The sequence below is a fragment of the Cervus elaphus genome, chromosome 30 (genome assembly GCF_910594005.1).
Source record: "Cervus elaphus chromosome 30, mCerEla1.1, whole genome shotgun sequence".
In the NCBI taxonomy this organism is placed as follows: Eukaryota; Metazoa; Chordata; class Mammalia; order Artiodactyla; family Cervidae; genus Cervus; species Cervus elaphus.
In genome coordinates this window covers 13915611-15053267 of record NC_057844.1, presented here as the reverse complement: position 1 = coordinate 15053267, position 1137657 = coordinate 13915611, and the positions used below count along the sequence as shown (strand labels likewise).

General features: G+C 42.5%; 6 protein-coding genes, 3 long non-coding RNA genes and 1 other non-coding gene across 10 annotated transcripts; 5 read left to right on the top strand and 5 right to left on the bottom strand.

The window, feature by feature from the left end:
• Positions 1 to 19435: 19435 nt before the first annotated feature.
• On the bottom strand, positions 19436 to 33278 carry LACC1 (laccase domain containing 1). Its single transcript, XM_043892207.1, has 7 exons — positions 32727 to 33278; positions 31041 to 31645; positions 30215 to 30393; positions 28287 to 28452; positions 24271 to 24496; positions 23683 to 23843; positions 19436 to 22738 (listed from the first exon to the last, which is right to left on the bottom strand). The coding sequence occupies exons 2-6, from the start codon at positions 31588 to 31590 to the stop codon at positions 23684 to 23686; spliced, it is 1281 nt and encodes a 426-aa protein (XP_043748142.1). The 5' UTR covers positions 31591 to 31645; positions 32727 to 33278; the 3' UTR covers positions 19436 to 22738; position 23683.
• A 12495-nt stretch (positions 33279 to 45773) lies between these two features.
• Positions 45774 to 74427, top strand: CCDC122 (coiled-coil domain containing 122). The gene is made up of 7 exons (XM_043892300.1): positions 45774 to 45808; positions 46349 to 46474; positions 48649 to 48799; positions 49316 to 49431; positions 58361 to 58759; positions 59508 to 59624; positions 73758 to 74427. The coding sequence occupies exons 3-7, from the start codon at positions 48757 to 48759 to the stop codon at positions 73905 to 73907; spliced, it is 825 nt and encodes a 274-aa protein (XP_043748235.1). The 5' UTR covers positions 45774 to 45808; positions 46349 to 46474; positions 48649 to 48756; the 3' UTR covers positions 73908 to 74427.
• Positions 74428 to 109227: 34800 nt separating this feature from the next.
• On the top strand, positions 109228 to 127267 carry LOC122686449 (translation initiation factor IF-2-like). Its single transcript, XM_043891521.1, has 3 exons — positions 109228 to 109232; positions 112208 to 113276; positions 125822 to 127267. Exons 1-3 carry the CDS (start codon positions 109228 to 109230, stop codon positions 125888 to 125890), a joined length of 1143 nt encoding a protein of 380 aa, XP_043747456.1. The 3' UTR covers positions 125891 to 127267.
• A 164457-nt stretch (positions 127268 to 291724) lies between these two features.
• Positions 291725 to 769235, top strand: ENOX1 (ecto-NOX disulfide-thiol exchanger 1). Its single transcript, XM_043891694.1, has 16 exons — positions 291725 to 292591; positions 443704 to 443847; positions 526242 to 526385; positions 527397 to 527534; positions 588174 to 588347; positions 589585 to 589791; positions 593705 to 593938; positions 607430 to 607642; positions 630665 to 630771; positions 634756 to 634873; positions 661224 to 661408; positions 694185 to 694292; positions 697903 to 697959; positions 734191 to 734293; positions 749772 to 749857; positions 768272 to 769235. Exons 3-16 carry the CDS (start codon positions 526373 to 526375, stop codon positions 768401 to 768403), a joined length of 1875 nt encoding a protein of 624 aa, XP_043747629.1. The 5' UTR covers positions 291725 to 292591; positions 443704 to 443847; positions 526242 to 526372; the 3' UTR covers positions 768404 to 769235.
• Positions 749866 to 816043, bottom strand: LOC122686563. Its single transcript, XR_006338831.1, has 5 exons — positions 815601 to 816043; positions 814752 to 814860; positions 767724 to 767811; positions 752541 to 752732; positions 749866 to 750030 (listed from the first exon to the last, which is right to left on the bottom strand). It is a non-coding gene; the product is annotated as an uncharacterized LOC122686563 (long non-coding RNA).
• A 69495-nt stretch (positions 816044 to 885538) lies between these two features.
• On the bottom strand, positions 885539 to 957730 carry DNAJC15 (DnaJ heat shock protein family (Hsp40) member C15). The gene is made up of 6 exons (XM_043891695.1): positions 957546 to 957730; positions 928104 to 928155; positions 922862 to 922935; positions 914411 to 914487; positions 910036 to 910106; positions 885539 to 885766 (listed from the first exon to the last, which is right to left on the bottom strand). The coding sequence occupies exons 1-6, from the start codon at positions 957648 to 957650 to the stop codon at positions 885696 to 885698; spliced, it is 450 nt and encodes a 149-aa protein (XP_043747630.1). The 5' UTR covers positions 957651 to 957730; the 3' UTR covers positions 885539 to 885695.
• Positions 957731 to 983208: 25478 nt separating this feature from the next.
• On the top strand, positions 983209 to 1079958 carry EPSTI1 (epithelial stromal interaction 1). Its single transcript, XM_043892329.1, has 11 exons — positions 983209 to 983569; positions 1002927 to 1002985; positions 1004760 to 1004843; positions 1008857 to 1008930; positions 1009751 to 1009834; positions 1022277 to 1022350; positions 1039298 to 1039391; positions 1050475 to 1050558; positions 1067990 to 1068063; positions 1074256 to 1074355; positions 1079425 to 1079958. The coding sequence occupies exons 1-11, from the start codon at positions 983391 to 983393 to the stop codon at positions 1079431 to 1079433; spliced, it is 915 nt and encodes a 304-aa protein (XP_043748264.1). The 5' UTR covers positions 983209 to 983390; the 3' UTR covers positions 1079434 to 1079958.
• On the bottom strand, positions 997283 to 1086346 carry LOC122686956. The gene is made up of 3 exons (XR_006338961.1): positions 1086198 to 1086346; positions 1051360 to 1051453; positions 997283 to 997574 (listed from the first exon to the last, which is right to left on the bottom strand). It is a non-coding gene; the product is annotated as an uncharacterized LOC122686956 (long non-coding RNA).
• Positions 1020571 to 1020642, bottom strand: TRNAC-GCA. Its single transcript has one exon. It is a non-coding gene; the product is annotated as a tRNA-Cys (tRNA).
• A 142-nt stretch (positions 1086347 to 1086488) lies between the features above and the next one.
• LOC122686805 lies at positions 1086489 to 1116580 on the top strand. Its single transcript, XR_006338902.1, has 3 exons — positions 1086489 to 1086621; positions 1114185 to 1114275; positions 1116370 to 1116580. It is a non-coding gene; the product is annotated as an uncharacterized LOC122686805 (long non-coding RNA).
• Positions 1116581 to 1137657: the final 21077 nt, after the last annotated feature.

The following is a 1137657-nucleotide window of genomic DNA, read 5'->3' as shown; positions in this document are numbered from 1 at the left end:
TTCCTTGACCATTGTACTGTGAAACACTGGCCATGAGGAATGGGGTACTACTGATGAGGAAAAGAGTGAAACACAGGAATCAGGAAACACTCGTGCAATAAATCCTTCGCCTATACTGGTAGTTTCTGAGTGGTACTAGGTAACTCAGTCTGTTTTCAGGGTATAAGTGTGACAAGGCTGTTATTTACTTTTTTTCAATACATTACCTTTTAGAGCAGCATTAGGTTTACAACAAACTTTGAAAGGAAGGTACAGAGATTTCCCCTATATTCCTTACCTCAACAAAGAGCCCTCACACTGCAATGGAAAGTTCCTACATGCTATAACTAAGACCCCACACAACCAAAAATAAATGAATGAATAAATATTTTTTTAAACATTTGGAAGAAACCTCATAGGCCATCTGACCTAGCCCTCCAGGAAAGGCTGAATTCCTTCAACAGAAAACTTAATCAAAAGACACAGCAGCAACATTTCTCTAAACAGATCCATAGTGATTTATTCACTTCCTCATGACCCAGTAGTCTTCTTTATTCAGACAACACTGCTCATTTTTCTTATATCAAGAGAAAGTCTGCTCCCTTGCAATATCCCCCAGATGGCTTTATAAACCCTCCATTAGGAAAGCTCTCAGATGTGGAAACAGGTATCATGATCCATCACCTCTCTATTGCCCACCTCACCCCTCCACACCATTCTCTTCTGCAGCCCAATACTATCAATTCCCTCAATAGGTATCCCTTCAATTATTTTATTTTGTTAGAATGTAAAAATAATCAGTGACTGTAGTAGAAAATGGGTTTCCCTGGTGGCTCAGATGTTAAAGAATCTGCCTGCAATGGGGAAGACTTGGATTTGATGCCTGGGTCGGGAAGATCCCTGGAGAAGGGAATGGCTACGCACTCCAGTATTCTTTCCTGGAGAATCCCATGGACAGAAAAGCCTCGTGGGCTACAGTCCATGGAGTTGCAAAGAGTCAGACATGACTGAGTGACTAACACTTTCACTTAATTCACTTTCCATAGTAGAAAATATACTAAAAAAGCATAGAGTAACAACTCTAAAAGCGTGTGGTCTGGTTAAAAAGATATGTGATATGGACACTATAAGAGCATAAAAGAGGGACATCAGAATGAAATTGGGTGACAATGATACTGAGCTGACTGATGATGAATGAGTCGAAGGATAAGAGGCAGATCCAGAGAAGATAATCTGAAAAAGATCTTACAATGTTCAAAGCTTGCACCACAGACCAGGGGTAGGAAAGTTCACAATATTTAGATGATGGTAGGAGTTCTATTTGATAAATGCTTTGTATGAAGGGCCGGTAAAAGACGAAAACTAAAGAGATGTGTGAAAATCAGATCGTGAAGGGCCTTACATGCTAAGCAAAAAAAGAAAATGTTATTTTTGTCCTAAAAGTTAAAGGAATACATAACACGTGTTTAAGAAAGGGAGCATTTTTATTACTGAAATGTCACTCCACTGAGAGGTGGAAAAATCAAAAAGAGCAACATAGGATCAGGAGGAAATCAGTTAGGCTGTTGCAGAGAGAGAAGTGATGAAAACCAAAGTGGCAGCAGGGTTGGAATGAAAGAGAAAAAGGAAAAATGTATAAGAGATTAAATCACTATTACTGGTGTTTGATTGAAATATAGTGGTGAAGCTTCTGTTCAACATAGTGTGGAAAGTCTTAAAGCAGTTAGGCAAGGAAAAATAAAAGGCATCCAAATCAGAAAGGAAAAAGTAAAAGGATCTCTGTTTACAGATAATTTGCTCCTATACACAGCAAATTCTAAAGGTTTCACAAAAAAAAAAAAAATTAGAACTAATTATGAATTCAGTAAAACTGCAGGATAGAAAATCAACAGACAAAAACAAATTCCATATGGCAAAAACCACCACAATATTGTAAAGTAATTAGCCTCCAATTAAAATAAATAAATTTAAAAAAACAAGTTCCATTTCTATATATTAACTATGAAATATCCAAAAGAAAATCAAGAAAGCAATCCCATCTGCAGTAACATCAAAAGCACAAAATACTTAGAAATAAACTTAACCAAATAGTTGGAAAAACTCATACACTGAAAACTGAACTACATTGAAGAAAGAAAGAAGAAAATAAAAATACAAATAAATGGAAAACACCTCATGTTCAGACTCAATCTTGTTGAGATATCCATACTATCCAAAGCAATCTACAGGTTAAATACTATTTCTATCAAAATCCCAATGGTATCTTTTTGTAGAAAAAAAATCCTAAAGTTCATATGAAGTCACAAAAGATCTTGAATAACCAAAGCTATTTTGACCCCGAGATCTTGAGAAAGCAAAATAAAGTGGAGGTATCCTAATTTCAAAATATATTACAAAGCTACAGTGATTAAAATAGTATGATACTAGAAGAGCAAAACTGTCTGAATAGTAAGTAGAAAAAAGTACAGAAAGGAAAAGCCACAGAATAGATGTTGGTTCAAAGGAAAGAAAAGTCTAACCATCATAAAATAATCAAATTATTGGGTTTGCCAAAAAGTTCATCAGGTTTTTCCATAAGACTATGGAAAATTAGCCTTTTGGCCAACCTAATATATCTAAAGATGTCCAAGTAAATTAGGAACCTTCACCATAAGAACAAGTTTCCCTCATAGGAAATTAATTTTAATCAGACAATTGGCTAAGCAGTTTGGTTTTACCAAAAGAAAGAAAAAAAAAATAGAAATGATCTTGGAAACCTTGGCCATTTCAACATTTTTTATAATGAGCCAAACAAATTACCTTCTAGCTAGAAGCAACTATACGAAATTCAGATGGAGAAAAATCAAGTTAGTGTCATGGAAATGCTTGAATTGATCAATTCCAGCCCTTAAAAACAGGCTGAGGAAAATTTCAAACATAGTCATGAGGTAATAACCATTATTGGCAAAGAAATAGACTGAGTGTTCCCATCTCAAATTGTTCTAACTTTTTAATTTACTCTTTCCCAAATAATTTGCTCCATGATGAGAGAATGTTTACCTTCTGATCCAATGGAAGAGGGCCATATGTTTTTCCATCTACTTCTTTTTTAAAAAAATAAGACAAAAGGAAAAAACAAAAAACAATAAAAAGAAAATAATAGAACAGACCCTAATTGCTAGATAGTAATAATAAATAGATCCTAATAGATCTAGTTCCTTATACCAGGGGCTTGCTCACACAGGTTCATAGACAAACCATTCTAACCTTGTCTTTTGTGTAAATAAATACCCTCTCCAGGGAGAGAAACATCTGAGATCCTGTTTCTATATCAAACACACACATGGGAAGAGCTCCTAAAACTGTAAGGATATTTGCCCACTGTAAATAAAATATTCTGAGTATCTAGACCTGCACTGGGTGATTTTTTTTTTCCTTCTCATAATTTTCCAGATTCCACCAGAGGTCTATGGAAAGTGTGTTCCAGCAGATTCAAGAGTTAAGGCTATCTGAATAACAGGCTCAACTTTGTTCCAATGCTCCATCATCAAGGTGGGGAAGGGACACCTGCAGATTTTCCAGGGCCTTTGTTAGTAAAGGGACCTCGAAGGTGGTTCTAGTGGTGAAGAACCTGACTGCCACTGCAGGAAATACAAGAGACGTGGGTTTGATCCCTGGGTCAGGAAAATCCCCTGGAGGAGGGCATGGCAACACACTCCTGAGACAGACTTGCAATACTGAGTTTCCATAGAAGGGCTTAGGAATTGGGAAAGGAGGGGAGAATTGAAGTAACAGGATATTGGCATTCAGCATTACGCTAACTAGAACTGAAGTAAAACAAAATACAGACCTCAAATAGACAATACGAAGCTCACTATAAGAAATGAACAAAATGCAAACATCTCCAGTGTAAAACGATGGCATAGAAACGTTGTCCTGATCCTTCAAGCTTTCTAATCCTTTCTAGTTTTCATAATTATCCCAGTTCTTGCCAGAGCATTAAACGTGCTCATTAAATTTCTCTTCCGATAGGCCACACAAAATTAAGTCTTAGTGGTCAGGTTTATTTTTGTGCCCTTTATATTCCCCAAAAGTTTTGTTTTAAAAACTAAAGCTCTATTAATTCAGGTCAGTAGTCACTAGAATTCTGTCCTACCTTGGACTTTTCCAGTGATTTATTACAGTACCCAAGTGAAGTGCGTATTTTTATTTTGTGCTCTAGTTGAATTTATCTGTCTTAACACAGGAACAATAGTATGGTACCTATAATTTACCTTAACAGAGTTATGGTAAATGTTCTGCAAACACTTAGCTCATGGATATTTTTCTGAATGAATATGAAGAGCCATTTCATATTAAACTGTTAGGCACACTTAATAAATACTGATATAGAACATTATAGTAATAGCTCCATAGTGGCTAACGGAGCTGAAAGTTGTAATTGTACATACACTCTACCTCTCAGGATACCATATGACTGTCCACAATACTTCTTACTTCTCAGGAATGGAAGACCTAATGATCCTTTCAGTTTTCCCTTTATCATCAAAATACATTCATCATTATATTAACAAAAATCCAATTCACTAAAAGGCTATGACCTATGACTCAGATATTTTGAAAACTGACCAATGTACCCTCCAGGGGACATCTCGTATTTCTACTAGCCCAGGATAGGTATGCAAATCTAGCTTACTACTTAATATTACAAATGCTAGTTTGATGGACAGCCTAAGTCAATGGGTAAAAAGAATAGACTTATAAACCAAGACAAAGCATATGTAATCCTCCATTTTACATTCATCATCTATGACCAAATTCACCAAGATGTTGGCTTTCTGCTGAAGGATGCAAGGATTCCAGTATCCAGCAAGGCATTGGATCCCCTCTGCTCTCACTTTCTGAAGGTTGTATGGAATGACAGGAAGGGTTTAGGTTTTAACTCCCTATCTCCATGCTGGATTTCAGTTTTGTCTGTTGTATAACACTGAACAAATCATTTAATCCTGAGTCTTGGTTTCTCATGTATAAAGTGGGAACAAGAGCAGCAAGCTTGGAGAGTTGTAAATACTTTTGTTGCATTCCCTGACATTTTGATTTGTTCACAGTTCTGCCCTGGAGCTTCTTGAAGTCAAGGCCTGTGTTTTATCCATCTCTAAATTTTGAATGCCCAACAAATACCCAACAAATGGAAGACACTCAATAAATGACCTGTGATCTCTCAGTAACATTTGTCACAATAATAATAGTGACTTCCTGTTCAGGGGCAATGCCTCTTTCTTTTTTTCATTTTTAACTTGAGAAACATGCACACTGTTTTACAAAGTGCCTGCACCAATTTACAGTTTCATCTGTAGTACACAAGAGTTCCCTCTTTCCACATTGCCACCAATACCTGTTATATCTTGTCTTTTTGATAATAGCCATTCTGACAATGTGGGTTATAACTCATCGAGGTTTTGATTTGTATTTCCCTGATGATTAGAGATGTTGGTTAGTGATGTCATTTTCCATTCCCTTCTCCTGCTTCTTGTTTTTTCACAGCACTTAACTCTTAAGCAGCGACTTTATATTATATATCTGTTAATTTATTTGTTTATAGTGCCCTTCCTGCTAGAATGTAAACTCCATGAGGGCAGAAATTTGATCTTGTTTTCTGCTGTGTCTCCAGCACCTAGAAAAGGATCTGGTTTCGTATATATTAGGTGGTTGTTGTTGCTAAGTTGTGTCCAACTCTTTGTGACCTCATGGATGGTTGCATGCCAGGCTCCTCTGTCCTCCACTGTCTCCCGGAGTTTGCTCAAATTCATGTCCACTGAGTTGGTGATGCTATCTAACCACCTCATCCTCTGCTACCCGCTTCTCCTTTTGCCTTCAATCTTTCCCTGCATCAGGGTCTTTTCCAATAAGTCAGCTGTTCGCCCCAGGTAGCCAGAGTATTAGAGCTTTAGCAACAGTCCTTCCAATGAATATTTAGGGTTGATTTCCTTTAGGATTGACTGGTTTCATCTCCTGACATTCCAAGGGACTCTCAAGAATCTTTTCCAACACCACAATTTGAAAACATCAGTTCTTCAGTGCTCAGCCTTCTTTATGGTCCCCCACTCACATCCATACATGGCTACTGGAAAAACCATAAGTTTTGACTGTATGGACCTTTGTCAGCAAAATGATGTCTCTGCTATTTAATACACTGTATAGTATATTAGGTACTCAATAAATACTGGTTGAGTGAATAATATCCACATTCACTCTTTCAAATTATTCAACACCCATTTATTTTATGTAACAGTGCCAAGCAAGCAATAGCTTTAGATCTCAGAGTGGGATTACATAGGCTGCTGTTATTTACCACTCAGGTTGCCTGAATGGAGGAGATTGAGCTGAGGGGCACCATGAAAAGAGGGCTGGTGAGTGGCAACAATTCTAAATTGTATCCAAATCAGAGAAGGCAAACCCAGTGCAGTCCCCTGGAATTGTTGGTGTTAGGGTGGGGAAACAATGGGATGGGATAGCCCTAAGCGTAAGGGCAGGGCTTCCCACTATCAGGAGAAGAGCAAAGACCACAGCACTCCACACAGCACACAAGGTTCACTGGGCAAACTGTCAGATGGACTGGAGCAGACTTGCAAGCTCCCAAGAAATCTATCACCTATTTCCTTGATTTCAGTGCAGGATCATGGCTGCCTATTGGCTTGACTGATGCTCGGTCCAGTACCAGACATGGGGATGGACTGGGCAAAGATAAATGGAGATTGTGAAAAGGTAAAATCTCTCTATCTTCAAAGTGGCTGGAGACTTACAGGAAGATAAGACACAGCTAATAGGACTAAGAGTATTACATAACATGTATGTGCTCAGTGGAGCCATGGAGTCATAGCAAATTACATCTGTAAAGGAGGCTATTTCTGGATTGTGTTTAAATATAGAGCTAGTCTCTTGGGTACAAGAACAATTTACCAGTCACAAATCTCTTCATCTGCAAAATTGTAGGCTTTAAGTAGAATTCATTTTTCTGTGTCCCTTCAGTTCTAAATTGCTATCCTTATTGATTCACATACATGTAACCCTATATACATACACATGTTTATGTGGATAATAAAACCTCATTAATTGGACTTTGCCAATTTTGGATTTATGATCAACCATCAGAGTGCGGCTAGCTGAATTTTAATTTTGCTCTATCAGATATATTAGTAGCTTGCCTAACACACAGTGTCAGCAAATTATAAAAGGAATGTTCATCAGCCTTAAAGAATGGACTGTTTTCAGGGTGTTCAGAACTCCCGTTAGAACACCATGGCTGAAGTGGAGCCAGCCACTTAGACTAATGTTTTGATACACTTCTTACAGACCCCTGAGCTAGGGACCCTGGGGAGGAGGGGGTTGACACACAAGGCCCCTGACCCACACCTGCTCTCACAGCCTCCGGAGTCGGAGCTCGACTTAAGGAGAAGCCGGAGGAATTGTCTCAGAAGAGGCATGACCTCACCATGTATCTCTGGAGCCTCTACTGTATTTGTTGCTCTGATGGTAAAAAAGTGCTCTTGAAAAGAAAATAACATGGGACTTCCCTGGTTCTCCCATGGTTAAGAATCCACCTTCCAATGCAGAGGATGTGGGTTCGATCCCTGGTTGGGGAACTAAGATCTCACATGCCATGGGGCAATTATGCTGTGTTTGGCAACTACAGAGACCCTGTGTGCTGCAATGAAATAGGTAAATTTTTTAAAAAGTGTAGAACAGAAAAGATGTATCGTTTTTTAAATAGGTTATTACATAAAATTCACTCATTTACAAAAACTTATCAGATGCCTCTGTGCAGGAGTCACTATTATGTATCTTCCTTACATTATGGGTTTTTCAGTACCACACATGTATCTATCCAAAGCTCTTGAAAATATGATAGAAGACTCTCTCACTGTTACACAGTTAACTCTAATGGGAATTCCAATAACACTGCCTCAAAAGACTGTGTATACCTCACAGGAAAACAGGAATCTTACCCAAAATAGAGACTAAGGTGACTAGGGAATCCTACAATTTAGCAAAAGCTTTTAGGACTCAGGTCAGAAAAGCTTAAATTCAGAACAAGATGCAAATGAGAAAAAGCCAGAAAGGGGATGAAAAAAAGAAACCCTGGAATCCACACAGCTAGAAATTTTCATTCTATCATAGAAAAATGATCACATAGTGAATCCTGCTGAGGAGATGGATATAGGAAGGCAGAAATAGGAGTCACAGCACCCAGCAGCCTCTCCCTGTGGCTGAGTCAAAAGACAAATCAAGAAAGGTCGTGGTCCTCCATCTCCCTCAGACACGCGAGGTCGTTTGCAATTTGGTTCCTCTCCTAAGGCGACTCTCCTCACTCAGCATCAGACTTTCGATTACTGTTCATCCTTCAGAGCTTTGCTGCAGTTCTAGCTTCTCCTCAGTGCAGCCCTCTCTGCCCAAAATGACAGCTGCTTTCTGTACACCACAGTTTATCACTAAATGGTTTCCCACTGGGTGTCGAATTCTTCCCCTGGATTAGGCTGCAGACTCCTAACTAACGGGACTCAGATCTTAAACCTCTTAATAATTTATGAACTTACTTATGAGAACAGTCTTTACAAGAGATAAAAAGTTAAATCATATTAATTACACATTTAATGACCTGTGTTTATTAAAAAGGATAAAACTGTAGGAAATAAAACTGTCTTGGAAAGTTTGGGATGTATGGTCTACAATACCCATTCCACTTAACCCCTAAAATATTTTTGACTGCATATTGATTGATTGATGAATGGCAGCAGGAGATTTTTCTCTGTGGAATCTTTCATTCTAACCTGTGTATTAATAATGTATGAAGCTGATTAGTGCAAATAATTGGATAATATGTTCTAAAGTAGACTCAAGACATTCATCACCACCACCTGCTAGAAACTGCTCAGCCTCCTGTATCCTCTACCCTGATTAATGACATCCCCACTCACCCAGTGACCTAAATCAGGAAACTGTGGTCACGCAGCACTCTCTTTACTCTCAAGTTTGATTCCTCATCAAATTCTGTTGAATCTCTCAGATTCATCCCTGATCTCCTTCAGACAGCTTCTGGCTTCCACCCTGGTTCAGGCCTTCACTTCCCCACCAAGGCTCTGTGCCCTTTTCCTAGCTGGTTGCCTTGTATCTGATCTCACCTCTCTCCAATTTATGCCACACACAGTTGCAGATGACCTTTCTAAAATGCAAGTCTGTGTCATCCCCCTTTCTAAATATTTCAGTGACCCCAAGTGTCTAAAGCATAACATTCTCCCAACATAGGAGTGCCCCAATATGTAAGTCATAACACTGCTTTGCATGTCATTCACAGGCCCTCAGAATCTCATCCCTGTCTTTCTTCTTCACACCAACTTTGACCATTTGCCTATATACCTCCTACCTTCTATCCATTGTCAGACTTTGAAATACTATGCCCTTTCATCTGTGTAAAACCATATTTAACTCTGTATCCATTTACACTGTTTAACTTCAGTCCTAACCCAAGGACCAGGTTCTTTCTTGACCATCTCTACAAGGCCAGTAATTTGGCCACCATAGTTTCTGGCAAATGCTCTCGATATATTTGTTCATAAAACCATTTTATCAACAAGATATTCTCTACCCTTAGAAGGGTAGGGAGGAACATAGCAGTGTGAGGAGAGAGGATATAGTTTAGGACTTTTTTTATATTAGCATCACCATAATGACGACTTAAATGTTTGCTCAACACTGGTGAGTCAGTAATGAAAGAGTTTAAAGGAGAAATTTCAGGGAAAGAGAAGAGCAGAAGCAAGGCCCAGAAATGGCAGTGAACTTGCAGTAGGCTGAGACCAGCCCAGGTGTTTTTCGCCTGACACTGCCAAATTGGAGGCTTTCATGAACTACCTATAGGTGAGGGAAGGAGCTAGTTTGAACAAGCAGTGACTCAATAAGTAAAATGTGAAGTGAAACAGACAAGTAACTCAAAGATTTTGCTGGAAGGCTGGAAGATGGGTAGCACCTTCACAGAAAATGATAAATCTGGATAACACATTCAGACCAATTCTCACTGTCTGATAAAAAAAAAATGTCTAAAAGGAAAAGCTGAATGGCTACCTATAAAATACTTACATTCTTGCCAGTCTGAGGGTTTATGCCACCTGGTGGCAGTTTATCCACTTTTAGATTCAATTATTTTAAAGTGGTATAAACTCTCCAAAAATGTAAGTACCTGCAAATCCTAGCAGAGTGACAAGTATGGAGCCATTACTCAGGCATTTTGTTGTTGTTGTTGTTGAACAAATGAATGAGTTGAATGCATAAGTCAGTTATTAAATGAGGCAAAGCTCTGTGGTGAAAAGAGCTCTGATCTGAAAGTCAAGAGAGTAGGCATCCAGTTCCAAACTGCTGACTGGGGGGTGACCTAAGGAAGTCGCCGGATCTCTGGGCCTCAGTGTTGGCATGTGTAGAATCGCTAATAGGGTCAGAAGAGCAGCTACATATCAGTCCTGAAAATACAAAAAGATTCATTGGGATGACTGAATTTTGTTTTTAATCGAAGTATAATTGATTTATAATATAATATTTGTTTCAAGTGTACAACATAGTAATTCAAAATTTTTCTAGTTTTTACTCCCATTTAAAGTTATTATAGTAATTAGCCTCCAACGAATAAAAATAAATGGAAAAATAAAAAAATAAAGTTATTATAAAATATTGGCTATATTCCCTGTGTTGTACGATATATCCTGTAGCCTATTTGCTTTACACATAGTAGTTTATTTCTTAGTCCCCTATATATTTCTTGCCCCTCCTCCCCTCCCTCTCCTCACCGGTAACCACTAGTTTGTTCTGTTTATCTGTGTTTATCTGTTGTTATACTCATTCATTCATTTTAATTTTTAAGTTTCACATGTGAGTAATATCATATATTTGTCTTTATCTGCTTGACTTACTTCACTTAGTATAATAATCTCTGAGTCCATTCATGTTGCTGCAAATGGCAATTATTTCATTCTTGTTTATGACTGAGTAGTATTCCATTGTATATATGTACCACATCTTCTTTATCCATTCATCTGTCAATGGACATTTAGGTTGCTTCCATATTTTGGCCTTGTAAATAGTGCTACTGTGAACATTGGGGTGCGTGTTTCTTCTCAAATTAGTGTTTCTGTTTTCTTTTAATATAAATAATTGAAGAGATAATAAAAGGAGAAGAGTAGACAAATCTCCTCTGCATAAAAACTTGAAATAATTTATGTAGATTCTCTGCCTTCACAGAGGTGGAACATAACTGCCTACTCAGTAAGCATAACTGTGCTCAAACCACCAAAGAGTAAAGCACGGACTGGAAAGAGTGACTTTACAGTGGAGAAATCTAACAAACACTACCTCAGTCAGGTGACCAACGGTGCTAAGTCATGAGGATAGCACTTACCCATGAAATGACTTCACCTCTGTGGTCTTCTTCCCCCAAATCCATAATCTAAGTCTAATTAATAGAAAAACAGCAGAGAAATACCAGTTGCGGGGCATTCTACAAAATACCTGACCAGTATTCCTCAAAGCTGCTAAGGTCATGAAAAATAAGGAAAGCCTGAGAAATTTTTGTAGCCAAGAGGAGCCTAAGGAGATATGACAACTAAATGTAATGTGGTGTCTCAGATGGGATCCTGGAACAGAAAAAGGACATGAAAACAAAGGACATCTGAATAAGGTTTGAACTTTAGTTAAAAATAATGTATCAGTATTGGTTCAGTAATTGCAATAAGTGTACAAAACTAATGTAAGATGTTAGTAATAGGGAAAAGTAGTTGTGTTTTGCTTTATTTTTACAATTCTCTGTAAGTCTAAAAGCTATTCTACAATAAATCTTTAACAGAAAAAAAAAAAAACCCATGAGCCAATCCTCCCAAAACACTCAGCACCATGTGGTTGTGCAAGGAAATGTCAAAATATTATTAAGTACCTTTTGGAAAATTAGATGGCAGAAGGATATATGAAAGAAAAAGGTTTTCAATCCAGGGAAGAGAAATAAATATGTTTTAGACACAGTTACATATGATTTTTTCTTTTGAAAAAAGTATCAGCTTAGTTGCTCAGTAGCGTCTGACTGTTTGTGACCCCATGGACTGTAGCCCGCCAGGCTTCTCTTTCCACGGGGATTCTCCAGGCAAGAATACTGGAGTGGGTTGCCATTTCCTCCTCCAGGAAAAAAGTATAGCTCATTAAAATAAATAGAAAATATTAAAAAGATACAGAAAAGTGGAAAGGAGAAATGAAAGTTTCCATAATTTCACCATCTAATGCAACTATTACTATTATTTTATTTTCAATTATATATATACATATATATAAATTTTTGTGGGTTTTCTCATATTGTAATCAGACTTGACATAGAATTTAATTCCTTGGAAGTTTTTCCCTTTCTTAAATTGAAAATAAATCTTACATGTTGTTGTTTAGTCACTAAGTCATGTCTGACTCTTTTGCAGCCCCGTGAACTATATAGCCCACCAGGTTCCTCTGTCCATGGGATTCTCCAGGCAAGAGTACTGGAGAGGGTTGCCTTTTCCTTCTCCAGGGGATCTTTCTGACCCAGGGATTGAACTCAGGTCTCCTCCTTTGCAGGCGGATTCTTTTACCTCTGAGCACTAGTATCTAAATCCATGAGGCAAATATTAACAGACATAAAGGGCAAAATTGACAGTAACTTAACAGAAATTGACTTTAACACCCCACTTACATCAGTGGACAGGTAATCCAGACAGAAAGACAATAAACACAGGCCTTAAATGACACATTAAAATAAAATGGCTTAATATTAATAGAACACTCTATCCAAAAGCAACAGAATACACAATCTTTTCAAATATACATGGAACATTCTCCAGGATAGATCACATACTAGGCCAAGTGCCCATCAATAGATGAATGCATAAAGAAGATGATATGTACATGTATAATGGAATGTTGTTGTTTAGTCACTAAGTTGTGTCCTACTCTTTTTGTGACCCCCATGGACTGTAGGCTGCCAGGCTTCTCTTTCCATGGTATTTCCCAGGCAAGAATACTGGAGTTGGTTGCCATTTCCTTGTCCAGGGGATCTTCCTGACTCAGGAACTGAACCTGCGTCTCCTGCCTTGGCAGGCAAATTCTTTACTGCTGAGTCACCAGGCAAGCCTGGAATCTTACATTAGCCTCATTCTGCATTTTGGACAGTTAAGTGCAACTACATGACTTCCCAAGACTGAATATCCTGAATCTGCTCTCCTTATCTAGGATGTAGTAAAGAACCAGAGTGGATATCTATCAAGTTATATAGGAGCTTAATGATGTGTCTCTTGATTTCGCTATGAAGGAGATGTGATATTTAAGAAACAAATTGAAAAAGAGGAAAATCCATTGTCAGGCACGAGCCACAGAAATGAGAAGTAGGGAACTAAGAGTGTTGGGATTGGAAAACAGTTTAGGGGAATACAGAAAGGGCATATGTGTGTTTAAGTGAGGTATGAATAAATTATAGAATGGCATGGACTGAGAAGAGCATGAGGGATCATCTATTTTGCAAATGTGTGGTCTGAACATACTGGGAGGAGAATGTGGTTGAGAACAAATGGTCAGTTCAGTTCAGTCGCTGGTAGGAAGTATTAAGATTATTAAAATCCCTGTAGGTAGAAGCTTGAATTCAGGTAATATTGTTTCATAAGGTTTGATAAAATGCCAGTTTTCCAAATAAAAACGTCTGATGTCAAATTCAGTTAGAGTGAGGAAACTAGAAATATTCCTGAGTACACATCGCCACCCAGTGGATGAATGTGTGACTCACAAATCATATGCAAAGAAAGAGACAAAGAATGAGAGCATATCACAGGAAGTTTGTGTTAAAACTTTGTGTTCAGTGATATCATATGTGATGCAAACCTGAATCACACCACTCATGCAAAAGCCAGACTAGATTTTAATATATATTTTTCAAAGTATTCTGATAAATATTATGAGAAGCTTTTAGCAGTGAAAGAAAAATATTATGAGTGTGCTTACCACATTACATACTAGAGTTTCACTAAGGCTAATAAAACTTAAGTTCATGAATTTCCAGTAAGACAAATAAGAGATATTTAACTTCTTACATGGCAGAAAGAGAGCTGCCAAGGCAGAGATTCAAGATTCAAGTCTTGACTCCCCAGGGTGCTAAAAGCTTTGATGAGAAGTCAGGGATGAATTAAATTTTTGGCACGATACTTTTTGAGTTTTCCTTCATCTGCTAGCAAATAAAGATTTATGAGATTAGGGATATGTAGGGACAGTGGGTGGAAGCTGGGTGAAAGATGCATTGAATCATGTTTATATAGGGATTTCCTAATGGTTCGTCTTGGAGGAATACAGCAATATTCTCTTGGGATAACTCAATAAAAGTCTTCTGGTATTCTACAGACAAGTCTAAACCTATATACTGTGTTCCCTAAAAAGAAAATTTACTCAATTTGAATGACATTAAAAGTCTAAGGAAAATTAGTGTGGGGCTTTAGTTTTTGCTATGTCTATGCAGTATTCTAACATAAAGGTTTGTGCATCCATTTTTTAATACCTCTCAACAGGGAACCCACTAACTAATGTGTTTTTCCTTTGTTGGGTCTGGGATTTGTTTATCTAATCCTACTTATGAACTAATAAATTAGTCTATCACTGTTTCACCAGTGTTGGCAGAAGATATGAGATGTCTGAGTCAGAGACAAAAGATGCCATTATTCATAGTTAACAAGTAGGATAAACATCACATTTGAGTTAGTTTCCCTTATGTTCCAAGGTCAATGAGGGCACCAAGGAGGGGCCCAGGGATATTCTATGCACACAGTAGGGTTTTGTCCTAGGTTAAGAACACTGAACTTGGGAAATTCACTGCTTTTATAATAAGTAGTAAGCAAGTCTGTCTTTTCTCCAAATTGGGATCTCTAACTTATCCCTCAAGGTTGCTTGCTTCAAACTACCCTGATAAATGGCCTGGCGGGGGGAGGGTGGCGGGGAGGAAACAGCAGATGGGGCCTTGCTGAAGTACTTAAGGATTATGGCAGATTGCCTTTCTATAATTTCCACTAATTTGTTTTTTTTTCTTTCTATCCCTTCAGGATTTTGTACATTAGATATCTGTAATGTGTTTAAATTCCATTTAGACTTCTTTTCTCCAAACTAATCATTTCTAGTCCCTTTGACCACGCCTCCCATAATCTGGCTTTGAGTCCCCTCACCAGTCAGTTCAGTTGCTCGGTCGTGTCCGACTCTTTGTGACCCCATGGACTGCATGCAGCACACCAGGCTTCCCTGTCTGTCTCCAACTCCTGGAGCTTGCTCAAACTCATGTCCATTGAGTCGGTGATGCCATCCAACCATCTCATCCTCTGTCGTCCCTTCTCCTCCCGCCTTCAGTCTTTTCCAACATCAGGGTCTTTTCTAATGAGTCAGTTCTTCATGTCAGGTAGCCACAAGTATTGGAGCTTCAGCTTCAACATCAGTCCTCCCAATGAACATTCAGGACTGATTTCTTTTATCATTGACTGGTTTGATCTCCTTGCAGTCCAAGGGACTCTCAAGAGTCTTCTCCAACACCACAGTTCAAAAGCATCAATTCTTTGGCACTCAGTTTTCTTTATGGTCCAACTACACATCCATACATGACCACTGGAGAAACCATAGCTTTGACTAGACAGAACTTTGTCAGCAAAGTAACGTCTCTGCTTTTTAATATGCTGTCTAGGTTGGTCATAACTTTTCTTCCAAGGAGCAAGTGTCTTTTAATTTCATGGCTGTAGTCACCATCTGCAGTGATTTTGGAGCCAAGAAAACAGTCTGTCACTGTTTACATTGTTTCCCCATCTATTTTCTATGAAGTGATGGAACTGGATGCCATGATCTTCATTTTTTGAATGTTGAGTTTTAAGCCACCTTTTTCACTCTCCTCTTTCACCCTCATCAATAGGCTCTTTAGTTCCTCTTCGCTCTTTGCCATAAGGGTGGTGTCATCTGCATATCTTGAGGTTATTGATATTTCTCCTGGCAATCATGATTCCAGCCTGTCCTTCATCTTGCTTGACATTTCTCATGATGTATTCTGCACATAGGTTAAATAAGCAGGAGGACAATATACAGCCTTGACGTACTCCTTCCCCAATTTGGAACCAGTCCATTATTCCATGTCTGGTTCTAACTGTTGCTTCTTGACCTGCATACAGATTTCTCAGAAGGCAGGTAAGGTGTTATGGTATTCCCATCTCTTGAAGAATTTTCCAGTTTGTTGTAATCCACACAAGGCTTTGGCGTAGTCAATAAAGCAGTAGATGTTTCTCTGGAACTTTCTTGCTTTTTACCCTCACCATTAGTATTGCTTTTCTTTGACCTTATAGAAGGATTATTTCCCAAAATATAATGCTCCAAATATTGTCTAATCAATTTATTAGAAGAAAGAGACACTGCTTTGCTTATTCTAGAAGTATGCTTCTATATTGCAACCTGGGATCCCATGAGTTTTTTTGGCAGTCCCATTAATTCTTATTGGAAAACACTGACTTATATCATAAACTGCTATTAAGCCATACATTTTTATTCTGTTCTAGGCTATTCTTATGCCAGAGGATGGACTCTTCATGTAGTTTTTCATTAATCATTGTATCAACCAGATTCCATTTCATATAATAGAAAAGGTGAAAGTAAGCTTATTATTTTAAGATAGTTGTTATTTAGCAGAAAAGGCAGTTCCCTGTTGTCTGATATTTTGTGAATTATTCCTCCTCTATATAAGAGAACAGTGTTAATATAAATGATATACAACCCTCAAACTCTTCTTTTAAACAAGAGTTCAAAAAATAAATAAATAAACAAGAGTTCAACAGATTTTTGCTATCTTCTCTCCACTGTCCACACCATGTATGTACAAGAATGAGTTGACATTACTCATCTTCTGCTTTAAAAAAAAGAAAGCTGAAACATGTACATATTTTTTCAAGACAGAAATGTTACTTTAAATATTACTAGCAAGGCAAGAAATTATGGCTCAATTTAAAACATTCAGGAAAGTAGAGAAAATAGTACAATGCACCCCCAGATAACCATCACTCAGGTTCAACAATTATCAAGATACTGCCACATTTGCATCATATCCATTTTATTATTATTAAAATATTTCATCGTTACTGGCATATAACATATCAGTTTACTCCTACATAGTTCAATAAGGATCAACATAGACATTTTTAACAAAACTACAATATCATTAACCCCTAGAAAAATTAATGATAATTCCTGGCATCATTTAATACCTCGACCATATTTAAATTTTTCCCAATTGTCTCAAAAATACGTTTTATAGTTTATTTCTTTTCATTTCTTCTGAATCAAACTAGGACCACTCATTACATGGGATTGTTAGGTCTAATAAACATACTTTTATCTAGAAAAGTCTGCCTCCTTTTTTTCATAAAATGGTATAGCCAATTTAGTTTTTTAAAAGTTTTATTGAAGTGTAGTTGGCATCTTGGTTTCAGCTATTCACCTATCCTTTTTAAAGTTCTTGACCAGTTGGAAACTGTGGATTACTTTTTTACCTCCTCGAATTTGTGATATCCACTTAATCCTCTCTTCTGCATATTTCTTATACATCAATAATTAGCTTGAGAGCACTAATAGACGAGAATGAAACACATGCTTAAGGAAAGTGAAGGCATAGGGAAGCACTGGTAAGATGTAAATGTAGTAATGAGTGATGCAAAAATAAGAAAATAACGGATGAAAATTCAAAACTCAATTGTCACTATAAATAAATCTAATTTACACTCAAATGTTTCTCATGAAATGAGTACCCTTTTTATTGTTGCTATTGTTAGAAAGGACTGTAATAGTTTGAGCTACTGAATCGGCTATAAGTTTTAATTGCTTAACAAGATACAGTAACTGGACGCCCCAGCCTTCTGAGAATTGAATTAAAAAGCTTGCTCCAGATACAGAAAGGATATAGTTCACCTCAGGCCCCTGACACACACACAGTGGGGTGTGACATATCTTTTTCTACAAAGAAAATGCACCTGTGGGGAGAGTATGAGCAGTCTGTCTCCACGTAACTGACATGTGATCATTGTGAGTCCAAACTAAATGTTATTAAATCCAGAAAAAACAGTACTGGCCGATTTCCTCTTCCTTAGTTACATGATGACCTAGCACGGAACAGTGCATTACTTACAGTAGCTGCCTCATCTCTGCCATCACAAGTAAAGTTTAAAACGTTGCCTGCAGTAGAAACAGGCATGCTCTAGGCCAGAGTTCCCATAAACACTACAACGAGCATAGGGACCACGCTTCCATTCTTTACCACACAATTCACAAAATTTTTATACAGAGAAATCTATGATTCCCCTGCATGCAATGTATTTTGTATGAATTTACACTAGCTAGGGCAAAGAGGCTATGTATCTTACATGGCACGTAGATATTTCTCATTTACTATTTAGCACACAGACAGATCCATGTCTACACACACAAATACACAGATAACTGAGTGGACTTCTACAGATTGATGGCATTCTCTAAAAGTTCACATAAAGAAGTAGGATGGATACATTGGAAGGATAACTTTAGGAAAAACAGGTGAAAACAAATATAAAATCCTACTTTGAGATATAAAATGATGTAATTCACATGTCATTGTCCTCTTATTTCCAGCTTCTGAATCCATGGGTATTATTTATGTGTTTGCCACGTGACACAGAGTAAGCTTCTCTGAATTTCCTCCCCCCAAATCTACTTACAGAAAAGCAGTTACTGGAGATTCTGTGGAAGTGAGACCCAGGCAGATGAGGATTCCTAAATGTTTTTATCTATTTGAAAGTGTAAAGAAATTGTATCTAAAGTAAGAGCTTTATATGTATTTTGTACACATAGGTTAAGATTGGCTCAACTTTATACCAAGAAACAGAGCAGAGCTACTTGTGGAAAGTAGCAGAGCCAACGCCTCGTCACGGAAAGACCGTTTTTTTTTTTTTTTTGCATTGCTTTGTAAAGCAATGGAGTATAGCATATTTAGTCACTATGCTACTCCTCAATTTCAAATTACAATTAGATAAATTTTAGTTTGGTAACTAGTACCTCTAAAAAATGATGTCCTGAACTCTGATTTTAAAACTTATTATCTCACTAAAATGACAGCTTGTATTTTCCATGTACAGTTAGCAGCAGTACTGAGATTGAAAACAGAACAAAACTTACTCAAAGTCATCATTGTAGTTACACCCTGAAAGTCCCAGAAACCTATGTACAAATGCTTAAACATGAGAATCTTGTAGAGGCAATAATATATGACTATTTAACAGTAACAGTCTGTTTCTGAGTTATTGAATCAATACTTCTCACTCAGTAAAACTGCAAGGAGACAACTTCTCTTTATATGCTTTGACACAGATAATCCAAAGTCTTAAATAATCAAACATAATTTTTTTTCAAAAATAATTTTTTATTTGGCTTTGGAGTATAATATTTTGGTACATAAAGTAAAACATGATTGCCTAATACTCTGCATTCAACGGATTAATATAGAGTGACAAAAATTGGAAAATTACTCATCTTTCTCAGTGGAATTATTCTTTAATCTTATTGTTATCATGAAACAAAAGAGTATTTTGCATGAGTTTGAAATTGCTGTCTTATAATTTGTATTTAATGCCTTCCCTGAATTGGAAGACATGAGGTATTTTTTAAAATGTATTTATTTTTTAATTGAAGTATAATTGCTTTACAAAATGTTTTCTGCCAAGTATTATCATGAATTAACCATAGGTATACATATGTCCCCTCCCTCTTGAACCTTCTTCCCATCTCCCTCCCTATCCCACCCCTCTAGGTTGTTACAGAGCCCCTGTTTGAGTTTCCTGAGATACACAGAAAATTCCCATTGGCTATTTTACATATGGTAATGTAAGTTTCAATGTTACTCTCTCCACACATCTCACCCTCTCCTCCCCCGACCTGTGTCTATTAAGTCTGTTCTCTATGTCTGTTTCTCCACTATTGCCCCGCAAATAAATTCATCAGTACCATCTCTCTAGATTCCATATATATGCGTTAGTACCTGATATTTATCTTGTCTTTCTTACTTTGAAATGAGGTATTTTATATAAATTTCTCATGAGTTTCATAAAAGAATTAAAGTATCAGGTGGTCACAACGATACAACACATATCACAGTATTGAAATTGTTGTTGTATTGATTGTCACCTTTCACTGGATATTAAAAAAACGTGGGCTACAAATGTATTTTTTAATCTACCTGAGCACTTCAACAAAATTTTGACTGTCTATAAGAATACTGATATTAACAAAATAAAATTTTAATTTAGATAGCTTTAATTAACTGTAAAATCTGAAATGAGATTTGGGGTCATAAGACATAGGTTCAAATCTTACTTTATCACAATTTATGTGATTTCAGTCTTTAACTCATCGAGGGTCATCTGAATAAAAGGAATAGCACCTGACCTATGTACTTCAGAGTACCTGGAAAGGTAAAATGAGGTAATGGGTGAGAAGTACCAAACAAATGTAACTTTCTGCATATTCAGCTAAGAAATATATGAAATAAGAAATCCTTTTAAGGTTCATTGTGACAAAATTCATGTTAAAAACAGGTATCATACCATTTTTCCCAAGTAAAAACACCTTTTCTCTTCAGCCTACACATACACATATACACACACACACACACACACACACACCCCTTGTATCAAAATACAGCCCCTGGTGTTTTATGTTCTCTGGACTTCCCTGGTGGCTCAGACAGTAAAGCGTCTGCCTACAATGCGGGAGACCCAGATTCAATCCCTGGGTCGGGAAAATCTTCTGGAGAAGGAAATGGCAAGTCACTCCAATATTCTTACCCAGAAAATCTCATGGACGGAGGAGCCTGGTGGGCTACAGTCCATGGGGTCACAAAGAATCGGACACAACTGAGCGACTTCACTTACTTCAATAAATACTAGCAAAGTAGAGTTGACACTGGTGCATCCTCTTCCTCAAAGCACTGAAATCCATCACCATAATGACCCACAGAACAGCCTCAACACAGTTATTAATCTACTGGTTTCTTCTCATTTGTGTTTTGGCAGCAACCAGTGGCATGCAGGATGATCCCTCCCACCCCCGGCCAGGGATCAAATCCAGGCCTCCACAATGGAAACACCAAATCCTAACCACTACGCCACCAGGGAACTCCCTGTAGATTTCTCTTTGAGTACCTCTCATATTTATGGCTTCCCTGGTGGCTCAGAGGTTAAAGCGTCTGCCTGCAATGCAAGAGACCTGGGTTTGATCCCTGGGTCGGGAAGATCCCCTGGAGAAGGAAACGGCAACCCACTCCAGTATTCTTGCCTGGAGAATCCCATGGACAGAGGAGCCTGGTGGGCTACAGTCCATGGGGTCGCAAAATGACTGTGTATTTTTTTTTTCTAGATTAATCTTTTCTACTGGTTCAGTTTCTGGCTCTTCAAATGCAGGAGTGTAAGGTTTCATCCTTGGACCTCATTTTTTCTCACTCTGTTTCTGTGAAGATGACCCAGCCTATTCCAGTAGACCCAGGCACTATCTCTGTGCAGCCAACTCCCAAATCTCTGTTTCTTCATGGCTCCTTCCCAGGTTCCAGGTCTCTATATCTAATTATTGACCACATATTTCCATCTGGAAGCACTTCGGTCTATGTGTCTAATTCATTATTCTTCCCGTGTCCCAAACCTCCTCCCCACCTCTGCTGCCACTCCAGATAGTCATCGAGCAGAGACTGTGGAGTAAACAGGGATTTTCTCCACTGGTCCTCACCTTTCACCTCCACGCTCTAAGAACAGGATCTGCAGATTCCGTCTCTGAAATGTCATACTATTTCACTTACTTTTATCTCAATTTAAATTCCCACTGTATTCGGGCTTCATTATTTCTTTTTTAAAGTATTCTGATTGCCTTTTAACTAATCTCTCTGCTTTAGTCTCTCACAAATCCATCCTGTTAAATATAATGCCAAGGACATAAAAATACTCCCCTACTTTCTATGCGTACTCTTTGCCTGGAAAATAAACTCCAAACTCTTTGACATAGCATTCAAGACCCTAATTTGTTTCTAACCTGTTTTCCCAGTAACTCCTACCCACACCCTCTTCTTTCTAGAACACTTTCAGTTTCACGCCCTAGTTTATGGTATTCCCTTAACCTGTTACGGTTGTTCTTTATTTGTCAAAAGTCTATACGTCTTTCAGATCCATGTGACAAGTCATTTTCTCTGCAATACCTTCTCCAGTCTGTGTTCCAGATAGAATTAATCCTTCTTCTCCTGTACTCTTCTGCTATTAAAATTAAACTTAAGTGTAAGAAATGTTTATCTCTTCCACTGCATTAGACTCAAAGGGAAAAAGTATTACTCATCTTGATTTCATCTATGATTCACAGAATGCTTGACAAATAGAGGCTACCCAATAAATACTAAACTGAATACTTATTCCTGATGTATGTAACAAATACAGAGGACAAACTTTAAGAATAATTCTTATCTGTATAACATACAAACTATATCATATTGATTTTGTCAGTTATTGTTAAAATCAATAAATCATTTGGATAATAATGAAAGTATATCTGAAAGATGAATTACTCATTGTAATCCTTTTGATTTTAAGTATATCAACAACTACATTTCTCTTTCACAGTCGGTTTGGAAGATAGCAGGAAACAGTGATGCAAAAATCCAGTCAAGTATCTGTAAAAATACATAGAAATCAAAAGAGGCCATTAGTAGTGCTATTAAAAGAATCACTAAAAAAAAAAAAAGAATCACTAAATTTATTAAAGTCTTTTGTATATTAAAGAGTAAAAGACATTGTAAAGACTAAAAACAATATTCAGTTAAAATAACCTTAAGGAAAATCAGATATATGCTAAAGAGTCAGTGCCACATCACTGTCACAAAATTTTGTGTAACAAAAAAATCCATCTCTAAGAAATACTAATTTAATGAAATTACACTCAATCCTGCTCTATGATTGTAGCTCAAGTGTCAGCAAACTATACCCTGTGGACCAAATCTGGCCCCTCACATGTTTTGTTGGTCAACAGAATTTTACTGAAATACAGACATATTCATTCATTTCTGCTTCTGTCTGCTTTTGCTCTACAAAAGCAGAGTTGTATAGCTGAGACAGAGACGATGTGTCCCACAACACCTAAAATGTGTACTATCTAGACCTTTAAAAAAATTGACCAACTCCTGCTACAGATAATCAGTTGGAAGTTTGGTTGTAAAACTAGGCTGGGCTGTGTATGTATCATTACTCTAGAATTTACTTTTTTTATGCAAGGATTTCTTCTTAAAACTCAAAAGAATTTAAAAAATTATAAAGATGTTATGATAGAAATAGATGTCAAGTATAGGAGAGTTAAATGGCATACAAAAAGGATTTTTTAATGAAAACTTGTGTTACTTTTATACTCTTATATGTACTTATACTGCCCTTTTATATTAGAGTACGTCACTGAAAATGAACTGGTCTACCATTATTATTTCACTAAAAAGTAGAAAATTAATTCTTCCTGCAGGAATAAAGGAGTGAAGTTAAATATAATTATTTTTCAAAATGAGGGGAGGGAAAGGTGGAAGCAGGGAGGAGAAGGGAGGGGGGGGCAGGGAGAGAGAAGCTACTGTACCTCATTCTCTAACTGAGATGAAGCCAATCTGTGTACCAAAGTTAGGGCCATCTCGGACATGGGAAAAAAACTTGTCAGGATGACAAGACGTACAGAGGTTGAGATCCTGGTTCTGGTCCTGAATATTCTGTGGCAGAATTCCTCCCCGTTCAAGAAGAATCCTTAAGATAAAGATTTTTCCAAAGACAGAAAGTTTACTTTACCAACAGACAAAGCAATATGGAAAAAGCATCGATATTAGTGTAAAAGAACTCTGGGAAAGATCTGCTTGGAACAATGCAAGTTGTCATTCAGTTACAGAACAGGACCACAACAGGAAATGGTAGATTTCACCATTACAGTTCTGGACTGAAATCAATTGTCATTGTTGTTTAATCGCTGAGTCCTGTCTGACTCTTTTATGAGTCCATGGACCATAGCCTGCAGGCTCCTTTGTCCATGAGATTTCCCAGGCAAAAAAAATTGGAGTGGATTGCCGTTTCCTTCTCCAGGGAATCTTCCCAACCCAGAGATCAAACCCACATCTCCTGCATTGGCAGGCGAGTTCTTTACCACTAAACCACCAGGGAAGCCTCAGATCAAACATACCTAGTGGCTTTACGGATGTCAACACAGGGATTTGGTGAGTCAAACAGCCGTACACATCCGGGATCAAGATTATGAAATGCCTTTGCTGATTCCCTTGGAAGAGTAAAACAGCACGGTCCAACTGAAGGCCCCAGTACAACAATAATGTCTTCCAAACTGCAGCCATATTCTTCTCTCATAGCGTTCACTGTAGCCATAGCAACACCTAACAAGGTACCTTTCCAACCTAGTAAATAGGAAGAGAGAGAGATAAGCAAAGTTAAAACATAACAAAATGTCATCTTAATTTACATCTAAGTTAAAAGTGAGCAGAGTCAGTTTATGTATTTTTCCTAAGGGTGCTTTCACCTCTTAGTTATTGTGAATAATTTCTGTTTTGAGCATGGGTATGTAAATATCCTATTGACATTCTGCTTTTAACTCTTTGGATATATGTTCAGAAGTGGAACTGTTGGCTAATATGATAATTCTATTTAAAACCTTTCGAGGAAACATCATACTGTTTTTCATGGCAGCTGCATCATTTTATTCTCCCACCAATAGCGCATCATGGTTTCCATTTCTCTTCACCAAAACTTATTTTCATTTTTTAAAAATATCAGCCATTCTGATGGATGTGAGGTGATATCCTGTGGTTTTGATTTGCTTTTCCATATTAGTGATGTTGGGAATCTTTTCACATGTTTATTGACCATTTACATATCATCTTTGGAGAAAGGCCTACTAAAGTCCTTTACCCATTTTTCAATCAAATCTTTTAGTTTTTGTTGTTGTTGTTGAATTGTAGGTATTCTTTTTGTATTCTGAATATTAACTTATTAGATGTATGAACTGCGAATATTTATTCTTTATCTGTTGGGCTGACTTTTCACTTTGTTGACTGTGTTCTTTGAGGCACAGAAATTTTTGTTTTTGATAAAATCCAACTTATCTATTTTTACTTCTGTTGCTGTGCTTTTGGTATCGTATCTAAGAAACCACTGCCTAATCCAAGATCACAAGGATATACATTTATACTTTCTTCTATAATTTTTAGAGTTTTAGCTCTTACATTTAGATCTTTGATCCACTTTGAGTCAGTTTTTATACATGACATAAGGGTCCAACATTGTTCTTTTGCATATGCCTATCCAGTTTCTCCAGTACCATTTGTTAAAGAAATTGTCCTTTCCCCATTGTATAGTCTAGGTACCTTTTCAAAAATAATTTGACCCTAATGCAAGGGTTTGTTTCTGGAATGTCTATTCTATTCCACTGCTCTATTGTCTTTATGCCAGTACCATACATACTGTTTTGATTACTGTAGCTTTATAATAAGTTTTGAAATCAAGAAGTATGAGACATCTAACTTTTTTCCTTTTCAAGACTGTTTCATGTATCTTTGATAATTTTATATTTAATGTTTCAAAACCCAGGAAGTAACAAATAATATTCACATTTTATATCCCGGAACTAAGACTCAAACTTTAAATAACTTTGACAATGTTGAATAGTAAACCTGACTTCTAGTCAGCAGAAGATAATCCAAAAGATCACTCCTCATTTTACACAGACTCATTACCTCTGGATAATCTAATAATAGTATTTTTTAAAAACCTTCAGCAAACAAAATTCCAAAACCTTGACAAACATAGCACCTAAAAATTCTTTGTTCTTATTTTCAGAGAATAGTTAAAGCTAATCAACTATAACATATTAAACGAAATGCAATTTTCCAAACATATTTTGTTTTTTCTTATCTTTACACTTGCTGCTGCATTTTCAAAAATACCTTCTGCGACAAGTCTAATCTTCCTATTCCCTACTACCCAGACTTCAAGGGTAGACTTCTCAAACTAGAGACAATACAATTCAGTACAATTCCCTGGGAGTGTTTTGAAAAGCACAGAGGTTTTTCTTTTTGGTTATTACATAAGTACAACTGGCATTAAGAATTTTGAAAGCCAAGCACACTTAGTCTGCAATGTGACTATCTTGCGCCAAATGTTAATAACATTCCTGCTGAGAAACACTGGTACCTAGCCAAATCCTACAAACCTCCCAGGAATCAGCCTCAATCAGTTCAGTTCAGTTCAGTCGCTCCAGTCGTGTCCGACTCTTTGCGACCCCATGAATCATAGCACGCCAGGCCTCCCTGTCCATCACCAACTCCCAGAGTTTACTCAAACTCATGCCCATCGAGTTGGTGATGCCATCCAGCCATCTTATCCTGTCGTCCCCTTCTCCTCCTGCCCCCAATCCCTCCCAGTCCAATGAGTCAACTCTTCGCATGAGGTGGCCAAAGTATTGGAGTTTCAGCTTTAGCATCAGTCCTTCCAGTGAACACCCTGGACTGATCTCCTTTAGGATGGACTGGTTGGATCTCCTTGCAGTTCAAGGGACTCTCAAGAGTCTTCTCCAGCACCACAGTTCAAAAGTATCAATTCTTTGGCATTCAACTTTCTTCACAGTCCAACTCTCACATCCATACATGACCACTGGAAAAACCATAGTCTTGACTAGACGGACCTTTGTTGGCAAAGTAATGTCTCTGCTTTTTAATATGCTATCTAGGTTGGTCATAACTTTCCTTCCAAGGAGTAAGCATCTTTTAATTTCATGGCCGCAATCACCACCTGCAGTGATTTTGGAGCCCCCCAAAATAAAGTCAGCCACTGTTTCCAGTTTCCCCATCTATTTGCCATGAAGTGATGGGACCACATGCCATGATCTTAGTTTTCTGAATGTTGAGCTTTAAGCCAGCTTTTTCACTCTCCTCTTTCACTTTCATCAAGAGGCTTTTTAGTTCCTCTTCGCTTTCTGCCATAAGGGTGGTGTCATCTGCATATCTGAAGTTATTGATATTTCTCCCAGAAATCTTGATTCCAGCTTGTGCTTCTTCCAGCCCAGCGTTTCTCATGATATACTCTTTACATAAGTTAAATAAGCAGGGTGACAATATACAGCCTTGACGTACTCCTTTTCCTATTTGGAACCAGTCTGTTTCCGTGTCCAGCTCTGTTTCTTCCTGACCTGCATACAGGTTTCTCAAGAGGCAGGTCAGGTGGTCTGGTATTCCCATCTCTTTCAGAATTTTCCACAGTTTATTGTGATCCACACAGTCAAAGGTTTTGGCATAGTCAATAAAGCAAAAATAACTGTTTTTCTGGAACTCTCTTGCTTTTTTGATGATCCAGCGGATGCTGGCAATTTGATCTCTGGTTCCTCTGCCTTTTCTAAAACCAGCTTGAACATCTGGAAGTTCACAGTTCATGTATTGCTAAAGCCTGGCTTGGAGAATTTTGAGCATTACTTTACTAGCATGTGAGACGAGTGCAATTGTGCAGTAGTTTGAGCAATCTTTGGAATTGCCTTTCTTTGGGACTGGAATGACAGCTGACCTTTTCCAGTCCTGTGGCCACTGCTGAGTTTTCCAACTTTGCTGGCATATTGAGTGCGGCACTTTCATAGCATCATCTTTCAGGATTTGAAATAGCTCAACTGGAATTCCATCACCTCCACTAGCTTTGTTCGTAGTGATACTTTCTAAGGCCCACACTTGACTTCACATTCCAGGATGTCTGGCTCTAGGTGAGTGATCACACCATCTAGGTAACTGCTTTCTTTAGGGATTATACTCTGAGTCATATAATTTGACATAAGTATTCCTTGTATCTCCTCCTCACCTAAGAGTCTACTAGCTCTCTTCTATCTTTACACTTATCACCATGGGTAGTAATTAACTATTAATGCTGGGAAAGACTGAGGGCAGGAGGAGAAGGGGATGACAGAGGATGAGATGGTTGGATGGCATCATTGACTTAATGGCCATGAGTTTGAGCAAGCTCTGGGAGATGGTGAAGGACAGGGAAGCCTGGAATACTGCAGCCCGTGAGGTCACAAACAGTCAGACCATTACTTAGAGAATGAACAAAAACAATGTCTATCAGAAAGAAATTATAACTTTTATAATTTTGGGGAAAATTATAACTTTCCCCCTAAATTGGTAAAAATCCTAGGTGATTAAGTACACTTACCAGAGTGAGCAACCCCACATGCTTTCTTGACAGGATCTGCAAAAACTATGGGAATACAGTCAGCACCAAGAGCTGCTATCGTGACTCCTCTTTGATTTGTGGTGATTCCATCATAAGATTCAGGCTCCTTCCTTCCCATAATCCAGACATCATTGGCATGATCAGTCTAATACCAAAGATGTGAAATAAAAATGTTTTGAAAATAGAATTTCTCATACCATAAGCTTTTCTGAAAGTATTTTGTACAAAATAATATAACCAGTTTAAGGTTACTGCTGCTGCTGCTGCTAAGTCACTTCAGTCGTGTCCGACTCTGTGCGACCCTATAGACGGCAGCCCACCAGGCTCCTCCGTCCCTGGGATTCTCCAGGCAAGAACACTGGAGTGGGTTGCCATTTCCTTCTCTAATGCATGAAAGAGAAAAGTGAAAATGAAGTCGCTCAGTCGTGTCCGACTCTTAGCGACCCCAGGGACTGCAGCCTACCAGGCTCCTCCGTCCATGGGATTTCTAGGCAAGAGTACTGGAGTGGGGTGCCATAGCATTCCTTAAATACATCAGGTCCATATGTGTATAATATAGTAACAAATTTACTTGACTCTATGATATGATAATCTTTATGTATTTTCCTCAAAGGAAAGCAGACTTCAAGATTTAAAAAAAAATCAAAATAGTACCGATGAACCTATTTTCAGGGCAGGAATAGAGATGCAGACAGAGTGAACAGACTTGTGGACACAGCAGGAGGGCGGGGAAGAGAAGGTGGGATCAATTGAGAGAGTAGTATTGACATATATACATTTCCATGTGTAAAACAGATAGCCAATGGGACGTTCAAAAGGGAGGAGATTAAAAAAAAAGGGAGGAGATATATATATACTTATGGCTGATTCACATTGTTGTATGGCAGAAACCAACACAACATTGTAAAGCAATTATCCCCCAATTAAAAATAAATTTTAAAAAATATAAAATAGTCCATCCATCATGAAAACCCCTCACTAGAGATGGGTAAATCTCTAATTGCAGTAGTTGTTCAGTTGCTCAGTTGTGTCGGACTCTCTTCGATTTCATGGACGGCAGCACACCAGGCTTCTCTGTCCGTCATTATCTCCCGGAATTTGCCCAAACTCATTGAATTGATGATGCCATCCAACCATCTCATCCTCTGTCACCCTCTTCTCCTCCTGCCCTCAATCTTTCTCAGCATTGGGGTCTAAACCTAATAGCAGTAACTTCCACAAAGTACTAATTGACTGAAAGAAATTAAATTTCCAAATCAATAATATTTTTACTTTTCCTGGAGTCAAAGAAATCTAGAATTCTGTAAGAACCAATTATCTTATCAGTTGTACCCTAGTTCCTCCTAGTGTTAATATAGAAAACAATGGCTTTTCTCTCTCACCATTCAGGAAACTTACTTCTAAGTCAAAAAGGCAGTGGTACTATACTCTGGGGCTTTCCTCATGGTTCAGTGGTAAAAAAAGAAACAGACAAAAAAAAAAAAAAAACTCACCTACCAATGCAGGAGACTCAGGTTTGATCCCTGGGTCAGGAAGATCCCCTGGAGAAGGAAATGGCAACCCACTCCAGTATTCTTGCCTGGGAAATCCTATAGACAGAGGAGCCTGGTAGGCTACAGTCCATGGGCTCACAAGAATCGGACACAACTTAGTGACTAAAAAACAACTGTATTTTTAGATGTGAGGAGTTCCAGATGTTTGTGTGTGTGTATGTGTGTGTGTATATATCATAGAATTGATCTTTAGACTATGATATGTATCTCTAAGAAAAATAACCACAAACATTATCCTAAGTTTTAGATAAAACATTAGATGTAAACATTAAATAGCTTATTTAAAGTCCATATAGTCATTGGCAGAGTCAAGAATATACTTTAAATCTTCCAAAATATGAAACAAAATTGTACCTTTATTTGGTAAAATTTATTCGCATTAAATCCTGCAGCCTTCCCCAACCTACGCAGATTTTCTTGAACAACAGCCTTGGGATCTCTCCGTTTGGAACTACTGAAGAGATTGAATGAACTAAGAGTTGGTATGTAAGATATCCCACCTGTTCTTGTAGTAAATCCATGTATGAAAGTATCTGTTGAGGATAAACAGTGAAGATTAAAACTAGGCTGTACAAAAGACTGTAAAGCCTTACAAACCCAGTCTCTCATTAGGACTTTCCCTAATAACCTCACCTTGCATTAGTTTATCCAGCTTCTAATTTCTACAGTTCTTTATAGCTTCATCTGTTCTTATGACACAATGTTTTGAGTTTGTTTTACCTTCTCTGTGGGATTACTGCTCTTCAAAGGGTATCTTTTTCCCATTAGTTTTTGTTATGCCAATAGCATATAGCTCACAGTAAACATCCTTTTACTAACAAGTGAGATTTGACTGTTTTAAATTTCACTCTTCTGTGAAGGCACCACGGAGTTAAGGTTTCAGAATTTCCAAGTAGGAAATGCTTAGGGTCATAAATCTCATTTAAAACCAAGGCTGGGGGATTTGTCTTAAAGCTGAATTTGCATAAAGCGAATTTATTTAGAGTGGCTTTGAAGGGACTATTCCTTCACACATGTGACTCTATAAGGCCGTGCATTACACTCCCATGTTGTAACTGATGCTAAGGAACACATAATCTCACACCAGTCTACAAAAGAAACAAGAAAAAGAGGTGAACAACCTGTAAAGAAAGACTGGCTTTTCATATTCAAGTAAAACAACTGATAGTGTTTAACATACCTGGGATCAAAGGAGATGTGATAATGGTTAATTCTCCCTTCAGTGCTGGCAAACTTCTCAAATATGTTTCTATTTCATTCTGGATTGCTTCTAGTTCTTGAGCTGTGATTATGTTTACTTCAGTAGACTGTTTCAGAAGACCTCCCTTCAAAGTCATCTGTAAATCTTCAAACTCAAAATTGTAAACATCAGTAAAGAGTTGGTCAATGAAAGCCTTCATTAATGTCTTCCGGTGCACAGGCACAATTACCTTAATGCTACTCAAATTTTTTTCATCAACTTTTTGTTTAATTATATACAAAGAGGCAGCCATGCTGGGATTGCTAACAGTCTCAAATTCTCTCAAGAGAGCTGATAATCCATTGCCTGTTTCTAATTCACAATTATCATGGTCACAGCTGATGTTACTACAACACATTATGCAAAAAAACTTGGCCTTGGCACCATGGTGGTATCTGACCGCATTCAATGTCTTTAATAATGTCTGATGACAGTTTTTCTGAGAGTTCAGTTTCAAACCAAAGAGATCAATCAACACTGCTTCTGCCATCCTTCAATTCTGTACAAAGTTCTTCAATGAAGTTTTTGTGTCCCCCAAAATTTACCTGTAAAGAAAAATTAGCATAAGTAAGAATGCAAAATTATATCAACATAGTCCCAGTTACAACAGAAACTTGTGGATGGGTAAACAGAAGAATTGCATTGATTTAAAAATGTAACCAGAATAGTGAATCTGGACTCCTCCCAGAAAAGCTAATCCACTATTTATCAGAAGAGAACCATGACAATGAAAGCAAAGCCAGCTCTTAATTCATTTTGTGAATGTACTTTACATCTTTCTAGTAGAACAACAGGTTTGGTTTTGTTTTCAGATAGTAAATTTTAAGCAGGGAATCACTTACTGACTTAGAGGAAGTACTGTTTTTTAATTACAGGGTGTCAACCTATCATTGATACATCATTAATCCTGACATGACAGGCTTGTTAGGTCACATCCCTTCCTACGAAATACCTGGGCCTTAAGTTCAATAAGATTAATTGGAGTTGCATTTAAAATAAAAAAAATAATAATTAAAAAAATTTAATTTCTTTTTTTTTTTCCAAGAAAAATTGTATTTTTTTTCCCCCCAGAAACAGACTCACAGATATGAGCTGTTACCAGCAGGTTGAGGGAAGGCGGGGAGGGGCAAGATAGGGGTAAGGGGATTAAGATACAAACTATTATGTATAAAATAAATAAGCTACACGGATATATTGTACACCACAGAGAATACAGCCAGTATTTGAGAATAACCTAAAATGGCATAATTTATAAAAATATTGACTCACCATGTTGAACCCAACATTAATATTGTAAACTAACTGTACTTCAATTAAAAAAAAAAAAAAAAAGTCCGTTTTGAAGGTTAAGAGCAGAGATGACCGACAGGTTTGCCTCCAGGAGTCACAGGTATGGCAGCACCTCGTTACATTAGCACTCGGCACTCGATCCCTTCCTAAGTCCAACGATCACGCAAGCGACTGCCATTTGGATCACGTGCGCACCCCCGCCCCGCTCTCCTCACCCCCCACTACACTCACACGCTTTCTCACCCCGGCCCCTGCCCGCCCGTCCGGGCTGCCGCTCTCTCTCTGGTGACCCCTCCGGTGTCAGCCTCTGCCCCTCCTAACCCCCGCCCTCCGCACCGAGTAACGCCGCACGACGAACGCCTCGGCCACCGCCCGGTCGACGCTCGGCCCCGCGGGTCGGCCGCTGCCCACACGCCGGGCCCTCGCCCCGACTCCTGCCGCCCCTGCAGGCCTTTCTGACGGTCGGGCGCACACCCGAGGCCGTCCTCCGTCACTTTCGGTTGCACGCTCGGCGGCGAGCTCGAGCTCTGAGGCGTCTGCCGGCCCCGGTCCTGAGCCTGAACGAGACCCAGAGGCCGTGAGCGTGCGCCCCCGCACTCCTCAGCCGAGTCCCCGCCGCTGTGAGGGCGGCGCCCGTCCCGCCTCAGCCGCTGCACCCGCTTGACTGCGGACGGAGCACCCGCCCCGCATCCACCCGACGGCTGCGGAGGCCGGGTCGGGGGGCCGGGGGGCGGGGAGCCGGAGCGACCCGGGGGGCGGACGCGCCCGAGCGCGGGGAACCGTCAGCAGTTCCGGGTCCGGTGGCCGCCAGCCTGCACCCGCCGCGCGGCCCCTGGAAGAGGAACGGGAACCGAGCAGCGGCCGGGCCGAGCGGAGCTATAGGCAGGTCCGCGGGCGGGAGGCCGGGCAGGAGGCGGGGCAGATGAGGGGCGGGCGGGCCTTGAGGGAGCGGGCCGGCCTCCAGACGGGGCGCGCGGCGGAGCGGCCGGGGTCGGCGGGCGACGACGCCCTCTCCGACGCCCTCTCCTGCTTCCGCGCTCGGCGCGGTCGGGACCCCCAGTTTCATCCTCAGAGCCCTGGCCCGAGACCCTCCTTACGTTAGTACTTGGCACTGTGTTGCGTCCAAGTTCACACACTGCGCCTCCTCAGGCAGATTTTTTTTTTTCTTTCTTCTTTACTGTTTGGCTTTGTTTCCAGAAACAAATTGACTGAACCCTCCTCCTTTGCCTTTTTTGCTGATCCCGCCTAACTTGCTGACTAGACTTCATAGCTCCTTCACGTGTGTGGATAAACCGATGTCCTTATAAAAACATGGGCCAAGCATAGAAAATTAGAAGGCACTGACCTTAAGAGTTGTGATAAAAATGTAAATTAGCATCCCCTTTCTCCCCTCAAAGAGCGTAACATTTATTTATTTTAAAATACTGAACAGCTCCTACCTATGTAGATGGTAGGTTCTATGGCCAAAGGGAAAATATCTCCAACCTTCAAAGCGTAGGAGACAAGGTGCTTCCTATGGCACTGTTTATGATGAAAGGAGGGGTCCCTTTTTTCTGACAGTTGCTCACATGATAAGTTCTGAAGAATGTTTCCCTGAAAGAAAGAATCTCAGCAATCTGGGAGTTTAGAAGAGCACTGGGAACTGAGACTACTGCTATTCTGTTTGAGTAGAGAATGAGGTCACCAATCCACCCATCAGTGAACCCACTCTTCAGTATCTGGCAGACTTTTTTCCCCCCAAAACTGTATTTTCATTATTTTTGTGAACATTTATTAAGAGCACTGAGTGGTAGGTGTTACACCTGATCTACTCTGCCCCAAGCTTGTTTTATGTTGAATATCACTGTAAACAAAATGGAGGTCTTTAGTTACAACACTGGGTTAAAACATTTATGTCTGTTTTTATAGATGATGAGCATTTATTTCCTGTCATGCAACAGTAAACAAGTTAAAAAAGAAATATTTTAAAATAGAGAAGCCATCAGGGAAGAGAAAGTTTGTCATTATATTGTATTTACAAACCATTTCCTTTCACTGTCTGGTCCTGGACTTTGGCCTGATCTGACACTCATCTCAACCCCATTCCCCGACTCCAGTGGCTCTCAATGCTGGCTGCACATCAGAACTACAAGTAGAACTTTAAAAAGCAGAAATGCAGGGACCACCCCTCTCTACCACCTCCAGATACACATTTGAATCAGAAACTCAGGGAGTCAAGTCTCAGCCTGTTTTGCTTTGCTTTTTGTTTTGCTTTAATCTCTACAGATGATTCAGATGCATAATTAGATTTGAAAAAATGACTTCCCTATTACCAAACTACTGAAACTAAAGGCTGTTCCTTCATATGATTTCGTCCTTTACATAAACTGTTTCTTCTACTTAGAACACTGTTCTCTATATATACTTTTTTTTAAAAACAGCTACTTGTTCAAGACCCTCCAAGCTCAAATATAACCTTCCTTGAAGCCCCATCCCCTCACCAAGCACAATCAACTACTTCTTTTAGCATTTTGTTTTTACAGGAGAAGCTCATACATAGATGCAATCTGGATCCATAACCAAGCAATACGTTGAAAAAGTCTATTAAACATTAAATTATATACTTCATAAATACGAACATGGTAGTATGTAAATTATATCTAAATAAAACTGTTTCAAAGGAAAGTTAAACCAGTCATGAAAAAGTATAAAATGTATACCATAATACCTTAAAGTTTCTTTTATTAACCTGAAACAACTACGTGCTTGTTTGCTAGTCTGTTGAGTGGCACACCCTTTTGCCACAGCCTTTCCTTTGTACATGGCCTCCAGATTAGAGTTCTGCGTCATAGTACTATGATAAAGTACACTTCCTAACTATCACCTAAGCTTTCTCAAAATGTCATTCTTTTAAGGGGAAAATGAGGCTTCCCAGGTGGTGCTAGCGGTAGAAAACCTACCTGCCAATGCAGGAGAGATATAGGTTCTATGAATCCTTGGGCCAGGAAGATCCCCTGGAAAAAGGAATGGCAGCCCACTCCAGTATTCTTGCCTGCAGAATCCCATGAACAAAGGAGTCTGGCGGGCTACAGTCCATAGGATCACAAGGAGTTGGACACAACTGATGCGACTTACCATGCATGCAAGAGACACTTGTGAAGCTATCTGAGTGCAAATTACTTCTTCATAATCTTTTTATAGTTATCGCGCATTCAAACAACTTACCTTAATAGGGTCTTGAAAAATATAAATGTATCTTTTAAAGAACAAACTTTCCCAGAAAGATAAACACCAATACAGTATACTAACGCATATATATGGAATTTACAAAGATGGTAACAATAACCCTATATGCAAGACAGAAAAAGAGACACAGATGTATAGAACAGACTTTTGGACTCTATGGGTGAAGGCGAGGGTGGGATGATCTGAGAGAACAGCATCGAAACATGTATATTATCAAGTGTGAAACAGATCACCAGTCCAGGTTGGATGCATGAGACAAGTGCTCAGGGCTGGTGCACTGGGATGACCCAGAGGGATGGGATGGGGAGGGAGGTGGGAGGGGGATTCCGGATGGGGAACACATGTAAATCCATGGCTGATTCATGTCAATGTATGGCAAAAACCACTACAATATTGTAAAGTAATTAGCCTCCAACTAATAAAAATAATTGGGAAGAAAAAAAAAAATACCAAACTTTTTTTCCCACACTATTACATTGGTTTTTTTTTTTTTCTTTTTTTTTTCTTTATTATTATTTTTTTTTTCCAGTGGGTTTTGTCATACATTGATATGAATCAGCCATGGATTTACATGTATTCCCAATCCCGATCCCCCCTCCCACCTCCCTCTCCATCCGATTCCTCTGGGTCTTCCCAGTGCACCAGGCCGGAGCACTTGTCTCATGCATCCCACCTGGGCTGGTGATCTGTTTCACCATAGATAGTATACATGCTGTTCTTTTGAAATATCCCACCCTCACATTCTCCCACAAAGTTCAAAAGTCTGTTCTGTATTTCTGTGTCTCTTTTTCTGTTTTGCATATAGGGTTATCATTATCACCTTTCTAAATTCCATATATATGTGTTAGTATGCTGTAATGTTCTTTATCTTTCTGGCTTACTTCACTCTGTATAATGGGCTCTAGCTTCATCCATCTCATTAGGACTGGTTCAAATGAATTCTTTTTAATGGCTGAGTAATATTCCATGGTGTATATGTACCACATCTTCCTTATCCATTCATCTGCTGATGGGCATCTAGGTTGCTTCCATGTCCTGGCTATTATAAACAGTGCTGCGATGAACATTGGGGTGCACGTGTCTCTTTCAGATCTGGTTTCCTCAGTGTGTATGCCCAGGAGTGGTATTGCTGGGTCATATGGCAGTTCTATTTCCAGTTTTTTAAGAAATCTCCACACTGTTTTCCATAGCGGCTGTACTAGTTTGCATTCCCACCAACAGTGTAAGAGGGTTCCCTTTTCTCCACACCCTCTCCAGCATTTATTGCTTGTAGACTTTTGGATAGCAGCCATCCTGACTGGCGTGTCATGGTACCTCATTGTGGTTTTGATTTGCATTTCTCTAATAATGAGTGATGTTGAGCATCTTTTCATGTGTTTGTTAGCCATCTGTATGGCTTCTTTGGAGAAATGTCTGTTTAGTTCTTTGGCCCATTTTTTGATTGGGTCATTTATTTTTCTGGAGTTGAGCTACAGGAGTTGCTTGTATATTTTTGAGATTAATCCTTTGTCCGTTTCTTCATTTGCTATTATTTTCTCCCAATCTGAGGGCTGTCTTTTCACCTTACTTAGAGTTTCCTTTGTAGTGCAAAAGCTTTTAAGTTTCATTAGGTCCCATTTGTTTAGTTTTGCTTTTATTTCCAATATTCTGGGAGGTGGGTCATAGAGGATCTTGCTGTGATTTATGTCGGAGAGTGTTTTGCCTATGTTCTCCTCTAGGAGTTTTATAGTTTCTGGTCTTACATTTAGATCTTTAATCCATTTTGAGTTTATTTTTGTGTATGGTGTTAGAAAGTGTTCTAGTTTCATTCTTTTACAAGTGGTTGACCAGTTTTCCCAGCACCACTTCTTAAAGAGGTTGTCTTTTTTCCATTGTATATCCTTGCCTCCTTTGTCAAAGATAAGGTGTCCATAGGTTCGTGGATTTATCTCTGGGCTTTCTATTCTGTTCCATTGATCTATATTTCTGTCTTTGTGCCAGTACCATACTGTCTTGATGACTGTGGCTTTGTAGTAGAGTCTGAAGTCAGGCAGGTTGATTCCTCCAGTTCCATTCTTCTTTCTCAAGATTATTTTGGCTATTCGAGGTTTTTTGTATTTCCATACAAATTGTGAAATTCTTTGGTCTAGTTCTGTGAAAAATACCGTTGGTAGCTTGATAGGGATTGCATTGAATCTATAGACTGCTTTGGGTAGAATAGCCATTTTGACAATATTGATTCTTCCAATCCATGAACACGGTATGTTCCTCCATCTGTTTGTGTCCTCTTTGATTTCTTTCATCAGTGTTTTATAGTTTTCTATGTATAGGTCCTTTGTTTCTTTAGGTAGATATACTCCTAAGTATTTTATTCTTTTTGTTGCAATGGTGAATGGTATTGTTTCCTTAATTTCTCTTTCTGTTTTTTCATTGTTAGTATATAGGAATGCAAGGGATTTCTGTGTGTTAATTTTATATCCTGCAACTTTACTATATTCGTTGATTAGCTCTAGTAATTTTCTGGTAGAGTCTTTAGGGTTTTCTATGTAGAGGATCATGTCATCTGCAAACAGTGAGAGTTTTACTTCTTCTTTTCCTATCTGGATTCCTTTTACTTCTTTTTCTGCTCTGATTGCTGTGGCCAGAACTTCCAACACTATGTTGAATAGTAGTGGTGAGAGTGGGCACCCTTGTCTTGTTCCTGATTTCAGGGGAAATGCCTTCAATTTTTCACCATTGAGGGTGATGCTTGCTGTGGGTTTGTCATATATAGCTTTTATTATGTTGAGGTATGTTCCTTCTATTCCTGCTTTTTGGAGAGTTTTAATCATAAATGAGTGTTGAATTTTGTCAAAGGCTTTCTCTGCATCTATTGAGATAATCATATGGTTTTTATCTTTCAATTTGTTAATGTGGTGTATTACATTGATTGATTTGTGGATATTAAAGAATCCTTGCATTCCTGGGATAAAGCCCACTTGGTCATGGTGTATGATTTTTTTTAATATGTTGTTGGATTCTGTTTGCTAGAATTTTGTTAAGGATTTTTGCATCTATGTTCATCAGTGATATTGGCCTGTAGTTTTCTTTTTTTGTGGCATCTTTGTCTGGTTTTGGAATTAGGGTGATGGTGGCCTCATAGAATGAGTTTGGAAGCTTACCTTCATCTGCAATTTTCTGGAAGAGTTTGAGTAAGATAGGTGTTAGCTCTTCTCTAAATTTTTGGTAGAATTCGGCTGTGAAGCCATCTGGTCCTGGGCTTTTGTTTGCTGGAAGATTTTTGATGACAGTTTCGATTTCCTTGCTTGTGATGGGTCTGTTAAGATCTTCTATTTCTTCCTGGTTCAGTTTTGGAAAGTTATACTTTTCTAAGAATTTGTCCATTTCATCCAAGTTGTCCATTTTATTGGCATAGAGCTGCTGGTAGTAGTCTCTTATGATCCTTTGTATTTCAGTGTTGTCTGTTGTGATCTCTCCATTTTCATTTCTAATTTTGTTAATTTGGTTTTTCTCTCTTTGTTTCTTAATGAGTCTTGCTAATGGTTTGTCAATTTTGTTTATTTTTTCAAAAAACCAGCTTTTAGCTTTGTTGATTTTTGCTATGGTCTCTTTAGTTTCTTTTGCATTTATTTCTGCCCTGATTTTTAAGATTTCTTTCCTTCTGCTAACTCTGGGGTTCTTCATTTCTTCCTTCTCTAATTGCTTTAGGTGTAGAGTTAGGTTATTTATTTGGTTTTTTTCTTGTTTCTTGATGTAAGCCTGTAATGCTATGAACCTTCCCCTTAGCACTGCTTTTACAGTGTCCCATAGGTTTTGGGTTCTTGTGTTTTCATTTTCATTCATTTCTATACATATTTTGATTTGTTTTTTGATTTCTTCTATGATTTGTTGGTTATTCAGAAGCGTGTTATTTAGCCTCCATATGTTTGAAGTTTTAACAATTTTTTTCCTGTAATTGAGATCTAATCTTACTGCACTGTGGTCAGAAAAGATGACTGGAATGATTTCAATTTTTTTGAATTTTCCAAGACCAGATTTATGGCCCAGGATGTGACCTATTCTGGAGAAGGTTCCGTGTGCACTTGAGAAAAAGGTGAAGTTGATTGTTTTGGGGTGAAATGTCCTATAGATATCAATTAGGTCTAGCTGGTCCATTGTGTCATTTAAGGTTTGTGTTTCCTTGTTAATTTTCTGTTTAGTTGATCTATCCATAGTTGTGAGTGGGGTATTAAAGTCTCCCACTATTATTGTGTTACTATTAATTTCCTCTTTCATACTCGTTAGCGTTTGCCGTACATATTGCGGTGCTCCTATGTTGGGTGCATATATATTTATAATTGTTATATCTTCTTCTTTGATTGATCCTTTGATCATTATGTAGTGTCCTTCTTTGTCTCTTTTCACATCCTTTATTTGAAAGTCTATTTTATCTGATATGAGTATTGCGACTCCTGCTTTCTTTTGGTCTTCGTTTGCATGAAATATTTTTTTCCAGCCCTTCACTTTTAGTCTGTATGTGTCTCTTGTTTTGAGGTGGGTCTCTTGTAGACAGCATATATAGGGGTCTTGTTTTTGTATCCATTCAGCCAATCTTTGTCTTTTGGTTGGGGCATTCAACCCATTTACATTTAGGGTAATTATTGATAGGTGTGGTCCCGTTGCCATTTACTTTGTTGTTTTGGGTTCACGTTTATACAACCTTTCTGTATTTCCTGTCTAGAGAAGATCCTTTAGCATTTGTTGAAGAGCTGGTTTGGTGGTGCTGAATTCTCTCAGCTTTTGCTTATCTGTAAAGCTTTTGAATTCTCCTTCATATCTGAATGAGATCCTTGCTGGATACAGTAATCTAGGTTGTAGGTTATTCTCTTTCATTACTTTCAGTACGTCCTGCCATTCCCTTCTGGCCTGGAGGGTTTCTATTGATAGATCAGCTGTTATCCTTATGGGAATCCCTTTGTGTGTTATTTGTTGTTTTTCCCTTGCTGCTTTTAATATTTGTTCTTTGTGTTTGATCTTTGTTAATTTGATTAATATGTGTCTTGGGGTGTTTCGCCTTGGGTTTATCCTGTTTGGGACTCTCTGGGTTTCTTGGATTTGGGTGGCTATTTCCTTCCCCATTTTAGGGAAGTTTTCAGCTATTATCTCCTCGAGTATTTTCTCATGGCCTTTCTTTTTGTCTTCTTCTTCTGGAACTCCTATGATTCGAATGTTGGGGCGTTTCACAGTGTCCCAGAGGTCCCTGAGGTTGTCCTCATTTCTTTTGATCCTTTTTTCTTTTTTCCTCTCTGCTTCATTTCTTTCCACCATTTTATCTTCTACCTCACTTATCCTATCTTCTGCCTCCGTTATTCTACTCTTGGTTCCCTCCAAAGTGTTTTTGATCTCATTCATTGCATTATTCATTTTTAATTGACTCTTTTTTATTTCTTCTAGGTCTTTATTAAACAGTTCTTGAATCTTTTCAATCTTTGTCTCCAGGCTATTTATCTGTAACTCCATTTTGTTTTCAAGATTTTGGATCATTTTTATTATCATTATTCTAAATTCTTTTTCAGGTAGATTCCCTATCTCCTCCTCTTTTGTTTGACTTGGTGGGCATTTTTCATGTTCCTTTACCTGTTGGGTATTTCTTTGCCTTTTCATCTTGTTTAGATTGCTGTATCTGGAGTGGGCTTTCTGTATTCTGGAGGTCTGTGGTTCCTTTTTATTGTGGAGGATTAACCCAGTGGGTGGGGTTAGACGATTGGCTTGTCAAGATTTCCTGGTTAGGGGAGCTTGCGTCAGTGTTCTGGTGCGTGGAACTTGATTTCTTTTCTTTGGAGAGCAATGGAGTGCCCAGTAATGAGTTTTGAGATGGGTCTATGTGTTAGGTGTGTCCTTGGGCAGCCTGTATGTTGATGTTCAGGGCTATGTTCCTGCGTTGCTGGAGAATTTGCATGGTATGTCTTGCTCTAAAACTTATTGGCTCTTGGGTGGTGGTTGGTTTCAGTGTAGGTATGGAGGCTTTTGGACGGTCACTTATTACTTAAAGTTCCATGTAGTCAGGAGTTTTCTGGTGTTCTCAGGTTTTGGGCTTAAGTCTCCTGCCTCTGGATTTCAGTTTTCTTCTTCCTGTAGTCTCAGGACTTCTCCAACTATACAGCCCTGATAAGAAAACTTCTAGGTTAATGGCTAAAAGATTCTCCCCCGTTAGGGACACCCAGAGAGGTTCACAGAGTTACATGAAGAAGAGGAGAGGGAGGAGGGAGATAGAGATGAACAGGAGGAGAAAAAGGGGGACTCAAGAGGAGAGAGATAGATCTACGCAGCTGTCTGTTCCCAGAGTGTTCTCCGTAGCCCAGTCACCTACAAGGATTCACAGAATTGGATTGGGAAGAGAAGGGGAAAGGAGGAAACAGAGGTGTTCTGAGGTAGAAAACAGAGAGTCAAGATTGGGAGAGAATAATCTTCGGTTTAAAAATAGGGCTTCTAAAAAAAAAAAAAAAAAAATAGGGCTTCTCTTTTTTTTTTTGTAAGGTTATAGTGTATTGAAAATGAAAATTAAGGAGTAGTAGAGGAGTACTAGAGGACTTTAAAAGAAATAAGAGAAAAAGAAAAATAGAAAATAGAAGAGAAAAAGGAAAGAAAAAAAAGAAAAGAAAAAGAAAAAAAAGAAAGAAAAAAGAAAAAAAAAATTTTTTTTTCCCCCTAATTAAAAAAATCGTAAAAGTCTGTGGAAATGAAAGTTAAGGAGTAATGGGGGAGTAATAGGGGATTTTAAAGGAAAATAAAAGAGAAGAAAGAAAAAAAGAAAAAAAAAAGAGAAAAAAGTAAAATTATATCTAGGAGTTTCTCTGGAGCTGTTGCGGTCAGTGTGGGTTCGGCTCAGTTTCAGATAGCTCCTCGTTCCAGCTTACGCTTCTCGATATCTACAGGCCCCTCCGGTGTAGTCAGTGTTTCCTAGAGGGATTTTAATCTGTTGCACCAGTCCCTTCTGAAGCGGTTCCCTTTGTTTATTTGGCTTCTGTTTGCCGGTCTCTTCAGAGCCTCATTTCCGCCCTGACACAGGCCGGCGGAGGTGGACTCTTACTCAGGTAGCTAGTTCCGTCGCTCTGCGGAGCAGGGAGGGGCTTGCGCTGCCGGGAGTGGCTGGCGCTAAGGGGACGGGCTTGAGCCGTGGGGATGGGCTGGGGCTGCCGGGAGGGGCTGACGCTGCTTTCTCCGTGTGTGCTGCTCAGGCTCCCGGCTGTTCTATATGGAGCGCGCCCCGCGCTGCGCGAGGTTCCAGCCCTCGGGTGTTCCACAAAAGCGCAGAAGGAAAAGCTGCGCCTGCTCTCTGTGCCTTCCCCGTCAGAGCGGTCCAGGCAGCCAGGGGCTTGGTGGGCGCACTCTCCCCAGGTGCGGCCCGCCCACTCCCTTCCGCGGACCCAGTCTCAGTTTCCGCTGGCGCCAGTCGGGCGCGCGCGCCTTCCGCCCTCCGCGTCCCCAGCCCCAGTCCCCGCCCGCGCCGGTGGGCTGCCTGCGCCCTGTGTCTCGCCGCGACCTTCCCCTCCCCCCTGCCTCCTGCCTCCGGCGGGGCTGGGCCGGTCCGCAGCCTGCGAGCTCCTCTCTGGACCCTCTCGGTCTCTTTGTTCTGCGAACGGCCGGCAGTGTGTTCGGGCCGGTTAATTTACTCTGTCTCTTTTGGTCTCCCACAGTTCAAGTTGGCAACTCACAGAAGTTCCCTCCGATTGTCCTCAGGGCACTCGGGCCCGGACCCTACCCCAAGCAATGCCGCCTAAGAGCTCCCGGGATGGATCTCCGTCCTTAGCTCTTTTGTCTCACTTTTTATCTTTTATATTTTGTCCTACCTCCTTTCGAAGACAATGGGCTGCTTTTCTGGGCGCCTGATCACCTCAGCTAGCGATCCGAAGTTGTTTTGCGAAGTTTGCTCTGCGTTCAGTTATTCTTTTGATGAATTTGTAGGAGAGAAAGTGGTCTCCCCGTCCTACTCCTCCGCCATCTTGGCCTATTTTATTACATTGGTTTACTTAATATTTAATTCAATTGTGAAAGCACAGTGACAGGTTCAACTGGCATAAACAGGTTTGAGAACAAACACAAGTGACATTGTCACATGTACAATTTTCACTGGTAGGAGCAGAAGTGGGCAGACTCATTGGAGAGTGGCTTTCTAACCCTTCAGCATTCAGCATGCACGTTCAGCGTGATGTGGGGATTTGCAGCTTATGATTTAAAAGGAAATAGAATAAGTTAATTGGTGAGAGGTTAAGTGTAGGTAGACTAAGAAAACACACACTGTATCTCTACATTTTCATTATTTGACTTTGCATCTACTTCACCCATAGAGACTTAGTCTTTAGGGGACAGAGAGAGTGCCTGGCTGTTAAGGGGAACCGTTGGGAAAATCACCAGGAATTGTTACATCACCATGTAACTCCTTATCTTGATGATTTTAAAACTGGTAACAGTTGTCTTTAAGCCATTTACACTAGAGTTTATGAGTCCTTCCAGAAATGGACATAAAACATGCAAATTTCCTTGTGAAAAACGTTAGTTTCCATAACAAATGACCAAAACTGGATGGCTTAAAACAACAAAATGTGTTCTCTTGTAATTATGGAGGCAGAAGTCTTTTTTAAAAAATATTTATTTCTGTATTTTAATTGGAGGATAATTACTTTACAGTATTGTGGTTTTTGCCATATATCAGTATGAATCCATAGGACTTCTCCATGCTGAAGCCCCCTCCCACCTCCCTCTCCACCCTGTTCCTCCAGGTTATCACAGAGCACTGGCTTTCGGTGCCCTGCTTCATACATCAAACTCACATTCACAGAAATCCCACCTTTGACTTAAAGCTATAAACAATGAATAATATATAAATATTCTCTACATTCTCTCTGAAAGGAAGTTAAGGAACAGTACCAATCCTCTGGTTACTTTCTATTTTCAGCAACCTGAAATTTTAATCTCATTGCCTAGCCAGAGAAGAGAATAATCCCTAGTTTCAGCAGATTCTAAGACTCTGCCATATGATAGGTATGATATTATAATAATTTTTTAATTTTAATGATTCAATTAATTTATTCTTTTGGGATGACTCTGATGTTATAGCTTCTCTTGAAAACACGCAGTAGAAATAGTCTTTTTTACCTGGATTGTGTATTATTGACTCTTACTAATATGTGCAGTATGTTATATTTTTCCCATGATGCCTTTTTAGTTTTTTGTTGGAATTGAGCCATCCAGAACTGATTCCATCATGTTTTTTTAAGTCTCAGTTTCAGGAAAACTTTATCTTTCCCCAGGTTAGTTTTTTAGCTTCCCCAGTCGAAGACAACTTGAGATGTTAAACTTCCCCTCCCACTTGGAAAACAAAAACAAACAAAAACAAAGGGAATTTCATACCCGTTTGAAAATTGTCTACACAATTTTTCTCTCCTTGTTTTCTCATGAAATATTTGTTCTAAAAGAGGTGGGAGGAAATTGTAAACTTAATTAAAACTACCTGGCAGGTCCACATAGCAGTTTTTTCCATTATGGATGAAAAATGATGTTTATGTGACATAGGTGCACATGGATGGTTGCCTCTTAATTCTTTTAAGCCGGAAGCTCTCAAAATCCTGGGGCTGGGAGGGTGGGGGGAAGGATTTGACAGCCTTGCTTTATTTTGCTCATTAACTTAGAGGGAGGTACGGATGATGAATTTCCAAAAGCTGGAAACATGGCCTTTTAAAAATCTCCTCCCAAGGGCCAATTATAGGCACTTGCCTCTTGAATTCAAATAAGATAGTGCACAAATGTTGTTTATTACAATGTCTAAGTACATAATAAATACCTAATAAATGTTAATTTGGATCCTAATTGCTTCAGATTTCATCCTTCCTACTTGGATGTATGACCTTTAGCAAATTTCCTAATTTCTCCAAATTTTAGTTTCCTCATTTTCAAAATATACGTAAAAATAATATCTAGACTGTAGGACTGCTCTGAAGGATAAAACCAGATAATCTATGTGAAAGTTGTTGCTTAGTCACTCAGTCATGTCTGACTCTTTGCAACCCCATGGACTGGAGCCTGCCAGGCTCCTCCATCCATGGAATTTCCCAGGCAAGAATGGAGCAGGTTGCCGTTTCTTCCTCCAGGGGATCTTCCCAACCCAGGAATCAAACCCATGGATTCTTTACCACTGGGTCACCAGGAATGACCCCACTATGTGAAAATACTTACAGGTAATTAATAAATGTTGGCTATAGTTAATATTTGAAGGCAAAAGGAGAAGAGGGAGGAAGAGGATGAGATGGTAAGGTGGCATCACCGACTCAATGGATGTGAATTTGAGCAAACTCTGGGAGATAGTGAAGGACAGGGAAGCCTGGCATGCTGCAGTGCATGGGGTTTCAAAGAGTCAGATATGACTTAATGACTAAACAACAGTCAATATAGGACATGTGGTTTATTATAGTATTTCCACTGCATTGTTTTCTGTAAAGCTAGTTATTTAGTTGAAAGTGTTTTTCCTAAATGATTTTTTACATGTAATATTTGTTATCAAATACGTACATATTATAAGATTTTTATTTTTTAAATCAGAGTCACTTAATTCATATTTATATTTCCCACAATGTTTTGTATATATATGTAGCTTGAATGAAAGAATAACTGATATTGTCTAATCTCTAAACTCTTGTTTTCATTGATTTATGCAATTATAAGGAATTATCAGTAGATGGCAGTGGTTTATTTTCATTTTTATTTTTTGTCCATTTTAGGAAGATCCGACAAAAAGGATTACTTTCTCAATTTTAAACCAGATATCCTTTCATGAATAGCTTGTTTAAAGAAATATCACCGAATAGTTCTTCAGTGTATGCTGCTTTAAGAGTAGAAATCAAAAGGTACCAATTACTTTATTTTTACTGTAAAAATCTAATTTTTTTTTTTTTTGGTTTCTTCATCAAATACTTTGTAGAGAATATGAAAATGAATAAGACACTGTATTTGCCTTCCTGGAGCTTATAGTCTAATAAGGAAATACAGTATAAAATAATGTAAATTCAGTAATAGGAATAGAAATAGTTGAGAGGCAGAAATTTGCTAAATACAATCATTATTTCACTTCATCCTCACAGTAATCTAATGAGGCTGCTACTATTATCGATAGGGAATCTGAGTCTCAGGTTGGAAAGAATTTACCTAATAAACTAGCAGTTGCTCAACCTTGGTTCAAGATTAGCCCTGTCTTATCCCAAGACCTAGTAGTATCTACCTCATAGGGCTGAATGAGTTAATATTTATAAATTGAATATTTATAGAGTTCCCACACATGGCACAGAATCAGCACTATATAATGTTCTTTTTTTTTTTTTTTTTAATCTAAAACATTTAGAACAGTGTCTGGGACAAAAACCCTAAGGCACTATTTAGTTGTTTATAATCAATTGAAAGAACTAACTGTAAATGGTGTATGCATTTTCAACATAGGTAACACTAAGAATAACATCTGTAACCATGAAAGCTACAAAAGATCTAGAGAGTTTGGATTCATTGGCATTGATCTGGGGGTAGAAAAGACATAGAGTAATGGCATGAACAGAGTGAATGGACTCAGTATCAGGGAAGACTTCCTGGAGAGGCAGATCAGAGGTGAGGTTTGAAGAAAGGAAGTCATGTGAATAACAGGAAAGAATCATAGATTCTCAGAGGTAATTAGGACACAGTTGAGTATTCCTCTCAGGACTTCTTTAGCTTGATAAGATATTTCTGGATAGATTTGAGTTTCCTGACTTAGGAAGCAATTTAACTTTGTTGTTGTTTTTATCAGATTGCAATCTTTAAGAATGTTGTTTTTTAAAAACACTTGTAACTAGTATACAAGTACTCTGTATCAATATTTAACCAATCTTTAGGAAAGATATTTAGTGATTTTGCAGATTTCCTTGTGGAAGCTTCCTTATATACTTGCCTTACTGTTATGATAATATTTTACTTCTTTTGGCTGGCAAAGTTTATCATGACTTTAGTATGATTTGGAAAGATTCACAAGTTCTATAAAAAATCAACTAAGATTTTTTTAAAAAGATGTCATCTAAAAAGAAAAATCCATATGTTCAAATGTTAAGCAGAAACATTACATTCCTTTTATTAATCATGCAGAATTGTGTGATTTCTTCTGTACAGGAATGGACAAGCAAAATCAGATACGCTTTTTCCAAAAACTGGTAATGTCTTTAATTCTGCCAACTCATCATTCATTCATTGCATTCATGCACTGGTAGAGGAAAGAACTCTTTTCACCTTTCAAGATAGAAGAATATCTCCCCTTCATTTCATCAGTTTCTCCTAAGCATAGAGGAGGGTGGCGATTTTAAACCTGTGTAAGACTTGCCCTGGCTGGCACTGGACAGGAGTGCCGTATTCCCTGCATCCTGTGCCCATGGCAGAAGTTGCTAATCCATCTTGTTACTGTTTTTCACAGAGTCTGGTTGTAGTTCTAGAATACACTTCACAATGGTACCGGAGGTACCAGCTACTAATCCATAATAATTATTTACTTAAAATATATGTCAGATATTGTGCTGAGTATGTTACATACATTCATTATTGTGTGATCAGTCATGTCCAATTCATTGTGGCCCCATGGACAGTAGGCCACCAGGCTCTTCTGACCAGGAAATTTTCCAAACAAGAATACTGGAGTGGGTTGCCATTTACTACTCCAAGGGATCTTCCCAACCCCTGTCTGAGAACCCATGTTCCTGAGTCTCTAGGAACCTCCGTCTCTTGTGGTTCCTGCATTGGCAGGTGAATTCTTTACCACTAGCGCCACCTGGGGAAGACCACATTCATTATTACACTAGCCCTATGAAGTTTTACAGATGAGGACATTGATGATCACATAAATTAAGAAACTTCTCAGGGTCATAACAGTTAAAAAGCAGGACAAGCAAGATCCACAGAGAGTTCTGCTTTCTTCCCCAATCTCTCACTCAATCATTGTATTTTAATTCTTGGAACTGATGATGAATGTCATTGCCATCCCTGTGACATTTGACAGTTAATTTACTTTCAGGATCGCTAATACATAGCAGATGAAAAAAGAAAGAAAAGTGACATATTATCAGCACTGATTATTTTGTATGAGAAAAGGTGAACTGAAAAGGTGGAAAGAGACACAAGAATGTCAGAAAACGAAAGGAAGAGTCAAGGAGTTCCCAAAGAAGGTAATGAAGCACTTTTCATAAATACAGAGCTGAAAGATGAGGAGTAACAGAAAAAGTAGTGTGATAGGAAAATTGGGTTAAAATTAGTAGCAAATTAGAATAGAGGAAAGCTGCCAGGAGGAGGCTTCTAGAGTGTTTAAAAAAGGCATAACAACCTGAAAATGCAGGCCTATAATGAAAATTCATCAACTGTAATTGAGAAATAGTTGTTATGGTAGCACTATAATTATAGTATATGTGCAGATGGTCTGGATAAAAAATTTTAGGACAATCAAAATATTTATAATGTTTCATAAAGGAACAGGTGTAGTGTTGCAGTAGGTGACTTTTAATTGTCTATTATTATGGCCTTTGATTTTAGTTTTGTTTATAGTCAGAAAGGGAAGAATATCAACCCTAAATTTAGTTTATTAATGAGAAAGCATCACAATTTTCATGATTTTGTGTGATGAAACATAAGTTTCTTAGAATTTTTGCGTTTAGATTTTAATTATGTACTTTATTCTTTTTATCTAGCTCTGGCTAAACAAGACACATCTTCATTAACCGATGCTGTAGAACAAGTTGCAAAGCAACAGCAATCACAAACATCAGAAATAGAAAGAAACAGAAAAGTTCTGTTCCGTTTGCAGGTAACCTATTTCACAAAGTCTTGCAAATGAGTTTTTATGTTCTTCAAAACTATATTAGTAAGAGGGAAGTTATTAAGCAAACTTAATAACTTCTGAGGAAGCAATATAACATTTCTAATGTTCATATTTATACCTTCTAAATTATTCTGGTGTCCTTAAGTAAGGGCTTCACTGGTGTCTTAGATGGTAAATAATCCACCTGCAGTGCAGGAGACCTGGGTTCGATCCCTGAGTTGGGAAGGTCCCCTGAAGGAGGACATGGCAGCCCACTCCAGTATTCTTCACTGGAGAATTCCCATGGACAGAGGAGCCTGGTGGGCTATAGTCCATGGGGTCACAAAGAGTCGGACATGACTGAATGACTAAGCACACATAACATCCTTAAGTAAAATCTACATGAATATTACAGTTTTGGGGAACATTTTACATACTCATTGTGCAGAGATTCAACAGTGTCATCGTACTGTAGATAAGCATGTAAAACACAGTGATCACATAGAATTATTTTAAATTTATTTGATAGTTTTTCCTAAAATGCTGAATTGAAGGAAGGTTAAGTTTTGGTTTTTTTTTAGTTGTATTTATTGTTTATTTTATTTATTTATTTTTCCATTTATTTTTATTAGTTGGAGGCTAATTACTTTACAATATTGTAGTGGTTTTTGTCATACATTGACATGAATCAGCCATGGATTTACATGTATTCCCCATCCCGATCCCCCCTCCCACCTCCCTCTCTACCCAATTCCTCTGGGTCTTCCCAGTGCACCAGGCCCAAGCACTTGTCTCATGCATCCAGCCTGGGCTGGTGATCTGTTTCACCCTAGATAATATACATGTTTCGATGTTGTTCTCTTGAAACATCCCACCCTCGCCCTCTCCCACAGAGTCCAAAATTCTGTTCTGTACATCTGTGTCTCTTTTTCTGTTTTGCATATAGGGTTATCATTACCATCTTTCTAAGTTCCATATATATGCGTTAGTATACTGTATTGGTCTTTATATTTCTGGCTTACTTCACTCTGTATAATGGGCTCCAGTTTCATCCATCCCATTAGAACTGATTCAAATGAATTCTTTTTAATGGCTGAGTAATATTCCATGGTGTATATGTACCACAGCTTTCTTATCCATTTGTCTGCTGATGGGCATCTAGGTTGCTTCCATGTCCTGGCTATTATAAACAGTGCTGCGATGAACATTGGGGTGCATGTGTCTCTTTCAGATCTGGTTTCCTCGGTGTGTATGCCCAGAAGTGGGATTGCTGGGTCATATGGCAGTTCTAATTCCAGTTTTTTAAGAAATCTCCACACTGTTCTCCATAGCGGCTATACTAGTTTGAAGTTTTTAAGTCAGTGTTTTTAAAGATGTGGCTTAGAAATTACTAGTTGCCAGTGAACATTTCAGGTAGATAAGGAACATTTCAGGTAGATAAGGAACATTTCAGGTAGGAAATGTAAGGAACATTTCTGTGTTCCTTAAATTTTCCCTGGAGAAGGAAATGGTAACCCACTTCAGTATTCTTGCCTGGAGAATCCCATGGACAGAGGAGCCTGGCGGGCTATAGTCCACGGGGTCACAAACAGTCAGACACGACTGAGTGACTAACACTTAGATTTCAAAATATGTTCATAAATCCATCACAGGAATCTGAAAGCCATACTTGTTTTTGTATTCAGCATAGACACAATTATTCTGTTAATAAAGCTGAAGAAGGAAAAATGAAAACAGTATTTTTACTTTTAAAAGATTTTTTATTAACTGTATCATTGATATGAGAAGAATATGAAAAGAATATACTCTAGATCTGAATTGCCAGGAGATGATTTGCTACTTCCAACTCCTTGATTTAATCTTTCCATGCTTCTGTTTTCTCATTTGTAAAATGGAGATAATAATAGGACCTATCTGTAAGGTTTTCATGATAATTAAATGAAAGGATACTTGTAAACATTACTTAAGGTATCCTTGCCGGGGCCCTGGTCGGCAGTGTAGGACCAGATTTTGAATATGGTTTTAGGCATTAATGCATCAGCAGATATGATAATACTTACACTATGTGGTAGTATAGATTTCTTGTAAATATTTGCATTGTGTGAAATTAAAAGATGCTTGCTCCTTGGAAGAAAAGCAATGACCAATCTCGACAGCATATTAAAAAGCAGAGTCATTGCTTTGCTGACAAAGTTCTGTCTAGTGAAAGCTATGGTTTTTCCAGTAGTCATGTATGGATGTGAGACTTGGACTATAAAGAAAGCTGAGTGCAGAAGAATTGATGCTTTTGAACTGTGGTGTTGGAGGAGACTGTTGAGAGTCCCTTGGACTGCAAGGAGATCCAACCAGTCCATCCTAAAGGATATCAGTCCTGAATATTCACTGGAAGGACAGAAAAGGACTAAAGCTGAAACTCCAGTCCTTTGGCAACCTGATGCAAAGAACTGACTCATTGGAAAAGACCTTGATGCTGGAAAGATTGAAGGCAGGAGGAGAAGGGGATGATAGAGGATGAGATGTTTGGATGGCATCACTGACTCAATGGACATGAGTTTGAGCAAGCTCCAGGAGTTGGAGATGAACAGGGAGGCCTGGCATGCTGCGGTCCGTGGGGTCGCAAAGATTCAGACACGACTGAGCAACTGAACTGAACTGAACTGAGTCACTTTAGAAAAGAATACGTGTTGACAGTAGGATATAATATAAAAATAATAATGTCTTAGATTTCTATAAAGAGTCATTCCGTAATACTTGTCAATCTTCAAAGAGTTTTAGAGATGTTATTTCATTTATATTGAGGACCTAATTTCTGTTAAGCATTTTGCTGAACATTGTCCTCACTCTTAAGCTACTCACCATCTGTTGAAAATGAAACTGAAAGTGTTAGTCAGTCATATTGAACTCTTTGTGACCCCATGAACTTTAGCCCACGAGGCTCCTCTGTCATGGAATTCTCCAGGCCAGAATACTGGAGTCGGCTGCCATTCGCTTCTCCAGGGGATCTTCCTGACCCAGAGATGGAACCTGGGTCTCCTGCATTGCGAATGTTTTCTTTTGCCATCTGAGCCACCAGAGAAGTCCTCACCGTGTGTTGAAGAGGGAGACAAATAACTAAACAAATAGCTACATGCAGGGAAGTATGTCAGCAACAGAGACATAAACACAGATTTAGCATTGAAAAAGGAGTGGTAAGTTGAGTTTTAAAGAATAGCTGGAGTTCCCTATAATGATTGGGTGTATGGGATTGGTTTGAGGGTTAAAGGGAAACAAGGATGTGATATTCTAGGCCAAAAAAAAAAAAAAACAAAAAAACTGAGAAACTTAAGAGGCCTGAAATAGCATTGGTACATTCATAGAGCTGTAAGTAGTTTGGTAGTGGAATAACATAGAGTGTATTCTGAGAAGCAATAAGAGATGTGTAGCATGAAAAGAAGCTTAAACTTTATTTTAGAGTTGATGAGAGGGTTTTGATAGACTTCAAAAGAGTGAATGAATAAACTTATTTTTAGAAAGAGAATTCTAGATGCATGAAAGATACTTCTTATAATCCAACATCAATTTAAGATAAAAACTACCAGCAAATTAGGAACAGAAGAAAGTTCTAGCCAACTAAAAGGAGCATCTACATAAATCCTACAAGCAACATACGAAATAGTGGAAGACTGAATATTTTTCTCCTAAGATCAGGGATAAGGCAAGCATATGTCTTCTTATCACTTCTTCTCATTCTGTGGTGCCAATAATTCAAACCATTCCTTCACAGATAAAGAAATAAAAGGTATCCCGATTGGAAAGGAGGGAGTAAAACTGTTTTTATTCACATATAGCAAAATTTTTGGGGGGTAAATCCTAAGGAATCTATTATTTTAAAGTCTATTAGGACTAATAAGAATCCACCTGAAATGCGGGAGACCTGGGTTCAATCCCTGGGTTGGGAAGATCCCGTGGAGAATGGAAAGGCTACCCACTCCAGTATTCTGGCCTGGAGAATTCCACAGATTGTATAGTCCATGGGGTCACAAAGAGTCAGACATGACTGAGCGACTTTCACTTTCACTTTTTCAGGACTAATAAGGGAGTTTAGAAAGGTTGCAAGATAAGATTAATTATAAAAACCAGTTATATTTCTACATTTTAAAAGAAACAATTAGAAACTGAAATTTAAAAAGCATTATCATTTACAGTGGCATCAAAATTATGAAATAGGGGTAAATTTAACAAAAATATTGTATTATAGACTGAATGTTTGTATCACACCCAAAATTCATATGCTGAAGCCTTAAAAACCCATGTGGTTGTGGTTGGAGATGAAGTTTTTGTCAGGTAATTAGGTTTAGATGATGTCATGAGGGTGGGATCCTGGTGGTAGGGTTAGTGCCCTTAGAAGAAAAGATACCAAAGAGCATGCTCTTTGTCATGTGACGACACAGTGAGAAGTTGACCCTCTGTAAGCCAGGAAGAGTTCTCACCGGAACCTGACTATGCTAACACTCTGTCCAGCCTACAGAACTGTGAGGGATAAATTTGTGTTATTTTAGCCACTAAGTCTATGATATTTTGTTATGGCTGTGCTGTAGCAAACTAAGACAAGATGTAAGACCTGTGTACTGAAAACTGCAACACGCTGTTGAGAGAAATTAAAGACCAAAATAGAGAGATATACCATTTTCATGAATCATAAGATTCAGTATTGTTAACACGTCAGGTCTTTCTCTTTTATCTATTGTTTAAAAGCAGTTCTACTCAAAATTCCTGCAGGCTTTTTAGAGAACTTGACAGACTGATTCTAAAAGATCTATGGAAATGCAAAGAACCTATATAACCAGAACAACTTTGAAGAACAGTGTTGGAAGTTCTAGTTGAGGGAGAGGAGGAAGCATGGAAACAGGGAGACCAGTTAAGAGCTGGGCCATGCTACAACGACTGGTCACAAGTGAGTTGGGATTTTATTTTTGAGGCCCAGTCATCAAGATTTGCTGTTAAATAGGTTGTAGGGATAAAATAAAGGGATGAATCAAGAATGGCTTCTAGGTTTTTTGTATCCAAGGTGGAAAGTTTATTGAAATCAAAAAGGCTGAAAGAGGAGCATATTGGACTTGCAAATTAAAAGCTCTTTTCTGAACATGTATATTGAGATGGCTGTTAGATATCCAAATAGAATGTCAAAGGGGCATTTTAAATATCAAAACTGGAGATAAAGATTGAAGTTCATCAGCATGTTGTATCTTCAGTGTCCTTCTCTCTCCTGTCTCTGTCAAGAAAAGGATAGGCTGGGTCTGCCTTCTTAGTGAGTGCTTCCCTCCCATAAGTATACATTTATTTAAAGAAGAAAAAGAATAAAGGCCTATAGTTATACTGGTGGGGAAATCTACAGAATTTGATGAATAGTTAAATATAAAGAGGGCTTCTGTGATGACTCAGACAGTGAAGAATCTGCCTGCAATGCAGGAGACTCAAGTTTGATCCCTGGGTCAGGAAGATCCCCTGGAGAAGGGAACAGCTACCCATTCCAGTATTCTGGCCTGGAGAATTCCATGGACAGAGGAGCCTAGTGGGCTATAGTTCAGTTCAGTTTAGTTCAGTTCAATCGGTCGTGTCCAACTCTTTGCGACCCCATGAACCGCAGCACACCAGGCCTCCCTGTCCATCACCAACTCCCGGAGTCCACCCAAACCCAAGTTCATTGAGTCGGTGATGCCATCCAACCATCTCATCCTCTGTCGTCCCCTTCTCCTCCTGCCCACAATCTTTCCCAGCATCAGGGTCTTTTCAAATGAGTCAGCTCTTTGCATCAGGTGGCCAAACTATTGGAGTTTCAGCTTCAACATCAGTCCTTTCAATGAACACCCAGGACTCATCTCCTTTAGGATGGACTGGTTGGATCTCCTTGCAGTCCAAGGGACTCTCAAAAGTCTTCTCCAACACCACAGCTCAAAAGCATCAATTCTTAAAAAAAAAAAAAAAAAAAAAGCATCAATTCTTCGGCGCTCAGCTTTCTTCACAGTCCAACTCTCACATCGATACATGACCACTGGAAAAACCATAGCCTTGACTAGACGGACTTTTGTTGACAAAGTAATGTCTCTGCTTTTCAATATGCTGTCTAGGTAGGTCATAACTTTCCTTCCAAGGAGTAAGCATCTTTTAATTTTATGGCTGCAATCACCATCTGCAGTGATTTTGGAGCCCAGAAAAATAAAGTCAGACACTGTTTCCACTGTTTCCCCATCTATTTCCCATGAGGTGATGGGACCAGATGCCGTGATCTTAGTTTTCTGAATGTTGAGCTTTAAGCCAACTTTTTCACTCTCCTCTTTCACTTTCATCAGGAGGTTCTTTAGTTCTTCTTCACTTTCTGCCATAAGCGTGGTGTCATCTGCATATCTGAGGTTATTGATATTTCTCCCAGCAATCTTGATTCCAGCTTGTGCTTCCTCCAGCCCAGCATTTCTCATGATGTACTCTGCATGTAAGTTAAATAAGCAGGGTGACAATATACAGCCTTGATGTGCTCCTTTTCCTATTTGGAACCAGTCTGTTGTTCCATGTCCAGTTCTAACTGTTGCTTCCTGATCTGCATATAGGTTTCTCAAGAGGCAGGTCAGGTGGTCTGGTATTCCCATCTCTTTCAGAATTTTCCACAGTTTATTGTGATCCACACAGTCAAAGGCTTTGGCATAGTCAGTAAAGCAGAAGTAGATGTTTTTCTGGAACTCTCTTGCTTTTTCAATGATCCAGTGGATGTTGGCAATTTGATCTCTGGTTCCTCTGCCTTTTCTAAAACCAGCTTGAACATCTGAAAGTTCACGGTTCATGTATTGCTGAAGCCTGGCTTGGAGAATTTTAAGCATCACTTTACTAGTGTGTGAGATGAGTACAATTGTGCGGTAGTTTGAGCATTCTTTGGGATTGCCTTTCTTTGGGACTGGGATGAAAACTGACCTTATCCAGTCCTGTGGTCACTGCTGAGTTTTCCAAATTTGCTGACATATTGAGTGCAGCACTTTCACAGCATCATCTTTCAGGATTTGAAATAGCTCAACTGGAATTCTATTACCTCCACTAGCTTTGTTCGTAGTGATGCTTCCTTAGGCCCACTTGATTTCACATTCCAGGATGTCTGACTCTAGGTGAGTGATCACACCATTGTGATTATCTGGGTCGTAAAGATCTTTTTTGTACAGTTCTTCTGTGTATTCTTGCCACCTCTTAACATCTTCTGCTTCTGTTAGGCCCTTTCCATTTCTGTCCTTTATTGAGCCCATCTTTGCATGAAATGTTCCCTTGGTATCTCTTTTCTTGAAGAGATCTCTAGTCTTTCCCATTCTATTGTTTTCCTCTATTTCTTTGCATTGATTCCTGAGGAAGGCTTTCTTATCTCTCCTTACTATTCTTTGGAACTCTGCATTCAAATGGGAATATCTTTCCTTTTCTCCTTTGCCTTTTGCTTCTCTTCTTTTCACAGGTATTTGTAAGACCTCCTCAGACAGTCATTTTGCTTTTTTGCATTTCTTTTTCTCAGGGATGGTCTTGATTCCTGTCTCCTGTACAATGTCATGAACCTCCATCCATAGTTCATCAGGCACTCTGCAATAAACACTAGTGTGTTACAGAGTTTTTGTGGTCCTGACAATTGGCAGCTGATACAAGGCAGAACAGGATGGGCCACAGGAGGGGAGGCCTTGTCTGATTTTTGGACGATGAATTTGAGATGCCCAGTGGTAGCTGAGCATAGGACTTAATAGCCACCTACATTCTGTGAATCATCAGTTTCTATGTTTCTCAAGATCTAAGTATGTGTAAGATTATCCAAGGAGTATAGATAGAATGAGAGAAGAAAATTATGATGACTGTACCCTGAGGAAAACCTATATTTGAAGGAACCAATGAGACAGAGAAGGAATGCTCAGAGGTATCTGAGGAGAAGCAGAGAAGTGTTGGGTAGGTTTTAAAAAGCAGGTGCTGGTTAGAATTGCCAAATGCCCCAGAGAGGTAAGAGTTATCTGTGCTCTGTCATGTCCGACTCTTTGCAACGCTGTGGACAGTAGCCCACCAGGCAGGCTACTCTATTCATGGGATTTTCCAGACAAGATCCTGGAAGTGGGTTGCCATTTCCCTCTCCAGGAGATCTTCCTGACCCAGTAATCGAACCCGCGTTTCCTGAACAGCCTACATTGGCAGACAGATTCTTTACCACCGCACCACATGGGAGGCAAAGATAAATATACCTTCATACTTATCTTACAAGTGAAGAAAGTGAGACTTGAATAGCATAATTAAGTTTGCTATTTGATCATGGGCTTCCCTGGTGGCTCAGAAGGTAAAGAACCTGCCTGAAATGCAGGAGACCTGGGTTTGATCCCTGGGTCAGGAAGATCCCCTGGAGGAGGGCATGGCAACCCACTCTAGTATTCTTGCCTGGAGAATCCCATGGATAGAGGAGCCTGGTGGGCTACAGTCCATGGGGCCACAAAGAGTCAGACATGACTGAGCGACTAAACACAGCATGTATAATCACCCCAACTAGTAAACAGCATTAAGGGCACTAGAACTTAGATCTTTTGTTCTTTTAACTCGGAGTTTTATCATTTTTATCATAACTTTTTCTTTAGTTTGTATTTATGATGCCCATAAATATATTGTTAAAATTATTGTAAAGTATTTTTTATATATAAAATGTCAAGAGAAATGATAAAATTTTAATACTGAGAACAATAAAAAATAAGAAATATGTAACCCTGGGCTCCCTCTGATTATAAAATAATTTCATTACTTTATTACATTTCTTCTTCTATTATGCATCAATTTTTGTATATTTGATAAAAAATATTTTTTATGTTAAGTGATTTTTCTACACACACTGTGGATCAAAACAATGGCTTTTTTTATGTTGAATATCATGAATTAATAATAATAATGTTGAAATATCTTACAGAATGAACTTCATGAGCTTCAAACACAAATAGCATCTGTCTCTGCAGAAACTAAAGAAACAGAAAGGCAAATTTATCAGCAAGATGCTGCCATACAGAAAACCAGACTTCACTGTGGAGACCTGGAAAATCAAATCAAATCCTTACACGCAGAAAATGTGAAGCTTAAATCTGACATAGAAACAGCCCAAGAAAATTTTGAGGAACAAATGATAAAATATAATGAATACTATGCCAAGATAAAAGCACATAAAGATAGTTTGAGAGAGGTAGAGAACAAATGGTCATTCATGACTGAACTCAATGAGAAACGAGACCTTGTTAAAAAACTAAAGACAATGAAAGAGGAACTTAAGCTGGATCTCCAAAATCCAGAAGGAAACCTGATGAGACAAGCACAGGTTTGAAATATCACTTAATAAAACATTTCCTAGTATTCCTTTTTTTGTGAGTATTCTTACTCAGTGATAAATTATCGTTAACTTAGTAAAATATCCATGAGTGCTCTAACTGGATTCATAGCTTTTAAAAACTTGTGTAAGTACATGAGTTATATAACAACTATTCCAGAAGTACAAATGCATAAAGGAAACATCCCCAAATCCCTTGTGGGTTAATAAAAATATATAGTCCCACAAAATCAGATGAACAGTTAATTCATTTGTTACAGAAAGTGTGATTCACAAAAATGTTAACTAGCTTCCAGTCTAGTGGATCTAGACCAATTAAAATCTATTTAGTGTGCTTAATGCCGTTACACAAACAATGTGAATTAATAATTGCACCCTAAGCATCTTTCTCTTAATATTCTTTGAAGATTTTGGGAGATGAAAACTTAAAATATCTATTATTTCTTGCTAATAAGTAAGCAAATATCCTATACAACATTGCCAAATAATTGCCGCTATGACTTCTGCTTTCCTTTGTGTCTTATTTTCATTTGGTTTTACTTCTGTATCTTCAAATCTAAGGTTTGCTTGTTTGAATAATGCTTTCTTGTTCCTTATATCTATAGAAGTAACATTCTAATCGTATTAATCAAAATTAAATGTGATGGTTAATCTTAAATTATAGAAACGCTGGAAATCTTGGATTTATATTGGTGATTCATTGTTTGACATGTATATTTTAAATGTTATAAACATACAGGAAGATATTACAAAACTGAAGGATGAAATTACAAGTGTAGAAGAATCCATCAATGAACAAACTTGTTTTCTTGAGGAAGAAATAAAGACACATGAAAAATTAAGAAAAGAAATAGAGGTAAGTCTTAAATATCTGGATTTCAATGTTTTATGGGATCATTTTTTAAACTTTTATTAATACTGTAGTCATAATTTGTGTAGTTTACTGTCAGTTCCCAAAACAGTTAGAGAACCGAAAAGAACTATGAAAAACAGTTGATACATCCAAACTATTTACAGATAAGTGTAGATAACTCCCAAAATATTCAAATATTTGAATGTATTCAAGAAAAGCAAGTACTGAGTCTTATTTCAGTCTGGCCTAGAGTTCTTCCAGGTCTCATTCCATCAGGTGGTAGTGGTGGGTGTCGCTAAGTCACATTCAACTCTTGTAACCCCGTGGACTGTAGTCCACCAGGCTCCTCTGTCCATGGCATTCCTCAGACAAGAATACTGGAATGGGTTGCCGTTTCCTTCTCCACATTCCATCACCTTTGTAACCAACTAATATGGATAGACAGCAGAGGCTATCCAGTCAAAAAGGACCACTCATAGACAGAAATTAAAGACTCTTCAAAGTAAAGACAATGGAAGTGTTGGTATTCTAAAATTCTGACTTCCTATCTGTAATTTTCAATAGTCCAATTAGAAAACAAACTGAATGATAAATTAAAAGTGAGACTAAATTTGAGATGCCACTGGTATACCTTATAGTCATTGTTTAGATGAGTGGAGAACAAAAAGGGAAAAATGTATGTTGTTAAGGACAAATAATTTTCACCCTCTAAAATTACTTTGGAAAATGAAAAGATGCATGTTTTCAACTTGCTTGTGACTAATTTGGCACAATGAAAAAGCACCAGGAAGACGAAAGCCCTCACCTTTACAAAACATTCTCTTTAAGAAACACCATAATTTTATCTTCTATTTTACTAGCAATGTAAATAAATGGGTATTTTTACCCTTCTAGATATCAAGATTTATTATAAATCTATATATGTGGCATAGAAATAGAAAAAATGATAATGAAGCAGAAAAAAGGAATCCAGAAATAATCCATCATAAATGGAATAAACAAACTGTTAGTCATGTGAAAAAATTACAATTTTGCAGTAAAATTAGATTCCTACCTCTGAACACATACATACATAGACTTCCACAAGGATTAAAGATAATATAGGAGACAAAATTACTTTGTATTTGCATTACAGAAGTATTTATTTTAAAAGACACAGACATATATCCAAACTGCATGATTAAATACTACTTTGGCTATATCATAAATTTCTAGATTATTGAGATGCAGCATAACAATAAAGAAGACTAGACTCGTTTTGAGAGGGTGTATTTGTAACATACATAAGTGACTAAGCAATAAGAAAATTTTGAACAAGCCATAGAACCTTGGGAATATGGTTTGAAAAGTCTTACCTTTTAAAACATAAATATATATTAAAAAAGATAAAATCCAATGGAAATGATGACCAACCTCATTAACAGTAAGGGACTGATAAATCAGACCACAATAAGGCCCAAAATTTGGCCTGTCAATTATCAATATTACAATTTGTGAGATGTAGACCACCTGAATTCTAAAATACTATTGGTATGAGTATAAACTGGTAAAAGCATTTTGGAAAGAAATTTGAGATTCTTAATAATTTTTATTAAAGTATAGCTGTCATAAGAGTAGGTACATTATTTGTAAGGCTTTAGCTTGTTTAATTTTGACAATTTATATATATACCTGTGTTACCATGACCTTGAACAAGATATAAAACTTTTGCATCATGTCTAGAAAGTTCTCTTGTCCCTTTTTCTCAGGCTACCATGATTCTGATTTTTAAAACAGCTTTATTGAGATATAATTCACATAACATACAATTCATTCATTTAAATGGTTTTTAATATGAATACAGGTATTGAACCCACGTCTCATGCGTCTCCTGCTTGCAGGCGGACTCTTTACCACCACCTGCATTGCAGGCGGACTCAGAGCTACCAAGGAAGCCCTTGTAACCATTACCATAGTCAATTTTTAAAATTTTCATCACCTCAAAAGAAACCTGATACCCTTTAGCTAAGCCCTTTCCATCTGTCTATTGTGCTGTGTGTGCTAAGTCACTTCAGTCGTGTCCGACTCTGTGCAACCTCATAGACAGCAGCCTACCAGGCTCCTCTGTCCCTGGGATTCTCCAGGCAAGAATACTGGAGTGGGTTGCCATTGCCTTCTCCACTGTCTATTGTATTTATCTGTATTTTTGCTCCACCATATTCTTTCTTCCTCCCTGATGTTCTAAGATTTCCTCTTTTATTGTTTTATTTCTCTTTTAAGCCTCTAAATTCATTCTTTTAGGAGAGGTCAGCTGGTGGCAGTCTTTGGGGTTTTTTTTTTTCCATCTGAAAATGTCTTCATTTCCCTTTCATCTCTGAAAGATGTTTTTACTGGATATTGATTTCTGGGTTAACTGTTCTTTTCAGTTGAAAAATGCTGTGCCACTTCTTCCTGGTCTCCATAATTTCTAATGGGAAATTCACTGCCATTGAATTGAATTGTTTTCCTCTCAGACATTTGTTTCTTGCTGCTTTCAAGCTTTGCTGTCTTTGAGTGAAGTTGCTCAGTCGTGTCTGACTCTTTGCGACCCCATGAACTGTAACTACCAGGCTTCTCCGTCCATGGGATTTTCCAGGCAAGAGTACTGGAGTGGGTTTTTTCTGGAATTAATTTCTTAACTTCTCAGTTCTGTAGGCTTATGTCTTTTGCTAAATTTTGGAAATTTTCCATTCTAATTTATTGAAACTTTTGCAGGTCTGCCCTCTTTCTCCTATTCTTCCAGAATTCTCATGGAAGAAATTATAGGTCTTTTTTTGAGAGTCCCACGGGTCCCTGAGGCTCTCTTCATTTCTTTTTTTCAGTCTTTTGTCTCTCAGTTGGTCATACTGCATACTCCTTAGTGTTCTATCTTACATTCACTGATTCTGTCCTTTAGCCCCTCCATTCTGCTATTGAACCATCCCACTAAATTTTTTATTTCAGTTATTGTGTCTTTTCCATTTGGTTTTTTGTATCTTTTATTCCTTTTCTGAGACTTTTAATATTTTTATTTGTTTCAGGCACATCCCTTAATTACTCATCAAAACATTTTTATGATGATGGCTTTAAAATGCCCGCCACATAATTCTAACCTCTGCATTTTCTTGGTGTTGGCACATGTTGATTGTTATTTCTTATTTAGTTTGAGAGCTTCCTGGTTCTTGCTTTGGTGAGTGATTTTCTGTTGAAATATGGACATGTTGGGTTTTATGTTGTAAGACTCTGCATCATTGTTACTTCCACGTAGTAGTGAAAGTTCAGAGACTCCATAGTCACTTGTGGAGGGAATAAGGGCTTCCTGTTACTGCTGGTCAGAAGTGGGAGTGCTGGCTGACCGCTAGGCTTCTGCTGATAAGCCCCTGGCTGGGCGGGGCAGGAGCACTTCATTACTGCTCCCACATAGATGCGGCCTTGCTACTACTGAGTGATGGTAAAAAACCTCCACTCTCCACTAGGCCTCCTCTGACGCTCTCCCAGTGGGAAAGGGGAGAGTGCCTTGTTAGCCACTAGATGGAGAAGTCTAGCCTCCCCAGAGGGGCTCCCCTCACACCAGAGGATGTAGTGTGTTACTTTCCATAGGGAATGAAGAGTCCTGTCTCCCCACTCAGCCTTCTCTGACACCAGCCCAGCTGGAGGACCTGGGTCCTGCTATAGCCCAGCAATGGTGAAAGTTTAGGCTTTCCACTCAGTGTTTGCTGGTGTGGGTGGTGGTAGAGCCATTGTTGTTTTTCTGTGGTGTTTGACTTCAGTAGAGTAGCTACTACCTCAACATTTTCAGTCTTAAGGCTGCCCTTTTCCTGGTCCTCTGATTAGAGAGCAGGCTTTTCATGGAGTTTTTTTGTTTTGTTTTGTTGTTGTCTGCATTTGTTGGCATTTCGAGCTTTCTTTCTTCCTTCCTCGTATCTGTGATATATGAGGCCAAGTGAAAACCCAGGGAGCTATTACCAAGTCGTTCCTTGAATCCTAAGGCCTCCAGTCAGTTTGCTTTCTGCTCTCTACCTTTCAGAACTTCTTATGTTAATATTATATCCATTGTCCAGGGTTTTTAGTTGTACTTAGCATGAGGAGTAGTTATATGAAATACATATACTTTATTTTGACAGAAGCAGAAGTGTACATGGGTATATTTAGTGGTAAAGGGTGATGTAAGTGACTACTAATGTTAGATTTAGAGGGAATGTCACTGAGCTTGATATTCAGTTTTTAATGTTTTCATCATTATACTTCTTATCCTGAAATTCAATAAACTCTTTTTAAGCATTCATAATAGGGTTACTAAAGTTTCTTTTAGACTTTTTAATCTTAGTTTTATTAACTCTAATGTATCAAAAATAGTCCTCAATTCTATTACTATTTTATGGGTAAAAAATGAAATGAAAAAATGAAAATCTAAGAAATTAGAGATTATCTATAATAAAGCATAACATTGAAGGACAAAGGCCACAGCATTGCCTTGAGAACACTGCATTTTTTTTCCCCAACAATTTCTCTTATTGCTTGATGAGAATTTATCATTGATACAAGTAACTTCTTTCTCAAAACAACCAGTCTTTTGAGAGGATAAATTTAAACAGATTTTTATTACTTATTTCTTTTTCAAGTATTTTTTTTTTTCCTTCCCCTTCTGGATGTATTCAGCTGTGGCCTTGGTGCAGTTCTTGATCATCTTTTACCTAGGTTATAGCATTCTTTTATTCTAATGTTTAACTCTTTCAAACATTTTGTGCTTTGCATGTTTAATCTTCATATTAATGCTACTGTTTACATTTTGGATTAAGAAAAAATGAAAATGGTTTTTGGATTTTACATTTTTTTTTTAATAAAATAAATGTGTTTGGTTGTTTTAGGCCATGTCTGAGTGAAAGAAGTATTTGAAATACTTACCCCGAAATGCCTTTTTTCCCCTGTCTACTCTCTGTCTTTATATATACATTGTAGAAGAAAGGAGCTAAAGATAAGAGAGAGGAAAACAAAGATAAGTTATGAGTCACTGACAAAAAAATTGGGACGCAAAATACAAAGCATACAAACACAAAGCTTCAAATACAAAACATTAAGCAACGATCAGTAATTTTTAGTTCAAGGTTTAAAACTTGTTATTTGCCAAATCTAAGCATTTTCAGGAAGGGGAAACTAGAGCATTTAAGAAGTTTTTAGCAAATGATGAGTGCTGCAAGTAACATTTGTGATAATAGGTTTTGGAGGAAGCACAAGCTGGAATCAAGATTGCCAGGAGAAATATCAATAACCTCAGATATGCAGATAACACCACCCTTATGGCAGAAAGTGGAGAGGAGCTAAAAACCCTCTTGATGAAAGTGAAAGAGGAGAGTGAAAAAGTTGGTTTAAAGCTCAACATTCAGAAAACTAAGATCACGGCATCTGGTCCCATCACTTCATGGGAAATAGATGGGGAAACAGCAGAAACAGTGTCAGACTTTATTTTTCTGGGCTCCAAAATCACTGCAGATGGTGATTGCAGCCATGAAATTAAAAGACGCTTACTCCTTGGAAGGAAAGTTATGACCAACCTAGACAGCATATTAAAAAGCAGAGACATTACTTTGCCAACAAAGGTCTGTCTGGTCAAGGCTATGGTTTTCCATGTATGGATGTGAGAGTTGGACTGTGAAGAAAGCTGAGCAGCAAAGAATTGATGCTTTTGAGCTGTGGTGTTGGAGAAGACTCTTGAGAGTCCCTTGGACTGCAAGGAGATCCAACCAGTCCATCCTAAAGGAGATCAGTCCTGGGTGTTCACTGGAAGGACTGATGCTAAAGCTGAAACTCCAATACTTTGGCCACCTGATGAGAAGAGCTGACTCACTGGAAAAGACCCTGATGCTGGGAAAGATTGTGGGCAGGAGGAGAAGGGGACGACAGAGGATGAGATGGTTGGATGGCATCACCGACTCAATGGACATGGGTTTGGGTGGACTCCGGGAGTTGGTGATGGACAGGGAGGCCTGGTGTGCTGCGGTTCATGGGGTCGCAAAGAGTCGGACACAGCTGAGTGACTGAACTGAACTGAAAGCATCTTAAGATTCATTGCTGGTTACTCTTGCCTAAATTTTGTTCAATTTTGGCTCCAAATTTAAAGGACAGGAAAAATTTAAGAGTGCTTTTGGAGCTACTAGGGAGCAGGAACAAAACACATTTAACTTGTTACAGTACAGCTTACAGCTTACACAATTAAATAATCCATTGAATTATTGAGGTCAGCCACAGAAATGACCACACAACTAGAAAGCCTGTCCTAGGTGAAAAACCCAAAGAAACAAAGGTAGAAAGGTAAATCAAAGGCAAGGTAAGAATGATTCAGATAGCTAGATAACATGGTAACAAAAATACGAGGAGAAATGTTCAGTATTATTAAATCTGTTGTTATTTATTGATTGCCTGGTATTTTTCAAGCACTTTTTATAAGCTATCCCATTTAAATTCTCATAGTGACATATTTTATAGAATTTCAGAAAATTTAAATAACTTGTGTAATTTTATATAGCTAGTGAAAGAGACAGGATAGAATATGAGTCTATGTCTTTTGGACTTTTCTCCCAATATTTTCACCTTCTGAGCAACCAGGAAAGCCATGAAAGTCAGTTGTGTCCAACTCTTTGTGACCCCATGGACTGTAGCCCGCCAGGTTTCTCTGTACATGAGATTTCCCAGGCAAGAATATTGGAGTGGGCTGCCAGTCCCTTCTCGAGGGAATCTTCCCAACCCAGGGTTTGAACCTGGGTCTCCTGCATTGCAGGCAGATTCTTCACATCTGAGCCACCAGGAAAGTCCAACCTTTTCTAAAAATGTCTACTGTCTAAATTTTCTAAAAATTTCTAAAAATTATCTAAAATTTTTCTACTGTCTCCATGGTTTTACCTTTTCCAGACTGTCATATAGTTTGAATCATATACTTTGTGGCCTTTTCAGATTGGCTTTAATTGCACTTAAGTTTCCTTGTGTCATTTCATGGCTTGATAGCTCATTTTTTTCTTTTATTTATTTATCTTTTTTTTTTTAATTTATCTTTTTATTGCTAAATAATACTCCATTGTCTGGATATCAGTTCAGTTCAATTCAGTCGCTCAGTCGTGTCCCACTCTTTGCGACCCCATGGACTGCAGCATGCTTCCCTGTCCATCACCAACTCCCAGAGCTTGCTCAAACTCATGTCCATTGAGTCGGTGATGCCATCCAACCATCTCAGCCTCTGTCATCCCCTTCTCCTCCTGCCTTCAGTCTTTCCCAGCATTAGGGTCTTTTCCAATTTGTTAGTTCTTCCCATCAAGTGGCCAAAGTATTGGAGTTTCAGCTTCAGCATCAGTCCTTCCAATGAATATTCAGGACTGATTTCCTTTAGGATGGACTGGTTTGATCTCCTTGCAGTCCAAGGGACTCTCAGGAGTCTTATCCAGTACCACAGTTTAAAAGCATCAATTCTTCAGTGCTCAGCTTTCTTTAGGGTCCAACTCTTACATCCATACATGACTACTGGAAAAACCATAGCTTTGACTAGATGGACCTTAGTTGGCAAAGCAATGTCTCTGCTTTTTAATATGCTATCTAGGTTGTTCATAGCTTTTCTTCCAAGGAGCAAGCGTCTTTTGATTTCATGGCTGCAGTCACCATCTGCAGTGATTTTGGAGCCCAAATAAAGTTTGTCACTGTTTCTATTGTTTCCCCATCTATTTGCCATGAAGTGATGGGGCCAGATGCCAAGATCTTAGTTTTCTGAATGTTGAGTTTTAAGCCAACTTTTTCACTCTCCTCTTTCACTTTCATCAAGAGGCTCTATAGTTACCCTTTACTTTCTGCCATAAGGGTGGTGTCATCTGTGTATGTGAGGTTATTGATATTTCTCCTGGCAGTCTTGATTCCAGGTTGTGCTTCATCCAGTCTGGCATTTATCATGATGTACTCTGCATATAAGTTAAATAAGCAGGGTGACAATATACAGCCTTGACGTACTCCTTTCCCAATTTGGAACCAGCCTGTCTGGATATACAATAGTTTATTTTTCACCTACTGAAGGGCATCTTGGTTGCTTCCAAGCTTGAGAAATTATGAATAAAGCTGCTATAAACATCTGTTTTTGTGTAAACATCAGTTTTCAACTCGCTTGAATTGAATTGGTTTAATCAATCACTCATATCCGGCTCTTTGTGACCCTATGGATTGTACTGCTAGGCTCATCTGTCCATGGGATTTTCCAGGCAAGAATACTGTAATGGGTTGCCATTTCCTTCTCCAGAGGAACTTCCTGACCCAGGGATCAAACTGGTCTCCTGTATTGCAGGCAGTCTCCTACATTGCAGGCAGATTCTTTACCACTGAGCCACCAGGGAAGCACTTTGGGTAAATGCCAAAGATTATGATTGCTGGATCATGTGGTAGAGTATGGTTAGTTTTGTAAGAAATTGCCAAATTGTCTTCCAAAGTGGCTGGACCATTTTGCATTCCTGCTATCAATGAATGAGAGAGTTCCCATTGCTCCACATCCTCACTAGCATTTGGTATTGTCGGTGTTCCAGATTTTGGCCTTTCTAATAGATGTGTAGTGATATCTTGTTGTTTTGATTTTCATTTCCCTGGTGACATTTCATGTTGGGCATATTTTCATATACTTATTTACCATGTGTTTGTCTTCTTTGATATGGTGTTTGTTCAGGTTTCTGGCCTATTTTTTAATCTGGTTATTTTTTTCTTGTTGTGTTTTAAGAATTTGTTGTGTATTTTGAATAGCAGTTATCAGATGCGTCTTTTGGAAATATTTCCTCCCAGTCTGTGTCTTGTTTTATTCTCTTGACAGTATCTTTTATAGAGCAGAGGCTTAATGAGGTCCAGCTTATCAATTACTTCTTTCATGAATTGTGCCTTCAGTGTTGTGTATAAAAAGACATCACCAAACCCAAGGTCATTTAGGTTTCTCCTGTGCTATCTCCTAGGAGTTCTATGGTTTTGCATTCTATATTTAGGCCTGTGATCCACTCTGAAGACAGAAAATAAGTAAGAAATACAAAAGGCAAAAGAGACTAATAGAACACAGATATTGAAATGGTAGACTTAAACCCAAGCATACCATTAGTTATACCAAATGTAAATGGACTAAACAATCCAATTAAAAGGGAAAAATTTTCAGATTGGATTGAAAAAACAGTTTGGGAACATAACTTTTTCACAAGAGATACATTTTGAATATAGACACATGATTTGAAAGATGGAAAAAGATAAACTGTGAAGACATCAATCTTAAGAAAGCTGGTCATGACTATATTAATATCAAGTAGATTCTAAGGTATGTACTACCCCCAAAGTTGAAGAGAGCCAGTCAATTTGTCAGAAATGAATAATAATAATGAATGTAAATTTACCTAATCACAGTGCTTCAAAATACAGAAGTAGAAACGGACAAAAATTAAAAAGAAAAAGACACAAATCTACAGTCATACTAGAGAGCTTAACTTTTTTGAGTAATTGATAGAACAATATAGAAAATCAATAAGCAAGCATATAGAAAATTTGAACAACTAATCTACCAACTAAACTTAATTACCACTTATAAAATACTCTACCTAGCAACTATTGAGTATACTTTGTTTTCAAATGTACATGAAATTTTCAACCAAGATAGACAGTATACTGGATGATAAATTTCAAAGAATTTTGTATTCTTTAATCACAGCAGAATTCAGTTAGAAGTCAGTAACAATAGCAAAGCTAGAAAATATGTCAACATTTTGAAATTAAGCATCACCATTATAAATAATCCGTGAGTCAAAGAAGAAATCACAAGAATTATTAGAAAATATTTGAAATTGAATGATAATGAAAACAGCATGTAAATATTGTGAGGTACAATTAAAGCAGTATTTAGAGGAAAACCTACAGTTTTAAATGTGTATATTAGAGAGGAAAAAGGTTTAGAAACAATTATCTAAGTTTCTATCTTGGGGACTAGAAAAATAAGCCAATAGCAAATAGGGAGAAATGACATAATAAATAGTAGAATTGAAAGAAATAGAAAATGGAAAAACAGAAAAATTGACAAAACCAAAAGTTGAAAAGACTGATAAAATTGATAAAGTGTAACAATACTGATCAGAAAAAGGAGGATAGTGGGGATACTACTTTAGGTCCTATAGACTTAAAAGGGTGATAAAAGCCTCTTTTAAACAACTTCATGTCAATAAATTTGACAACTTAGATAAGATGGGCAAATTCCTTGAAAAATACACATATCATCATTAACACAGGAAGAAATTACTTTTATGTTTAGCTCTATGATCCATTTCAAATTAGGCTATATAAATGGTATGAATTAGAAATCAATGAAATTGAACTGATAATTAAAACCCTTCCCATAAGGAAAGCTTCAGATTGACATAACCTCACTGGTAAATTCTATCACATATTTAAGGAAGAAATAATACCTAGATTGTACAAATTCTTTCAGAAAATTGAGGTGGGAACTCTTCCAAGCTTATTTTGGGAGGCCAGCCTAACCCTGACACACAAGATGAACAGGAACATTATCAGAAAAGTAATTCCAGACCAGTGTTCCTCAAGAAATAGATGCAAAATATTTTCAATTGACTATAGCTGGTATATATAAAAAAGTTAATACCTCATGACCAAGCAAAGTTTATCTCAGGAATCAAAGTCCGTTCAACTTTCAAAACAAAGTGTTGTTTTGTTTTGAAGTGAAGTGAAGGAGCTAATCATGAAAGTCTGAGGAATAGTTTTTCAGGCAAAGGAAAAAACAGGTGCAGAGGTCTTAAGATGAGAACATACCTGGACTCAGATTCTAGAAGTGAAGTATGTCTAGAGCGAAGGGAATGAAGAGGCGGTTCTTGTTACCTCTATATTCTGTGGGCACCACCCCTGCTTCATTATTCTCATTTCTGCCGCAGGGTGAAAGTGAAGTGAAAGTGAAGTCTCTCAGTCATGTCCGACTCTTTGCGACCCCATGGACTGTAGCCTACCAGGTTTCTCTGTCCATCGGATTTTCCTGGCAAGAGCACTGAAGTGGGTTGCCATTTCCTTCTCCAGGAGATTTTCCTGACCCAGGGGTTGAACCCGTGTCTCCTGCATTGTAGGCAGACACTTTACTGTCTGAGACACCAGGGAAGTCACTATTATTCTCATTTCCACCACAGGGGTAACAATAACTAGATAAGAATAGAAATGTATCCATTTCCTAGAGGCAAAAGAAAGCTATATTTTCTACAGAACCACTACATCCTTAGGTGTATAATGGTATTCAGGTTTAAGTATTGACACTTACCAAAGTCAGAATTATACCAATAGAGGCTGGCCTCCAAGAAGGCTCCCAATGTGCCCTTCACCTTTACGAAGTCACTTCTTGGCCACAACTGCCTTTTAGCCTCTGAGCTTAGAAACTTGACCTTGTAAGTATCCCAGGATTGGGTAGATACAGAGAAGTGTTAGTAGAGTTCACAAATCGCAACTATATAAAACTCAAATGCCAGTTTATTAATTTACAAGAATGCACAAAACTCTCAAGGAAATCAGAAAATTTGTATCGGTCATTAGTGCTTATTCTCCTTGTAAGGAAACGACACTGGAAGCCAGATTATCACAAAGCTGGTTACTGAGCATGGAAATCAAGTCCATCACTTGAGTTTGAGTGTTCTTGACCTCTGGCTCTGGACACTCAAGGAGCCAATCTCCATAACAGTGTCATTCTTATCAGAGAGTCACTGAGTGGGAACTGTCTTCACTTGCCTATAAATATTTTTATGCTGTGTTCTTCACATAATCCCTTCTGATGGATTATTCTTCCTTTAGTTTATATTAATACCTTCTGTGATATCTAGCCAAGGCTGGTAATCTACAGTCCTACTAAGGGGACTGTGCACATCTCTACTCTGATCCATGGTGGTTTTATCCAAGGAGTTTCACAGCTTCACTCCTGAAGAATAATTTTAGAAGCTGGCTAGTATGATTTATGGATTAACCAAAATTTTGTTATAGTTATTTGATTCTATTAATATATTTTATGAACATGAATATAAGCATATTTTGTGACTATTCTTCTTATTAATGTAGTCTATTGGATATATCAATGGATGCATTTATTACATATTAATATATATTATAAACAGTGATACACATTATATACATAGATATAACTTGATGCCATGTGCTTAGTTGCTCAGTCACGTCTGACTCTTTGTGGACCCATGAACTGTAACCCACCATGCTCCTCTGCCCATAGAATTTTCCAGGCAAGAATATTGGAGTGAGGTGCCATTTCCTACTCCAGGAGATCTTCCCAACCCAGGGAATCAAACTCTCATCCCTTAAGTCTCCTGCATTGGCAGGCAGATTCTTTACTGCTAGCACCACCTGGGAAGCCCAACTTGATATATATCCCTTTGAATATATTTGATATATTAAAATCTTCTTTTGAATATAGTTTCATTGCCTAATATGATAATGTTTCTGTTTACTAATTTATTTATAATTCTTTTAAAGTCAGTTTCTGTTTTGCCAACATATCAGGAGGCCTAGTTCACCAGTTTGAATGAACTATCTGAATTTGCAGAATTAAAAAAACTGAAAACTTAAAAAGATATATAAAGCTTTTAGTTATTTATGTGAAGTCTTAATGAGTTGATGAGTTTTTATATCAGTATTTTGGAATGCCTAGAGTGTCTCTGTCCCAGTTCCCCTGATGCTCTGCAGAACTGTGTTTCCATATAATTGATTTCTTTTGTAATCCCATGTATTGTATTTTATACATTTAAAAACATTCTAAGGAGTCCGTGGTCCTTGCTATCCTATCAAAATGAGCCATGGCATAATAAAGGTAAAGAAGCTCTGAACTCACTAAGGGAGGAGCTCTGAGAGAGAGAGGGGCACTCCCCTGAGGGTCCCGGGAAGAAGGGTCCCAGTAGAAAGGAAAGCTGAGTTACAGAGAGAAGGGAAAACAGCTTGGGGCAGAGTCTTAAGGCCCCAGAAACCCAGAGTCTTGTCCTCCTATGGCCATCTTAAGCTATAAGCTTATTTTGGCAAATTGGTTACTCTGATAAATGTGGCGTGGTGTTTTGACAACTTGATTCTTTTTTGTATTGACCTAGAATCACCTTCCTAATTGACTAGAGCTCTCTCTTAAACAGATATGAGAATGAAGAGGTAACTTTCACAGTCCCATTATTCTATTAATATTATTCTATCAGTTCATTTAAAAAGGACATTTTACCACAACACCACTGTCACACTCAAAGGAAGTACCATGTCATACCCACTAAGAGGGCTCTGATTATGACCAGAAAGGCAGATAGTATAAAGTACTTTCAGTATGTGCAGAATTGGAACCCTCCTCCATGCTGGGGAGAACGTAAACTAGTACAACCAGAGTAGAAAACAGCATGGCAATTCCTCCAAATAGAATTATTAAATGATCCAACAGTTCTACTCCAGGGCATATGCCCCCCAAAATTGAAAACCGTCTCTCAGAGGTATATTCATACATCCACATTCATCGTAGCATTAGTCACAATAGCCAGAAAGAGGAACAACCCAAATGTCCTTAGATGGATGAACAGATAAACAAAATGTGGTTAATTGTGTTGTACTGTATCATGCATAAATACTGACCTACTGGCAGGAAAATGGCCTACATTATTTCCCAAATCTTTTAGATCAGTTGGGTCTATGTTTCAGTGAACCACTTGATAAAGAAAAAAAAAAAAAATTTCTCTTAACTGGAAACTACTTTGATAAGTAGAAGGCCTTCCATCACAAATGCTTGCCTTGGGTTCAAATCCCAAACACCATCATTTCCCAGCTGTGAAACCTTGAATGTGTGACTTAAACTCTTTGATCTTCAGTTTATACAACAATGGGAATAATAATCTTTACATCATAAGGAGTTACGAGGATTTAATTATATGTAAAAAGCTCTCATCACAGTATCTAACATGTAGTAAGCATTGAGTAAATAGTTATAATTACTGTTTATTTTTATAGTCATTATTATTTGTTAAGTAATTTTTAATTGAGTGCTTTCTTATTTAGAGTGGTCAAAATATCCTTTATGGCTCTTTACTGCTTTTCTTTCTCAAGCCCTGTTGATATGTGCTCTTCTTCTAATAGGTACAACATAAAAGATACAGTGCAATTCTCAAGCGTTTGCACTGTCAGGTAAACAAGCTTCACTCAAACAGAAGACAGTGGCAATGGAGCATCCAACAGCTGGAGAAAACCGCCGCTGAACTGAGACGACGTGTTGGAATGAGAGACTAGCGTGGCTATAGCGTGTCGTAGAGCACACACTATGCCAGAAAAATTATGGGATAGAAGGGTGAGAAAACCCTTTGTGTCTTAACAGCAGCATCCACCATCAAGGGGTTGTCTTAATGACAGATATATTTTCTCCTTTTTTGAGTCAGTCATCTTTTTGTTAAAGTTCCTTCCAACTCTATAATTGATAGCAATAGAGAGACAGTAGGAAGGCTCACAGAATAGTGAAAGACTCTGTATAATTATTTTGATTGTATAAGATATCCTGAACTCATCAATGCCTATTTATAAACATGTTGCCTTCACTATTATATGAAGCTAACATTTAGAAGAAAAGAAGCACTTGAATTTTCAATGGTTTGAATTTGTAAGATATTTTAAATGGTTGTCTGTTTCAGACAACCTGCTTTTTGACCTTGGCTTCAAAGAAGTCCATAAATATTGACATTTATTATAATGTTGTTATGTATTCAAGGCTTTCGATATTTACTTAGTTTTCTCTTTTATCCAGAAGGTAACAATCATTTTTTCTTTGCTGTTGGATAAATGTATTTTAGAGCTTTGCAATGTATACAATCTTGTGTTCACTTTTCTGTCTATACATTCTTACTATTTTATAACTAAAGTTAGAGCATCATATAAGACAAACATACCAGCTCTTGAAAAATGAATGTTAGCCAGTGTAGACTAGCATGTATTTTTTCTCATTGAAAGTAATATACTACGTCCACAGCAACAAATCAATACTTAATTTGTCACTTTTAGAGTAAAAGTGTTCCTTCTTGTGGCTCCATTGAATCAAATTTTTAGAAGCAGAAATAAATTATTAATTATTTAAGACACAGTTTTAAAATATTCACTTTTAGGATTTAATGAGTTCAAAGCAATAACATCAAAAAAGTATCTCAGGTCCATTTTGTCCTCATCTATGTATGTGCAAAGACTCAGCTGGATTATAGCTGATTTAAAACCTGATATTAATGATCTTATTATGCCTAATAATTGTAGTCCTATTAGGAATTTGCATGGCTAATCACTAACACTTCAAGTGGCTTATGCTGTAACACAGCCAGCTTTGGTCCATGACTCTAGAGCTAAGCTTTGTTTGTTTTTTTTTCTTGCTACTTTTTTTAGGACTGGGGTTAAGGTTAGTAGATCACAGACATAACTTCAAAATGCAAGATTATTAAACTGATAGAAGATACATAGGAAAAAACCTAGATGACCATCAGCATAGGGATGTCCTTCTTAGATACAACACCAAAGACACAACTCATGAAAGAAATAATTGAAGAGCTAGACGTCATTAAAATTAAAAATGTCTGCTCTGTGATAGACACTGTCAAGAGAGTGATAAGACAAGCCATAGACTGAAAGAAAATATTTACAAAAGACAAACCTGGTAAAGAAGCATTATTTAAAATATAAAGTAAATTCTTAAAACTCAACAATAAGAAAACTAATAACCAGATTGAAAAATGGGCCAGAGACCTTAACAGATGCCTCACCAAAGAAGATATACAGATGGAAAATAAGCACATGAAAAGATGCTCCACATGAAATGTCATCAGGAAAATGAGAAATAAATCAACGAGGTACTACCATATACCTATCAGAATGATCAAAATCTAGAACACCAACACCACCAAATGTTGATGAGAATGTGGAGCAACAGAGACCTTCTCATTTATTGCTGCTGGGAAGGCAAGTCATTTTAGAAGACTGTTTGGCGGTTTCTTACAAAACTAAACATACTCTTAAGATATGGTCCTGCAGTCACACTCTTTGGTATTTATCCAAAGGAGTATAGAAAACCAATATCCACACCAAAACACAGGTGATTATGGCAGCTTTTTTCATAATTGCCAAACTTGGAAGCAGTCAAGATGATCTTCAGTAGGTGAATGAGTAAATAAGCTGTGGTACAGCCAAATAATGGAATATTATTCAGTGCTAAAGAAAGAAATACTATCAAGCCATGAAAAGATATGAGAAAACTTCAATGTATATTACTAAGTGAAAGAAGCCAATCTGAAAAGGTTACCTAAGTTCAACTATATGACATTTCGGAAAAGGCAAAACTATGGAGACAGTAAAAAGATCAGGGGTTGCCAGGGTCACTAGGTGGGGAGGGGATAGAGGAGAGATGATTAGGCAGAACACAAAGGATTTTTTGGGGGGGGCATTGAAAACATTTTGTATGATACCATAATGATGGATATATGTCATTATACACTTGTTCAAATGCACAGAATGTACAATACCAAGGGTGAATCCTAAGGTAAACTGTGCCATCTGGGTGATTTTGAGGTAGGTTTATCCTCGGTTTAAAAAAATGTGCCATTCTGGTGAGTAATGTTAATAAATGGGGACGCTACACATGTGTGGGAACAGGAAGTATATGGGAAACCTCTAACTTTCTCTTAATTTTGTTGTAAACCTACAACTGTTATAAAAATGTCTTTTTTTTTTTAAAGCGCTCAGATCCATTGATAACAGTGCATGCAAGTCAGTATTATAAAGCATTTTGCAAGGAAAGTGAAATTCTAATTATAAAGGTTGTTTTGGAACCTTGTAAAGTTCACATGAAAGTGTTAGTTGCTCAGTCGTGTTGCCCACCAGGCTTCTCTGTCCCTGGAACTCTCGACAGGCAAGAGTACTGGAGTGGGTAGCCATTTCCTTCTCCAGGGTATCTTCCCAACCTCGGGATCGAACCCAAGTCTCCTGAATTGCAAAGACATTGTTTACTGTGTGAGCCATGTAGGGTATTGCAGTTAACATGCAAAGTTCCTATATCATCGTCATTGATTGAACTTGGAATCCTTTGTTCATCCATAAAAATAATTAAGGCCTCCATCAATACTGTGGAAATTTAGGACTATTTTTTGGTGGGGAGAGTCAGTAGATTAAGAAAAACTTATGGTTGTTTTTTTTTTAATTAATTAATTTATTTTTTCAGTGGGTTTTGTCATACATTGACATGAATCAGCAATAGATTTACACGTATTCCCCATCCCAATCCCTCCTCCCACCTCCCTCTCCACCCGATTCCCCTGGGTCTTCCCAGTGCACCAGGCCCGAGCACTTGTCTCATGCATCCCACCTGGGCTGGTGACCTGTTTCACCGTAGATAATATACATGCTGTTCTTTCGCAACATCCCACCCTCACCTTCTCCCACAGAGTTCAAAAGTCTGTTCTGTACTTCTGTGTCTCTTTTTCTGTTTTGCATATAGGGTTGTCGTTACCATCTTTCTAAATTCCATATATATGTGTTAGTATGCTGTAATGTTCTTTATCTTTCTGGCTTACTTCACTCTGTATAATGGGCTCCAGTTTCATCCATCTCATTAGAACTGGTTCAAATGAATTCTTTTTAATGGCTGAGTAATATTCCATGGTGTATATGTACCACAGCTTCTTTATCCATTCATCTGCTGATGGGCATCTAGGTTGCTTCCATGTCCTGGCTATTATAAACAGTGCTGCGATGAACATTGGGGTGCACGTGTCTCTTTCAGATCTGGTTTCCTCAGTGTGTATGCCCAGGAGTGGGATTGCTGGGTCATATGGCAGTTCTATTTCCAGTTTTTTAAGAAATCTCTAAGAAAAACTTATGGTTTTTCAACTGAACACTCTCTGATTTATTAGTTGCTCATGTTTTCAGTATGATAAATATTTTATTTTTCATAAATTAAGCTAATGATTAGTAAAGCTAATGATCAAAAGCTAAAAGTTATATGCCTGTCATAAGTAACCTATCCTGTATTTGCTTACTTAAATTTATAATGTATTTCTAAGGGAAGGATTTTTTCTTTTACTTTTCTGATAAATTTGGCAGGTAAGTAATGGGTCTTCTATATCACATTAGCTTACCATATAGCACTTTCTCCTGAATGTTACTATGACCGAAATAAGGAAAAATAAACAGAAATAGATACTAATAGCAGAATAGATTTATTCAATACATAGCTAAGAATAGGATGCTTCAAATTGCTTCTTCTCCCCTGTAATGTTCTATTTAAATGATGACTGTGAGGTCTAGATCTTGAGTAACATAAAAATAGCATATGATTTACTAATGACAGAGTTGCTGCTGACATAACCCAGTAAAGACAGACATGAAATAATGAAACTTCAATCTCTTAATTAATTAGATGATGTATTCCAAAAGCAAAACCAGAGTTAACGTGATAAATAGTTTTAAAAAGCTCTCTGGCATAACAATCATGTAAGAATCAGAATAAAACACTTAAATTGCAGATATTTGCCAGTATTGCTCAGTCACATAGCACAGGGTAATGTAGAGGCAATGATAATGCACTGCCCATCTAAGGTACATTTTCAAATTTCTCTTGTTCAAAACATTTACGTCAAGACATACCATCCACCTCATCTACTTATTACGCTCTGTGACATTGTTTTATGTAAAATAGAAATTTGTAATCCCTGTGCTCATATCGGAGAAGCTTCCTCAAGGTGCTCTCAAGACTTCTTTTTCCTTGATTCCATAGTGCCTCATTGTGTATGTGATATGGGAGAAATGTAACAATCCTGCAGAACTGAGTTGTTTTGTCTTCAGGGACTAGTGTTAACTGATTCACGCCCAGTCAGCCAGCCAGATGTGTCTGTTGGACTGAAAACATTACATGGTTTTCTCCTCAGCCGTCTTTCCCACGCGGACTGTGTACAGCCATTATCAGGTGTCTGCTGTTCCTTGGAGGGATACTGCTTTGAGGGTGCCTCCATCCGTTGGATGTAATGTTGACTTGACTGGGAAGTTAGAAAATGTTGCTATTTTATTTGTGGTTCATACAAGTTTATATAAAGCACTCAATTCTCAAAAGAGTCCATTCTTTTTCTAATCTTTCACCAATTTAGATTATTCATCCTCTGTGTCTTTCAATTTCAGTTAATCTGTCAATGTAATTACTCATGCACAGTTTCCTAATAATTAGTCTAATTCTCTCACTTTTCTTTTTCTTTCCATCAAAAAATACCACTTCCACCTTCAGAGCTTTCCTTTTCTCACTCCCTGCACAGCTCCAGTTGTATCATCTTTAAGCTCCAATTCCCATTTTTGTTGTAACTCAAAGTTTAATTCACTGGCCAAAATACAGATCCTGAACATTGAAGATAATCTTTAATTTGCGACTGTCTTATGCAGGAGGCTCTGTCTTTACTTCAAAATGCGTCACAAAGATAAATTTTCTGCGAAACACTTTGTAGTAGACACAGTCAGTGCTCTGCCCAGATCCTCTCAGATCTTTTTTAAAATCCTTGAGGATCACCCCTCTCCCAAGTGAGCTGTGATTTTACCTCCACTAGCTCTCACCTAATACTGTCAGTGGGATGTTTGCTACCCTCAAAAGGACTGCCCAATAAAACAGCCTCACTTGGCTTCTTTCTTCCATCTTGCATCCCTTACCAGTTTCTCCTCGGAAAACTTCACTAATAAATTAGTTGCTCAGAGTCTGCTTCTGGGGATCCCAAACTAAGTCACCTTGCAAAAATAGTTACGCACTGAAATCTCTGTTTTCAAGAGATGAGTGTTACTTTACTCCTGTTCCTCATTTCAGGTCAGTTCTGCTTCCAGCCGCAGCGGCAACAGAAATTAATGATAATTTTTAAAAAAGCAAGAAACTTAGCACCTTTGAAATCTAATCACTGTTCCATTTAGTATAATTTTGATATTTGTATTTAAAAAGGCAAGCCAAAAGGCACAAACTTTACTCCAGATATTTAGTACAACAGTGAAAATACTATGAGCCTCCAAGTATACTCGGTTACTGTTTTATACGGCCATCCTGTTTCTTTCAATGATCCTTCCTAATCTTACCCATTTTTGAAAATTAGCTGTCCTCCCTTTTAATCATTCATTATTTCACCTACAGCTCAAAACACTATAGTAACAGCCTGCTGCAGATCAAGAGTAATTAACTCAGAATATTACAAAGAAACGTGGGTCTAGAAGACAGAACATTGTAGAGTCAGAGTCATAGCACCTGTCATCATGACTTCAGAAAATTTACAGTCATTGTAAAAGTATTTATTGCTAAGGGCATTTTATAATACCTTTGTGATTTTTTTTTTTTTACTTTAGCAACACTGAAAAATGTAAAATTAGTTAACAATTACAAAAAACAATTATTACTGTTGTGAAAATGGTTTTAACCTTAAGCTAAAGTAAATTTTAGACTTTTTGCTCTGGGCCTCCAAACACTTACAAACATTAATGTTGCTAGTCCTCAAAACTTTAAGCGGATGTAAGTAATTTAAAACTCTGCAAAATGTCAGATATTTATGGAAGTAGGGCCCAGTGGTATGAACAAAATTTGAATAAATGGCTTTCATTTTGTAACATAATATTAGAAAGAAGCAGACTGGTATGAGTTAGAACCAGCTGATGATGACAAAGAAACAAATTTCATGTTCTACCTTCTCTGTTCAGCAAATATGACATGGTTCTTTCTATCTAGATCAATTTAGTTGGCAAGAGAGACATGTATATATATATATAAAGCTCAAATACAACATAAAACATCCATGATGGAAGCATAAACCAAGCCCTGTGGAAACACAAAATAAGGTGCAATTATTTCCAGACGAGGGTGGGAGAGTTTAAAAGAAGAGGTGGCGTTTGAGATGGACTCTGAAGCAGCTATTAAGTTCTCATGGTTGTTTTCACTCATCACACTCTGAAAGTTGCTATTTTATTCCATTTCTGCATTTCCATTAATGAGCAAATATCTGGCCTGCATAGTAGATGCTCAGCTTTACACTGAATGAATTAGTGAATAAAATGATCGACCATTTCTCTTGTGATCAGTGTCTCCCAATACCCCTACTTTCAGTCGCTCCCACCTCTAATCTTGTTGTTAATATTAGTGCTTGAGTTACTGTCTTAGAGTAAAAACTGAGCATGGAATGCTTCTTCTGAAAAGAAGGAGAAAAACTTTCCAAAACACAAAATCCATTTTAGGACTAAACAGTAAGCACTGTCTTACTGTCTTACTGTCCCAACCTGTCTATTAATCCACTTGTCAATTTTTGTTTTCTGCTCTGTTTAACAATGAACCCATATTCCAGCGAAAGCAAAATTCTAACTCTTCTGTAGGCACATATTTTCACATTCCCTTTGCCTCAAGTTCTGTCACCTACGAGTCAGTTCTAACATACCCTCAGAACCAGGTTCAGCTACTATAAAGCTTGAACTACATTTAAAACACATATACACCCATGGCTGATTCATGTGAATGTATGGCAAAAACCTCCACAATATTGTAAAGTAATTAGCCTCCAATTACAATAAATTAAAAAAGAAAAATAAAATGCCTCAGTTTCTTTGCAATGAACCTAGGAGTATTTCTCTACAATAGCTTAGAAGTACTAAGAAATCTACATCATGATTTCTGACTCAAAATAGATATTGGTTTACAATTTAGAGAACTTATATAGAGTTTCTTGTTTAAAATAGGTTAAAATAACTTTAAGCTTTTAAATGTTGGGCTTAATTATGGAGAGTCCAGCATGGAATCATTTGATTGACATCGAACAATTCCAAATAACAGATAATTCATTTATAATTTATAAAAGAACATGAAGATTACGTCCAAAATTTACTTTTATGGTTTTAAGCCAAAATATGTGAATATTTATAAAGACCAAAACTTTTCTTTAAACAGTTTTCTAGAAAATGGAATGAAACTTTTAGGTAACCCTAATGAAAATAAACATGTTTAACAAGCCACAAGAAATATACTTTTGTGTTCTTCAGTTATAAACAGTTTGAACTATGCTTTTAAAAAGAGTTTTATGTATTGAAAAGTTGTATAAAATACTCTATATTTTAAAGAAGAAATCTGTAAAAGTTTCGTGAAAATATAAACAAGGGACCTGTATGGAAACAGAAAGAAAATCTTTCTTAAAAATGGAAACCATAACATTTCTCTGAATGGAATATCATACATTACTCCTAAATATAATGCCTATTCAGGATGATTTGGGGCAATTTCACTTCGCTTTATTGTTTCTGTATGGGTTATGCATAATTACGGAGTTTAACCGTATTTCTAATGTATTTTTTCAATGACACACTTTATAGCTTTCCTAATGATATCTGCAGCACAGTCATTTTCAGAAAACCAGCTTTCCATGTCTGTTATGTTATTCTTTATGTCAAAGTGGCCTCTCTTTTAATCATTTTCAAATACTCTTTGCATTTTGCCCCTTGAATGGCAATCTTCCGCAAGCTGATGGCATGGAAATTTTGAGTGTTTTCAGTTTTGGCATCAGAAGTGCCCTTAACCATGCTGATTAGGCCTTCAAGAGGGCTAATCTTCCTGTAGAAAGGGGGTTTTGAGCTTCCATTAGGATGTTTCCCAGATACTTTCATTTCAGCTATAGCTTAGTATAATTATGGCTGCTTTAACCAGGGCTGTTTGAGAACAGCACTGAGTAGCTGATAAATAAATGACCATGGTAACATAGTTTAACATCCCATACACCAAAGGACAGTGTATATTCTGTGATATTAACTATTGTAATTGCTAATACATCACAATGTAGGTGAATTAAGTTCAAAGAAAACCAAAGTCCTTGAAGCATTCTTTGAATCTGAATAAAAATTGCAGCACTATTTAATATGATGGACCCTGGAATGGAGTGAATAAAAAAAATGAAAAGCCAAATATACCTTACTTAAAATAATGATAAAAAGACCTTATTAATATGAATATTACTGAGTATAAATTTGCTGAATGAATTAAGAGGAAAAGTAGATTGTAAAAATTAGGAGATATATATTCTAATTATGTAGTTTTTAAAGTGGCTATGAACTTGGTTTCAAAGAGCTGGGAACATGTAGCTCATGTCTAGCCCAAGAACTGTTTTCTCTGAGCTAAATATTCCCAGTTCTTTTGTAGCAACCCATGTGACTTTACTACATGCTCCTCCACCATCTTAGTCATATCCCTCTGGATGTACTCTGACCTGACATTATCCCATGAAAGATGCAGAACAGAAAATGACACTTAAGGTGTAGTCTGATCAGTCCTTGTAGAAGAGACCTATTTCATCACATTCTTGGGGCTCAGTTTTCTGTTAATGCACTTTAAGTTTACAGAGGCTTCTGTGGTAGCCATATATTATACTGATCATGTATGTTGAACTCATTCCCAAACCTGAGAGACTATGTTGGCATACCAGCAATGCATACTCATTCTAATTTCTCAACATCTTACCAACTCACATTCTGTTTTCATAATAGATATAAAGTGATGTTAATATAAAATGATAGATATAAGTTGATATCTCACTTTGGTTTTGAGATGTGCTTCCCTAATAATTAGTGCTGTAGAGTTTGATTATTGGCCATTTGTCTATCTTCTTTGAAGAAATGTGTACTCAAACCCTTTCTCCATTTTTAAGTGGGTTTTTATTTTTGTCATTTATATATTCTAGATACTAATTGTTTATCAAATAGGTATTTACAAATATTTTCTCACTCCATGAATTTCCTTTCTGCTCTGTTGAGTGCATCCTTTGATGTGCAGAAAATTTTGATGAAAGCGTTTTATTTAGTTTTTCTTTTTGATTGTGCTTTTGTATCATACCCCTAAAATTCTTGCCAAATCCAGTGTCATGAAGCTTTTCCTTTTTGTTTTTTTCTAAGAGTTTTATTGCTTGGATTCTTACATTTAGGCCTTTCATCTGTTTTGAGTTAATTTTGTGTATAACAGAAGGTAGGGGTCCAACATCATTCTTCTGTGTGTGAATATCTGGAGTTCCAGCTCTATTTGCTGAAAAGACTGTCCTCTCCCCATTGGATGGTCTTGGCACCCTTGTCAAAAATCGTTTGACCACACACAGGAGGGTTTATTTCTGGGCTCTGTATTCTATTTCATTGGTCAACACATCTACCTCGATGACAGAAGAATCTTTTATTTGTGATACAAGTAGCAAATATTTATTCCAGTTTGTTGCTTGTCCTTTTTTTAAAATTAATTTATTTATTTTAATTGGAGGCTAATTACTTTACAATACTGTAGTGGTTTTTGCCAGACATCGACATGAATCAGCCACGGGTGCACATGTGTTCCCCATCCAGAAACCCCTCCCACCTCCCTCCCCATCCCATCCATCAGGGTCATCCCAGGGCACCAGCCCTGAGCTTGTCTTTTTACTTTGCTTATAGTACTTTTTTCCATGCAAATATCATTTTATTTTTATGTAGTTAAATTTATCAGTTTTTTAATTCTATATTTTGTGTCACAGGACAGTTTTCACTGTACCTAACTTATAAAGGAACATACCTATGTTTTCTTCTAGTACATGAATAACACTATAACATTTTCAGAGAAAAAGATTGACTCCTTTCCTCAAATGATAAAAAACCAAGTTGAGAAAAGACTATACACAAGACTGTTGTCCAAGTTAGAATGTAATCCTTTGTTCAATAGTAATGATGACAACACCATCATGATGATGCCAGCTGACTATCTAATGGCTTCATGTTCTGTACAGGGCCCTGTAGGAGATCTTTACATACAGTTAAGTATAGGGAAAGTGGAAAAATAAAGTTGTTAAGAGCTTTAACTTTGCAGTTATATAAACTTGAGTTCTGATACCTGTTTTACCAGATTTTACTAGTTCAGGCTATTACCCATTTGTGGTGTGATTAGGGACAAGTTTCTTACATTCATTAAGTCTCAGTTTTTAAAATCTGTAGAATGGGAATAATAATACTATTTGCTTCATGAAGTTGTTGTAGATTATATAAGATAATGCATATAAAGTCCTTAGTGATTAGAATGAAAAATTCAGTATATACTAACTACTGTTAATATAATTAGTATTACTATTACTTAATAAAATTCTCAATTTATGAATGAAATTACTGAAGCAGTGGAAAGTTAGATGAAGTCATTTAACTAGTATGTGTCAGATTTTGGACTCAAATGTAACCTGTGATCTGACTTTACTCCAGAGCTCCCATTCCTCACTACATCAGTAGGAATGTTAATTTTAGAGGATCTTAGTTATTAAGAGAAATCTCTTCTGATTGGAAACAGTAGTGATCATATAAGAAACAGTATACAATACCGCACTGCATGACCCCATGACTTTTTCCACAGTCAGATGGGAAGTGATCAGAATTTTAGAGCTGAGAATTTGAGACTGGGAAGGTGTCACTGGATTGAGTAGTTGCAATCTTAGGTTGATCTTTGAGCCAGAAAAGAGCATATAGAGTTAAGGAGTGAGTGTATTCCAGCAGCCGCAGGGTTCCCATGGTGGCTAAGATTAGAGGCTTTCTGGCACAGAGGAGCAGTTAGGAGAAGCCTTAGCAAGGAGGCAGAGGATGGATAGTGTAGAACATTTATTCCCCATGACTCATATTTCCATAAAGGGAAGAGAATGTCCAATCTACTCTCCAGGAATGGAAAATTATGGTAGGAATGTTTTCAGCTAATCTCTGATCTTCCACTTGTCCCAGTAGATGAGTGACTTACCTTTTGTTGATTTGGAATCATGCTTAGCCCCTGATCCTTTTTCTTGTAAGCCAGACTGCAAAGCAAGTGCAGAGAGGGTGCATTCTAGGCTGCTATTACAGGAGAAAATCCAATTTAATAGAACTATTAGCCTAACTATCTAAAGACACATTTACCAATCAGCTTTATCAATAGTAAAGTCAACGTTCTGAGGCCTGTCCAAATGTGAAGGGGGAAGAAAGGAGTGCATTGGGGGTTAGCAGTAGGCAGAAATTGAAGCCAGTAGGTGGCTAGCTTCCGTAAGTTCTAAAGTAGCAGTGACACAGGCAGCATCTAGGCTTCCCAGGAGGCTCGGTGGTAAAGAATCCTCCTGCAAAGCAGGAACCACAGGAGATGTGGACTCGATTCCTGGATCGATCAGGACAATCCTCTGGAGGAGGGCATGGCAGCCCACTCCAGTATTCTTGCCTGGAGCACCCCTTGCACAGAGGAGCCTGGCGGGCTGCAGTCCATAGGGTTGCAGAGAGTCAGACATGACTGAGTGAGGCGACAGCATGCACGCACGCAGGCAGCCTCGAGTTCTGGTAGGAGCACCTGACCTAGAGATTCAAAACTAAATCTGAGTGGTGGTAGTTGCTCCCTTGTCACTAGTTTTGTCACAGAATCTAAGCACAAGCTTACTACCCCTCAGGACTGGGGTTTGTGGCCCTAGGTATGCGGACCAGAGGGATGCCGTACATCCAACTCAAGAAGTGGATAAATTGAGATGGCATATGTTGATTGTTCTATAGAAATGCAAGATGACTTACAGGGTAACTAAAAGGGTGACCAGGCTTGCCGGGCTCTTGAAAAGGGCAGCGTTTGAAGATATAAGAGAGTGAAAGCTGATTCATGGATGCTAAGCCTGGAAGCCAGGAGGGGACAGGTTCCAGGGCAGAAAGGAAGGGAGTAGCCTTGAGAAGAAAGAGCACTCCTGAATCAGGATGGGAAAAAAAAAAAAAGACTGAATAAATGAATAGGACAATTGAAAGAAAATGGGAAATCAAAGGAGTTCTCGATTATTAGGCAGAGGGTAAGGAAAACAGCTGAGGGTGACAGTGTAGTGTTAGCACATTAGAGGAAAAGGGAAATTATGTGAGCTGCCATAAAGCTAGGAAAAAAGGGATGGGCTTTAATGATCTAAATGGGGCTGATTAGAGTAAATCCATGGTTAGTGAAATCTGTGGTGAACCTACTAATTTCAACTTTGCAGTGTTTATTCAGCGAAGTTCTCTTGTCCAGGGTCAGCAGGCATAGAGAAAGATGGGATGGAAATTGGATTAAATAAATTCAGTGTGTCAAACACTTTTTAATTTTCTTAAAAAATTATGGACTTTTACCAGAGGGAAGTCATCTTAAATGTCTGTTCTCTCCATTTGCTAGTATAGTGGTAAATATAAAAGTTGTAAAAAAGAAGGTTGAACTCATACCTGGAAAGTAGTTTGTGTGACTTGTTGGTTTATTTTAAAATTAAATTTGACATCTCAGATTACAAGTGGAGTGCTAATATTTATGGGATACCTAAGAAATGCTCAATATTTGCTAGGTTACACAAATAGGTAACTTGATTTAATTAAGCATTCCAAGGTTCTGGATCATTTATTCAAGACTTGTACATCTACTAACTGCATCTCTCTGCAATGTAATATAAAATTCAATACATAATCCTTTTTCTCCTTTATCTTATACCCAAGTGTGCCTTCCAGTAAGATATGAAACAGATGAATCAGTTCAGCAACACTGGAAGAGTAATTATAATGAACTACCAACATATTTTACAAATTTTCAGAGGAATGAACAGTATGAACTATCTTTGGGATGATGGATAGGATTTGGATGAAAAGGAAAGGAAAAAAAATTGGATATTTCAAACTACAGCCATTGTGTGCTGGGATACCCACAGCACACAGGTCTAGTTATTATGGGGGAGAGAGTGAAAGAGCATATTTGAATCAGATATACTGACCTTGAGGCTGGGTAGGGTTGGGAGGGCTGCTTCATGGAGAGAGAAGAGAACCACATCTCTGAGCATCTGTTTACATCACTGGCTTCTCTGCTGGATCTAAGTCTCTAGGTTGTTTTGACTGTGGAGTCATTACTATGGTATGTTATCCACATAGTGTTCTATGAATATTATAACTTATCATAAACCCTGCATAATGATTTTCAAAACATGAAGTTTATATATGTTAGTGTTCTCTGTCATCATTAAGTCCCTCTCCTGCAAGCAGTCCTCAGCCAACCAACTCAGTAGTCTTAAGTTAAATTGGAAACTAACAATTGTGGAGCAAGCCACAAGGTCTTTAAGCAACCTATACTTTTTTTCTTTTTAAAGTCTCAAAATATACCAAATAAGTACGAAGAGGTAGCAATTTAAATTTTCTGATTTCTCCTTTAAAGTAAAAAACTAAGCCCAGATGTTTTTCTTCGTTATAACTCTAAAATCAGCTAGTAGGTTGATGCCATTTTATCCTATCTCTGGAAAGTAAATTGTTTATATGATATCACTTATATATGGAATCTAAAAATAATACAAATAAACTTATTTACAAAACAGAAACAGACTCACAGATGTTTCAAACAAACTTACGGTTAGCAAAGGGGTAAAAGACAGAGGAGGGATGAACTTGAAGTGTAGGATTAACAGAGAAACAACACTATATATAGCCTAGGTAAACAACAAGGATTTCTTGTATAGCACAGGAAACTACTGGACATGGACCAACAAACTGGTTCCAAATAGGAAAAGGTGTATGTCAAGGCTGTATATTGTCACCCTGCTTATTTAACTTATATGCAGAGTACATCATGAGAAACACTGGGCTGGATGAAGCACAAGCTGGAATCAAGATTGCTGGGAGAAATATCAATAACCTCAGATATGCAGATGACACCACCCTTATGGCAGAAAGCAAAGAGGAACTAAAAAGCCTCTTATGAAAGTGAAAGAGGAGAGTGAAAAAGTTGGATTAAAGCTCAACATTTAGAAAACTAAGATCATGGCATCCAGTCCTGTCACTTCATGGCAGATAGATAGGGAAACAGTGGCTGACTATTTTTCTAGGCTACAAAATCACTGCAGATGGTGATTGTAGCCATGAAATGAAAAGACACTCCTTGGAAGGAAAGTTATGACCAACCTAGACAGCATATTAAAAAGCAGAGACATTACTTTGCCAACAAAGGTCCATCTAGTCAAGTCTATAGTTTTTCCAGTGGTCATGTATGGATGTGAGAGTTGGACTATAAAGAAAGCTGAGCACCGATGCTTTTGACCTGTGGTGTTGGAGAAGACTCTTGAGAGTCCCTTGGACTGCAAGGAGATCCAGCCAGTCCATCCTAAAGGAGATCAGTCCTGGGTGTTCGTTGGAAGGACTGATGTTAAAGTTGAAACTCCAATACTTTGGCCACCTCATGCAAAGAGTTGACTCATTGGAAAAGACCCTGGTGCTGGGAAAGATTGAGGGCAGGAGGAGAAGGGGATGACAGAGGAAGAGATGGTTGGATGGCATCATCGACTCAATGGACATGGGTTTGGGTGGACTCTGGGAGTTGGTGATGGACAGGGAGGCCTGGCGTGCTGCAGTTCCTGGGGTCGCAAAGAGTCAGACACAACTAAGCGATTGAACTAAACTGAACTGAACAGGGAACTACATTCAAAATATTGTAAAAATCTATAATGGAAAGAATCGGAAAAAAATATGCATAACTGAATTACTTTGCTATACACCTGAAACTAACACAACATTATAAATCAACTATACTTCCATTTTTAAAAGAAAGTAAATTTTTATTTTAACAAATGCTTGAACAAAACTTGCTGTAATATATCCTATAACCCCCAATCATATAGCAGATCATATAGAACACCAGGCTGACTCTGAATCAGAAAGCCCCAGAGAGTTGCATGAATTGTAAGGTATCTCAGGAGTCAACTTACTTACAGAACTCATAACTGAGCAGGGAAGTTCCGTTCAGCTTCTCAGTCGTGTCCAACTCTGCGACCCCATGAACTGCAGCGCACCAGACCTCTCTGTCCATCACCAATTCCCAGAGTTTACTCAAACTCATGTCCATTGAGTCGGTGATGCCATCCAACTATCTCTTCCTCTGTCGTCCCCTTCTCCTCCTGCCCTCAATCTCTCCCAGCATCAGGTCTTTTCCAATGAGTCAGTTCTATGCATCAGGTGACCAAAGTATTGGAGTTTCAGCTTCAGCATCAGTCCTTCCAAGGAATATTCAGGACTGATTTCCTTTAGGATGGACTGGTTTGATCTCCTTGCAGTCCAAGGGACTCTCAAGAGTCTTCTCCAACACCACAGTTCAAAAGCATCAAATCTTTGGCGCTCAGCTTTCTTTTAGTCCAACTCTCACATCCATACATGACTACTGGAAAAACCATAGCCTTGACTAGATGGACCTTTGTTGGCAAAGTAATGTCTCTGCTTTTTAATATGCCGTCTAGGTTGGTCATAACTTTCCTTCCAAGGAGACAAGACTATCTTTTGAAATTAAAATTAAAAGACAGTCTTGTCTTCAGGCAGGCATAAATGTAACTCTAATTCCCTGCTTACAATAAGACTTCTTTTCTCTCAGCTGAGGTCTGACTCCTGCTTTTGTTTGGGTGCCAGGATTAAGAAGTGCAGGCTGCTTCTACTGCCGTCTTCTTCCAAACTCCAACTAGCAACACCATGACCTCCACTCCACACCCCAAGGTCAAGGAGAAGGACTTAGAGGAAAGAGCAAAAGCCTAAGTACTTAGCTTTGCTGTTTGTCTTCTGTCAGATGTAGACTCTCTGTCTAGGTGTGTGTGCTGACGAGTTAAATCCCTCCCAGTCAGGGAACTCTAATCTGCACCGTTCTCTAGTAGAATACCTCCTATATGGCCTCCTACCATCCCCTGCAGCTCCCAGCCTCTGTCATGCACCCACAGCCTCCTTATGCTGGGGTCCTTTCACTTCAATGGGCAGCCTCCTGAGCTGGCTCAAACCTGGCACCTCTCTGGTGTCCACTGGTTGTGATGTGCAAAGTCAGGGAATGATGAGACGTTTGGGGGGCTGAGGAGGCTTCCAAGAGAAGCAGGAAATTAAGATTTCCTCCAGGCAGGAGTGATGGGAAGTCTGGAGTCAGAAATTAAGGTGCATTTTAGAAAGTAAATGGATATTTTTCGCACAGTTGTATTTGTGGTTTGAGAGTCATACCTGCTAAATGAGTAAATGTCTTTAGAATGTTGTCCCTGGATTTATGTGTCTCTTGGCCCTGTGCTGTGATTAGTTGCTCAGCTGTGTCTGACTCTTTGCGACCCCATGGACTGCAGCCCGCCAGGCTCCTCTGTCCATGGGATTATCCAGGCAAGAATACTGGAGTGGGTTGCCATGCCCTCCTCCAGGGGATCTTCCCAACCCAGGGATCGAATCCAGATCTCCTGCATTGCAGGCGGATTCTTTACCAGCTGAGCCAGCAGGGAAGCCCAAGAACACTGGAGTGGAAGCCTATCCCTTCTCCAGGGGATCTTCCTGACTCAGGAATCTAGCTGGGGTCTCTGGCACTGCAGGCGGATTCTTTACCAGCTGAGCTATCAGGGAAGCAATGATCTACTAATGTAGGCCAGATTTTTGCTCATTGAAACAAATTTTCTTGGAATGGTTGAAGAGGAGGTGAAGTCAACTGCCATTATCTTATGGGAGGCTGAAGGAATGATTTCCTCTGTAATCAGTGGGGAACCATGTAAATCATGGTATCCATTGAGGAGTGCCTTCTGGTTTCTCATTCAAAATTTTACAAACAATGATAGTTTTCTTTAGTAGAACAATGTGAAGAAAGAGATGCCTTTCCCTCCCCTCTTCCCCTTCACCCTCCCTCTTTCTTCTTTTGTCAGTTGATCAATAGTAGCCAAAAGCCACAAGTCACAGCTAATTGCTAATTGTCACAAAGTTGGCTTCTTTTCACTCTCTCCTTTCTAGATTTTAGCTTGTCCTTGTTGTGGCAGCAGGCGACCATCATTTTCTGACAATTTGCTATTCTATTGATCTTCTCTGTTAATTTCTAAGATAGCAAAAATACTCATTACCTGGGCATTTATCCAATGTTAATAACCATTCTAAAAGGGCATATTTCATACTTAAAAATATGTGATGCTACTGTGTCACTAGATTCCACTTTATTTCTACAAAGCTTTTAGATGCTGCTGGGTCAACTTTGACATGCTTAGTTAACGAGTAAAACAGAACAAAGAAAATAAACCTACATGATGGGTCTGCAGTTAAAAAAAAGGAGGCAGCCTGGCTGGGGGCCTGTCAAGAATTGCACACCTATGTGTTCTGCTGCTTCTCAGTCTGGCTTTCTGGCTTGTCAAGTCTTTTGATTTTTCAATTACACATCTCTGTATCTTTAGAAAGGTAACAAAATCCAAACCTAGAAAAATCTGTTAAAGTTCTTTAAAAAGAAACAGAAATGGCTGTTTTCAGCTCACAGAATGTTTTTGGAAGGATGGCATGGTTTCATAACAATCTCAGTACCCTTCTAAGGCTCATCCCTCAATTTGTTGTGAATTCTTTCATAATTGTCCTTGGAGTTCCCATATACCCATAAATACCTATTCAGCAAAATTGGCAGATTAAAAATACTCTCATTCTTTAAATGTGTTCAAAAACACACTTTATAAACTAATTATGTATTTCAGATCAGCTAATATTTGCTGATAAAATAGATGGTTAGACATGCAGATTTTATACCATCGTCATCTCAATTGGTTACTGACAGAAAGAGTAGGGATCCAATAATGTGGAATGCAGTTAAATAAAACAATTTCAAATGGATGGAGGAGGGCATTTTGTCCTCATGTGAATCATTCTATTTTAGTGAAACCTATTACACACATATATTTATTAGCCATTTACATATCCCCTAGACACTGATGTGCCATGCAAAACATAGAGATGGGTTGAGAAGTATCCCATGCTATTGTCCTCAAAGGTAATTAACAAATAAATCCTGGAAACAGTGCACTGAGTGGGCAGTAAACCGGGTTAGATACGATGGCTGGCAACATCATCTACTGGGCAGCGCATCTGAGTGGGAGTCGTGTTTCTAAATTCCATTCAAGGCAGTTCTTAAAGCAAACACACCTCTCAACCCTTTAATTTCTCCAGCACTAGAGAGAAATGCTTGGGAGGAGAGAACACTGGTGAAGATTTCCAAGGTCTTGTTTTACCAGAGCTTTCCATTTCACACCCATTTATAATTAATATATTAACTTGGTGGTTCTTAAACACATGTGGGAGAATCCCTAGCCTTAAATCCTTTAAAATAGCTGAGGATTTGAGTTAGCTACATAAGCTGATGGAAATAAGGTAGAGTGTAACACTTCAAACACATTGTGTTTATATAATCATATTCAGATTTATACAGTCTATACCACTGTCTGCCTACTTTCTGTAAATGTCAATATTTTCATATATTAATTTTTAATAGTTACATCTTAAGTCAGGAATTTTGACTTAAATTTGGTGAGAAAGACAAAATAGGAGCTTCTTAGCTGAGCATAAGAAAAGTAGTGTTCTCAATTCTCATATTAAAATCACCTGAAAGTGAAATGTTAGTCGGTCAGTAGTGTCTGACTCTGCAACTCATGGACTATAGCCCGCCAGGCTCCTCTATCATGGAATTCTCCAGGCAAGAATACTGGAATGGGTTGCCATTCCCTTCTCCAGGGGATCTTCCCGACCCAGGGGTTGAACCCAGGTCTCCTACATTGCAGACAGATTCTTTACCGTCAGAGTAACCAGGAAAGTTTCCTAAAAATCACCCGAGAGATTTTTTAAAATACTGACCCCTTGAGTCCACTCCAAACCAATGAAATCAGACTTGCTTAAGAGACCTGGGCATCAGCATTCTACAAAGTTTTTCAAATGTTTTTGATATGTTGCCGAAGTTAAGATCCTCTGGAAAAGGATAACCAACAACCAGTAAGAAGAGGAAGTGTTTTATGGCTATGGAAGTGTCTGGGGAAACAGGGCAAAAGCTGTGCTTAGAGCATAATGGAATTGCCCTGGGAGTTCTGCATGAAGAGACAAGCTGTAGAGCCCGTTAGAGCTGGATGAAATGAAATAAGTAGACTTCTAAGGTCACCACGTGAAGAAGGACTTGGTATGGAAGAGACTGAATCAAAATTTCATGACAGTGATGTTCAGAGGGTCTCAACCTCAGACATAATCCTACTCTGTTGACTGTAACCTCCAATCTGCAGAATAGTCAGCAAGTCCTTCATTAAAGGAGATTTTGAACATTTCAAAAATTGCTATTTGCATCTTAGCCCCTAGGACAGGTAGGAAAGAAAAAGTTGCATTAAATGAGCCACTATTTAATGAGATAGGAGATACTATGAGCGTGATATTGGAGATAATAAATATACGGTCCCTGCCTCTCAGCAGAATATTTCCAAGAATTATAACACCAACACTCATGCTCGACATTATTGCAAATGTTCACTTTCAAATCATCTTTCGTCAAGGCCTTCTTCAACACAACTGAAGTATTTTGAAGCAGTGACTAGTTGTCATGGAGAGTGTCCAACTGTAAGTGCTGTGGCTTTAGACAAGAAGAAATCACTGCAGGCAGGGCTGACCTAGGAGAAGATTTCACAGGGGGCTCGAACCCACGCTGGGTCTGATGGCTGAATTGGCTGTAGTTAACTGACAGGAGGGTGTTGTCAGTCCTGGGGTTGCATTTCCTTGGTGTCACTGTTGTCCTTAGGGAGAGTGAGAGAAGGTCTGATTTACTGACAGTCAGGTGGCCTCACTGCACCAGCCTGTCCAGGAGAGGTGACACCACACAGGAGCCGACTTCCACAAAAGGCCGGGTAACTGAACCCCTGTCCACACTGCCACGCCCTCCACACGCTCTGTGACCCACACACGCATCGCCATCACATCTGAGAGCCTTTACCAGGCCAAAGTATTTGACACCAGATCTGAAGGAGCACCAATATGACGACATAGTTGGGAAAAGAATAAATGATTTATTGGTATTCTGTTACAGTGTATGACAAAATAATATTTTATGTTTATAGGCCACCTGGTGAGCACTGAAGTTCATTAAAAGTTAATGTTCTGGGAGAGGTAAATTACCATTGATGAGACTGATCAAGAATGGGATAAATGAAAGGAATCTGAGTGTCGGGGGTAAGAGAGGAGCAGCCCACAGGGAGAGACAGGTGCCAAGAGGAAGGAGGGGACATTCAAAAAGCAGCAGGAGATGGCCAGCAGATGCTTCCCGTCTGCTCCATAGTTTTCCTGAAGACTCCTTTGTTGGGGTAGGCCTGGAGTCTCCCCAGAGCTGCACCTTACCAAGACTGGCTGTACATTGGTGTGACCTGGGGAGACACCCAGTTAATCGAGATCACTGAGCTAGGACCCAGGAATGGAAAATTTTTTTAATGTATTTCAAGTAAATCTATGTTGTGGAAGACTTTTTTTTTGTATGCCTTCAGCAGTTTTTTTTTTATTGAAATATACTTGATTTACAAGATTTCAGGTATACAGCAAAGTGTTTCAGCTATGTATATATATGTATATCCTTTTTCATTGTAAGTTATTACAAGATATTGAATATAGTTCCCTGTGCTATACAGTAGGTCTTTGTTGTTTATCCATTATTTTTAAGGAGAGTATCTGTTAATCCCAAATTCCCAATTCATCCTCTCCCCTGCTTCCTTTCGTAACCATAAGAGTGTTTTTTATGTCTGTGAGTCTTTCTGTTTTGTGGATAAGTTCATTTGTAAAATTTTTTGAATTCCACATATAAGTGATGTATGATATTTGTCTTGCTCCTGCTTACTTCACTTAGTCTCATAAACCCTAGGTCCATCCATGTTGCTGCAGATGGCATAATTTCATTCTTTTTTATGGGTGAGTGATGCACAGCTTTTAAAATGCCACAGATGGTGCTAATGTGCAGACACAGAGTGTCCCAGAACAGCCCTGCCGGGAAAGGCCTAGATGGACGGTCGGAGGCCTGCCCACCTGCAGTGTGGTCTCAGGCACCACAGGGGCTGCAGAGTCAAGAATCCCAGGGTGCTGGACTGTGGTCAGCAAACCTCCACATGCATAAGAACCTCTTGTTAAATGAAGATGTTTGGGTGCCAGAACCAGAGGTTTATGATTAAGCACATCTTAGGTTCAGACTGGGAACCTCAGTCTTTTGCAGGCTCCCCAGGTGATTCCTATGTGGGTGGTTTGAGGACCTCAGTTTGAGAAACCCTGTGCAGGATGTTGCCGGGAGGTGGATCACGAACAGCCTTGCATACTCACTGGTGTGGAAGCCAGGTGACCCAGTGCCCTGAGTCCTCCTGGGAAGAGTTAGGACCAACACTTCCAGCCATTTTCCCCCACCATATGGGCAGCATAGAACCAGCATCGTACACACCACATAGGCCCTGGTGTCCTTCCGAGGATAAGTTATTATATTCCTCCTCTTCTCTGTAGAGAAGGTAATATGTTAGCCTCTGAGATGGATCAGACTGAGGTTGGAGAGTTGTCAGCTGAGCAGAGGAGATGGGTTATCTCATAACCTATGGAGGTTTCACTCAACTTTTACCTGGCGATGCTTCCATGTAGAGTACTCTAACTTTCTTTCTAGAAAGATCTTTTTAAATATCACAGTGGTGTGTGCTCAGTCGCTCAGTCGTGTCTGACTCTTCACGACCCCACGGACTGTAGCCCACCAGGCTGCCTGTCCGTGGGGTTTCCCAGGCAAGAATACTGGAGCAGGTTACCACTTCCTCCTCCAGGGGATCTTCCCAACCCAGGGATCAAACCCGCATCTCTTGCATTTCCTACATTGGCAGGTGGATTCTTTACCACTGTACCACCTGGGAATCCCTATTATCAAAATAGATTTCTGTTTTTACTGAATATTTCTGTTAATACCATTAGAAAGTGACCTAGAAGGTATTCATAAAGAAACAAACAGCCACTTTAAAATAGCTTGAAATCTTCATGACAGGTAACACATTTTTTCTTATTTTATTGTTTTATTTATCTTGTGTATGTATATTGAATATATATGTACACAGCTATTAGAAAAACCTCTAACAAAGAGAAAATTAAAGCCCAGTAGATGGCACTGTGTGCTACCTTTTGCAAGTTAATTCAGCAAGGAAACATTCCCCTGGCCCCCAAATCTATTTGTTTTTACAATAATATAAATCCAACCTCCGTTTTAAAAAAGCGTTCCTTACAAGAAGCCCAATCATTATGTCCTCCTCTGGACCTACGCTGAGTAACTCTGTCACAATTTATTAAATAGAAAAGTACTTAAGGATTATTAATCTTGTTTGAGTGAAGAATGCATTTAGCTTGTCCCTTTTCCTTCAGTGCTGCTGATTCAGCTGTATTTCTCCTCTGCCACCCACCCCCATCCACTCTACAGATGCTCCCTCTTCAAAAGAGATGTAGGCTCAAAATCAATTTCAGGCCAGAACTGCACTTGTGCTAAAATGAAATTATGTTTGTATTGGGATTATACCTAGCTGTTCTCGAACATCATGTTTTTTTAAATGCTATAATACATTTATGAACAAACCTCTCACTGTGCCTCTTGATGAGAGAAACAAGGTGTAATCCTTGTGGGTAGGTCACTGAGATCAGATGGAGCTCTGCTATGAGCCCCAGCTCTAATCATAGGACCCTGGGTCCAGTATTTAACTTGTCTGAGCATCATTTTTACCGTCTGTATAATTGTGATAGCAATGCCTGTTCCATAAGGATATGATGAAAATGAAACCAGATAGTATAAGCGTCCAGTACAGTGCATCATCCACAACAGATAATCAAGTAATAGTATCTGTTGTTTATGTTGTTATATCAAACTTAATCTCCCAGAATCAGCCAAGCTTGATACAAAACTTTCTAAAAACTTCGGAAAATTAAATTCCATAATTTCTATCAGTAGTATATTTAGTTGTAACTTTCCCCAGCCTACAGGATGCTAATTCACTGTGTTTCCTCATCATTAGCATCGAGCCTATGTTTTTAGGCTTCTTGGGTTTAGAGGCAGGCACACAGAGGCAATTCAGCAAGCATCATTTACTGTTGAAGGTTAAAGCATCTGTACCCTGTAATCTCCTACTCAGCTGCCAATACTAATTTAGTACAGAGAGGTGAACACATGGCTGAAACGTTTAGTACAGTATCTATTTTTTCCCATCCTGGTTTAAGATTATGAAAATTATACATTGTCTACAAAAGCTAGTATTTCTAGTTAGTGATAGTTTCCCAACATCAGAGCACTAAGTACATCAAAGTGCCAAGGTATTCTCCTGCGAATTAAAAGTTGATGTCTGTCGGCATTCAACTTGATTAAAATTCAGAAGCCAAGCAGAAAAATATTAACAAATTGAGACTGGAATGTTCAGAGGGAAGAAAAATACCAACTAGTAAAGAGATAAGAGGGGGATCACCTTAGAAACATTTCGAATTTTCTTTGTTTATCCGTGTGTATTTGCTCTACTTGGTTGTCAATTTTAATTGGTTGGCAACATGCTGGGGGTTCCAATGTATTCAGAATTTCAGTTGTTATTTCAGCCATCTATTATAGTATCCCCAAATGCAGTCTATTCTTGGTGAATAATAAGAGTCTCTCTCTTTATAGAAATAAATAGCTTACTAAATCTGCTGTTAGTCTTTATGCCTGGTGAAACAACTGTTTAGAAGTGCAGAAAATGGCAAAGTATCTCCTTCACAAACCATATTTACTAAGAGCAAGGTTGATTCCTCAAGGTTGGCCCAATGTTAATTGAGACTTTGGACATGGGGAGAGGGGAGGAGAGGTGAGATGTATGGAGGGAGTAACATGGAAACTTACATCACCATATGTAACACAGATAGCCATCGGGAATCTGCTGTATGGCTCGGGGACCTCAAACAGGGGCTCTATCAACCTAGAGGGGTGGGGTGGGGAGGGAGATGGGAGGGAGGTTCAAAAGGGAGGGGATACATGTACTACACCTATGGCTGATTCATGTTGCAGTTTGACAGAAAACAAAAAGATTCCGTAAAGCAATTATCCTTCAGTTAAAAAATAAATAAATAAAACAAAAAGAAGGTTTTGTCCAGGTTAAAGCCAAGGCAGGTATATACCAAGATGTCAGAAGTTCACTACTGGTACTCATGTCTTTTCAGTGCAGTTGTTTTTTGGATGCCAAGATTATTTTTAAAAAAGAGAGAATCCTACTCTGCTTGTGTGTATTTTTGTGTGTTATATCTATATAAACCTTGGTGGTTCTGAAATTTGAGAAACCATATGATGTACTGAAAAGAGCACAGGCCTTGGAGAAAGACAGATCTGGATTCATAGATAGACACTAGCATTTGTTTGTTTTCTTACCTTGAGAACTTATTTAACCTTTCTGAAGCAGAACTTTGTCATCTATAAAAAAAGAGGATAATAATACATGCCCCATAAGAAGTGATTGCAGTATTTTTATCACTGTGCCTGAAATATAGGAGTGGCTCAATATTTGCTTAAAAATTAACTCAGAGCAAGGTGGACCCTTAAACAACTGGATATATGAAAACCTGGATTTGCAACTACAAAAAATTACTTTGTTAATAATTATTTTTAAACATAATTTTAAAAGAAATAATAATAGAATTACCTATTAGTTTATTTATTACCTATTAGTTTACTACCTATTAGTTTATTTATTACCTATTAGTTTATTTAAAATTTAACAAAAATGACACTGTAAAAAATGTTATTAAGTACAGTGAAATTGTGGAATAATAGGACACCAAAAGGAAGACATTGTTGTTTCTAAGTCATTCATTTGTTGACTCCTATTAATGAAAATTAGCTTCCCTACTTGAGGAGTAGGGAAACACCTAACAAGTATTTGTCTATAGTCTACTTTAAATAGGACTGGTTGATATTTAGATGTTTAGGTTTGTTAACTTAGATATTTTCTGTGTGTGTGTGTGTGTGTGTGTATTGTTTTGTGATATTCAGAGAGATTAGTTAATATGTGCCTAGTCAGGATGTGAAAAGGTTAATCAAAATGAACATAAAGAAGACTTAAGGATCAAGAGATAGAGTTTGGATCCACTCTCCTCTGTCCCTTTCTCTATGTGTCTCTCAGATCTATCATTTGATATTAAAAGTTGAAAAAGTACTTAAAATCTCAGATGGTTTTATTGAAGGGATATTAAAATTGAACTACCATATGTTGATATTGGCACTCATGAATCCAGGGTTGTATATTCTACAATTTCTCAAAATGTTATTAGAACATTTTATCATAAGGTCTTCTTTTTAAATAAGATTTTCTTCCAAGAGAAATAGTTTGATGGATGTTTTGTCAGTTTACTAGAAATTGAAAAACTGAACTGAGGATGCAGAGTTAGTTGAATTCGCCAATATGTCTGTCTAACAGAGGCTGTGTGGGTGAGAAAGTGTTGGTAGTCTCTTGGATTGTAATCAGAATTGATTAAGAGAAATAAGACTAAGTTCAACCACTGACTTCCTTGAACCATTTTGAAAAGATGCTACTAAAACACTAAAATGCATCTGCAAAATGAAAGCATACATAGAAAGTGGGTGGAGGATGTCGACTTTGTCCCTACACTAGTGCACATTCAAACACTTGCCTTGTCATTTGATTCTGGTACCATCAAGGGTTGAAGATCACTCTAGCGACTCATATGTGAGCAGGCAGCTCCTTCAGCTCAATCTCATCTAGGTGAGAAGATTCCTCACTGTTTCTGGCACGTCTAAGAAAAGCATTGCTGAGAAATGGACAGCCATTCGCATAGCCTTCCCTTCCTTACTCTGTACAGTCCCCAGCTCCCTTATTGCACAACCCAGCTTGCATGCCCAACACTTTCCAAAGCTCCGTCTAAGCACACCAATGTCTCAGAACTCCTGTATGCCATTAGCACAGAGACCTTCATAGCAGACACTCAGTCACATGTGTCCTGGTATCAGTGTCTGACTTCTGGACAACACAGAAGATTCTGGCAGTAACAAGCCACACATTTTCTTAATGAGATGAGAAGTTAAACTTTTAAGGGCTCTTCTAATGTGTTTTATAGGTTATAGTTGAGTCTATCAGAATGATGGCTGTATGATTGGGCTACTGAACAGGGGTATCAGCTTGTTGAGAGAATGGTGTGATTGGAAAGTGGTATTGAAAACTGGCCTCACAAGTTTCCCTAAATGAAACGGAAAATTAGAAATATATCATGATTTTCCGTGGGCTGAGCAACAGCCTAGATGGCAGAGATACAGGCTTCACTACGGATTCAATAATTATTTCTTGAATCTTGCCAACAGGACATCCATAGTATTAATTAATTAATCAAATAACTGTTTACTGAGCCCTTGCTGTGGGCCCCGGTTAGAGTTCAGTGCTGAGTTTCAAAGGAAAGAGGATAGATATGCTTCCTGATGTGTTCACAGGCAGCCCCAGTGATGGCTGTGAAGTTCCTGGGGTATCAGTTAAGAGGAGATGGGCAGAGGTTCTGCTCTGGCTGTGCTGCTGAGTTGCCAAGGAGCCTGAGAGAGGGCACTTAACCTTTTAGTCTCACTCTCTGCTTTCATACATGGAGGCTAACAGTCAAACTGCCCCATCCAGCTTCCTTGCAGTGTTGGTATGATGGACAAACCAGATAATCGATAGGAGAATGCTTTAAAAATTGTAAGTGTCCATTTTATTTTCACCTTGCAATAGACAGAAATAATAATTTCCACCTATTCACCTCACATGCATGCTGTTGCTTTGTGGCATTTATTGAACAATGCTCGCTCCCTGATTTACAGACAGAATTAGAGTTCCTGCCTTGTGATTTTAAACTAGGCAGACATGCGTGACAAAATGATGACAAACCATTTAAGGTAGACAGTATTGTGTGATGATCATTAACGTATTTTACAAGACCTGTGAATTTCTTAGATGGCAAGTGCTATGGGCATTTTTTCATAGCCCTTAGGATATTTGTTTCTTGTGAAAAAATAATCCACATAATGCAAAATAAAAAGAAAGCTATAGGAGGACTGAAAAGAAATGAAATTGAGTAAAAAGAAGGGAATAAGTCAGACAAAGACAAACCATATGATATCACATATATATGTGGAGTCTAAAACTATGAAACAAATGAACTTATTTATAGAACAAAAATAGGCTCATAGAGAAAAAAAAATTCCAACTTATTACCAAAGTGAAAAGAGTAGGAGGAAGGATAAATTAGGAACTTGGGATTAACAGATACACACTACTATATATAAAATAGATAAACAACAAGGACCTACTGTACAGCACAAGTAGTTCTTTTCAATATCTTGTAATGACCTAAAATGGAAAAGAATGTGAAAAAGATACATATATTCATATATAAGTGAATCACCTTGCTGTACACCTGAAATTTTGTAAATCAACTATATGTCAATTAAAAAAAGGTTATATGTCAATTTAAAAAAAAAAAGAAAGGAATAAATAACATGGGGAAGTTGAGTCCAACAAGATGCTGTATGCTTTATACTACATTGAGCCCTCAGTGGGGGAAACACTGATGTTGGTATGAGATGAACATCAAGCAGATTCTTTATTTTGCTCTAGAAACTCTACTAAGTAGTTCAACTCATAGTTGACTGTGATCCTACAGTTAGCTTTGAAAATATTAATATTTTTAAGTAGTAACAACTGTAATACTACTCCCCCAGGTATTTTAGTATCTATATGATGCCTTAGGTTTTACAAATATTTTACATGAACAATTAAATTTAATCTTCATAATAACTTCATGAGATGGGCATCACCATTATCTCTAATTTACAGATGAAAAAGCTGGGCAGGAGTTGTTAAAATAATTTACTGGAAGTAAGACAGTAAGTGAGAGACTCGTGGCTTGAACCCAGATTTTCTGACTCTTAGATGTGTTTTCCATCTTCATGTCACATAAAAATAAGTCAACATTCTAAAATAAATTGCTGTTAAAATGTACTGGAAAAAGAAAGAAACCTGGTAAATAAATTTAAAAGGAAACTCAAAGCATGGCTTGAACTTGGAAGCCTTGTGCCTTTTACACTCATCTTATTCCATCTGTAGGATTTACAAGTCCATTCCATTGGTTTCCAGAGTAATGCAGTTACTAGTAGAATTTCATGAAATGGTTGTTTGGGGCAAACTCTGCCTTCTTAAGGAATGTCACTGTGAAGATTTAATTGTGGATTGTGGTTCTGCATAGTTTGATGACATTTTCTTTTATAACATGGTTAGAATTCTCCAAAAAAAAAAGAAAAAGAACCCTGATGTGAGATTCACTAAAAAAGTTTAAAGCATAAAGGATTTAGTTTATTTTCATTAGTTACAGGTAGTCATATGTAACATGAAGTCTAAAAAGAGAGTGAAAATAGCTTTAGAGAAACATAACCCAAATACAAAGTCATAATTGACATCTCTTTTCTAAAGAATGAAATAAGATTCTAGTTAAATGTCTAATTAATGAGAAGGCTGTATGAGTAAAACACATACACAACCACATAATTATGCATGGTTGTAGCAAAACTTTAATGCTTTCCTGGAAATTCTAATCATCTTCTAGTCCAAGAACAGATTATAGCATCGCCCCTTTGCCAAAGTTGGGGTAAAAGACAACAACCACTACAATAACTCTGGAGGTAGTGCTATAGTTAAGTTTCATATAACAGAATACCACAGACTTGGTGACTTAAACAAAAACATGTATTTTCACAGTTCTGAAGGCTAGGAGGTCCAAGATCAAGGTGTTGGTAGATCCAGGGTCTTGTGAAGACCCTGGCTTCTTCTTGTGAAGACCCTTCATGGCTTGCAGATGGCTATCTTCTTGTCTTAGCCTCACATGGCAAAGAACAAGTTCTTTTGTCTCTTCTTGTAAGGGCGCTAATCCCATTCATGAGGGCTCCATCCTCATGACCTAATTACCTCTCAAAGACCCCATCTCCTAATACCAATACTATCACTTTGGGGGTTAGTCTTCCACATATGAACTTTGGGGGGGACACAAACATTCAGTCCGAAGCAGGTAGCTTAGATCTCTCTCTCAAAAAAACACATACAATAAAAACAAAATCTTTAACTAAAGATCTTTTATCACAATAAAAACAAAATCTTGTTTCTTCTCCCCCAGACTGTTGTCTCCATTTCAGAAATCTGAAATAAAGACTGTCTTACTAAAACACATGCTGAAGGCCAATTTCCCTTTCTTTTCATTTTTCCTTCTATAATTGTCATGTAATAAAACTATCAAAACATATCATCCTACTCTGAATTTTCTATTCTACAGTATCAGAGAATCATGACTAGAAGAGTACTTGGTTGATTGTCAGTGTCTGCCTTTAGGAAGTACTGTGTATAAATACTTTCATTTAGACCTATTTATGAAGAGTTTCAGAGAGGACAATCCCATCATCTTTCTTAACTGAATTAGAATGCAATCACTTTCTTTGTCTCAAAACTCTCCTTTATACTGAAAAAATCCCTTACCACAGATTAAGAAATATAGACTGAATATTTGCATTTGAAAATTAGACTCTTGGACTGTCCTAAATATAGAAAAGAACTTAATTTACTTCCAAAAACTTGTGATTTTTATGATATGAAAATCACTGAATGTTTCAGGCTGTATCACACATGTTGTGACCCTTAATGAAATTTTCACAGTCTGGCCCTTGGTCCACGGTTTTACAGTTTCAATAAATTGAGGAGTGGTCTGCTGCTGCTGCTGCTAAGTCGCCTCAGTCGTGTCCAACTCTGTGCGACCCCATAGATGGCAGCCCACCAGGCTCCACCGTCCCTGGGATTCTCCAGGCAAGAACACTGGAGTGGCTTGCCGTTTTCTTCTCCAATGCATGAAAGTGAAAAGTGAAAGTGAAGTTGCTGAGTCGTGTCCGACTCTTTGCGACCCCATGGACTGCAGCCTACCAGGCTCCTCCATCCATGGGATTTTCCAGGCAAGAGTACTGGAGTGGTTTGCCATTGCCTTCTCCGGAGGAGTGGTCTGGGCCTAAGCAAATGATTCATGCTAGCTGAAATCACAAGAAACTTGTTTACAAGGGTGAATATGTGGTATGACATGAGGGGTACGGAGCTGAACATGGAGGAGGCAGGACAGATGTATGCCTTTTCTGTTGGACTTTTTTTGTTGTATTTTAAGATATCAATACGTTATGTATTCTGAATATAGCTTGGACATGGGAAATAAATAAAGAGACTATTTGTAGTGAAAAATTGATGTCCTCAAGTCTGTGTAATGGAGTTCTGTTTTGAGCAGAGAAGAATCTACTGTCAGTCACACTGAAGAAGTGTTTAAGAAGAAATGGCTGACACCTTGAAAGAATAGAGAGAAAGCAGACATGTGAACTCAAAGGTCTGTTTGGTGTAGAAGAGGATGTATTAGCCAGAGTTCTCCAGAGAGCTGTGTATGTGTGCTTAGTCACTCAGTCATGTCCGACTCTTTGCGACTCTATGGACTGTAGCCTGCCAGGCTCCTCTGTCCATGTGGATCTCCAGGCAAAATGCTGGAGTGGGCTGCCATGCCCTCCTCCAGGGGATCTTCGTGACCCAGGGACTGAACATTTATATATATAGATATTCACACACACATATATATATATATATATACACACACATATGCATATGTGTATGTGTATATATATATATATCTGAATCACTTTGCTGTACACTTGAAACTCACACATTGTAAATCAGTTGATTATACTCCAATTCTTTAAAAAGTTCATTTTATTGATCTTGATAAAAAAACCTGAAAAACTCACCCATATTCACTCAGAGAGTAACAGAACTATGATTTAAATCTAGCCCAATCTGATCTTAAATCCTATAATATTTTTACTGTTCTATGCTCTTTATCATACTATTAAATATTATATTTATACTACTGATTTTAATTTGTGAAGATTAGAGCGTATACAACATACTATATTTTAGCATAATTCCATAAAGTATTTAATAATTAAATTTAAAAATATTTTGGTGCTTAACTTTTCTTAATTATTCTGGTCAAATATGGCCTTATTATATTAGTTGAAATAAAGGCTGACTTTTGAGAACTGGGGTCAAAAGAAATAAAACTGGAGCACATTCACCCCTTCGCCCTTTAACCAAGCCAAGTCCCACGTACGAGACGCATTCCATGGCTGCTCAACTCTCACAGACTTGGTTCATAGCAGTGGCCTAGTCCTGTCTCCACGTGGCAGACTTGCTGTCTCTTTTCTCACCGCAGCTTTCAGACTCAGTGTTGTACATATGGTACCTTTTCCTGCCTCAGACAGCTTCTCAGCCCAAGGTGGACCTACAGACATAAACTTGCAGCATCTAGGACAGGAAAAAGCCAGGGTAAATGATCCTGCACAACACAAGCACACCTTTATAGTTGCTGAAATTCTCTGATTTTCCAAACATGGTGGCTCTCTCCTTTGATGAATGCTAGAGACATGTTATCAATTCTCTAAAACTTTTTAATGCATTTTTGCTATGCCATGTATGCAATTTCCAAGATTATAGCTTGTCTCATATGTTGCATTTTATTATCTCATTATTTTCTTATATGAGTTGCACATAGAGGGTGGTAACTTATTTACTTAAAGCTTTCATAATTCACAGTATAGAGTGTATATTCTTTAGAAAGCTCCTATAGATAATGAATCTCACCTTGTTTTCTTTCCTTCCTTCTTATTGTCAGTTCTTTAGATTTCATTTTAGGAGTGATGCCAGATGTCCTGGTTTCTTGGATTGACAGAGTGGGCTAGGCTGAGTTGGAGTTGTTTTACTTTGGGAACATGTGCTCTGTACAATTAACGAATCAGCAAAATTAGAAGCATTGTCACGTGTTTCATTAACAATGATAGCTTCCTAGGTAAAATAATGAGTATGCTCAGTTGCAAAAGCAGGAGATTCTTTTGGAATTACAGGCAGCATTTGTGTCTTGAAGGACTGTTTATGGACTCTGAAAACAAAACATACTTCCCAAATTTTGCCTGCAGCAGTTGAGGCAAAACATGAACTCAAATAATTTACCTCCTGGCCAACCTTCTGTATAACCAATAGATGGTCACTCCAGTGAACATTCTGGTTACTTATTGAAATCAAGAATCTTTCCTGCTCCATCAGGGAATTCAGTACCAGATCCAAGGTCAGTGCTGGACCACATCTTGAGGTGGAGGTTAAGTAATGCAAAGCGTCCACAGAATGGCTAGAGGCCAAGGAGCAGGGCTTGTGACTCCAGAATACGTCAACTCAAGGTGAGATGAAGTTTTTAAAGGGTCATTAAAAAGTGCTCATTGTTAGATGTGTTGAAAGTGGTGAAATACAAGGAAAGGTTTCAAGGATGACTTGGTAAAATCCCATTTAAAGGACTTGCTGAGTAAAGAATCCATCCTGATAAGAAAGAGTATGAAAGGGGAAAAAAAAAATGAAAACACTTTTGAATCTTTTTGTGAAAGAGTCTAATTGTTTTTGCTAAAATGCTGGTAGCATATATTTAAGTGGCTGATATGTTGACTTGAATGACATTTTAAAAGAGTAAAATGATGCAAAGAAAATGTCTGGAAGGGTCCACACCAAAGTAGCAATGTTGGTTGTTCCCTAAGAAGGCACATTAAACAACAATTTTTTTCTTCTTTATACATTTCTGTATTGGCTCTTTTCCCCCAGTGAGTACACACACTGCTTTCACAATTAAGGAGGGATAAACAGTGAATAATTTTTGTTTAAAAACAAAAGAAATTTTATGGTTGGTCTTAATCTGTAAAATAAATGTTCCTATAGCTAAGTTAGCAACTCAGAGCACCACTGGGGAAGCAGCATCTGTGTGGCAGGAAAAACAGAGACTAATTAAAAACAAATGAACACAAAAGCTTGGGTTTTGCAACAGCAGCAGAATTTATAGAATTACAGCACCTCTAGAATTATGGAACCCACAATTTCCTGCAATGTGTCTGTTTCTGCCAACTTCTGGTTGTCTGTGGTTTTCTTAAAATATCCTTGGAAGGGACTACAAGAAATCATCAAATCAGTTCAACGTTCTCTAAGTTATAGTCTAACAAAGGCTCCAGCATTTCTACGGGAGCTGCCCATTCATGTACATGTTCCAATTTTCTGCCACACACTTGATTTAGATCCAAGGCTGTGTAAGAGTTCCTAAGCTCCTACATGAGAAACCCTTTCTCACGTTGTAATGTTCTTAAACAATGAGGTAGTTATTATTGTCCGGATTACACAGCAAGGTCAACTGAAGTTCAGAAAGTGAGTTGCCAAGGTCTCCCAGCACCTTTAAAAAGGTTAAAACCAGGCTGGGATTGACCTTGGATCATACAACTTGGTGCTCAGTGCCATTTTTATATGACATCAAGACTGCTGCTGGAGAAGTAAAAAGATGTGACTGGTAGTCCTGGTACTTGGCGAGGCAGGTTATGTAAATAGTCAACACATGGACGGGTGAGCTTTCCACAGCTCTAATCACATCCAGAACTGTGGTATTAGAGAAGACTCTTGAGAGTACCTTGGACTGCAAGGAGATCAAACCAGTCAATCCTAAAGGAAATCAGTCCTGAATAGTTATTGGAAGGACTGATGTTGAAGCTGAAACTCCAATACTTTGGCCACCTGATGCTAAGAACTGACTCCTTGGAAAAGACCCTGATGCTGGGAAAGATTGAAGGCAGGAAGAGAAGGGGACAACAGAGGATGAGATAGTTAGATGGCATCACCTACTCGATGGACATGAGTTTGAGTAAGCTCCGGGAGTTGGTGATGGACAGGGAAGCCTGGTGTGCTGCAGTCCATGGGGTCACAAAGACTTGGACACGACTAAGTGACTGACCTGAACTGAATCACGTGTCTGACTTTATGTTTGTGCCACCCTGTAAGTGGCAGGGGACTTCCCCTTAACACTGCCTTCACCTGAAAGCTTCTTGTATCCTTGGATTACTGCTTTTCCTGTTTATAAGTTTTTCATGAATTGAGTGAAGGAGTTATAGTTTCAAAAGCTCTATTAGCCAAAACTAAGTCATGTTGGAGGGGACCTAGGTATACTTATGACTGATTCATGTTGATGTATGGCAGAAACCAACACAATATTATAAAGCAGTTATCCTCCAATTAAAATTAAATACATTTAAAAAAATCATGTTAATAAGTGAAAAGAATAGAGGGCAAAACAAAGAAATTTTAAGGAGAGGAATAATAAAGTATTATACTAACATTATCCAAGAATAGACTAAAGGGTCTTTGCAGATAGAGAAACTTCAAAATACATGGGTAGCCCTGCTAACTCATGAATCAGTTGAAATATAAAGTCTATAAAATTTATTAGCATATTCTAATCAATTCCATTCTGCCCAAGGATCCCCAATGATAGGCAATTCACAGCTGCTGTTGCCAATATGGTTGATTTTTTCTTGTCCATAATTTTCTTCTTGTCCCCAATTTAAAATTCAGAATTCAGCATCAGATGAGCTTTTCATCTCATACATCATGTGGTAATCTAAGTGATTACTACCAGGAAATATGAATATGAAATATGCATATATACCTTGGCCACTAATCAATTTTCAGTTGGTTTATTCACTTAACCGGTGGCTCACTAAGTCACATTGGTAATTCACGTTTAAGTTTGTTGTACCTTGTCAAGTGATAAAAGTATGCTTATGTTCACTTTTTTGTTTCCAAGAATAAGGATAGCTGTATTGTAGGCTCCTTAGAGGCAGAGATAGATTGCATTTTATACTTTATTGGTAACAATCATGGCGTGAGGAATAGTACTGATTATGAAGTAGGTTAAGACCCTGATGCTGGGAAAGACTGAAAATAGGAGGAGAAGAGGACCACAGAGGATGAGATGGTTGGATGGCATCACTGACTCAATAGGCATGAGTTTGGGCAAGCTCAGGAGATGGTGATGGACAGGGAAACCTGGCGTGCTGCCATCCATGGGGTTGCAAAGAGTCGGACACGACTGAGCGACTGAACTGAACTGAACTGATGAAGCAGGTACTCAGTAGTTACTTGTGGGGTTTACTGATTTGCTTCTGCACCTTCTTGGCTTTGGCAGTTAAATAACTTATTAGATTAAAAACAGATGTAAGGATAGTAGTGTATTTACCAATTCATTTCCCGTTAGCCATAAATGTCAATGTGCAAAGGATCTATGTTATATGGGGGTTCTTACCCTGACCTTCAGAGGGTGTTCCCTTAACTCTTTGAAATTTTATTCAGTTTTTTGTGTGTCTTCATATGTTCACTTTGCTGGGGAGAGGATCTAGAATGTTCTTCACTTCCAGAAAATCCATCACTCCATAAACTATTAAGAACAAGTGGTATTTAATATTTTCCCCTGCATCTCAAATATCAGCACTGATAACTCTGGAAGCCCATCTACATTTGCTTGGAATACACTATAACCTTTTTTCTGATCTTTTACTTTCCTAAACATGCCTGATCTCCGGTTAGACTTAAGTTGCCCTAAGCATTTAATAATATCTGGAATAAACCAGTGTATAAAGCATGAAGGCAAACAGGATAATTGAAACTTCTTGTTCCCAGGCTGCACTCTTTACTGAGCTGGCATTTGGGTCCATGTGTAGGTCAAGGTATTTTTTATCATTTAAAACTCTAATGCACGAAGTGATCTGCGACCTAATTATGGGGGAAATTACCTGTATCCTTATGCGTGCTCACACCACTAAACTCAACAGCGACATTTCAGGTAACGGTCCCTGTCTTCTCACTTGAAAGAATTTGGGGCAATCGGCTCCCAGCATGAGGAGTTGATTTTCGAATTCATGGTACATCTCACAGCCTAAATTTACCAGTCTTCAGAGTTAGAAAGCTTTTGTTGTTTCTGTAGATGGACAGAATAGATTAGTTAGTTGTGGTCAAATCAGTTTAAAGTGTTTCCCTACACATCCTACCCTTTCCCAGTCCTGTATTTCTAAGGAAGTTAACGTTTAACTCGGTTTATTGCACTGCTGCGAATTTTAAAAAAAGGCAGTTATGTTAAGGAGCATTCCCTTTTAAGGAAGAAAAATCAAACCTTTATAATTATGCTATTAATTCTCAGTTTAACTGATAACAACATATGAAAATGAATCTCTCAGTAGAACATTTTATTATTTAGTGTTTAGCTAGCATGAAGAGCCATGGTTTATAGCATTTTAATCCTAGCTCCTCCTCCAGACTTTAAGTGGGTCAGAAGCACTTTTAACTCTTATGTTGTGATTTTTTTCTTTCTATTGTTTATCTTTTAAATTAACATTTATTAGGACTGCTGCAAGTCTACATTCTTGTTTTTAAATTTTGGCTTCTTGTAAATGTTTTTGTTTTTACAAGGCCAAGTCTGCTCCCTCTGGTGCTCATCAGAGAAGTTATGGCTTTGTTCCATTCTTCCATCCTACCAAGTGAGCAAGCTCTTGGGAAGCTGTTGAATGAAACCCTAAAGGCATCTTTCTAAGCAAAACAAAGCTTTACAATTATATTGGAAGACTTTGACTCATACCCATTTTAAAGGTTGGCTGTCAAGAGTCCATTTGGAGTGTCAGAGATTTATTTTCTGCTCCTGCAAGTTCTAGAGCTTCAAGTAAAAAATTTAAATATCCACGCTTTTAACAACAAAAAAGCACATGAATTCCATAGCACAACAAATGGCTTCTACAATGATTGTAAATTGAGTGACAGAAGAGAAGTCATTTAAAGGGACTCCCACTACAGAACACAAGGCAGCGCCCAAATAAATCCATTTTAATTTTCACTTCATTTCCGTTCTGCTTCAAAGCTGTGATATCATGAGTGGAGAGAGAAGCAGCTCATAGAACAGCCCGAGTTCAAACGCACTGAAATTTAGTATGCAATGTAAAATCCAGGACTTCTGCTTCTCAGAGGATGATTGTGGAAATACCAGCGTGGAATCGTGTGGGCTCAGTGCACAGGAGAATTAGTAATCTGAGATGACCCTGCATAGATTGGCAAGTAGCCATGAAGTAATGCTTTTTACAAGAGAAAAGCCTGTACCTGACAAGCTATTAGAAGCATGCATTTCTCTTAAAACTCTCTTCCTGTCCTGCACACACAAAAAAAGACATTATAAACTGCTAATGAAATGTGACTTTCGTGTTCAGAGACTGGATTCCCCCAGGACTGAAATGAAGCACTCTTTAGCCTTCTCACACCCGTGTCCTCTGGGGCTCCCTGCAGAGTGCTCTCTGCCTGCACCTTGGCGACACAGCACTATGGGTCAGTATTCTCTGCTGTCTTTCTTTACACCGGGGCTCTGGCCGCCAGAGGGGAAAATAGTCACACACACACAGGGTAATGGCCTAAGTTAAAATCAAGCAAGCCTGGCGGGGTGGTAATGACTTTCCCAGCATCCAAACCTTTGCCTTCAGGATATGTGAAGCTAGAAAAAACAATGTCATTCACTTAACATTTATAGAGAACACACAGAGTCCACGGTGCTGGGCTCAGGACTGGAGGGCATGCAAAAGTATGCAGAACACAACCCCTGCCCGCGGACTGGGACGGGTTATTTCAAGTATCAAACAGACCTTAATGACCTTTTAAGAATTCTTGAGTGAATAAAAGTGCATTCCGAATTTAAAATAAGCAGGGAAAAGAATACCGCTAGGACGACAAATCTTTTAGGAGAAACGGCATGTAAATGTGCTTGAACATTTTATTTCTGTGATAAAAAGTGTAGCCGGGATGAGTGAGAGAGCAGCGGTTTAAAAGGTTTAAGAGGCGCCAGGCTGGCTGGTTCTTGGAGAAGACGGACTTCAAAGCAGCACAGTGTTCAGATGCCTTGCACAGTGAGCTGGCTCCGAACAAAGAGGAAGCCAACACTTTTACCTGGGTAGTGGATAACTTTGAGGAAAAGTGCCCTCCGAAGGGGAAAACAGGCAACGTTCCGCCCGGAGCGGAAGCCCCCCACAACCCTCGACTCTGCCTGCCGACCGCACCCTGGACCGACCTCAGCCCCGCTCCCCCGCCCGGCTTCCTCCACCCAGCGGAGGCGGCGGGCCGCGCCGCCCCGGGTCCACCGCCCACCGCACGCCTGCAGCCTTCGCGCACGCCGGCTGCAGCCGGTAATCGGCCACGTGCGCCCGGGTTCCCCGGCTCGGCCCCGGGCGCCTTCACGGTCGAGGTGGCAGCGGTGAGGGTCTCGATCCGTGTCCTCCGCGCCCAGTCGAGAAGTCCGGACGGCGGCGGCGGCGGGAGCGAGCGGCCCGGCCCCTCCCCAGAGCGGGCAGCGCGACCGTGGGCTGCGGACACCGCCTCCGCTGCGTCTGTGGCTGCGCGTCCCGCTCGGTTCGGCCCCGCTCGGATCCGGAACCCGCGCGCCCCGCGCGGCCGCCCCCTCCTCCTCGGCGTGGCCCGGCGGGCAGCTCCTCCCCGCGGCGAGACGCGCGTTCGAGCCTCCTTCCCCGGCTTACGGATTCCCGAGGCAGGAGAATTTTGCCTCGGTCCCTACGAGCATCTCTCGGCCTCTTCCTCCCCCTCCCCGTGGGCGCGCGCGCGCACACTCACACACACACACTCACACTCGCCGGCGCGCGTGCGCACGGCCGCGCGCCCGGAGCCGCGGAATCTCCGGCGCCGCTACTCACACGGGCTTCCAGCCGCCACTGGGCGTCCTCTGTCTGCGGCAGCGGCGGCCGAGGCGGCGGCGAGGAAGGCGGCTGCAGCCCGGCCGGGTCTCAGAGCTCGGCGCACAGGACAGAGTCCGGGGGAGAAGCGGGTAAGGAGGGCGCGGAGGCGAGAAGGAGCCGCGCCGCGCCCGCTCCTGGTGCCGCGGCCACAGGTAAGCAGCTCCGGGGGGCCCGCAGCATCCCTGGGGCGTCCGGGCTCGGAGCGGGGGTTCCGCGGTCCCGCCCCCGCCGCGGTACCGGGATCGAGGCCCTGAGGGGAGTGGGCTTGGGGCGGGGGAAGGGGAAAAAGGAAAGGAGCTCGAGGTGCGGCCGGGAGGGAGGGGTGCAGGGGAGCGTGAGGGGCTTCGGCGCAGCCTCCCGCGCCCTTCCCCTTCCTGTCTCAGCTCCACTAGGCTCACTTTTACAAGCCTGGGTGGTGGGGGGGTGGTGGTGCCTGGCTCCCCCGGACAGCCGTTCCAAGCTCGCTCCCCCGCCGCCGCCGCCGCCGCCGCCGCCGGCCAGTGTTGGCTCCGGGCTCCGCGCCCGCCGCGCGCCCACCACCTCCCGTGCACCTTGGACAGCGCACCCCGCCGCTAGCGTCCCCCAGCACCGCGCCCCGGTCCGCGCCCGGCTCGCGCAGCCCTCCCGCCGCCCTCTGCTTTCCAGGTCGTCACCCTCCCGCCCAGCCTCCGTCCGCCTCCTGCTCCTCCTCCCAGCCCTGGAGGACTCCCTCGGGTGCGGGCCTGAAACTTTCCTCCCGGTCTTGTCTGAGCCGGGTACTACTGTTGTTATCTGTGACTGTCCCCTTACTCGGGGGGGAAGTCAGACGTCGTGGACCGGTCTTTTTTTTTTTTTCGGCGGGAGCATGTCCTGCCCGAATCGGGCCGAGGCAAAAGAGGCACTGGGCAGCGGGACTCGGGGGCTGCCGGGGTGCAGAGCCCACGCCTCGGGACCCGGACGCCCGCCGCCTCCGCGGACCCGACACGTGCGCGCCTCCCACGGACGCGGCCCCTCCCCGACCACCCCGCGTCCTCCCCCTGCACGGCCAGGGCCACCCCATAGGTTGGACACCCGGGGCTTGCGGGTTCTGATTGGCCGAAGGCGTAACCCCGCCCCCTTTCCGGAGGGGGTGGTCCGGGAGTGTTGTGGTTGTCAGCGGCGGTGCGCACATGGGGGAAGTGGGGTTGACAAGTCGGGGAAGCGAGGCCCCTTGGGTCCCCGCGACCCACTGTGCGGAGCTACACTTCCACCCGCCTTCCTCCGAGTACACGCCTGCATGTCTCCTTTTCTGTCTTTTTTCCCCCAACGTTTTGCTGCTATGACATTAAAAAATCAACTGGCTTGTAGCCTTTCTTTTATTAATATTGTATTTGTTCGGTCTTGGAGATTTTTAAAGCAGATCTTGAAGAATCGGGAAGACAAGTGTTTATGGGGAGGTTCGTGGCAAACTGCAGGTTTGAGTCCGATGGTTTGCAGAAAGTAATGAGTGTCTAAGGAATACGACAAGGGTGGAGAAAGTGGGGAGAGCATGTTTCTTAGTGAGGTCGGGATATGGGTGGACAAGCTTGAGAAGCTGTGGGAGAAGGAAGTGGGTCGTGTGTGGGGTGAGACCTGAAGGAGAAACCTGGACTGGGCGCTTCTTCCCAGGAGCGGTCTGCTGAGGATGGCTGTGTCCGGAAAAGTGATCATTTGACTAGTATTCAGTTAATTATTTAACATACTCTGTTTCTGTTTTGCTAAAGTTGCCCTTTTGATAGCAGATTTTATAGTAATAACGTCAATCCACGTAATGAGTTTTTCTTATTACCAGTTTCTTACAACGTGTAGATTTACAAGTGGTGGTGAATTTCAAAAGGTGAATTTCAAAGGCTTGTTTAGAGGAATGAACTAAATAGTTAAAGTGCTTTGGAAATATTGTGAGGGAAGATGGATGAACGTTGCATAAAATGCAAAGACTGTTCTGGCATTATTTAGGGTCTTTGCTGAAATATATGTGTGCATAAGTGATACTGATTTCTCTTCATTTCAAAGCATGATTGCCTCTAGCAGTTTCCAGCTTTAATTCCTTCAGGCTGTTTTGATGTTGTGTCTGTACATCTAAGAATATTGTAATTCTTATCTTTAGAAGCCTTGTCAATGGAAAACAAACAGCAGCTGATGCAAGCGAATGTTGACAACTTTATATTGAGTACACTGCGTTATTTTATTTGTAAGCTAGTGAAATATGCAAGAGTAACATAGCATGACTGCTATTCCTGAGGGACCAATATCAGAACAAAGTGGGGAATCACATGAGGCTATTCCATAGAGAACAATTCAATTATTTTCAAAGTGAATATATGTTAATATTCTTGGGTGTAAAGAAAAACAGAATTTTCCCATTTGAATTATTATCTCTGTACACAGGGGTAGCAGATGATGACATGAAGTAAAACAACAAATGATCAGTGATTCCAAAGTAGATAGTAAAGGCATTCCATTTATTATTTTTATATCAGTAGAATTGCTTTCCTGACTGGAGAACTTTGTATTCAAGGGACAGAATTTGATACATCTGGCAAGTTGGAAATTATTGCTGTTGTTGAGAAAATAATCCTGACTTGTTTTCGTATCTCCAGGTCATGCTTTAATTTGCCCTCTGGGATTTAGATCTAGTTTTTGGCCTATTCAATTTAGATGAGTTTGGAGGTAGGTAGGAGGAGAATGGGTAATAAATAGTCACCCACACACATATATACACATGCAGAATGTCTATATGTGTATCAGCACACAGCTGGATATTTATAAACATAATTTAGGGATACGTCCAGTGTGTTTGTTTATATATATGTTTATTGTTCTTAGAATTTTTTCGCATTTCTCCTTGTCCAAAAGGTGGCCCTATTTTAAACTGTGGAAAGCATTATCACCGGTAGAATTGGCCAACAGATCATGGAAACAGACAATAGTATTTTGTTGCTTGGCAACCACCTACTGTGACTGAACAACAAAGCGGTGACAGCTGCTTCCACATCCTGATACTCACACTGTAGCTCCGGCATTGCAACCTCCGGAGGCAGATCTACCCTGATACTCACACCGTAGCTCGGGCATTACAACCTCCGGAGGCAGATCTACCAGGCTACATCTGAGGAAGGTGAAGCTGTTTCCTTTGGAGGGGGATGTTTTTAAAGAGAACATTCCAACATTTTATTATAATCAGAATTACATTGTTATTGTGGGATGAAATGAAGCATCTAATTTCAATTGCCCTCTTAAGCCCGGTAGAAACTGGAAAATATAAGGCTGGGAGGATTGTTTAGACCCTCCTCATTCTCCCCTTTGTAGTCGTTTAACACCATAAGCACGTTTTCTGCCGCTCTCAGATGCTCTTAGGGTTTTACAAAAACTTGAGTTCTCTCTGATACCTAAATAGGTGACTGGGTTTTACTGCCAGTTAGAAACGGATGCTCTGGCCTAAGCCTTTAGTTTTAAGAGGCACTGTGGCCCGGGGAGGTGTTGTGACTCAGACCTGCTGACCAAGGGCTCTCCAGGAGGTCTTGCCTTGGGTCACACTTGAAAATCACCCCCACCCCATTTCCTCCCCCAAATCATTCTTTCTTTGTTCTTTATTTACACATAATTTGTAATCACGATTTTTACCCTGATGAAGATCATTAGAAAAACACAGTAGTATTTGGGAGTCAAGATTCAGTGTTGACACCAGGCTCCGTTTTGGTTTTAGATACCTTGTGTACTGTGTTCAGCCTTCAGTCTCAGAAAGTCCTGGGCCTCCCACCTCTTTCCTCAAACGGGGGATGCCCTGTTCCTTGCTTTGGTAATTGTTTACATCTTTGGACAGTCTTGAATGTTCCCCTTTTCTCTATAAGAATTTAAAATGGGGATGAGATTGAGGATTGTGTTGGTCCGCGGGTCACCTGTGAGAGTTTAACCATTACTGCTGATTAATCACTTGTTGTGGGCTTCTGTCTGCAAGGGATAGACATGTTGTTGGTCTAATGATAGGGGCTCAAAAACAAACAAACAAACAAAAATTGAACTTACTTAGAAAACAGACAGACTCACAGACTTAGAGAACTGAATTTATGGTTCCCCGGGGGATGAGTTGGTGAGAGGCAAGATTGGGGATTGGGACTGACATGTATGCATGCTGTATTTAAAACAGCTAGCCAACAAGGACCTACTGTGTAGCACAGGGAACGCTGCTCGATATTCTCTAATAACCTAAATGGGAAGATGATTTGGAAAAGAATAGATGCAGGTGTAAGTATAACTGAGTCCCTTTGCTGGACACCTGACTCTAATGCAACATTGTTAATCAGCTCTGCTCCAGTATGGAATAAAAATTAAAAACAAAAGTACACAGGACAGCCTATGTTGCTGCATAATCCTACTTTTGGTCCTTTTCAAAACTGTTTTGCCAAAGGTGTCACCTGAAGCCTGCTTGTGGAGGACAGTCATCTATCTGTGAGAGATGACAATGGCATAGATTGTTTCTGAACCCTGAGACGCTAATGAATGGAGTATTGGATGGCGAATTTGAATCACATGTGCTTTATTAAGCCTTCTTTTTAAGCTTAGGAAATGTATTGCATGGTGATACATTTAGAGTTTCGTTCTGCCGTAAATACTTTGAAGAATCTGTGTTCTGTCATTTACTATTTATTACAAAGGTAGGCATTTAACTGGAAGAAAAACTTGGATTGGACTGGCTGGAGAAACAATGTAGTGACAGTATTAAGTATCATTGAAGAACCATTTTTACCAGAAAAGCATGCACTTTAGCAGATTTGTCGGGGGGGATAAATTGATTTACAGCATGTTTCACCTAGTGTTAGAAGCCTGCTATTAACTTGTTCTAGCTAGAAGGATTTCCAAGCAGAATAATAATTTGGCAGATTTCAAGTGAACTTCACTGATTTTTAAAATTATTTTTCACAATCTGTGGTTCAGGACAAGCACTTGCTTTGGGTCTTCTAGGAATAATCTAAATTTTAAAGTTATTATTATTTAGAAAAATCAGAACTGTCTCTCTTTTTGTGGCATGATGTTAAATATTCTGTAGTTCATACACTAAATTTATTCCACTGGAATCTTGAAATTTAATTAACTTCCTTCTTCTATCTTCATGTTCAAGATAATGTGTGTGTATGCATACATATGTGTTGGCATTTGTTTTCCTTTTTGTTGTTTTTATGCTAACAATAGAATGCCAAAGGGCCTTATTTGTATTTTTTTTCATACAGTAAAAAGAATCTTTAAGCAAGAGATATTTATGTTTTCCACTTCCCTATGTCAGCTTCTGCTATTATAAGCTGTAAACTCTCGCCCACACAAATAGGATGATTGCTGAAAACAAGCAAACAAATAAATGTTTACCTAAGCAGCATCCCATTTGCTGCCCTACAGCCTGGACAAGAAAGCATATTTTCTCATTCTTCGACACATACACACTTCTACACACACCCACATACACACTGAGTTTAAGGTCTTACGTATTCTTCTTTTGGTGGTTTTAATTTTAAGGGTGGACAGAAATAGTATTTGATGGGGCCACCTGTGTATGATAGATTTTAAGCAAAGCCGATGGATTCAAATTTTCAGAAATGCAGCAGAAGAGGAAGAATTAAATTGAATTATTCCCCTTGGAAAAATGTCAAATTTGTGCTGACCGCATAACCTATGACCCTTTGGTCATCACCCGGTACCTGCAGCAGCGCTTGGCTTGCAGTAGACTCTCAGCATGTTTTGTGAAGTATGCACCTGCCACCTCCTTTTTGTGATGTTGCAAATATTTTGGTCTGTGTCTTCATGAATAGCAAAAGCTGGGGAAATGGAGAAGAAATGACTATACTTTTCTAATTGTTTCCAGCCCTGTATAAAAGCATATCAAAAGGACTAGCGTAGTCAGTGATATTTTGGAAGGTACTTCTTGTCGGTGTAGAAGTGTTGGGGTGTTGATTTTTCACAAATACAGCCATCCTAAGTACAGAAGAGCTCTTTAATAAGCCCACAGCCACATAACAAAGTTTAGGGCATCTGGTCTGAAGAAATACTTTATTTAGCTGGAGTGGGAGGGGGAAGTCTGCTAGCCCCAGCCTGATTATCCAGACTGGAGCGTGGCCAGCGTGCTGTGGTTTAACATCCCAGATGGGGGGAGAAAAGCCACCGATGAGGTCTGTAGTGACTCCCAGTGCCCAGGCCTCTGCTTTGGTCTCATTTGCAAGAGAGCTCCTTGAAAACCGCAGAAACTGTTGTGCCTCTGAGGGTGGAGCCCAGAGTTCCCATCGAGGCCCCAGGTACCAAATTTCTGGTCATTGGAAGAAGCCTTCATCCTGAGACATCAATACGACTTTCCTCTTCATCCCACTCCATCTCTGTAAAGTAGGTGGAGGGCGACCGGGTTTGTGGGGACAGTCCGGGCAGAATCACCAGGTAGGGTCAAGCCCAGAAGGCTTCCAGTTCCTCGGAAAGAAAGCATGCTTCACCTTCCCACCACCTCCGTCCTTTGTCTCCCTGGTAGGGATTAATTCACCGTTTTGTGTTATAGCAGCAAGTCTCTGTTAAGGTGCACGCAGATCAGCAGTTATGGAGCATCTCAGGAGGAACTCCTGAGTGTCTTGCATAGATAGGTGCTCAATAGGTATTTTTTGTTTGTTTGTTTGTTTTACTATTATTTTGAGAGATTTGGCAGATAGTTTTGTCTAGGGAACCGATGTATCTAGTACCATACTGTTTCTTTTCAGGGTGATTTCTTTAACACACATTTATTGAGCATTTATGCTCAATATGAGCATATTGACTGGTATGACTGGTATTTGGCTCTGGGGATCATGGACATTTTTAAGGCGCGTTTCCTGCTTGTAGAAGAGTATGCTCCTAAAGGGAAGACTTGGGGAAAGGGCACTGTAAACCACTGAAGTGTGGTTTACAGGTGACTGCTGGGAGCTGCCACTGAAGGTTTTGCACTTGCTGATATGGGTCAGTGTTTCACAGTCTGCCTGTGCAAGAGTCCCACTAAGTGCTTGGCCACAGTGCTGATTCCTAAGTCCCACAAAATCAGAATCTTCAGGGACACGGCCGGCTCAGGTAGACGCACTCATATGCCCAGATGCTCACCACTCCTGTACACTTCTGCAAAATCCTTCTGCAAGCATCTATTTTCTCCACCTGAGGGCTTTCTCTCTGACTTGTGGGGCAGCGAAGCTAAGTGACCCCAGGAGTGGACCTCAGCTGATGACCGAAGAGAGCAGGGAGGCAGTGCCCTGGCCTCCTGACCCATCCCGTGCAGAGACTGACCTGTGTCCTGCGCGATGTCGAAGGATCCCCTAGTGAGACTGACGGTGCTGCCCGTGGTGGCCGTCTCCTGCAGGATCTGGGCTTATTTGGCTGCCTTCCTCCCCAATAACTAGTCCTTCCCAGGGTCCTCTCTCAGATGAATAACTTGCATTTAAGAGACCTCTGTCTCAAGGGCTGTTTAAGGAGTACCCCAACGTAAGACACTGAAGAATCTGCTTGATTTATTTATTTTAAAAATAATGCCCCCATTGGCTCAGCAGTGAAGAAGCCGCCTGCAGTGCAGGAGACTTGGGTTTGATTCCTGATCTGGGAGGGAAGATCCCTTGGAGAAGGAAATGGCAATACACTCCAGTATTCTTGCCTGGGAAATCCCATGGACAGAGGAGCCTGGCGGGCTACAGTCCGTGGGGTCACAAGAGTCAGACATGATTTAGTGACTGAATCACTACCACACTGGTTTCACCAATTAGGAAGATTTGGGAGCTCTGGCTTCAGGTGATAGAGAGCTGCTTAAGAATTATGATGATGGCATTGTTCCTCTTGATAACTGCTGTTGGGAGAGGGATTGATAGAGGAAGAGTTGGGGGCATGGACACCAGCTCCGAGGTGGCGCTGCCCAGACAGATAGTGAAGATAGTGGCTGGGGGACTGGAGATGGGGAGGGGATGCAAGATGGATTTGGATGGAAAGCTGGCTGGAAAAGTCAGCCTGATGCAGCATCCCTAGACGGAGACCTCGGCCTCTCCCCACAGCTCCGCCTGCTCTGTCTCTCCAGCTCAGTGACCCCCTAAAGGGCTGGGTTGCCTCTGCCTTGCCTGCAGGCCTGGTCAGGCTGTCTTAGAGTTAAGTAGTACAATTCTGGGCATAAATAAAAGAAGACAGAAAGATAAATTGAAGCATATAAATAATTCACCACCAGATCATTAAAGGAAGAAAGTTATATTTCACAGGCAGGATTTGTGGAGTGGTAGAGAAGGAGAGTTGGAGAGATGTCCGAGGTGCCTGTCCATTTTGTGATGAATAGTGATTTTTCCCCCCACCCTCATACTCTTGGCTAAGAAGGGATTTTCATCCAGCATCAGTTTCCGGAAGACCTAGCATGCACTTCTATCTATTGTTTTCCCTGCTTCTCCTGGAGCCTGTATTTTAGCTAAGTGGATGAGTAGTGGCTGGGTGGGCTGGCTCTTGCCTCTTGATCTGTCAAAGTGCCAGGCTCTCCCCATGCAGCTTCTCCCACTGGTTCTTAGGCCACCAGCTCTCATAGGAGACCAGAGGGATGTGGGAAGGAAAGCATGCATTCCAGAAAGAGAGCGGTTTTGAAATGAATCCTTCATCATGAAATGAGCAGGTTAAGGCTTGTTAGCTGATCTGTACTAAGGTCAGGCGGCTTCCTAATTGTCCTGTGTGTGAATACTAATGTCCCGGCTCCGTCTGCAGTCAGAAAGGCCAAGGCTGAAGAATCAAACACGAGTAAGCGACACCATCCTATTTCTGCAAAAGTAGCCCTGAGCCAATGATGCAGAGTAGACAGATTTTGGAGGAGCTGCAGATGGGGCCAGTGCAGAGCTTCCTAGGCCTCGCTGCATAGGGAGGTCAGAGTCCCGAGAGCAGCGATGCGGTGCCTGTGAGTATACACACACTTACGGAGGAAACACCCTGGCAAGGAAGAGGGCTTAATAATTGAGAAGAGTCTGCACATAAGTCTCGGCTTCCCAGGTGGCGCTAGTGGTAACGTACCTGCCTGCAATGCAGGAGACATAAGAGATGAGGTTCAATCCCTGGGTCGGGGAAGATCCCCTGGAGAGAGGAACGCACCCACTCCAGTATTCTTGCCTGGAGAATTCCATGGACAGAGGAGGCTGGCGGGCCACAGTCCATGGGATCTCAAAAGAGTCAGACATGACCAAAATGAATTAGCATGCATGCACACATTTATGATATTCTTTAATTAAAATTTTAATTTGGAGATCATTATAGATTCTTGTGCAGTTGTAAGAATGCAGAACCTGTGTACTTTTTTTTAATGTGTAAATATGTTTGAAACTTTTTGAAAGTTTGACAACTTTTCAATTAAGTTGTACACTTAAATTTTTTTGGCTGCGAGGCATGCAGGATCTTAGTTCCTGACCAGAGATCGAACCCAAACTCTATTGGAAGTATAGACTTCCAAAGACTGCCAGGGAAGTGGCAGAGCCTGTGTCTGGTAACATTTTCCACCCCACCCCAACCCCCTGCCCCTGGTAACATCTTACAGACCTGTAGGGCAGCATGGTGACCAACCTGGTCGGCTGCAGGCCAGTCTTCGTCAGATTTCCCCAGTTTCACTTGGACTTATTTGGGCGTGTGTGCGCTCAGCCATGCTCGGGTATATTTTCTCCTATTCGATACCTATATTTTTTCAAAGAGCCTTTTTTCCCCTAGGATTTTGGGGGGAAAATGCGCTTGTTAAGACTAGTCCTGGATTAATTGTAGCTGAAGAAAGGGTATTATATAAATTATAAATTACAAAGTTAGAATAAATTCCCTACCCCTTGCTACTCAGGGGCAGTGCAGACCAGGTCGGGGCCCACTGTACGTGGCAGGAAGGTCAGTAGGCCATTCTGCAGGCGTAACTCCCACTTAATTTATTCCTGTGTGACCATTCTGTGGCAGGAAGCAAAGCTTTTTTTTAAAATTAGTTTATTTTTTATTTATTTCTGGCTCGCGCTCGGTCTTTGTCGCTGCGCCGGCCTTTCTCTAGTCGCGGCGAGCGGGGTCTGCTCTCTCGTTGCGGGGCTCCTCTGGTTGCGGACCACGGGCTCTAGGGCGCGGGTTTCAGTGGTTGCAGAGCTTGAACCCATGTCTCCAGTGGTTGCAGAGTTTGAACCGGTGTCTCCTGTGCTGGCAGGCGGATTCTCTACCACTGCGCCACCGGGGAGGCCCCAGTAAGGGGCTCTTTTAAATGTGCGCCTGTTGGGAGGGAAGCTTGTCTGATACAGCGCGCTGCCCACCCTCCTGGTCCGCGTCCCGCGCCCCTGGTCTCCCCTTACCCTCCGGGTCCTGGGGGCTCACCCCTGCAGGCTCCTCTCCCAGGTTTCTGAGTCTGCAGGCTTTAGCTGTCCTCAGCCCTGGGGAGGCACGTAGGAGGCAGCAGGGAGAAGGGCCCAGCCAGGGAGGGTATTTTTTTTTTTTTCTTTCCTCCAGCTTCCTGGGGCATCCCTGGCAGTGGGAGTCCCTCCCTGGTAGCACCACTCATGCCTGACGGACCTTCTGTGGTTCCAGCTGCTCACAAGTGACCTTGGACGCCTGCAGCCCTATCTCCTCCCACTGTCTGTTGTCTCCTGTCAGCCCAGGGGAGGCGGCAGCTTCCTGCTTTGAGCTAATCTCTGGATTATCTAACTATCCTGGTGTAGGCTCTCTGCTCCTCCCATCACCTGAGTAACCGATTCACGCTCATAAATTTCCTCTGTGAAATATACTTGTAGAGATTCCTGTTTTCTTAGACAGTCCCCAGGTCCTCAAAGCGTGGGAATGATAAACATCTGATGAGATTTTCCTCTTTCTGACATGCTGGCTTCTTCCACCGCAAGAATCTGGCCAGCTCCAGTCCTGGCAGAAAGTACCTGCATTTTTAATGTCACCGCCTCCCACCAGGCGTTTCCTTCCTTTTAGTGACTATTCATCTTCTAGGCTCTGGTTTCCGAAGCGCTAATTTCTCTTTGTCAAATATATTCTGCATTTTGGCCACCTCCCCTGGTGTCCTTGTAATCTGTCCTTGAGCTCCTCTTTGTCTGACCATCCCTGCCTTATTTTCTGCAAGTGGTTCTTCTTGCTGGCTTCATCTCTTGTGTGTTACATCCTTATAGCCTGTATTAGTGTGTTGGTCTCGTGACTCACCCCTGAATGTACTTTGGTTTACAGTTGTACCTCTACTGGACTTCCCTGGCGGCTCAGTGGTAAACAATCTGCCTGCCAATGCAGGAGACTCAGGTTCTATCCCTGGGTCAGGAAGATCCCCTGGAGAAGGAAATGGCAGCCCACTCCAGTATTCTTGCCCGGGAAATCCCATGGACAGAGGAGCCTGGCGGGCTACAGTCCATGGGGTCACAAAAGAGTCGGACATGCCTTAGAGACTAAACAACAACAATCCTGGGTTTGCAGGCACTTAGCTTTCCCGTACTGAGATGCTCTCAAAATGTCTGACCCCTCATCTGTGGAAGCGTATGTGGTTTGTAACAAACCATTGCTAAGAACGTTAATAAGGATGCTTTGGGAAGAAGGAGGTAGGACTGAAGTGGCATCTTCCAGTATAAAGCTAATTTAGAAGCCGCATCAGAGGAAGCCACGCTGGCGGCCAGCTGGCACGGTCGCCTTGTGCTCTGCCATAAGGACTGTGCCCAGGCCCCTCCCCCACTGGAGGGCACGTCTCGGTGGTTGCTTCCCTGGGGCCCGTACTTGACCACAGGGGCAGCTCTGTCCCTTCTCCAGGGGGTCCCCAGTTGAGCACAGAGAGCTGGGAATTGGAGCAAGGAGAAAGCCTTCGAGTCGTCTTCGACCACGATGTCCAAGAGCTTGCACACACCGCCCAGTTGTAGGTGCCCCATCCTCAGATGCCAGGAGCAGAACCTTCTGGCGTTGCAGCACACAAGTGCTCAGCTTTGTGCCCAGGTGTCTGACTCCTGGCGACCCCATGGACTGTAGCCCTCCAGGCTCCTCTGTCCACGGGATTCTCCAGGCAAGATCTGACTGCAGTGAGTTGCCATTCCCTTCTCCAGGGGATCTTCCCGACGTGAGGCTCAGACTGCCTTTCCTGCGTCTCTTGTATTAGCAGGTGGATTCTTTACTACTGAGCCCCCTGGGAAGCCCTCAGCATACAGGGAGATACCCTAAATTCCCAGGCATGCAAATCACCACCAGGTCTAAGGACTGGGGCTTGGGGAAGTCAAGAGCTCTGGCTTAAGGAGAACTTGAGTGTTGAGAAATAGCTGATGACATGGGTAGTGATGTGCCCAATCCCGATGTTCTCCTGCCCTTGGTGGGGGACAGGGCACATGCAGAGTTTTGCACAGATGGGTCTCCTTGGAGCTGGGTCACTTGCCAGTCTCTGCTCTCCACGGTGAACCCAAGTGGCGAGAGCTGGGCCCAAGTACTGTGGATTAGAGGATCTGAGTGAGCCGGCAATGGAAAAGAAATAAGCTTATTTTCAATGGGCAGAAGCTTTGAAGGAAGTTAATTAAGACACACTTACAAATTAGGGTTCTAGTTAATACAAATGCAAGATTGAAAAGAATAAGTCACTTGCACACATATAATCACCAAAGAACAATTTGTTTAGTAACAAAACACCAATTATGCCTGCTCTTATGTGAGTTTCTCCTCTATTTCCCTTGCAAAGAAATATCCCTCAGAACAGACTGAGTTCAGCATCCTCTCTTCCCAGGTCAGGCTCTCCGCACTTTCCTTTAAGAAATTGGTACCCACGAGAGAGCCAGCCTGCTTTTTCTCCTGACATCCTTCCGAAGCTTGGTCTTTCACCTGGTTCAGGTATATCTCTCTGCAGAGATGTAGTCTCTGTTTCTTTCCATGTTACTCAGCAATGGGCAGTGGCACGAGGAGAGAGGCTGGATGTGGAGTTTCCTTGAGCATCAGGGACTCGATTCTGCCCAGAAGCACAAAGCGGGCGCTGCAGAAGGCAGAGAGCTTGCTTTCTGTGCCAGGCGGGTGTTCGCTGTACTGTGCTGAGTTGGCCCTAAGTAGTGTGTGACGTTTCCCATCTGGTTATTAATAATGTTGACGTCTATTTTAAATCTCCCGTCGTATCATGACCCAGCTCTCTACTCCCTTTGTAGCAGAGAGTTAATGGTTTTGGAGGAAGGCATGCTACACAATCTTTTTGCCAAATGATTTTATGGTTGCCAGGTTCCCACTGGGTGCTGGGAACGCAGGAGTGGACAAAAAGTCCCAGTCCTGTTCTCCGGGGAGTCCACAGTTTACTGGAAAGAATATCGAGTAAAACAAAAATCATGGTGTAACTGAAGCTTACGAGAAGTTCTTGGAAAAGACCAGGTTTCTCTGAAAAGATCCCGTGAAGGTGGTTAGGGAAGGCCTGTATGAGAGAGTCATTCAAGACCTGGAGATGGTTGGGGTTGTCCTGGGGTGTGGTGGTGGGGAGGGACCCATGTGTGAGCGGGGGTCCCTGGAAGAGGCAGTGTGGCTTCGGGGCAGAGTGAGGGTGGCGTGGCTGGCTGAGGCTGCTGAGGGTAGGTTGGTAGGTTGGGTCTGCTGACGCAGGACCTGCCAGGCCAAGCTGAGGACTTTGGATTTTAGCCCAAGCACCCTGGGGCATCACTGAAAAGGTTTTGCTTTGTTTTTCTTTTTTTTTTTTTAATTAGGGTGAAATTTGTACAACATAAGCTGAACTGCGGTTTGAGAACCACTTACTGTCTTCTCATTCTGATGCCCTTTCAGGTTGAAGGTCGCCAGCAGTCCATCCAAGAGGGATGAATCAGAACGAGACACAGGATAGACAAACAGATTGCCTAGCGCATGCTTGTGACTTTGAGTGGGAGAGATGCTTTTCCGAGATGTGTCTTTGACTTGGTCCCGAAGGCAGATCGGGATGTGTAATGTAGACAATTCTATGGGTGGTGTTTGTTTTTGATTCTTTTCTCTTGAGGAGTATTGTGCCTCTCCCAGAATTAATGGTTACTGACTTGTGAACAATGGCGTTATCATGCAATACAGTGTAGGTACTGTGTAGTCATTTATTGTGTTGTTGTTTAGTCACTAAGTTGTTTAGTCTGACTCTTTTGTGACCCCATGGGCTGTAGCCCGCCAGGCTCCTGTGTCTATGGGATTCTCCTGGCAAGAATACTGAAGTGAGTTGCCATTTCCTTCTCCAGATGATCTTCCCAACCCAGGGATCGAACCAGCATCTCCTCCTTGGCAGGCAGATTCTTTACCACTGAGCCACCTGGGAAGCCCAATTTATTGTAAAAAAAAAGCCAATAACTACAGGAAATTAACTTGTAAAGAAAACTATCCTGGTATTTTTGGAGTTACCTTCTAGCTACAAGATTCTTAAAACTTTAAAGAGATATTTCCTCCAATTAACTGACTTTAGATCTAGAGTTTTTGAGATTTCATAGTCAGAAAATCCTACAAAGCTGTAGTAAAAACCACCAACAAAGAGATGGAGATTTTTGTCTTTGACTTCAGTTTTCCACTTGCCTTTGCTACATTTTTCTAACCCAGTGCTTCCTCTTACAGACAGAGTTTCCCGCCACGTCTAAGCCAAGTCACTTCCCACGAAGTCTAAGCCACTCAGATGATTCTGTCCTAATGGTGTTTGGATCTTTCAAATAATCCTCCCAACAATTTAGATAATATGTTTGGTTGAGTTATACCTTTAGAACCAAAATAGCTCATGGAGAGCATCTAGTTTTCTAGTCTGCTTGAAGCGATTACCTTTGGAGAGCTTGAAGGGACTGTCATGGTCCTCACTGCTGGGGAGTGGGGTTAGGTTTGCTGGGGGGGACTGTCCCCATGAGAAAAGGGTGTGGATGTCCATCAGCAGCCAAGGGGTGAAGCTCTCTGCACCCCAGCACGGCAGCATCCCACGGCAGCCAGCCTTGTGCCCTTTGCCTGCTCATTGGCACCTGCTCTTTCTGGAAGCAGCTGTGTGTTACCCTCTCTCTGCCCCTCCCGCCCTCCCCCCATCCTGCTTTCCCTTTTGGGGAAATGAGGTGCTCAGCTTCTTTAAGAAGATGTTTCATTTTGATTAATATTATTTCCACTCTCCTAGAAAGACGCTTAGGCACCTCAGGCTGTGTTTCTTTTTCAGCATGTACTATCTCAGATCTTAAAGTGGTTTCACTGCTTCATCATGGAATTTTATAAAGAAATAATATTTTGAGTGTCTGGCTAGCATCTTCATTTTTAAAAAAAATCTTGAAACACTTCAGTTTTGTGAGGGATAGGAGGCATAACTGTCCACTTATTTTACACTCAAGATACACAGAATCAGTAAATAAATTTTCTTAAAGCTTGATTTTTCTGCACCCCCCCCAAATACATTTTGTTATGTAACAGCAAACGCTATAGAAGAATACAAAGAGGAAAGTGAAATTCTTCAGAAATATTGGCGCTAACCATTGTTGACATTTTAGTAAAGTTCTTCCAGGCATATCTCTCTGTCTGTCTGTCTGTCTCTCTCTGTATGTATATATCTGCATATATACCTATGTGTGTACACATGATATACAGATGAAATTCTAAATAAAAGGGATTTTGCTATGCATGCTATTCTATAATCTACTATGTTGTTCTACTGACGTGTGCTGGGCATCCTTCCATGTCAACAAATATATCTTATCTTTTTAATGACTGAACAGTTGTATTGGATGCTTTTCATTGGGAGTAATGCAAATCCCAGGGCGAACTAGTTTAAATAATAGAACATACTGAAAAATCCTGTGGGCTGGGGCTTCAGGCATGATTTAATCAGGATTTAGGGTTTCTTTCTTTAGAACTTGCTTTTTTCCTTGCTCCTCATGGTGGCAAAACAGCTGAAGTTCTAGGGAGCCATTCACTGTCCAGTGAAAGACAGCTGCTCTTAATCATCAAATAAATCATCATCATCAAAAAAAAAAAGAAATCCTGGCTTCCTTCTGCTTGAACCAACCATCATAGGTAAAGCTACCAGGGAAGTGGCATGCACTGATTGCTTCGGATTTGGGTAGAAGTTCGTGCTACTCCAACCCAATGTCAGTGCAGAGATACCTCTAGAGTTCTGCTGGAAAATAACGGAAGCAGCTTGCTGAGGAGGCAGCTAATGCTGTCTCTTGGGCTTTACTCCAGAGTTCGTTGCTGTTTAGTCACTCAGTCATGTCTGACTCTTTTGTGACCCTTTGTAGCCCGCCAGGCTCCTCTGTCCATGGGATTCTCCAGGCAACAATACTGGAGTGGGTTGCCATTTCCTCCTCCAGGGGACCTTCCAGACCCAGGGATTGAACCCACATCACCTGCTTGGCAGGTGGATTTTTACTGCTAAGCCACCTGGGAATCCCCTACTCCAGGCTTACTGATAGACATTTAAGTTGTTTCTGATTTTTCAATTGAAAAATCATTGCCACTCTAAGCATGCTTGTATGTATACCATTTTACACGTGTGCAGTGAACTCACTGGGGTAAATTCTTATGAGAAGAGTTGCTGGATCAAAAAGTATGTCCACTTTCCATCTAATAGCTGTAAGCCACCCACCATCCAAGCTCTAAAACCACCCTTTTGCCAGTGACATGTTGAAATCCCTCAACTGCCTGTTGGGAGCCTTTTTTTTTTTTTTTTTTAAGCTTTTGAATCATTAAGCGGAGACTTCAGATTTACAGCAGAATTTCAGATGTCACAATTTCTCCGAGCAAGACAAATTTGATGCGACAGAATTTAAGATTAATCAAAGCTTCTGTGGTGTAAAAATGTTTCACCAGGCAGGCAAAAAGGACGGATTCTACCAGCTGCAAGTCTCGAGCTTGGTGGGCGGTGGCTCAGGGATGGCTCTTTGGGTGCCCTGAGTGGCCACCTGCCAATTGCCACCGGCACGTGCTCTGCATTCCCTCTGTTACTGTCTACTCCCATCTCAGGGTGATACGAAGGCAGGCCAGATGGGATTGGAAATGCCAGGACTGGATGGCCATTCATGCACGTACCCTGCAATTTCAACTGTAGTACGTCTGAACGTCTTGCAGTTGAATTTTGTAGAAAAAAGCTTGGAAACCAGTGATCTTTGGGATGATAGGATCTCATGTGCCTTCGTCATCCTTTGGAGGAAGCGAGTGATAAGGCTCCTGCGAAGACACACTTTCAGGGACCCAAGGGCACAGAGATGCTGTTTGCCGGGATAGCCTTTGTTAATGTGAATGACAGTGGCGTTAGTGTGAGTGGGAACCCACCAGGAGAATTAGTTAGCATCTTTTGTGTATTTTCAGGCACAGTTGCACATGCCATCCTCTTTAATCCTCATGGCAACCTTTTCTTACGTCAGTAATCAGAGGAAGCCGAAGCTCCAGAAGATTGAGTAACTGGTCCTCTGTCAGCCGGGAGGAGGAAGAGGTAGGAAGTTTGAACCCCGTCTTCCACCACACTGTGTTTTGAGGCTCCTTTTCTGCCCAGTGGAAATGATTAATAGCACTGTGCTTTGTTTTCTCTGATGATGCCAAGGAATGAACGTAATGTCTAGTATTAAAATTAAGATACGGCAGCGAAGAGAGTCACCGGAGAATTGTAAGTGATAAAGGGGGCTGAAAGCGCCACTGGCACAAATGAGGTGTGTGAGCCAGGAAGCGGCAGTGACATCCGCAGCGTTGTTGCATCAGCACCGACAAAGAGGACAGACGTCCCTGGGGGACGTGACTGCACGGTGGCAGGTTCATGAGCAGGAGCCTCGTGGAAAGGGGCCAGATGGGGAAAAGTAGCTAAGATGAGGCATCGGCTTCCCCGGTGGCTCAGATGGTAAAGAATCTGCCCACAGGGCAGGAGACCCGGGTTCAATCCCTGGGGCAGGGGGGAAGGCTCTGGTAACCCATTCCAGTACCGTTGCCTGGAGAATCCCATGTATGGAGGAGCCTGCTGGGCTACAGTCTGTGGGGATACAGAGTCAGGACACCATTGAGCGACTAACACTTTCACACTTTTCTCTTTCATAATATATGTGAGCATGTTTCAAAGCTATGCATGTGCTACAGAGATATAAATTATTATTGTTAAATTAGAAATGTTTATCGTGGAAGCTTATTTCCATGACAGCTACTTTATCACCAATAGAGAAGTAGCAGAGTTCTGGAGACGTGTGAACCTCAATGCTCCGTTGTTGATATAAGTTCAGCACGCTCAAGGGCTACAGCGCGGTGAAGTCAAACAACATCCTCATCAAGAGAAAGAAGCAAAAGGGCAACTTCCAAATAAAGCACAACTGTGTTGGAGTGAAAAATACCTTTATAGGGGAAAAGAGAATGTCAGGGTGTGGCGTGCCTCGTGGAGAAAAAGAATGGCTTAAACTCTCAGGAATGGGATTACGTAACACAGGGCCAGTTCTTCTGACCTTGAGAGTAAGGGAGAGCCCTTCTGATCGTGAGTCAGAAAGAAGGCCCCAGCTCTCAGGGTCTCTCTGCCCACTCCCCCCCCCCCCCCCCACTGCCAAAGGCCACGTGGAGCCAGAGGGTGGGGGAAGCACCATCAGGTTGAGTGACCCCAGCAAGTCCGCTCTTGCATCCGGGAACCTGTGCATTGCTGTCTCCTGACAGCAAAGGCGCGGCCCTTGTCTGCGGCGTCTGCTGGCAGGCAGCTGATTCCGGCCCCGGGGGCGCGTTGCAGGACTTTAGTCGGTGCCCAGCTGCACACAGCAGCCCCCGCGCGCGTCGTGAGTGCTTTACTGGGAGCTGAGCGCCTCCTGACCCACGGACGCTGTCATGCCGCCGTCGTGGAGTATCTGCTAGGCTGGCTCCTCTGTCTCCTTGCCTGGGAATCCACTGCATCGCCCAGCTGCACCCATCATTAACAGCTTCTTGAAGCGTGCAGCCCCAGCTCGCCTCCCCTCGGCTCCAGGCAGTCGCGGCTTGCCCGATTTGGCAGTCGCCTGAGTAACTGTGAGCACTAGTGATGTTATTGGCCGAGGAGTTGAACAGAAGCTGAATAAAGTTTGGCTCTGTGCATCCTTCAGGGCACAGCTCCTGGTCCCGGGGCGGAAAAACAACAGAAATGGGCCCCTGAACGTGTCCTCAAGCAGCCGACGCTGTGACTGGGCTTCGACCATCCGCGCCTCCGCGGAGAAGATGCTACTACCCCCAGACCGCGGAGCTCCAGACTTGTGCTCCCGTCTCTTTGGTCTCCAAATCTTAGTGTGAAATATTGAGTACCCTAGGAAAGCTAAATTAATGGTGAGTCAAAGTAATTAAGGCAAAGTAAATAATCTCCGAGGTTCTCATTCCCCGTGAAACTAATTTCATATCTTATCCTTCATGTGTTAAAAATAGTTCTCTAATTCAAGATGCCCCTGCCCTGTGTCGGTGAAGTGCACTTCAGCTCTATTGAAAGGATGCAGATTAGAGAGTTATTTTCAAATGGGCGATTTTTTTTTTTTTTTGACGGGAGACATTTATTTTGGCACCAGGAGCGTGAATTTCTGGGTGAGCTGAGCGGTGGATACAGCTGTAGCGGGCAGCTGATGATCAAGTCGCTTATGATCACTTGCAGCTGGGACAGGCTTTTCATCCCTCTAGTGAGGACTCTAACGTTCCCAGCCTCCCAGCCAAAGAGGAGATTTGTTTAGCTCTTTTGCAGGATTTTGAATAGCCGTAGCTTGACCTTGAATATATATGCATGTTTAGAAGCTATGTCTGTTTCATTTTTCTTCTTCTTTTGCTGTGGCCCATTTTTAAAAATTGTGTATTTATTACTGATTTATTTTTGGCTGCACTGGGCCCTGTTTGCTACACGTGGGCTATCTCTAGTTGTGGCAACTGGGGGCTACTCTCTAGTTGTGGCCTGTGGGCTTCTCATCGCAGCGGCTTCCCTTGCTGCCGAGGACAGGCTCGGACTTCAGTAGTTGTGACACAGGGGCTTAGCTTCCCCTGGGCATGAGGGAGCTTCCCAGACCAGGGATCGAGCCGGTGTTCCCTGCATTGCAAGGCGGATTCTTAACCACTGGCCCACAAGGGATGCTCTGATGTGGACCATTTTTAAAGTCTTGACTGAATTTGGTGCAGTATGGCCCCTGTTGTTTCTCTTCTGGCTGTTTGGCCAGGAGGCATGCAGGACCCCGGTTCCCCTGCCCAGGGATCAGTCAGCCCCACAGCCTCTGCGTTGGAAGGTGACGGCTCAACCTCTGGGCCCCCAGGGGAGTCCCTGTTCAGTTCTTCTGTAGGAAGGGAGCGGTGGACTGTGAACATCATTTTAGAGTTTTTTTTGGTCACCTTAAAATAATGATGACAGATCCATAATGGGACAGTTGGGAGCATATGGGCTTTGAGGAGTCAGTGTATCAAGCCGGTCCTTCTACCACTGAGACATTGCAATGACAATGCCCTGTTGTCCCAGGCCCGAGAGGGCGTGGTTGTGGCCTGGATGAGGCTAGGACCTGTGCTTCCTCAAGCTCAGGGAACTGCGTTAGGATTTCCTGCTATGCGGGGGTTCTTGATCAACTGAGAGAATTCTTTCTGTTCTGTGACGAGGGAGCGTTTTTGTTAGGAAGAGCAGAGGTGTTGGAAGAGAAGGCTTGAGCACACAGCCCTCAGTTCCCACCAGCTGAAGAGTGACATCACCTCTGGGTTCGCTTTGCCTCTTCAGAGAGCTGCCCCAGTCCTCCAGGATGTTGGGGAGCTGTGCTTCTAGAGAGGTGCCGTTTTGCTTTTGAGGTGACAGCCTGGCGGCGGAATCTGAAGGATTTGGTGGAATCTGTCGTCACACGTCTGCACAGAAAATTGTGGCTAATTAAAGGGAAGAGTTGTTGCTATTCAGCCACAGTCGTGTCCGACTCTTTGCAATTCTGTGGGCTGCAGCCCACTGGGCTCCTCTGTCCATGGGGTTCTCCAGGCAGGAATACTGGAGTGGGCTGCCATGCCCTCCTCCAGGGAACCTTCCTGACTCAAGGATCAAACCTGAGTCTTCTGCATTGGCAGGTGGATTCTTTACCATCTGAGCCACCAGGGAAGCCCTTTAATGGGAGGAGAAGTACATGTAAAGTGACTTTAATGATTCTCTAACTTTTAAATATTTAGTTTCAGTGTCAGAAGAACATTTTTTTTAAAGACAGTGACGTGTCCTCTTCTGCTAAATTTTTTATTTCTCTTTCTGATTAGGCTTCCCTCGAAGCTCAGTTGGTAAAGAATCCACCTGCAAGGCAGGAGACCCCAGTTCGATTCCTGGGTTGGTAAGATATGCTGGAGAAGGGAAAGGCTACCCACTCCAGTATTCTTGGGCTTTCCTTGTGGCTCAGCTTGTAAAGTATCCGCCTGCAATGCGGGAGACCTGGGTTCGATCCCTGGGTTGGGAAGATCTCCTGGAGAAGGGAAAGGCTACCCACTGCAGTATTCTGGCTTGGAGAATTCCATGGGCTGTATATATATACACACACACACACACACACACACACATATATATAGTCCATGGGGTCGCAAAGAGTTGGACACGACTGAGCGATTTTTCACTTCTGAGAAAAGGATATGGAAATCGAGCATAGGCATGTGGTGCTTATGGGGAATAATAACGTTTTTGCTGCATGTGGAGATACCATACTGTATTTATACCCTGAGATATTAATCATTACTCACATTTATACAGCATCTAACCATGTGCAAAGTACCATCTCCTCTTTTGATCATCGTGACTTCTGAATGAACTGGGTAATGATAATTGTCCCAGTTTTCAAGGTGAGGAAACAAATTCAGTGAGGGTGTCAGTCACTCAGTCGTGTCCGACTCTCTGCCACGGTGGCTATGGACTGTAGCCACCAGGCTCCTCTGTCCGTGGGATGCTCCAGGCAGGAATACTGGAGTGGGTTGCCATTTCCTTCTCCGGGGGATCTTCCCAGCCCAGGGCTTGAACCCGTGTCTCCTGCACTGCAGGCGGGCTCTCTGCCTCTGAGCCACCAGGGAAGCTCTTACACTAGATTCTTTGTAGCATTAGCACCCTCTACACAAGCCACCTTAAAGCAAATGACAAATGGGGATTTCACTTGACAAGGTTATCTCACGTAGCTAGCAATGTAGCTTGCATTTTGGGCAACGTATGAATCTGCGTGTGTTCCTGTATATGAGCTGGGGTGACTGGGGGCCAAGGCCCAGACGTTCTGGGTTAAATGTTCCAACAGGTGAAGCAGATGCCATTCCATCAACGATGCAGACACCGTTTCTTTACCTGCCTGACCTCGGCCCTAGTTTAGAGGTCTCCCAGGCTATGTATATTTGGCACTTGGAAATCTAAAAGCTTTTAGTAATTATTCTGAAGGGGAGTTTTTTTTAAAGCTGTTTCTCCTGCTGAAATGACTTTTTGTTCACAGAGCTGAGTGAGTGCTAGCAATAATTGAAAATGACTTGGAGAAGGGGAGGGTAAGGTGGAAGCAAGGCATATTAGCTGCTGGCTGATATTATTGCCTGAAAGCAGGTGGTTTTGTGAGATTCAGTACACTGTATGTGGTGTAAAGAACAAACCTTTCCATTTTTTTTTCCTGAGAACCATGATGCTATCTCAGTAATTGAAAATAATCTTCTAAAGTTGCTCCTTAACTAGATTTACACAATCCCCTTTCAAATCAGCTGTTATCTGCCCTTACATTTCACAGTTAATGTTGCTGTCTGCACAGCCCCTGCTAACAAGAAGATCAAGTGTAACTCTTTTCATGATTTGAAATAAAGTGTTTCTATTGTAATTATCCCGGCACCGGGTTGTGTGGTTACAAGTGGGCTCATTTCTCAGTTGGGTTTATGAGGATGTTTCCTTGTGGAATATAAGACCTTCTGTTCCAGCAGTGTTCTCGTTCACAGACCTCTCAAGGATTTCTCTAACTCTCTCGTGTTCACTTTTTTGTACATTTAAAGATGTTTTCATAGATGTTTTGGGGCGTGGGCTGGGATTGGGGAGAGGTAGGTTGAGGCACCTGCCCTCTGCAGTACTGACACGTGAGAGGCACCATATCCCCTTTTCATGTTGTCAGCCACCTCATTTTGGCAAATTTAGAAAAAAACACTGCGCCTGTTAAACGGCCTGTTTTGTGCCTGCTTGATTCTCATTCTTTGATGATCTGCTTTTTCTTTCTGCTTTTTTTCTTTCAGGAAGAGTTATCAATAGAGGCTTTTTTACAATCACTGGTGGGCTGTTCCAATCTGAAATGTTTAGTCTTTCAGCTATCCAAAATTCTCCTATATTAATCCCTTCCATTTTTTCTCCCTTCCATTTTTGCTACTTACTCTCCATAATTCCTATTAATTGTTTAGTTGCTAAGTCCTGTCCAACTCTTTTGTGACCCCATGGACTGTAGCCCACCAGGCTCCTCTGTTCATGGGATTTCCCAGTCAACAAGACTAGAGTGGGTTGCCGATTCCTTCTCCAGGGGATCTTCCCAACCCAGGGATCAAACCTGAGTCTCCTGCATTGCAGGCGGATTCTTTACCATCTGAGCCGCCAGGGAAGCCCCATTAGATTGCAGTAAGCAGGTTTTAGGGACTTCTCAGGTGGCAATAGTGGTAAAGAACCTGCCTGCCAGCGCAGGAGACATGAGACCTGGGTTTGATCCCTGGGTCAGGAAGATCCTCTGGAGGAAGGCTTGACAGCCCACTCCAGTATTCTTTCCTGGAGAATCCCATGGACAGAGGAGCCTGGTGGGCTACAGCCCATGGGGTCACAGAGTCAGACATGGCTAAAGCGACTTAGCCACTCACGGATGCAGGCAGCTTTGAAACTGGTGTTTCATGCCTGATGGTGGTGAGAGAGGGAAACAGGAACATGTGCTGCCAGGGAAGGCTGTGGGAAGTCTGCAGTCTCCTTCCGAATTCTTCTGGGACAGGATACGTCCTCACGCGCTGAGGGTACAGATGCTCTGTGAGTCTTCAGTCTCCATGCGGATGCATGTAACTCTCTATTTCCAGCCTGCGCTCACATTTTATTTTTAAGTAAGTTGCTATGTTACCCCTCTTGCATAATTGATCTGCAGAAGCCTTTTGCTGCTTCCAGGCTAGCAAAAATTTCAATGATTCATTTTTAAAATCAAAATTGCTAATTGCTTATTTCCTCGAGGAACCTGTCAATCCATAGCCATGGCATGATGGAAGGACATTAAGTCCTATGTATGCTGGAGTAGCGAATCCATCTGAAACTTGTACTGAGGAGGTTCTCAGTAGGTGGTATTTGTTACTAGTATTTTGGGAAGTCTACTAAGGATGGGGCTGGAGGTAGAAGACACTAACTGAAGCAACTAGTTGTTTTTAAGACTTCTTTTAAAATATAGGCCACAGGGCTCTACTTCACGATGTCAATTGCCATGGTTACACTGAGGCCCCCTCCCATTCCATTTACAGTGGTGGTTCCTTCAACATTTTAAGCCAAATATCCCTTGTGTGCAAAAGAAGGTTGAACAGAATGACCCTCTAAGAGTCCCAAGCACTTTGAATTGATGAATTCTATTAAATCTGAAGAATATTCAACACACCCATATACCAATAATAAAGAGAGGGGATTTATGAGCTATCATTAAACCACGTGGGCTGCCATCTCAGGCTCTCCAGCTGTATTGATCCACTCCATTAGTAGGAATAATTGAGAATTGACGGAATCATTTAGACATCCTCTTAATTACATTAATGAAAATGTAAATAGTCCATAAATATTTCCAGTTTCATATAACATGACCGTTTTTTTTTTTTAATTTTTTTAATTTTTTTGTTTTTTTTTCGTTTTTTTTTCCTTAAAATACTTTCTGATTTTAGGTAGAATAAGTATCGTTTTGCATGATGAATAGTAAGAGAAAATATCCTGCCTAACTTTCACAGTTGGCCATCCAAAGTGCCTTTCCTTGGGACTGTAGGATCCAAGTGAATGAGTGTCCCAGCTTCTTGATGTCCTCCTGGTGGACATGGGTACCACTAGGTGACTCTTCTTGGAAGCAAGAGATCCAGCTTCTTCTTTGCTTTCTGTATTTTGTTTTGTCTGGTTCAGTACTTAACTGGTAGCACTACCACTTAGAGCAGCGGTCCCCAACTTTTCGGCATCACGGGACCGGTTTTGCGGAAGATGATTTTTCTACAGACCTGGAAGGAGGGGATGGTTACATTTACTGTGCACTTTGTTTCTATTATTATTACATCAACTCCACGTCAGGTCATTGGGCCCTAGATCCTGGAGATTGGGGACCTGACTTAAAAGACATACAGCGGCAGTGGTAGGGAGTTAAATTCAAATTTTATCCCCTGGTTGAATAAACAGCTGAGAAGGCTGAGAAGGAAGAAACTCCAATCAGAGCGTTAAAAGGAGGGTAACTTCTCAGCCCCAATATCATAGAGAACTGAGACCTGGCTTTCCCCATAGAGTAATTAATGACGTCCTACCTGCACACCTTTTCTTCTCTCTTCTCAACGTCAGGCTGGGGAGTAAGGGGAAAATTGGAAGGTGGTCTGCACAGAAGGAATGGAAGTGGTTACACCCTGAGCTCACCTTTATCTGGGAGCTGCAAACAGAAAGGGCAGTGTGGAAGGAGAGACCAAACTGGTAACAGTTTAAATTGCCCCCGAGAGGCTTTAATTTTTGAGCTTCTCACTTGATGGACACGTTGCCAGAGGATTTCTGCTTACTTCCGCCAGCACTGAGCTGTCCCTCAAAACGCATCTTGGCGGTCCTGGCCATCTCACACTCACCTGGGGCTCTTTAAACATTATTCCTCTACCCGCACTAGTTGTTGTTTAATCGCTAACTCGTGCCCGACTCTTAGTGTAGTGTGCCAGGCTCCTCTGCCCACGGGATTTCCCAGGGAAGGGCACTGGAGTGGGACGTCCAGCTTTATTTGACATCTGGTGCAGAAAAAGTGAGGGAGGAGGATGTGCGGTGATTAGATTTGCAGGAGGAGGCAGCAGTGACCTCAAGAAGGACGCAGACGCATGCTTTTATTTTACTGTTTTTGTTTCTCTTCCTGATGTGCTGCTGACTGCCTGGAATGCTGTTTCCAACTCCTCTCTGTAGAGGTTGGTTGTATTTTACTCATTGAGGCTGGGAAGTGACGCAAATTTGGCTTAAAGCAACGAGACCATTGTGAACACTTATATCATATAACAAGCATCCTGGGAGATTCTGCAGACACTAATGAGGAGAAAGAAAAGGCGCCTGAGTCCCTTTAGTTGAATAGCCAGTAGAGGTGGGTCCCCACAGTGAAATTCATCTGAAAACAATCCGGTCTAGTGCCGTAGCCTGAGAGGACAGCCAAAGAGAGTGGATGGGTAGTTAATATTTGTAACTCTCTAATGCAGTCTTCTCTTGTGAAAGTGTAGTTTTACATGCTCTCATGGCATGCTGTTGCTTTTTTTCTTTCCCCACTGTATGACAAGTACTTTGAGAGTTTTTGCATTTATCTCAGTAGTTTCAAAGTGACAAGTCCATCTGATGGTGTAGAAAAATGAGTACTTTCCTATAAGTTTTAGGTACTATCCATAAATCTCCGTGTGAAATAACGGCGGTTTTCTTCAGACTGAAAACATCTATTAGAAAAATTTACTGATCAGATGTTTTGAGGAACTTGCTTTTTTCTTAACTTCAGTGTCTCTATATCTGAGCGGAAAATCAGGTGTCTTGTGGGCAGCTCGTCTCTGGAAGGCTTAGGAAGCGTTGTTTCTTGGGATGAAAATGAGGACCACAAGGTAGGAAGACACTCACGTCTCTTCCTGTGACTTTGGACGACTCATAATCTTGATCATCACAACCTCCCTCTCAGAGTATTAATAGCTGCCCTTGCTTATTTTCTGTATCTCATGCATTTGGGGAAAATAAGCAAAATAATAGTACAAAGCTCCTCCAAGGGAAAAATGCTGTAATAATATGAATTGACATAGTTCTCACTGCCGGGCGGGTGGTGTTTCTTTCTTTGTTTTCTTCCACTTTTCTGCTCTGGGATAGCTGTGATTCTGAAGTGAAGGCAGGAAAATATAGCATCCCTCAGCACCGCTCCCCCCCCAACCCCACCCTCCGCCCTGCATACCCAGAAAAGACTTCACAAATCCCATGCGTTGGAATTCTGTTGTAGGCAAAGGGTCTTTTTACTTTAAATTTGAATACAGTGCCTGCTGTTTGGGTTCCTTGGAAATTTTCATTTTTGATCTAGCTTAGAAAATACAAGGAGAATAAAAGCCGAAGAAGGCAGGTAAGAAGTGAGGCGTGGTGGTGGAGGCTGGTAGCAGGGGCTCATGCCCCTGGAGTGAGTGGGCCATATGGGAGACAGACCACGACGCTGCCCTGGGCTGTGTGATGCGGGCCAACACGCTGATGTCCTCCCAGGTCACCGGAGAGGCGGTGGGTGGGCCTGGGCAGACAGCAGGCCAGAGACCTGGGCCTCTTCTGACTTGGGCAGAGTTCAAAGTGAGTAGGTGGTGCTGACATTCCCAGTGTCACCGTTGAAAGGAGAGTAAATTCCAATTGCCTGTGCAGTTTATTGATACAAAAGTGTGAATAACTTGTTGCATTTTAGAAGGATTGTAGTTTTTAAGCTTCCCTGGTGGCTCAGACGGTAAAACATCCACCTGCAGTGTAGGAGACCTGGATTCGATATCTGGGATGGGAAAATCCCCTGGAGAAGGAAATGGCAACCCACTCCAGTACTCTTGCCTGGAAAATTCCATGGATGGAGTAGCCTGGTAGGCTACAGTCCATGGGATCGCAAAAGAGTTGGACATGACTGAGCAGACTTCACTGGTTCACTGGTAGTTTTTTTGAAATTTTAAATAAAATGTTAGCACAGGGTGATACTTTCCAGCTTTCTAAAAAATACACTCAGCTAGACCAGAATACTCTTTGATAATGGAAGGCAAATGAAGTATTTATATTCATTACTTAAGTGGCAAAAAAAAAAAAAAAATTGAGCTATTTTTACATTGTGTGGAAGAGATCAACTTACTGTTGATGATAACTTTTCAGGTGAGTAGATTCTTCTGCATCCAGTGAAGTCTTAAGCCCTTCTATAATCCCTATTATTGTACATTTTGTTATCAGCAAGTAATTAAGCTCCTCTCCTACTTACAGACTTAGAGAACAAACTTATGATTGCCCCTCGGGAAGAGATAGTTAAGGAGTTTGGGATGGGCATGTACACACTGCTATCCATTATCCAAAATGGATAACCAACAAGGACCTGCTGTATATATAGCAGGTGGAACTCTGTATTACATGGCAGCCTGGGTGGGAGGGGGTGTTGGGGAAGAGTGGGTACATGCAGATGTATGGCTGAGCCCTTTCACTGTTTGCCTGAAACTGTCACAACATAGTTAATTGGCTATACTCCAACACAAAATAAAATGTTTAAAAGGAAAGAAAAAAAAAATTAAGTCCCTCTCCTTGTGGAATAGAAGTCTCATGAAGGCAGAGATCATGTCATCCTTGCTCACAGTTGTAGCTGCAGCATCTGATATAGTACCTAACACAAACGAGATGCCCAGTGATTACCTGTTGAATGAATGGATGGATGAATGGATGCCCTTAAACGCAGTGCAGCTTGATGAACCTGAACCTCGGCTGGATTCAGATGCCATCAAAGAAGTAAGTGTCTTAAAATGTTGCCTTTATCTACACCCAGAAGTGACATCACTCTCTATCATTCCAAGGTGATAGAAGATGGAGGCCATTAATTCTCATTTTCAAAATGCTTATCCCGATGACTCTGATGTGCAGCTTGGGATGTCTACGCCAAGCTCTGATTTAGAGTGTTACAGTTAACGTTCAACTCTGAAAGATAGTGGCCTGTTCATCATCTCCATCATGTTTTTTTAAAAGGGAGATACTTTCTCATTAGGCATTGTGGAGCATAGCATGAGGGGTTGAAAGTTTAAATGGAAATAAGTTTAACTGCAAGATCTTGTGACTCTCGGGGTATGTGTTTAATTACATCTCTTTAGGTGTATTATAGAGACTTATCCATTTCCAGCCTAGGTTTTCATTTACTCAGCTGTTTGACACAAATTTTCTTTGTTCCATTCTAGAGCTTTTTCTAAATAGAGTTAGCTAAGTTTCCTGGTCCTTGAGCAGATAAGGTCTCCTTTCCCTTGCTGTAGGGTCTGTTCACTAGTGAGCAGCTTGACCACATGAATTGATGTGTGCCAAGAGTTTGTTACATTTTATAGTTGGAGAGGAGATGGCAACCCACTCCAATATTCTTGCCTGGGAAAATCCCATGGACAGAGCAGCCTGGCAGGCTACAGCTACAGTCCATGGGGTCGCACAAAGTTGGACCCAACTGAAGTGACTTAGCACACTCATTGTTGAGGAGTAGTCCAGTTTTTTAACCGTCTTCTCTGTTGAAGAACTTCTGGGTTGTTTCTGGCTTTCAACTACTAAGAATAAAATTGCTGTGGACGTTTGTGTAGGTTTTTTGTTTTGAACATATTACTTCTCTAGGATAAATGCCCAAGAGTAAGAGTGGTGGGCAGTTTCATTTTTTTTTTTAAGGATTTTTTTCAAATTGTATTTATTTTATTTTTGGCCATACCCTGCAGCATGTGGGATCTTAATTTCCTCACCAGGGATCAAACCTTCACCCCCTTAAACAGAAGGCAGTGTCTCAAATACCAGACCACTAGGGAATTCCCTCATGTTTCTTTTTATAGGGGAAAATGAAAGTATTAGTCACTCAGTCGTGTCTGACTCTTTGTGACCCCATGGACTGTAGCCCACCAGGCTCCTCTGTCCATAGGATTCTCCAGGCAAGAATACTGGAGTGGGTTGCCATTTCCTTCTCCAGGGAATCTTCCTGACCCAAGAATTGAACCCTGGTCTCCCACATTTCAGGCAAATGATTTACCATCTGAGCCCTTGGTTTATAAGAAACTGCCAAACTGTTTTCCACAATGGCTATCCCGTTTTACACCCTCACCCACGACGTTTGTGTGACCCGGCTTCTCTGCCTCCTTACCTACACGTGGTGTGATCCTTACCTTTTATTTAGCCACCTTGGTGGGTTTTTAGTGTTACCTCAGGGTGGGTTTCATCTGCCTCCGTGTGCACATTGCTGCACGGCCCAGGACTGGCCGGCCCCGAGTCTGGTGGTCGGCTGTCTGTCAGCAGGAGTGATGCGGATAGTGGGGCCGCATCCCTCTTGTCTGCCTTCATCCAACAGGCCAGTCTGGTGACCGGGCAGGGTTCTGAGAGAGTGGAGGTCCTCCAGGTCTTTTGAGTCCTAAGCCGAAGCTCCAATACTTCACCACCGGATGGGAACAGCCGACTCATTGGGAAAGACCCTGATGCTGGGAAAGACTGAAGGCAGAAGGAGAAGAGGGTGACAGAGGATGAGGTGGTTGGATGGCATCATCGACTCAATGGACATGAATGTGAGCAAGCTCTGGGAGTTGGCGATGGACAGGGAAGCCTGACGTGCTGCAGTTCATGGGGTCACAGAGTCAGACGTGTCTTAGCTACTGAACAACAAGACAATAACTTGGACCTGGCACACCTTCACTTCCCTTGTATTCTGTTAATCACAGCAAGTCACAAGGCCAGCCATGACTCAAGAAGCAAGAAAATAGATCAGCTACCTCTTGAAGGGAGAAATTGTAAAGTCAGATATCCAACAGTATGGATACAGAGAGTAACAGAGAATTGAGGGCTGTTTTGCAATTAACATACCACATCAGGTCTGTTGTATAATTACCTACCACCCATTTTTCTTTTCGGTTCAGTTCAGTTCAGTTGCTCATTTGTGTCTGACTCTTTGCGACCCCATGGACTGCAGCACGCCAGGCTTCCCTGTCCATCAACAACGCCAGGAGCTTGCTCAAATCGAGTCGGTGATGCCATCCAACCACCTCATCCTCTGTTGTCCCCTTCTCCTCCTGCCTTCAGTCTTTCCCAGCATCAGGGTCTTTTCCAAGGTTCAGTTCTTTACATCAGGTGGCCAAAGTATTGGAGCTTAAACTTCAGCCTCAGTCCTTCCAATGATTATTCAGGACTGATTTCTTTTAGGATGGACTGGTTTGATCTCCTTGCTGTCCAAGGGACTCTTAAGAGTCTTCTCCAGCACCACAGTTTGAAAGCATCAGTTCTTCAGTTCTCAGCCTTCTTTACAGTCCAACTCTCATTTTTCTTTTTATAATACACAAGTAGTGTACTTGTGAAAGTATATTTGACTAGTCATCATGCTAAGTCGCTCAGTTGTGTCTGACTCCTTGTGACCCCATGGTCTGTTGCCTGCCAGGCTCTTCTGTCCATGGGATTTTCCATGCAAGAATACTGGAGTGGGTTGCCATTTCCTTCTCCAGGGGACCTTCCCAACCCAGGAATCAAATGCGAGTCTCCTGCATTGGCAGGTGGATTCTTTACCACTGAGCCACCTGGAAAGCCCTATATATTTGACTAGGTGTTGGAAAATCTGTGTGTGTGTGTGTGTGTGTGTGTGTGTGTGTGTGTTAGGAAATTGGATTAAAGATGCCTAGGGCCTTAATTTTATCCAGCTTATTTATAAACATTTACCTTTAACACATGCAGGGTTGACTTCTGCCAAAATCAGAATGGGACAGTTATAATTAAAGAAGATTATATCTTCATCTTTTTTTGTAGTGTGTTTTGTAGGCTAATTTCTTCCTGTCTAATTTTAACTCAGCTGCTTCTAAGGCAGTCCTAAATTCATCTAGCAAATCTTAACTAAGGGCCATGCATGAGGGATACAAAAAAGACGATTAATATACCTGCTAAGGGGACTTTCCCAGAATTCCAGTGGTTAAGACTCTCTGCTTCCACTGCCAGGGACTTGGATTCCATCCTTGGTTAGGGAACTAAGCTCCTGCATGCCAAGAGGTGTAGCCAAATATATATATACACTTATATATATGTGTGTGTGTATATATATATATACACACCTGCTGGGGACTTCCAGCCCAGTGAGAGAGATGGGTGTACAGAACAATGCCAAATGGCAGCTTGTATCTCCCACTTCATATACACCTTTTTCTTTTTTTGGGGTCTCTTGCATTTATTAAATTTTTTTCCTTCTCACCAGCAGTGACATGGCCCTTCTCTTTTCCCCACTTCCCACCCCGGAGTGTGTGGCCCTCCATACCCAAGGGCTGTTCAGAGCTCTGTCTGTGGACGGGGTGTCCCCTGCCACCTGGCTGAGTGACAGTGTTCCGAGCATGGTGTTCTAATTAGTGAGGAATTTTTCCATTTGCTGGTTAATTCTGCTCATTTTAGTAATAAACCACAGGCGGCCGGAGGGAGTACAGGTGTCACACCATAATCATTTTATGGCTTTTGTTGAAGGTTCTAACACTCTCTGTGACGTTTTACTTCTCTTGGTAAAATAGCAGCAAAAAATAATCGACATGTGTTCCTGCCATGCTTACCTCCTCGACAACTTAGAAGATTACTGTGGATAGCTTTCTGATTTCATTTGTTTTGAAAATGTTGTAATAGGGAAGAAAAGTCTGAGAGAATATATACCAGATGTTAGGAGTGGCGATTTCTTGCTGGCTAGTTTAATGATGATTTGTTTTCTTATTTTGGCTTCATTGTGTTTTGTAATTTATACTGTAAAGTATATGATGGTTGTAAAAAGTTTTTTTCTTTTTTTTAATATGAGAGAAATTCATGGCCCACAGGTAATGCTTTGTAACCAGAGAGAGAGAGAGTGGGAGGGACGGGCATTAGAGCTTCCCAGGTGTGTGAGACCCTGATTAAGACAGCAGCAGAGGCCTCCTGAATAACTGTTACATTAACGCAGAGAGATAGTAAGTAGGTTTAGGGAGTTTTGACCAGATTTCATTCTTTGATGTTAATTCTGTATGTTTCTCCCCTGGTGTCTCCATTGGGCTCTGCTGTTCATAGCTTGTGTCATTCATACTCAGAGGAGCTCCTTCTGACAGTGATCATCATCTGGAGACTTGGCTATAGCTGGAAATGCTCACATTCTACCTCAGATCCTTTCAATTTAGGAGCATGCTTTGAAGTTTCCAGTGCAGTGTGGGATGGAGAAGTGGTTTTGTGTTCTGGGGTTTGTAACAATGGTGTCCTTTCTTTTATGCCCCAAGCAGATAGAATTCTGGGGATGTGAAGGATGGTGGAACACGTGATCTCAGAATTTTCTCTTGTGGAGAATCAGTGCAGCAAAGAGGATATGCTCCACTGTGAAGCAAACATCCTATTTATGGATGCAGGGTCAACAAGAACCTAAGTGGATTCAGTTATACAGGCTGTCAACGTGAATTCATGTGTAGAATTCAGAGTCAGGAACTCAAGACTAATCATTCAAAATGCAAGTAGATTCATAGAGGAAACTCTTCAATTGATGGCCCAGTTCTGAAATGGAAGGGCTAGATTCCCACTGAGAAAGCCTGGTCATAAAAGGATGAGGAAAAGAGCAGAAACCATCCTGAAGGAAGCAAGGCCAAAAGGTTGGTGAAGCTCTACTATTACGGGCTCCCTGGAGTTCCTCTTCTGTGCTGAGGGATTATACTGTTTCTCATTTCAGAAACAGTTTAGGAAGGACCATGTGCATTTAATCTTAGAACTTTTTCCAAAGCACTTGGCTCATGAGCTCAAGGACTCATTCGAACCATCTAGGTCAAAAATATAGAAACAGGAGTGTTGAGGAGATATTTGACTTCCTTTATTTTCCCCTAGGAAATGTATCTCCACGGCATACAGTTTCCTGAATGTGGTTGTGATCAACTTTCTTTCTCCCCTGAGGCATTGAGATGACAACTTAATTCTTAATTCCAGTGATGAAGATTCCAGGATACAATATCAATATGTAAAAATAGTTGCTTTATACTAACAATGAACAATCAGAAATTGAAATAAATGCCATTTACAATAGCATCCAAGACAGAAATACTTAGAATAAACAAAACCTAGATGCTAAAAAAGCACATGTTACTGAGAAAAACTAAAGAAGGCCTAAATAAATGGAGAGGTATATTTTGTACATGGTCAGAAGTCTCAATATTGTTACAATGTCCGTTTTCCCCAAACTGATCTGTAGATTCAACCACAATCAAAATGCTGGTAGTTTTTGAAATTGCAAAGATGAACTTAAAAAGTCACGTAGAAATGCAGAGATACTAGACTGGCTAGCCAAAACAACTCTGGAAGAGATGAGCAAAACTGAAAGGCAAGAACTACCTGATTTAATGACTTACAAAGCTTAGTGACCAAGAGTGTGGTGCTGTTACCTTAGTAAACGTATAGAATACTAGACCAGCAGAAGGAGATACACATGTATATAGACAAATGAATCCTCAATTCATTCACTGACTCTAGGATTGTTTCTTCAACAAACGACTCTGAAACCATGCAACATCCAAAAGTGAAAAAATGAACATTGAAGCATGCCTTGTAGTATGTATTAAAATGAACACAGAATAGATTATAGACATATACTGCCAAGTCACTTCAGTCGTGTCCGACTCTTAGCGACCCCATGGACTGCAGCCTACCAGGCTCCTCCGTCCATGGGATTTTCCAGGCAAGAGTAATGGAGTGGGGTGCTGTTGCCTTCTCCAATAGACATATAAGGAGAACATAAAACTATAAATCTTATAGAAGAAAGCATAGGGAAAAATCTTTGTGACATTGGGTTGGACAAAGATTTCTTAGATTTTATGGATGTTAGTTAAACCTATTGTGGTCATCATGTCATAATACATGTAAATCAAACCATTGTGCTATACACATTAAACTTAATACAGTGATGAAAAAAACAAAAAGATTTCTTAGATCTTAGATCAGAAACCACAGTCCATAAAAGAACAAATTGATAAATTAGACTTCACCTAAAATTAAAAATTCTGCTCTTCAAAAGATACTGTTAAGAAAATGCAAAGATAGACCACAGATTGGGAGAAAATATTTCCAAGTACATATGATAGTGGACTTGCATCCAGAATATATGAATTATTCTCAAAGCTTAATAATAAAATAAGCAACTGACTGAAATAATGGACATGTGACATGAACAGATATTTCACCAAGGAAGAAATGTAAATAAATACATGGAAAGATGCTCAACATCATGAATCATGAGGAAAATGCAAATTAAAACTCCGGTGAAATAACACAAAGACATATTAGAATGGCTATAATTAAAACAGCTAACCATATCAAATGTCCATGAGGCTGTGGAGGAAATGAACTTTCATCCTTTGTTCCTGGGAATATAAAATGGCACAGCCACTAGGGAAAATAGTTTGGCGGTTCCTTAAAATAGTTCCTTAAAAAAATTAAACATCTTGCGCATGATTCATTCATTCCCACTTCTAAATGTTTACCCAAGAGGAAAAAAATAACAACATGTGTCTGCTCAGAGACTTACGTATGAATGGTTCATAGCAGTGGACTTTGTAGTAGCCAAAATGTTGCAACAGCTCAAATGGCCATCAGTAGGTGAGCGAGCAAGCTCACTGTAGCACAACCCTTTGTTGCTGCTGCTGTTTGGTCGGTAAGTTGTGGCTGACTCTTTTGTGACCCCAGGGACTCTAGCCCTCCAGGCTCCTCGGTCATGGGATTTCCCAGGCAAGAAGACTGGAGTAGTGGGTTACCGTTTCCTTCTCCAGGGAATCTTCCTGTCCCAGGGATCGAACCTGGGTCTCCCTATCTGTGCTGACATGACACAGGGATAAAAGGTAATGAACCATTTATTCGTGCAACAGCATGGATGAATCTCAGTGCAGTCATGCTGAATGAAAGGAACAGGCCCTCTATCCTCAAGAAGGAATACATACCGTATAGTTCCGTATATTTAAAACTGTTAAAAATGAGAGTGAATTTATAATGTCTGAAAGCAAATCCGTTTTTCCTGAGGATGAGAAAAGGCCAGGAGGGGGTGACCGGGAGAGACCGCAGCAGGGCGTGAAAAGCTTTTGAAGCTAGTGGGCTGTGTTCATGATCTTGATTGTGGCCGTATTTTCACAGGTACAGCCTATGCTAAACCTTACGAAACTGTACATTTAAAACGTGCAGTGAATTTGAGTCACTCCTCCGTAAAACTAGTAAGAACCAGTGCAGTGAAGGGCTGTGGCGGGCAGGAGGTTACAGGGCTTGACGTGGGCACGAAGAAAAGGGGTGGTCAGTCTTTCCTGGGAGGTGATCTTCGCTGAGCTGGGAACGGTGGATACGCATTTGTCAGAAATGCTGCAAAGACAGAACAGAGTACAGAGGCTCAGTGAGGGCTGAGAGGTGTGAAGGAGGGCGGCAGAAGTTCTGAGGACCCACGGAGAGGTTTAGCATCCTGGCAGCCTGGAGGTAAAGGCAGCGCAGAGAAGTAGATAGCGACCAGACCATAGAGGTCTTGCTCATCATTCTGAAGTATGTTTAGCTCATAGGTACAGGAAAGCCACCGAAGGGGTTTAACTTGGGCAGTAATAGGCCATATTTTTTTTTTAAATAAATTTTTATTGAAGTGTGGTTGCTTTACAATGTTACGTTAGTTTTCTTGCTATAGCAATGTGAATCAGTTATATGAATACATATATCCCCTCGTTTTTAGATTTCCTTCCCATTTAGGACGGGAGGGAGGAGGAGGCTGTGTTTAAGGAAGGTTATTTTCACCCTAGAATGAATGCTTAACTCTGATAATTAAGGATATGCAGGATTTTAGCTAAATGAGAAAAATTTCCATTGATAAAGGTCCCATATGATCACTTCCTGGGATAGGTATTGTATTTTTAATGGCTCCCACCCCAAAACAGGGTCCTGTGGAAAATTTGGCACTTAATGCCAACTCTGTAGACATATATCCATGGACGTCCATTCCTGGATTTCTCTCCTGTCTTCCCCTCACCCCATCTGTTGACAGCGCACACGTGCCAATCTTGGTCCAAGGCTGCTTTGTCAGAAGATTCCAGATCCGAGATGTTGCCTTAATGCAAACTGTGAACCTGCTCTGCCGCAGAATCGCATCAGCCTGGAGCTGAGAACCAAACTCGGCAGCCTGGAGATTTGGAAGGCATCTCCGTGTGGTTGAGCTCCGGTGGTCCTAAGCGCTGGAGCCCGGGCGCCCCTGCAGTGCGGAATCCAGCGTGGGAAGGGCAGTGTTTCCCTCAGTGGGATTGTTTTACTGTGGCTGCTGTTAAGGGATGCTGGAAATAATAACGCTGGCATGACCGGAGCCCGAGAGGAGAGCCCTCTCATTACCAACTGACCCCAGTTCCACTAAATATTTCTACTTCCCGATAACCTTTGGCCACTGAGCCCAGGGCATGCCAAATTTTGCTCTCCTGGTATGAAAAGCTTCTTGTTTTCCTTCCTCCTCGGCATGGACCTTTAGCTATATGTGTTGGAAAACTCAGTATCCAGGGAATACCACTACCTGCGGCTGGGGAAAACCTAAAGATTTAGTGCTTCTGACTTTCAAACTGGTGACTTAGTAATCTTTCAATTGTTATTTTGTAATAAAAAGCAGATCTGTGTAGAAGAAAATGGCAACCCACTCCAGTATTCTTGCCTGGAGAATCCTATGGATGAAGGAGCCTGGTGGGCTACAGTCCGCGGGGTCACAAAGAGTCAGATACGACTGAGCAACTTCACTTTCACTTTCACTTTCAGCCCTCAGCTGAGAAGACTTTCAGCTCTTGTGTTTGCTGTTGTTTTCTTGAGTTCTCAAAGACCTGTGACCATATTTTTTTTTAAGTTGCCTGTTTTCTAATTGCATCACTTTACACACTGTTGTCTAATAATATGTGGTATTTAGAATGCCTTCTTAATTATTTTGAGCAGCCATTGCCTGTATTTTCTTAGCACCTCCTTGGTTTTCTTACGTGAACTCATCTGACAGGGAAATGCAGCTTTTTTCTTTGCCCTCTCTGCAGACTGGACCGTCTGAGTCAGTGTTCTAACTAATCCCTGATGGTCTCTGAGCTACTGTTCTACCAGACTCGGTAGTTATGTGCTTCAGGAATTTTCCGGTACAATTGGTCCTATTAGGAGACTCTTGGTGTCACCTTTGTTATCTCAAAAGCTGGTCCCTTTACTGAGGCTCTTAATTTTTTGAAAACTTGATGCTATTTCAGCTGAAAAAAATTGGCAAGGCTATTTAAAAAATTGAGCGAAGCCATTTAAGAAATTGAAAAGTAATCGCAAATAACATTGGGTAGTTGTGACTTTCAGTTCTGTATCAGGTGAACTTTTGTGCTCTTTTCCCTGTGTACGTGGTGGTTCTATTTTTCTCCAGTAAAGCTTTTTATTAAAAAAAAAAAAAAAAAAAGCAGGTCTGACCCTTGCATTTTTGTGGCATACTGGGGAGAGTGATAAGCATTCATTTTATCATCTGTTAGAATTATGGGGCTTATGTATCATCATTTGATTTTAATATTTACTCCCGTATATGCTGGGAGTGTCGATAGTACAGTCAGCAGAGAACCCTGAATTCCTAAAGCTTATGAATAAAAGTTTTTTATTTTTTGCTGTGATGGTGAATTGCTGGGTTACTCATTACTCAGCCCCCTTAAAAGATGGGGAGAAGTGAATGTGTTATCATCATGATCATTGTCTTTACTGTGGCCCTCAGTTCAGAAAATAGCATCAGTCACATTCTCGGAGATCAGCGGTAGGTGTAGGTTTTAAATATGCCAAGCCCCGCTAACTGCGGGGCGAGGAGCATGGCCGGTGCCCTGCTGAGCCCAGGGGCGCCTCTGCCCCGTGCTGCTGCCGTGGCCCTCGCCGTCGTCCCGGGCCCCGCATCTCCACGGCTCCTTTCTCCAGGGTGAGCTCCCGCCTGGGCCGCAGAGGCCCCCTCGGCGCCTGTCTAAAGGAACAGAAGCAGAGTTGTGCTTGTCTCTCTCTGACACAGATCTGTGGTCATGGAAGAAGCATCACCTTTCAAAATTTTAAGTGTCTTTCTTTGTGAGCTTTGCCTTGGTTACAAAGCCCTGAGAAGTGGGGCCTTCCTAATCCCTCCTAGGAAATAACTGTAGCTGAATTCCCTCCCTGCCTTGTTCTTGTTAGCTTCCAAATATATTCATGTAAATGTGTTTGTCTCAGTCACACCCAACTCTTTGCGACCCCTGGACTGCAGCCCACCAGGTTCACAGTTGAATCCCTCTGTCCATGCAATTCTCCAGGCAAGAATACTAGAGTGGGCTGCTGTTCCCTTCTCCGGTAAATAGTTTTGTTGAAATGGGACTACTCCACTTCATTTGTGATCAGTCATCACTGAGATTAAGATGAGAGGAAGAAGAAAGAGTTCTGTGTAGCCTGTTGTGAAACTATTATATAGTGACTATTGATGATTAGCAATAGCTGATGATTACCCAGTATTTACTGTTTGGCTGGCACTGTGGAGTGGGCTTCACCTGTGGCTAAAACTTGGCCTTTGTAACAATCCTACGAAGCAGATATGACCATTTTTCCTATTTTACAGATCTGGAAACTCAATCTCAAAAAAATTGAGGCACTTATTCAGAGTTACACAGCTTGTATGTGGTGGAGGAAAATTCAAACCCGAGCAGCCTATCTTTAGAGTCTGTGTTCTGAGGCCATGTATTATATTGCCTCTTGATTGTATAATCTTGTAAAGAAATCATCTAAAGCCTCAATATAAGTTATGATTCAAATGCCATTAATGACTAAAAGCAGTAATATTGCTCTGATTTATTGAGTACTTACTATGTGAGGTACTGTGCTCAGTACTTTGCATGTATTATTTAGTGTTTTGCATGTATTATTTAATCCTCTTAATAATGCTTTGAGACAGGTATTATCATTCACATTTTATAGATGAGAAAAAATGAGGCTTAGAGAGGTTTACTGGCTTGCCCAAGGCCAGACAGTAAATTTGAGATAGGATTCAAAGCCAAGTGCTTGACTCAGATGCTTGTTTTCTTTTTTTAACCCAAAGGGAAAAAGGTTATAAAAAGAACTCAAATCGGACTGTCTCGTGCATGGACTGCTTTATTATGTAAGTCTTGTTAATTTTGAACTTTCTTGTCAACATAAGCAACTCACGCATCTCAGAATAATTACAGCTCTCAGACATTTCCACCTTAGCATTTGCATCGTTTCAAGCCTTCACAGCATTTTCAGTTGTTGGGCAGTGCAGTCCAGGGCTTCTTTTACTTTTTCAGTGTCCTGGACATCTTTGGTAGTCTGGCAGAGTTTATTTTTGCTTCTCAGAGCAAAGTATGTAAATACGTAAGATGAAATACATGGAATAGTAAGGAACCAATTATATTAATTATAGTTATCAAGTATTAAGTCAAATCTGTTTTGTAGTAGTATCACATGTGCTCTTTGCTTATATTATATTAGATCTGGCCGAGGGAATAGTAACTGCTGTAATTTCAAGCTGATTATAAACGTACATGATGTTTTCAGATATCAGTGTCAGTTACAACGAGATCTGAAAACATCGATAGCTTCTGTTGGTGACAAACGTACAAGTCCCATTAATGCTACCGTGATTTGTTACCTAGATTCATAATTGAAGCAAATGCTAAATTTCAATTGGATATTGGTAAGAAAAAATAAAAAATGCTTCCCAGGTGGCTCAGTGGTAAAGAATCCGCCTGCCGATGCAGGAGACGTGTATTCAGTCCCTGGGTCGGGAAGATCCCCTGGAGAAGGAAATGGCAACCCACTCCAGTATTCTTGCCTGGAGAATCCCATGGACAGAGGAGCCTGGCGGACTATATAGTCCATGGAGTCGCTAAAGAGTCAGATGCAGCTTAGTGACTAAACAACAATTGTTTGTTGTTTATTTTGGTAAAAATAAAGATCTGACTTTTCTCCCCAGTTGAGTATAAACACCTCTGTGAATTCCGTCCGTGAGTCCCTTTGGAATCCAAGGACCAAAGACACTGATGTTTGGAGGGATTGGGGGCAGGAGGAGAAGGGGACGACAGAGGATGAGATGGCTGGATGGCATCACCGACTCGATGGGCATGAGTTTGAGTAAACTCCGGGAGTTTGTGATGGACAGGGAGGCCTGGTGTGCTACGATTCATGGGGTCGCAAAGAGTCAGACACAACTGAGCAACTGAACTGAACTGAACTGAACCTAGAGGGTATTGCTTAATCTTAATGCCCTTCAAGTGAAAGGTATCCCGTTTGATGTGCTCTGAAGACTGCCTTACCTCAGCGTTGCCAAAGGATCTGGGGTTCCCTTCACTGCCACCACATAAACCTTGGCACTGTAAGGTTCTCCCTGGGCCTGAGGAAGGCTTGGAAATGCTTTCTTCTCTACATGGCTTTATAATGTTCATTGGTTATTTGCTTGCTCATGAATCCTGAAGTCACATCCCTCGCCATTTTAGATCTTACAGTTCTAAAGAGAAAAGGCAAAAAGCACAGAAATAAAACTTTCCAATGTTGAGGATGTGTTATAAATGCTCAGGAAGGGCAATAACAGTAGTAGAAACAGTAGATGGGAGACTTGGATGTTAAAAGGAAGTGGCTTACCCTTACTTCAGTAAGATAGAATTCACTAGAGTGTTACCCTTTCCCACACCTTTGTTTATGCACAATAATAGTACCTGTAACACTAAGCTACCTTGGTTCATTTGTTCATTCAGTAACATTTGAGTGTTGTGCTATGTCGAGGACACTGAGTTATCATTTTTCCATCATTTGAATCTCACAATTCTGTGTACCCATTTTTCAGACTGGGAGCCTGAGGCACTTAGTGGTTTAGATGTGCCTGTGAGTGGTAGAGCCAAACCCGTCATTTTACTTTTTATACTGAGGGATATCGCTTCCTCTTGTCAGCTCTCCTCGCCTACTGGATGGGAGGGCTTGGTAACTGAACAAATTAGCTGTTCCGATTCTTAGGAACATCTGGGACATGGTGACACAGACTAACAGGATCTATAAGGAACAGTGATTTTCAGCTGAAATTTGCTGAACTTGTTAAGGGCAGACAAACTGCATTTTGAAGTTCCGATTGCTCTTTGAAAGCAGGAAAGTAGGTTTCAGGTTCATGGGTTTGCAGCCAGCTTACTGGGTGCCTGACCAGCTTTTGGTAAATCAGCCATATGTTATGAGTCCCCACATAAATTCTGTTTCCTCGCCTCTTGATATTCTTTTGTGCTGTTTTAGTCACTGTTACCCAGTCATTCTCAGCCTTGCTTTTCTCCCGTTTTTCCCACCTCCTCTCTTCTGCGTTTCAGAAGTCCCCTGTCATTTTTTTTCCCCTCGGGACTCTGTGGATGGACAGTGTTTCTTCGTACCCTGTGGAGTACCTTCTCCTTTGGTTCTGGTGGTTTTCTTGTTCCTCCTACCCTTCAGCTCAGGACGACTCAGGACCGCTGGTTAGCTCCCTGCCCAGGTTAGAGCTCAGAGTGACCACTCATTTCATTCCCTTAGTTACACTGCCTGTCTGTACCCTGACCCACCGCAGCCCTACCCACCCTAAGCTGCACTTAGATTTTACTGCTTATTACCCTGGGATACACTTCTTTTTTTTTTTTTTTCCTTTTTTTGAGAAATCTATATCTTTGTGATTCATTTATTTATTTGGCTGCATTGGGGTTTGGTTGCAGCACGTGGGATCTTTGCTGCGTAACATGAGATCTCAGCACGTGGATTCTCCAGTTGTAGTGAGAAGTATTAGTCGATCGGTTGTGTCCGACTCTTCATGACACCACAGACTGTAGCCCACCAGGCTCCTGTGTCCATGGGGATTCTCCAGGCAAGAATACTGGGGTGGGTTGCCATTTCCTTCTCCAGGGGATCTTCCCAACCCAGGGATCAAACCTGCATCTCCTGTGTCTCCTGAATTGCAGGCGGATTCTTTAACGCTAAACCACCAGGGGAAGCCCACATATGCTAGTCGCTTTCAAAATTTTTGGTTCAGTTTTCACTCTTTGAAATGGTGACCCATTTAAGTTTATATTGTACAAAATTCAAGCATCAGAGACATACATTAATGTAGGAAATGAAAACATGCAGTCCCATAATTTTTCCTACATTTGTGTCTGTTACTCCAAACTCTTTCTTTCCTGTATGTATACCAGCATATACTAATGCAGTTATTTATTTTCATAAAAATATTATTATATCATGCATGTTTTTCTGCATCTTGCCTTTTAAAAATTTTACTTGGCTGTATCTCATAGACTTAGCTGCACATCAGTACAGACAGATATACCTCAGTGTTTAAAGTGGCATAGGAAGTAATTTTCTATATATGCCAGAATTTATTTGATCTGTCCCTGATAGACAGATATTTGAATCGCTTCCCATTTTTTAAACCATTACAGGGCTGCAGTGAATGTTTACATACACTCTAATTGCCTATAAAAATATGGTGAGTGTATACACACGTGTCTTTACCATAAGATTAAAAGTCATTTTAAAAGAAAACTGATCTGTCTGTAATTCTACCACCATCATTTGGTGGCTTTGAATTTTCTATTTATAGATTCCCTTCCACATTTCAACCTTTTGTATACGTGGTTGCAACCATGGTGCGTTCACTGTTTTATATCTCGCTTTTTTCTTGTACCATTATTTTAGAAACATCCGTGTAGATGCGTGTTCTTGGTGGTTCTAATGGAAATGCCATTTTCCAGGAGATTGACATTCTGGTTGATGTTTTTGTCTTCTTTCACCCTTGCTTCCTGTTGCCCGTCTCCCGATGCTTTGCCAGTTTGAGCTTTTTGTTGCAGTTACCTCTGCTCTTGCGACTTCTTCTCCCTCCACCGTTGTGAAGCCTTCTGACCAGAGGCTGCTGCAGTCTGGCCACCTCCTCGGTGGGGCTCCAACCCCAGCACACTTCTGTGTATATTTGGGTTTCCCTGGTGGCTCAGATGGTAAAGAATCTGCCTGCAATCCAGGAGACCCTGGTTCGATCCCTGGGTTGGGAAGATCCCCTGGAGACGGGAACAGCGACCCACTCCAGTATTCTTGCCTGGAGAAGTCCATGGACAGAGGAGCCTGGTGGGCTACAGTCCCTGGGGTCGCAAAGAGTAGGACATGACTGAATGTGTTGGACATGACTGAGTACTCTTCAGTTCAGTTCAGTTCTGTTGCTCAGTTGTGTCCGATTCTTTGCAACCCCATGGACTGCAGCACGCCAGACTTCCCTGTCCATCACCAACTCCCAGAGCTTGCTCAAACTCATGACCATCCAGTCGGTGATGTCATCCAACCATCTCATCCTCTGTCATCCCCTTCTCCTCCTGCCTTCAATCTTTCCCAGCATCAGGGTCTTTTCCAATGAGTCAGTTCTTTGCATCAGGTGACCAAAGTATTGGAGCTTCAGCTTCAGCGTCAGTCCTTCCAATGTATATTCACGACTGATTTCCTTTAGGATGGACTGGTTTGATCTCTTTGCAGTCCAAGGGACTCTCAAGAGTCTTAGTGTTCAGTACATACATGATCATCTGCCAGGGAGCATCTTCCCAGTTATCTCCCCAAGGATTTTGTCTACATCCAAGTGCCTCTGCAAACACTGCCTTCTGGAAAACCCTGTTGGTAAGATGCCTTGTAGTTGTAATTTATATTCGTCGGCGTGTATGCACTGCATTATTTAGGCAGTTCAGCACCAAGGAGAGGGACTGTTTGCTTTCGCTTGGGTTCAAGGTCAGTGGGGGATTTACTGTGCTCAGGCCTCTGTAGTGCTGTGGGCACGATGTAATTTTTCCATAATAGATGAAAAGCCAAACCCTGTATAAACACACTTTAATAATAGTGAAGGCACTGGCAGAGCGGCACACGGAGGCAATAGGAAAGTTCACACTCCCGTAGCTTAGACTTAATTGAAGCAAACAGTCTTCATATTTACATTTGGGTTGTTTGTTTTAACACCCCTCTTGGAAGGGTCCGTCAAAAGCCTCCCATGCATCTATAACGAACTGCCTAACAACCTCCTCTCAGATTCCATTTGGCCTTTGTCTTGTCTCCAGGCCCGGGGACAGATTTACATTTTCCTTTGTGTGCCTTGGAAATCCTCGAGGTGCTCGCCTGGCCTCCTTCCCTCTGAGTGCATCTGGTGCTGAGGGCACTGCTTTCTCATTAGCTGCTGCTTCTCCGACAAGGAATCACTTGAGGGACTTATTAGGGTCCTCAGCAGAGGCTCTTTGTCTGGCTATAGAGCAGGTTCTCAGATCTAGTTCAAGGTTGTCCAGAGCCGGTTTTCAGAGATGCCTCCCAGCCTTCCCTTGAAAGGAGCACTAGCTCTTCCCCATGCCCTCTGGACTCCATAGAAATGGAAACTCCACTGAAATGGAAATCTTGGCTAGGCTAGAGGGGAGAGGAGGGCTGCTATATCCAGAAGAAAATCACCTTTTTTAATGAAGAACATGCATGCGTGCTAAGTCACCTTAGTCATGTCCGACTCTGTGACCCCATGGACTGTAGCCTGACAGGCTCCTCTGTCCATGGGATTGTCCAGGCAAGAATGCTGGCATGGGTTCCCGTTCCCTTCTTCAGGGAATCTTCCCGACCAGGGGTTGAGCCTGGGTCTTCTGCATCTTCCGCATCGCAGGTGGATCCTTTACTGCCGAGACCCTGGAGAAGCCCCTTATGAGGAAAGAGGTGGTTTAAATGCCCCTATTCCCTTCCTGCATGTCGCAGTCCTTGTCCTGCTTGACCTGCCGCTCCAGAGGCCAGGGGAGGGAGATAAGTCTTCTTAAGGAACGCTAGAGATGTGCTGCTTTTTTTTTAACCAGTGCGGAGACGTGAGCTGTGTGAGTTGTGCCTGGACTATCTTCTCAAGGGGCTCTCATAGAACTTGAAGATTAATGCCTGAGAACCTGCTGGGCTGGGCCTGTCAGCAAGTCTGCTACAAGAACTGCTTGAGTTAATAGGAAATGAAGCTCTCCTGTCTTCCAGTGAATACCTTCTGCAGGAGTGTGTGACTTGAAGGATGCCTAAAAATCCCCTCTAGCCTGTACTGTCTTCTGCTTTGTCCTACGCTGAGAGTTGTAGTTCTCATAACTAATTATTTGTCAGAGGTCAGTCATCGTGTCTCTAGGAAGGACTAAGGACAATTCAGATAAATCCTCAAAGAGGGATTATCACGGTAGTCTTCTGAATTGTCCGTCTGCTCTCATCCAGAACAGTGGCTTTTAAGCCACCTCTTTCCTCATAAAGGGGCTTCTCTGGGGACTCAGCAGCAAAGAATCCACCTGTGATGCGGAAGAGGCAGGACACCCGGGTTTGATCCTTGGTCTGGAAGATCCCCTGGAGAAGGGAATGGCAACCCACTCCAGCATTTTGCCTGGAGAATTCCATGGACAGAGGAGCCCAGATGATCATGTGACTTTTCCAAACCAGAATTACGGTCTGTGTGACATCAAGGCAAAAATATTGGAGCTAACTTTTAAGTCCTCTCTTCCTTTTGCACCCACATCCAATCTCGCCTCATCAGCTCAATTTTCAAAGAATATCCAGAATTTGACCACTTCTCAGCATTTCCATGTCACCCTCCTTGTTGAGCCACCATCATCTCTTACCTGGCCAGTTTAAGGGCAACAGACAAATCCTGTTAAAGTGTAATTTAGTTTGACATGGGAGCCAATAATTCAGTGGAGAACCAACAGTCTTTTCAAAAGATGCTGAAACAAATTTGGTTTCTACATACAAAAGAATAAAGCTAGACACCCTTCTCTCACACAGTATATAAAAATTAATTAAAGATGTAAAAATAAGAGCTAAAATGATAAATCTCTGAGAAAGAGACAAAAGTATAAATATTCACAGTCTTGGATTGAGCAATGGGGTCATCTGAGATATGACCCCCAAAGCACAAGAAAATAAAAAATAGATAATTTGAATTTCATCAAAATTAAAAACTTTAATGTTTTATGGAAAATCATTAAAAAATGAAATGACAGCTTACAAAAATTATAGGAAATATTTTCAAACCGTATATTTGATGAGGGACTTGTATTCTAGAATATGTAGTGAACTCTCACAACTCAGTAATAAAAAGACATTCCCTATTAAAAAAAAAAAAAGGAGGATTTGAATATGCATTTTCCAAAGAGGATGTACAAATGACCTATAAGAACAAAAAGATGCTCAATATTATTAGCCATCTGTGAAATGCAAATCACAGCCACAATGAGATGCTACTTTATACCAGCTTAGGTGGCTGTGATCAAAAAGACAGGTAAAATTACAAGTGTTGAGGATGTGGAGAAGTTGGAACCCTCACACCCTACTGGTAGGAAGTAAAAATATTTCAACCACTTTGGAAAACAGCTTTTCAGTTCCTCAAAAGGGTAAGCATATGACCCAGCAAGTATACTTTTAGGCATTATATTTACCCAAGATAGCTGACAATACATGTCTGTATAAAACTGGCAGAGGGCATAGCAACCCACTCCAGTATTCTTGCCTGGAGATACCATGGACAGAGGAGCCTGTGACTTAGCACACATGCACATCTGTGTAAAAACTACAATACAAATGTTCTTAAAAGCATTATTTGTAACAGTTACCCAATGGAAGCAACCCAAATGTCCATCAACTGATGACTGGATAAACCAAGTGTGGTATATCCATTTAATGAAATGCTATTTAGCAGTGAAAGGGAATGAAGTACTGGTATATGCTATAACAAGAGTGAACCTTAAAAACATTATGCTAAGTGAAAGAAGCCAGTGACAAGACCACGTATTGCATGATGCCATTTATATGATATACGGAATAGGCAAGTCTATGGAGGAGTTGCCTAGGCTAGGAGCTTGAAGCTTGGGGGAGTGCTGCTGAGGGGTATGGGGTTTCTTTTTGGAGTGATGCAAGTGTTCTAGGGTTGATTGTGGTGATGGTTTCATAATTCTATGAATATACTGAAGACCAGTGAATTGTACACTTTATAAAGGGAAGAACGTATGGTACGTCAATTGTATCTCAATACAGTAAGTTCCCCGCATACAAACGAGTTCTGTTCCCAGAGCATGTTTGTTAAGTCCAGATTGTTTATAAGTCCAGCAATGTTAGCCTGGGTTCCCAGCTAATGCACTCAGCCGTATCATTCTGTTCTATAATAGGTTTATAATACTTCTCATATAGATAATGTGCTCAGTCACTTCAGCTGTGTCCGACTCTCTGTGACCCCATGGACCATGGCCCGCCAGGCTCCTCTGTCCTTGGGATTCTCCAGGCAAGAAAACTGGAGTGGGTTGCCATTTCCTTCTCCAGTGATAAAGTGTGAAGTGAGTGAAGTGAAGTTGCTCAGTCGTGTCCGACTCTTTGCTACCCCGTGGACTGTAGCCCACTAGGCTCCTCCGTCCATGGGATTTTCCAGGCAAGAGTACTGGAGTGGGTTGCCATTTCCTTCTCCATCTCATACAAATAATACATAAAAACAAACATAGAAATAAAGAAAATATGTTTAATCTGACAGCATGGTGCCTTGAAAAGTACAGTAGTGCAAGAAAACAGCCAGCATCCAGGGGCTGGCCCTCAGTGAATAGGCAAGAAGGGCTTCTGAGTGGAGGCGAGCGAAGTGGTGGGGGACGATACAGCTGAAGGGTCATCAGTGATAGACACAGGGCAAGTGGCAGTCTCTCCCCGCCGGACGTTGATGGAACACAGGTTCGCGTCTTTGAAAGTTTGTAACTTGAAGGTTCATATGTAGGGGACTTCCTGTATAGATGTTTTGAAAATAATAAGTGATGGTATTCCTTTGTTGAGAACCCTCCAGTAGCTTCCCTTCTCATTCAGAGTAAAAGCAGAGTCTTTACAGTGGTCCTTGGTACCCACCCTGACTACACTTCGCCTCATTTACCCCAGTCTAGACGCATTGGCCTCTTTTCTGTTGCCCAGAAAATATTAGACTTGATACTTAGGAATCTGCTGTCCTCTGCCTGGAAAGCTTCCCCCATGTCCCTCCACAGGACTTTCTCCCCCTCTTTAGGCCTTTATGTAGCTAACTGTCTGTGTAACCATCTTATTTAAAATGCAGTCCCACAACCACAGCTCTTCTTTTATGTTCTTTTCCTTTATTTCTCTGAGAAACATCTAACGGAATATATATACATACATCCATATACCTTTATTATCAGTTAATTCGCTTTGTATTGTGTTAGCCTTTCATCAAGGTGAACGTACTGATCTGATCCCACCCATCAGTATACCCCTAGCACCCAGAAGAACGCTGACACATAGTTGGTGCTCAGTGGATACTTGTTGAATGAATGGATCAGTATAAGATTCTTAGTGAACAATTGGTATCAGTCTGAATAGATGGTTGGAATCCAGGAAATAGTGGTGGACAGAAGAAAGGAGAGAAAGGATAGATTTTTAAAAACTGTGCCTTTGTAGATTGGTCAAAGTTGGGCATACTGTCCATAAAGAGGCTACTGTGTGAAGTCATGAATAGTTGAAGGTGAGGGTCTCGGGTGCCAGTTGAGAAGATTCAGTGAGTAAATGGTATGGGATGACCTCCAAAGCAGAAAAGGACTGGGTTAAAGACAGTGCCTCTTCTACAGCTTTAGTTAGGGTGGTGTTGGGCCTTCTGAAGAATGAGTTGCTGATTAGCAAAGGCTTCCCCAGTAGCACAGCAGTGAAGAATCCGCCTGTGATGTAGGAGACACAGGGGATGTAGGTTTGACTCCTGGGTCAGGAAGATCCCTTGGAGAAGGAAATGGCAACCCACTCCTCTGTTCTTGCCTGAAAAATCCCCATAGAGGAGCATGGCGGGCTACAGTCTGTGGGGTTGCAAAGAGTCAAACACGACTGAGCGACTGAACAACAAAGAGCTAGTATGAATAAATGAGATGGTTTCAGAGTTTTTTAGGTAAAAATCATTAATCTATGCTTAGGATGCTTGTTAGGGTCAGGTATCAGGAAAAGGAACTGAGTAAGTATAACCCAAGAGGAGTCAGTTGCCATCTTGGTATGCCTATTAGACATTAACTGTCTTTATTATTTTTTAAACATCTCTAATAATATGCCATTAAAGGATTATTATTTGGAAGACACTTCTTTTTGAAAAGCAGCAAATGAAAGCACTGTTTCTATTTAAATGTGGATGAGAGATGGACCATTTAAATAGAATGGGTTAATATTATCTTTACCAATTAATCTTTTAAATTGATAACTTAAGAACTAATTCCACTGTAATCCTATACATTGCACTAGAGAAAGGCAGTTAACCATAAAATGAATGTTTTTGGTATAAGATCTTTTTATTTTTTCACTTAATGTCACAGAGCTTTTCCTTAAATTACTAGAGTGTTTGACTGTATAACTACATTTTGTTATGTTGAAAAACTGATTAGAGATTCTTATATTTAAAAAACTATGGTCTAGTTTATAAAATTCTTTTCCTCTAGTTTGTATCATATACTGTGTGCTCTTTGAGCCCGGATTAAAAAGGCTTTTGAAAGTTTTCGTATTATAAAATAAAGAATATGGCATTTCCAATGCTTTATAATATTTGGGAAATACCATATTATGAATAATAATATTTTCCTACACATTTTAATTCAAAATCCTGAAGGTTTTCAAGGAAACTAATTACAGTTATGGATGAGGTTTAATTTAAAGTAAGAATTCTGCAGAAAATAAAAGAGGAAAATGGCTTAAAATCACAATTCTTCTATCAGAATTGATTCAAGTGAGGCTGATCCCCCGTGTGGGATGTGGGGCAGCATAAGAATTAGATCCCACATTATTAGTTCTGTTTGCCATGTAAGGGCCCATTGTGTGTTCAGTGTGATTGGCAAATTAGCTATACATGAATTTTAAATAATAAAAGTCAAGGTATAGTCATGATGTTCACAAATTACGCCTTGCTCAATAACACTTGTATTTGTGAATACCAGGCCCTAAATCAGGTGGTCCTCTCTGGAAGGTCAGGCCTCATCTTCCTTGTTTGACTATGTTATTCTGCTGTGCACTCATGATATATAAGTGCATTAACTAGGCATTCTGGGCAATGTGTATAACTTGCACGGGTTTGGGTGGTATCCTTGGTCAGTGAGATCAGTGCTGGGGAAGAGCTCCCATCTATCCAGAAGAGCTCAGTGAAGATCTGAACCATGGGGAAGAAGCATGCCTTGCTCGGGAACAGCGGGGCGTGGAAGACAGTGGAGCTTGTCAGCCTCATATTCAGCTCACTGCCGCTGCTGAGACAGGCAGAGGTTTCCCAGAGGTCGTTTGCTGCAGGAAATCTGCATCAGTCACCAGACCCATGCCCAGGCTGTCTGCTAGTTACTGTAAGAACTTCGGGATACATGTCCTTGTAGTTCAGTAGTTCTGTCCGACTCTTTTGCAACCCCACGAACTGTAGCCCTCCAGGCTCCTCTGTCTGTGGGACTTCCCAGGCAAGAATACTGGAATGGGTTGCCATTTCCTCCTCCAGAGGATCTTCTTGAGCCAGGGATCAAACTCACATCCCCTGCATTAGCAGGAGGATTCTTTACCACTGAGCCAGCCTGGAAACCTCAAGATATGTAGACCCTCTGTTAATATTAATGACCAGTCAGGCCAGAAAGTGGCAGATCCACCTAGCTGTTATCTAGGCATGGGAAAACCTAAAGGTCAGTGAATGGTATATAGCAATACAGATTTAAACTATTTTTTTCAAATCTGATCCATGATTCTGGGGAGGGCTTTTAGAGGTTATATGTGGTTCTTTTCCTTTTATTTCTATCTTTTTATACACTTGATTTTATTACACACATTATTGCCTTGATATTGGAAAGTACAAAATGCAATGGGAAAAATATTTGCTTGCCAATATTACTAAATTAAAAAAAAAATCAAAGTTTAAATCTGTCTTCCACTAGAAATCTTCTATGGTGGAGTGAAATTAGACCTGACTTGCATTAGGACTTCCATAGTGCGGGAGACCTGGGTTTGATCCCTGGGTTGGGAAGATCCCCTGGAGAAGGGAAAGGCTACTCACTCTGGTATTCTGGTCTGGAGAATTCCGTGGACTGTATAGTCCATGGGGTCGCAAAGAGTTGGACACGGCTGAGCGACTTTCACTCACTGCATTAGGACTGGAACTTCCGGTTCATGTGATTCATCCAAGTTTAAGTTAACTATATGTAAGCTTACAGAGTCAAAGCTATGGTTTTTCCAGTAGTTGTGTACAAATGTGAGCATTGGACCATGAAGAAGACGAGCACTGAAGAATTGATGCTTTTAAACTGTGGTGCTGGAGAAGATTCTTGAGAGTCCTTTGGACTGCAAGGAGATCACACTGGTCAGTCCTAAAGGAAATTGAACCTGAATATTCATTGGAGGAACTGATACTGAAGCTGAAGCACCAATACTTTGTAACCACCTGATGCAATGAGCCTTCTCATTGGAAAAGACCCTGATGCTAGGAAAGATTGAAGGCAAAAGGAGAAGAGAGCATCAGAGGATGAGGTGGTTGGATGACATCACTGACTCAATGGACTTGAGTTTAAGCAAACTCCAGGAGATAGTGAAGGACAGGGAAGCCTGGCGTGCTGCATTCCATGGGGTTGAAAAGAATCGGACATGACTGAGTGACTGAACAATAACCGTGCTACATGATGCTGGGATTGCGGGAGAGAGACGAGCGAGGATTGAGGGGCATGGATGACAAGTCAAGGTTTCATCTCTTTTCCACCTTGAACCTGGCATCCCTGCTGCCTCCCATGCCTTCAGTAAGGGCTGGGTTCCATTCCTTCCACTTCTGCCAAAGATCCTGTAACCCACTTTTCATTACAGCCTTGTGGCTGCTTCTGTAGAGTTTGCCACCCAAACGGTTCCCTTAACTCTCATTTTTCAGCCCCTGTATGTGAACGAGTTTCATTCTGAGAATGAGTTCCTATGTCCAGTTTGTTTGTAAGTCCAGCAAAGTTAGCCTTGGAGCCCAGTCTTTACAGGTAACTCCAGACATGTGAACTCATTTACATGATTGGGCTTGCAAAAGCATGTTTGCACCTTTGAAAGCTCATAACCTGAAGGTTTGTATGTAGGGAACTTAAACGGTACAAAGTATCTGGGTGAGAATGTGTCTTTCCCTGGGACTAGAGGGCCATGCTGTAGACGAGAGACAGAGTATTCAGAACTAACTCGGTGTGACAGAGTCATTCACCAGGGCGCCTTCACAGTGTGCCCACAACTATTGTTAACATAAGCGCTTAACCTTGGGGCAACTTGGCCAGAAAGCTTGCTCACCCTGTGAGCACTGTGTAATCTGAAAACGGCTACCCTGAAAGGGAACACTGGCTTGTCATGCCCAGGGCCAATAAATAAAGGGCCCATTAGGAATATTTCTAGAAACTGGAAAAAAAAAAAAAGACATTTCCATCCAAATGAGTTGTTCAGTCTTGCGTAATTTTGACTTTAGAAAAAAAAAAGATTCTTACTGACAGCATCTCTAAAACATAACCCAAGGTAAGCAAAGCGCAGTACTTCATTTGCTGAACATTTTTGATGATTTTCTTGCCCTCACTTGAGAAAATAAAAAATATTTGCAATAAGACTCTTCAGGTTGTCTGGCCTCCATTACCAATTAAAAGATCAATAAAGGCACTGTAGCAGAAGTTTCTACACACGTATAAATGTGTACGATCGAATCAATAAGGTGCATTAAATGGTGTTCCCTGCAACCAAGCTGCCTGGGAGAGTGCAAAGTGGGCTTAAAAAAAAATCAATAAAAGGAGGAAAATGGAAGGAGTTAGTTCTGAAGATGGGTTTTGGTCATCACTGTGTTTTGCTCACTTTACCTTCTGTAACGCTGCCCTTTTATGGGAAGTCTGAGGAAGCGTCGAGACTTCCCATCATTGTGCTGTGGTCAGTGCTGAATGGGAGACCTGGGTTATTTTAAGCCTTCACCTTGACCAGCCTCCTGGTCTGATGCGATCTGTGTGTGTTAACCGTCCTTAGCTTTTGACTTATTTTTCTTGGTGGCCTTTCATCTTTCACATTTGATTTTTTTTGCTCCACATTTGCCTTTTTCATTCAGCTTCCTAATTCTCCAGGTACTTTGTGTGATTGGAAAAGAGTGGTCATAAATATCGCTTGTTTCAGTTTGGTAAATACTGTAATGTGTTTTATTGATTACATTATTATTTTTTTTAACATGTGGCAGAGAGGTTTTTTTTTTTAATGTCTGTTCAGAAAAGCCAAGTTGTAATTGTGATCTTTAAAGCCCCAACTACTAGATTATTACCTTAAATGTCATGCTTTCTGATATGTTTAAACACTGAGAATTTTGATTAACATTTTATAGTACAGGAATATCTTTCCCATTTTCTCAAATCCACTTTCCACTTAAAATATTAGAGTTTTTGCCTTTTTTTTTTTGGTGGGCACAGAATTGGGTTTAACTGGGGCATCTAAAATGGTACTGATGAACCTATTTGCAGGGCAGGAATAGAGACACAGACGTCGAGGACGGACTTGTGGACACAGGAGGGGAAGGAGAGGTGGGGCAAACTGAGAGAGTAGCTTTGACATATATACACTGCCCTGTATAGAAGAGGTAGCCAGTGGGAAGCTGTTATGTAACAGAGGGCCACCAGCCTGGGGCTCTGTGATGACCTGGTGGGAGGGGGAGTCAGAGAGGGGATAGACGCACACACACACGCACACACACACACGCACACACACACGCACACACACATGTGCACACACAACACACACATGCACACACACATGCACACATGTGCACACATGCACGCACACACATGCACACATGCACACACATGCACACACACGTACATATATAAATATATGTGTGTGTGTATATATATATATACTTATGGCTGATTTGCATTGTTGTCTAGCAGAAACAGCATATCATTGTAAAGCAGTTATCTTCCAATTTAAAAAGGAAAGAAATCAGAGCATATTCCTATTGTCATATATTCGAGGCTTTGAAAAATTCTAAAGGAGGGGAAAAAAAGCACATTATGAAAAGATATCATCACTGCACCTCCCACCCCCCACAAAGACATCATCAGCCCAGTCTTGGGAGATTGAGAAGCAGACAGACAGGAGTCTGGCAGGCCCGCCTAGGTCAGGGTTGGCGGTGGAGTCCTCAAGATGTGTCTTGAGCGTGGTTTTTCTCATCTGTAAAATTATGGGATGCAGCCTCTAAAAGCATAACTGGCTCTTGTAGTGAGTTCTCTGCTTCTGTGTCTCCAGAGCTGTCCTCTGTCCTAATGAATACATCCCGCATGCCATTGTTCCGAACAGAGCAAACTAGCATCCCCTTCATATCACACCGTATTACCGTCTCTTCAACAGGAGGGTTCAGTCTTCCTGTTTGCTAGTGTGACATGCTGTGATCTCATTAAATAATCCAGGGCTGTCATCCTCTATGCGCCCATACCTGTGGATGTTAAAACATCAGGTTGCTAGGGGCTCTTTAGAACTGGGTGTTCTGAAGAAGCAAATGACAGGTGAGAAGTTGATTGCTGGATCTGCTTCATCGCCTCCTCCAGGATGAATCTCCTGGGGGTAGGAAGGCAGGGTGACCGCAGCAGTTTCCAAAGATCTTTTCAGGCTTGAAGGTGGCAGTTTGCAGCAAGTTTCTCTCTTAGTTACAGATATGAATTTCTGGGGTCACGGGATCTTATCCACTGGTATAGGTTATGGAGCTTCCCTGATGGCTCAGGTGCTAAAGAATCTGTCTGCAATGTGGGAGACCTGGGTTCGATCCCTGGGTTGGGAAGATCTCCTGGAGAAGAGATTGGCTACCCACTCCAGGATCCTTGTCTGGAGAATTCCATGGAGAGTGGATCCTGGCGAGTCGCAAAGAGTTGGTCAGACACGACTGAGCGACTAACGCTTCCATAGGTTATGGAGGGAGGTTCTGTGGGCTCAACTTAGACCCCTATCAGGGTGAATTTTCACGAAATCCTGCTTGGGAGGTAAAAGAAAGATGCACCTTGTATCAGCTTCCAAGGATTGCCATAAGAAAGTGCTACAAACAGTATAGCTTAAAGCAACACAGATTTGTTGGCTCATAGTTCTACGTCCGGAAGTCTGAAATTAAATTGTTGGCAGGGCCGTGGTTCCCCGACATCTCAGGGGCCGGGGCTGGGGGGGTGTGGTCCTTCCTAGTCTCTTCTTAGTTTCCGGCAGTTTGCCGACAGCTGTGGAAGGCAGACCTTGGCCCCCCTTAGCCTGTGTTGTGGCACTTCAGTCTCTGCCTTGGTCCTGACACTTGTGTGTCTATATCTGTTCCCTTCTTCCTATAAAGGTACCAGTCAGATTGGATTAGGACTCACCGTAATGGTCTTATCTTCACTTGATTACATCTTCAAAGAATCTATTTCCAAATAAGGTTGGATCCACAAATACTGGATTTGAGGCCTCAGTGTCCCATTTTGGGGGGCACAGTTCACCCTAACATAACCCTAAAGCTCTTTTTTTCCTTCCATGTCTAAGATGCAGGGAGCCTCTTGAGGGGTTGAACCTGCAGGTCAGCAATCTGAGCGATGTGTTTATTTTTATTTTTATTTTTTTTAGGAATATGCTTTTATTAGTTTTTTTTAAATAATGTCCATGTGTGAGGTTTTTTTTTATTTCATAAGATTTAAACCATAATGCCATAAATATAGCTATAATCTACTTCTTTCAAATAATATTATGAGCAGTTTCCTATAACATTAAAATGTTCAGAGAATACTTTTGTGGCAAAACAAATTATACTTAGTGGGTCATTCATAATTTTTTTTTTTTAATTTTTTTATTAGTTGGAGGCTAATTACTTCACAACATTTCAGTGGGTTTTGTCATACATTGATATGAATCAGCCATAGATTTACACTTATTCCCCATCCCGATCCCCCCTCCCATCTCCCTCTCCACCCAACTCCTCTGGGTCTTCCCAGTGCGCCAGGCCGGAGCACCTGTCTCATGCATCCCACCTGGGCTGGTGATCTGTTTCACCATAGATAGTATACATGCTGTTCTTTTGAAACATCCCACCCTCACCTTCTCCCACAGAGTTCAAAAGTCTGTTCTGTATTTCTGTGTCTCTTTTTCTGTTTTGCATATAGGGCTATCGTTACCATCTTTCTAAATTCCATATATATGTGTTAGTATGCTGTAATGTTCTTTACTTTCTGGCTTACTTCACTCTGTATAAGGGGCTCCAGTTTCATCCATCTCATTAGGACTGGTTCAAATGAATTCTTTTTGACGGCTGAGTAAAATTCCATGGTGTATATGTACCACAGCTTCCTTATCCATTCATCTGCTGATGGGCATCTAGGTTGCTTCCATGTCCTGGCTATTATAAACAGTGCTGCGATGAACATTGGGGTGCATGTGTCTCTTTCAGATCTGGTTTCCTCAGTGTGTATGCCCAGAAGTGGTATTGCTGGGTCATAAGGCAGTTCTATTTCCAGTTTTTTAAGGAATCTCCACACTGTTTTCCATAGTGGCTGTACTAGTTTGCATTCCCACCAACAGTGTAAGAGGGTTCCCTTTTCTCCACACCCTCTCCAGCATTTATTGCTTGTAGACTTTTGGATAGCAGCCATCCTGACTGGTGTGTAATGGTACCTCATTGTGGTTTTGATTTGCATTTCTCTAATAATGAGTGATGTTGAGCACCTTTTCATGTGTTTGTTAGCCATCTGTATGTCTTCTTTGGAGAAATGTCTGTTTAGTTCTCTGGCCCATTTTTTGATTGGGTCATTTATTTTTCTGGAATTGAGCTGCAGGAGTTGCTTGTATATTTTTGAGATTAATCCTTTGTCTGTTTCTTCATTTGCTATTATTTTCTCCCAATCTGACAGCTGTCTTTTCACCTTACTTATAGTTTCTTTTGTAGTGCAAAAGCTTTTAAGTTTCATTAGATCCCATTTGTTTAGTTTTGCTTTTATTTCCAATATTCTGGGAAGTGGGTCATAGAGGATCTTGCTGTGATTTATGTCAGAGAGTGTTTTGCCTATGTTCTCCTCTAGGAGTTTTATAGTTTCTGGTCTTACATTTAGATCTTTAATCCATTTTGAGTTTATTTTTGTGTATGGTGTCAGAAAGTGTTCTAGTTTCATTCTTTTGCAAGTGGTTGACCAGTTTTCCCAGCACCACTTGTTAAAGAGGTTGTCTTTTTTCCATTGTATATCCTTGCCTCCTTTGTCAAAGATAAGGTGTCCATAGGTTCGTGGATTTATCTCTGGGCTTTCTATTCTGTTCCATTGGTCTATATTTCTGTCTTTGTGCCAGTACCACACTGTCTTGATGACTGTGGCTTTGTAGTAGAGTCTGAAGTCAGGCAGGTTGATTCCTCCAGTTCCATTCTTCTTTTTCAAGATTACTTTGGCTATTCGAGGTTTTTTGTATTTCCATACAAATTGTGAAATTCTTTGGTCTAGTTCTGTGAAAAATACCGTTGGTAGCTTGATAGGGATTGCATTGAATCTATAGATTGCTTTGGGTAGAATAGCCATTTTGACAATATTGATTCTTCCAATCCATGAACACGGTATGTTTCTCCATCTGTTTGTGTCCTCTTTGATTTCTTTCATCAGTGTTTTATAGTTTTCTATGTATAGGTCTTTTGTTTCTTTAGGTAGATATACTCCTAAGTATTTTATTCTTTTTGTTGCAATGGTGAATGGTATTGTTTCCTTAATTTCTCTTTCTGTTTTTTCATTGTTAGTATATAGGAATGCAAGGGATTTCTGTGTGTTAATTTTATATCCTGCAACTTTACTATATTCATTGATTAGTTCTAGTAATTTTCTGGTAGAGTCTTTAGGGTTTTCTATATAGAGGATCATGTCATCTGCAAACAGTGAGAGTTTCACTTCTTCTTTTCCTATCTGGATTCCTTTTACTTCTTTTTCTGCTCTGATTGCTGTGGCCAAAACTTCCAACACTATGTTGAACAGTAGTGGTGAGAGTGGGCACCCTTGTCTTGTTCCTGATTTCAGGGGAAATGCCTTCAATTTTTCACCATTGAGGGTGATGCTTGCTGTGGGTTTGTCATATATAGCTTTTATTATGTTGAGGTATGTTCCTTCTATTCCTGCTTTTTGGAGAGTTTTAATCATAAATGAGTGTTGAATTTTGTCAAAGGCTTTCTCTGCATCTATTGAGATAATCATATGGTTTTTATCTTTCAATTTGTTAATGTGGTGTATTACATTGATTGATTTGCGGATATTGAAGAATCCTTGCATTCCTGGGATAAAGCCCACTTGGTCGTGGTGTATGATTTTTTTAATATGTTGTTGGATTCTGTTTGCTAGAATTTTGTTAAGGATTTTTGCATCTATGTTCATCAGTGATATTGGCCTGTAGTTTTCTTTTTTTGTGGCATCTTTGTCAGGTTTTGGAATTAGGGTGATGGTGGCCTCATAGAATGAGTTTGGAAGTTTACCTTCATCTGCAATTTTCTGGAAGAGTTTGAGTAAGGTAGGTGTTAGCTCTTCTCTAAATTTTTGGTAGAATTCAGCTGTGAAGCCATCTGGTCCTGGGCTTTTGTTTGCTGGAAGATTTTTGATTACACTTTCGATTTCCTTGCCTGTGATGGGTCTGTTAAGATCTTCTATTTCTTCCTGGTTCAGTTTTGGAAAGTTATACTTTTCTAAGAATTTGTCCATTTCATCCAAGTTGTCCATTTTATTGGCATAGAGCTGCTGGTAGTAGTCTCTTATGATCCTTTGTATTTCAGTGTTGTCTGTTGTGATCTCTCCATTTTCATTTCTAATTTTGTTAATTTGGTTCTTCTCTCTTTGTTTCTTAATGAGTCTTGCTAATGGTTTGTCAATTTTGTTTATTTTTTCAAAAAACCAGCTTTTAGCTTTGTTGATTTTTGCTATGGTCCCTTTAGTTTCTATTGCATTTATTTCTGCCTTAATTTTTAAGATTTCTTTCCTTCTGCTAACCCTGGGGTTCTTCATTTCTTCCTTCTCTAATTGCTTTAGGTGTAAAGTTAGGTTATTTATTTGGCTTTTTTCTTGTTTCTTGATGTAAGCCTGTAATGCTATGAACCTTCCCCTTAGCACTGCTTTTACAGTGTCCCATAGGTTTTGGGTTGTTGTGTTTTCATTTTCATTCATTTCTATACATATTTTGATTTCTTTTTTGATTTCTTCTATGATTTGTTGGTTATTCAGAAGCGTGTTATTTAGCCTCCAGGTGTTTGAATTTTTAACAATTTTTTTCCTGTAGTTGAGATCTAATCTTACTGCACTGTGGTCAGAAAAGATGACTGGAATGATTTCAATTTTTTTGAATTTTCCAAGACTAGATTTATGGCCCAGGATGTGATCTATTCTGGAGAAGGTTCCGTGTGCACTTGAGAAAAAGGTGAAGTTGCTTGTTTTGGGGTGAAATGTCCTATAGATATCAATTAGGTCTAGCTGGTCCATTGTGTCATTTAAAGTTTGTGTTTCCTTGTTAATTTTCTGTTTGGTTGATCTATCCATAGTTGTGAGTGGGGTATTAAAGTCTCCCACTATTATTGTGTTACTATTAATTTCCTCTTTCATACTCGTTAGCGTTTGCCGTACATATTGCGGTGCTCCTATGTTGGGTGCATATATATTTATAATTGTTATATCTTCTTCTTGGATTGATCCTTTGATCATTATGTAGTGTCCTTCTTTGTCTCTTTTCACAGCTTTTATTTGAAAGTCTATTTTATCTGATATGAGTATTGCGACTCCTGCTTTCTTTTGGTCTCCATTTGCATGAAATATTTTTTTCCAGCCCTTCACTTTTAGTCTGTATGTGTCTCTTGTTTTGAGGTGGGTCTCTTGTAGACAGCATATATGGGGGTCTTGTTTTTGTATCCATTCAGCCAATCTTTGTCTTTTGGTTGGGGCATTCAACCCATTTACATTTAAGGTAATTATTGATAGGTGTGGTCCCGTTGCCATTTACTTTGTTGTTTTGGGTTCACGTTTATACAACCTTTCTGCATTTCCTGTCTAGAGAAGATCCTTTAGCATTTGTTGAAGAGCTGGTTTGGTGGTGCTGAATTCTCTCAGCTTTTGCTTATCTGTAAAGCTTTTGAGTTCTCCTTCATATCTGAATGAGATCCTTGCTGGATACAGTAATCTAAGTTGTAGGTTATTCTCTTTCATTACTTTCAGGACGTCCTGCCATTCCCTTCTGGCCTGGAGGGTTTCTATTGATAGGTCAGCTGTTATCCTTATGGGAATCCCTTTGTGTGTTATTTGTTGTTTTTCCCTTGCTGCTTTTAATATTTGTTCTTTGTGTTTGATCTTTGTTAGTTTGATTAATATGTGTCTTGGGGTGTTTCGCCTTGGGTTTATCCTGTTTGGGACTCTCTGGGTTTCTTGGACTTGAGTGGCTATTTCCTTCCCCATTTTAGGGAAGTTTTCAGCTATTATCTCCTCGAGTATTTTCTCATGGCCTTTCTTTTTGTCTTCTTCTTTTGGAACTCCTATGATTCGAATGTTGGGGCGTTTCACAGTGTCCCAGAGGTCCCTGAGGTTGTCCTCATTTCTTTTGATCCTTTTTTCTTTTTTCCTCTCTGCTTCATTTATTTCCACCATTTTATCTTCTACCTCACTTATCCTATCTTCTGCCTCCGTTATTCTACTCTTGGTTCCCTCCAAAGTGTTTTTGATCTCATTCATTGCATTGTTCATTTTTAATTGACTTTTTTATTTCTTCTAGGTCTTTATTAAACAATTCTTGTATCTTTTCAATCTTTGTCTCCAGGCTATTTATCTGTAACTCCATTTTGTTTTCAAGATTTTGGATCATTTTTATTATCATTATTCTAAATTCTTTTTCAGGTAGATTCCCTATCTCCTCCTCTTTTGTTTGACTTGGTGGGCATTTTTCATGTTCCTTTACCTGTTGGGTATTTCTTTGCCTTTTCATCTTGTTTAGATTGCTGTGTCTGGAGTGGACTTTCTGTATTCTGGAGGTCTGTGGTTCCTTTTTATTGTGGAGGATTTACCCAGTGGGTGGGGTTAGACGATTGGCTTGTCAAGGTTTCCCGGTTAGGGAAGCTTGCGTCAGTGTACTGGTGCGTGGAACTTGATTTCTTCTTTTTGGAGAGCAATGGAGTGCCCAGTAATGAGTTTTGAGATGGGTCTATGTGTTAGGTGTCACCTTGGGCAGCCTGTATGTTGACATTGGGGGCTATGTTCCTGTGTTGCTGGAGAATTTGCGTGGTATGTCTTGCTCTAAAACTTACTGGCTCTTGGGTGGTGGTTGGTTTCAGTGTAGGTATGGAGGCTTTTGGACGGTCACTTATTGCTTAAAGTTCCATGTAGTCAGGAGTTTTCTGGTGTTCTCAGGTTTTGGGCTTAAGTTTCCTGCCTCTGGATTTCAGTTTTATTCTTCCTGTAGTCTCAGGACTTCTCCAACTATACAGGACTGATAATAAAACTTCTAGGTTAATGGCGAAAAGATTCTCCCCTGTTAGGGACACCCAGAGAGGTTCACAGAGTTACATGAACAGGAGAAAAGGGAGGAGGGAGATAGAGATGAGCAGGAGGAGAAAAAGGGGGACTCAAGAGGAGAGAGACAGATCTACGCAGCTGTCTGTTCCCAGAGTGTTCTCCGTATCTCAGACACCTACAAGGATTCACAGAATTGGATTGGGAAGAGAAGGGGAAAGGAGGAAATAGAGGTGTTCTGAGGTAGAAAACAGAGAGTCAAGATTGGGAGAGAATAATCTTCGGTTTAAAGATAGGGCTTCTCTTTTTTTTTTTTTGGTAAGGTTATAGTGTAGTGAAAATGAAAATGAAGAGTAGTAGAGGAGTACTAGAGGACTTTAAAAGAAATAAGAGAAAAAGAAAAATAGAAAATAAAAGAGAAAACAGAAAGGAAAAAAAAGAAGAAAAAAGAAAAAGAAAAAAAAGAAAAAAAAACAAAAAAAAAGAAAGAAAAAAAAAATTTTTTTCCCCCCCCTAATTAAAAAAATCGTAAAAATCTATGTAAATGAAAGTTAAGGAGTAATGGGGGAGTAATAGGGAATTTTAAAGGAAAATAAAAGAGAAAAAATAAGAAAAAATATAAAAAGAAAAAAAAAAATTTTTTTTTTTCCTTACTTAGAAAAAAAAAAGTAAAAATATATCTAGGAGTTTCTCTGGAGCTGCTGCGGTCAGTGTGGGTTCGGCTCAGTTTCAGATAGCTCCTCGTTCCAGCTTACACTTCTCGATATCTACAGGGCCCTTCCGGTGAAGTCGGTGTTTTCTACAGGGATTTTAATCTGTTGCACCAGTCCCTTCTGAAGCGGTTCCCTTTGTTTATTTGGCTTCTGTTTGCCGGTCTCTTCAGAGCCTCATTTCCGCCCTGACACAGGCGGGCGGAGGTGGACTCTTACTCAGTTAGCTAGTTCCGTTGCGCTGCTGGGAGGGGCTGACGCTGCTGGGAGGGGCTGGCGCTGCGGGGCGGGGCTGACGCTGCGGGGAGGGGCTGGCCCTGCGGGGGCGGGGCTGACGCTGCTGGGAGGGGCTGGCGCTGCGGGGCGGGGCTGACGCTGCGGGGAGGGGCTGGCCCTGCGGGGGCGGGCTGGCGCTGCCGGGAGGGGCTGACGCTGCTTTCTCCGTCTGCGCTGCTCAGGCTCCCGGCTGTTCTATATGGAGCGCGCCCCGCGCTGCGCTAGGTTCCAGCCCTCGGGTGTTACACAAAAGCGCGGAAGGAAAAGCTGCGCCTGCTCTCTGTGCCTTCCCCGTCAGAGCGGTCCAGGCAGCGACGGGCTTGATGGGCGCACTATCCCCAGGTGTGGCGCACTCACTCCCTTCCGCGGACCCAGTCTAAGTTTCCGCTGGCGCCAGTCGGGTGCGCGCGCCTTCCGCCCTCTGCGTCCCCAGCCCCAGTCCCCGCCCGCGCCGGTCGGGTGCCTGCGCCCTGTGTCTCGCCGCGACCTTCCCCTCCCCCCTGCCTCCTGCCTCCGGCGGGGCTGGGCCGGTCCGCAGCCTGCGACCTCTTCTTGGGACTTTCTCCGTCCCTTTGTTCTGCGAACGGCCGGCAGTGTGTTCCCGCCGGTTAATTTTCTCTCTCTCTTTTGGTCTCCCACAGTTCAAGTTGGCACCTCACAGAAGCTCCCTCCGATTGTCCTCAGGGCACTCAGGCCCGGACCCTAGCCCAAGCAAGGCCGCCTAAGACTCCCTTCCCGGGACGGGTCTCCGTCCTTAGCTCTTTTGTCTCACTTTTTATCTTTTATATTTTGTCCTACCTCCTTTCGAAGACAGTGGTCTGCTTTTCTGGGCGCCTGATGACCTCAGCTAGCGATCAGAAGTTGTTTTGTGAGGTTTGCTCTGCATTCAGTTATTCTTTTTTGATGAATTTGTAGGAGAGAAAGTGGTCTCCCCGTCCTACTTCTCCGCCATCTTGGCTCCTCCTGAGCGATGTGTTTAGAAAACAAGTCTCTGGTACAAAGAGAGATGAAAAAGCTTTTTAAAGGACAGTGTTTTTGGTATATTGAAAAACTGGGTCTCTGTTTTACTTGGGAGCATTGAGACAAAGTCTAAGGATAAATTGCCACGTTGGATGTGGCTTACCTTAATGCCTTTTGATGCTTCTGACATGTTTGTAAAGCCCCGGATTCGTTTGTGTGTAGAGGTTATTATCTTTCAGTTCTTTGTGTGGGAAATAACTGAGCCGATGCTGTTCTTTACAAATGGTTATGGGACCTTTCATATAGCAATTACTACTTTGTCTTTTCCCTTGCTGTAGAAGGTATTTTATGTACCATTTATATAAAATACAGTGTTGTAATACACACACGTGTGTGTGTGTGTATTTGTTACTGTTCCCCAATAAGAATGGTATAAGATTACTTGTTGCTTAATCGCTAAGTCGAGTCCGATTCTTTGCAACCCCAGGGACTGCAGTACACCGATTTCTCTGTCCTTCACTGTCTCCTTGAGTCTGCTCAAACTCACGTTCATTTAATCGATAATGCCATCCAACCATCTCATCCTCTGTCGCCCCCTTCTTTTGCTCTCAGTCTTTCCCAGCATCAGGGTCTTTTCCAGTGAGTCGGCTTTTCACATCAGGTGGTCAAAGTACTGGAGCTTCAGCTTTGCCATCAGTCCTCCCCATGAATATTCAGCGTTGATTTCCTTTAGGGTTGACTTAGGCTGCATCAAATCCTTATATTTTTATTCCCCATTCCCCGTAATACATACACTTTTTGTGAGAAATGGGGTCTGAACATACAGGTATGAAGGCATATCCTGGATGGAGTTTTACCCTCCACACCAGGGATGGAGGGAAGGTTCCAGGAAAAGGGGCTGGTTAATGCTGAGCAGCTTCTTAGGACTGGCCTGGTCTCTCAGATGCGGGCTGTCTTTTATGTTGTGCATGTGCCCTGGTGCAATTAGTTGTAATTTGTGTCAGTGGTGTGAGCTGTCACCGTGTACAGCCTGGCCTCTGTTACACCCGGAGCAGTCTGATGGGCAGGTGGAGAGCTTGCTTTGTCTTGCTTCCCTGGGGTGGACCAAAAGGCCAGAGAGAACCCGGTGAGTGAACCCAAAACGTTAATAGGTAGTGATGCCTGAATCGTGCTCTGCTGTCTGAACTTTTAGAATCTGCCAACTTAATACTTGTGGTGATTCTCATTTAGGAAAATCTTGGAGCAAGGTTTAAGAGACATATCTTATTACTTTCAGTTACTATCACTTTCTCTTTTTTTCAAGTGTACTGGTTTTGGTATCGGTTCTTCAGTATGGAGTAGATAATTCACTTAAAAACATTTTTTTAAATAGTAGGAGGCTGACAGGGCCTTATTCTTGATTTGGCATGTGTACTTCAGTGACTTGGTAGAAGATATAGCTAATTTTTATGAGACCAAAAGTGTATTCTAGAAGCCTAAATTGTTTATGTGTGCTTGCTAAGTTTCTTCAGGCATGTCTGACTCTCTGCGACCCCACGGACTGTAGCCCTCCAGGCTCTTCTGTCCATGGGATCCTCCAGGCAAGAAGACTGGAGTGGGTTGCCATGCCCTCCTCCAGGGGATCTTCCTGACCCAGAGATCGAACCCAAGTCTCTTATATCTCCTGCAGGTGGGTTCTTTACCACTAGCACCACCTGGGAAGCCCCGAATTGTTTATACATCAATTTCAAATGGTCTTTGGTTAAAAGGAATTGAGGGTGCATACATAAAAATAACTATGGTGTATCTCTTAATCCCTGCTTCTCTCTACCTGTTAGTAACCACTAGTCTGTTTTCTATGTCTGTGAGTCTGTGTGTTCTATGTTGTTACATACATTCGTTTTTAGATTCCATATGTAAGTGATAATATGGAGTGTTTGTTTTTCTCTGAATTACTTCCCTGGATGTAATATCCTCTAGGTCCATCCATATTGCTGCAAATGACAAAATTTGATTTTTTATGTTAAGTAATATCCCCTGTGCATATATGCCACATCTTCTTTATCCATTCATCTGTTGGTAGACTCAGGTTACATCCATCTCTTGTCTGTTGTAATCAGTGCTACTGTGAACATTGAGATGCATGTGTGGAATAGATGAGCAGCAAGGATCTATTGCATAGAACAAGGAAATATAGACTTTACTTTTAACAACTTTAAATGGGGTATAATTAATCTATAAAAATATTGAATCATATGTCATATATCTATAGCTAATATACTATAAATCAACTATACTTCAGTTTTTTAAAAAGAGGATAAATGTGGTGTGTGATAAATCTAGGTTCAGTGTATTTTCTGTCATCAGATACTTTGTCATAAGGAGTGCATGTGTACTTAGTCATTCAGTTGTATCTGAGTCTTTGTGACTCTATGGACGGTAGCCTGCCAGGCTCCTCTATCCATGGAATTTTCCAGGTAAAAATACTGGAGTGGGTTTCCATTTCCTCCTCCAGGAGATCTTCCAGATTCAGGGATCAAACCTTTGATCTCCTGAATTGGCAGGTGGATTCTTTACCACTGCCCCACCTGGGAAGCCTAGTCATAAAGGGAAGACAAAAGAAAGAAGAGTCAGTCATAAAACAGGAATGAGTCCCTGGAATTCATCTGATCCGGCTGGTGTCTCTTGGCAGGTCTGCCATTGGCTTCGTGAGGCTGTGTAAGAATCAACCACACATATGCTGTTTTTAAGGGTTGGCTGAGTTAGGGCAGGAGGAAGGGGTATCAGATTGGGCTTGGTGATGTCTTTTCAGTTATACTCACATTACAGATGCTTCCTATAAGGTTTGAAGTGAATTTTTATTCTCTTAATATTGATTTTATTTTTCTTTCCCTTTTCCTTCTCTGCTTGGGATAAAATGTTAATTAACTCTGACCTGTGACACTTGTGTGGCTCATATTGTGTGTTTAATTTACATTACAAGCCCATGGGGCAAGTTCCTTTCTTTGCTCTTTAGAGCCAAGGACCCCAATGGCAGAAATGTTTATTTTTATTATGTATTATAATAATCATGATGTTCTGCTAAAATACTATGTTGATTGCCTTCACTCAGAAGTGATAGCTTTAGTCCTTTTTAACTGAAAAATATTTTATTTTGCTTTAAGCTGGTTAGACAGTGATTTCATCAGGAAGAGTAAGCTAGATACTAAATTGAAATGTAGTTTGAATGCATTTTTGAATTATGTTGGTTATTCTGAGCCAAAAGCAGTTACACCTTCAATGTGAAGTATGTTTTAATCATTTTAAATCTCCTCTCACTCCAGAATGGCTAAATGGATTTTTTTCCCTCAAATTATTCCCAAAGAAAGAAAAAAAAAAAAAATAGGACTGGGACCAAGCTTAAATAAGTTTGGCTGAGGAAGGGAGTTATGATTGAGTGAAAACAGGTGGCTCTAATATTCTGCCTAGAAATATCCTCAACGGGAACTTTGAAAAAATTGTACACTCTGTCATTTCTTGTGGAAGGCTACATCCATGGAAAGTGACAGAGAACTGTGGCACACATCAGAATAATTTAGTCCAAAAAACTCTTTGTGAAGGATCTCAACAGATAAAACCTCATTAATTAAGACTAGCTTGGAGAGGCTGGCCAAATTAGTGAAGTTTATATTGGAGTAATCTCTTGTATATGGAAAATTGATATGATTTCCCCATGGCCATTACCTAGAACTTGGCCATGGTTCTTAGAAGTGGGCAGGAGCTCAGAGACAAGGTCAGGTTAGTGGGTCTGTGCTTGTCATAGCTGGTTACGGTGTACACATTTCATTGGTCGCCTCTTATGTAATTGGCACGGTGCTTGGAACTTGGTTGTTGCTGTTGTTCATTTGCTAAGTCTCGTCCAGCTCTCTGCGACCTCATGGACTGCAGCACAGCTGGCTCCCCTTCCTTCACTGTCTGCCGGAGTTTGCTCAGATTCATACCCATTGAGTCAGTGGTGTTCTCCACACATCTCATCTTCAGCTGCCCCATTTTGCTTTCGCCTTCAGTCTTTCCTAGCATCAGGGTTTTTTTTCGCAGTGAGTCGGCTCTTCATATCAAGTGGCCAAAGTATTGGAGCTTCAGCTTCAGGATCAGTCCTTGCAATGAATATTAGGGTTGTTTTCCTTTAGGATTGACTGGTTTGATCTCCTTACCATCCAAGGGACTCTCAAGAGTCTTCTCTAACACCACAGTTCAAAAGCATAAATTATTTGTCACTCAGCCTTCTTTATGGTCCAATTCTCACATCTGTACATGACTACTGGAAAAACCATAGCTTTGACTATACAGACCTTTATCACCAAAGTAATGTCTCTGCTTTTTAATATGCTGTCTAGGTTGGTCATAGTGTTCCTTTCAAGAAGCAAGTTTCTTTTAATTTCATGGCTGCAGTCATCATTCCCGGTGATGTTGGAGCCCAGGAAAATAAAATCTGTCATTGTGTCCACTTTTTCCCCTTCTATTTGCCATAAAGTGATGGGACCAGATGCCATGATCTTAGTTTTTTGAATGTTGAGTTTTAAGCCAGCTTTTTCACTCTCCTCCTTCACCCTCATTAAGAGGCTCTTTAGTTCCTCTTCACTTTCTGCCATTAAAGTGGCATCATCCACATGCCTGAGGTTGTTGATATTTCTCCCTGCAGTCTTGATTCCAGCTTGAAATTTATTTAGCTCAGCATTTCGCATGATGTACTCTGCATAAGTTAAATAAGCAGGGTGACAATATACAGAGGTAATACATTGCTTCTGCCCTCAAGGATGAGACACACCCTCAAGGAAGAGTAAGGGAACTTTGCTGGTGGTCCTGTGGTTAAGACTTCACCTTCCAATGCTTGGGGTGCAGGTTTGATTCCTGGTCAGTGAGCTAAGGTCCTATGTAACTCTTAGCCAACAAACCAAAACACAAAATAGGAGCAGTATAGTAACTAGGGCTTCCCTGGTGGCTCAGTGGTAAAGAATCTGTCTGCCAATGCAGGAGACCCAGTTTTGATCTCTGGGTCAGGAAGATCCCCTGGAGGAGGAAATGGCAACCCACTCTAGTATTTTTTATTTTTTTTTTCCTATTTTACATATGGTAATATACATATTTCAATGCTGTTCTCTCAAATCATCCCACACTCGCCTTTTCCCACAGAGTCCAAAATTCTGTTCTTTACATAAGTGTCTCTTTTGCTATTTTGCGTATAGGGTCGTCATTACCATCTTTCTAAATTCCATATATATGCATTAATATACTGTAATATATATACTGTTAATATACTGGTGGTTCTCTTTATGACTTACTTCACTCTGTATAATAGGCTCCAGTTTCATCCACCTCATTAGAACTGATTCAAATGTATTCTTTTTAATGGCTGAATAATATTCCATTGTGTATATGTACCACAACTTTCATATCCATTTGTCTGCCGATGGACATCTAGGTTGCTTCCATGTCCTAGCTATTGTAAACAGTGCTGCAATGAACATTGGGGTATATATGTCTCTTTCAATTTTGGTTTCCTCAGTATGTATGCCCAGCAGTGGGATTGCTGGGTCCTAAGGCAGTTCTATTTCCAGTTTTTTAAGGAATCTCCACACTGTTCTCCATAGTGGCTGTACTAGTTTGCATTCCCACCAACAGTGTAAGAGGGTTCCCTTTTCTCCACACCCTCTCCAGCATTTATTATTTGTAGACGTTTTGATAGCAGCCATTCTGACTGGTGTGAGATGGTACCTCATTGTGGTTTTGATTTACATTTCGCTGGTAATGAGTGATATTGAGCATCTTTTCATGTGTTTGTTAGTCATCTGTATGTCTTCTTTGGAGAAAAGTCTGTTTACTTCTTTGGCTCATTTTTTGATTGGGTCATTTATTTTTCTAATATTGAGCTGCATGATCTGCTTGTGTATTTTTGAGATTAATTCTTTGTCAGTTGCTTTGTTTGCTATTATTTTCTCCCATTCTGAAAGCTGTCTTTTCACCTGGCTTATAGTTTCCTTCATTGTACAAAAGCTTTTAAGTTTAATTAGATCCCATTTGTTTATTTTTGCTTTTATTTCCATTACTCTGGGAGGTGGGTCATAGAGGATCCTGCTGTGATTTATGTTGAAAAGTGTTTTGCCTATGTTCTCCTCTAGGAGTTTTATAGTTTCTGGTCTTACATTTAGATCTTTAATCCATTTTGAGATTATTTTTGTGTTTGGTGTTAGAAAGTGTTCTAGTTTCATTCTTTTACAGGTGGTTGACCAGTTTTCCCAGCACCACTTGTTAAAGAGATTGTCTTTTCTACACTGTATATTTTTGCCTCCCTTGTCAAAGGTTAGGTGTCCATAGGTGTGTGGATTTATCTTTGGGCTTTCTATTCTGTTCCACTGATCTATATTCCTGTCTTTGTGCCAGTACTATACTGTCTTGATGACTGTGGCTTTGTAGTATAGTCTGAAGTCAGGCAGCTTGATTCCTCCAGTTCCATTCTTTCTCAAGATTGCTTTGGCTATCCTAGGATTTTTTGTATTTCCATACAAATTGTAAAATTGTTTGTTCTAGTTCTGTGAAAAATACCGTTGGTAGCTTGATAGGAATTCCATTGAATCTGTAGATTGCTTTGGGTAGTATACTCATTTTCCCACTCTAGTATTCTTGCCTGGCAAATCCAATGGACAGAGGAGCCTGGCAGGCTACAGTCCATGGGGTCACAAAGAGTCAGTCAGATATGACTGAGAAACTAACATTTTTACTTTCACTTCTAAAAAAATTATTTATTTTAATTTTGAGATAATTACTTTTTCCACAGTAACCAATTCAGTGAAGACTTTAGAAATCGTCCAGATTTAAAAACACTTAAAAAGAAATATATCAACTGTACTTCAGTTTAAAATAAATATGTAAGTAAGAGTGAGGCAGCCTTATGAGGGTAGCAGGTTACAGAGTATCACAGAAGTACTGGGAATGGATCACTAGACTAGCCGGGGCCAGGGAAGGCCTCCTGGAGGAGAAGGTGGCTGAGCTAAATACTTCAGGATGAAGCTGAGGATGAGGGAACAGCATGGACAGAAGAACCAAGGTCAGAAATAATTCAGGCACAGCAGGAAGTCAGGAGCAGTTTCTAGACCACTTGAAGTACAGGCCCCTGATGGTGAGGCTGGGCGTTGGGCAGAGGCTACATGGGAGCCTGAGTTAGGGAGTTGGGGCTTTGGCCTCTAGATGATACAGTGCTGATGAAGGGTTTTGATTACAGATGTGATGGAGACAGGGCTTCCCAGGGGGTGCTAGTGGTAAAGAACCCGCCTGCCAATGCAGGAGACGTAAGAGACTCAGGTTCAATTCCTGGATCGGGACGATCCCCTGGAGAAGGAACTGGCAAGCCACTCCAGAATTCTCGCCTGGAGAACCCCGTGGACAGAGGAGCCTGGCAGGCTTCAGTCACGGGGTCACGAGGAGCCGACATGACTGAAGAAGCTGAGCACACATCCTTGATGGAGCCGGTTTTGTGTTTCACCAGCTTCTCTGCGGATGGGTTTGAGGGTGGAACGCAGCCAGAGGCATGCACACTATTTAAAGGGAGACCTTCTTGAGTTATCCAGGCTAAAAGGGAGAATTGGGATCTTGTTGGTAAAAGCAGCCAATGTTGGAGTTTAACTGGATGGAAGTTCTGAGGGCAATGGTGGAAAATAGAATGAATCTGAGATTTCTTCTTTGGGCAGCTAGAGGAGTGTTGGCGCCTACAGGGGAGACGGGGCAGAAGTGGAGGGTCAGGTTTATGGAGAAGGGGGAGGCCAGGCCCGATCTGATGCTCCATGGGATAGGAACAGTTTCTCTGCTGCACGGCCAGCCCTAGAGAGTCCACTCGTCTCCCCTTTACTCTCCTTGTTTCTTTCCTCTCTTTTCTTCTCTTTGCTTCAGAAGTGTTTAAGGTGGCTCACTATAGTTATTAATTTGGGATCCATGAGCATATGGCTCTTCCCTGATGGATCAGCAGGTAAAGAATCCACCTGCAATGCAGGAGACACAAGAGACACGGGTTCAATCCCTGGGTCAGGAAGATCCCCTGTAAAAGGAAAATGGCAACCCTCTCCAGTATTCTTGCTTGGAAAAACCCTATGGACAGAGGAACCTGGTGGGCTACAGTCCAAAGGGTTGCAAAGAATTGGGCATGACTGAGTGACTAAGCCTGCAGCATTCGGACGGTAGGTAAAATTGTGAGAGTTATTTCCTACTCCCGTGGGTGGAGGGGATCGCAAATTCAGGGTAGGGGAGGGACTTCCCTGGTGGTCTAGTGGCTGAGATCCTGCACTCCCAATGCAGGGGGCCCAGGTTCAGTCCCTTTTTGGGGAACTGGATCCCACTTCCTACAACTAAAGAGAAAAATAAAAAAGGATCCTCCATGCCACAACTAAGAATGAATAAAGCTGAGAGAGGGACTCAGGTTTGCCTTGGAAGGTAACTGGGTGCCCAGGAGCTCGATAGCAGCTTACCTGACCAAAGAAAGGGCCGAAACTTGCTCTACACCCTCCTCTCCCAGACACTCAGTTTCTCAGTATCCACACACCTCCAGCTGCTATTTAAGAAGAACTTAGGCAAACCATTTTATAAATATGCATGATTGGGTTGCAAATATGTAGCCCATTTTTCACCTCCTACTTATGTTTTATAGAACATTGATTAGTGACATGTAACCCCAGGTGGCACTAGTCATAAAGAACCCACTTGCCCTTGCAGGAGTTGTAAAAGACAAGGGTTCGACACCTGGGTTGGGAAGATCCCCTGGAGGAGAGCATGACAACCCACTCCAGTATTCCTGCCTGGAGAATCCCATGGACAGAGGAGCCTGGCAAGCTATGGTTCATAAGGTTGCAAAGAGTCGGACAAGACTAAGCGACTTAGCATGCATGCAACCCCGAGGAGTTTTAGTGGTCAGATAAGTCTTGGGAAGTATGGCTCACCGTATCTCTCATTTAGAAATTCCTACTGCATCTCACGTTCTGCAACAAGTTCTGCTGTGAACAAATGTGTTGAAGTTTTTTTTTCTTAACCCAGCACTCATGTTCTCAAATGAATGTATTAAATTCTTATTTTACTCAGCCTCTGTTACCATCCCAGAGAGCCCTTGACCTCAGTGCACTTTATGGGAAAAAAATGATGCATTTGCCCAAGCTCTCCAGATGTCCACTGAAGGGACAGAGCATTAAATGCCAGAGATGAGCACTCTGCTAGACCCAGATGGATGTCGCCACCTCATGAAGCCTTGCGATCTAAGATGGCCTGGCAAATAGCTACAGGAAGAAATAAGCAAAATGCTTTTGACCCCCTCAAATCCTTTAACTTGACAAGTGATGCTGTTTTATTCAGACTGTATTTTGTCATTGTTGCTTCAGTCGCTAAGTCGTGTCCGACTCTTTGCAACCCCATGAACTGCAGCACACCAGGCCTCCGTGTCCTTCACTAGCTCCTGGAGTTTGCCCAAGTTCATGTCCGTTGTGCCAGTGATGCCATCCAGCCATCCCATCCTCTGTCGCCCCCTTCTCCTCTTGCCCTCAGTCTTGCCCAGCATCAGGGTCTTTCCCAGTGAGTCACCATTCGTTTGCATCAGATGGCCAAGGTATTGGAGCTTCCATCTTCAGTATTAGTCTTTCCAATGAGTGTTCGGGGTTAATTTCCCTTAGGATTGTATTTAACTCCACATTGAGCAATAGCATTGAACTAAAACTTATGAATTTGAGGTTTCACTTTTTTCTTTTATTCTGAGGACTATCTGAGGAAAAGAATGTGCCCTTGATACGTGAAATCAAGTCTCGTTTGATTCATAGGTCTCTTGCCCCATCCCCACCTCATTTTTGTCTCTTCATACCTCTTCAAGGAAGAAGAAAAAAAAAAGATCAAAAGAAAAAAGTAAAGGAAAATAAAAGGAGGGGAAATTGGTTTTATAAAGCCCAAGGGGCACTAAATTCCCACAGCTGGTTGCACGGCCTTGAGTATTTTAGACTATTGTACATTTCCTGTGATAGAAAGGAGGCTAAGCGGGGGCTTTTGTTTTAAATCTGGAATGATTTCTTGCTGTGGATTGGTGATATTAGTGTCTATACCATATGTGTGAAAATGCCTATTTTGTACCTACAGCTTACCTGAAAATTTGATTTCTTTAAAGTGAAAGAATCAGTAATCAAATGATGCCTAATAGTCAGGGTAATGATTTTAGCATTAAACAAACCTTCAGAGTTGATACTCTTTTTCAGATGGCTCCGTACCCTTGATTAAAGGTGGGGAGGGTGGGGTGGGGAGGAGGTGGAGGGAGGCTGTTGAATCCTGCCGTTCCCTTGGCTGTGCCGAACAGGGTTTAATTCAGATCAGCGCTTCTGCACACTCCTGCCTGGTCTCTTCTCCCGCCCCTCTTCCTCCACAGCAGCCGCACGTGGACTCCACCACCAACTTTCACTGTCCCTGTTGTCCTGTGGTGAGCCCCCTGACCTCAGGGATCCCCATGCCTAACACAGACTTTCTGGAACCACTGTTTAATGACAGTGTACTGAGGTTGTCTGCCAGCCAAGGATAGAAAAGGACGTGGATTGAACTCATTTCAATCTACGTCTGCATTGTCTACCAAGAGTGAGGGAAGCACAATTCTGGGGTTTCCCTGGTGGCTCAGATGGTACAGAATCCACCTGCAATGCACGAGACCTGGGTTCAATCCCTGGGTCGGGAAGATCCCCTCAAGAAGGAAATAGCAGCCCGCTCCAGGATTCTTGCCTGGAGATTTCCTTGGACAGAGGAGACTGCTGGGCCACAGTCCCAGGGGTCACAAAGAGTCGGACACGACTGAACGGCGAACACACTTGCAAAGCAGGCCCTCAGCTGGTTGTGTGTGTGGAGGGGATGATTGCTGGATCTGAAGGTGGGTGTTGCTGTTTTACTTCCATCCAGTTGAACACGTGTAGTGGGAAATTAGCCACAGAATGATCATATAAAGGGAAGTAACTTGAGTTTGTTGAAGTAGCTGCTGAGAATGTACTGTGGAGCATAGGGGGCCCAGGGTGATGCTCTGTGATGACTGGAGGGAGGGGATACGTGTGTAACTGTGGCTGATTCGCTTTGTTGTATGGCAGAAACCAACACAACATTGTAAAGATTAATGACAGCAACAACAGCAAGTGCTCTGGGGGACGTCAGCCTGTACTCTGGAGTCTGAGATGGCAAGAAGGACCCCAGGAAAGAGAGAGGGTGTCAGTATCAGTAGTCATGTATGGTTGTGGGAATTGGACCATAAAAAGCTGAGAGCCAAAGAATTGATGCTTTAGAACTGTGGTACTGGAGGAGACTCTGGAGGGTCCCTTGGATAGCGAGGAGATCAAACCGGTCAATCCTAAAGGAAGTCAAGTGTGAATATTCATTGGAAGGACTGATGCTGAAGCTGAAGCACCAGTCCTTTGCCCATCTGATGTCAAGAGCCAGCTCACTGGAAAAGACCCTGATGCTGGGAAAGATTGAGGGCAATAGGAGAAAGGGGTGACAGAGGATGAGATAATTGGATGGCATTGCCAGCTCAATGGACATGAGTTTGAGCAAACTCTGGGAGACAGTGAAGGACAGGGAAGCCTGGTGTGCTGCAGTTCATGGGGCTGCAAAGAGTCAGCCATGACTTAGTGACTGAACATTTGCAATTCATTGCAACATCAACAATGAACATTTGCGCAGAGGAAAGAAAGGACTGAGACAATATTCAGGATGTTCTTGGTGTAAGAATTTGCCCTTGAGGCCAAAGTTCCAATGCTTTTGCCTAAAAGAAGCAATATGTTTTCTTTAGTCTTTTTGGGGCTGAATTCTGACCAAAGGAGAATTTCCACTTCCTCCATTAAGCCTGGTCTTCTCCTTGTCCTTGATTGTTTAAAGCATATGTATGTTTTGGGGGTGATTCAGGTGTCCCCTAGTAGTTCATTTTTTAATCTCATGCAGATGATGGGATGGTCACTGGATGAGTCAAGTTGAAGCCTAAGTTGCATAACAAAAGTTAGAGTCTAAAGCTTGAGATCTTCTTTGTCCCTTCATGTCTGCCTTTCTGTGGTTTTACATTTTTTTTCAGTTGTGTGACCATTTTTTCCCATTCCCTTGTTGTGTAAATACATGGCTTGCTTTGAAAACTAATATGTCATCATGCCCTCTTTGGATCATGTCTGGTTACCAAAAAAGTTAGGAGCATCAAAACTATCTTTAAGTGGCTCATAGGTGGCCAGGAGCAGAAGGTGGCTGTAAAAAAAAATGCAACAACAGTGACCAGCAGCTACTGCTCCTGCAGACATTTCTTACTGGTGGAAAGTAAACCTGACCTTGGAGACAAAGAGTATGCTCTTATCTGTAAAACTGTTGTGTCCAATTCCTGTCCTGGTCCCAGGGAGAGAAGTGTGACTTTGCCGATGTGTTAGCTCTTCTGCCTGGGACACTTCATGGCAAGAGAATAGCATCTCTAGTTGGTGAGCCTCCACATTCTTCACTTATTATTGCTCTCATCATTTATATGTTTTAGATATACAGCATCATGAGGCTTTCCTGGTGGCTCAGTGGCAAAGGATTCACCTGTGGTGCAGGAGATAAGAGAGACCCAGGTTTGAGCCCTGGGTCAGGAAGGTCCCCTGGAGGAGGAAACGGGAACCCTCTCCAATACTCTTGCCTGGAAAACCACATGGACAGAGGAGCCTGGTGGGCTACAGTCCACGGGGTCACAAAGCGTCGGGCACAGCTTAGTGACAGCACAGCACGGCACATACAGGATTTTAGTTTGACACCTGTATGTAGTGCCAGGTGATCACCATCGCGGGTCTAGTTACCATTCCTCACCATACAGTTTTCCTCCTATACCAATTTTTACCCACACCCAACCCCTTCCCCTCTGGTAACCAGTAACCTGATCTCTGTACCTGTGAGTTTTTCTCCTTTTCTTTTGTTTGTTAATGTGTTTTTTTTGTTGTTGTTGTTGTTAGATTTCACATGTGAATGAGATCACATGGTATTTATCTTTCTCTGTTTGATTAATTTCATGTAGCATACCTTTGTACATGTTATCACAAATGGCGGGGTTGCGTTCTTTTTATGGCTAAGTAATATTCCAGTGATTGCAGCCTTGAAATTAAAAGATGCTTACTCCTTGGAACGAAAGTTTTGACCAACGTAGATAGCATATTAAAAAGCAGAGACATTACTTTGCCAACCAAGGTCCGTCTAGTCAAGGCTATGGTTTTTCCAGTGGTCATGTATGGATGGGAGAGTTGGACCATAAAGAAAGCTGAGTGCTGAAAAATTGATGCTTTTGAACTGTGGTGTTGGAGAAGACTCTTGAGAGTCCCTTGGACTGCAAGGAGATCCAATCAGTCCATCCTAAAGGAGAGCAGTCCTGGGTGTTCATTGGAAGGACTGATGCTAAAGCTGAAACTCCAATACTTTGGCCACCTCATGCGAAGAGTTGACTCATTGGAAAAGACCCTGATGCTGGGAGGGATTGGGGGCAAGGAGGAGAAGGGGACAACAGAGGATGAGATGGCTGGATGGCATCACCGACTCGATGAACATGAGTTTGAGTAAACTCCAGGAGTTGGTGATGGACAGGGAAGCCTGGTGTGCTGTGGTTCACGGGGTCTCAAAGAGTCGGACACAACTGAACTGAATATTCCATTGTGTCCATGTCTGTCTCACATTTTCTTTATCCATTTATCTGTTGATGGGCACTTAGGTTATTTCCATATCTTGGTTACTGTAAATAATGCTGCATTGAACATAGGGGTGCAGATATCTTTTTGAGTTAATGTTTACATATTCTTTGGGTATTGGTCATGTGGTAGTTCTAGTCTTAATTTTTCTGATGACCTTCCATACTGTTTTCCCTGGTGGCTATATCAATATACAGTCACTCCAGTGGTGTATGATGAATTCCTTTTCTCCCCATTGCCTTTAATATTTGTTATTGTCTTCTTGATAATAACCATTTTAGCAGGTGTGATCTCATTGTAGTTTTGATTTGCATTTTCCTTATAATTAGTGATGTTGAATACCTGTGCCTGTTGTTCATCTGTAGGTCTTCTTTGGGAATATGTTTATTCAAACCCCCTACCCATTTTTAATGGGGTTTTAATTTTTTTACTCATTGAGTTATATGAGTTCTTCACATCTTTTGGATATTAACCCCATGTTGGATGTATAATTTAAGAATTTCCCCTTACATTCCATAGTTTCCTTTTAATTTTGATATTTTCCTTCACTATGCAGAAGCTTTTTCGTTTGATACAGTACTATTTGTTTGTTTTTGTTTCCCTGATCTTCAGAGTTAGATCCCCAAAAGCATCACTAACATTGATGTCCATGAGGTTACTACCTATGTTTTCTTCTGAAACCTATGGTTTCAGGTCTTACATTGAAGTCTGTTCCATTTTGAGTTAATTTTTGTGCATGGTGTATGATAGTGATCTAGGTTCAGTTTTTGCATGTGGCTGTCCACTTTTCCCAGCACTATATTTTGAAGAAGTGATCCATTCATGGTATCTGGTCCCATCACTTCATGGGAAATAGACGGGAAAACAGTGGAAGCAGTGTTATTTTTTTGGGCTCCAATTCACTGCAGATGGTGATTGCAGCCGTGAAATTAAAAGACGCTTACTCCTTGGAAGGAAAGTTTTGACCAACGTAGATAGCATATTAAAAAGCAGAGACATTACTTTGCCAACAAAGGTTCGTCTAGTCAAGGCTATGGTTTTTCCAGTGGTCATGTGTGGATGTGAGAGTTGGACTGTGAAGAAAGCTGAGCACTGAAAAATTGATGCTTTTGAACTGTGGTGTTGGAGAAGACTCTTGAGAGTCCCTTGGACTTCAAGGAGATCCAACCAGTCCATCCTAAAGGAGAGCAGTCCTGTGTGTTCATTGGAAGGACTGATGCTGAAGCTGAAACTCCAATGCTTTGGCCACCTCATGCGAAGAGTTGACTCATTGGAAAAGACCCTGATGCTGGGAGGGATTGGGGGCAGGAGGAGAAGGGGACGACAGAGGATGAGATGGCTGGATGGCATCACCGACTCGATGAACATGAGTTTGAGTAAACTCCAGGAGTTGGTGATGGACAGGGAGGCCTGGCTTGCTGCAATTCATGGGGTTGCAAAGAGTCAGACACGACTAAGCGACTGAACTGAACTCATCCATTCTTCATTATATACTCTTCGCTCTTTTATCATAAATTATTTGTCCATGTATGTGTGAGTTTTTTTCTGGCCTCTAAATTCTGTTCCACTGATCTGTATGTCTGTTTTTGTGCTAGTACTATACTATTTTCATTATCATACTTTGAAATCAGGGAATGTGATACCTGAAGATTTGTTCTTTCTTAAATAGTTTTGACTCTTTGGGGTCATTGGCATTTCCACACAAATTTTAGAATTATATGTTTTAGTTTTGTGGAATATGCCATTAGACTTTTGATACAGATTGTGTTGGATCTGGAGATTGCTTTGTTTTGGGTAGTAAGGACATTTTTAGTAATATTCTTTCAGTCCACGTGCATAGAATATCTTTCCATTTATTTGTATCTTCTTCAGTTTCTATCATCAATGTCTTACAGTTTTCAAAGTATATGTCCTTCACCTCCTTGGTTAAATTTATTCTCAGATATTTTATTCTTTTTGATGTAATTGAAAATGAGATTGTTTTCTTAATTTCTCTTTTTGCTAGTTTGTTACTGGTGTATAGAAACATCACAGATTGCTCTGTATTAATTTTGTATCCTGTGTAGAAGCATCACAGTTTACTCTATATTAATTTTTTATCCTGTTACTTTACTGAATTCATTTATTATTTCTAACAGTTTTTGATGAAGTCTTCAGGGTTTTATATATATAGTATCAGGTCATCTGCAATTAGTGACAGTTTTACTTCTTCCTTTCCAGTTTGAATGCCTACTATTTTTTTCTTGTCTAATTGTTGTGGTTAGGAATTCCAGTACAATATTGAATAAAACCTGTGAGAATGGGCATCCTTGTCTTCTTCCTGGTCTTAGAGGAAAAGCTTTCAGCTTTTCACTGTTGAGTATGATGTTAACCGTGGGCTTATCATATATGGCCTTTATTATATTGAGGCACATTCCCCTCTATACCTGCATTGTTGAGAATTTTTATCATAAATGGATGTTGAATTTTGTTTAAAGCCTTTTATGCACCTCTTGAGATAATCTTACGATTTTTATCTTTCCTTTTGTTAATGTGATAATATCATATTGATTGATTTGTATATATTGAACCATCCTCATTTCCCTCTAATAAATACCACATGATCATGATATATGATCCTTTTAAAGTATTGTTGGATTTAGTTTACTAGTATTTTGTTGGAAATTTTTGTGTCTATTTTCATCAGGAATATTGCCTGTAATTTTCTTTTCTTATATCGTCCTTGTCTGGTTTTGGTATCAGGATAATACTGGTTCATGAAATGTTTGGAAGGCTTCCTTCCTCATCAGTTTTTTCAAGAGTTTGAAAATGATCTATAAATGATCTTGAATGATCTGTATAATTCAAAAATGAATCCATCTAGTCCTGACGTTTGTTTGTTGGGAGATTTTTGGTTGTTGTCTTAAACTCCTTGTTCGTATTCAGTCTATTCAGATTTTTTATTTCTTCCTGATCATTCTTGGAAGATTGTACATTTGTAGAACTTTAACCGTTTCTCATAAGTTGTCTGTTTGTTGGTGTATAATAGTTTGTAGTAGTCTCTTATGATCCTTTGTATTTTTGGTTATTGGTTATAAATTTTTCCCTTTGATTTCTGATTTTGAGTCCTCTTTCATTCTTTTTCTGGGTTTCTCTAGCCAAAGTTTTGTTGCTTTAGTTTCTTTTCAAAGAACCAGCTCTTAGTTTCCTCAGTCTTTCCTGTTGCCTCTCATTTATTTCCCCTCTCATATTTATTATTTACTTTCTCTTTATTAGTTTTACACTGCTTTTGTTCTTCTAGTTCTTGTTTTTTTAGGTATGAAGTTAGATTGTTTATTTGGGACTTTTTGTTTAATTTTTTGAGGTAGGCCTGTGTTGCTGTTTCTCTCTTAAAAAAGACTTTGCTACATCCTATAATTTTTTGTATATTGTATTTCTGTTTTCATTTCTCATTAGGTATTTAAAAAATTTCTCTTTCTTATATGGCTCACTGGTTGTTCAGGAGCGTGTTGTTTAATCCCCATACTTTTGTGCTTTTTCCTTGTGGATGATATTTAGTTTTCATACGTTTGTTGTTGGAGAGGATGATATTGTTTCAGTTTTCTTGAATTTACTGAGACTTGTTTTGTGTCCCAGCTTGCAATCTATCTAGGAGACTATTTCATGTGCACTTGAGAAGAATGTCTTTTCTCTTGATTTTGCATGGAATGTTCTGCATATATCTATTAAATCTATCCAACCTAATGTGTCATTTAGGGCCAGCGTTTCCTTATTGATTTATTTCTGGATGATCTATCCATTTATGTAAGTGGGATGTTGAAATCCCTTACCATTAAGGTATTGCTTTTTTTTGTTTGTTTGTTTTGGCACTTTCCATAAAGAGGTTTATTTATTTATTTATTTTATTTTTTTATTTTTTATTAGTTGGAGGCTAATTACTTCACAACATTTCAGTGGGTTTTGTCATACATTGATATGAATCAGCCTCTCCCTTTCAATTCATTAATAATTGCTTTATATGTCTTGGCACTCCTATGTTGGGTGCATGTACATTTATAAATGTTCTATCTTCTTGCTGGATTCATCTTGTGATTATTTATGTAATGCCTTTCTTTGTCTTCTACACAGTCCTTGCTTTAAAATCTTTTTTCTCTGATATGAATATCTATACTCCAGCTTTCTTTTCATTTCCATTTGAATGGAGTATCTTTAAGCACTTCACTTCCAGTCTGTTCATGTCTGTTATCCTGAAGTAAGTTTCTTACGGGCTTCCCTGGGGGCTCAGGCAGCAAAGAATCTGCCTGCCATCAAACCTGGGCTTGATCCCTGCGTTGGGAAGATCCCCTGGAGGAGGGCATGGAGACCCACTCCAGTATTCTTGCCTGGAGAATCCCCATGGCCAGAGGAGCCTGGTCAGCTACAGTCCATGGGGTTGCGAAGAGTTGGACATAGATACGCCAGCTTTCTTTTCATGTCCATTTGAATGGAGTGTCTGTTTTAATCCCTTCACTTTCAGTCTGTGTTGGTTCTTTCTCCTGAAATAAGCTTCCTATAGGCAGATATATATGGATCTTGTTTTTGCATCCACTGAGCCACTCTGTGTCTTATGATTGGTGAATATGGTTCATTTATATTAATTATTGATAGGTATATACTTATTGCTAGTATGTTAATTATTTTCTAGGCATTTTTATAGTTTCTTTTTTTCTTTTCTTTCTCTCCTCCCTTGTTTTCTAATGATTTTATTTAGTGTCATCTTTAGGTTGCTTTCTCATTTTCTTTTGTGATTTACTATAAGTTTTTCTCTTGTGGTTAGTGTGAGGTTCAAATATAGTATCCTATGTAAATAGCAGGGTGTTTTAAGTTGGTAGCAACTTAAATTTGAATACATTCCAAAACTTTATCTTACTACCTTTTGCCATTGCTCTCAGCAAAACTTTGTGGGCCAGAAGGCATTGGCATTAAATATTCAAAGTGCTAAAAGAAAAAAAAAGTCTTCCAACTAAGAATTCTCTACCCAGCAAAGATAACCACTCAAAATACAGGAGAGATCAAGATTTGCTCAAATAAGCAAAAGGAAGAGGGGTTCATCATCACTAAACCATCCCTACAAGAAATGTTAATTGGACTTACCTAAATTGTCACCCTGCTTATTTAACTTATATGCAGAGTACATCATGTGAAATGCTGGGCTGGATGAAGCATAAGCTGGAATCAAGATTGCTGGGGAAAATATCAATAACCTCAGATATGCAAATGACACCACCCTTATGTCAAAAAGAGAAGAAGAACTAAAAAGGCTCTTGATGAAAGTGAAAGAGGAGAATGAAAAAGTTGGCTTAGAACTCAATGTTCAATGGCATCTTGTTGCATCACTTCCTGGTAAATAGATGGAAAAACAATGGAAACAGTGAAAGATTATTTGTTGGGCTCCAAAATCACTGCAGATGATGGCTGCAGCCATGAAGTTAAAAGACACTTGCTCCTTGGAAGAAAATCTATGACCAAGCTAGACAGCATGGTAAAAACCAAAGACATTACTTTGCCAGCAAAGGTCCGTCTAGTCAAAGCTGTCGTTTTTCCAGTGGTTGTGTATGGATGTGAGAGTTGGACCATAAAGAAAGCTGAGCGCTGAAGAATTGATGCTTTTGAACTGTGGTGTTGGAGAAGACTCTTGAGAGTCCCTTGGACTGCAAGGAGATCCAATCAGTCCATCCTAAAAGAAATCAGTTCTGAATATTCATTGGAAGGACTGATGCTGAAGCTGATACTCCAATATTTTGGCTACCTGATGCTAAGAACTGACTCACTAGAAAAGATCCTGATGCTGAAAAAGATTGAAGGCGAGAAGAGAAGGGGACGACAGAGGATGAGATGGTTGGATGGCATCCCTGACTCGATGGACATGAGTTTGAGTAAGCTCTGGGAGTTGGTGATGGACAGGAAAGCCTGGCGTGCTGCAGTCCATGAGGTCGCAAGGAGCTGGACATGAGTGAGTGACTGAACTGAAACTGAAAAATTGCCACTAACTAATAATAAGAAAACATAAAAAATTAAAAATTTCTCTGGAAAAGGAAAATATGTAATAAATGTAGTGGATCAGTCACTTATAAAGCAAGTATGAAGTTTAAAAGATAAACATACCATAATTAACTAAAATTACAACAATTTGTTAAGGTATGTGCAAAACTTAAAAATGTAAAACATATCATCAAAAGTATAAAACATGGGGGAAAGGAGTAAAAAAGTGCCTTTGTGATCCCTCCCAGTTGTGAATCATCAGGGCTAGTATGTGTTTTTCCCTCTGATAAGACTATATCTCTTCCTCTGCTCCCCATCTCAATGTCCTTCTACTCTTCATTTGGAGGTTGTTTTTATTGGAAGTAAATGCTGTTGCTCAGGTGGTAAAGAATCTGCCTGTAAAGCAGAGGACCCGGGTTTGATCCTCTGGAGTGGGGGGAAGATCCCCTGGAGCAGGAAATGGCAACCCACTCCAGTATTCTTGCCTGGAGAATTCCATGGACAGAGAAGCCTGGTGAGCTACAGTCCATATATTGTCAAACAGGTGGACAAAACTGAGTGACTAACACTTTTCACTTTCTTTTCATCCAGTCTTCAGGTCCATATCAATGGGGATTATTCTATATGTAGTTGTAGATTTATTGTGTCCATTGGAGGAGGTAAGTTCAGGATCTTCCTACATCACCATTTTCTCCTTACTCTTTAGACTGGTGGTAATTACATAGGCCCAATTAATCATATCCTCATCTCTTAACATTCAAGCATTTTAGGGAAGCAATGGCATTACAGTCAACTTTTCAGGCTCAGAGTGATTGGCTGATGATTGCTTAATCAGTGGGAGAGGAGCTCCTGTTTGGTTTCCTCAGAAAAACAAAATTAAAAAGAAAATGCATTCATCACTTCTTCTAAATAGCAGTCAGGAAAATCTTCGCTTATCCTCTGCTGCCAAGGTCAGATACTTTAGAACTGCAACCTAATAATCAAGGAAGTTGGAACGTACATGCCATGTAATAATGCTTGAATTCCTGATGTGCAAGAAATGTTACCTTCGCTTTGTCTTGCTAAATAGCAGAGCGTTCAGTGCTGCCAGTCCTCCTCTGGTCTTCCCCTTCTCTCAATGGCCCTGTGCTCTCACGATGAGAATAATAGAGTCAGATAATTTTTCTTTTGTCATTATCTCATCTATGCTGCTTTCACAGCAAGGTGAAGCAGGGTAACTGAATAATATAAATGTATATTTCTTGCATACGTTTAAATAGAAGCTGGGTGTGTGAAACAGAGAGATGGGGAAGGGGAAGGAAAGAAAAGGAGGGGGTGGAGAGGAAGAGAAAATGTGTTATTTTGAGGAAGGATGAATTAGTCAAATATGAATTGGAAACCATCCAGAATCTTGAAGTTTATTTTACTTTTTAGTTGAATTTCCTCCAAAACGTGTTACCAGGGTTATAATCCAAAGGCAGACTCGACTGGTCTTTGTTTAATCTTTACGTATACATTTGGTGTTGACTGAGTTTGCACTCTTGTGCTAGTCAGGGAAGGTACACAAGTGAATAAAATCGTCCTTGTGCCCAGGTTCAGACAGTAGATTGTCTCCTCCACGGGGTACATCTGTGCCGCCGAGGAGAGAGGGAGGCGTGGATGCTGTGGGGATTCCCTCTCCTGTCCTTTCCTTCCGTGCATTGGACGTCTGGGTAAATCAGAGGTGTCAGAGGGAGCAGAGAAGGAGAAACAGGAATCAGACATATCAGGAGGGGGTTATGGAGAAGGTAGACCAGGTGTGTTTGAACTCAGCATTCTGGGTCTTGAGGAGGATGGATGTGGCGTTCCTATTTGTACGTCAACATTTGGTACCTTTCACACATGAAAAGTTCTTTGTACACATTTGATTTCTTGAATTTTAAAGGATCTGGTAGAGAAGCAAAGTAAGCACCTCCATTTGGGCAGTAGCAAAAAGAACATGAAAAATGAACCCCTAGCCTCTTTTTCCTGGTGTTCACAGCATTATTTAAAAGACCTAATGTGATGTCATGTGTGATTTATGCTGTGTAGGTACTTCTCTACTGTGGTCTGAAGCAGATAGGTATTACAGTGTAATATATTGCGTAATTTCAGATATAAAAAACAACCTAGTGATGTGAAGAGATAAGGTGTTGTACTGCTGATCAGATAGCAGAGTAGCTTTTCAGTGGCAGAGCACGTGTGTGGGCGTTTTTATCCTAATGAAACATTCGGGTGTCTAGTTTCCCTTTTTCCTACTTGTAGCTTGAGGGTATGGTCCAATGCTTCTTTCTTTCCTATACATTTGTCTTTCTTTTTTTGCCTTCTTATCTTTTCTTTCAGGCATTTGTATATGTTTTTAACATGCTACCACCGATTTGATGGAGAGCAACACCTGGATAGAAGGAATCTTGGATCCCATTTCAGCTATGTTGTCAACTCACTTCTAAACCTGAGTGTTTTCAGTGACTCTCTCGTCGTGGGCTTTCCCTTTCTGCAGAAGTGTGCCAAAAACGCACTTGTACTCATAGTGAAGTGAAGTAAAAGTTGCTCAGTCATGACCAACTCTTTGTGACCCCATGGACTATACAGTCCTTGCAATCCTCTAGGCCAGAATACTGGAGTGGGTAGCCTTTCCCTTCTCCAGGGGATCTTCCCAACCCAGGGATGGAACCCAGGTCTCCCGCATTGCAGGTGGATTCTTTGCCAGCTGAGCCCCCCGGGAAGCCCATGGAGTGCTTTGTTAACTACCAAAAATGAATATAAGAAGATTAAGAGTTCAAAGTCCTTTTAGGAATAGCAGATAGAGTCGGCTGTTTTCCACTTCTGAATTTTCGGCTGAAATTTGGGGTGATGTCATTTCAAAACAATCCTAACAGGTAGAACCCAGAACACTTTCATGGCTCCTGAGTAACTTTTTGGAAAGGGAAGCATTTAAATGAACATCCCCGCTTTGCTTTCGACAGATGTTGGTTTCAATCACGTCCTGGGCTTACGTGGTAGCAAACAAGGCAGAGAAAGTGAATTATGTCCCACAAAGTGGTAATTTCACACCTGCTAGACTACCATGTACCCAAACACCCAAATATGGCTTTCCGAGGGTGATTTTCAAGATGTGTGAATGTAAAAAGCTGCAGCACGTATCTTAAAATGGGACAAAGCTGCTTTCTGGCAGACCTGCGCTCTCTCTTGCTCCGCAGATGGAGGCTGAGGACAACGTTGGGAGTCGTATGTGTAGTGATAGAGCTCCAGAAACTCAGCTGTTTTGGTAGATGGAGCAACAGTTTGGGGCAGGCTGGAAACTCAGCAACTATGTGGATGTTCCAGGGAAGAAAACGCCTTCTGGGCTCCTTGATGTTTTTGAAGCTTCGCTTGTTAATGATGTAATTCTCCTTGACGGTTTCTTGCATCTTTTAGGTTCCCTCATAATGATTCAGATGGGTGCTGTCATATTGGTGTGACATTGAGTACCATCTGGGGAGTCTTTCACATTCAGACACAGGATTTGTAATCGTTCTTATTTCATTTAGCATGTGGGTGAATGTTGTCCAGTGTTTTGGAGTCTCGGAATTAGAATTCAGTGGTAAGTGGCTATCTTCATAATATACTAGCTTGGTGAACTTGAAGAAATTAATTAAATTTTATTATTTATCCTCAAAGTAAGAATAACAGTAATAAGAGGAATATTGCCTACCCCATGGATTACTTGTTACGATTCACTAAGGTAATGTATGTAAAGCACCTCTTGTAGCATCTGGCACTTGGAATATGCTGGAAAACCACATCTACTGTAATCATTGTTACTATTTTCTGTCCTAGTCTTTATCTGATAACGCATGCTTCTTAAAACTTTGTCAAGTACTTCTCTTCTCTCTCAAAGGACAAGAAACTTACTGTATCCCCAGGCAGGCTCATGTTTGCCTTCGGAAATTCTTCATATTGGTTTTATGCCTTCTTAGAAGCTTCTTTCCATTGGTTTCTGCTGGGCTCTTACATGTCACTCTTAAACCTTCTGTTTTCTCAGTAGCAGATGTTCAGTGGTTAGGAGTCAGCAGTTGTGTCCCCCTCTATCTTTTTAATAACACCTTATTATCCTTATTTTGCAAAAGGGAAAACTGATGCTGTCAAAGGCTAATTAATTTTCCTTTGGTTAATACAGGTAATATTTACGAAAGTTAGTTGCTCAGTGGTGTCTGACTCTTAGTGACCCTGTGAACTGTAGCCTGCCAGGCTCCTCTGTCCATGGAATTCTCCAGGCCAGAATGCTGGAGTGAGTTGCTGTTTGCTTCTCCAGGGGATCTTCCCAACCCAGGGACCAAACCCTGGTCTCCTGCATCACAGGCAGATTCCTTCACATGTGACCCCTGGAACTGAGCTTAATATCCCAGGTGTGTTCTGTCCTGCTCAGAGCAGAGAGCCAGATTATTGTTATCCTAGTTTGGGACCCTGTGGTCTTTTTTTCTTTATTGTACCCACCATATTCCAGATTGAACAGATACTTTCTGAACTCAAAAGTAGGGGCCGAGGTGCTGCAATCATATAGCCATGGATAAAGCAACGTCATTGCCCTCTGGGAACTTAAGTTTTAGAGGCAGGGCTTGTTGCGGGGTCCAGAACAACTGAAAATGAGGGGCCCCTTGTTCAAAAACAGGGGAAAAAGAAGCCATTAAAGGTATAAAATATAAATTTTTTTGCTCTGTTTTGTGGTTTCTTTCTTTTTTTTTACTTGCTATTTAATGTCATTCTACATAAGGAACAATTGAAATGTAAATTATTAGCATGAACTTTACCATTCATTTCTTTGTGATGCAATGCAGGTTTTAAATATAAATGTCAGGGCACTAAACTTGTGTGTGGAATCCCTGAAATTACATAATTCCTGTGTGTCTCCTTCTTACCAGAACAGTGGCAACACTGCTCAGAACTACCTCAGTTGTTTATCTCACTTATCCTGTGCATATTCTACCTAACACTCTTTCTATCTTTTCTTACTGATAAATAAGGAAGTCCTGAAAGGAAACAGACTAAGGATTACCCCATCCTTCTTCTTCCCTCTATGGCATTATTTTCAGCATAAATGGTTGACTAATGTTTAGACCCATTGCCTTCTTTCTGCAGTCAAATCAGGTTCTGGTTCCAATGAAAAGCATGGCCTTTGGGGACGTTCAGTGCCTCTGCCTACTTGCTACTCAATGGTAAATGTAATATACTTATCTTGGACTATAGCCCCTGGAACTCTGTTCTCCTGGCCATCAGGAAAGCCGTGTGCAGTGAGCTGGAGAAGCACTGTGCCCTGTGTGGTGCGTACTCCGCTGCTCACGCTCCATGCAGTTACAGAGCACGTGTTCAACGATAAAACTATGAAGACTTTCAAGATGGCGACAGAAGGGCATGGAGCCAAGTTAGGTGTGAGAGTAGGGTTCTGTGTGATTTCACAGGTCACATACCCTTGAGGCCAGCCCTGCCCAGCAAAGAAACAGGTAAGTTGATTGCAAGGCTGAGCGGTAGTTAGGACAGCCCTATGGGCTTGGGCACCTGGCAGGAAAGTTTCAAGGGGAAGATAAAGTTGAGTAGCCGTTGGTGGAAGCGGGTGATAAAGATAAGCAGTGACTGTAATTTATGATGCTATATTGCATCTTTGAAAGTTGCTAAGACAGTGAAAGTGAAAGCGTTAGTCACTCAGTCGTGTCTGACTCTTTAAGACCCCATGAACTGTAGCCCACCAGGCTCCTCTGTCCATGGAATTCTCCTGGCAAGAACACTGGAGTGGGTTGCCAGTTCCTTCTCCAGGGGATCTTCCTAATCTAGGGGTTGAAGCCCAGTCTCCTGCATTGGCAGATGGGTTCATTACCATCTGAGCCACCAAGGGAAGTAGACAGTAGTAGATCTAAGAAGTTCTCATCACAAGAAAAAACCGTAATACTGAACCACTATGTTGTACCCCTGAATATAATGCAATGTGACATGTCAGTTATAGCTCAATTTAAAAAAAGAGAGTCATTGAAAGGATTTCTACATGGGGGAAAACTTGTGCCAAGGCATGGAGGATGGGAGTAAGGGGCCCGTTAGGTGTAGGAACAGCTATGGTCCAGGGTGGCCTGGGCAAGGACAGCGTGGTAGGTTTATTACTCTGTGTGGCATGAGAAAAATTGAATAAGATCTTGGCGTCCTTATTCTCATTTATATTGCATAGGATCTATAAATCTGCAAATATCATCCTGAGAGAAACATCAGATTTATATATGTGATTTTTTAATAATAATGTAAGTAATTTATATTAGCTTTAGACAATTTCCCCTCAAAATGCAACACTATTAATTCTCTGTCTTGCTTTTAAAATGACTACAGTTAGAGATATAAATCTTGAATTTTTTTTTTTCAAATATGTCTACTTGAAGAAAGGATTAGGTGAACAGGCTGTAAGTTTTTTTCCTTATATGTGAAAATCCCAGTGAAGTTAAAGACATTGCTCTGATCGTGTCTCAGAGATAGCATGTGAGTTCTGATATCTTCTCTGGTAACCTGAGAAAAGAGGCCAGAATTGGGCAAGATACCCACTCATCTGGACAGGCTAGGGGTTGGGAGGTGATGTGGTCCGTTTGGTCCATGGTCAGAGGGTTTGCTGCTGCTCCTGAGTCACTTCAGTTGTGTCCGACTCTTTGTGACCCCTTGGACTGTGGCCCACCAGGCTCCTCTCTGTCCATTGGATTCTCCAGGCAAGAATACTGAAGTGGGTTGCCATGCCCTCCTCCAGGGAATCTTCCTGACCCAGGAATCAAACCCACATCTCTTATATCTCCTGCATCAGCAGGCAGATTCTTTACCCCTAGCGCCACCTGGGAAGCCTGGTTATAGGGTGTGGCAAACCCTTTTAGGTTTCTGGCTGGTCTCTTGGAGTTCCGGCTGCTCCACAGCGTGTTCCAAGGTTGTCCCTACTTGGTGAGCTGCATTTGGGTTCTCTGGTGTTTGCTGCTTTTGATTCCTTATGTTGAGATGAAGTTTTAAATCGGGTGTCTTGCCTATGAATGCCTTACGCCTTGGTGCATTTCTAGTTTCCATTCCTTTCACCTGTCATCTCCTTATCTCACAGTTTCCCAGCCACTGGTTGTTTCCATTGGTTTTGGGGGGATTCAGGGGGAGGCAGGATGCTCAGTCACTGCATGAACAATTCAGCTCCAGACAGAGAGGCAGCCTAGAGCAGACAAAGCCATGGAAACCAGTGCTCACACCTAACTCTGAACATGTGAACATGTATGCACATGTGTGCATGTGTATGTGAGTGAGTGTGTGCACCTGTGTGTACCAGCGTAGAGGGCTGCAACTCAATGGGAAGTATAAAAACACAGTTCTCAATTGCTGAAAGACATCTGACTCTTATTATAGGCAGTATAAGAGGCTTTTGAACTGTGGTAGTGGAGAAGTCGCTCAGTTGTGTCTGACTCTTTGCAACCCCATGGACTTCAGCATGCCAGGCTTCCCTGTCCATCACCAACTCCTGGAGCTTGCTCAAACTCATGTCCATCCAGTCGGTGATGCCATCCAACCATCTTATCCTCTGTCATCCCCTTCTCCTCCCAGCTTCAATCTTTCCCAGCATCAGGGTCTTTTCTAATGAGTCAATTCTTTGTATCAGGTGTCCAAAGTATTGGAGTTTCAGCTAATGTTTACTTTAGGGTATTTGCATCTATGTTGATTAATGGATTTTCCTGCATTGTCCTTATCAAGTTTTATAATTAAGATACCACTGGTCTCATCCAGTATATTAAACAGCCGTTCCTCTTTTCCTGTGTACTTTAACAAGTTAGAGTATGAGATAGAGATTTTCTATTCCTTGAAAGTACAGCTCGATGGCAACATGATCTGAGACTGATCTTTTTTGTTGTGGAAGAGATTTTTGTAAATTACCGGGGACTTCCTCCGCCCTCCAGTGGTTAAGATTCTAAGCTTCCAGGGCAAGGGGTGTGGGTTCAGTGCCTGGTTGGGGAACAAAGATCCCACAGGCTGTGCACCCAAAATAAAATAATCATTATTACAGTTTCTATTTTCTATACATTATACAAGTTCTAATTTTTTGTGTTTAATGAAGGTTTCTACATCTTAATTTTGGTATTTAAAGTTTTTAGGAATGTTTAATGGTTATTCTTTTCTCATTTAACATTTTCTGTTTGTAGTTGTATCTGTTTTTTTTAAACTAATATTTATTTATTGATGTGTAATTGACATATAACATTATGTTAGTTTCAGATGTACAATGTAATGTCTTGAATCTCTATATATTATGAAATGATCACCCATTAGTTTAGTTGACACTTGCCACCATACATAATTACAAAATATTTTTCTTGTAATGAGAACTTTTAAGTTTTAGTGTCATAGCAAATTTCAACATAATAAATACTATATGATATTGCTATAGATAATAGTATTATTATTTATGGTAATCATGTTGTACATTACCTCCCCATGAGTTATTTATTTCATAACTTTTCAGTTATAAATTTGTAATTTTGAATCCCTTTACACACATGGCCCACATCCACCCCTAGTCTTTTTTTCTTGTGCTATGGTATGATGTTTTCGAACTGTGATGTTCGAGAAGATTCTTGAGAGTCCTTTGGACTACAAGGAGATCAAACAGTCCATCCTAAAGGAAACCAACTCTGAATATTGATTGGAGGGTCTGATGCTATAGCTGAAGCTCCAAAACTTTGGCCACCTGATGGGAAGAACTGACTCATTGGAAAAGACCCTGATGCTGGGAAAGATTGAAGGCAGGAGAAGGGGATGACAGAGGATGAGATGGTTGGGTGGCATCACTGACTCAATGGACATGAGTTTGAGTAGGCCCTGGGAGATGGTGAAGGACAGGGAAGCCTGGTGTGCTGCAGCCATGGGATTGCAAAGAGTTGGGCATGACTGAATAACTGAACAACGTATTTTCCAGACATAGGTTCTTTTTGTTTTTTATTAGCCTCCCTGTCATTATCAGTTTCTGAGTTTATTACGTATTATGGTCATAGAACATTTTTTTTCATTGGACATTTTATATATCACTTTTTTTTGGACCCCATTGCAGACCGTGGGATCTTAGTTCTCCGACCAGATTGATCCCATGCCCCCTGCAGTGGAAGTTTGGAGTCCTAACCACTGGACCACTAGGAAGTCCCTCTATATGATGTTCATCCTTTGGAATTTATTGTTTCTTGTGGCCTATTACATCATCATTTGTTAGGACTGTTCTAAGCACATTTCTCTCCTTCATGCAAAGGCTTATCTAAAGCTACTAGTTTCAATTTATTCTCTGTGTTATCATATTCTATTGTTTTGCTACTTTATTGTCTGTGTGATCCATCAGTTTCCAAGAGTGTAAGTTAATATCATAATTACAATTTTAGTTATATCCACTTGTCTCCATATTCTGAGACAAGATTGTTAGTTGCATTTATGTACATGATAGATTTATATTCTCAAATTCCTCTTCTATTTGTTAACATGTAATTTCTTTGTCCCTTATGATTTTTCCTTAAATTCTATTTTTTGTCACTTGTTAAGAATGCAGTGCTAGGTCTCCTCTGGTTCATTCATATTTGATATATAAATATTCTTATCCTCTTGTTTCTATAATTTTATATCCCTTTTAAAATGTGATTTTTGTTAACAAGATATTGCTTGCATTTTAGAATCATTTAGGGAATATGTATCTTTTGGGTGGGGACAGTATAACTGACACATATAAATTGCACTGATTTTAAGTGTATGGTTTGATGAAGTTACCAAATGTTTATACCTGGTATGTAACTACCACTCCAATCAAAGGATGGGAATTTTGATCACACAGATTGAGCCCTCTTACCTTTTTCTAGTCACTTTCCATATCCTGCTCTGAAACACAAATACAGTTGCTTTTCTGATGTTTGTCAATGTATCTTGGTTTGGCCTGTTGTAGGAATTTATGTAAATTAAATTATACATTATATACTCATGTCTGGTGTCTTCAGTATAGCATGATATTTTAAAATTTCCTTCAGATTGCTGTCAATATCAGCAGTTTCTTTCTTTTATTGCCATGCCTAATTTTGTTGTGTGGATACCCCGCACTTTGTTTATCCATCAAGCAACTGATGGAATTTTTAGTTGTTTTGATTAATTGACTAGTATAGATACAGCTGCTATAAACATTTGTGTCCAGTACTTTTCTTGGTGGAAGAGGGAACGGAAAGTGGAAATACCTGGGAATGGAATTATTGCATCACTGGATAGATACATGAAAACCTGCCAATGCTTTTCTAAAGCAGTCATCATTTTATGTTCCCGTCAGTGATGTCTGAGAGCTCTTGATGCTCCACGTTCTCATCTTTCTAGTTACCGTTCTGATAGGTAGGTGTCATTCTGGTTTTAATTTCTGTTTCCTAGATAACTAGTGATGTCTAACTGAACATCTTTGCATGTGCTAATTGACCATTTATATCTTCTTGTGTGAAGGTTCTATTTAACCCAATTTATTTTTTATTTTATTTTCTATTTCTTTATTATTAGATTATAGAATAAAAGTATTTTGAGTATAAGCCCTTTGTCAGGTAGTATCTTTTGAATATTTTCTTCCTATTTATGTCTTGTCTTTTCATTTTCTAAACGATGTCTTTGAAGAGCAGAAGTTTTAATTTTGGCAAATGATACCAGGTTTTTTTTTTGTTTTTTTTTTTTTTGACCTAGCCCTTAGTGGGTTTGTGTGCAGAAAGATCTTTGCCATCTTTAGGACAGAAAGGTATTTTCCTATGTTTTCATCTAGCTGCCTTACAGTTTCAGTTTTTATGTTCAGGCCTGTGAACCATCTTGGATTACTTTTTCTGTATACTTTGAGGCACACATTTTATCATTACAGATTTACAGTTGTTTCAGCATCATTTGTTTAAAAGATTATACTCTCTCTACTGGATTATTTTTGTGCCTTTTTTGGAAATCAGTTTGTCATATACGTCCATACATATTTCCCAATTCTTTTTTCTAGTCCCTTGATTTATTCATCTGTTATATCAGTACTTCATTTTCTTGAATCCTGCATTTTTGTAAAATTTAAAACCAACTTTTGTAAGCCTTTCCATTTTGTTCTTCTTTTTAAAGATTATTTGGTGATATCTCAGTGTGGTTTTGATTTACATTTCCCTGATGATTCATGATGCTGAAAACCTTTTAATGTACCATATAAACTTTGACTCTTAAAAAGAAATTCTGTGAAAAGTGCCACTGGAATTTTGATAGGTGTTGCCCTGAATCTATAGAATGCTTTGGGTATATGGATATTTTAACAATATTATTTCTTCCATTCCATGAGCTTGGAATATCTTACCATGTATTTGTATCCTCTTCAGTTTCTTTAATCAATATCTTGTGCTTTTCAGTGTAGGTATCTTTCATCTCCTTGGTAAAGTTTATTTCTAAGTATTTTATTTGTTTTATAAATGAGTTTGTTTTCTTAATTTCTCTTTCTGGTATTTTGTTGTTAGTGTATAGAAAGGCCACTGATTTTATGTATTGATTTTGTATCCTGCAAATTTGCTGAATTTGCTTTTTAACTGTAACAGTTTTGTGGTAGAATCCTTAGTTTTTTTAATATATAATATTATACCACCTGCAGGTAGAGGCATTTTTACTTCTTCCTTTCCAATTTGAATGCCTTTTATTTTCCTTCTTCCCTAATTGTTCTCTAGGACTTCCAGTAAAATCTTGAATAGAAGTGACACGAGTAAGCATCCTTGTCTTGTACCTGATCTTGTAGGAAAAGCTTGAAGCTCTTCATTGTTGACTATAATGTTAGCTTTGGGCTCATTGTATATGGCTTTTATTATATTGAGATATGAGATGCAGGTTCGATCCCTGGGTCAGGAACATCTCCTATTCTTGCCCAGAGAATCCCATGGACAGAGGAGCCTGGTGGGCCACAGTCCATGGGGTCACAAAGAGTCAGACACAACTGAAGCTATTTAGCATGCACACACATATTGAGATACACTCAGTTTGTTTAAAGTTTGTTTTTTTTAATCATGAAAGGATATTAAATTTTGTCAACAGGTTTTTCTGCATCTACTGGGATGATCATATGCTTTTTATCCTTCATTTTGTCAATGTACGTGATGTATGACATTGTTTTGCAGCTATTGAACCACCATTTCAACCTGAAATGAATCCCTCTTGATCATTTTGTATAGAACCTTTCTAATGCAGTGTTGAATTTAGTTTGCTAATATAGGGGGAGGAGCTAAGATTGCAGAGGAATAGGACAGGGAGACCACTTTCTCCCCTACAAATTCATCAAAAGAACATTTGAATGCTGAGCAAACCAGTTTGCTAATATATCATTGAAGATCTTTGCCTCTGTGTGCATCAGGGTTAGTAGTATTAGTTGCTCAGTTGTGTCTGACTCTTTGTGACCCTATACTGTAGCCCTCCAGGCCCCTCTGTCCATGGAATTCTGCAGGCAAGAATACTGGAGTGGGTTGCCATGTCCTTCTCCAGGGGATCTTCTGGACCCAGGGATTGAACCAGGTTCTCCTGCTTTGCAGGTAGATTCTTTCCCATCTGAGCCACCAGGGAAGCCCGTGCATCAGGCATACTGGCCTTCAGTTTTTCCTGTAGTGTCCTTGTCTGGTTTGGTATCAGGGTGATGCTTGCCTTGTGAAGTCAGTTTGGCAGTGTTTCTTCCTCTTCTATTTTTTTGGAAAGGTTTGGAGAATTGATATTAATTTTTCTTTATATATTTGGTAGAATTCACAGTGAAATTGTTTGGTCTTGAACATTAGTTTTGGGGCAAGCTTTGTTTACTGATTCAATCGTCTTCCTAGTAATTGGTCTATTTAGATTTTCTGTATCTTTATTCAGTCTTGGTAGGTTGTATGTTTCTAGGAATTTATCCATTTCTTCTAGGTTTTTCAATTTATCACATATAATTTTACATAGTAGTCTCTTAGAATCCTTTGTATTTGTGTGGTATTGGTTATAATATCTCCTCCTTCATGTATTTGAGTCCTTTGTCTCTCTTTTTGATGAGTCTAGCTAAAGCTTTGTCTATTTTGTTTAATTTTTTTCAAAAACCAGCTTTTAGTTTCATTGATCTTTTCTATTGATTTTTTAGTCTCTATTTCATTTATTTCCTCTCTGATCTTTGTTATGACCTTTCTTTTATTAACTTTGAGCTTCATTTGTTCTTTTTTTCTAGTTCCTTGAGGTGTAAAATTATGTTGTTTATTTGAGGTTTTTATAAACTTCCTTCATAAACCTAGTTCTGTTATGTTCCATAAATTTTTGTCTATTGTTTTGATTTTTGTTTGAGGATTTTTTTGATTTCCCTTTTGATTTCTTCTTTAACTCATTGATTGTTCAGTCGCGTTTTGTGTAATCTTCACAGATTTGTGAATGTTCCATTCTTATAACTGATTTCTAGTTTTATACTATAGTGGTTGGAAAAGGTGTTTGATATATATCAACCTTCTTAAATTTATTAGAACTTTCTTCTTAATGTTTAATGACATTTAATTAATTCAATTAAAAAATTGAAGTATAGCTGATTTACAGTGTTATGTTAGTTTCAGGTGTATGGTGAGTCAGTTAAGCATATGTAACCATAGGTGTGTAAGTGTGGGTGTGTTTTCTTTTTCTCTCCTCTGAGGATTCCAATTATAAGTATGTTAGACTACCTTGTAACAGCCTTCGGTTTATTGAGACTCTATAATGATAGTAAATTTGACCATTTCTCTGATTTTTTTGCTTTAGTTTGAATGCTTTCTGTTGACCTCACTTTAAGTTTACTGATTCTTTTTTGTAGCCAATATGCTGATCATTCCAGTCATTAAAATTTTCAATTTCAAATAATGTATTTTTCAGTTTAGGATTTACATGTGTCCAATTTTACAGTTTCTATACCTTTCCTAAAACCCCCTAGCTAATCATTCTTTAGACCAAATTGCTCATGCAGATTTTATAACGTCTTTACCATAATTATTTTAGGTTTTGTTTGCTAATGCCAACATCAGAGTTGTTTCTATTGCCTGAATTTTCTCTTGTTTATGTGTCCCGTTTTCCTATTTTTGTATCTAGTGAACTTTTATTACATATTGATATTGTGGATAATATGTTGTAGATGCTTTAGATTATCTTATTTTGCTCTGAATATATTTGTGTTGTGTTGTAGCAGCTAGTTGTGCTATGTAGTAATCACATGAAACTTGTGGAGGCTTGGTGTAGGACTTCATTAATGTAGGGCTGTTTTGGTTTTGACTTTAGTCCTAGGATGAATAGTCTCTTAACAGTCTTTTCACTATTAAGAAGAGTACAGGAGTACATCTCTCTTTGGTGTCATTCCTTATCCATGACATTTGGATGTGTTAGAATTTTAGTTCTTTCTTATCAAGGATATTTTCTTCAAATAACATATATATACATGTTTTGAATATATATATTCATATATATATATATCCTGAATTGTTTTGCTGTACCCCAGAAACTAACACAACATTGTAAATCAACTATACTTGATTTTTTTAAAAGGTATATTTTCTCCAGATTTTTGCCCGAGCGAGAGATACAACAACTTGTTCTAGTTTACCGTTTTGCCATCCATTGCATGTAATTTTTAAAATTAAAATATATTCCATTAGATACAAGGTTGTTTCTTTAAAATGTTAAACTTGAGACACTAATAAGGAAACAGCTTCTTAAGGAAGACTGCTACAGAATTGGTAAATATAGTGTATTTTTTATAGTTAGCCATTTCTTGTGAACAAACATTAGGGGAAAAGAAAACAGATACAGTTTTCACTCAGAATTTACGTTAAATTCTCTGAACTCCTAGCGTATTGCCTTTTGGTTACACGTTTTGCCTTGACTGTTTCGGCTCCCGAGTGCAAACCCACTGTGGGGAAAGAGTGTTGAGATCGTCTGCATTGCTGTAGCCCCCAGCCTTTTTGGCACCAGGAACTGATTTCATGGAGGACAGTGTTCCCACAGACCAGGGATTAGGGGGTGGTTTTGTGATGATTCAGATGCATTACATTAGTATGCACTTTACTACTATTATTATTATATCAGCGCCACCTCAGATTATCAGGCATTAGAGTGCAGAGGCTGGGGACCCCGGTATAGAACTAATTTAGGAATAGGCTCATCACTGGGCCTTTGGATCACAGGAGGAGGACGGATGTGTGACATTCCCAGAGGTCCTAAAAGAGGTAGCCGAGAATGCCGCCTGAAGCTGCCTAGATTTATAGTCTTGAAAACTGGTTCCTGCTTAGGGAGATGGTCACATTTCTGGTTACCCATAAATGAAGGGGATGAGCAAAAAAGATGGTGAATGGGACAAGAGAAGAAAGCTAAATTGTTGGGTGGAATAATTATTCCATAATCTTTGTGTTTCTGTGGGGGAGAGAAAATGTGAACGCTACACCCGAGGAAGGAAGCATATGGAAGGAACACTTCCTATTTCACTGTGTCTCCTCAGCCTCTGGAGTGTCTGAACTTTCTTGAGCGATGAGTTGGGGTGTAGGAAGTGAGCTTGCCCCCAACTTTCTCATCCGTCTGCCAGTGGTTTTCCAGCTTATTCCAGTGAAGAAGTTTAATCCTGCAGTAGAATGTTGGCCAGTGCTTTTGGCTGCAGATATAAAGCCACATTCTCCAATCAGATTGAACAGTAAAGCCTGATATCTCTGGCCCTGAATGACTGCTTCATTTGCTTTCTTATTTTGTTGGGAACGTGAGAGGAGTATTATTTATTGATCCAGTAAAATCCACCATTATACTTTTGAGCCCAGTCAATTTGTATGATGATGAAAATGCTAGCAATATTTCAGAGCACCAAAAAGGGTGCAAGCAAGCTGTTAATACATGCAACATCTTGGATAGATCTTTTTTTTTTTTTTTTTTCCAGTGGGTTTTGTCATACATTGATATGAATCAGCCATGGATTTACATGTATTCCCAATCTAAAGAGCATTATGTGGAGTTGGAAAAAAGGCAGTCTCTAGAGGTTTCATAATATGTGATTCCATAATGTATAACATTCTTGAAATGACAGAGTTCTAGAGATGAAGTACACATTAGTGGTAACCACGGACAGGGATGGGATGGAGGGAGAAGCATGAAAGAATTCCTTGGTAAGAGAGGATAGAATTCTGTTTCTCGTTTGAAATGGTTGTTACTTGAATCTATATAGGGGATAAAATTACATAGACGTGCATACACATGTGTGGACACACACACACGCACACACACTTGAATGCATGTAAAAGTGGTAAAATCTGAATAAAGCCTGTAATTTTTATGAGTATTGTACCCATATAGTTTCCTGGATTGATGTATATTTTTTAAAATTTTATTTATTTGCTTGTCGTTTCTTTTTTGTCTGTGCTGGATCTTAGTTGCTGCAAGGGGGTTTTCTCTAGTTGCAATGAATAGGGGCTACTTTCTATTTGTGGTGCGTGGGCTTCTCATTGTGGTGGCTTTTCTTGTTGCAGAGCACAAGCTCTGGGGCATTTGGACTTCAGTAGTTATGGCACATGGGCTCAGTAAGTATGGTCCACGGGCTTTTTAGTTGCCCCTGGGCATGTGGAATCTTCCTGGACCAGGAATTGAACCCTGGTCCTGCATTGGCAGGCGGAATCTCAACCACTGGCCCACCAGGGAGGCTGATTTGATGTTGTATTATAATGTAGCATGTTACCATTTGGGGGAACCTGGGCTAAAAGTACACAGAACTCTGTAATATTTTTTTAAATTTTCTGTGAGTCCATAACTATTTCAAAGTAAACAGTTAAAAAAAAAGTTATGTAAACATTTTCATTTAATCTTAGCAACTTCTCTCCTGAAAGATAACAAGCAGCTGCGTAGAGCTTATAAAGCTGGCAATGCTATGAGAACTTTTGCAGTAATACATTTTATGCCAGCTAAAGTCATGGTACTGATAATCTTGAAAATCCCCTCCAAATATCCTAGTAAATAATGAAATTTTAAAGGCCATTTATCTCTTCCTGAAAATTGTTTTTTTTAAGTCAAAAGCAGATTTTTTCCTGCCCTTATTACTGAATGAGCGTGTTGACTGCCTTGCTGCTTGATTTAAAATCCAAGACTTGTGAAGCTCAAACTCATTTGTGGATGTGCAAATACATTTCATTTACTAATGTACTGTTGGCTCTAATAAAAATCAAGAGGCTTTTAAAAAACAAATGATTATTTGGGGGGAAAGAAACTTGGGAGCAATGAATGGTTTGGGTAATTATTATTCACTGCACAGGTATTAACCAGTGTTCACTCTTTAGCAGTAATATATATTTCAAGCCCCTAAATATTCAAAACATGAACTAATTTTTCTTCATTATTGAAATCTCTGTATGCAAACCTGGTAGTATTTGAAAGCTAATCTCCCTATGTGCTGGAGTAATTACAGCAAAGTAAATAATCTCCAGTGTTCTTATTCCCTATAGAAATGGTTTAATGTCTTATCTTCCAAAACTGGTTTTTCAGCTCACTCAAAAAGCATGGGAAAAGTTCTTTAGTATTCAGAAAAGGAGTCACTTTAAGAAAGCTCTGGAAACTGTCACCCCCTCAAGCAGTTGCTATTGGACCAGAGCACTTTTTCCATCCAAGAATGAGAACGAATCTCTTTGTTGCTTTTCCCTAACAGGGGAGTGGATATGTTCCTCTGTAGGGCCTGGGATCAGAACCCTGAATGGGCAGCCATGGCATGTAAACAAGAAGTGGTCTGTATGGCTTGTTGATCATTCCATAGGTGGCATGCCTCCATCAAGTCATTCTACACTGCAGGTGCAGTGTGATATTAGGGGTCCCCAAGCTTTTCCCTCATAGCTCAGTTGGTAAAGAATCAACCTGCAATGCAGGAGACCCTGGTTCGATTCCTAGGTCGGGAAGATCCACTGGAGAAGGGATAGGCTACCCACTCCAGCATTCTTGGGCTTCCCTTGTGGCTCAGCTGCTAAAGAATCTGCCTGCAATGCGGGAGACCTGGGTTCAGTCCCTGGGTTGGGAAGATCCCCTGGAGAAGGGAAAGGCTACCCACTCCAGTATTCTGGCCTGGAGAATTTCATGGACTATACAGTCCATGGGGTTGCAAAGAGTTGGACACGACTGAGTGACTTTCACTTCACAAGCTTTTCCTGGAGCTGCTTCATGGAGAGCCTGAGTCGCCATGCTGGTTTATTATCCACTGAGCTTTTTTCTTTTTTTTTTTTAATCCTTTACAAGCTTTGTGGTGTTGGTCCCAGTGTCCATACAGGTTTCAGAATGAGTCATTGTATAATTGTTTCTCAAGTTGTAAGGCAGTCATGAACTGGAATGAGTTCTTCGCTTCTGTATCTGCAATGTTGGGTATCAGGCCTCAAACTGCCAAAGCAGTTCTTGCTTCTTAAAACTGTGAAATTGTTCTTCACAGGCCTCTTCAGTTTCCAGTGGATGGGCTGGAAGCTCTGCATTTTTTTTCTCCCCCAAAAGGTTAAAACTGTGACGAGAGTTTCTCAGCATATATGACTCATGTTTCTTCTACAGCGGGATCACTGGGAGACATTTTGTTTTGAATAAGTATATCTTTAGCGAAGTGTACAAAAGATCTGATATGTTCTGCTGGCAGTTTTCAGCCTGTTGTAATTTTGTGAAAAGTGTAGCAGTGTTGATTGAAATTCTCTATTTTTGATCTTGGTGTTAAGATGATTTTTGTTTTACTTTTTGCCTCCATAAAAGAGGAGGGGAAGAAACAACTATTCAGATTTTGTGAGATTTTGTTTGTATTAAAACTACCATCTTTTAAATTTCCCAAAGATCCTTTTTAGAATATAATTTAATTGTTTACATTTTAGTTCACCATCTATTTTCTAACCACTGAATTTTACATTATGTCATTTCTGCCATGACTTGGCATTCTGCAGCATTTCTTATATTTTTCTGGTCCTCTAGGGTTGAGAGCTTTTGGAGGCCCATAGTTGCAATTTATATTATTGATCTTTCCTTCTGCTTTTAGGACAGTTTCTAGATCAAGATTGGATATGTTCACTAAAAGGTATTTATACAGGAGTTGCTACTCTTACATATCAGTTGCCAAAAACCAAAAATAAAGCTTTACTAAAATGGCCCGACACAGCATTATTTGTGGTAGCGCATCACTAATGATACCGTGCAATGAACATTTTGGTGAAAACCGGGGGATCCAGAGGGTTCCCTGGTGAGCCACTCATTTCCGCTGAGTCTTCTCCTCTGCCTCTGACTTTGCTGACTTCTCTCCTGCGTCACTCTCACTGAGGTGCAGAGCATCCTTTGACTGTCTTCTCTGCCTCATCATTTTTCTCCCTCTTCCTTGCCCCGACAAATGCAGATGTTCTGTATGGCCCTGTCCCTTTCTTCCTCAGCCCTGGTTCTGGAGTAGCTGTAAGCGTCCAAAGGTCTGGCTTCACTGGGTTTCTGGACGTTTCTTGAGCAGGCCAGAAAGTACCATGGAAGATGCATCGACAGTAGCATGTGGGGTCCCAGTCGGTCGGGCCTCCCGCTCCCCTCCACCAGGCCGGGTGTTGAGAGTGAGGAGACAGGCTGAGGCTGGGTACCCGCCTCTGCGGCATCTGTCCATCCTGTGTGAAGCAGAGACCTCGTGGAGCCCATCCTTTCAGATGGAACCTGGACATTCTGCTCAGCTCTTGCTTGTCCTGGGAGGCCAGACACTGCCCTTCACCTCTTCAGTCAGCCCAGGAGATAGCTCAGAAATCTCTTACTTCTCTGGTGGGGAATTCCTGCTGCTGGGCCTGACTTAGCGGATTAAACCCCCCAGATGTCAGCCCTGGTCTGGTTAACCCTGAGTCTGCCGTGGCCTGTAGACCCTCGTGCTTGAAGAGCTGGCCGCCTGCCTTGAGGCTCCATCCTAAAGTTGGGTCTGTTTCCCAAATCCCGACCCAGCCTAGCCCTTACTTCTTTGGCTTTCCCAGAGGACTGATTTCCTGTTTGGGTAGATGTTGAGACAGGCCGCTTTTTCTTCTCTTATTACATCCTCTGAGGGCTTCAGCAATGACTTCAATGAGGAAAATATTTCCTAAGCCCCATTTCTGTGTTTTCTGTTGCCTGGTAGACCCCACCTACATGTGTTCTCCTGGACTTTTTCTTTTTTCCTAAAGTTTTTTTTTTTTTTTTTGATGTGAACCATTTTTTAAAGTCTTTATTGAATTTGTTACAATTTTGTTTCTGTTTTATGTTTTGGTTTTATGGTCAAGAGGTCTGTGGGATCTCAGCTTCCTGACCAAAGATCAGACCTGCACCCCCTGCATTGGAAGGCTAAATCTTAACCACTGGACCACCAGGGAAGTTCCCTCCTCTGGACTTTAAATTCTATAGGTTTCTGGAAAGGAAATGAGGAAATTGCTTCCCTCTCATGCAAGGTCTTCTTCTAGCCTTTGCCATTATTTTTGTTACTGGCATCTACTGTCTCAGCCCCAAATCTGGGAGGCATCTTCATCCCACTTTGTGCCTCACTTGGCATATTCAGTCAGGTGCCAGAATGTCAGTTCTTCTTGTTTCTTTTCTGTTTTCCTAATCCTCCCTCTCATTCCTTCACTAGGTACCTTTACTTATAGAATTCCTTCTGTCTGAGATGTTGTTCCTCCTCATAAAATTTAAGCCTTTAAGAGCCAGTAAAGATGGTCTCTGCTGCAGAATAATCTTCCCGGATGTGCACAGCAGGAATTATTCTCTCACATGTTAGGTTTCTTTAAAACTGTATTTTGTCATTATGTATGTTCCTGTTGTATTGTTCCAGTTATATCGTAAGTCCTTGAAGTAAAGATACGGGTGTCCTTGTATCTGTGCGGTGTATTGTTCTAAATCTAGGGCCTAGAAATTGAAGCCATACTGAAACCTGCTCAGAACTTCCTACATTGGTCCCTGAACTCCAGGTGCCGCTGCTGTCCTCCCATAGATGAGCTGTCTGTGGCCCCACACTGCACCACTTGATGGGGCCCAGCACGCGTCAGCCGCCCTGTGTGTTTTCTCCACCCACGTGTTCATGCACAGTCGCTCAGTCGTGTTTGACTCTGTGTGACCCTATGGACTATAGCCCACTAGGCTCCTCTGTCCATAGAGTTTTCCAGTCAAGGATGCTGGAGTGAGTTGCCATTTCCTCCTCCAGGGGATCTTCCTGACCCAGGGGTCGAACCTGCATCTCTGGTGTCTCCTGCATTGGCAGGTGGATTCTTTACCACTGAGCCACCTGGGAAGCCCTTTCTCTACCTATAGTGGCTAAAAGTTACTCTTTCTGTAGAAAATACCTTTACAGAAACCCTAGTTACTTCCCAGCTGAGGTGGAACAACCAGAAAGCCGACACAGAAGGAACCCAAAGAGGTCCAAAGCAAAGAGGATGGTTTGACCACTTTGGAAAACAGTTTGGCGTTTCCTCCAAAGGTTAGACATAGAGGGACCTTATGACCCAGGAATTCTCGTGGATGTGTACCCAGGAGAACTGACAGTGTGTTACATCCATAGTGTTACCTGTATACAAATGTTCATGACAGCATTATTCATGTTAGCTAAACATGTCCCTCAACTGATGAATGGATAAAGGAAGTATCTTATATCCCGACAATGAAATGTGCTTCAGCTGTAAAAAAGGAATGAACTGCTGATGCATGCTGCAATATGGATGAGTCTAGAAGGCATATAGGCAAATCCATAAAAACAGAAAGTAGATTAGTGGTTGTGATGGGGAGATGGAAGTGACTCCTAATGGATGTGGGGTTTCCTTTTCAGGATAACGAACACGTTATGGGATTACATGGTGGTAGTAGATGCACAGCTCTGAATACAATAAACACCACTGAACTGTCCACTTTAAAGGGCTTCTCTGGTAACTCGGGTGGTAGAGAATCCACCTGCAAGGCGGGATACCTGGGTTGGGAAGGTCCTCTGGAGAAGGGAATGGCAACCCACTCCAGTATTCTGGCCTGGAGAGTCCCCATCGACGAGGAGCCTGGTGGTTTACAGACCATGGGGTTGCAGAGAGTTGGCCGCATCTGAGCAGCTAAGCACATCACAGCACATCAGCTTTAAAAGGGTGCATTTGTATGGCATGTGAATTACATCTCCATAGAACTGTTAATTTAAAAAAGCAAAGAAATGATTAGAGAACTCAAAGGTAACAGGGGAAAGGCTTTGAATGTTTCATTGAACCAAGGTGGGCCCTCTGACTCTGGGAGGCTGGTTGAAGCACTTTTACAGAGGAGAAACTCAAGGCTCAGAGAGGTTAAGTAGCCCTCGTGGAACCCTGCAGTGCGTAGTGGGGGTGGAGCAAGGCACCGTTCCTGGAAACACACACTTATTCCACCAATTATGTTTCCTTCTCAGGGGGCCTTGGCGCTCGTGTCATGTGTGTCTGGTGAACATGTTGCTCTGTGATGCCCGACAGCTGAGTGAGTGTGAAGTCAGGACCCCGCCCCCCAGGATAAAGCCCCCCCGCCACGTGCCTGGTGCCTGGACTGATGGGGGCTGTGGACTGGGTTCTCTGTGCCCAGCCTCCTGTTACGCAGTTTCTTGGGTTCCCAGCCTCACTAGAAGCAAAGCGGTTGTTGGTCATCCTCCTGCGAGGAGAATGGTTGGGGCTTATGCTGAGTGGTGGCTTTTCATTTCTTACATGCACCCTGTGGGAAACGAAATGCACCGATCAGTTAAGGAGGGGCTTTTATTCCCCTTGTTAAAAGGGAGAGAATGTTCATTAATGAGGACCAGTCTCAAAGAAGAGGCAGAAAAATTGGGCTTCATAAACAAGCAAGTCATTGACTTAGGTGGAAGTGGGTCTTATCTCGAAATCAGAGAAGCGAGGTGGTCTTTGCAGGTGGCCGCGGCGTCAGTCACTTGTTCTGGAACACCAACAGTAGTTGAAATAATGGACGCTCCCACTGGGATTATAAAGATGGAAACAAGCTTGAAGTGTCTGTCAAGAGAATGTATCGTCCCATTTTTACACAGTTGCGATGAGACCTGCTTACCTACGGGGGGTCTGTTTTAAAGAAAACTAAAGAGGCTTAAGGCGAGTCAAAGCAAGGGAAGGACTGACTTGTGCGAACCAAGTTCAGTAGGAAAATAAGTGTCCTGGCCAAGTGCCCTCCCAGCCACAGCCACTGCTGGCTGGGGAGAGCGTGCGCTCGGCAGGAGAGGAGCTCAGCGTAAGAAAGTGAGGGAATGCTTTTCCATAAAGCTGATGGAGTTATTTTTGAACATAAGCATTAAAAAAAAAAAATCCCAGGTTTGCGTTTTTTTAAATTGGAATATAATTGCTTTACAATGTTGTGTTAGTTTCTGCTGTAGGATGAAGTGAATCAGTGTATGCTTACATATATCCCGTCCCTTCTGGGGCTCCCTCCCGCCGCTCTAGGTCATTGCAGAGCACAGAGCGGGGCTTCCTGTGCTTTATAGCATCTTCTTCCCACTAGCTGTTTTACCCATGGTAGTGTATAGATGTCCGTCCCCATCTCCCATTTCATCCCACCCTCCAACCCCCCAGCCCCACCCCGCCATGTCCACATGTCTGCTCTTTACATCTGCCTGCCTTGGGAATAGGTTCATCTGGACCACTTCTCTAGATTGCACATGTGAGTGTTAAATTACCATGAGGTATCACCTCACCCAGGTCAGAATGGCCGTCATCAAAATTATCTACAAACAATAAATGCTGTAGAGTTTGTGGAGAAAAGGGGACCCTCTTGCACTGTCCGTGGGAATGTAAATTGATACAGCCACCATGGATAACAGTATGGAGGCTCCTGAAAAAGCTAAACATAGAATTACCCTATGACCCAGCAATCCCACTACTGGGCATATACCCTGAGTATATCATGATTCAAAAGGACACATGCACTCCAGTGTTCATTGCAGCACTATTTACAATAGCCAGGGCATAGAAGCAACTGCAATGTCCAACAACACATCAAGGAATGAAGAAGATTTGAAATTGTTAAGACTGGTTTTGTTCCAACCCAGACTAGCTCAGTAACAAATTAGCCTTTCTTAGTGTTTGTTTTTTTTTTTTTCCTGTAAATCTAATTTCCATGATTTTACCATGTGGAAACTGTGACTTTTTTTAAAGAACTTGCTCCACTAAGCAAGCTCAGTGTATTTTTCAAATGTTTCCTGACATGAACAGCTCTATTTCTCAATTAGCAAAGGGAATAAAGTTGATTATGCATATCCATGAAATGACAATTTACATCTGATTAGCCAGCTCAAAGGTAAATATTCAAAGGTCATTATAAATAGCTTTTACTTCTTTTGTCTTCAGAAAGACCAATCACTGAGTCCTAGCTTTCCCCTACTCCCCATGGTTGAAATGCCCCATTTTAAAACAAGGGACTTAAAATTGTATTGGGTAATAAAATACATAGAATTTAAAGTTTAGTTAGTTGATATCTGGTTTGTTGTTTTTCTAACCATATTCTGATACCCATCTGCTTTTGTGATAAGTATTAGCTAATCATAGGGATTAAAAAAAAATATGTCCTGATAACCTATTCATGGATTTATACGTAGAACTGAAAAGTCTTCCAACTTTGTTTTTTTTTTCTGTCTAAAACTAGCCAAACTGTCACAATGAGGGAAGGAGGATATTAGCTCTATTTACTCTGTTATGGAAAAGAACAGTTAATCATTGTTTTGTGCTCAGTGAGATCAGAGTATCCGTTGATGGTCTTATGTAGGAGAGAGATTCTGAAAAGTAGATTTATGGTGTAAATTGTTCAGGTAGTAGTTCAGGCGGTCCTGTTGCAGGAAGGGGGACCCCTTCCAGGGCCGGAGAGTGGGCTCTTGTCTAACACTCGGAAATGAATTGTCTGAGGAGACACAGGTGCTGACGAAGCAGGAGATTTCACTGGGAAGGGGCGCCGGGCAGAGAGCAGGAGGGTCAGGGAACCCAGGAGGACTGCTCTGCCACATGGCTCGACATCTCGGGTTTATGGTGATGGATCAGTTTCCAGGTTGTCTTTAGCCAGTCATTCTGACTGAGTCTTTCCTGGTGGGGCGTGCCTTGTTCAGCCAAGATGGATGCTAGCGAGAAGGATTCTGGGAGGTGGTTGGACACGTGGTGTCACCTTTTGACCTTTCCTGAACTCCCCCTGTTGGTGGTGGCCTATTAGTTCCGTGTTCCTCACCAGGACTTCCTGTCAAAACAACTCATGCAAATGGTTACTATGGTGCCTGGCCAGGGCAGGCGGTTTCAATCAATGCGCTTCCCCTAACAGTCCTGTTGTATTGTGTCGGTTGGGTTTGGCACCCCTGTAGAAGATGAACTTCATGACTATCCCCTGTTTGTGGTTGGTATAATTTAGTTGAAACGACAGCTCTTTTAGACACATAACTCTGGGCTCTCTCAATCTATTTGTATGAAGACTGTTTTTGTCTTCTTTCTCCATTTTATTCATCCTTTTAAAATAGTGTAAATAAATAGTTTTTTTGTTGGTAATTATTTGAATGATAAAGTATACATGCCCTTGGTTAAAAAAAATTAAATAATATGAAAAGGTATGAAGAAGAAGGAAAGAAGATATAAAGAAGAAATTCATATTCCCATCTTTCAGAGATAATGATTATTTACATTTTGGTAAATGTCCTTCCAAATTTTTATTTCCTGTGCAAATAAACAGACATATCTTAAAATAGGATGTTTGTTGTTGTTGTACCTGTTTATGTCATTTGTTTTGCTTTTTCTAATAGAAGGTTTATCTTTTTGTATTGGTTCTCAAGAATTCTTTACATACTATGGAGATTAACTTTCTTCCATTTGAATCAATTTATTCAAACTACGCAATATACCCGCTAGGCATTTTTCTCAATTTGTTGATTGTCTTTTCTCTTGGACTACAGTACTTTTCTCCAATTAAAAAGCTAGTTATTTATGTGTTTAGTTAAATATATCAATCTTTATAGTTTCTGGTTTTTAACATCATGCTTGGAGAAGTCTTTCCCTTGTGTTACAGATATTGTCTCATGAATTTTCTTCTAATTCTTCTGTGATTTTTTTTTTTGACACTTGAATACTTAATCTATCTGGAATTAATTTGGGGGTAAGATAGCTGGCTGAGTATCCAAAATGGTCATTTCTACATTTTTAACCCATTATCCGGGCACCATTATTTGAGAGTCCATAGCTTTTGCACTTTCATCACACACAAAATTCCCATGGGTTTGGCTATAATTCTGTTATTCTGCTCCATAAATGACTGTGCTGTTATCTCAGAGATACAAAAATGTATCATTGAATGGCAATATTAGCTTTCACTCACAGAGTTGGATAGAGAGTACTTGGAGGGTGCTGAAAAGGCATCCTGAGTCGGCCAAGAGCAGAGGTGGTCCCTGAGGACCATACTGGGAGGAGCCAGGTGAGGGTCAGGAACTAGGAATTCATTCTGGGAAGTGACTTTAGTGTGAGTGGTTCATGAGGTGGGGACTAGAAGGGAGGATATGTGTGTGTGTGTGTGTGTGTGTGTGTGTGTGTGTGTGTGTGTGTGTGTGTGTGTGTGTGTGTGTGTGTGAAAGAGAAATAGGAGGCAGGCCACGTGTGTGTGTGTGTGTGTGTGAGAAAGAGAAATAGGAGTCAGGCCACATGAGAAATGAGGTTATAGCTGTGGTCTGGTGCCTGATGTTTGGGGCTCTTCTTGCCTTGTAAGAAATTTAGATTTATTTTCAGAGGGTGTTTTCATGAAAGTGTTGTAAGCAGAGACCATTTATGTTTTGAATTCTGTTTTAGGTAGGTTTTGTTTGCTTTCCATGGGTTGAATCCATTGTACAAAAATGGGCCTGGCAAGGAGATCACCAGTCATTTCTGCACTGGTCCACATAAAGGGTGGCGGAGACCTAAACTAAGGTGGTGGAGGGAGAGACGGGGGTGGTGGGCAGCTCTCTGGTGACAGCTCATGCAGGATAATTGATGCACAGGGTGGCCCAGGCTTCCCAGCGTGGCTGAATGGCCTTCACTTTCTAGACTGGGAGGAGATGAGACCATCTAGTGAAGAGGAAGAGGCGGCTGAGTTGGCTTGGTGGTTTTAGGAGAATGACAGAGATGAGAGGAGAATCTGACTAAAGAAAATCAATGGGCTTTCCAGCCCAGCAGCCATTTGAAGCATCAGATAATAGAGGTTCAAATTGTGAATTTTGCATTTGCATAATCATTTTGAACAACTGCCTGTGACATTTGTATACATCATGTTGGTGAACTCCTACCCGCCCGTCTCTTACAACTCCCCCCAAAACAGCTGAAAGAGTCTAGAATTTTTTTTTTTTTTTGAAACTTGCATATTTAATCTGGCCGGTGGGAAGCAAGCTGCAGTTTCTCAGTTTCATACATTATCTGCATCAGCAGCCAAATTTCTTGATGTGTGCTCTGCAGATGATGTTTGAAGCGAGCTGACTTTGAATAATGATGCCCCTATAAAAGTAGCAATAAGAAAGCCTTGTTGGAACTGGCAGAACATCTCATCACAGAAGTCAGGGCAGAAATGCTTCTTGCAAAGTATTTCCTTGCTTGTAAACACAGGCTGGCCTCTCAGATCAAAGGAAGAATTAATTTTGCTAATTGGGGGGCTTTTTCCAGTAGTCAGACCTGATATGAGTTACAAGATGAAGAACAGTGAGGGAAAATAAAATGCATATGATTTGTGCCACTGAACTGCCACCTGCGTGTCATTAAGTAAGGAAATATGGGTAACATTGTCACCATCTGCAATTTATATTTATTGAACTCCACGGTGTTCGAGGTCAGGCTTATAAATAGTCACTTGGTCGGATTGAGTACATAATAATTTATGCTGGGCAAGTAGAAGAGGTTACTAATTTTACTTTCTTTACCATCTGTGTACCTCCTGGGCGGATCATTTTTTAAAAAGCTACTTGTCTTTTTTAAACGTATTTATAAGCAAGGCTGGCTGATATTCTGCTGAAGAGTGTTCCAGATTCAAAACCCTTGGAAGCCCCTTCTGTGCCCTAAAGATTTCACATTCTAAAAGTGGGAAGGTTGGTAGACACAACTCTGCTAGATCTCAGATTTTTTTCTTGTCTCAGCTGAGGTCTCCTGGGCTCAGAATAGCTGCAGACAGGAGCTTAGGTGTTTTGGCCTTGATTTTCTTGTTTCAGCAACAGGCTCTGTTGTATTTTGTCATAATGAAGCAGTGCTTCAAGTGTTATCAGGGTGGAATACAGCTTCTTTTTCTTGGTCTTCTCATTGGGAGCAAGGACTAAACATGGGTTGGGTGGGAGGTGGAAGGGCCTTGAACAAAGCAGAGTATGGAAAATTGCCAAAAACCAGAAGTGGAAAAGAAATGCATTCTAGTAATGAACTCGGGGAGTGCTGAGTCAATGTGTGTATACAGACAGGCATATATTCATATTTATATTAGTATATTCACAATGTGTATAAGAGCACATAACATTTTTGATGCAGAAAACACATTTTACCTGTATACAATGATTTATGGACACAAAAGCGAATGGAAACAGAATGATTGCCCTACATAGCCCTAAAGCAGTCCATCTAAATGGTAAGGAAAACCTAGAGCTGATTTGCCTTTTTCTCTTAAAGGCAATTTGGCTCCTTTCCCATCTAAATAGAGGCTTCCCAGGTGGTGCTAGTGGTGAAGAACCCGCCTGTCACTGCAGGAGACACAAGAGATGTGGGTTCGATCTCTGGGTCGGGAAGATCCCTTGGAGAAGGGAATGGTAACCCATTCCAGTATTCTTGCCTGGAAAATCCCATGGGCAGAGGAGCCTGGCGGGCTACAGTCCAAGGGACTGCAAAGAGCTGGACACGGCTGGGAGACTGAGCAGACACTCATCTAAATACCAGAGATACCAAATGTGTGTCAGCTTGTCAAAGATGGGCTTGATGCTTAGAGACTAAATTTGTGCTCATGCCTGCATATGTTCATTAAATCTCTCACACACTCTCCCGCTTTTATTTTCCCCCTGTCATTCCTCTTCTTGGCTGGATCATCTGGGGATGAATCTTCTCCAGTCATCTCTTCACATCAGTGTCCTTCTGGGCCATGGACTTGGTCTCACTCGTCACGGTTACCTGAATCTCTCTTATTCACCCTTAAGCCTTTAGCCTGTAGGTAGTTTTGACTCTGGTGGTCCATCCTGGTGACTTCCCCCCCAAATCCACTCTACCCTTGATCCTAGACATTCTGGAAAGCAGCTCCACTGCGTCCCCAGCCTTTCTTGCAGTTAGGTGGCCGTGCGGGTGACGTCTCTCCAGTGGGTGGTGGGCAGATACGATGCCGTCTTCCGACCTGACCCCCAGAGGGCTCCTGCCAGTGCTCTGCCCCGAACTGTCCTCCTTGTGGGCGGTAACGAGGCGCTGCTACCGGACAGGCTCCTGGAGTGATTGTCCCCGCTTCCCCCTCGGAGTGTCTGCCATCACCATCTGAGAACCTTATTATTACCGAAGTTGCAGAATTGTGGTTATCTGCTTATAACAGTTAGTCTGCCCTCCCCAAGACAGCTCCCAAATCCCCCTGTGTCCTATATCTAGGATCTGAGTGATGACTGTCAGGTCTGTTGAACTCCGCTTGTCTAAAAACTGACCACACCTCCCTCTCTCTGACCCTGCTCCATCTCCAGCATCCCTTTGTCTGTGAATAGCAAGCCAGGTTGGTGGGCAGGTGGGGGGGGGAGGGTGCTTTCCTGGTGGTCCAGTGGTTAAGAATCCATATGCCAGTGCAGAGGACACAGGTTCCAGGGAGATTCCACATGACACGAGGCAGCTAAGCCTGTGCGCCACGAATACCGAGGCCCGAGTGCCTAGAGTCCGCGAGCCGCAGCGCGGGAAGCCGCTGCAGTGAGCCGTCTGTGTGTCCCAACAAGGAGTAGCCCCTGCTCACTGCAACTAGAGAAAGCCCATGTGCAACAGTGAAGATCCAGCATGGCCAATAAATAAAGAATTTTGAAAATAGTAAGCTGGCCACTCAGGGGCTCATGCCCCATGCTTGGGACCATTTTTTAAAATTCTTCCTGCTTTATCCCTCACTTAGTCCAGGGGTCTGCAGGCATCAGCCCTGGGCTAAATTTGGCCTGTTGACATGTGTTTTTTTTGTAAAGGAAATTTTACTGGAACACAGGTACAGTGTGGATGTTGGATATTGTTTATGTCTACTCTTTCAACCAAAACAGCAGAGTTGAGTCATCATGACTGAAATTATATGGTTGGCAAAGCCTGATTTCTTCCTCTCCGGCCCATTAAGGAAACCTGTGCCCTCCCCTGACCTAAGATTGTCACAGTCTGTTAATTCTGTCTTCTTAATCTTCTCTTGAACCCATCCACTTCTCTCCATCTTCATCATGGCCATTACCACCCTCATCTGGACGACTGAAACAGCATCCTAAGTGGTTTCTGTGTATCTAGTCTCGCAGTTTTATAATCCATTCTCCATATGGCAGCCAAGTGATCGTGCTAAAAGGAAAATGTTGAAGATCTATTTATTGCTACACTTAGCCTACTCTAATGGTACAACTGCAAATCTAGACGTCTTTCTCTACAACCCCAGTCTCTCTGCTGAAACTCAAACCCAAATGTCACCATCTTGGTTAAAATCCTTCAGTGTTCTTGCTTGCCCTGAGAGTAGAATAGCTGGGGCTCGAGCCGTTTCCTGACTTAAGCCCCAGCCTTTCTTTCAGCAGGCTTCCCAGGTGGCTCAGAGGTAAGAATCCGCCTGCCAATGCAGGAGACGCAGGTCTCATCCCTGGCTCGGGAAGATCCCCTGGAGAAAGAAATGGCAACCCACTCCAGTATTCTTGCCTGGGACAGAGGAGCCTGGCGGGCTACAGTCCATGGGGTCACAGAGCCTGCCATGACTGAGCAAATAAACAAAACAACATTCTGTGAGTTCTTTCATCCGCTATGTTCTCCCTTGTCTGGGTCTCCCCCTCCTCTTTCCCACAGTCCTGTTGCACTTGGATAAGCCTTACTTATTTCTCAGGTCAAAACTTAAAAGAACTTTGTCTAGGGGGCCCTTCCTGATTTCCAGATTAGCTTTGGTCTCTTTCCTCTGTGCTCTTAAAACACCCTGTGTTTCCATTGTCATTGTTACTATGCTTTACTCACCTTAGTATCTCTTTCTACCACTGGTTGTAAATTCTGCACAAGGAGTAGGCACATCTGTATTGAGTCTTGCTTAAACTCTAGCATCCATCGTACTTGGAGCTCAGCTGGCATGTTGCGGGCAGCTCTGTGAGGTGGTTCCAAGTCACATCTCCTACCCTTTCCTCCCTCTGGGATCTTATAGAAGGAGAATACCTTTTTAGATTAAGGATTCTACTTGAATTAAATCCAAAGAAATATGTGATTAAGGGATCAAATTATGAGATAGGCAGGCTTGGTGGATACAAGGTGGAAGTGATGAATTCTACAGAGATGGGAGCAGAGCAAAATGCAGCATATTTGGTTGGCCAAAAAGTTTATTCTAGTTTTTCTGTAGCATCTTTCAAAAAACCCAAGTGGACTTTTTGGCCAACCAAAAAGTTGCATGGTTATACATGCATGTATAACCACACATGAAACTCATTCATTAAGCGCCCAAACATCCTAGACATCTAACACTACAAATGGGCGTGATCTGCCCCTCCCAGCCCCCTCTAAGTGTGACAGTGTCAGCCATCTTCAGTCATAAACAATAAAGGAAGGCGCATTTCTTGTTGCTCCAGTTAGCCCAAGCCTGGGAGCAAGTTGCAAACAAACCTTGTGTGCACCAGGACCCAGGGACCCCACAGAGACAGAGAGGACTGTGATCGAGGGTCTCCTGTGGAGGTACGGGTCAGCAGTGGTCTGCCGCAGGGACAGGGGCTCTGGGTGTGGGTATGGCACATGTCCTCTTGGAGGAGGTCACCATTAACCCCACTATAGAGCTGCCAGAACTTACATGGGACTGGGAAATAGACTTTTGGAGGGCATAGATCATGGCATCCGGTCCCATCACTTCATGGCAAATAGATGGAGAAATAGTGACAGACTTTATTTTTTGGGTTCCAAAGTCATTGCAGATGGTAACTGCAGCCGTGAAATAAAAAGACGCTTTCTCCTTGTAAGAAAAGTTTTGACCAACATAGACAGCATATTAAAAAGCAGAGACATTACTTTGCCAACAAAGGTACATCTAGTCAAGGCTGTGGTTTTTCCAGTGGTCATGTATGGATGTGAGAGTTGGACTATAAAGAAAGCTGAGTGCCGAAGAATTGATGCTTTTGAACTGTGGTGTTGGAGAAGACTCTTGAGGGTCCCTTGGACTGCAAGGAGCTCCAACCAGTCCATCCTAAAGGAGATCAGTCCTGGGTGTTCATTGGAAGGACTGAAGTTGAAGCTGAAACTCCAATACTTTGGGAATACATGTAAATCCATGGCTGATTCATATCAATGTATGACAAAACCCACTGGGAAAAAAAAATAATAATAATAAAAAAAAATTAAAAAAAAAAATAAAAAAAAAAAGAATACTTTGGCCACCTGATGCAAAGAGCTGACTCATTTGAAAAGACCTTGATGCTGGGAAGGATTGAGGGCAGGAGGAGAAAGGGATGACAGAGTATGAGATGGCTGGATGGCAACACCAACTCAGTGGACATGAGTTTGAGTAAACTCCACGAGTTGTTGATGGACAGGGAGGCCTGGTGTGATGCAGTCCATGGGGTCGCAAAGAGTCAGACACGACTGAGTGGCTGAGCTGAGCTGAGCTGGGAGCAATTTGTCCTTCACTCATCATTACATTCAATCTTACATTGGTTTGTTAACAGTATTTGTTACACATGATATCAGGTGAATGGGACTCAAATATTCAGGGGATAAGAGGAGCTGTTACCTGAGTGGAAAGTTGTTGCTTAGTCGATCAGTCGTGTCCAAGTCTTTGTGACCCATGGAGCCCAGCAAGCTTCTCTGGCCATGGGATTTCCCAGGCAAGAATACTGGAGTGGGTTGCCATTTCCTCCTCTTGGGGATCTTCCCCACTCAGGGATCAGACCCACATCTCCTGCATAGGCCAGTGGATTCTTTCCCACTGAGCCACTTGGGAAGCCAGACATGTGAAATAGATGGCAGGACAGTCTGGTAAGGTCCATAAGTTGGTCTAAGGTAGTATGAGAGCACAGAGGAGGAAGGAAGGAAGCCAATTGTCTTCTCCTGTTTGTGGCAAGAGGAACATGAAGATCTGTGTACACGTTTTTATGGGAGGAGTGAAGGAAGTGGGTCAAGGTCCCCTCTCTCTGGTGGTTTGGGTTTGCCTGAGTAAGTTCTTATGGCTGCCTTGCCCACTTTTTCGTGGGACTGAGATAGAGATAGCCTGCTGTCTTCCATGTGACTTTGCTAGGCAGACCAAATAATTCATGCATTGCTCTGGGACCAGCAGGAGTAGCATTTCTTTGACATATTTGGTTGAGTCATAGCAGAGAAGACAGACACTGTTCCCATGATGTCTCCACCCCTCCCCAGCCTCTCCAAGGAGGAGACTCAGAAAACTCAGCTCCTGGGCGTTGACCTCTTGAAATAGCCACAGATCACTGGTGGGGACAGATCGCTGGTGAATAAGAGCAACCCCATGTGAGTGAGGTCTGAGTCTACACCGGAAACGGGGTTTAACAGACAACTCGCTTGGCTATGAACAAGCCCCAGTCTTTTGTGGGCAAATGTTCACGTCGTCCGACTTTAGAATTTCCTCTTGCCTCATGAGGCCAGATAACAGAAATGAACTAACAGTGTGGCAGAGACATTCTGTTTTCTTCAGGTTCTTTCTTCTTATTCTTTATTCAGCCTTTTTTTTTTTTTTTCAAGAATTCTTGTTTTTCTTGCTCACCCCTTTCCTTCATCCTCCAAAATTTCTTGGAAACAGGCTAATTCTGATTTTAAAAATCTCCTTGGCCACTGACAGTGTAAGTAACTGATATCATGTGGGGGCTTCCTTGGTGGCTCAGATGGTAAAGAATCTGCCTGCCATTCAGGAGACCCAGGCTTGATCCCTGGGTCGGGAACATCCCCTGGAGGAGGGCATGGCAACCAGGATTCTTGCCTAGAGAATCCTATGGACAGAGAGCCTGGCAGGAGACAGTTCGTGGGGTCACAAAGAGTCGGACCTGACCAAGTGACTAACACTTTCACTTTCATTTAAATCCCATCAGACTGGGGAAATATGGGTGATTTACTTAATTTAAGCTCATTAAGCCTAAGTTTCTTCATCTTAAAAATGGGGATTTAATACTATAAATAATACTGTTGGATTGGCCATAAGGTTTATTTGGGTTTTCCCATGAGAGATTAAAATCCAAATTAACTTTTTGGCTAGCTCCGTATACCTCCATCTGCCTCAAAAATTGTTATGAGGATTCAGTGAGATAACATAAATAAAATCCTGGCATATCCTAAGAGCTCATTAAGGTTATCTTTTGTTATAAGTCCCAAACTCTAAGCCTTGCCTATTGCCTCTTCTCTGTTTAGAAGGTCAAGAGACTTTCCTTTGCCGTCTTAACCATGACCATGGCAAGAGCTTGCCGAAAGATTATCTATCCTAAGGTCTCATCCATGACTTTTGACTCCTTGGTTGGTTTATGTTAGCCAAGACTTTATATTATGAGACATCTCATTGTTTTAAACTGTGTAGTTGTGTATCCATTCTATACATTACCAGTTTGCACCCGTGAATCCAAAACTCCCAGTTCAACCCTCTCCTGTCTCTTCCACCCTTGACAACTGCCAGTCTGTTCTCTAAGTCTCTGTCACGTTTTTGATTCCACGTACACGTGATGGCCTGTGGGATTTGTCTTTCTTACTTCACTTAGTATGATTGTCTCGAGTTGCATCCGTGTTGCTGCAAGTGGCATTATTTCATTCATGGTCCTACTGTAATCACACAGGGAACTGTATTCAATAACCTGTATAAACTATAATGGAAAAGACTAGAAAAAGATTATATATATATGTATATGTATATATATGTATAACTGGGTCACTTTGCTAAATAGCAGTCAGTAACACAACATTGTAATCCAACTAGACTTCAATTAAAGAAATCCCATGGTGAGTTTTGCCCTGGGTCTTCTAAAAGGCCGTGAGGCATCTTCAGTTCCTGAGGAGGTTGAATCTGCTCCATAACAGGTCTGGGCTCAGCAGGCCAAGGTACTCTCATTCCCCAGGATGCCCGGGGTGACCCAAACTGAGCTCAGCCTGGAGCTAGCAGTCATCCAAAAGTCCAGAAAGATGGAAACGGCAGAAGAATACAAATGTCTATCACTTATTAGGCTTTCTTCCCCACTACCAGCACCTTAAAGAAAAAAAAAAAAATGTCACCATTTGATACTTGTCTTTCAGAATTCCCTTTTGAATTGAGGCCTCCCATAGCTCAGGTCTGAATTGCCAAATACAGTGACTCATTTCTCCATTATGTAAGCCATTAACAGGTTACCGCTCCGAAGTGGGAGTACGTGCTCTAGGCTACCAGCGAGGCACGGTGATGACTCTCATCTGAGCCTTTACACTTGTGCTCACCTGCGCTCCCCAGAGAACTACCAGCCCAGCTCCTGGCCATTAGCTGTGAGTCCTGCAGAGAAGCTTCATTAGATCAAAAAGCTCCTCCGCCCTGCTGCCTTCCGGGCAGCTGCCTACCCAGGGAAATAGATGGAAAATGTGCAAGAGGCAGGTTGCAGCTCCTGGGAAGTGAAACTTTTTTGCTGAAAATGACTAGACCTGGATGGAGGTAAATAGAAAGACCCAGTGGGTGAAAGTGTCATCCGAGTGAACTTCGAAGCTGGGGTGGGATCTTTGGCACCAAGTCGTCTTTAAAGCAGACAGCCATAGAGAATGACCCTGGGTATCTTGGAAAAGTGAGGAAAAGCAGAATGATTTGTATAATGAGGCCAGAAAGAAAGCAAATGCCGAAGGAACACTTATTTCTAAAACGTATTAGCTCTAAAGAGAGATTCTAAGTTTCTTTGAAAGTCATTGCAAGGCTCAAATATTTATATTGATGCTATTTAGCTACTCATTTGAAAACACCCTGATGCTGGGAAAGATTGAAGGCATGTGGAGAAGGGGATGACAGAGGATGAGATGGTTGGATGGCATCACTGACTCAATGGACATGAGTTTGTGTAAACTCTGGGAGTTGGTGATGGACAGGGAGGCCTGGCGTGCTGCAGTCCATGGGGTCGCAAAGAGTCGGACATAACTGAGCGAATGAACTGAACTGAACTGAAACAGTGTATGTAGTCTCATATTGTAATTATCCAGAGAAAATATCACTCCAAAAAGTCCATGAAGAGACATAACTTGTCATGGATCGTGATTGGCAGGCATGCTGGGCATAAGGGAGCATTGGCTTAATTAAGCTCTTAATCCTTTCTTGTTACCATAGAGGTCATATTTTTCAACGTGGTTAATGCAAGCCTGGGAATTCAATTGTTTCTGAAAATGCTCTGCAGGCGGATGGTCCTCAGAGGCATTCCAGGGCCTCAAAAACAAAGATGTTATTATCCTCTAGTGATTCCTGTCACTGGTATGGATTAAGGGCACCATCATGCAAATGATGTTCCCGTCTTAAAAGGACCTTTCAGTGTCCTTCTTGGCCTTCTCCAGAGGATCTTCCCCACTCAGGGGTCGAACCCACCTCTTTTGCATTGCCTGTGGTCTCCTGCATTACAGGCAGATTCTTTACCAACCAACCCACCTGGAAAACCTTTTGACATACTATTAGAAGCTACTAGACTTTAAATGGTCTTCCCTGGTGGCCCAGACGGTAAAGAATCCGCCTGCCATGTGGGAGACCTGGGTTCAATCCCTGGGTCAGGAAGATCCCCAGGAGGAGGGCATGGCAACCCAGTCCAGTGTTCTTGCCTGGAGAATCCTGTGGGCAGAGGAGCCTGGCGGGGCTACAGTCCATGGGGTCACAAAGAGTCGGACACAACTGAGCGCCTAAGCAGAGCTGAGCACACCGGCTTTAAAGGAATGTGTTAGGTGGCATCCTGGGACCTCAGACTTTTGCTTATCTGCTTCCTTAATTTAAATCTGCTCCTTTCTTCCTTTGACAGTTTAACTCTGATGTCGTATTAAGTATAACTCGGTAAAGTCCTCCCTGATCATTTGGGTAAAGTCTTCCCTGACCACTTGGGTCCCTCAATCACTGTCTCTACTACATAGTCAAGAATCTGATGTTCATTATATTCCATTCTTTCCACTCAGTAAAATATCCTTGTTCAAAGAACTTAAGGGGCAATAAGACAATTACATACATGGCTAAAATACAAAATAGAAAAGGACTTGGCAGTTCAAGTGAGGAAGATGTTATTTCCAGTTAGGACATTAGAACAACCTCATGGAATAGGTTATATTTAAGGTAGAACTTGAGAAAGATGAGGTGATGACTCGTGAGTTGCTTCTTGCATAGACACTGGCATCTTCATCTTTGGATGTTCACGTTCAGTCACGTGGGCTTCCCGGTAACTCAGTGGTAAGGAATCCGTCTATAATGCAGGAGACACAGGGGATGCGAGTTCTATCCCTGAGTCGGGAAGATTCCTTGGAGGAGGAAATGGCAACCGGCTCCAGTATTCTTGCCTGGAAAATTCCATGGACAGAGGGCCCTGGTGGGCTACATTCCATGGAGTTGCACAGAGTTGGACACGACTGAGCATACACATACACACACACACACATCTATTCAACCACATGATAGGACAAAATTATGTCCTTGCCCAGGAGCCCTACAATATTTTTCTTGAGGGTATGTTACCTTTTTACCTCTTCGTTCACGTCTTGGACCCAGTTACATTGATGCCATACTAAAGACAGGGTGATGGAGTGAATGAGGGTCTGATGGAGTCTGGTTGCTTTTTACAAAATCATCTTTGGAGATGGATCTGTGGCCACTTCATCCTGGAGTGAAGAGAAACCATCTCAGAAACCCAACTGAAGTTGGTTATGTATAAGCTTTACTGGCTTTTCGCCTGATTCTGTTGTCTTTGACACATCTGCTGTACCTCTAATGAGGAAATACAACTAGCTATCGAATTAGTATAGTGAGCTCTGCAGAGATGCAGGAGGCACAGGCCACCAGGTCCCCGGGTCCCACCAGCAGCTGAAACCCAGACCTGCTTCTGCACCTGGGGAGACCCTCACTGGCCTTCATGAAGCTGCTTTTCTTCTCCCGTCTCACCTTCTGCCGTCGTTTGTCAGAGGACAGCTGAGGAACTTGTATTGGGGGTGCGAGATCTAAAAGTCCTCTTGCCTGATAGCACTGTCCCATTTTGCCTTTGTTGGACAGTTGCAGGAAGCTCAGAGCATTACCCAGGCAGCTCTTGGTGGAGAACTTTTCTGCAATTATCTGCCACTGACCTTGGCCTAATTGGTCATGTTTTGGCTGATATTCCAAAGACAAAGGATGAGGTACCTATTAGGTTTGTTGCGCCACCTTCTTCTAGCTCTGAAGCGGTTTGTTTTCCTCACCAGTGATTCTGTTCTGTTACATGAAAAACTCGAGGTTTATTTTATAAACGTGACAACTAGTCATTATCTGAATATTATTCCACAGGCCCTAAGCAGAATATGTAAAATGTCATTTCAAGTGCCAGGTTGGGTTTTTTGTGTGTTTTTTCTGATTTCTTTTTCTTTCTTTTTTTTTTTTTTAACAGAATTTAGAAAATGGCTTAAATCTAATTGGCTCCCTAAGGATCTCAGCTCCTGTTACATGTGAGGTGTTTTTTTTTTTTTCTGAGAGGCATCTGGAGAGAGTGAACTGCCTCTGCTAGTTGGCAGGCAGGGTAGGGGGATGCAGCAGCTTTTTTTTTTCTTTTTCCATAGAAACTTTCAGATTTTGGCTCAGCTCTTCCTGAGTTTCAGTGTTTGATTTTTGCAGTTGTTTTGGCAATGCCGCGTTCTTCTGCTTCTCCTGTAATTGAATTTCATATGAATGAGAACAGCAGCCACGGCTGCCACCAGCCTATCTCAGCTGTGCAAAAAAAAGAAAGAGAATAAGAAAAACAAAATACATCGTTGTCATAGAGTGTAATCCATGTAAATAACACTTAGCCGAGCGCAGTTCTAATAAACAGGCTCTATGTGGCTCTGGTCTACTGAAAGTAAACACCTATTTAGGCAACAGAGCTGAGTTATTTTTAGTGGCCCAGATTCACATGTTCCTCTAGTCTAAGCAATGTGAGAAGAGAGCCCAAATTTTAATCACAGGGAGAGCACATCCACAGGGCTTCCTAGGTGGCTCAGTGGTAAAGAATTTGCCTGCCAATGTAGGAGACACAGGAGACGGGGGTTCAACCCCTGGGTGGAGAAGATCCCCTGGAGGAGGAAATGGCAACCCACTCCAGTATTCTTGCCTGGAAAATTCCATGGACAGAGTCCATGGGGTCTCAAAGCATCGAACAGGACTGGGCAACTGAGTATACACACAACTACCCTGAGAGCAGAGAAGGGAAAGGGGGAGGGTATCAGCAAATGAGTGGCTTTTTCTCACTTTAAAATGTTTGTTTTAGCCAGATACCTACCCGTAAGGATCTGAGCTGAAATCACAATGGAAAAACATACTTACAGTGTTTATTATTATAGGATTTTTTTAAAGTCATTGCTGAATTTGTTACCATATTATTTCTGTTTAGTTTTGGGTTATTTGGCCATGAGGCTTGTGGGATCTGAGCTCCCCAAATGGGGATCAAACCCATACCCTCTGCACTGGAAGCTGCAGTCTGAACCACTGGACCACCAGGGAATTCCTTGTTTCTAAATATATTGTTAAAACGTATCAAAAACTCTGTTTTCAGAGCCTCCCTCTTTCACTGCAGAATTGAAAGCTAGGAAGAAGGAAAGTTAAAAGTCTTCAGGAGACTACTGACCTGGTTTTGCCCAACATACCAAGGACTCACAGAGAAGACAGAGTAAAAAGCTTGTGGAGTCCATTGGGGAGGCTGCATTTTGTTGTTGGGTTAGAAATAGGAAGCAATAGCAAGAAATGTTCCTACTTTGGAGAATGAGTAACTTGGAGAGAGCCTCATTCAGAGAGCCTTATCTTATTATATTTGATACCTACTTCTTAAATACAGGCCAGAAGAATGACAGCAAGAATGGGCTTAAATTGTGTTTTGATTAAGTGCCTCTTTGAGGTGTGGGGGTGTGTGTGTGTGTATAGCCCAAGTGTGAGTATCTGTTTAATTGAAATCTGATTGTTGTGTTATTGGTTAGGCAGGACCTATCCAAGCATAGGAAAACCTAATTTCAGGCTTAGCAGGCAATGAAGTTAATAATAAAACATGTTTATTGAATTAAAAACAGTAAGCTTCTTGTTAGTTCATTTAAAAATATTTCTCAAGATTTTCTTCCCAAGATAAAAACTTACATACCTGACTGTATAAAGGCCAGTACAGACTCCATTTGGGTAAATGGCTTCCCTCATAGCTCAGTTGGTAAAGAATCTGCCTGCACTACAGGAGACCCCAGTTCAATTCCTGGGTCAGGAAGATCTGCTGGAGAAGGGATAGGCTACCCACTCCAGTGTTCTTGGGCTTCCCTTGTGGCTTAGCTGGTGAAGCATCCACCTGCAATGCAGGAGATCAGGGTTCTATCCCTGGGTTGGGAGGATCCCATTGTGACGGGAAAGGGTACCCACGCCAGTATTCTGGCCTGGAGAATTCCATATACTATATAGTCCATGGGATCGCAGAGTCGGACACTGAGTGACTTTCAATTTCACCCATTTTATTGTCATAAAGGAGACAGCACAGATCCGGGGCACTGGAAGTCCAGCGTGCATGTTGTCTGTGCCACTGTGGAGCTGTCCAGCCCCAGGTAAATGATTTGGTTTTGTGGGCCCTCAGTTTTTGGACTCATTGGCCCTCAGTGTTCGGTCTCATGGACCCTCAGTGTTGGGTCTTGTGGGCCCTCAGTGTTCGGTCATGTGGGCCCTCAATGTTGGGTCTTGTGGGCCCTCAGTGTTGGTTTATGTGGGCCCTCAGTGTTCCGTCATGTGGGCCCTCAGTGTTCAGTCATGTGGGCCCTCGGTGTTCCGTCATGTGGGCCCTCGGTGTTCGGTCTCGTGGGCCCTTGGTGTCTGGTCTCGTGGGCCCTCGGTGTCCGGTCATGTGGGCCCTCAGTGTCGGGTCTCGTGGGCCCTCAGTGTCCGGTCATGTGGGCCCTCAGTGTCCGGTCATGTGGGCCCTCAGTGTTCGGTCTCGTGGGCCCTCAGTTTTTGGTCATGTTGGCCTTCAGTTTTCCATCTCGTTGGCTCTCAGTTTTCAGTATCATCGGCCTTCAAATTTTTCCCATGTGTGAAATAGGGAGCTGGATTGGGTGACCTCTAAGACACTTTATTGGCTTCCCTGGTGGCTCAGTGGTAAAGAATCCACCTGCCAATGCAGGAGACCTGGGTTTGATACTTGGGTTGGAAAGATCCCCTGGAGAAGGGAATGGCTACCCACTCCAGTATTCTTGCCTGGAGAATCCCATGGACAAAGGAGCTTGGCCGTCTGCAGTCCATGGGGCCACAAAGAGTCAGACACGACTGAATGACTAAGCAGCAACAATAAGGCTCTTTCTGCATCTCATATTCTGTAAAACAGAGGTGTGAATAGTGGAAAGAAAAACACAGAGTTTTAACGAGAAGTGTGGTAGCCTAGTGCTTGAGGAAGGATTTTCTGGGCAGAGAAGCAAACAAACCAGGGCAGGGCTGCCCCAAGGGTTCTCTCCAGCGTAGGTCACCTCCTGTCTACCTGCTGGTTCAGGTAACTCGGAAATGCTCCTCCTGCCTGCTCTCCCTCCTTTTCCCCTCCTTGTCTCTCTGTCCCGTAATTCTTTACATTTTTCTCTACACTCCTACCCACCACCATCTTTACAGCACTCTGAGGATAGATGTTGTTAAGATTCACCAGGAAGACAGAAGAATAATCAAACTTGTTGGGAAAGTATTAGGTTGGCCAAAAAGTTTGTTCCAGTTATTCCTATCTTATGGAAAAATCCAAACAATTTTTTTGGCCAACCAGTAGTTTTCCAATCAGTCCATCCTAAAGGAAATCAATCCTGAATATTCACTGAAAGGACTGATGTTGAAGCTGAAGCTCCCAATACTTTAGCCACCTGATGCAAAAAGTTGACTCATTTGAAAAGACCCTGATGCTGGGAAAGATTGAAGGTGGGAGGAGAAGGGGACAACAGAGGATGAGATGGTTGGATGGCATCACTGACTTGATGGACATGAGCTTGGGTAAACTCTGGGAGTTGGTGATGGACAGGAAGGCCTGGTGTCCATGGGGTCACAAAGAGTTGGATACAACTGAGCGGCTGAACTGAATGGAATAGTTTTCTAGGTTGTCTGGTTTTTTTATTCCTTTTATTTCCTAGAATCTGTTATAACTTTAATTTTTCTAAATAGGACAATGAAAAATTTAAAATCATGGGTTATGTGTTCGTATAGATGATGATCACGATGCAGGTACTAACACTGAGTGCTATATGTCAGGAACCAGCTCTTAATGCCATCGGAGAAGTTACTTAGCTAATCCCCATAGCAGCACTAACTAGGTCCACTAGTGGTGTCATTAGCACCACTATGCTGATGAAGATGCTGGATCAGAAAGGTTAAGTAACTTGCCCAAGGTCTCTGGCTGATTATGGCTAAGCCAGCTTGCGTCCTCAGGCAGTTGTTTTCCAGTGTCGCTGCTTTTATCCTCTTGGCCTTGCTGTGTCTCCTCTGAGGCAGAGATGATGTTTTATTCATTTTCCACATCCCCTTGAGTGTTTGGTACAGTACTTGAGGAAGGTATACATCGAATTTGTGCAGGATGGAATTAAAGGGGCCCCATCCTACCTAGAGACAGCTATGAGAGGCATCCACTGTCTCCAGGGGAGAAACTGTGCCCACAAGTGGTCTTCCACCTGTGCAGAGAATTGGGGTGACAGACCTCTGACCTGGTGTTTGAAAGTGTCTACTTCCAATCTGTATAAATGTCTACTTCCTATCGGTATAAACCCTTTTAATTTAGAAGTTTCCACTTTAAGAAAGACTGGTTTCAAGGAGTTGAATTATACTTCTGTACAAACAGTGTAACTGCAGTTATCATTTAAACAAACGTAGCTGAGAAGTTAATATATGAACCGAGAAATAGCTGGGCACATAGGGTCAGTGAAAGCACTAGATTTAGCTGTTAGAAAAAAAAAATTTCCTTTAAAGTTTTATTGGCCTGAATGCAGTTGACTCCTTTGGAGACAGACTAGTTTTTCACTTATGAGCACTTGGCACAGGGTAAAAAATGGATCAATGTGTTTACATCCCAAGGTCAGTCTTTCTACTATTATGTATGATGTTCAGGATGAGAGAAAGAAATAAGAGAGCTCATTCTTTCTGTATTTGTTGCCATGATACAAGGATAATATCTCCTTGTGAGGACATCTGGATTAGAGGATGAAGCATGCATTGTTTATTCATTATGTCTCTAAGATCTCAGTTACCTGGTGATCGGTTTTCCAACAGCTCTATAATCTGAAACATAACAGGTGCACGGGAGTATAGGATCATGGAAGATGAATATTGAAAGTGATCTTAGAGATCCCTTAACCCAACTGCCTAGTTTTGCAGATGAGAAAGTACAGCCTCAAACAAGTAAGGGGCCTAGTCGTGAATTAGAATAAAGTCTTCAAATAGAAAATGGTGATGATAAAGGTTGCATACTATTTACTCTGTTAATTCACTTTATAGGTGTTTGTTGAGTGCCTTCTCTGTGAAAGGCATTAGGGATAGAGCAGTACTCCTTGGTCTAGGAAAGCTATGGGCCCTCCTTCAAGTTCTCAGCAAACATAAGTGTCATGAAGCAGAAACAGATGAGAAATCTCTGAGAATGAGGTCTGCTAAACTCTTTGAAGATGACGAGGACTTTTTCTTAATTCCCCAGTGTCTCATGCCTTCCAGGGGATGAAGCCCCTGACCACAGGAAGAAATGAAAACCATGGTCACAAGGTCAAAATCTGGGAACATTTAGTGTCAGCAAGCTCCTCAGGTGGCTCAGATGGTAAGGAATCTGCCTGCCATGTGGGAGACCCATGTTTGATCCCTGGATTGGGAAGATCCCCTGGAGAAGGAAATGGCTGCCCACTCCGGTATTCTTGCCTGGAGAATTGCATGGACATTATAGTCCATGGAGTCACAAAGAGTTGGACACAACTGAGCAACTAACACTTTCAGTTTCAGTGTGAGCAAATCAACCAATGTAAAAAGACTACAAGGAATTAAAAATTCCCATTCCAGTGCTAAAACTTACATTCATGTTGACAACCCCAAGTCAAGAAAAAGTGAAAGTTCCTTCAACCTGTCCTTTTAGCCAAGTGGTTAAGTATACAGTACATTTTAGAAAGCTTTCAAATATAAAGAGTGTTGATGAGCTTCACTTCTCTGAGACATTTACTCATGTAGTCTGCAAAATATTTAGTCATCAAAATCTGTTGAACACATGTTATGCACAACAACTTGTCTCTAGACCATGAATAGATGAGTCTGATATTAGTGGAGGGGACATGGACCATCACTGTAAATAAATTTGTTGTTTAGCCATCAACTTTACTGCACGGTTTGTGTACTGAAGCACCATGATAAAGGTTGGTATGAAAGGGGATTGGGCGTCCCAGATGGCGCTGATGGTAAAGAATCTGCCTGCCAGTGCTGGAGACAGGAGAGATGTTGGTTCGATCTCTGGGTCAGGATGACGAAAAAAGGACACACTAAATGTGGGAGACAGAGGGGGAAATAAATAAGCCACGGCAACTTCTGCAACCCAGGCGGCGTGTCAAGTCTGTGACTTCATTTGATCCTCAGCTAGTTCTGTGTGGTACTCAGTAGTCTCTGTTTTGCTGGTGAGGAAACTCAGAATCAAGGAGTGAATTAATTTGCCCAATGACACAGTTGGCAAACAGAATTTGAATCTGTATCTATGTGACTTGGCCCTTTGTCCTTGAAGCTAGCGGCATTTCCCTCTTCAGTTAGTATGGAGAGTCGCCTGGTGGACACACGCATTCATTTATTTATGTATCCATCCATCCATTCAACAAATAATTGGAGATCAGCTTTAAAATGCTAAACTCTTTAAGGAGATGCAGATATGAATTGATAGAAATTTGAACTACAGGATAATGTAATAAATAGTAAAATTACTTGACAAAACCATATGACTGTGATGGTTTTGATTTTAGCTTTTAGATTCAGTGGGGGCTTCCCAGGTAGTTCAGTGATAAAGAATCTGTCTGCTAATGCAGGAGACTAGGGTTTGATCCCTGATTTGGGAAGATACCCTGGAGGTGGAAATGGCAACCCACTCCAGTATTCTTGTCTGGGAAATATCATGGACAGAGGAGCCTGGTGGTCTACAATCCATGGGGTTTCGAAGCATTGAACACGGTTGAGCAACTGAGCATGCACACACCATCATAGACCCAGTATTGTTACTTTCAGATCATATTTCTTATGTTTGGGGGGATTTTTTTAAATTAAAAATATTGCTTAGCCACAAAACAATTAAATCATTTGTAGTTAGCAAATTAATTTTTTAATTGCATAGTGGTATGAAATTGGTTCTCTAAGGCCTCATGACTAAGCAAATGCAAACTTTCTTTTTTTCCTCCTTTAGACTGGTAGCTTCCCCATTTGGCACCCTATATGATATTGGGTGCGTGTTTGTCATAGCATCGCCTAGATTCCAAGTAAGTGGGGTATCATTGATGATGGTTGTTGCCTCAGAAATTCTGAAGTAGTGAAGCCTGTGTTTAGTCACTCAGTCATGTCCGACTCTTTGCGACCCCGTGGACTGTAGCCTGCCAGGCCCCTCTGTCCATGGGGATTCTCCAGGCAAGAATGCTGGAGTGGGTTGCCATTCCCTTCTCCAGAGATCTTCCTGACCCACGTCTCGAACCTGCATCTCCCGTGCGTCCTGCATTGCAGGCACCTTCTTTGCCCATGAGTCATCGGGAAAGCCCGGCAAAGCCTAGATGAGTAAAATTTACAGCACATAGATGTAAAGAACAAGAAATATACTAACAGCATCTTCTAGAAAGCATAGGATCTCAAGTCACAAGACCTGGGTTTGAGTGAAGGCTCTTTCACTTGGGGTGGAAATGGGCACAATTTTAAATCTCTTTGAACCTGGATTTTTGGTTTAATGGTGCTCATGTCACATGGCGCTTCTCAGGTGGCACAGTGGTAAAGAATCCACCTGCCAATGCAATGGACACAGGAGACGGGGGTTTGAGCCCCGGGTCGGGATGATCCCCTGGGTAGGGAAGATCCCCTGGATTAGCGCATGACAGCCCACTTCAATATTCTTGCCTGGAAAATCCCGTGGACAGAGGAGCCTGACTGGCCACAGTCCATGGGGTCGCAAAGAGTTGGACATGACTGAGCACGCAAACATGCATGTCACATAGTGCAGTGAGAATTAAATGACATAATAGATGTGAGAAGTGATTGGCAGAAAAGCTGTAGTGTCTAATTGTGTAGAGATAGGATCATCACTCTGATAATTGGCAGGCCGGGTCTCAGGTGTCTTACGAGGATAAAAGAGCATTTGACATCAGGCTCAAGCTGTGACGGAAAGACAAGAAATAGAGCTGTTGAGAGAGGTTGTTTTGACTCTTAGGAAGAAGGGTGTGAGCATTTGCCTTATTACCTGCTGTGTTCCTAGCTGTCTCCTGTGTCAGGGACCCCTGGCATCCTGTAGCCATCTGCTTCTAGCCTCCAAACTTGCCTCTAAGGCGTCCCACAGTGGTGTTGAAACCCCACTGCCTCGAATGCCACCCCTGGTATCTCACCCACTTGTTTTCAGTCTTCCTAATTGTGTCCCTGTCTGCTCCCCAGGCCTCCCTCCATCAGCCCATCTTGATCACTAACTTGGGCTTTTCCTAGGAGCAGACCCTCTGAATAGAGTCCTCTATGAATTATCCCCAGTTTGCCTTCACTCTTGCCATCTGTCTTTTCTGAAGTTTTTTTTTGCAAATCTCAATCACCACAGCATCAAAAAAAAAAAAAAAAAAAAAAGCAAGAAAACATCACTGATATGAGAAGGTGGAGTTAAGAAAATGACATGTCCAGGCATTCCCTGGTGGCTCAGATGGCAGAGAATCTGCCTGCAATGTTGGAGACTCGGGTTCAACCCCTGGGTCGGGACAATCCTGTGGAGAAGGGAATGGCTACCCACTCCAGTATTCTTGCCTGGAGAATCCCATGGACAGAGGAGCCTGGCGGGCTGCAGTCCACGGGGTCACAAAGAGTCAGACACGACTGAGCGACTAACGCTTTCACTTTCAGGCAGGACAAAGGGTTCCACGGGGCAGAGTGGGGTTCACAGGGCGATGTGACCCGGTGGAGGAACTTGATGGGAATGCCGCCATGGTGGGAACCAGCGGGGAGTTTCAGACAGGGAGCTGCCTGAGCATCTAACAACAGAGCAAGTGTCTACCCTCCTTTGGTGTATGTGGAGAGCCTGTCAGTCCTATGTGCCTTTGTGAAAGCTGTGGAAAGAAAAGTGGTATTGAAGGGGGAGGGAGTCCAATCGTGCCATGTGGTTTTAACCCTGACAGATGACTTTCTAAATCTCCACCTTGGAGGACAGGATGCCGCTGACCAAGCATCTCAAACTGCTTTCTCCCAAACCTCCTTCTCTGCATGTTCTCAGTCCTGTTAGGGTGGGCCCATTCACAGAGGTCCTGTTGTCTGTTAGCGGGGCTCTGCCTACCATGCAGGGGTCCTTCGGAAACACATTATTAGATGGAAGCAGTGGAGAGGAAGTCTGCAAATCAACAAGACACAAACGAGCCACATTCAGTAAGAGCAGGGAGTGTGTGACTCACAGCAAGAAACACAGAGGCAGATGCCCCCTCACTGGTTCCCTTTCGGACTTCAAAACGGCGAGATGGGAGACCTCACAGCCTCAAGGGAGAGCCTTGTGGATGATGAAGGAGAGCCCGGAAGATGGAAAAAGGAGAGACATTTTTATTTTGGCTGCACCCCATGTGGCACCTTAGTTCTCCAACCAAGGATTGGACCTGTACCCTCTGCAGTGGAAGCACAGTCTTTTTTTTGTTGCTGTTGTTAATGTGAACCAATTTTAAAGTCTTTATTTGAATATGTTGGGCTTTCCTGGTGGCTCAGTGGTAAAGAATCCACCTGCAATGCAGGAGACACAGGAGACGCAGGTTCGATCCGTGGGTCAGGATGATCCCCTGGAGGAGGGCATGGCAACCCACTATAGTATTCTTGCCTAGGAAATCTCAGGGACAGAGGAGCCTGGCGGGCTGTGGTCCATGGGGTTGCAAAGAGTCAGACAGGACTGAAGTGACAGTAAGCGTTGAATTTGCTACAGTATTGCTTCTGTCTTATGTTTTAGTTTTCTGGCACCAGGCAGGTGGGGGTCTCAGCTCCCCAACCAGGGATCGAACTTTCACACTGCATTGGAAGGCGAAGTCTCGTCCGCCAGACCACCAGGGAAGTGGCCAAGCAGAGACTGTTTTGAAGTCCTGTGAGGTGGTATGCAGACGAGAGAGCGTGCCCAGCCCTCCCGGGCCTGCCCCCCATCTTCTTCAGATATGATGAGAATGATTTTAGGGGTGATTACATCTAGTTGAATTTTCCTCCTTTAAATGATATTGCAGAAAACCCGACCTGCCAACGCTTCGCTTTTCCCTCTTCCTCAAATGTGTTCAGTGCTTCTGGTGTTCTTGGGGAAACCCAAGGCACAGGGGGAGGAAATCCTGGAGAGGTGGTGTCAGGCCAGCTTCTTCTGTTTCTGAGGACGCTCCGCGTGTGGCACCCTGAGGAGGTTTCTGCCGGGCTCGTTCATAATTAAAACGTCTGTTGAGAAATCGGCGCCACGTTGCACTTGAATATTTGATTTGCTCTCTGTGAGGTTGCCTTGCATGGTATTGATTTTCTGTACTTTGTCAGCCACGCTGTAGCGATGGTTTCAATCGTGTCCAGGCAGGATGAGCTAAAGGAAAGGAGACCACGACACCCCCCCCGCCCCACCCACTTCCTTCACCCCGGGCATGCGTTCCCGGGCGCCCTGTACATTCCAGATGATTTACAGAGAGTGTGACAGGTGGTGTGAATTCCTTCAAGGAGACCTGGTTCCTAGTGTCAGCTCTGCTGATCCCTGGCTGTGTGACCGCCACCAAGACGCGTCACCTCATTTGTCCTCAGCTCCCTTGCATGCTAATGGAAAAAATGACAGCAATAACACAACTCCTACACCTTATCTCTTGATTGTTGAAATGAGTTCAGATTTGCTTTGAATTGCAAAGCCTGTCTCTTAAACATGATGCATCTTTGCATATATCCAGATCTGTGAGTGCAGGTATCACATACACACACACATCTGCCCTTCACATTAAGGCAGAGGTCAAGCAAGTTGACCTTGAGTTCCCTCGGGGAACCTGAAGCCCCAGTACTTCCTCTGGGCTCACATGCGCCTTGTGTGGTCTTCATAGGTGGTTTCCCAAGGGTCTTCCCCATCTCTGTGAATGGTCTCTCCTCCAATTCAGAAATCATCTTTGGTTTCTCTTTCTCCCTCACCTCCCATTTCCAATCTATAATCTATCCATCACCAATTCTGTCAGCTCTTCTTTCAAAGCATATTGCAGATCCACCCCCTGCTTCCTCTGTGGCCCTTGACCACTCTCATCGGCCTCTGTGGATTCCTCGCTGTCACCCATCCATCTTCCACACGGGAGCCAGAGTGACTCTTCAGAAATAGAAAGCACGTGATGACAAGCCTGGCTTCAGACTAGCCAGTGGCTCCTGGGCTTCTAGAATGAAATTCACACTTCTCACCATGACCTCCTTGGCTTCCTTGGCGGCCTTCTCCTTTCTGCCCGGTTTACATTGCTCTAGCGAACCTTCACCCCTTTTCATTCTTCAACACCCCACACTTCCTTATTGTAATGATTTTAAAATTTATATTTATTTTAATATTTTTAAATTTTTATTTATTTATTTGTCTACTCCTGGTCTTAGTTGTGGCACCCAGGATCTAGTTCCCTGACTAGCGATCAAACCCAGGCCCCCAGAATTGGGAGCACAGAGTCTTAGCCACTGGACCACCAGGAAGATCCCAAAGGATTTTTTAAAACATAGGTTTTATCTTTTTAGAGCAATCTTAGGTTTACAGCAAAATTGAGGAAAAAGTACAGAGCGTTCTCATATACCTCCTGCCCACATATATGGTCTTTCCCACTGTGGACACCCGCTACCAGAGTGATACATTTATTACAACTGATGAACCTACACTGACATGGCACCATCACCCAAGGTCCATAGTTAACCTTCAGGTTCACTCTTGGTGTCACACATTCTATGGATTTTGAAAAATGGATGATGACATGTGTCTACCATTATATACTTCGTTGGCCAAAAACTTCATTGGGGTTTTTCCACTACATCTTATGGAAAAACCCAAATGAACTTACTGGCCAATGCAATAGTATCATACAGAAGTTTCACCGCCCTAATAATCCTGTGTGCCTCCTGTTTATCTCACCCTCTTCGCCCTCCGAGCAACCACTGATCTTCTTATTGTCTCCATTCTAGTTTTGCCTTTTCTAGAATGTCATATAGTTGGAGTCATACAGTGGGTAGCCTTTTCAGATTAGCTTCTTTCACTTACTGATATGCCTTTAAGATTCCTCCCCGTCTTTCTATGACCTTATGTTTCTTGCTATAGCTTTTCACTCTGCTTGCCTTTTCCTGTCCACCCTACTTAACTAGCCTCTCGTATCACATCACCCTCTGTATGTTCTTCCTAGCACTTGTTACCCTCTGACATTTTCTTTTATTGTTTACTGCCTGTCTCTCCCACAGGATCTCAAGCTTTGTGGGAGTGGAGGTCTCGTCTGCCTTACTTCCGGCTGCAGCTGAGTATCTAGGACAGGCTAGTGCTCAGAAGGTGCTCAGTAAATGTTGGAAGAATTGAACGCATCAGTGACCCAAATATATGAACCCCCGTTAGTTTCACTCTTCTCCCATAGTTGGTCTTTGAGGTGACAAACTCTTTCATTCACATGGCTCCAGGTTTTGTTTGGAGGAAGAGGCAGACATTCGTGTTAAGTCACTGAGTCTGAGTTATTTCTCGTTCACCTCTTGCACCTGAAGCTCTCTTGGTTGTCTGCCGGATTTAATGGGCCTCCAGGCAAGCGGCAGTTGGGAGCCTTAGTGGGAATCAGTCACATCGCAAAGGAGCACAGAGGCGGCAGAAAAATGATTAAGGGAAAATAGCAGAAAAGTATGACTGAACATTTATTGAGTCGCACATTGTACTCCAAGCTGTGTATAACATAAAAAGCGAATTAGGGGACAAGTCAGATATAAAATGAGTGAGCACGCACAAGTGCACAAATACTGCAGAGGAGAAGGTATTTCTCCAGATGCCTTCTCTCATTTGCCAAACTGTAGCCTTATCAGAGTATATGGGTTCTTTCAGGAGAGTCATTGTGCAGCCAGTGTTTGTGGCCCAGGCTTGCCTCGGGGCGGGGGGAGGTGGAACAGAGAACCTGCAATTTCATTACGGCTTCTTAAAGAAACTTTCTCCAAGGCTAACAGACTTTCTAGGGAGGCCAAACCAAGTGCAGCTGAGTTTAATGTTCTCATTAAAATGTTAAAGAGGCTTTATTCATGAATGACTGAAGCTGTAATTGCTTTATCCTCGTAAACTATGGAAATATGTGGTCATCTCTTACAGTGGTGTTCACCCAGACCCCTCCCTCAGGAAGGTCTGTTTAATGGAGGGCTTGGCAGGATCTAGAGACTCAGTTCAGTTCAGCTCAGCCGCTCAGTCGTGTCTGACTCTTTGTGACCCCATGGACTGCAGCACACCAGGCCTCCCTGTCCATCACCAACTCCTGGAGCTTGCTCAAACTCATGTCTATAGAGTCGGTGATGCCATCCAACCATCTCATCCTCTGTAGTCCCCTTCTCCTCCTGCCTTCAGTCTTTCCCAGCATCAGGGTCTTTTTTGTGAGTCAGTTCTTCACATCAGGTGGCCAAAGTATTGGAGTTTCAGCTTCAGCATCAGTCCTTCCAATGAATATTCAGGACTGCTTTCCTTTAGGATGGACTGGTTGGATCTCCTTGCTCTTCAAAAGATCTCGGGACTGGGAGGGGGTTATCTGAATTATATCTTTCAGAGATGTAGTAGAAGTGATGGGAAGGGTTCCCCCTTCCTTGATCTGTCTTCATGCTGTAGTTCTTGTTGCATATGCACTATTTTGTCTACTTGATCTAGAGTTCTAACTTGGAAATCATATGAGAGATGAACACTCAAATACACACAGGCCCACAAATGTGGAAGGAAATGGGTTTTTATCCTCCCACAAGCAGTAGCTTATTGAGGTGAGATTAGAAGAAATCCACACATGTTGAGATGCTGGTCAACTGAACAGGGAGTTGATCTGGAAAAGAAATCCTGTGACTCAGAGGGGGAGACTGCACTGAGAATTGGTTGTGGGCGATCACAGACTCATACCCCCTCCCTTTGCCATCCTTAAGGGCCCAGTGCAAAAACACAGCAGCAAACCTTTAGGGGGAAGCTTCCCAAGTGGCACTAGTGGTAAAGAACATGTCTGCCAATGCAGAAGACATAAAAGACCTGGGTTTGATCCCTGGGTTGGAAAGATCCCCTGGAGGAGGGCATGGCAACCCATTCCAGTATCCTTGCCTGGAGAGTCCCCATGGACAGAGGAGCCTGGAGACCTACAGTCCATGACGTTGCAAAGAGCTGGACACGACTGAAACGGCTTAGGATACACGCATTTCCAGACCTTTAGGGAGTGGATGCAGATGGAAAATACAACTATTATTTTCTCCTTCAAAATATTTATAGTAATGTATAGTTAACACTGAAATTGTAGAGCTATGGGCTTTATATAGGTAGGAAGCTATATTGCTTGAAACCTCAAAATGAAATTCAGGAGGAGAAAGTGTTAAATCATGCTATTTTTTCCTCAATTCTTTACTATTAAAAAGTACTCTTTGTTGAATGGTAACAAATCTAGGTCTCATGATATTCAGATATAGTGATAAATGACATATCTAGGGATTATTTTAAGATATTTTCTTCTTTTTCCATTGACGGGTCATTGAGGTACTTTACTCTGGGTCAGATGTTAAATGACAATACATTCATTCTAGCTAGAGTTGTCAAATTTTCTTCCTTACGAGGTCACATCCTTCTTTTCAGACTGCAGGGCGTTTGTTAAAACAGTTTCAGGTCACAGGGGCAATGGAGTTGAAAGTTACCATTGGAGGCTCTTTCTACAGGATGATCAGATGGGCTTCTGGAGGAGCGACCATCTCAGCTCAATCACTTTAATGGTGTTAATGCTGCTAATGGTTGCTGTGACCAACCCAGACAGCATATTAAAAAGCAGAGACATTACTTTGCCAACAAAGGTCTGTCTAGTCAAACCTATGGTTTTTCCAGTAGTCATGTATAGATATGAGAGTTGGCCCATAAAGAAAGCTGAGCACTGAAGAATTGATGCTTTTGAACTGTGATGTTGGAGAAGACTCTTGAGAGTCCCTTGGACTGCAAGGAGATCCAACCAGTCCACCCTAAAGGAAATTAGTCCTGAATATTCATTGGAAGAACTGATGCTAAAGCTGATACTTTGGCCACCTGATGTGAAGAACTGACTCCTTGGAAAAGACCCTGATGCTGGGGAAGATTGAAGGCAGGAGGAGAAGGGGATGACAGAGGATGAGATGGTTGGATGGCATCACCAACTCGATGGACATAAGTTTGAGCAAGCTACGGGAGTTGGTGACTGACAGGGAAGCCTGGCGTGCTGCAGTCCATGGGGTCGCAAAGAGTCGGACACGACTGAGCGACTGAACTGAACTGAACGCTGCTAATGTTCAGAAGAAGCACTTGTGATTTTTGAACATGAAGAAAGCGCATGCTGACTTTGGGGAAAGTGTGGCTTATTTGTAATGAAGTATATTAAGAGAGGCAGAGCCAGATATAACGACGACACTGCTGCTGAGGCCGGCTCTTGTCTAACTCTTGTTGGTTGATATGGAGTGACTTCCTACTTGGGGGACCTGCTGACCTGGCCCCTGAATTCTCATGTGAATCTAGAGAGGCAGGACATTTTGGACTAGTTTAGACTTAGTTCTATCTGTCATGTCTCTCTTCTCCTTTTCTAAGATAGGATTGTAACCCTTTCCTGGTCTGCAGAGCGAATCCATTCTGGAACCTTCTTGGCTTGCCTAGGAAATCTTGGTGAGCAATGATCAGGTCCTCACTTCTAGTCTGACTCAGATACTGTTGAAGGACTGTAAAAGTGTGATAAGAGCATCACTGATGATAGGCTATGGGCACAGTATCATGCAGGGATAGATGGAGGGTTTGACTGACTTATCCTGGGCTACGTTATTATTATTACTATTATTATTTTTGGAGAACTTTTGTCAGTTCTGTAGAGTTTTTCTATTTGCCTATTTGCTATTAGAATGGCAGTTGTCACATCTGACCACTCAGTATCCCTCCGCAGTCAGTCCCTCTGCCCCTTTGATTTCTTGGAGGTGAGTTACATCCGCTGCACTAGGCTGACTTCATGATTAGGGCCAATGGAAGAAGCCTAGAGTAGATTTTCAATGTGCATCCGTGTGCCATAGTGTTTCTCTCCAGCCGCTTAATTCCATCATGTCTTAGGCTGATGTTGATTGATCAATTGATTATTCAGTTAATTACCTCATTCCTCAGATATTTGGGCAGCATATACTCTATGCCAGGGGCACATACTGTGTCTACTCACTGAAATAAAAGGGTGAGCCAAGCAGAGTTGTCTGGAGCTTTGCTGAGGGTTCACAGGGGTGAAAATAAGAGTGAAATGCATAAAGGAGACCAAATGGCTTTTCTGTAATTCAGAGAGTATGTGTGAGATTGTCATATCACAGCCCACTCTGTGGAGTACTCCCTAAGTGCATTTCATGCAGGAAGTGGTAGAACCAGACATTTTCTATATTACAGTAATCTTCATATATTTATTAAGCTGTAACTGGTAAGGCTTCCTGATGGGGTGCTGCAGTGTCTTTGTCAGGAAGCACTCTGGGAACTCCGGCCTGTGATGAGGCAGCTTTCAGTCATTCCTGGAGGGTTTGGGGGTCGGCACAGAGGGGGTCAGATGACACTAAGGAAAGGGTTGGAGTCGTGGTGGGTTGAAGGGAGTGTCCTTAGGAAAAACCAGTGGTAGAATGAAACCTTCGTACCGGCTGTATTTTACATCTTTGTACTCTTGGAGCACAGCAGCTGAATTGTTCAGCATTGTTCGACATTTTAAAGACTGCTAAGAAAATGCTAGCTTACTGCATTTTTAAAGTGTGGGGTTTTTTTTCCTTTCTCAACTGTTGACCTGGCAGCAGGTTTGGAGAACGTGCGAACTTCAAGTGTGACGACGCGACGGCAGAGGAGTCCAGCCCTTGTGCTGTCCCTTCCAAACTCGGTGCCTGGGAGGCCTGGGCACACTCGTGACGGGTTCAACGCTAGGAAAAGAGAGAACACGGCGGGGGGGAAGGACAAAAAAATCTGTAGAGATGTGGATGAACCTCGAGCCCGTCATACCGCCTGAAACAAGTCAGAAAGAGGAAGGCAAACGTCACGTATGAACGCATATATGTGGAATCTAGAAAGACGGCACTGATGGACCTGTTTACAGGGCAGCAGTGGAGATGCAGACATAGTGGATGGAGCTTGGACACAGTGGGGGGGAGGCGGGACACACTGGGAGAGGTCCATTGACGTGTACCCAACCATGTGTACAACAGCTATCTGGCGTAAAAGAGCTAGCCAGCCATAGCTGCTCCGCAGCGTGGGGAGCTCAGCTTGATGCTCTGTGATGACTGAGATGGGGAGGATGGGGAGGTGGGGAGTGAAGTCCCAGAGCGGGGAGATACATGCATACATATAGCAGATTCACGTTGTTGTACAACAGAAAGCAATGCAATATTGTAAAGCAAGTAGACTCCAATTAAAACAAACGAAGAAAGAAGAGGGAAAAGAAGTGTGGGAATGTTAGCAGAGAAAAGGGAAGCGAGGTCAAGGGGGGCAAAGGAGAAAGATGCTCCGTCATCCTGGCTTCTCTTCCTTGTCTCCATCTCATAGCAGGAGGCGGTGAGAAAGCAGGCAGATTGGAAAGGGGAAAAAGAGCGTGAGATGAGAGGTGGGAGGGCACTTGGAGGTGGTAAGGGAGAAGGAGAATGAGTCAGAGGAAGCGGAAGCGAGGGGGAGGGAGACAGGATGAGAACTATTTACTTGCAGAGAGAGGAGCCAGGCACAGAGAAAGGTGTGTACATGGTGGTCTCCCCAAGAGCCTTCAATTGCTCCCAGCAATGTACCCACCAAATAGCCAGGGTCCCTCCCAGCAGACAGTTCCCTGACTTCTGTGTTAACTTCAATGCCATTCTGTTTATGGCCCGCGTGTCGCTGGTTGCCGTTGCATTGACACTCTGTGTGATCAGAGAGCCTACACGGAGACCCAGTTCTGTCTTCCCTGCTGACTCGCAGTGCTGGGCGGACTTCTGAGTCAGGGCTGTTTGCATTTGATGTCTGCTGTCCTTCCTTGTGTACAGGTAGGAGAGTTGAAAGGGAAAAACTCTTCCTGAGGGTTGCTGCATTTAGAGCTCACGCATACAAATATTCAAAGCGGTTGGGAAAAACAACTCTCTACAGTCCCAAACCAGTATTTTTCTCTAAGTAAGGTAGTTGACTTGTTCATTGCTGTGTTGGGGACTTGCCTTAATCCAGCGCCACACTCTCTGTGCCTGAAGGTGGGCCGGAAGCCTTCACAATGTTCCAGGTCTGCTCGGGTACTTTCTACAGTGAGCACCCGTGTCCTCCTCTGCACCCTGGCTTCTGGTACTGACCTTTCCTGATTAGAGCTCCCATTCCTATTGTAATTCCCATCCTTCTGCACATTCTGGACTCTTTGCCCATGTTAGCTATTGTTGTTGTTGTTGTTTAGTCATGAAGTCACTTTCGACTCTTTGCAACCCCGTGGACTGTAGCCCATCAGGCTGCTCTGTCCATGGAATTCTCAGACAAGAATACTGGAGTGGGTTGTTGCCACTTCCTTCTCCAGGGGATCTTCCCAACCCAGGGATGGAACCCGCTTCTCCTGCATTGGCAGGCAGATTCTTTACCGCTAAGCCACCAGGGAAGCCTGTATTAGTGATTATGGAGCATCTGAATAGATGTTCACTAACTGCTCATGGAATAAATGAATGGCTATGGTGGTCTTATGAATGTAAAGCAGTGTATATGTCTTATGAGTATAAAAGCAAATTCTTCTAGAATGAGCTATGCTTTTACGTATCTATAACATTAGCCTATCTGTTCTGAAAAGGAAAAGTTGATTTAGCTAGCAGTAAGGGGGTTCTGGGGAGTTTATTCAACTATAATTAATGGATTATGATTCCATTCACTCCTGGACACCAGAGGATGGTCTTGAAGTTTCAGGCAGCCTGTTTCTTGTGAGTCTCATAATTGCAGGCCATATGCATGAGGCACTTCAGAGCCATGCTTCTCAGACATGAGTATGCGTAGGATTTACATGAGGATCTTGTGAATATGCTGATTCTGTTTCAGGAGTTTGAGCATTTCATATTCCTTGGGGATGCTGAGGTTGCTGGCCGGTAGACCCGACTTGAGTAACTGGATTTTAAAAATGGTTCTAGTAAATAAAGTTGGGATTTATTCTATGAAAATACCTAGATGAATTTTTATAGTTTGCAGAATAGCAGACTTCCTAGGAGGGAAACTTATAAGTATCTAGCTCTTATTTCAGCTTGCAAATTTGTGAGAAATCTTTCCCACACTTCAACAGAGAAACCCTATACTGATCAGCCCCCAAAACTGCTTTCAAATGATCCTCTAGGTTGTACTCCTCTTAATATACAGCTTTATTTATTTAGGTTTTTTCAGATTTGGGAGGCCCTGGCCCTGGTGTAGCTACTTTAGCAACAGGGATGACTTCTAAAGCAGAAATATTCTTTGGAAGATCAGCAGTTCAAGGGCTGTGTTTATGAGACCTTCACATTTATTGATTGTGATCAAGCAGAGAAGTTCTCCAAGGACAGTCAATTAGAATGGCAGCAAGTAGCAAAGGGCAGTGTTCAGCTGGAATTTTGCAAGCAAAAGCTTGCCTCTGCTTACATATGTTCCAGCAGATCTCTGAGCTCGAAGTTGGAATCCTTCTCTAACAAGGCGGCCTTTATTTTCCAGGTCGTCTGCAGCCAGTATGATGCCATCTTTATAATCCCTGGAAGAGAACGTGCTCACCATGTTCCGGTAAAGCAGTGGTGAGTACCACAAGCCATGGGCGTGACCCACGGCAGGTTGCCTGTCACTGTTTGAGACAACATGCAGTTTCATTATACAGTTGACATCATTCTCTTATGTGTGTTCTACTCACTGATAACCAGAGTGCAGAGGGCCAGTCATGGTGGTCTCAGTGAGTTAATGCGCATTTTGGAAGCATCTCAGAGTCCCTACAACAGAGTACCTTTGCAGACAACCAGGGAGAAAACAGGGCTGGTCATCAGAAATCTCTCTCCATCTTCTACAGAGTTAACATAGACTTCTTGTGATTGTTCATCTTTACTACCTTATCAGAAGCCTTTTATCTTTTCAACATTGATGTAAATGGGTGAACACCAAAGATTCTTCTAATTAAAGTCTTATCTGTGTTCTTTTATCTGAAGTTACCCTTCTATAGAGAGTCTTTGCGTTTTCCTTTTAAATAAATGTATGTCCCACAACTTTGATTTGCCCAAATAGGTCACCAGGATTAATTTTCCATTAACCTTTATTGCTGCTTTCTTTCTAATCATCTTTTTAGAGGATTAAACAGTTCCCATTGGGTCAGTCTCTGTGTAGGATTATCAGTTCAGTTCAGTTCAGTTGCTCAGTCATGTCCGACTCTTTGCGACCCCATGAATCGCAGCATGCCAGGCCTCCCTGTCCATCAGCAGCTCCCAGAGTTCACCCAAACTCATGCCCATTGAGTCGGTGATGCCATCCAGCCATCTCATCCTCTGTCGTCCCCTCCTCCTCCTGCCCCCCCCAATCCCTCCCAGCATCAGGGTCTTTTCCAATGAGTCAAATCTTCTCATGAGGTGGCCAAAGTATTGAAGTTTCAGCTTCAGCATTGGTCCTTCTAATGAACACCCAGGACTGATCTCCTTTAGGATGGACTGGTTGGATCTACTTGCAGTCCAAGGGACTCTCAAGAGTCTTCTCCTATACCACAGTTCAAAAGCATCAATTTTTCGGTGCTCAGCTTTCTTCACAGTCCAACTCTCACATCCATACATGACCACTGGAAAAACCATAGCCTTGACTAGACAGACCTTTGTTGGCAAAGTAATGTCTCTGCTTTTTAATATGCTATCTAGGTTGGTCATAACTTTCCTTCCAAGGAGTAAGTGACTTTTAATTTCATGGCTGCAATCACCATCTGCAGTGATTTTGGAGCCCCCAAAAATAAAGTCTGACACTGTTTCCACTGTCTCCCCATCTATTTCCAACAAAGTGATGGTACCAGATGCCATGATCTTAGTTTTCTGAATGTTGAGCTTTAAGCCAACTTTTTTACTCTCCTCTTTCACTTTCATCAAGAGGCTCTTTAGTTCTTCTTCACTTTCTGCCATAAGGGTGGTGTCATCTGCACATCTGAGGTTATTGATATTTCTCCGGGCAATCTTGATTCCAGCTTGTGCTTCTTCCAGCCCAGCATTTCTCATGATGTACTCTGCATATAAGTTAAATAAGCAGGGTGACAATATACGGCCTTGACGTACTCCTTTTCCTATTTGGAACCAGTCTGTTGTTCCATGTCCAGTTCTAACTGTTGCTTCCTGACCTGCATACAGGTTTCTCAAGAGGCAGGTCAGGTGGTCTGGTATTCTCATCTCTTTCAGAATTTTCCACAGTTGATTGTGATCCACACAGTCAAAGGCTTTGGCTTAGTTAATGAAGCAGAAATAGTTGTTTTTCTGGAACTCTCTTGCTTTTTCGATGATCCAGCGGACCATCTTTATTCTTTGGTGGCCTTTATGGAACTGATGTTGATGGTGGTAATCTCTGGTCCAGTACTGAACTTGGCCCCATTAACTGTCTGTGGATAGATCCCCACAGGAGTTCTGTTGACCATGGCGATTTTGTCATTGGCGTCACTCTTTCATAACTCAATCTGTATTCATTTTCTCTGGCAGCTGTAACAAAGTAACAAGGGCTGAATGGCTCAAACAACAGACACTTGTTATCTGGAAGCCAGAAATCTGAAATCAAAGTGTCAGCAGGTTCCGTTCCTTCTGAAAGTTGTAAGGGAGAATGTGGTCCTTGCTTTTCCCAGCTTCTGGTATCCTTAGGAGTCCCTGGGCTATGAATGGCCATCTTCTATCCTGTGTCTTTGAATTGTCTATCTCCACATTCAAATTTCCCCCCTTCTAAAGACACCTATCATATTGAATTAGAGACTCCTTTAATGACTCCATAATTTAACCACCTGCATAGATTCTATGTCTAAATGAGGCCACATTTAATTAAGACTTTCACATCTTTTGGGGGTACATAAATTCAACCCATAACACTACCTAAGGAAAGGCAAATTCATTCCTTTTGGTCTGCTCTGTAGAAACTAGAACCAAGCTTGTTGCTTAATATTGGTTGAATGAGATACTGTAGTGACCATGGTCCAATTCAGTTGGCAAAAGTAAAGCACAAAAAAAAAAAAGTAAAGCACAGTGACCAGGAGTGGACAGGCCTTCTACTCCGTTGTCCTCAGCAAGCTCTTACTGTCGGGAGAGTCCAAGTTCAACAACATCCTAAATGGGATAAGAGTTGTCCTTTTAAAAGTAAGAGCAAGTAGACAATTTCTAAAAGGTAGCGCTCCGTGTGAGCCCAGCCCACTTTCTCTATCGCATCTCAGGCTGAGTTGCCAATTTACACACTACCTCTATCAGAACATCAAGGTATCTTTCCAGCTAATTCAAGACCATTTAAATCATACTTAGCCGGGCTGTTCTTTCTTTCTAGCTGTATTACTTTGCACTTATTAAATTTAACATTCTGTTCCAGAGCTCTCGTCTCTAAATGCACTCCTGAAACAGACCTGCCCCCGCTGTCTCTTCTCTCTGCTTCCTCGAGACTATTCGCTGTGGTCTTTTGTGTGTTTAGATTTGATAACATTATGAGGATGCTGGTCTCCAGATAGCAGTTAAAGGATCCATTTCTCAGAGATGTTTATTTAGAGAACCCTTCTTTCCTGCAAGGGTGGAGCTTTCTGGATGTGTCTACTGTGACTTCCAGGAAAGGAAGTCTTACAGAAAGGCTTACTTTTCTGTCCCCAGAGGAAGCCTCCTGCTGAGCAAAGTCCAAGGCCATGGGAACCTGATCCCAGGAATGAAGCAGGCATCTTTAGGGATCCTATGAATTGATGTCAGCCCCTGGGCTAGTGCTGCAGACCATGGGGTTCCAGCTTGACTTCCCCAAGACTGCACAGCAGGCAGGCTGGGGTCATTGACTTCCAGGCTTCTCAAACCCCACAGAAGCTTTCTTGTCTCAGGGGGTGAGGCCATCCTGTGGCCAAATAATAGTGTTGGCCCAGACAGCACTGGATTTATAAGATGATGACAGGTAGTAGAAAGTGAAAATGAAAATAAGAAGTCATTTTAGCATTTCTATGTTGACACTAGGCCTAAGGAAATTGGTAAATTACATAACATATTTAAAGGGTATGTGATGCTTGCAGGTCGAGTTCCACCAAATGCCACGGTATATGGTTGTATGACTTCATCTTCATGCCTCCACTATTTACCTTTTCCATTTTATCAAAGTGCATACTACCCTCTGTTACAAGCCTTCTGTAACTTACTATGTGAATCTCCTCATTTGGTATGTGAGAATGTCTACAGGCATAAGTTAAAACAATTGATTTTGGTCACACAATGATCATATCAGAGTAATGGTGGCAGAGCTCTTTGATAATGATGTGTCAGCTTCAATGGGCAATTGCGTCTTGGTCATTAAACTGTCCTTAAATGGCTTTTGTTGTTTAGTTGTTTAGTGTCCAACTCTTTTGAGACCTCATGGACTGTAGCCCGCTAGGGTCCTCTGTCCATGGGATTTCCCAAGCAAGAGTACTGGAGTGAGTTGCCATTTCCTTCTCCAGGGGATGTTTTTGACCCAAGGATCAATCCTGTGTCTCCTGCATTGAAGGCAGATTCTTTACCACTAAGCTGCCTAAAGTATGCATTGTTATAATTTCTGTGTTATAATAAATCTTATTTTAATAACTAGGTTATTTTGTGTGTACCTAACACTTCTCTACCATTAAAGAGAAATAAACCAGAAATAAAACCTTAAGTGCCTTGAAAACTAGAAACTAATTTACTCTTGCTAAGTGTTTTCCTCTGTTTCCATCTTACACTCTAATTTCAGTAATCTGAGATTTCTGAAAATTCAGATACACGTGTTTCTTGGAACTGATAATAATACACATATTCATTATAAAACTCTGATCTTTAAACAAAGGGGAAATTATTTTGTTTTTTTAGTTAGTAATTGACAGTAGTTTTTTTAAAGACCTCTGAAATTTTAGTGTATTTATGATACATGCAAAGTCTTTTAATTAAAGAACTTGTGCTTTGAGTCAAGATTCTATCAGACTTTCTCAGAAGATGTTTGCACATGGGTAAGTTAAGATACAAATCTTAGTGTTTGTTCTCCTTGAGTTCTTTTTCTGCCTCTGTCTCCTGACGGTTCCTTTTTTGTTTCTTTTAAATCCATAAGTTAATACTCAGTGCTTTTAAGCTGATAATAAAAAAGTCATGAAGCAGAGTGGAGAGCTTCTATCAGAGAGCTCAGAAGCTTGGCATGCCCCTCCATCACTTGCTCCCCTGACATTTAGCTCTCAGGAAGCTTTATCAAATTTTCTGTAATTCTTTCATGTTTTTGCTTTCGTTTTCCCTTTGTGTCCATGACCACCTTTTCCCAGGCTTTTGGTTCCCTCTCCTATTGTTTGTTCATAGGACCCTTCCGTTTCTTCATTTGTTCATTCATTCAAACATTGTCCTTCTTACATGTGCCAAAAGTGTCCCTGGGGATCACAGGAAGAGGGTTACAGTCTAGGTGGGAGGCGATCACGTGGAAATGGTGGCTCTGCTGGCGCTCTGGGCTGCGGGCTCCTCACACACAGGAAAAAGAGCAATGGAGCTGGCTCGGGGACCTCGGGAAGTGCTTTACAGGGTCTTATCTGAGTGGACGTTGGAAGGAACAGAACAGTGCCAGAGGGACCAGTGTTGTGGAGAGAATGTTGGAAAGGAGGCAGGGTGGGCGGCTCAGCAGGGCTGCGTGGGGGAGCAGGGCGTGGCGTTGGGGAGCAGGGCGGGGCGTGGGGCAGGAGGGCGGGGCGTGGGGCAGGAGGGCGGGGCGTGGGGGAGCAGGGTGTGGGGTGCGGTCCTCGCAGTGCAGCTGATGCTGCTGGAGCGCGGACTGGGAGGGAAGGCTGGCTGAGGCTCCGCGGGAGGGTGGAGTGGCCCGTCTTCCCAGGCTGTGGACATGAGATGATGGTTTCAAGATGACTAGCACAGGGCCTGGTATATCATTAAGCATGAAGTCGTCATTGCTCTCAGTGTTGAATGGACACAGAGCGAAGAGGACCTCGGCCCCCAGGAGCTGTGTTGCTCGCTGTGAGCCCTGCTCTCATCTCAGGTCTGCAGCCTGTACGTGCCTCTGAGCCATCCCGTACTTGCCTCTGGGCCATCCTGCCCACCGCAACGAGGCCTCCCGTGTCAGTGGGCTCATCCCCAGCCAAACTCTGCCCGCCTCGCTGCTGCTTTAGGGGAAGTCAGGCCTTCCTAACCCGGTGCTTGATGAGCTCAGTGCCCTCTTTGACTAGGCTGGCCAGAACGTTCATTTGGATTTTTTGTACCATCTCGTGAAATACTCACATGAGCCTTTTGGCCACCTCAGTGTTCACTCTGTAAGTTGTCAGTTCTGACTACATCCACCTACTTTGATTCTCACCCGCAGTTTATTCTTTCCCATTCAAGCGTCATCTTCAGAACGTCCCCCCTCTCCACCATCCTTCAGGACCTCACTTGAATTCATCCCCCTTTATGAAGACTTTTCTCCATTCATAATTTACCCCTTCTTCACTCCAGGGGCACTTTCAACAGACTGTTCACATCACGGGCTGACACCTGCCTCCCTGATAACCACGACTCAGTTCATTTACACCCTCAGAAGGGCTGGCAGATGCTCAGGGGAAGGGCCGCGTACTTACTACACGTCCTGTTTGTGCTCAAAGCACAGCTTCTTGCAAACAGTGGACGCTGCATTGATGTGTGTTAAGAGTGGAGGGAAGACAGAGTTCCTGTAATTTGTAAGGCTGCTACAGAGGTGGAACTGAGGGATTGATTACTTGCCATCCGGGAGAAGCAGTGGTTAACGTAGGATCTGGATGACCTCTCTCAGGGCAGAATGACTGTCAGCAGAGGGAGGTGGGTTACATTAAACAGAAAGCTAGTTTATCCACCCTCAGGCTGGGATGTGGGAAGAAGAGACTTAGAAAGCCATGAAGCTGTATGGGCCCCGTCTTGACAGTGAATGACAAATGACATAACAGGTAAGAGCACCTCTATTGCATTAAGAAGCTCTGCATCTCTCCAGGAGATGGCCCTGGAAGACTTGATTCAATTTAAGACTTCTCCGCCGCAGATCTGGAGATAATCACAAATGCAGAAATATATTTATGAAAGTCTGTTGCCACTGAGCTCAAAAGACCATAATCCTATTACTTGTGAGTTTGAAAAGGGTAAACATGAATAACCGAAAGGGAATATCGATTACAGGAGTAATATGAACAGGAATAATGGAATTAAAGTAATTGAGGCAATATTGGACCTAATGGACCTTGTTTCTCTTAATGCCTCTCTTCTGCTCTTCACATTGACTTGGCCCTAAAGTCGATTGGACTCTGTGCACCGAGAGAGAAGAACATAATGGAAGAATTAGTATTGCTGTCTATAAAAAAAAATCAATCTGTTGTTCTTACAGAAGAACATCAATCAGTCTGTGAAATCAATTAGCTGGAATCTTTTACATTCAGCTTATAAGGTTACGAGACAAAGTGATGAGCAAAGCCGGTCTGCCTTGCACATAGTAGATACTCAGGAAAGGTTTCTTGAGTTAAAAGCCAGAGGAGGCCATGGATTTTCGTTGAAACACAACTTCAGTGTAAGTCCTTTCGTGGGTACTGATTCAGTCCCATCCCTTCTCCTTGCTGGACTGTGTCTGTGATGCTGTAAGTGGAGTCGACTCCATTTCACTCATCTTTGCAGTGAGTTCTCTCGCACTTCACTGTCTGGCCCTCCAGGCCAGTCTTGCATGACCTCAGGTCACGCCTTATTTAAGGTCTGACCTGTTTCCTGTGACTAGGTTTTCTGCCCTGTAGAGCACTAGCAAATTACATTTCGGGGGAAATATCCCTCTGATGACATCACTGCCTCTCCAGAAAGCTTGTGTCTCCCCTTTGTCTCCCAAGTTATAGGCTCGTTGTACTTTACAGCCCCTTCCCCAGCCCATGGCTCTGAAGAGCTTCTGCATTTAGACTTCTCCCACTGCATGTCCACACTCAGCTCCCACCGGCTCTGCCTGGGCCGGGTGGGGAAGGCACATGGGGCTCTGCAGGGCGTCATCCCGTTTTCAAACAGGCAGGATGCTCTCCTTGGAAGTCTTCTTCTCATGTCTGTATCCCTCCAATTAGAGTCTGTCTGACCAAGGCAAATGTGATCTTCCTTAAAACTGTGTGTTATCAAGAACTGTGTTGTGAAGACATTTATTTCAGTGAGATAAACGGTATGAGGAACTAAAGAGTTGCAGGCACCCAATAACAAAATTGTTTTACCAGAAATTGGGCTTCCCAGGTGGCTCAGTGGTAAAGAAGCCGCCTGCCGACACAGGAGACGTGGTCTCAGTCCTTGGGTCGGGAAGATCCCTTGGAGGAGGAAATGGCAACCCACTCCAGTATTCTTGCCTGGGAAATCACAGGCAAAAACAGGAACCTGGTGGGCTAGAGTCCATGGGGTCACAAAGAGTCAGGCAGGACTTAGTGACTGAACATATTTCAGTGATAATGGGGTTTTCAATCTCTATAGGAGTGTGACTTTAAAATCTGAAGATCCCTGAAAAGTACAACATTGCACTGTCTCTCTTTTCACAGGTGTGTAGTGAACTAACCTGGAATTTTAAAAAACAATTTCAACATCTTAAGGACCCACTATGGTGAAAAGCTGAAAATAAAGACTTAAAGCAGCTGTATTTTAAGTAGAAGAACTTTTCCCCATTCTCCCAGCAGTCTTGGTCTGCATTAAATAAATCTTATTTCCCAATCAGTTGATCACTTTGTATCTAATATGCATTTTGTAGACTCTACAGTAGAAGTGTTTCTAATGTTTGTTCTTCAGAACTGAGTTTAAGTCCTTTTTCCTCTATTGAGTTTGCCTCTTATCATCCTACTCTTCTGTGTGGTGGTTTTTCCCCCTCCAGATACCTTTCTTTAGGCTCATGATCCATTTAAAGACCTTTTAAAATATTTAGCCTTTTTGAGAATTTTTAGATGGTGTTCTGAAATAGGGATATATTTTAATTTCCCACAATGCCCAACCCATCGTTAGGGCAGTGTGACATGTTGATTTATAAAAATACGCAATTATTAGATTCAGTTTCACCTAAATTCCCAAGTTGCTCCTTTTCCTGCTTTCTATTTCACCTAAGGGCTTTGCTGGTAGCTTAGTGGTAAAGAATCCACCTGCCAAAGCAGGAAACTTGGGTTCTATCCTTGGGTTGGGAAGATCCCCTGGAGGGGGAAATGGCAACCCACTCCAGTATTCTTGCCTGAGAAATCCCATGGACCAAGGAGCCTGGTGGGCTATAGTCCAAGGGGTCACAGAGTTGGACACCACTTAGTGACTAAACAATAAATTCCATGTGGACACTGGAGTTTGTCTGAATGGTTTAAAATTTTTTTTAAAAGTTGAATAATCCCCATTTCAATGTCAATGTAGAAAGATGAAGAGTGAGATAGGTTTCGGATTATAGATGATACATGTTTTAGTTCCTGGTACTTTTCAAGACACCATTAAAATGACATTTAAGTGATCTTTTTGAAAAAACAATCGCCCACCTAAAAGAACAAAGAAATGGGGCAATTGCCATAGCATTTTGGAATCTGTGAATCAGTAGTAGCTTATTGAGCAGAGGAGAAATGAAGAAGTAGCCTAATTTACGCTGATGGATTCTACAGAAGCTCAGGAATTTTCAGCAACAAGAACCCCTTGTAAATGGGAGTGAAGATAGGACTAAAATCAGGAGTACTGAGAAGTGTTCATATCTGCTCCCCAACTTTAGATAAGAAGGTAGCTGCCCCCCTTCCACTCTAAAGTAGGAATGGAGATTTGTTTGTTTGTTTGTTTTTTCCTGTAGAGATGATAAAATAGAGGCTTCTGTATTGGAAGGGGTCAGGAAAAGTAAAAAGTGGTATTATCTATACATGTCTTGAAATCAGGGAGATTGCATTGATCTACCAATTACAGCTACCTTCTTCTCCCTGTCCCCTAACCTGAGGGCACAGGGTGATAACCTGCCTACATGAGACCCCAGGAGACTTCCCTGGGATTCTGACCTAAAAATAAAACACAAGGATGCTGAATCAGGGGTTCCCCTAAAAATAGGCCTAACTAGAACAATCCTAAAATGAATCCCAAGACAACCCTCCTTCCACCCCACCCCTCTCCCTGTGTACAACCCTTTCTATTGGCTTTCTTTAATTATCAGCAGACAGCCAAGGATCATGAGATCCTTGAGAAAGGCTTCTCTTATGAGAGACAGACACTAAAACATGCAAACAGGGGGAAAAAAGCAACTTAGAGGAAACAGAACCTTTGCAAGAAAGAAGAAATCTTAAAAAAAAGAAATCACTTGTATCTTCAGAGATATAAGGTGTGATATTACAACTGGGACACAGAAGAGAATTTATAAGAGTTGGGAGATTAAAGTTAAGGAAATTTCCCAGAATGTGAAGTAAAAAGAGAAAGAATACAAAGTAATATAAAAAAAGAAATTTATAAGATTGGCCCATGAGGTCCAATGTCCAAAAATAGTAGCACCCAGCTTGAGAGAATATAGAAAACAGAGGACAGAAAACCATCAAAAGAATAATTCAACAGAATTCCCCCAACCAAAGACAGGAGTTTTCCAGTTAAAAGATAATACCAGCACATCATCATGAAATGTGACAACATTCTAGCAAATGACAGGGTCAGTCAGTTCAGTCCACCAGTCGTGTCTGACTCTCTGTGACCCATGAACTGTAGCATGCCAGGCTTCCCTGTCCAGCATCAACTCCCCCTGCTTGCTCAAACTCATGTCCATCGAGTCAGTGATGCCATCCAGCCATCTCATCCTCTGTCGTCCCCTTCTCCTCTGCCCTCAATCTTTCCCAGCATCAGGGTCTTTTCCAGTGAGTCAGTTCTTCACATCAGATGGCCAAAGTTTTGGAGCTTCAGCTTCAGCATCAATCCCTCCAATGAATATTCAGGACTGATTTCCTTTAGGATTGACTGACTTGATCTCCTTGCAGTCCAAGGGACTCCAAAGAGTCTTCTCCAAATACCACACACAGTTCAAAAGCATCAACTCATTGGCACTCAGCTTTCTTTATGGCCCAACTGTCACATCCATACATGACTACTGGAAAAACCATATTTAACTAGACAGACCTTTGTCAGCAAAGTAACGTCTCTGCTTTTAAATACTCTGTCTAGGTTGATCATAGCTTTTCTTCCAAGGAGCAAGCGTCTTTTAATTTCATGGCTACAGTCACTATCTGCAGTGATTTTGGAGCCCCCCAAAATAAGTAAAATCTATGACTGTTTCCACTTTTTTTTGTTTGTTTGTTTACACTTTTTCACCATATATTTGCCATGAAGTGATGGGATCAGATGCTATGAACTTCATTTTTTGAATGTTGAGTTTTAAGCCAGCCTTTTCACTCTCCTCTTTCATTTTCATCAAGAGGTTCTTTAGTTTCTCTTCTCTCTCTGCCATAAGGGTAGTGTCATCTGTACATCTGAGGTTATTGATATTTCTCCCAGCAATCTTGATTCCAGCTTGTGCTTTATCCAGCTGGGCATTTTGCATGATGTACTCTGCATATAAGTAAAATAAGCAGGGTGACAATATAAAGCCTTGATGTACCCCTTTCCGAGTTTGGAACCAGTCCATTTTTCCATGTCCAGTTCTAACTGTTCCTTCTTAACCTGCATACGGATTTCTCAGGAGGCAGGTCAGGTGGTATGTTATTCCCATCTCTCGAAGAATTTTCCAGTTTGTTTTGGTCCACACAGTCGAGGTTTTGGCATAGTCAATAAAGCAGACATAGATGTTCTCCTGGAATTCTCTTGCTTCTTCTATGATCCAGGGGATGTTGGTAATTTGATCTCTGCTTCCTCTGCCTTTTCAAAGTCCAGTTTGAACATCTGGAAGTTCTCGGTTCACATACTGTTGAAACATAGATTGAAGAATTTTGAGCAGTACTTTCCTAGCGTGTGAGATGAGTGCAATTGTACAGTAGTTTGAACATTCTTTGGCATTACCTTTCTTTGGGATTGGAATGAACACTGACCTTTTCGAGTCCTGTGTCCACTGCTGAGTTTTCCAAATTTGCTAGCATATTGAGTGCAGCACTTTCACAGCATCATCTTTTAGGATCTGAAATAGCTCAGCTGGAATTCCATCACCTCCACTAGCTTTGTCTGTAGTGATGCTTCCTAAGGCCCACTTGACTTCGCATTCCAGGATATCTGGCTCTAGGTGAGTGATCACACCATAGTGGTTATCTGGGTCATGAAGATCTTTCTTGATAGTTCTTCTGTGTATTCTTGCCACCTCTTCCTAATATTTTCTGCTTCTGTTATGTCCATTCCATTTCTGTCCTTTATTGTGCCCATCTTTGCATGAAATGTTCCCTTGGTGTCTCCAATTTTCTTGAAGAGACCTCTAGTCTTTCCCATTCTATTGTTTTCCTCTATTTCTTTGCATTGATCATTGAGGAAGGCTTTCTTATCCCTCCTTGCTATTCTTTGGAACTCTGAATTCAAATGGGTATATCTTTCCTTTTCTCCTTTGCCTTTCACTTCTCTTCTTTTCTCAGCTATTTGTAAGACCTCTGCAGACAACCATTTTGCCTTTTCACATTTTTTTTTTCCCTTGGGGATGGTTTTGATCACCACCTCCTGTACAGTGTCATGAACCTCTGTCCATAGTTCTTCAGTTACTCTGTATATTCGATCCAATCCCTTGAATCTATCTGTCACTTCTACTGTATAATCATAAGGGATTTGATTTAGGTCATACCTGAATGGTCTAGTAGTTTTCCCTACTTTCTTCAATTTAAGTCTGAATTTGGCAACAAGGAGTTCATGATCGGAGCTACAGGCAGCTCCCGGTCTTGTTTTTGCTGACCATATAGAGCTTCTCCATCTTCAGTTGCAAAGAATATAATCAATTTGATTTCGGTACTGATGATCTGGTGATGTCCATGTGTAGAGTCTTCTCTTGTATTGTTGGAAGAGGGTGTTTGCTATGACCAGTGCATTCTTTTCACAAAACTCTGTTAGCCTTTGTCCTGCTTCATTCTGTACTCCAAGGCCAAACTTGCCTGTTATTCCAGGTATCTCTTGACTTCCTACTTTTTCATTCCAGTCCCCATCAAGAGAAAATTGGATTAAATATTTACCGAGCATGGCCCCGCCCATCAGAACAAGATCCAGATTCCCCCACAGCCAATTCCTTCCATCAGGAAGCTTCTACAAGTGTCTTATCCTGCTCCATCAGAAGGCAGATAGAATGAAAACCTCAATCACAGAAATCTAATCACACTGATCACATGGATCACAGCCTTGTCTAACTCAGTGAAACTATGAGCCATGCCATGTAGGGCCACCCAAGCCAGAGGGGTCATGGTGGAGACTTCTGATAAAATGTGGTCCACTGGAGAAGGGAATGGCAAACCACTTCAGTATTCTTGCCTTGAGAACCCCATGAACAATATGAAAAAGCAAATAGATATGACACTGAATGACCCCAGGTCAGTAGGTGCCCAATATGCTACTGGAGATGAGTGAAGAAATAGCTCCAGAAGAGGCTGAGACAATTGGAAACAATTCCCAGTTGTGGATGTGACTGGTGGTGAACGTAAAGTCCTATGCTGTAAAGAACAATACTGCGTAGGAACCTGGAATGTTAGGTCCATGAATCAAGGTCAACTGGAAGTGGTCAAACAGGAGATGGCAAGAGTGAACATTGACATTTTAGAAATCGGTGAACTAAAATGGCCCGGAATGGGCAAATTTAATTCAGATGATCATTATATCTACTACTGTGGGCAAGAATCCCTTGGAAGAAATGGAGTAGCCCTCATAGTCAACAAGAGTCCGAAATGCAGTACTTGGGTACAATCTCAAAAATGACAGAATGATCTCTGTTTGTTTCCTGGGCAAACCATTCAATATCACAGTAATCCAAGTCTATGCCTGGACCAGTAATGCCAAAGAAGCTGAAGCTGAACGGCTCTACGAAGACTTACAAGACCTTTTAGAACTAACACCCAAAAAAGATGTACTTTTCATTATAGGGGACTGGAATGCAAAATGATAGCATAAACCAACGGAAAAAAAAGAAAGGCCCCAGATCCCAGAGACAGGACAACATAAGAGCCAGACATGGACAGGGACCAGTGACCCACTGATCTCAACAGGGGTAAGCTGAGGGCTACAGGAAGGACCTCTTGAAGATGATGACACTGATAAAATATTTATACTGTAAAGAAGTTTACAAAACTGGGGGAGGCTTTGGGGATACCCTCATGGTAAATATATAAGGAAAGTAACCCGAATGAAACAGAGATTAACTCCAGGAAGGAGAAAGATAATGCCGAAAAGGAAATGTAGTCATTGAATAGTATTAATAATACATGTGTGCGTGGTGTGCTCATTCGTGTCTGACTCTACAACCCCATGGCCTGCAGCCCGCCAGGCTCATCTGTCCATGGGATTTCCCAGGCAAGAACACCGGAGTGGGTTGTCATGTGCTCCTCCAGGAGATCTTCCCAACCCAGGGAATGAACCCACATCTCCTTTGGCTCCTGTGTTTGCCGGTGGATTCCTTACCCCTGAGCCACCTGGGAAGCCCTTGAAAAGTACCTGAGACATGAATAGTGTCTCTAGTTACAGTGATATAAAAATGGATATTTAACATAACCAAACTCGTGCTAGACATCTGAGAGGACAGGAACATGGGACAAGTATATGTGGATGAAACAAACAAACCCTCATCTTCCTCTTTGAGAGGTCAGTAGATAATACCTAAAATTGAAAATCCCAGAGGTGGTAACACAGGCACATTCTTTAAATCAGCCCTCAATTTCTCCTCATTATGGTGCACATAGTTGAGGACATTCATTTGGGACTATTGCATAGATAAGAAACTTCCAAATAAAATGTTCTCAAATTCTAATAAGAAACTTGAATTTGTTTTCATGAATGTAACTTTGTTTCATATTGCTTATTTGCCTGAAATAGTCTCATAGAATTCTTGATCAAGATATCAGTGATTCTCCTCCTGGTATTTATGTTCGTCTCTGTCAGATACTATACAGGCAGCACTTAAGAAATATTTGAGATGTTTCTGCACTATTCCAAATTTTACAACAATATTTTGGAAAGTTTATATTTAAAAAATTCAATTGCTTTAATACTTCTCTTTGCTCTATACATGTGATACTCTGATTCTGCCCATTGAACTTTTTTTGTCTATGAAGTAATTAAAAATAATAGCAGGGCCCTAATTTGTAAAATGCATGTTCATTGTCAGAGCAGTTACCCCATAGGTTGCTTGGATGCCAAGGAAAGGGTGCATTAGTCCCCAGCAGAAAGAAGTTTCTGAAATGCATAAAGAGAGAATTTGGGGAGCTGATACCTGTAACTTTGCCCAGGAGTTCTCTCTCCCCAACTTCCTAGAGCCACACCTCCCTCCAGATGTTCCCTGCACATCTGAAATGCAAACACCCCCCTCCAGCTGCATCGCCCACTTCTCCAGAAGGGCGGTGGTGCCTTGTGCAGCAGCGTGTCGATGTGGGTGTCAGGACCTCACAGCAGATCTGGAACCAGTTCACAGCACAGCAGTGTGCTGAGACCTACCACTTGGGATGCACTGACTTCAGGATGTGGAAGCAGAGGCCCGTGTAAGGACTGCAAAAGTTACAAGCAGTTAACCCGTGAGCCTGTCCCTACTTAACTGGCGAGACTGCGTCATGAACAAATCAGTATAAATACAAACTGATTCTTAAGGAATATCTCTCATGTGGTCACATTAGGTCTTCCAGACCTTTTACCTCATCCAGGGTTTGGAAGGACCTGCTTTGACTCCATTTCCATGAGATGAGACAATCAAATGTAGGTAATTGTGGAATACGGCTCACTTCTTAAATTCAGAGGGTCTTTAGTTTCTGCATTATCCACATGCTGTATTTTCCATTTTGTCTCAAGTATTGGGGCTTCCCTGATGACTCAAATGGTAAAGAATCTGCTGGCGATGAAGGAGACCTGGGTTCCATCCCTGCATTGGGAAGATCCCCTGGAGGAGGGCACAGCAACCCACTCCAGTATTCTTGCCTGGAGAATCCCCATGGACAGAGGAGCCTTGCGGGCTACAGTCCATGGGGTCGTGACGAGTTGGACTCTTCAGTTTGTGGATTATCCACATGCTGTATTTTCCACTTTGTCTCTAATATTACAATAAAGAAGAGAACATCTGAAGATAATAAACAGCACCTTTGACTCAAAGGAAGAAAAGTTGAAATGGATGGGGAATAGAGCTTGTGTTGTTTTAGATCTCCAGTTGTTAATTTTCTCGCTATCCCTTTAATGTGGTCCTAGGGAAGTTAGTAATAATGTTTCAGAAGAGGTGGGAAATGGATAGCACTCTTTAACTAAATTAGCTGGAAAAGAAGAAAGGCACTTCGGTGTACAGAGTAGTGACTGCTCACTCTCCTTCTACATAAGGGAAGGAGAATGTGGTCCACTTGGCGCCCTCCATACTCAAGGCTGAAATTGGAAACAATGACGCTTTAATTCACCGCTGAGTTAATGGGCCTGCTGATTTGTCTTCATCTTTCAGGACTCTAAAATGTCCTTAAAACCCTCTCAAGGGTTTTATACTTTTAACCCGAGGTCTCTGTGCTTCATTTTTCCTTTTGTTCTTCAAACACTCTCATTGCCTCTGTTTCATCTTCCGAGAGGTTTGGAATAACGCATGGTATGTGCTGAATGATGTGGATGGAGTCTGTGACATGTCTTGCTGATGTTAAGCCACTCAAAATCCTAGGGAGTAGTTCCAGCTTGCATTAGCAGTAGATTAATGCAGGTGAACTTCAGAGTCTTAATTTTAAAGAATTTACATTTTTACCAGTGATGATTGAAAACCATTGGCATTCTTTCTGCCCAAATTACTGATTACAATTGCAAATTCTTGCAAAAAGTGTTAGAATGACTTCTCACTGTTCCATAAGGCGCAGAGTATTATTTTACCCGTTTAATGGCTATTAAATATTTAAAAAACAATTTTCCAAAAATACATCCATAACTGTAGGTAACATGCATAAATCACAATGGGAAATGCATTCTGGTATGCATGCCTAATAACACTTGCGTAGACCAGTTTCCCTGGCTAAGAGAATTTGCTGAGAGGAAAGGTTAAATTTGGGGAAGGTTTTTCATTTGTGATTTTGTTAGGAGATTGAAACAAATAGGTGTGCTTTCTGATGAGATCAAGAGCGTTATTACTCAGGTGGTTACTGACTTTTTGCTCCAGGATTTCCTGGATGTGAGCTGTGAGTCCCAACTTCAGGATCTGAATCAGGAATGGTGGATAACCATGTTGAGTTAGTTATTTGGGATATGGGATCCAGGAAGCCCATCAGCTCTTGAATGTTCCCTGTGAAAAATGAGCAGGAGTTATTTTTATAAAGTTAAGGGACTTCTGTTCCAAGCAAAGATTCAAAAAAAGATTCTAAAAAGAAGGCAAGTAAAGAACCTGCCTGCCAGTGCACGAGACATGAAAGATATGGGTTCGATCTCTGGGTTGGGAAGATCCCCTGGAGAAGAGAATGGCTACCCACTCTAGTATTCTTGCCTGGAGAGTTCCATGAATATTCCATCAGGTCACAAAGGGTTGGACACTCCTGAAGGGACTGAGCATGCACGCATGCAGAAGAGAGAAGGGTTAGCATCACCATCTGGAGAGCAGAGAAGGGACACGGGGCAGGGCTGGGACCAGAGAGTGGGGACGGGGTCAGGGTGAGGGGGCGGGGCTGGAAAAGAGGAGTAGGAGGAAAGCAGGGAGTCATCTGGTGGACTTGAAATCTGGGACGGAAATTTAATTTTCTGAAGAAACATTTGGAACTCTTGGCAACAAGTGACATGATCAAAATGACATTTAGGGGAGGTGATGCTTGCTGTGTGGGCTATACAGAAGCTTGAAAGAAGAGGAAAGAGGCAGCCACTTGATGAGAAGGGCTGCAGTGAAGAAGGGAGAGAGAGAAGAGATTTCACTCGGCTGCCTTGGAGAACTCCTCCCATCCCTACAGGTCCAAAAATAAGAGGGGGGGGTATACAAAAATTATGCAGCAAATGTCCAGATGCCTTCCCGAATAGGTCAGTTCTCTTCCTAGCTTACAAGTCATGGAACCGTGGCAAAGGAACAGTTTGCAAAAGATAGAAATTTGTCAAATTGATTGATTGTCCTTTGGACATGGTGGGACCCTTCCCCTCATTCTTCCTGCCCCCAGGAGATCTTGCAGTTGGCAATAAATAAAAGGATGTGAGAAGAGTTATCGGTCCAGGAAAGGAAACACAGGCCTGGGTTGGGCTGTACACACACAGTAATTGGATCCGGGTGTGGGGATAAGCATTCCATGTTGCAAAGAGGAGACAGTAAGAGCCGAGGCTGGAGTGCACACATGGCAAGCTGCTTTGGTGAGGCCAAGGGAGAAAGGAGACAGAGAAGGAGTGATCAGAGGGGCATTAAACCCGTGATATTGTTTGATCTGAACTTGACATGGATATTTGCTTTATTAGAGCTGATGGTATGATTTTTGCTTTTAGGTCATAAATGTTGGGGGCGACAGTCTCATTCCCCAAGACTTAGCCTCTTAAATACAAACAAGGTGAACTCCAAACCGGTATTGCTAACCAGATGTTCAGCCACACAAGAGATTTTCATGAGCCCACTTTACAAATAGAGTTCCCCATTATTCTTCTTAAGAGTCAGCTTACTAGAGTGAAAAATCTTTAAATGAGTATCAGGAAGGCAATTTTCAAGACAGGTTTGCACTCTGAATTGGTGGAGCTTTTTGAACAAAAGGAGCAAAAGTGGTCAAAAGGTACAGACTTCTGGTTATAAACTAAGTAGGTCATTGGCATGTACTGTAGAGCATGGTGACTATAATACTGTGTTATACATTCAGACCTTGCTGGGAGACTTGATCTTAAAAGTTCTCATCCCAAGAAAAAAGTTTGTAGTTATGGGTGGTGATGGACGATAACCTGACTTCTTACGGTAATTGTTTTGCAATATATACATATATTGAATCATTATACATACATTGAATCATTGAAACATAATGTGAAATTGATGTAATGTTCTATGTCTCAAAAAATTAATAAAAGAATACATTAATTTTTACATTGTAATCAAAATCAAGCAGCATTCACCCAGCCTCCAGGATGGATTATAATACTGGACACTTTGTTGTAAATGGGAAATCCTTTTGAATCCCGTATCAGTCAGGGTTTTCCAGACAAATAGAATCAATACATACTGTGCATATATGTGTGTGTGTGTGTGTGTGTGTGTGTGTATTTATATATATATCATTTGTTTATCTTAAGTAATTGTTTCACACAGTTGCATGAAGCAGGCAAGTCTGACACTCACTGGGCTGGCCAGCAGGCAGGAGTTGATGTTGTAGCCTTGAATCTGGAGTCTTTAGGGCAAGTCAACAGGTTAAAAACTATAGATTTCTATAGTTGTTAGGCAGAGTTCCCTTTTCTCCTGGAAACTCAGTTTTTGCTCTTAAGACCTTCAGCTTATCGTTTGAGGCCCACTCAGACTGTTCAGGGTGATCTCTTTCACTTAAAGTTAACTGATGGATAATGTCAATCACATCTACAGAAATACCTTTACAGCCACATCTAGGCTATTGTTGGACCAAATAACTGGGCACCACAGCTGACCAAGTTCATACAAAATTTTACTGTCACAAATCTCTGATTTTTCCTTTAGTGGAAGAGCAGAGTTAGCTGTTTTCTGCCCCATTTCCTCAGTGTTTAAATCTTCACAATGAAGAAAGATTCTCTTAGTGATTCAAAGGTGGCAGTTTTAGTGGAACCTTTTTTTTTCCTGTCAAATTATTAAGAAAAAAAAAAAAAAGACTTTGAAAAGCTGAGCAGTATCAATACCCGCCACTGTCTCACATGATGCCAAATGGTCTAGTGTGCTCTGCCTGGTGAGTGGGATGGTATGATTTTGACTGATAAAAGCTATATTCTTCCTGAACTCTGCACTGAGGCTGCTCCACTGACTGCAGTAATCACATGGGATGTGGGGAGTTAATTTTTTTTCTGGGAAGAATTTCAGTGTTAGAATTTACTGTCTTTTGCACATATAAATTTGAAGCTTTAATGTTACACTCTTCTGGTTATTTGCATTTAATATGCATGCAAATTCACAATGTATACTATGTACCGAGCACGTAATTTATAAATCGGTACTTTCCTTGGTTGTTAGCAATTTTGGCCGCTTTAAAAATTAATACTTTGAAGAAATATATGATTTCAAATTTATATGTAGTATCTTTAGTTTCCAGAGGAAAATATGAAGTACAGTCTCTGCTGGGAAATGTAGATCTCTGCTGTAACATTCTCGGTGTTTAAAGAAGTTATGTGTAATGCTAAAGGTTGGAATGCTTTTCTTTTTCTTTCCTATGATTGGCTTTGTCGGGTTAGTTGTTGCAGACGTTTGTTTCCACTAACGATGCTGAAAAATATGTGTTTCTGAATCGTGATTGATTGTAACCTGCAGAATCTTGGTACAGTTGGGGGCGAGTTGTTTCAAGTGCCAAGAATGGCACATTGCACGTGTAAGTGGAAGAAGATCAGGTCTGCAAGGCATAACCCAGAGCAGATGGACCCCAGAGAGAGAGTCTGGGGCCTCTCGGGCTGTCATTTAGGCTCGTTGTCTTGGCAACCAAAACGGCCATCAGTCTGCCCTGGGCCGGGCGCTCCCACCAGCCCTGACTACCTGACCTTTCCTCCCGCTTCCCGTCTGTCACTGGTGCTCTCCCTGGCCACTTACAGGCAGTTTCAGGTTTTCCATTTTCCTCCTGGTACACCTCCACGCACCACCTGTGTCTCTTCCGTCTCCTCTGGGCAGCTGAAACCTCATCACTGACCCCCCGGCTTCTTAGCTGTGTTCCTCTTCTATCAGCCCAATCAAGGCCTCCCAAACCTTCCCACTCCTGAGGAAAGTGGTCTTTCAGTGTAGACCTCCCAGTATTCGGCATCTTCCGTGGGGAACAGGCCTCCATCCTCAGCTCTAGCAGTCAACTCTGGTGTCTTAGTTAGGCTCTTCTTTTTTTTTTTAACCCTTCTTCTTTCTGATCATCTTCATGGCTGTTCATCACCCTCCTCCTACAACTTACCAGCACTTGGGATGCCTTCACCCTCTCCGTCTCTAAGTTGTCTCCAGCCCTCTCAAAGTCAGCCCTCCTTAAGTGACAGTGAGCAAAGGCTTTCTGGCTGACCAGTTGGTAATGGCACCACCATCACCATCATCAACGCCACGAATATTATCACCGGCTTCCGTGTCAGCTTAGTGCCAGTTGCTTAGGCTGAATTCATCGGGTCTGTGGACATAGACTCACAGCCCAAGTCACGACCTGTGTGTGGTGTTCTGCAGCTTGCTGAGGACAAGAGTCAGGATGAGAATCCACCGGCATGGGTGTCCTTGGGCACAGCTGGATCTGCCAGGGTAAGCGGGGACTGCCATCCCCCATTCATGCCCCAAGAGAGCATCTTCAGGTGCCCGATCTGTGCTGAGACACAGATCTGAAGGGGCCCCAGTTTCTATCTCCTTTGTGGGCTGAGGGGACATCACTTACTGATTTGTAGCTGAGCACCCTCTACACATGGGAAGGCCTTGACTTATGGCATATGTGTGAAAATCAAGAAGAATCAAAGTGAAGTTACCTATGAAGAAGGGGAGACGGTCAAAGGAAGACCAGATCTACTCTCTCCTTTCAGTCAGTTCAGTTCAGTTCAGTTGCTCAGTCATGTCCAACTCTTTGCGACCCCATGGACCGCAGCACACCAGGCCTCCCTGTCCAACACCAACTCCCGGAGCTTGCTCAAATTCATTTGAGTCAGTGATGCCATCTAACCATCTCATCTTCTGTTGTCCACTTCTCCTGCCTGCTATCTTTCCCAGCATCAGGGTGTTTTCAAATGAGTCAGTTCTTCTCATCAGGTGGCCAAAGTATTGCAGGTTTAGCTTCAGCATCAGTCCTTCCAGTGAATATTCAGGGCTGATTTCCCTTAGGATGAACTGGTTGGATCTCCTTGCAGTCCAGGAGACTCTGAAGAGTCTTCTCCAACACCACAGTTCAAAAGCACCAATTCTTCGGCATTCACCTTTCTTTATAGTCCAACTCTCACATCCATACATGACTACTGGAAAAACCATAGCCTTGACTAGACGGACCTTTATTGACAAAGTAATGTCTCTGCTTTTCAATATGCTGTCTCAGTTGGTCATAGCTTTTCTTCCAAGGAGCAAGCATCTTTTAATTTCATGGCTTGCAGTCACCATCTGCATTGATTTTGGAGCCCAAAAAAATAAAAGTCTGTCACTGTTTCCATTATTTCCCCATTTATTTGCCATGAAGTGATGGGACCAGATGCCATGATCTTAGTTTTCTGAATGTTGAGATTTAAGCCAACTTTTTTACTCTCCTCTTTCACCTTCATCAAGAGGCTCTTTAGTTCTTCTTCACTTTCTGCCATAATCCTGGTGTTATCTGCATATCTGGGGTTATTGATATTTCTCCAGGCAATCTTGATTCCAGCTTGTGCTTCATCTAGCCAGGCATTTTGCATGATGTACTCTGCATATAAGTTCGATAAGCAGGGTGACAATATACAGCCTTGATGTACTCCTTTCCTGATTTGGAACTAGTCCATTGTTCCATGTCCAGTTGCTTCTTGACCTGCATACAGATTTCTCAGGAGGCAGGTAAGGTGGTCTGGTATTCCCATATCTTTCAGAATTTTCCACAGTTTATTGTGATCCACACAGTCAAAGGCTTTGGCACAGTCAGTAAAGCAGAAATAGATGTTTTTCTGGAACTCTTGTCCTTTTTCAATGATCCAGCAGATATTGGCAATTTGATCTCTGGTTCCTCTGCCTTTTCTAAAACCATCTTGAACATCTGGAAGTTCACAGTTCATGTACTGTTGAAGCCTGGCTTGGAGAATTTTGAGCATTAGTTTGCTAGCATGTGAGATGAGTGCAGTGGTAGGGTAGTTTGAATATTCTTTGGCATTGCCGTTAATGATGGGGAGTCTCACTTTTGCTTTTGGATCATGTGACAGTGTTGGATAAACTTGCTGTAAGTATCAGGTGATAATGTCTCTGGGGTTATATTTCATCCAAATGAAATATTCTGCAGTGGTTTCTGTTCCTCTTCCTTTCCTTTCCCTCCTCATCTCCCTTTTTCCTTCTTCTCCTCCCCTCCCCCTCCTCTTCCTTTTTGATAATAAGCATAGTATCTTACGGAGAAGGAACTGGCAACCCACTCCAGTATTCTTGCCTGGAAAATCCCATGAACAGAGAAGCCTGGAAGGCTGTAGTCCTTGGGGTCGCAAATAATCAGACATGACTTAGTGACTCCTGTCCTGTCCATAGCAGCTTATAAATGTCTAAGGTACTCCAGGTGGCCCAGTGACGCCTTTTTGCCAGGCTGGATGGTATGATAGGTAACTGCAGCCCCCAGGGTCCATCCACGTGCTGTGGGCAGAGTGGCCTTCTAACTGCCGTAGAATGTCCAGGGGGCATGGAAGCCACATGCTCTCTTTACAGGAGCCCTGAGTGTCAGAACTTGAGCCGGGCTCACTTCTGGAGCTCAGACACGGACTGCTTTCTCCCATGGCTCAGGACTCCTCAAAAGAGGCCAGATTGAGAGAGCCACATGGGGAGAAGTCTGCGATGGGGCTAGGCTGAGCAACAGCCTGGGGAGCCAAGGGAACAGAGACTCAAGGTACCTCTCCTGACTTAACTAGCATCCCCTCAACTCCCCTTACTAAAGCAGACACCTCCTCACACACACACAGAAACAAGTGTGTTCCCGGAGGAAGGAGACTGTGGCATAAGGCACAGGTGGGCAAACTCTGGCGCTGGGACAAATCCAGACCTGTTTTTGTAAGGACAAAGGCTCAGGATTGTTTTTAACGCGTGAGAAAGCAAAGCAAAAAAGAATGTGTTAGATACATTACTAAAGCCTTTGAGGTTTAAAATATTATCTGGCCCTTAATATATAATGTTTGTCAGTCACTGTAAAGAACTGGTCATAATGCCTAATGACTCCTTCCTGGTGGTCAGTTTTTGGAAGAGCAAGGCCCGAGAGTGGAAATGGTTTCCCTGATGGCCGGGCCTGGAGGTTGTTGTTCTACAGGAAGTTATGTGTCCATAGAGTGTCGTTAGTGGTGTCAGTTGTAACCTGCGGATGGCAGAGCAACGAAGGCCAGTGCAACGGGGAAAAGCACAGGCAAAGAGGAGAGGAAGGCTCTCAGATTAGGAACGGCCTCACCCACCAGCACCTGGGCACTGCAGAGAGAGGGATTGAGAAGAGGAATCCCCAGCAGCGTGTGGAGAATTAGGACCCAGGCTTTTGCCTTAAACCCAACATATTTGTAGCACCATGAGCGAGAAGGCCAGGGGACTTGGGTTTACACTTGTATTTAGTTCACAAAATACATCTCTGTCTTGCTGTATCTCACTGTGCGCACTGCGTGCTGAACCCGCTTTAGGCAAGGCGCAAGGTTCGAGGCTGGAAGAAAATGCGAGAAGCTGTAGGAACTGCAGACGCGTTTATTCTTTCCTGGCTGGTGTAGCAGCAGACATAACATAACGTAACACAACACAGCCCAACAGGCCTTCGAGAGCGTTCCAGGTGGAGCTTATATATGCTTACAGAACAAAAGTAGCCCATGGACAAGCAAGTAGCTCGTGAGGTGTATGCACAGGGCTATAAGTGATCTCAGCTGTTACAAAATCATTATTTAGAAAACATGGGGGGACAGCAAGCGGGCATGGGGCAAGAGAGCCTGACCACTACCACTTTGGCTAATTTGCTCTTTCCCAACAACCTCATTTTGTAGTTGTGAGAACTGTCTGAACAGGTGAAAGGGCATTTCTTTCAACCTCAATCAATAGAGAAGAATTGATGCTTGATCAGAGGTGTGTCCTGTTTAAGGTCATATAGTTGTTATTTGGTGGAGTTGGAAATCAGACTCAGATATTCTGGCTCTAAAATCTGATCACCATCCTCAGGGTCAGTGAGGTATACAGTGTTAACCTTGCACCCCAATTCCCCAACACAGAAGCCTTCCCACTCAATAGTAAGTCTATATGTTGTTATGGTTCAGTCACTAAGTTGCATCCGACTCTTTGTGACCCCATGAACTGCAGCACACCAGGGTTCCCCGTCCTTCACTATCTCCTGGAATCAGTGATGCCATCCAATCATGGCATCCTCTGTCATCACCTTCTTCTGCCTTCAGTCTTTCCCAGAATCAGGGTCTTTTCCAGTCAGTCAGTTCTTTGCATCAAGTGGCCAAATTATTGAAGCTTCATCTTTAGCATCACTCTTTCCGATGAATATTAAGGGTTGATTTCCTTTAGGATTGACTGGTTTGGTCTCCTTGCAGTCCAAGGGACTCTCAAGAATCTTCTCCAGCATCACAGTTCAAAAGCATAAATTCTTCAGTTATCAGCCCTGTTTATGGTCCAACTCTCACATCCATCCATGACCACTGGAAAAACCATAACTCTGACTATATGGACCTTTGTTAGCAAAGTGATGTCTGTTTTTTAATATGCCATCTAGGTTTGTCATAGCTTTTCTTCCAAGGAGCAAGCATCTTTTAATTGCATGTCTGAAATGAAACTTTAATTTCTATATGTTCATTATATTAACATATAAGACATGGGTAGAATACCTCTAGAAATGGACTCGTTTTGTGCCTCTCAGCTTTGTCCCCTTCTCACATGGGAAGGCATATGTGGAAGAAGCCCTTGGCAGGTGTACAAGGTGGTGTACACTGTCCTGAATTGTTTGTATATGTCTGGAAATGCCGGCTCATGGCAGATTCCTTGCATATTCTAGTTTGACCTTCATAAAGGACCTAAGAAAGAAGCACTTGTGAAAGATATTAATGACACTATGGCAGTCTTACTAAAAATTGGAGCTATTTTCACTATCTTACCATAGTTGTCAGAGCAAGTTGCCCTTTAATAGATACATCAAGTGGTTTATCCTGTGTATGTATGTTTTGATTGACAGCAGCCATCATTCCTACCTGACACGACAGGAGAGAGAATCTTACACGTTTCCTCACCATCTACAGACTTTGATATATATATATTTTTTTCCTCCTGATTAAGCGTACAGGAGAACCGGCCGGGTCTGCATCAGCTCTGGTTCTCCATCTGAGTCTGAACCCTGAGCGAGGAATTTGGTCCTGGAGCCAGTGTCACTGGTAGAGGCATCAGCCAGCCACCGGGGAGTCCATGACAAATAAGAGCAATCTAGGCGTCCCAGGAACCTAACCACATCCATATTCAGATAAGGAGAGCACCAAGTAATCTCATGAAGAATGCTTATCAGGGACTCTAGGGATAGTGGTGCCTTTACCCTGCTCCTTAAGTATGTTAAAAAACAGAAGCTTGAAAGTCATGGTTGTGAAGAGTGAGGACAGGAAAATGAGCGAAGCGGTCCACACGCCACACTTTTCTCCAGAGCAGCGATTCACACGGTGCATTTTTCTTCGGAGCAAGAAGTCGTGTCAGTTTCTCAGAGTGGCTATTTCATCTCTTACAGTCTTAGAAAGAATGTCTTGGTCAGCCGCGGGTTAGCAGCTCGGGAGCTGACTTAGATCTCTGCCTTGCCAACTCCTTGTACCTTTTTGATTTCAGCTCAAATGTCATTTCTTAGAGAGCCTTCCTCCCACCCAATCTGGGATTTCCTTCCCCCCAGCTCTGCTCCCTGTGTTCTCTGTCACATCATTCTGTTTCATTTTCTTCACAGCACCTATCACTGTTGGAAATGGTTTTATTTCTTTATTGGCCTGTTTAGTGTGTGTCTCTCTGTTACCTCTGGGACATAAACTCCATGGAACAGAAGCCAACCGTGCCTCCCTGGTTTACTGTTGGTTTTCTTAACACATGCCTGGCTTATGGCAAGCGCTTCATAATTCAAATTCACTGAGTGACTCAATGAAAGAATGAATTAGTGAGGAAGTATGTGCTTTTCTGTTGCTCAATCCCACAGTAATACAGTACCCATATCCTGGCTTGTGGTCTTTCCCTATGAGGGGAATCCAGAGGGACTCCATTAGCTTTCTATTGTTGCAGTAACAAGTTGCCACAAACTTAGAAACTTGATAGGGATTTGTTATCTTAAAGTTCTAGAGATCAGAAGCCCACACAGGTCTCACTGGGTTAACACCAAGGTGTCAGCCGGGCTGTGTTCCTCTCTGGAGGCTCCAGGAAGAATCCATTTTCTTGCCTTTTTCAGCTTCTTGAGGCCACACACATTCCTTGGTTTGCACCCCCTTTCAAGGTCTTTAAAGCCAGCCGTGATGAGTTGAATCTTTCTCAGGTTGCCATCTCTCTGATTCTCTGCAGCTGGGGAGCTTTCTCTGCTTTAAGGATTCATGTGATTAGATTGGGTTCACTTAGATAAACTAGGAAAGCCTGCCATCTCACTGTTCTTGTTACTCAAGTCTGCAAAGTCCTTTGTTCAGGTAAGATAACATACTCATAGGTTCCAGGAAAAGTTCATGGATATCTTGTGGGGGGCTGGGAGAATATATATTGTGCAGGACAGAGTTTCTCAGTGCATTTATTCATTCAATAATAAAGATTTCTGGAGTTTGTCATGTTGTCTTTGACAATTACGTTTCTGATGGCAGAGTGGGCTAGGCTAGCTATGGATGTGGCGACCCTGGAAAAGTTCACCTGAATTCAGGTCCAGGCCTGACAATGAGAAATTGAGGTGCTAACGGCAAATGGGATCAGTGTGTCCAGTGGGGATTCGGAGTGGTTGTCCTAGTGGTGACAGATACATTTGCTGAGTATAGGCCTACTTGGAGTAATTAATTCATGCCACATTTACAGCGTCCTGTAACAGAGGTAGTTATTATCCCCATTATACGGCTGATGAAACTAAGGCACAGAGAAGTTAAATAAGTCACCTGAGATCAGACAACTAATCCGTGATTGAGCGGGAGTTCTAAACCCCGTGTCTTCTGGCTCCCGGTCCGGCTCTGTAACGGCTGTCCTCCCTTGCCGCTCATGGGGCCATTTTGAGAGTAGCTGAAACGCGCTAAAGGGGCTTCCCAGGTGGCGCTAGTGCTAAAGAACCCTCCTGCCAACTCAGGGGTTCGATTCCTGGGCGGGGAAGATCTCCTGGCGAAGGACTTGGCAACCCACTCCAGTATTCTTGCCTGGGAGAATCATTTGGGCAGAGGAGCCTGGTGGGCTGCGGTCCATAGGGCTGCAAAGAAGTCAGCTTGACTGCCGTGATTTAGCACGGAGGAGCTAATGAGAGAGCTACAGTGGGGGTGAGGCGGGGCAGAGCCTCGGTGTCTTGCAGGTGTGTGTGGGTGCGGGTGGGTGATGGGACCTGGGGTCTCCGGGAAGCGGAGGCAGGAGGCGCAGCCCCGCGGGCGGGCGCGGGAGATGCTGCGGAGAGGCTGGACCATGCCGCCCGCGGGCGCGCCCTGTCCGGGTCGGCGGGGCAGACGCGGGCTGAGCCCTTCACAGAACTGGAGACTGAAACCGTTACAGGGGAGAGGCTCGGAAACCCAGACCTGACACATCTGCCGCCATCAGTTACCAGACGTGGGTTCGGGGGCAGCCACTTGGATTCGCCGAGCCTCTTGTGAAGAGAGCCGACAAATCCTCGGCATCTCCAGGTGGGACAAGGATCAAATGGGTGTTGAGAAGGGCCCTGTAAATCTTCGTTATTACTGTCTACGTGCCAGACTGGCAAGGTGGGAGAACGGAACCAAGTAGGGGCACCTCCGCGCCTCAAAAACCTGAGCAAAAAACGGGAGTTAAGACACGAGCTTTTCTTCCCGTGAGACTGATTGATGGTGGGGATTTACAGGTCAGCCCGGGAAAGCATGTAATCCATCAGGGCATTAGAAGGATGTCTAGTTTTGGGCGAGCAGATCCATGGTCACTAAGGTGCTAATAAGCGGACAGTGGACAAGCCGCCTCCGCTTGTCCTGCAAGCCCCTCATTTTAGTAGCTGTCAGGTGGCCAGGTCTGTAGGAAGGTGGTTTTCTTCAGTGGCTTTGCCGTAATTGTGTGAGCGCACGTGGTGGCTGTGAGTTTCTGGCTTCAGAAGGGAGGTGCAGAAACTTCCCTTGGAATTAAGAACCTCTGCAAATACTTAATCAGTCATACATAACTGTCAAGAGCAGTAAAGGCTGAGATTTTACCTTGCCTGTGAACTCTGAGCCTGATCCAGTTCGATACCGGTTGGAAATAGACAGGAAAATCCTGGGTCAGAGACAAAGGATTTTATTTCCTCATGGCCCAGCCGGCAGCGGAAGCTTCCAGTTTGCCTCAGTTTCTCTTGTCCTTCAGCTCCCAGAGGGGCAGGGCCTAGCGACCCCAGTGGGTGCTTCACCCAGGAGGGTTTGGGTCACAGCTGAGGCGGGCAGAGCTTAAGAAGCCATCATGCGTATAAAGCAGGGGTCACCAGCCTCCAGGCTTCGGACCAATACCTTCTTGTGAGATCAGTGGCGGCATCAGATTAGGAATAAAGTGCACAATAAATGTAGTGCACTTGAATCATCCTGAAACAATTCCCTCACCCCCACCAGCCCTCTGGTGCGTCGAAAAATTGTCTTCCATGGAAACCGGTTCCTGGTGCCAAAACAGTTGGGGACCGCTGTTATAAAGGGCTGCTGGCAAACATATCCAGCCTTTAATATCCTGGTCAGGTAACCAGTCTGTCATTTGTCCTGGAGGGAGACACTGTCTTCATCCTTCTAGGCTGTTCACTTTACAGACCTCCTTGTAAAGATAGCCTGGGACAAATGCTGTCACAAGACGTGTAATGAAGTTTCCCAGTAGAACCTAATGCATAATTAGCTGAAATTCCTAATAATGACCTATCGGAGGTGTTTGTGTTTAAGTAACCGGAATTGTACCAGTGAGTTGGTATAATCTGAATTCAGTTTGGGGGCAAAAAAAATCCATTTCTAATCCTGTTCACTTAGTGAGTTCTCAGTACTTTTGGATGGTGGTTCTACCAAACTTGTTGCTTAAATACTTAACTACTATGGAGTTCCGAACTTCTAATGAGTTGGTAATTGAAGGACACATAGATTAAAAGTGGTTTGCCTGGAGCATGCAGGCGGTGTGTGGTTGACACAGCTTTGTTACAGGTGTGACAAAGGTTAAGACTTTCGTATTTTGTCGGTGGATGATACTGATGGAAACTTAAAGATTTTTGCTTAGAACAGTACACACTTTGATTTCCACGATAAACTTATGGCAAATTCTATTAAGAAAATTATTATTTGAGGTACAAGTGTCTTTATATTTGATTTTTCAGGTAATTCCACAGATATATTACATCTTTACATAAGATCATGGTTGAAAATTGTAGCCCTGTCATTTCCTGCTCAGTATGTAATCAGTGATAAATTGAAGCCCAAAGTCTTGGTTATGAAAGAATGAAATAAACGAACTTTGAATATTTTTTAGGTTTAAACTTGATGCATGGGTCCACATGCTTATGTGCTCAGTTGCTTCATTGATGTCCGTCTCTTTGTGAACCTATGAACCGTAGCCTGTGCCAGCCTCCTCTGTCCATGGGATTCTTCAGGCAAGAATACTGGAGTGGGTTTTTATGCCCTCTTTCAGGGGATCTTCCTTGACTCAGGGATCCAGCATATGTCTCTTAAGTCTCCTGCATTAGAGGGCAGGTTCTTTATCACTCCCACCACCTGGGAAGTCCTGCAAGGATCCACAGGGTGCATGCAGTAAATGTCAGGAAGTTCAAGAACTCACTTTCTGCCTGGGGGGTGGTGAGCGCTGTGAAGGTGGCTGACCTAGATTGAATGCAGCTGGATCTGGACTGAATTTAAGATCTGCTAATTCCTAATTCTGTAACTTGCCTAAAATATCTGAGCCTTAATCTCCTCATACAACTGTTGTAGATAATGACTACTGCGTCATAGAATAGTTGTGCAGCCTAAATGGAGTAAGTTATTCAAAGCTGGTACATTCCTTTTATAATGTCAAGGGAATACTGAAGTCCGATCAGGACCGTTATAAAGTTTCTTTGATTACTTTCAGCTTGGGTGAAGCTTTAAATTCTTAGTTAAATTCCTTCTCTGAAGCGCTCATTTATTGTCTATTATTTTCCTAGTTATCTGGGTACATTGGGGAATTAAAATCATCCTCTAAAAATCATCCCATGGATATCAAAAGCTCATAAATTGTGAGATGCTAATAGGAAAGTCAAGATCTGCTCCAGCTTATTATTACTGGAGTGCACAGAGCTATCTTGGGAGAAGCAAGGGTTGGCTTGAATTCCCAGCATAAGATGCTTTGCAGATTTCAAAATATGTCACTCACTGTAAAAACCAATTCAGTTATTTACCAGCCACACACATGCTAATCAGGGTTGAAACCATAAAGACCACGGGGAAGAAATGGACCGTTACATTTCTGTTACCAGCGCTGGTGTTAAAAAACTGCAGCTTGCATGAGCCTGTGTCCTCAGTTTTATAGGGAATCAGGAACTGAATATTTAGAAACTAATTACAATTCATTAAGATGACTAAAAGAGCTGTGGCAGTTTGGGGTTCTATTTTTATCCGTTTAATCAATCTCTCCAATGAAAAGTAGGAAACAGGTTTTCAGTTTTGACAACGTGAAAGCTTTGCAGTGGGGACAGAATGAAACGTGTTGGGAGCAGCTGTGAGGTTCTAGATTTTTTAAAATAAGCAGCTACTGTGTTCTGAATTTAGGGCTTCCCAGGTGGTGCTAGTGATAAAGAACCCACCTGCCAGTGCTAGAGACACAAGAGATGCAGGCTCGATCCCTGGGTCAGGAAGACCCCCTGGAGGAGGGCATGGCAACCCACTCCAGTGTTCTGGCTTAGAGAATCCCATGGACAGAGGAGCCTGGTGGGCCACAGTCCATGGGGTCTCAGAGTCAAACATGGCTGAAGTGACTTAGCACGCGTGCATCCTGAATATGAGGGCACTCATGACTGAGGAGGTGGAGGAGGAGAGGAAAGTTGATGTATTTTGACAGATGGGCTGACGAAAGATAAATGGTAAGGTGTCTGCCTCCTGATGTGTAAATCTCTATTCACTGTTACCAAATAGAAAAACAGCTCTCTTATGATGAAAGCAGCTTTTATTCCAAATGTGTGTTTGTGTATATATGTGTATTTTTGTATATGTCTTCAGATTGTATGTAAGATGTTAATGGCTTTACTTAGTAGAGAATGGGTTAAATATTTACTTCCAGCTAAGTATAACCATATGCCTACACTTTAAAAATAGTAACAATTCTAAAGAGAGTAAAGCAAATGAACAATTTAGAAAATATCAAAGCTCGCCTAGATTGGTTGTTAGTGGAGGTAACTGGATAACACTGACATTATTTCAGTTTAGTCCAACTCATGTTAAAGAAGCCCCTCCCCTGGGCGGGGTTCTGTCTGGGTATTTAGTAACAAAACTGGCCACGTCATCAGCAAATCATCTCAGCTCCGTTACAACCAGACAGTACCCAGTGGGGAGCACAGCCACCGTGGCCCCGGCCTGGGCATCGTCCCATATAAAGGGAGGTTTCTTGAATTTACCCATGCCCTTTAGCACCTTATAATATAGAAGAGAAGCTTACACATTGGTGAGACAGGACACAGATGCACATATAGATCAGTTTGCTCACATCAACAATTTTCCTTTGTAAGTAAAAAAACGATTGAAGTTAATTTTTTACAGGAATTTTTTCCTACCTAACTGTAGTTGTTTTACTTTGCAAGACAGTGAAAGAAATGTCTCTTCCTTTTCATTTTCAACTTGTATTTTTCTTTGCCTTGCACTGTACGTGATCACAGAGACAAGTATTGCACACCTAGGACAAACGCAGCCGTAGCATAAATAAAGCAGTAGAAAGTCAGCTCAAGTGAAGAAAGTTCAGACTCTGGGCTCTATTAGACAGGAAAATGGATATTTCAATAAATAGCGTTGTTGAGGCTACAGCAGGCATCTGCACAAAGCTGCAGGGTCAGCATTTTTTTCAGATAGTATCATGGATGAGTAGTTAAGTAAAGATATTCACTCTCAGCAGGATCTTGGGGAAATGAGGTCTATGTTTTCTGCTCCTTGAACATGGGAGCAAATCAGTGTCGATTCTGCTGTGGCCTTCTCTTGAGTGCCTCTTCCCTAAGTTCTGCTTCTGTTACTTTGAAAATCATTTTGTTGAAATAACCTTTGTATCAGTGATACCCTTAGAATAAATTTAAATGCTGTTCTTTTTTTTTAAAGATTTTTTTTTTTATGTAGACCATTTTTGAAGTCTTTATTGAACTTGTTACAAGATTGCTTCTGTTTTATGTTTGTGAGATCTTAGCTCCCCAACCAGGGATTGAACCCATATCACTTGTGTTGGAAGGCAAAGTCTTAACTACTGGACTACCAGGGAAATCCCTAAATGCTTTTCTAAAAATATAATTTTCCCCAATAATCCCTTCAGTTCACAAAGTATGAGGTGTTGGAAACTTTCTTGGTAAATACTTCCTGTTTTTCACCTTATTGATTTATTTCTTTCACCACAAATGGTAGTAGTTCTCCCAGCTTCCAGCTCCTAACTTGCTTTCCTGATATTGATTAAATTTGGGGATAGTTAAAGCAAACAGACCCGTAGAGACAGATAAAACTCTGTATGTATGATGTACATGTGTGGAGTGGAACTGTTATCCTTTTTTAAAGAACTGATAGAATAAGGGCAGAATCTTGAAATTGGAGGCTGCATTGTGTAGTGGTTATTAGCATATGTAAATTTGGACAGGTTATTAAGTCTGTAAGCTTTTTTAACTCATTCTTAAAAATTAGAATAATAATAGTATCTAATACCCTTGTTGTGTATTAGAAATTGGAAAGCATTTAAAATAACACCTAGTACACTGTGCTCAGTAATAAATGGTTATCATTGTGGCCATGATCAGTCTGATCATTTTTATCTTGATTAGTATATATTTTTAGGATTTTGTCAGATGGAAAGCTTCATTTGAATTTGAGCTATTTTAAGAGGCAAATGAGACTCTTTAAAATTTTTCCATGATAATGTCTCTGATTTCAATTGAATTGATTTAAATCACACAAAAGTCACAGGGACTCAAGGGCCTTGAGGGCAGGGGCATGTTTTATTCTAGGGTATGTCACTTTTGGGGTAGAGCTTTATTCAGAGCAGGTGCTCAGCAAATCTGGACAGAGCTCTGGGGTCTGAATTTACTCTCACTTGTGTGACATAGCTAGGTTCACTTTGGGGCTCAGGATTTCTTTCTTTAAAAAAAAAAAAAAATTTTTTTTTTTTTCTGTGCTGGATCCTCATTGCTGCATGTGGTCTTCCTCTGGTTGCAGCGAGCGGGGACGACTCTTCATCGTGGTGCTCGGGCTTCTCCTCGCGGTGGCTTTTCTCGTTGTGGCGCGTGGGTTTAGTTGCTCTGCAACAAGTGGCATATTCCCAGACCAGGGGTCTAAGCGGTGTCTCCTGCCTTGGCAGGTGGCTTCCTTACTGCTGAACTACCAGGGAAGCCCTGATTACAGAATTTTAGCAGGCAATGACTGCTGATTACAAGATAGATGAGTGGTTCTAGGCAGGCTTTCTTTGGGTGGGTGGGTGAGTGGGTAGGCAGTGGGACAGGCTTCTTCCTACCTGAGAGTACTGTTTTTATATTGTGCTAGTTTATATGAAGGATCGCATGATGAAATTTGATTTGACTGGTGCATATTACCCGGTAACATTTTAGCTCTCTACAGAAATTGGCTCCTAAGGAATTGGCCGATTGCCCTGAGGCATTTGCCTCTGGCTTAGCCAGTTAGGAAAGGCATGGTTTGGGTTGAGTTATTTTAACCTCTCTGAGCCTTGGTACCATTATCCTTAAAGAGTAAGGCGGGACGGACGGGAAGAACAGGCGTCGCGCCAGCAACGTCTCTCTTCTCAGAACCACTGCTCCTCTGCTTTCTTCCCATGGGCCAGAAGTGAATCACGTGGCCCCTGCTTGCCACACAGGGTACTGGAGAAGTACCAGGTCACTTTCTGTTCTTTCTGGTGGCCCTCGGTGCCACCCTTTTCCTTCCTTTCAAGCAGAACAGCGATTGATTGTGGGCATTAGGCTGCCTCTAGGGACTTCTGTGTGTGAGAAGTACTGTTTTGTTAAGCATATAGCGGAACCTACATGCTTAGTCAGCAGGAGGCATGTGAAAAATCATGTCTTTTCTCATGTCTGTTTCACTGTGGATTGCTGGATGCATTAAAAGTGTTTTAGGAGAAAAAGAATAAACCCATATTTAATGTGGATTTTATCTTAGGACATATCTCATTTTCAAAAATGTTAAAGTGTAAAAAAAAAAAAATTGCATGTCATGGAATTAAGGAGCTATGAAAGTAGATAGGATAAGCCTGAAAATTTAATTACTTTTTTTCTTTTAAAGCAGGGCATACACATATTACTTGGCTTCAATTACTCAGATAAAAGAGATGCTCATTCTGTGAGGGATATGTATACTCTGCTTTCAATGCAATAATTTGGGGGAAGCATTTTAAAATTAATTTTGTAAGGCTGCCAAAATACATATTTTTATATAATGATAGCAACAATAACAATAAAAACTTTATTTAATAAAAAGAATATTGAAAATTTTCTAAATAAATCACTCACAAATGAAAAGGGCATTTTTCAAGACCTTTAAAAAAAAAAAAAACAACAGAAAAATCATGCTGAGTCAGACTCCTGATCTATGATAGGATGTATTATGGGAGGATACTGTTGTCAGCTCCGAGTGTCCTGATCAATGCTGTTATTTTTATTTCAATTCAGTTAATGAGTCAAATAGGGTATTGGTGATCTAAGACTAAGGTCAAGGTATTGTCAGTATAAATCTCCTTAAGAAAATATCAGGTTCTTATTTTTATGCAATAATAGCCAGTTTTTTCCTTGTTAACTAATTTTACTTAATTTCTCAAAGTTCTTCTCTTAACGCAGTAGTTTGTATGCATCACATTTCTTGTAGTGTTTGTGTTAATGTCATGCCAGCCCCATGCTGTTTATAGTTCCTAAAGAGGTGTTAATACTTCTAAAACAACAGAAAACTAAAACCAAAACATCCAGATTTGTGGAGAGTTATATTCTGAGCTGGAAGCCTCAGTGAATTAATTGCATAATTTAATTTTAATAAAATAATGCCATCAACAGTGGTTTTAAAATATAATATTCAGATATATTATATGTGCAATATGTATTATCCTTTATCAGTGGTTTTCTCAGTCTAAATTTGTGCCAATTTGTTCATATTCACACCCACACATACACACACATGCACATACACATATAAACACATGTACAGACATGTAAACACATACAGAAACCGTTTTCACATATATAAAATATATAAAATACATATTTTATAGAAAAGTATATTTTAGCAGATTATGAAACAGCCTTAGAGAAGAAAATATGTATCCATAAATAAATAAAGACATAGTTAAGCAATCCTGCTGGGAAATGTACGATTCCAAAAAAATAGCCATTTGGTTCTATTATTACTGTGTGTTTCACAGATATAAACTCTTTGGTTTAGTTGGCAAAGAAGTTTATTAGGTTAGAAATCAGTTCCTTAAATTACAGTCTTTGCTAAAGTGCAGTGCATTTAAAGAAACTTTCTCAGAATTAGAGGGTCAAATATTGCAGTTTTCTGAAAAAGACTCAGGACAGTTATGACGGTAGGGTGAGTTAATTCTGTTTCCGTGGGTGAAGTCTCACTGTGAGGACACAATGCACCACTTTGGCTGAGAGGCAATTTCCAATAAATTATGAAAATTATTGCTTCCAGTGCTGGGCTCTGGTATGAAATCTCATGGGAAATAACTTGAAACTATGTGATAGATTTGAAATTAATCCTATCCCCCTGCCCGCTGCCCCCACCACACTTCCCTGAAGTAACCTGCCTCTGTTTACAAGATGTACCATTATTTCTTGGCCATCAGGAAACGCAAGCCAATGTAGTCCTGTTTGGCAGAATGAGACTGTTGTGATAAAAATCTTGTCCATATGTGGTTATTAGGGCTGAACTGAATACAGCAGGCTCTGATTTTGGGAGTTGGACAGAGTGGCCTGTGCTTTCGGGAGCTAGAGTTGTTCTTTGACTCTTTCTCCTGGTCCTTGGTCTTTCTTTGGCTTCCTCTAGTGACACTCAGCAAAGAATGTGATGATTGGGATTTTCCCCTTTGCCAGATGAGGCGAGTTTTGTAATGAAGAGTTTCAGACTAAACTCCTGTTCTCAACCTTGTGAAATCCTGGGTAGGACAAAGGTGAAACATGCCTGCCATTCGCAGACTTAACTGGTTGAGGAAATGGTGAGTAACTGATTATGCTTCTAAACCAAACTTGGGGTCCACTCGCCTATCTGCTGCCTCCGGCTTGTGGTGAAAGGAAAGTGCAATGTTTATTGTCAGGCAGCAGACAAGGAGTCCAGGAAGCTAATGCTCAAAATACTCCTGAACTCCGTGGATGGGTTTCAGCAAAGACTTTTTAAAGACAAGAGTGAGGAAACGGAGTCACGTGGCAGGGTTATGTGATCAGCTCAAGCACAGTTCTCTGATTGGTCAATGGTGAAATAACAGAGTGGTATCAGGCCATCTGGGGGCTGTATGCTCACAACCATCACTTTAGTTTTCTCTTTGATGGAGATTTTAGCATCGGTAAAACAACTCAGGAAATGTGCATCAGATAAGCTTGTCTGGGAACTTCAGAGAGGGAAGGAGGTTTTGTCCCCGAAGACCCCATAGCGTCCCGCCCCTTTACAGTTATATTGGACGTGTTGGGAAAGGCTGTTCTTACAAGTGGAGAGAGACAGGAGGTGAGTGTTCTGGAAATTTCTGTGGATAAAGCAGAGACGCTCAGTGTTTATGAATGCCGTGCTTTTTGTTCGTTTCTTTAATCATTTTTATTTTGTTATCTGTCTGTTTCTGGCTGTGCTGGGGTTTTGTTTCTGCTTGTTGCTCTCTAGTTTCGGCGAGCGGTGGGTACTCATCGTGGTCAAGAGTATTGGCTCTCGGGTGCTTGGGCTTTAGTAGTTGTGGTCCGCTGGCTCAGCCGCTCTGAGGCATATGGGATCCTCCTGGACTAGGAATCAAACAGATGTCCCCGGCACTGGCAGGGGGACCCTCGACCACTGGACCACCAGGTAAGTCCCTATGAGTGCCATTCTTAACGGATTTGAATTTGAATGTGGCAGCTACCCTCTGAGATCAGACGAGCCTAACCTGTGCATGCTCTGAATTCATCTGCTTCGTGAGTGTCTGTCTGTGAATAGGGAGGGGTATGGGTAGGCCTGGCCTCTGCTGGCCCTCCATAGGCTGTGAGGCTTCAGTGGGGTAAGGGCCTGTCTTCTTCTTGTTATTCAGTCCCTAAGTCATGTCTGACTCTCTGTACTTCATGGACTGCAGCGTGCCGGGCTCCTCTGTCCTCCAGTATCTACTGGAGTTTGCTCAAATTCATGTCCATTGAGTCAGTGATGCTATCTAACCATCTCATCATCTGCCACCCCCTTCTCCTTTTGCCTTCAATCTTTCCCAGCATCAGGGTATTTTCCTGTGTGTCACCTCATCATAGCAGGTGACCAAAGGATTGAAGCTTCAGTATCAATCCTTCCAATGAATATTCAGGGTAGATTTCCTTTAGGATTGACTGGTTTGATCTCCTTGCTGTCCAAGGGTATCTTCAAGAGTCTTCTCTATCACCACAGTTTGAAAGCATCAATTCTTTGGTGCTCAGCCTTCTTTATGGCCCAACTCTCACATCTATACTGGATGTGACTACTGGAAAAACCATCAGTTCAGTCACTCAGCTGTGTCCGACTCTTTGCAACGCCATAGACTGCAGCAGGCCAGGACTCCCTGTCCATCACCAACTCCCGGAGATTACTCAAACTCATGTCCATCGAGTCGGTGATGCCATCCAGCCATCTCATCCTCTGTCATCCCCTTCTCCTCCTGCCCCCAATCCCTCCCAGCATCAGGGTCTTTTCCAATGAGTCAACTCTTCACATCAGGTGGCCAAAGTATTGGAGTTTCAGCTTCAGTGTCAGCCCTTTCAATGAACACCCAGGACTGGTCTCCTTTAGGATGGACTGGTTGGATCACCTTGCAGTCCAAGGGACTCTCAAAAGTCTTCTCTAACACCACAGTTCTAAAGCATCAATTTTTTGGTGCTCAGCTTTCTTCAGAGTTCCAACTCTCACATCCATATATGACCACTGGAAAAACCATAGCCTTGACTAGATGAACCTTTGTTGGCAAAGTAATGTCTCTGCTTTTTAATATGCTATCTAGGTTGGTCATAACTTTCCTTCCAAGGAGTAAGTGACTTTTAATTTCATGGCTGCAGTCACCATCTGCAGTGATTTTGGAGCCCAAAAAAATAAAATCTGACACTGTTTCCACTGTCTCCCCATCTATTTCCCACGAAGTGATGGGACCAGATGCCATGATCTTAGTTTTCTGAATGTTGAGCTTTAAGCCAACTTTTTTACTCTCCTCTTTCACTTTCATCAAGAGGCTTTTTAGTTCCTCTTCACTTTCTGCCATAAGGGTGGTGTCATCTCCATATCTGAGGTTATTGATATTCCTCCCAGCAATCTTGATTCCAGCTTGTGCTTCTTCCAGCCCAGCATTTCTCATGATGTACTCTGCATATAACTTAAATAAGCAGGGTGACAATATACGGCCTTGATGTACTCCTTTTCCTATTTGGAACCAGTCTGTTGTTCCATGTCCAGTTCTAACTGTTGTTTCCTGACCTGCATATAGGTTTCTCAAGAGGCAGGTCAGGTGGTCTGGTATTCCCATCTCTTTCAGAATTTTCCACAGTTTATTGTGATCTACACAGTCAAAGGCTTTTGCATAGTCAATAAAGCAGAAATAGATATTTTTCTGGAACTCTCTTGCTTTATTTGATGATCAAGCAGATGTTGGCAATTTGATCTCTGGTTCCTCTGCCTTTTCTAAAACCAGCTTGAACATCTGGAAGTTCACGGTTCACATATTGCTGAAGCCTGGCTTGGGGAATTTTGAGCATTACTTTACTAGCATGTGAGATGAGTGCAATTTTGTGGTAGTTTGAGCATTCTTTGGCATTGCCTTTCTTTGGGATTGGAATGAAAACTGACCTTTTCCAGTCCTGTGGCTACTGCTGAGTTTTCCAAATTTTCTGGCATATTGAGTGCAGCGCTTTTCACAGCATCATCTTTCAGGATTTGAAATAGCTCAACTGCATTTCCATCACCTCCATTAGCTTTGTTCATAGTGATGCTTTCTAAGGCCCACTTGACTTCACATTCCAGGATTTCTGGCTCTAGGTGAGTGACCACACCATCGTGATTACCTGGGTCATGAAGATCTTTTTTGTACAGTTCTTCTGTGTATTCTTGCCACCTCTTCTTAATATCTTCTGCTTTAGTTAGGTCCATACCATTTCTGTCCTTTATCGAACTCATCTTTGCATGAAATGTTCCCTTGGTATCTCTAATTTTCTTGACGAGATCTCTAGTCTTTCCTATTCTGTTGTTTTCCTCTATTTCTTTGCATTGATCACTGAGGAAGGCTTTCTTATCTCTGCTGGCTGTTCTTTAGAACTCTGCATTCAAATGGGAATATCTTTCCCTTTCTCCTTTGCTTTTCGCTTCTCTTCTTTTCACAGCTATTTGTAAGGCCTCCTCAAACAACCATTTTGCCTTTTTGCATTTCTTTTCCATGGGGTTGGTCTTGATCCCTGTTTCCTGTACAAAGTCACAAACTTCCATCCATAGTTCATCAGGCACTTTATCTATCAGATCTAGTTCCTTAAATCTATTTCTCACTTCCACTGTATAGTCATAAGGGATTTGACTTAGGTCATACCTGAATGGTCTAGTGGTTTTCCCCACTTTCTTCAATTTAAGTCTGAATTTGGCAATAAGGAGTTCATGATCTGAGCCACAGTCAGCTCCCAGTCTTGTTTTTGCTGACTGTATAGAGCTTCTCCATCTGGAGAAGCATCTGGCTGCAAAGAATATAATCAATCTGATTTCGGTGTTGACCATCTGGTGATGTCTATGTGTAGAGTCTTCTCTTGTTTTGTTGGAAGAGGGTGTTTGCTATGACCAGTGCATTCTCTTGGCAAAACTCTGTTAGCCTTTGACCTGCTTCATTCCGTACTCCAAGGCCAAATTTGCCTGTTACTCCTGGTGTTTCTTGACTTCCTACTTTTGCATTCCAGTCCCCTATAATGAGAAGGACATCTTTTTTGGGTGTTAGTTCTAAAAGGTCTGTAGGTCTTCATAGAACCATTCAACAACTGCTTCTTCAGCATTACTGGTTGGGGCATAGGCTTGGATTACCATGATATTGAATGGTTTGCCTTGGAAACGAACAGAGATCATTCTGTCATTTTTGAGATTGCATCCAAGCACTGCATTTTGGACTCTCTTGTTGACCATGATGGCTACTCCGTTTCTTCTAAGGGATTCCTGCCCACAGTAGTAGATATAATGGTCATCTGAGTTTAATTCATCCATTCCAGTCCATTTTAGTTCGCTGATTCCTAGAATGTCAACATTCACTCTTGCCATCTCCTGTTTGACCACTTCTAATTTGCCTTGATTCATGAACCTGACATTCCAGGTTCCTATGCAATATTGCTTTTTACAGCATTAGACCTTGCTTCTATCACCAGTCACATCCACAACTGGGTATTGTTTTTGCTTTGGCTCCATCCCTTCATTCTTTCTGGAGTTATTTCTCCACTGATCTCCCGTAGCATATTTGGCACCTACCGACCTGGGGAGTTCCTCTTTCAGTGTCCTATCATTTTGCCTTGTCATACTGTTCATGGGGTTCTCAGGGCAAGAATACTGAGGTGGTTTGCCATTCCCTTCTCCAGTGGACCACATTCTGTCAGACCTCTCCACCATGACCCGTCCGTCTTGGGTGGCTCCACACGGCATGGCTTAGTTTCATTGAGTTAGACAAGGTTATGGTCCATGTGATCAGATTGGCTAGTTTTCTGTGATTATGGTTTCAGTCTGTCTGCTCTTTGATGCCCTCTCGCAACATCTACTGTCTTTCTTGGACGTGGGGTATCTCTTCACGGCTGCTCCAGCAAACGCAGCCGCTGCTCCTTACCTTGGAGGGAGGGGTATTTTCTCACGGCCGTCTCTCCTGACCTTGAACGTGGAGTAGCTCCTCTAGGCCTCCTGCACCTGAGCAGCAGCCGCTCCTTGGAGGTGGGGAAGCTCCTCTCGGCCGCCACCCCTGGCCTCGGATGAGGGGAAGCTCCTCACGGCCGTGCTTCTGCGCGGTCTGTCACAGCCTGCGCGCTTCTGCGCTGCTTTGCCTATATAGACTTGTGCTGGTGATCTTTTTTCTCCTTTTGGGACCGATTTTTCCCAGCATCCTCCTTAACTTTCTGTATTACCTGTGGTAGATTGTTCCCTTTCAGTTGTGCTTCCGTGGTTGAAAAACATGTAAGTGTTTAACCCCGCTTTGTTCATTTCTAACCAAATAACAAGAAATTTTGTAAAGATTTAGCAGATTAATAAAAACAAATGCGTGTGTGCAATCTGTGGAGCTCTTGGAAAGTTGGTTCTGAATACTTTTAATCCTCACATGGGGATGGTGCCCAGACTGGAGTTCTATGACAGAGGAGGCTCTGTGAGCTGAGTCCCCTGGGATTTCCATGCAGCGCCCTGCCCCCCCCCCCCCAGAAAGCTTACGCTATTCTCCATGAAGTTAGAGTCATAGAAAAGTGTTTTTCTTTCCTCTCTCCTCCAGCGCTTTTGTTTTCAGTCTTCCTCCTCTGGTGCCAAGACCACAGTGAAGTGCTGGCTGAGTGAGACCTGGGAGGCCCCCATGTCCTAATAGCTGTCAGGCCACTGTGGGCCTGGGAGGGGCTCTGGATGCCAGGTCCGCACTTACGCGTGGAATAGGACGCATCTGACAGTGGTCTTCTGTGGGCAACTGGGGGGGTTACTGAAATCAGTCACTCACCACTCAGAAATTGGTACTCGAGAGAGGGGCAGATGCTGGCAGAAAGGAAACTTGCCTTAATCAGAATGCCAGCAGTCTCGGCAGATGGTGGCCTCACTGTCCCGCAAAAACCGGTTCCAGAGATTCTGCTTAGCTATGAAAGTTTTTAAAGGGAAAAGGGAAATCATTTCATTTAATCATTGAGATGGGGGGGGGGGGGGTGTCCGTGTCATTTCTACCGCTTACTGCATGCAGGCTTGCTGACTTGTGATCTTTTCCAAGATGCTAACCTTGTTCACAATTTGTTCATGAGATTACTGAAGGGGAAGCTAGGGAAGAGATCAAGTCATCTGTTAACTACTTAGTCTTCAGTTCTGCTTGTATAGAAAGAACCAACAGGTTAGGCAGAGTATTGTGCGATCAGCAGTTTGAAAGGTGTGCTTGAGCTAGAGATGAGTAGAGCAAGGGTGCGTGGGTTCATGCCAAGACATGGGGTGCCTCCTGCCACAGGCTGCTTCCAAGGGCACCCTATACTAGGAGCCCGGGGTCTTGCTGGGGGCATCTTCCTGATTGGATTGGGCTGGGGACACGTGTGGCCCTAATACCCAGCCCCCACCCCACTTCCTATGTGTGGCCATGAGCAGCTCTTCTCCTTCCTGCCTCCTAATGAAACCTGACATCACTCAGCTCCCCTGTCCACAGAGAGCAGCCAGGACCCGCAGACCCCCAGCTTCTGAAGGACAAAGGCAGTCCCAACACACCAGCCCTTGTCCTTGGAAAGACAGCGCTGGGCACAGAGGGGTGAGGGAGACTGTGCTCACCCTCGATGAAGTGATTTATTTCATTATCAGTCTTACACAGTGTTGGTGGGCTTGTTAGCATGTCTGCTTTTCCAAGGATTTGAGTGAAGGAAGCTAGACTGTTCAGATTGTCCCATTTTGGAGTGTGATATTCCCTTTGTTTATTTTTTTTATAATGGGTTTAAAAGAATATCTATTTGACTGTCGGGTCTTAGTTGCACACAGGCTCTTCCTTGCATCATGCGGGACCCTTCGTTCTGGTGCACACACTCTAGTTGTGACACGGGCACTCTAGTTGTGGCGCGTGGGCTTAGTTGCCCCCCGGCATGTGGGATCCTAGTTCCCCGATCAGGGATTGAGCACACGTTGTCAGCATTGCAAGGCAGATTCTTCACCACTGCACCATCAAGAAAGTCCTGGTTATCCTCTTTAGGTGTGTTGAATTAGTAGGAAAAGGCCACAATATAGGACCATTTTTGCTAAGATTCTACTTGGTAGTAAGAGCCTCATCACAACAGTTCATGAGCTTTCAAGAGTCTCCAGAGGTGTTCATAGAGACTGCTGGGATGAGAAAACCAGGCCCCCCGAATCTTAGGTGATGATTCTCAAGGCCGAGCAGCAGGTTACACTGGAGCTTGGGCAGCCTGAGCCGACGGTCCACCTGCTCTTCCAGAGTCAGCATCCCATGATTCCGTGAAAGCCGTTAACCGCAGACTTCAAATGCAAAGGAAGATTCCATCATTTGAAATGGGATGTGATGTGATGCTACTCTTACTATAAATAGGAGATCCTTTTGTAGTGTTGGCAGTGTCACCGTCACTTGCGTGGCCCTGGGCGTGGTTCCGAGTCCCCCTGACGCATCGTCAGTCCATCTGATGTTAACCCTTGGTGAAGCCTGGTGTCCATGGGGCTGCAAAGAGTCGGATAAGGCTGAGCAGCTGAACCACAGTAGCTTCTTGATGCCTCTTGGTAAACAGCAAACCTTCTGTGCCCCGATTTCTCGAACTCAGTTGACGTGAATGTGGTCCAGGTCAGAACTCTCTTCTTATTCCGTCATTTGTAGGATTGGGGCCCAACTCACTCCACTGTCTGCATCAGTGGCTGTGCTGGGAAGTCCAGCCAGGGACACAGGGCCTTGCTGCTTCCCCGTTGACAGTCTGCTGACCATGCAGGACGGTCTTCAAGGACTGCATGCGGCCCTGGATCCTGGGACTCCCTAGTTTTCTTTTACCCTGAATGGAGGTCACAGCATTATGCTTTGTCCACTCTACACACACACAACTAGCTCCAACTGCAAGTCTAGTGTAGGTCCTGGCCCCTCCTTTGCTGCCTAATTGCCCTAGAGTAGCTGATGAGGTCCAACAGAATACTGATATACATCATGTTTTACTGATGCTGGATAACTTTAAATATATTCTCCCCTCTTACATGTGGAAATTACAGGAGGTAATAGGTTGAACATATGTTTCCACATTTAAGCTAAAGAATGGCAGATACCCTTCTTAACATGTTTATCTCTGTCGAAAGAACAAAAATTATTGAATAGTCTCTCTTTTTTATATTTTTGGAATTTTTCTTTTTATTATTACAGGGAACATCACTGGAAGCCAAGCTGTTAATTCGATTGCAACTTGGTTTTTAAGAGTGGGCATTTGTTCAAACAAAGAAATGCATATCAGTGGATATGATCACTGTGATAAATTGCCTTTCGTTTCCTGCTTACCCACTGTTTCCTGGTGGCACAAAATCCCAGTTTTAAGTCTGAAAAAAATTAGACTGAAGGTCTTTTCCAGCAGAGTTTCCATTTCCCACTGACAATTTGCAGGGTTTTTCTCTGGTGCCCCGTCTGGGACTCTGTCCTCTCTCATCACTTCACAGGTATTAATCCCCGTTTTATACCTCACCGTCTATCTGTATTTCCACTCAGATTTCAGTCTCTCTGTATTGTTACGCTGCTGTTCATTCCTTTCCCTCCCTTTGGTCCTGATCTTTCAGAGCAGCTGTCATAGAAACGTTTTCTGTTCTCTGCACATATACACCAACAATGGGTACTCGGCCCCCGGGAGAGTTAGTGCCCTGGAGAGCGCCATGATTGATTAGTAAGTAGTGGGTACACCACCGCGATACAGAAAAGGTCTTAACGGTTGTCTTTGTGCACGTACACCTTTTGTGTCTATGGCCCCTTTTGTCCATTGATGGTGTGGTGTTGTGTTTGGGGCTTGACTTTTATTGGCAGAAGACCACGTTTCCAGTATCATCTGGCTGATGAGCCCTGGCGCAGCCTCTCCCAGCTTTCCACTTAAGTACCCCTGGTGACCCAGCAAAGGATAAAGACATAGTGTACCAGTGGAAAATACGACCGGCAGCCTCTTTGCAGGACTCCTGGAGGAATTTCTACTGATGGCTAGGCTGGCAGAGCTGAATTGAGACTGGAAGTTGTTGGCCGGCGCTGGATTTCTGTACCAGAAGAAAGCCCGAGCAGCGCTCTCCTCTGGGCCATGTGCTTATTTTGACATGTTCAAATACTGTAGCAGATGGGGGTTCTCTGGTGGTCCAGAGGTTAGAACTTGATGCTTTCACCTCTGGGGCCCGAGTTCAACCCCTGGTTGGAGAACTGAGATTCTGCAAGCTGTGCAGCACTGCCAAAAAAAAAAAAAAAAATACTGTAGCAGAGTTTCTCCTTTGTACCAAGTTTTTATATGTCCTTGTAGACTACAGTTCCCAGAAGTTTGCTCTCCTTGTTTAGTGGATGATGCAGGAATAAAATCCACTCGGTGGTAAGGCCCCCTCCCCGACATAACACACTGTCAGACTGCTTTATGTGAAGGCAGACGGAGCTCATTGGTCGCATGGATTGTAGCTTTTCTCTGTTTGCTGGGACTTGGGGTGGCGGGGTGGGGAGGGTAAAGACATATGCAATGAGAAAAAAAGAAATCTCACCCCAGTCATTTAGGGTAGTCCAAAATGGATGCTGACTAAACCCCAGAAGTTTCCAGGCTAACTTGGACCACAGGATAGAACCCAGAAGGAGGTTCAGAAACTAGTACCCAAGCAGCATGGCCAGCAGGGATTCGCTCGTTATTTGTTGGCCAACTCCAAGTATGAATAACTTTCTCCCAGTTAGAGAGTAAACACGTAGAAACCCAAAATGGTGGTCCAGGACAAGATAATATACGTAGTGACTAGGTGTTGCTTTTAAATTTTTAAATTTAAAACATGGAAGTTGTATATGAACACAACATTATAGCAGATAAGTAATGTACAAAATACTTAGATTAACTGTTAGTCTTCCTTTTTACTCCCTTAATTTCACTTACTCCCCAGAAGTAATTAAAATTACCCTTTTAGTGTCTGCCCTTCTATTTTTACACCTGCTACCCCTCAGGGGCTTCCTAGGTGGCCCTGGTGGTAAAGAACTCACTGACCAATGCAGAAGACATGAGACTTGGGTTCAGTCCCTGGGTGGGGAAGATTCCCCTGGAGGAGGACATGGCAACCCACTCCAGTATGCTTGCCTGGGGAATCCTGTGGACAGAGGAGCCTGGTGGGCTATGGTCCATAGTGTCACAAAGACTCAGACACAACTGAAATGGCTTAGCACAGCCCAGCACAACTACCTCTCAACACGTGAAGACAGATGTTTTAAGTGTAAGTAACATTGTGTTGGTCATAGTGTTCTGAAACTTATTTTTTATTCAATAATATATGGTAGTCCCCCTTATCTATGGGGGAGATATCCCAAGGCCCCCACTAGATGCCTGAAACCTTGGATAGTACTGAACTCTATATATGTATATACTGTTTTTTTCCTATACATAACATGTCTATCATAAAGTTTACTTAATGGATTAGGCCCAGTAAGAGATTAAATATAATAACAACAAAATAGAACAATTATGACAATATACTGTAATAAAAGTTGTATGAATATATGTGTCTGTCTCTCAAACCATCTTTTCTTAAATATTTTTTTCCAATGTGGTTTATTATAGGATGTTGACTATAGTTCTCTGTGCTATACAGTAGGACCACCAGTCTGTTTTCTGTGTCTGTGAATCCTGTTTCACAGGTATGTTCATGGAATCATAGCTTTAGATGCCATATATAAGTGATATCATATGTTGTTTCTTCTTCCTGACGTACTTAATATGATAACCTCTAGTTGCATGCATGTTGCTGCAGATGGCATTATTCTTTTTATGGCTGAGTAGTGTTCCATGGTATATATGTACCACATGTTCTTTATCCATTCATCTGCCAATGGACATGTTTTGGCTACTGTGAATAGTGCTGCAGTGAATGCTGGGGGGCATATATCCTTTTGATGATAGTTTTGTCTGCCCAAATGCACAGGAGTGGAATTACTGGGTCATGCACTCATTCTGTTTTTTGTTTTCTGAGGAATCTCCATACTGTTTTCCCCCGTGGCTGCACCCACTGGCATTCCCACCAACAGTGTAGGAGGGTTCCCTTCTATCCACACCATCTCCAGCATTTGCTATTTGTAGACTTTCTAATGATGGCCATTCTGTCCAGTGTGAGGTGGTACTTCATTGTAGTTTTTGTTTCTCAAAATATCTTATTGTACATGTTTAATGCATTTTCCATTGTAGATAAACACTTGATCATGCCTTATGACTGTAACTTTTGCTGCTGAGGTGTAGCCACAAAGCTAGCATGGATTTCTTCTTCCATCTTCACAGTTTCACGATAGAAGATTTGTTCTTACTGTGGATCTTAGCAACCTCAGTGTATGACTTTTTTTTCCCCTCATTAAGAACTTTCACCTTTTCAGTTAAAGGAAGCACTTTCCTCCTTGGCTTTGACACATCCAAATTGCCAGAATCACTACTCTTGTGCTTCAGAGTCATTATTAACTTTAAAAAAAAAAAAGGTGACTTGGATACAAGCACTGAGATATTGAGACAGTTGATCTGATAACTGAGACAGCCGCTGAGTGACTGACAGGTGGGATATGCTGGTCAAAAGGATGGTTCTCATCCCATGTGGGACAGGTGAGGATGGCATAAGATTTCATCTCACTACTTAGAATGATGTGCAGCTTAAATCTTAGGATTCATTTATTTCTGAAATTTTCCATTTAGTATTTTTAGACTGTATCAACCATAGGTAACTGAAATCTCAGAAAGCAAAACTGCAATTAAGGGCTTCAGCAATACGTGAACTGTGAACTTCCAGATGTTCAAGCTGGTTTTAGAAAAGGCAGAGGAACCAGAGATCAAATTGCCAACATCCGCTGGATCATTGAAAAAGCAAGACAGTTCCAGAAAAACATCTATTTCTCCTTCATTGACTACGCCAAAGCCTTCGACTGTGTGGATCACAATAAACTGTGGAAAATTCTGAAAGAGATGGGAATACCAGACCACCTGACCTGCCTCTTGAGAAACCTGTATGCAGGTCAGGAAGCAACAGTTAGAACTGGACAGGGAACAACAGACTGGTTCCAAATAGGAAAAGGAGTACATGAAGGCTGTATATTGTCACCCTGCTTATTTAACTTCTATGCAGAGTACATCATGAGAAACGCTGGGCTGGAAGAAGCACAAGCTGGAATCAAGATTGCTGGGAGGAATATCAATAACCTCAGATATGGAGATGACACCACCCTTATGGCAGAAAGTGAAGAGGAACTAAAAAGCCTCTTGATGAAGGTGAAAGAGAAGAGTGAAAAAGTTGGCTTAAAGCTCAACATTCAGAAAACTAAGATCATGGCATCTGGTTCCATCACTTTGTGGGAAATAGATGGGGAGACAGTGGAAACAGTGTCAGACTTTATTTTTGGGGGCTCCAAAATCACTGCAGATGGTGATTGCAGCCATGAAATTAAAAGTCACTTACTCCTTGGAAGGAAAGTTATGACCAACCTAGATAGCATATTAAAAAGCAGAGACATTACTTTGCCAACAAAGGTTCATCTAGTCAAGGCTATGGTTTTTCCAGTGGTCATGTATGGATGTGAGAGTTGGACTGTGAAGAAAGAAAGCTGAGCACCGAAAAATTGATGGTTTTGAGCTATGGTGTTGGAGAAGACTCTTGAGAGTCCCTTGGACTGCAAGGAGATCCGAGTCCATCCTGAAGGAGATCAGTCCTGGGTGTTCATTGGAAGGACTGATGCTGAAGCTGAAACTCCAATACTTTGGCCACCTCATGCGAAGAGTTGACTCATTGGAAAAGGCCCTGATGCTGGGAGGGATTGGGGGCAGGAGGAGAAGGGGATGACAGAGGATGAGATGACTGGATGGCATCACCGACTTGATGGGCGTGAGTTTGAGTAAACTCTGTGAGTTGGTGATGGACAGGGAGTCCTGGCGTGCTGCGATTCATGGGGTCGCAAAGAGTCAGACACGACTGAGCGTCTGAACTGAACCAAACTGTATGTATGTTAGAGGTTTTGTTCCATATAGATTACTGCATATAGATCTGTTTCATTCTGTTTAATAGCTGTAAAATATCCTACTGTATGGATTCTATATTTTAGCATTTCCCTAAGGTGGTTTTTTATGTGGAATCTAATATGGGCTAATTGCAAACGATGGTGCTGTGCGTGAGTGACCTGCCTTGTCTCTTTATGCACATGTGTAAAAATGTTTGTGGGACAGAGTCCTAGAAGGAGGATTGTTGGATAAAATGGTTACACACATTTTATATTTTCACAGATATGAAAAACTTCCTCTAAAATAACTACCAATTTCCTCTGTCATCAGTGGTCTTTGAAAGTGCTAATTTCCCTAATACTTATACTACCCCAAACATTATCAAGCTTTAAAATTTCTACCTACCTTTAGATGGCAAATAACATGTGCTATGATTAGTAGTGAGATTAAACGCCTTTTTGCATCTTTACCGGTGTAAGCATCTTTAATAATCATAAATTTAAATCTTACGTTTAAAATCTAAGAGAATTTTTATATTGAAACTAACTATTGACTATGAAATTCATTTGGATTAATGAATGGGTGAGCTAGTTAAATTTTTGAGGAAAAGGAAAATGTAGTGGAGGAAAGAATATTTGCTTTCCAAAAAATTCAATATACCCCCCAGTAAACAGTATGGGAATCATCAGATAACACAGTGGTACAATTGCAAGGGCTTTAAAAGATTCAGTAGGTGAAATAATTTATTATATGATAAAATGATATCAAAATTAATGAAGAATCAAATGATTTCTCAAAAATGATATTAAAATCAAAATAAAACTAGAAGAAAACATAGCTTAGTATGTATGTGATTTGTAAGTACTTAGTAAGTACTTACTTAGTAAGTAAATGTGATTTGGGACTTGGGAAAATGTCCTAACTATGCAAAAGGAAAAAATGCTGAAGTAAAAGACATATTTTAATGTCCTAAAGTTAAACATGTCTGAATGATTAAAATGTATCATGTTCAGAATCAAATGGCTCTGAAAACTGGGGGAAAATTTTGCAATGAATATGGCAGACCTAGAGTTAACATCATCAATACTTAAAGGAATTTCCTAAATTCATAAGAAAAAGAAACCCTAACACCTCAATAGAAAAAAGAGCAAAGAACATGAATAAATAAAATGTAAATTATCACCTGCTAAGGCTGCTCCTAGGAAGAGCAAACAGCTGATGAAAATTGGGTGTTTTAAAGTAAGTTGACAGATGAGTTCTTTTGTGTAAAGATACTCCTGTTTGTCATGACAGCAATGGAAAATATTCTTGTTTTAAAGGGTATAAGGGGGTATTGTACAGATTTACAATTAAATAACTTATATATTCTATTAACAGAAAATAGCTTGAAAGTGCTTTATTAAGAGCATTGTATAATCAGAGATAAAATGCAATCACCTAGTGTAAATGAAACTAGTGGCCTAAATTTTGGCAATAGATAAATAGAAAGATACATATAGATATTGTATTCCTGGCTTTATTTTTCTGTTTTTTGTTTTGTTTTGTTTTATAATTTTATTTGTTTATTTTTGACTGCACTGGATTTGTTGCTGTGTGTGAGCTTTCTCTAGTCGTGACAGGGGCTACTCTCTAGTAGGTGTGGCTTCTCTTGTTGCAGAACACAGTCTCTAAAGCAGACCTAGGTAGTTGGGGCACATGGGGTCAGTGGGCTCAGTTGCCCTCTCCCCCCCCGCCACCCGACCCCCAGGTGACATGTGACATCTTCCTGAGTTGGGGATTAAACCTGTGTTCCCTGCTTTGGCAGGCAAATTCTTAACCACTGGACCACCAGGAAAGTCACCGATTGTGTTTTAAATGGACTGATACTGTAACTCTTTTATTTGTCCTGAAATAAATTAACAAGTAAGGCTTCCTGCAAAAAGCACCATTCTGCTGACTCATGCCCTCCCATTGGCCCTCACAGTTGCAGAGGTGAAAAGAGGTAGGATGCCAACTAGAGGAAGCTCACGCGTGACTCAGTTTCCCTGGTTCCCAGCGGCTCCTTTAAGGAGCACGGGAAGCCGGTAGATCTTGGCGCAAGTGGGAGGAGCCTCAGGCTTGCCTGGCCACATGGTGTACCCTGAAAGGGTACTCTGAAGAGAACCCCAGCCTTGTGTTGCTGGAAGGTGCAGAATCTGCAAACTCCTTTCAGGGCCATGGCCAAGAGGGACCCAAGTCCTGACCCACTGCAGTACTTCCTGCTCTAGAAGGGAGCCTGGTGTTACTACTAACTGCAATCTGGTAATCCAAATTCTAGCAGTCTGCCCTAAGAAAAAAATAGATCAAAGATTTATGGTAAAGGGCATGCATTGCAATATCATTAAAAACAGCAAAAGTGTAGAAACATAGCCTCAAATAGGAGAACGTTAAAATAAATTATGGCACCTTCATAAGGTAGAATATTACTATAGCCATTAAAGACTCATGTCTTTAAAGGCCATTTAACCAAATGGGAAAACACATTATTTAATGTTAAGTGAATAAAGCAGGGTTCCAAATGATGTTTATAGTATCAGCCCATTTTATAAAAAGAAGGAAAAAAAATGCATGGAAGAAACTAGAGTGGACCATTCTGAAGAAAATGTATGAAGAGTTTATAGCTAGATGGTACTATGTTGAGTTATATTTGTATATGTTTCTTTTTCCCCAAAGTATTCCAGTGAGCAAATACTATCAGAAGTGTGTATACACACACACTCTTTTATGTAATACGCTGAGGTCCACAAGGAGTTAATCCTTTTCTGTGTATGTGTTTCTCTGTAAAGAAAAGAAGGAACTTCAGCTTTTGAATTAAAATAAACAAAGCCTGTTTTGGGGACCATGTGTTAATGGCAGTAAGGTTTAACTGAGGGAGGATGTTTTAATTGTATTCCTGTTTTAAAGGATATTTTATTGCTGCTTGGAATACTCTGTTCCCACCACTGTTGAAGTAGCACTTAAGGACTATGAGTCAAAAATGTCTGGAAAACAAAGGTGTGAGATAATAAAGTACAGGGGCTCAACAAGTGAAAATGGATACTCCTGTAACAAAATTCTGCACTTCTGTGTCAGTGGAGGCCCATTAGGGAACCTGGACTTTTACTTTCACTTGGCGATAATGAGGTAGTGTCATCCCTGTCAGGGAAAGCCTCGTTAAGATAGGCTTAAGTAAGATCCAGTGTCTCGCGCGTAATACAAAAATGATCAGAGTTTAATTGAAAATCACACTTCATACCAAGAACCGGGAATATCTCAGGATACCTTTTTTAACAAACAGTGCTGGAGCAATATGACATTTATAAGTGAAAAATGAACCTTATTTTAACAAAAATTAACTCAAAATAGATCATGGACTTATGTACAAAACTGTTAGGAAAAAATAGGATGAAATCTTTGGTGTGTGGGCATAGACAAAGAGTTTTTAACTTGATGCCAAAAGCATGATCCACAAAAGAAAACATAATCAGAATTTGTTAATATGAAGTTGTGTTGCTCTGCCAAAGACTCTCTTGGGAGGATAAAAATGTACACTACAGACTGGGAGAAAATATTTGCAAACCATTAATCTGTGAAATAACTAGTACCCTAGAATGCATAAAGAACTCTCAAAAGTTAACACTGAAAAGCAATCTAATTAGAAAATAGGGAAAAGACAGGAAGAATTTCATCGAAGGGTATATATAGTGGCTAGTAAGCATGTGAAAACATGTTGGTATCCTTAGCCATCATGGAAATGTGTATTAAAATCACAGTGCCAAATCATTATACATCTATCACAATAGCTAAATTAAAACTGGCAACAGGATCAAATGCTGGCAAGGAAGCAGAGAAACTAGATCACTGATCGATTGTTGATAGGAATGTGTAATTATATAGCCAACTTGGAAAATGGTTTGGCAATTTCTTAAAAAACTAAGAAGGCAACTAGGGTAAACTTTTATTATCACTCAGAAATGTTTCTTAAGTGCAGTTTTAATCACCCAAAGATATTTATTGTGAAGTGTAAGGCTTAATATTTCTTTGCAAAGAGAGTGATAGATGATGGGAAATGAAATTTATTGTATTGCATTTATGGAACAAAGTCCTGGGCTATAGTGGAAGGCACAGATCATAATGCTACTGATTTATTTGGAGAGTCATAAAAGTCTTGGTGAGAAAAATACTAAGGAGAATTTATGATAATTAACTGGTTATTAGATTAATTGTTAATACAAGTTCCCTTGGGGAAAAAAGCATTAATTTTCAAGTCACCTTACAGGAATTCTTGGGTCAAAGCTTTCCAAAAGTCAGAAAGTCTGCTCTCTTTTTACTCTTTGGGAAAGAACCTATAATTCTATTCCTTTGTCTTTAGCAAAAAAAAAAAAAAATTCTGCCCTTGGTAATTGATGACAGCTGGGATGGCAGTAAAGATGTTGCTTCTATCCATTTAGAACTGTTTGTCGGTGATAATCCAGTTCCCTTCCAGATCTTTCTCAACCTTCAGATACGCTGCTCTTGACGAGTGACTCACAAGACTATGAATGTCACCCATACAGGATGTGGCTGTGTTTTCTCATGTCCACCATGTTCTGCTGCCATTGAATGGGCTGGTCACTGGGAAACATATTCTGTCTGTCCTTCCTTGATGTAATACCCTCCTCTTACTAAAAATGAGCCTGCCTAGGGCATTAATCTCTTCTCTCAGACTGCTTCACAGAGGTCAGCTTTTCATAGTTGACATGATTTTCTTTTGGCGTGCTTGCTTACGATCGTGTGTGTGTGTGCTCAGTCGTGTCTGACTCTGCAATCTCATGGACCGTAGCTGGCCGGGCTCCTCTGTCCGTGGGATTTCCCAGGCAAGAATATGGAGTGGGTTGCCATTTCCTTCTCTAGGGGATCTTCCCCACCCAGGGATCGAACCTGGATCTCCTGCTTTGGCAGGCAGATTCTTTACCACTGAGCCCCCAGGATGACCCCCGTTCATCTCTCTCCACCAAACAAATTACCAAGGATTATTTAATAATACAGTATTAATATTCATATATGAAGATGTCTGTTGATAGTGATTGACTGGGAAAAAATGTAGAGTTTGCTGAAAGGGAAAGAAAGTGTCTACCCTGAAGGTAATATCAGTGTCTTGGAGAGTGCTTAGGGGGTCTGTGTTTGTGAGGCCTGTTCATTAGGAGGCTGCGAAGCAGTGTGGCATTGCTGAAACTGATGAAGAAAAGCAAGGTGCCATCTCAGGGGCAAGCCCAGGCTCCTGGGCAAAGCTCCCAACTGCCGGGAGGTTGACTTGTTTTGCAGACCCTACATGTAATTTGTTGTTACATCACATTGGATGATTGCTGTAACTGTTGTGCAGAGTGGCTTTACTAAAGAAGCATTGCTAGAATGCATTAGAAACGGTGATTTAAGATTGAACTGGCTCTGTTGAAATAACTAAATTACATGCTGCAACACTGTTTTTCCCAAGTGGCTCAAATCCCTGACTTAAGATATTTAAAATGTCAGAAACGTATATTCTTAATAAGACTGGAGAGTCAGCCATACTTCAGGGGGCGTCATAGATCTTCATCATCCCCTAAGTAGACCTCTGAGACTGCATGGGTCGTGCCTTGATTTCTCTCATTGTAAGTTAATCTGAAATGACTGATGCATTCCGACATCTGGACAGGGCCTCACCAGATGTGTGACTGAGTCAGGTTTGCAAGTTCCTCGCTTCAGATCCTGGGATGTAATTTAGCATATAACATTTAAACGTTTAGACTGAGAATTAGTCTTCCAAGTATCAGCGTCATTCTTGATGTCTGATAGATGGATCCAGGGATATGAGTATGTGTCTGGGTAAACAGATTTGAATTAAGGAAAGGCAGTGTCTTCAGGCACCAGTGCTAATAGAGGAACATTAGTTAATGGGAAAAGCGTCACATATTAACCCAGGTTTAAACATGTAACTCTTAGGCAATTGACAAGACAAAATTTATTCCAGCCTCCTTACAGGAGTGTGGGGGCAAGATAACAGTAAGAATGGTTGGTGTTGCTGAACTGTCTCTATTGAATATTTTCATAACTATAATAATTGTTGGCATTGCTGAACTCTATTGAATATTTTGTGCTGTGTTACAGCAGGCCTCAACACTATTGTAATCACCTGAATTTGTAGGTTCAGTCACTTGAAATTCTTACACCGAGTAGTATTTTATATAGGCCTGTTTATTGGAAATAAGTGATTTATTTATTTTTTAAATATATGTTCTTTTATTGAGATAAAATTGACATTTAACATTATATCAGTTTTAGGTGCACAACATAATGATTTGATATATGTATATATTGCAAAATGATCAATCACAGTGAGTCTAGTTAACATCCATCATCACACACAGTTACAATTTTTCTTTCTTGTGGTGAAAACTTTTCAGATTTATTTTCTTAGCAGCTTTCAAATATATATTACAGTATTAACTATTGTCACCATGCTGTACATTTATTTTGTTGTCTGTGTGCTTTCCAAGAGTTTGCTTGGTTTTGACATATCAGAAAGGAAGATTGAGCTGAAAAAAAAGGACCAGGGAAAAGTGGAAAATATTTTGACAACATGAACATAAACCAAAGATCTTTGCAACCCATGTTGTAACTCAATATATGTAGGTTACTGCTGCCCTCATGAGTGTGAAGAGCTAATTTTAGCCAGTAATGAGACAAAAAAAATTGTGAAGAAAAGAGATTGACGCAAGAGAAAGTGATACATTCATCCAGTGCATCAGCTCGGCCTGCTAACTAACCGTGAAGAGATGCACACTTTTCTTAATAAAGGAAGTTTTCCCCAATTCCAGCTAATAAATGTTGAGTAAATACTTTAGAAATATCAGCTGGAACGGATACCACACTAGAATTCATTTACCACCTGAAAAATACCACAAGAACATTACGTAAATGCCAAGAGCCCTTGGATGTTTGGACACTGTCTTGATGACCAGGGTGGATGGTTGTTGCATGGGAGGGATGGCCCTTTGTAACTCCCAGCTTGGAACCCTGCCATGTAAATTTCAAGTAGGTTGATGTGAAACACTCGGAATTTTCATATATTCATGAGAGGTGCAAATTTTCAAAACTGGGGAAATCATAAGCAAGTTATTCTCTGAGAAAACAACCCTATTAGTAAAGATAAGTTTAGATCCAAGACTGTCATTTATCTGGCTCTCATCTGGATGAATAAGGAGGAGATAGGAATAATTCTTACCTAAATGAAACCCCTAAGAGGATAGTGGAGGCATGTTCTTATATTCATAATAGTTATTTTAATATTTGCCCTGATGCACCTTAATGTAAATTCTTATGCCACAATAATGTAATGGTTATCACTTTTCAATGCAATTATAATATGTGCTAGCTTTAATGAGAGCCTGCAAGGAGATTAAAATAAAATTAGGATTCCATGACATTGTTTTTATGTTACAAAAAAAGACAAGACCATTTTTTTTTGAATTGCAGGTGTAGGGTTACATGGAGAGAAATAATCAGATGCTGCATGTGCCATGCTTCATAGTTGCTTTGCCTTTTAGCTGCGAGCCTTAGACTTTCATCTCATCTATAGGTTTGTCATCATTAGGTGAGAGGGAGCAGCCTCGGTGACGCTTCTAGAAAACGTGAATTGCGCATCCACGATAACATGACTCAGACTCAGAATTATGTTATAACTGAAATTCAAACTGTTTGTAAAAGTATAAATAAAGCCAAAGTGACTATTTTATTAAAGAGAACCACCAAGTAGAGAAAATTTATGGAAATACTAAGGAGCTTTTAAGCTATCAGACTGTACCGTTACGATTGAGTTGTAGCAAGCATAGTGAGTGTCCTGTGCAGGGGTGAAGGAGAAAAGAAAACTTTGTTCATGTGCGTGCTGAGTCGCTTCAGGGGTGTCTGACTCTGTGCGACCCTGTGGGCTGTAGCCCACCAGGCTCCTCTGTCCACGGGATTCTCCAGGCAAGAATACTGAGGTGGGTTGCCATGCCCTCCTCCAGGGGACCTTCCCCACCCAGGGATTGAACCCGAGTCTCTTCTGTCTCCTGCATTGGCAGGCGGGTTCTTTACCATGAGGGCTGCTGGGGAAGCCCAAACTTTGTTCCCAGATGAACACAAATAAAAAGTGACGTGTTGTGATGTGTGGGTTGCTGACCACAGAGAGGAGCAGTGTCTATGAGTCCACCCGATGGTGTGACAGATGCGGAGACCGGCGCGAGGGTCGCATCATAGACAGGCCTTTCTCCAGCGCCTGCTCTCCGATTACTCTCTGCTAGGCATCTCATCAGGCACAGTGTCACTGGAGGACAACAGAGCAAAGCGTCGCAGGGTACTTGGCAGAGATTTGAAGGGGGGGTGCCAGCGTTGTGGACATTCAAGTGACTGCAGGGAGGCGGGTGGCTGACACTGACATCAGAGAAGGTCTCAGCGATAAGAAAGTGACCTTCAGGGCAACTCTGGGGACTCAACAGGGTGCTCGGCAGAAGACTTTAGCCCTGGAGAGCCTCAGTGAAGACCTAAGACAGTTGTGTCCATGTTCAAAGCACATTTGTCATGCAGCATGTCTTTGGCTCATATGCGGCATGAGAAGAATGGGAAAGACCAGAGAGCAGAAGGATACTTGTATCTGTCTTGCCAGCCAGCCAGTTCCAGAAGGCAGACGATAAGCTCTTCGTTAACCCCCATGATCAGTAGCCCTTAGCGCCAGAGTATGCTCATTTCTAACTACAGCTGTGCCTACTCTTGTTGCCAGGACAACAGTGGATATTTATAATGATGCCCTAAGTCACCAAGGAAAGGATGTACAATATTATTCTTAAGAAGGTAGGCACATGTAAATACTATTCTAGAAAGATTCCCATCTTTTCATTAGATCAATGATTCCTCGAGGGAAGAAATCATCTCTTATTCATCTTCGTATCTTTTGACACCCAGCACAATGTTCTTTGCATAGGAGATAAAAATATTTGTGACACTGAACAGAATAGAAATAATTTAAGTTTGGGGGAAAAGATATGTTGTGTAAAAGTCAGTCTTTTTATTATCGAGAGTTTCAACCCGAAATAATACCTCACCCTTCTCATACTCCTACTCGTTCTTAGCCCTCAAAATAAGAGGATGTTTTCATGTATTAAAGATGCAGTTACTGAAATGTCTTTAGTAATGCGGAGGATGTGTTTCTCAAACTTTCTCCCCGAGAACATTTAACAGAGGAAGATATTGTACAGTTGGTGTCACACAAAGGAGTTATCCCCTGCCATTCTGCACCCTAGGCACCAGGGAGAGATCCCCTCCAGCTCAGGGACTTGGGTGTCACGAGCTGTAAGCCTTTGGCTTCCCTGGTGGCTCAGTAGTAAAGGACCTGCCTGCCAATGCAGGAGACGTGGGTTCGATCCCTGGGTCCAGAAGATCCCCTGGAGGAGGAAACGGCAACCCACTCCAGTATTCTTGCCTGGGAAATGCCATGGACAGTGGATCCCTGGCGGGCTGCAGCCCATAGGGGTCACAAAAGCATCAGACCCAACTTAGCAAATAAATAACAGCCATAAGCTTAGTGCAGTACCCTTAACTGCACAAGATGGGATTTAGGCAGATAAGAACCAGGGATCTAGGACTTCCAGTGGTTAAGAATCCGGGGAAATCCCACATGCCATGGGTCAACTAAGCCCGTGCGCTTTAGAGCCCATGCTCTGCAAAAAGCCACAATGAGAAACGCACAAGCACTGCAACTGGAAAATACCCCCCATTCACTGCAAGTGGAGAAAGCCCACGTACGGCGACAAAGACCCAGTATAGCCAAAAATTTTAAAAAAAAAGCAAAACTCTGGGATCAGGACTATAGAGCATCCATAAGATGTCTCTACCTGAGGCTTGGCTCGGGTGTCCTCACAGATACCCAGGCCCAGCACATCCCCGAAGAGGCTAAATTTCCTTCCAGTAGAATCTGCATCATGTGGTAGAAAGAGCAGTAGGTTCTTGGGTCTGTGGTCTGGGATTTGAGTGTCCGTATTTGCCCTAACTGGTAAGCTGTAACCTCCTTGGGCGTTGGTTTTCATAATTATAGCATGAGGATTGTCGTATCCACCCTACAGAATTATTGGTAAGTCATGTGAAATAGGGCTTCCCAGGTGGCGCTAGTGGTAAAGAACCTGCCTGCCAATGCTGGGGATGTAAGAGACGCAGGTTTGATCCTTAGGCCAGGGAAGATCCCCTGGAGAAGGTCATGGCAACCCGCTCCAGAATTCTTGCCTGGAGAATCCCACGGGCAGAGCCTGGTGGACTACAGTTCATAGGTTGCAAAGAGTTGAAAATGACTGAAGTGACTTAGCACTCATGCGTGCATAAGAATCTGTAAGATTATACCTGATATAAAACCTGGGATTCAGAATTTTGTTATGCCTATTAGTAGTAGTTCTATTAGGAGTTTTTATGGCTTATCACAGCTAACACTTCAAGTGGTTTATGCTGTAACAGTCAGCTTTGGTCCATGACTCAGAACTAGGTTTTTTTTCTTGCTGATTTTTTTTCTTTTTTTTTTTTTTTTTTAGGATTGTGCTCAGTCACTTCAGTCGTGTCCAACTAAGGCAACCTAGCAAGCACGCATGTGAAATGACGTGTCATTGCACTGGGGGGATTGAGAGCTCTAGACGCATACCAGCCCAGGGTTCCTCTGTGGCCAGACCAGCCTTTTGGTAACATTGCTGCCAAGGAATTAACTTACTGCCCACTGATAATGGTTGAAAATAAGGAAAATTAGAAGGAACTTTTTACTGATAAGTTATACAGTTATAAATGAGTTATTTTGGGATATATTGGCAACTCCTACATAAGGAAAATTAGAAAGCGTGATTTATGAAAAATGAGCCTCTCTGCACACTACGTTACAAGCTAAGTACTCTTGGCCCAATTCACCCAGTGCTGTGAGTCTGTGAGCTCTGTCAGAGCCCCTCCCAGCGTCCCCACAGCACTCTGACCGCCTCCACGCATTTCAGCAGGCTCACTAACACTCAGCTGTTTTCACTTAAATCTAGTTAGGATGCCATTAACACTTTGCAGGGGGTCACCAGTGCTCGCTCTCTGGTGGAAACACGCCACTTCCCACAGGACTGTCTTTAGAGTGAGTGGAGGAATGCTAACTCTGCAGGCCCCTGTCGGCTGGGTGCTGCATTCAGAGCTTCTGTTAAACTACTTCTTGAGTTTTTAGAAAAAAAAAAGAGGTTTCACATTCTGGGACTTATCTGGCGGACCAGTGGTTAAGAATATGCCTGAACACGGGTTCAGGTCCTGGTCGGGGAACTAAGATCCCATGTGCGTCAGAGCAACTGAGCTCACATAACCACAACTAGACCTGCAGTGACCGAACACATGAGAAAGTGCTGAACGTCAGCAAACATCAGGGGATGCAAATCAAAACCACAACGAGGTATCGCCTCACACCTGTCAAAATCCCGCGTAGCACAGCTCAGACCCAACACAGCCAAATAGTAAATAAATAATATGTGTTTTAAAGAGAAGCAGGAATAAAGCTTTCAGAAGAAAGTGGTTTCACATTCTAAATAATGTATTTTAAAGGAGCCCAGACCTTTTCCTCCAGTTTTATACATAGCACCCCATATTGCCTATAGTTTAATTTTTTTGTTTTTAACAAGTTACAGTAAAAGTGAAAAACAGCCATGTCATGCTTCTTTTTTGGCAAATTTACTGTTTGCCCTTTTTCGGTTGGAGATATTTCCAGAGACTGAGGTTCGTGGCAGGCCTTGAACCTGCTGGTCACAAACTATGCCGGCGGAGGAGAGACACCTTTGTGAGCAGATGAAGTAGGCCAGGGAAAGGGCCAGGCTATCTGAACCATAGGGTGTACTTATACGAGTTCTGAAATGGAGAGTTGGAGTTTTGGCTCTCTTTCAATGTGCTTTGAGTATAGGAGATACAACAGAATATTAATTCATTCAATAAATATTTGCCAAGCCCTATAGGCCCTAGGTGGCGCTGGTGGTACAGAACCCCTCTGCCAATGCAGGAGATGTGAGACTTGGGGTTCCATCCCTGGGTCAGGAAAATCCCTTGGAGAAGGAAATGGCAACCCACTCTAATATTCTTGCCTGGGAAATCCCACGGACAGAGGAGCCTGGTGGGCTACAGTCCATGGGGTCGCAAAGAGTCGGACATGACCGAAGCAGACTTAGCATGTGCCACCCATGTAGGCACTATAGGTCTTGTGGAAAACACACTGATTAAAACAGACAAAAACTCTGCTTTCGTGAAGCATATTTTCTTGTGGGGGAGGGTGATATATATTTTTAGGAGGAAAGTGCTATGCTAGTTATTTGACTCTCAGGGAGTAAAGAGGCCTAATTTTTAGCATTTTCCAAGCCTGGCTGATATTAGGACACCAGTGTGACTGGGAGATGTGTATAACCAGCAGTCTGGGGTTTTGAAGGGTTCGCTTTTCTCCATGTCTTCTCCGAAAGACTTGTTAACTGGCGTTGTTTCATAATACCCATTTTGACAGGTGTGAGGGGATACCTCGTTGTGGTTTTGATTTGCATCCCCTGATGTTTGTTGATGTTGAGCATTTTCTCACATACTTGGTTCATCTGTAGGTCTTTGGAGAGCATGCCTACCCACGTGCTCTGTGTGTTTTGCTCATTTATTACTTATTTGACTGCATTGGGCCTTAGTTGCAGCACATAGGATCTCCGTTGTGTCTCCCAGACTCTCCAGTTGCAGTGCATGGACTTAGTCGCTCCGCTGCATGTGGGATCTTAGTTCCCCCATCAGGAATCAAACCCACATGCCTTACATGGCAAAGGTGGATTCTTAACCACTAAACCGCCAGCACGCGTGCATGCTAAATGGCTTCAGTCCTGTCTGCCTCTTTTTGACCCCATGGACTGTAGCCCACCAGGTTCCTCTGTCCATGGATTCTCCAGGCAAGAATACTGGAGTGATTTGCCATGCCCCTCTCCAGGGGACTTCCCGACCCGTGGATCGAGCCCACATCTCTTATGTCTTCTGCATTGGCAGACAGGTACTTTATCGCTAACTCCATCTGGAAAGCCCATCTAAACCAGCAGGGAAGCCCCCAGACTACTTTCTGTGCGTGACTGCGACTGGAAAGAATTTGTCCATAATAATAAACTAGAACAGAAATAAGACATAGGCTCTAGGAACTGACTTCCTACATGTATTAGTTAGCATGATGATCGCTGTTTTAAAATGGTGCCTACTGTGGGCTTTGTGAATAAAAATGAATGACCTGCAGTGGTGTTAAAAGTAGATGAGCAGACTACACTCAGTTGTCATGGTAGCCAAAAGCTCCCAAACAGATCCTTTCCCCTGCCCAGATGTTTCATGTCTATAATCGCCTAGATGGTGTCAGAGCCAGATGTGAATGTATACTGCCATTTCTTTTTTAATCCTTGACAGTTTAGAAAATCTTTTTAAACCTCAGTGATGAATTTAGCTGGAAGTAAGCAAGTGAGAACTTGGTGGAACATCTGTGTTTCTGAAGTTTGTAGTTTTTAAGCTGTGTATTAATTCTTAGCTGCCTTTTTAGGTGCATGCATTAATTCCACACATTTTGAAGAGAAATTCATAAAACCAACTAATAAGAGCGTATCTGGGAATTGAGGCTATGGAATTTAAAGCTGTTGATATGAATCTTTTATTTTCTCATGTTATGGCTTAGGTACCAATTCAGGCTAATGACTAGTAAATAACAGGACAGATATTAGTTTGCAGGTAGCTCCTAAGGTAGACTGTTTTAAGAGAAGACCTTTGTATTGACTATAGCTTTTCAGTAAGTGAGACTGTGTATACATATTTTATAAGTGTATTTGATTTTGCAAGAGTTTTTTTTTTAATTTTATACAAGAAAGCTAATGTTAGCCAACATTTTCCTGTGATAATACCCCTGATAAAGTTAAAAAGGGTAACCTCGTCTCATCACTGACTCTATGACCCAATGAAAGAAGGTTAATGGAGGGTCACAATGCATGTTTAAAGGACAGTTAGCTCTTCTTTTTTGTTTATTGGAGTGTAATCACTTTACAATGTTGTGTTGGTTTCAGCTGTACAAGGTGAATCAGCCGTATGTATACATATGTCCCCGCCATCCCACCCCTCTGGGTCATCACAGAGCTCCCTCTGCTATACCGGCGCTTCCCGCCCGCTGTTTTACATGTGGTGGTGTATATATATGTCAATTTCAATCCCCCAATTAACTCTTTTTGAGAAAAAAAATTGTAATGTTTAGTTAAACTGCATGAAGACTAATGAGCGTAAAAGCCGAATACATAAAAGAAATAAAATATTTATTGCAGGTCTGTGTTTCTCCCTGGTGACTGGAGGGTGGAGGAAAATGAGGGCTGATTAAGACTTTTCGAGAGGAGTTTGGAGTCAGACGATCAAGGAGAAAGAAGAGCATAAGGGAAACTGGTGAAGAAATAAATGTCACCATCGCCTACCTGGTCTTACCCCTAGACCTTTGCTGCCTTTGGGCCCTGGTTTCCCATCTCTCTCAGGAGCCACATAAAACCCTGCCCACTCCAGCCCACTCTGACCTGGGTTTGCCACTCTCCCCTCTCTGAGACGCCCTTTCCTCTTCGCAGCTCTGCAGCCAGCCCCAGAGAGGCCGAGTGGCTCTGAGTCACGTGCCTGTCCCCTTCCTGCGGGCCACCCACCTCGCTTCGCTGGGTCTCCCGAGATGACTGTCTGAAAGGGAGGTGCCTCTCGGGTCAGTCTTTCTCACTGCTGCTTCTCGATCTGCGCAGATTTCAGTCTGATGATCTCTTCAGGCAGAAGTTGTCTTTCCTGTTGTTTAGTCGCTCAGTCGTGTCTGATTCTTTTCTTTGCAACCCCATGGACTGTAGCCCACCAGCCTCGTCTCTTTCTAAGGGATTTCCCAGACAAGAATACTGGAGTGGGCTGCCGTCTGCTTCTCCAGCGGATCTTCCTGACCGGCGTCTCCTACACTGGCAGGTGGATTCTTTACCACTGAGTCACCTGAGAAGCCTGTCTTTTGAGGGCAATTTCTGCAGTAGCAGAAATGTCCTGTATCTCTACCATCCAGTATGGTAGCCAGTAACCACTTGGAGCTACTTAGATTTCAATTAATTAAAATGAAGTTAAGTGTTTATCTCCTTAGTCACACTGCCCACGTTTGAGGTGCTCAGTTATCACATGCTCCTAGTGCCTACCGAATTGGATGGCACAGCTTTAGAGGAACCCCAGGTCTGGCTTGAATGGGCCAGTTCTGCTGCCTCATCGTGCTCGGACACGGGCAGAGAAAAGTCTTCTGGAATTGTGTTCTCGAAGGAAAGCCACCGCGGATGGAAAGGTCCAGCACCTATCTGTTGGCCAGGCTCCCTGCATCAGGCTCGCGTGCTCTCTCTCTTTGTAAAAAATTTATTTGTTTATTTGGCTGTTCTGGGTCCTAGGTGCGGCATGCAGGATCTTCAGTCTTGGTTGCGGCATGTGGGATCTAGTTCCCTGACTAGGTCCTGGGGCCGCCTGCTTTGGGAGCCTCCAGACCACTGGGAGAGTCCCTTCCGCAGGCTCTCTTGAAGGGTCACAGGACCAGGTCACCTCCACACACCCCAGCTCCCGGGAAACGGAGGTGTAGCCTCAAGGGCGGAGTTTGGAGTCAGGTCTGGGTCTGTTGGGATGTTGGCTCCACCGACAGTTAGCTCTGGGGCCGCAGAAAGTTCTGTACGTTCACTTGAGCTCTGTTTCTTCACTTTTGTAAGGTCAGGGTAATAATCCCTGCTTGCCACGGTTGCGGGGAGAGTTCAGTGAGATGATGCATGAAATGCCCCGCAATGCCTGGCACATCCTCACCGCCTTCTCTCTCCTCCAGCAATTAGATTCTGCGGGTCCCCTGTCAGCCTCAGCCCCCTCTCCCTCCAGCTGAAACAAAATACTAATTAGCCTTTTGAACTGAAGTCCTAAACAAGAGAATAATGTGGGAATTGTTGTTACATTGCCCGTAATTTTCAAACATATTGTTTTGTACAAATATAGCTCTCCTCATATGGAGATGCTGTTTTGAGGAATTGTGTGTGTGTGTGTGTACAGACTAATGTTTATTCACACCATTACACCAGACAGATGCTAGTGACAGTGCACACGGAAAGATGTCCTTGACCTCTGTTTGTAGACCCAAGTCAGTTGCTGTTTTCATCCCAGCCGTTCATACTTGCTCAAGATCAAAATCGTCTCTTGCAAGGATTGTACTCCATCCCCAGGGACCACATCCCAGGTTGCCAAGGGAGGAGAAATATTTTAAGGGGAAGATGATCTGCACACCTTGGGAATTCCTTCTGCCTTCTTTCCTTGCAATTCCACATACTTTCACCCATCCTAGAGCAAATGGGATTGTGTTGCTGGGGCTCTGTAAGAGAAAACTTTGTAGAGAGCACCCTAGAACTTGGAGGTAGGAGGATGGGACCCTAGTCCAAAAACGTGGTTGGATGCCATTGCCTGAACTTCCAGTTTCAGCGTGCCTCCGAACTCCCATCGCTCAGCTTCTGTGCAAACCCGACCATATATTTTGACACTCAGAAAAGAGAAGTAGTTCAAATAACTCATGTTTACTGAGCATCCTCACTGTGAACTGAGTTTCAAATAGTCCAGATCTTCCCCTGGAGGAAGGCTGATGAATTGTTTGGAAAGGGTTGGGTAGGGGTAAGGGGGCCAGCAATAGAACTATTCATCAAATCCATGTGGATCCTCAAGGGTGAGGCTCCACCCCCGCCAAATGCCCCCTACCCCGCCAGACTCCTGCTAAGCAGGAAGCTCTCTCTGTAGCTCTGCTCAGCTGACTTCACCTTCCAGATAAGCTTTAAAGGTTTTGAAGGACTGCTTTTTTAATTTTAGGGACTCTGACCCCTCTCCTGAAACCTGGCTGTCTTGTGATTGCCTCAACTAAAAGAGTACATCTGCTGAGAGGAAAGAGATGTTTCTGGTTTATTTATTTATTTTCAGGGTTTCACTGCAGGCAGAGTAACTAAGGAAAGGCAGTTGGGGAAGTTGCAGCTACTTCAGAGCCCCGGATGGGACCCTCCTGTAGGGGTCTCCCAGACTCTCTTCATTCACCCCGTCCCTAAACAGTTCTATTTCTGATCCATCAGCTGGTAAGGCTGTGGGCTTGTTTCTTTATTTTGGTTCTTTTCCCTGAAGTATGTGGACCTGTAGATGCATTCTGGGCAAAACAGTGGAGTCCCTTTGTTGTCTACCAAACAGGCGATCCACCCAACCCTGCAGGAAGTTAAGTAGATGGCAAAGGCCCTCCAGGCCGCAGTCTGGACTAGACCCTAGGCTGCAGCTCTCCTCTAAAACCATTGTTGGCAAAAATTTTAAACAAAGTATACTAGCAGTGATGAGAATTCATTGGCATTTATTTTGTTAATGTTGGAAACATAGCCAAATATTGTTACTGAATAATTATTATGAGAGGTACTAATATTTTTGAGAATGTCAGTGATGTTGGAATATCAAGTGGAATTTTAAGAATTTAAGAAATTGTATCATTTTGCAGCCAAGGAATACTTATTAGCGTCGTGCTAAACGTTGATTTTTCACAGTGCTCGAGTATTTAGCACTGACTGTATTAGATCCAAATTTGACTTTAGGAGACTTTATGATGGCTTAGTGTTAAAGAATCTGCCTGCAGTACAGAAGACCTGGGGTTTGTTCCCTGGGTTGGGAAGATCCCTGGAGAAGGGAATGGTTACCCACTCCGTATTCTTGCCTGGAGAATTCCATGGACAGAGGAGCCTGGCAAGTACAGTCCCTGGGGTTGCAAAGAGTGGGACACGACTAACACTTTCACTTTACATGATAAACATTAGCTGTTTGGGGAACTTTTATCTGCAGAGAAGGATATTAATCAGGCAAACATCAGCATACCTTAAAGTGGGTTAGTTAAATCATGTAGGCTGTCTTTAGCAATTTTGATTCCTTTCTTCTTTCCTTCTTTTCTCCCTCCCTTTCTTTCTTTCTTCTATAATATATTTCACTAAGATTTAGTTTCCAGCATAAAAAAATATGCACCAATAGCATTTGCATACTGTTGTAAAAATTTAAAAATTCAACCAAACTAATTTTGAGGTTCAGTTCAGTTGCTCAGTCGTGTCTGACTCTTTGGACCCCATGAACCCCAGCACGCCCGGCCTCCCTGTCCATCACCAACTCCCGGAGTCCACCCAAACCCATGTCCATTGTGTAGGTGATGACATCCAACCATCTTATCCTCTGTCATCCCCTTCTCCTCCTGCCCTCAGTCCCTCCCAGCATCAGGGTCTTTTCGAATGAGTCAGCTCTTCGCATCAGGTGGCCAAAGTTTCAGCTTCAACATCAGTCCTACCAATGAACACCCAGGACTGATCTTTAGGAGGGACTGGTTGGATCTCTTTGCAGTCCAAGGGACTCTCAAGAGTCTTCTCCAACACCACAGTTCAAAGGCATCAGTTCTTCGGCACTCAGCTTTCTTTATAGTCCGACTCTCACATCCATACATGACCACTGGAAAAACCACAGCCTTGACTAGACGGACCTTTGTTGACAATGTCTTTGCTTTTTAATACGCTGTCTAGGTTGGTCATAACTTTCCTTCCAAGGAGTAAGTGTCTTTTAATTTCATGGCTGCGATCACCATCTGCAGTGATTTTGGAGCCCAGAAAAATAAAGTCAGCCACTGTTTTCACTGTTCCCCCATCTATTTGCCATGAAGTGATGGGACCGGATGCCATGATCTTAGTTTTCTGAATGTTGAGCTTTAAGCCAACTTTTTCACTGTCCTCTTTCACTTTCATCAAGAGGCTCTTTAGTAATTCTTCACTTTCTGCCATAAGGGTGGTGTCATCTGCATATCTGAAGTTATTGATATTCCTCCTGGCAATCTTGATTCCAGCTTGTGCTTCTTCCAGCCCAGTGTTTCTCATGATGTACTCTGCATATAAGTTAAATAAACAGGGTGACGATATACAGCCTTACCATACTCCTTTTCCTATTTGGAACCAGTCTGTTGTTCCATGTCCAGTTCTAACTGTTGCTTCCTGACCTGCATACAGGTTTCTCAAGAGGCAGGCAGGCAGGTCCTGACCTGCATACAGGTTTCTCAAGAACATTTCAGAATGTTCCACAGTTTATTGTGATCCACACAGTCAAAGGCTTTGGCAAAGTCAATAAAGCAGAAACAGATGTTTTTCTGGAACTCTCTTGCTTTTTCAATGATCCAGCAGATATTGGCAATTTGATCTCTGGTTCCTCTGCCTTTTCTAAAACCAGCTTGAACATCTGGAAGTTCACAGTTCATGTATTGCTGAAGCCTGGCTTGAAGAATTTTAAGCATTACTTTACTAGCATGTGAGATGAGTGCAATTTTGAGGAATTAACTTAAATCACATACTAATAGATATATTAATGTTCTGTCACTTACAAGAGTAAATCAAATAGCCTTGCACTTACTGTTTCTTCCTAGAATTTTGTTTTTCATTCTGTATGTCTGTGTGTTTATTAAAACAGCAATAGTATTTTTAATCACCTATGAATAAAACCACATGAATATTCACATAAGTTACTTAGTCACCCATCTTTCCCTGTCTCAGACCATCAAGATTTTAAATTACAACAGTTGTACTAAATTATCTTTATGAGGACTGAACGTTTTAGGAAACACTGGTCAGCTGACATACAGCCACAAAAGTCTGAAATGTGGAAGTCACGTGCGTTTAAATAGATATCTAATTACAAGATGTTGTACTGGTACATTTTCTTGGATTCCTTTCACCTTCATCTCTAGTCCGAAAGATGTTCAAATGATTTTTTCTCCCTGTAAGATGAATGATTAAAAACTTGCCAGCCATATACTGTGAAAATACATACAGAGCATTGTGATAATTAGGAGTAATTAGTCTAGAAGAGACTCCAGGAAGCTTTTTGAAGTGGTCTACAAGTTGCCCTGGTCACCTCCATTGAGGAGCTACGGAGCAGTGGAGGGGAGTTTGCTACCGGGAGAAGGTGACACCTGCAGATGTGGGGGTTACCGGGAGGACTTCAAAGCCAAAGCTGGTCTTTTGACTTGAAAGTTTCCTTGGAAAGTATTAGCTCAAACTTTTATTAGCCGAAATCTTGATTATCCTATGGCAGGATTTGTGGGTGGAACCTATTAGGCGTGCCTTTAAGTCTGAGAAACGACGCAGGTGGGAGAGAATCAAAGACGTACCTGGCTGAGCCCTCAGCCTTGCTCGGGTTTATTGTTTACTCCTTTCCTCGGTGCTCTTTTTAGAATTTTATTGAAATATTTTATGCATACAGTGAAAACACGTAACATGTTAATACATTATAAGGCATAGTAAAACAGCAGCTGTGTGTGTCTCACAGCTTAAGAAATAGACCTTAGGAACGAAGCAGATGGTTCCTGTCTCCTCTCCGGTTTTACCCTCTCTCCTCTGTCTCCCAGCAAACCACTTTGCTTCAGTGATCATGCTCTGTCTTAGGATTTTACTACACACATATGTACCTGTAGGGGCTTCTCTGGTCAGTGGCAAAGAATCCGCCTGCCAGTGCAGGAGACATGGGTTTAATCCTTGATCCTAGAAGATCCCGTGAAGAAGGAAATGGCAACCCACTCCAGTATCTTGCCTGGGAAATCCCATAAACAGAGAAGTCTGGCGGGCCACAGTCCATGGGGTCGCAAAGAGTCCGGCGTGACTTAGCAACTGAATAACAGCAGCTGTGTATTGTATACAATGTCTGCTTTATATGATTTTGAAGTTTATGTAGAGTGAGACTGTTTTGCTTTTTTTTTAAACTCAGCATGGTTTTCTGAGATTTATTGTGTTGATTAGTGTAGTTATACCTCATTAATTTTCACTGCTGTGAAATATTCTGTTATACTCTTCCAAAAGTTTTTAATGATCTGTTGACGGACACGATTCGAATTGCTTATAGTCAGATTTTTTCGCACTATTACAAACCATACTGTCAAGACCTTTGACCTTCCTCAGGTGCCTGTTTCATGGGTGTGCGTGTGTCTTTGGGGAATATATTTAATCACTGAAGTGATTAGTTAACGGATGTGCATCTCCAGATAAGATGCTAAATTACTTTCTGAAGTGGTTGGACAGATTTAATATTCTACCGGTTCTCAGTGTTCTGAGTTCTTGTTAACATTTGGAACTACAAGTTGTTTTTTTTTTTTTTAATTTTTCCAAATCTTGGGTGTTAAATAGTAAATTTCTCTGGATATTTGAGTTTCCACTCATAACTGTATTCATAACTGGGCATTCATGCTTTCATCTTCTCCTATATTCTGTATAACATCCTTTGTTGGTATCACTTTCACCACATTTGTGGATTAGCTCTTCACTTTCTTTATGGTGTCTTTTGATAAAGACAACTTCAATTATAATACAGTTCTTGTCATTTCTATTGTCTGTGTCTCATAGCCATTCTTCCATATTTTCCATTTTCTTTGTCACTTTATGTGATAATCTGGTTTGTATGTCTTGGTTTGTCTTCTAGTTCACTGAGGTTCCCCACCCCCGCCAAGGTTTTTTTTTTTTTTTTTTTTTTTTAATTATTTATTAACTTTTGGCTGTGCTGGGTCTTCGTTGCTATGTGGGCTTTTTCTCTAGTTGCACCGAGCCGGGGCTACTCTCCAGTTGCAGTGGGCGGGCTTCTCACTGCAGTGGCTTCTCTGGTTGCGGAGCACACACTCTGGGCACACAGGCTTCAACAGTTTCAGCTCCCGGCTCTCAAGCCCCGGCTCAATAGTTAGGCGCTCAGGCTTAGTCGCTCCAAGGCATGTGGGATCGTCCCAGCCCAGAGACTGAACCCGTATCTCCTGCACTGGCAGGCGGCTTCTTTACCACTGAGCCACCCGGGAAGACCCTCAGGTGTGTTCTAATATGTGGTGTAACATTCAGTTTCAGAAATTTTCTTTTTCTTTTCCAGACATCTATTTTATTGTCTAAGTCTGTTTTTTGATAGTCTTATATTTTTTTGTGTTAAAATTGTTGTCTTTTTTATTTCTTTAGCTGTTTGGAACATAACTGTTTTATATTCTGCTTTGTGTAATGCTAATATTTGAGGGCATCAAGGTTTTGAATCTGACTTTTTCCAGTCCTGTGGCCTTAAGACAAGGCATAAGCATTAGTTTGATTACTGATTATTTTTACTGAAAAAAATAAATAGAGATCTAGAGGCAAAATGTGACTTTTTTGATTTGATGGTGCATGAATGAACTAAGACTGTGATCCAGACCTTCCCTCTCCAAATCCATTCACTTATACATCTTGTTTCAATGATATAATATTAAATCTATGTTTATTGTATGTCAAACATTTTTTTCTAATATTTATGCTTCAATTTTATCAGGTCAGTGTGATAAAGTGTAATGAACTTTAAGTTCAGTTCAGTCGCTCAGTCGTGTCTGACTCTTTGCGACCCCATGAACTGCAGCACGCCAGGCCTCCCTGTCCATCACCAACTCCCGGAGTCCACCGAAACCTATGTCCATTGTGTCAGTGATGCCATCCAACCATCTCATCCTCTGTCATCCCCTTCTCCTCCTGCCCTCAATCTTTCCCAGCATCAGGGTCTTTTCAAATGAGTCATTTCTTTGCATCAGGTGGCCAAAGTATTGGAGTTTCAGCTTCAACATCAGTCCTAGCAATGAACACCCAGGACTGATCTCCTTTAGGATGGACTGGTTGGATCTCCTTGCAGTCCAAGGGACTCTCAAGAGTCTTCTCCAACACCACAGTTCCAAAGCATCACTTCTTCAGCACTCAGCTTTCTTTATAGTCCAACTCTCACATCGATACATGACCACTGGAAAAACCATAGCCTTGACTAGACGGACCTTTGTTGACAATGTCTCTGCTTTTTCATATGCTATCTAGGTTGGTCATAACTTCCCTTCCAAGGAGCAAGCGTCTTTTAATTTCATGGCTGCAATCACCATCTGCAGTGATTTTGGAGCCCCCAAAAATAAAGTCTGACACTGTTTCCCCATCTCTTTGCCATGAAGTGATGGGACTGGATGCCATGATCTTAATTTTCTGAATGTTGAGTTTTAAGCCAACTTTTTCACTCTCCTCTTTCACTTTCATCAAGAGGCTCTTTAGTAATTCTTCACTTTCTGCCATAAGCGTGGTGTCATCTGCATATCTGAGGTTATTGATATTTCTCCCGGCAATCTTGGTTTCAGCTTGTGCTTCTTCCAACCCAGCATTTCTCATGATGTACTCTGCATATAAGTTAAATAAACAGGGTGACAATATACAGCCTTGATGTACTCCTTTTCCTATTTGGAACCAGTCCGTTGTTCCATGTCCAGTTCTAACTATTGTGCTCTGACCTGCATACAGATTTCTCAAGAGGCAGGTCAGGTGGCCTGGTATTCCCATCCCTTTCAGAATTTTCCACAGTTGATTGTGATCCACACAGTCAAAGGCTTTGGCATAGTCAATAAAGCAGAAATAGTTGTTTTTCTGAAACTCTTTTGCTTTATTTGATGATCAAGCAGATGTTGGCAATTTGATCTCTGGTTCCTCTGCCTTTTCTAAAAACTTACTTAAATTAACAGAAATTTACTTAATCTAGATTGAGATTGTTCCCCCCCAGGATTGAATTGGGAGTAACATTTTTTGTTTATGTTTCATTTCACTTCAGAAACATAATTTGGGTCTTTGTTCCCATTGCTTTATCAGAAAAGAAAATTTAAAAAAAGTTCTCTGCTCTCAACACTGTCTTTCTCATTGTAGATTTAAACAACAATAGAAAATACACAGAGATGAATGAAATCAGAGGATAACTCCTAGGACTGTCTTCACACGGTCTGTCTAAATCATTTTTCTGGTGTTTAGGGCTTCTGAAATGAAGTTGTATCAACTGATAGTTAAAAAATAAGTGCGTTTATTTTTTACTTGGAATTGAATTGTTACCCATACAAATATATAACGTATTTAAAAGTGAAGAGAACTGCTAGGGAACTTTGTGAGGCTCCGATTTGAACCTAACCGTTGTAGTCATCGAGAGGAACATCACATCAAGGTGAAGTATACTGTCAGTGCATCAGACAGTTCTTAGCAAATATGTGAGGTTGGTTTTTTTGTTTTGTTTTGTTTTAATTATAGAAAAGGAAAATACTGGTAAATTATCCTAGCCATCATATAGAGTGCTGCTGCTGCTAAGTTGCTTCAGTCGTGTCCGACCCTGTGCGACCCCATAGACGGCAGCCCACCAGACTCCCCTGTCCCTGGGATTCTCAAGGCTAGGACACTGGAGTGGATTGCCATTTCCTTCTCTAATGTGTGAAAGTGAAAGTGAAGTCGCTTAGTCATGTCCGGCTCGTAGCGACCCAGTGGACTGCAGCCCACCAGGCTCCTCTATCCAGGGGATTTTCCAGGCAAGAGTACTGGAGTGGGGTGCCATTGCCTTCTCCAGTCATATAGAGTGGGACTGACACGTAAGTATTCTGCAGATAGAAAGTCGTTCTCACCCTGTCACTCAGGGATATGAGTCAGCAATATAGGACTGTTAGCAAAAAGGCAGACATACATGATATGGGTTGAGTTAACCAGAACATAATCCACAAGAATCATGAAATACTTTACTCACTGTGTTAAGCATTGATAACGCCTGTATTAGAGTTTCATTTTCATTTCTGTATTTTACACACAATATTAGGAAATTGGATATGGGCCAGAGAAAAGGAATGGAAGTTATTCGAAGGTACAAAAAAATTTATCTCCGCTGCAAACAGAAAGAAAGTGGAATTCTTTATGAGCAAGAAGGAAAAGAGAGGAGGTGGTGTAAGAAGAGCTCTGAGTGAGTCTTGTCTGCAGCAGAACTCAGACTGACAGGGGTCTCTTGTCCTAGATCTGTCTTTTAAGGTGGAGTTTTCAACACTAGAAGAAGTGGCCCTGATGGCAGGGTGGGTTGTTGTTGGATCACTTCTCAAATCTAGTACCTGCTCTTTGAGAATACAGGGGTTTGAGGGCATGGTGTCTTATGGAGTTAGTTCTCAAAGTAATTCCAAAGCCAAATATGAGCCAAACTAAGAGACGGTAGGACAGGCATAGGCCAGAGGTCACGAGAAGGCAAGGCTTGTCCCGCCTCCTTGTTCAGCGTGAGGGCTGGGTTAGCACTGAGAAGGAGGTGGATCGAGGTTCCAGCCTTCAGGGAGGTCACAGTCAAGAGCTTGCCAACACACAGCCCATTCGGAATTGAACTCTGTGTAGAAACTGGCCACAGACAAGCAGTGAAGGAACAGAGTAGAGCGGAAGTACCGAATGGATGGGAATGCTGTATGGAGTACCGAGTTTATAGACAGGGCGGAGATGGAAATGGGATAGTTAGGCGGGTGTCAGTCTATGAATTCACTGTTTCAGGTTGAAGAAACATATTGTCAGTCTGTTGTCAGTAGTGAGGCATTTGGTTTGCGACTTGATCAGGTTTGTGCCTTGTGGAGATCCCCTGGGGAAAGTTTGAAGACTGACCTTGCCCAGGTTGGGGTTGGGGGAGGGAGTGGCCTAAGGAGGTTCAGGGAGACCAGTAAGGACTCTGGGGTACAGATGTGTCTCTGGGAGTGGCCCTGGAGGTAAGAGCAGATGTTGGAAGGGAACATGACCAATTGCTGAGGCAGAGTCAGTAGTTCCTGGCAAGGCATGTGGGAGAGAGGTAATCTAGAGCAATTAATGAATCTGAGGTGGTGCCATAGACTCAGAACTTCAATGGCTGCTGTGATAAATTACACAAAATTAGTGGTTTGCAGCAGGGTGAACTTGTTATAATTCTGGAGGTCAGAAGTCTGAATGGGTTTCACTGGGCTAAGATCAAGATGTCAGCATGGCTGTACTCCCTTCAGACACTCTAGGGAAGCACCCTTCCCTGCTTCTTCCAGCTGTTTCTATTCTTAGTTTCATGGCTGCCTTTTTACTTTTTGCATTTTTGGCTTTTGTTGTGCCATGTGGGGTCTTAGTTCCCTGACCAGGGATCAAACCCATAGCCCTTGCATTGGAGGCGCAGGATCTTATCCACTGGGACCACTTGGGCAGTCAGGTCATCCCCACATCCAATTACTCTAACGCTGATTCTGCTGCCTCATTCTCTGTGGCACTTTTGTGACTATATTGAACCCAACCAGATAATTGCAATGTGTGTAACCAAATCACATCTACAGAATCCTTTTTGCCATGTGAAGTAACAAATTCAGAGATTCTGGGGATAAGGACATGGACGTCTTTGGGGGACCGTCATTTAGACTCTCTTGGTTGTGATGGAGAAAGTGAGTTCAGTTTATGCGTGTGCAGTCGGTAACATATTGGGGACAGTTGGGTACATGACTCTTATCTGAGAAAGAGATTTTAAAAAAATTTTTATTGGAGGATGTGAAGTAAGTCAGAAAAAGAAAGACAAATACTATATATTAATGCGTGCATATGGCATCTAGATTCAGGGGCACAATGGAGACGCAGGCAAAGAGAAGAGGCTTGTGAGCACGGTGGGGGAAGGAGAAGAGGTGGGATGAACTGAGAGACTGGCATAGAAATATATACATTGCCATATGTAAAATAGATAGCCAGTGGGGATTTGCCATGTGAGACAGAGATTTTGTTCATTTTGCTGCTGCTAAGTCGCTTTAGTCGTTTCCGACCCTGTGCTACCCAGTAGACGGCAGCCCACCAGGCTCCTTTGCCCACGCGATTCTCCAGGCAAGAACACTGGAGTGGGTTGCCATTTCCTTCTCCAGTGCATGTTAAGTCACTTCTGTCGTGACTGACTCTGTGTGACCCCATGAACAGCAGCCCACCAGGCTCCTCTGCCCACGGGATTCTCCAGGCAAGAATCCTGGAGTAGGTTGCCATTTCCTTCTCCGATTTAATCGCTAACTCACGTCTAACTCTTTGGAACCCCATGGACCGTAGCCCACCAGGCCCCTCTGTCCATGGGATTTCCCAGGCAAGAATACTGGAGTGGGTTGCCATTTCCTTCTCTGATTTAATTGCTAACTCACGTCTAACTCTTTGGAACCCCATGGACCATAGCCCACCAGGCCCCTCTGTCCATGGGATTTCCCAGGCAAGAATACTGGAGTGGGTTGCCATTTCCTCCTCCTTGTTCATGACATAAGACTTCAGTTCGTAGTTTGGGGTTGAAACCGTGAATAGTAGTGAGCTCAGAAATGGCAGAATGTGTGGTGTGACAGGAGATGAGGACTGAATACAGAGGCTGGGGACCCCTGAAATATAAGGGCAGGTGAGAAAAGATGAGGGAGCATGAGTGAAGTGGGAGGAATACCAAGAGTGGGCATCTCAAATATCTCAGAAGGGCGCATTCTATGGAAGGGATGGATCAACTTGAGGGGCAGGCCAAAGAACGAAGTCATCACTACAGTTCCCTGCTAGGAAAGTGCTGTGTATGTCAACTTCTGCATTTGATATGGTCTTAAGCTGTAACTCCTATATTCGCAATGAACCAGAACGTTTTCATTTCTTTTGAAATGGCACCCAGAAACAACATAATAGGTTTGGGTTGAAAGTCCAGTTCTCAAAAAGAGTGTCAGCAGTTGCTGGAATATGGCCTTTCGGTCCTTTCCTGACCTAGCGTCGGCGTCCCACATTATACCACGTAATCGCCACTGTTTAATATTCCGCTCTCGGCAAACCTTCCAGTGTCATTCTGGCAGGACTGCTGACCCCACCATGCGTAACAAATTAAACACACATTTTGAAACTCGACATGATGACTGTCTCACAAGCTTACACATTTCCAGTGAAATTTGAGAGCACAGGTTAATATCAGGAGCCGCGTGAAAATGTGAAGAGGATGACTATGCCTAGCAGGTGTGCTAAGGTGGGCGTGTGAAGTGCCTGCTTCCACATTGACACACTAATGAAACCAACAGTTCCATCCTGACTTCTCACTCATTCCCCCACTCCCCGTCCCGTGCCTTGAGGTGATGCTTCTAGCCGCTTTGCTTTTCGGCTTCTGCAGTAGTCGTTGCTGTCAGCCTCCTGGCTGCTGGAAGGTATTGTAATTAGGGTTGCCTGGTCAGAAGCTTGAGCCCGTTTCCTGCTGCCCTGATTGCGGGTGTGGGGTGAGAGTGGGACTTGCCTGGCTTCTGCAAGATGCTAACTTTGCCTTCATGCACATGCAGTAACATTTTAAGGAAAGCATTGCTCACAAGTCTTCAGCTCGCTTTTGGCTTTTAAGTTCTTGATTGATGTGTGTCTGTGCCCCAAAGCACGCAAGTATGGAAAGATTGGTACTTGGGAAGATTGGCAGACAGAGGCATCTAAGACATGGTGTGTCCTGTAGACATGTGCTCAGTCGTGTCTGACTCTTCGTGACCCCATGGACTATTGCCCACCAGGATCCTCTGCCCATGGAATTTTCCAGGCAACAATATTGGAGCCAGTTGCCATTTCCTCTTCCAGGAGATCTTCCCCACGCAGGGATCGAACCTACGTCTCTTGTGTGTCCTGCATTGGTAGGTGGATTCTTCACCACTGCACCACCTGGAAAGCTCAAGACAGGGCCCTTACCCTCAAAAAGTTTCCAGTCTGTTAGGAGAAGTAGCGTCTTCAGTCAGTTCAGTCACTCAGTAGTGTCCGACTCTTTGCGACCCCATGAACCGCAGCTCACCATGCCTCCCTGTCCATCACCAACTCCCAGAGTTTATCCAAACTCATGTCCATCGAGTCGGTGATGCCATCCAGCCTCTGTCATCCCCTTCTCCTGCCCCCAATCCCTCCCAGCATCAGGGTCTTTTCCAATGAGTCAACTCTTCTCATCAGGTGGCCAAAGTATTGGAGTTTCCGCTTCAGCATCAGTCCTTCCAATGAACACCCAGGACTGATCTCCTCTAGGATGGACTGGTTGGATCTCCTTGCAGTCCACGTAGTGTCTTACAGGTACTAATGCCTATTATACAGGGTTAAATACATGTGCCATGAGAGAGGGAGGGAAGAAGGAAGGGACAGAAATAGAAACAGAGCTTTTCAGTGGTTAGCATAACGAGAGAGGTTTCTGATTGTGGGGAGAATCAAGGAAGCTTTTCTAATGGGTTAACATTTAGATGCAGGTTTTTTGAAATTTGTTTATTTGGCTGCACCGGCCCCCTGCATTGGGAGTGCAGAATCTTAGCCAGTGGACCACCAGGGAAGTCCCTTAAGTTGCAGTTTTGATGCACGAATAGAATATTTAGAAATGAGAATAAGTTGGGACCCAAGACATTCCAAACAGAGATAAAAAATTAGGAGAGGTCAAGAGATAGGAAATAGCATTAAGTACATGGAAGGCTGAATGATATAGCATGCCTGTCACTGGAGTGATGGAATGAACATGGAGAGGGACATTATTCATGAAAGACCATGAGTGCCCGCAGTTCAGTGGCTCAGTCATGTCCTACTCTGCAACCCCATGGACTGCAGGACAGGAAGTCAGGCCTCCCTGTCCATCACCAGCTCCCGGAGCTAGCTCAAACTCATGTCCATTGAGTCGGTGATGCCATCCAGCCATCTCGTCCTCTTTCTTCTCCTCCTCCTCCTGCCTCAGGCTTTCCCAGCATCAGGGTCTTTCCCAAGCAGTGAGTTCTTCGCATTGGGGCCAAAGTGTTGGAGTTTCAGCTTCAGCATCAACCCTTCCAATGAATATTCAGGACTAATTTCCTTTAGGATTGACTGGTTGGATCTCCTTGCAGTCCAAGGGACTCTCAAGAGTCTTCTCTTGACTTCTCAAGAGTCAAGAATCTCTCAAGAGATTTCCAAAGCATCACTTCTTCAGCACTCAGCTTTCTTTATAGTCCAACTCTCACATCCATACATGACCACTGGAAAAACCATAGCTTTGACTAGACAGACCTTTGTCGGCAAAGTAATGTCTCTGCTTTTTAATATGCTGTCTAGGTTGGTCATAGCTTTTCTTCCAAGGAGCAAGCATGTTTTAATTTCATGGCTGCAATCACCATCTGCAGTGATTTTGGAGCCCAAGAAAATAAAGTCAGTCACTGTCTCCATTGTTTCTCCATCTCTTTGCCATGAAATGATGGGACTGGATGCCATGATCTTAGTTTTCTGAATGTTGAGTTTTAAGCCAACTTTTTCACTCTCCTCTTTCACTTTCATCGAGAGGCTCTTAGTCCTTCTTCGCTTTTTGCCATAAGGGTGGTGTCATCTGTGTATCCGAGTTTTTTGATGTTTCTCCCGGCAATTTTAATTCCAGTTTGTGCTTCATCCAGCCTGGGATTTTGCCTGATGTACTCTGCATATAAGTTAAATAAGCAGGGTGACAATATACAGCCTTGACATACTCCTTTCCCAATTTGGACCCAGTCCATTGTTCCATATCCGGGTCTAACTGTTGCTTCCTGACCTGCATACAGGTTTCTCAAGAGGCAGGTCAGGTGGTCTGGAATTCCCATCCCTTCAAGAATTTTCCACAGTTTGTTGTGATCCACACAGTCAAAGACTTTGAGGAATTTGATGTTGATAGATTTATTCCTAAGATTTTTTTATTCTTTACATTCCTGAAATAAATTCCATCTGGCCATGCATATTGTGTTATTCGCTACTGGGTTCTATTTGTCAATATTTGGTTTCAGATTTCCACATAGCTATCCCTAAGTGAGTTTGCACTATAATGTTCTCTTTGGTGTAGGCTGCCAGATTTTGGTATCAGTGTTACTATTGCTTGGTAAAAAGACCTTGGAAATCACCTTTGTCTTTTTTCCCTTTGCTCTGAAAGAGTTTAGGTTATATTTGAATTATGTATTATTTTAAAGTTCTGGCAAATTGTACTGTGCAATCATCTAGGCCTTGTGTGTGTGTGTGTGTGTACAGTTTTGGGAGTAACCATTTATTTCCTTTATTTGCATGATAATTGGTCAAAATCTTTTTTCCTGGAGGCAGTTTGGCATACCATATGTTCTATAAAATTACCTCTTTCATCCAAGTTTTGAAATTTATTTGTATAGAGTTCAGCAAAGAAATCTGTTTTTTTTTTTTAATCTTCTATATCAATGCAGTACACCTCTTACTGTTTCTTATTTTAATTGTGTCAGCCTCCTCATCTTATCCCCCTTGACTTGGTAATCCCCCTTGACTTAGTTAGCTAACAGTTTAAGTACTATAGTTTAAGTACTAGCCTTTTGATTTATTTATCAATCCTCTACTCTTTTTTTCTTCTAATTAACTTACACTTATCTACATTCCCTTTTCTGCTTCCTATAGTTTTTACTTCCTTTAACACCCTAACTTGAGTGCTTGTTTTATTTTTTATTCCTTTCTGTTTATTAAATAAGCTGTTTAAGAATTTTCCTTTGGGTACTGCTTTAACTATGCCATGGAGTTTTTTTTCCATATAGTTGTTTTCTAGATATTACTTTTTTGGACCCCCAAATTATGAGAGGTTTAAAATTTTCAGAAGATACAGTTTACCTTTTTTCTAATCTTGTTAATAATTGACAGATTTATTGCATCATGAGAAAAGAATGTTTTCTATACTTCTATTTGGTGAAATTTATTGATGTTTGATTTTTGGTGTAATACATTGTCAAATTTTGTGCCCATTTGACAGATGCCAGAAAAGATTATTTTATCTGTTTTCAGAATGTAGATATGATCTGTACTAATTGGATCTGCTATTTAAATTATGGTTTTCAGATATTCTAAATCATTACCATTTTTTCTACACTTGTTTTATCATGAATGGAAAGAGAAAAGTAGTTTTCTGCCCCTAACTTGTTTCTGTACTTCTTACCTTGTTGGCATATTAGGTGGAGATAGTTCTTGTTTGTGAATGTCTCTCCTGTGTGTTGCAGGATATTTACCTTCTCTGGCTTCCATGCAGTTTAGGCCAGTAAACTGGTTTATTTTGACAATCAAAAATACCCCTTAGATAGTTACCGTCTGTAACTTTAAATCACTTGTGGTTGGAAACTATGTTTTTAAACAATTTTCCCCCTTCTCATTATATGATAGTTTTATGTCTTATGAGAGAATTTAAGATGTTTAAAGAAATTATTTAAAATTATGTATGAAGAAATTTTTTCTTTCCCTCTCTTGAGGATCTGATGAAATCAATTAAATAGTGATGGCAGAAGGAGCCAGTTGAAATCGGAGATAGCTAAAATTGCTTGAGTCAGACCCTTCCCCTTCCAATATTTTGCTCTTGTTAGGGTGCAAGAGACTACCAGAAAGGTCTTCCAAATAATCTAACTCTTCCACTAGCCTTAAAATAAGTCAATATATCATATTTCAACAGAGTCCTAACTTTTATTACCATCTGCTGCAATTAATCTCCCCAAGGGCAAGTTGTATAAAATTGACGAGTTCTTAAATGTAAATATGGCATACAACACAATATTCATACATGAAATTTGAAAACTTTTTTAGTTCTAAAATAAATTTCTAAAGACTCAAGCCAATTTCTGTACATAACAAAAAAATCAGATTTCCATTGACAGAGGGCGGAACCTTATCTGTAAAAATAAATCCTGAAGTCTTTGGAACGCAAGATGAGCTTACTAAAAATTGTATGCAAACAGTGTGGAAGGGGTATAGCAATTTCAAAGTAACTTCTGGTTAGCTCACCGATTTGAAAGAATCCTCCCAAATGTGTGGATAGGATTTGAAACAGCTTAGCTGAAGCTAACACAGACTGACATCAAAGTCTTTTGTAGGGTGGTTGAAAATGACTTTCCCTGCTGTAGAAAGGAGGATAAGTGGGTATTTTTAGGTATTCACCTGAGCATCCAGACTGTTCTTGGTACAGAGCTATTCTGGTCAGCCCTTGAAAATACCTCCCAGGGAAGCTGCTCCAAATCGACCACCGGTGAGAATTGAGTTAGGATATGTCTGTAAATGCTCATACCATTACTTATTGGTACTGAAAGGTCCGTTATTGTTTACAGAAACAAAAAGCTGAAGGTCAGTTGACTCAGCACACACAGGTTGTTAATTGGCAGTGAATACAGTATCATAAAACTTGACCTGACGCAGGGGGAGAGGAGGGAGGGGGCGAGGTGAGTGGGGCCAGCAGCCTGGACGCACGGACGCTAGCTTGTGTCCGCAGACAGCCAGTGGGGATCTGCTGTGACGCAGGGAGCTCACCCCAGACTCTGTGATAAGCTGGAGGGCTGGGAGAGGCCGGGAGGTGGGAGGGAGTTTCAAGACGGGGTGACGTGTGTGCACCTGTGGCTGATTCATGTTGATGGATGACAGAAATCAGACCAATATTGTAAACTCGATTAAAAAAAAAATCCTCTTGGTTAAAAAAGAAAAAAAAAAGTATCTCATTTCAGTGCAGTTAAACTGGACCATTCAATAAATGGTGCTTCAATGGCAATAAGCAAAACATAAATAAAGTAAAATGAGACCACGTGTACAAGATGGAAAAAAAAAAAAACTCACCTAATGTGAAAACGAACTCAGAATGCCATTTAATGGTCTTTTCTGGTGTTGCAGGTGATGTCGGATTTTGTGTTTCTCATGGACACGAGTGTCCCAGGTTATGTCTCTCCATACCACCGGTTAGAAGAAGCCCACTAATACGTTTGTTCATGCTGAACCTAGATTTCAGGTCTCACCCTCTTTTAAAAAGACTATGAGCTGCTTGCCTTTTGGTGAACTTTCTGCACACATCGCCCTTACTGCCCAGCCTGTTCCCTCCGATGGTTGTCTTTTTGGCCTCAGAACGCCCTGAGCCTACTCTTCCCTACCTCAGGCCTGTTGGGGAAAGGCTGTCTTAGTCCCAATTTCCTACCCCTCTCTCTGTAGTAAGATATGGACTTCTTTAAATGTGAATGTATTTAAACTCTTCCTTTCCCATTAAGAACTACAGTGGTGTTTTTGTCTGTTTTTTTTTTTTTTTTTGGCTCATTTGCAGATCTCAACATCTTTGCAATTTCTTCCCTCCACGTTCCTTTTAGTTTTATTTATTGTAAGCATTCTAAGCAAGTCTAACTTGTAGTATCTCCAAGAACACATGTACCCCAGTCCCTGTGTTCATCCACCCCTCACTCCTTGTCATCTTGTGAGGAGGTCAGGAAAGACAGACACCAGTGGTCAGAAGTCAGCAGGAAGTTCCTCACATACGAAAAGACATCGACTCTCTTATGAAAATCTGGAGCCTAAAATGCTCTTTGATTTTGCATTTGGGAGCTGTGCTGTCTCCTCCTTAGCTTCAGTTCACTGTGTTGGTCGTCACCACAGGATCTAAAGGTTTCAGGAATAGGAAGGAGGATGTTAAGAGTTACCTAATGTCAATGGATAGCATATTAAAAAGCAGAGACACTACTTTGCCAACAAAGGTCTGTCTGGTCAAGACTATGGTTTTTCCAGAGGTCAAGTATGGATGTGAGAGTTGGACTGTGAAGAAAGCTTAGTGCTGAAGAAATGATGCTTTTGAACTGTGGTGTTGGAGAAGACTCTTGAGAGTCCCTTGGACTGCAAGGAGATCCAGCCAGTCCATCCTAAAGGAGATCAGTCCTGGGTGTTCATTGGAAGGGCTGATGCTGAAGCTGAAACTCCAGTACTTTGGCCACCTCATGCGAAGAGTTGACTCATTGGAAAAGACTCTCATGCTGGGAGGGGTTGGGGGCAGAAGGAGAAGGGGCCAACAAAGGATGAGATGGCTGGATGGCATCACTGACTCGATGGACATGAGTTTGGGTAAACTCCGGGAGTTGGTGATGGACAGGGAGGCCTGGCGTGCTGCGGTTCATGGGGTCGCAAAGAGTCAGACACAACTGAGCAACTGAACTGAACTGAATGTCAATGGCCTTCTGCTGCATAAATATTCCTTCCAGTATGTCCAACAAGTGGGTCATTAAGCCTCTGTTTGAATACCTCTGGGTAGAGAAAACTCATTCCTGAAACCATCTAAGGATAGAAAATTCCACATTTTAAACCATCATTCATTCTTCTGTGACTTCCACCCATTATGGAAAGTGAAAGAAAGTGAAGTGCTCAGTCATGTCTGACTCTTTGCAACCCCATGGAATGTAACCTGCCAGGCTCCTGCGTCCATAGGATTCTTAGGCAAGATTACTGGAGTGGGTTGCCATTTCCTTCTCCAGGGGTTCTTCCCCACCCAGATGATGATCCCGAGTCTCCCGCACTGCAGGCAGACTCTTTACCATCTGAGCCACCAGGGAAGTCTCCACCCATTATGGAGTTTCTATTTATTGAGTGCTTAGTAGGTTCCAGACACTATTTTAGACACTTAGTCTTCAACCATGTGATATAACTTGATTTTACTGATGGGGAAACTCAAGTCAGAGAAAGGTTAAGCAGCTTACCCAAGGTCATATCCTAGAAGAAAAAAAATAAGAAACTTGAATTCCTATCTAGGCAGTAGGGTTTCTGGTGTTATGCTCTTAAGTGATCCTACATTTTTGTTGTTCAGTCGCCCAGTTGTGTCCGACTCTTTGAGACCCCATGTTCTGCAGCACTCCAGGCTTCCCTGGCCTTCACCATCTCCTGGAGCTAGCTTAAACTCATGTCCGTCGAGTCGGTGATGCCATCCAACCATCTCATCCTCTGTCGTTCCTTTCTCCTCCTGCCTTCAATCTTTCCCAGCATCAGGGTCTTTTTCAGTGAGTCAGTTCTTCACATCAAGTTGCCAAAGTATTGGAGCTTCAGCCTCGGCATCAGTCCTTCCAATGAATATTCAGGACTGATTTCCTTTAGGATTGACTGGTTTGATCTCCTTGCATTCCAAGGGACACTCAAGAGTCTTCTCCAACACCACAGTTTGAAAGCATCAATTATTTGGCTCTGAGGCTTCCTTGTGGTCAAACTCTCACATCCATGCTTATACTCAATGAGTCGAGTATGCCCTCTAGACTAGATGTCAAATTAATGTTTTTCAGTTATAAAGTTTTATAAATCACTGGGAGGAGGAGATGGGATGTGGAATCAAGTCAGGTAATAATAAATTTGAATTTCTTGTTCATTCATTCAGCAAAGGTACCTTCTAAGACTTGGCACTCTCAGACGCTGCAGATAAAACAGTGAACAAGAAATATCAGTTGTGCTCAAATCAAGCTGACCTTCTAGAAAGAGGAAGGCAGAAGCAAACAGATGGTGAACAGGAAAGTATCAGATAGTGATCTGATAAAAATAAAACAAGGTGACTTTTTATACTTATTGAGTGATTCTACTTTTCATAGGAAGTCCTTTCAGAAGAAGTAGCATTTGGATTGATAATAAATTTTTTTTTCATTCATATTATTAAGAATTAGAAATAAAAGTTTTCGTATGTGTCAAAATTTTTGGAAACACTGTAGAATCCTCTTCAATCAAAATATATTTTCCCAAACCTGCCTCTTGCTCTTTGACAGTGAAGTTGAGTTTGAGTCAGCTCTTAGTTGAGATCGTGTTTATTAGTATTTCCAGGTGGTGTTTAAGTCTTTCCCAACTGGAAGAGCAGCCAAGTGTTCTCATCTGCCTTGTTGTCTGTCCTGTGACTCTGATGACCTCTTGGTGTTCTTCCCAAGTTGTGTTTAGGTCTCTATATCTTGCTTGTATCAGCAGCCAGATGGCTTCAAATGACTGTCCTGTGTAGTCAAAAAAAATTCTGAGCAAAACTGGTTTTATTTTGTTTTCTTCCTTCTCTCTGATGATGCTTACATGCCCATTTTATTGCGTCGCCCATAGACTCAGTCAAGCCTCTGGCTCCCATTTCCCTTTCTCTACTCTCCCATTTTAAACAGCTCTTACTCCAAAGGTTCTGTGTTTGTGAGAAATTATCATAGCTGTGACTTTAAGGACTCCAGCTTTCCCGTGTAAGGACTGTGAATCAGGCTAGAGACATACAAACAGAGACTGATAGAGCCAAGAGTTTGAAAAGTCACTTAGGGTTGCTATAAATGTTTGAGTTTTGTCTGTGGACATAGTCCTCCTTCCACTTTTGCAAGGTTTAAAAAGAAAAAAAAAAATCATACTCATATTAGAAGATTTAGGGAAAACAGCTGCCATTCACTTTTTAAGTTTTTCCGGACACCCGTTTTTTTTACCCAGGCACATTCTCTCCACCTGGCCACGGGTCCCCTGTAAGCAGCTGTGACCTGGGTAGGGCTCTCTGGCCTAAGGCCTCTAGCGCTTTATGGCACACACATGTTCATGTACGTACAACTCTGAGCTACACTGAGATCCCTGAAGTCGGGGACCAGGGACAATGCCATCTTCTTGTTTCATTAGTTTTTATTGAAATGAAATTCACATAATAAAAAATTAACCATTTTAACAGTTCAGTGACATTTAATACCTTCACAGAGTTATGCAATCACCACTGCCATCAAGCTCCAAAACAGTTTCATCATCCCCAAAGGAAACCCTATACCCATCATGCAGTTACTCCCCACCTCTCTTCCTCTTAGCCCCTGGCAACCACTTCTTGTTTATTTCTGTGTCCTCAGGGCCTTTCACAGTACCTGGCTTAGAGTAACGAGTGGAATACAAATTTTAGAATAGAATAGAATGTTTATCAGAGTAATGAGTGGATTACAGATTTCTAAAAAGAGAGGAACTCTCTCTATTTAAATTGCTTCCTTCATTCCCCCTCTTTTGAACTGGCCAGTGTGAGCCAGAGTGTGTGCTGGGGGCAAGGCAGGGAGCCGTGACCTTGTGGGGCTTATAATTGACCCCAGTTCCATCTGGTGGCTCAGACGGTAAAGAGTCTCCCTGCAGTACAGGAGACCTGGGTTCAATCCCTGGGTCAGGAAGACCCCCTGGAAAAGGAAATGGCAACCCACTCCAGTATTCTTGCCTAGAGAATCCCATGGATGGAGGAGCCTGTTGGGCTACAGTCCTTGGGGTTGCAAAGAGTCAGACATGACTGAGCGACTTCACTTTCACTTTCCATCCTGCAGAAATACTATGTAATCCATATAGGTACACCTTCTAGCAGGCACAGTGGGTTTAAAACAACCCACATGTCTTCTCTAATAGAACCAAAGGTCAGAAGACTAACATAGTGCTCTCAAATCAAGGTGTCAGCCAGGCTGCATCCTTCTGGCAGAATTCACATAATGCCTTCCAAATCCGATCAACATATATTTTACATGAAAGCACATCTCGATTTGAATTTGCCACATTTCAACTCTCCGTAGCCACACATGAACTAGGGTCTTCGATATTGGACAGCCCAAATCCAGAGGCATCGAGAGATGTGGAAAAATAAGTGCAGGTGTGATTTATATCAATAAAAAGCACAGAGTCCTGTGAGATCACCCTGCAGGGAACCTAAGCCCATTTGGTGTGGGAAGATTCCCTGGAGAAAGGAGAAACATGAATGACGGGTGAGTCGGGTTTTAAAAGCAGAAGGAGAGATGAGCTACTGCTCTTCACTCTCCGTTTAAACCATCCAAATAGCTTCTGGCATCTTATGGCAAGAGTTCCTGTTAAGGATTTGGGGCCAGTCTAAGTGGGAAAGTGGTGGGACTGACTATGTATTTGTTAGGCAGCCGTGTGCTATGCTAAGTCACTTTAGTCGCATCTGACTCTTTTGTGACCCCGTGGACTGTAGCCCCCCAGGCTCCTCTGTCCATGGGAATCTGCAGGCAAAACTACTGGAGTGGGTTGCCATTTCCTCCTCCAGGGATCTTCCCGACCCAGGGGTCAAGCCTGCACCTCCTGCATCGGCAGGCGGGTTCTTTTACCACTAGTGTCACCTGGGAAGCAGATTTAGGCAGCTACTCTGCCTGCTTTTTAAGATCTCATTTTCTTCATTCTCAACGATTCTCCCTGAGTTGTCTTTTTAATTGAAGGAAATATTTTTATTTTCATTATCTCCTCTCACAAGTTTCTCATTAGACTACAAAATTGATACTTCACAACAGAATGTAAATTATTTTTCTTTTTTTTTTTTCTTTTCAGTCTTTAGGATCTTACATATTGCAATGTGGTTCTAGAATGTCCTTCCCAGGGATTTAGCCCTGTAGATACACTCAAGATGCGCGTGTTCATCCTTTGTAACTAGGAGAAGGTCATGCCACCTGTGTTGATTGATTTTACAAAGGAGAACCTGGTGTAAAATCCCAAAATGGCTAGGCAGAGGTTTTATCGGGTGAAGAGGACTTCAGCCAGCACTTTGCTGAATGACTGAGGAATCCGTGTCTTACTCTTCTGATGACAGTCCTGGTCCTGCTGTTCTGAGCCACCGGGATAAACAGTTACTGGGTGATAACTGCAGTGTAAAAGCATCATGTAACACAAGACTCTCAAGAAAAGCCCAAGGATTGCTGGGTCGGCAGGAAAGCTGGGGGCACTTCTTCAGTTCAGTTCAGTCGCTCAGTCGTGTCCGACTCTCTGTGACCCCATGGACTGCAGCACGCCAGGCCTCCCTGTCCATCACCAACTCCCAGAGTTTACCCAAACTCATGTCCATCCAGTCGGTGATGCCATCCAACCATCTCATCCTCTGTTGTCCCCTTCTCCTCGCACCTTCAATCTTTCCCAGCATCAGAGTCTTTTCAAATGAGTCAGCTCTTTGCACCAAGTGGCCAAAGTATTGGAGTTTCAGCTTCAGCATCAGTCTTTCCAATGAACACCCAGGACTGATCTCCTTTAGGATGGACTCCTTGCAGTCCAAAGGACTCTCAAGAGTCTTCTCCAACACCACAGTTTAAAACCATCAGTTCTTTGGTGCTCAGCTTTCTTTGCTGAGCTTTTCTTATTCAGCTCTCCGACTCTGACATCCACTTCTGAGGAACGCTGTAACAACACTGCTTTTAGGTGCTTGGCAGGTACGGCCTGAAGGCTGCCTCCCGAAGTCTCCTGTGTCACTTGCCTCTGTCCAGAGAGGAGCTGATGTCTTTGCTGTCAGAGGCAGGCATGGAGGGCTGCGAGAGCGCGGTGTCGCGGCCTCCTGAGATGGGCCTGGCTCGTCGCGGGAAACCCCTCGCTCTGGCAGGCTCTCCTTGCAGCTCTCACCCATCAGTGGGCAGCGCTTGCTTCCAAGGGGGCCTCGGAGATGGAAAGCGTCCGATGGGAGTCAAGCTCCCTCATAGTTCTCATTATAAGCCCGAGTGAGAGGTCCAGACGCCAGCCTGTCTCCTTTCAGGAGGTCTTTTATACTGATGTGTGTTCTCAATAAAGTGAAATATCAGAGGCTCAGGTGACTCACCCCATACCTGACACCTGCACCTTTTCTTTCAAAATCAAAACTATTCTTTAGTTACAGGTAGTTAAATGTAAAACTTAGTTTTGACGTGCTCGCTCACTCAGTCATGTCCGACTCTTTGTAACCCTGTGGACTGTAGCCTGCCAGGCTCCTGTGTCCATGGGATTTCCCAGGCGAGAATTCTGGAGCGGGTGGCCATTTCCTTCTCCAGGGGATCTTCCCGACCCAGGGGTCGAACCCGAGTCAGTTTAGATAAACTTTATTTACTTGTATTTTTGGCTGCACTGGGTCTTTGTTGCTGCACATGGGCTTTCTCTGGTTATGGCCAGTGGGGGCTAGTACTATCTAGTTGCAATGCATAGGCTTCTTATTGCAGAGCCTTTTCTTGTTGTGAAGCATAAGCTGTAGGCACACAGGCTTAGTTGCTCCATGTCACATGGGATCGTCCCAGACCAGGGATTGAACCCCTGTTCCCTGCACTGACTGATGGATCCTTAACCCCTGGGTAAGTCCTCGGGGAACTTGAGCCCAAACCTTGTCGAGCAGTCACCTCCTACCAAGCATCTGCCTCTTCCCTGTGCCCTCCCTCCGGGAATCCTGTTTTCCCTGTTACTGCTGCCCCCTCACCTGCTTTGCCTGCCTCTCAACCTGCCAAGAAGAGCTCCTCCTGAGTCTTCCTGGTTCTGTCTGTCTGCTGTATCCCACGGCCTTGTATATCCTCTTAGTCTCATCTGTTTTCAGACCTTGCTTTGCAGACACTTCCACAAGGGAAGGAGCGAGAACACCCGGCTTTCATCAGTCCGTGTCCCTCTGCATCCCCTTTCAGTCTCATGCTTGCTTCCTAGAGCATCCGTCGGGTGTGGGCGCAGTGCCGTTCAGAGTCCCCGGTCCTGAGTGTCCTGGATCTTCCGTGCCTCATGTCTCAACAGCAAATCAGGCTAAATATCCGTGTCGTGGTTCTCAAGCGAGGAATCCCCTACGATGATAAAGTATGTTTGTCGGAAACCTGTGGTTCCTCTTGACGGATAATTCAAGAGTGACAGGTGTTGAGACGGTACAGATGCCCTGGCTGGGGTTAAAGTGGAAAACGAAAGCGTCTGTTTTGATCAGCAGTGGAAGCACCAGCATTCTATGTGCCCTCCCATGTCTCACAGTGAATTACCACGATGGGAAACTTAGGAAGCAGTATGCATGGCTCACTCATCAAACCATCTCCATCAGTGTCTTCCAAGCTCTGATTTTAGCCCACAAGATTAATTTTAGTAGAAACTGATGGATTGTGCCGTGGAGGTCAAGGTACCAGAGTGGTACATGCTGCAGGGTCTCAGGCTGAAAGAACTCTTTGCTTTGCAAAACCCACCGACCGTGCCACACTTTGACTAAGTGGCTGGGAGTGGCCTTTCTGTGGTTCACTTTGCTGATCCGCATCTTTATACCTTTCTAAGACCCCACGCAGGGCTTTCCCTGGTGGTTCCAAAGGTAAAGAATCTGCTTGTAATGCAGGGACCCAGGTTTGATCCCTAGGTTGGGAAGATCCCCTGGAGAAGGGAATGGCAACCCACTGCAGTATTCTTGCCTGGAGAATCCCACGGACAGAGGAACCTAGCGGGCTATAGACTAATGCACACACGAGACCCCCTCCCTATCTGAAAAACCTCCCATGGACCCCTCTTCTCTCCTATCAGATGGACACATGTATTACATCACATTTTAAATAGAACTTAGTCTGCGCGTGAAGCACTAGCCTTGAAGATTTGCAGTCCATGTTGTAATTTTGAAGAAGAAAATTGGTGAAATGACAGGAGAATTATGGCAATTCACGCACAAAATTCTTTCTCAGTTTCATTGTCTGTTCTCCTCATTTGTATCCCTGGCAGTAACCTCATTAGGTCAAGGCCTTCAGGCATTTCATACAGAATTGCCGGATGTTTTCCATGACAGTGGTACACGTTTTAGCATCTGGACAGTGATTTTCTCTTCTGTTTATTGGGGGGAGCAGTAGTTTCCATATGTCTCTAATTTTTAAATTGAAAAGTTAACATTACACGGTGCATTTTGCCCAAGGGAAGGCTTTCAAGCAGGAGACTGAAGTTTGTCTCACTTTTCCCACCAGTCAAGAAACTCTTCTAACCATCGTCAGCAGCTCTTAGAGACCATGCAGTGGAATTAACCTCAGTGGTGAGACTGATTTGGGAGGATGCTGTTCTTTTATTTGTCTTCAGGTTATCTCAGGCGGGCTTCCCAGGTGGCGCAGTGGTAAAGAGCCTGCCTGCCAATGCAGGAGATGTGAGTTTGATCCCTGGGTCGGGACGATCCCCTGGAGGAGGAAGTGGCAACTCAACTCCAGTTTTCTTGCCTGGAAATCCCGTGGACAGTGGAGCCTGGTGGGCCACAGTCTATGAGGTCACAAAGAGTTGGACACGACTGAGCGACTGAGTAAGCACGCGTGCAGATTATTTGAGTCCTCTGAGGTAAACGAGAATCAGGCCCTTGATTCTCTCAGGAAGGTTCTTTTATTAGAATAATAATGGGGGAATAAAATGAGTCAGGTCCATGTTGAATGTGGACTGCGGCATGAAACATCTCTAGCGCTCCGTGGGCGTCTGGGTGACGCACTTGCTGGGCCGGGCTGCCCCCCCACACCCCCCCCACACACACACATCTGGAAAAGCTCATCAACACAGGCCAGATGCTGGTGTGAAATAGGTCATTGTAGCAGGCGAGCACCAGAACACACAGGTCCCTTTTTTCTCCCGGTGACAGCCGTTGCATTTTCATCACGCTAATTAAGAACATGTCACGCCCTCTCTGAAATACGAACACCCACGTGTTCACCGGCCTGGGCAGCACCAAGGGGTAAAAATCAAACTAGCTCTGGAGGATCCCTACCACCCCATCTCCACGGTACAGACGGAGGACTCTTCGGTATCAAGGAGTGGCGTGGGGGGAAGGGCTGGCAAAGGCAGGCAGAGGGTTCAAATGCAGGCACTGCTGAGTGCCCTCGTGGTCACCGACGCCCAGAGGGATGCTCACTCCTGGGGCTACATCGGTTGCGGAGATGTCACTGAGATAAGAACAAGGAGCAGCGTGGGGATGGGAAGCAGTGACATTCAACGAGTCCTTGTCACCAGCCATCATTAGCATGCAAGCCTGCTGTTAGTTTCTCATGCTTAATGCAATTTCCTTGACCACGCAGGAAGCCTCTGGAGCACATGAGTTATTGTTTCTTTCTGAAATGCCACATATACATATACATATATATATATATATCTATGTGCCAATGAGATCCTTCTCTGTCCCCCTGTGCCTCTCACATTTTAAAGAGAACCAAAGAATGCATAATTTATATATGTCCCAGAGGTAACGGAGTGACTCAGTGATAGCTGCGAAAGGATGATTTTAAATTTCATGTCTTATGCAAGACGTGATTTTTATGTGAAAGCTGTAAGAACTGGCCTCGGGGATAACCAGACAATTATGCCTGGAACAGCAGGGAGAGATTCCGGGTGGATTATAGCTGAAAGCCCGGGTGGATCGGCTTTGCCCTCGTGGATCGCAGTTGCCGCAATGAAACACATAGCAACCAATTTCTCTGCATGGACCTCATCTCGCCTGGGCCTCTGGAGGGTTCCTGCTGGAGACCTGTGTCTCAGAAGGCAGGTGAGCAGAGATTTCATGTGCAAGAATTCAGGACAGAGCTCACTGAGATTTCTGTTTACAGCGGCAGCAAAAAAAAAAAAAAAAAAATGCTTTCGTCCCCTCTGTTCCCAGAGGTGCTCACTGATGAATCAGATGAAATCCATTGGTCCTCAGGCCATGAGTGCCTTGACCTGCCCCAGATCATCACGGTCCCCACGGTGCTCAGAGCCTGGAACCCCTCCTCACCTATGCCCCTGGCATATGGAATCTTGGAACTGAAAAGGTCTCAGAGCTTCCAAGGGACAAGAGAGCAAAATAACATTCTACTGTCCTCAGCTCAGTTAAAAGTTTCTGTTTTGGTCTTTGAGCCAAACAGTCCTTAGCGTTTTCCTTTAAGCTTTTTGTGGTTGTTTTTTTCCCCCCTCTGGGAAAATTTAGATGCAGAAGCATCAAGTTTTGTAATCTAGTGAGGGAACAGGCTTATATAAGCGTAGATTTCTCATCAGTGGAATGGGGAGGAATTTTTTTTTTCCAGGTTGATTCTTTGTTTCTTTGGTTTGCCTATGTCTTTTCCTCTGTGTCTGTAGGCATGTATGTACATTTTTGTTTACGTACAGTGGTGTTCATTTTTTTGATCCCTTCTTCTCTTGGAGAATGCTCTTGATAAGGTACCCTCTGATCTCTCAATCTGCCTTCATCCCAGGAGGCTTTTTTTCTGGACTGGAAGGTTACCCACCTTCTTCTACTTGAAATCTTCACTTCCTTTTGCTCCTCGGATGTCTCTGACTCCTGGTTCCCCCTACTTATATCTTATGTGCTTGTATACAATAACACACGAATGTTTAGAGATGGATGAAAGGGATTTGGGAGCTTCCCAGGTGGCGCCGTGGTAAAGAATCTGCCTGCCAGTGCAGGAGGCACAAAAGATGCAGGTTTGATCCCGGAGTCAGGAAGATCCCCTGGAGTAGGACATGGCAACCCACTCCAGTATTCTTCCCATGGACACAGGAGCCTAGTGGGCTACAGTCCATAGGGTCGCAAAGAGTCAGACACGACTGACCACGTGCACACACACACACACGCACACAAAAGATTTTAGATATTATCCACCCTCACCCCTTCAGCTGTCGGATGAGGGATTGGAGACCTTATAGTTCTGTGTCTCTAACAGTCTCCTTGAAAGTTAGCTCTAAGGTGGTTATAATGAAATGCACGTTCTCACCTTGAATTCCGGTCTAGCTGAAAGGCAGACAGGGGAGGCAGACACATGGACACAGACTAGATGCCTTATCACCAACAGGACTGAATTGGAGAACACAAGTTGGTGTGTTCTCAGCGCAGTCTGTAGACCAAATTGGTTTACGTCTGTGATAACAGGGGCTTCCTAACACAGCCCCTTGGATATAATCTGGCCCTTCAGCTACAGGCAGAGCTCGACAGCCCAGTCTTCCCCAGCGGTGGCGGGCTATTGAAAATGAATAGGAGGTTCTGTGCCGCCTCTGATGCTACGGGAGGAAGGTGATGAGCTAGACATGCTCCTTAACTTTCCCCAAACATAAAAGTCAGATAAATTGCTTCTTCTCAAGGAGAAGTAACGGAGAACACAGACTTGCTGCTTCTTGGGAAGCTGATGTTCTCTTACCTCTGCAGAAACATGAGGAATGGACGGGTGGGGATAAACATTTGTCCCCAACAGGAGTCATGGAACCACTTTCCCAGGGACATCTTGCCCCAAATATAAAGTAAAAGGTTGCAGTGGCAAGAGGAGAATCCTTCCTGCTTTGCTCATTTTCTGATCCCTTCTCATCACACCTCCCCATCACTCCTTCCTCCACTCCCCAAATAGGCAGCCACTGAAAGCTTCCTTTTCTCCTTTGCTTTTCGTTTCTCTTCTTTTCACAGCTATTTGTAAGGCCTCCTCAGACAACCATTTTGCCGTTTCGCATTTCTTTTCCAAGGGGATGGTCTTGATCCCTGTCTCCTGTACAATGTCACGAACCTCCATCCATAGTTCATCAGGATCTCTGTCTATCAGATCTAGTCCCTTAAATCTATTTCTCACTTCCACTGTATAGTCATAAGGGATTTGATTTAGGTCATACCTGAATGGTCTAGTGGTTTTCCCTACTTTCTTCAGTTTAAGTCTGAATTTGGCAATAAGGAGTTCATGATCTGAGCCACAGTCAGCTCCTGGTCTTGTTTTTGCTGACTGTATAGAGCTTCTCCATCTTTGGCTGCAAAGAATATAATCAATCTGATTTCGGTGTTGACCGTCTGGTGATGTCCATGTGTAGAGTCTTCTCTTGTTTTGTTGGAAGACGGTGTTTGCCATGACCAGTGCGTTCTCTTGGCAAAACTCTATTAGCTTTTGCCCTGCTTCATTCCATACTCCAAGACCAGATTTCCCTGTTACTCCAGGTGTTTCTTGACTTCCAATACTTTTGCATTCCAGTCCCCTATAATGAAAAGAACATCTTTTTTGGGTGTTAGTTCTAAAAGGTCTTGTAGGTCTTCATAGAAGCGTTCAACTTCAGCTTCTTCAGCGTTACTGGTTGGGGCGTAGGCTTGGATTACCGTGATATTGAATGGTTTGCCTTGGAAACGAACAGAGATCATTCTGTCGTTTTTGAGATTACATCCAAGACTGCATTTTGGACTCTTTTGTTGACCATGATGGCTTCTCCATTTCTTCTAAGGGATTCCTGCCCACAGTAGTAGATATAATGGTCATCTGAAGTAAATTCACCCATTCCAGTCCATTTAGTTCGCTGATTCCTAGAATGTCGACATTCACTCTTGCCATCTCCTGTTTGACCACTTCCAATTTGCCTTGATTCATGGACCTGACATTCCAGGTTCCTATGCAATATTGTTCTTTACAGCATCAGACCTTGCTTCTATCACCAGTCCCATCCACAACTGGGTATAGTTGTTGCTTTGGCTCTGTCTCTTCATTCTTTCTGGAGTTATTTCTCCACTGATCTCCAGTAGCATATTGGGCACCTACCGACCTGGGGAGTTCCTCTTTCAGTATCCTATCATTTTGCCTTTTTATACTGTTCATGGGGTTCTCAAGGCAAGAATACTGAAGTGGTTTGCCATTCCCTTCTCCAGTGGACCACATTTTGTCAGACCACATTCTGCAAAGAAATAGAGGAAAACCAAAAAAAAAAAAAAAAAATAGAGGAAAACAACAGAATGGGAAAGACTAGAGATCTCTTCAAGAAAATTAGAGATATCAAGGGAACATTTCAAGCAAAGATGGGTTTGATAAAGGACAGAAATGGTATGGACCTAACAGAAGCAGAAAATATTAAGAAGAGGTGGCAAGAATACACAGAAGAACTGTACAAAAAATATCTTCATGACCCAGATAATCAAAATGGTGTGATCACTCACCTACAGCCAGACATCCTGGAATGTGAAGCCAAGTGGGCCTTAGAAAGCATCACTACAAACAAAGCTAGTGGATGTGATGGAATTCCAGTAGAGCTATTTCAAATCCTGAAAGATGATGCTGTGAAAGTGCTGCACTCAATATGCCAGCAAATTTGGAAAACTCAGCAGTGGCCACAGAACTGAAAAAGGTCAGTTTTCATTCCAATCCCTAAGAAAGGCAATCCCAAAGAATGCTCAAACTCCCGCACAATTGCACTCATCTCACATGCTAGTAAAGTAATGCTCAAAATTCTCCAAGCCAGGCTTCAGCAATACATGAACCGCGAACTTCCAGATGTTCAAGCTGGATTTAGAAGAGGCAGAGGAACCAGAGATCAAATTGCCAATATCCGCTGGATCATTGAAAAAGCAAGAGAGTTCCAGAAAAATATCTATTTCTGCTTTATTGACTATGCCAAAGCCTTTGACTGTGTGGATCACAATCAACTGTGGAAAATTCTGAAAGAGATGGGAATACCAGACCACCTGACCTGCCTCTTGAGAAACCTGTATGCAGGTCAAGGAAGCAACAGTTAGAACTGGACATGGAACGACAGACTGGTTCCAAATAAGGAAAAGGAGTACGTCAAGGCTGTATATTGTCACCCTGCTTATTTAACTTATATGCAGAGTCCATTGTGAGAAATGCTGGGCTGGAAGAAGCACAAGCTGGAATCAAGATTGTTGGAAGAAAATCAATAACCTCAGATATGCAGATGACATCACCCTTATGGCAGAGAGTGAAGAGGAACTAAAAAGCCTCTTGATGAAAGTGAAAGAGGACAGTGAAAAAGTTGGCTTAAAGCTTAACATTCAGAAAACTAAGACCATGGCATCTGGTCCCATATCCTCATGGGAAATAGATGGGTGGACACTGGAAACAGTGTCAGACTTCATTTGTTTGGGTTCCAAAATCACTGCAGATGGTGACTGCAGCCATGAAATTAAAAGACGCTTACTCCCTGGAAGGAAAGTTATGACCAACCTAGATAGCATATTAAAAAGCAGAGACATTACTTTGCCAACAAAGGTCCGTCTGGTCAAGGCTATGGTTTTTCCACTGGTCATGTATGGATGTGAGAGTTGGACTGTGAAGAAAGCTGAGCGCCGAAAAACTGATGCTTTTGAACTGTGGTGTTGGAGAAGACTCTTGAGAGTCCCTTGGACTGCAAGGAGATCCAACTAGTCCATCCTGAAGGAGATCAGTCCTGGGTGTTCATTGGAAGGACTGATGTTGAAGCTGAAACTCCAGTACTTTGGCCACCTCATGCAAAGAGTTGACTCATTGGAAAAGACCCTGATGCTGGGAGGGATTGGGGGCAGGAGGAGAAGGGGATGATAGAGGATGAGATGGCTGTATGGCATCACCGACTTGATGGGCATGAGTTTGAGTAAACTTTGGGAGCTGGTGATGCACAGGGAGGCCTGGTGTCCTGTGATTAATGGGGTCGCAAAGAGTCGGACAAGACTGAGCAACTGAACTGAAGGCTTCCAGCTGAAGCCATCTTCCATCCCGGCACACCACCTCAGTGATGAGTCCGGATGAAAGACACTTATTAACTCTCAACAGCCACAGTCTGTTTTGTCCTGGTCCTTTCCCTCCCCTGGATTTGCTCTTAGTGATGTCTTACTTTTATCTCCACCTCATTTCCCCGAGGTGTAAAATCCATCATCTCCATTTAACGTCCATCCCACCTGACCGTTGTGGGCCACTCACATGGCTGATGCTCCTTCTAATGTTAACTTTTCAATGCCTTTGGCCTCTGAAGTTCTCTAGGTCCTTTGCTGTGTTATTTCCCAGAGCTTTTCTGCAAGGTTCTTCTCTTATCTTTTATCAGGTCCTCTTTATCCTCCCATACCTTCCATTGCCATCTACATAAAAACTGCCAAATGACTGTCTGTAGCCCTAACCCCTTTCCCCAGCTGTACGCCCAAGGTTCCCAACTTTCTGGTTCCCTTTGGGGCATATCTTACTGGGAGTTTGAAATTTGAGCATCTCTAAATGAAACAAATTACATCTCACAAAACAGTCAGTTTTTATTTCTTATCTCGTCTCTTGGTTAATATAGTCACTGTTCCCTTTGCCTTGTAACTTGACAACATCTGAAGCTACCCAGTTATAGTCAGTGTATCCAAACTGTGCTGGGTGCTAAGAAAACGGAGACAAATTAAAACAAAGTTCCTGCTCTCAAGCAGTTCTCAGATATTAATTTAAACTCATAGACAAGACATGATTGGTGCAATGATAGATATATTTATGGGAGAGTTACAGAGCTAATCTAGAGAAAGGAATAACCAACTTTTCCCAGGGTGTGACATGGGATAATTTATAAATTGGGTTTTCAGACCCACATTGGAATTTATCAAGCAGGCAGAAAAGCAAAACCATCAAGTGAAAAGACATGGAAGTAGACACATGATGATATGGGCGAGGAGCTACCAGGGGCTTATCCTTGTGGAGTGAGAATTAGTGATAGATGAAGCTGACTGAGAACAGCAGAGGCCAGATGAAGAAAGACAAGGTTTGCAAGCTAATGAGCTTGGCCTAAGTAAAGAGGCGTTGTCTCAATATGCTTCTCCGTGCAGGAATGCCAGGGGACTTTTTCTCTGCTGAGAGTCTCTTTGGGGGAGTGTTGGAGTGTCTTTCACCCAAGCCTAGGGGTTACAATGAAATCAAAGCTTTCATGAAGGCCTGTGAGCCAAAGCAAAGGGTTCAGAGAACAGAAAAATTATTCTACAGATAACTGATAAATTGGTTAATGAAGATATCCTGGGTGAATATCTGGGATTTATCTTAAGATATTTCTCTGTTTCCTTCTCTATGTCTGTTCATTGATTCAACAAGACAGCCAGCATCCCAGCTTGCCTCCCATCCATCCATCCTTCCAATCTGTTTATCTGCCTGCCATGGTCAGTTTTTATAACCTGTGTGCCATGTTTCATAAACAAGCCCAATAAGAATGCAGAACCAGGGGTGAGAAGGGCAAATGTGATCCAACATAGTTATAGAAAAGGTCATTTTAATAGCAGTGTGGTTTGAAAAAGGCTGAGAGGATGGAGGCAGGAAGACCCTTTAAAGAACTCTGGAAGTATGCCAGATGAAGGTTGAGTGCATGGATTCATAAATCAAGGTGTATCTAAGGGAATACAGATATTTACTGTTTGTTATCTTTTTTTTTTTTTTTTAAAGCCTCTCTTGCAGAGAGACCTCAGCCTCATTGCATGAACTGATTATTTTAATGTTTATTGATTACCTTACCTGTGCTTTAAGCCCTGGGGATTCAACAGGTCAGCACCCTTAACGTCCAGTATGAAATCAGTCAGCCACACTTTTCCATTGTCCCCAGCCTCCATATGCCTCTCACTCCTGACCCCTGGGCAGCCAACTATGAATAGATTAAACCTGGCTTTGGAAATGAAGTCTGTTTGCTTTCCTCTGTATAATTTCATTAATAAAATTAGTTTTGTAAGCTTAATGATTGTGGTGATGAAAAAATAATAATTATACTAATAATGGGCCCAAGTCAACAAATTCATGTAGCAGCTTAAGTTTTGGCAGACCCAGGAAAATCCAGTTCTGTAGTTTCTGGGTCTGTTCAGGTGCAGATGTGGCCGAAGCTGGAGCTGATGACTGGGTGTGGATGCACTGTTTCCGCCGCCTGGTTCTTTCTCGTATGTGCTGCCCTCTCTTCTCTCAACTTGTGATCCGACTTGACCCTCAGAGCTTCAGGAAGAGCAGGCTGATCTGACAACACATGTCTGGGTTGATGGGGAAAGTGTGATTTGTCTCTTTCTCAGGGACAGCAATGGCCGGAGGAATGTCTGGCTTCCTTCCAAAGGCACCCTGACGTGTTTGTTGAGGACAGCTCTTCCTTGTCAGAAGCTGAAATTTTGACTCAGACTTTGGGTATTCTTGATGTGTTAACTTGTCACGTGGACCGTGCTCTGCCTGCCGGCTGTTCTGGAAGGCTTCCTGTGTATCAGGGAAGGAGGAGCATGGTTTCTGGATTATCCTTTTGAGGCAAAGCATTTATCTCACACCTTTGATCTAAGTATTGTGTCTATGGCTATATGCTGTTCGATTTAGCTCGTTTATCAATAATAGTGCTGGTTGTCAAAAAATGGGGGAAGAAAGAAAAGAGTGTTAGTCTATCATAAAGAAAAATCCATCACCTAGGAATTTTTCATATTTTGTTTTGAGAGTACAACCGATCAGCATTTTTACAGTGAGGGAGCATTTTCTGTGATTTTGAGAGACCCAAAGTAAACATTTTTTTTTTTTTTGGAATGACTAAATTCTTTGAAACCTATACTACATTTGGATTACATCTGCTAATCATTCTACTCTGTTGCATAGTAGAGACTTTTGAGTTATACTGGGAGCAAAAATTTTGCTTGTGCTTTTAAATTCTTCTAAATATAAGAAACTGTACCCTCACTGATACAAAGAGGGGTGACACAGAAAGTCCTCGTGATCCGATATTACTGCTAACTCTGAAGCTTTTTTCCCTTTTTTTTAAAGATCATATAAAATTTAGCTTACAAAAAGGATCCCATATGTTGTTGAGTAACTCAAAGTAAACATTTTTAAGTTTCAGAAAGCTTTAAAACCCAAACAAGCTGTATTCTCATTAGAGAGCACACTGGCTAGAATTCACCAATCAAAATATCCTATAAATATTTATTTTAAACTTGTTGTAAACAAGAAAGCAAGGAAAGGCATGTGTGTAATTCAATAAATATCAAGCTCTGGGTTTCTAGCTTGTTAAATTCCAAGATGTTTGAAGTTACGTAAGCATACCCTGACTTGTGTTATCAGGGTTTATGAAATCTCCTTTGTAAATTCTGTTTCTCTTCCTTGCAGCTCTGATTATGGGAAAGGAGCACAGTGGGGTTGTGGATTAAGTCCTGATCCCTTCTCGACAAGGTGCTTATTTCTCTGAACCTCAGTTTTTCTCCTCTAAATTAGGGATATTTTTATTCTCATTTTACTTCTTATAAATACATGAAGATTAATCAATTCCTTACTGGGTAAAATTAACTTTGGGAGTTATATTTGTCATTTCAAGCAATTTTAATCTTTTTTTTTTTTTTTAAAGAAAACAAAGTAACTCTTAGCAAGCCATTTATTTACTGGATATAATTTTATCCATTTTAAACCATCTTAGACATTTAAAACTATTACAGAAAGGTTATATGAAAATGATAGAACTCATTGGACTGAAGAGTAAATACTTTGTAAAATAGTAATGGAGGTTAAAGTATTAAAAATTAATGCTCACAGAAAGAAAAATCCCTTGATGCTGATATTATATTAAAATGTGTTACTTTGCTGACTCTTCAGAGTTAAGTGTAAGGGATATGCCCTGATACTGACCTTCCTATTGAGGACCTGGTTATGACACAGTTTTCATTCTAAGCTTCCAGGCCACTAATTACACAATTGGGTTTTAGTTGTATTTTTTTTCCCTTCATCTGTTCCGGTGAATTTAAAAAAGTGCTTGGAAGAACCAATCAGAATTGACTCAGAGGAAGGTACTTCATTCAGATTATGAATAAACACATTCATTTCTTGGATGGAATAACTTTTTTAAAAAAATAATTATTTTGGCTGCACTGGGCGTGTGTGTAGCATGCAGCCACTTTGTTTTGTGGCGCGTGGACTTTCTCTTGTTGTGGCTATGGGCTCTAGAGCACACAGGTTCAGTCACTGCAGCACGCGCGCTCTCTAGTTACTGCACGGGCTTAGTTGCATGTGGAATCTTAGTTCCCTGACCAGGGATCAAACCCACATCCCCTGTGTTGGAAGGTGGATTCTTAACCACTGAACCACCAGGGAAATCCCTGGGATACCTTTTTCCGTTAGCTGTTTCTACTTCTAGGAGATCAGATGCTTCTGCTCATTTTTATTTTAAATGATTTATGGCTGGTCACTGAAAAAAAATAATTCTGGACAGGACTTCAGTGATAATAAATGGCAGAAGAAAATGACTCCATTAAAATGTTGTCTTCAGCTATGACTCTATCTTCAAGTTGATTCCGCCAAATGGCCCAACCTACTTACTCAGATTGTGAGTGACTATATAACAATAATGTATCCTGCCTGAGGACAGTCTTTGGATTAAACCCTCTGGCTAATTCTGTTATCTTAAAACATAAATTATGTCTTTACAAGGATGTATCCTGCCTGAGGACAATCTTTGGATTAAACCTTCTGGCCAACTCTGTTATCTTAAAATGTAAATTATGGGAGTAGGTCTGGTGTGGTCTTTACAACCTCCAGACATTCTTTGGATTCATTGGAGAGTATATAACTCCATTGCTAATACTAGCAAAGGGGTACTCTTTGCCCCCTTCTGATGCCTATGTCAGAAGCTTTCTCTATCTGCTTTATACTTTAATAAAACTTTATTACACGAAAATGACTCCATTAATAATGGCATGCACTTACATTTTGCAGTAGTTTATAATTTGCAAAACATTTTCACCCATTTTCAGCACATTTTATGCAGGATATGTGTATAGATTAGTACATTATTAAATTTTCAAAGATCTATACCCTTTCTTCTGAGAATGGAAACAATGTCTTTTAATTATCCTTCTATCTATCAAATGATAACAGTCCAAATAACACTAAGTTCTTAGCTTCTAGTTTTAGCTCTTTGTCTTTCAGAAATAATGCTTTATTCTTTTTATTCATATAAGCAAAATTCCTTCTCTATTGCTGCACATAGAACTTGAACAAAAAGTCTCATTCTAAAGGAAGACAGACATGCTGTTGCCATTGAGAATAACAATGTGTGTATTCCATATTCAGAAATCAAATACATTTATTCAATTTGGGTGTTCATCTTCTTTAGAATTATTGAAGTGAAGTGATAAGTCACTCAGTCGTGTCTGGCTCTTTGCAACCCCATAAACTTTCCCAGACAAGAATACTGGAGTGGGTTGCCATTTCCTACTCCAGGGGATTTTCCCTACCCAGGGATTGAACCCAGGTCTTCTGCTTTGCAGGCAGATTCTTTACCATCTGAGCCACCAGGGAAGCCCTTTAGAATTATCAGTAGAGTAGAATTCATGTGATATAATAAGCATAAAATTCTTCCACCCATGCATTGATGGTTTGCCTGAAAATGACTATACCTGAAATGTTCAAAATGCCTAACCTTTGGTAACAAGTTCATTGAGTTTTGTTCTTTGTGACTGTGGAATAAACATTCTTTTTAAGAAAGCAGTCATATAGGGTTATCGTTACCATCTTTCTAAATTCCATATATATGCGTTAGTATACTGTATTGGTCTTTTTTTTATTATTTTTAATTAAAAAATTTTTTTTATTTTTCCCATTTATTTTTATTAGTTGGAGGTGAAAACAGATCACCAGCCCAGGTTGGATGCATGAGACAAGTGCTTAGGGCTGGTGCACTGGGAAAACCCAGAGGGATGAGGTGGGGAGGGAGGTGGGAGGGGGGATCGGGCTGGGGAACACATGTAAATCCATGGCTGATTCATGTCAACGTATGGCAAAAACCACTACAATATTGTAAAGTAGTTAGCCTCCAACTAATAAAAATAAATGGAAAAAAAAAAAAGAAAGCAGTCAAATTTGGTCTTACTATTTTAAGAGTAAAAAAGTGTGGTGTCAAATATAAACTAGCCTATTAATCCTTGCTAATAAATGGCAAGTGAGGAAAGAGTGTTAACTATAGCTCTTCAGAGCAACTTATATTCAACGTTTCTGTAGGAAAGCATGATTTTAGTAGAAATCACTTACTTGAAACTCAGCTTAGAAAAACAGGCATTTCTTAAATTTCCTGTTCTTAATTATCAGTCACAAGTTATTTTGATACTATAATATTCACAGTGATTATAAAGATTAGGCATTTTGAAAAGATGCCAGCAGGTAGAAAAATCTCTAAAAGAATCATCCTACTATGTGAGATTCACTTCCACCCATCAGTGGTTTTGTTTTGCTTCTCAGGTCATCCTGAGGGACATTTACTAGGATAGCCTTTTGTTTTGTTTTAGTACTTATGTAAATCTTAACAGGTTAGTGATATTTCAGCAGTTGTCTCCTTCCCCTGGTCTTGGTTTGCACATAGGACTCCCTTGGAATTCTGTTTTTCCCAATTGATTTTTGTCCAAAGTGCTAATTTGGAAGCTCACAGGCACAATAAGAGGCAGAGGGGGAGGCATGTATCTTTCCTTTAAGTCAGACGAAAATTCTTTGAAGGTGGGTTGAAATCCACCCTTCCCCCTTATATATAATATCCAGGGTATCTTTTCTGGGTGCTGGAGCCATGAGCACCTAGTTACCCTTCACTCACTCAAGCATTTCACTTTCCTTCCGTCCTTGGATTCCCAAGGCCCCCTGCTGGATCCCTGTGTGAGACCCCCTGGCCATGGGCCTTTCTGAAGACCTGACCTCACGTGTTCTGTGTCAGCACATGTTCTGTGTCAGCACATGTTATGGCGTGCGTGCCAAGTTGCTTGATCTTTGCAACCATATGGACTGTAGCCCACCAGGCTCCTCTGTCCATGGGATTCTCCAGACAAGAATACTGGAGTGGGTTACCATGACCTCTTCCAGGGGATCTTCCCGACCCAGGGATCGAACCCGCATCTCTTAGGTCTCCTGTGTTGACAGGCAGGTTCTTTCCCACTAGCATCAAACCCCTGGCAGGCCCTGCCAATGAAGACCCTGGCAGAGGAAGAGGGACACGGGGGCATGATATTTGAAGCCGGAACGCGGAGTCATCTTCTGTTTAGGAAGCATGGCCCCTGGCACTTGCCCCTTCACTGGGCTCCAGCCTGGCTGGCCTCTCTGTGCCGGGAACACACTGGGAGTTTCCCAGCCTCAGCAGCTTTGCTCTGATTTTTGTTTTTCCTGCCCAAAACTTCCTGCTGCTGATCTTCTGTCTCTTCATTCAGGTGTCATCTGATGTCGCTTCCTCAAAGTGAGCTTCCACCCCATGACGGGGCTTGCTTTTACCTTCCCCACGGCACTTTCTCCTGTCTGATGGCGCCTCCTTCATCCATTCGTTTACTTTTCTGCTCTGTGGCCCTCTCTCTTCCCACACAAACCCCCCCCACACACACGTGCGCACTGAACAAACCCCAGAGTGTGGACACCTTGTGTCTCTGTTCACAACCGCCTCTCCTCTCTTAGGCGAGCCGAGCCCTGGTGGTAGGCAGACCTCAAATGTCTAATGAATGACTGAGCCAGGTAGGCTTCCAACCCTGCCTTAGCGGCATTTACCACCCGGGGCCGCAGGGACCAGCCTAGAGATTCTCCATCCCGTAAGCCTGGAATCTGCCCGCCAGTGCAGGAGGTTCAAGGGACGCGGCTTCGACGCCTGGGTCGGGAAGATCCTCTGGAGGAGGAAATGGCAACCCTTCCAGTATCCTTCTCTGGGAAATCTCGTGGACAGAGGAGCCTGCTGGGGTTACAGCCCCTGGCGTCGCCCTGAGCCAGACAGGCCGAGCACATGGCACACGCAGAAGCCTTACAGTGTAAGGCAGGGCTTCTGTGGGCCAGGCGCTTCTCTTTGCAAACATTTGCTGGAGAGAGAAACTTTGGGAAGGCAGCTTTCCTTTCTTCTGTTCGGGATTAGCTCTCCTTCTGAGATAACAGCTGATCCAGTCTATTCCTTGAGAGCAAAGAGTAAGTAAACATTTTCGTCTTCACACAAGCAGAGGGGAGCTGCCTGAGGGGTTAACTCCTGGGCAGTCTGCATTTTAAAGTCTGCATTTCCTCCCCACCCCCCCTGTCTCAGAGCTTGCGCCCACTCTGGTTTATTCAGGGTCCAGGGGGTGTGGTGTTTTTAAGGCTCTCCCCAGCCTCGCCTTCAGAATGCACACAGCCCTCGGCTTTGCTTATCTTAGTCCTCCTCCTCACGTCCTGCTTGCTGCATTTCTTCACAGACCCTGTGGGGCTCCCCTTTCTGCAGTCATGTAGTACTGGAGGAAGGCTGGTTGGATTTTATCACACTCTTAACTTACCTTGCTCTCTGGTCTCATTAATGAACCATGTTTATTTAGGGCTTCCCTCATAGCTCAGTAGGTAAAGAATCTACCTGCAATGCAGCAGACCCACGTTCAATTCCTGGGTCAGGAAGATCCCCCTGGAGAAGGGAATGGCAATGCACTCCAGTATTCTTGCCTGAAGAATCCCATGGACAGAGGAGCCTGGCAGGCTACAGTCCCTGGGGTCACAAGAGTTGGACATGATTTAGCGACTAAACCACACCACGTGTTTATTTAAAACCTTGCCATATGCCAGGCGCTGCTCTATGTAAAAATTCCTTTACCATATAGGAGTCCTATGATATGACATGTGTTAGTTGCTCAGTTGTGTCCAACTCTTTGCCACCGCATGGACTGTAGCCCACCAGGCTCCTCTGTCCATGGAATTCTCCAGGCAAGAATACTGTAGTGGGGTTGCCATGCCGTTCTCCAGGGCATCTTCCTGACCCAGGGATCGAACCCGGGTCTCCTGTATTGCAAACAGATACAGGAGTCCTCTTATGTAGCTGCTTTTATTATTCGGACACCCTGTATTTATCTGTTCCTTATAGTTAAGGATTCTGAGCCTGGGAGCTCTGGGCAATGCAGTGAACAAGTTGGGGGTGAGGATTTGGCCTTTGTCACCGTCTCCCACCTGCAGAGCTCTTTGTTGGCTGGACTTCTGCCCTGTAATTCTGTGCATGCCAGTGGCGAGTCCGCTCCGTGCCCTGCAGGGAGCACACCCTAATAACCATGTCCCAGTGATGACGAGGGGCAGGGTGCAGAACCCTGAAATACAAGATTCGGGCTAATCACTGGGAGGATGGAAACGGAATCCTAGGAAGTCGCCGAATTTATTTTATCAAATGAATGCTTTTCTCACTGACTCTTCCCAAAATTTTGGGCAAGGAAGGAGGGGGAACAAATAAATATTTACTGGCTTTTCAGCAACCTCTAGATAAAAGGAACAGGCACTTTTGAGTCAGGATCCTGTCTGAGGATAAGGCAAGAAATGCCAGGTGAGAGTGACCGCACTGTACTAGCCTCTGTGACTCTGAAACTCGAAGGGCTTTCCGTCAGTGAGTCCTGGTGACCTTGCATGCAGAACAGCTGCTGACATATTGTTTAATAATACCTACTTTTCCAGAAGACTGCCTCCTACTCTGAAACAAAACTATAGTCAACAGACAAATGAAAATCAGGGAAAGAATTTGTAATATGTAGTCGATGGGCTGATTTCCTTGCTAAGCAAGGGGCTCCTATGTTTGTGTTATTAAACAATAAACAGCCCAGTAGAAGAAAATAAGTGAAGAATATGAATGGTTAGTTCTGAGAAAAATACAGTAGCTAAGAAACAGGGCCTCACTAGTGATGAAAGAAAATAAAAATAGTTAAAATGAGATGGCATTTTTCACTTGTCAGTTAAAAGCAATTTAAGCTGATGATGTTATCTAGTGACAGTGAAAACTTTTCACACTGTTGGAAGGAGTGTAGATGGGCAAGGTGGTTTTCTGGAGGAGTTTTAGGTCTATTTGTACAAGATAGCCAACTCTCACTGCAGGAAAGCATATTGCATCTTCTTTTGCAACAGTTAAAACTTGGAAGTAACCTGACAGAATGTGAATAGTAAAACCGTTTACCTCAGATTGGGACTCTTCTAAACCCACACGTTTGGGACTCGAACCCCGCCCCAACCCTGCTGGAGACTCAAACCCCACGATCTTTTAATTAAAATCACTCACCTGGTGTTTGGACTTACTGAGGATCAGGTTCTTTGTGTCTCATGGCACAAAGAATTCAGTGGGAGACAAAGTGATAAGTAAGAAGTGGATTTTATTCACAAGGAAACACACTGCACAGAGTGTGTGGTTAGCCTTTATGGGCCGGCTAATTTCATAAGCTCATGAATGGGAGGATTATTCCAGATGTTTTAGGGAAAAGGCTGAGATTTCCAGGGAACGGGCCACCGCCCACTTTTTGGTCTCTGATGGTCGACTTTGGAGCTGTCATAGCACCTCTGGGTGTGTCACTTAGCTTGCTGACGTGTTTGCAGTGAGCTTATTCTGAGGATTAAGGTCTAGTCAAGTTGACTTGTCTGCCATCTTGGACCCATTTGGTTCTCATCAGTTTATGTTGTGCCCTAGGCCCGTGTCATTCTTTCAAAGCGTGTGCCCTGCTTCCTTCCCTCCTGTTTCAATAGGAATATCAGTGTTTATAATAACCTGTTCAGTAAGATACGAAGTAGGTGTCAAAAAGGGTCAGTCAGTTCTTGGCAATGATACAAACCAGTGCTGTAGGAATTTTGTATATAGTTGAGCACATCTGAAGAAAATAGCCAGTTTTCATATGGACTAAACATGTAGCAGCAAATATGCACATATGTAAATATGTGGATATGTATGCTTTTGTATGCATCAACTGTACATGAAGCTGTATGGTTATTATCTGGAAAGTGAGACTCTGTGGGGAAGCTTTTATTTCTTGGTTAGTCTTTTGAACCAGCTGAAATTTTGACTTTAATCATATATTCGTTTTGAAGAAAACCCCCAGTTAGATTATATTGAAAAGCCCTTGATTAAAGAAGAATACATTTACACCTTTTATATGTTACCCCAAAGAACTAGGTATTTTTCCTTGTGGTCCATGCTCCTGTTAGAAATTAAGGTTTTCTTTGTTATACGTTATATGCATTTTGCTGACCTCCATGGCCATCATTCCCACCACTGTTCTGGACAGTTCCTGTCCTCCTGTATTACCTTTGGCTACTAACTTGCAGAAGGAAATTCCGCATATTCTCTACAGTTAGGATTCTTATTCTCCTGTTCACTTTTTTAAAAAATATATTTATGATTTGTGATAATTTATTTAAACCTCAGGAACCATAGAGGAAGCCTATTTAAATAGGCATTTCTTTTCAGAAGCAATTTGAACTGCCTGAGACATGGTGAGATCTAAATCTTAGAGAATCCGCAGTGGGTTTGGGGTCCACAGATTTGAAATCTCCCTGAGTCTGTAGTTTCTCCCATGTCATGAAGAAAGTAAGCCAGAGGACAAAAATGGTTTTTATTAAAGGAGAGAATCAAACACTGAAAGATGAGAGAGGAAAAAAATCTATGAAAACACCAAGTAAGGTTGCGTGTGTTGGAGGAGGTGTTTTTGTGAGCTGTGACCTTTGCACATCTGACGGATCAGCAGGCCAGAGGGTTGGTCTCTGTCTCAGCACTGCTTCTCTGGACTGCTGCTGCTAAGTCGCTTCAGTTGTGTCCAACTCTGTGCGACCCCATTGACGGCAGCCCACCAGGCTCCTCTGTCCCTGGGATTTTCCAGGCAAAAACACTGGAGTGGGTTGCCATTTCCTTCTCTGGACTGGCACAGCTGAATTCCACCGAGACTTGCCAAGGGGCCAGATGTGGCCGAGTTTGCCAGATTTAGCTGGCGCAGTGAACTGAGGACGCGTCCTTGATAACACATTTCTGTTCCGTTTGTGGCTAGGGAGGCCGAAAACAAGTTTTCTCATGTTGCTTTCATCCTCTTTTAAAAAGGGACAAAGTGTGGTTAGCGGGGAGAGGTAGATCATGAGGCAGAAAAGAAATGCTCTTTCATCAGAAAGATAGTTCAGTCCCCAAGACCGGCTAGTAAAAGGAAGTTCTGCTACACGAAAACATTGAAAAAAAAAAAATTAAATAATTTTCTTTAACACAAATCTACTTCTGTTTAATCTTTTTGTTTTTTATTGATTAGCATCTATAATTTGCCATAATGATCCATTTTTTCCCTTTACCTGAAAGAGTGGGAAAAACAAAGAATGAAAAAATAATTAATTGTCCAATTTATTTAATATTGAAAGGTGGGAGTGTCTCCTTGTCACCAAGGCAAAAATAAATAAAGCTTATCAGAGCAACAAAGGCAAATCAGTGACTAATTCACTGTGCTCCACGATGGAGACGCTGGACTTGCCCTGTCGCCCGAACAAACCAACCCTGGGAGCATCCTGACTCCTCCAGCGCGGTGCCGGAGCCTCAGTCTGGCTGGGTCGCCCCTCCAGCCTTGCCCAGCCTCACGGAGAGGAACAAACAGCTAATTGTTCTCGGTTCCACTGCTGCTTGATCAAGGACAGCAGACGAACAAGTCACACTGGAGACCACGGGGCAGAATTCTCCCAACCAGTCAAGCCCCGGCACTGACCCAGCAGCTGAGGGCCTTTCTCTTGAAAAACACAGTCAGAGAGTTGCTTGTGGTGCTTCAAGGGCAGCCGCCAGCTCAGAGCCTGGCAGAGGCATCCCCCGGGGGCGCCCGAAGCGGCAGATGCTGCCTTGTTGACAGTCCACCACCACGTTGATTCCCACCCTCAGCACGCACCACGGACCTGGGCTTCCAAGTAGCATTGGCCCAAGGGGCGGGCTCTCACAGAAGGTCCCCTCCAACTCTGCTCTTTGATGCGATTTCCCTCAGTGGGACGCTGTGCCTGGACTTGCTGGAACTTCATAAGCCAGGGGATTTGGGTGGAAGATTGTCCGTTCTAGTGAATCCTCTAGGCCCCATGAGGTATGACCTCTTGATCAGCATGTTTCTCCCCATTCCTGTTTTTTCTACTTCAGCCACAAAATGAATCTTCTGCTGTCAGCCCAACTCTTTGAGCTGTTGGAACCGGGCTGGTTGAGGTGTAAAGATCATCTCTTAGGAGATGATTCTCGCCAGTGACAGGCGAGGTTGGGGGAAGGTGCTATTTCTAGCATGGAGCGGAGCCCTGGAACCTGTGACACTGGATTGCATTCAGTCAAAAGTCCCTGTGCTTCTCATCTGTGCCACCTTTGTCCCTCTCGCAGAAACCATCCAGACAGAGGGTCCTCTCACATACCCTCGCTTATATTCCCATCAAGGAGTTTCTTTTGTAAGAACCATGCCCCCAGCGCCCCTTCTCTGAACTTGGGGCTTGCTCCTGCGTCTCCTGAAAGCTCCGACTTCTTTCTGCAACTCTGGCCATACATGAAATGTGCCTTATATAGAGAGGGTATCCTTCCTTTGCAGTTTCTACACCCCAGATGCTCCTGGACTTGGAAATTGTTAGAGCATCTCGCGACTCTCTGTCTCTTCTCCCATCATATTAAAAAAAACTTTGCTCACCTGGAGTTTCAGGCGTCCTGCCCCTTCCCTTCCTGGTCATTTGGGTGGACTTTTCTGCCCTTACTTGCCCTGATCTGCCACATGAACCTTCAGCTTCACAATGGACCCTCTGCTTTCACTGTCTTGTCTTGCTTTTCCTTCAGGAATATTTTAGTATTCTTTTTCACCCACTCAAATCCTGTCTCACTCAGCTGTGTTATCTTTTCCCCTAGTCCTTTCCTTAAAAACTCCTGCCAGTAGAGATTTCTATTTAAGTTTTGCTGTAGCCCCTCTTTGGCACATAATTATATGCAGTGCTTGTGACAGCTGAGTATTATTTTGTATTATAATTTAAACCCCGTAATGTTGTATAACTTTCTGATGTTGTATACCTTCCATGTGTCCATTTAGATTGTCGAGCTCTCTTTGAGGATAGAACCTTCTGGGAACTTTCCTTTGATATAATTCGTATCAAACTTACATTTAAACATCTGATAAATGTTTGTGAAATGAAAGAATTCATCAATCATGAAGAATATCTTAAGATGTTAGGGAGCCTGGCTTTCTTTTATTGCTGGTTTGGCAGCTATGGCCTTTTCCAAACAGATTTCCTGGTGTGGCCTCTTAGTTCTCAGCTTTCATTTGCTGCATGATTTGAGAGAGCTACAGTAAAGTCATTTGCGATTATAAGAAAAAAAAGTTTTTAATTAAATATTGTTTAAGCACAAAGAAAAAGTTGTAGTGGAATCAAAGTAGTGTCTATATTCACTATCATCTCTGTAAGAAAAAGGAGATATAGTGTCCTTAACAAAAAGCCTAATGTTCCCTGTGTCGATCGCTGCAAAATGTTTCTTTTGTCTTTGGGTACTTATTAGAAAAGAAAAATAATTAGTTCTATGGTTAAAATAATTGGAGAACCAGGCCTAGTAACTATTTTTAATTGCTTGCTTGTTTTCTTGTAAACATCAAAGAGAACAGGGGAGGTTAGAAGTTTATAAAACAGATGCAATTATTTTTTGTTGTTGTTGTTGTCACTCGGTCGTGTCTGACTCTTTGCGACCCCGTGGACTGTAGCACACCAGGCCTCCCTGTCCATCACCAACTCCCAGAGTTTGCTCAAAGTCATGTCCATTGAGTCGATGATGCCATCCAACCATCTCATCCTCTGCTGTCCCCTTCTCCTCCTGCCTTCAATCTTTCCCAGCATCAGGGTCTTTTCAAATGAGTCACCTCTTCGCATCAGGTGGCCAAATCACTGGAGCTTCAGCATCAGTCCTTCTGAAGAATATACAGGTTAATTTCCTTTAGGATTGACTGTTATTTACACCTCGTGATATAGTCAGAGCTGAGCATGGGACACTGTTGGCTATGCTTTGAATCACTGGCATCAAAATACTTTTCATGTTAAGAAACCATTCTCAAAAGAGAGTGTTTAAGTAAGGGGAGATTCAGGAGGTTTGAGGACTGTTAAGTGTGGGGGAGGTGGCTTATAGCTCTGAACTTCCCTCCAGGCTTCCTCTGCCCTGAGCTGTCTCGTTGGCGCTGTATGCCATGCCGGGCTAGCGGAGCGGATTCATACATATTTACCAGTTGCAGATTGTCAGCGTGCAGCCTGGAGAGTAGCAGCGTTCTTTGTCTTTCTGCCTTTCTTCCCTTACTAATGATTTGAAAACTCCGAACACACTCAGAATCGGGAAGCCGTAACCTGTCATTTCCTTTGTGCGCCAATTAAGTCTTTGTAGTTTAAACGGAATTTTATTTTCCAGTTTAGAAGCCTCCACGTAGGTAGACTGAGGTCTCCATCCTGTGTTGGGGCTCTGATGCAATGATTTATTAAGGTGCTAGGAGAAATATTGATCCTGCTAATAGCTTCTGTCTTGCCACATAATGTTGTACATTGTCCTCAGCTGAAAGACTGTACTCCCCCCTCTCATCATCTGATTGACCATAAAGGCTTTGGCCTTTCCCCTGAAATTATCTCGCTTACCAAAGCGGTGGGTAAAAGTCCAATATTTATAGACTAATTAGTGGAGTCAACGCGCCTAAATAGAGTACTTTAAATAATACTGTGAAATTAGCAAAGTTGGGTCCGAGGCAGAGAAACAAGGGCTGAGAACGTGGATGGTGAGGACACACGTGCCCCTGACGGCAGTTGCCCTTCCTGCGATGGTTAGGACACAGCCAAGGTGATGTCATCATAGCTATCTTCTCCATGGCTTCTCTCCTTGATTCGGACTTCTCTTTACTTTTGGAAGATTTGGGATGTTAGGTTCTGAGTTTGGTGTTGATTTATATTTTAGAGTTTAGTATCTCAGGATACCTATGGACAGGAATGTATCTTTGAACACTCGAACTCTTAGGTATAAAGACATGTTAAAAATGCAAGTATCATTTTATTGTAGATAAAGCTTCTTTGTACTTTCAAAATGTCTTGGAAGTCTTAATTATTTCTAAGGTATAATTAGCCCAATTTGGAAAATTTTTAAAGTTGCTGGAAAATAAACAAATGGGACTGTATCAAATTAAAAGCTTCTCCCTGGTGATGGAAACTGTCAATGAAACGGTAGTCTACTGAATGGGAGAAGATATTCACAAATCATATATCCAATAAGGGCTTTATATGCAAAATCAATAATAACAGCAAAATAATAACCTGATTTAAAAAAAAAATAGAGAACCTTAATAGACATTGTTCCAAAGAAGGTGTTCAGATGGCCAACAGGTGCATGAAAATATGTTCAACATACTAAATATTAAGGAAATGCAAATCGCAACCACTGTGAGACATCATTTCATACCTGTTAGAATGGCTATTATAAAAAAAAAAGACAAAAAAAAATCAAATGTTGGAGAAGATGTAGAGAACAGGGAACCCTTATACACTGTTGGTGAGACTGGAAATTGGTGCAGCCATTATGGAAGACTATATGGAGAGTCCTCCAAAAATTAAGTTATGGGTCCTCCATATAGTCCAGTTACTCTAATTCTCTGTATTGATATGAAGATTACAAAAACACTAATTCAAAAACATGTATGCACCTCTATGTTCATTGCAACAGTTATTTACAATTGCCGAGATATGAAAACAACATAAAGTTTGCACTGACAGATGAATGGATAAAGATGATGCGGTAAATCAGCCATAAAAAGAATGAAATCCTGCCATTTGAGACAAATGGATGGACTTGGAAGGTGTTATGCTGAGTGGAATAAGCCAGATGGCGAAAAACAGATACCACGTGTTCTAAAGTAAAAGTGAAGTCGCTCAGTCGTGTCCGACTCTTTGCAGCCCCATGGACCGTAGCCTACCATGCTCCTCTCTCCGTGGGATTCTCCAGGCAAGAGTACTGGAGTGGGTTGCCATTTCCTTCTCCAGAGGATCTTCCCAAACCAGGGATCAAACCCGGGTCTCCTGCATTGTAGGCAGACACTTTACCATCTGAGCCAGCAGGGAAGTCCATATGTTCTAACTCATATGTATAATTTTAAAAACCAAATTAACAAAAAAGATAAAACAAAAACAAACCCATAGTCACAAAGAGTAGATGAGTGGTTACCAGACGGGAAGGCAGTTGGGCAGTGAGTGAAATGGGTAAAGTGGGTGGTGTCAACTGTAGGGTGACGGACAGTAACTCGCAATAGCTATTGCAACTTGCAATAGCGATTACTTTGTAGTGTATACAGATGTTGGGTTTATAGTGCTGTACTCTGGAAATTTATGTAAGTAAAGAAAAGGAAAATTTTGCTAATCCAACAGGAAGTGTATTGGGCTGGAAGACCAGGTTTGGTTCTTGGTTTTATGACCAGTAGCTGTGTATAAGGTCCATCTAATCAAGGCTGTGGTTTTTCCAGTGGTCATGTATGGATGTGAGAGTTGGACTGTGAAGAAAGCTGAGCGCCAAAGAATTGATGCTTTTGAACTGTGGTGTTGGAGAAGACTCTTGAGAGTCCCTTGGACTGCAAGGAGATCCAACCAGTCCATCCTAAAGGTGATCAGTTCTGGGTGTTAATTGGAAGGACTGATGCTGAAGCTGAAACTCCAATACTTTGGCCACCTGATGCGAAGAACTGACTCATTGGAAAAGACCCTGATGTTGGGAGGGGTTGGGGGCAGGAGGAGAAGGGGGCGACAGAGGATGAAATGGTTGGGTGGCATCACCGACTCAATGGACATGAGTTTGAGTAATCTCCGGGAGTTGGTGATAGACAGGGGAGCCTGGCATGCTGCGATTCATGGGGTCGCAAAGAGTCGGACACGGCTGAGCGACTGAACTGAACTGAGCTGTGTATTCTTGTAGTGGTCACATTAGTCCTTTGGGTACCAATTTCATCATTTTAGAATGAGAGCTTCAAAAAAACTGTAAGCATCAAAGGAGATTATGAACATTCGGTTACACTGTAAATTATGCAGCACTTACACATATGTAACTCCCTCCATTCCCCCCAGCTTTATTGTGATGTTATTGACATATATGTAAGTTTAGAGTATATACAGTGTGGTGCTATGATGCACATACATATTGTGAAATGGTTACCATAATATGGTTAGTTAACACATCTATCCCTTCACATAATTACCACTTTTGATGGTGATAATATTTAAGACTGACTCTCTTAACAACATTCATATATGTATATGTGTGTGTGTGTGTGTGTGTGTATAATTCAGTGCTGCTAACTATAGTTGCCATGCTGTGCATTGACGCCCCCAGAATTTGTCTTCCGGTTGGAAGTTTGTGCCCTTTGACCTGGCATCTCTCCATTTTTCCCACACCTCAGCCGCTGATAACCATCATTCTACTTTCTGTTAGGATTTCAGCTGTTTTAGATTCCACATGTGAATGAGAACATAGTGTTTATCTTTTTCCGTCTGATTCCTTTCACTTGGCGTGATCCCCTTAAGGTCCCCCTGTGTGGTCACAGAAGCCAGGACCACCTCCTCCTTGTGGCTGGATGACTGTCCCGCGCTGTATGTGCACAATCCTCGGTTTATCCACTCAGTGATGGACACAGATTGTTTCCCCCTCTTGACTCTTGTGAGTAATGCTGCAGTGAGCATGGAGGTGCAGGTCTCTCTCTGAGGCAGAGATTTAATGTTCCTTGGCTGTACACCCAGAAGTGGGATAGATGGGTCATGCTATAGTTCTATTTTTAATCTTCAGAGGAACTGCCGTTCTGTTTTCTGTAGTGGCCGCCCCAGTTTACATTCCGATAAAGAGTGCTCCAGGGGACGAGTGGGATGGGGTGGGAGTTTCGAGGGAGGCTCAAGAGTTCACTTCAGTCGCTCAGTCGTGTCCGACTGTCTGTGACCCCGTGGACCGCAGCACGCCAGGCTTTCCTGTCCATCACCACCTCCTGGAGCTTATTCAAACTCATGTCCGTCGAGTCAGTGATGCCATCCAACCATCTCATCCTCTGTCGTCCCCTTCTCCTCCTGCCCTCAATCTTTCCCAGCATCAGGGTCTTTTCCAGTGAGTCAGTTCTTCACATCAGGTGGCCAAAGTATTGGAGTTTCAGCTTCAGCATCAGTCCTTCCAATGAATATTTGGGACTGATCTCCTCTAGGAGGGACTGGTTGGATCTCCTTGCGGTCCAAGGGACTCTCAACAGTCTTCTCCAATTCCACAAAAGCATCAGTTCTTCGGTGCTCAACTTTCTTTATAGTCCAAGTCTCACATCCGTACATGACTACTGGAAAAGCCATAGCTTTGACTGGACTGACCTTTGTTGGCAAAGTAATGTCTCTGTTTTTCTAATATGTTGTCTAGGTTGGTCATAGCCTTTCTTGCAAGGAGCAAGCGTCTGTTAATATCATGGCTGCAGTCACCATCCGCAGTGATTTTGGAGCCCAGAAAAATTAAGTCAGCCACTGTTTCCATTGTTTCCCCATCTATTTGCCATGAAGTGATGGGACTGGATGCCATCGTCTTAGTTTTTTGAATGTTGAGTTTTAAACCAGCCTTTTCACTCTCCTCTTTCACTTTCATTAACAGGCTCTTTAGGTTTAAGAAGGAGGGTCATATATATACCTGTGACTGACTCATGTTGATGTATGGCAGTGACTAACACAACGTTGTAAGACAATTATCCTCCAATGTAAACAAGTTTAAACAAAAAAGTGCAGTGGGATTTCTTTGTGTCTGTATCATTGTTATCGTGTTATTTCTTGTCTTTTTTGCTAATTGCAGTTTTCAGAAGTGTGAGGTGATAGCTCATTGTGGTTTTGGTTTGCATTTCCCTAATGCTTAGTGATGTTTGAGCATCTTTTCCTATCCTGTTGGCCATGTTTTGAATTCAGAACGTGTGATACTTCTTTCTTTGTGCTTTGTCAAGGTTGTTTTGACTATTTAGAGTCACCTGTGAATCTTAGGGTGGATTTTTAATTTTTTTTTAGCAGGGATTGCATTAAATCCATAGTTCACTTTTGGTAGTATTGACTATAATATTAAGTCTTCCAATGCATGAACTTGGAATTTCTTTCTGTTTATTTGTATCTGCTTCAGTTTCTTTCATCAGTGTCATAATTTTCAACATATAGATCGTTCACCTCCTTGGTTAAATTTATTCCTAAGTATTTTGTTATTATGGATTCTATTGTAACGTCTATGGGATTCTTTATTTCTTCTTAAGATATAACGTTTTTCAGATAATTCTTTTTTTAGTATATCAAAACACAAGTTATTTTTATATGTTGGCTTTATACCCTTTAACTTTACTGAATTAGTTTATTCTAACGATCTACTGATATGTCATTTACATTATATATAGGTCACTGAGGAATTTGTTTTGAAATAAATGTAGGCGGAAATAGGTTTCAGTTAGGACTACTGCTGAGTTAGTAACATTGCTCCCTGTTTTGTCTGTATTGTTTCTAATGATGTATAGATGCAGCTTTATGTCCACCTACTGTTTTGTATCTTGTATACATCTTCGAAGGGATAGGAAAATCTCTTTAGAATTTCGAAAGGAGATTGTGGAATCTCTTTGGAAATAACGAGGACTGTCTCGTATGTTTATTATATTATTGCAGTGACCCACCTGGCATTATTTGTATTTTCCCAGGTAGCATTAGTATTCTTGAAAAGATAACTGTGCTTTCTCACAGTATTCTGGACTTAGAATGGAAACAGTAACACAACAAACCAATACTTGAGTGTGTCCACCTTAGGTAAACATCGCCATGTGCCTGGTTTATGCTGGGCTTTTTGCTTCATCATCCTGCATTTCCTTTAATCCCTCCACTTGTCATTATCCACTTGGGAACTAACAGTTTGTAAAACTAGAAACCAAAGCAAAATCGAATCATACAAATGAAATAAAAAAGGAAGGAGGCAGATATATTTTAGTGAGGCAGTTCTAAGGAACTGTGAGTATCTGACCCCAGTAAAGTATGAGTTTTCTTTTCAGACTTAGTCATCACAGCAGCCAAAGGCCAAGGCCAGTCTGTCTTGTGGAGCAGTTTTTGTTTGTTTGTTTTGGAAAATTAAAACACTTGCTGAACGGTGGTAGTCCTGCATTCACTGTTGACTTGTCATGGACCACGCAGTGCTGGTTCTGTGACTCAGTACCTCGGTGCTATTAACTAGAGCTGTATAATGCTGATCCAAATAGTAATAGCAATGCTCATGTTCTGTGCTGTTGCCATCTTCCGTTTCTATATACCTTTCCTATCTCCTGGTGTCCGCTCTTACCTTCAGGTGCCCATCGTGTCGTTAGCTTGCCTCTGCCCAAAGCTCCCACTTTGTTTCAAGACCTCTCAACTCCCACCCTCACCTTCCACCTGCCCCCCTACAGGAGAGCCCCGCCTCCAAAATGACTGTGCCTCTGTCCTCTCCGTGTCATTACAAAATCTCATTTTTCTCCTCCAGTTCTGGCTGACTGAATTAGCAAAAAGTAATTTAATGAAACAATTCATAATATGGTCTTTGTGACTAAAGAAAGCTCCTCCCTTAATTCTCCTATGGGTGTGTTTCCATTTTAAAGGAGAATGATGGCCTTCAAGTATGTTATTTACTGGATAAGCAATTTATCCATTTATTCAATAGAAACAGAGCACCTAGTCTCATTGTCATGTGTTAAGACAGACAAAGGACCATGAAGACAGGTAGATCCTTTCGGGTGGGTGGGTCCTGAACCTCAGATTGTGACACAGCCTAAACCCTTATGCTGGGCTTCTTAGGTGGCTCTGTGGTAAATAATCCACCTGCTAATGCAGCAGATGTGAGTTCTATCCCTGGGTTGGAACAATCCCCTGGAGGAGGACATGGCAGCCCACTCCAGCATGGACACCCCACTCCCATGGACACAGAAGCCTGGCGGGCTGTAGTCCTTGGGGTCACAAAGAGTCAGCCACGACTGAGCACACATCACTCACAAATCCTTATGTGACCTCGGGGCTGTCTGAGTCCTGCGTTCATTCCAGGAGGGCAGCATCCTGCCTCTGCCCACCCTGTAGGCAGCAGGGATCTCAGAGCAAGCGGGAGCTGGGGCGGGGAGATGGCAGTGGGAACAAGGGGAGGAGAAAGTATACAGCCACGGGAGCTGAAGGATTTACCCATCAGTCTCTCCTGACCCTAAAATTCTGTGTCAGTTAGAAAGAAAAAGGGGAGGAAAGAAGAATGAAAAGGGAAGGAGGAAGGTTCTGGGAATACACTCACAGCTGCATTCCTTTATCTAAGAGCCTCAGTTTAATAGATATATTATGATGCACTGTTTGCCTCCCAGAGGCAGTGGTGGGCCCTCTTTTGTGGCTTCTAAGAATTTCAAAGCTGGGTTGGCATGTGGCCCCCGCCCCCTGGAGCACCACTTCTGTGACATCAGAAAATGTCTCCCACGGAAAGGTGGGGGCTGTCAGTAAATACTTAAGCATTTTCTTCCCTAAATCAGAACCCTCAAAGAGGGCTGGTAAGACATGAGAAATCTCTCAGAGGATCTGGGCTAAAAGTCGTTTGCTCCTTCCTGGCAGAGGCTGGGGAGAGGACTTGGGGAGGGAGCATCAGGTAGCGATCAGGCTGGCTAAGAACCAAGTCCAGCCTCCTCATAGAGTGGCTGCTCGCTCAGCTGAAAAAGTGGGGTGGAGGGGAGTTAAGTTTTTTGAAGAGAATTTAAAAAGACAGTAAGTGAAAGTCACTCAGTCGTGTCCGCCTCTTTGCGACCCCATGGACTATACGGGTCCATGGAATTCTCCAGGCCAGGATACTGCAGTGGGTAGCCTTTCCCTTCTCCAGGGGATCTTCCCAACCAGGGATCTACCAGCTGAGACACCAGGGACGCTAAGCTCACTGCTACACGTGTTAAGTTCTGACTCAAGGAGCCTGGGCTGATGCGCATACTCAGTCTCCCCCTCACCGTGGGCGGGTGTGGCCCCGGAAGGAAGCCTGCTGAGCCGGGAGGCTAGTAACAGCCTGGTGGGCGATTGTGTCATCATGATGTAATGTGTGATTTATATGGTGTTAGGATAGCAAGTGTTCTTTTGCTTTGCAGTCCAACAGAATCAGTGATGGTTGCAGTGTATTAAACCTACAGCTATTAAATTTGACCAAATTATAATCTACCTTTTAAGATTAAAAAAAAATGTTTCAGATATATAAAAATGCTTTGTTTGCTTTAAAAGGTCAGCAGTTTCTTGGAGCAGAACTATGCCATGTAATTTTTTTTAGAAGATAAGCAGTCCCCCAGACTTGATTTAATCACCCCATTCTGAGCCCTCACGTCAAATGTCAGCTCCTTCTGTGTTCTGCATGTGTGGTGCTTGGAGGACCATCTGAGAAAGCATGTCTTGAGGGGATGGCATCTGTGATTTTGATTTTATTGTAGAAAGCCAAGCAAAATTAAATTTAGGATTGTGTGTGTTTTTGAGAGTTCTCTAAAGTTACTTAAAAAAAAAAAGTCTCTTGGGTTATTAGAGTACTTAAAGGATGTTGCTGGGATAAGACACAAATACGTTAGGGATTTTCTCTCTAAATATGGGTTGTTTATAGTCTAAACTTTTCAACAGCTGAGGAATATTTTGTCATATGAAACCCTTGCTGTAATAGCACAAAGCGGTGATTTAAGTTTCTTTTGTGATATCTGAAAAGGTTCATCCAAGGTTAACTCTATTGTTGACATAAAGTGCAGCTCCCGTGCCATGTATAAGTATCCTGAAGGTGACCCTTAGTATCTTTGGAAGGAGAAGGAGGATTGGGGTCTTGGAGCACATCCTGGTGGGAAAGTCACTTCACTTCTCTGATGTTTCGTTTTCTCACGTAGCAACCAGTGAGTGAGAGTTCTCTTTCAGTACCTCGGTGGTAGTTGATTCTCTGAAGAGTGGAGTTGCATCTTATTTCAAGAAGCGGGGGATATACCCTGTCTGCAATCAGGTTCAAGAAGAGAAAGATATGTGGGCAAAACTCTATTTGAAATGGCCCTAAGTTGCCCGTAAAGAACAGCAAATGTGGTTCTCTGCCTGCCTTGCACCATCTCTTGAGAAGTCCTGCTCAGGCCATTTTTCCCTCAAGAAACCAGGGGATGGTGAACTCTGGAGGAAGACCCCATGCTGCATGAAAACTTGCGTATGGTGGGACACCCACCATGTGTGCATAAGACACCCAACCCCAGACCTTCCCCAGCTAGTTGTGGCTTCTCTTCCCCTTTCCCCTAGGACCTCAGCATCAGTCTTTCCTGAACTGACAGGACCTCAGTGTGGGGTTCAGTACAGCTTTTAGGCCTTGATCACAGGGTTCCACTTGAAGTGGACGGTTTTAAACTGAAAACCAGGTTCTTGTCAGATAGTCCTCATTTTATGCTGATACTGAGGAGGAGACAGATGTGAGTGAGGCTCAGAGCTTGTGTACGTTTGCAGGATGCAGAGCAGCATCCTCTAGAATCCAGTTATACTGTCCATATTTTAAGTGGTAGTCAATTTAAGCAGTGTTTAAAATGACATCATCTGAAATGCATGTGTTACTGTTCTATAGCTATTTTGACATGAAGTGTCATTGGTCGTTGTGAACCACAAAACTTCTGTTTTTGTGAAGTCAGCAATATAAGCTGAAAACATAAAATGGAACTAAAGTTGAATTAAAGTTATTTTGCCAGGTTGTGGGTTGAACAGAGGGGCAAGCACTTCCTAATGAATTATTTTAAAATATTTTAAAATAACAGTTAATGTTTTGCTGTTCTTGTCTGAGTTGGGCTTTTGAGACTAGGTAACAACTCATTTCTCAGCGATTGAATTTTCAAATTTCCATTTACAAGACAGAGGTGTTAAGATGCAGGGTCTTCTGGAGACTGTTTCATTGCTCTCCCTTAGTAAATTCAGTATGACCGATCTTAACAACAGACTCACTGATACACTACGAGACAGAAGAACTCTCTCTTTCAACCACAAATATTTGCTGTTTTGTGCCAAGGATGGTGTCAGGTGGCAAGGATGAAAAGCCTTTGGGGAATTTGTCATATTTAACATGAATACATAAGCAGAGAGTTTCAAAAAGTGTAGGGACTTCCGCGGCAGAGGGACGCAGAAGAGGCAGTGGGAGAACCAGGAAGGGGTCTGAAGCCAATGGGTGAGTCTGAAGAAAGACTTTCTTTTTAATTAACCACTTTGAAGTGAGCAGTCCAGTGGAATCTGGGTGGGGGAGGGTTGCTGGAGGGTGTAGCTGAAGTCACTTTGGATAGGATTTTGATGAAAAGAGGAGGAAACCGGTGAGTGGAGGGAACCGTAGATGTCATACAGTAAATATCTCTTGGTCTTACATGATGGCGTGCATTCCTTTCCTGGTAACAAGAGCTCAAGTATTCCTTAGGGATTCCTTAGGTCTAAGGTTCCCTTAGGTCTCTTGTTAACTTGCGGAATTCAAGTGGTGCAGACATCATCCTACTCAGAGTATTACTCCCTCGACCTGCCTGCAGACCACAGAGCTAGCATGTGAAGCAAGCCAGGTGAATGAGACCAATCTTAAAATATTTCTTGAAGTCATGGAAGAATTTTATTTTTGTTTTAAGCCTGAGATTGTTATATGATACAGCAAAAATCTAGACTTCTGGTAATTATTTTGGTTTTGCTAATGATAATCTGCTTAAAAACAAAACCATAGCTAAGGCTTTAACTGAATGAAGGAGAAGGCTTCTGATAATATAATTTAAGTGCCTAGATCTAGCCATACCTGAATCCGTTATCCTTTGGACTTCTCCGTTACGTGTGCCAATAAATTTTCCTTTTTCCTTTAGCTACTTTGGACCGGGTTTCTGTAACCCGGTGAAACTGGAATACTTCTAAATAAATTGTCTTGGGGGGGTTTATTTTTTCTTTTTTAAACAGAATTTCGTTACTTTTGATTTAAAAAGAATCTGTGGCAGTTCCCCAATATTTCCTCTGAAAGAGAAGCTTATATCCTGTTTTCACGTGTATTTATCAGAAATTTAAGCTTAGTTTCTTAAAGCCTTATTTCAGGACATCATTTTGTATCAATTACACAGAAAAGGAAAGAAGCCTTTCACCAAATTTTAGACATAGGAAATCATTCATTTTTTTTTATAAAACTTTATTTTGTTTTTATAGTAATATATTCTCCAACTACTCTCTCGGTGGAGAGGACTTAGGTTTCTGGACATCAGTGCCCTTGGCATCGGGGAAGTTAAATGCACACACCGTTTTTGTATCTGCACCTGCCTTACCTGACTGCACTTGGGATCTCAGACCCCTCTCTCTCCTAGGGTTTGCAGTGGTACCTCAGCACCAGAGAGCCCCACTTTCCAGAAGAGCCTCTGAAGAGCTGTCCCTTGTTTAGTCTCCCTTGCAGTTTTTTGGAGCGGTCTGAAGATATGCAGATGTATTTGGGCAGAACATTTTTTTTTTTTTTTTTTGTAGTGGCGCTAGTGATAAAGAATCTGTCTACCAATCCAGGAGACTTAAGAGATGCAGATTCAATCCCTGGGTGGGGAAGATCCCCTGGAGGAATGCATAGCAACCCACTCTTGTATTCTTGCCTGGAGAATCCCATGGACAGAGAGGAGCCTGGTGGGCTATGGCCCATGGGGTCGCACAGAGTCTGACACGACTAAAGCAACTTAGCACGCATGATCATCCATTGTTAACTCAAACTAGTCATTCCAAACTGTAAAACTTCCTGCGTGGTTTGCTCACCAATACTTCAAAATGAAAGCATTCTCTTGGGATCTACAAGACGAAAGCAAAGCCAGATTGCACCTCTATCTATCTCATCTGGTGATTATTTAGCAAGTGCACTTCCAGAGCATTCTCTTTGATGTCTTTTATCAGTTACCTTTTCAATCAGAGATAACTTTCATCTTCACACATCATTAATGAATTTTTTAAAAGTTTGCTCCCCTTAATAACGTATCTTGTCATTTATCTGGGGGTACAAATTAAGTTAATGTGTTCTTATATGGATTCTCTGCCTCTTAGAAGCCATTACACTTCTGTACTTTGGTCTCTGCTTTGTTTTCATTTAAGGAAACTAAAGCAGGTGTAGATTAAGGAACATTAACTTGACAAAAGTAGTCGATCGTATTAGAGGACTCTTCCCTCAGGAAAGTGAAATTCAGCCTTTGCTAAAGAGCCTGTTCTCCAGTTGGTCTTTGGACTGAGGGTGGGGTTCTTGGAGAAGTGATCCAGTTCGGAGGCAAGAGGATGGGCCAGGTCCATCTCTCCTATGATTTAATGGTCGGCTGAGACAGCTTAACAAACAGTGAGCTTGCATGCCTTGTTGAAACAATAATCCTCAATTGGTCCAACGGGAGATGCTGACAACACATATGGAAGAAAGCCATTTAGTCCAGCCCGCATTGTCTGTATCTGAGATACTGTGCAGAAGACACTCACTTCCAGGGAATTCAATCTACATCAAGGCCTGGCAAGTCAAGCCGAGGGATTTGTGAGAAGGATGATTTGGAGTAATTTGTACTCTTCTGACTGTTTTCTGGGGCTTCCCTGGTGGCTCAGCGGTAAAAGAATCCTTCTGCTAATGTAAGAAATGTGGGTTTCATCCCTGGGTGGGGAAGATCCCCTGGAGAAGGAAATGACAACCCATTTACCAGTATTCTTGGCTGTAGAACCCCATGGACAGAGGAGCCTGGTGGGCTACAGTCCATGGGGTCACGGAAGAGTCAGACACGGCTGAGCATGCACACACACACAACTATTTTATAGTTCCTGTGTCTTGCTGTTGAAGCCATTCTGAAACACCCAAGAATGATGAGACTGGTAGTAGGTGAAAGATCTCTCCTCCTTTTTTTACTTTTTGACCACACCCGTCAGCATGTGGGATCTTAGTGCCCTGACCAGGGAACAGACCCGTACCCTCTGCATAGGAAGCACAGAGTCTTAACCACTCGACCACCAGGGAAGTCCCTTAAAAGGCTCTTTGAATGATAGGTTTATTTAGATGTAAACAGTTTAACATCATAGTTCAGTATTTTTATTTATTTTAAAATTTTATTTGGCTGCCCCTAGTCTTAATTGTGGCCCACAGGATCTTCCATCTTCCCTACAGCCTGTGGGATCTTTAGTTGCGTCCTGTGGGATCTTGTTCCCTGATCCAGGATCAAACTCGGGTCCCCTGCACTGGGATCTCAGAGTCTTAGCCACTGGACCACTAGGGAAGTCCTCAAAAGTTCAGTCTTGATTAAGTATTTTTCACAAATAATAATAAAAAAAAAGCAGAAATTGGGGGTGCAGGGCCCACATCTCTGTGCCCTGGAAATCTGCAGTCTTGGGAGGCATGGATTTGTAGACGGTGCTGAGCTGGAGACACGCAGTGAGAAGGTGAGGGGACTTCATTTCATTTTGATTTAGGTCCCTTGCAGTGGCTCCCCTTTGCTGTGACAGTGACATGGGAACTCTTCACTGTCCACAAGCCCCCATGGGATCTGGCCCTCCTGCCCCTGTGACCTCTCCTTGTGCCACTTGCTCGTCGTTTAGCAGGCTCCAGGCGTCCAGGTCGAACTTCCCCTCCACGTGGCCACAGGGCATTTGCATCTGCTGCTTGTGCTGCTCTTGACCAGAACCAGAGCTTGGCGGCGTCTTCTGATCCTTCGGCTTTCAGCTTGAATACCAGTTCTTCCTAGAAAGTGAAAGTGTGGTGGCTCAGTCATGTCCAATTCTCTGCCATCCCATGGACTGAAGACCACCAGACTCTTCCATCCATGAGATTCTCCAGGCAAGAATACTGGAGTAGGTAGCCATTCCATTCTTCTCCAGGGGATCTTCCTGACCCAGGGACCGAACCCTGGTCTCCTGCGTTGCAGGCAGATTCTTTACTGTCTGAGCCGCAGGAAAAGGCACTCCTCCTAGATGCCTTCTCTAAACCTTCCTAACCCCACTCCATATCCAGTCACTCCATCCACTGACCACATTTTGCCTCCTTCATAGCACAACACTATTTGAAATTGCTTTTTGAAATAGCTTTTAGCTTGTCTCTTTCCTGTTAACACTAGAATTCGTGGACTAGCATAATTACTTATGCTTTGTCTCCTTTTGTCCATAACTTCCACGCACTCTTTTGTGTTTCCTTTTTAAAACAGTTTAGCCAAGTAGTATACTGTGATCACATTTTCTTTCTTGAAGTTTTGATTGTTTGTTGTGCCTGGAGCACATTTTTTTGGGCCACATATTTTCATTTACTTAATTTTTCTTGGCTTGCAGGCAAACTTTCAAGGCCTAAGCAAAATGCCACTTAATAAAATTGTCCGTGCAATTTTAAAAAATACACTTTCCATGAGGATGGGGACCTTATTCCCTACTGTCTTTTCAGCATTTAATTATCATCTGGCACTATAGAGGGCCTCAGTTAATAATGAACATCTAAATTTTCTGACCTGTTCAAATGCTGTTATATATGGATAAAACAGAAGATAGTAGTTCAATTGCCCCTTTCCATTTCCAGGAAAACTTCAACCAGTGGATACAGTACCCCCTCCCACACCCCACCCTGCATCTATCAGAGGTCCATGTGGCTCAGACCAGGTTGTTATTGTTCAGTCACTAAGTCATGTCCAACTCTTTGCGACCCCATGGACTGCAGCACACCAGGCTTCCCTGTCTTTCACTGTCTCCCTGCGTTTCCTCAAACTCATGTCCATTAAGCTGGTAATGCCATCCGACGATCTCATCCTCTCTCGCTCCCTTCTGCCTTCAATCTTTCCCAGCATCAGGGTCTTTTCCAGTGAGTTGGCTGTTTGCATCAAGTGGCCAAAGTGTTGGAGTTTCAGCATCAGTCTGTCCAACAAATAATCAGGGTTGATTTCCTCTAGGATTGACTGGTTTGATCTCCTTGCAGTCCAGGGGACGGTCAAGAGTCTTCTCCAGTACCACAGTTCAAAAGCATCAGTTCTTCAGGAGTTTCAGCATCAGTCTATCCAACAAATAATCAGGGTTGATTTCGTCTAGGATTGACTGGTTTGATCTCCTTACAGTCCGGGGGATGGTCAAGAGTCTTCTCCAGCACCACAGTTCAAAAGCATCAGTTCTTCAGCTCTTAGCGTTCTTCGTAGTCCAACTCTCACATCCATACATGACTATGTTGGCTGAAAGAGAAGAAAGAACAGGGGATGTCAGACTTTCTATGGTTTGTTTTGGAGGAGACATCTTCCTCTGAAACATCCTTCTGACACAGATGCTGCCAGGGAACATGCACACTGCCACACAGCGTGGATGTCAACTTTTGAAAATCCACAAGTCTCTGAAAAGTTCCTTGCCATTTTTCCACCTGTGACCTTTGGCTTTGCTTTATGGAATGCATAACCCTGGCGCCCGGCAGAAAAGCAGAGGGAGAAGCAGGAAGGCCCAGTGTTCTCAGCCGACCTTTCATGGAGACCAGGGGGCCCACAGACCAGGCCTCTGACTGATGCCGTTCATGGGATTCTGTTCCATCCTCCCCACCCTCCCATTTCCTCCTCCCCTCGACCTCTTATTTGTGTGTGCAAGAGAGGACACAGAAAGAAATCTGATACAAAGATCATTTCTGTGAAGCAGTTTAAAGGCAGAAGAGACAGCAGATGCCACCCTTGGGTCAGCCGGAAAGGCTTGATGACCAAGAACTGTATTTTCATTGTCGCTTTGAAGATGGAAGGATGAGAAAACTTTGCACCTTCATACACCCCGGGGTCCTTTAGAGATGACCGACTGTTTACGGAGACACACGTGGCCTGTTTTATTTGGTGGAACAGACGTTTCGCATTAACGATATCTGGACTTTGTCTGAAATGGCAGACAAACCTCAGACCCAGGCTCCCCTCCAGCCTCAGATTAAGCTCTGTGGTCACAAGAGAGCAGGGCTCGGGGGAGGTCGGTTTGGACAAGTGCTCAGAGAGGCCTTGTCACCTGAGGGACTGGGATTGGGAAGACAGCTCAGTGCCTGCAGATTTAGGGGTGTGAGGTGTTTGTGTAGAGATGGGAGCAGAAGAAAGTTTGGAAGAGAAAATAAGGATTGACTTCTATTCAGGACGGGCTTTCCTGGTGGCTCAGATGGTAAAGAGTCTGCCTGTAATGCGGGAGACCTGGGCTGGATCCATGGGTCGGGAAGATCGCTTGTAGAAGAGAATGGCAACCCACTCTAGTATTCTTGCCTGGAAAATTCTATAGACAGAGGAGCCTGGTGGACTACAGTCCATGGGGTCACAAAGAGTCTGACCCGATTGAGCGACTAACACTTTCACACTTTTCCATTCAATATAGTCTGCCACAGGCTTGTTTCTGAGCAAAACAACTGTTCTTTCTTATCAACTCAGTCTTTGCTTTTGAAGATAAGCAAAAATACCACTTTCTTTCTTTTTTTTTTTAAAATACCACTTTCTTCTCAGTCCAAGTGCGAGGCTCATCTTGACCCCTGGGTACTTTCAATTATTGACTTTTTTTTGGAGCAGAGAGCAGCACTGACTTCCTGTCAGGGAAGATATGACTCTCCTGATGGAACTTGACTTCCGTTCCCTTTGTTGTCAGACCATTCGGGTGGTGGGTGTTTCCCATTGGGATTACACTCCTAGTCCACAGAAAGCCCAGTAAGCTAATATGGGCATAAGACTGGCCCTCATAATTGCTTTGGCAGTAGGGACACTCTGTTATCAAGAAAACACAACACCACCTTTTTTTTTTTTTTTTAATTCAGTTCTGTCAACTTTTATCAAGCATCTACTGGCTATCAGGCCCTGCTTTGCACTCAGGGGATGAAAAGTGCTCTTCATGAGGGTAGAAAACAAGATGCCTGCTTTTACAGAAGACGATAAGAAGCAGTTGTGTGCGTGGGTTCCCGGGTTATAATAATTCAAAATAGTCATTTATCAAGTGCCTCACTTTTGTTGGGCACTTTGCAGGAATCATCTCCACTCCTTGCAACAATCTGGCTACAGAGGTAGTATTAACTTTAATTTACAGCCAAAGAAACTAAGGCTCAGTGACGATGAATAACTTCCCAAGTTTATACAGCATTGCAGTGATTTTGACTCACTGCATCCTTTTCTTTTTTTTCATTTCAGTTGGACTATAGTTTAGATAGGAATGTACTTTTAAATGAAGCCAGCTCATATGCCAGTTTTTAAGACCCTCTAACAAACAGACACCCAACGGAGACAGGATCTTCCTAATCTTTGAAAGCCCAGTGATCTAGTGTGGCTAAAGGATCTGAGGACGACTTAAGGAGAATCCCCATGTGACATGGAGTGAGACAAGGCAGGGATGACTTTGGAAACCTCGGACGCAGGATTTTCTTCTCTGTTCTGTGACCGGGAACAGGGATAAAGTGAAAGCTCGGTGTCTTATTTTGAAGGTATGAAGTCCAAGTAAAAAATGAGCAAAAGATGTTTAGCAGACAGTCCTTTCCTGGTAGAAGAAGGGGGCAGGGAACCTTAACTACTGTAGCTCAGACTCACTTTTTATGACAGACCAGAGTTAAAAGGGCTTCCCAGGTCACTCAGTGGTAAAGAATCTGCCTGCCAATGCAGGAGGCACAGGAGACGTGGGTTCGATTCCAGGGTCGGGAAGATCCCCTGGAGTAGTAAGTGGCAACACACTCCAGAGTTCTTGCCTGGAAAATTCCATAAACAGAGGAGCCTGGTGGGCGACAGTCAGTCCATGGGGTCACAAGGAGTCAGACATGGCTGAGTGGCTGAGCACACACCCATAGAGTTAAAAGCATTTTATATGACAAATCAATAATACACATTTACACATTCTCACAAAGTACATTCATATATATGTGAAACATTTCATAAAATATTACCTCTATTCATATGATGTACTCTGATACCTTCTGTTCTAGCTAATAAATTCTGGTCACAATCCATTCATTAATGACTCATGACATGATGTTTGAGAAACAAAGTTCTGTCTAATCCACCAACTGTTTTTTCTCTCCTCTCTTTATTCCTTAACCCCAGGACAAGCATCTCTATTGCAAGCAAGAGAGACCCCAACACCCCTCCTCCTCTTTCACCCCCTTCCTTGTTCCACATTCCCATGTATTGGGTTGGCCAAAATGTTCATTCATGTTTTTCCATGGAATGTTATGGAAAAACTTAAAAGAACTTTTTTGGCGAATCCAACATACATGCCTGTGCTTTATTTAAAAAAAAAAAAAAACCTTTTAAATTTTGTTTATGTATTTTATTTTGGCTATGCCAAAATTCCATGGCTGTGCAGGTTTTTCTCTAGCTGCAGTGAGTGGGGGCTACTCTAGATGCAGTGAATGGGCTTCTCGTCGCAGTGGCCTCTCTTATTGCGGAGCAGGGGCTCTAGGTCCCTTGGGTTTCAGCAGTTGCGGCGTGGGCTCTAGATCACAGGCTTAGTAGTTTGGGGTGCACGGGCTTAGTTGCTCTGTGGCGTGTGGGATCTTCCTGGACCAGGGATCAAACCCATATCTCCTGTATTGGCAGGCAGATTTCTTTATTAGCCCCCAGGGAAGCCCACATGCCTGTTCTTTACATTCCAGGGACCTCTGGCATCTGTATCACTTGGTTTTTGCAGCTCAGGGATGTGTATTATTTTTTACTGGTGCTTTGCAGTTTATGATTGTTGAGGGTTTTTTTTTTTTTTTTTTTTTTCCCTTTCCCTCTCCTATAAATGAAGCTTCTCTAATGTTCAGAAAATATTCTTTCTTTTGGATGTTTTTTGACATCACTTTTATAATTGGGGAAAGAACAGAAAAACTTTGTTATCCAACAGTCTTACAATTCCATTAGGGACTTTATCCTTTTCTTTTTTTGAGAGAGGTCAAAACTTGAAAACCTCAATGAAAGGCAGGCCTGATAAATGTTTTGAGGGTGATGACTTCAGCGACAAGCGTGATGGCTTCTATAATAGAAATGCTTCTTTTGTAAGTAGTGGTGCTGAGGTTTTGTGTTAGGGGAAAGCAAATTGTTGTTCAGCAGAATCATCTACTTCAATTTTGTTTTCTTGTGAGAAGTGCAAGAGAACAAAAGTCTTGCATTTTAATTTTTTTAGAGTCAGTGTTAACCTGATATGAACCACTGAGAGGGTTTCTGACCAAACCTTATAATGTCTTTTGTAAGAAGAATAATATTGGGTAGTATGTAGTGTACCATTCTGTTTTCTTTGAAATCATTTTTAACAGAAAAACTGCAAAGGAAAAGCATTAGAGATTGGTGTTTGTAGAACCGTGAGAGGTTTTCATAAGCTTGTAATTTGGAAAGTTTATTAAATAATGAAAATAAGATAATGATAAGATAATCGGTAAGTTTGATAAATGGTCTGTAATTATTAGACTTCCTTGTAGATAAAAATTCCTTACGAACACTTCACATCGGTGAGTTGTGTGAGCTGGAATGACGATGCCATCATTAACAGCACCCTGTCCCTTGCTTCCCATGCGAGTCATTATTAGTTATCTCCTAATGATTCCACCCTGAGAGATACTTTGAATTCCACCTGCTTCTGTCAAGTGGAAGACATCTCTTTGGCAGAGAGATGTCTCTTGGAGTCTGAAATGGCTAACCTTACCGTCCACCCACTTCCATTCTTGCCTTTTCTCATCAGCTTTTACTAGAGCTGCCTGGGTAAACTATTAAAAACATAAATCAGACCGTGACATTGCCCTCTATACTGGGAAGTGGGTTTCTAACACAGTCAACAACCCCATAAAGCTCTGCAGGGTCTAGCCTGTGCCCATCTCACTAATCTCACCACTTCTTGCCACACATCCTGTCTCCTCCTTAAATTCACCGAGCCTCTTTCCTTCTCTGAGCCATCCTACGTACCTCTGACCCCAAACATCATGAGCTTTGTTTCTTTCGCAGGAGTCCTCTCAGGAGACTGTGCATATGTTCTTATGATGCTGTCATCACTTGCTCTATTTTTTTAAATTTTTATTGAAATATTGTTGATTTACAATGTCATGTTAGTTTCAAGAGTACAGCAAAGTGATTCAGTTATAGATAGGTGGGTAAATAGAGATATAGATCAAATGTTCTCTTCCATTATAGGTTATTACAAAATATTGAGTGTTTCTCCTGGTGCTACATACTTGATCTATTTTTAATACATCTCTGTAACTGCATTCACAGGCCTGCATTGCAGAGGTTTTCCTCGTTTGTTTTTAAATCTTGAAGAATACTTACCAATGCAAAGTTTGATTTAGGATATTTTAATTTTCCTAAAACCCACAATTGAAGTTGATACTGATCCTCAGAAAGCTAAGTATATGGTAATATAGTATAATTCAATTTAAATATATTAGCAACTGCATTAACTGTAAATAGAACATATTAATTGTAAATAGACATAATGTTCTAATGAAAGGGCAGAGGTTGTTGAATTGGATAAGACCCAACTTAATGCTACACACACATGTGCACACATATGACATAAGGATATAAAAATGTTAGAAGTTAAAAAATTGGGAAAAAACCATAAAATGCAGATGCCAATGTTGTCCCTCCATCCCCCCAAAAGGTAGTTGTATTGATACTGTATTAATACTGGATGACTTTTAAAGCAAAAATATTACAGGATATAAAGAGGATATTTTACAATGGTTAAAGCTTTAATTAACCTGGAAGTTATAATAATCGTCAAGTTTTAGCCACTTAACAGTAAGAGCTAATTAAAGCAAAAAGTGATTTGAAACTAAGAGAAAAATTTTTTTTAAGTAACAGATAGTAAAAGATTTTGATTATCTTCTTCAGTAATAGAACAGACAAAAAGTTAGTGGTTAGAAGGTTTGAACACTATAATGAACTTTAGTTATGGACACATAAAGAGCATTGAACACACAGCAAATCCAGAAAACCATCTGTTTCTAATATACATGGAATATACCAAACTTGACCAGATCAGAAGTCAAGTCTCAAAATATTTGAAAGGATTAAAATCTTACAAATGATTAAAAGTTGATCACTACTCATTTAAGCTAGATCAGTGACAAGACAGTGATATTAACAACACTAAAATCTTGAGTATTTTTATACTTAAAAGTTAACAGTTCTTCTACATAACTAATGAAATATGTCGAAGAAGAAATAACAATGGTACTTTGAAAGTATTTTTACCTGAATGATAATGAAATTTTGACATGTCAAAATTTCATGTATAAAATGCAACTAAAGCCATCTTTATGGAAATTTTTAACCTTAAATGCATATGTTAGAATAAAGCCTGAAAATTGATTAACTGAATATCCATCTCAAAAAGATAAAGAAACTAAAAGAAATTAACAGGAAGGGAGAAAATAAAGAGAAGAGCAGAAAATAGTGAATATTTCAAAACAAATATATAGCAGACACCATCACCCAAGACACTTTGTTCTTTGAAAATGATGAGGTCAAACACAGAAAAGAGATTACAATTGTCAGGGATGAAGAAAGGTATCATTATAATTCCTTACAGATACTGAAAATATCAACAACTTTAATAGGTATAAAATTTCTGAAGAAAGTATGAGCAAGTTAATTAATATATAAAAAAGTCACCACATGAGCAATTGAGTTTAAGATACAGCACAATATTGATTTAATACAACTTTCTGCACTAATTTTTGTAAATGAGGAACACTGTGTGATTATTTTGTTATAAGTCAAGAAAGTATTGATTGAGATTAAACATTAGCTCATGATAGTAACTCTTAGGATGCCAAGAAGAAAAGGAAGTTGTCTTAATCCGAAAAGAGTATCCACTCCAAAGTCTACATTATATGTTACATATGTGCCCCCTAGATCTATAATTAAAGCCTGTGTCCCATCAGAGGTCATTCTGACCCCTTCCAGACCTGCGCTGTGCCATTGGACATTTAATCACTCATCTTCTCTATGATTTCATTTCATCAAAATTGATGGAATAAAAGAAAAATGAAGGGGGTACTCGTTGTTTCTGTTTGATGCCATATAGAATGCCTAGAAAGACGTTAAGAGGAGGTTAAAGTGAGTGAAGAGTCACTCAGTCGTGTCCGACTCTTTGTGACCCCATGAAATAGTCCATGGACTTCTCCAGGCCATAATGCTGGAGTGGGTAGCCGTTCCCGTCTCCAGGGAATCTTCCCAACCCAGGGATCAAACCCAGGTCTTCCACACTGCAGGCAGATGCTTTATCAGCTGAGCCCCCAGAGGAGCCCAAGAATACTGGAGTGGGAAGCCCAAGAATACTGGAGTGGGTAGCCTATCCCTTCTCCAGTGGATCTTCCTGACCCAGGAATCAAACTGGGGTCTTCTGCATTGCAGGCGGATTCTTTACCAGCTACCGGGGCAGCCAGTGAGGAGTTTAAGTATCATGATTTTAAGTTAGACATTGCCTGAAAGAGTACCAGTATTGAGAGGCATGCAGAACTGGAAGGCAGGGCCAGATCCAGAAGACAGGTCAAGGGCAAGATCTGGGACAAGTGGAGAGGATGGGTAGCTGTCACAGATCTAAGGAGGCTCTGTCCAAGGGCCCAGGAAATGCAAGTTCACTTAGAGGCAGGGCTGTCATTTGCTTGGAGGACAGAGGCTAAGTACCACCCTTGGGAATGACTTCTATTGCCTCGTATCTTTGAGAACTGCCTGGCGAGTGTCGACTGTAGTGCCAGGGGTACCCCAAGTTATCCTCCAATTTCTTGGTTTCAATCAGTAAAATGAAAGGAAAATTTTTATGTTTATGATTTGTCATCATGAGAAGATAGAAGAAACACTGATTTTCAGCAGTCCCCACCCTCCCCCCTCAACCCTCGTTCAATGCTTTTGGATATTGTGTCTCACATCACAGGGTCTTTTATAATTTAACTTGACAGCTTATTAATTTCCAGTGAAATATTTCAATGCAGTTGTCCTGATTCACAGAAATAATGCCAAGAACTATGCAGAAAAATAAAGTAGCTATTATTGCAGTCACCGTGATTACTTCCGCATGTTTCCTGTATATCCTGAGCCGCTTCACCCTGGGAATAAAAACAAATCACAGGAACAGTTACAAAACAGCATTTCTTTGGCTCTCGATAATAGCGCTCTCAGATTCCTCCCTAGTAGTTCAGGATCTCCAGTGAATGTCTCACTTATATTCTGCAAGCGAGTCCTCTTGATCACTGCTGGTCACCAGCAAGTTTATTCTGCTCCCACCCGGGGAGGGCTTGCAGTGGCTGTGCCTCCACATGCGGACCCTGTGTGTTACTGTGTTACTGGGCATTGTGGTTTCCACTGATGCCCATTCGAGGGTGACAGAGCCTTACATCTCGGACACTTAGCTGCAGCTCCAGAGTGAAAGTTGTCTTCTGTACACTGACAGGCTGCTGGGTAAGCGCTACTAACATCTTGCATTTCTAGTGCCCCGCTGAGGTTTCCGATCAACTGCTCTTCTTTGTCTGCACTGCATTGATTGTCGTTTCTCTACCGAGGACTCTTGTGCACCTGCTCCAACAGCCTCTCCGTGTTCAGAGGGGATATTTTGTTGTTCTCAGCATCAGTTCTTTCTACATGTAGCATTGTCCCTTGTCTTAGAAGAAAGCTGTTTCCTTGTCGGTCCTTTTCCTTTCATGCTTAGCTTAGGAGGCTCCTTGGTTCCTCTTGTCTACGTGGACCAGTCCACAGCTGATCCTCCACGTGCCAGGGGACCCCTGACTCCGGGGACACAGGGGGCTTCAGCTCAGATTTGGGACGTAAATAAGTACATGTCTGGGATCGCCCCAGCAAAAGAGGGGATGCTTTCATGCTTATCACAATTAGATCTTAAAAATGTTACTTCCCAAACATGTAAGATTATGAGTGACCAGAATAATAGACAAGTGTTACGGGAGGTGTCATGGCACCACTGACTCAATGGACATGAATTTGAGTAAACTCCGGGGGTTGGTGAAGGACAGGGAAGCTTGGCATGCTGCTATCCATGGGGTTGCAAAGAGTCGGACACAACCTAGTGACTCAACAAAGCAGTGTTACGGCGAGTGATGACATACTTTGAAGGAGAAAGCTTGTCATGAAGGCACTTCTCTGCCCTCTCTATCATACTGGTCTGGCATGTGTATTTTTCTTGAAGAAAGGTTTATACAGTTGAGAACCTATGGAGTTCTTTTTTTTTTTTTTTAAGTGAAGCTTTTTTAATGAAAAAAGTGAAAGTGCTAGCCGATCAGTCATATCTGACTCTTCACAACCCCTTAGACTGTAGTCCTCCAGGCTCCTGTGTCCATGGAATTCTCCAGGCAAGAATACTGGAGTGGGTAGCCATTCCCTTCTCCAGGGAATCTTCCCACCCAGGGATCGAACCTGAGTCTCCTGCATTTCAAGTAGATTCTTTACAGTCTAGGCCTCAAGAGAAGCCCAGCCCCAAAAGTAATTATCTTATATCCTCGTATGGTTTGAAGCCTTTGAGAAAATTAGAGGACTTCTGTATTACATGCAAGTAAATCAGCAATACATTTCTTCAAAGCAAAGACTGTAAATTTTCCTATGTGAGAGGACCAGGTTACTGAAATGCAAGGCGAGTTACCTGCCTCATTAAGAAACATGAATGCAAACTAATTTTATGAAAAAATTATGGAATGCAATTGGCTGGAGAGTGATTATAGAGGTTAATCTGTGTACTAATTGGCTTGTTTAGGACTTACCACCAAACCAGATTCACCAATCATTTCTAGTGTAAATAAATGATACAGCATTATGGCAATTAAAACGTGATTCATTTTTCCAATGTTTCCACATTAACCGAAAAATAATCATTTGGGTTTAATCCAAATCCACAAAAAATATGCACCATCTAACTGGAGCTTTTACCTTTCAAGTAATTTTTTGGGCTGCCGAATGTGTAGAATGATGCAAGACAGAATTTCTTTTCTGAGCTGGAGGGCTTAAAGGGTACTGTCATAAGGCACATGCTTTCCTTCCAAGCCCTATTTATTTATGCTTCAGGTCATTTTTCTAGTGAATGTGATAGTGCAGTCGTTCATACAGTTACAGAGTCTAATAATGTGCGTGTGCAAATTATAACTTTCTTTCACAGAGCAAGGAACTAAGGTGTATCCGATGTTGTAAGAGGGGTAAGTAAAAGTCACTTGATATAATAAAATTCTGAAGAGCTTTTAAACCGGAGGAATTTTTTTTTTCCTTGAAAGATGCTTATTTCTGCTAAATCAAGAGTTTCTAGCTGATGCCACGCCAAAAATGCCATGAGGAGCCGTGGACTGATGGCATGTGCTGACCACAGGCTCCTCCTGGGCTGAACCTCTGACCCCTGGATTTTCCGCATGGTGATAGGGTCAGCCCCCCTTCCTTCTGAGACCCAGGGGAAGTCATGCCACTTGCATGCGGTTTTCTCTTTGTTGTGAGAGTAACTCTTGACTACAAAAGGCCTGAGGTCCAAAACCAAAGAACCTGAGGTTATAATGGGAGGAAGAGGTCACAGGGAAGCAGAGCGTGAGAAGACCCGGTTAGGACAAACCTAGGACCCTGTGATGCTGGAGGAGATGCATCTCATTGAAGACTCAAAGGGCTCATGAGTGTGTGTCTCGCTTTGGGAAAATCCTCTACAATTTCAGAACTGCAGGCTGTGTCTCCTGATTACATTTTGGCTTAGCTGTGCGTGTCCATGAGCTCCTTGAACATACGTTCCAAGTGTTTTTGGTTTTTTTTTTTTTTATTAGTGTATTTTCATGTCCAAACACAGCACCAGGCTCCTGGTAGTTATTAAGTATTTGGCAGTGATCATAATGGTGGTGACAAGATGGTGTTGGCAGCAGGCGCTGTTTACTCACTGAGCAAGTATTTTATATGTGTTATCTAATGTAACACTATGACACTTGTCTTAAAGGTGTTATTGTTGTGTGTGTGTGTGTGTTTTTTTCCATTTGTTGATGAGGCATAACGTTTCAGTGCCTTGCCCAAGATTCCACAACCAGTAGGTAGGTGTTAGAGCTGGAGACCAGATCACTCTGATAACGCACACAGTACAAAAATGCAGAGAGTTGAATGAACTATTGAGTACTGCAAGCAGTGTTTCCATTTATATCCATGAATCTAGAATCTGCACATCTTGCATTAGATGGGGGCAGAGTTTCTCAACCTCTTGATATTTTGTGCCAGGTAATGGCTTGCTGTGAGGGCCATCCCATGTGTGTAGGTTTAACAGCATTCCCACCGTCTACCTGGTGGCTCAGTTGGTAAAGAATCCACCTGCAATGCAGGAGACCCCAGTTCAATTCCTGGGCTGGGAAGTTCCCCTGGCAAAGGGATAGGCTACCCACTCTGGTATTCTTGGGCTTCCCTGGTGGCTCAGACGGTAAAGAATCCACCTGCAATGCAGGAGACCTGGGTTCAGTCCCTGGGTTGGGAAGATCCTCTAGAGAAGGGCATGGCAACCCACTCCAGTATTCTTGCCTGGAGAATCCCATGGACAGAGGAGCCTGGCGGGCAAAGAGGTGGTCATGACTGAATAAGCACCACCTTGCACCCACTGGATGCCATTGGCGCACAGCCCCCCACTCCCGCTCTCCCAGTTCTGACAACCACAGGCGTCTCTGGAGGGCATAATCGTTGCTGGTTGAGAAGTACCTGAGTGAGAAGGCCACTTGAGACGTCTGCCTCCAAAAGCACGGATTCCTGCTGTGTTCACCTGGGAATTACTGTACCTTCCAGAGACCCACCGCATCACCCTCCACAACCCTGGAAAAGCGAGTTTAGGTGCATTTTCCTTCCTTGGTGACGCGTACTGTCTTTACCCCTCTAGGACTTAGGGGATGAAGGAGGGAGCAGTATTTAGTTTTTATAATTTTTGTGTGTTTTCTCCTTCTGTTATAGGAGGGAAAGAAGGCAAAATCATTATCCCTGGAAAATTGACAAGATTCTACCCCCCCCAAAAAAATCACTTTCCTTCCCTGGGAGAGGAAAAGGTAGACATACAGGAGTAGGGCCATGGGTAAACTGTAGAGGTGAGGAAGAGTTTCATTCACCGGCTGCAGCGGCAGTGGGCCTCGCCTTGAGAACATGAGACCAGATCAGATGCTAGTTACCCAGGCCCAGGTGACCCTGGGGAGAGGCTCCACATGGGTCGTTTCGTACCCTGCCCTTAGATTCCTTGAGAATCTCCATTTATCGAGGACCCGCAGTCTGTCTGTCTGATTGACTTGTAAAATGAAAGGGATCAGTTGGACAGAAGGGAGTGGTTTGATTTAAAATAGAAAGGGTCAGGAGACATTTTCAGAGGCAAAACTGAACATTCACGTTTGAAAAATCCCTGGTAAAATTCTCACATTCCATTCTGAGCTACAGACAGGATCTGCAGCTCCTGTGTTCACAGTTTGAGAACCTCACATGACTGTACTGTCCTTTAGTTCTAGGCTCTTTAACCTTCTGGATGGATACCAGACTACTTTCAATGGGTACTCAAGTGCCTCTATAACAGTGAAAATGCCCAAGTACTGCAGAATACATTTTAGGGAGTATAGTCATGTTTAAGGTGACTTAGGTAAGCCCCCCAGAGACCATTTGAGATTAATGAGGCTAACTGTGTATATATTTAATTCATTAAAAGTAATATTAATGCATGAGAGAATGGCATTTTATGGAGCTTTTATGCTTTAGGACTCTGAGCAGACTCTTTCATTCTACTAGATTAATTAAAAAAAAATAAAAAAATCATCCTGACTTAAGAAAGTCCGGATTTGCAAAATAGGTAAACTGGGCCATGAGTTCTTAGTACTCTATGTATATTCTTAACCTTGTTTAAAAAAAAAAAAAAAGGCTGATTTAAATAATTCTAATTCATTAAAGGCCATTCAGGTCTCTGGTATTTGACTGAGAGGCTATGAAGATGGGAAGGGAGTGACAAAACTAAGCTGCTCAGGACGCAACCTGACTGAGGTTGAAATTAAAAAAATATATATGAAAATATCAGAAGTGTAAGGTGAGCTCAAGGAAAGCATCTTGTGGCTTACTAAAATAAATTTGTATTTCACCTTCTTTGAACATTGTTTCTGTGGAAATCCTAGAAAAATTAGACAAAATATAGAGAAGAGAGAAAAGCTAAGCAGAAGACTGAGCATGTCTGTGCCCAAAGAGCCAAGGGGAGCCTGGCCTTTGCTCCTGGCCTTCTATCCGCCCCGCTTCTGGGGGAAGGACCAGAATGCCAGGAGCCATGGCTAGCTCTCCAGGCCCTTTAGGTTTTACACAGTAGTTTTTGCTTTCAAGAACTGTATATTCTAGTGTTAAATACATTAAAGCATGCCCATTAAAAAGACTGTGGGCTTCCCAGGTAGCGCTAGTGGTAAAGAACCCACCTTCCAGGTCAGAAGATGCAAGAGATGCAGGTTCAATCCCTGGGTCAGGAAGACTCCCCGGAGTAGGAAGTAGCAATCCACTCCAGTATTCTTGCCTGGAAAATCCCGTGGACAGAGGAGCCTGGTGGGCTACAGTCCATGGGGCCACAAAGAGTCGGACATGACTGAGTGACTGAGCAGACACAGGCATTAAAAAGACCACTATTCTTTTGATAAAAGTCCTTTCCCTGGGACTTCCCTGGCAGGCCAGTGACTGAGACCTAAAACTTCCACGGCAGGAGGCCACAGGTTTGATCCTGATTAGAAACTAAGATCCCATATGCCATGTGGGTCTGGCCAAAAAATAGAAAGTCCCTTCCCAAACTTTGTGGTCTCTGGGCTTGTTTACACCCTTAAAAATGACTGAAGATGCCAAAGAACCTTACTTCATGTGGTTCTTTATATCTATCTTTATTTCTGTATCTATATATCTATCTTTATATATCTTTATCTATATATATATGTCTTTATATCTATCAATATTTACTGTATTAGAAATTAAATAGAAAAATATTAATATATCACTATTTATACATTTAAAAACAATATTAAACATATTAACTTTACCTGTTAACATAAATTGCACACTTTTTGGAAAAAAAGTTTTCAAGACCAAAAATTTTAGTGAAAACAGTAAGTGTTCTTCTCAATTTTCACAAATCTCTTTAATGTCTTACTGACTGGCAAATAGATATCTGGATTCTCATACCTACTTCACTGTTCAATCTGTAAATGATATGTTTCAGTGGAAAAATATAAAGAAAATTCCATGTCACAGATACATGGGAGGAGTATTTCAGTAGCCCTTTCAAATAATTCTGAATATTGTTTTTTGATACGGTTCCATACTCAGAAACTGCCTTGAGGGCTACAGCGGTTTTACCCATGACGGCCTTTGCCCCATCAGTGTGAAGGTCGACTTGGTGAAAAAGGCAGACAGCATTTTAGTGTTGTCATGAAAATATGATAGGTTTTACTTCCCAGATCCAGAGAAAAATGGTCAGAGAACACTTAGGACTCTGCAGTCTATCCTTTGAGAACTGCTGTTAGGGAAAAACATTTTAAAATTCGGGGGAAAAAGTCTACAGCATGTCAATAATAAAGGGGCACAAAAAGTTGCCCAATATTTGAAATAAAAATATTTCTTCTAGTAAAGAGAAAAACTGAAAAGCATATAGCAAACTGGTGCGTGTGTGTGTCTACTTGTGCTTCTTCATGTCCTACTCTTTGCGACCCCTTGGACCAAGCCCTCGGGGCTCCTCTGTCCACGGAATTTTCCAGTGAGAGTACTGGAGTGGCTGGCCATCTCCTCCGACAGAGGGATGGAACCCACATCTCTTGTGCATCTCCTGCATTGGCAGGTGGATTCTTTACCACTGTGGCACCTGGGAAGCCCCCTATCAAACTGTTAAACAATGGTGATATCTCAGGATAAAAGAATTAGTGATTGTTTTATTTTCTTCATGCTGTTTATTTCACAGAGTTTCCCACAGATAATACTTTGTACCAGTATAGTTATTGTTTCCATCTTTAATGTGTTAGAAATTAAATATTTTGACATTTTAAGCAAAATACAAAACCTCTTATACTCCCATCACCCTAAGAGGATTATTTTTATTCCTTTAAAAATTTTTTTATTGTGGTGTGTGAACCCATAAGATCTACGCTCTTAAATTTTAAAAAAAAAATTGTTTTTGGCTGTGCTGGGTCTTCATTGCATGTATAAATTTTCTTTGGTTTTGGCGAGCAGGGTACCCTCTTAACTTCCCAAGTGTACAGTACAGTATTGTTAACTACAGGTACAGTGTGGTACAAGTAATCACTAGAATTTGTTTTTACAACTGTTTATTTTAGTTTTTATTCATTTGTATGCATATTTTGAATAGAGTAGTAGAAAATTCCTTTTTCCACTTATTATTATATATAATCATGAGTTTTCATCCTCATTATATTATAAAATATTAGCATTCATATTACTGGTACAAATTTTGGCTCATACGGAGATGAACTGTCTAATCTAAAGGGTACTCAATGATCTTAGTTATAATGCAATTTCTTCCTTCCAAGAAGTAACCATGATTTTTCATTAACTGAGTTTACAGAAATGTAACCATTGCATTAACACTCTAATAATTTTAGATCCTAAATTATGTTAATTTGATTTTAATCATTTAGCGATTTCTTGTTTGTTCTTAAAGATTTAAAAATAGCCAGCAGTACTTTAGTTGAGGCAGTTTTGTTTAACGTTATTGTTGCGGAAGCTACACCCTTTTAACTTTTAATCATTCTCAACCTGGTTGATTCCACACACCACTTAGGGCTAATGTGGAAAGATAGCTATATTCAAATTCTGATGATGCATTATGTCTGCACAGAAGAGATTTCTGCTGGTTGGCACTCAGCTACAGCCATTTTCCAAGTCCTGTCATTTTCATTTCTCAGCATCGCTTGTGTGATGCTCCCTAGCTGAGGGCGTTTGGACACAGGTAGGCTCTGCAGGGTCACTCCGAGGTGACTTCCCATCAGAAACCATAAGTAAGAAATAATTGAATGGCAGCACCTTTCCTTTGTGCCACTTTGGTTCTTTTGGAGAAATTGTACTCTCCGTCTATCAAGGTAAATCCCCCAAAACATCTTGTCTCCTCTGATTATATACTTCAGGTCTTAACAATATCTGTGTCAAGCTTGTTACCTCCATTGAAGTAGATGATTTATGAGAGCTGATAGGTATTGTTTGAAATACTGTGAACAGAGGATGCTTTGTTTAGTTACTTCCTGTCTGCTCCAAGATCGCCTTTGCTCACAGGCCACCTGGAACATTAGATGGATATTAAAACGTCATAGATGCCCAGGAGAGTGTTCCTAATTTCAGTGGTTGATTCAGAGGGATCCTGACTCAGAGGCATTGTTGGCATCTAAACTCTAGATGTCTTACTCCAGGTTGTAATGCTTAGCACACAGCTGCATTAATTGTCAGTTTGTTGTTTTCATAGTTGTGTAAACAACTGTTAGACTGTTGACTTTTTAAATTGAGTGTGTGCTAGAGATCCTCTGCCTGGGATCAAACCTGACTCCTCTACTTCTCTGGTAGTATTTGGTATCACTAGAAATAATGCAACAATGCTACTAGTAGTAATGCTAGTAATTACTAGCAATATTAATTACTAGTAGCAAGTAGCCACTTTCTGTCAATTTTTTTTTCTGTAAAATAGTAACCGAGTTTCTCTAATGACTAAATGAGCTTGTCAAATACTTTAAAAAGCAGGAAAATTGCAGCATGTATTAACTACTGTTATTGTTAGTAGCATATAATTCACTGTTTGGGTATGCACACAATAGTGTTATGGGATTCTCCCCCAATTTCTGCATTAAGCAACCTAATTCAAATGTTGTATTGGGGCACATGCAGTTTGGGAGTCAAGTTTTGTACACGCTAACCTCATGAAAGTGTGTTTCAAGTGTAGAAGAACATGATACTGCTTCAATTTAAAAATTAAAAAAATGCAAATCACAGAGTCAGAGAACCAGAAAGAGATACCAGACCTCAAATGAAAAAATCAGTGGAATGGCTGAATGATGGAATGAAAATGCTGAATGCCAGAATAGTGATTTGGAATCTGAAGGCCGTCCTCCCCAAAGTCACAAAATGAAAGCATGAGAGAGATTTGGGGGCATGGAAAATCAATCCAAGAGGTCAAGCATTTATTGACTGCGAGTTCTGGAAGGGAGCAGAGAAATAGATAAGAAAATAATCAAAGAAATCATCAGAGAAATAGCCAGAAGATAATTCCTCTAAGTTGGGGATAGACTTGTGCCTTAAGATTAAAATGATTTGACCAATTTCCAGCAAAATGAAAGAAAACAGCCTATACCTATGTGCCCCTTGATGAAATTTCAGAACTCTTAGAATAGGATAAAGAAAAAATTTCTGTTCCCAAGGATGAAAAAGAAAGTTACCTAAGAAGAAAGGAAACATTATGTTAGCAGACTTCTTTTGGCTATCCTGAATTCTGTAATACCTTTAAATTTTCACAGAAGATTATTTTGAGCCCAGAAAGTCTCAAACATGAAGGTACAATAAAGAAATCTTTAGAGGTGCAGAACCTTCTAAAACTAACTTCTAGATCTGCCACAACGAAATGAAAAGCAAATGAGTGATAGCATTAAAAAAAGTGAGCAATAAAATATCCAAACTCATAACAGTGATGGAATTTTATGTTAAAATAACAGAGAAGGAATTTTTATCCAACAAATTGATAATATTTAATGTTGATGAATATAGAGAATAGATACACTCATGTATGTAGGTGGAATGATAGTAATTTTTGCAGTAATTTTCAAAGTTAGTGTGTCAACATATATATGACTATTTGAAATCTGCAGTCCCTTTGATCCAACAATTCTAGGTGTCTGTAGTAAGACAATAGTCCTGGGTACCAAGAGAGCATATACCAGAGGGTACAATATTCAAGGGGTAGAACTGGCAGGGGAATTGATCAAAGAACATCGTCTCATTAGTCTTTTGTGCCATTTACAAGATGGAATTAATTAAGTACTCAAGAATTCAGGAGAAAGGGGATCTGGCAGAAGGTATGTCGACAAAATGAGGTGAAACCTGGTCTACTTTTATAGAAAACAAACTCATGATCAGCAGAGAAAAGGTGGAGTTAAGTCTTTTTCAAATTCTCATGAATTAAAACATTCAGGTTTGAGCCAAAACCGAGCTTAGAAAGTTTCAACCCCAGAGGAAACCCTTTGGGAAAATTATGATGGAGTGAAAATTGGATTATAATGGAAGCCTGTCTACTCTATAATTTTATGGTTTTCCAAACAGTGTATCATCTCAGTTTACATTGTGTTTACTTAATTAGATGTTTGAAATATGGAAAATAATATTTAGAAGAAAGCATAAACATGGACTTAATGAGACTCAAGCAGCATAAACAGAAAAGAGAAATTCAGGTGTCCTTATATTTTAATCATAACCAATAATAATTCTGGTTGTTCAAACTTTGCCACCTCATTCAGATTCTTTATCACATATGTCATATCCATTGTTTTTCCTTCCTGCAAGATGTGCTCAGGCATGTATGATTCTTAGGGACCCCATGGACTGCAGCCCGCCAGGCTCCACTGTCTGTGGAATTTTCCCAGCAAGAATACTGGGGTGGGTTGCCATTTCCTACTCCAGAGGATCTTCCGGACCCAGGGATTGAACCTGCATCTTTTGCATCTCCTGCATTGGCAGGTGGATTCTTTACCACTAGTACCACCTTGGAAGCCTACTTGCAAGATGCATGTGCCTGAATTGAGTGGGAGAGGATGAAACTCAAAAATATATTGCTTCTAGACTCCTTCCCAGCTGGGCCAAAACAAGCTTAATAAACTCTGCTTGTACAAAGAGACTGAGAAATGGGGATCCCAAAAACTCAAGCTAGAAATACCAAGTCCCTTCTCTTTTTCCTTAGGTAGCATACAGTGGAATTTTTAGAGGAGAGAAAGGCTCTAACTGGGGTTGATGGGGAGAAATGTAGAATTGAGTGTGGTGTAGTGTGGCGGTTGGAAAGTGAGAACAGCGGCCCCTGGAGTTGTGACATCCCAGCTGGGAGCGCACAGCTCAGGGCCTGGCACATAAGGCGTCACAAACCCTAGCTAATATATTTAAATCACTAGTTTACTTAACAGACTTGTATTGAGTGTGTGCTGTATGTCAGGTACTGTGCAAGGCACGCATGCGTGGGTCTCTGGGAGGGGTCCACGTGGAGGGAGGTTGTGTCTTGCCCAGCTGTTTACTTTGGAGCAGATTCCAAGTTAATAAGAAAGTAGAGTAAGCTGTGTTTAACTGGGTGATTTTCTGCTTCAGGACTTGGAACTGGTATCCCTGACCTTTAGTATTGGGTTGACCAAAAAGATCATTCGGGTTTTTTCATTACATCTCAATTTTTGGCCAACCCGATATGGTCAGTGTGAGTATGGAGTTTGGGAGAAATTGTTTATGAACATAAGGTTATTTCAGACTACAAAAGAAATTTAAATCCAAACTGTTCTGCTAACCGTTGCTTTTCTTTTCCTCTCTTTGGCCTTATAGTTTGAAGAACATGAAAATCTTACTTTTTAACCAATATTTTAGAAAACTATGCCTTTCTGTTATTACAGAGCATGAAAAGCTCGTTTAGAAACTTCTGTGCTTTTTAAAAATTTTCATCTTGTTTTTTCAAGGCCAGAATAAAGGATGAAAATAATGGATAAGAAACAAAGGCTTTTAAGTGCAAGATGTAGAAGTTTTAATTAAAGGATGATGAAAAAGTGACTACTCCTCCAGATCTTTAATAAAGCTAGTTAATTCTCCACTAATGCTGTAGGAATTATGATCTAGTGAGCTGGGACATTTTATTCATAATCAGGCAACATTATGTGCTTTTAATTAGCAGTTATACTTCTGTTTGCCAACCAAATAGAAAGAAAAGTGATTGAAAGAAAAGTGATACAAATAATATCCTACATCGTTTCATAGTCATCATCAAAAACCGTTAGGCATCGAACCTGTGTAGAGCATTGTTTGCTAAGAATTTCATGGATCAGACTAACAGGCCCATCTCTTTGCTGTAGGAGTACACCATCCAAAATAAATTATGGAAAGGTTAAGAAGACATCGACGAAAAATATATTAAAATCCAAGTAATTTTAAAAAATATTACTTAGTAACCCACTGAACGAGAGAAAATATTTGCAAATCATGTATCTGATAAGGGATTAATATCCAGAATTTATAGAGAACTCCTACAAAGATAACAGCAACAACAGCAAAAGCTCAATTTAAAAATGGGCAAAGCACTTGAACAGAGTTTTCTTCAAGACAGACATACAAATGGCCAGCAAGTGTATTAAAAGATGCTCCCACAATCATTAGGGAAATGCAGATCAAAACCACAATGAGCTATCTCCTCACACCCTTTAGAATGACTAATATTAAAAAAAAAAAAAAACAGAGAATAAGAAGCATTGATGAGGATGTGGAGAAATGGGAGACCCGGTGAGTGATGGATTTGAAAAACAGTCCAGGGCTAGGGTCTTCTCATTGGCGGGGCTTGTGTTGTACCATGCCAGCCACTTCCTCCGCACGTGAATCCCTGGCCAAGAAGAAGAATCAGGTGGTCGGCTATATTTTCTGTGCTAACTATAGTTGAGCCGATGGCACCGGTTGATGTTTGATGCTTGATGGTTAGATTTACCTTCTCCAGAGCCAGACTGACACCTCAGAGATGGGGTAGTTCTGTTATCTTCCAGGTTAGGGGACTTCAGAGACCACCTGCGGGGGTGGAGGGTGTCCGAGAGAGTGGGCTCAAGGGACACGGTCCCTGGTCACTTCTACCAGAGCAACTCAGCATCTGTCAAAAGATTTTTTTTTTTTAATCCTTGAAAGATTCTGCTTAAAAAATAGCTTACCTGTGAAGAGTTGAGCAGGGAGGGTTAAAAAGTCAGTGATCCCGGTCACGGTCTTTGTCAAATGGGAAAACAGCAGCTGTGAGAATAAGTGATGTTCTCTTTATCCTGGTCCTCCCTGCTCTTGCCCTCCTTTTCATGGTCTCCTTTTTAGTTATCTGCTAGTTAGTGCAGATCCGCAAAGGAATTCCATCCTTGAAATCAACACTGGTGTCCACCAGGATGAACAGATAGGGCACAGCACCTCTGACAGAAGAACCCAGGTGTACTGCCTCCTAACCTGTGTCTCTGAGAACTGGGTCTCACTTCCTGAGAGCCTCATCTAGGGCAGGGTCAAGGAACGGGGGTTTTCAGTCTGCACTTCAGATGTTGCTTTTGTAGGTGGTCCCAAGGCCACATTTTGAGGATAAGCAGCCTCAGTGTTTTGTGAAGGAAGACTCCCTGAAGTGTGTGGATCGGGAGTTACTATTGAATTTTACAGACAGAAACACAGAGGATGAAACAGCTCAGTCAGGGATACTCTGCTACTGGGATGTGGTTGAGACACCTAGATACTGTGTTTCCCCACGAAATCATCACTTCTCAAATGCAGGTCTACGGAACATTCCTTTCCATGTTTGTTTGTTTGTTTTCCCCCTGTGATCCACAGTGAAATGAGAAAAATATAGGGCAGTATTGTGTTTTATCAAGAATCTCCATTTATTCTGAGAGTGTTTAATACGAAATGTTTTTAGTAACAAAATAGTCTTTTTTTTATGGCATGATAATAATTTTTTTGGGGGGGGGGCATTTTTTTTTTTTTTAACAGCGTGAAGTTCATAAATCTGGTACTAAGCCACTAAAAACCCAGGGAGTCTACTTGCCAAGAAAGCGCGAGGAGGCAAACAGTGGGACTCGGCCCTCCGGTCTCCACTGCCCCATTCCTGGGTACTTGGAGGGCTCCACGGAACACTGTCTCCACTGAACCACTGAGGTTGTGGAAAGTGTACCAGACAAGGAGTTGGGAGACCACAGTTCTGACCTTGTCTCCATCATTAATTAGCTATGTGACTTCAGCAAATCACTTCATTTCTCTGGGCCTGTAGCATCATCCAGGATTCTGTGTGCTTAGGGATAAATTTCTGTATTTTGAAATAAGGGAATTATTAAAATGGATTAGGAGTTATTTTCCTTCATTATGAGTAATTCATCAACTCTACCATATTTGTATGAAACAACTAATATAATTTTTTATTAAGCCCAGTACACAGAAAGCTCATTAAGCTAACACTGGCTTACCCAGAGTGGTATTTAATTCAAGGCAATTGCTATTCCCTAGTAATCTAGATCTCTGTGGTTTAGTAGTAAAATATTGAATTATCTGAATCTCGTTAATGCAAGATTCATTTTTTTTTTTTGCAATTTCCCTAATTTTAAATAGGGTTTTTTCCTCCTAATTCAAGAACATTGATGTATATGCCATTGAACATCAGCCTCTGATTTATCAGAAGGTGACCCCACCTTGATAACCACAGTCCCTCTCAAATCCTCTCACCCACAAATAAATCATCAGATACTTAGGGCTTGATTCTATTCCTGACTGTGTACTAATCAGTCTCCATGGTGTCTTATAAATACTTAAATGCCACATCAGCTTTGAAATCCTATTTCATTTGGGGCAACTCTCTTGCCTTGTAGCACTAATTTTTTCATGTATTTGACAAGCATGTAATGAACTCACTCTATCTGCCAGACTGAGCTAGGCCTTGAGGATATAGTCCCAGACCTCAGGGAGCTCTGAGTCCAGTAGAGGAGTTAGTCTTACAAATAAATGATTAAAATATGGTAGAAAAAATATGGTAGAAATGCAGTATTGAACAATTTATACTTTTAGTCTTTTTGTTTAAACTTCAGTTCATGATTGTCCCAAGCAGTGTCCCTTTAGGGCAAAGTATCTTTGGGTGTAGGCTGGGTGTTGAGATCATTGTGGTTCTGACCCCTCCTCCCCCACGCTTGATCAAGTACAGAGGCTGTTGAGGGCTTAATGTTCTCTGCTCTCCTTCCTTTTAAGGAGGAGGGATGCGAGAGTGGCCTTGCAATGCTCAGGGACAAAGAACTACTTGGATATCAAAGGACTTGACTTGTATGCAAGATATAGAGGGTATAGGGGAGACTGTAGCCTTCCTCGTGGTTAAGTGTAGTCACTGGTCTCATGGGGAAGAGAACTTGGCCACAGCCCTTCCTCCTCTGGAAGCCAGAGTCCCAGACCAGGATCTGTTGTTAAGCAAACTGGGCTGAGCCTCTGGCTCAGTCTTTGGATGATCCTGCCTGCTTCTCTTTACAGGGTCTTATAGTATCCTGCATAGCATGCATCATCACACTGAATGTGTGCGTGTGTGCTCAGTCGTGTCCATCTCTTTGCAACCTCACGGCCTGTGGCCCACCAGGCTTCTCTGTCCAAGTAATTTTCCAGGCAAGAATACTGGAGTGGGTTGCCATTTCCTACTCCAGTCATCACACTGAGTTGTATCCAGACATGTCTTCTGAGGGTGGATATCTCCTTGGTCTAAAATTAATGCTAAGTCTTGTCAGTAAAACATTAGAGTTTATCAATTTGTGCCTTTCATCATATACCTATAAAACTTACTTGTTTTCTTATAGCAAAAGACCTATTTCTAGACACAAGAGGTCAGTGTACCTCATGCAAGGGGTCTGGACACAAGTCAAATTCTATTGACTTTTTCACAAGCTCCAAATGAGAGCTAATGGTCTAAAGCATGCTTTTCGCTTATTTGGAAAATAGCGCTGTGTTCTCAGGCATGCCATGTTAGGGAAAACCGTTTCCAGTAAAGCATACACACAGTGTTTATGCCATGTGAATTTCTGCCAGATTCCTTTAAGTTAGTGTGTAAGAGTTTTCCTCCCGTCTTTCTTTGGTCCGTTCTTCTCCCCTCCCTCCTTCCCTTTAGCTAAGCTGGAAGGAATCATATTGTTTACATGTGGATTAAAACATGGACCTGCTAGTTCATCCCTTTCTGTTTTTGCCTGGACTGGGAATATTAGGGGTGGTGGCTGGGAGGGGCCTTGGAGTCCTCGGAAACCATGCTCCTCTCCTCTCTGGACTTGCAGGGTGATGATTACAGATCACATTCTGCATTTGACTATATGTTGGAATGTTTGTGGTCAGTCTTCCTCTGCAATGTTATAGTCCCTTAAGGACAGCAATCACATGTATCTTCCACACTGACCTATGAACTGTTGTTCCTGTAATTGGGGATCAGCCATTGGCGTGAGCATGAATGAGTGGGGTCTTCTGATGGAAACCCACCTTCTGTTCTCATTTGCCAGCCCAGGGTGATTTCAAATAGCCAGATCAGCTACATAGTTGTGTTTCTTTACACTGAGATACTTGACATGAAATTCTGTTTTTAAAAACCTAGAATTTGATAAGGCATAATTATAGCCTATGGCTAATCACTGTCTTTTGATTCACTGAACTCCACGTATCTGTGCAAGCATCTCTCTCTCCCCACCCCATTCATTCGAGCCCCATTTGGCCTCTCTCGTCCCTGCCCAGTCGTCATGAGTGTTGGCATCACAGTTCACCCTGCTCATGGTTGGGTCAGAGGGGGAAGCAATCTCTTAACACACTGCACCCCGCCTTGCCTACCCTCCTACATCATTCACTGAACAAGTAAGACGCCAGAGTTTTTGGACTCAGGTTTTGAGTCCCAGCTCTACCCCTTATTAGCTTCATGGCCTTGGACAAATTGCTCTTCTAAACTCACTTCCATCATCAATTAAAATGAAGATAATTAAACCTGCTTCACAGGGTTGTGGAAGTTGAATAAAGTAACCAGTTAAGTGTTGGTTTTTCCCATCTTTTCTCTCAGCTGATTTGATTATGTGTGAAAGAGAATGACTGCATTTTTCTATAGTGTATTGGATTGGGCAAAAAGTTCATTTAGGTTTTTCCAGAAGATCTTACGGAAAAACCCGAATGAAATTTTTGGCCAACCCAATAATTACCAATCAATAGTTGGCACAGGCTTTATGTCTCAACTCTCTGAGTAATGTCATATTTTTTGGCAAGTACAGACAATTTCCTGTTGAACTTACACAGAGTTGACGCTAAATTCTCTGCAGATAATGACGAGAAGGGTGGTTTTCTACATTGGAGAAAGTCACTGTAGCCTCATTTTGATTCGCTTATGGCATTCTGCTAATATTTTATCATGTGCCTGTGAAAAGAAATACAGCAGTCTCAAATTCTTTTGCTAGTCCTTTAAAATTAAACTTGTAAAGAATGGGGCGCCTCCTGGGTTTATGGAGTTAAGTGCAGTTAGAGGTTAACTTCACCAATGCAAGAAGCTCCGCCCTGTCATGCCATCCACCTCCTCGTGTGGCCCGTGAGGTGTTTGCTAAAACCACTGGTCCTTTCGTGCTCCTCTGCGGTGATCTTAGCAACCCTGCTTTTGTTTGCCTGGTTACTCTCTTTCTCTTTTTCATTCCATACAAATAACCCACAGCAGCCTCAATTATTTATTAGCTGTCTTAGTTTAGTAAATTGTTTTCTTTTTCAATCCTGACATCTCACAGGGACAGGAGAGTTCAGGAGAGGATTGCTTTTAAAGAGTGATGGTCCCCGCGGGTGGCGGTCGGGGCCCAGGGTGAGCCTGCTGCCGTGATCATGAGATTCCTGACTCAGAGCCTGCCTCGCTCCTGGTGTGCCATCGAGGTCTCTTCCTGCCAGGGTTCTTGCAAAGCATCCTGAGACCTGAATCTGCTTGTCGTCACTTCCCTGACCCTTAAGTGCTCATGTTATGCTTCCATCACGGTGCCACCTCCTCCCCAAACGCTCTATGCGCCATCTGACTGATGACCACCGCAACCAGGTCCTCCAGTCCTGTATCTGTGTAGCTCCTTCGGTGGTGGTTTTCCCTGGTGACTTAGTGCTAACAATCTGCCTACAATGCAGGAGCCTTGGGTTTGATCCCTGGGTGGGGAAGATCCCCTGGAGGAGGAAATGGCAACCCACTCCAGGATTCTTGCCTGGGAAATCCCTTGGACAGAGGAGCCTGGTGGGCTACAGTCCATGGGGTCACAAAGAGTCAGACAAAACTGAGCGACTATCACTTTCACTTTTCTTTGTGGGGATATACCATGTCTCCCCACGTTAGATAAAAAGCCTCGTGAGAAAAAAAGATTGTGTTTTATTTTCTGGACCTAACCCAACTAGCCTAGTTTCTTGCATGTAGTAGGAGATAAGTCATTACTTATTAGCAATTATCTTAGTCTAGTCAAGGGACTTGACTGGCGGCTCAGGTGGGAAGGAATCTGCCTACAGTGCAGGAGACCTGGGATTGGACCTGGGTCCAATCCCTGGGTCGGGAAGATATCCTGCAGAAAGGAATGATTACCTACTCCAGTATTCTTGCCTGGAGAATTCCATGGACAGAGAAGCCTGGCAGGCCACAGTCCATGGGTTTGCAAAGAATTGGACACGACTAACACTAACACTTTCACTTTTTCACATCTTAGTCTATCAGACTAATAAATACCGTAAATTGAGTGGCTTGTAAGCAACAGCGATGTATTTCTTAAGGTTCTGGAGGCTACAAAGGTCAACATCAAGGTGTGGGCAAATTCTATGTCCCGTGAAGGCCCATTTCCTAGTGTATTTTCTCTGTAGCCTCGCAGGACAGGAGAGGTGTTGGATCTTCCTCAAGCCTCTTTTATGAGGACACTGATCCTACTTATGAGGGCTTTACCTTCATGACCTAAACACTCCCCAAAGGCCCCCATCTTACCATCACACTGGGTTTCAATGTATGAATTTGCTGGGGGGGAAGGGGGCACAAACATTCAGACTCATGGCAGTGATATTAGACAGTTTTAAAGAATTTAAATAAAATATAGTTCTGAAATTTAAAAAAATCCTTGCCATTTACTTTAGAGAACTTATTAGTAAGATAATGAGAACATCAAGATGCCTATGTGTGCAGGGTGATTATTATCCTTCAGGGAATATAAGGAAGGACCGGGGCAGTGCCATCCCGACAGGGGCTGCTGGGGAAGGCACTTCAGGACTGGCTTCTGACCTGCTCTGGGAGAGTGAGCAGAAGAATGGGCACTGCCCAGGGTCATTGTGGTGAAACCTGCTCACCAAGCCAGCGGAGCAGCCTGTCAGCAGGCCCTGCCACATTTCTGGAGGTCATGTATTTATTCAATTACTTGGTGAACATTTTGCAGGGCATTTTCTGTGGGCCGATTGCCCTGCTGGGTTCTGGGCACACTGAAGATGAATGAGGCCCAGGCTCGTTCACGAAGCTCAGAGCCCAGACACATCCGTGGACTCTTAGAAAGTGGTGTAAATGTTCAGGGATGGGATGTTGTATGGAACAGTGGGGGTCTGAGCCCATTGGAAGTCTGGATCGGGTTCCTTCATCTAAGACAGGGGAGCAGAGACGAGGGCATTGAGTGTGAGCCTGGGGCTGCCGAGAGGGGCTTGTGAGAAAAGATCACGTGTGATGGAGAGTTCTGAGCGCTCCCTGTGTTTGGCTCTGCCCCCTCTTGCTGACCACCTCCCTGCTCCCCCCACGGCCAGCTCCTGGGCTCTATGATTTGGGATGTCCTGGTCCTCACTCTCCCGGGCCCGCTTTGTCTGGCTGCCGACCACATGCTCAGTATAGGCTTTCTCCCGGGTGCTCTAGGCAAACCAAGGTGAACTCATCACAGTCTCAGACCTGGTTAGAGGGAGATCCTGGGGGGTGTGTGGAAAGGCATATCAGACGCTGGGAACAGTTTGAGCTGAAACCCAGAAGCAGGAAATGGGAAGAAATGGTCCAGATGGTGGCCAGGTTAGTCTGTAGACATAGGTTGAAGTTTCATTCTTCAAATAGAGAATCTGTTCCTTATTAGTTCCTTATTAGTAGGCAGAGAAGTTCTTTTGTTGTTGGGTTTTTTTGTTTGTTTTTCCCAAACCAGCATGTGATTAATGCAGTGCTACAGGCTGTGGGCTGGAGGTGGTATATACTGTGGATGGTGAGCTTGGGGGAAACACACATGTGTGTTCAGCAGTGTAACTGAATTGAATTTGTTGCAATTTGATGTGAATTAATATGCATCTCAGTTACCCTGGCAGTACCTCTCGAGGAAACTTTTGCACAGAGATTCCTAACCAGAAGGTACCACATGGTTATTTGCGTTGGAACCAGCACCCAGGCTGTTCATGTCCTCCATCCATGCTCTCTTTAGGCCAGCAGGTCTTTCATATACTATAGAAAGGAAGTAAGGTTTGGCAGGAATTTCTGACTTGGGTAGGAGAGAGAGAGTTTTATCATGTATTGCCTAGAATTATTAATTTCAATCTTAAATTTAATGAAAGAGTGTTAAAATGAATGGATATTCTGCTCGGTTATGTTTTCTGTAATTTATTTTTAAATTCTTCAGTGTAGATGTATTGGGGTGTATTGTGTGTGTGTGTGTTGTATGTGAGTTAATCTGCATCTCAATGATGGATATTATTGATAGAAATTATAATTTCTAATTGAGGCTATTCAGTTCAGGTTTTTTGCTAGTGTTTGAAGGATTCATGAAATGGTTACGATAAATGTTTCAGTGATCTTTGTATCTGATCAATAAGGAGGATTTAGAATTTACGCCCCAACAGTGAAATGAAGGGATTCAAGATTTGTGGATGAATAGGATGTTAGAATCTAGTGAACCAAATATGGGAAAGCCAGCCACCTTTTGAACATGACTGGTCAGTTTGTCGTTCAGCACTGTCTTATATGCAAGACTATCCTTAACTAACTAAAGAGTTAGCTCAGTGTTGCGTTAGAATATCATGATATCTGCCTGTGTTGAACTTTTGATCCAAAACGATGTTGGAACACCAAGAAGATCAGAGAGAGAGATTTCTCATGGAACTGACTACATACCTGTTGTTGTGCCTGCTTGCCAATAGATGGTTGCATACGTGGCAGCGTTTGGTAACCAGGTTGTGGGAGAGAAAACATAGTCTCACCTATCAAAGGAAATCTAGTATCTGTGAATGATCACACACTCGGATGAGTTCTCACAGTGCATCTTTCCTGAGGATGAACTGAAAGAAGGAGGTGGGGCATCTAAAGGAGAGACGCTGATGCTGGGAAAGATTGAGGACAAGAAGAAGGGGGCCATAGAGGATGAGATGGTTGGATGGTGTCACCGACTCCATGGACCTGAGTTTGAGCAAACTCCGGGAGGACGGGGAAGCCTGGCGTGCTGCAGTTCACCGGGTCTCTTAGCGACTGAACAACAGCAAGCCTTATTGATATGGTTAATGAGTTCTCACTGGTGAGGAATGCATTCTTTAGATTGGTTTTGTTTCTTTGATCAGCCATCAGAGCTCCCTGACTTGTCTCAAGCTCTGTTAGGAAGGAAAATAATAGTGCATTCCTTGACTGCAGGGCAGAGCCAAGATAATTAGCCCACAGCAGAGTCCATCAGTCCTACAACCAGGGCAGAGGGCACTGACTTGTGGACTTTTGTTCAAAGACATTGGGCTTTATTTCCTTAAGTAATGGAATTCACAGAACTATAATGTTTCACATGGAACTTGTAGAGACTTGAAGACGATGGCATTTCTCTTAAATCACCAGGCCAAAAGCTTCATAAATAAGTTTTCCAACATAAAATATAATGGTGAGGTACAGTGTATAGTCTGTTTTATCTGAAACACATTGTTTATTTGTGTGGCAATCTGAGCTCTCCATCACTGAATTAGCATAATAGCTTTAGCCTATTTTCATCCTAGGGTATTGTTTAGAGGGAAAAATTAATAGGGTCTGTTTCTACTAATCACAAATTCCATTTTGTGTTTCTTTGATATTCTTTCTTTGATGTGAGGGAAAAGACTAAATCTCTTTTAAAGGAAGAAAAAAAAATGTCAGTGAGTCTGTTTAGCATGTATGCAATCTCAAGAATTTAGTAAGCCACATAGGATGGGGAGGCTAATGTTCCGTATGTGGGGCCGCTTTGCTTGTTTGAGGAATTTGATTACAATCCGGGTGGCTTTCTAGGCATGTAAACTATTCTTACCCTATGACTGTAGAAAGTTTTGCAACTCTTCTGTTTGATGTACTAGGCCGCCGAGAAACAAGTTAGATAAACACCAAGCAGACTTTTCTAGAAGCAGGAGCCGAGGGAACCAAGCCGTCCCCATTGTCCTCTGTGTTCTTTTGTGCAGAACCACGCTTTTTCCCCTAGACGGCTTCAGCGGTCATTGCCGGGTGGGGAAGCTTGGTCCTGCAGTAGCCAGGAGAGCGGGAGCTCCCAAAATTTCTGGCTCCTGTCAGCTGGAGAGGGAAGGACCACGTTCACAAGCCAAGCTTCACTTCCCCTATCTGCTGACACATTTTCAGCACCAAAACCAGCGTGCACTAATGGGTGCAGGCGTGTCCCTGAAAACTAGTGCATCATTTCGCCATTTTCACAGGTCCATAGAAGGTTTCCCGCTGACTTAAACCATCATTTCAGAGACATTTCATCGGAGATTTGGATTGGTCTCCAGTGGGCAGTGGCTTCCGCTTACTGTTCTTCAGGCTTGCTGTCCGGAAATTAATGATATGTAAATGAGCACAGGGGTTTAGAAACCTTGGGTAAATTTTATTATTGAAAATAAAACGAATGCCCGTTCCTTACTTTGCAAACAACCAGTCATCTATGCCATGAACATCTCTGGTGCTCCGGCTCACCTCCAGACAGCTGGGCAGATAATAATTAAGGCTCGATGTCCGCCCTGAGGGGTTTAGAGTCTCCCGGTGGAGGGTGGGAGGAGGTCTGCGGGTGGCTACTGTCAGGAGGCCAGTGTGCGCGGGGCCTAGAGGCGAAGCACAGGGCACTGTTACGTGCCCTGGAGATCTAGCATTGTGTCCAGGTTTTGCCAGATGAGAGGGCATTAGCCGTGTGAAGAGGGGGGTGGGGGCATACAGGGCATGCTGGCAAAGGGGACCGAACACGTGGAGGCCCTGCACGCGGAGCAGGGGCACTTTGGAGGGACCCTAAGCTGACTCAGGAGGCTCAGGCCGGAGGCGGCTGTGAGCAGACCTCCCCCAGCACTGCTCAGGGCAGTTACAAATCTTGGTTTGAAGCTGCAGGTCTAGCCTAGTGCAGTAGCTAAACACAAACTTGAGCCAGTGAATCCAAGCTTGTGTCTTGAGTGCAATTTGAGGCAAGTTCCTTTAACTTCTCTGTGTGTACGTTTCCTCCTCTCTAACATGAGTATAATGACAATGTCAGCTACTGTGAGGTTGTGGTGAGAAGTTAATCAAGTAATAGGGCCTAGCAAGTAGTAAATACTCTATAAGCATTTGTTAACACATTATTAACAGGGAGATTTTTGCAGATGCTAACACCTGGAGTTATAATATGTCTCTGGTCAATAATGTGTTAATATATGAGACCGGGAGGGTCAGGGCGGTGGCTTATTCACAAAAGACACTCAATTGATGGATTAAAAAAATCCCAGAAATGTTCCTAATGACAAGCTCCTCCAAAGTTTAGAGATGGAAGAAAAGATGTAGTGCGGCAGTCCTCCAAGCCCACTGTGAGCAAGGATTACCCAGACAGCCTGTTAAAACGCAGACTCTTGGCCCCACCCTCCAGAGAATCTAATTCCTAGCTCTTGACTGGGATCCAGAAATGCCCATTTAAAAAACCACCCCAGCGATCAGTGATTTTCACACACATGGTCCCAGACTCTTTTTGAGACATTGCCTGAGCGTTTGCCCTTTAGAAGCAGGTGACCTCTAGGGACTCAGAAGGACTGTATTCTGGTCCCATCTCTGCCACTTCCTGGTTGTGTAACCCTGGGCATGTTGGTTCATATTGTGAAGAGTTAGCCGCTCATTTGTGTCTGACTCTTTGCTGCCCCATGGACTATGGATGGTCAGTCACCTCTGTCCATGGGATTTCCCAGGCAAGAATACTGGAGTGGGTAGCCATTCCCTTCTCCTGGGGATCTTCCAGACCCAGGGATCGAACCCGGGTCTCCTGCACTGCAGGCAAGATCCTTTGCTCTCTGAACCACCAGGGGAGCAGCTTCACTGTGAGCACCCCCTGTATTTGTCCGGGAATACTGTCATGACCCTGCTGTGAAGATGAAACAAGACTAGCATCTGAAAGGCACTAGTGAATTGACCATTGTAAAGTGGTCCCATGACTGGAAGTGAGGGAGCCTCAACCCACATTTGGGTCAGCAGAAAGCCTCACCCCTGAGGACACGGCTGTTTTAGGATTGGGAAGGGTGAGGGTGTGGAAACTGGACCTCTGCCCACGTTTTTCCATGGAATCCACCTATCTCTTCTCTAGTATCTCATTTGATTATCCAGCTAATATTCTAGTGCTTAGCAGATAAAGGAAGTTCCTGTTAACACAAGTTCACATGCTCCATGCACAGTGAGGCCAAGCACTCAAATGTTGGAGTCTGGAGCAGAGAAAGGTTTATTGCAAAGCCCTGTGAAGAGACAAAATGGCTCATACCCTATAAAGCCCTGAGCTCCCCAAAGGGTTTTGGCAAAGCAATTTTAAAAGTCAGTTGGGCTGGGAGTCTCAGGTTGTGCACAGTTCTTTGATTCCCCGATGGTGGGGTGGCAGGGTGCTGTCATAGGTATTAACGTTATCAGTCCTTAGGCTCCAGGAGGCCTCGGGCTGTGTGCTCATGGTCCTTAAGTAGTTAGCATCTTCCTTTTGTTGGAGAGGGGGAGGTTTTTAACATCTGCAAAACAACTCAGGAAATGGGCATCAAAAACCATTCATTGTTGTTGTATGGTCAGTCAGTCATGTCCGACTCTTTGTGACCCTATGGACTGCAGCCTGCCAGGCTCCTCCATTCATAGGATTCTCCAGGCAAGAATCCTGGGGTGGGTTGCCATTTCCTCCTCCAGGGGATCTTCCCAACCCAAGGATCGAACCTGTGTTGGCAAGCAGTCAAATACTGTTATCTAAGTACTTCAGAGAGGAGCTAAAGCAGAGGATGTGGGTCAGGTCTGTCCCAGGAAGGCCCCATAGAGTCCTTTCAGTTACATTACTATTCTGTAGGACAAACAGTCCCATTATTAGACAGCTCTGATTACAAGAAAGTGCTATAGATTAAGCCCAAGTAGGCCTACCGTTTGCTGGGCTAGATTTCAGCGTATCATGTGAGACAGCTGAACAACTGAATGTGGAAGGGTTAATCAGGCTGATTGAATTGCATGGGGCCAGAACCCAGCACTTGGGTGGGGAGGACACAGAGGATGGTTGGCCGGCAGATACTCCTCATTTTTCCCTCCCAGCTGTTGAAGTGAACACTCCCTCTTGACCAATGTGTTTGGCTACAGCCACAAGTTCCCATGCCAAAGTGAAGAGAGAATTTAGGAAAAAAACCAAAAGGCTAGAACAGATTTTTTTTTTTAAATTTATAAAGATAAAAACATATTTGGTGTTAAGATATAAACCCTCTTCCTGAAATATAGTTGCTTCTTGTTTAGGAATTTAGCAGCTACAACCATAGGGACTTACTGTGATGCAAATAACTAGTTGGAATTAAAAACAAAAAAACCTCTCAGTTGGAAATTTAGGACATATAAAACTAATCTGAGTTGTTTTTTTTATTCCACTTTTAATTGTAATGGAATCCAACAAGAAAAAGAGATGAAATCCAAAGTTACCTCTTTTGTCTCTAGAGGTGAATATGAAATAGATATTATTGCTCTATTTAACCCACAAGAATAAAAGCTAATTATTACTGCTCCTCTCCCTGCCAGCTAAGAGAGAAATAGATACACATACTAATGTGTACCTAAGTGTGTCGGTATGTAAATGAGCATTGCTTTAATATATGCGTTTCATGGTTAAAGATTTTGATGTATTCTAGGAAAACAATTGTGCTCATATAATAATGCAAAACTGTAGTATTGAGATCCTTATTTTTCCTTGAAAACTTGTTTTGCAAACTATGTGATCAACAGCTAAGGGAGAATCGTTAAAGTTGAACTTTAGCTCAAAGTTTTCTTGAAGGAGTACTTGTGATTTTTATCAATTTCTAAATGTATTTGTTAATTTTGTGTGTTTTTTCCTCATAAAGGAAATGTAAATTTCCTCCTCATAAAGGAGATGTAAATCACAGTTGAAGATGTGATCATGATTCTTGCTATTTAAGAGCTCCTGCAGATTTTCTGGGGGAGTAGATGGATAGCTTATATTTAGACAATTCACTGGATTGCAAGGTGAGGTTTGTGCTAAGAATAATGGAATAATACTTATATTCTTTATTATTACTTCAGGTTGTATCTTCAGCATTTACCCTGTCCAGTGTTGATTAAAACAGTAAATAATAAGAGAAAGGAAAAAACCAATCATAGAAAAATAGGAATGGTCCCAGCCTGTGCCCGTATTTCCAGTCTTATTTCTTGCCACTCTTTCTCTTTGTTCTTTACACAGCAGCCCCTCCTTCTTTGAGGTTTCTTTGTTTTTAATGCTCCACGCCCTCCGTTGCGCTGGCCCCTGAGTCCCTTCATTTTTTTCTGACCTAGTACACTTATTTTTAAGGCCTCAGGATAAATGCCATTTCTTTAGGAATCCTTTATGACTTTCCTGTTTCCCATCTAGCATTCTGTTCTTTCTTTATCCCAGGATCTTTATTCTTTCTTTAATTTCTTTATCCCAAATTAAATTTATTATTCCTTTCACTATGAGTCTTCCCAGCTATCCTGTAAATCCATGATGGTAGGAACTCTGTCTTGTTCATCATTAAGTCTCTGGCAACCAGCACAATGCTTGATGCATCTTAGATACTTGACTAATATTTGTTAGAAAATGGATAGATGATGGATGACTAGATGGATGCATGGTTGGGCGGATGGATAAATGGAAGAATATAACACTCATAAGAAAGGGTAGATTCTGACCTCATGAGTCAGGATCTTAACCAATAGCATTTTGAGCCAAGAAATTTGTACTTCTTACATTCTTAGGTTGATTGACTGACTTGACTGCCGTGCAAAAATGTAAACGATAGGCAGCGAGTAAAGTATGAACATCAAAATATTAAAGTAGGTAATATCACAGTTATTTCCTTGGCCAAATGGGAGGGGAAGGGTTGGTTTTGAAAGCTCTCTAAAAATGTATTTTTAACATTTAACTGTCTTTGTAAATGATTTTTTTTTTTTATTATATAGTATGTTAGACATCTCTAAAACAGTGCTGGCAAGTCTTTCAGTCAATTATATGCTCATTGGCAGAGGCTTTCAAAATGTTATGGTAAACTTTAGAGCAGCGTGCCGTTCAACAACTCACATGACATTTCCGTGTCAGTACGTTGCTTTCCTGTTGCATTTTGTTCGCTTATCACTTGAAGTACTTCTTGCCAGCTTTTGTTCTCAGGATGGATTAGGTTTGAAATTGGGGATGAAAATGTGCAAAATGGTAAAAGTGCCTCAAACAGTGTGTGTTATTGCAAGTGTATAGCACAGTCAGAAGGAACGTAAGTTAGAATTAATTTTCTGAGCTCTTTCCTTTTGGAAAGATTTTTGTATAACTGCTTGAAGTGGTTTAAATCAGAATAGCCATCTTTGGACTTCCTAGTAATAGAAAAGCTCAAACTGATCTTGTTGTTTAGTTGCTAAGTCGTCTATGATTCTCTTGTGACCCCATGACTATAGCCCACCAGGCTCCCCTGTCCCTGGGATTTCCCAGGCAAGAATACTGGAATGGGTTGCCATTTCCTACTCCAGGGGATCTTCCCAACCCAAGGATTCAACCTGCGTCTCCTAAATTAGCAGGCGGATTCTTTACTACTGAACCACCAGGGCAACCTGATCTTACAAAAGTATAACTCAGTCAGTCAATCACACACGCTTCTAAGCTTTACACCAAGGTTTTGGCATGGTCACCTCGGGGAGGGAAATTGCTGGGGATGTCTTAGTTCTCTTAGAACGAACCTGCAAGATTATCAAAGTTTGAAGCAGCAGCTGCTGGTGACAGTTTTTCCTCCACAAGGAGATGAAATGAGGCAGACCACTGGTCTGACATTGCTCAAACCACTATACAAGAATAACTCAGAATCAGTGAAATGGCATATTGCCTTATGCTTTATTTTGGAAATTTTAGGATTTCTTTAGCAAAGTACTGCCCCCACCCCCTCCTCCAGGAGAATCCCTTGACCTAGATTTAGTTAAGTTCTAACTGAAAGGTCTTGCTCACAGCACAGAGCATGGTTCACAAATGGTGTGCTGTTAGTTGGGATTTTTCCTTTTAAGTCTCTGGAAAAATTCAGGTCAGTCTGATATGTTTGCGTTGAAGTAAACTGACATCTGGATTTCAATACTAATGGAGCGCAGAGTCAATATAAACAGCGGCACCGCCTCCTCCATGACTGCAATAGTCATAAACCAAGCTCTTCTGAATGAAACTGCTCTCAAAAAACGTGTCAACTTACCAACACCAAGGGCATCCCGAAAGCAGATCTCAGTAAAAATTAAAATCGTTTTATGTTTAAAACCATTGCGATGTCCACGTCACTTTAGAAGGCCTTCATGAAAAAGAAAACACAGCAACGTGCTTTGAAAAATATGCACAGCTGCATGAAGCTCCCTCTGTGATTTAATGCCTCAGCTAATATCCAAGTTTTATTTGAAACCTGTAACTTGCTAAACTGTAGTTCCACTGGGTTCTTGAAGGAGCTAAATATATAGAAAAATAGGGCATTAAGTTGAATATTCAGAGGAATTCAGGAATATAAACTCTGCTTAAATATGTATGGCACTGGTAAAAAGAAAAAAAACAAAAACAAGCAGCATGGACATGACTGAATTTCCTTATGTTTTTTCTGCTTCCCTGTAGTATAGGAGTAGTAGCCTCAGCACTCAGAAGCTTTTTCAATGATTACTTACCAGTTCAGTTCAGTTGCTTAGTCATGTCCAGCTCTTTGCGACCCTGTGAACTGCAGCACACCAGGCTTCCCTGTCCATCACCAACTCCTGGAGTTTACTCAAACTCGTGTCCATCGAGTCTGTGATGCCATCCAACCATCTCATCCTCTGTCATCCCCTTCTCCTCCTGCCTTCAGTCTTTCCCAGCATCAGGGTCTTTTCTAATGAGTCCGTTCTTCGCATCCAGTGGCTGAAGTATTAGAGTTTCAGCTTCAGCATCAGTCTTTCCAATGAATATTCAGGACTGATTTCCTTTCGGATTGGCTGGTTGGATCTCCTTGCAGTCATTCTCAGCAATTGCCATGTAAGCTAGGCACCGTTATCTCCCAGTTGACAGATAAGCCAGTGAAGCATAGGAGAAGTGAAAGTGTTAGTTGCTAAGCACTGTCTGACTCTCTGCGACCCTGTGGACTGTAGCCCACCAGGTTCCTCTGTCCATGGGATTTCCCAGACAAGAATACTGGAGTGGGTTGCCAACAGAGGTGAAATACTCACCACAGTTTGGCCACCTGATGCAAAGAGCAGACTCATTGGAAAAGACCCTGATACTGGGAAAGATTAAGGGCAAGTGGAGAAGGGGACAACAGAGGATGAGATGTTTGGATGGTATCACTGTCTCAACGGACATGAGTTTGAGCAAGCGCTGGGAGATAGCTAAGGACAGGGAAGCCTGGCGTGCTGCAGTCCATGGGGTCTCAGAGTCGGACACAACTCAGTGACCGAACAAGGTCATATAGCCAGAAAGTGTGCCACTGAGTGAAATTTGAACCCAGGCAGCCTGGATCCAGGATTTATACTCTGAGCAGCCGTGCAATTCTGCCTCTCACCTCTGTGCCTACGTGTTTGTTTAGTTGTGTCTGACTCTTTTTGACCCCGTGGACTATAACCCACCAGACTCCTCTGTCTACGGGATTTCCCAGGCGAGAATCCTGGAGTGGGCTGCCATTTCCTTCTCCAGGGGAATCTTCCTGACCCAGGGATCTAACCCACATCTCCTGCATTGGCAGGCAGATTCTTTTCCACTGAGCCACCAGGGAAGCCCTCTTACCTCTGTAGGTGCTTTTAATTATATACCCTGGTATTAGAATTAAAATGCAGGCAACAGCTTTGTCAGAGCCCTTAGGAACTGTCCCCAACAGGGAACTGGATTATGCAGAATAGCAACAGCCATCACTGAAATCTTAGAGTGTTTGAGAATTCGCAAAGCATTTTCGTCTCTACTTGCTCCTTTGTTCTGTACAATGAAATAAGGTTGCTATTCAGGTTCAAAATTGACGAAGTACCTATTATATGTCAGGCTCTGTTCCAGACAATGGGATACAGTAGTAAGTGAGACATGGAACTGGCTCTCATGAATCTTACCTACTTAAAAGGATTGCATAGTGACTATAATGTTAGTAGCAACCATTGCCACATGTGAATGCCTCAGAAATGGCAGTGCAGGCAGGCAGGGGAGCGACTTCTTGTTCTTTCCAGATTCTAGAAGGCTTGTGAAATTCACATGCCATTATCTCAAGGCTCTTTAAGCTCTGATTTCATCCATAGGAAGAGAATCCTATAGCTTTATGAATTGCTTACTTGTTTTTTTGGTGATTATTTCATTGCAGAAATTGCAGAAACAGTTTGGTGACTTCTCTCTTCTAGTTTTATATGTATATAGACATAGACATATAGATATATACACAAATACCCAGACTTTTCCCATAAAGGCTTCCAACAGAGATCTGAAGTCCATTACCACTTGCCAGTCTTTCTGAGCCCTAATTTTTGCTGCAAGGGAATATTTACTAGTAGGACTATCCAACCCTGAGAACATAAAGTCTGGAAACTTAGCAATAGCTGGAAAATTCTCATTCAAGAAGGGGTTGGGGATTGGAAGCCTGCATTTTTTTTTTTTTTTTTTTAGGAAAAGCAAGCCAGCATTCATTTTTAAAGCATCCTACAAGATGAAAGTATTTAAAGTCTGCTGCTGAATTTCAGATGTTTGCCTCTATCAAATGACACTGGAAAAACTCTTTATTTGAAATATTTAAACACGGAGCAAAGGAAATTTGAAGATGAATGAGAATACCATCCACAGACTCTACCATCTTTCTTATTCTGACATTTGTCTCCTCTGAAGATTTTCCACTTCATTTTCACTTTTTCCAAATCCATATCACAGAGTAGTTTATTATAACCAGAAAATTCAAATTCATGCCACATCAGGTACATCCCAAATTTCAAGTGACATAAATTCTGTGGTGTCCTGCTCTGCCTGCAGTCGTCTGAGCTTAATCGTGTCTGATAGTGGAGGTGTTGTCACCTAGACATGAAAGCTGGGGATGTGCTTCACAGACCTGATTCTGATGGACAGTTTGTGACTTAGCTTATTGGGAACCACACAGGGAATAAATGACGGACTCTGGGTGTTTAAGGATGGCTCCAGCTGAAGGAATCATTTGTTGTTGTGTTGGTCAGCTGGAGATCAGCGTGCCCCCTTTTCTCTGACACGTGTCAGATGCCATCACAGAGAGTCACGAAGGACAGGCATTTATTTACCTCATGTATTTTTCATAAATACTGTGATCACAGATTTTTAAATTTCATCAGCACTTTTTGAGCCATTAGGATTTGTAGAAGATCAAATCTCTATTTGAGACTTTAAAATGTACTGTTTTAATTTATGAAATACCAAGACCTTATTTAAATCCTGAGGGCTACACTATGAAGCGTAACCTAGTGGGATGATTCCCAGATAGATTTTTAAAGTGTTAATAAATATTTCACATTCAAAATGTTAAGTATTTCAAAAATGCTTATTTTTATTGATAAAATGAATATTTATAGACATATACACATATACATGCATTTTATTGGTAATATATATATGTATAAAAGTGTACATATGTGTACACTTTTTGGGGAAAAAAAAATGGACTTACAATGCAAAACTATAGTCCTGGACCTCACCCCCAGCACAGAGAAAAGCTTATAATTCTTTTATATGTTCCTATGTTTATAACTTTCACGTTTATAACTCAAAATATATTTGTAATATTGGCTGTCTTGAGTGTCTGTTTGTGTGTATATTCACCATTATTGATTTGTTAAATTTATATATTGTTTATTAACTTAATATTATGGTAAAGATCTAGCTTATTTGTACTACAGCCGTCCCACTTTCAATATACTACCATTTTTAGTTCTTTTGTTGCCTACATACCTTTAAATAATATGCTTATTCCTATCTTATTAACTGTGCTTATTTCTAGCTTATTAAATATGTGTGTGTGCTAAGTCACTTCAGTCATGTTCAATTCTGTACGCCCCTATGGACTGTAGCCTGCCAGGCTCCTCTGTCCATGGGATTCTCCAGGCAAGAATACTGGAGTGGGCTGCCATGCCCTTCTCCAAGAGATCTTCCCAACCGAGGGGTTGAACCCGTGTCTCTTACATCTCCTGCATTGGCAGGAAGATTCTTTACCATTAGGGCCACCTGGGAAGCCCCTTATTGACTATAGAAAGAAAAAAGAAAGTGAAGTCACTCAGTCGTGTCCAACTCTTTGTGACCCCATGGACTGTAGCCTACCAGGCTCTTCCATCCGTGGGATTTTCCAGGCAAGAATACTGGAGTGGGTTGCCATTTCCTTCTCCAGGAGATCTTCCTGATTCAGGGATTGAACCCAGGTCCTCCGCGTTGTAGGCAGACGCTTTACTGTCTGAGCCCCCAGTCATAGTCAATAGTTAATATAGTTATTAACCATCGGCAGTATCTAGTGATTCCTTAGTTTATAAGATGAGATTATTACCCTTTCCGTAACTTCTGCCTTTAATATTTTCTAGTTTCTCTCACTTGGACTTCTAATTTTACACTATTAAAGCTAATATCATTTATACCTAGTTTTAATCATCTGAAGGTCTTAATGTTTTGTTAGTAGATTGACTCTGAAGGTTGAAAAATTCAACAAAAACTATTATGAGTATCTAAGCATTGTTACTGCTGATTGAAGTAGTATATTGTGATTACTTTGCCTTACTTTTTGTAACTTTTTGTTTTCCCTTGAGTTTCTGATAGTTTTTATTCCCCCCCCCCATAATCTGTCTTTATGGAATCCTTAAGTACTTTCAGCTTCTTTGCAATACCCCCTTTTCTTATATACTTAATGCTGTCCACAACCTGGAGCATCTGTGGTCTAGGCATCTTGTCTTACACTGACCTTCCTTGGATCCATCTTTCTCACTTTAATTCCATGTACTGCTGAAGCATACTTCAGGGGTCCTCCTGAAAAGGGTATGTGTTCTTGCTGTTGTTTAGTCACTAAGTCGTGTCTGCCTCTTTGCAAACTCCATGGTCTGTAGCCCACCGGGCTCCTCTGTCCATGGATTTCCCAGGCAAGAGTACTGGAGTGGGTTGCCATTTCTTTCTTCAGGGGATCTTCCTGACCCAGGGAACCCGGATCTCCTGTGTTGCAGGCAGATTCTTTACTGCTGAACCACCAAAAAGGGTATGTAAGAAGTAAATACTCTGAATTTCTGTGTATCTGTAAATGATTAGTGTTTTGGCTCGATCAAGAATTATAGGTTAGTAAGTTTTTCTTGGGAACTTAGAAGACAGTGCCTTATTTTTTAGCATCTAGTAATGCTGGTAAGAAATATGATTCTTCCCTCTTTGAAAGTTACTTTTTCCCCCCCTTCAATTTTTAGAAACTGATTTTTATGATCTCTTACCAAAACTTATCTGATTGTGGTTCTTTTCTTCTTGTGCTCTTTTGATGGACTTCTTGATGGGCCCTTTCATTTTGAAGACTTGTGACCTTTAGTTGTGGGAATTTCTTTTAAATTATTTCTTTGATCATTCCCTTTCTTCTGTTTTCCTGCTTTAGAATTCTTTTTAAAATCTGTGGTAGTGGGGCCTTCTGGTTGGCTTCTGTACATTTTTTTCTCTTGGACTTTTTCTCTCTTAGATTTTTGCCTAACTTTCAGGGGGACTTATTCAAACTTGTTTTCTTACCTTATATTGATTTTTTTTTTTTAATTTTTGACTGTTATACTTTAAATTTTCTAATACCCTTTCTTATTCTGAGTGTTCCTTTTTAAAACAGAATTGTGTCCTTATTTCCCAATGTTTTCAAGTTCTTTTCTTCAAATTATTCAGGTTTTCTCAAAGATCATTTTTGGTTGGTTGGTTTTTGCTTATTAAAGATATTTTCCTCTATCTTTCGATACAAATGTTTGTCAACAGTTGTTGTCCAAATATATTTAAGAATATGTCCAAATAATTTATGTCCAAATATATTTAAGAATGAAAATTAAATTAGGGACTGCCTCATCAGAGATTGTATATCCTGTTGTCTTGCTTTTTCTAGGGTGTTTATTGGAAACCTGGCTGTTTCCTTGCAAGATCCTCCAAGTTTCTGTTTGTCATGGTCATCCTCCTTTCTTACATCTATTCAGGTTATAACTTTGTCTGCTTTCTGATCAACTCCATTGTCTAGAATTTTGCTGGAATGTTTCATCCATTCCTCTTTTCTTTGCTTTTGTAGATTTGTGCCTACTTGGTTTCTTGACTTGAATATTAAGGAGAACCTGGGAAGGCATGGGATAAACTGACATGATCAGTTTGCCATCTTGAGCTGGACGCAACTGCAACCAGTATAAATCTTGTCTCTCTTTACAAGTGATTGAGAAGTTAAAATGGGAAATAACTTGGTACTGCCTCGTCAAAGGATACTTGTTAGTGTCTTTTGTTTCCTAAGAGAATCAGTATTATCTCAGTGATTTATAAACTGAGAATAGTTATGGAATTGGCCTTTATTATTTCCTTCTCTTAATGGTACCCTGTGTCGTCTTAGGAATAGTTTTAGCTATTCCTAATAGTCATAATGTTAGTAATAAGTTATAATGTTTCTAGTAAATTTCTCTTGTTTATCCTGTTTCATAAACTTGGTATATGTGTAATTATAAATCCAAACTACCCCATGTTTCAGAAAAAGGAGTATAAGTCCAATTATTAATATAAACACAAAGAGCACAAAATTCCAGTGTATCCAAACATCAATGTGTGGAGTGATCTAATAGATTTTTTTAATTAAAAAGCCTTGTCCTTCCCTGGCAGTCCAGTGGTTGAGACCATGCTTCCACTGCTGCTGCCGCTGCTAAGTCGCTTTAGTCGTGTCCGACTCTGTGTGACCCCATAGACGGCAGCCCACCAGGCTCCCCCGTCCCTGGGATTCTCCAGGCAAGAACACTGGAGTGGGTTGCCATTTCCTTCTCCAATGGGTGAAAGTGAAAAGTGAAAGCGAAGTCACTCAGTCGTGTCCAACTCTTAGTGACCCCATGGACCGCAGCCTACCAGGCTCCCCCATCCCTGGGATTTTCCAGGCAAGAGTACTGGAGTGGGGTGCCATTGCTGTCTCTGATGCTTCCACTTCAGGGGGGCGTGAGTTTGATCCCTGCCCAGGAAACTAAGATGCATGCAGCCAAAAAATGAGAAAGGCTTTCCTTATTGGCCTACTCATTTTAGTTGTCATGTTGGCAGTTTTTGATTTTATTGTGACCTTTTAAAGGTTAATTCTCAATATAAGTGAAGGCTGGAGGAAACCTGGATTCACATTCTTTTTTTTTTTTTTTTTCTTTGTTTATAAGCCACCCAGTCTGTGGTATTCTGTTGGTGGTGGTGCTGTAGTCACTGAGTCGTTTCTGACTCTTTGTGACCCCATGGACTGTAGCCCACCAGGTTCCTCTGTCCATGGGGTTTCCCAGGCAAGAATAGTGGAGTGGGTTCCCATTTCCTTCTCCAGGGGACCTCCCAGCCCAGGGATTGAACCTGGATCTCCTGCATTGCAAGTGGATGCTTTATTTACTCAGCCACCAGGGAAGCCACTGCATATTGACAGTCTCTCAGCCCCTTGTCAAACTCCAGAATGGGCACATGACACAAACTGATCTAGAGTAAAATTTAGGATTTTTGTTTCAGGGTTGGGGGAAGATGTGCTCTTTCTCTGAGCATGAAAGAGAAAAAAATGTATCCCCAGGAATTGTTGGAAGCCATTTGGCATCTATGAGAAAAGGAGGCTCTTAACCAAAGTAGGCAGAGCAGAGGACAGAAAAAAGCAGGCGATATCATTGTTGAGCTACTGGAGGGAAGCAAGCTCTGTGACCTGAGTTATCTGTGGACTGTATGAGAGCCATTAAAAAGCCTTTATTATATTTTAAGATATTTAAATGTTTATTGGGTTTTTTAATTGCCTCCAGACCACCTGACTTGCCTCTTTAGAAACCTGTATGCAGGTCAGGAAGCAACAGTTAGAACTGAATCTGAAACAACAGACGGTTCCGAATAGGAAAAGGAGTATGGTAAGGCTGTATATTGTCACCCTGCTTGTTTAACTTATATGCAGAGTACATCATGAGAAACACTGGGCTGGAAGAAGCACAAGCTGGAATCAAGATTGCTGGGAGGAATATCAATAACCTCAGATATGCAGATGACACCACCCTTATGGCAGAAAGTGAAGATGAACTAAAGAGCCTCTTGATGAAAGTGAAAGAGGAGAGTGAAAAAGTTGGCTTAAAGCTCAGCATTCAGAAAACTAAGATCATGGCATCTGGTCACATCACTTTGTGGGAAATAGATGGGGAGACAGTGGAAACAGTGTCAGACTTTATTTTTCTGGGCTCCAAAATCACTGCAGATGGTGATTGCAGCCATGAAATTAAAAGTCACTTACTCCTTGGAAGGAAAGTTATGACCAACTTAGACAGCATATTAAAAAGCAGAGACATTACTTTGCCAACAAAGGTCCATCTAGTCAAGGCTATGGTTTTTCCAGTGGTCATGTATGGATGTGAGAGTTGGACTATAAAGAAAGCTGAGAGCCGAAGAATTGATGCTTTTGAACTGTGGTGTTGGAGGAGACTCTTGAGAGTCCCTTGGACTGCAAGGAGATCCAACCAGTCCATCCTAAAGGAGATCAGTCCTGGGTGTTCATTGGAAGGACTGATGTTGAAGGTGAAAGTTCAATATTTTGGCCACCTGATACGAAGAGCTGACTCATTTGAAAAGACCCTAATTCTGGGAAAGATTGAGGGAAGGAGGAGAAGGGGACGACAGAGGATGAGATGGCTGGATGGCATCACGGACTCAATGGTCATAGGTTTGGGTAAACTCCGGGAGTTGGTGATGGACAGGGAGGCCCGGCGTGCTGGGGTCCTGGGGTTCGTGGGGTTGCAAAGAGTGGGACACAACTGAGCGACTGAACTGAACTGAATAGCAATTGAAGCCACTATAATTGATACAAAAAGCCTTAACATTTTGAATTTGACCAAGCAATTCCAATACAAGGTTTTGTTTTGTTTTTAAATAATGATATAATTAGAGAATGTAGCACTTTGTTTTAAAAAGTAAAACAGTGTTTAAAAAATTAGAAACTAATGCAACTTTTTAAATTAACTATACTCCAATAATTTTTTTATATACAGGAAAAAAAAAAAAAACAACCTTTTCCTTTCGAAATAATTTTAAGTTTCCCGAAGAGTTGGAAAAACAATTCAGGGAGTTCTTCTGTACTCTTCACTTGGCTTCCCATAAAGAATACCAAACTATGGTATACCCATCAAAACTAATAAATTAGCATTGACAAAATACAATTATCTATACTTCATCCTGCAGCCAGACTTTACCAGATTTTCAAATCTGTCCCTTTTTTTCTGTTCCAGGGTCCAATCTAGGATTCCATAGGGATCCTGTCCCACTTAGTGTCCTCCAGTCTCTAAGAGTTTCAGTTTTATTTTTTATCTTTCATGACTCTGACAGCTTTGACTAGTACTAGTCAGATATTTTATAGAATATTCTTCAGGTTTGTTTTTTTTCCCATGATGTTTTGTGTTGACTAGATGAGAGTTTGGAATTATAGGGAAGAATACCACAATGGTGAAGTCCACTTCTCATCATATAAAAGGTATATGATATCAACATGTCTTACACTGGTAATATGAATCTTTATCAGTTGATTAAGGTAGTATCTACCAGGTTTCTTCACAGTTGCCATTTTATTTTTACTTATTACATCCATTTCAAGCAAGTCACTAAGTCTGGCACACAGTCAAGGGGAGAGAAATTGTTACATATCCCACACAGGCGAATATCAAAGAATTGGGGGCATACGTTAAAACCACTGCAGTAATTAATAAATATTTTAGGGGTGGCCACTTTAAGGTTATTTACCTGTTCTTCCTTAAAGCTTTCCCAGCTAATTTCAGCATTCATCATTAGATCATCTCAGTAGCATTTCATGCTGGGTTTCTAATTGTTTTCTCTTTCCCTCCTTCCCTCTGCATTTCCCACCTGAAATTCTGTAGGGAAGAATAACCTTTTTTCTCCCATTTATTTGTTCATTAATTTATTTATAGGATTATGAACTCATGCTGTTGATTTTATTCTTCGGGTTATGTGGTCGGGTGCTGTGATTACTTGTTTTGCTTCTCAGATTGTTCCGCTTTTGCCCACTGGGGGCTCTTTCAGGTTGGCTGCTCTGCCTTTTGGCATGCCTGATACTAGTTCCTTATTACTGTCATTAATTTTAACTCTCCATGCTTCCTGGCACTATATAAGGTGCTCCAAACTCATCCGGAGTAGATGTTTAAACTCACCCACAGTGGACAAATCAATAATCTCATAAATATTTATTTAATGTTAAATGACTATGCTAGTTGCTATGGGGAACAATGAAGTTTAAGGTATAATTTCTGCCTTCAAGAATTCTGTAATCTATTTTCAGAGATAAAATAAACTAATAAGAGAAAATGGAAAATACAAGGCAGTACACGATTAAATTAGTCAGGACTGGAGAAGCTCACAGAAGAAAGGAAAAAATAACATCAATCTGAATATGTCGAGAAAGTAAACCTTGAGAGATAGGCCTAGCTCAGGCAAGTGGAGTGGAAAGGGAGAAAGTAAGTGCAGGAATTGTTATAAGAGAGTGTGAGAAGTAGTGAGGGACAAAGTCATCTGAGATGAAATTGACAAAGTTTCTTGTTTTTTAAGATAAAAGTCCAGCTAAAATTGATACAAGAAAGAATGGAAGGTAGGAATAGCTTGGGATTTGTTTAATTAAATTTAACATTCCTACAGCAACACCAACCATTCCCCCCCAGATCCAGATGGTATTATTAGTGAATTTCTTCAACTATTTGAGGAAGAAATGATACTAACCTTAAGTAAATAACAGAAAATAGAGTAGAACACTTCCTAAGTCATTTTCTGAGATATACACTACTTTAATATGAAGTGCTGACACGGTTTAAAAAATTACATATTGACATCTATCATGACCATAAATGCAAAAATATCTAATTCACAATTAGGAATAGAATGCAGTGATATAGAAAAAGGATGATAGTTGCAGGATACAAAATTAATAGTGCAGAAATCTGGTACTTTTCTGTACATCAATAAAGAGCTATCAGAAATAGAAAGTAAAAAAGCAGTCCTGTTTTAATTTGCATCAGAAAACTTACCAAGGAGATGAAAGTCCTATGTTCTATAAACTATAAAAATATTGATTAAACAAATTGAAGATGATAAGAAGAAATGGACAAGATATTCCACGCTCTTGGACTGGGAGAGTTAATATTGTTAAAATGGCCACCCAGAGCAATCTATAGATTTAATGTAGTCGCTGTCAAATTATCCATGACATATTTTTACAGAACTGGAACAAATAATTGTAGAATTTGTTGGAACTACTGGTAAAAAGGATTCTGAATTACCAAAGCAATATTGAGCAAAAGAACAGAGCTGCAGGGAGGTATCACCTTCCCAGACTTCAGACTATGACAAAGGTACGGCAATCAAGAAAGCATGACATTGGCATGAAAACAGACATAAGGTCAATGCAACAGAGTAGAGAGCCCAGAAACAAACCCATGCATCTGTGGTCAATTAACCGCAGAGAAAGAGGCAAAATATATACAGTGAGGAAAAGACCGTCCGTCTCTTCAGTAAGTGATGCTGAGAAAACTGGACAGCTACCTGTAAAAGACTGAGATTAGAACATTTCCTCACACCAGGGACAAAAATTAAACTCGATTAAAGATAAAATGTATCAGTGACCTAAGTAGGACCTGAAACCATAAATCTAGAAGAGAGCCTAGGCAGAACACTCTACATAAATTGTACTAGTACATTTCTGAATCTAAGGCAAAAGAAATAAAAGCAAAAGTTAAAAAAAAAAATCACCTAGTTAAACTTAAAAGGTTTTCTCAGCCAAGGAAGTCATCAACAAAACAAAAAGGCAACCTGTGGAATGGGAGAAGATATTTACAAATGATGTAACAGGTGGCTAATAGCCAAAATATATAAATAGCACATGTAACTCAATATCTAAAAAAACAACCAACCGGATTAAAAATTGGACAGAAGACCCGAAATGACATTTTTTCCAGAGAAGACATACATATGGCTAATAGGCACATGAAAAGATGCTCATCTTAACTAGTTATTAGAGAAATGCAAATCAAAAGAACAAGATATTACCCCATGCCTGTCAGACTGCTGCTGCTGCCAAGTCACTTCGGTCATGTCCGACTCTGTGCGACCCCATAGACGGCAGCCCACCAGGCTCCTCCGTCCATGGGATTTTCCAGGCAAGAGTACTGGAGTGGGGTGCCATTGCCTTCTCCAGCCTGTCAGACTAGCTATTATCAAAAAGCCTACAAATAACAAACATTGCTGAAGATCTGGAGAAAAGAGAATCTTCATACACTATTGGTGGGGATGTAAATTGGTGCAGTCACTATGAAAAACAGTGTGGAATGTCCTTAAAAAAACTGAAAATAAAACTACCCTATTGATCCAACAGTTCCTCTCCTGGGTATATATCTGGAAAATACGAAAACTATATTTGATAAGATTCATGCACCACAGTGTTCATAGCACTATCTACAATAGCCAAGACATGGAAGCAACTCACATACCCATTAATTCTGTCAATAGACAACTGGATTAAGGTGTGTGTGTGTGTGTGTGTGTGTGTGTGTAGTGGAATATTATTCATCCATAAGAAAAGAATGAAATTTTGCCATTTATAACAATGTGAATGGCCCTAGATAATATGCTTAGTGAAACAAGTCAAAGACACACACTGTGTGATACCACTTACAAGTGGAATTTAAAAATTAAACTGACAAATGTATATAGCAAAACAAACAGATTCACAAATTCAGAAAACAGACTAGGGATTACCAGTGAGGAGAGGGAATGAGGGAAGGACAAGATAGAGGTACAGGTTAAGAGATACAAACTACTATGTATACAATAGATGAGCAACACAGATATATTGCACAACATAGGGAATTATAGCCATCATAATGACATTTAATGTATAATCTGTAAAGATTCTGAGTCACCATACTGAACACCTGAAACTCATTTAATATTGTAAACCAACTATACATCCAAAAAAAAAAAGTTGAAGCACTGAGTTCTTTCCTTCTAAATCAAGAAGAAGGCATGCCATGTCTCCTCTCACTGGTTCTATGTAACATTGAACTCGAGGTTCTAGCCAGTGAAATAGGATTAGCTACTAAAAGAAATTTTAGAAGTTAACAGATTGGAAAGGAAGAAGTGATTGAACTGTCTCTGTTTGCAAATGGTATGACTGCATATCTGGGAAATTCTAAGAAATCTAAAAAGATCTATTTGAACTTAGCAGAAATCTGTTCCATTTATCAAGGCCTCAGAATACAAGGTCATTGTAAAATATCAATTGTATTTCTATATGTGAAGAAATAATTAGAAAATGAAATTAAAAACACCACCACTTATAATAATATCAATACCATAAGATAGTGATATATTTAAATGAAAAGCACAGTACCTAAATACTGAAAATTATAAAATATTTCTGATAAAAATTAAAGATGACCTAAGTGGAAAAATATATATTATACATGTAATGGAACAATCAGTATTTTTAAGATGTTGGTTTTCCCAAAATAGTGTATAGATTACCATAATCAAAAAGGGGTTTTGGTTTGTTTTTTTTTTTTTATAAATTGACAATTTCTAAAATTTATATGAAAAAATAGGGGCTTACAAGAATCAAAACATTTTCTTCCTCTTTTTTAAAAAACTGAGTCAAACTTTTTTCTCTCTTTTTTTTGTTTGTTTTTTACTTTTCTGGCTGTGCAATGCGGCATACGGGATCTTCCCCAACCAGGAGTCAAACCCATGCCCCCCTGTGTTGGGAGCATGGAGTCTTAACCACTGGACTTCCAGGGAAGTCCAAATCAAACATTTTTTAAAAAATGAATGACAGTGTGGCACTTCCTGATTTTAAGGCTTTCTCTAAAAGCACCAATAATTAAGAAAATCTAATATTAGGTAAGAGAGAAAGATCAGTGAAACAGAATCGGAAATAAACAACTATATAGTTAATTGATTTTCAACAAAGATATCAAAGCAGTTTATTGGAATAAAGAAACGGTCCATCAACAGATGGTGCTGGAACCATTCATTAACTGGGCTGAAACACAGTGAAACTTAATGCCCACCTCACTCCCGTATTCCTGGGCTTCTCTTGTGGCTCAGCTGGTAAAGAATCCACATACAATGCAAGAGATCTGGGTTTGATCCCTGGGTTGGGAATACACCCTGGAGAAGGGAACAGGTACCCACTCCAGTATTCTGGCCTGGAAAATCCCATGGACTGTATAGTCCATGAGGTTGCAAAGAGTCAGACACGACTGAATGACTTTCACTTTCACACAGTAAGTAATTCAGGATTAATCGTAGACCTTCACGTGAAAGCAACAGCTATAAAGCTTCTGGGAAAAAATGTAGGCCAGTGTCTTAGAAAGATGGCAGCTATTTTTTAGAATACCAAAAGCACTAACACTATAGGGGAAACCAATTAATTGGACTTGGCCAAAATGAAGAATTTCCTTTCATAAACAGACATTATTAATAGAGATACCACAGACAGGGAAAATAATGTGTAATACATATGATTGACAAAGAAATTGCATCCAGAATCTCTACAGAACCTTTACAACTCATTTTAAGAAGACAGAAAACACCCTTTTCCCAAAGGGGCAAAAATGCTTGAACAGAACCTTCACAAAAGAAGGTATGAGAGCGTCCAGTAAACACTTGAAGATCAATAATGACATCGTTAGTCGTGAGGGAAATGCACAGTTAAGTACCACTTCACACGTCCTAGACTTGGCTACAAATAAAAGCAGTGATGACACAGAATGTCGGGAAGGACATTGGAATATGCTCAGTCAGGACTGGTGGGGATGTAAGATATTACAGCCAATGTAAAATATTACAGCCATTTAACTCTAAGAACTAGTGGTTCCTTAGAGTTAAACATGTACCTGCCCTAGGCCCCATCAGCCTCGCTCTGATTATTTACTTAAGAGAAATGAAAGTGTATATTTACAAAAAACCTTGTATCAGAGTGTTTGTAATAACTTCATAGTGACTGAAAACTGGATCAACCTCAGTGTCTATCAACCGGAGAATGAGTAACAAGTTACGGTGTTTTCCTACAATGGAATGATACTCATTTATACAGTTATTTTTATACACTAATGCTGATGAATTAACTGAATAGACTTAACAACAAGAATAAATTATAGTCACTGTGGTGCAAAGGAAGCCAGACAAAAAATAACATATAATATATGATTCTGTATATATGAAGTTCAAGTACAGACAAAGCCACCGACAGTGATAGGAACCAGAACTCCCCTTTTGGAAGGGCTTGACGGAAAGGCACTTTTCCGGAGTGATGAAAAGGCTGTTAATCTTAACTAGTGGTTTGGTTACGTTTGGTTCTGTTTGCTGATGCTCCACACTGAAATGTATGCTTAAAATCTGTGCATTTTACTGCATGTAAATTATATGCCGCTTGAAAGAAATTGTAGACATACTCTATTCTGTACTGATCTTTGGGGAAAGATTTATTAAATCTTGGGTGTTCAATAGTCATGAACATGGAAAGGAATGTGCCTTCTAAACCTTAGAGCAGCATGGATTATCCCATTCCACTCTCCTGGGCCTGTGCTCACACACCAGTTCCCCCTCTTGAATTTCCACATTATGTCAGTGGTCTCACAATTTTTGTCAAACCCAGGCTTAAAATATTCTTGCAGCTTTGATTATTTCTTCTATTTTATCATGATTTCCATCTAATTTATGGAATTTCCTCTATTCTCTGCTTTTTTTCCTTCCATCTAGGCCTTCCTTTATACTTTCACAACTATATTTCTATTTCACTCTCTTAGCAATAGTCCTCTCCTTTTTTTTTTTAATTATTCGGAACACTGATGCCACATTTATCCTCAAAAACACACTCCTGGTCAAAATCCATCTGAAACCAGAACACTTCTGGTAGCTCTAGGCCAGTTGACAAAATTTCAAATTTGTTATTCTGGAATTTACACCCTAGTCTTATTCTCCAGCTCTGTAAATTCTCCTCTGCAGTCTCCAAATGTGTCACAGTCTCTCTCATCTCTACAGGAAACGAATATATGTGTCATTAAAAATTTTTCACATTGATTAGTAACCCTTTTGAAGGAACCTGTACTTGTATACAGTAACAATTTTAGTTCCAGAATTGTCTCATTTTTTGTTTTGTTTTGCATCTTTTTTATTTTTTGTGATATAAGACACTGCTGCTAACGTTTTATCACTTACTTGTTTATTTAAAAAATATGTATTGGGCCCCGGACATATACCAGACATAATACTGAGAGGTACAGGTTTGGTTCCAAGCATGGTGAACATGATGCCTGCCTTGACAGAGCTTGAAGCCCTAATTAGAGAGGAATTTAAAAAGTAATTATAATTCGGTGTGGTTAGTGCTATGGAGGGGGAGGAGTCTCATATTAGTCATGTATTGCTGCTTAACAAATTACCCTGAAACCTAACAGATTCCCCAGAGAAATACTACCAACAGGGTGCATGTGTGTAGAGTATGAATACACACGCACACACAATGCACACACACGTGCACACACACACACACATGCACACACATGCACACACACGTGCACACACATGCTCATGCGCACGCACGCACACACACACACACACACACACATATGCACGCGCACATTGCTGTTCAGTTAAGTCGTGTCTGACTCTCTGTGACCCCTTGGACTACAGGCCACCAGGCTCCTCTGTCCCTTACTATCTCCTGGAGTTTGCTGAAATTCATGTCAATTGAGTTGGTGATGTTATCTAACCATCTTATTATTGGCCTCCCCCTTCTCTTTTGCCTTCTATCTTTCCCAGCATCAGGGTCTTTTCCAGTGAGTTGGCTTTTCACATCAGGTGGCCAAAGTATTGGAATTTCAGCATCAGATTAGTCTTTATGAAGAATATACAGGGTTGATTTCCTTTAAGATTGACTGGTTGGATCTTCTTGCAGTCCAAGGGGCTCTCAAGAGTCTCATCCAGCACCACAGTTCAAAAGCATCAATTCTTGGATGCTCAACCTTTTTCCTTTATACACACACATACACAAATATATAGAGATACACACGTATATATATCAGTATCTTTACCTATTCGTAGAGAACTTTATTTCAGAGAATTACCTCATGTGATTATGGGGGCTGGCAAGTCCAAAATCTGCAGGGCAGAGTGGAGATCCAAGGAAGAGTTGTGTTTCAGCTCAAGTCCAGAGGCAGTCTGTAGGCACAATACCTCTTTCTCAAAGAGACCTCAGATGGTTCTCTTTTAAGGCCTTCATCTGATTGGATGAGACCCACCAGCACTGCATAGGTTAGTCTGCTTTACTTAGCATCTACTGATTTAAATGTTAATTTCACCTAAAAACCCTTTCACAGCATCATTCAGACTGGTGTTGAACTAGATATCTGAGTGCTGTGGCCTCGCCAAATGACACGTGATACTAACAATCACAGTCAGGAATCTGCGTGACCCAGGGCAGTCCTCCGGCTTGTGGCCCCTCACCAGGCTTCAATCAGGGTGTCGGTCAGACGCACAGTTATCCCAGCTGGGGCTGATCTGCAGTTCCCCTGGCTTAACCGGACCAGGATCCATTTCCAAGCTCACCCAGTGATCGTTGGCAGGGCTCAGTTCCTAACAGCTGGATGGACTGGGGGCCTCAGACCCTTGCCAGGGGGCCTCTCCACAGAGCATTGCCAGCATGGCAGCTGGCATCGTTAGGGTCAGAGGGCAAGAGAGAGGTCACGTCCATCACTTTTGCCATACTTTGTTCATCAGAAGACTAGGTCTCACCCACACTCAAGGTGGGGATGGAGAGGGGATCACATAAGTGTGTGAAGACTGGAATAGAGTCAGTCAAGAGAATCAATGGAAGATCCTTTCTAGTTTGAAATGTTTTAGCTCTGTGATGAGCAACTAGAGAAAGGATGAATATTGCTGTGGCTTGGGAAGACTCACTTAAAAGGAGAGGCTTCCCTGAGCTGTGCTGGGTTGGTTCATACACCAAGAGGAGGAGGAGAAGCAGCAGCAGTAGTTCTTCACAAGCCATGTACATCTGAGCATCTATGGAGCATTTGAAAAATGCATATAGTGACAGCTTTCCCCTGGTGATTCCAGTTTAGTTGACCTGGGTAATTTTGGTGCATCCCTAGTCGAGATTCACTGTAGTATAATGATCAGACAGTTTTTAGTTGACCCAAGGATTTGGATCAGAAGTAGTATGTTTTGAGCTTACAGAGAATGGTGGAAAAAGGTATTCCTAATGAGGACATAGATCTGATCCTTAAGAAAACAGGGAGACATTGTAAGTTACTAAGTTGGTTGTTGTTGAGTTGCTCAGTCATGTCCGACTTTTTGCAACCCCATGGACTGCAGCACGCCAGGCTTCCCTGTCCTGTATCTCCCAGAGTTTGCCCAGACTCATGTCCTCTGATTCGGTGATGCCATCCAACCATCTCATCCTCTCTCGTCCCCTTCTCCTCCTGCCTTCAATCTTTCCCAGCATCAGGGTCTTTTCCAATAAGTCAGTTCTTCGCATCAGGTGGCCAAAGTTTTGGAGCTTCAGCATCAGTCCTTCCAGTGAATATTCAGGGTTGATTTCCTTTAGGATTGACTGGTTTGATCTCCTTGCTATCCAAGGGACTCTCAAGAGTCTTCTCCAGCACCACAGTTCAAAAGCATCAATTCTTCAGCGCTCAGCCTTCTTTATGGTCTAACTCTCACACTGTACATGACTACTGGAAAAAGCATAGCTTTGACTATTCAGACCTTTGTTGGCAAAAATAATGTCTCTGCTTTTTAATACACGGTCTAGGTTTGTCATAGTTTTCTTCCAAGGAGCAAGCATCTTTTAATTTCACAGAAAGTTACTGAGTAGTGCATGAATATATAGTTACATTACAAATTTTTCATTTATATATTCATGATCACCACCATAGACCAAAGAGGATGCCACATATTTTGACTGTTTGTAGGACACCAGCAAAAAGCTTATGAGATGTGATGTCATGAGTTGGGTGAATGGGAAGAGGAGCTGACAGGATTCCATAATTCAGTGGAAGAAATAAACAAGGGTGGGATGGGAATGATGACACTGCGTCTTTTAAAGTCCACCCTCCTTCAGCACACCGCCCAGGGCTGGGAAGCAGAGAGGGTGTTGGGGAATTTGAGTGTGCTTTCAGCTCTGCTGTTCAGTGAAATATTCTGTGGGTCTGACAAGGATAGAGTAGCGTGGCTCAGTAAGCCCTTGAAAGGGGGATTTATTCAGAGGCACTGTGTTTTAAATCCACAAATGACGAGATTCCTGCCAAGCTTCTTTTGAATTAAATAAAGTCCAGAATATAGGGGAAAGTGGAATGTTCACTAATGCGATAAGACAGCATTTCTACATGAAGGATACAAAATCAAATAGAGTCTTTGTTTTCATTGCTTCTAGAGAGTCAAAGTCGGAATCCTTCTGTGGCTCTGTGCCTGTAGCAATATGGGGCATCTTTTCATCATACTTTCGGGAATAAAAGGGCATATAGTTTCTGTGCATGGCGACAGGTGTGTTTCCTTGAACAATGCCCTGTAAAGGTCACGTTGGAGATTTGAGTCACAAGCCCTGTGACTTAAATTTGATGCTAAGTTTAGAAATGGTGTGTCCAGAGTGTGCCAAGTTCCATTAAAAGCCCTGGTGTCATTTTGGATTACAGTTGAATAGAATAGGACCCAGCGGGTCATTGTATCTTTCTTCGTAGCAATACATAGATTCTCCTTCTTTGTATTATTCCCTAGTCGGGTGGTTATGATAGATACCCACTTTCACACGAGATCCTGGAAAATAATGTCTAATTTCATGGACCATTTTTTTTTCTCAAGTAGCTAATTTTTTAGCTTTTCAATTGTCATTAGAGGATTTCTGTAAAAGCCTCATTATTTGTGTGTGTTCACTTATGGCTGATCTTAAATGCTACCTTCTTCACTGACACTTTCACTATCCCCCTCGTCCCCAAGAAAGAGGATCTCCAGTCTTTTCAAAGCTTCGGAGCACTTCTTCCCTCACTGACGTCATTGTGCTCTGTTATATAATATTACTACTACTTACACCTCAGTACCAACTGATACATTCTTACCACGCTCCTCTTATTGTGCCGAGCACTTTATGTTGTTTGTCGTTTAGTTGCTAAGTCATGTCTGACTCTTTTATAGCTCTTTATATAGGTTATCTTACTTAATGCTCACAGCAACTTACATGGGAAGTGTATCATTTCTGCATCTGGCTGAGGAGGAAGCCAGGGTTGAAGAGTCTTAGGTGCCTTGCCCAAGATCACACAGCTAGGAACTTATGAAACAAGAACAGCTCCAGGCAGTCTGGTCCAGGCCCCATTCTTTCAACCACATACTAATACCTCCTTCTTAACCTTTTTGACATCCAAGTAGCATCCTGTTCCAAACCAGTAAGATGCTTGAGGGAAAAACGGTGTTGCTTTTTTCCAGTATTCTTGGAATTTTCCGACATGTTGATGACTCAAAAGTAGGCACTATGATATTTGTCTTTCTCTGTCTGGCTTAGAGAAAGACAGATATCATATGATAACACTTCTATGAGGGATCTAAAAAATGATACAAATAAGCTTAATTACAAAACAGAAATAGACTCATAGATATAGAAGACAAACTTACAGTTACCATAGAGGAAAGCAGGCGACAGGTAAGCTAGGAGTTTGGGATTAAAATATACACACTAATATATACAAAAGGGGGCTTCCCTAATAGCTCAGTGGTAAAGAATCTAACTACCAGTGCAGGAAACCCAGTTCAGTCCCTGGATCAGGAAGATAGCCTGGAGGAGGACATGGCAACCCACTCCAGCATTCTTGCCTGGGAAATCCCATGGACAGAGGAGCCTGGCGGGCTACAGTCCATGGGGTTGCAAAAGAGTCGGACACGACTCAATAACAGCAGCACATAAAAAATAGATAACCAACAAAGACTTACTGTGTAGCACCGGGAACTGTACTCAGCATCTTGTAATAACCTTTAATGGAAAAGAATGTAAAAAGAAATCTATGTTTATATACATGTGTGTTTATATATGGATATAATTAAATCATGCTGCTGTATATTTGAAACTAACATAACATTGAAAATCAATTATATTTCAAAAAATTTAAAAAATAAAGTCTGCAGCAAAATGTGGCTGAGTGACTGCTTGGAAAGTGCCATCAATATTTTATGGAAAACACAATCCAAAAGTTTAGGCATTCCAGGTGAACCTTTGTTTTTAAGCGGTGTGAAGAAATCAGAGTGCTAGTCTGTGAAGTTTTAGCAACAGTTGCTGTTTATTTTGTATTCTTGTCATTTAGCTTAGATTCTGTGGCCCACAGACTTCCATTCCCTGTCCTCTGTCGAGCCCTCCTTCCTTCTTTTCTGCAGAGATAAACTGGCTGTGTTTGGCTCCGTGGTTTTTTCTTTTGGCCCCATGTGGTAATCCTAGTCTCCAGTTCTGAAGAGCTCTGAAAATGCTGTCAGTCATTCTTCCTTATTCTTTATTCATGCCGTAAGCTTTTGTTGCCTAAAATAAAATAAAAAGATTTTAAAGTTTCGCATGACCTTCTTCATCCCTCTGTAGCCTTTCTGAAAAGCTTCCCAACGACAGTGTGGATATGGGCTAACAGTTCCAAGGCTTGTACAGAAGACAATGCCATTAAAAGCTGGTACTTCGAGGGGAATTTTGAAGTGATTGATTACAGGGTAGTAAATATGAAACGCACCATAAACATGGATGCTAGGAAAACTGATAGAGGGTCAGCTCTTGGCACCGGAACAACCCAAAACATGTAGATACTTGACTGAAAATAAGAGAAGAAATCTATCAATAGATGGAGCTCTGCCAAGACCTGTCAGTTGGCCCTCATAGATGAACACAGCTACGAGGAGATACAGTCCTGTCACTCAGAGAGAGCATCACAGAGGATGCAGGCTCCATCCCTGCGTCAGGGACGCTGTTCTCCTTAAGCAAAGGCGATGTCCTCTTTCCCCTGGCCAACGAAGGAACTGTGTTTCACCTGGAGGCACCAGAGGAAGATGTGGCCTTCATGTTGGTGTCTCTGATGTCACAGGGCACACACAAACCTGCCCCACCACCCCAGGAGACCTGGGGCTCCAAAGAAGTCTCTTTGCATCAGGAAGAAGGTGGGAGAGAAGGTGCACTGTGTAGAGCTGGGTGTCTGCATTTCCGTGAGCCCTGACTCCGTGAGACAATGTCTGATATCAAACTAAAGCAAAGTAGGAGAGGAATTTTCTTATCAGTTTAGTAATATGTGAGTTCATCTAGTATATTGCAGTATAACCTGTTCCCCTGTCAAAATTCTATTTATGAAATATTTTTCTTTTTTTTTTTAAAGTGTAGTTGATTTACAATGATGTGTTAGTTTCTGGTATATAGTAGAGTGATTCCATTATATACATATTTTTTTTCAGACTCTTTTCCATTATAGGTTATTACAAGATATTGGTTATAGTTCCCTGTGCTGTATAGTAGTGGAGAAGGCAATGGCACCCCACTCCAGTACTCTTGCCTGGAAAATCCCATGAACGGAGGAGCCTGGTAGGCTGTGGTCCATGGGGTCGCTAAGAGTCGGACATGGCTGAGTGACTTCACTTTCACTTTTCACTTTCATATATTGGAGAAGGAAATGGCAACCCACTCCAGTGTTCTTGCTTGGAGAATCCCAGGGACGGGGGAGCCTGGTGGGCTGCCGTCTATGCGGTCGCAGAGAGTCGGACACGGCTGAAGCGACTTAGCAGCAGCAGCTGTATAGTAGATCCTTGTTGTTTATCTAATTTTATATATAGCAGTTTCTATCTGTTAATCCCATTCACCTAATTTGTCCCCCTCCTCCACACTTCCCCCCTCGGTAACCATAAGTTTGTTCTCTATGTCTGTAAGTCTTTTTCAGTTTTGTAAGTATTGTTCGTTTGTATAATTTTTTTTGATTCCACATCTAAATGATGTCATATGGTATTTGTCTCTGTCTGAGTTAACTTCACTTAGTATGATGCTCTTTAAGTCCATCCATCTTGCTGCAAATGGCATTATGTCATTCTTCTTCATGTCTGAGTAATACCCCATAATATGTAGGTGCCACATCTTCTTATCCATTCATCTGTTGATGGACATGTAGATTGCTTCCATACCTTGACTGTGGTCAATGGTGCTGCGGTGAACCCTGGGGTGCAGAGTTGCCCTGTTTTCCGGATGTATGCCCAGGAGTGGGATTGTGGGATCGTATGGTGACTCCGTGTAGTTTTTTAAGAAGCTCCATACTGTTCTCCATAGCAACTGCACCGAGTGAACCAGTTTTCTAAATCACACGGACCACAGAGGGAAATGAGGGAAGAGGCCTTTTGGGCTTCGATGCCCCGGTTTTGAGCCTGATCTCAGGAATCTGTGCCTTTGTTTTCTCATCTGGGAAATGGAGCCAGTGCCCTCCAATGGCAGGGCCATTCCCCAAATCAGAGAGCCTGTGCCTGGGGTCTTGCAGCTGGTGAACTCCCAGTGAAGATCCGTGTTGCCACCTTCATGCTGAGCACTGTCCTTCAACCCTCATCTGGTTAGAGGAGGAGGAAAGCTGATTCACTTAGGTACAAAATAGTGCTGGTCCTTGGTCATTTCTAGAGACAGTGCTGAAAAGGTTGCCATCCCACGTTGCCATTTATGAATATGATGATCTGGGAATGCAAAACTAATAGCAATTAATGCTTATAACAATAGTGGTAGATGTTATTCTAGCACGTTCTGACCACAGTGGCCGGTTCTGACAGTCACAGTACTTCGGACATGTCCTAATGGAGTGCTTTTCTCTCCTTCCAGAAGCATCTGGCATGTCGAAGTTCCACTGTCTTCCATGGGACTTCCTTTGTGAACAGCTTCCATTTGAAAGAGTTTTGTGAATACTTGGTTTCAGTCACGTCCCCAGCGAACACATTTGTCTTCTCATCTCCTGGAGCTCTTAAGGTTTGTGTTAAGTTTACCGTTTGTCTCATGAAGTTATTCTTAATTTTCAAGGATACTTTTAAGATGGAGTAATAGTCTTACCCTATTGCAATAAGAACTCTGGAAGTAGATTATGTACAGATTGTAATCCTTTGATTTCACCGGGAGACAGATATAAATGAGAAGAAATTCGATATGCTGTTTCTAATATCTATTATTATATACTCTGTGGGATGTTACAAGGATATTAGAAATAACATATCCCCTATGTTGGCATAAACAAGTTTTATTTCTGTGTTTGTAAATTCTAACTGAATAAATTCAATGAATTTATATTAAGTATGTACATATATCAGATTTGGTTAAGTACTTTCAATTAGCTAAGACTTTGCAGATAAATTATGCTTTGAAACATTGAAAATCAAAACTGTGTCTGTCAATATCAACTAGTGTTATCATTTTGACATTTTTCAACTTATACAATCTCAGTAGCCAAAATGTTTTCCTTTAGCCCTAACAAGGGGTACTCACTGTATGATTTATTATGGTAGAACATGGTGGTTGTTTAATGCGTATGTGTTAACAGCTTAAAAGATTACTAGCTATATTGTTGCTCACTTAAGGACAAAGCTTGCTAGCACAACAAGCATTTTATTTCAGAAACGCTTGCTCTGCTACTGAGATGCTACCAAGTAACTCGCTTTTATTTTGAAAGTACTTTCTGATATAAGACCCACCTAAAGGCTGAAATTAATCCACGCCTCTTTCATAGATGAAAAAATGATCAAGCACACAAATAAAGCTTTGTACACTGAGTGCACAAAAGCTAAACAAAGCATGGAAGAAGGAACGTAGTTCTTTCCCTGGAATGACATGTCTTTTTCCACAGGCGTTTATTTCATTCGGTTGGACTTTCATTCTGTCCACAGTGACAAATGTTTTCTCCCCTAAATAGCTCTCTACTATGTGTGTGTGTGTTTTTTTTAATTTCTTTTATTTCTACTGAGAAATCAAAGTGGATTTCACTTCCCTGCCGGGCTAGCCTCCAGTTTTCCCACTGTATCCTTCATTGCTGGGCCCCATGATTGACTTTCTTTGAAGGATGAGGCGTGTGTATGGGGGAGTGGGAAGATGGGAAGTTGTGTTTCCACCTTTAACTCTCCAGTCTGGTAAGACGCTATAGACGGAACAAAGAGTATCTGTATTAAAAAGAGGCGCTGGGAAGAACTTGACAAGTGACCCAAATGCCCTTGCCTACTCTGCAAGCAGGATCCCACTTGAACCATCTGAAACCAACAAGAATCTGTTTGTCTTCAGACCTTCATACTACGTATCCACTTTCCTTTTGAATCCTAATACAGATTCTCCTTTCTTAGAGCCTCCTTCTCTAAAAGCCTAAGGGATTCTTGAACTCCTCGCGCCACAGTTTATTTCTTCTGCCACCAGACAGGGAATGTGTTGGTCAGAGTCCCCCTGCATCATTACAGACTCAAGTCTCAAGTCATCCTTTTCCTCTTCAGGAGAGAGAAACACATTTTTCTGAACCTTTCCCATGAGATCGTACAACCCACAAATTTCTTTACCCTCAGAGTTTTGTTCTGAGTTTCTTAAATTCTCTACATTCTACTTAAGTTTGACAATGCAGACATGTTGCTGGAGCATTAAAAGTCATCTGTTGGTGCTCCTCAGTGGGGCTACTATTGACATTTTGAAGGGAGTGCTTCTTTTTTTAAAAAAAAAAAATTTTTTTTCTTGACATGGCACATGGGATGTTAATTCTCTGCCCAGGGATTGAACCTTCCCTGCTTGCATTGGAAGTGCAGAGTCTTAACCACTGGACCACTGGGGAGGTCCCAGGGGGATTTTTTTCTTTATGATGTAAGATCAGCCCACAGATTTTAGAAAGGTTAGCAGCCCTGCCTTCCAGAAACTGAAGACCAGCAGTGCCCCTGCCCCCAGTCCCTGGTCGGTGTGATAACCAGATTCAGACCTCCTCCTCACATCCCTATTGAGGAGGACCAGGACTGCCCAGACCACAGAGTCTCTAGCAAGAACTGAACATGCCAAAATGGGCAGAGTTGAGCAAATGGTGAGGTTGGCCCGGTCCCCACTTTTTAACTCTGGGTGCCACCCTCTTCCCACCCTATTGTTCTTCTGAAAACTCTGGGCTTGCATTGACTTTTCAGCTGTCTCAAATCACACCAACACGTGTATATGGATGCTCTTTTGAAGAACCAGAATTTCTGATTTGGTGTCTAGAGGGGGTTACTGTTGTTTGATATAGGAACATGGATCTGGGGGCGATAACCTCAGAACTCAGTGCAGGAAAATAGGAGAGTGGAGAGCTCTGGGGACCTACCGAAAGGAGAGGGCCCAGACCATGGCAGAAATGGTGGGGCTGGTGTCACAACGGTGACATCAGCTCAGTCACGGAGAGAGGGAAGGGGCAGAGCATCTGCAATCCACGGGGAGACTAGGAAAGGTAAGGAGCAAAGGAGTAGTTTTTCACTTGCATCTGTGCCATGCATCCCAGTTTCAGCTCTCTGCCCCGTGTCATAGGCTGACTTCAAGGATCAGCGTATAGGGATTTTAACGGGTCCTTTACTGCATTCAGAAAACTAAGATCATGGCATCTCGTCCCATCACTTCATGGAAAATAGATGGGGAGACAGTGGAAACAGTGTCAGACTTCATTTTTGGGGGCTCCAAAATCACTGCAGATGGTGGTTGCAGCCATGAAAATAAGACACTTACTCCTTGGAAGGAAAGTTATGACCAACCTAGATAGCATATTAAAAAGCAGAGACATCACTTTGCCAACAAAGGTCTGTCTGTTCAAGGTTATGGTTTTTCCAGTGGTCTTATATGGATGTGAGAGTTGAACTGTGAGGAAAGCTGAGCACTGAAAAATTGATGGTTTTGAAGTGTGGTGTTGGAGAAGACTCTTGCGAGTCCCTTGGACTGCAAGGAGATCCAACTAGTCCATCCTGAAGGAGATCAGTCCTGGGTGTTCATTGGAAGGACTGATGCTGAAGCTGAAACTCCAGTACTTTGGCCACCTCATGCAAAGAGTTGACTCCTTGGAAAAGACCCTGATGCTGGGAGGGATTGGGGGCAGGAGGAGAAGGGGACGACAGAGGGTGAGATGGCTGGATGGCATCACTGACTCGATGGTCATGGGTTTGAGTAAACTCCGGGAGTTGGTGATGGACGGGGAGGCCTGGCGTGCTGCGATTCATGGGGTCGCAAAGAGTTGGACACAACTGAGCAACTGAACTGAACTGAACTGAACTTACAGCAGCCAGAACTCTCTCTCCCATCAGACCTGATACGCCTTCCTCACCCACCTTCCATCCACATTTCTGTCTTGTCCCTCACTTACCTTCCGCCATCCCCCCCATCCCCTTTCATTCTTCCTGCATGCAGAGAATGGGGTCATGACTTGCTGCCTTTTATTTCTCTGGCTTCTTCCAAAACCTCAAGTGAGGCTCTCCATGAAAAGGAAAGGGCATAGAAACAGTGGGCTTTGGGAACTGTTTCCCATAAAAGCTTTGTTAAGGCTCTGATCTCTTGAGACATTAACCATTAATACCGGCACAACCTTTCCATAGGAAAACAAATTCTCATTTGCTGCTATTTTCTTTAACACAAGGAGTCATTGAATTCCCTAGTACAGAGTTTTGTTGTTGCTGAGTCACCAAGTCGTGTCTCTCTTTGCGACCCCATGGACTGTAGCCCACCAGGCCCCTCTGTCCGTGGGATCTCCCGGGCAAGAGTCCTGGGATGGATTGCCTTTCCTTCTCCATGGGATCTTCCCAATGCAGGGATTGAACACATGTCCCCTGCATTGGCAGGTGGATTCTTTACCACTGAGTCACCAGGGGAGCTTGTCATATAGTTTACTTAATAAGAAGATGAAGGGTATTTCGTGACTTAGAAATATAGTTTGGGGTATCTTGGTTGTTTTGTGGGTTACACGTACTGTCTGCCTTGGCTTGCACAAAATACAAATAGCAAGTGCAGAGTTGCACATGGGAACTAGACTAAAGGACTCTTTTTCTTTGCTTTCTGCTGAAATGAAGACTCCTACATAAGATTTAGCATCTATAAAAAAAGACTACTATTATAGAGACAGAAATAATGCCAAAGGCTCCCCTTAGCTTGTGTTGTTGAATTATTTAAAGCTTTATAGCCAAGTTTCTGGTCCTGCTGTTTTTTAGACATGGCGGTTTTCCTGTCCTCCCTTCTTGGGCATTCAGGACACTGAGTTCTATTTGGCTTCTCAGAGTTTCTCATTTCCTGAAGTGCACCACTAGCTCCATAAACATGAAAGAATAAATATTAGCTTTATGAGACCATGTTCCTCTACTAGTTGAAAAATAGCATATAATAAAAAATACAAGGATGTAATATTGAAAATTATAGGTCAATATGCTCTCTTATGGTGGGTATATATCTGATGCTCATGCATGGAGACTATGTTTTCAGAAAAATGGTGTGCTGTGTAATACCACTTGTGTCTGTGATATATTTTCTCCCTTCATGTTTAACAATATATCTCAAGTGAGTCTCGCCTCACACTAGGGAAATGTTTCCAACTTATTTACCACTATGATTTAAAAACCAAGGAAATGCTCTGACTCTTGCTATTAATTCTAAAAATTACATGTGATCCAAAGTTAAAATGTTTGGGGCTTACTTTCTTGCTGGAGGCCCCCAGCACCCAAGGAGTTACTTGGAATTGCATTAGAAAATGTCTAATGGCAATTTTGAATCTAAGAAGTTTTGTGAGGAATTTAAAATAAAAAGTCAGTTGTGGTCTTGCACAGCTAGTCAGTACTTTGTGCATGCTGTCGCTCAGTCGTGTCCGACTCTTTGAGACCCCATGGACTGTAACTCACCAGGTTCCTCTGTCCATGGAATTTTCTAGGCAAAAATACTGGAGCGGGTTGCCATTTCTTCCTCCAGGGGAATCTTCCCAACCCAGGGATCGAACCCACGTCTTTTGTATCTCCTGCATTGGCAGGCGGATTCCTTACCACTGTGACAATTGTTATTGTGAAATCCAGACTGTAATTACGCATGTTTAGCAGCAATGAAAATGTAAAATCCATTGATCATGCCCCTAAAGCTTCATATTCATACCCAGTAAGGAAGAAAAAGAGTAATCTTCGTGGATAGTGTGTGAGTTGAAACACTCATTTGGAAGCTACAGGATTCAGTATAATTACTAATATGTTCAGATAATTCACTTCCTTCTAGAAATGACTATCCATTTGCCAAAAGTGCCAGTGATTTGTATCAAGGACAGTTTCTTCTCTTATATTAATATTCCATTGTTCCTCTTGATAAAGATGGAAAATAATCAGCCTTGTATAGTCCAGGCTCAACAATAAGAAAATTGGACCTATTGGAATAGTTCCTTCTAATTGCCTGAATTTCTACAGGATGCTTCTTTTAAACCACAAAATTTTAAAATACATTAAATTTTATTATGAAGTAATTTAAACCTACAGAAAATAATAAAGTCTATTTACTGCCATGTTTTATTTTATTATTTTTATTTTTAGTAGATTTGTTTTCTTTCCAATTTTATAAACAATACATGTTGATTACATAAAACTAGCAATACATAAAAACATAAGGTAAAAATTAAAAACCACCAAAGATACCTACCCCCCCACCCCCGCAGAGATACCCATCATTATTAGCATTTTTATGTATTTCTTCCCAGTGTTTAGAGTTTTTTAAAATTGAGGTATAACTGACCTATCTCATTATGCTAATTCCAGGTACACAAGATAGTGATTCAGTATTTCTGTACATTGCAATATGATCACCATGATACGTCTAATTACCATCTGTCAACAGACAAAGATATTACGATATAACTAATTATATTTCCCATGCTGGACATTTCCTCCCTGAGGCTCACTTTTTCTTTTCTTTTTTGTAATTGGAAGATTGTACCTCTTTATCTTTCTCAACTGTTTCAGTCTTCCCTCAACGCCCTCCCCTCTGGTGATCACCCGTTCTGTTCTCTGTATCTGTGTCTTTTACATCTGCTCATTTGTTTTGGTTTTTAGATTCCATATATAAATGAACTCATGCAGCATTTGTCTTTCTTTGTCTGACTTATTTCACTGACCACATTACCCCCCAGGCCCACCCATGTTGTCATAAATGGCAAGATTTCATTCTTTTGTATGACTCATATTCCAGTTATACATGTACCACTTCCTTAATCCATCTATCTATTGATATTTAACATGTTTCCATATCTTGCCTATTATAAATAGCACTGCATTGAATATTGGGGTACATATATCTTTGCAAATCACTGTTTTTGTCAGAGTAACACCCAGAGGTGGAATTGCTGGATCATACGGTAGTTCTGTTTTATGAGAAACCTCCATATTACTTTCCATAGTGACTGTACCAATTTACATTCTCACCAACAGTTTTCTAGGGCTTCTTTTTCTCCACATCCTCACCAACACTTGTCTTTTGATAATAACCATTCCAACAGGTGTGAGGTGATAGCTCATGGTGATTTTACTTTGCATTTTCCTGATGACTGGTAATGTTGAGCATTTTTCATGTGTCTGTTGCTATCTATATGTCTTCTTTGAAAAAAAAAATGTTTCAGGTTCTCTGCACAGTTTTCAGTCAGTAGTTCATTTTTTGATGTTGAGTTATATGAGTTTTATATATTTGGGATATTTACCCTGTATCAGAGATTCATTTGCAAATATCTTCTCTCATTCACTAGGCAGCCTCTTCATTTTGTTAATAGTTTCCTTCATTGTGCAAAAGTTTTTTAGCTTGATGCAGTCCTGTTTTTAAAGTTTTACTTTTGTCTCCCTTTCCTAAGGAAACATATCCAGAAGGTTATTGCCAAGGTCAGTGTCAAAGGGTATACAGCCTATGTTTTCTTTGAGGAGTTTTGTGGTGTCAGGTTATTTAAGTTTTCAGTCCATTCTGAGTTTGTTTTTTGTGTGGTGTGAAAAGGTAGTCCAGTTTGGTTCTTTTGCATGGTGTCCAGTTTTCCCAACACCATTACTGAAGAGGCTGCCTAACCCCTGTTGTTTATTGTTGCCCCCTTTGTCACTGACTGCTGCCCGTATAAGCATAGGTGTACTCTTGGGCTCTCTATTCTATTCCTTTTATCTACGTGTCTGTCTGTGTGCCAGCACCATACTGTTTTGATGACGGTAGCTTTGTATAATAGCTTGAAACCAGGGAGCCTGATACTGCCAGCTTTACTGTATGTTTGCTTTTACCAATGAGATTTTTTCCTTTTATAGTTTTCATATTTCTAGTTGTACCATTTTGCTTAGAGAAATTCTTGTAACATTTTTTAAAAAGCCTGTTTCTGGGGCTCCCCAGGTGGCAGAGTTGTAAAGAATCCTGCCAGTGCAGGAGATGCTAGAGACACTGGTTCTATCTCTGGGTTGGGAAGATGCCCTGGAATAGGAAACAGCAACTCCCTCCAGCATTCTTGCCTGGAAAATTCCATGGGCAGTGGAGCCTCGTCCTTGGGGTCACAAAGAGTCAGACACAGCTGAGCACACAGATGCATGTAAATAAAGCCAGTTTCGTGGCCCTGGACTCCTTCAGCCTTTGCTTGTCTCTGAAACTCTTCATCCCTCCTCCAAATCTGAATTATGGCCTTGCTGAGTAATGTATTTTTAATTGTGGGTTGTTTTTTTTTTTTTTCCTTTCATCCCTCTGAAAATATAGTGTCATTCTTCTGACCTGCAGAATTTCTGCTGAAATGTTAGCTGATAGCCTTTTGTGAGTTCCCTTGTATGTAGTTGCTTTTCTCTTGTTGCTGTTAATATTTTCTATCTTTTGCCATTTTAATTTTAATGTATCTTGGTGTCGACATCTTCGGGTTCACCTTGTTTGATATTCTCTGAGCTTCCCAGAGTTGGATGTCCATTTCCTTTCCCACGTTAGGGAAATTTTTAGATATTATGTCTTCAAATCAGTTCTCTACCCCCTTTCTTTCTTTTTGGGGGAACCCTTAGAATGTTAGTACACTTGATATTGTCCCATAGATCTCTTGATGTATCCTCTTTTTTAAAATCTTTTTTTTTCCTTTTTTGGTTCAAATTGAGTGATTGCCGCTACTCTGTCTTCCAGCTTGCCGATCCTTTCCTCTGTATCATGAAATCTGTACTTTCCTTCTTTTTTATTTCAGTCATTGTATTCTTCACCTCTGCTTATTTCTTCTTTTTATTTTGTATGTCTCTGCTAAACGTTTTACCGTGTTCACCCATTCTTCACCCAAGTTCATTGAGCATCTTTATGATCATTGCCTTGAACTCTTCACTGGGTAGACGACTTGTCTCTACTTTGCTTAGCCCTTCTAAGATTTTACCTTGTTCCTTCATTTTGAACCTGTTCCTCTTTTGCCTTATTTTGCCTGTTCTCTGTTTTTGTTTATGTAAGTTAGGTAGGTCAATTGCATGTCCTGATCTTGGAAATGTGACCGTATTTATGTAGGAGACATCTACGGGGCCCAGGTGCACACTCCCTTCTGTTCACCCGAGCTAAATGATCTAGGGATTCCTCCCCATTGTGGGCTGCATGGGCCCTTCTGTTGGGGGCGGGGGACTGATTACTGGGGGTACACTGATGTGACAGGTCCCCAGCCTGTTGGATTGGAGACTCTGCCTAGTGCAGAGGCTGCTGGCCCCTGGTGGGCAGGGCTGTGTCCTGGTATAGCTGCCGGCACGACCCAGGAAGTCCAGGGCCTGGTGCTAGCCTGATGGTGGGTGAGGCTATGTCCCTGCAAGGCTGGCTGCTTGGAGTAGGGCAGCCCGGGACTGGTGCTGAACAGTTGACTAGTGAGGCCAGGTCCAGGCACCACTAAACTCGAGGGAGGACTCCAGCATGGTGTCTGTCAGCACTGGTGTTCTCATGGTAGAATAAACTCCTAAGAATGGCTCCTCCAGTGCCTCTGTCAGCCGGGTAAGTGCCAACAGCCTCTTGCCTCTCTGGAAGGCTCTCCAAGACCAGCAGATGTGTCTGAATCAGGCTCCTTTCCAGGTGCTTTTGATTTGGAACGTGCCCTTTAAGAGAAGAGTCTCTGTTGCCTGCAGCCTCTGGTTCTCTTGAATGCAAGCTCTGCTGTCCTTCAAAACCAGAAATTCTGACTCATGTTCCTGAGGCAGGACCCCCAAGCCCCAGCCTTTGAGTCCAGGGTTAGGCTCAGACTCCTTGCTCCTTGAGGGAAGTCTCTGCAGCTGTGATTATTCTCCTGTCTGTGCTACCTTCCTGAGGATGTGGGTCTTGACTATATGGCATCTCTGCCTCTCCTACTGATCTTGTTGTGGTTCCTTATTTATACCTTCTGTTGGAGAAGGTCCTTTTAAAAAAAGTTTAATTGGAGTATAGTTACTTTACTGTGTTAGTTTCTGTTGTACGATGAAGTGAATCAGCTATACGTATACATGTATCTTCTCCCTCTTGGACCCCCCTCCCATCCCCCCACCCAACCCCACCCGTCTCGGTCATCACAGATTCCCACCCACCATCTGTTTAACACACGGTGGTGTATATATGTCATTCCTAATCTTCCAGTTCATCCCACCCTCCTCCCCCCACCCCTGTGTCCACATGTCCGTCCATTCTCTACATCCGCATCTCTCTTCCTGCCCTGCGAATAGGTTCACCTGTTCCATTTTTCCATTTTCTATACGTTTGTCTGTTGTATATTAATATAGAATTTGTTTTTCTGTTTACTCTGCACAACAGACTCTCGGTTCATCCACATCACTACAAATGACCCAGTTGTGTTCCTTTTTATGGTTGAGTGTTGTTCCAATGCATATATGTACCATATCCTCTTTATCCATTCATCTGCTGATAGACATCTAGGTTGCTTCCATGTCCTGGGTATTGTGAATAGGGCTGCAGTGAACATTGGTATGCATGTGTCTTTTTAAACTATGATTTTTTTTCAGGGTATATGCCCTGTAGTGGGATTGCTGGGTCATATGGTAGTTCTGTTTTTAGTTTTTTTAAGGAAACTTCATAATGTTCTCCATAGTGCCTGCATCAATTTATATCCCTACTAATAGTACAAGAGGGTTCCCTTTTCTCCACCTCTTCTCCAGCATTTATTGTTTGTCGATTGTTTGATGATGGCCATTCTGACCTATGTGAAATGATAACTCATTGTAGTTTTGATCTGCATTTCTCTAGTAAGAAGTGAAGTTAAGCATCTTTTCATCTGTCTCTTGGTCATCTATCTCTGTGTCTGCTGTGGAGAAGTGTCCATTTAGGCCTTCCATCCTTTTTTTTTAATTTTTTATATTGATTTTGATAAATATATATTTTTATATATATAAAATATATCTTGATAAATATATATTTATATATATTAAATTTTTTATATATGAACTGTTTGTATTTTTGGGAGGTTAATCCCTTATCAGTTGCTTCCTTTGAAAAATAAACTCAGAGTGGATTAAAGAAGTAGATGTAAGCCCGGACACTCTCAAACTCTTAGAGGGAAACATAGGAAGAGCACTGTGACATAAATCACAGCTAGATCTTCTTTGACCCACCTGTTGCAGTAGTGAAAATAAAAACAGACAGAGGGGGCCTTTTAAACTAAAAGGCCTAATTAAACTGAAAAGCTTTTGCATAGCAAAGGAAACCATAAACAAGATGAAAATATAACCCTCCAAACCGGAGAAAATATTTGCAACCGAAAAAATCTTTTCAGCTAGTCTTCAGATTATTCTTATCCAGAGTTGCTCTGTGTTGTAATTTTAGTTCGCTGTGGGAGGATGTGAGCTCAGGTCTACCTACTCACTGTTTTGGCCACCATCCCCACTGCTATAGTACAAATGTTAATTCTGGATATCTATTTTTTTAAGTGAGAAAAAAAGTACCATTCTTTCTAATATTTAAACATCTCCATAGATAATATCACTTATAAGATTTTATATTTTATTCCATTTGTGTTATATGTTCTGTTTCCTTATCTAGTTATGTCTGTGTCAGTGTACATGGAATATTTCTTTCAGGTTTTCGTAGATGAGATCATACTGAATTTATACCTTTCAATTTGTTTTTCCTTAACAGTTTTCTTGGGGGGAAGTGGAGGGCAGGCCGTGTGGCTTGTGGAATCCTAGTTCCCCAATCAAGGGTTGAAGCCAGACCCTTGGCTATGAGAGTGTGGAGTCCTAATCACTGGACTGCCAGGGAATCCCAGCCGTTTGCTTTGTTTTTCTTTTTTCAGCTGTATCTGTTAACACATGGACATTTGACTCATTCACAGTAATTAGTTGTTGTGTGCACTTCCCTTCTCATAATGGAACATTTGCAGGTCGTCTTTTTTACCTGGACAGCCGCCTTCCCGTGCCCCGCATTCATTCATCGTTGTCTAGACGTGTAGCCTTGCAGCTGTGGGTTCGGTGTTTGGTGCAGGACCCTCCTTGCCATTGAATAGGCCCTTGAGAACTAGTTATTCTTTATACTAGAAACCCTTTTTATTTCCTTTCTGTCAACAAAGTTTTCTATTTTGTTTTGTTATTGCTGTTGTACCTCTGTCCTTTTCTACTGATTTTTTTCTGTGAGTAGTTTCTAATGTGGCTTTATTAATGCCATAGAAATGAAGTATAATTATGTCTGAACCATGAGAAAAGACAAAAGAAATAGAGCAGAGACTTAACAAGAGAGAATTAAAAAAAGGAAGAAGGGATTATGTCTAATTTTTAGCCTCTGAGATTCAATTGGTATTTCTCAGAGATAGTTTTTAAAGGGCATTTGCACAGTTTCTTGTTTTCCATCATCTCAGAGATCAGCTAGTTTGGGAAGCCTTTCTCTCCCATTAAACTAATCAAATACTTCCTTTTGTCTCTTAGTTTCATAATCACATTAGGAAAATATACATTATTTCTTTCAAAGTTAGATATAATGTTTCAAGATCTATCTCAAATTAAGTGTCTTTTAGTTTCTGGTGCCTCAAAAAATGGGAGCTATCAAAAATCCTCAAATGAATCTATATTTGTACTTTTTAATGGATTTTAGAGTTATTGTGTATTTTGCCTAGTATGTTCTGAATAAATATTTGGTGAATGGTTGAATAAATGAACAAAGTAATAAATATTTATAAAGGTAACAGTAATAAATATTTGTAGAAGTTATATGGTCATTTGACTTGGAGATATTTTAATGTTCCTGGTAATCATCTTCCATCTACTAAAACACTGAAGTTTAGCATTTAGAACTCCTGTGACTGAAAACTGAGGTCTTAAAGACCGGAGTTACCTGAGAATAAAAAATGTTATTATTCCCCAAAGTTACTAAAATAAAAGTCTCTATTTAGGGTTACCAGATTATTTAGGGCTTTAAAAGAAATGTCTACTCTCTCAAAATTTTGAGAGCCGTGTATCTCAATGTTTAGATGGGTCTCAAACTCTGTTACTCTAAAAATTAAAGGTTGTTTTAGTCCATTATATTTTTGTATATGACTGTGGGGTGAGCCAGTTGACATCACTAAAAAAATGAAACTTTGAAAAATCGAAGAGTAAAACCAATTATTTTTAGGACTGACAGAGCCTTTCTGGGGCTCAATTCTTATTCTTTTTAATTATTCCTTTCAAGGTACTGAAAATTATTGGACTGTAAGTGATCTTAGCACTTGCCAAAGTAATTTTCTATATAAAAAGATTAGTAAGTATTGAGAATTTCCTTTGGTTTCCCTTGCACACAATGCTCTGGTCTCTTCTGAAAGTCAAGTTTATAGAGTTTTCCCCTACGCTTAATCCTTATTTTTGTTGCATTTGATGGAGTTCTACTAACCTAAGATCTGTGCCAAGTTTAGTTTTCAGCAGACATTTGTCACTGAGTATGTCTTCAGAAAATAGGATTTCAGCCAGAAATTCTTGCCCACATTACCTAGAGCTGCTCTGCTGGCCATACTATTTAGGTCTTCCTGTATATCTGAAATCTGCAAGGAAATGCCTTTAAACCTTAACTCACATATGTTTTTATGTAGAATTTGTTCTGGTAGAACCAATATCCCCATTATGAGATTATTAGTGCTATTTTATAACAGTAAATGTATGATTTTTTATCAGTATCTGTCATAATTACAGATCTGCAGATGACTTTGGGTTCTCATTTGGCATACTTGTTAATAAATGTGCTGGAATCCCCACAAATTGCACACTGTTAATTTCTGGTGGATTTCACTTTAGGAAATGAAGTTGCTGCTCTGGCCATCTGTCTGCCTCCAAGTTGTGGCCTGGGGACTCAGCTCACGTTATCACCAGATCTGCAGCCTTCCTTGCCTTCCTCCCCTTTCCTCTGCAGGTCCATCCTCTCAGGGGTTGTGGTGGAGCCCCTGGGTTCTGACACTGTCCAAGAAGATGAAGCTGCAGAGGGAAATGAGGAAATGTGTCCAGTAATAGGCCTACCATCATCCTTCTGCATTTCCTTTTCTTTTTCTTTTATATCACAATCCACAGAACTTTAGAAAAATAAAAAGAATTAGGCCACCAGTGCTTGGTGGAAAGATTGGTCATGACATTGGATTATAAAATTTTCAAGAAGTATTTGTTCAAATTTGAAACATAAAGGAGAAGAATGAAAAAATTACTAAGTGTGGTTTTTAACTCACATTAGAGGATCATCAAATTCATACTGAGTAAACGAAAACTTGAATTTGGAGTCCTGAATATAGAAACAGCTATGCAAAATTTAAAGATAAGCAGTGCATTATCCCCCAAAGTGTTAAAGACAAAATTAGGTTAACAGGTCTAGGCAGAAAACAAAGCTAATAAGTGTTAGGAATTTAGAAAAATTGCAAATTTCAAGTGTGCTCTTAATACCTGAAACATAGTCATAAGTAATTAAGAATAAAGAACCTCAAGGATGCTTGTGAAAGAGACAAAATTAATACAGAGAAGCCTTCCTAATTTGGGTGAACTAGATAGAGCACACTTGTTAGAATTATGTGATGTTTCATTTCAAGGTAGTTAGGCACTCTCAATAAATGCAGTCGTATGAGCTTGTGGTTAATAAAAATCCCAATAACAAAAACAACAGCAAAAAACCCTATCTTGCCTTATGAATCCCTAATTTCTCCATAATAATTTTACTCTAAGATGATCTACATGGGGAGGAACAAACAAAAGTTTGCTTTTGATCATCCTAAGCAACAGATATTGATTTAGAAAACAGTGGATTCACCTGAAGTCAGTGGAGAAATTTATTTGAATATTGTTGTTGTTGTTCCTTAGTTACTAAGTCATGTCCAGCTTCTTTAGCAACCCCATGGACTGTAGCCCACCAGCCTCCTCTGTCCATGGGATTCTCCAGGCAAGAATACTGTATTGGGTTACCATTTCCTTCTCCAGGGGATCTTCCTGACCGGGGGATCAAACCTGCATCGCCTGCATTGCCCAGCTGATTGTTTACCACTTGGCCACCAGGGAAGCCCCTTATTTGCATATAGGGCTGTTAATGTACTTCTGTGACAAATTCATTATTATTTAAACTGAAAGGATGTTTTTTAAGATCATAGATGTATTGGTGCTGAAACCCAGAAAGATGATTTCCAAGTGACCGAGTAGTTTCACTGACACAGAACATTTTATTTCCTCTTAACAGTTAAGGTTTCACTCAAGAGGAAGAAGAATAAGACTTTAAAGTGCAGGGCACCCGACTCACACCTTGTGTCTCCCCTCAGAAAAGAGGTCACAGAGTGTGGACATCCCCAGCCTGGGAGAGATAAGTGGGAGGAAGAGATAAGGGCTAGGAGAGGTGATTCCTGACTGGCTTTCTGTTCTCCATTATGCCAGAATTTGGCATACAGTCAGTGTTTCTTTAATTTTATCTTTTGCTTCTATTGATAGCACAGGGCCTGTGTGTTGTGTCCTGTAGGGAGGAAGAGAGAGAGTTCTTTTATAAATAGACACAGGGAATGACTTCTTTTTATGAGAAAGACATTTTTCTGAATTCTTCCCTGAAAATATGGACAATATTTGAATAAATACTATAGGCGAAAGTTTTCCAGATAAAATGTCTAAGACCATTTCCATTCATTTGAAAATGTTCACACACACAAAGGACTGCTATTTGCTGAACAATACCATCCCTGTTAGAACTTCCATCCTAAATTTTAGCACAGAACGTATAATCCCAAAATAAAGATGAGTCAAGGGAACAGGATGTACTTTTCTTTTAATTTAAAAGAATTTTTTGTTGTTTTATTTTTATTAAAAAAAATTTTTTTTTCCATTTATTTTTATTAGTTGGAGGCTAGTTACTTTACAATATTGTAGTGGTTTTTGCCATACGTTGACAAGAATCAGCCATGGATTTACATGTATTCCCCATCCCGATCCCCCCTCCCGCCTCCCTCTCCACCCGATCCCCCTCTGGGTCTTCCCAGTGCACCAGCCCTGAGCACCCGTCTCATGCATCCAACCTGGGCTGGTGATCTGTTTCACCCTTGATAGTATACTTGTTTCAATGCTCTTCTCTCTGAACATCCCACCCTCACCTTCTCCCACAGAGTCCAAAAGTCTGTTCTGTACATCTGTGTCTCTTTTTCTGTTTTGCATATAGGGTTATCGTTACCATCTTTCTAAATTCCATATATATGCGTTAGTATACTGTATTGGTCTCTATCTTTCTGGCTTACTTCACTCTGTATAATGGGCTCCAGTTTCATCCATCTCATTAGAACTGATTCAAATGAATTCTTTTTAATGGCTGAGTAATACTCCATGGTGTATATGTACCACAGCTTCCTTATCCATTCATCTGCTGATGGGCATCTAGGTTGCTTCCATGTCCTGGCTATTATAAACAGTGCTGCGATGAACATTGGGGTGCACGTGTCTCTTTCAGATCTGGTTTCCTTGGTATGTATGTTGTTGTTGTTTTAAAATTCTGGGTAAAAATTAATCAATATCAGTTTCCTAGAATTATCAGAAGTGTATATATTTGAAAACTCAAAGGACAGTGTTCATCATAGAATGGGTCAATATTCAACATTCTATAGCCCAGTTTTCTTCTCAGAAGCATTTACTAAATTGAAAGTCAAAGATATAACATTAAGAAATTCTACTTGTGTTTAAAATATCTATTTGTAAAAATGATAATACAGGCACTGTAGGAAAAACAATTTACAAAAATGTATTTCTACTTATGCATTTCTCAGCAAAGTAAGACATAACTCACATAACACATCCTCCTGTCTCTTTTCCTGAGCATCTCTGTCATTTATGAAAAGATGTGGCTGCTTTTAATTTATTGATTGAAAATGTTAAAAATTGCATTTTTAGAATGAATATTGAAAAAGGATGTGGCAGGTGCAAATAGGACTAACTCTCATTATATTGCACTTAGAACTTTTTTTTTCCTAAAATTACCTCACTCAGCTTCATTTTGCTTATGTCCTGGGGGGTGTGCATAGAATGTTGCTCATGGTAGGCTGTGATTTAAATGTTTGCTAAACAAATAAATAAGAAAATCAATTAAAGGTGACCTGCAAAGGTGAATTTCCAAAAACCCCATACTTTCAGTGGGCTAAATATCAGATGGTGAGGGCATTGGAACCATAATGCTATATGTTCTCATTTCCATTTCTTCTCCAAAGCCCCACTCTGTTTATTGCTGTGGCATCTGGCAGGCTTTCTTTTCTGGGCCCAGCAGGCTCCATGCCGTGTGTTCGTATTTTCCTGGAATGAAAGTCAAGGAAATACCATTTCTAAAAATATGCTTTATGAGTTTTTTAAAATAATATTTCCTTTCTACTAGCTCATTCACTTAGGGGTCTTGATAAATGACACATAATGCACAGAAAAAGAAAAAAAGAAATCACAGTGAGTCTAATGTTATCTGTGCAACAAACGTAACAATTCCCTTCAAGTGTGCAAACAGTGTCCTCCTCTTCTGTTTCTGAGACATCTTATTTTTATGGGTTGATGGCCACAGGCACTCCATGCTCACCAGAAATAGTAGCTGAAACATTTACTCAGTGCTTATTTATATCAAGAATTCTTCTTTACATATATTAGCAAGTGTAGCCCTTTAAGGATCCTGTGCAGAAGGTGCTGGGCTTCCCTGATGGCTCAGACGGTGAAGAATCTGCCTGCCACGCAAGAGACCTGGGTTCGATTCCTGGGTCAGGAAGATCCCCTGGAGAAGAGAATGGCTATCCAGTCTGGTATTCTCACAGTATTCTTGCCTGGAAAATTCCATGGACAGAGGAACCTGGCAGGCTACAGTACATGGGGTCTCAAATGTATAAGTATATACACATAGAAGGTATTATTTATCATTTTAACTTTACAGATAAGGAAATTTAGACATAGACTCTTTATTTTAAAACTTTAAATAAATTCAAATAAATTTTTAAAAAGCCATGTCAAGTTCACATGGCTAGTAACTTAAGAGGTTGGGATTGCTTTCTTTTTCCTTTTTTTTCCTTTGAACTTTTTCCTTTTATTTATTGGACTTTCCCTGGTGGCTCAGATGGTAAAGCTTCTGCCTGCAGTGCAGGAAACATGGGTTTGATCCCTGAGTCAGGAAGACTGCCTGGAGAAGGGAATGACTACCCACTCCAGTATTCTTGTCTGGAGAAGCCCATGGACAGAGAGCCTGGCACGGTGCAGTCTATGGGGTCAGTAACAGTTGGACATGACTGAGCAACTACTGCTTTCTTTTTTTTCCTTTGAACTTTTCCCTTTTCTTTTTAAATTTGTTTGTTATTACTGTGAAAGACTCATTTTTTAAGGATTTTTTTTTCCTTTGGCAGCATTTTATTATAGAAATATTTAACCATACAGAAAAGTTGAAAGAAATTTATAGTGGGCACTCAGATGCTTACCTCTACACATCTCTCTCTTCATCCGTGAATCCACTATATTCTTGGAAACATTTCTCAGTAAGTGGTAGACATCTCTACAGTTATCCCAAATACTTTGGCATATGTACCATTACTAGAATTCCAAGTTTATGATTTTTTATATGTTCTTATTTTTTAAGTAAAATTGTTAGGTTAAAATTCACCTATCTACATAAAATTCACAGATCTTAAGTGTCTATTTCCATGAGTTCTAACAAATACATAGACCTGTGCTATCCAGGTGTGTATCACCCCCAGAAAGTTCCCTCATACTCTTTCCCAGCACATCTCAACCTCCACCCACTTCCCAGAGTAAATCAATTCTAGTTTTAGTGCGTGTTGTCTCACTTTAGTCATGACCAACTCTTTGAGACACAATTCCATGAACAGAGGAACTTGGCATGCTATATGGGGTCTCAGAGTAAGAAACAACTGATCTTCTAACACTTTTACTAGTTCTAGAACTCCACAGAAATAGATTCATATACTGCATACTCTTGTGTCCGGTTTCTTTTACATAGTATGTTTTTGAGATTGTTCTTGAGTCTATCAGTAGTTCATTTCTGTCTCCTGCTTAGTGAAGTCTGATTGTGTGAATATCTCACGGTGTGTTTATCCATTCTTCTATGGATGGGCACCTGTGCTCTCTTCAGGCTCTGACTGTTATGAATAAAGTTGCTATGCACATTCTTAATCAAGTCTTTTGTGGCCCTAGGGATTCATTTCTATTAGGTCAGTATCGAAACGTGGAATTTTAGTCGTAGGTAGGTGTAGTTTTAGAAGAATTCTTTGTCCAAAGTATCTGCACCACTTTATATCCACACCAACACTAAATGATAGTTTTAGTTGTTACATACCCTCAGCAGCATTTGGTCTTGTCAATCTCTTTAATTTTAGCCATTCTGGTAAGCTAGAATTGGCTTTGTAGTGATATAATTGCATATATATATTGCATATATAATTGCATTGTGATGTAATATGCAATTTTGATAACTAATATGTTGACATCTTCATGTGCTTGCTAGCTATTCATATATCTTTAAAGTGTTCATTAAATTGTTTGCACATCCTTATGTGTTGGATTGTTTGTATTTTTATTTTTGAGGTATAAGATATATATATCTCTAGTATTTTATTAATATATACATTGCAACTATTTCCTTCCAATTCTAATCTATGGATTGCCTACTCATCTCTTAATGATGTTTTTTTGGTTGATTAGAGGTTTTAACCTGGAGGGTGTAATTTATTAGAATCTTTTCAATTCTGAAATTTTTTTTTATACATCTCAAAATCTAGTCATAAGTACTGTTTTCTGTATCCTAAAATTAGCTATACGCTCAAGTCAAAAAAAAATTCTGTGGTTTCTTTGAGAAATTTCATAGTTTTAGCTTTTATGCTTAGATTTATGATCCTTATTGAAGTTAACTTTTGTATGTTATATGGGGTCAGGGTAGGGCTTATTATTTTCTTTATAGGATATTTAATTTTTCTAACATTATTTTTGAAAAGCCTTTTCTTTGCTTGTTGGAATGCCTAAGTGGTATTCGCAAAAATCAAGTGACCAGATAAGTGTCCACATACTTCTGAGCTGTCTGTGCCGACCCACTGATTTTGTTGCTGCTTATGCTTGTGCCCTACTGTATTGATTCACAGTAAGACGTCAACCCAGATATGTAAGCCCTCCATCTTTGCCATTCTTTTGTAATATTAGCTTAGACATTTCTTTTGAGAATTTATATAAATTTTAGAATTAGCTAGTCAGTTTCTAAAAGTAATCAGTGTAGTCAGATTACAATTGAGAATATGTTAAATTTAAGGCTCAGTTTGAAAAGAATTGACATCAGTATTGAGCCTTTCAATCCATAAATATATATTGTCTCTTCATTCATATTTCTCAGCAATGTTTTATAGTTTTTGGTGTATAACTCGTGCATACCTCTTGGTTCATTTATCACTAAGAATTTAGTGTAGCTTTAATAATTTAGGTGTAATTTAAATTTTTTATCTTCCAATTCTTTCCTGCTAATATATAGAACTGCAGTTGTGCTGTTTTTCTGATACCAAAATCAAACAAACATACAGACCAATATTATAAATGTAGACTCAAAAAATTCAATAAAATTCTAGCAAATCAAATGCAAAAACATGTAGAGAGGATTCTACACCATGACTAAGTGGGATTTATCTCAGGAATGCAAGGTTAGTTCAACATTCAAAAACTGATCAATGTAAGACTCCATATTAATAGAAGAAAAGACAAAAGCCGTACGACTATCTCAACCAATGCAGGAAGAGCATTTGACAAAATACCTTTCATTAAAAAACACTCAGGCTTCCTTGGGGGCTCCATGGTAAAGAATCCACTTGCCAATTCAGGAGACATGGGTTTGATCCCTGACCCAGGAAGATCCCACATGCCACTTTTACTTTCACTTTCAAACGAAACAAACTCTGTTTATAGATGACACAGTCTTATACATACAAAATCCTAAGGAATTCACCAAAAAACTGTGGATCTAGTAAATGAGTTCAGCAGACTTGCAGAATAGAAGATCAGTATGTTAAAAACTACTTACATTTCTTTACAGCAGCAGTGAATGATCTAAAAATGAAATTAAGAAAGCATTTCAATTTAAAATGGCATCAAAGTAAAAAAAATACTTAGGACAAAATTTAATAATAGAATGCAAGACAGATACACTGAAAACTACAAAGCATGTTAAAAGAAATTAAAGATGATCTAAATCAATGGAGAGATAGTACATGTTCATGTATTCAACATGTATTTTTCAGTATTATTGTTGTATAGGCTGTCGTCCCTCCCCTTCTATTTCTTATTCATTTTATTTTCCCGGCCTTTTTATTTGGCCCCAAGATTTTCTATCTTCCTTTTTAAGCTTAAGATCCTGAAATTTACTTTTACAGCTTAGAACTCTCTTGAAATCCTGACCCTCATTTCAGGAGGTCTTTGATGCATGTCCACATGGGTATTCCGTTTTAAATTCCCCAGACTCAATTATTTTCTTCTCAAATCCTTTCCCCCTGTGTATTTTTTTTAACTGAGATAAAAAGACACTGTTTACCCCATTACTTAATCCACATTTATTTCTAGCTTCTCTCACTTTCCACATCCAATTACTTAAGTTTTGTGAATTAATCTTGTAAAATACTTCTCAAACTGATTTGTGTTTGTTTGCAAGTTTTTTTCTATTATTTTAAAGTAATAGAATTTCATTTTCAAAAGAAGGTTTGAATACTGGAGTCAAATAAATAAGTAAATGAATGGACAGTGAGAGCCAGGTTCTCTCTGTCAGGGCCTTTGCAGATAAGCAAGGAGGGAAAACCAGAATGAACCATTTAGTACTGGGGTATAGTTGGACATATTAGTATGAATTCATGTTTAGTGTGATATATATACCGATGAATGATTAAAGAAGCAATATAGATATATATATATATTCTATATATATACAATATATATAGAAGCTATATATATATATAGCTATAATTGTTTCTATAATCATTCATCATATATATTACACTATATATTTATTTATATGTATATATACACACACAGACGTGCATACACTTCCTCACTTTCTGCTGAGAGGGCCTGGGAGCAGTGATACCCCAGAAGCATCTAGCACACCCATACCCAGATACTAGTTTCTGAATATCATCTTCCATTAAAAAAAAAAAAAGAAAACAAGGGATCTTTGGAAAAATTGCTGGTTCTGGAGCTATGGTAGTGAAAGTACAATGTAAGACTGGATTATCTGGGATTCCCTAAAACAGTAAAAGTGCTCAGAAGACAACAGGATGGGGGCCTGTCAGAAGAATATGAGAGATAACCTAAAATAAAGTCACCAGTGGCCAAAGCTGGAATCGTTTGAGCAATGAAATAGGTAACGTGGTATTTATTGGATTATAATCTAAAATACAAATATGCATGAGTTCACCATAATATAAAGGGTTGAGCCAATGAATAATGGGAGTAGAAGGAGCAAATCTTCCTTGTAGAAGAATTTCAAATAATGTGGGAAGATATAGCCCCCTCCAGAAAGTGAAGCTTACCCTCGTCCGTCAGTGTGGGCCGGGGGAACTGGCTTCCAAATAAGAGTGTATGTGAAGAGGGAAATAAGAGGGAACTCCGCTGAGTTCACAGCGGAGAAACCCAACAAACACCACCTAGCCAAGTGTTCAAGGTTAGCGTGGCAGGTGCCAAGTCTTGCTGATGATGTATGCCCCCTGATATGACAGGATGAAAAATGTACCTCACCTCTGTGGTATTCTTCCCAAAACCCACAGCCCTGGTCTAGTCATGAGGAAAACATCTGACAAACCCAGAGTGAGAACAAAAATACCTGGCTCCTATTTCTCCAGACTGTCAAGGTCATGAGTTAACAAGGGAAAAAACCGAAAAACTGTCACACATCAAAAGAGACGAAAGAGACACGGTGACTCAATGCAGTGTGATGTCTTGGCATGGATTATGGAACAGAGAAAGTACACGAGTGGAAATACTGGTGAAATGTGATTGGAGCCCGGAGTTGAGTTAACAGCGCCACGCAAGGGCTGTCTTCTCGGCTGTGACAAATGGGCTGTGGTAACATGAAGAGGTTAATGTCAAGGGAAGTTGGGTGAGGTGTTTACGGGAACTCTTTGTATTAGCTTCACAACTTTTGTAAATCTCAAACTTTTCCAAATTCAAAAAACATATTTTAAAAATTTAGAAGGCCTGGTAGGAGATAGACGTTGGCCAAACCACTGGGACTGAATCAGAGTTTGAGGGCCCAGAGTCCTGACTGGCCGGCTGCTTCCTCACTCTTGACTCCTTCCCCCTCTGCCTCCCTCCCTTCCTGTGACCCGAGGGTCCCCCCGGCCTGCGTTTTGCAAACAACTGCCCCATAGAATGAAATCCCACATCCCGGACCTGTTTTCTGGGGCCCTGCACAGCCTCCCCCTTGCCTGGCCTTCACCATCGTCTGTTGACTTTCTGGTGGTGGTGGTTTAGTCGCTACGTCGTGCCCGACTCTTGCGACCCCGTAGACTGTAGCCCACCAGGCTCGTGTGTCTATAGGATTTTCCAGGCAAGAATACTGGAGTGGGTGGCCATTTCCTTTTCCGGTTGACTTTCTGGCCTCTCGTATTTATTTCCTTCATATACTCTGAAGGCAATTTCTTTTCCTCATTCAGACCACGACCTTCTTACTGATTTTGCACATGCGTCTCTCTCTTTTTCCAAGGCTTTTTTTCTCAAGCCTCTTCAGCCACAAAGGCTCTTCATTTTATACCCTTTTTACCTGGTCCTAAAATGCGGCTCCAGAGTCTCCTCCTCTGTGAAGTCTCTAAGGAAAGGGAAGGTGCTCTGAAAAAGATTTCTACAAGAACATGTAGAAATTGACTGTGTGTGTGCAACTTTCCTCCAAGAGTTGACAGACTCCTTAAGGAACTGTCATTCATCCCTCTCTCTCTGCCAAATATCAAGCAGTACCAAGCACATAGTAGGTATTCAGTAAATATAGAATGGATGGATGAATCCTGAATGGATGGATGGATGGATGAATAGCAGAAAATGTATTAAAACAAGGGTATTTTTTGAAGTTTTATTTATTTGAATCTAGTTGTTATAAAGCTGCAAGTCTAAAAGCTTTTAATTTACAAATAGTTGTCCAAGCTCCTATGAGTGCCACAGCCTCCTCCAACTATTACTTGGAGCCCCTGGATCAGACATCCTCACTATGAGGATTAGGAGAATATGTTGCCTCACCAATTTAGGGACAACGCCCCTTGTCAGCTCGGAAGCAGTTATGGAATGAGAACGACGCCCCTTTTCCCTAGGCAACATAATTCTCCTAAAAGAAAAGGGGGGAATGAGAGTCATTTCCTAGGCAGGTTGATAAGAAGTCTAGGGGTCCCCAAGGAGAGAGAGGTCTGGGATATTCAAGGAGGAAGAAAGGACAAACTTTTTTACTTTTTTTCCTCTACATTCCTTAGGATTATATAACAATAATGTATCCTGCCTGAGGACAGTCTTTGGATTAAACCCTCTGGCTAATTCTGTTTTCTTAAAGTGTAAATTATGCGAGTAGGTCTGGTCTTTACAAGGATGTATCCTGCCTGAGGACAATCTTTGGATTAAACCTTCTAGCCAACTCTGTTATCTTAAAATGTAAATTATGGGAGTGGGTCTGGTGAGGTCTTTGCAACCTCCAGACATTCTTTGGATTCATTGGAGAGTATATAACTCCATTGCTAACACTAGCAAAAGGGGTACTCTTTTGCCCCCTTCTGATGCCTATGTCAGAAGCTTTCTCTATCTCCTTTATACTTTAATAAAACTTTATTACACACACACACAAAAAAAGCTGCAAGTCAACATTTTAGTAAGAAAGTTGATCCCAGTTTGCCAACTTAAAAAGAGAAACATTGGGTTTTCAAGAGTAAATAACAATGTAAATTCTACCGGTGCATTGTGTGCGTGCTAAGTCACTTTAGTTGTGTCTGACTCTTTGCAAACCTCTGGACTGTAGCTCGCCAGGCTCTTCTGTCCATGGGATTCTCCCGGCAAGAATACTGGAGTGGCTTGCCTTGCCATCCTCCAGGGTATCTTCCTGACCCAGGGATCAAACCCGCATCTCTTGTTTCTTCTGCATTAGCAAGAGGATTCTCTACCACTAGCAGTGCCTGGGAAGTCCAATACTTGTACATCCAAGTATGTATGTACAAAATTCTGAAGGTGGTTAGGTTTTATTCCTTTAAATCAGCGGTCCCTAAACTTTTTGGCACCAGAGACAGGTTTCGTGGAACGCAATCTTTCCACGGACGGGAGGAAGGTAGGGGATAGTTTTGGGATGATTCAAGCACATTCCGTTTATTGTGTACTTTATTTTCCACCTCAGATTCTCAGGCATAGGATCCCGGAGGTTGGGGAATCCTGCTTTAAAATAGCAAAAAATCTTCAGCGTGCTTACTTTTACTGTAAATGAATTAAGTAGTGTGGTGTGCCTTCTCAGGCTGCTGGACTTGTCAGTAAAGCATACATTTGTCTTCATTAGTCATTCCAAGGTGATGCTTTCTGATGCAGGTGGCCCAGCTATTCTCAGGCAGTTTAATTTGCCAATTACTATACCCACGGCTAAGAACAGATAGTGATTAGTTTCACATTTTGCTCACTGGGCAGCTTAATGTTCTTGTCACCTTACATTGAGTTTTAAATGTGCAAAGCGCAAAGAGTGTCAAACGTTTTTCTCAGACTTGGTGGGTTGGCAGGGGGAGGGGGCTCATTCCTAGCAACTTGAATTGCTTCTGGATACAGAAATTGAAGGGCCTGATTGATTAATAAAAGAACAAGGTAACATGGCAGAACTACATCTAAGAAGGTAATGTGTGTATGTATATATGTGTGTGTACATTACCTTCCTTGATGTATCTTTTCATCCTTTAGATGTCTCTTTTTCTTTTCTTTCACAGAAGCACCACTTGCTGGTTTATGGAATCAGAGTGCTTATTTGATGGCGTAGATTACTACCATTCAAGGAAACACAGGATGGTGGGATGTTATTTGCAAAAGATCTTTCAACTTTAGTAATTTCCTTCCTTGAATATTCTCAGGCCTAACAGGCTCCCCAAAACACAGAATGAGATACATTATTTTTAACCTAATGGATATTCACTGCCTTATATTTTGGACAGTTTTGCTCCAGCTTGACTTACTAATGCCTTCTTTCTAAACATTGAGGTAGAAAGGTAGAAAAGGTTCCTTTGGAGAAAACCAAAACCACACTGGCAGTTTCCTCTGCTGTTCTTTTGCTTAACAGCGTGGGAAGGAAGTTGACTCATTTGTGGAGATTTAACTTAGTGCCATTATTAGCAGAAAAGATTATTTAACATTATAAGAAGGCATGGGGAAATGTCAGGCACACAGCATCCCAAACATAAACTTTATTTGCTGTCCTCTCGAAGAATTTGTTTACGTATAATGTTGTTCACACCACTGATAACAGAAAATGTATTTAGTAACTACTCAGAATTAATATGCTGTAGTATGCATGGCTGCCTAATTTAATTTATCTCTGATTAAGCCTATTATGTTTGAGATCACTTTACAGAAGAGATTTTTTTTTTGCCAGCTGTAAGCTTATTTGAATTGTAATATAAGTTAATAATGTGTGAAATAACCAGTGGTGCCTACTTCTAAATGTTCTTTTTGCCAGCTGACTTCCTGAGATGATGCATACCCAGATCGTTCATTGGCATTTAGTTACTGTCTTGCCCGAAGACCAGATATTGGAATAAAGATGAAAACTATTTTAGGGGGCAGGGACAAGTGGCACAGTGGTACTTGAATTCTGAAATCCAGAGAGAAAGCCATTGCATTAGAAAAGTGATTGAAAATCAGTGATTGATCATCACATGACATAAAAGTCAACATATAACTTTTGGATGAGTTTTGTTCTGAATGTATTCCTTCGACATTAAATAATCATGCGATTGCATAGAGTGGGGACCTCAAGGCTTTGGCGATGATCGGGGCAGCTTTTGCCTTGATGCCTGGGAAATTAGGTCTCTTCTGTGGGCCCAGCGTGAAAGAGGGAAGGACCCTGTACTGTGTGTGGTTGCTGTTCTGTGTCTTGTTCTCTGAGTTATATGCCAAGCTTGTCTTTTTTCTTCGGCTGAACCAGCTGTTTCATCTGCCAGTTTAATTCTTCTTTTCGATGGTAAGAGTGGTTATCTCCAAAAAAAAAAAAAAAAAGTGACTGAGCTCATTATGTCTCTTTGCTCAGCAGTTGGCTTCATATAGTTCACACTGCCCAGAATGTGAACTTTATTATTTGTGTATATGTTTAAATTTGGTAGTCTGACTGCATCTTACCCACTTCCTCCTTGGAAGGTCTTTGGTTCTTTTTAAAATAAATTAATTTGGCTGAGTCGGGACTTGTGGCGGCACGTGGGGTCCTCATGGCAGGCTGCGGGACCTGTCACTGTGGCACAGACTCTAGTTGCCGCTCTGGGTCTCTGGAGGGCAGGGGGCAGAGCACGTGGGCTCCGTAGTTGCGGTGCCCGGGCAGGCTTAGTTGCTCCGCAGCTCACGGGATCTTAGTTACAGGAAAGAAAGTGAAGTCTCTCAGTCGTGTCCGACTCTCTGTGACCCCATGGACTGTAGCCTACCAGGCTCCTCAGTCCGTGGAATTTTCCAGGACTTGAGTGGATTGCCATTTCCTTCTCCACTTAGTTACAGGACCAGGAATCAAACCCGTGTTTCCTGCCTTGCAAGACGGATTCCTAATCACTGGACCACCAGGGAAGTCCCAGGCCTTTTCTAATCAGAATGCTAGCCAGTCGTCCAAGGCCTTCTTTAAGTCCTACCTCCTCTGTGCAGGTTTCCCAACCATCTCAGGCTACAGCCGCTTCCTTCTCTGAGCCTCCTCTATGAGGTCATTTGCTTCATCATCTAGTCACCTTTTCCTCTGTTCTACAGTGAGCTCCCCGAAGGCAGAAACCCTGAGTTTGAAATCACTGTGGCCCCACAGTACCTACCTAACACAGTTTCCCATGCCAAAAAAAAAAAAAAAATGTCAGTAGATGGTGGTGATTGATAATCAGAATGAAAACACGACAAGGAAGAAACATATCATGAACCCTAGGAGTGTTAGTTGCTCAGTCGTGTCTGACTCTTTGCCACCCCACAGACTGTAGCCCACCAGGCTCCTCTGTCTGTGGGATTCTCCAGTCAGGAATACTGGAGTGGGTTGCCATTCCCTTCTCCAGAGGATCTTCCCGACCCAGAGATTGAATCCTGGTCTCCTGCATTGCAGGCAGATTCTTTACCGTTTGAGCTACATTTAAAGTCAGTTTGTGGGCTCTCATTTGTTTTAAATGTGAAGTGGAAACTTGCATGCACTCTTTTAAAACGTCAGAGATAATAAAGTAGCTTTCCCCTTGCTTTTTTTTTTCCATTTATTTTTATGAGTTTGAGGCTAATTACTTTACAATATTGTAGTGGTTTTTGCCATACATTGACATGAATCAGCCATGGATTTACATGTGTTCCCCATTCCGATCCCGCCTCCCACCTCCCTCCCCACCCCATCCCTCTGGGTCATCCCAGTGCACCAGCCCCAAGCACTTGTCTCATGCATCCAACCTGGGCTGGTGATCTGTTTCACCCTTGATAATATACATGTTTTGATGCTGTTCTCTCAAAACATCCCACCCTCACCTTCTCCCAAAGAGTCCAAAAGTCTGTTCTGTACATCTGTGTCTCTTTTTCTGTTTTGCATATAGGGTTATCGTTGCCATCTTTCTAAATTCCGTATATATGCGTTAGTATACTGTATTGGTCTTTGTCTTTCTGGCTTACTTCACTTCCCCTTGCTTTTGAATGACTCTTGCTAGACCTGTACTTTGAATCTCAGAATGGATGCCAAGCAGTGTTTCTTAGCCCTGGATAACATTAGAATAAGCTCTGAAATTTTAGACATCTATGCTGATGACCGGGGCTAAACTTCAGGTAAGTCAGGGAATGGTATCATTAAAAAAAAAAAAAGCTAACCAGGTGGCTTTAGTGAGAAGCCAAGACTGAGAACCACTGGTGTAAGGGAAAGTTAAGTCATTAAATGTGTTCATCTATCTGCTGTTTGATGGCCTCTACAGATGGTTAGTGATGAAAGAAGAGTGCTTCTAATGAGAGGATTAACGTGGGTAAATATAATCAACTAAATTATAAACTACTTGAAGTTAGTTATTTTTAAAAGAAAACAAAAACTTACTGAAGGTTACATGGAAAGTTACAGAGCATCTGGCTCCTAGATCTTTTCTCTGGTAAGGTTCTTTGGCCTCCTTCCTACTAAATGCTTCCATTCCCAGCAAACGGCACCGTCTTTTCCTTTTAGATAAAAATAAATGTTGGCAGATTGACAGAAAAAATGAACATATTTTTCTATTAGAAATACCTTAATTGTTTGAATTTGTAATTGTACCTGAAAATATATTCATCTTGAGTACCTATTTGAGGTGTATTCTGGTATATAACGGTACAGTCCTGCCGTGTAAAGATTAATTTATCCCACAGTTATTTTCCATTCCGGTCATGTTGATCACAGAGCAGCCAGTCCGATTACTACACGGTTGATTCATTTCATTCACTGTCTGCCAAAATTGCCAGATGTGTCCCGGTAATATGTCTATCTTCATAACCAAATTAAATCCACTGACTTGGCAGCAGTTCAACCAGTGCTTTGGTGATCACCTGCCCAAGACATGGATGGTGCCATAGCTAAAACATTAAACTAAGAAATAGCTGGTTTCACTGAAACTGTGATAGAATTTTTTTTCTCCCACTCTATAAGTTATATGCTGCTATAGGAGAAAGCACCAATAAATAAAACTCCCGATACATCATTTATCCTTTTTTGCCTTAACCAAACATTTAGGTGAAGTAGTAAAACTCAGAGAAACATATTTTAGGATGAGAAACTGCAGATCAACTCATCCATCCTTTCCGGAATATGTTAATACGTAGTACCTGGAAAAAAAAAAAAAAAAAAACAAATGTGGAAAGGATTTGTAGGCGGTCCCTGGTGGCTCAGATGGTAAAGCATCTGCCTGCAACGCAGGAGACCCCGTTTCAGTCCCTGGGTCGGGAAGATTCCTTGAAGAAGGAAATGGCAACCCACTCCAGTATTCTTGCCTCGGAAATCCCATGGACAGAGGAGCCTAGCGGGCCACACCCATGGGGTCACAGAGAGTCAGACACAGTTGAGTGACTAACACTTTCAGGTTTGTAATATTCCAGGTAAGACAAAATCAAGCTGCTGCCTTAAATGGGGGCAGGGACAGGCATGACATGAAGCGTCATATTCCAAAATTATCCAACCACAGAACTCTTCACTGTGAATATCTGGAGGGACTTCATCCAACTTCCTAATTTTGTAGATAAATAAACTACAAAAAGGTTAAGGAACTGATCCAAAATAAAATAATTTCCTTGTAGGCCTTCTCCCCACACCCCCACTTTCACATTGTTTTCCCTTGTGGCCTGTAAGTACTTCCCCTTGCTTTTCAGTGACTGACAAGTTGCTTCTAGGTGACCAGCCTGCCAGTGATCTGGGACTTCCCTGGTGGCGCTCATGGTAAATAACCTGAATTTTTTAAGAGTTAAGGTTTCAATATCTTCTCGTGTTCTGATTTTAATAGCTTTAATTTATTGAGCACCTATAATATGTCAAGTTCTTTATATGCATTTTATGACTTCATCCATGTGACAGCCTGCAAAATGGACAGTAGTATGTCCATCTTCCTCTTGGAGAGATTATTTAGCTCCCTAAAGGTCAGACAGTCAGTAAGTAGAAGAACTGAAATTGAAAACAAGGTCAATCTGACTACAGTTTTTCATCTTATCAAATTCAGAGATGGAGATGTGGTTTCAGCTACATTAGAATCATTCTTGTTGACAACGTGAATACCTTTTTAAAAACTAATTGGCCCATAGTTGAGTGTAGCACAGAGTAGAAAGAATTGCATAATTTTAAGTAGAGAAATTTGTAGGAAATGTACTTAGGAAAATAAAAATACATTGAAGTAATATATTAAAAGGACAACCAGCAAGCTGTCTTAATGGGGATGAGGTGAGGAATACCTACATATATACATAAATATACATATGTATATATATATACATATACATTTAGGCAGTAAAAGGGTGAGTACATAATTGGAAGGTGATCTGTGTGTATAGTTGTGAGAATCTCTTACGTGTCTTGCTGGATAATGGTGATTTTTTAATATGAACTATGGATGCAAGTTGTTGCATGAGTAACCGGCGTTTCACAACTAACATCGGATGGTAGAAATTAAGCAACTGCCTTCCAAGTGAGTGCTCGTTTAGTTATCTTAAAGTCAGATTGTTCTGCTGTCTCTCTTCTTATTTAATAAACTTACATAGCTTTTCTTAAAATAGTATTTCTTTGGGCCAGCCCCCTTACTGTTCCGTTTTTAAATCATTTTCTTGATGTCTGTTTCTTTTTTTCCTCCCCGCATCCCTCCATCTCTCCCTTCATCTCTCCCTCCTCCCTTTCCACCTCCCTCCCCTCCTTCCTTCCTTCTTATTTAAAAATGGATTCAGATTAACCTTTGGTCCAAATTTCTAGAGCCAGGATAATAATGAGATGCTGTAAAGATAAATTTATAGAGTCCAACTCACTTTGAACTTGTACTCCCTAGAAAATCACCGAGAATTAAAATGATTTTGGCAGTACTCTACCTGAAAGTAGTTGTTAGGTAGTTAGTCATTGGTTTAGGGTAACACTTAAGGTTCTCTGGATAAACTCCCTAGACTAAGAGTGACTTACATAGTAGGTACATAAGTAACAAAGTAAAATTTATAAGACTGGGAGCTTGTGGCTCTGTCAGATTGAACACATGCATTTAAATCTCCTTATTCCAAAAATCTCCCTAAAATTTTGGCAAAGAATAAAAAAAAGAAATACTATACAGAGATGGAGACTGAGAGAGAGCAGAGAAGCAGGTGGTACTAAACAGGAGGTGTGAGCAAACTTTGGGAAGCTGGCCCTGTGATGGGCGGGGCGGGGAGTGGTGAGGGGTACCAAGAGAAGCCTGCAGGTTTATTCTGCAGGATCTTGGGGGGCTTAGAATGGGTGTGCAGGTGAGCCTGGAGGAGGCTGACACTAGTTGCAGAGAGATCAGTAATACTGGGTGAAAGAGTGCACGGACGAACTTGGCCCTGTTCCTGTCCCACCCTCACACAGCTGCTCCCAAACCTCTGTCCCTGATGGAGGCTTGGGGTGTAGTCTTGGGCTCAGAGCTGCTCCAGACTCAGGAAACTGAAGCCTAGGATAGAGAGGTGAAACCAGGGGAATTCAGTGCAACTCCATAGAGTGAACAGGGAGGTGAGACCCTCCCGGGCTATCCTACAGCCGAGCCCCCAGAACATTTGTAGCCACGACAGGCTCCGTAGGCAGGAGCTTAAAGGATTCTTATCTAGGGAAATTAAGTGCCCGGACTGGCATTTGGAGTCCCTATGGAGATGGCTGGATTCCCACCCAGGTACCTCAGGGGACGCCTGGTGGACAAGCGTGCTTGCCCCAGTGAGGGTTTCCAAGCAGTTGTGTGAGGACTCACCATCCCTAAAGGTAAATAAGTTCTTTGCATTACTTATATATAAAACCTATGATGAGTATCACATATAGATGTGAGTATCTTAAGTGTAAGTCAATAGTGAGAAAGTCACCAGATATTTGAGTATGGTTCCCCATAGAAAATATAGAATAAAATATTGAGATCAAAATAGAAATGGGTTAGGGGGCTTGGAAAAATATCGACAATTCAAGAAGCAAAAGAAGAGCTTTTAAAAACCTATAGTATCTTCAGAAAGATGGGAGACAATATGACATCCATGAAGTAAAAGGTAAATTCTATAAAAAAAAAAAAACAATCAGAAAATGAGAAAAAGATCTTGGAAATTAAACTCATAGTTAAAAACAAAATTATTCAGAGGTGTAAAAGGTCATGTCAAGCAAACTTTCTAGAAAGTAGATTAACAGGCAGCGGTTATAGCAGGGTCGGGGAGAGAAGGTAAAAAATGGATTGGATCAGCCCACCAGCTTCAGCATTTTACCGTAGATAGTCCCCAAAGGAAAAATAGACAAAAAAAATAGTGTATTATATCAAAGAATAATACAGGAAACATTTCAAACCAGAACAATAGGAATTTCCAGTTTTAAAGGGGAGAAAGTGCCCAGAACAATGGATAAGTAAAGAATTTTCATTAAAATTCTCTGAGGTTTCAGCATCCCAGGGACTTAAAAGAAGATTCCTAAACCTTCCAGAGAAACAAACCAGGTCACAGATGAAAGGTCAAGAGAACAAGTGGCCTTCAGACTTCTCAACGGCAACACTGGACACTGGAAGACAGTGAAACTCAGCCTTCAGAGTTCTAAAGGGAAATAACTTTTACTTAGAATTAGAAAGCTTAATTAACAGGCAAGCGTGGGAGTGGAAGTTAAAGACGTTTTTCAGACACACAAGAAAGGTCTCAACAAATTTACCTCCCGTGTGCCTTTTCTCAGGAAGCTACTAGAGAATGAGCCCCACAGAATGAGGCTGTAAGCCAAGCAAGAGGCAACCGTGGGCTCCAGGAGGCGGGGGCCCAGCACAGGCGAGAGGCGCAGGGGTCTCGCCAGATGGTGTTAAACAGAAGCCCCAGGACAACAGGTGGGCAGCTGGCCTGCGGAACCACTAGCCTGGACGGACTGCAGGGGAGGCCTGTGGAGGGACAAACAGATCTGAGAGGGTCGCAGATCGCGTTGCTCACGTCAGGAGTGGTGGTAACAGGGCTTTGAGAGTTCCTTTAAAAGTTAGTAATAAATACACACAAAAAGGAAGAAAAAAGACAGCACAAATGCAAAGGATTGAATAAGCTAGGACGTGTGTGACTTAAAAGTAAACGATATTGCATGGCATAACAATGTAAACAAAGAATATCGATTTAACCCCAGATTCCAATTTAGCTAACTGGAAAGATGAGAGAAGAATGCTCTTTGGGAGGTGGTGATGGTATAAGAGTGTCAAGTTTTCCTCATTTTGCAGAGTAGTAAGACAGTAGGTAAGCTCTACAAACGATCATTTAAGAAATATCAGTTTGTGAAGTAATTAGCCTCCAACTAATAAAAAAAAAAATCAGTAAGATAATAAACTTTCTAGACTTTTAGCAGTAAAAAAAAAAAAAAGAAATATCAGTGTACACGTATCACTTAAATATATGGAATCTTAAATATATGTAACTTTCAGAATTGAAAGTTACAAGCAGTATCCTTTTCCACCTCAAAGAGGGCTGGGTTAGATTCACTGGCTAGGCTTCCTGCCCTGGACCAGCCCCTAGGTATAACCATACTGAAAGTAACCAGCTGGGGCAAAAGTCTTACCCATACTGGAGGCTACTCACTTAGGCAAAGCATCATCTTTCATAATAAAAGCAAACCACACACACACACACACACACACAAAATGTGGCTTCTGAGGAGGAGGAGGGGGTGGCAGGGACAAGGAGGGTGAGGGGTAGCTGGTTTGGGTTATAGGCCTCTTATACCCTGCGTGCCTTTTTAAGCTCTAGGCATGTGTGACTTTGAAAAGTTTTAGGTTGGTTTTTAAATTTACTGGAATCAGAAGCAGAGGCTATAAAAGCAAAGTACACAGTACCCCTCTCCCAGAAAGAGGAAAAACAGGGAAAGAAGAAGAGGTCAGTGGTGCTTTTCTTGATCTCTTTCAGGACTCATTTCTCTATCTCATGTCTAACGACAAAATAGGGGCCTGAGAACCGTCTACCAGTCTCACTCCAGCTGACATCTCCTGTCATCTGCAACCAGCCCGCATGTTCTGTGCTTAAACTCTACTGGGTCACTTCATGTTCCCTTTATAATGCCTGTATTTTCCCTCACCTGAGCCTTTGCTTGTATAATTGGTGCAGTGGTAAATAATTCACCTGCCAATGCAGGAGACAGTAGGTTCAATCCCTGGGTCAGGAAGACCCCTTGGAGGAGAAAATGAAAACTCACTCCAATATTCTTGCCTGGAAAATTCCATGGATGGAGGATCCTAGTGGGCTACAGTCCATGGGGTCACAAAAATTTAATGCATAGTTATATTCACCTTCCATTCATATATATCCCCCCCCCAACACACATACACATCCCTTCCCCAAATCCCCTGGTTCCACCTGCATCTCTTCCTGTTTGTATCTCAGCCCGGACCCCCTCTCTGGATCACAGCATCCTCCCCTTTCCTTTAGTTCCTCTTGCTTTATCCTTGGCACCACTGACCACACATGGCTTTCAATCAGTTGTATTTTTTCCCCCTTGTCGAGTCTATTCAGAGTTAACAGGTAGCAAGGGCAGGAACCATACTGCACAGATATTTATTCCTCAGATAACACTGCTAAGTTCCAGGTACTGCCTCAAATAATAATTAAATGAATAAATGAATCTTCCATTACATGTGAAATCTGTTCAGTCATATGGCCTGATGCTAAACATCTGTATCTGTATAAATAAATATTACTGGAAGGAAAGGAATTTATGTGCCTTTTTGTTTTAAGGAAGCCGATGTGTTTTCTCCCATAAGAGGAAGCTCATACTCAGAGCCCAGAGGGTTAATTGCTCCCTAAAATTTTTGCTTGTGTTTCCTTTGTGGGGAATGTGGGAAAGTGTCACCCAGAGGGTTTATATTTGACTCTGCAGGGATTATAGGGTAGCTTGGAATTGAGGGAAATGTCAGTAGAATGTTGCCTTGGTCTCGGGGTAGAGAAGCTTTTAGATATTCCCCTGTAGCTAGTGGACATAGCCCTGTCTAAGATGTAGCAGAAAAGGATAAAGCGCTAATATAAAGCAGTGTGTGTGTGCCCAATCCATTTAGCTGTGTCCGACTCTGCGCAACTCTATGGACTAGCCTGCCAGGCTTCTCTGTCCATAGGATTCCTCAGGCAAGGCAAGAATACCGGAGTGGGTTGCCAGGCCCTCCTCCAGGAGATTTTCTCAACCCAGGGATCAAACCTACGTCTCTTTTGTCTCCTGCATTGGCAGGCAGGTTCTTTACCACTAGGGCTACCTGGGAAACCAGTATGAAGCAGATTTTCAGTAAATAGTGATAACACAGTCATCTGGTTAACCAGCCACTAGGATTCCCACCCACAGCTTTGCACTTAATTGCTCTTTCTACTTCATCAGGCTTTATACCACGCTGCCCACATCTCCTTATAGCCACTCAGATGATCCCCTAACAAATTAAATCACAAGATGACTCTAAAATGTTTCCTTTGTGAAGATAACAGAATGCCCATCCGTATTATGGTGTATGTGAACAGCAGAGTAACTATGAACCCATTAACAAGAATGAGGTAGATCTCTACATTCTGATATAGCAAGGGCTTTATTATATATTGCTAAAGGAAAAAAGTAAATGTGGATTAAGATGGCCTTCTTCATGTCTACTCAGGTTCCATCTTTTCCATGAAGCCCTCCTTAACCACTGCATTCATAGTTGGAAACACGTGCCCTCCACTGCTGGCTCTTTCTTTATTACCATTTATTCCCGTTTGACATATGTGTATTTGTTTGTGATGTAGCTCACCCAGTCGAATGTCAGGTGATGAGGGATGTTGCGTGTTTTATTTACTGCTTCTCCCCCTGGAAAAATAAATGACTGGAATGAATGAATTTGTGTGGGAAAGCTGATTATTGGCACAGAAGGTTACTATTTGCACAGGATTTCTAGAAACTGACACAGACCTAACAGTAGTTCTCCCTACACAACATAGGGCATGCGGGAGGAAGGCAGGCTCTTACTGTTTCTATCTTAACCATGGACGTGCATCACTTTTGAAAATAAAGACACAAGTGTAATAGAGAATCCATCTAAAATGTTTCTCCACTGGCTACAGTAAAATATAAGTTCTTTAGTCAGCACTGCTTATTTCTGTTCCTGAGATAATGGACGCCAGTCAGAATTTCTCTTCTTTCCAGAAGTCAAGTTGTATATGGACCACCGTTCAAATCCACAGTTTGTATTTTATGAAGCCTTTACCAAAAGAGACTTTTTATTTTCTATCACAGTAAACCATCTGTACTTACGTTGTGGTGAGGAAAAATTGGGTTTCTAGGTCAGATATATTTATATCTTCTGAGTCTCAGCTAAGTGACCTGTGGCAGGTTACTTAACCATCCTGAGTCTTAGTTCCCTTCCCTATAATATTGGGATAATTCTTCTTAAAAACAAAGGATATTGTCCAAGCAAAACGAGGTGAAATGTGTGTATTCAGGGCCTTGCAGTATCTAGTGCAAAGCAAGGCTCAGTTTTCCCTGCAGAAGCTGACCCAGGAATATTCTTATCCCTAATGACTCAAAGCATCATCAAGGTCCCAACATCACTGAGGACTTTATTAGAAATGCAAAATTTCAAGCCCCAGCTGATCCAATGAATCAGAATTAGATGTTGCCGTTTAACAAAATACCCAGGTGATTCCTAGGCACAGTAAAGTTTGAGAAGCTCCGTTTTTATGTTTCTTACAGCAGTGTTCCATACAGGCTCATATTAGTCTTGTTTTTTGTGTTCAGTATTTTGTGAGATGTATTTTGAGGTCTTAGAATCTTCCAGATGCCGGGAGGCACTGCCCTAACTGGTAAAGAATCCACCTCCAGTCTGGGAGACCTGGGTTCGATCCCTGGGTTGGGAAGATCCCCTAGAGAAGGGAAAGGCTACCCACTCCAGTATTCTGGCCTGGAGAATCCCATGGACTGTATAGTCCGTGGGGTCACAAAGAGTTGGATACAACTGAGTGACTTCCACACACTCACACAGAGATAGCAAACAGCTTGCCTGGGATCACACCATTGGTTTGCAGGTGAAACAGTCCTGAGGCCATGTCCACGCCTGCCCCTTTTTATCAGGCTCTTGTTATCCAGAACACTATCCCCCGCCCTAGATTATACCAGGGCCAGCTGCTGGACAGTTAGGAATCATCCCAATGCCTTAGAACACGCTGAAAATAGTTAAACTGCCGAATTCTAAACCTTCTTACCTTGCAGAGACCACAGGAAAGACTTCTGTCCACACTCTTTCCTTATTTCCCCTGCTTGTGGGCGATGCTGGTACCTCCCCATGTGGCCCCGCGTGGCCCGTTGAGGCACTGCACGCCCCTCCTCTTGGGAACTACAGGTCACAAACTGTCTTTTCAGTGACACGTGTCTCCCAGGCTGTTAGCCATGTCATTGTTCACTCACTCAGTCGTGTCCGACTCTTTGCGACCCCATGGACTGCAGCCTGCCCGGCTCCTCTGTCCATGGGATTTCCCAGGCAAGAATCCTGGAGTGAGTTGCAGTTCCTTCTCCAGGGGAACTTCCTGACCCAGGGACCTAACCCACGTCTCCTGCATTGGTGGGCGGACTCTTTACCACGGAGCCGCCTGGCAACCCCAGCCCTGGATACGTCTGAGAACAAGCTGCCCCCATGAAACTCTTTTTCCTGGTGAAGTCCACCTGCCAGTCCTTCCCATTCACCTTGGCAACTGTAGTTTCATTGAGAGAAGTGGTGAAGGGGGCACGGCACAGCCAGATGCGCTGGTGGGCATGGCTGACAGGCTGAAACACAGGCAGACGCTTAAGCCACCCCATCAGGCTGAACTTACTTTTAAATAAAGACGATCAAGGAGAGCCGTGAACAGGGCTGTAAATCTGCTTAACGCAGTCTGACTACATTGAATGCCAGTAATGCTCCTTAAGCATAAGCTTTGCATACTCCAGAAACTGCTATTACAAATGCTTAGGACCTCCAAGATAATGGAACCATTTGAATTGAAACACACAAAACTTATTTGCAGTATTCTGAGACATCCAGGAAACAAGTGAAAACCTGCCACCCACATCCATTCATTTCTTCCCTGTGGCTTAATACTGTGTGTATGTTTCAGGTCCAGGGAGCGGCTTTCAGGTCCCCCAGCAGCTTCCCTCACCACGTTTGCATTTACCTCTTGGGCTTCCCTGTTGTCTCAACAGTGAAGAATTCGCCTGCCGATGCAGGAGTCACAGGAGACACAGGTTCAATTCCTGGGTTGGGAAGATTCCCTGGAGAAGGAAATGGCAACCCACTCCAGTATTCTTGCCTGGGAAATCCTATGGACAGAGGAGCCTGGCGGGCTACAGTCCATGGGGTAGCAAAGAGTTGGACATAACTGAAACGACTTGAGTTTTTCTTTTTTCTTCTTCTTCTCTTCTGCTTTCAAAAGAATCTTGATGTATGGAAGTGAGCTAACTGAAGCTGAAGTTCATAGAAGCAAATATTAAAAAGAGTATAAAAGGGATTTTTCTCCCTATGACGCAGAAAAAAATACAATAAGGAATATCTATTTCAGAAATATTCCACATGTGTTAGGCAAAATGATGAGAACAGAAGATAATAATTTCATGGTAGTGTTTCCCTTATAAAAATTTTTGCTACAGTTTTATTAAGGATTAGAATTCGATTAGCAGCTTTTAATTAGAAATATAAGACAAGGAAAATTTTCATTATTTTATGACTATCAGTTGTGCTTCCATAAAAAAATAAACCCTTGTCAACTGACCACTCCCACACACACAGAAAGGTAACTGTGTGAGGTGATGGGTATGTTAACTGTTTTATTGTGGTCATCATTTCACAATATAATGTGTGTTGGTTAAAAAAATTAACCAATAGTCAATCTAAGAAAGAAGTGTAAATTTTATTCAAACCAACCTGGGGATTATAACCTGAAAGACAGTTGAGAACTCTTGAGAGCTGTTCCAAAGATGTAAAGCGGGGAGGTTGGTGTATATGTGACTTTTGGAGAAGGGAGTGCATGCAATTAAGCAAGCATTTTGGTAGAAGGTTACTGCTGGTTGCAAGGAAGAGAAGTGTTTCATGGTTTTAGGGCTTTTCTACATTCAGAGGATGCAAGGATCTGAGAGCTGATAAAATTTTCTTCTAAAATCTCTAGTGATCTTAGGGTCAATTTTGCCAGTTTTCCTAGAGCACGAAGTACTGCATCCTGATCTTTGCCTCGAATTCCTTTGAGGGTGTGTTGTAGGTCAGCAACTGCGGTGGTTAATGACTTGAGTCTTGTAGAACTGGATGGTGAACAACCCTCTTTATTTTACAGTCCCTCCTTTTCAGTCTTAACTTCACCCACGGTTTTGGAGGCATACCAGGACCAGTTTGTCCCACTGTGCTAGGAATGCTCATTTCCAGGTCAGGCAAGGATTTCGTTGATAGGCTTCTCAGAGTTCTGTTAGTGTACTCGGTCTCGTTAACAGTAGCCAAAAGCCCAATTTTATAGGTAAGGGAACCAAGACCCTGTTATGGTTCAGGAGATGGTTTTCTCTAATCCACATCTAGAGTTTTCTCTTCCCACATCTAGAGTTATACTTGCCATCATGGATGTTAATAGAACTCTGTGTTTGGTCAATTGTTTCAAGTCACCTGGTCATCATTTTTTTTTATCACTTTACCATTTATCATTGCATTTGATAGTGCAAGAAACAATAATCTTGTAAAATAGAATACAAGTAGTATAATACAAGTAATATAGCTAGTAACATTAACAAGGTCGTAAATATTTAAGCTAAGAACTTCCTTTAGTACAGCCCAGGATCTCCTTGATCTTTTGATCAGTTTCTTCTGCTCCAGCCACTATCTTTAAGGGAAATAATATATTGGCTTTGTATATGCAGAGATGTGTACACATACAAGGCAAGTGCTGGGTCACCGTGACCCCTTACCGGATTGAGAAAGGAATGCTTATCTTCCAAGGAGTTACATGTCTGGTGCCAGAAGAGAAATTGATCTTTATGGTTGAACTGGCCTTTTTGCCATTTGGGAGGTCTGGTTAACACATGAAGCAGGTTCACAGTGCCCACTCGAGGGGAGGGAGGAGGCCCAAACAGGCAGAGAAAAAAAAAATTGCATTATTATTTTGTCATACATATTGGGTTGGCCAAAAAGTTCCTTCGAGTTTTCCCATAAGATGTTATGAAAAAGCCCAAACAAACGTTTTGTTTGATCAGCCCAGTATATCAAATAAAATTGTATGTTATACAATTTTGTCAGTTATACTTTGATCAGACTGGGGGTGGAAGGACTTATTTGTCATGACCACAAAAGGAAACTTGGGCTGCAGATAGCAGGAGTTTGCTTTCCACATGTGGCCTGATCAGATTCAACATTACTGCCCGAACAGTCTCTAAAATTTGACTTGTGGTGTGGCCTGCAAAAAAAAAATAATGACAGCATCCCCTGAAGCCACATGCTTGTTGCTGGGTAGGTATTTTGTTTGATTGCTCCCTGACCCTATTCCAAGAAACCTAATTCGCCCAAGGGAGTCTCACACAGGAAAAGAGTGTTTGCATCTGTTTAGGGAAATGTGCCCGAAATAATGACTTAAAATAATGACTTATTTAGAACGCGGAACGGAATGGAATGGAATGGATTGATAAGCCAGTTTGAGCAAGCGGAGAGCCACCCAGGCCTAGCTGTTATAAAGGAGCCCTGCAGCAAAGCATTTTGCCCAGACCATCTGCCAAGCCCCATCTCCATTCAAGGAACATTCTCTCTCTAAGCTCGGTTCAAAACTGCTGCTCTTCCAAACGCCTCGAGGCACGAGATCTCTTCTTAAGTTGCACTTAGACTTCTAAGATGGTGCGGATTTCTCGGTTCAGCCCTGCAGACCCCAGGGTAGAAATTGCTCTCCGAGGTATGTTACCCATTTTAAACTTCCTTGAGCCCTTCTGGTGACCGCAGCGTGCTGGGTGGTGGAGGTAGTGCGGTGCCCGGAAGGTAAATCCTGCTCTTGGTGGTCGGGAGAGGTGGCGGGTATGGGCAAAGCCTGTCTTCCCTCCAGGGAGAGCTGGGCTCAGCTTCTTTCTCACTTATTGAACTTAAAATGAACCGGCAGTCAGAAGTAAGGGGCTGGCATCTCATCTAGCAGAATGAAGGATGAATTGAGGCAAAGAGAAAGGAAGGAAGGAAAACACTGCCCTGCCAGGCTCTTTTGTGCTGCTTCATTTCCCGCTTCTGTGGCTTTGTCTTTTTTTCTCTTCACTCGTCTGCCAAGGAAATATAGTTGATTTGTTTATATAACCCTAGCCTCCAGGTTGGCAGCAGCTCTGAAGTGTCAGAGGTGACAACAAAAACTTCCTAAAATAAATCTTGAAAATCCACAGCTAGATTAATTTCTTTCCTTCTTAATCTTTCTCTGTATTTAATACCAAAAACAAACAAACAAACACACGAACAGCTCAACCATTGACCATGATTCAGTTAGCAAGTTCGAACTGAAAGTTCTGTTCTTGCAGGGTGGTCCTGAGAGTTGCCCTTTTTTTTAAAAAATGTAGCTCTGTCTTTGCACAATTAGCAAATTATTAAGTGACCTTTCCTTCAGAGTCTGCAAGCAGTTGCTTGTTTCCACTAATAAGAGAACGTGTTTTACAAGGTTCACGTTGATTAATTGACAAACGCTGATAAAATCAAAGCAGGGCTAAAATGCAGCGCACCAGCCGCAGTGTAATTTACTTTTGGTCGATAATGTTTCAAGGGCCTATACGTTTATGGTTTCACCTTTCAATAAATATTACTGTCATAAGTAATTGAAACATCCATTGTGGAAATGTGTCTCTGAGGATGACTGTCAGGAACCCTAGCTAGGATGAAACATTTCTATATCTGTGTATGTTTTTTCTGCTCAATTAAAAGCACCAGTTGCTGTGAGCATTTTAAAGATGGATCCTTTCTATTTTATGTGAAATGAACACTAACCTCTTTTAATGTATTTTGAAAATCATGTATCCTTATTAACCTAAGTATAGAGTTCCAAACATTCATGGAGTTCCTAAACCGTAAAAATAAGTAGCTAAATGCTCTAAGCTACTAGGCTTACTCACACCATTCACTAGACGCCTGATCGTCTTAGCTCCTTGCCATCTAATTGGGCAGCTCTGCTGTGCTCCATTAGAGGCCTATAGCTGACTGCTTACTGTTGATGTGTTTCAGGCATCAGAGATGCTGGGCCAAACCCACATTCCTGTTTTTGCTTATGAGTAAGTAGCTGTCCATCTCCTGCATCCCAGGTCTGACCTGAAGGCGCCAAGGATCCCAGAAGAAGGGAAATGTACCCTGGGTCACACTGTCCTACAGAGTCCCCACTCCTGTCCTGCGGTGGTCCACACTCCCCGGATAGACTCACAGGCTCTTGTGCTCAGGAACACCCTAGCATGTATTAATAGATTCAGGACTCCCACCCATCTGATAGTTGTGTTTCAGACATCTTCAGAAGTCCGGCCTCGTCCACAATCCTGGGAAATTAGATATCCTTCAAGGGTAGCTTGACATACTCTTATCAACAAAGTCATTCTAACTCAGCAAATATTTGCCAGTTCTACTAAATGCCAGGTCCTGCACTGGGCCCTGAGGATGGATATAGACCCAGACTCTCTACCCTGAAGGAACTTACAGTATCTGATCATAGCTCTCAATATTTGCAGTTTGTTGTTTGAAAGATGTCTTTATGCAGTTTGCCAAATTTTGAGGGATCCCCATAGTGTGCCTGCCCCTGTTCTAGGTGTTCAGTAAATATTCCAGATGTTTTCTTTCTCTAGTAATTAGCAGAGACCCTACGTCCTGGTGGCTCGCTAAGGCAAATCTCATTTGTGAGTGTTCTGTGGGAGCTGCCTCAATGGTTGGTTGGGTAACAGCCGTTCTCAAGGGTACCACAGCTGCCGGTTCTGAATTGATGTCAGTGGAACTGAGCTGAGACCATCACTCTGTCGTCATTCTTCAGTCTCTAAGTTGTGTCCAGCTCTTTGCGACCCCATGGACTGCAGCACGCCAGGCTTCCCTGTCCTTCACCATCTCCCAGAGCTTGCTCAGACTCATATCCATTGAGTCGGTGATGCCATCCAGCCATCTCATCCTCTGTCATCCCCTTCTCCTCCTGCCTTCAGTCTTTCCCAGCATCAGGGTCTTTTCCAATGAGTCAGTTCTTCTCATCAGGTGGCCAAAGTATTGGAGCTTCAGCTTCAGCATCAGTCCTTCCAATGTGTATTCAGGGTTGATCTCCGTTAGGAATGACTGGTTTGATCTCCTTGCAGTCCAAGGGACTCTCAGGAGTCTTCTCCAGCACCACAGTTCAAAAGCATCACTCTAAATTCATTCAGAGGATACATCGCCTTCAGGATGGGCATTGAAGATCCTGGGGGATGGGGGAGTTGAGGACAATATGGGCCACTTAGAATCAAGCTGACTTTGGAATGTAGAGGCACATTCAGCTGACAGGCCAGAGCTGAGGGCTGGGCGGAAGTCACAGTGGGCCAGTAAATGATAGAATTCAAAGTGACTGACCGGAAGGTAAGACTAGAAGGCAGACTAGTGGAGGCTGCCAGTTGGAAGAGATCAGAGCAGTCTTTGGAACCGTCAGCCCCGCCAGCTCGTGTGCATTCCTGAACCTCAGCCCCTGCTGGTGGGGTGGATGCAGCCATCACAGGAATGAGGCTTGAGGATGGTAAACCTCTGTCACTGAACTTGGTCACAAAAAGTAAAATGTGCCTCTAGTCACCTAGGTCGCAGGCTGGGAGCAGACCGGGAAGTGTGACAAGAGAATTTCTGAGTGTGGGCTCAGCATGTTCTCTCAGCCCAGACGTCATTAACGATGGTGTCTGGCCCGAGGTAGACACTGTTCCGCCAAAGTGACCTGCATCCGAAGGGGGAGGCAGGTTCCAAAATGAAGCAGTTTGTACACAGCCGTATAAAAAGTAAATTGCCCTGGCATTTAATGGAGACACACACACACAAATCCACAGGCGTGTCAAACACATAAGGGGGAGGATCACGTCTAAATGATACACATGTTGCCCCTGTGTGGGCGTCATTCCCTCCCTTGGCTTCTTTCCTGTGGGGTCCACTGAGCAAGAAGAGGATGGAGCTACAGAGACCCTGGGAGGGTGGACGTGTGTGTGGGTAGCTGTCAGCGGGCTGGAGAGGTTTTTGTTGTGGGAGCATTTGGAAGGAAAGAATTAATGAGGAAAGAAGGGTAGAGGATCAAAGCCCCGCAGAAGTCCCCGGTTTAAGTCCAGGATCCCAGCGTCTCTCCGGCTCTGCCCTCGGGAAGGTGCTGCCTCCCATCCCCCGGGGGCTCTCTCAGGCTGATGGTGATGGCTGCCGGTAGGAAGAGTGGGAAAGGTGATCCCAGGAGACCTTTTTTAAAAAAATGTCCCACATCACCAAGTTGGGCAGGGGGGCCAAGAGAAAGACCACCCCCCACCACCAAGCAGGCTTCCGTTGTGCCCCCTGCCATTCTGAGCCCTGAAGCCATGAAGGGCCCGCTCACACTCCTGAGTCAGTATTCTCTATTCTGACACTAGGTGGGGCATTGTTATTATTACAGGGGCTCCAACACGTGCAAATATAAAACCCAGAAGGATGATAACATTTCTTTAGAACATCACGTTGTGCTGTCCAATCAGAGGACACTGGGGGAGGAAGGCCAGAGCCAAGTGTGAAACCCACACCCGGGCCTTTCCTCTCCGCCTGGGAGAACCACGACCAGCCCCAGTTCAGGCAGTGAGTCAGCAGCAGACCCGGAGCCCCAGGCAGCCCACACACCCTCCTGGCGAGGAGGGGGACACATGGATCCGGGGAGACACACGCTCAGCTCTCTGAAGCCGCCTTCTTTTACAAGGGGAATAATAAGAGGGTTAATCCCCGAGGCTCATCTTCCTAAATCCATTCTCGCTGCAGCTTGGCTCTGCTTGTCCGTGGCTCAAAGTAAACACTGCACACAGTCTGGACTCTTGGTTTATCTCTTTAAGCTCTCTTGCACACACAGGCGTGCACACACACATACACTTAAACATATGTGTACACCTCTTTGAAAGAAATACCAATATGAATGAATTAATTTCATTTTGTAAAATGTGAAGAAGCAAGTGTATAACTCTATTATAGTTAGGTTCCAGCTGCCTTAAATTTCCTGTAGGCTTTTAACTCCAATATCGTCAGCATATAGCAACTGTGGAAACCCAGTAAACTCCTGTCCTCCTCTTGGTCTCAGCCTCTCAGCATCATCTTCACTTGGGCATTAGAACCTAAAGCTTCCTCCTTCCGGGTCTTCCCAGGGGACCTTGCTTCCCTCTTGCTTGTCCCTCTGTGGCAGGAGAGGGACGCAGTATGAAATATGAAGGCTGCATGGGATTAAATGACTGGGAGAAATTGATCAGTGTCTTGCTGTCTTGCTGTCTTCCTTTCTGAAGCAAAATTCTTACACACTCAAGTTGATAGCTCTTGGCAAACTTTTTTCTTAACAGACCCTCTTTCTTTCAATTTAACTTATATTTTAAATAGACCAAAAAGCTATGATGATTGCAGTATGCTTTTCCGAATGGCAGTGGTAGCACTTCTCAGTTGGAAACATCTGCAGTGCTAATTCCAACTATTATTTCAGTTATGGACACATTCTCTGTTTCTCTGTTCCTGCCAGGGTACCATATTTAAAATACATAGATGCATTTCTTCGTTTGGCGGTGCCAGGTCTTAGCAGCAGCATGCAGGGTCATTTTTGGTTGTGACATGCTGGATCTTTTTATTTGCGGCATGAGAACTCTTAGTTGGGATCTAGTCCCCTGACCAGGGATTGATCCCAGGCTTCTGCTTTGGGAGTACAGGGCCACTGAACCACCAGGGAAGCCCCTCTACCAAGGTAACTTTAAATCCTCTCTTTCTTGTGACGTGTACTTCCAAAATGTGTAGGCTGCTTGTGAGAAGGCCAGGCCAGTGAGAAAGAAACCATATAGTTTGTGATTTTTATTTCATGTTAAGACTTCACAAAACTGAATCCTTTTGAAGGAAATTTTAAACATTCAGTGATAAGCACTTGGTGTGGATGGGCTGGTGTGATTTTTCCCCTGGCTTGGAATGCTCTCCCCTGCCTACCCTAATCTTCTTCATCCTTTAAGACCCAGCTCAAATGTCATCTCCTCTGCTGAGCATCAGCCCTCCCTGCTCCCGAGTCCCCTTCCAGAATCCTCGCTCGCTCTTCTGCGCCATGAGAGCGTTCGATTCATTCCATGAGAACATAGTTCCAGCACATTTGGACCAGTTACACGTGTCCGTGCTGCCAGCCCAGTCGTGGGCGCCCCGAGAGCAGGACCAGCAGACAGTGCCTGACCCGTCTGCCATTACCTCCCTGCTCAGAGCACAGAAGATGAGGTGCCCTGGGAGCTCTGTACATATTTACGAGGTCGACCCATTGTATCAGCACCAGCTCTTTTAATATAAGGGTTCTGAGTTTGGGGAAAGTGTATCAAGTAAAGGTATAATTTTAAAACTATGGTCTTCTGGAATTTTCGAAGAAAGCGTTTTATATTCTTATCTTGAAAGGGAAAGTTGTACGTAGGACTTTGCATATATTATTGCCATGCGTCTGGGGATACTGGTCATGTGTTTGCTGCCCACATCTTAACAGGAAAGAAATTTTGGTCACCAGTTCGCTTTGCCTTATGCCAAAGATATATGCTAGAAAAGTTTTGTGTAAATCTGATGTCTATAAATCAAATTATGTATTAAAATGCACCAAGGGAGCAGTTTAAAAAATACTTTTACAAGTGAAAGGGGATCATTTTCTAAATAAAAATAGATCATTTTTGAAGTTATCAAGAGAATTTGCCTGTTGTAGAAAAGTATTTTTCCTAGGATGATAAAGGCTCTCCTATATTCAGAATTCACCTGGCATAAGCTTCATGCTTTTCCATAGTCTATTTAAAACACCGGACTTATTCCTAAGATTTTTAATTTGTACAACAGATATTCTTGGCTTACTAAAAGTGAATAACTCTTCTGTGTCATAAAATTGGTATGCATTATGTATTATTTCTGGTTCAGTTAATAAAAAAATTGCTTGTGTGGGCATTTAATGATTTTAACACAAATCTTATTGAAAAGAGCCAGTACATTATACTCTTGGTTTGCAAGTAGAACTGGCTGATGAGGGCTGATGTGAAAGCCTTATTCCCTGAAGAACCAAAGAGACTGTGCTTGGAACTGAAGTTTTATATAAGTTTTATTTAAATGTTTCCATTTGCCTTTTTTTTTTCTTTTTTTTTTTTTTTAGATTGGCCAAAAGGGAATTGAAGAGGGGGTGGTGGAGTGTGAGTTAGGGTTGTTGCCGTTAGTTTATAGTGAATGACTTCATCACTGTCCCCTTGCATTCAGAATGCCAGGCTTCTGCCCCCTCTTCTCCTTACCCAGTGGTGGGCACAGCAAAAGTCCTTTAATAATGCATTCACTGAGTCCGAGAAACAATGTTCTTGACTCTGGAACTATGTGTTTAAAACACCCTCAGCAAATGCCACGAGGCAGACCTAGTGCTTTTAGACTGAGGTTCTGCCATGCATCAATAAAACACACGGGTGTTGGCCTTTTCCAGTAAGCACTACGAGAAATGTTGAGTACCCTTGAAATTAAACTGCAGCTTTTAAAACCTGCTCTCATTTTTCATGGACAGCTGAGGCCTGCCTCTGCCAATACCCAGCTGATCTTGGGTCTGCAGAAAGCTTGGGAGTCAGTCACCCTCCGTTCATCTTGGTTTGTTTTAGGCCCACATGTGGAAGCCTTCTCTGTTCAATTTTCCCTACACTTAGGCATTCTGATTTCCTGGGAGATGTTTCTCGTGTCTGCGCGTTTGTCTCATTAGCATCACATTTGGACCAACGTATGTGCCTCCACCCAATTTTAATTAAGTAGTAAAGCTGATCTTTATTTATGAGAATTTTATTTCAAACATGGATATTCTCCCCCCACCCACCTCCATTTAAAAAACAAAATGTTCATTGGCTGTCTCTTCTCACTCCTAAAAAACATCCAAGAAGAAACCTCCTACCTCGTGTGATCCCTCCCCTTTTATTGCGGGTCTTGGGGATGAGAGCACGCAGTCACGTGGTGGCCTGGAGGTAGCAGTTACCCACTGAGAACATTACTAGCAGACCTGCAGTACTGCCTTGGGGCAGGTAGGTCCAGGGACGGGCCTCCAGGTGGGAGAGCAGCACCTGACCTATTCAACTGGATTAAAAATTAAAATCTGTTTAGGAGCAAGCTGCTCACTTCTAGCCTGGAGCTTCTAGCAGTACTCCCAGGTTAATGAGTGTGTTTCAAGGGAAAAATGTTTCCTTCCTCCTTGCTTCAGTGTCCCCCACCCTCTTTTGGTTTGACTTCTCTTGTCTGCCTGCTTTCCTGTTTGGACAGTGGCTCCACCCGTCATAACTCTATAATCATCTGGGCTGAGATACTGATGGAGAAAGATATACAGCCTTTGTAAGAAATGACATGTAGATTGAGCTTAGCATAAAGTAATTTTCAATCACTTAACTGAAGTCTCTAGTTTTTGTTTTTTTTTTTGTTTTTTTTAATAGCTGTTTGGGGAAAATTGCAAATGATATGAAAATAAGCTTGCATCATAGAATTTAGCTAATACCCTGGGTGTGATATGGAATTAATCCAGTTTCTTAAACCTACGTTTATATAGCCAGTACTATTCATTGACTCCTGATCGTCAGAAAGATGATCTGAATACATCAGAGATATAAAAAATAAATAGGACAGCCCTACATTCTTTCTCTTTTTTTTTTTGGTATTCTTTCTTTGTCTTTCATGTTTGTGATGTTTTTGAAGAGTATTGGTTAGATGTCTTTGATTTGAGTTTGTCTCTGGTTCTCTCATGACTTAATTGAGGTTATGCAATTTTGGCAAGCATACCTCAGAACTGATATTACCCTTCTTGGTGTGTTATGGGCACATGATGTCAATATATCATATCACTAATCTTAAGATATTTTTGATAACATCAACTGAAACAGTATTATTTTCTCCTTATTAAAACAAATTATATCATTAATTAGAGCATAGTATTCTTGTAGCATTCTGATGGTTGAAGTCTACATTTACCATTTTAATATTAATAAAATATGCTTTTATAAGCATACTGTATATTTTTCATTTGGATTAGCATGATACTTAAGTGATTTTTAAATTTTAATTGACACTTTTTTTTTCCAACAGTATTTCAGTTTTAGGCAATATCTGAGATTACTCTGAATTTTTTGTTTCCTGGTCTGTAAAGTTGTTGTGAGAATCAGATGAGATCATAAATGTGAAAAGTGGTTGCATATAATAGGTGCCTGGCAAATTTTAGGAAAAGTAGAATGCTGATAATTTTTGTGTTTAAAAAAAAAAAAAAAAACACCTCACATTACCTCTCGGGATAGTAAAATGTTTTGAAATGTCTTGAGTTACTGAAATATCATAGCAACTACTGTTGGTCATTGTTTTTTGTTTTTGTTTTTTCTGCTTTGGCTGTGCCCTGTGGCACGTAGGATCTCCGTTCACCAGCCAGAGATCAAACCCTTGTCCCCTGCAGTGGAAGCATGGTATCTTAACAAATGGACTGCCAGGGAATTCCTAACACATGTTTGTTCAAACATATAGAAGCACATTGATCACAATATAAAAATGTTTAATGTTTTTGGCTCTTGAAGTTAGCCCTTTTCTACTTCTTTAATTACTCTGCTAATACTAACTTTGAGTTTTTTCCCCATTAGTTCATCCTTTCGTTTGTTTTGTTACCTAATCATTAGACCTGATCATTAACACAATGATATGAAAGCCCCAAGTTCATCAGACTTTGAGGGTACGACATCTTGGGTCTTGATAAGGAATAATACCAGAGCTTAAACTGTATTTTTTTAGGCAAAACACCTGTCCCTATTTCACCCTTTTATTTATTCCCCATTTTAAAATTTGACTTATTTTATCTACGGAGCTATCTTATAGAACATCAGAGTTCTTGGAACCAGAGTGTTTTCTTGAGGAAGAAAAATCTAAAATTATCTTGTCTGCAGCTGTATGTAATTTCAACACTTCTGAAACTGTTTCCTGGGTCTGTAAGACCCTCCTGGACGAATCTGTAGGCATACTGAAAGTGACGCAGAGTGGCCGAAACATTTTCATGAGAAAAATCTGACTCGTTGCTTGCTTATTCACTGAGCACCTGTGTTTTCCTTGGTAGGTGCTAGATACACAGTCATGAGCAAAAGAAACAGAATGCCTGCCTGTATGAAACTTCAGTCTAGTAGAAGAGACAGGCATAGGAAGAAAAGCAAATGGATAAAAATATGTATTTACAAATATACAAAATGTTATCAAGTTAAAGGACAGCTTGCTGTAAGAGGTCATTAATAATGTCAGAGATAGAAGAGTCTTCAGGTCGAGCCAGTAATCACTCAGCGGGCGCACTGTCTGCAGGGGTGAAATCCGGGGTTTCTGTAACAGCATGATCCTGAACCCTTGAGATTGAAAGATCTGAAAGGGTACTGTGCCGACTTGACATCCAACACCGTGCCGTTGAGGAGAGAAGGTCAACCAGCAGCTGATTCAAAAACTGCAGGAAGCCTTCTCCTTCTCCCTCTTTTCTTTTGAAATTAATCTGTTACTTATCAGCTCTATGTTCCAGTGGCTGTCAAATTTTGACACATGTAAGAATCTTTTATTGGAGCTTTTTTTTTTAATGCCTGGCCCTCGCATTGAATCCACCAAAGGCTTGAAAATCTGAGGGTGGAAACCAGCATGCGTGCATGCATGCTAAGTCGCTTCAGCTGTATCCAACTCTTTGCAACCATATGGACCGTAAAGCCGCCAGGCTCCTCTGTCTATGGGATTCTCCAGGCAAGAATACTGGAGTGGTTTGCCACACCCTCTTCCAGGGGCTTGTCCCAACTCAGGGACTGAACCCACATCTCCTGTGGCTCCTACGTTGCAGACGGATTCTTTATCAGTGAGCCACCGGGGAAGCCTGGAAACCAGCATGTGCATTTGTAAAAACCTTCTTAAGTGACTCTGGTGTCCATCAAAGGCTGAGAACTTCTGTGCTAGACGCAGAGGCTAGTTTCGTGGTAACTCAGAGAAGCACATGTCCGCCTAGGAACAAGCAGGTCTCTATATGTTGTTATCAGTTCAGTAATGGAAGCATTTGATTGCTCTATGGAAAACTCAAGTTTTCCTCCTTTTAAACTAAACTTAGTACTTTTCCTGTTCCTGGTGCCCTGGAAATCTCCTGCTTTTATTCACCAATCCCCTGAGCCAGAAACCTGGGAATAGTTTTTGAATATGACCGTCTTGCACCATCACATATGTATTCCAACTGCTCTTCCAGTCCTAGCTCTCTGTCTCCAGGAAAGAAAGAAAGTGAAGTCGCTCAGTCATGTCCAACTCTGTGTGACCCCATGGGCTGTAGCCTACCAGGGTCCTCCGTCCATGGGATTTTCCAGGCAAGGATACTGAAGTGGGTTGCCATTTCCTTCTCCAGGAGATCTTCCCAACCCAGGGATTGAACCCCTGTCTCCCACTATGATGCAGCAGACACTTTACCATCTGAGCCACCAGGAAAATACAGGCGGACTCCTGTCTCCAGGAGTCTCTCTCAGATCTGGTCCCTGTCCATCTCTGCTGCCACCATCCCATCTTGCCTGGTCCGTAGGAACTACTTTGAAATTACCCTCCCTGTGAGGAGACCCTTACTTTACTCTGAGAAGGTTTCTAAGCTACAAATGTAATCCTGTCACTCCCGGTGTAGAACACTCTGCTTGGCCCTCATTTCCTGTGGAGATCAAACCCGCCAGCTTGGCCCCCCTCCTGTATTTTCAGCACCATTCCGCACCATTTCACCATTTGCCCCATAGCTCCAGGCAAACATAAACACTCATTTCTAAACCATCCCATGCACATTTCCATTCAGTGTCTTTGCTCATAGTGTGACCAATGCCTGAAACACCTTTTATTCCAGTTTTCACCTTCATTCATCCTTCAAGAAAATCTAAAATCGTGTCCAAAGTTAGTTTGACTGGTTCTTCCTCTCTTATGTTAACCTATGTTTTAATTAATGTATCCATTTATCCATGTGCATACCTATATCCTGGGCTTCCCAGGTGGCACTAGTGGTAAAGAACCTGCTTCCCAATTCAGGAGGCATAAGAGACTCAGTTTCTATCCCTGTGTTGGGAAGATCCACTAGAGGAGGAAAGAGCAACCCACTCCAGTGTTCTTGCCTGGGAAATCCCATGGAGAGAGAAGCCTGGTAGGCTACAGTCCATGAGGTCGCGGAGTCGGACATGACGGAAGTGACTAAACACACATATCCATATACCGACATATCTATCTGGGGCAGCCTTCTTTGGAGTGAGGTTTTTTGGGGTTTTTTTTTTTTTGCCTCAAACTTGTGCTACACACAGTAGGAGTTAGCTAAATATTCACTGACTGAGGGAAAAAGAATAAATGAACTTGAAGCTGGTTTGCTATATCCTCTCCTACTGGTCTGAATTCCATTTTTTGCTGTATTGCTTAGCTAATCCAGTCCATTTTATATGTCTGCTTTCCTTCTAATATAGGAAGATTACTCTCATCCTTTGTCCTTTTCCCATAGACACAGAGCTAATAAGTTTTCATCTTAAAACTGACGCTAACTCCTTAGAATTCTAGTAGTCACTACGGGCAGTTTCAAAGTTGCACTAAGCTCTCAAAGTCAAATGACCTAATCCTGATAAAGTTGCTGCAAGCTCAGAATTTTTGCAAGAGAGTAAAGTGGGTAGCATTTAACCTTCTATTTTACCGCATTCGCCTCAAGATTGCTGCTGATCTCAAGTTCAAATGCATTTTAACCTTCCTACATTTTTACTCCCCTCCATTATAGGCCATTACAAGATACTGTTATTTGTAAAACTTTTGATCTTCATAAAATCTGAAGGAGAGTCTTGCTAGGTACAGGATTTTGGGTTGTATGTTTTCCCTTTTCATTGCTTTAAATTTAGAGTGCCACTCATTTCTGGTCTGCAGAATTCCTTAGCTGCTAGCCTAATGGGTGTTCCCTTGTATATAACTTGCTGCTTTCCTCTTGATGCTTTTATCTCTATTTTTTGCCATTTGAATTACAACGTCTTGGTGTGGACCTATTTGGGTTTATCCTGTTTGGGACTCTCTGATTTCTGGACCTGGATATCTGTTTTATTTCCTAGGTTAGGCAGGTGTTTCAGATACTATGTCTCCAGATAGGTTCTCAGCCCCTTTCTCTCTCTCTTCTCTTTCTGGGACCCTATGATACGAATGTTGGTACACATAAAGTTGGCCCAAAAGCCTCTTACACTGTGCTCGTCTTTCTGTTCACAGTCCACTACTGTGATTTTCAGCTTGATGATCCATTCCTCTGCATCTTCTCACTTTCCTTCCGGTGTATTTTTATTAAAATTACTGTATTCTTCATCTCAGTTTAGTGCTTCATATTTTTTACCTCTTTGTTGAAGACTTCTGACTTCTCACTGTCCATCCAGTCTTCTCCTGAGTTCCTTGAACGTCCTTATGATCATTACCTTGAGCTCTTTATTGGGTAGATGTCTTAGGTCCACTCCCCTTAGTTCTTCTACGGTTTTCTCTTGTTTCAAAATGAAGAACATGTTCCTCTGTCACTTCATTTTGCCTGATTTACTGGTTTTATTTCTTTGTGTTTGATGGTGGTGGTGGTTTAGTTGCTGAGTCATGTCTGACTGTCTGTGACCCCATGGACTGTAGCCTTCCAGGCTCCTCTGTCCGTGGGATTCTCCAGGCAAGAATACTGGAGTGGGCTGCCATTTCCTTCTCCAGGGGTTCTTCCCGACCCAGGAATCAAACCCGGGTCACCTGGATTATAGGCAGATTCTTTACCGACTGAGCTACGAGGGAAGCCTCTCATAGATTTGGTAGGTTGGTTATATTTCCCAATCTTGGAGAAGTGGCCTTTTGTAGGAGAGGCCCTAGGTGTCCTGGCAGTCCAATTCCCACTGGTCACCAAAGCTATCGATGTACTCCAGGAGTGCCCCTTTTGTCAGCTGCAGGGTCCCTCACTAGTGACCGGCTGACTCCCGTGGGCAGTCTGGCAGGCTGGCTCCTAGTCCTGATTGTTGCCATGCCCGGCCTGTGCAGAGACAGCTAGCCTACTGTGCAGAGGTTGGCAGAGCCAGGTTCTAGAGTGGGTCGTTGTGGGACCAAGGATCCCAGATCTGCTATTAGCCTGCTGGTGGGTGGAATCAGTTTCTGACACAGCTGGAATCTGGGATGTCCCACAGTTGGTGTTGATTTGCAGGGGAGTAGGGCTGGATCCCAGGGTGGCTGAATGAGGGTCCTCTAAGATGTCTCAGAACTGGGGTCGGCCTGCTAGTGGACAGAGCTTGGCCCAGGGGTTCCCGGGGCTGATCCCTGGGCTATTGCTGGCCCACTGGTGGGTGGAGCTGGATCTCAGGGTCTTTGGCTCCTGGGCCCTGGTGTTCCTGGGGCTAATACACCAGTGGGTAGGTCCAGGCCCTGAGCGTTCTGGCTGTTGAGGCCAAGTTCTGGGGAGGCGTGGGCTCAGGGGTCTTCAGGCAGCCTGTCTGCTGGTAGGTGGAGCTGTGTCCCTTCCCAGCTGCTGCTTGGCCTGAGGCATCCTAGAACTGGTACCTGCAGACTGTTGGGTGGGGCCAGGGTTGAATTCTGAGGCTAGTAAGCCAGAGGGAGGATGCCAAAATGCCACTTGCTGGCATCAGTGTCCTCGTGAGAATGAGCTCCCAAAATCCCTGCTGCCAGCATCTGTCTCTCCAGGACGAGTTCCAGTTGCCTTCTGCCTCTCTGGGAGGCTCTCCAGGATCAGCAGGGGGGCCTGACCTAGGCTCCTATCGAATGACCACTTCTGCCCTGATCCTGGAGCTCGAGAGGTTTTGTGTGCGCTTCTTTTAGAGTGGTGTCTTAGTTTCCCACAGCCCTCTGGCTCTCCCAGATGTAAGCCCCGCTAGCCTTCAAAGCCAAGCATTATGGGGGCTTCTCCAGTACAGGAACCCTGGGCTAGGGAGCCCAGTGTGGGGCTCAGAGCCCTCGCTCCTTGGGGAGAACCTCTGCGGTTGTAGTTACCCTCAGGCTTGTGGGTCATCCACTGGGGAGCATGGGTCTTGCCTGCGCTGGGTCTCTGCTCTCCCTACTTGTCTTATTGTGGTTCCTTCCTCGTATCTTTAGTTGAAGAGTGTCTCCTGTGCTGGTCTTCTGGCCTTTCTCTTCAGTAGTTTCTCTGTAAATAGATGTGATTCTGGTGTGTCCATGAGAGGAGGTGAGGTCAGGATCTTCCCAATCTACCATGTGCAATCCAGTCTACCATCTGCAATCTAATCTACCATCTGCATTCTAATGTGCTATCTTGGCCACTCTCCTCCTGGGATGGAGTTTTACTCTTGCTTCTTATTTTGAGAACATCCTATGCTCACCTAGGAGAAGGCAATGGCACCCCACTCCAGGACTCTTGCCTAGAAAATCCCATGGACGGAGGAGCCTGGTGGGCTGCAGTCCATGGGGTCACGAGAGTCGGACACGACTGAGCAACTTCACTTTCACTTTTCACTTTCCTTCATTGGAGAAGCAAATGACAACCCACTCCAGTGTTCTTGCCTGGAGAATCCCAGGGATATGGGAGCCTGGTGGGCTGCCGTCTGTAGGGTCGCACAGAGTTGGACACGACTGAAGCGACTTAGCAGCAGCAGCAGCATGCTCACCTAATGCTTTTCCTCTCCCCACTCCCACCACCTCCTCAGGCAGACATTCCATGCTGGCATTGTTTATTACACCTTCTCAATTTATGGACTATTTTATTTGCGTGTGTGGATTATTTTGCTTGCAGAGGGAAATTTACCAAAAAAATTACAAAAATTTACAAAGTTTACATTGTTGTTTATTGTTAATGACCTTCCTCCAAAAGATTTTAATTTTTCCTTGCTCCTTCTTTTCAGATATTTTAAAGCATACTCTGTGTACTGCCTCTGGTAGTTTTTCAAAGTGTTCAATCCCAGTCCTTCTGGATTTCGGCCTCTGCAATGTTCTCCTAAGGATGCTTCCAACCCCTTTATGATGATCTCTACTTTGTGTCTCTGCTTCCATTTATTTCACCCTTGTAGATTTAGAATTCATCAGAGTTCTTGTAAAGACATGGTCAATTCTATAGTAGCATCCCCTTTTCTTTTACTAGGATTATGACCATGTAGTTATATGATCAAAATTTTCTTTTCCAGAGTCTCTTTTAAATTAGAGCTAGTATCTCTGTGTTCATTTTATATGTATCTTTTTTGCTGGTGTTTTAAAATGTTTTCCCTAGATCAGTGGTGTGAATCTGATTAGAATTAATGTTCTCTCTCCTCACTGTTACAGAATCCAGACTGGTACGGGAACTTCTGTCTAAGAGTCCAATCATCTTCATGTTGTTATTGACTTTTTTTTTTTGCAGCTAGTCAATATAATAACTAGGCTGTTATTTAGTTCTTCCCTGTCCTCAAAGCTTGGAAACAGACTCCTGCCATTCCTAACCTAGTTTAGTCAAACCATTGTAAATCTGCCCTCTGTGACTTTACTTAAAACTCTCTTAAAATTGTAATATTTAGTGTATTTTTTCACTCTCTTGGTTAAATGAATTCTGAGATTACTTTCTATGCTGTTAAAAAATGGACATTATTTTCTCTCTACTAAAAGGATCTCACTTATGCTTTTGAGCAGTAAAACCCTAGTTTTCATATTGCATGAGTTGGTGAGTAAATGCTTATTTACGTTGTCAAGACTTTCCTAATCTCTTCAGTCTATTTCTTATGGGAAAAAAAAAGGTGAGTTTTATTTTCTGTTTGATTAACTAGCATCTTTATGTAGGAAAGTGTTTTACTTAGGAAGCATGCCTTTATATCCCTTGACATTTTCCTCAAAGCAACGTTTTAGAGAATAAAAGCCATCGCTGTCTTTATATGGATCTGCAGACCGCTGTAATCTGAGTGACTTCACTTCAGGGTACAGTGGGGGGTGGGGAGAGAGAGCTGTGTCCTTTCAGGGGCCGCCTCCGCTCTGAATTTCAAGCATCAGGCTTTACCATTCCCTTTCTGAGCCGCAGGCCCGCTTTCCCTCTCTCTTTTCCTACTGAGGTATTTTTTATTCTTCAAGACTCAGCCCCTATTTTCCTTCTCTGTGGTGCTTCCCTGACACCCCAGAAGAAAATAGCATCTTTTCTGTCTCCTCACCACCCATTTCTACAATAAAAAATTTTTTTTCCCTCTAATATTATTGATTGCAGCATCTAGTGACTGACCTCCTAGGTGCTATGGAGACATGTCGTTCTCTGCATTGCTGTGAAGACTGGTTAGTAGGAAGAATTTTTGTGTTTTTTTTAAACACTGGATTTAATATAAAAGCTGAGTTACAGGAGCTTTCAAAATACCAACTGCACATAATATTTTGTATGTTTAAAAAAGAAATGACATATAGAAGCTATCCAAGTGACATTAATGATGTAAAGCATATGAGTCATAATTAGCCCCACACATTTTGAAAGAATCAGGTACCATTTTAAAAAAATGTATTGGAGTGTAATTAATTTATAATGCATTTCCAGTGTACAGCAAAGTGAATCAGTTATACATGTAGCCAGTCTTTTTTAAAATTCTTTGCCATATAGGCCGCTACAGAGTATTGAGTAGTGTTCCTTGTGCTATACAGTAGGTCCTTGCTAGTTGCCTATTTTATGTATAGTAGCGCGTACCTACCTGTTCCTGTTTTCCAATTTATTCCTTCGCCCCCTTTCCTCCCAAGTAACCGTACGTTTGTTTTCTGCATCTGTGACTCTCTGTTTTGTAAATAAGTTAATTTGCACCATTTTTTTATATTCTTCATATAAAAGATATCATATGATGTTTGCTTTTCTCTATCTGACTTACTTCACTCACTGTGACAATTTCTGGGTCCATCCACGTTGCTGCAATTACAGGCATCATTTTATGTGAGACAGCAGGAGAGACACAGATGTATAGAACAGTCTTTTGGACTCTGAGAGAGAAGGTGAGGGTAGGATGATTTGAGAGAATAGCACTGAAACATGTACATTACCATGTGTGAAATAGATCGCCAGTCCAGGTTGGATGCATGAGACAGGGCACTCAGGGCTGGTGCACTGGGATGACCCTGAGGGATGGGATGGGGAGGGAGGTGGGAGGGGGGTTCAGGATGGGGGACACGTGTACACCCATGGCTGATTCATGTCAATGTATGGCAGAAACCACCACAATATTGTAACGTAATCAGCCTCCAATTAAAATAAATAACTTTAAAAAAATAAAAGAATAAAACTCTTCAGAGAATTTTGAAACTGCAAATAAATAAATAAAGGACAGTGTTTAACAGAGCCTGGGCTTCCCTGGTGGCGCAGATGGTAAAAAAAAATATCCACCTGCAATGCAGGAGACCTAGGTTCAATCCCTGGGTTGGGAAGATCCCCTTGCAGGGGGCATGGCAGCCCACTCCAGTATTCTTGCCTGGAGATTTCCGTGGACAGGGGAGCCTGCTGGGGTTGCAAAGAGTCGGACACGACTGAGCAACTTTCGCTCTGTTTTACACTTTGATGCTGGCTGCAGTGCTCCGTAGCTGGATGGGGGGCAGGGGTCAGGTGCCAGGAGGCTATCACAGCAGGAGCCAGCTTCTCGCAGCCTCTCCTCTCCCACCTGCCCGTGGCCCTGTCCCTGCGACTGAGGAGCAGAGGGAACTGTGTGTACTGTGCCACTGAATAGAGCGAGTCCAGATGGTCAGCCCGTGTCCTGCCCAGCGGACCACACTGCCTCCTGACTCTTCTTGGCAGTTTCTAAGACGCAATGCTACCAAGAGCCCTGAGTGGCAAATTGCTCCAGGTCTCAGGCCTCCTGGCCAGAATAGCGTGGCCCATCAGTTTCTAGCTTTGGAATAAGAAGAAGGAAAACAAACGATGCTTCCTGGTGAGAGAGCATCATCGTAGCGACCAGATCCCCCTCCTAGGTTTGTCTGCTAGGCTCAAGGTCCTGCGCTAAGAGGTTGACCATTCACCTTGCTCTCCGCCTTTGCCTACCTGGGAAACTAGATGGAGAGAAAACCTAAGCACAGATGAGCAAAGAAAATAGCCATGCACGCAAAACCCACAGGCAGATTAAATGGCCAGAGGGGCTTATGGAACACTGGCTGTCAAAATGCATTTGTTCTGCCGTTTGACGGTGGATACCAGCTTAACAACTTTTGTTCTTTCTGTGTCATCAGAACCTTTATTTACTTATTTACTTCTTTATATATGGTTCAAAAAGTACCTATGTAAACCTCTCCCTGAGCGATAATACCTGCAAAATTGCATGGTTTCCTTTTTTTTTTTTTTTTGGCATGGTTTCCTTTTAATACATTTTTTTTTATTGCTGACACATATTAGGTTGAACTGTATGAAATTGCCAATATTTGACCTTTTTTTTTTTAGTCCTCTAAGACATCCGTTTCACGTGGCTTAAAGTAAACATAACTATTAAAAATCAGAATGAGGGTTTTGTGGCTCACATTGAATCCCTGGATATAATAACAGAGGAACATGTCACCCCGGAGGAAGTCCGGAGTTGGAGGGAGCAAGCCGTAAACAGTGGGTCTTGCGAGATTTCTCGGAGGAGGGGGCCAGGCTGCGAGCCTGGAAGGAAGGATGCACAGAGAAAAGGGAGAGGAGCATGGCTCTCCGGGGAGCAGCCATCTGTGAGGACGGCTAGGGGGCCAAGCGGAAGAGGAGAGCCAGTGGACTGGAGGGAGCGCTCCGGACTCCTCTGCTGTAAATGATTAATCCCCGCTGTTTGTTTGTACCTGAAGCAGTTGTGTGTATCTTTTAATTGGAGGATGATTGGTTTGCACGTTGTGTTAGTGTCTGAGGTACAGCATCCTGAATCAGCTGCATGTGTGTACATATCCCCTCCCTGGTGAACCCTCCCGGCCTCCCCTCCGGGTCATCGCAGAGTGCTGAGCTGAGTTCCCTGGGCTACACAGCGGCCCCCCACTAGCTGGCTGCTTCGCCCACGGCAGTATATGTGTATGTCAATCCTCCTTTCCCGCTTTCCCCGTCCACCTCACCCTCCCTCCCCTCCTGCTGCACATGTCCGCTCTCTGCCTGTCTTCTCTATTCCTGCCCTGCAAACAGGCTCATCTGCACCATCTTTCTAGATTCCAGACATACGTGTTAATACATGATACCGAAGCCACAAAAAGGTGTGAGGTTGGGTCATTGGTCATGATGTGGTTGCACCTACAGTCTGTCTTGCAGGGTAAAGTAACTCACATATATTTGGAAAGCATGTTTTCAAAGCACATGAGCACAGTTTTCTGACCTTTCTGGAGTTTTGTGAAGGTTCCTCTGTTTCGATGACCAATACCTCACTCAGGTCAAGTAGCGTTTCTGACAGGGAGTGTGCGGTTGTCTGCAGGGTGACCACGCTTAGGAATGGCTGTGTGACGTGAATACAGGAGGCATTAACTTGCGAGCAGACAGCTTCAGAGAGTGGGAGGCCCCGCTGGCTACTCCCCCTGCGAGAGTCAGGCTTCCCAGACTGTCCAACCCCAGCGGGATCTCTCCTGCCAAAGACAGCCACTGGCAGGGTTAAAGCTCTCTCCAGTTCATTCCAGAAACTCCCCTGGCCGTTCCTGTGGATGTCTCTCTCTCTTTCTGGCCCATCCCTACTATGCTGACGATGCCAGCCCTGGGCTGTCATCCTTACCAGCTGCAGGTAACGGGTAACACCCCCGACATTCCCCGGCACTTACTGTGAGGGTGACTCCAAGGTCAGCTTCCCAGGAGCCTTTTCCACAGCTGCCAAGCCTGCGGGCCCAGTCTGGCCCCGCCCGAGGTGTGTGTTCCGGCAGAGAACATCCAGGCATCTGAGCAGTGGGCCCTGGAACGGCATGAGCTGCGTTTCTTGGAATAAAAAGAGAACACCTGTGTTCTCATGTGCTGGAAAAGCTCACCAAGTGCTTCTGTTGAAGAAATGTGTCCCCATTGGTTTGAGAGCTTGCTGTATTTAGAAAAGTTTGGGTAGCACTTCTTATTTTATTAAATGTATAGAGAATAAGCTTGGATGTGTTTTACCAACAATTTACTGGTGTTTGATGTCCAGGGTTTATTATTTGTGTCTGAGGCAGAAAGAACAAGGAAAAGCTACTCCTATTCACTGATGGGCTCTAGACTGCCTCCTACCCCAAAAAAGCTGGAAGGTCAAATAGAAAATCAGCAATAATAACCTTAGAAAACAATTCATTTGTAAATTATTCTCAGAACCAAGATGAAGGCCAGATTACCTGTACATCTTTAAAATAGCTTCTCTGGTGGCTCAGACAGTAACGAATCTGCCTGCAATGCAGGAGACCTGAGTTTGATCCCTGAGTCAGGAAGATCCCCTGGAGGAGGAAATGGCAACCCACTCCAGTATTCTTGCCTGGAGAAGCCCATGGGCAGAAGAGCCTGGGCTATAGTCCAAAGGGTTGCATCACAAGGAGTCGGGCATGACTGAGCGACTTTCTCTTCACTTCGCTTTAAAATGGTACAGTTATTTTATTGGGAGTCCAAGGACACCATAACTCCTGGTGATGATTATCTATCATATTTCTTGAAGATACAGAAGACTCTGGCATTCCTTGATCATCCAGCAAATTTGTAAGCGTGTGTTGTAAAACGTAGATTTTAGTATTACCCAGCTTTGGTGAAGCCAAAGGTCAGAAGCAGACTGCCTTTGATAAGGTCGTGTGTGACTCACAGATCCTAAGAGGATAAAGCATGCCACCCCAGGTCAGGGTCAGGATGCAGACTGAGCAAGGGAAGAAAGTGAGCCACCGGCTTCGTGGTAGTTTGTGAAAGAAAGGACAGGTAAAGCAGGGCAGGTCGGTTTAGGACTGGCTAGTTTGAATCACTTCAGCAGGTTATGAGGTTCAGGGCTGTTTCTAGTTGTCTGGTGCCTGGTCCTGGGGCAGTTAGGCCAGGGGCTTGGTGGAGTGGATTGAAGATACGAGCTCTCGGTTGGCTTGCATTTGAAGACTATGCTCCCATGGTTGGCTGTCTTTAGCCAGCAATCCCTGGCACTCCCTCCAGGGCCAGGAAGGGCCCAGATGTTAAAGCATCAGAAAAGTAGAAAAAAATGGAAAAAACACAATGTGGTATGTATGTTTATGCATGTATATGTACACACACACATGCACATACACAGACATACTCACTCTTTCTGTGTGTTCCATGCATTTGTGTGGGGGGAGGGGAGAGTGCATGTTCTGCTGCGTTCCAGACCCTGTTGTGGTTGATGATGATTTAGCAGGAACAATGTAAGCAGTTTTTAAAAGGCAGCCTGCCCTTAGGCAAGACCCAACTTATCAAAGAAATAGTTGTAATATAACCTCAAATACTGAGACATCCTATGGGGAAAAATACAACTGGTGGAAGGACGGAAGGGAACTGAAGTTGCTCTTTTTGGTAGGTCAGGGATGGCCTCTCTGCAGAGGGTGATGGTTCAGCAGAGGAGAGGCTGAGGGGAGAGGAAAGGGCAGGTGTCCAGGTGTCTGGAGGAACCACAGGTGCCGAGTCACTGAGAGGATTCTGCTTGGCAGGCTCAGGGAACAGTAGTAAAGCTTGTGGCCTGGGAGCCCTGGGAGAAAAGAGGGCTATAGGAAATGAGACAGCAGGGTGATGAGAAGGCAGAATCTCAGACCTCAGCAGGCAACAGGAAGCTCTGTATGCTTCTGTGATGCTTGAAACCCAAGCCATATGAAGACGAGAGGTAAGCTTTAGCCTCAAAATGCAAATTAAGTAGTGATCGCCTCATTCTCTTTTCTTCTGTCCATGAAATTCTCTAGGCAAGAATACTGGAATAGGTTGCCATGCCCTTCTCCAGGGGATCTTCCCAACCCAGGGATCGAACCTGGGTCTCCTGCATTGCAGGCAGATTCTTTACTATCTGAGCCACCAGGGAATCCAGGTTGAAGATTTCTGGTAAATCACTCTTATGGTCTACACTATTAAATTTTTTCAGTATTTATTTGAGACGGCTTCTTTTTTAATGTCTTTCTCCCCCAATGTTCTACATTTGGATTTCTTTTCTTTCTTTTTTTTTTTTTTTTTATAGTTGAAAACAAACAGAACTTCTCTATAAAATGCAAAAGCATAGCTTTGGGTTAGGAATGTTGGAAAACGACTTTCTGTACCATTGAGTTCCTTGGCATATATGTGGCATTTAAATAAAATGAAATACAATTGGAAAACTGCCACACTTCTGAAAATCCAGAAGAAAAAAGATCTGAGAACAATCAACAATTTGCTTTTATTTTCTGTTACATTGTGATTTTTTTTTTTTTTTGCACTTGGTATCGTTTACTGAATATAAAGTAAAATCCACTCACACTCCACTTACCATAAGCGCGCCCACAAAGAAAACCTCATTTCAAATATAATTGTGAATATTGTTCCTTTGTTAAAAATTCATGGGGTTTATAAACGTCTCACATAAGTACTGGAGTCTCCGTTATTTCCCCAGCTCTTTTTCCTACTGCCAGTTCTGATCAGAATTTTAAAACACCCCTGTCTATGAAGGCGTTCTCCAGAGAACAAAAAGGAGGGGAGGGAAAAATTATGAATATAACTAGGAAGACCTTCTGACCGCATAGCCTGCAGTTTCCTTATTTAGTTTCAGTAGAAAGGTAGGTGAATGGACAGGGGACACACCAGCTTCTGTCAACCTCAACATCTTGTTACTGCTATTTTTTAAATAACTTTATTTATTCATTTAGAGTGTGCTGGGTCTCCATTGCTGTGCCAGCTTTTCTCTAGTTGTGACGAGTAGGGGCTACTGTCCAGTTGCGATTCACCGGCTTCCCGTTGCACTGTCTCCTTCTGTTGCAGATCATGGGCTCGGGTGTGCACAGGCTTCAGTAGTTGTGGCACATGGGCTCAGTCGCTCCACGGCATGTGGGATCTTCCTGGACCAGGGATCGAACCTTGTCTTCTGCACTGGCAGATAGATGCCCTTGTTACTGCTATTAAGTTCTCCTCTCGGGAAATTTTAAATGTGGTGCAAACTAAAAGCTGGTTGGGGGCTTGGTTGTTTTATTTTTGGTAAATGGAGGACACTAAAGAGTAGGCTGTTGGCCTAGCTTCTCTTCTGGTCCTAACACCCTCCACCACCTCCACTTAGTGAGATTTAACTCATGTTCCACTTCTTAATACCATGCATGATGTTTGCTGCAGTGGGCAAGACAAGCAGTGTTGTGCAGTTCAGTGACTTGGTCCATCTCCATGTGGAGGCCCTGTTGCTTATATTTCATACGCTTTCATTGATTTGGGTCAAGAATATTCACATACGAGAAAACTAGTGGCTGGGATCCCTGGAGCTCCAGTGGTTAGGCCTCGGTGCTTCCACTGTCATGGGCCTAGGTTCAGTCCTTGATTGGGGAACTAAGATCCCCAAAAACTGTGAGTCATGGCCAAAGAAAGAAAAAAAGAAAATTAGTAGAGTATAAAATAAGACTGTGATCACATGGCATGGAGGAAAAAATACTTTACTGGATTTCATGTATAAATTTACAACCATCATGTTATACTTTAAAGAAATCACCTTTTCTCCTCATATAAACTTATTTTTGCAGTTTAACTCAGCAAGGAGCTTGCAAATTCAGAAACAATTTGAGCTCAGTACAACTCTCAGAAAGGATCCAATTATAACCTCTCTTTTATTCTGCATCGCATTTCAGGATTAGCTCGCATTTCCTTTGTAATTGGCTGCTCTGCCTAAAATGGCCTGCTCATCTCTTTGGTTCCTGAGTGTGTGAGCCAATGGCAAGCGATGTAGTCAAGAGATCCATGCTTCTGTTGGCAATTGTTCTGAACTTTGTTTGATGGATTAAGTCATCAAGGTGGGCACTCCAAGCCTTTCCCATGTTTGATCTCCTGGACCACAGGAGTTTACAGACCAAGACTGTGATGCTACTGCCAAACTCTGCCACTCACAGCCACAAACCACCTAGCTTATTATTCTGGTGTCATGAGACTCAACAATGAATACAGCCAAAATACTGATTAAAAAAAAAAAAAAAACAAAACCAGAGAGTCCAGAATATGTACTTTGCAGAGGGGAAAGTTGGTGTAAAGATGCACTCATGAAATTGTCCTTCGTGGAAGTTTTGCTGCTGTTGTATAATCAAAAGAATTCCTCTGTGAGAACCTCTGTAAAGGGATCTAGACTTTAACCATCAAAATGTCTCACGGCATTGTCAGCAGTGCTTCATTTCTTTCAGTTCCTCCAACAGGCGTTAGGCATTAGCCCCTCAAATAACTCATGAGATGAGATCTGAAGGTAGATAAAGTGGAGAAGCTCAGGGAACTGGCCCAGAGGGGACTTGTGATGGGAGCTCTCCTGTGAGATACAAACTGTGCTGCCAAACTGGTGTGCTTGATTTTATAGGAGAGGCAGAAAGGGGGTCCCCAGATGAGCCCTCGGGGTGTAAGGTCATCTTCACTGGGAGGGAAAACGTAATTGGCACAGGGTAGCCATCCTGATAAGCACGCAGTGGGACTTGGATTCCCGTGTACATCACACACGAACACAGACCCTGTGCTTGCAGCCCCGCCAGGATGTCAGCAGCCCTGTGAACAGAGGGTGGGGTTTCTGCTTCACTCACCTCCAGCTTTCCCCAGCCGCACGATACCTCCACTTCCTGAGCTCTTGTTCATGGTGGAAGGCAGAAAGGAGACTTGAACTGCGGGTCAGCCTTGTAGCCAGCTGCCGGCAGAATGAGATGGCTTGTGGAGGAAGAGAAGTAGGCAGGAAGGAGCACTCGAACAGAAGGGGTGAGGGGAACAGTCACCCAACTTCACCTCCCAGCCCTCCCACTCAGGGGGCCCCCACCAGCCTTGTATCTTGCCAGCCTTCTCTCTCACCGTCCTCTTTGTGTTTGTGATGGTCATACGGTGAGTTGGAGATGACAATAGAAGCTCTCTACACAGGCATAACAGTTATTGGCAAACCCTGATGGTAATGATACTTACAACAAGCTCTCAGCTCAAATTACAGATTTACTTCCATTTTATGTACAGTAAGCCCTACATACAACCTTCAAGTTGCAAAATAGTCAAAGATGTGAATGCACCCCTGTTTGCCAGCTGCTGTACTATACTATTGTAATTTTCAAGGTACTGTACTGTCGGATTTTAAATGTTTGTGTGTGTCTGTGTGTGTTTGTTTTTTATGTATGTATTATTTATGTGAGAAGTGTTATAAACCTAATAAAGTGCAGTACTGTATAGCCCAATCCCAAAGAAAGGGAATGCCTAAGAATGTTCAAACTACCACACAATTGCACTCATCTCACATACTAGCAAAGTAATGCTCAAAATTCTCCAAGCCAGGTTTCAACAACATGTGAACCAAGAACTCCCAGATGTTCAAGCGGGATTTAGAAAAGGCAGAGGAACCAGAGATCAAATTGCCAACATCCACTGAATCATTGAAAAAGCAAGAGAGTTCCAAAAAAACATCTACTTCTGATTTATTGACTATGCCAAAGTCTTTGTATAGACTATGCCAACAGTCTTTGACTGTGGCTGTTCCACAGCAACAAACTGTGGAAAATTCTTCAAGAGATGGGAATACCAGACCACCTTACCTGCATGCTGAGAAACCTGTATGCAGGTCAGGAAGCAACAGATAGAACTGGACATGGAACAATGAACAGGTTCCAAATTAGGAAAGGAGCACATCAAGGCTGTATGTTGTCACCTGCTTATTTAATTTATATGCAGAGCACATCATGAGAAACGCGGGTCTGGAGGAAGTACAGGGTGGAATCAAGATTTCTGGGAGAAATATCAATAACCTCAGAAATGCACAAGACACCACCCTTATGGCAGAAAGCGAAGAACTACTAAAGAGCCTCTTGATGAAAGTGAAAGAGGAGAGTGAAAAACCTGGCTTAAAACTCAACATTCAAAAAACTAAGATCATGGCATCCAGTCCCATCACTTCATGGCAAATAGATGGGGAAAAAATTGCCAACAGTGACAAACTTTATTTTCTTGGGCTCCAAAACCACTACAGATCGTGACTGCAGCCATGAAATTAAAAGATGCTTGCTCCTTGGAAGAAAAGCTATGACAAACCTAGTTCAGTTCAGTTCAGTTCAGTTCAGTCGCTCAGTCGTGTCCAACTCTTTGCAACCTCATGAACCACACAGCAGGCCAGGCCTCCCTGTACATCACCAACTCCTGGAATTTACCCAAACCCATGTCCATCGAGTCAGTGATGCCATCCAACCATCTCATTCTCTGTCACCCCCTTCTCCTCCTGCGTCAGTCTTTCCCAGCATCAGGGTCTTTTCCAATGAGTCAGTTCTTCACATCAGGTGGCTAAAGTATTGGAGCCTCAGCTTTAATATCAGCCCTTCCAGTGAACACCCAGGACTGATCTCCTTTAGGATGGACTGGTTGGATCTCCTTGCAGTCCAAGGGACTCTCAAGAGTCTTCTCCAACACCACAGTTCAAAAGCATCAATTCTTTGGCGCTCAGCTTTTCTTAATAGTCCAACTCTCGCATCCATACATGACTGCTGGAAAAACCATAGCCTTGACTAGACGGACCTTTGTTGATAAAGTAATGCTTTGTCATATGCTTTTTAATATGCTGTCTAGGTTGGTCATAACTTTCCTTCCAAGGAGTAAGCGTCTTTTAATTTCATGGCTGCAATCACCATCTGCAGTGATTTTGGAGCCCCGGAAAATAAAATCAGCCACTGTTTCCACTGTTTCCCCATCTATTTGCCATGAAATGATAGGACCAGATGCCATGATCTTAGTTTTCTGAATGTTGAGCTTTAAGCCAACTTTTTCACTCCCCTCTTTCACTTTCATCAAAGGCTCGTTAGTTCTTCTTCACTTTCTGACATAAGGGTGGTGTCATCTGCATATCTGAAGTTATTGATATTTCTCCCGGCAATCTTGATTCCAGCTTGCGCTTCTTCCAGCCCAGGGTTTTGTATGATGTACTCTGCATATAAGTTAAATAATCAGGATGACAACATACAGCCTTGACGTATTCCTTTTCCTATGACAAACCTAGACAGCATATCAAAAAGCAGAGGGATGGGATGGAGAGGGAGGAGGGAGGAGGGATCGGAATGGGAAACACATGTAAATCCATGGCTGATTCATGTCAGTGTATGGCAAAAACCACTACAATATTGTAAAGTAATTAGCCTCCAACTAATAAAAATGAATGGAAAAAAATTTAAAAAATAAAATAAAATGAAAAAGCAGAGACATTACTTCCCAACAAAGGTCTGTCTAGTCAAAGCTATTTTCCGGTAGTCATGTATGGTTGTGAGAGTTGGACCATAAAGAAAGCTGAGCACTGAAGAAGTGATGCTTTTGAACTGTTGTGTTGGAGAAGACTCAAGAGTCCCTTGGACTGCAAGGAGATCAAGCCAGTCAACCCTAAGGGAAATCAGTCCTGAATATTCATTAGAAGGACTGAAGCTGAAGCTCCAGTACTTTGGCCACCTGATGTGAAGAGCGGACTCACAGGAAAAGACCCTGATGCTGGGAAAGATTGAAGGCAGGAGAAGGGGATGACAGAGGATAAGATGGTTGGATGGCATCTCCGACTTGATGGACATGAGTTTGAGCAAGCTTTGGGAGCAGTTGCTAGACAGGGGAGCCTGGCGTGCTGCAGCCCATGGGGTCTTAAAGAGCCAGACGTGAGTGAGTGACTGAACTGAACTGACTATATAGCCAGTGGTGATAGTTGGGTACCTAGGCTAACTTTGTTGGGCTTCATGAACAAGTTGGACTTAAGAACACACTGTCAGTATGGAACTTGTTCGTATGTCGGGGACTTAATGCATGAGAACAGAGCTCAGCCCAGTGTGGGCAAAGGCATCTGTGAGGCTTTCTGATAAAACCCAGCCCATTAAAACCCTCAGCGTGCAGATCAACCCTAGATAGATGTCTTACACATTTCTTCTCCACCTCTTTTTCTCTAGATGCACAATCAATATTCTAAGAAAAATGTACTTCTTCCTAAAGGATGGGTCTTGAAATGTTCTCCAGCAGTGATTTCTGCTGATTTGCTCATGTTTTATCCCCCTGTCTACTTTTATACCTGAAGTAGAGGGGTCAAGGTGGATGATTGGGGCTGGAGGGAGGACCATGCAAAGATGCAAGAAGGTTTCCAAGTCAAAAAGTGATGACTGTGGGATCCTCAGACCCTGGCTCCACGTCACCAGGACAGCTGTCACCTGACACAAAGCCAGCGCTGGCATTTTCCCTCCAAAAACCTAGCTTCATGTTTGTTTACTGTTCCAGCAGCTTCTGGTTTCAGCCCACTTGTCTTTCTCATTTTGGGGGGAGAGGGAAGGAGGCAGATGGGGGCGTGGAAGGGAAGAATCTTAGTGACTTCCCTTCCTTTCTTTAAGATTAACAATATGTTAAAATGTGGTTACATTCAGAATCCAGCTGTGTTGCTGTTTTGTTATAATCAGATCAGTTGCTCAGTCGTGTCCGACTTTGAGACCCCATGGACTGCAGCATGCCAGGCCTCCCTATCCATCACCGACTCCTGGAGCTTGCTCAAATTCATGTCCATCGAGTCAGTGTTGCCAAGCAACCATCTCATCTTCTATCTTCCCCTTCTCCTCCTGCCCTCAGTCTTTCCCAGCATCAGAGTCTTTTCCAAGGAGTTGGCTCTTCACATCAGGTGGCCAAAGAATTGGAGCTTCAGCATCAGTACTTCCAATGACTATTCAGGGTTGATTTCCTTTAGGATTGACTGGTTTGATCTCCTTGCTTTTCATGGGACTCTTGTGAATCTTCTGCAACACCACAGTTCAAAAGCATTAGTTCTTCAGCGCTCAGCCTTCTTTATGGTCCAACTCTCACATCTGCTCATGACTCCTGGAAAAACCATTGCTTTGACTAGACAGACCTTTGTTGGCAAAGTAATGTCTCTGCTTTTTACTATGCTGTTTAGGTTTGTCATCTGCTTTTCTTCCAATGAGCAAGGCTCTTTTTATTTCATGGCTGCAGTCACAGTCCACAGTGATTTGGGAGCCCAAGAAAATAAAGTCTGTCACTGTTGGCATTTTTATCCCTATCTATTTGCCATGAAGTAATGGGACTGGATTATAATTTCAGGTATATAACATATATATACCTGAATTGATTAAATATTTTTATACATTATACTCCATTTAAAGTTATTATAAACTATTGGCTCTATTTTCTGTGCTATACATCACATCCTGGTCTATTACTTATTTTATATTTAGTAGTTTGTACCTCTTGGGCTTCCTTGGTCTCTCAGACAGTAAAGAATCTGCCTGCAACATGGGAAACCTGGGTTCGATCCCTGGGTTGGGAAGATTCCCCTGGGGAAGGGAATGGCTACCCACTCACATATTCTTGCCTGGAGAATTCCATGGAAAGAGTAGCCTGACGGGCTTCAGTCCCTGGGGTTGCAAAGAGTCAGATACGACTGAGAGACTAACACTTGTACCTCTTCGTCCCCTTCGCTCTTCCCGTTGGTAACCACTAGTTTATTCTCTGCATCTATGAGTCTCTATTTTGTTGTATTCATTCATCTACTGGTGCCTCTTAATTTGCAGGCTCCTTGAAGATGGGGTCTATTTTGTCCACCGTATTCCTGCTTTCAAGCACAGGGATCTGCATATAGTAAGCATTTAATAAAGATCTATTGAGTGACTGCATCCCTAGGTAATGTAACCAACCCTTTTCCCCCAGATTCCTCTGTCTTCAGGATCAGTCAAAACCGAAAGGGACCTCCTACTCTGGCTCTTTCCTAGAGAAAAGTTCCTCAAGTCTGTAACAACAGTGGTCCAGGCTAAAACAGATTGAACCCTGGGCTCTGCCAGTCATTAGCCTTGTGACCCAAGCTAAGTGGGCCAGTCTTAATTTTCTGAAACTTAAGTTTTCTTCTATTGCAAAAAAAAAATAAGTGCTAATAACAACTGTCTCACGGGTTGTTGGGAGTTTTCATGAAATGAAGGATGTAGATGTTACATAGTAAGCTAATTTCCTGCTGTGTACCTCATGGAGAGTGCTTAGGAAATGACATTTTCCTTTCATTTTATGGACTTCAGCTTTAAAAAAAAAATTTCAGCACAAGTATTAGTGTTAGTAAAAATGCCTTTAAAAGAAAAGTGTCCTCATAAGAACATTAGTTTCCAACTACCTGACATACAGTGATGTTATTGGGAGAAATTATGTCACTGCTTTTTCATGAAAATTTCACTACTCAAAGAAAGGGCAGTTGAATGAGCTGGTGACTCGGAATGGTAGCAAGAGTTTGGGGAGCCTGTTTGCATGAAGATGGTATCCTCTATTAAAGAGAGAGACTAGTGTTAAGAGATTTTCCTGTGGGAAGTCTGGAAATAATGCTACCATTAGTTTTCATGTTGATTGTGTGTCTCACAGTTATATCCACCTTACTTTTAGCTAATGAATTATGAATAAAGCTCTTTGTGTTGTAGAGATTGTGTCAGGTTGATACGCTGGATAAGTGGGTGAGCACATGTCTGCTTCATCGTGCGAGTAATAAAATCATTATCCTGATTGCGCTAATGGGCCTGGGCCTGGAGTATGTTTGGAGTTGACAGCTACGAGGTTCTTAAGTGCCGTCAACTCATTCCCTGCGTGGCTCAACCACCACTCGCTGCTGCTTATTTTCTTAGTCATCATTTTACAGTAAGCGCTGTCTCATATACTAAATCATAAAATTTAGAAATGCACAAGGGTAAGACCATCTGAGTCCTTGACGAACAGACAGTCTTTCGCAGTGAAACTAAAAAGGGGGAACGTGACAGTGCTAGTGGGAATTCTTTTAAAATATTTGTTTAGGTTGGGCTTAAGCCATCTAGCTGTGAAAATAATAAACCGTGGCAGCAATAGCAATACACTGTAATTCGCGCAAAGCACATTCAGCATAATTTCTTTTTTTATAAATAATAAAACCATAAATAAATATGATTACTCTCAGCTAACATGAAATTACATTCAGCACGAGGAGCCAGATGTTTTCCTCTCAGATCTGTGTTCTTTCGGGTCAGTTTTCGCTTACTCCCCTGCCGGTAATGTGCAAGTAATCTGTGAATAAATAACGGGGGATGGCATTTGATCTTGACCTGAGTTTGGTGAATTTGAGGGGAGACGGAGCTTTGTTCGTCTCACGTGCAGGAGGAAAGAAGGGGTCAGATGGTGCCTCAAAACAGCCACTTAAAACTTCACAGGCTCCAGGCACCCACAGCCTTCTTCTGGAGGCCTCATCCCATCAAACATACGAAATGCACTCACGTGTGACATTCAATATGACCTTGTTTACACAACTTCTGAGCAGGACTTGTTTTTTTTTCCCCCCCTTGGCCACACTGTACATCATGTGGGACCTTGTTTTTTTTTAATATAAATTATTTATTTTTTAATTGAAGGATAATTGCTTTACAGAATTGTGTTGGTTTCTGCCAAACATCAATAGCATGTGGGATCTTAGTTCCTTGGTCAGGGATCTGACCTGCACCCCCTGCAGTTGAAGCATGGGGTCCTAACCACTGGATCACCAGGAAGTCCCAGGCAGGGTCTTTGTAATTCTGCTTTTGAAATTACTTGCCTTCACGTTACTCATTTCATTTACAACCAACTCTGATTTTTCTATAACTGTGCAAACTCAGAGGTTTTTTTTTGCAGTGTGAGCAAGCCCTGCTTACAGATGACTTTTAACTCTAATGAAGTCTAAAGTTGCTAATTAGAGACGTTGTCATAATACAGAATCCACGGGTATTTCATTAAACGACTATTTGCTTTTGATCGTGCACGTTTCATTGCAGGTTGACACAAGCCATTTTCAGCTCTCCCACATTATCATGGACATGGGTGCCTTTAGTGCCTCACTGGAAACAGTCATATTTAGAGAAATAGACTACTTTGCCCAGGCCAATGTCTTCTTAATCTGGAGGATAGGAGTAGAGAAAGAGATTCCATTTGAGGAGCTTAGTCCTCCAAATGCCATCCCCTTGTATGGAAGGAAGGATTTCTTTAAGCCATGCTGAAGAGGCAAATTGCATCTCCTGCTGACACTGACAGGGAGAATGAATGTTCATGGAAGAAGGTGGGGTGGAGGGCAGCATATTTACACCTTTGGATTCTGTTACTGAGAGGGAGATAAGGGTGAGGTAGGGAGAGAAAGGGGAAGGGAGGGAAAGGATGGAATTAGGCTCAAATAGCAGCAGCATTTTACACTGACCCTTAACATTGTCTTCAATGCTGGAACCTTCTCATCATCGTTTATCCCACCCCCTGTTTTTGAGAGGCTTCGCAAGTGACTCAGTGGTAAAGAATCCACCTGCCCATTCAAGAGATGTGGGTTGGATCCCTGGAGAAGGAAATGGCAACCCACTCCAGTATTCTTGCCTGGAAAATCCCAGGGACAGAGGCGCCTGTCGGGCTACAGTACATGGGGTCGCAAAAGAGTCAGACACAACTTAGCTACTCAACAACGGCAACAACTCTTTTTGAATGTTGCCAAGCACGGCCAGTAGCAACTAAGGTTTGGCCCATTTCCTCAGGATGCTCCCTGACAGCCTTGAACTTTCTGATTGGAAATCTCACTGCACAGGCATTTGCACTGTGCCTTGGTGGCCTTTGCCAACCAGCCCAACCCCTTGCCCCCATCTGTGACTCCCCGAAGAGTAAGAAGGATCATCCCAGGGAACCCAGGGCTGCCAGACTCCTGCCTTCTGGTTACAGAGCATCAGCAAAGGCTGTGGGTGCTCCTTTAGGGAAGCGAGAACAAGGTCTTCAGCCCCGGTAGCAAGCTGGAGGTGAAGTGTCCTGCTCCCGGGGCGACCACTGCTGTGGGGCTAATGCTTTATTCATCGTGTTGCAATGGCATCATTAAGAGCACATTAGTTTAAAGAGTAACTAACATGTTCTTGTTGACCCTCCAAGGAGAGAGATTAAACAGGATGAGCAACCAGCTCATACCGGTCACGGCCCTATCCAGGTTTTATTGTAGGTAGATTTCCATAGATTAAAGAGCTCTGCTCAAGGCTTTTTGAAAAACATATAACTCATTTACCAGAGTTTGCAACCATTTAAGGGTCACTTTTTTCACCCTCTACCATTAAAGTGTTCCACTCTGTAGCTTATTAAATATTTTCCATGGTTGGGTCAAGGTGTGATATGAGACTGTAATTTAAAAAAAAAAACAAAAAAAATAGCTGAGTACCAGACAGCACAAATTGTAGGGTTACATGTCCTCTACTTTCCCTTACATAAGATGATGTTTCCAGAAATCACTTTCAGTGCATAAGTATGGTTCAAAATGATCAGTTTATGACCAATATGCCTTTCTACAACTGCATTCCATTAAAAAAAAAAATGTTCTTTGATTTGCGGGACTGCCTATGGTTTATAGAGATTACCTCTCTCTTTAAAAAAAAAAAAAAAACAGAACAACTTTTTGTTTTATATTGGGGTAGAGCCAGTTAACAAACAGTGTGTGAGAGTTTCAGGTGAGCAGCGGGGGACTCAGCCGTCCATGTACATGCATTCTCCCTCACCCTCGATGATGGCTGTGTCTCTGAAGCCGGAAGCTGACCTGAAGCCTTTTCGGGGGGCGTTACCGTCTTTCTCCAAAGGACTCCTCCTCTGTTCTCTCTGCTGTTCTCCATGCAGGTCCCATAGTTTTCAAGAGAAGCTTTTAGGGAGCTCCAGCCTTCTGCTTACATTGTCTGCTCTGTAGAACTTTTTCAATGGGAAGAAAAGAGAACAGAGCAGGTGCCCGCAGGAAAAGCTAGTCTGCTGAGGGGAAGCAAGAATTCTCTGATATGCCCTTGTTTACTTTTTCTCTCTTCCTGATTTTTGGCTGCACCGGGTCTTGATTGCTGCGTTCTCCAGGCGCACAGAGGGAGGCGTACCCTCTAGTTGCACTGCGGCGGCTTCTCTCTTTGTGGAGCACAGGCCCGAAGGGGCACGGGCTCAGTAGCCGTGGCTCATGGGCTCAGTCGTCCCACAGCATGTGGGACCTCCCCGGGCCGCGGGTCAGACCGGCATCCCCTGCTTGCAAGGCGGATTCTCAGCCACTGGACCCCCAGGGGACACCCGTCCTTAATTTCCTTTTATAGGCTTGTCCGTGGCTGACTAATTTGGCAGATATTGATGTTATACCTCAATATCCCCATTGAGGGGCTTGAAGAGTCACTTGCCCAAGGCCAGACATCACTGTAGAGGCAGGATTGAAAGACAGAGCTCAAATATCTTGTTTTCCAGATAAGGCCTCTGCCGCAGGGAGATTTGAACTTTTAAGGCTGTTATGAAAGGGTTCACTGTCAGCAACATTTTGGGGACTTTTGTATCTGGGTGAAGTTAGAAGTGATGAACTCTCAGGTTAGAATATTGATATTCTATGAACTTCGGTGTGTTTGTCCCCATTGGTAGGCAGCCATTAGTGAGGGGACTTAATTGACCTATTACATGTTTCATAAACAACTTTCAAGTATAATATTGCCCTGTTCAGAAAATCTGAACTATCCTAAGTACGGAAGGTGCCTCTGCAAAGACTTTGAAATATATATTATCATAGTAGTGTCCAGCCCTATTTTCTTTTCATTTCTGTTTTTAATGGAAAGAGAAGTACTTTATTCCTGTGGTCTCAAGCTTTCTCATTTATTACTTTGTTCTGCTTAGAAATCTAAAGTGTAATTTTTTTAAAAGCAAAGAGCTCCTGAAAACAAAATAATTTTCCCTCTGTCATTTCTCTGCACGTAATTACGTAAGTAATGCCGAACAGTGTTTTTCTTTGTGTCAAAAGATAATTGGCTTTATCTGCTGTCCTGCCATGCTGGTTGAGTTATCTCTTTGGCAAAGTTGGTTCTTTTGTTTGATCGCATCGTTTCAGAGGGAGACCTTCTGTTTCTCTCATATTCCGTCCCTACTCCCCTCTCTCAGCATCCAGTTCTTCAGAGATGGATATGTCATGGGCAAAACTTCATCATCCATTCAGTAACCATGTCCTCCCCTCAGCTGGAAGGACGATGATTTGTAGTTTAAAATTGGCTACTCGACAAAGTAGGAAAATGGAGGATATAATCACAGACCCTTAATGGCATTTTGTGTTTGAGAAATGGCCAGACCTGCTTTTTATCCTCTGCGGTGCCTGCCAAATGGAAACTTTCCCTTTCTTACCCTGATTTCACATCTTTAGCACTATACCTATATGCCTTTGTTACACTAATGTACTGCTTAATGGACCTGATGATGCTGTTATTTATGGATTTCGGCTCCTCCAGAGAACAGCTGGGAAGAAGTCTCACAAAAGGAGGACATCTCAGTCACGTGCTTATGACCCTGTGTTGGTTACCAGGGAGGTGTGGGGTCTTAGCTCTTGGATAGTGACTTGTTAAGTGCACCAAGAGCTCATCTGGAAAAATCTAACATTTTAAAAAATTGTCTTTGATGTTTTAAATATCATCTTGTATTCTAGTTTTCAATGGCAGTTTTCCCTTTTTTCTTTAGCTTTCAAACCTCCAGCCTTTGAGATTGGACCCTGGAACTGTATTCTGTCTTTTTGTTCTCTTATTACTTCCTTGTTTCCCTCTGTTATTTTCCTTTTTACTTTCTTTCCTTCCTTTTATGCCCGAATTTTCTTGAAAAACATATATATATAATATGTAATTTATACATAATGATTTAAATATATTGTATAGACTGATGCACAGTTTTATATGTATACTGAGCATCTGTCATAATTCTAGGTACTGTGCTTGCTTGCTGCAGGGTATGCAAACATGATCAGTTTCCATGATCATTTTAAGTATGTTGTTTATCAGGGATGTAGACATAAACAGCTAATTAGAGTGTGAAGTTCCAAATGCTGGTGTACAGAACGCAGAGCGCTGTGGGAACGCAGCGGAGAGAATACATATCTCCTTTGTCTTCTTGCCTTAAAAGAAGGTGAAAGTCGCTCAGTCATGTCTGACTCTTTGTGACCCCATGGACTATACGGTCCGTGGAATTCTCCAGGCCAGAATACTGGAGTGGGTAGCCTTTCCCCTCTCCAGGGGATTTTCCCAACCCAGGGATCAAACCCAGGTCTTCTGCATTGCAGGCAGATTCTTTACCAGCTGAGCCACAAAGGACAAGCTAAAATTACTCAGAACAGATATGGCATTTTTCTCCTCGGGTGCGTCGGGCTGTGAGACATGTCACATCATGGCCCCTTTGAAGAGAGTCTTGTGACTTCATGAACATACCAGTACAATACAAAAGGTTATAGGTCAGGCTTTATTAAAAAAAGCCCCGTCGATTTCACAGGTTTGATAGAAAGTACTGCAGGGTTCAACCCTGCCTGAGTCGACCTCAGCCCAGTTCCTTCCTCTGCCTGTACTGTTCCCAAGAGGCAGCTTTTTCTCTTCCATTACCAAGTAGGACCTTTCTAGCTTTAGTTGATGTAATATTCCTACCTTGCAATTCTCTCATCAGAAATTCCCCCACAAAATCTCATTCCTCATAAACTTTAATATAATAGAAATCTCTTCTTCAAAACATTAATCCTTTTATTCCATACTAATCAGGAGACATTGATCATTAATATCCAACATCCTCTATGTTCAACAGATATGGAAACTTTATCGTGTGTTATCACGTAGTACCCTAAGTTGTCTCTGTCATCAACTGCATCCTTGTTATCCTCTTCACGCTCTCTCCTCTAAAGGGTATCCAGCATCCAAGAATTACCCCCACATAAAAATTATTAATAAGATGTAATGTAGTCTTTACTGACATTTCCTTAGAGGGGACAGGGGCAAGACTTATGTTGTATATTTCCCAGTAAGTCTGATTTAGTCATTTCTCTTCTCTGAAGTCCCCTTTTCTCATGAGTGACCCCCAAAGATCCCTTCTTTCTTCCCCTCCTCAAAGCACTTAGCCTTGGTGTCCTTTTTCTTTTTAACCACATTTTGCAGAGCAACTCCACTCTGCCTTGACACTTACAGATTCCACCCAGATCCTAGATCAGTTAAGAGAACCTGTTCTCCTTAGAAGCCTGTTAAGTAATTCATTTCCATAATTTAAACATGTCTTTGTGATCCTTTTGTGTTTGAAGAGATAACAGTGAGTGTTTTATAAAACTGATGAAAGATAGGCTCTTCTGGTTGTTCCTCAGTGGGAAAATTACTGAGTTACTGTTTACCATTATAGGAAGCAGAAATGTCTCCTTTATTCCTAAGTAGTTGCTTAAAAATCATGGAGTTAAAACATAAGTAATGTCAGTTTAACAATATTCTATGTTGTTTTAAACTATGAGCATTTCCATAACCTCCAGAGAGCATCCTACCGACTACATGGAGATCAAAGCAAGAATATTTTCTTAGTAATAGAAGCAGAAAGTAGAGCTTTGGGAATGCATTTTTCTTTTTACTATAAATATAACCCATGATAATGCTATGACTACTTCCTGTAAATTAAAAACGTTTCAGATGTCCTATGAGAGAGGTTTCCTTTGGAATCAACTCTCAACAAGACACTAATAAATCTGACTTCCTCAGTATAATTATTCTTCTATTAAAGCAGGCATGAACCTAAGGACTTAGGTCGAACAGATCGTTCTTTTAAAAAAGAAAAAAATTCAATACTCACCCTTTTTTAACAGGAATCTGTTCTGTGGACAGTTGTAGATGGATTTTTATTACTCATAGCATGAGGGATTTATATTACAGCGTGTGCATGTGTGTATGTATGCTTGGGACCTGTAAGAGTTGGCCAGGTAGAAAGAGTTCTGTTAGACAGGAGAAGCCTGTGTCTTTCTTTTAGGCGAAGTAATATTTTCTTAGGTTTGGTGAGTCTCAAAAGCTATTTGCTCCATTGATACAGCCCAGTAAAATCCTGAGTATAAATATATTGTATTGAACAATTATGAAATTGTGAGATTTTGTACTTGAATGAAACTTAACAAAGAACAGGTTAGGTTTCAGTTGAACCCTTGTCAAAACTGTATTGTTATCCTAGGCATTTTATGCATCTGATTGTTTGGGAATGATCTTACCTCACTAAAAGCTGTAAATAGAAACTGCCAATTTCACGGTTGATCATGAATCTCTTGAAGGGTTTCGTGGTTTCATAGCTAGGAAAAAAAAAAAAAAAACCTAGAGAGAAACATTTATACATCTTTTAAATTACATTATTTTGTAAACGGACAGTGTAAAAGGAAGAAATATTCTGGTACAATTTAGATATGACACATAAAACTAGGGCAGCACTTACTTTTAGAAATATTAAGTGTTACTAACTGTTTTAAAATTAATTACATAATTATCCAGTGGAACACCAAGATCCCAGGGTCCCTTAATGTCAAGCTACACTTCCAAATAAAATAATAATAATCAATACCTGCTATATTCCAAGTGCTTTATTAGCTACAATTTTTAACTCCCCACATGTCTTTGTGTAAATAAACATCATTAAGAATATCAATCTTTTGTGTAGTTTAGAAATAAGAAAACTAAGGCAGAGAAATTGATTAGAATGATAAATTAAGTATTATGGCCTTGAATCACTTAGAGGCAGGTACTCAATAGGAACAATAGATGTTAGCAGAGTATAAAAATCACTCTTGCAACTATTCATAAATTACTGAATAATAATTAATTTAAAATATCACCTTCCTCCCAAGCCAAGTGATAAAGCAATTTAAAAGCTGTGACGAATTGCGAGGCATCCCTCAGACTATTGGAGATGCCTGAGACATGGCAGAACGTCCTTCAGAGTCACTGTTCTAGGTGCGTGGCTGCCACATGAAGTTGTATGTCACTCAAAGCCCTGGGTTGGCAGACTGAAGAGATGTAATTCACTGAATGCCACAGTCTCGTCAGAGGGTAGATTTAGGTTTGCAAACCACAGCTTGCCAAGGAAGCAATACTTTTTTTGATGAAACAGTAGCAGTTTGTTAGTGTTTTCTCTCTGTGAAACAGTAGTTTATTAAGATGGTGATGAAAAGTGTAAGTAGAAGCTATGGGCCACCAGGACACTTGATGCCCCTTTGTAAGACCGCAGTCATTAAAGTGAAAGCTGACACGGGAACAGACAGTTAAAAAACCAAGAAGATCTACCACCACCCCTAAAACACTATAGCGAAAAAGGCAAAGTGAAACATGGCCGGTCAGGCTAGAGTCATAAAGCCTACACAATAAAGGGATGTTCTCTGATACAGTGTTCCAGAATTGCAGACTCATTGGACAGAAAAAAGTTGTGATTAATACCCATTTGGGGAGAACTTGAGCTAGAAAAGAAAAAAGCAAGCCAACTAAACTTCAGTGGGGCGATAAGTAAGACAGATAGTGACCTTGCAGTGATCCGAACTGCCTCTACCACTGGGCCATTTGAGCAAAAGAATGAACACCTTCTAGCCTGGCTCTGCTTTGGGGTTCTGAAATAGGTGGATGTGGAGAGAAGAAAATTGCTTTAAGGTTTTACCATAGAAATGTCGCTGGTGTGTGGACAGAGAGAGGGCAGGCTTTTGGTTACCTATGCATTGATGTTATTGGCTTTATTTTACATGGTGAGAATCTCTTTGATGGCATTCATTACCTAAGATAATTGATACATGTAATACATAAACACATTCTGAATTCATTTGGGTGGAAGAGTCTAATTGCACGGTATAAAACATTTGTCCTGAGTACAGTTTGCTCCAAAAATTGGAATCATTTCACTGCTTCTTGATGAAAAGGTTTCATCTTCCTGATGGACTATTGGAAGCAATTCCCTCCCATTTCTCATGACACTATGCTGAGGGTTAGGGCTTCATGGAGACCAGAGAAGCAATTTGCTCAATTCTCACCTAGCCTTGAGATATTGAAACCTGAGCTTCCATTTGAATGAAACTTATACTCACCTGGAAATAAGTTTTTTCTTTGTCTTCTTTATTTATTTATTTTTTGAAAGTACAGTGTTCAAAGGGATCACTGATTCTTCTACCTAAGAATCAAAGAAATCAAAGGGCCAATCTTCATACTAGATACACTAACACACAGACTATAATACTAATTCTAAAATACCTGTTAAGAGAAGCACATGTTAGAAAAATTTCTAAGTGGATACCTAAATAAAATTAAGTACTTTGCATCCAGTTGTTTTACCCATCTATGTAAAATTCAAGTGATATGTTTTATCTTCTAGTCTCACACAGGTGAAAGTGCAATTAACACGTACATAGGAATGGTATGTTTTTGCATTTTTAAGGATAGAGAGAAAGCATAGCATTTTAAAAATAATGAAATCTAGAGGGGACCTTTGCAACTTTTTGTAATGTTTTATCGTGTTTTTCTTTTGGGTTAGAAAAGTGCTGTGAAAAGGCTTATAAAAATATGTTTATATATAAGCTGTGCAATTCTCAGGAAAACTCAGACCGAACAAGGTACAGCCAGTTAAACATATCTTGTCATAGAAATAAAAAAAAACAAGTGCTTTTCCTCAGTGGCCCCATCACCGTCTGCACTTCTTCGACAGGCAGGCGGCATGCCGTTCTTCCCTTTCGCCTTTCTGCATGATTGTATTCTAGGCACATCCTTTACCAACCTCACCGTGAATAGCTTCTTTCTTTTTTTCTCCTTTTCCCCACTTTTTCTCCCTCTCTGAATACATTTCACAGACGACTGTCTTCGAAAATAACATCAGTTAATTTTTGAACTTAAAAAAAATCACATGTAGCCCCAGTCTGCCCTCTCCATTGATGTGCCCTGTGTGAAGGAGGCTGTGCGGGGCCTGATAAGCCCCGTTTGTGAAGTCTGTTCAGCTGGAGGCCAGGTACTAGCCGCTCCACAGACGGGCTGTTTATTCAGCCAGCCCGGCTCCAGGTGGTCACTAGTGGACCCTCACGTCTCCCGGGCTCCGAAACCGAGACTCTACGAGGAGGTGGCTTCGCTTCTGTGCCTGCCACTGCCGGTCACCATTGTTTGCTTGCTGTTGTTGTTTGTTTGAAGTAGACAACAGATTTGCCCCGGAAGGCTTTCTCACCCCAGTGCTCTCCCCCTTTTGCAGAGCCCGATGATGTCCGCGGGGACCCTGCACTCAGCCATCAGAGCGCTCCTGCCCCTCAGGATGCTCGTCATTCAGTCGTAGATGCAGGCGGCGTTGAGAGCATCACCCAGTGTTCCCAGCAGCTTCCTCAGATGATGGCTGCAGGTAAATGTCGGTGGCCAGCACAGGACACAAACTGGACCTTTCGCATCGTAGTGGAAAGGCTCCCCAGCCATGAAAACATGTGTTGAACTGGGAGCCTGGGTTCCTCAAAAAGGCCAGGCCGTGGAACTAGTGAACATCAAAGAGAGTTAACTCAGACTGCCCTGGTGGTCTGGTGGTCAAGACTTGGCCTTCCAGTGTAGGGGGCGTGGTTTAGATCCCTCCCATCAGGGAGCTTAGCTCCCACATGCCTCCAGGCCAGAAAAACCAAAACATAAGACAAAAGCAAAAATTGTAACAAACTCAATGAAGACTTTAAACAAAGATAGTTGAGAAAATAAATTTCTTTTTTTTTAGAGCATCAAGCCCCATTTGATATATTTTGCTGTCTTCTTTTTAGCTCTGTGCTCTTCATTTTCAATATTATTTATTTTGCCTTAATGAAAGTCTGTGTTTGTAAGAAATATTTTGGGAGTCACTTCAGGCAGACACCTGCATTTAAGGTGCGAATGTTAATTATTTGTTAAGGATGGAATGTGTTATAAGGTAAGTCTTAATAAATTCAATCAGGACCGCTTTGACTGCTCGACAACTGAATTTGGAGATTTTTATTATATAGTTAGAGGGTGTGCCTGCTTCAGAATTACACTCGCAAACAGACAAATTATTCTTATTCTTAGCCAATTGACTTGTTTTACCCAAAGAGTCCTCTCCATTGGGGAACTTAACTAATGTTTCCCTGGGAAAAGGAAGTGATTCTTCATTTTTTTTCCCCCCAAAGGTGCGTCCTTAATGGCACGCTGAGTATGATATAAACTGCATGTCATTAAATTTCCTCCCAGAATGTATTCTGTCATGTTGACGTCTGGAGAAAGTGTTGGTGTAGATTACAGTGCCGTATTTTTTTGTGGTTTGGGAATGTGCTTAAAGGAAGCCTCATGTCTCTAGAAAAGCGATTTGTTTTCAGACCCCCTCGCCGGTGGAATCTAAGTCAGTTTGCTTTCCCACCTGCAGCAGCCGATGGTTTGGGGAGCATCGCAATAGACGCGACCCAGCTGAACATGTCGGTGACGGACCCCACCGCCTGGGCCACCGCCATGAATAACTTGGGCATGGTTCCCGTGGGGTTGCCCGGGCAGCAGCTTGTGTCAGGTAAGCTCTCTCTGGGGTTGGAAGATGCTTGCAGCCGTGCCGGCAGGCTTGGGTGCCTGGCACCTCATATTCTTTCCAAGCACAAGTGTCGAGCCTGGCCTGGGATTTATGCCCAGGGCATGTTTGGCAGGGGCCATGCGCCTGAGAGTCTTGTCCTCCTCGTCACCTCGCTCTTCTGCCTAACAGCCATTCTCAGAAAAAACTCACACGCAGTATCTCTCACCGATGGCATTGCAACATGAATTTTGTATTTTAAAAAGGTAAATAGTAGAGCTAATATTTGCTTTCCAATTTGCAAAACTCTTCCCCGGATTTTACAGCACTTGATCCCAGTCTTCTCTTTGGGACAAGTAGGTCCTGATGGCGGTTGCGGCTCAAGTTCGTGTTCCCACGTTAAAAATAGGGAAAGAGGGGCCCGGAGTTTGGGTGGGTGGCTTTTCCAGCACTGAAGTGGCAAGACTTAGAAACCCAAGTCAACTGACATTGTGTTCCCTGGTTTCTTTCCATCGTATTTTGGAGTTGTCGTAATAGTAATGCATTTGAGAGAGAAAATGTTTGGGGACGTCACAAAGTAGGTCATCTTTGGAAAGAGTTCATCGTTGAATTTAACACATTTGTTGCTGATTTTCCATGTGCTTTGGGAAATAGAATAAATATATACATATATAATCGTCCTTGAGGATTCAGGGAACGTGTCTCCCCAAATTGAAAAACATAGTGACTAACAACCAGCAAAAAAGTAAAAAACAGATGTGTAGAATCATGGGCTAAGAGGTGGTTTAGACTAGTACTATGGTAATTTCCAGAAGGATCAATGCCCGGGGCTCTGAGGAAAGATGTTATCAGTGAGATGGGGTTTGTGCTGCCTGGAAAGATGCTTAGGTCTCCTGTAGTATCTACTTTACTCAACTTATTCACTCACTTAACACATGTTTTTTGAGGCACTGTCCTGGTGCAGGCGTGGTCCCTGCCTCTCTGCCTTTCAAGAATTTTCAATGGAAAACTGACAGTTATTAGTCTGTCTTGTTACTGTGGTGGTTTAGTCACTAAGTTGTGTTCGACTCTTGCAACCACATGGACTATAGACCACCAGGTTCCTCAGTCCATGAGATTCTCCAGGCAAGAATACTGGAGTGGGTTGCCATTCCCTTTTCCAGGGATCTTCCCCGTCCAGGGATCAAACCCTGGTCTCAGTCACTAAGTCATGTCCAACTCTTTGCGACCCCATGGACTGCAGCACACCAGGCTTCCCTGTCCTTCACTATCTCCTGGAGTTTACTCAGACTCATGTCCATCGAGTTGATGATGCCATCCAACCATCTCATCCTCTGTCGTCCCCTTCTCCTCCTGCCCTCAATTTTTCCCGGCATCAGGGTCTTTTCCAATGAGTCAGTTCTTCGCATCAGGTGGCCAAAGTACTGGAGCTTCAGCTTCAGCATCAGTCCTTCCAATGAATAGTCAGGACTGATTTCCTTTAGAATTGACTGGTTTGAGCTCCTTTCTCTCCAGGGGACTCTCAAGACTATTTTCTAGCACCACAGTTCAAAAGCATCAAATCTTCAACACTCAACCTTCTTTATGGGTCAACAACTCTCACATCCATGCATGACTACTGGAAAAACCATAGCTTTGACTAGATGGACTTTTGTCGACAAAGTAATGTCTCTGCTTTTTAATATGCCATCAAGATTTTTTGATAACTTTTCTTCCAAGGAGAAAGCATCTTTTAATTTCATGGTTGCAGTCACCATCTGCAGTGATTTTGGAGCCCGAGAAAATAAAGTCTGTCACTGTTTCCATTGTTTCCTCATCTATTTGCCATGAAGTGATGGGACCAGATGGCATGATCTTAGTTTTCCGAATGTTGTTTTAAGCCACGTTTTTTTCCTCTCCCCTTTCACCTTCATCAAGAGTCTCTTTAGTTCCTCTTTGCTTCCTGCCATTAGAGTGATATCATCAGCATATCTGAGGTATTCATATTTCTCCCTGAAATCTTGATTCCAGCTTGTGATTCCTCCAGCCCAGCGTCTCACGTGATGTACTCTGCATAGAAGTTAAATAAGCAGGGTGACAATACACAGCCTTGACGTACTCCTTTCCCAGTTTTGAGCCAGTCTGTTGTTCCATGTCCGGTTCTAACTCTTGCTTGTTGACCTGCATGCAGGTTTCTCAAGGAGACAGGTAAAGTGGTCTGGTATTCCCATCTCTTGAAGAATTTTCCACAGTTTCTTATGATCCACACAGTCAAAGGCTTTAACATAATCAGTGAAGTAGAAGTAGATGTTTTTCTGGAATCTCTTGCTTTTTCTGTGATCCAGCAGATGTTGCCAGTTTGATCTCTGGTTCCTCTGCCTTTTCTAAATCCAGCTTGTATATCTTGGTTCATGTACTGCTGAAGCCTAGCTGGGAGGATGTTGAGCATTACCTTGCTAGCATGTGAAATGAGTATAGTTGTGCAGTAGTTTCAACATTCTTTGGCATTGCCCTTCTTTGGGATTGGAATTACACTACGGTCATTCTTCTATGTCAGAACAACTCACTTTTGCCCATCAAGTTATATGAGAGTAGACAGTATACTTTAAGTATAAACCTCCTGCCTTTGGAGAGTTACTAAGTTTCACACCCACAGAGGTATGTACTTTGAGCTGAGTTGAACAAACACTTGATTTTCTGTTTTTGTTTTGTCAATAGGACAGTACATGTAAGAGTCTAAACTGGCTGTAGTAAGTTACAGGTACTGTGTCTGGCAGTGTGCACATGAATACAAGCATATATGTACACGCATATACATATAACAGTATGCCATTTCTTCTATAACATAACAAAGGAGAAGAGAGGACAGGAAACAAAGGAAGGTGGGAGACAGAAAAAGAAAAGTCAGATATTAACATTACAAAACATTAAACTTAGGCTATTTATAAAATTCTCCAAAATGTTATAAAATAAATGCAGTAGAGGTTTAGTCTTTTATGGGATGTGTGTGTATGCACATAAATGACATTTTCTATCATTTGAACATGTGTTTATCCAGACCCCTTTTCCCTAAAGCTAATCTGGACAAATACTTCCTCCTAATAACTAGAGAGTACAGATTTATATGTTTCTGTCCCAAATTTTCCCAGCTGCCTAATTGAAATATTCATACGGCAGAAATCACTTTACTCTTGTCTCCACCTCCACTCCTCTCAGATAGTGTTGTATGACTTCCAGGGTAAGCCACAACCTCAATAATTCATTATTTTTTTCTTATGATTTTGAGTCTTCTGACATTTTAACCATGACCGATTTATGATTTTCCCAGCAACTTACCATGAAAAGAATTACAGCCCTACTCGTTATAGAAGATTTACCGTATCTGCCCTGAATTACATTCTCCATCTTCTGTATTAGCCAAACTGCTTAAGCTGCGTCTGAGCCTTTCGGGGTCTTCCGGAGCATCCTTCGTCATCCCTCCCCACCCATCAGGTGAACTACACTCGGCTTGTTCTCCTGGCGGCCCACAGCCTTCCTTGGTCGAGGCTCGCTCAGGGTACAGTTCTGTTGTGCTTGGACTGTGTATGTATTGTCTTCCAGTCTTTTCTCTATGGAAGTATTTGAATACTATTAAATATAGAAATCTCTATTATGTATTTTTATTAACACCTTATCCTAAATTATTTTTTCCATTTTCTAGTTTTATGTTAAAATTTTAGAATAATCCTTTGAATAAATCTTCCCCAGTTTTTCTGTATTTGCACTTAAGCTGTTTCCTTTTTCTTTTCTTTTATTTTACTCTTCCTAGCCAAGTTTCTGGAGAACTTAATCTCTTCAAGTATGTATAAGCATTTTACCTTTTCTGTAAAATGATATTTGTATCTATTTCATCAGACAGTTGTAAGATTGAAATATGATAACTTATTACATATAATAACTGCATAGTACCTACACATAGTAAGCATTCATTAAATATTAACTCTTATTCCTTCCTTTCTCCCTTGTGATGTTTTTTAACAAACAATATTATGGTGAACCTTTTTTATGCATAGAACTTTTCGACAATTAGAATTGTTTCCCTTAGATTGACTCGTACATGTAGAATTAGTTGGTCAAAATAAATGAACATTTTAAAGTTTCTTGTTAAATACTGGACAATTGAATTCCAAAATATAAATGCATATTTAATATTTACTAACTTGATATGCAAAGGTGGTATCCTGTTATTTTGTCTTAAATTATTTTATAACTACTCTTTTTAAATTATGGCATTTTCCTTCATTTATTTTTCATTCATATTTCCTCTTTTGTAAATAGATTACTTTCATGCTATATCCACTTATCACATAGGATTAGGGGTGATTTTTTTTATTGGCTTGTATTTGGTCATTGCTTTTAAGCATTTTTTTTTTTTAAAGAGAGCACTTTAATATTTTTCCTTAGTGGCAGAGCAAGCAATAATGAGGAGTAGATCCAGAATGCCAGAGTAAATCTTTCATTTATGGTTTGTTTTTTTTCATTTATTTTTATTAGTTAGAGGCTAATTACTTTACAATATTGTAGTGGTTTTTGTCATACATTGACATGAATCAGCCATGGATTTACATGTATTCCCCATCCCGATCCCCCCTCCCACCTCCCTCTCCACCCAATTCCTCTGGGTCTTCCCAGTGCACCAGGCCCGAGCACTTGTCTCATGCATCCAGCCTAAGGGGTTTCCCAGGTGGTGCAGTTGGTCAAGAATCTGTCAGTGCAGGAGACCTAAGAGATGTGGGTTTGATCCCTAGGTTGGGAAGATCCCCCGGAGGAGGAAATGGCAACCCACTCCAGTATTCTTGCCTGGAAAATTATTTTAATCTTGCAGTTCATATTCTCTAAAAATATTTATCCTGTCTGTTTTTCACCTCGTCAATATTATTTCTTTAAAAAAAATAAAGTTTAATATTTCCTTTATGAGTCCTTTTTGAGTATTCTATTTCTAAATACAGAAAGGTTTTGCCCACTCTCTACAATTGATACATAGTCCTAATTTTCCATGCCTGCATGGATATACTTTCTTTTATGGGAAATTCAATTGCTGTGCATGTTTAATCTATTTCTCAAGTATCTGTTCTGTACTACCAATCTCTCTTTTTTTCTGCCTCCACATTGTTTCAGTCCTTCCAGCTCTGTTGTATATTTATATGAAGTACCTAATGGGTGGTGCTATTTATTTCTTTTCCCCATAATTGCAGAGCCGCAGAATGTTGCCCCTCACCCAGTCTTCATGCTGGCTCCTGTCTGAGGCAACTTTTAATGTCTCAGAGGGACTGAAAGATAATTTCGTGTACCCTTCCTTCCAAGAAATCTCCTCTAAAATGTCTCTGACAGGATGGCAGAGAGGCTAGATTTTCTGAGCACTTGGCTTTCTCCCAGAGTTTCTGGTATCTCTCAATGACCAACTGCTCGTCCCTTGCCTGTTCAGATCAAATTGACACTGAATCCCATTCCTTACTACTCTTTCCTTATTTATTGGGAGATCAGAATTATCAGCAAAGCAGGACACACATTTTTCACATCCTCTGGTTTTAGCAAAAGGATTTCCCAGGAAATCGAATGCACTTATGGTTGCCGTGTCATGCCATTCTTATGGGTCATCGTGAGCTCCCACGATGACACCTCTTTAATTTTCCTCCCCTTTCTTCATCACCACAGTCCCCTTCCCACTTTCATGAACTTCCCCATCTACCTTCTTCATATGAAGTGCTACTCAAGATCATCTCATTGAATTTGCTTATTTTATCCAAAATGAACGATCTGCTGGTAAGTGCCTGCATGCTCAGTCACTCAGCCATGTCCAGCTCTGTGACCCCATGGACTGTAGCCCACCGGGCTCCTCTGTCCATGGGATTCTCCAGGCAAGAAGACTGGAGTGGGTTGCCATACCCTTCTCCAGGGGATCTTCCTGACCCAGGGATCAAACCTGTGTCTCCTATGTCTCATGAATTGGCAGGCGGATTCTTTACCACTAGCACCACCTATACTACAGCCCTAAATCCCGTACTCAAAGTCTTGGCTTATCATGAGATAATATTTACCACCTTATAGTATTGTAGACTTATTTTATTCCACATGTTTATAGTTTTGAGGAGTTTTCAAATTTTTTTGTTGTTGATTTGTTCCTATTATCCATACCTTGTGCATTAGTATAGGTCCAGATTTTCTAAACTGGCCTGATGGAACATCAGTGTCCTATAGTCATTAGGTAGGGTGGATGTCATGTAAGTGTTTATGTGGCCTAGTTGCCATGAGTTTAACACAGTTCAATTCAGTCACTCAGTCATGTCCGACTGTTTGTGACCCCACGAACTGCAGTCTGCCAGGTTTCCCTGTCCTCCACCATCTCCCGGAGCTTGCTCAAACTCATGTCCATTGAGTCGGTGATGCCATCCAGCCATCTCACCCTTCTCCACTGATCTCGAGTAGCATACTGGGCACCTACCAACCTGGGGAGTTCATCTTTCAGTCTTTTATCTTTTTGCCTTTTCACACTGTTTTGGGGGTTCTCAAGGCAAGAATACTGAAGTGGTTTGCCATTCCCTTCTCCAGTGGACCACGTTTTGTCAGAACTCTCCACCATGACCCGTCCGTCTTGCGTGGCACTACATGGCATAGTTTCATTGAGTTAGACAAGGCTGTGATGATTGCTTTCTCTGTGGGTTTCCTCAGAGCCTTGACTCCGTTAATGTGCAGTTTGAAAGAGTAGTGGCGTGTATGTTGGATTCCCCAAACATAACTTGGCCTTTAACAAATATCTGTTAACACCTCACGAGACATTAGAATACTGCCGTCAAGCCAGATTTTCCCTCCAGCTATGGAGATCCCAGTCCACGACCATCCATCCGTCTTTTGTTGCCGTCTCTGATATGCTCCCTGTGATCTGGTTTATAGCTGTGTGTGTGTGTGTGTGCATTTGTGTTTTCACTGAGCAGTGTCACTTCCTAATCTCAGCTTTCACAATAATCCTCATGTGGTCTGGTGTTTGTTGCCTGAAGGCTCATTCCCAGTTTCCTGTGATACATAGTGTCATTTCCCATGAGCCCCCCATCTCTGGTGTCATCAATTGAAACTGAGAATATCAAATCCCGAGCTTCACACCATCTGTGCGACCAGCTGCCCCCTTCCTGGTATATCCTGGCTTCTCCTCCAGAGTCGTAACCATCAACTGGAAGGGTTGGAAGGCAGCAGCTGAGTTGACCAGGTGTTAAGTTGCTTGCCCAGGTCCACCTGGGAACTGGTAATATTTCCTGGATGTTCTCTGGACATGAGTTTATACCTTGCTTTGCTCTAAACTTTTTGAAATTTTCTTTCCTAACATCAGCAGTGTCTCCTTAGCTGTTATTGACTTTGTGTGTGTTAGTGACTCAGTTTTGTCTGACTGTCTGCGACCCCATGGACTGTAGCCCTCCAGGCTCCTTTGTCCATGGGATTCTCCAGGCAAGAATACCGGAGTGGGTAGCCATTCCCTTCTCCAGGGGATCTTCCCAACGCAGGGATTGAACCCAGGTCTCCCACATTGGCAGGTGGTTTCTTTATCATCCGAGCCACCAGGGAAGCCTTGTTATTGACTTAAAGTGGACATATATCTCTTACTTCAAGTTTCTTAGAGTGACATTTGTTGTGTTTCAAATACATGTTCAGAAAAGGCATCACAGCTCCCCATTGGCTGTGGAAGCACCACGTGCCTTACCGTGGCTTAAATCTCATGAGTGTCTGAGTTGGTCCTCGATTCCTACCATGCAGTTCCTTCTGAAACTCTGAGTTCACTCTCCACGCCCCTGTTCCCTGCCACTCTGAGAAGAGCTTAGCTTCACAGCCCATGGGGACATGAGCTATCCTCTTCCTCTCTCTCACTCATGGATGCCTCCACTCATTTTAATTCCACTCTGCTTCCTCTGAATATTTCTTGTCTAGCTTCCTTGTTGGGTTGTCTAATCCTCCCAGGAACACCTTTATCCTCTGCAATGTGCCCAAATATGAAGAGGAATTTGTTAAATCCTTTCGTCTCCTGAAGCATCTCTCTTTTAACTCGGATTTATCAAGCCAGACATGGTGCTAAATACTGGGAATACAGTACATAGACCTCACTCTCCTGTATGAGAGCCTAGTGGGAGAAATAGAGAAGCAGGGATAAGCAAATACAAATCAGCGTGATAAGTGGTAGTGACAGTAACAAGTAAAGGATGCCGTAGGATATGGCTGAAGAGTGGTAAGCTGCAGAGTCCAATGGTTAGAGCTCTAGTGTTTTACTTGTTTTTGTTTTTTGTTTTTTTGTTGTTTTTTTGTCATTTTTATTGGTGTATGCTGGGTTTACAAGACTGTACACTTTTTAGATGTACAGTAAAGTGAATCAGTTTTACATACACGTGCATCCACTCTTTTTTAGGTTCTTTTCCCATGTAGACTAGTATAGAGTATTAAGTAGAGCTCCCTGTACTATGCAGTAGGTCCTTATTAGTTATCTGTTTTATAAATGGTAATGTGTATATGTCAGTCCCAATCTCTCAATTTATCCCTCCCATAGAGATTGTCATACCAAGTGAAGTAAGTCAGCCAGAGAAAGATAAGTATCATGTGATATCACTTCCATGTGGAATGTGGAGCTGTATTTCCACAGAGCACTTGCGTTAAGTCCTACAGAGAACTGATGGGAGTGGGGAAAGGTTGGTGGCAAAGAAATCTGGTGGGAGGGCGTAGCGGTTACCCAGACACGAGATAATAATGGCAATTATTGTCTCAGCAGTGGGGAGAGAAGTGAAGGGAGACATTTAATTACAGAAGGGAGAAAAAAAAAGGAATTGATGACTGAGTCCATGTGAAATGCAAGGAGAGTGAAGAATCAACATTAAGTCCATAAATCCTGGGTTTCTGGCTTTGGAAATTGTGTAAGTGGTGGAGTCGTTGACTGAGAACGGGGAAGGGAGAAGGGGAGTGGGGAGAAGATGGTGAGTTCCTTTTTGGATGTGTTGAATATGAAGAAGCTGTTGAAGGAAGCACGTGGTGATCAGTCACATGTAAGGGTCTCAAGCTCATGAAAGAAGCGGGTGTGGAGATGTTGCTTTGGCACTCATGGCGCATGGACGGCCACTGACTCCTGTCTCCGCTAGTTACGCTTTTGCTGTGAAGTTACACATAGGCCCTCAGCTGCTCATGCAGGGCTCAGCCTATGCTCCAGTTACATCTCCAGATAACTCCTTCATCTTCTCCTTTCTTTGACCCACTCGATTTCTATTGTTGCTGGATTCCAAGGTCTGAAATAAGAGAAGTCATCAGAGACTTCAAAAATGTAACCTGGAGAACTATAACCAAGCTATCTCACCAGCTCACAGAGATACTCAGAACTGTCTGATGGTAAACTATTCCACACACTTGTTTTTAAATGAAAGTTATACTCCAAGCAGCAAACGTCCTTTTTTTCAGTCCCTCTCGATATTAATGGTGACACTGGCATGATTAAGGGATGCAGATAACCTGGGGGCTTAGTGGTTGGACTCTCCAGAAGATGATGTTCAGTCCTCTTTTGTTTTCATTTCCCATCTTGTCGAAAGATTTCTCATTATTAAGTGTCAGAAAACAAATAGGCCCTTGACTTAACGTTTCACAATTTATGTACCTGATTTCATGTCTCTTTGACAGTTCTGTTATACTTTCCACAGTTATTTACCCTTTTTTCCCCAGGACAGCAGGACGGTACATTGGTGTATTCATTCATTCACTGCACTATCACTGAAGGTTCATAATGCACCGTGTATTTTACAAGACACTAGAGAAACAGCAGTTTACACGACAGACAGGTGATGCTCCTATGGAGAAACACATTTCTAAAGAAGCAGATGTTTTCCAAATAGCTGTGCAGATGATCATATAATTACAATCGTGGGCTGTTACCAAAGAGAGCTGGAAGCCTGACTTGCCTCCGAGCGATTGGAGGGTGTTCAGATAAGGTCCCCTTGAAGAAGTTATATTCATGCCAAGACCCCAAGGATAGATTAGAATTATTCCAGTATCAGGAGGGAAGAACAGGAGGAAAAGGCGAGTTTGGGAAGATGAGAAAATTCTAAAAACAGAAAATGCCCTGTGGAAAGGCCTGAGGTGGTAAGGACCTGCTTTTGCAAGGAAATGAAAGGTGTGTATGGGTGGGCAGGAGAAGGCGATTGGCGTGGGGTGGGTTGTCAGGCTGATCCTTAACGTGTGTGTGGAGAGTTTGGCTGGGGCCAGATTCTGCCTGCCAAAGTGAGGAGTACAGATGTTATTTGAAGTGCAAGCTATTGAAGGAGTTCAAGCAGGGAAGCAACCTCTGACTCATGTTTAAAAGAGAAAAAAAAAATCACCCAGGTTGTTTTATAGGGCCTGGATTGAAGAGTGGTAGAAGGCATCTGGCCCCGCACCCGGAGGCTTATGGGAATCACAGAAGAGGTGGAAGGTAGCCTGGAGTACTGAGCACCTACTGAATGGTAGCCTGGAGTACTGAGCACCTACTGAATGGTAGCCTGGAGTACTGAGCACCTACTGAATGGTAGCCTGGAGTACTGAGCACCTACTGAATGGTAGCCTGGAGTACTGAGCACCTACTACGGAATGGTAGCCTGGAGTACTGAGCACCTACTGAATGGTAGCCTGGAGTACTGAGCACCTACTGAATGGTTGGCTGTAGGACTGAGCACCTGCTGTGTGTCAGGCGTTGCCGTAGGCGCTGCAGATTCACACACACTCCTGAAGCTTATGTTCTGCTGCTTTGTTAACGGTGTGTGTGTGTCTACAGTATTTCTAGAGGGAAGAGAATTTGTGGAAACTTGTTTTCAGAAGCTGTTTGCTCCTTCCTGTACTAGGTACTGTGTGCAGTAATTGATGTCACTCCAGACAAATCAAGGCTTGTCCTCCAGTAACTCCCCACAAGTGACAACAGCTCATATCCTTGTTGGTTAGAGATGTTGTAAAATGGAAGCCCTTTTCAAGTGCTTGCGTAACACAGTAGTTATTTGAAATACTGTCATTTTTTTTTCCTCTTTCATGGAATGAAGCACATAAGTATTACCTGCTGTGTAAATTTACTTCTTGGTAGACTGACTTCTTTTGAATTATCAATGTGTAATTTTTTTCTTCCTGTGTATGCCATAACAATTAAAAAAAATTTTTAAGCTGGTGTCCCATCTCTTGATTAGCTTAGTCTTTGGTCTGTCATACCCTGGTATATGCACTATTCAACTAGCCTTTTGAACTAGGCAAGTCACTTTCCTACCCACTAGGCTAAAACTAGAGAAAATATATTCATAGAATTGCATGTATATTTATGTATGGATGGATATATTTGAGTATACACATGCTGCATAGAAATATATAATGTGTGTACACATGCGTATGGGCTTCCCAAGTGACTCAGTGGTAGAGAAGCCACCTGCCATGAAGGAGACCCGGGTTCCATCCCTAGGTCGGGAAGGTCCCCTGGAGAAGGAAATGGCAACCCACTCCAGTATTCTTGCCTTGAGAATCCCACGGACAGAGGAGCCTGTTGGGCTATAGACCATGGGGTCATAGAGAGTTGGACATGACTTAGAGCTAAACAGCATATGCATATACATCACAGACACACACATCCTCCAGTTTTCTTGGTTTCCTTTTCTTCCCCTGGGATGGAGAAGCTTTGATATTTTTGACAGCAACATGAACTGAAGGGAAATATTTGCATTTCATAATGGGAAATTGTATCCTGGCCTCATAATAGACATCTAATGCATCTGGGAACAGAAAGAAAAACCAAACAGTTAAATTCCTATATTAAAATAAATTTGTGTATTTCTATCCCATGTGTGCACATGCACACATGCATGTTACTGTATATTAGGTTTTTGTTTTGAATTAATTTCAAAGCTTTTTACTTGTAAATATGGAATAATTGTATGTATTATTCTGTATCTCGTTTCTTTTTATTTCCTTTTATTTTATGGCCTTATCATTATCTGTGTTAGATATTGTGTTTTTGAGTTGTAGTTGAGTTACGCCTTTATATAATTAGACTATCATTTATTTAACAGACTGCTGGACTGTACACTTATATAAGCAAGAACCATGTCTAATTCAGCTTTCTATTTCTTCATCATCAAACACAGAGCTGAGTGCTCAATAACTACATAGATGAAAGAATGTATGATTTGATTTTTTTATATAATCAGTTGTATAAAATGTATTAATTTTGGAAAAGTCACTTTTGTACCTGATACTTGGAGTAGGATAGCTTTTATGTCGTTAATCGAGGTTAGCGATAGCCATCCTCCTCCTTATTTGATGTCTGTGAGATTATTTCCTTTTTCTTTTTAAAAGCTGTATCTTTCCCATCTCTTCTTATTATGCTTAGGCTTTCATTTACCTTCTAGAACATACGGAGTCTATTTACAATAGCTGTTTTTGTGTGGTGCTCAGATGCTCAGTCGCGTCTGACTTTATGCAAACCCGTGAACTGTAGCTCTCCAGGCTCCTTTGTCCATGGGATTTCCCAGGCAAGAATGCTGGTGTGGGTTGCCATTTCTTTCTCTAGGGGATCTTCCCAACCCAAAGATTGAACCGTGTCTCATGTCTCCTGCATTGGCAGGCAGATTCTTTACCACTGAGCCACCCAGGAAGCCTTCCTTCATCGACCAATTCTGTTATATGTGATGTCTCAAAGTGTCCTTCTTTGGGTTAGTTTTTCTCCCCTTGATGGGCCATATTTTTCTATTTCTTTGCATGCCTAGTAATTCTTTGATGGATGCCAGACATTGTGAATTTTACATTATTAGGTGCTAGCATTTTTTGTTTTCCTTTCAATATTTTAAAAATAGTTTAATTCATTCAAAGATTTTCTTTGGAGCTTGGGTAGTTGGGTCTCGAGCAGCCTTTGGCCTGGAGATAGTTTTATCCTACTTCTGAGGCTATACCCTACTGGGCCCTTTACCCAAGTACATTGCAAGGTTTCCCCTGCCTGGCTATTGGAAATCTGATCTGTTCCCAGAGCTTTGCGAGCTTCAGAAATGGTTCCCCCTGCCCCTCCTCCCCCATGGTTTTTTCCTCAGCCTTAGTACTTGCCCACATGCCTGATCAAAACTCATCCCAAGTCTTGAGGGGAGCAATCCAAAGGTCTCCAGAGTGCCAGCTCTCTGATTAGCCCCTTCCTCCCCAGTGCTCAGCCCTGTAATTTCCAGCTACCTCAGCCTCCTCAGACACTGAATTCAGGTACCCCCTCAGGCTCTGTCTGAGTTTCTCTTCCCTGAGGTAAATCCCTGAAGCCTCCTAGACAGCAGACGGGGACAATCGATGGATTTCACTTCACCTGTCTCCATTCTCTCAGTAATCACTGTCTTCTACTTCCCATTGTCCAATGCCTGAAAACTGTCATTTCATGTATTTTGTGTTTTTTTGAACATTTATTTTTGTTTATTTATTTATTTGTCTCTGCTGGATCTTAGCTGCAGCATGTGGGATCTAGTCACCCCACCACGGATCGAACCTGGGCCCCCTGCTTTGGGAGCGAGGAGTCTTAGCCGCTGGACTGGCAGGAAAGTCCCTTGTCTTCCCTTTCGGTTGCTTGAGGCGGAAGATTTGATTCTATCCCTGTTGCTTCCTCATGACTAGCAACAGAAGTTTCCAAGTCTTTTTAAAAAGTGTGCCTCCGTGCTTCCTCTAAAGACATACTCAGTATAAATCTGAGGCTACGGTATGAATGACTTTACTAGGAACATTGAAAAGAATAGTAATAAGCCCACCAATTATTGAGCACCTAACACATACCAAATACTCTAAATACTTTCTTTCAGTTCCTTTTTTGCTAGCTAAATATTATTTACTTGGTATTAGAGATAAGGGAACTGAGCCTGGGTGATGTTTGTTAACTTAACCTACGGTTATTCAGGTAGAAGGAGGCAGTGCTGTAATTGAAATCCAGGTCTGGCTGCCTAAAGTATTTCTATTCTATCAGGAACTGGGAGGAAATGATTAAGGCAAAATCTTCTACATTTTTACCTCAAGCTAGCCCTATCTTTACACTTACTTTTAAAGATAAATACTTTAGGCGGAAATATCTTGGAGATTGGGGAGAAGTTTTATTTTTGTATCGCATTGAAGTTTAAAAGATTTCAGTTATTTAATTTTTATGCTTATCATTGTGCTTGAAATCTGGAGATTTCTGTTAAACCTTAAAATTTTAGGACTTGGGGTCCAGTGATCTAAGATCTGTACTACAATTTAACCAGGAATACTTTAGTAATATAAAGTTGACTGCTGTCAATAAAATCATGGTGGTCATGCCCTCTGGTTAATATCCTAACCAGAAACGATGATGAAATAAGGTGAATACTTACATTTCAGTCTGAAAATAAGAAAGCTCTCCCAAAGGATAAAAGAAACTGAATTTTTCAGTGATTAATGCTCATGAGATGAACTTTGTTGTTGTTCAGTTGCTAAATTGTGTCCGACTCTTTGTGACCCCTGTGGACCGCAGCATGAGAGGCTTCCCTGTCCTTCATTGTCTCCCAGAGTTTGCTCAAACTCGTGTCCATTGTGTCAGTGACGCTATCTAAACATCTCATCCTCTTGCCCTCAGTGTTTCCCATCATCAGGGTCTTTTCTATTGAGTTGGCCCTTCGCATCAGGTGGCCAAAGGATTGGACCTTCAGCCTCAGCATCAGTCCTTCCAATGAGTATTCAGGGTTGATTTCCATTAGGATTGACTCATTTGATCTCCTTGCTGTTCAAGGGACTCACAAGATGTACTTGGATCAACTTAAATATTCACTCTTCAGAAGGTACTGAATCCAGAGCAAGGGTGGGACTTGTGGATTTGGTGAACACAGGTGGAAGGAGTTCTTGGCTGAAGGATTCTGCATTCTCAGAAAAGGAGGAGGCAAAGTTATCTGGTGAGGTTAGGTGGGCTGATGAGAATGAAAGGTCTGAGAAGGGAGAGCCCTTGAAGGTAATCACTGGGGAAGCCAGAGGAAACTGAATGTGGAAGTTTAGGGAGACTGATGAATACTCAATGGGAGCCCACACGGTTTCCCTCAGCAGTGGGGCGTGTTCCCAGTGGGTGGGCATGGAGAAGGAGGGTGGCCTTTGTCCTGGTTGGGTTTTAGCAGGAGGCTGGAAGAAAAGGACAGGGGTTCAAAGAGGATAGGATAAGCATCACGGGAGAGTCATCATGGAGCCTGACCATGCAATCCTACAGCAGACTGGGGACAGAGCAGCGAAAGCGGGAGGACCGGTGTCAGAGAACGTGGAGGGGTCGCTGGATGGAGGAAGCCGATGAGGCCAAGCGGAGGGTCAGCAGGGTCGGGAGGCATGAGGGAGCCAGGGGAGTTAGCCAGTAGCAGCAGTAGACGAGGACCCTTCCTGTGGTCTTTGCAGAAGAAGAATCCTTTTCCTTAGAAATTGATGAGCCCTCTACGAGAAGCAGATGGTGGCCTGAGGTCTTGGGTTTGAATCCAGGCTCTTTCCCTTAACTGTGTAACCTGGGGCAAGGGATTTCACTTCCCTGAGTCCGTCTGCCTGTAAAAGGGCCATAGTAATACCAGCATTATTATCAGAGGACTGTTGCAGTTCCTGCAAGGGGTGACGTAAAGAGTGGGACACAGTGCAGAGATCCAAAATGTGCGCTTCCTGTGTGCTCCTTGGAGGGCGGTGCAGGGGGGACGTAGGAAGTGGGGAAGAGCCTTCCTGGGTGACTCTCTGTGTGAGGGAATGGAAAAAGAATGCTCGGTCCCTCCGAACGACGATTCTCGTTCTGAATTCTCTCCCATTCTAGGAGCAGTGACAGCCCTTCTCCTGTACACTAGTTGTTGTTGCTCAGTCGTGTGTTGTGTCTGACTCTCTGCGACCCCATGGACTGCAGCACGCCAGCGCAGACCCATAAATTGTACCTCTGTGACAGTATTACCCAAAGTAATTTCCAGGAGTCACTGTGTCAGCATTCCCTGGAATGTAGATTCCCAGTCCTATTTCAGACCTCCTGAGACCCAGAAATGACAAGTGCAAACTTGAGAACATAAGTCCTTGAGGTACTTCAGAGCCTGAGCTGTTGGGAAGCAAGCAAAATTACCCCATTGGGTCTGGGAATGGGTAGAGGAACTTGTCTGATGCTACATTTCTGTGGCCTTAACTATACCATAATTTTACTACTGGTGTGTGTGTGAGTGTGTATAAGTGCCTGAGCCATAAAGTAGCTAACAAGGGACTGCTGATGTAAGTCTAAAAATAAGATGACAGTCAAAGTGTAGCTCGCTCACCCATATCCGACTTATTGCGACCCCATGGACTGTAGCCCTCCAGGCTCCTCTGTCCGTGGGGATTCTCCAGGCAAGAATACGGGAGTGGTTAGCCATGCCCTCCTCCATGGAATCTTCCTGACCCAGGGATTGAACCTGAGTCTCCTACATTGCAGGCAGATTCTTTACCATCTGAGCCAGCAGGGAATTTACTATGTTTAAGAACTGTGTATAATCTCATCTAAAAACAGGTTTTATCTTGAAAAAAAAAAAAAAATCTCAAGCATCAAGACACACATCCCTGGACTATAATAAACAATATTTTCCTCCTCATCAGGGACAGTTACTTGCTCTCATAGAAGGCACAGCTTTGACCTTGAAGCTTGACTTCTGAAAGTTTATGCCTGTAGGCAAAGAGACACTTAATCCTTAAACTGAAGGAGAAATACTGTAGTCTTCAAGTTCACTAAGGCTTTACGACCACGAGGGCATCTTTAAAGAAATATTCCTCACTTCACTGGCTGGAACTCTTGTGACCTCCATCAGTTAATGCTTCCTAGACATTTATTCCATCTCAGCAGGAAAAATCTGCCTCACCACCCTTATGCGAGGCAGCTCAAGTCTCTGCAGGGGACCCTCGCTCAGAGTGAATCACTGCCGAAGAGCTTCTAACCAGAGACATTTTCATGAGCCAGGCAATCACTCAAAAATGTTCATTGGCTGTTTCCAAAACTCTGTGGCCTCTCTCTCTCTTGGAAACCATGCATTTGAGAACATCTCTTTGAATTTGCTCATCCCCAGCTGTGAGAAAATACTGCCTCGTCATGGGTAGGGAAAAAAGCAATTTAGGGAAATAATAGAGGAAGCTGGTGATGCCATCCGTGTCTGGTTTTCTGTGTCATCCTCGCTGGGGCTGGGCCAGGTGAAGGACAGGCTAGAGGCTCCACAGGGGCCAGAGAAGGTCCTAACTGACCCGAGAAGACTGGGGAGGCACACAGGTGCCCAACATGCCAGGCAGCCTCAGATAGGGAAGTGGAGCGCTGGGGGGCTGGGGTGCGAGCCCCCCTCTGCAGTCCTGTGAGGGCTAAGTGACCACTGGCCAAGTTGCATAGATTCTGAGGGCCCTCTTCTGCCCACCTGTCAAAAGGAGGGTGTCCGGATTCCACTAAGGCTCTGACATTTCAAGATTTAGGAAAATCCTCATGTCTAGAGTATAAGTCCTTTACTTACTACACACAGTGGCTGGCAACATCTTGAGGAAATAAAGCAGGATGGTAACTTTTAACGAGAACCACAGGACGAGTAGCTGTGTAATTAAGGTAGTCTTTCTGGCGGTGGTGATGGTGGTTTGTTTTTGTTTATTTGTTCTTCAGTGGACCCAGAGAGCCCCTGCAGAGTTAATTGCAGAGTGGCCTTGGAAATGCTGTGGGATAACCACTGCAAGGCGCTCTATGATCTTTCTGGGCTTTGAAGACGCAGCTTCAGGAGAGAGAAGGACTTGATTCTCACCAGTTTCAAGCCGTTTGCCTTATTGGCATCTGCTGACTATCCAGTAACCAATGGCAGACGTGGAGGTGGGAGTCACGTAGATGCTAGAAGCTGGAGACTGTCAGTTCAAGCCATCTCGGCAAGAGTGCGAGCAGGGCCTTCCGCATCTATCTCAGCCTTTCTTGTCAACTAAGGCTAATAGGGTACAGACCATCTTGTTTAGTCTCTCAGTTGTGTCTAACTATCTGTTAGACCCCATACCGGAGCCCGCCAAGCTCCTCTGCCCATGAGATTTCCCAGGCAAGAATACTGGAGTGGGTTACCATTTCCTCCTCCAGGGGATCTTCCCGACCCAGGGATTAAGTTCACCGCGTCTTCTGCATTGGCAGCCTGATTCTTTACCACTGAGCCAGCAAGGAAGTCCACAGACCAGAGCAAATCCTAACGAAGCAGCCTGCTTTGATCTTACTGTGTAATTGCTTTTCATCATGGCTAGATCTGATTTATGAATTGACAGTTCCTTAAAGAAAATTAGGAACTTAGTGAAAACCTGAGCAGGAAGGAGGAAGCAGAAGAGTATGTTTTCGTTTTCCTGCCGACCTCGCTTCACAAAGCTCCGGCTGTGCCTGATCCCGGGGTCAAACCAAGGAAGGGAGCCAGCTCAGCTTCTGTGCGGCCCGTCGCGTGTGCATGTGGGACAGGCTCCTTCTCCGAGTCAATCAACCCTGTGTTCTCTTTCCAGCAGCTTCTCACTGGGTCCTGGGCTTACGAAAGAAAAGGAAATGAGGCCAGACCTGTTCTAGTCATGTTCATGAGAACCAGAAAGCAAGCCTTGGGGCAAAAATACAAATGAAAGTCTAAATCGTTATTATGAATTATTAAGAATCACTAATAAGGATCATTAAGAATTTATTGTAACATAGTATCCATTGTATGGGAAGCTAAGAGCACCAACTCAGGAGAAACAGTAAGATTTGGAAGTTAGAAGGGACTATAGGTAGTCCCAATACAATACTTATATTGGTATTTAGGGTTTAATTTTTTCAGAGAGGTTTCAGACACCATATTTCATTTAAATGTTAGTGATCCACTCCATGGTGGCACGTGTTTCTTATACTATCCCCATGCTTCTAGCAGATGTTTATAACCTATCAGGACCCTCTTTCCTACTAAAGTTGTTATTGTTGTTTAGCCGCTCAGTCATGCCCAACTCCTTGCCACGCCATAGACTGTAGCATACCAGGTTTCCTTGTCCTTCATTATCTCTGGGAGTTTGCTCAAACTCATGTCCATTGAGGCAGTGATGCCATCCAACCATCTCATCCTCTGTTGTCCCCTGCTTCTGCCTTCAATCATTCCCAGCATGAGGATCTTTTCCTGTGAATCAGTTCTTTGCATCAGGTGGGCCAAAGTATTGGAGCTTCAGCTTCAGCATGGGTCCTTCCAATGAATATTCAGGGGTGATTTCCTTTAGAATTAATGGGTTTGATCTCCTTGCTTTCCCGGGACTCTCAAGAGTCTTCTCTAGCATCACAGTTGAAAAATATCAATTCTCCTAAAGTAGGATGTGTTTTATATCTTGACACGATGCTCCAGGCAGCCAACACCAGAACAGATGTGAAGAAAGCCTCAGGCTGACCCATGCCTTGCATTTCATGGATGAGGAGCTAGAGATCAGGAGAGGGTCTAGTTCAGTTCTGTCGAATACTGTATCTTGACTGTTTCCTCCATCTTTGGTAGGTGGAGAGGAGCACCCGGGCACTCTTGCCTGTCCCCTTCCACGCCTGGTAAAGAGCATGCCAGGTCTGAGAGTGCCACGGTCACTGAAGGAAACTGACTGTAAAGCAACACCTAATCTCTAACCTTGATTGCCTGAGCCCAAGAGTTAATCAACAGGAGACTACATTTTTCATTCATTCACTGTGAGAGTCTTGTGTACAGTAAAGGGAAGGTCTGTTGATATTTCCCAAGGCAACGGAGATCCAGATAAAATTAATGAACCATGTTCATTTCTCCACATTTATAATCGGAGTCTCTTTAACTCTTCCTTGTTAAATTTTGCATCCTGGTTACTTTCTTTTCCCCAGGAGACCAGGCTCAACCATTCATCTTTTTTTTCATGCTGTACCTGTGAGTGTATCCATCTGCCCATCTATCTGTCCACCCCTCCTTCCATCCAGTCTGTATCTTCTGCTTAGTGCTAAGCCTCGTAAGGGGCACTGTGTTTTATTCATCTTTGTGCCCCCACACCTCCCAGCACAGGGCATGCTCAGTAAATGGTTATAACCAGAACCTTTTGTCTGTAATTTCTTGCCCGTTTACCCACTCTCTCTTTATATTGTTGTTATTTAGTTGCTCATTCGTGTCTGACTCTTCAGTTCCATGAACTGCAGCACGCCAGGCTTCCCTGTCCTTCACCATCTCCCAGAGTTTACTCAAACTCATGTCCATTGAGTCGGTGATGCCATCCAACCATCTCATCCTCTGTCATCCCCTTCTCCTTCTGCCTTCAGTCTTTCCTAGCATCAGGGTCTTTTCCATTGAGTCAGCTGCTCGGATCAGGTGGCCAGAATATTGGAACTTGAGCATCAGTTCTTCCAATGAACACCCAGGACTGATCTCCTTTAGGATGGACTCGTTGGATCTTCTTGCAGTCCAAGGGACTCTCAAGAGTCTTCTCCAACACCATAGTTCAAAAGCATCCCCCCCGCGGCCCCCGCTTTTTCTCCTATTTGAAAAAAAAATAAATTAAAAAGTACCTTCCTTAAGGGCTTATGGTTATCTTTCATTACATTGTAGGCCTGAGTACTCACGGCAGGCAGCAATACGACTGTGTGAGATTCTTGTTGCTCCTCACTTCTGCATCCAGCCAGCTACAGGCAAAAGGGCGAAGCCCCATTGTGTTCTGGCTGACAATGAATTTCCTCCCAGCAGCAATTCAAAAGCATACAGTGCTTCATACTCTTTCCTCACATTATTTGTGGTTCACCTCTTTTATATGAATTATTTATAACTAATGCAATATCAGAAGTATCTACAGAACTGTACCTAGCTTTGCCTCAGACTCCTTGGTACTAACTTAGAGTGATCAGGACAAGGGATCTGCCCCACTCCAGTGGCTGCCTCGCTCCTCACCCCTTCTGCTTGTTTGTTTGGGCCAAGGACAGAGAAAAGAATGAAGAGAAGGGATTCCTTTTAAAGACCTCTCAGGAGAGTCACGCTTTTCATGCTTGGACTAAAAAAAAAAAAAAAAAAACAAATTTGTACAGAAACTGGTAGCTTTTAAGAAAAAAATATAATTTTAATATGTATGTTAAAATAAAGCCCAAATATTCAGAAAGTGTTGAAACTAAAATTTTATTCTCAGGAAAATGGATTTTTGGATTAATATGGCCGCCTCCCAATTTTAAGGATTCTATACTACTTCTGATTTTATATAACTTGATGGTATCTATCCATTTTCCCTTCCTCTGCCCGTGCTTCCCTCCCTCCCTCCCCCTTTTCTGCCTTCCTTCCTTCCCTCCATCCCTCATTGCCTTCTTTAGTTGTCCACCTTTCAGAACCAAAGTTACTTCCGCCCTCATGGAGCTATTGTCTGATGCTGGTAACAGATAGTAAGCAGGCAAACAAATTCACAAGTGCATCATTACAAGTCATAACAATTGCTAGGAAGGAGATAACTGGGTGCTTCAATGGTAGCGCCCGAAGGAGGGAATCAGCCATAGATCTTCATGGAATCAGCTCAGAATTTAGCCCAAGATCCTGAAGGATGGGGAGGAGTCAGCTGTGGAAAGTGTGGAAGGAAGTGGGTATGAGGAACCCTATGATGGTAAAGCGTCTGGCTACAATGCAGGAGACCCGGGTTTGATCCCTGGGTTGGGAAGATCCCCTGGAGAAGGAAATGGCAACCCACTCCAGTACTCTTGCCTGGAAAATCCCATGGATGGAGGAGCCTGGTAGGCTACAGGCCGTGGCTTCGCAAAGAGTCGGACACAACTGAGCAACTTCACTTCACTTCACTTCAAAGGCAGAAGGAACTTGACTTGCTTGAAGAACTACCAGAGGGCTAGTCTAGGGGATGGAGTGGAGGCTGTCCCCTGCATCCTGAGAAAGGGTCTGGACTTAACTCTGAGATGACATGCATGCTAAGTTGCTTCAGCCGTGTGTGACTCTTTGCAACCCCATGTACTGTAGCTCACCAGGTTCCTCTTTCCATGGGATTCTCTAGGCAAGAATACTTGGAGTGGTTACCTTGCCCTCCTCAAGTCTGAGATTAACTGAAGGTTATTCTATTCATTCATTCATTCTATCATTCATTCACTCACTCAACGAAGAGACTCCATGATTAAATGTGAATGTTGAGGGAGAGTGGGTTTCAGTGCTGGGGTGGGGATGGACATGCGGGAGTCAGCCAAGAGACCTTGTGAGTCCCAGTCAGAGGACAAGAGTGAGTGTGGCTTCACCTGGGGGGTGGGAGGGTGGGAGTGAAGTCGGAGAGATGAGGACGGGCCTGTGATCGATTTTTGAGGGTGAGGGCTCGGGACTTTGTGATTAGATGAGAGGAGAAGGAGAGGAAAAGTGCAGTCAAGACGGACCCTGGCTTCTAGCTCGAGAAATGTAGAGACATTTCACAAAACGAGTAAAGGAGGAACAGATACGGGAAGAACTGTGTATTCAGATCTGCACACCCTCGGTGTGAGCTCTTGTGAGCAAATCTAAGTAGCATGAAGTAGGCAGAGGGAAATGAGAGTGTCGAGTGGGAGACACGGGGGGCAGATGTATCCACACATAGAGATGCCTGTATCCATCACAGAGGGAGACAGGATGGAGGGGACAGAGGGAGGGGAGGGGAGCAGGCCTTGAAAATACGCAGCATTTAATGTTCAGAAGGAAGAGGTGAGTCCGTCAAGGAGATCGAGAAGGCACACCCAGAAAATTAGGAGGAGACAGACACATGACCTTCTGGGGGCCGGGTCATGCTTCTCAGCCACGGAGCAGCCGCAGGACCTGTGCTTTCTGAGAGGTCAAGTGAAAAGACCACAGCGGGGAGGTCACTGGTGACCTGAATTAGAGTCACTGCCACTTGTGCAAATAGAAACCCGGGTTGGTGGGTTAAAGATGAAACAGGAGGGGCTTCCCTGGAGGTCTGGTGGTTAGGACTGCATGCTTCCACTGCAGGGGGTGGGGAGGAGGGTTCAATCCCTGGTCAGGAACTAAGATCCTGCACACCATGCAGTGTGGCCTAAAAAAAAAATTTTTGTTAATTAAAAAAGTGCATATATGTATATGTATAACTGGTTTACTTTGCTGTGCAACAGAAACCAACACAATATTGTAAATCGACTGTATGCCAATGAAATTAATTTTTAAAAAAAAGATATAAACAGACGAAGGCAGAAACACTTTGTGTAGTTAACTCTTTGAAGATTTTTGTCTGCAAAGAGGGCAGGTAAATTTAAAGGTAACTTGAGGGAGATACAAGATCAAGAGAAAATTAAAATGAACTCAGACGCAACAGTTCACTTTTGGAAATGACCCCTTAGGTAGGGAGAAGTATGAGATTCAGGACAGAGGGGCTCTTGTAAAAAGCAGAGTCCTTGGGAAGAAAGAGCCCCAAAGCCCTTGATCTAAGTATTTCAGTCCATAGTACAGATAGTAAAACTGAGGCATAGAGAAATAGTGAATCCTTGGTCTAGAATCCAGCAGTGAGCTATTGAGTGGGAGGATTTTAAAACTCCAAATGAAACACATTCTCAACTGATACAGTCCTGTCATTGCCCAACTCTGTGTATACTGACTGAATTTTTGCAGACATTTTCCTTGATAAGTAACAGAACAATAATGACATGTGTCCACTGAAGTTATTACTGGCCATCTGGTGCAACACCACGGCTCCCTTTTGTGTAATCTCTCCTTCTAAAGAGCGAGTTTACATGCCTGAAGCTCATTTGTATGCCTTGATATCATCGCTTTGTGCTGTAGCTCATTCTAAATATTTACTTTGGTTAATTAATTGATTATTGTGAAATCCATTGTAGTCCACATGGCTTTTAGAAATGATGAGGATTATTACTTCTCCTGCTGTGAAATAATAAGACCTCACCTTCCTGTTGGAATCCGCTCTCCAAGTATATGCAGCACTTGTGAATAATAGATTTCATAATCCTCACCTCCACTTAAGCATTCACACAGCATCTTATATTTGCATATAAGTTATTTCTGTATGTTCTTTCACACATGCTAGGTTAGAGGACCAACAACCTCACACTTCTTCCTACCTAAGGGACCATTTCTTTTTCCCTCCCTGCCACTGTCTCTCTTCTCCCCTCCAACAACACTGGCCCCCTGCAGAATATAGTGGGAGCAGTGTTACCCATTATTCCACAGAAAATACAGAATTAGCCCCCAGATCCTCGGGGTTTGCCTCCGTGAAATGGAATTCTGTGGCTAAACAAAGAGATGTTTGACATAAACAAGATGACTGTATTTTTAGCCTTATAAAATTCCCACCATTTGCATCATGGAACACTAGAATCATGAGTAAAGGATTTGACTTGTACTTGCTAGGCATACGAATTTAGGGCTAGTAAGGATAAGGATGAGTTACAAGCTGGAATCAAGATTGCTGGGAGAAATATCAACAACCTCGGATATGCACATGATACCCTTCTAATGGCAGAAAGCAAAGAGGAACTAAAGAGCCTTTTGATGAGGATTAAAGAAGAGAGTGAAAAAGCTGGCTTAAAACTCAACATTCTGAAAACTAAGATCATGGCATCTGGTCCCATCACTTCATGGCAAATAGAAGGGGAAAAAGTGGAAGCAGAGACAGATTCTCACTGCTTGGGCTCCAAAATCACTGCAGATGGTGACTGCAGTCATGAATTAGAAGACACTTGCTCCTTCAAAGGAAGGCTATGACAAACCTAGACAGCATATTAAAAAGCAAAGGCATCACTTTGCCAATAAAGATCTGTCTAGTCAAAGCTGTGGTTTTCTAGTAGTCATGTATGGATGTGAGAGTTGAACTATAAAGAAGGCTAGGTCTCAAAGAATTGATGGTTTTGAACTGTGGTGCTGGAGAAGAATCTTGAGAGTCCCTTGGATTGAAAGGAGATCAAACCACTCAATCCTAAGGGTAATCAGTCCTGAATATTCATTGGAAGGACTGATGCTGAAGCTCCAATACTTTGGCCACCTAGTGCGAAAAGCTGACTCATTGGAAAAGACCCAGGTGCTGGGGAAGATTGGGGGCAGGAGGAAAAAAGGGTAGCAGAGGATGAGATAGTTGGATGGCATCACTGATTCAGTGGACATGAGTTTGGGCAAACTCCAGGAGATGGTGAGGGACAGGGGGACCTGGTATGCTGCAGTCCATGGGATCTCAAAGATTCGGATACAACTTAGCAACTGAACAACAACAAGAATGAATCCCTTAATCTCCATGACCTTCGTGTTCCTCATTAGAAAATGGGCCTGTCAATAGTGTCTATCATGGACTTCCATGGAGGTCCAGGGGTTGAGACTTGATCTTCCAATGCAGGGGGTTCAGGTTCAACCCCTGGTTGGGAGAAAAGATCCCCATGCCACGTGGCATGGCCAAAAGATAATATAATGATAATAGCAGTATCTATCATGACATCCTTTTTTTAGGGATCAAAGGTATTGTGTATTACATAATTTTGCAAGGAAATTAGGAGATGCCTTGGGAGTTAGTGAAGTCCTTTACACACCTTGAGTACTGGATAGTTGGTGGTCAAAAGACTGAATTTCTAGAATTGACTTAGAGGAATGAATATTTTAAGTTTAGATGTTGCCAAATTGCCCTTTCCAAAAGTTTCACCCATTTTACCCTCACTCCTGTTTTTCTTGTTGTTCAGTTGCTAAGTTGTGTCCGACTCTTTGAGATCCCATGGACTGCAGCACACCAGGCTTCCCTGTCCCTCACTATCTTCCTACTCATGTTTTCACTAAGTTCTTAATTTTCTTTAAGGAACTGTCAGTTCATAAATCAGATCTAGCCATGATGAAAAGCAGTTACAATAAGAACAAACAGGGCTGTTTGGTTAGGATTTTATCTAGTCTGTGGGCTTCCGTGGTGGCTCAGCGGTAAAAGAATCGGCCTGCCAATTCAGGAGACATGGTGAGTTCAACCCCAGCACCTGAAGCAAAGAGCTGACATACTGGAAAAGACACTGATGCTGGGAAAGACAGAGGGCTGGAGGAGAAGAGGGTGACAGAGGATGAGATGGTTGGATGGCATCACCGACTCAATGGACACGAGTTTGAGCAAGCTCCCGGAGATAGTGAAGGACAAGGAAGCCCAGCGTGCTGCAGTCTATGGGCTCACAAGAGAGTCAGACACGACTGAGCAACTGAACAACACAACTTTAGCAGGAAAGAGGGTCCTGATAGGTTATAAACATCTGCTAGGACCATGGGAATTGTATAAGAAACACTTGCCACTGTGGAGCGGATCACTAAGGTATAAATGAAACACGGTACCTGAAACCTCTCTGAAAAATTAAACCCTAAATACCAATATAAGAAATGACTATCTAAAGTCCCTTCTAACTTTCAAATCTTACTATTTCGCCTAAGTTGGTGCTCTTAGCTTTCCATACAAGGGGTACTATATTACAATAAATTCTTAATGATCCTTATTAGTGATTATTAATAATTCATAATAGGTCAGTCCTGGGTGTTCATTTGAAGGACTGATGTTGAAGTTGAAACTCCAATACTTTGGCCATCTGATGCAAAGAGCTGACTCATTTGAAAAGACCCTGATGCTGGGAAAGATTGTGGACAAGAGGAGAAGGGGATGACAGAGGATGAGGTGGTTGGATGGTATCACTGACTCAGTGGACATGGGTTTAGGTGGACTCTGGGAGTTGGTGATGGACAGGGAGGCCTGACGTGCTGCGGTTAATGGGGTCACAAAGAGTTGGACACGACTGAGCGACTGAACTGAACTGAACTGAATAATTCATAATAATGATGGAGACTTCATTTACATTTTTGCCCTACGTCTTGCGTTCTGGTTCTGATGAACATGATTAGAACAGGTCTGGCCTCATTTCCTTTTCCTTCCTAAGCCCAGGACCCAGGGAGAAGCGGCTGGAAAGAGAACACAGAGTTGGTTGACTCAGAGAAGGAGCCTGTCCCACATGGACACGCGATGGGCCACACAGATGCTGAGCTGGCTCCCTTCCTTGGTTTGAGCCCGGGTTCAGACACAGCCAGAGCTTTGTGAAGCGAGGTCGGCGGGAAAACGAAAACGTACCCTTCTGCTTCCTTCACTGTCTCCTGGAGTTTGCTCCAGTTCATGTCCATTGAGGCAGTGATGCTGTCTAACCGTCTCACCTTCTGTCGCCCTCTTCTCCTCCTGCCTTCAGTCTTTCTCATCAGCAGGGTCGGTACCAGTGAGTCAGCTCTTCACATCAGGTGGCCAAAGTATTGGAGTTTCAGCTTCAGCATCCGTCCTTTCAGTGAACATTCAGGGTTGATTTCCTTTAGGATGGACTGGTTGGATCTCCTTGCTGTCTAAGGGACTCTTCAAGAGTCTTCTCCAGCACCGCATTTCGAAAGCATCAATTCTTTGGCACTCAACCTTCTTTATGGTCCAACACTCACAGTGATAGTGGATATTTAAAAGGATTTTAAACTTTGTCCTTGGTTGAAAAAGATCTCACACATTGATTGATTTGCATTGCTTTGACTACTCTGTTGGTGGTCTTTGAGCTGTTTCCAGTTTTCAGATAGTATAAGTAACTCTGCAGTTGGTATCTTGGACTTTTTATTTCCTATTTGGAATATTTCTTTAAGGTCAGTTTCCAGGTCAGAAAATAATGATTCTTGCAGTTACTCTAGAGACATCACAAAATTACTTTTGAAAGGGCTTTACAATTTATACCTTCATCAGAAATGCCTGAATGTTTTCTTTTTAGCATCCTTGCTCACCCGGGGTGTTATACTGAAATTATTTCTGCTAATTTAGTGAACACAAGTTCTGCTTTCTTTGTCTTGCCCAAGAGTCATAATTTAAAGGGCCTCCTAATGGTCCTACAGCCAGATGGAAGCCCGCAGTGACACCAGGGGTTTGTTTTCTTTTCTTTCACCTGCTAGTTAATAATTCGGCAATATTTCCAGGCTCGCAGTTGGATCAGGTTGAACCGCTCTTGCTGAGCTGTTAATGATTCAGGAACACCTTCCCCTAGCTTCTCACCTACCTAAAGTCTGCCAGCTCCTCCGAGGGTACCCCCAGCCCCACTCTGTTTAGGTAGCCTCCCCTGGTGGCTTGGGGCAAGCCCAGGGATGCCCTTCCCCGTCCACACCACGGCAGTGATGGCTCTGATGATGCAGTGTGACCTTGGACTAGAGTCAGTTTGCTTCCATTATTTCCTCTGCTGATTGGATTTTGTAAAATGGAGACACTCCACCTGCAGGGCATGTTCACACCAGGCCTCTTTTCTTTAGTAGGTTTCCTCTCTGTGAGCAGAGACAGTGCCAGGCACACATGGGTCCATGACTGACATGGGTCAGTGGTATTGAACTGAAGCCCTGTCAGACAGTTTATTCCAGAGAGTGATGGAGTATAAGAAACACTGTCCTCTCCCCTGTCAAGTTATTTCCAGAACTCTGGGCAAGCAAAGAAAAGTTATTGTTATACTTCATTTGCCAACATTATTGTTTCTGCATCATTCTGATTTGCTTTAAAAAAAATTTTTTTTTTTTGGCCGTGCCATGCAGCATGCAGAATCTTAGCTCCCTGATCAGGGATCAAACCCATGTGCTACCTACAGTGGAAGCGTGGAGTCCTAACCACTGGACCACCAAGGGATTCCCCCTGCATTGCCTTTTAAGGTGCCTTCCTTCATGGCCTTTTCTTGCTTAGACTTCTGATTGTTTCCAGTGAGCAAGATTAGTTTCTCTTCAAACAAAATAGCTGAAGCATTCTCACACGTGGGTTGAATTTCTTCTTTATTTAGATCAAATTTCTTAAGTGACACGGATCCACTTAATTCTGGCAGCCTTCATTGTTATTATTGACTCCATCTCTAATGTTAGTGTTTTCCCACTCTGCTATTTTCAGAATATACCTGTCCGTGTCATTCACGTGTCTTATTAGTCATCTCTGGTCTCACTGACATTCTGAGCTGCTTTCTCCGGCTGGCAGGGGAAGCTGCCACCCACCTGTGGCTGACTCTGCTTCCCCGGTTTCTGGCTCTTCCAAATCGTGCTCATTTAAGCTTGCCTCTTCTGCCAGGATTTTTAAGCCACTGTTTCTCTAGAGCAGGGGCCCCTAACCTCTGGTTTCTAATGCCTGAGGATCTGAGGTGGAGCTGATGTGATAATAATAGAAATAAAATGCACAATAAACGTAATGTGCTTTGATCATCCCAAAAGCATCGCCCCCGCCACCCTGCAGTCTGTGGACAAATTGTCTTCCACCAAACAGGTCTTTGGTGCCAAAAAGGTTGGGGACCGCCGCCTAGACTGAATCTTTGGCAAAACCGGCATGTAAGTGTGTGCGTGTGTATATATGTTTATACATATGTATATATGTTTATAAATGCATGCATGTGTATATAGTCACATACACATTATACGTACACATATGCGTGTGTGTATCTATATGCATGCATACTCAATCATGCCTGACTCTTTGCAACCCTATAAATTGTATGTAGCCCACTAGGCTCCTCTGTCCATAATCTCTAGCAATTAAAATAGAATTACAACTACCGAGTTTTCAAATCTTCCTTTTAAAGGTGAAAACACTAATGAATGATCACTGAAGCAGAAAGTCATAAAAAGTAGCGATTATCCAGTTGAAGAGTAGGGATGAGGAGGTTCTTGGGAGCACTTTGCGAAATGCATAATCTGTCCTCCTGTACATCTGTTCACTGTACCCATTGCCCACCAGGCTCCATCCACTCTGGCTTCCGTGTATGCCTGGTTCTGGAATGCGCTAAGCTTATTCTTGCCTTCAGGCCTTTGCCCCTTCCGTTGCCTCTGCCTAGCATCTCCTCACTTAGAGCTTCCCACCTCGCACAGCTGGACTCCTTGTTATTCTGAGCTCAAATCACAAGCGACATTACCAGCGAGCGCTTCCTTCGCCAGCCACAGGGCTTCCCCCCTCCTCTTCACCTCCAGGTAACTCTGTTACATCCCTGTGCTGGGCACTGACCACTGCCTGAAAGTAGCTTCTTGCTTTATGGTTTATGTTCCATCAATTCCCCACCAGGAGGTAAGATTCAGGAGAGGGTGGGCAGGTCTGTCTTAAAAGGCACTGATTAATATTTGCTGGGGGAAGAGTCTATCGATGAAGCATTAGCTACAGAGGACTCAACGTCTTTCAGAAAGTTTTCTTCTCTCATTTCTAAATCCAGTAGGGTTTATTTTTTAACCTTCCAATTTTAAAAACTGTGCTTCACAAGCTTTTTCTGTAGTTCATGTTATCAGGTCAAGTTTTGGTATTTGAAGTCTGATTGCTGGTAGGAATTTGAAAGCCTCTGGTCAAAGGCTACTAGGAAGAATAAACTAAAATGTGTTAAAAATCAGTTGTAACCATTTTAAAAGAGCACCTGAAGAGAACTTTTACTTATTGAAGTATTAAGTAGAATTTCAAAGTTCATTTCCCAAAAGGAACCATCATGTTCATATAACGCTTAAATTATAGTGCCCCAAAGTAATTTTATTCCTAGAGTTTTGATTGTAAATTAAGCAAAAAGTTAAAATTTTTATACCTAAGTAAACAATGAGGGAGTAAGCAATGGTTTGTTAATATACTATTTGGTAAGCAGTAGTTTTTATCAGCTTTTCTCCCTGTTGTAGATTTGCTAAGTGTGAAGCAGCTAGTAAGCATATCACTTACTTGGAACAAAATAATAACATGTTAATACTGGCATTTGTGTTCTCTTCATCCCTGCTGACCTGGACTTCCAGTTCCAAAAAATTATTTTATGTAAAGTTACATTTTCCAACAGACCTATGCATCCAATCTTAAATAATTCTCTTGGGAAAACAACACTAATACTATTACAAAGAAACTGTATACCTTATCAGCATGTCTCGATGATGATAGGAGGGATGTGTAACATGAATCTTGTCTCATCCATTTTCTATCAAAGATAGAGGTTTTCTTTTTTTAGAGGAACTTGGAATATGCAGAGAAAAACTTTATAGTATAATTTTATTGTAAAAATTCTGTTGTCTTTAGAAGAAAAATATTGTAATCTAAGGGCTCAGAGTTCCCACAACTTATATTGATGTGTTTCTTTCCAATTTATATTGATGTATTTCTTTCCAGTCACTTTTTCTACAAAAGTATAAATAAATGTATTTGATACTAAAAATATGGTATCCTTTCAAATACATAATTGCTTATCACTTTTTCATACCAGGGAGGAAGAAGACAGTTTTCTCATGTCAGTAAACATTCTTTGGATGCATAATAATTGACTTAGCCATTTGTAATGCTGGCCCATCTCTCAAATCCCTGCTAAAACTGCTATTATTGTAATTGAAATCTTTGCTAATGAGTAAAAGGAATCTTGCTTTTATTTGAACCTTTTCGAATCTTTTAAATTTCCAGCTGACATTCAGCATTATATGTTTATAAGTATATAAAGTTTATAAACAAGTTTATATACAACACAATGGTTTAGCTTTTGTATCATGAAATGATTGCCACAGTAACTATAGTTAATATCCACCATCTCACTGAGATAGAAATTTTTTTTTTTCTTTCTTAAGAACTCTTGGGGTTTAGTCTCTTAACAGCTTTACTGGGTAACACTCAGTACTGTTCAGTGCAGCCAGCGTGTAGTTCATAACTTATTCATTTTGTAGCTGGAAGTTCACACCTTTGACCACCTTCATTGGATTCCTCCTTTCCCCACCCCTCATCGCTGGCAACCACAAATCCCATCTCTATTTCTGTTAAGTCTAGACCTTTTCAAATCTTGACAGACTGTATGTATCAATGTCTTCTCTTGTAAATTACCTGTTTGTTTCCTACTGAAACATTTTCCTTTTTTAAAAAATTATTTGTGTTCTTTATATGCTAGGGGTTTTGCCTTTTATCTGTCATACATATTGCAAGTATTTTTAGTAGTTGCAATTTGAATTTAATGTACGCTACTATGTTTTCATAGAATTGTCACTTTATATACAAGTTAATCATTGTATGGTTTCTTGAGAATCTTGAGAATATTTTCATAGCTATGAGCTTACTGATAGTATAAGATAAAATTTTCTTCTGCTTATAATTACCTTGTAATTTTTATTCATGAAATCCTTCAAATATACATTAAAATGCATCAGTCAGAGACAGTTTCCCTCCCACTGGGAAATAGGAAGCTCTGCTCTGGATCTTGATGCCCCAGGTCCTTCCAATTCTTACAATACCTTATGCCACCATGCCACACATTTCTTTGCTCTGTGCTCTCTGCATAATATCCTTCCCTGAGGATAGACTGATTTGAATTGCGGTACCAGGTAGGGACAAGGGGAAAAGCAGGGGAGAAAAAAAAGTCATTGTCATTTCAAGTATATTCTCTTGACACACAGGAATGGCTCAGCAATGATGATGTTAGCTCCACATTCAGGTGTGATGAGGAAAGTATGGTTCACCCAGCAGTGTTTGAGACCATCCTTCTTTTAATAATTTCAAAAGACTGTGAACTCTTAGAAATTCTGCCGGTTGAAAGATCTGTTTTCCTTCTGAACAGCTTTGCTCAAAACACAGCACCACTTTGTCTGTTGAAAAATCACATGGCATCGCGGCAAATCATGTTCTGAAGACCAGGCCCTGCCGGGCTTTGTGCAGGAATGCTCCTACCAGCCATGTGAGCTGAGGCAAAGCACTTAACTTCTTCAGGCCTGAGTTTCCCTGTCTGGAAAATGGGAGTTCTGTCATCTGCTTCTTGGGGTTGCGGTGGGAATTAATAATATAGTGTATGTGATGCCTTTGCGTTGTATTCAAAGGTCCTCAACAACTGATGGTATTAGTATCGTTCTTATTTAATAGAGTGGTTTTGTACGGCACTTTTTGCCAGAAGATTTAGCTGCATCATTAGAGGAAGTACTTCTCTGTCTTATTCTTCCCATGCTTGTCAGGAGGAGGCAGTTAGAGATGCCTCAGTCATCCATTCTCCACAACTATGCTTGTGTCTGCGAAGCTGTGTTAATAGTAATAATTGCTTACATTTATTGTGTATCTGCCAGGCATTTTGCCAAGCATCTTACAGTTATTATCTCATCTAATCCTTGTCTAATGAAAGAGGTGCTGATCGTACCTCGTTTTTACTAGTAAGTACCCCCAAGGCTCAGAGGGGCTGAGGGATCTGTCCTGAGTCACGCTGCCAGTCAACGGCACAACCGGAAAATGCACACACGTCACCTGGCTCCCCACCCCACCCCCCATCAGCCTCCTGTGTTTTCCTCGGAGTGGCAGCCTTCCCATCCTGAGACTTATACCCAGAAAGATGCTGAAGGAGAAGGGGGGTGCTCAGAGTTGAGCATCATCAACCTGCAGGGGGGGGCTTCCCTGGTGCTCAGACAGTAAAGAATCTGCCTGCAATGCAGGAGACCCTGTTCCATCCCTGTGTCGGGAAGGTCCCCTGGAGGAGGACATGGCAGCCCACTCCAGTATTCGTGCCTGGAGAATCCCATGGACAGAGGAGCCTAGTGGTCTACAGTCCATGGGGTTGCAAAGAGTCGGGCATGACTGAGCCGCTAACACACACACACACACACACACACAGAGCACAACCTGCAAAGAGTCGGGCATGACTGAGCCGCTAACACACACACACACACACACACACACACACACACACACACACACACACACACACACACACACACACACACACACACACACACACACACACACACACACACACACAGCACAACCTGCAAAGAGTTGGGCATGACTGAGCCGCTAACACACACACACACACACAGAGCACAACCTGCAAAGAGTCGGGCATGACTGAGCCGCTAACACACACACACACACACACACACACACACACACACACACACACAGCACAACCTGCAGGGTGGTGTCCAGAAACAGCAAAGCCGCTGCCAAACAAACTCTGTGCGTTCTGCCAACAACAGACTGTCTTTGTATTGCTTTCAATGGAGAGTCTCCACAGCGCTGGGGGAATTCCTGTTGATGGTAATGGTGTCATTTCTTCTTTCCCAAGAACCCTTTTCTGTAATTGCAGCCCCTTAAGCAGCAGCAGCAGGAGGCCACAAGGGAAGCCTTTGTTGATAGTACCGTAGGGTCTGTTGCCTTTGAATAAATAAGTAGACTTTATTTATTAAGCATGTAGAATTTGTTTAAAATACTAATGCTGAGGGAAGCAGTGGAAGGATGTATGGATTTCCCATGGATTGCAAACTGAAAGGAATCATGTTGCAGTATTAGCAAGATCTAAACTTGCTTTGCCTCAATATTCATTCTAGCATCCGGGATAATGATGTTGCTTTCCTCAATTCTATTTTAAAATCTGAAATACAAACAGCTTAAGCTGTGCTTGCCTTGAATCATTATTATAGTGAGGTTGAACCATCTGTGTTTTTCTTATTCTGCTCATGGCTCCAAGGAGAAGTCTTGAAATTTAACAAGTCGGGAGAGGAATTTGAGCTAATACAGTTGGGTGGAAATTCAGATACACAGTGACATCTAAAACCCTGCAAGTTGTTCATGTTACTTGGGAGACTTTTTCGCTCTTGGATTGAGTTGAGAATGAGAATCTCACCCTGTGCTGTGCTTAGTCGCTCAGTGGTGTCCAACTCTTTGTGACCCCATGGACTGTAGCCCACCAGACTGTTCTTCCATGGGGATTTTCCAGGAAAAACTACTGGAGAGGGTTACCATTTCCTTCTCCAAGGGATCTTCCCAACCCAGGGAACGAACCCAGCTCTCCTGCATTGCACGTGGATTCTCTACCATCTGAGCCACAAGGGAAGCCCATGACTACTGCAGTGGGAAACCTATCCCTTCTCCAGGGGAACTCCACAAGGGAAGCCCATGAATACTGCAGTGGGAAACCTATCCCTTCTCCAGGGGAACTTCCTGACTCAGGAATCCAGCTGGGGTCTCCTGTAATGCAGGTGGATTCTTCACCAGCTGAGCTACCTGGGAAGCCCTACCAAGTCATCTATAATTTTCAAAACTGCCTGAGATCAGGAACCGTGTTTCTGAGATCAGGAACCATGCCAAATTTTGCTGAGTTCATCTATAATTTCCTACATGTTTCTTGTTGACTTCTGAGATGCTACAATTAGCATAATAGAGGGCTGTTTGTTTCAATTTTACTTCATATATGTATGAAGTATAATAGATGCACAATAAGCTATATGTTTTTAAACTGTATAACCTGATAAGCTTTAGCATGTGCATATACTTGTGAAATCACCATCACAATCAAAATAATGAACATATTTGTCACAGCTCAAAGCTTCCTTGTTCTTTTTGTAAATACTCTCCCTACCTGTTCAGACCCACAGCCCCCCACACCTCAATACACAGGCAATCATGAATCTTCTGTTTGTCTCTATAAATTATTTTGCATTTTCCATAATCTTATATACATGGATCATGCAGAATGTACTCAATTTCTGGCTTCTTTCACTAGGTATAATCATCCTGAAAATCTTCTGTGTTGTCATATATATTGAAGGATGAATATAAATGGTAAGAGTGGATATCCTTGCCTTGTTCCTGATGTTATAAAGAAAAGATAGTTAAGTATGAGGATGTCTGTAGATTTTAAGTTCATCACCTTTACTGAGTTGAGAGAGTTGGATGTTGGGTTTTTTCAGATGCTTTTTCTGCTTCTATGGAGATAATTATGAGTTTGTTTGTTTGTTTTTTCTTTTTCTGTCTGCTACTTTGGTAAATTACATTGATTTTTTTTTTAAGTGTTAAATCAACTTTGCATTCCTGGAATAAATCCTACTTGGTTGTAATGTGTTATCCTTTATACAGACCACTAGATTCAGTTTCATAAAATTTTTTCATCAAAGATCATGACTGATATTATCTGTATTTTTCTTTTCTTCTAATGCCTTTGCCTGTTTTTGGCATTAGTGTAATGTTGGCATCATAAAATAAATTGGAAAGTATTGCCTTCTCTTCAGTTTTCTGAGTTTATAGAGAATAATATTATGTTTTATTTAGTATTTAATTTATGCTAGGGTAGAATTCTCTAGGGAAGTCATCTTGGATCAGAGTTTCCTTGTAAGAGTGATTTAATTATGAATTCAATTCCTGTAATAGATATTGGACTATATAGATTATTTACATTTACTTTAGTGAGTTTCAATAATATGTGTCTTTCAAGGAATCTATTCCATCCAAGTTGTCGAATTTGTTGACATAAATTTGTTTGCAATATCAAGTTATACTTATTAGGACCTGTAATTATGTTAGCTCTCTCATGCCTAATATCAGTAGGTTGTATCTTCTATCTTTTGTTTCCTAATCCTAGCTAAAGCTTTATCAATTTCACAGATTTTCACAAAGAACTAGCATTTGGTTTCATTGACTTTCTCCATATTTTTAACGTTTTATATTTGATTCCTATTTTTATCTGTTTTTGTTGTTTATATTCTGCTTAATTTGTTCATCATTTTTTCCAGATTTTTAAGGTGGAAGTCAGTTTCATTGATTTGAGACTCTTTTCTAATTGGGCATTGTTGTGCCATAAATGTCCCTCTCAAGTACTGCTGTAGCCACATCTCATGAATTTTGGTTTGTTGTATATATTTTCATTTAGTTTAAAATATTTTTTAATTTCTCCTTTGATTTCTTCTTTGACCCTTACAAGTTATTCAGAAATACATTATTTATTTTCCAAATATTTGATTGTCCAAATGCTTTTATGTCATTAATTTCTGATTTTATTTTATTGTGGTTGGAGAATATGCTTTTTATGACTTGTATCTTTGTAATGTTATTGAGATTTGCATTATGCTCAGAATATGGTCTATTTGGTAAATGCACTGTGTACAACTGAAAAGAATGTTTTCTCCCATTGTTAAGAGAAGTGTTCTATAAATGTTAGTAGGTCAAATTGATTGATAGTGTTATTTAAGCTTTCTATATTCTTACTGGTTTGCTGCCTCCTTGCTCTAGCAAGTTGTTACTAGGGAGTTATTGAAATCTCTGTTATTATGGGTTTTTCTACATCATCTTTCCATTCTATCAATGTTTATGTCAGGTATTTTTAAAGTCCTCTTATTCAGTGCAAACATGTTTTGGGATCATTATGTTCTCGTCATTATTTGACTCCTTTATTATGTTGAAGTGACCCCATTATATGTGGTAATTTTTTGTTCTAATACCCATTTTGTCTGGTACTAATAACAGCTTTCTTCTCCAGTTTCCTTTTGACTCATATTAGCATGGTATATAATTTAAATACTTTTAACCCATTTATGGCTTCAGATTTAACATGAATTACTTGTAGGCAGCATATAGTTGAGTCTTGCCTTTTTAATCTAATCTAACAATCTCTGCCTTTTAATTAGGGTATTTAGACTGCTTACCTTTAATATGATTATCATTTGGGTTTAAATCAATCTGACTGATGGGTTTTATTTATCTGTTCTGATCTTTATGCCAGCCTTTCTGTTTTGCTCTGTTCTTTTCATTTGAGTATCTTTTACAATTCCAATTTTCTCTCTTGTTGACTTATCACTTCATGTATAGTACAAGAACCATAAACAATATAATTTTATTTCCCTCTCTTGTTTTATGTGCTATTTGCTTTTATACATTTTACTTCTCCATTTGCTGTGAACCCAAAATACATTGCTAGTATTTTTGCTTTTTCAATTATCTTTTAAAGAAATATGAAAATCTGTTTTACATGGAATTGCATATTTACTATTACCCTTTTTCATCATTCCTTTGTGTAGAATAAGGCTAAAATTTACATTTCCTTTCACTTTTTTACTGTCTTTTTGTTGTTCATTAGCTCAGGCATATCTAACTCTTTGCAACCCCATGGACTGCAACATGCCAGGCTTCCCTGTCCTTCGCCATCTCCCAGAGCTTGCTCAAACTCATGTCCATTGAGTCAGGATGCTATCCAACCATCTCATCCTCTGTCACCCACTTCTCCTCCTGCTCTCCATCTTTCCAAGTATCAGGGTCTTTTCCAGTGAGTTGGCTCTTTGCTTGCTTCAGGTGGCCAAGGTTCTGGAGCTTCAGCTTCAGAGTCAGTCCTTCCAATGAATATTCAGGGTTGATTTCCTTTAGGATTGACTAGTTTGATCTCTTTGCTGTCCAGAGGACCCTCAAGAGTCTTCTCCAGCACCACAATTTGAAAGCATCAGTTCTTCAGTGCTCAGCCTTGTTTCTGGTCCAGCTCTCACATCCGTACATGACCGCTGGAAAAACCATAGCTTTGACTGTATGAACCTTTGCTGACAAAGTGAGCTCTCTGCTTTTTAACACTCTGTCTAGGTTTGTCATAGCTTTTCTCCCAAAGAAAATAGTCTATCACTCTTTGCATTGTTTCCCCATGTATTTGCCATGAAGTGATGGGACCAGATGCCATAATCTTAGTTTTTTTAACCTTGAATTTTAAGCCAGCTTTTTTACTCTCCTCTTTCATCTTCATTAAGAAGTCCTTTAGTTCCTCTTCGCTTTCTTCCATTAGGCTGGTGTCATCTCCATGTCTGAGGTTATTGCTGTTTCTCCCGGCAATCTTGATTCCAGGTTGTGATTCCTCCAGCGTGGCATTTTGCATGCTGTACTCTGCATAGAAGTTAAATAAGCAGGGAGACAATATACAGTCTTGATGTACTCCTCTCCCAATTTGAAACCAGTCCGTTGTTCCATGTCCTGTTCTGTTGCTTCTTGACCTGCATACAGGTTTCTTGAGAGACAGGTAAGGTGACCTGGTATTCCCTTCTCTTGAATTTTCCACATTTTTTTGTGATCTACACAGTCAAAGACTTTAGCATAGTAAATAAAGCAGAAGTAGCTGTTTTTCTGGAATTCCTTTGCTTTTTCTATATTCCAAATGATGCTGGCGATTTGATTCTGGTTCCTTTGCCTTTTCTAAATTCAGCTCTTACATCTGGAAGTTCTCGGTTCATGTACTGCTGAAGTCTAGCTTGAAGGATTTTGAGCATTACCTTGCCAGCATGTGAAGTGAGTACAGTTGTGCAGTAGTTCTTGGCATTTCCCTTCTTTGGGATTGGAATGAAAACTGACCTTTTCTAGTCCTATGGCCACTTTTGAGTTTTCCAAATTTGCTGGCATATTGAGTGCAAGACTTTCACAGCATCATCTTTTAGGATTTGAAATAGCTTAGCTGGAATCCCATCATCTCCACTAGCTTGATTCATAGTCATGTTTCCTAAGACCTACTTGACCTCACACTCCAGGATGTCTGATTCTAGGTGAGTGACCACACCATCGTGGTCATTTGGGTCATTAAGAACTTTTTGTACAGTTATTCTTGCCACCTCTTCTTTATCTCTTCTGCTTCTGTTAGGTCCATACCGTTTCTGTCCTTTTTGTGCCCATCTTTGCATAAAATGTTCCCTTGGTATCTCTAATTTTCTTGAAGAGCTCTCTAGTCTTTCCCATTCTATTGTTTTCCTTTATTTCTTTGCATTGTTCATTTAAGAAGACTTTCTTTTTTTTTCCATTTATTTTTAATAGTTGCATGCTAATTACTTTACAATATTGTAGTGGTTTTTGCCATACATTGACATGAATCAGCCATGGATTTACATGTGTTCCCCATCTTGATCCCCCCTCCCACTTCCTTCTCCATCCCATCCCTCTGGGTCTTCCCAGTGCACCAGCCCTGAGCACCCATCCAACCTGGGCTGGTGATCTGTTTCACCCTTGATAGTATACTTGTTTCTTATCCCTCCTTGCTGTTCTTTGGAACTCTGCATTCAGTGGGTATATCTTTCCCTTTCTCCTTTGCCTTTCACTTCCCTTCTTTCCTCAGCTGTTTATAAAGCTTCTTCAGACAACCTTGTCTTTTTCTTTTGGATGGTTTTGGTCACTGCCTCCTGTACAATGTTAGGAACCTTCATCCGTAGTTATTCAGGCACTCTATCAGATCTAATCCCTTGAATTTATTTGTCACTTCTACTGTATAATCATAGGGGATTTGACCCAAGTCATACCTGAATGGCCTAGTGCTTTTCCCTATTTCAGTTTAAGTCTGAATTTTGCAGTTTTCAGACTTAATTTTGCAATTTTACTGCCTAAAGGACTTTATTTAGTATGACTATAGTGTAGATCTACTGTGTTGGATTCTTTGCTTTTATGTCCAGAAATGTCAGTATGTCACTTTCATTTTTGAAAGATTTTTTTGTTGTTGTTACAGAAGTCTGTGTTGACAGCTTTTTGTACAGTTCTTTAAAGGTATCACTTCAGTCATTTAGCTTGCATTTTTTTTTAATAAGAAGTCTGTTCTCATTGTTATCTTTATTCCTCTGTATATAACCTATCTGTTTTTCTCTGGATGCCTTTAATAATTTGTCTTTATCACTGGTTTTAAATAACTTGATTATGATGTATCATGATATACTTCTCTTCATTTTTTTGTACCTTGAATTCTTGGCTTCTTGGATTTCTGAGTTTATGGTTTTTATCAAATTTAGATAATCTTCAGCCATCAGATATTTTTCTGGCTCAATTACCTTCTTTCAGAGAAAGTAATTACAAGTATATTAGGCTGTTTGTCATTGTCCCACAGCTCTTTTTATGTTCTGTTTATATTTTTCTTATTTTTTCCCCTGTGTTTCATTTTTAGGTGGTTCCTATTACTATTGTCTGCAAATTCACTATTTGTAATTTAATTTTTTATCTGCTATTAATTTTATGCATCATATTTTCATGTCATGCATTATAGTTGTCACCTCTAGAAGTTCAACTGGATTTATTTTTAATTAAGTTCAACTTGTATTTTTTTAAATCTTCCATGTCTATATAATGTGTTCAGTCTTCTTTATTCCATCTCCTTGAACACATAGACCACAGTTGTAACCATTTTTAATATTCTCATCTACTAATGGTGTCACCTGTTATTCACTTTATTGTGTCTACGGATGTGTGTTTCTCTTTATCATAGGTCACATTTTCTTCTTTATATGCCTGGTGTATTTCTTTCTTTTGCTGTAACTAGTTACCACAAACTTAGTGGCTTAAAACAGCAGTTTATCAACGTACATTTCTGTAGGTTAGAAGGCCTTGTTAGGCTCAAATCAACGTGTCATCAACTCTGCATTCCTTTCTGGAGGCTCCAGAGGAGAAACTGCTTCCTTGCCTTTTCCAACTTCTCAGCGTTGCCTGCATTCCTTGGCTTATAGCCCTCGTCCGTCTTCAACGCCTGTAATGGTGGGTTGAATCTGTCTCACATCAAATCATTTTAACTTTCTCTTCTGCCTCCCTCATCCCCATTTAAGGACCCTTGTGATTATATTGGGCCCCCTAAATCATCCAGTGTCATCTCTCTTAAGGTCAGCTGTTTTGCAACTTTCATGCTATCTGCAGCCTTAATACCCCTTAATCATGTAAAATAACATATTCACAGATTTGTGTTAGCCTCTCACATGTGGTAGTAATTTTTCATTGGTTGCCAAACATGAATTTCACCTTATTAGGTGTGGGTATATTTTTATCCCTCTATATATCTTTGAGGTTTATTCCAGGAAACATTTAAGTTAATTGGAAATAGTCTTAACCTTTTAAGTCTTGCTTTGAAGCTGGCTCAGCTGGTAAAGAATCTGCCTGCAATGTGGGAGACCTGGGTTCAATTTTTGGGCTGGGATGATCCCCTGGAGAAAGGAAGGGTTACCCACTCCAGTATTCTGGTCTAGAGAATTCCATGGACTGTGTAATCCATGAGGTCGCAAAGAGTTAGACACGACTGAGTGACTTGCACTTGAAGCGTTATTAATCTAGGTTTAATTTTGCCCTACCGATGAGGCCATACCATTCAGAGTATTCTACCCAATACCTTAAGAATTGTGAGACTTTTCTAACTATAGCTGATGAGGACACAAACTCTCCCCAGCCTTTGTGGTCACCATGGATTATTTCTTCCAGTCCTTTTCAGTGGTTCGTCTCTTGGCCTTGAATAGTGTCCTCATGTGCATTTATCACCAGTCCTCAGCAGAAGTCTTGAAGTGGGTCCTCTTAAGTCTCTGAGCTGTGTTTGTGGGTGTGCGTGTGTATACATGTCTGTAGTTCTTTTCTCCAGCACTCTGCCCTGCAAGCTCTGACAGACTTGACTTCCCCAGACCGCCTATCATATCTTCACTCGAGGAAGCTGCAGGGCTCTTCCCTGTGCTGCGTCCTGAGAACTCTCTCTTGGAAGTACTGAGTGGGTACTTGGGAGTCACATGGCTCGCCTTGTTTGTTTCCCTGTCTCTTAGGAATCATCGTCTCATCCTGCCTGATGTCCATTATCTGAAAACCACGTTTCATCTGTTTTATCTGGCTTTTTCGTTGTTTCAGGTGGGAGAGCATTTTCAGTCTCTGTTACTCTCATCTCGCCAGAAGCAGAAGTTTAAACATTTGCCACATTTTCCATTTGGATAAGGGCAACAATGATACCCAAATATTTAACAACTGTTAGGTCTTGGGCACTGACCAAACAACAGATGCTGGCCTGAAGTGGTGATATGGCCATCCTGGTGTTTACCAGCTAAAGGTCAGTCCTGTGTAGTGATGAAACCCCGTAATCCATCCATTTCAGGGGCTTGTCATTGACAGTCCTGAAGTCACAAAAGGAGTTTTGCAGTAAGATTGACCTGGCTTTGCCTTCTGACTCAGCCATTGCTAAGTGGCCACCTGACTTAAATTTCTTCCCGTCCTTAATTTCTCATGCACTGCTGTAGACAAGGTGAATCTCTACAACTTGGATAAAGGTTGCCAAGGTCCCTGGCATCTTTCTGGGCCCCTAGGATACTCAGTAAAAGTGAGAACCCTTCCAGACCCTAACCAAACCTTCTTCCATGGTCCACATGTGTTCTTCAAGGCCAGCCACAACTCAGAGGGCAATTCATCCAAAAAGAAAGAGGGGAATATACCCAGGAGTTATTTGTGGAGGGAAAAGGCATGAAAGAGATGGTGAAGAAGCAGAAAACGGGGTAGTGATCACCATAACTCAGAAAATCTCCCAGGCAAGCTGGTATAAAGTCAGTCCCAGGGGGAGCTGGTGTCCATGGCCACAGGACAGGTCAGTGTTAGGAGGTCCAGGCCCAGCCAGGTGTAGAAGGGTAACACAAGGGGAGAGGTACCTGAATTCACTTCTGAAAGCTTGGCAGGAGTATGACCTGCATCCTCCCAGTGCATCCTTCTCTCCTCCTTCAGGTGATAACATTCCGGAGCCATCCTAGCAGAGCCCCTTGACAGTGTGAGGGACACCTGTGGGACTAGGTTTCTCTGGCATCATTCTCAGGGTTTGGGATTTCCTGCTCACCTACGTGGCTCTCTTTTCACCATCCACTGTCAATGAATCACGTAACGTCACCTGTACCGTCAGCCCTTTCATTTCATTTCAAGATGCTTTTCAAGAGAGGAAGGTCCTTTGTATTTGTCACTTTATTCTCTCTGGAAGTTTCTGTCCCGTTGGAACCATGAAGCCCAAACCCTTGTTTTCAATGTCTTTGTGCCCCCAGCACCCAGCTGAAGCTCTGTGCACAAGTGCTTGGTGATGATGGTATTTAATAAGGGTACCACAGAGTTCTCTGATCACGCCGTCGAGTCAGGGCTGGTGCTGCTGTTCCGTCACTAAGTCCTGTCAACTCTTGCGAGCCCGCCAGGCTCCTCTGTCCATGGGATTTCCCAGGCAAGAATACTGGAGTGGGTTGCCATTTCCTTCTCCAGGGAATCTTCTCAACCTAGGGACCAAACCAACCCACATCTCCTGCATGGGCAGCTGGATTCTTTCCCTCTGAGCTACCTGGGAAGCCCCAAGTAAGGTCCCAGAATCAAACCTCATGATTCACACTTGATACATCCTCCCAGTTCACTCTATGATTTTAGCTTAACTTAGCTCTGTTTGTGCAATAGACACTTTATGCAGAAATTATTCCTTTCCCTTACACCTCTGTCCCATCACTATGTGATGGAAGGAAGAAAAATAACTGTGATCAAGGTCTCAGATCCTTTTGACTGAATTACCACATGTGTTTGGAAAAAAAAAATGTGTTACGATCTGTTTTTGTTATAGTCAAAAGAAAAAATCCATAATTGAATAAGGGTCTGAATGCCCGAGCTAGCATTTCTACTCTGGCTTTTCTGGCAGACGGAGATGCCCCGTTCGGTTTCAACCAGCAGCTGTCGGTTAGCAGAGCCTCGGACTCCGTCCCTGACAGCTCTGTACCTCCATCTTCCACTCCAGGGATGCTTTTGATATAAACTCAGCCTGATGGAGGCCTGTTGATCCAGAATGGCCCCAGAACTAAGAAGAAGAGAAAGATACATAGTAACACAGATAAAGAAACAAAACACCAGGCCATCCTCTGCCCTCAAAGAATCATTTGATAAATGTGGTAAAAATGAGAGCTGTCCAAAGTGCAGCTTCAGCCCCGAGGGGCAGCCGCTGTCTGACTTGGGAATGTGTTTACAGAAGAACTCTGTGTTCAGACTTGGGGACACAGTGGCTCAGCTAGGCAGATATTTACAATGAGAAGGCTCCTTGTCCTTCAGAGTGTGGACCGGCTCTTTGCACAGAGATGGCGCGGATGCTGTGTAGGACAGCATCCTCCCGAACTCTGCTGCCACTTTCTTATGCAGCCACGGCCCACGCATCTGTGTCACAGTACTGAGCACCGCGGAGCCAGGGGTCCGGGCTTATCTCTGCTCCCCCAGCCACTAGCACATGACTTAACATCCTTGTAGATAACGAACGAGCAGAGATCTCAGAGGGACCCAGGACAGTAGATTGCTCAGCTCCTCAGTGTTTCCAGCTGTAAAACTGAGTGATGGCCCTAACGTGGAGGATGGCATGACTGTGTTGGCACCATAGGTTACAATGAGAAGAAAGAGGATGTACCCCCCGCCACACACACACACATCATGCCCCCTCCCCTCCCCCTCCTCCTTCCTGTCTGCTCTTTAAAGCACAATATATACAAAATAATATATTGAGTTCTCTTTCTGCACAGGAGAAGCACTTAGCACCATTGTGGAGCCCCAGAGGCCTCTGAAGTGGAAAAAATTCTAACCATAATTTACATTTGGATGTTGCTTTCGGGTTTGTAAATGGCTGGCACATAAATGTCCATCATGACATCTGGCGTCCGCAGTGACAGTGGGAGCTAGGTAGGGCAGACGGGCGCCTCAGGTCCGCAGTGAGGAGCCTGGGGTGGACGTGGGGCCGAGCCCTGCATGTCGAGCATCCCGGCTCTCCCCCTGTGCCCTGGGTTTTCTGGAAGACTGCAGGCAAATACACCCTCACCGCAGCCAGGAGGGGATGGTCCACCATCTGCCTCTCTTCCGAGTCCAGGGATGCTGTGGGCAAATGTCTTCAGTCTCCCAAAGCCCAGCCTCGTCCCTCATGTTTAAGGGGGGAACAATCTCAGAGAGACGTAAGGAGCACTAGCTCATTAAATGATGGAGAAAGGACATTGAAAAGATAGTGTTGCATAAAGGCTTAGTGACAGTTCAAAACAAGAGGCCTCTGGGAATGAGCGTGAGTTAGCAGACGTGGACCCGCCCCCCCTCCAAATGAAGAGCAAAAACATTCTGTGTATTTACAACTGGACAGAAAGTAATTTCAAATGAAGATCTGTGGGCTAGTCTCTGCTCCTCCCCCTGAACTCTCCAGGAAAAAAAAAAAATTTACGATCTATTTTTCATACCGAGAATGAGTTCTCTGAGTTTTTCATATTGAGGGATTGACACCATGGAGGAAGACTTGACCAAAACATGTTGTTCGGACATGTTCCTCAAAGTCTAATACCACGTTCAGCCCAAAAGGCTGAATTCATTTTAAATGGCAATTTCTTAGCAAAATTATTCTGCCTTAGTTTACTTCTCTGAAAAAGTCAGCCCCTGAGATTTCTCAGGACATCGCTAGAAATGATAGGCTATCAGAGTATGGTTTGGCATTTTCTAAATTAAAATTCACATTAGCATGTAAATAATTAAATCTGGCCAGAGCATCAGATGTAACAAAGTATTTTTAAAGTCTGGCACTGAGCAGTTTTAATTCATTTAAAGACTGTGTGTGTGTATAAAGAAGCTTAATAACATAGACATGTTCATTTAAGTTAATAAAACAGGATTACAAAGGGAAAAACTAAATTTAAGGAGAAAGCAGACATGCCAGATATATGAATAGCGCAATGGTGTGTTTGGGTATAGCACCTAATATTCCTGCAGAGAAAGCTGAGTGTAAACAGCTCTGAATTCTGTAATTCTCATTTCCAGGCACAGAAAAATATCTTGGGTCCTCAGGGGCAGAGAGGAGTTTTTCCCTGGTACTAAACTTGCAGAGAAATGTTTCCTGTGGGAAACTGTACGGCTCTACCCACTCAGTTGTTTACCTAGAAAAGAGCCTCCTGATTTCCACCTAAAGAATTACTTCTTGGAATTGAGATAGATAATAGAACATCACCTGAGAAGACTGCAGGATGCCTTTTTTTTTTAAAAGGAAGGACACCCAGGCGATATTGTACCATGTACACGGTGTAACACACACGCGTGCTCCACACCTGCCGTCCTCAACCGTTTCAGCTCTAGGGACCGGTTTTGTGGAAGACGATTTTTCCACAAACCAGGGAGAGGGGGACGGTCGCATTACATTTATTGTGTTCTTTATTTCTCTGATTGTTACACTGTGATATATAATGAAATAACCACAGCTCACCTCAATGCAGAATCGGATCGTCAGGCAGTAGATTTTCGTGAAGAGAGTACAGCCTGGATCCCCCGCATGCGCAGTTCACAGAAGGGTTCACGCTCCCATGAGAATCTAAGGCCACCGCTGATCTGACGGGAGCCAGAGCTCAGGCGGCGATGTGAGCGATGGGGAGTGGCTGTGAACACGGATGAAGCTTGGCTCTCCCGCTCACCACTCAGCCTCCTGCTGGGCAGCCCAGTTCCTAACAGGCCGTGGACTGGTATCAGTCCGTGGCCCAGGGGTTGGGGACCCCTGCTCTGCACACACAAATACATGTAATACTCATGGTTGAATGATTAGCTAGTATGTATCAAGCATTTCTTATATTCCAGGCACTCTTCCAAGCCCTTTATGCGTTTTATGTAAGCCTCACGACCACCCTATCAAGATAAGTACCATTTTTATTCCTCTTTCTGCAGATGAAGTATGGAGATAGGCTAGTTAGCTGGACAGGAGGGCAGGCCTGCCCTTGAATTCAGGACTTGGAGCACTCCCTAATCCTTTGCGGTCTTTGTTTGATTTCTTTCTTTTCCATGTTCGACTCTTATTTTCCCCCTTATTTCCTCATTGCTACCCAGAGTCTACATTTCCTTCCCCCCCCATATTTATTTCCCCCCATCTTTGTTTTTCCTTTAATTGAGCATAATATAAAATGATAGATAGTGTCTATTAAATATGGCTTATGTTCCCTATGTAAAATGTTAGCAGTAGATGAATCTGGATTTTATTTCTACCTCTTTTGTAAGCTTGCTTTGATAAAGTGGCTCTTACTTATGCCATTAAATTATAGCATTCCCTTTGGCGAGAAAGTAAGTTGTAGTAAAAAAAAAAAAAAAAAACAGTACCCATTCCTGTCCTGAATTTTTCAAGTGCACCCAAGCAAATTGACTTTGTACGAATTTAGATGATGCCGTATTACACTCCTGCCTCTCCATCCCATGGCTCTAGGATCAGGTCTGTGCTTTGCAGCCATGAGCGGGCAGGAGGGTGTTAAACGCCACCCGGCCAGGCACTGAGACCTGTCCTGTCAGTGTCTTCCGTGGTCTTGAGCACCCCCTCGCTCCTCTGCCTCTCAGAGTCATTATTGGTAAAGTGTGAGTAACAATCACATCATTTTCCGGTGATATTAAGAAGAATGACTGGCAGAAACCCTCATCGCTCTCACTGTTCAGTTAATAAGCTAAATATCAATATAAAGAACCCCAGGTATCATCTGCTCTAGAATCTTACATGAATCTGTGCCGTGACCCTACGGTTCTAACCGCCATGCGTTACCTTGTCTCATCCCTTTAGTAGGAACTCTTGTCAATTCTGTGCATTTTTCAGTTTCTTTCATTTACTTCACAAATATTTCTTGAGGGTGACACCAGGTGCCAGGGACTGTATTAGACCCGAGAGTTAAGGTGATATTCCCACAGTGGAAAAATTAAATTAATATTAGATTAGCCTGTGATTTAAATACAACACATGATTTGAAGTTTCCTTTAGGAGTGTGAAGTGTTTACTTTTAAAATAGGCTCTATCTTCTCTCCAAGTCCACAGCCCTGTGCTGACCTTATTGAAAGAGACCAACTATGTGTTCCTTCAGCCCCTTCAAACAGTAAGTTTAAATCGAAACCTACATAAATTGTTTAAAATAATATGCTAAAAAAAAAAGAAAAAAAAAATAATATGCTGCGAATGTTTTCTTTGAAGCTACACATTAAATACACTTTCCTTTGTTCCTGTTTAAATTTATGAGATGTTACCTATCTCCCACATGCCTCTGCAACTGAAACTAAGGTTGATAAATAAAATCAAAAGGTTAGGTCTATATTGCCTTGGAAAGATGCTGGTTTCAAAGGGAAGATCTCTATAAAGACATTCCAAGGCTGTGAAATACCACCTCTGCTGTCATGATAGTTGGCTACAGCGGGCTTTATATCAATATCATGCCTGGCAATTACCCTGACTTCAAAGAAGAGGAAACATCTCTACAGAATGAAGAGGCATTGAACCCCAGAAACAAATGTGTGAACATAACTCTCTAGCCTTCCCACGTACACATGGAGTGTCCCCACACCTTGGAAAGGTGGATAAATGGATAAATAAATGGGTAAAAATTAAGGACTGCTTCTTCTGTGCTTGACTGAATAGTCAAAAATATTTCTCAACGTTCAACAGTGTTCCGTCTCTACTTTCTGCTCCCACGCCGTGAGCCTGTCAGTGAGGACAAAGCCAAGAACACCACGAGCCTATTCAGTCCTTTTTCCCCCATCATTATGTAACAGCCCTGCTGTATGAAGTCACTTAACATCGTACAGAGAGAAAATTAATCATCGGCTAATGAGCTAGGGATGTGAAAAGTTTAAAAGAAGTAATTTAGAGGCCCCAATTAGGGTCTATTCTTGTGGGCCTCCTGTGAGCATCACTGGCTGATCCCAGGTCCAGGGGGGTGAGAAGGGGATGCAGGAAGACAGCAGAGGTGGGGGAGGGCAGGAGAAGAGGGAGGAAGGGAAAAGAAGCTCCTGGGCAGACAAAGAGGCCTTCCCAGCGCTCCCGATGAGAGCTAATGCAAGCCTAAATAGCCATGGGGAGGAAAAAGATGGTGTAGAAAACCCGTCAAGGGTAGGTCTGTCTAAAAGGCCTACCCTGGATATTTGCCTACAAGAGGTTACAAACCGGAAACTGAGAGGAAGGTCAGGTACCAGCGAAATAAATAGGAAAGGGGCTTCCCTGGTGGTCCCGTGTTTAAGACGCCACACTTCAAATTCAGGGGGACACGGGTTTGATCTCTGGTCGAGGATCTAGGAGATCCCACTCGCCACGTGATGTGGCCCCCCAAAAATGGAAAACCCTGCAGTTCATCTGCTGAAGAACATCTCGTCAGACTGGAGTAGGACAGATGTCCTATACACTGTAAATAGTTTCCCGTGGAGAACATTCAGACAAGACACAAGCGGGAGAGTGCCAGGAGGCCACAGAGAGGGAAGAGAACTCAGTGCGGTCCCATCGCCTCATGGCAAATAGATGCGGAGACAGTGGAAACAGTGACAGACTTTTCTTGGGCTCCAAAATCACCGCAAATGGTGACTGCTGCCATGAAATTGAAATATGCTTGCTCCTTGGAAGAAAAGCTGTGACCAACCTAGACAGCATATTACAAAGCAAAGACATTACTTTGCCAACAAAGGTCCGTCTAGTCAAAGCTATGGTTTTTCCAGTAGTCATGATGGATGTGAGAGGTGGACCATAAAGAAAACTGAGTGCTGAAGAATTGATGCTTTTGAACTGTGGTGTTGGAGAAGACTCCTGAGAGTCCCTTGGACTGCAAGGAGATCCAACCAGTCAATCCTAAAGGAAATCAGCCCTAAATATTCATTGGAAGGACCCATGCTGAAGCTGAAGCTCCAATACTTTGGCCACCTGATGCAAAGAACTGACTTATTCGAAAAGACCCTGATGCTGTTAAACATCAAAGGCAGGAGGAGAAGGGGACAACAGAGGATGAGATGGCTGGATGGCATCACCGACTCGATGGACATGAGTTTGGATAAACTCCGGGAGTTGGTGATGGACAGGGAGGCCTCGTGGGCTGCAGTCCATGGGGTCACAAAGGGTCAGACACAACTGAGAGAAGGAAGTGAACTGATGAGTTCCCAAGGAAGTAGGGGTCAGCCTGTGTGCCAGGAGACTTGGCAATGGCCCTCAAAACTGGAGCCAATGAAAAACAAAGTGTTTAGAAGAAAAATGCATTAAGGGGAAGGCAACTAAATGGGATATGTCTAAGGGCATCTTCTCTCCTGTGGCCAAGCGTGACCTGCAAAAAGAAATTTGCCGGGGAATCGGATGGGGCGGGAACTTACTGAAAGACTTGTCCTGCCTTTGTATAAAATGCTCAAGGCCCGGGAGGGAACGTTCAAGACAGGCTGCTGCTGCTAAGTCGCTTCAGTCGTGTGTGACTCTGTGCGACCCCATAGACGGCAGCCCACCAGGCTCCTCCGTCAAGAAGGAGGAGAACCTAAAAAACACAGATCGGGGAAAACGCAGTGCAGAACACACGTCTGTCTTGTTTCACAGCGCCCATTGCAGTGCTGCACAACAGCACCCTGAGGAGACAAGACGCGTGTTCCAGTTGACTGAGGTCCTCCGAAGGATGTCACCTTTGTGACGGAACTGCCAGACAGACCCAGATCACGAGCGGACATGAAGCTGTGGGCGCCGCCTGGCACAGAGCGGGCGCACCAACGTGACCACTGTCTTTCAGTCCGATGCACCCAGTCAGCAAAACTGCAGAGTTCAGAATTCAGAACAGGAGTGAGCACTCCTGATCAGAGGGGCCGGTGTCTGCATGGCCTGTTTCTGGGGAAAAGCCCCAGACCTCAGGAGAGGGGGCCTTCAAGGACAGTCACACGTAGAAGGACTATGGGAGCAGGAGGCCCAGGGCAGCCGAGAGGAAGCTCAGGTGTTCATGTGACCTTCTGCCATGGGTTTGAGCAATAAAGGTAGGAGAGAGAACTCAACCGAAGAATAGCCCCGGAGCACAGGCCAAAGACAGCAGATAGATCATTGTTGTTTTCAGTCGTGTCTGACTCTTTGCAACCCCATGGACAGCAGCACGCCGAGCTCCTCTGTCCTCCCATCTCCCAGAGTTTGCTCAAACTCTGTCTATTGAGTCGGTGATGCCACCCAACCATCTCATCTTCTGCCACCACCTTTTCCTCCTGCCCTCAATCTTTCCCAACATCAGAGTCTTTTCCAGCGAGTCAGCTCTTTGCGTCAGGTGACCAAAGTATTGGAGCTTCTGCATCAGTCCTTCCAATGAATGTTCGGGGTTAATTTCCTTTAGGATTCACTGGTTTTATCTCCTTGCTGTCCACGGGACTCTCGAGAGTCTTCTCCAGCACCACAGTTCAAAAACATCAATTCTTCTCCACTTATCAGTCAGTATCTCGTTGTGAAAACCATTAGATGGACTTTCTTAGCAGTCCAGTGGTTAAGACTCAGCTTCCAATGCTCATGGTGTATGGGTTCAATCCCTGGTGGGAGAGTTAAGATCCCACATGCCTCCAGGCCAAAAAACTGAAACATAAAACAGAAGCAATATTGTAACAAATTCAATAAAGACTTTATAAAATGATCTACATAAAAAAAAAAAAGTTGGACAACAGAATGGGTTAGAGGTAGCAAATATAGAGGTTGCTATCACGAGATATATCTCAATAAAGGCAGGATGCAGAAGTGTTGGACACTGCAAATGTACAGTGACCAAGCCCAGGACTTTTGATGCCAGTTCTAACTGTCCGCCTCTTCAGCTCTGTTGCTTTGGGCAAGTCACTTCACCTCTCTGGGCCTCAGTTTTCTCATCTCCAAATCAAGATGGTAGGACTAGGAAATGCCCGAGTCCCCTGCAGCTCTGAAATGTAATGGTCTGCAGCAATGCCCAGTGGCCTTTGCTTCCTTGTCTAATCGAACCCATCCTGCCTGGCAGGCACCGACCGCCGTCTTTATGCCTCACTGGTGAGGTTGTTGTGTCCGAGGAGTGTGTTCTGCAAGCCCAGGGGACACAGAGCGGCTCCCTTGGAGTGTGACAGCTCGGGCCTCTGCACCCAAATTGCTCTGGCAGCAAATTCAAATCCCCTGGCCCCCAGTGGGAATGAATTTCCCAGAACCTTTGATGGGCTTTTACCTCCCACTCCATCAGAACATGTATGGTTCCCACGTGCAGGTTACTAGAAAGATCTGACAGAGCCCTTCCCAGCCGTCAGTTCTTCTCTGCACCAGTTTTGGTCAGAAGTTTTGAAAATCCCGTTCACTTGGCGTCATGTCGTATTTGCAGACATGGGCACAGATCTTCTGTCTCAAGTTAGCTGTTGGCAGCTGCGTTTCCTCTAACTGCCAGCGTTGCATCTGCTGTACGAGGAGACAGAGGGCTTTATTGATGGGATGAGGTCTTTGTTTATACGGCCGTGCACAGCTGGGCGAGGCTCCAGGAGCTTGCTTTGGATATGTACCTTGGGATTAAATGGCACACACATCTCTCCACCTCCTGGTCTCTTCGGGAAGATCACAGCGGCATTTTCAATTTTGCTTTCCTAAAGATTCTGCTAGTTCATGTGCATGCTAAGTCACTTCAGTCATGTCCAACTCTTTGTGACCCCATGGACTGTAGCCCACCAGACTCCTCTGTTCATGGGATTCTCCAGGCAAGAATACTAGAGTGGGTAACTGTGCCCTCCTCCAGGGGGTCTTCCCAACCCAGGGATCAAACTTGTGTCTCTTACGTCTACCTGCATAGACAGGCAGGTTCTTTACCACTAGCATCACCTGGGAAGCCTCACTTAACTGTTTAAAAGTACACTATCACATTAACGTACAGTCTGTGTGATCAAGTTGTTCTCCAGAAATATATGGCAGTCTTCAAGGATTGTTTTTCCACAGAGGAAAAACTGAAGGGCAGTTCTGCCTCCAGGGGACTGGCTTTGAACACTTCTTCAAAGAGAATATTTAGAACTATCTTTGTGTTTCTGATCCTGATAAGGATATTGTGGGAATACCTTTTTTATACGCCTAGTGCATATGTAGAGGCCATCCTTTTTAAGACTCAGGTCAGCTGTTACACCCCTCTTGGGATCCTTCAATGATGCTGTCCCTTTGGATCAGTTTCCTAGGGCTGTCAGAACAGAGAGCAGAGGGGGAGGGCTTAAAGCAGAAATGTCTTCACTCACGGTTTTGGAGGCGAGACGTCTGGAATCGAGGTGTTGGCAGGGCTGTCCTATCTCTGAAGGATCTAGAGGAGAATCTGTTTCACACCTTCCTCCTAGCTGCTGTTTTTCATCAGTGGTCCGCGGGATTCCTTGGCTTGTGGCCTCCTCATCTCAGTCACTGCTTCCATCTTTGTGTGTCTGTCTGTGTCTCTCCTTCTCTTATAAGGACACCAGTCATGTTAGATAGGGCCCACCCTAAGCAGAGTATGACCTTACCTTAACTTGATCACATCCACAAAGACCCATTTCTAAATAAAGTCACATCCTCAGCTTCCTAGGGGAATTAGGAATTCAACATACCTGTTCGGGGGACACAGTTTAAGCCATAACACCCCTGCCCCAAATGGGTTCTGATGCCCCCTTCTTTGTATTTCCATAGCACCTCTTATTTAATTGTTCTGTAACAGTTCTCACACGATACTGTCATTTTCTATGTAGTTGTTTCTGCCACCAGACTGTTGCTTTCCCTAAGAAAGGACTCCCGTCTTTGTCTTTGCAGGTCAAGTACCTAGACAAAGTCCAGCACCTAGTAGGCACTCAAATGTTAGTCAAATGGAATTTATCATCATCATGATTTTTAAAAAAATTTTTTTTTATTTTTATGTATGTATTTATTTTTGGCTGTGCTGGGTCACGGAGAAGGAAATGGCAACCCACTCCAGTATTCTTGCCTGGAGAATCCCGTGGATCGAGGAACCTGGCAGGCTAGAGTCCATGGGGTCGCAGAGTCAGACACGACTGAGCTGACACCGCAGCACTGGGTCTCCATTGCTGTGCGGGCTTGTCTCTGGTTCCGGCGAGCCATGGCTGATCCCCGTTGCAGTGCATGGGCTTCCCATTGCAGCGGCCTCTCTTGCTGCAGAGTGCAGACTCTAGGATGCGTGGGCTTCAGTTTTTGTGGTGCATGGGCTCCACAGATGTGGTTCCCAGGCTCCAGAGCACAGGCTTAGGAGCTGTGACGCCTGGGCTTAGTCGTCATCGTTGTGCAGTCGCTAAGTCGTGTCCAACTCTGCAATCCCCTGGACGTTAGCACACCAGGCTCCCGTGTCCTCCACTGTCTCCCAGAGTTTGCTCAAGTTCATGTCCATTGAGTCAGTGATGCCGTCCAACCACCTCATCCTCAGTCGCCCCTTTCTCCTTCCTTCAATCTTTCCCAGCGTCAGGGTTTTTTCTAATGAGTTGGCTCTTTGCATCAGGTGGCTGAAGTATTGGAGCTTCAGCATCAGTCCTTCCAATGAATATTCAGGGTCGATTTCCTTCAGTTACTCTGAGTCATGTGGAATCTTCCCGGATAAGGGATGGAATCCATGTCTCCTGCATTGGCAGGTGGATTGTTTACCACTGAACCACCAGGGGAGTGCCGTGATGATGTTTTATGTGTATACAGTGTTGATAACATACTTACTTAAGATTACGTGAAGTAGTTATGAAAATCCATATTAGTGTTGTAGGCAACCGTTTCCATTTGTTGCATACTTACCATATGTTTGATGTTACATTAAACACTGTGGGTTTTCATTTAATCCTGTTTACTCCACCCAAGAGCATTAAGGTTGAAATATGATTATCTCCATTTTATGGCTATTATAAGTGAGATTTAACAAGGTTAATTCAATTTCCTGAGGTCGCATAGCCAGTATGTGGGAGACCCAGGGACCTGACCGTAGGACATCTGACTGCAGACTTGGGCATGCACATGTCCGTACACACCTGTCCTGTAGACCATCCTCTGATGCTCCCGTCTTGTGGATGTAGTGTGTCCAGTGTTCATGTTCACCTCCACCTAATGAAGATGCTGAAGCTTAGAGAAGTTAAGGAACTTAACTTCTGTTCACCTGGCTGTGCCCATATCTGTCTACTTCAAGATCACCCTTTTTAGCATCTTTTTCTTGTTGATCATGCTTTTCCTTGTTGATCATGAAATGACTTTTAAGGCTATTAAATGAAAGGCAGACCTGGGTTGGAAAAAGTATTCCCTTAATAATCCATGAACTTAAATGACCTTACGGAAGCAAGACTGCCATCAATTGCAGTGAGAAACCCTTGCAAAAAACAGTGTCACCATCCTCAACTCCAAGAAAAAGAATGTCCCCATATATCATGTGGTTTCTCTGTCAAGTGATGACAGATCATGTTTGGAGTCAATACTTCTTGTGAAAGGAGGGGAGTTACTGCACATCTGTCGGGACCCCTCCAGCCTGTCTCTGCCTGTGCATGTCTGGGCCCTGAACCCCACACCTCTGGTAGGAGGAAGGGGACCCCAGCACCCTGCTTCTGGGACTCAGCATCCTGCTGGGTTGACCTGGCAGTACCCTGCCCTGTACTCTAGGGCATCTGCTTGCTCCTTCAAACCCCAGGCATCACTCCTGGTGTCCAGAGCCTGTCTTACTTCTCCAGCCTGAGTCTCCACTTAGGTAACCTGCCCGATTGCCTACTTTTTCTTGACCTGTGGCCCCGTAGTGGTGTTGCCAAACTCCAGTTTTGCCTGGAATGAGTCAGAACCGTGGACCAGGGTGGCTCAGGCTTTGTGACCTGCAGACAGTGTCTCCTGGCAAAGTCGGCCAGCCTGGCTTCATGTTTTGTCTGCTGCTCACGATCTCTCGCCATCACCAGACCCCGAATGCTACCAGTTGGCCTGATTCCCACCTTTTTTCTCGTTTCTTCCCTTAGAGCTCTGTGTCCTGCCTCCTGGGCTGCCCTTGTTCTTGGCACTGACGGTGTCCGTCCATCCACTCAGCCACAGTCCAGCCCACCCCTAACCTAGTTCTGTCCAGCCTTGACCATACTATTTATTGCCTTTCTTTCAAATGGGATCTAGTGTTCACCTTAAATACGAGGTTCTTTACTGAGGCAGTGCCTGGAAGGACAGAAAAGGGGCAAGCCACCGCTTGGGGCAGCTGTTGAAGAGTGCGGGAGGGATGGAGGGCAGCACAGAGCCCCGCCCGGGGCCCCTGGCTCAGCAGAGGGCACACCTGGCCCTCAGGGGCCGCCATCCGGTGATGGCAGACTGGCTCGAATGGCAAGATCCCCATGTTCCATCAGGCCACACCATCACATGCTCCCTGTACTGTGGCCCCGTGATTATTCAGACTTCTCCTATCAGGCTCCCCCTGGCTGGCCCCTTCCTGGACAACTCTTAGCCCTTGGAGCCTCAGTTCACATGTCCCAGCTCTTCTGCTGAGGATGGTCCTCATCCTTCCTGCTCTCTTCAAACTCTGATTTCTCCCAAGTGGGGAACGTGTTGCTGTTACCTGTGTAACTCCAGATCCGGGCAGTTGTATGTGCCCAGCACGTGTTGAATGAATGAACGAATGGATGGATTCAACTGCCTTACCTCAAAAGCCTGCAACACAAACCACAGGTCGCCCTCTGAAAAACGGTCATCTGATAGATAAAACACTAAACCGATTCAACAGGATTTTTGTTTCTGCTTTTGTCTTGTCCAATTGGAGAAAGACAAAACATTTTCTGAGCTTCAGCCTCGCTGTCTCTGTGATCGCAGCTAGCCATACAGAGAGCAGCTGGACCTGGCCTCAAGCTTGGCAATAAGTGATGCATCCTCTTGCTTAAGTACAGTTTCTAGAAGAAAGTTCTATTATATACTTGTCGTTGTTCAGTCACTCAGTCGTGTCTGACTCTTTGCAACCGAGTGGACTGCAGCACGCCAGCCTCCTCTGTCCTTCGCTGTCTCCCAGAGTTTGCTCAAACTCATGTACACTGAGTTGATGATGCCATCCAACCATCTCATCCTCTGCTACCCCCTTCTCCTCCTACCCTCAATCTTTCCCAGCATTGTCTTTTCCTGTGAATTGGCTCTTCGTATGAGGTGACCAGAGTATTGGAGTTTCAGCTTCAGCATCAGTCCTTGAAATGAATATTCAGGGTTGATTTTCTTTAGGATGGACTAGTTTAACTTCTTTGTCATCCAAGGGACTCTCAAGAGTCTTCTCCAGCACCACAATTCAAAAACATCAGTTCTTCAGCGCTCAGCCTTCTTTATGGTCCAACTCTCACATCTGTACATGACTACTGGAAAAACCACAGCTTTGACTATGTGGACCTTTGTCAGCAAAGTGATGTCTCTGTTTTTTAATACAACCTCTAGGTTTGTCATAGCTTAATTGAATTATTTCTTGCTGCAGTTTCCCACCTCCTCCCATTTTTCCCTGAGTGGAATTAGAGCTTACCATCTCTCAAGTTCAAAGCAAGACAAGGAACTGACTCTGAGAGCGTCCATTCTCTCCTCACCTTTGTCTTTTTATGCACGTGTCTCTCTCACACCTTCAAAACTTGTGCATTTTCTTTAATGCATTCATCCGTAACAGACTCCTGTGCTGTTTGAGAATACAGTTTTCATGTGCCCATACATTGTTAAAAAGTAATGGGTTCATAATATTTTAAGTCTAATCTTTCTTACCTCTTCCCCTCAAATACAGAATCTCAGATTCTTTGAGGTCCAACGTAATTTAAGCGCTAATTCTTTGCTAAGTGCTTTTCAGACTATTGCACTCACCATGCAGATTTCATTAACCCCTCCCCAATCTCTTTGTATTCATGTCTCATAAAAAGCAAAGTAACTCTTTGTGTATTCAGATATCTAGCTCAAGAGTTGTTAATCTTTTGTTTCTATTTCTGAAGATGTATTTATTTATTTGGCCTTAAAAAAAAAAAAAAAACAGAAGTCTGCTACAACTAAAAGAGAACTCAAGGGCTGGACCCCTTGTCTCATTTGGGGAACCATCTGGTTATTGTAATTCACGGAGCTCTCATTTCAGGGTTTGCAGTCCTGAGTGGTTTCAGCCTTAAATCACCCTGTGTTGGCAAACAATAGTAAGGGCCAGGCCAGGAAAGAAACAGACAAATCTCATGTATGGAATGAGATTAAATAAAGGCATCACCCTGCCAATATTCCCCTTGGCAATATGTCTATTTCTAATAGATTCTCCTTAGAAGCCAATATGTTATGTCAGTGATGATGACATTGGAAGCCATTCTATTCTGGAACTTCTCCTTTAGAATTGGCATCTGGATCAGAAGGCTATATCTTGATTTTTTTTTTTTTTAAGAGTAGAATACATTTGTAGTAGTGGCATGCATTATGTGAATGATAGTGTTGGGTCATTCTCAGTGGAAACTTTGAAGTGGTTATAAAAAGAGATGTATTTAAAACCAGAGCCAGAGACCTGGGCCCTCGTTCTGACTCTGCCATATGTTTGCTCTGTGATGTTAGAAATCTCACTTTGCTGCTTTAAGCCTTGATTCGTTTATCTGTGAAATGGGAATAAGACTGTGAAACTTCATGAACATTTCAGATGAATAACCAGAGTATTAGACCTGTCTCTGTCCCTTCCCAAGTGTTGATGTCATTTGTACCCCACTTTGTTTTGAGCAGTTGTCTGTGCAGAATCCTGAAGTCCTCAGAGGCTCGTGCTTGCAAAGACTGTCCAGTCCAAACCCCACGTGAGAGACCAAGAAACTGAGAACCACGATTATAGAAGTGCCTAGGATGTCAGGGTGACTGCTTTGAAAGACAGTGCTGCTTTGGCATTTACATGGAGGGTTTCTTTAAAAAACCAAAAAGCAAAAACCAAACCCAAAACCCCACCTCCTTTTACTGAAGTGAGGCTGATATGCAGTCAGATTAAATGGATCTCCTCATAAATGGGCCAGTGGTCTTCTTGGGGTCATAAATCAGGATCACCCTGCTTCTACCGTTCAGCCCAGAAGAGGAACGGAAACAGCCCAAGTAGCTGAAAGAAAGCTCTAACAGACTTCTTCCCGGAAAGGAAAAGTTGACGCTGGGCCTCTGTCCTGGCCTGTCTTAGTAAACAAAGCCTGGAGTTGTCCCTTCACCTGCCTCTGGGCTTAGCTGACCTGTCAGCTCAGGCAAGCAAAGAGTGAGGCCTCCCAAGAGCCTGCGGCACCAGCTGGGTATGAGAACCTCAGAGGGGAGGGGGCAGGAGGGAAGAAGGGGAATGAGCTAGAATAATGGTGGAGAAAAGAGAAATTAGAGAAGCAAACTTCATTCCCAAGGACGGTTGTGGAGGGTCACCAGGGCTACCTCCAGAGGCGTCTGAGCTGCTGATCTGCCTGCCTGGGAGCAGTACCACACCACCAGGGAGAGTATTTGTTATCTGAAAACAGAAGGATCCTCAGGAGAGAGATCTCCCTGCAGCTACTCACAAATTCAGTACACTGTAACAATCCCTACCCTTAGAAAGGCCTTACTAATTAAAAAAAAAAAAAATCCCTTTATATCCCTTTGAAATGACTTCCTTTATTATCACACTAAAAAAAAAATTCAGTGTTTATATTGGAAAACCCATCCTTTTTGTGCCCTTCCATTTTTATTGCAGGGCATAAAGCTGTATTTTTTTATTCAACAAATAAAGATTTCAGAAGGGCAGTCAGTTATTTGCTGATTAAATTAGAGGAAGAACGTGTGATTATCGAACAGAACTCGGAAATGTATATAGCTGATTTTATGCCCACACGTATCTAACCCATGGGCTGCCCGGGTGTCTCAGTGGTAAAGAACCCACCCACTGGTGCAGGAGCCGCAGGAGATGTGGGTTTGATCCCTGGGTCAGGAAGATTCCCTGGAGAAGGAAATGGCTACCCATTCCAATATTCTTGCCTGGAGAACCCCATAGACAGAGGAGCCTTTTGAGCTATAGTCCATGGGATTACAAAAAGTCAGATTCGCCTGAGTATGCAACCCAGCCTTCGTGATTATAATCACTCTTTGTTTTTTATTTCCTGGTTGGACCTGAATGCATGATTATAAAGTATGTACATCTAAACTGAACTTTTCTTAAATCTAGGTCATTTGGATAAGAAGCCTCTTTGGATAAAACCAGGTTGACAGTTGGATTCACTGGGCACTTCAGTGTTAAATATATTCTTCCCACCTCCTGGGTCATAAGGCAGTTACATCTGCATTGGAAGTTAAGAAACAGAAAATAGAGTTGACAATAATAGCAGAGCTTCCTGGTTCATGGTTTTGCACTCTAATATGCTATCTTCTGTCCTGCCGTGTTAATATTTTAAATAACATATCTTTTCCATGAAGCATTAAGTTCATCTTTACTCTTTACCTTTCTGTATTGCTATATTTATGCCAATGAGAAATTCATAAAAAAAAATAGAAAGCCTAAAGTCAAATCACCTTTGCAGGAAAACAGGAAAGTAACCACAAAAACTGATGTAAGATCCACCAACCAAAATGATATCTTATGTACTTTACAGACTCGATCTGTGTACCAGGCTTCGATCCAGGCCTCAACATGATGACTGGGATCACCCCTATTAATCCGATGATACCAGGCCTGGGGCTAGTACCACCCCCACCGCCAACAGAAGTGGCTGTCGTCAAAGAAATAATCCACTGCAAAAGTTGTACTCTTTTCCCTCAAAATCCAAGTAAGTGACATCTGTGAGAAGTATTTGATCATCAAGTTTTAATTTCTTTCTTTTTTTTTTAATACAGTATTCATTTTCCGATATGACTGAAAAGTTCTCCCACTTCGGTACGCAGAGCGGGGATCATGCTACAGAAGTCCTTTGTCTCTAGAACGGAACAAATCTGTGGGTTCCTGTGTCTTTCCAGGAGCTGAATCGACACCATGAAGGGCAAACGTGTGATTGGGGATGTATAGCCAGCATTAAGAATCTTTTTTTTTTTGCGCGCAATGAAGTCTAGCATTTGCTGCGGATCAGAGTGTGAAATATGTGAATACTTCCATCCATCTTCACAAATGCGTGAGAGAAACTCTGAAATGCATTTTGCTAGATGGAAAAGGGAATTAATTTGGCAGTTAGCAATTTTGGTGGGGGGAGACTGCATCTGCGAGCTCCTGGGCCAGATTGCCTTCACTTGAAGGAACATACATTTGATGAAGTGAATAGGCCAGTTGTGTTTTTTTTTTCTTAATTTAACTTCTGATACTAAGTTTATGGGCTTAAATAGCTGGAATTTTTTTTTATTCATATTAATCAGTGTTGCCTTTTTAAAGTGGACCTTCTAGAGAAGATTGCTTTAGTAATCTACATATAAACTAGGTAAAATGTTGTGACAGTGTACATTTTATCTTTTTATACAGCCTCCCTCAAATTTAGGAGTTTGCTCATTTAAATGTGAATAATTTTTTTTTGAAAGCGTATTTTTTTCAGGCCCAGTGTTTCCCAGCCAAGTAAGTACTGTGCCCGCTTTCAGGCTGTTTCCCGTTCTGCCTCGTCGCTCCATTATACCCCAGCAAGACAAAGCAGATAACCAGCCTCGGGTTTTCATCATGTTGTCATTTCATCATGCCTTGTACTTTGTGAAGGCTTCCTCCCTGCCCCCGCCGGTTTTCTGGGCTTCTGTATTATGAAGGAGAAATGAAATTATGCTCACATTTGCTTTATCTCTGTTCATGGACGGGCATAGCCACTCCGTAGAGAGGAGCAGAGAAGAGTGGAGAGGTGGGAATGAGGCAGGCACTGAAAACAGGACACACCCATCCGTGTCCGTCGCTCTAGACGTTCATCATCGCTCAGAATAGAGAAAGTTAGTCTGCGAGTGTGACTTTTGCCAGGTGAACCAGAGAAAAGAAAAAAAAAAAAATAGAGCAAAAATAAGTAAAAGGCAAAACATCCTGTGTTTTGTTGTGATTCTCAGATCTTCCACCCCCCTCCACAAGAGAACGACCTCCCGGGTGTAAGACTGTCTTTGTCGGAGGATTACCAGAAAATGCCACCGAGGAGATCATCCAAGAAGTCTTTGAGCAGTGTGGTGACATCACAGCGATTCGGAAAAGCAAGAAGAATTTCTGTCACATCCGCTTCGCCGAGGAGTTCATGGTTGATAAAGCCATTTACCTTTCTGGTACTTTGCATTACATAAGGGATTTTTCCCCCCCGGCACTTTGGTGATGTTTTGTGATATTAATACAAGCGTATTCCTTTTGGCCTTAATGCACAATAAAAGTGCTCACAGTTTGGGGCTGGAAAGGGGAAATTCTGCCTTTTCCCCTGGGCACCAGAACCTCGAAGTCTCAGCGCACCTCTCTGCTGCCGGCACAGTTTCCTACCACCCAGGCTTTAGGGATTCCACTGGCTTTCTAATCAATGTCCTCAAGTGCTTATTAGCAGAGAGGCGATATTATGACTATCAAGGACCACTATTATTATTAGCTGTCATTCTCGGGGGGAATACAGCCCTCTCTCAGTGTAATTTCAGTTTTTCAGAAGTGGTTCGCCTTCTAGACATCAGGGCACCATTTTAAGATCGGTGCCTTACAGGAGGTGATCCTGGCCGAGAGGCGGCCCAGTCTCCCTCCCGCTTGCTCCTGCAGTTAGCCTGGCTAAGCCCACCCACCAGCCCTTCTTCTCTGGTGCCATTTACAGGAGGTTTTTACAGATGCTGAAACTGGGAGTGTAAGGCTGTCTTCCACCGTGTGGGTGTTGGAGCAAGTGTATGTGTTCCCAGTGAATTTAAGGTTCTCCCTCCATCGCGAAAGAGTTCGGAGACGAAGTGATAGGTACGAAGTGGATTTATTTAGAGAGAAACACACTCCGCAGACAGAATGTAGGCCATCTCAGAAGGTGAGAGAGAGCCCTGAAATATGGCATGGTTAGTTTTTAGGAGCTGTTATTTTGTAGGCTAATGAGTGGGAGGATTATTCCAACTATTTTAGGGGAAAGGGTGGGGATTCCCAGGTATTGGGCCACTGCCCACTTTTTAACCTTTTATAGTTGGCCTCAGAATTGTCCCAATGCTAGTGGTGGGTCATTTAGCAAACGCTAATATATTACAGTGAGTATATGATAACTCTCAAGGTCTACCGAAGTCCAGTCTCCCGCCGTCTTGGACCCGGTTGGTTCTAACCAGTCTTTGTCATGTCCTGTGGCCATGCCGTTCTTTTAGGGGTTGTGCCCTACTCTCTTCCATCCTGTTTCATTCAGAGCCTATCAGCAAGGTCTTTGCCAAGTCTAAGAATCACAGCATTCGAAGGACGTCTTTTTACCTTTAATTCACTGCTATTCCTTCCCTCTCTTTCTTCATCTGCACATTTCAGTCTGTCACTCTGCATACCACCTCCCTCTTCCTGAGGCAAAGCTAGTGAGGGAAGGTGAGAAAAGAATAGGAAAAAAAAAGAAAAAACCTGAACATTACTAACAGATTTTCTTAACTTCTGCAGTCAGCCCCTATGGCCATCAAATCCTCTTGCAAACCCCAGAAGCCTTGGGGTTATTCCAACGCTGCAGAGATATCCCTGTGCTAAGTAGTGACCTGGAGAACTTTAAAAGCTTTATTCCAATAAAACCTGACAAACTGGGGCAAAAACCTAACAGTATTCCCAAATGGAGATGGAAGACAAAACATAGAAATATTTTAGAGCATTCATGTTTCTTGCAACTCCTGAGCTACAGCATCAGAATAATCTGTTAGACAACCAGGAATTCTGGTGAGTGCATGGCACTGGGCTTCACATGCCTTGGGCAAGATAACCTCTCTCTGTGCCTCTGATTTCTCATCTGCAAAATTAAGACAGTAACAGTGCTACCTCATCAGATAATTACGAGGAATAAATCCAAATAATGGATATTAAGCACCTGGCAGGACACATGCAACATGGGAACCATTCAGTAAGTGGTTGTTTTTAACACAAATATCCTCATGATGATAAAGTAGGACTGGTTTCTCAGGAGCCTTGCCCTGGGAATTCAGATTCTAATCACAGCTCCACCAATATAACTGTGACTTTATCCCGCCTTATTAAATGAAGGGGTTAGAATAAATCAGAGGTGCTTTTCAACACCAACATAGCACGATGTTTAGACCCAATCAGAAACCTCATAGTACATTGCCAGAGATGAACGGTTCCAAATCTAGGCACTTGAAAGTCCCAAATTTATGCCTCGATGCTATATTTTTTTTTTCAAGCTCTGACCTGGGCCCCTGCATGACTGCCCCTTGGCGGCAGAAGAAGCCCACAGCAAAGGCCTCACCTCCAGCCTCCCCTGCCCGGGTGCAGCATCGTCCTGGAAAGATCTGAAGGGCTGGCTGGGAGGGGCGGGAAGGCAGACAGGCTGCCCCTCCGCCGTGCAAGCTCTCCTGCAAGCCAGAGCCCAGCTGGATGGCCTGTCTAATTTTAGGACCATGATCACATCTGAAGGCCAAGTTAAATTTAGACTCGGCCTCATCACAGGCTCTTTTAAGAGCCTTAATGATGGTGTTTGGGTGAAAGAGGGGGTGCTGTCTGGAACCAGAAATGTCTGAAAAGTGACGTTCTGGACCCGATCAGGGGAAAGTTTCTTGGCCATTTGGGACAGCTGGCCAGTCTTAGGCCATTCTGCCTGCTCGGCTGTTAGGTGTATATTACCACGGCCTGCTAGTTTGTTAAGTTCTCCACGGCCAAGATACACTCTGCTTTAGCATTAATACTGCTCCTCTGTGATCAGTATTGATAGGTATTGTTACGTCTTCCCTTTTTGGGAGAATACCTTTTAAACTTGGAAGGGAGACGGTCATAACAGGAATCAGATGTGAGATTAGTTTCACGCTTGTAACTTTTCAAAGATGTGAAGTGCCCTCCTGGGGAGGCGCCAGGCCGTCCTGGGGTTTTCGGCTCAGTCTCGACCCCAGATACTGAGACGATCCACTGAAATCCACCACGACAGCTTGAGCGTCGGCGCTGTGCCGCCGGCATCTCACAGCGGTGTCTCATGTGCAGTCCCCACACAGCAGAAGCGCTCCTTCTGCTCTCTCTTCTGGCGGCCCCTGACAGCCGGGATCCTGCTGGGACCTGAATTTATGTTTCTAAAATCCAAGCACCCCAAACTGAAGAGCAACCTCAAAGCCAAGCCGCCTCCATTTGAAGTTAGGCTGGCGGTCTGGTTGCAGTTCCGTGTGTGTCGATGGCTCAGATCCAGTTGCGGCTCATAATCTCTGTAAGTTGCGTCGCTCACAGCAAATCCCCCAGAGACCTCCGGCCCTTTTTTTTTTTTTTTTTGTCTAGCTCTGGTTTCTCACACGGGTTCCTGTGGCCCTCAGGGATTGCACACAAACAGTTTGTGCAGTGCCGTGTGCCAGATGAGGTGCTGGAGGGCTGTAAGGAAGGCCTCTTGATTGAAGGTAAAATATTCTCCTGCGTGCCCCAGAGGATAAGTGGAAATAAAACAGCATTGCCAAATTGCCGTGGTAATTGTGGCTTTTGCAGCTGCCGAGAGAGAGAGAACAGAGAGGCAGCATTTTCTAGGAGAATGAAGCGATAGCCTGTGAGTGAGGTGTGGTAGAATTTACTATGTAGCCCTTTTTAAATATCATGGATATTCTTTATTTACTCACACTCCACCGCATTCTGAAAAGAATGTAAGCCAACTTATGGGGCGGAGTTACAGTACATGGAAAATAGAAAACTGAGGCCATAAAAAGCAGAGGGGGGTAGAAAAAAAGCTCCCTGCTCCATTGGTTTGTGAGCTTCCTGGAAGCCAGAGGGAAGAAGGAGTTAGGATGGGTGTCCTGGTGCTTTCGATCATCTTGGTAACACTGGCTTGGAGATCCCTCCCAGCTGAGGGCTTAGCTGCCCATCTGTAACAGATCTACCCTGGCCCCCTTCCAAATCGCGGAGGACAGCAACTTCCCACCTCCCCTGGGAAGGATGTCCTTCCTAAGGGGAAAAAGAGGTCAGCGAGAGCTCCCAGGCTCACCTTGAATGGCCTGGACCCGACTGTGACAGTGGCACGGGACCATGTCGTGACCCTGTGATGTGACCAGACTCCCCCGTTGGTTTCAGGTTACCGGATGCGCTTAGGGTCCAGCACGGACAAGAAGGATTCGGGCCGCCTGCACGTGGACTTCGCCCAGGCGCGGGACGACTTCTACGAGTGGGAGTGCAAGCAGCGGATGCGCGCCCGCGAGGAGCGGCACCGGCGCAAGCTGGAGGAGGACCGCCTGCGGCCGCCCTCGCCACCGCCCGTCATGCACTATTCGGAGCACGAGGCCGCCCTGCTGGCCGAGAAGCTCAAAGGTAGGAGCCTGGCGCCGGCTTCCTTTGCGTCCGCGCCGACCAGCGCCCTCCCCAGGCGCCAGGGCCCGGGCGTCTCTCCTGGCCTTTTGCCTCATAGAGCTGGCGTCACCCACCTGGGATTCCTCATGCTCCCTGGACAGAGCCCGGCCCCCACCCGGCCCTGAGTTCTCCCTGATTGGGTGCGTTCATCACTCAACAAAATTCATGCAAAGAGGGGCAGGAGAGCCCTTGCGCTAACTGCAAAGCAGGCTACCAGGTTCCCACCCGTGTGGAATGGGCCCATGTCTCCTCCTGTGGGGCCGGGCGGTCCTGGGGCTCCTGCTGATCTGTAGGGTCTGCACCTCCACTGGGCTCTTAACCAAGCTTCCCCAAAGGCTCATCGGAAACCAAGCTGGGACCTGTGCAGGACAGAAGAAAAATGTAGAAGAGGGCCCCTGTCTTCAGAGCCTGAGTGGAAGGGACCCTCCTAACACCTTCAGAAGAGTGAGGTCTAGAAGTGAGAGCATTTCATTTCTTTCAGTGTTTTCTGTGCTCCTCTCCTGGGTTTGAGACCCTGGGAGAGACAGACAGAGGCTTTAGTACCTGCCGCAGTGAACCACAGATGATTGGGGAGGGTCCAGATTTTGAAGTTAGGATGACATATGCGTGAGTTCTGTTTCCTTCTTGATCAGAGTTGTTCAACCCCAGTAACATGGGTGCATTGTACAGGCAAGTGGCGGTCAAACCTCCTCGGTTATCGCGCATGTCAGGTTTTAAAGAGAGAATACAGGTCGTGGTCGCTGGCCATGCACAAGTGTCTACAAGGAAATGATGCACTGTGACAAAGCCAGCAACACAGTGGTCCATCTCTATAAGAGCAACATGCTTGGGAACTCAGGGACACGTGTGCGTGATGTTGAGGAAAGTGTCAAGAAAGCTTTCACAGAGGAGGCAGAGCTTGGACCTTGCGGGAGAAACAAGAATCCCCTCCACCCCCCAGGAGAAGAAAGGGTCCAAAGACATTCTTGTCAGAGGCGGGAGCCCTAGGAATAAAGACACAGGGAAGCGGATGGGGAATTTGGCACAGAAAGAGAAAGGAGGGTTGCCTCCTCTGGGGGAACGTGAGAGCCGCTTGGAAGTTTACAGGAGTGAAGGTGACGCTGGGAACGCAGTATGGGGCCAGACGGCGGAGCCCGGAGGTCTGCCTCTGGATCTGGGTTTTATTCCATAAACAGTGCAGAAGTCATGAAGGACTCTTAGGAGAGGAGAGACGGGACTTGTCCTTGGGAGTGTTTTAGAGCCTCGCTGGCAGTGTTCAAAGTGGATTGCGTGCTTTCACTAAAGGGAACATGAAAAGCTGCCCCAGACCTATTTTCAGAAGATAAAAAGTTGACATTCTATTTAAAAAAAAAAAAGAATTTAAAAAAATCATTTATTTATTTATGCATTTATTTTTGGCTCCCCTGAGTCTTTGTCACCTCGTGTGGGATTTCTCTGGCTGCGGTGAGTGGCCACTGCTCTGCAGTTGCCGTGTGCTGGCTTCTCGCTGCCGTGGTTTCTCTTGTTGCAGAGCGCAGGCTCTAGGCAGGCTTCAGTAGTTGTGGCCCACGGGCTTTAGTTGCCCCAAAGCATGTGGAATCTTCCCAGGTCAGAGATTGAACCCACGACCCTTGCATTGACAGGTAGATTCTTAACCACTGGGCCACCAGGGCAGTCCTAAAAAAGAAGTTAAAAAAAAAAAAAAAAAAGATTTCTGCTTCTAGTCTTCATCCTCTCCTCTGGCCTCAGGGACCCTTAATCAGATGTAATTGCCACTGAAACTGTGGACTTGGAAAATTTTTTGAAAAATGCACCTTGTGAGAGCTGTGAATTGAATTTATTCAGTGTCTTACTGAGGACTACAGCTCAGAAGACAGCCTCTCAGATGGCTCTGAGGAGCTTTTCTGGAGTTACAGGTAAAGGAGGAAGCGTACGCGCGATTTTGGTGAAGGGGTACCTGCCACCAAGCACGCATCTCAGTAGAAGGTTGCAGCTAGCACAAGGAAGAGACATCTTGGTAAATGGTTTTAGTACTTCTCTCCCTGAGGGACAAGGCAAGAATCTGGGTTCATGAAACTTCCTCCCGAAAATATCTGCCTATCTGGAGGTCCGTTCTGCCGGTTTTCCCAGAGCACAGAGTGCCACATGCCTGATCCCTGCTCTGAATTCCTTTCGGGCTGTGTTAAAAGTCAGCAGCTGCGGCGGCCAAGGACTTAGTCCTCGTGGAAGCTTCTTTAGTTGACATAACTGTGCAGTCCCTCTTACTGACGCTCCTTGGCGTGTGCTCTGCCTCTCCACAAAGGCGAGCCCTGCCATCATGAATACGTGGGCTGTGGCTGTCCCTTTAATAAAAAGAATATAAAATGCAAATGTAGACACCCTCTCGCTTTGCTATTCAGGCCAGAATCCATAAGGAGTGGGCAGAGTGAGAAAGAGCACCCTTCTCAAGCAGGAATGTTGATCTCGGAACAAATAATTTTTCCCTCACTATCCAGCACGTTGTCTTCCTGTAGCTCAGACAGTGAAGAATCTGCCTGCAACACAGGAGATCTGGGTTTGATTCCTGGGTCGGGAAGATCCCCTGGAGAAGGGCATGGCAACCCACTCCAGTGTTCTTGCCTGGAGAATCCCATGGACAGAGGAGCCTGGCGGGCTACAGTCCATGGGGTCGCAAAGAGCTGGACACAACTGAGTAACTAACACTACTATTTCTAGCACGTTGCGTAGCATCAGCTAAACGTACTACATCAGCTATACTGCATTCGATCGTGTCCAAACCAAGAAGTGACAGAAACGTGCGCCCTGGCGCTGTGACCCCATGGAGGAATTTCAGGAAAGTTTGGCATCTACATTAATGTTCTTTTTAAGAAGACAGCACCAGAGTGTCTGCACGTACGAGCCACACGGCGTGGCCTTTCCTGTAAGAGGATAGCAGACTGGGGTGTCCATTTGGTAAAGTCATTTACAAACCCTGCCATTTCAAAAATATATATTTATGTAGAAGAGCATAATATGCAGAATTTAGAAGTGGCACCTTTGCCAAGTACTGTGTGATCCCTTGAGGAGAGAACAGATTGGAAATTTTAATAGATGGCAGTTACAGTAGAATGAACTAGCCGGGGTGACATCTTAGGCAACAGTCAGGTGGTATCAAGCTTGACAGTTTCAACCAGAGCACAGAGTTTGGAACATAAACAGCATTTAATTGCTTAGGAAATTGGCTGCCTCAGAGAGGAAATCCACTCTGTGCTCCTTGTAATACTGCAAAGCCAGACAGGAGGAGCCAAGGAAACTGTTTCCCTGAAGATGATTTTCCTTGATATGCGGATATAAAATGCCATCAAGACCTCAGGTAAAATAAGCCTGGGTCAGAAAGGAAATGGAAATGCAATCTGAAAATACCTAATTGGATTTGATTTTTTTTTCCCTCCCGTGAGAAATCTTGCTATCTCAGGTTTATTACAAGCATTTTTTTCCCCTCTTTTATATCATACTTGTTTATCCTTACAGTTTTCTTGTGGAAAATCAGCTTTATCCAGCAAAATCTGTACTAGCTGAATCTTTTTCTTCAAAGCTTTTATGTTGTGGTCATTTCAGATGAACAGCGAAGGGCCTCAGCCATACCTATACAGGTATCCGCTCTCCCCCAGACTTCCCTCCCATCCAGGCTGCCACGTAACAGCAGAGCTCCCGGTGCTATACTCTAGGCCCTTGTTGGTTTTCCATTTTAAATATAGCAGTATGTACGTGTCCATCCCAAACTCCCTAACTATCCCGTCCCCTCATCCTTCCCCTCTGGTCAAGTCTTTGTTATGGCCCCCAAGGCCCTCCACGTCCTGCCCAGTGTTAAAACTATGCTTAATAGTAGATGCTCAATAAGTGGTTCCATGTCTCTCTGCCTCCGCTATTTGGAGCGTATGAGCATGTTGCATTTCCGGCCACAACGCCAGGAATGAAAGCATGGGGAGGTGTGACCTGCCCTCAGCCATCATTCATTCCCTCCACACGTACCCCTGAGTGCTCTGCTGGACCCCTGACACTGTGAGGCCAGAGGAACACAAAGCCCCCGCATTACAGAAATTACATTTAGTTTCAGTTTACTTGAGTGATCCAGGCAGTTACAAAGCACTTCCCACTGTTCTGGGATGGGAGATGGCCACCCTCCTGGGACCAGGTAGCCCCGATCCAGTGACCCCGGGGCCTTCTGAAGTCAGACGAGACATTGAGTTGCAATTGTGTAGTGTCTAAGGCACCAAACGCCCAACATCTGTTAAGGTTAATGCAGATTCTAAGAAAGAAAATTAGTGGGCACCCTGCGGATTAAATAGACATTGTTCTGAGACGATTCCACTTAATGAAGACTGACTGGAAAGTAACTTCTCACAGATACAGAGTTTATAGCACGGCTTTGAGAAAGTGAGAAGGGGCTCGATACCAGCATAATTGCACTTTATTGGAGACAGTAGCACCAGGCAGACGAGATAATGGATTTCTGCCTTTCTAAGACAGACCATCCACCCCTGGAGGAGCCTCGTGTTTGGTCTGTGGAAGGAAGAGATTGATTAGACAGTGAGGAGAGATGATTTCCTGATTCATGGGGGGATTTCTCCTGGCAAGAGCATTTCAAAGTTTTTGTGTACTTTTCCGCCTTTTAGAAAAGTTTGCATAATCTTTCCCCATGTGATGAAAGGAATGGTTTCGCTCGGCCTCAGGTGAAGTTTTGACAAAGCTTTGCAAGCAGTGTCCGTGGGACACCCTGATGTGTCATCCCGGATGCAGTCTTCCTGGGATCAACGTTCCTAATTTCCGAGGACTTGTCTCTGATTTGCATACGGAATGTCCCCGAATCAGCCTACCAGAGGGAGAAAGGCTGGAAGAGGTTGCCATCGTCTTACTGAGATGGTTGTCAACATTTATGGTTCTAAGAAAGAAAGAATCAATAATGCTGTGAGCCAAGTGGAAGTTCCATTAGCCGAAAGCCAGACTTCCTTCTCAGGACACAGGAGATGCGAAGCATGGGAGCCTGTTTGAAAATCACTTCTTCGGGCATTAGTGACCTTCACAGAGGCGAGATGGGCCGTTTCATCTATTCACATGTTGCCTGATCCAAAAGCATGAATAATCAGTGCACGTTCATGTGCTAAATATGAGAGATTGTGTGTGTGAGTGTGTGTGTGTGTGTGTATGTGTGTGAGAGAGAGAGTGTGAGCTTGTAGGGTAGGGTTGTTGTTGTTATTTAGTCACTAAATTGTGTCTGACTCTTTGTGACTCCGTGAACTATGGCCCACCAGGCTCCTCTGTCCATGGAATTCTCCAGGCAAGAATATTGGAGTGGGTTGCCATTTCCCTCCTCCAAGGGATCTTCTGAACCCAGGGATCGAACCTGCGTCTCCTGCATTGCGGACAGATTCTTTATTGCTGAGCCACCAGGGTGCTAGGTAGGGTAGGGGGGAAGGTAGTGATCGTTTCTGTAGCCTTTCATGCTGTCCGTGATCTGAAGGGTAGGTGAGGTGCCACCCCTTCTGATGGTTAATTGAGCAGCCAGAGATGGAGCTTTGTTTTGGGATGTCCGTGTTTTAGGAACACAGAGTAAAATTTGGGGGAATATTGTAGTAGTAGTGCCATCCTGAAATTTCCATTCTGCCTGGATCAACGTGTACACTGTAAGTTATTTCTACCTATCAAGCCAGAAACCAGGGACAATTTTATAGACACATCATTCAGTATGTCTGTGTGTGTGTCCAGCCCCATTTCTTTGAAAAGCGTTGTAGAATGCCTTACTTTTTTCCTCTCATTCCTGAGACATTTTGTTCAAATGTGAACTCTCCCTTCCTATTAGTCCTTTCTGGACCTGCCAGAAATCAGGTTCCACTAATGCATTTCAGTTTTCCTATTCAGGGTTCATTGTCTTGGCTCTTTTCCTGCCTATACATGTAATTTACTAATTTATTTTAATTGAAGGATGATTACTTTCAGTATTATGATGGCTTCTGCCATACATCAGTGTGACTCGCCACAGGAATACATGTGCCCACCCCCGCCCCGTCCTAAACCCACCCTCCCTCCCCACCCCATCCCTCTGGGTGGTCCCAGGGCCCCGGCTTTGGGGGCCCTGCTTCATGCATCGACCTTGCACTGGTCATCTCTTTTACATGTGGTAATGTACATATTTCAGTGCTATTCTCTCAAGTCATCCCGCCCTCGCCTTCTGGAGTTCAGGGCCAGATCTCCTCTGCCCACAAAGAGGAAGAAGAAACGACCTACCAGTTTGATTCCTTTTCCCCGTCATTGTCTGCACATCCGTTTGATTAAAGGTCACCGAGTGCCCACCTGTTGGGTCCCGGGCTCTGTGCCCCGCCTGGGGTTTCAGATATGACCATGGCATATGGGCCCTGCCTTCGAGGAGCTTGCAGTCAGTGGTTGTTCAAGGATGCTGTGACATGGAATCATGACTGTCTAACAAACAGGAAATGCACATGTGTCAGTGATTTTATATGTCATTAATTAATGAGAGAGCAAGTAAGATGTTAAAACTGGTTCAAAAGAGAGTTTGCTTTGTAAAGACTTATATTTTCTTTTGGACAAAAATTCATTTACATTATTACAGAGAAGAATTATTTGCATTGTTATCAGTTTTCACAATTTATATCGTGTCCCTAATGTAAAATGGTAAAATAGCCTCAGTTCAGTTCAGTTCAGTTCAGTCTCTCAGTCGTGTCCGACTCTTTGTGACCCCACGAATCACAGCACGCCAGGCCTCCCTGTCCATCACCAAGTCCCAGAGTCCATCCAAACCCATGTCCATCGAGTCAGTGATGCCATACAGCCATCTCATCCTCTGTCATCCCCTTCTCCTCCTGCCCCCAATCCTTCCCAGCATTAGGGTCTTTTCCAACGAATCAACTCTTCGCACGAGGTGGCCAAAGTATTGGAGTTTCAGCTTCAGCATCAGTCCTTCCAATGAACACCCAGGACTGATCTCCTTCAGGATGGACTGGTTGGATCTCCTTGCAGTCCAAGGGACTCTCAAGAGTCTTCTCCAACACCACAGTTCAAAATCATCAATTCTTTGGCACTCAACTTTCTTCACCGTCCAACTCTCACATCCATACATGACTACTGGAAAAACCATAGCCTTGACTAGATGGACCTTTGTTGGCAAAGTAATGTCTCTGCATTTAAATATGCTATCCAGGTTGGTCATAACTTTCCTTCCAGTCAATGACAGTTAGACATTGACACCCCTGTAAAATCAGAAAATCCCAGAGGGTCCTCTAGTCCAGTATTCCATTGAAAGAATCTGCTATCCTCTCAGTGCCCATTTCTAAGACTTTGACTTATTTTTCACATTCTTTTTCTGGCATAAGGATGACTGATGTTTAAGCCGCTGTTCTTTGAATGGGAGTAGAGGGTTTGCGGACAGAGATTCAATTCACAGATCTCACGAGAATCACGTGAAAGCCTTTCAGTATTCTCCACTCTCTCAGATGCCCCTTTCCATTTCCGGTTTTCATGATCTTTTTAAGTTAGATAGGCTCCTAACCAGTTTTCCTGGCTTTTATTGAGCGATTTCTTCCAGGTCTCCTCCAGTGTCAGTGTGCATATGAAACACTTGGATGAGGATACAGATTCTGAGTCAGGAGTTCTGAGTAAGGTTGAGACTGCGTTTTCAGCAAGCCCCCAAGTGAGGCTCATGCTTATGGTCTTTGAGCAGGAAAGATGTATCCCCTATGTGAGCTTCCCAAGTGGCGCTGGTGGTAAAGAACCCACCTGCCAGTGCAGGAAGCATAGCTGGTCCCTGGTTCCGAAAGATCCCCTTGAGGAGGACATGGCAACCCACTCCTGTATTCTTGCCTGGAGAATCCCATGGACAGAGGAGCCTGGTGGGCTACAGTCCACAGGATCACAAAGAGTCAGACAGGACTGGAGCAACTTAGAATGTGTGCATGTATCCCATATACAATTTTTAAAATGCCTACTGCGTGCCTCGTGCTGAATAAACATGAGAAAGAGGGATAGGGAGAGAGGTTGACAAATTCTGAAGTAACTAGAAATAAAATGAAATGGTATGGATTCAGGTAGTGACACTGAAGTGTGACCATCATTGTAATATTCTTTAGTCCTCACAAAGTTAAATCATTCCCTTCCCAGAATTAAAAAGCTAAATACAAAGTTAAATGCAGAGGTTATTACTTTTCCAGAATTAAAAAAAAAAAAAACTCAAAAGATTTTTAAGTCATTGGATAAGCTGGTTAACTTACAATGGAAGACTTCTGTGTAATTTTCTGAGATCAGTCTTAACTTTTATTGCTAATGGAAATAACCTCAGAGGCCTGAAGGATAAAAGGGCCAGCCAGCCTCAGTGCTATGAGAACATTTATCTCTGGTGGACAACGTGAAAATACTCTTCAACATGAAATTAAAATGTTTATTATCAACTCTTGACCATTGGACTTGCTGTAACTTTCCAGTACTGATGCACCGCAAATCTATTAGACATAGAGTGTAGTGAAATAAACTACACAGGGAAAAACTCAGAGTGAACAGGAGGTTGAAAGCTGTCTTGGAAATTTTCTTCTCATCTTGACGCCTCAGAGCTTGGAGGGCCAGTTGGCACATGAACCAACAATTTCTGTACAGAATGACTAATGTTTTAATAGCAGGATATGTAAGGAATTGTGGGAACATAGCAAAGGGACCCTTGATTCATGTTAGGGTTATGGAAAAGCTTCCTTTATGAAAGGCACTTAGGCTGACTCTTAAGGGAAGCAGACCAGTTAGCTGGGTCGACCAGGATCTCCAGGGACCCTAGGAGGCGTGCCCAGCACATGCAGAATTAGGGAAGCAAGGGCAGGGTGCTTAAATCATTATTAACCAGGGGGTTTTTGCAGAAGCTAGTATCTGAGGCTGGCTATTTCTATTTTGACCAGCCAAAGAATAATTCTGTTATCTTATTAACACTTTGCGGGTTATTATATGCAATAGTTACACCTGGCACACCTGTGTAAAGTCTTCTAATTTTCATGAAACGTTGTCTTCTAGATTGAAGAAGCTTCAGTAGAAGCAAAGGCACATTCTGGCACTGAGAGTTTCATTTTCACTTTCTGTGTCAGAATCAATCACTAAGGTTTTTTGTCTTTTTGTTGTTCTAATATTCACAGTGTCTGAATCAGAACTATATTCTGAAGAACTGGCATCTTCTGAAACACTAGTATATATGTCACTCGGACAATCAGAAAGTATCTGCATAAGATTCACTGAAGAATTCTTTTTCACTCAAAGTTTCACAATGCATCATTTTTGAAAAGTTTACAACATACACAAGGCTGGAACAGAAACCTAATGGAGTAAAATATGAAAGATAATGACAATCATAAGTTGTATAATGAACCCTTGATCAATGTTAAGCTCTAACAACTTCACCTGGTGACGTTCATTGTATCACTGTCTGAAAACATATTGATAAGTCTCCAGTCAATACTGTTCAGGTAACAAAAGAGATATTAATATATATCTGGTCAGTACTGTGTTAACAAAGAGGAGCATGACAAAGGAACAGCGAATGGATTGAAAGGGGAAATGCCAATCAAGGGAGGCCATGGAACAAATGATTGTAGTAACCCAGGTGTGACATTGCGAGGTCCTTGATTAGGAAACATTGGGGAATTTTTAGTGAGCAAATAGGTGGTCCATGTGAAAGTGAAAGTCTCTCAGTTGTTTTCGACTCTTTGCAACCCCGTGGGCAGTAGCCCTCCAGGCTCCTCTGTCATGGGATTCTCCAAGCAAGAACACTGGAGTGGGTTGCCATTCCCTTCTCCAGGGGATCTTCCTGACCCAGGGATTGAACCCAGGTCTTGTGCATTGCAGGCAGATTCTTTACCGTCTTATCCACTAAGGAAGACCAGGTGGTCCATAGTCGCTCCATAATATGCAAACTTTCCCGGTTCTTAGTGTGAAGAAGATGTGTTTGCCCATTCTGTTTTCTAAAGGGCACTAATGTTCAGAGTTAAGCCCAAGCATGTTCACAAAAAGTATTTGGAATTTTTCTAATTGCATCTTGGATGTGATTTTTATGAGCCGTGTTAATTTCTTTCCACATGAATAGCTTTAATAGCGCTGCAATCTATGTCCTGCTTAAATTAGTTTATATTGTTTTCTGTTTTCTTAGTGATCTTTCCCCTGAAGGCAGAATTGAATTTTCATCTGGATATTGAAAATGACCACTCCCAACACTCTCATGTAGCCATTCAGAGGGAGCTGCCGACTTAGTCTTAATTAATATAAATTCACTTCTTGCATGGAAACAAATATTGTCTAACCAATCACATGTTAACTAATGTTTTCATGGTTAATTTAAATGTAGTGCATCAGTCATCCTTGAGCCTGCCAGAAAGTTCAGAAATGATGCAACTGGAAGTTTTCAAAACTATATACAAAGCCATATGTACATAGGTGTATGACATATTCAATATATAAGGTGTATTTTATTTTATTCATATATATTGAGAAAATGGAATTCTACCTACTATTATTTGTTATGATATTAGCAAGTCTCTTGCCTACTTGCTTTTTCACTGCTTTTTCATTGTGTGTTTTTAATTGCTTAATCCTAAAATTGTTCTCTCTCTTTCTGAAAAGTGTGTTATTAACTATAATCTGCTGGCAAACTTAGGCTTGGGTCTCAGAGTGAAGAACAATAGAATTTGGCTTTTAGATCAGTTGAGCAAACATCTGTTTTTAAAATTTAAGTGTGTTCTTCCTGACAGTAAGTTAGGGTATTTATGATCTGTGTGACCACACGCAAGAGAAGAAAAACCATGCCCGTTCATGGGTGAAAGGAAGATGGGACTCCATCGTTTGTGCGTGCTCTCTCTCTCTCTGTCTCTCTCCCTTGGAAGCCCCATAACAAAAACGTTTAGGATTTTTCTTTGTGTTACACAGAGATGAAAAAGTCACAGCAAAGGGGGGAAAAATGGTCCATGAGGTCAAGAGCTCCCTTTTCTGTTGTTGTTATCTTTTAAGAAGGGTGGGGGGGTAGAAAGGATTTCTTAAAAGCGTTAGGTAGATTTCTGCTGTCTTTTCAGAGGCCCATTCTCCTAACATACATAGGCAGGGAGAGAGGCAGAGTGTGGGAGGGAGGCGGAGTTTATTCTGACTCTAAGTGTCGCAGTGGGGCTCCCACAAGCATCAGGCTAAATTATGGGCCTCTCCTCGGGCTGAACACGGCGTTAACTTGTGTGATGGACTCTTTCCTGTACAAGCCCGCTCCGGTCCATGAAATGAGATAAGAAAGTCGTGCAGCTGGAGTTCACTGAGGGTTGAACTCAGGCTGAAATCCCAGAGTTAACAGAACTGTGTGGGCCAGCCGTGACACTGACCACATGCACACGCTCGCTCAGGGGCAGGTTGAAATTGGCAAGGAAACTTGAGTCCTTCCTGCGCAGGCCGCCCCATGGGCCTTCCTCAGGCCAGTTATCTCCTCATATCAAAGCGTGAGGGCCCCGGGGGCAGGTTTGCCCAGGAATAAAGCTGCGGCCCCAAGCCCAGACGGGCACCCCCTGGGTGGGGGAGGAATGGAGGTAGGTGGTGGCCCATCGGTAGCGCGATTTCCAGCCTGGGGAAGCCAGAACCCACCCCACGGGCACAGGTCAGGCTAGCCTACCTGCATGCAGTGCACACACTTCTGGGGCAGGCAGCAGCCGCAGCAGTGAAGTCATGCCCCGGTCTGGGAGGGGATGCCTGGGAGAAAAGGGATTAAGGGCTTTTCCGTAGTGCTCTGCAAAACTCAGAAAGCGCTCTGCAAATGCAGGCTTCATATGGGGTGTGAAATACTAACAGTGGTTGATTAGAAAACATCTGGGTAGTAAAATAAAATAAGATTCCTTTACTAAATATGAATCACCCTCTATCTGTTCATCTGGAGTGTGTGTGTGTGTGTATATATGTATGTGTGTGAATATGGATGTGTGTGTATGTATATATTAACAATACATAATATATAAACAATAATACACACACATACACAGTGTATAAGGATGTCTCTGGTATTCCTCTAGTGGAAGGAACATAGTAGCCGCTGTGTATTTGTCAAATAAATGAGTAAGTATCTGAACCTTTTAGTCTTAATTTTCCTCCTGATTTTTAGAATCCAGACTCTACTCTTACTTGGAAAATGTAGGATATTTTTGTTTTCTTTATTTTTACAAAAATTCTTATTGAAGTGTAATTAATTTATAATGTTGTGTTCACTTCTAGGATATTTTTCATAAATTATGTTTTCAGAGGGTAGAAAAATACAAAAATGAAAGACTTTTCAAGTTTAGAAAACAAGCCCAGCGCTTTCAGCAGTAGGATTGATTTATGTTGTAATAACTGACATACAACTTCCGGTTCCAATTAATCACCTCCAAACTTGCTTTTTTCCCACCTCTAAGCCGTACAACAGAGATCTGCTCCAGTAACTGTTTGCAAACAGGCAAGTCTATTTGCTTTCTTTTGAAATGAACTTTATCACTTACTTACAGGGGGAACCTCCTGTCCCCTACCTCACCCCCATACTCCTAAATCAAATTCAAATGGATTTCTAGCAGCCTTCCCCAACACAGACACTTACCCCCACACCCCCCAGGAACAGGTCCTCTTTTGTTGAAAGGATGGAAATAGTCTAGTTTTCACCATAATCAAATATGTTATAGTAAACCTAAAGTGAAATTGGTTTTGAACTGCAGCAGAACAAGAATTGACCTATTGCTACTACTACCTTGGGAACAATATCTTACATCATGATTGCTTTTAAAAGTAATTTCACCCGTCATCCACATCCTGACCATAACTCAGCAGATTCTATGTCAGAAAACTGATATTTCTGTATGCCGTTACCAATAAAAGAATAAGGAAATGAACTGGAGGCCAAACAGGTAACAGTTTTTTTGAGCCAGTCTTGAGAAAGAGAAATCTGGGTTTGGTGGGAGAATGCAGTTGCGTCATATTTCAAAGGATCCCCAGAAGAGATCTTCTAAAACTGAGCTCACCACGTCGGTAGTGAGAGGGTGAACCACTCTTTGTTTCTTGGGTGGCTTTGCAGTGCCATGCAGTTAGATGAGGAAAGAGAAGCTAAGTGATGATGGAGCCATTAGTTGCAGGAAAGCTCACAAGGTCAAGTTGTGGCCCTTAGTGGCTCACTTGGTGAAGAAGCTGCCTGCAATGCGGGAGACCCGGCTTAGATGCCTGTGTTGGGAAGATCCCCTGGAGAAGGGAGTGGCAACCCACTCCAGTATTCTGGCCTGGAGGATTCCGTGGACAGAGGAGCCTGGCGGGCTACAGTCCATGGGGTCTCAAAGAGTTGGACACGACTGAGCGACTGGCACACACATATACACGGGATGGACCTTGCTATGCCTTTGGAGAGGAACCAGAGTGAAAACCAAGACCTTGCCTTGGCATGACTTGAGCTCGGCGGTTTTTCATTTGCAGACGATGGCAAGTTTTCGGAGGCCATCACAGTGCTGCTGTCCTGGATCGAGCGAGGAGAGGTGAACCGGCGCTCCGCAAACCACTTCTACTCCATGGTGCAGTCGGCCAACAGCCACGTGCGCCGGCTGATGAACGAGAAGGCCACCCACGAGCAGGAGATGGAGGAGGCCAAGGAGAATTTCAAAAACGCCTTAACCGGGATCCTCACTCAATGTAAGTAGGACTTTTGGGGGCCATCTCTCTTTGTCGCGATGTTGCCTTTTCTTATGTACTCATTTTTTTTTTTCCATTTGGGGGTAAGTAGTCCCATAGTTTCCCATCTTACTTCATACTGAATGGCCAAACCTCATAGCCAGTTTCATGTTCTGTGGCATCTTGGAGGAACACGGACCCCGCCCTGAGAGCTTACTTCTCAAGGTGAGCAACGTTTCTGTAGCTTTTCCGCAGAACACCCCGTCCGGGCCCCAGGGCGGGGTGGACAGATGCTCCCATGCCTGCTGGACCCTCTGCAGGGCAGCCACCCTCCCCCGTGGGCTGGGCACACTGACCCCACGGCCTCCCTGCGCTGACAGAAGCAGCCCCAGAACACACCGTCACTCGTTATCCTTGGGCTCTGCTTAGGAGGAAGGTCAGACAGACTCCTTCTGAGCATCCTTTTTATGTGAGGTGAGCCTTGGCTGTGAACACGGGCGACTCAGGAGCAGAGAGCTTTCCGCACTATTATTTTTTTTTTGGTCCTTTCTTCGTTGAAAAAGCAAATTGCCTTCACCGCTTAATGCCGGTGATTGTTCCCGTCTGGATCCTAAATTGATGAAAGGGTGTAAACAGGGCTTTCTCACAGAACAGTCGTTAGGGTAATTACCCAGGGCTCTATTCAAAAAAAGGACGGATTTTTTTTTTTTTATGGGCGCTCTGTCTGCATCTGTGGCCGCGTGCATCACAGCTGCTGATGTGCCCTCGCCTGGTAAAAGCCACTGAATGGCACTGTGACAATGCCACGCTCCATTCCACACCAGGTGCAAGGTCCCACACGGGCCGGCGACACATGCAATTTACCTACTCATTCTGAGCATAAGTACTATTTGCAGTGATACACTATGCCAAAATACCCATCACCTCTTTCATCGTTATAAACTCCAGCAATAATGTGTCCGATAGGATGGAAAGAGAAAAGGGGAAGAAAAACCAGAAGCCTCGCTGTAAATGCGTTTTATTTGACTTTGTTGTCAAAAGACCATTTTTGCTGCAGCGTCAAATAACTCCCAAACGTAAACTGATAAGTGACCAGATATCCAGCATGACACCAACCTAGGACACCTGTCTTTATAGGAACCATAGAACTGGTATATCTCATAGAGGTCACCGTCAGACCACCTTCCCTAGATCCCCTGATGGTGAGCAGTGACCTTTTACCCGACTGTGTATGCCCAGCAGTTCTGAAGTTTGGGGAACTAGAGCTAGGATAAAAACACTGACACTCAGACCACCCTGTAAAGAAGAGAAACAGAGAATGGATTTAGTAGGTGGAGGAGGAGTAGGGTGGACTGGTAGCAGAGAGTGGGAAAGGCCACACCAATTCTAATAATACAGTTTCTGCAAAGTTGTGGCAAGAAGCCAGCTACTCACATAGTAGAATGATCACCAATTACCCTTTGCTTACTAGCATCAGTTTTAAATAAATCCTCATTCCTGTGTAGTTTACCGTCCCACTGGGTAGGGAAGATTCGATCCTTGACTCTCACAAGGAATATAGGAAGGCGTTAGAATAGGGGAGGGTTTTCGTTTTTTCAGGCAGTATCTTTTGCAAGAAGCCCCTGTTAAAAACAAGCATGCGATCATGTGGCTGAGTGAACAGGACATGTCCAACCTTACACAGGTAGAAGCGGGCTGAGGTGTGAGACCATTGAGAGACAGACAGAGGGGGAGTGGGGATACCAACACCAGCTTGTTACTCCTGATCGAGGCTGAACTGGATCATAGGACTGAGATCTGCAGCCGTGGTGGGCTTCCTGATGCTGACCTGGGGGTTGAGCTTCCGGCCACAGGCTTCTTCCCGCGGAGCCTGTATCTGTATGTGCCACATCACATGTGAAGAAGCTGACGAGAATGAGTACAGGTGACCCTCGAGTGATGTACAAGGGTTCGGGGTGCAGAGCCTCTGTGTGATGAAAAATCCGAGTGTAACTTTACAGCCGGGCCTCCCTGTCAGGGGTTCTCTATCCGAGCATGGATCATGTAGTATTGTAGTAGGGTATATGTGAGTGGACCCTCACAGCTCAAACCTGTGTTAGTCAAGGGTCCACTGTATTCTGTCGAGGAAGGCGGGTTTACTTTCTCCCTCCCTGAAAAGGAGAGAATGAAGGACCAGAGCATAGCCAGGGGTTTTGGAGGAAGATCCCGCCTCATGGAAATCATAGGAATGGAGATCACCATCATAGACACTGCTTAGGCCCCTCACCTGTACAATATCAAAAGTTCAATTCTTGCTTTTAATCTTCAAACCTGCCCCTCTTTGGGTTTTTCCTTCCCATTTTACTAATTCTCAGATTCAGATCCTGTTGAGTACTTTTCACACCCACCATCCCCCACCACCAAAGCCCATCTAGGCTATCAGGAAATCCCATTGTTTCAACATTCAAACCGGCTCACTTTTCTTCATTTTCACTGTAGCCATTCAAGTGCAGGCTGCTTGAATGATGATGGTGTCCACCTGGGAGTAAGAGAAACCCCCGACCAAAAATTGATCTTAACAAATGGAGAGTTTTCGTTTTATGCACAGTGAAACCCAGATTTGTTGGCACTGGTCGGGTAGTTGAAGACCGCCAGGCCTGAGGTTTCTGTGACGTTATTAGTTTTCTTAGATAAGAGGGCTGCTGTTGCTCCTGCCATCACTTCTTTTTTTACAAGCTGGAATCACAGAAGAAAAAGGAGAGGAGAGAAGGGCTGCACCTTTAAAGCAGAAAAGCAGAACTTGCCAAAAAGTCCCCAACAGGCTTCCATTTATGTCTTGTTGTGCAGAATTATTACATGTAGCCATGCCAAGCTATTTATGCAAGGAAAATGGGAAATAGACTCTTGACTGGACCTGTTGCCCTCCAGAATAAAACTGGAGTTCAAGCAAGGAAGGAGCGAAGAATGGCTACAGGCAGACATTTTGCAGTTTCTGCCATGTGTGATTCTTCCCTTTCCACCTTACTCCAGCTCAATCTATTTTTCACACATCATCTGACATAATTCAGAGCACATCTTCTCCGCTGAAATCCCTTGAGTAGATTCCCACTGCACTTAAAATAACATTCATCTTCTCAAGCCTCAAACTCACTGTGCTTGCCTCTTCTGCGTCAGCTTTCGCTCGACTCACGAGGCGTCATCTCCATTGGCCTTTTTCCTGCTGAGCCCATGAAAGCTACCTCCCATCTCTGAGCCTCTACACATCCGTTCCCTCTGTCTGATGTTCTCGTCCTTGCAGTCTGCAATCTTGAATCCTTCACATCCTTTCAGTCCTGGCTCTAAGGCCATCCTATCAGAGAGGCCTTCCTGCTCTCCCCTCTCCTAACAGGCTTGCCATTCATATTTCATCAGTCCCTCAAAGCACTTATGCAAATGGGTGCATGCTAAGTCACTTCAGTCGTGTCTGACTCTTTGCGACCCCATGGACTGTAGCCTGCCAGGCTCCTCTGCCCATGGGATTCACCAGGCAAGAAGACTGGAGTGGGTTGCCATGCCCTCCTCCAGGGGGATCTTCCCGACCCAGCGATGGAGCCTGCATCTCTGATGTCTCCTATGTTGGCGGTTGGGTTCTTTACCACTAGCGCCACCTGGGAAGCCCATCCAAATGGGTATAATTTAACAAATTGTCTGGTTATGATTATTATTATAAACGTCACAAAGGAAAAGACATGTGTCTGTCAGTCACCGATCTATATCAGGTGCCTGGGATGTGGAAATATGCAAGAAATATTCCATGGGTGAGTGAGTGAGTGAATGAGAACAATGGGAGGAAGTAAGCCTGAAACAGTGAACTGACATTCCCAGGAACCTCCTAGAAGAGTCTGTCATCAGTGTTAGTCCTGTCTGTAGAGTTTGCACCTTGCATGTGTAATCAAACAAATTGAATAAAGAGCTCGCCAGCTATGCTTTTGATGGAGATTGCTATATTTTACCAGACTTGGTCACAGAGGATATAAGGAGAGTTGAGGCAGCAAAATAAACACCAAAGTTCACATTGACATCTCCCACTTGTCACTGTCGGACAGCCTGTGCGCTCCCCATCTCCCTGTTACTATTTGAGAGGTTCCTCCTTAACCCTGTAATTTGATCCTGGAAGTATTTTAGCAGCCAACAGAGACAGTGAAAAGCCCAGGTGAACCTGACGGCCCTCAGGGCTGTCCAAGCGCTCCACGCCCCATCCGGAAGGCCCGAGAGGCCTTCGAGTGAATCCTCGATAGCCAGGACCCTTGAGGGCTACTTGAAGATGGCAGATCCTTTCAGTGTGAGCCTCAGCTGGAGTTAAACCTCTGAGATAGAACAGGAACATTGAGATAGAACTGAACAACCAGAATTTTCCAGTCATTTCTATGTGCTTTTACAAAGATGACAATTCCCCAGATGCAAAAGGGATCCAAATTCTAACATGAAATTTGTCATGAAAATGTTAGCAGTAACCTGGCTAACATGGTAGGTATGTGTACATGTCCTCCTTCTTTGAATTTTGAAATAGATCTCGTTTCAGATCTGGTGGAGTTAATGTTTGTCTGTCTCCACCACATTTTCTGCTTCCCCAGCTGGCTTCAGGCTGAGTTTGGTATCCATAGAGCTGCCTCTAAGGTAATAGCTACTGAAGTCCACAGCAGTCTTCATACTTGTCAAATTTTCCAAAAGCAGAACCAGTCAAACCCCCCATTTATCGGCTTTAATATTCCTGGCAGACACCTCAAGAATCACATTTGGCTTTCTCCTTTAGAATTAGATGAAGATTGTAAAGCACTAAGATTCAGCAATGACATCTCAGCTTTCACTCTGCAAAGTGGCTGGAAAAATTCTGGTTATTTGGCAGTGTCTTCCTCCCACTTAAAAGATCCCCACAGTTGTCCTAGCATTCCATGGGAGCCTCTCCATTAGAAAGCCAAATCGCAGGGGAGTTGTTCATAGGTAGTTCATAGTTGTTCATAGGAAGCAGGTCTATTGCTGAACTAACTTATTACAGTAAGTGGAGTTGGCCTGGCATTGAAGGCGGTGTCCACCTAACAACTTCCAGGAAAATTCAGGTACATTACAAAGGCCAAGTGCAGTAAAAGTGTGGATGCCTATATAGATTTTGTTGAATAGGGAAGGGGAAATTCCATAGAATTTCAGTCCATTAAGCTGGGTTGAATGCATGTATCTCCGTGCTTTGCTGATCACATTTGTCCTTGTTTTCATATTTGAACAAATAGCATTTCTCAAAGGGGAAAAAAATCAAGAGCCATGAATAATAATGTAAAGTTGTGATTTATTTCAAGGTCTGCATCAGAGGCCAGCAGTTACCTTCTAGCTTTGTTGGTATTCAGTTCTGCCAACATTTATTTAAGTTCTGACTTTCTTCCTATCTCTGACCTTCACCCCAGGGTGGGCTAAGTAACTATAATCCAATGGGCATTGTTTCCATCTGGGCCCTGGTGTAGAGTGTCAAAGGGTGGCAGCTAAACCCAACCAAGAGTCTGGGGAGTACGGCATCCACTCCTATTTTGGATCATTTTCCACCCCTGACCATGAATGTGCAGTTTTCAGAGATGTTTAGATGAGAGCCTCCTTTATCCTGCTGGGGCCCCTGGGTCTTTCCCTTCTTTTCAAGGCCAGCTGGATAGATTCTCATTTACTAGATATAAAGAAAGGGAAAAAAGCAATTCAGTACAGGTGAATCATCTCATCCTTATGTCATTTTATTCTCACATCATCCTTTTTTCTTTATGTCATCTCTTAACCTGCCCATTGGGCAGAAACTGCTCCTGGTTTCCCAACTGAGAGACTTCCAGGTTTTGATCTTCTTCGCTTTTTAAACATTAATACCTCAGAGGAAACTCCCCATAGGCCTGCCTGCGTTCAGTTTTTCAGTTACGAGCAAAGCTTGTCATTTCAAAGCTCAGAGAGAAACTGTTTATAAAGTTGAGGAAGCATGTTCTACAGCCCTCAATTATTAATATGCGTGCCAAGATGATCAATTGTGCATGCCTTGTTACAACACACACACACGTCTGATGAAAATTTAAACACTCCATGATCATGCCACTCTGGGACTTTCCCAGCACACTTCTCAGCGAGAGAGGAGACGGGGAAGGGAGGAAGGTGGGGAAAAGGCAAACAGGAAGCAGATGGTGGTGGAGAAGGGCTTAGTGATACTAAGAATATGTGCTATTGTGGAGGGCTTCCCTGGTCACTCAGTGGTGAAGAATCTGCCTGTAATGCAGGAGAACTCTGCTCCATGGTATGTGGCAGCCAGGGTGGGAGGGGAGTGTGGGGGAGAATGGATACATGTGTACATATGGCTGAGTCCCTTGGCCTTTCAGCTGAAACTATCACAACATTGCTAATTGGCTCTGTGTAGGTGCTTAATTGCCCAGTTGTGTCTGACTCTTGGCGACCCCTTGGACTGTAGCCCCCCAGGCTCCTTTGTCCATGGGATTCTCGAGGCAAGAATACTAGAGTGGGTTGCCATGCCCTCCTCCAGGGGATCTTCCCAACCCAGAAATCAAACCCAGGTTTCCCACATTGCAGGTGGAATCTTTACCATACGAGCCACCAGGGAAGCCCAAGAATACTGGAGTGGGTAGCCTATCCCTTCTTCAGGGGATCTTCCCGACTCAGGAATCAAACCGGGGTCTCTCCTGCATTGCAGGAGGATTCTTTACTAACTGAGCTACCCGGGAAGCCCCCAACTGGCTCTACCCCAATAAAAAAATAAAGTTAAAAAAATAAAGAGTACATGCCGTAAATATTAATGAGCAGAACAGAAAAGTAGAAATTGTTGAGTGTCAGACCTGGAGGAGACTTCAGACACTTGTCAGCCCAAACCTTCTCATTTTAGAGAAGAGGAGACTGAGGTTCTGAGAGCAGACCTCTTGGGCCCCCACCATTTAGCAATCTGTGGGTAGCTTAGAAACCAAGACTCTTGGTTTCTCAGATAGTTCACTTTCTTCGTGTGATGCGTGTTTATGAAAGCTGAAAATGATCAGAGGAGGATGTTATAAATATGAATTTATAGTTTGCAGGTGGGGGTAAAGAAGCGTGCTGGCATCACACCAAATAGAAATGCTACATCATGGTTAGAAAAGGAAGTCTTTGCCTCTAGTGCAACCCTCTTGCTCACCTCCACACTTGGACCTCCTCCCTGTCTCTCGTCCGATAAGAACCGAAGCTCCTATCACACCTCCTCCATGCACTTTTCCTGTCTTTTCTACACATAACCACCACCCTCTCTCCTCCCTTCTGTGGCGCTTGTCGATACTGTCCACTTGAGCATGCGATGGTTTTCTAAGAATCAGGTTCTGGGGGTTTGATTTTTACCTCTAGCACGATTTTAGGCTAACCAAAGACAGAGTCCATCTGCTGTTCTCTTTTCCCACCTCACCGTACCCCTTTCAGACGTGATTCTTGCAAGCACCTCAGTACACGTGTTGGTTGTTGATCAGAGATGGTAGACGAAACTGAAATTGCAGTGGAGCCTGTTAACCTAAAACTCATTCTCAATGGTGGATTTTGAGGTAAGCCATGATCTCATCTGACTTTGCTCTAATGAAATACACAGAGTGTACGTTAGTTGAGCATCTTGTAGAAGTAGTATTATAGCACTGTTATTGTTTTAACCTGCTGATTGAAAAGGTTAGAACCATCATGCAAATTTGCTTTGTACCTTTATGATAGGAAATGGCATCAACCTTATCTTAGATTTCAAAAACAGTGAAAAAACTTTCAACCAGGCACCAGGAGATCCTGATTCTAGTCCCAGCTTGATCATAAGTTAGGCAGGTGACTTTAGGAAAGACCTTGAAGCTCCTTGAGTCTTGTTTTATCATCTCTGTGGGGAAAGTGTTTGACCAGATGATCCCGTAGGATTGTCTCTTCCCACTCTGAAAATCCAGCTGTCTTTATCATGTCAACAGGCTTCCCAGGTGATCCAGTGCTAAAGAATTCTCCTGCCAATGCAGTAGACGGGGGAGGAGGGTCCAATCCCTGGGCCAGGAAGATCCCCTGGAGTAGGAAATGGCAACCCACCCCAGTATTCTTGCCTGGGAAGCCCTGTGGACAGCAGAGGCTGGCGGACTACAGTCCACGGCGCCACGAAGTTGGGCACAAGTGACCACGCAGGTGTGCATGTGTTGTATCAACAGCTTCGGCCCGGAATGTCCCTGAATGTCTGCACACAGCCAGCACCGCCAGGACGCAGCCAGGATGTCAGTGGCTCCTGAGCTGATCACAGAACAGGGGATCGCAGGGTGCCCCCGACCCGTGCCATCCCGACTCTGCCCAGCTGCGGGGTTACAGCTCCAGGTGGCACTGTGAGTTTTAAGCCGCGTTTGCCCCCTGAGATCATGTGTGACTGTGGACCGGCCAAAATTCATATCAGAGAGGCTGCACCTTGCATCTCCTCTGGCACGCTCTCATCTGTTTTCGTGACTGAGATCGTAAAAGCCTCCGGCATCTGAATGAGTGATGACACCCATCCACGATATTTACTGAGTCCCTATTAAGTGCCAGGTAGCGCCGAGGGCTGCAGTGAAATGTGAGGGGTGTCTGATCTCCCTCTAAACCTCGACCCCCTCTTTCAGGCAGATTGGCGTCCTCGTCCACATTTCTCCCGCCTAAAAGGCTTTCTCTGAAATCATTTCCTCCTCTGGAACTTCTGAGCCAAGCTTTTCACTTTTTTTTTTTTTCCACCAAGGGAAATTTGGCTCCTGTGTCCCCTGCTTTCGGAAAAAAAAGACTTTTATGAAGTGTTAAGATGTTTCCCACGTTTGTGGTCATCGTCGCTATTGTGCCTCCTTGGGAAGGAAGTTCCCCGTGACTGCCTTAGCGACTCGCCAGGTTTTCTGCTTCTCCTCAAAAGTACACAGATGGCTGTATTTGCCAGTGCTGTCAGAGCTGCAAACATACGTTTCATTAAAAAAAAAAACTCTTTGCTCTAGGGGAGAAAATATCCAGAGACAATATCTTTTGTAATAACTTCCCAGTCAAGGATGAGCACAGTTTTCAGTTTCATAGGACAGCAAAGCGGATAGCAGACGGTTCTGAAACTTGGCAGAACTGAGTTGAGCCTTTTTGGTATGGCCTCCATCTGTCTGTCTGTCTGTCTTTCTATGCGTGCTCGGTCATGTCTGGCTTTGTGACCCCCATGTAGCCCACCAGGCTCATCTGTCCACAGGATTCTCCAGGCAAGAACACTGGAATGGGTTGCCATTTTCCTTCTCCAGGAGGGGTCTTCCTTGACCCAGGGATAGAATCCAGGTCTCCTGCTTCTCCTGCATTGGCAGGCGGATTTTTAACCACTGCACCACCCGAGAAGCCATACCTGTACCTGTATACATGATTGGTTAAGTAATACACAGCTTCCCTGGTAGCTCAGACAGTAAAGCATCTGCCTGCAATGAGGGAGACCTGGGTTCCATCCCTGGGTCGGGAAGATCCCCTGGAGAAGGAAATGGCAACCCACTCCAGTACTCCTGCCTGGAAAATTCCATGGATGGAGGAGCCTGGTAGGCTACAGTCCATGGTATTGCAAAGAGTTGGACACGACTGAGCAACTTCACTTCACTGAAGTAATACACTATAATATTGGCATTTCTTTTAAAATGTAAGGATAGCAAAAGATGAGAGAGAAGTTAAGTCTCACACTCTGGAACAATGAAGAATTTTAGAGGGCTAGATTTGAAGAATTGACATACAAATGTTGCGTGAAACACAGAAGTTCAGGAAGTATTATGTATAACTCTCAGGCGCTCAGGATGAAAGCCTTTCCCGCATTGATCCGAGCCCAGTTGCAGGGTCTGGGGAAGAAGCCACTGCCCAGGGCAAGGGGGAGGGGAAGAGGAGGAGAAATCGGGGGGCTCCTGTGAGGAAACAGTCTCTGAGCTCCTTTGGAAAGAATCACACATTTAAAAGAAATATCTTTCACCAAAGACCTTTTAAAGCCATGGAACTTGCACATTAGATCTGAGGGAAAGTGAGGGGTCAGGAAAGTTCCTTGAAGGCCGAGATGACGTGTCCTTAACTTTCTGTGCAACTGAGAAGACAGTGCAGGTTAGTATGTGTGCTCAAAGAAAGGACACCGTCCCGTGAGGCTGGTGAGAGCGTGGCCACGGACGGCGGGAGAGCTCTGCTGGAGGAGCTAGGCGGCTCAGGTGGGCCGGCCCCGCTCTAGCAGGTCGGCATGTGAGCCGGGAAGCCATTTGTCCCTTTGCAAGAAGTTTGCGGGCCTCTGTGTGGTGGGACGGCAGTGGTAGGAAGGATGCGCGGGGCTGACTGGTCCACCTCTCTTGACCAAGGGATTCAAACTGGGGGAGGTTTCTGCAGGCCGCGTGGCTGCTGAGAGGTGGAGCTGCGGTCTCAGCCACGCGGGCTTGCTGGCCCTCCCCGCCCTCCCAGGGTACCCCGAAGCCCTCTGCCACTCCTAGACCCCTAAAAGCTCGCACCCAGCCCCACCTTGAGCTTTCCCGGTCGAGGCATTTATTCAACAACAGTGATAAAACAGAAGTAGGACAGATTTTCTTAATAGATGAAAGCACGTACTGAGGACGCACAAGAGGGATCAGTTGCAGTCTGGCAGACAGGTGAGAGCAGGGGCCCTCTTTGCAGACTCCGAGACTGTTCCTTAGTGTCTTTCAGTTTTCTCAGTATGCTTTTGGAGAGGGCTCAGTGCAGCTTCTTGCCCCTTCATTATTGTTGTTCAGTCATGTCCGACTCTTTGCGACCCCATGGACTGCAGCACACCAGGCCTCCCTGTCCTTCACCGTCTCCCGGAGCTTGCTCAAACTCATGTCCATTGAGTCGGTGATGCCATCCAATCATCTCATCCTCTGTCATCCCCTTCTGCCTTCAATCTTTCCCAGCATCAGAGACTTTTCTAATGACTTAGCTTTTCACATCAGGTAGCTGAAGTATTGGAGTTTCAGCTTCAGCATCAGTCCTTCCAATGAACACCCAGGACTGACCTCCTTTAGGATGGACTGGTTGGATCTCCTTGCAGTCCAAGGGACTCTCACGAATCTTCTCTAGCACCACAGTTCAAAAGCATCAGTTCTTCAGCACTCAGCTTTCTTTACAGTCCAACTCTCACATCTATGCATGACTACAGGAAAAACCATAGCTTTGACTAGATGGACCTTTGTCAGCAAAGAAATGTCCCTGCTTTTTAATATGCTGTCTAGGTTGGTCATAGCTTTTCTTCCAAGGAGCAAGCGTCTTAATTTCATGGCTGTAGTCACCATCTGCAGTGATTCTGGAGCCCAAGAAAATAAAGTCTGTCACTGTTTCCGTTGTTTCCCCATCCATTTGCCATGAAGTGATGGGACTGGATGCCATGACCTTCATTGTTTGAATGTTGAGTTTGACGCCAGCTTTTTCACTCTCCTCTTTCACTTTCATCAAGAGGCTCTTAAGTTCTTCTTTGCTTTCTGCCATAAGGGTGGTGCCATCTGCATATCTGAGATTATTGATATTTCGCCTGGCAATCTTGATTCCAGCTTGTGCTTCATCCAGCCCAGCATTTTGCATGATGTACTTGCATATAAGTTAAATAAGCAGGGTGACAATATCCAGCCTTGGCATACTCCTTTCCCAATTTGGAACCAGTCCGTTGTTCCATGTCCAGTTCTAACTGTTGCTTCTTGACCTGCATAGAGGTCTCTCAGCAGGCAGGTACAGTGGTCTAGTATTCCCATCTCTTTAAGAATTTTCCACATTTTGTTGTGATTCACACAGTCAAAGGCTTTATCAGAGTAAATGAAGCAGAAGTAGATGTTTTCCCTGAATTCTCTTGATTTTTCTGTGATCCAATGGATGTTGGCAATTTGATCGCTGATTCCTCTGCCTTTTCTAAATCCAGCTTGAACATCTGGATTTTCTCAGTTCACATACTGTTGAAGCCTCGCTTGGAGAATTTTGAGCATTACTTCACTAGCGTGTGAGATGAGTGTAGTTGTGTGGTAGTTTGAACATTCTTTGGCATTGCCGTTCTTTGGGATTGGAATGAAAACTGACCTTTTCCAGTCCTGTGGCAACCGCTGAGTTTTCCAAATTTGCTGGCATATTGAGTGCAGCACTTTAACAGCATCATCTTTTAGGATTGGAAATAGCTGGAATCCAGATCAGCTGGAATTCCATCACTTCCTATAGTTTTGTTCTGGTGATGCTTCCTAAGCCCTGCTTGACTTCGTACTCCAGAATGTCTAGCTCTAAGTGTGTGATCACACCATCGTGGTTATCTGGGTCATTAAGCTCTTTTTTGTATAGTTCTGTGTGTTCTTGCCACCTCTTCTGCTTCTGTTAGAGCCATACATTTCTGTCCTTTATTGTGCATAAATGCAAATATTTGGCTTCTTTGTGTTAGAAAATTCTACTTACTTAAAGCTTTTCTCCAGCTGTTGTTAAAGTCGTTCCTACCTCCTTTAAGGTTTTCTGCCACCTCCTTTCCAGCAGTTTTCATGCTGGGATTCCTTGGGGCTGTGAGGACCAGCACCATCTTTGGCATTTTTTTTTTTTTTGTCTTCAGTGCCTTGTAAAAGGTCTAGCACTCCCCAGTGTTCATAAGACTTGGGCTCATAGTAGAGATCCACATACAAATGGTTTTAAATGCATGATGTGAAGTGGCCCAGATGCTATTTCCATTCCCAACTTTACCACTTGCCAAGTATGTGACTGGAAATGACTCCTCTCTGTGAATCTCAGTTTCCTTATCAGTGAAACAGTCATAACAATAACTCTTGCCTCAGAGAGTTATGGTTGTTCATCTCTCAGTCATATCCAACTCTTTGCAACCCCATGGACTGCAGCACACCAGGCTTTTCTATACTTCACTATCTCCCAGAGTCTGCTCAGACTCAGGTCCATTGAGTCAATGATGCCATCCAACCACCTCATCCTCTGCCGCCCCCTTCTCTTCCTGCCCTCAGTCTTTACCAGCATCAGAGTCTTTTCCAGTGAGTTGGCTCCTCACATCAGGTGGCTAAAGTTTTGGAGCTTCAGCATCAGTCCTTCCAGTGAATATTCAGGCTTAATTTCCTTTAGGATGGACTGGTTGGATCTCCTTGCAGTCCAAGGGACTCTCAAGAGTCTTCTCCAACACCACAGTTTGAAAGCATCAATTCTTCGGTGCTCAGCCTTCTCTATGGTCCAACTCTCACATCCATACATGACTACTGGGAAAACCATAGCATTCAATATATGGAGAGTTTTTGGGAAATTTACATGAGATAATATTAAAATCAGAGATTCTCAAACTTTTATTACGTGTGAGTATGATCTGGAGATCTTAGAAAAGAGCGTCTGCTGGACTGGTTGCCAAAGGCAGAGGGTGGAGGTGCAGGAAAGTGGTGAAGGCAGTCTAAAGGCACAGACTTCTAGTTATAAATAATTCCCAGGGATGAAATGTACAGCATGGCAGCGATAGTTAACAATACTGTATTGCATACTTGAAAGTTGCTAAGACAGTAAATCTTAAATATTTTTCATCACAAGAAAAAAATATGGTACCCAGGTGAGATGATAGATGTTAAATAACCTTGGGGTAATCATTTCACAATATGTACCTATAGCAAATCATTATGTTGTACATCTTAAATTTACACAATGTCTATTACATCTCAATAAAACTGGGAAAATGTTTTCAGAAGAATAATTTGCTGGACCCCACCCCTAGAGTTTCCAATCAGTAAGTGTAGGGGCTCCTTGCATTTTAATAAGTTTTCAAGTGACGGTTATGGTACTGGTACAGGATCCACATTTTGAAAACCGCTGTTTAAAAAATCATCAAGTGTAGTATCTGCCCAATTAAGTCTAAGTAACTAGAAATAGCCAACAACTGTTGCCTGATTTTCCTAGCACTGCTCATGGAGGTGATGGTGACCCAGAGGAAAGCAGGGTCACATGTTGAAGGTCACAAAGAAGAAGGGACACCCGGAAACTGTCTCTCTCCCCTTCCTGATGAATGATAGACCAACCAACTACTGATAGAAGGGCCGTTTTGATGAGTCTGTAGGCTTCTTTCTGTGATTCATAATGGACACTGCAAATGTAGATAGATTTAGAGCATTGGTCATCATGTCCTTCAAACCTTTTCTCATTGATCAGGAATGACAAAATTTAAACACTTGATTACAAGCTGTTGACATGGGATAGGAAAAGAATCTGAAAACCACTTAGTGGGCAGAAAATTGGAATGAAACTTGGCGATAGCACTCAAAAATTAAAAATTCAGATACTCTTATCTTTTCCCCACTGCTAAGAATCTCTTGTATAGATATTTAGGTAAGAATGTGTCGGAAGATAGATCTGAGGATGTCCACTGAGGCCTTGATAATTATGCACGGAAGGCTAGATTTCCAAACACGACCCTGTGGAATTCTCCAGGCAAGAATACTGGAGTGGGATGCCATTCCCTTCTCCAGGGGATCTTCCCAATCCAGGGGTCGAACCCAGGTCTCCTGCATTGCAGGCAGATTCTTTACCAGCTGAGCCACCAGGGAAACTCAGATATAGCCAGTGTATATAACAGCACTTCTATGTAAGTTTAAAAGGTTACACATAGAAAAAGACAGTGTGTACCCTGCGTATAACATTTTCTCTGGAGGGACAGGCTCTTTAACAGTTTAAAGGGAGACACTGAACCTGCTGAGCAGCCCAGAGAGCTCAGCCCCGTGCTCTGTGATGACCTGGAGGAGGAGGATGGAGGGAGCTTCAAGCAGGAGTGTGTATATGTGTACATGTGATTGATTCATTCTGTCATACAGCGGAAACTAACACAATATTGTAAAGCAATTATCCTCCAGTTAAAAAATACAAGTAAAGAAATAAAAAGAGACACTGGGTGGGAAGTAGTCAGGATGGGAAGGTAGACTTTGACTTTTCAATTCATTACTTTTTTCGTGTATACATATATTACTTTCATTTAGTCCAAAGGGATAATATAGACAGGGTGATTTATTGGATCTTAAAAAGCCTAATGAGTGCTACATATTGTAAGGAACCATTAAAATTATAGTAGTCTCTTGGATTTTTGTTACGTTATTTCCCTCAATGTTTGAATAGATGCATTAAATAAAGGCATCTACAGTTCTCTGAAATGTATTGGGATTTATACAAAGGCTAAAAGTCACTGTCCAATATCCTATCATTTATTTGAACAGTGTCACCATTTCCTGCTTGCTTAAAATTTGCTAAAAGCAACCCGTTTTTGTTTTCCTTTTCTTTTTTTTTTTTCTTTACAATTTGATCAGCATGTATTTCTTCCTAGCCCCATCCCATTCCACTCCAAAATCGGATTTTTTACCTCATCCAGACAGGAAGTTCAAAACCGGGGCACCTGCTGGTGATGTTTTGGCCTCAGGTGGCTCAGATGGTAAAGAATCTGCGTACAGAGCAGGAGACGTAAGAGAGATGAGTTTGATCCCTGGGTCGGGCAGATCCCCTGGAGAAGGAAATGTCAACCCACTCCAGTGTTCTTTCCTGGGAAATCCCATGGACAGGGGCGCCTGGCAGGCTATGGTCCGTAGGGTCGCAGAGAGTCAGACATGACTGAAGTGGCCTAGCATGCACCCACACTGCAGAAGACCCAAATTTGATCCCTGGGTCGGGAAGATCCCCTGGAGGAGGGCATGGCAACCCACTCCAGTATTCTTGCCTGGAGAATCCCATGGACAGAGGAGCCTGGAGGGCTACAGTCCATGGGGTCCCAAAGTGTGGGACACAACTGAGCGACTAACACTTTCACTTTTTCACTTTTTAACAAGGCTGTCATGGATTTCCCAGGGTTACACAGCATCATTCACTTGACTCATCTCAAGACAGAAGCCCAGAAGGCCGTTTTTCCTCCTCGACTTGAAATTCCAGCCCATGCCTCCTTAATGTATGGGTTTGGCCGAGTTAATTCTGTTTCCTGGGCTTCCCGCCAGACTGACTGGCTCCTGAGCTGAGGACCCAGAACCAGAGCAAGGGTGTAGGAATCTCTGGGAGCTGCTGTAGCAGCCTCCCCTGTGGTATTGGACACTGGCTGCTCCTCCCCCTGGCTTTGTCTCACTCCTCTGGGCACCCCAGAAGCCCTGGATCACTTACACCATTCTCTGCTATAATTCTTCAGTCCAAGGCCAAGGCTCGTCCACCCCACCCCAGCTCTTAGCATTTAATAACGGCACTGATGGGCCACAGTGGGGAAACTCCCCTCTTTCACGCGTTCCATGCCTTTGAAAACCTCTCAGAGCCGTTCACAGAGAATTCGGGAAAATGTTAGCCCTTAAAGGGAAATAAAATTTCCTCTGAACCCCACAGAGTTTAAGGTTCTATCAGGAACTTAGATAAGTTTTAAGAACAAACATTCTGCCTGGAAGATTTGTTTGAGGTGCTCTATGTAAGCAGGCCGACTGCCTATGAGGACTTCATCAATTTTTCCAGGTATCGGCCTTTCCAAGTGGTGCAGTCAGAATCCGCCTGCAATGCAGGAGAGCTGGGTTTGATCCCTGGGTTGGGAAGATCCCCTGGAGAAGGCAATGGCAACCCGCTCCAGTATTCTTGCCTGGAGAGTCCCATGGACAGAGGAGCCTGGTGGGCTACAGTCCACGGGGCCCTAAGAGTCAGACGCAGATGGTGATTAAACCACCACCACCAAATGGATGGGAGGTTCTGTCGCAGCTGTTTGGCGGGAAGAGAAGATGCAGGAGGTTCACAGACTCAGATGTAAGCTCAGGAGGATGTGGAGGAGAAGGTCTGTGTTTGTTCTCTGGAGGAGCCTAACCTTTCTCTTTGACTGCTTCCAATGCTTTTCTGTCCAGAACTCAAAAATCTGGAGCCTGGGGCGGCCCAGAAGTCTGGTGCCTGGCTCCTTCCCCAGAAGTGTGTTGGAGTGGGATCTGTTCCTGGGTGTTTACCCAGAACGCCCTGTTCTGAGCTTGTCTTTTCTGAGAAGATGGAAGACAAGTGCTTCTCAAGAGAATCTGTAAACTTCTCTCTCATGTAAGAAGTCTGTTCTAAAGTCAACAGATGTCCAGACAGTTTGAAATGGGGGAGAAATACTGGGAAAATGTAACAAATTACTTAGTCTTAGGATTTTTTTTTGAAGTTCTGAGGAATTTATACACATGCATGTGCATGTTATGTGCATAAGAGAATGAATAGTCACTCACTAGTAGAGTGGTCAGTTCTCTTATATGCTCGACATGTACACCTATGTGTATAAATTCTTCAGAATTAAAAAAAAAAATCCTAACAAATATGTGTGCCTGTTCCGTGTATAGGACAATGAATAATCACTAGTAAGGTGTTCAGTTGGGCTTCCCAATGGCACAGCAGCAAAGACTCTACCTGCCAATGCAGGACTTGCAAGAGACGTGGGTTGGATCACTGAATCAGGAGGATCCCCTGGAGTAGGAGACAGCAACCCACTCCAGTGTTCTTGCCTGGAAAAGTCCATGGACAGAGGAGCCTGGGGGGGCTACAGTCCAGGGGATTGCAAAAAGCCGGACACCACTGAGCCCACATACACACACACGGTGTTCAGTTAATTAAACGTAGAGGTGGTTAGGCTGAGGAAGCTCTCAGGCCATGGTGGCCTGAGGATGCAAACTGAACCCTCAGCCTGCACATGCCTCAGGGTTAAGACAGAAAGCTGAGGGCGGCCATTCACAAGTAACCAGCTGGGGTCTGAGCGCCGGCGAGTCAGCAGGGCCCTTGCTCAGCCTCTGCCTGCTCCCGGTGAGTCTCCCCGGCTCCTGTCAGCGGCGCACTCCTGGCCACTTCTGCCTCCGTGCTGCTCGGTTGGAATCCGCTTTTGCTGAAATAAACTTCACAAATTTTAGTATACTTCAGTTTATCCTTTCACAGGAGGTTTCTTCAAAGGATGATGAGCCGCTTCCTCTCTTCACCCTTCCCTTATGTTCCCTTCCACCTGCCAGATGTATCCTCAGGGACTCGACTGTCACCCCTGAGATGGACATTCAGCATCCTTTTGAAAAAAAAAAATCAGTCACTTTTATTCTTTTATTGAGGATAATTGCTTTTGTGGTTCGATCCCTGGGTCAGGAAGATCCCTTGGAGCAGGAAACGGCACCCAACTCCAGTATTTTTGCCTGGAAAGTTCCATGGGCAGAGGAGCCTGACGGGCTGCAAGTCCCTGGGGCTGCAGAGAGCCTGAGACGACTGAGCACACACACATGATTGTCTTCCAGTGTTGTGTGCATTTCTGCTGCACAAGGCGGTGAACCAGTTACAAATTTACCGACTTGCGCTCCCTCTTGGACTTCCTTCCCGCTCCCATCCCACCCTCCAGGTCACCGCAGAGCCCCAAGCTGAGCTCCGGCGCTCCACGGCGGCTTCCCACCAGCCAGCTTTTTCACGTGCGGCAGTGTATGTGTCAGCCCTCCCGTCCCAGTTCATCTCACCCTCCCCTCTCCCCTCTGTGTCCTCATCATCTGTTCTCTGCATCTGCATCTCTATTCCTGCCCTGCAGACAGGCTCCCCTGTACCATTTTTCTAGATTTCACATATATGCATTATAATAGCATAATATATCACATATATGTTTTTCCCTTTCTGTCTTACTTCACTCTGTATGACAGACTCTGGTCCGTCCACATCCACCACAAATGACCTAACTTCATTTCCTTTTATGGCTGTCACCTTTAATTTTTTTTTCATTTTTCTCAAATAACCTATATTTAGGCAAACCTAATATGTAGAAATCCATGGCATCCCTGACTCGATGGAGATGAGTCTGAGCAGACTCCGGGAGTTGGTGATGGACAGGGAGGCCTGGCGTGTTGCGGTCCATGGGGTCGCAAAGAGTCAGACACACACGGAGGAACTGAACTGAATACATAGAATGGGAGGGGGGATCTGCAAAGTATGAAGAGTCATATTAATTCTCTTACTGAGAGCTCTTTCTGTTGATAATGCTTCCAAAATGCTGAAGTATTCTAACCACTGTAAGCTGGCTTGGGGCCTCCAGCCACCACTCTGCAGAACCCTGGGTGGTGAAGGCCCTGTGGGGGTTGACGTGAGTTTATTCTGCTCACAGCTCAACTTCTGCACGTGGTCTTTCTGAACTCAGGCGAGCACCGTCTTGTATACTGTTTCTTTCTCTCAGCATTGAAGCAGAGTGTTGAAGAGTCCATGTTAGTAACTACTTGTAGTTTTGCCTTGTATGGAATATGTAGTGTGAATCATACTGGGGACGTGGTGAGTGGTCGTCGGCTTCACCAGCTTGCTCTTTGGTGTGTCCTGCTGGAGACAGTGAAGGCTGAATGGTCTTTCCCTGGGACATCAATCCTAGCAGTCATCCTGATTTATGATTTTAAAAATATGCTGTCTTAGAATCACATTCATGAGGGCATACTCTTTGAGATAGTTTCTCCCTAATGATGATGACCTCATGCTGAGCCTAGCATTCTCCTGAGTCCTTTTGTGCACCTTTCATTTGAAAGACAAACCGCTGGTTCAGGGGTCGTCTGCACCGAAATGAGAGAAGTCAACCGGACCTTAGAAATGCTGCGCGAGTTATTTTTCCAAACCTAAGCCAAGTTACCCAGTTTGGGGGTTTTGGTTTTGAGGTTTCTTTAACTTGTTAATATGTGGGCTGGGGAGTGGGGTATAAAACTTAACAAGAAAAAAAGATAATCGTTTTAGTTAATACACTATTGAACAGAAGACAATTACATGAACTTGAAAATGGCCCAGAAAATTCAAGATAAATCTCTGAATTCTGACTTTTTTTTCCTGCACCTCCAGTGTGTGCTAATGTTTTGGCTCCATCTGGATGACCTTCAGGCATCTCAGATTCAGCCTGTCCAAACGTCAGCTCCTGACCTCCTTCCGCAGACCTCCTCTGTGCTCATCCTTTTGGTCTCTGCTGTGCTTCCCAAGTTTGAGTCATTCTGTTCTCCCTTCTCTCGAGCCTTACAGCAAGTCAGCCACTGTGTCCTGTTGACTCCTTGCTCCTCTGTCCACCCAGCGCCCTGTGTTAATCCAAGCCTTCATCATCTCTCCCCAACAAATCCTACTTGAAGGTGCCTCCTCTGGTCTACAGTAAACAGTCACAATCTGGCTTATACACAGTCCTTCCTGAGTCATTCTCACCCAGATTTAGCCCCATCCCCACCAGCTGCTTTCACACAAAGCCCTTTCACAGATCCATGCCCACCTTTGAACCGGACACCCCTGCCTTCCCTACTGGGCAAGCCATTGATTCATCCTTTAAGACTTAGCAGACGAGGCCTTCTTTGGGGATGTTCCACCTGACTCCCACCTAACTGAGTTAGTTACTGTGTCCCCGTAGCTGTCATCCATACCTCTCTTGTGTAGGATAATCACCTGCTTGTCTTTATTTCTCCCTAGAGACAGTGATCTCATCAGGGGCATGAGCTTTGTCTTAATCATGTGTTTCTAACAATCAGTCAAATGCTTGGTCACTTGGAGGATCTTCTATGTTTGCTGAATGAATGAACAAATTGAACTTATGCCCTGGGATGTGGTAATAACATTTTCTAAATAATTGAGGCACTTAACCTCAAACAGTGAACATCTTCAAGAGTACCGGGCTTCAATAGATACCGGGGGATCTGTTTTTACCCTTGAACCTATGCAGTCTTTCTTATAGGTGCCTTGCCTTCTGTACACCTCCAAGTGCATTACTTTCCTCCCACTCCACACACACATGTGTGACCTCACAGTTTTCACCGTTGTATATCTCCTCTATTAACAGCCTTCCCTGACTGGTGGCAGAATGTTGACTTTCATCCCCCAGATACAGTCTCAACCCTTCCTGTCCTTTGTCCTCAGACCTGGTGTCAGGACACCCATCATTCAGGACTCCATCATCTAACCATGATGCTGGTTAGAGTTCTACTATTAAAAGCAATGGAACCCTTTACTCTCTAACAATCCCACGATCACCACCCTGGACAGATAACCTCATCGGACGGTGGATCCCACCGTGGCCTTTTGGGCTGGCCGCTCCGTGTTGCCCATGCAGCAGGCAGCTTGAAGCCCCAGATTCTTGCATCCTCCCCGCAGACAAAGCAACAGGAAACCCAGGCAGCAGGAGCCGAACCAGTTCCCCACCAGCCACGCAGTTGGGCTGAGCCCTCGGGGTGGGTGGTCAGGGGAAAGTCAGCACTGGGGTGGCTTGGCGGGACTGGCCTGGCAGTGTTCCTTCCTCTGGGTGAGGCGGGAGAGGGGAACTGAGTGTGCTCAGCATGGGTGAGCGCTTAGCTGGCCGCAGACCCTCCTGTTCCAAGTAAGTGCAACGAATTCATCAGGTGACCGGAGGATGAAGTTTGATAAGGAGACTCAGAGTTGGGATTCCCTTGAGACAGAAGACAGTCCACGGGAGAGTCCCTGTGAAAATCACCCACAGAGTGCAAAGTGGTTGCATTAGAGTGCGAAGTCGTTAATATTAGAAGTTATTTACCATGTAGTAGGGCTTCCCAGGTGGCTCAGTTGTAAAGAAACCCACCTGCCGATGCAGGAGACATGAGAGACGTGGGTTCGATCCCTGGGTTGGGAAGATCCCCTGGAGGAGGGCATGGCAACCTACTCCAGTAATCTTGGCTTAGAAAACCCCCATGGACAGAGGAGCCTGGCGGGCTACAGTCCATAGGGTCGTGAAGAGTCGGACACGACTACAGCGACTTAGCACGCACCATGTAGTCAGTGAAGGAAATACGCTTGCTTCCTCTCCTCCATCACACACTTGTTTGTTTTTTGAGGGCTCATTTCTGAAATCGGGGCACTAGGTGCTGCTCTTCTGCGGGAATTATTCTATTACTCTTTGACATTCTTTGGACACCGAGAAGATTTGGAAGAGCTTTGATGTCCTTTTTTATAATAGAGCCCTGGGAAATCACTTAAGAAAGATTTATGTTAAGTAGAGCGTTAGCATCCATAAGGAGCTCATTTTACCTGTGCTTTCCTAACATTTCCTAAATGTTTAGAAGTTCAGGTTTAATCATACGGTTCATTCAGTGCCACAACTTCCTTAATCCCGTGCTTAGTAGATTGATAACTGCTTGAGCAAAATTAAATCTGCAGTCGGTTGGCCCCACCTCTGAGCTCCACTGCTAAGAGTCCTTCCCTTTCCCTGGAGAGCTTTGTTCACCCCTCAGCACTGATCATGGACGTAGGACCTCGCCTGGAAGCCACAGAAGTGCTACATTAAGTCAAAGTGATAGAAGTAGAACTTCAAGGGTGTTGGGAGCCTGAGGGGGGAGGGGAGCATTATGAAAGGGAAAACGGAGTCACCGAGAATGGTCCGTGGCCGTGCTGAAACCGTGGAGGGCGCCATATGGTGTTGCATCAAGATCTGCATGCGGTGTGCTGCTGGTTGGGGGAGAGCCTTGGTCTGTCTGGAAGTGGAGGCGATGGCTCCTGTTTAGTGCTGGAGGGCTGGAGGGCTGGCTGCAGTGGGTGCCACAGGGGAGAAAGGGGGACCAACGACTAAAATTGGCCTTGAGATCGAGGGGAAATGTGACACCACTGCTCCCTGCCCCGCCTCGGAACTTGGACACGGTAACGTCTTCAGAGGGCGGCAACAGGGTCCTTGAGATGGAGGCCAACAGAGGGAAAGATGGATGTTTGGCTCTTCCTCATTCAGCCACTCCACCCCGGCTCCACTTCTCAGGCCCCCACCCCAGGCGTTCCTGGATCTGTAGATCTGGATCTGTATGCCACCACCAGTGCCTGTATATCTGTAGATCTACGTTGACAGATCCATCAAGTCATGTTTTTAGACACGAGCTAAAGAAAGCTTGGGTGCAGATGTCCATGCCCTTTCCCCAGCTGTATTTAGAATTTGTTTTAATGTAAAGTTGTGGAGACAGACTTGAAGGGAGACCTCCCCAACCTTGCTAACATGTAAGTACGAAAAGGCACAAATCGGATGGATATTGATGATGTTATTTCTACTGTGACATCATCTATAGACTCCTAGTGCCTTTGCTTTGCTTCCCTAGAGTGATCACAACATAAATTACTTGTCTTGTTTGACTTCCTTGTTCACCAAAGTTGAGCAGATTGTGGCCGTTTTCAACGCTTCTACCAGACAAAAAGCTTGGGACCATTTCTCGAAAGCTCAGCGCAAGAACATAGACATTTGGCGAAAGCACTCTGAGGTTGGTGATTTTATTATTACTTTCTAACCACCATCACACAGCTGGATTGGCAGGGAAGAGTGTGGCTGCAGCCATGATGGTTTCTGTTACAGCGGGCCGTCTACCGGTCTGGGTGCTGTCTCACTGTCAGCCCCACGTCCAGCTCAGATTGGTTCCCTGGTCTATAAAAGCAGCTGATCTTATGCTTGGAGGACGGAGTGCTTTCCTTTCCTACGGAGGAAAGCATCTCTCCCATTCACAGTAAAGAGCTCAGTGCCAAAAAAAGTGTAACATGAAATAGAAAACTGGTCTCTACATTACTGAGTTGTTCTTTTCCAGTGTTCTACGGCACCATGGTTACCATTTGCCCTTTGGCTAGAAATGGCAAGTGCGCCTTTCATCTACATCTTCTCATCTTAAGCGATGTTGTAGGCCCCTGTGCCAGCCGATGGGTCCCATCAGATCCCTCCCCAGAGCAACTGTCCCCAGGGTAGTGAATGTCCCAGCTAGAAACTCTCCACCTTTCTGCATCAGTGCATGTGTGAAGTGTGAGTATCTACCCCAAGGCAAGAGCTCAGATCTCGACCTTCCCTGCCACCTAGAAGAACCAGAATGTGTCATGAGGCATTGCTCATCCAGCTGTTATTTTCAACCCTGCAGTGTAGAGTACGCTTTGAACCTGTAATTTAAAAGTAAGTATACTGTCTTTGTTTGCTTCTTTTTTTTTTTTTCAATGAGAGAATGTGTTTCATTTGGATGCTTCTCCATCTCTAGCATGTTAATATTAAAGCTCTCTAAATGATAACCCCCTCTTTCCAAATCCCAAACTTATAGAAGGTAAGGTTTATTTATTTAATGATTTTGGCTCACACTTGGAAAATAAGTGTTTTATGTAGAGTTTGAGGAACCACAAAGTGCCGGGGAATCAATCATCTGGGTAGCATTTTAAGTGCCCATTAACTAATGCTAAATTACAGTTGAATACCAATGGCGCTAGATGTAGCATCCACATGCATACCAAATGAATTCTTTATTATCACTGTTATTATGGTGAATACTGAATGACTTCACAATAATGGGACACTTAAAACGCTAGTGCAATTTATTATGAAAGGACATTTTTTATTTTGTTCACAAATTCGGAGAATGTGGCCGGTGACTGATACAATTCTGTTCCTCTGCCCAGGATGATGGATAAGAAGGAGGTGGGGTTTCTCTTCAATGTTGGGGAGAGGGGGGCAGAAAACTGACGGGCGCTCATCTCAGGCTCTCACAGACACTGACTCAGGACCCATGTCAGGGTTGATTTTCGGGAGGAAAGAGTCCCGGAAATCAGTGATGAAATATCCAAGATGAGTGTTCTGAAACACTCATTGGAATCCATAAAGCACGATTCAGATGGGGGAATGATATGCCTATGAATTGTTCATTTTTTTGGCTTCACACAAAACCAGACATACTGGGAGAAATGTTAAGAGAAGGGCAGGTGGCTTGATGCTGGATAAACCCAGACCTAACAAATCTGGCATTAGTACGTGAGTGTCAGCAGCTCACTGATCCATCAGGCTTCCTGCCACGTCTGATCCTGCTCCCCTAGCCCTGCCTCCTCCTCCTGTGCGGGGCCATCCTCTCCTTCGCTGAACAGGACACGCAACGGGTTCCAACTCTGTCTCACGGAACCCTCCTGGGAGGCAGAAACGGAAGCAGTCCAGAGAGATGCTCCTGGAAAGGGGCTTGGTGTCTCCCGGCCACTCCCACCGCCTCTTTTGATATACCAGGAAATAGAATTCTAAATTACCTTTGATTTTCTCTCCTCCATGTCGCCTAACTGATTAAATACCAGTTGGCAGTTTAACATTGTGGGTGATTTCTCAGTTGCATATAAGCTTGATAATTGGCTTGATTTTTTTCCCACGTTCCCGTGAACAGCATCTGTTAATTATCGGCAACACCTTTACAGATTTATTAGAGTGTACTAGTGATTTACTGCTGAACCAGAGGTACCCTGTGGAAACACCCACAGTTGCTTTTCTTCCCCCTCCAATTTTTTTCCTTTCCATCACCCTTCCCCACAAGAACAGCTACTGTATGACAGCTTGTCATTAATTGTAAAGACTAAACAACAGACCCTTTCAGCCTCCTTTTTCCTTTCCACCTGAAGTTTCTTTGTTTCGAGTATTTTCAGGCCACCTCCTGGGGAAGTGGGCTCCTTGTCAGTGGAAAGATTAGCTGTCCACAGTCTAAATTCCTCCCCACTAATCACATGTGACGTCCACCTCCGAGCTCCGATGGTGTTATTTAAGGCGGAGTTGGAATCTCTCCCTGCTGGGTGGCATGGTCAAATAAGGGACTGCTGCCTTCATCCTTGTGCTGCTCAGGACTGCCCTGTGATGGGTGGTCCTGTCCCAGGCACCTCCCTTCTACCTCTCCCTCTCCCTGTCTTGGGTGACTTCCCTGTCTCTGCAATAGTGGTTCCCGGGGTTCAGAGCTGACCATGCGAGTGTGATTAGCGAAACATAATTCCCCATCCATCGTGCTTCAGCTAAAATCTGTGCACTGTGGAGACAATTGAGAGAACCTATAACAGAATAATGCAGACACATCCATCCATTGAAAGGGCGCTTTGTGTTTAAAGTCACGCCATTAATACATTAGTGTTGTGATTTAGTTTTATTGTGAGTCATAGATTTATTTATTATAAAGTGAAATTATTTTAACTGTTTGACTTTTTTTTTCTTTTTTTTTTTTTAAAGTATTTTTTTTATTGGAGTATAATTGCTTTACAATGTTAAGTTCGGCTGTACAACATATTAACTGTTTGACTTTTATTTAGAGACTTTGGTTTAAATGGGGAGAAAAACAATAATGCATCCCTGCTCTTGTTTTTTTTTTTTCCTTCTTTGAGGCCAGAACATGTAAGAGAACAGAATAGATAAGAATTTACAAATATACAATATTACAGCTTGATGCAAAATAGTAATATACTAATTTAATGTAAACCATTACAGTGCCCTGATTTTTAGGCACAGTAGTAAACAATTTATTATGTAATTCTTTATTTTTGAAAATGAATTTTAACATAACACTTTTCCATTCAAACAGCCTTGTATTACTACTACCTCGTTTATATGTGAGTAGGCTGAGACTCAAAGAAATTAAATGCCTTGATTACAGTCACTTCTCTAGGAAATGGAGAAAGATACAATCCTTAGACCTTAAAGGGATGCTAAAACAACCATTACATCACAAACAATAAACCCCTGTGATAATGTGAAACACCAGAAAAGAAGGCATCTGCTTTTATTTTGTCCTGGAACACCTTTGGCTATCTGAAGTGTGTGTGTGTGTGTGTGTGTGTGTGTGTGTGTGTGTGTGTGTGAGAGAGAGATCACACGTAGGCCCATACACGTATGCAGGGACACTATTATGCATGAACTTAATTTTCAACTTAATGAACCAAATCTCACATGATGCTAAGAATGTCACATGCATTAACTTGTTTATCCTCAAAACTCTTATTGTCACACTATCTCAGTGAGTGAATTGACCCTAAGAAAGATGAAATATCCTTAAAGTGACCCAGTGATTCAATGGTAGATGAGGCCTTTTAAAAATTCCCCTGTGTGCATTCCTAATCACTAGCTGAGTCCCTCCTGTGTGCCATTCCTGATAACAGACGTTTCTGTGGGAGCCTCAAAACAGCCCTGCCAGGGTGGATGTTATTGCCCCCATTTTTACCAGTGAAGAAATTAAGACTCAAGAGATTGAATACCTTGTTGAAGAGCCCTTGACTCACCTTTGGTGAGCAGGGATTTCTCGCAAATCAGATACCGAATCCCTCGGTCTGTCTGCACCCCAGACCCCGCAGAACTCCCCTCTGGGTTAGGTGGGGCGGTGTTTGGGGGGTGAAGACATGCCTGTATCAGTCTTAATACCCCGAGAGACCGCTGACAAAGCCACGTCACGTGTCTGCAACTCTGACGCCCGTGGGTCCTCTGCTTCCAGGAACTTCGGAATGCTCAGAGTGAGCAGCTTATGGGCATCCGTCGCGAAGAAGAGATGGAGATGTCGGACGATGAGAACTGTGACAGCCCCACTAAAAAAATGAGAGTCGATGAATCAGGTAACGCCGATCACCACCACACCCCTGTGGGCCACCGTAATGATCTTCCTAGTCTTAGCCGGGGCGCACACATCGGCAGGCGGTCACATCACTCGCTTTTATTTGAGTTATGCTAAACTTTTCATCTTTGAGTGACTCTGCCTTTTATTAACAGAAGTTGAAATTCCTTCTTGGGAGCATAATGATTTAAATTGTCCCAGTTGTTTCTCATGTTCATGAGTTGGACTTTTTTTTTCTGGGACATTTGCCTCTTCCCATAAAAATCCTCTTCCAGAGTGTAGCAGCCACTGCTGATGCGGAAATACAGATAAAATTTGGTTTCAGTTAGCGTACTTCTTACGTGGGAAATGTTTAATCCCTAAAGAAGGTTTCTAGCCTCCAAAGCAACATGCTGGAGAATTAGATTTTTTTTTTCCCAAAAAATTTTAGTTCCTAACCTATAATCAAAGGGATGGCCCCATTTGGTACCAAGAAAGGGGCATCAATCCTTGAGTTATAAAAAGGAGAGAGGCTTAGAGAGAACCTTGCTTTATATGCTCTGACTAATCTGAGATGCTGGTTTAAAACTCTTTCTCAAATTGTGTGTAATTCCCTTGGAGACGTATCAATAAAAGCACGGAAGGGAAATGCTCACTCAGAGGTAGGAGACCCCAGGGGAGACTGCTTGTCTGAGGGGAGGGGTGTTGCCTGTAAGGCCTGGGGACAATCACCATTGCCACCGTTGCCAAAAAGGGAATAAAACAGTCCCCTCTCCCGGGCCTTTTTAACAGAAAGACTCAGGTGACCAGGAACAAAGGGTTTTTGTGAATTTGTTAGTAGAAGCCAAAATCAGGATTACAAAATGATCAGGTCATGAGGATTTCAAAGTTGTCAGTTGGGTTGCTTCCACATCTTGGCTATTGTCAGCAGTGCTGCTGTGAACATGGGTACATGTATCTTTCTGAATTGTAGCTTTGTCCGGGTGTATGCCTAGAAGTGGGATTGCTGGGTCATATGGTAGTTCTGTTTTTAGTTTCCTGAGGAACCTCCAGGCTGTTCTCTACAGTCGGCTGCACCAACTTGTATTCCCACCAACAGTGTCGGAGGGCTCCCTTTTCTCCATGTCCTCTCCAGTATTTAATATTTGTAAACTTTTTAAGTGATGGCCGTTCTGATTGGTGTGAAGTGATACCTCATTGTTTTGATTTGCATTTCTCTAATAATTAGTGATATTGAGCATTTTTTAATGTGCCTACTTGCCACGTGTATGTCTTCTTTGGGAAAATGTCTATTAAGGTCTTCTGTTCATTTTTAAATAGGGTTGGTTGTTTTCCACTGTTGTTTATTTGTGTGAGCTATTTGTGTATTTTGGAGATTAAGCCCTTGCCAGTCGCATCTTTCACAGATATTTCCTTCCAGTCCGCAGGTTGTCTCTTCTTTTTTTTTTATGGTTTCCTTTGCTGTGCAAAGCCTTGTAAGTTTGATTAGGTCCCATTTGTTAATTTTTTAATTTCTATTGCCTTGGGAGACTGACCTAAGAAAACATTGGTATGATTTATGTCAGAGAATGTTTTTCCTATTTTCTCTTCTAGGAGTTTTATGTTGTCACGTCTTATGTTTAAGTCTTTAAACCATTTTGAGCTTATTTTTCTGCATGACATGAGCGTGTGTTCTAACTTCATTGATTTACATGCAGTTGTACAACTTTCTCAGCACCATGTGATGAAGATCATGTCTTTTCCCCATTGTATATTCTTAGTTCCTTTGACAGAGATTAATTGACCGTAGGTGTGTGGATTTATTTCTGGATTCTCTGTTCTATTCCATTGACCAGTATGTCTGTTTTTGTACAAATGCCACACTGTTTTGATTGCTGCAGCTTTGTAGTATTGTCTGAAGTCTGGGAGAGTTATGCCTCCCGGAAACAACCACTATGTCCATCAACACATGAATGGATAAAGAGCATGTGGTACATGTGTACAATGAAATATTCCTCAGCCATAAAAAAGGATGAAATAATACCATTTGCAGCAACATGGATGCAACTAGAGATTATCGTACTAAGTGAAGTAAGTCAGAGAAAGACAAATACCACACGATATCATTTATATGTGGAATCTAAAATATGGCACAAATGAACCTATCTACAAAACAGAAATAGACTCACAGACGTAGAGTGGTTTCCAAAGGGGAGCAGGGGGAAGGAGAGGGATGGACTAGGAATTTGGGGTTGGTAGATGTAAACCATTACATTTAGACTGGATAAACAATAAGGTCGTACTATAGAGCACAGGCAACTATAATATATCCAGTCTTCTGGGATATGTAATGGAAAAGAGTGTATGTATGTGTGTAACTGAATCACAGCAGAAATTGGCATGGCACTGTAAATCAACTATGCATCTATTTTTAAACTAATTAATTAAAAAAATTAAAGCTGTCAGAACGCTCTCTTTCTGCAGTACTTTAGAAGAGAACACCTGAAGCATAAGATGATCACAAGGAAAAGCTCCTGCACAGAAATATACAGAGGGGAGTTTCCCTTCCCTAGAGCATGGTTCCTAAAAACATTGTTCCCCAGTCCAGCAATATTAGCATCACCTAGGGACTTATTCAAAATGTAACTTCTTGGGTCCTACTCAGGACTTACTGAATCAGAAACTCCAGGGGATGCAGGCAGAGGGGAGGATGTACTGAATCAGAAACTCCAGGGGATGGGAGAGGAGGATTGTGAGATCCAAAAATCTGTGATTTAAAAAAGCCCTGTGGGGAAGCCCGAAGCAGGCTCAAGTTTGAGAACCAGGCCTTATAAAATTCCCCTTTCATCCTCAAATTCCATTCATGTAAATCTTTTAAAGCCTGGCGTAGAAGCAGACACCACACCGCAATGTTTTGAAGCCATATATCTTTTGTCTGGAAAATGAACCACCAAACACTTACGTGTCACATGTAATGTCTCTTATTAAACTGATGTCACGTTTCTCAGGCCTGCTCGATTATTGGGTTTGGATTTGCTTATGTGAGGAAACCACCTTCTGCACACCATTTCTATTCTGCACACTTTCATGTATCAGAAGAAGAGCGTGAGTTTGGGTGTGATTTTTCTTAAATTCGATGAGCTCTTCCAAGAAATAGTTTTTTTCTCAAAAAAGGCTTTCATCATATTTGAAGTTTCTAGATGCGGGACAAGTTTGCACAAAACCTGGATCCTTAACATCCTTATAAGGTAGGTGGAGAAGAAAAGACTAGGCTCAATCAGGAATTCAGATTGAAATTGTGGCTTTTCTTATTTAAGGGGGTGACATTTCTTTTTAAACTACCTACCAATTTCTCAAGTAAGAAACATGTATAATTTCATAGCCTGCTCAGGAGAAGACAAGAATAATAATAGGCCACAGAGAAAATCTTACAGACTGTGGTAGCAAGCGTGTGCCTATAGAATGACCTGCGATCTCTGCTCGAGAAGAATCCACAAGATACCAAGGACCTCTCTTCTCAGTCAGGACCACAAAGATGCTCCCAGGAGGTTTGACTGAAGAGCCCTTCCCAGACCGCTATGACTTTTTTCCCCCCAGGCATCTCATAAGAGCCTGAAATAAGACCTGAACTTGCAGAATGTTCTCCAGGCTTGTTCCTTTGGTCAGCAGAATGAATGAACTCAACACAGTACATGATCCACACCAGGTGCCAAGGGCAGAGATGAAAGAACCGGAGAGCAAATGCCAGGCCCTAAGGAGTTCACAGTCTTTCTTGTGTTTCTCCAAACGAGATGGACCAGAGAACATAGCGTGTGGTTTATGAGGAAAGTGCAGGACTGATGAGATGGAAGGAAAAGCCACCCTTGTTCCACCAGGCCCTCAAGACCCTGCCAAAAGGCAGGTGGGGCTTCTCTCAGCCCTGCCTATTCAGGGGTCACAGCCTGACAGCAGGAATCCCCTTGATCTTTGGCCAAGCCTCAGACAAAAGATCCCTGTGAACTGCTGGAAGTGGTTCAGGTGCCTGAGGGAAACTGGTCTTTCAGAGGCATCTCTTTAGGTAACAGGCCACTCATTTAGGTACAAATTTGCGTGTCTAGTCACCTCTTAGCAGGCCTCTGAAGACAGCACTTTACTGCAATGACAGGGAAATTTGCCAGACTCGTGATAGAAGTGAATTTCTGCATCTTTTGCAATGATTCCTGACCTTTGTGACACCAGAGGCTGGTTTCGTGGAAGATAATTTTTCCATGGACTGAAGGGGTGGGGGTATTGTTTCAGGGTGATTCAAGAGCATTGCACTTATTGTGCACTTTATTTCTATTATTACTACATCGGCTCCACCGCAGGTCCATCAGGCATCAGATCCCGGAGGTTGGGGTTTCCTGCTCAAAGGAATCCCCTGGCCCTTCCTCTTCTGAAATCTTGAGATTTTGCCTCAGACCTTCCTGGCAGCAGCTGCCCCAGAAATTGTTAGAAATGCCAGGGGGGATTCCCCCTGGTAGGAGCCTCCTACCAGCCCTGCCCTCCCATCTCCCCCCCAGAACAAAAAAACCAACCTCCACAGGTTTTATTTCTGATGGGGAGATGGAGAGAATTGACTTTGGTTTTCAGAAAAGGAAAACTTCTATGATACCTTGAGTTTAATTTTTTTTTTAATCAAAGTTTTTCAGGCCATCTCTGCTCTTCCGATTAAGGAGAATGCTTCCTTGTACTTTGGCTGTTTACCGCGCCTGGTAATTTACCGTGTGTCTTTGGCCAGAGTTCCTCCAGACCAGCTGTCCCTTCCAGATCACTCTGGGCAGGCTGGTCACCAGGGCTCAGCAGGTGACTCTTAAAGGGGGGAAAGGGGTTTGCTGGAGCCAAACTGTGATGCTGATGAAAATGAGAATGATTTTTGTTAATACATTTGAAAATCAAGACAGACGTATAAAGCGTTCGTTCGGGAAGATTGGCATCCTGCTCCCAACCCCTGAAGATAATTTCTGATAAAAATTCAAATGTGTTGTTGCACAGTCTGCCTCCTGCTGCAACCAAGCCAAACTTTTAAAGCCGAGTCTATTCCTACTTACCCCTCTCTCTCCGCCCACTCCCTCTCCCTCCCCCCAGCTTCTCCCCCAGCCCCTCCCCTCACCCTTTCTCCTTCCTCCCTCCAGATTGCCAGTGGAGGGGGTGCAGGAGTGCGCTGGAAGGAAGGGGAGGGGAGAGGAAGGCCTCCCTTGGCAGAACCTGATCAGCGTCAGTGTTACGAGAGAGTTCAGTGGGTCAGTGCATCTTGTGAAGCCCTTCCAACTACCACATGACAAGTAACTCAGTGGCTGTTAACTCTGCCTCTTATCTTGATCATCCTCCACTGCCTGGTCCTGGGCCTTTCACCAAGTAAGTCGCTCAATAAAAGTTGGTTGATTCAGTAGCATCATCATCTTCTTCCGCTCTGTTTTTGATGGTGCTGTCCTGTAAGTCAACCAGAGTTTCTCCAGTTAAACTGAAATGTCAGGCATTAAGTGGCATGTTCAAACAGGGATGGTTGATTTCTCCACAATGTTCAGAACTTTAGCATATCCGGAATTCCGTGCCACATGCTGAAGAGGCTATTTACCAGAGAGTTGAAACTCAGTATTAACCTAATGATCAACAGGCATTTGTCAATCACCTTCTTGTGTTCAAGGCACTGTGGACCCAGGGGTACGAGAGAGTTTAAACACAGTCTACCTTGCCCTCCAGGCTATGAGATACTTTTTGAAGAGAAATATGAACATTTTTTAAGTTAATAGAAATGCAGTGCCTGAAGCCAAATGTGTTTTAAACCATTAATTTAAATTCAGTATAAAGCAAAATGAGCATCGCTTCCAGTGTGTGTACCTCACCCAGTATTTGGTGAGTATACATTATATGTTGAACACAGATTTGAGAAAAGTAAAACTAAAACAGCCCTTGCTTAATAGACAACCCTTAAACCATTCCATAATGTACAGACACTCTTGGATTTTAACTACACCTCATTTAAACTCTTGAGTTCTTTGTAGGGACAATTACTCTTAATTTTGAAGAGTGTTGTCCACGGTCGATTTTCTATGGAGACTCAACCACAGCATAGGTACAGACTTCTTTTTAATTCCAGTGAGAAGTCAAACCAGGATTTTTGACAGCTGAGTCCAATTAGGGACTTATAATTGGGTCAGCAGTATTCAGTATATCTGAAGTTTCATATACAGCCGGAAGTCAGGTTAAAAGATTAATAATCAGAGAGCTCTCTCTGGCCATCCCTGATCTCTTTGAACACCAGGACTGCCTTCATTTTTCTGATTCAGTTTATTTCCTGGAAGCAAGTGCTTTTGAGCGCCATGAAGGAGACCCAACAGAGACATTCCAATTAGACACCAGCCCCAGAGGCTCACCTAAGGTGTTTGTAGATTTCCTGTTTTCACATGTGATGGTAACCCGAAAGAGAAGTAAGAGTGGTGATGTGTGTCCATCAGTTGCCACCGAGTTAAAGATGAGCATTTTATTATCACAACTGAATGTCTTCTGGGACCTCCAGGGCCAGACAAGGAGATGTGATCAGCTACAGCTTACATGGCTTCAATGAGGAAGTCAGTCTTCAGAACCGTCCTGAGACGCCAGCTTCACTCCTAATCTCTTGACATGGAGCTTCATTTGCAAAGCAGTCCAGGCTTTTCCTCGGTTTCTTCCTTTGTATTTTAATCTTGCTAATCTTGCCAAAGGAAATCAAATCGATGTTTATTTGGGACAGATTTTTCAGCTCCCTGGTGATTTCATGTGCAGCTGCGGTTCTCATCTCATGATAGATGTATTTCCGAGAAGTGTAGAAATCAGTCTTTACCTTTTATGTGTAAGAGGTGCGGGTCATGTGTGCTAAGTCGCTTCTGTCGTGTCCAACTCTGTGCAACCCTGTGGACTGTAACCCGCCAGGCTCCTCTGTCCATGGGATTCTTCAGGCAAGAATACTGGAGTGGGTTGCCGTGCTCTCCCCCGGGGGATCTTCCTCACCCAGGGATCAAACCCGCATCTCTTCTATCTCCTGCATTGGCAGGCGGGTTCTCTGCCCCAGCACCACCTGGGAAGTCCCACCCCTGTGGTGGGGGGTAGCTTGTCACAGCCACACACTTGTCCCAGGAGACCATGCTTATCTGTTGTGTACATTCACATTTGGAGCCTAAACTCTCCATAAGCCAAATCCCTTTATAATCTTGTTTTTCTGTAGCACGCAACAATGCCATATTCCCAACATCGCTCTCAGATATGCACAAATTTTCCATAATCGTGTGTTTCGTGTCGAATCAGTTCATGTTGCTGAAATTGTGCTGTGTCTCGGAGACCACGGATTTTTCCCTAATGCTTCAGCCACTTAGCTGTGTGGCCCCTCCAGAGAACCCAGGCGAGCCCTGGCAGAGCGTCTCTGACCATCCACGCCTGGTCCGTCCTTGCTTGGAGCCCAGTGGGTTCTCTGCTTGGTTTCCTGGGTGACAGCCCAGCATGTGCTTCCAGCCCAGCTGCATTTGCAGAGCAGACTTCGCTCTCTGAAGCCCTGGCTTCCTGCCTGGTGACAGGAGCCCCTAGAGTGTGGTGAAGGGCACCTGGGCAGATGGGCAGATGGGCAGATGGCAGGCAGTGGGGAAAAGTGGGGGACTTACCAAGCAATGTTTAGAAAGGGAGAGGTGCAGAGACCTTGACCCAGAAGGAGCATAGACAAGTGACCAGTGGGCAGCTTGAGGTCACAGCACAGCTGCCCCTGACCAGCCTGTGGTACTTGGATGCCTTTCAACTGCCAAGAGCACTGCGATCTAGATTACAGTTTATTGTGTTTTCTGGGCATTTCATTCTGATAAGGTTTGATTGCGGGATCATTACTTTGGGGAGTAGATTTAATCCTGTTTTCTTAGCAGACTCTAAGGACACTGAGGGAATATTTATGTAATAAGATGCAAAGTTGCTATGGAAAATACTATAGCAACCTAGCATCTTCCCAGAGCCAGGCAGCCACTTGTAACAGCAATCTAAATTTACATTTATTTTAGTGTCATTTTATCGACACTCTTAGTATCTCATTCTGACAGGATGTTAAAATATGTTTTCAGCTTGCATTTGAGCAAAATTAACACAGTGTTGTTGGAATTTAAGTGGGGTTTGCACAACTTCTGGAAAAAACAGCAGAGTATTTTTGAGCGAGTTTAGATGACAGAATCTGGGTAAGTTTGTGACTCTTTTCTTTTTCCTTTCTAAATGTAGAAAAGAATTCTTTAGTGGCATTTATTCCTAATTTTTCCTCTTAGTTTGTAACAATGAGTCGGAATTTCTGATTACAAAATGAGAATTGTTCTTTTCAACCTTGATGTAATTTTTAAGTGCCCACCTATGTTTCTAGTTGGTGCTTATAGAAAATGCTTTTAGTAGACCAATCCATTGCCCTCCGGCAGCATGTAGCATTTAAAAAAAAATTATTTTTTATATAAAAAATACTTGTTAATTTTGGAGACTCTAATGATTACCAATAATAAAAGAGAAAACTGTGTTAGTTATAACACTACAAAAGACTTTAGTTTTTAATTCTATTTCTTCTGCACAGCCTAACTATGTAAGCATCTTTGTATTTATTTTTAAAGCTCAGAAGCAATTCTGTATGATTTTGTTTTCAGTCAGACCAGTTTGTATGGCAAGTGAGGTTTTTTAAAGCTTTTTTTTTATATGTTAATGAAACAGAAAATATAGAGCAAATGCATGTATATCCTTTCTGAGTCATAGACTCCTTCCTGTGAACCTTTTATGATTTGAAGCTGTAGTCTTTGAGGTGGGCAGAGTAGACACCTAAGGTTATTAAAGCCTGAAAATTGGGCCAGCCTTCCTCATAGCATCTTTCAGGTCCCTTAAATGTGAGCATGGCGGAAAACTATACAGATATGTAGTTGGTTGGTAGTGGAAAGATAGTATCTATTGATTTTCTTCTCTGCCTTTCCATCTGAAATCTTCAAGTGTGACTATAACACTGTTAAAGTAGGACATTGGCCAAAAGAGTCGATACCAGACCATATTAAAACATATGCTACTGCCAGCTGTTGAACTGGTAGTTCATGAACTAATGTACTGTTCATGAACACAATCTTCCTAATTCTATGCTTTTATTCTGCATTGTTCAAGACAGTTAGCCTATGCAGTGACTGTACCTTGACTTCTAACAGTGTTGCTTATAAGCTTCATTAATCACAGACCTAAAGATGCTAATGTCTGTTGTAGGAAGACTGACAATGAGGGCAGACATCCAGTAGAATTTCAGCGAGCCATACACATTTAAGTGCCATAGAGCTAATGGAAAAAGTAATTTAAAGGAGTATCAGTAATTATTTATTCCCTTGCTTAGAAATTCCACCTGCCATTTATGATACTTAGAGGCCCTGGACAGGGAAAGTGAAAATGAAAGTCGCTCAGTTTTGTCCTACTCTTTGCAACCCCATGGACTATACAGGTCATGCACTTCTCCAGGCCAGAATACTGGAATGGGTAGCCTTTCCCTTCTCCAGGGGATCTTCCCAACCCAGGGATCAAACCCAGGTCTCCCGCATTGCAGTTAGATCCTTTACCAGATCAGTCACAAGGAAAGCCCAAGAATACTAAAGTGGATAAACTATCCCCTCTCCAGTGGATCTTCCTGACCCAGGAATTGAACCAGGGTCTCCTGCATTACAGGCAGATTCTTTACCAACTGAACTATCAGGAAAGCCCAAACAGAATTATCACATTTAATTTTCTATATATTTTATAACTTCCTAGACCACATTGTCTTGCAGTTTCCTATTCTAAGTATGGTCATATTTGCATAGCAATTAAAGATCTAAGAAATCATTCAAGTTCTAATCTAGGCAGAAATGTTAAGTCCTTTTTTTTTTTTCATATTTGTTTCTCTCTGGCTGCGCTGGGTCTCCGTTGCCGTGCGCAGGCTTTCCCTCGCTGCGGTGTGTGGTCTTCTCTTGTTGCTGACCACAGGCTCTAGGCACACGGGCTTCAGCAGCTGAAGCCCGCAGGCTCCAGAGTTGTGGTGCGCTGGCTTGGTTGCTTGGGTCTGGGGTCTTCCCAGATCCCAGAATCGGGGCCCTTTGCACTGCAAGGCAGTTTCTGACCTGCTGGACCACCAGAGAAGCTCCTCGTCACAAGGAGATTGGCAGTGATGTGTCTCTTCATCAGATGTGGAAGAAACACTTAGAAATCCTTTTGTATGCCCTCCTCTTTGCACAGATAGGAGTGTGTGGCTCTGCACTGTGATGTTATGTCACTTGCCCCAGATAGTAAGTAGAAGGTCTACAACTCAGTCCTAGTTCCCTTCTTTCCAGGCTGGTGGTCTTTCTGTGGCACCACTCCACACGTGTTAGAGGGGGAAAGGCTCCAGAATATCCCTCAGATGCCTTGGGTGGCATCAACAGAGTCAGTGGAATCAACCAAGGATATTGAGCGCCTGCCTCGTGCATGGCACCATGAGGCCATTTGGAGGCAGAGGTGCACTGGGTGTGTTCATTACCTGAAAAGGCTCATCCTGACCAAGCTCCTTGCAGCTTTTGCTTAGTCTTCCCGTGACTTCCTGGATTTTCTGCTGACTGGAAAGAAGTTAGCTTCAGCACAGGCAGTGCATGTGGCAAACTGTTCTCTCGCCCGTGCCAGCAGAAATGCCAGCTTCTAAAAATATTCGGGAAACTGGCACAATCCTTTTTCAAGTCAAGTGGTATTTATTTCCTCAAAAACAACCTGTTCTGTGGCTTTGAGCAAAAAGAAGACATGCTTTGAAGAAGTGAAGCGTTTACATGGGGGAGGAATCGTGCCATGTAATGTATGCCTTTGATAAACCAGATAGATAGATACACTGTCTTCCAATGGAAGCCCAAGTCTTTCATTCCCTGACTCTCCAAAAAGGCACAGAGAGAAATAAAATACTCCAAACCACAAGCACAGATGTGATGATTGATCGAGAATGATCCGAGCTACAGTATTAGTTCTTTGATTTCCCATCTCATGTTTTCTCTGCATGCCCAGGGACTGGGAGAGCCTACCTGAAAATCATTCATTGACTTTCCATCTAATTTCATGACCTGTTGAAGTGTTCTCACTCCCTCCTTGCTCCCGAGGCTTCTTCTTTATGAGATGTACCCCTCAATCAATCTGGAAAATAAAAGTCTTAAGGAGAGCATCTACAGTAGTAATCTTATTGAGATGCACACACTCAGGCATGTTTTGATTGGAAAGAGATCTTAAAAGTATTATGACCTCTCCTTTCTTATCCCATATCCAAAATTATAATGACAAAAATGGAGTTTTTACTCCCAACAATAAGTAGCTGGAATGCTGAATAAATTCTGCAAGTTTGTATTAGTGATTTTTTTGTAATTACAAGTTTTTAAGCAAAACTTAAGTGGTAACACGAATTTGGCAAATCTCTTGGAAGCAGGATAAGCTATTTAATTCTTTTTTTTTTTTTTAGTTTTTTAATTGAAGGATAATTGCTTCATTTTGTTATTCTTTTGTTATTCTTTTCTTTAGTGATTTACCAGTCAGTTGTTTAAGAAAAGTCTCCACTTGCCATTCTAGACTTTTCTTCTAGTTATATAATCTGAAAGTTGTAAAGCTAGCCGTTTCTCTATCCTCAGCTCTTGGTTTCCTTGAAATTGTCTTAAGCAATGCCATAATACAAAGCAATGATAAAACAAAAGCAAATATTTAGTGAACTATTACTTACAACGTATATGGGACCATGATATCATGTCTTGCAGTGCCCTATTAAGGAGGAAAAGTAGCAAGGTCTTGTAAGACTGTTTAATACTTAGTCTTTGAACTGAGCGTGTTGTTTTCCTACTCTGAAAAATCCCAGCACCTATCAGAGATCTCCTGTCCCTGGAGTAACCCTGGATCACGGGCCCATACTGTGCCTGCCCTCTGCACTCTCAGAAGGCACAGCCAAAACTAGCTGATAAACTCTCACAGGGTCTGAAAAGAAGGGTAAATCTATTCAGCTGAATTCTGTCATCCTGGAGAAAGTTTGGTTGGTTTTTGTTTGTGTTTTTGTTTGTTTACGTAAATAAAGGTGAGATGGAAGACTTTCTACCCCATCTACAGGACTAGGTCAGGATCTTTTAACCTCCCTTAATGGCCAGCACCTTGCAAGGTACACAGTCAATGGACAAGAATTTGTTAAACAAATGGACCAGAAATAAGAACTAGGAAGAACCAATTCAACTAATTTTTTAATCTGTTGAAGGATATTTTTTTCAGCTTAGACAAAAAGAAAAAATTCTATTATCTGTTTGATCATGTTTTTCAGATGAGAAGCCTGAGGCCTAAGAGAGGTTGACTAATTGCCCCAAGTCTCATAACTGGCATGTAGCTTTAAAGCCCCTTCTCTCTTTCTAATACTGCTCTGCCTCGCTGTTACACATTGTATAATCTGTGTCTGCACGATGCTCTGAGGTTGACAAGGGCAGATGCTGAGATGCAAAACAGTCCAGCCAGCGTCCTCTGGGGACTGCTGCCCTCAGGTACACGCGGTGGTCCCTGAATCACCACGTGTGTCCTGGCCCTTCTCACTTCTCTGTGGGAGCTTCTTCCAGAATTATGCAGAGACATCTGCATGTTACTGTTTAGAGCAGGAAGAAGGGTGTGTTCTTTCAGGTCATTAAAGGATGGGAGATGTGGCAAGGTGATGGATGGAGCTAAAAGGGAAACAACAAAGAAATATGTCCGGTAATGTTTGAAACCATTTTTCTCCTGGAACTAGGTTGAGATGATTGCAGATGGAAAAATAAAGCTTTTTTTTTTTTTTGGTAGTAACAGAAAATTATTAGGTCCTTGAGCTTTTGAAATAGAAATCAAAACCTAGATTGGACTTTTGCCCATTCTATATAACATTTAGGCTCTAAAGGAATAGTCTAATTGATGCCAGGCCATCAACACCATGTTAACAAAGCATTTGATGTAAAACCATCCGTGGCACCTTCTCTCCCACGTTCAATAAAAAGCTAGTAAGGATAGAACTGCTTTCTCGGGGGAATTCTTTTCACCTTTCAGAAACAAAATATTTCATGCTAATTCCTGCTTAATTGGAGGGAAGTCGTTTCTTTTTAAAATCATTGAATATGAGCTTGAAGTCTGTTCTGTCCCTGACCTTTCTAATTCAATCAAGGTCACCTTCTCAACTTGCCCAAACAGCACTATTTCTCAATTAGAAAAAGGGGCAGAGCTGTTTTAAAGCATTTAGCGTCTGATTAATCGTGCTGAACTGGAGCTTCAGCACTTGCAGAGGGATCCTAAGGCGTCACCAGTAAGAATAAAACATTGCTACCTGAAAAATTATCCCCATCAGAAATCTCATTTTAATGAGGAAAGCAAAAACTGCTATTTGTGGGGATGTGAGAAGCACAATCACACTCAATATATAGTGGGTTTTAATATCCGAACAACTCTCTCAGGGAAAAATATGCCATAATTTAGCCATCCAGACAGTTTATGAAACACACGCACTTTTCCCTGCCCAAGGACTCCAAGAAGATGAATGCTGAGGTTGTTAAAGCAGAATTTGGTCACACTCAAGCTCTAGGGATGAAAAGAGGTATCCAGCTGAAGAAGTATCCAGCTGAAGCCGTCTGGCTGGAGGAGAGAACGTTGAGTTTTGGAAGTAAGTTTTTTGTTTATTTGGCTACACCTCGTGGCACGTGGGATCCTCATTCCCCAACCAGGGATTGAACCCACACCTGCTGCAGCAGAAGCACGGAGTCCAACCACTGGACTGCCAGGGAAGTCCTGGAAGATAAGTGTTTGAGAGGCTGTGTCTCACATTTCCTTCCCATTTTCTGGGCCTGACTGAGGGATGCCAACCTCACCCTGATGCTCTTTTGAAGACCACCTCACCTGAGTGGTCAAACCATTAGAAAAGCTCTGAGAAAGTGGCCCACATGAGTGAGAACTGGTGTTGCTGGAAGGGAGATGTTAGATTCACCGCACAGAGTTCAGAAATAACTCCAAACCAGACAAGGGAGTTTTGAGTTGTTTGCAGCGTGGCTCAGCCAGTGATGTCCCTTCTCCAAGCCTCAGCGTTCTCGGCAATAACCTAAGGTTCATCCTAAGAGGGTTTCCTCGACTTTGTAAGAAATAACCAATTAAGAGCTTCCAGGGCATTTTGCAAGTGGGACCCTGACAAGGTGGAGAACAGATACCGCTGAGCAACCACAGAAGGTGAAATGAGCAGTTCCCAGCCCCAGCTGTGAGCGGGGCTGACCTGGGGAGCTTTGCACAACACCGGTGCCTGGAGGTTAATGCCCAGGTACATCTGTTATGACGGTACTCCTCAGGCAGGTCTGATGTGCAAAGGATTGGAAATCACTGGCCTGTGACAGGAGAATTGATGGCTGTCAATTATAGATGGAAAATAAGGTAAAAAAAAAAAAAGAGAGAGACATTGTAAGGTAACAAACAGGGAGCTATACTCAGGGCTCTGTGGGGATTTAGAGGGGTAGCATGGGGAGTGGAAGGGAGGGAGGCCCAAGAGGGAGGGGGTTATATGTAAATGTATAACTGATTCAGTTGGTTGTACAACAGAAACTAGCTCAACATTGTAAAGCAACTATACCCCAGAGAGAACAAGAAGAAAATGAAATTGAAGTAGAAGATAAAAATGTTTAGTCGAGAGGAAGCAACTGAGATAGGCAATGATACAAGAACAAAGAGAGAAGAAAGGGAGGTAGTTTATTTAAGTATGGCATGCATGACCCAGGTGGAGAATTCCCCCCACATCTTTGTGCAATGCATGCTAGTAGCCCTCGGTTAATTGGAAAAAAAAACAACTAGCTGGGAAGAAAAATGAAAGTAGCCTGATGCAGAAAGATGGGATGAGAGCCAAGGACAGAGTTCCTGCTCTTCTCCGATGCTGGGAGAACAGCCAGGGGCTGTTTTCTCATCCATCAGCTGTGAGAGAAGGAAGCAGGGGTGTCTGGGCGTTGGCCAAAGAGAAAGGCCTTGCAGGACCTACCGACTGGTTTCAGGAGAGCTTGCACTTAGAAAGGGTCTCCGCTCCTCCAGGGAAAGGCTGGTCCAAGGGCCCTCGGTCAAGGGCGTTTAGTGCCACCCCCCTCCCCGCCCTGAGCATGAGGGTGCAGCCCAGCCTCTCCTGGGTACAGGCGACAAACCCGCTGCAGCCACAATCTCTCCAGAAATACGGCCGCAAGAAAAAGTAATACACAACCACATCTAGTAGATCAGAGAAATGTGTTTTGGAGACACTGCCTGGAGGATTTATGAAAGCATTCAGTCACAATATCATCACGGGAAGGGCAGTAAGCAGCGTTCAGAGGAGCAGGGAGATAGATGAGCGAAATGTGAGAAGGCAGAGCAGAAGGCAGAAAATCCTGGAAAGCCAAGCTGGACGGTGGAAGCTGGAGAGAGGAAAATTCCTTTTAGTAACAGAAGCCGTTAGGAAAAGGCTGAGAGGAAGCAGGTGTCAGAAAACAATGAAAGAAGCACAAGCCTGAAAGCACGTTACGAAGAAACCAAGGATCTGGTCCCTAAAGGCTGGGGAAGTGGTCCTAAAACTTTGGCATTAGAGTCACCCTCGAAGCTTGCTGAATGCACAACCTCAGACCCCATGGCAGAAGCTCAGATTCCGAGGAGCTGGGATGGGTCCAGGATCTCTCGTTACGAGACACCAAGGTGGGACAGGCGGCGGCTGTGTGTGGAGCAAACTTGAAGGACTGCTGGCCTGGCGATGTGTCATTCTAGGCTCTCCTGTGGCTCTCCTGTGGCTGAGAATCTGCCTGCAGCGTGGAAGACATGGGTTCGATCCCTGGGTCGGGAAGATCCCCTGGAGAAGGGAACGGCAACTCACTCCAGTATTCTTGCCTGGAGAATCCCCTGGACAGAGGAGCCTGATGGGGTTGCAAAGTCCATGGGCTGGGTCATAAAGAGTCAGACACGACTTGGTGGCCCACACACGCCGGTGTCATTCCACCTTGGTTATGCATCGAGAGAAGGCAGTAGTCTTTTTGTCCCGAGGCCAGACACAACATGTGAGCTTCAACCGGTCTCAGCATTGGTGACAAGGCTGGTGGGGGCGGAATTCACTGCCTCTGACTCCCCACCAGCCTCGGTTCTTGTTCCTTAGACTGGGTAGAGTTGATGATCGGCACAAAACCTGTCTGGAGTGAGAGGCTTTCTTTTTAGCTCATCTGTGTTATCCTAGGTATTTGCTGTTTTAATAACCTCTTTGTGGAAAAGGCCGCTCTGCCTTATGAAGGATGGTGTCTAGGACTGAGCACACACTTCACATGTGGGGTGACCTCCACGGCACATTTCAGAGTGGGGTGTGTCTTGTGTGGTAGAAACCAGACATAGAGAAAGAGAGAGAGAGAGTGTGTGTGTGTGTGTGTGTGCGTACAGGTGTGTGTATGGGGTTACAACAAGTAGAAAAACATCACTCCTGGAGGGAAAGGTTTCTTGAAGAAAATTGGAAGTGACTGTTTGTTAAAAGGGAAAGAAATCTGCCGGTCTGGAGGAGAGCGAGGCGAGGAAGGGAGAGGAGGGGAAGCCTTCAGGGAAAGGCTTGCTGTTTGAAGCTGTCCTCCCTGGAGAACCGCGAGTGAGGGTGGAGCATCATCCCCGGAGAGGGCTGCTGTCTGGGGGGCGAGGGCATGGCCAGGGTGGGGGCCTTGTTCCCGAAAACCTGCCTCCTCCTGGGACGGATCTCGGTCTTAAGTCTAAGGGCCTTAAAAAAGAAACCTTCAAGCCTTCAGAGAGTTGGGGGGAAAGGTAGTCGAGTGCCTTGGAAATCGAAATAGGGACGGAAAGTGGAAAAGCAAACTGAAGTCAAAGTGAGAGTGGGTGGAAATGCCGCCCTTGACGCCTCCGCTGTGGCGACCGCAGACGGGGCCCTCAGCAGCCCAGCCTCCTCCCCTCCCCGCATCCCTCTCGGCCTGTCGCCGGGCACCGGCTCCTCGGGTCCGTGGAGGCATGATCCTCACGGCGCGGCGGCCCGCTCCCGCGTCCTGCAGCCTTTCACAGTGGGAGCCTGCCTTCTTCGGAAGGGCCTCCCCCGGCTCCTTTCCCAGCCTCTCCCTTGGCCCAACCACCACAGCCTGGGGCGGGGAGAGCAGGTGAGGGACCCCCAGGTCCATCCATGCCTGTCATTTTCTCCCATCACTGTGCACCGAGCTGCTGAGATCAGACACCTGTGCTCGCCTAGAGCAGGCGAGGAGCTGAGGTTGGCGGGACACCGTGCATCCCCGAGGGCCCTCGGGGCATCCGTCAGCCCTTTAAATGACAGACTCGCCCTGCTCCTGGAAGCAACAAGTGTGCCTCTTTCTATCACTTACTTCCCTCCTGGACAGTGAATGGGAGAGTTGGGGGCGCGGGGATATCAGATATAATCACGTCGATGGAAAAGCAGGAAGGTGTGAGGTCAGTCCTCAGCAGCGTCACTGGCCCAGGGGCACAGCATAGTCACGGCCCCCAGCAGATCGCTTCCTTAGGAGGAGCTCTGTGAACAGGGCGATGGAAGGTTTTTTTTTTTTCTTTTCCCAAGTCGCCTGCCTCCAGTTGTGCCTGCAGACTCACACAAGCCATTATGATAACAGGATCAGCTTACCTGCACTCTTCAAATTACCCTTATTCCACTGACCTCACACAAAGATGGAAATAGACACTGCATTGTGCTCTGGTGAGCTCTCCCTAATCACAGATAATGCACAGACGCTGCAAACAGAAAATGTTATGTCAATGCTAAGTTATAATAATAATAATCCTGAAAAACTGTAACAGAAGGAATTTCCGCCAGCAGTTGGAGGAAGATTGCTGCTTCAGTGGCGATACAGGTGTTGCTGGAAAACAGATCGATTTTCGTTTGTCGGGAGCAGGAGAGGCTGTCTAGGAGGAGACTGGCTGTGAGGCACGCGTCTGATGCTTCCCCACCCCGCTGTGCTGGGATGCTGGGAGGCACGCCGTGACACCAGCCCAAGGAGCCAGGGCTTTGTCCCGTCATCTGAGGGCCGTCTGGTCCTGGTCCTGGACCTTTCTGAGCCCATTCAGACCGGGGGAATCTGTGGGAAGTGGGGTTTCTACCACCTTTCCTCCAGCTGAAGACACTTAGAAAAGCATAGCACAGGGGCGTTCAGATGGGTGTGGCACGCGCTGGAACGCCCTTCAGGACCGCAGGAGCGGCCTGAGCCCTGGACCTGGCTGTCTGCATAGAGCCTTTTCTAAAAAAAAAAATGTATTGAAATACAGTTGGTTTACCATGTTGTGTTAGTTTCAGATGTGCAAAAAGTGATTCAGTTTATATATATATATATATATATTATATATTATATATATATATATATATGAGAAGGGCATGGCAACCCACTCCAGTGTCTTTGCCTGGAGAATCCCATGGACAGAGGAGCCTGGCAGGCTGTGGTCCATAGGGTTGGAAAGAGTTGGACATGACTGAAGCGACTTAGCACACACACAAGCGTGTGAGTGTGTGTGTGTGTGTGTGTGTATTCTTTTTTAGATTCCTTTCCACTATAGGTTATTACAAGATCATGAATATTGTTCTTTGAGCTATACAGTAGGTCCTTGTTGGTCATCTGTTTTCTATATATTGGTGTACATGTTTTAATCCTAAACTTGTAATTTGTCTCTCACCATTTCCCCTTTGGTAACCATAGCTTTTCTATGTCTGTGAGTCTATTTCTATTTTGTAAATAAGCTTACTTTTTTTTAAGATTCCATATATAAGTGATATCATATGATAGTTGTCTTTGGCTTATTTCATTTACTATGATAAACTCCAGGTCCATGCATGTTGCTGCAGATGGCCATATTTCATTCTTTTTATGGCTGAGTAGTGTTCCATTGTGTATATATACCACATCTTCTTTATCCATTCATCTGTGATGGATGCGTAAGTTGATGGACACTTAAGTTGCTTCCATGTCTTAGCTGTTGTAAATAGTCTTGCTATGAACATTGGGTGGATGTATTTTTTCAAATTAGAGTTTTCTGTGAGAGAAGAGTGGAGCTTAAGGAATCAGACTTCATCACTTAAGGCTGTACTACGAAGCTACTGTCATCAAAATAGTATGGACTGGCACAAAAGCAGACATATAGAGCAATGGAACACAATAGAAGCTCAGAAATAAAGCCATACACTTGTGGTCAAGGCAGGGAGCCTCACTAACTGGCCAAAACCCAGATGCTCAATGGTTGGTAGCCTCAATGCCGCTGTCTCATAGAAGAGGGACACAGCACAGAAGACAGGATCCCTGCCGAGTGGATCAAGTCAAGCCTCAAGACTCCGGAAGCCTTAGTTTAACTTCCACATGGCTTATTCCCAAACAGCTCCTGCAGAAGATCTGTGTGTGATTGTTTTAAAACAGTCTCATCCCCTCTGCCTCCATAACAGAGCCCCTTTCCTGTGGAACGGTCGCCAGACGGAGCCAGCCAGGCAGTATCCGCCTCTGTTAGGAGCAGATCAGGCCCTGCAGCAGGGCCCCTGGTTCCCTTTGCTCTCAAGCTGCAGAACTTAGGGCGCGAGGCCACCCCGGTGGCGTCACTTTTGGGAGTGCAGATTCTGGAGTGCTCCCTGCTGAGGATAAACCCTGTGCCTCCAGCCAGCTGTGTGACCTCCAGGTCTCTCAAACTTAGTCCCATCTCCTGGAAAAAAGAAATAATAGTCGTATTTACTGTATCATGTTTCCGCGAGGGCAGAAGGAGATTGTGCAAATCACCAGCTTAGGCACATAACATCCTTAGCTATTACTGCCGCTATTTCTGTTTTCATTACTACTGCTATGCCTGCTGGTACTGTCGGTGAAAACACCAGGGGAAGGAAAGTGGTGGTGATTGTATCTTCTGCTCAGATCTCCCCCTTTTCATAAGGAGGTAGCTGGGGCATGGGGACAGGGCTGGGACAGGACTGCCTACCCTGGTGCAGATCACTGGGCTGGGGCTCATTCAGAAGGTCAAGGAATGAAACCAGAAGGCCAGGCTGAGCCTGTGGTGCTCTCAGAAGTATTTGCCCAAACAAGCCAACTGTAGCCCCAGTTCAGAAGCCAAGCAGTAGACGGAGCCATGGTCTGAGCCACAGCTCTCTAGCGTGGTCTTGGCCCCAGCAACATCAGCATCACGGGGAACTTGGAGAAACGCAGATTCTCAGCCCGCATCCTCGACATAATCCCATTGGAAACTCTGGGGCGAGGACTGAGAAATACGTGTTAAACACACCCACTGGCAGTTTCTGATCCAAGCCAGTGTTTGGGAAACTGGGGTAGAGTAATGTCAGCTGCTTTACAAGTAAGTCCCAAATCTTCAAGTGGCTTTACCCAAAGGAAGCTTATTTCTTGGGCACAGTAGAGTCCAAAGCAGGTATTCTTGGTCCCTGGGCAACTTCCCTCCATGCAGTGATTCAGAGACCCAGGCCCGTTTCAGCAGAAAGAAGAGAATGAAGGCTTGAGCAGAAGGCACACCTCCCACCCCTCATGCTGCGTCCGTGAGAACCAGTCAGATGGCAGTGCCTGGCCCGGTCACCCCTCAAGAATGAGCTTCCCCAAGCAGAGAAAAGCATGACATGGCGTGGTATCTGTGCCACCTCAGAGCAACTGGACACCCCAGGCGCCCTTCAAGAAGAAGAGCAGGTGCAGGGAGGCAGATGGAGCCTGGTCCCTAGGTGCCCGGGGCTGTGGGAGCTGGAAGGCAAACAGATACGGCGGCCGTATCTTCCAGGTCTCAGACCCATCCCGTCATCCTGGGCTCTGGACCTATTAGCACAAGTGCCTATATTGGTCGCAGCTGATGAAATCCTTGGAAAAGATGCTCTTTGCACATGATGAGGCAATGAACAGCTCAGCAGTGTCCTCCTGGCATTCCAGGAGGACAGCTGGCAGAGTGGAGGGGGGGACATTAAACACAGAGTCCCCCAATGACACCAAGACAAACAGTTCTCAAGAAATCCAGATATTGTTAGAAACAATATGTTATAGTGTTTGATTGTTTAGTTACATCTTGCCTGAGCAGGAAAAAGATATTAACATACTGTCAGCTTACTGGGACATAACCCAAAATAACTTACATATTTCCATAGAGTGCTAATTATTTTTCTGAGGCTGGCTCAGGCTGCTAAGAGAGAGATTTCAAGGCTTTCACCAGATTATTTACTTAAAGAAGTTAAGCATGCCATTATCTGTTCCCATGGAAACACAGTAAGTAATAGAGAAGTCGGAAGAGGAGGTCACTCTGACCATAATTAATATGAAGAATAATGGTTTATATAGGATCCAGTCAAGGGTGCAGTGAGGTGCTGTAATGCCTTTAAGCCTCGTTTACAGTGGTGCAATTCAATCTTTGGATCAACTTTCATATGCTTTGGTTAATTTTAGTAGTCTAGTGCTAATTTTTGAAATGGAATTTAATCTTGTTTAGCCGGGTTTTTCCAGTGTCTTTATTTCCATTTAGATCCAATCAGAAAATCCCTGTAACAGAATTTTCCTAAGGTCCTGAGCAAGTATAAGCCGATGCCTGCATCAGCTTTACCCTCGTGGAGGTCACAGCTCCCCGCAATGTGGCTTCACACAGCTGACTGGTGAATGAATGAATGATAATCTGTAGACACCCTCGGATACAGCAGTGCTTTTCCCTGGTGGCTCAGCCAGTAAAGAATCCACCTGTAATGCAGGAGACCTGGGTTCAATTTCTGGGTCAGAGAGATCCGCTGGAGAAGGGATAGGATACCTACTCCAATGTTCTTGGACTTCCCTTGTGGCTCAGATGGTAGACAATCTGCCTGCAATGCAGGAGACCTGGGTTCGATCCCTGGGTTGGGAAGATGCCCTGGCGAAGGGAACGGCTACCCACTCCAGTATTCTGGTCTGGAGAATTCCATGGACTGTGTAGTCCATGGGGTCACAAAGAATTGGACATGACTAAGCGACTTTCACTTAAAATCAACAAAGCAAAATTCAGTTATGTTCAGAATAGTTTACATTTAAAGTGTCTCCCTGTATTCTTTTTCTTTAAATTTTGTTGAAAGTCAATAATCCACATGTTAAATATTCTATTTGTTGCAACACAGTGCATACTCCACAGGAATTCCTACCAAAAGATGCCTACTGTCATTTTATTTTTAATCCTGCTTATTTGAATGGTAGGTTTGTTGCCATCTGTATTGTAATCGAATGTAATTCAAGGGTAAATTTTATCATGGAAGCTTCATTATACATTTTCAAAACTGTTTAATACAGTATCCTAGAAAATAAGAGAGAAAAGAAAAGGTAGACATTTCAAATTTCTGAATTTTGAATACACCAAGAAATGATATTAAGTTAGAAATGATTAGGACTTTTTGTTTCCTTTAGAGCCCTGGTCCAAGAAACATAATCTAACTTCTTCCAGGAAGCCTCATCTGAGGGGCAGATCCATGCAGCATGATGCTGAAAAATGTTTACAAACAGGTGGCCCAAAGTTAAGTGGAGTCAATAGACAATTTCTCACCCTTTAGAAAATAACCACTTTGCGGCCACATGAGAAACCAAGATTTTTTTGCAGATATCAGGCTTGAAATCACTTAATAAGGAATGTAAATCAGTTATATGCCCCAATTATATAAATGTTGATGGAGTTGGCTATGGTATTGATTTGGGGCGGGGGGGGGGGGGTGGCGGGAGACGGGGGATGAGAGTGGATAGAGTTACACCTGCTGGATTTTTTTCGTCTTTTTTAATATGATGATATCACATGCCTATTCCAGAAATGCAAACGACGTCGTATCCTACTTGGCAGGAGCAGTGGTCACTCAGCTCAAGCCAAGAGTAAGAGCTGTCAGCTGTGCCATTCTAAGAGAAGTCCTAAAATAATGGATGGTGCACTTCCCTCTATGTATTTATGTTCAGACAATTTATTTAAATAATGTTGCTGGCACATGCTTTATAGCTGCTTGCATTTTCCTACCCAGATTTCAGCATATCTTGCAGACTCGGCAATTCATTTGGAAAATGTAATTTCCATCTCTGCATACTAATCGATTTCTTCACAAACACCTGCTATCAGTTATGATAATAAAAATGCCACTCTGAATTGAGAAGGGGCCAAATAGAGCTTCCTAAGGAAATGACTTAAGTGTCTTTGAATGCTACTAAATGTAGTAACGTACTTCTGTAGCGCCAACACTTTTTCTGTCATTTGCATTTTCTGTAATTTTGCCCTATTACAACATCCCTCTCTTAAATGATGCCTGGTAACCATTTCCTTAGGGGTTGGTAAACTGAGTTGCCAGGAGTCGGCACCTCAGGATGTGGGCAGGATCTGATGTTGGGCCCTACCATGTTTAGAAAACAACTAACTCATACTCTGGGCTTCCCTGGTGGCCCAGTAGTAAAGAATCTGCCTGCAATGCAGGAGTCACAGGTTCGATCCCTGAGTTGGGACAATCCCCTAGAGGAGGGCATGGCAACCCGCTCCAGTATTCTTGCCTGGAGAGTCCCATGGACAGAGGAGCCTGACGGGCTACAGTCCATGGCGTTGCAGAGTCAGACACGGCTGAAGCGACTTAGCACTCTTGCATACACTCAGCCCATACTCCAAGGTAGACCCTGGGCCCTTTCTGATTTATGAGTCAGTCCCTGAAAACTGTAAAACTGGCAGTTCTCGGGTTTTGCACATACATATACAGCAAATAAAAATTTCCTTTACTCATCCTCTTCAGCCTCCAGTTCATTCCACGCACCACTGCCAAACCAATCTTCCTAAATCACCGGTTTCGTCACATCTTCCACTGCCAGGCACCTTCAGCAGTGCTCAACTGGCCGCCCCACTGGCCCAGAGGTCCAGCTGGCTTCCATCCCCCCCCCATCATGCAGTACGGCTCACCTTTCTCTCACTGCTTCCAGACGGACTCTTGCGCTTTTGATCAAGCTTCCTGCCCCAAGTAGTCTGCCTTTCGTTCCCATCTCTGGGTTTTGCTTCAGCTCTTGTTCCTGACTGAATGCCCTTCACCAGTTCGTGGGCTTTCAGCCTTCAAAGCCCTCCTTTATTATTCCCATCTGCCTTTTCCTTTCTCTCCTCTGAATTCCCGTAGGATGGATTCCCCTGCCATAAACCCTGACACTGAGTGGGTCGCTCATTTATTTATCCAGCCAACATTTTTTGAGTGCCTATTACGGGCTTCCCAGGTGGTCCTAGTGGTATGGAACCCACCTGCCAATACAGGAGATGTAAGAGACATGGGTTCAATTCCTAGCTTGGGAAGATCCCCTGGAGGAGGACATGGCAACCCACTCCAGTATTCTTGCCTGGAGAATCCCCATGGACAGAGGAGCCTGGTGGGCTACAGTCCATAGGGTCGCAAAGAGTCAGACACAACTGAGCGACTTAGCACATATAGCACACACATTTCAGGTGTTAGCCTCTTCTCTCTTCCTCTGAGTACATTCCTTTCAAACTTGTAGGTTTCTGTTGTATCTCAAGCTCTTTGAGAGGAGAGGCATACTCTGTCTCCTTGTTTTGTGATCCAAGAGGCCCAGACAGGCTGAATGTTCGTTGACTGGTTGGTCCCTGATGGTCTGAGGTAGGGAATCTTCTGGTTAATTGCATGTTCTATTTGATTAGTATTTCAGTGTGTACTATACATCGTCAGTTTTACAAAGTAGAATACCATGAAACACTCAACTATTAAAGTACTGTTGATGTAGTTTGATGGTGGTTATTTGAGGAGAGAACTCAGTGGATTTTCAGAGCACCTCTGTGCACATCTGTCACCTGTTCATGGTGGAACTGTAACCTGAGAAGCTGACCTTGATCTGGCTCTGGAATTGGGGGATTATTGCTGGGAGGTGGAGTGGAAATGATCCTGGGCCAAGAACCTGCTGGAGAGAGGCTCCACACCATGTTCTTACAAACCAGAAGTCACATCTTTAAAGAAGCTTCTTATAACAGACTTTTGAAATATCTTCCGTTTTATCTTGCTTACAAAAGTAGTGAATGAATTTTCTGAAGGAGGCAGAGAAAGTATGGGAGACTGGTTTAAAAAAAGCAGAGAGAATTGGGGGTTCTTTTAAAATAATCTGTTCAGAACTAAACCTATTGGGCTGGCCGAATAGCCCAGTGACTGGGAGCAGAGACTCTGGAGCCCGACCTGGGTTTGAAGGCTGTTGATGATGCTTTCTCTGTGAAATCAGACAAGTTCTCTAACATCCAAGTACCTCATTTTTCTCATCTGTAAAGTGGAGTAGTAAGAACAGCACCCGCGTCAGGAGCTGACGGGGGAGATGGAGTGAGTGAGTGTGTGGTCCAGTGTCTATTGTATGGTGAGAGCTCAGAAGGCTATTGTGACTGCTGGGGAGAACACCAAGTCTTCAGCTAGAAACGACGGAAGGGAATCCCCACCCGCAGTTTTCCTTGGTACCGTTCACTCCTTCGTGCTCCACTTCAGTTACTTTTGGAGCCGTGAGAGGTGTAAGGCCCTGAATTCCCTGTCCTGGTTTCTCAGTCGGGTGAGGAGGTGAGTGAGCTCTGAACTTCCACTTAGAGAGGGTCAGGTTTCAGGAAGGAGTCGGGTAGGAAACTGTTGGTGAAACAGATGGAACCAGGCCTCCGTCCTGAGAGCAGTTAGAGGCAACTAACAGACTAGTGCAGTCTGTCCCGGCAGTTCAGTGGGAAGGAACAGATCGATCTCCCCTCTCCCCTGGGCTGCTGTGGCTGCATGCTTCCACCTGGGGGACCACGAACGACGTGAAAGAAAGTGGCCCTCCAGGGAGCGAAGCCATCCTGCCGAAAGGGAGAGGGCAGTCACAAGGTAGATAGGGTGTTTGCCTGGAGTTCTGAGTACTCTCATCACCACCATCACAGATCAGTTTCTGAGAGGGAGCCTAGGGCCGGGGCAGAGGTCAGGAGACAAGAATTTAGAGGGGATTCATCCTGTACCCACAAGCGCCCATAAGACGAGACAGACGGAACTGCTAACACATTCCCAAAGAAGTGAGCTGTAAAAACAAGCAGCACCCCGGGGTAGGGCATTTCAGTTTGGTGCAAATGTGAAGAATCAGTGAGGGAGGGCTTCCCTGGCCATCCAGTGGTTAAGACCTTGCTTTCCAGTGCCAGTGTGGGTTCCAGTGTGGGTTCGCTCCCTGGTGGGGGAGCTTAGATCCCACATGCCTCGCACCAAAAAACCAAAGCGTAAGACAGAAGCAATACTGTAACCAATTCAATAAAGACTTTTAAAATGGTCCACATCAAAAAATAAATAAATAAAATGGTCCACATCAACAACAGCAACAAAAAATTAAAACATAAAAAAATTGGGGTGCAAGGCTCCCTTTAACACCAAAGGCGCTCCATCTCAGCGAGACGGTCACTCACTTGGACTCGTTCTGTCTGCCCCGCAGCCCTGGCCGCCCAGGCCTATGCGCTTAAAGAGGAGAACGACAGCCTCCGGTGGCAGCTGGATGCCTACAGGAACGAGGTGGAGCTGCTGAAGCAGGAGAAGGAGCAGCTGTTCCGGACGGAGGAGAGCCTGACGAAGGACCAGCAGGTGCAGTTTCTGCAGCAGACCATGCACGGCATGCAGCAGGTACTGCGCCGCTGTTCGGAGGCGAGGGGCACACGTGCTCGGGGCGGGCACGCTGCTCGGGGGCGAGGGGCACGCGTGCTTGGGGCGGGCGGGGCGGGGAGCTGGAGGAGAAGGGACAGCAGAGAGGCTGAGCGGTGGGATCAGCAAAGTCCTGATCAAGTTTGTGGGAGGAGAGGGTCTGGGGAGAAGCCACACAAAGAAGTAGGTTGCGGTATCAATAACTACACCCTCGAGGTGGGTGTAGGAAGAGAATCGAAGGGATTGAAAGCTCCGCACGTGAAGTGTAGCCCCCTGGCAAATGGTTAGAAAATCTGTGCCCATCACGACACCAGCGTTCTGTAATCTTAGAACGTCTCCACTGACAAGCAAGCAGGCTGATTTTTATAAAAGCATGGCAAGTTTGTTTTCGAGATCGATGAACACGTACACTGTTTTTATTTCCTCTTCTCCCGGGTGATACTTAAGATGTAGACCGGTTCTATGAAAACACTCTGTATTTCAGAAATGTTTGCTGTTGGGAGGGATGAAGGACTGGAATTCAGGGCGATGGGCAGCTTCAGATAGAGGCCAACGTCTCTGCTTTTTGTTAAAGGGCCACGGGCTTCAGTCTGGCATGTTCAAATTAAATCTGAGTCTTTCCAGCTAGTGTAAGAAAGAAGCAGAAGTGACAGGCTCTGTAGAAAGAAGGAACGTGGACTACGGGGAATGAGCGCTCAAGGGCTGGGACAACCCAGGCATGGGCTGCAGACGGTCAAATCAAAGAGTCATATCTAGATTTATATCTGAAAGCATCAATTGATATGTGACATACTTACGGGGTTTGGGCCTTTGAGTTATCTGAGAATAATATAGCCAAAATTATCATCACACAAGGGCGTTGGTGTTACTCCTCTGAATATATCAATTTAATCTCTCCTTTCTGGGGGGAAGGAGGAAAGATTGTTTTTCGTTAAATGGGGGAATTACAAGCAGGCTGATGGAAAATGATATAGTGAGTAGGATATTTTTTTCAAATTCCCCCATCTATACTGACTGCTGTCTAAGAGCAGGAGCCTGAATTGTCTACAGAAGTGTACTGCCACTGAAACCTTCACCAAAAATAGGTTGTGATATCAAGAGAGGGAAAAAATAATTGAGAGGAAGGGACGTGAGAAGGAAGCGTGGATCGGGATGTAAACAAGTTAATGACCAAGTCACAGAAATCCTGTCTTAAGCATCTCCTGCCATTTAAAAGCAATTCTGCCGTCTTGGCTTTAAGTCCTGACTCACTGATGTTCACAGTGTGTGTTAGACAAATCAGCGAGATTCAGAGGTCAGAGCCAGCCAGGAAAATGTTATTACAGGCGGGGCTCGGGCCCCCGCACTTGAAAATCGGTGTAACAGCTGCCACACGGGGCTCCTGGGGTTGTCCATCTGTCCTATCGGGGGTGTGCGGTGCCTTTGCCAAGAGGAGCGTCTGGCCGTTTCTCCAAGGACCATGACGCCAGATCTAGCCAACAAGCTACTATCTCATATCTCCTGCAACGGGGCCCTCTTTTCCTCCAAGAAAGGTGACCCTGGTTGCTTGAAAAGTGGATCGAAACCTTGAAGGCAGCTGAAGGTTCAAATGTGAAAGAAGTCAGGAAGCAGGGTGGGCTGGCCCATCAGGAGGAAGCATGCCCTGGTCCACACTGGTCCACAGCGCCAGGCATCCTCACTGAGCTCCAGCCCCTGAAAGGGGCAGTTCTCTTCTTGCAGCCTCTTACATGTTTGCAGAATCTCCTTGTCCATAGAAAGCGTCATTTCCTATGTTTGTGTTGTTTGGGGGGGCAGGGGAGTTTTGTTTGGAGGTCTGTTTTGGTTTCTTCTGGTTTGGTCTAAATCACAGAAAGTTATGGTCACAGTTCTAGACCTAGAAGTGCAACACCAGGTTGCTGGCAAAGTTGGTTCCCTGTGGGACCCAAGGGAGTGTCTGCTCCCTTCTCTCCCCTGGCTTCTGTGGGTTTGCTGGCAAGCTTTGTCCTTCCTCAGCTTGTAGACACATCACCCCGTTCCCTGCCTTTGTCGTCACATGACCATCTCCTTGCGTGTGTGCCTGGGTCACAATTTGTACAGGGTTAAGGGGCCCAGACTATTCAAATATGACTTTGTCTTAACTCACGGCATCTGCACGGATTCTGTTTGCATCCATAGGTTTGCATTCTGAAGTACGGGTGTTTGGGACATCGCCATATAGATTTGGCGGTGGTGGTTGTTCAGTAGCCAAGTCACGTCCGACTCACTGGGCTGCAGCACACCAGGCTTCCCTGTCCCTCACCGTCTCCCAGAGTTTACTCAAGTTCATGTCCATTAACTTGGTGATGCCATCCAACCATCTCATCCTCTGCCACCCTCTTCTTCTTCTGCCTTCAATCTTTCCCAGCGTCAGGGTCTTTCCCAGTGAGTCAGCTCTTCACATCAGGTGGCCAAAGTATTGGAGCTTCAGTTTTGGCGACAGTCCTTCCAAAGAGTATTCAGGGTTGATTTCCTTTAAGCTTGACTGGTTTGATCTCCTTGCTCTCCGAGGGACTCTCAAGAGTCGCCTTCAGCACCGCAGTTTGAAACCATCGGTTTTCAGCACTCTTCTTTCTTTATTGTCCAGCTCTCACATCTGTACGTGACTCTGAATTTGGAGGGGGGCACAATTCCATCAACAGCACACATAGAGGAGATGTCAAAATATATTTGTTGAATGGAGGAGTGAAGGGACAGAGGTACACAGGCAAGAACTAGCCTAATGCCTCTGGGGAACTCGGATGGTGAAAAGAGCAGGGCAGCGTGTGGGGAGAACTGATTTCCCAAGGGTCCGTGTAGCACCTGCTTAGCACGTGAGACACACTAGGTCAGTGGCAGCAGGTACACTTTTCATTGTCACTGGCCCTTAGGTGGACCCATGGTGATTACTGTGGAGCTCATCTTTAATAGAGTTTTTAAATATATGTGCTTCTTAAGAGTCATCTTCCTACCTTTCCCACTTTGAATGAATTCCCACAACCTGTCGATTTGAGCCCCACTAAAGAATTCTCCTAACTTTGAAACCCACCCTCAATCTGCCTGCTGTCTGCTTTATAAATCAGAAAATCATCATCTCCCAGGCAAGTCTGCAGATAGAGGAGGGCGTTGGTCTCTCCCATGTCACTGTTTTAGCAGTCCATCTAGGGAAAATTATTCTGCAATAAACAAAGCAATATAAACAGTCTTAATAGCCTTAGGAGTAGCGTACAGTTTTTTAGAGTTGCCTTCAAGTTTAGCCAGAAAGTTTCTGACCTTTCTTCTTTTCATGTCTGAAGGATATGTCCACTGACTTCACACGGTTTCTCATGAGTTCATACAGGAAGTATTATGGGCGGGGTTCGGAAAAGTGAAAAAAGCCCCGGGTGAATTTGTCTGGGTGTTTTTCAGTCTCCCCGCTGCCCTGCATGTGAATCACAGTTTCACATTAGAGGTTTCACACAGAATGAAGTAACAGCTGGTATCCATGGTAACACGATAGCCTTTACCTGATCTGAAGCTAGTGACAGAGTTAACCTGTCTCTGCCGTGGGGAGAGTGAGGTTGTGGGCTTTTGTTTGCATCTTTAGGTATCCAAGGGAAGCATATCCATATTTGAAATTCCTATTTATCTTCAGGTTACCACGCTGAAAATTTATGCACAATGAAAAAGACTTCTTTGAGGGTTCTGTGAGTCATTGCCACAATCAGTATATAAAACAATTCTATCACCACCACCACCGCCAAATTCCCTTATGCCCTTTTTCAGTCCACCCCACTCCTCGTAACCGCTGACTTGTTTTCTGTCCGCGTGGTTCTGCCTTTTCAAGGACGTCATGTAAGTGGAGTCATAGTATATACTTCCCAGGTAGCCCTAGTGGGAAAGAACCCACCTGCCAATACAGGTTGATGTAAGAGACGCTCCATCCCTGCGTCGATCCCCAGGTTCGATCCCTGGCTCAAGAAGATCCCCTGGAGAAGGCAGTGGCAACCCACTCTAGTATTCTTGCCTCAGAAATCCCATGGATGGAGGAGCCTGGCGGGCTGCAGTCCACGGGGTCGCACAGAGTCGGACACGACTGAGGCAGCGGAGCACGCAGTGTGTACAGCCTCTGGGGTCTGGCTCCGGTCACTCAGCGTAACGGATTTGCGGGGCGTCTGCGTTGCGCTGTGTGCCTGTTCATTCTCTTCATGCCGGATGGTATTCCATTGTAAGGAAGGGCCTTACTTTGTCTAGTCACCAGCTAATGGACATTCGGATGGTTTCCTGTTTGAAGCCAACATGAATAACATGGCTGTTATAAACATTCCGTTTACAGGCTTTTTATTTGGACATAATTTTTCATCTCACTTGGGTAAATATAGACTTGCTGGGTCATATGGCGTGTTTGACTTTTTAAGAAACTGCTGAACTGTTTTCCAGAGTGTCTTTCCTGATGTGCATCCCCGGAAGATTACATGAGAATTCCAGTGTCCTTGTCAGCCGGCACTTGGAGTGGCCAGTTAGCTTTGTTTTATTCTTTTTTAGTCGCTATAAGAAGTGTATAGTAGTATCTTATTATGGTCTTAACCACACCTACATTTAAGTAGGATTTGTGTTCTAATTCATGAGAATAAGTCAGTTTGTCATACTTCTAAATAAGCAACTTAAAAATCTAAATTTTTTTTTTGAAGCCCTGTGTAAGTCCTATTGATAGGACTGGTGGATATTTAGATAACAACAGGATACCATTATAAGCTGCCAGTCCTAAAACTGTGAGTGACTAATGACGGTTATATCAGAAGGCTCCCTCATACACACTTTCAGCCAATGCTCTTTAATGCTGTCAGCAAATGTCATCCGAAGACCAGCTGTCTTAAGGCCAGTAAACCACTGGCCCACGTAGAACTCTCTTAACTTTTGGCTTGACATTAGTAAAGACCAGGGCTACTCAGCTGTCTTGACAGCTTTCAGCAAAGGAGACCAGGAAAAAAAAAATTGGGGGAAAGAGTCCTATTACAATCAACACTATTTCAGAAATTAAGTTAACAATTCTTTTTCCTTCTTTATGCTCAAAGAGGAGCATATGTGGAATTCTATGTATATGTGTTACAACTCCTAATCTAGACTAATAGTGCAGAAGACGGCAAAGAAATACAATAATGTGACTCTCTTAAAATACAATGTAACCCCAGCTGGTTTTGCCAAACGATCAAGGATTGCTCTGTGGGATATATATATATATATATATATATATATATATATATATATATATATATGTATGTATGTATATAATGAATTAAATGAAAATGTGTTGAAATGAGAACACCAGTGAGTGCATCTGACCACTATAAGGAATGTTAAGCATCTCTTCTGAAATCTTCTTTAAACTATTCAGTTGTCTATGTAATTACTTTTTTTTAAGAGATAGTGAAAAGTTTGTGTTTGCTTGCCTTCCCAGACTCACATGTCAGGAGGTCCGGTGTGCGCAGGTCACAGCTAGGGTCATTATTATGGCAGCAGGAGTCATGTCCAGGGTTGCAGAGATGATAACTGTGGGGGCATGCTGGTTGTGCTGGGCTGGGGGCTGTTTTTGATCATTAGAAGATTTTAGAGGAAGACAAGTAAAATGAACTTACCCAAGACAACTTCAGGTAACTGATTTTTAAATTTGGGGGTGGGGGAAGAGCATGTCCCTTAAACACTATGAAAATCCTAGGAAGGCTAGCAGCCGCATGGCTCCCAGTGGCCTTCAAAGACAGTGCTACAAAGAACATGGGCGAGGCTGCAGGCAGAGAGCACAGGCAGATGCAACAGGCGTCTCTGTTCTCTCGATAACTATTCACCTCTGATTTCCATTTGTATTTTCTTTCTGAAAATGTCCAGCAGTCTGATAATGGACCTACAAGGCCGGTGCTCTCTGTCCGTTATCCTTTTTCTCGTATGATCTGTTTAAGCTTTATCTTTTATCCTTTCCACTGAAGTTTCTATTTGATCATCACATTACTTTGTTTGCGAATGTCATTTCTGTTCTTTGTTTATTATCTTTTCATGCAGTCCTATTTTTTGGTTACCATCTCTTCTCAACCTTTTCGAGAATACCAATTAGAGTTTTTTTTTTTAAGTTCTTTTTGTTCCTGAGCCATTTCTGTTTGTTCCAGGACTGCTTGTTTCATGTCTGTGTCTCCATCTGTCTTCTTCGTGCTCCAGGTTTCTTCTCCTGGGAGGTCATGCTTGGTGGCCTGTTTGTATCTGGGATGAAGGGCTAGAGGCCAGCGTTCCAGGATGCTGTGTGGTTTGCTGACGGCTGAGTCCAGGCCTCCCCCGCAGCAGCGTCTCCCTCTCAGGGCTTGCTGACTGGCAGGCTTCCTTTTGGGGAGAGTTGGGGATCCCACAAATGCCAGAGTCTGTCCCACACCAAGAACTCCCTGGCGTTTCCTTCGTGTTCTCTTGGCTCTTTTGAGTTTACTCGTTGACATACATTTTAATTGTCTGTGGAGGAGAGAAAAAGCAAAAGCAAACACACATGGACTGGGTCTGACATTTTGACCAAAAACTGATTTCAGGAGCTTTTGGGTTTAATCCAGTCCTTGAACGAATCCTGGGTTAGTATGATGCCGGGAGAGTAGAAGGGGAAGGGAGCTTGGGGGGAACATTCCATGTTACTCTGGCTTTGCAGAAACAAGAAAAGAAGAGAGAGCACATTTTCTAAACGTCTAAGAGGTAGGAACATAGGAACTTAAGACAGCGTAGTTTGGAATAAAGATGGATGCTTCAGGATGAGGAAGGCGGATACACAAATTAGAGGCATTTAGGGGAGGAGAAAAGGGAGATGAATAGTCTGAACAAGGTGATAGAAAGTTGGATTTTTGAGTTGATTGTTTTTATTATTAGTTAATGAATTATGACTATAATTAATTTATATGATTATAATTAATTAATTAATTATAGCTCATAATTTGTTGCCACACAGGCTTTTCTCCAGTTGCATCAAGCAGGGGCTACTCTCTGTTTGTGGTGCACGGACTCTTCGTTGCAGTGGCTTCTCTTGTGGAACTTGGGCTTCGGTAGCTGCAGCACTTGGGCTCAGGAGTTGCAGCTCACGGGCCCTGGAGCATGCAGCTTTCAGTAGCTGTGGTACATGGGCTTTGTTGCTCTGTGGCACGTGGAATCTTCCTGGACTAGGGATGAAATCCACGTCCCCTGCATTGGCAGGTAGAGTCCTATCCACTGTACCACTTGGGAAGCCCTTAAGTTGGCTCTTTAAAAATGTGACTCATGAACTTATCCTCATGAATGAAAATGGAAATACTGCTTAACTGGGTGACTTTTCTCCAGTCTACATTGGCTGGTTGCCCTAGAAGAGAGAAAGAGGCATAGAACTGAGAAAAATGAATGATATGGAGGAAGGCAAGCCTCCACTTCAGTGGGCCTGCGAAGAGTAGATTAGAAGGTGCTGGAGATGGAGGAAGGAGAAGGACGTGTGGAGACATTGAAGAGGCAACAGATCTTCCTCGGGAGTTAAAACGTAGTGACACGGACATAAACACAGAAGAAGGAGAAGGGGAGAAAGTTCTCTAAAAGATGGAATTCACCACTTTTATAATGGTAAATTAACTTTTAAGAGCTTTCGTGAAATATTTAGATCAATGAACTAGGTGCAGGCTGTGGAAAAGAAAAGACTGATTTGTTGGGAATTTAAGTTGCAGTATATTATGAGGATTGTCTTCCTAAGGAGGGCTCATGAACCTCGAAATTGCTCAGTTGAAGAAGTATCCTGGAAATTTTGGTTGTTTACTCATCCATATCTTTACTGTATGGAAATATTTTACATCAGTGCAGAAAATAATTCAGTATCACTGGACAAGGCAAGAAAATCACATTATTACAGTGTTGAGAAAGGGTCTGGGTTTTAGATTTTTATGGGCAGGTAGTAAGACATTCTTTAGTCTTAAAAAGTTCAAAAAATATTTCTGTGCATAAAGACATTCACACACATCTGGAATTTTTACAAGCTGTGGCTGCAGAGACATAAGCCATGTTTATTCTATTTCAGCTACCCAGATGCAGTCTCTTTCTTTCTGAATCAAAAAACAACTCACAAGACATTTCCCACATTCGTACTAAAGATTTTTGACATTTTGCTAAAATCAGATCATAAAAACATGTACATCTCTCAGGGTGTGGCTTGACATAGGTTCCAAGGCAAGACATCAGGGTTGACAGCATCTGCTGAGTCTGGGGTCCACGGTGGTCATCATTCCTTTTCACTTAACTACCCCAGAGTTTGTCATTTCATTTTCTGCCTGTTCTTCAACCCGTACCTTGGGATTTGTTGTTGTTCGGTCGCTAAGTCGTGTCCGACTCTTTGTGACCCCATGCACTGTAGCCCACCAGGCTCCTCTATCCATGAGATTTCCCAGGCCAGAATAGTGGAGTGGGTTGCCATTGCCTCCTCCAGGGGATCTTCCCACCCAGGGCTCGAACCTATGTCTCCTGCTTGGCAGGTGGATTCTTTACTGCTGCGCCACCTGGGAAGCCAAAGGAGTCGGACCGTGGGATGGTGCATTGTAATAGCAGCCCATGTGATGGTGATGATAACCCTCATTTATAATTCAGCACCCCTTACCTTCAGCTAAACGTCAGTTGTCCTGCTGGCAGCATGTACGTTTTGTAGCATTTGCAGATCACACTCCCTGGCACTTCTGAAGGACGTCTGGTACCCACTGAGAGTCTTGAAAGGATGGTTGGGAATATTTGGAACCAGAAATAGAAACCAGTGCACAGGTCCTTGGCTCATTCCCATCACAAAGCCCAGCGCATTTAAAATGATCCCACCTGACATCTGCTGAGGGGGTTGGGAGTGATGAAGGCACTTGCCCATTTGAATCTGGACAAGATACAAAGGACCAAAAGTGATGTGCGTGGAGAGAAAACTGTTCTTGTTTTTAGCAGTTTCAGACAGGGGCAGGCCATGGGGCACCGTACCATTTTCACCAGACAGAGAGACCTTCTGATGAGAAAGGAGATAGGCTGCCTTCATGGACGTGAGGGACACTGAACGCTGCATAAGAAGAGCAAAACAGCAAACCGGTGGGAGGGAGAGGGTGTCCAGCCTGGCCGTCTCCTGCACAACGCTGCATACGTCAGCCTGTCTGAACCTCAGGTTCTTAACCTGGAAAATGGGCCCTGCTCACCTCCATCAGGGTTTGTGGCCATGTATGTGAATGCATTTGGAAAAGCTGTTCCACAAATGCCAACTGCAGTCGCTGTATTCTTGGGGCCAACATGAAGAAGTGCGGAGGTTTAAGAGAAGACTCGGGGCTTCCTGGTGACTCTAGTGGTAAGGAACCTGCCTGCCAGTGCAGGAGACATAAGAGACACGGGTTTGAGCCCTGGGTCAGTAAGATGCCCTGGAGAGTCAGACACGACTGAAGCGACTTGGCACAAGCATGCAAGAGAAGACTCAGGACTCGCAGAGCAAGTCTGGAGACTTGCAAATCTGAGGTTCCCGACCCTGGGGTGGCCTGTGCTGTTGCCCCTATGCCCCTTTATGGCTGGGGGACCCGCTCCCCACAGTTAGCTCTCAGAAACTCTTTTGTTCCTCTTCTCAGCGCTCAGACCTCAGGAGTATGTGCTCACTGCGGTTTCTCAGGGGAAAACCTGAGACCTGGAGATGGCCAGTGTCTTGCCCAGGGTCCAGACACAGCAGAGTCAGAATTCCAGGCCAGTTCTGCCAGACCATGGCCCCTGCATTCTCTGTCTCCCCGTAACTCCCCACAGTGGACCCTGCAGAGAAGTGGGGCTTTGGAGCTGCAGTGACTGGGGTGCGGACACCTTCCAGAGCTCCTCACTCGTTAGAAATACTTTTGACCAAAATCGACTGCCTGTTTTCCAACTCTGTGTCCCAGCCATTGATTTTTACCTGGGCAGAGTAAGAACCAGCAAGAAGAAAATGACACACGTGTGGCTTTTATTTGTTAGATTTGAACTGTGACAATAAATCTCTTCATTTCTGTGACAAGAAAGAGAAGCCCTAATAAAGTTTAACTCTGGAAGGTTTTAGCTGACCCTGAGTGCTCCTGCTCTGCTGGTAATTAATTTGATATCAAATGCATCCTCATTAGTAATCATCTCTTCTAAAAATTAATGAGACCAGAGGACAAATCAGTACTGGAGCCAGGGGTAGAAATAATGGCATTGCCCTGCAGACCATTAAAATCTCTCAGCTTTTACCTTTTCCCACTTTCCCCGACGTCTGCCCTGGGAAATATGGACTGTTGGTAGATTCGCAGCCATTCCCGGGATAAAAGAACTTGGCTATTCCCCCCACACTGTCAGCCATAGTTGGTGGATGACCTTTAAATGACCCTCCCCTCCACCACTTCTTTCAGAAATTGCCTCCTGACGTATGGGCCATATACCAGGCCAGGAGTCCCAGATTTACAGTGCCATGGATCGTTTCTTAAATGCGGTAAATCAAAATGGACTCTGGCCGCAGACACATACTACTTGACCACTGTCGGGTCTCCCCTGCAGCCATGAACGCTGAAATGAATCCTTGTGTCCTGGCCTTGACTCTCTTTCTTCAGCATATGCCAGTGCAAAGAGACAGGCTCATCCGCACCAAAGCCCTGGGCCCGGATGCACACACGGCCGCCTGCATACAGCAGGTGTCACGCCCGCAGCCAGACCGATGTCATTAATCCATCTCTCCAATTGGGCTGCCGTGGGGAGGGAATTGTGCACTGGGGCTTTCTCCATGCAGCTGGTTAGGAGAGGAAACATGAGGATTAGCAAGGGCAGCCAATTTCCTCCTCATCAGAAATGAAGGCTGGGAAGAGAAAGCAGGGAGAAGTGTGGCGGGGGTGGAAACAAAGAAAGAAGAATGACTCAGAGGGGAGAAAAATCTTTAGCTGAGGAAGAGAATAAACACAGAGGAAGAGAAGTGTGGGTGGGAGCTGCAGTTTTCCGGGGTCTAGGTTTGTCATGTTAATTTTTGTTTTATTTTCCATCTTACAAAACAGTGTGTGCTCCGTGCGGAAAACTGGGAAACCTAAAAGAAGCATATAAAAGGAAACACATCATTCAGGGTGTCACTTCCCAGATATCACTGTGGGTAACATTTACATATATTCTTTCTGTCTCTTTCTCCCTGTGCGCATAAACATGCAGTGTTATTGTTTTTAAGTGTCGACCGACGGACTAGCCAAACATAGTCAGTTCACGTTTCTGGAATTGTAGCCAAAGAGTGGAGCTGGGAATTCAGTACCAAGATGTTGGATGGTTAGTTAAAGACTACGTTTTCTCCTCTGTTTAACAAAGCACCCGGAATAGTCACCAAGGGAAGCTTAAACAAAGTTAGTGCCCAATCTGGCCCTCCCTTTATAAACCACCCACTTCACTCAATTGATCGCTGCAAAGACCCTGCCTCATGAAGTTCTTGACTTGAGGCAGCTTCCTCAGTTTGGTAATCACCTGTCTCTGTCTCCTCTCTGTGTCTCTGGGTCAGTCCGTCCGTCTGTCTGTCTCACCCACCCTGTGTCTCACATAGACACACACAGACACACGCGTGCGCACACACTTAGTAAATGGCCACAGCAGCTTTATTTTCTGGAAGTACTGTGGAAGATATAAAAGGAGAACGTATATTAGCACTCTGGTTATAGGTTTCCAAGGAATGGGCATTACAAACGGTACTTATAAATGAGAGATGAGCAGAATGACACTTCATGCCTTTATTGTCACTTTTTTCCTTCTTTCGTTTGTTTTGTAATTTATTGTGATTACACGTGTAGTTCATTCTGCAGTTCCCTCCACGCGCACACATTTCATTTTTTTATGTCCTCCTCCATCACCACCACCACCACTTTATTTTAAGCTGGTATCACTCACATATTCCAGTCAGAAGACTTTCATTGGCAAGCCCCAGGGCTCTCATTCCTGGTGTTAGAGATATATGTTTTCACCCGTGATTTACATTTTTTCCAAAGTCATTTCCTGAGCCAGTACCTTATACATTTTTCACTAATTTAAACAGAGTGGTGCCCTGCAATTTGGCCCTTCACTAATTCCCTGTGTATCTTGTCTTCTTTTCTCCTGGGTTTATATTTCTTCCCTAGTGGCTTGTATTCCTTATCTGCAGTGCTACTCACAGTTTATTTCAGGAAAATCTTGGTAATGATGTAACTGTTAAAGTCCGCAAAAAGGGTGTTGCGCCGAGTTTCTCTTTACAGAATGATTTTCCCCAGGTAATCCTCCTGTTTATCATTTAGGGAGAAGGAGAAAAGGAGTGTGCTGGATGAAGTTTCACCCCTCTACACAGGATAATATGAGCTCAGATCTCTGAGAATCACCAGATCACTGAAGGCGCACTCTCAAGTCTGATCTTTCCCTCCTGAACCCTTGGATCTTAATTGATTAGGCTGGTCTTTTTAGTCTGCTTTTTTCTGCCCAGCTTGTGATTGATATGCTTGATTTTAGGTTCACAGTTTTCTTGTCATTTCTCATGGCCCATCCACAGTATAAAAAGCCAACTAGCATATGATGATAATGGGAATTCTGCTTTCCATATAAATTTTGGACTGGGCATGGGTTCGATTTCAGCTCTGCAAGAGAGTGTTACCACCATGGTTACCACAAGAGAACTGCGTAATTCAAACTGTTAAAGCTAAGAGGGGCATTGCTGAGCCCCCTAATCCAGCCCACTTATATCCTAATTTTAATCGAATAGAGTTGAAGTCACTGAGCTAAGCCCTACCCCCAAGCCCCAAGCTCACCTCCTGCTCCTCACAGCCCCTGGTTCTCGGTCCTTGGCTCCTTGCTCCGCCTGCTCATGCTTGCATTCTGAGAATCTTTTCCTTTTACGTTCATTCATATTGATCTCCTACCCCCTGGAAAATGAATTGAGGCACAGCAGGCTATGACCCTTCCCCCAACATGTTAAATTACTGTCAGTCTCCTTTTTCTTCTGATACTAGAATAGAGATTAATTCTGGCACCTAAGGTCAATGTTTTATGCCTAATTTTTATTTTTTGTATATCTAACAACTCTCTGAGTAAAGAATGGATGAAGTAAAGAACAAAGTGTTGAGTCACCACCCATGTTTTAGTCTCGGCTACTAAAACCAGCTTCCCTGATTCTTAAGATCCACTGCTTCTCCTAGTCATGCCCAAATACATAATAATCTCATCTCATCTCATCTCACTGATTGAATAGAACCCGCTTTCTGACAAGTCTTTGTTGAAGTGTAAGGATCCATTGAGTCCTTCTGTCTTTAGAAGTCTGGGATGCTCTCTGCTGCTATTAGATGCTAAGGAGCTTATTAGTCACTGACCTCATCTAGTACTACAGGCATGGTCCCGGGGCTCTGAAAGAATGACTACAACCTCAGGAAACATCCGTTCTGTTTTCAGTTTCACTGAGTGTGTGTACATACAGTCACAGGTGTTTCCGTTCAGACTGTTTTCTACTATCCAAGTGTTTTAAGAGCCGTGCATCCTGACAGCTGACATGTATATGTCATGCTTATCAAGGAACCAAGGCTTAGAAAGAGTGGTAAGAAAACTCCAAACCAGTTAGCGCAGTGCTCAAAATTTCTTCCTAATTATTTTTCCCGATCTTCTGAAAGTGAGGTTACATCACACATTGAGACTTTAAGGGACAATGGCAACATGCCACGCCCACTGTTTAGTGAAAGACCTTGAAAGATGACAGGGAATAAGGACACTTTTCAAAGCAGCTCTGCTGTTCCCTTTCTCTTGCTCTTCCTGCCAATGTTTGCAGTAGATGAAGCATTTCCATAGCATTCGGCTGCTACACTCTTTTAAAAATTTATTTATCTTTAATTGGAGGATAATTGCTTTACAATATTGTATTGATTCCTACACTCTTGATTGGCAGGACCTGTACAAAAAACTGTACTTTTCAAGTATTTCTGGAACATTTACAAAAATTAATTCCATACTAGACCTTAAGGCAAATCTCAATTAATTTCAAAGTGGTGCTGTCGTGTTTTCTGACCACAATAAAATTGTTAAGAATCAGTGTCACAAAAGACGACTAAAATAAATTCTGTATACTTAGAAATTTTAAAACACACATATAAATCCACAGGTCTAAAAAGAAATCAGGATTGTAATTTAAAATTACTTGATCATTGATAATTAAAATGCAGCAAATCAAAACTTGTTGGATACAGCTAAAACAGAACCTAGGGGAAAATTTTTAAAGTTTTAAATGTCTATTTTAGGAAAAAAGAAAATTAGAAACAGAAGTAAGCATTGAATTCTTATTTTAAAAGAATAAACACAAGGAAAGATACGTAAAGATAAGCACAGAAATTACTAAGGTATCACAGTCATACACTGCAGAAGATCAGCAAAGGCAGTTGTTGCTTATTTGAAAAAACTAATAGAATAGAAATATTTGGCAACAGTGATCATAAAGAGAATAACCTAGTAAATAATATTTTTAAAGAAAATGAGTTGTAGATATGACAGAGATTAAAGAGCTATGAAAAAATCAGGACTAGCGTTATGACAAGTTTTTAAACTCAGATGATATGTAAAGATCCCTAAAGGAAAAAAATGTGTTAAAATTAAATCAGGGAAAAATCAAAAGCCTGGATGATCTCATTTTAAAAACTGGAGGTAGTTGCTTAAAACCTCACATCAAAGCAACAGATCCCAAATGAATTCACAGAAAAGTTCTATCAAACATTCAATGAAAATTATGCCAGTCTTTTACAGAATTGTTCAGAGAATAGAAGAGGAAGAAAAGCTTCCCAACTAACTCATAAGGCTGGTATACCTGGTACACTTGATACCAAAACAGGACAAAGGCAGAAAAAAAAAAAGAGGGGTGGAGGAATTACAGGTCAGCCTCACTTATGAACATAGATTTAAAATTCCTGTTGAAAAGTTAATTTGATCTAGTATTTTATAAACCACCCTATTGGATTTATTCCAGGAATTCAAGGTTGGTTCAATATTACAAAAGTCTATTAATATAATATAACCCCATTAACAGGTTAAATCAGGATAATACAATCTTTTTAACAGCTACTGAATATCCATTCATAATAGTAACATAGAACTAAGTAAAAAATGAAGATTGTAATAACTTGGAATAAAAGGAAACCTTCGTATCTTGTTACAAGATTATCCACAGTGAACTCAGTGGCGAAACAAGTGATTTTATTTTTTAACCTTCCCAATGTAATCCTTACATAATCCTTCTTAAGCCTGATATAATCACTTGGACTGGAATGTAAATGCTTTATGTCACTTGCTTGTATCATGATTTACATTTTCAAATTGTCCTTTGGAAGCAAAAATCATTGCTATACAAAGTCTATTGGCAGACCCTAAAAATGTGGTTTCTTTTTTGTTTCCTCTTGAAAAAAATTAAAGTCATCAACACTCATCTTGATGTTGATTTTCCTTTTTCTAGAATGCATGTTAACTGGCTATATGTCACACATGCTGATCATCCTTGTTAGACGATGGTCTTTCTGCTGACTTCGGCAAAACCTGTGGTTGAAATTTTCAGTAAAAGGACATAGGTAGACTTCCCACCTGCAATGTTCAATTGCATGCAATCTCTGATCTCCAGTTGAGGGATTACTGAGGCTGGAGGAAGATATCATCATAGGGGAGATTGATATTGATATTCACTGTGGAACTACAGCTTTAATTTTTCTTAATTTTTATACCTTGGGAGCCTTTTTTGCTGTTATCATTCACGGCCATGCTGACACCATTTATTGTAAAGGTCTGAGAGATTCAGTTCACTTCTTTAATGCTTCCTATGTTTAATGTTTCAGAAGCAGAGAAAATCGGTTTAAAATCATAATTTTCTGTCTGCGTCCTTGAGATCTATGCAAAGTGGGTGGTACTGTATTTCATTTTACCTGATAGATCTCAGCCCCAGATATTAAGAACATGTGGCACATTTCACAGCGGCAGTCTCTGTTGAGCTTTTCTGTTGTATCTGCTGCTACTCTTGCAGGGGTTTTGTCTGTTGGTTTTTTGTTTTTTTCAAGACAGTCTATAGTTCAGAGACTAGCAATCCTGAGGTAGTCCAGAGGCTGAGTAGCTGCCTCCGAGGATGCCTGCAGGTGGTTAAAGCACCTCAGGGAAACTGCTCCTTTTGAAATATGTGTGTGTGTATATATATGTATATATTCTAATTTATTCACTTTTAATTGAAGGATAATTGTTTTACAATATTGCACTGGTTCCTGCCATACATCACCATGGACCAATCACAGTTATACGTATGTCCCCACCCTCCCACCTCCTTCCCCGTCCCACTGCTCTAGGTTATTACAGAGCCCCAGTTTCAGTTCCCCGCGTCACACAGCAAATTCCCAGTGACTGTTTTATGCATGGTAGTGTATAGGCTTCCATGCTACTCTCTCCATTCACCCCACCCTCTCCTTCCTTCCCACCCCACCATGCTCATGAGTCTGTTGTCTATGTCTGCATCTCCATTGCTGCTCTGCAGATAGGTTCATCAGTACCATCTTTCTAGATTCCATATATATACATTAATATATGATATTTGTTTTTCTCTTTCTGACTTATTTCACTCTGTATAATAGACTCTAGATTCATCCACCTCATTAGAACTGACTCAAATGTGTTCCTTTTTATATCTGAGTAATATTCCATTACTAAGGAGAAAATGAAATATTACTAAGTAATACTCCATTCCAAAGGAGAGAAGGAAAGATATACCCATTTGAATGCAGAGTTCCAAAGAATAGCAAGGAGAGATAAGAAAGCCTTCCTCAGTGATCAATGCAAAGGAATAGAAGAAAACAATAGAATGGGAAGGACTAGAGATCTTTCAAGAAAATTAGAGATACCAAGGGAAAATTTCATGCAAAGATGGGCACAATTAAGGACAGAAGTGGTATGGATCTAACAGAAGCAGAAGATATTCAGAAGTGGTGGCAAGAATACACAGAAGATCCATACAAAAAAGATCTTCATGCCCCAGATAACCACAATAGTGTGATCACCCACCTAGGGCCAGATATCCTGGAATGTGAAGTCAAGTGGGCCTTAGGAAGCATCACTATGTATAAAGCTAATGGAGGTGATGGAATTCCAGTTGAGCTATTTCAAATCCTAAAAGCTGATGCTTTTAAGGTGATGCACTCAATATGCCAGCAAATTTGGAAAACTCCAGCCAGAGGACTAGAAGAGGTCAGATTTCATCCCATTCCCAAAGAAAGGCAATGCCAAAGAATGTTACAACTCCTGCACAATTGTATTCATTCCACACGCTAGCAAAGTAATGCTCAAAATTCTTCAAGCCAGACTTCCACAGTACGTGAACCATGAACTTCCAGATGTTCAAGCTGGATTTAGAAAAAGCAGAGGAACCAGATATCAAATTGCCAACATCCATTAGATCATTGAGAAAGTAAGAGAGTTCCAGAAAAACATCTACTTTTGCTTTATTGACTGCGCCAAAGCCTTTGACTGTATGGATCACAACAAACTGTGGAAAATTCTTCAAGAGATGGGAATACCAGACCACCTTACCTGCCTCCTGAGAAATCTGTATGTAGGTCAAGAAGCAACAGTTAGAACTGGACATGGAACAACAGACTGGTTCCAGATCGGGGAAGGAGTATGTCAAAGCTATATACTGTCACCTGCTTATTTAACTTACATGCAGAGTATATCATGTGAAATGCCAGGTTGGAGAAAGCACAAGCTGGAATCAAGATTGCCAGAAGAAATATCAATAACCTCAGATATGCAGATGACACCACCCTTATGGCAGAAAGTGAAGAAGAACTAAGGAGTCTCTTGATGAAAGTGAAAGAGGAGAGTGAAAAAGTTGGCTTAAAACTCAACATTCAGAAAACTAAGATCATGGCATCCAGTCCCATCACTTAATGGCAAATAGATGGGGAAACAATGGAAACAGTGAGAGACTTTCTTTTCTTGGGCTCCAAAATCACTGCAGATGGTGACTGCAGCCATGAAATTAAGATACTTGCTCCTTGGAAGAAAAGCTATGACAAACCTAGACGGCATATTGAAAAGCAGATATATTACTTTTCCAACAAAGTTCTGTCTAGTCAAAACTATGTTTTTTTCATGTACGTATGTGAGAGTTGGACTATAAAGAAAGCTGAACGCCAAAGAATTGATGCTTTTGAACTGTGGTGTTTGAGAAGACTTTTGAGAGTCCCTTGGACTGCAAGGAGATCCAACTAGTACATCCTAAAGGAAATCAGTCCTTAGAATTCATTGGATGGACTGATGTTGAAGCTAAAACTGCAATACTTTGGCCACCTGATGCGAAGAACTGACTCCTTGGAAAAAACCCTGATGCTGGGAAAGATTGAAGGCAGGAGGAGAAGGGGATGACAGAGGATAAGATGGTTGGATGGCATCACTGACTCAATGGACATGAGTTTGAGCAAGCTCCAGGAGTTGGTGAAGGACAGGGAAGCCTGGTGTGCTGCAGCCTACGGGGTCGCAAAGAGTCAGACACGACTGAGTACTGAACTGAACTGAATATTCCATTGTGTATATGCACCACAGCTTCTTTATCCATTCGTCTGTCGATGAACATCTAGGTTGCTTCCATGTACTAGCTATTGTAAATAGTGCTGCAGTGAACATTGGGTACATGTGTCTTTCAGCTTTGGTTTCCTCAGGGTATATGCCTATATGGTGGGATTGCTGGTTCGTATAGTAGTTTTATTCCTAGTTTTTTAAGGAATCTCCATTCTGTCTTCCATAGTGGCTGTATCCATTTACGTTCCTTCCAGCAGTGCAAGGGGGTTCCCTTTTCTTCACACCCTCTCCAGCACTTGTTTGTGGATTTTCTAATGATGTGCATTCTGACCAATGTGAGGTGATAACTCATTGTAGTTTGGGTTTGCAATTTTCTAATAATGAGCAATGTTGAGCCTCTTATTAGCAATCTGTTTGTCTTCTTTGGAGCAATGCCTGTTTAGGTCTTTTGCCCACTTTTTGATTGGGTTGTTTGTTTCTCTGGTATCGAGTTGTATGAGCTGCTTGTGGTTGTGCTAGGTCTTTATTGCTCTGTGTGGGCTTTCTTGTTTAATTCAAATTTATTTATTTGTAATTGGAGAATAATTGATTTACAGTATTGTGTTGGCTCTGTTGATCTGATTCATGGTCAGCATGAATCAGTTGTAGGTATACATGTGTCTCCTCCCTCTCGAACCTTCCTCTCACCTCCCACCCCATCCCACCCCTCTAGGTTGTCACAGAGCACCAGATTTGAGCTCCCTGCCTCAAACAGCAAATCCCCATTGGCTATCTACTTTTACATAGAGTAGTGTGTATGTTCCAGTGCTGCTCTCTCCATTGTCCCGCCCCGCTCTCTCCCCGCCGTGTCTGCATGTCTGTTTTCTCTGTCCGCGTCTCCGTGGCTGCCCGCTAGCTGTGACAGGCGGGAGCACCTCTCTGGTGTGGTGCAGGCTTCTCTCTGCTGTGGCTTCTCTTGTGGCAGAGCACGGGCTTAGTTGCCGCATGGCATGTGGAGTCGTCCTAGACCAGGGATCAAACCCTTGTCCCCTGCACTGACAGGCGGATTCCTAACCACGGACCACCAGGGAAGTCCAGGGAAACTTCTTATCTGGTGAGGCCCTCACCCACTCCAGGACGTGGCCCTGGAGCCAGAAACCGGTGAAGCTTGGAGGCCCCTAGTTACTCTGCGGCTCCTAATGTGGGGTTCCAGACCAGCCCCCATGTATGAAAGTAATGTGGAAACTTCGGGGGATGAGCAGACGTTCCCTGTCTCCCACGTCTTCTGTGACAGGTGAACGTGCCCCGTGTTTACAAGCCTTGTTGCAGGGCCACCTAAAGATTTGAAGTTCTCAGTTCAGGGGCTCTTCTCACCCTGCGCCTGGATGTGTGAGTCTCCTACTGGTAAAAACATGAGCTTGTGTTAACATAGGAAAGTTGAGAATATTGTCATTGAGTTGGCTTCACTGAAGTTCTTCCATTAATTGAGAGTTAAGTAACATAGGTGATGACCCGTGTCCATCCTTTGCCAGACATCTGTGGCTGATGTAGAGATAAAACTTTCAGCTGTCATTTTCTCTCCTTTATATGCAGCACATGTTAGATCATGACAACTTTCTCACCAGTTGGGACTCAACTAAAATCTCTCAAAACCACAACTTGCATGCTTACCCTTAACCATTCATTCAAAATGGTCATTCCTTGGAGAGGGTAGCTTGGAAACATATACACTAGTTATATAAAATAGGTAGCCAGGAGGAATTTGCTGCAGGACTCAGGGAACTCAAACTAGGGCTCTGTGACAACCTAGAGTGGCCGGGAAGCTCAAGAGTGAGGGGACGTATGTATTCCTGTGGCTGATCCATGTGGACGTATGGCAGAAACCAACACAGTGTTGTCATTGTCCTTCAGTTAATAAAAAATAAATTTAGAAATAAATTCTTTTTAAAATGTGCGTTTCTAAAACGGCAGGCCAGGTGGCCGGTGATGGTGAGTAGCACCTTCTGTTGATACTACAGCGAGCACGCTTTGCTCTCCGGGGGCTGTTCTGAATGAGGCCCAGATCACTTTGCATCAGTCACCTTCAGAGATGGCCACAGAATTTTGGTCACAAGTCATCCATAAAAGGATTTTCTAGCTACAAGCTTGCTCATGACTGGGTTATAAACTCTGCAGAGAAAGAACAAATCTCCGTTGGCCTTTGGGGCACGATTCAAGACCCAGCTGTGCAATTCCGTGCTTGTTTGAAGTGAATGGGCCAACCTGGCTGGAAAGCATGTTAATATTTTAAATTTCTACATTAACAGCTGTACATGTGCCCAGAGGCTGGGGTGATGGCCACCTTATATAATTACCCCCCAAAAAAGTGATAAGAATACGTAAATCCCAGCAAATTGGATTATCATTTGCAGCAGAGTTGCCAGCAGAGGCAACAGAGAGAGCATCACAGATCTGTATTCCTACTCTGGCAAAGCATTTGACACCTTCTCTTGGGAATTACATGAATGGTGTTAATTCATGTTGGCTGGCCCTGTGTTTTGAAAATTGGCTGAAGGAAGACAATTGGCATGGCTAGGATGGGCCTGAACAGCAGACCTTGTCTCTGAATATTAATCCCCAAGAGTGCCCACTCGTGGAAGTTAAAAGTCACTTGACCTTAGTCTCTCCATTTTTGCAAAGAGGATAGTGACAGCACTTTCGTTTAACTTGGTACCCTTTGCCATTCAAGGAGCCTCCCGTACTTAATGGATATTCTTTAGTCTCGTAATATCCCACTTGTGAGTGTTGTCATTTTTGTATAACATGTAAGGAAAGTGAAAGACAGGAGGTTAAAATGACCCTGCAAATTACACTATTGAAAAATCATCTGAAGAAGAGAAAACAGATTTTAGAGTCTTCTAAACCCTTTTTGTTATCTTCATGAATCCAGTAAGCAGGACGTTAATTGATGTGTTGCTTTGCAAATGATACATCATCATTCCTCATGAGACAGTTGCGAGGGAAAGAGGAAACCAGAGCAGTAATGTGGCTTGTTCAAGGTCAGACAGCACGTCAGCAATAGAGCTAACCATATTAACCTTGAAATGATGATCTGGGGATTTTTTTTGGTTTTTTTGGCCTTTTCGCCAAAACTTGGCTGTACTTCTTTTCATAATGTTGCCTTATCGGGGTATCATGTATCATGGTAAGTAACTCTACTGGATTGTACAATTGCCAAAAAGTATCTTGTCTTTCACACAAGGCCCTCCCAAGAGGATATGCAAGTAACAGAAATGGTCTCTAAAACCCTGTCCGATGACACAGCCCTCCACCCCAAGGTCATGATCTCCTCTCCTGCCCAGACAATGGGCTGCCTGCCAGGGGTGTGCCTGGTATAACTTGACACTCAGAGAGGATCCAATTTTAAACATCCTCCTCCTCTACGTGACAGGCTTATTTTCAGTACTAATCATTGAATCATTTCATTGAAATGAAACAATAATAATGGCCAAGAAAGAGAGTGAAATTTTTCTGATGTTGAATTTCACATATATGATGCCTACAAAATTTTTTAGTAAAATAGTATAGTGAAAAGGGAGAAAAATCACAACTATCTATTAAATCATTTTTCTAGCTCACTTAACAGTTTGAACTTTGATATTTTGATTATAGTTAATGTATTATAGTATGTAAATGGCCCGTAGGTACTTGGATCTTTGAATTTTTGTTGTTGTTCATTTGCTCAGTCATGACTCTTTGCAAACTCATGGACTGTAGCAAACCAGGCTTCCCTATGCTTCACTATCTCCCAGAGTTTACTCAAACTCATGTCCATCAAGTTGTTGATGCCATCCAACCATCTCATCCTCAGTCACCCCCTTCTCCTCCTGCCCGTGAATCTTAACAAAACCAAATGCAAAGGGTACAGTTTAGACAACTACCGTTAGTGCCACTGATGAAATGTTTTCTTGATTTGTCATTTAGTTTTAAGGCAAACAGTTAACAATTTTGAAAGAATTTATTTCAACTTGTAAAATATGAAAATTCAGTAAAAATATTTAACATAAGAAATCAATTCTGCACTCAACAAGAATGGTTCATAGTGCTCACCAAATTTCACTGTTTCAGATTTTTGACATAAAAATTCTTTAAGGGGTCTTGTGAAATGAAGTAAAGTAACTCAGTTCTAGTTCTTAGTCTTTGCAACAACTGTGTTCTCGCTGTTTATTTCGAATCTGCTGTAGAAATCTAGGAATATGTGTAGGGCTGCAGAGGTCGGGGGCACTGCGTGTCTTAGATGAGCTGAAGTGCTTTAAAACCCCAAAACTGGGCTTAGCTGAGCCCTGTGTGAGTCTGTGGGAGTGAGGGAAGGTTGCAGGGGGGAGCAGACTGTAACACCAACATTTTCCAAATTAGTTTCTACATAAAGTATGCTTACTGAAGGGTAAGAGATGGAACAGTACTCATTTGAAGCTTACATATATGTCGAATCTTAACAGTAAAGGCAGCAACTGTTTAGGTTTTAGGTCAACAAGGGATTTTTATCAGGATGGAGGGTTTTGTCTGATTTTGTCCGATTTTGTTCAAATTGCTGGTGCACACTGACAGTCAATAGATGGACCTTGGTTAGTTTCATTTTTGTCCAGTTTTGCGCAGTTGTACCTGTTTCCTGTACCGAGTCTGACAGCTCCTAGAGCCCCACTGTGGGAACCCTCCCACTGCCTGCATACTTAGGCCCCCAAATCCTCATCTCCATAGTTCCCCGTGTTTCCCACACTTGAAGTCTTAACATTCATTGCTCCTGCTCCCCTCTGGAGATTTTGCACAGCTCACAGAATTCATGGGTTTTTTCCCTTTCCTTGCAACCAGGGAGATCCCAGTGTTAGGGACCAGCCCAGGGAACCTGGAAACATTCCTGCTCCAAACCCTTGCCCTCTGGGTTGCACGCTTCCCCTCCAAGGAATCCACGAGCCTCCCCTTCCCCTCACCCACTTCCTGAGATCTTACTCTGATGTGTGCATGCTGTGTGTGTCCTGGTCAGACGCATACATTCAGAGAAGGGGACCCCCATCATAGCACGCTGCCCTGGGTGGGTGGCAGGGTGCCCATGTTTCACAGGACCGCCCCCCTCCCCGCCGCTGCCAAGGATCCACACCCCTGAAAACACTTACTTCTGCCTTCTCCCCCGTCTCCCAGAGCTGTCCCAGAGCACCCACAGACATGACCCCAGGGTTCCTGGTCTTGACCTCTCAGAGGACCAGCCCGGTCAGACCTGCCCTTGGGCTGTTTGGCTCCGGCCGACATCAGGATTTGTGACAAGGGGGTCAGGGAACAGCACCAGACTCCAAGCATCTCTCGGTTGTAAATGAAACCTGATCCCATCACAAGCAAGAGATTGCCTTTCTGCCTAGCAATGAGAGTGGCATTTAAAATTCAATATCAGAAAAGATATTGACGAGATTAAGGGCCTGAAGGAATTGATTTATGAGGAAAGACCCAAGGAATTAAATATGTATAGCCTGATGTAATAGGATATTAGGCTCAGAGCACAATTTCATTTCTGTGATCCGGTATTCCTGTTATCAGTCATCTGAATGGCGGGGTCCTCTCCGAGAAATGTTTCTCCCCCAGGGGTCACCGAGCTAGAGGTGGAGAGGGAGGTGCCGGGGTGGGTATACCCGGCCACAGCCTTCATCACCCTCGGGTCTTACGGTAAATCGAAGTGCCGTTTCATCCGCAGGTAGAAGCAGATGACATTTTTAAATTTTTTTTATTTATTTATTTTTGACTATTCTGGGTCTTTGAGGCTGCACAGGCTTTCTCCAGATGCAGCTCGCAGGGACTGCTCTTTTTTGTGGCATGCAGGCTTCTCGTTGCAGAGGCTTCTCTTGTGGAGCCCACGCTCTAGGGTGCGGGGGTCAGTAGTCGTGGCACTTGGGCTTTGCTGCTCCATGGCATGCGTGATCTTCCCGGACCAGGGACTGAACCCATGTCCTCCACCTGGGCAGGCAGGTAGGTTCTCACCCACTGTACCACCAGAAAAGTCCAAAAGCAAGTGACATTTTAAACTAGAATAACTTTTGAGTGGTCTAAGCATCTCATGTGACCCCAAAAATCCAAGCTAGTTCAATTCCATCTTTTTTTTTTTCCTTCTCCCAAGGAAAAAAGTGAACGTTGTAGGTGCCAGGTGGTAAATGACTGTCCTTCCCCTGAGCGGGGTTTCTCTCCTTTGTCAGGAACACCATGAGCTGTGTCTACCTTCAGGCAGAGCCGTGTGTGTGTGATTGTCGGTCACTATCGGTGTGTCTCTACCTCGTGGCATGAGTTCACATGACTTGCCATCACTGTAAATTTAGAAAGTGCTCCACCACCACCGTGAAAGACACAAAATCAGTGTTCTGTTTAGGGATCCTCTCAGTTTCACGCCAGCCACCACCTCCATCCCCCAGCAGCTCGCCAGTCCTGCCAAAGATTCCTGAGGTATCCCAGTTCTGTGAGTGTCAGCTTATCATTTGACTCATTGGAAAACACCCTGATGCTGGGAAAGATTGAGGGCTGGAGGAGAAGGGGACGGCAGCATGAGATGGTTGGATGGCATCAGCAACTCGATGGATGTGAGTTTGAGCAAGCTCCAGGCGATAAGAGGACAGGGGAGCCTGGCGTGCTGCAGCCCATGGGGTCGCAAAGGGCCGGACACGACTGAGCGGCTCAACACAACAACAGCTCATCATCAGACATTGCTGCTGTGCTTCCTACCCTGAGTTTGCACCGTAGTCCATGATTTTCATGGGATCTAACCTTATACTATCTTTTAGTTATATAAAGACTTCACCTTAGTGACAAAAGTATGAAACGTAGGCAAAAAAGACAAGGAGAGAGTTACAGTTGTTAAAGGAAAGTGAAATTCACCATACTGTGCACAGAGGGTACATGAAAGGCATGTCCCCAACAGCCTCACACGTAAGTGGAAAACGGTGAATGCCTAGGTGGAAGTCCTTGCCAGGAGGGTTTTAAACCTGGCGCGTCCTCATCTCCATCTCATATTGAGGGCTCGACGTGGTTGCCAGGGTAGAAAGTGCAGTTTGAAGCCGGGAAATTGAGTTGGGCAAGCGGTAGGTCTTTGCGAGACACCATGGCTTCAGGTCCATGACTTAACCTCTGGGTGCCTGTGATTCACCCATCTATAAAAATGGAAATGTGACCTCACTTATTCTGGGGCTCCAAATAACATTTGTAATGCTCTTTGAATTTGTCAGAGAGAAAGACCCATTACACGCCGAAGTCTACATCCCCAAAGAGCATTACAAATGATCCTGTTAAATCAGTGGCCTGGAAACATCAAGACGTGTCAGGGACTGCATTTATTTACCTGTTATTGTCCGCCCAAGTGTTTGCACTTGATTGGCATATGGATAATTGTCTAATTGGAACACAGTCAATCGTAACCACCAAAAAATGTAATAGTGCATCTGTTTAATGCCACACTCTCCAGTGTTAAATTAAAATTATGCTGCAGTCAGCCAGTCCAACCGAAAGGCTCTTCTGATTAAGTTCTTGCTGCCTGTGAACTTCTGTAATTGAGGCACTTTGGTACTTAAAAATTCAAACCGGAAAGAACATTATACAGTTTCATAAATTTCAAGAGAAAAAAGACCCAGAAAGTCTGACTTAAATTATCCAGTTTCAGACTATCTCATTGTTTTTTTAGGGCATCTAGTCAAATAAAGAATAGCAGTTCTGAATTACCATTGTTTTGAATATATAAATATTAGGTTCATGAGTTGATGTTTTGTAAACAAAAGAAACAGTTTGAAAGAATGCAAACAGTAGTCTAAGGATGTGTTGATTTTGTTTTTCCTAGTGGCAGTTTTGCTTTATTTGTTTGCTTTTCCGTGGGACATGGGGAAGAAATTACATAGTTACAAAGTCACTGATTGGGCTTCCTTAGACTTTTAAGAAATATTCCCCTATAGCTTAAGGGCAGTATCTGTTACTTCCAGAGTAATGAGTCAGAATGCCTTTAGTGGGACTGCTGTTTCCCTCTGAAGCTTTCATATATCCATATGTCTGGAACAATAAGTTACCCAGTGATGGATCAAGTAGTTTTTGTTACTATGCTTGTTTTAGTTTGTTGTGTGTGTGGTTTTTTGCTTTGTTTTGTTTTTTTGCTAGATTATGGCTTAATCTCACAGAATTGGAGGAACCAGAGCAAACATACATTTACCTCTTTACTCATTTGTTCATTCATTCAGCACCTACTGTATGTTAGAGGTAACCCAGTTATGGCCTCTACCCTTGGTGGATGTAGTCTAGTTGGGGAGATTCCTACGAACTGTAATATGTCATATAGAAGTGCTTTGGGAAGATGAAAGAAAACTAACTTTGCTTGGATGATTGGAGGAAGTCTTTATTGAGGAAGAACCCAAAACGACTGCAAATAGTTGTGCAGGCTTTGCCCTGAACAGGACAGCAGGCCAAATGAGTGAATGGGAATGAGAATCAGCCACTATCCCACTGCCCAACTGTGTGCCTTAGTGAGGGGTCCTGTCTACCTAGAGGGTGCCACTCTTTTCTACATTATAAGTCATCAAATGATTTGATTTTAGCCTAAAAGCATTCTTTACGTTGACTTAAGTGTTCATTGCAACACTGTTTACAATAGTCAAAACATGCTTCAAAACATGAAGCAATTTCAACATCCATCAACAGGTGAACGAATGAAGAAGATGTGGGACATACATACAATGGAATACTGCTCGGTCATAAAAAGGAACAAAGTTGGGTCATTTGTAGTGATGCGGATGAACCTAGAGTCTGTCATACAGAGTGAAGTAAGTCAGAGAAAATATCATATATTACTGCACATACATGGAATCTGCAAAAATGGTGCAATTCAGTCCAGTCACTCAGTTGTGTCCAACTCTGTGCTACCCCATTGCCTGCAGCACTCCAGGCTTCCCAGTCCATCACCAACTCCCAGAGCCTACACGAGCTCGTGTCCATCGAATCAGTGATGCCATCCAACCATCTCATACTCTGTCATCCCCTTCTCCTCCTGCCCTCAGTCTTTCCCAGCATCAGGGTCTCTTCCAGTGAGTCAGTTCTTCACATCAGGTGGCCAAAGTATTGGAGCTTCAGCTTCAACATCAGTCCTTCCAATGAATATTCAGGACTGATCTCCTTTAGGATGGACTGGTTGGATCTTCTTGCAGTCCAACAAAAGCATCAATTCTTTGGTGCTCAGCTTTCTTTATGGTCCAACTCTCACATCCATACATGACTACTGGAAAAACCATAGCTTTGACTAGATGGACCTTTGTTGGCAAAGTAATGTCCCTGCCTTTTATGAAAAATGATACAGGTGAACCTTTTTGTATGGCAGGAGTAGAGAACAGACATAGGGTCACAGGCAGGGACGAGGAGGCTGGGACAAACTTAGAGAGTAGCATTGACATATACACACCGTGTGTGTGTGTGTGTGTGTGTGTGTGTGTGTGTGTGTGTTCAACCAGTAAGTCGCGTCCAACTCTTTGAGACCCCATGGACTGCAGCATACCAGGCTTCCCTGTCCTTCACTATCTCCTGGAGTTTGCTCAAATTTATGTCTGTTGAGTCAGTGATGCTATCTAATCATCACATCTTCTGCCACCCTCTTCTCCTTTTGCCTTCAATCTTCCCCAGCATCAGGGTCTTTTCCAGTGAGTTGGCTCTTCGGATCAGGTGGCCAAAGTATTAGAACTTCAGGATTAGTTCTTCCAGTGAATACTTAGGGTTGATTTCCTTTGGGATTGACTGGTTAGATCTTCTTGCAGTCCATGGGACTTTCAAGAGTCTTCTCCAGCACCACAATTCAAAAGCATCAATTCTTCAGAGCTTTATATCCATCAACTGTCATATCCATCTTGATGGTCCATCAATTCTTCAGTCTTCTTTATGGTCCAATTGTCGTATCCATACATGACTACTGGAAAAACCATAGCTTTGGCTATATGGATCTTTGTCAGCAAAGTGATGTCTCTGCTTTTTAACATGCTGTCTAGGTTTGCCATAGCTTTCTTTCCAAGGAGCAAGCATCTTTTAATTTCATGGCTACAGTCACCATCCGCAGTGATTTTGGAGTCCAAGGAAATAAAATCTGTCACTGTTTTTACTTTTTTCCCCTTCTGTTTGCCATGACGTGATGGGACCAGATGTCATGACCTTAGTTTTTTGAATGTTGAGTTTTAAGCCAGCTTTTTCACTGTCCTCTTTCACCTTCATCAAGAGGCTCTTTAGTTCCTCTTCACTTTCTGCCATTAGAATGGTATCATCTGCATATCTGAGGTTGTTGATATTTCTCCCAGGAGTCCTGATTCCAGCTTGAGTTCATCCAGTGCAACATTTTGCATGATATACTCCACATGTAAGTTAAATAAACAGGGTGACAATATACAACCTTGTCGTACTCCTTTCCCAGTTTTGAAGCAGTCCATTGTTCCATGTCGGTTCTAACTCTTGCTTCTTGACCCTCATACAGGTTTCTGAGGAGACAGATAAGGTGGTCTGGTACTTCCATCCCTTTAAGAATTTTCCACAGTTGTGATCCACACAAAGACTTTTGCATAGTCAGTGAAGCAAAAGTAGATGTTTTTCTGGAATTCTCTTGCTTTTTCTGTGATCCAGTGGATGTTGGCAATTTGATCTCTGGTTTCTCCGCCTTTTCTAAACCCAGCTTGTACATGTGGAAGTAAAGCCTAAAATCACGGGATCAGAGAAAGTATGAGATGATTTTAAAAGATGAAGAATCTTGATATTATTAGACTGACAGATGTTAGAAAGCTAGGTAATGTAAAGTGCGGGCACAGTAACTCATCCCGCACTGGTGAGTGGGCAGACTGGTACAGCCCTTCTGTGAAGCAGCTTTGGCAGTGAACCCCTCAGGCACGTCTTGTGAGCCAGCGGATCCGCTGCTGGGTACACACCAAGGAAAGTCTCGCTCCGGTCCACAGGGACACCAGCATCTCCCACTGCAGCCCTGACAGGGGGCAAGAAAAGCAGGGAATCTGAGTTGGCTTCACTGGGAGAGTGGAATAGGTATACTGGGTGGACATACCCCATAAACTGTTATGCAGCCACCAGAAGCAGTAGTTAGAGATATATACATATCAACATGGTTATCTTAAAAGAATAGTGCTTAGTAAAAAACACAGTAAACAAGAAATATGGCGCAGCCACTTACATGCAGTTGCATACTCGCAAGACAACAGTGTATATTTTGGGAAAACACATTCAAATAAAAAAGAAACCATCGAGAATGGTTGCCTGCATATGAGAAGAGAAGGAAATGCGGATGATTCCTTGGAATCACACTTCTGAAATTTAAAAAAATTAAATTGGAATTACAATTTAAATTAAAAAGTGTGATTCCAAGGAAGAATGAGATAAAATAGATGCTCACCTGGGAAGTGAGGTCCAGGGAAGGGAGTGTGTGTGTGTGTGTGTGTGTGTGTGTACATGCACACACAGTCATGTTTTGAATGAAGCAGTGTTGTAACGTGTGGGTGAGAGGGCAGACTCCAGTAGAGTTCTCACTTCCCCTCTGACTTAGTCATAGTGCTGGTAATGACAACTGAGAGTTGTGTCCAAGTAGTTTTCCTCTTTGTCGTTTCCCCAACTTTAATTAAGTTCGTTTGCTTTTTTTTTTTTTTTTTCTTGTTACTAAAGCAGTGTCTGCTCCTTACAGACTTACCAGAAAATTGTAAACCGGGCTAACAGAAAGATCCACGAACTACTCACCCGCAGGCAGTATCCAGATCCTTTTTTGTTTTGCAAAAATCAGTGAAACCCTTTCATGACTCAACTTTTCATGCAGGAAACAGTATATTATGAGTTTCTTCTGTGTCCAGAGACACGTGTGTAGCTTCATTTTTAATGGCTGTCTGGTTTTCCATTGTCCGGCGGCACCATCCTTAGCGTGGCCAGCCCCCTTCAGCCAGACATCCATTGTTTCTAAATTTTGCTACTTCGCTTACAGCAGTGAGTGAACCGGAGCTGTTGAAGCTAATTCCCTGTGCTCTATTCTGCTCATTTTTAAAGGAGGTTTCAAGATTGGATTCGAAATTGTCTAATGACACAAAAAATCCACTCGGCATCATGGAAGTCAGAGCACCAGATCCCTTCAGGACCATTCTGGGGCTGGTCATGAATGAGAATAAGGAAGCAGGGTCATTCCCCACCGTTTGGAAAGGGTCATTTTCGTCACTTGTCAGGGTGCCAAAGTACAATACGGCCCCCTGGTTTCTGCATTGTAATCAATTGGTGCACAATTAAACCACATAACGTCTAAAGGGAGCCCGTGTGGGCTGTGTGTATTGCCTCATATGGGCAATGTGTGATAGGGGCAGGTGGTGAAATAAGAAGCACTGAGTGTTTTCAAAACTGCAGGGAAATCACTGTTTATGTTTAAATCTATATCCTGCACCAGATGAGGGGCCAGGATGAGCATGCCCAGGGGTTAAGACACAGTGTGTTTTTCTGAGCGCTTCCTGTCTTCAGCATACCCCTAAACTAGCGGATTTGAAGATTTGATTTAATCCTTCCAGTTGGTAGGTTTAAGCACCAGGAATCCAGTGCCAGTGTTTATTCCACCTTGGTAGTTCAGATCTGGCCAGGCAGCTCTGCAGCCAGCTTGTCAAGCCCCAGAAGCAACAGCCTTGGCGTGGAGATGACTACGCACTGACATTTCCATATCATTAGGGCACCACTTGTTTTGTGCAGGAGCAGAAGAAACACACATTTGTCTTTGCAAACTAGCCCTCTGTTGTCAAGAAGCTCTGAATAGACACACTGTTTCCAGGGCCTGTTTGGAAGCTCTTGAATGTGTTCTCCAGCCTGTGTGTATATTAACAGAGAACCATGTTATGTGTTACGGAGAATTAGCACTGGGCAGCCCCATCCTCCTGGCAGGCCAGGTGAACCTCTGCATGAGTTACAGTTGATGGGGGCAAGGACCACTCAAGCTTCCAGCAATGCCTTCAGCTTCCTGCTTCCAAATAGCAGGGCAGGCTGTAACTGAGTGTTTTGACAGCTTATATCAGCAGTTTTCTCGGCTGATATATTGATTGCAGTTTGGACCTGAGTCCTGCTGATCTAATAAAACATCACCGTCATAACAGAGAAAGTAAAAGTCTTCTTTGCAGTCCCAGCCACCTGGCGAAGCGGCTTTACAGAGCTACTCTAAAGCTAGCTGTCGGGTCTGATGTAAACTGATGTAACCTTGGACGAGGATTAATTATTTTAAGTGGTTTTTTTTTTTTTAATGTCATCTCTTCAGCCATCAATGTTTTCGTTTCTTACCATGCTTCTGCATGTCAGTTTGGTTTATTTCTCTTCCTTGGTTCTTGTCTTGTTGCAACAAACATTTGGAACAACGGATTAAAGGGTTTAAAACAACAGACAAGTTACAGCTCAAGGAAACAGATCTTTTTTTAGACAGATAGTCCCAAGACACAGGAGCAGGCCGACTGCAAAGGAGTCATCGTCCTCTCACAATACCTCCTGTTTTTCCCCTTTTTATACTTCCTGTCTCCTCCTCTTGGTTGTATCCTGTGCAAAATAGGGCTTGTACCCACCACCAGTCAAAGAAAGGGAATGCAAAGAGGCATAGGCTCAAGGCTGATCAACAATTGCAAGTTCTGTAACAGCAGGTTCTGTTGTGTATGTCTTCTTATAATTGAGTCTGTTACAATCAGATGCATATATGTGTAGAATATTCATGAACCCTTAATGGGCTCCTCGCTGCTGCCTAAGGTTACTAGAGGAGGTCCCTGTGGTTAGTTTGCATCCCCTGTGTGCCTAGGGCACATGTTCAGGAGGTGGAAAAGTCTCTGTGGTTACTTTATAGTATGCCTGTGAGTTCTCCTGGGTGCTCTGGGAGGGGGTTGGATATCAGCTTGCATCCTGTCTGGCTAGGGCACCCCTGGTTGTTCATGCCTAACTTCCTACCTAACATGCATTATTTTTATAAACGTGCATCTGTTCAAAGGAAAACAAAGGTGCCTTCATAAACACTGACACAAGCATTGTACATCAGTGTCACCAACAGCCTGAGACTGGCATTAACTGCGCGCTCGTTACCCTATGTAGGGGGTGAAATGCACATTTTAAAAAGTCAGCTGAAGTTCAGATTACACTTTAAGGCGTGTACAAAAATTTTTCTTGTGTTTTGGAATGGATGTTCTGATTATCTTACAATATTCCAGTTGGCCTGCTATCTTATCATAAACGTCCTTTAATTTCACAGCAATTGCTGACCATCCAGGAGGAGTTGAACAACAAAAAGTCAGAACTGGAGCAAGCAAAAGAAGAGCAGTCACACACACAAGCATTACTCAAAGTTCTCCAGGAACAAGTAAGTGAAAGTCACGGCTCCGACCCGCGAATCGGTTCAAACGCAGACACACGCTTCCCCGTGTTTGACGCATGCGCAAACACTGGCTGAAGTTAATCTGCAGTAGGATTAGCCTGGACCATCCCAACCTGCCAGCAGCTTTGCTGCGTGGGATTTTTAATCTCATCTCCAGCATCTCTGTTCTCACTTTGGTACCTCTTAGGCCACCCAAGCCTTCCAGCGACCTGTGAAACTTTCTTCCAGAAGACAAATGAATTTTGATTAAGTTTTAAAACATTGGCGTTGCAGATAAATTTCAAAGCAAGCAGCTAGTTTCATCTTAAGTCTAATCATGAGGAAAATGAGTTTAGCATAGCCCATGGTCCTCCTGCAGACATCGGAATAAGAAGGACTGATTCATAGCGACATTAAAAAAGAAATCACGAAACTTTCCCCTGTGCATCAGGGCACTTATCTAGCCAGGGCGAGCAACAGACCTTTTATACGAAGTTTGTAAATCTGATCATTTCATCCTGGCTTTCTCTGATACTAAAGTGTGGCCTGACATTGATAAGTGGATTTGAAAGTATTGTCTTACAGCAGGGTAAGATGGATTGCTTGGCAGCTGAGTGAAATCTAAGCCCCGATATCTACACAGGAGAAGCCAGGCAAGTTCCTGAAATACTTTCCTACTTCTGGCCTTCACAGGCTGCCCATGAAGTAATGAATGGCAAATGGAAGGGGGAAAAAATCACATGTAGTAGCCCGAATCCTTTGGGGGTAGTCAAATTTAGGTTGCTTTAAAATTTTCACTTACCATGGTATATGAGGAGGTCCTTTGTACAACATAAATCACTTCAAAAGTGATTTAAAAAAAAGCAAAAACTATAAAGTTGGAGAAGTATGACCCTAGTCCACTGTGACTCAGTCACTGTACAAATGATTTTTACCTTTTTAATGGTTTGAAATCAAGAAAATGTATTTTCAGTCACTTTCCTCTAAAAGTGTAAGTGAATTGTGAGAGAACCTTGAAGGTGTCAGATAGTTTATAAGCTTTTATAGCTTTGGAGGAAAATACTTTCTTAAACTAATCATTATCTTTATATGATTAAGACAGATTCAGTAACATAGACCGAGTCTGACTGTGTATGATTTCGGAGAAGTTAGACTGAACCGGGAAGTACTGATGACTGCATTCACAGTGACCTACTGTCTAAGAGACCTGTGGTCTTTCCTCTGTTCTGTTCTTTCTTGCTTTACATTATGAAAAGGCTTCCAACAAACTGGAGCAGATTTGGTCCAGATTTGCACCTGATCAAACATACATGTCCCAGAGCTTTGTTGCTTTGTGTTTTCTCTGTCCATCTCTTTGATTTACTGGGATGAGGAGGGGTGAATTCCTCTTCCTCTGAAGGACTCCAGTCCTTTATGTTGATCTGAAGTCCAAACCCCAGTCATAAAAATAGACCCTAAGTTTTGCAGATCGCATTGCTATATCCTTGTCATGACATGCATTTTTAAAGACCAATGAGCACACATAAACTTTGGTGAAGCCTCACACTTCATTATCCATTCCTTAAAAAAAAAAAAAGATAAATGGGTAACGTAAAAGAGATTCAGAACAACCAAAATCACTAAAGACCTAGGAAGTATGACTGGAGAGGAAGCATTTTAAAATCTGCCGTGCTAATGGGATGGCTCTTTTTCGAGCAAAAGCCCCGAGAATACACAAGTTTAAGAGGGCCCACGGAAGTCTAATGCTGTCAGCCACTCTTGTCTCCACCAGGCTGTTTTCCCCAAGAGCCCCTCGGCTGATGCCCCCGTCTGTCATCTTATAGACGAGAGCAGGCAGTGGACGTATTCCTTCTGTACCCATATAGCCACCACCCACATGCCCACACACACACACATACAATTAGAAACACACCTACCTCTGCATGGGCTTCCCTAGTGACTCAGATGGTAAAGAATCCGCCTGCAATGCGGGAAACCCGGGTTCAGTCCCTGGGTTGGGAAGATCCTCTGCAGAAGGGCGTGGTAACCCACTCCAGTATTCACACACACACACACACACACACACACACACACACACACACAGGGCAGAGTGAAAGGGTAACACGAAGCAGGACAATGGAATTCATTTAGGCAGAAGAAGGAGAGCGATGGGTGTGTTTGTGCTGGGAAACGTGTGAAGGTGGGACAAGCTTTAAATAGAGAGCGTTCCTTCCTCTGGAAAAACAGCAAAACCTGCTTCGGAGCCAGCCCCGCTCTTAACTCCCGGGAGCGCTAGTTGCAAGGCGGGATGAACAGCGAGGGAGACGGTGAGAGTCACCATGGAAAGAAAACTCCCAGATGGGAAAGCCCAGCGGGGTTTGGAAGGCCTCTGCGCCCTCTGACACAGCTGGTCTTCCTGTTGCCGAGGCGCACGTGGCTTCTCACGTTTCTCACACACTGCCCGAGTGCCCTCGTCCTTGTTGGGTGCGGGAACATCCGTGGCGCTGCCCGGAGGACCACTAGACACATTGTCTCTTTCTCAAGCACGATGATGTGGAAGTGAGCCTTCACCGGCTCCACGGGTCCGCAGTCAGCTGCCCCATGCTCAGCCCCTTCACGGCGCCACTGGCTTTGGCAGAGCCCCGCTCTTGACTTGCAGAGCGTGTGGCTTTCATGCTGACACGTACACAGAGCCCCAGAGAACCAACCTGAGTCAAACATATCGGTGGTGCATTTATTTTCTTTTCAAACTTTAAGCATTTATATTGCACCGTGAGTGCTTTATTTTAGGCATTAAAAAAAGGGAGTGCTGAAGATGCTACTTCCTAGGCACAATAAGCCAGGAAGAAATACCAGCAGACAGCTGCAAGGCTGCTCACCTTTGCCCTTGTTCTCTGTCTCCATGTGTTTGCTTAAGTCAGGCTAGAATAAAAATGCCAATTAAAGGTTTCCGGGAAATCTCCCTATAACTGATTACTCCTAAGCCTTCTGAGAGAGAACAGAGAGAAGGGCATTTTCAGATGTTCACTGTTAAAAATCTCAGCTGAGAAACAGCTTTTCTTCTAATGCCTCGGTGACCAAGGAGATGAGGTCCCATTTCTTCCTTTCCAAAAAGCAGCAGAGCATCTTCCTGTAGGCCTCCAGAAACCACGTCAGTCATTCAAATAGGTTCCCTAGGAGGACGCATACAGTAGCGCTGCAGCGCATTAAAGCAAATGAAAATACATCACTCCCGAATAATCATTAGTATAACATCATTTAGCTGGCGGCAACTTGCAAACACTGCAGGGTTTAAATTAATAGCAATACAACGAGGAAATGAAATCATTTATTATTCTTAAGAACCAATTTTATATATTTTATGCCTATGAAACTGCTTTCTAATCTTATTATTTAAAAATAATGGCCAAGGCCCATTTATTTTTTTGCCAGCCATCAAGTTTCATAAAATATTGGCCTCAAACTGGTTTCAGTAAGACTCGTTAGAATTATGTGCTCCATCTGGTTTTTTTCTTGTTGGAAGTTTTCTCAAGTGTAGCCTCAGATCAATCATGGTTAACAGGATGATATGCACTTAATTAATATGCCTGCTTATTCATTTGGGTTTTTGTTTTGTTTTTTGTCTTCAAACCTGCAGTTGAAGGGTACCAAGGAGTTGGTCGAGACCAATGGCCACAGCCATGAGGACACAAATGTAGGTACCCCGAACCTGATATTTGCTCTTCTTGCTTGGTGTTGATTAAATGCCCACGAGAAGGTGGCACTTTTTAACACAAAGGAAGTCAGAAACCCTGCCTCTCAGTAGCAAGATGACTAATGTGTGGTTTGGCAATAAAATAGGGTCGGTACTATTAGCTTAGGTTACCAAATGCCAGTGTAGAAGTATTTGAGCTAATCTCTGTCATAAAAGTTCCAATCTCAATGAATTCGTTCGAGCCCTTTATGTTTTCAAAGCTGTAAACTAATGTGGTGCTGGGATGGCAAATGGAATGAGACCCAGCAGGATAATAAGTTGTATATTGCATGTGTGTTTGTCAGGTTTACCTGGCAGTGAAGATGGTAGTGAAATGAGTGTGATAGCCATCACGGTGAAATGATTGCTGTGCTGAAGAAGTTTCAAAGCAAACTCCTCCCAGAAAAACCCCTGGATGTGTACCTGCCTCTCTCTCTGACCCAGATCAGTAGCATGGTGCGTCCTTACTCTTGAGAGAGTCTAATGGTACCCAATCCCACTTGGCACCCAGCTGCTTCTCCTTATTAGTCAAATACTCTCCTTTACCTTGTAAGTTCTTTAGTCTCAGATGAAACAGTCCGCCGGGTAGATCTTTGTCTCTCACATGTTTGATGATTTTGTTTTTGCCTTTTCTGAAATCTCTTTGATGTCTGTATCTGACTGGCCTCGTCACAGAAAATGCTTACTGAGCAGTTCTTTTCACATAATGCAGAGTCAGACATGATAATGAATGCCTGATTAAGCTAGAGCTGGGAGAAATTACACATCTCGCATTCACTGTTGTTTTAATTATATACAGCAGAGAGCCTGACATTCAGAGTACCAAAGAATCCCTCTTGATAGCTTCTGTTACTCCCAAACAGATATTTGACACATGACGCTTATTGAGAACCTACTGTGTACATGGGCCTCTGCTCAGTTCTGGAGGGGTGGTTACAAAGAAATATAAGACTTGCCGTCTTCCCTCAAAAAACTACCACAAAAGATTGATGAACTAAGGAACAGGTGGGCAGGCAACACACAAGATGAGATACACGTACGGGAAGGTGAGGTGGATGTGATGTGATGTGGTTTGAAATCCGGACTTTGCTGCCTAATCGCTATGTCAGCTTAACCAATTACTAAACCCCTCTGAGCTTCATTTTCCTCATTTGTGAAATTATCTGCAAAGCCTATCTCAAAATCTTACAGTGATGTAATAAGCTAAGGCACATGGGAACCCTAAGATGTGGTTGTTACGGCTTCTCCATGATGGATAATCAGGAACGACTTCCTGGAAAGTTAGGGAAGGAAGCCATTCACCCAGAGCGCTCCATAGGCAACAGTGAGGCCTGAGCGGTGTTTGTCTTCACCCTCCAGTGTTCCGTTACTCCATCCCTACCCAAAGACCCTTTTTCAGGATCCTGTCTTCCAGGGACACATTGCTGCTGTGTTTCAGAATTTTTGTGTGCTTTGCCACCCAGAGTCAGCCCCTCTGTGCCTTTCAGGGAAGCTGCCAATAAGCCAGGCAAAGTGGCAGTGTGCCTCAGTCTCCTGATCTGTAAAATGGGGTGATAGTACCTCCCTCTCCTTCCTTACGGTTCACTGCGGGAAGCAAATGGGGTACTGGATATGGAACCACTAGGAACTTGTGAGATTCTAGCTGCGTGGGATGTTGTTAGGATTAGCAACTCATCTGCTGATGGAATTAAATTGGATGATGCATGGAAAGATAGGCCTGACACAATGTCTAGTCTGTAAGCTCTTTCTTACGAAATGCCTAAAGACATTTATTATTGAATGGAAAAAGTGAAAAGACATCATCTTTAAGGTCTGATGTCCTCTCTAAAGGAAAGTTTTAATGTTTAAAAATTAAACATTAATAGGTACTTCCCTGGCAGTCCAGTGGTTAAGACTCTGTGCTTCCAATACAGGGGCACATGGTTGCTCCCTGATCAGGGAATTAAGATCCCACATGCCATGAGGATAGCCAAAAATTTTAAAATTATGAAAAAAAAGTTTTTTAAACCTCTCTAGAATCCATGACACGTGCTTTGTAATCAGCCATCATAAACCACCATTGAGAGATGTTATTCTGGCAGGCCGAGCAGGGAGGAGCAGGACCTTGCTGGGGGAGGCAGTGGGGAGAGATTTGCAGTCTGATGGAGCCTGGTAGCAATAGCTTGTCTTCTTCTCTCACTGGGCAGAGGGCTAGGCTGGTTTCTGTAACCCTAAAAATCGCCTGTTCATTCAGGTGTTCCCTGGAGGTGGATTATTCCCTTGCCTTTCTCTTTTCTGTCCTGTTGTCTCCTTTAGGCCGCTTCCCCAGCACCTCTCTTAGGCTGCAGTGCAAGATGAGAAACAGAAAGTAGTTATTTGGGCCACATATTCAGGGCACTAGCAAAATAAAGGTTTTTTTTTTTTTTTTTTTTTTTAATACCTGTGTGTCATCTAAAGTTTTCATCCTGTGGTCAGACTGAGAAGGTTTGCATCCACTTTGATCACTGACTAGCCATGTGACCAGAACCAGTGATTTGACTTCTTAGAACTTGACCTTCCTCGTCTAGAAGTGACCTATGCAAAACCCTATATATAAACACCTGGCCCAGAGTACCTTCTCAACAGGTATCAGTTCCCTTTTCATGCATCAAGTTTCCAGCAGTATTTAATACAGTAGACAGTGCTTTGACACGGTGAATTTTAATGCAGTTCATGAGGTTTAAAGCTTCTGGCCCAGAGGTTATTGACTAAGGCATATAGGTTTTTTTTTTCAACCATGATTATTCACATACAAGGACAAAAACTTTGTACATTTATCATTTATTAATAATATACAGTGGATTGGCACTGGCTTTGCTGGGTATTCTTGTTAGAATTAACAGTTGCTTCCTTAAAACAATATATTTTATTAGAAAAGCTTTGTATGAAACTGGAAAATTACAGAAAAGTATACAAAGATAGGTAGTGAGGCTTCCCTGGTGGCTCAGTGATAAAGAATCCGCCTGCCAAGCAGGAAACAGGGGTTCAGTCTCTGGGTTGGGAAGATCCCCTGGAGAAGGAAATGGCAACCCACTCCTGTATTCTTGTCTGGGAAATCCCATGGACAGAGGAGCCTGGTGGACTGCAGTCCGTGGGGTGGAAAAAGAGTTGGACACGAGAGAGTGAGTAAACAACATACAGAGGTAGAGAAAAAGATCTCACTACTCAGAAATAGTCACTATCAGTAGTTCATTTTAGTTCTTCTCAGTCACATATGACCAGAGGGGAAAAACCATTAAAAAAATAAAAGAAGAAATAAATATGATTTCATAGTGTCTTCTGTTTTACACCTTTCTTATTTCTCATTATACCAGGAATATTTTTCATGTCAACAAATGTTCCTCAAAAGCATGGTTCTTAATGGCTGTAGAACGGAGACATGAACTAATTGAACTGCACACCTAATGTGTTAGGCTTTTAACTTCTCATTTTTTTTTAACATTATAAAAAATGCCATGATTTACACACCCATAAATCTTGGTCCGCATCGCTCCTGTTTGTTTCTGGGGGATTCTGTCCATTAACAGCTGTGTCGCAAAGCCTGGCAGGGAGATTCGGAGCTCACAGAACTGCTGGGCGTTCAGAATGTTAGGGCGGGAGCTTCCCTGGTGTCTCAGTGGGAAAGAATCCACCTGCCAACATGAAAGACACGGGTTCGGTCCCCAGTCCAGGAAGATCCCACATGCTGCAGCACCACATGCTAAGCACCACAGCTATTGAGCCCGTGCTCTAGGGCCTGGGAGCTGCAACTGCGGAGGCCCTGGCAGCCTGGAGCCCGTGCTCCCCAACCAGAGAAGCCCGCACGCCCCAACTAAGAGCAGCCCCCACTCGCCATACCTAGATAAAAGCCTGAGCAGCAACAAAGACCCAGCACAGCCGAAAATAAAAAATAAATAATTTTTTTAAAAATAGAAAGAATGTTAGTGTGGCACATGCACACGGATCATATCCATCAGTCGTCCTAAAGGGATCCACTCAAAGATACGCTGAGTCTTAGCGATTTAATAACTTGTTGACCATTTTAATCTCAAGAACCGAGCTTATGGGACACTAGCTGCATGTAGTCAGTCAGTCGCTTATACTTTTCTGTTGTTTTCACATCTTCTGGAGCAATGACAGTCCCTGACTGACACCTCATTCAGTATTCTTGAAGTCCCCAAGCAGAGGTACCCTTGCAAAGCCCACCCTTGTCCCCATGCACAAGACCTTCTGTAAGCTCGTGCCCGTGAGAAAAAGATTCTGACGACTAATCTACAAGCATTAGCGCCAGAAACAGATCGATTGCAAAGGCCTTTTCTCTAAGAGGACTGCGTTTGGGAGTTGAAATAGGTTCTTCCCTGTATTTGGAACTGGATTTGTATAAGTACACCCAAGTTTAAAACTAGCCTTTAGCACAGATCCTTTAGAGCTTTCAGTTATTCCAGAACCAATTTTCTTTCCTAAAAGCCCAAGCTATGATTTTTTTTCTCTCAGCTCTCTCTTAATTCCTAGGATTGCTGAATAACTAACCTGGTCCCAGCTCGTTATATGTAACAGATATTAAAATCTCACTTTAAAAACTGAATCTCAAATCCAACAACATATTAAAAAAATCATACACCATGACCAAGTGGGCTTTATCCCAGGAATGCAAGGATTCTTTAATATCCGCAAATCAATCAATATAATACACCACATTAACAAATTGAAAGATAAAAACCATATGATTATCTCAATAGATGCAGAGAAAGCCTTTGACAAAATTCAACACTCATTTATGATTAAAACTCTCCAAAAAGCAGGAATAGAAGGAACATACCTCAACATAATAAAAGCTATATATGACAAACCCACAGCAAGCATCACCCTCAATGGTGAAAAATTGAAGGCATTTCCCCTGAAATCAGGAACAAGACAAGGGTGCCCACTCTCACCACTACTATTCAACATAGTGTTGGAAGTTCTGGCCACAGCAATCAGAGCAGAAAAAGAAGTAAAAGGAATCCAGATAGGAAAAGAAGAAGTAAAACTCTCACTGTTTGCAGATGACATGATCCTCTATATAGAAAACCCTAAAGACTCTACCAGAAAATTACTAGAGCTAATCAACGAATATAGTAAAGTTGCAGGATATAAAATTAACACACAGAAATCCCTTGCATTCCTATATACTAACAATGAAAAAACAGAAAGAGAAATTAAGGAAACAATACCATTCACCATTGCAACAAAAAGAATAAAATACTTAGGAGTATATCTACCTAAAGAAACAAAGGACCTATACATAGAAAACTATAAAACACTGATGAAAGAAATCAAAGAGGACACAAACAGATGGAGGAACATACCGTGTTCATGGATTGGAAGAATCAATATTGTCAAAATGGCTATTCTACCCAAAGCAGTCTATAGATTCAATGCAATCCCTATCAAGCTACCAACGGTATTTTTCACAGAACTAGACCAAAGAATTTCACAATTTGTATGGAAATACAAAAAACCTCGAATAGCCAAAATAATCTTGAGAAAGAAGAATGGAACTGGAGGAATCAACCTGCCTGACTTTAGACTCTACTACAAAGCCACAGTCATCAAGACAGTATGGTACTGGCACAAAGACAGAAATATAGATCAATGGAACAGAATAGAAAGCCCAGAGATAAATCCACGAACCTATGGACACCTTATCTTTGACAAAGGAGGCAAGGATATACAATGGAAAAAAGACAACCTCTTTAACAAGTGGTGCTGGGAAAACTGGTCAACCACTTGTAAAAGAATGAAACTAGAACACTTTCTAACACCATACACAAAAATAAACTCAAAATGGATTAAAGATCTAAATGTAAGACCAGAAACTATAAAACTCCTAGAGGAGAACATAGGCAAAACACTCTCCGACATAAATCACAGCAAGATCCTCTATGACCCACCTCCCAGAATATTGGAAATAAAAGCAAAACTAAGCAAATGGGACCTAATGAAACTTAAAAGCTTTTGCACTACAAAGGAAACTATAAGCAAGGTGAAAAGACAGCCCTCAGATTGGGAGAAAATAATAGCAAATGAAGAAACAAACAAAGGATTAATCTCAAAAATATACAAGCAACTCCTGCAGCTCAACTCCAGAAAAATAAATGACCCAATCAAAAAATGGGCCAAAGAACTAAACAGACATTTCTCCAAAGAAGACATACAGATGGCTAACAAACACATGAAAAGATGCTCAACATCACTCATTATTAGAGAAATGCAAATCAAAACCACAATGAGGTACCATTACACGCCAGTCAGGATGGCTGCTATCCAAAAGTCTACAAGCAATAAATGCTGGAGAGGGTGTGGAGAAAAGGGAACCCTCTTACACTGTTGGTGGGAATGCAAACTAGTACAGCCGCTATGGAAAACAGTGTGGAGATTTCTTAAAAAACTGGAAATAGAACTGCCATATGACCCAGCAATCCCACTTCTGGGCATACACACTGAGGAAACCAGATCTGAAAGAGACACGTGCACCCCAGTGTTCATCGCAGCACTGTTTATAATAGCCAGGACATGGAAGCAACCTAGATGCCCATCAGCAGATGAATGGATAAGGAAGCTGTGGTACATATACACCATGGAATATTACTCAGCCATTAAAAAGAATTCATTTGAACCAGTCCTAATGAGATGGATGAAGCTGGAGCCCATTATACAGAGTGAAGTAAGCCAGAAAGATAAAGAACATTACAGCATACTAACACATATATATGGAATTTAGAAAGATGGTAATTATAACCCTATATGCAAAACAGAAAAAGAGACACAGAAATACAGAACAGACTTTTGAACTTTGTGGGAGAATGTGAGGGTGGGATATTTCAAAAGAACAGCATGTATACTATCTATGGTGAAACAGATCACCAGCCCAGGTGGGATGCATGAGACAAGTGCTCGGGCCTGGTGCACTGGGAAGACCCAGAGGAATCGGGTGGAGAGGGAGGTGGGAGGGGGGATCGGGATTGGGAATACATGTAAATCCATGGCTGATTCATATCAATGTATGACAAAACCCACTGGAAAAAAAAATAATAATAAAAAATAAAATAAAAAAAAAAACTGAATCTCAAATTATTGCTATTAATTTATTGAATTAAAAGAATTTAATATCTGTCCTCATCTTGCATCTTTTTTAACAACCCTCCTCCCAAATGCCTCCCAGAGGTATCCCATCGCCAGCTATGATCCTTACATACATACGTTTGGTGGAAGGGAAGAGAGAGAGAGAGGCCATGAGAGTAGGAGGGATTGAATAAGGTGGCTACTTAAGCCAGCATTGTGTACAGGACAATTTATTCTCAAGGTGTCCCATGAATTTTGTTTTGTTTTTGTTTGGCCAGACCACACAGCTTGTTGGATCCCAGTTCCCTGACCAGGGATCGAACCTGAGCCCCCTACATTGGAAGCACGGGGTCTTAACCACTGGACAGCCAGGGGAGTCCCTTCCCATGAATTTTTTCCTCTTCCCTCTTTGTGTCTGCTCCAGGCAAGCTGCCTCTCCCAACTTCTGTTTGCCTACTTCAGGATCACACACTGCAGATAGAGAAATCATTGGCAATATGCAAAGAGTTTGAATTTGTGGTGTGGAAGGTTACCACCATCAAGAGGAACACCTTTCCCATCCAAAAAAATAAAAACACAAAAGGGAAAAGATTTTTCAGCTTTTCACATTGCGTCTGCAAGAAAGTAAATCCTCAACGTGTCCGAGTAAAGACGTGAGGTATGCATGAAAGAGCTGCTATGCGAAGGCCGTTCTTCAGCTTTAGCGTGTCACAGCAGAAAGCCGCTGTTCACCAGGTGTTTTAATGATGTGGGCTATATGGCAGGAGTTCTGCTAGTGCCGAGTCCTGGGCCCGGTTTTAGGATGTGCTCTCACCTTTCAGGTGCATAAGCATAGGAGAGAAAGCATGCATACTGATGTGTTAACCAAGGCAAAAGAGAAAAAACCCACAGGAAACTGGGACCCTAGTCTCAAAGGGCAGAGACAACTCAGGCTCTGCCCTTTCCTCCCATAACAACTTCCTGCCTGCTCTCGGGGCGGGGGACCCTTCTCTCGAACCTGCTGTGGAGCAGACAAGACAGTAAGGAAACCCCTCAGCCCCCCTTCCACCCCATTCCACAGGCTCCGTGGAAGGGAGCTGGGGCACCAGCCCAGGGAGCCTGTGCTGGCAGACCCCAGCGGTGAGACCGCAGGCAGACATCACGGTCCTTCAGCCGCTGGGTGTCCCTCTTCTCACCCTCCTGCTGTCTGAGCTGTACAGAGTCCCTCAGTTTATGTTCCAACACAGGCTTCCATCCCTTAAAAAAAAACTTTATTGTCGTATAGTTGGTTTACAACACTGTGTCAGTTTCAGGAGTGCAACAAAGTGATTCAGTTTCCCATATACATGTCTTCATTGTCTTTTAGATTCTTTTCTCATATAGGTCGTCAGAAAGCATTGAGTAGAGTTCCCTGTACTATACAGTAGGTCCTTGTTGGTTGTCTGTCTTATATATGGTGGTATGTACATTCAGGGCTCCCCAGCGGGGTCAGTGGTAAAAGAACCTGCCTGCCAGGGCAGGAGATGCCGGAGACCCAGGTTCGATCCCTGGGTCGGGAAGATCCCCTGGAGGAGGAAATGGCAACCCACTCCAGTATTTCTGCCTGGAGAATCCCATGGACAGAGGAGCCTGGAGGGCTACAGTCCCTGGGGTTGCAAAAGAGTCAAACGTGACCGAGCATGACACAATGTCTGTTCATCCCAAGCTCCTGATTCATACCCACCATGTTTTCCCTTTGCTAACCTGTAAGTTTGTTTTCAATATCTGTTAAGTCTATTTCTGTTTTGTAAATAAGTTCCTTTGTATCATTTTGTTTTTGTAAATTAGATTCCCCGTATGAGTGATCATACTGTGTTTGTCTTTCTCTGATTTCACCTTCCACCCCTTTTTGACTCAGTAAATCAAGTATTCGTTGAAGGAGGCAGGAGAGTGTGGAGGTTAGGAACAGAGCTGGGCGCCAAGCAGCCTGGCTTTAGTCCTGGTTCTGTCATTTACTGTCTGTAGACCCTGAGCCATGCATGGCGCCTTGCACCACTATTTAATTCACATGGAAGATGAAGGTGATGATCTCAGCTACCTGGCAGGGCTCCTGTGAACATTGCTTAGCAGTGCTGATGTGGCCAGGAAGTACTGGCTGTTATTATCGCCCCAGCCTTCCACGTGCCAGGTGCGATGCTGGGTTCTGGAGACCCATCGGTAACTCCTCTAGACCTGGTTCCTGCCCCCCTTGGAGCCGATGCTGTCATCATACCCTGCTCTTACCAAAACTCGCTTACTCTCTGTTTCACTCCATCAAGACTCCCTCTCCACCTTCAGGTCGATTGTCGTTGTTCACTCAGTCGTGTCCGACCCTTTGCGACCCCAGGAACTGCAGCACACCAGGCGTCCCTGTCCTTCACCTTCTCCTGGAACTTGCTTAAACTCATGTCTGTTGAGTCAGTGATGCCATCCAACCATCTCGCCATCTGTTGTCCCCTTCTCCTTCTGCCTTCAGATTGATGTCACAGTGCAAATAATGAACGGGCTTGAGGTACCTAGTTGGCATGTTTTCATAAACTCTCTGGAGATAAGACCTTTATTGGAAGGATTGAGTCCATGGGGAGGAGACTCTGGTGGGCATAGGGCACCATGCATAAGTATATAGAGGGCTTTGAACCGCCTCAAAAGCTCAACTGGAAAATCAGTAGCCACTTTGTCTTCCTTCAGGGAGAGATGGGACCACATCTGTAGCTCCCTGAGGTCACCGTTGCTCTGTACGTGCGTGCATGCTAAGCCGCTTCATTTATGTCAGGCTCTTTGCAACCCTATGAACTGCAGCCCACCAGGCTCCTCTGTCCATGGGATTCTCCAGGCAAGAATACTGGAGTGGGTTGCCAGGCCCCTCCAGGGGTTCTTCCCAACCCAGGGATCAAACCCGCATCTCTTATGTCTCCTGCATTGGCAGGCGGGTTCTTTACCACTGAGGCCACTGGGAAATCCAATATTTCCTTTATCTTATAATATATGTCCCTGTTCACATATTTAATGTTTACACCCAAAATCCAGCCTCTTCCTCCAGTTACAGCCTCTGTAACGTTGCTTTTCTCCTGCTGCTGCTGACTTCCCCGCCGCAGCCGCCCTCTACTCTCCTGCCCGCATGCAACTGCCTTCTTTCCAGCTAGTTTACGATGTTTTGTTTTGTTTTGGTGAATTAGCTTTCTGCCGTGCCATTTGCTATGAAATCCAAAATTCCTTCTGAAAAAACCTACACCCATCCCAACCCAGCCCTCTTGGAAAGAATTGATGGTGGGATGACCCTATGTGTACACCCTCTCCCCAACACCCGCAGAGCTCCAGGGAAGGATGAGAAAGGGAGCTGCTGTCAAGATAGACCGAAGCTGACTTCGGGGATCATGCTTTGGTGTCTGGCAAACACTCGAGAGGTTTCCTTACCAGGAGCCTTCCTGCCAGCTGAGCCCGTGTTTCTGCAGCTGAAGCCGGTGCTGCAGGTGGTCCTTTTGTCAGGGACAGGGGCTCTGAGGACCTGCCTGGCCAATGGAGGATTTGGAGCATGTAATAGGATTTTTGCTGGTGGTGTTCAGTCGTTAAGTTGTGTCTGACTCTTTGCAACCCCCTGGATTGCAACACACACCAGGCCTCCCTGTCCCTCACTATCTCCCGGAGTTTGCCCAAGTTCATGTCCATTGAACCAATGATGCCATCCAACCATCTCATCCTCTGCCGCCTTCTTCTCCTTTTGCCTTCAATCTTTCCCAGCGTCAGAGTCTTTTCCATTGAGTCAGCTCTAATAGGATTGGCACATGTTTAATAAAGTTGACAGGTTGGATTTGCAGAAGTGAAAACACCTTTTCCCCCAGGTCCAGTTAGAAACAGCCAAAGGAGACATAAATTTCAGGACTGTGTGAAATGGTCTGACACAGACATGATAGTTTTATACCTGATGCCAAGATCTGAAACCAAAGTTTTCCATTTTGGAAACCAATACTCTTTCCCCAAAAGGTTAATGATAATCCTATGTGATGTAGAAGCAAAAGCAATTGTTTAGTATGAAAGGTTAGTAACTTTTATAGATCCAATCCACACACACACACACACACAAACATTCTTAACTTAAAAGAGCATTTCTTTATGTGAAAAGTGCAAGAAAATACAGAGAATACAACCACCCGCAATCTTGCAACTCAGAAATGAGTGTTTACACTTCTTTGTGCTTCCTTCAGCTTTGTCCACGTGCACACATACACACTTTTACCAGATTTACAGTTTACCATATGGGCAGTTTCACAGCCTACATTTATTTTTCATTGTGAATCATGAGCATTCTCCCATGTTATCAAATATTTTCTCACTATGACATTTCTGTGGTTTTAATTTATGATATTTTTAATTGGAGGATAATTGCTTTACAACGCCATGTTGGTTTTTGCTCTACATCAGCGTGAGTCAGCATAGGTGTCTGTGTGTCCCCTCCCTCACGAGCCTGCCTCCCACCTCCCTCCCGGCCACCCTGCAGGCTGTCACCGAGCACCATTCTGAGCTCGCTGGGTCACACGGCCCGTTCCCACCGCTGTGTGTCTTGCATATGGTGATGCATGCCTTTCAGGGCTGCTCTCTCAGGCCGGCCCAGCCTCTCCTTCCCCCGCTGTGTCCACGGTCTGTCCTCTGTGTCTGTGTCTCCACTGCTGCTCTATGGATGGGTTCATCAGGACCGTCTTTCTCAGTTCAGTTCAGTCACCCAGGCGTGTCCAACACTGTGCAACCTCATGGACTGCAGGCCTCCCTGTCCTTCACCAACTCCCGGAGCTTGCTCAAACTCATGCCCATCAAGTCAGAGAGGCCATCCAACCATCTCATCTTCTGTTGTCCCCTTCTCCTGCCTTCAATCTTTCCCAGTGTCAGGGTCTTTCAAATGAGTCAGTTCTTCGCATCAGTTGGCCAAATGCAGCCTCAGCATCAGTCCTTCCAATGAACACCCAGGACTGATCTCCTTTAGGATGGACTGGTTGGATCTCCTTGCAGTCCAAGGGACTCTCAAGAGTCTTCTCCAACACCACAGTTCAAAAGCATCAATTCTTCTGTGCTCATCTTTCTTTATAGTCCAACTCTCACATCCATACATGACCACTGGAAAAGCCATAGGTTTGACTAGACGGACCTTGTTGGCAAAGTAATGTCTCTGCTTTCTAGAGACATCTAGATTCCATATATATGTGTTAATACATGACACTTGATTTTCTCTTTCTGACTTTTAGTGACTGCGTAAATACTTCATGCCATAGCTATCCTGTATTTCCTTACTCTGCCTGCCATGGGACTTTAAAATGTTTTTGTCTTTGCTGTCATAGATGGTGTGCAGTGACTAGTCTCTAACAATGCATTAGTTAATTCGTTCACCATTTAAGCACTTTTGAAATGGGGAAGCTTTTCCACTTAATTGGGATTTAGTGATAGATTCCTTGTGATTATACAATATAAGTGACAAATAGATTCAAGCAATTAGATCTGATAGACAGAGTGCCTGAAGAACAGAGGTTCTTGACATTGTACAGGAGGCAGTGACCAAGGCCATCCCCAAGGAAAAGAAATGCAAAAAGGCAAAAGATTGTCTGAGGAGGCCTTACAAATAGCTGTGAAAAGAAGAGAAGCAAAAAGCAAAGGAGAAAAGGAAAGATATTCCCATTTGAATGCAGAATTCCAAAGAATAGCCAGGAGAGATAAGAAAGCCTTCCTCAGTGATCAGTGCAAAGAAACAGAGGAAAACAACAGAATGGGAAAGACTAGAGATCTCTTCAAGAAAATTAGAGATACCAAGGGAACATTACATGCCAAGATGGGTACAATAAAGGACAGAAATGACATGGACCTAACAGAAGCAGAAGATATTAAGAAGAGGTGGCAAGTATACACAGAACAGAAGAAGAAGAAAGATCTTCAGGACCCAGATAATCACGATGGTGTGATCACTCACCTAGAGCCGGACATCCTGGAATGCGAAGTCAAGTGTGCCTTAGGAAGCATCACTACGAACAAAGCTAGTGGAGGTGATGGAATTCCAGTTGAGCTATTTCAAATCCTGAAAGATGATGCTGTGAAAGTGCTGCACTCAATATGCCAGCAAATTTGGAAAACTCATCAATGGCCACAGGACAGGAAAAGGTCAGTTTTCATTCCAAACCCAAAGAAGGGCAAGGTCAAAGAATGCTCAAACTACTGCACAATTGCACTCACCTCACACGCTAGCAAAGGAATGCTCAAAATTCTCCAAGCCAAGCTTCAACAGTCTGTGAACTGTGAACTTCCAGATGTTCAAGCTGGATTTAGAAAAGACAGAGGAATCAGATATCAAATTGCCAATATGCTTTGGATCATTGAAAAAGCAAGAGAGTTCCAGAAAAATATCGACTTCTGCTTTATTGACTGTGCCAAAGCCTTTGACTGTGTGGATCACAACAAACTATGGAAAATTCTTCAAGAGATGGGAATACCAGACCACCTTACCTGTCTCCTGAGAAATCTATATGCAGGTCAAGAAGCAACAGTTAGAACTGGACATGGAACAACAGACTGGTTCCAAATTGGGAAAGGAGTATGTCAAGGCTGTATATTGTCACCCTGCTTATTTATCTTATATGCAGAGTACATCATGAGAAATGCTGGGCTGGATGAAGCACAAGCTGGAATCAAGATTGCCAGAAGAAATAGCAATAACCTCAGATATGCAGATAACACCACCCTTATGGCAGAGAGTGAAGAGGAACTAAAAAGCCTCTTGATGAAAGTGAAAGAGGAGAATAAAAAGTTGGCTTAAAATTCAACATTCAGAAAACTGAGATCATGGTATCTGGTCCCATCACTTCATGGGAAATAGATGGGGAAACAGTGGAAACAGTGATAGACTTTATTTTTTTGGGCTCCAAAATCACTGCAGATGGTGACTGCAGCCATGAAATTAAAAGACGCTGACTCCTTGGAAGAAAAGTTATAACCAACCTGGATAGCATAATAAAAAGCAGAGACATTACTTTGCCAACAAAGGTCCATCTAGTCAAAGCTATGGTTTCTCCAGTAGTCATATTTGGATGTGAGAGTTGGACTATAAAGAAAGCTGAGCAACAAATAATTGATGCTTTTAAACTCTAGTATTGGAGAAGACTCTTGAGAGTCCCTTGGACAGCAAGGAGATCTGACCAGTCCATTCTAAAGGAAATTGTCCTGAATATTCATTGGAAGGACTGATGTTGAAGCTGAAACTCCAATACTTTGGCCACCTGCTGTGAAGAGCTGACTCATTGGAAAAGACCCTGATGCTGGGAAAGATTGAAAGTGGGAGAAGGGGATGACAGAGGATGAGATGGCATCACTGACTCAATGGACATGAGTTTGAGTAAACCCCGGGAGTTGGTGATGGACAGGGAGGCCTGGCGTGCTGCAGTCCATTGGGTCGCAAAAAGTCAGACACGACTGAACTGAACTGAACTGATAGAGGGAGATCCACTGATTCTTCATCGCAGCACTGTTTATAATAGCCAGGACATGGAAGCAACCTAGATGCCCATCAGCAGATGAATGGATAAGGAAGCTATGGTACATATACACAATGGAATATTACACAGCCATTAATAAGAATTCACTGGAATCAGTTCTAATGAGATGGATGAAACTGGAGCCCATTATACAGAGTGAAGTAAGCCAGAAAGATAAAGACCAATACAGTATACTAATGCATATATATGGAATTTAAAAAGATGGTAACGATAACCCTATATGCAAAACAGAAAAAGAGACACAGATGTACAGAACAGATTTTGCGACTCTGTGGGAGAAGGCGAGGGTGGGATGTTCTGAGAGAATAGCATTGAAAAAGTATACTATCAAGGGTGAAACAGATCACCAGCCAGGTTGGATGCATGAGACAAGTGCTCAGGGCTGGTGCACTGGGAAGACCCAGAGGGATGGGGTGGGGAGGGAAGCGGGAGGGGGGATCAGGATGGGGAACACGTGTAAATCCATGGCTGATTCATGTCAATGTATGGCAGAAATCACTACAATATTGTAAAGTAATTAGCCTCCAACTAATAAAAATAAATGAAATAAAAATAAAAACAAAAACTGGAAAAAAAAAAACTTTGTATTTTGTATTGGAATATAGCTGATTAACAATGTTGGAATAGTTTTAGGTGGATAGCAAAGGGACTCAGCCATATATATATACATGTATCCTATCTCCCCAAAGTCCTCTCTGATTCTTTAAAAAGATTAAAGCTCATCACCTACTCGGTAAGTGATGAAGTAAACAACCAATAATAATGTCTCGATATTACCACAATGAGGGATTTCCACGGTGGCTCAGCAGTAGAGAATCTGCCTGCAACAGGAGACAAGAGTTAGATCCCCGGATCGGGAAGAACCTCTGGAGGAGGGCATGGCAACCCACTCTCTATTCTTGCCTGGAGAATCTCATAAACAGAAAAGCCTGGTGGGCTACAGTGCATAGGGTCGCAAAGAAGTGGGACTTGACCAAAGCAGCTGAGCACACATGTTATCACAGAGAGTGGGTACTGAGTTCTTAACTGGAAAGGGAAATAGCTCCAAGAATGTCTGCATTCTGGGAATTCCTGGAGATCCAGTGGTTAAAACTCTGCACTTCCAATGCCGGGGGCGTGGGTTCGATCCTTGGTCAGCCAGGGAACTAAGATCCCACATACTGTGCAGTATGCCCCCCCAAAAAGGCATGAAAAAAAAAAGAAGTCTGCATTCTGAAGATACAGGCAAACTGTATAGCCTTCATAAATGATTTAGAAGAACAAGGTGAAGACATGTTATTGGAGGAATTTGTTCTGTGAACTAGAGGGCCATCTTCCTGGTGGCCTGGTGGGGGCAGAGTCTCTTCTCTGTGTGGCCCTCAGACCAAGACCACCCCTCTACAAATGAGGCCAGTCCACTCTCTCAGGAGAATACACGCAGTTGAGAAGAAGGCTCCAGTGAAAGGACGAAGAGAGTTCCAAGCCCAAATAGAACATTCACTTTTCTTTCCTAAGATGGCCCAGCAGGTACATGGAAACTCCAAAGCATCAGCAAGAGATGCAGACAGAAATACACAGACACGACTTGCGTGCAGGCAGTATCATGTTAAAGTCTAATAAACCCAGAGAGCTCAGTCCCTTTCTCCTAGGAGATCCTGCTTAGCCCTGCTGGGTGGGCTGCTCAGAACAGAACAGGAAGAAGGCTGAGGAGCGTTTATGGAAACAGCCAGGAGCCCAGAAGGTGGCCGGAAGCGGTTTGTTCTGGGGCCTCTGGAAGATGGTAGGGGAACACGGGGCACCTTCTTCTCTGAGGCTGCTTCCGTTCCTGCTGGCACGTCACTGGGATCAGTGACTCTGAAAACGCTGGGCGACGGTTTCACCAGGGGGTGAGCATCCTCTCTTGCTAGTTTTCTGTGTTTCTTAGGAGCCGTAGGGCTTCCTCAACGTTTGTTGTTGTTATTTTTTTTATCTTTGGCTGTACTGGCTCTTCGTTGCTGTGTGCAGACTTTCTCTAGTTGCGGCGAGCAAGGGCTCCTCTCTGTTTGCAGTACGGTGGCTTCTCTTGATGTGGAACTCTCGGCTGTGGGCTTCGGTATTTGCGGCCCGGGGGCTCAGTAGTTGCAGCCCCCGACTCTGGAGCACAAGCTCAGTAGTCGTAGCCCGCCGGCTCCGTTACACCACCGCAGGTGGGATCCTCCTGGACCAGGGATCGAACGTGGGTCCTCGCCTGCATGGCGAGGCGGATCCTTAACCCCTGGACCATGGGGGAAGCCCCATTGTTGTTTTTAGAATATTAAACGTCCTGCAGTGATTTCCGCAGTCCTTACCTCTGCTCACCACAGGGACCAGGAGAAAGGGAAGTATGAGATGCTCACCACCCCTGATACTGGTCTCGCTCGAGGATCTCCTGCTCGGTGCTTCTTGGGATCTCAAGAGGATTCTAGAGCTCTGTGCAGGGCGGTCAGCCTCTCTCTCTCCACACGCACTGCTCATCTCCAGACCTCATCCATCACAGTGCCACATGACTCACTAGATACCGTGGCGTTTCTTTGAGGAAATGTGCAGGAAAAGAACAAAGAAGAAAAGTAAGTGGAAAGAACTAAAAAAGGGAAGGCGGGCCAGAACAGACCGCCACAGGAAGAGTTTTTCCAGGTTTCCATCACTTTCTGTGGCTGCCAGCGCTTGTAAAGCCACAGCCAGAAGAGCAAGGGCTGTCAACCACCACACCCGTCCCTGCCGACTCGAGTTGGCCAAACTGCCTTCACCAAAGGTGTACGTCGTCATACAAATATGCCCAAATCATGGAAGCTTTCCCCAAAATAAGTTTATCATGGAATTCCAGGCAAAAAAAAAAAAAAAAACAAAACTCAGTTGCTAATCTGCAGCTGCAATCCCGGAGGACTTCCTGGAGGGGGCTGTAAAGGTCAGACTTGGAAGTTTCAGAGGACCCGCCAGCAAGTGAGTCCTTCAGCCTCACTCGCCCTTCTTGCTCTGAAAGAGGCTCCTCTTTCCTACCCCCACCCCTGCACCCTGCCCTGTTGAGGGCCTGACAGGTGAGAATCATGCCCCCAGCCGTGAGTTCATGGCCAAATGCAGCACCCCCTCCCTCCTCCCCAGCCTGCCCACCCTGCCCAGAGGGACACGCAGCCACCCGGCACTCCCAGGCGCCAGACATCCTGTCCGTCGCTACCTGGAACAGGGCATCGTAACCAGACCTTCAGGAAGGCCATGCACCTCCTGCTTGTGGCTTTAAACCTGACTTAGGGTCTCACAAAATTTCAGAACTTCTGCCCGTCAACCCCTGCATCACCCTCCTCCGTGTCTTCCCAATTCAGGCAGAGCAGATGTTGAGCTGGGGAGGGAGGAAAGCTTCCATCCACCCTTGCTGATGGGAGAGGCCTTCACATTTTATGTTCTTGCTAAAAAGACTCACAGCCTCAGAACACTTAATAGGTTTTGTTTGTCATTGTTATTTTAAGATTTCTGTTCCTTTTTTTTTCTCCCCTAGAAAATCCTCTAAGCCTCAGCTTTTCCAGCCCTGAAACTGCCCTTGTAGGAGAGATTTGTGGCCGTGATGCTCAGCATCGCCATCATTTTCATTGTTAGGTCAGCTTCCCCGTGGGATCTCAGAGTGCCTTTCTTTGTCTGGCCAGTTTCCAAACTGTTCAGTGTATGTTCATAAGCTGCTTATGTTCATGAGACTTTCAGAATCTGCACAGTTTCTTTCCATGCCAGCTTTGAGAAAGAGGACTTGAAGCTAGGGCAGAGGTCTGCAAGTATGACCTGTGTGAAGCCCCCACACCTGTGCGGGTGCAGTTCCCTGCTTCTGTCACCATGTGTATACACACGCGGACACACGTGTGCACAAGTATGGCATGTTGCACCACTGTAAGCTTGGGTGTGACTCCTGGACATTTTACATACCAATCCTCAGGCTGGTCCCCTTGGTCAGAACAGAAATGACTGTTGGCCTGCTACTGGGAGTAACTGTTGACCCGGTCTCCTAAATAAATGACTTTAGTCAACAGGTCAGATGTGGTCAGGTGCACCATTCATTCAGTTCAGTTCAGTCGCTCATTTGTGTCCAACTCTGCGACCCCATGAACCACAGCACACCAGGCCTCCCTGTCCATCACCAACTCCCGGAGTCCACCCAAGTCCATGTCCATTGAGTCGGTGATGCCATCCAACCATCTCATCCTCTGTTGTCCCCTTCTCCTCCTGCCCTCAATCTTTCCCAGCACCATTCATTAAAAACTCTAAATAGTTAGATTTTTTTTTTAATTGATAATTCAGTTTTCCTCCATCTGTCATGTCATGCTTTGGGTGTGCAGTGCAAATTCTACCTTGTTTAAGCCCAGCTGAATTCCCACTTCTTGGGATCAGCCCAAGTTAACGACCGTCTTTTTCTTATTCCCACAGAATTTATCATTGTCTCAAACATTCTGAACAACCCAGATATGATAGGCTCCTCAACTCAGGTCTAAGTGCCTTAAGGGCCTATAATATGTAGGTATGCATTCCAGAACCTAACATGGTGATGAGCCTAGTACATAGGCACATCTGTAATATAATACGTTTATAACACTTATTGATTGATGGACATGATTCAGACAGTTCTGTGAATCTCTTTGGCGTGATTAGGTGATTCCTTCTCTATATGATCTGCAGCTGATCTCAGAGATTAAGCACATTTTGCTGCAGTTCAGTGTAAGATGTGTACAGAAGTCTTGCCCGGTGAAAGTTAGAACTGAAATAGTAGGGATCGCTCATCCAGCTTTCTTATTTTACAGATTTGATTTGGTGTAAGTTTTCTTGCCTGATGGTTAGCGCCTCTGTGAATTTTATATTCCCTAAGGCAGTGCTACTCAAACTTTAGTAAGCAACAGAATCAAAAGGAGGGCTTCTTAAAGCACAGGTTGGTGGGCCCCCCTTAGAGTTAGAGTTTGGGAAGGTTTGGGCTGAGGTCTGAGAACTTGCACTTGAATAAGCTGCCGGTGCCATCAATCTACAGACCACGCTTTGGGTAACTACTGCCTACTGTCCAGTCCAGATTAAGTGCTTCTATGGGCTTCCACAGCCCCTAAGGCCAGCACTTGTCATAGTTACATCACACTGTATTTTAATATATTTTACGTGCCTGTCCATCCTCTAGACTCAGGAAACACCGTTAGCCATCTTTGAATCTGATCTAGCACAAAACCAACCATATAGTAGATGCTCAATCATATTTGATGGATAAGAGAGTGGTGGAGGTTCAGTGAATTGGATTATACTCAACTGAGGTGTCCAGAGACTTAAGTCTAAAGGTTGAACTTTGCTGTGATTCAACGCCAGAAGGAAAATATACAGCTGGGAATCACCAGATTCTGGTTTATAAGAAGTCATAGCCATTCGGAAACTACACACAGGATAGGTGGACTCACAGCCAGCCGCTCCTGTGTCCACCCAAGTCCTGATGGGCAGGGTAGTGTCCGAGACACGGTGCTGGGCGCTGGGAGCGCGCGTGACTGCAGCCCAGTCACCGTCCTCAGGGAGCCCATGGCCCATTGTGGAGACAGCAGACATTGAAAAGGGGAACCCCAAACACGGCTTCAGTCCTCTCAGCAGGGAAGGGCCTTGGGCTGGGATTATAGACTTGAGCAAAGTCCAGAGGTTATGATTCCCTGAGAAGTAACTTGCACAAAGGGCAGTATAAACTAATAGCTCGACAGGCTGACTCCCTGGAGCTCGGTCTTACAGCCACCACTTTATGTGAGCTTAGGAAACTAATTCACTAATTTGTGCCTCGATTTTATCATCTGTAAAGCAGAGAGGATAGCAGGACTGGGTCCTGGTAGCTACCAAGCACTCGGCAAGGGCTAACTATTAGTATTATCATCAGTGCCATTATTTTTCTAATTCAGAGGATTCCAAATTCTACATCCATCACGCACCATGCATCAGCAATCCAGACCACTTCATTCTTGGAATATTTCTCAGAGCTGGTGTATGCCGGGAGGCCCTGAGGAGAGAGAATTGGATTTTGGTGCATGGGGGAGGGGAGACGCTTTAATGTTTATTGAGATCTCACAGTATGGCTGGCAAACCCTGTGGAATTTGATCTTACTTTAATAATAATTGTCTCTCTTTCCCGTTTATCAGATTGCATCCCATCTATTCTCATGACCTAATTTACCTCTATAAAGGTCAAAAAAAACTCTGAATTTTAATATTATCATTAGTAACGTAAACTCAGCAGGTGAAAATTATGATAGTGGGTGCTTGTAGCGGAGAAAAATAAGAAATGTCATACTGAGAAATGGACTGGGAAAATAACATGCCAAGAGCGCCATAATACAATTAATCTTTACCAGCAATAGAGTCAGTATCATACAAGATGAATCAAGCTGACTAATTCTGGATGCACATACATACATTTAGAAGTATTTCGCTTTACTTTCTTCTGTTTGCTGTTCCATTTTTATTGGTTAAGGAGATTTTTCATGTCAGTACTTTTTCAGGCTATGAAGGGTATGGACTTGCATAGATACAGTAGTAGGGGTTACATTTTTTACGTATTGAAGAGAAATACACAACTGTTTCTGAGATCAAGGGTGTTTTTTTTCATTTGGCAACATCTGTAGCAGCATATAGTAAAATAAAATCCTGCAACCTGTGCTTTACTGGATGGAGTTAAAGACAAGAGAGTTATTTTTCTTACATTTACATCAGTTTCATTTAATGTGGCTGTCACAAAACTATGCCAAAAGAAAGGCATCTAATCACCAGCTTGAGACCACAGTCTAAGCTTGGTGTGAACTGTGATGGCCGCAATTAAGCTGTGATCCGGGCAGCAGTATGCTCTCAGTATTTAATGGAAAACATCACAAAATTGAAATTACTCTCCCCTGTGAGAGTTCTCTTATTAAAAGTATTTGTGGGATAATCCCATACCTATGGCTGATCCATGTTGATGTTTGACAGAAAACAATAAAATTCTGTAAAGCAATTATCCTTCAATTAAAAAATAGATTAAAAAAAGAATTGAACTATATATATATATACACACAACTATATATATGCATTCATGTGTGTATGTATATTATATGATAGTAAATATATGTGTGTATGTATTTGGGAGGAGGGTTATATGTAAAATATTAAAGATAAGATAACTTAATAGTGCTTATAACTGGGTAGTAGAATTCCAATTATTTTTTAAACTCTATATTCTGTCAATGTTCTATATTAAAAATATGTGTTTATTTATAAATACATACATATTTGTAATGAGAAAGCCAAGAAATGTTTTAAAAATTAAAGTGAACTCGAGAACTGTCTTAAATTTTAAAAAGGAAAAGAAAGAAAAGAGTTATAAGCTTATAATGTGACCTCCCAAAAATGTTAATACTTTAAAACATATTGAAAGTACTAATGGCAGATACAAACTCAAAATTAACTTTGTACTGACTGAATCTAAAATAGTAAAGAAATTATTTTTCTTTAAAATGATGCCAGAACAAATGCATTTAGGGATCAAAGGATGTAAAATACCCAAAGCAACTGCCTTGGTTTTTTTTCTCTTCTCATTAAACTTCCAGTCTAGGACAGGGCTTTGAGCAAACTCTGGGAGATAGTGAAGCGCAGAGAAGCCTGGCGAGCTGCAGTTCACGGGGTCACAAAGAGTCAGACACAACTTAGCAACTGAACACCAGCAGACTCCTGGTAAATCACCCCTGGCCAGCGGTACCGACCTGATCCTATGACTGCCAGTCAGTTTCATCTACAAAATATATTCCTCTCTATGTAATACCAGACTTGCTTGATTTAACTCAACAAAGATTACCAAGTCTACTATTTATTCTTTTTTAAAAAAATACTGGTTGCAGATTTAGCTGTCTGCAGAGGACCATGTAGCCCTGGAGGACACTGTCCCCGTGTAGAGAGATGCCTGCAGGTGGCCCAGTCACGTGAAGTCCTGGCAGAGACACCGGAGGTTGGCGGGGATGCAGCAGGTGGCAGCTGTCACCTGCAGCGGCAGAGACGGAGGGTGGGCTGGAGAGCAGCTCCGGGCCCAGATGCTGTCCTGAGCTCAGGACCTGTACTTTCAGCTACCTTTCCAGGATTCAGACAGATTTAGACAGTAGTACAGAGTTAATTTTGAGTATTTATGAGTGCTTTCATTGTGTGTTTAAGTATTAACTTTCCAGCTACCTCCTGTATTTCTCAACTACTGGAGCCAGTCCTTCTCATTCTTTGTGACCTCTGATTCTAGTATCATTCTGCTAGTTGCCCAGACTTTCTGCTTCACACACACACAATCTGTTCATCCTTTTTTTTTTGTCATTTTTTTTTCTTTTGTATTTTCTTGGCCAGGCATGGCAGGTGGGATGTTAGTTCCCCAACCAGAGATTGAACCCATATCCCTTCCACTGGAAGCACAGAGTCTTAACCACTGGAACACGAGGGAAGTCCCCATTCTTCCTGTAGAATGGCCTCTGTATCCCCCGCTTTTCTGTCTTGTCCCATCACCTCAACTTGCCTGGAGTGTGTCTGGGGCTCCCCCGTGTTCCCCCGCCCGAGCCTCTTCCCTCTCTCGGCCAGTCCCACCCACAGCCCTCCCTTGGTCTTTGGAGCACACCCTGACCCCAGCTTTCCCTGGTACACGTCTTCCAAACCAGGAGGGCATGCGTGCAGCGTCTTCCTCCTCCTCAGTGGCCCCAGTGTGCTGCCTTTGAAACCCTTCCCTGTTGCATGGACCGTGGTTGCAAGTCACTTGTCCTAATAGCAATAGAGAGCCAGGCCCGTCCCTGCTAACCCTGCTCCCGAGCCAGGCCCGTCCCTGCTAACCCTGCTCCCGAGCCAGGCCCCTGCTGGCTCGGGCGGGGAAACCCGGGACCACGGCTCTGTGCCCTGCTCCCCTCTGCATTCGCAGTGGCCCCCGAGTCACCACTCATCGGCCAGCCTGGAGCCCCTGCTGACTCCCCGGTGGGCCAGGACTAATGACAGAGGGGATGGGGGCCCAGGACTCAACAGGCATTCTGCAACTGACAAGGGCCAGAGGGGCAACCCAGCACCGTGGTTAAGACTCTAGAGGGAGACAGCGCGGGTTCACATCCACAGTCTGCTCCTTACTGGTTGTGTGTTCTGACACAAGTCCTCAGCCGCTCCAGTCCTCGTTTGCCTCATCTGTAAAATGACAGTGTGGCAGTACTGACCTCCGAGGGCTCAGTCTTCCTGAGGAGGATTGCATGAGCTCCTGTCTGTAAAGTTCTCTGTTAAATTACTTATTTCTGTATCTGGCTATGCTGGGTCTTAGTCGTGGCACACGGGATCTCCTGTCTTCACTGCGGTTGCGGGATCGTTCTAGCTATGGCATGTGGGATCTAGTTCCCCGGCCAGGCATTGAATCTGGGAGCGCAGAGTCTTAGCCACTGGACCGCCAGGGAAGTCCCCGTGAGGTTCTTATAATACTGCCTACACAGAGTAAGCACTGTCTGTGTTTATTAAATAAATATCACTAGAATGATCTAGAAAGAAAGCCACCGGGAGAAATGCTTTATCTCAGGTAACTAAACTACCTTGAGTTTTCTCTTTCTTAATCAGTCAATACAGTTCAGTTCAGTTCACTCAGTCGTGTCCGACTCTTTGTGACCCCATGGACTTGCAGCACGCCAGGTCTTCCTGTCCATCACCAACTCCCGGAGTCAACCCAAACTCACTGAGTCGGTGATGCCATCCAACCATCTCATCCCCTGTCATCCCCTTCTCCTCTTGCCTTCAATCTTTCCCAGCATCAGGGTCTTTTCAGATGAGTCAGCTCTTCACATCAGGTGGCCAAAGGATTGGAGTTTCAGCTGATTTCTTAATCAGTTCTCACCAGTGTTAATCTTTGCAATTGGAAATCTTAGAAAATCTTTTAGGTGTCTTAGGACATGATGCATGCCCTCTGGGTCTAAGTCCGGCCATTGAAACCCAGGGAGGTGGAACGTCCCGGGACAGAAGATGAGCTAGTGCTGCGATGAATCCCTGCCTCTTGGCTGAGAGCAGGAGCCACACATCTGCTCTCAGGCGGTCTCTCTGAGGCTCCCCTCTGCAGACCCTGGACATCAAAGGCTGCTGAGCAAAGGTGGGTGGGGGGCCCTGACCCTCAGGACTGGTGGTACCAAGCTTCAGCTACTGGTAAGATTAGTGGGGCCTTGGAACTTCTAAGCCACAGAAAATTCCTGCCATCATGTTCACTCTTGGGGATCGGTCCATTCTTACATTCCCTTGAGCCTTAAGGAATTTTGAAGCGTACTCAGCTACTCATTCTTGACAATCCTTTTCCCATCCATTTGCTTTTTAAATGTTTTATTTCCTCCCTCTTCTTTTTCTTTTCTCTCTAATTTTCATTGGCATTGAAATCCAGGGTAAGTATACATTGTCAGTACCAAGCTGGCGGTCTTACTCGGATGGAAGCTCCAATCAGGGAAAAGGGCACAGGGCAGAGGTGAAATCTGGGGGCAAGAAGAGACTGTAGGGTTCACCCGCTGCAAAGCCCACTTTTAACAAAGAGAAATAATGAAATGAGGGCACACAGCAAGTGAGTGGCACTTAGAACCAGTCTTCTGTGTCTGAATCCATTTTCCACCGTTCTGTGTGTGCGCTCAGTCATGGCCAACTCTTTGCAACCCCATGGACTGTAGCCCACCAGGCTCCTCTGCCCGTGGGATTTTCCAGGCAAGAACACTGGAGTGGGTTGCCATTTCATCCTCCAAGGAATCTTCCCGACCCAGGGATGGAACCTCTGTCTCCTGTGTGCCCTGAATTAGCAGGTAGATTCTTTTACCACTGCACCACCTAGGCGTATCCTTTCACTATTCCAGGCCATTGTTTATGGGTCATCCTTCATTTATCAGCCATGGGGTACCTGCTGGATAACCATCTTTGTCACTGGCTCATAAAGAAAAGCAGGAGAAGTATCCATTCTTCCTCCCTGACCGTGGTTCTACTCTTGTGAGAACTAGCTGAAGAACTAACTAGAGACTGGCATGGCACTTGATGGACTGCTTTGGTATTTTGAAAAAGGGTTAAGTAAAGGCTGCTGAAGTAGCTGATTGGCATCTTGACTGTTGTCTGCAGGGCCCCTGACTTCATGGAGTGTGATGTCTATGATTAAGGCCTAGGCACAAACACAGAACACAGGAGGCAGAGAAGGAACCGGAGTCTTAGGGCGTGGTGTTGGCAGTGGGGAGGCCACGCGGTGACTCTTAACAGGCGAGTCTTGACGACTCTCACTCACCGTGCACTGGTAGCTCTTGGAGGACCATGGGGTGGAGGTCTCCTTATTTCAGATGTGTGTGGCGGGGGCAGGCGGATGCCATTTGCTGTGTTATTCAGTAATCAGCTGCCAACTGGGCTTGCATACCGCTCTTCAGAACGGCAGCTATATGTCCTTGGCGTCTTTTTATTTCTTTGTAAGTCATAGGATAGCAGGATAGTAAGAGTGCCACAGAACATTAAGAAAACAGAAAATACATACAGTTCAAACCCTGCTACAGTTTGTCACTGCATACATGCTTTTATGTAATTGTAGCCAGGGTCTTATACAGAATTCTCCCATAGATGGAGTACCCCATGTAGGTATTATGCACCTGTTCTGTATCCAGTCAGTCTTGAGGATAATAAAAGGAAATAATGGTCATAATAACAGTGATGGCACAGTATTCCTAGAAAGTTATAGTCTTCAAAAGCACCATTTCACATATGACATTTGGTCTTCACAGCACCCCAGAGGGATAGGCATACATTGTTCTCCATGGTTTATGTGAAAGATAGTTCAGAGACACCCTGCCTAAAGTTATCCAGTACGTACATAATGGGGACAGAATCAGAACACAGGTCCCACTTGGCCAGGCTGCCTCACTTGCTGGGATACGTGAGTGCCCTGCAGGAGTTGGCAGTTTTGCAGAAACAAACACAGGTGAATCCTCAGTTTATGCCAAATGTACAAGTGGGCAGCTGCCACAACAAGTGACATACGAAATGTGTTGAGATAAGGGAAACTTATAAATAGCCTGGAATCAATTCTGCCAAGAGATATGGGATGTGTACTGTGTATAAAAATACATGTAGGAGGTGGTGAAGAAAAGAGAAGAGGGTTTTCTAAAAATGTATCTGGACCTCCCATCTAAAGAAGAGAGGCTGTAAGAACAGGACTGAATCCAAAATGCCGGGCTCAGTCTGGCATTCTTGCACAGGTTATCAGAAAGCATCTGAAGTGTTTTTGTTTTTGTTTTTTTTAATTTTTGTTTTTATGTGGCTGCACTGGATCTCAGTTGCAGCATGTGGGATCTAGTTCCCCGACCAGGGATCGAACCCAGCATTTGGAGCACAGAGTCTTAGCCACTGAGTCACCAGGAAAGTCCCCAGGCATCTGAGTTTTAAAGTGGAGACTGACAAGATGAAAGTGGCATTTTAGCAAACCGATCTGGTAACACCATAGAAGGTCAGCTTGAAGAGGGAGAAACCAGACGCAGAGACGAAGCAGGAGGTCCCTGCTGTGGTCCAAGTAAGAAATGACTCGGACTGGGAGTTGAGCCCTGGGAGTGGAGCCGGGAAAGAAGCATGAGAGATTTCATGGATACTTGATAGGATCCTGGTCTGGAAAGGTCTTCGGGGGTAGGAGAGGGTGAACCAAGGCCCTGCAAGTGGAAAAGTGATGGTGCTACTAATGAAAGAGAAGAGTTAGAAGAAAATGCAGTCCCGACAGGTGAGGTGACCTGGGCATTTTAGAATTTAGACATTACAGAATTTTAGAAGAAGCACCACATCAGGAGGGACCTGGATGCACACATTTTTAAAAATAAAGACATTCCACTCATTCCAAAGGATGCAGTCTTTTCCTTTTATTTTTAATTCATTCTTTTTTTAATTAGAGGATAATCGTTCTGCATTGTTGTGCTGGTTTTTGCAGTACAGAAACGAGAATCAGCTATCCGTGTACATACATGCCCTCCCTCGGGAGCCTCCCTCCCCGTCCCATCCCATCCCTCTAGGCCGTCAGAGTGCCGGGCTGGGCTCCCCGTGTCATGGAGCAACTTCCCACTAGTTACCTGTTTTACACGTGGTTGTGTATATTATATGTCAGTGCTACTGTCTCAGTTAATCCTACCCTCTTCCTCTGCTGTGTCTGCATCTCCATTTCTCTCCTGTGAATAGGTGCATCAGTACTGTTTTTCTAGATTCCATATACATGTGTTACTATACAGTATTTGTTTTTCTCTTTCTGATTTACTTCACTCTGTGTAACAGGTTCTAGGTTCATCCACCTCACTACAACTGACTCAAAGGCTTTGCTTTTTATGTCTGAGTAATAGTCCATTGTATGTATGTACCACTGCTGCTCTATCCATTCATCTGTCAGTGGACATCTAGATTGCTTCCATGTCCTGGCTATTGTAAATAGTACGGCAGTGAAATTGGGGTATGTGTATCTTTTAGAATTGTGGTTTTCTCAGGGTATATGCCCAGGAGTGGGATTGCTGGATCATACGGTAGTTTTATTCCTAGTTTGTTAAGGAACCTCCACACTGCTTTCCATAGTGGCTGTACCAGTTTACATTCCCAGCAACAGTGCAATAGGGTTCCCTTTTCTCCACATCCTCCCTTGCATTTATTGCTTGTAGATTTTTTGATGATGGCCATTCTGACTGGTATGAGGTGAGAACACTGACTTTTATTCCAGATAATTAGAGGGGAACATAATAATGTAACTGAAACATACCTTGCTCTCATACACTGAATCGTTTTATATTTTGTAGTTACTATTATCTACTGGATTTACTTTGCTTTCATATATTTAAAGAAATGTTAATTATTTCTTATGAATTTTGAACTGTGTTTTCCTCCTGATGGACATATTCTGTCATATACTGTTACTTTCTTACCCTCTAAAGTCAGTCTGCACATATTTTAAGCTTTTTTGAACCCTTTCTGCACTGTTTTTTAAAAGGCAAATACTTATTAAGGTATTTCAACTCCTATCCTGACCCCCACCCCCGACACACACTCCTCCTCAGAGTTTTAACAGATGGTTAAGTGCAGAGAGTACTCTGGGGGTAAGAATTTCACCTTAAAGAATGCCTCTTTTTTCTATTCTGAAATCGTGTTATTTTGCATAGAATATGCATTTACATTAATTTTTCAGACAATAATGGACTTTATAAAGAATAATCAGAAATTTTTTAATAAAAATGAGGACATCCCTTTAAATGAAGCTTTAAATAGAAGTCCTATATTATAAAATAGAAGAAAGAAGTAATAGACTGGGAATTCTAGAGATCTGCTCCTAGTTAATTTAGAGCTGATAGGGTTCCATGATGCATATATTCAGAGATGATGGACCCTCTCCAGCACCCTCGTTTGTAGACTGTTGATCCGAGGCTTGAAGATGTTGCTTTCCGTACCCAAGGTCAACTCACTGTTTGTGGAAGAGCCAGGACTGAAACGTAAGCAGGTAGTGGGCCTTCTACCACCTCACGACCAGCTCTCGTTTTTTTAATTAATTTATTTTTATTTGTTTATTTGGTTGCTCCGGGTCTTTGTTGTGGCACCCAGGCTTTCTCTAGTTGCGGCAAGTGGGGGCTCCTTTTCCTTGCAGGGCAGGGGCTTCTCACTGCGGTGGCTCCTCTTGTTGCGGAGCAGGGCTCTAGGTGTGCGGGCTTTCTGAGTTGCTGCACGCGGGCTCAGCAGTTGCGGTATGCGGCTCTCAGGGCACACAGGCTGAGTCATTACGGCACACGGGCTGAGTTGCTCCATGGCATGTGAAATCTTCCTGGACCCAGGATTCGGGTGGATTCCTATCCACTGTGTCACCAGAGAAGCCCCCCACCTTTCATTTCGAATTTGAAACGGGAAGTGATAAAGCAAGCAAGCCCCCGGGTCAATTGATGATAAGGAACAGAAGTTAAAGCACGAACTGTGATGATAGATGAACCCGGGAGAATGAAAGAACTCTGATCAAAGGAAACAGAGAATGAGGTGCCATGACACGCCAGTCAGGACGGCTGCTATCCAAAAGTCTACAAGCAATAAATGCTGGAGAGGCTGTGGAGAAAAGGGAACCCTCTTACACTGTTGGTGGGAATGCAAACTAGTACAGCCGCTATGGAGAACAGTGTGGAGATTCCTTAAAAAACTGGAAATAGAACTGCCATATGACCCAGCTATCCCACTTCTGGGCATACACACTGAGGAAACCAGATCTGAAAGAGACACGTGCACCCCAATGTTCATCACAGCACTGTTTATAATAGCCAGGACATGGAAGCAACCTAGATGCCCATCAGCAGATGAATGGATAAGGAAGCTGTGGTACATATACACCATGGAATATTACTCAGCCGTTAAAAAGAATTCATTTGAATCAGTCCTAATGAGATGGATGAAGCTGGAGCCCCTTATACAGAGTGAAGTAAGCAAGAAAGATAAAGAACATTACAGCATACTAACACATATATATGGAATTTAGAAAGATGGTAACGATAACCCTATATGCAAAATAGAAAAAGAGACACAGAAATACAGAACAGACTTTTGAACTCTGTGGGAGAATGTGAGGGTGGGATATTTCAAAAGAACAGCATGTATACTATCTATGGTGAAACAGATCACCAGCCCAGGTGGGATGCATGAGACAAGTGCTCGGGCCTGGTGCACTGGGAAGACCCAGAGGAATCGGGTGGAGAGGGAGGTGGGAGGGGGGATCGGGATGGGGAATACGTGTAAATCTATGGCTGATTCATATCAATGTATGACAAAACCCACTGAAATGTTGTGAAGTAATTAGCCTCCAACTAATAAAAAAAAAAAGGAAATAGAGAAGAAAAAGTGGTGATTGAGCTTTGGCAAAAGTACCGCAGTTAGAGTACAAGAAAGTAACCATTTTATCCATGTGTACTGGGTCATCAGGGATTAGTTGCTCAGTCGTGTCCAACTGTTTGTGACCCTATGGACTGTAGCCCACCAGGCTTCTCTGTGCATGGAATTCTCCAGGCAAGAATACTGGACTGGGTTGCCATTCCCTTCTCCAGGGGATGTTCCCGACCCAGGGATTGAACCCAGGTCTCCCACATTGCAGATTTTTTACCATCTGAGCCACCAGGGAAGCCCCTGGGCCAACAGAGGAAATGAAAAAGCCAATGAAGATGAAGTTAAAAAGTAGGAAGAAAAAGACCAGGACTTCTTATGTAACAGAAGCAAGTGAGGCAGAGGGTTTAAGAAGGGATGAGTGAGTGATGTCAAATATCACATGGTACAAAGACTGAGAAATATATAAGCAGTTCAAAGGGTAGTGTCAGGGGGTGACTCATGAGAAAGCTGAGATTCCAGGTGGTGAGGCAGTAGCCACAGTGGGTATACATCATGTATTTGAGAAACTTTGTGGTAGAAAGAAATTAGCATGAAAGTTAAGGAGGTCACAGGAATAATGAAATGAAAGGAGTAACAGGAGGATTTTATAAGGCTAAAGAAGTCATGTACTTGGTTCTTAGGGGCTTGGTAGGTGGAGGAGAACAAAAACAAAACAACAAAGCATGACCCTAGCTCAGTAAATTATTGAAAAAGAGCTTCTCTAAATGGATAAATTACTTTGACCATCTCTTAAAGTAATTGACAAGGACTCTTCAAAGGAGAAATGTCTGCCTTTGAGTAGCTAACCTTTCAGAAGTCTGAAAAAATCCTCCATGATATCTGTAGTTTCCAGTTATTGAAAACCTCTTCTTCCAGCCCTTTGATGATTCCCTGTAAGTGTCACAGAAATTAGAGTTAAAAGGTAGAAGGCAAAAAGATTTATTAGATAATCTTGTTCATTCTCCTGCCAAGTGCAGGATTGTTACTTATTGTTCATTTTCTAGTCTGGAGTGCTTTTTGACTGTGCCAAGTGAATGGTGTTCTTGCCACTGCCCTTGGAATACTATTTCATAATCCTATTGATCTCACTGTGAAGAAACTCTTGATCCCCATCCTAATGTTTCCTTCCTAGTATATACTCTGTACACCATTAGCAATTTGTCCTTGATAACCTCTCTTACTTCCTAACCCAATCTGCACTTACTGTATCCAGTTTTCACTCTCTTAAGCACCTGGAACACCTTCACTAGTAGACATGTAATTCTTAAGGGCATATTACATCTGTCAGGGTAAGGAATTTGTATGGGGTAAAAGATACAAATTCTATTTTCCACTTCATGGCAAATAGGGAAACAATGGAAACAGTGAGAGACTATTTTCTTGGGCTCCAAAATCACTGCAGACAGTGACTGCAGCCATGAAATTGAAAGACACCTGCTCCTTGGAAGAAAAGCTATGACAAACCTAGACAGTGTATTAAAAAGCAGAGACGTTACTTTGCCAACAAAGGTCTGTATAGTCAAAGCTATGGTTTTTCCAGTAGTCATGTATGGATGTGAGAGTTGAACCATAAAGAAGGCTGAGTGCCGAAGAATTTATATTTTTGAACTGTGGTGTTGCAGAAGACTCTTGAGAGTCCCTTGGACTGCAAGGAGATCAAACCAGTCCATCCTAAAGGAGATCAGTCCTGAATATGCATTGGAGGGACTGATGCTGAGGCTGAAGCTCCAATACTTTGGCCACCTGATGCTAAGAGCTGACTCATTGGAAAAGACCCTGATGCTGGGAGGGGTTGGGGGCAGGAGGAGAAGGGGACGACAGAGGATGAGATGGCTGGATGGCAGCACCGACTCAGTGGACATGGGTTTGAGCAAGCTCCGGGAGCTGGTGAAGGGCAGGGAAGCCTGGCATGCTGCAGTCCATGGGGTCGCAAAGAGTCAGGCAGGACTGAACGGCTGAACAACAATTTTATGTTTCTGATGGTGGAAGTTCCTTCTATATTCCAGAGATTTGGGGTGGAAATGAACAAGAACAGTTAATTTTTTTAAGAAATGGGCCTACGTCTTTCTAACCTATGATCCTGTATTGCGGTAGATGTTCCCCAATTACTAAATTGATAAGTTGTAACATCCTAAGTAGAGAATATGAAACTCCTAAAGTCAGAGTAGGATTTAGACTTAAAGCATGGATTTTATACTAAGAGCAGAGCATAGGCTGCAGTTTTCAGTCTGAAGAAATACCTCCACAGAAAGGTGATCCCAGGACTTTCAGTTTTCCAACCTCATGTATCCTACCCTAAAACAGTCATCAAAGCAACAGTCACTGGTGAGGCACATCTGATTCCTTGTTGACTGAGCCACATTTATTGGAGGCTGCTCAAAGTCCCTTCCTTTTACGACTCTATCTTTGGACATGAGGATAGGTGCCTTAGAGCGCTCTTCATGGGCCTTAGACTGGCCCACCCTTGCCTCTTCTTGCTGGTTTCTGACCTGCTGCCTGCCCTCTGTGGTCCATATTCCCCCAATAACCTGGATCCTCAGCTGTGCGATGCCCCAGGACACCACTCAGCTTTGGCAGTTAATGTGGGTCTGTTATCTGCTAAACTCTGCTCGACGATCTCATTCAGCCCCAGTCATCATCCAGGCTATTAACAGAACACCCCTTCTCAGAGACACTGTTTCCACTCAGCCCTGAAGTTGATTATTTATATTTCTCTTAAATAACACCGTCATCATCCTGGTTAATGTTGATCCATTCTCTTTCTTGATACGTCTCTTCAGTGCAGTTCAGTCGCTCAGTCGTGTCCCACTCTTTGCAACCCCATGAATCGCAGCACACCAGGCCTCCCTGTGTTTCACCAACTCCCAGAGTTTACTCAAAATCATGTCCATCGAGTCGGTGATGCCATACAGCCATCTCATCCTCTGTCGTCCCCTTCTCCTCCTGCCCCCAATCCCTCCCAGCATCAGGGTCTTTTCCAATGAGTCAACTCTTCGCATGAGCTGGCCAAAGTATTGGAGTTTCAGCTTCAGCATCAGTCCTTCCAATGAACACCTAGGACTGATCTCCTTTAGGATGGACTGGCTGGATCTCCTTGTAGTCCAAGGGATTCTCAAGAGTCTTCTCCAACACCACACTTCAAAAGCATCAGTTTTTCGGCGCTCAGCTTTCTTCACAGTCCAACTCTCACATCCATACATGACCACTGGAAAAACCATAGCCTTGACTAGAGGGACCTTTATTGGCAAAGTAATGTCTCTGCTTTTTAATATGCTATCTAGGTTGGTCATAACTTTCCTTCCAAGGAGTAAGCGACTTTTAATTTCATGGCTGCAATCACCATCTGCAGTGATTTTGGAGCCCCCAAAAAATAAAGTCTGACACTGTTTCCACTGTCTCCCCATCTATTTCCCATGAAGTGATGGGACCGGATGCCATGATCTTAGTTTTCTGAATGTTGAGCTTTAAGCCAACTTTTTCACTCTCTTCTTTCACTTTCATCAAGAGGCTTTTCAGTTCCTCTTCACTCTCTGCCATAAGGGTGGTGTCATCTGCATGTCTGAGGTTATTGATATTTCTCCCAGAAATCTTGATTCCAGCTTGTGCTTCTTCCAGCCCAGCGTTTCTCATGATGTACTCTGCATATAAGTTAAATAAGCAGGGTGACAATATACAGCCTTGACATACTCCTTTTCCTATTTGGAACTAGTCTGTTGTTCCATGTCCAGTTCTAACTGTTGCTTCCTGACCTACATACAGGTTTCTCAAGTGGCAGGTCAGGTGGTCTGGTATTCCCATCTCTTTCAGAATTTTCCACAGTTTATTGTGATCCACATAGTCGAAGGCTTTGGCGTAGTCAATAAAGCCAGGCTTCAGCAATACGTGAACCATGAACTTCCAGATGTTCAAGCTGGTTTTAGAAAAGGCAGAGGAACCAGAGATCAAATTGCCAACATCCGCTGGATCATTGAAAAAGCAAGAGTTCCAGAAAAACATCTATTTCTGCTTTATTGACTACGCCAAAGCCTTCGACTGTGTGGATCACAATAAGCTGTGGAAAATTCTCGCATCTCTACTGGCCCTTAAAACGCTTACTTCATCACAGAACGAATTGCCTGTGACTCTTCTTTGTCAAGTGTTCTCATCTCATCTACATAAACCTTTGGGTTTATTGTTTCCAAGTTCTGGATTGTGTTTCTGCTGGGACTGGTTTCCAAGATCCCTTCTGTGCAAGTATAAGAGCACCTGTCATTCTCATGACCTTTTGTGTCTAACTGGTTCCAGACTTGCCCTGGATCATTCTTAATTTGAATGCCTTCAGGTGGGGGTGTGCTCTTTATAGACTGACTCAACATGCTCCTAACAATTTCCTATATTCTTTTATCTGGCCAGCTTTGATAATGTATAAAGGTTAGCTAAATATCTATCCTGTAACCAGTTCCAATCCTGGGAACACTGGCCAAACCGTCTAAGTCGTCCTCTGTCCCTCCCTCCTTATCTCCTCTGTCCTTCTGACAGAATCCATCCTCTAATGGAAACAGTGTCCTTAATTTTTTTTTTTAAGGTGACAGTTTGTGGTTTTTTTTCATTTTGTTTTGTTTTTTGCTGTGCTGTGTCTTCATTGCTGAATGGGCTTTTCTCCAGTTGTGGAGAGCGAGGACTACTTTCTAGTTGCCATGAGCGGGCTTCTCACTGCAGTGACTTCTCTTGTTGTGGAGTGCAGGCTCAGTAGTCGCAGCTCCGGGGTTCTAGATCACAGGCTCAATCGTTGTGGCACACAAGCTTAATTGTTCCACAGCATGTGGGTTCCTCCCTGACCAGGGATTGAACCTATGTCTCCTGCATTGGCAGGTGGAATTTTTTCTTTTTTTCCCACTGAGCCACCGGGAAGCCACTATCCTTAATTATTTATCAGTGGGCTAGCCCATCTTTGTGATGCATCTTTCAGTGAGAAATTGCCCTCCAGCAAGACTCAACTACCCTAATGATTCTGCCATCCCATATATACAGGTCTCCGATCATTAAACTTGATTGTCTATTAAATTATTCCCATTATAAGCCCTAATATCAAGTCTGGGACAATATGAGTTAAATCTTTTTCTCTTTTTCAATTAAAAAGACCATATAAAAAACTAAAAATAGTGCAGCCTCCCGTACCAGCTTGTTGTACAATTCTTCATTTTTAGTTTTCAAAGAAAAGAATTTTCCAACCTTTGCTTTATCTGCCTTTTGCAGTTGTGTATAAGGATATACTTACTCAACTTAAACACTCCTACCAGTTCTATCTGACCTTCCCAACAGGCCCTGTGTCCTCATATACTGACACAAATTACTCACATAATATTGTAAATTAGTCTGTATATGCTTTTCAGGAAAATTTTTCATACTTCAAAACGTATTAAAGTTAGCTATGGTCAATTTTTTGTGTGTGTGTGCTAACAGAGTTTTATCAAAATGTGAACAAAAGTAACATAATTTGCACAAAATGTGCCACTTTTGCAGTTATTTAGTACTTAGTTCACCAGAAGGAGTAGCTGGGAACCTAAGTTTTAGAATTACTTTTCTACTCTTGGGTAAATAGGTCAGCCACTTATAAAAGTTGATCTTCAGTTTTAAATAGAAGCAGTGACCTCTTTTATAGACTTTAAAAGACCTCGTTGCTTTTGTCGGAATGCACAAAAAACCTACCTGTTTCTGTTTTTTGACTTTACAGGAAATCAATGTATTGACAGTCGCGTTGGTCAACCAAGACCGAGAGAACAACACTGAGAAAAGAAGCCAAGGCTTAAAATCAGAGAAAGAAGCTCTGCTGATTGGTAAGGAAATTCTGTTTTCCTTGTCTATTCTCTCATTAGTAATAATTCACTTAAACAGTATTTTTAAATTATTCACCTCCAACTTGTTGATGATTTAAAAGCTTCGTCTTCTGAGCAAAGATAGGATTAACTTCATCAAGATTATATTACACACAGTACAAATCAGGGGCAGACCAGCCAGCTGGGACTTTGCTCTTGGGCTTCCCTTGCAGCTCAGCTGGTAAAGAATTCACCTGCAGTGTGGGAGACCTGGGTTTGATCCCTGGGTTGGGAAGATCCCCTGGAGAAAGGAAAGGCTACCCACTCCAGTATTCTGGCCTGGAGAATCCCATGGAATATATAGTCCATGAGGTCACAAAGAGTCGGGCATGACTGAGCAACTTTCACTTTCACTTTTCAACCATGTATATTAATTGGTTATCCAACATAAAACGGAATACAAGAAAAACAGATTAACTTGCAGGTCACAGTTACAAATCTGGATTTCAAAGTGTGGCCACAACTGGAGGCCGGGTTGGATTCGATCCAAAGGGGATCTTCCATACGAAACCGGATCCCCAGACTCAGGAGCAGTCATGCCCCGAGGTCAGCTCCAAGGCCAGACCTGCAACAATAATGATACAGGGGCATCTGGACCACAGAGCTGGGCTAGTCCAGGACAGCTGACCAGGATTCCCTGCCCAAGTTTGGATTCATTTATCCAAGGTAAATGAAACGAGATGCTCACTAAAGAAGAGAAAGAAGAAGGAAGAAAGTTGTTGTTTGCCTAAAACATATTCAGTTGCCCCACAAAATATATCAAGGTTGGCTTTTTCTTTGCCAGAACCAGAGAAAGCTCTAAATGTTCTTTTTAAAGTTATTTTTATTGAAATACAGCTGAATTACAATGTTGTGTTAATTACCAGTCTATAGCTAAGTGGCTCAGTTATACATACATAGATACACACACACACACACACATACACACACACACACACACGTACACACATTCTTTTTTGTTTAATTTTTTTAATTATTAAAGTATGATAACACATTTACAGGAGACTTGGAAAATACGGAACAAGGTTACATATAGTTCCACTATATATTACAATTATTTTTTAAGCAGATAAATGAAGATTTTTAGTTGGAGTTTCAATATCAAACTCTCAAAAATTAGTAGAATGGATAGACAGGGAAGTAGAATGATGCATGTATACTTTTTCACACTCTTCCACTGTGGTTTATCACAGGACATTGAATATAGCACCCTCTGCTCGACAGTAGGACCTTGCTGTTTGTCCATTCTGTATCTGCCAGGTTGCATCTGTTAAACCCAAACCCCCAATCCATCAGCATATACAAAGGTAGTGCTCAGTCTCATAAGGAAGCGTTCCTGATGGTGCTGTGTTGGTAGCACGCCTGGGACCCCACCTTGGAAGCCTGTATATTTCAGGCAGTCCCCAAAATCGTCAAATCCCGAGGAGGAGACGCCAGCAGCCTCACTGCCTGGGGCACAGCTCTGACTCAGCCACACCCAGGCACTGACCCCAGCGTCAGGGTCCAAGGTTAGCCGGGCTCCCGCGGCGTGGGTAAGAGTGAGGAAGGAGGCTGAGGTCCACGTGAGACAGCTGTTCTTCCATAGTTCTTCATCCGGCGGGAGTAGCACGTGGATGCCTTTTCTAAACACTGCAGGCACTCACCGCAGAACAACAGGTACCTCAGGTCCTGGAGAATCTGGCACGGGAGGAATAAAACTCAAAAGACAGTCCAGACTTCATCCATCACATATAGATTTTTCAACTACAGGGTTATTGAATATGACATCAACTTAGAGATACTCCAAGGAAAACCAATTATTTTTTTTTTCTGTGATGATATACAGCCGTGCATGGGTTTCATAAGACATGCTGATGTGTTGTTGTTTCCAGGAGCCCAAAATGAACCCATATGTAGTTGGCAACTGGATTTTTCTTTTACTGGAAAATGTGTCAGACTGTTGATAACAGTTTCTCTTTTATTCAGGGTGACAAAGTTGTGATTTCTCCCACAGTGCTTTTAGGGTATGACTGGAGTACATAATTAATGATCAATAGTAAACACTCCCTCTTTACGTCTGAATAATATAGACCACTTGGCAGTTAAAAAAAAATGGGAATGGTGTCCATTTTCTTTACTTCTTTTCTGTCAGTATAGATTGCCGCTGATTTTATGTTCTACTTGGAGAACGCAGTTCATTTACAGTATCAGCTACATAATTAGTGTATAGCTAGCTAGCTAGATTATATATACACACACACACTGAAGTCGCTCAGTCATGTCCAACTCTTTGGGATCCCATGGACTGTAGCCTGCTAGGCTCCTCTACCCATGGAATTCTCCAGGCCAGATTACTGGAGTGGGTTGCCATTTCCTCCTCCAGAGGATCTTTCTGACCCAGGGATTGAACCCGGGTCTCCTGCATTGCAGGCAGATTCTTTACCATTTGAGCCACCAGGGAAGCCCCTATATACACACACAGTATTTATTTTACATATATAAATGTATTTTGCAGCATTTATATTACACATACACACACAGATCTTCCTTAGTTTATGATGGGGTTGCATGCCAATAAACTCATCTTAAGTTGAAAATATCTAAGTCAAAAATGGATTTAATACACCTAACTTCCCTAGTGGCTCAGACAGTGAAGAATCTGCCTGCAATGCAGGAGACCCAGGTTCCATCCCTGGGTCTGGAAGATCCCCTGGAGAAGGGAATGGCTACCCATTGCAGTATTCTTGCCTGGAGAATTCCATGGGCAGAAGAGCCTGGCAGACTATAGTCAATGGGGTCACAAAGAGTCAGATACAAACTGAGTGACTAACACTTTCACTTTTCTTTCACTCACCAAACGTCATAACTTAGCCCAGCCTGCCTCAGAACGCTTACATGAGCTAACAGACAGGCACCCATCTAACACAAAGTCTCATGTAGTTTATTGACTACAGTACTGAAACTTTAAGACAGAACTGGCTGTGGGGTCCAGACTAGTTCTCAGCGTGTTGGTCGTTCCCCTCACGGTCGTGTGGCTGACTGGGAGCCGCAGCTCGATACCGCTGTCCAGCGTCATGGGAGGGTGTTGTGGCACTAGCCCAGGAAAAGCCAAAAGTCAAACTATGGTTCCTACTAAACGCACACTGCTCTCACACTCATAAAGTCAAGAAATCATTAAGTGGAACCATTGTAAGTTGGGGACTGTCTATATAGACACACACATCACACACCATTTTTTTCAATCAGCCACCTCTAAAGTTTAAAAATGCTTTACACAATGTAGGTGAATGGGAGGAAACGGGAGGGCTACATTTAAAACATGTCTCTAATCTTAGGGAGAAAAAAAAAAAAACTTAAGAATGGGTAAATTCAAGTCTGTTTAGAAGAATAAATTTTGTAAATCAGGATCTTCAATAAAAATTCAGTTCATTCAGTTCAGTCGCTCAGTCGTGTCTGACTCTTTGCGGCCCCATGACCCGCAGCACGCCAGGCCTCCCTGTCCATCACCAACTCCCGGAGTTTACTCAAACTCATGTCCATCGAGTTGGTGATGCCATCCAGCCATCTCATCCTCTGTCGTCCGCTTCTCCTCCTGCCCCCAATCCTTCCCAGCATTAGGGTCTTTTCCAGTGAGTCAACTCTTCACATGAGGTGGCCAAAGGATTGGAGTTTCAGCTTCAGCATCAGTCCTTCAATGAACACCCAGGACTGATCTCCTTTATTAGGTACAACCAACTCCAAATTTTCCAGAACTTTTCCTTCCCTTTTGATCTTTAAAACTTGTCTCTCATATTAGCATTTGCAGTTCAGGGCTGAGCAAAAAAAAAAAGATGTGAAACTCATTTTGATCAGTATATGAGACTGTTTAACTAGAAGTAAGATTGGAGATTTACAGTTTGATTAAATTTAGGAGTTTAATTTTCCCTTCATTTCTCCTTTACCTCTCCACCTCAGTATTTTATTTAACTTTATTTAATGGAAGTTTGATTACAGATGGGACTTCCTGCCCAAACTCTACCCAAAATACCTAGGTACTTACACCATTTTGTAGTCAGAGAGTAATCATCCAAAAGAATGGCAGAGGAGAGAGAAGTTCCTTTTTTCTTTTTTTTGGTTTCTTTCTTTTTTCCTGACCACACCACGTGGCATGTGGGATCTTAGTTTCCCAATCAGGGATCAAATTTCCACTTCCCGTGTTAGAAGCACAGAATCACAACCACTGGACCACCAGGGGAGTTTGAGAGAAAGAGTTTCTAAGATTGGTGAAATGGATCTTGCAGTTGCCCCCTGAATTAAATGTGCCTCTCTGCTAGTTGAGTTTGGCCATTCATATTTTGTGGAAACCCAAATAGTGGGGCCATAAAGATCTCTCCTGCAGCTTCTGGAATCCAGATAAGGACTGTGATAGAGACAGAATGACAGACTGTGGGTTCAAAACTGCTTTGGAGCAAGCTAGAGAGAAAGGGGAGGTGCTAGTTCTTTTCTGAAGAACACTTGTAGGCAGAATGATTCTGGGAGTCCCCTGGACTTATGATGCATCTGGAGGGGTGAGCAATACTCTGGAATTTCCCTGGAATCTGCCCTTGGAATAACTAAACCCATATACAGGATACAGTAGGCCTGCTCTGAGTTACTCTGAAAGGCTAGGAGCACAGCAGAAAATATCCCTTGTATTAGAAATGCTTATTAACAAAACCTTCATCATGTCTAGGTGCCTATAGTGTATGTTGCATGCAAATATATTCAGTTAAAACCCTCTTGGGACACACAAATTTTATATAAAAATGCAAAGTGGAACAAGTCTTGATTGCCTGGAAGAGAGGAGTGAGAGATAAGATACTCAAATGAATTTTATCTACAGAAAACTTAAAACTGAGGCTGGCACTTCCTAAACAATGAGCAATCCTAGTTTGTGACTTTAATTTGTGACATGAATTTATCTGGGCCAAAGTGTGTATTCTTTCTAGACATTCTCATGACCATTTTATAAAAGTGGTGTCTTTAAGGCATATAGATTATGTGCTTATTAAAGAAGATCACTGGGATTTCATCTGGAACACTACTTGGATCTTTGCAGAGGTCCATCCTAAGTCCCTTGGGAGTTCCACCATTCTGCCAAACTTTCTGCTTCACAATTAATGAATGTTGAGTGCTATGTTCCAACTCAACCAAAGAAGCTAAGCCCTTGGAAAGCACTTTAGTATTTTGATTGCTGGAATCAATCAATTCTTGTGAAGACAGGTTGGCATATAATTGAAACTAATAGAATTACATTTTTATGGAAGTTTGGGAGAGTAGCATTTTATATCTCAAAACTATGTAGTAACCACACATTAGGTCAGCTTGACATTGCCCAGTGTCTATGCCAGAACTCCTGGTTCATTTCACATGTGCCCTACAAGTTGGATTTGGCATGCACTGAATTCATGTGGGACAGAATGTGTCAATACTTTTGGTTTAGAACCAAAGCTTTGGAGCTATGTTCAGTTGGAAACCCCTGGCTATTGTTAGGACGGAGAATGAATCAACATTTTTTATTGATAAGCAGATAGCTCTGAGGAGATGTTGACAGTCTAACTCTGTATCACTCCATCTTCTCCTGCTTTTTAATTAATTCTAACACAATAGATTTCCATTGCCAGCAGCCTTGATCGTGCACCCCATCAGTGGTAGTCATTATTGTAAACCCCACCCAAATATAGCCCAAACCTCCTCAACAACTCTGTTTATGAAGTTGCTGTTCAAAACTTCTCCATACCCCTGAGAACCATCCTCACATTCTTAATGATCAGGCGGGCTTCTTTACGTATCACTGTGGCCCCTCTATAGGTTACGACACGTATTGTGTGTAACCAAGGTGACTGTTCACACCAAGCCCCACCCCACCTACCATGACCAGCAATCCCATCGCTCTCACTATCTAACCCACCTGCTCACAGCCAGTCTGCATCTGAATTGGAATGTTCCCCCTAACACATGGGTATTAGAAAGCAGATGAAAGAATTATAGATAAAAACACTTAAAAGAAGGTTGAGTGGCAAATTTTGGTGTTTTCAGTGAATAGAGTTAAGGCTTCGTTTAGGCTGCACCTGAGAAAAGTAATCTAGGGAGTGTGTTCTTGTCTGAAAGCTACTGACCATAAAGAATGAGTCATTGACCTAAGTCTTGTTTCCATGACACAAATGTCCATATCAATAAACCAAGAAACTTTTGTCAAGAGCCTACGTAAAAATTGTCAGGCTTCATTGTGGAAATGGGCTTCCCTGGTGGCTCAGACGGTAAACAATCTGCCTGAAATTCAGGAGACCTGGGTTCCATCCCTGGGTTGGGAAGATCCCGTGGAGAAGGGAATGGCAACCCACTCCTGGATTCTTGCCTGAAAAATTCCATGGACAGGGGAGCCTAATGGGCTACAGTCCATGGGATCACGAAGAGTCAGACACAGCTGAGCAACTAATACTTCGTACTGTGGAAAAGAGTCATCTGAGCAGCCTGTTCAGTAGGCAGAGTCTGTATCCTCATGGGCAGAGGCTCAGTTTATCGTGAGACTAACATCTGAGGTGATAACGGAAGCAGGCACCTCTGGGTCTGCTTCAGGAACTAGTGGCCTACCGTGGGCCAAGACGCATGCTAGCTGATGGTGCCGATGAGACGATCTCTCCCCTCCAGACCTTTATAGACTAACGAGAAAGAAAGTGGTGACGATGAAAGTCAAGTCAGAAACACAGCCAAGGAGCTACTTCTGCTGCAGATGCCTTTGGGGATGAAAGGACAGTTGAGAGCGACCTACAGGATGGAGAGAGTTCCTCTGGATAGATGGGGAGTTTCCAAAGCCATTTCAGATACAAGGAACAACTTACCCAAAGACCCAAGTGCGGTCTCAGCAGTTTAGTTAAAAATAAGACAGAAAGACATATATACTATCGATGCTATATATAAAACATAACTAATGAGGATATATTGTACAGTGTGAAAAGTGTTAGTCACTCAGTCGTGTCCAACTCTGTGACCCTGTGGACTGTAGCCTGCCAGGCTCCTCTGTCCATGGAATTCTCCAGGCAAGAATACTGGAGTGGGCTGCCATTCCCTTCTCCAGGAGATCTTCCCGACCCAGGGATCAAACCCGGGTCTCCTGCATTGCAGGCAGATTCTTGACTGTCGAAACCACACCTGCAATAATATTGTACAGCATGAGAAATTCTCCTTAGTGCGCTTTGGTGATCTGAATGGAAAGGAAGTCCAGAAAGGAGGGGATGTATGCATACGTGGGGCTGGTTCACTTTGCTGTATAGCAGAAACAACATTGTAAAGCGACTGAACCCCAATAAAAGTTAATTGTAAAATTAAGGGAGAGAGACACGTTTTTAAAAAGCTGTACAAGATCCGGTATTACAGTCAACAAATAAGTGGGAAAACCTGCTTTTTGGACAATTAAAGGTTTTTAAAATCCCAGGGCGCTGAGAAACACTAGACCAAACCACAGAAGTGTTTCATCAGTCTTCTGCCACCCACTCCCAGTCTTGCCTTTCTCCACTTCTCATAAATGCTTTGGCATTCTGCAGCCGCCCACAGGCAACTGTCCCCAGTGGCTTAGGGGGAGACCCAGATTTCACATAACCCCTCCCTGCTGACTCTCCAGATGCCTGGTTAGGCCTCTACTGATTTCCAGCAAGATATGACTGTGGCTAAGGACAGCTACTCTTTGGCAGAGCTAAGCCTTCTGGAGACAGATCTAAAAGAACATGGCAGCAATTTTTGTCAGACTGTCCTGCCTATGTTTTCCTCTAGTTTTATCGTACCCAGTCTTACATTTAGTCTTTAATCCATCCTGAGTTTATTATTGTGTATGATGTTGGAGAATGTTCTAATTTCATCCTTTTACATGTAGGTGTTCCAGTTTTCCCAGCATCACTTGTTAAAGAGACTGTCTTTATTCCATTGTATAGTCCTGTCTCTTTTGTTGCAGATTAGCTGGCCATGAGTATGTGGGTTTCTTTCTGGGCTTTCTATTCTGTCCCATTGATCTATATGTTTGTTTTGGTGCCAGTATCAATACAATTTTAAAAAATAGGATTCCATAAGAGAAAAAGAAATCCATATATTATGTTGAGGTATGTTCCCTTTGTACCCACTTTCTAGAGTTTTTATCATGAATGGATATTGAATTTTATCAAAAGCTTTTCCTGCATCTATTGAGATGATCATATGGCTTGTAGTCTTTGTTAATGTGGTATATCACAATGATTGATTTTCAGATACTGAAATCTCCTTACATCCCTGGGATTAATCCCACTTGATCATGGTGTATGATACTTTTGATGTATTGTTAGAGTTGGTTTGCTAGTATTTTGTTGAGAATTTTTGTATCTGTGCTCATGAGTGATACTGGCCTGTAGTTTTCTTATCTTGTAGTATCTTTGTCTGGTTTTGGTATTAGAGTGATTGTGACTTCATAGAATGAGTTTGAAAGTGTTACGTCCTCTGCAGTTTTGTTTTTTTTTTTTAATAGTTTCAGAAGGCTAACTGTTAACTCTTCTCTAAATGGTAGAATTCACCTGTGAAGCCATCTGGCCTGGACTTTTGTTTGCTGGGAGTTTAATTCTGACTCAATTACAGTACTGGTAATTGATCTGTTAACATTTTCTATTTCTCCCTGGTTCAGTCTTGGGAAATAGTACTTTTAGTTCTAAGAATTTGTCCATTTCTTCTAGGTTTTCCATTTTATTGGTATATATAGCTGCTCATAGTAGTCTCTTATGATCCTTTGTATTTATGTGGTGAAGGCTGTAACTTTTCCTCTCTCATATCTTATTTTATTGACTTGCACCCTCTTTTTTTCTTGGTGAGTCTGGGTCATGGTTTATCAGTTTTGTTTATCTTTTCAAAGAGCCAGCTTTTTGTTGTTGTTGTTTTTAAGTCTCTATTTCATTTATTTCTGCTCTGATCTTTATGATTTCTTTCCTTCTACCAACTTTGGGTTTTGTTTATTATTCTTGCTCTAGCTGCTTTAGATGTAAGTTTAGGTTATTTGAGATTTTTTTGTTTCTTAAAGTAAGCTTGTATCACTATAAAATTCCCTCTTAGAACTGTTTTTGCTGCATCCCGTAGGTTTTGGGGCATTGTGTTTTCATTTTCATTTGTCTCCAGGTTATCTTTTTAAATTTCTTCTGTGATTTCTTCAGTGATCCAGTGGTTGTTGCAAATGCTTCCATTTTCCCTTTTTGTCTGTTCGCTGTACAGCTGCTTGAATGAAATTTTTAAAACATGATTCAGTTCACATCATGTCCCTGCTTAGAGCCTTCCATCAGTTTCCTGCTGTATTGAGCTCAATCCAGCCTCCTTAAGCTGGGGCCCTGTGTGATCTGGCGCCCCCACCTACCTCTGAATGCACGCTGTCGCTCCCCAGCCACGCTTGTTCCTGCCACCTCATTCCACCCCAGGCCCTTTGCACTTGCTGTTGCCTCTCCTTGAGTCATCTCCCCCCACCCTGGCTCACTGTGGCTGACCGCTCCTCATCTGACCCTCAGGCAGGTTCACCTTCATTGAGCGTCTATGTAAAGCAGCCCTCCACCAAGCTTGGGGCCACTCCCAGTTCTGTCCCATCACCTGTTTTGTTTTCTGCGCTGTGTCCACCATCTGAAAGTGTCTCCTTTTTTTTTCTATTTTACTTTTGGCTGCGCTGGGTCTTTGCTGCTGCACGTGGACCCGTTGCCGTGAGCAGTTCTCCAGTTGCTATATGCAGGCTGCTCTCTGTGCTGGCTTCTCTGGGCTGCGGAGCACGGGCTCTAGGGAGCAGGGGCTTCCGGAGTCGGGGCTCACGGGCTTAGCCACTCCGAGGCACGTGGAATCTTTCCGGACCAGGGATTGAACTCATGTCCCCTGCACTGGCAGGCAGATTCCCAAGCACTGGACCACCAAGAAAGTCCTCTTTTTATTTTTAATCTTTGTGTCTATCATCTGTGTTGCTTACCTAGAAAATTAGTCCTCCAAGAGCAGGACCCTCGTCTGTCTGTCCGATGTGATACGCCCTAGGACCTGGTACCCAAATGCTACTAAGGAAATGAATCCATACAAATCTAATTGAAATTCTGCTCCCTTGGTCCTAGTGAGGTCTGAAATCAAGAATGGGCTAGATGACTTTGATGGGAAAAGCTGAAAATGCTTTGATGTGCTTGTTTAAATGTGTCTTCCTGGTGAGGAAGGTGTATAGAACTGGCTTGTGTTTCTTTATAAGCTAGGCCCTGAGCTGTGCTGAAAACCCAAGAGTACTGACAGCCTCCTCTGTTCCTTCTTTATTTTCTTAAATTAGCTACTTACAGTTGTATTTTCCACTGTTGGGAAACACAGTCTTAAACATGGAGACCTTGCTTCTCCATGGATCAAACCAAGACCAGCTGTTGAATCCATTCCTTTGGAGATCCATCAGTTCAGTAATGGCTGAGTGCTCTACCCTCAGTTCCTCGTGTTCCTTTTACCAAGGCTTTATGGTCTTTATGGTCTTCCAGAGAACCATAAATAGTTTCCATTTCTGGGTTTATAGATTAGATTTTGAGTTACACTTATCATTTTTTTTTTCCAGTCTCAGGAAATCTCCCAGTTCCTTTAAAGGAGGACTTCCTAGGTGATGGTAGTGGTAAGAACCCACCTGCCAATGCAGAAGACATAAGAGACACGGGTTCTATCCCTGGGTGGGGAAGATCTCCATGGCAGTCCACTCCAGTATTCTTGCCTGGAGAACCCCCATGGACACAGGAGCCTGGTGGGCTACAGTCCACAGGGTCACAGAGAGTCAGACATGACTAAAGCAATGTAGCAAGAAGCTTTAGTTGATTATTTAGGAAGCTCCCCTAAAATGAACTGATCCAGAACCAGGGCCTGGAAACTACATTTTCTCAGATGGCACGACTGATGCTTCTGTCGATGCTGCTGGGATGGGCAGGGGAGGAGGGAGGAGGAGGGGGTGCAGTACTTGCCAGAGATGATGACTCATGTTTCCCATTTCTACTGTGTCTCTAGCAATACTGAATAACTCGGTTCCCATCCACAGGAAAAGCTTGGAGAACCTTTATTTAACTTCCTGCTTTGGCCCCACAGGTATCTAATGACAACTGCTTAAACTTTTATAAAGAAAAGCTAATGGCTTGTTAATATCAGCTACCACTAAGATGGTTCTAAATATTCTCCTAGGGAAAAAGACTCATGTCTGGATTAGGGTTTCTAATCTGACTTTAGAGAAATATCTAAAAATCACATGAGCATTTTCCCCTTAGCTTTATGAGCAAAATAGTTTCAGTAAGAAGTTCCTGCACCCAAAATACCCAGGTTACTCTTTTGAATCCGTAAGACCATGAGTAACGGGCAGGAATCACTGATGAATAGTACTTCAAAGTTACCTGGTTTATGATATCATTGGTGCGTACTGGTACCAATTTTTAAGGTTCTTATTTCCCCTCATTTATCAATAACAGAACAGTAGAAATGTTAAAGAAGTATACTAGCTATTCTCATTTCTACAGTATAAATTCATTCAGTGTACATTTGAGGCTGGGACAGATAGAGGGCAAGAGGAGAAGGGAGTGACAGAGGATGAGATGGCTGGATGGCATCATCAACTCAATGGACGTGAGTCTGAGCAAACTCTAGGAGACGTGAAGGACAGGGAAGCCTGGAGTGTTGCAGTTCACAGGGTCACAAAGAGCCAGACATGACGTAGCCACTGAACAACAACGTTTTTTTTATTTCTTTGGCTGCCCCAGGTCTTTTAGTTGTAGCATGCGAGATCTTCGATCTTTGAGGCAGCACACTCGATCTAGTTCCCTGAGCAGGGATGGAACCTGGGCCCCCTGCATTGGGAGTTCGCAGTCTCAACCACTGCATCACCAGGAAGGCCCCTCAGCATACATTTATTGTAACTGTATACTATATTCCTGCTGCTGAACCTGAACACACAAATACTGTCCAAGGGCAAAGTTCCTTGGGGGTAGAGACCCAAGATTAGGGGGTGAGGGACTGTAAGCAGTGAGGGATGCCAGCATCACAGAGGCAAGAAAAGCAGCCACTCCAGGTCCTCCCATCTCTGGTATCCCTAAATTTCCTTCTTCATATCTTCATCTCTTTAGGCCAAGAGTTGTCAGTCATTCCCCCTTGGCCCCACCCCACTCTCTTCTAAACCATACCGTCCATCCTGTTGGGGGCATTTAACTTCATGGCACACCCCCCAAGGGTATTCACAGGAGAAGCTGGGTTATCCAGGAGATGCTGATGATTCTTTGTCCCGTAGGGATATTAACGTGAAAAATGTTGTTTTTCTCTATTTGCTGGAGCCCCTGAGATACCTGTAAGACTGCTCAAGCCCATCCACCTTCTGAGATGCCCCCGTGTCCCATGGGAAGCTCACAGTCCTATCACCCACAGGCTGCAGTGCGCTACTGCTCCCCGTCTGAGCCCCACCATCTCCCCTGAGCTCGGCCCACAGCAAAGCTGGATCCATAGGTCTGCTGCCTAAGTGGATGTCCCACCAGGGAAAGGAATGCCCGTCCCCCTCTTGCAGAACCCCTCCAGTCTCTCCAGGCTGCTCTCTTTGAGGTGCCTCCTTCCTCCCTGGGAGCATCCCATTTGAGAGGAGAAGCAAAGAGCTTCTCACTAGGAACACCCTCGCCTTCCCACAAAGCCAGCACTGACTGCCCCTCCCTTCCCTGCCCTCCGCCTTTACCCCTTACAGGGGGCAGGGGTCTGCCTGCCGTTTGTCGGAGGTTCTCTGTGGAAAGCAGTGGACATAGGAACCACTCGTCCTCAGCCTGGGACAGCAGAGAAGCACCACTCACCATCCTGAAATAGAAACAATTCCCCATGAGAATTCTGCCCCCTCTCTCCCACCTAAGGAATGCAAATGAAAATAGTATTTTTTTTTTTAAAGACTTCTAATTTACTGTCTAAGTAAATCATTCACAAGCATCTATACTTTAACTCTTATTGGTAACAGACTGACTTACACTGCCACCTCACCAGATTTGAGAATTTCAGGCACAGGGAAATTGTTCAAACACAAATTAGCAAATGAGGTGGTATGAGAGGGACAAAACAGTCCCACTTAAGTGTATTAAAAATGGCTGTGAATCCGCACCAACATGGGTGGCCCTAGAGACCGTCACACGAAGGGAAGTCAGTTGGACAGAAGGAGAAATATCTTATGACATCCCTTATATGTGGCATCTAAAAAGAAATGATACAAATGAACTACAACACAGAAAGAGACTCACTTACTTAGAGAATGAACTTATGGTTACCTGTAGACACTGCTACATGTAAAATGGAAAATCAGCGAGGACCGCTGTAGAGCACATGGAACTCTGCTCAGTATTATGTGGCAGCCTGGATGGGAGGGAAGTTAGGGGGAGAATGGATACATGTATATATAGATGGCTGAATCCCTTTGCTGTTCACCAGAAACTATCACAACATTTTTAATCAGCTGAACCCAATACAAAATAAAAAATTTTTTTTAAAATGGCTGTTTGCCACTTAGATTAAAACTACCATTGCTACCTGCTATCTGAAACCACTTGGTGGCATTTCAGAGGGCTCCAAGAAGCTCTAGTCCTTTATGTCTCAGCACAGAAAGAATTCAGCAAGAGGCAACGTGATGGATAAGAAGTGATTCATTAGAATGCTTCCCATGCGAGGCTTACAAACAGGTGGGCAACAGGTTGCAAGCCCCAGGAACTCAGAGGGCTACATGAGAAGTAGGGAGCGGGAAAGGACTACCTCCGTCCTCATTCTTGAGTAGACATTACGCTTCCATCATCAGTTCCTTCTCCATGTTGGTGGAAAAGGGGGACATTTCCTTGTCCCTTGTGATCCAAGAAGGTACCGTCATGGCAGTATGTAAAAATTATTTCCGGTCTCAGTACAATGAGGATCTTTCACTTTGAAATGACACCTTTCCATAAATTATTTTCTAGGTGTGCAGAGAGCATAAATGTCCTAGAGGCCATTAATTTATAGGGGTCTCCCAGACTTCTTCCTTTACCTACAATCCCCTAGTGGGATTAACTGTTTAATCAACTATTCTGTCCCTTTACTCCATCCCTAACTTATCATTGCCATTATTTCAGAGGACATTTTAAGAAAAAAAAAAAAAAAGAACAACATAATATCAGAATAAAACAGTAGCTCTATGTATTTCAGGGAAAAGGTCAATCTCTGAAAACTGAGATTTTAGCTTTATGGAAAAGTGTTTCTATGTTCCTCATTTCACTGTCCAAGAAAACACACATTAAAGTGTTCCGAGGACAGGTCTTAAGAGTACTTGTGTAAACCTCTCGGTTCTCTGTTCTCAGCCTAAGGATAAACTGGGAATTTTTTCTTTAAAAACTGACACTCATCCAGAGCATTTCAAGCATCTCATGGGAGCTCAGGGGGCCATGAGATCCTTTCCCAGGGCAGTCCCAGGACACCCTGCAGTTGATTCAATGACCAAAACGCAGTGTTGCATACCAGTGTGGGTCTTCCCTTGACCTTTGGCTTTCTAGCACCAAAGCGTCACAGTAAACAGAACATCAGAGGGCTCATCCTCAAATGTGATTCATCTCAAAGTACAAAGAGAAGCCAAAAACGTCAGTCTGAACACATTTCTTAACAAACAGGAGTGTACAGCCTGTGGAGTCAACGTTCTCGTTTCACTGTTTTGATTTTGGATGTAGGAGCGGGGAGGGTAGGAGGGTGATGCTTTTCCTTCAGCCCTAACACCGACATTCAGCTTTTCATTTGTCAGTACAATGTTGACAGTTGAGTTTCACGATGGAAAAAGCCCTCTGATTTATAATCAGACTCCAGCCAAACCATCCATTCCCAGGCCTTTTAAAATGATCTTGTAAATTACAGCAGAGAGGGGAGAGCAGGCCGGCTCTCTTGAAACAACAGCAACAGCCAGGGGGAAATAGCAGAGGATTTGTGCTTCCTTCAGTGGCAGTGAGGGAAAAGAGGGACTAAATATTTCCTGTAACTAGCAGAGGTAATTACCAGGGGAGCTGGAGGCAGCGTGCTCTCTGACACAGCCACAGGAGCCATTTTCATATTGGTAAGTCCACCGAGAGGAAGAAAGGGAAAGAAGGGGATCGATCACCTGATCCTTCCAGTAACCACAATTTTATATCGGTAAATCAAGCATAAAATTGGTAGTTGAAATGCTATCAGAAACCTCTGTTTGGAAACACCTTTATTCATCTGTGTATTTTCTGTCTCGCTTTTCTAACTACTGTCATTCTGGGAGAGTGTTCTGTTGGCCACGTTACTATTACTGTCTTCAAAACGGGCTATTACTGAATGCTTGCCGAGCGCTGATACAAGTGGCAAGACCATGACTCGGCCCTGACAAAACTGTCACTGGGGTCAGATGACAATATTCACCTGAGATTTTTACTTGCCTCTCAATAACATCCTTTTGCCTTCTTCATTTCAGGCATCATATCCACGTTTCTTCACGTCCATCCTTTCGGAGCCAATATAGAATATCTCTGGTCGTACATGCAGCAGCTGGACTCCAAGGTAAGTCCTTTTTCTCGACTGGCGTTGCGAAAACTTAGGATGTTGGTTGCTGGCTGCAGGTTGAACCTGTGTGATCTGTGTTAGGGATATAATAGAGGATGGAGGTCTGTCTGTACTTCTCCACAAGAACTCAGTTTTTGGCAGAGAATGTCTTCTTTCCCTTGCTTTTGTCCCTGTAGAAAGAAAAGCAGTTATTGAAAATGACACTGACTTTCAGCAGACATCAAATTACTTTGAGCAGCATATGAGGGATTTGAAAGTACAATTTGGTTGAAAGTCCCCACAACAAGGGAGATACAAGGTCAGGGTGGCTAATGGGGCATTATCCTTCGGCCATGTCCTCCCAGAACTCTATGCTAAGGACTCAACACAATAGAGGAAAATCACCTCAAATAACATAAAGATCTGATACAACTCTCAAGAAAACTGTGTTAGTGGTGGTATTTAGCATCATTCCCCAAATGGAAAAGAAATGACTACAAAAGTTCTTCTCAGCTATGCACCTCGAGAGGCACACCCAGGTCAGGTCGTCACTCCTCTCTTCTCAGAGGCTAGTTTTCCTCCTCTGCAGATCAGCTGCACTCCTAGCCCATGGAGGCATTTGTGTGCCAAAAAAGAAAGGACAAAAAGCTCAATGTATGTATCAGATCCCGGTGAATGGTGAGAGGGGCCTCTGTCCAAATAAGTTCAGTTCGGTTGCTCAGTCGTGTCCGATTCTTTGTGACCCCATGGACTGCAGCAGGCCAGGCTTCCCTGTCCATCACCAACTCCCGGAGTTTACTCAAACTCGTGTGCCTTGAGTTAGTGATGCCGTCCATCATCCTCTGTTGTACCCTTCTCCTCCTGCCTTCAATCTTTCCCAGCATCAGGGTCTTTTCCATTGAGTCAGTTCTTTGCATCAGGTGGCCAAAGTATTGGAGTTTCAGCTTCAGCATCAGTCCTTCCAATGAATATTCAGGACTGATTTCCTTTAGGATGGACTGGTTGGATCTCCTTGCAGTCCAAGGGATTCTCAAGAGTCTTCTCCAACAACACAGTTCAAAAGCATCAATTCTTCGGCACTCAGCCTTCTTTATAGTCCAACTCTCACATCCATACGTGACTACTGGAAAAGCCATAGCTTTGACTAGAGAGACCTTTATTGGCAAAGTAATGTCTCTGCCTTTTAATACGCTGTCTAGGTTGGTCATAACTTTTCTTCCAAGAAGTAAGCGTCTTTTAATTTCATGGCTGCAGTCACCATCTGCAGTGATTTTGGAGTGATTTATTCACTGTCCAAATAAAGCGGTGGCATTAACCAGGACCGCCTCAGGCAGCCTGAAGGGACAGAGACGCTGGGCCTGGCACTGGGCAGCCTGCTCAGTGTCCTGCTGGAACGGCCAGTGGAAATAAGCCTGTCTTACACTGAGGGCAGCAAGGCTCATGGGGTGTACAGGACCGGGCCCACGGCCTGCAGCTCTCTGACCTCAGTACACGTCAGTCATCCTGACTCTTCGGTGGTCAGGATCGACTGTAGGGCTGCACTGTCATCTTGTCTTGATGCAGATGATCTAACCACTGCACAGTCCCACAAATGCTCAACCTTTCTCATGGGCCTTACACTTCACCTTCGAGAGAAATCAGCTGGAACAAAAAGTAGTTTGCAGTCATAGAGATCCACGCCCTCCTGTGTCTCCCGCCACTGGGGACAGGGTGGACCGTCCCTGTGGAAGGAGGGGATTGTAAGGGTTTTCTGTAGCTTTTAAAAAGCAATGGTTTCATTTTGGCGGTGCTGGGTGTTCACCGCTGCATGGGCTTTCTCTAGCTGGCGCAAGTGGGGGCCACTCTCGGCTGCCGGGTTGTCTTCTCCCTGTCGGAGCTCCTCTTACTGCAGGGCGTGGGCTCTCGGGTGCATGGGCTTCCCGGGCTCTAGATCTCAGGCTCAGTAGTTATGGCACACGGGCTTAGCTGCTCTGCAGCATTTGGGATCTCCCGGATCCAGAGCTCAAACTCACATCTCCTGTGCTGGCAGGTGGATTCTTTACCACTGAGCCACCAGGGAGGCCTGGTGATTGGAAGCGTCTCGATATTCCGAATCATGGCCCTGGTCTCCCCTCACTTGGATGGGGTTGGGCTCGAGGTACAGAAAACACTCCTGTGAATTCAGAAGAGAGGAGGAGGAGCAATACAACGTTCCTTTGTTGAAAGCAGGCTTTGAAGGGCTTCTTGGCTGTGCTTTCCTTCTCCGGTGACATCCTTCCTAACATCACCACTACCTCTGTCTGGAGGAGGAAATGAAATACCGCCCGCACCAGTGTTCTTGGCATAGCATGAGCCCTCAAGAAATGGTTCCTATTGTTGCTATTATCCTTCCCTCGGACTGTTGACATTTCTCTCCTTCCCTTTCTAGATAAACCCCAAGCGGGAAGCCTCTTGGGAAAGCAGTGGTCGTTTCACTAGGAACCCACTTGTTAGCTGTGTAATCACGGCAGGGCGCTAGTCCTCTCTAACCCCGTCCGCGCAGGTCGGCGCGCGCGCCCCTGAGGCGTGTGTGAGCATTGCCGGGACGTCCAGGTATAGTCACCTATGTGGCGGCCAGCAGCTCAGGAGTTCTTGTTCGCGCTCGCCCTCAAGGCAGGGTCCATCGCCCCCTTGCTCAGCTGAGATCTGTGCAGTCTTCTCCGTGAGGAGAGAATTCATATACCTGGTCTCTGGCCCTTGGACGGTGGACTTTTCCAGAAGGGATTGCATCAAGGGGAATTCCATTTCCTCTCAGACATAGTTTCATTTTAGAAGACAGCGTTACCCTCACAGAGAAAACAGGGCATCTCCTCCAGACAGCCCTCCATCTCCTGGCTCAAATGCTCAGTGGAACTGTCAGATTCTTTGCTCATGCCTGAGGTAAAAAGCATATATATACATATATATATATATATATATATATATATATATATATATAAACATTATATAGTTTATATTTATATATAAACATGTATTTATAAATATAAAATACATATAGAAATATTTGTACATAAATATATAAATATTAAATAGACAAATATATAGATATTAAAATATATAAATATCTATAAATATTAATATAAAATATACATAAATATAAAACAAAATATTTATACATAAATATAAATATAAAATATTTATAAGTAAATATAAAACATATTTATATATAAAATTTATATATATATATATATATATATATTTTTTTTTTTTTAAGTGTTCTGACTAAAACTCCTGGGTGCCAGGGACTGGACCAAATATTCTTTCTAACCCAGTGAGGCTGAGAGGATATTTAAGACTTTTAATCCAGAGGGCAGGTTACGGCTCTCCTGGAATCCCACAGCCTCAGAGATCTCAGCTGAAAGGAAAACGACAAGTGGTTTGTCCTCCAAGTGTCCTGCAGGGCCCTGTCGCCACATCTGCTACCAGGAGGCTCAGGACCCTGCAGGGCCACGGCCCCGCCGCTGACGTTCCCCGGCACAGCACCCTGGTTAATCCTGTTAGTTAATCCTGGTTAGTTCCTGGCACCCGCTCTTGTTAATCAGGATAAGCCAAGTGTCAAGGTCCCAACCCCCCCCCCACCCCCAGAGTTTTGGTGAATGTTGCATTAAGATGGGGAATTCAGCCTGGCTTCCGCAGCTCAGGATGTTTGCTGACTCTGGTGAGACGGCTTCTACTTTTTACTACTGTTCATTTGGTTGTTTATCTGGCTGCACTGGGTCTTAGCTGCAGCACACGGGATCTTCACCGAATCGTGCAGAATCTCTCTCTGGTGGCGCGTGGACTCTCTAGTTGTGGCATTTGGGCTCAGAAGTTGCAGCACGTGGGTTTAGTTGCTCTGTGGCATGTGGGATCTTAATTCCCTGAGCAGGGATTGAACCTGAGTCCCCTGCATGACAAGGTGGATTTTTTAACCACTGGACCACCAAGGGAAGTCCTGACAAAGCTTTGTAGAAATTTTACTTAGCACAGTATGGTTTCCTTGAGATCAGACAGAGTCCCCATCACCACTGCTCTTGTTAAGATAACATTTCGATTCTGCCTTGCCCTGTTTTGATGGGCTTTCCTGGTGACTCAGATGGTAAAGAAGGCACCTGCAATAATGCAAGATATCTGGGTTAGATCCTTAGGTCAGGAAGATCCCCAGAGAATGGTAACTCGTTCCAATATTCTTGCCTGGAGAATCCCATGGATGGAGGAGCCTGGCGGGCTACAATCCATGGGGTCACAACTTCTGTCCAGCCTGTAGCAGTGCTGTTTTTCTTAGGAGTTCCCTGAAGACCACAGATGAGGATATGAATGGTCAGAAATGGAAGGAGAGACAGGAAGTAATTTAAGTTAGGATGGGCATGTATACTGCACATGGGTCCCTAAAATTGTGTATCCCCAAATAGTCCATTTTCCAGTTAAATACTGTTTCTGGTGCATTTTTTTTTTCTTTCCTGCCTCTTCTAAACCACTCACTCTCATTTGCTCAGCTCTCTTGTGTCACAAACATATGACCAGGTCAGAAAGATGCATTCAGAGGAAGACAGGGTGGTTGGGGGGAGATGGCTTCCTGAAGCTTTACTGAGTCAAAACTCATGCCCTGGGCACAGGCAGGTAAGCTCTTCCAAACAGGCAACACTATCTTGAAAATGCTTTCTGATCAATACCTAGAATGTCTCACATCAGCCCAGAGCCTTTTGAGCTCACTGGCTCTATCCTAAGCCTTGCAGAAGTCACATCTGAGCATCAGCAGATGAATATTTTCTGTCTAACAGTGAAGCGGGGGGAGACCTCTGATCTTCCCCCAATACTTCTAAGAGATTCAGACCCAGTTCTCCGTGTGTCTCTGGCTCCCCACCTACATACCAGAAGCCTCTTCCTAAAACTCACAAAGCAAAAGATTTGATTCTGAAACCAGACTCGATATAATGGAGCCATGGAGGCTAGTTTTTTAGAAAGAGCTGCCATTTGGGACATGACACCGTGTTTGGTAGCAGACTTGGGTGCTCATGACATGTTCCTTTCCCACCAGAGGGGCAAACCATTTGCATCTGTGTACTAGAAGCATTCCTGTGAAATAGATAAAATATCTTGTCAGTTCCAAGGAGGTGCAAAATAGACCTTAATTGGACAGCATTCTTCCCCAGATGATAGCTAGGCAGTAAGGTTGGAGAAAATGTTCCAAATAGTGTTTGTTAGATTGCCCACCTGAATAATCATTTTTTCCTTTTTTCTTTTTTTCAATGTGGACCATTTTTAGAGTCTTTATTGAAAATTGTTGCAGCATTGCTTCTGTTTTATGTTTTGGGTATTTTTTTGGCTGCAAAGCACGTGGAATCTCAGGTGGTTCAGATATAAAGAATCTTTTTGCAGTGCAGGAGACCTGGGTTCAATCCCTGGGTCGGCAAGAGCCCCTGGAGGAGGGCGTGGCAGCTCACTCCAGTATTCTTGCCTGGGGAATCCCATGGACAGAGGAGCCTCGCGGGCTACCGTCCATGGGGTGGCAAAGAGTCGGACGCGACTCAGCAACTGACCCTTTCACATGGGATCTTAACTCCCCAACCAGGGATCGAACCCACCACCCCCTGCACTGGAAGGCGAAGTCTTCACCACTGGGCCACCGGGGAAGTCCCCGTACCTTAATAATCTTTAGTATTACGTACATTCTGGTGTTCTCCTGAGTAGCCGCCTGTCACAGTATGTGAATGAATGAATGAGTGTTCTGTTGCTTAGACAGGCTATCATGAATCTGTTTTCCAGACGTCACAGCACCTCTGGAAAGCATGTGGCATAGGAAGCTTTGCAGGTAAGGAGACTTACATCTGGCCGCGTGAAAAGCAGAAAGGAAGCGGCTCGTTCACAGCAAGAGATAATTGACGAGGATACCAGGGACCCAGTACTGCTTTTTTACAAACTCAGTGTTTTCTACAGATGAGGCAGAACGGAGAGTGGCCAGGGCACAAAAGAAATCCAAGGAAGGACGCTGCTCTTCAAAAGCTTGTAGTCTAAATGAGGAAATGGTGTATTTATGAAGGAACTTGAGAGTCAGAGGTGAACTAATGAGGTGCTCCGTAGGGCGGGCAGACAGGTAGCTCAACAGGAGTTGGAGAAGGGCAAAGTGCGTGCGGATCATGACCACCAGGGGCGCCCGCGAGTCCGTGCTCCTTGTCATGGTTTCCTCTGGGCCCATCTCTCCCCTTTCTCCCCTCTTTCCTCTCTGCATTTCCCTCCAGATCTTTCCTCTTCTCCTTCTGGTTCTTTCCTTCTGTTTATCTTCTTCCTGCTTTCTTGTGCTTTTCCTCGCACAGCCTCGCCTTCCTCCCTGGTCCTCTGCCTTCCAGCCCTTTCCTTCTCTTTCCCCCAGGTCCTCACTTCCGTTTATTGTCTTTCCCTTTTTCCTTCTCTTGACTCTCCAGCCTTGACAAAGCCTATGTGGGTGTCTCTTCAGTCCCCCCAAAAGAAAACCCCTTCTCCACTGGCCTCCCTTGGCTGACTGATATGGGACACGGAGCCAACCATCCCCAATGATAAAATTTATTTATGCCTTCCTGTGTCTGTGTATACATGTACTTAGTGGCCTGGCAAGGAGGCAGTGGGCTTGAACCAGACTCAGCAAACCAGAAAATAAAGCAAGTACATCTTACAAATGACCTCTGCCTCTCACAAATCACCATCACGCAAGTCCCTTGGTTACAAAGCCTTTATTCCTTCTCATCCTTTCTTTTCTTTCAAATTAGAGCAAATCAATCCTTCCTCAAAGAGTAAATGTTAGAAAATTTTAAACGGGAGTGAGGGGAGCCACTGATAACATCGAAGAAAAAAAAGACACACAGACCCCCAGTTTCCTGGAATAAAAGCCAGCTGGGTAAGAGGAAATAAAAGCATCATGTTTATGATGACCCTCCCCAGTTGCCAGAGCACCAACACGTGGTGTATGGGAAAATGAGATTTCACAGTCACAGCACGTTTCTGACCTATATCATAATGCCGCACAGGATTCTCTTAGCCTCGTGTATCTGTTCGCCTCATAGTATCCTTGTGAGAAAGCAAACGTGGTGCTGGAAAGCCAGGCTGGATGCAGCATCAGGAGCCCGGCGCAGAGCTCCAGCCTCTCCATATACCAGCTGGGCCAGCAGCAGCCCTGCCCTGGACCCCAGGGTTCCATCCGTGACCCACAGGAGCTTAGGGAGAATCCCCGGCCTCAGAAGGGGTCTGGGGAAGGGAATCCTGCACCCCTGGTGGGGAGATGGGTCCCTATGGCTCTGATCACACCCAGTGAGTGCCAAGTGCTGTGTGTTTGTGATGATTCCATGACGCTTCCAGTTCTGAAGACCACGACATGACTGAGAGGAAGAGAAAGGATACCATGAAGGCAGGATCATAATGGCTGACATGTTTTAATAAGGAAGGGAAGAAAAAAGAATTAAAGTGAAGAAATCTGTAGGTTTACATTCTTCTTCGGCCATATAGTAAAACAGAAGGACAAATTGAATTTTCTCTTGAATTTGTCTTGAAAAATCCCAAAATGTCATGTGTCATATAGGTTGTTTTGTCAGGAAGGGAAAAGGTTTAAAAACCATCAAAATAATAACATGAAGCTGTTTCACCTTGCTGTTTGTTCTTGCATGAGATATAAACATCTTTAAGGAAATGCTCTAGACTCTAGCTGAGTGCCTTATTATTGTAAATGGATTTTTTTTTTTTTTGCATCAGGCTCCTTTTAATTGGTTCCCCAATACTTTTGTCCTTTGATATCTGCAGGCAACTGGCTCAAAGAAACCCTGTGGTTACCAAAATCCACAGATGCTCAAATCCTTTATGTTCACATAAAATGACTTGGTCTTTGCATGTAACATACACAGCAACATCCTTCCTCTATTTATTTGGTTGTGCCCAGTCTTAGTTGAGGCATGTGGGATCTTAGATCTTTGCTGCAGCACACAGGATCTTTAGTTGTGACATGTGGGATCTATCTCCCAGACCAAGGATCGAACCCGGGCTCCCTGCCTCAGGAGCTCGGAGTCTTAGCCACTGGACCACCAGGGAAGCCCCGATCCTCTCTATACTTTTAACTATCTCTAGATTATTCCCAATAATATATCATTGTGAGTCTGGTTTTTTTTTTTTTTTTTGTATTTCTCTTGATTAGTGATGTTAAACACCTTTTCATGAATCTGTTGGCCATTTGTATGTCATCTTTGGAAAATGTTCAGATCCTCACCCATTTTTTTGATTGGATTGCTTGGTTTTTTGCTACTGATTTTGTGAGTTCTTTGTACATTGTAAATATTAACCCTTTATCAGACATACAATTTGCAGTATTTTCTCCTAGTCAGTAGATTGCCTTTTCATCTTGTTGATGGTTTCCTTCACTGTAGAGAAGCTTTCTATTTGTGTTTATTTTTTAATGGGTATTTTAGATAAGATTTCATTTGAGGTGCCTGTTCTATAATTGTGTCCTTGTCTATATTATAATATTTACACCATCCTGGCAGAATCAGGCTGTTACCTTGGCACTGTCAACAGCAACTGATAGTTGACTGCTTCTGAGGACACCAATGGTTATTATACTCATTTCTGACTAACTGGTTATTCCAATTAAGTAATCGTGAGAATTTCAAATGCCACTTTCACTACTGTTTAGCTGTGTGACTTTGGACAACTTATTTAACATCTCTGTACCTTAGCTTCACCGTCTATAGAATGGTTTTTAATGTGTATTAAATGATTTAATAGATGAAAACCATTTATAGCAGTATCTGGCACATAGTAAGTGCTACCTAGTGTTGGCTGCCATTTGTTTTGTCCTTAAAAGTGCACAAAAGACCTATCACATTCTCTCAGCTTTGAGATCTTCACCACAACCTAGTGGACAGGTGAATTTTAAAGGCTTGCCCAAAAACCAGTGTTAGCGTATGCTGGAGTAGAAGTCCTAGGAGCATCCGATGAGTTTCCTTCCAATTCCTTTCCTGCAAGTGAAAAATTACCCAAAGAGATTTAGTGACTTAGGCAAGATGGTGGTGGTTCAGCCGCTCTGTCATGTCTGACTCTTTGCAACCCCATGGACTGTAGTAGCTCCCCTGTCCATGGGATTCTCCAGGCAAGAATACTGGAGTCGAGTGATATTTCCTTCTCCAGGGGATCTTCTTGATTCCGGGATCGAACTGACATCTGCTTGGCAGGCAGATTCTTTACCGCTGAGCCACCCAGGAAGCCAGGCAAGGTGGTAAAGCAGGTTAATGGTCATTTGTGATGGGAATGTGAACTTCTGCCTCTACATTTCTTTCTTCTAGCAAGTGAACCGCTTATCTGCTTGTTTAAATAACTTTTTGATGAGATAGTGCACTTAAAGCACGTACTCTGTGCCTGGCCCAGACCCAGGAAGTGGTGCCACCTCTCTGCTGCCGCTTGCCAACTTCTGCTTCCTTTGTGGTTGAAGTCTAGGCTCAGGTCAGAAGCTACCATAAGAAACAAGGTGATGCTACTTTTCAGCACAGAGTTTGACCCACCGATCACAGAAGACCTGATGTGAGTGTGTAGGATTTGATCAGCATTGCTTAAATATGGATAGAGAGAGAAATTGTACCTGTGCCAGGCCCTGTGTGACATTTTACACACAATCCTAATAATAACACTATTCTCCACAGTGGCTGTACCAACTTACATTCCCATCAGCAGTGTGGGAGGGCTCCCTTCTCTCCACACCTTCTCCAACATTTGTTATCTGTAGATTTTTTAATCATGGCCATTCTGACCAGTGTGAGGTGATACCTCATTGTAACTTTGATTTGCATTTTCCTAATTAGTGATGCTGAGCATCCTTCCATAGGCCAGTTTGTCCATCTGTACTTCTTTGGAGAAATGTCTGTTTAGACCTTCTGCCCATTTTCTGATTGGGTTGTTGTTTATTATTATTAAATGAGCTGTTTGTGTCTTTTCTAAATTAAGCCCTTGACGGCCACATTGTTTGCAAATATTTTCTCCCATTCTGTAGGTAGTCTTCTTATTTTGTTTGTAGTTTCCTTTGCTGTACAAAAGCTTTTAAGTTTAATTAGATCCCACTTGTTTATTTTTTCTTTTATTTCTATTGTCTTGAGAGATTAACCTAAGAAAACATTGGTACAATTTATGTCAGAGAATGTTTTGCCTATATTCTTCCTGGGATTTTTATGGTGTCATTTTGAGTTTATTTTTGCGTATGGTGTGACAGTTGTGTGAGGGAGTGATCTGACTTCATTAATTTATATGCAGCTGCCCAGCTTTCCCAACACCACTTGCTGAAGAAACTATCTTTCCTCCCTTAGAGTCTTGCCTCCTTTGTCGAAAATTGACCATAGGTGTGTGGGTTTATTTCTGGGCTCTCTGTTATCCATGTATATTTTTGTGCTGGTACCATACCATTTCGATTATTGAAGCTTTGTATTGTTGTCTTGGGCAAACTCCAGGAGATGGTGAGGAACAGGGAGGCCTGGCATGCTGCAGTCTATGGGGTTGCAAAGAGCTGGACACAACTTGGCAATGAACAACTATTGTCTGAAATCTAGGAGGGTTATGCTGCCTGCTTTGTTCTTTTCCCTCAAGATTGCTTTGGCAATTCTGAGTCTTTCATGGTTTCATATAAACTTCAGGATTCTTTGTTCTGTGAATAATTTGACAGGGATCATATTAAATCTGTAGATTGTTTTGGATAGTATGCCATTTTAATCATACTGATTCTTATTAATAAAACCCTAGAGCATGTGGTATCTATTTCTTTGAATCATCTTCAATTGTCTCATTATTCTCAGCATGTAAATCTTTCACCTCCTAAGTCAGGTTTATTCCTAAGTATTTTTATATGATTTTTTCAAAGGAATTTTTGTTTTTTTACTTTCCCTTTCTGATATTTAATTGTTAGTGCAAAGTAAAGAAATGCAACAGATTTCTGTACATCAATTTGTATCCTGCTACTTTACTGTATTATTTTATTCATTTTAGTAGTTTTTGTGTGGTCTTTAGGGTTTTCTATATATAGCATCATGTCATCTGCATATAGTGACAGTTTTACATCTTTTCTCCCAATTTGGATACATTTTATTTCTTTTGTCTGACTGTTGTGGCTAGAACTTCCAAAACTATGTTGAATAGAAGTGGTGAGAGTGTATATATGATCCTTGTCTTGTTCCTGATCTGAGAGGCAATGCTTTCAAGAGTTTCACCACTGAGTATGATGTTAGCCGTGGGTTTGTCATAAATGGCCTTTATTATGTTGAAGTATATTCCATCTGTGCCCACTTTCTGAAGTTTTTATCATAAAAGGAGGTTGAATTTTTTCAAAATGTTTTTCTGCACTTATTGATATCATGTGGTTTGTATTCTTCAATTCATTAATAACTTATTGACCACAGATATATTATTACAAAACATTATTGAGATGTTTTAATATTCACTTACATAACAATCACCAGCAACAGGTGTTAGTGCCTGCAAAAATCCCCCAGGCAATAATGTGTTAATATGGTGTATCATACTGATCCATACTGTGGATATTGAAAAAACCTTGCATCCCTGGGATAAATCCCATTGGATCATAGTGTATGATCCTTTTAATGTACTGTTGGAGTTGGTTTACTAGTATTCTGTTGAGGATTTTTCCATCTCTGTTCATTAGTGATACTGGCCTGTCATCTTCTCTTCTGTGGTATCTTTGTCTAACTCTGGTATCAGGTTGATAGTGGCCTTGTAGAATGAGTTCAAGAGTGTTCCCTCTTTTGAAATTCTTTGGGCATGTTTCAGAAGAACAGGTATTAACTCTTCCAAAGTGTTTGAAATTAGTCTGTGAAGCCACCTGCTGCTGGACTTTTGTTGTTGAGGATTTTTAAATTACTAATTCAATTTCAGTACTGGTAATTGGTCTGTTATTTTCTATTTCATCCTGGTTCAGTCTTCAGAGATCTTCTTTTGACTTCCTATTAATGTGTCCATTTCTTCTAGTGTGTGCATTTTAAAGGTGTAGGGTTTCAAAGGTGGTTCAGCTGGTAAAGAACCCACCTGGCAATGCAGGAGACATAAGAGACAAAGGTTCGATCCCTGGCTTGGGAAGATCCCCTGGAGAAGGGTACGGTGACCCACTCCACTGTTCTTGCTTGGAGAATCCCATGGACATACGAGCCTGGTGGGCTAACAGTCCTTAGGTCGCACAGGGTCGGACATGACTGAGGTGACTTAGCACATAGTAACTTGTAACATTCCTTTATGATCATTTGTATTTCTGTGGAGACAGTTTAACTTCTCCTTTTTCATTTCTGATTTTATTGACCTGTGTGGCCTCTTATTTCTTGATGAGTCTGGCGAGAGGTTTATTGATTTTGTTTACCTATTCAAAGAACCAGCTTTTAGTCTGATTGATCTTTTCTATTGTTTTTTGTAGTCTGTTTCATTTATTTCTGATCTTTATTTCTTTCATCCTACTAACTTTGGGTTTTGTTTGTTCTTGCTCTGGTTGCTTTAGGTATATGGTTAGGTTGTTTGAGATTTTTCTTGTTTCGTGATGTAAGACTGTATTGCTATAAACTTCTCTCTTAGTTTTGCTGTGCCCCGTAAGTTTTGAATCATCATACTTTTGTTTTCATTTGTCTCTAGGTATTTTTTTATTTCCTCTTTGATTTCTTCAGTGATCCATTGGTTGTTTAGCCTCCACGTGATTTTTTTTTTCCAGCTTTTTTTGGGTAATTGATTCTAATCTCATAGTACTGTGCTCAAAAAGATGCTTGATATGATTTCAATTTTCTTAAATTTACTGAGGCTTACTTTGTGCCCAGCATGTGATCATTCCTAGAGAATGTTCCATGTGCACTTGAGAAGAATGTGTATTCAATTGCTTTTGAATGAAGTGCTCTTTAAGTATCAATTAAGTCCAAATGGTATAAATGTGTCCTCTAAAGCCTCTACCTCCTTGTTGATTTTCTATCTGGATGATCTGTCCAATGATGAAAGTGGGATGTTAAAAGCCCCCCAACCATTATTATGTTACTATCAGTTTCTCCTTTTATGTCTGTGAACATTTGCTTTATATATTGGGTGCATATATATAGCTACAACTGTTATATCCTCTCTTGGATTGATCCCTTGATTATTATGTAGTGTCCTTCTTTGTCTCTCGTAACATGCTTTTTTAAAGTCTATTTTGTACAATATGAGTATTCCTACTCTAGCTTTCTTTTGATTTCCATTTGCATGGAATATCTTTTTCCATCCCCTGACTTTCAGTCTGCATATATCTCTAGGCCTGAAGTAGGTCTCTTATAGACAGCATATATGTGGGTCTTGTTTTTATATTTAGCCAGGCTATATCTTTTGGTTGGATCCTTTTATCTATTTACATTTAAGGTAGTTATTGATATGTATGTTCTTACTGCCATTCTGTTAATTGTTTTGGATTTTTTTTTTTAGGTTTTTTTCCTTCTTTTATTCTCTTATCCTATGATTTGATGACTATCTTTGCTGTTGTGTTGGGATTCATTTTTCTTTTTGCCTAAAAATATATATTATATAAAAAAAAAAATATATATATATATTATAGATTTTTTTATTGGCAGTTACAATGAGGTTTTGATATATAGCATGCTGTATACACTCACACATACACATGTATATACACAATTATTTTAATTTGCTGATCTCTTAATTTCAAATGCATTTTAAATATCCTGCATTTGTACTCTCCTCCTCTATTACTAGTTTAAATATCATAGTGTGTGTGGATGATTTCCTACCTTTACTATTGTTTGCCTTTACTGGTGAGTTTTCCTATTTCATAATTTTCTTGTTTCTGGTTGTGGCCTTTTCCTTTCCACCTACTGGAGTTCTTTTAGCATTTGCCTGGCTGTAAAGCTTTGGATTCCTCTGTCAAATGTGAATGAGTGCCTTGCTGGGTAGAGTATTCTCAGTTGTAGGTTTTTTCCATCTGTCACCAATTATATCATGCCACTCCCTTCTGACCTGGAGTTTCTGCTGAAAAAAATTAGCTGATAACCTTATGGGGATTCCCATGTATGTTATTTGTTGCTTTTCTCTTGTTGATTTAATATTTTTGTCAGTTTGATTAGTATACATCTTGGTGTGTTGTTCCTCCTTGGGTTTATCCTGCCTGGGACTTTCTTACTGGATTTGGGTGACTGTTTCCTTCCCCATGTTAAGGAAGTTTTCAACTATTATCTCTTTGAATATCTTCCCAGGCCCTAAGCCTTTTGGAACCCCTGTCATGCAAACGTTAGGACATTTGATGTTGTCCCAGAGATCTCTTAAACTGTCCTCTTTTCATTATCTTTTTTTTTCTTTATTCTGTCTGTGGCAGTGATTTCCATGACTTTCTTCCAGCTCACCTATCCATTCTTTTGCCTCATTTTTTCCTGCTATTGATTCTACTTTGTTCATCTCAATTACTGTATTCATCAACTCTTGTTATTCTTTATATTTTCTAGCTCTTTATTAAAAATTTGTAACTTCTCACTCTCCATTCTTTTCCTGAGTTCTTGGATCATCCCTCCCATCGTTACTCGGAATTCTTTCTTGGGCGGATTGCCCATGTCACTTAGTTGTCCTTCTATGGTTTTTATCTTCTTTCTTCATCTGAAACATATTCCTCTACCATCTCACTTTGTCTCAATTTCTAATTGTATAACAACAGCTCAGTCAGTCATGTCTGACTTTTTGTGACCCATGGACTGCAGCACACCAGGCTTACCTGTCCTTCACTATCTCCCTGAGTTTACTCAAACTCATGTCCATTGAGTCAGTGATGCCATCCAACCATCTCATCCTCTGTCGCCCTCTCCTCCTCCTGTCCTCAGTCTTTCCCAGCATCAGGGTTCTTTTCCAGTGAGTTGGCTTTTCACATCATGTGACCAAAGTATTGGTGCTCCAGTTCAGCAGCATATTTTTATGTAAGTGGAATGTTACGTTTCTCGACTTTGGAGGAGTGGCATTGTATAGGGGCTGTCCTTTGTGTCCCAGCAGTACACGCCCCTCTTGTCACGCAAGGGCCAGGGACCAGCTGGTCCCAGGGTAGGCTCTGGTCTGCATTTGCTGACTTAGTTCCACATGGTGCTGAACTGTAGTTCTCTTGCTTCGGGTGTGTTGCCCCTGTTATGGGTGAGGCTGGTCTAGAGGCGTATCCAGGCTTCCTGATGGGAAGGGCTGGTACACGCCCACTGGAGGGTGGGGCTGGGTCTTGGCCTTGTGCTGGGCAGTGCTGTGTCAGCTGTTAGTCAGTCACTCAGTCGTGTCTGACTCTTTGCAACCCCACGAAATGTAGCCCACCAGGCTTCTCTGTCCATGGAATTCTCCAGGCAAGAATACTGGAGTGGGGAGTGGATCGCCATTCCCTTCTCCAGAGGAACTTCCCAACCCAGGGATCGAGCCCTGGTCTCCTGCCTTGAAGGCAGATTCTTTACTGTTTGAGCTATAGGGAAAGTGCTGTGTCAAGGAGAGTTCTGAAGGTGGCTGTGTGCTCAGGTAGTCTTTAGGCAGCCTGTCTGCTGATGGGTGGGGCTGCGTTCCCACCATGGTGGTGGTTTGGCCTGAGGTGTCCCAGCACCAGAGCCTTGGTTCCAAAGTGGCAGCCTCCAGGAGAACTCACACAGGTGAAGAGTCCTCAGCACTTCTGCCACCAGTGTCTGTGTCCCCACAATGAGCCACAACTGCCCCCTGCCTCCCCAAGGAGACCCTCCAAGACCGGCAGGTAGGTCTGGCCCAGGCTTTTACAAGGGAGAGGAAAGTGAAGTCGCTCAGTCATGTCCGACTCTCTGTGACCCCATGGACTGTAACCTACCAGGCTCCTCTGTCCATGGGATTCTCCAGGCAAGAATACTGGAGTGGGTTGCCATTTCCTTCTCCAGAGGATCTTCCTGACCCAGGGATTGAACCCGGTCTCCTACATTGTAGGCAGATGCTTTACTGTCTGAGCCACCACGGAAGTCTTACAAAGGCACTGCTTTTGCCCTGGGTCTTGGTGCACACGAGACATTGTGTAAGCCCTCCAAGAGCGGAGCTGCTGTTTACCCCAGTCCTGTGGAACGTCTGTAGTCAAGCCCTAGTGGCTTTCATAACCAAATGCTCTGGGCATGCCGCCTCCTCATGCCAGACCCCAAGGCTAGTGAGTCTGCCATGGGGCTCAGAACTCTCACTCTTGTGGGAGACCTTCTGCCACATAATTCTTCTCCAGTTTGTGGGTCACCCACCCAGGGGGTAATGGGATTTGATTATATCACACGTGCACCCCTCTTGCCTTTCTGTTGAGTTTCTTCTTTACATCTTTGGATTAGAATATCTTTTTTGGTAGGTTCAAGTCTTTTTTAATCGGTGGTGGTTCAGAAATGGGTTGGGATTTTGGTGTGCTTACGTCAGGAAGTGAGCTCAAGTTCCTTCTATTCTGCCATCAGCATGATGAATAAACTCTTAATTACTGATTTGTTTTTTTAACAAACCAGTGCCATATCAAAAGGCACAACAGCACCCCTTCACAGTGATGATATGAAGTCTTAATTGTACACCCATAACAGAACTGGCTTCAGCACTAACAGGGAAACCTCGGGGGCTCTGAGTGATGCAGGATGCCCCAGCAACACTGGCAGGAGTCCTTGTCCAGGTTCTAGAAGCTGTCTGTGTTCCCTGAATTATGGCTCTCTATCTCTCTCTTCAAAGTCAGCCATAGCAAGATGGACTTCCTTCTAACCATGCCATCCATCTAGTTTGATCCAGTATTTTGTTTTGAATGTTGTATCTATATTCATCAAAGATATGTGCTCGGATGCTAAGTTGACTGAACCTGCGTCTCTTATGTCTCCTACATTGGCAGGGAGATTTACTACTAGCACCACATAGGAAGCCCCAAATACTGGCCTATAATTTTTTTTGATATTGTCTTTGTCTGATTTTAGTATCAGGCGATGGTGGCTTCTTATAATGACTTTGGGAATATTCCTTCTTCTGTCTGTTGGAAGAGTTTGAGAAGGATCCGTGTAGTTCCTTTGTATGTTTGGTAGAATTTCCCAGTGAAGCCATCTGGTCCTGGACTTTTGTTTGCAGGGAGGTTTTTTGTTTTTGTTTTTTTTTAATTACAGATTCTATTTCACTTCTAGTGATTTGTCTGTTCAAAGTATCTATTTCTTCTTGATTCAGTTTCTAGAAACTTGTCCATTTCTTATAGGTTGTCCAATTTGTTGGCATGTAATTGTTCCTAGTATTTTCTTACATTTTTGTATTTCTGTGGTATCAGTTGTTTGGTCTCTCTTAATTGTTAACTGGAAAGTATCCTAAGTGGTGCTATTGGTAAAGAACCCACCTACCAATGCAGGAGACATAAGAGAAGTGAGTTCAATCCCTGGGTCAGGAAGATCCCCTGGAGAATCCCATGGACAGAGGAACCTGGCAGACTACAGTCCACAGGGTCACAAAGAATTCAGACAGGACTGAAGCGACTCAGCACACACACACAATACCTATACAGTGATTGTACCATGAAAAAATAATGAGGTCTTATTTGCTGAGCATTTCTGTATGCCCAAAGCTGTGCTAAGCCTGTAGTCTTCACACACCCTTAATGTTGTTATTCCCACTTTCTGTGACTTACAGAGCCTACCTTGGTAGGGTCATTTTTAGCTCATAACAATAGTATGATACAGATTTAAACAGAAATTCAGGATCTCAGCTTGCTATCTGAGATATATATATATATATATGCATGGATTAGGATGCAAATATAGGAAAATAAGAGCAATGGCTGTGTTATAGTAGAAAGATTGTGGTGGTTTCAGTCTTTAAGATAAAATAAATTATTGGTATAAAAATATATGTAATAAAAATTGGGAGAAGAAAAAAACTGCATTAAAAAGCAACCTACCTGGAATTTATGACTAGACATTGAGACTTTTATTGCTGTGGGTGCTGGGTTTCATTTTTATTCCTAAAGCTTTATGGTCTTCTGGTCCCTGTGAAGAGAAGGAAGTTAGTGTGACAGGAAATCTACCCACCTGTCCTCTGGTCTTCACTGAGTCAGATAACAGAGCTGCCCTTTGGATCAGAGGATTGTGGCTTTCCAGAAGTGGTGATCAGTTTTCTCTGAGCCATCTTAAATCTCACCGCATCTCCTTTTCACATCAAGGCAGGGCTGCTCAGACATCATGCTGCCAGTAAGGCAGGCATCCATATGAAAAGTGAACCTGGAACTTTCCACCTGCTTATCTCATGCCCCTCTCCTGACAGCTGCCCAGGAAGCAATGCAGCAAATCACACTCAGCCCTTTACCTCGTGCTCCTTCTGTAAGGACCTGAACAGCCAAGCAGAAAACCACACGTTTGTCTCATTTGGGAAAGCACGTCCTTACTCAACCCCCTGACTCCTTTAAGATGAGTTCCCCTCCCAAAAGTGACTTTTCTTCCTTTCTAACAGATATCTGCAAATGAAATCGAAATGCTTTTGATGAGGTTGCCACGCATGTTTAAACAGGAATTCACAGGCGTGGGAGCAACGCTGGAAAAAAGGTGGAAGTTGTGTGCCTTCGAAGGAATTAAAACTACCTAACTGTGAAGAGCGATGAAATCTCTGGACGAAACCACCTGAACCTGGCCAGGGCTGTGCTGCGTAAGCCCAGGAGTTTTGGGGCAGGTCCAACACAGGACCTTTATGGAGCCGTCAGAGCCTGACTGTAGTTACATCTGTGGCGTTCTCTTGTGAGTGGAAATGTAATTGTGTACCAGTTCCCTAAAACAAACAAAGCTTCATACTGTGACAGATCTGTTTGCTATGAAAACCAATGATTCCACAGTCATAGTGATGGCAGAACCCTAAAATATGCTACATTTGAGACTAGCTCACCAAGCAGAATATTTAAAGTTAATAATGGTGTAGCAATGGTCGTTGCTAGGCTACAGAGCTGTATATGTAATGTATAGCTGAAATCATTCAATGACATTTTCCTGAAAGTCTTTATGTTTTAGTAAAAAAAAAAAAAAAAAAGAAGAAGAAGGAAAAAAAGTAATTTTACAGTGAGGAAAATCATACCAAAAGAAAACCTGAATATGTGTCTGAACAGTTATTTTGTAAATTAAGTTATATGCTGTTCTAGGGACTTTTGCCTTATTGAAGAGGCAGAAAATGTGATTGGACTCCTTGAGAATGCTTTATCAAGAATATTATTTTTCTAATGTAACAATCCTCCATCATACATTCTTTTAACATGGACTGCATAACAATTTTCATAAAATGTAAATAAAAGAAAAACTAGTGCTACTGTCTTGTACTTGGTATGTAATATTCAGGTTTATGCATCAAAATAAACATTCAGTAAATATTGCTGTTACAAATTTTATAGCAAAGATATTAATTTTTTTCAATAAATATGACTTCTACCATATTGGTTTTGCAAATTATTCTTTGATATATTTTAAGAAATATTTTTCACATTATTCAGTCCCATCTCATAGCCCATTATTTTTAAGTGATTAAATAAATGCATGAGTGACATTAAGAGACAAAACATTACTTCAGACAGAAATATATAAAAGTCATAAAGTAGAAAGTACTGAGAAAAAATTATATAGCATTAGAATGGATATTATTTGAAAATACCAAGATATGACAGCCAAATATAATCAACATAAATTTTATGTTTGTTTTGTGTCCTCATGCATAGGAACAAAGGAGCCAGTTACTATTATTAATTCTGGATTTATTTGTGTGTTTTCTGGAAAACATACAAGTTAGAAAAAGAATTTAAAAATTCACACATCAACCGAGAATTTATAGAGAAAATTTAGATTTCCCTTCTTTAAATATAAGTAGAACAGAGCTTTCAATTGTATTTCCCTCCTGTCTCCTTACATGAGAATCACAAAAAAGCAAGTATTCGAGATACTGATTGATTTTAAATGAAACATTTTTTAGGAAGACAGCTGAACAGTGAATGTTCTTTGAAATTCCAAAAAGACATTCATAATTTCCTACTGGACATTATTGTCCTCAGGCTCTTTTTACTGAGTCCTGATAAATTAAGATTCTTAGTCATGCCTCCCATAAATATCTACACATGTTATATTCAGGCTCAGTGCTAACACCATGAATATGCAGTTGAATAAGAAAGGACACCCCCACCCCCGCAACCGAACCAACAACTAAGTTCAACAGGGAAAAGAAATTTTCCTAAAAGTGTCTATATGACGTGAACCATGTGACAGTAAAGATGTGATAATGGAGCCATGATCCAACCTTAATATCAATGTCATATTTAATGTTGAAATACTTGAGGTCTCTTCACTAGCATCTGTCAATGCCCACCACCACCATCATCCCGACATGTTTATCTCTAGGTCAGGAGACAAATAAGGATACAACAATCCGAAAGGGGACCTCCTTATTTACAGATAATGTTACCATAAAATAGAAGACCTAAGAGGGTCACCTGAAAAAGAATTAGAAAAGACGAATTCAGTCAAGTGGCAGTTAAAGACGTCTAGTAGGGACCCAAAGGAAGGTATCATAATCTAGGCCACCTGCAAACTGCAAACCGGTAGATGTCTTCAAATGTGCATTCATACTTTCAAGTATTGCCTGCGGTCACTTTAGCTTCAGCATACACTGCACAGGGCAGACCCCAACTTAGGGCTTCTGCTTAGGAGGAAGAGTTGGCATGACCTCATGTTAGATCTGACATAAGACACTGCTTTCTAACTTCAATTATGTGAGTAACTTATTTTTGCCAGGGAAAAAAAAAGAAAACTTCTGAATTATTTCACACACATTCTAGTTTCAGATGGGACATCAGAGGTCACCCGGGGAAGGAAATAGCCTTGGTACCTCTGGGGGTGTCTTCTTGTTTGTCACCCCATCCTCCCTAATCCTTGGGATAATCCTATTAAAAAGGACAGTGTTATTGTCCTCATTTGTCACACAAGGAGAAGGAGGCTCACATGTGCTAACAATCTGGCCTAATTTGCACAGTTAGACAATTCTGAATACAGGGTTTGAAACCAGGACCCAATGACTCCAAAACACGTTGTTCTTTTTCTATGCCACGCTTCTCATTCAGTCTATCCCCACTCCTCCCACGAGCTCAGTGCTCATCCAGGACCTTCGGATCATTGCTTTTACTCTCCTTTTTCCTCCACCATCCCCTGTACATGCACACAGGTGGGAAGACCTCTCTCTCCTAAACCCACCCAGTAATAAATCATCGTTCTTGGGTTCTGAGAATAAGCAAAATGTTGAAAGTTTGGAAATCCTGTTACCTAACCCCGATGGGTCTTTCTGGATTGCTTTCTCACTGCTCCCCTAAATAAAGCTAATAAGTTTTTGTCTTTCAGCTTTTGTTCATATCTGCCTATCCAAAGGGAAATACTTTACCTGAACCTGCTTTCCAATACAGGAGACGTAAGATATACACGTTCCATCCCTGGGTCAGGAAGATTCCCTGGAGAAGGAAATGACACGCCACTCCAGTATTCTTGCCTGGAGAATGCCATGGACAGAGGAGCCTGGCGGGCTACAGTCCATGGGGTCAAAAAGAGGTGGACATGACTGAAAAGGCTGAGTCTGTATGCATGCACTGCTTGTCACAATTCTACACAGCTTTAAGAGGAAAATGCAAAGCTTCTCCTCAGCCATGGAACTTTTCTCCATCCCCCAGAAGTTGCTTCTCCTGCCTCTATGTGACCATCATCCCACCTGGACGATTTCTTAAGGCACTTACTCCCCAGTGGTCTTGGTCTCATCTCCCTATTAGATCACAGGCTCTTTGAGGGATCCAAGCCTGTCTCATTTACTTTGAATATTTCTCAAAGTGATGTTACTTATAAATATATAGAACACAAGACAGAGAAAGAACTAAGATGTTTTTCTGCCTCCAGAGATCAGTTTGCTTAGACACAAAAGAAAAAAATTACAAAATATTTTAAAAGGCTGCAAATATTTTAGATCTGAGATTCCAAGACAGAAAATGTGAGCAATAATATTACTCTATGCTATGGAAATACAAAAAGCAACCCAATTCCTTCTTAAGGTTCAAACCCAGATCAATTAGCAACTCTTCTATGAAACCCTGATCTCCAGGATCCTCTCCTGGGTTCCCACTACTATTGCACTATGTTCCTACTGCAGCCTGAATTCTGTATTGTAACCATTTATGAATGGAGCTGTCTCTCCCACTTCCTGCAGGCTGGAGACCTCCCTTACTCAATCCTCTAGTCCCTCAGACTGACATGACATTCCATGACCTTTAGGTATTTATCGACTGAACGAACCCAATGAATGAAAGAAAAGCCCACACAAGAACTTTCTGAATTTGTTGAATCAAATCATATTGAGGTATTAGGCCCAGTAAAGAATAAAGGCTAGAACTTTCTTCCCCTCAGCTGTAAGATCCTGACAGAATTATTCTTTTTTAACACATTATTGACCAGAGACATTTTAATACATCTTTTGATACACCTGAATGTTACTGACTGTACACATTTAAATATTCACTTACATAACAAATTACTGACCACAGGCATTAGTTTCTGCAAAAATCCCCTGTACATGCCTACATGTAATATTGCAGTAATATGTTAAATTATTTTATTGTGGGAAAAGACACATAACGTTTATACTTTTAACCATTCATAATTGTATAAATCAGTGGCATTAAACACATTCACAATGGTGACACAACTAGTCACCACTGTCTAACTTTTTCATCATCCTCAACAAAAATTTTAATACACCCATTAAACAATAACTCCCTATCCCCGCTCCTTCCAGCCCCTGGTAACCTCTCTTCTACGTTATGTCTCTTTGAATGTACCCAGTCTAGATCTCACGTCTGTGGAACATACACTATTGGTCCTTCCGTCTCACGTATTTCACTTAGCTGAATGTCTTCCAGGTTCATCCATGCTGTAGCATGTGTCAGAATTTCATTCCTTTCTGAAGCTGAATAATAGTTTGTTGCATGAGAACTCTTCTTGCTGGCTTAAGTACCTGTTATCTACTGCAGCAAGGAAAAGTCCCTTGTCTACGTTTGAAAGTACTTAAGTACTTTTAGTAAATACCACATCAAAAACAGCATTTGCAAGTGTAGAGAAGTTTACTTCCATCTAGATAAACCTCATTTTCATTGAGGGTAATAAAAATGAAATGACAAAAGTAGAAAATGTTGGTAGTAATTGTGTAGAAAAAGACTGTTTCAACAAATATCCATGCAACAAATGTGATATGTGACGAGTTGTTTTCTCTTGGTAAGGGTTGGGGATGTTTCACTTTGAGGGTTTTTTTAAAATCCATTTTCTAAAAATAGGTGCTGTGTTTGTTTCACTCAATAAAAGACATTTTATCCCAAAACGGTAAGAACTATTTTACCATAATACTCATAGTTTCTCCTCATAAACTGAGAAAATAAAGAGATGTTAGAGTCCTAAAATCTTATAGCTTGGCTCACTTTATATCAAAATGGTAAAAGGTTCACATGTATATTCAATCAGTCTGTCATTAGTATCTGAATAAACTATAACTTTCACAAGCAGCACACCAAACATAAACATTTCAGAGTTAAACAACTTATTATGAATGTGTTTATATATTAGATCACTAAAAATACTGTGTTTCTAGTTCCACCAACTCCAATTCCCCTCTTCTGCTCTCAGAAAGTGGATCTTTTTTGAAAAATGTTTGGGCTTCAAACACCCGACTATTTCTCATACTATGTAGAGAGTGTTCAGTCTGTGTGGAGTCGAGTCCAGCCCCAGCCCTCACTGGGGCTGTTACCAAGCCTCACTACTTAACCCCAGAGAGGTGCTAGCCCCACCTTCGTGATACAATAATGTTAACACCGAAGTCAGAGGATCACGGTGATTGATTCAATGAGACAGCATGCATAAAGCACCCAGACCGGAGCCAGGGAAACTGAAGTCACTGGTTTCTTCAAAAACCGAGCTTTAGGGCGACCCTGTGGCTCAGTGGTAAAGAATCCGCCTGCCAATGCAGGAGCCTCGGGTTCGATCTCTGATCAGGGAAGATTCCACATGCCATGGAGCAACGAAGCCCGTGGGCCGCAGCTATTGAGTCTGTCCTCCAGAGAGCAGGACACAACTACTAAGCCTGTGTGCTGCGGTTGCTGACGCCTGCATGCCCTGGAGCCCACGCTCCGCAACAAGAGACGCCACTGGAACGCAACGAGAGAAGAGCCCCAATTGCTGCGAGTAGAGAGAAGCCACACAGCAACGAAGACCCAGCACAGTCTAAAAATAAATACATTTTAAAATTTAAAAAAAAAAACTTTATCTCAATGTAAAACACAGAACTTTAGATACATCATCCCAAGCGAAGTAGGCAAGCCCCTTTCCCTGCTATTTGTCTACTCCTGCCCTTAGGGATAACCAGTCAATAATACGTTTCTAAATATAAGAATAAAATATGACAAATAATAATATAAGACAGATACAATCCTCATCCCCACAAATAGTCTATTAAATATGTACAAATGTAAAATCAACACAAGGAAAATAATTGGAACTCTCTAACCTGCAAAGAAAGTGAAAGTGTTAGGAGCTCAGTAATATTCAACTCTTTGTGACCCCGTGCACTGTATCCCATAGGGCTCCTCTGTCCATGGAAGTCTCTGGGTAAGAATACTGGAGTGTGTAGCCACTCCCTTCTCCAGGGGATCTTACTGACACCGGGATCAAACCCAAGTCTCCTGCATTGCTGGCAGATTTGATACCATCTGAACAACCAGGGAAGCCCCCCTAACCTGCCAAGGCTTTTGCAATGTTTATATGCAAATAGGCAGTCATCATCACAATGACCCTCAGCCAGGAGAAAATCTAGAGCCAGAATTCTTTGTAGCAACTCCCTTTTTACTTATTTGGTTTATTTCCAACAAACAGTAATCAGGGTCATATACATTCAACTGTGAAGACATTGTATGGCTCTGGACAACTGCCATTTTGAACGATGATCAACTAGGTATACAGTATGCAAGGATTAAATAAAGTATTAATTATGTTCTCTTTAACCCAGCAGAAACATGGTCAAGAAAAATTATAGCTGTAGCTGGAACATACCATAGTGTTATTTTAGAGAACATACACATCTATTATAGTTGCTGAGAGTGTCAAAGTAAAGGACTCCAGTGAATCTAGTAATTACAGATGAGTTGTGTTAATAAAATTAGCTGTTCAGGTCCAAAATTTTAACTCTTTTTGCCTGCTCTCAGAACCATAGAGATACACAAACAATAAAGCTCAGACGTTTCAACTGCCCATTTCACCTCTTACATAATGTACATTTATCGTACAGGGATATGTGATGAAACGTTCTTACTTCTTGGGAAAAACAGACTCATAAAAAGAAATTGCAAACGTTTTACAGTAGAAAATGGTACTTCTCTAGACAAAGCAAGAAAGTGGTTAATGTACAACAGAAAGTGCATAGCATGTAATGAAATGCATTTTTTTGTCTAGCAAATGTATTTATTGTGTGTTGAAAATTGTAATGTCTTCCCCTGCACAGGGAAATTCCTATATAAAGCTCATTTGTTGTTGTAGGGAGTAAAAACTCTTTTTCTTGTTTACTAAAGCAGTCTATCTTAATATCAACCCCGACACTGTCAAGTTCACTTAAGAAGAGCTGTGTGTAGATAAGAATAAGACTGAAGCAGAAACCAGAATATTCCATTTCATCTGCTTTTCATATCTGAGTGAGTGCTATGCAACCCACAACATCTGGTAGCAATCTCTTTTCAGAAAGCATTCTTCTTTTCAAAAGAAAAAGCTGAAAATTGGTCAATTTGAGGCTCTCATCAATAAATAAATCTTTTGCCTTTGAATATGTTTATGCCTAAGTGAGGGTTTGTCTCTCGTATTTTTTTGAGATAGAATGTGAAATATGGGCTGGCAAGTCAAACACTGTCTTCAGATGGGGATAATATATGAACGCCATTGTGGGTCGTTTATTAAACAGACATTGATTGTTACGTCAAATCAACATATCATGTATCATTTTTATGACTTACAATCACAGTAAATCAAGTTTCAAATAAGAAGTGCTATGAATTCTTAGGATAATTGTCACTTCCTAAGGCTGGGCAAGCAGCTGGGAAGGACTTTGCCCCTCAGTATCTGTTCCTTGGGGGTCCCCCAGTGGCTCCGTGGTAGAAGAATCCACTTCCAATGTAGGAGACGTGGGTTTGATCCCTGGGTCGGGAAGATCCAGTGGAGAAAGGAAATGCAAACCCAACTCCAGTATTCTTACCTGGAAAATTCCAATCCATGGGGTTCGCAAGAGTCAGACAAGCTGGGTGACTAAACACCACCACCACCTGCTCCTTGAGCAGGTAAAGGTAACTTTGGTTCAATGTCTGCCAAAGAAAAGGCTGTGTGGTGCTGTAAGCAAGCAAACTGGGTGTCAGAGAACAGGCAGCGAAATCTAGACTATGCCAACCTAGAGTCAAGTATTTTATATCGCTGCTTACTTCTTCGGGCTGATAAAGGAGCCGCCTCCAGTTTTTTGCTCACGGAAGGGTTAGGTCGCCTGGTCAGAGGCAGTACAGTGAGGTGATCAAGAGCATTTTTCTAGAATCATTTCGAGTGAGTGATCACAGGAACATGACTTGATCTCTGAAATGGGGATGATAGTAACAACCTGTCTCATGGTCTTCCTGTAATTCTTCCCATCATCTGGGACTTACTGGGTCATCTAGGTTCACAGAACTTAGCAGACATTTTCTATCTCATGTCCACTGCCAGTTGGAAAGAATTTCCCCTCAGAGGTCACCGCTAACACATCAAGTGGCTTCAGCTTCCTGATTCCTCCCTGGAATAACAAATGCCTTAACACAGCATAACAGGAAATCTCCTGCGGTCCCAAGAGCCTGGTGGACTGTGAGCAGCTAGATCTAGGCCTTCTGAAGAACTCCGCATTCCCGTGGTCTCCCTGGGAGGTTTTAGGGACTCCAGAAATCAGCAAAGAACCAGTAAAGTTCCTAACTCAAACCAGACCTCTTGGAAGGCAGTCTTGGCAAAGACAAACCTGGTGTGTTTTTTCAAATATAAAATATTCCAAAGGAAACAGAACAATATCCCGATCTTGGGGCTGAGAAAGGACTGGATGTCTTATCCCTGGTCCTTGACCTCCAATAAGAAGGGGACATTTTGGTGGGAGAATCGGAGGGATAAAATCTCTCTTGTGCTTCTCTGCTTCGTATTACTTTATGTAATGGCAACAGGGATGTTTTAGCGCCCATTTCTCCAGCATCCAGGTTTAAGGGACAGCATGGAGGGGGTGGTGAGGGGGGGTAAGGAAATGCTCATTACTGCCAGGAAATGCTCATTACTGCCGGAAAATTCTCAAACTTGGAGGCACTCAGCTCCCACTTTGTTCTCATTAACCCTTTGGACTCCTGTTTCCTTTTTTCCCCATAAGACTTCGTCCTGTCACTGTCTCATGATTTATCAGGTCAAGTACAGTGGTATGTGTTTAATAAGCTGGGAAGGAGCACCCACCACTGTGCATATATACAGGCACAAATGCACTTGTGCACAGGTATGTATTCGTCACATATTAATAAAAGGTCACACAAATATGTACACATCATACAAACGCATTTTTATGTACCACATTTACACACATACACTGACACTCAAACATCTCTGCTACTGGTAATCATTTCTGCCCCCTCAAGTGCTTCCCTCTTCTATCAGCTATTCACTCTTCCCAGGAGGAGGATTAACTTAAGAGGACAAATAAGAGAAGGCACCACTAACCCCTCTAGATAATATTAATAAGTAATGAAACATACCTTTAAAAGATGATACTGGCAAAAAAAATATATGTAGATGGATTTACAAAAAAAAAAAAATTGTAAGAATAGAGTCAGAAAAGGCAAGGAAACTGAGCTAGCTAACCCATGAGGGCATCAATGAGTTCTGCTCCATGCAGCAAGGTTCTTGTATTTACAGCAACAATTCCTATAGCAAATGAAGGTTATCAACAGCCCTATTTAATGGCTGACCTGTATCTACCCCTCTTTCCTTGTCATTTTGTAATTTCCCACTTCAACTCTGGACTTGGTCACTTTGCCCTGCTTTTTGGCCGAAGAGATGTTAGCAGAAGCTTGACCAGCATCTCTCTGCCTGCTCTCTTGCCTGACTGGGTTTGCGCACTCCTGCACTCTTGACACGGCTATGAGAACACATCAGGCTAGCCCAGGGCAGGATGAATAATATAAGTAATTGAGGCAAATGGCCAGAGTCCAGGCTATCCTAAATCAGCTAATCTCTCAAGAGAATGTATCAGAGACAATAAGTACACTTCAGCCTTCATGTGAATTGGCAGATTTGCAAGCTAATTAAATGGTTCTTTTAAGCCACTGAATTTGGGGGTGACTTGTTATGCAGCATTATTTGTGGCAATAGATAACTGACACAGAAACTGATTCAGAATTAGGGTGCTGCTGGGCTACAGTCCACGGGGTCGCAGAGTCGGATACAACTGAGTGACTTCATTTTTCACTTTTATAACAAAAGAAGAAAAATGAGACAGTGTCTTTGAGACCAAAAAATGGTAGAAGCAGGAAAAGTAATAAGAAAACTACTATAGAAGGATGGAAAAAATAGCAACACTGGTTATGCAGTAGCCAAAAAAAACTCATAATACTGCCATTTGTTAATTCGGGAGACAAGAAATGTACCTACCGAACTTGGGAATTTGAGTAATAACATATCCAGGCAGAACAATGAAAGTACCAGTGGCTCTCGCTACCTGTGTATCAATGAAGTTCCTATGAGAAATCAGGAGGGTTTAAGAAATAATTGAGGGACTTCCCTGGTGGTCCAGTGGTTAAGAATCCACTTGCCAATGCAGGGGACATGGGTTCGATCCCCAGTCCAAGAAGATCCCACACGCCACAGAGCAACTAAGCCCAGGCATCACAACTACCGAGCCTGCGTGCTGCAACTACCGAAGCCCATGCACATGTGCCTAGGGCCTGTGCTTCAGTCAGAGAAGCCAGCTCAGTGACAGCCCACCACTGCAAAGAAGGGTATCTCCCACTCACCACAACTAGAGACAGCCCATGCCCAGCAGCAAAGACCCAGCATGCATAAAAAATAAACAAAACAAGTTTAAAGGGGCTACAGAAGAAAGGTAACTTCTTGGTTGGAAAAACAATCTCTTGTCTCTGCAGTCAGCAAAAGATTCTCAAAGTAAAATAACTCCTGGGGCAAGAAGCCAAACAAGCATTTAAGACCTTTTATTATGACCTCTGAAAGAAAGAAAACAGAACCTAGAAGAACCTCTAAGCTAGACAAAAGGACAGGGAGGAGTCTTAAAAGCATTGCCCCCACAGAAACCTCATTTGCCCAAACAGTAATTATGTCTAGATAGAGATCTAGCTCTAAAAGAATTATAGGTATTGCTTTTGGCTCATCAGGTTTGTAAGACACCCACAAAAACGTTGAGGGCACTACATTGGCAAGAGTTCTACCAATTTCTCCTAAAAAAACCAGAATGTTGAAAAAGTAACAAAATCCCTAGGTTCCTCATTTTCACAAAGAGAAAGCAGGGTGAGCAAACTGTTGGAAACACAAAGAGCTAATCCAGGAGAGAGGAGCAGCCCAGGCATCCCAGATGGCAGTGCAGAGAGCCACAGAATACCATGGACTGTAGAGAAGCTCTTGGAGCAGCACTGAGGCCCAATCAGGAACATTCGCCTCCTCTGGAACAGGCAGTCCTGGCAGCATTCACAGGAACAGGTTTCAGAACTGGTGTGAACTACTGCCTCATGTAATTTCCATTCATCTTTTGAATGGGATTGTCTGCTATAACTATCCTGTCTTCCCTTACCCTAGTGTATAATATTTGGGATAAAATAGCTTATCATTTTCATTCATAGGCCTTTTTGTCACGAAGAATTTACATCCAGGAGCCACATTTGGACATGTTATACATTTTGAGACCCTGGAACTTGAGCCTGATGCTGTGATTAAATGACATCATCAGGGCTCTTGGAAGGAAGGGGTAAGTATGTTGCACACATATGGATAAAATGAATAGTTGAGATCAGAGTGTAGAAATTCCGCTTCTCAGATCATGAACTCCTTGTTGCCAAATTCAGACTTAAATTGAAGAAAGTGGGGAAAACCACTAGACCATTCAGGTATGACCTAAATCAAATCCTTTACAATTATACAGTGGAAAACAGTGACAAATATACTTAGGGGACTAGATCTGATAGAATGCCTGATGAACTATGGACAAAGGATTGTGACACTGTACAGGAGGCAGGGATCAAGACCATCTCCAAGAAAAAGAAATGCAAAAAAGCAAAATGGCTGTCTAAGGAGGCCTTACAAATAGCTGTGAAAAGAAGAGACAAGAAAAGCAAAGGAGAAAAGGAAAAATATACCCATTTGAATGCAGAGTTCCAAAGAATAGCAAGCAGAGATAAGAAAGCCTTCCTCAGTGATCAGTGCAAAGCAATAGAGGAAAACAATAGAACAGGAAAGACTAGAGATCTCTGCAAGAAAATTAGAGATACCAAGGGAACATTTAAGACAGGCTCAATAAAGGACAGAAACGGTATGGACAGAAGCAGAAGATATTAACAGCTGGCAAGAATACACAGAAGAACTGTATAAAAAAGATCTTCATGACCCAGTATGATCACTCACCTAGAGCCAGACATTTTTGAATGTGAAGTCAAGTGGGCCTTAGGAAGCATCACTATGAACAAAGCCAGTGGAGGTGATGGAATTCCAGTTGAGCTATTTCAAATCCTAAAAGATGATGCTGTGAAAGTGCTGCACTCAATATGTCAGCAAATCTGGAAAACTCAGCAGTGGCCACAGGACTGGAAAAGGTCAGTTTTCATTCCAATCCCAAGGAAGGGCAATGCCAAAGAATGTTCAAACTACCACACAATTGCACTCATCTCACACTAGCTAGCAAAGGAATGCTCAAAATTCTCCAAGCCAGGCTTCAACAGGATGTGAACCGTGAACTTCCAGATGTTCAAACTGGTTTTAGAAAAGGCAGAGGAACCAGAGATCAAATTGCCAGCATCTGCTGGATCATCGAAAAAGAGAGTTCCAGAAAAACATCTTTATTGTTTTATTTTTATATATATTTTATATTTTATATATATATATAAATCATATAATTATATATATATAAATTATATAATTATATATTTTATATTTTATTTTATATAAAAACATCTTTATTTTTATTATTCCAGAAAAACCTCAGCTTTATTGACTATGCCAAAGCCTTTGACTGTGTGGATCACAATAAACTGTGGAAAATTCTGAAAGAGATGGGATTACCAGACCACCTGACCTGCCTCCTGAGAAATCCGTATGCAGGTCAGGAAGCAACAGTTAGAACTGGACATGGAACAACAGACTGGTTCCAAATAGGAAAAGGAGTATGTCAAGGCTGCATATTGTCACCCTGCTTATTTAACTTACATGCAGAGTACATCATGAGAAATGCTGGGCTGGAAGAAGCACAAGCTGGAATCAAGATTTCTGGGAGAAATATCAATAACCTCAGATATGCAGATGACACCACCCTTATGGCAGAAAGTAAAGAGGAACTAAAAAGCCTCTTGAAGAAAGTGAAAGAGGAGAGTGAAGAAGTTGGCTTAAAGCTCAACATTCAGAAAACAAAGATCATGGCATCCGGTCCCATCACTTCATGGCAAATAAATGGGGAGACAGTGGCTAACTTTATTTTGGGGGGGCTCCTAAATCACTGCATATGGTTACTGAAGCCATGAAATTAAAAGACGCTTGCTCCTTGGAAGAAAAGTTATGACCAACCTAGACAGCACATTAAAAAGCAGAGACATTACTTTGCCAACAAAGGTCCATCTAGTCAAGGCTATGGTTTTTCCAGTAGTCGTGTACGGATGTGAGAGTTGGACTCTATAAAGAAAGCTGAGTGCCGAAGAATTGATGCTTTTGAACTGTGTTGTTGGAGAAGACTCTTGAGAATCCCTTGGACTGCAAGGAGATCCAACCAGTCCATCCTAAAGGAGATCAGTCCTGGGTGTTCATTGGAAGGACTGATACTGAAGCTGAAACTGCAATACTTTGGCCACCTGATGTGAAGAGCTGACTCATTTGAAAAGACCCTGATGCTGGGAGGGATTGGGGGCAGGAGGAGAAGGAGATGACAGAGGATGAGATGGTTGGATGGCATCACCGACTCAATGGACATGAGTCTGAGTAAACTCAAGGAGTTGGTGATGGACAGGGAGGCCTGGCGTGCTGCAGTCCATGGGGTCGCAAAGAGTCAGACACAACTGAACTAAACCAGTCTCCATTCCAATTTCTATGTCAGTTTTCTACTGTCACACATTAATGGTGATCACAGGTCTGCAGGTGTGTGATTTAAGTTGGGAATTTCTCCTGATCCTGACTGGGCTCACTTGCTTTTTTTTTGGGGGGGGGGTGGGGAGTTGTGGGGAGGCTGTGCCACACACACAGCTTATGGGATCTTAGTTCCCCAACCAGCAACTGATTTCCCAGGTTTCTATTAGTGGAAGCATGGAGTCCTAACCACTGGACCACCAGGGAATTCCCTGACTTGCATGTTTTTTGAAGTCAGCTAGCTAATGGCTGGGATCATGTTTCTGGTGGCAGTTGGCTTGAGGCAAGCATGTCTCGATGACCTCAGCTGTGACAAATCCACTCTCCATAAGTCTTTCTCATCCTTCCATCAGAGCAGCCCTAGCATTTACTCATGATGATGAAGGAGCAAGAGAAGAGTGTGACTGATGTCTTCATTATAAAGAGCAGCAAGACAGAAAGCCTTAATGCACAAGGACTTTCCAGGTCTCTTATTTTCATCACACTTTGGTTCAGTGGCTCAGTCATGTCCGAATCTTTGCAACCCCATGGCTGCAACACACCAGGCCTCCCTGTCCATCACAAACTCCCAGAGTTTACCCAAATTCATGTCCATTGAGTCAGTGATGCCATCCAACTATCTCATCCTCTGTCGTCCCGTTCTCCTCCCACCTTCAATCTTTCCCAGCATCAAGGGCTCTTCCAATGAGTCAGTTCTTCACATTGGGTGGCCAAAGTATTGGAGCTTCAGCTTCAGCATCAGTCCTTCCAATGAATATTCAGGACTGATTTCCTTTTCTAAACACCAATTGGCCAAAATGAGTCACATGACTGAGCCCAGAAACAAGGGGTGGGGGATCTATGCAATCAACCTACCAGAGTTCCAAAACTGTCTTCCATAAACACTAGTGTTCCAGAAGATGTTATGAGATATTCCACTAAAAAGAAAGAGTTCTGTATTCGCACACATTTGTGAAGTGCTATTTATTATATCCTTTTGGTGAATCACTGTACTTACTAACCTATTAAAGGCTCTGAGAAGTCCTATGTCTGTTTACCTTGCTTTAACTGGTGTCTCACACATAGATTTAGCCAGGAAACACACTAATTAGACAAAAATTGCTGAAGATATCTTGCAGAACAAGTGTTTCTCGAATCACATTCTGAGAAGCACTGGTCTAAGTTATGAAAATCTGTAATGACGGAAATCTGTAATGACTGCATTACAAGAAAGAGCTTTAGGAGAGCTAGAAGCAGCTTTCGTGGGACAGATTAATGAACTGCTTGTGGTAATTATTTGCTTTACTCCCACATGAGAACCCAGGAGTCAGGAAAGCCAAACAAGCCTCACAGAATGGCAGCGTAAAGCTGGGGCACGTGTCCACATTTGCCTGGCCAAACACCTACCATCTTTTCATCTCCTCACCTGTCAGTGGTCGAATATCAGGCATCATGACAGAGGGCAGGTAAAACAGCACAGGGTGATAATCTTGTGGTGGAGAAACTGTTTTAATCCTGGCTTTGCCACTGGGCTGTCCTAAAGCGGCCACACCCTCCTAAGCAGAGCAGATCGGAAACACTGTTCTTTCTGTTTCCTTGAAACTTGAAGATTCTAGAAGCGTATTTTGATGAACGCCTCTTTGGGACACAAGAATCCTCTGGTGTTTCCTATCTGCCACCATAAAAATGGCCTAAAACTAACTGCCCTGTTATTAATCTGGTCCTGAATATAACAAGTTCATTTTTAAATTTGCTTATTTCAATCACTTAAGATATTCAAACTATGCTTCCAGCCTGAAACTCTTCCCGTGTGCTTGCCAATTTCCCAGTGAAATCTCCATGATATACTCCAGGGAGGGCATATTAATATTCTAAGGAAACACACTACCTGTATTGCAGACTCTAATTTTAGAACATTCATCACTGAGGGTGGTTTTCTTCCTCCTGTCCTAATTTTTTTTTTCCAGGTTGTCAGCTTGTTGGACTACATTAAGCTGAATGGTGACTTTCCTTTATTACACATTTCCTTCCTGAGGGCCTGCCCTTTGTGAGGACTGGCAGAAGGCCAGGGATAGGGGAGAGAACCCATAGCCCTTGGCAGCTCAGAGTCTGCCTTTAACTGGGGAGATAAAGCCTGGAGCAGGAGGAGGGCACACAGGAAAAAGTAGCAAGAAGAGGGCGGAAACAGAGTCCCTTTGTCAGGGAAGCTATTGTTCCACTGGGAGATCCGTCCTGGCTTTACCTCACCATCACACTGAGGCAGTGAGATGAACTGGTCTCAAATTATTTCGTCCAATATCTGGTTGTGCTGTGGTAGCGTCCATAGCACAGAACTCGGCGTTAAATGAAATCCTTTGTCTTGGAGGAAACATCCAAAATACGTTTCATTCTCCTGTCCTCCTTCAGGGCTTCCCTGGTGGCTCAGACAGTAAAGAATCTGTCTGCAACGCAGGAGACCTGGGTTTGATCTCTGGCCGGGAGCGGGGCATGGCAACCCTCTCCAGTGTCCCTTCCTGCAGAGTCCCACGGACGGAGGAGCTGGGACTCTAGGCCTCTCTTGCCAGCAGCCGACAGCGCAGACCTGGGCGGCCTCCCCTTCCTAGAGGCCCCTAGAGCAGGGCGTCTCCACCTCGGCGCTATTCATGTTTTGAGTCACATACTTTGTTCTGAGGCTGCCCTGTGCTCTGGGGGATGCTCGAGATGCCCCTGCTCAATCGCTCAGCCATGCCCAACTCTGTGTGACCCCATGGACTGTGGCCCGCCAGGCTCCTCTGTGGGATTCTCCAGGCAAGAATGCTGGAGTGAGTTGCCATTTCCTTCTCCAGGGGATCTTCCTGACCCAGGGATCGAACCCACATCTCCTGCATCTCCTGCACTGGCCGGTGCATTCTTTACCACTAGTGCCCCCTGGGTGCCCTAGATGCCCCTGGACGACAACAGCACCCCTCACCCCCTACTCCAGAAGTGGCAATCAAAACTGACTCTAGGTATTGTCAAATGGCGCCTTAAGGGCAACACCTCTATTGGCTAAGAACCACTGTTCTAGACTATGAGAAAAACGAAATCGCAATTTCATTGTTTTGTTTTGTTTTGTTTTGGCTGCACCATGCCACCTGCATGTGGGATCTCGGTTCCCTGACCAGGGAGTGAACCTGTGCCCCTTGCGACAGAAGTTTGGAATCCCAACCACTGGACCACCAGGGAATCCCTATTGTTGTTACTGAAATGGAGATCACCCCACTACCACCAGGGAACGGCCCTGGGTGCCAAGCTTCCTTCCGAGCCCCCAGCCCTGTGTGTGGCTGAGACTTCTCACGGCTATTCACACGAGATGCCTTCATTTGGCAGCTGTTTTTTCTCTTCCCCATTTGTCCTCCACCTCTAGTAACTTCTGCTGCACCACTCACCAGGTTTTAAAGCGCTTTATCAGGCTTCCAATATGCCTACAATCATCATTCCTGAGCAAACTGGGAAAAACTTAGGGGCTAAAATATTGAAGATTCCAGTAGCATGATAGGGTATCACGTTCAGAAAGCCTGCTTCTCAATGGTGGTCAGCTTCGTTGATTCACTAAAGCATGCATCGTCTCACAGTGAATTCTCTGTGGACTCCTAAGTAAATCTCTCAAGACCTCCACCCCATCAAGCGAAGGTCCAATTAAGAGTCTTAAAAAGTCTAGGGTCCAGTCTCTTCAGCAAGTGATGTTGGGAAAATTAGATGGTCACATGTAAATAGACAAAGTTAGAAACCCCCTCTCACCATACACAAAAATAAACTCAAAGTGGATAAAGACTTACACAAAAGACATGAAATCATAAAACTCCTAAAAGAGACCACAGGGAAAACATTCTCTGACATGCATCGCACCAATGTTTTCTTAGGTCAATCTCCCGAGGCAATAGAACTAAAAACAAAAATAAATATGGGACCTAATCAAATTCACAAGCTATTGCACAAGAAAAGAAACCATTTTTAAAAGATGAAAAGACAAGCTAAAATGGGAGAAAATATCTGCACACAGTGCAACCAACAAGGGCTTGATTTCCAAAATATACAAACAGCTCATACAGCTCACCAACAACAACAAAAATAACAACCCAATTAAAAAATAGACAGAAGCCCTAACTACACAGATCTCAGAAGAAGAAATACAATGGCCCACAGGCACAGGAAAACATGCTCAACACCACTAATTATTAGAAAAATGCAAATGGAAACTACCATGAGATACCACCTCACATTGATCAGAATGGTCATCATTAAAAACTCTGCAAATAACAAATGCTGGCAAGGGTGTAAAGAAAAGAGAACCTTCCTATACTGTTGGTGGGAATCTAAGTTGTTACAGCCACTATGGAAAAGAGTATGGAGGTTCCTCAGAAAACTAAAAATAGAGCTACCATATGATCCAGAAACCCCACTCCTGGGCACGTGCATGTGTGCTAAGTCATTTCAGCCATGCCCAACTCTCTGTGACCCTATGGATGGTAGCCCATTAGGTCTTCTGTCCATGGGATTCTCCAGGCAGGAATACAGGAACGGGTTGCCACGCCCTCCTCCAGGGGGATCCTTCTCAACCCAGGGATTGAACTTGAGTCTCTTACGTCTCCTGTGTTGACAAGCAGGTTCTTTACCACTAGTGCCACCTGGGAAGCCTCATTTCCTGGGCATAATCCAGACAAAACTCTAATCCAAAAGGATACATGGACACCACTGTTAACAGCGGCACTAGTCACAACAGCCAGGACATGGAAGCAACCTCAATGTCCATCAATACACATGAATGCATAAAGAAGATGTGGTACACATGCACAATGGAATATTACTCAGCCATAAAAAGGAACACATTTGAGTCAGTTCTAATGAGGTGGATGAACCTAGAGCCTATTATACACAGTGAAGTCAGTCAGAAAGAGAAAGATAAATATCATATACTAATGCATATGTATGGAATCTAGAAAGATGGTACCAATGAATTTATTTGCAAGGCAGCAATGGAGAAACATAGAGAACAGACTTATGGACATGGGGAGAGGGGAGGAGAGGGTGAGATGTATGGAAAGAGTAACATGGAAACTTACATTACCATGTGTAAATTAGACAGCCAACAGGGAATTTGCTGTCTGGCTCAGGAAACTCAAACAGGGGCTCTGTGTCAACCTAGAGGGGTGGGATGGGGAGGGAGATGGGAGGGGATTCAGGAGGGAGGGGATATATGTATACCTGTGGCTGATTCATGTTGAGGTTTGACAGAAAGCAACAGAATTCTGTAAAGCAATTATCCTTCAATTTAAAAAATATTTTAAAAAAAGACGTGGTACATATATACAATGGAATGTTACTCAGCCATTAAAAAAAAACAAAATAATGCCATCTGAAGCAACACGGATGGACCTAGAGATCATCATACAGAGTGAAGTAAGTCAGACAGAGAAAGACAAATGCTACATGATATCATCTACATGTGAAATCTAAAATATGACACAGATGAATGTGTCTATAAAACAGAAATAGACTCAAAGACACAGAGAATAATGCTGCGGTTGCCAGGGCCAGGTGGGGGAGGGGTGGACTGGGAGTTTGGAAATAGCAGATGGAAACAATTATTATACAGAATGGATAAACGACATGGTCCTACTGCACAGGGAACTATATTCAGTATGCTATGATAAACCATAATGGAAAAGAATATTTTAAAAGAAGGTGTGTGTATATATATAACTGAATCACTCTGCTCTACAGCAGAAATTAACATTGTAAATTAACTATACTTCAATTTTTTTTTAAAGTCTGGAATCTCAAAAAGGTAGCATCACTTGCTGCACATCATAAGGCGCGCAGATGGGAGAGAGAGGTTTGAAGGTGGCTGTATCTACCTCCAAATATTCGTGCTCTTTCCTTTACTACCACACCAACCACGTGCCTCCAGAAAAACTAGAAACAGTGATTTGGGAACACCCTGAAGAACACTGCACAGCTTTCTCCACCTCTCCTCACATGAGCGTACATACATGGACATCTTCTTATGCGTACAGCATCAAAGCAACAGACAGATACTAGGTTAATTTAATAAACATACAGCATTCACCGTGTGGCGGGTCCACCTTCGTTTAATCCTCGTAATACACAGTGACTACTACCATTTCACTTTTTTGGTCACACTGATCTCCGTCTCTGTTGAAGAGTCAGCGGAAGAACACTTTAGACCACTCAGCGGTGGTCCTGACTGTCCAGTGGCCTGAGCAGGGGGCGCACGGCCAGCCCCGTCGTGGGGAGCACCCAGGGCCGCAGACCAGCCCGTGACCTCAGACTGAGCAGCAGGAACCTCGGACCTGCAGTGGCCTGCCCGCTCGGACACGCCTCCTCGGGCACAGCCTCTCCAGCAGGGGCCCGTCTTCCTCTTCAACAGACCGCGTGAGGCCCACCTACCTTACGAGAGCAATCTGCTTTACTCGAGGTCTGATTTCAGTGTCACCCACATCTAAAAAGTTCCTTCACAGCAATATCTCAGCCACCAAACAGCTGGGTGCCATACCTATCCCAGTTGACTCTTAAAGTCAACCATCACCACAAGGAACAAGAGTAAGGCAGAAGTCGGGACTTCCCTGGTGGTCTGGTGGCTAAGAATCAGCCTTCCCATGCCGGAGCTGTGGGTTCGATCCCTGGTCGGGGAACTAACACCCCACGAGCCACAATTACTGAAGCCTGCGTGCCACAATGAGAGAGTCCGCGTGCTGCAAAGAGAGCTCCCTCGTGACACAAAGATCCTGCGTGCCACAACTAAGGCCCGACACAGCCAAATGAGTTAAAAAAAAAAAAAAGAAAGAAACTTTTTAAAAAATAAGGCAGAAGTGTTTACCTTGACATCCACTGAGTATTCAAAGACAAGTTAGCCGTTTCAATTCTGGCTGGAAGGAGGTGGTGTGCCCAATGTATCGAGAACAAGAAAGACGAAGCAGTGGGAAGGCCACAGAGAGGACTGACCAGGAGACTGCAGGGAACATGTCGATGCCAAGCGCGTCCCTCAGAGAAAGCTGGACGGAAGCAAAGCCGGCGACAGCCCAGGATGCTGCAAGGACGAGCACAAGAGTCTGCTGCCTTCCCTGAAGTCCACGCCTGCAGCTCAGATCAGACTTGTTTTAGGCTCCACGTTAACAGATAAGGTGTGCCACAGCCACGGAAATAACAAAACTTCCAAGAGCTCTGAAAATCTGTTTGCACCTAAAAGTGTTAGCCGCTCAGTCGTGTCCGACTTGTCATGACCCCATGGACCGTAGCCCACCAGGCTCCTCTGTCCATGGAATTCTCCAGGTGAGAGTACTGGAGTGGGTAGCAATTCCCTTCTCCAGGGGATCTTCCCTGCCCAGGGACTGAACCTGGGTCTTTTGCATTGCAGGCAGATTCTTTACCACCTACACTCTTCTTCTCTCACCCAGAATGGCTTCTAAGGGTTCTCACTGATGGGAAGCATAGGAAAATACACTCTGAGCTCTTGCAAATGATTCCATCCAGAGACAAGAGCATGGAGACAGAGCCTGGGTTACCAAGTTTCTTTTGCAAGAGGAGCTCCCACTGCCTACAATCCCATCTGCGCCCTTGGCTTGGTTTCAGGGATTTTTATGTTGTTGAGATTTTTTTGGTTTTGTTTAATATGTTCCCCCCCCCCCAATAAAAAACGATTAGTGCAGAGAGGTCTCCAGTGCTGCAAGGAGAAACACTGTAGGACGTTATGTATTAAAAACTGGCTTGGGATCCAGGTGTCAGCTTCTTACAACTCAGCCCAGAGCTGGTTTCAGTTCTCTCTGCTATTTTCAGACCAGTCTCTGGAGAAGAAGAAAAAAAAAAAGTCCATGTGTAGCAGTTTCGTGAAATGTTTAAATAGTACAAAAAAAAAAAAATGGTTAAAGGGAGACAGCTCCATTGGTTAAGAGGGAGATAATTCCAAGACACATTCCAATTTTTCCTCCTTTGCTATCTGACCTTGGAAAGGTAACCACTCTATGCCTCAGTTTATCCACCAGCATCTCTCAAGTGGTAACAACATTTGTCTGCCTTCTTCCTCCCTATTAAGTTATAAATCAGGACCTTGGAACACTCTGTAATCTTAAAGTGTATAAATCAAGCAGAGCAAAACATAGAAACCATCAATACCACCACCTTGGGTCAAAAACAAGATTTAAATTCCAGGCGCCAGTGATGAAAGGCTAGTGGGTGGAAATGCTGTCAGCCGGCCCATCGCTCTTGTCTCCACGTTGAACATGGTCGCCTTCAGATCAAGGAGTCGTCCGTGAAAGGCGGCCTCACGGTACAGTAGCACTGTTATAATAGCAGATTGACAAAAACGGAGACAGATGGCTGCTCAGCGGCAGGGTTTTCAAATGAATTTACTGTTTATGAAATGTGCAGGATGGATGGCATCAGGGACTGAGTCTGCCGCCTAGAGGGGGGATCAATCAAGGGGCACCAGGACGATGGCCTGGGCTGCCTCTCCCCAACTCCCCCCAGCTCAATCCCAGACAGGAGGCTTGGACCAGCTGCCAAGCCCCCAAAAGGAAAGCTGCATCTGGACTCACGGCAACACTGACTGTGGAACAAGAGGGCAGATTCAGCGCCGTTAATTCCTCACGTTGGCAGAGAAAATCCCAGTGAGTGCCAGTGTGAGGCTAGGGGCGAAAGGGGGACTCTATTCTTCAGCCAATAAAAAGAATGAGATAAAAAAAAAAAAAAAAAAGAATGAGATAATGACATTTGCAGCGACATGGAAGGGCCTAGAGAGGGTCATATGGAGTGGAGTAAGACAGAGAAGCAGAAATAGTGTATGACATCCCTTATATGTGGAATCTAAAAAGAAAGGATGCAAATGAACTACGAGACAGAAAGAGACTCTCAGAGAACGGACCTATGGTTGCCTGTACACACTGCTATATTGAAGGCAGATAGGACCCACTGTAGAGCACATGGAACGCTGCTCCATGTTATGTGGCAGCCTGGATGGGAGGGGAGTTTGGGGGAGAATGGCTACGTGCATATGTATGGCTGAGTCCCTTCGCTGCTCACCTGAAACTATCACAATACCGTTCACCAGCTATATTCCAATATAAAACAAAAAGTTTAAAAAAAGAAAAGAGTGGGACTCTTTTCCTGATGATCGTCTTGAGTGCATATCTTGGGAAACAGCATGAGGCAGGGGGCGGGATGAAGATTCTTCAGTTACCCACTGAATCACGGTCACGCAGTCCTTGACAAGGCAGTGACTGTTCTCAAATCCCCTGGAGTCTGGCAAGCTCCAGCCACGATTTCTCCCAATTCCATAGAACCTTCAGTCAGTCCTCCCAGGCTGCAGGCAGTTTTACGATGTCATTCTTTCACCACGTCAAAAGATTTCCGCCAATCCCTGATGGCCTAATGCCATTTTCTGAACCATTTTCTTGAAGGAAACCCAAAGGTTGGTAAAACACTGCCAGTGTGAGACTGTCCCTTGGCACTCCTGAGAGCCCTCCAGCACCTTTTCTCAGTCATTCGAGTGGATGACATAAAAAGGAATCACAGCCGAGCAGAAGTGACCGTGAGCCAGGCCATGTGTCTGCGACATTGCAAGGACCCAGTGGGGCCTAGAGCTTCGCGGGTGCGCCCTCTCCCGGCTGACTTGCTTCTCTGTCGTCTCCCTGCTGTTTCAGTGCCAGCCCGGGTTTATTTAAACCATCGAAGCAGTGCTGGGACAAGCGGCACTGAGTGGGGTCAGTGCTGAATGGGAAACGACTGTAACCTTAGAAACACCGTGGCCTGACGCTCAGGGCCAGCAGCAACCATCCCAAGCAGAGCAGGCCATGCACTCTGACGACTCCGGGGGGGCCCTGAGCACCTGCCCCCCGCCCGCTGCCCGTCTGAGGGCTCTCCGCAGACTAGGCTCTGTCCTGGCACAAGGGCTCTGCGCCATGCAGCAGGGTCGCTGCTGGACTCGCCCCAGCGGCCCGCCAGGTCCCTCCAGAAGAGCGGGACAGGAGGGAGGGACCCTGGGAGCTGAGGGCCACTCCAATACCAAGCAGGAGCCGGGGGGCTGGAGGTCAGCAGGAAGTGAAGTCGGTTGGAAGAAAAAAGGCAGAGCAAAGCTGCCGTCACCACCACGCTGGAACAGGGGACTGAGGAACAATCTCTCCTCCTCTCCGAACCTGAGGGTCCCGACATGAGGCCGTGCTCTGCGGAAGCTGGCTTTCCCCAAGTACTTGATGTGTTTTAGCTGGCTGGGTCTAATCTGCTCCTGTTTCCTGCATCTCACACACTCTACCCCGCTCAGCTGAGTGTGAGGGCCAGGGCACCCACCTCAGGGGAGATGTATAATGGCTCCTCTCAGCACCGGGATGAGTCTCTAAGTCAGCCTGCAGTGAGAGGGCTTTATTTATTGCCCTTCTTTGGGGCATGCAGGCTTCCCTAGTGGCTCAGACAGTGAAGAATCTGCCTGAAATGCAGGAGACCCGGGCTTGATCCCTGGGTCAGGAAGATCCCCTGGAGAAGGAAATGGCAACCCACTCCAGTATTCTTGCCTGGAAAATCCCATGGAGAGAGGAGCTGGCAGGCTACAGTCTATGGGTCACAAAGAGTCGGGCATGACTGAGTGACTAACGCTTTTGGGGCATGCGACAGTCTTGATGAATACCTATCCTGTGCCAGCCAAGCAACATGCCGGGCACTATGGATACAAAGGAGAGTTAGAAATGACCATAATTTCAAGAGAATTCCAAGAACTTGAAATTCCAAGTCTGCAGCTGTCTGACTTTAACATCTTGCAAAGACAGCTCCCATCCTCAATATTTCCCATGAGAGGTTATGGAACTAACACCACTGTTAAATAAACACCACCGATGCCAACAGATCAACAAGAGCTAAGAGGGTTTAAACAGACAACTGAGAAGAGAAATTTAGAGTTAAACATCTAAGGCACATGACTGAAAGGTTAGCTCTTCCACTCAAAAGAGCTCCAACAAAATTAAAGGATCAGCAGAAAAAAGACGAAAGCGCAAGAATGCTGCAGAAAGAAAGACATTTTTAATGGTGTTTCTGATACAAAAGCAATTCTAACCCACTCAGATTTGGTCAGCAGGTGAGAGAAGGAGGGGAAAGGAGGTTCCTCTTGAGATTTTGAGGAAGCCTGGGTCAAGGGGAAAAATACACCATGACTGTCTCCCCTGGGAGTATTCTCAGGAAGGAAACAGTGGCTGTGAGCCCCCCAAATCCTTTTTTTGTAAATCAGAAAAAGATGCTTCCTCTGGGTAGGCAAAACCCCATGCCCCATAGCGGGGGGCAATGCTGATGCCTTAGCGAGCAGAGTGGAGGCTGGGTTTCAGCCCTTATTTCTCATCTTGGCAAGGCATCCCTGTGCAGTCCCTACACACCTACACACCCTTCCATGGCACAGAGAAGGGGGAGAGGAGAGAGAAGCAGACAAAGAGGAATAAGAAAAACCCCATAAAAAGAGGCCAAAATGGAGAAAGAGAGAGAATGAGACTGAGAGGGAAGGTGGAAGAAAGAACGCAAGAGAGGGAAAGACAGAAGGGAAAGGAGGGAAAGACACAGAAGAGAAACTCACACAACAAAAGGAAAAAAAATGGCAAGGGGCCAGATGCTTTGGACTGGTTTCTCCACGACCAGTCCCTGACTGGTGGAGATGGGGAGGCCAGGTCACTGCTCTATCACGTTCAGTTCAGAGACCAACACACCTGTCCTGAGGACAAGCTTGTGATGCCCTGTTGCTGAGGCTCTGCACACAGACCCGAGCAACAGGCTTCCTATGCTACATGGTCTGCTGCCTGCTGGGGGGTGTGCAGAATGAAATGAAATGTCTACCAACCGCTCCTGGAGCACCAAGGCCCTGGGGCGTTGATTCTGACCAGAAAGACCCATTTCTGGCAAGGTAAGGGAGTCTCGTGACTTTGTTAGTCAATTAGAAAGTCAAGCCCTGGGACTTCTTTGGTGGTTCAGTGGTTTAAGAATCCACCTTCTAATGCAGGAGACTCTGGTTTGATTCCTGGGTCAGGAAGATCTGCTGGAGAAGGGATAGGCTACCCATTCCAGGGTTCTTGGGCTTCCCTTGTGGCTCAGCTGGTAAAGAATCTGCCTGCAAGGCGGGAGACCTGGGTTGGATCCCTGGGTTGGGAAGATTCCATGGAGAAGGGAAAGGCTACCCACTCCGGTATTCTGGCCTGGAGAATTCCATGGACTGTATAGTCCATGAGGTCACAAAGAGTCGGACATAACTGAGCAACTTTCACTTTCTTTCTTTCTAATGCAAGGGACGCCGGTTTGATTCCTGGTCAGCGAACTGTGATCCCACATGCCTCAGAACGACTGAGCCTGTGCTCTACAATTACTGAGTCTGCATGCCCTGGGGCCCTCATGCCACAACTGGACAGTCCACATGCCCCAACGAGAGACACCACTAAGACCCGACCACAGCCAAATAAATAAAAATGAATGAGTGAAAGAAAGGCAAGCCTTGACCAGAAGAAAACAAACAATTAACCACCCACCCAGCCTCCCACAGTCAACCAACGAGCAGAGCCCTTGCCTGTAAGGCCCATATTTTTGAGGCGCATAGCTTTTCTGGAGGCTTAATAAAAATGCCAGATGTCTTGAAGACATTTTTGACTAACACAGCTTCTGTTAAAAACAAAAACAGTTGCTTGATCCATCTTCCTACACATCACCACCACAAAAAAGTGTCCCTCCCACCTACCCCATCTGCCATGCGGCCTAATTTCAGAAATTCCTTCAGCAGTCTCAAGAGAAGCTCCTCACGGAACATGACATTTCCTAGATCAGCACCTTGGTTACCAATTTAGAATCTTCCCAGCACCTGGGACCTAGAAACACACTGTGAAGATTCTCGAACAACAGCTCAAAATAGCTCTGGTCATTGTCAGCTCCGTTCCTTAACTGGGGAAATACCCAACAGCCAGCTGAGTTAAGTAAGGCCTGTGTGCGTGAACTCAGAACTGGTGCACGTCTGCAGGATGAGAGACGCTGCCGGAGGGGGAAGGCGCCCTGAAAACCAGACCCATCTGCAGCTGCTTCCATCACAGCCATGCTCCAAGGGCCACGTCCTGGCATTTTGATTCTTTCACTGCACACTTGATCACTGGGCCCCTGCCTGAAAGTTAAATGCTGAGCCAGGCTTTGCAGATAACAGACATGAAGAAGAAAGAGCTAAGCCCTGCCCTCAAGGAACTTACAGCCTTATTAAGCAAAAGTGAGTGAAGTCACACAGTCGTGTCCAACTCTTTGTGACCCCATGGACTGTAGCCTACCAGGCTCCTCGATCCATGGGATTTTCCAGGCAAGAGTAATGGCGTGGGCTGCCACTTCCTTCTCCAGGGGACCTTCCTGACCCAGGGATTGAACCCTGGTCTCCCACATTGTAGGCAGACGCTTTACCATCTGAGCCACCAGCGAAGTCCTCTGTTAAGCAAAGCATTCCACGATTACTTACTTAGTAAGCATTACTAAAAAGCAACTGCAAGTGTCAGTTCAGTTCAGTCGCTCAGTCGTGTCCGACTCTCTGCGACCCCATGAATCGCAGCACGGCAGGCCTCCCTGTCCATCACCAACTCCGTAACTGAGACCAAGTCCAGGGCTCCAGGCAGGCGTGTGACTGGGGCATCTGATCAGGCCTGCAGGGCGTGACACTCACAGAGACCTGACGACTGAACTGCAGGTAGCCAGACCAAAAGGAAGGAGAGAGCAGACCAGGAAGACAGAAGAGCCATACAGAAAGCTTTGAGACCAGGTGGCTCCCAGCTGGGTCAGGAGCAGTGAGGGGGAACAGGTCAGAGCTGTATCACCAGGCTCTGGAAGGCCAAGTTACGGGTAACCTCATAACGTGTTACTGTCACATAACCTCCGTCACTGGTTTTTAGACTGAGTCATAGTTTTCCTCCTCGACTCAACTGTCTAGTCTAGAAATACCTGATTTCTTCTGTGTGAGAGCCATCCTTAAGAAGTCTATATAAAGAAGTTAAAGGCACAGACTCACAGAGAACAGATCTGTGGTTGCCAGAGGCAGTGGTGGGACAGGGATGGGCTGAGAGTTTGGGATTGGTGGTGGTTTAGTTGCTCAGTCGCGTCTGACTCTTTGCGACTCCATGGACTGTAGCCCACCAGGCTCCTCTGTCCATGGGATTTCCCAGGCAAGGATACTGGAGTGGGTTGCCATTCCCTTCTCCAGAGGATCTCTCCCTCCCAGGGATTGAATCTGGGTCTCCTGCATTACAGGTGGATTCTCTACTGACGGAGCCACCAGGGAAGTTTGGGATTAGCAGATACAAATAATTGTGTGTGTGTGTGTGTGTACACGCAGATAGAGAGAGATAATGGATAAACAACAAAGTCTTGCTGTATATATATCACTGGAAATTATATTCAATATCCTATAATAGACCACAGTGGAAATGAGCATAAAAAAACATATATATATATATATATATATATATATATACACACACACATATAACTGAATCACTTTGCTGTACACCAGAAATTAACACAACATTGTAAATCAACTACACCTCAATAAAAATCTTTTAACAAGTTAACCTTCAAGGTTCAAACCTCAAGACCACAAAAGGCTCCAGTAGCCCCCATATATTCCTACCTCTGAAGAGAGCTTCTGCACCACCCAAGAGACTCCTCTGCCTCTCATGGCGACAGCTCGCACGGCCTTCAGTAACTTCCATTAGCGTGGGCATCCCGACAGCTCTCTAAGCCTGCTCTGCTTGTCCGTGAGAACACCGCACTGCCTCTTAATGTGAACATCGCGCGCTCTCTCTAAGAAGGTTAAATAGCACAAATGGCTCTGCGACATCCTCTGTGGGTCTATATCCCTGCCATCTAATCATTTTAATTCCTTTCCCATTCATTAGAAAAGGGGAACGCTCACACAAGAGGACCCCTGAATTCATATAAGTCTGAGTAATAGCCCTTAAAAAATGTATAAAAGATTTCAATTCTCCTCACTTTCTCTTCTCTAGTCAGATTTGACTAACGGTACATAATAGAGGGAGTCAACGTCTTCCTTTAACACTTACAATATGCAATTTTGCAGCTAGAGTAAGAAAGAAGTAGAAATTTTCTGTCTCTGGCATGGCTGGGATTTGCGGTGTAATGCAGTCGAGGGATGGGAGGCGAGTTCTGTGGATTTCCACTGTTTTACCGGCAGTGGCGGTCAGCCTGGATGAGTCCAAGGCTCACCAGTAGGTCTGAGCAGTCAGTCAGCGCTGGGGCGTGGGAGTGTGTGCCCATCACAGCAAGTCTGCCACTCGCTTCCCACCCCTGGCACAGCGCTTATGAGAAATCAGGGGCTTCACAAAATGTTTGCTGCACATGGACTTTCCCTGGTTGTGGCGAGCGGGGGCTACTCTTCATCGTGGTGCTTGGGCTTCTCACTGAGGGGGCCGCTGCTGTGGTACAGCGCCGGCTCTAGACTGCGAGTCTCAGCAGTGCCGGCACACAGGCTCAGCCGCCCCAGGTCTTCCCGGACCAGGAATCGAACCCACATCCCGTGCACTGGCAGGCGGATCCTTAACCACTGGACCACCAGGGAAGTCCAGAGAACTCATGGGCTTTAGAGCTTGACCTGGCTTAGCTACTTACCAGGTTGTTGTTGTTTAGCCGCTAAGTCATGTCCGACTCTTGCAACCCCATGGGATGGAGCCCAGCAGGCTCCTCTGTCCATGGAATTTCCCAGGCAAGAATACTGGAGTGGGTTGCCACTTCCTCCTCCAGAGGATCTTCCTGGCTCAAGGATCGAACTCACGTCTCCTACACTGGCAGGCAGATTCTTCACCAACTGAGCCAGCAGGGAAGCCCCACCTACCAGTTTAAGATCTTGAGCTGGAAGACGACAGAAGGGCATGCATCAGATCTTCAAGACCTCAGACTCAGTTGCTAACATCCGCTCTCACGGGGGGAAATTTCCCCAGTCCTCACTTACTTGTACACAAACATGTCACCTGAACAGTAATGACTCACATTTGATTCGTCGGTAGCCCCCATCTGCTGCTATAGGATCACCGACCCTTTAGAAGTCTTTATTTCTCAAGTCTTTCTGTAGTTCTCTACCAGGCAGCTCTCACGGGTCCATAAACAAATTCCTGCTCATGCCACTGGTCTCCCAAGCTACAAGGGCAGCGCCTCTCCCAGAGGCATCCCATTTCCCTCCAGAATTCCCTGGGGCTGAACAGGAGTCCCACTATTTGTCTCACAAATACCGTGGGTTCCACCGCCTCTCGTCAGGTATCATTTCTGATGCCCGGGGACCCTCTCAGAGCCTAACTGTGCCGTGATGTGCAGTGAGCTGAGTGCGTTAGGCAGAATTCTAAGAACCATCTGCGGAGACCCTCGCTTCGTGCCCCTTCCCTTGGGAGTACGGGTGGAATCCACGAACACCATGAGGTGTCACTCCTGTGGTTATGTTACTTTTCAGGGCAAAGGAATGATGATCCAGCTGGGCCTCACTCAAACTGAATGAGCCCTTTAGAAGCAGAGCCTTCTGCAGCCCATGGAAGAGAGAGAAGTCAGAGAAATATGAAGCAGAAGGATTCGATGTATCACTGCAGCCTTCAAGACCGAGGGGCAATGCAGAAAGAAATGCAGATGCCCTCTGGAAGCTGATACCGGCCCCTGACTGACAGTCAGAAAGGAAACAAGGACCTCAGTCCTTTGGCCACAAGGAAGGTGAATCTCTCAACAACCTCAATGACTTTGGAAGCAGGATCCTCCCCCAGAGTCTCCAGGGAAGAACCTGCCTGAACAACACCATGACTTTGGCCTATGAGGCACTAAGCAGAGAGTGCAGCCAGGACTTCTGACTTACAGATCTACGAGATAATGAATGGGTATTGTTTCAACCTGCTAACTGATGCTGAAACTCCAATACTTTGGCTACCTCATGCGAAGAGTTGACTCATTGGAAAAGACCATTGATGCTGGGAGGGATTGGGGGCAGGAGGAGAAGGGGACGACAGAGGATGAGATGACTGGATGGTCACCGACTCCATGGACATGAGTTTGAATAAACTCCGGGAGTTGGTGATGGACAGGGAAGCCTGGCGTGCTGTGGTTCATGGGGTCGCAAAGAGTCGGACACGACTGAGCGACTGAACTGAACTGAACTGAAGTGTTGGCAGTGTGTGACACAGGAAAACTGATACAGGGAGAAAAGGGAAGAAAATTCCCTCCTACACCAGCGCTGGTTTGGGCACCCGTATTTTCCAGACCAGCGAAATGGAATAGATCTTTCTGATGTTATGTAAAGTCTTACTGTTTTTCAAAAACCCAAAAATGTGTCCAACGGGTACTGGACCTGACAGTCATGACTCAGTCTTTAGAATAACCCTCCTCAGCTCTTGGTTAAAACTCTCACGTGCCTCATTTCATGATTTTAAGTTCTTGTAGGAGGTGTCCCAGTTCCACCTTGAAGAGACGGAGGCTATCGTTTACATCCATTCTGTCATTCATCAACAGTGAACACCTATCACACGTCAAGCTCTGTCCTAGGTTCTGGTGATACAGAAGGAAGGCATCAGAGTCCTCTCTCCCACAGAGCTTACATTTTCCTTAGACAAATACATATCTCTATCAAGAGATGCCAAGTGCAGTGAAGAGAAACAGCAGAGTAAGGGGATTAAGAGCAACCCTGGAGAGGAGAAAGTATTTTATATACCATGCTTGTTAGCGTCAGTTGCTCAGCCGTGTCTGACTCTCTGCGACCCAACGGACTGTAGTCCGTCAGGCTCCTCTGTCCATGGGTTTCTCTAGGCGAGAATACTGAAATGCGTAGCCATTCCTTTCTCCAGGGATCTTCCCAACGCAGGGATCGAACCCAGGTCTTCTGCATTGCAGGCAGATTCTTTATCATCTGAGCCAGCCGGCCCAGATACCAGGATTACCAAGGGCCTGCTGACAAGGGGGCTTATTTGAGTAGTTAAAGTCAGCCATGTGAACGCACAGGGAGGATCACTGAAGACAGAAGATTGTGTGTGTGAGGATGCCTGGCAGGCTTGAGAGCTGCCACGATTACTGCAGAGGAAAGAACAAGGAGGAGAGATGGAAGAAATGAGGTTAGTGAAGTATCCTGTGGGGCCCTAGGGCCACTGAAGAACTTTGACTCTTACCCTTAGTGAGCAGGAAATACTGGAGGGATTTAAACAGGGCCGTTTCATCACCTGACTTGCAGTTCGGTGGTGAAGGAGCTAGAGGGAAGGGGACATCGGCTGGCAAGCCAGCGCACTGGTGGTGTGTGGGGAGGTAGCCATCGAGACCTTTCTGGCTGGCCTCCCGTTAGGGCGTCCCTGGTGGCTCAGCGGTAAAGAACCCGCCTGCCAATGCTGGAGATGTGGGTTTGATCCCTGGTCTGGGAAGATCCCCTGGAGAAGGAAACGGCAACCCACTCCAGTATCCTTGCCTGGGAAATCCCACGGACAGAGGAGCCTGGCGGGCTACAGTCCATGGGGTCACAAAGAGTCAGACACGACTCAGCGACTGAATAACAGCAGCCGTGGAGACAATGAGATGCTGGATTCTGGATATACAGAAGGTGGTGTTGACAAGAGGCTGGATACAGAATGTGAAGGAAAGAGAACAGCAAAAAAAAAAAAAAAAAATGAAAGCCCACGTCTGAACTCCAGCAGTGGACAAGGGTTATGTTCTTTCCCAGGAGATGCCTGTCAGTTCTGTTCTTTAAGTTCTCCACGTTGCCCCTAGACATTCCTGAAGCCCAGTGGTTGTGATGTCCAGGCTTCAGTTGAACTCTTTGCTTTGGTAAATAAAATTCTAGACATGGCCAAGTTTCTGTTGGGTGGCAAGAAAAGCCAGGTAAGGCGAAATCTTCCAAGCAATAAAGATCTCTGATTCAGCAAGTAGCCAGTGTCCTTATTTAACATGAAAGGGCAGGAGGTACGTGGCGCTGGTTCCCCATCCCCTAATTCCAACAGACTTACACATTTTTGCCCATCTATGAGTATGATGGTGAAACGTGAATATGAGCATGAAGTCTGGAATGCAACTTAAGACATCCTGAGTCCCAGCTGGAGAACTGGTCCAAGCTGTATTTCATGGGTTCTATAGCATTTCAGTCCAATCATTGCTCCTTTCTATGAGCAGAGAATAAATCCTGGAGTTCTTCTGGCATGAAAAACCACATGTGGTTCCTGAATGTAGGGCATCATTTTATAAATAAGAGAAGAAGTATGAACAAAACAAAACCTTTTATACAGCTAAAAAAGCCGATTCAGACAAGAGGGGTGGAGGCCCATTCTCCTAACTCCTCTCCACTAAACACAAGAATAAAAACTGGGAACAGCACAACAGTCACCAAAGGAGAGCAAGAAGTGATAAGAAGAGAGCCAGCTGGTTTGGGGCCGGAGGAGCAACACAGTGGGGGGCATCTTGCATCCCCCAACCCAAAAAGGAAGGCCACCCAGACATGGAACCCCCAACCTCCAACTAAGCAACAGAAGGCATCCAGGTTACCCCTCCCTGGATAAGCCAGGAGACCCTCTTACACCAAAGGAGGGTCTGGACTCCCCTGGTGGCCCAGTGGCTAAGAATCTGCTTGCCAATGCAGGGGACGTGGGTTGGATCCCTGGTCCGAGAAGATTTCACGTGCAACTATGCCCAGGAGCCGCAACGCGGAACACACACGCCGCAACTACTGAAACCCTCCTGCCTAGAGCCCGGGTTCCCCCGTAAGAAGCAATAAACAATAAAATTCTGTAAAGCAATTATCGCTCAATTAAACAAAAATTAAAAAAAAAAAAAAAGAGAGAAGCTGCTGCAAGGAGAAGCCCGTGCACTGCAATGAAGAGTAGCCCCTGCTCGTCACAACCGAGAAAACCTGGATGAAGACCCAGAGGAGCCAGAAATAAATAAGTAAACAAACATTAATTTAAAAAAAAAGGCTCATCAGAGCCCTGCCACAGAAGGCCAGGAGAGGCATCCTCCTTCTCTACCACGCTCACTCCCTTTTTCTACCAGGAGGTACCAAGTCCTCGGGCCAAGGGACCGGCAGGAGAGGCCAGCTACAGTGGGTGGCCAGTCCTGAAGCCTCCCTGTCCCCAAGTCCGAGACGCTCCTCCCCCAGGCTAATGGAAATAACGCGGAAAAGGTCCAGGAAACTAAAAGTTAAAACAAACTTTAGCTTGTAAATGATTCTGATATTTTTGTAGCTAAGGATTAATAGGATAAACTGGCATATTTAGCAGGGTTGAGCTGTGGGGCTAATAAAATGGTCTCTGTGAGATTGTATCTCGAAACTGAGATGTCCAGGTGGGGTGGTTAGCAGTAAAATCCTTAACCTTAGCTTTATGTTTTAAACACGGTCAGATTGCAGTTGAAATGAAACACACAATTTTACTGGTATACGGGAAGCAAGAAAGAGACATTGGTCTGTATAAAGCGCCAGACATATTTGATTTTCAACTAAGGTGCTTTGGGGGATACACATAAAAAAGCTTTCAAATAAAACTGAAATACGTTTTGAGCAATAGTCCAGGGTGGCAGAGTCCTTAGTTGTATCAAGACGGCCTTACTCTTGCAGACCAAAATTTAAGTGTTAAAACAGACCATTTCATTGAATTAGGGAAGAATTCAGGGTCCTGGGACTATCAGCAAAACGTTTAGCCAAAAAGAGCAATAAAAACCTTTAGAAAGTTCCCATATTATCCATATGTGAATCAACATATAAAGTAAGTTCACTAGGTTTCTGAAATTCAAGGAAGAAAGAGGGGTAAGGGGATGGAGGGGGAAAAAAATTCAGTTAATCAACATTTGAAAGAAAACAAAAGTCAGATGTTATAGAATGAATGTCTGTGTTCCCCTCAAATTAATAAGCTAACATCCTTAGCCCCCAGTGTGATATATCAGGAGGTGGGGCCTTTGGGAGTGATTAGGTCATGAGGGTGGAACTCACATGAATCAGTGCCCCCATAAAAGAGACCCTGGAGGGTCCCCTTGCCTTCTTCCACCACGCTGGGTTATAACAAGAAGACAGCAGTCTATGAACGAGGAAGTGAGTTCTCACCAAACACCAAATATGCTAGCATCTTGATCTTGGACCTGCTAGCCTCCAGAACAGTAAGAAATAAGTATTTGTTGTTTAAAACACCCAGTCTAGGGATTTCCCTGGTGATCCAGTGGTTAAGAACCTGCCTGTCAATGCAGGGGACATGCTTTTGATCCCTGGTCCAGGTAGATTCCATATGCTGCAGGGCAACTGAGACTGTGACAACAACTATAAAGCCTGAGTGCCCAGGAGCCTGTGCTCCACGATAAGAGAGGCCACCCCAGTCAAAAGCAGCCCCTGCTCACCACAACGAGAGAAAGCCCGCTCACAGCTGCAAAGACACAGCACAGCCAAGACTTAATTTTTAAAAAGCACCCAGTCTGTATTTTTGTTATAGCAGCCCAAAAGGAATAGGACTGCTATTCCAAATGGAATCAGATATGAGAAATCAGCTGAAGATTAATTCAAGAATGTAAAATAAAACATCCCATATGGGAAAGCTGTGTACTCAGTCAAGAAACCAAACTGCCCCTCTTCAGCCTTGCTTTGAAGAGAAGATCCATCTACAAATGACCTGCTCTATAAAACACGGGAGTGGAGGGGTGGTAATTGGCTCTTATGAAAGCTAATTAGAAAGTTCAAGAAGAGAATTCCCTTAGTACTACTTAGATGCTTTTAAAACAAAATTTTTAGTTAATAGAATCCAATTGGATAGATTCTTGTCATAATGAAAAAGACTTTTTAAAAAAATCCATTCTACTTTTGTAGATAAAGAAGTATTAATTCCATCAATAAAACTGAAGATGGCCAAGGCTGCAAGGGCTAAAACCACTGTCCACTACTGAAAAGACAGAGAGCCACAGAGCAGACTGCTCCCTGGAACAGCATCGGAACAGCATAAAGACGCTCAGGGTCACCTTGCCAGGAACCTCCCATATGGTTTCCTCCAAGTGCCTCTGTCTTCTCAGTGTGAAATATGGGAACTAAATAGTTTAAAAATACAAAGAATCTCTAGCTTGCTAGAGACTTTGTGTTACCAGCCATAAGAAAGAACAAAATTTTGCCATTTGTAACAACACAGATAGAACTGGAGGTATTATGCTTAGTGAAATAAGTCAAATAGAGAAAGACAAATACTGCATGTTATCCCTTATACATGTAATCTGAAAAATAAAGTAAATGAATGTAACAAAACAAACAGACTCATAGATACAGAGAACAAATCAGTGGTTACCTGTGGGGGGAGGGAGGAGGGAGGAACAATATAAGGGTAGGAGATTAACAGGTGCAAACTACTAGGATACAAGGATATATCACACACCGCAGGAAATACAGTCAGTATTATAATAACTTTAGAATATAATCTATAAAAATACTGAATCCCTATATTGTACACCTAAAACTAGTATTATAAATCAACTGTACTTTAATTGAAAAAAAGATGGTATTTTAATCCTTTAGAACTGGATTCACACAATCCATTGGATTAAGGTGAGCCATGAGCTCACTTTATGACTCTTTTTCTAGATTATAAAACAGTACATATTCAATATAAAAAGGTTTTGAAAGTACAAAAACTACAAAGAAGAAAGTAAAATAAAAACAACCCTTGGGATGTAACGTACAACCCGAAAACTACTGTTAACACTGCTTTATAGTATATTTGAAAGTAGTTCAAGCAGATCCTTTTTCTGTAAAGGGCCGGGTGTATTATCACTTTAGTCTTGGCAGGGCTGTGGTCTCTATGCAGCTCTATCTAGCACTGCAGTGTGAAAGCAGCCATCGACAATAAATGGCTGGGTGTGGCTGTGTGTCAATAAACCTTCATTGACAAAAACAGACTCAAGGTTAGATTTGGCCCAAGTCTGTGACTCAACAGCCTGAACAAGATGAGCCCAGAGAAGGTATGTGTATGAGAAAGAGAAGGAGGGACACAGAGACACAGGGGACACAACCAACCAAAATTAAGAATGAAAAAAGTAACACTATTACAGGTCCTATATTGGAAAAATCATAAGAGCTTACTATGAACAATTTTGAGCTAATTAATTTAAAATTTTAGATGAAATGTACCCTAGGGAAAGCTCAACTTACCCAAACCAAGTAGAAACTCTGAATAGTTCTACATCTATTAAAGGAACAAACCCATAATCTAAAGCCTTGGCCTCAATGAAAACCTGAAATCCAAAAGAATTCACCACTTTCATCAAATATTTGACAACTAAAAACTGTTGCTTGCCATCTGCCTCTATAAGGATGAAGTCATTAGCCAATGACCTTCAACACACTCTGAAGAGAGTCTAGGGTAGAGATCAGGAATGAGGCACTCTGTGCATAGGAAAAACTGGCAGAACAGGCCTTAAGATAGATATTTTTCAGGAAACGATTTTATGAACCGGAAGTGAGTTCTCACCAGACACCAAATCTGCTGGTATTTTGACCTTGGACTTTCCAGCCTCCAGAACAGTGAGACTTGAATATTTGTTTAAAATACCTGCTGCTAAGTCACTTCAGTGGTGTCCGACCCTGTGTGGACCCATTGACGGCAGCCCACCAGGCTCCCCCATCCCTGGGATTCTCCAGGCAAGAACACTGGAGTGGGTTGCCATTTCCTTCTCCAATGCATGAAAGTGAAAAGTGAAGGTGAAGTCGCTCATTCATGGCCGACTCTTAGCGACCTCATGGACTGCAGCCTACCAGGCTCCTCCGTCCATGGGATTTTCCAGGCAAGAGTACTGGAGTGGGGTGCCATTGCCTAGCCTACGGTATTGTTTGTTATAGCTGCCCAAATGGAATAAGACATCAGAAATAAGAAATCAATTAAAGATGAATTCAAGAATGTGAAATAAAACATCCCATATGGGAGAGGAGGGGACAAGATGGAGTAGAAGAACTTGAGCTCACCTCTTACAAAAACACCAAAATCACAACTCATGAATAACAATACACATAAAAATGCTGGAACCTACCCCCAAAACTAGCTTACATTCAAAAACAAAGAAGAAGCTACGACAGGACAGTAGGACTGGTGCAACTGCTTATAAAACCAAATCCCATACCCACAAGGTCGGTGCCCCACAAACTGTAAAATACATCACAGAAGTGTTCCCACAGAAGTGAAAGTTTTGAGCGCCATGGCAGCGTCCCCAGCCTTAGGTCTGGCAACAGGCGTAGAAGCCCCCAGAGAACCTGGGGCTTTGAAGGCTTGCGGGCTTTGATTGCGGGAATTCCACAGGACTTGCAGAAACAGAAACTCCACTCTTGGAATGTGCACACAAGCTCTCATGCAAATCAGGACCCGGGGGAAAAAAAGCAATGACCTCATAAGAACCTGGGTCAGACCCACCTGTTGGTACTGAGCGTCTACTATGGATGTGGGGTTAGCTGTGGCTCATTGCTGGGATAGACACTGAAGTAGTAGTTTTGGGGAGTAGTCATGGTATAAGCCCTCCTGGGGTCCACCCTTCTCTCACCAAGACGGGGCCCCCTCCAACAGCCTGTAGGCTCCAATGCTGGGATGCCTCAGGCCAACCAAACAACAGGACAGGAATACAGCTGCACCTATCAACATACAGGTTGCGTAAAGTCTTCCTGAGCACACAGTTGCCCACTAAACACACCCCCTGAAATGGCCTTGCCCACCAGAGACACAAGACCCAGCTCTACCACCAGTGGGCAAGAACCAGTCCCTCCCCCCAGAAACTCTGCCCAAGCCTCTTAGCCTCATCCACCAGGGGGCAGACAGCAGAAGTAAGAACTACAACCCTGCCACCTGCAGAATGGAAACAACAATTACAGAAAGTTAGAATGAGATAGTAGAGGAATATGTCCCAGATGGAGGGGATAAAACCCCAGAACAACTACTAAGTGAAGTGGAGACTGGCAGTCTACCTGGAAAAAAAATTCAAAATAATGCTTGTAAAGATGATCCATGATCTCAGAAAAAGAATGGAGGCACTAAAGATTGATAAGATACAAGAAATGTTTAGCACAGACCTAGAAGAACTAAAGAACAAAAGCTGAACAGTACAGTAACTGCAATATGAAAAATACACTAGAAGGAATCAACTGGAAAAGTGAGGCAGAAGAACAAATAAGTGAGCTGAAAGATGGAATGGTGGAAATCAGTCACAGAACAAAATAAAGAAAAGAGAATGAAAGAAATGAAGACGGTCTAAAAGATGTCTGGGACAACATTAAACACACCAACATTTATTTATATACTTATATATATATATATAATACCACATAATAATATATAATACCACCATATAAAAACACCAATATTTATACATTTATATACTGGTGACATGATATATTTAGAGTTATAAAAGGGAAGAACCTACAACCACGAATACTCTACCCAACAAGGCTCTCATTCAGATTTGATGGAGAAATTAAAAGCTTTACGGACAAGCAAAAGCTAAGAGAATTCAGCACCACCAGACAAGCTTTGCAACAAATGCTAAAGAAACTTCTCTAGGTGCAAAAGAAAATGCCAAGGTTAGAAACAAGGAAATTACAAATGGAAAAGCTCACTGGTAAAGGCAAACATACAGTAAAGGTAGGAAATTATACACACACAAATAAGATATCTAAACTAGGAATCATGAGAAAATACTACAAATGCAAGGCATTGTAAATGCCTTTGAAGTTAAAACACCAGAAACTTAAAACAATCTTGCTTACATATAGACTGCTATACCAAAACACATGGTAACCACAAACAAAAAATAATCTATAATCAATGTACAGACAAAAATGAAAAAGGAATACAAACAAAACACTAAAGACAGTCACCAAATCACAAGAGAACAAGAGATGGAGGGAAGAAAAAAAGACTTACAAAAATAAATGCAAAATAATTAACAAAATGGCAGTTAAGACTATACATATTGTTAATTACCTTAAATGTAGGCAGATTAAATGCCCCAACCAAAAGACAAAGACTGGGTGGAAGGATACAAAATTAAGACTGGTGGAGACTTCCCTGGTGGTCCAGCGGCTAAAACTCCATGCTCCCAATGCAAGGGGGCTGGGTTCAATCCCTGGTCAAGGACCTAGAGTTTGTATGCTACAACTAAAAATCCCACATATTTCAACCAAAGATCCTGCATGCTACAACTAAGACTCAACACAGCCAAATAAAATAAATTTTTAAATATATATTTAAAAAAAGACCCTTATATATGCTGTCTGTAAGATGCCCACTTCAGATCTAGCGACACATACAGACTGAAAGTGGGGGGACGTAAAAAGGTATTCCATGCAGGCAAAAATCAAAAGAAAGCTGGTGTAGCAATACTCATAGAAGACAAAATAAAGTTTAAAACAAAAGACTATTAAGAGACAGAAGATACTACATAATGATCAAGGGATCAATCCAAGAAGACGACTACACATTCTTCTCAAGGGCACAAGAAATATTCTCTAGGACGGATCACATGCTGGGCCACAAAGTGAGCCTCCGTAAATTTAAGAAAATTAAAATCATATCAAGCATCTTTTCCAACTACAATGCTATGATATTAGAAATTCACTATTAGAACAAAACTGAAGAAAACACAAACATATGGATGCTAAACAATAGGCTACTGAACAACCATTGAATCACTGAAGAAATCAAAGAGAAAATCAAACAGTATCTAGAGACAAAGAAAGAAAGGCATGATGATGCAAAACCTATGGGACACAGCAAAGCAGTTCTAAGAGGGAAGTTTATTGCACCACGATACTGAAAGTGAAAGTGTTAGTCACTCAGTCTTTGCGACCCCATGGACTGGGGCCCACCAGACTCCTCTGTCCACAGAATTCTCCAGGCAAGAATACTGGAGTGGGTTGCCATGCCCCCCTCCAGGGGATCTTCCTGACCCAAGGATTGAACCCAGGTCTCCTGCACTTCAGGCAGATTCTTTACCATCTGAGCCACCAGGGAAGCCCCATTCAATATTACCTCAGGTACCATTACACACCAGTCAGGATGGCTGCTATCCAAAAGGCTACAAGCAATAAATGCTGCAGAGGGTGTGGAGAAAAGGGAACCCTCTTACACTGTTGGTGGGAATGCAAATTAGTATAGCCGCTATGGAGAACAGTGTGGAGATTCCTTAAAAAACTGGAAATAGAACTGCCATACGACCCAGCAATCCCGTTCCTGGGCATACACACCGAGGAAACCAGATCTGAAAGAGACACATGCACCCCAATGTTCATCGCAGCACTGTTTATAATAGCCAGGACATGGAAGCAACCTAGATGCCCACCAGCAGACGAATGGATAAGGAAGCTGTGGTATATATACACAATGGAATATTACTCAGCCATTAAAAAGAATTCATTTGAATCAGTTCTAATGAGATGGATGAAACTGGAGCCCATTATACAGAGTGAAGTAAGCCAGAAAGATAAAGACCAATACAGTATACGGACGCATATATATGGAATTCAGAAAGATGGTAACGATAACCCTATATGCAAAACAGAAAAAGAGACACAGATGTACAGAACAGACTTCTGGACTCTGTGGGAGAAGGCGAGGGTGGGATGTTTAGAGAGAACAGCATCGAAACATGTATATTATCTAGGGTGAAACAGATCACCAGCCCAGGTTGGATGCATGAGACAAGTGCTCGGGGCTGGTGCACTGGGAAGACCCAGAGGGATCGGGTGGAGAGGGAGGTGGGAGGGGAGACCGGGATGGGGAACACATGTAAATCCATCGCTGATTCATGTCAATGTATGGCAAAAACCACTACAATATTGTAATTAGCCTCCAACTAATAAAAATAAATGGAAGAAAAATATTACCTCAGGAAACAAAAATCTCATATAAAAAGCCTAACCTTATTATCTAAAGCAACTAGAGAAGAAGGAAAAACCAAAACCCAAAGTTAGCAGAAGGAAAGAAATCATAAGAATCAGTATAGAATAAAGAGAGACTACAAAAGCAATAGAAATGCGGGGAGCTGGCCTGACTGCTCAGGCCCCTTCTCGGCCCAGAGAGAGATCTAAGAGGTCCCTCTCTGTCCCGCCACCCCTGATTTATTAAAGTGCAAATTGGCCTTTCTCACCTCCCTCAAGAAAATCGCTGCAGCCACCATTTGCCCATTTTCCTGACTCTGATAAGATTATCGGGCTCCTGTGAATATGTCTAGGTAGTCTTTAACTGATTGTAAGACGCTGGTGCCATGCTCTGCTGGAGTTAAGATAAAACTCCTGAGCTAAAACTAGTGTCTGCAGTTCTGCACGTATGCAAGTCTTTGATCTAAAATTTGGTGAATCCTGTTAGCATATATATGTATGTTACCCCTCAATAAAGTCGTCGGAATCAGTCACAAGCTGACTCCGTCCCTCTCAACCCTATCTTTCCGAGTCTTTTATTTCTCAGGTGCTCTGGTGATTGCATCCTCGACCTGTTCATTTTGCCAGCAGGTCCGGCATAGAAAAGGTCAATTAAACTAAAAGTTGTTTCTTTGAAAACATAAAAGTAATTAATAAAACTTCAGCCAGACTCATCGAGAGAGAGAGAGAGAGAGGGTGCCAGTCAATGAAGTCAGAAATAAAAAAGGAGAAGTTATAACCTTCATCAAAGAAATAAAAAGGATAAGAGACTACTACGAGTAACTAAATACCAATAAAATGCACAAGCTAGAAGAAATGAACAAATTCTTAGAAATGTACAATCGCCTACGGCTGAACCATGAAGGAATTGAAAATATGAACCGACCAATTACTACTACTGAAATTGAATCAGTAATTTAAAAACTCTCAACAAACAAAAGCCCAGAAGCAGATGGCTTCACAGGCGAATTCTACCAAACATTCAGAGAATCGTTAACACCTATCCTTCTGAAACTATTCCAAAGAACTGCAGAAGAAGAAACACTCCTGAACTCATTCTACAAGGCCACCATTACCTTGATACCAACATCATGCCAGTATCACTAATGAACATATACACAAATATCCTCAACAAAATACTAGCAAACAGAATTCAACAACACATTAAAAGGACCATATACTATGATAAAATGGAATTTATCCCAGGGATGCAAAGATTATTCAATATCCATAAACCAATCAGTGTTGGATACACCATATAAACAAATTGAAGAATAAAAATTCTGTGATCATCTCAAAAAATGCAGAAAAAGTTTTTGAAAAAATTCAACACTCACTTATAATAAAAACTCTCCAGAAAGAGAGCTTAGAGAGAACATTCCTCCACATAATATTGCCCATATATGACAATCCTACAGCTAACATCATACTCGATAGTGAAAAGCTAAATGCATTTCCTCTAAGTTCAGGAGCAAGACAAGGATGTCCACTCTCACCACTTCTATTCAAAACAGTTCTGGAAGTCCTACTAATGGCAATCAGAGAAGAAAACGAAATAAAAGGAATCCAAATTGGAAAATAAGTAAAGCTGTCAGTATCTTCAGAGAATGTAATACTATACATAGAAAATCCTAAAGATGCTACTAGAAAACTACTAGATATCATCAGTAAATTGGTAAAGTCAGAATACAAAACTAATGCACAGAAATCTGTTGCATTTCTATACACTAACAAGAAAAGATGAGAAAGAGAAATCAGGGAAACAATCCCACTTACCATCACATTAAAAAGAATGAAATACCTTGGGATAAACCTACCTAAGGAGGCAAAAGACCTGTACTCTGAAAACCATGAGACTCTGATGAAAGAAACTGAAGACACGCAAACAGATGGAAAGATACACTGTGTTCTTGGATTGGAAGAATCAATATTGTCAAAATGACTATACTCCCCAAGGCAATCTATAGATTCAATGCAATCCCTACCAAATTACCAAAGGCATTTTTCACAGAACTAGAAAAAAATTGTTTAGTATGTTTGGAGACACAAAAGACCCCAAACAGCCAGAACAACCTTGAGAGAGAAAAAATGGAGCTGGAGGCATGAGGCTCCCTGACTCCAAACTGTCCTACAATGCTACAGCCATCAAAACAGCATGATACTGGCACAGAAACAGAAATATAAATCAGCGGAACATGATAGAAGCCCAGAAGAAACCCGTACACCTATGGCCAATTAATCTATCACAGGGAAAGTAAGATTATACAATGAAGAAAAGTCAGTCTCCTCTATAAGCGGTGCTGGAAAAACTAGACAGCTACAAGTAAAAGAAAGAAATTAGAACATTCTTTAATACCACACACAAAAATAAACTCAAAATGAATTAAAGATCTGAATGTAAGACTTGATACTATAAAACTCTTAGAAGAAAACATAGGCAGAATATTCTTGGACGTAAACTGCAGCCATATCTTTTCAATCCATCTCTTAGAGTAATGAAAAAACAAAAATAAACAAATGGGACCTAACTGAACTCAAAAGTGTTTGCACAGCAATGGAAACCATAAACAAAACAAAAACAACCCACAGAATGGGCAAAAATATCTGCAAATGATGGGGGGACTGACAGGGATTAATCTCCAAAATCTAGTAACAGCTCATGCAGCTCAACACAAAAATAAATAAATAAATAAATAAACAGACATTTCTCCGAAGAAGACATACAGATGGCTAAGCAGCACATGAAAAGATGGTCCACACCACCAATTATTAGAAAAATGCAAATCAAAACTACAATGAGGTATCACCTCACACTAGTCAGAATGGCCATCATCGAACCATCTACAGACAATAAATGCTGGAGTGGGTGTGGAGAAAAGGGACCCCTCCTACACTGTTGGTGGGAATGTAAACTGGCACAGCCACTATGGAGAACAGTATGGAGGTTCCTTAAAAAACTAAAACTAGAGCTACCATATGGCCTTGCAATCCCACTCCTGGGCATACATCCAGAGAAAAACATGGTCCGAAAGTACAAATGCACCCTAGTGTTCATTGCACTGCAGTTTATAGTAGCCAAGACATTGAAGCAACCTAAATGTCCATCAACAGAGGAATGCCTTAAGAAGATTTGGTACACATATACAATAAAATATTAATCAGCCATTAAAAAGAATGAAATAATGCCATTTGTAGCAACATGGATGGACCTCGAGATTGTCATCCTTAGTGAGACATAAATCAGAGAAACACAGATGTTCATAGGCTATCATTTATATGCGGTATCTAAAAATACTGATATAAATCAACTTATTTATAAAACAAAAACAGACCCGCAGACTTAAAAGAATGAACTTATGGTTTGAAGGGAGGAAGAGGGGAGGGAGGGATAGTTAGGGAGTCTGGATTTCACGTGTACACACTGCTATATTTAAAATGGATAATGAACTAGGACCTACTATATAGCACAGGGAACGCTGCTCAGTATTACATAACAACCTAAATGAGAAAAGAATTAGAACAAGAATAGATAAATGTATGCGAGAGTGCTAAGTCACTTCAGTCACATCCAACTCTGTGACCCCATGGACCCCAGAGTCCTGTCCATGGGATTCTTCAGGCAAGAATACTGGAGTGGACTGCCCTCCTCCATGGGCCCTTCCCAACCCAGGGATTGAACCCATGTCTCTTATGTCTACCTGCATTGTCAAGCAAGTTCTTTACCACCAGTGCTATCTGGGAAGCCCAAGATACATGTATAGTGTGTTAGTTGCTCAATCATGTCTGAGTGTGCAACCCCATGGACTATAGCCCGCCAGGCTCCTCTATCCATGGAATTCTCCAGGCAAAAATACTGGAGTGGGTAGTCATTCCCTTCTTCAGGGGATCTTCCCAACCCAGGGATCGAACACAGGTCTTGTGCATTGCAGGTGAATCCTTTACTGACTGAGCCACCTGGGAAGCCCCTAAATAAAGGTATATGTATAACTAAATCACTTAGCTGTATACCTGAAACTAATTAATCACCTGAACCTAATTAAACAATCAACATTGTTAATCACCTATATACCCCAATATAAAATAAAAAGCTGAAAAAAACAAAAACTATAATGAGATATCACCTTACACCAGTTAGAATGACCATCATCAAAAAAATCTACAAACAAATGCTGGAGAGGGAATGGAGAAAAGGGAAGACCCCTCCTACTTTGCTGGTGGGAATGTAAATTGGTACATGGAAAACAGTATGGAGGGTCCTTGGAGAACTAAAAGTGGAGCTACCATATGACACAGCAGTGCCACTCCTGGGCATGTATCCAGAGAAGACCATGGTTTGAAAGTATACGTGCATGCCAGTGTTCACTGATTACAGAAGCCAAGACATGAAAGCAACGTAAATATCCATCCACAGAGAAACGGATAAAGACGACGTGGTACACATGGAATGAGTACTATGGAATGGAATATTATTATGGAATACTACTCAAACATTTTAAAAAATGAAATAATATCTTGTGCAGCAACATGGATGACCTAGAGATTTATCACAGTAAGTTAAATAAGTCAGAGAAAGACAAATATCATATGATATCACTTAAATGAGAAATCTTAAAAGAAAAATTATACAAAAGCTAAAGAACTAAGATCCACTTACCTGATTTTTTCTGTGATCTAACAGAAGCCAGGTCTTGTGTGTGGCAGCAGTGGGCCCAGGTGAAAACGATCAACTCTCCAAATACTCCTGTATCTGAGTCAACACAGTTCTGACAAATGAGATATAAGAAGTCTACTGAATACGACTTCTGAGAGAAGTATTTTGTGTAGGTTTGTGATAAAAAAGATTAAAAACTTGAAAAAATATCCCATATGGAAAAGTTGCATTTTTATGGTAAACTTATTTTATGAGTCCAGTTTCTCACATCATCTCATACCTAGAAAAGCACTAAAATCATTCTTGGGACCAGCGGCAACCTTCTGCCAAAATGTGTTCTTGTTTGCACTTATCCCCTAAAACCTCAAACATACTGACCTTCCCCTTACCTCTTCTGCGCAGGTACTCAGAACTATCTTCAGAGGCTGTCTCCCAGGCTGCAATCCTCATTTTCTCAAATAAAACTTCACTCACAACTCTCACACTGTGCGCTTTTTCTCGGTGGACATATTTTAAGGAATAAATTAACCTCAGCCTGATAAACTTTGCAGACTTTTAAAAGAAGGACTACTTCCCAGCTCATTCAATGAGGAAGGCAGAAGACTGACACTAACGCTCACCAAGGATATACCAACAAAAGAAAATCAGAGGTCCATCTCTCACGTTACATGCAAAAACTTGGGGCAAAATTTTAGCAAACCAAATTCAACAAAATACAGGAAAGAAAACACACCATGGCCGATTTAGGTCTAAGGAAGAAAAAAACCACAAGTGTGTTTAAACATTGAAAAAGCAATTTCATTGACAACTTCCAGAACGGGCTGCCATGGCTGCCGAGAGGGAGGGCCTCACCTCGCAGACTGAAGTACCAGGACGGGCTGCATTTCCTAAGCAGAGGCTGGTGGAGGCTCTCCGGGCTGAGCAGGAGCTGCAGCTCCAGCCCCAGGGGCCAGGCGGAGCGCGAGCTGGAGCCACAGCAAGATAAGAAAACCCACCTCCTGCGTTTCGAGTGCCCCGAAGTCTCCAAATCGAGATTCTACAGGAAGCCAGCTGCTAGTGCGCCTGCGCCGAGCGTGCGCGGACGGCTGGGTCCGGGAGCGCCCCTGCGTCCTGAGCTGCGATGGACGCAGCTGCCCGCAGTGCCCGGCAACTTCCGCCCAGGACCACCCTGGTTAAAGGGACTGCCGCTTCTTCGGACACAAGCAACCTGGCTGACGAGGGTTGCACTGCAAGGCCTCATCTGTGGTCGCCTCGCCCCATGCCTGGAGTGCATGCCGTAGGCCCAGGCCCTTCAGCCAAGGGCTCGGATAAAGTGTTCACCTGCTACCTGGTTAATGATGCATCCTGTTTGCCCACTGCCCTTTTGTGTTGGCCAGGGCCTTTGCTTCCAGGCCCATATCCCAGCCTTCCACGAGAACGGCGGGTCTCCCCATCCATGCGTCTTCCCCCAACCGCCTCCAAGGGAGGCCGTGACCACCTGTGTGGGATGGTGGGACACGCGGTATCTGGGGTTGTAACCACGACCCGGGTGCTGGGCTGCCTGCAGACGCTGACATGCTGAGAATCACTGCTCTCTGGGCACTCTCACAGTGGCGGCCTGCTGCTCTGGGATGCCTTTGCAGGCATTTGGGCAGAACTCAGCAGTGGAGCAGCAGGGTCAGCTGTGATTAATCTGCAGAACTACCAACCAAGCTTTCTGTGGCTCAGAAACGACTGGAAGGTACCGCGCCCCGCAGTTGCTGAACACAGAGGGGCAGCGCACCTGTGTCTGAACGTCACATCTCAAACTTTTTTTTTCCTCTTGCTCTGCACATCCCTTTAAAGCATTTGGAATCAAGTGGTGCATGCGTGTTGCTTCAGTCGTGTCCGACTCTGCAACCCCAGGGACGATAACCCACCAGGCTCCTCTGTCCACAGGATTATCCTGGCAAGAACACTGAAGTGGGTTGCCATTTCCTTCTTCCAGAGGGATCTTCCCAACCCAGGGATCAAACCGGTGTCTCCGGTGTCTCCTGCTTTGGCAGGCAGGTTCTTTACCACTAGGCGCCACCCAGGAAGCCCTTGGATTCAAGAGATGCAGAAAAGCTGGAAACCCCTAGAATGAATCCAGGAAGGGATTCGCATGAAATTTCCCAGCACACGTGGAAAATGGCCCCTCCCTCTCCATTTATGTGATTGGGCAGTGACTCCCAGAAATCCATGAAATATCCCAAAATTGTTAAGAACAACCCAAGAGTTCGGTTCTTTGACAGTTCAGGATGTTTTGAAGGACCTCATGGAATGGGCAGACAAGATAGAAAAACATCCTGCTGTACTGAGGGGGCTGGTATGGTCTATCCCAAGAAAGATGTGGATTGTCATATTGCCTCAAATATAGATTTATTTGCATTTTTTCCTGTAATGTAAAGAAGAACTTGGGATTCTGAAGTATCTACAAAAGAACTCCTTTTTTAAAAATGCTTTTGGATTGCAATTTTTTGGATTACTGTTACTTACCAACCAGTTATCATTCTGCTTCTGAGTCTTGTTTTCAGAATTGGAGAATATCTTCAGCTTGTGATTTGTAACGTAAATGAAAAGTTGTTTTGTTTCTAAACACTCACCCGGCTTTTTCTCCCACCTACTCCAGTTAAAATAAAAAATAAAAAACTAAACTGTTTTGTGCCTGGAATTGAAGTGCAGTAAAATTAGTCATATCAAATAAATCATAGGCCATATACTGGGGTGGCCAAAAAGTTCTTTTGGGTTTTTCTGTAACATCTTATTGAAAAATCCAAACGAGCTTTTTGGCCAACCCAATACTTAAGGGCAGTTTATTGTTTATAATATTCTTGGGTCTGATTTCAAATTATAGAATATGTTCTATGGAATATATTCTTTAATATGTAAGTTGTTTTAATTATCTGGGAAGTGGTCATTCCATGAAATAGTTTAAATTTATGTCAGTGAAATCTTTACAGTTTAACAAGATAAAAAAAAGCCATCTTTGTAGTCTGAAAAATTGCTGACAAAGGGCTTTACAAATTTTCTCAACTTTAGGGTCTGTCGTGGTCTGTGCATGGATTGGAAAACAATTTCCAGATATTTTAGGCAGAATGAGAGGAGGATAGTTCATTAGAGTGGGAGACGCTGTTGAAACAGCGGGCCGGCTCAAGGGAGAGCCGACCCCTTTCGGAGGCTAGTGGCCAACTTTTGTAGCCTCTAGACAGAGGAAATTCCAGCTGGAAGAGGGGCATTAGGTGATTGTTTAGGATGCTCTGGCTGGCTAATAGGGTCAGTATTATGGGGTCAGGGAACTGGCCAGTTTAGATCAGGAGGTTGATGGCAACAGTTGCTATGGGGCTTGCTTAATTCCAGAAATTTTCGTCCTGTGACCTTGGTATAGGGCTCCCTTGGGTTCACTTTATGTTTTACCATACAACATTTTCTAAGCTGTATATATGGTTTGACTTGCCTTGAAATCTTAAAGTCCAAGTTCCAAACTTCCACTTACCAAAAACTCAGCCTCTCTGTACACGGTTGTAACATCAAATTCAGGAGACAGATTCTTAAGTGACGTAGAAAAGGACAGACTTACTGCTTTGACAGGCAAAGGGAGACACACCTGGCTTCGCCCTTGGACACTATGCGTCCCAACCCCAGAGGACTTGATGAGATGTGTAACAGTTGTTCACAAGTGGGGTCTCTGAGTAGCATGGAAACTTACATTACCATATGTAAACTAGATAGCCAATGGGAATTTGCTGTATGGCTCGGGGAACTCAAACAGGGGCTCTGTATCAACCTAGACAGGTGGGATGGGGAGGGAGATGGGAGGGAGGTTCAGGAGAGAGGGGATGTATGTACACCTATGGCTGATTCACACTGATGTTTGACAGAAAACAACAGAATTCTGTAAAGCAATTATCCTTCAATTAAAAAATAAATGCATTTTTTTAAAGTGGGTCTCTGACAAGATTTGGGTGTGAGCAGGGCTTGCACTCCCTTAATCTCCTCTTAGGTGGTGTGTGCATGCTAAGTCACCTCAGTCGTGTCCGGCTCTTTGGGACCCCGTGGCCTGTAGCCTGCCAGGCTCCTCTGCCCATGGGATTCTCCAGGCAAGAATACTGGAGTGGGTTGCCACGCTCTCCTCCAGGGGATCTTCCCGACCCAGGGACTGAACCTTCATCCTGTGTCTCTCCTGCACTGGCAGGCGGGTTCTTTACCAATAGGGCCACCTGGGGAGCCCTCTCAGGTGGGGAGTTTCACAATCTTGAGGAGCTTCTCTGGCCCCTTTAATCTTGCCTCAGGTGGTCTCTTGGAGAAGGCAACGGCACCCCACTCCAGTACTCTTACCTGGAAAATCCCACGGACGGAGGAGCCTGGTAGGCTGCAGTCCATGGGGTCGTGAAGAGTCGGACACGCCTGAAATGACTTAGCAGTAGCAGCAGATGGTCCCTTGGCTGCTCCTCCCTTGAACCCGCCCTTTGGAGGCTGGAGTCTCGCCCACAAGAAATGGAGACGGAAAAGCTCCGGCGAGAGGGAGCCCCACAGGGCCGTGCTCGGTTTCACTACTCGCCCCTTAATCTACATTTTCTATTTTGGCTTAATCTGTTTGATTCCAGCATTTTCCAGAAGTGTACATTTTAACATTTTTATATTTGTTTACTTGCTAAACAACATTTTTGTGAAAGGGCAGATAGTCTGCCAAGATAACAAAATATGCAACAAAATTAGAAGCAGAAATGTGGTATGAATGGACATACCGGGGGCAAATTACAGACCAGATGCTTTGCCTTTTTAATAGGGGGCCTGCTCTCTTCAGCTGATTACTGCACGGGTTCATTAATGTCGGTTTTTTTGCTGGTTTGTAAAGAGAAAGCTGAAGACTTCCCTGACGGCACAATGGTTTACAATCCGCCTACCAGTGCAGAAGACACAGGGTGGATCCCTGGTCCGAGAAAATCCCACACGCCATGGGGCAACAAAGCCCATGCATGCACCACAACTCCTGAAGCCTGCGCACCCTAAAGCCCTCACTCTGCAACAAGAGGAGCCACCGCAATGAGAAGCTGTGTGCCGTACCCCGAGAGTCGCCCCCGCTCGCCACAGCTTGGGAAAGCCTGGGAAGAGTAATGAAGACCCAGCGCAGCCTTAAATAATTTTTTTTTTTTTAAAGAGAGAAAGCTGAAATCACAGAGGTAAAATCTTTGTGTCTCCAGCAACAAATTGGGGTTGAGCGGTTGTTTAAAACCCCTGTGGGCTAGACAAAACCCACTTGCAGGCCACGTTTACCCACATTGGTCACCAGTTTGCAACCTCTAATATGGATTCTAATTATAAAAGGCTGGCAGTTTAACTATCAGCTTCAAAATTAGGAGGGCATCATTTCTTCCACGTAGAATATATTGTAACTCTTTAATTCTTTGAACAAGTAGGCTTAAAGTATAGTATGCCCTTCTCTGTTTTGAAGATGTAACAGATCTCATTACTGCTTCTCCCAAGGAGTTATGCAAATAAATGATAGAGCTGGAGGGGAGAATAACAACAAAAATCAGTGTATTTTACGACATCAACAGAATAAAAGACAAAATAGGATCATCTCAACAGATGCAGAAATTCAACATCCTTTCATAAAAAATAGACCTCTTTGTTAACAAAGAATGGAAGGGAATATTTTTTATCTATTAAAGACTATCTATCCAAACCTGCAGCAATCATCACAGTTAATGGTAAATTGTTGAAAGACTTTGCTCTGAGATCTGAAGTGAATCAGATATGCTTGCTATTACCACTTACATTCATATATTTTAATAAAAGTTCTAGCCAGCACAATGAAGCCAGAAAAATAAATATATATAAGAGCTAGAGAGGAAGAGATAAAACAATCTTTTCCTCTTTCTTCTTCTTTTTTTTTCCTGCAGAAAGCAAGAGTGTATATGTAGAAAGTTCAAAGTACAATTTGTTGTTTGTTGTTGTTCAGTTGCTGAGTTGTGTCTGACTCTTTGCCATCCTATGGACTGTATAGCCCACCAGGCTCCTCTGTCCATGGGATTTCCCAGGCAAGAATACTAGAGTCAGTTCCCATTTCCTTCTCCGGGGGATCTTCCCAGCCTGGGGATAAAACCTGTGTCTCCTGCATTAGCAGGCAGATTCTTAACCGCTGAGCCATCAGGGGAAGCCCTCAAAGTACAATTACAAGCTACTAAAATTTAAAATCATATTTATAAGGTTATAAGTTTTGTTAGTGCAGGTTTGTATGCCCCACACACAGCGAGGCCAAATAAACGGTACTGTTAGAGTTTGGAGCAGAGAAAGGTTTATTTCAAGGCCATGCAAGGAGACGGGTGGCTCACACCCTAAAAACCCTAAGCTCCCCTAAAGGTTTTTGTGTTTTTTTTTGGAGTTGGAGAACTCAGGTTTATTACACCAGTGGGCCCAGAGGAGTTAACACTCCAAGCTCTGAGCCCCGAACAAAGGGGTTACAGAGTTTCTATACCCAGACAGGCATGATTAAGTGATGGGGTGGGGGGAGGGGGAGTGTCACAGAGCATGTGATTAACTCCTGCACAGTTCTCTGGCTGATGGTAAGGTGACAGGGCTGTGTCACAGGGGTTAACATTATCAGTCCTTAGGCTCCAGGAGGCCTGGGGCTGTGGGCTTACGGTCATCAAAGAGTTCATATCTTCTCTTTGGTGAGGGGTTTTCAGATCTACAAAGCAACTCAGGAAATGTGCATGAAATACTGTTATCTAGGTACTTCAGAGAGGAACTGGGGAAAGGCCTGCTCCAACAAGAAGGCGCCACGGGTTCCTGCTTGGTTAGTTTCATGGGGTAAATATGAAACTGGGCAGAAGGCTGTAGGGCTCCAGGTACAAATTCTATATGTCCCATTTCTTGTTTGTGGGGAAAAAAGCTTCATTCCGCCTCCTTGAACTGTCTTGAGTTCCAAAGGGCAGATTCAAATAATTGTTGTCTGTTTCAACTGCTCACAGGATTTATCTCCAATAGGCTCCTACATTTTCAGACTAAATTGTCATTACTACGAGGGTAGAAGCGAGTTTCAGACATGAAGTACCCTCCTTAGATCAGGTAGAGACTTCTACTGGGCAAGATGATGCCGACTCCTAGCAAGAAGTAGTTACAGAAGAGACCTCTCCCAACTCCCCAGAAGTGTCTTCAGTATGAAGTCTCTCAGAGGGGAGTTGTTAGGGAACCATTGACCAAAACCTGCCCTTTCCAGACACTTGCATGAGTTATCTCACAGAAGGAGGTCCTGATAAGGAACACAGAACTGACCAGCTGCCGCCAACTGGAAGAATTCAGTAGGGGCCAAAAGGAGGGAGGAGACACCAGCCATGGTATCTGCTAACATGTCCTGCCAACCTCCCAGAAATCCTCAAGCTGAAATCCATCTCAACTGAGAGATGATGGGCCACCAGGAAAGGCCTTGACTCAGACTAACACGTGCAACAAGCAAGATGCTCAGTCAGAGACAACCCAGAAGGCCAACCCCACCACCTAAAACCCTGAGACTGCAAGCCGAGGCAGAGTTCTCCTGGGTTCTATCACCTTGCTGAGTTCCTTACCCCTTTCTCTAGGTAATCAGCAACAGTTCATTGATTAGTGCTCTTTCAATGTTTTTATACAAAAACTAGGCTATGATGCTGTAGCAAATTAACCTCAAATCTCAGTGGCTCGATACAACATAAATTTAATTACTATTCATGTCTCAGTCCAGAGTAGGGTGAATGACTCTCCTGGGCAGATTGCCTCTATGCAATACCCACAGAACTGGACTGCTCCCATGGAATGCCTCCACAGTGCCCTTGGACAGGGAACAGAGAGAATAAGCTAAGCACCTCAGAGGAGATTCTAGGAGCAGGTCCAACAGTGGCATGGATCACTTCCACCCCCATTCCGTGGGTCACCTCAGCCTCACACTAACTTCTGGGAAGTGTCGTCTTCTAAAGTGCCCAGGGAGAACAAACGAGCATCTACCCATAACTCTCTCAATAGAATAAAACCACGATCTTCCAAAGTTGGTAACGGTAAGTTCCCCCAAGGGGAAGGGGTGAGTGGACCATGCAGTCTTATTCTTTTCCCCTTTGGCATTTCCTTGAGTGCTCTTTCCTTTGCATCATTACCATCACCCCCAAGACATCAGAGGCTGCTGCAGCCATTTGAATGCACCCTCCCTAGGAGGACTTGCACTTCCCACCAACCTAACAATGTGGAAAAGATGCTGCTCACCAGTGGGGCTAGATGAAACAGGCCAGCTTGCTCCTTCCACAGCCCAAAGAAACCTGGTGATAATTCCACCAACTCAGCAGTTCTCTCTGCTGAGAATCGTCGCCAGCTCTAAGCCACACATGGATCTGATGGATCCTCTAAGCCACAGGGATCTAATATGATCCATGATAACTCTCTCTTGCAGGCGGTCCTACTTCTGCTCCAAGCAGAAGCGCTCTTAGATGTCTTGCCCCAAAGAACTATGAGAATTTTTCCTGATAAATCACCTCCTTTACAAAAAGCTCATATCTGGAAGCCTTTCTTTTCCAGGGGAGACCCCGGTCCCAGCCCCAGCAACAGTATAGTCTCAACTCTCAGCTCTATAGTTTAAATGGGACAAGCACAGCAGAGTACCTCATAGTGTTACACCTTGGGGTGGATGCAATAATTCTAGTATAATTCTTTGTTGTGTGGAGCTGGCCTTGCTACCATAACATACACCAAACAACCCCATTTTGTGTCTAACAAAAATGACCCACAACTTTCCAATGGTCCACTAGAATCCACAACTGAGAATCACTAGTCCAAACCCAATTGGAGAATCACTCATCCAAACCCAATCCGTCAAGGATGTTGAGAACATAGCATTCAATGACACACACACAGAGAAAGAGAAAGAGAGAGAGGCTATTTATTGGGTTTCACATGCAAAGAAGTAAATAGCACCACCAAATGCTTTTTATCCTATTTCTCCTTCTCTGCTTTCAAGGCAAGATAGATTTGCTTGGCAATGGATGTAGTCCATGGTCCATGATAAACCATGACTTACCAACCTCTAGACTCTTATTTTCAGTTACTTGTTCTATACAAGAAATAATAGGAGTCAAGTCATAGTATTATCCGAACAAAGAGTTGCCACCCCAAATGAGTCTTCTGGGCAAGCAGCCCCCAAACTGAGCCTTCATACAAAGCCCCCATTCCTGCCCATCCTTTCCACACCAGCACCCCACTGGCCTATACCCACCAAGTCCCTTGCTTCAGATTCAGACCCTCCCTCAAAAGCGTTTTCAGAGGACTTCCATGGTGGTCCAGCGGTTAAGATTCCATCTGCCAATGGAGGGGACACAGATTCGATCCTGGTACAGGAAGATCCCACGTGCTGCAGAGCAACTAAGCCCGTGGAGCACAACTACTGAGCCAGCACTCTACAGACCTTGCTCTGCAGCAAGAGAAGGCACCGCGGTGAGAAGCTGTGCACCGCAACTAGGAAAGTTCTTGCAGCAACAAAGGCCCAGTGCAGTCAAAGATAAATCAGGGAACTTATTTTTTAAAAACAGCTTTTTCAGAGAACAGGAATTTATTATTGTTGCATTAATTGATCTAATGATTACAAACATTTAGTATTTAGTTCAGTAACACTGAAGAATTAAACTATCCTTGCCAGGGGTGTGGTAACCTACAAATGTATCTCTGATTCATATATTTATCAGAATGTTTCTAAACCCAAAGCATTTTCAGTATCTTTACTTTTCATCTTCTCCCAAGGTGAGATAATCATGACAATCATAGCAATACTCTGAGATAGTACGGCATAAGGGGCTTCCCCAGTGGTTCAGGAGCTGCAGGAGATGTGGGTTCAATCCTGGGGTCAGGAAGACACCCTGAATGAGGGCATGGCAACCCACTCCAGTATTCTTGCCTGGGAAATCCCATGGACAGAGGAGCTTGGCAGGCTACAGTCCATGGGCTCTTAAAGAGTCGGACACGACTTAGCAATTAAACAACAAAATTATGGCACAAAATACTGTGAGGACTTTATCTTGCATCAGTCATTTGCTAATCCATGTGACTACCAACACACATTACTCCAAGAGGCTCTCATGAGCAACTTAGCCAAATGTCAGACTAATATACTTGTGAGGCATTCTCCCAATCTAGCTAATATATTAACTTTTTCCAAGAACAAATCAAAACAAAAGCTACATCATGAAACTTTAAAAGAGGAAGAAAAAAAAACTGATATGTCTTTCATACGATCTTGGAAAAATCTTTTGCATCGCTATTAGCTCAATGGGAGGCAGCAGGAAGCAGTGGATAAAGGCCTGTATTTGGAGTCAGGAGACAGACCTGGGCTCTTCCTCGTATGCCTGTTTGACCTTGGGAAAGTCCTTTAATTCTTCTCTCTCCTTATCTCTAAATGCTAAGAATAATGCTTTCCTCCTAATTAGGATCTAATTAGGAAAACATAATCCTCTTCAAATATTTACATCCAAGGGAATTGAATGCAAGGAGTTGCTTAGTCAGATGATGGAGGCTCTGAGACCCAGGAAAAGATGGTTAGGGTAACCGGAGATTTGCAACACAGGAAGCAGAAAGCAGAAGGAGGCAGGACTCTGGAGTCCAGGCACTGAGGCCTGTCTGATGGGAGGTGGGGCCCAGAAGACACAGCCCCTCACAGCTTAACAGAGCAGCTCCCACCTCCCACCAGCGCTCCCATTAACTGAACCCTGCAAGAAACCAGCTGATAAGGAAGGGGGGCATGGCCTGCAAGAGGGCTTCCCAGGTGGCACCAGCGGTAAAGAAGCCACCTGATGATGCAGGAGACCTAAGAAATGCAGGTTTGATCCCTGGATGGGGAAGATCCCCTGGAGGAGGGCAGGGCAACCCAATCCAGTAATCTTGCCTGGAGAACCTCATGGACAGAGGAGCCCAGCGGGATATACCCTGTAGGTGCGCAAAGAGTCAGACATGACCCAGTGACTGTGCACACACCTGGCCTGCAGGGTCAGGGCCCTGGGGATACAGAGAAGAGCAGAGAACCAGTGAGGAATAAATCTGAGGACAAAGTACCTTTATAGGTTATTGTGAGAATGAACACAGACCAGAAATTTCGTAGGAGAGACCTTTGTAAACTGTTAAGCTCTGTAAACACGATCCGGTATTGATTCATAAGATGCATTTCGTTGAAAACACCAAACACGTCTCTCCGCCTGATCTCCTCTAACACTTGACTTTTACTCACCTTCCGCTTACTATTTTCTGCCCAATCCTCTTGTTTCTAAGCACCTGTCATCTCTCTTCTTGCATGCTTCTGCTCCCTGAGGCCAAGTTCCTGGCTGATTCATCTTCATAGCCTTCCATACAGATTTCTTGTAGTAGATGTTTAATAAGTTTTGGAAGAAGGAAGGGGAGGTGGGAAGAAAGAAAAGAAAATTAAAGAAAAAAAAAGGAGGAGGAGGGAGTTCTTTGGTGGTCCAGGGGCTACATCTCCGCTCTTGCAATGCAGGGAGCCCAGGTTCAACCCCTGGTCAGAGAACTAGATCCCTGCATGTTATAGCTAAGACCTGGCACAGCCAAATAAAAATAAATATTTGTTTAAAAAAGAAGAAAAAGGAAGAAAAGTGTGGAGGAAGAAAAAAACATCATATCCTTAAATTAAACATAATATAAAAGATGACTCCCTGTCACGGCATGCATGGCACTGGGACAAAGACTCTTCCTTACAGGGACCAACCCAAATGTTAGAGGATGTTTGGCATCCCTGAGCCCCACCCATTAAGGGCTGCTCGTTCTCTCTCCTCCTGACACATTTCAAACTGCCCCTGGGAGCTGGCTGTTCATAAATTCAGGCCTGGCCTCGGGATGAGCTAAGGCATCTCTTCTCCCAAGGTCCCAATCCCTCATGCCTCCCTTTGACTTTTTTTTAAACTTCTTATATTATATTGGAGTATAGTTGATTAGCTATTAATTGAAGGTTATTAGTTGATCATGTCACTGACTCAACATGAGTTTGAGAAAACTTTGGGAGACAGTGGAGAGCAGAGAAGCCTGGCAGGCCAGCAGTCCATGGGGTCGGACACAGCTTAGCGACTGAACAAAAACAACAATGTTGTTGATTAACAATGTTGCGTGAGTTTCAGGTGTACAACAAAGTGATGCAGTTAGACACATCGATGCACAGTATCTATTCATTCTCAATTTCTTTTCCCAATCAAGCTGTTACAGAATATTAACAGAGTTCCCTGTGCCTTACAGTAGGTCCTAATTTTAAATAAAGCAGTGTGTACATGTCCATCCCCAACTCCCTAACTCTCCCCCCACAACACCCACAACCGTAAGTTCATTTCTCCAAGTCTGTGAGTCTGTTTCTGTTCCATAAATAAGTTCATTTGTATCCTTTTTTTAAAGATTCTGCCTATAAGCAATATTGTATGATATTTCTCTTTCTCTGTCTGACTTACTTCACTCAGGATGTCACCCTAGGTTTGATCTTGTGTTTGATTTTATGACAGAATTATTCATTATCATGTCTGTTGAGGGAGAGAGTGAATAAGTAAAGTGTAAGTGTTCTCAATCAATATTCATTACCTATATGCAGCTGTCAACTGAAAAAAACATGTATAACGTGAGAGTTGTGAGCCAAGTTTTATTTGGGGCCTAATGAGGACTGTAGCCCAGGAGACAGCCTCTCAGAGAGCTCTGGGGCACTGCTCTGAAGAGGCGGCAGGGAGGCCAGTATATACATATGCATATGAATTTAATGAAGGGGGATACATACAACCAAGCACACACTTTAGCAGAAAATTGCTGCTAGTCACAAGGACGTTGCTATTAATCACAAGGAGCAGATGCCTCCAGTAATGCCCTTAGTGCTTTTCTGGATGGAAGACGCAAGAAATTGGGCTCATAAAACTTTCTCCTGGAAATATCTAACTACCTGAAGTCCTGTCCTGCAAGTTTCTCCAGAGCACAGAGTGCCTCCTTTAGCACTTCCGCCCTGAACTCTTTTCAGGGTGTGCTCACGGCTGCAGTGACAAGAGAGAGACTCAATCCTTGTAGAACCATCTGGCGACTGACAATTTCTAGTTGGCACAAGAGACATAAAGTGACCCAAAGGAAATTAGGAGAGGTGAGTGTTGTCATAGCCGAATCATTCAATTCAGAGAAAATTAATTTCCTGTCCCCTTGGCACAGGGCCATTCATTTATTCAATCAACAAACCTGTTAATCCATTACTATAATAGGGTAGTTACGTTAGATGCTGGATTCTTGTTGTTATTCAGTCACTCAGTCGTGTCCAACTCTTTGCAACCCCAAGGACTGCAGTATACCAGGCTCTCCTGTCTTTCACTATCTCCTGGAGTTTGCTCAAACTCATGTCCCTTGAGTGAGTGATGCCATCCAACCATCTCATCCTCTGTCACACCCTTCTCCTCCTGCCCTCAATTTTTCCCAGCATCAGGGTCTTTTCCAATGAGTTGGCTCTTTGCATCAGGTGGCCAAACTATTGGAGCTTCAGTATCAGTCCTTCCAATGAACATTCAGGGTTGATTTCCTTTAGGATTGAAACTGGTTTGATTTCCTTGCAATCCAAGGGACTCTCAAGAGTCTTATCCAGCTCCACAATTTGAAAGCATCAATTCTTCGGTGCTCAGCCTTCTTTATTGTCCAACCCTCACATGAACATATGATTAGTGGAAAAACCAAAGCTTTGGCTATATGGACCTTTGTCAGCAAAGTGATGTCTGCTTTTTAGATGCTTGACTTCCCTGGTAGCTCAGACGGTAAAGTGTCTGCCTACAATGCGGAAGACCCGGCTTCAATCCCTGGGTAGGGAAGATCCTCTGGATAAGGATTTTCCAGTACTCTTGCCTGGAAAATCCCATGGATGGAGGAGCATGGTAGGCTACTGTCCGTGGGGTCGCAAAGAGTCGGACACGACTGAGCGATGTCACATATGGAGATAAATAGGATACAGTCTCTGCCTGGAGCTTTTGATCCAGTGAGGGAGACTGAAAACTGATCAGCCAGCTACAACATTAAATGTATGTTAAAAGCGCTGATAGTGGCAAACAGCCTTAAGGACACTCCAGACAAGTCATTGTGCTCCATTTCTGCAACTATTCAGGCACGCTCTGAAAAGGCCTGGGCAATGACTGATCCATGCTATAGGCTTCTAGCAACTTTCCACCCCATCCATGTCAGGGACCCAGGGGTAGGGACAGAGAGAAGCTTGTAAGTTGCCTGAGGTCATGAGATACCTTAAGTCACAGGTTAAATTCAAGTCCTGGAACTGCAAAACTCAGAAACAAGCAGGCAGCTCATGCCAGAGCATAATCCATCTCATAACTTGACAAGATGATCTCTATTTGTCTTCTCCACGAGGCCAGCTGAAACATTAGCCTCTCTGTGGCTTAATGACACAGTTATTATTGTTGCTTTCCAAAATGAGGCATCACACGGATACACAAACACATGTGCAGAAAGTATTTATGGATTCTGCCAATGAAATACATGTCAAAGCAAGCTCTCCCACTAAATGAATACACTTATAAGTGTCACTCCACCCACCAATTGTTAAGAAATAAGTGTCCAGGAATGGCAACCTGACCCTACAGAGATGTATAAAATACACACTGTGAATTAGTCCTTGAAGATGAAAGGGTGTGTGCTCGGAAGTACTTAAATTTCCGCTCAAATTTCAGATTTCTCCACTTGAGCTGTGGATGTTGAGTATGATTCATCAGGGCCTCGCTCTTGTTTCAGGCTGCAGACATGCTGAGAAATGACCCAATAATCCCAGAAGAAGATGAGTCCATCCGTTCTCTGAATTTTCAGAAACTCAATACGTGTATCCACTAGGAGAACAAGGTTGTAATAGCTCCTCACAGTGGCCCATGGTGTCAGGAGTTTCTAGCCCAGGACTTGGGATCAACAGACACTGCGTCAATGACTTTGTCTGTTAATTGATCTGGGGCCTTGTCCGTTATGGAGCTTTATGTGAGCATCACAGAGTCCACACAAAACAGGGAGATGTGCACATGCATGCATATGTCTTCACGGGTAATTCTGTGATCCCCTCCTCTGCTATGAAGCCTGTATTTAGAAACCCTTCAGGCATAAACAGAAAAGAAACTTCATCCAAATGAGACAATAAGAAATTTGAACTTATTCTGTAAACTGTAAAATGCATGCTAATGATGGTTGTTAGTTACTATTTTCTTATTAGTGCCCATTAAAAAAATCTCTGCTTGTCACCATCAGTTATTATGATCAACATATAAACAGCAGAATATTTTTTTAGTTAAATAGCTGCAACTTGAGTTCCTCTAAGGGCAAAAGAGCTATCTTTGTTCAAGGAGAAAAAAAAAAAAACCTTACTGGGAATATTCAGGGCAGAGGTAAAGCCTCAAGGAGTTTGTCATAAGCAGACAGAGGGATAAAGGTAAGGGAAAAGGCAATCAGAAAAGAGAGACAGGGAGAGGGCTGGAGGCTAGGGACTGCAAAGTTCAAAGAACTTTTAAGAACTGGATGTATTATATTTTGATCTAAGTTGTGCAGCACTATATTACAAATCCCTCTTCCTTGCCCTACAACTTCAGAAAGCTGTCTACCTACCCAACCTTAGAGATCAGAGGTATTTGGGAGAGCAAGCAAAGCCGGGCTGAGAACTTCCATGGCGGTCTAGCTGTGGACTCTGCATTTCCAATGCAGAGGCACGAGGTCAATCCTTGGTCACGGACCCTGCATGCCAGACGGAGCAGCCAAAGAAAACAGGAAAGAAAGAAAGAAAAGTGGGTGGCACTGAGCGTGGGGTGGCTGTGTAGAAAATAGCCAGAGAGCTCGAAGCAGCAAGACAGTCCCTGGACGGGCCTCTGAGCTTCGGCAGAACTTCAGGGCCATGGCTGCCAGAAGACAGGGGGCAGAGCTAATGGGGACACTGGATGTCTGGCCCTGTTCTTCATGCTTTACTTGCAACAGCTCCTCGAAGCATCACCCCAACGTTAAAAAGAGCATTATAATGCCTATTTTACAGATGAAGGAGCAGAGCAGCTCAGGCACCTGCCCAGGATACACAGGGAGTCACACCCAGATGTGGAATCTGGGCACACGGACTCCTGCATCCCTGCCTTTGTTCACTGTGCCCTGAAGCCAGTGTCAATCACAGCTCAAAAGTCACCAGGATTCCAGCTGACATCTGGTCCGCAAATTTCTTGTGACTGTTTTCAAACTGAATCAATCAGAGGCCGGGCCACGCTTAGATGGTGTCCTGAGTCTGCTGGCACTCCTGGAAACCAGATGTCAAGTCAGGCCTCCCCAACAAGCCCCCGCAGCCCGAGTCCATTGGGATGACCTTTACATGAAGACCACGCAGCACTACTATTTCCAGGAGCCAGAGCAGAGTATGAGGGGGCACAGAGGGACAGATCGTGGCCCAGGAAAAAGGCAGACCAGACACGGAAAACTCTCGAGGAAGCCTGTTCACGTTGAACTTCCAAGGTGCAGGCCGTGTTCATAGTTAGCATCTCATTTCTTGGCTTGGAATGATGGACCTGGGAAACCTGAGTAGGCCCACCGGAACAGGGTGGGTCCCCAGGGGCCTGGAGTGGTCAGTGGAGGCCTCTTCCTGTGCCCCCCAAACACCAGGGAGCAGGAAACAGATTGTGTCGGAGAGAGAAAGCAGAGTCAGGTCTGCAAAGGAGTGAGGCTCTGAGAGGGGAAAGTGAAGACAGGAGTGTGTGTGAGCCTCGGGAGAGAGCCCTGCGGGGGCGCAGGAGTCAAGGGTCGTCTGCGTTCGGGTCTCGAGCCCTGTGGCACAGGGAGCCTGGGCCCACCTAAGAGGCCGGGCCCACAGTGACGATGGTGATCCATGGCTATACTTGATTCTTCAGGAAGCTTGCCCTGCTTGGCCTCTGGGACGTTCAAGCTCTCCAGTGTAGACCCGAGGGTCCACAGTCGGTCATGAGCCAACCCTGCTTCCAGAGCAAATGTCCTCTGGAAATGAAACTTTCTTAAAGCCCCTTTAAGAATCCTGAGATGAAGAGAATTGGGAAGATGAAATTAGAGTGCGTTGGAGGCAGGGAGGTAGCTTGACACCAGAGTTATTTCAGGGGTGTGTGAAGACCTAGAGCGCCCCAGGACTTCCAACTTCCTCGCTGGCGCCTAAAGTTGCCCTCTCGGCCATGTCTCCTCTCCCCAGTGGCCTTCTCCAGGGTCTAGCACAGACGTTTCTGGAACATGTCAATCCCCCTGCCATGAACCTGTAGCCTTAGCTCCCTGGTTACCCAGTCATGGCTGGAATACCTGGGGTCTAATGTGTATTCAGCACGGGGGAGAGGGGCTGGAACATTGGATGCTAGGGACTGTTCTCCCTTCTCCTCCGCTAATTCTTCCCATCCTAGGGAGCAATCAGGCCATCAAATAAGCAATACAAACTAATATGGGTTTAATGAAATGAGGGCCTTGGATTGACAGTATTTTGCTTTAAGGACTCTCTGGGCTCTGGCAGCATAATTTATTCATAACTTGCTACTCCCCAGGAAGGCAAAACAGATGGTTTATCTGCTTCCAAGTCGGAGGTTGAAGGACTAAGATCAATAAGCATGATCCCATGGCAAACACTGCTGTCTGATTCCACTCCAAATCCCACTTCCCTTTTGCCCGCCTCCCACTATAAAGAGTGAAAATGCTAGAGACTCATGTCCCAAGCCTCCTTTGCAACGGAAGGCGGTGATAAATGGAACTATGCTTGGAGGTATCTGGGAAGTATTTTCCCTCCCTGATCAAAGGAGGGAGGCACACAAGGAGAACACTCCTATGTGACCCTACTTTCTGCCTTTTGTCCAGGATCGGGTGAGCATGTAGTGCCTAGAGCTGTGGCAGCCATGCTGTGGCCATGAGGAGAAGGCCAGAGAAACAGTCTGGGGTCTTGATATCATAGAATTTCTAAACTTACTCAGAAATCACCTACCTCCAGACTTCTTGGTGAGTAAATTAAAAACATACTTATTGCTTAAGCCCCTGCTACTTAGTTTACTTTCACTTGTAACAAAACATATCCTTTTTAAATTTAGTGGCAGTACATAGAGCAGCACAAATAATGTAAAGTATTAGAAATAAAATAAAAATAAGACTGTGAGCTTTACTTCCACAAAGTTTCATAACTACTCGTTAAGAAATTTATCACCTGTTCACTCTCAAGTCAAACCCCAAATCACTGGTCTACCTGAAAATGCTAATTAAATGTCCAGTTCTATGCATTAGATCCAAAAGAGTGTGCTAGGCTTTGAGATGTTTTTCCAGCCTTAAAGGTGCTGAAGGCAAACACGGATGGCTCTAGAGACTGTCATATTGAGTGAGTTAAGTCAGACAGAGAAGGAGAAATATCGTATGACTTCCCTTATATGTGGAATTGAAAAAGAAATGATACAAATGAATTTACTTATGAAACAGAAATTGACTCAGACTGAGAGAATGAACTTATGGTTGTGGAGGTGGGGGGCAGGGCTAGTCAGGGAGTTCAGGATGGTCATGCACACACTGCTTTATTGAAAATGGACAGCCAACAAGGACCTACTGTAGGGCACAGGGAACTCTGCTCCATGTTATGTGGCAGCCTGGATAGGAGGGGAGTTTAGGTGAGAATGGATACATGTATATGTATGGCTGAGTCCCTTCGATGTTCACCTGCAACTATCACAACACTTGTTAATTGGCTATACTCCAATATAAAGTTTTTAAAATGTAGAGAAAAAAGAAAAGAGGTGGAAAGCCATTTAAGAATTTAAATTAAATGGTGCTTTAACATGGGCTGTTTTTGTTCTGGCCTTGCCACACTTGCGGGATCTCAGTTCTCTGACTAGGGACTGAACCCACGGCCTCTGCAGTGAAAGCTCGAAGTCTGAACCGCTGGACCTCCAGGGAACACCCTTTTCTGTGTATCTTAAGATGCTTATTATTGAGTTAAGGCTGAGATCATTTAACTACCTTGGCAAGCTAGCAAGAGAATTGGGAGACTGGTGACAGACTCTGAGATCTGTTCTAGAAAAGGATTCCTTCCCCAGATCTGACGGTTGTGAAAAATTCCCCAGGCCCCTGTGCTATTTATCATCAGCAAACACATGAGGATCCCTGACAGTGATCTGGATGTGGACCTGGGCTGGATAGCAGTCTAGGCCCATGCTTGTATCATAACAGATGTAATATATGCTGACTCACAGCATCAGCGCTTTATCAGAGGAATAAATGGAAAGTGATTCTGGGCTGAGAGGGTAAACGGATCAGTTCATGGAAAAGCGAGCCTGCTTAGGCACATATTCTGAAAACTACAGACCGAGAGCCAGAAGAGGAGTGCCAACCATGAATAATGAAGTCACACATCCAGACGTCTGGACGGAATCAGACATTCTGATGATTTCTTGTTCAGCAAAAATCAAGGTTTCTCCCTGGTGCTGAATACTTTGAAGATAAGTGCTCTGAAGGCAGAGCGAGGTAGCGATCACATTCAGTGGAGTTAGGTGAACTTTCAAAACTGGGTTCATTTAAAAAGTGAGCCCCAGAGTGTCCCACCAGCCAAATGCAGGTTTTCCCTGCCTTTGAGGAACATTCTGGTTGTTCCATGATGTCAGGTGGTTATAGAGACTGAGCTGGCCTCACCTGAAGACTTCACTGGGGACTGCACATCCCAGTCCACATTCTAACCAAGAAAATTCCCGCTGTGGCGAAAATTCTCAGGAACACACAACTCAGCCACCAGCAGAGCCACAAGCACGCCCTAGGAAGTACGCATCTGAGTTCCCACTCACTCCCCAATTCATTAGGCTGCATCCCTGCCTTCTCTCCACCCTCAGCTCTAAATAATGGCAGCTGGTGAGTGGGTGGGGAAGTGGGGAGACCCCCTGTCCAGGCGGGCCTGGTTCCATCCATGCTTAGCACGGGAAGTCCTACATCCAAGGCAGCTCCATCAGTCAGGGGTCAACTGGGATGGCTGGTTCCCCGCACCCTCTGATGGATGCTTGCCCTCTCGTCAGCTCTGGATGTGGGTTAGCCCCCTGCTTCGAGAAGACACTCTGCCCCCTTGGCTTCTATTTATTGTATTTTATTTTGGGCTGCGCTGGGTCTTCACTGCTGCATGCAGGCTTTCTTGAGTTGCACCAAGCAGGGGCTATGCTCTAGTTGTGGTGCGTGGGCCTCTCACTGTGCTGGCTTCTCTGGTTTGGAGCACAGGCTCTACAGCGCAGGGGCTTAGCTGCCCAAGGCATGTGGGATCTTCCAAGGCCAGGGATTGAACCAGCATCCCTGCATTGTCAGGTGGGATTCTCAACCACTGGACCACCAGAGAAACCCCACCTTGGCTTTCTTTCCTCCTCCCTCTCTCATATCTCCTTTCTTTACCTCTCATTTCTCTGCTGACACCTTCCTTCCAGCCTCTACAGTGTCAGTGCTTGTCACAGTTCTGTCCTTAGCTTGCCTTTTCTCTTCCCAACATGCTGGGTTGACTAGTGTCCCCCGAAATTTATATCCTCCCAGAACCTCAGAATGTGACCTTGTTTGGAACTAGAGTTTTGGTAGATATAACTGGTTAAGTTAAAATTTTCATTGCTCAGTCGTGTCTGACTCTTTGTGACCCCATGGACTGCAGCCTGCCAGGCTCCTCTGTCCATGGAATTCACCAGGCAAGTGGGTTCCGTTGGCTTCTGCAAGAGAAGTTAAGACAAAGAATGTTGCCTGCCATCAAGCCATCAGCCACTGCTGACGTCCAGATGGTGCACCCTGAGGGGAATTCAGGATGGAGAAAAACAGGATACTGGCCCAAGAGAGTTAAGATGCATATCAAAGGAATAATTTCAATGAACACAGACTCTTGCATCTTCCCATACACAGAAAACCACTCAAACCATTAACTTGAGATGTCTGTTTCTTGTGACTAGCATTAATCTTTTAATGTCCAACTATATTTTTTTTTCCAGCAAATATTCCTATATATCCTGGTTCCTTCCTTACCTCTTGGGGGCAGTTCCTCAGAGCTGTCTGCGAGGCTGTCTCCCAAGCTATGGTCCTCAGTAAGGTCCCCAAATAACATTATTTGCAGCTTTTAGGTTGTACATTTTTTTTTCAGTTGACAAGGACGAGGAAGGATCTTAAATTCAGTATGATTAATGTCATCATAGACAAGGAGACAACCCACAAAGACACAAAAGGAAGAAGGCCACGTGAAAATACAGACAGAGATTGCAGTAATGCCATTGCAAGCCAAGGAACACCAACATTGCCAGTGTTAAAACAACAGGTCCAAAATGGAGTCACTTATGCTCACCTCCATGTCACTAAACTAGATCTAATACTTAATTACAGTTTCAGCCTCTTCCAGAGATAGAATTTTAAACCAGTCAATCAGGAATCAGCTGTTCACTCTAGTGAGGTCTTCTGTTACTCAGACATGTGCCTTCCCCTAAAGGACAGTAACCTTGCAATAACCTGCTGCTTCTTTGTCTAGTATAACCTCCTTGTTCCCACATCCTTCTGCCTGTAAGTCTTTCATTTTGTACAGCTCCTCAGAGCTCCTTTCTGGGGTGCTGCTCAATTTATGAATCACTGAATACAGTCAATAAAGGTCTTTAAAATTTAGTTTGTTGAGTTTTGTTTTGTTTTGTTTTGTTTTAGTACCAGCAGCTATCAAGGTAGGAAGCAGCATGGAAGAATTCAGGAGTTCTCAGAGGGAACATGGCCCTGGTAACAGCTTGATTTCTTCTAGACTCCTGAAGTGTGGGGGGAAGTTTCCACCTCTTTATGCCACCCAGTTTGTGATAATTTGTTACAGTTAACCTAGGAAACTATCACAACCTAAGTAATGTAATTTAGTCGCTAAGGTTTCAAGTCCATGTATATGTCTGTGACATCTCTAGCTCTTAAGTGCCGGCTGGGAGCTCTCTCCCTTGAGTTCTAGATTTGGTTTCCAAGCACCAGCTTAGACAGCAGACACCCTGGATCCCAGTGTTCTGCATGCACTGTCCTTATAATGTGTCCAACTTTGACTTGATCTCTGCCATGTACGTGGTCTCCCTCAACAATTTTTTTTTTAACATTGGCCATGCTGGGTCTTAGTTGTGGCATGCAAACTCTTAGTTGTGGCATGTGGGATCTAGTCCCCCGATCAGGCATCTAACCCAGGCCCCCTGCAAGGCGAGTGAGAAGTCTTAACCACTGCACCGCCAGGGAAGGCCCCACTCCTCCATACTTTTTTAAATCTAGGTTAGTGGCATCACCAATACCCACTTCCCTACCTTAAACCTTGATATTACCCTTGATTATTCCTCCTCCCCACTCTCTCTACTGGAGAAGGAAATGGGAACCCACTCCTCTATTCTTGCCTAGAAAATCCCATGGAGACAGCAGTCTGGAGGGCTATAGTCCATGGGATCTCAAAAGTCGGACACGACTGAGTGACTAAATCACTACTACCTCCTCTCTCTATATTTTTGTAGTCTAGTTGCTCAGTTGTATCTGACTCTTTCACGACTCCATGAACTGAAGCCCGCCAGGCTCCTCTGTCCATGGTGTTTCCCAGACAATAATACTAGAGTGGGTTGCCATTTCCTTCTCCAGGGGATCTTCTTAACCCAGGGATCAAAACCATGTCTCCTGCATCAGCAGGCGAATTCTTTACCACTGAGCACCTGGGAAGCACCTCTTTACACCGACAATATCGTTAAAACCTCACAATTCTACCTTGAAAGTCTCTCTCTGTAGATTGTTGGGTGAAGCAGAGGGGGTTCACTCAGAACCCAAGTGACCACCGCTGCTACATTTCAGACTTGTGTCTGATTTTGTCTGAGACCCTGGAGCACCAGGCAGGTGGCAAAGATCCAGCAGACACCAGTTTGGCTAAGAGGTTTGCATGACTTTGCAAGGGTATAATATATTCCTGGCTTCCTTAGCCTGTGGGGCTTCCTAGGAGGCACCCTGGTAAAGAATCCACCTGTCAAGGCAGGAGACATGGGTTTGATCCCTGGGTCAGGAAGATCCTCTGGAGGAGAGCATGGCAACCCACTCCAGTATTCTTGCCTGGAAAATCCCATGGACGGAGGAGCCTGGTGGGCTACAGTCTGTGGAGTCACAGAGTCAGACACGACTGAGCATGCATGCACACGCAATAGCCTGTGATTACAAAGCAAGGCCATACTTCCCTTTCAGAAACCAAATTCTTACGGCAGGAGAACTCATCCTGCTTGCCTGCAGGAAACAGTTCTTTCTCAAAGTGTCCTCCTGCTATTTCCAGAAGTCCCTAGAGGGTGTCTCATCTGTAATCAGAAATCAAACTGGCACCTGCTGGCACCAGAATGTGCATTAGCCAGGGCCAGCTTGGCTGTGTGTGTCAGAGCCCGTCAAAAACTAGCCTATACAAGAGAATAATTGACTCCCATTGTTAAGAAGGAGGTGTAGGCTCTAAGCCTTAGCATGATCTTCTGAGAAACCTCCGCACCATGAGAGCGAAGTGGAGGAAGAAGCAAATGCACAGACTGAAGTGCAAAAGAAGAAAGATGAGCAGAGGTCCAAGGACACTTTATACCCACGGAAGCCACACGAGCAGAAACAAGGGAAGCCAGAGGCCAGGGATGCTGGTACAAACTGTTGGACTATGGGGCTTCCCTGATGTCTCAGACAGTGAAGAATCTGCCTGCAATCCAGGAGACCTGGGTTCAATCCCTGGGTCGGGAAGATCCCCTGGAGAAGGAAATGGCAACCCATGCCACTATTCTTGCCTGGAGAGTCCCATGGACAGAGGAGCCTGAAGGGCTAGAGTCCATGAGGTCACAAAGAGTCAGAAACAACTGAAGTGCCTTGGCATGCACACATGCATGTCCAGAATTTGTCTCAATGGATTTGGAACATCTAGAGCTCTTTTGATGGCCTCAGCTGGCTTTGAGAGACCCACCTTGCTCATATCAAAGCAGTCCCTTTTGGTCCTTTACCCTGGAACTATGACATTCTGGACCAGTTCTGTTCTCAGTTGTGGCTGCATGCAACACATGTACAATGAACCATCTCTCCTGCAGTCAGAAATAAACAAGGAGGATGCTGAGGATTTTCATGTAACTAAAGTAGTAGTGTGTTCTCTTGACAAAACTCTGTTAGCCTTTGCCTTGCTTCATTCCTTAGTCCAAGGCCAAATTTGCCTGTTACTCCAGGTGTTTCTTGACTTCCAATACTTTTGCATTCCTGTCCCCTATAATGAAAAGGACATCTTTTTTGAGTGTTAGTTCTAAAAGGTCTTGTAGGTCTTCATAGAACCGTTCAACTTCAGCTTCTTGAGCATTACTGGTTGGAGCATAGGCTTGCATTACTGTGATATTGAATGGTTTGCCTTGGAAACGAACAGAGGTCATTCTGTCGTTTTTGAGATTGCATCTAAGTACTGCATTTCGGATTCTTTTGTTGACCATGATGGCTACTCCATTTCTAAGGGATTCCTGCCCACAGTAGTAGATATAATGGTCATCTGAGTTAAATTCACCCATTCCAGTCCATTTTAATTAGCTGATTCCTAGAATGTCGACATTCACTCTTGCCATCTCCTGTTTGACCACTTCCGATTTGCCTTGATTCATGGACCTAACACTACATGTTCCTATGCAATATTGATCTTTATAGCATCAGACCTTGCTTCTATTACCAGTCACATCCACAACTGGGTATTGTCTTTGCTTTGGCTCCATCCCTTCATTCTTTCTGGAGTTATTTCTCCACTGATTTCCAGTAGCATATTGGGCAACAACTGACCTGGGGAGTTCCTCTTTCAGTATCCTATCATTTTGCCTTTTCATACTGTTCATGGGGTTCTCAAGGCAAGAATACTGAAGTAGTTTGCCATTCCCTTCTCCAGTGGACCACATTCTGTCAGACCTCTCCACCATGACCTGTCCATCTTGGGTGGCCCCACATGGCATGGCTTAGTTTCATTGAGTTAGACAAGGCCCTCTTCCAACAACACAAGAGAAGACTTTACACATGGACATCACCAGATGGTCAACACCAAAATCAGATTGATTATATTCTTTGCAGCCAAAGATGGAGAAGCTCTATACAGTCAGCAAAAACAAGACCGGGAGCTGACTGTGGTTCAGATCATGAACTCCTTATTGCCAAATTCAGACTTAAATTGAAGAAAGTAGGGAAAACCACTAGACCATTCAGGTATGACCTAAATCAAATCCCTTATGACTACACAGTAGAAGTGAGAAATAGATTTAAGGGACTAGATCTGATAGACAGAGTGCCTGATGAACTATGGATGGAGGTTCGTGACATTGTACAGGAGACAGGGATCAAGACCATCCCCATGGAAAAGAGATGCAAAAAGGCAAAATGGTTGTCTGAGGAGGCCTTACAAATAGCTGTGAAAAGAAGAGAAGTGAAAAGCAAAGGAGAAAAGGAAAGATATTCCCATTTGAATGCAGAGTTCCAAAGAATAGCAAGGAGAGATAAGAAAGCCTTCCTCAGCGATCAATGCAAAGCAATAGAGGAAAACAACAGAATGGGAAAGACTAGAGATCTCTTCAAGAAAATTAGAGATACCAAGGGAACATTTCATGCAAAGATGTGTTCGATAAAGGACAGAAATGGTATGGACCTGTCAGTAGCAGAAGATATTAAGAAGAGGTGGCAAGAATACACAGAAGAACTGTACAAAAAAGATCTTCATGACCCAGATAATCACAATGGTGTGGTCACTCACCTAGAGCCAGACATCCTGGAATGTGAAGTCAAGTGGGCCTTAGGAAGCATCACTATGAACAAAGCTAGTGGAGGCGATGGAATTCCAGTTGAGCTATTTCAAATCTGGAAAGATGATGCTGTGAAAGTGCTTCACTCAATATGCCAGCAAATTTGGAAAACTCAGCAGTGGCCACAGGACTGGAAAAGGTCAGTTTTCATTCCAATCCCAAAGAAAGGCAATGCCAAAGAATGCTCAAACTACCACACAATTGCACTCATCTCACACGCCAGTAAAGTGATGCTCAAAATTCTCCAAGCCAGGCTTCAACAATACATGAACTGTGAACTTCCAGATGTTCAAGCTGGTTTTAGAAAAGGCAGAGGAACCAGAGATCAAATTGTCAACATCTGCTTGATCATCGAAAAAGCAAGAGAGTTCCAGAAAAACATCTATTTCTGCTTTATTGATTATGCCAAAGCCTTTGACTGTGTGGATTACAATAAACTGGAAAATTCTGAAAGAGATGGGAATACCAGACCACCTGACCTGCCTCTTGAGAAACCTATATGCAGGTCAGGAAGCAACAGTTAGAACTGGACATGGAACAACAGACTGGTTCCAAATAGGAAAAGGAGTACATCAAGGCTGTATATCATCACCCTGCTTATTTAACTTACATGCAGAGTACATCATGAGAAATGCTGGGCTGGAAGAAGCACAAGCTGGAATCAAGATTGCCGGGAGAAATATCAATAACCTCAGATATGCAGATGACACCACCCTTAGGACAGAAAGTGAAGAGGAACTAAAAAGTCTCTTGATGAAAGTGTAAGAGGAGAGTGAAAAAGTTGGCTTAAAGCTCAACATTCAGAAAACTAAGATCGTGGCATCTGGTCCCATCACTTCATGGGAGATAGATGGGGAAACAGTGTAAACAGTGTCAGACTTTATTTTTTGGGCTCCAAAATCACTACAGATGGTGATTGCAGCTATGAAATTAAAAGACGCTTACTCCTTGGAAGGAAAGTTATGACCAACCTAGATAGCATATTAAAAAGCAGAGACATTACTTTGCCAACAAAGATCTGTCTAGTCAAGGCTATGGTTTTTCCAGTGGTCATGTATTAATGTGAGAGTTGGACTGTAAAGAAAGCTGAGTGCCACAAAAATTGATGTTTTTGAACTGTGGTTTTGGAGAAGACTCTTGAGAGTCCCTTGGACTGCAAGGAGATCCAGCCAGTCCATCCTAAAGGAGATCAGTCCTGGGTGTTCATTGGAAAGACTGATGCTGAAGCTGAAACTCCAGTACTTTGGCCACCTCATGTGAAGAGTTGACTCATTAGAAAAGACCCTGATGCTGGGAGGGATTGGAGGCAGGAGGAGAAGGGGACGACAGAGGATGAGATGGCTGGATGGCATCACTGACTCTATGGACATGAGTTTGAGTAAACTCCGGGAGTTGGTGATGGATAGGGAGGCCTGGCATGCTGCAATTCATGGGGTCGCAAAGAGTCAGACACGACTGATCAACTGAACTGAACTGAACTGAAAGTAGTAGTGGAGGCGCCCGGACCTAAAGGCCCAAAACCAACGCTCAGCGCCTCCACAGCTCTTCTTCTCTTTGCTGCCCGCCCTCACTTTCCCCTTTCTGCTGTGTTTGCTCTCCTTTCTGTATGGCCTCATGCTTCTCTTCATCTCCATGGCCCAGGCATAGCCATGTGAGTCATCCCCACAGATGGGTGTATGTGTGCTTAGCTGCTCAGGCGTGTCTGACACTGTGACCCCGTGGACTGGAGCCCACCACGCTCCTCTATCCATGGGCTCTCTCCAGGCAAGAATACTGGAGAGGGTTTCCATTCCCTCCTCCAGGGGATCTTCCCAACCCAGGGATAGCCTCCGATTAACTCTGTATGGGTCTCAGATCCAAGCCTAGGCTGAGTGCTGTGTCCAGGGATCGAGGGGCAGGGCACATGGCCATTTCTGCAGCTTGGAGGCAAAGTCTGTACTGGGAGAAAGCGAGTGACAGCCCAGCCCAACAGCTACCACGAGGCACCACACGCGTCTGCCTCTGTTGTCCCCTCGTGTGTTTTTGTCCACTGCCTCCAAAGCCACAGGGAGGGAAAGCCTCATCGCTGCCAATGCCACTGTAGGCCAGACCATAGGCAGCGCCGCTTAAGGTCCGGGTGACTGAGTGCAACGCCGAGAAGAGGGCGTTCTTCTATGTGACGACGCTGCCTGCTCTCCAAGGATCCCACCGTGAAGACGTCAGTTACATACAGCACAGGACGTGGGGGGAAGTAAGACGTTGCCGATGTCCAGGGTGTTGATCCTCGGGAGGAGGAGGTGGAAGTTATTAGGACAAGGTCAAGGACCACGGGCCATGCTGTCCTGAAAGACAGCTGTTCAGGCAACACCGTATGAGACAGAGAATTGGAAACTCAGAAATCAAACCAGCAGGTTGAATCCTACTGGCCCACAAGTTCTTCTAAGGAGCTGGACTGGGTGTGTGTGTGTGTGTGTCTACTTACAGGAGTGGATGATCCAAGTGAGTAAGCCCATCAGCTCCAGGTGGATTCAAGATTCTGCAACGTGAGAACCTCTGGCTCTGGCTGTCCTCCTCACAGTTGTCCGGTCACGGACATCGCCCTGGAGTTCCAGTGCAAGTGTTCTCCTTCTGCCCCCAGGCCCTGGGGCCACCTGTCACCAGCAGCCACTGTGCAGCACACAGCCCCATCTGGATTATGGGGAGCGGGGAGCCGGCGGGGGTGACTGGAGCTTGCACGCAGTACTGCCCGGTCCCGGAGTGGGAGCCCTTGTACCACCCACTGGCCTGCACCAACTGCCTAGAAGGGGAGGCTGGTGGTTCTGCCGCTGCCCATCCTGGTCTAATACAGGCCTGATCCAATGGCTCTCCCACTGCCTGTGCCTTGACTGCAGCCAGTCAACAGAGCCAAAGTTAGCAGCCACGGCTGACTTCAAAGGACCGTTTAGAATCACTCTCACTTGCAGCATGAAACACAAGTGATTGCGGTCACCGAGAGCGGCTTGGGAGACAGAAGTTTGTGGCTGGACGGAATGTAATTAACACATCATCCACACAAAGCCCGAAGATGGAGTCCACAGCACCACTGTGATGACTCCCCAGAAACACACTGTAATTGTATCATGCCGTCCAGATACGCTGGGACAAGCATTTATGTGTCTGGACAGAAGTCAAGGCAGATTAAGAAGGGCTTATGCCAGAGGCAGCTTCCCTGACCAGCATAAGGAGACAAGACGTGAGAGGAACTCGAAGGGGCTGGTCAAGTAAATAAATCCACAGCCAGACAATAGAACACAACACGTAATTAGGAGTTACACTGCAGGAGAACATATAATGATACAGAACATGTCAACAATATAATGTGAAAAGAGTAGGATATGAAAACTGAAGAAGCAGCATGATCTTAGGACTCTCAAATGTTTATTATCTTTTTGCATGCTTTCTTTGTATTTATAGAATTTTTCTTTGGGGATTTCCCTGGCTGTCCAGTCATTAGGGGGGCTTTCCAGGTGGCGCAGTGGTAAAGAACCCACCTGCCAATACAGGAGACACAGGAGATGTGGGTTCGTTCCCTGACTCAGGAAGATCCCCTGGAGGAGGAAAGGGCAACCCACCCCAGTATCCTTGCCTGGAAAACTTCATGGACACAGAGCCCAGCAGGCTACAATCCATGGGGTTGTAAAGAGTCAGACACAACTAAGTGACTGAACACACACACACACACACACACACACACACACGTGGTTAGGACTCCACGCTTTTAGTGCCGAGGGATCAGGTTCAATCCCTGGTCCCGGAACTAAGATCCTGTAACCTGCATGGCACAGCCAAAAAATATAACAGCGAAAAAAAAAATTTTTTTTCTTTGAACCTGGTTACTTGAAAAAGGAAGATATCTTGATTGCCACTATTTGGGGAAAAAATAACACTAAAGGTCAGAAAGATGTCTCTCAAGCTAAGAGAGATTTTTAAAAATTATTCCTGCCCTTCCCGTCCCCTGGCACTAAATCCAGTCCAAGAGTTATGCCTGAAAAGCCAAGTCTTTTTTCCCTTTCCTGCCCCTACTAATAGTTAGGGCCACCAGGGACAGAAAGTCCCAGGGTGGAATCTGATATGGGACGGACACACACACACACACACTCACTCACACACATTGTAAAGAGAGAGGCATTTCATGGGGACCTGAAAAACAAACTCCTTAACTTAATGGTGTTCTATAAAAACTGATTACTGAAGAAAATAAATCATAACAAAAGCAGCACGACAAAGGATGGCCATCTGTTGTGAACGTCATAAAGGAGAGTTCTGTACGGGACGGAGGCTGAGCCTAATTATCTCTAAAGACTCTTCTGAAACTCAAATTCTCTGAAATAGTGAGCCCATAAAAAAAGGAAGTACAGTGGGGAAAAGGAGGAAAAACACTCCACTCTTCTTTGACATATATTCTATGACTTCTGACACCCCTGTCTCTCAGGTTGGTAAACTGCCCCCCCCCGCCTTTTTAAGTTCCAAAAAGCATATGCAGTTATATAGACTGTTTCTACTTGAAGAAAACTTGGTCATCACCCAGCTTCAGTCCCCTTCTCTCTCACTCTCAGTCCCTTGGAGATTTCTGATGGCAACCCCCCCACCCTTCCCTCTGCCAGCCAACCCAGCCTGATTTGCTGTGTTGTTGTTGTTCAATCACTAAATCGTGTCCGACTCTTTGTGACCCCATGGACTGCAGCACACCAGGCTTCCCTGTCCTTCACCATCTCCCGGCGTTTGCTCAAACTCATGTCCACTGAGTCAATGATGTCATCCAACCATCTCATCCTCTGTCTCCTCCTTCTCCTCTTGCCCTCAATCTTCCCCAGCATCAGGGTCTTTCCCAATGAGTTGGCTCTTCACATCAGGTGGCCAAAGTATTGGAGCTTCAGCATCAGTCCTCCCATTGAGTTACACAAGACCCCTTCACCACGACCAAGTTTGTGGTTCATGGAGGGGGTTTGTGGTATGAAACATCTATTAACCACCAGATAACTAAAGGAGCATGTTCTCTTTGAAAAGGGCTCAGCTTCACTCCTTCTCACTCCTGGACCCTGGTCCCCTGGAAAGTGAAAGTAGTAAAAGTGAAAGTCGGTCAGTCGTGTCTGACTTTTGTGATCCCATAGTCCATGGAATTCTCCAGGCCAGAAAACTGGAGTGGGTAGCCTTTCTGTTCTCCAGGGGATCTTCCCAACCCAGAGGATCAAACCCAGGTCTCCCTCATTGCAGGCGGATTCTTTACCAGCTGAGCTACAAGGGCAGCCCCAACCAACAAGCCCGTCAGGGGACCAACAAGCTCTGGTCCCCAGGGGAGGCGTCAGCTTCCATGGAGCAGCTAGGGGCACCGTCTCAGGGCACAACACAGCGGGAGAGTCATACAGCACAGCTCTCGCTGGGATGGTCAGGACTTCACGCAGTGTGTGCCGCCTAGATATTTCAAGCCAATACGTTTGCGTACGGTAGTACGGGTTTGAGGAGTTATTTATCAGATCTAAGATATTTTTTTCTGGCTTGTTTGAGCGAAAGGATGGAGGGAGAGGGAGCTGGTACTGGCTGACAGTGAACAGGCATATTTGAAGTGCTTATCTTACACCTCATCTCAGGCTTCTCAAGAGCTGCATTTTACAGAGTGGGGTCTGAGTATCTTAGCTGCTTGAATATCTTGCCCAGGGTTATGCAGCCTATAAGTGGCAAAGCAAGGGTGAGAACCAGAGTCGTCCTTTCCTTGAGGTTTTTCTAAGCAACTGAAAAACTAAGATTTTGCTAAGTGTTTCTCTGTGTCACATCATTTGGAAAAAAACTGTAATGAGTGGATGTGAAGGTCAGGCTTATACCCCAACAATGCTTCAGTTTAAATTTCAAGTTACGTGTAATTAAATTGTATAATTCAGAATATAATGATGCCACTGTATTAGCAAGATAGACACACTTAGTGATGCTTACTACTGAACACAGAAGAGCCATTTAATTTAAACATGATAATTCAAACGTTTGCTTCCCTAAAGCTCATAAAATGCCATTTCATTAAATCATGTTTTCATTTATGTGACTGTTATATCAAAGCTATTTTATTGTTATAGAAGTTGGAATTGTATGGTGGGTTATTTTTAAATGACGAACATATAATGAAAAATACTTTTTAGAATAAAATACACTTGGCTATATTATTTATTGATGTAATAAATGATAATTGAGCACCTGCTATGTTCTAGGTATGTAGGATACAGTAGGTTTATTCCATTGAGCAAGTGGAGGGAAACAGAAATTGTAGGAGGTTGAATAATGGCCCCCCAAAGATCAGTTTCTAATCCCTAGACCAAAATATACAGCAAAGCAGAGTGGAGTGTCTTTCCTCATTTCCCTCTCTGTACGTTCCTTTTTTAATGGGCTCATTCTTTCATAGAATTTTCCAAGGAATCCTTAGAGATAATTATGCTCAACCTCCTTCCCCACGCAGAATTCTCCATGTGAATGTCACCTAACATGGAAAGAATATCTTTGTGGATGTGATTAAGTTAATGGTGTTGACATGGGGAGATTATGTTTGATTATTAGAGTGGATCCCAAGTGCATTCACATGTTTTCTTCTAAGACAGAAGCAGAGGGAGATTTTGACGCTGTCACACAAAAAAGGAAGTAATATGACGGCACAGAGCGATGTTGGCCTTGAAGACTGGAGTGATAAGGCCACAAGCCAAGGAATGTCAGCGGCCATCAGGAAGTGGGAGAGGCAAGAAGAGATTCTCCTAGAATGAAACACTGCCATTTGCAGTAACATGAGTGGATCTAGAGATTATTCTACTAAGTGAAGATGGAAGGGTCATGGTGGAGAGTTCTGACAAAACGTGGTCCACTGGAGAAGGGAATGGCAAACCACTTCGGCATTCTTGCCTTGAGAACCCCATGAACAGTATGAAGTAAGTAGGAAAGAAAAAGACAAATACCATGTGATATCACTTATACATAGAATCTAAAATATGACACAAATGAACTTTTCAATGACACAGAAACACACTCATGGGCTTAAGAGAACAGACTTGTGGCTGCCAAGGGGAAAGGGAGGGTGGAGGAGGGATGGACTGGAGTTTGGGATCAGCAGACGCAAAGCACTATATATACACAGAATGCATAAACAACAGGGTCCTACTGTACACACAGGGAACTATATTCAATATCCTGTGATACATCTAGCAGCAAAGAAGGTAGAAAAGAAAGTATATATAACTGAATCACTTTGCTGAAAGCAGAGTTTAACACGTAAATCAACTATACTTCCCTTGCCTCTGGGCTTCGTTGGTGGCTCATCAACTATATTTCAAAAAAATAAATATTAAAAAATAAGAAAAGAACACAAATGGAAAAGTGATAAATAATACCTGCTTTAAAAAAACTTTCCAGGGACTTCCCTGGTGGTCCAGTGGCTGAGACTCTGTGCTCTCAATGCAGGGGGCCCAGGTTCAATCTCTGGTCAGGGAACTAGATCCCACAGGCTGCAACTAAAGGATCCCGCATGCCACAACTAAGACCTGGGGCAGCAAAAACAAAACAAAACAAAACAATGAAAGAGGTGGGGGGTCAGCAAAAAAAAAAAAAAAAGAGTGAGAAAGTTTTCCAAATAAGCAACAACAATGCATCTGTTGGAAAAAAAAAAAAAAAGATTCTCCTCTAGAAGCCCCAGAGGAATGTGGCCCTGCCGACTGACACCTTGACTGTGGCCCCAGGACGCTTATCTTGGATCTCTGCTCTGCATGACGGTGAGAGAACACATTTCTGTGTCACCAAGAGTGACATAGCATTGGGAAGCCAGTACATACACACGTATGTGACCATGATGACATTCGTGGCGATCAATGAGACTGAGAAATGTGGTAAATGGAGGAATCCCTTCAGCGCACACAGCCCAGGCAGGCGGCTCCGTGGTGAGCATTTCAGCACCGGCCTGCGAGCCTGAAGCAAGGCGGAGAGAGGCCGGCCGGCGGCCACGTGGAGGCTCACAGGTGGGCGGGGCTCCAGGGGCATGGGGGGCACGTGACTCCAGGGCCGTGGGGGGACGTGGCTCCAGGGGCGTGGGGAGGCGTGGCTCCAGGGCCGTGGGGGGGCAGGCGTGGGAGGATGTGGCTCTAGGAGCATGGGTGGGGTGTGGGGGGCACGTGGCTCCAGGGGCGTTGGGGGAACGTGGGGGCACGTGGCTCCAGGGCCGTGGGGGGGGGGCGTGGGAGGATGTGGCTCCAGGGGCATGGGTGGGGTGTGGGGGGCACGTGGCTCCAGGGGCATGGGGAGCCCTGGGGAGCCAGGGAGATGGAAGCCAGACGACCCGGGCACAGGGCTGTGAGACGCTGTCCGAGAGACTGTGGCCACTTCGTGTAGGGTCTGCCAGATAGGGTAAGGAACCTGGGGTTTAGACCGATGCGCTGTGAAGACTGGAAGATTTCAGCAGAGCGATGTGATCTGCTTTCCATCGGGTAGACATCACCGTGTAAAGAGTGGATGGTGAGAACAGAGAGGAAGGAGAGACAGCAGTGGGATGTCCCGATTGCAGGACTTCCGGGGCTGGGGGCAGAAGTGCTAGTGGCGACCTCAGTGCCCCATCTGGCTCTGGAAACCAGCGCCTCCACCGGGTGCCGCTATTTCAGTGACAACCACTGGGTGCAGAGACCTGTGGCAGTGACTGGGGAGACGTTTCCACTGTTCCTTCTCCCGTCTCCTGCTGTCAGGGGGCCTCTGAGTCCCCGACAGCCCAACCATCTCTGCCTTTCTGGGGCCACCACCCCACTTCTGCTCCGGCTCTCCTTGCGGTCGGTCTGAATGAATAGATGAGAGCCCCTGGCTGTGTCTAGGTCTCCCTTTTGTTGTTGTTGTTCCGTATTTCTGTAATTTCGTGGTTTCATGAATCCATACTTTTTACAGTAACTTTTATTGGAGTATAGCTGCCTTACAGTGTGTTAGCTTCTGCTCTGCAGCAAAGTGACTCGGCTGTATGTACACATCTGTCCCCTCTTTTGTGGGTTTCCGTCCCATTTAGGTCAGCGCTCCCTGTGTTGTACAGTCAGTTCTCATTAGCAGGTCTCTCCCTTATTAACTGGGTGACCTGATAAATTACCAAACTTATCTGTTCCTTACTTTCACTATCTGTAAAACAGAGAAAACAGTCATCTCTGTTCACAGGCGTGTTGAGGGGACTACAGAAGGTAAAGGATGTCAAGTGCTGAAAACCATGACTGCCTTCATAAATTTTACTGTCTTCCTCATTACCACCAGCAGCATCCTAATCTGACCTCCAGGCCCTCCTCCACACGGCTGCGGGATTAATCTCGAAAGCTCTGCTTTGATCAGCGTGCTCTCTTCCATCATCTTCCATCACTGCGGGATGCCTTCCGTATGAAGCTGGAGCTGCACAGCCTGGCTTTCAACCCTGGTACTCTTGTCAGTCTTCCCACCTCCTTACTTACTCCCTACACCCAGCCAAACGGCAAACCTCATGTTCCCCCTCACTTTCACTAAACCACACAGGCTAGATTTGCTTTTTCACTTCCAAGCCTCTGCTCCTGGGGTATCTTCCACCCCTACTTCCCTCCCCAGAGCGCATCCTCTGATGCCTGCCTACACTTAAGCTTTTCAACCATTGAAAGCTTCAAAACTCAATAATTTCTGTGCGTTTCTCAACCTTCTCTCCCCTGAATAAGCTCATTGATTTACATCTCTGTTGTTGATCAATCGTGTCCGACTCTTTGTGACCCCATGGACGGCACCACGCCTGGCTTCCCTGTCTGTATGTTAGGGTGCACCTGGAGACCCTCCTTCTTACGAGCTCTCATTAGGAGAAAACCTGAATCAGAACAATTTAATCTGAGGCACTGCCCCGGGCCTGCTGCCACATCTTACTCCGTTACAGTGAACCTCTCCCTGTGGCCTCTTGAAGGTTTCAGGGTCTGGGAGGGACAGGACAGTGAGTGTCCACTCTTCCTAAGAGTCAAGGCCCACAGCCAGCAATGGGAAGCACGCCCCTCTCTCCATGCAGGAGTCTAGAATGAGGCTGTGCGCTCTCTGAGGAAAGTCTGGGCTTGTCTCATCAAGCAAACTCCATGTATGATCCGCTGAGGTGGTGAGCCCGCCCGCAGCTCTCCTGGGCCACAGGGCAGAGTCCCTGGCCCACGCCTTGCAGCAGCTGTGATGATGAAGAAGGAAACATCGTGGAACACCTAGGCTAAGATGTACATTACAAGATCCTCAAAGAAACCCTCAGAAAGGCACAGTGCGGGCGTGGGGTCCCTGTGCTGAGACCTGGGAGGGTCACTGTAGGGATGGCTGGGGGGTGGAATTCAAGGCCAGAGCTAGGTGAGAGGGGGTGGGGAGGTGTGACAGGAGAATTCCCTCATGCGGGTCTGAAAGGTGTAGGAGAAAGAAATGTCTACCTGGAGTTTCACCTCTAATCTCCTTTCTGTTGCTGTTCAGTCCTTAAGTCATGTCTGACTCTTTGCAACCCCATGGACTGCATCACACCAGGCTTCTCTGACCTTCACTGTCTCCCGGAGTTTGCTCAGACTCACGTCTATTGAGTTGGTGATGCCATCCAACTCAGAATATTCTGGAGGGTCTGTCTGGCCATTGTTTGTCTTGCCTCGCTTCCAGGACGTTCTTAGTTGCCTTCTGTACCCAAAGCACGTGTTCATTTTCATGGAGGGAAGGAAATTTCCACCCCAAGATCAGAGGGAAGGATTGGAATGCAGTTTAGTTCCCTTTCTCATCATCTCTGCCCTTTGACCAAAGGAGGGAGAATTGACCTGATGGATGAGCAGAGAGGGAAATTCCTGGGTGCACACCCTACATGGCAATGGGTGGGGGTGCTTCCCTTAAAAGTAGGGGGCATGTTCAGTCCCTCTCCTTCTCTCAGGCCAATGGTCCGTTATGTTCCCAGGGGCTGGAGATGGGGGTCATGGACAGGCTTGCCTTTGGGGAGGGCCAGCCAGCTATCTGCCCTCTTAGTTCCTTCTCCTCCTTATGTGAGTCACTAGGGAGGCTGGGCTGGCCCTAGTTCTAGTGAAAGTGAAAAAGTGAAGTCGCTCAGTCGTGTCCGACTCTTTGCAACCCCATGGACTGTAGCCCGCTAATCTCCTCTCTCCATGGGATTCTCCAGGCAAGAATAGTGCAGTGGGTTGCCATTTCCTTCTCCAGCTAGGGGAGGGTGCAAAAGGGCACATTTTGGCCCTGAACGCTCACAATACTGTTATGCAAAGTGACCCAGAAGCCCTGGATTTGTCACTGAGCCCTTGCTGGGCCCACAGTCAAGTAGATCTCACCTTCTGTATCCCCGGGTAGCAACCTGTACCGTCTCCGGAAAGGTTAGAACCCAAATGAGACCTCCACTCAGTTAACCAGGACAGAACTCCACATGTCTACACTGTCACCTGAGTTACTGGACTTCATGGGGACCGAAACATTGAGTGGTCCTGGGAGAGATGGATCTCGTCCAGCCCTTTGAGTGGGTGACTTCTGAGATTACCTGTTGACACAGCTACAGAGAAGAGACTCACGACCAGGAGATGGCAGGGAAAATTCCAGATCTGGGAGACAATGTGACTCAACTTCTTGACTGCCCTCCAAGGACTGGCCGAGATGATCCTTAAGAACAGAAAACAAAGGGACGTTTCCATATCTACACAATACATCTAATCCCTTCTCTAGATCATAAACTCTTCATAATCTGGAGCTGTTTGACTTATCTTTGCATTCAACTGTCAAGCATTGAGCCTGGCATAAGGTAGGAAGTTAAAACCTAGATTGAGTAAGATGTATCTGTGGACGATAAACTTAAGGATGAGACTGATGGTGTGCGCTCTCTCAGGGTCTAAAAAAGAGGAAATCTCCCAAAATGTCACTGCTGATCTCCTTTGAATAAGAAGTAAATGACAGCACCCAATGGAACCAGAATCTTTAAGTACAAAGAATAGATAAACTGTGAAAAGAAGGACAAAGTCATTAAAGGATCCGAGACCCTTTCTAATTCATTTTTCTCTTATCTCCCATATGTTTTCTTGTACATCTTCAATAAGTGATTACAGTATGTATGGATCCTTAGTAACCCTTTACCTCTGCTGGTTTTGGTTCATTTAGGGACACACATGCAAACATATATGTGCAATGGTCCCTCTCAACCGAGTATCTGCTAAATTGCTACTCAGAAACAAAGATCCAATGAGATTAACATCACACATCTCTTCCAAGGCCCTGGGTCCCTCCAGTTGTGGCCTCCTAGGTACCCAGCGGTTACCCAGATGCCAGCTCTTTCCCAGCCATTAAGAACCAGGTAAGTTAAATTGATGATCTGAGATTCTGCCTCGGGGCATTAACTTCAGTCAATTATTGAAGTTACTGCTAGTTTTGAAGTAGTGTTTGCTTTAAATCTCCACTAATGTAAATCTCACAGGCAGGGAGGGTCCCTCAGCAGCCATTCTAGCTCCAGTGAGAAACCAGAAAAGACACTAAGAAGTTAAAGAGGTGGTAAAGACCACGGTCTCTTGTTTGACTAACATAGCAGTCATCTTCAACCTCAGAGACAAGATACAGGCTTTTGTTTCACTCGAGTTGTGGAGGAAAGCCACTATTTAGGGTTTCAAAGTATAGCATAATATTCATTTCTGCAAATTGTAAATGAGATTATATAGTGTTATAAATAAAATACATACATCAATCTAGGCATTCATTTCTCCCTTGTTAATTCTAACATTTTATTTGTATTTAATATACCACTGAGATCTAAACTCCTAAAATGTATTCATTCAACCCATATTTACTAGCGTGCACTGTGGTCTGTGTTAGGCAGGGGGCTCTAGGGATGCTTACAAGCTCCTAGACTCTTGAATGAGATCAAATTTGCTCACAAGTACATGCAGTTGTGAGTCTGCTGTCCGGGTCATAAGATCAAACCATTAGTTTGCTAGGGCTGCTGTAACAAGTACCACAAACTGGGAGGCTTAAAACAACAGAGGTTTGTTCTCTTAGACTTCTGCAGGCTAGAAGTCTAAAACCAAGGTTCCAGCAGGGCCATGCTCTCTCTGAAGCCCCTTGGGGAGGGTCTATTACCTTCTCTTCCTAAATTTCTATTTGCTGTCAGCATCCTCAGCACTCCTTAGCGTGTGGGTGCATCGCTCCAGTCTGCCTTTATCATCACATGGTGTTCTCCCTGCGTGTCTCTCTGTATACATGGCCTTTCTGTAAGGACACAAGTTGTATTACATTAGGGGCCCACCGTACTCCAATGTGACTCTATCTTAACTGATTTCATCTGCAATGACTCTGGTTTCCAAACAAGGTCACATCTGCACCGGGGGGTTAGGACTTCAACACCCCTTTTGTGGGGGACACAGTTCAACCTGTAACACATGGATCTTTAAAGCTTGATGCACTCTTGTGAATGAGGGAAAAGCATTAAAACCTTACTCTCTGTGTGTGAATCAAGGCATGAAGGCAATCTGGCCCATCTTGTCAACAGGTCAGGATTTCCTGCTGATTCTGGTCAGACCGTTGTCCTCTGAGTAGCAGGGAAGTCCTGCCAAAAAGCACATAGGTCCAGCCACTGGGGACCATGGGCCCTTCTCCTCTCTCTCTCTTCTTTCTTTTCCACAATAACATCTTATTTCAAACCCTTGAATGTCCTCTTTCAACATTAACCAATCATTTCCCAGGGGCCTTAAGACGTTCCAATTCCAGGAACTACTAATTTGAACAAAACTGTGTGAGGAAGCCTGTTGTGGGCAGGCTCCTTGGACAGGTGACTACAGATCTAGAAGGTTTCTTATGTGAACTAAAAGGCCACCTGGAAGGACCCAGAGTTCACCTCCGCTCATGAGCACACCCAAATCACAAATACCTGCCAAATACCACTGATAGAAAAGATTGGAAGCTGCCCCCCAAAAAGATATTCTATATCCAAAGACATAACGAAGAAATCACAACAAACTGGTGGGAGGGGCGCATGTGTCTATAATCAGATTCTATGCCCCCTGGGTGGGTGACCCACAAACTAGAAAACAATATATCACAAAAGTTCTCCCACACAAGTGGGAGCATCGAGCCCCTCAAAAGGCTCCCAGCTGAGGGCTCTGGCATTGGGAGGACGATCTCCCAGAGCACTCGGCTTGGAAGGTCAGTGGGGTTTGAGCGCAGGAGCGCCATAGGACCAGGGGAAACAGAGACGCCACTCCTGAAGGGGCACACGAGGTGCACTGGGCCCCAGGAAAAAAGCAGTGACCACGGGAGCCTGGACAGACACGTGCTGGCCTTGGAGGGCCTCCTGGTGGCAGGGAGTGGGGGGCCTCTGTGCCTCTTCCCGGGGACACGGACACAGCTGGTGGAGATCCCAGGGAGTATCTATCTATGTGAACTCTGGCCAAGGGCAGACATCTTGCTGGGGTCCTTGACACTTTTTGGAGACCTGGCCCCCCCAACAGCCTGCAGGCTCCAGTTCTGGGAAAACTCAGGTCAAACAACCAATGCAGTGGGAACACAGCCCCACCCTTGAGCAGACAGGCTGCTTAAAGATTTCCTAAACCCACAGCTGAGTCTAGGTACAGCCCTGCCCACCAGAGGCCAAAAGCCAGCTTCACCCACAAAGGGGCAGACACCAGAACTACGAGAGAACTATAGTCCAGCAGCATGCGGGACCAAGTCAGCAAACGCAGATCAGAACCCACCCTGGGACCAGCTGGCCCCTGTCTTTTGGGGGACAAGAGAGGAGGGCACTGCTGGGACCCATAGGGCATCCTCTACAGAGAGCCACCTCTCCAAGGTCAAGAACAACTAACCTACTACATTCATAAAAATACACACAGACATTGAAGCAAAATGAGATGGCAAAGGAATATGTTCCAAATGAAAAAACAAGATAAAACCCCAGAAGAACAACTAAATGAAGTGAACATCGTCAATCTACCCGAGAAAGAGTTTAGAGCAAAGATGATCTGAGAACTCGGGAAAAATTCGAATGGATGCACTGAGCAAGAAGTTACAAGGAGACTTCAGTGAAGAGGGCTATCTGGACCTTCTAGGGGAGGGCCACCTTCAGGCTCAGAACTAGAGTTCTCCTTGAGGGAGAAGAGTTCATGAGATCAAGAATGAGAAAAGCCCTTGACAAACTCTGATAACTGACAATGGGTTATTTTGATGATCTTCATGTCCTGTAGCACCTAGAACAGTGTGGTCATTACCAGCTAAAAGCTCCTGTTGAAATTCCCCACAAGGTGCCCACTCCAGTGTTCTGGCCTGGAGAATTCCATGGACTGTATAGTCCATGGGGGTCACAAACAGTCGGACATGACTAAGCGATTTTCACTCACTATAATTTTATATATATATATATTTTTTTTTCAGTTACTTTTTTTTCCTTTGGCCATGTTGAGTGGCTTGCAGGATCCTAGTTCCCTGACCAGGGATCAAACCTGGGCCCCAGTAGTGGAAGCATGGAGTCCTAACCACCGGACCACCAGGGAATTCCCTCTTCTTCAATTTATAAAGTTTTTGCAGTGCGCGTAGCCAAGCGCACGGCAGTATCAGACTCATAACCAAGTTCTGCCCAGAGCCGGAAGCCCCCATGACCTCACAGCAAGGCTGTCCCGGTGCTTTCTCTGGTAAGGTGCTCAAACCACACTCAGCTGCCTGCCAAGCTCAGGCCTTCAGAAATGGCAGGTTGTGAAAAAGAAATGCTGGGGCAGGATTAGTGTCCCTGGTCTTGACTGGAAGTTTCTTCAACATTATTTAGAAACTTTTTGAAGTTTCTCCAGTATTCCTGAGCCATACTTCACAGGCTAGCTTAAAAAATAAAGTCAAACCTCTGGAGGAAAACATAACATTCTCCCAAATACAAAACGTGTACAAAATATTAATCTCTGACTTTAATTGTTGGAAGTTCTTTCCCCCCCCCCCCAGTAACTATACATAAAGCTCTCAAGATGGGAATTAAGAACCATTCTCCATTTCTTCCCAGCAGATTCCAGCACTTTATTTTAAAATTCTGAACTTTGCAGGGCCTCCTCCCTAGCAACACACAGCATTAAACCAACAGCAGCAGCAATTCAAGCTTCAAACCCCTCACGCAGGATGTGGAGACAAATACATCCAAAACCTACTCTGTGATGGATCCTACACAAGACCCCCGGAATAATCCATGTTCTCGTTCTCAAGGTGGCCTCTAACAAAATTTATGTCCAGGCATAACAAGCTCATATTTTCTAATCCAAATTGCAGTGCAAGTCCAAAGAATGTATTCGTTTGCATGAAATATTCTTTCCAAGAAGTTCCTCCCAGGTGTGGAATTTTAAATGTGCTTCTCTCAACAGGCAAGGCAGACAAATGGCCTTGGCTGGTCAAGGGTTATATTTCACACAACCAGGATATTTCAAATGGTTCTTATTTCAAGGGATCAATAAACAGCCCAGCTCATATGCATAAACCTGTCTGAGCCTCACCAATGCTAACACAGGCCATTTCTTGAGCCTCTCCCAAGGTGGAGCCTTAAAAAATCTTGACTCCACTGAAATATATACTGTAACGAAAACAATAAAGTGATGAAGATGAGAGATACAAACTCAGCCTGGACGAGCCCTCAAGACAGTTGCTGGGCGCAGTTCAGACTCTGCTTCTTGTGCAGAAGAAACACAGACCAAATTTAACTCTGTCAGCAAGAACAAGCCCCGATTTTTAACACAGTCATCTCTGCCCCAGATAGGACCTGAAAGAAAAATAGCCTATGCGAGATGAATTAATGTGACAGGGCAATCACTTAGTCATAAAACCCCTTGAAGGACCTCGGATCTGCAGAAGAACACAAACGCCAGGAGTGTTTAAAGGCTGGATCTCCATTTACATGCTTCCTTCGTGTTTGAGCTCCTGGTGGCTAGGCTGGGAATGCATTCAACCCTCTTAGCCAATACTTGTCCATGAACACCAGTTACCCGAAGGGCCAGAGGACACAGGGACCCCTACAATTCCCTTTCTAACCACATTTCCTTCTGGAAGCAGAATCATGGGATGATGTACCATCTACTTCCTGAAAGAGGTCTTCTGGGAACATGTACTCTTTTCAAAAACAGAGTGACTTTCTAAGAAGTTTTTGTGAGAAGACAGGATCAGAGCCAATCTGTCACCCTCTTTCACTGGCATATTTTTCATCCTTCTCTAGACACTCCGTCCCTGTATTGCTATGACTGAAAACATTGGGTTGGCCAAAAAGTTCCTTAAGATATTATGGAAAAACCCAAACTTCTGGCCAACCCAATACATCAGCCTTAAGACCCTAAATCTGGGAAGTGAGGCCTTCCATTGGGCTCACTCTGCCCACTATCTTTCCATCAGATCACAAGGAAGAACGATTGAGAAGACCATCTCAGGCTTCTGCAAATATACACATCCTGGCATCCCTGCTGCTCCAACCTTTTGACCGCAGAAAAATCCTTTATCAGTACTGTGCTGTGCTTAGTCACTCAGTCATGTCTGAGTCTTTGCGACCCCATGGACTGTAGCCCACCAGGCTCCTCTGTCCATGGGATTCTCCAGGCAAGAATACTGGAGTGGGTTGCCATGCCCTCTTCCAGGAGATCTTCCCAACCCAGGGATTGAACCCAGGTCTCCCGCATTACAGGCAGATTCTTTACTATTTGAGCCACCAGGGAAGCCCTTATCAGTACTGGTGTTGGCCAGTTAGCTGAGTGACCAGCGAAGACAGGCAAATAGAAAACTCAGTGAGAGAAAATAGACAGGAGTGCAGAAGGCCAGCAGTGACAAATGCCACACACCAACACAACAGCATTCTTGGACTCCCTGAACAAATGGGAAAAGAGAATTGGAAATAATAGTATCCAACAGCAGATATTTACTGAGAGTCTACCGTGTGCCAAACAATACACTGGTCCCTGAATGTAGACAGACACACACTTGGTAGAAAGAAGACTTTGACCTTGAGGACTTTGAGGATCAGTAGAAAGGTGGGTGTTTTTTTTTTCAGCACAATGGTAGAGGCTGTGCAACACAGGTGGAACGGAAATCATGTGAGAGCAGAGAGAAGCAGCTGAGGTTTTCCGAGCAACCAGAGACAGGTTCTCAGAGGATGTTGATCAGTTACAAATTTTCTTTTTGGCCACACCCGAGCAGCTTGCAGGATCTTTGCTCCCCAACCAAGGATCAAACCCAGGCCCATCACAGGGAGAGCACCAAGTCCTAACCACTGGACCACCAGGTAATTCAGAATTTTCAAGGACAAGCTGGCCCGAAAAACCAGCTGTGTGCATATGCAGCTTGACCAGCTCCTTAAGCCAGCAGGACTGTTACAAGTCAAACTGACCTGGGTTTAAACCAAGGCTCTGACCCACTGGCAGGTTTCCCTGGTGACTCAGATGGTAAAAAATCCACCTGCAATGCAGGAGACATGGGTTCGATCCCTAGGTTGGGAAGATTCCCCTGGAGAAAGGAATGACTACTCACTCCAGTATTCTTACCTGGAGAATTCCATGGACAGAGGAGCCTTGTGGGCTACAGTCCACCGGGTCACAGAGTCAGGACATGATTGAGTAACACTGACGCGCTGGCAGGCTGTGTGGTCCTGAGCAAATCACTGAGCCTCAGTGAGTCCCTAGTTCTAAATCTGCACAATGAGGAGAATAATACCTCTCTCACAGAATTCTTCTAAGGATATGACCTCACGACACATACTAAATGCTCACTACAGAGTCCAACACATCTGAGGCTTTCAATGCAAATTCTATTGTTTTTTTCTGTCTTTGTGCTTCGGTTCTTGAACTGAACGGATCACATTTAAAAGAGAGTCCCAAAGAGACTTCTCCCAAAGAGAGAAGGCCGCTAGAGATTTTTTCCCCCTCTCAACTTTGCATTAAAAAAAAAAAAAAGAAAACAAAGAACATGATGCAGCTCCCCAAGGCACTGTATTAGTGAAAGGAAAGAACTGGAACTCACTGCTCTTTCCTTTGAGCCTGTTAAGAGTCTGAGGGGTGTTTGAAGAGTTCCCCAGGAAGAGGCAGGCTGCCACCAACATCTCATTTCAGTATGCCTGATTGGGTGATGACAGCCGGCTTGCACAATCAATACTGACTTAGGATAGCAGACTGTGTATTCCCCACTCCGCACATCAGGGCCCATATTGATTCTCAGGGCTGCCACTGTTTTGCTGGCAAAATCAGGATTCCTATTCTATGTCTAGAGAGGCAGGTTTGGGGAGGCAGACAGGGGCCTGCTGGTAGTTCTCTGGGGCAGCTCAGAGGCTGGAGCTATTAGCTGAGCCCTAACGGAGGGAGGCCAAGGAATCAGCTCCCAGGGGGCAGAGCTGCCCAGGCCAATTAGTGTAACAGGAGGGGACTCTGGCTTGGTGTTCATAGCATCGCAGAGCAGCATTGATTCAGCTTCACATCCTAGGCTTGACAGACTTAAATAAAAAGATACCTGATGTCAAGTTAAATTTTAATTTCATATAAAAAATGAATTTTCTAAAGTGTAAGTACATCCCCAATATTGCATAACACTGCATTATACTAAAAACTGTCCATTGTCTATCTGAAATTTAAATGTACCTGTATTTAAGTCTCAAATATTTTGTGGGGCATATTTATATTGAAAATATTCACTGTTTATCTGAAATCCAAATTTAAGTGGGCCTCCTGTTCTGTTACATCTGGCAAGGCTACCACGTGCACATACACGGGCATGAAGGAAACTGACAGGGTTCTGTCTGAAGCACCCACAGGAAAAAGTCCACACTTCTCCGGCTGGCACGCCAGGGGTCCCACGGTCCGGCTCACTCTTTGCCACCCTCTCCTCCCTCTTTCCCAACAAGGCCCCTCCATTCCAGCTGAGATCGTCCTATTTCTGACCTCCGAATGGGTCCAAAATGTCTTACCATCCCTCGCTCAGGGACACAGACTTGCGATGCCCTCCCAGCTCCTGGTCCCAGACCCACATCGCCCCCAGGTTTCAGGACCCGCTCCGATCTGTCCCCTTCTCTAAGGGTTCTAACCACACACCCCGCCCCCCAGAACCCCAAGGCAACAACCTCCTTCTTGGAACCTGGTGATTTCTCCTTCACTCACGTGGCCTTGGGTCACAAGGTGAGTCATTTTCCCGTTTCCCGGCTGTAATCTACAAGGTAAGACACGACTCAAGCCTTTCTTCTTCCGCGTCTGTTCTGCGCTCCCACCTGCCTGGCTGGTGGATCAAGTAATCCCAGGTTCCGGAGGGGCTCCCAAGATGCGACCACACGTGACTCCCAGGCTTGCAGCACGTGGGGGTCAGGGTGGGGCAGGGAGCCACGCTCAGCCCTCAAGTCTGAAAACGCCCACCATCACCGAGTCCCTCTGTCGGAAGGCGGATGAACACATTCACGTCCAGCTTTTACCGCGCTGCAAAGCGCCACCTTGGAGGAGCCTCTTTCTTCAGAAAGAAAGCAGAGCCCTTCCCCGTGCCCGTGGACCCTCCCTGGTCCCCCTCCTTGCCCTCCTTCGTGGGGCATCTCCACTGCCAGCCTTCACTCGCAGCGCCCCAGGCACCCGGGCGCTTCCAAGAACACGGCATGCACGCGCCGTCGCCGGGGGCTCCACCTTCGCTCTTCCTCTGCCCGACCATTCTCCCCTCTGCTGCCCACACAGCTGCCTCCACACTTGGGGGTCCTCACATAGCGTCACTTCAGCGAGGTCTGCGCTGACCGCCTTGTTTATAACCGCAGGATCCTCCCCAGAAACCTCCATCTCGGCTCCTGCTCTTTCTCCTTGGCACTTATCATCAGGGAACATACGTATTATTATTATTATTATTTTTTTTTTACTAGCTTTCCTTTACTGTCTATCACTCCCCACACTGGAACATAAACCCCATGAGAACAGAGATGTTTTAATTAGTTTTGTTTCACTGTTGTATTCCTAGTGTCCAAGAGATAATAGTCAATAAATATTTGAGTAAGTCTATTCCTGTGTATTACACTATACAAAAACTTATAAAAAATCTGTAACCCCACCTAGCTTATTTCCTGACATCCACAGAATGCCCCTCCCTCCAGGGGACTGTATTCTAGTGAATGAAGGATGGCTGATCAAACAGACAAAGGGAGTGCCTCGCTGTCCTGAATACATAACAGGTGCTTGGTGAGTACTCGCTGATGGAGTGGAAAAGGCAAATTCTAAAACACATACCTCCTTAGAGAGGAGAGAATATGGGAGAAAACCGTGCTGACCTCTGCTGCGGTGAAGACAGCACGGGGAGTAACTTCCTCCCCGAGAGGTGCGCCCGCCCCCCTTGCCACGTGCCCTTGACCAGAAGTGAGCAGGAGCCTCGGCCTCCGGCTGGAGCAGAGTGAACTGGCCCGATGGGGACTGAACCCAGACAGTGGCCTTATTAGCACCAGCTGCAAGCAGCCAGCCCCTCACCGATTCTGCAGCAGAGAGGAAATCCCAGGATGCTGGGCCAGGAAGCGACCAGCACACCTGTAAATACTGAAATAGCACAGGAGCCGCAGGGTCTAGCAGGACTGCCAGGGGAGGGCTCTGAGTGCGTGGGGCTCCCGCCTTCCTTCCTCGGGGCCCTGGGGCCCCACCTCTGCTTGTGCTCCGGGCGGGCCTGCGGGCTCCCCGCCTGAGGATCAAGCCGTCTGTGCAGTTTCTGCTGTTGCTGTTCTGTTGACTATTAAAAGAAAGTTCTGTTTCAGGAGAAACACCTTGCAAACACTTTGGATGCAAGGAGACTTAATTTTCTCCCTGTTTGACCCTTAGCTGATGTATCAAAGGGTTTTTACTCTTATTTATTTTTGGTCTTCTCAGCCAAGCCTCACAGCATTTGGGATCTTAGTTCCCGGACCAGGGATGGCAGCCGTGCCCGCCCCCTGCAGTGGAAGTAGGGATCTTAACCACTGGACCACCAGGGAAGTCTCCCCATTACCCTATTTCTAAAAAGTGGTTCAGGCAACCTTCTTCAAACCTCAGCCTTGGCAGCCTCCCCAGGTGGCTGTAAAGTCAGGGGTCATTTAGCAAGTGGAGGGGGGTCTTCAGATGCCCTCAGAGAGAAGGGCCATGCCCTTCACCACCCACTCCTTTGCCTATAAAGTGTTCAGAGAACCTTGCCCGACCCTGAATCTCATCCAGGTGGTTTTCTTGGTACCCGCCTCCATACAGATCCCGAGGCGAGGATGACATTGCAGCTCCTTTGTTTGGAAAGTGAAATCCTGGAGAGGTGAGCGGGAGAGGGCTAAAGGGGGACAAGGCAGGGAGGACAAGAAGCGAGGTGACAGCAGGGTGCTGCCCTGCACACCGTTGCTCAGTGAGGGGCTGACCCTGGCTGCATCTTTGGAAATAAGGTGGTCACCAAGAGGGTCTTAGGAGGCCTGCGGTGTTTGTGTCCAGGACAGTGGGGATCTCAGAGTTCTTCCTACTTCCGAACTTAGGATAAAACTGCTATACAGAATACTTGTTGGGATCCGTTTGTCATGCCTTCTGGCTGTGAGTTTCTTCCCTTAACTCCAAATCAGGGCAGAGATCCACCTGGAGTGATTCTGCAGGATGGCTACCCTTACCTCCTTACGCCCACATGATTTAGCTCTTTTAAGAATCCATTTCTCCAGATCCCTCTTCCTTTGACCCAAGCAGCACCTTTTTTCCTTCCCTCCTGCTCGCTCCTCAGCAGAGGACCAAAGGTCTCCAAGGTTCCAGTGAGGTCCTGGTTTCAACACTGTGGCTCTGAGTGATACACAAGTGTGTAGAAAGACCACTCAGCCTCTCAAGGGAGCAATTGCAATCTCGGTGGCTCCAGTGGGAAATGGATCCCAGCTGGGACAAGAGATGGGGAGAACTTGGCAGTGGCCCATCTAGGGCTGTGGTCTGTCTCTCCTCATCACAGCCTCCATGTTCCCCGAGGCTTGAGTGCCATGATTTTCACCAAAGTCTCTGACTAGAAGTCCAGTCCAGGGATTTCCCTGGGAGTCCAGTGGCTAAGACTGGGCTCCTGGTGCAGGGGACCCAGGTTCAGTCCCTGGTAGGGGAACTAGATCCCCACATGCTGCAACTAAAGAGCCCACAATCCACAGCTAAGACCTGGAGCAGCCAAATAGATAAATATTAAAAGAAAAAAAAAAAAAGAATCCAGTTCAGAATGCTATCACAGCATCCCCATGAGGGGCTGGTGAGATACTCCAGTGACATAGCAAGTCACTATGTGACTTGTGATGTCCATGGTTCTCCAGAACATTAGATATAAGACAGAGGAGGTGATTCCAGATCTATTTAGCAATTTCAAAAGGATGATGGAATATGCATGTTTTTCCAGAGAGAATATATATTTTCCTACCATTTTCTACAGACCATTTATTGCTTTGCACTGGATCACACCTAAGTAGGGGTGTGTCTGTATGGTGTGTGTCTGTGTCATTAGGGATTATGAGCTCAAATAATGAAGTGTTAAAGTGAAAGTGTTGTGTTCAACTCTTTGCAACCCCATGGATTGTAGCCTGCCAGGCTCCTCTGTCCATGGAATTCTCCAGGCAAGAATACTGGAGTGGGTTGACGTTGCCTTCTCCAGGGGATCTTCCCAACCCAGGGACTAAACCTGGGTCTCCCACATTGTAGGTAGGGTCTCTACCAGCTGAGCCACCAGGGAAACCCTCAAATAACGAAGCAGGAATAAAATCTGAAAAAAAAAAATTCTTTACACTGGTCCCATGACAGGACAAACCAAATCAATGCTGTAGGGTTGTCTCAGAGGCAGCAGATGAATAGAAATCTCTCTGCCATCACCCTGCGCTCAGAAGACACGGGGACTCTTCCTGCCCTTTAACTCTTCTGCCTACAAGACCCATTATAATGCTTTTTTCAGGAGGAATGAGAAATTAATTTGGCTTCCCTGCATCTTGTTTTATTTTTATCTAAGTTCAAACTGTTCATTCAAAAATAGAAACAAAGGATCACAGAAGATGCATGCAACTGGCTCTTAAACTTACGGATGAAAAACTGGTTATGAAAGAGGTTAATGTTGTTATTCCAAAGAGAGAACCCTGGTTGCTATGGTGAGGAATCTTCTGTCAATCACCCGGATGAAGTTGGCTCTTCTCACAAGAACAGCCTGTATTAGAGTTGCGGTTTGAATATATTTGCCACTGAGCTTTGACTCAAATGTTTAACTTAGTGGACAGGTCTGTGTTTTCTCAATTGCAATATCGTAGACTTTAAATGCAGGGCTTGTAGAATGCAGCTGAGTGAAACTGCATGCTCTCAGAATGGGCAAGTTTAACTACCAGGCTAGGTATCATGTTGGGGGAGGAGAACAGGTTCGATCACTAGTAGGGGAACTAAGATCCCACAAGGCACCAACATGACTGGAAAAAAAAAAAAAAGCATTATTTAATTCTGAAAATGTATGGAAGAATTTGGACAAGTATAGAGCTAACCATGCAGAGAAGGAAATGGCAACCCACTCCAGTACTCTTGCCTGGAAAATCCCATGGATGGAGGAGCCTGGTGGGCTGCAGTCCATGGGGTCGTGAAGGGTCGGACACGACTGAGCAACTTCACTCTCGCTTTTCACTTTCATGCACTGGAGAAGGAAATGGCAACCCACTCCAGTATTTTTGCCTGGAGAATCCCAGGGATGGGGGAGCCTGGTGGGCTGCCGTCTAGGGGGTCGCACAGAGTCAGACATGACTGAAGTGACTTAGCAGCAGCAGCAGCCGCAGAGCTAACCATGACCAGCAAAGGAAAAGCTCTGAAGAGAACGCTGGAATGTGTGGTGTGATTTGGTCTGTAAAATGGGAGTTCTTGATGGATTCCTTGATTGACTGATTTTTTGAAAAACTTTCAAGGATTTTGATCTGTGGCATTTACAGCTTAATGATCTGCCATTCCTGTTGAAATTTATTCAGGCAATAATCCACAAGAAATTGGTTGTTTTCAACCGTTTATGACTTGTTATTTAACATTTAACAGAATGGCTATTTATTTTGGAAACAGCCAATTGTGAGAGGTTTATTGCTATTGTAAACCATAATCAACTGCTTGTATCATTACTAGTTTCGCAAGAGATAAAATGGGCAGCTGCAAGTGGAAAATTGTCAAGTAGCTTTAAACATTTGCATTTGTGATTGTACATGGGAGCTCCTTCACCTTGAAGTTCGCCAGCGTTTACAGCAACAGTGCAGTTGCCTTCAGTATGAAATGTTCGGCGTTCTGCTTAAAATCGGATCCAAATAAGATAACGCTCCTGAAGCTCTCTGCAATTTTTTTTCAATTACTTACATGAAAAAGGAAGACACAATTTGGATGAGCTAGGACAATGCTGTAGATTACATTTTGTTTATCCCAGTATCACAGCAGGAATTGCGTTTCACTGCTTTTAGAGAAATCCAAACGGTGGAGTCATTTATTCCACCGAAACCTCAGAGAGCTCCTTCTGTCACCAGGGTTTACGGTTTCAGCCCTCGGTGCTCTGCTCTAAGACTCACCGGCGGTGGACTAAGACCCAGAATGTGATTAGAGCTCTGAATGGTCCTTCAGCCCAGAGTCCCCAGGAGCATCTCATGGTGACTGTGATTTATAGAGGGCACCACATGCATCAAAGCCACACAGATTCTCTTGGGCAAGCGTGGTCTGCATGGCTTGGAATTTCTGGTGGTAACTGTAGAGTCCTAGAGTTGACAGGGGCGTGGAGGGAATGACAGGGGCTGAAAGCCCATCCCTAGTAGATGAGAATCTGGGTCCTGGGGCAGTAAAACCAAGTCTGCGACAGAGTGCCAATCACGATGGCTCTCTGAGCCCCAGTTCCCACTTTTAAAGATGGAGCTAATAGGGCTGCCCTGGTGGCCACCTGCCAATGCAGGAGACACAGGTTCCATCCCGGATCCGGGAAAATCCCACATACCTTGGAGCAAGTAAGCCTGTGAGCCACAATTGCTGAGCCTGTGCTCTAGACCCCAGGAGCAGCAACTACTGAGGCCCTCGCACTGGAGAGGCCACGCTCTGCAACGAGAAGCCACTGCCACCAGAAGCCCGTGCATCGCAATGAGAGAGCAGCCGCTGCTTGCTGCAACTAGAGAAAAGCCATGAAGACCCAGCACAGCCAAAATAAATACATTAAAAAAAAATGGAGACAATCATAGTACAACCTCCCCAAAGGTTATCCTGAGAAACACAGAGGGGAAGAATATATAGCAAAAAAAGGATAATGAGTGGGTTCAGATAAAGTGCAGTGCTTTCATTATAATCATTTTATTCTTAGTTATTTTGCATGCTTAAAAGCAGACTGCATCTTTTAGACAGCTGCTGAGATTGTATTTCATTACCCTGGCTGTTCCAAAGTTTGTCTTGCAAGACTTGCCAGGTGACTTCCTCACCACCAGTTTTTCCAGGCAGGACCCCGTATACTGTATTTGCTCTGTAGGGAAAGGGGCTGGTAGAAGGGAGATGCAGTTTTATCTTGGCCCAGGAACGAAGAATCCATTTACTGCTGGGGGGCCCCGCCCTACGTCACCAGCCAATGTCTGGTGAAGCTGCGGTGGAGGCTGGGGGGCATGGTCCTTAGTAGTGGCTGCACTCCAGACCACAGCCCCTGGAGGGGTGGAGAGGATTCTAGGGACACAGAGAGCCCAAGACGAGGGAGAAGGGAAGGACAGAAACACACGCACAGAAAGACAGAGACCTACAGAGAGAGCGGGGGATGGAGAAAAAGCAGCCCTTCGGGTTTTCCCAGGAAACTGAGAGAGGCCCTGGTTCTTAGCTGCAGGACTCACCAGAAGGAAGGAGGGGAGCCACAGAGAGACAGCTGGAGGGTGTCTCTGTTTCGGGTAAAATTGCTGCAAAGGGCAAAGATGACAAGCCTGGAATTCTTTTTTCTTTTTAAATCCCTCAAACCAAAAAAAAAAAAAAAATAAAAAATAAATAAATCCCTCAAACCCCTATTGCTTAAAGCCAAGAAGCCTAAAAAAGCCTGAGAAGGTTGGCAGCATCCTCAGGCAGGGAACATGCAGTGGAGGCTTATTACAGCTCCCTGTGGGTAGAGGCCTGGGGGCTCTCAGGTGCCAGACGGGTCCCCAGGTCCAGAGCCTTCCCTTCCCTGCCCCACAGGAAGGGAGACCGAAGCCACAACATGAAGGGATGCCCAGGGTCCCCGATCTTTTATTATCCTGCAGATTTCCAGGGCAAAAAATAACAGTAATTGCCACTTCGTACTTAGTATTTAGGTGCCAAAGTGAAGTGAAAGTGAAAGTTGCTCAGTCGTGCCCAACTCTTTGCAACCCCATGGACTATACACATTCCATGGAATTCTCCAGGCCAGCATACTGGAGTGGGTAGCCTATCCCTTCTCCAGAGGATCTTCCCAACCCAGGGAACAAACCCAGGTCTCCTGCATTGCAGGAGGATTTTTTACCAGCTGAGCTACCAGGGAAGCCTGTATTTAGGCGCCAAAGACCATCCTAAATGTTTTTCTTGCATTATCTCACTTAGTCCTTATACAATCTGTGAAAAGTGAAAGTGTTAGTTGCTCAGCCGTGTCTGACTCTGCAACCCTATGGACCATAGCTGGCCAGGCTCCTCGGTCCATGGCATCTTCCAGGCAAGAATACAGGAGTGGATTGCCATTGCCTCCTCCAGGGGATCTTCCCTACCCAGGGATTGCACCTGGGTCTCCCGCACTGCAGGCAGATTCTTTACCATCTGAGCCACCAGGGTGGATAGTGGATAGTGAAAGTCGCTCATATCGTGTCCACCTCTTTGAGACCCCCATGGCCTATACAGTCCATGGAATTCTCCAGGCCAGAATACTGGAATGGGTAGCCTTTCCCTTCTCCAGGGGATCTTCCCAACCCAGGGATGGAACCCAGGTCTCCCGCATTGCAGGTGGATTCTTTACCAGCTGAGCCACAAGGGAAGCCCCTACTATATCCATGAGTAGGTACTAGTACTGCCTTTTCCCAGAAGGAATCACCTCTATCTGAACATATGTACCCTATTTTGCATAATTCCAGTTATAATGAGCTTATATACTTTAGTCCCATCTTTTTCCACACCTGCACCATCATATGATCATCATCAGTGTCTCCTTCACCCCTTGGGTGAAAGATATCTGGCATGAAAATAATCTGACTGTCCTACATCAGGTCCCCTGGAGTTTGCATTAGATCCATGTCAACCTAGTGAATTTTGCTGGGTGATTCCAGTATGCCGCGCACCATGCTAGGTCCTGGGTGAGCACATCGCCCCTGCCACTAACACAAGCCCTGCATCCCTTAGGCAGACTCTGTACTGGCCTGGGCTGCAGAGCATGGTCCAGGTCCCAGAAAGATGAGGATGATGGCGAGGACTAGACACAAGGTGAGGACTAGATGCAAACACTAGACACAAAAGCCTTTACTTTTGTTTCCCCTGAGTCAACCTAAAAAAGCACTATGAATGAATGAAGTTGCTCAGTCGTGTCCAACTCTTTACAACCCCATGGACAGTAGCCTACCAGACTTCTTCATCCATGGGATTTTCCAGGCAAGAGTACTGGAGTGGGCTGCCATTTCCTTCTCCAGGGGATCTTCCCAACCCAGGGATCGAACCCGGGTCTCCTGCATTGCGGGCAGACGCTTTACCGTCTGAGCCACCAGGGAAGCCTACAAAAAAAAAGCAGGATACAGGGACACAGAATGAAGACCAGGAGAGTAAAGGGGGCTCCCCGTGTGGCTGAGGTTTCTCACAGGGCATGCCCAGGGCTTCCTGGTCCTGCCAGCTGCTGTGGATTTGAGGTCCATCAGGATGGAGAAGCGTATGACTGCTGCTCCACGGCCTTCATACTCTGACCATCAGCCACCAGAAAGGACAGGTGTGACCAAAGAAGGCAGTAGTTCTGCCACTCAGCCTGGAATTTCAAGGTTCTCAGCCAGTGTGGCTCAATGGAACTTTCTCTAATGATGAAAATGTTCTATGTGTTTGCTGTACGAAATGGTAGCCACGAGGTGAATGTGGCTATTGAACATTTGACCTGTGGGTAGTGCACCTGTGTGGGTCACAGTAAACTGTGGAAAGCTCTGAAAGAGATGGGAATACCAGATCACCTTACCTGTCTTCTGAGAAACCTGTATGTGAAGCAACAGTTGGAACCGGACATGGAACAACAGACTGGTTCACAATTGGGAAAGGAGTACGTCAGGGCTGTATATTGTGACCCTGCTTATTTAACTTATATGCAGAGTACATCATTAAAAATGCCGGGATGGGTGAAGCACAAGATGGAATCAAGATTGCTGGGAGAAATATCAACAACCTCAGATATGCAGATAACACAACTCTAATGGCAGAAAGTGAAGAGCAATTAAAGAGTCTCTTGATGAGTGTGAAAGAGGAGAGTGAAAAAGCTAGCTTGAAATTTAACATTGAAAAATAAGACCATGGCATCTGGTCCCATCACTTCATGGCAAATAGATGAGGAAAAACTGGAAACAGTGACAGATTTTATTTTCCTGGGCTCCAAAATCACTGCAGATGGTGACTGCAGCCATGAAATTAAAAGATGCTTGCTCCTTGGGAAGAAATGCTATGAGAAACCTACACAGTGTATTAAAAAGCAAAGACACTGCTTTGCTGACAAAGGTCTGCATAGCCAAAGCTAGGGGGTTTTCCAGTAGTCATATATGATGTGAGAGTTGGACCATAAGGGAAGCTGAGCACCAAAGAATTGATGACTTTGACTCGTGGTGCTGGAGAAGACTCTTGAGAGTCCCTTGGACTGCAAGGAGATCTAACCAGTCCATCCTAAAGGAGATCAGCCCTGAATATTCACTGGAAGCACTGTTGCTGAAGCTGAAGCTGTAATACCTTGGCCATCTGATGCAAAGAGCTGACTCATTAGAAAAGATGCTGATGCTGGGAAAGATTGAGGGCAGGAGGAGAAGGGGACAACAGAGGATGAGATGGTTAGAGAGCATCACTGACTCAGTGGACATGAGTTTCAACAAACTCTGGGAGATACTGGAGGACAGGGAAGCCTGGTGTGCTGCAGTCCAGGGAGGCCTCAAAGAGTCAGAGACTACTTAGCGACTGAACAACAATAACAAATTTTAATTTAATTGCATATAACTTAAGTTTCTATTAAAACGGCCACATGTAGCTGCTGCCTGCCGTATTGGACAGCATATTTCCAGGCTTTGAGACTCCTGGAGGCCGGCACTAGAATGGTCTCCCTTTGCCCCATTTTCCTAGCTGTGCCTCTCCGTCACTCTCCGTGGACAGACCTGGACTGTGTCCTTATGCACTTATGCAGCCCTGGTTTTCACGGCAGTTTGACTTCCCTTCCCTCTGTGTGTAGGTGGTGGGAGGCAGAGCAGAAGAGCTTTGTATGTCAGGCAGGTTCTTTCTTTAACAACTGGAACCAACGCAGGCTGATCTAAGCAGAAAGGGAACTCATTACAGGGATACTGACGGGCGCACAGAATCATGGAGAAGGCAGAAGAGCCAGGTTCAGCACCCTGCAGCAAGCACCGTGGCTTGGGTGGGCTTGGAGGGGTGGGGGGTAGGGAGTGGGGTTGGGGGGTGGTCAGAGCCTCTGGTACTGATACTTCTGACATTAACGACGAGATAGCACAGACCAGGGTGCCAGTGCTGCGCTCAGAAATTTCACTGCTGCCAGCGCCCTCACTTGCGGCAGGCCGATGGAGGCCGGGTCATTTGCTCATCTGCTGGCTACAAAGGGGTCTGGCAAAGCAAGTGGTTGCCACTTTCAGTTTCCACAATGGGAGGCAGGATCCACCTTAGGTCAGGGAAGTCCACCAAGTTAAGAAGAGGCCCAGATGCTCGGTGATGAAAATAAATGAATATTCCTTCACAAACACCATGCGCCACTACAACACGTATCCAGATCTCCACTGAAGTCAGCAAGATCTGCAATTACCCTGATTCAATGAAGCCCATCTGTGAATCCAACCAAGCCAACACTGTACTGGCTGCCCTGCAGAAGTACTTTCTCCAAAGGGCACTCAAGTGTGATGCCATGACTGAACAGGAAAGGATGCTATATGACACAGCCCCGTGCAGTGTATGTTGTCTCTTCTAAAGATACTGTTGAGGACATTGTTCGCAACCCCTCAACAGAGCTGAGCTGGCTGCCAGAAAGCTTAGGGTAGATGCAATAGCCCACCTGAACCCTGAGTAGAAGAACGCACAGCATGGAATTTATGCACAAACTTCATTCTTTGTTTTTTCTTACCTGTCTAATTGTATTTTCCTTTGATTTTGTCATCTAAAGTAAATGGTTTATTTTACATTTTAATTATACATTTGTAATCTACAGTATCTCCTTTTTGGAATATGTCAAAATACAAATACATATAATAACATGCACCCACACAGTTGCGCCAAGAGGTCATCTCACTGTGCTAAGGATGAATGAAGAAGGGTCAGCAGGCTCTGCCTGCAAAGTCAGCGGGGAGGCAGTGCTGGGAAAGCCCCCAAAAGGGGGTGCCCTTAGAAAGATGGAGAGGTACATTTACCGTTGTTCAGCCGCTCAGCTCTTCTTTGACCCCACGAACTGTAGCCTTTCAGGCTCCTCTGTCCATGGGATTTCTCAGGCAAGAATACTGGAGTGGATTGCCATTTCCTTCTCCAGGGGATCTTCCTGACCCAGGGATGGAACCCATGTCCCTTCCGTCTCCTGCATCGCCTGGTGGATTCTTTACTGCTGAGCCACCGGGAAAGCCCTGGAGAGGTAGACATTTACTCGCAAAAAGGACAAAGCAAGGGAGAGCCTCTCAGGCCGCATGAGAAAAACCAGTGTTGAATTCTGGTTTTCAGCTCTTCTCAACAATCGCTGGTGCAATCTGGAGGTGAGCTTTTCACACACAGGCTCCTGGATGGTTTCTCTGACTCATGTTCTTGTCTTCCACAGCTTTCCTATTTCCCAGAGCGGAGTGGGACACAACTCCAAGGCTAAACGAAGAGGCTCTCCGCTGGCCCTGCGTGGTTCCCATCTGCCCATTTGGCTGCCATCCTCTTGACAGAGGTCTGGCATAGCAGCTCATGCCTTCCACCACCTGCGGGTGGCTTTTTTTCTTTTTTTCCCACTAACTCCCAAAGGAAACACCCAAATAAATCCGCCCTCTTTGGTAGATTGAGCAGCCAAAGGAGCTTTCTGGAGAGCCAGTGGTGCCAGAAGCCAATTTAATATCCTTGTTTGATAGGATGAAAGGGCACACAGATAAGGAAACGACAATAGATGCGGCCTTCGAGAGGCTTTGGGAGAGCTCTTGACTCTGCCCACGTGATGTTCCCGTCAGCAGAGCAAAGTGGCAGGGTCGGGATGGAGTGAAATACGGAGGGAAGTCCGACTTCTTAGAATCTTGCTGTTTCCCACTGAGGGGCCATCAAACAGTAACATTCTCTCTTGCCCCCAGACCTGATGCTGTCTTCTTTTAATACACAGTGTTTATCCTCTTTGCTGTGATACGCGCTTAAAAAATACTGTGGATCTGGAAATCCATCAAACATGCCTAAAGAACGCCTGAAGATCTATAAGGTCTTTTCTGGTCCCAGCGCCAGCTCTTGAAGTCAATTTGTCACCATGCCTCCTGTTCATTTCATTGGATGCGTCCTCTGGTGTCCTAAATGCAACATGACAAGTGACTAATGTCCTGAGAGGTGAGGCAGGTCCTTGGACTGTGATCAGGTTGGAATGAATGACCACCCTGTGGAGACTTAATAAAATTTCCAGCATCCAAGTTCTGGCCAGGACGGAAGGTTTTGGGAACTCAGGCTAAGAATTTTAAGGGCAAGTTTGGGGCTCAGCTGGGCATGTGCCCTGGGAGGCAGCAGAGTAAGGGGAAAGAGATCCAATTTCAAGGTTAAAACGCTGAGAAAGGTGCTTAAACTCTTGAGTGCCCTCTTCCTGGATGAAATGGGGATAAAAATACCTAGCTCCGGGTTGCTCTAAGGACTGAAGAGATACTGAATATAGAAAATGTTTGGAACAACTATCAGGCCAGTAACTGACAGCTATTAGTATTGTTGCCAAAATCTTGGCTCCCTGTCCACAAGTGCCAAACAGAAATACGGAGACAGAGTTTGAAGGAAAGAGAGAGAGTGGCTTTATTATTTTTGCCAGGCAAAGGCAAACACAGTGGGCCAGTGCCTCAAGAACTGTGCCCCCTCTTTCTTGGGAACAGGGAGAGGTTTTATGTCCTATTGAAGGTCTAGCACTTTTCTCCTGCAAAGCTTCAAAACGGCCACAGCTGGCATCAGATGAATCAGCAACTGGATCTTGTGTCCCTGAAGTTAGGAGACCATGACCTTCTTTTGGAAATGCAGAATGCCACAAGACAGTGTGGGGAAAAGAATGCCTGGTGCAGAGTGTCAGCTATATGGGTCAGAGAGTAATTAGCTTTGTGAAGGACAAGTCCAGCTACAAGTGTTTGTTAGTAACAGCTAAAGAACAACCAAGATTGCATAACTCTTGTAGGCCTTTTTGGCTGTTATGTGCCAAAGGCTGTTCACTCATTTCTGTTTTTGCTGCAACAAATTCCCCCATGTTAGTTACTCCCTCCATACCAATGGAGGAAAGGAAATAGGCATTGTTCTTGTCTGGCTGTAAGCCAGATCTTCAGCTTTGCTCCTCTTGACAAACAGCAGCTGCACAGTCCAGGTGCCCATCTATCTCCCACATCAGCATTGTGCTTTGCTTTGCCATAAACGTGGTCAAAGGACTGTTTCTTTTCTTCTCTGAATTATCTTGGGATTGATTTTTCAGCTATTTCTCAGTACTGATAATCATTTATTTTAGTAAAGCAATTTTCATTATAATCTCATTATAAAATAGTGTAATTTTTCTGATTTCCAATTGAGAGACCTATATACTTCTCCATAGGCATCTCCTGTACTATTTCTGCATATTTCTCCTTAGGCAAATTCCTAAGGCTCTATATTAAGATGTACTGGAAGGAGCCTCAGGAAAAAGGGAAAACAGTTGATATTAGGATGTTGGAATTACAGCTGACCTTTGAACAACATGGGTTTGAACTGCATGGATCGACTGTACGTGGAGTTTTTTCAATAGTAAGTACAGTGCTATGTGATCTGCAGTTGACTGAATTCAGAAATGCAGAACTGTTGACAGAGTGCTGACTATAAAGTTGTACAAGGATTTTCCACTAGGGGTGGGGTGCTGGATGGGAATTGGTGCCCAAGACCCTCATTTTTTCAGTGGCCAACTGCATTGGTAATTTGTAAATCATTCTTTAAAAAAAAAAAAATTCCATTTAGGGACTTCCTTGGTGGTCCAGTGGTTATGAATCGGTCTTGCAATGCAGGGGACGCAGGTTGGACCCCTAGTCTGGGAACTAAGATCCTGCACGTAGCAGAGGAATAGCCCACACAACTGCCGCACTATTGAGCCCCGCTCTGGAGCCTCAACTTGAGAGCTCACCTGCTGAAACTACTGCAGCCCATGTAACACCAGCTATAGAGTCTCTGTGCCGCAACAAAAGATCTCACATATGCAACAAAGATCCTGAGTGCCATAACTAAGATCCGACACAGCCGAATTAAAAAAGAAATCCATTTATTGTTGTTGTAACATCTTGAAATAAAAAAACAGCAAAGCCAAAGAGAAAGGACAAAGAAAAATGGACATTTTGGGAAAAGCTACTGTGTAGACACTAGGCTGGTGTATCACTATCTATGAAATCGTTAAACTCCCCAAATAACTCTTAGAAGTACATATTATACCCATTTTATGGGTCAGAAAACCAAAAGAGAGGCTACAAAACTTCCACCAGGTCACTCTGCTAACAAAATGTGGATCAGGGATTTACACGTAGGTCTCTGTGCTGCTTCTACATATTCCGTGCTCCTTAGACAACAGCGAATTCAAAGGGCTTCAGAAAAGGCTGTGTCTTGCCCAGGCACACAGCTCATTAGCTGCAGAGCTATAGGACCAGAACCCATGTCTCCAGCCCCCAGATAACAGGAATTCAGGTGTTCTTTGAGAAAAAATTGCCACCTTTAAATATATTTTTAAAGAAGAGAGCACAAAATTCTCAAATAAATCTTGATGGGATAATTTAGGTTAGGCATGCAGTATTATCAGAAAATGCCCTGATAATAACAAAGATTTGTTGCCCTTGCCCCTCTGAAAGCACTCTGGATGGGTGAATGCGATTTCCCAGGAGGCAGCACCATAAATATTAGCAGCAGGAAGAGCAACACCAGGTACGTCCTCTGAACTTGGATCAAATTGGTAACACGCGTGGGTGTGTCTGCCTAACAGAGTGGGTGGAGAACCAGACCACCGATGACTCCCAGTCAAGTGAGAACAAGACATCTTTGCACAGAGCCCAACGTGTTGCAGATCCCATTAGAGTAGTGCAACTGGCTTGCAGCTGTTACCTGGCAGCTCCACAGCTGGCTCTGCGACACACACTAATTGGCATCAGGGTTTGGCTGGACACCTGATTGGCTGGGCTGCAAAGGGAAATTTTAAACTCATCAGCGTGGTCGCTCTGCAGCCTGGAACGCATGCAGAGCATTCTGTGCACAGCAGAGCCTGAGCTTAACATCAGCGAACTCATACACCGAGCTCCAGAGAGAAAGCTTAGAATAATGCGGTATTACCCAAGACAGATTTTGGTGAATAGAAGAGCTCCCAGCCACCTGCAAAATGGAGCAAAGATTCATGCCTGGAGATGGAAATAAAAAAATACCAGGCTCAAAGTCCATGCTATTAGGCCATGGGTGAGGCACCTTGCCCATTTACAAAAGAGAAAGGTTCAACGCTCTGGTGACTCTGTGCAAAGGCAGAATGGTTTGTGGGTAAAAAATCAATGTTGCTATTCCCTGCAAAAATACTACTAATGCCTTGAACAAACACGTCTCTCCAAGGAGTCCTGAAGAGTCAGTGCATTTCTCCTCCTCGGTTCTCATCCCTTTCTCATTAATCTCACCACCTCCCTCCATGGGCAGGCGGGCAGGAGGTCTTCCAGGAGAAAGCAGGCGAGGCAGGCTGGGCTCATGGACGGACCAGGAGGAATGTCACCCGGGCACCCTGAGGCGACGAGGGTCCTGAGGCGTAACTGGTGCAAGAGTGAAAAAGAAAAAAGGCCAAGAGTAGGAGAGGACAAAGCCGATGGGCTCATTAGGGGAGGGAGGGATGCTCGCTGCCATTGTGGATGTGGAACTCCCAGAAGGCAAAGACCAAGAGCTGTCTTAGGCTGAGGCAGCCTTGGGAACGAGAAATGGTGCTGCTGGGGGTCAGATGGGGGACACACAGCCTAAAATTAAGCAGAGTCAACTGCCACACATCCCTTCACTGAATCCAGAAAGTCGAACCCTTATTGTAACTGAACACTAAAAATCATTAAACCTCTTTCGGTTGATCGATTTGTCCCCTGAAGCCAATTTATACTATGGTAATTCCATCGCTGGCCCTGAATGGGGCTCTGAGCAATTACCACCTGACCTGCTGACCTCCGCTAACGAGGTATTCACGGCTCCAGATATTTCCAGCCAGTTTAGCTCAACCGTTCTTCTTTCCCCAGGAAAGAAGCCTGTCAGCCAGGCTATGGGAGCAAAACACCCTACTCCCTTGATGTTAAGAAATACAAAAGGGAGGACTTCCCTGGTGGTCCAGTGGTTAAGACTTTGCCTTCCAATGCACTGGGTGCAGGTTTGATCCCTGCTTGGGAAGCTAAGATCCCACATGCCTCACGGCCAAAAAAAGCAAAAACATAAGCAATATTGTAACAAACTTAATCAAGACTTTAAATTAAAAAAAAAAAAAGAAATACAAGAGGCCATCAGACCTACTGACACTGTACACCACTGGGAGCCCTAAGAGGAGAAGCTGTAACCAACAGCACGTTCTCCAACCACATGCCAGACCCTGGGAACCATCCTTGAGGCATTATCGCTCTGTTTAAAAAAATCAATCCAAAAGGAAGATGGTGACACATTAAGATCTAATTTGTTTCGTATTTCCACAGAGAATATGGAGGACGTGGCTGCTTCACATATATCTTGAGCAAAAATTCAAATGAATAATTTCATTATTTGCATATGTTCAGGTTTTCTCTGATTTTCCTCATTGTTAACATTTCTTAACGTCAAATATCCCACACACCCTCAGTATGCTTACAGTTCTCATATCATGGTACTATGTACTCAATTATGTCTATACAGGAAACTGATGTTCCATAAATAAATCCCATCAGCACAGTCAAATATAGCATGCTCACCGATTCTGCATATTGTGCTTAAACCACAGACTGCTATGAAAACATATTCCTCCCCTGATAAGACAGGATCCGAGGTTGCATTTGACGGCAGGCACTCTCTTCGCATTATGTTGGCCCAGCGCGGTCCATCCTCTTTCCTCCACTGGTTTGAAAACACGTCTCAGGACCGTGTCTCACGACAATGTAAGACTCTCCCAGGGGTGTGTGTTAAGTGATGGCACCACGCTCCAAAGGTCTAGCTGGCCTTGGAAGAGAAGAAAATTAAGCTGTGGCCATTCCCTGGGGCGCGGGGGGGGGGGGGGGGGGGTGGTGGTGGTGTGTGTGTGTGTGTGTGTGTGTGGTGGGTGTGTGTGTGTGTGTGTGTGTGTGTGTGTTGGGGCGGGGAGGCAGATGATGAAAGGGAGGGAGAGGAGAAATAGAGGGCACATCCGTCTGGACTCTCCCCGTTAGACGTTGGAAACGACCTCATCCTCCACTTACATCAAGTACGGGATCCTTAGACGTTGGAAACGACTTCATCCTCCACTTACATCAAGTACGGGATCCCAGCATGTGTGCAGACATATTCAGTAACATATTCCAGGGGTGACAGTTGGGTCGTGTCAGCATTTCTATTACCAATGCCTATGTTTACAGTTCTTTATGCAGTCCAAAGTGCTGCAGGCCAAAGACTGACATGAGGATGTGCTGTGTCTGCCGTGTGCTCAGTTGCGTCCGACTGTGGCCCCACGGACTGTAGCCCACCAGGCTCCTCCATCCATGGGGATTCTCCAGGCAAGAGTACTGGAGTGGGCTGCCACGCCCATCTCCAGGGGATCTTCCTGACTCAGGGATGGAACCCACGTCTCTTGTGTCTCCTGCCTTGGCAGGTGGATTCTTTACCACTGCACCACCTGGGAAGTGCCCAACATGAGGATACCTCAGACAAAAAAACAACAAGCAAGCAGAAACCATGAGGGAAGCCCATTTGCCTTATGAGATAAATACTAAAATTAGTTTTAAAGTACCGTTGGGCTGATTTCTGGGTTTTCCCTTGCCTGTTTTGGTATGAGAGGTGAAAACCCAAGTTTCATTCATGGCTTCTGAGAGAATCCACACATCTATGACTTTGGTTTCCGACAGCTGCCTTTAGAAGTGAACCCATCAATACTGTGTCCTGAGAGTTGATGGGGCCCGGCATCTCCTGCAGCAGGGAGGGCTGAAAAACAAACTAGAGCAGGGTCTGTATGAGGGCTCATGGGGCAGATGAAGTTACATAACACATAGGTCAGTGTCTTTTCTTCAAGAGTTGTATAACAGAAAAATTGAGTATAAATTCAATTTTAGCAAGTCATATTTAATTGATTGTGTTCAGAAAACAAAATAGTTGAAAGTATCTTACGGTTTATTCTTTACAATTTTAAAGCAAAGCAAACATGGGAGTATTTATTATCAATTTACTTTCATATATCGGATTAAAAAAATCTGCTTACAAAGAGGAAAAAAAGCCAACAAAAATGCAGTATATGAGTGCAAAATGCAGTGAAATGGAATGCAAACTGAATAGCTAAGTACCAAGAAGCTAAGGACAAAGCATAAATCAGCTCCGAGGGGGTCAACGAGAGAAGGTTGCATTTCTGTATGTACACACTGCTCTTTCTGAACACTGCCATCCAACATTCCAGGCCAGATGGGAGATGCAGACTGTGCAAATAGAGTCTGACAGCTCACCACAGGAAAAAAAATATTAGATATTTTCGTCCTACTCCAGAGGCATGGAAGCCAAAATGTAAACAGTTTTAAAGTCAACTGTTGGTAATCCACATTCATAGAAAGAAAGAACAAAGGCACTGATAATCCAAGAGTAGATAAATAGAAAGGATGAGGAGTTGGCTTTGGAATGCTCTTATTTTTTTAATGTAGGAATACCTATGTTCATGGAACTCACAAATCTGCCGTGAGTATTATAGTCGTGAGGTGATAGAAATCTCTAGAAATTAAACTTTTTCACCATTTGATTAGAGCAGGTGAAAGGATAGAAAGTTAAGTGACAACCTTAAAAACTCAGTCAGATTGATGACTCAAGTTCTATGGGTCAACTCAACTCTTTGTGCAAAGTGTAATTTTGGAATTTGGCATAAAAGCATGGCATGAACCAATAACCCAGTCCATACTTGGGAATACAGGAAAGTAATTTTGAAAAGTTCTACCGAGCACTCAAATTCCCTTTCAAGCTGTAAGTTATTTCTTTTTAGTTCACCTGCCTCTTTTTAACCTTTTTTCATTGCCTCGCTATGTCTTTCAATAAATGCAGGCTTCTTATTCTCACCTGTCCTATATTGAGCAATTTCTTCATTTCTCTTCTCTCCCCAAGGTCTGCTGTTTCACTTTCATAAGCTGTTTTCTGAACCTTGCTCTAGACATTCTCCTTGAAAGCTTTTGCCCGTGAATGTTTCAAATAAAATCTCAACAAAGTTCCCTCCAGCCCCACTTTAAGTTAGAGAAGCATACACTGCTAAACTCTACAACTGAACTTTTGCTGTGAGCAGCTGGATGGACACCACAAGCATCCCAGCCAGAATGAAGGCCATTAACTACTCCCTGCTCATGCCAAGTGATGCTGGATCCATCCATAAACCTATTTCCCAAACTTGGCTCATCAAAAATCGAGCCAAGAGCTTCTTAAGGCCCTTCCTTCTACCATGATTCCCACATACCTACAATTAGTGCAATGAACCCTTGGACAGCAAGGTCAAACCAGTCCACCCTAAAGGAAATCAACTCTGAATATTCACTGGAAGGACTGATGCTGAAGCTGAAGCTCCAATACTTTGGCCCCCTGATGCAAAGAAAAAAGAAGAGACCCTGATGTTGGGAAAGACTGAGGGCAGGAGAAGGGGGCGACAGAGGATGAGATGGTTGGAGGGCATCACTGCTCAATACATATGAGTTTGAAGAAACTCAGGGCGATAGTAAAGGACAGGGAAGCCTGGTGAGCTGCAGTTCATGAGGCTGCAGAGTAGGACACGACTGAGCAGCTAAACAACACATGTGCTTCAGAGTCAAGCCAAACGGGATTTGGATCCCAGTCTTACCACTTACCAGCTGTGGATTCTTGGCAAAGCTCTTAAACGCCTCTGAGCCTTTGTTTCTTCATCTCTAAAATGGGGACAATAAAAAGTACCTATCTCTTGAAAGGTGCTGTGAAAACTGAGAGAGACAATGTAGGCAGGCTGCTTGGCCTAACAGTTTCTGACTGTTGATTTAATTTTCCACGGGCATCCCCCATCCTCTAAATTGAGGTGAAGCTTTGAAATTTATGGTCAACATTTAGCCTGAGTGATCCTATTCTGCCCACGTGAAATTAAACTTCCTCTTGATGTTGGATATTGCATATCTATATCTATATAATAGTCTGTTCAGACTTAAAATGTTGACCAGTGCTGCCAGGCACTGCTGAATACAGCAGAGGGGGGTAGGGCTATTATGACAGGAAGAGAAATGAACAGTACTTAATGAACTTCCATTTCAATTGAGCAGGGTTTTTAATAAAAAAAAAAAAAAAAAAGGGAAAGCTTTTTATAAATTCTTTGCTCAGCAACAATAAAAAAAGGAAAAGAGCACTCAGCTGGGAACAATAGCTACTCAGCTCATAAAAATCATTAGAAGGAACATTTTCTTTGTCTACCAAGTCCAGCAATTTCACTGGTGGGCAGTGATCCAGATCACTAAGATTCCACCTAAAAAATGAGCCCAGAGAATCAAGTTTTCCAGCTAGTATATTAACTAATCTCCTAATGTGTCTAACTCCACTGTAAGTACGATTCTGTCTCATACTTCACGGCCTGTTTTTGACAAGCGGATGATACTGACCTGGTGCTAACAGGACATGCCCTTTGGGCTGCCTTTCCATCACGAGGGAGGCTTGGTGCTGACGCGTCTCGTCTACTCCGCTGCTAGCAAACCCTCCCGGCTGCCAGAGGCCTTTGTTCAGGGGGTGCTGGGCGAGGTGCAGAGCGTTTGTGGATGGCACAGTTCCCCCTGTGAGAAATGAGCTGGCCTCCTTGGGTACTTCACTTCTCACTGCAGCCTCTGGAGTTCATCCTAAGTGGGTGGAGTCATAGAAACTGTATTTTTGACATTAACAGCCTGGCTGATTCATCTTCCCCCACAATGTCATGAAGCTACCTTAAGCTAATCACCAAATGTGTTGCAGATTCATCATTGCAAGCTCTTTCAAGGTCCCCCATGACAACCAGAGGATTTCTATACTTGGGATAAAGTATGTTATTTCTTATGACCCTGCTGGGTAATCACAAACATACCCAATCATACAAGTCTTAGTATTTCTTAATTCAAAAGCATCGGGGGAGGGTGAAAACTTCTCTAAGAATCTGTTCTTCCTTCTGTTTGAGAATCCAACGCATTTTAAAAATGAGCCAATTTTGTATTTTCATTGCCTGATATAGTAAATATTCTATTTTCTGAATAACCAAAATGCACTTCAAACCAAAAGAAGGAAATGATTGGAAAATGAAATAAAACAATGTCTCCCACAATGAACACACTTTTGTCCTTATTAAACTTCTACTTTTGACTTCAAGCTGGAGACTGGCACCATCAACCATACCATAAATGGCATTCTGTGCCCCCTTTAGTTAACTGTCAGCCTGACTTACACTTTCTCTGGAATCTGGGAAGTAACTGCCTTGTTTTCAAAAGGTCTTTCCTGCTCCCTCAGACTGCATCTAAGATGTAAGAATAAACTAAAACTGCAACATCAACAAAGAACTTAACTAAGAAGAATCTGCAATAACAGCAAATATATAAAGGCAATACTTACCGAACATAGGCAACCATTCAAATAAGCTTTCTACAGATAATAAGGAGTTGAGGATGGGTAGCTGCTTAGCCAATTTCATAAGTATTCTGGCATTTATAAGTATTCTGAGACTTACTACTGAATTAATATCTACCTAAAATAAGAGTTGTATCACCTGAAACTACACCAATTGGTTGAACTTAAATTCTATATTCCTGGAGAATTTTTTAAAGGCAATAAAGGCAAAGCCGTAGCTGATTTGATTAAGGGGTGGGGGGTGGAAATCCCGACCTGCTACATATTAAAGTGATAATCACTCAATGGTCACTAATTCTTTCACAATTGTCTATATGTCTTCTCCTTTTGAATCTTGGGGGGCTCCATGAGTTTTCCATCAAAACTGCTAGTTTTCAGACTCAGGCTGAGTTTGAAGCTTCCACTTCCTGTCTCTTTGACCCCAGCTGCTGTGATGTGATGACACCTCTGTACAGGGGTGCAGAGGCTCCAGGCAGACACCCCCAGTTAACCTCCAAGCCAACAGTTCCAGTTGATGCTTCATGAATGGAGATGAACTGTCTCTACCATGCATTACTTAAACGGCAAATTCAAGAGTAAAATCAGTGATTACTGGAACACACCAAATCTTAGTTCAAGGTATTCTCACAGAGGGGATAAAAGAAGCAATAATTGCATTTCTTGAGCATTTGCTATACGACTAAATGCTTTATACAAACTTATTCCATATAACAACCTTTTTAGATAGGGTTATTATTTTCTCTATTTTACAGATGAGGCAATTAAAGCCTTGCAGATTAACTGCCCCAGATCATGCGAGAGGAAGATAGTACTTAAAACCAGATCTGTCTGATTTGGGGGCACACACTCAGCAGATAAATGAGAACAGAATGAAGGAAATTTCAAGCTAATGCTGGGGACTTAAATTTTCATGAACACAGTGTGGACTAGAAAATGATATGAATTAACAGGTATGTTCTTAACAGGTACCCCAATATTGCATATTTCAAACGTAGTGGTAACATTTTTTGAAGCACAGTATTCAAAAAACATTTTTAGTACTTACAACTTTATGATGTCTACAAAGTCCCAAGTGCTCCACACTTGGGTTACAAAGAAGGTTACAAAGACAAATGATAAGATTCTTGCTCTAAAGGTTCTTGTACTTTTGTAGAAGAAATAAGTCATGTTACACAAAGAGTTGTTTCACAAGGTCCAAACGTGAGGAATAAAGTGCTACGGGAATATATTCGTTCATCTAACAATTATTTATTGAGTGTCAATGTAGCAGTGACCAAGACAGATACGGTCCTTGTTTGCTGAGAGCTGACAATTCATGGGATTACTTTTGCTGGAAGCACCAGAAAAGGAGGGACAGACATTTCAGCTTGGCCTTGAACTATCCCCAGGCTTTGAACACGTGGAGATCTGGGTATCAGGAGGGCATTCAAGGGACAGGGCTAGCAGTGGACAGGAAAATATACTAAAGCACAAAAAAACTGTGACACACATGGGGATTTTAAAGCAAGAACCATATTTTAGTGACTCTGAGAATCAATTTTAAGTCAGGTCATCCATTATTTTATGTACCAAAGGAAAACACTGTTAACATTTAGAGCAGTGGCTCTCTACCTGGGGCAATTTTGCCCTCCAAGGAACATTTGGCAACATCTAGACACATTTTCGGTTGTCACAACGGAGGGGGCGCTCCTGGCCTTTCTTAGGTGCAGGCAAGGATGTTGCTAATCATCCTACCATACACAGGAGAGCACCCCACAGGAGGAATTAGCAGCTCAATGAGTCAATATCACCAGTGCTGAGAACTCCCTAACTACAGGATGTCATAAAATGAAAGGATGCATCTAGATTATTACAAAAGCATTTTAAGATAGATGAAATGCAGTAACCTGGGATGAACTCATTGTTGTAAAGGAGTACAAGAAAATAATGCTGGTATTCTGACTCTGTCTCTTTTCTCCCTTTTAGAATAGTAAAGTGATGATGACCAGGGGCTGTGTTGAGCAAAAAAAAAAAAAAGAAACTGAATGCACTGTACATTACAGGCCAGCCCTTCCAGACTGTGTGTTCATCCGTTGCTTTGGAGAAACCCTGCACTCCAATCGAACTAATATACCCTTTTTCTGCTAATTCTGACTCATCTCAGAAGAGCTGACTCACCCATCATATGGTATATCTCACTGTTTTTAAAGCCCAGCTCTACGCTACTGATTCTATGAAGCACCCCCTGATGCCCGGTGTAAAATATTCTTTTTTTTGAACTTCTTTGGCATATCATCTGTGACTCGCTAATAGTACTCCTGTGGTTTATCTTTCCTCTAAATGTAAGTTCCTTTGGGTCAGGATCCGTGCCTGGTTCACACCTGGAACTCTTGAGGACCCCTACAGTGCTTCACCGGCTACAGGTGGTAAATAAATATTTGTAGAATGAATAATTGAATAAATACACAGTACCAGAAGACTATATAATTAAGTACGAATCCCTCAGACTTCTCCCAGCAACTTCCAGGCTTTCCTCACAGGGCTCATTCTGTAAACCTTTAATCATTTTAGCAGCTCTCCAAGTTCTCATGCGTCAGCCGTGGGATCTCTGGGAGAGCAGTGTTCTTTCCTAACCACTGCTTTACAAAACACCCTTTTGTAAATTCCATCAAGCTTCAGATCACTTTCCTGGGGTGGCAGTCAGGGTTTCGTCTCAAAACATTTAAAGCACCTCACGTAGGCAGAGTGCTAAATTCCTTTGAAGAAACAAGGGACAATGCGAGCATAAATATAAGCAGCAAGAAATTCTGCACTCTTGCTCACAAATTCCAATCATATTACTGATAACTACACTGTTGCAGGTGCTGGGGAGGGGGGACTTCAAATGTATGACTATCAGAGGGAGGAAGAAAATAAGGGGGAAAGATCAGTGCTAGAATTTTCATGTGCTCCTTTGAAAGATAATACAAAGGCAGACTGCTCATCTTTTATTATTACATAGCTTGGTCACGGAAGAAACGACTGTGGTCAGCACACGTATGAACATCACGCAGGCCATGGTCTACATTAATCTGCAGGACTGTATTCATAAGGTCCCCCTTTTCTCCGTCAGAGCGGTCCCTGAGTATCCATCAGTGTTTGGTGGTTGCTTCTAGCAAGTCTTTTGCTTCATTAATTTTGATTGCTAAGTAAGGAGATCCACCTGAGAGGACAGAGAAGAAAATGGATTAAAAAGACACTTCACTATTGACATTTTTTAAAGTCTCAAATAAAGAAAAACACTCAATTAGACTTCTCTGATATTTCCCCACACATTCATGCCCTGACAAATTATTTTATAAGCTCTCTAGAAATCACAACAGGATAAATTAAACTCGTTCAATGAAGCACTACAGATACCTAACAATCATTAACGATAATCTCTGAGAAAAATAAAGAAACTTATGATCAGGAGTAATTTAAAATACACTCAAACACTTCACTGGTCAGACATTACCTTTCAAATGCCGAATATCTGACCAGAGAATTTTCTGAAGTGGATGGTTAGGTAAATAAAATAACGGTCCTTCTCCAAGACTGTATTTTTTTGTTTGTTTTTAAGGAAAGAATATTCTTCTATGAAGGAAGTTATCTTTCTGAAGGAGGTAAAGCAATCCAAGGGTGCCTTCAGAGTTTTATCAAACCTTACATTTTCACAAAAATACATTAAAAAGGCAACTATATACTGCCAAGCTCTAAAAGTATTTTACTAATATTGGTAAATATTAGTAAATACTATGATAAATAATAAATCAGTGATAATAAAAATAACGTTAAAGGGTATGCTCCCTGCTCTCTGACACAGTCCCATTAGAATACTTATGGAGCACAGACGGAGTCACTGCGCCTTAAATAAAACAAAGTCAGTTATCAGAGTTCTTCACAATGAATTATTTCTAATGTAAAGAGCAAGAGGAAAATTTAAGTGAATTTCAAATTCAGAATTGTTATAAATGACAAGCAGGAGCTCTCTTACATATAAAAATACTGGCCCCAAACTGTCACACTAAAAACATTTACGCATCATACGCCTTCTGACTTCTAGTCCTTCACACGTTCATGCTTGGTGCTCGACCTAACAGTCCAGCTCAGCGGTCTCTCTGTGCTTGTTTTTATTTTTTATTCTCCGCCTTGAGTACAAACGATCCACAGCTGTTGAAAACATCTTAAGACCTCAGTAGCTCACAACAAACCACACAAAAAACATCTAGACAGCACTGGTGTGTGTCTTGTCCTGACTTTATCCGAGCCTTTTACTGATATCACACCATCCATTTTAGAAGGAAAAAGGAAGCAGGAAACAAATCAGCAACGTAAGGGCAATGCTCAAGGAGCTATATTTAGCTTTCTACCCTTGAGGAGATCACTGACATTTTCATATCAAGATCTGAACTGCTATAAACACTTACGGAACGAATGTATCAGAGCGACCTTGAATACACAATAAGAATCAGAAATGAAATTGATGCGAGTTTCCATATGCGCTTGGTTATGACATAAATTGGTATCAGGATTATCTTTGAAAATGATCTCAGATAGCTGTTTCCATTTTTAGAGTTACCAAGGTAATGCCAGGCATCTTGTATATCCTCCACAAATATTAAAGTATCAATTGAACTCAAACATAACCTTTAATTGACTGAAATGCATTCTGGATATTTCAATCATTGGCCATAATATGCTCAGTTAACAGAAAGGGGAAAAAAAAGCACAGAAGATCGAAAGTCTCATTAAACATTATATTTATTGATGGGAATGCTAGAGGAAACAACTGACAGTTTATTTTGAATAACACTGAATTACCCTTCACCCTCGTTTAGTGAGAGGGACACTGGACTTTTTACTTATGTGCATGGCTGAAACTTTCGGTTCAGTTCTCATACTACCCTTATTCTATCTTCCTAAAACTTGGGAAAGTTCCTAAGCCAAACATTACAATTCCTATATTCCCTTTGGGGGCTTCCCTGGTGGCTCAGTGGTAGAGTCCGCCTGCAATGCAGGAGACCTGGGTTTGATCCCTGGGTCGGGAAGATCCCCTGGAAAGGGGAATGGCAACCCACTCCAGTGTTCTTGCCTGGAAAACTCCATGGACAGAGGAGCCTGGCAGGCCACAGTCCGTGGGGTCACAAAGAGTCAGACATGACTGAGCAACCACACACACATGCACGCACACACACACACACACACACACACACACATTGAACAGTGTTTGATTCAAATTAGGATCTATCTGTGGGAGGCACTCTTGTGAAATCTGGAAAGCAGAAAAGAGAAAGGCTTTCTTGCTGGGCCTCTTTTTACTGCTGCTAGCAAGTGAGACCGTGGTGTTGTGATGGCAGCAACTAAGCTTTTTGTACAGTTCTGGTGGGGGTCCCTGAGGCAGTCAATGAGTAGCTCCTCTGACAGAGCATCTCTGTAATTACCAGTGGAGCCATTCTTGCAAGCCAAGCCTAAAACTTACTCCTTTAGACCTCCCAACAATTTAGAACCATTCATTTCCTGCACTAAATGCTCTTCCGCTTAAAACACCTTGTTTCTGGCACTAAATCTTGACCGATATAAAATATATAGGATACATATCCTTTATTTAATGGAAAAAATACACTTTTGAATCTTTCAGTCCTGTTCAGATTTCTTGGGGGAATCATCTGGATTCCACTGAATTAGAATACTCACCCTCATACTTTATCTCTGAACCTTTGTACTTTCACTATATGGCTACTGGAGCTCTTCAGCTTTGGGCTCTCATGGAATATTAGGTTTTAGACCACCCCTCCCATTGATACCAATTAGAAGACTTCAATAAAATTCAAACACATCAGTATGAAGGCACTGGAGGTCTACCAAGTCAGCCAGGACCTGAGTGTCAAGACCCTGGAGATAAGGAAATGTGCTGTGATTAGTCCAACATTCTGCACTGCTTCCTGTCTTCAAAGCAATCAGACACAAAATAGTACATACTATACAATTCCACTTACATGAAACACATCTACATTGGAAGAAAGTAGAATAGTGATTGCTCAAGATGGAGCAGAGACTAGCAATGAGAAAGGACACCAAGGAACCTTTTGAGCTTTAAAATGTTCTATGTCTTCATTATGCTAGTGTTAGATGGGTGTATGCATTTGTCAAATCTCAGCAAACCGTGCATTTAAATACATATTTTATTGTATGCAAATTATATCTCAATATGGTTGATGAATAAATTAACCAGGAAACTATATGTTGGTTACAAGATACCATCTTTTTTTTTTTGAGACCATCTTTCTTAAACAATATAAAAAGGCACACACCAATGAAAGTAAAGTTGGCACTGGTATGCTAATTATCAGATGAAGTACACTTTAAGGCAAAATCCAACACTAGCAATAAAAGGGAGAAATTTCAAAGCGTTAAAAGGGCCAATCTTAAATTTGAATATATCTGATAACATATGATATGCAGATGACACCACCCTAATGGCAGAAAGTGAAGAACTAAAGAGCCTCTTGATAAAAGTGAAAGAGGAGAGGGGAAAAGTTGGCTTCAAGCTCAACATTCAGAAAACTAAGATCATGGCATCCAGTCCTATCACTTCATGGCAAATAGATGGGTAAACAGTGGAAACAGTGTCAGACTATTTTTTTGGGCTCCAAAATCACTGCAGATGGTGACTGCAGCCGTGAAATTAAAAGACGCTTACTCCTTGGAAGGAAAGTTATGATCAACCGAGATAGCATATGAAAAAGCAGAGACATTACTTTGCCCACAAAGGTCCGTCTGGTCAAGGCTGTGGTTTTTCCAGTGGTCATGTATGGATGTGAGAGTTGGACTGTGAAGAAAGGTGAGCACTGAAAAATTGATGCTTTTGAACTGTGGTTTTGGAGAAGACTCTTGAGAGTCCCTTGGACTGCAAAGAGATCCAACCAGTCCATCCTAAAGGAGATCAGTCCTGGGTGTTCATTGGAAGGACTGATGCTGAAGCTGAAACTCCAGTACTTTGGCCACCTCATGCAAAGAGTTGACTCATTGGAAAAGATCCTGATACTGGGAGGGATTGGGGGCAGGAGGAGAAGGGGCCGACAGAGGATGAGATGGCTGGATGGCATCACTGACTCGACGGACATGAGTTTGGGTAAATTCTGGGAGCTAGTGATGGACAGGGAGGCCTGGCATGCTGTAGTTCATGGGGTCACAAAGAGTCGGACACGACTGAGCAACTGAACTGAACTGATAACATAGGTTCAAGATATATTAAGAAAAACAAGGACAGAACTAAAGGGGGAACACATGAATCCATAATCAATGGAAGATTTAATACACCTCTCTCAGTAATCCATGGAAGAATTAGATAAAAAGAAATACTGAACACATTTGATCTAAATGACATACAAAAAACACTCCATCCTACAACTGCAGAGTGACCTCCTTTTAAACAGCACACAGAACATTTATTGAAGTCGCCCATGTGCGGAGATCTAACCCAAGTTTCAACAAACTTCAAAGACTCAAATCACAATAAGCAGTGCTACCTGAGTTGTGTTCCGCGGATCAGTGCTGGGGTGCGGGTGTTACCGAACCACAGTGAGAGTCACTGAGCTAAACTAGGTGTGGAAACTGAGAGCAAGCTCTCCGGAAATCCTACAGCCGAGCGTAACACCGGGTGTCTGCAGACTCAAAGAATGACGAAAAGTCAGGGCTTAGAGCTTACATATCGTGTTTCAATTTTTTAATTTTCTAATAAAATCATTTTTGTTATATTTTACAAAAGTTACCAGCCCAACAGAGATTGGGCGAAAAAAAAGTCCTCTATCAAGACAGTTTGAGAAGTACTGATACGTGAATTAACGATGGTAGAATTAAGCTGAAAATCAGTAATACAGATAGGGAATTACAATGTTTGGAAATTAATCAATATATTTGTAAATAATCCAACCATCAAGGAAAATATCATAATAGAAATTAGCATTCAAGATAATTAACCAAGCCAAAGGTTAGATTTCTGAAAAAAACTAATCAAGTTCCTAACAATGCATTTAAAATTTAAATGAAATAAATTCTAAGAAAAATAATGTATCAAGATAAAATGATACAAGAAGAAATGGAAAAATCAAGAGAATCCTAACTATTTGAGAAACTGAATCTGTAACTAAAAACGTTCCCACAGATAAAAATTCTGGCCAGGATAGCTGTATCAGTAAATTTTTCTGATAAAATAGAAGAAAAAGAAAACACATTTTAATTCTTTTTATGAGTAGCATTGAGACAAACTCTGATAAAAAATATATCACAAGATAAACACAGATGCAAAAGCAAATATCAGCTTATCAAATCAGACTAAATTCATAACCAAGTTAGGTTTATATCAGAAATCCAAGACTGGCTTTAACATTAGAAAATTAATCAGTTTAATTCATTACATTAACATAAGGAAGAATACATGTATAATTACTTAAACAAATGCAGAAAACGTACACTTACAATAAAAACTTTAAGTAAGCTAAGAATAGAGGGAAACTTCTTTTATGTGAGAGGAAGTTATCAAAAGAAATATAGCAAATATCATACTTAGTTGTAAAATGCTGAAACCTTTGGCTCTGAGATAAGCAACAAGGAAAAGATATCTACAATCACTTCTATTTAACACTTTATTGGAATTTCTGGCCATTATAATCAATGCCCCCCTCCACTCCCTGCCCCAAAGGACTAAAAAGAAAGAAACTGTCATTCTTCATAAATCGAATGACTGAGTAAGCAAAAAAATCAAAGGCTCTAAAGACAAAATCACAGAATTAATAACGGAGTTTAACAAAATGGTGGATATGACAGCAATATACACAAACATTAACATTTTATGTCCTAGAAATAAATAACTATATAATATACACTTTTAAAACAACACAATAAGAATCAACACCTAGGAACAAATCTAACAAATTATGCATAACTATAAACTGAAAAATCTCATTGAAATAAAGTTAACCTAAATAAACTTAACACCCAAGAAAGATGTCCTTTTCATTATAGGGGACTGGAATGCAAAAGTAGGAAGTTAAGAAACACCTGGAGTAACAGGCAAATTTGGCCTTGGAGTACAGAATGAAGCAGGGCGAAGGCTAACAGAGTTTTGCCAAGAGAACGCACTGTTCAGGTATGGCCTGAATCAAATCCCTTACAATTACACACTGGAAGTGAGAAATAGACTCAAGGGACTAGATCTCATAGACAGAGTGCCTGATGAACTATGGACGGAGGCTCATGACACTGTACAGGAGACGGGGATCAAGACCATCCCCAAGAAACAGAAAGGCAAAAAAGCAAAATGGCTGTCTGAGGAGGCCTTACAAATAGCTGAGAAAAGAAGAGAGTGAAAGGCAAAGGAGAAAAGGAAAGATATAACCATTTGAATGCAGAGTTCCAAAGAATAGCAAGGAGAGATAAGAAAGTCTTCCTCAGTGATTAATGCAAAGAAATAGAGGAAAACAATAGAATGGGAAAAACTAGAGATCCCTTCAAGAAAATTAGAGATACCAAGGGAACATTTCATGCAAAGATTTGCTCAATAAAGGACAGAGATGGTAGGGACCTAACAGAAGCAGAAGATATTCAAAGAGGTGGCAACAATACACAGAAGAACTATACAAAAAAGATCTTCACAACCCAGATAACCATGATGGTGTGATCACTCACCTAGAGCCGGACATCCTGGAATGCGAAGTCAAGTGGGCCTTAGGAAGCATCACTACAAACAAAGCTAGTGGAGGTGATGGAATTCCAGTTGAGCTATTTCAAATCCTGAAAGATGATGCTGTGAAAGTGCTGCACTCAATATGCCAGCAAATTTGGGAAACTCAGCAGTGGCCACAGGACTGGAAAAGGTCAGTTTTCATTCCAATCCCAAAGAAAGGCAATGCCAAAGAATGTTCAAACTACCTTACAATTGCACTCATCTCCCAAGCTAGCAGTGTAATGCTCAAAATTCTCCAAGTGAGGCTTCAGCAGTACATGAACCGTGAACTTCCAGATGTTAAAGCTGGATTTAGAAAAGGCAGAGGAACCAGAGATCAAATTGCCAACATCCACTGGATCATTCAAAAAGCAAGAGAGTTCCAGAAAAACATCTACTTCTGCTTTATTGACTATGCCAAAGCCTCTGACTGTGTGGACCATAACAAACTGTGAAAAATTCTTAAAGAAATGGGAATATCAGACCACCTGACCTGCCTCTTGAGAAACCTGTATGCCGGTCAGGAAGCAACAGTTAGAACTGGACATAAAACTACAGAATGGTTCCCAATCAGGAAAGGAGTTCGTCAAGGTTGTATATTGTCACCCTGCTTATTTAACTTATATGCAGAGTACATCATGAGAAATGCTGGGCTGGATGAAGCACAAGCTGGAATCAAGATTTCTGGCAGAAATATCAATAACCTCAGATATGCAGATGACACCACCCTTATGGCAGAAAGCGAAGAACTAAAGAGCCTCTTGATGAAAGTGAAAGAGGAGAGTGAAAATGTTGGCTTAAAATTCAACATTCAGAAAACTAAGATCATGGTATCTGGTCCCATTACTTCAAGGCAAATAGATGGGGAAACAGTAGAAACAGTGAGAGACTTAATTTTCTCGGGCTCCAAAATCACTGTAGATGGTGACTGCAGCCATGAAATTAAAAGACGCTTGCTCCCAGGAAGGAAAGTTATGACTGACCTAGACAGCATATTAAAAAGCAGAGACATTACTTTGCTAACAAAGGTCTGTCTAGTCAAAGCTGTGGTTTTTCCAGTAGTCATGTATGGATGTGAGAGTTGGACTATAAAGAAAGCTGAGTGCTGAAGAACTGATGCTTTTGAACTGTGGTATTGAAGAAGACTCTTTAGAGTCCCTTGGACTGTGAGGAGATCCAACCAGTCCTTCCTAAAGGAGATCAGTCCTGGGTGTTCATTGGAAGGACTGATGCTGAAGCTGAAACTGCAATACTTTGGCTACCTGATGGGAAGAACTGACTCATTTGAAAAGACCCTGATGCTGGGAAAGATTGAAGGCGGAAGGAAAAGGGGACAACAGAGGATGAGATGGTTGGATGGCATCACTGATTCGATGGATATGAGTTTGAGTAAACTCTGGGAGTTGGTAATGGACAGGGAGGCCTGGTGTGCTGCAGTCAATGGGGTGACAAAGAGTCGGACACGACTGAGCGACTGAATTGAACTGAACTGAAATAAATGAAAGGATGTCTTGTTCACGGATTGGAAAAATCACTGTTGTAAAGATGCCAGTTTGCTCCAAACTGACTTACAGATTCATAGCAATCCCAATCATATCCTAGGAGGTTGTGTGTGAATTGTGAATGTGCATATACAAATTGATGAGATAGTTCCTAAAACAGTAAAATGTAAAGGGCCAAACATAGCCCACCCCTCACAAATCTTAAGTAACAAAAAATGTAAAGAGTTTATATACCAGAAATGAGGATTTGTTATAAAGCTATATAATTAAAACATTGTGGTACTGGCACAAGAAATTAATCAAGGGAAGATGAAAGAAAATAGAGAAATAATTCCAAGAAATAGTGCAGGACCACTTGGATATCTATATAAAACTAACTGAAACTTTACCATTATCTCAAACCATGTACAAAATTCCATTCTAAGATGTAACTAGATAGGATAATAAAGTTTCCAGAAATTGACTTCATGACTTTGAGACAAGCAAAAGTTTCCTAAGCTAAACAAAGCAATAATTATAAAGGTAAAGTTTCAACCATAACTGATCTGTAACAGTATTAAGAATTTCTATTAATGAATGAGCATCAATAAAGGTAGGCAAAAAGAAGCCAAAGAGAAAAGATACATGTAATACAATGGACTCATATCTAGAACACAGAGTCTATGATGTTCCCAAAAGTCAGGTAACAAAAGAGAGAAAAAAAACTGCAAAGAAAAAAATGGATAAGCAGCAGGATATTCATGTAATGAAATACTATGCAGCAAAAAGAATGAAAGAATTACTACAGGATTCACTGCTACATGAATGAGTTTCACAAAGATAATGAGAAAAGACAAAGCATAGAAGACTATACACTTAGATTATATATATATATATATATATATATATATATATATATATAAAGTTCAAAACAGGCAGAGCTTATCTATGGCAATAAAAACTAAAACAGTGGTCATCTTTGGTGAGTGGGGAATGGCCAGAAATGTACATGAGGAGAAAGTTTTGTGTGATTTTATTTCTTTTATTTCATTAATATATTTTTTAATTGAAGGATAACTGCTTTACAGAATTTTGTTGTTTTCTGCCAATCTGGGTATTAGCTACATAAATGGATTCACTTCATGATAATTCATTGGGCTGTATACTTAATGAGCTGTGTACTTTTATGAAGGTATACTTAAGTTTTCAAAACTTTATTAAACACTGGAGATATGTTGACCTCCATGAAGTCTGATGACACGACCAATTAATACTATCCAAAAATCACTGGGGCTCAAAAAACCTGTGATCAAGACCACGGTGATGAGGATAGTAACTAGGCATTATTCTAATGTATTATTTCATTTGGTTCATCCAACTATCCTTTGTAGTTGCTCAGTTCTTATTTTCATTACCTAAAGAGACTGAATCACAAACAAGTTTAGTTACTTGCCCAAGCCTAGCCAGGGAGTTAAAATGAGGCGGGGTCAGGACTCCCAGGACGATTACCATACCATGCTGTCTCTCACTCTGTTTACATAATTCTTTGTTTATTAAATATCTACCATGTTAAACATTTGGTTGTTGTAAACCTTTTCTACTTTCTGCAGGTTTCTAACCCCATCCCGAGTCCTCTTCCTTCTTCAGTGTGCTAAGTCACTTTGCGACCGACCCTATGGACAACAGCCCACCATGCTCCTCAGTCCATGGGATTTCCCAGGCAAGAACACTGGAGTGGGTTGCCATGCCTTCCTCCAGGCGATCTTCCCGACCCAGGGATCGAACTTGCATCACTTTCGTCTCCTGCATCAGCAGGTGGGTTCTTTACCACTGGTGCCGCCTGAGAAGCCCTTTCCTTCTTGGGAAGATTGTAAAACCACACCTTGTGGTTTACTTTTAAAGTATTAATATATACTTATCTAACCATTAGATAATAAATATCTTGAAGAGCAATCATGCCTTAGATCTCTCTGAGTACACAGAAGGGACTTGAGACATGTGTCCCTGATGGAGAGAAGGAAGTGGTGAATCACCATTCCCTCATCTTCTCACATCAAGGACCACTTTCACTAAAGTAAAATCACTCCAGAGAGACAGAAAATAGAGCAAACAAATGTGTTAGGAGTGGATGCTTTAGAGATAAACATCTGCAAAACATCTGGGTAAAGAAAAATCCTAACCAGCACAAAAGAAAATAAGCAAATAGTCTACAACTAACAACTCCTGCAAGGTTAGGTATAGGCATGCCTTGTTTGATCAGACTTTGCTTTATTGCACTTCGTAGATATTGAGTTTTTTACAAATTGAAGGTCTGTGGCAACCCTGTGTCAAGTAAGTCTATTGGTGCCATTTTTATAACAGGTTTATTTTTTAATTACAGTAAGTATGTATGTGTGTTAGTCACTCAGTCGTGTCCAACTCTTTGAGACCCCATGGACTGTAGCCCGCCAGGCTCCTTTGTCCATGGGATTCTCCAGGCAAGACTACAGGAGTGGGTTGCCATTTCCTTCTCCAACAGTATGTATACACACTGTTTTTTTTTTAATTTATTTATTTAATTGGAAGCTAATGATTTTATTGTGGTGGTTTTTGCCATATATGGAATCAGCCATGGGTGTACATGTGTCCCCCATCATGAACTCCCTCCCACCTCCCCCCCACCCCATCCCTCTGGGTGGTCCCAGTTCACCAGCTTTGAGTGCCCTGTTTCATGCATCCAACTTGGACTGGTGGTCTGTTTCACATATGGTAATATACATGTTTCAAAGCTATTCTCTCAAATCATCCTGCCCTCACCTTCTCCCAGAGTCCAAAAGTCTGTTCTTTATATCTGTGTCTCTTTTGCTGTCTTGCATATAGGGTTGTTGTTACCATCTTCCTAAATCCAATATATATGCATTAGTATACTGTATTGGCGTTTTTCTTTCTGACTTACTTCACTCTGTATAATAGGCTCCAGTTTCATCCACCTCATTAGAATGGACTCAAATGTGTCCTTTTTTATAGCTGAGTAATATTCCACTGTATACACTGTTTTTTAAGCATCATGCTATTTCACACTTAGCAGACAACAGTACAGTATAAACATAAACATAATTTTTCTATGTGTTGATAAACCAAAATATCTGTGTGACTTGCTTTACTGCAAGTTTGTTTTATTGGGGTGGTTTGGAACTGAATCCAGTATCTTTGAGGTATGCCTGTATAATTTATTACTAATGTGAGTTTCATAGAAAATACATCAACGTGAAGATTAAGAATATATAAGTTCCCTTTTATCCTTGGGTCTTCTTTATACAGATCTACATATTCCTTAACTCTGATTAAAACATGAATTTCTATATCCCAAGTCTGTAAGACTGAAGTAAGAAGTATTGCAATCTCCTGAACTGAAGGGTTCTTAAAAGTTCACCCACCCTTCTTAAAAGAAAGATGTTAAAATCACGTAGCAGCATATAGGAGACTGATTTCCAGAAGGAGGAGTTCCACTGACCCACTTCCCAGTGCAACTGGTCAATACTATATAATAACTCCCAATCACTGGAAGCCTCTAGAAACAGTCTTCAAAACAAAAATAAAAAAGAGATATCTATTAAGAGTATGAAAATTCAGAAAAAGAGGCAGGAGTCTGTGGGAAACAGCTTGTTCCTTTTCCCCTCTCCACTCAGCAAGGCAGAGACTCCACACTGGACTGCCGCAGCCAGAACACAGGGCTCCCTCCCCCACCAGCTCCTGCACAGAGGCCTGTTTCTGCGAAGGGCTAGGTGGACCTGTGTATTTAGCTCCTGCACAGAGGCCTCTTTCTGCGAAGGGCTGGTGGACCTGTGTATTTAGCTCCTGCACAGAGGCCTGTTTCTGGGAAGGGCTGGGTGGACCTGTGTATTTAGCTCCTGCACAGAGGCCTGTTTCTGCGAAGGGCTGGTGGACCTGTGTATTTCTCTTCTGGCCTCCAGATGCCCGGTGCTGAGCCTCAGGCACAGGAAAATGGATCAGAAGCTCTACCCTGGGCCTGGCTCCCTTAGAATAAATACTCAGACCTCAAACTCTTTTCCTAGTCCTCAAGGCCTTAGGCTACTTCACTATAAGAATCCAGCCAGTTACTAAACAAATAAACAGACAACAATAACAAGCCTTCATCATCAGCGAAAGGGTGGCAGACCAATACCCAGAGCTGCTATAATATCTCATCTAATATATTCAGCTTCTAACAAAGTATTTCAAGGCATGTGAAGGAACAGGCAAGTATGACAGCATGACCCATGTATACATCATGAAAAAAGTAGCCACAGAAACTACCTGTGAGAGTGACCAAACGTTGGATTTATGGGAACCGATTCCAAAGTAGCCATTATACATTCACAGAACTAAAATTTCACATTATACAGTCACAGAACTATACATTCATAGAACTTAAAGTTTTTAAAAAATTACCAGAAGGGCTCAAGAGTAGATCTGAACTGGCATAAGACAAAACTAGTGAACTTGAAGATACAGTGATTGATAGTATGTAAGCTGACATCAGAGAGAAAAGGGAATGAAGGAGGAAAAAACCAAAGCCTCAGAGAAATGTAGGACATTGTGAAATCCATAAATCACACGAAATGGGAGTACCAGGAAAGGGAAGGAGGGGGAAAAACGTCTTTAAAGAAATAGTAGCTAAAAACTTTCCAAGGTTATTGAAAAACAATAACCTACACACCCAAGAATCTCAACAAACTCCAAGTAGGATTAATCTAATAAGACCTAAAACACACACCATAAAAAAATGCTAAAAGTCAAAGACAAGGAGAAAATATGGAAGGTAGCATTAAATTAAATAAACAGAGAGGCCATTAGTCTGAGGTGGCTTTAGTGCCTTAGGAGACTACATAATCACACGAAACCCTAAGCCAATAAGTCTCTCAACATTAAGAGATTAAAACCCAAGCACAGCTAATCACACAGAGCCACCTCTTTCCAAGTAAAGCAAATTCTTATGCTACAGCCAAGCAAGTAACTCCTTGCTTGCCCTGCCTCTCCTCCATGGAAGTCTTTCCTCTAGAGAGCTCCTAACCACTTCCAGTTTGGTGCTGCCCAATTCTAATCAAGTTTTGCTCAAACAGACTCTTAAAATTTTTAATACGCCTCAGTTTATCATTTAACAGTAGCAAAAGAACGACAACGTGTCACTTATAAAGGAAGCCCAATATGATAAAAGGCTAACTTAGCAGAAACAATGGAGGACAGGAAGGCAGTGGAATAACATAATCACAGTCCTCAAAGAAAAAACTGTGGACCAACAGGCCTTTATTCAGTAAAGCTGTTATTCAGAAACAAAGTGAAACAGCATCCTAGATAAACAAAAACTGAAAGAACTTACTGTTAACAGATCCACTAGAACAAATAAAGGAAATTCTCTAGGCTGAAAGAAAGTGACTTCAGGTGGTAATTACAACTTACATACACAAAGAGCACTAGTAAATATAACTGTAATTATAAAAGACAATATAAATGCCCAATTTTCATTTTCTCTTAGCTGGTGGGAAAAGTAATGGTATAAAATAATATGCACAAAATGTATTATTGGGCCTATAACATATAGAAATGCAATACATGCATATTACATGTGCTAGTAATAGCACAAAGGACATATGTAAGAGCAAAGGTGTTACAGACTGAGAAAATGACAGCAGACAGTAATGATTCCAACAGTGTAGTTAAGCTCGTGACAGTAGATGTTATATGCATAACAATAATACCATAAAAGGGGAGGGCTATAGAAGTATTATTTCTATATATAGTACAAGAATTAAGCTTGTCTAAGTCTGAAGCTGATTCTGAAAACTTAAGATGAATATGGTTAAACCCTAAAGCAATCACTTCAAAAAACCCTCAAAAATAATGAAGTAATAAAATCAAAATACATTAGAAAGTATTCACTCAATACAAAAGAAAACATAAAGGAAGAAAAACAGAGGGGCAAAAAAGACACGAGATAGCAAACGAAAAGTAAATGCAGACATAAATCAAACTATATCAATAATTTAACATATGTGAATGGATTAAACAATCCAATCAATCATTACATTGTCAGGTTGGATTAAAAAAACATGATCCAACAATAGCCCTTTTATGGGAGACAGACTTTAAATAAGATAATAAAAATAATTTTATTATTATTATTGTTATTAGTTTGGCTGTTCTGCACAGCATGCAGGATCTTAGTTCCCTGAACAGGGATCAAATCTGTGCCCCTTGCAATGGAAACACGAAGTCTTAACCACTAGACCACCAGGGAAGTCTTGAGACAGACCTCAGATTCAAAATCACAAATCAAAGTATTGGAAAAAAAAAATATCATGAAACACCAACTATGGAAAAGCTAGAATGGCTATACTCATGAGATTTTATAACAAAAAGTATTACTAGAGATACAACCTGGACTTTGTGCTGCGGTCCATGGGTCGCAGAGAGTTGGACGTGACTGGGCGACTTGAACACAACAAACGGATACAACAATTACATTCGGGCGGTGCGGGGGTAAAGAATCCGCCTGCCAGTGTAGGAGACTCAAGGGAACAGGGTTAAATCCCCGGGCCAGGAAGAGCCCCTGGAGGAAATGGCAATCCACTCCAGTATTCCTGCCTGGAGAATCCCGTGGACAGGGGAGCCTGGTGCATTACAGTCCATGGGGTCACAAAGAGCCAGACAAGACCAAGCGACGGAGTGCACACGCGTGCGTGCCCCGCACATAAACACACACACACACACATACTCCTAACAGAGCATCAAAACACATGAAACAAAAACTGACAGAGAAACAGACAATTCAACAACAAGAATTAATGTCCCACTCTCAAAAATGGACAGAACAACTAGACAGAAGATCAACAAGGAAGTAGAAGACTTGAACAACATTTAAAACCAACTAGACCTGACAGACATCTACAGGACACTCCACCTAACAACAGAACATTCATTCTTCTCAACAGCACATGAACATTTTCCAGGAGAAATCATATGCTAGGCCGTAAAACAAACCTCAGTAAATTAAAAGGATAGAAATAATACATTATATTCTCCAACTACAAAGGAATGAAATTAGAAATCAATCTGTACATGTGTGCTAAGTCACTTCAGTTGTGTTTGACTCTTTGAGACTCTATGGACTGTAGCTCACCAGGCTCCCCTGTCCATGGGATTCTCCAAGCAAGAATACTGGAGTGGGGTGCCATGCCCTCCTCCAGGGGCTCTTCCTCACCTAGGAATCAAACCTACATCTCTACGTCTCCTGCATTGGCAGGTGGGTTGTTTACCACTAGCACCACTTGGGAAGCTCCTAAAAATCAATAACAAGGACAAATTTGGGAAATAAATACTTATGGACTACAACTTAAGTAGTGCTTAGAAGGCAATTATAGTTGTAAGTGCTTGTATTAAAAAAGAAAAAAAAAATCTCAATAACCTAAACTACAAAATTAGACAAATTCCTCAAAAGACATAAATTACTAAAACTGTCTCAAGAAGAAATAGATAATCTGACAGACCTATTATAAGTAAAGAAACTGAATCAGTAATCAAAAATCTATGCATAGAAAACCCAGGTACAGACGGTTTATAGAAAGGGAAGGAACATTTTCTAATTCCTCTTTATAAGACCCATATTATGTTGATACCAAGCCAAACAAAGACATCACAAGAAAACTACAGATCAATATTTCTTATGAATGTGAATGTAAAAGACTCAACAAAATACTAACAAACTAAATCCAGCAGCACATTAAAAATACCTGTGTACCACGACTAAGTGGTACTTTTCTCAGGGGTGAAAGGTTGGTTTAACAGCCAAAAATCAATTAATGTAACTCACTACATCAACAGAATAAAAAACAAAAATCTCATAATAGCCTAAATAGATGCAGAAAAAGCATTTGACAAAGTCCAACATCAGTTCATGATTAAAAGGCTCAAAAAACTAGAAAGGAACTTCCTAATCTGATAAAAATTATCTATGAAAAACCCACAGCTAATAATACCACACTTCGCGTAATACCCATTACTAGGCAACTGGATGCTTTTCCATAAGATCAGAAATAAGACAAGAATGTCCCCTCTTACAACTTCAATACTGTACTGGAGATTCTAGTCAGGGAAAATTAGGTAAGAAAAAGAAATGAATTGCATCCATATTGGTATGGAAGAAATAAAACTAACTATTCACAGATGACATAGTCTTATAGTTAGAAAATTCTAATGATCCAAAAATGAAAACCAACTGGAATAAACAACTTCAGCAAGACTGAAGGACATAAAACAAATATTTAAAAATGAATGATATTCCTATACACTCACATCGAACAATCCAAAAATGAAATTAAGAACATAATTTTATTCACAACAATGGGAAAAAGAACAAAACACTTTGGAACTACAAAATATTATTGAAAGAAATTAAAGATCTAAGTAAGTGAAAAAACATCCCATGTCCATGGATAAGTAGATTTAACATTAAGATGGCAATACTCCCTAAGCTGACTGACAGATTCGACAAAATCTCTATCAGAATTCCAGTCAACTCCTTTGTCAAAATTGACAAGCTGATTCTGAAATTCACCTACAATTGCAGGGGACCCAGAATACCCAAAACAATCCTACAGAAGAAGAATAAAGTAAGACGACTCACACTTCAAAAAATGAAAATGTATTATAATGCAAAGGTTGTCAAGACAGTGTGGTACCGGCACAAGGACAAACATACACATCGACGGCATAGAACTGAGGATAGGGAGATTGGATGAGGGTGAAGCTAAAGGATGACAGGGTTTCCTTCTGAGGTGATGAAAATACTCTAAAACTGACTGTGGTGATGGTTGCATACATCTATAAATATACTCAAGACTAGTGAATTGTGAAGCACAAGCTGGAATCAAGACTGCCAGGAGAAATACCAATAACCTCAGATATGCAGATGACACCACCCTTACGGCAGAAAGCGAAGAACTAAAGAGCCTCCTGAGGAAAGTGAAAGAGGAGAGTGAAAAAGTTGGCTTAAAGCTCAACATTCAGAAAACTAAGATCATGGCATCTGGTCCCATCACTTCATGGCAAATAGATGGGAAACAGTGGAGACAGTAACAGACTCTATTTTCTTAGGCTTCAAAATCACTGCAGATAGTGACTGCAGCCATGAAATTAAAAGACGCTTGCTCCTTGGAAGAAAAGCTATGACCAACCTAGACAGCATATTAAAAAGCAGAGACATTACTTTGCCAACAAAGGTCCGTCTAGTCAAAGCTATGGCTTTTCTAGTAGTCATATATGGATGTGAGAGTTGGACAATAAAGAAAGCTGAGTGCCAAAGAATTGATGCTTTTGAACTGTGGTGTTGGAAAAGACTCTTGAGAGTCCCTTGGACTGCAAGGAGATCCAACCAGTCCATCCTAAAGGAAATCAGTCCTGAATATTCATTGGAAGGACTGATGTTGAAGCTGAAACTCCAATACTTTGGCCATTTGATGCAAAGAATTGACTCATCTGAAAAGACCTTGATACTGGGAAAGACTGAAGGCAGGAGAAGGGGATGACAGAGGATGAGATGGTTGGATGGCATCACCGACTCAATGGACATGGGTTTGGGTGAACTCTGGGAGTTGGTGAAGGACAAGGAGACCTGGCGTGCTGTGGTCCATGGGGTCGCAAAGAGTCAGACATGACTGAGTGACTGAACTGACTGACTGACTGAGTGAACTGTACACTTTAAGTAGGTGAATCATATGGTACTTGAATTATATCTCAATATAATTTTAAAAAATTAAACAGAGAAGGCTCTGAAGAATATTTTGAGTCTGATTCAGTTTATCAGATCATTAGAGAATCACAGAAACCTAGAGTTGGAAGTCTTAAAGGGTTCTACCTATTACACAATACAAGAATACCTCCTATTATACCTCTGAGAAGAAACTGTCCTCCGACAGTTTTTGATCTCAGATTACCTTTACTGCTTTGCCTGAACATCACTTTTTCCACTGCTGAGTGCCAGTGCCTCGAACACTGCCCAGCTCCCAATTTATTGTTCAGTTGCTCAGGTGTGTCCGGCTTTTTGCGACCCATGGACTACAGCACGCCAGGCTTCCTTGTCCGTCACCATCTCTTGAAGTTTGCTCAAACTCGTGTCCACTGAGTCAGTGATCTCCTTAGAGAGAACTTTCAGGATGACTATAAATGATACTGCAACTGCCTCCTCCCCCACTGCCAATCTCTATCCCTCCCCTACTCTGCTTTATTTTTCTTAAAAGCCCTTATCATCATGTGACATTTTTCATACTAGCCTTTACTGCCTAACTACTCCCCAAAACTTACTGGCTACTAACAACTGTTGTTTCGCCCCTCCCCTCACCATTCCATGGGTAAGCTGGGCAGTTCCGAGCTGGGCCGGGTCGGCCAAGGCTACATGGTACGGATGGCCTCCCTGGGACTTCAGCTGGGACGGCTAGACCTGACTCTTAACCTAGTCTTTATCCTTCAGGAGGCACAGACCAACCTGCCTTTTCCACACGGTAGTCTCCAGGTTCAAAGAGGGTAACAGCTGAGGCTGCAATGCTACTCGAGGCCAAGGCTCAGAATCCACACAATGTCACTTCTGCTATATTCCACTGTTTATAGCAAATAACAAGGCCAGCCTGTATATACACAGTTAGAAATGAGACCACCCCTTGATGAGAGGTGCTATGAAGAACTGGGACCATTTTTAATCTACTGATTATCTATGTCCTATTTGTCTCTCCTAGTGGCATGTAAGATCTATGAAGGCAAGGTCTTTGCCTGTCTTGTTCAGGGTCTACCACACTGTCTGGCTTACATTAAGTACTTAATCAGTATTCACTGAATGAATTAAAGACCAGTCATATGACACTGCTTTTTTCAGCTCTTCAACATCCTGTTTGGTTTCCTCCAAATAATACTTAGTTTGTCAATGTCTTACAAAATTTGGCATCTAGAAAGGAACACAAAATTTTAGACAAGATCTAACATCAGCTCAGCACAGCTGGATAATAAATACTAGTTATAAATTTATAACTAAATAAATACTAGAATAAATGAGCAACAAGTACAGAAGATTGTGGTAATATTCAGTCTTATAGATACTGCGTGCCCTTTAATGCAGCTTAAGAATGCACTGACTTATTTTTAGTGGCTTTTACATTGCTGAATATTATAGCCTTTGAGATCAAAAATACCCATATGACTCTCTTTCATGTGAAACACAGCCATATCTCTTTACTATATTTATACAGTTGATTTTGGGGCCCTAAAAGAATATTATATTTATCCTTTTTGAATTTAAATTTTGTTGTTGTTCAGTCCTATCCAACTCTTTGTGACCCCAAGGACTGCAGCATACCAGGCTTCCCTGTCCTTCATCATCTCCCGGAGCTTGCTCAAACTCGTATCCACTGAGTTAGTGATGTCATCCAACCATCTCAGCCTCTGTCGTCCCCTTCTCCTCCTGCATTCTATCTTTCTTAGCATCAGGGTCTTTTCCAATGAGTTGGTTTTTCCCATCAGGTGGCCAAAGTACCGGAGTTTCAGCTTCAGCATCAGTCCTTCCAATAAATATTAAGAGTTGATTTCCTTTAGCAAAGACTTTTTTTCTCGGTGCAGTCCAAGGGACTCTCAAGAGTCTTCTCCAACACCACAGTTTGAAAGCATCAATTCTTCAGTGCTCGGCCTTCTTTATGTTCCAACTCTCACATCCAAACATGACTATTGGAAAAACCATAGCTTTGACTACTATACAGACCTTTGTTGGCAAAGTAATGTCTCTGCTTTTTAATACGCTGTCTAGGTTTGTCATAGATTTTCTTCCAAGGAGCAAACGTCTTTTAATTTCACGGTTGCAGTCACCTTCTGCAGTGATTTTGGAGCCAAAGAAAATTAATCTCTTCTAATTTACAGATCTCTCTGCTGCTGCTGCTGCTGCTAGGACGCTTCAGTCGTGTCCGACTCTGTGTGACTCCATAGACGGCAGCCCACCAGGCTCCCCTGTCCAGGGGATTCTCCAGGCAAGAACACTGGAGTGGGTTGCCATTTCCTTCTCCAATGCATGAAAGGGAAAGGGAAAGGGAAAGTGAAAGTGAAGTTGTGTCTGACGCGTAGCAACCCCATGGACTGCAGCCCACCAGGCTCCTCCGTCCATGGGATTTTCCAGGCAAGAGTACTGGAGTGGGCTGCCATTGCCTTCTCCAATAGATCTCTCTAGTTGATCATTTTTATTGATACACTTTTTGATCTGAGACCAAAGAGTTTGAAAATTGTTACTTTCCTACAAAATACATGCGTGTGTGTGATAGTTACTCAATCGTATCTGACTCTGAGATGCCATGGACTGTAGCCCACCAGGATCCTCTGTCCATGGAATTCTCCAGGTAAGAATACTGGAGAGGGTTGCCATTTCCTTCTTCAGGGGATCCTGCCAACCCAGGGATCAAACCTGGGTCTCCTGCATTGCAGGCAGATTCTTTACCATCTGAGCCACCACATGGAATTCAAAAAATAATTACTTTGTATACCCAAAAAAGACCTGAAAATCAAAAAGGGAAGAATAAATTCCTAAAAGAGTAATCCTGGGGGTCCATAGTGCACACCTTGCTAAGGCTGCTATATTAATGAGAATGAACAAACACTTGCTCCACATTACAATAGGGATGAATACCATAGTGACAATGTTGATCGAAAGCAGCCAGATGCACATGACTAGATATTCAAGAGACAAAGCTAACCTATGATATTATACATCAAGACAGTGATTCCTTTAAGGTTGAGGTAGACTGAAAGTGATGTTGCATGGTGAAGCACTTTAAAAACTTGTCTTCTACTCTGTGGTGGACCAATATTTTACAAAACACAAAGGTATCACACACTTGATGTCACAACAATGTCAAATGTCTATAAAGATGTCTGAAGGCTTACTTTTGATTTTAGTTTTTGATTTCTTGCACACAGCCAACAAACCCGCCTGGAACGAACAGCCAAACTACACTTTGAGAAGCATGGATAGGTAGTCTATGAGAGGTTCCATGGTTTTTCAGAGTTAACTTAGTCTGTTTTCCTTTGTACTTTTGTTAGGCATTAATGTCAAACTACTGATTTCAAGTTACATGGGGCTTTCCTGGTGGCTCAGCTGGTAAAGAATCTGCCTGCAATGCAGGAGACCCTGGTTTGGGAAGACCCCCTAGAGAAGGGATAGGCTACTCACTCCAGTTGTCTTGGGCTTCCCTGATGGCTCTGACGGTAAAGAATCTGCCTGCCATGTGGAAGACCTGGGTTCAATCCCTGGGTCAGGAAGATCCCCTGGAGGAGGGTATGGCTACCCATCCCAGTATTCTTGCCTGGAGAATTGCATGGACAGAGGAGCCTGGTGGGCTACAGTCCATGGGGTCACAAAGAGTTGGACACAACTTAGCAATTAACACTACTACTACTGACTTCATAACAACTAACCTTTTTCTCCAATAATTTTTAAAACTATAATCTAATTAAAAGGTATTCTAAAGGCATTAAATCAAATATCTGAGACATGTTTACTGCATTAACATTTTTTCACTCAAAGAAAAGGCAAATTTTACTTTTTACCAAAGTACATCTGAATGCTCACTTAAAACTGGTTACAAAAATTTTATTTCCAGTCATTCCCACAGCTAATTTTTCTGGTGTCACTTTCTCTGCCCAAGGTGATAATGAAATATGTAACAAATTATCACTGATCACACATTTGAAGTTCTAGCTTTTGTTTTACCAGCTGGTGGCAAAACCAAGAGAAAAGTCATTTGTGAGTAGGGTGGTGGGGGCAGAATACTCATGTATTTCAGAAGCACTGGGTAGAGGAGTCAAGTTTTTGCAACCACCTATGTAACACTCAAGGGTGACCTGGCCAAAGCAAATATGGTGAAGAATTATAAAAAGAGGAGGCAAATTGAGAGTTGCAGATTCTCACATGCTTAGTTGCTTAGTCCTGTCCAACTCTCTGAGACCCCATGGACTGTAGCCTACAGGTTCCTGTCCATGGGATTCTCTAGGCAAGAATACTGGAGTGGGAAGCCATTCCCTCCTCCAGAGGATCTTCCAGAAGCAGGGATCAAACCCAGGTCTCCTGAACTGTAGGCAGATTCTTTACGGTCTGAGCCACCAGGAAAGCCTGCCCATTTTCACACTTCCCTGGTCAGGGAATTAGACCCCATATGCCACAACTAAGATCCTGTGCAGACTAATAAATAAATAAATATTCTTTGGGCGGGGGGGAACACTACTGTAGAGTTAGAAATCAGAATATTTAAACCATTGTAAAAATAAACAACAACAAAATCTATTATCTTCTTCCCTTTAAAAATGAAGCAAAACAACCTTCCCTCTGAAGAGACAGTTTCCAGATTTATGATCATCTCCCAGCTCCAACATATATGAATTCTTTTCCCTCAAGTAGTTGGCAATATTCCTTAAATCATCATATTTTTACTAGAGCAAGAATTCTTAACTATGAGTATATGGATGGGTTTTAAGAAGTCTAAGAACTCTCTGAAACTCCAAATGTTGTAAAACGTTGGATGAATGAGCAACTATATGGACAAGATGTCTCCAGTTGTCAACACATCTGTTATTGACAACTGGTGATTAAAAGCATCTTTCTTTAGTTAAAAATGTGATCCAAATAGAGAGAGAGGATTCTTAATTAATCGAACAGGTATATAAAAACATTACATTATATCACATACCCAAAAAAGGCTTGTGAAAAATCCATTCATTTTGTAGATGATAACACTGACATTTAGAGAGATTATGAGATGTTCAAGCCCATGTTGCAAGCTAGAAGGCAAAAGTCGGGGAAGAATACTTCTACATCCATTCCCTCCCACAATGCCACCAGACTGGAGAATATTAGTAAGCACATCAGGGGGAGCCAACAGCTCCACTTCTCATAAATATACAATCTCAGAATAAATCAAATAATTCTTTAACCATTACTGGCTCATAACAAACATAAACATTCTTTTTTTTTTTTTTTTTACTGAAAGTATCTAAAAATACATATTCTTTTAGAAACATTTTTAGAGCTTAATTCTTTGCCAGTAGACACAATCAATAGCTTGTCAATCATCTGAAAGATAAAAGTGCTTAATCCCCCTGCAATCAATCAGAGAAGGTCACACACTTGACCCGGAAGGGATGGAAGATGTTTAGGAGACAGAAAGCTTCAAGTAGGCCCTTAAAACACATTTGTTTCTGAGTCAATTACTCTGAAAACCCACAATGCAAAGTAAATTAGTTGAATGGATCTTTGACTAACTGTTGAAGCTGTTTAGAAATTTTAAGCAAAACCTCTTTTCAAAGTTTAGTCTCTGGTTTATTCACATGAAAGAATATCAAGTGCAAAAACCAAAGGAGATGATATTCAGTGAAAAGGATTTTTATAGTAAGTAATTAAGTGAGAAAGCCGAAAAAGAATGCCTTATTTTGGAGTCAGTTAGGATGGAGAGGAACCCAAAATTTGCTTTTAACTTTTTTCAAAATAATTCAAAAATTAAAAGTATGTAAGGATACAAGAAACCCTGCACTCTCTGCCACCCCCCACCCTCCACCCCCACTTTTGACTCCTAAAATACAGTGTAACTTTCCACCATCTGTTATTGTAGAGCAGAAACAGTAATGAACATATGGGCTTTCTCTCTCAAGCAGCTGTAGTGTAGTTAAAGTTATAATAATTGTCTTTCTGTAAGATAAATTTACATTAAAAACCTGGCCAGTGAAAAACAAATGGCTCAGCCTCAGAGCCTTCCAAAATAAAATTAAGAAACTCAGCATCATGTGTGACATACATGCAGAGATTTAGAGAATATCCTCTAAATCTTGGGCTTTTATGTGTAAGGTTAAACAAATAAAATTCATTATACCCAAATCAGTTTATACAATCAAAGAGTCCATAATTCACCTTTTCTCTTTTCCATCAAAATGCTAGGAGCCTCAAACAGGGGTTAGATAGCTTACAAATAGAAATCAGGAACTAAGTTCTCAACAGCTGATAACTATAAATCTATCACCTCTGTAAGTCACTGAACTCCAATCTAAATGCTCATTTATTTATAAGAAAACTCACAACACGTGTGACATATAAATTTCCATTTCAAATATTATCATTTATAATGAGTTAAAGTAAACAAAGAAATACAGAGCGTATGCTGGTTCACATATTATGAAAAACAGAATTTTCCCTACCTTTATCTGGGTGATTCAAAATCATGATTCTCCTGTGAGCTGCTCTAATCTTGGCCTTGCTGGCAGATGGGCTGTAAAAAGAAAGTGCTTGTAACAAATAGCATCACATGCAGATTATAAATTAAGTTTATATGAGTTTCAAGAAATTAAAAACTAATGAGAATTTCACCATCTTGTGGATAAATATAAAATTACAGCTTGTCACTTTATTCTACCAACCATCAAAATAAATCAGATCCAAGACTACATGTACCTTCTTCAGTCCTTTGTCTCAATTTAAAAAACATATCCACAAGAAATAGGACAGGGAAATCATAGTCTGTAGACTATTACTTTGAGTGTGAAAATCTATGCTTCAGGCTCTTTCGGGGGAAGGCAGTACAGACGACGTAACCAACAGGTATCTGAACTCTAGAGTGGCCAGACAGCAGGAGTTTAACCCCAGCACTGCCGTGAGGGTGGGGTGTGTGCTCACACTGTCAGTCAGGTCTGACCCTCTGAGACCCCACGGACCGCAGCCCGTCAGTCTCCTCTGTCCATGGGATTCTCCCCGCAAGAACACCGGAGCGGGTGCCTTTTCCACCTCCGAGGAGGATGGGGTGGCCTTGGCCACATGTTTCACCCTCCCTGTGCTTCAGATTCTTCACTGTAAAACCGAGCCAGGAACAACACAGTCCTCATAAAGTAATTACGAGGGATTAAATTAGTTAATGCCAACAAAGTGCTACAACAAGGTCTGGTATGTGTAGCAAATGTTCCAAAATAGTTAGTTTTTACTATTATTATCTTTCAACAGAACATCTCAAAACTCTTCATAGCTCATTAATTTATTTAGTTTTGTGAGACATCTATGGGAAAAGCTTGGCTGTGAGAGCCTAAACTCTAAACAAAAATTGAAGGAGAAAGTTATATAAGCCTAAAAGTATCCCTTGTAAAACCTAATTTATTTAAGTACTGGAAATCATTCTTTCTAGTACATTTTCTAGGCAAGAAAAAAAATTTACACTAATAGTAACAAAAGCCTGGAGTTGCTACTTAATATTTACACTAGCTTATCTAAGCTATTTTTCTGGGCCTCAAAGGAAAATAACAGTGGCTAACTCAAAGCACATGGTGTCTGCTATGAAACTCAAAATGATCTGTATGGATGAACCACACTACAGGGACTAACAGCAGGTACTTTTAGAGATATTCAGACACAGGTTTAAATCCATTGCTCATTATCTATAAAACTGTGTCTTGCTTACTTAACTCTCTGAGTTATAATTTTCTCATAAGTAAAAATGTACACTAAAAAAATGAAGTATAAATAATCTAATCTAGCATTTCTCGAATGACTCAAAAAACATTACCACGAGTATCAGTTAAGTGGAAAGAAATTCTCAAGGTCTGCAGAGGTTTGCTTGCCCTTCTCCTAATTGGTCATAAAATGTTTCCATTCTGTTTTGAATACACATTCCTTGCTGTCAGTTGCCAATCCTCAATTCTGGCAGGATTTTAGTCTCAAGCTGTTACTTGCTGCTTCTAATCTCCTGGGGTTAAACAACAGACCAGCAAAGAGGCTAAAAATACACTATCAATTGCTACATAAGCATATAAAGTATTCTTATGTAAAGAAAATAAATAAGTCTCAAGTTAAAGGGGAAGCCAAAAGAAAAACCAAAATATATCCTGAGACAATGAAATAACCTACTAAAACTTCTGGGATGCAGCCAAAGCAGTTCTAAGAGGAAAGTTTATAGTATTAAAATCCTACACTAAGGGGAAAGAAAAGAACTCAAACAACCTAACTTTACACTGCAGGGAAGTATAGGCAGAACAAACTAAGCCTAAAATTAGTAGAAGAAAAAGAAAAATCACAGTGAAAACAAAGGAAATAGAGACTAAAAGACCAAAAAAAAAAAAAAAAAACCAAACAAACAATGAAACCAAGAGTTGTTTTTGTTTTTTGGAGAATGTAAAGAAAACAGACAAACCAGAAGCTATACTCACCAAGGAAACAGAGAATTCAGGTAAAATCAGAAATGAAAATGGAGAGATTACAACTGATACAACAGAAATACAAAGGATAAGAGGCTGTACTATACAATGAGACACTGGAAACCCTAGAAGAAATAGATACATTCCTAGAAACAAAACACCTATCTAAATGAGAGAATCTTTGTTCTTAAACAAAGCATTAATAATTAAATGTAGACCTGATATATCTCCAGCACAGGCAATTTCACTATGAATTGAAAATGGAACTTGAAATACAATGTTGCCCAGATCAGGGATTTCAAACTGCTCCCTGGAATGTATTTGAGTGAGATAGGGGATTAGGGTGCATAGAACACAGCAGTGTTTCCTGATCCTGTAGCAAATAGAGCAGCTTTGGTTTCTACTACTAGTCTATTAAATAACATTTAGAGAGAGTTCCACAGAAGCTTTTAGAAAGTCTGAGTATCACAAATGTATGTGTAATTTCAGAAAATAGCAGGTATAGTAAGTTTTCCCAAGCAATTTAGGCTTTATGCAATATGGTAAGAAAACATAGAATCATCTAGTAACATAGAGAATTTCTTTGTTTGTAAGTAGGGTATCAACAGAGTCAGCCCCATTTTGTCTTTACCTACTTGTCATATAGTCTAAATCATTTGGATTCCAAGACCAAGGAAAATGGAACCACAGCAGTGTATTCACATCTTAAAAAAATCTCCTCAGAACACCACTGCCTGACTGAAAGAAAGGGCTAGAGGAAAGCAAACAAACTTTACCTTTCTATGTAATGCGTTAATGGCAAATATTTAGACTTTGCACTCATGAGAGAGACAGGAGAGGCTCAGCACTTGTTCTCTGGTAAGCACTTTGACAGAAAAGGTACTACGTGGGGCATTTTACATTATTCCAACAAGGCAAAGCAGTATTAATTGCAAATCAGAACTGAAGAAGCTGAAGTGCATAAAAGCTAAAAATCAGTGCCTCTGTGACAGAACCAGAATCTGCTTGCTTAGCTGGTATTTACTGAGTAGTTACTAAGTGCCATGTTTATGCTAAAAAAAACTTCCTATGTGTTAATTTTTGCAGCAGTCCTATGCAGGAGAAACTAATGGTGACGCTGAGGCCACCCAGCTAACAAGTGGTAAAACTGATACTGGTACCCGGATTCATTGTTATTCAGTCTGCACTGTTAGTCATTCAATTTGCCTTGTGAAATTCTGGACAGCTTCCCGCTCAATGGAATAAAACTTAATAACCATGTATCTTAAGTCAACTCCGAATTATCTATACTAGAAACAGGAGTACCCTGGATGATATTAAATGATACCTCAAACACTTTTGTTTGGTTTAGTAATGTGTTTTGTATTCACATATCCAGAATGCGAATGGGATAATATAGGGACCTCAGAAAAATAACAATGGCATTCAGAATAATATTAAAGCAAAGAATAGTTAGCAACACAGCTAATTTAACACTGTGGTTTCCCCTCCTTAAAATAATTTCTTTTTTGTATTCTTGGTGAGAAAGCTCACCTCTTTCAATATTTAATTGAAGCACCAAGCCAAACTGACCTGTTTCTCTTATCCACTTTTTGTGTGTGTGGTTTTTTTGATTAGTCATAAGAAATAACAAAATGTTTTGGCTTTAAATATCTGCTAACCTACAAGAGACTTAAAAATTCTGTCAATATAGGACTTTATGATCTATTCTGCTTAATTATGTTGACTAAGTCACCGTAAGATTTGTTGTAGGTGACATACTATAACCAACCCAAGTAAAATTTTGAGTGAGCTCTAGGGAACATAAACAAATATAGATACTGATAAATCTATGCTAGGGGATGTATTCTTAATTCTCAGTGATAAATGATATCATACAGTAATCACAAAGGATCATTAACTATCTCCTATACTGTTCAAAGTCAGACAATAAATGGCTACAATAAACTATCTCCTATACTGTTCAAAGTCAGACAATAAGGTGAAATAAGTATAATAAAACATGCTAGCTGTCAAATCGTGGAACTAGAGAATTGTGAAATAGATTCCATGATATAACTGAAAATATGATACAGATCAAATTAGAAAACTGAATTCAGAAAGAATTTAAGGTCACAATAAGGGGTTTTGATAACTGTGTTGAAATTTTAGTGTTCAAACACAACAGCTCCTTGTTGAGGGATAAAGGCACAGCACAACTATGCCTGATTTTTTTTTTTTTTAAGAAGTAGTAGGATAATCTCTTAGACTCAAGGTCTGGAAATGTAAAACTTTGCTATTTTCTCCTCTGCCTATTCATAATTTAAAATATAAAGATAATTTTACTGTCACATTTTCTCCTTTTTCAAGACAAACTCAGCCACAGAACAAAATAACACTTACGCAGCACACCTACCTTACACCCAAAATGAGACTCGCTTCTCGCCTACTCATTTTCTGTTCAAATCCTCCTCTGTAGTAGGATGAAAAGCTCTGTACAGGGAACAAAGAGTGAGAGATGGTCAGCTCCACGTATGAAGGGGCATGACCCCGACCCTACCACACAGCTGCAGTGGGAGGAGCGGGTTTTCCAGAAGGCAACCCGGAACGGTGGGAGGCGGGGCGGGAGAGCACAGGACAGCAAACCTCGGCATCACTCAGCGCGTCAACTGCTGTTTCCACTTCCCAGTACGCTAACGTTCCTGCACTGAGGAACGAGAGAGCGGGAGAAACAAAGGCTTCAACTTTTCTATGCTCTACAGGGGTTTTCTCATTGGATAACCTTGACCAAGTTACGCTGAGATGACAGACATCTTTTTAACCTACAAGACGGGCTGACTGAAAAGGGGAGGAGAAACTGACAAGACAGGGAGGCCATGAGGAGAGCAGACGGGAAGGCCAGGAGGGACCAGAAGACTGGGCCCAAGGGTCGGCGGGCTGGAGAGGTCCGAGCGAGGAGGAGAGGAGTGGCAGGGAAGGGACGGAGGCCAGGCGGGGAGGGCCCTGGGAGCAACGGAAATGACGGGATCTCACTCCCAGTGGCAGGAGGGCCAGAGCACTGGGTACACAGATGTGACCTGGGTTACTCTAGGGCTGCCCTGGTGGCTCAGTGAGTTAAGAATCCGCCTGCCAGTGCAGGAGACCGGGGTTTGATCTCTGATCTGGGAAGGTCCCACAGGCCACACTACTGAGGCCGTGCTCTAGGGCCCGGGAGCCAGAACTGCTGAGCACGCGGGCCGCCACTGGTGAAGCCTGTGTGCGCCACAGCCCATGCCCCCTCACAAGAGAAGCCGCCCCAGTGAGAAGCCCACACACGGCAGCTAGAGAGCAGCCCCCACCTGCTGCATCTGTAGAAAAGCCCATGCAGCAAAGAAGCCCCGGCACAGCCAAAAATACATTCATAAATGAAATTAACTAAAAGGATCACTCTGCAGAGACAGGTACAGAGTGGAGGCAGGAGGCCAGTAAGGACACAACAACAATCTAGGCGAGAGACGGTGGTGGTTTGGACCAAACTGGTAGAAGAGGAAGAAGCCAGAGCCGTCAGATTTGGGGTGGATATGGAGAGCTTGGACTGAATGTGGGGTAGGAGAAAAAGCAGGGAAAGATGACACAGTGAACGCTGCCGTACTCAGCACAGGGCCCCTTCAGGAGCAAGGCACTTACTCCTCAGGCCCCGGGGCTGCTGCTGGCAGACAGCACCCTGATGGCAAATTCCAGCAACGGCTTCTGCTGAAGAATGCCAAGCCCACACCCCCTTCCCAGGGCAGCCTCTAGCTGACAGCCGGCTGACGTCATGGTACAAACACTGGAGTTCTCCAGGGCTCAGTCCTTGAGCTTCCCAGGTGATGTCATTTAGTTTCATGGCCCCTGGCCACAAGCTGGGACAACCACGATGAGTCACCTCAGAGTCAGAGGCCCCCCGTGCCCCCTCCAACCAGCTGCCTCAGGCCTGTGCTAAGACTGCACTGCAGCCTAAATTATCCCTCCATCCTTCTTCCCTCTCTTGCCTTCTGGAGCTGTTGATCCTCAGAGCATTCTCTAATAAACTAACAGCTTGCTAATCTGTGTCTCATTCTGGTTTCCAGAGAACTTCAACTGCAAATGACTGCAAGGTTTCTGGCCTAAATTGCCAATTATTGACTTAGAGGAGGAGTGGTTATTTGTTTTTTGTGGGTGATAGATATCAGGAGGTTGGTTTTGGTTATATCAAGTTTCAGATGTCTACTATGTATGTAAGTGGAGGAGATGTCTGACCTGGAGATAACATTGGGGAATTACCAGTACACAGATGGTATTTAAAGCCACGAGACTGAACGCGATCACCTGGAGACGGAGTGTAGCTAAGAAGGGGGAAGACTGAGCCCTGGAGACTGCAACATTCAGTGGCAGAGAAACGGAGAGCGCTCAGCAACGGGCACTGTGAAGGCCCAGCCGTGCGGGGGCAGGAGAAGCAGGCGCCCAAAGTGAGGAAGTGGAAAACAGTGCCAAGCTTTTGAGAGGTCAAACAGGACCGGAGCTGAGGCTAAACCTCTGGATTTAACCTTTGCTAAACCTAAGGCTAACTGAAGGGACTGGGCGTGAAGGTTTGATTAGAGTGAGTTTAGGAGAGAACAGGAAGAAAGGAATGGGAGACAGCAGAGAGACACAACTTTTCAGGAGCGCTTAGAGAAAACTGCATGCGTGAACTCAACTTTACCAAGGAAAAACATACATACATGACTGAATGTGCACATGTTTCTAAAATGTGAACCCTTTCCTAAGGAATGATAAATAAGTGTGTGCGTGCATAAAACAAAATCTGAAAGTATATACCCCCTCAATGTTATTTTGGGGTGGTGGAATTATGAATATTATTTTCTTCATGTTCGTTTATACTTTCTAAATTTTCAACAATGAACATGGTTACTTATACATTTTTTTTTTTTTTTTTTTTACATTTTTTTTTAAAGGACTAAATAAAGGAAACCAAGGAAATTACTAGAGTGTAAAAAGAGTCCAAGGGAGCCAGATCTGGCCATTTATATAACGTGTTCTTTTTGACCGGCTTGTCATAAATTTCCATTGGTAATAATCCCCTGACAATTAATCCTTCAACAAATACTTTAGCATCTAATATGTGCCAGGAACTTTTCAATTGAGACAAGTGAAATTCTGTCCTTCACCACACAGTTGTTCCTCTGTCAGTGTACCAGTGCGGTGAGCAATATAAGGTACTACCCCAAATTCCAAGTGATTAACAATCTAGTAAGAAAACAAAAAATCTCCTCCAAACCAGAAGGGAATCAAATTGTTTAAGTACACATATTAACATGGACAAATTATGTGTGTGTACATATATATATATAGACAAGCACACACACAGACAGGAATATGTAAAAGAATAAGAGATGTATAGGGAATATACATAAAGGAATAGGGCTTTAACAGAGGAAGAACAGCTGGTTTTAAGGTTTCTCTCAAGCAACTAAAATTTTTACTAGATGCATACCTTACTCCCTAATATTTCTTTTTTCCTTTATTTTTATTAGTTGGAGGCTAATTACTTTACAATATTGTAGTGGGTTTTGTCATGCATTGACATGAATCAGCCATGGATTTACATGTGTTCCCCATCCTGAACCCCCCTCCCACCTTCCTCCCCATCCCATCCCTCTGGGTCTTCCCAGTGCACCAGCCCCGAGCACTTGTCTCATGCATCCAACCTGGGCTGGCGATCTGTTTCATACTTGATAATATACATGTTTCGATGCTGTTCTCTCAGATCACCCCACCCTCGCCTTCTCCCATAGAGTCCAAAAGTTTGTTCTATACATCTGTGTCTCTTTTTCTGTCTTGCATATAGGGTTATCATTACCATCTTTCTAAATGCCATATATGTGCGTTAGTATACTGTATTGGTGTTTATCTTTCTGGCTTACTTCACTCTGTATAATGGGCTCCAGTTTCATCCATCTCATTAGAACGATTCAAATGTATTCTTTTTAATGGCTGAGTAATATTCCATTGTGTATATGTACCACTCCCTAATATTTCTATGAGTATCTACCTTTGGGAGTTCCAAATTTTAAAGTTTTCAGCATACAATAAACATAAATTGATGATATTTCATAAACTGTCATTTCCACTATATTCACAAAGTTCATTAACCCTAAAAGCAGCTATTACATCCAAGCAAATTTTTTACTTTGTTTTTTTCCAGGTAGAAAAGGTGACTAAGAAAAGGTTAAAGTCTAGCATCTGGATGAGGCTCAGACCATAAATACTGACCTGCTTTCAAGTAAGTCAATCTGTAACTATACAATCATCACAATCCTTCTGAAGGAACTAGATCATTTTTGAGGACAGACATTTAATATTTGGGGCTATATATAGAAAAGTAGAAGACAAAATCATGCTTTCCAAACTCATGTGGAATTTAGGTTTTATATTACATAACTTTCAATTGAAATTGTAAGCCCTTTGAAGCTTACAAATATAACATACCAATGCTGCATTATATAGCTTATATAGAAACAGGCAATGCAGAACTGTTTTCTGACAACACTGGTGGGTCAACAAAATGGTAAGATTCACAAAAAATGTGATTATAACAAGGAACAACTATATCAAACAGATGGAGTAGATAAATTTTTCTAATAGAATTTCTAAGAACAGAAAGAGTGGGATTTATTCTGTTGTCTATTTGAAAGATACTCTGATCCTTACAAATTATTATTTGTATTACTTTACTCATAAAATATATAAATATATAAACAAAAGTCAAAATAATTTTCCTTCTAAAATTAACATTGAATACTGTAGTGCTATGTATTATCAAAAATGATGTGAAATTAACCAAGTTAAATGAAAGTCTTATTAGCTAATTTACTCAATCACTTGAAACATAACAGCCCTCCAAACAACCAGAAAAATACATCATTCCATAGTCTTAAGAGAAGAAATACATTTTACATTTAACATAAACTATAAACTTTAATTATATAGAATCATCTACTTGATTTATAGATCCACAGAAGGATAGTTCTAATTAGTATTATTTCCATGAACTTCACCTAACCATAAAAACAATTTAAGTCCAATTTTAAAAGCTTGTATTCAAGTAAAAAGGCAAATTCACAAATAGAAAAATAAAAGCCTCAAAAGAAGATGAACGACTTGGGTTTTTTCTCCAGAAAAAAATTAGGGGTAATCAGACAATAGCTGAGTCAATAAACATACATGAATACTTAAAAAAATTAAGTAAAAGGCTCTGATTAAAAATAGCAGACTGGACAGTAAGTCTTTTACTTTCCAAAGGCTCTTTGAAATGAGAAATGAGATATTATAAACAAGAAAAATCCATAATAGGCCTAGAGAACAAGAAATGGAACCAGTACCAAAGCAGAAAGTTCAAAGAAATCCTGAAAGGTTTAAAACAGGTGAGACTGCACATAAAGAAAAATCACAGCAACCCACTCACCAGAGGAAAGAAAGACGAAAACACTCAATCCAGGGTCAACAAACACAAAACATAGCATCAAGGTAATTAATAAAACCAGGACTGGCAGACAGAGACCATTCCTAACTCCACAGTACAGGGCTAAGGGCTGCCGCCTGCCGCCTCAGCTCTCAGGCCAAGAAAGAGACTATGCCTGGAATGCACCTTAGTGCACAGAGCAGGTCCCAAGGGAAGCAGAGAGGCTTAACAACAGATCACATTTCAGAATCCAGAGGGCTGAAGATAGGGGACATTTATACCAAGGAGTAAACACACACAGTACTCAACCACACCTGGGTTCTGCAGGTTCCCAGACAGCCTCTGGGCTCCTTGCTTCGGACGAGATGTGACTGTGGACATAACTCACCTCTGTGCTCACAGCACACTGCCAATCCTCTCCTTCAATTAAACTATTGAAGCAAATCTATCAAACTGCTGAAAGAGGCCACGAATGAGTTCCAGGAGCAGAGACACACTGGAAGGAAAAAATATAAGAGGATCTTACAGAACAAACAGCTGTATAAGGAAAGAGGGGAAGAAACAAACTCTCCATACATTCCATGTGAAAGAAACTATTCTAGGCAACACTCCAGAAAAATGGGAGAGAGGGAAGCGTGAGAAAAAGATGAGACAGAAGAACAAACTGATGTTAAAGCATAGAAGGAGCAAACACACTTTGAGGAAAAATGAAGCGGGAGCCCACAGGAACCCGAGTCTTGAACCTTCTCCTTTGAGTGACAGGAATTTACTGACACATGACTGCAGTCCCTATCTGTTAGTAACTGGTTCAGTAATGGACAGAGTTATAAAAGCAAAACACTGTAAATGCCGAGCTTATGAACTTGGCTTTTTGAGATCAATGCCAAGGGAAGTATGCATATTTTTCATTCTTCAATTTCCCTGGAACAATTAATGTTTAAAGAATTATTTTCAAAAACTAACATCTTCACTGAGGTTTAATTACGATGATGATAGATACTCCAAGAGGCTTTACTGCAAACTGCATGAGTGGTACTTTGTGGAAAAGAGGCCAGATGAAAGCCACTTGTCTTAACTTGAAGGCCACAGAGGGAAGGGTGGGGTGTATCCCTTTCCTCTTATTAAGAAATGCTGGGGCCGCCTTTCAGGACACCCATGACGGTCTCTTAAACTACGCCACCTTACCTGTGAGCCTCCACAGAGCAGTGAAATGTTTCTCGTTTTCTTTCTCTCCCTTCCTTTACAATGTTGAATAATGTAATTCTACAAAACATGAGTCTTCTAGTTATAAGTCTGTCTACTGAAGATCATCAAACAGGAGAAAAATGATTTCTGAAAGTCTCCCAGTTTACTATACATAAACATATAGCAAGTAAAGGATGAGATGGTTGGATAGCATCACCAACTCAATGGACAAGAACCTGAGAACTCCTCAGGAAACAGTGGAGGACACAGGAGCCTGGGGTGCTGCAATCCACGGGGTCACGAAGAGCTGGACACGACTAAGTGACTGAACAATAACAAACGTGGAAAAATAAACATTTATGTCACTATTTCCAGGCCTATTGCTCTATTTCTACTGACCATCACCTAGTCCCTGGACCATCTCAATGCCCTCTCAACACATTTCACAGCTTCTCCTCTGGCTTATTCTAGTCTGCTGCCCTCATGCTCATAACCTTCCAAAGGCTTTCCATCAGACTTAAAATCTGCAGTCCTTGTCATAGTCTACTTGGCCCTAAGTGATATGGGCCCAAAGACCACTATTCCTTCCACACACTCATACTGGAGTTACCCCTGCTGCTAAACTCATTCCCACCTCAGGGTCTCTGCAGCATCCCCACTGCCTAGGAAGCACTTCAGATGTTCACATGGTCTGTTCCCTTCTCAGAGAGATCTTCCCTAACCTATGTAAAACAGACTCTTCTCTGCTGTCAAAAAATCAATCTCTTACTCTGATTTGGGTGGCCCAGCGGTAAAGATTCCACCTGCAATGCAGGAGACACAGGTTTGAAGACTCCCTGGAGGAGGAAATGGCAAGTCACTCCAGTATTGTTGCCTGGAAAATTCCATGGACAAAAAGGAGCCTGGTGGGCTACAGTCCATGGGGTTGCAGAGAGTCAGACACAATTGAAGTGACTAGGACTTCATGCACCCTGATTTAGTTTTCTAAAGAAAACTAAACTTCTAACTTCAATACCTCTACATATTATATATCTTACTTATTTGTGATTTGTCTCCACTAAAAAGTAAACTCCTAGAGGGCAGTGTCTTTGTCTGGCTCATGACTACCTCGCACTCCCCATAATTACGTCTAGTATGGAGCAAGTGCTTCCCTTGTGGCTCAGCTGGTAAAGAATCTGCCTGCAATGCGGGAAACCTGGGTTCGATCCTGGATTGGGAAGATCTCCAGGAGAAGGGAAAGGCTACCCACTCCAGTATTCTGGCCTGGAGAATTCCATGGACTCCTCGGGAAACAGTGGAGGACACAGGAGCCTGGGGTGCTGCAATCCATGCGGTCCCAAAGAGTCGGACACGGACACGACTGAGCTACTTTCACTTTCATGTAGTAGGTGCTTAATGAACATTTGCTGAATGAATGCCATTAGTAAATACCTATTAATACTTAAGACGAAATATAAACAGAAAAGCAGAAAATAAACACACACTCCCTCTAATCACAGACATGAATTTTCAATTGGCAAAGTCACTTGTAGTTCTTTTGTTCCTGAGTTTAATTATCTGTCCGTTTGTCATCCTTTTAAAGTATGGTTATTGTTCATAACTAAGCCTCAAGGGCCTATAATGCCTTTGCTGAATCAAGTCACTCATTCTCAAATTGCTGCAAGCCAAGTTGATGTATCCCAGATCTTCTGTTTCCCAGAAGTCAGTGTTAATACTCCACTGCTTCCGTAAGCTTTCTGGGCATGGTCTCCAGGGGTCACAAACCCCAGCTCACCACGCTATAGCTTCTTAGATACCTACTACCATTCATTCTTCACTTAGATTCTGCTCAGCAGAGGAGCCGTGATGCTGGTAGATGTATGTATGAGCCCTACAGGATTTCAAAGTTGGAATCATATAATTTCATGTTTGAGATAGCCAGGTGTAGTGGTACAAGGAAGCTAGTTTCGAAATTCAAGATGAAATAAATTTGGCGGCATGCTCCATCTGGACAGGGACCATGTCTATTTTGTTCACCAGCTATGCCCAGCCCCTGGCACAGGACAATCACTGAATGAATAAATGAACACAAATTGAACAAGGAAAGCAAATTATCCCAAAGTTGATGTAATACTACTAAAAGGAATACAGTAATTATCAAAGTCAGGAATAAGCATAGATACAATATGCCCAAGAAACTTCAAAGTAAGTTTAGATTTCTAACGAAACTCATTTTTAACTTACAGGAGTTGAAATCTTCTTCGCAGTTTCTGTGATTACTTGTCCTAGAGGTTTCCAGATCTGAAATGCGTAGCGACCTAAATATAATAGTAAAGGGAATAAAGGCAAATACATTTTCTGTAATGAAAGCCAATACCCACAAGGTGCTCACCATAGCAGTTATTTATAGTTTACTTTATATATGTTAGTTTAATAACTATTTCAAAACCTACCAGAAAGACAGTCATTTTTTCAAACTTCTAATTAGTTAAATGGACAACAGATTTCATTTTAATTACTCCAATTAAAAAAAAATTATATTGCTTCTCACAATTATAATCACTTTGAAATATATAGAAAACAAGTCATGTTTATGATCTATACAACACAGGACTGCTTTTAATGAAGTTACTGCTAAAGTAATAAACCAATTACGTGGGAAATATTTACAAAGAACGTGTTTACTATCAATTTCTCACTGAGGATGACCAAAAGCTTCTTTTATTTTAGTACTTTCCTTTCTTAGTCATCCTAATTATCAAAACTCCTCTTAGACTAGACAACTAAGTATCAATAGCAAAACAGGTCCTAACCTGTTTTGAGGGCATAGAACAAGAATAAAATATCATCAGACTAATCAGAATGTGTGTCATAATTAGACTGTGTGTCTACTAATACTGGTGTCTCCTTTCTAAAAGCTATGATCCTCTGAAGCTTCTAACCATGTTATTCACTTAAGATTACTACATAGGTAGTAATTCAACTACATAGGTCTTTTATAACAAGTTCAGTTCAGTTCAGTTCAGTTGCTCAGTCGTATCTGACTCTTTGCAACCCCATGAACCGCAGCACGCCAGACCTCCCTGTCCATCACCAACTCCCGGAGTTTACTCAAACCCATGTCCATCGAGTCGGTGATGCCATCCAACCATCTCATCCTCTGTCATCCCCTTCTCCTCCTGCCCCCAATCCCTCCCAGCATCAGGGTCTTTTCAAATGAGTCAGCTCTTCTCATCAGGTGGCCAAAGTACTGGAGTTTCAGCTTCAACATCAGTCCTTCCAATGAACACCCAGGACTGATCTCCTTTAGGATGGACTGGTTGGATCTCCTTGCAGTCCAAGGGACTCTCAAGAGTCTTCTCTAACACCACAGATCAAAAGCATCAATTCTTCTGCGCTCAGCTATCTTCATAGTCCAACTCTCACATCCATACGTGACCAATGGAAAAACCATAGCCTTGACTAGATGGACCTTTGTTAGCAAAGTAATGTCTCTGCTTTTTAATATGCTATCTAGGTTGGTCATAAATTTCCTTCCAAGGAGTAAGCGTCTTTTAATTTCATGGCTGCAGTCAAGCACTGTTTATAATAACCAGGACATGGAAGCAACCTAGATGCCCATCAGCAGACGAATGGATAAGGAAGCTGTGGTACATATACACCATGGAATATTACTTAGCCACTAAAAAGCATTCATTTGAATCAGTTCTAATGAGATGGATGAAACTGGAGCCCATTATACAGAGTGAAGTAAGCCAGAAAGATAAACACCAATACAGAATACTAAAGCATATATATGGAATTTAAAAAGATGGTAACGATAACCCTATATGCAAGACAGAAAAAGAGACACAGATGTACAGAACAGACTTTTAGACTCTGCGGGAGAAGGAGAGGGTGGGATGTTCAGAGAGAACAGCATTGAAACAAGTATACTATCAAGGGTGAAACAGATCACCAGCCCAGGTTGGATGCATGAGACGGGTGCTCAGGGCTGGTGCACTGGGAAGACCCAGAGGGATGGGATGGAGAGGGAGGCGGGAGAGGGGATCGGGATGGGGAACACATGTAAATCCATGGCTGATTCATATCAATGTATGGCAAAAACCACTACAATATTGTAAAGTAATTAGCCTCCAACGAACAAAAATAAATGGAAAAAAAAAAAGAAAAAATAATAATAATTTCATGGCTGCAGTCACCATCTGCAGTGATTTTGGAGTCCAGAAAAATAAAGTCTGACACTGTTTCCACTGTCTCCCCATCTATATGCCATGAAGTGATGGGACCGGATGCCATGATCTTAGTTTTCTGAATGTTGAGCTTTAAGACAACTTTTTCACTCTCCTCTTTCACTTTCATGAAGAGGCTCTTTAGTTCTTCTTCACTTTCTGCCATAAGGGTGGTGTCGTCTGCATATCTGAGGTTATTGATATTTCTCCCAGCAATCTTGATTCCAGCTTGTGCTTCATCCAGCCCAGCGTTTCTCATGATGTATTCTGCATGTAAGTTAAATAAGCAGATGATAATATACAGCCTTGACGTATTCCTTTTCCTATTTGGGACCAGTCTGTTGTTCCATGTCCAGTTCTAACTGTTGCTTCCTGACCGGCATACAGGTTTCTCAAGAGGCAGGTCAGGTGGTCTGGTATTCCCATCTCTTTCAGAATTTTCCAGTTACTGTGATTCACACAGTCAAAGGCTTTGTCATAGTCAATAAAGCAGAAATAGATGTTTTTTTGGAACTCTCTTGCTTTTCTGATGAACCAGCGGATATTGGCAGTTGGATCTCTGGTTCCTCTGCCTTTTCTAAAACCAGCTTGACCATCTGGAAGTTCACGGTTCACGTATTGCTGAAGCCTGGCTTGAAAAATTTTAAGCATTACTTTACTAGCATGTGAGATGAGTGCAACTGTGTGGTAGTTTGAGCCTTCTTTGGCATTGCCTTTCTTTGGGATTGGAATGAAAACTGACCTTTTCCAGTCCTGTGGACACTGCTGAGTTTTCCAAATTTGCTACCTGTCTAAATATATTGTTATTCCTGTTCAGACAACACGCTATAGTGAAAAACAAAGGATGCTAGTTAGACCTAGGAAGATGTGAAGTAGTCAACCTAGGTAGGAGATGAAAAGCTCTTGAAACCAAGGAGAATGTTAAAGTAAAATTAAACAAAGCTGAAACCCTAACTCGTCTAAATCTCTTATCACATAGAGATCAACTTTCATTTGATTCTTCAATAGTATAAAATATGGCTTTTCAATTCAATTCAGTCACTCAGTTGTGTACAAACCCCATGGACTGCAGCACACCAGGTTTCCCTGTCCATCACCAACTCCCGGAGCTTACTCAAACTCATGTCCATGGCTTTTAAAGTGTCTCAAAATTCGTTGAAAACCACAATCATGCAATCAAAGCAATGTAAAAAAGCATGTAAAAAAGCAATCAAAGGCTTCAAGAACTGACATTTGGACATTTACTTTAACCATAAAAGAGAAGACAAAGCTCTAACAGTCTAGGAATACTTTTCTTCTAAATTCTAAGCTTTAGTTGTAGCTGACTATGAAAGAGAAATGCCTGTTATTTAATATTCTGGATAGTAAATGAATTTGGCAACAGTGTAATATGTATGCAGTACATATACCAATTCTTCTCAGTTTAGAAAGAAGACCTTGGCAAAAGCATATCTTTCTCTAATTTCAAATAAAAATCTCACATTTGAATTTGAAGTAATTATGCCTATTCTTATTTCAAATTCAAATGTAAGATTTTTATTTGAAATGAGAAAGACATGCTTTCAGAAAACTAAGATGATGGCATCCAGTCCCATCACCTCATGGCAAATAGATGGGGAGATAATGGAAACAGCAAGAGACTTGATTCTTTTGGGCTCCAAAATCACTGCAGATGGTGACTGCGGCCATGAAATTAAAAGACGCTTGCTCCTTGGAAGAAAAGCTATGACCAACCTAGACATATTAAAAAGCAGAGACGTTACTTTGCCAACAAAGGTCTGTCTAGTCAAGGCTATGGTTTTTCCAGTAGTCCTGTATGGATGTGAGAGTTGGACTATAAAGAAAGATGAGTGCAGAAGAATTGATGCTTTTGAACTGTGATGTTAGAGAAGACTCTTTAGAGTCCCTTGGACTGCAAAGAGATCCAACCAGTCAATCCTAAAGGAAATTAGTCCTGAATATTCATTGGAAGGACTGATGCTGAAGCTGAAACTCCAATACTTTGGCCACCTGTTGCGAAGAACTGACTCATTTGAAAAGACCCTGAGGCTGAGAAAGATTAAAGGTGCAAGGAGAAGGGGATGACAGAGGATGAGACGGTTGGATGGCATCACTGACTTGATGGACCTAAGTTTGAGCAAGCTCCGGGAGTTTGTAATGGACAGGGAAGGGTGGTGTGTTGCAGTCTATGGGGTCACATAGAGTCAGACACAACTGACCAACTGAACTGAACTGATGCCTATTCTGCTATAGCACTTTATACTAAAATTTTTTTATGTTTATGGGCAAGTCTGTCAGAATTCCTTTTCAGACATGATACTCTTCACATGAAACCTCCATAAGTAGTAAACTATAGTTACAAAATGAGACATAAGACTTTGATGGTATAAGAACCAAGAAAAACTGAACCACTGATCGCCCTGATTTTAAAGTTCTCACTGGTAAGGTGCTTTAAATAGAGATGTGTGGAATTAAATATTATGCAAAACAAAACAAAATCTTTTAAGTCTCTTTTCCTATTGGATGTCACTGCATATAACCACAATAGAATGTATTAATAGCTCCACCTACAAAGAAGATACAATTAATAAGATCAAACCCATGGCTCTTAGGAGGCACAAAAGTTAACTGAAAAATGTAAATCTTTATCAACAAAGAAATGCTCTTAGATGAACATTTAATTAGACAATAGCTATGTAATTTAAAATTATAAATTAATGACTGGAAATGATAGCAATTTTACTTTAAATCTTTATAACTATTCTTTCTAAAAAGATTTTGGCAGTAAAAGAAATCCTCCTGGGTTTCCAAAGAAATTACACCAATACATTAAATTGAGTAATAAACACACTAACAAGAATAACTAGCTCAGAAAGAACTGACAGAAAATGTATAAACTTATCTGCAAGAAAAAAATAAATATGGGTGTACAGAAGAGCCCATATCACTTATACTGCTTCATATTAAAATTTATTTTTTAACAGTATACTACAGCTCAAACTAAAAAAATGTCAGGAAGATCAATTATTACTGGGGCTAGTTTTCCAAACTTTGGTAGCATTAATTTCCTTCACGACAAAATTTATCTATACTGACAAATGTTCACGGACTATGAATGCTGTAAACAATGGGAATGCATGTCTTAAAACCAAAAACCTCAGAATACTGAAAGTCTTCTCAAAATTCACTCTAAAAGCTATTTGGAAATATTTCTCCTACAACATTTATTGATATGTATCCTTTATTTATCTTACCTGCAAAGCCAAGCGCTGCAATACCCAGCCCCACAGCTATCAAACTTCTTGCCTACAGAGGAAAAAAATGATTATCATTTACAGTGCTACATACGAGTTTTTAAAGTAAATCATTTAAAATAATGAGAACAATTATGGTAAATATCACATTTTCTTCAAGCTCTGCTCTGTAGAAGTTTTAAATATCTTCAGTGTCTATGAGATTATATCTCCTACACACTATATTGGCTGATTTTCAGTGAACTAATTTTAGATTTCATTCAATTTCCATGTAATTTGAATTCATTCTGACCAAGAGCTTTTATGTTACCTGTTGCTAAAATGTTTTCTATAGACTATTCTTAACAGTGGGTCTAGTGTATTTATCTTCCATAAATATAAAAGGCAAATATTTCCTCCTCCTTTACATATGTGATGCTCAAACGGACTCCACTCTACTTAAAAATATAATAAAATATGATATCCAAGTGTAGCCAAGAAGCCAAACTGTGGAAAATTAGTAAAAGTGATGAAGAACTTAAGAACTAGTTTATTTCTACCTTTCTAGACCAAGGTAAAAATTTTAAAATAAGAGCGAAAAATCCAGAGTCTAAAAATATGAGCTCATCCAGATAAACTGTGAACTAGTTATATACTCCATATTATTCTCTGCTTTTCTCCTTAACTACCTGGAGAAAATATTTAAGTCACAACAGAAAAAGGTTTTAGGTAGCAAAGATCAATGGACGCCCCCAAGATCCATTCTCCCTTTCTTCTACAGGATCAAAAGTTCCTATTTTTAGCCAGACACATATTTCCAAGCCTCCCTTAGACTCAGGTACAGCATTGTTTAGTAAATGTTGGCTTGCTTATAGCGTATAAGCAGAGCAGTGTGTGCAGCATCCGCAAAGTCTTTCAGGGGACGGGGGAATATCCCTCCCCTTTTCCATCCCTCCGTCCTACTGGCTGCAATGTGGACATTATACCAGGAGCCGCCTCTGGACGACCATGGAGCTGCAACAGTGCCCCTGGATTGCCTCGACTTACATGAGATAAAAATAAAATTCTGGCTTCCTAAGATACTACTTCTATTTTCGGTTTTCAGGTATTTGCAGCCAAATCAAAATTTTGATGGGGTCATGACTGAGGAGAGACGCTATAGAAATGTTTTTTGTCTGATTAGTGGTGAGAGAGGCAATTCCGTAACATCCAGCAAAGACTAAGAATAGCTACAACAATCTCACCAGGGAACAGGAATGGATTCATTTCACATCAGTGCAGAAGTCAGTCAAAAAGTGGAGGTTGAGACTGGAAGGACAGTAAAACCAAAAAGCCCTACAGCCATTAGCTTTCAAGTTCTGTAAGGGAATGCAAGTCTTAGGAAATCAAAACCCCAAATATTCAACAAGAGACTACAAGGATAAATATCAGGACACAAAGGCCAACTGTATGAAGGTGCTCTAACTTTAACACCCAGTAATGCTCTCTTTGGAGAAGGGCACAGCAAACCCACTCCAGCATTCCTGCCTGGAGAATCCCGCGGACAGAGGAGCCTGGTGGGCTACAGTCCACAGGCTCACAAAGAGTCGGACACGACTAAAGCAACGCAGCACTCGGGCACTCAGTGCGCTCTTAGATACACAGAGCTCTTCAAAGACAAGCTGAACAAAGTCCATCTAGGCTTCTTCAGTGCCAGTTTTAAGATACACCTTCTCATCAGGCAGAGCCCTAGGACAATCTCAGGGAAGGAAGAGTCTTTGGTAGACGGCAAGCCTAGAGCTAGCTAGCCAGAGAGGCCAGTCTTCAAGGTTCCTTTTAGGTTAAGTTAAAGCGAAAGTTGCTCACTCATGTCTGACTCTTTGCGACCCCATGGACTGTATGGAATTCTCCAGGCCAGAATACTGGAGTGGGTAGCCTTTCCCTTCTCCAGGGGATCTTCCCAACCCAGGATTGAACCCAGGTCTCCCGCATTGCGGGTAGATTCTTTACCAGCTGAGCCACAAGGGAAGTCCTCCCTTCAGGTTGCCTAGACTTAATTACTCCTGAAACTGAAGGAAGATGTGTATTAATTTAAAGATGATGTTCTGGGTTGGCTGAAACCCTTTGCTCTTCACCTGAAACTACTACAACATTGTTAACTAGCTATATGCAAACACAAAATAAAAAGTTTAAAAAAGAAAGAAAACGAAGTTCTGTTGAGGTATATTTTTGCCATTTTCTAGAGCTTCCCAGGGACTACAGATTTTGAGTTTTCCAGTCTTATTTTCCATTGGTTCACTTTAAAAATTCTCAGTTCAACCAAAGTACTCAGCTGCTTCATGTGTGAATTTATTTTCCTTCCTTATAAACTCTACTTACTCTTTTATCTGACTAGAAATACCTATCTGTGCCTATCAAGATCTGACATATTCTCAATATTTCAGCTTGAACCAGCCACAGAATGGAAGAACTCATTTGCAACACATGAAAGACAATAAGCACATATCCAAAAATACAGAGAATTCTTCCCCATTAATAAGACAGACAATCCAATAGAAATGGACAAAAGAGTAGGTCAGGGACTTCATAGAAAACAAAAGTCTAAATGGCTGATAAACATGAACACTAATGGTAACAACCACCAAACCAAAATGGTGTACTAATATTAATACCAGAATATAAAGATCTCTGACCTTTGTGGAATTTGTTCTGTTCACCAATGAATCAAGCACCAAGCAGTAGTGTCTACACTTCTAGGGTGATTCTTCTAGGATATTCTTCTAGGATTCACTTCTAGGATAACAGTAATAATGTATGTAAAGGACTTAGCACAGTGGCTTGGCACATGTACTTTTAAATTTGTCTGAGTAAAAGAAGATTCACAGAAGTGGTTTTTGAGGTAGGCTTTTTTTATAGATTAATTATTATAACATTTTTACTATTCTGACTATTCAAATATATATGAGAAAAGAAAGCTGCCTTACTAAAGAGATTTTTATGTCAAGATATTTATATCAAAAACATTAAACCATTAGGCATTTGGTCATTTTTCACTTTAATCTAACAATATGTAAGGCTCAACTGTGTTTAACAATTAAAAATTCAATTTAATTTTCAATAAATAAGTATTGAATACTCTGATGATTATTCTCTATTTGTCCCCCCAGGTTCATTTTCCACTCTCCTCTGCCTTGCTCTGTACCTCTGTCTCCACTTGCCTCAAAAGACTACATTATCCAGTCCTCATTTGCCCTCCTGCTACTGGCTGGGTTTTGCCAATGAGAGGAATTTTCACAGAACACCAAACACTAATTACCAATCCCAGAAAAGGACTCTAAATATCTCTGCCCAGTATATCTTGGTATCAAAGTTTCAAAGCCAAATACAATGCTCAAGCACTGGATAGAATAACATTTCTTACCCAGAGAAGAGGCAGAGTAAGATCAGCTCCAGTCCAGCCATGTGCATGAGTCTCAAGGGCTGGGGAAAGACAGCTGACAAGAAGAAATTGGCCCCTGTGCTCCGGTCCCCTCTTTAGCCCACACCACCCCTGGAATCGAACATACTGAAAGCTGGGGGCAAGAATGAAACAGCAAAAGATAATCCCACAAAACACAGGCTGTGTGAGCTCCTCACCTTTTGCTAAAAAAGTGTTTCGAGTCCAAGACCTCTTCTCGTGAGGCCAAGCAGGGCTGAAAGCCTGCGCATGTGAAACTGCTTTTCTCAAAAGGAAGCATCAGCAGAAAAGCAGCAGTGGAAGGAGACAGGAAAACAGTACCATTTATTCCCGGCTGTGTTTCCTCCTCGGCCACAGCTCTTGTTCAGCGGCTCTTCCTCCATCCCTGTAACTCTCACTGGGTCCACAAGCATAGTTCCCAACCCCTTGCCTCCTTGCCTGAGTAGGTAACTGTTTCCAACTGTCACTAGTCCCTGGGTGATTCATCATCCTTTCTTGTTTACCTTAAACTATGCCCACAACTCTGCAAATAGTCCCTTCATTAAACTAAGTCCCCAAAACCCACCCATTACTACCAGTTTCCTCACTGGCACAAGCATGAGTATACATGAGTCACTATATTATGCCTAAGAGATGGAGCGTATAAGGAAAAGGCTTGTATCAAATGGGTATATGCTGAACATGGTGAGCCTCCAATGCTAATGCTAACTAACCTCCCAACGGTCTTTATCTTTAAACTTCTGTTTAGTTCAGTTCAATTCAGTCGCTCAGTTGTGTCTGACTCTTTGCGACCCCATGAACTGCTGCACGCCAGGCTTCCCTGTCCATCAACAACTCGCGGAGTTTATTCAGACTCATGTCCATTGAGTCGGTGATGCCATCCAACCATCTCAGCCTCTGTAGTCCCCTTCTCTTCCCACCTTCAATCTTTCCTAGCATCAGGGTCTTTGCAGCTGAGTAAGTTCTTCACATCAGGTGGCCAAAGTATTAAGAGCTTCAGCTTCAACATCAGTCCTTCCAGTGAATATTCATGACTAATTTCCATTACGACAGACTGGTTGGATCTCCTTGCAGTAGAAGGGATGCTCAAGAGTCTTCTCCAACACCACAGTTCAAAGGCATCAATTCTTTGGCACTCAGCTTTCTTTATTGGCCAACTCTCACATCCATACATGACTACAGGAAAAACCACAGCTTTGACTAGATGGACTTAATGGCAAAGTAATGTCTCTGCTTTTTAATATGCTGTCTAGGTTGGTCATAACTTGTCTTCCAAGGAGTAAGCATATTTTAATTTCATGGCTGCAATCACCATCTGCAGTGATTTTGGAGCCCCAAAAAATAAAGTCAGCCACTGTTTCCCCATCTATTTGCTATGAAGTGATGGGACCGGATGTCATGATTTTAGTTTTCTGAATGTTGAGCTTTAAGCCAACTTTTTCACTCTCCTCTTTCACTTTCATCAAGACGCTCTTTAGTTCTTCTTCACTTTCTGCCATAAGGGTGGTGTTATCTGCATATCTGAGGTTATTGATATTTCTCCCAGCAATCTTGATTCTAGCTTGTGCTTCTCCCAGCCCAGTGTTTCTCATGATGTACTCTACACGTAAGTTAAATAAGCAGGGTGACAATATACAGCCTTGACGTACTCCTTTCCCTGTTTGGAACCAGTCTGTTGTTCCAAGTCCAGTTCTAACTGTTGCTTCCTGACCTGAAACCAGATTTCTCAAGAAGCAGGTCAGGTAGTCTGGTATTCCCATCTCTTTCAGAATTTTCCACAGTCTACTGTGATCCACACAGTCATAGGCTTTGGTGTAGTCGATAAAGCAGATATAGATGTTTTTCTGGAACTCTCTTGCTTCTTTGATGATCCAATGGATGCTGGCAATTTGATCTCTGGTTCCTCTGCCTTTTCAAAATCCAGCTTGAACATCTGGAAGTTCATGGTTCACGTATTGTTGACACCTGGCTTGGAGAATTTTGAGCATTACTTTGCTAGCTAGTGTGAGATGAGTGCAATTGTGCAGTAGTGTGAGCATTCTTTGGCATTGCCTTTGGGACTGGAACGAAAACTGAACTTTTCCAGTCCTGTGGCCACTGCTGAGTTTTCCAAATTTGCTGACATATTGAGTGCAGCACTTTCACAGCATCAGCTTTTAAGATTTAAATAGCTCAACTGGAATTCCATCACCTCCACTAGCTATGTTTGTACTGATGCTTCCTATGTCCCACTTGACTTCGCATTCCAGGATGTCTGGCTCTAGGTGAGTGATCACACCATCGTGATGATCTGGGTTGTGAAGATCTTTTTTGTAGAGTTCTTCTGTGTATTCTTGCCGCCTCTTTTTAATATGTTCTGCTTCTATTAGGTCCATACCATTTCTGTCCTTTATCAAACCCATCTTTGCATGAAATGATCACTTGGTATCTCTAAGAGATCTCTAGTCTTTCCCCTTCTGTTGCTTTCCTCTATTTCTTTGCACTGATCACTGAGAAAGGCCTTCTTATCTCTCCTTGCTATTCTTTGTAACTCTGCATTCAAATGAGTATTTCTTTCCTTTTCTCCTTTGCCTTTCACTTCCCTTCTTTTCACAGCTATTTGTAAGGCCTCCTCAGACAGCCATTTTGCCTTTCCTTTTCTTGGGGATGGTCTTGATCCCTGCTCCTGTACAATATCATGAACCTCCATCCATAGTTCTTCAGGCACTCTGTCTATGAGATTTAATCCCTTGAATCTATTTCTCATTTCCACTGTGTAACGGATTTGATTTAGGTCATACCTGAATGGTTTAGTAGTTTTCCCTACTTTCTTCTATTTAAGTCTGAATTTGGCAATAAGGAGTTCATGATCTGAGCCATAGTCAGCTCCTGGTCTTGTTTTTGCTGACTGTATAGAGCTTCTCCATCTCTGGCTGCAAAGCATATAATCAGCCTGATTTCAGTATTGACCATCTGATGATGTCCATGTGTAGAATCGTCTTCTGTGTTGTTGGAATAGGTTTTCTATGACAAGTGAGTTCTCTTGGCAAAACTCTATTAGCCTTTGCCCTGCTTCATTCTGTACTCCAAGGTCAAATTTGCCTGTTGCTCTAGGTGTTTCTTGACTTCCTACTTTTGCATTCCAGTCCCCTATAATGAAAAGGACATCTTTTCTGGGAGTTAGTTCTAGCAGGTCTTGTAGGTCTTCATAGAACCATTCAGCTTCAGCTTCTTCAACATTACTGGTCAGGGCATAGGCTTGGATTACGGTGATATTGAATGGTTTGCCTTGGAAATGAACAGAGATAATTCTGCCGGTTTTGAGATTGCATCCAAGTACTGCATTTTGGACTCTTTTGTTGACTATGAGGGCTACCCCCATTTCTTCTAAGGGATTCTTGACCACGGTAGTAGATATAATGGTCATCTGAGTTAAATTCACCCATGCCAGTCCACTTTAGTTCACCGATTCCTAAAATGTCAATGTTCACCCTTGCCATCTCCTGTTTGACCACCTCCAATTTACCTTGATTCATGGACCTAACATTCCAGGTTCCTATGCAGTATTGTTCTTCATAGCATTGGACTTTACTTCCATTACCAGTCACATCAGCATTTGGGCACTGTTTTTCCTTTGGTTCCATCTCTTCATTTTTTCTTGAGTTATTTCTCCACTGATCTCCAGTAGCATACTGGGCACCTACCAACCTGGGGAGTTCCTCTTTCAGTGTCCTATCTTTTTGCCTTTTCATACTGTTCCTGGGTTTCTCAAGGCAAGAATACTGAAGTGGTTTGCCATTGCCTTCTCCAGTGGACCAAATTTTGTCAGAACTCTCCACCATGACCCATCTGTCTTAGGTGGCCCTACAGGGCATGGCTCATGGTTTCACTGAGTTAGACAAGGCTGAGGTCCATGTGATCAGACTGATTAGTTTTCCGTGATTGTGGTTTTCAGTCTGTCTGCCCTCTGATGGAGAAGGATAAGAGACTTATGGAAGCTTCCTGATGGGAGAGACTGACTGAGGGGGAACTGGGTCTTGTTCTGATGGGCGGGGCCCTGCTCAGCAAATCTTTAGTCCAATTTTCTATTGATGGGCGGGGCTTTGTTCCCTCCCTGTTATTTGACCTGAGGCCAAACTCTGGTGGAGATAATGAAGACAATGGCGGCCTCCTTCAAAAGATCCCGTGCAGGCACTGCTACACTCAGTGCCCCCAACCCTGCAGCAGGCCACAGCCGACCCACGCCTCCGCTGGAGACTCCCGGACACTCATGGGCAAGATCTTTAACCTTATTACATTTATTTCACCAGTGTAAGCTTAGGTATGTGTTCTGTCTCTGTAAGCTTTTCTAATGTGTTCTGTCTCTGTAAGCTTTTCTAATGTGTTCTGTCTCTGTAAGCTTTTCTAGATACCAAGAGCCTTTAAAAAACCTGATAAAATCTATGAATCATCACTCCCAGAAAAGCACAAATACATACACAGCACAATTTTTTGGTACATAATACGAGGGAATCCATGAGTTTCCCTTAAAGTCCTTCAGTTCACAAATCCCAACACAAGAACCTCTATAAAAAATAAACAAATGCTCACTGAAATCAAGATCAAATTTACTTTCAACTCCTATAGCATATATGAAGTCTTGTCATTTATATTTCATTTCTTATTCATTCAACAATAGTACAATAAGACAAATTATGCTGATGTCAGAATCTCTATTTAAGACTAACTTTATAGAAAGATAAACATAAGAGTCAGAATTAATCTTTATTTCTAAAGACTAATCTTACAGAAAAATAAACATGAGGTCTTGACACCTTTAAAAACAACAAAAACAAACACAAATTAGGTAGATCACTGGAGCAAATAAAGATGTTCAATAAATGACCCAAAACTAGGCAATCAAGCCCTACTTATCCACATTGAAAATGGACAAAGTATTAGCATAGCTAATCAAAAACTCATTTCTTATTGGAATTAAAATTCCTTATTGGAAGGGGAGTGTATCTGATTTATCTCTTTTAACTGTATTTTCAATTAATTTGACAGTAAAATAGTTTATACCTTTTGAGCACAAACAATTGATAACAAAAATTATCTGGAAGTTGAACTCAACTTGAAATTTTAAAAAATATCATGTAACCTATACTATCAGATTTTGTAATCTAAAATAAGAATAAAGGTCTTCCTCATAAAGTTTCCTATGGAAATACTAAGACTGTTAGAGATAAGCAAATAAGAAAGCTTTAACCTCAAGGCTGTATATTGTCACCCTGCTTATTTAACTCATATGCAGAGTATACATTATGAGAAATGCTGGGCTGGAAGAAGCACAAGCTGGAATCAAGATTGCTGGGAGAAATATCAATAACCTCAGATATGCCGATGATACCACCCTTATGGCAGAAAGTGAAGAGGAACTAAAAAGCCTCTTGATGAAAGTGAAAGAGGAGAGTGAAAAAGTTGGCTTAAAACTCAGCATTCAGAAAACAAAGATCATGACATCCGGTCCCATCACTTTATGGCAAATAGATGGGAAAACAGTGGAAACAGTGGCTGACTTTATTTTTCTGGACTCCAAAATCACTGCAGATAGTGACTGCAGCCATGAAATTAAAATATGCTTACTCCTTGGAAGGAAAGTTATGACCAACCTAGAGAGCATATTAAAAAGCAGAGACATTACTTTGCCAACAAAGCTCCGTCTAGTCAAGGCTATGTTTTTCCAGTAGACAAGTATGGATGTGAGAGTTGGACTATAAAGAAAGCTGCGGGTTGAAGAATTGATGTCTTTGAACTGTGGTGTTGGAGAAGACTCTTGGGAGTCCCTTGGACTGCAAGGCGATCCAACCAGTCCATCCTAAAGGAAATCAGTCCTGAATATTCACTGGAAGGATTGATGCTGAAGCTGAAACTTTAATACTGTGGCCACCTGATACGAAGAACTGACCCATTTGAAAAGTCCCTGATGGTGGAAAAGATTGAAGGCAGGAGGAGAAGGGGATGACAGAGGATGAGATGGTTGGATGGCATCACCAATGGACATGAGCTTGGGTAGACTCCGAGAGTTAGTGATGGACAGAGAGGCCTGGCATGCTGTGGTTCATGGGGTCGCAAACAGTTGGACACGACTGAGTGACTGAACTGAACTGAACCTCAAATGGTCCAGAATAAGAATATCATTTGTTTCCTAGAAAAGAATATTTATTTACTGCCTAACAGTTTTTCATTCACTAAAAAGTCACTGGAATTTTTTTTTCAGACATGAATTTAGATAGCTCTTCCCAGGTGGCTCAGTAGTAAAGAATCTGCCTGCCAAGCAGGAGATGGGAGTTTGACCCCTGGGTCCAGAAAATCCTTTGGAGATGGAAATGGCAAGCCACTCCAGTATTCTTGCCTGGGAAATCCCATGGACAGAGGAGCCTGGCAGGCTACAGTCCATGGAAGCAAACAGTCGGACACAACTTAGCAACTAAACAACAATAACAAAACAACAATAAGTTCTCCCAACCCTTCACATATATGAATGACCCAAACAGAAAAAAGTAACCAACTGACTGCAAATACAGAAAGTAGGAAGCACAAGAGAGTCTATCTGACATCTAAGCAAGTAGTTCATAGAGAACTCTCAACCATACCTGTATCTGACCTTAAATTTTTTAAAGTAAAATTACATCTAAGCATACTGAGGCTTAAAAAAAGAAATAGCCTATGGTTCATTTGGCATAACTGTAAATAATAGAGAATTCCATCAACATCTTTACTCTACTACTGTTGAAAAAATTTCACATTTGCTTTATCACTATGCTATTTCACATTTATTTAAACTTTAGTATAGTACCATCAGGCTAACAGGATCTATTTTATTTCTTTTATATACACAACACCATATTTGATTTAGTGTCAAGCACAATGAAGTGCTTCAATTTCTATTTTGAATGTTTTTTAAACAATGATGCTTTAAAACTAAATTGTTGGTAACAGAACAAAAACAACGTTGATAAGACCATTTAAAAGCAAAATGGAGAATGAGGCATGGTGTTAGTAACACCACTACTGTCATTTCCCACCAACTAGGCAACAGCCAGGTTAAATGTCCAAAACTGCTTTCATGCAACCAGACTGACATCATGCTACACCTGTGTTTTTATAGGAACTAGAGAAATGTTCCTATTTCTTTGACTTTGGAAAATTAGAACATGTGCTGAAAAGAAAAGAAATCAGGTGGTGTGATTTAAAAGAACACATATGTATACACCTGTACTCTGGCCTAAGCTAAAACTGCCGTAGGTGTCATACATATGTAGGAGACAGTAGATGGTAAATGTGGATTCCACACAAGGTGTTTTCATTGCTGTTTTAAATATCCACAAGACTGCCTTCAGCAAGTTTTAGTTTTGAAACATTTTCTTTGAAGATTCAGACGGCTGGAACAGTAGCTAACATTTTCCAGGTAAAAGATCTAAATGAATTCTTAGATCCATTTTTTTTTCTACATAAAATTAGGCTAGCACGTATTTAGAACTTGATCTTTTTATAAAAAAGGTGTGTATATATATATATATATATATATATATATATATAAAATTTAGATCAGTTACAGTCAGTTAAAAATTCTACCAACTAATTATTTTACAACTGGTCTAGGCCATTGTTTTGGGAAAGTGATCTATATAAGGAAAACAGAAAAATTCTATTCATGCCAAATTTGGAAACTCAGTTTTTAACAATCTCATCATGGTCACCACGGAAAACAAAGATGATATGTATACACATAACAAACGTATGTGTTATTGGCCAACAGTATTTAATTAAAAGTTTTAAAAATTCATGACAACTTCAGATATTTCTCAAAAAGCAAATAACACATGAATATTTTAGATTTTAAAATGTCCAAGTGTATGTATAACAGCACTGCAGAAATTAACAAACAGGACTTTCCCAATGAAATTGCTGATTGATTTCAAAATGGCTGGAGAGTTACCACAAAGAATCCTTTGCCTAGACTGCTAAATCTGGCTGGAGAAAAGTCTTAAGTCTATGTTAAAGAGCACCATTATAAAATTACGGTTTCTGATGCTGACTGGCCTTTCGCCCTCTCCCTCATCCTTGATTCACCGTATTCCCCATTGCTCTTTGCCACTACTGTTACTTTTTTTCAGGTTTCATCTGTGAAGCAAGCATGAACTTCCTTCCTCAGTCTTCCATCCCTTCACCCTTGAATGTAGAGTCCATGGGCTTCAGAGTTAATCAGGTATGGGCTCTAATTTCAACTCAATCTTTACCAAATCTGGGACCCTAAGCTGAAGTCTCTAGGCCCATTTCCTCATCTCTAAAATGGGAATATTAATATATTCATCACAGGAAGCTCGAAAAGATTATGAAGAACAACCAATGCAGTGTGTAAACATGGCAGATGTCTGTTAGTCCTTTCTTCACGCTCACATTTTACTCCTAATCCTTCCTGTTCTTCTATGATCAGTCCTCCTGGAAAATCCATGCTCATTTTTCAACAAACAGCTTTAAGGTCACCTCCAGGTGAAGATTTCATCACCCATCTCCTCACTCAAGTAAAACATTTCAGTGACCCCATGGTACTGGGTTGGCCAAAAGGTCCGTTTGCTAGAAAAACCCAAACGAACCTTTTGGTAAACCAAATACTTAGCAGTTCTATTACAGTACGTAGCACGTTCTTCATTAATAATAATAGTTTGCCTATTTCTTTCTCTATTTTTGGAATTAGACATACGTTTTATTTATTTAATGGAAAAGCATTTTATTTTAAATACAGCAGTTTGTACATACCTATCTCAAACTCCCGACCTATCCCTTCCCCAACCTTCCCCGTGATTTACCTATTTTAAACCCCTTCTAAAATGTGAGCTTCTGGATGTAGGGACTGCTTATCTCTTTAGATTTCCAGTCTAACAAAGTACTTAGTACATAGTAGGGGCTTCCCAGGTAGGGCGAGTGGTGAAGAATCCACTTGCCAATGCAGGAGACACAAGAGATAGGGGTTTGATCCCTGGGTCAGAGAGAACAGCCTAGAGTAGGAAATGGCAACCCACTCCACTATTCTTGCCTGGGAAATTTCACGGGCAGAGGAGCCTGGCAGGCTACAGTCCATGGGGTCACACAGAGGTGGACACAACTGAGCATACACACACAACACACACAGTTTCTCAAAAATTTTAATATAAAGGAATGAAAATGATCTTACACAACATCCTCACTACCCAGATGCCTTTTGGAACTTGTATTATTTGTTCTGTGTATTGGTGTCCGCTAGTGAATGGAATTATGATTGAAATGGGAAAATATAATGCAAAATGATAGTTAAATTTAATTAAGAAATTAACACATAATCATGTTTCAAAATATCCTGGACCAGGTAAATATATCCAAAAGTCTCACAGAAGACAAAGAAGATGAAATTAAGGGTCTGTGCCAGGTAAATTTCATTACAAAAATTTAAACGAATACAATTCACATATCCATGTAGAGAAATAAGGAGTAACTGAATTGCTAAACAAAGAAAAATACCAAAACTCCCAATAAAAAAAGTCAGGCATTTTTTCAAATAGCCATTTGGAGGCTTCCTCCCATCTCTGAATATTTCAAAGAGACAGACAAACAATAGAAAACAGAAAAATATACACAGAAAGTGGTACATGCAATGGAGAAAATTAAGCAACCAGAAAATTTACATGTGTTTATACAATGAAAGCGACAAATTAGTGAACAGAGGAAACTTCACAAAGGTGACTTTTGGGTGGCGAAAAACAGGAAGAAAGTGTAGTCATGTCAGTATTTAAGGAGAAACCATTGTGGGCAGAGGCAACAAATCTGAAGGTCCTAAGGCAAGCGTGTATAAACTGCTGTGCTCAAGAACACTCAAGAGGCCAGCACGCACAGAGAAGAAAGGAGAGAAAAAGGAACAGAAAATGAGGGCAGAGAAGCAACATGGAGAGCAGATCATGTCAGGCCTTAGCGTCAACATAAGGACTTTAGTTTTTCTGAGTGCTATAAGCCATGTCTGCTTTAAGAGGCCTGAGACTTCATATTTACAATTCTAAAATGGTCATTAGTTGTCGTGTTGAGAAAAGACATGTCAAAGACAGAGGCACTAATGAGCTAGGAGTCATTAAAAATAATCCAGGAAGGAGATAATGGTATCTTGGACTGAAGTGATTAGTGATGGAGTTGGGGGTGGGGGAAGTAGTCAGATTCTGGATATATTCTGAAGATAAAGCCAATAAGATTTGTTGAGAGACTGGATGTGAGGTATAAAGGAAAGAGAAGATGATGAATGAAGAAAATGTGATATATATGTACAATGGAGTATTATTCACCCATCAAGAGAAGGAAATTCTAGCATTTGTGACAACGTGGATGAATCTGGAGGATGTGTTCAACTCTTTGTGATCCCATGGATTGTAATTCACCAGGCTTCTCTGTCCATGGGATTCTCTAGGCAAGAATATTGGAGTGGGTAGCCATTCCCTTCTCCAGGGGATCTTCCTGACTCAGGGATCAAACCCGGGTCTCCTGCATCGCAGGTGGATTCTTTACTGTCTGAGCCGAGAGGGAAGCCATAACACAAAATGAAATAAAGTCAGACACAGAAGGACAAATTACTGACTGACCTCACATATATATGTGGAATCTAAAAAAAGTCAAATTCATAGAAGCAGAGAGTAGAACAGTGATTAGTGGGTGAAATGGGGTGATGTGGGTCAAAGCTCCTGTTAGACGAATAAGTTTTACACTTGAAACTTGCTGAGAGAGTAAACCTAAGTGTTCTCACACACATATATACACAGAAAGTAACAATGTGATGGACATGACAGATGTGCTAATTAGCCTGAATTATGGTAATCACTTCACAATGTCTATGTCTATGAAATCATCATGTTGTAAACCATACATATACACAGATTTTTCTTGCCAATTATACCTTAATAAAGCTGGGGGAAAGATGTCAAGGTTATTGCCTTAAACATCTGGAAGAATGGAGTTGCCTTTTGCTGCAAAGTCTGTAGGAGGAACTGAGGCAGAGGGAAGGGCTGTCACAAGCTCCCTTTTGGTCTTGCTTTTCTAAAAAGCAAGTTTGATAAATAAAACCTGAGCAAAGCTGTACATGAATTCCTAACACCTGGGGAAGAAAGGGTCTCATCTACTAATGGAAAAGAAGAATGAGCAGGTTGTCTCAAACTACATCCTTGTTGTCTGGCAGTGGTTCAATTCTCAAGGGTTAATCACAAGCAAATCACTTTCTGCTGACCTCGGTGTTTTATATGGCCTCATTACTTGGTTCCATTTCTCCAAAGAAAGCTCTTTGAATTTAAACAACAGCAAGTGGAAAGGAGAAAAAGGGGAAGAAATAAGAAAGACTGCTGGCAAATCAGCAGAATTGGAGAAAGAGAGGTATTGCACATGCAGATCAAAAGAAGGAGAGGAGAGGAATTTATATTCCAGAAAGAGGTGCAGACATGATACAAAGACATTTAGGAAGAGAATTTTAATTTTTTTTTTTACAATTATTCTTCCCTAAAATTTTCAAGTTGACATGAATTTCACAGATTTTCATATCTAAATTGGACCAATTTACATTAATCTACCTGGCCTTTACCATTACATTGCCAAAAACAAATACACCTGCACTTTACTCAAAACACCAATTCTTTAACTAATTGAAATGAAAAACTTAACCTAAGTAAAAAAGAGAAAAAACAATGCTAATGACATCTTACTTGCTCAAAGTTAAAGTCACTTAATTTATTTTAAACCACAGGAAAGCATTAATTTCTACAGCACAAAACTCTAGGCTCAAGCCAAGCAAAGTACTTCTCCACTCTCTAATGTAACTGACAAAAAGCTCTCCAAACTTAAATCCCTGCTATAACTGATGAGAAAGTACTGTTGTGCATTAATTCAGTGACCTACGGATACGGACCTTGTCCCTAATAAGACACGCAGGTATTCTCTGCTCACATTAAATGTGACTACTATCAACCTAGTCCTGGTGGCCTTGCAGAGCATCAGGAGCCCCTGGGCTCATCCCAGGTTTGCTAAACCAGGCTGCACATTTGGCTTCAAGTTCTTAAACCCAAGGATACTGTGATGCTTCATTTTATGTGTCAGTTTGGCTAGGTCAGGCCATTAAATCCCAAGCTAGGTGATGGCATGTTGGATTTTGTACATGGGGCTGACATCTATATTCAGCTGACTTTATTAAGGAAAGGGGTTTCTTTGATCATGTAAGTGGGCCTCATCCAATCAGTTGAAAGGCCTTAAGATGAAAAACTGAGATTTCCCTGGGGAAGTAGAAATTCTACCTCAAGAATGAGCTGCCGTCTGAAGGTTTCCACCCTGTGGGCCTGCCCTACAGATTTTAAACTTGCCAGCCCCCACAACTAGGTAAGGTGATTCCTGGAAATAATACAAACTACTTAGCCCTGTTTCTTTGGAGAACCCTGAATGATACGTATCTCTGCTGTGTTTCAGGACCAGAAAATAATGCTTTTAGGCATAACCCCTGACTCATTCATTATTCACTAATTCAACATTTATTTAGACATTTAATCTGGGTGCCGACTACAAAGCAGGCACTGTACTAGCGGTAGAGATATAGATCAATAAGATCATCTCACAAAGGTTACAAACTGATTCACAAGCTCAAAACAAAACATGTGAGTTATCAAAAACTGTTTACCTCTTCATAAATGTATCTAATCTCTTTTAGAACTTAATAGATTTTTTCACCACTACTCACATAAAGATAGTATTAGTGACCATAGCCACTAACACAGCAGGATGTCTGATATATATATCAGTTACTAAATAGCAAAAAAAAAAAAGGAACTACTCTAGATAGGCAGCAGGATCAAGTAAACTTCCAAATATGAAAGAAATCAATGCCAGTGGCTGCTGAAGCCCCTCCTCTATTCAAACTCCCACCTCTCTACATCCCAGTTTATTTGTTTACTGTGATCCCAGACTACAACTTCATAACTTGTCTCCTTTACTGAACTGTGAGCCTCCAGAGAGCAGGAAGCAAGCGTTACTCATCTTTGTATTCCTAGAATGAATATACGATGGGTTAAATAAAAGTTAGTGTCAACTGACTGGATGGATGAATGTGGTGTAGATGGCCCCTAGGCAGATGGCCAGTTGCTAAGTACTCTGCTTCTGTATCATAGAGGGCTTCTGAGAAGAGTCAAGATAAAACTGAGGGACAGGATACAGGCGAGCGTAGGAAAGGGAAGGATACAGGCGAGAACAAAGGTTAGAAGCTGGGAAACCTGAATCTTGATTCAGATTCTGCCCCAACTCACTGTGACCTTGCTGCTGCTACCGCTGCTGTTTAGTCATTAAGTCATGTCCGACTTAATGCGACCCCATTGACCGTATCAGGCTCCCCTGTCCATGGGGTTTCCCAAGCAAGAGTACTCGAGTGGGATGCCATTTCCTTCTCCAGGGGAATCTTCTTGACCCAGGAATCGAATCCACGTTTCTTGCTTGGCAAGTGGATTCCTTACCACTGAGCCACTTGAGAAGCCCCACCATGACCTTAGGTCTTTGCAACTGAATATACATGTGTGTTGGGGGGCAGGGGTCATCTACAGAATATGTTAAGTATCTACAGAATATGTTAAATACAGATTATACCAGTAACCTGTGAAATATTTCAAACATCAGAGCTGACAACTTGTAAAATATAAGGTCAACATCCATCTATCTAACAACAGGAATCATCTCAAGATAATAACCCTAAGCAGACAGGCCAAAAAGGGACAAGATTTTCAAAAATTAGAAAAATTAAATGAGAATGATACCGAAAGATGACTGCAGTGTTTGGAAGACACGCTAGGAAGTAAGAACTCAGGCAGGCTTTGTATCCATGCTCTGTGACTCCTGACACTAGATGTGTCAAGTCTATCAGGGAAACTTCTGAGAGGAGTTCTTTGGCCTGAAGCTTCAGATATACCCACTCTCAAGAGCTTGGTCTTCTGGGCACTTCAAGGTTCATTTAGTTTTAGGGCTTCCCTGATAGCTCAGTTGGTAAAGAATCTACCTGCAATGCAGGAGACCCCAGTTCAATTCCTGGGTCGGGAAGATCTGCTGGAGAAGGGGTAGGCAACCCACTCCAGCATTCTTGGGCTTCCCTTGTGGCTCAGCTTGCAAAGAATCCACCTGCAATGCAGGAGACCCCAGTTCGATTCCTGGGTCAGGAAGATCCACTGGAGAAGGGAAAGGCTACTTACTCCAGTATTCTGGTCTGGAGAATTCCATGGACTATAGTCCGTGGGGTCACACAGAGTTGGACATGACTGAGTGACTTTCACACACATACACACACACATATACAGGAATTAGTTTAACTTGTTCATTACTGCTATTTTATTCAATGGCCCTAAATTTAACTCTTTCAAGTTTAAGGAGTTTCCCTAATTCTACTTTCTAAAATTTGGAGAAAGGGGACTTTTTTTAGCCAATTGATATCCTGTATCATTTTATTACTGTACTTTCATTAGATTACTTTTGTCCAGTAACTTCCTGAGTTGAGTTCTACACTATTCCTAAATTCTAAACGAAGTTCTAACCTATTTTAGCCCACCTTCAAATGAGCCTCCCCTGTCTCTCTTCCTCTCACACAATCACACACGTCTGCCAATCCATCGATTCATTGTCTCTTTCTGGAAACGCTCTGTGTCTACCTGGCCTGTGAGAGGCGCAAACAGAAGTGCATGTGGTTCCCTGGGAACAGACACGATACTTTTATACAGAAAAGTTTGTGTTTTTTTTGGAAAAGTTTGTTTTATTTTCAGTTTCCTTAACATGTCCAATGTTTTGTTGGCATTTCTAGAGTTCAAAGAAGTAACAGAAAATACCTAGTCAAAACCCACTCCGCTTCCTTCCTTTTATGCAGGAGGAAACTGAGGTCCTGGATAGTCACATGCCATGTCTGAGCTGTAGCAACGATCATCAGTGTCTGCCTTGGGGCTGGAACAGGTGCCCTAATCCCAGACAGAGCCTGGGTCTTCAAGCAACAATTTAAAACTACTTCCACACTCTTTTAATAGATTGTAAAAATCATTCAATTATGTTTACAGTGTGAGCTCATACTCAATGAAACATCCCTATCTAACCTTAGTGCCCGTTCACAAAAGCCTTATGAAGTCTTGCACAACCTCTTACTGGGTAGTTTTATAAACTACCCAGAGAAAATAGTGTCACTTAATTATCTAATCTCAAACTAGACCCTAGCACTGGTTCTTGATATCCCCATTCCTTATAATTTCCTCTCCCCCACTCCACAAAATGTTACCTTCCCTCATCCTCCAACAAGAAGTTGTATGTCCAAAAGTCCTACATTTAAAGTAAAACCAGTTTGTTAAGTATGAAAGTAGGATTACCAGTACCTCCTTCAACTTCCGGGAAGGGCCATGTGGCAATCTGTCACACTCCAGTGTAAAGGCCATTAATAAAGAGAGGCATCCATTTAGCTAATAACTCAAAGCCTTACGGGTTGTCAAGGGAGTGGTTCAATGAACATTCTCAAACTGATGCTGCAAATCCAAATTGCGACAGTCTGTTAATTTCATCATAAGACTCAATAGCCTTAAACATATTCATGTCATTAGGCTAAGAAAACAAAAAGGTGAATAAAAACTTTTACATAAGAATATGCATCACTGCATTATTTATAATACATAAAACTGGAAACAATTTGAATACCCAACAATAGAGGAATAGTTAAATAAACCAAGGCATGTCCAAAATCTGCACCCACAATTAAATAATATATTGAGGAATGTTTACAGACCATGGCAGAGAATAAGTTACAAGACAGAAGGGTCAGCATATATACCAGGAAAAAATAAAATGGAATCCTATTAACCAAAACATTTAACAGTAGTTATATATTCTTATTACCTATCTTTTATCACTGAAACAAAGACTTTGGATCACAGACTTTGCAACTCAGAGAAATATGGTTTGAACTGCTCTCTACATGTCAGCCTCCTGAGAAATCTGTATGCAGGTCAGGAAGCAACAGTTAGAACTAGACGTGGAACAACAGACTGGTTCCAAATAGGAAAAAAGGAGTACATCAAGGCTGTATATCGTCACCCTGCTTATTTAACTTATATGCAGAGTACATCATGAGAAACGCTGGGCTGGAGGAAGCACAAGCTGGAATCAAGATTGCCAGGAGAATTATCAACAACCTCAGATATGCAGACGACACCACCCTTACGGCAGAAAGTGAAGAAGAACTAAACAGCATCTTGATGAAAGTGAAAGAGAAGAGTGAAAAAGCTGGCGTAAACCTCAACATTCAGAAAACTAAGATCATGGCATCCGGTCCCATCACTTCATGGCAAATAGATGGGGAAACAGTGGCTGACTTTATTTGTCTGGGCTCCAAAATCACTGTAGATGGTGACTGCAGCCGTGAAATTAAAAGAAGCTTACTCCTTGGAAGGAAAGTTATGACCAACCTAGACAGCATATTAAAAAGCAGAGACATTACTTTGTCAACAAAGGTCCATCTAGTCAAGGTTATGGTTTTTCCAGTGGTCATGTATGGATGTGAGAGTTGGACTATAAAGAAAGCTGAGGGTTGAAGAATTGATGCTTTTGAACTGTGGTGTTGGAGAAGACTCTTGGGAGTCCCTTGGACTGCAAGTAGATCCAACCAGTCCATCCTGAAGGAGATAAGTCCTGGGTGTTCATTGGAATGACTGATGCTGAAGCTGAAACCCTAGTACTTTGGCCACCTGATGCGAAGAGCTGACTCATTTGAAAAGACCTTGATGCTGGGAAAGATTGAGGGCAGGAGGAGAAGGGGATGACAGAGGATGAGATGGTTGGATGGCATCACTGACTCAATGGACATGGGTTTGGGTGGACTCCGGGAGTTGGTGATGGACAGGGAGGCCTGGTGTGCTATGGTTCATGGGGTCACAAAGAGTTGGACACAACTGAGTGACTGAACTGAACTGAACTACATGTCAGCAATGTAACCCTGGCCCAATTACTTAACCTCTACACTAGCGTTTCATGTTGAGTGCACAATCCTCAGTCACGTCGGACTCTCTGAGACTCCGTGGACTATAGCCCTCCAGGCTCCTCTGTCCATGGGATTATCCTGGTAAGAATACTGGAGTGGGCTGCCGTTTCCTTCTCCAGAGATAACAACGTTTCTTCATCTGTAAAATGAGGTTAATAATAACCTACCTCCTCAGGTTGTTCTGAGTTTTTATGAATTAGGACATACATAGTACATCACCTCATATTTTTACATGAGGTAAACTTTCAATAAATGGTAGCTATTTCAACTCCTATATGATATTATACAATTGTTTCTTTTAAAATAGGGGAAAAAAATAAAGATTATTACAACAGAAAAATCTTGGGAAAAGCCCACCAGTCAGTGTGTGCTAAGTCGCTTCAGTCGTGTCCAGCTCTTTGCGACCCCATGGCCCAGAGCTCACCACGCTCCTCCATCCATGGGATTCTCTAGGCAAGAATACTGGAGTGGTTGCCAAGGGGTTTATTAATACTAACTAACTTTTCTAGTCAGAAAACCCTCTGACCTGTCTACTTTAAAATAAACTTTAAAAACAAATTATTTAATAAAAACAAATACACCTGATCTTTGGTATCTCCCTTTTAATCCTTGAGAAATTAATCCCTTAATTTCATACCTACCCTGACTGTAAAAGTGATCGCTGCATCTCCTGCTAGCCCCCTCCCGTCATGTACTCTTAGCCTTTTATTATGCCCACTTTGAATTCCCTGGCCAGTATTCCTTAAACTCCTTCTTTTGGTTTACCTGCAACACCTTGCAATTTGCTTATTCTTTTTGCTTGTGAAATCAACATTTTCTGAAAGCTACTTTTACTCCTTTACAATAGGGTCTTTTAGTTTAAGGCCATAATTTCTTAAAGTAGCAATGCTTTTAGCTTAAGTTTCATTATACAGTATTATTTATTATTATATCTTGCGTTGTGAGTTGAGGTGAAATAAAATTAACTGTTTTGAAGTTTAAGAACTTTTAAACACATCTTGAAGCTTCTGAAGGCTCTAAAAATTACCCGCTAAACCAAGGATGTATATCATTTTTTGGAATTGAATTTCATCAATTTCTGCTATCTAAATGATGAAATAGTAAAAAATATGTACAACAAAAAGTAAAAACAGTAAAAAATATGCTAATGTAAAAAAGTCAAGGACTTTTAAAGTCAAGGTTGGTTTCATATCCTAGTCTGGCCACTTGGTAGCTCTATGATCTTGAGAGAGTTAACTGACCACTTTGATCCTTAGTATTCTTATGAGTAAAATGACAAAAAGTACTATCTAACTTCACTGGTTATTATGAGAGGTGGGAAAATATAACAGTGTTTGATTAATAGAATTCACTGAAGAGTTAGTTCATTTCCTCCCTATTTGTTTGCATATCATGAACTCAATACATTCTTAGCATTTTTATCTCAATTGTATATATTCAATGATCAAAAATAAAAAAATATTATTAATATATGGGGGCAGGAGACAGGTATGAAAATTTGCACCTTATTAAAGGTTGAAAAGACTGGGAAGCACTGTTTAAGGAGAAACAAACTCAGAAAAAAGTTTATTAATAATATTAATAAAGATTATTAATAAAGAAAAGACTTTAGAAGATCCCACATGGTCACACTGTTTTTTTTGGCCAAAACTGATTTTATACTACAAGCACCTGAGACAAATCCTCACAAAATCTCAGTTAAAAAAACTTTATCATATTGATAGCATATAGACAATAAACAGTGCCAGAAAGAGTTACACTGACACTTAAAAATGAGAGTAAAGTAGTCAACAACTCTAAGCTGTTTCCAAACAGTAGAATATCACAAGTTTTCTAAAATGGAAGAAACGAATGAAAGAGTTATGCCAAGTGGGAATATAAAATTGGGTATCAACAAATTTGGTATCAACTCCAATACCTTGGCCACCTGATGCGAAGAGCCTGCTCACCGGAAAAGACCCTGACAGTGGGGGAAATTGAGGGCAAGAAGAGAAGGGGTGAGATGATTGGATGGCATCATCGACTCAATGGACATGAGTTTGAGCAAACTCTGGGAGATAGTGAAGGACAGGGAAGCCCGGCGGGCTGCAGTCCATGAGGCTGCAAAGAGTCGGACACAACTCAGCAACTGAACAACAACATAGTGTTAGTCGCTCAGTTGTGTCCGACTCCTTGCAATTCCACGGACTGTAGTCCACCAGGCTCCTCTGTCCATGGGATTCTCCGGGCAAGAATACTCGAGTGGGTTGCCATTTCCTTCTCCAGGGGATCTTCCCCACCCAGGGACTGAATCCGGATCTCCAGCACTGCAGGTGGATTCTTTACTGTTTGTGCCACCAGGGAAGTCCTTAACAACATGGCACTTACTAAAACTTCTACTTAAAATTCTCTGACAGAGGCCATAAGGTTCTCAAACCGAAACTACTAGTCAGCCTTTTACAAAAGAGGTTTGCTGCCCTCCATCCTTGAGGGTGGCAATGCTGGCTCACTCATCTTCCCCCACACACCCAGCATACAGCGACCACGTACTTGGTGTTACAAAAGAATGATTAAACGGAAGCAAATCGACAGACTTTAAAAACAGAGTTGGAGACTGACTATGTTATCAGAAGCATCAAGCAATACAATTCCAAAAGGTTGAAAAGCAACATCAAGAGAAGTCAGAGTATATGTGTACTCTGACTATACTTAACATTTAATACATGCTCTCTTTACCATTAAAAAAAATAATAGAGAATCTCTTTTATGATAGTCTTTTTTATTCCTTAAAGCCGTCAGTTCATCATACTCTAAAATTATGTCCTCTAATCTTCTGCTTTTCTTTCATCTAGTTGTTTCATTCCTGTTAATCATTAGGCAGAAATTTATAGAGCAGAAACTGTGCCTGGTAACATGAGAACTGAGAGAATAAAGGTCTTTAAAACTGTCTTTGCCTGTAAAGAATATCTAATTTTAGTTTAAAAGACACATTTCAAAGAGAAGAAGCACTATTTAAATAATGCCAGCAAATCAACAGGTGAGACAAGTCAGGTATCTGTTATCATCACCTAGTTTCAGATATCCACCAAAAACACACACACACCCCCCGAGAAAAATTACTTTAAATGTTCCACTATCATGAATCAAAGGATTTCTGAGAACAGGGAAAACCGCACACTCCAGCAAAGCCGCTACTTCTGGTGGGCAAGGGGGGATGGTGGAGCATAAAAATTGTTTACAAAGTCCCTAAGGCATTTTATTCTTCCAAAACAGCATAAGCAGTAAATAACCTTCTAGATAAACATAAACTGCCTGAAAGTGTTATAAAATGCTAAAACTTCTATCCTGAGACTGCAACATTTAAGTTCAAGATAGATAATAGTTGTACCAGAGGGAAATAAAAAGTAAAAAAAATATTCGGCTTTTAAAAAAGTAGTTGTGATGGAGAAAGCAAAGATGGGAGACCAGTCACTCTCTCAAAGTTCACTTAGCACTTATTTATAAATACACACTTATTTAGCATCTATGCCAGGACTTGTGCTAAATTCTGGGGAAAAGAGTAGTGAGCAAGACATACAGACTCTTGTTCTCCCTTAGAAACTAACATAAAGGAGAAATCCAACAAAAAAGAACACACGCATCAATATGCTGAACCCAAGGACTTCCTGGGTGGCCCAGAGGTTAGGAAGCCACCTGCCAGTGCAGGGGACATGATCCTGGGCCTGGTACAATTACCGGTGCCATGGGGCAACTGAGCCCATGCGCCAGAGCCCACACTCTGCGACAACAGAAGCCACAGCAATGGGAAGCCAGCTCACTGCAATCAGAGAAACCCGCTCGCCACAATAGAGAAAGCCTGCATGCAGCAACCAAGATCTAGTGCAGCCAAAAAATAAACTAAAATTTTAAAAAAGTATGTGGAACCAAACATCCCTGTTTATTTATAAAGCCACTCAGTAGTAATAAAAGTTAATAGCTGTTCTTTAAATAAACAATTAAGTGACTACTATGTGTCAACTGCAATGCCAATCACAGAAGCATGTAAGTTCTTACTCTTGAGACTTCACAATGTAGGTGCTTATACATATATAAATAATTTTGATATAAGAATAATTTAATAAAAAACTGTATGACTTTCTAAGGAAGTATTTAGGATGAAACAACTTTATTCTACTAGGAGACTCGAGTCAGGCAAGGTGCCACATCAATAACCTGAGTCTTAAAAAATTAAAAGGAGTTTGTCAGGCAAAGAATTTCAGATGAGGAGAAAACTACAGTAAGTAAAGTCACAGCTCAGGGTACAGAACAGAGAATGGAAAATGGGTCTGGGTAAATCAGTTTATTTAGGGGTTAGTTCATGAAGACTCCTGTAGATCAAAATGGTATATTTATACAATTTAAACAGTGACCATGGAAAGTCTGCTGTTGTTTAGTCGCTATGTCATGTCCAATTCTTTGCAACCCCATGGACTGTAGCCCACCAGGCTCCTCTGTCCAGGGGATTTTCCAGGCAAGAATACTGGAGTGGGCTGTCATTTCCTCCTCCAGGGGATCTTCCTGATCCAGGGGACCCAGGGGACTGAGGGATCGAACCCACGTCTCCTAGTGGCTCTGGCACTAGAAGGCAGATTCTTTACCATTGAGCCACGTGGGAGGCTAGCTACACCAACCCAATAACACTAAGAAGTATGCTCTTTGGGAAAGTACTAAAAATTAAAAGCCTGCCACGTCATACAAACTGAGCATGGTTCAAACTGCTTCAAAAATTGTTAATATTCTTCTCTAAACTCTAGTTTCTTTTCTACTTGCCCATGAGAAGCAGCTTTGCTGAAACAAAGTTGACTGTGACCTCTGATTATGAAATATTTAATTGTAAGATAATATTTTATTCAAAGTACTACACAGGTATTTCTGCCTATATTTTAATCTTTTCAATCTCTCAAACAGGCTAGTGAACATGAATTCCTAATCCCTATAGGCAAGCTTATCTGAAACAGAACTATATACTATATATGACTACACATACACATTTCAAAAACTTTAAAAAATAAGTTGCATCCTTTTAAAAAATATGAAAAATGTCTTCAATTCCTAGACAAACATTTTATTTTCTACTATTTTAGTAGAAAATAGATTAGTAGAAAATAGATTAGTGAATACATCCTATACAGAGGTTATCTGTTCTTTGTCACACCACCTATTGTCAACTGCCCATCACTCTCAGCACCTCTGAGTTCCCCCAAGGTTACTACTATCAACTTTCTTATCTACTATCTCATCTCTGGTCACTGCCTGCACCAATGATTCCCTACAGAAGAGAAAAGACCCTTAGGGGCCTTCTGAAAATTTGTGAGGACATGTTTGGTTGTCACCAAAGTGGGAGAGGAGGGAGGGTATTTGATGGATGGGGACTATTGATCCTAGCAGCCCTAAAATGTATGAGACATCACTGGACAACAAACTGTCTGGATCCCTTAAAGTTAAAAAAGACTCCACTGGACACCCAGTAGGTGAAAAGCCTGCGTATGACCATCTTAGTCTAGGACTTTACTACATATAACGTTTGTGTTAGTGAAGACTGAATTTTCCAGAAGTGCAGCTATCATTTAAATTGAGGAAAGATTCCACTTTTTAACCAAAAATTGTTCACAACTTGGGAGAAATTATAGTTTGTCAGTGACAATAGCACTTATGGTATTTGAACTGCCAATGTAACGTGTCTGAAATCAGATTTTTGCCATCACAATCACAATGATTTCTTTGGACTGGTGCAATATGCCAGCAACTGATCAGTATTTCACTGTGTCTTCTAATGTAATCATACTTGAGCACTTACATATTTAAATAGCAGACATGTCATTTTCTAATAAAATACTTATTGCACCTTTATGCTTCAACTACAGCAGTAGACTGCTTTTTAAAAATTATGTTTATGGGTATTTTTTATTGACTATAAATCTTTAGGATATTACAGGAGACTTTCATATTTGTTATAAAAAGGGGACACTGGGCTGGAAAGGTTTAGAATCACTGGCCTACACATTAGCCTTCACGTGCCTGGACTACTAAAGATGTCTCCTCACTGACAGCCTAGATTCTCTACACTGCCTTTTCCAAAGAAAAGTATCTGGAGATGTAAAAAAAAAAAAAAATCACCAATATTATTTCTATCTTCAAAATACCACAGGGTTCCAATTGCCTTGCAAATCAGTCCAGGACTGAGATTTTTACAACTTTCCATAAAGAGATGAGCTCTACCCAACCTAATATCTTATCTGCTTTACATCACAGACAGAACACTCCATTCTGAAAGGCTTATTTCTGGGAACTATAATCAATATTTTGTAATAACCTATAAGGGGAAAGAATCTAAATACATATATATATCTGTATGTGTGTGTGTGTGTGTGTGTATATATATATATCTGAATCACTTTGCTATATACCTGAAACCAGCACAACACTGTAAATCAACTACAATTTTCTTTTTAAAGTTGAATAATGAAAAAAAAAGAAAGAAAGCAAGCCTTATTTCTAAGGAGTCAGCAAGTCACAGGAGAAAGAGTGTTAGGGGACTTCCCTGATGGTCCAGTGACTAAGAGTTTACGCTCCCAATGTAGGGGGCCCTGGTTCAATGCCCGGTCAGGGAACTAGGTCCCTCATGCCACAACTAAGAGTTTGTTCATCGCAACTAAAACCCAGCACAACCAAATAAATAACAGAGAGCATGAGGACTCAGAACCCTAGGCCTGCCACTTATTAGGTGAAGTATCCCGGATGAGTTACCACTTTCAGAGTCTCTGTCTCCTCCTTTAAGTGACAACTGAAAAGGACTTTGCTCACAGGGTTGGGTGTGGAATGAATCAGACACAGCAAGAACTCAGGAGTTTGCTACTTCAAACCTTTATCTGTTTTGTTCATTTACTCATTCCAAGGATGATACCTGGTTGGTACCCAGCAGTGCTCAAGAAATGTCTGTTGAATGAAAGCATATTGCTTTCTAAAACCTTTCCAGCCCATCTGACTCTCTTCCAGAAATGTATCAGTTAACCAGATAAGAATTAGTTGCGTGTTCCTTCCTACGTGCTAAGCTGCTTCACTCTTTGCGACCCTATGGACTGTAGCCTGCCAGGCTCCTCTGTCCATGGGATTCTCCGGGCAACAATACTGGAGTGGGTTGCCATGCCCTCCTGCAGGGGGTCTTCCCAACCTAAGGATCTAACTGGTCTCTAGCATCCCCTACATTGGCAAACAGGTTCTTTACCACTAGTGCCACCTGGGAAGCTGCACAAATTGAGTGTTTACTAGAAGAAAAGGGCTTCCCTCAGTTGGTAAAGAATCCCTCAGTTAGTAAAGAATCTACCTGCAATGCAGGAGACCAGGGTTCAATTCCTGGGTCGGGAAGATCCTCTGGAGAAGGAAATGGCAACTCACTCCACTATTCTCGCCTGGAGAATCCCATGGACAGAGGAGCCTGGCAGGCTACAGTCCATGGGATCGCAAGAGTCGGACATGACTCATCAACTAAACCACCACCAGAGAAGAAAATACCCAGTCTCTGCTCTTAAGAAACAAAGAAACTCTGGAAAATGACAGGGCAACATAAAAGATGTTACAAGACTGTGATTAATCAACCAACAGTAAGGATAAGTGCTACCTATCTAAGGGCAAGACACATTACTGTTGGCGGGATTAGGATGGAATGTGATATGAATAAGAGATAAAAGAGCCAAGTTTCCAGATTTTTCTCCAATTAATCCATTCTTCTCACACACAGCCTGAGAGAACTTTATAGTAGCCCAAACCTGTCTCTCCCCTAAAGCTCATCAAAATGGTACCAATGTCCTCAGCATTGTCTACCTGTTTATGTGTGGCTTACCAGAAGCTTCCATGTCCTGGTCCCCACCATACCAGAAGAGCACAGATCAATAAGGTAGCCACTAAATACATGTGGCAACTGAGTACATGAAATGTGTCTAAACTGAAAGATTCTGTTAGTGTAAATTTCACTGGATTTCAAAGACTTAGTACCCCCCCTCCCCAAAAAGTAAAACATCTCATTAATAATGTTTATTTGATTTCACGTCAAGACATTAGTGTGGACATACAGGATTAAATAAAAACACATTGTTAAAATTAAATCCACCTACTTAATTTCTCACTTTTAATATGGCTACGGAAAATCTAAGAACAGGTATGTGGTGAACTTCCCAGGTTGTCCGGTGGCTGAGAATCTGAGCTCCCAATGCAGGGGACACAGGTCCCAATCCCTGGTCAGGGGACTAGACCCCACGTTCCACAACTAAAGAGTTCACATGCTGCAACTAAAAATCCCGCGTGCCTCAACGTGCCACAACTAAGACCCGGACCACCCAAAATAAAAAGGAACAGACACACGTGTGGCTCGCAGTACGTTTATCCTGGCCAGTTTCTTCTCCCAGCTCTACAATGCAGCCTGAAGAGACCCCTTGCCATGAGCCCTGTGTCCCCTGAGCTACGACTCTGTAGGTACTACTGCTGGCATCTGACACACTTCCCTCCTCACTGAGTTTGCTGCTACTCCATCTTCGGATCTTAGCTTCACACCGACGGTTACACCGCTCTCTCCAAGAAGCCTCCCCTGGCCGCTCACCCTTTAGCCCCGACAGACTGGCCTGGGGTCTCCTAGGTGAGGGGAGCATCCATCCCACAGCTCGTTATCAGACAGCAACTGCTTGCCTGGTGCTGGTCCGTCTCCCCCAAAGGGGAAGCTCCTTGAGGGACCAGAGTCTCCCAACACGCCTACTCGCGGACGCGGGGCACAGAGCAGCACGAATGCTGAACGAACGAGGGTGGGCCAGAGACGGTGAATGAACACCCGGGACGACCGCGGTTCGGGGGTAAAGGGGCGCAGAGGGGCGCGGGCAGGGCCTGCGGGGCTCCGGGGGGCGCCAGCGGGCGGGCCCGGACAGCTCGGAGCGGGAGAACGGCGGCAGCGCCGGGAAAGACTCACCAGCCCGCGGTCTAGGTCGGCGTCCGACGGCTGGGCGGGGTGCTGCAAGGACCCGGCGTAGCGCAGGCCCTCGCCGGCGGGCGCAAAGCCTACCCGGGGAGCCATGGCGGCGCGGTTCAGGGCCCTCGGAGCGCCGCGCTACCTACGGGGCGGCCGCAGGGACAAACTAGTGAGGCCGGGACGCGCTCGCGGGTTTCACCTACGCCACGCCCGCCTCGTCGCTGGAGGCCGCGGCGCCAGGGCATCTCGTTCGCACCCAGCTTGTGCCATCAAGTCGTTTGTTTCCCATTTGCAGACCTAAAGCCCGCATCGGGACTCCGGAGGCAAAGTCCGAGGAGCTTCCTCCCCGCATCCTTACAATCTGATACTAGATCTGGTGTTGAGCCACAAGAGGAGAGATTCGGAGATAGTGCAGGGACTGAAGTTCCCCGAAAGTCCCTAAGACCCACACCATACCCGCCCCCCTACACACACACACCCCAACTACTGATCATACTTCTGTTTAAAACCACAATTCTCCCATCCACGAGGGCAATCGAAGTGACCATCTGCTTATTCCACCCCTTCCTCCCGTAGGACTGGCTATATTTAAGGTGAAATTACAAAGAAACTTGTTTTATTTTCCACCCACAAATGGTTTTGCGCGGACTTGGATATAGAGAGACCCACTTTGTTATTGTCCATCCTAAAGGAAATCAGTCCTGAGTGTTCATAGGAAGGGCTGATGCTGAAGCTGAAACTCCAATACTTTGGTCACCTGATAAAAAGAGCTGACTCATTTGAAAAGACCCTGATGCTGGAAAAGATTGAAGGCAGGAGGAGAAGGGGACGACAGAGGATGAGATGGTTGGATGGCATCATTGACTCAATGGACATGAGTTTGGGTAAACTCTGGGAGTTGGTGATGGACAGGGAAGCCTGGCTTGCTGCAGTCCATGGGGTCGGATACGACTGAGTAACTGAACTGAACTGAGAGTGTGGGCCATGGCAGAGGGCCAGTGCGACTGTGAAATGTGTGGTTAGTTTTTATAGGCTGGTTAATTTCATATGTTGATGAGTGGGAGGATTATTCCAACTATTTTTGGGAAGGGGTGGAGAGTTCTAGGATTTGGGTCACCGCCCACTCCTTGGTCTTGTAACAGTGCCTTGGAACAGTCATGGTACCTCTGGGTGTGTCGTTTCACTTGCTAATTGAGGATCAAGGTCTAGTCTTGTCTGCCATCTTGGTCCCATTTGATTCTAATCGCTTTCTGTTGCATCCTTGGGCTATGTCATTCTTTCAAAAGTTGTGCCCTGACCCTTTCACTCCTGTTACAACACTACATTCAGTAGACTTTGGGCTACTATAAAAGATACACAGTGTGAAAGTTTCAAGTTAAGTTTCACCTGGGGCAAAATGAGGACTGCAGTCTGGGAGACAGGACCTCAGATAGCTCTGAGAGACTGCTCTGAAGAGGTAGTGGGGGAAGGTCAGTATATGATTTTGGTGAAGGGGGAGCTCAATGCAATCAAGCACCTAACTTTCAAAAGGTTTTCTGCTAGTCAGGAGGAACCGATGTCACCATGAAACGATTTAGTGCTTTACTAGATATGAAGAGATGCAAGATTGAGATCATGAAAATATCTATCTAAAGACCTGTCCCACCAGTTTTCCTGGAGCACAAAGTGCCTCTTTCTCCACCCTTAATTCCCGTTAGGGCGTGTTGAAGGTCAACAGCTGCAGCACAGGGTTCAATCTCAAGAGGGTTCATTTGAGAGGCAGATGCTGAATGTCTTGGCAAGAGTGAATTTGTAGTTGATGCTTTCTTAAAGAAAAGCAGATATAAGTGATTTATCTTAGATATATCTCAGTAAAAAAAGGTTTTCAACATTTGTTGTTTAAAAAGATTTTGGCAAAAAAAATTGACCTTGTGTGCCTCAGTTTCTCATCAGTAAGTGAAATTGAAAGTCACTCAGTGTGTCAGACTCTTTATGACCCCATGGACTGTATAGTCCTGAATTCTCCAGGCCAGAATACTGGAGTGGGTAGCCTATCCCTTCTCCAGCAGATATTCCTGACCCAGGAATTGAACCAGGGTCTCCTGCATTGCAGACTGATTCTTTACCAGCTGAACTACTAAAGTGAGGGATAATAATAGCACCTCCTGTAGGAGGATTAAATGAGTTGACTTTTGTAAAGCTTTTAGAATAGTGCTGGATACCGAGTAAAATTCTATAAGTCTTAACTACTATTTTACCTCTTTCATCTGTATGCTTCTTTGTATATTTTCTTCTTGTTTCCCAGCCCCAACTGTTATGGGAAGGGAAGGGGGCAAAGCACAATGTTTAAAAGAATGATACAGCCTGAAAATGGGACATAAACTGATTATAACCAAATAGGTCCAGGATAGCAAACCAGCTGACTTCCACTAGACCTTGAGCCTCAAGGATTCTGAACAAAGGCACTTGAGCTTACCAGTCAGACAGAGGGACTGAAGAAGGAAATGGCAACCCACTCCAATGTTCTTGCCTGGAGAATCCCATAGACAGAGGACCCTGGTGGGCTAGAGTCCATGGGGTCACAAACAGTCAAGTAAGACTGAGCACAGCACAGGCAGAGGGGCAGGCTTCTCTGAGTCAGGACATTACGTATGATTATAATAACAAAACAGGCAAAAAAAAAAAAAGGGGGGAGTTAAAGAAACAGATTTAACATGGAAGAGTCAAAATTGACTCTTCTTTGTTACAAATAGATTACCAATGCAGAAGAAATTAAAGGCAGAATTGAATCAGAAGACTCTCATTCAAATAAAAGATTTTGACTCTAAAAAAAAAAAAAAAAGAAGAAGAAGGAAAAAAAAAAGACTTTGACCCTGCAGATAAACATAGAGTACGTGAATAGACATAGTGGATCTAGTGTATGTCTGTGGTAGTAGTAACATAATAGCCCCTCCTGTGTGAGGATTAAATAAACTGACTTTTGTAAAACTCTTAGAACAATGCTATATACCTAGTAAGTTCTAGAAAGACCCAGGCAGGAGTTGGAGAAGTTAGTGCTCAAGTTGGCCATGGAAGGGTGACTACAAGTTTGCTGGATAGATAAGAAGGAGGCAGGCTTGCGGGGATGAGACAATGAAAGCACTGTATATGAACAGTCCTGAAAGTCATTCAATTTGGCTAAACTTAAAGTATGAAAAAGACAACAAAGTTGGATAAAGGTAGATAGATAACCAGACAAAGACCAGATACAGAGCAGCTTTGTTTATTAAGCAAAGGCATTTAGATTTTATTTTACACATGAAAGCAAGACATCAAAAAATGTCAAATGTGGCAGTGATATGATCAGATTCTGGTAGTGATGTGGTGTCAATGGACTAAAACTAAAAGAGGGAGATCAGCAAGAGAGTTATTTCAGTAGCCTGAGTGAGAGGAAGAGATGAGACCTAAATTTGGGTGCTGGCAGACACATGGCAAGATGTGCAGTGACCTTTAGTGGTCTCCTCCCCACCTTCAATTCCTCATTGCCCGACCAAACAAGGACCCAAGGACTGACTCTGTTCCTTACTCTCAAGAGTGCACCCACCACCCTGGCCACGATGTTTGCTCATGGATGGGTACATAGCCCTTCTGGGACACAGGGATTATTGGAGAGGTTTACTGGTTGCTTCAGGGAAAGCAGTTTCTTCCTATTCAGGTGAACATAAACAGAGAAGCATGAAGCCCTAATTGTGGTTGACAGTTGGTTGACAACCATGAGCTAGGGTGACCATGTAATTTATCATCCCAAACTAGGTCACATTTGAATGAAAGACAGTGCTATAAATAGTTGTGTTAGGACAATAGATGTAACTGGGAGTGTCCTGGCCTACCAGGACATATGGTGCCCTGATCATTAGAAGGCTAGCCTGAGGATGCAGCAGACACCATTGAAAGTTACAAGGAGGTTAAGAAGAAACTGAGTCCTTAATCAAACTTCATTTGAAGTTTATTCCATCTCTGAAATTTATAGTTTTGAAGTAAAAATCCTATTTTACTTTCTCTTTAATTTTGTACTTTAAAATGTAAGCATTTAAAGAGTAGAAAGAACAGTATAATGAGACCTCACATCCCCTAAGTCCAGATTAAACAATTGTCAAGATTCTGCCACAATACTCTTCTCTATTTTCCTTTTTTGGATGAAGTATTTTAAAGCAAATTAAGATACTATTTCATTTCACTCTGAATATTTTAGTATATGTTCCTGCTAAATATAGATATTGTCTAACACATCACACCATTATGACTTCCAATAAAAATTAGTAACTTTTTTGTCATCTAGTTCATATCTAAATTTTTCACAGTGTTACAAAAAAAATGTTTAAATAGCTGATTTCTTGATGTCTGGATCCAAACAAAGTCCACACACAGCAGCTGATTTTTGTGTTGTGTTAGCTTCACAGACTGTGTGGATCACAATAAACTGTGGAAAATTCTGAAAGAGATGGGAATACCAGACCACCTGACCTGCCTCTTGAGAAGCCTGTATGCAGGTCAGGAAGCCACAGTTAGAACTGGACATGGAACAACAGACTGGTTCCAAATAGGAAAAGGAGTATGTCAAGGCTGTATATTGTCACCCTGCTTATTTAACTTATATGCAGAGCACATTACGAGAAACGCTGGGCTGGAGGAAGCACAAGCTGGAATCAAGATTGCCAGGAGAAATATCAATAACCTCAGATATGCAGATGACACCACATTTATGGCAGAAAGCAAAGAACTAGAGAGCCTCTTGATGAAAGTGAAAAAGGAGAGTGAAAAAGTTGGCTTAAAGCTCAGCATTCAGAAAACTAAGATCATGGCATCCGGTCCCATCACTTCATGGCAAATAGATGGGGAAACAGTGGAAACAGTGGCTGACTTTATTTTTCTGGGCCCCAAAATCACTGCAGATGGTGACTGCAGCCATGAAATTAAAAGACGCTTACTCCTTGGAAGGAAAGTTATGACCAACCTAGACAGCATATTAAAAAGCAGAGACATTACTTTGCCAACAAAAGTCCTTCTAGTCAAGGCTATGGTTTTTCCAGTGGTCATGTATGGATGTGAGAGTTGGACTATAAAGAAAGCTGAGTACTGAAGAATTGATGCTTTTGAACTGTGTTGTTGGAGAAGACTCTTGAAAGTCCCTTGGACTGCAAGTAGATCCAACCAGTCCATCCTAAAGGAGATGAGTCCTGGGTGTTCATTGAAAGGACTGATGCTGAAGCTGAAACTCCAATACCCTGGCCACCTGATGCAAAGAGCTGACTCATTTGAAAAGACCCTGATGCTGGGAGGGATTGGGGGCAGGAGGAGAAGGGGACAACAGAGGATGAGATGGTTGGATGGCATTACCGACACAGCAGACATGGGTTTTGGTGAACTCCAGGAGTTGGTGATGGACAGGGAGGCCTGGCGTGCTCGGTTCATGGGGTCGCAAAGAGTTGGACACGACTGAGTGACTGAACTGAACTGAACTGAATCACAAACATCCCTTTCCCAACATTTTTTTCATACCACTTGCTGTCAAGTGTCAACTTTGTGTGCCCAGTGCACTGAAGCCAAACAAACCAAAATGTCAGAGTTTGGAGCAGAGAAAGGTTTATGACAAGGGCCAAGAAAGGACTACAGATACAGATGGCTTGTATTCGAAAAATCTGAACTCCCCGATAGTCTCGGGGGAAGAGGTTTGATAGGCAAAATGGCCGGTGGGCTGCAGTGTGATACTTTCTTCTGACTGGTTAGTAGTGACGTAAAAGGGTGGTATTCTAGGAATCATTGGGTAGGGGACTTGGTTCCTGTAGAAGAACTCAAAGGTACTGTTGTATGTATCCCTTGAGGAAGAACTAGGACTCTGGCTTATCCTAAAAGCAGTGTCAGGCTTATCCTAACAAAAGCAGTGTTGCTTTTCTACTTTTCCCTTGTTTCTGTGTTTGTGCTCAGGCGCTCAATAGTTTCTGCCTCTTTGGGACCCCATGGACTGTAGCCGGCCAGCCTCCTCTGTCCATGGGATTTTCCAGGCAAGAATACTGGAGTGGGTTTCCATTTCCTACTCAAGGGGATCTTCCTGACCCAAGGATTGAATCTGTGTCTCTTGCATCTCCTGCATTGCCAAGCAGATTCTCTACCACTAGCACCACAAGGGAAGCCCATTTTTTCTGTGTTCCTTTGTTACCAAACCAAACTTGGATCCCCTCACCAATCTTCTAACACTGGGTTGTGGTGAGGGAAAGGGCTGGTGTTTATTGTAAGACATGAGACGAGGCGCATGGGCAGCTAATGCTAAAAAAAACCTGAACTCCCCAGTGGGAGAAGAGCTGGAAGTCAGGGAGAGTGGGGTTATGAAATCCAAGAAAATTTCAAAAGGGCTGAAATAATGAGAAATACCACGTACCCACAGGTAAGGAAAGAAATGTGCCCGTTGAATGTGGCAAGTTGAATGTGGTTGTTGGTAGAATTTCACCCATACTAAAGAGATTGTCATCACCACCCACACCACATTCTAGAATATTCTACAGAACATCCTTTTTACAAAAGGTATAAGGAGAGCAGTGTGTAATCCTATGTCTCTCTGTATTGATAACAGACAGTTTATGTAGCAGGAAGAGAAGAGAAAACTAGCTAATTTGGATTTTATCATCAAATAGATGATTAGGTTTTTAAAATGACTATTTGTTACTCTTGTGATCACTTGCATATTTGCTAAAATGTTCATTCTTTAGAACTTCAGTAGGATGAAATGAACTGCTTTCTCCTTAATGATATTCACTGAAGTATCTGTAACACAGCTGAAGAGTGATTTCAGGACTGTATTTCTTATCTTACAGATTTTAGAAAACAACAACAAAACAACAACAACAAAAAAGAATCTAAAGGAAATCACTAGTGATAAGTCAAACAAAAGCATGCTCTCATTTTTTAACTCCAACATGTATTTTCAAGTTGACTGCCAACAGCTGGAAAGCTGGGGTTGGCCTATGTCAAAGGCAATAAACTAAGTGCCCTTCATGGGGGTGTTCACTGTCTAATCATGGAAAATGGGTATCAGCATCGTGTGGTTTTGTCTAATGGTCCCCCCGAGCAGCATCTGCAGCTCAGGTGCCAGCTAGAGATAATCCCATGAAAGAAAACCTGGCACCAGCACCCATATGTTATTTTCTGGATCCAATTTACATTTTGTGCTTTTGTTTAGCTGAGCCAAAACAGCATAAACAATGCCAAACCCAGTTTTCTGATTATTTTCAGGCTGATTGAATCTGGCACATGACATGGTTTTATCTAATTAACCCACATGTGGTACAAAACAAAACAAATTTGAAATGGAAGGCTCTTTGTGCCTTTGTTGAAAGACTGAGGTGAATATATAATTATTTTTTTCCTTGTCTCTCAGCCAAATTTATAGTTGAGAGAGGAGGCCTTTTTCTACAAGACAACAGAACAAGTTTTATGTTATTACCTCACTATTATAATGAAAATTTATTGTGTTCTACATTTTTCCAAATCCTGCCCTTCCCTTGTCTCTCTCTGTCCCCAAAGGAGGAGAAGTGTGTGGAGACAGCTTCCTAATTGTGGTCTGGTAAGAAATGTATCTGGTCTCTGTCCATGGTCTCTGGCACAATGCGCCTAAAACACTTGAGATTTCCAGTGAGAAGCACCTTTTGTTATCCCTAGGGAGTTGCTTCTGAGCCCCTCTAAGTTTAAGCTAATGAGGTGATTTAGGGTGTGGCCCCCAGTAGCCTTCCCAGGTAGCCCTAGTGGTAGAGAACCCGCCTGCAAATGCAGGAGACATAAAAGAAGTAGGTTTGATCCCTGGGTCAGGAAGATCCCCTGGAGAAGGAAATGGCAACCCATTCTAGTATTCCTGCCTGAAGAATCCCATGGACAGAGGAACCTGGTGGGTTACAGTCCATGGGGTCGCAGAGTCGGACACGACTGAGCGACAGCACACACACCCCATACACCCTGGGTAACCTTAGGGTGAGGACGGTCAAAGGGATTAGAAATTTGAAATTTTTAGCCCCACCCACCAACCTCTTCATTTTCTGAATATCTGTGACCCTCCCCAAATTTATATGTTTAAATTTTTTTTTTAATTGCCACCCCCAGGTATACACCATGTTATATATTCCTCACCCCTTAGTGTAGGTGGGACTTGTGAACATGATGGAAGATTTCACTCCTATGATTAACCTATGTTAGATGGTGAAGGTGAAAGAATTTTGCAAATATAATTTAGGTCCCTAATAAGTTGACTTTTGGTTAATCAAAACAGATATTAACTTGGTCAGGCCTGATCAAATTCAGTGAGCCCTTGAAAATTCAAATTGAGAAAACGTTGAAATGAGAGAGATTGGAAGCTCTCTTGTTGACCTTGCAGTAGCAAACTACCATCTTCCTCACATGGCAGGAAATAGTAAGTGGCCTCTAAGAGATGAAGGCCTCTGTCCTTTTATCACAAATAACTGAATTCTGCTAACAACCAGTGGATTTGGAAGAGGACCCTGAACCTTAGATTAGATTGCTGTCCTGGCTGACACTTTGACTGCAACCTTGGTAAACCCCAAAGGTGGTGGTATCAGTAGGTGGGGTCTTTTGGAGGTGATTAGGTCATGAGGGTGCAGCCCTCATGAATGGGGTTAGTGCCTTTATACAACAGATTCTTCAGAATACCTTAGCCTAGTCTGCCATGTGAGGCTACAACAAAAAGTCTATGAACCAGAAGAGGGTCCTCACCCAGCTCGGCTGGTGTCCCAATCTTGGGCTTTCTGACTTCCAGAACTGTGAGCAATGAATTTCTGATGTTCATAAGCCACCCAGTCTGTGGTAATTTGTTATTGCAGCTTGACTAGATTAAGACAGTATCTTTAATCCTTATTCCCTTTATTTCCTGGATAGTATCTTCTTTAAAATATCCAGTGTTATCTAGAGAGTGTAGAGAGCAGTAGGGAGTTAGAGGAATTAGATTTGAAGCCTGATTTGGGAACTAATGTAGTACAGGAATGAACGCAGTGCCTAACAATGTTTGACATACAGAAGTGGGCTGCCACTCCCTTCTCCAGAGGATCTTCCCCAAGACTGAACCTGGGTCTCCCATACTTCAGGCAGATTCTTTGCCATCTGAGCCACCAGGGAAGCCCTAGCAGCCCAGTGTATTTGTGTATGTGTGTGTGTGTTCATTCTGAGTTGCTTACTTCATCTTGAAAACTAAGAAACTAACATTCTTCACATAGTAGAAGTAGTCGGGATAAATAATGAGATAATAAATGGAAAATTTCTTTTCAGAATTCTCAACCCTCCTGTACAGCAAATTTATATTATCTATAAAAATGCTACCATCTCATTGTGTAGATCCAGATTATCCAGTATGTCATTGTTCACTAGGTACATAACAATTATTAAAAAAAAAAAAAAAAAAAAAACCTTATGATTTCCTGTGTGGAATAATGACGTCTGGCTCTGAAATCAAGTAAAAGTAAATGAGTAGGAGAGGTTTTACAGAAAATGAAACAGGTTCACAGGAATCTCATAATTCATTTCAAGGTCATGTTCCCTTTAAGAAGAAGAGACAACATGGGCACTTTCTTGTTTAAAATTCCCCAAATAACCAGTATCAGTCATCTCCTTCAGCTTAGCATTCTGGTCAGAATTAAACATCTGGTCTGAAGCACAGACTGTGGATGGTAACTGAGAACTAATCTGCCTATTACTACTTATAACAGGATACATTGATTGCTTCATTTATTTTCTCAGGGATTTAAAACTCAATTGTAGAATTTCATAAGCCAGAAGCACATATTTCTTGGATTAAATACACCCTGAAAGGGAATAACAGCATGATAACCCAAGGTCTTTTGCCTTAGAAAAAGCATTGCTGACAAACACAGCATGGAAATAGAAAAATACCGTGTTTTGCTTGGGTCTTGACTTCATTCTTATGGCCACATTCTGAATAAGTATGTGAGGTTTTGAGAAGTTTGTTGGATTGTTTTAACCTAAATTGAGCCCTCAAACCTATATTGAATACTGACATTGTACAAACTGTACTACTTTTCTTGCATTTTACATGTCCTTCCTAGATTATAGCCATGATAATTTATTTATTATTATTTTTAATTACTTATTTTGGCTGTACTGGGCCTTTGTTGCAGTGCTCCGTCTTTCTCTAGTTGAGGTGATGCGGGGCGGGGGGGGGGTGCGGTTTCTCTAGTTGTGATGCAGGGGTTTCTCCAGTTGCCCAGAGCCAAGTGGGATCTTAATTCTTCAACCAGGGATCGAACTTGCATTCCCTGCATTGGAAGGCTGATTCTTAACCATTGGACCACCAGGGAAGTCCCCAAGATAATTCATTGAAAGCAAAAGGGATTTAGGGTAATGTGGGTTTGGTCTTCAAAATATTTTTATTTTTTACAACACGGTGCCACAAAACCCATCCCATTGATGTGATGTCCCTATACTCCACCTGAAAGAACAATGTGAACTTTTGGGGTCACCTACACAGGATCCAAAGAAATGATACCCGCATAGACAGACACAACAGATACGTGTTTGGAAGGCGTTCCAAAAGCACTGTCTCAACAGTTAAATGTTTCTTATATCAATACTTTTTTATATCTTTACCCTTCCCACATTCCCCTGAAAAGTGCCAGGTATTAAATTCACCCCCAGAGCCTCTGTTTTAGTGCATTCTGTGTACATACTTCATCATCCTTCCCTCACGGACCAGCTGATGATTCTTCTACTATACACTACAACGCCTACTCTATCACAAGCTGCAAAAAAGCCCAAATTGTCATTCTGCTTGCACACAGCCCTGTGGTCTTCGCCTAATGTTCTGAGAAATGATTTCCTAGAAGCAATTTAAAATAAATGTTCAGGACGTCTCCCTATATGTTGTCTATTTTTCAGCCTTTCAAGCCATCATTCTATTACAGTATAGCAACTTCTCTCTAACCTTTTTGGGTAAAAAGCAAATTGAGAGCTGCTCCTAAAGGTGCTGAGAATGATGATGTTAGCTGGAGGGTTCTTCATCTACAAGCTGTTTCCCAACCTATACATTGAACTCCCAGTGTCCAGGCTGTGCCCCTGACCAGTTAAATCAGCAGGGTACTTCTGCGGTGGACCCCAAACCTCAGTGATTCCAAAGCATAGCCAACATTGAGAACCACTGAGCTAGAAGCTAAAGAACTGGTTTACCAACTGCTAGGCAACAGCTTTTCTAGTTTGTCTGTTACCCTATTTCCTGGTTGGACTTGAGATTTGGAGGTTCAGATATGCCTGTTTGTTCTTACATTTCAGTGTTGACCCCACACCTCTGGAACATTAGTCTGGTTCATGAATGTTCATTCCTGGATTCCCAGTGCATTTGTACTGACCAACCAGTCTGGGCCTGGAGCGAGCAGGGAGAGAATTCTAGTTCTTTAGATATCTTTTCTCCTCCTCTTCTATATTTAAAAGTTTCATAAAATTTTAGAACTTTATAAAATTGCTTTTATATTTTAAAACAAGGGGAGGAGACACCCAAACTCCCTATTCTATGTAAACTCACTCCCTGGGTAATCTCATCCAATCACTTGACTTTAAATACTATCTGCTGCTGTGTGCACGCTAACTCACTTGAGTCATGTCTGACTCTTTGCGACCCCATGGACTGCAGCCTGCCAGGCTCCTCTATCCATGGGATTCTCTAGGCAAGAATCCTGGAGTGGATTTCCATGCCTTCCTCGGGGGATCTTCCTACTGGTGAGTTCCAAATTTTTATCTTTAGTTTGGGAATATCTCTCTTGAACTCTCAGCTGGTAAAGAATCCACCTGCAATGTGGGAGACCTGGGTTCAATCCCTGGGTTGGGAAGATCCCCTGGAGAAGGGAAAGGCTACCCACTCCAGTATTCTGGCCTGGAGAATTCCATGGACTGTATAGTCCATGAGGTCACCAAGAGTCAGACACAACTGAGCAACTTTCACAAGCAAGCTCTTGAATTCACACTTGGACTTCAGTAACTTTCTCCACTTGGATATCAAGTAGGCTTTTAAAACTTACCAAGTCTGAAAGTGAGCTCATGTCTCTCTCACAGCCTTCCCCAAAGGATGTGAGACTCCATCCTTCCTGCCAATAATCTTTATATATCATCTTGAATCCTTTCTGAACAACTCACATCCAGTCTTTTCTTATTAATCCTACTTTCAAAATCATGTTCAATATACTTTTAAGACATATCCCAGAATCTTGCCATTTCTCATTACCTCATTATGGCTACTGTGCTGGCCCAAGCCACCATTTCTCATCTGGATTACTGCAATAGCTTCTCAACTCACCTTCTTGCTTCCATCCTTGATTTCCTTCAGTCTATCCTAAATAATCATTGGAAGCCCTCTTGGAGGTTAGCTGCCACAGTATGCTCATGGGTCCCCAAAGACTCATATCTCTCCAACATGCACAATACACCCACCTTCAATACCCCCTTGTAAATCTCATCCCATTAGAGCACCAGCTCCAATCTAGAATTTGTCATCTAAATCAGGTCTGATACAGCTGAGGCTCCTTACATGTGTAAGAAGTAAAGGGACAAGTTATCTTTCCCCAGCATATCCAATATAGATACTCTGGTCCCCCTGGGCTATGGCAACTCTGAACTCCAGTGAGGCACAGACTGATACTCCCTTGATAAGGACTCACACCTTCTTATTCAATTATTTTTATTTCTGTCGGCGCTGGGTCCTTGCTGCTACACGTGGGCTTCCTCTAGTTGTGGCGAGCAGGGGCTACTCCTCCTTGAGGTGCACGGGCTTCTCACTGCAGTGGCTTTTTCTGTCGTGGAACATGGGTTCAGTAACTGAGGCGCATGGGCTTCGTTGCTCCGTGGCAGGTGGAATCTTCCTAGACCTGGGATCGAACTCGTGCCCTCTGTGTGAACAGGCAGATTCTTAGCCACAGGGCCACCAGGGAAGTCCAGGAATAACTCTTTATGGCATTTGATTACATGTGGGGCTTTAAGTTCGGTCCTTTAAGTTACCTTTCCCCCAGGAAAGGTAGCCGAGGTGTATAGCTGTGAGGTTTTCTCAGCCCAATTCCTGTCAGTCTAAGACTTTTTTTCGTTTTTTTAATGTACGTCTCTTTCAGTCCAAACTGGTGGTGTTTGTACAAATACAATTCTCTTAAATTGTCTGAAGGTTTTTTTTTTTTAATGAATCTTATTTGGATTTATTCCATTGGACAAAAAACACCACCTTGGCTTTTTGTCTTGAAGGACAAACTTTGAAGGTCAACACTCTTGAGTTTCTGAAAGTTTTTATTCTTGGACTGAATGATTTCCTGAGGTATTTATAACCTTATGTCTTAAAAGAATGAACAGCTGCTCTCTCAACTTCCTCTTTCCATTAGGTTTTCAGGATGGTGCTCTGATCTGATCCCTTCAACAACTCATTTCTTAAATTTAGCCTAGTTTACTATTTGAGAGGGTGCTTCCAAAACCAGTAAGTCCTGGCTCCTTTTTGTTTAATAATCCTTCATTGAGGTTCTCTCTCTCTCTTCCCCTATTTTTGGCTCAGATGGTAAAGAATCTGCCTGCAATGCAGGAGACGCAGGTTCTATCCCTGAGGTGGGAAGATCCCCTGGAGAAGGTAATGGCAACCCACTCCAGTATTGTTGCACAGAGAAGCCCATGGACAGAGGAGCCTGGTGGGCTATATAGTCCACGGGGTTGCAAAGGTTCAGACATGATTGAGAGACTAACACTTTCACTTTCTCATATTTTATTATAAGCAGCAAGAATAAATTAGGTAGGATCTTCAACATTCTGCCTGGAAATTTCCTTAGCTAGATAACTCAACTTATTGAGTTTATTTTCTGCTGCCCACATTACCATAGCTAACAATGTTGCTAAACTATCTACCACTGCACACCAAACATCCCTATTCTTCAGTTCCTGATAACATTTTCCCTCATCTTTCATTGGCAGCCTTCTTAGAGGGTATAGACTTCCAATAAGTCTTTTTTTTTTTTAACACCTTCAAAAGGATAGAATATTTATAAGCAGAAACTTAAAAGTTATTTCTGTTTATCGCTTAGTTTTTCTTTGCTGCTGACTTTATGTTCTCTACATAGGATAAGTACTCTGCAATAATAATCTCTTCGTCTTGCAGAGTTGAGTCAAGGTAGTCTTCTTCATGTTCTGGGATGTCTTCCAGGATCTCATTGACAGCCTCTGTCTCCATGTCTTCGTCTGTTGAGGCGCTGGAGGTGCCTGCACCAATAAGTCTTTTTAATGGTCCTAAACTTCACTTTTTCCTAAAAGTCTTTTCAGCTATTGCTCTCTGTTCCAAAGCCAAGCCCATATTCTCAGTTTTTGTTAAACTGCACCACACTTCCAAGTATTAAAATCTATATTAATTGCCTACTGCTACATTACATTTTATCCCAAATTTGGAGTAGGAAGCAAGAATTACTGCAGGCCACCTTGAAATCTGACTACCATATTTCTTAATAATATCTAACACAGTACATATCTTATTTTTGTTAGTTGTCCATCTAGAATGAGGCTTCCCCTGTGGCTCAGTGGTAAAGAATCTGCCTGCAATGCAGGAGACACTGGAGACTTGGTTTCCATCCCTGGGTCAGGAAGATCCCCTGGAGGAGGGCATGGCAACCCGCTGCAGTCTTCTTGCCTGAAGAATCCCATGGACAGAAGAGCCTGGTGGGCTACAGCCCATGGGGTCTCACAGAGTCAGACACAACCGAAGCAACTGAGCACGAATGGCCACACGCATCTAGAATGAAAGGCTTTTCTAGAACGGCGGGGCTTTTCAACGGACTGATTCACTGCTCTAACCCCAATGCCTGGTATACACTACATACTCAAGAAATAAGTTCTGAATGACTGAATTAAGACTACATTTCTCAGCCACTCTTACAAGTGAGCTTGACTATTAACTAAACTTGACCTATTAACTAAATTAACTAAATGTGTGAGCAAAAGTGATGAGTGCAATCTCTGGGTTGTACACTTAAAAGGAATGGACTTGCCCTCTGATTTCCTTCTCTCCCTCTTCACTGGCTGGATGATTTATGCATTAGATGCACATAAGGGAAACACCCTAGAGAAGGCAGAGCAACACAGTAGGCGCCTAGACCTTTGGCGTCATAGAATTACCATACTGGCCACAGCCTGCGGGTGCCACAACTGGTACCTAAGAGCAAATTTCTAAGCTGTTTAAACCACAGTTAATTTGAGCCTCTACTATTGCAGCTGGACCTAAAGTTTATTCAGTCTAAGTTACATGGCGAAGAGTTGACTCACTGGAAAAGACCCTGATGCTGGGAGGGATTGGGGCAGGAGTAGAAGGGGATGACAGAGGATGAGATGGCTGGATGGCATCACCCACTCGATGGGCATGAGTTTGAGTAAACTCTGGGAGTTTGTGATGGACAGGGAGGCCTGGCGTGCTGCGATTCATGGGGTCGCAAAGAGTCAGACGCGACTGAGCGACTGAACTGAACTGAACTGAACTGAAGTTACATGGTGGGAGGGGGAGGGGCTTGATAGAAATACAATGATGACTGCAAATGGCCTGAGGAAGTAATACAATGGCTAACTAGTATTTTGCTGTTTAATCACTAAAGTCCTGTAAGACTCTTTGCAACCCCATAAACTGCAACCCGCTAGCCTCCTCTGTCCGTTAGTATTTTCCAGGCAAGAATACTGGAGAGGGTTGCCATTTCCTTCTCCAGAGGATCTTCCCGACTCAGGGATAGAACCCACATCTCCTGCATTGCAGGCGGATTCTCTACCGCTGAGCCACCAGGAAGCCAAGTAGTATTTAGACAATGATCAATACAGACCCACTATTATATGGCAGTACCCTGGAGGAATTAACTACAATTTATTAATCTATCGTTGATAGACTTGGGAGCAGTTTCTAGTTTTCTACTCCCCTGAAACATCCTCATATAAACAGTCTTGCACATGACTTAAGAGATCACAGGTACAGTGGGATGGCTGGATATGAAACTATTCAGCCTTAGAAGATTCTGCCAAACAGTTTTCCAAACAAGTTGTAATGCTAGTTTACAAGCCCATTAGCTGAGCAAGAGACTTCTAGTTGTTTCACATCCTTGCTCACAATAGTCTTCTCTTTAATTTTAGCCCTTCTCTTGTGTGCATGGAGGTATATCATTGTAATTTCAATTTGCATTTTCCCCAAGACAAATGAAGTGGAGCTCCTTTTCATTTCTTTGTTAGCTATTTGGATATCTTCTTTTGTATAAAGTGTTTATTCAAGTATATTGCCCAGTTTGTTTCAGTTTTGGGGTTTAAAAAAAATGATCACTGCATTTATTTATTGAGTATACTAGGTTGGATATATGGTAGTAAGCACTGTGATTGTTTAGTCACTAAGTCATGTCTGACTCTTTTGTGACCCCATGGACTGTAGCGCACCAGGCTCCTTTGTCCATGGGATTTCCCTGGCAAGAAAACTGAAGCGGGTTTCCATGTCCTTCTCCAGGGGATCTTCCTGACCCAGGGATCTAACCTGTGTCTCCTGTATTGGCAGGCAGATTCTTTACCACTGAGCCACCAGGGAAGCCACCTAATTCATACAACAACATTATTTAGTTGGTCTATGACTCTTATTCTGGAGAAGGAAATGGCAACCCACTCCAGGATTCTTGCTTAGAGAATCCCCTGTGCAGAGGAGCCTGGTGGGCTGCTGTCCATGGGGTCGCACAGAGTCAGTCACGAATGAAGCGAATTAGCGTGCATGCATGCATTGGAGAAGGAAATGGCAACCCACTCCAGTGTTCTTGCCTGGAGAATCCCAGGGACGGAGGAACCTGGTGGACTGCTGTCTACAGGGTTGCACAGAGTTGGACATGACTGAAGCAACTTAGCAGCAGCGTGACTCTTATTCCCATTTAACCGTTGAAGAAACGAAGCCTCTGGATATTCAATAATTCATCCAAAACCTCTCAGTTGTAAATGGTGGAGCCAAGATCTAAACACAGATCCACAGTCTAAAGTTTGAACAGCAAACCTTGGTAGACAATATAGGCAGCACTCCCTTTCCTGGGGCTACATGTAACTTGATTATCTGAACCATTTTCAGGAATTGTCTTACTGGTACCTCAAGGAAAGGAGCCACCTAGTTGGACTGCTGAGGACCACTCAGAGGAGTCTTCAACTTCAGCTTGTGTGGTATGCCTATGGGGAACCCAACCGCAAGTCACACTCGTGTAATTACTGAAAGGTCATGGGAATTTCTAATATGACTCCTTCAAGTCAAGTCAAACAGGAGAACCCTAGGTGTTATCCATAGAAATGAAACTCTTGCAAGCTTCCAGAAGGCATTAGGGATAGAAGAGTGTCACAAAATGTCTATGAAGTGCCCAGTGTCTTCCAGTTATGCCAACAGAGTTTCAGCTTCACTGGGGACTCCATGTCTGTGCCAGGCATTTATGTGTTAGTAAATAAAAGTATATACTGCTTTATTTCTATTCTGAAAGGGATTTCAAGATAAAACACACTGAGGATATAGCTCTGTAATGTTTTAGCAATTGAAAGTCAAGAACTGTGGGAACTGAAGTTAAGAACTCTATGAGGACAAATTTAAGTATTATTAGAAAACATATATAAAGCTCTTGCATTGACAGCTCAAAAAAATAACTTCCATTTATATGGCATCAAGGGGCAATTTATGAACCACTTTCACTTGTTATTTCATTTGGTCCTCGCAAATCCCTAAAGGTAGATCGGACAGGTGGTATTATTATGATTCATATTTCCATCTTACAAATGAAGCAGCCAGAGTTCAGAGAGTTTCAGTGGTTGCCTGAGGTCAAAAACTCTTAAATGGCACTGCCACATCTCAAGGTTGAGTCTTTCTGCCTAACTTCCCCTTGCCCCCACGTATCTAGCAACACACTTTCTCTTACTGACTTGGCCATATTTACAAAGGACTGTGAATGCTCACAAAAGAGTTGGCCGAGAGTTAACACATCACAACAATGAGGAGTTCCCAAAGAGGGGGCACTTGTGGAAAAAGCACAGTCAGTGAGTGAAAAACTGACTGTGCTCTGTAGAGTTTCTGTCTGATTCATCTATCACAGCTAAAGAACCAGTTCAGGGGAATCTCCCAAGCCGCTGACTGAGTCTTCAGAAGTTTTTCCGAAGTTAAGGGAGATTCCTTTCTCCCTGCAGCCAGTAGAGGTCTTTTTTTTTTTTTTTTTTAGATTTATTTATTTTTTGTTGTGCTGAGTCTTTGTTGCCGCTCTCAGTCTTTCTCTAGCTGCTAGGCTACTCTCTAGCTGTGGTGTGAGGGCTCCTCATTGCAGTGGCGTCTCTTGTTGCAGGGCACGGGCTCTAGATCACCCGGGCTCAATAGTTGAGGCGCACAGGCTTGGCTTTCCCGTGGCATGTGGGCTCTTCCCAGACCAGGGATTGAACCTATATTCCTTGCAATGGCAGGCAGATTCCCAACCACCAGACCACCACAGAAGCTCCAGTAGAGGTCCTGTGACAGCTGCCACACGGTGTTAGAAGCCAGAGACGGGAGCAATTATGTCCTCCTCAGATTCAAATGTACAAACAAATTCAGCCACCTTCCAGAAGACAGGAAATATCATCAAAAGCACGTTTCTACATTTCCTATTTTCCCAAGTGACAGGACACATTGTCAACAGAAAAACAGAGGGAGAAAATGTACATCTTTCCATTCTTAAGTAGAAGTCTTTATGCTACACTATAAAGTTAATTATTTTAACACTGTTAAAGAACAGGAATTTGAGCTAAAGTGAGCATGTTTTGCTGCAAATATGACTTGTTGCAAAAAGTACTGTCATGATATAGATCATTTGATCATGTAATTATAGGGAGGCATATTGAAGTGTTAAGGCTTCTATTAACGTTGATTCTGATAGGTTTAGAAGCTTTGACACAACTGTTTTGGAAAAATAATATACAGCTGCTCTCTGGAAAAATTACAATAATTGAGAAATGTTTCAAATTTCAAACTTTGTCAAAAATGTATTTTGTCACAATCATCTTTCAAAATGTTAAAACCTAGACTTGGACTCAGAAGACCTAAATCAAGTTCTGGTTCTGCCATGGATTTGTTACATAATGCTGACATCACTTTACCTCTCTAACTTTCTGTTTCCTAAAATAAGGTGGTAGTTAGATAATCTTAAACTTGGAGCTGGAATAACAAGGTTCTGTCTGTTCCCCACCATAGCATCCGGGGTTGACAGAGTAGATGGTATATGCTTAACATTAAATAAAGATTTCTTCCAAGAATTTAAGGTGACTTATTACTGCAGCATTCCATGATGTTATGCTACAAATCTGAAGAATTTCTAAAGAATATGAAATTGTCATGATATAAATATGCTCATTCTTTCTCACACACACTCACACACACACACACACACACACACATACATACATAAAATGAGGCTATGCCAAATATTAGGTGTTTCAAGTAGTTCCTTTGTTACAAGAGAAAAAAAAAATCTTTAACTGTTGTCTAATCTAACTTTTCGCTGTAGAATCAAATTTAAGGAAGTGAGACTTTTTAGAATTTTCAACTATTTTCATGGGACACTTGAAAGTGAAAGTTCTCAGTCATGTCTAACTCTTTGTGACCCCATGGACAATACAGTCATGGAATTCTCCAGGCCAGAATACTGGAGTGGGTATCCTGTCCCTTCTCCAGGGGATCTTCCCAACCCAGGGATCAAACCCAGGTCTCCCGCATTGCAGGCAGATTCTTTATCAGCTGAGCCACTAGGGAAGCCCTTCATGGGACACTTAATGACAAGAAAAAGCCAAATCTATGTATCTGTATTTGGGCTTCTCTGGTGGTTCATCGGTAAAGAATCCGCCTGCAATGTAGGAGACCCAGGTTCCATCCCTGAGTTGGGAAGATCTCCTGAAGAAGGAAACGGAAACCCATCCACTCCAGTACTCTTGCCTGAAGAATTCCATGGACAGACCATGAGGTCAGAGTCACGACCAAGTGACTAACACTTTCACTGTAGCGACTAAACAACAACAATGTATATCTATTTATATTTATTTATTCACACTAATGAAGGAATATCTAAGGCAACTGATTTAAAAATCAGATATGTTTTTATATGTTTCCATTTATTTCCTCAGAAAATAAAGACACACCTGGATTTGACCAAATTGGTGAAGGTTCTTTTCGCTGCAATCTTTGCTCATGGTGCTGGCTAAACCTGCTCATTGAGCCCTGAATTGCCACTTCTCAACAAGGTCTCATTTAAACAGCATTTTCCTTTGCACAGCTTTTTGGAATCCTCCTCTTTTTCCCTCAGCTTCCCTCTTCCCCCATCAAAATATCTTTTGCTCAGATTAAACTTCTTTACCTAAAGGAATGAATAATGATTATTTCCCGGAGGCAGTTCTATTTTAAAAGAAAACCGTTTCCTAAACAAATCTCTAATTGGCCACATTTCAGGCAATTTATCTATCTCACTAGGCTTCAGCTATTCCCCTGGTCTCTAAAACAGGGGTCCCCATCCTCTAGGATCTAATGCCTGATGATCTGAGGTAGAGTTGATGTAATAATAATAAAATGCACAGTAAATGTAATGTGCTTCAGTTCAGTTCAGCTGCTCAGTCGTGTCCAGCTCCTCGCGACCCCATGGACTGCAACACGCCAGGCTTCCCTGTCCATCACCAACTCCTGGACCTTGCTCAAACTCACGTCCATTGAGTCAGTGATGCCATCCAAGTCGGGCTTCCCTTGTGGCTCAGTTAATAAAGAATCTGCCTGTGATGCAGGAGACCCTGGTTCAATCCCTGGGTTGGGAAGATCCCCTGGAGAAGGGAAAGGCTACCCACTCCAGGATTCCAGCCTGGAGAATTCCATGGACTGTATAGCCCATGGGGTCTCAAAGAGTTGGACATGACTGAGCGACTTTCACTTCACCGTAATATGTTTGAAACATCCCCAAACTACTCCCCAGTGCCCAGATCTGTGGAAAAATCGTCTTCTATGAAACAGGTCCCAGGTGTCAAAAAGGTTGTGCACTGCTGTCTTAAAATATATAAACAACTGTCTAGTACAGTGGTGCTACAAACTTTTAAAGCCATAGAACTCTTGCTTCAAACAGAAATCAGGCAGCAGCCCACTGTATAGAAGAGATGAGGGCTAGAAGACTCCTGTGGGAGCAGGGATGGAGGTCCAGAATCTTGCCCCTTGCCCTGCCCCTCCCCACCAGCGATGCCACAGAGGCACACACCTCAGGACAACCCATGCAAAAGACCAGCTCATCTTCTCATACGAGTGCACACACATAAGGTGGGCTTGTCTGGTGGCTCAGACGGTAAAGAATGTGCCTGCAGTGCAGGAGACCTGGGATGACCCCTGGGTTGGGAAGATCCCCTGGAGGAGGAAGTGGCAGCCCACTCCAGTATTCTTGCCTGGAGAAGTCCATGAACAGAGGAGTCTGGACAGCGGCAGTCCTGTTGCAGAGAAGAAGCCAATTCTGACTCCATGTTGGAACTGTTTCTTTGACTTGCTTTTTGTTGCTATTGTTATCATAATCATACAGAATGGCCTGCCTCAGAGAATCCTGCCTCTCTGCCTGACTGTTAAACTAAGTGCCTTTGTTCAGGACTCTGTCCACCTATAGATTCCCTGCCTGACGCTTGCCTGTTCTGGGATATGTTTGCAAGATTAATGTCCTTTTTACTTTGCTTCCTCACCTCCCCCACCACCTCTGATCTATAAAAGAGCTGGGCGTCCAGACCCCCAATACGATGGTTATTTTGAGGCAACTAGCCTGCCATCTTCTCGGTCAGCTGGTTTTCAGAATAAAGTAGTTTTCCTTGCCTCAACATCTGGTCTCTTTCATTGGCCTCTTGTGTGGTGAGCAGACTGGGCTTGGACTCGGTCACAGTCCATGGGTGGCAAAGAGTCCAACCCGACTAAGTGACTAACAGACTAAGGTGAAACAATGGGTGATAAGGCAGTAGATGACTCACTCTTAAGCACCCTGAAGAAGCTTGTAGATGTCTATTGTAATCACAAATCATATTCACATTTTTAAAAACACTTTGAGAATGTAGCCGAGAGTAGCGAACATTAATAGAATAAACAATTTAGATTTTGACCATTATCTTCTATTTCTTACGTTTGAAACATGGGTGTATTGCACGGTTGTTTTGTAAAATAAACATGGTCAACTAAGTGCATTCCTAAAGTCAGTTCTCATATTACCTTTAACAGAACTGGTTTTCCCCTAATGGGCTTTCCCTTACTCAAAATTTCAATGTAATCTAACCGCCAAAAACAACTGCTTTCTCTTCTGAAACAAAAGTTCCTATGGTGTTTTCCCAGGGGAAGAGATTCTGAAGCTCATCACCCCCAGAAAGACCACCCAGATCCATGGTAGTAAGCATGTCTCACCTTGCAGGCACCTCCAGCCCGCCCAGTCTCAAATCATTGTCTCACCTTCCACCTGATTAATAATGAATGGTTGTACCACTTACCCACTTACAAATCTAAAGCCTTAAAGTCACCATAAAACTGCAACCATTAAGTGACTCTGGCTCTTTGCTGTTGTTTAGTCAGTAAATCGTCTCTAACTCTTGTGACCCCATGAACTGTAGCCCATCAGGCTCCTCTGTCCGTGGGATTTCCCAGGCAAGAATATAGGTGTGGGTTGTCGTTTCCTTTTCCTAATTTATTTATTTTTAATTGGAGGATAGTTGCTTTACAATGTTGTGCTGGTTTCTGCCATGCATCCACATGAATCAGCCATAGGTATACGTATGCCCTCTCCTCTAAGCTCCTTCCCCGCCCACCCCATCCTACCCCTGTAGGTTGTCACAGAGCACCGGGCTGAGCTCCCTGTATCATACAGAGGGTTCCCACTGGCTGTCATTTAACATATAGTGATGTATATATGTCAGTGCTACTTTCTCAGTCTGTCCCACCCTCTCCTTCCCTCTTTATGTCCACAAATCCGTTCTCTATGTCTGCATCTCCATTGCTGCCCTACAAATAGGTTCATCACTACCATTTCTCTAGATTCCATATGTATGCATTAATATGTGATATCTTTCTCTTTCTGACTTACTTCATTCTGTGTAACAGCTCTAAGTTAATCCAACTCACTAGAACTGACTCAAATTTGTTCATTTTTATAGCTGAGTAATATACCATTGTATATATGTACCACCACTTCTTTATCCCTTCATCCGTCGATAGACACTGCGGTGGCTTCCGTGTCCTGGCTATTGTAAATAGTGCTGCAATGCACTGGGGTATATGTGTCTTTAAGAACTGTGGTTTTCTCAGGTTACATGCCCAGTAGTGGGATTTCTGGGTCATATGGTAGTTTTAGTCCTAGTTATTAAAGAAATCTCCATACTGTTCTCCAAAGTGGCTGGATCAATTTACATTCCCACCAATAATGCAAGAGGGTTGTCTCTTCTCCACATCCTCTCCAGTATTTGTCTGTTGATTTTTTGATGAGGGCCATTCTGACCGCTGTGAGATGATACCATATTGTAGTTTTGCTTTGCATTTCTCTAATAATGAGTGATGTGGAGCATCTTTTCATGTGTTTGTTGGCTGTCTGTATGTCTTCTTTAGAGAAATGCCAGTTTAGGTCTTCAGTCCATTTTTTGATTGGGTTGTTTGTTTTTCTGATATTGAGCTGCCTGAGCTGCTTGCATATTTTGGAGATTAATCCATTGCCAGTTGCTTCATTTGCAACTATTTTCTCCCATTCTGAGGGTTGTCTTTTCATCTTGTTTATGGTTTCCTTTGCTGTTTAAAAGCTTTTAACTTGATCTGGTGATGTTTGGGGCAGGATGATTTTCTGTGTGGGGAGGCCTGTCCTGCGCACTGAGGGGGTTTAGCAGCTTCCCTGGCCTCCACTAGATGCCAGTAGTCCCACCTCCAGCAACTTCCAGGCTCCACAATAATTACCTCTAGGCATCACCAAATGTCTGCGGGAGGCAAAATCAACTCCATTTGAGAACCACTGGTGTGGATTATTTATAAATCCTCAAAATACCCCACAGGGTCCCACCCCAGACCTACTGAATCTCAGACACAAGGATTAGGGGCCAGGAGACTGTTTCAACACACTCTCCAGGTGGTTCTGATGCTCTCTGAAGTTCAAGAACCCAAGTCTACTTGACAGACCTCTAACGCTGCAGGGTGGCCTAGAAACCTTGACTTCCTTTCCTGACAAGTACCTTGTCACTACCTTCTCCTCTCTTGTCCCCCTCCACCCACTGCCTGCCCTTCCTTTAATTCTTTCACTAGCTATCAAACATGTGTTTGTCTTCCTTTTCTAAGTACCAGTGTGTGGTTTAGTTGCTAAGTTGTATTCAACTTTTTTGCAACCCTCTTTTGCAACTGTAGGCCGCCAGGCTCCTCTGTCCATGGGATTCTGCAGGCAAGAATACTGGAAGGGGTTGCCATTTCCTTCTCCAGCGGATCTTCCCGAACCAGGGATCCAACCCTAGTCTCCTGTATTGCAGGCGGTCTCCTGCCTTGCAGGTAGATTCTTTACAGACTGAGCCAAGTACCCGTAAGACAAGCAAAACAACTGGGCTCCTTGGTGACTCCCTGACTACAGGCTGGGGTGCCCCACCATCCTGCCCCACCTGGAGTTAGGTATACACCTTGTCAGCTTAAGCCACAAGCCTCCTTCTTCCTGGTGAACTTCTTGACTTTTGTGGCTCGTTCCCAAATGTCCCCTTGAATCACTCAGAGGGGTTAAATCCTAGTTTCTCTGATTCCCAACCTCTGGGATCTGAGGTGGAGCTGATGTAGTAATAACAGAAACAAAGGGCACGATAAATGTAATGCACTTGAGTTAGCCTGAAACCATGCCTCTCCAGCAGTCATTCTTCCAGGAAATCAGTCCCTGGTGCCAAAACTGTTGGGGACCGCTGTCTTAGGGTACAGGTTAGGTGAAGGAAGAGACTTCTTTCATGGCTGTACAGCCAGCTTTAGGACAATGGTGATCAACCCAGCACACTTCAGAACCATCCAGCTTTTTAAACATATGGATGGGGGCACTAGTCCCCAGACCTACAGAATCTTGCAAATCCATATTTTAAACTATTCCCATACCATGGTTGAATTATTGCCCAATGTCTTGCACAGAGCAGGTATTTCATCAAAATTTCTTGACTGTCTGATCAATCACTTAGCTGTGGAGTCATCTCTGCCTTCCCTTGGCTTGCTTCTCTCCACTTTTGCTTTTTCTTTGATTTCATTTTCCATTTCCTCTATCTTGAGCTTACGTGGCAAAAGCCAAACAGCAGCCTTTACTGATGAAAGGCCAAATTGTGTCTAGATGATTTTAACTATTGACCTAATCTCTGGCATCTGAAGGTTAATGCATTGTTCACAGTCTCAAATAGTCTGCAGGAACCTCATATTAGGGTGACCAGTTAAACTCTCCCCAAGGCGTCTTTCAGGAATTTCAGTTACCTGATGGCTACTCCGTGCTTACACGAGGTGTCGTGGCTGATCATAGACAGCTTTTAATCACCATTTAAGGTGGTTGTGAGATCCTCAAACCGACTCACCTGGAGCCGGCCAGGTTCGCTCCATATCCCTGGCTGGGCGGGAAGGCGGTCTCCTGCGATCAGGTCAGAGGGCGCCAAAGAGGAGCGAGGTCCGGGAAGTCCTGAGGGGCGGTGCTGTCCGCTGCTGGGAGCGAGAAACCGAAACTCAGCTGTTAAAACCGCTGCCGCAGCTCTTCGGAGTCGCAGTCTCGAGACCCGCCACGAATCCCAGCGCCGCCCGCATCCGTCCTGCAGCGGCGTCGGCCGGGGCCCCGCGGGCTCTGAACCATGAACACCCGCACTAGACTGCAGGGCTCCGGGTTCGGAGCCCCCGCCGCCTCCCGCCCGACCCAGGACCCCCCTGCCTGGCGTGGGGAGCTGGGCCCACCGCAGGCTCCCAGGAGGGATTTGGAGGCGACTCCCGAGAGCCCTTCGCGGGAGAGCACGGAGCGCGCGCGCCCGAGGTTGTAAGTATTTAACCACCTGTCCGGGGTGGCGGCGGCCCAGCAGGTCTTTCCCGAGCAGACCCGCAGGTTCTTCCCTGATCTTTGGAGTGTGAAACACGCGGGCCCAGTCAGGGTTCCTGGGAGAAGGAAGGTTCACTTGTCTAAACAGCAACAACCGTGAATTACAGTATAAATTGAGAGTGCCAGTCCGGGGTCCTTTACTGAACATCCCAGCCCCTGTTCCTTTCCTGATTCTTGTGACTGGCTCCAGGACTGAAAGACATGCGTGTGCAGTGACTGCCTAGGCTTCTCGCGAATTTTCCAGGTATCTCCAGAACTCACGCTCTTGTGTGTGAGTCTCCCCGTCGTGTCCGATTCTTTGCGACCCCATGGACTGTAGCCTGCCAGATTCCTCTGTCCATGGGGGTTCTCTAGAGAAGAACACCGGAGTGGGTTGCCATTCTCTTCGCCAGAGTATCTTCCCAACTCAGGGATCGAACCCTGGTCTCCTGAATTGCAGACAGGCTGTTTACCAACTGAGCCAGCAGGGAAGCCCTTAAATAATATGAAAATATTTTAAAATTTCCTTTCTTAAAAAAAAAATTGATGCCCTAAATAGTATTTTCACATCAGCTGCCAGGGTAAGGGTGAAGAGGGAATGTGTTATGGGGTAGAAGATGCAAATATTGCCTCTAGGAGTTTGCAGCCCAACAACAAAATAATAGCCTCAGCACCAGAGGACTGAGTCAGAGAGGATGTGAGTGGCTGCAGTGTTGAAGAGTTTATTATTATTATTATTATTATTATTATTTTTACTGTGGTGGGTCTTTGTTGCTGCACATGGCTGCCTCCTAGTTGCCCATGTGTGGGCTTCTCTTGTGGAGCACAGGTGCTAGGTGTGGGGGTTTAGTAGTTGCAGCTCATGGGCTCTACAGTGAGAGCTCAGTAGTTGTGGAGCACGAGCTTAGTTGCTCTGCGGCATGTGGGGTCATCCTGGACCAGGGATTGAACCGGTGTCCCTTGCACTGCAAGGCAGATTATTAACCACTGGGCCACCAGGGAAACCCTGCGGTGTTTCTTGTCTCCAGTTTTGAGAAGAGCTCTACGTTTATCAACAGCCAGGTAGCATTTATTCCTGGTCTTTGGTTCAGGGACTACAGTTATGATCCTGGAAACATTTATCATGTAAAATGTCAGGGACCCTTTCTTTCCCGCCAATGGGTAAGCTACTTTGTTAAGCCAACAATAAGATTTGTAAAGACATTACTGCTTTTGAAGAGCTGCCTCTGTTTGAACTGAACTTTCTATTGATAGGTTGTTTCCTTTTCAGTTCTCCCTTCTCATCAACTTTTAGTTACATGAAAGACAAATGTTGGTTCCTCAGGAACAATATATAAACTTATGACCAATAAACAGATTTTATTTCATCCCTTAACTTTTGAAAGAATTCATAAGTACCAGGCTTTTAATATTATTCAACTTAGAGTGGAATGTGAAGTCAAGTGGGCCTTAGGAAGCATCACTACGAACAAAGCTAGAGGAACTGATGGAATTCCAGTTGAGCTATTTCCAATCCTAAATGATGATGCTATCAAAGTGCTGCACTCAATATGCCAGCAAATTTGGAAAACTCAGCAGTGGCCACTGGACTGGAAAAGGTCAGTTTTCATTCCAATCCCAAAGAAAGGCAGTGCCAAAGAATGCTTAAACTACCACACAATTGCACTCACCTCACACACCAGTAAAGTAATGCTCAAAATTCTCCAAGCCAGGCTTCAACAGTATGTGAACCATGAACTTCCAGATGTTCAAACTGGTTTTAGAAAAGGCAGAGGAACTAGAGATCAAATTGCCAATATCCACTGGATCATCGAAAAAGCAAGAGAGTTCCAGAAAAACATCTACTTCTGCTTTATTAACTATGCCAAAGCCTTTGACTGTGTGGATCACCACAAACTGTGGAAAATTCTGAAAGTGATGGGAGTACCAGACCACCTGACCTGCCTCCTGAGAAATCTGTATGCAGGTCAGGGAGCAACAGTTAGAACTGGACATGGAACAACAGATTGGTTTCAAATCAGGAAAGGAGGACGTCAAGGGTGTATATTGTTACCCTGCTTATTTAACTTATATGCAGAGTACCTCATGAGAAATGCTGGGCTGGAAGATGCACAAGCTGGAATCAAGATTGCTGGGAGAAATATCAATAACCTCAGATATGCAGATGACACCACCTTTATGGCAGAAAGTGAAGAGGAACTAAAGAGCTTCTTGATGAAAGTGGAATAGGAGAGTGAAAAAGTTGGCTTAAAGCTCAACATTCAGAAAACTAAGATCATGGCATCCGGTCCCATCACTTCATGGCAAATAGATGGGGAAACAGTGACAGACCTTATTTTTTGGGCTCCAAAATCACTGCAGATGGTGACTGCAGCCATGAAATTAAAAGACGCTTGCTCCTTGGAAGACAAGTTATGACCAACCTAGACAGCATATTAAAAAGCAGAGACATTACTTTGCCAACAAAGGTCCTTCCAGTCAAGGCTATGGTTTTTCCAGTGGTCATGTATGGATGTGAGAGTTGGACTATAAAGAAAGCTGAGCGCCGAAGAATTGATGCTTTTGAACTGTGGTTTTGGAGAAGAGTCTTGAGAGTCCCTTGGACTGCAAGGAGATCCAACCAGTCCATCCTAAAGGAAATCAGTCTTGAATTCTCATTGGAAGGACTGATGTTGAAGCTGAAACTCCAATCCTTTGGCCACCTGATGCGAAGAGCTGACTCATTTGAAAAGACCCTGATGCTGGGAAAGATTGAAGGCAGGAGGAGAAGGGGATGACAGAGGATGAGATGGTTGGATGGCATCACCGACTCAGTGGACATGAGTTTGAGTAAACTCTGGGAGTTGGTGATGGACAGGGAGGCCTGGCGTGCTGCAGTCCAAGGGGTCGCAAAGAGTCGGACACGACTGAGCGACTGAACTGAACTTAGAGTTGGCCTTAGATGGGGTGGGTGATCTGGGTGATTTCAATTAGAAATTGCTGCATTTGTCTCCAACTCAGAGTGGCTGGTGGTGGGGGGATTCCTCACAGATTCCCGCCCCCCTGCACTGCCCCGCCCCTGCCGCACTCTCCCCCCCACCCCCCAACCCCCCACCCCTCGCCACTGCAGTCCAGTGTTAGGACTCAGTGCTCTCACCGCCTGGGCCTGGAGTTTCATCCCTGCTGGGTCAATAAGGTTCCACAAGCTGAACATAGTGGCAAAAAAAAAAAAAAAGCAGGATTATCTGGTCATAATGGAAGTCCATTAATTTTGAGTAACTTCCAGCTCTATAAACTGTAGCATTTGATAAAACAGAGGTCATGGATGTATGGTTTCATGTTGATAATAAATACCCTCTATGCCTTTTTTCTATTATACAGCATCTACTTAGACATAATTATTTAATTGCAAGCTCATAACATCACATAAACATTAGCAGTGGTATCTATCTGTTTTCTTATTTGTAAATTAATTGTACCAGTAAATTACCCTCAGAATCTTGCTGGACTGAATTGTTCAGGAAGAGGTAGTTTTCTAATTAATTTTCCAGACCCCGGTATCTGAAGACCTCACTACGTACCATTTTGTAGTTTCTAATTTGCCAGTAGGCATTAGAGAGTACATGGGAGGGTTCAGATGTGCTTCACAGAGCTCATCGTTTTCATGCGAACCAGCTACAGTAAGCAGAACAGTATAAGATACATTTCCTCCTAAGGATCTAACGTGTAAGATCCTGCTTTGACCACTCTGAACGCTTCTTACATCTCCATTAGTCACTTATATCTGCTGTTTATACTTGCTTGTCTCCTTTAATGGAAGTAGGAAACTAAGGAAACTGGTTGAATGGCAGATACTAATAACAGCTCAATAAAACTGACAAAAAGCCATTAAGATTTATTTTCTTGGGGAGAAATTAGAAGCATTTTCTGATGGAAAATTAAGAAAAAGGAAGGATAGAGTTGAGTGCTTAATAGTGAAACCTCACTTGTTCTCTTTCAGTGTGAGCTTATTTATATGATAGAGTTGAACTTTGACCTTGTTTTGTATGCATCCTTCCACTTACTCACTAAGCAAGCCCCAATCTGGGCAGAGGAGCAGGAGCTTTGATTAAAGAACTTGGGTTCAAGTTCTGATTCTGCCATTACTTAGTCTCTGCACTTCAAGAAGGTTTTAGCTACTTTATCTTTTAGTGTCTTCATTACGTGAAGTGGGATAATACCAGCTTCTCAGGGTCTGTGTGTGTCTGTGTGTGTGAATACGTGTATGCATAAAACAGTTTCAGGCCTGGTAGAAGGCAAACATCCAGTAAATGTTGGGTGCTGACATCCTTGAGTTCACTTCACAGATGTTTACTGACCAGGTACTGTGCTGTCACCCCGGAGTGTTTATTCCTTGTAAAAGCATACAGGTTTAAAACACTGACTTACATATAAAAAGACTTTAAGGCATGTTGTTAGAAAGATTCCCGAGGTCCTCTAATAGACTCTAAGGCAAAGCTAAGCACTCAATTCTATTTGGATTTAGGTAATTACAAGTGTTTACTAATAAATAATAGGTTTGCTAATTATTTTCAGTGGTGATTTTATCTTGGCCTTAAATATTGTAAGCTATTTATACAGATTTAAAGAGGAAAAAATGGGGACTTCCCTGGCGGTCCTGTGGTTACGACTCTGTGCTTCCACTGTCGGGGACACGGGTTTGATCCCTGGTGGGGGAACTAAGATCCACAACCAGTCGCGTGTGTGTGTGTGTGTGTGTGTGTGTGTGTGTGGTGAAGCCAAGTAAATAGCGCAAACTTCTAATCAAAGTAATCCTTTACCCTTTCCCCAAACTCTAGATAAATATAAATACAAGACTAAGACATGGGTTTTTCTGACGAGATCGGGCGCGTTCAGGGTGGTATGGCCGTAGACTGCATGGGTTTTTCTGGAAGGGCATTTTACGCAAAAGGCTCTTTGCCTATGACAATAATACAGGCAAGGTTCACTTTGTTCAAATACTGGTCTATAACCATCTATAGAAGTGGTCCTTTAGCTTGATGCTAAAAAGATATTCTGAAAATGAACCCATCATGTGGAATTTTACTATACAGTTAACTTGAACCTAATTTGTATACAAACTCAGTTTATTTGTGGCCAATTTTGGAGAAGGAAATGGCAACCCACTCCAGTACTCTTGCCTGGAAGATCCCATGGACGGAGTAGCCTGGTAGGCTATCGTCCACGGGGTCACAAAGAGTCGGACACGACTGAGCGACTTTACTTACTTAATTTTATAGTGAGAAGTGTAGAAACAAAGATTAGCAAAAATTGTGGCAAATACTTGTGTATTTAACGTATGTATGTTAAAGTGCGTTACAAATATTAACCCTGATTCTTCACAACAACCTTGTAGTAAGACAGGATCTCTAGCTCTGGATGTTTAATTAGAAATACAGGAACAAATACCTACTCGACAAAAAGACAAGCCCTTATAAGGCTTATGGTCTAATTAACGGGGCAGACAGTTATCAGAGAATTACATGAGTAGCTCTTTATATGCTCCATGAAGCAGAGCCAGCACCTGAGCTAGCCCTGGGAGTAGGAGAATTGCTTCCAAGAAAAGAGAATGTTTGAGTTGTAATCTACCGGATAGATTAGGAATTGTATTTTTTGTTTTGTTTCTGACAAATATGTTCTAACACTGATTGTTTCTAATTCAGTTTGGACAGTACTCAGAGTTGATATAGACCCCACAAGTTAAGGGCTCAGTCCCACAAATCTGCCCCCACTTTAGGAGTAAGCCAATAAGGGGGACTGCAGGCTACCCACATTTCTGACTACAAATTTGACTTTCTCATGACCTCCCCTCTGCCCAAGTTTAATAGTTCACTAGAATGACTCCCGGGTGAAGGCAATGGCACCGCACTCCAGTACTCTTGCCTGGAAAATCCCATGGACGGAGGAGCCTGGTAGGCTGCAGTCCGTGGGGTCGCTAAGAGTCGGACACGACTGAAGTGACTTAGCAGCAGCAGCAGCAGCAGCAGAATGACTCCCAGCACTCATGGAAACCCCTATGCTTACAATTACAGCTTTATATAAAGGATACAGCGCTGGAACTGCCAAATGGAAGATATGAGGATGGGCGTTGCACCGCGCTTCCACACCCTCTCTGGGTGGGTCACCCTCCTGGCACCTAGATGTGTTCACTAACTTGGAAATGCCCTAAACTCACTGTTTGAGGATGTTTATTAAGGCTTTATCATAAAGCATAACTGATTAAACTGTTGGCCATTGGTGACTGAATTCAATCTCCAGCCCCTCTCCCCTCCTCAGAGCTGGGGAAGGAGTAGACCTGAAATTTCTAACCCTCTAATCACAGGGTGTTTTTTTTTGTTTGTTTTTTTTTAATGGAAAACATCTCCAATCCTGAAGCTATCTAGGGCCCCCACCAGAAATCATTACTTTAACATATGATTGATACCCTTATAACTTAGAATTCCAAGGATTTTAAGGAACTCTGAGCCAGGAACCGGGGACAGTGATCGAATACTTAAACCTCATTATACCAGCATTGTTTAAATAGCCTCTGTGGCAGCCAGGGAAGCCTGCTATTCAGATCTTGAAGACAACTTAATGCGGGGAGCACAGCCAGCTGACAGCTCTAGTGGCCTGTTCTTTGACTCCCCTGCACCCTTTGCTGTGACAGCACATTTGTTCTGCCCTCTTTCCACCAGGGGCCGAGCAGCCCAGTGTGCGACTTCTCTATGGGGCAGCTTTTGCCAGAGAACTCCCCATGGACCTACCCAAGATTTTCCCAGTACTGTATACCAGTCCAAGGCTCTTCCTACTAATCCTCCTTCCTCCTCTCCTTTCACAGGAGTCAGACCTGCTCATGTTCTCAAGGCTTTCCCTGCCTACTCCTGTTTGCTCCCTTTATCCTTCACAAGTCTTTCTCTCAGCAGATCTCTTGCTTGTCTAACCTCATCTTGATGTCTGCTCCTGGGAGGACCCAAACTGACTCAGCCTTTAAGATACACCCTACTCCCAACCACAGCAGCTGAGACACTGGCTGTGGGAGTGCCCTGTGTTCTGTGGGAAGACTCTCCTTTTCCTTATTTCCTCCTCTGGGGCTCAGGGGACATTCTCTAGTTTCTTAGTCCAACCTCAATGCTTTCTCCAGCTTCTTGTGCTCCAGGGATGGAAGTAACCCCGGTAATTAACACTTCTTTTCTTCTTCATCTGCAAAATCTCAAGGGAGTGTGAAGGGAGAATAAAGAATGGCTTGGTAAGCCCACTGATTAATGACTAATTCCTGATTTTTCTCTCTTAAAGAACATGGTGTTACATTAATATTAAACATTTTGTAAATGTAAGGTGAAATATAAGATGGGCTAGATGATAACAGAGTCATTAAGTTATAGTATTGGTCCCATTTTTATAAACATCACTATTTAATCATTGTTGAGTATACTCTTAATCCTGATGTATACTTTACGCCTAAAACAGACCATGAAAAAACCTTAAGTCATTCTTGATTCAGCTCACTTGAATCCGAAGTAGCCACGTAAAATAGTCTTAAATGAAATGCAAGTTTTTACAAACTTATGACACTTATAGGAACTGCTTTTACTATTTCTTCACTGCGAATGTCCCAGATTTCTCTTCTGTCTCCTGTTATGACTGTGAGAAAATAAGCTTTTGCCTGTAGATGTTAAGTGGCATGAAAGCATCAGGCTGTTACTTCTCCCTGGAGATGGAGTACCAAATAATGCTAGAGTTCCTTTTAGTGCTCTGAGATAATAGTACATACAAAAAAAAAATCTATGATTGATTCTAATGAGTAATCTTCTTGATGGCTCAGTAAGGGTAGCTATTCATTAGGGAACTATTTAACTCAGTCTCCAGGCAGGGCTCATAAGCATTCAGAAAGTTTGTGAAACAACAGATAGTATTAAACTCAATGATAATTATACAACTCAATGAGCTGGATAGGTGTCTCAATGATGACCGGATTCTAGCACGAAACTAATCAGTAGAGCTCTGCTCTTTGACTGAGTTTAGACAGGAGAAATGTGACAAAGCATTGCAACACTGCGGTGGTGGAAAGGAAATTAGTTGTGATCTAGAATATTTAAATTGGGTACTCTGAGGGACTGAAAACCAAAATACCAATCGATAGCTGGAACTCTGATGTCTCAAACATGTAATGCTGTGCTACACACATCATGTAATTCATTTTTCTCTTCACAGTGAACACTTTGCCCCATTTTAGTTGAAGAGACTGAGTCTTGAGCGAGTATATGATTTCCTAAGGTCTCATGGCTTTAAGTCACAGAACCAGCAGTCAAACCTGAGTCTATCTACCAGAGTCTGGATCCTGAACATGATGGAGCTGAAGGAGGGAATGACCGCTCAACTCATGAATTTCCTATCAATGGTCCTCTATCCACATAAGAAAATAGAATTTCTATAGGCTAAAGAGAGTGGTACTACATAGAATCAGCAATGTGACATTTATTTGCAGCTTTAACATGATGTGGATAGAGAAGTGGTTTGTTGGAGCAGCCTTGCTGTGGGGATGCTCTGTTCTCCGCGGCATTTCCTCATGACAGCTTGGTTGGCTTGCATTACAACAGTTTTCTCACTGTCAGTTTCTGAGCAACCTAAACTACATACTGCCTTCCAGCAATCTTTCAGACTTCTGACCATAGCCGAAAGTTAGCAGTGCATTTGACATTCATGACCTAGTACATGCATGGGATATGTGAATTTATAGATAACTGAAAAAAAGTCAGAAAATAATTCTTACCCTTACTTACTATATGTGATGACTTTGACATTTTCTATTCTAATTCATTAAAAATAAACCCAGTAAATTGATTTCATAGTCCACTAGTGGGTTATCACCCACAGAGTGAAGAGCAAAGTATTGTTCTGTGCATGGCAGAAGAGATTATTCGAGTGGATGGAAAGAAAAGACACTTTGGTTTGATTAGGTCAAATTTACCTTCCAGTTTATACAGGAGGGGAGGAATTATGATCCTATTTAGGATGAATTTCCAACTTTTCTGCACTAGACTCCACTCCTCAGTATGATATGTATTTGCATTCTGCCAGGTCTTGGGGAGCAATCATTTTTGTTCAAATATAATATCAAAAGTGAGTGGGAATGTCTCAGAAAGTCTTTTGACAGCTGAAACAGTGAAACAATAAATCAGCAGTATGATGAAAGCCTGCAAACACATAATACCTATAATAATCAGTAGAAGCTTAGCAGAAATGAGGGGGGGAACAAAAAGAAACTTAGTTCAATTACACAGTAAGGTTACTTACTTCAAAGTCAGCAGAGTGTTGTAAGGTTATACATATTGTTAAGGTTAATCGCATCTATTCAGAATGCATTTGAATCTGAAACAAAAGCTTAACAGGAAAAAAAATCATCAAAGGGAGAAGACTGTATTTGAAGGGTCTGTTCTATATCAGAGAATCAGCCAATGATGATTCCTTTGTTCTGCAATGTTTGTAACCACCCCCGCCCCACTCCATAAACACTTAAAAGCCAATTTATTAAAGTCCAGAACAAAAACTGACCATTCAGGTATGACCTAAATCAAATCCCTATTATACAGTGAAAGTCAAATAGATTCAAGGGATTAGATCTCATAGACAGACTGCCTGAAGAACTATGGATGGAGGTTCATGACATTGTACAGGAGGCAGGGATCAAGACCATCCCCATGGAAAAGAAATGCAAAAAGGCAAAATGGCTGTCTGAGGAGGCCTTACAAATAGCCGTGCAAAGAAGAGAAGTGAAAGGCAAAGGAGAAAAGGTAAGATATACCCATTTGAATGTAGAGTTCCAAAGAATAGCAAGGAGAGAGAAGAAAGCCTTCCTCAGCGATCAATGCAAAGAAATAGAGGAAAACAACAGAATAGGAAAGACTAGAGATCTCTTCAAGAAAATCAGAGATGCCAAGGGAACATTTCATGCAAAGATGGGCACAATAAAGGAAATGGTATGGACCTAACAGAAGCAGAAGATATTAAAAAGAGGTGGCAAGAATACACAGAAGAACTGTACAAAAAATATCTTCACGACCCAGATAATCACGATGGTGTGATCACTCACCTAGAGCCAGACATCCTGGAATGTGAAGTCAGGTGGGCCTTAGGAAGCATCACTATGAACAAAGCTAGTGGAGGTGATGGAATTCCAGTTGAGCTGTTTCCAATCCTGAAAGATGATGCTGTGAAAGTGCTGCACTCAATGTCAGCAAATCTGGAAAACTCAGCAGTGGCCACAGGACTGGAAAAGGTCTGTTTTCATTCCAATCCCAAAGAAAGGCAATGCCAAAGAATGCTCAAACTACTGCACAATTGCACTCATCTCACATGCTAGTAAAATAATGCTCAAAATTCTCCAAGCCAGGCTTCAACAATATGCGAACCATGAACTTCCTGATGTTCAAGCTAGATTTAGAAAAGGCAGAGGAACTAGAGATCAAATTGCCAACATCTGCTGGATCATCGAAAAAGCAAGAGAGTTCCAGAAAAACATCTGCTTTATCGACTATGCCAAAGTCTTTGACTGTGTGGATCACAACAAACTGAGGAAAATTCTGAAAGAGATGGGAATACCAGACCACCTGACCTGCTTCCTGAGAAATCTGTATACAGGTCAGGAAGCAACAGTTAGAACTAGACATGGAATAACAGACTGGTTTCAAATTGGGAAAGGAGTACGTCAAAGCTATATGTTGTCACCTGCTTATTTAACTTATATGCAGAGTACATCATGAGAAATGCTGGGCTGGATGAAGCACAAGCTGGAATCAAGATTGCTGGGAGAAATATCAATAACCTCAGACATGCAGATGACATCACCCTTATGGCAGAAAGCGAAGAACTAAAGAGCTTCTTGATGAAAGAAAGAGGAGAGTGAAAAAGTTGGCTTAAAGCTCAACATTCAGAAAACTAAGATCATGGCATCTGGTCCCATCACTTCATGGCAAATAGATGGCAAACAGTGGAAACAGTGACAGACTTTATTTTCTTGGGCTCCAAAATCATTGCAAATGGTGACTGCAGCCATGAAATTAGAATACGCTTGCTCCTTGGAAGACAAGTTATGACTGACCTAGACAGCATATTAAAAAGCAGAGACATTACTTTGCCAACAAAGGTCCATCTAGGCAAAGCTATGGTTTTTCCAATAGTCATGTATGGATGTGAGAGTTGGACTATAAAGAAAGCTGAGCGCCAAAGAATTGATGCTTCTGAACTGTGGTGATGGAGAAGACTCTTGAGAGTCCCTTGGACTGCAAGGAGATCCAACCAGTCCATCCTAAAGGAAATCAGTCTTGAATATTCATTGCAAGGACTGATGCTGAAGCTGAAACTCTTAATACGTTGGCCACCTGATAGGAAGAACTGACTTATTTGAAAAGACCCTGATGCTGGGAAAGATTGAAGGCGGGAGGAGAAGGGGTTGACAAAGGATGAGATGGTTGGATGGCATCACCAAATCAATGGACATGAGTTTGAGTAAACTGTGGGAGTTGGTGATAGACAGGGAGGTCTGGCGTGCTGCAGTCCATGGGGTTGCAAAGAGTCGGACACTACTGAGCGACTGAACTGACAAAACTGAAGACATTTGCCATCTTTAAAACTCACGGGCTAGTATTGCCCAGTGTTTGTTTTACTAGGGAACCAGTGAGAGCAGAAATCCTGGGCTACCTAGGCTTGTAAGAAAATCTGAACCCCTGCTTTAAGAAATCTTTAAATATTTTCTCATTTAAAAATCCTTGGAATATTTTTTCATGCCTGTAAAAGTGAAGTTATATCTGCTTGTTGTAAAAATCTAAACTATATCAGGAATTCCCTGACAGTCCAGTGGTTAGGACTGAGCACTTTCACTCCTGTGTCCCAGGTTCAGTTCCCGATCCTGGAACCCAGATCCCACAAGCTATGTGGTACAGCCAGAAAAATAAAGACCATCCCCTCCCCCGATCCCAGAACAAAAACTAAACATTACTAAACTAATATAGAAAGGAAAAATCTCTTGCAATTCAGAACCTCAGAAATAAACAAGCTGTTTGATGTAAGGACCTCTTTAAAGTATAGGTTGTGCTTTTTCACTTTTTATGCCAATTAGAAAGTCTTAGAGCCATTATGCCCTTCAATTTCTACTGCCAATTGAAGGTGAGAAAAATAATGTCTTATATATAATTATTATAATTACATAAAATAGATATCTCTAAATAGGTGTCTTAAGCATTGGTGGCTTTGTTTCTCTCCTATAAGAATAATTCTGAAGGTGCGTAGTCTAGGGCTGATAATAGTACAAATAATAGGCAACCATAATAGAACTTGGTTATTTCCTAGCCTTGTTCTAAATGCTTTATTCTCTAAGAGATGGATATTTTTTATCTCCATTTTACAGGTGAAAGAATAGAAACACTAGGTAATTTGCTCAAAGTTATAGCTAGGAAGTAACAGAATTAGGGTTCAAAGCAGGCAGTTTGGCAATAGATTACCACTAGTGTGGTGGTTTTACAGTTACAGGGCACCAGATTACTTCTTTCTGCTCTGCTGTTTCTGAGGCATGTCATCTATATCCAAGTTGCCTCACTGACCAAGTTGCTTGAGCACCAGCTACCACTTCAACCATCCAGGAAGGGGGGAAGGCAACAAAATACCTTTCCTGTCCATCTGTCTGTCTTCACTTAATGGAGCTTTTCTAGAAATCCTTCTCAATGGCTTCCCCTTATATCTCAGTTTGCTAAACAATCACATGTCATGCTTGACTACAAAGAAGTTGGGAGACTATAGTCTTTACTGGGCACATTGTTAACCTGAATAATACAGGAGTGCTTTTAGTAAGGAGGCGGTGAGAACGAATGGGTAGGTAGGCCAGCATCTTGTCTGGTTTAGGCACTGAGGAGAATCAAGCATATGAGCAGAAATCAATCATATGATCAAACTATTGCAGGAACTTTGGAAAATGCAAATGGGATATCTAAGGAAGAAAAATTTAAATGTAGTCCACATTACTGTTGAGTATTGATTTTAGAGAACTATTAAGGGTTTTCTTCTGGATGTGTTCTGTGCAATCTTTGTTTTATGCTTTGTACATCCTGCAGGATTTTAATAGTGAACAACTGAAACAACTGAAATGGTTAAGCGAGTGGTTACATTAATGATGCATCGATGTTGTGAAATATGTAACCATTTAATATGAAGCTTCTTATGTGCATAATTGGAAAAACCACTTACAAGTGAAAGCAGCAGATAAAATTCGACTTAAGATATGACTACATCTGTGTAATATGTATCGAATATAGATTGAACTGAAATTCACCCAAATAAAACTGTCATTGAGATCTCTGAGGAGTAGGGTTATGAGTGACTTTTAAATGTCTTAAAGATAAGTTTCTCCTTTTTCTTATATGAGTGTATGTTTATTTCAAAATCAGGATGAATTTCATTTTTAAATATTCTACGCAGATATTTAGATATAAATACCTTATGTCTTGCATCTCTAGTTTTCTCCTTTAAGTTATAGATGACCCGGATGAGCAATGCTTTAGACCTGATTATGGGGACATAATCAGAGCTTAGTCTAATGATGATGATGATGGTGATGATAACAATAATCATAGAAAGTGTATAACAATTTGATAAGTGGTTTTTATGCAGATGCCATTTTTTATTGTCTCTAAGTCACTCTTAAATATTCTTTTGTTGGAAAAGATAGTCCTCCTTGGGTTTCTTGCATTCTTGATATCTTGCTGGGTGTGCCAAGATTGCATACCAGACTACTCTTTAACCTGGACTCTCTCTCAGGGTTGTTATGTAGCTGGGAACCTTGAGAGATGAGGAACATTTTCCCCAGAGAAAAGACCAGGCTTGCTTACTACCTGCTTTAAAAATGGTGGATTCCACAATTCAGTGTTCCTCAGCTGCAATGCAAACACTTGGTGTGTGCAACATCCATCATCTTAACCTGAAAAGAGAGAGAGAGAGACTAGACATAAATATGCTGATGCCGATGCTGTGCTGTGAGTAATACAGTCCTTTGTCTCTGACTCAGGCGTTTTGTCTTCTGCCAGCATCCATGACATAGTAATAGCCTGTTAGGCAAAGATTTGCTTACAGGTAGGCTCCAGTCACATCCCAGACCTGACATCTCTGTGTTCTGAAAATGTGAGTTTCTTGTAGTTTTTTTTTACTGAGGAAGCAATTTAAAACATTTTGCAAGTATTCTTACCAGTTGGTCCTCATCTCTACTTCCATCACTGGTTTTTGGTCTCTTAATGACAGCGAGTCTCTATAATATTATGTGTGTTTTAAGTGAAGAAGCATCACATCTTTCAGCTCTATGCTATATGATTATCTGGATAAGATAGTAATTTGAAGCTGGAATACATACCAAATCACATGCCCTAATCAGGTGGGGTTACCTCCGCCTGACAGAAGGGGCACTTTTTTCTGATTTGCATCAGTTTAGCACCTCTCCCTAAGCCATGGGTCTACATGAGGATCCTGGATGGAGATATGTGTGTGTGTTCCTCTTTCTATTTTCCATAAAGGTGTCTTATGAACAAAGGCCCTGGTGTCCTGATGGTCTCTTCTTATCTGTTCTCTCTGGGTGTCTATGTAGCCAGCCTTCTGGACATCTGTTCAGGCCTCCATCAGAAGCTATGAGTTATAGAACTAACCAGCCTCGCGTCAGCCTCTTGGGTGTGCAGACAAAGTCCTGGGCTCTTCAGACTCTGAGACTAAAGAGAATTCATTAGTCCTTCCACACCAGGGATATGGAATATGGGTCACGACTGGTGTGACAGGCTAGGGGTCAAGGATGGAAAACCTGAATGCCCTATAAGGTGACTCACATTGGTTAAAAACATATGCTTCAGACTCCTGTGCTGAAAACCATGTTTTAAAAACCAATATGGAAAACCATATCTAGAAATTAAATATCCAGTGCCTTTGTATAATTCTATTTGTTTCTTTTTGGCCGTGCTGGGTCTTCGTTGTTGTGTGGGCTTTTTCTCTAGCTGTGCTGCATGGGCTTCTCATTGCCTCGGCTTCTCTTGTTGGGCTCTGGATGCACAGGCTTTGGTAGCTGGGGCTCATGGGCTTAGTTGCTCCGAGGCACGTGGGATCTTCCCAGACCAGGGACCGAACCTGTGTCTTCTGCATTAGCAGGTGGCTTCCTTACCACTGAGCCACCAGGGAAACCCTATCCACTGCGTTTGATTAACCAAAAATTTTTTTGTTTCAGTTTCCCCCAAAGGTAAGATTTTCTTGAACTATGAAAACTTCAAACCAACTTTTTATAGGATGGTAAACTTTGTGTCTACTATTCTGCTTTATCTGTTTGTAATGTAATCTCTTTCTGAATTTTTGCTTGTGACTACATTCCTTTTTCAGTCAAATCAGTGTTGTTCCTAATTAGAAATTTAAATTACATCTGCTGTGGTTTATACACACCAGGGGATATATTTATGTAATACTTTTATCCAGCCAAGATATTCTTCATAACTTCAACATAACATTTTTTCATAGAGTGCTTATTGATGAGACCTTATAAAAAACATGCAAGAAAGTGCACAAGAGAGACAGTGTGTAGCTTAGGAGAGTGCTCACAAGGCAAAGAATTCTTAAATATATATTTTAATGGTACAGAAAAACACTTCTCCCTTGTCACATGCTAATCTTTATACGTTCTCCCTTACTATATCTCATGGATGTGGGCTGTTGGAAAGTGAGAATAATCTTACAAATGGAGATGTTTCATTAAATTTCAATGAGGTAATTAAGGAAACTCATTTTCAAAGATATACATTTATTTCAGTGGCTTTTGAATGTTGCTTAATCAGGAAATGACTGGAATACTAAATATAGTTAGGTTGGGCTCGTCTCCATCAGCAGCTTTGAGAGTCAGGCTGTTGAAAGGGACGACATGGAGGTTAAAACAGCAGAGGCCCTTGCTGTGGGTGGAAACTAATTGGCTGAAAACATGAATAAGTGATCCTTGTTATTCATGTCAAGGAAAAGCTAAGAGAGCAGAGATGAATATTTGTGTCTACCCAGGCATTAGGCTGTGCCACAGGATATTAAAAAATAAAAAACCAATCCTTAAACTTAAGCACCTCTTCCTACAGGAAGGAAAAGGAATAGAGGCTTCATTACTTGGCCAATGCTTTCTTCTGAATATTATGTTTCAGCTTTGACATTTTCAGCCAATAAAATACTGCTAAGAATGTTGCTATGGAATTCTTTAACATAAAACATTTACTACTGGGACCACTGTCCTTGAGCCCAGGGTTATATTTAAATGTTTTCTGTTAAAAGCCTCTGATTTCAAGGCTAGAGAATTCTCCTTTTCTCATGGCCCTGTTCTGAGTCTGGGTATGTTGGCCATAGATTGACCAGAGTCCTATTTAATCCTAAGATTAAAGATTCTAGTGTGATGTTGTCACACTTAAACTTAATTAGATATTGTAGAATAAAATCTCTTACAAACCGTTTTTTTCTTTTCAAACCTTTCCTGAAAATTTCATAAGAGAGATTCATGGAATTTGGAAAATTCTCTATGCAGCGTCTCTTAGCAAACATCCTTGTGGTCTGCTCTGATGGTTTCATGACTTGTTCCTAAGTGTGCATGCTCAATCACTCAATTGTGTCCAACTCTTTATGACCCCATGGGCTGTAGCCCTCCAGGCTCCTCTGTCCTTGGGATTCTCCAGGCAAGAGCACTGGAGTGGGTTGCCATTTCCTTCTCCAGGCGATCTTCCTGATCCAGGGATTGAACCAGAGTCTCTTATAAGTCCCCTCACTGGCAGGTGTAAGCTCTGTTAAAGGGGTTGTATCTGTTTTTTGGTATCTCTCCTCTCTTCTCATAAGCCCCTAACACACAAGACCATAGTGGGTGCTCAGTTACATTTATTTGCTTTGCTTGGAAGTCTAGCAAGAGGCGGAAGTTAAGGACAGTCATATTTTATGTTTTCTACTTTGAGATGAATATTTAGCTCCAGACACCCCCCCTGGTTTAAGTCAAAAGCACTAGGTTTGAGTTTCAACACAATTGCTTAAAAAAACCTTATGATCTTTGGCATATGATTTAACCTCTATGTCTTGATCAATATTTATGAATCCTTCAATTCCCTTTTGGGGCTTCCCAGGTGGCTTAGTGGTAAAGAATCTGCCTGCCAATGTAGGAGCTTCAGGAGATGTGATTTCAATCCCTGGGCCAGGAAGATCACCTGGAGGAGGAAATTGCAACCCACTCCAGCATTCTTGCCTGGGAAATTTCATGGAGAGAGGAGCCTGGTGGGCTACAGTCCATAGGGTCACAAAGAGTCAGACACGACTGAGCGACTGAGCATGCATGCACAGTTCCCTTTTAGTCCAAGTATTTGAAGACAGCTTGATTGATCTACATCCCTGCTTCTTAAAGTGTGGTCCCCAGATCCAGAACATCATCATCATCTGGGAATTGTTCAAAATGCAAGTTATAGGCTCCTCCCTCCCCCACATACTGGTTGAATCAGAAACTCAACATTTTATAAACCCTCCAGGTGATTCCGATACATGCTAAAGTTTAAGAACTACTGATTTGCAGTGTAGTCAAACCCCTGGTATGTTGAGAAGCTCCATACCACAATGTGAGGGGACCTTGAGGCTTCTGCAGTCATTTCATCCTTGGCATTTAAATCCAGCACCTTATGTTTCATCTTTAAGGCCCTGCCGAATGGCTCACTGTTGCATCATATTCAAGTCTGCAGGTACGACCCACAGAACTGCAGCTCTCAAGCTTCTATCAAGTGTGGGCACTTGAGTGCAAAATCTTTCTGAGGGTGAACAAAAATATGCAATGGACAAGGGATTAATTTCCAGCGGCAGCCTCCTAATTTTGTATTCATCACGTTGTACTTATGTGAGGCTACACAGGCAACGTCTGCTGATATCCGTTAGGAAGTTGGGCACCCAGTAGCCACATTTGCATGCAGAGGGGGTTGCGCACCTCCCGTGTACAAGTCTAAAATTAAAGCTCAGTTTGAAGCTGGCTTGAAGGCTCACTGCTAGGAAAATAATGAGATAAGGAAGAAACGGCTTCTGTTAATCAGCACTTTTGGCCTCTACTGTTCAGTCTTTGCTAATTTGTCCTTTGAAACGGTACATTCTGTGTTGGACAGAGACTTCTAAGAGTATCAGGGATTTTTTTTTTTAAGGCCTACATTTATAAGCTGATTGTATTTATTCCATAACATTTCCCCTCAAACTGTACCCATATGTATGCTGCAGTTGGTTGCTGTGTTATATTTTTGCTGTATGAAGTATTCATACTTTTGTGGGATTACATGCATCATGACAAAGAAGAGCCACCGCAGCACAGACTCACAGACGGGGGTCTGTGGTATCACTTCATTTCAATTCCGTCCACATTCATCAAGCAGCTACTTTGTGCCAGGGGCTGGGCATATACAGATCAATCAAGCGGAGTTTCTGCCTGCAAAAGCTCGCAATATTTGAACAACTTCTTGTATCTCAGTGTTGAATGTTTTTGCCGAAATGAAATTTCCCCTAATTCCCACTCCCTCCCCACCCGCTCATCCTGTGCCAGTGAACTGAAGTGACTCTTTGCTCCTCTGAGCTCCTGACTATGCTCAACCTGTGTCCCCAGGAGAATGAGGGCCCAGTGGTACCTGCCTGGAAGTCAAAGCCCCAAAACCCAAGACTGTGGCCATCTGGCCACTCAAATGGGTCATTAAGAAGAGGTCTCTGCATTGCAAACGGCCCCTACACCCAGTTTGCGGCAACAAAAAAGGAGTGTTTCCTGTATTCCCAGTGTGGGTGACGTGGGAGAATGCCAGTCATCTCAAGTGGATGTGCCCACGAGGGCCACCTGGAGGAACAGTGGACCCCTATGGTTTACCGAGAGCTAATAGTGAAGTAGTCACTTGTCAGGCTTCACCAACTGCTTTATATTTCCATATTTGGCCATGTGTTCTGGTTTTACTTTGACAACTAGATTGTAAGCTCCTGGAGAAAACACTTGGGTCTTTAGAGGAAGATTATCTTTCATACTACCTATTTGATGGTGATGATCATAAATACAGTACATTATCAGAAAGAATATCTGGTGGTTTATATGCATTAATAATTTCCCATGGGGACTTCCCTGGTGGTCCAGTGGCTAAGACTCTGTGCTCCCAATGCAGGGAGCCTGGGTTTGATCCCTGATCAGGGAACTAGATCCCACATGCTGCAACTAAGTTCTGATGCAGCCAAATAAGTATTTAAAAAAATAATTTCTCCTGATAATTGATTTTTTTTCTCTTCTTTCTAGCACAGGTGCATATACCTTGATAGCACCAAATGAAAAACGAAGAAATGAGATGCAACAGAGTATGTATATCATTTAACACTCAAAATACTGCTCATTTTCTTACAGAGTAGAATTGGCTTGCATTGGTCTGAAGAATTTTTAGTTTCTGATCTGTACAGACTCACTAGAGCTCATTTTTTTCCTTTTTAAATTTTGGCAATTTTAATTATACCTTTTAAAACTATTTTATTGTTAATGCTTCTAAATTTGTTTCTCTATGCTAATAGCAGAACTCATTGCACAATCATAAATCTGAGGTTTCTGTTGCAGTTAAACAATTTCACACCTATTGCCAATAGACCTATAGAGTTCCTGCAAAACTGGGCTCACTTCAGATATCTTTACAGGAGTAGGAACAGTTTTGAAAGGGACAAGTGATACATGAAATGGATTATAAGGTAATCTGTCTTTTTCCTGGATGTGTCCCATTCCTTCTTAATGAAATTTTTCTTTAGTTTCTCTGCTCCTGTAATTTCGTAGCCAGCAGAGTCTAACCTCAGCTGTTTTTATTGGTGACTGCACTTTCCTTCTCTAGATTATAAGCTCTCTGAGGGCAGGGCCGCGTCCTGCTTGTTTTTCTGCTCCTTGTACCGAGCGGACATATAACACGATTAATGTCGTACTAATGTTACGGTAAAATAAGTGCTGCTGTTTTAAATGACAGCATTCTATTTTCGAGTTAGGAGGAGAAGTAAAGTCCATTTCATTCACAAAGAAGTTTCTGAGGCTTGTTCAAGTCAGCTGTGGGGCTGGCCCTGAGATCCTATGCTCTCCTTTCCTGGCCTCACTAGGAGATTTGATTCTGTATTGATTGATGAACATAAGGGCATGGCAGGAAGGCAGCTCTCTAAAGGTCTCCACTGGACAAGCAGCCTCCCGGGTGGTATATCTGAGTCTGTGCAGAACATGACAGTCACAGTTGCAAGGACATGGTGACTGTGGGTACTGCCTGCAGTTGACCAATGGAATCCCAGAGATTCTGGCATCTTACAAGTTTTTTATTTAAATGGTCAGCAGGAATTTAAGCTTCAGTGTGGTCTGGATTTTTGAGATGTTTCAGAAGTTTTTGTTTCCCCTCTAATAATTAAAAAATATAAATGGATGTTTGAAATAATCACGTCTCATGAGGTACCTTGGAAAAAGCAGAACTAGTGTCTCTGGCGCCCCCTGCTGCCAGTCAGAGTATATCTTGGGGAATTGGGCGCTGCTCCACAGGGAGCAGGCTCAGCTTAATGGGCCCAGGTACTAGGAATCGGAGAGCCCTCATTCCTCATGGTTACAGTAATCTTGGGGAATATTTAAAATGCAGTGGATACAGGCATCAGAATTCTATGGGGGTTTATGTTTACTGTGTGTGCAAAGTTCTTATTGCCACATGAATGTTTTGCATACACCTAGTCACTTCAGTCGTGTCCAACTCTCTGCGACCCTATGGACCATGGCCTGCCAGACTCCTCTGTCCATGGAATTCTCTGGGCAAGAATACTGGAGTGGGTTGCCATTTCCTTCTCCAGGATTAAACGATGTAGAGTTTGAAAAATGCCAGAATGGGAGGAAAAACAAAACTTCTTTATTTAGCAAGAGTTCAAGTTGTTTTCACATTTGTACTTCTGTGCCAACTCTTGGAGAGAAGGTGCCTTAGGGTGACCCCAAGGGGTTAGGACTGGGTGGTGGCTTCCTTTCCTGGATATTTCACCCACTCATGCCCGCATGTAGTTAAATGTCCACCTCAAGGGAGCCGTTTCCTTTTCACACTCTAATAATTGATGATTTAATATCTCTCACCTGACTTAGTGGCTGCGAAAGAGCTGGAGGAGCTGGAAAGGTGGAAGAAACAACAAAGTGTGAAGTCCATTAACCTGCCGCCCATGACGCTAGGTAAGCCACCAAGCCAGTTGCTTGAATGCAGGAGGACAGGGCCGCTCAGCGATCCGCGTAGCACCTTGCCCACATCTGTCTTTCAGTGTCCGTTATAGGTCTTTGAGTCATTGTGCTGCTTGAAATGAAATGCATTTAAAGTCAAAACATACATTTAGGGTCAAAAGTATGCAGGTAGACTGTTGTTTCTGACTCTCTGCAAATAGCAAACAGATGATGCCACAGTTATAGGGGAATAAGAAGATGGCTTAACTGCCAAATAATTTACAGCCTCTTAGTTGATCAGCTCTGAAGAAATCTTACCTGGGGCGTTGCATATGCCCCGTCATAGCTTTCACTCCCATCCTAATTAGTGTTATCACAAGCATATTAATCATGGCAGTTTACGGGAGAAAAAATTGGAGGGTCAGTTCCAACAGTAAGATGTCAGTGGGCTGGGGACACAGGGTAGGTATAAAGATAGTATCACCTGTGTTTTCATTTGCAAATAGAGACTTTTGGGCCTCTGGAGCACATGGCAGTGTGATAAATTGCCTGGGCTACCGCTGCCTGGTGTTTGACTCACTCAACACAGAAGTCCTCTCATGCGAAGCGTTCACATCTTTCTGCCAGCAGCAGCTGGGAGCTTAAAGGGCTGGACTCACAGTTCCCACAGGTTTAGTTTGCACAAATGTGGTAGAATCAGGGGCCACTGACTCTCACAGTAGTTTGCAAGAAGTACTTTTTCCAAGATATTGGTAAAAATAAGCTCATTTGGTGATTTTGTACAAGCAATAGCATTATCATGATCATCCCAGTGTATTTCATGAACAGGGTTCATCTCATGTCACCTTTATGCTGAATAAACTGCATTTGAGGGGTGCAACCTGGAGGACAGCTCTGTCCTTCCTAACTGGCCCCCTCACACTAATTATCTAGGTCTGTTTTTTTCCTATGTTCTTTGGATGAAATTAGATCTTTTTGGTCTTTCTCAAATAATAAAGTTGTCCAGCTAATTCTAGGCATAAAACTGTCTTTTCAGTAAGTTCAGCCGTAAATACTGGTCACAACTCTATTTCTAATAGAGATTAAAGCTTCTTCCCTGTTCCAGCCTGGGCCTGCTTTCCTTTTTTTGCCAGACCACATGGCATGTGGAATCTAGTTCCCCACCGGGGGTCGAACCTCTGCCCTCTGCAGTGGAAGCGTAGAGTTCTAACCGCTAGACCATCAGGGAATTCCCAGCCCGGGCCTATTTTGGATAGAAAGTTGGCAAAGCAAATGAGTGTGACTGAATTTTTCTCTGTTGACTCCTGTTTCTCTTATTAATTCCTCCTCCTTGTGGGTCAAAGGAATAAGAGGAGGTTATGGTCTCTCTTGCACCTATCCCAGTTTCCTCAAGTTTTGGGGTGTGTTTGCTGTGCATCTCAGCCCTGGGGTCCTTGAAGTTCTTCAGAGTCCCCCTTTTGCCTGCCGTCCATCTCTCACCTGGCTTTCCCAGATACAGACGATACTTTCCTGCTGGTAGTACTTGGCTTTACTGTTGGCTCCTGGTAGCTAGACTATCTCTGTAGAGCTCCACTGTGCCTATGGAGTTGTCCACATGGGCAAGTCCCTTTTAAGGTGGCTTTAGATTGGCATTCTCTCCCATGACAACCAGATTGGGAGTGTGGGAAACACTTGTGCACTCTTCCCACAAACTCTGGGAATACAGGCCATTTGCCCTGTGGCCACTTCTTGATGACCAGTCTGAGGAGCCACCTGAGGGCAGCCATGTGCCTTCTGGCACTGTCTTTCCTAAGCATGGGTCCCTCAGTCTTTTGGGGACACAGCTTGAGCTCTTCAAATGAATTTTATTAAATCTCTCTTATTCACATTGAAGATGTGAAGATTCTTCCTTCCCCAAACACATACTCAGAGAAGATGAAATTCACAAAGGTATCTTTTCTCTGATTTCTACCTCCCTTTGACCTAGCTAACCTCTTTTATAGGCTGAAAGTGGTTGCCATTTGATGTTCCCCAAACTGGTTTTAAGTTACCCCCTTGCAGATCCTGCTTAGGGAGCCAAGCACTTGCCTTGGGTGTTTGGAGATGTTGGTGTCTATTGTCTTGGAGTTTTAATCTCTATTAGAGATTTAATCTCTATTAGAGCTTTAATCTCTATTAGAAATAGAGTTGTGACCAGTATTTAGGGCTGAACTTACTGAAAAGACAGTTTTATGCCTAGAATTAGCTGGACAACTTTATTATTTGAGACAAAAATGATCAGGAGTTCTGGTATGTGGTATATCTAGGAATGGTCAAGACAAAGAGGGCACAGAGTAGAAAAGAGTTCTAGGATGTATTAAACTTTGAGATGAGTTTTAAAGGAAAACCTGTAAATGCTTAGACATCTGATTTTCTCCATGTTTTAAATTCTCAACTCCTCCTCTATTCCTCTACCCCTTAAAATGTTGGAATGGTCCTAGGAGATACTAAAAGTAGCTGTAACATTAGATAAAAGCTTCATTAGGCCTCGCTGTTTCTTTCCTTAGGCCAGGACCAAACAGGTATTATAGATCTTTTGGGACTCAGAAATCTCTATGGTGTCTTTAACTGTTCAATTATAAAAACTATGATGAATGCAAATTGTTTTAATGCATCTTCTGTGTAAGTGAATCTTTCAGAGAACTGACACTTTTAGTGACCAAAGCACCAGAGAATTATTTCAAAGGAATCTTTAAAATATGCACGCCAAGCTTGCATAAACACTGAGAACTCCCTAAACAGTAATTCTTAGATGCCTGTCAAGCTGCAAGGATTTCTGGCCCCCGGTTGTTATAGGTTTAAGAAAGAGCAGATGAATAATCTAACATCCATATTTTTTCTCTTGAATACCTAAGAAAGAACAATAAATAGTATGGATTGACCATTAATTTTACCTAGAATATTCCCATTGTACTTAAAAACTTGGTTATAAAGACTGGATACTTGTCTCATGGCAAGACCTCTCAGGATTTCCTGATTTTTGCTACTTGAATACAGGGCAGTAGAATCAAAAGAAGAAAAACATTGGAAACATCATTGATTATCATCTTTATTAGGTTAAGAAATGGTCATACTCTAGCAGGAAGAATGTTCTAGAATTTCTGAAGCACTATTTCTTATTTAGCATGGACCTTCAGGTGTGATTTCAGTCTATGTAAAAGCTTGAATACCTACATGATTGAAAAACCCTCGTAGCACTGTCCTCTTATTGGGGGAATGTGGCCTTATCTTTCTTTGATTCAATTACTGTTGTTTAATATCTCACTTGAAAAAACTGGTTAAGTTACCGAATCAAATTTGGGTCTGCTTGCCCCTGTGCAGTAAAGCTAGTCTACTGACACTGCTTTGTGAAGTCAAGTGCAGTGTTTATTATAAGGCATCAGCCAAGGAGTTGGAGACAAAGAGTGCTTAGAAAACTTAACTCCCTGATGGGCTTCAAGACAGCATTTCTAAAGGCCATGTGAGGGAGGGGGAGTCACAGAGTATATGATTGGATTGTGCACAATTCTGACTGGTTGATGGTGAGATCCTAGGATTTTATCACAGGGGTTAACATTATCAATCCTTAGGCTTCAGTGGGCTTGGGGGCTACATGCTGTAATCACACAGTTAACTTCTTCCATTTTTAGCATCTATAAAACAACTCAGGAAAATGTACATCAGATATGATATTATCTAGGTACTTCAGAGAGGAGCTAAAGTAGAGGATATGAGGATATGAGGGGTCTTGCCCAGTTACAGTTTCCCACTTTTCTTTGACACTCCTTAAGCTTGGGGAAAACAGGTGTTGGACAAAAAAGGGAATAATATTTTGAATGGAGCGGTTAATCATAAACTCAGCAGAGGAACTAGGTTTTAGGGGGACTCAATTTCAGTTAGGCCCTTATTTCCAGTGGTGTGAAAATGTTAAAGAAACACGTGGTGTAGACTTATCATGTATTTAATTAGTCTTTGATGGCTGACATTTCAGTTTAACATTCATGTTTCACCTTTGTGACTTTTTTCCTTAGGGGGAAGCCAATCAGAGGCTGAAGTCAGGCGGAGACAACAGCTTCAACTGATACAATCTAAATACCAGAAGAAGGTCAGAATCCATCTCTTTTAGCTTAAATTTGGCAAGAAATTAGAGTACCAGCACTTTCAAAATAACCATGAAATAACACAGTAACTTTAACCAAAAAGCATAAAACCTTGAAACAAATTGCAAAAGAAAATCTCAAAAATCAAAGAAATCCAGATGTGAGAAGCGAAGGGATAAATACTGTGAATTCTCCACCCAAGCTGTGTATCAGTCAGTGGGACCTTGGTAAGGGAATTTCCTCCACCGCAACCCCAGTGTAAGTCTCTACTATGGTTTGAATATTTGATTCCAGGAGCATAGATTTGTTTACTCCATTCCAGTCATGAAAGCATGATAGTAGTACGAAAAAACCAATGATTTTTTTTTTTTAACAAGGAACTCAGGTTGGTTTTTTTTCTGGGTTTTGGTTGTACCAGGTAGCATATAGTTCCCCAACCAGGGACTGAACCTGCGTTCCCTGCATTGCAAGGCAGACTCTTAACCACTGGACTGCCAAGGAGGTCCCTGAAGTCTGAGTTAAATACTAAGGAAAAATTACCTGCCTTTTCTTCTCCCTAACCTGGGCTGGTGGTGGGGGTGGTTTGGGGCCTATGGAGACAGAGAAACAGATACCAAGGTAGAAACGCAGATAAATTTCATGGGCAGCAGATATAGCTTGACCATTTTCTGTGATCTAAGTAGCCTGCAGAACCAACCTATAATCATGGTGTGCCATAGCACAAACAATACTGTAATTTGCCTTTCATCATAATTTTGTGTTCCAGGGGTTCAGGCGGAAAAATAGTAACTGCTTTTTGTCCTCTGTAATCTCAATACAATTTAGCTAAAAAGAGAAGAATGTCTAAGAATCAAGAAGGAAGCTGAAGAAGCTGAAGTCCAGAAAATGAGGGCAGCTCAGAGAGAGAAGGTAGGAACTGGAGAAGATGGTAAGCTAACATTGACCTAGGGCTTCTGATGTGCCAGGTTCCCACACGGTTCATATACAAAGTGTCTAATCCTCACAAGAGCCTGTGAGGTATATACTATTCTTGTTGTCCAAGTTTGCAAATGAAACTGTCAGTTCAGTTGCTCAGTCATATCCGACTCTTTGTGACCCCATGGACAGAGGATCAGATAACTTGCCCAAGGACTCACAGCCAGTAAAAAGAAGAAGTAGGATTCAAATCCAGGCTGACTGGTCTCAGAGCTAGTGTTATTATTTTTTTTTAAGTAATTTTATTTTCTTTATCAGCCGTACCACACGGCATATGGGATCTTAGTTGCCCAACCAGGAATCAAACTCATGCCCCCTGCATTAGAAGCATGGAGGTTTAACCACTGGACCACCAGGGAAGTCCCAGGTCTGGAATTCATTATCTTCACACTCTCTCACCTCCTCAGCCGGGTGGTCAAAAGAGCAGCTGTGTATTTGGCCAGAAGGCACAGCTACTAGTGACAATGGCCGCCAGTGGTGCCCCATCAGGCTTACGTACAAATATTGAACGTTCCAGGCTGAATGTTAAATAGGTGAACATATCCTTCTCACTGGTAAAAGAAAAAGCATGCATTTGCATTTCAGTATTAGTGATATGATCTAGTTTAAATCTCAAAGTGATGTTTTTAGTTTTGATCTTCTTTCTGGGGCTTGCGGGGGAAAGTCTCTTGAAGATGCTCTTTCGCCAGAGAAGGAAGAATGTACAGTTCTTCTATCTGCCTCCTCCTTCTCCCATGCCCCTTGAAGTCCTAAGCTGTCATAGGTTTTAAGTGTTGGAGGTTTGGGGGGAAGAGGTTGACTGATGATACTAGTGACCAGGTATGATATCTGCTATATGTATAAGTCATGAAAACACAATTCTTTTTCCTGCTCTCTCTCTCTCTCTTTCTCTTTCTCTCTCTCTCTCTTTTTTTCCTCTTAAAGATTGGGTGTTGGTCAAAACTTTAACCTAGTTACCAAGCAATAGATATCTTTACTAGTTAGAGTTAACAAAGCCCAAAGCTGATGGCTTATAGTATGCACAAGAATGTGAGTCTTCTTTCACCAGGGAGCTCTATACCTGGCTGGAGAGGCATATTTCTTGGAAGGTGTCCTCTTGCATTGTGTGACCTTGGACAGGCCCCTACCCCTCTCTGAACTGTTACTGTAAAATGAGTCTGTAAGCTCCACCTTCTCTGTTCCCAAGGCCAGGAATATGTGTAGATATAGAAATGCTACATCTGTAGGCTGTGGGGTAGAGATAAGATTGGACATATACGTGAGGAACTGAAATGAAATGCTGGTGGTATTAAAAAAGTATAGGCACTTTGTTTACTAAATTTGATTCAGCAATCCACTTCCACGTCATTAGCTATTACACCTTCACTGAGAAGATTCTCATAATAATTCTTTTTAAACCTCTCTCTCACTTCCTCTCTATTCCTCGCTCTTTTCCCTTCAGGCTCCCCCCCCCGCCCCTGCCACCCCATTTCCTCCTTTAGAGGAACGTTTACACTTCAGTCTCAAGATTGTAAAGGCGGTATTCCCTTTATGTAGCATAGACTTTCTGCATTTCAGGTGGAACTCAGAAAATCACCAAATAATCACCAGGAACTAATTAAGAGGTTTGCAGATCCTGAAGAATTGTGTTGTGAACTCTTATCCTAAAAGGGATTTACTAGTTGTCATTTAATACCCATAACTGGCTGGCTTGTGGGTTATTCATAGGTCATTTCTTCGTGGTTCAAATAATGTACTATATACTATTTAGAAATGTTAGTGGCCAAGACAGTTTTCTTTAACGCTGAGTGAAAGCAGCATGCCCTCCTTCCTAAGTTAGACCATACCACTAATTGTACAGCCATCATTTACTACACAAATCTTAACTGCGTTGGCCTTTCTAAAATGATAACTATAATGATTATTGGTATAAATTTGTCTAAGAGTAACAGATGGGGAGAGAGAGTTGATATATAGGTCCTTCCCATTCAAAACGCAGTTTCTGAACCAGCAGCCTTGGAGTATCACTTATTAGAAATTCAGGAACTTCCTTGGTGGTCCAGTGGTTAACAATCTGCCTTGCAATGGACACGACGAAGATTTGATTCCTGGTAGGATAATTAAGGGGCTTTCCTGGTGGCTCAGCAGTAAAGAATCTGCCTGCAATACAGGAGACTCGGGTTCAGTCCCTGGGTCGAGAAGATCCTGTGGAGGAGGGCATGGGAACCCACTCCAGTATTGTTGCCTGGAGAATGCCACGCACATAGGAGCCTTGGCGGGCTACAGTCCATGGGGTTGCAAAGAGTTGGACCCGAGTGAAGTGACTGAGCATGCATATAGGATAACGGAGATCCCACGTGCCACAGAGCAGCTGAGCCCAGGTGCCGTAACTAGAGATGCTGTTCACTGCAGTGAAGGTCCTGATGCTGCAACTAAGACCCGATGCAGCCAAAGAAATAAATATTAAAAAAAAAAAGAAATGCAGAATCTCAAACCCCACCCCAGACCTCCTGAAACACACCTGTTATTTTAACAAGCTCCCCGGGTGATTCTCGTGCACATCCTGGTTTGAGGAGCCTTCATCTAAACTGCCTTGAGAGAGATGGGGCCGCCCACTCTGGCCCTTCCACAAACTTGATTTCTCTGGCTAATTGGCTTGGACTGCCACCCTGACCTAGTTTTTCCTACTGTATATAAATCTGTGGCTTTCATACTAAATGTGAGCCTATTTAGTAGCTTGTGTCAGATGAAAGAAAAATGGACATTAGCCATCTCGAAATGGCATGCTTCACACTGCCAGTGTGAAAATGGCCAAGGGAAGCGATAATGGCTGTGCTTATGGAGCATTTATTCTTTAAAATGCACAGCAGACACACACATGGACACCGGCGTACAAACCCCCCCTCCTCCCCAGGCTGCTATCCAGGAACCACAAACCAAGGAGAACCCAAGCAGCCTGTGGCCACCCGAGGACGTCCAGCGTGGCCCAGTGGTCTTAACACCGCCTTGGCCTTTATCTTGTCCTCTCCAGGGAGGGTCACAGGGCTTCCCAGGTGGCACCAGTGGGAACCTGCACCAGCACAGAACCTGTCTGCCAACGCAGGAGACGTGAGAGACGCAGGTTTGGTCCCTGGGTTGGGAAGATCCCCGGGAGGAGAGAATGGCAACCCTCTCCAGTGTTCTTGCCTGGGAAGTCCCATGGACAGAGGAGCCTGGTGGGCTACAGTCCATAGGGTTGCAAAGAGTCAGACATGGCTGAAGCGACTTGGCACACATGCACGCAGGAGGGTCACCCAGGAACACCGGGTCTCTTTCTGATTGGTCACCACCTGTGTGTGAGTGAGGGGAGAGTAAACTGCATTCCCTGTATCCTTAATAAGCACAAAGGTATGAAAGGCAGCCAGTCCTTTAGCATCTGGTCATGTCGTTGGAGTCCGGGAGGAGTTAATCCTGTGGGCTCAGGGGAACTTAGGAGAGGGCACCGGGGTGCTTCAGGTAAACTTGGATTCCCTAAACTAGGGGATGTTGATGATGTGTGCTCTCCCAGTGGTGTACTGGGACTTCCTTGTACCAGCTCATGACAGTGGATTGTTATATTTTTATGAGTTAGTTGACTTCATGTTGGTAGATTGAAACTGACCACAAGGGGGTATTTTCACCACTGGAATCGGTAAATGCTACAAATCAAACACCCTTCCCCTCCTTGCTAGAGCTAGGTGTTACATTTATCAGCATACCACTGCTTCGCCCTAAAGGAAATAAGACCTCCCTCCCTCTCTCCCATTTTAAAACCAAGCCTCAGAGGGCTGGTGGGGGGCAAACATTCGGTGAATTATCTGGCATGTTACATATCTGATTTAAAAGTGGATTCCAGGCAGAATAATGCCCCCTCCCCTGCTCTTCCACATTCGAATCCCTAGCACCTAGGAAGATGTGATGTTATGTGGCAAAGAGAATTCAGTTTGCAGCTGGAATTAGGTTACTAATCAGCTTACATTCAAATAGGGAGAACAGCCTGCATTATTCAGGTGTGTCCAGTGTAATCATGAGGTTCCTTAAATTGGGGAGAAGGACACAGAAAATTGAGGGCATAAAGATATGGAGCAGGAGAAAGATTTAGCCTGCCATTGTTGGCTTGAAGATAGAACAAGGCCACTGGATAAAAGATTAAACCTATAGGTAGGAGCTACAAAACCATAACTATGGTACCCCTAACTCTACACTGACCAAACAGATGACTGGCACTTAGGATAGCAGAACATACAAATAGATGTGATTTCTGGAAAAACAGTTCTTATCGTAGGGGTAGAAAGAAGTAAAAACTCAGCTGTAGTCTTTGGAGGGCACTCATATTGCTAGCTACCTGAAAGCCTTGTGGACATGACAGCTGGTTCTGGAATCTGCTAATTTCCCTCAACCTCAGTATATTATCTGAGCCCCATGAAACCCATTTTGGACTTCTGAGCTCCAGAACTGTAAGATTATTAACAAATTTATATTGTTTTAAGCCACTAAGTTTATGGTTGGTATAGCACCAACAGAAAGCTAATACAATCCATGTGGTTATATAGTGTATTAATTTCTCTTCTTGGAAATATATATGGAAGAGAAAATATCTCTAAAATACTAGTGCATCAGTAAAATAAAGTTCTTGAAAAAAATAAAACAACAGCATAACACATGCAAGTACTTGCTTTGTCACTGGATCTCAGCATGGTAGACAAGTTTTCAGGAATCATCATAGCAAGCCTTTCACCCAAATGCAGTGCCATGGAAATAAACCTCCACCACACTTTCCCCTCATAATCACATTGATGAATTAAGTAATAATTTGATTTTTTTTCAGACTTTCATAATGCTCACAAACTTAAAAAATAAAAATCTCCAAGTCCACGTCAAAGACCTTCTTTACCTCTTGGATTTATCTTATTCTGCTTTTGGTCAACACATGTTTGAAATAATATATAGTGCTATATAGTTTATGAATATTTTCATTTGATTCTCCCAACTTCTTAGAGCATCAGGACGTCAGAGAGAGCAAGAAACCAGCTAGAAATCTGAGTGGCAAAAGAAACCTTTCTTTGCTCTTTCCAATAAACTATAAAGTCATAAAGCTGATGAAGTTATGTGGAGCCCTAGAGGTAATGGTATTTTTTATAGACACCAAAAAGCATCATTAGTTAGTTTTAATGCTAAAAGTGAGGTAGGAACTACTTCATACCTACTTCATTTTCTATTAGCGTAGAAAACAAGGTCTGCATATTAGGTGCAGAGGTGCATCCACATACATGTTTTTAAGGAGTCACACCTGTTGCTTATTCCTAGGAAACAAATAGTAGCGGGGCTAATGACTTTAGAACAATTCTAGGGTAAAAACTCAACATCAAGGTAATTATTCCAATACTGCTTTTAAAAATTGGGAAAAGTTTCCATTTCTGAAAACTTCCAAGGAACAAAACAAAACTTTCAAGTTTTTCCCAGAAATATGGTTCCTACATCATGCATTTCTTTATGCATGACCCAGCGTGGGCATTAAGCCTCTGATTGTTGAAATGCAGTAGGGTCCCGTTAATTGGCCCCATTAATTAACACATAATGTTGGGATTTAATAATATCTCTGAAATGCAGGTACAGGACTAAAAGTGCAAGCTGTTCATTTATTTATGCTTCACTTTCCTTATCTGTAATAAAGTGTGTGTGTCTGTGTTAGTCACTCAGTTGTGTCCGACCGACCCTTTGCGACCCATGGACTGTAGGCCAGCAGGCTCCTCTGTCCATGGGATTTTCCAGGCAAGAATACTGGAGTGGGTTGCCACTTCGTCCTCCAGAGGATCTTCCTGACCCAGGCATCCAACTCGCGTCTCCAGTGTCTCCTGCATTGCAGGCAGATTCTTTACCCGCTGAGCCATCGGGGAAGCCACTATCTGTAAAATGGGGGTAGGATTAAAGGATGCAATACATGCAAATCCCTTTGTATTGAATACCATGGACAGTGCTAAGTAAGCACTGAACAAGGTGCCCTGACCTAATTAACTATATTTGTAAACGAGCACCCCATCTCATTTGACTCTTATTATTTTCTAAAACATTTATTTGTTTGGCTGAGCCGGGCCTTAGCTGCGGCACGCGGGGTCTCCCGTTGCCCTGCACGGACTCTGGTTGTGGTGTGGGGGCTCAGGAGTTGCGGCGCCTGGGCTTAGTCGCTCCGAGGCAGGTAGGATCTTAGCTCTCCAGCCAGGGATTGAACCCACAGTCGCCTGAATTGCAAGGCAGCGTCTTAACCCCTGGACCATCTGGTAAGTCCCTGCCTCTATTACTATATCAACCTCTCGTGTGGACGGCAGACAGGATTTTTATTTTACACACGAATTGGATCAGCTTAATTATTTCATTTTCACTAAGCTCACATGAACTGGGCTGCTGGAGGAAAAAATACACTTGGCTCCTCTTCTCACGGAACTTGTTGGGCTTCCCTCTCAGCTGGGTCTTTAATCATCCCCAGGGCACAGTATTTTCCTTTGCAGTCTAGGCTCATCTCTAATTATCAACATCTTTCTCCCTTATCCTCATTTTTCATTTTCAACACATGACCTCATTTCCCACCGTCTCGGAGATAAAGACCACGAGGCTGAAAGTCTATATTTTTCTGTTTCCTTACTCTTTCTTTGCTGCTGCTACACCCACCTCATCTTGGGAGGAATAAGAAACTGCTTTTCCGTGTTGCCGTGATGGATTCTCCCACCTGTGCTTCCCATCCCATCCCATCTTTCCTCCATCCTCGTCAGGAACCTTGTTGCTCCATTGGTTAAGGCTCCATTTCTTCTGTAGCTTTCTTGTTCGTTTTTCTCTCTTGGGGTATAATCATACTCAAATCTCTCACCTTAAAAACAAATTGTCTCTATGCTGGCTTGCTTTCCACTCCTTCCTCCCAAGCATCACAGCTCAGCTTCTTGAAAGTCTTCTCTTCCCCACTGGATTCCCACATGCTAGTCTGTAGACCAACTCCTATCAATATCTGAACTGCTCCCTTCCAAAATCTGTTTTAAGTGATGCTCCCCAGGTGATTTGGTGAGCTCAGCTGGCTTTTAGGAACTCACCTTCTTTGAGTCCTCATCTTTACTTGCTCCTTGGTGGGCCAAATTTGACTTCTGTCTCTAATAAATCATTGATATGAATCTAGCTAAGATCACCAGTGGAGCTTAGTTGAAAAATCCAGTGGAGACTCTTCAGCTCCTAATTTATTTTAACTGTTTGTAATATTGTATCTATTGAGCACTCTGTCCTTCAAATTCTCCCCTTCTGGATTTCCTCTGGACCCTGTTCTCTGCTTGTTTTTCTATTACTGATGTTCTATCAGGTCCCTTCCATTCATCTTCTCATTGCCTGTGCTGCCATATTCCTAGGTGAAAGCCCCCACCTTCCATGTCTGGATTTTGCTTGTGCAGATGATGTGTGAAAGCCACATCTCCAGAGCGTATTCCTGAATCGCAGAACATGTGTTTTACTGTATTTTACTGTATGCTTGCTATTCCTTTCTAGAGGTGCCACAGTATATCTCAGATACAAACGAGCATACCCCTAACAGGTTCAAAAGCGACCTCATATTCATTCTGATGTTCTTAAATCACAGTCACCTGTATTCTCCCCCCTTTTTTTGACTCATCCTATATTAATATGGATTCCCCAGGTGGCACAGTGGTAAAGAATCTGCCTGCCAGTGCAGGAGGTGCGAGAGATGTGAGTTCGATCCCTGGGTGGGGAAGATCCCCTGGAGAAGAAAATGGCAACCCACTCCAGTATTCTTGCCTGAAAATTTCCATGGACGGAGCAGCCAGGCAGGCTACAGTCCATGAGGTTGCAAAGAATCTGACATGACTGAGCACGCACGCGCACACACACACACACACACACACACACACACACACACATTAATATAGCCCGCCTCCCACTGTTTCCTCTTTCCTCTTATTTCTGTCCCCTACATTTTCTCAGAGTTTGTCCTTTCTTTAATGTCTGTGTTGTCTTAATTTGGGACTCATAATTTTATGATGTGGCTTGTGAGAACCACACCGTTGGTTTTTATATTTGTGATCCTTTCTGCAGCTTATCCTTCATGCTGCTTTCAGGATTAACTGCTTACTATCCTGCTTAAAATAACACAGTGGCTCATCATTGCCTTTAATGAAGTCCAAACTCCTTTACTTGGCATTTACATTTCTTTATAATGCCCCTTCCTGCTCTCTCAATCTCATCTTCCACCCATCTCATACAAACCCCTTTGAATTTATACATAAGCTTCTTGGGGTTTCCTGAACTGATATATTCTCTTCTGCCTTTAGGTATTGAAAATACATGTTATAAAAATGCCCTTTTCGTATTCAGGGCCATAACTAGCCCATCATGGCCTTTGTGCAAATTAGAAACAGATGTGTCATCCAGGCAGTCAGTTCTGTGGGTGCTCAGATCGTCACAAAGGTGAGAGATGGTACCTTTGTGAGAAACAGAGAAAGATACCCCTGCTGTGCTGAAGGCCCCTGTGCCGGGCTGCAAAGCTTGGGGAGCTGAATGCTGCTCTGTTTTAGCCCTGTGGACCTCTCTGCTAGGCCCTGGGCCGTGAGAGACTCACACAGTGGAATGCAGTATCCTGCTCCCATCACCCCCTTTTCCTCCTGCGAAGTTCTTGCTTAATATTGGTCTCCATCTAGAATGTCTATCTCTCACTAGACCCATGGTTCTTATCCTTTTATTTGGTCATCCGCCCCTAGGGAAATCTGAAGCAAGCAAGCTATGAACCCATTCACCTTAAAACTGAGCATACTCCTAACAGACACTTAATTCATGAACCCAAGGTTAGAAACCACGTTCCAAAAGTTATTCAAATTTTGGCTAACCCTGACTCTACCCCAACCCAAGATGGGGCCTGGCACATGGAAGGCACCAAATGAATGTTTATGGGACCTGTTGACAGCGTTTCTCCAACAGGCCACTTCTGTGCTTTTTTCTTTATGTTCATACTACAGATCTGCAAACCTCTATTCCCTAATATATTTTACACTTTGCCATCATGGCTTTCTTGTCTATGGTCCCAGCTAGCTTCTCGAATTTTCCAGGGTAGGCTCTGCTCTGTTTATACCTGTAGTCCCAGCATCTAATAGAACACAGTATGGAGCATATAACAGGCATGTGATGAATGTTTACTGAGTGCATGGGATTCAGTGATAGTAAATGATTTGCTTAAGGTCACTCAGTGATGGTGAACCTAGAACTGACTGCATAGTGTTTTCTTCTGGACCTCATGTTCTTAGGTATTTTACATTCTGCTTTTGTATATGCATGGTAAGTATGGTTGGGTGACTCCTTAACTCACTGCTAAATGGAAAGAAAGAAACAGTCTGACTAAATCTAAGTATTTGGATTAGTGTGCTAAAATAATTAGGCTTCCCAGGTGGCTCAGTGGTACAGAATCTGCCTGCCAAGCAGGAGACATGGGTTCGGTCCCTGGGTTGGGATGATCTCCTGGAGAAGGAAATGGCAACCCACTCCAGTATTCTTGCCTGGAGAATCCCATAGACAGAGGAGCCTGGCGGGCTACAGTCCAGGGGTCACAGAGAGTCGGACCCAACTTGGTGACTGAACAACACGAAACAACGGAAACCACCACCACGGTGGTAGGTGTTGAACACTCAAATACTCTAGAATTCTGAAAAATGCTTCTCCATCAACTCTTCAGGGATAAACAGGCCTTTGTTGGATAGGATATAGCTACTGGGTAACTATTTTTGTGAGCTAAGTACAGTGACAATCTGTTAGTGAAGAGATGAGAGTCCATGTTCCAATTTCTGACCTTGCTGAAGGAACCCAGCCTTGGTCTCTAGATGCCTGTGTGCCTTTCTTACTGTTCTCTCAGTAGCATTCCTAATTCTGGGTTGATCAATACCTGCTGCTTGCTTGCTGTCTTTTAACTCTTGGCCCCCTTTCCTTCCCCCGGAGATGTGGGGAGCTCATCAAAATTGACCACTTTTGGTCTCATGAGTCAGGATTTTTTTTCTAGATTGAGATCATGTTTATTCAGTTTGCTTCCTCGAACTGTTTTCATTAATAACCCCCTTGCCTTGTATTATAATTTATGCTTTCAGATTGTAGTGAGTTTTCCTTATTTTTTTTTTTCCTGAAACTGAAATCATTCATTTTACCTTTCAAGATGGGATAAGTAAATAGTTCTATGTGAATGAAGACTTCCACGGAAATGAACAATTTTTTCCCTCTTTGGAAAATGGAACTAAATTTATGTTAGAGTCTGGAAGCGATGATTTCCATATTCCCCTTTCACAGGTCTTCCCAGTGGACAAGTCCATTTTTTTTTTTTATTAAAGCAAATAAAAGATGCTTGACATTAAAACTTCAAATCTCTTCTGTGTTGTGGAATTTGTCTCAACTCCCCATTAAATTTGCCGTTTAGGAAGTCTACTTGTTTTTCAGAAGCAAATTTTAAAAATGACAGTTGTATCATAGTAAAAAAAAAAAAAAACAAAAAAAGCAAGTGTTTCTGGGTTATTAAGTTGGATTAAAATATGTCAGAGCCATGGTGACAGTAGCGACCCTGTGGACTGTAGCCCACCAGGCTCCTCCGTCCATGGGATTCTCCAGGCAAGAATACTGGAGTGGGGTGCCATTTCCGTCTCCAGGAGATCTTCCCTATCCAGGGATCGAACCCGGGTCTCCTGCATTGCAGGCAGACGCTTTACCGTCTGAGCCACCAGGGAAGCATCAGTGAAAGTTGCTCAGTTGTGTCAGACTCTTTGCAAACCCATGGACTATATAAACCATGGAATTCTCCAGGCCAGAATACTGGAGTAGGTAGCCATTCCCTTCTCCATGGGATCTTCCCAACCCAGGGATTGAACCCAGGTCTCCTGCATTGCAGGTAGATTCTTTACCAGCTGAGCCACAAGGGAAGAAATGCAATATCACAGTAATATCAAATGTGAAATTCTTTAGACTCTCCAAACAATTAATCAAAAAAAAAAAAAAAGGAGAAGAGTATTTAAGCGATGGCTTATTTTGGACATTGGCTGTTCTGTCTCCCAACAGCTTTCAGTGTCTAAGTCAGAAGGGAATTGAACTGGATTATTGAAAATTGTTTCCTGAATGCTTTATCAGGATATAGAGTGATACATGTATATACGCACACACACACACATATATGTAGGATAAATATGTATGTAGTATATATACAAATATATAAACATGTACATATATATACAAATATATATATATGTATGTAGTATATTTAACCATATATATATATTGACTATTAAACCATTTATCATCATTTTCATTTAACATGATTGATATGGAAATTTTATGTTTTCCCTAGAACATTTTGAAGACATTGCTTAAGATAGAAATATTGCTATCATCTGAACTAAGATTAAAAATATGAAATACTGATTTTTGCAATTATGCCCATCAAGCTGGGAGAGGGGGACCATGGAAAGAACTCAGGGCTTCTGGCTTTCAGTGTAGGGCCCAAGAGTTGAGAGAGGTGTATCATCTTCAAAGCCCTGCTAAGCACCATAATGGATTATGGAGGCCACTTGAACCTAAAGATTTTGGACCTTGGTTAATTTTAACATCATGATTCTGCTCAGTTCAGTTCTGTTCAGTCATTCAGTCATGTCCGACTCTTTGCGACCCCATGGACTGCAGCACATCAGGCCTCCCTGTCCATTGCCAACTCCAGGAGTTTACTCAAACTCATCTCCATTGAGTCGGTGATGCCATCCAACCATCTCATCCTCTGTTGTCCCTTTCTCATCCTGCCTTCAATCTTTCCCAGCATCAGGTATTTTCAAATGAGTCAGTTCTTCACATCAGGTAGTCAAAGTATTGGAGTTTCCGCTTCAGCATCAGTCCTTCCAATGAATATTCAGGACCAATTTCCTTTAGGATGGACTGGTTTGATCTCCTTGCAGTCCACAGGACTCTCAAGAGTCTTCTCCAACACCACAGTTCAAAAGCATCAATTCTTTGGTGCTCAGCTTTCTTTATAGTCCAACTCTCACATCCATACATGACTACTGGAAAAACCATAGCTTTGACTAGCTGGGCCTTTGTTGGCATAGTAATGTCTCTGCTTTTTAATATGCTGTCTAGGTTTGTCATAACTTTCCTTCCAAGGAGCAAGTGTCTTTTAATTTCATTGCTGCAGTCACCATCTTCAGTGATTTTGGAGCCCAAAACATAGTCTCTCACCGTTTCTATTGTTTCTCCATCTATTTGCCATGAAGTGATGGGACCAGATGCCATGATGTTAGTTTTCTGAATGTTGAGTTTTAAGTCAACATTTTCACGTAAAGCTTCCTTAAAAGATATATTTTGTTACTTGCAATTTCAGAGCAACAAATTAGAGGAGAAAAAAAGACTTCAAGAAAACCTCAGGAGAGAAACTTTCAGAGAGCATCAGCAATAGTAAGTTTGTTTTCAGAACTTTGTACCTTTTACAGAAATATTGTTCATTGTGCTTTTAAAGTCCAGGTGATGGTAACTATTTAAAATATCTGGTAATGAATTCTTGGCTATTAATTATGTGATTGAACTCTAAAAGTGAGGTTCCAAGTTTGGAGCCGTCTATACTCACCAAAGTCGTGGCTAGTAGTCAACAGATTAGAAAGAATACTGCTAAATTTGAGAAATTTCATATTCTAAATAACTTGGAGGGCTTGACTTTTTGGTAATCCAGGTTAGTTTTGATTACGAAAACTTCTGAAACATCAATATAAGCAAGATGCTGTTTGAAAAGAAGTACCCAAGCAGAATCTAACTAGGGATTTAGCTAATGGACTGAGGACTTATATTTTTGTAAACGAGATTTGAGAAATAATTTCATAGCTATCAGCAAAGCTCCAATTGATGGTCATACATCAAGGTACTTTTTCCAGTGTGACTTGGGAATCACAGCAGCCCACGTGTATAGGGCAACCAAATGTGCTCTACCATAAGTTTGTGTCCCAGCTCTAAGTACCCCCACCTAAAAGAATAGACAAAATCGAAGAACTGCATTTCTGTCCCTAGATTAATACCAAATATTGTAGAATTAAAACCAAGCAGATCTGGGTTCAAAATCCTAGCTCCATTCTCCAGCTGTGACCTTGGACAAACTACTAAACTTCTTGAAACCTCAGTAGTTTTTTTTTTTTTTCCTAATAGGATCGGTAATATCCCATCAGACATTTGTAAGGATTAAATAAAATATATAAACGGGATACAAGTGATTTCATTTTATGGGGATTTGATAAGTAACTTCGTACAGAGAGAGGTTCTTGTTGAATGGGATCAGAAAACACATTTTGTAGGGACTGTATAGATTTTTGGTTGCACCAGAGCTAGACATTGGCCTTCCACTTTCAGATGGACTATTCTGACTGCTTCCCCTTATCTATTTCCATCATTATACCTCATCTGCAGAATTTAAGCTTATTGGCATGTTGGTGTGAGCATATGTGACACCCTAAAGTATATTCCTCTTCTAAGTACAGCCCTTTCTGGTTTTCTCATACCACTGAAATTTTTCTGCCTCTGTTGTAAGCAACAACTCCTTGCTTTAAGACTCAGGTTGGAATGCAAAATATGTTTCTCAATATTTCACTTTGCCCCTTCCCAAATGGGGTACTTTGCCTCTGCTACCCAGGCCAGGTAAAAAGTGGAAGATGGAATGGGGTTGGGTGGAAGTGCTAATGAATGGCATTATCTTTCCCCACTTTTGTTTTAAGGCAGGCATGCAGTAAGGAAGCTGGTGTTAAGCTAAACACCAGGAGAAGTTGACTCTCCTAGAGATTGAGGGAGGCAGGCAATAGATTTGGGTTAATGTATTGTTGCCTCTGCCTTCTTTGGTAGATAATGGATGAGAGTTGATTTCTTGGCCAATCAGAGGAGTTGATGGAGACACAGGGATTCCATGGGGGCATGTTGCCTGGAGACAATAAGATAGTATTTTAGTATTGTAATACATAATAAAATGTATTTATCCTGTGGCATCCTCCTTTTACACTGGACAGGGAAGACCTTCTCACTGTGAGGAGTCTTAGGTACAAGACTAGGAAAACAAGCCCATCCTTTGTGAAGTTTTAACCCGATAAGGTGAAGGATAAGAGATTCTTAGAGTTTTAGAGGATGTGGGAGATTGTGTCATCAAACCTTTTTTATTTTTCCTAGTCCTCCAGCTTCTTGAGTTTGTGTTTTACTAAATATTAGAGATCATCCTTTTTCTGTAAAGAAAAAAGAATTCTACCCTCAGCCACCTCACACACTATCAGTGGAGCTGAATTCAATTTCATGCACATTTCACTCTTGCTTTCTTCTGCTTATCGTAAAAGTCCCAGTTAACCAGGAAAAAGAGAAGTTGGCTGAAAATGAGAAGTATCTCAAATTGATTTTTAAAGCCTATTCAGAAACACAAGAAGAAGTATATGTGTGTGTGTTTTAAGTATATTTTGTTTTGAAGTGCTTTCAAAATTAAAAGACTAGTAGCTAATGAAATAAATGACCATTATATAGCTAGAAATATAAAAGAAAACTTCTTTGAAAAGATGGATCCTCTGTATAACAAGCCTTTATCATACTTTCTTAGGATCAATTTATGGTGGAGAAACTGAATAGGAGAGCTGTTAGAATTTTTTTTTTTTTAATATTTATTTAGCTGCACCAGGTCTTCATTGCAGCACAGGGGATTTTTGACCTCCTTGGTGGCACACAGGATCTTTAGTTGCAGCATGTGGGATCTTCGTTCCCTGACCAGAGATCAAACCTGGGCCCCCTGCATTGGGAGCATGGAGTCTTAGCCACTGGACCACCAGGGAAGTCTCCCCTGAGCTGTTAGAATTTTAACAGCACAAAGTTTTCACTAGACCAACCAGGATGTTATTCCATCCTCTCATTCCAAAGTTAGATTCTTCTGAAGGTGTTCAAATGAAGGATCACAAAACAGAAACACAAATAAGAAATATTTTCAATGCCATAATATGTGTAATTCAAATATCAGGCTGGGAGTGGTGTTCTTTGTTTTGTTTTCTGTAGAGAAGGGCAACCATGGACTTGAGCAGACTGTAACTCCAAGTTGCTGGAGAAAAAGCTCCTAATAGTATCCTGGGGCACCACCATGGGAATCTTAATGTGCTCTTTCTTACCACCTTGTTCCAGGCTTGTTCATTTGCTTCTGATTATTTTTAGTGTTGTCAATTATTTAGCTAACAGGCAGAAAACTAGGCTTTTATTGACATCCAAAGGGACTCTCCTGAGTGTAATAATGAAGGCAGTTTATTGAATGCCTGTGAGGTTGCTTTCTAATTGTACACATTAATCTGCCCATGCAAGCTGGCTGAAAATACACAAGCAGATTGCACATGCAGATGGAGCACACAGGATGGCTTTTATGAAAGGACCTCTGGAATGTACTTCTGCAGTACTGTCTTTTCCTTAACAATCGAATGACTGTGACTATTTCAATTGGCGGCTGAGAACAGACCAGATTAATGGTGCATTAAGTCTGCTATTTTGGCTGGGGACAGACTCAAATTTCACGGTGGAGAGTTAGTTCTAGGATTCTTGAGCATGAAAGTGAAGGGTAGAAATAGGCTTCTAAACTTGGCATAGTTTTCATCATTATTTTACTCTGTCATTCTTTACTGTTTATAAAGGGTGAAATGTGATTTTTCAGGATTTTTTTTATGAGTCAATAGTACTGGTAGATTTAAGGATTTGAAGTAGCAGTTAATAAACCTGTGTGTGTGTTGTTATAATCATAGAAAGGATGTTGTGATTTACATTTTTCAAATTTCAACATTTTTAATTTAAATGGTAATTTATTCTGAGTCACAGTCATCTTTCTAACCACGTGGCTTTTGGATGGATGTCAAGACAGGTTTGAATTTGGAGACTACATAATGGATTATGGGGGCTAGGGTAAGGTGTGAATGGGGCAATCAGATGCATTTTGGGTGCAGGTGTTAGGAAAAACAGTGCTCTTGTAAGGATTTGCTGGAGAAATGAGAATTGTGTGTGTTTTAAGCATTTATAATTTTAATTCCTATCTAATACTCATTTAATATAACAGATTATACATTTGTATAGTTTTAAAAATATAGAAAGTGCTTGGTTCTTTTAAAATGCTGTTTCAAAGTAATAAGCTGCTATACTATTGAGAACTTATGGTATTTCAGCCATGTTAGGCATATTATATACATTTTTCATTTAATTTTTAGATCAATCCTATTAGAGATATATCATCTTTATTTTACAGGTGGAGGGATTGTGTAATTTAAATTCTACCCTTCACTTTCATGCTCAAGAATCCTAGAACTGACTCTCCACTGTGAAATTTGAGTCTGCCCCTAAAGTCACAGATGCAGTGAATGATGCAGTCTGATCTTGGTCCTGAAATTTGGGGGGCTAGGGAAAATGAGTATTTTAGAGGTGTGGTCAGGAACATCTGGCTAGGGGTGGGTGATAAGTACTGTAGCTCCATGGCATTGGGTGGGGGTGCTGTGGAGAAGACTATAGGTCAGTTCAGAGATAAAGACTTGGGCAAAATTGACTTCTGATTCTTCCAAGGAAGATCTAAATTTTGCCCGTAGGAGGCAAAAGAAAAACCAAGGAATTATGTCTGCTTTCTCTGATTTTCCTCACACGTGAATGACATCCTCCTCCAGGTCTCACATGAGATTAATTCCACAGTTAAGCTTACTGTAGGGTACATGGGCTTTTGTGAACTCTCCTGGGTGGACTCAATATTTAATATTCCTAGGGGAGAAGGGGCTCGGTTCCTTTTTGTTTGTTTATTTATTTTTTATTTTTGGCTGCACTGGGTCCTCGCTGCTGTGTGCTGACTTTCTGCAGTTGCACAAGCGGGGGCTCCAGCTGCAGGTTCCTCCTTGTGGTGGCCTCTCTCGTTGTGGGGCACAGGGCCTAGGGCCTGCAGGCTTCAGGAGCTGCGTGCCCCGGGCTCTGGAGCACAGGCCCAGCAGCTGTGGCACACGGGCTTAGCTGCTCCACAGCATGTGGCGTCTTCCCAGGCTGGGGACTGAACCATGTCCCCTGCACTGGCAGGTGGATTCTTAACCACTGGACCACAGGCAAGCCCAGGGCTCAGTTCTTAAAACCTTAGTTGGAAAAGCGTTTGGAACCAAGCTCATTCCCAAATAGGATCTTCTTTGTCCTACACTGCTAAGCATCACCATGCACTCTACCTGCCGATGGTAATGTTGGGAGTTCTCTTCATTTCCGCCATTGGAGCCATGCATCTCTTTTACTTCCATTTGAATGATATTGTGATTAGTTCCTAAGAGGCACATCTTCATCTGTTTTAGTTTCTAAGAGCCAGGGATCCAGGCAGGTCTGCTGAATATGCATACTTAGGTTCCAAGTTTGTCTTCTAATATGCTCACAAAACTTCTAATGCCCTTCATGGGAGCTTCTAAAAGACACTTAAGGGCCACAGTGATCCCTTATCCATATGGTAGGCTTACATCCAGCCTCACATTTTATAATCTGAGTAAGGTGAACCAAAAGTCATCCTATTCATAACTTTCTGTCTTATGCTAATGAGGTGAACTTATAGATACGAAAAGACTGATAGGATTTGGGCCTGTGCCGGGTGATGTGGGAGAGGGTTTGAGAAGACAAGGCTTTCTTCTGGGTTGGCTGCTATCAGCAAGCAAGAGTTGATTAGGTATCGAGTATCTTTTAAAAAACTTTTTATTTTATATTGGAGTACAGTTGATTAACAATGTTGTGTTAATTCCAGGGGTATAGCAAAGTAGGTATCAGATATGTTATTTAAAAGGAGGGAAGATCAGAGTGAGACTAATACTGTAATTGATTAATAAGCAGCAGTCTCTATCATTTTCCAAAACATTGGGGGTTTAGTTTAATAGTCATTTTTGTAGTTTAGACAACGTTCATACATTTCTCTTTGTTTAGTCATGTCATGGAGCAGTCTTATTTTTTCATAAGCCATAAAGTGACCTCCTCTGAGACCGATGTTGTATGAAATTACTTTCAATAGGAGAAGACCAAGGCTTAGCTATGAGTGCCAGGCCAGCTCCTGGATGTCAGGAACAGTTTCTGTCTTTCTTAGGATGTGATTAACAATTGGTAAAAAAAAAAAAAAAAAGTTGACTGGCCACTTACAAAATAGTTTCACTTAAGTATCTCATCACTGGAACATCATACCATCACTGTTCCCCTCTTGGGAGGGTATATCCGGGACCAGACTGCCTGCCTGGTCTCAAAATTTAACTTCTCTCCTAATATTTTTAATCTCTCTGCTTTATTTATTTATTTTTTTGGCTGCAAGGCATGTGGGATCTTGGTTCCCCAACTAGAGATTGAATCCCGTCCCCCTGCAGTGGAAGCACCAAGTCTTAACTACTGTACTAACAGGAAATTCCTGTTTAACCTCTTTGAGCCTCGGTTTCCTCATATATAGCAATGGGGTGGGGCTAATATTTGCTAAATCAAAAGAAGATTAATCAGTATAAACCATGTAAGAAATCAGACACTGTACTTGGAGGGAGAAGGTGGAGTATAAAGGAACGGGAAACAAGGACAGCAGAGGAAGAAGAGAGAGACCAGCTAACTCTGGCCTTTACCTGCAAGGGTAGAGTCTAACAACTTCTAGACAAGAGATGCACTAAGAAGGCCCCAGGGCCTGGAAAGAGCTCCTGGTAAACATACTATGCCTGGGGGGATATGCACCACCCCCAACCCTATCCTGGAGACAAGCTACCTGCATCAGTTCAGTTCAGTCACTCAGTTGTGTCCAACTCTTTGAGACCCCATGAATCGCAGCACGCCAGGCCTCCCTGTCCATCACCAACTCCTGGAGTTTACCCAAACTCATGTCCATCGAGTCGGTGATGCCATCCAGCCATCTCATCCTCTGTCGTCCCCTTCTCCTCCTGCCCCCAATCCCTCCCAGCATCAGGGTCTTTTCCAATGAGTCAACTCTTCGCATGAGGTGGCCAAAGTATTGGAGTTTCAGCTTCAACATCAGTCTTTCCAATGAACACCCAGGACTGCTCTCCTTTAGGATGGACTGGTTGGATCTCCTTGCAGACCAAGGGACTCTCAAGAGTCTTCTCCAACACTACAGTTCAAAAGCATCAATTCTTTGGCACTCAGCTTTCTTCACAGTCCAACTCTCACATCCATACATGACCACTGGAAAAACCATAGCCTTGACCAGATGGACCTTTGTTGACAAAGTAATGTCTCTGCTTTTTAATATGCTATCTAGGTAGGTCATAACTTTCCTTCCAAGGAGTAAGCGTCTTTTAATTTCATGGCTGCAATCACCATCTGCAGTGATTTTGGAGCCCAAAAAATTAAAGTCTGACACTGTTTCCACTGTTTCCCCATCTGTTTGCCATGAAGTGATGAGACCAGGTGCCATGATCTTAGTTTTCTGAATGTTGAGCTTTAAGCCAACTTTTTCACTCTCCTCTTTCACTTTCATCAAGAGGCTTTTTAGTTCCTCTTCACTTTCTGCGATAAGGGTGGTGTCATCTGCATATCTGAGGTTATTGATATTCCTCCTGGCAATCTTGATTCCAGCTTGTGCTTCTTCCAGCCCAGCATTTCTCATGATGTACTCTGCATATAAGTTAAATAAGCAGGGTGATAAGATACAGCCTTGACGTACTCCTTTTCCTATTTGGAAAATACAAATAGTATTTTCCATACAGGTTGTTCCATACAGGTTTCTCAAGAGGCAGGTCAGGTGGTCTGGTATTCCCATCTCTTTCAGAATTTTCCACAGTTTATTGTGATCAACACAGTCAAAGACTTTGGCATAGTCAATAAAGCAGAAATAGATGTTGTTCTGGAACTCTCTTGCTTTTTCAATGATCCAGCAGATGTTGACAATTTGATCTCTGGTTCCTCTGCCTTTTCTAAAACCAGCTTGAACATCTGGAAGTTCAAGGTTCACGTATTGTTGAAGCCTGGCTTGGAGAATTTTGAGCATTACTTTACTAGCGTGTGAGATGAGTGCAATTGTGTGGTAGTTTGAGCATTGCCTTTCTTTGGGATTGGAATGAAAACTGACCTTTTCCAGTCCTGTGGCCACTGCTGAGTTTTCCAAATTTGCTGGCATATTGAGTGCAGCACTTTCACAGCATCATCTTTCAGGATTTGAAATAGCTCAACTGGAATTCCATCACCTCCACTAGCTTTGTTCGTAGTGATGCTTCCTAAGGCCCACCTGACTTCACATTCCAGGATGTCTGGCTCTGTGTGAGTGATCACACCATCATGATTATCTGGGTCATGAAGATCTTTTTTGTACAGTTCTTCTGTGTATTCTTGCCACCTCTTCTTAATATCTTCTGCTTCTGTTAGGTCCATACCATTTCTGTCCTTTATCTAACCCATCTTCGCATGAAATGTTACTTTGGTATCTCTAACTTTCTTGAAGAGATCTCTAGTCTTTCCCATTCTGTTGTTTTCCTCTATTTCTTTGCTTTGATCGCTGAGGAAGACTTTCTTATCTCTCCTTGCTATTCTTTGGAACGCTGCATTCAAATGGGAATATCTTTCCTTTTCTCCTTTGCTTTTCTTCTTTTCACAGCTATTTGTAAGGCCTCCTCGGACAACCATTTTGCCTTTTTGCATTTCTTTTCTGGGGATGGTCTTGAATTCTGTCTCCTATATAATGTCACGAACCTCTGTCCATAGTTCATCAGGCACTCTGTCTATTTATCACTTCTGTGTGAATTCTAAGATATTTACTTAAAAATGTCACCACATGGAGAAGGAAATGGCAACCCACTCCAGTATTCTCGCCTGGGAAATCCCACGGACAGAGGAGGCTGGCAGGCTACAGTCCATGGGGTCACGAAAAAAAAAAAAGAAAAAAAAAAAAAATGTCACCACAAAATGAACTCTGGTCAAACAAGTAAGGGATCCAAGAAAGAGGAAGCGATATCAGAACAATTGTGAATAAAGAAGACAATGACATTTATAGTCAAATACATGATTAACTTTTTTCTTTTCCATTATTAAGAATCAACATGATCAAATTAAAATCATGAAAGGCTTCAGTGCTAGAAGAGGCATATGGATGGAAGAGAGAAGGATAGGAAGTAAAATAAGTATTTTTTGTATGAGTGAATGCTAGTGAATTCCAGATATTAATAGAAAAAATAGGTAATTATGTTTTTATCATATATTTAATTGTATTACATGTACAACTAGGATATATAACAAAAACATAAGAAAAAATCAAATGAAAAATTGATAATTACAACAGAAGGCAGAAAAGGGTGTGGAAGTTTTGTAAGCAACAAGACAGTAATCATAGTAAAAGGTTATATAGGCTAAATTTCCTTATTAAAATGTTTTGGATTGCAAAAACCCCCCAAAATCTAGCTTTATGTTACTATTAGAGATATCTATACAACTAAAAATAAAGGCATAGAACATATATCCATAAATGCTGATAAAAAAAGGCAAATGTAGCAATATTAATATGAGACACAACTGAATTCAAGATGAAAACATTCAGTAGGATAAAGGATATTTTATGCAGATAAAATATGTAATCCAAAAGATAATATGAGCTATAAATACCAATAGAGATGTGTAATGTATGAAACAGAAACTGCTGAAGTCTGTATGTAGATTATGGATTTGTCAAATTTTCTTTTTATTTAACTAATTCTCCATAGAAATTAATAGGTCATCATGTGAGCCAAAAAAATTTCAGAAGGCATAGAGGATATGAATAACAATGACTTGGCATGATTATATAGACATACTGTACCTAGTTTATGAAAATACCTATCCTTTACAAATATGACTTAATTACCATTGGCCATGACTCAAAGCCCTGGAGTAGGAAATATCAACCCACTCCAGTATTCTTGCCTGGAAAAATCCCATGGAGAGAGGAGCCTGGCGGGCTACAGTCCATGGAGTCACAAAGAGTCGGACACGACTGAAGTGACTAAACAACAAAATGACTCAAAGACTCTCAGTAAATTCCCCAAATACTCCCAAAGTCTATAAAGTCACCATTCCTAAGGGGAAAAAATTAATAAAATTAGAAATTAGGCAATAAGAAATTTTAAAGTCTATCCACTTAAATTTTTTTTCTAATTACCTTTTTAAATGTTAGGTTACCATCTGTCACCATACTGAATTTATTGTGGTAACCATTTCATAATGCATAAAAATATCAAGTCACTATACCTGAAATGAATATTGTATGTTAATTATTATTCAATTAAAAAATAAAGATTCAGGTTTCCTGGGAGGATATAGGAGACTATTAGGATAAAAAATTTTGAAACTAAAACTGAAATTACAAATTACTTTAGGATAAGAGAATATAATGTTTAAAGTATTCCACATTAAAAATCTATGGAATGTGACTACAAAATTATTTCTAAAATGTAGAGGTTTAAAAGCTTTTAGAAAAATGGAAATAAAATAACTTAAGCACATAAAATAAATGCAAAAAAAAAACAGAAAGGAGGAATAATTAAAGGGAGAAAAGAGATAAAGTTGAATAGAAAAATTTATCATTGATAAACCAAAACCTAAGTTTTTTGTAAAACTCTGATAAAATGGATAAACTTTTGACTTGTCTGAGTAAGGAGTAAGGAATAACTCCAAGGATAAGGGACGTATAGCCAAAATTCTAGAAGAGAAATACTATGTCCTACTTCTGTTAATTTTTTTAAACTCAAATTTCCTAGGAAAAAGTATGCCATTAGACTTGAAACCTGAATAGAATAAAAACTCTAAGTGGAAGAGAAAATGTAGTTTGATCTCATCTTAAAAAAGACACTAGGTCCAACTGGTCTGAAAACAGTAAAAGAAGGCAACTTTTTCAATAAAATCAGGAACAGGATGACAAGAGTATTTGCTATTTACAACTGATACTGATTTTTAGATAGGAAATTAGAACTTGTTTCTAACAAAGAGACAACTTAAATATTGGAAAGGAAGAGATAAGTGACTCTGATTGTTTATCTAAAACCTCTCAAGGGACTTAACTAAAGAATCCTCAAGGGACTTAACTAAAAAATTGTTAGAATTAATCAAAGTTTGGCTCTCATGAATGAATCTAAAATCAATATGTAAATACTTCCTTCTTCACACCATCAGACACACCATCAAAAGTCCATTATAAAATATAATTAAAAGAAAAATTTCATTTACAATATCTATTTATATTGTAAAACAGGTGAATGTAAGTCTAATGGACTTTTATATATTAAAAAAATACATAATATAAGATAAAAATAAACATAGAATATCTATTTACTATAGGAGGAAAAAATCAACATTGTAAAGCTAATTCTACTCTTATTCAAATATAAATGAAACAGGACCTTTTATGAAATATGATAAACCAATTTTAAAGAAAAAAATATTAAAAAATAGACTTGAAAACTTGAAGGGACAAGGGAGAAGCTGGTGACATGAATCATATACAACATAGGTATGGTAATAATAACAAAGTGTTATTGGCATTGCAGTTAACAGTGAATGGAAGAGAGTCTACCATTCTCTCAGTCATGTCTGACTCTTTGTGACCCCATGGACTGCAGCACCCCAGGCTTCCCTGGACTTCATTATTTCCTGAAGTTTGCTCAAATTCATGTCCGTTGAGTCGATGATGCCATCTAACCATCTCATCCTCTGTCATGCCCTTCTTCTGCCCTCAGTGTTTCCCAGCATCAGGGTACTTTAACTGTTGATACAAGTATTTTTTCAAATCATTGTCAAAAGGACAGATAATCTGACACGCTGTATTAACTCAACAGAGTGTAGTGAAGAATGCTTTTAAAATTCTGTGGTGAAATGCCTTTCTATGCTGTATGTACAACTTAGAATCCATAAGAAAAAAAAATACAGATTTGCCTACAGGAAAAACTTATGCTAGGTGACATAGTGAACTACATTACAAGTAAGTGATGGTCTAGGAGAAACTATTTGCTTCAAAAATAATAAAGGCTTAGTTTCACAAAGAACTCTTACAAATTAATAAGAAAAAGGCAACTCTAGAAAAACTGGCAAAGGGATTGAAACACATAGTCCAAAGAGAACAAATATAAACGAAAAAATATTTGAGAAACACAAATAAAATTTTTGTTTCACTGGTAAAAATATAAATGCATTGATAGTATCTCACAGGAAATGTGCTTTCATATATTCAACAGTTTGTACTGTACCTGGTATGTATGGGCTTCCCTGGTGGCTCAGATGGTAAAGAATTTGTCTGCAGAACAGGAGACCTGGGTTCCATCCCTGGGTTGGGAGCATCCCTGGGAGAAGGGAATGGCCGCCCACTCCAGTATTCTTGCCTGGAGAACTGCATGAACAGGGGAGTTTTGTGAGCTACAGTCCATGGGGTCACAAAGCCTTGGACAAGACCGAGCAACTAACACACTCACGCACCGGGTACGTGCCAAGCACTGTACTAGGTTAGCACGTTCCTGGTGTGTGTACTGTGAATATTACTGAGAGGTGTGCCCTTGGCCGCCCTCTGTCTAGGCGCGCCTCACTCGTTTACCTCACTGTCTGCGCTCTGCAGGGATTGGAGTTTGTGTGTCAACTCTTAGGTGGTGAGAGAAGGAAAAACTACTCCATCCACTCCGCAAGGCAAAAGAGAGACTTATCACTGCTACTTTTTCAGGGGGCGTGCCTTCCTAATTATGACTCTTGAGGGTTAAAATGGGTCCTTTAAAGTTTTTATTAGCACCTCCTTATCTGTCATGGTCCAGCGTTGGATGTGGGCAACCAGGCAGAGGAAGGTGCGTGGCACGCCTTGTAGCCTGTGGTGTAACGGGTGGCAGGTGCCTGACTCATGAGCTCTGACAGATCTCAGTGAACGTTTTTAAACTGACTGTTTTAAAAAAAAAATCCTTGTTGTTTATCTTTTTAATGTATGGTACTGTGCATCTGTTGATCCCGTATTCCCAAGTTATCCCCCCACCCCCACCCCCTTCCCCTTTGGTAACTATTATAAGTTTTTTTAATATAAACTGATTCTTCCTTGAACGTTAGAGATGCTGGTTGTCTTTTCTAACAATTTTTTTTTTTAAAAGCCTTATAGGAATTATCTTTGTCTTTCTGACCTATTTAAATGAGCCAACACATACACATTTCACTCTCTGTGATCTTTCCCATATATCTTATCCTTTCAAAAAGGTCAAGAACTTTTTGATTGATGAATCGCCATTAACATTAATATTCCATCATATTGCAATATAACCAGCCATATCCCTCTCCTTCCCTGACTTGCTCGCCCTCCAGTTTCTCCTTCCAAACCCCCACTTGTCCTCAAACCAGACAAATCTTAGTGGTACTGAGATAAATGCCTATTCATTTTTACACTATGGGCCTAGGCAGCTGCTAGACCTGACACCGAGACAGCCTTAAGGACTGGTGGTTTCCTCCCCTTTCTTACCTTCTCCTCCCCTAAGGTTCTGAAATAACTAAGATGATGAGCTTAACCCTTGAGAATTCTATTTTTTCTACTGTTCCTCAGCCCTTCTTGGCCTCTCCTCATGTCCTGGTGAAACTGATAACCTAAACTGAGAAGTGATTCTCAGTTGTATATTATGGTGTATATTATGTTGTATTAGTTCAGTTCAGTTCAGTTCAGTCACTCAGTCATGTCTGACTCTTTGCGACCCCATGAATTGCAGCACGCCAAGGCCTCCCTGTCCATCACCAACTCCTGGAGTTTACTCAAACTCATGTCCATCGAGTCGGTGATGTCATTCAGCCATCTCATCCTCTGTCGTCCCCTTCTCCTCCTGCCCCCAATCCCTCCCAGCATCAAGGTCTTTTCCAATGGGTCAACTCTTCGCATGAGGTGGCCAAAGTATTGAAGTTTCAGCTTCAGCATCAGTCCTTCCAATGAACACCCAGGACTGATCTTTAGGTGGACTAGTTGGATCTCCTTGCAGTCCAAGGGACTCTCAAGAGTCTTTTCCAACACCACAGTTCAAAAGCATCAATTCTTTGGCACTCAGCTTTCTTCACAGTCCAACTCTCACATCCATACATGACCACTGGAAAAACCATAGCCTTGACTAGACGGACCTCTGTTGGCAAAGTAATGTCTCTGCTTTTTAATATGCTATCTAGGTAGGTCATAACTTTCCTTCCAAGGAGTAAGCGTCTTTTAATTTCATGGCTGCAATCACCTTCTGCAGTGATTTTGGATTAGTTGTATTAGTAGGGTTGGCTCATTGCTGCAATCAACAAACCTCAAAATAAAATAATTATTTGAGCCCTATTTTTTGATGTAAGACATGGGAGAACAGGTATGAGAAGAGGCCCCCTCCACGCAGATATTCAGACACCAAAAACAGTGGTTCTCCCACTTTCAATACACAAATGACTTCCAGGTTTGTGCTAGGGCTTGTCCCTATTCCAGACCTCCAGAAGGAGGAGAGAAATATATGGAGGCTCATGCATGGGAGGCTTATTATCAGTTCATCCTTGAAGTGGTGTGCATTACTTCCTTCTTCATTTTTTTGGTCAGAACATCCACGTGGCCAACCTTAGCTGCATGGAAAGCTAGGAAATATGGTCGGGTTATATGACTAGAAGAGAACTTTCATTTTGATGGATATTTAGAAGTATCTGCTACAACAGATGGAGAAGGCAGTGGCACCCACTCCAGTCCTCTCGCCTGGAAAATCCCATGGGCAGAGGAGCCTGGTGGGCTACAGTCCATGGGGTCACTAAGAGACGGACATGACTGAGCGACTTCACTTTCACTTTTCACTTTCATGCATTGGAGAAGGAAATGGCAACCCACTCCAGTGTTCTTGCCTGGAGAATCCCAGGGATGGGGAGCCTGGTAGGCTGCCGTCTACGGGGTCGCACAGAGTTGGACATGACTGAAGCGACTTAGCAGCAGCAGCAGATGTTACCCTGAAGAGGCCTTTTAGGATAAGCCACAGGCACCACCCTAAGGACAAGTAGGAAAGATGCTTAAGCGTCCTGAGTTGGAGATGAATGAAAATTAACTAAATCTTCAAAACCAGTCTGTTATTGGTGGTCCATTCTCAGGTGTTCTCTGGAGAATAAAGGAAGGGATCCTGTATTTGTGCCTGGGTTAAAGTGCTAACGTGGGAGAGGATCACCCCCCTCATTAGATGACAGAGTCAGAGTCGTGGCAAAGAAGGAACCCCAACAAAAAGGTGACTCAGTGCTGGAGTCGAGGGTTCTTAGTTTTGTTGGACTTCCCCTCCAGTAGATGTTCATCCTTTTGAGCCTCAAGGAGGTTCTTTATTTACTTTTATTGAATTTGACCATAATTACCTGCAAGCATTCCAATCCAGTTCAGCCAATCTATGGAATTTACTGTATTGATAATAGAAAAACGCCAGTTAGCCTGGTAACTTGGAACTTCTCTTGTTTGTAAAGTTAATCACTTGGGAGTAATCCACATTCTTCACAGGCCCCTACTGGTATGCCTCTGGCAGTCCTGTGGCCCTGTCACTGTGCTCTGGTCTTGTAGCATGAATGGGGCAGTGATCATGGGCACAGAGGCCACGGCTGCTGGTTACCTAGCCAGCCGGCTCTGTGCTTGGCGTTGGCAGGTAAGAAACATCCCTTAGAACACAGTGCGGGGCTGCTGGCGACCTGGTCTGAAGCTCCTTACTTGCTTATCACGGTGCTTCTTTTCTGCTGCTTGCTCCCATAGTCTGCTCTCAGCTAAGGATATTGAGAAATCTCAACCAAACTTCTGGCAACACTCTTCTTTTTACACTCGTGACTGATGGCTTCATAAAGCCTCAGACAATGAGGCAGCTTCCAGCTTCTGCGACATCATTAGTCTCCTTGTCTACTCTGGGCAAGATAAGCAACCCTAGACAAATGGAAAGGCTGCTCGTCTCAGCTGCTGAAGCCTTGTGTTTCTTCGGGTTATGTTCATCGCTTAACTTTCAGCTCTTCCTTTCCCAGCTGAAGATTCTGACCTTGTTCAGATGCCATGTTCTACCTAAGTAATTATTTGAAGTGATGTTGGCATCTCTGTTTAACTTCTAATTCCTTATTTTGATTCCTGTCCTCACTGGATACCATTTATTTTTACCAGACCATTTGTGTCTCCTTTGATGCCCATGCCCTAAGTGCTTGATAAATTGGATCTTAGCATCAGGCCTAAAATATGAGGGGGAACAGAGGGGTGACAGAAGGAAAAGGCAGAAGGAGAGCACGCTGCCAGGGTCTCGTGCGGTATAAACCAGGCCTTGCTAAGCTATTTGATTGTGAATACAGAGTAAGGGGATCAAAGTTCCACCAATTACATGGGGAAAGGACAAAGCAATAGAAATTCATCAGCGGGAGGCAGAATGGGGCAGTTGTTAAAAGTAAGGACCAGGAAACAATTCCAGCATTCTATGCTTGACACACTGGAGGGAGAAATTGGGGTGATGGTTTGGATTTTTAAGGGAAAATCAACTTATTAAAACTGAGGGTACTTCCCTGGTGGTCCATTGGCTAAGACTTCATGCTCCCAATACAGGGATCTGGGTTTGATCTCCAGTTGGGGAACTAGATCCCACATGCTACAGCTAAGTTAGCATGCAACAACTGAAGATTCCATGTGTTGCAACTACAAGATCCTGCATGCTGCATCTAAGACCTGGCAATCAAATAAATCAGTAAAATATTAAAAACACTAAGGCTATGTCTTGGTACACCTTTCACAATCTCTCAGAGCTAAAAAGAGATACAGATCAGAACTGGCAGCACGTCTTCCTTCCACGGAAGGTGCAAATTAAATGCAAAGGGGTGTGTGTATGTATAAGGAGAGGGGCCATTTCTGCTTTCAGAATTCCAACGGGGCCCATGACCTGTAAATGGTTAAGAGTGATGGGCTTAGCGGCTCTGTGTATCCTGAGGGTAGTCCAAGCCACGGGGGCAGTGAGATGACTGGAAGAGAGACCCCTGGAGGGTGAAGGGCCTGACGTGGCACCAGCAAGGTGTGAGGGACACCATACCAGGGGAGGGATGTTCATTCTACAGCCCTGCACTGAAGTCTGAGTCGTAAAGCTTTAAGTGTTCAGATAGGAAATTAGCGCCCACACTGTGGAATCTGATAGGGCATTTATCTCCATGTCAAAGGACATGAAGCAGAAAAAAATGAAACGGTAGGTTCACATTCCACAAGCGTAGTATTATATTTTTCAAACTGTGAGGTGCAATCTTGCAATAGCATTTTGCTTTGATCTTGTACTCCTACCATGTCCACAAACTCAGCTTTTGTTCTATTGAGGACACTTTTCGTCATCCCCGATGGAAGTCTAGGCTAGTATCCGAAGGCATGATAAAGAAGGATATTTCTTCTGTTATGAGGGCGCTAACACCTGTTTGTGTTCCTGCTAGCAAAACCGCCGAGTTCTTGAGAAGGTTTGAGGCCGACGTGCCACTCGGAGGAGCCCGTTCAGCTGCTGGTCACAATCCACAGTCTTCAGCTTGGGTGAGTGGAATATCATGCAGGGTGCCGTGGGGCACTTTTTAAAGTGGGTGAAGATTAGGGCCAGAGAGTGACTTCTACAGCATAGAATTTTGGAACTAAAGGCAGAGCTGATCTGAGCTGAAACCCTGACCTCAACTATCGTCTCAGCTGTAAAACAACGCTTGTACCTGTTGCCAGCATCATGGGCGCTGGGACGAGCAGCAGCCTCTGAAAAACCTTTGCTCTCAGCCAGTCACCCATCCCTCAGATTTGAGTGTTTATGTAAGTTCTGTCATGCATGCGAAGTTGCTTAGTCATGTCTGACTCTTTGCGACTCCATGGACTGTAGCCTGCCAGGCTCCTCTGTCCATGGGATTCTCCAGGCAAGAATACTGGAGTGGGTTTCTATGCCCTTCTCAAGGGTATATTCCTGATCCAGGGATCAAACCCACATCTCTTGTGTCTCCTGCATTGGCAGGCAGGTTCTTTACCAGTAGCACCACCTGGGAAAGCCCAAAAAAAGGGTGTATTGCCTCCCCATTGGGGAATCAAACCCCGGACTCCCGCGTCACAGGCAGGGATAGTCACCACTATACTAACAAGGACCGGGCACATACAATTTCTGCCTAGAAGGACCTAAGTTAAGTGAAGAGGAGAACTAGGTGTAGAGCAGAGTGGTGAGTATATTGGATATAAACTATTGGAAAGCTGAAGCTTAAAAGATGAGTCACAAGAGAGTATAATTCCAGGTTTCAGGAATTAGAAGAAAGAATGGAGGTACAATGGCAAGGAAAAGCATGGATGACTTCTGTGTAGCTGCAGTTGAGAAGGGCAAGCGAGGAGCCTGGAGAAGTCAGAGGCCCTGGGGAGAGTTCCTCAGCTGCAGCAGTCTGGGTGGGGTGGTCCACTGGGTGGGCTGTCCTGGGTACTGCAGGATGTGTAGCAGCCCTGACACCCAGGGCAGAAGATACGAGAAGCCTCTCCCAGGCTTTGAGGCTTCAGAGATGCCATATACAGGAAGCTCCTGGTGCCCGTGGTGGAACACCACTGCCCGCCTGAACGAACTTGAATTTCATTCTGTGAGTCCTGAAGGTACTGAGATGTTTTAAACAGGGAAGCTTCAAGGTCCCATTTGCATTTTGGCTGCTGGATCACACTGGTAACCAGGTGAAGGATGGGTCTGAAATAACAGAGAGGTCTCTGAAGCTTCCATATTAGACTCAGCGAGCAATGGTGAAGGTCTGAAGTAGAGTGGTGGGTGAGAGGATGGAGATGAGAGTGTAGGTCAGAGGAACGCTTAGGAGGTGAAAAGGGCAGAGCTTGGTTACTGACTGACCAAATGGGGGCAAGGATGACCATGGGAAAGGGTTGTAATTGAAAGAAAAGGTTGTTTTAGGTTTTAGAAAGACAGCTTTTCAGGGTCTGGGTAGGTAAACGAGAGGCTGTTAGATACGTCTGATTGTCCTCTTCCCCCAGCCCTCCTTCTCTTTAGTGATTGCATTTTAAAATGTCAGGAAGATACTATGACGCTCCTTGGGAAAAGGTCATTCTACTCTTACCAGAAACCTCTCATTGCTTCTTATTTTTCCCCTGCATTGAAGATCACGGTGTTCCAAAGTCCAGATTTGCTAAATGTGGGCTCCACCAGTCATATCAAATCCATCGTCCCTCTCATTGCAGGGTACTGGAGGAAGAAGTTTTGAGGAGCTGTAGGTAGTAGGGTTAATCCCGTGTAGAGATGTTCCTTGACATATGTCTACACGGCCTTTTCATGATGGAGGAGGGGAGGCAAGACAGGCATTGGATAGCTTTACCACCTGGGTGTTTGGCTGGCAGGATGGTCTTGATTTCTGTTTGAAGGGTCTTGAATCCTGTGACTGAAACACCTGTGTGCTTGCACTATTGATTTTGGCTCGTTTCTTCAATTGAACAAGATCCTCCTGGAATTTCAATATTGTTGTCCAAGCATTAGTAATCTCTCCCAGAGTTGCATTTCCTGTGGATTGATTAGTGCCTTAGTCATAAGATCCTCAGGCTATTAATAGAAAATATGGGGCAGGATTGCACCCAGGATAGCTCCTCACCAACAGCATTCCACAGCTGCTCCTGTTTTGACACCAAAGTATTAATAATTTGTGGGTGTTCAATATATTTACTGACTTGTTACCCATATTATAGTCTTCTCATACTGTCTAATCCATATGCATAGAACTCCTCAGAGAATGCATTGCAGAACCATTTTTTTAATGCTTTAGGAAAATCAAATATGCACACTACACCTCTGTGAATTTAAAGGAAGACACCTGCAGTTTGCTTTAACTATGGTCAATGCGCAGAAGGTGACACTGCGTGATACCCAAATATGTGGGGTGTGAGGAGCTGCAAGGTTTGTTTTTTTTTTTTTAAAGCTATTTCAGTTTTACTACATAATGCAACTTTCCTGAGAAAATGGTTGTTCTTCCCACTTCTTTAAATGTGGGGCTATCATGGCAGATGGGAATTTAATAAATACTATATATGATGCCAATGTAAAAAACAAGGAAATTCCTGTAGGTCAGAACGTCAGAGAGGAGGAATTCACAGTGTTCACTCGCACATGGACGGATGTAGTTCTCTATACTGGGTGTGGAAGCAGACGTACCAGCAGCATCATACCCGCCCCCCCCAACCCCGAGTCATATCATAGAATGTTTCCAGTTGCACCATCAGTGTACAACCAGTCTCTGGTTGGCTTCCCCCTGCCTCTTCTACCGAGATCAATCCTTTGAGAAAAATACCACCTCATCCTGTAGTTCCATGGCTCCCCCTGTCCTCAAGAGTCAAGTCAAAATGCCTTAGCTTGTGCACAAAGCCCTATCTGTGCCTCCGTCCCTCCACCTTCTCCCCCCACAACCCGCCTCTCTGTGGTCCTGCAGTCTAGGTCTCTGCTGCTCCGGGTGTGGGCCATGGCCCAGCAGTAGAGGCGGCGCCCGAATGATGCTCCAGACCTGAATCAGCACCGGAGTTTAACACGGGCGTAGCTGACGTGTGTGCACGTTTACGTTTGAGGAGCACTGCTCGCTAGTTCATGCCTTTCCGGCCACTGCTGCCACCACTCTCACGGCCGCCACTCTGGACACTCACTGCAGGTTGCTTTAGTTTCCATCTGGGTGTCACAAGTCCTTTAAAAAGTCAACACTGAAAGGCACAGGTCCCTCACATGCCATTCAAACCCACTTCTATTCCAGTTCTTTACATTCTTAGTAAAACATTTCCTTTGCTGCTGTAGTGAATTTTTGCCATTTTAGGGGCTTCAAACACAAATGGAATCTCTGCAGTTCTGGAGGTCAGAAGTCAGATGTGAGGAGGAAGGGACTGAAGTCAGGGTGTCAGTAGGGCTGGTTTCTTCTGGAGGCTTGAGGAGGAATCTGCTCTTTGCCTCTCCCAGTATCTCTTGGCTGCTGCTGCCATTCTTTGTTTCCTTAACCCGTGTGTGTGGGTGTGTGTGTGTGTGTGTGTGTGTGTGTGTTATCTGCTCAGTTGTGTCCAAATCTTTGTGACCCCACGGACTGCAGCCCACCAGGCTCCTGTGTCCATGGAATTCTCCAGGCAAGAATACTGGAGTGGGTTGCCATTTCCTCTTCCAGGGGATCTTCCCTACCCAGGGATGGTACCTGCGTCTCTTGTGTCTCCTACATTGGCAGGCAGATTCTTTACTACTGAGCCACCTGGGAAGCCCCTTCCTTGACCTGTGGCTCACTCTAATCTCATCGTCATATCACCTCCTCTCTACTCTGACCTTCTTGCCTTCCTCTTATAAGGACCACTGTGATTCTATTGGTTCTACCTGTACCACACAGGTGCCTCTCTCTGTGTCCCGATTCTTGATTTCTGTAAAGTCCCTTTTGTCATATAAGGTAACACTGACAGCTTCTGAGGCTTCCCTGGTGACTCAGATGGTAAAGAATCTGCCTGCAACGCAGGAGACCTGGGTTCAATCCCTGGGTGGGGAAGATCCCCTGGGGAAGGGAATGGCTACCCACTCCAGTATTGTTGTCTGGAGAATTCCATAGACAGAGAAGCCTGGTGGACTACAGTCCATGGGGTTGCAAAGAATTGGACAAGATTGAGCGACTAACACTTTCACAGACAGTGTGCAGGGGTTAGGATGTGGAGCTCTTTGAGGGGGCCGTTATTCATCCAGCCACACTCCCTTAGCTGTCTTTTGTTATTTGGCTCTGAATATGTTAATTAAGTTTTCTATAAAGAAAGCTGAGTGCCAAAGAATTGATGCTTTTGAACTGTGGTGTTGGAGAAGACTCTTGAGATGCCCTTGGACTGCTAGGAGATCCAATGAGTTCATCCTAAAGGAAATCAGTCCTGAATATTCATTACGAGGACTGATGCTGAAGTTGAAACTCCAATACTTTGGCCACCTGATGTGAAGAACTGACTCACTGGAAAAGACCCTGATGCTGGGAGAGATTGGGGGCAGGAGGAGAAGGGGACGACAGAGGATGAGATGGCTGGATGGCATCACTGACTCAATGGACATGAGTTTGAGTAAACTCTGGGAGTTGGTGATAGACAGGGAGGCCTGGAGCGCTGCAGTCCATGGGGTCGTAAAGAGTTGGACACGACTGAGCGACTGAACTGAACTGAACTGATGTTAGTAAAGTATATGGCTATCTGTTGATTCATATATTTTAAATCTTATGAATTTTTTCCCCTGATTCTCCCCATCTAATCATTCAGTATCTCAGGCTTTCCTTTATTATGACTCTGCAAATAGTTTTCACTGCCAAGCCAGTTATAATTTACATTTTCTCTCTTTTATAACTTTGGAAATCTTTCATTTTATTTTTCATTTTCTTAGTTTCCTTAGAATATCTGACTGCCTTCCTTTAGCTTTTGTGAGTGTTCTACAAAGTGCCTCTTGATGCAAATTTCCATACAATTTTCCACTTTGTGACTGTCAGATTAACTTGTCAATTCTGGGTTTCTTTCCCTTTTGCAAACCTCCCTCCTCACTTCACCTGGGCTGGTTGATTTTGAAGCCTCCTACAGCGTTATTGTTCTGGGACTGTCCTTTCAAGGAATAGTTCCCAACCTCAGCTGTTCACTGGAATCATATGGGTGGGGGGACTTTAAAGCTCCCTGATGCCTGGGTCACGCCCCCAGGGCTCCTGCTGTATTGTGGCCTGGGCGTTAGGTTTTTAAAGCTCCCCAGATGATTCTAGTGTGCAGCCAAGGATGAGAATCAGGGCTTTAAAATCATCCAGGGAATTGCTTTTATTGCTTTCCTGTGTTGGGTTCCCTGATTTCTGGGTCGCATTTCTTCTTCTTTTTTTCTTTTTTGCTTTATTTCTTTGTGTTGGTGGGGCATATTATTTAGTAGTAGCTTCCCAAGAGAAGATGTATGTTCAAGTCCTTACATGTCTGAAACTATCTTTATTCAACCCTCATACTCAGCTTGCAATTTTCCAGTAAGTATTCCAAATTGCAAATAATTTTCCTTTACCATTTTGAAGGCATTGCTCTTTTGACTTTGAGTTATTCGTTCCTAAGGAATGCAAGGCCATCTGAATTTTGTACTTATGTGGGGGCTTTCCCTTGCTTCCCCTGGAAATATTTCTGTATCTCCTTCTGTTTTATTTTTTTCTGGTATTCTGTAATTGCATAATGATGTGCCTTAGTGTGAGGGTCATTTTTATTCATTTTCAGTCTGGAAATCTATCTCTAGTTTTAGATGATTTTCTTGTGTTATTTCTTTGATTTATTTCCTTTCATTTTCTCTTTATGGGATTCTTATTATTCAAATCTTAGGCTTCCTTGATTTATCTTCTAACTTTTTCATAAAAAAGTATTTTTTCCCCTCTAATTTATCTTTGACTACTCCCCCCGCCCCCTTGTGTGTGTGTGTTAGTCACTTACTTCCTGGCATACTGAATTAGAAAAAACTCTAATCTTTTCCCTCCTAAGTGTATCCTTAACTCCTACACTACCTCGTGTGCATGCTCTCTCTCTCACACACACACACACACACACACACACACACAGCACTTCTGATACAAAACGTGTGTCGGGTTTTCCCCACCAAGCAGTTCTGCAACATCAGCTAAGTGTCCCACAATTTAACTCAGTTCTGACACTCTCTGCCTGGAGATAGCATCAGATCTCACAGGCTAAGGACTCAGTCCCACAGGACTGCTCTCCACTTCAGATGCCAGTCACAAGTGATTGGTCCCAAGGGGACCCAGAGCTTCTGCCCAACTTGGTTACAAATCCAAAGTATCCACAAGGGGCTTCCCTGGTGCTCAGTCCAGTGGTTAAAACTCCACATTTCCATTGAGAGGATTCAGGTTCAACCCATGGTTGGGGAACTAGGATCCTGCATGCCATGGAGTACAGCCAAAAAAGAAGTTCCCATGACCTGCACTTGGGATTTAATTAATTTGCTAGAGCCACTCACAGAACTCATTCTACTCTATACTTACTTATGTTTACCAGTTTATTAAAGGGTATGATAAAGGATACACATGAACAGCCAGATGAGGAAAGATACAGGGAACGGCCAGGGAGGGTTCTATGCAGCTTCTGTCCCTGTGGGGTTGGGATGTGGCCACCCTCCTGGTGGATATTTATATACGGGTATGTGCATCTACTCAACAGTTCCTTGAACCCCTATATTTCTGGGACTTTTATGGAGGCTTCCTCCTATAGGCATGATCAGTTATTAATTCCATTTCCAGCTCTTTTTCCTTCTCTGGAGGATGGAGGTTTGAGACTGAAAATTCCAAACATCTAACCATGACTTGGTTCTTCTGGTGACCAGGCCCCATGCAGCAATCATTCAGGAGCCCACATGGAGTTGCCTCAGTAGAACAAAAGGTGCTCCTCGTGGTCTGATCACTTAGGAAATTACAGGGTTTTAGGAGCCCTGAGTCAGAGATGGGGTCAAAGACCAAAGACTGGAACAAGAGATGGTCTGAAAGCTCTTATCATTTAGGAAATTATAAAGGTTTTAGGAGCTCTGAGCTCTGTACCAGGAACTTAGGGCAGGTATCTGTATATCTATATCTGTCTATCTCTCTCTCTTTCTATATCTATCTATCTATCTATCTATCTATAGATAGATAGATATCTGCTGTATTTATATTTTGGAACGACCCTGATGCTGGGAAAGATCGAAGACAAAAGGAGAAGAGGACAGCAGAGGATGAGATGGCTAGACAGCATCACTGACTCAGTGGACAGGAACCTGAGCAAACTCTGGGAGACAGTAAAGGACAGGGGGCCTGGCGTGCTGCAGTCCGTGGGGCTGTAAAGAGTCAGACATGACTTAGTGCCTGAACAACAGCAGCCTGCCATATATACTATATACAAAATGTATATAACATTTTTAAGTATACGTAATTTTTTCTGTTATCTCACACATTTTATTGACTTTATCTTCTAAATATTTTACTTGTTTGTCTTTTTGTGGGGAAGAGGAGATATTTTTAATTTCTAAGAGCTCCTTTTCTTTGTTGCATTAAAAAGAAAAAACCAGCAACCTGTTCTTGTTTCATGGATAAAATATCACCCTCTATGTCTCAGAGGAAACAGTGCAGGGAGCAGTATAAAAGTTCAAAGAAGGGCGCCCAGAGGCTCGCAGCCTGGTATGCGGGAGTTTACACAATCCTTTCATTCTCACCCTGGGATCTGAACACGGCTGCCTTCTGTCCTAGGCCTGTCTGGTTTAGTTGATCCAAAGGATACACTTTTGACTTCCTGTCAGGCTGGGAGCATTAGCACCTGAATTGTCGGGTGGAAGCAGACGACGTGGATGCCTTCCTCTCATCCCTCCGCCTTCCCGGTCGCTGGTACATCCATCTCTGGGGCCCTCACGTTGCTCTGTGGGGCAAGCTCCCTTCCTGTGGCTCCTGCATCACTCCCCCGGCTTCACCCCCACTGCAGCAAGGCTTTAGATTTGCTCTTTGCTCTCCTGGCCACTTAGTGTTTCTTCATCTACTTTGTCCTCATGGATCTTTTGTCGGAGAACACTGGTTTCTCTTGGGTTTTTGAAACTAGGGCTTATGTTTGTTTCAGTTCCTCCTCTGTTTAGGGTAACTTCTGAAAAAGCATGGAGCAGAAACATATTCACTTCACCATCTGAAATGGGAACGCAGTGCTTATTATGGATTGAATTGTGTCCCCTCAAAATTTATATGCTGAAGTCGTAACTGCCAGTACCTCAGCATGTGCGCTTACTTGGAGACGGGGTCTTTACAGAGGACGTTAAGTTAAAAGGAGATCTAATCCACTAGGAAAGGTCACAGGAGCAGACACGTATAGAGGGGGGATGATGTGAAGAGACGTGAGAAGACTGTCATCTGTAAGCAAGGAGGGAGGCATAGATCCCTCCCTCGCAGCCATCAGAAGAAACATACATACACTACTGACACTGTGTATAAAATAGATAACTGAGGACCTACTGTATAGTGCAGGAAACTCTCTTCTGTGTTCTGTGGTGACCTAAATGGGAAGGACGTGCAGAAAAGGGGATATGTGTATTCATATAGCTGATTCACAGTACAGTAGAACCTGACATCACATTGTAAAGCAACTATACTCCAATAAAAATTTTAAAAGAAAGAAGCCAACTTTGTAGACACCTTGATTTTAGACTTTTAGCTTCCATGTGAGGCAATAAACATCTGTTGTTTAAGCCACCCAGTCTGTGGTTCTTTGTTATGACAGCCCGAACAACCTAGTATAATACAATGTCATTTTTCATTTATTCACACAATGTCCTGCCCCTGCTTAGTCTGATTCCTACTTTTTAAAACGCAACCTGATGTCTCCCGCTTTGAGAAGGTGTCCTTGATCTGCTTTAATTCAATGCCCTTCTTTTTAGCATCCCTTATCACAATACCTCTCATGCTATACTGTAATCATTAATCTTATTAATCTTTCTGTCTGACTTCCACACTAGGCTATAAGTACTTGAGGCCGGGGGTCCTATCTGACCTCAGGGATTGTGCATAGGAGGTTGAAACATTGCTTATTGAATGAATATATTATTAGTATAGCTTGTGGGGGAGGATAAGCCAAAGTGTAGTTAAGTAACAAATTTATCATTAATATGTTAATACTTTTTGAGAGAAAAATTATATGAATATAATTACATAGAAATTTCTGAGACTTTAAGAAAGCTAGTGATACCCATACACGCACACACAACACTCGATTAAAATCTCATTGTGAGAATAAAAATAAAGAAAACCAGTGATCAAGAGTCGTTGCCCGTATTTTTGAAGAGAACTTCCTGTCCTGCCTAGGGATCACAGCTGGGTAAGCAAGCATTGGGCCTGCAAGTAACTTTGAACTCTTCATAGTTGAGATGCCTTGTGAACTGCCCAGATTCTGTGGCTTTTTCATTGACACTTTATGTGTCTAACCACTTTTTTCTAAGTCAAATATTGTGTGCTGTGCCCATGTGTACTCAGTCACTTCCAACTCTTCTCGACCCCACAGACTGTAGCCTGCCAGGCTCCTCTGACGTGGAATTTCCATCCAAGAATCCTGGAGTGGGTTGCCATTTCCTACTCCAGAGAATCTTCCCGACCCAGGGATAAAATCCCCATCTGTTGTGTCTCCTGCATTGGCAGACGGATTCTTTAACACTGCACCACCTGGGAAGTCCAGGACCCATATTCTGATAAGAAACTCAACAGGTTGAGTTTAAAAGGAAGGTATACAAATAGGTTCCTCACTTAAGTCATCTTATCTGCTTTAACTAAATCTCTTATTCCTCCTTTTACTCCCTTGAATAGAGAATGTGCTACCAGCCTCTCTTCCCTCCTTTCAGACCTTCTCATATAAAAATAAAGGGTCACTAGAGAATGATTCCCTACCATTTATATCTTATCACAGTCCCCTTGTATTCAGGATATGGATAAAGTCCTAGGATGCGTGTGCCTGTCTAATGTGGCAGGGTTTGGATATATGTGGGCTTTCCGAACACACTGGACACATCTGGAGTGCCGCAGCTCTACTTAGTAGTGCTACAGCTGAGGCATCCTGAGAATCTCTCTTTCTGGCGAGTGCTTCGTATTTGCTGGAAGATGGGCTTTATAGTGACAGAAATGGAGGAATGAATTAAGAAGTACTTGAGAAAAATTATAGTAAGGGAAAAGGGGGGACCAGGCTACAGAAGCTTTATGGATTATTAGTCCAAAGAACTAGGGCCTGAAATATGTCGCTGCTGCCATGATGCTGCGGGTAGTTTTATGAGAACAATGGATTTCCCACGTGTTAGCTTATCAGGCTGCCCTCTCTGCCTTCCTGAGGGTGGGCTGCAAATCAGTGTGAGGGAGAGAAAGAGCATGACAAAGGAACAGACGGAATACTTGAAATCTCATCAATTCCAGCACGTGTGGTCTCTGTGCCCATGGAGGGGTGGGGGGACCCTGACATGGAGGGTCACTGGGACTGAAGGACGCCTTACTGTGTGTGCTGACTCTTCCGAGCTTCCCCCTCAAGGTCCTAATTCAGCCAGAAATGATGGCTTCTGTGCTCCTGAACGGACTTTGCTTTCCCTCTCAGGCACAGAAATGAACTCCAGGTACAGATTAGGGACACAGAGACCGGGAGAGAAACTCGCCTCTGGAATCACACAGCATGTCACCAGCTGACAGGCTGTTTAACAGGACCGCGTTAATGAGCAGCAGACACGTCTGTGCTTCTGTGGTCAGTGTCACCACTGCTTGCCTCTGATATTCATCAGCTCGTTGAAACAGTCTTGAAAAAATATATTTAACTTTCCTCTGCTTCAAATCCTTCTCACGAGAAGGAATAAACTATGTTGATTATCTCTGAGGGGATATTTTTTAAAGCCTAATTAAACAAACGTTTAGAGCATCCTTTAAAGTGTGCTGGATGGTTGTGCTTACACTCGTCTCTTCCTGTACATCCCAAGGGGCATCTGCAGATGTATGCATAAATCACTCAATTTTAAGCAAGTGTACATGGAGAGCCTGCTGTATGCTCAGGTCGAGCTGTTAGAACTGGACCCACGGTAGGCATCAGACATTGTGGTGATGCTTTTTCTCATGATTCTTTTTTTTCTATACCATTACAGGCCAGAAGACGGGCTTATGTGGATACTCTAAAGGAAGAAGAAAATCAAAAATTGCAAAAGATGAAGGAAGAACAGCACCAGAAGGTATTCAAAGACCATATTAGTATTTAGTTGTGGTACTAGATAATGTTGAAGGGCTTGAGAACAGAAATATTTACATACATGAAAATCCTAAAAACAAAACAAAACACCACAGGTGTTAGAAATGGTGATGTGAGTATGCCTTAAGAGTACCGTGGTGTGCTGGCGGCTTCTGTTCAGCTACTTCCTGGCTCCTGCTACTTGCTTAGCCTCAGAGGGCTACAGTGTATCTGCCGTAGTTGGTGCCACCAGTTCAGGGAGAAGATGATAGAACACTTGGGAACTTCTTTTTTTTTAACTTTTTATTTTGTATTGGAGTATACTTGATTAAAAATGTGTTAGTTTCAGGTATATAACAAAGTGATTCAGTTACACGCATAAACATTTATCTATACTTTTTCAAATTATTTTCCCAGTTACGTTGTTGCAGAATATTAAGTGGAGTTCCAGGACACTTGGGAACCTCTGGTATACAAAATATAACAAATGCCACTACCATTTTTAAAATTAAAGATATATGATATTGCAAATAATGTCCAGAGACCACGATAATGCATAATGAAAAAAAAAGCATGCACACAAAATCGTGACACTGGCTTAAATGTTCATCTAAAAATACCCAAAGAATGAAACAATGCATACTCTACACATATACAAATATGTGAGGTGTTTCAAAAAAATCACAGTATTCCAAATAAAATGAGCAATAGAAATCAGGGAAATGAACACTGAGAAAAGTACTTATTATAATAGGAAATTTCTGACAGGGTAACTGAAAACAGTACTGTGACTTGATGGTCATACCTGCCTTTGATTCACAGGCTCAGAGGCTCCTCAACCAAGGATGGGAGTGATGAGAGATGGGAGTCAGCTCCAAGGGGCCACTTTATTTCAGGTCCTTTAAAAAAGCCAAAAAAATTTGTTCAGCTAGTGGGAGACCATTATCTTCCCCATATTTATTTTGCAACTTTTTTCTTGCTCTATTTGTACTTAATATATCCTGTCATTTCTTCCAGGATATCCCTCAAGTCTGTTTCTTCAATTATTCAATTACTTTGAATTCTAACACCCATTCTGATTTCCTTAATTTGGTGTGATTTTTCCCCTTATGTCTTTGCTCTACAAGGTAACTTATTATAGCAATTGAGTGTGGAAATCATATTATAACATTCATATTATGAAATGTGTACTAATTTTTGTTGTTATAACTGACCCTTTGAGTGCTACCCTCCTCCCAACAGAGGTCAAGCCCTTACTTTCTCATAGTTTCACCCAACATACAAAATAAGTGGTTGTCACTGAGTTGTTTTGTGCATCCGTTTAGTTCAGTTCAGTCACTCAGTCGTGTCTGACTCTTTATGACCCCACACACTGCAGCACACCAGGCCTCCCTGTCCATCACCAACTCCTGGAGCTTGCTCAAACTCATGTCCATCGAGTTGGTGATGCCATCCAACCATCTCATCCTCTGTCATCCCCTTCTCCTCCTGCCTTCAATCTTTCCCAGCATCAGGGTCTTTTCCAATGAGTCAGTTCTTTGCATCAGGTGGCCAAAGTATTAGGGCTTCAGCTTCAGCATCAGTCCTTCCAGTGAATATTCAGGACTGATTTCTTTGAGGATGGACTGGCTTGATCTCCTTGCACCCCAAGGGATTCTCAAGAGTCTTCTCCAACACCACAGTTCAGAAACATCAATTCTTTAGCATTCAGCTTTCTTTATGGTCCAACTCTCACATCCATACATGACTACTGGAAAAAACATAGCTTTGACTAGATGGACCTTTCTCAGTAAAGTAATGTCTCTGCTTTTTAATATGCTGTCTAGGTTGCTCAGAGCTTTTCTTCCAAGGATCGAATGTCTTTTAATTTCATGACTGCAGGTGATGAAATTATCTGCCGTGATTCTGAAGCTCAAGAAAATAAAGTCTCTGTTTCCATTGTTTCCCCATCTATTTGCCATGAGGTGATGGGACCAGATGCCATGAACTTAGTTTTTTGAATGCTGAGTTTCAAGCAGCTTTTTCACTTTCCTCTTTCACTTTCATCAAGAGGCTCTTTAGTTCTTCTTCACTTTCTGCCATAAGGGTGGTGTCATCTGCATATCTGAGGTTATTGATATTTCTCCCGGCATTCTTGATTCCAGTTTGTGCTTCATCCAGCCCAGCATTTCACATGATGTACTCTGCATATAAGTTAAATAAGCAGGGTAACAATATACAGCCTTAACGTACTCTTTTCCCAATTTGGATCCAGTCCATTGTTCCATGTGCGGTTCAACTGTTAAACTGCTGAAAGAAATAATGTAAGTTGTCAGTTTAGTCATTAAGCCACTTACCAGGCTTAATTCCTCAGCCAAGTGCCATTGAGGTGCCTCTGGTGGCTCAGTGCTAAGGAGCCTGCCTGCAGGAGATGTGGGTCTGATCCCGGGTCTGAAAGGTCCCCTGGAGAATCCCATGGACATAGGCGTCTGATGGGCTACAGTCCATGGGGTTGCAAAGACTTGGACATGACTTAGCGACTGAATACAAGCATGATAAACAATAAAGAAGCCGTGAAGCATTTTCATCTCTTGGTGTTTTAAAAAAAAAATTATTTTTAAGGCTTTGACAAAGGCTTCATATTGAAATCCACAGTTAAATAAGCAGTGTTAATGTAAGATTCTAGTAATTAGCAAGTAGAAACTGAATCTAGTATATATTTAAGTTATATTTTCAATGATGTCCATCAAATGACATGGAAGTATTAATATTTTTCTGTGATCTTTAAACTTATTACCACATCCTGAGGTACTCAGATACTAAGGGGAGTGTTACAAATCAGTGTAGACATGATATATTTTAAAATAACTACTAGTGAATCTTAAATACTGTTTTATAAAGTTTGGTATATTTAGAATGTGAAAACCTTTAAATGTAGAACATTTTACAAAGAGCATGCTCAACAGATTAGAAAATCAGATTTGCTATTTAATTTTCAGGTTGAGCAGTTATTTTAAACAGTGAATTAAGCTTTTTATTTCTTAATCTTGTTTTTCTTCTGGAGTCAGACAAATATTGATACCTATATATTTTTCTGGTTATTGATTAAACATTTTCTTTTTACATAAATTATTCCCTTTTACTTACTGAAGCTTTCAGTAAAGTGAATAATGAGTGTATAGATAGTTCCATCACTAGGGACTTCAATAATGGTAGAATACATAAGGACATTTACCTTATTTTTGCTTCTCTCCCTTTTTGCTCAGTCTATTGTTAAAAAATGTCCACTGGAAGGTTCCCTGGCCATTAGAGTCTGTCACTCATTATCACTTCAGTGGTTTTGCTTAAGAAAACGAGAAGAATCATGTTTATGGTAGGGAGACATAACACATTTGTATCATCACATCTTTTCATGTGTTTGATTTCACCTAGTAGCCCAGATGGTAAAGCATCTGCCTGCAGTGCGGGAGACCTGGGTTCGATCCCTGGGTCGGGAAGATCCCCTGGAGAAGGAAATGGCAACCCACTCCAGTATTCTTGCCTGGAGAATTCCATGGAGAGAGGAGTCTGGTGAGCTATAGTCCATGGGGTCGCGAAGAGTCAGACACGACTCAGGAACTAACACACACATTCATGTGTTTACTTGTTCCCTTGATTCAACAAGTATTTGATGAACACCTACTGTGGAGAAATTGGAGAGTAGATTCTCTAAGTTGAGTTGAGGAGACCGCATGTTGATCTGCTCCGTCCATCCCTGACTCTCACATTCTCCCATGACTCTGGTTTTTGGGGACAGTAGGTTCTTCCTTAATTTTAACTTCTCAGTATTTTACATTTGATTCAATTCCCACTTTCAAAACTTTATTTGTAATTCCCTTGGCTTCCCTGGTGGCTCAGGTGGTAAAGAATTTGCCTGCAGTGCAGGAGATCTGGGTTTGATCCCTGGGTTGGGAAGATCCCCTGGAGTAGGAAATAGCAACCCACTCCAGTATTCTTGTCTGGAGAATTCTGTGGACTGAGGAACCTGGTGGGCTATAGTTCATGAGATCGCAAAGAGTCACACACGACTGACTGGCTAATACTTTCTCATTTCAGTTTTTCACCCTATCAGTTCAGTTCAGTTGCTCAGTCATGTCTGACTCTTTGTGACCCCATGAATCGCAGCACGCCAGGCCTCCCTGTCCATCACTAACTCCTGGAGTCCACAACCCATCTCCATCGAGTCAGTGATGCCATCCAACCTTCTCATCCTCTGTTGTCCCCTTCTCCTCCTGCCCCCAGTCTTTCCCAGCATCAGTCGTTTCAAATGAGTCAGCTCTTTGCATCAGGTGGCCAAAGTATTGGAGTTTCAGCTTCAACATCAGTCCTTCCAATGAACACCCAGGACTGATCTGCTTTAGGAGGACTGGTTGGATCTCCTTGCAGGCCAAGGGACTCCCAAGAGTCTTCTCCAACACCACAGTTCAAAAGCATCATCTTCACCCTATACTTTCAGTGTATTTTCTGTTGACTAGTATACTTTTTGTCAGCAAGCATGCTGACTCTTGCCATAGTAAAATAAATAAGCCAGCCTGCTTCTTCCTTGATTCTGCTATCCTCAGGACTATCACCTTTTCTGCTTCTACCAAGAAAAAAAAAAAGACAAAGGTAATATTACTATAGTCACATCTTTATTGCCCACTTTGTCCTTAATGCTTTACGTTCTGGTTTATATTCATAAACGCTCTTACTGAAACTGCTCTCTAAAGATAAAATCCCTCTGAACATTCAATTCAGTGGTTCAGTGGTCTTTTTGCAATCCCTGTGTCCCTGTAACTCTGACATTATTTATACCATTTAAAGCTTTTATGGCTTTTTTTTTTTACTCTATTATTCTGATATTATTCTATTTCGGAGTAATCCATCCCAGTATTCATCCACTGATCCATCCATCCATCCATCCATCCATCTATTCTGTCAACAATAGGGACTGAGCTCCTATTATGTACTGAGCCTTCTGGAAGATACTGAAGTTCCAACTAGAAACAGGATAGACAAGGCCCCTTCTCTCCTAAAGTTTACTTTTTTGTGGAGGAGATAAACTATTAAAAGAAAACAAATAAAACACTGTACTTTTATAGTGAATAATCACTTGGTAGTAATACTGCACAAGAAAAATTGTGTGTTGTGATAACTTCAGAGTGGTGTAGCAAATAGTGTTGATTACCTACTTCTCTCCTAAAACCCCATTTTTTTTTCCCCTTCATGTATTCATCCTACTTAGCATGGCCTGTTTCAGAAAAGTCAGAAGAAGTCAGCCCAGGGATGCATTTGCAAATGGTCTAACTGATCATGGGAATTCTATTCTCATTGACTGTGATTGGTTCAGCCTTTGATATGGGAAGTAGTTCCAACGAACATGACTTATGGGAAGCCAGCCTTTCAGTACAGGATTTTATCAATATGAAATGGACTACTCTTCTCATTTGGTGATTTTCACCTTGATGGTTCTTGATCTTAATTTTATCTGATCCTATTATTTTGCCATCCTTCTTGTTAGAACTTATGTGGCAATTTCTTTTTCCATTACTTAATTTTAACGTCTCTGTGTCATTTGGCTTAAATTAGATTTCTAGTAACAAAAATGGCTGATTTTTCTTTACCCAATTTCATAATCTCTTTTTATTTATTTATTTTTTTATTTCATCTCTTTATTTTTTGTTCCCAATTATTTTTATTAGTTGGAGGCTAATTACTTTATAATATTGTAGTGGTTTTTGCCATACATTGACATGAATCAGCCATGGATTTACATGTGTTCCCCATCCTGAACCCCCCTCCCACCTCCCTCCCCATCCCATCCCTCTGGGTCATCCCAGTGCACCAGCCCCGAGCACTTGTCTCATGCATCCAACCTGGACTGGCGATCTGTTTCACACTTGATAATATACATGTTTTGATGCTGTTCTCTCAGATCACCCCACCCTCGCCTTCTCCCATAGAGTCCAAAAGTCTGTTCTATACATTTGTGTCTCTTTTTCTGTCTTGCGTATAGCGTTATTGTTATGCATATATATGGAATTTAGAAAGATGGTAACGATAATCATAATCTCTTTTTAATATATTCTCATTTATTGTGATTACAAGTGTATTTGCCCATTTTCTTCTACATAATTTATTTTTTGTTTTCCATTCTTTATATTCTTGACTCTGAATTTTCTGTCTTGTTTATTTACTTTTCCTCTTTTCTCTCCTCTCCTTTCCTCCCTATCATAAGAAATTTCTTAGTGGTTTTTATTTTAATTTTGTATTACCTTTTGTTGGCCTGTTTAAGCTCAAGATATGTCTTACTGTAGTTCTGAGAAGTTTCTATTTTCTTTTCACACTTCTTCCCTATTATCATCCCTACTCCCTGTTTCTTGGATATGTATCAAGTAGCTTTGGAAATTCTAGCTAGACCTCTCCTCTGTCTCTCTTAACCATTTGTCTTATACTTCCTGTCTGGCCTTTTCCATTGCATTCTGGGAGAAACCTTTTGCTAGATCATCTTGCTCCTAAAATCATTTTGTCATTCTGCTTATTTGGCCCATGCATTGAATTTGTTTAGTTACCCGTGTTGCTGGCTGACTTCTTCATAGCAGTGTTCTGCTTTATAAGTGCAATATCCTTTCTGATCTCTTCATTAATGGTAGTTATACAATCATTAACATTTTCTACTTACTATTTTAACAGTATTTTTTCCCTCTGTGATGTAAGTTTTATCTCATGTAGTTTTCTCTCTCAAATGTTTGGTGATTCTTGGTTATCTCCTCATGTTTCTTTGGACACATGAAAGTGAAAGTATTAGCTGCTCAGCCGTGTCCCACTCTTTGAGACCCCACGGACTGTAGCCCACCAGGCTCCTCTGTCCATGGGATTCTCTAGGCAAGAAAACTGGAGTGGGTTGCCATTCCCTTTACCAGGGGATCTTCCCAACCCAGGGACTGAACCCCGATCTCCTGCACCTGGGGCAGATTCTTTACCATCTGAGCCACCAAGGAAGCCCCTGGCCAAGCTAAGATATACAGAAGCCGATCTTCTGCATGTGGCAGCCTCTTGTTCTCCTGCGGTCAGCATGTCCTGGGACACTGTCCTGCTCCTCTGAGCTCAGCACCCCTCCTCCACTCAGCGTGACTCAGGGACTGTGTCAGTGAAGGCGGCTGTGTGTGCCAGGGTGGGAGAGGAAGAACCCACTGTCGAGCTCCTCTCAAAGCACGTCTCCAACTGGTCATCTTTAGTTTCTCTCAGATCTGCTTCAGAAACACAGCTAACTCAGACCCAGGTGATCCTGCATACTTGTTTCTCCATATGAGTTATTTTATCCCTTTTCTACTTACAAGGAATTTAAAATTTTTCTGATACATTGAGTGCACTTACTGATTTTGCATGATTGTTGATTTTATATAGTCATTTGGAAAGTTAAAACAAACCAAAACACGAAAACATACTTAAATTATTCAATGACAGAGAAAATGATTGTAGACTACGTTAGAAATTATGGTGAGAGCAGCTTATAGGGAATCCTCGCAAAGCTGTACTCAGAAAAAGAAAAATCACAACTTTAAATTCAACCAGTACTCAAAACAGAAACAAATTAAAGTATCCAACCTAAGAATTTAAAACAAGAACAATAAATAATACTGAAGGAAGTAATTAAGATAAGAACAGAAATTAATAAAAAAAAAAAACGAAGAAACAGCTGTTATAAAAATCCAACAGCTTCTTCTTTGGTAAGGTCAACAAAATGAACAAATCTCTGTCTGGTAAGTCTAATCAAGAAAATATTAGTAAAAATGCAAATACACAACAGTATAAATGAGGGGCTAGAACGATAGTTTTAGAAAAGATTAAGTGAATGGCTTTATGAGAAAATGTAAAACTCTAAACTGACTCAAAGAATTAAAATAAAGACAAAAATGCAGGTGATTTTGAAGTTTTCTGAGAATTACTTTCCCTTAACAAGTTAAATTTGGATAAATTTACAGGTAGGTTCATTAGAATTTTCAAGGAACATGTTTTTTTCCCTGTGTTCTACAAGTTGTTTCAGAGCAAGGAAAAAGATGAAATAATTTAGAATTAGTATTATTTAACTGTCATTCTCATGATGTCACAGCCTGGTAAAGGGACACACACACACACAAACACACACACAGATTTATAGAGATTAACATCTGAAAGAAAATTCTAGCTAATAGGATTTTTTTCTCATATCATTTACAAAGACAGTTAAGTTTATTCTAGAAGTGCAAAGATGACTACCTATATATTATAACTTTTTATATCACTGCAATATGATAGTGAAAGTTGCTCAGTTGTGTCCGACTCTTTGTGACCCCATGGACTATACAGTCCATGGAATTCTCCAGGCCAGAATACTGGAGTGGGTAGCCTTTCCCTTCTCCAGGGGATCTTCCCAACCCAGGGATCGAACCCAGGTCTCCTGCATTGCAGGTGGATTCTTTACCAGCTGAGCCACAAGGGAAGCCCAAAATATGAGAGAAAAAGAGATCACGAGAGAAAAAGAATTTGACTACCTCTGTAGTTGCCAAAAAATGGGCACTGGTAGGTTAAAATCTATCAATTAAAAAAAAAAAAACATAGTAAGCTAGAGATAAATTTTTTTTTCCCTTAACATTCATATAGTCTTTGAAACCAATAACCAACATTAATCTCAATGGTAAAATATTAGAACAGTGAACAACATAAGGGTATCTGCAACCCCTCCCACCAACTAGTATTTGTTCTAGAAATTCTAACCTAATGCTTTTTAGTGTTATTTGATGAAAAACTCTTTTCTAGTGAAGGGGAAGAAACCTTCAGTATTGCATGGGACAAGGTTTGAGAACTGTTTTAGCTAACTTGATAGGACAAAAATAGAAAAGGAGTTTTATCTAATTATTGGAAATAAAAGTTATTATTTATGGATGAGAGCAATCTGCTTGTACAACCCAAGAGAATCAACTGAAAAGTGCTTAGAACAAATGGAATTAAATGAGTTGATTTTATGTATATACATATATACATATATATGTATATATATGTGTGTGTATATATATATAGGCTTCCCCTGTGGCTCAGCTGGTAAAGAATCCGCCTGCAATGCAGGAGACCTGGGTTCAATCCCTGGGTTGGGAAGATCCCCTGGAGAAGGGAAAGGCCAACCCACTCCAGTATACTGACCTGGAGAATTCCATGAACTGTATCGTCCATGGGGTTGCAAAGAGTTGGACACGACTGAGTGACTTTCACTTCACTTCACTTCATATATATATGACGTGCAAATTCATGAAGCGTTCCATATTTTTTAGGGCTTCTCTGGTAGCTCAGCTGGTAAAGAATCCACCTGCAATGTAGGAGACCCTGTTTTGATTCCTGGGTCAGGAAGATCCCCTGCAGAATGAATGGGATAGGCTACCTACTCTAGTATTCTTGGGCTTCCCTGTTGCTCAGATGGTAAAGAATTCGCCTGCAGTGCGGGTGACCTGGGCTCAGTCCCTGGGTTGGGACGATTCCCTGGAGGACGGCATGTCAACCCACTCCAGTATTCTTGCCTGGAGAATCCCCCTTGGACAGAGGAGCCTGGTGGGCTACAGTCCATGGGGTCAAAAAGAGTCAGACACGACTGAGCGACTAAGCACAGCATAAAACATATATGTAAGAATCAATAACACCCTCAAATATTAGTAAAAATTAATGAGAAAATAGGGGATAGAAAGATTTCATCGAAAAGCAACAATATAAAAAATTGCTCAATCCCTAAAAAAAAACACATCCAAAACCCCCAAACCTAAAAAAGCCCCAGAATACCTGAGAACTTTCCTGTAATCCACTAACATCAATTTGAATAAAGTAGGGAGGGCTGATGCTCCTGAGTGGTAAAATTCAATACTGTAATAACTTCAGTTCTGTCCAAATGAATTAATGAGTTTAATGCAATTCCAGTAAAAATTTCAGTGGAATTTGAGGTAGTTTGAAAAACCATATCTACACTTCAACTGACAGAATAATCACAAGATTAAATAAGAAATAATTTGTGCGTTTGCTGGGGCGAGGAGGGTTTACATTATTAGCTATTAAAAAAATTACAGACTCCCTCATACTGCTGCTGATAAGAGGGGCACCAAAGGAATCTCTGACAATATCGAATTCTAAAGAGTTTCCTAAAATAAAAGTCTTAGATCTAAAAGGTATACATCTATTCTGAGGAAATAATCAGAAATGCATGCAAGCTATATGGATAGGATAGTTTATATTTAAAATCAGCTTAATGGGAGGTTTAAAATAATTTTTCAGCAGTAAAGAAGTTAAGGATTTTGAAGTCTGGAATACCATGCAACAGTTACTACTATGCTTCAATGATGTAAGAATGTGCTTATCTATGTGAAAATGACAAAAAAAAAAGTGATTATAAAATAGAGTCTGGGTGAGTCTTGAAGCCTACCTCTTCTCTTATTGTACTTTGTACGGATTACTTTCTCTTTCTAAACCTCTTCTGTTATAGATGATAGTCATGCTGTTTACCTCATGACACTGTTAAGATTACGTGAGAGCGAGTACATGGAGAATTTAGCTTAATGCGGGGCGTGTGGTAAACCTGCAAATGTGACCCGAGGTGGTGAGAAGCAGTTACAACCTCTGTATACATGTAAATCAAGAAATGAAGAAAATATACTGACATGTTGAAGGAGCTTATCTCTGGGTGGAGAGTTTTTATGAGTGATTATTATAATTTTCTTTGTAATTTCTATACTTCTTACATTTTCCACCATATAAAAGCAAGTTTTATGATAAAAAAAATATTTTTTGTAAGTTGGAAGAAATTTGATAGGAAGTATTTCTGGGTGGGAGATAGAGAACTCAATGACTATTGTAGCTGAAAGTCCATTTCTTTATATTAAATAATGACAGGATTAACAGTAACTAATAAGAGAGGGGGCTTCCCAGGTGACACTAGTGGTAAAGAACCCGCTTGCCACCTGAGGAGATGTAAGAGACTTGGGTTCGATCCCTGGGTCGGGAAGATCTCCTGGAGAAGGGCATGGAAACCCACTCCAGTATTCTTGCCTGGAGAATCCCATGGACAGGGGAGCCTGGCGGGCTATGTTCCATAGGATTGTAGAGTCAGACATGAGGGAAGCGATTTAGCACAGCACAGTAAGAGAGGAGTACACATTATTAATGCTATTTTTTCACTCTCCTACTTTACCCATGAGTATTTATTTCCTTGGATTTGGTTGGTTTCCTCTCAATAATTTGAGCTCATTTCCACTTTTTCTCATAGCCAATGCCATCTTTATTCTGAGGAAAGGCATTATTGTGGGGAGCTGCAGAACCAAGGCTCCTCTAAGCTATCCCCAGCCCCAAACTCTTCTCCTTATTTTTGTTGATTTTTTAAACATTCAAAGGTAGGGGTTCTTGAAGTTCATGGCATCAACTCTCCCGCTTCCACTATCCTTTTTCCCTTGTTGAGTTGAGAGAACATTCTCTCCTGGGAGCAGCATGTCTGCCCTGGTGATGACACTTTAATGTTTACATATAATGCAGTCAAGCTGAACCATGTCAGAACACACCCCACTGGAATTCGAACATGATTTTAAAATGACCCTGTCCTAGTCTCCAATTACCACAGCCTTGCTTTGGAACATGCCTTTGAACTCATCAGCTTTGTCATGCAGCCAACCTTGTACACACCTGTTTATTGTTTAGTCGAGCCTTTGGTAGAATGCAACTCAGAGAAGTGATTTCTGTAACCTCTGGCAGGAAATGGTGACCCTTTTACTTCTTGCCATTAGCTTAGGCCCCCAGCACTGCTCCATCACAGCCCTTCCTCCAGCAAGAGCAGTCCCAGCAGGACCAGCACAGACTGTGGCACCATTTGCAGTGCTGTCCTCATTTACTCAACACTTACTTGGTGGCTTAGTTGGTAAAGAATCTTCCTGCAATGCGGGAGACCTGGGTTCAATCCCTGGGTCAGGAAAATCCCCTGGAGAAGGGAAAGGCACTCCAGTGTTCTTGCCTGGGAAATTCCATGGACTGTATAGTCCATGGGGTCACAAAGAGTCGGACACAACTGGGCGACTAACACACATATCTGACTTGGCCAGTGTTTACAGGAGGTTCTGCTTTGGCACCTCCAAAATGAGATTTTGTTTATCAGAGGACTTAAGTACCTTCTCTGTATGGAGCTTCGTCTGAATGCAGGGAGGCAAGCAGAGCGGTGAGAAGACACATGTTCTCTCCCCTGCGAGCCTTCGTGGGTGCATTTAAAGTGTCGAGCGTCCGGGAACATTTGCTCCTTGTCTCTCGTCTGCATCCCTTCCTTCTTCTTCTCCTGTCATGTTGCTTGAACTTGTGTCCAGCGATGCCTTTCCTTCTGTTTTGTGTCACAGTTGTTTCCCAGGTCTGTCTTCCTCATTATTCTGTGATTTCCTTCAGGTTGGAGATGGGTCTTCTTTGCATTTGTACCTTCAGCCTGAATCCAGGTGTCTGGAAAATGGTTGGTGCTTCACAAATATGTGTTGAGTGAGATGAGATTTGACAGTGTCTCAGATGCTGTGTGTCGTGTCCCTCCGACTTGGAGAGCATTTTTATTTTCTTAGTGTCCAAAGCTCAGTCCTTGGGACAGGAATGACTTGTTTCGTATCTGTCCAAGGAGGTGCTGCGCTTCTGGGTGAGAGCCGCAGCAGTGAGCCGGAATAGGCTCATAAAGCACGCAGATGCATCTGCAGCGGCTGTCAGCTCAGCAGAAGAAATTAATTAGTTGAAATTATCCTTCGCGGCACCAAAGGAAAACCAGCCTCTCCCTAGTAAACACGCTCTGCTGCTTGTAGAATAAAAACCCTGAGTGCAGCGGAACTCGAGCACCCCCTTCTGCCACCTGGAGTCGTGGCCCTGCGTGGCGTGCGCGGCGACCCCCCTCCTGCCTCCCTCCTGCTCCGTGTCTCCCCCTCCCCGTCCTCGCCTCTGTAACAGGACGCTTTGTGCTAGTCTCTCCCTGTCCTCTTTTTTTTGCCTTCCCTGACAGTTCTTGGCTTCATGATGTAGTGTTTTGCTCTTTTACATTTTTGTGTATTAAAAACTAGATATCCATTGGGATTTTTAAATAAAGGAAAGCAGAAAGAAACAGAAATGGTCTCCCACACAGATATAAACCTTTCTGGATAGTTTGAGGAAGCAATGTTCACATGGTTCAAAGATCGAAACAACAAACACTACTTATGATATTAAAGTTTCCTTCCTCTGCCTACCTACCTGCCATGCTTTGAGCGCCAATGATAGTTACAGTTAACATTTTAGTATGTGTTTTACATAAAAATGTCTAAGATATGTATACCAGCATATAAAAGTTAAAAATGGATATATGTGTATCTTTTCAATTTACATGGAACAGTACCCTCCAAACTGCTCTGAACATTACTTTTATCATTTAATGTATCTTAGAGATCTTATCATAGGCACCCCCTCTCTGCCATCTATCTGATTCTTTGGAGCTGTTACATAATATTCCATTGTATGGATGATGCCATACTTTACTGTGCCAGGTCCTTGTAAATGTGCATGAAGTCTTCCTCTTTAACTGTTTCAGTAATTCAGATGTGCCTCTCCTTTTACACATCTTTGAACATTCTGCAAAGGATGTGTACATTTTAAATATTTATGGTTACTGCTCTCCAAAAACTAATTTTTTAATTAAATTAGACACTCCACCAAAGTGCTGGAATGTACCTGATTCTCTATCAAACTTTTCTAGTTTTTGTCAACAGAAGAAAAACTTTATCTCATTGTTTTGAATTATATTCTTTTCACTATGTGTGAAAATGATGACTATTTTTAAATTTACAGGCATTCCGTGGTTTAGCTGCCAGCTTCCTCCTCCTTTGCTTGGCCCTTTTTCTGTTTGGTGGCTGTGTTTTCTTTATTGGTTTATATAAGGTCTTTACCTTCCTCCTCAGGCCTTCCCTGAGCCTCCACCTAAAATAAGAACTGAGCCACTGAGCCCCACAACAGCATGTTTAATCCTCTGCATAGGATTATCAGTGGATATTTTTCTCACTTATTCATGGCCTTCTCTTTTTTTAGAATATAAACTCTCAAGAAGCAAGGATCTCATCTGTCTTGTTATTGTATCCCCATCACATAGATGCAAGCCTGCCTCACAATATGCACTCAGATATTGTTGAATGACTGAATGGAAGAATAACTGAATTAGCCTATGTGTGTCATAAATATCTTTTTAAGTTTTTATCCCAGTTGAAGTTTTGAATTTGGATGTAGCCAAATTTATTAATCCTTTTATTTCATGAGTCTGTAGCTTCCTCATTCCAAGTTTATAAATACATTTACCCATGCCTCCTTTGGAAACTTCTATGGTTCCATCTTTTAAGTTCAAGTCCTGGGGCTCTGTAAAATTTATTTTGATATAAAAATAAAGGATCTTAAAAAAAATAAAATAAAAAATAAAAAAAAATAAAGGATCTTGTTCTGATTTTTTCTCACAGTAGTCAGCTAGTCCATCATCATTCACTGAACTCTCTCTCCTGTGAGGGTTTAGCAAAACAACTTGTGGTAAGCTGTGCTTCCATGTAGTAAGTCTTTTCCTGAACTCAAATTGTTTTAATTACTGCAGTTTCATGATATGTTTGAATATTTGGGAAAGCTGGTTCTCACTCATTTCTTTTTTTCAGGAATTTTTTTATTGCTATTTGCTAATATATCTTTTACCAGATAAGTTTCAGGATCATTTTTGCCAAGGCTGAAAAAATTATCTTAAAAATTATTTTAAGGAAATATGTGGTAATACGCATCTATAAAATATATGTTTCAAAGGTTTTTAAAAACTCTTTTGTCTCATATCTAGGATTGATGTCCTAATTTAGTTTGTCCAGGGTTCATGTTATCAAACTTGGAATGGCTGGATATAGAAGTTGCTCCTTGGAGAAATGGGTTAATATAAGTGGGAAGAATTAGCATCCTTTGACAAGAGGGATTTAGGTTTGAACTTAGATTAGATAGATTCTGCTAGAATTTTTGAGTGTAAATGGGCTCTACAGTTCTAGATATGGCTGTTTATCCCCCCCCTTTTTTTTATTAATTGGAGGCTAATTACTTTACAATATTATAGTGGTTTTTGTCATACACTGACATGAATCAGCCATGGATTTACATGTATTCCCCCCCCATCCCAATCCCCCCTCCCACCTCCCTCTCTACCCGACCCCTCTGGGTCTTCCCGGTGCACCAGGCCCGAGCACTTGTCTCATGCATCCAGCCTGGCTGTTTATTCTTGAGTATGATTAACTAGTGACAAGTTATCCTTTATCTCCACTGCCTATACTGGATGCATTTTTACAGATTAGGTACAAAAAGTCTAAGCTCTCGTCTTTATTTTGTTACTCAGGAGCCATTTAGCCCCTGACAAAACATTTAAACTGAGTCTCTGATTCTTTGTTTCCTCTTCTATAAAACAAGTGTAATAATGTTTATCCATTCATTCATCAAAAAATGCTATCTGCCTACCTTTGAGAATTGTTGTGAGGATCAAGTAACAGAATTCCGGTATAATTATTGCTTCAGAATATTAAGGTCTGGTTAAACACTGCACTTTCAAAACATTTCATTTGCTTAACTCCAGTCCCTCTTTCCCTAGATCCCCTAAAAAGACAACAAAGGAAATGTTTTCTAAAAAGGCATAAGCCAGTATGTAGAACAAAAGTGCAGACCAGGAGGCTGCAGCAAAAAACGTTATCAGCACAACTTTGGAAGCTGGTAGGAAGAGCAGGAAAAGGCAGAACTCATTTTCAAGACACGTAATACTGATATTGAAGCAGTCCTGATACAGATGTGGAATTAGACGCACCTGGTACCTCGGAGGGCTAGAGGTGAAAAAAGGGTGACTTGGAAATCTAGCTGAGGAGTGGTAAGACCCCTAGGGCTCTTCCCTCACCACAGTGAAACTTAAACAAAGTTGTCAGGATGAAGGATGAGGATGGTGGTATGCCGGGAAGGGAAGTGAGCATTGGGATGGAGGCAGTAATAGAGATGTACATCTGCATGGTAGGAGGCCAAATGTTAATGCTATTTTTTTTTTTAATTAAGAAACAGAAGAATATTCATGCTTTAAACAAGGCAATTGACAGATGAAACCACACACAAAAACTGAACATGATTGTATGGGTGTGGGGGAAGACTGGGACTTCCTTTATTTTAATATAAGCCTAGTATAAGTAGAAGTGTTGCTTGGTAGATTTTTAATCTATGCTTATACAGTGACAGAAATTAAAGTGAAAGACTTTATGCCACTGTGAAAAAGTAAGTCTCTAGCACAAGCCTCAGCATTTAATACTTGTGAAGTGACTGAATGAGTACTTTTTTTCCCTTGTCATTGGTGCTCAGGAGAAATTAGGATTAAATATTGTGCTTTAGGGATTAATGTGTAGCTTACTTGGATTATCACAGTATAAGAAACCAGTCCTTATTTTGTAGGCTATACAATGTTGGAAGGCCTTAGAATAAAATTAAAAGAATAAAATGTCAATCTGAATTTTGAACTTATTTTATACTTTTCATCATGGAAGTTTGTGGGTTAAAAAAATACACAAGCTGCTATGTGTTTATCAAGAGGTGACTGTAGTTTCTCTCTCAGAAAACCTCTTTAACTCCGGCACTAACCCCTGACAGGGGCCTGATAACTTCCCTCTGCCTTTTTCTGCCTGGGACATGAGGTTATAACTTGGTCTGCCTAAGGTGTAGGCAGTTGAGTGTTGAGATTCTCTGGCAACCTAGTTGTTTGGTTTGATACTGTGAGCATAGTAACGGGATGTGGAAGTTGCTGACTCTTCCAAGAAGGTAGAATGTCAGAAGCTGGAGATTTAGTTGGAGTAATATGACCTCCTATTTGAAGCAAAGCATCCACTCCCATGTTCTGCTAGTTTTAGAAATAACTAGTCAATGATAGCTGTGTGATTATTCTCCAGAATGGAAAATGTGTTTCTAATGGAACTGCTCTACAGAATTGAGTCCAATATATATTTGTAAGCAGCTGTGAACTTGTTGGGAAAAAGAAGCTCAAGAAATTACCAAGAAATAGTATTGTGTAACATTCCTTAAGGAAACTAATTTGATTTGTTTTTCTTTGTAAGACACAGGTGAGTTTGGCTCACATTGCGTTTTCTCCTGTGTATGTTGTACCTAGTGGTCTAATAGCTTGAACATGCACATTGCCTTTTTAATCTCACAATTTTACACTCACGGTTATTATTTGGCTAAGGCACAATTATTTTTGCTACCTAGTTATGTAAGAAAACAATTTCACATGGAAATGGCACTTAAGTAAAAATTTCAAAAATGAAATATTGTTCTAGCTAAGGTTAAATATGTAATTGATTTGGGTGTCTTCTGTACAACCATGTTAACTGAAAACCATATTTTAATGTTTCTAGGGTGAATTACTGGAATTTAAACGACAGCAACAGGAGGAAGAAAGAGCCAAAAGCCACCAAGCTGAACACAGGAGGTATAAACCACTAAAATAAGCATCCTTGGTTAAAACAATTACCTATAAAGTTTTTGCAATGTTTTAGGAAAACACAGTAATACTGAACAGGATTTTGGAATCTATATTAGTTTTTTAATCATTATATTATTGGGGTGTGGTATGTGCACATGCACACACATACATATACAAACAATATCCAATTTTTCTGAATTGGCAGCATAAATTGACCCTAGAAAGTGGACTCAGCTGTCAAGCTATATGTTTGTTTAGGTTATACTTAATCTCCCTCCCATAAGACAAAGCGTGGTAACCCTTTTATATAATCCTTACCATTTGTACACTACTTTATAATAACTGAACTAGTATAGATGGTTAGATGCTCATACCTGAATATAAAAGCTCAGACAAGAACTACCATTAGTTATTTTATGTTGACTAATATATTAGGGAAAAATTTTTAGAATCAGTAAGTAATTTTTAATAGTGGAAATAGTCATTATCTTATTTCTAATGTCAGACATTAAGAGTGCCCAGAATATCATGTTGATATTGGGTCAGTGCTAATAATTACCTTATCTATCATTATTCTAGATTTTCCTAGGGAGCAGTTGGGTTATTTGAGTTTATTGCCAAGTGATTGAGTGTCTCAGGAGAAGAATTTAATATAAAGGCTTTCATGATTTAAAGGAGCAAATTCTTTCAAAACTGACTGGATTCATTTATGTGTTTAACCTTCCCACTATCGCTAAGGCATACTTTTAAATTGTGGTGGTTTCATTTTGTAAATGAGACTTTAGAAAGTGTTAATGGAAGTTCCTAATTTTGCTGTACCTGCCAACTGTGGCTGTGCATTCATATTATTTTGAATGGATTATTCTGCTTCCATGGTCCTGTCAAGATAGTTTTAAAATGTTAAATGCAAATTTATATGTTTTTCTCTGGTTATAAAGTGAAAAAGTGAAAGTGTTAGTCACTCAATTATGTCTGACTCTTTGCGACCCCATAGACTATAGCCCACCAGGGTCCTCTGTTCATGAGATTCTCTGGGAAAAAGTACTGGAGTGGGTTGCCATTTCTTATTCCAGGGGATCTTCCTGACCCAGGGATTGAACCTGGGTCTGCTACATTACAGGCAGATTCTTTACTGTCTGAGCCACCAGGGAAGCCCCTCTCTGGTTGTAAGGAAACATCAAAATTCTGATACACTGGTTAGACTATTTTGTTGGATAAAGGGGAAACATTACTACTACCTATTTTTTCTTTTGTTTTTATTTTTCATTTTAAAAACTTTTTAATTTGTATTGGAATATAGCCAGTTAACAAACAATGCTGTGATAGTTTCAGTTGAACATCAAAGGGACTCAGCCACACACATATATACATGTATCCATTCTCCCCCACAGTTGGACCTTTGCCAACAAAGGTCTGTCTATCAAAGCTATGGTTTTTCCAGTAGTCATGTATGGATGTGAGAGTTGGACTATAAAGAAAGCTGAGCGCCAAAGGATTGATGCTTTTGAACTGTGGTATTGGAGAAGACTCTTAAGAGTCCCTTGGACTGCAAGGAGATCCAACCAGTCCATCCTAAAGGAAATCAGTCCTGAGTATTCATTGGAAGGACTGATGTTGAAGTTGAAACTTCAATACTTTGGCTACCTGATGCGAAGAACTAATTCATCTGAAAAGACCCTGATGCTGGGAAAGATTGAAGGCTGGAGGAGAAGCGGACGACAGAGGATGAGATGGTTGGATGGCATCACCGACTCGATGGACATGAGTTTGGATAAACCATGGGAGCTGGTGATGGACAGGGAGGCCTGGTGTGCTGCAGTCCATGGGGTCGCAGAGTCGGACACAACTGAGCGACTGAACTGAACCGAACTGATTCTCCCCCAAACTGCCCTCGCCATTCAGGCTGCCATATAACATTTACTGCTACTTTTTTTTTTTAAATAAATTAGGTCATAAATTAGTCTTTCACTTTTTCTCTTTAAAAGTCTTTCTATTAAAAAACCTGATATTTCTATAACACTAGTTATTAGTAGCCAGTATTTCTCTGGATTTCTGAGGATTAATTGGATTATAAAGCTTTAGGCATTTTAAAGATAGTGATATGTCACATTAATAGGGCCCACTGCGAAGAAATTAATCTTCAGTGGGCACCCAATAAAAATGCATTATTTGATTAGAGGTCGAAAAGATTACTTTTTGTTATGGAACTTTGACCTTTATTTCCTTATTGCTGAATACCTAAATACTGATGGCACTATTTCTTTCCTCCACCTTCTATTCTTTCTATTGATTCTAGTTAAATATAGATCCCAATTTAATCCAATAGGAAATCTCTCTGGATAATAAACTCAGTAACCAGTTTTGAAATAACTGATCAAGTCTTTACACATATTTTATTTATACTATCAGTTTTTGATAAAAGCTCATGTTTGTATTGTCCTTTGGTGTTTACAGTGAGCTTTTCCATCTTTTCATATGAAAATACTCATTCAGTTGTCACTTAATGAATAAAATAGTTTTGTCCACTCCTGCTGAGGGTAGCAATACAAGCTATGTGGTTTGGGTAAAGGGGTCGTTAAGTTAGGTTTTCTCCAAGGACATAATTTTATTGCAGACAAGAAGACCATGTGTTTTCTACTGTTTGGAAGTTCACATAGCAGAAAATGCAGCCCTGAGTTTTATAATAGAAATCATGCAGATTCCTAACAAGCTTTACAACCAATCCTGTAACGATTGAACCTAATGACATCTGAACCTGACCCAGTGTAACTTTCTGAGGAAGAGAAGAAAGTTAAAACTTCAGAGGAAAAAACAGAGCACTGGGGGTGAAGGACTAGAACAGGGCTGCAATCTGGAAATTGGAATCAACTGAACTGATTTATTGAAACATGAATCATCTCTAAACAACAGTTTTTATCCAAGTTAAGCCTTTGAAGAAAACCCTAAGCATTAGCTTGACAGCAATGAAATATATGTATTTTCTAAAACTAGTAAACAAAAATATAAACTGGAACTTTTCCCCCCTATTTGAATTTGTTACTGAGTCCAAGCTTGCACTTTTCGTCCCATGACAGGCCAATAAATTAAGAAATGAGTTGTTGGGACAAAGAATAGCAACATTATTGGACAGCCAGCAAAAGATGGTAGACGTGTGTCTCAAAGAACCAGTCTTGCCTGAATTAGAATTCAGGCTTCTTTTCTACTAAAAGGGGAAGGAGTAAAGTCAAACATTTCCTGGTTCCAGTCAGTCACTGGGGTTTATATGTTAGTTTCTTCTTTCCTGCAGTCATTAATAGAGGGCCTGGTCAGGATGTTTCCTGCAAGCTAAACAAAGGTATTTTAGCTTAATGCTCATTATCTGAGAAGCAGGGTTCTAAGAGATGGGCCATTATGTATAATTTAAGCTTATAGGCAACATCCCCCTAGTGATTAACTTGTAATAGAATACAAAAGGTTCTTCCCTATTACAAATTCTTGATAGAAATTGAAAAAGTAATCTCTTTACCACCCGTGATCTCTAGTTGACCCAGCCTGCTGTCCTCTTAGTAACAAGCTCAAAAGTGAATCACATCACCTTGTGTACATGACAAAGTCATCCATCTTCAAAGTGTTAAGTGAATGGAGGGCAGTGGGCAATGAAGTACTCTCACTACCATGGCTAATTTTACAATGCAGCTGCAGTCACAGAAAGAGGCTAATGCGCGGACCATGCACCTGGACAATTCATCCATTCACCTCTTAGGAATCAGGGCATACCCTGTGCTTTGTTCTAGGCACTAGGAATAGGTGCAAACAAGGCAGAGAAGGTCCCCGGCCACATGGGATTTGCAGTCTTGAGGAGATGAACAGAAGGTAACAATTTAGCAGCAAGGTTATTTCAGATAGCGATGCACAGCATGAGGACCACATCACAAAGCGACGCTAAGGGAGAGATTACAGGCAATAGTTCCTCAGTGAAGAGGTGACATCCAAGAACAAGGGTCAGTCACACAGAGGTGGGAAGGGGGCAAGACATTACAATGGGATGTCCCCTCTTATCAAGCATAGCAACAAACACAAAGGCCCTAAATCGGGAATAAGCTTGAACTTCCTGAGTCCCAAATGATTTGCTTATAGATGGTGAGAAAGAGACTACTACAAAATGAGAAAAGAAAGATAGGAAATAGAAGATTTTGTAAGTCAATTATTTTATTCTAAGACTAATAAGTCGTGGGAGGGTTTTAAACAAAAGGAAGGCCTGGTCCCTTTTATAACTTATTCAAGTGGTTGTGTGGAGAATGGATTGCAGAGGGCAGGAGTGGAAAGAGAGGCAAATGAGAGAAGATAGGGATTTGGACTAGAGTGGTGGCCATGGAAATAAAAGGTAAATTCAGGATGTGTTTAGTGGGTGGAGGCAACAAGGATTCTAGTGGATTGGATGTGAGGTGGGATGAGGGATATTGAGGGAATGTCCATCTTTGTTACTGACAGAGACTGGATAAAAACAGCCCCAGGTGTATGGACTGTCCAACACATGGTTGGACAGTACAGGTGTATGTACAGTACCATTGGTTGTATAGTTTTAGGGGAATCAAGGCCAGTTCCTTCTTCCTTAATATTCAAGTTTCCAGCTCAGGTATCTTATTTCAATCTGCATGCTGAGAGGTTTAGAAAAGGCAGTGTAAACATTCAGTCCTGCAGTGAACTAGGCTGACCAGTGGAGAAGGAAATGGCAACCCACTGCAGTATTCTTGCCTGGATAATCCCACAGACAGAGGAGCCTGCTAGGCTACAGTCCACAGGATTGAAAGAGTCAGACACGACTTAGCAACTAAACCACCGCCACGAGGCAGACCAGAAGATGACACCTTGGTAGATTTTATGGTGAGAGATTTAAAAAAAAAAAAAAAAGCTTTCTAATAACTAAGATGTAACCACTGCCAAATGGGGCTTGAAGTTGAAAACAGCAACCATAAATCAGAGACTAACCTGAGTCAACATGCAGTTGGCATTTTAGCTTAACATACTAAGACCAATAGGCAAAACCCCCAGCCTCTGACTCTGCCACTCAGCAGTCATTATCCTCCAAGTTCCCAAATCTTACACAGATGTTGACTTAGAGCCACCCACGATGACCACATTCGCTAAACCTCATGACTGAAAAGGAGGCTCACCTCACTAGGTCCTGCCTAACCCCTCTCCCACAAGCATGGATTGAAGGGTTTCTGGGCTCCAGGCACTGTGTCTCTGTTGAGAAGCATATGGCCTTCACACTGCTGTTCCTCAATAATCCATTCACATCATAGGGAACCTATTGCCATGCTATTTCTCCAGCTGCCAGGTCTCTGACTCTGCTCAGCCACACACGGGCAACTCAGAGCATGCTGTGGCCTTTTTCCTTTTTAAACTTAAAAACTGTAAGACATAACACACACAAGTCCATGAAAAGGATATTTAGGGTGATTAATTATAAAATGGACACCCAGGGAGCCAGCTCCAGTGACACAAAATAACCATCATCCTACAGGTAACCCTACCTTGACTGTTAGGATAATCACTTCTTGCCTTTCTTTTTAGTTTTACCTCTTATATGTTTGACTTTATTTCTGAAATTGGTTGCTGCCAGTATGATCAGACATCAGGGAAAGATGTACCCCTTCCTTCTTTTGAAAGCTTGGGCTTCCTTCTTCAGGTGTTTCCCTTTTCTCACACTCTCTTCCTGTTTTCCTTCTACTTTTTACTAGTGGGATTTACCTTAGAAAGACTGGCAATGGGGTACAGGGTGTATGGGAGAGACATTTATCTTGTAATACTATTAACGGCACCACAGAACTGTGTTTGGTTTCTCTTCATGTTTTAGTTCTTGCTGAAGCTTCCATCTTTCTACCTCCTCTGGGGTTCACGCCTGGCATGGCCCTGAGGAGTATGGTTGTTTGGGTGACCACGACTCTTGTAGAACTAGTAGAGGTGGGTGAGTGAAACTCTGGAGTGAAGAATTTATGCCTCTTTGGGACTGAGCCAAGACTGCCACCACCTCCACCAAAGGACTGTTCACAACACGTCATGTGGTTAATGTGAACAGAAGTGTCTGTAGATTTCTTCTGAGTTGAATGGGGGCAGAGAGCCCCACAGTCCATTCAGATAGCACATTAGGTTCTCAGAAATCTCTCAGCCCTGCAGCAAGCTTTCCACTCACCCACACTTTTCATTGTTTTAAAGGGTAAATAATGCTTTTCTGGACCGACTCCAAGGCGAAAGTCAACCAGGTGGCCTCCAGCACTTCGGTGGTTATTGGAATATGAATAGTGGTAACAGCTGGGTGAGTTTTATTATTTTTTTTCTCAAAAACTAAATATTTCCAAGTTGAAGAATAAAAACAATGAGAATTTAAAAAATATGTTGTGGCCTTCTCTCCAGATAAATATTTTTTGTGTGTGCCATTCAGCTGTGTAGTGGGCAGGCAGCTGGGGTGATTACTGTAAATTCCACCATAGCTCCTGAGAGATGGAGAAAGTCCTGCTTTCAGCTCTAGCCCAATGCCAATCACAATAAAAAATGACACCTGCCCTTTGTTTGCTGTGTGATTGCCTGGACTGCAAGGCTTTTTTTAAAAAAAAAAAATCACCCTTTGCCCAGGCCTACGATAAAAACCAAGGAACATTTTTTTTTCCAGGAAGATTTTCAGTGAAATATGGTTCTAAAAATAGTAAGCATTCTCTTGTAACATATTCTTTCAGTGAAACTAGCACATCAAAGAAATCAGTATTTAATTTTTCACTACAAAATGATTTTTAAAAAAACCCTATGGCAAAAGGCACTTTTTGAAAATGAAATGTTCTTACAGATTTTGGGGAAGAAAGCCTTGCGACTATGTTGTAATATGTATGTAATGTGTTTTGTGTGCACAGTAGATTATTTAAATAGCACCAAAGCTTTGGAATGTATGGGGTTGTGGGGTTTGCAATATGTACAGAATTAAAACTAACCACAGTGGGTTTTACAATTCAATTGAAGCCCAAGTGTATCTGTACTTATTAAAAAAAAAAAAAAAAAGGAACAGACAAAAATCTTTAAACTGGTAAAATATGAGAAAATAATCAAGTACTTGCTGACCTGGTAACTCCAGAGGAGATTACCCCTTAATAAATACTTGGTGGACAAAAGATCATTTTTGAGAAAATAATCTGTTAGAGATTTGATATGCATGATATCTTGGAATGCATCTAGTGGTTAAAATTTATGGCGAGATCTCACAATCTCTCTCAATATATATTGAAGATAATTAAATGTAGGCAAATTGTAGAGAATGCATAGTGGATGTGTCTATTTATAATGTATGTTCCTGTGTATCACTAAGGCATTCAGAGTAGAGACCATGTACAAAGATAGAAAAGAATCAAAACAGTATCTTTGCATTGTGTATGAAATTGACAAATTATTGACTTAAAAGAATATGTGAGTAGGAGTCATGTGGAAAATAGGGCATTGTGATTTTAAGACACTATCCAAGTTTATAGAATTTATAAGTAGTGAAATGTGATCGAAACTCAGATTTTGGACAGGACTTGGAACCTTGCTGTACATTTTCTCCTGTACTTAATAACCCCAATTTAGAAGGTGCATATACATAGAAAGGGCTTCCCTGGTGGCTCTGATAGTAAAGAATCCGCCTGCAGTGCAGGAGACCTGGGTTTAATCCCTGGGTTGGGAAGATCCCCTGGAGGAGGGCATGGAGAATCCTGGGGACAGAGGAGCCTGGCGGGCTACAGTCCATGGGGTCGCAAAGAGTTGGACACGACTGAGAGACTAAGCACACATACAGAGAAAAATACCTGGGGTTGAAGAGAGGATGACAGGAGAGACTAAATGAATACTCATTCATGTGTATTCATGTGGGAGTCTGGCTTACCCCTGACTGTTAGTAGGTCTTAGGTAAATGAGCTATGAATCTCCACTTGGGTTCCTCACAGATAGAAAGAGAGAAACATCACTTTCTCAGGATATGATGTGAGAGAGGATGACTGATGATTCCTTACTAAGACAGGCATACCCAAGTCCAGCGTGGTCACTGGCTTTTCACTTGTGTGAAAGAAGCAGTGACACAGAGGCAAAGACTTGCCCAGGTTCTCATCTCCACCTCACTTCACTACAGATATCCCTTCCTCTGTGTCTGCTTTTCATTATGGCACAGATTCTGTCTTCTCCATCTGCTGGGGGACTTTGTTCTAACAATGCTCCTCCCTCTCTCCCAAACTGTCACATGTCATCTCGACTAGAAAATTCTCATCCGCAGAAAATGTAAATATTAAATTATATTGATGCCCATTTTCCTCTTGCCTATGTCCTATTTCTTTGTTTCCCTTTAGAGAAAAACTTTGAGGTATTTGTCCTGTCTCCAATTTCTTTATTCCCTTTTCTCTTAAACCCCCTCTAATCAGAATTTAGACCACCTAACCACAAAGTTCTTCTCGTGGTCACTAACATTATCTACATTGCAAAATCGAGTGGTTATTTCTCGGTCTTCATCTTTTGACCGATTAGCATCATTTGTCATGGTAAATCACTGCCTTCTCTTTGAAACTCTTTGTTTACTTGGCTTCTGTACTCTCCTGAGTTTTATTTCAGTAACCACTGCTTTCCATTCTCCTTTGCTGAATCCCCTCTATCTTTCTGTCCTCTCCGACATTAGAGTGACTCAGGGATACATCTTGGACTACCTTCTTTACGTTCACTTAATACCTTCATGGCCTCATTCATTCCCATGAAATTAAATACCAATATGCTTTTTAGTCCCAAATTTCAACTTCCTGCCTCGATCTCTTCCTCTAAACTTGCAGATCCATTTTTCTACCCAACATCACTACTTGTGTGTCTGTAGACATTTCAACCTTAACATGTCTAAAACTTCACCTTTGATGCCCTTGACCCCACTTCTCTGTCTGCACTCTTTCATGTTTGCATGACTGACTCTTACACCTCTACCGCTGATGCATCAGCAAGTCTCCTTGACTCTTCCTTCAAAATGTATCCAGTCTCACAGCTTCATCCACCTTCACCACTATTATCCTGATTCCAACCACCATCATTGCTCATTTCAGTTCTTGAAACCATCTTCTAGATGGTGTCCTTGCTTCCACACTTCCACCTAGAGTCTGGTCTCAACATGAGACTGAAAAACAAGTCATCTGCTGTCACTCCTTGGCCCAAAGCCCTCCAGTGGCTCTGACGACTCTCCAGAGTAAAAGCCAAAGTCTTCACAGTAAAAGCACAGATGTGTATTACTCATCCTACAGGTGCTTCAAGCCCTAGGGCCCACGCTACTTCTCGGGCACTCTCCTGACTGCTGCGCTTCCTCATTCCTCTCAGCCGCACCAGCTGTCTTTGGCTGGTCTTTGAATACTTAAGAACTGGCTGCTCCCTCTATACTCTTCTCCAAAACATCCAAATGATTTGTTCTCTTTCAAGTATTTTCTTAAGTTCCAAGGATTCCTTGGCCATCCATTTAATGCTGCCACCAGACTCCTGCAATTCTCTTTCCAGGCTCCATTTCTTTTTTCTATAACACTCTGCAACCTCTGGTCTAATTTTCTAACATCATTTTCTTAGATGTTTTGTTGATCAATTACTATTATTCTCTTCTTGTGATAATTTGTGTTCCCTATTCCATCAGAGCAGGGCTCTTTGACTGTTCCTAAGTATAACACAGTGACTGGAACTTACCACAAGGACAGGAAACAGATAGCTGTGGGTGAGGGTCACCAAAACAAAATTTAGAACCAAATAATTTGATATACTTAAATGATTAGATATTGAATTTAAGATATCTATGTATAAAACATTTGGAATAAATATTGACTTTAAAATGATAAGCAAAAACAAGAGACAAAGACAACAAGGAAGACTGAAAGAGAGCAAAATAGAACTTCTAGGAATAAAAAATTATAATCTTTGAAATTAAAGCACCCAATGAATTTATAACAAAAGGAATACAAATTGAACTAAACCAAAATGTCACTTCTTATCTATTATTTGGCAAAACACAAGAGGTTGACAACATGCTCTGTTTGCAAGACAGGGGAGACAGTTTCTTTTACACTTTGTAGGTAGGATTCAAAATGATTTAAATTATATCTAGATTAGGTACTGTTTTCCCATAAAATAAAAACCAGGCCTACACATATTATAGAAAAGTTTTACTAAATGTTCAAGAAACAGATTATTCCAAATGTCCAGAATGTTTTCGAGATAAATGAAAAGAAGGGAGTATTCTTCCAAAGGATTAAGCAGGTAAATGTAGAATCAAAATCAAAGACTATACAGAAAAAAAAATCATAGGCCAGTCTCACTCATAAACATAGATAAAAAAAAATCACAACAAAGTTTTGACAGATTTAACAATGAATTTTTAAAAAAAGCATAGTATATACTTATCTCAGAAATGTAAGTTTGGCTCATCACAAATAAATAGAACCAAAAAAAAGTCAAGATAATTTACCACATAAATTATAGGAGAAACACCTATAGATTATAGAAGAAACATCTCAATAGATACAGAGAAAGCATTTGATAAATTTCAATACTCATTTATGGTAAAAGTCTCTAGCAAACTAGGTATAGAAAATAAATTTATCTAATACAAGGGATCAAAAATCTATAATAAAAGCACATCCAAAGCTTTTCTTTGAAATCACATATAAGATGTATCTAAGGATATTTAAAGAATCAGTTCAAATGATAATTTCTCTGATACTAGCAGGTGAGACCCTTTGAGATGCTGTGGAAACTCTGAATCCTGTGTCTTCAAGGGCAGTTAAGCATTTGCCATGACCCATGAGGCAACCTGATATTTTAGTTTCCCAGAATGTTAGAGCCAGTAGTCTGAAACCTTGGTGTACCTTGGCCTGGTAGTCTGGGAGGCTTGATCGAGGTGACATGACTGTTTGCACGTGGTGGGGGGAGGGAACTCATTTAAGTCTATCTCCTTTCCTCAAGGCCCCCTTAGACGTCACCTTCCTGCTGTATAATACACTGTGCTTCTACTCCACACATTTCCATTTAAGTAGCTCTGCTCCATACCGTATTTGCCCTGTCCTTGCTCTAACTATGGAGGTGGGTGACAATATTTGTGAACACTATTAGTTGTCACCCGTGTTAGCCTATCTCTCAGAACACAGCTGATGAGCTGTCACTCAATAAGCCAATACACTGTTGACAGAGACCATTTAGTGAGTCGAAATGGAACTTGAAAATTAAATCATTTCACTGGGACTTGAAATCATTAAAAAAATAGTCATAGAGTGTTTTTTGGAGGAACTTCATTTTGGATTTGCAAAGGCTTTAAATTCTGTTTTGTTGCTGGTGCTAATTTTCATTTTCTTTTTCTTCTAGGATACATGAGAAATATTTGCTTATGTCTGGCCTTTGTCAACTGACCTTGAAAAACCACATGAGATGTTTTTCTTTCTTGCAGCTTTGTTCAGCCTCACTGTTTTTTACCTTGACTCCAACTGCCCACCCACTCAGCTGAGCGGCTGAGGATGACTGGTTTCTTCTCCCTGTCATTATTTATGCATATTTGTAGGCACAGATTACTGAACTCATATTTGATCTCTACTGCTAGTGAAATGTTGCATTAATTTTGTAATTGTTTTTGCCTCTTATTGGAAGCATAATTACAGCCATGTTAGTATGCTAGAATGGCAGGGAGTCATTTGATTGTTTCAGGTTAGTGAGAACTGTGGGTGCTGCCTGCCTGTCTCTACACAGCTAATTTTTTTCTGCTTCTCAGATCAGGTTTGGGGAAGCTCTGGCACCTTTAGATTTGTATCCCTATCTTCTTAATTCAGGCTACAAATGTGAGCAAAAGAAAAATCCTTTATATGCTTTTAAACAAATTTATAAATAAAATTTGAGCTGCTTCTGGTTTGTGTTTGTTTTCAATGAAAAGCTCTTGAGTTTTTCTCTCTTGTTTTTTATATTCTTCTTTATAGTCCATAGAGATCAAATGTAGTACTATAATCACTACTGGATTTGGCTTTGGTTTTGACTTACTTATTAATACTGTTCCTCTAGTTTTTGAGAGTGGGACAATTCATTTTCTGAAAGGTCATAAAAAATCAGCTGGACACAAATGATACCACGTGTGGTTTGTAGGTGTTTTAGAAACTTGTCTTTACTCATGTAACCTAGTTCCTATTACTAATTCAGTAGGCTTTCCTATTCTCTTATGACCCTGAACCAGTTTATAGACCCTGGTGTGGGAATTACTGGTTTTCCACACCGTATGGTCTGGCCACCCCTCTCCTCCCACATTATATAAGAGAAGCACTGCAGCATTGCATTTAGTCTTAGAATGAAAGTTGGAAGAGTAGATAATTTTTGGAACTGGACAAGAGCAGACAATATCATGCAACATTAAGAGCTCTCCTGTGTTACCAACTGCTGCATTGAAAATGACTTTCCAAATGTGTATTTGGAGAAACACTGGGATTTCAGGTTCTTGGACCAGGACTGGTGGGGGAGGGCTCACAGAAATGGGGTGAGGGTGTGGTGCAGAAAGAGCTGCGCTGGGTGGTGGTGACGGTGGTTGAGAGCAGATGGTACTCAGTGTTCCTCTGGAGTCAATAATGCAGACACTCTTGGTTTCCCTCTCCTCTGCCAGCCAAATCTACGTTAGTGCTGTTGACAGTAATATAAAATGTTCGGTCCATTTGAAATCTTTGTCATTGCCTAATATGGGGACAATGAAATCCCTCGGCCTGGCCTGGAAACACCACCAAACTGACTGTAAATGTGTGACTGTTGCAGGCGTTTTACTGCAGCCATTTCAGGCCTACACCTGCCAGCCTGGCTACCTCACAGTCCATGGTCATGCTCTGGTTCTTCTGTCTAGGCTTGGCATTCTCACTTGCTTCTGTTTCCCCATGTGTAGCCAGGACTCAATACAGGGGAAAGAGAGGCTTTCACACCAAAGTCCCCAAAAGGACTCTCAGGAAAATTGGTGTCAATTTCTCTTCTACTGCCTGCCATATCCTGCATTCCTAAAGATTTTGTTCAGGTATCTGGTCTTGTTAAAAAGTTATTGTGCAAGTATAGAAGATTGTGACTTTATGGCCAAGATTTTCTAGACTACATATAGGATCATAAACATCTTCCTTAAACAATTCTCTATGCAGGTAGAAGTAACCAGAAAAGAAACAAGAGTTGCTGTGTAAGGGAGTCTACTATTTTGTTTTTCACACTTAATCTACTCTTGATTGGAATACAATTTGACTTATGAGTAACCCTGGATGAGAATTCCAAAGTTCCAATCACCCTTTCTATGCTTTTAAATTACATTTCTGTAAAAGAGAATAAAAATGAGACAGACTGTTACAAAAGTAATAGGTATTTGTTACAGAAACTTTAGACATACAGATGAGTAAATTATAAGAAGAAAAAAAGAAACTAGTGACTTTTTCGGATTTAATTTGTTGATCTTCACAGCTTAATATTTTGGTATGCATCCATCAAGATATTATCAACATGTGTATCAAACTCCCTGCAATAAAAATCCTTACAGATACTTGTCTAGTGACTGGATGAGGACAAACACTTTTAATTAGAACTGGTGATTTAAGGGAATCTACATTTACTGGTATTTTAATATATGTAGTTAAATTACTTTCCCAAAAGTTGACTTCAATATCTATTGGCACCAAAAGTATGCTCTATACTCTCCTTAATCCTATTACTATTTTAAAAAAAATCTTTGCTTATAAGCTGAGTAAAAAATTTCATTTGGAGAGCTTAATCCCTCTTTTCTTTCCTTAGGTCTACTGGTCATTTTTTATCTTCTTGTGTGTGTGTATAGTTGATTTATAAAAGATCTCTCTGTGCTGAGATATTGTTGGAAATACCTAAATTTTTATAAATCTTTTATCATTATTTAATTTAGTATTGGAGTTTAAACATTTGTGTATGGGAACCTATTAATCTTTGTGGCTTCTTCTTGGTGTTATGTTGATAGATTTTAAAGGCAGAAACCCACCCAATGACCCATCATAAGAAAATGCAGGACTTCTCCTGGGTATGGTTGTGAGTGATATGGGGCAGAAGATCTTATTCCATTCATAGCACAGACCTGAGCTCACAGATTTATGTATTTTTAACACTAAAGATATATTTCCTGTGGTCCCTAAACACTTTGTTAGCTTGAAAAAACCTAGATTCTTTCCACAGATTGATTTTGTTAAACATGATACAATTCTCTAAGCTGTTTTTTAAACCTGAAGATTTGTTTGTCTTTCACAAAGTATCTATAGGAAATTACATTATATTAATAGTTTTAGTTTTGGTGTTGGACAAGGAGGCCTAGCGTGCTGCAATTCACGGGGTCGCAAAGAGTCGGACACGACTGAGCAACTGAACTGAATAGTTTTAGTAAACATAGAAATACTTCCCTCTAAAATAAAGCAGTTGGCATTTGTAAAAATGAAAACTTCAAGTTAAGTTCAAAGTTTTGATACCTCTGGCTGAAAATTTGTAATTGACTTTAGGAAACATAAATCATAGAGACAGTGCCTACAGGCTTAATTTTAACTTCCAGAATATTCAACAGATGGGCTGTGATGAGCTGGACCTTTTCCTATGAAAGGGCATATTTGGAGCTGTGGATGCTGGAGGAGGTAATAGATACTGTGTTAGAACTGTTAATAGATAGAAGAAAATATTAAGAAGGCTGTGGGTCTTTTGCTTTTAACCCTATGAACTAATGCATATAGTAGGCAGCTCCGTACTGATGTCCAGGAAATGACTGGAGTAATGTATAATACACTTACATGAGCAAGAAAAAAATATGCCTTTTAAGTTACTGTAAGAATTACAGAGAGAATAAGTAAATGTTAGGCATTTCTTTCAGGTAGAGACTGTCTGTGTTGGAAGCCTTTTCTTTTTGGATAGTCCATTGTTTAACAGTGGCATTTAAAACGGATCATAGAAAGAGGATTTTTTTTTTCCTCACAGAATCATATACTCAAAGCTGAGGGTTTTTAAAGGCATATAAAGGCAAATGGAGGAAAACTTTTATTACATGTATCACCATGTCATTGTGCCATCTGCTTGGGCAGAAGATACAGGGCGACCTGTGCTATAACACTCACATCCCCTTGTAAGCTGATGACTTTCATCCCTCAGAGCTGCATGCCTGTGCACCAGACTCCTTTCCTTCCCCGAAGAGCACTGCTACGGCTGAGCTGGAGAAACTGTTCACTCAGTCATCAGAGGGTGGCCATCTTATTCTCTACAAGATGTTACATGGTGATCAACACCGAATTATGAGCTGATTAGAATTTTTAACTTTTGCATTTTAGAAGCCAGAATGGTGCTAAAATGGAGCAGAAAGTACTAAAGTAATGAGAAAGCAGAAACAGATGAGAGAGGAATCTTTAAAATGGGACACTGTGAATTAAGAAAAAATCAGAAATCAGAGTTTAAATACAATACTTATATTCTAGTCTGATTTGACTATGGCACCATGAAGACCCAAAGATAAATGGTACTGTTCCTGTCCTGAGGGAATGAAGTGGTGAGGACAGACAAGGTTCTGTGACCATAGTAAATCCCCACATCTTAAATGGACTGGTAATATCTGTTTCTTGACTACGTTATATTTCAAGCATAGGTCAGCAGGAGGCTCTGCTCACCTTTGTCCCTCAAGGAACCAAGCTGATGAAGCTTCCATTTCCTCATGTAAGGGAAAGAGACAGTAGCTGTGTCTTGCATGGGTAATTAAATGCTTTCTCAGGAAGTGGTACATGCTATTGTTGCTCATATGTTATTGGAGAGAACAAATCTCATGACTATGCCCAACTTTTAAGGGAGTGGGAAATATAATTCTGCAATATTCCCAGAAGGAAGAAAAGAACAGGAACATTGTAAATAATTCTAATGACTACCCCTCAAAATGCACTGTAAGATTTGTGACCCTGTGGACTGTAGCCCACCAGGCTCCTTTGTCCATGAGATTCTCCAGGCAAGAATACTGGAGTGGGTTGCCATTTTCTTCTCCAGGGAATCTTCCCAACCCAGGGATCGAACCCAGGTCTCCCACACTGCAGGCAGACACTTTAACCTCTGAGCCACCAGGGAAGCCATAAAAACTTAAGACATACATATAAATGCAAAATGATGGCAGAAGCCCTGTCCAGTTCAAAATTGATTAAGGGACTACTATATGCCAAGCACTTTGCTGGGTATGGAAACTACAAAATGTACAAAGATACAGACACACACATACAGAGAACTTAGAAAAAATGAGTTAGCAACTATGTAAAGCAATGAGGCAAGAAGTGTAAGACATGATGGATATCAGAGGGCTTTGTGTACCGTATCGAGTGGTTCAGGCTTTTGAAGGGTTATGAGCAGGGAATGGACCTGATTCGACTTTGTTTTAAATAAATCATGAGAGATCTCATGGAAGATAGATTTGAGGGAGGCAAGACCAGAGGCAGAGCAATCAGTTAGAGTCCAAATGATCCATAATTAAAATCCTAAGCCAGAGCACTGACTAGAGATGGGGAGCACAGGATAGGCATCTGTAATTTTTAAAAAACCAGCACTTTGTGAGTGACTCGAATGTAGAAGTGAGAATGACAAGTGAGAGATGAGTTTTGTATCTGTAGCCTGGGTCTCTAGTTAAGGAGAGAGAGATGAAGATGGCAGAGTAAGAGGACATGGAGCTCATCTCCCCCCAAGAACATATTTCTAGCCTGGGTAAATGTGCTGGTAGTGATGTAACCACAGAGACAAAATGCGTGGTATTTCAGAAGATGGGGAGCCCTGATGTAGTCAATAAAGAGTTTTAAAGACTGTAGATTTAAACTTGGTGAGCTCAGGGACTTTGTCTTATTTAGTGCTGTACTCCCAGTGCCTTGAAAGGTGCCTAGCACATAACAGGGAGAATATTTGGTAGATGAATGGATCTGATGGAGGAGTAGGATTTTCAGAGATTAAGAGAAATAAATATCATGGTGGTTGGTGGAGGATTGGGTGCAGAGAGAGAGAGAGAGAGTAGGGGAGCTACCTTGGGGGTTCATACAGTTGTTGCTCAGTGTGAAAGGAAGTGGGAAGATCGGAATGAGGAGAGAAGAAAACTTCTCAAGAGAGTTTCTTTTGATGTTTTGGGATGTCTCATAGCTAACTGACCAACCCCAGGTGTGGCAGTCAAAGTTGGGAAAGATTCTTGGGACCAGGCTATCAGACTAAGCTAGTCAGTTCAGCCCCTGCCACTGGCAGCTGCTGGCACAAAGCAGTGCTGGCTTTGTCTATTTGTAATTCAGCAAGGTTGCTGGTGATGCCAGTCTTTTAATGTCTACATACAGATCATTAGCCATGAGCTGAAGCATCTGGAAAAAGAAAGGAGGACTGCTGGGCTGCAGGAGACCTGAGAGTCTAGCTGTGTCAGCTGCTAATGTTGGACAAGTGTCTTAGCTCCATATCTACCTCACAGGATAGTCTCTGCACAACCCTGGTGGGCTAAATGCTCTTAAAAGGTAAATAAGGGGATAAGGTGAGGGAATGGCAGATGCTAAATTAGTGTTAACTATAAAGAGGCTTTCAAGGTTCAGTCTTTCAGTCTTCTTCCTCCCTTACTTTATCACCATTCTACAGGATACCCTTGACTTACAGACACCACGGACTCGCGAGTCTTTTCCCCTCTCTCTCATCCAGGCATGACTCATTGCCAAGACTTAATCAATTCGACTTCCACAATGTCTCGAGCAATCGCCCACTTTCAAATTATTGCCACACAGCTGACCTGGCCCCTCGGTGTGTCTTAAAGAGACCACTGTCACAGAGAACTGCCTGGTCCTCCTGTCTCCTGCACCTCACTTCCACGGTAGCATGGGAGCAGCGGGGATCTTGGCGGGGGGAAGCGACTGCATCCTTCTAGGATTTCTGGAGCCCGGCAGAGGCTTGCAAGTGCGCCGAAGTCGCTGGTTCTGAAGGATGACAGTGCCGGACTCTGGAGAAAACGTGCACGTGAGTCTCCTCAGCTACCTCACCTAGGCAGGTGGGGGCTCTCATACTCAGGCCGCCCTCCCTCTCTAGTCAGTGAGGACCACCCCATGAGGCGGCTACCCGCTGCCCCCACCCCAGGGGGACGGCCGCGCTTCCCTTACCTTCTCGACCCCTGAGAAAGCTTGCTCACTGGAAGCATCGTGGCCGTGGGGACCTGAGGGGCTCCTCACTGGGAACTGAAGACAATGCCCTACTCGGCCTCAAGCCCCTCAGGCCGGACGTGGAGCGCTCCCAGTCACCGCCCAGGGCCAGCCGGGACGTGCTCACGCACCAAAGAAACCTCCAGCCCCAAAGCCCACTTCGCGGAGGATTTCTCGCGAGACACATGCTGACTAGGCCTCGCGAGAGTGTCCGCTGTGTCCGAGGACCCCGGGGAGGGTCGGGGTCGCAAGACGCGAGGATCTGGCCCCGCGCAGAAAAAGAGCGCCCCGGTTAGCCTCGGGGTTATCTCTGTCCTCTGACGTGGCCTAGGCCTTTCTGGTGGGACATCACTTCGACTCCATCCATCCATCCATGGACTTCAAGGTAAACTTAAAAACTGCAATAAAAAAAAAAAAAAAAAAAAAACTGCAATAATCCAGCAATCCTGTTAGGAAGTATATATACCCAGAAAAAAACCGTAATTCAAAAAGATACATGCTCCCCCCACCGCCCCCCGCAGCCAATGCTAATTGCAGCACTCTTCGCAGTAGCCAGGGAACGGAAGCCACCTATATGTCCATCAAGAGGTGAACAGATAAAGACGTGGTACATATATACAGTGGAATATTCCTCAGCCATAAAAGGGAAGAAAGTTGGGTCATCTGTAGGGATGTGGATGGACCTAGAGTCTGTCGTACAGAGTGAAGTCAGAAAGATAAACTAATGAGAACCTACTGTGTAAAACAAGGAACTGTACCTAATGATCTATGGTGGCCTAAATGGGAAGGAAATCCAAAAAGAAAAAAAAGGGATGTATGTAAACATATAGCTGATTCACTTTTCTCTACTGCAGAAACCAACACAACATTGTAAAGCAACTATAATAAAGTTAATTAAAAAAATACTTTTTATAGTGAAAAGTAAACATTAGAAAAGAATCAGAGTAATTGCGTTAGTTGCTTCAGTTGTGTCTGACTCTTTGCCACCGTGTAGACTGTAGCCAACCAGGCTCCTCTGTGCATGGGATTCTTGAGGCAAGAATACTGGAGTGGGTTGACATTCCTTCCTTCTCCAGGGGATCTTCCTGACCCAGGGATCAAACCCAGTTCTCCTGAGGCTCCTGCATTGCAGCAGATTCTTTGCTGGTGAGCTGGTAGGGAAACCCTCTCAGAATCCCCATCAGAGCTGAAAGACTCCTACCCCCAACCCTTTAATTCACCCCCTTTAATCAGTTTCTTAAAACACATGTATCTCAAATAACATGCTACTGTATTTTTCTGAAGAATATGTTTTTCCCCCATGTGGTCTTGCTGTGTTACTTTTTTGAAGAAAATTACTTGAAATTTTCTTTAAAGTTGCATTTTAAGGCTAATAAATTTGAAATGAACCTTCAATTGAGCTTCTCTAAAGACCATATTATGTTGCAGAATGTGCTGTCTCTAGCATACTTAATAGGATCAAAACAAATTCTAAGTGGATGATGTTCTCAATTCTTATGTATTTTCAAGGCTACTTTTTGCCTCCATTCTGAGTACCTTTCTTCAGAGGGTATTTTTACAAGGCAAAGCTTGTCAAATTAGTTCTCTTTATCTTGCCAAGTTTATATTTTGCAAATTTCAGTTCCCAATTTTACTCTAGTCTGAAACAGAAAAAATAGGAGCTTTATTAAATAAAAGTGTCTACAATTTGAGATATCCTGAAGTGCAGTTATATAATTTCAAAGTTAAATCTTGTGCATCATTTGATTTGTTCAGAACAAATCATTTAATTTGTTTAGTTCTTTTGTGGGGACAAATTTTAGTGTCTTGCTGTCTTTATACCTTGTTATCAATAATTGGAAGTCTGAAAAACTGAAACTTTTTGGTCTTCCATTCATTGATGATGTTGATAAATTTTCTAAAACTATTTTGAAAAAATATGGACCAAATTTAGAAGGCTCACTTATAAAGAATTTAACACCATTGTCAGGCACTTAGATTGATTTACAAAATATTTCTTCAAAGGCTTAAATATGTCTAAAATCCTACTTATGGCCACCAGAAAAGAGAAAAACACATACTGCTTTGTATTCAAAATCAGATTTTTCACAAAAAAGTGTGGTTCAGTTATTCTTACTATGTATATTATATAATATTTATAAATTTCTAGAGCTACTGCTACCGTTTGACAACTTGAGTGCAGGATAAATTATGTTGTACCACACCTAATTCCAAGCACATTTCTACTCCATAAATTTCTTTAGATAGAACATGGTTTTGCCATGGCATTGTTCTCCATCAAAATCTGTATTTATATTATTATGTGAGGATAATGTTAGTGTGAACTTTTTAAACACTGAATTTACAGTAGCAGTGATTCATTTAACTGAGTTTATAATGGCATCTTGCTCTAGTAATGTCAAATGTTTTACTCTCAACAGGGTGAAATTCCGAATGTTTTACTTTGGTACTGTGAATTCCATTTGAAAATTAAATCGTTATTAAAAAACAGTCATTTTCCAATATATAGTGTTTGATTGTTGTTTAGTTGCTAAGTTGTGTCTGACTCTTTGGCCACCCTGTGCACTGTAGCCCATCAGCCTCCTCTGTCCATGGGATTTTTCAGGCAAGAATACTGGAGTGGGTTGCCATTTCCTTCTCTAGGGGATTTTCCCAACCCAGGGATGGAACCCTGGTCTCCTGCACTGGCAGGCAGATTCTTTATCACTGAGCCACCTGGGAAGCCCCATAGCATCTGATTATACTCATGTAAAAAATTGCATCATTTAATTGTTTGAAACATTTTTCTGCATTGGAGCCAGTGCATTAATAGCTACCTTCACTTTAGGTATGTGCACAAGAAAAATGGAAGAAAGTTAATGTTAGAGAGTTAATGTAGAGGAGCAGTTTTTTCACCTAAAATTCTTGTTTTGCTGCATACATTGCCCAACTGTATATGTTGGGTCGTTGTCTTCAGGCAAAATCTTTGGGAGTTGATATTGATGCCTTAGCATATTTGTATCTTCTGATTTTTGTGGGATCAATGGTATCATATAGTCCCCATGGGAGGTGGTCAATTTTGATAAATATTTTGAAATTTATAAGTTTGTCATCAACTTTCTCATGAATGAAGTATTTGATTTTTGATTAAGCAATCCTTTTCATTTTTAGAGCCCATTAATAGCAATATATTTTTTGCCAATTTTAAAAGTATTACCATGTAAACACATAATAGTTGTGGATTTATGCAGGGTATCATTAATGTTATTGATAAAAACACCATAGCAAGAGCAGTTAGAGTCCTTTCTGTTTTCTCTGTGACAGAGGACCACTCAGTCTTTATTTTCCATAAATATTTCACATACACCTGGCCTTGTTTTCCACTGACTGCACAAATGGTGGCCTGCTGACAGCTGGCATCTCTCAAATTCAGACAAAGGTCACCTCACAACTGGCTGGTATCCCATGGGGCCAGGGGAGGCAGCAACATCAATTATTTCTCCATTTCCTAGATGAGAAGGAGCTGTTCCTATCTGCCAGTTCCTTAACACACTTGTTGTTGTTGTTGTTGTTAAGTGAACACCTCATAAGCTGTCCTGGAAAGAGAAATGTTAAGTTGTATCGCAGGTTATATTATCCAGAAGCAGCTGCAGAGAGGAAGTTTGGGGCTCAAGATATTTATTTGGGAACAGCACCCATGAGAGGACGAGGGGAAAGCAGGACTGGGTAGAGGGAGCTGTCCAACCGGGATGCAGGCTTGCCAAGGCCTTGGATCACCTGATTGGGAGTTCTGGAACAAGTGTGGCCCATCAGAGTGTCCCCTGTTGGGTCCAAGTGGGCTGGATATTTATATGCACACCTCACCTGGTTGGACTTCCCTGGCAGCTCTGATGGTAAAGAATCTATCTGCAATGCAAGAGACCTGGGTTCGATCGTGGATTGGGAACATCCCCTGGAGAAAGGAACGGCTACCCACTCCAGCTTTCTTGCCTGGAGAATCCCATGGACAGAGGAGCCTGGTGGGCTACAGTCCATGGGGTAGCAAAGAGTCAGACAAGACTGAGCAACTAAAACTCACCTGGTCACTAGATCACCTGGTCACCAGGTCTGGGCTGCCCTAGAAGGGGCATGACGTTTGCTGGGGCCACTCTCTGCAGTTGAGGCACACCCCGAAGAGGGTGACAGCTCGAGGCCACCTTGCTCACTGCACCTTGCCGCAGCTGGGCAGCAAGCCCTTCTTTGAAGAGGCATCCAGGCATCACTTTGTCCACCAGGTGTTGTGTCTGAATAAGATTGGGCAAAGTGAGATATGTTATTTCGGCATCCTTTGATCTCATCGGAGTGAGAACACTCTATCTGTATCTCATACACTACTGGACAAGTCCATGGTTGGATGTGAAAGCACCAGATGGTGATTGCCAGAGGCCATGGCCTGCTGAGATGGAGATCGGTGTGCTGCAGTTTGTGAGGGAGTGTTCTCGGGATTCATAGCTCCGGCTAAAAGACAGAAGGATTAGGCAGAGGAGAAGCTGGCTTGGGAGATAGCTTCAGCATAGACCAGCCCCATAAGGAGCTCTGAAGTTAGTGGAGGGGACCAGACATTTATACTTTCACATAAATCAGCCATTGGGCATAAGTGTCCTGGGAAGGACACCTCACGGGGATTTCTGCCAGAAGCCCTCTTGGCAGTTATGGAAATCTTTCAGTTCTGATGGGGTTTCTGAGAGGGCTTCCCTGGTGGTTCAGTGGTAAAGAATCAGCCTGCAATGCAGGAGCCACAGGAGACGCGGGTTCGATTCCTGGGTTGGGAAGATCCCCTGAAGGTGGGCATGGCAATTCACGCCAGTATTCTTGCCTGGAGAATCGCATGGACAGAGGAGCCTGGTGGGCTACAGTCCGTAGAGTAGCACAGAGTCAGATACGACTGAAACAACTTGGCACACCCAGGAATTCTGAGGGACACATTAGAGCATCTCACTGCAAGTCTACTGAGCCCTGGCTGACTTTAATGCGAATAATAATTATAGTGATACCACTACTACCACTAATAGCTCTTTGCGACCCCATGGCCTATACAGTCCATGGAATTCTCCAGGCCAGAATACTGGAGTCTTTTCCTTCTCCTGGGGATCTTCCCAACCCAGGGATCGAACCCAAGTCTCCCACATTGCAGGCGGATTCTTTACAGCTGAGCCACAGGGGAAGCCCAATAATAATAATACTTTGTTAAAAAAAATCCTGAACCAGTGCTGAAAGAGATAAACCTGACATAACAGATATAAGTGAAGACTGCCTTTAACCACCTTGAAGGTAAGCTGCTGATTCAGAAATCTTTTGAGCTGACTTACTGGAATTTTCACTTGGATTTTCGCTCAAATGGAAAAGGATTTACATTGATTATTTAATCCATTTTGGCTAGAGTGTAGTACCGCAGTGCTTCTTTAGTTTGCGGTATCTTACCTCATTTTCAGCAGCCCCTGTTTGGTCTTACCTGCTTCCCCATCCTGATCACTCAGCAGACCCCACTGCCATCTGGAGTCATCTGGTTTCAGGTTCCAGCGTGCCTGGTGCCCGGTGATTTGGTCCCCACTCTACGCATGGCCTTGCTCTCCCTCAGGCTGTGAGCAGAGGATTTTTCACAACAATTGTCAAACATCGAAATTCATCCCCCCAATCCTTGCAAAGAGCCCAGGGAGCCCAAGCTGTTTCAAATGAGATGCTTCTGCCCGAAGAGTGTGGCAAGAGTGAGGGAGGCTGGTGCATTTTGTTTCGTTATAAACTCAGACCAGAGTCGAGAGGAGGTTAAAGTACCTTTATTTAGCTCTCAGTCATTATCTTGCCTGGTGCACAGTGCTCTAGAATTGTGAGGGAGGAAGACACAGCAGAGGAGCTCTGGACGTGACACAAGGAGGCTACCTTCTGTCCCTTCCAGCCCCAGGCGTTCTGGTTCTCCATGGATCGGATCTTGCTCATTCCCACTGCCTAGGAAAGTGTGGGGTTCACAGTGTATGCTCAGGTGTGTGCCTTTGTTTTTACGGTCCCCCCCCCACCCCAAATGTAGCTGGTATAAAGAAAGAATAAAATAGGTATGGAATAAAGTTCAGGAACTGTAAGTCTTCCAGCTCATGCTGCCCCATCCCATGTCTAAGTCCACCACCCAAAGCATAGTACACTGCTTCTGACATATCTTGCAACCCAGTGGCAAGTTATTAAATCTCTCAACATCATATATCTGTTGTAAAGAGGTATTCTATTTGGGCATGTTTGGACATATGTTCACCCTTGGATCAAACTTTTTGCCCAGGTGATTAGAGTCCTGTGATGACCCCGACCTGAATATTGCTTTTCCACTATTCTTTATTATTATCCTAGTGGATATATGTTGAAACTTTTCTTCGTCTTTACATTTCTTACTCCCTCCTACAGATTGCATATTCCTTTGTATTTGTGCTGCATTTCATGTAACTTCCTCAAATATATTTGGAGTCAACTAATTTTGTCTTGAGCTGGTTCTCATCTGCTATATTCATTGAGTTTTAAAAATTTAATGAATAATTTCTTGAATATAAAATACTTCATTAAGATATATCCCTCATATATTTTATTGTGCTAAAAAAAACCACATAATATGAAATCTCCTCAGCAAATTTTTAAGCATACAGCACAGTATTTTAGTTTTATGTGCAATGTTATACAGTAGATCTCTAGAACTTTTTCATCTTTCATCAACTTTCTTATAGACTGAAACTCTATACCCACTGAACAATAACTCCTCATTTCTCCCCTTCCCACCCCCAACCACTGGCAACCACCATTCTACTTTCTGCTTCCATGAGTTTGACTACTTCAGATATGTCATATGATTGGAATTATGCAGTATTTGCCTTCATGCTGATTGGCTTTTTCATTATGTCCCCAAATGGCTTTAACATTATGTTAAAATGCCAGTGACTTTAACATTATATCCTCAAAGTTCATCCATGTTGTAGCACGTGATAGGATTTCTTTCTTTTTAGTCTAATACTCCATTGTATGTATATACCATGTTTTCTTTATTCATCCATTTGTTCATAGACAGGTAGGTTGATACTACCTCTTGGCTATTGTGAATAATACTGCTGTGAACTTGGGAGTGCAGATGCTTCTTTGAGATCCTAATTGCATTTTTTTTTTTTTGGACAGATATCCTAAAATGGGATTGCTTGATCATGCGCTGTTGTATTTTAATTTCTTGAGGAACTTCCATTCTGTTTTCCCTATTGGCCTTGCCAATTTACATTCCCTCCAACAGTGCACAACATTTCAGCTTTTCTCCACATCCTCACCAAGACTTGGAATTTTTTGGTTGTTTTGTTTTTTGAGGAAGGCCACACAAGCAGGTGTCAGGTGATGCTGCATTGTGGTTTTGATCTACATTTCTTTGATGATGAGTGATGTTGAATATCTTTTTATGTACCTATGGGTACATGTGTGTGTTTTTTGGAGACATGTCTATTTAAGTCCTTTGCCCATTAAAAAAAATTTTTTTTGTTATTGACTTGTAGGAGTTCTTATATATTTTTGGATGTTAACTCCTCAGATATATAGCTTACAAATATTTTCTCTCATTCTGTGGATTGTTTTGTATACTCTGTTGATAGTCCTTTGCGGCACAAAAGCTTTTTAGTTATGTAGTTCCACTTGTCTATTTTTACTTTTGTTACCATATCCAAGAAATCATTGCCAAGACCAATGTTATGAAGCCTTCCCCTTGTTTTATTCTAAGAGTTTTATACTTTTGGGTCATGCATTTAAATCTTTATTCTATTTTGAATTTATTTTGGGGCATGGTATAGAGTAAGGGTCCAGTTTCATTCTTTTGCCCATGGATATTTAGTTTTCCAGGCACATTTGTGGGTTTTTTGGTTTTTTTTTTTTGTTTTTGGTCCTTTAAAAATATTTGGCTCTGCTGGATTTTAGTTGCAGCACATAGGATCTTCAATCTTTGTTGTGACATGTGGGATCTTTAGCTGTGGCCGGTGGGATCTAGTTCGCTGACCAGGGATTGAACCTAGGCCCCATGCATTGGGAGTGCAGAGTCTTAGCCACTGGACCATCAGGGAAGTCCCCAGGCACATTTGTTGACGAAACTTATCCTTTCCTCATTGTGTAGTCTTGGCACTCTTGTCAAAGATCATTTGACCATATATGCATAGGTTTATTTCTGAGCTGTTCTGTTCCATCTGTTTATATGTCTGTCTTTCTATCAGGACCATACTGTTTCAATTACTGTAGTTTTGTAACATGTCTTGAAGTCTGGAAGTGTGAGGCATCCAGCTTTGTTCTTAAGATTATTTTGGAATAAATACTTTTTTTAATGTTTAAAGCAATATGTGTTTTGTTTTTGTTTTCAACTTGTGTCTTCTTTTTCCTTAGCGTAAGCTCTTTGATTTTAGTTTCCATTCTTATTTTATAATCTCTTTCAGATTTTGTCAACTACTGTAGAATATTGGTATTACATCTGTTAATGGTTGTATCTGCTCTTCTCCTTCAGATGGTTTCATTTCTTGTGTGTTTTGCAATTTTTTTGTTGTGAGCTCTTGTTGTTTTCTCCATGTAAATCAGTCACTCCCTGGTGCTCAATTTTGCGTTTACTTTTGCTTGGACTTCAGGGATTCACTAGTGCTAGAAGAGTTTTCGTAATATCCTCTTGACTTGAGTTTATTACACTCCCTGGGCATTGTAACTTCTGATGCCGTTTCTGTTATAGGGTTTCAGTTTCATGAAAGGCTTTGTTTTCCACTCAAGATTCCCAGCACTTTGCAAGCCTTCCTTTCCTCTTCCCCGAGTTGATGGGTAAGCTTTTTCTAATCTTCTTTATCTAGACAGGGAAATCCTTTCAGGAACTTCATCCTCTGCAGGATTCTTCTCCTGCCTCACACTGCCCCCAGGCCCTATCCCCTTTTTCCACCTGCAAGGTAGAATACACCACCCCACCAACCCCCAACCCCACCCTGCTCCCCACTCTAGCATTCAGGGCTGATACGCATACCCAGGCCACCTTGGGCTGCTTTCTCAACAGGTGTCAGCATTACCACACAGTGTTTGAGTTCTTTTTTCATCTTGGTTTCTTAAGGTTTTTCTCTCCCTTTCTCCCTTCTTTTCTCCTCTCCCTCCTTCCCTTCTTCTGAATTGAGTATGTATTCTATTTTATTGCTCTGTGCTTTTACCCAGCATTCCTGTTGTATTCAGTTGGATCAATAGTATCTCTGTGTGGAGGCAATGGTAGTAGAAGGATGCAACTGAATTCAGTTCATGTTGCCCAAGGATCTTGATCTTGAGTGATCTTCTAAAAATAAAATATATCTTGTTATCCCCAGGTTAAAACCTGCTGATGACTTGCTATTGTGCTTGGGTAAATACTTCAAAGTCCTTATTTTGGCTTAAAGTGTCCTATATGAGTTGACCCCTATCTCCCTTTGCAGCCAGAGATCATGGTACTTCCTCCCTCAGTCAAGACAGCCTTCTTTCTTTTTCTTAAGAGTAGTTGTTTCTGCCTGGAAATGTCTCCATCTGATGTCCAGATGACAGAATTGCCACCTTCCTAAAAAGGCCTACCCTGACGACCCTACCAAAAGTACATCCCCACTACTTCCTCTCATATCATCCTGATTCATAGTCTTCATGACACTTATCACTATGTTAATTAATTTAAGTTTATACTTGTTCATTATTTATTTTGGAGGCCAGTCTGACAGGAGATGCTGATGAAGAAGGAAAGAAATAATCAAGGATGAATCCTAGATCTGGGGTTTAAGCAAGTGAGCAGATGCCTGTGAGAGAAATAGGTATGGGATGGAAACTGAGTTACGATTAAAAGATTTATGTTTGAGATTTCTACTCTTCATCCTAATGAATACATCAAGTGGGAAGTTGCATATAAAGGTCTGAAACTCAAACAAAAATCAGGGATGGCGATATAAGCTTGGGCATCATCAGCATACAAATAATACTGAAAATCGCATGACCAGATGCTAGTGCCCAGGGAAAGAGTGAAGAATCATTAGACAAGAGAAAGAAATACATCTTTTGAAGCAGTTACCAATGTGGCGTAGTCAGAGCTGCAAGGTAATTCCTTTGAACAAGAATACACAAAACAAGGGAGGTCCTTTTCGTGAAGAAATTAAGCAGCATGTTCCAAACTTTTTTTAATTAGCTTACCTCTTGCTCTTGTCAGTGGGTAGTTTGGTGCATGGAAACAGTGATGGTCTCTGTAGATTTCCAAAGGAGGAGAAATAGATTTTCTTGACTCTCTCTCCAAACATGATGTGACCTTCCCAAACAAATGTACACAAGGATTTCATGAATATTGATTCTTTCCTTCTTTCCCATAGGGATTGATGTGGGGTATTCTGACAGAGAGGACTCATGGGTTTTATTCAACACAAACAGTTAGGTTAGAAATCTCTGGGAAGCTTTATCTTGGCATTATCCCTGAAGGCTGGAGAATGGACCAAAAGAGAATTTTCTTCTCTCCTTGTTTTGGGGGCATTAAATTATGCAATTATGCAACTTATTTGGTCTTCAGAGGAGCAGAGTAATGCTAAATTTGTTCAGACAATTTAGTCCAAGATGGGAATTATGCTGGAATGAATAGGCTCTCTGTTTGCTCTGGCTTCCTTGAGCTACAGATCAACATCTTGCATTTAAATCTAACTTACTGCTCTCATTGTCTTCTAGACTTATTTAGGCTATAAAAGGTTTGCCTAGAGATATGGATTGTTTATGCATATGGTATGGCTGCAACTGTGCAATATAGCCATGTTTTTGCTTTTTACTTTCAGTCAAAACAAAATTAAAGGATCATAATCACCCTTATTCAGGGGGTAATGAGGAATATTTTAAAGTTCATGTTTCATAGATCTTTCATCAAGAATAGGACTCAAGTTCCAAAGGAGATGTATTTTCTGTAATGCATGTAGTGCCACAGAAATAGCTATTATTTTTTGTCATTCTGATTTGCTGGGCAGACAGCTGGATATTAAACAATAAAAAATAAGTTACATGACATTTCATTTTTGGATTACCAGCAACCAAAATTCCCAGGCATTGGGATTAGTGTATTCATCTCCACAGGTGTCCAGAAATGACATGTCACCTAAAGCAGTAGACACACTTCATTGGTATCACACCCCAAACTTTCCTCCAGTAAAATATTTTATTAAAATTAAATGAAAAACCAAAACCTTCACAATGGTTGTTCCAGCAGCCTAAATGGGTTTTAGGATAGAGCACACCCTCAACAATTCTACAGTGGGTATTATATTATGCACAAGACAGTTGTTCTGAGAGTATTATACTATTCTTTCCTCATCTTTTTGGCTGTGTGATGAATCAATTAAATTGCAACTTATAAATTTCTGCTTAAAATCTCTGAGAAAAGAGCTCTTGTTTCTATTTATAGATGTGGTATATACCACCTGAAAATGTTTCCTCTCTCCTAATCACTCTCTCCTTTCTCATCATCTGGCCATTCATTTAGCAAATACTTATTTACGTGCTGTGTTACTATGTTCATTCTTAGGCATAATCAAAGTCCATAGGCCCTTATGGAGTTTATAATTTAGCCAGGTAGTCCCATGACAATACAGTGAGTGACAAAATCAGTTTTTCATACTTATTAGATGCTTACTATTTGCCAGATGTTATCCTAGGTGAGGTCATATATTAAATCACTTAATCATTACACTGAGATGTGGGAAAGTCCTAAACTTATCCAAGGTCACATGGCCAGAAGTGGCACTAACAATCCAAAGTGATGAGATACAGGGTTTGTTGTTGTTTTTTAGTCACTAAGTCATGTTGGACTCTTTTGCGACCCCATGGACTAGCTTGCCAGCCTTCTCTGTCCCTGGGATTTCCCAGGCAAGAATACTGGAATGGGTTGCCATTTCCTTCTCCAGGGAATCTTCCTGACCCAGTGATTGAATTTGTATCTCCTGCATTGGCAGGCGAATTCTTTACCACTGAGCCACCAGGAAGTCCAAGATATAGGGAGTTTAGGATATTGTAAAGATATGATGTAAAGGCTCCTGACCTGATGTCTTAGTCTGTTCAGGCTGCCATAACAAAACAGCATAGGTTGGGGGGTGGTTGTTAAACAACAGAGATTCATTTTCTCAAAGTTCTGGAACAGCTGGACAGTCCAAGATCAGGCTTGGCCAGAGTTTGTTTTCCAGTAAGCGCGTTCTCCTCTGGCTTGTAGATGCCTGCCTTCTCGTGTCCTCACGTAGAAGAGAAAGGGCAACCACTCTCATGTCTCTTCCTCTAAGGGCACGAATCCCACCATGAGGGCCTCCTCCTCATGACCTCATCTAAACCTGATTACCTCCCAAAGGCGCTATCTCCAGATACCATCACATTGGAGGTTAGGGCTTCAACATATGAATTCTAGTGGGACATAATTCAGCCATAACACCTAGTTTTAGAAGTTTTCCAGATCAGGGATTACAAATCCCTTTCCAGATCAGAAATATTATTTATCAGCTATGATTAAGACTTTAAAAATACCTGTCTTTGCTGGATCTGAAAATAATTATAATGGACTACAGTGTGGATTAGCTTTTTAAGATCTTTAAGGCTTGGTTTTCTCATCTATAATTTGGGAAAAGAGTTGTATACTTGCATACATACAGCATTTCTATATGTTAATGGTATATATTTCCATGTATGAATGTATATGTGAATGGTAAGGTGTGCATGTATGTGTGTGGGGCAGTCAGTGATCTCTTTTGACATTTTCATATGTGCAGCATTTTGAAAAGTGCTTTTTAAAGCACATGGTAAAATCTATGTGTATTACCCACCTGATCATCATAAGTGAGATGTTATTTTTTTCTTGTCCGTTTTACATTGTAGAAACCGAGGCCAGGAGGTCATGTTTCTTTTCCAAGGTCATCCATACAGTTGGTAGGTGGCCGAGGTTGGTACACAGACCTCTGATTCCGGATCAGCGCTTTTCCTCTGCCCCGCGACTGCCTGGTGCTTGTGTACATTTTGCCTGATACCTGGGGTCTGAAAAAGATACTCATTCTCTCTTATATGCTCAACTGACATTTCCTTTTGTTTCTTTGCCATCCCTGACCACCCCACGGTGTTCAGTGCATTTCGGACATACTGGTTTCCAGCCAGCTCCGCATCTCCCAGACCCTACCATACACCCGTTTCTATTTGCCTCGCCTCAGCTCACGTATGTTGTTACTAAGGGTCCTCGTTTGCTCTTGTTCACTGTACAGGCAGCCTTGCAGAGCTTTACTGCAGCTACCAGGACTCTGGTGGTAGGAAAACAGTCGAGTTTCAGAAATGTGAGCTACTTTTGCTGATTTTTAAGACTAAAAACAATTTTCTTTATACATGCAAAATACAAGCATTTGAATCATTTCATAAAACCTGTACATTGGGTCATATCATAATACCTTTTTTTAAGCGAAATATTTTTTCTTTATTTGCCCTTACCTACCCTTGGACTGCAAGGAGATCCACCCAGTCCATCCTGAAGGAGATAAGTCCTGGGTGTTCATTGGAAGGACTGATGCTGAAGCTGAAACTCCAGTACTTTGGCCACCTCATGCGAAGAGTTGACTCATTGGAAAAGACCCTGATGCTGGGAGGGGTTGGGGGCAGGAGGAGAAGGGGACGACAGAGGATGAGATGGCTGGATGGCATCACCGACTTGATGGGCATGAGTTTGAGTAAACTCCAGGAGTTGGTGATGGACAGGGAGGCCTGGCGTGCTGCGATTCATGGGGTTGCAGAGAGTCGGACACGACTGAGCAACTGAACTGAACTGAACTGAACCGAACCCTTTCCTGACCTGTGTCAGCTTCCACCCCTAGCTAGCCCATGTGTATAATCTTATCATGTGCCCTTCCAAGTCATTCTCAGGGCTCAGCTTGTAAAGTCACATGTAAACATACGTACATGTATATGTATAATATATTTATATATGTGTGTTTTACAAAACACGTCATTGTTTTACAAAAAAATGGGTTCATATTATTTTCTTATTTACACTGTGCATTATCTTGCTTTTTTCTTTCTTTTTTTAAACCTCTTGCCCCACCTCCTCGTTTCCACTCTTTTTGTTTTAAATATTTATTTATTTGGCAATGAGCTCTTAATTGTGGTCCGTGGGATCTAGTTCCCTGACCAGGGGTTGAACCTGGGCCCCTTGCACTGGGAGCATAGAGTCTTAGCCATTGGACCACCAGGGAAGTCCTCGTTTCCACTCTTGACAGGTGCCTCACCCCTCCCCCTAAATGAAAATAGAATCTATCAGACACATTTCGTACCCCAACTTTCAAATTTCAAACCTACTAACTATCCTATATCCACCCCATCCCTTCCTTTTTGAAATAAATGTCCAACAAAAAAGTCTCCTTTCTCCAGTCTGTTTCTGTAGCCCCTGCTTATTTTATCTTTCTCATATTTTTATCCTTAACTCTTTAATCTCTAATTGGCATCCAATCATTAAATACTAGTGTCTTCCTACGCTTAGTGAAAATAAAAGCATCCCACTGATAGCATAGTCTTTGCAGCTGCTGCCTTAGCTCTCACCCTTCTTCCAGATAAACTCTTGAAAGGGTTGCTTCTCTTGTCATCGCTATTTCTGTACCACCCACAAACCCTGTGCCGCCCCAGATACTTCATCCCCTCTTCCCCCTCTGGGCCTCTGCACAGGCCAGTCCTGCTGCCTAGAACACATTTTTCCCTACTTGCTCCTGTTCTGTTGCTAACTCCTACTCATTACTTATGTTTCATCTTCATCGTTCTTCTAGGAGTTGATTAGAAGCCTCTTCTATGCATATCAAACTTCCCATAATAAACTGCCAAATCACACGAAATGACCAAATTAAGGCATTCCTGATTCTCCTTTTTTGCCTCTTCAGCCCTCATTCTCCTTTCCTGAGATAGCTGAGGCTTCTCCATGCTTTTACGGCACTTAACCACAACCTGTTTCAAGTATTCTTCTGTATTTATCTGTCCACTAGACTATGAACTGCTAGAATGGTGCTAGAAATTTGAAGCAGCAATAATTGTTTGTTGAATTGGACTGATTTGAAACATAATTGATTATGGCTCCATAATATTTTATTATTTACATGGCTGTTTTTCACTCTGACTTTCTTACTGTTTTCCTATTTTCAGACATTTAGGATTTTGTTGGTGTTTACTATTATAAATAAGGTTGTGGTGAAGATCTTTGTGACTGAAGCTTGTTTTTGTTGTTTCAGATTATTTACATAGATTTGAGTCCTAAAAGCTGAGCTATTTAAGTAAAAGGTATGATCATTTTAAAGACTTCAACATCCATTGTCAGATTGCTTTCCCACCATTATTAAACAATTAAAATCCTCCTTTCTGTGACTATTTTACAAATTGTGTTTCATACCTCTGTGTAGCATGAATACACATCTAACAACATCACTGCATTGGAAGCATTGCAGTAGCTGTCTGAGTTTCCCATTTATCTTCACTAAGACTATTGCTTGAGTGTAGAGGCCCTGGGGAACTGGAAGCTCGCAGGCCTGAGAGACCGAATAGCTGGACTTGCATCATTTCTTGCTGAAGAAATCCATACTCAGTGACCTGGAGATCATTGGAACTGCTCTTCAAATCTGTTGTGAGATCCTTCCTACTCTCTGTGACCAGTTTAAGGGCAAGGTTTGATGGGAACTCTGGCTTCAGTTTTTCCTTTCTTGATCTGGCCCAGTGGGGCCTTCTGGCTTTTTTCTTTCAACAAAAGATCATGGAAAGTGCTCCAGGACTACTGTCAGAACTCTAATAATTCTTTCATTATTTTAAAATTCAAAATGGAAAATTTAAGGCTCATATAAAGATGGGGAAAACCACATGATGAATTCTCATTGCCTATCAGCTGGCTTCAACAACTCTTGGCATTTTGACAATCTTATTTCATCTATTCTGCTTGACTTTAAAATGTTTTCATTTATTTTTTGCTGAAATCCTTTTGCACAAACCTACACTTGGTTATTTTTGTCTAGTAAACACTTCTGTATGTTTCACTAACATAGATGCTTTTTAAAAAAATAACCATAATACTATTCTCACTTAAAATTTATAACAGGCTTTAAACTCTTATATCCAGTTCATGTTCAAATCCCTTTGATTGCCTCAAAAAAAGCTTTTCTTTAATAGTTGATTTGTTTGAATGAGGATTCAAATGCCAAACACTGCATTTTCCTGATATGTCTTATGAATATTTTTTAAATTTATGACAGTTTTCCATTTCTCCCCCCCCCTTTAATGCCCCAATTATTGAAGAAACTAGGTTATTTTCCTCATAGAATTTCATGTTTTCTAGATTTGGCTTATTTTATCCTATGATGGCACTTACATTCATCTACGATGTCATTCCTTAATTGAATATAGAGAATTGATGAGATTCAGGTTTAGTGTCTTTAGCAAGAAAACTTAATAGCTGGTGACACCCATGCTTCGTCTTTCATCAGCATCAGGAAGAACAGAATGTTGGCTGGCCCTCTTTAAGTGACATCAGAATTGATCAGTGGGTTCAAGTGTGGTCATCTCCCTTTTGCCAATATAAACTTGCTTATTAACCTTTCCTAATGGCTTTGGCGGCCCTTGCTCTCTGTGACTCACCGGGTGAGGGTCCCTCTGGCACAAACTCCACCCCCACCTCCACCAGAGTCCCCAGCAGAGGCCTGCTGCAGGGCCGGGGACACTGAGTGCAGCAGTGTGTGCCCAGAACCTTTTGAAGGAGGCCGCCATTATCTTCATTACCTCCACCATAGTTTGGTCTCAGGTCAAACAACAGGGAGGGAACACAGCCCTGCCCATCAACAGAAAATTGGACTAAAAATTTACTGAGCATGGACCCGCCCTTCAGAACAAGACCCAGTTTCCCCCTCAGTCAGTCTCTCCCATCAAGAAGCTTCCATAAGCCTCTTATTCCTGTGCATCAGAAGGCAGGCAGACTGAAAACCACAGTCACAGAAAACTAATCAAACCGATCACATGAACTACGGCCTCATCTAACTCAGTGAAACTGAGACATACAGTGTGGGGCCACCCAAGACAAATGGGTGGAAATGTGGTCCACTGGAGAAGGCAATGGCAAACCACTTCAGTATCCTTGCCTTGAGAACCCCACGAACAGTATGAAAAGGCAAAAATATAGGACGCTGAAGGATAAACTCCCCAGGCCGGTAGGTGCCCAATATGCTACTGGAGATCAGGGGAGAAATAACTCAAGAAAAAATGAAGAGATGGAGCCAAAGCAAAAACAATGCCCAGCCGCTGATGTGATTGGTGATGGAAGTAAAGTCCGATGCTATAAAGAACAATACTGCATAGGAACCTGGAATGTTAGGTCCATGAATCAAGGTAAATTGGAAGTGGTCAAACAGGAGATGGTGAGGGTGAACATTGACATTTTAGGAATCAGTGAACTAAAATGGACTGAAATTAATGAATTTAACTCAGATGACTACTACTAACTCAGATATCTACTACCGTGGGCAAGAATCCCTTAGAGGAAATGGGAGTAGCCCTCATAGTCAACAAAAGTGTCTGAAATGTAGTTCTTGGGTACAGTCTCAGAAATAGAATGATCTCTGTTCGTTTCCAAGGCAAACCATTCAGTACTACAGTAATTCAAGTCTATGGCCCAACCAGTAATGCTGAAGAAGCTGAAGGTGATCGATTCTATGAAGAACTGCAAGACCTTCTAGAACTAACACCCCAAAAAGATGTCCTTTTCATTATAGGGGACTGGAATGTGAAAGTAGAATGTCAAGAAATACCTGGAGTAACAGGCAAATTTGGCCTTGGAGAACAGAATGAAGCAGGGCAAAGGCTAAGTATTTTGCCAAGAGAACATACTGGTCATAGCAAACACCCTCTTCCAACAACATAAGAGAAGACTACACATGGACATCAGCAGATGATCAACACCAAAATTAGACTGATTATATTCTTTGCAGCCAAAGATGGAGAAGCTCTATACAGTCATCAAAAATAAGACTGGGAGCTGATTGTGGTTCAGATCATGAACTCCTTATTGCCAAATTCAGACTGAAATTGAAGAAAGTAGGGAAAACCACTAGATCATTCAGGTATGACCTAAATCAAATCCCTTACGATTATACAGTAGAAGTGACAAATAGATTCAAGGGATTAGATCTGATAGACAGAGTTCCTGAAGAACCGTGGATGGAGGTTCATGATATTGCACAGGAGGAAGTGATCAAGACCATCCCCAAGCAGAAGAAATACAAAAAGGCAAATGGTTGTCTAAGGAGGTCTTACAAATAGCTGATAAAAGAAGAGAAGCTAAAGGCAAAGGAGAAAAGGAAAGCTGTACCCATCTGAATGCAGAGTTCCAAAGAATAGCAAGGAGAGATAAGAAAGCCTTCTGCAGTGAACAGTGCAAAGAAATAGAGGAAAACAATAGAATGGGAAAGACTGGAGATCTCTTCAAGAAAATTAGAGATACCAAGGGAACATTTCATGCAAAGATGGGCTCAATAAAAGACAGAAATGGTATGGACCTAACAGAAGCAGAAGATATTAAGAAGAGGTGGCAAGAATACACAGAAGAACTATACAAAAAAGATCTTCATGACCCAGATAATCACAATGGTGTGATCACTCACCTAGAGCCAGACATCCTGGAATGTGAAGTCAAGTGGGCCTTAGGAAGCATCACTATGAACAAAGCTAGTGGAGGTGATGGAATTCCAGTTGAGCTATTTACAATCCTAAAAGATGATGCTGTGAAAGTGCTGCACTCAATATGCCAGCAAATTTGGAAAATTCAGCAGTGGCTACAGGACTGGGAAAGGTCAGTTTCATTCCAGTCCCAAAGAAAGGCAGTGCTAAAGAATGATCAAACTACCACACAATTGCACTAATCTCACACGCTAGTAAAGTAATGCTCAAAATTCTCCAAGCCAGGCTTCAACAGTACGTGAACCGTGAACTTCCAGATGTTCAAACTGCTTTTAGAAAAGGCAGAGGAATCAGCGATCAAATTGGCAACATCTACTGGGTCATCAAAAAAAGCAAGAGAGTTCCAGAAAAACATGTATTTCTGCTTTATTAACTATGCCAAAGCCTTTGACTGTGTGAATCACCACAAACTGGAAAATTCTGAAAGAGATGGGAATACCAGACCACCTGACCTGCCTCCCGAGAAATCTGTTTGCAGGTCAGGAAGCAGCAGTTAGCACTGGATGTGGAACAATAGACTGGTTCCAAATTGGGAAAGGAGTACGTCAAGGCTTTATGTTGTCACCCTGCTTATTTAACTTCTATGCAGTGTACATCATGAGAAACGCTGGGCTGGATGAAGCACAAGCTGGAATCAAGATTGCCGGGAGAAATATCAATAACCTCAGATATACAGATGACACCACCCTTATGGCAGAAAGTGAAGAGGAACTAAAGAGCCTCTTGATGAAAGTGAAAGAGGAGAGTGAAAAAGTTGGCTTAAAGCTCTACATTCAGAAAACTAAGATCCTGGCATCCAGTCCCATCACTTCATGGCAAATAGATGGGAAACAGTGGAAACAGTGACAGACTTTATTTTCTTGGGCTCTGAAATCACAACAGATGGTGGCTGCAGCCATGAAATTAAAAGACCCTTGCTTCTTGGAAGAGCAGCTATGACCAACCTAGACAGCATATTAAAAAACAGAGACATTATTTTGCCAAAATGGTCCATCTAGTCAAAGCTATGGTTTTTCTAGTGGTCATGTATGGGTGTGAGAGTTGGACTGTAAAGATAGCTGAGCACCAAAGGATTGATGCTTTTGAACTGTGGTGTTGGAGAAGACTCTTGACAGTCCTGTGGACTGCAAGGAGATCTAACTAGTCCATCCTCAAAGAAATCAGTCCTGAATATTCTTTGGAAGGACTGATACTGAAGCTGAAGCTGAAACTCCAAACTTTGGCCACGTGATGCAAAGAACTGACTCATTGGAAAAGAGCCTGATGCTGGGAATGATTGGAGGCAGGAGGAAAGGGGACAACAAAGGATGAGATGGTTAGATGGGATCACCAACTTGATGGACATGAGTTTGAGCAATTTACGGGTTTTGGTGATGGACATGGAAGCCTGGCGTGCAATCCATGGGGTCGCAAGAGTTGGACACGACGAAGTGACTGAACTGAATGGTTTTAGCATTCAGAAGTGAGCATTAGTTATATCCATTATTTCACTCAGAGTTGAAGAATGATTTTCTAAATCTATTGGTATGTTTCAGCTTTTATTTTCTGGGATTCTTCTATGAGGACCTCTCCTTTGTCAATCATTGGTAATCCCCCACGGTATTAGGAAAGGTTTTATTCTGTTTATTTGTCAATTTTTTAAAAAATGAGTTGGTGTTTTAACAACCCCTAGTGATGGTCAGTTACATCTCTGGACTCATAGATTTTCATATCTATATATTTTATTTGCAGCTATTACTTTGTTGGATGTCCAAATTGGTTGATCCTTGGCCAGTGGAAACACCTCAGATTTTCTCCTTTTGTTTTCTTTTAATAAAACCCGAGTAATTCATGATGTTTTCCATGCTTTCTGGCACAATAAGGTATACTAGACTTGGTATATTTTCTATACCAAATCTGGGTTGAGTCATTTCTCCAAGGAAGAATGTTCTGTTTTATTGGAAAATGCTATTTAGAGACCACCATCTTGGTTCTAGAAGTAAATTGATTGAATTTTTTAATGACTCTGTGATACTCCATGGCATGCCATGATGTGTTTAACCATTGTCCATTGCTGGCATTCACTTTTCCCCCAGTTTTGTCATGTTTATTCTTTGAATTTAAAGCCATATAGAAGATACAAGAAAACTGTATAAGAAGCTTGCTATGGTCCTTGTGTCATTAACAGAAATTGTAAAATTGAAAACCAATATAAGAAGAGTTGAAATTTTTAATATAAACTCTGGTAGCCAAGTAGTTCTTGGGCATTATGTGAGGACTAAAGGAAAATAACACTCGTTCAGGTAGATAAAGAATTTCTCCTCTGCTTCCTAGAGCTCATCATTAAAAAGACAAGAAGTTGCTGCTCTCTTCTGCTTTCCTCTCTTGGTTGGAGAGGAATTTTCCTTCCTTCCCTCAGGGTCTCAGCAGAAGTATATTTTCTGTTTGCTTTTTCTAACTGTGCTTCTGGCAAAGGGATGCACACAAGCTCTCCAAGTCGTGAAGCAGCTTGGGCCTCTCGTCAGCTCCATGCAACTCTGGCTGGAGGTAGAGCTGTGTGCCATACTGGCGGTACATTTTATTCTTGCAGAGGGCATTCTGGCTTTCTTGATTCTATATTTTATTTCTTTGCCAATCATCAGACAGTGTGCAATGGAGGAAACAAAATTTATTGAGAGCTTTCGGCTCTGTGACTAGCAATAACCATTCCTGGCTGGTTACAACGGTCCCCAGATGCACCATGCTATATAACCCTGGCTTTCTAGTTTATTGTGAATTCACCGCACTGTACTAACTCTGCCAACTAGCCGTCTTCTCAGTATCTACATAAAAGAGAAAGATCTTGGTAACACTCTTAAAACTTTTGATAAAGCTTATCAACTTTACAGAAAAAAATTATGGTAGTACATTGCAGAAAATTACACATAAGGAAGAGCTTGATAAATTTCTACAAGTTGAACACATTCATATAGTCACCATTTGGATCAATAAATAGTTCATTATAAGCACCCCTAAAGCCTTGTTATGTTCCTTTCAGTAGCTCTCCTTCTACCACCGAGGACAACTATTATCCTGATCCTTTTAAAAGCACAGATTACTTTTGGCTGGCTTTGGACTTACATGAATGACATAGTATAGTATATACCCTTTTGCATCTGGCTTGTTTCTCTCATTATTTATGAGATTCAACCATATGAATATGTGTAATTGGAGATCATTCTTTCTAACTGTCATATGAGGTTCTACTGTGTGCCTCTACTACAATTCATGTATCCATCTTCTGTTTATGAGTGTTTGGATAATTTCCAATGTGGGGCTATTAAAATAATGTTGCTATCAGCCTTCTAGTACATGCCTTCACTGAACATACGTGTTAATTTCTGTTGGTTCTACACATGGAAGGGGGATTTATGGTCATAGCAGTATGCTCTGCCTTATTAGAAAGGAGCACATGGAAAATGTGGGGGTGATGGGTATATTTACTTGGTTGTGACGACAGTTTCTCGGGCGTACAGTCAGTCCTCCATATCGTCTGCAAGTTCCATGTCAGCAGATTGAACCAACAGTGGGTAAAAAATGTTGGGAAAAAGAAGAAATTCCAGAAAGTACCAAACACCAAAACTTGAATTTGTGATGCTTCGGCAACTATTTACATGGCATTTACATTGTATTTACAACTATTTACATAGCATTTACATTGTATTAGGTATTATAAGTGCTCTTGTTTTTAGTTGCTGAGTCGACCCCATGGACTGTAAGCTGCCAGACTCCTCTGTTCATGGGATTCTCCTCTGTTCATGGGATTCTCCAGACAAGAATACTGGAGTGGTTGCCAAGCCCTCCTCCAGGGGATATTCCCCACCCAGAAATAGAACCCGCATGTCCTTTGTCTCCTGCATTGCACACGGATTCTTTACTCACTGAGTCACCTGGGAAGCCCTTTATTAGCCAGTATACTCTATTTGGAGCTTCCCTGGTTGCTCAGATAGTAAAGAATCTGCCTACAAAGCAGGAGGCCCAGGTTCAATCCCTGGGTTGGGAAGATCCCCTGGAGAAGCGAATGGCTACCACTCCAGTATTCTTGCCTGGAGAATTCCATGGACAGAGGAGCCTGGTGGGCTACAGTCCATGGGGTCACAGAGAGTTGGACATGACTGGTCAACTTGCACATATTCTAATTTTAAACAGAGTTGATAATACCAAAGGAAAAACACATGATATCCATACTATAGAACCAGGTGTCTGATTATTTCATGTCTGATGAATTATTTTATGAAATGAATCCTCCTTTGTTCTCGCCTTGTTTCTCTCCTCTCTCCAGTAGCCACACGTGTTACCATCACGTCTTTATATCACTGTGAACACACTGATTATCTAAGCTTGTCTTTTACTGCTTGGTGATCCCGAGACACTTCCAAGGAGTCTGTGAGGTCAAAACTATTCTCAGTTTTGATTTTTTCATTCTGTTGACATTTGCAGTGATAGTACAGAAGCAAAGGTAGATAAAACTGCTGACATCTTAGCACCAATCAAGACAGCACCACCAGCTGACTAGTAGACATTTTATTCTTCATCTGCATGCACTGCCAGAAAGCAAAACAAGGAGTTTCACTTAGGAATGACGTTGATGAAACGGCAGGATTATTAATTTTATTAAATCACGATCCTTGGATGCACATGTCTTTACAGCCTATGGGATGATATGAGGAGTACAAATAAAGTCTTACTATTACATAGAAAAGAACAAAAAAAGGCATTTTGTGGTTGACTTTTGAGCTGAACTAGCAGCTTTTTTTTCATGAACACCATTTTTGAAAATTCGACAGACAGACTCTGGTTATTCAGATTATTCAGACTGGGGTATTTAGCAGACATGCCCCTTCATGCACAAAGATTTTCGTTTAAAGACAACAATCTTAAGAGGTTCTTTTTCCTTGACTGAGAATGATATTCCCTGTAAAAGCCTGAACACAGGTAGAGCCCAGGGAGTCCCAGGGTTTGCTGAAGGACACATAGCATAAAGCAGCAGACGTGGATTAGGAATCAGGCCCTCTTGCTTCCAGCCCACTTCCCTTCCCATTTCACTAAATGAGACAGGTGGCTTTTCATATTTCATGCGTCCTCTCCTTGAGACAGAGTTAATGCTGCAAGAGAAAGAAATGCCAGGTGGAAAAACTGACAAGCCAGGTATTACACAGCCACTTAATTTTTATTTTGTAATTTTCTCAATCTGAGCAACCAAGTAGAATACATAAAGACGACACTAAAATGCAGCATAATAAAATTCATTTGACCAGGAATATGAGCTTCCATGTTTTTGTCTCCAGATCAGCTTTTTTTTCCCCTTCATTTTTAATGTTAACTGTTCTCTGACTCCAGTACTCATTTTGGCAAAAACTATATTTAGTTGCAAATTGAGACATGGTGCATAGCTGCTATGATTAAGGAATTCAGAATCTTATCCAATATAAGGCCTTGAGGGCAGAAAGAAATGCTGAAGGAAAAGCATTTCAGCGTTGCCATGTCCGGATGAATGCCTGAAGTAAATATTAACTGTTATTTCTGCAAACTTTCTGTTTATATACTTCATTTCCCCCACTTTTGAGAAAGGACAACGTATCCTAGCAACATTATGGGCTTCCACTCACGATGCGTCTCCTCAGCATGGGCTGGGTCAGTGTTTGTAGCTCAGCTGGCTGGTGCCAGAGTGGAGGGCATGTCTCATTTGATTCTACCCCAGGCACTGAAGGACTTTCAAGATTTCCCTCTTAATATTTGGCTTTACTTGATAATCCCAGAGCATGCTGGGAAATCTCAGCAAGAGGAAAAATTTAGTAACCACAGGGAGGCCTGCTCGGAGGGTTTTGTGGGATAAGTATGAAAGCTTCTGAGTATGACTATTAATGACTCTTGAATGTTCTGCTTTTCACAAGATTTCCCATCAACAAAAAGTGTGTAGGCTTATGAGGACAGAGGGCGTTTAGAAAACTCAACCATCCCCAGAAAGACAAATGCATGATTGAGTCATTTCCCAAGAGAGAAGCCACTAGTCAGCCAGGTATGTGGAACCATATGGTTCAGCCTGTAATTTAGAATTTCAGAAGCAGGAGCTGGCCAAGGGTTGCATGGGATTTTAACCTCATGTTTTCATCATCATTTTTCGTTCTTGGTTTTGAGTACTGACATTGCCCTTGGCATATGCAGAAGAGGAGACATGCTATCTGCCTCTAATCAACATTGGAGGAAGTGCTCAATTCAGAAATAGCTTTTGTAGCCGAGATGGTGATCAAACCCCAAAGGCTTGAAAAATTTCTCTGTGTGTGTACAAATCAGTTTCTCGCGTATTTTCTTTTTGATTCTGTTTTCCCCTTTTGTTGTTGTTGTCCTTTGTTTATATACGGTCACTAAGACTCTCTGTCTTGGAAATGTTCAGCAATAAGCTAGATCCTTCTGTGGTCTGGGTGCTCCAGATGTGAGCTGGCCCCAAAGAGGTGGTGGTATAGAGGACGCATTTGCACTCTGCACTGGGGGTGAGCAGATTTCACTGACTAGGCTACAAGGCTCTGAAAAATTCTAGCTTTTCTGAACATTCGGAGGCATTTGACAGTGGTTGATCTTGACATAGAGGAAATCTAGCCAGTAGCGTCTGTGTGTACAGCATGTCCCAAAGTACAGGAGACTTTCCTTATGACCCTGTACCTGTAGGACTAACCTAACATGAAGCTGGGTTTTCCTGGTAGCTCAGCTGGTAAAGAATCTGCCTGCAATGCAGGAGACCCTGGTTCGATTCCTGGGTCTGGACAATCCCCTGGAGAAGGGATAAGCTAGCCATTCCAGGATTCTTGGTCTTCCCTGGTGGCACAGATGGTGTACAGAATCCGCCTGCAGAGTGGTAGACCTGGGTTTGACTCCTGGGTTGGGAAGATCCGCTGAAGGAGGGCGTGACAACCCACTCCAGTATTCTTGCCTGGAGAATCCACATGGACAGAGGAACCTGGCAGGCTGCAGTCCATGGGATTGCAAAGAGTTGGATACGACTGAGTGACTTAAACAGCAACATGACAGCTAGAATGACTCTGGTATTCTGTATGCTGGAGACAGCCTCACCTTTGTTTAATTGGATTCAGCTGACTATTAGGTTCCTACTAAGAAGAAAATACAAGAGATTTTGAACATAATTAATTCTTGTGACTTATTACCCTCATTTTAAATCGTAGGAAACAGGATTAGAGAGAGAATAAGTGGCTTATCCAAGTGCATACAACTGACTCTTCTTGGCACATATCTTCATTTTGATAAGAGAGACAGCTTTCCCTTCTGTGAGAAAAATTCGGTCTCATGGTCTGATTAGTGTCTATGACTTAAAAAAAAAATCACTTAATTTTTCTAGATTGCTTTTAAGTGTACAGAAAAATTGAGAAAAAGATGCACAGATTTCCCATGTGTTATGAAAACCTGCCTCCCAACCCTCACACATTTTCAACATCCCCAACCCATGTACATTGTCAACATCCCCCTCCAGGCTGATAGATTTGTTACAATTGATAAACCTACATGGACACATCGTTATCCCTCACAGTCCATAGTTTACAGTAGGGTTCACTCTTGGTTTTGTGCATTCTGTGGGTTTGGACAAATGTCTAATAATATGTGTCCATTACTATGGTATCATATATAGCATTTTCACTGCCCTAAAAATCCTCTGTAATCTCCTATTCATCTCTTCACATTGCCCTCCCTGCAGCTCCTGGCAATGACTGATCTTTTTACTGTCTCCCTAGTTTTGCCTTTGTCAGAGTTGTCATATGACTGGAATCACGTGTTATAGAGCCTTTCAGATTGGCTACATCTAGTTTTGTGTGCCTGCGTGCTCAGTCATGTCCGACTCTTTGTGACCCTGTAGACTATAACCCACCAGGTTCCTCTGTCCATGGGATTCTCCGGCAAGAATACTGGAGTCGGTTGCAGTTTTTTCCTCTAGGGGACTTAGTAATATGCATTTAGAGATCCATGTCAAGGATCTTCTATGTAGAGCATTGTGTCATCTGCAGGCTGTGACAGTTTAGCTTCTTTTCCAATTTGGATTCCCTTTACTTATGTAGCTAGGACTTCCAAAACTATGTTGAATAAAAGTGGCAAGAGTGGACACCCTTGTCCTGTTCCTGAACTTAGAATGCTTTCAGCTTTTCACAACTGAGTATGATGCTAGGTGTAAGTTTGTCATATATACCCTTCATTATGTTGAGATATCTACCCTTTATGCCCACTTTCTAGAGCGTTTTTATCATAAATGAGTGCTGAATTTTGTCAGAAGCTTTTTCTGCGTCTATTGAGATGATCATATGGTTTTTATTCTTCAATTTGTTGATGTGGTGTATCACATTGATTTGTGGATGATGAAAAACCCTTGCATCCCTGGGGTGAATTGCACTTGATCATGGTGTATGATCTTTTTGCTGAATTGTTGGGTATGTATTGCTAATATTTTGTTGAACACTTTTGCATCTATGAAATTATCATAATTCATCAATGAATTTGGTAAAGTTGCAGGTTACAAAATTAATACACAGAAATCAGATGCATTTCTATACACTAACAATGAAAGATCAGAAAGAGAAATTCAAGAAGCTATTCCATTTACCATCCCATCAAAAAAGAAAAAAAACCAAAAAACCTAGGAATAAACCTATTTAAGGAGACAAAAGACCTGTACTCAGAAAACTATAAGATCCTGATGTAAGACTCCTCATTGTCTATTAATGACTTGATAGCTCATTTTTCTTTAGTGTTGAAGAATGTTCTACTGTCTGTATATACCATAGTTTATTTACCAATTTACCTACTGAAGAATATCCTGGTTACTTTCCAGTTTTGGCAGCTCTGAATCAAGCTGCTATAGAAACCTAACTGCATTCCCTCAAATTTTGCTATGTGTGGCAAAGATTAGATTTGAACCAAGATCTTTTGGAATTGGGGTCCAAGTCCGTTATCTTTTCATGGTTCCATCCTGGTTTCCCTGCTTCCCTGTAGCTCAAACGGTAAAGAATCTGCCTGCAATGCAGGAGACCAGGGTTCGCTCCCTGGGTCGGGAAGATCCTCTGGAGAAGGGAATGGCAATACACTCCAGTGTTCTTGCCTGGAGAGTTCCATGGACAGAGAAGCCTGGTAGGCTACAGTTCATGGGGTCACAAAGAGTCAGACACGACTGAGCAACTAACAGACAGATATTGTTTTCAGGAGATTTTTGGCATCTGTGGTGGAGCTGAAGGTAACAAAGAAGATCAAAGGAAGAAAACGACTTCAGGAAAAACCAGTAAAGAATGCTGAGGTCAGAGCTTTTATTGTCTTTAAAAAAGAATTGATTAGAGTTTTGAAAGTAAACAACTTTTTACTTTGTTCTTGTGTCTTTGATGAAATTTACTCATCAGAAAGTGATGAAGTTAGCTACAGTATAAGCACCGTTTAATCACAGAGTCATTTTTTGATTAGTCATGGTATTTCCATCATGATGAAATGAAAGTTTCATAAAACTATAATTTGGAATAGAAATGGATGGTGGTTTGGTCAGTTTTCTTGATAAGTAGAGCCTGACAATGAGAAGACCTGAGCCCAGGTCCATTTCAATGATCCACAAAAGAGATCAAAGTAAAATTTCTCTCTGTCTAAAGTATTCTGTTTTATTGTTTTTTTTGTTTGTTTGTTTTATTGTTAAATATTCAGTTGGAAAGAATTTCTTGAGAATTTTTCTCAAGGTCACTGAAGCTAATTTTGGTAATAAGTTTAGGATTTAAAGGCAAGCAATGATTTGCTTGAATGAAAATTTGTCCTTTAATTATCTAAAAATACAGAGACTGTGTGATTAAGGGCTTGGGAGACAATTGCAACTATTTTGGGGGATTGAAAGTGTGTTAGTCACTCAGTTGTGTCCAACTCTTTATGACCCCGTGGACTGTAGCCCACCAGGCTCCTCTGTCCATGGAATTCTCCAGGCAAGCATACTGGAATGGGTTGCCATTTCCTTCTCCAGGGGATCTTCCTGACTCAGGGATCAAACCTGGGTCTCCTGCACTGCAGGCAGATTCTTTACCATCTGAGCCACCAGGGAAGCCCTGGTGGGGGGTTGGGGGATTGAAGAATCTATAAATGTAAACAATCTGATTTTGTTAATGGATTCTATGAAATTTCAGGGTAATCATTTCTTAGGTTACAGCAGCAGCTTTGTAGATCCAGCGCTATGTCCCTTTGTCTAAATTGTAACCCCTTTATTGTGATGGAAAGCTTTTGATAAGAGCTTGAACATATGGTAAGAATCACTTTGAAGCTAGCTTCAGGATCCTGGTTTTATAGTTCTAGGTGACTAACATCTTTGATAAAATAAGCTTAAAAATCTGTTTCAAATGAAATATACATGTTTTAAAAGTAAAATACCTCCTAAGTGATCTGATTCTGCTGTTCTAGATCTTTTCAAAAAAGATTTGCTGATTTAATTGAAGTCTAGTTGATTTACAGTGTTGTGTTAGTTTCAGGTGTATAGCAAAGCATTTCAGTTACATACGTATGTATCTATTTTTTCAAATTCTTTTCCCTTATAGGTTATTATAAAATACATAGTATAGTTCCTTGTGCTATACAGAAGGTCCTTATCGGTTATCCATTTTCTATACAGTAGTATGTATAGTACAGTTCTGGATCTTAAATGCAGGCTAGGCATAAACAAAGGCTGAGTTTCACTTTGATTTGCTGACCATCTGCGTTACTACAGCAGGATGCTGATTTTTGATGTTCCTTTTCTTCTCTTGTAAGATCACCTCTGCCTTGTGTTAGCAGGGAAAGAGTCCGTGAGCTTTATCAATGGTTAAAGGATATGGCAGTAGGCTTTTGACTGTCTCCTCACTTCTATTCTTGTTCTGTACAGTTTTACACACATATTGCCACTGGAGTATATAGTTATCCGCCACTGTCCAACCCAACATGAGGCCGTCTGACATTGGGCCAGGGGCACCATGTAAAAGCTGTAACCTCCAACGCTCCGTCCGTGGCCTTGTCCCATACTCCCGTCTTCTCTCTGCTTCTCCTGGCTTCCTGTTTTCTGACTCTGTGCCTGGCCACAGCATTCCTTACTCTCTGCTTCACTTGACTCTCTTCCTTACACAGAGTTCTATCCCTTCTGGGTACAGTCTTGGTGATTGTGTTGACAGTGGTACCTCTTAAGTTTGCAATGCAGACCGCATGGCTTTGACAGACACTTCTGCCATGCTGTTTATCCGAGAGTTGTTTGAAGGCCACTTCTGTCAGGATGACCTTGGGAGGGGAGTTTGTGAAATATCTGAGTTGACTGAGCCAGGACCTCTGGGGAGTGGGGCCCTCAGTCTGTGTTTTAACAGACTTTCTCTTTAATATTTTTGTGACCAATGTTTTGTAGGTACTGTTCTAGGTTGGATGTGATCCCAGGCATGCCCATCCTCTCTGACGTCCTCTGCAATGACTCCTCTACCTGTGAGGGCTTCCTACTCTGTTCCATGAGTGTGGTTAACTGTGGACTGTTTATATTGTTGTTGTTTAGTCACTAATGTCCAACTCTTTGCAACCCCATGAACTGCAGCCCTCCAGGCTCCTCTATCCATGGGATTTTCCAGGCAAGACTACTGGAGTAGATTGCCATTTCCTTCTCCAGACGATTTTCCTGACCCAGGCACTGAACCCGTGTCTCCTGCACTGGCAGGCGGATTCTTTACCGCTGAGCCACCAGGGAAGCCCAGGTTGTTTGTATTGCTCGGGCCTTTTAGAAAATCCTGAGAGTGCCTGCCTGCCCTTTGCAATCACAAATGTAATTTTCCCTTTACTTCGTATATAACCTAGGTTTCCCCAAAGCCTCATCTGTTTGTGGGTACAAATAAAATCACTTAATGTTTATAACCCAAATTTCACTGACTCATGCCCGTACCAACATAATGCAAGACCGTAATTTTCTGCAGAATTTTCCTCGAGTGTTTCTGGGAGGTGTGGGGAGGAGCCTCCCAGGTGCCGTCAGCCCTGCCTCTCTGCGCCATGCTGCTGGCTGAGGTGTGTTGCTTTCGGAGTCATTTAGGCTCTGCGTCTGCACGGAGCCACAGACACTTGAGGAGCCAGGGGCAGAGCTGTGTTCTCAGACATCCTGACCAGGTCAGAGCCATTCTGTGCTCGGTATAGAGGTACGAGGATGCCATTTGCTCTGACTCTGTTATAATTTTTCCATCCAAGCAACACTGTTATTCTCCAGAGTCTCCAAAGTCCTTTTCATTCAGTTTCTGTGAGCAGCTCCTTTCTCCAGCAACCCAAACACTGTATTTTTTTTTTTCCCAATCTGATCACTTCCTTTTGCGTGCGTGCTAAGTCTCTTCAGTCATGTCTGACTCTTTGCGACCCCATGGACTGTAGCCCACCAGTCTCCTCTGTCCATTGGATTCTTCAGGCAAGAATACTGGAGTGGGGGACCATGCCCTCCTCGATCACTTCATTGGATGCCCACAAATAAACTGCATTCCCCAAACAAAACCACTGTGAAAGTCTACTCCTTATAGACCCGTTCACCAGGTCATCACACATGCTCAGCTATATCTGAATCTCTGAAGCTCGTTTTACACTTAGGTGGGGAGCTTCCCTGGGGGCTCAGTGGTGAGGAGTCCACCTGCTGATGCAGGAGACATGGGTTTGATCCCTGATCTGGGAAGATCCCACATGCCACAGAGCAACTAAGCCTGGGACCTGTAACTGCTGAGCCCATGTGCCACAGTTGCTGAAGCCTGCGTGCCCTAGAGCCCGTGCTCTGCAACGGGAGAAGCCGCCACAGTGAAAACCCTGTGCACCGCACCTGGAGAGTAGTCCCCACTCGCTGCAACTGGGGAGAAGCCTGCGAGGCAGCGAAGACCCAGCACAGCCAAGAATAAATAAAAATATGTAAAAAAGAAGTTATACACTTAGGTGGAGACTCCTCCCCTACCCAACACACACATCTGTTAAGTTCCTGACTGCAGTGATCCCAGTTTTAGAGCTGCTACAGAGAGATCCTTGAGAAGAGGTTGAAACAAACTTTAGAAGGTAGGATAAGCTGTCAGAGTGAAAGAATGCAACAGCATAGATTACTGAAAAATTACAGTTTTTTTTCTTTCAAAGAGGACATCTAATATTTAAGTTGAAGCATATGAAAGAAAAAGAGAGAAGCAGAGAACTGAGGCGCATGCGAGATTCAGCATCTAAATGGAACACAGTCTTCCCTACCTTCCTCCCCCTTTACCACACAGGGCCAGCTGTCACCAAAAGCTGCTTCCAAAGCAATTACCGTTCTTTCATCAGCAAGGAGGATAAAATCTTCACAAAGGAACAGATGACTGGGTGCGATTGGTTCTTCTGACTCTGGAACTGCTTTAGAAAGGAAGTTGCATCTTTGCAGAATTATTATTATCAATCAGCCTTTATTGCTTCAGCTTTCTTTATTGCATTCTAACACACAAAGTAATGAAAACATATAATAAAGAGAATAAAACACGTAATGCATCACTGTGCAGATATTGCAATCATAGCAGATCCGATGTAAATGCTCTACAGGGAATACTTGGGCCTTCCAATCCATTGCTAACAGTTTGCATGATGCTACATCACGTTATTTATCTACTAAACCTGTCATGCTCTGCTAAATATCGTGCCAGCATCAACCCCAAATAGCACTACTCTTTTCTGTCCTCCCAACGGAAGGCATATTTCTTTGCTGTCACTGGTTTTAATGTTTGCAAAGAGTGGCTCCAGCTCCTGAATAATTAATGCATAACAATTACTAAGCTACGAGTAGTTTACTGTTCTAGCCCCTCTGGTCCTTGCAGTGTTGCTTGCTTTAATATGCACTTCGAATTGGAACCAAGAGGTAGTAAAAGTCATTAAGACGGCACGGAGCTCAGTCAATAATGATTTACAGACTTTGGACGCATCCTGGGCTTCTCATTCATGGCTCTCAAGCCCCATCTGCTGCTTGCGTTCTTTCTTAGTCCCCTTTTGCAAATGCTTCTCTGATGGAAGATTTCTGTTCCGTTTACACTTACTTAAAAGAATCGACACTAGAGAGTTCAGGTCAAGTACATATTTCCTCAGCGGTATTTCCAACTCAGAAAGAACACTGGCAATGACTAAATACACTTGGCATATCTCTGCCAAATATATATTAATACATGTCAAGCAACGTCATGACCTCATACAGTATGGACGCTTAGTAAATATTAAACAATGATAAGAACTACAAGAGCGATTCACCCAAAGGACTGTAGAAGGGGCTTTTTGAAAGCCAGCTGGGAGGGTTTTAAAGAGGAGCGAGAGCATTCCCATGGTGGGAGCAGGAGAGGAGTAATGTGAAGGCTGACTCTGCTGTTTGTTGCTCATGGTTTCTTCTCAATATTCCTTGAGAAACTTCAGTGATTCCCATGTGCTTTAAGCTGTGCCATCCCAAAGGGCAGAAATGAAGCACTTTAGGAGTTTTGTCTGAGAGCTGGAATAATGCAATGCTCCAGGAATATCTAAAAAGAAGATGTGAGTGACTCTGGCAGAGCAAATGCCCCTTGGGTGGGCATTAGAATGAGAGCCAGTTGCTACTAGAAAGTCAGTGACACAAATTATATTCTCCTTGGTACTTGGTCTGGGGCTGAACATATACAACAGAAAATTGATCAAGATATTTGTGAGGTGGTGGTAAATAAAAGAATGTGTTGTGAACACCATGCCACACTAACCAACCTGGGGGTTTGGTTATATATATATACACTATACATATACAGTATATATATATGCTTTGTATGCTAAGTCGCTTCAGGCGTGTCTGACTCTTTTCGATCCCATGGACCATAGTCCGCTGCCAGACTCCTCAATCCATGGGATTTTCCAGGCAAGAATACTGGAGTGGGTTGCCGTGCCCTTCTCTAGGGGATCTTCCTGATCCAGGGATGAACCCATGTCTCTTATGTCTCCTGCTTTGGCAGCTGGGTTCTTTACCGTTAGAGCCACCTGCGAAGCTGTATACACACACACACACATATATATAAATGTAAATGTCTATCAGTCAGTCAACTGATTGATCAGCCAACTGATCAATAGGTATCTTAGTTGCTCCATGTTTTCCTCTTGTAGAATATTATGCTATTTACCTTTTTTTGGAGGCTCTCAAATTTCTCCATTAAATACAATTTTTTTAGCATTTTAGAAATAAATATATAAATTCTTTGAGTCTGGTTTCGTAGATTGAAAAAAAGATTGGTGTTTGCTTATGGTAGGCAATATTAATTTGAGATGGTTCAGAAAAGGTCTTTGACTAAGTGGACCCTGGTGACCTACATGTTAGCATAAGTCTAAAAGGTCAAACTTGCTATTTCCTCCTCACCCAGCAGCCCAAGCTGTAGGTACTGTAATTGGTACTTTGCCCTTTCCAGTTCTGAGATTGTTGCAAGGCCTGGCACTGGGCTAAGTGGAAGGGACCTGTGTCATTGGTGGAGTAAATGGAAGGGCAGCTGAAAGCGTGTGTTAGTCCATGCTGTGATTGGTTTGCTGATGAATCATTTGTCAGAGAGGAATGAAAGGGTGGAGAGACAGCTGCAGCATGACCCAGGGAGCCCCAGAGTGCTGTGTGTAGCAGACCGAATGTCAGAATCTCCGGGCACCCTAGAGAAGGAGAAGACACTGACCACAAACCAGCATCCTCTCCTGTGACAGATTCCCCACAGAGGACTCCCATTGGGTCGGGTTCCTCCGCAGCTCATGGCAAGCGATGAGCCCACTGGACGCCCTCTTTGTGCAGTGGGTTGGTTGCTGATTGCCACAGGGGAGGGGCTGGGGGTGAGAGGAGTCAGGGACTCTAGGGGAGACCACCAGGCACCTGGGTTCAGGCCCCGGGGCTCTCCCGGCCTCATTGCCCTCTCCCTCCGGATGTCAGCACCCCGTCCTCCTCTCCAGGGGTCACGGTTACTCGTGTGAGTGGCCCACGCCGTGGAAGGGGAGGGGAGGGGAGGTGACTGCACATGAGATGGCTCTGAGGGGATGGAGAAGGGGCCACGCGAGTTTAACTGCAGCTTGCCAGTGGAGGGGGAGCACCCAGACCGCCGCGGCCTGAGCGTTGGCTCGGCCAACGCTCCTGGGGGTCAGAGCTGGGCAGCCTCTCAGTGGCCCTCGGTTCCCGTCCATGAGATCTTGCCTTTCTCCTCTCCAGCCAGGAAATCGTTTACTGCACTGATGACTTAAGGACCAAAGATCCTCTATTCTTCCTAGTTTGTATCCCCTGCGACCTGTACCTTAGCTTGTCAAACAGGAGAGGAACGCCTGACTCCACCCTCTCCCCTCGGCTTTAATACTCCTGTGTGTGCTGTGCCCACTCACTCAGCCGTGTCTGACTGCAAATCTATGGACCGTAGCCCGCCAGGCTCCTCTAGCCATGGGATTTTCCAGGGAAGAACACTGGAGTGGGTTGCCATGCCCGCCTCCAGGGCATCTTCCTGACCCAGGGATCAAACCCATGCCTCCTGCCTCTCCAGCACTGCAGGCAGATTCTTTCCCTCTTAGTACCTGGGAAGCCCCTTAATACTCCTAAGGTGATTCATAGCACCTTGCTTGAGTCAGAAGAGACACCTGGTGGAACCTTCGAAGAAATTCTGGGGAGGGGGGGAGTTGATGTGGGGAGATTGAACGTTGTGTGTGTGTGCGTGTGTGTGTGTGTATATATATATGTATGTGTATGTATGTGTGTGTGTGTGTATGTGTAATCACCCTCTGCTTCTGTCTCATGAGGACCCTTCTGATTATATTTAGGGGCTACTGGAAAACCCAGGATAATCTCTCCATCTCACAATCCTTAATTTAATGGTATCTGCAAAGATCCTTTGTCCTTATAAGGTAACATTTATGGGTTCCAGGGATGAGGAATTGATATATTTGGAAGGTTATTATTCTGCCTACCAGACTTCTCTTGTTGTTCAGTTGCTAGGTTGTGTCTGACTCTTTGCGACCCCGTGAACTACAGCACACCAGGCTTCCCTGTCCTTCACTATTTCCCACAGTCTGTTCAGACTCACGTCCACCGAGTCAGTGACGCCATCCAACCATCTCATCCTCTGTCGCCCCCTTCTCCCCGTGCCCTCAATCTTTCCCAGCATCAGGGTCTTTTCCAGTGAGTTGGCTCTTTGCTTCAGGTGGCCAGAATATTGGAGCTTCAGCTTCAGCTTCAGTCCTTCCAATGAATATTAGTCCCAGTCATTTCACTTGTAAAATGGAAATAATGGTACCTAACTCGCAGGTTACAGTGAGGATTAACTCAGTGTGTTATATGATAATTGACAAGAGAGATCTTCAGAATTCTGTTTAGACTAGTACAGCTGCAGCATGCGTCCTGCTGTCCTGTGGGAAGATGTAGCTAGCAGCCTGTGTTTTCTGAGATGGAGTTAGGACAGTTGGAAGTGGAAAATCATAAGAAGCCACTAGTTTTTGTTCAGATCAGACATTACAAGCCTGCTCTGTGCTGGACACTCTTTTGAAGACTGAGATTACAAAGCTAAAGCCCGGATCTTGAGGAATTCCACGCCTGAGCTGTTCCATTGGGGTGCACAGGTGTATACAGTATGAGCCCATTCTGTTAGGTGTCCTGCTACGAGGAGCCCAGAGTGCTGTGGTGCAGATTGGACATGGAGTTGGCCAGGGAGGGCTTCGCGTCTGCATGGGTGGAGGCGTTGGGAAAACTCAACTTGCCTGTGGGTCCGACCCCTCTCAGTTGCTTGGTAGTTACGCATTAAATAGGCCATTTCTATGCCCAGTGGCTCCTGAGTTTTGGAGTGGAATAGATGACGATGTTTTGGAATGAGATACAAATGTGGATTTTTCTGCTTGATTCTTTTCCAAAGCTTGAAGGTCACAGAGAGTTGTATCTGGGAGATGCTTTTCAATTTAGCACAGAGCCCAGGAGGGCTCTTTTTCCTTTTCTCCTACTTCCCAATTTAAACACGGCTGAATCTTTAATAATCAAACCAAATAAATGATGAAATGTCCAGCGACAGCTGGTGGATTTGATGGAGCTGTCCCTGGAAATAGATTTGTAATTCTGTCATGTTGATGGGAAAGAAGATGTTGATCAGTACGTTCCCAGTTCATTATCATGCTCACGCGGACTGCTGCCTCGTGATTTCCTGTCAGATCCCTTGTTCAGTCTGCAATTGCGGTAGACACAGAAATGTGTCATTCGCATCTACTGGGAATAAATGGTGTTTTCTCTTCCAAATGTGTTCTTGCAGCCCTCTAAGTAATTATTATATGAGAGCTAGCAGTTGTAGTTCCAGTTTTAGAGACGCTAATAAATTATGGGGATCCCATTTGGAGAGACAGGGCATATTTATCAAAAGATAACAATTCCCAGTAGCATCTTCCAAAGCAGCAAATGAGTGGCTCAGACAAGTTTTGGAAGAGAGTGGTGTTTGGGGGAGAGGTGAGTCCAGAGCTGAGTTTGAGAGTGCTGGCAGATAGGAGGGCCTTGGAAAGCGCTTCCCAGAAACCCAGAAAGAGTGGGACTAGCAAGGGACGGAGGCAGAAATGTGCTGAGGTGCCTTTGGGAACAGGATTTATATCCACGTGGATAAAGTAGTATGATTAGAGCCATGCAATTGTACAATAAACGTCTGAAAGGAGTTTCAGTCCAGATTCACTCATTCAGCATTTATTTGTTCGTCAGCTGCCTATTGAGAGGACACAGCTACTTATTGAGACCTTGAAGTAATGTATTTTGCATGTTGCCATGTTGATAATGAGAAACAAAGAAGATTTTTGAGCATTGGAGTAAAGTAAGAACATGTAAAATCATAGAGTAAACCAAAAATGATGATCTGAGAAGATTCCTTGAACTGCCTTGCATAGGATGGGTTAGAATGGGAGATACTGAAAATAGAGAGATGAGTTAGGGAATGTTGCTGGTGAAGGGCTTTGATAAGCGAGGCAGCAGAAGGACTGCATACAAGAGATGTTAATCAGGGCAAAGTGGCTGATCTTTGTAGAATGTGTTGTTTGCTTTCAGTTCTATTTCCCTGGGCTTCCCAGGTGGCGCTCGTGGTAAAGAACCCACCAGCCGGTGCAGGAGACATAAGAGACTCAGGTTCGATCTCTGGGTCGGGAGGATCCCCTGGAAGAGGGCCTGGCAAAACACTCCAGTATTCTTGCCTGGAGAATCCCCTGGACAGAGGGGCCTGATGGGCTACATTCCATAGGGTCGCAAAGAGTCGAACAGGACTGAAGCGACTTAGCATGCACACACGCGCTATTTCTCCACTAGACTTTGAGCACATCAAAGACAATAGTCATTGAGTGTTGTGTCTCTACAGCCCCAAGGTCTGTGCTGGGCACACGATAAGTTTTCAACAAGTGTTTGTTGACTTACTGAAGATTAAAGATGGATTGAATGTGAGAAAAGAAAGGAAAGAAGAATCAGGAAAAATTTGGGGTTCTCAGAGGAGAGTTATTTGTTATCAATAGGAGAAGAGATGGTCACAGCAGAGCTGTTCCCTTCAAGAAAATGTTCTGCTCTCATTGATCAGGCGTTTGTGACATTGAGGTGAAAATGAGAACACCTGGGACTGGTTTAAGTTCATTAATCAGCTGCATTGATTGTAACTAGGTCATATGTTAGGAAGAGAAACCAAGGGCCGTGGCATCTAAGAGAATGACTCAGAACCTTGGAGAGGAGGGAGACTGTGAGTATAGTTTGAAAAAAAATCTAAAATTCTTCACTCTCACACAAATCTGATTTTATGCTTGGGAAAGATACAACTCATCGAAAGGAACTTAAATATTTGCATATCAACTGGGGAACAGATTTTAAAAGATTAATACACTTGGATAAAATGTCTAGCCGGAAGTCTTTTGTAACATCCTTAAAACCATACCTCACAGATCTGGGCAGTTGTTTCAGAGACAGGCTCAGCAGACAGGCCAATAAGGAATTTTTCACCCCATTTTTAAAGTTTTATATACCAGAAACTCTGAATAAATTTGTGCCTGTTGTAAATAATTTGGTCACATAATTCAAACAGTGCAGAAATGTTGGCCCCATAGAGTAGAAAGTTAAAGTCCCCTTCACAGACACCCATATCATTTTCATTATAGGCAGCCACTGGTAGAAGTCTGGTTTTATTTCTTTCATATATTTCAATCTATGTGCATAACACATAGAGGGATTTTTTTTTTTAAATGCTAAGTGCAGGACTTCCCTGATGGTCTAGTGGCTGGGACTCTGTGCTTCCACGGCAGGGGGCACTGGCTCAATCCCTGGTGGGGGAACTAAGATCCCACATGCCTCGAGGCAAAGCCAAAAAGTAAAAAATAAATCAATAAAGCTTAAAAAAAAAAACCCCAAAAAACCCACGTAAGTAAGATCATACTATACGTATTTGTTTTGGGGTACCTTTTTTTCTTTAACATCTATAATCTTGCCATGTCCATATATGTAAATCAGCCTCATGCTTTTCACAGTTGCATGGTATTCCACTGTAATAATAGTTAACATTATTTACATATTTGCTGTATGTCAAGAACTGTGCTAAATATCTTAATATGACTTTCTTAATAGTTATGCCACTCCTAAGGGTAGGTACGTTTATAGTCCCCATTTTGGAAATGAGAATACTGAGACATTAAGAGGTTAGGTAAATTTTTCAATAACACAAAGATAACAAGTGTCGGAAACAAGATTTTATTCCTGATAATCTGATTTTTTTTTTTTTTTGGTGGGCGGTATGGCATCTGGGCTCTTGGTTCCCCAACCGGGGGTCAAACCCATGCCCCCCACATTGGGAGCTTGGAGTCTTAACCACCAGACCGCCTCAGGGAAGTCCTGAGGTAATCTGATTTTAGAGTCCTTGTTCTATACTTCCCTCTTATGGATCTACCATAATTTATTTTGGAAAAAAAAATCACCATTAATAGACTTACTCTGTTTTCAGTTCTTCAGTTCATTCACTTATTCATTGAGCAAGTTTTTTTTTTTTTTTTTTGAATGCCTACCATCTACTACACACTGGTCTAGGTACTAGGGATTCAACAGTGAACAAACTAGACAAAAATTCCTACCCTTGTGGAGTCTACTGGAGAAAATATAGTAGGTAAAGTATACAATATTGTAGATAAATAAAAAAGATAGCAGTGAAAAGAGATATGAACTATTGGGGGCTGAGAGTTTTAGGGTGTTCTGATGAAGCTTTTTTGAAAAAGTAACATTTGCGCAAACTCCTGAAGGAGATAAAAGCATGAGCTTTGTCAATATTGCACGGTAACTCTCCTGGATACTTGTAGATACTGAATTATCAAACCTCTCCTCCTTAGTAATTGCAGCAGTCAGAGAATTATTGCTTTGTGGCTCTGGTTGTTCCTCAGCAGATGCAGCTGAATTATAAATATCAGAGAGCAAGAGAAGAAAGAGTCAAGTTGTTTTGCTTTTACATTAAGCCACTCTTGGAGGGATGTCTCCACTCCTAGACTGCACAGTGACACCACTTTGACCAATGTATTATCTCCACCAGCCATTTCTTTCCAACTCCTGGGAGCCTGGATGGCTGTCTGTTTTGACCGAGATGATGTTCCATTAGCCAAAAATCTTTTTGAAATAGAAGAGTCTCTTCTAGGTAGGGTTTAAAAACTTTTAATGGAAAGAAAAGGAAAGAACTCCGTGTTGGATAGTCACTGGGAGGAAATCAAGTTTTTTTTTTGTTTCATTTTTGTACTCCTTTAAACAGCCTGAGCTGCTTTTATTCATCATTCTTTATAGTGTCCTAGGCAGATGTAACTGTCACATAGCAAAACATGGACTTCACAGGGTATGGTCATTCCTCCTGTGGCTCTTCAGACCAACTCATTGTGCTTGCTTAAGTCTCCTAGATTTTTCTAGTAACTTTTAGGCTATCAAAAGTTCTCAATCACTGCAAGTCATAAGAAAAATATCAGTTCAGCAATTTAAAGGTGCAGCCCAATTTAATAATAAAAACTCTGAACTTCATTTAAAGTTTGAGATTTCCCCCTCTCCCAACTTACTACTGCTGCTTTGGGATGGGAAGCTAAGGAGAGGAGAAGAGAGGATATCAACGTCTATATTTTCCATTTGTGCTTAATCTTCACACACCTGCTTCACTCTACCACTTACTCTCCTCTAGAATTGTAGTTGGCAGAAAAAAGAAATAAGGGGTAAGAAAGTTCTTTCTTCATTAAAAAAGTTGTTATCTGGCATTGAGGATAATTGCTATGCATTTTCAACTTTATAGGACATAGAAAAGAAATTCTCCAAAGGAATTTTTATTTTTAATGAAGCAAATAAAGCATTGTCACCAAATACTGAAAAAATTGCACTAAAACAGAGTCACAGATTTGTATTTTAGTAGTGAGACAAGTACCCTAAATAAAATGAAATTTACACAGAATCCAGTAGCACCTTAGAAGATAATACACCATCCTTGTGAATGTATTTGGAGGCTATATAGTTGATTTGATATAAAAATGCACTTCCCAGTTGGCAAAGTGGAAAAGAACCTGCCTACCAATGCAGGAGATGCGGATTTCATCCCTGGGTCAGGAAGATCCCCTGGAGAAGGAAACAGCAATCCACTTCACTATTCTTGCCTGGGAAATCCCAGAGCCTGGTGGGCTACAGTCCATGGGGTCACAAAGAGTTGGACATGACTGAGCATTCATGGACACATGGTATAAAAATATGTCATAATGGATTTCATCATACTAGTAGTTGTACATAGGGAAAATACTATGATAATTTTTATGAATACTAAAAAGGCATTTGATAAAGTTTGAGATCTATTAAAATTAATTAAATAGGAATGTATAGATTCTTCTTTAATATGGTAAAAAAGTGCCCATCTCAATTCACAAAACAGCATCATACTTAGTGGATAAACACTAGAGAGAACATTTCCATTAAAGTCAGAAATGAGAGAATGTCCACAAACACCATTATTGTTTAACGCTGTTTAGACTGATGTAATAGATAATGCAAATAGGCAAGGGAAATACACATGGAAAAAAGAGGAAGTAAAATCTTTGCGTACAATGTGATTTGTAAACCTCTGAAACCAGTGATCAATGGAAAAATTACTACAAACAACAAGATAATTCAGAAAGACGACGGCTACAGAGTTATATACTTAAATAATTAACTTTGATATCTACAGACAAAAACCTATTAGATAATAATGGAAGATCTCATTCAATATAAATTTCCAAGAATGAACTCAAGAAGTGTATAATTTCCATATAAAGAAAACTTTGTAAGACCCTTGAGGGACATAAAAATGGTGACTTAAACAACTCAAAAGGTATGCAGTATTCTTAGAGAGGAAAATGATGTGTCATAAAGAAGTTAGTAGTTGTCAAGTTACATGTATGTATAGTGCAAGCCCAATGCCATAGAATAGGAATCATAGAATAGATGATCAGAGAGAATAGAATATGATGATCATAGAATAGAATTGTCACGCGAGTGTATGCTCCTCGGTTCTTTGTCTCGTCACAACAAAAATTTGGAGTGACGGACATTAAAGCCCCTTGGCGGGTCACAGCTCTCAGAGGACAGACCGTGTTATAGCTCTTAAATAAATCAGTGTTACAGCTCAGTTTTACAGCTCTATTTATTTAGATAATAGCAGGAAAATCCATCTTCGAGGTGTGAGGGCAAGATGATCCAAAGACACGAAGAGAAGAGCGCCCCATCGCGCAGGAGAGCGAGAAAGCTTTGGCTCCTCTTTTTATATGTTTCTCTGTCCCTGGGCCTGTCTTATGTAAATTGGGCCAGCCAGGAGTGTTGTTTGTTTTACCTGAGGTTCTCACTATGGTCCTCAGACCTTCCTTTGTTCTATTTTCACGGGCTTTCCCTTCCAGGTCTTTTAGCCACTGCCATTTTGGACTCTTTTTCCCTATTCTAACTACCTAACAGAATCATCAGAGAGAGTCAAGTTGGTGTTTTTCTACTTAAAAGTTGTTGCTGTCCAATATTGAATTTAAAATTTTAACCCTGTTAGCCACTTCCCTATTATTTTGCATAATTAATAATTGTTAAGATTCATTCATACACTTATTTTGCCAGCATTTCTTTTGCGTAGGAGACCTCACCCCTAGGACCATATTTCTTGTTCCTAAGTATAATCTTCAGAATGTCCTTTATAGAGTGTATAGTGGTAGTAAGTTCTCTCTCTCAAGTTTTTTGGGGAGCTGGAAATGATTTATTTTGATTTGAAGAAAATGTTTGCTTAGCTAGGTACCATATTTAGCTAACAGATTTTTGTTTTTGGTACTTTGATGGTATTATCGACTTGTCTTCTGGTTTCTATCCTTGCTGTTGAGAAGTCAGCTGTCAGATTAATTGTTGTGCCTATGTAGATTATTTGTCTTTTCATTGACTACTTTTAAAATTGTTTCCTTTGTCTCTGACAATTAGCAGTTTTTAACTCTGATTAGTCTAAGTGTAGATTTCTTTTTTTTTCCTGTTCTGTACAGGATTAGTAATATTTCTTGAATTTAAGAATCTATGTATTTCATTAATTCTAGAAAGTTCTCATTCATTATTTCTTCAACTATTGCCTCTTTCAAATTCATTTCTGCTTCTTTTGAAATGCCAATTAAATATGTTGTAGACATTTTTTCAATCTGACCTCCATGTCTCTGATCCCCTCTTTCTTCCCTACTTCTATCTCCTTTTCTTGCTGTGCTACATTCTAAAAACAAACAAAAAAAGATTCTTCAGTTCTACCTTCAAGCGCCCTACTTAGAGGAGCAGCCCGTGCTGCTCTGTACTTAATTTACCTATCTTCCAGGCACTGTATGGAGAAAGGAAACTCCCTTTAGCTTCAAATGTGTTGGTGGGCACTCAGCTCCAGACTGGCTTAGAGATACCCACCATGGCCACAGACTTGCCCACGGAATTCTTGGTCCCTGGTCTCCTGGCCAAGGTGCTGAGCTTCAGATTCGGGGTCTTTCAGTCTCCCACCTGGGCACTACCTGGTCTCCCTGCTCCAACGGAAACCTGTGAAACCCTACCTCTACACTTGGTCTCAGAACTCTTGCACTTCTCTTGGGGTCCAGAAACTTCTGTGTTGTCCAGTTCAAGTGGTTCCTGCAACTCCTCCATTTAAAGAGGGGACCCAGCTTAATTCTTACAGTAATAAACTCCTTTGTGCTATCCCGTCATACAGCTGAGGAAACAGAGGCATGGAGGCCAGGGCTCAAGTCGCCCGGCTGGTAAGCAGCAGACGCAGAATTTGGGTGTGGATGGCCTGGCTTCAGTCCCTGTCCCTGACTGCTCTACTGTGTTGCTCTTGGTCTGTGACACAGAGGCTCCACGCTCCTGCTCACCGCTAGGTATAAGTAAACACACCCCAGCTTTAAAAAATAAAGTGCCGCTCTTCTTTTCTGGGGTACAATGAAGGTTATTAATATTGTCTAATTGCTAAGTTGTGACCAACTCTTTTGCAACCCCATGGACTGTAGCCTGCCAGACTCCTCTGTCCATGGGATTTCCCAGGTAAGAATACTGGAGTGGGTTGCCATTTCCTTCTCCAGGGATCGATTTTTCCTGACTCTGGGATCGAACCCAGTCTCCTGCATTGGCAGGCAGGTTCTTTCCACTGAGCCACACATGGAAGCCTGTAGACAATGAGGGAAGAAATATTAATTCTCAAAATTTTTCTTTCTAACCCACTGTTATATACCTAGTGAAAAACAGTATGTTGCTTTGAAAACTGCATTAACTTAAGGTCCTCATATCTTAGTTTTCTCATATTAAATTGGGGATAGTCATTCAACTGTGATTTTGCCTCTATGTCCTTCATCAATATTTGGTGATATGAGAAAGAAGGCATTATCTAAGAAAATGTTTGGAAGCTTCAGGAAAAAAAAAAAAACCTGTGTGATATTATAAGAAGAAAATTGATGCACAGCAGATACCATAAGTGGTAAAATGAATTTTAACTTTGGTGTCCCTGTATGTTCCCTATCCAGTTCTTAGTAAAATATATTTTCAATCTAGAAGAAAATAGGGTCCATGCCAACTGTTATTAATGCTCACTTGCCTTTTAATTGAAGCGCACTCTTGGAAAATGTCGTGTGTATCTGGGGAAATATAATGCATTCAGCAAAAGAATAAATCTTTTTTTGAGTGAGTTAGACCCAGGAATTTTTTTTTTCACTTTTCAGTCATTCCACAATCTTTCTGGTTTATCAGCTCCTTTTCCTTTGCTAAGCAGTGATGGTAATGCATACATTTGCCTTTTCCAGTAAATCATCCTTTTATAATTTGGCTTTCTTTCAATCTCAGATTCCCATCAGAAGGGTTTTACCTCGAGGCATATTGCTACCAATTTCCCCCGTAATTAATGCCATATCTGCCTCAGAGTCCATTTCAACTCCCAAATGAAAATTGATGAGGCAGCCAACCACAAATAAGGATCACATACCACTGATTAAACTATCAGTCTAGTTTCCCAGCTATTGCGTTACAGTGCTGAATCATAACCAGAGGGTGAGTTTTCTAGTCTTTTGCAATGTATATTGCTCAAAGTAAGTGTCCATAAATTACTATTAGCAGATGAGGAGAAGGATTTTATATGACCCCTATCAAATTCCACCAGAAAGACTAATGATTTGTGTCATAGGGATTGAGACTCCACAGCACATGAAAAAAAAAAAAAGTGCCTAGACTTGATAAAATGAGCCACAAACTGTGATGAAAGTCTCTAGGAAAAGAAAAACTACCCACCGAGGGGCTTTTTCTCATCCAGGTGGACTGTGGATGGCATGTTGCCCTGGGAACATGGAGACCAAATTCTCCACCCACCAGCCTTCAATTTCAGATTTCAGGGTGGGATGGGATTAGAAGTGGTATATTCGGTAACTTTTCACTAAATGGTCAGAGCAAGAATTCACTTACCCACTCATTGTGTTCATTCACTCACTCACTCAGTATTTACTTACCCGTCTTTCAGGCGCCATGTTAGGAATGGGAGCACCCAGTGAAAAGGACACCAGCTTTGTCCTGGTGGAGCTGATACTCTGAAGCGGGGGTGGTATTACAAACAAACCTGGGTCTGCTTGCCCACCGTAGCAGAACCAATGCACTGACACCAGGTTGTAGTGAAGGAAAGTACAGCATTTATTGCTGGTGCCAAGCAAGGAGTCTGGGCAGCTAGTGCTCAGAAAACCTGAATTCCCTAATGGCTTTCAGGGAAAGACATTTGTTTTCAAAGACAAGGTGGAGAGGACTGTGGTGTGCATGATCGACTCATGCACATTCTTCTGAGATAACCAAGAGCCCACATCAACAACCTTCTGGTTCCAAGCAGTTTGGGATCTCCGTGCTTGTGGTCAGCATGTAGTTAACTTCTTCCACCCAGTGAGGGTTTCAGTAGATATCTACAAAACAGCTTAAAGGACATGGCTCAGAATACTATCTCTAGCCCTTGAGGAGGTACTAAAAGTCCTTGATTTTAATGGCTAAAACTATTGTTATTTTGTCTTACCTGACTGTTTTCCTTTTCTCATTTCTCACTTCTCTGATTAAACTTATTCTCTGGCACTCTGGGAAGGCCTAGTAGGCTGAAATTTTTCTATAGACAAGAGGCAGGCAGAGGACATGGGGGGGTGGGGTAGGGATCTGTCCTTGGAAGGCCCCATAGGGGTCTGATTGATTCCAGTGGTGGTAGAGGACAGATAAGTAACCAGATCACTCAATAAAGGGTATTCAGTGCTACGGGAGAAGTAAGCATCGAGGTGCTAGTCAAGTACATAGATGCTGTGTGTCTGTGTGTGTGTGAGAGAGAGCTGGGGGAGGGAGCAGGAAGAAGTCACCGGAGCTCTCAGCAGCAGACGGGGAGAGCTAGCGAGGTTAAGGAGCAATCAGGGCAGAGCAGGCATTTCAGGTAGTGCAGGCCATTTGAGGCAAGCTTGGAATGGAAAGAGAGCATGACCTCTTCGGTAACTGAAAATTTAATCATCGTGAGAACAGAGGTGTGAGGAGTCTTGTGGAGAAAAAGCTCACTGGACGGAGGCTGCCAGATGTTCTCCCTGGAAGTGTCTGTCCATGAGTGACAACCAAGCAGCTGGGAGTGTGATTATGAGAGCAGAATCGTGTGTGTGTGTAAGTATATAAATTTACCTCTAGACGTGGTGGGTATTTCAGTGCATAACACATGCTTGTTGTTTTGGTATCCTTTAGACATATTTTTAAGAAAGCCATCTTAAAAATTAAATTCAGCATTACTGTAGAGATGAACCCTGCCCCCAGGGAACTGTCTGTGACAACCTCCAGCACATTCTTTATGTCCCAGTTTGAAGGATCTGACTTTAGTTTATCTCACTAATACCTGTAGCTACCCCCCAAAGTAGTGGCAGAGCAGAGGCAAGAAATTCCAGAGCTTCTTCCCATTATAGAACAAGCTGTACTCAGTGAGGACCTAAATCACAGTGACTTACTAAATTAAAAAGGTTGACCTATCCACCTTTCAGAGACTCGGCCACCCTGTCCAATTTTTCAACTGCCTGCTACCACAGCGTGTAGAGGGCTGTCATAGCAATCCAGGGGAGGGATCACATTGTCTGCTTGTCAGGGATGCCCTGTAGAATCAGTGGATGCTCAAAAAGGATCCTGGCTCAAAAAAAAATACATCCAAAAAAAAAAAAAACCCATTGAAGAAATGGTTTAGTACTACGTATTGGCTATGCTTGTACTTTTTAATAAGCTGATTTGTTTTCACAATTTATTTTATATAGCAAAACTTCTTGTCTCAAAAATCAATAAGCTAAATTTCTAGCTATTATAATTCTTAAAACTGAGGAGATGATGATGGTAGTAGTTACTTGTCCAATAACATGACCAGGACAAATCCTATGAGAGGAACATAGTCAGAATCATGTGGAGAGATTTAGCTTTGCCCACGTTCCTTGGAAACTAGAAATTTCTAAAGGTATTTTGTGTGCATGCGGCACTGTGTGCAGTTTTTAGGTTTTTAACTTCAAGGACTTCAAAGTATTGGAAGAGATTCAAAGAAAGAGAATAAAACGCGTATGGGGCTGCCTTAGAGAAGTGGGCCAGTCATGTACGGTAACAGCAAGGTTACATGGGCTCTTGCTGAGGAAGCCACCACACAGGGCGCTAAGACCCCCTCCTTCCCATCCGTGGGACAAGGGCATAGAACATTATTTATGGCCTGACTGGCCTGCCTTTGAAGAACACTGCAGGTATGTTCAGAGCACAGAGCCTTGCTGTTTCTTCAGAGAGAGTTTAACCACATGTTTGCCATGGACTCTTCCTGCTTCTTCCTTCCAGTTTTTCCCTTAAACAATTTTGAAAGGCGGGAAGTCTCTGGATCTAGATACTGATCCAGGAGTAGATGAATGAACACCACGAATGCCTCCGGGCAACGGGCACCCTCCCAGACAAGCTGGATCTTGAACTTTGTGCCAGGAAGAAGAGAGCTGAGCTCTGCACAATGGTGAGTCCGTCCTGGGGTGAAGAGGGTGACTTGGAGCACTGAAAGGTTTCAAAGCCCCAGGTATTTTTTATGTGTAAACTGCCCTTGACGTATGCCTCTGTGTCCAGGCAGCTGGGGGCTTCTCTGGTGGCTCAGCTGTTAAACAATCCACCTGCAAAGCAGGAGACCCCGGTTTGATTCTTGGGTTGGGAAGATCCCCTGGAGGAGGGCATGGCAACCCACTCCAGTACTCTCGCCTGGAGAATCCCCATGGACAGAGGAGCCTGGTGGGCTACAGTCCATGGGGTCGCAAAGAGTTGGACACAACTGAGTGAATAAGCTCAGCACAGCATAGCACCCAGGCAGTCACAAGCCTTGTTGGTTGGTTCCTGCTCCTTGCTTTCGGAAACATTTAGGCCAAGGTTGGCAAACACGCCTCATTATTATACACACATCACAGTCAGAGAAACGGCCCTGCAGTATGGCTCTGAACACCCTCTCCCTCTTACACACGTGGGTGCTTCCTCCTCATCTCCCAAAGTGTAACAAATTTCTCTGCTTAGTTTCAAGTCTTCCTCAAATGGCCTCCATTGCATTTCAGTCTGACATCTCTTTATGTCCCCATGGGTAAGTCTGTGCCAGCTAAATGCCTCACTGCTCCCCCAAACATCCCAGTCCTATCTGAAACTAACAGTAAGCGACAGGGCTGGGGGGGGGAGAGGGGGGGAACTGTTAATATTAATAAATAAAGTTTTCAAAAGAAGCTACCCCAAGTATCATCCCATACCATTGAGATCTTAGAAGTTTCTTTCTTTCACTGGGCCATTATTTTGATGTCGTGAAGAAATACGGAACATTCCTTAGTTCCATCCTTGAGGGCAAGTGTTAGTACGGGATGGAGGTAACTACCTCGACACCAGGCTCTGGCCCCTGACACAGACGATGTGAGAGTGAAGAGGAGGAAGTTGTGAGGGGATCCGATGTTCTCTGAGTTTCCATTGTGTGCCAGGCACTGAGCTAAAGGTCCCAAGCACGTTCTCTCCTTCAGTCCCCAAAGTCATCCTCTGGCGTGCCCTTTAGGAACCCTTTGTTGGCTTGCTATGTTAAAGTGACATGCCTCAAGCCACCCGGAGAATAAGTGATGAGTCTGAGGTCACACTGGATCTTTCTGCCTCCTAAGCTCTTGTTATTTCCATTATGCCACATTTCTTTACAAAGACAGAGAGAGTAGGGGTGGGGAATACTGTAGAAACAGACAAAAAGACTTATTTGTGTTCAGTATCCAAGAAGACCTGTACCTTCTGCGATGGCCCCAGCTTTATTTTTTAAAGAAGATACTGACCAGGAGAATGAGCAATCACAGTACCTTTCGGGTTCGGCTCCATGCCTGTTTTTCTGTAATATCTCTGTCACTAGGAAAGGATTTACTTAAAAATCGTATTCTGACTAGTTTCGGTCTCAGTATAGATTGCTGAGGAGCTCAGTGTTTCTACCATTTGTTCAGTAGTATGGCTGTGTTCTGTGTTTTATAATTTCATTATTACAAGTGAACTCAGTAGTAAAAATTAACTCGTCACCTGCTGGAACCCTTTGTTGTTGTTTAGTTGCTAGGCCATGTCTGGCTCTTTGCAGTCCCATGGACTGTATGTTGTCAGGCTCCTCTGTCCATGGGATTCTTCAGGCAGGAGTACTGGAGTGGGTTGCCATTCCCTTCTCCAGAGGATCTTCCTGAACCAGGGATTGAATCTGTGTTTCCTGCATTGGCAGGCAGATTCTTTACCACTGAGCCACCAGTGAAGCACTGGAACCCTTTAATACACCCCAGATAGAGGGTAATTGGTGTTCTGAGTAATCCCCTGCCTTCTCCTGTTTTAGCAAGGAACGTAAGATCCATTGATTCAATATTCCCTTCAGTAATCACACACTTCGGTTGCACATGTTAGTTCCATGTATTTCCATCCCACCCCACCTAAAAAAATTCAACATTGGGGTTCTCTGATGAGCATGAGACACAGGGCTAGGACTGAGGATGTCAAGTTCTGCAGATGTCAAGTTCAGGATCAGAATTCTTTCTTAACCTCTGCCTGCGATCCTCTCTGTGGAGAAATGCCATAGCAGAAATAGCTTGAGAGTTAACCCATGAATTGCATAGCCACCATCAGACATATATTCAGCACCTCTCAACCAGAGTAATGGCATACTCAGGAGTAAAAGGACATAAAAAGAGATAAAAGATTGAAAGAGTAAAATGGGTGAGTCAGTTAGCAGAGCAGAAGAGAAGAGGATAGTCGTAGACTGGCAAATGTTATAATTATCAAGCTCTGTGAGTGTCAAGTCCAAGAAATAATGGGAAAGCAGAGTTAGTGGAGACGGTGGCAGAGAGCAAGGTTAAGGTGAGGGGGGACAAAGGAAACGGAATAAGGCTAAGTAACTAGGAATGAATCACAAGAAGCAGAACTAGTGACAGCAGAGAGCAAAGACTGGGAGGAGCAAGAAGGCACTCCAAATTGAAGACTGCAACAAATTAAGGAAAAGAGTGAATTATATGTGAGCATTGAGTTTCAGGGCAAGATGACATATAAATTTCAATGCCTCCTGAGGTTGGCATCACTGGATCATAGCACAGTGCCACAACTGGTGCCTAGAATGATAAGGCTGAGCCATTGAGAATATCTTAAATTATGAATATATTATATGGTAGACTGCAGAGAAGTATAATAAATTTTAGAAGGATTTTAATAAAATATACTTGAAATTTAAGTTTTATCAGCAAATGCATAAATATCCAGCTATTTGCAAGTATAAAAGGTTCCTAACCATCCTAGGTTAACTAAAGCATTGCCAGAAAGGTCACTAGCCACATTTCCAAAGGCACAGAAATGTGCAAGTAGGGGAAAGAAATGGATTCGTATTGGTAAATCACAGGGTCCCTGGGGGCGGGAATGGAGGGAGTGTGGAACTGAAAGGCTTGGCCACGCCTGAAGGCACTTAAGCAGGAGTGTGCCATGAGTAGACCTGTGTTTTAGCAATTTCATTCTGGTAAGACACTATGGGAGGCTGCCCTGGAGGAAGACTTGGGAGCAGAGTAAGGCATGTTAGGCACTTATCTTGGATGCAAAATGTAAGGGGCACCAAAGCCTCCAGTAATCAAGCTCAATAATATTTTAATAGGGTGCAGAAAATCCTTGGTGAACAAGATATCAAACTTTAAA

Bases quoted from the DNA above. Each gene is read 5' to 3' on its own strand.
- LACC1 (XM_043892207.1), bottom strand. From the start codon at position 31,590: ATGGCAGAAGCAGTGTTGATTGATCTCTTTGGTTTGAAACTGAACTCT. The intron at 24,497-28,286 runs GTAAGTGTACTT...CCTATTTACTAG, and splicing joins ATGTGGGGTTGCTCACTCTG to GTTGGAAAGGTACCTTGTTA. The intron at 23,844-24,270 runs GTATGTTTGATC...CTTTATCTTAAG, and splicing joins GACATCCGTAAAGCCACTAG to GATTCTTCTTGAACGGGGAG.
- ENOX1 (XM_043891694.1), top strand. The intron at 588,348-589,584 runs GTAAGTGACATC...TGTGATTCTCAG, and splicing joins TCTTTTCCCTCAAAATCCAA to ATCTTCCACCCCCCTCCACA. The intron at 630,772-634,755 runs GTTGGTGATTTT...CTCTGCTTCCAG, and splicing joins TTTGGCGAAAGCACTCTGAG to GAACTTCGGAATGCTCAGAG.
- CCDC122 (XM_043892300.1), top strand. From the start codon at position 48,757: ATGTCAGAAAACGAAAGGAAGAGTCAAGGAGTTCCCAAAGAAG. The intron at 49,432-58,360 runs GTAACCTATTTC...AATATCTTACAG, and splicing joins AAGTTCTGTTCCGTTTGCAG to AATGAACTTCATGAGCTTCA. The intron at 58,760-59,507 runs GTTTGAAATATC...ATAAACATACAG, and splicing joins ACCTGATGAGACAAGCACAG to GAAGATATTACAAAACTGAA.
- LOC122686449 (XM_043891521.1), top strand. The intron at 113,277-125,821 runs GTAAGCAGCTCC...CTCTCTTCCCAG, and splicing joins TCCTGGTGCCGCGGCCACAG to GTCAGGCTCTCCGCACTTTC.
- DNAJC15 (XM_043891695.1), bottom strand. From the start codon at position 957,650: ATGGCTCCCCGGGTAGGCTTTGCGCCCGCCGGCGAGGGCCTGCGCTAC. The intron at 910,107-914,410 runs GTAGGTGTGCTG...TTCTTTTTACAG, and splicing joins AGTCTCATTTTGGGTGTAAG to CCCATCTGCCAGCAAGGCCA. The intron at 885,767-910,035 runs GTAGGGAAAATT...CTGTCCTCTCAG, and splicing joins TTTGAATCACCCAGATAAAG to GTGGATCTCCTTACTTAGCA.
- EPSTI1 (XM_043892329.1), top strand. From the start codon at position 983,391: ATGAACACCCGCACTAGACTGCAGGGCTCCGGGTTCGGAGCCCCCGCC. The intron at 1,002,986-1,004,759 runs GTATGTATATCA...CACCTGACTTAG, and splicing joins AAGAAATGAGATGCAACAGA to TGGCTGCGAAAGAGCTGGAG. The intron at 1,008,931-1,009,750 runs GTCAGAATCCAT...AATACAATTTAG, and splicing joins AATCTAAATACCAGAAGAAG to CTAAAAAGAGAAGAATGTCT.